Source organism: Ambystoma mexicanum, chromosome 7p (genome assembly GCF_040938575.1).
Source record: "Ambystoma mexicanum isolate Mex_15411 chromosome 7p, UKY_AmexF1_1, whole genome shotgun sequence".
In the NCBI taxonomy this organism is placed as follows: domain Eukaryota; kingdom Metazoa; phylum Chordata; class Amphibia; order Caudata; family Ambystomatidae; genus Ambystoma; species Ambystoma mexicanum.
Genome location: NC_090939.1, coordinates 744,730,475 through 745,814,872, shown reverse-complemented (window position 1 = coordinate 745,814,872; position 1,084,398 = coordinate 744,730,475). Strand labels below are relative to the sequence as shown.

At 46.1% G+C, this 1,084,398-nt stretch overlaps 1 protein-coding gene across 1 annotated transcript; it reads right to left on the bottom strand.

Annotated features, from left to right (window-relative positions):
- Positions 1–144,315: 144,315 nt before the first annotated feature.
- Positions 144,316–815,817, bottom strand: SEPTIN10 (septin 10). Its single transcript, XM_069636860.1, has 11 exons — positions 815,647–815,817; positions 676,743–676,811; positions 673,417–673,534; positions 563,049–563,244; positions 511,268–511,454; positions 387,764–387,925; positions 364,478–364,574; positions 318,838–319,006; positions 250,263–250,395; positions 163,720–163,904; positions 144,316–145,284 (listed from the first exon to the last, which is right to left on the bottom strand). Exons 1-11 carry the CDS (start codon positions 815,800–815,802, stop codon positions 145,269–145,271), a joined length of 1,488 nt encoding a protein of 495 aa, XP_069492961.1. The 5' UTR covers positions 815,803–815,817; the 3' UTR covers positions 144,316–145,268.
- Positions 815,818–1,084,398: the final 268,581 nt, after the last annotated feature.

Here is a 1,084,398-nt window from a genome sequence, read left to right as displayed (position 1 = left end):
TATGTTGACAGTCCACACCAACAGCAGAAAAGTACAAGATAAATTCATTGTGGAGAAAGAATTACAACTAGAGAAGGCGATCGAAATTGCCAGAGCGGTCGAAGAAACAGCGGGAAGACGAAAAGAACTCATGGGAACCCAGAGTTCCGCTGAAATCCAAGCAGTCGCATTCCACTCAAAGAAAGAAAGACAGACACCAGAAACGAGAGAGGGGAGAGGAGGTAAGAAAGAACCTCTGAAATGCCACAGGTGCACCAGCACGAAACACCTGGCGTTCGATAGGGAGTTCCCAGCCAGAGACAAAGAGTGCTCCATCTGCAAACGCATTGGCAATTTCTCGTTGGTGTGTCGGTGGAGAAACAAGAAAGTTACCAGTGTAAATACGGATCACAACAGGGAGCGAGAATCGTCCTCAGAAGATATGGGGAGACCCACAGTCATTATGGTAAACAGCACAAGGGCAAGAAGAGAAAAGCCCCATTGCACAATCAAAATTGACGGTCGAGAAACAAGAGTTATGGCGGACTCTGGTTCGGACCTCACCATAATACCCCTACGGACATACAAGGAAATGGTGGGAAAAGAAAAGGTCCAAGTTCTCACCACACGACACAAACCCACAGTTTTTGGTGGGGCGTCAGTTGAACTACTGGGATATATCAAAGGGAAGGTGGAGTTTAAAGGAAGAGAAACCACCACCAGAGTTTATTTCAGCCACGAAGGCCCAGCAGTACTGGGATGGGACGACCAAGACAAGCTAAAAATCAAACTGGACCCCAGCACAGAAGACCAGGTACTGTCTGTCTGCGCGAGGAATGGGCCCATTGTCAAGAGTGACTACCCAAAACTTTGCTCGGAGGAGCCGGGTCACATCAAGGGCTTTGTCCATAAAATAATGCTCAAAAAGAATGCCGTCCCAGTCAAACATCGAGTGAGGCCAGTGCCAGCAACCGCAAGAGACACTCTCAGGAATCAATTGGACAAAATGAGAGCGGAGGGTGTCATTGAAGAAGTTGAAGCGTCAGAATGGCTGAGCCCAGTCGTGCTTATAAAGAAACCGAACTCACAAGAGCTAAGGGTGTGTATTGACCTTCGCAGTTTAAACTTAGAGGTCATCACCGCAACTACCCACTACCGAGCATAAATGAACTCATTCTGTTGATGAAGGAAGCCAAAATTTTCTCAAAACTGGATATGAGAAACGCATATCACCAAATACAATTGCATGAAGAGTCGAAACCCCTCACAGCATTCATCACACCGTTTGGCACCTATCAGTTCACCAAGATGCCATTCGGCTTATCGTCGGCAGCATCAGCTTTTCAACGCATGATGGATGTCTTGCTACGAAAGGTCAAAAATGTCGCGTATTTCCAGGACGACATCCTTGTGTACGCAGGGGATGAACAAACGCACAATGCCACATTGAGAACTGTCCTGATCAAGCTGCAAGAAGCAGGGGTGAGGCTACGCCATGAAAAATGCGTATTCAAAGCGAAAGAAGTCGAATACTTGGGGTACAAAATCTCAGAAAAAGGGATCAGTCCCAAACAAAATTTGATGCATGCAATCATAAAAGCACCGGAACCCACCAGCAAAGACGAAGTAAGATCATTTCTTGGACTGGCGGAGTATTACGCAAAATGTATCCCCAAGTTCTCAGAAACCTCAGCACCACTCCGTGACCTCCTCAAAAAAGGTTCGGAATTTTTGTGGCAAGAATCCCAGAAGAAGGCGGTTGAAAGTATAAAACGGCACATCATGGAAGCGCCGTGTTTACAGCCATTTAACCCAGAGTGGGATACAGTCATCACCACGGATGCCAGTGCATACGGACTAGGAGCAGTTCTCACGCAGAAGAAGGGGGACACGGAGCATGTGGTAGCCTTTGCCTCGAAGGCCTTGTCCTCGGCAGAACAGAACTACTCTACCATAGAGAAGGAAATGTTGGCATGTGCATGGGCGGTAGAACATTTTAGAACATATGTGTGGGGCACGAAATTCAAATTGGTGACAGACCACAAACCCCTCATCCACATGCTCAGCCCGGGAGGTACTAAAGTGTCCACACCCAGATTGGCACGCATTGCAACAAAACTGCAAGAGTACACGTTTGAAGTGCAGCACATCTCAGGATGGAAGAATTCGCAGGCAGACTGCATGTCAAGAATGCCAGAAGGTAAAGACAAGGCCACCACGTTTCTACAAGGAGAATGCATCGTGGCATCCATCACCGATATAAAAGCACCTGATTATATGGAACTCAGCGAGAAACACTGGTTGGAGGAAGACAGAAAAGACCCGGCTATGGCGAAAATCCGTGAGTGGATCAAGGAAGGGTGGTCAGGTGAAAAAACGATACCAGAAGGCATGAGACCCTATTGGAAGGTGACTGAAGAGATATCTGAAACGGACGGAATAATAATGAAGACGGACCAGATAATCCCACCCGTAGGCATGAGGAGCACCATTCTATGCAGAGCCCACGCTGGTCACCTTGGAAACACGATGACCCGTCGCAGAGTCCGGGAGGCCTACTGGTGGCCATCCATGGACCAAGAGATTCGCACCATGATAGAGCGGTGTCATGAGTGCCTCAATAGCGACAAAAGATTGAAACTCAGACAGGCACCCCTAATTCCCACAGAAGTACCAGAAGCGGTGTGGTCAAAAGTGGGCATAGACTTTATAGGACCCCTGGAAGCGATGGCACCAGAACATCGGTACGGCATAGTGCTGGTTGATTACCTATCCAAGTGGGTCGAGGCTGAGTTCGTCCCAAACATTACCACCGCGATTGTAATTGAAGTCCTCACTGAAATTTTTCAAAGGGAAGGCCTCCCCAAGGAAGTAGTAACGGACAATGGGGTACAACTGATCTCACGTGACATGGAACAATTCCTGAGAAAGCACAATATAGGCCAAAAGAAGGCGGCCTTGTATCATCCCCAAGCCAATGGGCTTGTTGAAAGGGCCAACAGGTTTATTAAGGGAGCAATCCAGCTAGCCACGGCCTCTAGAATGGACCCCCTAAAAACCACTAAGGAGGCCAGAGCGGCCCACAGACTCACTCCAAACGGAATCACGCAAATATCCCCGTTTCGAATGTTGAGAGGGAGGAGTGCAGCCTCCACGCTCATACCACCATGGTTATCCAAAGTAAGAGAAGATGAAGCAGTAGACATGTCAGAAGTGGTGTGGAGAATTGAAAACAGCAAGGCACGCATGAAAACGTGGAGTGACCAAAGAAGAAGAACCAGGAAAGCGTCAGACATTGGAGGGGGAGATTGGGTCAAAATAAGACTACCGAAAAAAGACCAAATCACAGGCTCTCGGTTCAGCAGACCCACCAAAGTGATTCACAGGGGAACAAACCATGTCTGCACCGAGGATGGGCACACATGGAATCTGGAAAGAGTAGCCCTATATCAGAAGAGACAAGAAAGAGCAAGAACCCCGGAGAGATAACATGCTGAAGAAGGAATAGACAATGAGCGAAGGGAAGAACGTGAGCCCGAGAGAAGCTACAGAGAAAGGGAAGAAACAGAGATGGAACCGGAATCACCCATGCCAGAACCAGAACAGGAGCAACAGGAAGATCGCACTGGAAAGGGTGACCGACCTAGAAGAGAGCACAGAAGACCGGTGAGATACAGTGACTATGTTTTGCAATGAACTTCCTTTGCCTCACCAAACGGAGGTGTGTAGAGATATCGTGAGAGTTACCAACTCTCGCGAGATCTCGCCACGGCAGCGAGGACCGCCCCCGCGCGCTTCGCGCGCATTACGGGAGCAGCAGAGGACGCGGCAAGACGCGTCCTGCCGGCTCCTCCGAGATTGGGGCCTGGGGGCTTACACTACGAGACATTTCAGTCCCACACTCCTGCAGCAGTTATTAGGCACGTTTGCCTAGCCGCCTGGCTCTTTAATACTTACATGTTCGCGGCAGATGTCCCTTATACAATAAAAGACATCCAGCCATTAATCACGCCTCCTGTCATCTGTGCAAGAGTTTACTGCACATTAGTTGATTAGTTTGTCACCACATGGAAATATGCTGCACCAGGTTTAATAATATATGTAGTCCTGTTTGTAATTTCTCACAATCCTTCTAGATCTAGAAGTCACATGTTCATTTCCCATCACTTCTCCAGAAGACTTTTGCTTTACATTAACATCATTTGTAGGTGTGATATCATGTTCATCAACCCTCTGGAATATAGGATTGTCGACAGTCTTTTCTCCTGTAGCATCTTGGTTTATTACATGTCTCATTGTCTCTCCTTTCCTTGCTAACACAACGTCATCACAAGACCATCTCTTTCCATCATCTAAAATTACTGATTTGTCAGAACATTCAGTTATCTTCTGTGGAGAGCGAAATCTTGATTCTCCCTTCATTACCTCCCTGGGTTCTCTAACCCTAACCCAGTCTCCTCTCTTAAACCTGCTATCCACTACATGTTTTTGCTTGTCATATTAGATCTTGTACGTGTTTTGCTTTTTCTTTACTCTCCTTACTATCTCTTCCAAATCAATTTCTTTATTCTTCTTAGATATAAGCCAAGCTGGTCTAAGTCTGTTGGTGGCAATTCTTCCTCTCATGAGAGTAAATGGTTCCTCTTCCGTCACCGAATGTGGGGTTACTCTATACGCATTAAGTGCCTCTTTGAGTGTATCCTTCCACAGCAAATTATTGGCGATGGCTAACTGAATGACCCCCTTGATAAATCGGTTCATCCTCTCTACCAAACCGTTTCGCATGGGATGATATAACGCTATGGTACTATGCTTGATGGTTCGCTCTTTTAGGAAACTTTGAAGTTCCAGAGATAAGAACTGAACTCCATTATCCGATATAAGTTCTTGGGGTTCACCCTCTCTACTGAATACCTTTCAAGAAACTTCACAACTTTCATAGCCGTCACAGATTCTTCTATCACTCCACATTCCAGCCATTTGGACGTATAGTCCACCAACACTATGAGATAGACTTTTTGAGGTCCAATCATCTCATAGGGACCAGTTATATCAATAGGTACTTCCACAGGTTGTAACGGTGTGTTCCGTGTAGTTTTTTCTTTATCACTTACTGCACATGCAGTGCATTCCTTGACAATTACTTCCAACTCACTCCACATATTCGGCCACCAGTATGCTTCTCTGACTCTCCTCTTCGTTAGGCTCCTTCCCGCATGGCCCTCATGGGCAGTTTCCATAATTTTGTCTCTCAACACTCTTGGTGGAACTATTCGATCACCTCGGTAGATACATGTGTAACCAGTGCCCTCTACACCCTCCAAATCCAGTTCAATCCCCTCCTCCTCACCTGAACCTTCAGGTATATCTTGAATCCGCCTTTCTTTCTTCCTTCCTATGGATCCTTTTTTTTTGTAGAGATAGGGCTTGCTCCAAGAGGCAGCCACCGTGGCTGCTGATAGATCACAGCGCACCACTGGCTGCTCTCTCGGGACAAGCCCTCCAAAAGGGGAAAAAAGCCAGGAGGCTAAAACAAAACCCTTACAGGAATCCTGAATGTGATTAAGGATCCTGGTGTAGTGATCTGCCGAGATCTGAAGACTGCACTAGTGGTAGCACAGGCGGAATATTGTAAGGAACCCCAGGTGCGCTGGTATGAAGATTGGCAGCAAGTTGGTCCAGAGTTATAGTGCAGAAATCTCCAGTAAGCACAAGCAGCAAAAAGGCAGAAGGTTTGACTGACAGCTGGCAGGTAGAAGGCTCGACTTCACAAGCAAGATGAAGCTCTGGGGGATATGGAAGGTAAGCCAGTGGGTAGAGAAGGGGAACAGAAGGACAAGGGGAAAGCAGGGAGGACGAGGGAAAAAGGAAAAGGACAAAGAGGAAAGAGGCAAACGGAAGGGGCACAGAAGGTAGCAGGGCGAGGAGAAGAAATACGGAACAACGGGGCACGGGGCCGGCAGGAAGAGGGAAAACAAGCTGGAAGCGCTGGACGAGCAGGGAAGCGTGTCTCCAGGGCAGGAAAAGCCGCGGTTGCAACGCGACGGCCGCCGGCTACAACAGGAAGTTAAATCCTCCGGCGGCCGCACGTCGCAACCGCTAGACTGGGAACGAGCGCTGGGCCCCGAACGTAATGGAACGCTCAATGGCGTCCAAGCCGCCAGCGATTCCAGAGACTATGGGGAGCCCAGCGCGTGACAACATGTGTCGTAACATGACATTTCATCCTTTATCTTCTCCCACAATCTGATGCTTGTCTCCACTTCCTTCCAATCACTTCCAATAGCCATCCTCAGATATTTTTGTTCAACATCCTCCTTCATGGCTTTGATCCAATCTTCCTTCAAAAAACTAGGATGTATGTGCGCTATGATGCACTCTGCACCTTGATCTTCCATCAATTCTTCAGAAATATCATATCCATTACCTTCAGTATCAGAAGGCAACTGAGAAAAACAGTCAGCTACCACATTTGACACACCTGGCATGTATTTTATTTTTACATTATACTGCATGATGATCAAAATCCATCTCCTAATACGTGGAGACGTGGGTTTTTCGAATTCAATACATGTATGAGTGGCTTGTGGTCTGTTCTAAGATCTGTGGGAACACCCCAGATGAGGCTCTTGAAGTGTTCTAAAATCCATTTCACCCCTAATGCCTCCCTTTCGATGGTTGAATAATTTTTCTCTGCTCCCTTTAATGTTCTGGAGGCAAACGCAATAGGCACTACTAATCCATCCTGTATTTGTTCTAAAACACCTCCCAATCCAATGTTGCTAGCGTCAACTGATATCATGGACCTTGCCCTGGGGTCAAACATTTTAAGAGTGGGTGCTTTATTTATTAATGACTTTATGATGTTAAATTCTCTCTTGCATTCATCTGACCAAACGAATCTTGTACCCTTGGACATTAAGCACCTCATGTGTTCCGTTTTGTCAGCGTAATGGTCAACACATTTTGAGTAGTATTCTGTAAGACCCAACAAACTTCAAAGTTGGTCTTTATTAGTTGGATCAGGAATTTCAAGGATGGTATCACCAGTGTTTCTTTAGGCGTTATTCCTTCAGCATTAATGCAATGGCCCAAATAAGTTACTTCCTTTTTCTTTATTTTACATTTATCAATCTTGAGTGTGAGGCCCTTTTGTTGGATAACTTGTAGCACACCAAGTAGCTTTGCGACATGATCATCTTCAGACATGGCAGATTAATATGTCATCTTGAAAATAATGTACCCCATTTAAACCATTAAATAGGAAATGCATCCGTCTCTGAAAAACAGCGGCTGCTGACGCTAGCCCAAAAGGCATTCTCTTATACCTAAAAGCACCTAATGGAGTGATAAACAATGTCAGATGTCTAGACTCTTCATCTAGCAATACCTGATGATATGCAGAAGACAAGTCTAACATTGTAAACATTTTTGCTGGCTTCATAGTGGTGAGCATTTCCCCAATATTTGGTAAAGGATGGCGATCTACCCATATGTTGTTATTTAGATCTCTCAAATCGACACACATCCTGATCGATCCATCTGGTTTCTGTACAATAACAATTGGGGATAGCCATTCAGAGCTATCAATAGGTTCTATAATATCCTGTTTGCACAATTTCTCCAATTAATTTTGCAACGCTTCTCTGGTGACAATCGGTATATTTCTCACTTTGTGGACAACTGGCTTTGCTCCCTTTTTTAGTACAATGCGGTGCTTAAATCCTTTCAGAATGCCAATATTATTATTGAATACTTTGGGGAAACTCTTGGCCAGGTTTTCTGATGTATCGCAGCTTTTGTCAGTAATACTTAAGATCAGTATATTTTCCCCAGGATGTATCCTTATCCTCAAAGAGGCTTGTTCCCACCAACCAACAATGGAAAATCCTTTCTCTGCCATATACAATTTACAGTAAGTTTTCCTTCCTTCAATGTTCAAGTGTACTCATGTGTACCATACAATGTTAATAGGTGACTTGCCGTAACCCGTTTCTCTCACTTTGGCCACTTGCAGATCCTCCTTCTTCCCTTTTAACATATTTAGGAAAGTTTCCCTGTCCACCATAGTGTATGGCGACCCGGTGTCCATCATAACTCGTAAGGTTATGCCATTTATAGACATGGGTACCCAAGGACCGACAATGTTCTCACCTTGGTCACATATTAGAATCTGTATTTCTCCTTCAAATCCATTGGTGATTGCTAGAAAGCTAATCAGGCCACCTAAGTCTTCCAATGCCTTTATACTGGTCATGTTTCCTCTACCTAAACGACCAGAATTTCTCTGTGTATTGCTCATGTAGCAGGAATTAAATCTGCCTCTCCCTCTGTGGCTCCGGCAGACTTTTCCAAAATGTCCCAACTGGCCACATCTGTAGCATTCTGCAGAGAATGCAGGACATTCTTTTTCCACATTTGTATGTCTACACCAGCCACACTTGAAGCATCTCCCTTGCAACCTATTCTGACCCTCTCTGTCTTGTTGTGGTATTATTCCAAACCAAAATCCATCTTCACTATCTTCTTCACCATGGCAATAAGAGCCTCTTCCTCGGTTTTGTGGCTGCTATCACAGGCATCCTGAACGGATCGCACCTCAGCACATTCTGCCTTGCTCTGGATCTCTTTCATGCACTTCTCACCCAGTTCCCCAGTTCCATTGACCTAGCAATCTCAACAGTCTGTTCAAGCGTTGGGTCTTTCGCTTGCCATAAACAATGCTGAATGCGGGAGTCCGCTACATGTAAAACAAGTTGATCTCTCAGATATTCTTCTGCTATGCCTGTGAAATTGCATGAGGAAATGAGACCCCTCAAAGCAGCCACATAATCATCCACACTTTCACCCCTCAATTGTCTTCTTGAAAAGAACCTGTAACATTCAAGGACAATGTTTGTTTTATTGCCAAAATGCTTGCTCAGTTTGAGCCATACTTCCTGGCACTGCTTAGTGAGTCTCCTGACCCCTCTTCAGCATCAGTCAACTCGGGTAATGTCCGAAAGATCCTCAGTGCCTCTGCTCCTACACAATTTAGCAACGTAGCCTCCTTCAAGTCATCATTAAATTTTGCCCCACCAATTGCCCTCAGATAAACCTGGAAGCTATCCTGCCATTGCTCCCAAGTGAACACCGGATTCCCAGGGTGGGCCAAAAATTGAATTGGAGCCGCAATGTTCTACATTTTGTAACAGAGGGTCCCTTAAATATTTATTGTCACCTGTATGACTTGTGGCTCTCTGGTTCTCTCTATTAGTACCTCGTGCGGTGCTTCCTTTCACAATATCAGTAGAAATGCAACTCTGTTTGGGCAGTTTACGGTACAATTGTCTACCACTTTGAATATCAATTGTTCAATATTTTGTAGTGGAGCACTTCAAGGTTGCCAATGAAGTTCCTTCCAATGTTCACTTATGCACACTCAAAGTCTGTTGTTTATTAATTTTCATGTGACTGCCTCTATTCTTTAAATGTCATTTCCTTTAATTTTGTATGTATTTGCCTTCCAATCTGGGAATCTGCCTGTGTTCCTGTGCTTCCGTGTTACTTTTGTGTTTGGATGATATAAAAAGTGGCGTTTAATATGCCTTCGTATAGTCACAGCACGTAAAACTTCTCTGTGAGGCCGTAGTCATGAAAACTTTACTTTGTTTCAAAATGGTGGCACGCAAACGACGTTTTGAAAGGTCCTTTACTCATAGTTTACTCTAAAATGCAGGACTTCCTTGTCTAACATCATGCATTCGGCGGCGCTGGGTGCATTACTCTAAAGTCTCTTCTGTTGGACCTCTCACCGCGCGTCAGCTCGTAAAATGCTCAATGTTATAGTATATCTTTAGGCAAAGCTTCGCAAGGGTTTCTTTCACCGGGGCTCAGGGTCCCCTCTCACCTCTAAATTTGACTGTCCACACGCTTTCACACACCGATGCACGTGCAAATCCTAACGGCACATCAATACTGCCTCTGCTGCGTCCTTCACAAACTGGTTATTCTCTTTAATGGCTGGGGACTCCTCACACAATTGTTCCTCGTCGCCAGTTGAAGTATTTAATAATAAGTTAATACGCATATGATGTAACATATTACATTTATTTGTAGAGAAGTCCCCAGGAGGACCAACATCAATGGCGGTTCATCTTCGTGTATGATTCCAGACTCAAGGTTCTAGAATAATACACGAAGCGTGATGCCATTCTCAGAATTCTGCACATGACATTGCATAGAAGGTTAACACATTATAACAATTGTCAGGGCTGCCATGTGTCTATGTTCCCTCAGCAGGGTTCAAGGGATGCCTGTGTAAGAGAGACACTGCGTGCCGCTCAGTTGTTTTTATTTATTAACAGAACAAGAATATGTGTGCTTATCCAGATAGAAATAAATTAGAAATACTGATAGTGAGTTGTAATTTCTGATTTTTTAAAGATTTCTTTGTACATACTAAATATTCAACTAGCATAAGTTTGGGTGTGGCGAAAGTTTGCTGCAGTACAGGTCAGAGAAATCTCAGAGTTTTTGATTTTCAAAAGTAGGCAGGTCTGACAATCATTGTGAAAGAACTATGGAGTCTTTATTCGTTTTTATTTACTACATTCTTCTCAAGCATTGTAATGTCACACATCAATAGTAGTATGTTTTATTTTTAATTTTTAAAAAAGCTAGAAAAAAAATCCATTTAGCCACAATTTTATTAAAGACAAAGAGGAGAAGTATTATGCTTTACTCCTTAATTCACAACTCGAGCAGCAATGACCAATATATAAGTTTCAACGAAACAAAAACAAAAGAACTACAATTTACTGGGTAATGTCTGTCTCTTTGTAGTTGAAACCGGCAGGATACCAGGAACGCACAGGAAAAGGGCAGGCACATGCTAAAGGAGAAAGATGGGAAACAACACCTTCAGTCCATAGATCACCAAAATCCAAGGGGACCTACAGCATCAGCAGCTAGATACAGAAGAGGAGCCATAAGAAGTCATGGACCTAATACGAAACCTAGCCGACCTACTCAATGACCAAACAGACCTAACAGAACAACTTACATCCAGATGATAATGAGGAAAATCCCCAACAAGACTGCATAAAGACCAACACAAGAACAAAACAGGACACTATAAAGAAAAAAATAAACTGCAAACTAATCAACGCAAAACCGATGTTCAACCATGCAACAGAGATCTACTATCTACTCTGCGACGGTTAAATTGATATCCTATTCTTCACAGTAACCTGACTGGATGACAACTATAAAGTCACACTACAGAGCGCTCTACCCGCAACTTCAAATGCATACAAGTAAACAGAAAAGGAAAAAGAGGAGGAGGACTTTCAGGAGCCTACAAAGAACACCTACAAATAAAAACAGTTGACCCACTGAACATCCCGAACTGCAAATCCCTAGTCCTTCACCTGAGATCGGACCCACAAACAAACCTCACATCCATACTCATCTGTAGACCACCAACCTACGACGCAACCTTCATAGAAGATTTCATGAGCATGGCCATCAAAAATGATCACTTTATCATCCTCAGGGACTTCAACATATGGTTCAATGAAGCGAATGTGAACTCGCAGAAATCACTAACTAAGCAGCTCGAGACAATGAGACGACCGATGGTGAAAGGAGCGACATGCACGGCAGGACACACTCTTGATGTAATCTTCACCAATATAAAACTGATCGCAACTGCGTCACCAATACAAATAATATGGAGCGACCATCTCATTATACCATTCCTGATCCAACTACCATCAAAAGCATCTAAAAAGCCCCAAAAGTACCCCCGATCTGGAAACCTACCTAAACCTCTTCAACCTATCATTCTCAACAGGGAGAGTACCGCAAGCATTCAGATCTGCGTACATCAAACAACTCTTCAAGAATACAACAGACTATGTGGAAGACCTCTCAAACTACAGACCGATTTCAAGCATTCTCTATTCAGCAAAACTATTAGAGACATATGTCTACGAACAAACACTGTAACACGTAGAAAATCATACAACTATTGGACCAGGTACAAGTTGGCTTCAGACCTCTGAGAGGGCACTTCTCTCTATACGGGACGACCTAAAGACCAACGCAGACACCAACACAAACTCGGCACTGATGCTACTCTACCTCTCTGCAGCATTCGACACAGTCAACCGTAACATCCTCATCAAGAGACTGGAAGAAATAGGGATCCCCGACACAGCGCTGCTCTGGATTAAATCTTGTCTGAAAGAACAGAAACTGTATGGATAAAACTATTCAAATCCACACCACGGGACACCACCTCTCGAGTACCACAAGGATCCTCACTATCCCTGCTCCTCTTCAACATCTATATGATGCCACAAATCAACCTCATCAAAAGGCACGGCTTAACATGCTACAGCTACGCAGATGACATCCACATCATCTACAAAATGGGCGATGAACAAGAGCTCTACCAAAGGATGAACACTAACAACCTCAAAATCAACCTGGGCAAGATGGAAATCATGGTTACATCCAGCAACCACGGAAACAACCAGTACATCCCATGGCCCTCTTAACTGGGAACAGCACCCACACCATCCAAAGTTGCGAAAAACCTGGGAATCCTAATTGACAGCAAGCTAACCCTAGAACCGCAAGTAAACGCGATAATCAAGAACTGCTTCTTCCATCTACACACAATCAAAAATATTCCACCATTCCTCTCCTTCACTCACAAAACACTGACCATCATCTCCCTCATCATGTCTAGGATAAACTACCCGAACAGCTTATACCTCAGAATGGTGGATTATTTAGTGAAGAAACTGCAAAGTAAATAGAACACAGAAGCCAGACTTCTCCTCAAACTCTGACAAAGGGCCCACATCACTCGGGCTAGAACATTCTGATCCAGTGAAGATATACACCTAGAGCCTAAACCATACATGAGGAAAAAACATGGTGGATCAGCATTTTCTTTCCTAGCTTGTCTCAGATCTGGTGTCACTACTTTTGATGTTGAGCCCCAAATTTAACTGTTCATCCCATAAGAAGGACTGGGGAGTAAGACAGACTGGAGTGGAGTGCAGAGAAGAACAGAGCCGTCCAAATGGGAGGGAGACTTGTATGTACCCTTCCCTATAAAGGGTCAAACGGCAAATAGGGGAAAGACATGGGTCCGACCTGATTGGATCACTGACAGAGAGCCTTAGAGGAACAAATGCTGAGAGAGAGGCATCCCGATCTCGGAACGGATGGACCACAAGGTACAGGGAGCGCACACCCGCCTGGAGGAACCCCTGGGGGTGATGGATGCTGTGCACCAGGGTGACCTAAGAGAGAAGGGATGTGGGCACTAGGTCTGTATGCTGGAGGTGGAAGGATAGCACCACCGAATAGCCCATTGAGGCCCCCTGCGATCTGCACACAACATAGGAGTGGTAAGTGTTGCACACCAGAATATACAACAGGGGAAGGGCCACGGGACACAGTCAATCAAAGCAGTAGGGGTAGGACAGGGTACAACAAATCAACCAACTCTACTAAAAAAACTCACCCTTTTGCATACATCTCTCAACCTCTGAACTAAACACAACCACATCTATACAGCACAACAAACGGCACGCACTTCACCACACCAGAACAACAAAACAAACGACACATAGCCACACACAACAGCACATGACGGCTACCAACCGAAAAACACACCCAGCCTCAGCAAACAGTGTATACCGAACTGAAGCTGCCAACAGTCTCTACCCCTTGTGTTGCCTCCCAGGCTCTTTGCAATGCCCTTGCCTCTCACTTCATTTAAAAAACCCAGGACATCCTGTCCACCCTCTCCACCCGCACCTCTCCACTCCCCTCTCCACCTGTGCTTGCTGACCCTCCTTTAGCCACCCTCCACCATCCTTCACGTCCTTTCCTCTTTTCACCCCTGATGAGGTCGCCAGACAAGTCTGATCTATGAAAGCCTCGTCAAAACAGGTTCATCCCTGGTCCTCTAAAACCATCAAGGACCACATTGACACCCTTGCTCCGGCCCTTGCTGATTTTTGCAACCACTCCTTTGCCTCGGGATCCTTCCCTCCCCTCTGAAGCACTCCTTTGTGCAACCTCTTCTCAAGAAACCCACAGCTGATCCTTCTTGTCCAACTAACTATCGCCCAATTTCCATTGCTCCCTTTCTTGGCAAACTCCTGGAAAAGTTGGCCATCTCTCAGCTTAACCTTCATTCCAATTCTGCTGGCTGTCTCCATGACCACCAGTCTGGCTTCAGAGCTGCCAGAAGCACGGAAACTGCTCTCCTGAACATCTGTGAAGATCTGCTCTCCAACCTTGACTCTAACATTCCCTCTGTCCTCATCCTCCTTGATTTCTCTTCTGCCTTCGACATGGTCAACCATACCATCCTGCTCAATCATCTCAGTGAAAACCTGGGTATCACTGATCAGGCTCTGGCCTGGCTGACCTCTTTCCTCTCAGATCGACTCTCCCAGGTCCAACTTAGGTTTTCCTTTCATCTATCTTCCTCTCTACCTGTGGTGTTCCGCAGGGGTCTAACCTCTCGCCCTGGCTTTTCAACCAATACCTGGCAACTATCGCCCACTGCATTGCCACTTTCTGCTCAAATTTCCAGTGCTACGCTGACGACACTCAACTTATTTTCAGGCTGCCCTCTGTCACCTACTCTCCCTCTCTCATCTCCGATTGCCTACACCAATGATCTTTGTCTGAATGCCAGCAAGACGGAGATCCTCCTCATCGGCACACCTTCACCATCCTTTCCCCTCACTCTCTGGCCGGCCGCCCTTGGCCCTCCTCCTACCCCCACCTGCGAGGCTAAGAACCTCGGGGTCATCTTTGACTCCACCCTTTCCTTCTCTGCCCACATCTCTGAGGTCTCTAGAAAGTCAAATGTCCGAGTGCACCTCCTCAGAGGTACTCTGCCTTTCCTCTCCTTCCCCCAGAAGCTCATGGTATCCCAAGCTCTGGTTCTCTCTAGCTTGGACTATTGTAACAGCCTCTTTCTAAATCTACCTGCCTCTACTCTCCGCCCTCTGCAACTAATCCAGAACAGGACTGCAAGACTTGTCCTTGGCCTCAAGCCCTGGGATCGTATCTCTCCAGCTCTGAAATCTCTCCCCTGGCTCCCAGCGGATGCAAGCATTAAATTAAAAACCCTCTGCATTGTCCACAAGGCTTTCTGGGGCCTGGGTCCAAAATACCTTCTGCTATCCCTCCGCAAATACCTCCCCTCTCGAGCTCTTCGCTCCTCTACCTCCAACTTCCTCAGGGTCAGTCATTTTTCAAAGAAACAAGCTGGGGATAGATCTCTGTCTTCGACTGGGGCCTCCCTCTGGAACAGCCTCCCTGCCACTCTAAAACTTGAGGAGAACCAACTCCAGTTCCGGAAGCACCTAAAGACCTTCCTCTTTTCTTCTGCCTTCGCTCCCCCTCTACCCTGCTGATCTGTTCTCTCTTGGCACTGTGCACCTGGCCACCCTCTGTCCTTCGGGCCCAGGTACCTGCTCACCCTGCCACCCTCCCGCACTGCCTCCGGCCACCCCTTGCACTGGGGTCTGTATTTGTACCCATACAGCCCCCCCTTTATCTTCCTGCACTTATCAGGCCTACCCTGTCTGCTGCCTTAAACCTAGCACTTGCAAATTGTTGGCTGCATTACCACTGTTTGTTGCCTTTCTTATTGATTTATTGTTATTTATCTGTTTCTCCTCTGCTTCGCACTTTCCACTTATCCCTCCTTCCATGCACCATTCCCCTCCCCCTCTCCCATGAACTTGCGCGTTCTCAATGTCACTGGGACTAGTAAGATCGCTGTTTTGTTCTGCCCTGTTTCCCCTCCCTTGCCTTGTCGCCCTCTGAAACACTTGTGTACAAGCGCGATAGAAATAAAATATCAATCAAGCAAAAAAAAACAGCACTCCACAGCTCCCTTGCTCTTTCTCCCACTCATTCCTACTAACTTACACCCCCTTACCCTCTTGCCTTACAGATGCACCAGATCACCAAGGGACCATGCAGGTGGTCACAGTGCGAGGTATAAAGACCTATAACACAACTTTAGTTTATCCGTTTGTATAGCGCAACCATAAAACCTGGGGGTTTGAGAGCACGACAAATAGTCAGAGAGATCATATAACAGTTAACAGAACATAGATAGTGTGACACTTTTTTTATTTGAATAGCAGCGTCTTGATTCCTTTTCTAAAAACTACCATAGAATTGATATCTCTATGTTCAGGTGGGATATCATTCCATGCCTTGGGAACTGCCATAAAAAACACACCTTTAATAACTTGGGTAAGGCTGCATTCGGGAATTAGTAGTTGATTTAAATTATTTGACCTATTGCCTTTTTTTGTCAGTACTTCTGTTAAATAGCATGGGCCAGACCCCTAAGATATTTGTTGGTGATAGTCAGCATCCGAAAATGGATCCTTGTGGCAACGGGAAGCCAATGCAGACCCTGTCTGACTTCCAAGACATGGTCAGTCTTTTTTAGACGTGCAATGCCTCTAACCTCCCTTTTCATAAGGTTGCATTAAGCAATAGCAGTATTTATCAGCCTGTATACATTTAAAACAACTAAAGTTTTTGACATTTTTAATTACTACATTCTTCTCAAGCATTGCAATGTCACACAGTAATAGTATGAAGTGGGAAAATGGGAGAACACCCTCCCCCCATTCTCATCCAAACCATGGCCCAGTGGATCACGGCCCAAGCCCCCCCCGCAAGAGGAGTTCGACCAATTCATCCCCTCACCGGATACCCAGTTCCCCTGTGTCCACGGCCCACACACCTGAGGAGCCTGCCCACTAGCACGTCCTGGTCAAGCCGACGCCTGCCTCATGGACCAGCTCGATTAGACAGCAACCACGAAACCCATCATCGTTAGGGATGCCATGACGACATAGCCAACAGACAAGAACACATGTGCCACCATGCACACCGGTCACCCACACATCAACCTACATGAAGAACATACTCAGTGCTATGACATAGTGGGCTGGCACACCCACGGACATACATCGTTGTTATTTTTCACATAGACCTTCTACAGCACCGCAGAAACGCAAGATGCCTGAAGAGCTTGTATATACGCTCGCAGATGCTTTCTCGCTATCCTATCCCTATAGAGATGTCATCATATATATATACTGCTGCTTGTGACACTCTGTCGTCCCGTGACTCCCATATTATAGATTATGTACCGCCACCCAGAAACTAGGCCCAAGTAGGCCGCAAGCAAGAGTCCCCAAGCAGGAGCCTCTCAGACGAAAATCCTCCCAAGACGAAAAAGCAAAGTGCTGACCACGCAGAACGAGCCCCAACGAGAGCCCACAGCTAAGGCCGCGATGTTGCAACCCACATGCCGCGCTCCTAGCGCCAAGTTTACACCTGCCACCGCCAAGCGCCCCTCAGAGCCGAAATACAAATCAAATGCTCATAATTCTGCTCCAGCTACGGTCTCTGCACACCTGACCAAGCCGAACTGACAAAATGCCAATCTTATGAGACACAAAGTCGCCGGTGTCCCACGTCTGGGACACAGGTTGCAACAACGAAGAGACAAGTCGGACACCTACAACGATGGTAAAGGCATGATCATCAGCCACTAGCAAGAGCTGTCCATTGTCCACCACTAACACATAGTTGCACATTGTTGCCTGCACCAGGTACATCGCAAGCTGGGAACGGCGATGGTCCCAGGCTTGGGGGCTCGCGAGGGAACCAATCAGAGTACGAGGGGCTCCTCACAGACGCCATTCTAGTTAGCCAATCACCAAGGGCCTCATTACACGGACGGCGGTGGACCAAGGTGCTTTTAGCACCTTGGTCCATGCCGGTAAAATACCAGCACCGCCTTGGAGGAAAGGGGAATTACTGCCCTATTCCAAGGTTGGTGGGGAGGTAATTCCCCCTTCCCCCATTGCCCTTCCCCATTCCCATTTTTGCCCCATAGGGCATAATGGGAATGGGGAAGGTGCTAATTACGGCACTGCAAATTGTGGTACCGTAATTAGCTCCCTGGTCCCTTTGCGGGTTGGTTTTTAATGCCTGCAAAAAGCAGGCGTTAAAGTCTCCAACCTGCAAAGGGACCTCGTAGTAAGGTGGTAAGGGTTAACGGTCACCGGTACCATTAACGGTGACCGTTAACCCTTACCGCCATCCGTGTAATGAGGCCCCAAGTGTCCCCTTGTAACTAATTTGTTGTAGCAAGTGTTAGGGACAGCCCAAGTGTACCACTTGACCCGTCCTCATCCACTAATATTCCCTCCGATAGGTAACTATACTAACCCTACCACTTGGGGAGCCAACACGAGCTGGCGTTAGATTTTGTGACAATTTTTCCAGGTGACGCGAATAGCGTGTCATACTACGGTAAAAAGGGCCTGCGAGCCCCTCTAACAGCGAGAGCATCTACCCAGATGCATACGGCTGAGAACAATCCCTGCCGTTACTATAATAAACAGCAGTAATTACTTTGCTCTTGTGTGTGCCTCATACTCCTTTTGGGACGTGGGAGGAGTTGGGGCCTCCCCAGCCACGGAGGTCCGCAGACGGCTCTGCCGGCCCCCGGGGAATCACCCCGACAAGTACATCCGCTTGCAAGTGCTCCAAGAAAAAAAGAGATGGGGTATCCATTTGTATAAGCAGTAAGGTGTCCAATTTATTTAAACAGCATACATTGAACTATACTTTTGTAATTAGTACAGCCACATATATCATATCCTGTGACATTTTTGTGTTAATAAGTGACAGAAAAAAGTATCATTTCAACATATTGTTGTAGGCTCCTATTTTGAGGCAATACAGTATGTGGAGCAACTGCCATTTCATTTAGTGCCCTAGTGTTTTTTTCTTTGGTTGCATCGGGTGCAGGCATTGCACTTATTTCTCTTTTTACTTTGTGAAGTTAGAAAGACTGTCAATCAAAGAAATAAACATATACTGGGAACGGGGAATGATGAGAAAAAATCTTGAAAAAAACATCCAGACAGGTCTCAGAATGTGTATATTACCAGACTTTAGCAACAACGAGAACCTTGACCTATCTGAGAAATGGGAAGACAATTTGACAACAAGCTCTAAAAATATGATTGAACTACTAATAGAGCACGTAGACCGCAAACACAGTAGAATTGAGACCCAAATAGAAACAGTAAAAAGGGAAATAAGTGCAATTGCTGCACCCGATGCAACCAAAGAAAAAAACATTAGGGCACTAAATGTAATGGCAATTGCTCCACATACTGTATTGCCTCAAAATAGGAGTCTACAACAATATGTTGAAATGATAAATATTTCTGTCATTACTGACACAGGATATGATATATGTGGCTGTACTAATTACAAAAGTATACTTCAGTTTACACTGCTTAAATAAATTGGACACCATACTGCTTATACAAATATATACCCCCCTTTTTTTTCTTGGAGCGCTTGCAACGGGATGTAGCCACCTCTAACCCTATGAATTGCCATAGTAACACATGGTTGAGTGTTACACATCCCTGCAATCTGCAGCACCAATTACTTGGGTAAACAGCATTATTGGACAACCAACTACCCTAGACAGAATTAGCGAGGCTACAAGGTCTATCAACCAATTACGCCTCATTTATGCAAACCTTTTGCTAGACCACTGCTGCAGCTTTTCCAGTAAAATAGACAATAACCGAACCATGGCAGACAATAGAGATAACAGAGATGAGGATTTTGAAGCACTTTTTCTTCCAAAAAGAAGCACAGCACATGCTTTTGGAAAGCCAATAGCCAGCAAAGAAAACCAAAGGGACACATTTGTGAAGTTAGAAAGACTGTCTATCAAAGAAATTAACAAATACTGGGAACAGGGAACTATGAGAAAATAACTTGAAAAAACTCAGATCACAAGAGATCTGAGAATTTGTATATTACCAGACTTTAGCAAAAACAAGGACCTTGACCTAACTGAGAAATGGGAGGACAATTTGTCAACAAGCTCTAAAATATGATTGAACTACTAATAGAGCACACGGACAGTGAACTGTGAGAAACCTGAAGGTGTCTCACCCACTAGTCCCCAGTGATCTGTTATCCAGGTGGCCAAGACACAGCCATCACTTTTGGATCCAGTTCCTGGGGGTGGACCAGTGCAGGAGCGTCTCTTGGGTGAGGGGTCCTCGGGGAGTGGAAGTGGGACACCGGATGGTGAGATGCAGTATCCCCTGCCTGGTAACACCTTTACTACAAACGGAGAATAAGGTGAAGCACACCTGAATGAAGTGAATTAGTGTTTTTCAATAAATGGTAAAAGATAAATAGTAGTAATTTTAGGTGCAGGGGAGGAAAAGTGGCCCTGGCACAGAGCCAACACAATATAACTGTACAAAGAAAAGAGGATCCATAAATGGAACCCTCCCGTCCCCTGCACACCTTACAATCCTGTCAATAGACGGCTAAATCGTTAGTTACTGGAAAATGTGTTAATGCAATATTGTTAAGCCTGTAAATTCAGAAAGAAAGAAACAGCTATTCATATAACTGTGATACAGAGAAGTGTTTAATAATTAAATAAGCAAAATAAATAGGCCAAAGAGTATACAGTTCAACTTAAAAAATGGCTGATGCGTTTCGAGAAAGACATTCTAGAACACCTTTACTACCCCATCCTACCAGGTAGGATACTTAGGAACTCAACCCCCCCCTTTTTCCGAACACAAACACTTTCTCACAGACAGCTCACCGTGAGAGAAAACAAACTAACACCCGAGCCGTATACCTGACATGTCCCAATACAATGGACAGGCAGAGTCAGGCAATCCCTGACCATTACACACCCTGACCTCCATCACACTTCCCCACAAGGATAAAATGTGGTGCATGAAAGCACACTCTGAGCAAGGAAAAGCCCACAAGGAAGCAGCGGTTCAAAGATGGCAGTTTAATATAAGACGAAAGAGAGCAAGACGGAACAGGATTGCAAGGAAGGAAGTGCCCTTGACCTTTTCAATGAAAGACCATTACTTTCAAGAACCTTTGAGAATAGGAAATGTAAGACCAGGAATCGAAGCTGAAGGCTGCTGCATGGTGTGTCAGAGGTACCTGGGACTCTCCTGCATCGATAGTCAAGGCGGAGAGAATCGTATGATGCTGTGGTGCTGTCCTTGGCTCCCACAATAAAGCAGCGCCAGTGAAGTCAGCACAGCCATGAGTTGGGGAGACCAATACCAGACCGGCTTGTGTTGAAGCCAAGGTTGCAAGCAGCAACATTGTATAATGAAAAGAGAAGAGAACACTGTATGGAGTGTGTGTGGCAAGCGAGGCTAACACAATGAATCAGCGGATGAGTGATTGAACTTTGAAGCCAAGATACAACACCGTAAACATGGTGATCCTGCACCCCCTGGGTGCTCATTCGAAAGTCTCTGTTAGGTATCCAGCTAAAAGGTGGCAAATGTGAAGAAGTGATAAAGAATTGTGAAATCGAAGTGGTCCTGCAACGGGTCAAGACAAACCCTGTGCACACTCAAAAGTCTTCGATGGTTGATGAATGCATAAAGAAAGTTGGTCCGAACCCAGCAGAGGGAGATCAGCCCAGAAAAGTTTTGGTTGAAGCAAGTTTGTGCAAAGTTGTGAACATTGTGTTAGAAGGATTTTGAGCATGACTGTGGGGGATCTGAGATCTGAGCCCGGCTGAGGGGGATCTGAGATCTGAGCCCGACTGAGGGGGATCCGAGGTGAACCGTGAGACACACGAGAAAGAATACTCTATGAAGAATTAGACGCATGAATGGTGTACAAACATTGTGGTGAAAGGATCTGAACCCGGCTGAGGGAGATCCGAGGTGAATAGCATATCATCTAAGAACTTGAGTACTTGTGATAATCTGAAGAAAGAAAATAACTTATTATTTCTTTGTTACATCAGGACCTCTGAATGAAGAGACTTGGACACAGAAGGCCCTGATGCTTATGTCTTCAACTGTATCGTCGTGCTAGAGAACTCTGAGACTGTGCTAAGCTCGAGTATATCGCCTTGTCCCGTGCTGAAAACGTGGGAAAGGGATGCCAACGTCCTCAACATCCTGACACATTATTTTGTGAACACTTCTTTCTTTTTCGTAATATTTTTTGACACACTATTTGTATTTAGAGGTAGGGATTGGCAATAGGTTTATTAGTACAGGCCCTTTTATTTTGGCACAACACTACGAGGACTGTGTTATTATTATTTGATGGTCGTAGCTTGCTCCCATCTGTAGATTTAGGATTAGATAGGCATTTTTCAAACCCTTTTTGATGTTCAATAAACACCCTTGAACTGTGGTCACTTGTGTCTGTCTTACTGTCGATATCATGCCTTCCTTACAGAACACAGTAGAATTGAGATCCAAATAGAAACAGTAAAAAGGGAAATAAGTGCAATGCCTGCCCCTGATGCAACCAAAGAAAAAAACACTATAGGACACTAAATATGTTATGTAATAAAAATTGTTGAAATGATTCATTTTTCTGTCACTTGCTAACACAAAAATGTCACAGGGTATGATATATGTGGCTGTACTAATTACAAAAGTATAGTTCAGTTTATGCTGCTTAAATAAATTGGACACCTTACTCCTTATACAAATAGATACCCCCTTTTTTTTCTTAGAGCGCTTGCAAAGGTTTATACCCGCCTCTAACCCTATCAATTGCCATAGTAACACATGTTTGAGTGTTACACATCCCTGCAATCTGCAGCATCAATTACTTGCATTATCGGACAACCAACTACCCTAGACAGAATTAGCACGGCTGCAAGGTCTGCCATCCAATTACGCCCCATTTGCACACACATCAATAGTAGTATGCTGTTTTTAATAACAAAAACTAGGAAAAACCAGGCTACCCGTAATATGAGAGTAGAATTCTGATTTTCCTTACTATCGTTCAGGAAATCCATAATTCTATTAAAGACACAGAGGCAAAGTATTATCCCACCCACGCAATCGCAGGTGGCTAGAGAGGTCAAGCGTAGTGAGGGTCATAACAGAGCTCTAGTAATATTGCTTATCTTAACTGCTCATTACATTTGTTTAAATGTGTGATTGTATTTTTGTTGGGCAATTGTAATGCTGTGTTTTTCATGCTCCACTGATTAACTTTGAGTATGATGAACTTTCTGATTATTTGGTATATGTTAATTAGCGTGTTCTATGGCACCGCAACAGTGTAAAGATATATTTTTTATTATTTGTATCTTCCTCTTTTCATATTTTTTTAGAAAAATATATTTTTGATATGACTTTGAGCGAGAACTCACCAGATCAAACATTTGAAAAATGTCTCTATTCTGTACAGGATTATTGTTGAATTGTCAGTCGCTCCTCCAACTTTTGCCCCCTCACGTGTTTGCTCTGCCCACTGGAGTTATTTTAGCGACCTGTCTCTGTGTATTCTCTGTAAATTGTTGTTCCAGGGTTGACCGGTCAGCTTTCTTTTCGCTGGAGTTTCTCTTTGTTATTTGGTTGACAATTTACCTGTCTTCAGCACTTTTCTTCCTTGATAGGCTTGGTTTACTCTGCTGCCAAGCACTACCATATATGACAATAGATGTGAACGTTTCTTCAATGTTACTTTCAGGGTCCCAGAGCCTCAACCTGGGGTATTTCTCCCTCTTCTCCACTTGCCACATCTTCTTACTCTCAGGGTCCAGACCCTAGGTTCGGGGTGGTTCTCCCCCTTTCCCACTTGCCACCACTTTCTCAGGTTCCCAGAATCTCCCTGCCCCTCGCGTACCTGCTTTCTTGGTTTGCGAGGGTGTCCACCTTCTCCTGGCTTCCTTTGTCGACCGTGGGACTCGAGGTGCTTGGGAAGGCTTTGTTTGGTCTGCAGCAAATCTGCAACACCAACCGTTCTTCGGGAGGCCATTGTGCTTCCAAAGCCTCAGAACCACCTGTCACCTGCATCCCCCAGCTTGCCGTCCCTTCCTGCGTCTCAGGACCCGATCCGGAGCTCTCGGCTTCTTCCTGGGCATCCCGGCTTTCTTCCCATGCACAGTAGACAAAGTAGACAGTGCCTTTCCATGCAGCTCCTCCGGGGAGGACTGCTCCTTGTCCAAAGTCCTTTTTTCCTTTTTATTCTATAGCCGGGTTCAGCTAGATTGAATAGACTGGTCTGCTCACTGTAGTTCCGAGGAGGGCTCTTCCGTACTCTGTGCATCTTCTTCATCTCAATACATATTTCGAGGATGTCATGACTGAACTTTTTCGCCTCAGTACTATAGAGGGGAGGACAAACCTTTACTTGGCTGGCATAAATAGAAGTAGGGGGGATTCCAGGACTCTGGTGAGGATGAGCGCATGCGGAAGCTGGGGCAGTGGTAGAAATGTTCTGTGTCTCTCCTAGGGTGTTATCCCTCATCCCATGAGGATTTCCCCTCCCCCTATGATCCTCCTGCGGTGTACCTTCACTATGGGGATTATTGGACTATGGCCACACCGCCCTAATACAGGAGAAGGGTTCTCCCCCCTGGAAGAAGAGACAACATCCAAGGATTCAAATGTAGAAGCCAATGATTATGTCTGTATTGTGGAGGAAAGGGACCTGTGATTCAAGAATGCCCAGTAAGTATAACAATTGTAATTGTAATTGGTTATTTATAACGTACTTAATACCTAGAGGTTTCTAAGTGCGGGCCCAGGGATCGAACCTGTGTTGCTCCATGTTGTCTTGCTTCCAAGGCAAGCGCGTTGCTCCTGAGCTATCCTCCCGAGACAACAAGCAAGAATCAGTGAAACAGAACGGCTGGCCCTGAGGAGTCTGGGTAACACAAATCAATGTTCTTCTTTCTTTTCTGTAACCTCATAATTTTGAAGAAGATAACCTTCCCAATATGGAAGTCGCTTTATCCACCATACAAGGAGGAATAGTACCACCTGTTTTAGTTGATTGTGGAACCACCAGGAACCTCATGGCTAGTGATTAGCCAAGGTGAAATATATGATTACTGTAACAAAGTAATAACATGTACAGCTTGCAGAGGTCATGTGTGTGGACCCTTCTCTTCTGGTCTTGTTATAGCCCAGACCTCACAATTGCATTTTTCAGGTAGCCCAAGAACATGCATGATGTGGCTCTGTCTGTTCTCATTGCAGCACCCCGCTATTCAAAATGCAGTGGTTAGTCAGGCAACTCCTAAATAAATTGGGCAGCAAAAGGATGCTCATAGTGTCAGAGTTCTGCATGCAGGACATTGTACACTTGAAAGGTATCAAAGTGCCATATTTTGTGGTACCTAAATCCTCCCTTTAAACCGTTGCTTCTTTAGATGCCATTCCACAAAAGTATCAAGACTTTCTAGGCGACTCTTCTGACCCAGGTTCTTACCACTACTTTGCGGACATGAATGCCACATAGACTTATTGAATTCATCAATGCTGATAACCTCTACATGCCCAAGGTGTGCAAGTGGCACAGGTTTATTGATGCCATGTTTATGATCTGGTCAGCTAGTGGGGATGAGTTGAAGGACTTCATGAACTACCTAAACAACAATGAATTTGGCATTACTTTCACATACAGCGGTCACCCAATGGAGATTGACATTTTGGATATCCATTTCTATGTGAAACGGAAGAAGATTCATTCTAAGACCTCCAGGAGACCTATGGAAGCAAATTCAGTTCCAAAGGCAACCAGCTGTCTTTGGAATTCAGTGATTAGGAATATACCACTTGGAGAATTCACTAGAGCTAGGAGGAATTATAGCACCATGGCAACATTTGCGAAAGAAGCAGATCGTTTTGTGTCTAAATTCCTGGAGAGTTGTTATGACAAGGCTGATGTAATCAATGCAAAAACCCTGAGTAAACAGAAAGCAAGACAACAGTTGCTCATACCATGGACAAAAAAAAAACGCTTCATTAGAATGATAATTCAATATTCGATGGAAGGACATTTGATATACAAGGTTTTCAAAAAATATTGGTTAATCTTACAGTTGGATACTGATCTACAAGAATACATTAGTGAGAATCTGAGTCTGGTATTTACTAGAGCACCAAAGTTGAAGATCACAGTAAGTCCATCTATCCTCGCACCCACCATTGTTAAACAATAAACCTGGCTTCAGAACAGATTGGTGGGTTTCCACAAATGTGGAGCCTGTAATCAGTGTAAATATGCTCTAGAAACTCAAACGTGTACATTTACAAATGTAACCTTTTTAGATCGAGGAATTGTGAGAAACCTGAAGGTGTCTCCCTGGCTAATCCCTGGGGATCCGTCATCCAGGTGGCCAGGACATGGCCATCGCTATTGGATTCAGTTCCTGGGGGTGGACCAGTGAGGGAGGATCACCTGGATAGGGGGTCCTCGGGCAGTGGAAGTGGGACACCAATGGGTGAGATGCGGTATCCCCCTTCTTTCAATACCTTTTTCCCATCCTATGACGCAGGGCATTCAAAACCAATACCCCCGGCCCATTTCCAACACAAACACTTTCGCACAACACACCAGAGAATGGACGAACACCAGAGCCATTTACCTGACATGTCCCAATACAAGGGTGAGGCAAAGTCAGGCAATTGATCGGAATCACACACACCTGAAGGCCCTTTCCCTTCCACTCAGGGATAAAAGGTGGAGCAAGGGAGCACAGTACGAGCAAGGCAGACCGCACAACAAGACAGCTATCCAGACCCGGCCGTTCAAAAGGAGGAGAAAGGCAGCAAACATTGAGAGGCTGACGAGGAGAGACATATCTACGTTGAAAAGCCGGAGTGAGGGAGACTCCTGCTTCCATGGTACCGATCTTGACTCCAGTTAAGAGGAACGTCAAGTGGTTCATCACAGCCGGTGAGTCGAGGGGAGAGCCGAGAAGAACCGGGCTGTGGTGAATGAAAGTCGCAAAGTGGCAAAGTGTAAAAAGCTTAAAGTAATGGAACATTGTAAAGGGGAGACCAGCTGTTACATACGATTAGTCCCAAAATCTGGATTAGCATGGAAGTTCGGGATAGATGTCTTAGTGGGTGTTATTGACCCCGACTTTAGGGGGGATGTGAAGGTTCTCTTACAGAATCATGGCGAAGTCCCTTTTGAGGTACGTCAGGGAGTCCAAATTGCGCAGGGAATTTTGGAAAGGGCTTTGTTCCTTCAGTTCAAAGAAAGCGGACCAGATATAACAGAAAGAGGTAACTTAGGTTTTGGCAAGGCTGATAAATCTCTCAACATAGAAGAAAGGAAAGGAGAAGAACCCACCATCTATCCCGACCTAGCCTTTGCCCAACAAAATGATCCAGCCCTCGGTGAAGCTTTTTTATAAGCAATCCCATAAGAGTAAGGCATAGAGAAGGGAAGCCCCCTTTTCTTCTTAAAACTTGGATTACTTTACAGAAGAGAAACCTTCCCATGAGGTTTTATAAAGACCCAACTAGTCATACCTAAAAGCCACCGAAAGGTTGTGCTAGAGATCACACATTCCCATCTCACAGGAGGGCATTTGGGACACATTCAAACCCATGCGCATATTGGGGGAAAGTTTTACTGTCCAGGTATCCACGCTGATATAAAACCTTTAATACAAACCGGCGAAATATGTCAGAAGACCAGCCCGCACATCCCAGTACCTGCCCCACTGAATACACTGCCGATCATAGAAGTGCCCTTTTCTAGAATTGGTATGGACATAATAGGACCTCTAGAAACATCTAAATTGGGCAACATGTATTCCCTGGTGATTGTAGATTATGCAACCCAATATCCAGAGGCATTCCCGATGCAAATTAATACCACTCAGAAGATCCTAAAATATCTTCTACCATATTTTTCTAGGGTTGGTTTTCCCAAAGAAATATTAACGGATCAAGGTTCGAATTTTATGAGTAAGCTTATGGCCGAAGTCAAAGAGCTACTCCACATTACCACCTTGCAAACTTCGGTGTACCATCCCCAAACAAATAGTCTAGAAGAAAGATTCAATAAGACCTTGAAACTAACTCTACGGAAATTGGTAGACATGGACGGGAAAGACTGGGATTGAATGATCCCATGGGCACTATTTGCCATGAGGAAAACCCCCCAACCTTCCACAGATTTCTGTCCCTTTGAGCTACTCTATGGAAGAGAACCGAGATATGTCCTGGACATGCTCCGGGAACCCTGGGAAGAACGAGAGGAGGCTCCCATTCTAATACCACAAACCACCACTAGAATGCGAGAACACATGAAGTTGGTTCGGGACTTCGTTTGTACTCATATGGGAAAGGCCCAGAGCCAACAGAAGGCTAATTATGATAAAGAAAGTACTAGTCCTCTTACCCACCTCAGAAAACAAACTTGTTTCAAAGAGGCATGGACCTTCCGAGGTAATAGAATGAATGGGAACATGCACGTATGAAATAGCCCAACCAGACCAAAAACAGAAAGTCCACTTATACCAAATCAACCTCTTAAAAGAGTGGAAGGACAACCCATGCCAAAATACTAGCCTGTCTGGTACCGGAAGATATATGTAACTTTGACTTAATTCCTTCTGAGTTATCTATCCAATAACGAGAAGATATAAAAGATTCAGTAGTCTCATTCCCTGATGTATTCTCAGAAAAATCGGGAAGAGTAAAAGGTACATACCATTATATTCAAAACCCTAAAGGCAAAGTGGTTCATCTAAAACCCTATCGTCTACCAGAGGCACGTAAACAGAGAGTGATAGAGTAAGTCAGCATAATGTTGAAGGCCAATATCATTGAGCCCTCCTCAAGTTCATGGTCCTCTCCTATCGCGTTGGTTACTAAACCTGAACGTTTCTGGAGATTCTGCATAGGCTTCTGTCAAGTAAATACCATATCCAACTTCGATGCCTATCCCTTGCCATGCATTGATGACTTAATTGATAAAGTTGGAACAGCCACCTATCTATCCACCTTAGATTTAACCAAGGGGCACTGGCAAGTCCCAGTATATGGGCCAGATAAGAAAAGAATTGCATTTTCAATGCCCTTAGGATTATTCCAGGTTAAAGTCCTCTCTTTCTGCCTACACGGTGCACCAGCTACGTTCCAACGCCTCATGGATAACATTGTGCAGCCCTATTCTGATTTCTGTGGAGCTTACATTGACAAAATCGTAATTTATAGTAGAAATTGGGAGCACCATCTCTTCCATCTTTATACCATCATGAAAGTCCTGAGGAATGCTGGCCTAACTGCTAATCCAGCTAAATGCAGATTGGCCCAATCAGCTGTGTAATACCTTGTCTTTTTCGTAGGGAATGGGAATGCACAGCCCCAACATGAAAAGGTAAAAGCCGTCTTGGATACTCCAACTCCCAAGACCAAAAGAGATCATAGGACTTTCCTTGGTCTAATAGGATAGTACCGTGGGTTTATCCCTACCTTTTTGGATAAAATGGCCCAGCTGACAGATAAATTTAAATATGCCAAACCACAGAAACTTCAATGGAATGATGATGATGAGATATGCTATAACATCTTACAGCAGACGTTTTGCCAAAACCCAATCCTAAAGGTAGTCGACTTCTCAAAAAGAGTTTGTGTTATAGACGGATGCATCTCTTACAGGGTTAGGGGCTGTTCTGTCCCAAATTTGAGATGGATTAGAACACCCAATAATATACACCAGCCACAATTTGTTCCCGCGTGAAAAAAATGACTCTGTGGTAGAACTAGAAGCCCTAGCTATCAAGTGTGCCGTTATCCATCTTAGGTACTACCTATTGGGCCGAAAGTTCACACTGGTTACAGACCACTCACCCTTGGTTTGGATTAGCCAACGCAAAGAGTCCAATCCTCAGGTCATGCGGTGGTTTCTAGGCCTACAACCCTATTGTTTCACAGTGGAACACCGGAAGGTAAAAGACCAGGGAAACATGGATTTTCTTTCCCAGTTCCTCTGTGAAGCAAATGTGGCTACATCGCATTGAGGAAGGGCATGTGAGAAACCTGAAGTTGGCTCCCTAGCTAGTCCCTGGGGATCTGTCATCCAGGTGGCCAGGACAAGGCCATTGCTATTGGATCCAGTTTCTAAGGGTGGACCAGTGAGGGAGGATCACCTGGATGGGGAGTCCTTGGGGAGTGGCACACTGACAGATGAGATGCAGTATCCCCCTTCTTTCAACACCTTTTCCCCATCCTATCATGTAGGACATTCAAAACCACTATCCCCCCTTTTTCAACACGAACACTTTTGCACGACACACCAGAGAACGGGCTAACACCAGAGCCGTTTACCTGACATATCCCAATACAAGGATCAGGCAAAATCAGGCACTTGATCAGAATCACACACACCCGACGGCCCTTTTCCTTCTCCACAGGGATAAAAGGTGGAGCAAGAGAGCATAGTAGGAGCAAGGAAGACCACATGACAAGACATCTATCCAGACCCAGCAGCTCAAGAGGAGGAGAAAGGCGGCAAACATCGAGAGGCTGACAAGGAGAGACACAACCTTGCCCTCTTCGACAAAACCCTGCGAACCCTCCGCTGAAAAAATCATAGGGCCGAGGCCAATAGCCCAACTGTGCTGTAGCAGATGTCAACGGTATACAGAGCGTATCAACGCTGATAAGCCGGAGCGAGGGAGACTCCTGCTTCCGTGGTACTGGCGTGGACTCCAGTTAAGAGGAACTCCAAGGTTCATCTCAGCTGGTGAGTTGAGGGGAGAGACAATAAGAACCGGACTGTGTTGAATGAAAGTCGCCAAGTGGCAAAGTGAGAAAAGCTTAAAGTACTAGAACATTGTAAAGGGGAGACACGCTGCAGAAGGGGACCGGCACCTCGTGGGTAATGCTCCGAGAAACTCTAGCCGATCCTTGTCTGAGTAAAATTACAGCTACAGAAGGCCATAGGAGAGCTGCCAAGATAGCTCAAAGTGGTCATACAGGAGGTCAAGCAAAATCTGCATACAGTTGAAAGCCTTTGACCTAAGAACTGTGAGAAAGCAAGGTAAGTGAATCCAGCAAACATTAAAAATGAATGTGAACGTGAAGTTAGCAAGCGTGAACCCGGAAGAGAGGTGCTGACGAGAAGGGGCCAAGTCTAAAGTCCCAAGAAACAGTGTGTTGCCAAGAGTGAACCCGGCCAAGGATATCCAATGGAACTGTTTAAAAGACATTAAGATTTGTGACGGAAGAAAAAGCCGTAGTGAACCCGATGGAGGGAGGCTGAAAGTAAAAAGGGGTCAGTGCCCGGAAGAGGGGGAACCAGGGGTGAAATATCTGCACCCTAACTAAAACCAGCAAATTAACTTTCATTTTGTTGAAGGAACCTTTTTGTTATTTGAATACGTCAAGCCCTCGAAGGCGAGAGACTTTCAAGAGAAACGAGACTTGGTCATCGACGGTCCTGATAGCTGCACGTAGAACTGTTGTCTCATGCTGGGGAAGCTTAAAAGTGTGCTGTGCTCCAAGATCCTGCCTTACCCTGTGCTCAAAACGTGGGGAAGGGAGACCTAGGCTACCGCATGCTGACATGTTGTGAACATTTCTTTGATTTCATGAAAACTATCCCACGCCCTTTTTGTATTGGTTGTAAGGGTTGGCAATAGGATTCTTAGTATGGGCCCTTTTTATTTGCTCCCATTTTAGATTTAGGTTTAGATTAGGCGTTTTTCCAACCTGCATACAGTTTAATAAACACCCTTGAACTGTGATCACTTGTGTCTGTCTTTACTGTTGCCACCATGAGTTCCTTACTGTCTTTCTGTAGCATTGAAACATATCATAAAATTAATGTCCTCCTGTAATCTATACTGAATATATGTATCCAGCTTGTTGATGAATGCTTTGTGTGTAATGTCTTGAATATGTAATGTGCATCATCAACGCACTGAGTCATTTCTTGCTAGTAATGAGCTAATATGTAAAATGTCAATAATGTCAGTTCATTGGTTTGTGTGACCCTTGTTGAAACCTTTATCCTGGGAGTAAGACCCCTTAAGTGCTAAGGATGAGTATGCGTGTCCTTTTTGCATAGACTTCATTAAAGCTCGGGTGTTACTGAGTTACATATCCGCAACACATTGTTCAGGTATTGTACAAGAAGCATGCTCAGCAAGTATAGAATACATGCTTCCAACCCACACATGAATGTTTTGAGGAACTTGTGCTATGTCCAATGTGTTTTGAACTTGGTTAACTAACCTATGATAGTGGTGTTTTAAATGTTAATTTGCATCAGCTGCATGTAACTATTGGAATCACTGACTGAACGGATAGAGCAGAACACGGTCACGATGTGGGTAGAACATTACCAAAGGAGCATACATATATATTACAACTTCATGTCCGAGCAACCATTGGGTGCTTTTGAAATAAAGTTGTCATCTAGTTACCTGACTTGATCTGTATGGAGCTTAGGGTTGTATAGTGTACCAGAGGAATCAGGGAATAACATTGTACCACATTGGCAGAGAATCTTGGGCCCATCAAAGACTCCACAATGCAAAAACGGAAGACTCAGCCATGGGGCAAAGTATATTGTCTTTTATCATCCAATATAGACAGGGATCATACAGGAAAACAAATCTCCAGCAATCTCAGCTCCCGAACCAGTGTCACAAAGATTTATTTGCAAGTGATGACACAAAACACAGGTCCACCCGAGAAACCTATGGGGTGTTCCCATTGGTCAGCTTAAACTAACTACCTATAGGACCTATATGGGTTAGCGGTTCTACTGAATTTCAATGTCACGTGGCTCCAATTGAGACTTCCCCAAATTTGTTGCAAACTACACTGTTGCTGGGTCACAGGAAGACCATTGTTCCATGCAACATTTCACACCACTTTACAAATTGCAGTTCTGGATTGGCTACGGCGGGTCCTACCAGGCCTAGGACCCTTTCTGGTCACAGAGCTTGGTGTACCTTTTCAAGGTGATGGGAAGGGACATAGAGGACTGTGTGTTGCCTATTGTTCCTATTGGTCTGATCACCTAGCCTGGACGAGTGCCTGCAGGTTGCAATTTTTGGTGGTCAACACTAGTATCATTCCTCTATCTCGCTGGGAACAGCATCTCTTCCCACCACGAGTAAATGGGCATTATCCTGTGCTGCTGGAACACGTGTGACTGGACTACACAATGAAGCCCTTCTGTCTGCAATTGTGAAGATTTTATTCTGAATGCTTGCAGGTGGCTTGCTGCCTCGTAAACCAGGAATTTTCCACCTGCCCTTGTCCTTGGCTGTGAACCCCAGCCGTGTGCCTCATGCTGCAGGGATAATCTCTCCCCTTCCATGTACTTGAGGCCTGGCTTTTCCTACCTTATCCACCTCAGTCATTCTTTAGGTTCCCTATCTGTTTGCATGACTTTTTGTAGTTAGTTACAATAAAGCATATGAAAGCATGGTCCACGTATATTCAGCAACTTGCGTTGTCGCTTTGGCGATAGAAAGAAAGAAAAGGTTCTTGCATTATGTAAATGTATCCGTCCTCTGCCTATAGGAATTATAAGCATGTTTTTCATGTTGGTCTGGTGTATGTCTGTGTAACCTCATGCATGGAATCATATTTGCTTCATGACTAACGCAGCTATGTTGTGATGTCACTAATGATGTCATCGACACCTGGCTTTATTGTCAGTCGTTCTGATCCATTGATAAGGCATCTGTCTCCTCTAAACCATCAACTGGATAATGTGAGAAACCAAAGGGTGTCTCACTTAATAGTCCCCAGGGATCTCTCTGTCAGATGTCTAGGGCACGGCCATCGCCTTTGGATCCAGACCCTGGGGGTGGACCAGTGCAGGAGGATCACCTGGGCAAAGTCAAGTACTTAACCTTAATCACATACATCTGTTAGCCATTAGCTCCCCCCCACACGGATAAAAGCCAGAACATAGAGACACATTCTGAGCAAGGTGAGACACGAGAAGGAGCAGATCTTCCGGGGGTGAAGACGAACCCACTGGAGCAGGACGATAGATCGAGAGACCAGAGCAAAGGGTAGGGAAACCCTGAAGATCTCTGCAGCAGGTCGTTGCCTCCAGGAAACCGTGAAGGATACGTGGAGAAAGCCAAATCCCAGCAAAGAAGAAACCTGCATTGTGTTTCAAGGATGCCAGTGACCCTCCCGGGTGAACGACAGAGTTGGGGAGGCGAGGCCAAGCCTGTGGTATCAGCCTTTACTCGTGAATCAAAGCCGCTGAGACAAGAAAGGGATGCACATAACCGGTGAGTTAGCGAAAGACATGAAAGGCCGGTTTGTGTCAAGGAAAAATTGAAGCCCCAACAGTGTATCTCACAATTGAAGGTTGCGCGCATGCTGTTGAGATGCGAAAGAAAGCAAACCAGTAGTGAACTTTTAAGTTACCGATAACTATGAAGCCAGTGATACAGTGTAGCAGAGTGGTCTGGTAAAAAGGAAATAGCCCACTCGAAAGTCTCTGTGAAATGTTTGATATTTTAATATAAAGCAACAAAATGAACGAACTCTGAAATGGGCAATGGTGAACATTAACCCCGACGAAAGGGGAAGTTAAAAGGTGATTGCTTTAAGAGGAAGATTTCTTTTAACTCTTATGATTGTGGTATGGAACTACCAAGACCAAGAGACACTGGGGCAAATAACATAAGGGAAAGCTTAAGTAAAAGTCGAAGTGGTTCTACAGAGGTCTATGGTAAAAGCCTTGCACATTCAAAAGGCTTTGACATCAGTGAAGGTTACGAGCCGGAGGGAGACAAGAAAAGTCAACAGAGTTAGTAAGGGAACCCCTAACGAATGTGAATGAAGCGTGGGGAAGGGAACCCCTGCAAGTGCTGTGATTGTGAGGTCTGAGGGAGACCTACGTGAACTTTTGTTGAACTGTGAAAGAACGTTTAGAAAACTGGAATAAGTGACTTTAATGTGGAAGTACAAGCGGGCCTTGACCCACATTTGAACTGCCTTTATTTGATAACCTGAGCCAGACTGTGCCATCCTGTTTATGGGGGCAGCCTTACTCCATGCTGTACAAAGTGGGGAGGAGAGCTGACTCAGCCACCTTGATCCTTTATGTTATAACATTACTTTCCTTTGCATACACATTCCCCTTTACACACTTTTTGTATAAGAGATAGGGCAGGCATTATGTTTTATTAGTATTGGTCATTTTGATTTGACAAAGACTTACTAGGACTGTGTTTTCTTTATTATTTGATGGTAGAGACTACTCCCATCATAGCTATAGGGCAAAGTAGGATGTTTTCCAAACCCCAAGAATTTAATAAAGGTTTTGAAACTTTTAACTTGTGTGTCAGTGTCATACTTGTGATACCTTACCTCCCTTACAATACGGTTTGAATGTCTGTCTGAGAGAATATATTTTGGCAAATCCTTGATACATTGGTATAGTCGGTGACTGGCCATACAGTGAGTTACACCTTTCATTCTTCATCCTGCACATCGACATGAGGGCAATTCAAGGGACCCTCGCTTCAATCCCCCCTCTGGTCGTCCTGTCGACCACACCTCCAGCCTTGTTCACGTTCAGCCTTGGAATCCCAGATCTTTGTCACTCTTCCTTAGGTGTCCATAGAATCTTACATGATCATCCAAACTCCATGTCACATAACTGTAGTCTCCTTCGGAGTTGCACAAAACCCATTTTCCCCAGACATCTGTGTGATGCATATTCTGATAACACAGAAGGTCAGTAATATCAACATGAGTGCTGCTGCTAACACCTTCAGTCTGTCTGCCATCCATGTTCGTAACCATGAGAAGATATATGACAGCCAACCTTTATTTTTTCCTGCGGCATCCGTCTCTACCTCCATTTTGGCATGCATCTCTGATAATCTGGTAACGGCCTCAGTGAGTGTTCCCTTGCCTGCGTCATTTGCTGGAACAAATGTGCAGCAAGAAAACCCTATCTTGGCGCAAACTCCTCCTTCCATGGCTGATAGTAAATTTAGCCCATATATATTCAGTAACGCCATTAACCTCACTGCTCGGAGCTCTTCTTTGATTGTGTTGAACCCCTTGAAGGTCGAATGTTTGTGCTAGCCTGCACTGCTAGAATGCTAGAATGCAAAGAATATTTCTCTTCTGCTAAACAGTCTATGCTCTGGTGGTACTGCATCCAGGGACTCCCCCATTGTTGATGATACATAGTTTCCCCTCTTTACTCTGGTCAGCTCTACAGATCTCTTCTTGTTAGAGTCCATTTTGGGGAATCTGTCTACTTTGATATCCTTCTGGGGTGCTACCAGTGCTGGTGTGTACAGATGCACCAGTGAACAGTTAGGTGGCAGTTTCACGGATGCATTCAATCCGCAAGCCCAGTAGTGATCCTTCAAAACTGACCTTCATATCTGGAACTTTCAATATCAGCTTACATTCCTTGTTTTCTCCAACCTTTACTGGATCATCTTTCTGGAAGCATAATGCTGCTCTTTTGATCGATATTATGGGCATTGGCCCAGCCTCGTTCTCCACCCATGTTAGTAACTTTGCACTTGCTTCCCATTCTTTCAGGCCTTTGTCGTTTTCCTCTTGTACTATTCAAACTAGAACTGTTAGGTGCTTATGCGCCTTGCTCCCCTCCACTCCTTTTTTACATCCGTCAGCTGTGCATACTTGCCCATACACCAGCATCTGTGGTCTTTCCCAGCATCCTGGTTCTTCTCCTACCTCTACTGGTCGCTTTGGGGACATGGCAACTCCTTTTGAGTCACAACCCTTGTTTCTCCTTTTGTTGGCCCTCTGTTATATATTTGATGGTCTGATCTTTTTTCCAGTAATCATCCATCATTTCTTGAGTCTTTATGTAGTTATCTTCATATGGAAAAGTCTTTTTGGACATCCATTTCAAGGTACCTCTCTTCCCTTGAAATCTTCTTCTTGTGGTGCACAGCAATAAGTGCATAAGGCATTGTGCTCTTGCTGCTGGGATTTCAGCTACCACAAACATTCTGGGGGTACTCATGGCGTAGGGGATGAGTGAGCAGACATAACAGCTCTCTCCAGTGGTTTGTTAACCTACTTTGTTCATGTGCTTATACCACATGTTATTAGATACCCAGGCCGAATCAGTTAGATATGAATCAACCTTACTTATATCTAAGGTAGCACTGTGCCTACTTCCCCTTAATGGTTTCTCAGTGCTTATTGCTTTACCTGACATGATAGCCATACCTGCTTGGGTTGGGGTTATGTTAGTAGGGGTCACAGCTTGTACATCTACAAAGAATAATCTGCGTGCGAGGATGAGGGTAAAGAGGTTGAGTCAATGAAGGCACAAAACATCACAATCACACTTTTAATAATGGCACCCATTACTTACTCCTCTTCAGACTCTTGTGTTGCTCCAAGTCTAATGAAAAAAACCCACCTGAAATTCCTCCAAAATGCATGATTATTGTGTTAGTATAAGTTAGATAAAGCTCAATCGGTGTACCACTGTGCAAGTGCGGTAAAGAAGAGTTGCTCCCACACAATACAGATTCTGGTGTCACTGAGTACTTCAATGGCAGATGGGATTCCTCGATTAAGTTGTGGATAAGTTTGGGACAAGGACAAGGAGGGAAGAAAGGTGAGAAAGAATAGGCCAGGAGGCGCCCTTCTCTCTGATTTTGATTGTATAACGTGTTGAATGAAATAATTCTTGAAAGTTAGGGGGCCTTGGGAAAACATGGAATTAAAAAAATAATAGTCGCGACTTTTATGATGTGTAAAGAAAAGACAGTGGGCCTCATTATGTGTCCGGCGGTAGCTGTGCCGGTAAATAATGGCACGGCAGCCACCGGAGTCATTTCTTTTCCGGCGCCCAGCAATGGGGACTTACTGGGGCATTACAACCCCAGTTCCCAGTAATTCCTCATTGCCAGGCACCAGAAAATATTACTCCCCATTCCCATTTCAGTCCCATTGGAATCAATGGTAATGGGGAGAATGGATGCACCGGCACCATTCACGAATGGTGCCGGTGCATCCATCAAGGTCTGCGAGCGGGTGCCTTTCTGCCCGCCAGGTCAGACCTAGCTGTCAAAAAGGCATCCGCTAGCAGAACTCGTAGTTTGCCGTTCCGGAAACAACGGTACCGGCAAGCCTACTGGTACCGTTGTTTCCAGACCGGCAACCTTATAATTGTTATTGTTATTGTTATTTTGCATTTATATAGCGCCTTATATACCATTGGTATGGTCTGAAGGCGCTGGTAGGTTGAACGCCCTTGGGAACCGAAGTTCATATCAGTAGAGAGAGTAGAGAGAGTCAAAACGGTGCGTGTGGGCACCGGGTATGTGTGCAGCTCGTGCGGTATCCGTGTAATAGCTGCATTCCAGCGGTAGGTGTGCTGATTGAGAAGTCAGGAGTATGTGTTCGTTCTGGCAGGATTTATCCAGAGCGGAAGTGGTTGCGTTAGGCCTGAGGAGAACGCCTGGCTGGGGGGTGTGTCACCAGTAGTGGTTACTTAGAATGATGTGGAGTGAGCGGCGAGTGTTGGTATGAGAACAGTTATACCGAATGGTGTCATAGTATCACTGTGTTCTAGTTGAGTGGTGATGTAAGGAGAGAGTAAGCGTGGTGGTGGCATAAGATGGGTTATATATCCTTTCAGATATTCTTCTGCATTCCAAATCATACTATATACGTCGCGTGCACCAGTCTGTTCCATGCACTCCTATCCACTCCATGCATCCCAGTCTGTTCCAGATATTTCGGTCCCGCATTAGTGCGTTCCGGCTTACCGCGTGCGCTCGAGTTTGAGGCACAGTGTACCTAATCTGGATGTATAAAAAGTCCTTTCCCTAGCTCTCTTGCTCTAAAGCGTGTAAGTATTTGCTTCAAATCTTCTACTTGTCTTTCTCTTGTTTTGGTATTTGTCTCTTCCCCTTGCCTCAAATCACCCCTATCTTCTTCGCGTCTGGGAGTGTTATCGGCCCAACAGGTTTTCACGTCTCCAATGTAATTCTAGGCCCGCTCCCCAAATATCTTCACGGCTTAATCGGTTGCTTCCTCCACGTTATAGGGGCCACTAAACCTGGACTTATACCAGGTGCGTATAAAATTCCTCAAAAGCACTATGTCCCCAGGGTAGTGCTGTGGTTGTGATAAGAGATTCTCATTCGTCTCTGCAATGTCGTCCTCTTCATTCTTCTTCAATCTCTCCCACCGAACCTGTACTTGGTGAGAAATAAAAGAAGCATTAGCCATCAAATACGCAATGTACTCATTGATTTCTGTTCCAAAAATACTTGACACAGAGTTGGCATCCGTTAATGCACTAGTGGGAGGAGCCGGGGGCAGTCGCATGCACCATCAGGTTACCACCTCATGTGGCACTAAATGGTGGCCGGATCCAGGCTGATTGCGCAATGTGAACAGGGCTAATGGCAGACAGTGCAGCCAAATATTTTTAAGGGTGGCCTATATCTTAGCTATCTTTTCCTTTAGTGGGCTGTTAAGGCGTTCACACACCCCATTCACTTGTGGGCAATAAGCACAGGAAAACGTTTGCTGTATCCCCAATAAAGTCGTTATGTGCTGAAATACTTAATTAGCAAAGGGATGGCTGTTGTCAGACCGCAGGACCTCACACATGCCCCAGTGTGGGAAAACATCTTTAACCAGGAATCTTGCCGCTCTAAGGGCATCGAGGTGTGAACAGAGTCTGGCCACGATCCATCAGGAAAATGAGCACACAACTACTATCATATAGCAGTAGCCCTGATATACCTGAAGCATATCTACATAATCTACATGAAGATGTCAAAAAGGACCTAGTGGACGAGGTATGGCTCCTCTCACTACCTTGAGGGTATGTCTCGCAGTGAAACACTTGCAGGTAACACAATTATTTACAAATGCAATAACATGTTCCGCTAAATTAGGACAAAACCTCTCTTCCACAATGTGAGCAGCAAGTACATCCTTCCCCATATGGGTCGGATGGTGTAGTTGTGTGAGTGCAGTCTGTAATAACAGCAGTGGCATCACCAGCTTGCCTGTACTTTCCTGTCGCCATAGGGAGTCTGATGGAGATATAGAGCATCCCCTTTTTACCCATAATTGTTCTTCTTCCTTTGGTGCGCTTCCTGTAATTGCATTATCTGGGTCACTGGTAATGTGCCGTGCCATTCCTGTAAAACCATTGTGCGCACAAGAATATGTGTGTGAGATGGAGTATTGAAATGTGAAATGTCAACAAAATAAGCTGCATGCTTTGCTTCTGTGTCTGCTGCTTCATTGCCCCTGGAGACTGGCTCCTCCCCCCTCATGTGGGCTTGGCACATCAGGACTGCTATGTCTGCTGGGAGTTGAAGTGCCTCTATGAGCCAATAGGGGTGCGTGCTGTACAGTTGTGCCGTCAGCAAGTCGGAAGCTCCATCTCTGCCATCGTGACAAGCCAGAGTGTGCTGTAGACGTCACGTAGGTGGAGTCCAAATAGACTCTCACTTCCTGGGCTTTGCTCTGCTTTAATACCAATATGAGAGCCACTAATTCTGCTTCCTGCGCTGAAAAATGTGACGGCAACCATGCACTTGCTACTACTTCAGTTGTCCCGTCTGGCTTTATTCTCATTACCGAAGTCACAGTATCTCTCCCCGTGATCTCGTCTATTGTCGAAGAACCGTCAATGTAAAGCACTTCTCCCCCATCAAGTTGCTTTTCTCTTCATACTGCTCCATGTAGGTGGTGCAAACGTGCATGTAGTCCCCTTCCTCTATTGGTTCTGCTACAAATGTCACTGGATTTACGGTCCTGCATCTTACTACTTTTATGGCTGGATTCAATAGTATTACCTTGTACCCAATGGTTTCTGTCCTAGATTAGTCTTCTGTGTCAGTACTGCAGTCATCACTACTCCATTGGAATGTGAGAACAAATACAATTTCCCTAACATGGGAGCTGTGCAAATTGCTTTCCACAGCTCCTCAAATGCATTGGTCATATTTTCTGTCCATTGTAGTGTGCCCTCCCCTCTTTGTGCTTCCTTGAGTGCACTTATCAAAGGTCTTGTGTATGTGTAATGAAATTAAATGATATTTTATTTATATCGCGATCGTACACAAGTGCTTCAGAGCATGACCAAGCAAAGGGAGGGGAACAGGGGAGAGCAAAAACAACGATCTTACTAGGACCAGTGACATTGAGAATGCACAAGTGCATGGAAAAGGGAAAAGGGGGAAATTGTGCGGAAGGGGGGAGAAGTGGCAAGTGCAGAACAGAGGAGAGAACAGAATAAATAATAATAAGTAAAATAAATAAATAAAGGCGATAGACAGTGGTAGTGCAGCCAGCAAATGGCAAGTGCTAGGTTAGTTAGATAGGGTATATCCGATAAGTGCAGAAGGAAAGTGGATGGGGGACTGTATGGGTACAGATACAGACCCAGTGCAAGGGGTGGCCCAGAGGCAGTGCAGGAGGGTGGCAGGGTGAGCAGGTACCTGGGCCCGAAGGATAGAGGGTGGCCAGGTGCACAGTGCCGAGAGAGAAAACAGATCAGCAGGGGAGAGGAAGGACTTGAGGTGCTTCCGGAACCAGAGATGGTTCTCCTCAAGTTTCAAGGTGGCAGGGAGGCTGTTCCAAAGGGAGGCCCCATCCAAAGACATAGATCTACCCCCAGCACGTTTCTTTGAAAAACGACTGAACCTGAGGGAGTTAGAAGTAGAGGAGCGAAGGGCTCGAGAGGGGAGGTATTTACAGAGGGGTAGTTGAAGGTATTTTGGACCCAGGCCCCAGTAAGCCTTGTGGACAATGCACAGGGTTTTAAATGTAATGCTTGCATCCACTGTGAGCCAATGAAGGGATTTCAGAGCTGGAGAGATACGATCCCAGGGCTTGCGGCCAAGGACAAGTCTGTAGTTCTGTAGTCAAATACCCAAGCTCTGCAATAGTTACAGTGACCGAAAAACTGTTGCATCTCTCTCACTGTCATAGGTTTCGGCATCCTGCGGATTGCCTCTGCTCCTTCTGGTGTTACTCGTTGCCCCTCCTGCGAGATTAGCTGTCCAATGTACAGCACCTCCTTCTGAAAATACTGTAATTTCACCTTATCTACCTTGTACCCTTTCTCTGCTAATACTGTCAACATGTGTACTAAGTCATTGATGCACTGTATTTCTGATTTGCTGATCAAAATGTCTTAAACTTGCTGTATGATGGTGCTCTCCAACTGTACGTTTCCTATATCCATCTGGAGGACCCTATTGAATATGGAAGGGGACTCACAATACCCTTGTGGGAGCCGAGTGTGTTTCCACTTCCGGTTTCTATACAGAAAGGAATTCAGGTTCTATGACTCTGTGTGAAGTGATATAGAGAAGATGGCATTCTTCAAATCTATTATTGTGAAGTGGGTAGCTTCCCTAGGAATACTACACAAAACTGTCACTGGATTCGGAACTAACGGAAATTCTGCCTTTACAATCTGGTTCAAATGGTACAGATCCTGTATGAAATGATATGACCCCCCCGTTGCCTTTTTCACAGGGTACACTGAAGTGTTGCACTGCGATTCTGATTGTACCAGAATGCCCTGCTTCACTAATGCTGCAATGGTCTCATAGATGCCCTCATCTGCATCTCTTGATAAGGGATACTGTTTGGCTCTTGGTAAAATTGCTCCTGTTTAAGCTTTATTTTTACTGCCCCTATCCCTTTCAGTAGCCCCACGTTATAGGGACTTGTGGTCCATAAGACACTGGGTACCCTTCCCCAAGTCTTCCTTGAAAAATGGTTGTGGTGCTTTCTGCAACATAGCCATTCTCTGTGGTACTTCCCTGTAGTGTATTCTCACCCAATATGCAATGCTGATGTCTAACACTACCTTGTAATCTGATCTATCGTCCTGGAACAGTTCCACATCAGTCATTTCAGTCAACCTGTACCCTTTCCAGACTGCAATCACTGTCCTCCAGGATCGTCCTTTGTCATCTGTACCATGTAATGTTATCCTTTCTTCCCCACCGTCGCCGCTTTGAGTTCTATTGGGACCACTTCCCCTCAGGCTCATCTAATCGACCTTCTGGCCTGAATATATACTCATTAGGTAATCGCCATAGCTTTCCCTGAATCCCTGGAAGCCATGCTATCAGTACCTCCACTCCATATTGGACCATTTAATATCTACTGACACTCCCCTCTGTACTGTGTGCCCACAATATGCCTGAACAATCTCCCTTACATTCATGTAGTGAATTCCTGGTGTCGAGCACATTATCCTCTGGTCTGTAAATGAGATGGTCAGATTGAACTTACTCATTATGTCTCTTTCTATTATGTTCACTGGTGTCGTTGGGAATAAAATAGTGGCAAAGCTAAGTCGTGCTCCCCTATAGAAAGCAAGAGTTTGTCTATTAAAGGAACTGAGTCTGTTGCCCCAGAGAATCTCTGCGCATTCATGGCATTGCCTGACAATGGGTATCTCCCTTCCCTGATACAGGATCTAGTCGCTCCTGTGTCCGCGAGAAAGGAAAAAGTAATCTCACCTATTGTCACCCCTATACATGGTTCCTCTGCCAGGTTGGGTGTAGCTGATAGGATTGAACACATCAGGTCCGTCTGTGGGCTGTCCTATTGTGGGTAAAATGACATCCCTCTCCCTGTGAATGGGTTGCCCGCAAAACAGTTGTCCCCACAACTTCAGAAGGGGAGTCGATCCCATAGAGTCTGTGAGTGTCGATATCCCAGCACCCTGCTTTGCTGTTTGTGGTGGCTGCATGTGTCCCTGCATTTGCTGTGCAGGTTGTGCCTGTGGGTATGGCTGTACGGTTCCCTGTATTTGTGGTGCCTGTGTCATAGGCTGATATGCTTGCATGTATGTATCTTGTGTCTCTGCATGTTACTGTGATTGGTCCTGGGCATAATAGTCAGTCTGTTCTGCAATGTATGTGGGTTGGTGCAGCATTCCCCCATTCTGTGGCATCCCACCCCTGCTTCTGCATACCAAAGAGCCCTATCTGTCCACACACCCAGCACTGTAGTGGCCCCCTCATTGGTCTCTGATAGCCCCCCTGAAGCCCCTTTCGTCCCTGCTGCATTTGATATGCATACTCTCTTCCCCTGGGTGCTCCTTCTCTCCCACTAAACCCGTGGTGCATGTTTCCTGACCCCGCAAAGCCTCCCCCTGCGAGTGCCTGTCTATACTGCACATGCATCACACCTGCTCCTTCCGCGCTGGTTAATACCGCCCCTTCCATTGTATACTTTGACAATATTTTCTGCACTAGCTTTGCTTCAATTTGTTTTCTGTCCTCACACATTTTCCTTGCGTTCTCTTGCATTAGCCTGCAATAGTGCACTATAGTCCGCTGACTTTCTGACCACGGTTTTACCTCCATCCCCACAAGTTTCTTAAACTGCCTTTGCACTTGTTCAGGTAACCCCTGACAAAATATATGATAGAATAATCACACTGTTTTATCCCACGGTACACATGTCTCCAGCCTCCATTTCTCTTGAATCTCTTGAATATATTAAAGGGGACCCTCGTCCTCACTCATTTTGCGTGTCATGATAGTGCTAATGTCCGAGGTATCTGGGTATTGTATCCCCAGAGTGTGTCACACAGCCGCTCAACAATTTTTGAACAGCGACACCATTTTGAGCCCTGTTCTGTACTTTTACTCTGGGGTAACCTGCTCTTTTCCATACATTGTCTGCAACCTCCCTGAGAATTGCTGAGAGAAAGCTCTTCATGTCACCCACAGCTAATGTCGTCCCTGCTGTCAGTCTCTCTAGCTTGTATATCCACTTCCTAGCCCCGGCAATCAACAACAGTAGCTTACATCTTAAATTGTCTTTGTCGATCTGCTGCTGTGGTATATATCGAGGTCACTCCCTCCCTTTTCTAGTAGTGGAAACTGTGTCAATCCTATCCCTCCACTTTGTCTCTCCGTGTCTTTGGTGGTGGTAAACGCCTGTGTCATCTCTCCTTTCTTTCGCCCTGGCAGATCTCTAAGCCCATGTGCATATGGGGTAATATTGTCTTTGCTGTGCGATATACCTTTCGGAATGCTGCAGCCGTCCCCCTACGTCTTCCATTAGTCCACCTGTGTCTTTGCTGTCTTCCCATACTGTGTCTCTACCTGAGCTTGTCCCCTGGGTGCAGCACGAGAGTCTCACCTTTTCGTCGTCCTCCCTCCTCAATAAATCATCGCCTGACCCTGTGCCCCCAGAAATACTGTCAATGTCCTCCTGATAGCTAAGCATCCTCAACACTGAGTCTCCCTGCTGCCCACCTCCCGATTGACCTGTACATCTGCATTCCCCCCTCATGGAGAGATTGAGCTTGTCTCTATCCGTGGGGTAGCCCTGCTACTTTTCCCACTCCTGACTCTTTCTCTCCTCACCTGTGTTTCCTTTTCCTCATCGTCGCTAAAACGTGCCAAACCTACCTTTACTTGCACTGCCCTTAAGGCGCCCCCTCCTCTTCTTTGCGTCGTCACTCCCTTTGGAGTCGTTTGACTTCTAACGTCCTCTTGTCCTTCTTTATTTGCACTTGCCTTTCCCTTTCTTCTTCTGCCTTTCTTTTTGCCATGTCCTCAAGCTCTCTCTGTCTTCTCGCTTCCCGCTCCTCTCGCGCTTCTACCTTGTGTTTCTCTCTGCACACCCTTTCATTCTCTTCCTTCTCTTCCCTTTCCCGTCTTTCTATTTTCTTCATTATCATTGCCCATTCTCTCGCTTCTTCCGCGTCCTTGTTACTTGCTACTTCCCTACACGCACATTGTGTTTCCCCTGTAAACTTCCCATCCAATTTAAGTAATATCTGTGCACCTACCCATTCGTCGCTCTTGCCCCTCAATGCTTCCCCCTTTTTCCAGGTAATTTTCCTTTAACCTCGGCTGGATCTCGCTGCGCTCCGTGCATTCACTGCCTGCGCTTGCTTGTCTGCTCAACCTCACCTTGCCCATCCGTCTTACTACATGTTGGTGGTGCAAATGTGGGATTTGTGTAACATGCTGCTGCTTTTAATTCCCTCGTGGGGTATAATCCCTAGGTTCCTGCTGCTGCTCCTTTGCTCTCTGTTTGAGGAGGGGGAGCCGAGGACGATTCGCTCTCTGCCTCTCGCTGGCTCAGCATCCATTTTCGCCGTGCCAGGCCCCCTTCCTCATACTGAAACATTTTCCATAACTCTAGTATGGCCACCCGTTTGCTTAACTTTTTTCTCATTTAAGCCTTGTGTATGTGCGTATGTAATTGTTGCTGCACAAATTTGGAGAAGCTCCCCTCTTTTGGCCAGGGCTTTGCCAATTTGCCCTCTGTGCCGCTAGTCCATTCTGTGCTGTAATTACAGATGTTGTCCTTATATCATGGGAGGGACTTGCAAATATACTGTGGGGGTGTTTCCCTCATGATTTTACCTGAATACATTATATTTCAATATTTATTTGACCTCATATTGGGATTTCGACATGTCCACCTTTTTTAGGATACTCTTAATTTATTTCACCATGGATATCAGTTAACAAATACTAAATCACCACATCAACCTCAGCCTCTCCGGCTCCCAACCAATACCACAGGAGTCCTCAGGGCACCTCCCTTCTGCAGCTCTCCGCCCCAAAGTCTCAACTGGCAATTCTGCTCATGTGCTGCCCACGCTCTGCCCCAAAAGCGCAACAACTGTTTTCAAACTTGATTATAGCTTTCAGCCTAACAAGCTGTGCACCTCCCGTACTCCTTAGGTCCTACACAACAACCTCATTGGTGACATCACCTCCACAATAAGAAAAAAATCACAGACACCTGACCCTTCAATCTGTGCGCTTGTACACTCTCTGAACACAATGGCAGACCTAACAAAACACAAGTAACATATATGTGGCCACCTTCCTGCCTAACCAACAGGGTAAAACCAATAATTCACATGATCTGCCTGTACTTAGAGCCGTGCTGTAGATAAAATGCCTCTGCAAGACTTAACCAGGAGAACACCTTCCGTGATACAAGTTAGCTTCGTATGCTAAGACCTATACCCGGGGAAACCGTCCTCCATGATCCGAGCTACAATGCTCAACCTAGAGGAAATCAAATATTTCGATATCTTGTTTCATCCATACTCTCAAGTCAATCGTCTAAGCTGACTGCCCAAACGGATCACCCCAAGCCCGAATGATCCCTAATCAAAAATGAAAGTTACATAATAACGCTCCTTACTATACCAAAACCCCAACACAACCATCATGCATACCCTGTTCACTCCCACCCCTGTTTGCCATGTAGCCGAGTCTATACTTACCCTGGCACCGACTCTACCCCAACCTGCCCCTCTGCCTTTCGGTCTGCTGGGTGTCCCACGGAGAGCAGGCAGGGATTTCTCCAAGGTGGTTCCTGAGGACCTCTTCACAGTGTGCACTCTCCGTGTGGCTCTTCACTTCCGTGGGTCACCTCACAGCCCTCCAGGCACATGGCGGGACGAGACAACCTTGCCGATCAAACACAGTGACCATCCTCTGCTACCAGCTGTAGTGTACCAGAGGAATAGGGGATTTGCAATAACAATGTCGCACATTAGCAGAGAATCTTGGGCCCATCAAAGACTCCCCAATGCAAAAATGGAAGACTCAGCTACGGGGCAAAGTATACTGTCTTTTATTATCCAATACAGACAGGGGTCATACAGGAAAACAAATCTCCAGCAATCTCAGCTCCCGAACCTGTGTCACGTGGTTTTATTTGCGAGTGATGTCTCAAAAAACAGGTCCACCCCAAAAACCTACAGGGTGTTCTTGTTGGTCAGCTTAAACTAACTACCTATAGGACCTATATGGGTTAGTGGTTATACTGGCTAGAGACCTTTCCCAATTTGTTGCAAACTAAACTGTTGCTGGTTCGCAGGAAGACCATTGGCCCACGCAACATTTTACACAACCTCACAAATTGAGCTTCTGGATTGGCTAGAGCAGGACCTCCGAGGCCTGGGACTCTTTCTGGTCACAAAACTCAATGTACCTTTTCAAGGTGATGTGAAGGGACATGAAGGGCTGTGTGCTCCCTATTGTTGCTATTCGTCTGATCACCTAACCTGGGAGAGTGCCTGCAGGTTGCAGGTTTTGGTGGGCAACACTTGTATCATTCCACTTTGTCTCGCTGGGAACAGCTTCTCTTCCCACCACGAGTAGATGGGCATTGTCCTGTCCTGCTGGGTCACGTGTGACTGGACCGCAAAACAAAGCCCTTCTGTTTGCAATTATGAGGATTTTATTCTGAATTCTTGCAGGTGGTTTGCTGCCTCAGAACCAGGAATTTTCCACCTGCCCTTGTCCTTGGCTGTGAAAACCAGCTCTGCGCCTCGTGCTGCAGAGGTCATTTCTCCCCTTCCATGTACTTGAGGCCTGGCTTTTCCTACCTAATCCACTTCAGTCATTCTTTATGTTCCCTATGTGTTTTCATGGCTTTTAGTAGTTAGTTGCAATAAAGCATATGCAAGTTTGGTCCACGTATATTCAGCAATTTGCATTGTCGCTTGGAGAAAGAAAGAAAGGAAGAAAGGAAGGAAGAAAGAAAGAAAGAAAGAAAGAAAGAAAGAAAGAAAGAAAGAAAGAAAGAAAGAAAGAAAGAAAGAAAGAAAGAAAAAGAAAGAAAGAAAGAAAGAAAGAAAGAAAGAAAGAAAGAAAGAAAGAAAGAAAGAAAGAAAGGGTTGTTATCATTATGTAAATGTATCTGTCCTCTACCTACAGGAGTTATTAGCATGTTTTTCATGTCAGTCTGGTGTATGTCTTTGCAACTTCATGCATGGATGCATATTTGCTTCATGACTAACGTGGCTATGTCGGGATGTCATTAATGACGTCATCGATACCTGGCTTTATTGTCAGTCGATCTGATCCATTGATAAAACCTCTGTCTCCTCGAAACCATCAACTGGATATGGTTTGAATGACTGTCTGAGAGAATATATTTTGTCATATCTTTGATACATTGGTGTTGTCAGTGACTGGCCAAACAGCGAGTTGCACCTTTCATTCTTCATCTGCGAGTCGACATTTGCATAGGGGTCATAAGGGCCATTCCAGGGACCCTCTCTTCAGTTGATGTTCAGGTTGCTATGGCAACCGGACAGTGGCGTATTGAAACAGAGGAATTTGTGTTTTAAAACATGGTTGACCTTTCCGTAATGCGGGGTGCTTCTATCGCGGGAACAATTATCAGCCAATGCACTAGCCGGTATTAGACAACTGAGGATCAGCTATAGTGAATGATTCGACGTACAAATAATGCGAAAGTCATTCGACCCCAGTCTGGTTTCGCTTTCTAGGTTACCTTGGTAAACCTGTGAATGTTTGTTGTTAGATGCACAGCAATTGGATGCTGCAATATAGGGTGGTACCAGTTTCAGCACAGTGTGGAAAGGCTGGTAGGAGACATATATTGAACCTATTTGAGCGCACAGCTCATAACGCTTTAGAGTGACACACTTGTGTCACTGTGCTTAAACAGGCCTTTTTTTTTATAGGTGAGCATTTATTGAGTTTGTATGAAATATTAGAGAGTTTCATAACTCGGTGCAAATGAGTCAGGACATTATATTCTCCTTCTCTTGACCCCGGGTGACTTGGCATCGGTCTATTAATTGTATCCAGATATATTTCCAGTCTCGGTCTCCCAGCAACTTGATGAGTTTTGCTATTTTTATAGAAAATAATTGTGGTATTTATGCCAAATACAAAGCCATAACTGGGAACTCCACCACACTTTGGCAAATTGGTTGCATAGTCCCTAGAATCCATTTTTAAATCTTTCATTGCAGGCGCATTGGTACACTTTACTATCCAGGACATGAATTGTAATCTTTAATATTGAAAGGTAATCAACGGAACACTAGTGGGTGAACTTTGGAGGCACATTAAGGGGATTTGAACGACTAGCGAGTGATATTGGCGAACGCGGTTGTCGCTCTCAACTATACCACACTCTCGTTTGAACCCTGGTGATTAGTCAGTCTTGGTTAGCATTAGGTGAGTAGGAAGTAGAAATTAGCCTTCACGCTTGAGGTGATTTGGGCAGTGGTTATTGGTGAGATTAGGGCAGCACAGCATGAGAAGTAATCACAGAGAGAAAACAACATTCACGATTTAAGTGTGCTGGGCGGTTTGTCGTCACTTGACAGTGACTCCATCAGACGTTTTCAAATGCAGTAAATGAACTATGACTTTTATCTTTGACATTCAAGAAGTTTTGTAATATACACAAACAGTAGCCCTAACTAATTTTCATCTTTTTGTTGAGTCATTGTGTTTCTCCTCCCCTGTTCTTATCTCTTCTATTGTTTATTTGTCTTTTTATTATATCATAACCCTATGTGTTTGGTTGATGCATTATATTATTTTACATTGTTTGACTACAATTCTTCATAATGCACAATGTTTATTTTTTGCACATCCCTTTTGACATTTTTAATTGCTGCCATTACTGTATACTTACCATTACTGAATTGTTGGATGTTAATTGTGGTTATCATAGCTATTTGTGGACTTGTAGGTCCCTTCCATATCTTCACATGTGATGGGTTTTCCGTCAATTTGTTGGGAATTGTGTGGTGTCACCTCTACATATTGCATGCATGTGTACCAAATTAATATCTTAACCATGTATCAGCCCTGAAGAAGACCTTAGTGGGTCGAAATATGTATAAGCTGATACATTGCAAATAAATCGTGACAAATCACAATTACTTGTGATGTATTTTTGCTTGAATATATTGTTGGTGCAGGTTGAGAAAGACAAATACACTTTGCCTCTTTGTAGATTTATTATGAGGCTCAGTGGTTTCCTTCAGGTGTGTATATTGCCTCTTAGAAGCAAAGAAAGAAGCCCAATATAAATACTTGTCCTTTCTAGATCTCAGCTGGCGCTTTTGTGGTTTTTTGGCTCTGAAAAGAATAGCTCAGAATTGTGTTTGTTTATTGAATTATGTGGGTTAAATCAGCTAACTATCAAGTATTGTCATCAATCATCAACTACATGGAATCTGTGACAATCGCATTAGCTCTTCCCCTTAACCCCTTCTGGCTTAGAGGACTATGTGGTCAATGTATGTCCACTTATCACATAATGTGATATTTTACAGGATCCCTCCTCCTGTCTCACTGCCTCTGGTGTTATGCTCTCTCGCACACAGGGTATGGTGTTACGGCATCCAGAGCCAGACAGAATTTACCAAAGAAAAATCCTCCTCACAAACCGAATATCCAATGGGGACCCACTCTGATGCTTTGAATGGAACCACCTGTCCCACTTCCTGTGCATCACTCAGAGGGGAAGGGAAACACACTGCAAGGGTGGGCCCCTTAATCATCTTAACCCAAGCAGGCCAACCCCCTCAGGAACAAGTGCATGTTTTGTACGTAAAGCAATTTTACTGTACAATCATCCGGGGAGCAGTTATATGGTGCTGTAGAACCAAACTAACCCAAGTCTCAATGAACCACATCAGTTGACATTTTATATGCAGTATTTGGACACAAAACCATTTCAAAGAAATCCCATCTTTCACCAATTCCTAGGTTCTCATTAGCAGCTGTTATCTTAACTACCATCTTCAGCTCATTTGTAGAACACACCTCCTTTTAGGATTTGTCTATGGTAGGTCATGACATCATCATTGAGTTAAACATTTGTACGCAAACATAACTCATTACTAATAATAACTCGCCCAAGCCCTTTTAACCTCAACTTTTAATTGCACATGATTCACATTAATATTTCAAGCGATATTAAAAAGCTGGGCAAATAAGTTCTCTTTAAATTACTCATAACTATCTCATTTCCCAGGTCACTGGTTCCACTGGAACATTCTAATCTAAATAACTGCCATTTCATTGCACACAGCACATCTGAAAATCGAATTGTGACTCCTGGGTTTCAATTACTTTAGCCTTGGGTGTTGACTCAACCCATTACTGCTGGCCAATAACAAATAGCAAAACCCCTTATGTCAAGCTCCCATGCATTCAGGGGATTACATCTGCCGTCTGTGATACTTATCAGACCATAAACCCCATGGCCGTCTCCTTCAGCTGAGCTGACGGCAGAGGTTGAAGTTACGTACCTACTCATCCGTTGGCCTCTAAAACCCTGTAGAATCAGTTTCTCAAAGGTTAATGTTCACTTTGCAAAACAGCCCTGACTGTATTGTTTTAATCTATTTGTAAAATGCCCATTACATTTAAATTCACAAATTCCCTTTGTATTTGTATCAGTGTAGAGCATGTTTAATAATTGTCATATTTTCTTATCAGTGGGTTCTTTATGACCAGTGTTCTTCCTTGCAAGCACATTAAAACCTTACCTGTCCCTCAGTTTCCACGTACCCCATGTGTAAATTGTGTTTATGTTTCATTTCGTGGTTTTAACTTTTTTATTTTTCTGCGTGCATGCACGCTAATATGTATGAATTTCAAACAAAATAATTGAGCGCGATGTAGCAACTTCATATGTATCCAGTGTAGTTAATTATGGATATAACACTACAGTAACATATCCCATTTATAATTAACTACAGTGGATATATATGATGTTGCAACATCACGCTCAGTTCGCTGCACCCCCATTCATCAATATCACACACGCAACATAAATCCCCCCCCCTTTGCTCATGGGGACCTTTCCTGACCACCCCAATAACACCTTGATACATTTCTCACACACTAATAGTACTTCCCATTGACTCAGACAAAACAACAAAGTGGAAAACCTACCCTTTCATTCAGCAGTAGTGTTTGCACATAGATAACAATTATCTGGCCCTAAATCCCCATGGAAACCACCTACTAGAAATTCCCAAAAGAAAAGGGAAGCAATTTGCCATGGATAAACCCCCTTCACTTGAAATGAATGAAGCAAGTCATGTATAAAGGGAAACAGGCTAATCAGCAGACAAACACTAAATGCTCTTGGCATGATTTATAAGTTGCCATCAGCTTTTTTAAAGCTCTCCACCCAGATTTCGGACATATTTAAAAGCGTCACTCTCACTCAGATCACTGTTGAGAAACGTTTGACAATCCCATCAAATAAGGAGTAAGCACCTGTCCCAGGAAGTATAAAGGAGGCTCTGTTTCCTCCTGCTGGGACAAAGAAAGCAGGAGTACATATATGGGCTGAAGAGCTAGGAAACCAGAGTCAGTTAGAAGAGAGACTGCAGAAGACAAGACACAATGAGCCCTACATGATGAGAAGGGCACCCTGTCCTTATAGGGTGATAGAAATGAGAGAGAGGTGGATCAGTCTGCTAAGATGTTTATCTCAGACTCTATGGAATGAGAGAACTGGGAGAGAGCCCAAGTTGAGAACCAGATCCTGGAAAGAGCTAGACGTAGGGGGAAAGCCAGACCAGGAGGAGCATTAGACCCTGTGTAAGGAAGGCATGGTATCAAACAGTGAAGACAGACACAATTGTTCTCAGTTCAAGGGTATTTATTGAACTTCAATGGGTTGGTTGACAGCCTATCTAACCTAAATCTAAGGATGGAGCAAGCTATGACCATCAAATAATAATAACGCAGTCCTAGTTCAGTCTCTTTCAAAACAAAAGGACCTATACTAATAAACCTATTGCCAATCCTTACTTCTAAATACAAATGAGTGTGGGACAATAATGTATGCAACAAAGAAAAGTGTTCAAGAAATAATATGTCAGGATGTTTGAGCAGTTGGCGAGTTCCCACGTATCCTACCTGGTAGGATGGGGTAAAGGGGTTACCGGGGAGGGATACCGCATCTCGCCATCCGGTGTCCGACTCCCACACCCTGAAGACCCCTCACCCAGGTGATCCTCCTTCACTGGTATACCCCCAGGGTCTGGATCCAAAGGCGATGCCCATGCCCTGGCCACCTGAGAGAGAGATCCCCGAGGACTAGCTGGTGAGACACCTTCTGGTTTCTCACACCTGGGAGACAGCCAGTACCATGGGTGAGAACCAGAACTAGATCCTGGAAGAGGGACTGGCTCAGAGAACTGGAAAAAAACAGATGTTGAGTAGAGACTGGGTATACCCAGACTTGGGTCTCGTTTATCTCTGTGCCATAGGAAACCAAGATCCACTTCATTGATGTGGCCCAACAAGGCTGAAACATGCCTGGTGTTGCTTGTGTTTCCTTGCAGAGGGGACAGGGTTCAGCAGTTAAGGCTGGACTGCTCCCATTGATGGAAATATTGATATACATATCACTGGTCCCCTTCTGCAATGTTGAAGGACGAAATCAGCAGCTTTCGGATCGGGTCGAAGCAAATGCAGCAGTAGTTCTTCTTCTTCAAGCTGGGCATCGAGGATAAGCAGTTCTAGTTACTCTTCAAGTGTAGACACAGCTTCTGAACAATTTCCAGTGGTGAGAGGTCCCCAGATATACTATTCTGTCTCTCATCTACACTGCTGGGTCACACTCAGCAGCCAATCATACAGAAGGGCATTCATGCAGTCTGTCAGCCAATCAGGCATACAGTGCATTCAGTGCACAAACGGGGTACAAAACAGTGTATAACATGCCAGTGATTAAGATTCAATCTGAAACTTTGGTCCATCACATTTCCTGTTTAGTTAAAACAAATAGAACACATTGTCTGATGAGAGCTACCACAGGCTCGCCTGGACTTTACAACAACACCATATACGGAACTTTCACCCAACAGCCAGTCAGGGGGAAGGGACAGAGTCAGGGCTTCCCAGGACTTTGGGAAAACAAGGTAACAGGCAATAGAAAGCAAGAGGCCACAGGGGCCATCTTGCTTCCTATCAGGAATCAACTGATTTCAGTGGCAGGGCCTGGGTTTCCCAAAATGGAGGATACTCAGAGCACCTGTCAAATTCAGCATGAAGATGCCACTAGCCCATACCCTGCTTGTGGGCCACACACAGGTGGCCAAAAACATACACTAGGGGCACAGGGTGTACCCCGACCCATGGGTGCCATGAGGGTATCCCATGGGTCTGTACACCAAACCTAAAACAGGAAGAGCTGCACTACCAGGAGTCCCACATGGACTCCTGGGAAGAAAACAATACAGAACATAAGTGAAAAAGGACTACAGGACAAGGACAGGGAGGCCCTGTCCCCCCAATGCATTTCCAGCATCACACTATACATCCAAGAACAGGTCAATGGGCCCTGTTCGTGCTGGTAGAGGGACTCACAGACCCCTCCTTTGTTTTGTATGCAAATTGGTTATCTCTCTCTCCTCCACTTTGACCTTTGCTACCATTTACTGGCCTCCAGGCGCTACCTCCCTCTTCCTCTCTGAATGGGCTGATTTCTGTTCCTCCTTACTGTCAACTTCCTCCAACCTATTGCTCCTGGGTGACTTTAACATCCGAATGGAACTCCCTTGGCACAGCATCCACTATTTTATTTTCATTGACCTCTGCACCTCTCTATCCCTCTCCATTCTTCCTTCTGGTACAACCCACTCTGCTGGACGCCCTCACCCACTCCAACCTCCCTCTCTCATCTCCCCTGGTAACCCCTCTCTCTCGGTCTGACCACTCTCTTCTCTCCTCCCACCTGGGACCCTATGGCCATAGGACCACTCCTCCAAAAGACCTGCCAACCTCATTCACGAACATCCATCTAATGAAACAAGTGTTAGCTGCTGCCTTCACTTCTACCTTTATCCCCCATTGATCTCCCAACTCAGACTCTACCACTGACACTGCTCTCAGCAACATCCACCTGTCCATCACCAACACCCTTGACATTCTTGCCCCAGTCATGAGGATACGCTTGAAACCTGACTCTAAGCGCAACACTTGGTACGACTCCGAACTTGCAGACCTGAAAAGAAAGCACAGAGCTGTAGAACAGAAGTGGCAAACCTCAGGCTCATCCTCTGACAAACTGGCCTGCCACCTGCTCCAAAGGCAATGCAGACTCTCTATCTGTGCCAAGAAAAGGGTCCACATTCAGGCACGGGTATCTGGTGCACCCAATAACACGGCTGAACTTTTCAAAATCTGCAGGGAACTTGCCAACCCTTCCGCAGTACCACAGTATCCTCCTCCCCTATTCCTTCTCAGGCCCTCTGCAATGCACTCGCCACTCACTTCACCACCAAAACTCAGGACATCCTGAACAGCCTTAACACTGCCATCTAACCCATCTCTCACCCTTTGCCTCCCATGGCCACTCATCCTCTTCATTAGTCTTTCTCCTCCATCACCCTTGTCTCACTGGAAGAAGTCACCAGAGTTGTCTGCTCCATGAAGGTCTCTTCCAAACAGGTCTCCCCTTGCTCATCCAGAACCATCAAGAACAACATTTGTTCTCTAGCCCCTGCACTCACTGATCTCTGTAACCACTCCTTTGCTACGGGTTCTTTCCCCTCCTCCCTCAAGCACTCCCTTGTGTGCCCCCTCCTTAAAAAAAACATCAGCAGACCCCTTCTGTCGAGCCAACCACCACCCCATCTCCATCACCCCTTCCAGTCTCCACAAGCATCAATCTGGAGTTCGAGCATCCAGAGGCATGGAAACTGCTCTTCTGAACACCTGTGAAGAACTGCTTGCATCCTGGGATTCCAACTCCCCTGCTGTCCTCATCCTTCTTGATCTCTCCTCTGCATTTGACACGGTCAACCGATCCATCTGCATACAAAGGCTCCATGACACCCTTGGTATCTCAGAGCGGGCACTGGATTGGCTGACCTCCTTCTTAACTGACCGCTCCTCCCAAGTCATCCTGGGCACCTTCTGCTCTCCTACTTCCTTCTCCACCTGTGTTGTCACTCAGGGCTCTATTCTCTCACCTTGGCTCTTTAACATCTACCTTACTCACCTGGCACGCCTCATCTCCTCCTTCTCCCCTAACTTCCAGTGTTATGCTGATGACACACTTCTTCAAACTTCCTGCTGTCCCTCTTGCACCTTCCATCATCCCTGACTGCCTTTCTGCCATCCAGGCCTGGTGCTCTTCCAATGATCTATGCCTCAATGCCAGCAAAACGGAGATCTTTCCGATTGGGACCCCTGCACCTAACTTCTTCCCTTCACTCTGGCCTTCTTCAATGGGCTCTCCTCTGCTCCTTCTTCTGAAGCCAGAAACCTCGTAGTCATCTTCGACTCCTCTCTCTCCTTCCTCCCTCACACTCAGGACATTGCCAAAAAGTCCCACTTTCAGCTCTTCCTTCTCAAAGGAATTCTACTTTTTCTCACATTCTCCCAGAAACTCAATCTTACCCGAGTCCTGGTTTCCTCTAGGATTGACTATTGCAATAGCCTACTCCTGAATCTACATTCTTCCACTCTCCGACCCCTCCAGCTAATCCAGAATAGGGTAGCAAGACTTATCCTTGGCCTCAAGCCCAGGTACCGCATCTATCCTGCCCTAAAAAGTGTTCACTGGCTCCCGGTTGCTTCACAGAGTAAATTCAAATCCCTCTTTATCATCCACAAGGCTGTCTGGGGCTGGGGACCACACTATCTGCAACTCTCTCTTACTAAATATTCCCCCTCTAGATCTCTACGCTCCTCTGGCACCAACTCCTTGTGTGTAAAGCATTTAGCTAAACAGAGGGCAGGAGGTTGATCACTTTCCTCCGCTGCCTCCCTTCTTTGGAACAGCTTGCCCCTCCCTCGTCTTGAGCAGGACTTTCTTAAATTCCAGAAGATCCTCAAGACATTCCTCTTTACCTGCTCCTTCCCTCCGTCTCTCCTCTACTAATCTCACAGTTACTTGTTTGGTGTTCAGGGCCCATATGCATCCTCGGGGCCCTCACCTCCCACACCGAATCGCCCCAGCTTCTGTCTATCCTCAGCACTTGCCTCGGCTACCCTCTACCCTTGGAGGCTCACACTTTCCTTACATTGCACATCACCTGTTGCTCACCCATGAGCACCCCAGCACCTATCCATTTCCCTCTCCCCTCTGCACTTGCATATTCTGAACACTCACAAGGCATAGTAGGTTTGCACCCCGACACATTGTATTTAATATTTTGTATGTATTTCAATTGTTTCTCATCCATTGTCTCCTCCCTGCTGCCCTAGGGGCACTTTGAAACAGTATTTTCTTCCTGTATAAGCGCCTACCAGGCAAACAATAAATAAAACACCTGAGATCCATTAACCAGGTACTGGTGTATAAAGAGTGAGAGAGCCACCTGGGTGGAAGGAGATAGAGCTGCCTTGGTGGAGGGAGACCAGGTGGTCAGGAGTCTGTCAACGATCCCAGAGAGCCCACAACACCCGGAGAGAGTGTGTCATGTGGTGGATGCTGGACCGGGAACCTATGAACGTGTAGAATGACAGCTGGAGCTGTCAAACACTTGAAAAGCATAATGGCTGCAAGCCACAGCCGCCCCTATTGCCGGCGTGTGCAGAGAAGTGCCCGGTAAGAGGTAGGCTGCATCCCGGCTAGCAAGAACGTGAGCGGGAGCAGCAGGGACCGCCGCGGTGGAGAGGCGAAGAGCCGGTGAGAGTAAGAGGACTTGGAAGAACTGGAGCGCTCCCAGGGAACCGTAGGCAAGTAGCGGTTCACAGAATGGAATGCAATTACTCAATCCTGAATACCGAACTGAACGAAAAGCACTATTAAAATGCTATTAATCAATCTTGAATACCAAACTGAATGAAAAGTACTGCTTGAATGCAATTACGCAATCTTATACAGAACTGGACCAGAAATACAGTGTGAATGAAAATAAGCAAGATTAAATGCCAAGCAGAATGAAAGCATTGTTGAAATTTAAACCAAGGCATATTAAATGTTAGCATATTAAACACTGAACGCACCTTGGAAAATCAACTGACAAGGAATGTCAGATTGAATGAAAGCAGCATTGTGAACAGAACTAAAGCAAAGAGGTTGGCAAAGCAATGTGGAGAAGACTTGCAAAATATTAATGTACAAAAATGTTGCAACAGAGGCCAAGGGGGGAACTTATGGTTGCACGTCTTGTGATTGGTGGACCGTGTGGTCTGATAACAGCACCTAGACCTAGGAGTTCCCCACTGTGAAGTTCACATTCAGTGCAAATCAAGTCAAGCAGAAGCACAGGGCTCCTGGTTGTGTGGCCTGTGATGTGTGGACCATGCAGTCTGACAACTCGGCCCAGACCAGGGGGCCCTAACTGGTGACAAGCACGAGGCTTTGTGGCAAGTCATATGAGTACTACAGTACAATCCTGGGGAAGGGAATCCTGGGAACTTAAAAAACTGAGAAACGCTGTCTTGGGGAAGGGAACCCCAAGACCCACTTATTGTGAACTGTGCTAAATTGAACTTGGGGAAGGGAACTTCCAGATTTGACAGAGCATTGGTTAGACCAACAACTATTGGAACTGTATTGAGCCTGAAACAGAAGGCCCAAGAAGAACCTACGTGTTGAGCAGCTGAATATTTATTTTTTAACACTATTTTAGTTGAGAAGAATCACACACTTTGCTTATTTCTAGATATGAGGGCAAGCATAGGTTTTAGACACAGACAGAACTTTGATTTGGATTTCAGACTCGGACTTGCCTGTGTCATGTCTTTTGATACCATGCCTGTCTCATAGTTACTGCCATTTTATCTACGATTTTAAGCAGGAATGGGGTATTGGTACATGCCTCAAATTAGAGGAAACCTTTGGATTCAATCCAGGTTTCTTGTTGAGGGACGTTAGCACCACATCTTTAATCTCATGAGTGGCCAAATCAACTTAAGAAACAGGGCAAAGATCTTAATGTTCTTATAATGATTTTGGATGGCAGGTGGTCACTGGGGCATGAGGTTGGATGCATGCTTTTCAGCGTCATCTCCATTTCTAAGTTGGATATTGGCAGAATATTAAAACGTTGCAGTTCCTCCCCCAATCCTCATATATTTCCTTTGCCTCCTTTGTAAGGGTTTCCTCATTGTTTGAGCCCTTTTTATTATCGTTTTATGCTAGCAAGATCTTATCCCGGAAAGCTTGTTGAACCGTCATACATTCCTCATTATCTGGTAAAAACAACATTTAGAGGGACTTGGATTTTTCTCACTGTCTAAAGATATCAAATAGCTTCCCTGTGTCATTGTTAGTGTTTTCTATTTGATTGTTGGAAAAGCTTTTTTTATCATAGATTTCTGTGTTATATTATTTCTCCAGTAACTTCCACACCTGTTTGTTTTCGCTAGTCTTTTTATTCCCATACCCTTTCAGCTTTTCTCTTAGCCTTTTTAAGAGTAGTCAAGGCCATCGTGAACCAGTTTTGATGTTCCAGTTCGTCACAAACAGTTTTAGTTTTAATAGGGGCAGCTCTGTTCAGAAGTACATTTATGTGCCAGCCATAAACTTCCCCTAATTTTGTGGGTGGATCTTGATCAGAGGAGCACTTCTTCATTGTATTTAAACAATCCATTGGATCTTCCGACTTTATATTCTTTACATTTCTGCTCACTACTGTCTTGGGAGGATTATGGATTTGGCTTAATTGTCCTCTTGGATATATGTTACACTCTATAAAGAAAAGGTCCGACCAGATACATGAGGATGATCTAACCATCCCTATATCAATATTCCTAGCTGTTAACCATTCCACGATATGCCCTTTCACATGGGTAGGCTCTTGATTAAGAACCTGTATTCCTGCATCCACCAGTTGTTCCAGTATCAAACCTTCTTTGTCCTCCATGTTCCCTCTCCACCTATTCAGGTTCCCTAGCATAATCGTGGCACAATTAAGACTATTCAAAGAGTTTAAAAGCAACCCTAATTCCTCATTAAAGGAGGACATTTCAATGGGTGGGTGATAAATAAGAACCAAGTTTATGGTGAATGTTGTGTGAATAATTTCACAACCCTCACATTCAATATTCTTTTCAGACATCCCAATATCTTTCCTACATAAAATGGCAACCCCTCCTCCAGAGCCATTTACCCATTTTTTACAGAATAAAATTATACCCTGGAGGTGTAGCCAACTCTATTTTTGGGCCACTAGATGCTTGCAGCCAGGTTTCTGTCATACACATATTGCCCACTTTGTTAACAACAATGTAATCATATATGTCCACTTCATGTTTTGATAATGAGCGTGCATTAAGCAGTGATCATTTTACAGGCTACATAACTTGAGTTATATTTTCCTTCCCTTGGCCCGCCAGGTGCGTCAAAGGTTGAGTAGATGTCTTATTACAAGAGCCAGCTAACATATTTATTAGTGGAAATATCTTTGCCTAAGATCTCACAATTACATAGTTGTATGTTTTGCCTTCTAAGATTTAGGGTTTTAGTAGTGTTAGTTGGGAATGTCGAGGTTTGCATATCTATAGCAGTCTTCCTTCCTGTAATCCCACTCCCCACCTGAGGGGTGATGAGTGGTAGACGTTTATCCTCATAACCCAGCGTAGCACTGGTCTGAGGAGGCAATTGACATATTTTTTGTTTTGTCTGCTATTAAGTCAGAAGGTGGCATAACATAGTTAGCACAGCGTTCTTCCATGTAGCTTCTTACCACAGCTTCCCTCTGAAGCTTTTGAGTTGTTAGAAGCAATATCATCTCTGGATACAGTCCCTTAACAAGTTATATTAAAATGTTATTTACCTGAAAAGTAATGGAACCTGTCCAGGACGGCTCTGGTGAATTATTCACAAGAACCAAAGACCAGATATCGGTTGTCTGCGCTGACTTGCGCAGACTTGCTAGTCCCTATGTGCCAGCTGTGACGCACCAGATTAGGATCTATATATGCACGCAAGCTAGAGAAACCACAGGATTTGTAGTTCCCTCTGCAAACAGGCAGCAGCAACTAACAAGAGTCTTTATAAAACACTGTAGTGTTTAAAACAAGAGTTAATTCCTAAAACGCAATGCGGGCAACAATTAAGAACAGAAGTATATATCATAAATCAATTTTCTCTAAAATGTAATATTTCCCTTGGATAAATTACAGCAAACAGTGTGCAAGTAAAATAAATCGAATCTAGGTGCAAAACCCAAGGTTATTCTCAGTTATAAGTGATAAACTAAAGAACAGCAAACTAACGCTGTGAAGTCTAATCTTTGAGCTAGGTGTTCTTGTCCTAATGCCCACCTGACTCCAACTTAGCACCGCCAGTGTGTGATGGTTGTGTGCTTCAATGTGCAGGTGTTCTTTAATTCGGCTGTCCAGGCCACACACTTTCTATATGGAGAGTGACGGGGGATTCCCTGAAGCTCTGACCTGTGGTGGTGCAACACATGAGGCTAGAGATGGGGTAGGGGTTCTGGAGGATCCCTATACACCGCCTTCGGAGCCAGCATTGTGCAGAGTCCACAGCCCCCAGGGTCTTCAGGAACCCATCCCCTCACCTTCCAGAAATGACTCCTTCACAGTATCCTACAGAGGGCTGTTGCAGTGATCCTATTGTTCTGAATAAGGACTTCCTACAAAATGTTGCGAAAGTTGCTTTTTTGCATAGCACTCAGCTTGGGCTGTGCTGGAGGTGAGAGGCACACATATATTACTCAAGGGTTTAAAGTGGTGCTGACAAAGACAAGTTATGTTGCTGAAGAAAGAACTGTATAAAACTGCTGTGGGGGAGTTACATTTCTTCAGAAATTATCAGTTGTGGCAAACCATCACAAAAAAGACAATTATTGTTGCAATTGACAAACTAAGAAAATATTGTTCATGTAAAGAGGATAACTCTGACCCTAAAGTTTGTTCAAGGAAGAGAAAGAACCTTCTATTTTCTTTGTTGAATCACTGAAGTGTTAGAACATTTTGTTGTTAAGTTGGAGCCACAAAGATCTGTGTTGGAACTTTGTTACAATGCAGGATTTCCTTGTTTCTCTTGGAACTGTGGCGCACAATCCTGCTTGAATCTGTGGAAGGAGAATGCATCAGGTTTATAAGAAGAGACTATTATCATATTACAAATTCAATTGTTATATGTTTGTTGCCTTTGAGCTGCCATATATATTACTTCATTGAGTTATTGTATGTATAGGTGTGAGGGATAGATATCCTTTGTTAGAGTGCTTCCTTTAGTTTGTTTTAGGCAGCAAAATCCTCACCAGGTTAGGGATAGTGAGGCGTTTATCCAACATTTTAATTTAATAAAATGGCATCTTTTGAAAAATCTTCACAAAGTTGTCCACCTAACATTGCAGAACCCCCACACACTCTTCAGGGTGTAATTGATAAAAAAAAGCACTACCCTAATTGGACATCAGCACCTGAGACAGCGCGGCTGTAGCATCCCACAGCGGTGGACCAATCATGTTGTGAGTGGGAATCAAAACTTTGATGCAGATTCTGAAGATGGCCGCTGTGGAGGCGGAGCTATGTGCCTAACCTGAAGAAAAGGGCGTGAAAATATAACATTAAAAGCAGTTCCCTCACCAGTTACGGCGGCAAGTGTGAAGGATCAGAAAGTTTCCCCCCCTGAGCGGTAATTAGGAAGTTTGCATTAAAATTGTGAAGAAAAGGGGAGCGTCAAACAGCAAGGCTATGCCAAGAATCTGCAGGACGAGCGGTGGCTCAGCCACTTGAAGGAAGCAGCATTGCGGAGGTGAACCGCAACGTGGATCTTTATTGAAGCGCATGATAGCAGAGAGGCAAGATTCATACAAGAAGGAAACGCGGCTCTGCCGTGGACAAAGACTTCAAGCGCACTCCAACGGGGGTAAACCCGTGAGGAAGCTGTCGGCAGGAGACCTTTGAAGCACAGTAGGGGGAAAGTGCTTAACGCTTGTACATGTGAAACTTACACACGTTTGCAAACCTTCTATACTGCATGCCGGTCTAAACCCCTCATGCAAAACTAAATAACTGTAAGTGCGTGCAGTATCCAGTCTTTCCATCAAAAAATGTTTCATCGAATTAAAATCCAATGAAAATTATCAATTGAAATGCATTTCCATCAAAATGCATATTCATTTAATGAATTTCGATGGATGGGTTGAGGAAAGGGTTAATTTAAAATTTTCGAAAATGGGGGTTGGGGGGTTTAGGAGGGAGGACCCATGGGGGTTGAGGGGGGTTTGCCCCCCCCCCCAGTAAAAAATAAATATCACAAGTTATAGGGAGCTGTCCAGTGCTGAAATATATTAAAGATGTCAGCACTCGACAAGGGTTAATTTGTTTAAGTGGGGTTTGGGGTGGGGGTCAGGGGGAAGGACCCCTGGGAGTTTAAGGGGGTTTCCCCCCCCCATAATTCATAAATACCCCAAGTTACAGGGAGCTGTCCAGTGTTAAAAATATAGATTTTAGCACTTGGACAGCTCCCTCTAACGTTATGTTTCATCGAATTTCCATGTAAAAAAAAATGGAAAGTGTTTATATAACGAAACCCTATTCGATGAAAGGGTTTCGATGCATTAATACTTTGCATTTTATGTATAGGAATTCGATGAAACATTTTTAATTGGTTGAAATTCGATGGTACTTACCTTCGATGGTAAATATTCGATGGAAAGACCATAAACCAGTGTGCACTGGGTGGAACAAAGGCATCCTAAATTAACAGCGCACTGGGGACTTAAATGTGTAATCCGACACCAGGACAATGACTCTAATGACTGGCAGGTGGGGGCGGCGTGACAGACAGCAAATACAGGAATCAAGGTTTTGAAAGGCATTCAAAGCATGCAAAAGTATGATAACGTGCCCAGGCATAATACAGTATTAGGATTAAATGAAATATAAGGATCAGCTGACACGTATACATCTTTATCAGCACTTCACAGTGCCACAAGAGATACAAACACGGGAAAAGGTAGTGGGGCTGTACCTGGAGCTAACATGAGATAGCTTGCTAGGGGAACCCCAAATAGAATGGCCCTCTAGAGATTCCATGTGTGATCTGCTACAGTAACTCTGACCACTGCAAATTGCGAACACAGAGAATCGAAGCAGTGGAAGGCTAGACTCTCACCAGAAGGATCGAACTGGGGCTACCCCCAATCAAACCCCCACTTAAAGAGCCTAGTACTACATTTGAAGGGTAAGCTGTTCATTATTTCCAAAGGAGAAAAACTGGGATTGCTAGTATAATACATATAACCCCTAAAATCTTCGTGATCACTAGAGATGAGATATTAGACGGGTAACAGTATGGACTGCATTATTAAAATCATGAAAATGGTACAAGCAAATTATAAAGATCCTACAATTAGAATAGCTATAATGAGCAGCTTTCTATACCAATAACGCTGAACAGAAAGAATAGATCGACCCTCCCACCGTGGTTGGCACGGGCATCTGAATGTAATACACAGATAACGTGGCAGCCAATGGGGGGAAGACGGAGTTAGGGAAAGGGTGTGGAATGACAAAGGGAAGGTAGGGAAGAGAAAACATGCATTTCTAAACACAGCACTTAATACTGATACTTCATAATCTGCACTCCATGCTTGATCCTGCCTATCCTATTCAACTCCTGAATATACTTATATAGCACCTAGGGTTCTTAATTATACTACACCATACCCATGACCATGTACGTGTGTGTATAACGTGTATAACACATAGCGAACATGAAGCAACATAAACTGTATGGCACACACAAGGGAATCTTCCCTACATGAATTCAACATGACACATGGCCCTGTGGACTGATATTGAACGTGAGCAAAAATAAGTGAAAACATAGATCATGACTTGTCTGTAGTTGTATGCCTGAAGACTTGGTCCCTTCCAATCAGTAAAGATTCCTCTCTTTACTGTGAGTATTGCCTCATACTCAGGGTATAAACAAAGCTACCACCAACCTGCTGACCCAACGCCAGTAGCTCATGAAAATTGCTCAGAATTTAGCACTTAAACACCATGCTCGAGGCATTAACGTAAATACTTGAATGTACTTATCTTAGGGTCCGGGTGACTCGAGAGTACACCCCTCACATTAGGACATGCCGCTGTTGGAGCGCCGTAGCCAGAGCCACTGCCGCACATAGTCTGTTTCACACAAAAAGTACACAAGCTGTAAGAGGTCAATTCAAAGAAAAGCTACTAAATTAGTTACCTTAGTATCCAATAAACGGATATCCTAACTTGAAACCACCCGGACTGTCCAAGAGAGACATAAAGCAATGAAAAATCAAATACCACACAACTTATTGATAAAAATGTGTTACAATTTTTTATTACACAAAAGTGAATACATATAACCAATACACATCCTCCTATACCTTTAACAGGAATGTGGTAGGAGTATTTGCAACGGATGCATGAAGACAAAACAAAAAGTCAGCTTTATTTGGTCAATGTCCTAGTTTGCCATAAGAATGCACCATGTGCTTGAAATTTTGTGCTTAAAACAAATGCTTAAATGTGCCTAAAACAAGTGCATAAAGACAACCAAGTACAACTTCTTGGTAGTGCAATTCTGCTCAAAGCAGCAGTATGGAAGGTTCGCTGCCATGGCCCGGGAAAGCTGCTGAGTGACGCGCGTTGCCTCCAAGAGTCACTGCCATAGTCACTGCCATAGCCCGCAAAGATCAACAGACTCGGGCCGACAACTCTCTCTCACTGCCGTGATTGCCTGCAGCCGCCGTGACTGCCTGTTCACCCAGATCGCCATCAGTTCGTCCAGAGCCCCATACACGCCGTCATAACCGCCCGTGCTGCACAACATCAATTATCAGCACCTGTGTACGGGCGGTCAACAGCTAAATACTCCCCTGATGGGCTCCAGCTGTCTCACGGCGCGAACTCCAGCGACTACAATTGGCCCCTAAGCATGCTGGGAACAGTAGTCTTTACCTCAATTTCCCCTATACTGTCTCCTGTGCTTGCCCCACACCTTATTCCTGACAGTACCTCCTCTCCCAGGGCTCTTCCCTGGTCCTGCCTTTTCCGGATGACGTAAATGAAATTGTTTTATCAATTTTGGTGCATGCACTAAGCTGGCAGGATCCCACGAACAATCCTCCAGTCCATAACCAGCCCATTGGATTAAGTACCACAAGTTCTGCTGTCTGGGTCTGGAATCTAATATCTTATTGACTTCATACTCCGGTTGACCTTCTTTGGTGAAGGCTAGCGGTCTCTGTACAGGTGTTTCTGGAACTGCAGGTTTAAGGAGAGACACATGAAACACAGGATGTATTTTTAACGTATCAGGCAATTTAAGTTTAACAGCCATTGGCGAAATACATGTCACCACTTCATAGGGCCCAATAAATCTGGGGGCAAATTTACAGTATCCTGCCAAGGGTAAATTACGTGTAGATAACCATACTTTGTTTCCCACTTGATAATGAGGAGCTGCCCGTCTTCCTTTAACTGCCTGTTTCTTATGATCCTTCTTTGCTTGTTCTAAATTCACTCTAGCCTTTTGTTTGATAGCCAACAGTAATTCTTTCCTTTACTGTAATGCTAGAAATGTTTCCACTGGGGGTAACTGTTCTGGCAATATATTCTGTCCTTGTCCATACAAACATTCATTAGGTGACATCCCCAGTGAAGCATGCTCGGTATTATTATACGTAAATTCTGCTAACCACAAAGCCTGTACCCAGGAATCCATACCGTCATGCAAATAACATTGTAAATATTGTTCCAGAGTCTGATTGACATGCTCAGTCTGTCCATCAGTCTGTGGATGATAACTTGTAGATAAAGCACATTCAATACCCAGCATTTGACAAAAGGCACGCCAAAATTTAGATGTAAACTGTGGACCCCTATCAGACACAATACTTTGTGGCAATCCATGCAATTGAACAATGTTCTGTAAGAATATCTCTGCCAATTTCCCTGCCCCTGGGATACCTTGACAAGGCACAAAATGAGCTTGTTTGGACATATAATCCACTACCACCCAGATTGTGTCATAGTGATTATCAGGAGGCAAGTCAGTTATGAAGTCCATTGAAATGTGTTTCCAAACATTTTAGGCAGCGGCTGCAATAGTCCTGCCTTACGTACATGAGCAGCCTTACATCGTGTGCATGTTTCACATTTTTTAATATAATCAATGGTACCCTGTCTTAAAGTTGGCCACCAGAAATACCTTGTCAACATTTCCTGTGTCTTTTTTCTCCCCGCATGTCCTGCCAAGGGAGAGTTATGACACCAATGCAAGGCTTTTGTTTGTAAATCTTGAGTAGGTAAATATAATTTTCCTGCATAGTATGGGAGAGCATTCTTCATCGTCTCTAAGGGTCCGTTGGTACCCCCATGTCACATTCTTTCGTTTCTTCATTTCCTTTTTCACCTGGATCAACAGACTGTTGGTTACTGCACCTGCCACTCTTTCCACCGGCAGGCTAGTCTTTACCTCGGTAGTCACATTTTCTAAATTTAGCTGTCTGGATAATGCGTCAGCCTTCCCATTCTTCTTCCCTGTCCGGAAAGTTACCAGGAAGTCAAATTCATTGAAATATTGTGACCACCGCAACTGTATGTAGGCTTAAAGTATGTGCAGTCTTAAAATACTTTAGGTTCTCATGGTCAGTTATTACCAACACCTGATGTCTCGCTCCCAGAAGATACTGACGCCACTCCAGAAATGCTTCTTGTATGGCCAATAATTCCTTGTCCGTAATAGAGTAATTCTGCTCACAACTCGTGAGTTTCCTGGAATAGAAAGCCACTGGATGACACCTACCTTCCCCATCCTTTTGAGACAACACCGCTCCCACCGCTATATTGGAGGCATCGGTCTCTACTTGAAAAGGTCTTTCTGGATCTGGATGTCTCAAAACAGGAGCAGAGGTAAATGCCCTTTTAAGTGTGCTAAATGCTTGCTCTGCTTCTTGATTCCTTAGTTATGGGTGCAACAATTTGTGAAAAATTCAAAATTAATCTTCTGTAAAAGTTGGAAAATCCCAAAAAAGGACTGAATGTCCTTGGCACATTGAGGCACTGGCCAATCGATGAATGCCTGTACCTTCCTTCGATCCATTACTATACCAGTAGGATTGTGTATGAATCCCAGAAATTCCACCTTAATAGTGTGGAATTCACATTTTTCCAACTTTACACAGAATTCATGCTCCTGTAGTTTTTGTAACACCGCTCGCACATGATCTATGTGTTGTTCTTCTGAAGCAGAATAAATTAAGATATCATCAATATATACAATGACAAATAAGTCCAAAAACTCCCTTAACACCTCCTGCATAAAGTACTGGAATGCCGCAGGTGCATTACACAGCCCAAACGGCATAACTAAGTATTCAAATAATCCAAATTTTGTTCTGAAGGCTGTCTTCCACTCATCCCCGTTTTTTACACGAATCAAATGGTATGCCCCTCTCAAGTCCAGTTTAGTATACATCATTGCTGATTTCGCCTGATCCAATAGTACTGAGATTAAAGGCAAGGGATACTTGTTTTTTATAGTTACTTTGTTCAACGCTCTATAGTCAATACAGGTTCTAAGTGTTCCTTCTTTTTTCGGACAAAAAACAAAGGGGATGAGACTGGTGAAGTAGAATGTCTAATGAAACCTTTTTGCAACATATCATCCAAATATTCCTTTAAATGTTGATTTCCTTTTCTGTTAGTGCATAAATACGACTGCATGGTAACTTGGCCCCAGGTTCTAATTCAATCACACAGTCATAAAATCGATTTGTGGAGGCAACCTCTCAGCTCCCTGTTTGTCAAATACTCCTGCAAAATCAACATAATGCCTAGGAATGCCAGTCCCCACAGCACCCACCACTTGTGAATCTCCTGCCTGATCTGCCAGAAATAGGGCCGGTCCAACCTCTTCCTCCAAATGTTCTTCCTTCCCCAGCCCCTCAAATGATACCTATCTCTTGACCCAATCAATCCTAGGGTTGTATAAGTTCAACCAAAGCATTCCCAAAATAAGGCCAAATTGAGGTGCTGCTGTCAGATCCAACACAATCTCCTCCACATGTCCTGATTCACATCTCATCTGAATAGGTTGTGTTTGCTGATAAATGGGACCAGAAATTAAGGGAGAACCATCCACTGACTGCACTCCTTCCACCTGTGTCTTGTTTCTTAACGGTAATCCCAACTTTCGTGCCAAACCAATGTCAATATAATTTCCAGTAGCACCTGGATCCACCATGGCTGACACCATTTGTTTTGTCCATGCAAATAATAACATTACCAACAGATACAAATGAGAATTCTTGTTATCCATCGTATTAGCTGCTCAGCTTGGGAACCTACTCAGACTGGGGCCTGACACCTGAGTTCCCCCTAAGGCCGGCCCAATCCTTTTCCCGCCTCCACCTTGCTCCCTTCACTTCTCACAACCTTTTTTGGCGTATTAGGGCATGTTCGTATACAATGTCCTGGTTGACCACAGTACACACATAAGTTATTAACCTTGCGCTGCTCCTTCTCCACCGCCGACAAAGGCCCTCTTACACCACCTATTTGCATGGGCTCTACATCACTACCTTTTCCTCCCCGGCCCTTATCCAATCTTACAAAAGGAGCCACCTCAGGTCTCTTCCTGTCCCCTTTCCTTTCATTCATACGATGATCTAACCTCAAAGCTAGGTCAATCATAGCAGTACAGGAACTCGGTTGAGGTTCCACCTGAGCCATCGCGTCCTTCAATTCCTCCCTGAGTCCCTGATAAAACAATACCGTCTGTCTATTCTCTGGCCAATCCGTCTCTATTACTAACCGATTGAACTGCATAACATATGATACTAAATCACGTGTCCCTTGATTTAATGCTAACAGTTCCTTGCCCTGGGCTAATGAAACTTCTCTTCGATCAAATAGTCGGCCGGTTTCTGTCAAAAACATATCCCAATTGTATAGCAATGGGTCATCCTTTTGTACTAATGGGATGGCCCACGCCACCGTATCCCCCGTTAAGTAGGAAATCACAAATGATGTCCTAGCTTGGATGGTTTCAAATGCAGCGGGTTTATACAGAAAATGCAACCTACATTGCGTCAAAAATGTCATATACTTCCTAGGATCTCCCGCAAATCTTTCGGGTGCCGCTAATGGAACACTGCTGGGTGCTTGTACAATAACTGTAGAGGCTCTTCCTGTGGTAGCCCCTGTGGATTGTCCCGCCCCCTCCAAGGGAGTACCCTGAGCCACTAACCCTTGTACGTGAGCCTTAACATTATTAGACTCCTGTCTGGCATGCACTAACTCTGCTTGAATATCTTGCAATGTCTTTTGCACTTCTGCTAAAGAAGGAGGATTCGACTCCATTTGGCTTGGGTGGTTCAAATACCCCTAAATCGGGGGCTGATCATTCTGTCAAGTCAAATGAGGGATGAAAGGGTCTCAACCCCCTCTCCCGAACCACAGAAGCCGAATAGATCGACCCTCCCACCGTGGTTGGCACGGGCGTCTGAATGTAAATACACAGATAACCATGTGGCAGCCAATGGGGGGAAGACAGAGTTAGGGAAAGGGTGTGGAATGACAAAGGGAAGGTAGCGAAGAGAAAACATGCATTTCTAAACACAGCACTTAATACTGAAACTTCATAATCCTGCACTCCATGCTTGATCCTGCCTATCCTATTCAACTCCTGAATATACTTATGTAGCACCTAGGGTTCTTAATTATACTATACCATACCCATGACCATGTACGTGTGTGTATAACATGTAAAACACATAGAGAACATGAAGCAACATAAACTGTATGGCACACACAAGGGAATCTTCCCTACATGAATTCAACATGACACATGGCCCCGTGGACTGACATTAAATGTGAGCAAACATAAGTGAAAACATAGATCATGACTTGTCTGTAGTTGTATGCCTGAAGACTTGGCCCCTTCCAATTAGTAAAGATTCCTCTCTTTACTGCGAGTATTGCCTCATACTCAGGGCATAAACAAAGTTACCAACAACCTGCTGACCCAACGTCAGTAGCTCATGAAAATCGCTCAGAATTTAGCACTTAAACACGATGCTCGAGGCATTAAAGTAAATACTTGAATGTACTTATCTTAGGGTCCGTGTGACTTGAGAGTACACCCGAACATTAGGACATGTCGCTGTTGGAGTGCCGTAGCCGTAGCCACTGCCACGCATAGGCTGGAGCTCAAAGCAGCAGTACGGAAGGTTCACCGCTGCGTCCGGGGAAAGCTGCCGAGTGACCCGCGTTGCCTCCAAGAGTCACTGCCGTAGCCTGCAAAGATCAACAGACTCGGGCCGACAACTCTCTCTCACCGCCGTGATTGCCTGCAGCCGCCGTGACTGCCTGTTCACCCAGATCGCCATCAGTTCGTCCAGAGCCCCATACACGCCGTCATAACCGCCCGTGCTGCACAACATCAATTATCAGCACCTGTGTACGGGCGGTCAACGGCTAAATACTCCCCTGATGGGCTCCAGCTGTCTCACGCGTGAACTCCAGTGACTACAATTCGCCCCTAAGCATGCTGGGAACAGTAGTCTTTACCTCAATTTCTCCTATACTGTCTCCTGGCTTGCCCCACACCCTATTCCTGGCACATTACATGTACCACATACCTTTTTTCAGGAAATATTGGGCTCTGTATCAAAGTTTATCTGGAATAATAAAACCCCACAAGTAGCGATGAAGATACTAATGGAGCCTATTGCTAAAGGGGGTCTGGGAATGCCAAACTTTATAAAATATTATCAGGCAGCACACCTCCGTGTGGTAAAAGAATGGATGTCGTCTAAGACAGAAAAAAAATATGGGCCGAAATGGAACAGGCGATCTGTGGTCCAAATATCGGAGAACTCTTATGTCTTCCTAAACAGGATCGCTTGGGCAATATGTATGCCAGTGAAATCACGCAACTAGTGGAAAACATATGGGATAAAATGGTGCAGCAATGTCAAGTTACAACGTACCCTTCTCCGTTTTCCCTGATTTTCAATAATCCACAGTTCAAACCAGGTTTGGATGGAGAATCTTTTATTAATTGGAAGAAAGCTAAATGCAATAAAATTAGACACATGTTCCAAGGTACGCAATTCAAACAATTTGACCAATGCAAAAACAAATTGGGTCTTAAAGAATCCAAGAGATTCCAATACTTTCACGTTAGACATTGGTTACTGGTCCCCCCATGTAGGGATGCGGCCATCAGACAACTCACGGCATTTGAGAAGTTCTTGGTCTTAGACCCAGGAGAGAAATCCCTTATAAAGAACCTTTATCGCTTGATACACGAGGCGCACATAATAAGTGATTTGCGGTATGTTCAGAGATGGCACCGATGGCTGGGGTCCATAATAACTGATGAGGAATGGCAATCTCTTGGGAAAGATATCCCAAAACTGACACGTTCCTTGCAGATCAAGGAATCCTGGTACAAAGCGATGATGCAATGGCACTATACTCCTTACAGACTTCACAAAATGAAATTAACCAACAGTGATAAATGTTGGAGAGATTGCTAGGGTACAGGGGATTGGATGCATACGTGGTTGAGATGTCCCAAGTTAGAGAACTATTGGGGAACAATCAATAAGCATATTCAGGAACTGTTTGGGAAAAAATCACCACCATAAGCAAAAGACACATTGCTGGGAATTGGCCCGTTGGAAGAAAAGAAATGGGCAAAACATAAATGCAAAGCACAGACTATATTAAGGACAGCTGCTCTGGTGGTGATCGCCCAACACTGGAAGGATTTCACAAGTGGTTTCTGTGAATTTTGTTGCTTTAGAATGGCTGACTTATGGTCTTCAGGGTAAGCACACAGCATTCTTGAAAGACTGGGGTACGGTCCTGAGATTTCTCCAAGAGCACTATAATGTGCCACTATGCCCGCATAAACTGAGAATATTAGGTATTGCTTGAACTATGAACTTCTTTGAATTTTATGGAACTGCGGTTGGGGGAGGGTAGGAGCAGGGAAATTGGGAAGATATGTTATGCTCTTTCTGTTTATTGTTTATAAAACTTGAAATGCAATTAAAAAAAAAACTTTGATGCATCCCATGGAACACCACAATCCCTTCCCCATAATTGGCCCTCTTGGCTTCCAGGCAAGCAGGCCTAATAGCTTTTGGCACGGTCAAGAAATTAGTCCTAAGGGCCTGTACCTGAAGCTAATTAACCCACCTAAGGGGTATAAAAGGCTGCAGCAGGAGGGAGCAGTAGAAAGAAGCTGGAGCAGGAGCAGGAAGGTCTGCAGTAGCAGAAGGAGCAGAGCGTGAGGCTGGCAGTTCACAAGGAAGTGTGGCCACAGAAGGGACACTGGAGCAGAGGAAGAGCAGATTTCACCTGCAGGCTTTGAGTTGGTCCTGTGCTTGCAAACCCTGGTTGGGTTGGCAGTGGCACCATTAGAAGAGACTGGGAGAAACAGGCAGCCTTTCTAGGTGCGCCTTATTACTCTGATTGCAGAGCTGAAGCTGTACATCCACCCAAAGCCCACATGCAGAAGCAAGTGGAGGTAGGCTGGAGAGTAGAAAACTCTCCCTTAATGAAGCCGGATCGAAGACAACCATGCAGTAGAGGGGTGTAGGTCTGAAGAGGGCCTGTAGCCGTAGCAGCAGAAGCAATTAAGTGGGGAAATAGAAGCAGTCCACAGCCGCTGTGATTGTGGATTTGGTGAAGGAAGCTCCATACACCAAATCATCAGGATTCCATGCTGATAACTGTAACCAGCTTAATTCATACTCTGTGCATAAAAAAGCGAGTAAAGGTTGTTTGCAGAAGTGGGAAGTCATTTTAACAAGGGAATTTTATCACGTTCATATAACAACAAAGTTAAAGCAGCCGCGTGTAGAGAAAGCTCCTCTTTCCCCGTTGTTAGGAATAAACTGTTGCTGAGCAGTCGCATGTCTCCTCTTAAAGATGAGAATGTTGCCGGTAGCCATATGAAGTGGAAGCTGACTTGCCCACATTGTTACAAGCTCGTAAAACATCAAGAAGAGGTTGCACAAATGAAACAGTGTTGCCCATGTGCTTTTGATGTATAACCCTGACAGAAAAGAAGGAACACACATCTTTAAAGTGGCAGCTTATTATCTAAAAGAAATGGCATGTGCCTCACTTTGTTTCTATTGAGAAACTGAGTGCTTGTAACACACTGAACACTAATGTAGGATCTGTAGTAGGTGCTGAAGCTAAGAGAAGAACAAGTATTACCTACATGAGTAGACCAAACCCATTAAAGTGAAACCAGCTAAATTAAGAACTGCACCTCATTGTTATAAAGTTGTTGAAGCTGAGTCCACTGATGCAAGGGTGACAAGGTTATCCAAGGATGGAAGAGTGGCAATACAGCTTTGGGGTAACTACTGGAGACAAGAAGGTGGTGTTATGAAGCTGGGTACGTGTTAAAGGAACTCATTCTAAATCTGTAGAGCTGAGACTGTTCAAGCTAATAAGAAGCAGTCTGGAAGCCAAAGACAGATTTTGTTGTAGCTGCAAGACTGAAAGGAAAGGCAAAGAGGCTGCCCTTTCGTGCCATATAAAAAGGAAGAGTGCCTTGCCCACCTGCAGAGGTAAAAAAAGTCTTGTTGAAGTTGCCTAAAACTCACACAGTAGCAGCAGTAAAACTGTCTTTGTTGATACTTTTGTACGAACATTATTATTTTGTACTAGAAGCAGAGGTACACTGTGTCACAAGGGATTCTACACTTTATCAGTAGCAGAAGGGAACTGCAATAGAGAGAGAGCAAACCCTGAGAAAAAGCATCCTGACAACATTTTATATAAAGACACTGTAAAAGTTGCAAGAAGAAGAGTGGTTGCTAAATAGAAGTAATACTTTTGTCTTAAACTTTACCCATTCTTTCCTGGAAGGAGGCTATCCGGGAACATCATTGGTGCTGTTGTCTTCTTTGTAAAACTTGGAAAGCGATCTTTTCATCAAGTGAAGGACTTCTTACCAGTGGATTTTTGTTTGTGTGAAACTTTGTTTCTTTGGAACTTTTCTGGGCTTTCTTTTTCTTGGAGGAAAATTGACTTTGGGACATTTTTGGGGAAGCAAGATCTGCCCAGGACAAATAGAAGTCATCCAATGGTTCTGTTGCTTAGTTTGAGGGTTAGTTTTGTGCATGTTAGGAGGTGTTTCCTTAGATCCTAGACTAGGAAGCGAATACCCTGGTAGACTAGGTATAGTTTGGATTCATATTCCATTTTTTTGTAAAATAAAATGTCAAATTTAGAGAAAAAATGTAACCTAGTTATGAGTCTCACATTACTGACCCCTCACAGGGGCCATTACAATCTATCCAATGTTCAATGTAGTTTTCGTGATACGGAGGTGGGCTAGAAAGCATCCCTGGAGGACCAATTTGATTCCCTATCTGAACCATTAGAGGTTCAATCTCACCATTCCACTTATCTGTCTGTGAATGAACATGTCTCGAGAGGGGCGGGGCAGCAGCATAGCGATTCTTTAGTGGGACTGACATCATGGACGTCCCCTTAGTCCCAACACCTTTGTAGCAAACCAAAACAATTAGGCATGCGTAAAGAGCACCAAGCACCACTACAAGGATACAAACTAGCCCTTTATGATATTGCTCAACCAGGTGGGCACCCGAGAAAAAATGTCTGTGTACTAATCATCTTTGACTACTCTGCTGCTCCCATTTTCCATAGTAGTGTGGAGTGTGTGCAATGCACTGATGGCTTCAGTCAAGCATCCATTTTCGGCAGCATTTGAGGGCACAAATGTGCAGCAGGAACTTCCGACCTTCACACACACTCCTCCTTCTATAGCTGTTATCAGGTCCGGGACATAGCCATTTTGCAGTGTGGTCAACCTAACTGCCCTGAGTTCTTCCCTGGTACCATTTAAACCCTGCTCTGTACTGTTTTCCAGCTGTAACAGCTGCTAGTGGGTGATCTGAAGCCATTTTGCATTGGCCGCTGCCTGGATAACTGGTGCAAGGAGTGATGTAAAAAACTTTGCCATTTTGCTGAAATGACAGAATTCCATAGCTATTTCTGCTAATCTATCAGAGGATTTGGGAGAAATAGTTGCTATTGCAACAACATATTTGCAAGTTCAAGGACCGGCAAGTCCACTTGTGATACAAATTTCGAATTGCAGGGTTTTCAGCAAACGACACAAGATCAGAAAGTGCAGGGAAGCAAGGGAACAAACTCTGGCCCAACATGGTGAAAGTTGGGTATATGCCAGGCTGCTGCATGCCCAGTACTGGTCCATTAGTGCTGTTGTTCCTCCTCATAGGCTCGAGAGGTCCATTGATCTTGTGCACTTTTTGTTTACTGCTAGTTTAACGCTGCCCTTTGATCTGAAACACAAGGAAGACTGTGTAAGTGCCTGTATTTTTACAGGTTTCTTATTTTCTTCTATCCATGTTAGCGTCCATACATTACTTTTCCAAATACTAAAACAAGTCTTGCTCATATGCATAGCCACTTCTGAACATCTCACCAATCCTTCTGCCCTACATCCTATGAGCCCTTCCACCCACTTGTTCATATAGAAAACAGCACCCTCTATATGTAATTGTGGTCTCATCCTATACCAAGGCAACGGACGTTCTGTTTCGTTTTTGTAAAAAAGGGTGTGTTGTGTTGTAAATGATAGCTCCTCTTCTCCTTGGTTCCTTTGTTTCATAATGCAATACAATGCACTTTGTTTCTTCCTTTTCTGCCATTTAATTTACCTTGATGTAATTATCTTCATAAACAACATTGCCCTCTTCCACCCACTGTACCCAGACCCTGTGTCCCTGGAACAACCCCTTAACCCTACATAAAGCCAGGTGGACCAAACAGTGTGCTATCTGTGCTGGTGCTTCCTGTGGGATAAAGGGCAAGGGTGTGCCTGTCGCATGTGGAATCCGTGACGTAGCAAGTATCATCTGCCCTCTCTCTTCCCACTGCCCTCATGTTGGTATAACATTTGTTATCATTGTCAGTGTGATGCTCATCCCTAGTGCTGCTTAAAACCAATTCTGAATTCAACTCATCCCTTTTGCTTCTGGTCACGGACCTATTTTTTTCTTCTAACAGCTATGTCATTAGCACTATGTTGTATACAACTCCATTCTTTTTTAAACCAAAAGAAAGGAAGAGAGAGAAAAAACAAAACAATAATCAAACATAACATATATTTATTTGCTCCGCTGGGTCCCTTCTGCTGTGGAACTGGAGAAAAAGAGTCTGATCGCTGTAAGGATGGCATGGTATCAAAGCAAGACAGTTCAAGGGTATTTATTAAACTGTAAAGTGGGTGAGATAAAAGCCTAATCTAAACCTAAATTTAAGATGGGAGCAAGCTACAACCATCAATTAATAAGTATACAGTCCTAGTGGAGTCTAGTCAAATGAAAAGGGCCTACACTAAGAAAACCTATTGCCAATCCTTACCGCTATGTTACAAAATAGTGTGAGATAATGTTCACAAAAAAAGAAAGAAGCGTTCACAAGATGATAAGTCAGGATATTATGGCCAGTGTCTCCTGTTCCCACGTTTTTAGCATGGGACAAGGTGGGACTCTTGAGCAGAGCACACTCCTGGGCTTCTCTGGCACAAGCTCACAGTTGCTTTTCTCTATATCAGGGCCTTCTGTACCCAAGTCTCTTCTCATTACCCAAGTCTCTTGCTTCACAGGCCTGATATGCCAAAACAACAAAACAAAAGTTCCTTCTGATAAACTTCACATACAGTGATTACTCTTCACCCTTGGATCCCCCTCAGCCGGGCTCCAATCCTCCTTTCAGTGTCAACCTCCCAAAGCGCTTGCCAATTTGAACAGAGACTTCTGAAGGGCGATCTCATCTCGCTGGGTCACTGTGTTAGCCTTTGGCAAGTGCAGGCTTTACAAAATCACAGTTCATAAAGCGTTCCCCTCAGCCGGATGCAAACTTCAGTTTCACAATTCTACTATCCCCAAAACATCTACAACGTTTCAAGGGCTTTTGATTGTACAACTGGTTTTGCTTTATCTGTGTCTATCCACCTTGACACCTCACGTCGGCCTTCCCTAAGACCTCTTGGTATTGGTAGTTTCTTTACCCCTTGTTGTTCAACACAGTCTCTTCGTTCAGGAGAAGGGTACCAAGTTCATTCACAAAAGACCTCTGTCTCTTAATCTTCTTAATGTTGCCACTGCAACCTTGAGTATAACACAGACCAGCCCACTATCAGGTTCTTCTGCCTCACCGGCTGTGCTCAACTCTTTTGGTGTTTCTTTTGCAGCTGGTGTCAAGGACGGTACCATAATGGCAACAGCGTCTTTCTGCCCTCGCTATCAGTGTGGGAGGGTTCCATGTACCGCTGACATCCGTCACACTACCTGCCAGCTGCGATTACCGGTCTTATGTTTTTTTCATCTGAGGCTTTGCGGGGCTGGGTTAAAAAGGGCAAGGGCAACTCCCGCCATGATGTCCTTTCAGGTCCCGCCACCTTTCTCCTTGGTTTGAACTGCCGTCCTGGAATAGCTGTTTCCTTGTATATTCGGCCTTGCTCAAAGTGTGCTCTTGTGTCTGCCTTTTATTCCAGTGGGGAAGGGAAAGGGCAGTCAGGTTTGTGTAGTTGTCAGCAATTGCCAGACTGCCTGACCCTTGTGTTGGGACATGTCAGGTAAACGGGTCTGGTATTAGTCCGTTGTCACTCACGGTGTGAGAAAGTGTTCATGTTTGAAAACAGGGGGTAGAGTTTCTAAGTATCCTAGTGGGCAGGATGGGGAAAAGGTGTCAAAAGAAAGGGGATACCGCATCTCACCCGTGTCCCACTTCCACTCCCCAAAGACCCCCATCCAGGTGATATTCCTGCACTGGTCCACCCCCAGTAACTGGATCCAATAGTGATGGCCGTGTCCTAGCCACCTAGATGACAGATCCCTGGTGACTAGGAGAGGAGACTCCTTCAGGTTTCTCACATCACCCAAAAGACAAATTGTTGTTAAAAAAGTGATAGGTAATTGGCAGATACTTTCTTTATTTCTGCCACCTTGTCTTCTCCTGGAAGAGGGGTGTTACTTTTGCTGTTGCATAATTCCTAGATAAAGTTATGGTTGCTATAGCAGTGATTCTTCGTCTTGTGGCATTGGTGCTTCTCCTGTTTATGCAGCTAGCCGACTTCACTGGGCCCAACCTGTTGGGATATGAACTTGAGAGAATTGGTAAGTTCCCTAAGATAGCTCTGAAACTCATCTCCCAAAATTCCTGCTGAACTGTGAGCATCAAAAAATGTGTGGACAGGAATAAGTGATGCTTTGAGTTTCCTGCTCGTAACGATCTTGTGCGGGGTTAGATGATCGGAACCAGGCTGGTTCCGTAAAGCAAATAAAGCCAAAGGCAAGCAATGCAGCCTGCCCTTGTGAAGTGTTTCGCATATCTTCGCATGGTGTTCTTTTAGTAGGCCGCTGAGACATTCCACTAGTCTGTTGGCCTGAGGTGGTAAGCTGAACACAATTTATGTTTTATGCCTAATAGGGAAGTGGTTTCCTTGAAGAGGTCATTGAAGAAATGGGGCCCATTGTCGAACCTCAACACCTTGCAAATACCCCACCGTGGGAACACCTTGCGTACAAGGAATTTAGCGGTGGATTTGGCTTTGGGGTGGACATAGGGACCTACTTCAAGCTAACAGGAGAAGGATCACACAACAACAATCAAATAGTGAAAATGGTTGTGTCTATTAAGCACATGTACAAACTCTATGTGGAGATGAAGTAAAAGGCCCTGAAGGGTGGGGCAAGGTTGCCTTAATCGTTTTCAATGTGTGACCTGCGGTATGTCGCTGGCATGTTACACAATTGGTAATTAACTCTGATACGTGTTACTGTAAATTTGGAACAAACCAATGCTCTTGTAGGTCTGCTGCAATGTACTCTTTGGACAGGTGTATTGGGTAATTAGGTTGTTCAAGGCCAATTTTAAGTAACTCCTGGGACATAACAGGCTTCTCTTAACTGCTTTGTCTCCATATTATATTTGTTGGGGATAAAGAACACCCTCTCTTTGTCCATAGTGCTTGCCCTTGTTGAGGAGCACTTCCATGTAACTCTATTATTTGCACTACGGGTAGGGAATTGTAGGGTTCAGTAATTTTTACTTTCTGTTGTGGACTGTTTGTGAACGTGTGAACTTTTTCTGTAACGTGTGGTAAATATACTGCCTCTTTGGCTGCTGTGTCTGCCACTTCATTGCCCTGAGATATTAAGTCTGTAACTTTTGTATGGGCTGCACACTCCACTACTGCTAATGCTGAAGGAAGGGGCGGTATTTCTATTGATCTGGAAAGTAAATCTACATGTTGTACGGGTGTGCCATCTGATTTTGTAAATCCTCTTTTCTTCCATCTGGAAAACCCTGAGTGCACTGTTGATCTGACATATGCCGAATCTGAGTAAATGGTGGCACAACATCCTTTTGATATTTCTATTGCTGTTATTAATGCCACAAGTTCTGCTGCTCATTCCGAATAGTATAGTGGTAATCTTATTTTTGATATGACCTCAAAATCCCTCTCATCATACTGTACCACTGCTGCCCCTGTATGTCGATAGCCAGTGTTCTGATCGATCATTGTTGACCAGTCAATGCAAAGTATCACTCCTTCCTCTTAGGGGACCGCCTTAACATGGTGTAGATCATTAGTATTTCCTGATATGCAGTACAGTTGTGTACACAGGCACGTGGCTGCACCGGTTGTGTGCAAAATGTTGCTGGATTGTCAATGTGACACCTCACTGTGTTAATCGAGTGGTTTGACAATTTCACCTCATACCCCGAAGCTCGTTGGATGGTAAGGGCAGACTTGGATTTTTCCAGGATAGCAAACATTGTGTGCTCTACCTAGAATTACACTGGGAAGTCCATAGTAATGGTGGACGATCTTTGAATGGGAAATGCTGCTGCAAGTGCTTGCTCACATGGAAAATGTCCTGCATTACTGCGTCTAGAAGATCACTGCAGTAAGCCAAAGGCTTGTGTCCCTGTGAAGTCTTCTGGGTGAGGACAACCATCATCACCTGACCGTTAGAATGTGAGAATAGGAAAAACTGTTTATTATGATCTGGGGTTGGTAAAACAGGCGACTTACTGAGTGCACTCATTAATCCCTTGAATGATTCAATCATTTCAGGTGTCCAAATAATGGGGCCCTTCCAACTTTGGTGGTTACTTCAACCCATGTAGGATGCGTTTGGTGTAATTGGAATAATCAAAAATCCAGGACCGGCAGTAATTGCACAGGCCCAAGAACTGTTGCATCTGCTTCACTGTACTGGGCTGTGGTGTACCTTGCATCGATGCTGCTCTCTCTGGGGTAACCCTTCTCCAAGCTATTATATACCCTAAATACACTACCTCTTTCTGGCAGCATTGTAGCTTCTCTTTGCCCACCGTGTACCCCTTTTCTGCCAATAGTGTCAAGAGTGACACTTAATCATTTCTGCATTGCTGTTCTGTGGTGCTACACATCAAGAGGTCATCTGCATACTATATAACTGTGCTCTCTGTATGCAAGTTTCTTAGGTCCCTTTTTAGTACTCTGTTGAAAATGCTTGGGGATTCACAATGCCCTTGTGGTAAACAAGTGTGTTGGAACATTTGCCCACGGTAAGTAAACGAGGGAAGGTGCTGTGACACGGGATGCAACACAATGGAAAATAATGTGTTCTTTAGGTTGACTACTGTGAAGTAAGTTGCTCCTGTTGGTATATTACACAAAATAGTGGCTGGATTTGGCACCACTGTGAATTTTGCTTCCACCATCCTCAAAGACACCACTTTTACTTTTTTCACTGGGTATATAGATGTATTACATGGGGATTCTGATGGCTGTATGATGCTCTGACGCCACAAAGCTACAATGATGTCATAAATTCCCTCAACGTTGCCCCTGGTTTTAGCTTGATGCTATTCCTTTCAAGAGACCCACATTGTGGGGGCCGCTGGACCATATTTCTTTGGGCACCTTGTCCAAATCCTAATTTAAGTGTGCTGATTGTGTCTTTGTAAGAAGTACTTTCTGGGGAACCTCTGTGTTCTATAACCACCTGACATGGTATGCATATCTCAAGCTCCATCTGCCCAACGTCCTCATCGTCTGTGAAAAGCTGTTCGCCAGTCAAGTCTGTCAAGTGCTGTGCTGGTTCAATGCTTACGACACTGCGCCACTCAATGGCATTGTCATCTGCACCATGCAGAATCACTTTGCCTTTCTTCGTTATTGCTGCTTCTAAGTGTATTGTGATAGTTGTCCCTGGTGCTACTTCCTTGTGCACTGCTGGTCTGAATAATAACTCTGTGGATAATCAGAATATGTGGTCTTGTAACAGTGTTTGCAACCCGTAAAGGAATGACTGAGTAAAGTGGTACACCTTGCATAGCACTGTGGGCGCAAAATGATTGTATAAGTGCAGCAACCCGTGTGCAAAACACACCTAGGGAGGAACACACTATGACCTTTTCGTAAATGCAATGGCCATGTTTAGTTTGCTCATAATATCTCTGCCCAATGTTAATCAATGGTTGTTTTGAATACAACAAGGGTGTGTGATTAATCCGTTGAACTCATCATTGCTTTACTGGCAGAGACCTTCTCCCATGCGGCTAGGGGAAGGCAGCAGCTACCTGATCCTGACCATGCGGGCGGCTGTATGAGGGAGGATCACATGGGGGAGACAACCTCTGGAGAGATATCCAGCGTCCATTGGGTGACACGCTGTATCCCCCTTTCCCCTTTCAGGATGAAAATGCCATTTGCAACAATCTAATGGCCCATTGTGTTCTTCCCCCTTTCACCCATAGAGAACAGAGAATAATGGAAAACATTGGTCACGTCCCAAAGGCCAACTCTCAACTAACCGGCCCTGTAAAATTATGAGACTCGTTTCCCAGCTCCACATACTCTTTTTCCAAACATAGTTTGACTTTAAAACCCATGGCAAACATTTATGCAACATTCTCAAAAAGGGACTACTATTCCCACAATCCCCACAACACAGGGACGAGGAAGAGGCGAGGAGTAATGATGATCACTTCCACTGTCAGCAGTCTAGTCCTTACCCAAATCCTATTGACCACAGCCAATATAACAAAGTGTAAGAGAGGTCCCAGGAGGGCTTGGCAGCAGGCATCCTGTGTTGCAGAGAGGAGGACTTTGAGCTGCTGTGCCAAAAGAAGGAAAGTGGAACCCTTGCACCCTGACTGCCTATGGGGAGTTGGGTAGTACTGGGAAAGCCAAGGAGACCACTCTACCCTCTAGAGGAAGAAGGGGGACCTCTGGGCATTAGCAGAGTGCCAGAGCCCAACAGAAACTGCAAACTCCCTCATATAGGGAGAAACCAGGGAGAGGGTATTTCCTTGCCTCACTCGGGCGAAGCCCATTGAAGTTTAGGGTGATGTAAGAGGTACATCTAGCAGTGCAGAAGCAGATGTTACCTCCACACTGGGGCTCAAGAAAATAAAGTACACCAAGGAAGCCAGCCAAGCAGAGAAGGACAGTGGGTTAGGAAGAGGAATGCTGTGGGCGAGCCAGAAGAACCGTGGAGATGCCGGGAGCAGTGCAGGAGCTCCTGGACATTCGGTGGCTCGAGGATGCAGGAGACTCCATCCCAGGCAGAGAAGGAGTGAGGAGCAATGTCAGAAATGCTGGAAAAGACTGGTGAATCTGCAGACAAGACAACGTGTAAAGGCAAACCCCAACCAAATACAGAAGCATGAGATGCCAATATGGGGAGAAGGTTTAAGCAAGTAAATTATTACCACAGACAGATATGCCAAGCACTGCTTGGTATATACTATTGTGGTATATTAAAAAACTGTGAATCACCTAAGAGCTCTGGCAGTTGAATACCCCAGACAGCTGAAGTTGAATCTAAGAACTGTGAAAGATATAAGAGCTCTGGGCAGGTGAATATCCCAGGCAGCTTAAGTTGTATTAAGGAACTGTGAAACACATTCGAAGTCCTGGCATCCCAGTATACCAGGCAGTTGAAATGGTACAGAGATTCATGGCAGGAGAGTGCACCATATGATCTGAGAATCCTAAACAGAAGTCCTAGCAGGCGAGTATACCAGGCAGCTGAAAATTGTATAAAGATTCCTGGTAGGGAAGTAGACCAGGTAATATGCAAAGATACAAGATCTTTTACAGAAAGACTGTTACAGAGCCTTTTGCTTGAAGAGATCTTTTTAGTTGAACAAAAACTTTGTGAGTCCAGTAAAGACACCAAGGAACTTTTAGCTAAAGAGACATTATGCCATCCTGTTTAAGAATCCAGGGGAAAGGAACCCCCTTATGGATCCAAGGACCTTTACCTTGGAGAACATTTTTGTTGGAGTCATTTTTACACGTTTGGTTTTGAACACCTTTTCTAACATCAAGTTAAAGACATTTCCTTGCACCTTTTGTTGTTTGTTTGTAAGTGTGAGGGTCAGGATAAGTTGTTTTGGACACAAGGATGGCTTTTCAGCTATTGAAATCCTGACACAGACAGATCCTTAGTTTTGGTTTCTAGATAGGGACGTTCCACTTTAGTATAGGACTAGAGACTCAGAGGCCGATTCATGGAATAATTAGCGCGGCGCAAGTGGCCAAAAACGTGCGAATCGCAGTGGAATAGCGAAAATCGCAGTGCAAGTGCGAAAATCGCACGAAAAGCAGCGCACATCGATTCATGGAAGGCCGTGCGCGAGAAGACCATCGGATGTGCGATAAGAAAGTGCGCGGCGCACGTTGGCGCACAGGCCATCTAACGGCGTGCGCCAGGTTACAGCGAAATTCGCACAGGCCACAGCGAAAATCGCACATAGCGCGGCGCACGCAACAAAAGTAGGCGTAACACGGGGCGTAACACTCGGAATGGGGAACAACTTGCCAAAAAGTGGGCGTCACGGGGGAAGCACAGGGTACAAGTGCGCGGAACGCCCACACGCTCGCCTCCAACACGTATTCATGGAATAGAATAGGGCAAAAAAGCGCACGCTCAAACCAGCGCACAGGCACAAACACGACCGCCACAAGAAAGCAGGCGGTAGCGTCTCTGCGCCTGGAAGAAATGTGCGCCAAAAGGTGCGCCAACAAATAGCACCCATATACAGCCATGATGAATGGCCAATACTGTGGCCCTCCAGGACAAATGACGTGCAAAGGGGTACCCACAAACACAGACAGGCGCTGACAGAAAAAAAAACGTGTGCGTGTATACCGGGGTGCGCGGGAAGTCTCACACGCGATTAGGCAGGGTACGTGGATTTCAGGGGTGCGCGGGAAGTTCCACACGCGACATGGCCGGGTACGTGGATTTCAGGGGTGCGCGGGAAGTTCCACACGCGACATGGCCGGGTACGTGGATTTCAGGGGTGCGCGGGAAGTTCCACACGCGATTAGGCAGGGTACGTGGATTTCAGGGGTGCGCGGGAAGTTCCACACGTGACATGGCCGGGTACGTGGATTTCAGGGGTGCGCGGGAAGTTCCACACGCGATTAGGCAGGGTACGTGTATTTCAGGAGTGCGCGGGAAGTTCCACACGCGATTAGTCAGGGTACGTGGATTTCAGGGGTGCGCGGGAAGTTCCACACGCGATAAGGCAGGGTACGTGGATTTCAGGGGTGCGCGGGAAGTTCCACACGCGACATGGCCGGGTACGTGGATTTCAGGGGTGCGCGGGAAGTTCCACACGCGACATGGCCGGGTACGTGGATTTCAGGGGTGCGCGGGAAGTTCCACACGCGATTAGGCAGGGTACGTGGATTTCAGGGGTGCGCGGGAAGTTCCACAAGCGACATGGCCGGGTACGTGGATTTCAGGGGTGCGCGGGAAGTTCCACACGCGATTAGGCAGGGTACGTGGATTTCAGGGTTGCGCAGGAAGTTCCACACGCGATTAGGCAGGGTACGTGGATTTCAGGGGTGCGCGGGAAGTTCCACACATGATTAGGCAGGGTACGTGGATTTCAGGGGTGCGCGGGAAGTTCCACACGCGATTAGTCAGGGTACGTGGATTTCAGGGGTGCGCGGGAAGTTCCACACGCGATTAGGCAGGGTACGTGGATTTCAGGGGTGCGCGGGAAGTTCCACACGCGATTAGGCAGGGTACGTGTATTTCAGGGGTGCGCGGGAAGTACCACACGCGATTAGTCAGGGTACGTGGATTTCAGGGGTGCGCGGGAAGTTCCACACGCGATTAGGCAGGGTACGTGGATTTCAGGGGTGCGCGGGAAGTTCCACACGCGATTTGGCCGTGTACGTGGATTGCAGGGGTGCGCGGGAAGTTCCACACGCGATTTGGCTGTGTGCTCCCAGGCATTACCTGTACACCCTCCACGGCCCCTGCAGGCAGCACACACCACAGGGGACTACCCTGCACACCTGCTCATGTCTCCCACCACCCCCACCCCCCAAGCGCAGCCTCCACCAGGCCCCCACTCATGTCCCCTATCACCCCCACCCCCCAGCCACCAGGGGCAGCCTCCACCAGGCCCCCACCCATGTCACCCACCACCCTCAACCCCCAGCACTGTGGGGCACCTGCCAGCAGGCCCCCACCCATGTCACCCACCACCCCCACCCCCCAGCAGTGCAGGGGCACCCACCACCAGGCCCCCACCCATGTCTCCCACCACCCCCACCCCCCAGCCACCAGGGGCACCCTCCAACAGGCCCCTACCCATGTCACCCACCACCCCCACCCCCCAGCACTGTGGGGCACCTGCCAGCAGGCCCCCACCCATGTCACCCACCACCCCCACCCCCCAGCACTGTGGGGCACCTGCCAGCAGGCCCCCACCCATGTCACCCACCACCCCCACCCCCCAGCCACCAGGGGCACCCTCCACCAGGCCCCCACCCATGTCACCCACCACCCCCACCCCCCAGCACTGTGGGGCACCTGCCAGCAGGCCCCCACCCATGTCACCCACCACCCCCACCCCCCAGCAGTGCAGGGGCACCCACCACCAGGCCCCCACCCATGTCTCCCACCACCCCCACCCCCCAGCCACCAGGGGCACCCTCCAACAGGCCCCCACTCATGTCACCCACCACCCCCACCCCCCAGCACTGTGGGGCACCTGCCAGCAGGCCCCCACCCATGTCACCCACCACCCCGACCCCCCAGCACTGTGGGGCACCTGCCAGCTGGTCCCCACCCATGTCACCCACCACCCCCACCCCCCTGCACTGTGGGGCACCTGCCAGCAGGCCCCCACCCATGTCACCCACCACCCCCACCCCCCAGCCACCAGGGGCACCCTCCACCAGGCCCCCACCCATGTCACCCACCACCCCCACCCCCCAGCATCCAGGGGCAGCCTCCACCAGGCCCCCACTCATGTCCCCTTGCACCCCCACCCTCCAGCAACCAGGGGCAGCTTCCACCAGGCCCCCACCCATGTCCAACCCATGTCTCCCACCACCCCCACCCCCCAGCACTGTGGGGCACCTGCCAGCAGGCCCCCACCCATGTCACCCACCACCCCCACCCCCCAGCACTGTGGGGCACCTGCCAGCAGGCCCCCACCCATGTCACCCACCACCCCCACCCCCCAGCCACCAGGGGCACCCTCCACCAGGCCCCCACCCATGTCACCCACCACCCCCACCCCCCAGCCACCAGGGGCAGCCTCCACCAGGCCCCCACTCATGTCCCCTTGCACCCCCACCCCCCAGCCACCAGGGGCACCCTCCACCAGGCCCCCACCCATGTCACCCACCACCCCCACCCCCCAGCAGTGCAGGGGCACCCTCTACCAGGCCCCCACCCATGTCCCCCTGCCCCCAGGTCCTGACGATACACAATCATGGCAGTAATGGACAGCATACCCAGCACAAACACCCAGGCAAGGATTGCATCCACCCACATAGTGAATGCAATTACATGACACAACCCCAATGGCAAGTATGTAAATGAACACATGTCCGTCACACACACATACACAATGGCTGCAAGTGAATGTCAAAACCCATATCATGACATGTATGAAACCAAAGACAAAATAACACAAGTGGAAGTAAAAATAAAAAATGTATTAAAGATGAAAAATAAGTAAACAAATCAAACATACAACTATGTGGATAACAAAATAAATGGTCCATGTCGGAGAACAAAAGTAAAAATCAAAAAAAAAAAAGGAAAAAACAAATGTTGACCAAAGCAATATCAAGTAGAAGGAAAAGAATGAAAAACCATTTCCACATGGTGAACACAATAACGAAAAAAAGAAAATGTTCCTTCAAAAAACAAACTATATACATGAATGTACCAGGGTCCATGAGCCCAACACCATAAAGGAAACCTACTACTACCTAATGAAAAAAATATATACAAAAAAGTGGCCATTGTCCGAGCGGTCCAAAATAATAAAAACAAATAAAGGAAACCTAACACTAACTAACTATATAACTATATACAAAGGCAGCGGGCAAGTCCTGCGGCTCACTTGTTGATGTTGCTGGCCAGGGCATCATCGAACTCCATGTCGATGTCCTGGAGGCGGGACTCTGTCCTGGCCCCGAGGTCTCGCAGGGATAACCCCATGTTCAGCTCAAACTCCCTGCGAGCTTCCTCGAGGCACTCAGCCCGCCTCAACGCCCGACGCATGGAGAACTCCGCCCTGACCATGGCGAGCCGCTCCTCTTGCGCCCGCTGCCGCTCCGCACCTATCCGCTGGACCAACTGCTCCCACAAGGAAGACACCACCATCCCAGGGTTGCCCTGCCCTCCGGCCGATGCCTGCCCCTCTGATCTTGATGGCCCCGAGCCATGATGCCTCCCACGTCGAGCCCGCTGCTGCCTCCGACGCCACTGCCTCTGCCAGCACGACGGCATCCAGGCTGATGGAAACCACCGACGCCGTTGTGCACGTGCCCTGCCTGATGATGCTGTCACATCTTCCATCTGCTGGGGTCCAGTTGCTGTGTTGTCCACCCCTGCTGGACCTCCGACTCCCAACTGTGGCAGGGATGGGATCCCCACCGAGCTGGCTGCATTGGTCGGGGCAGGTCCACAGGGGGCCCTGGTGGCATCTGGGCTGGAAGACGGCAAGGAGAACGACTGGTGTATAGCCTGCACAGAGGAGGAGAGGGCCGCCACATTGGCCAACACATGCAGGAAACCCCCGAACATGGCCGATCCCAATTGGGCCACGTCGGCACGGTGCACTTCGTGATGACGTGCGTGCTCCTCCCGGGAAGCACGCACGGCATCACGAATCACAGCCATGCGCATCGCGACCCCAATCAGGACCTCCTCCACACGGCCAGGGGTTCCCACGTCCGCAGGTGGAGGGGAGTCAGGTGACATGGACATCCCCTCTACCTGCGGACGGGCCTGGGACGGGGCATCCCTGCTGGTGCATGGTGGTGCACTCACAGGGTCAGGGACAGCGACATGCACAGGCCCCTCCACGGTGACCTGTGCTGCCTCCTGCCCCTGGCCCTGGACTGCACCACTTGCACCAGCAGGGATGCCCCCACCAGGCCCCATGTGTGCCCCAGTGGCGGCCTCCTCCTCCTCTGTGCAAACCACCAACCTGGATGGCTCCTCACCGTCTCCCACCGTAGCAGGCCCCTGAGGGGGCTCACCCACCCCTTCCGCTGCAGCCATGGGGGCATCCGCGCCGCCTTGCTCCACAGCGCCGTCTCCGCCCTCTTCTTCACTAGCCGTTGCGTAGAGGGAGACAAAGAACACAAGCATCAGGGTACTGTACAATGGTCCCCTAGACAGGAAGCAATAGCAGATGACCACCACTGTCAAAGTACACTTCCATCATGTCCCTCCACAACACATGGGTCAGTCCAGGCAAAACACACACAGTAACAGGCATGCTGCATGCCATGGACATTTCCATGCATGTCCAATGGACTCTTGAAACATTCAATGATATGGAACTCACATGCATCATGGCTCATGCCTTTCACATGCACACACTTCACCTCAGTCACATCCATCTGGCCCCAAACACAACAAACACAGCGGATACAAGGGCAATTTGGCTGCTTCACTGAATCTGTGCATTGTCACACACATGTGTCATGCATCCATGGCATGCACAAGTCACAGACACGCAGGTCAGCCACACAGACATGGCTACCACATATGTACCTGGCATCAGCACCCATCCCTCACCCCCACCCATGTCCCGGTACAGAGACTGGCATGCTCTCATGTTCAAAATCTGCATAGGGCTCCCCATGCGGCATTTGAACACATGCAACAACCATGTGGGTCACACATCACTGGTTGCACATGCATTACCATGATGTCCATGCACACATACATGCATACATGGCCTATGGCACACATACAGGCAAGTATCATAGACCCAGCACACAGCAACATGCCCTGTCTCACACAGTAATGCTTGGACACTTACCGCTCAACTCCAGACGGGCCTCCCTCTCAAGGATCTGGGCGTGGAGCGCTGGGCGTACGCGTTCCAGGACCCTCATCTGGATGGAACTCATGCGGCCCCGGCCCCCCTCCACGAGGCGCCGGGCCTTCACAAGGGTCCTGGACCTCAAGTCCTCCCAGCGCTTCTTGATCTTCTGGACGTTGCGGGTTGCCACCCCCTCCGCGTTGATGGCAACCACACAGTCGGCCCAGATCCTCTCCCGTCCATCCTTGCTGGCGCGGGACGATCCAAAGAGGGCATCATACTGCCCCAGGACATGCTCCACCAGGACACCAACTTCGGTGGCAGTGAAGCTGGTGCCCCTCTGCCCCTCTGGCCTGGGGATGCCACTGGTGCCAGATGTGGAAGTGCCCGACATGGCAACCCCAGAGGCAGGTGTGGGTGGGCAACTGGGTCCTGGGGCTGGGCTGTGGAGCGATGTAATCCCAGTCGGGAGTCTTCAGTTCCAGCAGGGGTGGACACAGCAACTGGACCCCTGCAGATGGCTGATGTGCAGGCACCAAATGGCAGGGCACGGTGGCAGCAGGCAGGCAGGCAGGCAGCAGCAGATGGCACGTGGGAGGCTGCTCGGGGCACTGGGGGGCAGTAACTCGGCCTTCTGGGCAGGAGCGTGGTCTTCCGTGTGTTTTCGCGTGGCCAGCTTGATATGGAGTGATTTGGCACGTGAGAATTCGGCACGTCAGCGTGAAATCCGAGGAAAGGCCCTTAGCGCGTAAGCGCGTAAGCACGCATACGCGATTCTATTGGTCCAGAGTCCCTCAGCGCGTAAGCGCGTATGTGACGTGACCCGCACGGGTGTTCCCCACCCAGCACGTGATGACGGAGCACACGTGTAAATACTGCACGTCAGAGTGTCATCGCGTGTAATTGGACAAAAGTGCGCGTACACGCGATTGGCCTATGTACGTGTATTTCAGGGGTGCGCAGGCACTTACACACGCAAGTACGTCAGCGCACCTGTATCCCGTTGTGCGTGTGAATTTCCACACGCTATTGGACTGGGAACTGGATTCCAGGGGTGCGCGGGTCACACGCTCGCCTAGAACACGCGCAAAGCATGAATTTGCGCACTTTAACAATAACAAGCCAGACGCCAGGATGAACATACCGTTCCTAGCAGCAGTGGCAGTGGGCTACCAAAGGAGGAGGAGGAGGATAGTCAGGGCCAGAATATTCACACCCAGAACCAGCCTTTTCGGGATGCCTGATGACCAGGTGTATGGAAGGTACAGGTTTCCACCACACATAATACTGGACCTGGTGAGTGAGTGGGAGGATGACCTCACATCACCCACCCTGTGCTCCCAAGCACTCAGCCCCCTGGAGAAGGTCCTCAATGTACTGCACTTCTTAGCCACTGGATCATTTCAGCGGACGAGTGCCATAGTGGGTGGGGTGTCACAGGCCACCCAGTCACGCTGCCTACACCAGGTCTTGAACATCATCACTGCACGCCCATCAGTCCGCAGGCACATATACCTGCCCAGAACACCTGCAGAAAGGCATGCTGCCGCCCTGGATTTTTACGGTGTGGCACGATTCCCCAAAGTGCTAGGTGCCATCGACTGCACCCATGTGGCTCTACGTCCCCCCAGGGCATCTGAGCACATCTATAGGAACCGCAAGCACTGGCATTCCATCAACGTGCAGGTAGTATGTAATGCCAAGGGAATCATCACCTCAGTATATGCCAACTATCCCGGCTCCACCCACGACAGCTTCATTTACCGAATGTCCACCCTATGCCGGGACCTAGATGCTGGGCGGCATGGCGATACATGGCTGCTTGGTGAGTATGTATGCCACTGCACATGCATGCATGTTGGATACTGAGCAAGGTCACAACCCCACCAATGATACCAATCACCACCTCCACAGGGGACAGTGCCTACCCTCTCAGCCCCCACATGATGACGCCAATTCGGAACCCCACCACGCCACCCGAGGTAAGATATAACACAGCCCACATTACAACCCGGGGCATAGTGGAGCGCACATTCGGAGTGCTAATGTCACGCTTTCGCTCCCTTGACCGTTCTGCCGGGCAGCTGTTATACGCTCCCCCAGTAGTGTGCAGGATCATAGTGGCAGCATGTGTCCTGCACAACGTTGCAACACGCCGGGGCCTGGCTGTGGACATGGTGGTGGCCCCACATCCCCAACCACATGCACAGCCGCTGCGCATGGGAGGGGAAAGGCCACGGCAGCCCGTACACAGCTAGTGGCTAATTACTTCACATAGTAATCACACCCCTGTGGACTGCACACTGGCCTGGCACATTCCATCTGACAGTCAATGATGACTCAACTTGACACTGATCCTGAATGTCTGGAGATTCAACCGTGAAAAGCATATCAGCCTGAGATTGTTCACCTGGAAGTGTTACAATGTGTGCATCCCTACCCACACACACCACCAATGCAGTGTTGTGAAGAAACACATTCAAGCAGCTAAAATGAATACCCACTTGCTAAATGCAACAAGAGGACAGTGCCATGTCACCCAACCCATCCCCAGCACCGCCACACAACACACCGTGCCATGTCATGCTATGTGCAGGTAAACAAAGTAATCCCCACAACATGACAAGTAATGCGATGTACAGTGTCCCCAATTGAAACTTGCTACACCTGAAATACTCACTGTAATGCAGGACCAACAACAAACTTGAGCAGGTACTACCATTGACATGACTTCACTAATGTGATAAATCAGTAGTCTCACCACCTGGAAATGCCTGCACTCCCACCACTTCCAACTGAACAGTGTTGGCGCCATGTAGAGTTGTAGGTGCACTGCTGCCAACAAGGACCCCATCTCCAGACTAGAGGGCCTTGTGTAGACATGAGGTAGGGACCTGCAAATTGGGAGGCAGACACAGATGATGAGTTACACATCAATGCAACATGCAGTGTACAACACAACAGCAATATGCACTAGGAATGTATACACAGTATTGACTAGACTACCCACACATGTAGTGGGAGTCCAATGTCACCATGTACTTCAATGTCACTTGGGCACACCCTTTGCAAGCCCATGGAAACGGGAAGCAGGAGGGGTGTGTGTGACTCAAACCCAGGCATCTGAACCTAATACATGACAAGCCTGCATGTGCCCAGCCACAATGCAGCGTATGCCCACAGGAACCACGGAAGCCAACAAATTGTCCCAAAAAAATTGGGAAAAATATAAAATTAAAAATAAAAATAAAAATAAAAATAAAAATAAAAAAAAATCAAAAATGGCCATTAAAGGGCCCGGGGGGGTTGGGGAGGCCACCCAGGAGGTCCGAGGTCAGGATGCACACCAAAACCCACCTGTGTGGATCTTGGGAAAAAAAAACACCTCCATGGGCTCATGGCCCACACGGCTACCCTATTGTGGGAGTATCACTGCTGTCGCTATTATCACCCTGTGCAGCTGCATCCGGAGGTGGTTGCACTATGGGAGGCAGCCCACGCAAGGCCCTACTCTGTTCCTCCATGGCTGCAAGCATGCGGGTGTGGTAGGTCTCGTTCTGGAGGATGAGGGTGCGGAGGTCCCCATGCAACATCTCACGGGATGCCCGGACCTCCGCCCTCGTTGCTTGCATCTCAGCTGAGAGCGTACGGGTGAGACGCTCCAGCTGCTGTTCTGTCCTTTGGTGTGTTGAAGCCTCAAGCTCAACAAGAGTCGTCCTGAGTTGATGTAGCTCCTGCCTCAGGGCTTCCCTGTGGCCCTGGGACTCTATGGAGATGGCCTCCTGCAGAGTCGCCAGTGCCGCCCGCCTGTCCCTGTTGGACGCCAACATGTCCTCCCTGTGTGACTGGCAGATGGAGTCGGTTGCCTGCTCTAGTCGCTCCATCAGCCTTTCAGGGGGGACAATGGAAGTGGCCACCCTATCCATGGCCTGAGCCATCATCTCGGATGATGCTGCCTGTTGGGTAGCCATACCGTAAATGGATTGCTCCCATGCGGTATTGCCAGGTGGCGTACGGCCACCACGTCGGCGGGCACCACACCTGTCTGGGGCAAGGCGGACTGCGCCTTGCTGTGCCGGCACTGCCTGAGGCTGCATGACTGCATTCCCCCTCTGATCTGCTGGCCCAGGAACAGGATCAGATGTCGCGGAGTGTGACCCTGCATCCGTAACCACCAAAGGCCTAGCTGCCAACACTGACATCCCCATTGAGGGTTCTGACCCTGGTGCAGGTGGGTGGGACAGAACAGAATCCCTCCCTGGAACACTCACCTGCGACGGCACGTAGGTCTCATCATCCGAGTCAACAGCTGAGTACAGCTCGGGGGAGGTGCAGCCAGAGACACCCCTTGAGAGCACGACCTGCAGCACTTGTGGGTTCTCACCCACCAGCACACCACGTCCCTCACTGGTGGTTGGTCGGCCCTCGGACCCCTCCTGGCTCTGCACCATCTCCACAACCCCAGCAGTATCAGGTGCGTCTTCCCCTGCAATGACATAATGACAAAGAAATGGAAACACGCATTAGCACCATGGCACACAATGAGGGCTGAGAAGCAAGAGAACCAGTACTTGATTGACACATGTCCCACATGACTAAGACCCTCCCATGCATGCACCCTCACTGCGTATGAAGGGCAGGCAAATGGCACACACTCATGACACAAAGATGGAAGATGAACACATTTTCTGCATGCTGCCTGGCAGTGGCATCACACATTGGCCTGTGATTGCCAGGTGACACACACATGCCATCACACAGCTGGCATGTACCATTGCTATTGAGTGTAGATGGAGAGGAGGGCAGCACTTATTCATTCAGTCCAGTTCCCGCATGCAATAGCTTTTCTAATTCAAACAGGTCTGATTTTTCACCTGGAGCTGCCAGTCCAATATGGTCCAATTGCACAGGGACATGTGTGAACATGTGATATCCAGGTAACAAAGTCACTCCACTTTACCATAGCCATGCCAGACATGTGACCAGAGGACTGAGGAATGCCTAGTATAAGTGGTGGAATGCAAACAATCTGTCTGATTGAACATAGAAAAATAAGCAACAATGTTGTGCCAAGGTGACACTACAAGGGCAACTGGGGTGCTGTTGGGCTAGATGTCTACTGTTGGCAGAAGGGATACTGCAATGGCCAAATGCAGCTGCGCAGGATGTATTGCATGAAGCACATGGCTGACCCATACGACTCAGGCGCACACACTCTCACCTGGCACACAAACAGATGCCCTCACACACACACCATGCACATGGATGACACACACATGCATGTGCACTCACCGGACAATGCCTCGTAATCAGGCAGATCTCCCACGCCTTGGATCTGTTCCTCCGTGACGTAGGTCCCAGCGACTGACTCATGTGGAGTGAGTTCCATGTCTAATACTGGAGACCCACCTCCAGTCACTAGAGTTGCGGCATGACTTGAGGCCAGCTTCTTCTTTGCCCTGCGCTTTAGGTCATTCCAGTGCTTCTAGCAATCATTGGCTGTGCGCCTCACGATTCCAAGGGCACTTACGATGTCCGCAAGGGTCTGCCAGTGTGCCTGGCGTTGTGCAGGTGTGGTCTTGGATCCTGCAACAATGACCATCTCGTTATCATGTCCGGACACATACTCGACAAGTGCATTCAGTTCGTCATCCGTGAAGCTGGGCTTCCTGGACGGGCCGGACTGTGTAGCCGTGTCTGGGGCATCAGCCTGTGCCGGACGAGCACTCTTCCTCTTCCGCTTGGAAGGTGGTGGTGATCCTGAGTGTCCTGCGCCGCTCTGGACACTAGGGGCAGGAGCCCTGGTGGGCTCTGTATCAGGTGTGTGGGATTGCACACTCAGCATGGGAGTTGGTGCAGGCATTGGCTCTAGTGTAATGGTGTCAGGGGGAATGTCAGCAGGATGGACTAGGACCGACACTGTCCTGGCTGGGTGTGTGAGAGCTGGGGTGGATGGAGCCGCAGCTGCCCCTGCAGCCTCTCCGCCCTGCCTACTTGGGGCAGCAGATGACCTTGCTGCCCCAGATCCACGTGGCATGATGGCATCAACGTGCACCAGCGCACGTGTCGTAGCCCTGCTGACCTGGAAGTCAGCCATGGAGTCAGCCAGGTCTGGTGCCACAATGGGCTGGTCCAACAAGGGCTGAGCATGGATGGTGTCAGCCACATCAGCCTCAACGGGAGGGGGGGAGGGGGGGGGATTATGGGTGCCCTTGACTGGTCCTCCACACATGGGGGGACAGGCTCACCCTGCAAGTTACGACCACGTCCCCTACCGGATCCACCACGGCCACCACTTGTGGCTCTTCCACCTTTGCCACCCTTACGGAATCCTCGCCTCCCAGCCATGGCACTGATATTAATGTGCGTATGGGAGTGGATGTAGACTATTGTCCTGGGCAATTGGGGGTCAAAGGGGTTGGGTACCAGATGGTAATTGTACCCTAGTGCTCTAGCAAGGCTGAATGTAACCCAGGGGGAAAGATGACGGGTCACGCAACGCACTGGAGGCCCAAAAAAGGGAGATGACGTGCACGCAACCCCTCCTAGACCACGTGTGCAGAAAGAAAAACCTGCACTACGCTGTGGCACCCAGTAACACAAGAATGAACGTATGCGTGTCACACGCAGCCTAGAATGACCTCTGAAGGGGTAGGCTACACACGGGGCAAGCACAGAAGTTAGATACGTGCGTGACTCACCGTCTGCCAGGTAAAAGAGCGTGAAAAATGAGCGCGTTTGGTTGGCAACACCCCCGCCAAAAGAAGATTTGTACGCTGTCTGAGGAGACAGGACAACAGTAGAAGGGGACACTGTTTGAGGGAACAGGCCCAGGTAAACCAGTACAAGAGAAAAAAGAGAAAAAGCTGTCAGAGGTAACAGGGAGTACGAACTGGAAACGCCGTGAAGTAAATCGCGTGTGAAGTACAGAATTCACCCACTCGCTCTCCACGAAAAGCACGTACAAGGAAATGGTGTTCTACACGTACCTTATATACAGGCCCACACGTACAGCGTCACTTACGCGGCGTGTACGTGCTAGGCCCATTGCCACCAATCACACGCTTTGTCACTTCTGCGTGTAGGTCCTTTTTCACCAATCACACGCTTTGTCACTTCTGCGTGTAGGTCCATTTTCAACTATTACACGCTTTGACACTCGGACGTGTCACGCAACATTTTCCTACGCGTGCACGTCGATTTACACGCAGACGTGTTTGATTTTTGCGTGCCAAATCACTCGTATCAAGCTGGCCACGCATTCACACACGGAAGACCACGCTCCTGCCCAGGGGGCCAAATTACTGCCCCCCAGAGCCCTGAGCACGCTCCCACCTGCCATCTGCTGCTGCCTGACTGCCTGCTGGCCACGTGCCCTGCCATTTGCTGCCTGCACATCAGCCAGGGGTGCTGTTGCTGTGACCACCCCTGCTGGAACCAAAGGCTCCCGACTGCTTTTCCGTCGCCCCACAGCCCTGCCCCAGGACCCAGTTGCCCACCCACTCCTGCGTCTGGGGTTGCCATGTCGGCCACTACAACAGGTGGCACCAGTGCCAACCCCCGGCCAAGGAGGCAGAGGGGCACCAGCTTCAGTGCCAGGGAAGTTGGTGTCGTGGTGGAGGCTGCCCCTGGTGGCTGGGGGGTGGGGGTGGTGGGAGACATGAGTGGGGGACTGGTGGAGGCTGCCCCTGCACTGCTGGGGGGTGGGGGGGTGGGAGACATGGGTGGGGGCCTGGTGGAGGCTGCCCCTGGTGGCTGGGGGGTGGGGGTGGTGGGAGACATGGGTGGGGGCCTGGTGGAGGCTGCCCCTGCACTGCCGGGGGGTGGGGGTGGTGGGAGACATGGGTGGGGGCCTGGTGGAGGCTGCCCCTGGTGGCCTGGGGGTGGGGGTGCAAGGGGACATGAGTGGGGGCCTGGTGGAGGCTGCCCCTGCACTGCGGGGGGTGGGAGACATGAGTGGGGGCCTGGTGGAGGCTGCCCCTGGTTGCTGGGGGGTGGGGGTGCAAGGGGACATGAGTGGGGGCCTGGTGGAGGGTGCCCCTGCACTGCTGGGGGGTGGGGGTGGTGGGAGACATGGGTGGGGGCCTGGTGGAGGCTGCCCCTGCACTGCTGGGGGGTGGGGGTGGTGGGAGACATGGGTGGGGGCCTGGTGGAGGCTGCCCCTGCACTGCTGGGGGGTGGGGGGGTGCTAGACATGAGTGGGGGCCTGGTGGAGGCTGCCCCTGGTTGCTGGGGGGTGGGGGTGCAAGGGGACATGAGTGGGGGCCTGGTGGAGGCTGCCCCTGGATGCTGGGGGGTGGGGGTGGTGGGAGACATGGGTGGGGGCCTGGTGGAGGCTGCCCCTGGTTGCTGGGGGGTGGGGGTGCAAGGGGACATGAGTGGGGGCCTGGTGGAGGCTGCCCCTGCACTGCTGGGGTGGGGGGGTGGGAGACATGGGTGGGGGCATGGTGGAGGCTGCCCCTGCACTGCTGGGGGGTGGGGGTGGTGGGAGACATGGGTTGGACATGGGTGGGGGCCTGGTGGAGGCTGCCCCTGCACTGCTGGGGGGTGGGGGTGGTGGGAGACATGGGTGGGGGCCTGGTGGAGGCTGCCCCTGCACTGCTGGGGGGTGGGGGTGGTGGGAGACATTGGTGGGGGCCTGGTGGAGGCTGCCCCTGCACTGCTGGGGGGTGGGGGGGTGCTAGACATGAGTGGGGGCCTGGTGGAGGCTGCCCCTGGTTGCTGGGGGGTGGGGGTGCAAGGGGACATGAGTGGGGGCCTGGTGGAGGCTGCCCCTGGATGCTGGGGGGTGGGGGTGGTGGGAGACATGGGTGGGGGCCTGGTGGAGGCTGCCCCTGGTTGCTGGGGGGTGGGGGTGCAAGGGGACATGAGTGGGGGCCTGGTGGAGGCTGCCCCTGCACTGCTGGGGTGGGGGGGGTGGGAGACATGGGTGGGGGCCTGGTGGAGGCTGCCCCTGCACTGCTGGGGGGTGGGGTTGGTGGGAGACATGGGCGGGGGCCTGGTGGAGGCTGCCCCTGGTTGCTGGGGGGTGGGGGTGCAAGGGGACATGAGTGGGGGCCTGGTGGAGGGTGCCCCTGCACTGCTGGGGGTGGGGGGGTGGGAGACATGGGTGGGGGCCTGGTGGAGGCTGCCCCTGCACTGCTGGGGGGTGGGTGTGGTGGGAGACATGGGTGGGGGCCTGGTGGAGGCTGCCCCTGGTTGCTGGGGGGTGGGGGTGCAAGGGGACATGAGAGGGGGCCTGGTGGAGGGTGCCCCTGCACTGCTGGGGGGTGGGGGTGGTGGGAGACATGGGTGGGGGCCTGGTGGAGGCTGCCCCTGGTTGCTGGGGGGTGGGGGTGGTGGGAGACATGGGTGGGGGCCTGGTGGAGGCTGCCCCTGCACTGCTGGGGGGTGGGGTTGGTGGGAGACATGGGTGGGGGCCTGGTGGAGGGTGCCCCTGGTGGCTGGGGGGTGGGGGTGGTGGGAGACATGGGTTGGACATGGGTGGGGGCCTGGTGGAGGCTGCCCCTGCACTGCTGGGGGGTGGGGGTGGTGGGAGACATGGGTGGGGGCCTGGTGGAGGCTGCCCCTGCACTGCTGGGGGGTGGGGGTGGTGGGAGACATGGGTGGGGGCCTGGTGGAGGCTGCCCCTGCACTGCTGGGGGGTGGGGGTGGTGGGAGACATGGGTGGGGGCCTGGTGGAGGCTGCCCCTGGTTGCTGGGGGGTGGGGGTGCAAGGGGACATGAGTGGGGGCCTGGTGGAGGCTGCCCCTGGATGCTGGGGGGTGGGGGTGGTGGGTGACATGGGTGGGGGCCTGGTGGAGGCTGCCCCTGGTTGCTGGGGGGTGGGGGTGCAAGGGGACATGAGTGGGGGCCTGGTGGAGGCTGCCCCTGGATGCTGGGGGGTGGGGGTGGTGGGTGACATGGGTGGGGGCCTGGTGGAGGGTGCCCCTGGTGGCTGGGGGGTGGGGGTGGTGGGAGACATCGGTGCGGGCCTGGTGGAGGCTGCCCCTGCACTGCTGGGGGGTGGGGGTGGTGGGAGACATGGGTGGGGGCCTGGTGGAGACTGCCCCTGCACTGCTGGGGGGTGGGGGTGGTGGGAGACATGGGTGGGGGCCTGGTGGAGGCTGCCCCTGGATGCTGGGGGGTGGGGGTGGTGGGAGACATGGGTGGGGGCCTGGTGGAGGCTGCCCCTGGTGGCTGGGGGGAGGGGGTGGTGGGAGACATGGGTGGGGGCCTGGTGGAGGCTGCCCCTGGTTGCTGGGGGGTGGGGGTGCAAGGGGACATGAGTGGGGGCCTGGTGGAGGCTGCCCCTGGTGGCTGGGGGGTGGGGGTGGTGGGAGACATGGGTGGGGGCCTGGTGGAGGCTGCCCCTGGTGGCTGGGGGGTGGGGGTGGTGGGAGACATGGGTGGGGGCCTGATGGAGGCTGCCCCTGCACTGCTGGGGGGTGGGGGTGCAAGGGGACATGAGTGGGGGCCTGGTGGAGGCTGCCCCTGCACTGCTGGGGGGTGGGGGTGGTGGGAGACATGGGTGGGGGCCTGGTGGAGGCTGCCCCTGCACTGCTGGGGGTGGGGGGGTGGGAGACATGAGTGGGGGCCTGGTGGAGGCTGCCCCTGGTGGCTGGGGGGTGGGGGTGGTGGGAGACATGGGTGGGGGCCTGGTGGAGGCTGCCCCTGCACTGCTGGGGGGTGGGGGTGGTGGGAGACATGGGTGGGGGCCTGGTGGAGGGTGCCCCTGGTGGCTGGGGGGTGGGGGTGGTGGGAGACATGGGTTGGACATGGGTGGGGGCCTGGTGGAGGCTGCCCCTGCACTGCTGGGGGGTGGGGGTGGTGGGAGACATGGGTGGGGGCCTGGTGGAGGCTGCCCCTGCACTGCTGGGGGTGGGGGGGTGGGAGACATGAGTGGGGGCCTGGTGGAGGCTGCCCCTGGTTGCTGGGGGGTGGGGGTGCAAGGGGACATGAGTGGGGGCCTGGTGGAGGGTGCCCCTGCACTGCTGGGGGTGGGGGGGGGTGGGAGACATGGGTGGGGGCCTGGTGGAGGCTGCCCCTGGTGGCTGGGGGGTGGGGGTGGTGGGAGACATGGGTGGGGGCCTGGTGGAGGCTGCCCCTGCACTGCTGGGGGGTGGGGGTGGTGGGAGACATGGGTGGGGGCCTGGTGGAGGCTGCCCCTGCACTGCTGGGGGGTGGGGGTGGTGGGAGACATGGGTGGGGGCCTGGTGGAGGCTGCCCCTGCACTGCTGGGGGGTGGGGGTGGTGGGAGACATGGGTGGGGGCCTGGTGGAGGCTCCCCCTGCACTGCTGGTGGGTGGGGGTGGTGGGAGACATGGGTGGGGGCCTGGTGGAGGCTGCCCTTGGTTGCTGGGGGGTGGGGGTGCAAGGGGACATGAGTGGGGGCCTGGTGGGGGCTGCCCCTGCACTGTTGGGGGGTGGGGGTGGTGGGAGACATGGGTGGGGGCCTGGTGGAGGCTGCCCCTGCACTGCTGTGGGGTGGGGGTGGTGGGAGACATGGGTGGGGGCCTGGTGGAGGCTGTCCCTGGTTGCTGGGGGGTGGGGGTGCAAGGGGACATGAGCAGGTGTGCAGGGTAGTCCCCTGTTTTGTGGGCTGCCTGCAGGGGCCGTGGAGGGTGTACAGGGAACACCTGTAAGGACCCACCCAGCCTAATCGCGTGTGTAACTTCCCACGCACCCCTGTAATACACGTACCCAGCCAAATCGCGTGTGATAATTCCCGCGCACCCCTGTAATACACGTACCTGGCCAAATCGCGTGTGATAATTCCCGCGCACCCCTGTTATACACGTACCCAGACAAATCGCGTGTAGAACTTCCCGTGTACCCCTGTAATACACGTACCCAGCCAAATCGCGTTTGATCATTCCCGCGTACCCCTGTAATACACGTACCCTGGGCAATCGCGTGTAAAACTGCCCGCGTACCCCTGTAATACACGTACTCTGGCTAATCGCGTGTAAAACTTCCCCCGTACCCCTGATATGAACGTTACCCGCTTTGCGTTCCTTCTTTGGCAGCCCTGTAAACTGGTCCAGGGTTAGCGCAGCCCTTTGCGATGATTTAGCGATTTTGATGGCTTTTCCTTGCGCAAGGGCGTTCTTGGGGGCGTTACTGGCGCTGCTGCAGGGTCGCTGCGATACTCTGCGCCACGGCTGGTTTGGGAGCCTAAAATCCATGAATACGCTGTGCGCGGAAATCGGTTTTAGCGCACGTGCCTGGCGCAGACAATCGCACGCGGACACTCTGCGCCAGCCGCTTGCAACACTTTTCTGCGAAATTCTATGAATTACCCTGACAGTTTTCAACCCATTTTGTATTTAATAAAAATGTCTTTACTTAAGAATACAAAAAACTTGTGCCCATCTCTCATTTCTGACTCCTCACAGGTGCTACAACTTCTTGTGTGCCTATGATAAAGGATACATCTTCAGTGAAATGAACCGTCACAACAGCCCCAGAAAATCCCTGAGTGTTCATTATTTTGACAAACAAAGGAAACCTTCATGAATACAAAACTTGGTAGCTCCTGTGTCGACCAGAAACAAGAATGTCCAGTCGCCTAGCTTCACTGCAACCTGTGGTTCCTATTCTGGGTCTGCAGTGTGAGGAACCTGAGGGTCTTCTCAATTTTACTCCCCTGGGATCCTCTGTGCAGGTGGCCAGGGAAAGGCCATTGCTTTTGGATCCTGCCCCTGGGGGTGGACAAGCAAGGGAGGACCACCTGGATACAAGGTACTTGGAGATTGGAGCTGGGATAACCGTAGGTAAGATATTGTACTCCACATCCTCCTTTTTTGGAGGAAACATCTATCCCAGAAATACTTATGGGATATTGTGCATCACATTCCCTTATCTCTGAAAAGAGCAGGAGATACCATAATCCCCGAAATTTTAGGCAGAGGAGACCGACTTGGCATAAGGTACCGTGAACCAAAACACAGTATATCCCTTGTCTTAATGACAATCAGTTTAACCCTCTCCCGACCTTTTTAAGACACTATAAGGTAGTTCCCCATTTTTCCCCCTCTTGGGGTACCTAATAGTATTGAGACAAGGAAGAACCAACTGAGAGTTATAGATAATACAAACTTTCCCCACTATGGTACTGAGATGAGGAAGAAGTAACTGAGAGTAATGAATACCATTTCCTCTCACCAGTTTGGTACTGGGAAGAAGAAGATGCATGAAGGTCAGGCATGTCCATGTAATCAGGGACAGGCAGTAATGGTTAATGGTATACACCTGCAGCAAATTCATGAACCACAGGTGTATACAAGCTGGAAGGCTGAACAGCAATGGAGGAACAGAGGAAGAGCAAGAAGCAGAACCGTGAGACGTGTGGAAGGAGGAGAAGCTGAGACCCACGAAAAACCAACCTAAACCCTGGTAACCATGCTGGCATGAACATACAGTGTAGAGATACCACAGAAGGGGAGGCTGGCAGCAAGTGCTGCTGAGAAGTGAAGGCGAATCTTCGCACGGGATCCTGAGAGTGCAGAGTAAAGCACCCGGCAAGCACGCTTTGCTGCGCAGGGAGAAGCCATGGACAGAAGCGGAGCTGCTAAGCCCAGATAAGTGGCTGGGAAGCTGGAATAACCAGGGCGCTCCAAGCGACAGTGAAAGTAGTAGCTGTTTGCGGCAACAGGCAAAGTTGCCTTTATTGAATAGCAAACTGAATGGAATACATAACGTCAACTTAATTGAATGCCAAATTGAATGAAAAACAAAATGTTACCTTAATTGAATGCCGAACTGAATGAAAACACGTAACGTACGTTTGTTGAATCCTGAACAGAATAAAAAAACATAACATTGCCTTTATTGAATACCGAACTGAGTGACATAGGAAAAGTTGCCTTTGTTTAATACTTAAACAAATGAAACACGCAAAGTTACCTTTCCTGAACAACAGCATTAAATAAAGAAAGCAAAGTTGCATATGTTGATTAACAAATTGAATGAATCAAATTAAGCAGCATTTTTGCAATACTAAATCGAATGAAGAAAATTAAATTGCATTTATTGAATCATGAATTGAATGAAATATACAAGACTGTCATTTTGAGTATTTCACTGAATGAAATAAGCAAAACCTGTACTTTGTAAAACACTGAATGAAAGGGAAGAACAAACTTGTGGAACAATGAACTGAAACTAATTATGCAAACCAAGTTAAATGAAAGACTCTGAGAGAAAAGTGCGCAGCAAGGTTGAAAAACCACTGCAAGTTAAAGTTGTGGAGCTACTTTGCAGAAACTACTTATTTGTCTGAATATTAAACTACTCAAGGAGACATGGAAGTTCCTGGTTGCGTGACATGTAATGGGTAGACCGTGTGGTCTAAAACTGCACTAAGACCAGAGAAACCCTACTTGATAACCAGGAATTTTACTGTTGCAGAAGAAACCAACCACTGGTATATATCAGAATTGGAGAAGGGAACCCTCAGTTATAAAGAATTGTTGAAATATGAAACCAAAGCTCCAAGAGACTTCTTTTGTATCACCTTTGTATATTAATCTCGGGGAAAGGAAAGCTGAGACATATTGACATGAAATTGCTTATTGAACTTGGGGAAGGGCATTCTGACCTTTACAAAAGCATGGAACTTCATTGCTTATTGGACATTGAAAAATCCTGACCTTTACAAAAGTATGGAACTTTACTGCTTCAAGTCCAAAAGAAGGTAAACTGAACATTGTAATAAATGAATTGACATTTGGTGGAAAGACGCCGAAGGATAAGCTTGAGCTGGAAATAGCTCAGAACCTTTGCAACAGGGTTTAGTTTTGGTTGACATCCCAACACATTGTTTTGTATTAGTTGTGAGGGCAAGTATAGTTTTTGGACACAGACAGACTTTTCAGTTGAACATATTGACACAGTGTTTCCTTAGTTTCTTTAGGTAGGGAAATTCCACCTTAGCATAGGGCAAGTTAGGCCTTACTCCATCCTTACATTTTCATTAATAAAAGCTTTTGTTATTATTTGAATCTGTTGTCTGCATCACCTTCCATGATGCCAATCTCACAGAAGTCTGCGGGCTATCGTATTGGAAAGTCAAGTCTGTACCTGGAAATGTGCAAGTGCTACCTCCCAACACTGTCACTCCTGTATAGTGCAGTATTGTACCCTGGGGTAACACATTCTTTTCCTATTGCTGAGCTGGTGCTTATGCCTGTGGAGGCGATTCGGTTGTGGGTATTGGGGCAGATGCTGTTGCTGGAGGCATTCTGTATAATTTGGGCAACTGGGGGTATCTGGGCAATGGGCTCATCTGCTTTGGGGCACTTTGTGTGCTTGACAGTTATTAAATGGTACACCGTCATGGGCATTGCTGCTTAGTGCTACCATGTCATATCCCAATAAAGAGGCGAAAAAGATCTTCATGTCTCCTACAGCTATGGTAATCCCTGCTGTCTGTTTCTCAACACCATAAATCCACTTGCCTGCACCGAAGAATGGCAAGCTGCTCATTAAGTTTTCCTTATCCATAATTGCCCATGGTACGTACTGAGATCTCCCTCGACCTTTCTGTAATAGGGGGAATCGTGCCCCTTGCTTCAGAGGCAGTGATATCTTCTCTCCCTTTTTGCTATTTGCTATAGCTATTCTTGTGGGCCGTTTCCTAAATTGCCCCGACTATGGCCTCCTAGCTCTGTCATCCCATGAGATGCTGTCCCCTGTCCCTTCTTTTACCTTTCTGCCATCATCGCTTTCTGCCTTTTTCACCACCACCTTCTGAGTCACTGGGGGTCATTATGAGTTTGGAGATAGCCATGGTGCTATTAGCGCCATGGCTGCCTCCAAACTCGTGTCCAGGTCTGGGTTCCTTGAATGGGGACTTACCGGGTCATTCCAACCTTTGAGGACCCGGTAAGTCCCCATTCAAAATACCCATCCCCATTCCCATTTCAGCCCCCAAAAGGCTCTATGGGAATGGGGAGGGAGCTAATAACGGGCCCGTTATTAGCTTCCTGGTCCTTTAGCGGCTCCCGTTAAGGACGGCTGGTAAAACCAGCCGCCCTTAGCTGGACCCGCTAAGGGACCTCGTAATGCAGAGGTAAGGGGTTAACAGCACCGGCATCCTTACCGGCACCATTAACCCCTTACTGCCGCACTCGTAATGACCCCCACTATCTTCTTCTACTTGTTCTATGGTAGGAAGTTCGCTAGCAGGTTTACTGTCAAGTTTAAACATGATCTGCTCTGTCGTCCACTGGGTGGGTGCTACCACTGGGCACGTCCCCTCCTCCTGCTCATGTGCTGCTCTTACAAGCTCCTCCTCTGCTTCTTTCCATACAGCCTCTATCTGTGTGTGTTTACCTATCTCTGAAAGTAATGCTTTGCCCCCAGTGTCTGTTGATGTATTACTACTAGCCCGTGTTGATGTTGTTCTACTACCCCAGTTTCTTTCTTTGTTGACCTTTTTTTTATCCTCAATTACAGCTGCATAACAGGGGTTGGTATAGCTTGCCGAGGGCTGTAGATGTGCAGCCTGTAAAGGAAAGGACCCATAAGGGGGCAGAACCCACTGTAACTTCCTTAATAGTTTTGTCTGTCTCATTATTAGGGTTGTCCTCCACTTCCTCAAACATTTTCCACAATTCTAATATGCTTTCTATACTCTTCAGTTTTTTCCCTTTGTATGTCAACAATAAATATGTATACATGTGTTCTAAAACATCTGTTTCATGCGTGACCTCTGTGGGCCATCATTTAAAAAACATGTGCTGCGGTCCACTGTACCCACTGTGTGTGTTTTATCCCTGTACTGCGGGAGTGCCTCATACATGTGTTGTAATGGAGTGTCCATAATGTCAATAAATCCCACCACTCACTACTCAAGGTCTACCAACATTGTTCCAGCAGCGCTGTGTACTCCCAAACCTCTATTTCCCAACAATAAACCAATTTACAAAAAAATCCAATTCGTCCCAACAATAATGTGTCCCTACAAAAACCCAACTCACACAAGATCCATTTGGAAACCGGTTCTCTCTTAAAGGTGCCTGCACTCGTACATCAACCTCAATTCTCCTTGCTCACACATTTCTCATACCAACCAAATCATCCACACCTCCACATAAAAACCTCTAAATACACTATTCCAACAAAATAAACCAACAGGCTTTACAATACCTTCCTCTCACTGCTTCCATAGAGGGACAGTGGGATCCCTTTCTACTTCTACAGAGTGCTGTTGTTCCCCTTATAAGAGGAGATCCCACATCAATTCACAACAATATTCTATTTATGACATAATCTTTCTCCACAACAGAGGAGTTCCCCTTCAACATAATCTACTAATCAATATAATAACACATTAAACCAACAAAAAACACCCACAATACTGCACTTTCATGCAAGAGTACACTCATGTGATATGGAAACTCAGAGTCCCGTTGATGCTAAGTCTCCCCTCTCAACTGCCTGTACTACCCGGATCGGCAGACAACTTAAGGGATCAGGAAGACCTTAGGCTAATTAGGGCATCTGCACACTTCAGTTCTTGCGCACAAGAACTAGCATCAAGCACTTTGGAGGGCACTGGAGATCTTACTGGGGTTTTCAAATGTAAAGGTGAAGTTCCCCAAGTAATCCAAGAAATAAGGCAAAGGTAACCAAAAATAGAGTGCATAAGTTGCATGAAACAACTGCTTTTTATTTGCAAAATACGGCTGAGAGAATCAGACAGCTCTGTGGAAGGGACCCGCGGAGCATCTCAATACGTCCACTGTAAGGAAGGCATGGTATCAACAGCAAGACAGACACAAGTGACCACAGTTCAAGGGTGTTTATTGAACTTCAAAAAGGGTTTGAAAAACACCTATCTAATCCATAAATCTAAAGATGGGAGCAAACTACAACCATCAAATAATAATACTGCAGTCCTGGTGATGTCTTGTCAAAACAAAAGGGCCTATACTAAAACTAACTATTGTCAATCTTTACCTCTAAACATAAATACTGTTCTAAACAAGTGTTCAAGAAATGATATGTCAGAATATTCAGGCCGTTGGCCTCCCTTCCTCACGGTTTCTGCACGGGACAAGGTGGCACACTCGAGCTTAGCACAGTCTCTGTCTTATTTAGCATGATGGCACAGTTCAAACATTAGCATTGGGTCTTCTATGCCCAAGTCTCTTTGCTTTTCAAAGTCTCTTCTTTCAGAGGGCCTGATGCAACAAACAAACAATAAGTTATTTTCCTCTCAGGATTTAACACATACTCAATTTCTTAGGTGATTCACTATTCACCTTGGATCCCCCTGAGCTGGGCTCAGATCTCCTTTAACACAATACTCGTAGGATTTTCATGTATTCAATTTCTCAGGTGATTCATGGTTAACCCGGATCCCCCTGAGCTGGGCTCAGATCCGTCTTAACACAATATTCAATCAGTGTGCCTCAACCAGGCTCGGAAACATTCTAATTCACTCTAACAGAAACTTGCTTTAACCAAAAGCTTTAAATTGATCAACTTTATCTACTTTGTCTTCAACCTTCTTGGCAGTATCAACATCGAAGACTTTAGATTGTGCACAGGATTTCGCTTGGCCCGTTGCAGGATCACTTTGATGCATAGTTCTTTGCCACTCTTTCATCTTTGTCAACTCTCAGTTTGATACCTTACAGAGACCTTCGAATGAGCACGCACGTGGTGCAAGACCACTCTGTCAAAGGTATCATATCTTGGTTTCAAAGTTCAATCACTCATCTGTTGTTCAATTTTACTTGTGTTGGTTATCACAGGCGTTTCATACACTGTTCGCTTCAGCGCTCACCATACAATGTTGCCGCTTGCAACCTTGCCTTCAACACAGACCAGTCTGGTATTGGTCGCCCCAACTCACCGGCTGTGTTGATTTCACTGGCGATGCTTTGTTGTAGGAGCCAAGGACAGTACCACGGCAGCAGGCAATTCTCCCCACCTTGATTATCGACATGGTAGTGCCCCAGGTGAAAGCAACAGTTCCTCGTCGAAAAGGTCAAGGGCACTTCCCGCCTTTATCTGTCATGATGCCTGCCCCCGGGAAACCAGACCAGGCCCAGCAACCCCAGAAGCAGGCATCATGCCATTTGGAGCAAGCCCAAAAACCCCAGCTAGGGGCTGTTTGGGTGCAGTCCTGGCCCCTATGGCACCAGGCTCATAAGAATAGTCAGTGGCGCCAGGCTCTTAGTAGAAAACCTACCTGATGCAGACCATGCTGCAAACTTACTTGATGCAGACGTTGCTGCAAGAAGCCACAAGCCAAATGAGGCTTAGGAGGGACTATTTTACCTAAGGGACTACTTTTAACTCGGGTGGGGTTGTGGAAGAATACTTACCTGGGACTACTTCCAAGGCTATTTAAACCACGCCCGGACAGCAGCACACGCTTCGCGTTATTCTGCATCCAGCAGCGTAATGCTCACCGTGCCTGCAGCAGCTTCCAGTCTTCAGCCATGCCCGCCTTGAGTCCGGAGCTCCTGGAAACAAGAAGAAAGAAGGAGGAAAGGTCAGAACAGGAGTTTTACCTTTAATCCTTACCTGAATCCTGATCCATCACGCCACAGAGCTGGAGAAGAAGTCTTTAAAAACGCCTTACTTCGCATCCTGCAGCGCCGCGCTGTACTCACCTGCCTTGCAGCACTTCAGCATTCCATCACGCTCTTCTCCATCCCGCGGCCGCTCTCCGACACCTAAGGAGACAAAAACAGCAAGGTGAGCCAAGGGGATACTCTAAGACTGTACAAGCTACCCCCCAAGACTTACCTGATTTACCACAGGGGGTACTTACCTCATTTGGGGTCGGCGCAGCCTCCGCTGCATCTCCGCCGTGCCCCGGCCCCTATGGGGAAACAACAGAACAGCAAGGCGCAATAAGGGGAAACCGATTTTTTCCCAATAGACTTACCTGGTTTTACCGCTGGAGGCATCAATCCCCAAGACCTCATAGCACATCAGCGCCTGAATGGGGGAAAAGCCACATGTTATATATTGACACCATTGTATCGAACTGAGCCGGATAATAAAAACCCTTACCTGCATCTTACCGGTTGCCACGTGGAACTCTTCATAAGGGCAATACAGCAACCTAAAAGGAATTGGACAGAGTGAAGGTCAGACGTGTTTTGGACTCTTACGAACTACAGGCTTACAGCGTCTTGCCGGCATTCTTTGAGTCAATACCGTTCTGGAACTCCCCAACTCCTCCACGCCAGTGAAGAAACTGGTCATCTACGCGCCCCTGTGCTCGAAGCAGGATGGAGAGCTCATCTTTCCAAACCATCAGGTGAGAGCATAGAGGGAATCCAAAAGTGACCTGTGGGAAGAACTACGGGAGAGGGGAAGGTGGGGTTAGCGCTCGAACTCCACAGGTAGTTAATTACCTTTCTCCATTACAGAAGGATATTCCTACGAGTCAAACAAACGAAGCTGGGTGGGCCAGTCCAGTCCATCATCTCGGCACTACACATCTCACTGGTGGAAACAACAGCTGGCCACTTCAGATCTACGCCCTCGTGGGAACCAGGTGAGCGTAACATTATCCCCTTCCTTTTCGCCGTCTTTCTCGTGTTAAACTGCCATCTTGGAAATGTTGGTTCCTTGTGTGTTTTGCCCTGCTCAGAGTGTGCTCTCGTGCTCCGCCATTTATCCGCGTGGGGAAGTGTAATCGAAGTCAGGTGTATGTGATGGTCAGTAATTGCCTGATCCTGCTTGACCATTGTATTGGGACATGTCAGGTATACAGCTCGGGTGTTAGTCCATTTTCTGTCATAGCAAGCTGTCCGTGTGCAAGTGTTCATGTTGTGGAAGGGGGGTTGAATTCCTACGTATCCTACCTGGCAGGATGGGGGAAGGTGTTAGAGGGAAGGGGATACTGCATCTTGCCCTCTGGTGTCCCATTCCCACTTCCCCGAAGACCCCTCACCCAAGTGATCCTCCAGCACTGGTCCAACCCCAGGAACTGGATCCAAAAGCGATGGCCGTGTCCTGGCCACCTAGATGACAGATCCCCGGGGACTAGCGGCTGAGATACCTTCAGGTTTCTCACACCACTCAGGGCTACAATATTTAAAGCAGGAAATTGCAAACGTAACAGGTGCTACAAATGAAATATTATGGCTCATTACGGGTCTGGCGGTAACCGTGCCGGTGCTACCAGACCCGTAAACATTTACCGGTGCCTGACTTGCCGGTAACACCGGGTGATTACAACCATGGCGTTCCGGAAAGTCAGGCACCGGTAAATTGTAATTTCCCATTCCCATATGGGAATGGGGAACACAGAAGCACCTGCACCGTTAATAACGGTGCCAGTGCTTCTGTGACAGTCTGCTTACCGTGGCCACTGTGTCTGGCGGGGTCCAACCTGTTGGGTACAGCGGCTCCAGCATGAGGACCTGTAATATGTTGGTCCGTAAACAACAATGCCGGTAAGTTTACCAGCACCGTTGTTTCCGGACCAGCAAGCTCAGAATGAGCCCCATTAATTCCATTTCTAACATTTCCATTGCCTATTCGTCATTGAACCCCTAAAGAACACTATACATTAAGCAATATGATTGGAACCTTCCTTCAAAATACCACCCCTCGAATATGACAATTTCATAGTCAGCACAAAATTAATTACTTTAATTGGTTGGCACTTATCATGGTGTAATTGATTAAAAAAAAAGCTCTACCATAATTGGACAGCAGCACCTGAGACAGCTCAGGCTGCAGCATCCCACTGAGACAGACCAATCATGTTGTGAGTGGGAATCATCAAGGTCAAAACTTTGTTGCAACCCATGGAAGGCCACAATCCATTCCCCATAATTGGCATTCTTTGCTTCCCGCCCTTGCACCTGCTCACTATGCAACTTCCATTTCGATACATATTACCAACTCTGGACGCAACCTTCTAGTTATCTCCTTGAAATGAATAGCTATATGAAAAACGTGTCTGAAACCCTGTTTCTGGAAATTCATTTCCTGTGTTTATTAGTTGTATCGAGGGGGCGCTGTTGAGCAGCCTGCAAAATGGCTGCCTAGTTCTGAAGCTCCGTGTCTAGCCGCCTTTCATCCGTTGACATCTGCGGTTCTGTGCCCGATCCTGCGTCCCTGCCACAATCCCTGCACTGCTGCTGGCGAGCGCTATCCGCATGTCCAATCCCAGAGGAAATCGGACCCCCGTTGCTAGAGATCTGGCCATCCTGCTGCGCCTTGCTGAGGGGCTGCCTTTGGGCATCCCGCGGGCCCCATGTGCACAGCAACCTGACTGAGTACCTCCCATTGGGCTTGCTGCCAGCTGCTCTGCCCCTGGTGCCTCGGGGCACACACTACACTTGTGGACCTGTTTGCCCTCATCTCGCCCCTGCCTGACTGTCCTGCCTGCCGGGGCTTGGGCTGCGGCCACTCGAGGGGAGCGCGCGGCGCACAGGCTGCTCGACCATCAGCGGGAGGAGCCGAGGCTGCGCTGTGTGCGGCAGGCCTGCGGGACCACTGTCGCGACCTTTCCCCTGGGCCGCCGCCGATCTGTGGCTCCTGGAGGCAGACCCGCCGGGTTGCGCACCCGCTCCCCGAGATCCAGAGAGCTGCTGCGGCGCTTCTGGGAGCTCCGCGCCGTGGCTTTGCCTCGGGTGGGGTGCGGCGGCGCTGCACGGCCAATACAGCGGCTTGCAGGTGAGGAGCTGAGAGGGTGGCTCTACCTGTGCCCAATATGCATCCCTGTCACTCCTGCCCCCTCCCCTTTCCTAATACTGGCCTGTGCCCCCTTTGCACCTTGCCTTGGGACACTAAGACACTGCCACACCTCAGTGGACTGCCCAAACATCCATACTGTGGCTGCATGTTTGTAAGGGGAGCCTCTCCCGCCTGCTGATCACGAGGTGCACCCGCTGGTGTCTCCCTCCGCTGCCCTGCCATGCACTGATCAGAGGTTGCGAAGCGTCCAGACTTGACATTGCTCCCTGTTGTGGTGTTCCCCAAGGGAGCTGCTTTAAAGTACGTGGTGACCCACTCCATGAGGCTAACAATGTGACCCATACTTGGCTGAGCTACACACCTGGACTTCCCACGCTCAGGGCCTCCCCACTACCTGATTCACTGGCTGGGCTGACCACAAGGTGCCGCCATCTCACTCTATCAGGTCACTCTCGTCAAGCCTGTAGCTGCCCACTAACGCCGCGGCGTGTGCTGATGACCCCTTACGCTACCAGAGCCTGCTCCCTCCATTTCATCATCTTCTCCTCTGGGGTAATCGCACCGCAACCAGTTCTCTGCTCTCTGCCATGTCGAGCAGCTCCAAGGGAACTGCTAAAGGGGGTACCATGGACAAATTTGCCAAGGCGGTCCCTCGGACTGAAGTGGGCCACACGCCATCCCTACAAGAGGAACCTGACAATGACCCTAACCCAGGGGTTGCGGCACCAAACCTTACTGCCATGATGGAATCGATGGCTAAAAACTTTGCCTCCTTCCACGAAAAGCTCGACGACATTAATGCAAACGTTGCCTCACTCAAAACTCATATTGACCAGGCTGGATCTAGAATCACTGAGGCTGAAAACAGGATCTCCACCAACGAAGATGCGATACACACACTTCAAGACACAGTGGCCACCCTATCGCACGACATGAAGAGTGTAAAGGCAAAATGCGACGACTTGGAGTCCCGCTCCCGCAGAAATAACCTGCGCATTATTGGGGTCCCTGAAAATGCCCTGAAGAGGCGCATGGAGGATGCGGTCGAACAACTGTTCAAGGACCTGCTGGGGGATCCGAACCTCTCCCCTTATTTCACGGTTGAGCGGGCTCACCGGGCCCTATCCCCACGACCCAGACCAGGCGATAGCCCCAGGCCCATCATTGCCAAGATCCTCAATTACCGCGACAGAGACCTCATCCTTCGCCTGTCGTGCGAAAAGGGAGACTTACGACTGGAGGCCCACACTATCAGAATCTTCCCGGACTTCTCAGTGGCGGGGGAGCAGGAGAGACGCCAATTCCTTGGCGTCAAGAAATTGCTCAAGGAACGTAACGTCCCACATGCCATCCTATTCACTGCACGGCTCAAAATCACCTATAATGGCAAACTGTATTTCTTCACCATCCCAGACGAGGCAGTGAAATTCATTGAGATGCAGATACCGCTCCAGGGTCCTAGAGACAACCGTGCTGATGATAATTGACCACGAATAGTGCGGATTGTAGACATGTATTGTATTTGTTAACTCTCAACTTACAATGTGTCACTGGTAACATTGCTCTGTACACTGAGACATTCTGGCTCCCAGCGGCGTGCGCCTGGGGTGTGGGTGGGTCAACACTGGCCACTCATCTCTCCCGTTCCCGGGGTCTGAACACTCTCCCCAACCTCCCCTGAGACCTTGGTTGTTCTGGGAGGTGGTGTCTGGCTCCGGGGACCAACCATACAATCTGCATACTAAGGTGACACGCCCCGCTCAGTGCACGCTGGTTTACGGTATGCCCATAATGCCGATCGCATGGGGATGATTTGCCCCGCCGCCCCCTCTGGGTGTTGTGCTTGCTTGTGAGCCAGATGTCTCATCAGGCGCTGTCTGCGCCTGTGATGAATCACGCCTCTGCACATTCCACGATACACAGTGCTAATGTGCACATCCTCCTTGGCGTCTTGGTGATGCACTTCACAGAGCTAATGCTGCATTGATCTGTTTGTCCTGTCACAATTCCTGTTTTCTGCTGTTTGAATGCAGGGTTCCAAACTTTCTGCGGCAGGCCCCGTCTCCCACCTATGGGACGCAGGGGAGAGTACCATATAATTGTTGAAGCTGTTTGGTTTGATACGGAACCGCTGCGGCTCATGCGTGGTCCCAGGTTACCCACTCGGCGGGCGGGGGCCTGCTTCGTGTGACCGCTACCACTGCTTGTCTTGCAACAGAGCCATTTGGCTCCAAGCGTGCTAGTGCACTGCAAAGGCACACCCCATTGCGATTGCATTGTTCTTTTCTACACCTTTATTATGTGTTGGCCCCAGTTGGACCTTGGGGCAGATTGGGCCACGATGTGGACGGCTCAGCGGCATACAGTTAAGGGTGGGCGATGTTTGCACTGCTGATCTACGGTTGGTGGTGAGGGTGGGAGGCGGGAAAGGGGTGGTTTTTCAAAAAGGCACACAAGGTTTCGCGGCGCGCACACTGAAGGTCATACAACACTGCACGCTGGACAATAAAGAATATCTGTTAGTCAACACTTACTACCCCAACGTAGATTCTCCGGAATTCTTCGACACAGTAACCACCATACTGCTGGGCTTCGTGGGGGTGCAGATCATATGGGGGGGGGATCTGAAACTTATTCTGGACACTGTCCTGGACAGAACTGGCAGAGCTCTGTCCAGAGCGGCGCACAGGCTGCATGGCCACATGCAGTCGCTCAACATCTGCGATGCCTGGAGAACACTTCATCCCCAGCAGCGGGAATACACCTACTATTCGTCTGTGCACGATAGCTCGTCCAGGATAGATTTGTTTTTGGTCTCTAGGGAGATCATGGGTAGGGTGGAGGCAACATGTATTTTGCCCTGCACACTCTCGGATCACGCTCCAATTAGACTGTCTGTGGGACTGGGAATTCCCATCCCGACACTCAGCACCTGGCGCTTTAAGTTCGAAGCCCTAAAAGACATAGGGCCTCATTCCGAGTATGGCTGTAAGGGATAGCGGCCACCGGTAACGAGACCGGTGGCGGTAATCCCTTACCGCCATACTCTGAGTTCCCTTTGCGCCCTCGCCCTTAACGCCTGCTTTGAGCAGGTGTTAAAGTCGAGGGCGCAAAGGGGCCACCAAGCCAATAACGGTGACCGTAATGAACGGTCACCGTTATTTGCATCTTCCCCATTCCCATTGAGCCCTATGGGGGCTCATTTGGGAATGGGGAAGAGCCTTGGTGAATGGGGAATTACCGCCCCGCCAACATTGGAATGGGGCGGTAATTCCGCCATCCACCAAGGCGCTGCCGGTCCGGGTACGGCGTCAACCAAGGCGTTAATAGTGCCATTGGTTAGCGCCGTACTCGGAATGAGGCCCATAGTGTTTAAGTCTGGTATACTAGCTGACATTGGGCCTCATTACAACTCAGGCATTAAGGGTTAACGCCGTCGTTAACCCTTAACGCCTGATTCCAATTTTAATGGCTGCTTTTAGCAGGCGTTAAAATCCATGGCGCTAAACCGCCTTGGTGCTAATTACGGCACCGTAATTTGCGCATTCCCCACTCCCATAATGCCCTATGGGGCAAAAATGGGAATGGGGAAGGGTAAATGGGAAATGGGGATTTACCGCCCCACTCACCTTGGAATGGGGCGGTAAATCCGCCATCCACCATGGTGTAAACGTAGTTTACACCATGGTGGTAAAGTTGGTGTACTTACCGCCTGGGTCGTAATGACCACAATTGAGTCGTTCTTTGAACTTAACTCTCTTCAGGACACGTCAGCCGCGGTTAGATGGGATGCCTTTAAGGTGTACATTAGGGGGATGTCTATCTCTCGGGAGGCTGGGGTGTTGAAAGCCATGGGAGCTGCCTTTGGGCGCTCTGAGACCAAACTGAAACGACTGGAGCAGCAATGCTCCACGGGTGCTGACCCCACTATACTCGCCCAAATCTCGGATGAACTCCAAGTATATAACACACTAGCTACCAGTGAAGTTCAATATTTCAGCCGCCCACAGGCCACCAGGAAATACGGGGAGGGAGACAGACCCGGGAAAACGCTAGCGACACTTGTGAGGGGCGAATTGGGCCAAACGCAGATCACCTTCATCAAAGATCGATATGGCAATACTCAGTGGGCGGACCAACAAATATTTTATATATTTACTGAGTACTACAGATCCCTCTATTCTCAGCCCGCTGAGCATACCGAACAACACATGCGAGAGCTCCTTGACCAGATCCCCACTACAGAAATCACTCCTCATACCCGGGACCAATTAGACTCCCCGATTACACTAGACGAGATAGTGACGGCCATCTCGGACTTGCCGAAAGGCACCACAGACTTCTATCAAGAGCACATAGCCATTCTGGCCCCCCGGCTGTTTGAGGGCTGGAACGAAGCACTTTGTGCCTCCATCCTTCCCCCTTCCATGCGTGAAGCTGTCATCACGGTACTGCTCAAACCGGGTAAACCCGATGACGAGTGCGGGTCCTATAGACCTCTCTCCCTCATAAACCTCGACACAAAGATCTTTGCTAAGATCATTGCTAATCGCTTTCTGCCTATTATGACACACTTGGTACAAGAAGACCAAGCAGGCTTTGTCCCTGGCAGGTCCACCTCCCGTAATATCAGGAGATTGTTCAATGTCATGTCCCGTATAGATCAAGACGTCCAGGCTGTAGCGGTTACGTTGGACGCTCAGAAAGCCTTTGATATGGTCTCTTGGAAATACATGTGGCTGGTGCTAGAAACAATGGGCGTTGGCCCGAACATGATTGGGTTTATCAAACTATTAAACACCTCCCCTGTGGCGCGAGTAAGAGCTAACTCACTAACATCTGAGATTTTCGCTCTCTCCAGGGGTATCTGACAGGGTTGCCCCTGCTCCCCGATCCTCTTCGCGTTGGCAATAGAACCGATGCCGGACCTTGTCCGTGCACGACACGCTCGCAAAGGAATAAGACTGTTAGAGGATCCCGAAATTATATCCCTGTATGCGGACGATGTCCTACTATATGTCAGAGATCCCACAAACCACCTCGATCCCATACTGAGAGATATCACTCGCATCGGCACCCACTCCGGATTTACAATTAATTATTCCAAGTCTGAGATCTTCCCGCTCACTAAATCTACCCTACAGCCCACCACCGAATATCCCCTACGCTGGTCCCCGGAGGGTGTTAGATACCTGGGCGTACAGATATCCCTCACCAGATCCACCCTGCTTGCCGATAATTACTCAGCAGTAGCACGAACAGTTGAGACGAAAATCTCACGATGGCGCATTCTTCCGTTGTCCATGGCTGGCCGACTATCTCTTATTAAAATGATTTTGCTCCCCAAGCTCCTATACACTTTTAGCAACATACCCATATGGCCTGGGAGGGCATACTTCACTAAATTGCATGCGCTATGTGCACAATTCCTATGGCACTCTGGTGCGGTGCGCAAGAAGTGGACTGACATGGCGCTCTCATACAAACGGGGGGTATCGCTGCTCCTGACCTGACACTATATTGGATTGCGGCCGATGCCCAGCATGTCACTCATTGGTACCCTGGCTCCCCAGCGCACCCACATGTCAAACTGGAGCGGCTAACGTCCGCTGGCATCAGCATAATGTCTTTAATACTACACCAACACTATTCACCTGATTCCCCTATTGACCCCATTGTTGCGACCTTGTATGCCTGGACACGCTTGCTAGGCTCGACAAGCAGGCCCCCCCATACTACAAATGGCTCCCCGTGTGGGCCTTCCCTGGCCTGGAGCCCACGCTGGATACTGCTTTGGCCCGACACTGGGGAGCATTAGGATATCAGGCGCTATCTGACTTCTATCCTGAAGGCAGATTCATAGATCCCCAAACTTGGAGACAAGGGCACACCAGATCCCCCCTAGAGATTCTCCAATACTACAGGCTCCGCGCCGCATTCCGCACCAAATGGCCCTCCTTTCCTGATGAGCCCCCAGATAACCTGGCGATAGCATATATCGCTAACTCGGGCGGTGCTCGGGGCGTCGTCTCTTCATTGTATTAGTTCTATCAAGGCACTTTTACCACTGCACCGATTGCCTTAACTTTCAGTGGTGACGCTGTGTCCACATCCCAGTTCTCCATCTGGCAATGCTGTTGCATGGGCCTTCTTGTGTATCCCACTGTGCCCTTCACAGCCATTATCTATTCATTTGTCTGGGAAGGTACCGGTTGTCTTGAGTCCTATTTCAGGCCCCTGAGAACTTTCTCCATTGCAACAATTAGCTGAAAGCTTTTCTGTATCCCTTTCCATCCTGTTCCTGGCTGCTTGGAGCTTTCTGCCCAACAGCAGGAATAAAATTCAATTAAATGATCACAGCTCAAAAATGCAGCCTAACACTCTAAAATGGCAGAACCTGCAGCCTTTAGCAATGCCCTCTTTCTCATTACAACAACTATATTTAATGCAACTCAATCTACATATTCAAATAATGTCAAGGTACATGGCTCTATCTAATCATATAGGTGTGATAAAAAAAATAAAAAGAATACTTGCTACACGTGTGTTTTACTATGAAACATACAGCCTAAAAACTCCCTAAAAGTGTGACAAAACTACATCTACCCTAAATACAATGTCACACCACAAAAGCGGGTGACAGACACGTTACTACCAGGGTCTAATACCTTGCTAAAAGATCTTTCTCAACTTATACTTGCGCACACTTTTATGGCATTGGACTTGCATATTTACACTATGATATTAAATTCTTTAGAATTAAACATATGATATGTTATTTATATTGTGCCTATACACAGGCGTTTCAAGACGCAATGAGATGAGGGAGGGGAACAAGACAACGATCTTACTAGGCCCAGTGATATTGAGATTGCGCAAGTGCAGGGGAGAGGGAAGTGGAGAAGTGGCAGGGGAAGGGGAGGAGGAGCAAGTGCAAGACATAGGATGGATCCATATACCCGTGGACCCAAGATTTCGTGATATTTATTTATTTTAATTTGTATAAAGCACCACATGCCCGTGGACCTCAGAGCGCACAGAGAAACAAGGACGAACAACAAACAGTGATCAAGGGGTCAGCATGGAAGATCAAGAGGGGATGAGCAAAGATCATTCGGGTTTCTGGTTAAAGAGAAAGGTTTTTATTTATTTTTTAAAAAGAGCTAGGCTTTCAGTCATACGTATATGTCCTGGAAGAAGATTCATAGCAAGGGGGCTTGGACATTAAAGGTGGTACCCCAAAATGTACCAATTTATTCCTGGGTTGGATGAATGTAGGATAGGCAGACGAGCGAAGCTCCCTACCTCCAACCTTGGATTTTATTCTGTCAATAAGATAGCTGAGACACACATTTTTTCGGAATTGAAAGGACCGGGTCAAGAACTTATGGGTAATCCTATGCCTAACAGGTAGCCAATGAAGTGACCTTCTGGCCTCTGAGATATCAGTGCATTTGGGAAGTCCCTGTGTAGTTCGGACCACGTTGTTTTGTGTGACCTGTAGGGCTTGAATATTGGCTTACAGCATGCCTGCTAGGAGACTATTACACTAGTCGAGGCTGGAGTTCACTAGTGCAGTGGCGAGTAGGGCACAATTGAGGGTGGAAAGAAAGGGACGAATATAATTCATTTGTTTGGTGATCAGGCTGCAAGATGAACGTATAAAGGCAACATGGGGACGCATAGATAGCTCATCATCAAGGATAACTCCCAAAGTCTTCACTTTCTTCAATACAGGGATAAAATTTGAAGCAATAGTGAAGTTGGTGTAGAGAAGGAGCCAAGTACCCCCCCTTAACCACATCGCCCACATTGCCTAAATGTTGGGAGCCAGAGTGTGAGACATGTGCGGTACCACTGAAAATACTGATACCAAAGAGAATCCAGGAAGCAAGGTTCCCATTGAGAAAACCATACCTGCATACGAGGAAATATGATGGCCATTTGAATGAAATCCCAGAAGAAGCAGAGCAAATGAATGGCCAAGACGAATGGTGACGTCATGCAGAGTCGAGCTGACGTACATAGAAGAGATGCAGAGACAAGAGAATGTAGATATTCTATAAGGCATCAAGAAAGTATCAAGGATAAGTGACAACTTGGGACCAAGGTGAAGAAGCTTATGCCACAGAAATGATGAAGATGTCACGTCAGTTTACACGTGTACAGATGCAAAGAAGTGCAAGCTGGCGAAGTATTCTTGAGCCTAGCTTTATTTGCGGCATGCGCCAATATATACATATATGCATAAGTGAGTAAACGTGTTATAGCAGAGTTGGACTGAAATAGGAAGACCTAATTTTCAGTGTGTCGCAGTAAGAAAACACATCAATTAAAAGTGAATCTCGAAAAGGTGAGGCTGGATGAGCCATGAAGCCAGGCCAACAAGCCAAGGTCTTATCAGGCTGGAGTGAGCTGAAATTGGATACAAATCGTGTGAAAGAACAAGCTCCTGTTCAGAAGGCATGAACAAAATAAGGAAGACGTCAGAGGCTTCTTAGAAAATAGTATTTTTAATACACTAAAAGGCTTGAAATCATGGCCAACAGTCACGTGGACAGATGAAGTTGGACATAAAGGACGACCACACCTACGCTTGCCTTCACTCCCCTGAATTCTCCAGAGCTAATAACACTCCCAAGGACAAGTTCAAAGTCTTAATTGCCAGCAGACCACTGAGGTGATGATAGATGGATATGCTAATTGGTGGGAAGCTCTGTTTTAGACAGGCTCACCAGCACCTGGAGGTCCAATCTGTGTGCTGTTAGACGTAGGTGGGAAAGTACTGACAGAGGTTAGAGTACCAACCAATTATAGGGGACCACGTAATTAAGGGTCCTATAGTTAGTAGAGCCAATGGGACATGGTGTATTTAGTGACGTTCATTGTGGCCATTTTGAAGGGAGGGCTTAGTTGGCCCACCTGATCTTAAGAAACCAATTACTTTCAGTCACTGTCCTCTACTAGTATAGAACGTATACTTAGATATCCCTTTAGACCCAATCACTTTCTCCAATAGGTTTTTTAAGTTTGCCACGTAGGAGGATGTTAGTAATACGTAGGTTAACGTCACCAATGACAATTTTTTGCTATATAAGATTGCTTTTTTTGTAATGCATTGAGAGAATTTGTGCTGAGACGTCCGTTGATGTCCGTTGTACTCCTTGTTTTAGATAATTGATATTAAAAGTTATTATTTTTGCCAACTACCTGAGTCGTTTCGATTACTGATGTATGAGTAAGGTCTGCATCCCCATCCATCTCCAGGGTATTGCTACTCATCTCAAAGGGCTGGAGATCGCCCAGTTTATTGGCGTAGGCAAGATCTAATCTGTCCAGGCAGACTTTAGATGCTACAATTAGGAGCTCAGTCCTTTTGCAATTAAGGGCAAGTGAGTGGGCGGCAATCCAGTCCTGGATGGCTTTATAGATGGTATTAATGGCAGCCGAGTCCTGCTCATAATTCCCACTCAACTGGAAGACGACCAGGGTATCATCGGCGTAGTTGGTATTTCGAGCCCTCAGTGCGTCCAGCATGTCAAGCAGTGGGCGGATATAGATTTTAAACAATGTTGGGGAGAGGCAAGACCCCTGTGGAACTCCACCAGTATGAGAGATGGGGTCTGAGCTTTCTTCCCCAGCAGACACTCGGACAGTACGGGGACCAAGAAATGATGAGATCCATTGGGAGGCCAGTGGAGAGCAATTGGCGACCTTCCTCAAGCATGTAACCAGGAGAGAGTAATCTACCAAATCAAAGGCTGCCGAGAGGACCAGAAGCATCAGCAGGGCGGGATGACCATTATCCACCATGCCGGCCAAGGTGGATTTAAGGTCCAGCATGGCAGTTTCCATCCCGTGCTGAGCCCTGAACCCCGACTGGCGTGTGCCGAGAATCCCATGATCTTCAATATGCTTTTGCAGCTGGCAATATGCTAACTTATCCATGATCTTAAGGATAAAAGGCACATTTGTGATGGGACGATAGTTGTCTGGGACCTGTGGATCAAGACTAGGTTTTTTCAGCAACGGCGTGATCCAAGCCTCCTGGAGGGAGGAGGGGACCACACTTTCGTCAAAAGAGAGGTTGATGAGCCTGGTCATCCAGGGTGCAACAACCTCAATGGAGTCCTGTTTATCCAGGATGTCATTAGCCCCATAATTGAAATCACCTTAAATGATTAGTGGGTTCCTAGATCTGCTAATATGTGAGGTTAACTCCATAATTTGTTCTTCAACGTGTTGCATTATTCTGGGAGGGTCTCTATAAGACAAGCACATTTAGCGAGGAGTTCTCTGAAGTTTTGAATTTCACCCATAGAGATTCACAGCCACCAGGACAAGGTGCTCCTTACATATAAGTGCCACCCCTTCCCCTTTACTCCCCTCACGGTCAACATGAAAGATTGTGTAGCTGGAGGGAGAGGGTAGGTTAGCGTTGTTAGGGATGGTGTGGTCGAGCCAGATTTCAGTTAGGGAAAACAAATCTGGGTCTTTTTCCAGAAAATGGTCCGCTACCTCAACACTGTGTTTCAGAAGTGACCTTGTGTTGAGGAGGCTGAGTGTTAAACAAAAGGTAAGTACATTACTTTTCTTGCGTGGAGCACGAAACTCGTGGGTGTTATGATCCACAGTAGTCTCAATGGTGTTAGGAGTACAGAGGCCATAAGGGCACACCAAAGGGACTATGGCACACATATTGCAAAGAACGCAGTGAAAGCAGAAACAGGCAGAGCAGTGTGCAAATGCCAACCTCACTTAAGCCAGTCACACTGACACAGCCGACATCCGGTATACTTACGGAAAAAGCAGAATTCCAGGCGGCGATGGCAATGTACGGCGAGGACTGGCTTGGCTCTGAAGTGCCGACGCCGAAGCGACTGACATTTCCTTTAGAGCCTAGCTGGGACTTCTGGGTCCTGTAGTTCTAGCAAATTAAGCACAGAGTTTACTAATGTCTCCTATAAGTGTGGTGCTCTCAATCCGCGGATGTAGAGACTAGCGGAGGTATCAGAGCCTATAAGAGCTAAGGTATAGCTTTGTTCACTATGCTGCTGTGTCAACCTAGCAATCTAGTCAGTTTCACAAGCCAGGAATATTAAATGCTGAAGTACACAAATAATAAACACGGCCACTTTAAAAAATGCACAACGTGTGCGTGTGCCACTTAGGTTAGCTGTTAACAGTACGCAAATACAATTTCAATTAGATAGAGAAGAGATTTTTCGACAACAGTATGCAAGAACCATCAGTGCACCTTGAACAACATTATGTGGACTGAACAGTGACCATGAGATGCATGTTTTTCTTTAAACGACAATTGATCAACATTCATCAGTTATATTAAGAATGAAGTGTAATATGTGAAAAACGTGTATCAATGCATTTTTAAAGTAAAATAATGTAAATATCCCTACCTACCATTTGATAGGTCAGTGTATAGAAATGCACAATGGCTTCAAGCAAAAGAACGTACCAGAACTAATCAATTTTTGTGTCTCTTATGGTTTGTGACGAATCGAAGGGTTCAGTTGCTTCTCCCAAGGGGGGATCCTATCCCTGTGAGGTTAGGGAGGTGAGCCCGCTACGCGATACCTTCCCTATGGGTAGAGGAAGCAGGACCTCACCGGTAGAAACTCGCCCTTTGGGGACAAGGACTCATGTTCTGATGAGGAACTCCCTAACCCAATGACCTATAATCCATTAGTAATAACCTCTGCTAGAAGAAAGCAAGAAGAGCAAACAGATTTGTATTTGTATTTGTATTTATTAGGCTTATATAGCGCTTTAGACCAAAGCGCTGCACATATAACAACAACAGGATACAATTAACATAATAATAACAGTAACAATAGAAGCCTTACTAACATGAATCAGTCAACAAAACAGTATGTAGAGCAATTAGATGGAGGGAAGGGGAGAGAAGTGGAATAGAACTATGTGAAAGAGGGAGGGAGGGAGGAGGAGGAGGAAAGGAAGGGGTGGGGATGGCAAGGGGGAAAAGGAGGGAGAGGCATGAGGAGGGAAGAGGGAAGGGTGGGAGAAGGGGAGGGAGATATTTGTTATTGTAACATAGAACCCTCAACTAAACCTACAAAGGAACACTTCTCTGGCACATAGATGAAGAAAACCACTGCAGAACAATGAGAAAGCTCTTTGACGCTGCAAAGGGGAAGTACCATAGCAGTGTCATAGATCAGAGAGGAGGAAACCTAGAAGAAAGAGAAGCCCAGGAGTTTCAAATCAGCTGTGCAGGCGAAGCTGAAGGAGACTGAATGCATGACTCTCAAGCGTGGGAGAGAGCTAGCATGCAAACCTTAACCAAAGGGCTGGAGTGTCTGAAGACCAACAGTGTAAGAAGTGGTGGTGTGACCAAAATGGCAGTGGACTTTGAAGTCCAGGAATGATGCAGAGACCACTTTCCCAAAAGCATGGAAGAGCGTGCAGAACGAAGGAGGGGCAGGGACAGCAACCTGGCAATCACAGGAGAAGGTTCTGTCCTGACCATAGGCCCGGTGATGCAATCCCTAAGCAAAAAAGGTAACAGGGAGAGCAGGTTACAGAGAGGGAAACCGAAAGTAACGAAGGGAATAATCATATTTGTCCCAGTGAGGACCAAGTATTAAAGCTACAGAAGAAGAATGTGAATCAGTACTGGAACACTCATATTTGTACCAGTACAAACCGAGTAGTGGAGATGCTTGAGAATTATTAATGGTACACTCATACTCATCCCAGTAAAGACCAAATAGCGGAGAAGAGTGAGAATCATGAATGGAACAATCATGCTCATCCCAGTAAATATAGAGTAGAGGAAAAGAGCGATAATAATTGTTATAACGCTCCTACTCGTCCCAGTAACTACCAAAAAGGGGAGACGAGTGAGAATCATGGTTGGAACACTCGTACTACTCTCAGTAAAGATCAAGTGTGGAAAGTGTATCAAGAGAGTGAGAGTTATAATTGGAAGATTCCCAATTGTCAAAGTCCAGACAAAGAGAGCAATCTCATTAATGCTAGAGAGGACTGGACATTGAATAAACAGAAAGCCTTGAGTTTATTTAACAAAGGAAAAGCAGAAATGTCGCAAAGAAGAAGGGAAATGAAACCAAGCCAGTTCACAAGAGTGTATACTAAAAAGGAAAGGGAGAACCCATGTACAAGCAGGGCTAGTGAGCAACTCAGGAGCCCAATATCTGAGCTATATGACTTGATAAAAGTAGTTGCTGAGAACTACCTACGTCTACTTTACTAAAGCAAAAATCTGATGAAAGATCAGCCCACAGGAGAAGGGAGTCATTCTCCTGTGCTTTAGTTGTTTTTGATAGTGGTAAGGGCAACTTAGATTCATTTTGGACAGTGTACAGATCTTCCTTTTGGACCTACTGACAACCGACAAGCAACCTACTTAGTTCTGTTAGGTAGGGAAACCCCATAGATTGGAGAAAGTTAGGAATTTTCTCTTTTCTTCGAATAAAGTATAAGCATTCAATGGAAGATTCTATTCTGTGGCCTTCTTCTGATACGCTACAGGGTCCTGTGAGGGGTCAGAAATTCAAGGCTTACAACTTGACAAAGGTTTTTCACAAGAAGCCAGTTTATTAACTTAAAAGGGTGTGCCAAATGCCTTGCTTTCCTTAACCTAATGTGGGTTCCCCTGCCTATGAACCTAAGACTAAAGGAAAACACTAATACACAAAGATATCTGTCATTCACGCCTATGCATACAACATAAGCATTTCAGGTATTCATATGGATGCTTAAATTTAACAAAATGATAAATAGAACCAAGTATTCTGGTAACCAGGGTTGGATTCCCCTCGGCAGGATGCAAGTAGGATTTCCAAATGAAAGTTCCAATGAATAAAGTTCAGTGTGCGCAGTGTGCTCTTGTGAAGGCAGAAGAGCAGAGCTGTGGGTCAAGTTGCTGGAGTTTTACCGCAGTGTGGTGTCTATCTTCACTGCTTATCACTTTTACTGGAGGCAGACCTTAAAGACCCTACCTAATGCAGAGTGTGCGTTGTGCGTAGTGTGTTCTTGTGGGGCTAGCTCCTTGGGCTATTGATTGGTCATCAGGTCTGCTTATAAGTCCACCTTGCGTCGCTGCTGCCGCCTGACGCTAAAGGTACTGTGATTGTCTCTAGATTTGTTTGTTTTACACGCTGTACTGTACTCTGTGCGGGGAAGTATTACTCTCCTATGGCTTACGGTCTATGTAGAAGGAAAAATGCATTATGGAATCTGAGCCAGAGCAGCTGGAGGTTGCCGTGGACTGTAGATTGTGCGGATGAGGCGATGCATTTCCCACTATGCAGGAATGGGGCAACCCGAACCGAGTGAGCGAGGCCGTCTTAGCTGAGCGGGGAGTTTCACAGTCTGATATGTTGACTGTGGAAGCACTGTTATCCAAGGCCACGGTGGTCCCAGGAGGAGTTGGTCCGCACCGTCTGTCTGGAATCCCATGGAGGAGAAACAACATGAGCGCTCATGCTCTCTGGACCACCTCGATCCAGATGATTTGCTTGATTGTGCCGACTCAAACTTTCTATCGAATGTTTCAATACTAGCTCCGGTGGTCTCTTATGAGCCTGGCTAAAAGGGTTCGCTTATGACAGGGTTCCCGAGCGTCACAATCTTGCACTAGCATCCTAGGCCTAGGGGTAGATATGGACGAGGTTCAGCTCTACCAACCGAATGTTATTTTAACATCTGCTTTAGAAGCACAGAGGGAGTTTTCATTGGTTGATCAACATTGCTCCCCAAATTAAGTACAAGCGCAATCTTTTTTAATCAACCAGGCCCGACTTCTTCTAGGAGCTCATCTGGCATTAATCAGGCTCATGCGAGTTATAAGCAAGGGGAACAGTCCCCTATATTAATCTCAGATATGACCATCAAATGACCCAGAGGCCCCAGGGGGATCAAGCAATTGATGCCTTTTTCCTTTCCTGTATTATCAATGATTTTAGATACCATGGACAGAGGTCATGATTAGACTGTGTACGGGTTCCGTGAGGTGCGCACAGCTTTAAAAGATTTTCCTGCTAAATTGCATTTTATTGAAGGTTTTGTCATGGCTGCTGGTGTCCATGAAATTTTATTGAAGGTTTTGTCATGGCTGTTGATGTCCGCTGAGGTAACCAACCTGAAAACCGCTGTGGTTTCACTCAGCGGCGGTCTAACTCGTAACTACTGTCAAACGTAGCATTGGGAGGTACAACCTGCAGCCTTAGGGTTAACAGTTCAGCCAACTTTGGCATTAATCAACTTGCCCGTTTTGCCCGCTTCACTGGATACCTGTCCTGTGGAATCTGATCTAGTCACTTCTGGATCAGTGCTTGTCAGGTCGGTGTCTCGACCTGTTGAGTCTCATGGGGTGGTTGTTTTTGTGGGGGCAGCCTCACCCTCTCAGGGATGCGCTGTTAAAAAGAAAAAGAAATCTAAGAATGTGAAAAATATAAAAACGATGCTATGTCAAAGTAAAAAATGCTCCTTAAAATGTCTTCTGTCAATAAAAGCTCAGACGGAAGTCTTTCCTGAGGACTAGGACCCCAGTGCCCAATTGGCCCTTCGGCTACTGTCCCAGGTTTGTTCTTGGGCACAAGTCCCCTACATAGGTGAAAGAGGGGGAAGTGCAGTGGCTGTGTTTTTGGTGGAGGTGGGAATGAGGGCCTCCCAATAAGGCCAGAGCTTAAGGGGAAGGCTTTCATTACGGCCTATTTGAAACCTAAAACAGTAGCTACTGTACCTGATGAGATGGATTTAAGCCTGATTACTATTTATACAGCGGAGTCTGAAGAGTACGCTGTTGATGCGATGAGTCAACTTTGACAGGATACAGAGTTTGAGCTTAATTCTGGGATGACTACGAGTCAGGAGCCTGGTCCCTTAAAGTCGTCTAATTTGGCAGCTAGTTCTAACTCAATGGCATTACAGCCTTCAGCCCCTACGTTTGTACCATCCAGGTTTGTGGCACAAGTTCCTACTGGGACCTCACCGAAATGTCAGACCTTGGAAGAACAGAGGATTAATTTTGGCATGCAGGCTTGGTCACTTAACCGGAATATGCCTAAACGTTGCGCTCCTAAAGGTCCTAGGGCTGATTCAGCATTTCAAATACCACAAATAGGAGAAGCAGATGCCATCAATATGGTTGGTGACCGGTTAGGTTCAGTACCACAAAGGAGGGATGGTCTTTCATACCTATTCCTTAAACGTACCTTTAGTGTAAAGGGTACCTATCTCCTAAATCGTCAATATATTCTGGCCCTGTTTGGGGAGGTTTCAGGCCCTGTTTGGGAAGGTCTCAGCCCTAAAACTTCTAACATCTAAGGGCATAGCTAGGGTGGTTTTCCCCAACATTACACAGGTCGATGCTCTAAAAGAGGGATTTTATTCCCGATTTGTTAAATGTTTGGTACTGGCAGAAATACCATGCCTCAGAGACATGGGTTATCATTTGTCTGATGCAGCGGATGACTCTGTTTCAGAGGTATTTGAGGGAAATGGGGGGTGGGAGACCTGTGCCTAATCCACGGGAATCCTCGGTGATCAATGTTAACTCAGATGCTCCACTTAATACAGGAACAGGTCCTTGTATAACTAATGTGCGCTCAGTATTTTATGATTGGACGCACATAATTCTCTTCACAAGTAAAATCTGACTAAAAGGGGGTCACATTGTAATAATCCGATGAATATTGTATTGTGGAATACTCAAGATTTTACCCACCTTCGGGCGAATCTGGAAATATGGAGCTCAGCTGATTTAATTTTTCTGCAGGAGACGCTTATACTAGACACCCTGTTGCTAGACGGTTTCACTGTGATATTTGAGCCTGCAAGAAAGGGGCTTAGAGGTAGACCCTTTGGCCGTCTAATTTGTGCCTGGAATTTGACTTCAGGCTCGAGTGTGGAAAATGTGTCACTGGGGCGATCTGACATATTAGGGGTTAAAATAACATGGTGGGACGTGGTGGCTGCTGCGTGGATGTGGCTGATAGTGTTGAATGTGTACTTCAATCCCTCTTGGACTAATCTGGTGGATTGTTTGACTGCAATTGTAAAGGTGTTGGAGTTTGCCCATCCAATTAAAAGAGCTGGTATTGCCATTATGGGTGACTTCAATTCTGAATGCTCAGACGATTCGCATTATGATCAGAGGTATGCTAGGCAATATGCTGAGATTGCTCTAAATAGAGGTGTGTTGGTCCGTGTATTGCTCGATACTTGCGATTTGAAACTTTTGAACAGTAACATTCAGGGAAATGTGCCACCCAAATATTCTTGGACCAATGGTGTGCATTTATCAACCCTGGACTATGTATTTGTTTCAGCCAATGTTGAAAGTAGTTTTAAATCCTTGGAAATGGCGGGCAATCCAGGCAGTGATCATTCTCGATTGGTCATGGTATTAATTGGGATGAATTTCACTGTACCAATCCCTGATTCGAGTGCCTGGATAGAAATTAGGGTACACGATCATGCAGTAATATGGCGGCCTAAGCTAGCTTCCCGCTTTAATGCTAAAAGGTGTCAGTAGTTTAGTGAAGGGGCTTTTTCAGACATGTCCCCTCAGGCTTTTGTGCTCTTCGGTCAGCACCTATTGTAAGGGTTAACTTCTATGAGATTTTTAAACAAAGATTGTACCGATTTGGATCCGGCACACAGGTTTAATTAATTAGTTTCCCGAGGGAAAAAAAAGAGTTAAGAAGAGAAGTTAGAAAAGCTGCAAGATTGGGCGGTCTGGCACATTTAAAAATAATGAAATTGAAACAGGCTTACAGAAATTGGCTTAAAGGCTTCATGTACCTTTTATATCAAAAAGATGCTGAGTGTATGCTATCTGCAGATGCTTCTTAAGACTCTGATGGCTTTTGGAGATTAATTCGGGCAATTCCTTACAACGGTCATTGCAAACGCAGCTATTGTTGGGGGCCCAATGGGAGTTATATTTGACTATCCTTTACTCACTACCGCGCCCTGTGGCTTGTGATCAATGCGATGGTGGGACAGCTGTCGTGGTCCCTTCTTAATGTAGATCTGGAAGGGATCCTGATTAAGAGGGCAAAAGCATCGAATGCTCTGGGGTCGAATGGGCTTTTAAATGTAACCTTGAAATCTGCACCTTTGCTGTGTGCTAATGTTCTGCTGCAGAATATGCTAAGCAGCCACCATTTCCCCGCATCTTGGAAGGATGCCGTTGTGATTGTGATTTATAATATATATATATATATATTATATATATAAATATAGGGCGGATCCTGTGAACTACTGCCCTATCTTCCTTTTGGATGCATTGTACAAAATCTTTTCTAGGTTCATATTGCAGTCCCTTGAACGCTGGGCTGAGGATTCTGGTAAACTAGATATTAATCAATATGGCTTTAGAAGAGGAACCAACACTTGCTTGTTAATGTACCTTCTGACCAAACAGGTGACCATATCCAAGCTTTGCTTATATTTAGCATTTTTTGACATTTTGAAGACATTCGATTGTGTTGATCACCGACGTTTGTGGAAAATGCTAAGAAGGACGGGCTGCCCAGAGGACATCTTGGAGCAACTGCATGAAGGTATAAGATTAGAAGTTAGGCTGGACCAAAGAGGCTCCTATTCTGGTTGTATCGATTCTAAGCAGGGCCAGTTTATATTTAACTTTTACAACTCGGATATAGGGGCATTGCTGCAGAACATTGGGGTTAACCCTGTGAAATTGGCCACCCTGAAACTACACTAGCTCCTAAATGCTGATGATTTGGTCTTGGTAGATTATGGGCCTCATTACAACTCTAGCGGTAGCCGTGCCGGTAAAACTGGCAGGCTGCCGCAGGAGTTGTGATTTCTTCCTACGCATGGCTCCACGGAAACACTGGGGGATTATGACCCCGGTGTTCCTGGAATTCAGGCGCCGGAAAAATGGAAATACCCATTCCCATTTGAGTGCCACAGGACTCAATGGGAATGGGGATGAGGGAAGCACCGGCACCGTTAATAATGTTAATAACGGTGCCAGTGCTTCCTGGAAAGTCAGCGGGCGGGTGACGTCCTGCCCACCAGGTCAGACTTGGCAGGCGGGAAGGCACCTGCCCGCAGAGTTGTAGTGTGCCAGTCTGGTACAACGGTGCCAGTAAGCTTACCGGCACCGTTGTTACCGGACCGGCACACTCGTAAGGAGGCCCTATACCCCAGTTGGCCTACTTAGATCCTTGAAAGCAGTGGGTGAACATTTTAAGGCCCTTGACTTGAATATAAATGTTCCCAAGTCTAAGGTCCTGGTCTTGAATTAGCTTAAGGGGATGTCTGGTAAGCATGAATTTGATTGGCAGATTAACGAATGAAAATTGGATGCGGTGGAAATGTTTAGATATCTGGGGGTGAGACTTAAATCCAAGTTGTCAGCTGATTTGGGCAAGCGGGCTCTTAAAACCGTCGCTATCTCGCCCGCCTCCCAGCTACGGGTGGTTGATAACAAGTATGGCGGTTCTCTTTACTTCTGAGGCCTTGAAGATGTATAGTCAGATGATTGTGCCTAGGTTAAGAAGAAGATATCGACTGGTTGAAGGTGGAATCCCTTATTTAGAAGTGTGTGTTGTCTCTCCCAGTGTGGACCCTGTTCCCAGGCATTCAATATATTTTGGGCCTTGTATCCTTGCAGGCACGGGTCAGCTGGCGTAGAGCGTAGTTACTGATATGTATTATACTCCTGCTGGAAAATACTCTTCTTGTGCAACTGAACGCTATTTGGAAGCATGGTGGCTGTAGGCCTTTTAATGAGTGGGTGATTCTCTCCTTAAACGTATTGGAAACAAATTCCCTCACTATACAGGACTTAGAATGGTTTCCCGGTGACCAATTGATTATGGACATAAAGTCGTACAATGTTCCTCAGACGTTTGTTATTAGACACTGTTCCAAGAGACTTCTTGCTGCTAGTGAAGTTAAACTTGTTTAAAACTAGGGATGTTATAGGTGCACTGAACAGAACTCCAAAGGAAGATCATCTATGCAGTTTCTGTAAGATGTATAGGGAAACCTTACAACATTTAATGAGTGAATGCACTGCACTTTGCAATTTTTGTATAATTGCCTTTGAGAGATATTTTAATAAAACACATTTTTTGTCCTTGGTATTGGTGTGGTGGTATGTACTTATAGACCCAAGTGATCAATTGGTGAGTGCGGTGATGAATTAGTTGAAAATCATTTCCTAGGATGATTAGTCTATTAGTTTGTTTTTAAATGGTAGTATTGTAGGGTATGAGTTAGGTGGTTTTAGGACTGCTGATTATGACTTGGGAACCTTTATATTTCTTATTCTTTATTCCAGAGCAAGTCTATGCCCCACTGGCTTCCTGTAAGTCAGCTCTCTTTCTGTTACTCTGTTTCTAAAGATGGACATTCTAATGGAAGAGGCATGTCATTACCATTCTACGTAAAGTGTTCTACACTCTAGTTCTCCAGGTACCAGATGTTACATAGTGAAGAATGTTACACAAGTATCTAGTGCGCATACTCTCCTTGTAAGGGCCGGTAGTAGGTAGTCTTCACTGATTAGACAGACTACCCACAACTCTTTTCGTTCCTTGAGCTGCTGGGCCACGGAGGTCACAATTACTGCTACAGGATTAGGTTCAGCAAACACAGCTATACCGTTCTTGGCTCTATGAACGTCCTCCATGGTCCTTCTGCTGGTGTTCTGGTTGGATGAGGGCTGCCTGAACACCATACACCGTCATTGCTGTACTGCATCTTTGACAGCTCCTTTGCCCGTCAACCAAAGGCTTGGCTTTGTGGCATTGAAAAACACCACCCAACACTCTGACAACTACCTATAACAACATGCTAAAACAGTCTATTATGATCAACCCATGCTACCCCACTACCAGAAATCTTAGACTATGCGCTAGGCTCCCAAAGATATATATGAACCACCCACCCGTTCCCTAATACAATCCAACACAAGAACCATTAAACTCCCTACACCCACCGCAATATCCACCAAGATTCCCAACAACGCTCGCATGAACAATCCTCACACAACTCCCCCTAACCACACCCCTATCTATCCTATCCCCACAGCAATAGCCCCTAAATCCATCACACCACATATCAGATGCGCCCTCATAAATTCCCGGTCAATAGTAGCCCATGCCACTGAGATAGCAGGCCTCATTCACTCAGAAAAACTGGACTTCCTGGCCATAACGGAATCTTGGCCACAGGCCCCGCCCTCACTCTAGCTGTCCCAGATGACTTCACTATCCTTAGAGCCAATAGAACGGAATCCCGAGGCAGAGTCCACACCATCATTGCTAAAATTGACTTTCACTTAAGACTCACCCCAACTGATAAACTTGACTCCTGTGAATCACTCACAGCCAAAATGCCCATCACCAACGCCCAAACCCTCACCCATCCACCTGCTCTACAGACCCCCCGGTCCCTAGGATCATTTGAAGAAGACCTCACAACTATCCTTGCCGATAAGCTAAAAGACACAACCCAGAGCATCCTCCTAGGCGACCTCAACCTTGGGTTCAAAAACTCTAAAGACCAACATGCCACACTCACAGCCGACACCCTGGCTGTACTAGGGTTCAATCAAAAAATAACCCTTCCAACACACAATAAAGGTAGGACCCTTGACTCGGTGGCAGACCATAACTGCTCTGCTTCTATTGATGCCATCTCCCCCCAGCCATGGTCAGACCATCATCTTTTCACCTTCTCCCTCGATGCCCTTACACCGACCTCCCCTAACAACCCACTAGCCCCCTCTATACCCACCAGAAATAAAAAGAATCCCCACTCTGAACTCCCTCGCTGACCCAACTGACCCCTTCACCCTAGTTGACGAATATAATAAAATAATGACCTCAGCACTTGACTCCATCGCACCACTGAAACTTAGGAAAAGTAAACCTAAAAGACACCTGAACACATGGTTCTCACCACACCTTAAATCACTTCGACTTGAAAAACGTTAAGAGTGAACAAACATGGAAACAATCACATACAGAGACCAACAAAACCAACCTCATCAAAGCTTCCACCCTCTACAAGAAAGAAATAATTTTGGCCAAACAAAATTCGCACAACCAGAGAATAGCCCAATCCAACTCCAATATAAAAGAACTGTTTACCATCCTTAAAGAATTGGAAACACCTATCCCAATCCTTGATACCTGCGTAATAGACAAACCCTGGTGCACCAGCGTACAAAATGCTCTCTCAAAGTGGCCACCCTACAAGCCAAGATAGCTAACAAAAAAGAAAATCTTCCCACCACCAACACCAATCCCACCCCCTCTACACCTCAGCCCACTCCCAAACCTTCCCACCGCTTCAGCTTCTCCAAAGTTACCACCCTGGAGGTCGAAAAAGTAATTCTCATCCTGAAACCAGCCAACTTCCAGGGTGACCCTTGCCCCTAGCAAATTATAAAAGACGCAGCCAGAGATATTTCACCTTTCATCACCAAACTTATTAACTCCTCCTTCTCCAACAGCATCATCCCCAACAAGCTTAAAGAGTCTTGGGTTCTCCCATTACTCAAAAAACAATCCCTAGATCCCTCCATACCGACTAACTACAGACCCATCACCACCTTCCCATTCCTATTCAAAATTCTAGACAAGGTAGCCTACCTTCAAATACAGCAACACCTGGAACAAAACCACCTCCTGGGAGTCCGCTAGTCTGGCTTCAGACCCCAACATGGAATGGAGACAGCCCTCATTGATCTTAAGGCACAAATTGATACTCTCAAAGACAAAGGCAAAACCGCCTTACTACTTCTCCTTGACATATCAGCAGTGTTTGATCTGGTAGATCATACCATACTCTGCACCCACCTAAACTCTGCAGCCCACTTTTCGCAGGAAGCGATAGGCTGGATACAATCGTCCCTCAGCAATAGGACAATGCGCGTCTTTTCCACATCCGCATCGGCTGACCCCATGTCCATCACCTGTGGTGTGCCTCAGGGATCCTGTGTCTCCCCCACTCTGTACAACATTTTCACGAAGCCCCTTTTCGATGATCTTGATGGTCTGGGTATCAGCTACACTAACTATGGGGATGATAGCCAGATCCTCATACCACTGACGGTAATTATGAAAAGGATTTGGCCTTGGTGAACAGGGTGTACCTCATCATTCAGGCATGGGTGGCCTTGCATGGTCTATGCCTGAATGATGACAAGACTGAGCTCATCATCCTTGGAACATCCCCCAATATCAACAAACTAGGTCACTGCTACTCAAGCTTCACTATTGACGGAAACCTCATCAAGGTAGCCAAGGAAGTAAAAACGCTATGTTTTTACTTAGATTCTACTTTCTCCTTAAAAAAACAGGTCAGCTCCATGGCCTCTTTTACAGCCTACACATGTAAACTAATGCGAGCAGCCAAACCCTTCCTCTCCTCTAACAGCTGCACTACCCTTACCAGAGCCCTTATTCTCTCAAATTTAGATTACTGTAATGCCCTTTACATAGGAACCAACAAATACATCACAAACAAAATCCAGATCTTACAAAATAACGCTCTCAGAGCTGCATTGACTTTTCCCAAAAAAGAGCATATCTCTGACTTAAGGAAAGCTCACAACTGGCTATTGACCAAATACAAAATTGCGCTAAAAGTAGCATCACTCACACATAAATGCCTCAATAACACCGCTCTGCATTACCTCATTGACCGATTCACAAGATACTCCCTCAACCGCCCCACCAGAACAGCCAACTCCAACACCCTTACAGCGCCCAGATACAAACGCTCCAAAACTGGAGGTACCAGCTTTCAGGTGAAAGCCGCACAACACTGGAACTCCCTCCCCCCTACCTAAAGAGCTACCCAAACATACCTACACTTCAGGCACAATTACATCCTTTGGATCAAGGAAAACAACCTCTAACAAACTCTCATCTATAATGACGAGTTTTATTCTACTCTAGTACATATGGATAAACTAACTTTTGATGAAACTCGGCACATAGATACTATATCTCGTATCCTCTGTACATATGCCCTGCATTTTCTGTATATATGTCTCTCTGTATTTACATGTATATTTTCTATTGTATATTACTGTACAGCAATGTAACCAAGCTGAAAATGTGATTACTGCCTTCTGCGCCCTGATACCCCCAGGTCTGGCGCGCATTACAAATATTAAAACAAACAAACATTGAGACCTAGGAAATGATTAGATGCAAGCTAAACACAGGTGCGAGTTGCACTGAACCTACCTAAACCTTTACTGTTTCTTTTCACAATAACCTCAAGCATTTTTGCCTCTGTTCATAAACCCTATCCAAAAAAGACATCCTGACTTCTGAAATAGTTTTCCTAAACAGGTTGTTACTTTTTTAAGAAGCGACTCACCTATAACATACTGGATTTCCATTTCAGGTATAGCCTATGTAAAGAGAATACTTTGAGACTTATACTGTGTTGACATTCCCTTACTGAGTGCTATTGCATGTTAAACAGAACCTTTTTATTACCTTGCTCTCCTCTTCAGAGCATGACCTTAACTGTTCTGTCACATTTACTGCTGGGGAGATTAGCATTTATAGAGAAGCTCTGTGGCCTAGATGTGATTTGATATTCCTGAGCCCCTCGACTGAAAACGTTTACAAAAGCTCAGTTGCATTTGCAGGCCATCCAAGACCAACCCTGGACCAGCTCAGGGCCTTGCTCCTTGACTCAGGGGGATAAACTGAGTTCTCTCAAGATTTCTCGATCTACGAGACTGTTAGGAGCCAGGAATGAGACACAGGCACAGTGGAGACATGTTTGTGGCTATAAACCTTTATTGAAATGAAAAAAAGGGGTTGGAAAATACCTTGCTATCCTTAGTATAGTAGGAATTCCCCTATCTCAACCAAAAGCTAAGGAGTCCATCAATGTCAGGATGTCCACATAAGTCCTGTGTCCATAATCCTGTTCTGGCCCTCAACTCTAAAATAACTCTAAGGTGTAAAGGGTAATGTGTTTTGCATTCTTAAAGTGTTCAAAATAACTATCAAAGTTCAATACAAAGAGTACAACATTCAACAAAAAGGTTTCCTTGCGGACATAGTTCTAGGAAAAGCCTCCTTCTCTAGTCTCTTTGTCTTAAACAACCAGTTCCAAAAAAAGAAGAACCACATTTCCAAGAGGATCTCTGTCTCCAACATCTGTTCCTTTCCCTTGCAGTTCCAAAGACAACTTTTTCCCCAAGGACCTTTCCTTTAAGTACTTTGTTCAAAATTCACAATGTTATTCCCTTTCTCTAAATTCCTTTCTCAATATTTCTCGGTTCATATGCATTGCTTTCCTTTAAACAGTTCACACAAAATTTCATACACAAATCTCTTCCCCACTCTTTTGCAGGACTTTACATATGAAGCACTTAATTTTCCTTCACAAATACCTTCTCCTTCAGATAGGATTTTATTTTTCCATTTACCATTTGTTTGACAAATACTTTAATCTGTTTAAAGGCTTCCTATTTGCTTTCTTTTTGTGTTTTCATGTAACAGTATAATGTATTATACCATCCGATTTTCCTTTTATCTATATGGCTTGGGAGCCTTTGATGAAAGTTTAGGTTTGATAATAGATGAATTGAGTTGCTATGATTTGTAATTGCTCTGTGTCTTATTTATGGTATTTTATGTTTGTTATGTTTCTTCTAACTTGTCTTTTAAAGCTATGTATGTGTGTAAAGTTTTTCTTGTTGAAACTATATCACACAATAAATAAAGTTCATTTCAATAGTCAGAATCTGCTTCAAAAAGTAATACACAAAGGTTTCTCCCAATAGCCAAATTCTGTTTCCAACACAAAGTTTCTTCCCTTTGGGAAGACTTTACTTGTCTTTGCGATTGTATTATAATCAAACAAAGTTCATTATTCTTCCAATTAATATTTCAATAGGATTTCTTTCTCTCGAGAATGACAATTAATACACACTACTTCTTTATGCACTACAATGTTTTTGTCAGGATGGTTTTACCACAGTTCATCCAACATTAATTGCGTTGCCACTTTCTTTCCACCACAACCTTTCACCACAATGGAGTACTTCAATGTCCTCTTCCTGGTTATATAACCTGCCAGGACTACCATTAACAATCCCTTTCCTGGTGTACTCTCCTGCAAGGATCAATCGCCTAACACTACTACAAGTACTCGCTGGTGTGGGTTACTTCAAAACATCAGTCAAGTCTTTGGACTTTCAACAACAATACGATTTGTAACTTATTTCATAAGGATGCAACACCCATTGACACTGTTTGTTCCACTGTTTAATTGGCCACATATACTCCAAGTTATATTTCTCTCCCCCTTTCCACTCTTCACAAAGCAGGCAACTTCCCTGCCATCTTTGAGTTTTCATTATCGTAACTGGGAAATGTTGATCATGGGCATCATTACGAGTACGGCGGTAGGGGGTAAACGGCACCGGCAAGGATGCTGGTGCCGTTAACCCACTACCGCTGCATTCCGAGGTCCCCTAGCGGGCCCCACTAGGGCCGGCTGGTTTTACCAGCCGCCCTTAGCGGGACCCGCTAAGGGACCAGGGAGCTAATAACTGGCTTGCTATTTGCGGGCCCGTTATTAGCTCCCTCCCCATTCCCATTGAGCCCTATGGGGGCTCGAATGAGAATGGGGAATGATTTTCAGAATGGGGACTTACCGGGTCCTCCAAGGTTGGAATGACCCAATAAGTCCCCATTCCAACTACCCGGCCCCGGGTTTGGAGGCAGCCATGGTGCTAATAGCACCATGGCTGCCTCCAAACTCGTAATGAGGCCCAATGTCTTTTATTCAAGTTTCTCTCTTCAAGAAAGTGGTTTCCCCCTCCGTTCTTCCAATTACCCTTCTTTACTTTGGCAATGCTGGTTACAGTTCTGATTTGATATTGCCTTTGCTTTGCCAATGGTGGTTATACTGGAGTTTTAATATTGCTGCCTCTGTTCTTGGGCAATTGTAGTCGCAGTCTTTCTCAAATATTGTTCTTCTTCTATTTGGGTAGTGATAGTCAAACACTTTTTCATTTTGTTTCCCTTTTGAATACTGTTTAGACCAAAAACACTTATTTTCATTAATTTGGTATTCAAAAGAAAGGTTTACAACGAAGCGCCGCTGGGTCATCTGTCAGATGATAACTCACTGCATTTTTCCTGCACGTCCGTGTGTCTCACTTCCGCTGCCGCTTCTGCTTTGTGGTTTAGGAGTTTCTAAGAGCTCCATTTGTGTTCCTGTGACTCGCACCTTCCTGAGCAGGAGTCCTCGTTAGTCGTCTCGTTTTGCGGTGCTCGCCAGCCACCGGAGGCAGACACAAAGTACGAAGAGCGCTTCTCTCCCACGGGGTAACCTGCAACAGCAGCACTTTCAGCTGCGTGACCTCTGCAACTTGGGTTTCTCTGGCTCACGACTATCGAAAGCACCATTACCCGCCAAAAGCACAGTGGTAGTCCCAACGTCTTCATTTTGCCCCTGCTACTGCAAACAACTTCTTCTGCTACTACGACTGCCACTCCCCCACATCTGCACCTGAAGGGGATTTAAATAATCAAAATTCCCACTCAGGTGTAGATTGTTCCGAACTCTCGACTGCATATTGCAGTTCCGTGCCTATGAGCTCATCTTCTTTGTCCCATCACTTATGGTATCATGGGACTGAAGTCCCCAACATTCTGATTCTTCATTTCATCATATATTTCGGTTTTGCATTATGTTGTTAAGACTACAGGGTCACGGGGCAAGCTGTTTAGAGGATTCTCCCAATCCTCCTCGTCTGAGTCCCTTTCCATGTTATCCTCCTGCAGAACACCACCAGGTGTCAGGATCAGGAACTGTCTGCCTTTCCCTGGCCACATAAGGGTCCCAGGCCAAGGTCGGTGGGATGATCACTTGTGATTAATCACAATCCTAACATGGAATTAGTAATATTATTACGAATAGCTCACGAGATTATATAATACAATGTAGAAACCACCTAAGGATGTCTGTCATGTGCAAGAAAGATATTTCGAACTAATGAACTCAGTGTTTTTCCGCCACGTTGGAAATACTTATCTCAATTCATATTGTTCATGTCTAATATCAATTTTCAGACCCAGCGTACATTCATTTCATTACTTACAACATAAATGACACCAGTTTATTATCATACAAAAGACATCTATAAGAACCATTGAGAGCCAATAAACGTGTTGATACTATGTACGTACAACGACATAGATACATCAATGCGATTTACCCTGTTCACACATGACGATACTATGTATATTACATGTGACAACACCATGGGCCTCATTCCGAGTACGGCGCTAACCAATGGCGCTATTAACGCCTTGTTTGACGCCGTACCCGGACCGGCAGCGCCTTGGTGGATGGCGGAATTACCGCCCCATTCCAAGGTTGGCGGGGCGGTAATTCCCCAATCCCCATTTACCCTTCCCCATTCCCATTCCTGCCCCATAGGGCATAATGGGAGTGGGGAAGGCGTTAATTACGCCACCGTAAATTACGGTGGCGTAATTAACATCAAGGTCCCTTAGCGCCATGGTTTTTAACACCTGCTAAAAGCAGGTGTTAAAACCTCCATGGCGCAAAGGGAACTCGGAGTATGGCGGTAAGGGATTACCGCCACCGCTCTCGTTAGCGGTGGCCGCTATCCCTTACCGCCATACTCGGAATGAGGCCCCATGTCTTGTTGCGATTGTTACAAATTCGGTAACAAGATGGCTTAGGCCAAAACACGTGCATGTAACGCTGCTTTGGTTGAAAGAAATTGAGACCCAGTAACTGATTTAGATAAAGGTGGGGAAAAGTGGGATTTCTTTCTCTTAACGATACATGGTATAATTACCACTGGCTTATGTGAACTGATTAGAATTTATGGATTTATTAACAGGGACGCCTCTCAAATCCTTTAATAGAAATGTGGACAAATAATGAAATTGCAAACTCGCTGATTAGATAAAAGGCTTGGTATAATGATCAGGTAAATTACAATTAAGATATAAAAATCACAAATCAGATTTGATAGTGAAACCTTTTAAGATTTAGTAATGAACTGTCATCAGTTACATATAAAAATCCAAAGTGTCAACAAGCCATACATCAATTGAATTTGTGCAAGATGTAGATCGGTAAGAAGACCAAACGTATATTTTGGTTTCATGTTTAATTTTCATGTTTAATTTTATAGGAATATAACTGAATAATTACTGATTCCATGTTTTTTTCTTCTCCTCCCTCCTTTTTTTGTAAATATTTCACTTTATCTCTTTGAGTTGTATGCAATTTAGATACACTTAGAATGAACAAGCCTGTATAGGGTGATAACTTTCACGTGCACCAATGGTTTGTGTTGGCAAATTGTAAATTCACAGGATGACAAACCAACTGGAGAAAAGTTTATCAGATAGTTTAACACATAAATATTGCACATAATTCAAATAAATATTGTTGTGATCAGTTATTTATGACTCAGAGCAGTACAGCCTGATGAATTGGTCATAGAATTAAGCAAAATCTTCTTTTACGGTTGGTTGCATAATAGGTAAAATTGGGATTCATATGCTTCAGGTATACATGTGCCTTCATCATACAATTAAGTTTAGTGAGTTGGCCGACAAGTTTTTCATTCAATTAATTTACACTGAATAATCTTTAACATATGGCTCTATAGAGTACAACATTAAGAGATTCTAAAAGCCACTTTCAAATACTCAGTACCCTGAGTAAGTAAAAAGAAAGATTCCATGAAAAATCATGAATCATTTCCTATTACAGAATGTATAACTACTTGAACTTTATATATATGTGTTCTCCCACTTGCAGGAAAAAGAAAATTATCCTAGATCAAACTAATATTGAAACATAAATGACGAAAAACAGAAAAATGATATGGATCATAGAGTTAACATGTGAAATCTAATCAGCATAGCACCTAAGGATGAACTGGGTGTCATTGTATTAAAGAATTTCAGTTAAGATATACGACTTTCTTTGGAATCAATTGACATATATTTCAGGATTGAGTCAACAGACTAAAGAAAGTTAAGAAAATACAAACAAATTAAGTACCCATGCAATATACAAAATGCAAGTTAATCTGATCTGATTATACTGTACCAATACAAATGGGCGTTATACCACATTATCGCCTATCTTGCAACAAAGGCTTAAGTAATCTATTCAGATTTACTATAACAAAAGCAGTTAACTAGATTGGAACTAAGAACATGGGCTCAGTACCAAGTGTATATGATATGCATATTAATCTTACCAGATGTTGCTCTATAATAACAAGCATATGTTAAATACCTTGACTAGATTAACTGTGTGTTTTTTATTTGCTAGGAATAGCTTATTAAAATAATTTCCAGTATTGCTTCTTAATTTTTTTCTCTTCCGTTTCTTCCTTTTGTCCCATTTTTCTTTGTTTATTATTGATTTTTGTCCATTTTCTTCATGTATAGAAAATTAAAAGTTGGCTCACAGAACCCATAAACAAGGGTATGAGATGAAATACAAATGATTACAGGCCCTGAGGTCCTCGAAAAGCTCCTTTATTCACTGAAAGACTTTTTGTCCCAATGTTTAGTATTATATGACAGTAAACAAGGTTTTGCTGATAACGCAAGTTGATGTATTTCATTTCTTTGTTTAATTGAATCAAGATAATATGTTGTACAAGGTCATGTTTTTGATCTCACAATGATCACAGATTTGACTTTAAACCTTTGCGCGGTATGTCACAAATAAACTGTGTGCATCATTTTAAAATATACATACTGGTCTTTTCACCATTTTAGGGAAGGCACAGTTTCCAAATGTTCAATTGAATGCCACATTTTATTAACAATTGCCCGAAAAAGTTGCATCTTGAAAGTGGTATAGCAGTCACTGACGTTGCAGCCTGCCACCTGTTTTGCTCCTTTGATAGGATGATGAACATTTGGTACTGAAAAATATATATGAATTTCACAAGCAGTCAGACTGAACTTCCACTTGTGAAAGATTCGTACACATGGACTTTGTAATGTAGTGAACTGTCTGCCTTTGCCAGAGTGATCATAAAAAACTTTATTTTACACTACGGTATTACTTAAAAAAGCACGGAACTCTGCACATGTTATCGGAATGATGATGAAATAGTCTTCTTCATGACACAGCTTTGGAAAATTGTCCAAAAAAGGGTAACAATATTGGTAAAGTATATTTTTACGGCAATACAAATGATTAAGCTTCAGACTACACAGTGGTTATTGAAACAGCTTTAGTTATTTTTAAAAAAGGTTGCATAAAATGATACTGCATTACACAAGAGAAGATTTTCTGAACTTCAGCGTACTCATGGTATTTTACAGGCTAAAGTGCCTGTAAAGAGGTAAATTATAACATCAAGGTGCTAGTATCAAACCCATAGAAATGTTTCCAGAGACGTTGATAGCAATTTCATGTTCCTTTTTATGAATTGTACTTAAGTGTCAGTAACAGTAAGTGCATTTTAAAGTAAAATGCACTGAAGACATGTAAATAACATCGCAGTATAGTTGTAAACCTTGTAAATCAGAGGTTGTCCAGTCTTCAGTGTTTACATGAAACTGGAGCTGAAAGAAACAAAAAACAGAAAAGATTAATAAATGTGCTGGTCTCAATATTTTGAAAAAAACTTTTTAAAACAAACCATAAGCCCACATTGCAAACGTTTTCGTCCTGTATATTAACACATCACACAACAACCACATGCATGATAAAGATTTTCTTTTTTTGTGTGTTCCTATGGTGGCTGTCCATGTTCATCAATAATGGTAAAACCTTGCTTTTGACTGCCGTCTGTAAAGATTTAAGATGCAATACAACTTTGATTTTATTGAAATCGTCTTTTTGTAAATACCACAGGGGCTCTGCCACGAAGAGCCTGACCGCCAGCACATGCTCCATTCATTGCATGATGCAGTTCTAGGCAAGAGAATTCAAGCCTATCCTGTGTTCCCACGCCTAACAACTTATCATATAGTGATTCCGCTTGGATCTCCACATGCCAACAGTAATGACTGCTGCCACGAATGACGTATGATATGACATAGCATTTATAACGCGCCTATACACAAGTGTTTGAAAGAGAGAATGCAACATGGTGACTGCCATTACAATTGATTACAACAGATTACACATGTTTTTTTACAATGAATTCCGACAGATTACAAATACTTTTTTCAGGTGATTGTGGTGAATCTAATCTAGAATTGTGCAGATTTAGTAAAACATTTGGAACATTTCCCCACACCCTGCATCATTTTCCTGCCCAATGAGAATGGGGCTGTTAATTTCATTCCTTCCCAAAAAGAACAGTTTAATGTAACTGCGTTAAAATCCGTGGTCATTAAATTTTGAATAAGAATATGCATGTATTTCTTAACAGCATATGTTAATATCTACTGTTCCCTGTGAAAAGCAACATGAAATATTGACAAACACCCATAGTAGTTGAAATATAACATATATATGTATGCACAAACAAACGTATAATTTGTACACTGCACATAGCTTCCAGTTGCTGCAGCTGACTGTTCTTCTTTTGTTACTTGGTTTTGTGTCTCTTTAACTTGACCTCGTTTTGAGTGTCTTCTCCTGTGCGAGTGCTTTTTCCTAAGGTTATTCTCAAAAGCTATGAAAAACTGTGACCTTCTTAGTCAAGAGTCTGAATGAAAATAATTTTAGAATTGTAGGCAGGGTTCCAAACTACCTCACAGAGGGCAGAGGTCCAATCAAACCTGAGGACTATTTCCACCATCTTGAAATGGGATAACTCCTGACTCCCTGCAATGTTTGGGTTTAGGAAACTCTGATTTTCTTTCTCTTGAAAAACACAAAGCAGCAGTTTTGAATATGAATGAAGAAAATCTCTATTTGCACTGAACCCCAGCTCTAGATTGAGAAGGAACCTTCCTGACTGGTAAACCAACGGGTAACCTGACAACAAAGAAACGCTGATATCCAATCATTAGCGCTCTTGGAACATCATGCAATTTCCTAGCAGCATGTTTCTTTTGGAATTTCCCTCTGTCGTTTCCCCCTCTCTTTTACAGGTGTAACTTGATCCTCTCACTTCTTTAGGCCCAAACCCTGGTGTGCTCAGTTAAATCTCTTGGATTTACCCTTGATTCTAATCTGACTTGAAACTACACCTTTCATGTCTTGCAAAATCCTGTTTTTTCAGGTATCTATTTTTCGTAACATTACATCTTGTATACTTGCCTTGGGATTTCAGGCTGCCTTTGTTCTTTCTCGCCTGGTCAGTGGTAATGCCATTTTTATGTGTCCTTCTGCTACTTCTCTGACCCCTTTGAAAACGATACTGCATTTTGCAGCTCGTGTGATTTCCAGCATCCGCAGGTGTGAACGCATTACTCCTAATCCTATTTTCCTTCATTGGCTTCCTGTCACCTATGTATATTTTTGAAGATATGCTGCATGGTCCAACAGGCAGCGGCTGTAGGTCAATCTTTATATTGTGCAAAATGTTGTCTATTTCTGGGGGCGCAAGATGAACTTGGAGTGCTGGTCTCCTATGCTTTAATATTACTTGATTAAAGCACTCACGTTTTTTCCTCTCTGGGCTGTTAAGCAGCTGCTCCTCGAGCATGGAATGCGCTCCTTCATATGTCTTCTTCCTACCTCGAAGTCTTTTTAGAAGGCCCTTAAGGTAAGCTTATTTTTGCATGCTTATCCATAATCACCTCTCTTTGCTTACTTTATCTGCTCATTTTTAAATGATTTTATTACTTGACCTGGGTGTGTTTTTATCCGATTTATATTTGTTGGTTGTACAGCTCCCTATTGCCCTCGGGCCAATGTTTGAGCCTTAAAAATAAATACATTCACACTTCTAATCAACGTTTCTGCTATCTTAATTGCCAACATTTTGAAAAGAAACATCCTCTTGGGAAGGGCATCAATTTTGATGTATGATAATCTCCCCAGCCACTAAAGGGTTCACTTAGACCACCTCCCCAAGAGGGGCAATTCACCCCAAATAACGCGCTGTGGGAATTTGTCAAATGAAACACAAGTTATATTATATTTTGAACTTGAATCACAAAAGGATGGTTTTGCAATTGATGCAGCCTATCTTTTCTTGCTTTGGTCAAGCGCATCAAGATATTATCCACAAACATATACTGTTCAAAATTCCCTACTTCCTTCTTTTAACCCCTTAATGAAATTACTCATCAGGATGCTTAGTGCCAATGGTTCAATTCCAAAGGCAAACAGGAAGGGACAAAAGAGGAACCCTTGCCGCACTCCCCCACCTTGCAATGCGACCCTGTCTCATCTAACCCCATTGACCACAACTCTCGCTGGGGGATATGAATAGAGGGTCCCAAGCCAGCATTTACACCTTTCTCTGATGCTTACTTGGCTGTGCACCTCTCCCATGAAACGCAGCCTGACTTGGTGAAAAACTATTTATGCGACAAGAAATAGCAGGACTGTGTTACCAAGGAGGCGGTTGAATTCAAAGTTTTTCTTATAATGTCAGCTCCCTATCGACCACAAATGAAGCCTAATTTATGATTATGTATGATCTTCAGAAGGATTAAATCGTGCCTGGGTGCCAAAACTCTCATCAAGATCTTCACATTTGAATTGAACCAGAAAATGGTTCTACGGGACCCACATTTGTAAACCTCTATTGCCACCTTTTGGATAACCAAGATCATAGCCTCACCCTCAAAAGAAGATCCCAGTTCTAGGGGAGGAGACACCGCCCCAACCATAGAAGACCCAGTAAGTGCCCTGGCGGAAGGACAATGGTCTACTAGCTGTCAACATCAAGAAACCCTTATAGCCTTAGGAGGTGATACCCTTGAGGGACAGGAACAACTGTCTGTGCCACCCATGATCGTCAAAAATTGAGTAATGGATAAGATCCAACCGCCTTCTTCCTTTGTGAATTTTGAATGCGTAGCCGAGAATGCATGCTCACATTGAAATCTCTGGGCACAGGATATCACACCTCCTCTAACAGGAGAAGCCCAGCAGGCCTTTCAAGCATTAAACCCCAACGGGCCCACCCCATACGAAAATCTGAAGCAATGATATTCTAGGGGTAGGGCAGGATTGAGAGCACAACTGGATCCAACTACGAGATCTATGATTACGACAAGGGGAAACTCCCCATCAAATCTCACATAGAGCAGAAAGACTGATTGAATAACAGTCTGAACCAAAGAACATATGAGGAGGCCAAGGAAATGCTGGTCTTAGACCAGTCTACAGACTCCCTGGCCCGCGTATCTACGAAAATTGGTTTACCAGCTACATGAACACAACTAAGAAAAAATCAAGCTAATGCACACCCAGGAAGCTATGTAACCGCCTAAGAAGACCAGGGAAGTGAAACCTGGGTCTTGGATGAAAGAGGAGAGTCTAGCCCAAAGGAAATCGAGTCAAGTCCGACAGGTCCCCGAAACAAAGACTAGGCCTTCCTTATGGCAAACTGGAGAGAACCCTGGACCAGTTCACGTCCAGAGGTGCTGAGGAAAAACTGGATACATCGTCAAGTTCTACCTGGAACAACCCAACAAAGACCCTATGGAGATCGGGCTCCAGACCCCAGGACTACAAACTTAACTTCTCAATGAAAAGTCCCCAGAATGTGGAGAAGAACACGCAGATCTCGAATATATCCTCCATCTGTTCCCAGATGAAGAAGACGTGTCGGAATTTCCACGTACGGTAATGGATTTAGAATGTACTGTATCTCATAAAAACAAGAACTAATAAATACTGATTACAGCTACGTACATCCCATGGCTATTTCTTGCACCCAAAAATGTTTAAATAGATCAAAACACACCCGAAAAAAAGGAAAGGATAAATTAAAACAGACAACTCAGGTGTTAAATGTACTGTTTACTGAGCGCATTCAAAATAAAATTGGTACAGTGGACCTGGTGCCAAGTCGATAGAGAGGCCACCCATTTGATGAGGTGTGGTAACGTCGAGGGAGCCATACCTGCCAAATCTACCTGGCAAAGAAAAGAACAGAACTCCATCCTGGATTACATTTTTGTATCTGAAAATTTATCACCTCGTATTTTAGATTTCGAAGTCCTTAATACACAAGACAGTGATCACAATATGATCATAGCACATCTTGAAATGCCACCACAATTATCCTCTACAACATGGAATTGGAAAATAATTCCCAACAATAGCGGCAACAGATTAAAACTTAATTCACATCATGTGAACATAGTGAAAAAAGATTATGAGAAACAAATTGACTTGTTAGGCGTAGATTACACTCCCCTATTAGAACAGTATAAGATTTCTAGAAACCCAAATGGTATTCAGTCCCAAAAATACTCACATACTTACAATCCTGAAATCGTCATGAGAAAGAGAGAAATGCGCAAGGCCCTACGTCAACTAAAAAATGACAGCCACATGGATGCTCTAAAGAAGAGAAAAAAGATTAAACAAAACTATAAAAACTGGTTGATAGCACATCGTGCCTTAACAGAACAACATGATGCTGAACAAATAATGAATTCTATGAAAGAGAAAAACTCTGCAGATTTTTGGTCAATTATTAATAACCAATCTGGAATACTAACAGCATCGAATAAAAACATGGTCACTGAACAAAAATGGATTGAGCATTTTTCAATCCTGTTCTCAAAAAAGGGTAGCACACCTGATTACCTGCACTCTCTCCTTGGGATATTCAGTTTGATCAGGCGGAAATCTTATTAGACATCAAAAAACTTTCCAATTCTCGAGCGCCTGGCCCGGATGGCTTAACAAATGCCATGCTAAAATCTGATCCGAACGCCTGGGCTGAGTTTTGTAAGATTCTGTTTGATAAAATCGCTATGGAAGGTATCACCCCAGTGTCATGGAAAAAAGCCATTGTTGTCCCAATATTCAAAAAGGGCAATCGATCAAACCCAATGGATTATAGACCTATTGCCTTGTTAGATGTATTGGGTAAGGTTTATGCAAAACAACTCCAACATAGACTGATGGATTGGCTAATGTCAACCAACCATATTGATGCCAGACAAAGTGGATTTGTGAAGGGTGTTGGCTGTTGCCTAAATTTAATACTCATTAATTTAATAAAAATGGACATGATAATGAAAAAATCAAAAGTGTACCTTGCATTCGTTGACCTATCTCATGCTTTCGATAGCATAGATAGAGAAACCCTTTGGACAAATTTAAAAAGCTGGAATTGTCCAAATAGCCTGTTACATGCCATCAAGGATTTGCATACCGATACTAAAATCTATATTCGGTTAGACGCAAACGGCACTCTATCAAAACCCATTCGCACTTACTGTGGAGTTAAACAAGGGTGTCCTCTAGCGGCAATATTATTCAATGCTTTCATCTCTGACATTGGTGATGCACTTGGGAAAGCCAAAGGATTTGACCCCAAGATAATTGACACTCCCCTAAATGGGGTCCTGTATGCTGATGACCTTGTCCTAATGGACCTTACACCCATCGGACTACATCGAAATTACATGTGTTAGAAAAATATGTCCAAGATAATGGTCTACAGATAAATCCGAGTAAATCTGTCATCTTAACATTTCAAAACCTGACTAAAGGTACATCCAAGAATTTCAACTGGTGCCTTAACGGCGAAATACTCCAAGAGGTAAAACAGGTAAAATACCTGGGTATGTGGTTAAATTCGAACATAAATGACCATACTTGGGTTGAGAAAACTAAATCAAAATGTCGTCAATTAAGCGCCCAAGCTATGGCCTTAGACAAAAAATATGGCAAGTTCTCATTGGTTCCTACCTTAAAGTTCTACAAACAAAAAGCGGTGCCTGCGATAATCTATGGTGCTGAAACTGCGTTTGGATGCCCCGCAAGTTTGTGTGATACACTTGAAAACATGTTTTGGGGCAGAATTCTGAAAGTCGGTAGAGGATTGCCGGCAGTTGTAGTAAGATACGAATTGGGGCTGATTTCAATAAATGCAAAAGTCACATGGAATACTCTGTCAATCTTTCGTAAGATAATCCTGCCAAATGGCGCACCGCAAATGAAAATTCTTCATAATTTGGCCGATAATCAATCAAATACAATTTTTTCAGCCTGGTTAAATCAATGTCATCAAATCCTAATGGATATAAAAAGTGATGCGATCACTCTGATGGAAAATCCAGATGCTGCAAAAAAAAACTATGGGAAATTGATTGGATCAACACCTGCACAGACAGAGCCAAATACTCGCTTATGAAAAATGTTCCCCCAGAAGGGTAAGCCTATAATTCAATCTATAAATATCTTGAAAAATGTCCGGACAAACAGAAGAGAATCCTGCTTATGAAATTCAGGCTAAATCAATTCAAGACAAAAGAGGTAATTAGACGATGGCCTAAATATGAGAAACTGAACCCGAACTGCAGATTCTGTGACCATCTTGAAGAGAATATCAAACATCTGGTTTTAACCTGTAAAGCTTTCTCTACGAGAAGAATGACACTGTTTAATACAATTGTGGCAAATAAACCTCTTCATACCATGGAAGAATGGTGGATGGAATGTTTCACAGAGGCTAATAATAAACTAACACATGCCTTGACATTTCTTCTTAAAAACATTGAAGATGAACTAGCAAAATCACATGAAAATGGATGTAAATATTAGCTAACATGCTGTGTGAGACATTTTGTCCAATTAAGTGTTTATTTTTTCTATTACTTATATGACTTTTATCGTTTATACTGTTTATATTCCTTACTCTGTGACATTCTCTGTCTTCACCTGCTTATTGGTCAATTATGATATCTTTTTAAACGAGTAATCAAATGTAATGTTACTTCTTTTAAAGGTTTTTCTTAATAAACCAAAAAAAAAAAAAAAAAAGAAAATGAGGTGTTTTCTTAGTTAATGAGGCCTTCATCAGGCTCAAACCCTGGTCCCCAATGTAAAAGGGGAGACCAAGCAGGCATTCAACCCCTAGTCCACGGATACTATAATTGTTGTTTTATAATGCGCTTAATACCAAAGAGTGGTTTCTAAGCGCAGGATCGAGATTCAAAGCTGTGTTGCGCTGCCTTGCCTTGCTTCCAAGACAAACGCCTTGCCCTGAGCTATCCTTCCTTCCCAAATAATTATAATTGTTCATAGAGAGAACCCCAGGCACCTGAATGCCTATGTGCTTGAAAGGATGCTACGCCACACTCTCCTCCTCTTGCAGTGTGTTTGTGGACACTGACAGCGCATGCATGTGCACGGAGCAGGACATTTCGGCGCGGGCCGATTTGGCACGGCCGGTTCGGCGCAGGAGACGGTTCGGCGCGGCAGCCCGCGCCGAACTGGCCGCACTGAAATATCCAGCACGAATTCATCAGTCCTGCACGAATGGTGAAAAAATTAATGCATCCGTCCTGCACGAATGCTGCCGCACTGAATTGAATGGCAGCACTGAAATGTCCAGCACCAATGCATCCGTCCTGCACGAATGCTGCCGCACTGAAATGTCCTGCACGAATGCGTCACCACTGAAATGTCCTGCACGTCCTGCACGAATGCTACAGCAGCCCCTCCCCCGCACTGCACCACGTCCCCCCCAGTCTGTCATTCATTATAGGTAGCCTGAAAACCTGAATGGATCGCCGAGCACTATTTTCGCGTGTATCCATATAATGTAATCATATAATGAGCAGTCAAGAACGCATTTGGTCTGTTCGCCCTGTCCCCCTTAATCATGTAGCGCAACAGGTGTATTAGTGGAGCTACACAACACTGGCGTGCATGCCGCATTTCGCTGTTGTGGTGCGGGGCATGACTGACGCGCCAAAACATCCCGTCGCCGAACTGGCCGCGGCGAACTGGCCGTGCCAAGTCAGCCCGCGCCAAACCGGCGTCGCCGAAACAGGCTGTACCGGCATGTGCAGGTGCATCAAACCCTGTGAATGACAAAGAGCCACCTAGTGGTGAAACGATAAATAGCGCCTCGACAGTGGATAAATGCACCTGTGAGATGGCAGCTAAAATAAAACACTATGCATAAATGTCGCTCTCAAGTAAAACATGTCCTGTAAGTACTGTAGAGTTTTGATTTTAGAGCGGTATTATGTGTCTCATGTTGGGGGGTTATGTTTTATGTCATGCAAATAGCGTAACAACAAGCTCTCAAATATTTAATCTGTGTTCAGACTGACGGTCAAAGGTTAGAATTCTGGCAGAGCTTGGGCCCTTTCCGTTTCTAGGGGTGAGCCCTGCTCTCCTAGTAAGGAACGTGAAAAAAGGGGACGTTCGGGATAGAAAACAGAGAGGTACTCTCGGAAATGCAAGACGAGTTTGAGACCCCAGGCAGAATAGTACGGAGTAACCAGGAAGAGAATGACTATAGAAAGCGGTGGCAGCTCATTGTAAGGAAGAGTCGCATCAATAACACATCAATACATTTCGGGGAAATGACGGCTAAGCGACAACAGGTTCGTAGAAAGGTTTCATTTTGCCTTGTTCTACTTTGCAAAAGGCAGATTAACTAACTTGTAACTAACTTGTAATACATACATCAAGCAAATTAAAATGTTTAAATAAGCTAATGTTTCCCTCTACAAAAAAGGTAGCAGGCGCCCCTCTCTCGAAAGAACAAGGCATGATAACCTGTTCAGTGGTTATTAACCACATTGAGAGTTCGTAGCCATTGCTTTTTGCTCACTGTACCTTCACAGATGGGAAATATCCATTTGCATATCAGTCTTTGTCCCGCCCACAAGGGCAGTCCAGCACCGAAATGCTATGGCAATTCCTCTCTGAACAAGAGTACCATCAGCAACCCCATACACGTGTTTCAGCCTTGTTGGGCATCATCAGTGAGGTGAAGCTGAGCCTCTCTAAGCACAGTGAGCAGGGAGTCCATGTCTGGTTGCCCCCAGGTAACCTAGGGTGACCAACCCCAAGTTCCTTTCAAAAATACAAAAAAGGTAGCAGGCGCCCCTCTCTCGAAAGAACAAGGCATGATAACCTGTTCAGTGGTTATTAACCACATTGAGAGTTCGCAGCCATTGCTTTTTGCTCACTGTACCTTCACAGATGGGAAATATCCATTTGCATATCAGTCTTTGTCCCGCCCACAAGGGCAGTCCAGCACCGAAATGCTATGGCAATTCCTCTCTGAACAAGAGTACCATCAGCAACCCCATACACGTGTTTCAGCCTTGTTGGGCATCACCAGTGAGGTGAAGCTGAGCCTCTCTAAGCACAGTGAGCAGGGAGTCCATGTCTGGTTGCCCCCAGGTAACCTAGGGTGACCAACCCCAAGTTCCTTTCAAAAATACAAAAAAGGTAGCAGGCGCCCCTCTCTCGAAAGAACAAGGCATGATAACCTGTTCAGTGGTTATTAACCACATTGAGAGTTCGCAGCCATTGCTTTTTGCTCACTGTACCTTCACAGATGGGAAATATCCATTTGCATATCAGTCTTTGTCCCGCCCACAAGGGCAGTCCAGCACCGAAATGCTATGGCAATTCCTCTCTGAACAAGAGTACCATCAGCAACCCCATACACGTGTTTCAGCCTTGTTGGGCATCACCAGTGAGGTGAAGCTGAGCCTCTCTAAGCACAGTGAGCAGGGAGTCCACGTCTGGTTGCCCCCAGGTATCCTAGGGTGACCAACCCCAAGTTCCTTTCAAAAATACAAAAAAGGTAGCAGGCGCCCCTCTCTCGAAAGAACAAGGCATGATAACCTGTTCAGTGGTTATTAACCACATTGAGAGTTCGCAGCCATTGCTTTTTGCTCACTGTACCTTCACAGATGGGAAATATTCATTTGCATATCAGTCTTTGTCCCGCCCACAAGGGCAGTCCAGCACCGAAATGCTATGGCAATTCCTCTCTGAACAAGAGTACCATCAGCAACCCCATACACGTGTTTCAGCCTTGTTGGGCATCATCAGTGAGGTGAAGCTGAGCCTCTCTAAGCACAGTGAGCAGGGAGTCCACGTCTGGTTGCCCCCAGGTAACCTAGGGTGACCAACCCCAAGTTCCTTTCAAAAATACAAAAAAGGTAGCAGGTTATCACGCCTTGTTCTATCGAGAGAGGGGCACCCGCTACCTTTGTAAAGCAAATTTCAAGGAACCTGGGATTGGTAACCCTAGGTCTCCTGGGGGCAACCAGACGTAGTCTCCCTCTCACTGTGCTTAGAGAGGCATCAGCTTCACCTCACTGATGATCCCCAACAAGGGTGAAACACGTGTATGGGGTTGCTGGTGGTACTCTCGTTCAGGTTGGAATTGCCATTGCATTTCGGTGCTGGACTGCCCCTGGGCAGGACAAAGACTGATATGCAAATGGATATTTCCCATCTGTGAAAGGCACAGTGAGAAAAAGCAGTGGCTGCGAACTCTCAAGTGGTTAATAACCACTGAACAGGTTATCACGCCTTGTTCTATCGAGAGAGGGGCGCCCGCTACCTTTGTAAAGTAATGTTTCCCTCTGTTGACCAGTGGTAGAACTGCATGTGAAAGAAGGACTAATCACTCAAACTGCTTACAGAATGAAGGACGCTCAGGGCATTTAAACTTCACCTTTAACAAGCCGGTACTTTTCAAAGTGGTGTTTATGAAGATTCCCAGGGATTTACGGAACCATTTTGATTCATGCTACAGAGACATCACTACACGTGCTAGTCTAGATATTAAACTGTGTTCAGAAGCAAGCCTAGTTTTTGTACAGTGCCCGGACATGCTGCAGGGTCGGACTGGGATAAGAAATAGGCCCGGTTACCCCAAAAAAAGTGGCCCACCCCTCGCCTCAAAAAAGTGGCCCACCCCTCGCGTCACGACCCTTGACCTCTGATGACAACACCGGAAGTGATGTCATTTGACCCCAGCCCCAAAGTGACATCCCCGGAAGCAATGAAACACGACCTTTCACCTCTTGCTAAAACAGGAAGTGGCATCCTAAGTACACTAAATTACTGTGAATACAAGCAGATGTCCAAGGCCAAATGATTATATGTTATTGGATAGCACTTATGCTTAAGCTCTTTTTTATAGAACAAATATGCATCCAATATCACCCAACCTGTGTTGGTAATCATTTATCGACCCAAGAAGGATGAAAGGCTTTTCGAAAAAAAAATAAAAAATTTTTTTTCTTTCAAACTGGCCCAGGCATTGCCAGAAACCGGCCCCCACTTCCCAGGGACGATTTCGACCTGGCCAAGGGACCAATCCGACCCTGGCTCGCTCTGGGGAAGGCACTCCGAGTTTGGTTGTGAATATACGGGAAGACAAACCTTGATTTTTGCATGCACAATAAGAAATGGTTACTTACTTAAAATCCTGGCTCAGTATCATGAGCATCTTCACGCGACTCTTTCCTCCTGTTTGCGGGATCTTCGATCAAACGCAGATAGACAGCGTTTAAGAAAATAACGAAGGCCCCATGATCTAGACCTTTGTCAGGGCTCTGCACCCTTAGAGAGCGCTAAAGGGCCAAACAAGTTGGCCGCATTGTAGCGAGCTCCCGCACGGCCAGATATTAATCCTGCATAATCCTACACATTTTCAGAATTCTACCGCCCCAACCTGAGTTCGCCCAGGCTATCCAGTCGCTACCATACTCTCTGGTGAAATTTGGTGAAGAATCGGAGCCCTGGCGACCCCTAACGCTGTGGCCCGTGCTTGCAGCCCGGGACATCCGAGCGGGCCCATCTGAAGCCGGGGCCGTATCTACCAGTGCCTGAGCGGTGATCCGGCGCGGCAGAGACACCTACCCACCACTGTGCGAGCAGCAGACGAGGAGCAGAGTGAGACCACCAGCCTCCCCTGCCCCCTCCAAGCCGACAATCCCACGATGCGGCACCCACGGTCGCAACCGGAGCGGGCGACCGAAATCCACAGCTAGAGAGAGGGGGCCCAAGTAATGGTGCACGCTCCGGATCGCCAAGCAGAAGGGGCGAGGGACGGGAACAGGCCAGCACGACTCGCAAAGGACAAGCTGAGCCCAGAGGCGTGCACCGTGCAACAAACTGCTCGGTACAGGTACAGCGCATGCGGGGGGAAAATCAGCTTCAACAGCCCTGCTGTGGCCCCATACTGCTCCAGCCCCATACTACGCGCTCAAGCCGCCTCTGACACCACGCCACACCCAGCTACGCTCTGCAATACTCCAGCACAACCCCCCCACGGGGCCCATAACTCACACTAAGAGACAGTGAGACAGACCCGCTGCCCCCCAGTGGGGCAGTGAGTGTGGACCACCGCTGTGACCTCATAAGGCCTGTAGGGATAAGTCACATATCGCTAAAGCAGCGGCACCCCTCCTGGCACACCCACTGCTGGACTCCCAGGCCCCCCTGTGAGCTCTGAATCAGCAAACTACATCAGAGCAGGGCTCTACTCTCAAGCACCTCCTCACCAGGGGACGAGGTACCATGAATCGAAGCACAACTACCAGCCATGACACACAGATACCCCCCGCAGCGCTTGTCCAATGGGGAAGACGGACAAATCCCAGAGGAAACTGACTTTTGAGTCCAGAACAGCCCCTAAAACCCCTAGACTCCAAGAAGAACCGGAGTCCCCAACCGTCAGTGAAAACCAAATGGCTGAAGGAAACGCTGCTACTCACATCAAGGGACTCCTGCTGGACCCAAAGGCGGGCATAGGGAGTCTGAACAACAAAATGGATGGCCTCTCCTCTAAAGTTGATCTCCTCCAACACAGAATGGACACCCACACTGAGCGCCTCAACGAGGTAGAGCAGCGCAAGTCCAAACTAGACGACGGCGCAGTGACCCTAGAAGCTAGAATCACCCAGCTCCAGACCCAGTCGAAGGTCACCACCGCCAAGTATGAAGATTTAGAAGGTCGTTCCCGAAGAAATAATATCAGGATTATCGGGGTGAGGGAATACCAGCCTGAAACAAAAATGGAGGACTTCGTTGAATCGTTATGCACCACCCTTTTTGGCCGAGATGCCCTCTCGCACTTATTTGTCGTGGAAAGAGCACACAGAAGCCCATCCGTCAAACCAATCCCAGGTACCCCGGCTAGGCCGATAATAGCAAAACTACTCTGTTATAAAGACCGAGATGCCATCCTGCGACTGGCCAGGGACAGAGGAGAGCTACACCACGATGGGGACAGGATCCACTTCTACCCAGACTTCTCCCCGGCTGTCCCGTCCCAGAGAAGATCCTTCACTGCCACAAGGCAAAGGCTGAAAGACAACCAATTTTCATACTCAATGCTCTTCCTGGCACGCCTCAAAGTCCAGCAGGGGGGAAAAGTCAATTTTTTCCAAACACTGGAGGAGGCCAATGCATTCCTAGATCGAGAAGGATGCCCCGGGCTAAACATCAACCAAGCACGCACACAAAGAGAAAGAAGCCGCAGAAACCCATGACTGACTCAAGGTCATTGGCACTAAAACCAGTGTACAAAACACAGCAACTTGTCCAAAACATCACAGGAGCAAAGCACTCCGAGGCCGTGCAACTTGGGAAGCCCCTAACGCCCCTTGCACAGCAAAGTTAACTCAATCGTTCATCGTTAATGGGTGGGAAAACAAGGGACGGATCTGCGCCTTTGCGGATCCCACCCCGATCAAAAGAGCAAACGGGCGAGTTGGGGGTTGCTCGTGTAAGGAAGGAAGTTGGAGAACAAGGTTGAGAATGTGCCACCAGACTGCCGACCCCTGTCACCCCCCCAAGTCACCAAGCTCTGTCACACCCCACTTCTGCATGCTCTGGAGACCTTCACAGTCGGTCGCCGATGCTACCAGCACTGCCAGAAGATCCCTCATGTCAGACTCAACAACAGCTGCATAAATCTACACACCAAACAAATAATTCAAGGCCGCCACTTGGAACATTAGAGGGGGCAATCAACCCTCCAAAACGAGGAAGATCCTCCAATACCTGAAGAGGCATGAAGTAGATGTGGCCATGATCCAAGAAACACACCTCCTTCCCGAAAAAGAACACCAATGGGCCCGAAACTGGGGTTGCCATAGATACTTCTCCTCATATTCAGCCTATGCCAGAGGGGTGGCGATCCTGATCAGTAGGCGATCTGGGTTTCGACTGGTAAACTCCGTAAAAGACACGGAAGGCAGATCTCTCTTAGTGAGAGGAATAGTGGAAGGCAAATAAATCACCTTAGTCAACTCATATGGCCCCAATGTGGATGGTGCAAACAACTTTGATTGGGTGCTCACACACCTTGCAACACAAGCCGCAGGGACAATCATCTGGGGAGGCGATCTCAACACTGCCCTGGACCCAGCAAAAGACAGGTCACGAAACACAACACTGCCTATCTCCAGGGCCACCCTCCAGGTACAGGAAATATGCAAAGCCTATGACCTGGTAGATGCGTGGAGGCACAGCAACTGGGAACAGCGCGACTACATGTTTCACTCGGCAGTACACAACACCAGTTCCAGAGTTTTCATCTCCACCGGAGGTTCGTTCCAGTGGGGGCCCTGCCAAATACTACCTAAAACCTTTTCCGATCACTCCCCGGTAACCCTCATTTGCAATCCAGCCACCTACAGGTCTCGCCTGCTACATTGGCCCTTCAAGCCGGGCTCACTGCAGGACCAAGTGTTCGCCTCAGAACTACGTGACAAGATCTCAGCATTCTTGGAAACCAATGTGGGCTCGGCAGCTTCAGTGAGCACGATCTGGGAGGCACTAAAGTGCTTTGTGAGAGGGGTCTGCCTGGCCAAAGAGAACGTCGTCCTTAAACTGATCCATCGGGAGCTAACCTCCAGTGAAGAACGCCTAAAGCTCCTTGAACTTAAACTCTCTACCACGGAGGACTCCGCCGTCCAGGCCGCTCTTAAAGAAGAGCTGCAAGCGTTCAGGGCCACAGCGGAACAAGAAATAAAATTCATAGGCCGGAACAGTCAGATCCGACGATACGGCGAAGACCAAAAACCTGGAGCCCTCCTGGCAAAACTAGTAAATGCCGACGGGAAGCCCACAGCGGTCGAAAGAATACGCTCCAGTCAAGGCACGATTGTGCACACAGACGATGAAATAGCAGATACATTCCAATCCTTCTACCAAGACCTATACACCTCAAAATACACCTCAGGCACTGATGCATTACACAGATACCTTGAAGACACCAAACTATTTTGGGTAGAAAGAAAACTACGAGAACCCCTCAGTGAACTCATCACTTCAGATGAAATAGTCAAAGCCATCAAATCCCTCCCAAACACCAAAGCCCCAGGACCCAATGGCCTAACCGGGGAATTTTACAAAACTTTTGCAAATATCCTTGCCCCCCTTCTCGCCGGGGTTTATTGTGAAGCGCTAGAATCAGGTTCCCTCCTGCAGACTATCCGAAAGGCCAATATTATCCTTTTACACAAGTCCGGCAAACCCCCAGAGGAATGAGCGTCGTATAGGCCCATTTCCCTACTTAATTTAGACAACAAAATACTGGCGAAAATACTCACTAAGAGGCTGCTACCACTGATGCCGGGTCTCGTACTCGCAGATCAGGCCGGCTTTGTGCAAGGCCGCAACACGACATTTGGCATCAGAAGACTCTTCGGGATTATGGAGGTTCTTGACCCCGATCACCAGGCCGTCGCGGTTTTACTCGATGCCGAGAAGGCTTCCGACTCGGAAGAGTGGCCTTTTTTATTCGCAGTACTCACCCGGATGGGCCTGGGAGCCCGTTTCATTAAACATATATCCTTAATTTACAACAATCCCCAGGTGACAATTGTAGTGGGTTTGGCGAGATCAACTCCTATCAAACTACAACGGGGTACCAGGCAAGGGTGCCCGTTATCAGCATTAATATTTGCATTAATAATGGAAGGTCTGGCATCGTCCCTGCAATCCAATCAACTTCATCGGGGACTCAGCATAGGTCCACACAAACTGATCATATCCCTATATGCAGACGATGTAGCACTTTTCATTCGAGACCCCGTTGAAAACCTGAACCCAGTAATGAGAGAAGTAATTAAATTTGGGACAATTTCTGGGTTAAAAATGAATCATGCTAAATCAATTGTATTCCCGCTCATTCCTGCCTCTAAACCATTTACCGATGACTACCACTTCACATGGGAAACCTCACGGGTACGCTATCTAGGGATATTAATGTCACTAAACTACCATGAAGTTTTCCATGACAACTACGAGACCGCATTAAAAACACTTCAAGAGAAAGTAAACCGCTGGAAATCCCTCCTGCTAACCCTGTGGGGAAGAGCCTCACTAGTTAAAATGCTGATCTTGCCGAAACTACTATACCTTTTCTTTAATATTCCTATTCTAATCCCACAATCCTTTTTGAAGAAACTTGAGTCTTGTCCTCGAACTCCTGTGGGCAGGCAAACCAGCCAGAGTAGCTCATTCAACCCTGATACACCCGGTATCAAGCGGGGGACTGGCTCTCCCTGACTTAGAGAGATATTTTTGGGCAGTGCAGGCGCAGTTCCTCAGCCACTGGTATGCCACGCATTTCGTCAGACCCCACGTGCAAATAGAACGGGCCCTGGCAGCCCCCAACTTACTGAGGGCAGTCATCATCAGTCAGCTCCCAGTGCCTTATTCATACCAGGGATCCCTCTGACCTCCGAAAAGGTCTTCCACTTCTGGGTAGCAAAATTGCAGTTAAACACCCTAGGCGACCTGTTCATTGAAGGAATCTTTATGACACTGCAACAGGTAACGGAGAGGGGAGGCGTTATCTCCTTGGATAAGTTTCTCTACTTCAGAACCAGATACATCCTCCAAGCACTCTTCCCCACCTTCCCACGAGAACCCTTAACTTGGCAACTTTTGCACAATGTGATCCAAACGCAAGGCGAAGGAAGATTAGTCTCAACCCTTTATAGATCCATCTTGACTGACACAGCACCCCTTAACCCAAGCACGAAAACAAGATGGGAAAACTCCCTCCAGTTAGTAATCCCAGAGGAGGAATGGACATACATATTACGACAAACACAAAAGATATAGCTAAGCTCACGTCTCAAGGAAATACACTTTAACTTTCTTCACCAGACGTACGTTAGCCCTGCCAAAAAGAGTAAACAACAATCAGACTCATCGGTAAAGTGTGAGAGATGTGGAAACTTAACAGCAGACTTTGTAGACCTCGCATTGGATTGCCTCAAGCTATCACCTTTCTGGTCTGGACTCAGGTCCTTCAGACTATATCGACAATTATAGGGGGAAGAAGCACAACCTGTCCCGACGGTGGCACTTCTAGGGATGACGCAACAACTCTCACCAGCCGTGAGGAATCTAACAGGGGTACTATTGTCCCTAGCCCGCAGAAGAGTCGCCATGTCCTGGGGTCAGGGACTGGTCCCGACGGTGGCAGACTGGCGGAAAGACATCCTTTACTGCCAAGATGTTGAGTCGGATTTCATCAAGACACTGCCGCAACATGCACGCCCTCCCGACATCTGGGGCCCGCTCGTGGCGTTCCCAGTCAACGAAGCAGCCGATGACACAACGTCCTTGACGGGAGAACCCGATACCCAAGGTAGAGACACGTAACTTGGCCTGGCAGAGCCCAGCTATAGTACTAACCCACAAAGAGGAGGGGATGACCTATTGCGGAAGATGGCAGACTGAGTGGGGGGGGGTGGAGGGCGGGGGGAGATCGGGCTGGCGCATGGGGTATGATAGTTTATGTAACAGTTTTAAAAATGCAAAAATAAAGTTCTAAAAAAAAAAAGGGCTCTGCACCCTTTGGCTTTCCAGATGTGTTGAACTACAACTCCCATGACTCCCACTATTGACCCTGCTAGGTCGGGCTGATGGGAGCTGTAGTCCAAAAAATCTGGAAAGCAGAAATGTTACAACACATCTTCACCTTGAATTGTTGATATTTTTACTGGGTGTTTGTGATCTGCTCATGCAATAGCAGAGTGGTTTCAGAACACGTTTGATAAGGACGAGGGGTGAATACAACAAAATACTGGATAAAGATTTAAAAGGTATGCAGCAATCAAAGGCATACGCTGAATACCGTTGTCATGTAAAGTTAATGTACTTACTTTTTACGATCCTTTTTTAAACTGGTATTGCAGGAACTTCCAAACCCTTGGGCGTGGAGCGACTCAGCTGCCATCTTCTTTTTGTTGAATAAATTCATTTCATCTTCCAAACACCTTCTCCTGTCTTCCAGTTTGCATCTTTCATCTTGGTGAATCCTCTTGAGGTGTTCAAATTTGCACTGTAGCTGTTAAAACAGTGGCAAGGCGTTATCCACATTATATCACTGGAGGCAGCGATCACATTGCAAAAAACCTTAACAATTAAATATTCCGATTATAATGTAGCTATTTTCGCATATTACCTATTTTAAATACAGTTTGCTGTGATACGTTAGCACGCACGGAAGGAAAGTGATCCAGCAGCCTACGCCACATGAGAGCTCATTTTCGGCCATGTGTAACGTAAATGAAAGACATAAAAGCATTTTGCAAGGTTTTTAAGTCTTTCATTAACATTACAGCCCTTTTTCGTCAAGCTGTATGTGAGAGAGGAGGAGTGTAACGCAACTTGCGTTTCCGCAGCTCCCTCCGTTTCCGCCATACAAATACTCCAGCATTTGCGCCTGCTTGCATTTTGAGGCGAGGCATATGCAGACGATCAATATGGAGCCTGCCTTCCTTTTGCACCAGCAATAATCAAAGGGACTCCATAGGGATCCATTGTAAACATTGCCTGCTAGGTGCATGTGACAGGCAGCGTTTACTCAATTTGCATGGCAGAAAAGGGGGCATACACGCTTGAACGCCGCCTTTTCCCCTCACCTTTTGCACTCCACCATGCAAATGATGAAAATGAGAAGGTGGGAACCCGCCTACATGCACGTCTACACATAAATTATGGATCCCTGACAGAATCACAGGCTCATATACAATGAGCTCCATGGGGATTTTCTCATGATATATGATAAGGCATTTATAATGTGCCTATACACAAATGTTTCAAGGCGCGACGAGGCAAGGGAGGGGGAACAGAGGGAAGACAGACAATGATCCTACTAGGCCAAGTTTCATTCAGATCGCGCAAGTGCATGGGAAGGGGAAGTGCAGGTGGGGAAGGCGAAGGGGACAGTGCAATACATGGGATAATAGAATAAATAAGAAAATAAAGTATGGCCAGCAGGTGGCAAGTGCAAGGGAGAAGGGTAAGGGCAGGCATCAGGTGTCAAGTGCTAGTGGTAGGACTGTAGGGATACAGAGAACAGTCTCCCTCATGTGTCTGGAACAACTCTGAACACGATTATACATTAGCAGTCGGCTCGTGGGGTGCAGCCATTTAGGTTGCTTTGAATGTGGGCTGAACCCATCAATAAAGGCCCACTTTAAGAGCTGGCTGACGGCTGCTCCACCATACTCGCATATCTATCAAAGACACTCTCCTTACCTTGAGCCACCAAATCAAATCTTTTTCATGAAACCAATACACCCCATCCACTTACCTATTACTACCTTTACGCTGCGGGTAGCCAGGCACATGGAAAGGGACTTATTCATGAGCTCACTGTCCCAGGTTTATGGTGGCTGTGTTGTTTGTGTTTTGTTTTGGCAAAAATGCCCAGAAGGCAAGCTTTTACAAAAAAAAAATGTGTATTAAAAAGTAACCAGTTGGAGCACTGGACATTATGCTGTGGTGCTAATGGTGGGATACATAGGCCATACCCTTGTTGAGGGCACTGATTAAACATTAAGTTAATTTAAAGGCTGTAGATACAGGCCAACTTTCCTATGAACCTACAAAAAATGATCAAGGCCTATGTGTTAGACAAAAAAGTAATATACATTTTAGTTTTAAACATTCAATGAAGTCACATAAACATAACCCTAAACGTAACATTTGTCGGACACAACAGAAAAAAGAATACATAGTGACGCCTACTCTTACGCTAATAACATTTGACATTCACATGAACAGAATATCCAAAGAACTCTCAGCACAGGAAAACAAATAATGCAAATGCAAATATACATAAAAGAAAGACAAACATTCAACGCCTCATAAAAAACACCCTACTCAATTCTGGGGGAAGAATAATTCATACATATTTCTCTACAATACATGCACCTATTTCACAATGTGTGTATTGCTTGAGTATGATATCTAGTCGACACATTTTGTTTCGGCCACTATGGAAGTGATTGTAATGCTGCAGCTGTGTGCGCCTTTGGACTTCCCTGGGTGAACCAAACACACTGAAAGAGTGAGGAGCCTTGTAAATACAAGACACACATGAACACAGGATCCCTTTGGTGGGTTCAAGAGCAAGCACTGCTTTTTGTCCTGATGAAGGCTGCACACAGCTGGAGCATTACAATCGCTTGCATAGTGGCCGAAACACAATGTGTCAACTAGATATCATACTCAAGCAATACGCAAATGTGAAATAGATGCACGTGTTGTAGAGAAATGTTTATTAATTTTTCTTCCCCGGAATTGAGTGGGATGTTTTTTATGTAGATGTTGAATATTTGTCTTTCTTTTGTTCATATTTGCATTCGTTTCATTTGTTTTCTTGTGTTCAGAGAGTGTTTGTTGGATATTCTGTTCATGTGTAGCGTCAAATGTTATTAGAGTTAGAGTAGGTATCACCATGTATTCGTTTTTCTGGTGTGTCTGACTATTCATTTAGTGTCTAGGGGTATGTGTATGTGACTACATTGAATGTTTAAAACTAAAATGTAAAGGCTTTGTGTTTTTTACCATTTGAAATAGAAAAAGAAAATTACTTTTTTGAATAATTCGACTGAATAATTGGGGTCTGTCTGACACATAGGCCTTGATAATTTTTTTAAGGTTAGTAAAGTGTTAGCCTGGGCGATCAAGGCTTTACCAGGTACCCTTTTTGTTTTCTGACAACTTTCCTGTGAGGCATGGGCTAGAACATAAATGGTGACCTGTTGGAAGCAAAGAGAATCAGACAGCTATTTATAAGGACAACATATTCTACTCGTATTCAGGGGCTATTAGTGTAGGAATTAGAGTTCAGGGGACAGTCAGAGTAGACAACAAATAGAATCAACAGAGCAAACTTTTTTTTCAAATGAATTCATAATATATCACATTTCTATGACACTTTAGCATTTAGGAATGCAGGCCGGCCTGGGAGATCATACTGGTAAAAAGAAATACATTAGTACAATATTCTATTTTATTTTCTATGCTATTTTTACTTGCATGTGTAGAGTGCACATCTAGCCCAAGTGTGGCCTCTTACCTCTGTACGCTTGTCAGAGAGAATCACAGGCCAAAGTCTATGTATCTGGTAAGAAGAGTGCACGGTTGGTGGTGTCCAAAGTGTGTTAATTCAGATGTTTTGTGTTTAGGTCAGAGGGGTACTGCAACCATTCCACTGTGTTCTTCTAGATAGGTATGTGGGGCTGGTGTAGCTGCATATAAGGCGTAAACTCACTCTACCCTGTCAGAGTATCATGCAGGGAGGATGTGAGGTGTGTAGTTTGGTAATTACTTTTGTGTAATTACAGAGTGTCGAGCAATGAAGCCAGAGAGGTGCATGGGTCATGGTGATGTGAGAAGGCCCCTTAAGGCGATGTGTGCTTGAAAGTGGCAGGCGGATGTCATACCTGCCAGTTATTGTGGGTGAGCCCTAGCATAGCAGTGGATTTAAAACTGTATCCAGTAGGGTAGCATTGTTGGCAGGTTTAGCTGATGATACCTCTTAGTAGTAGGGTCTATTGATATGATATGATGTGCCATTTATAACGCGCCTGTACACAAGTGTTTCTAGGCACGACAAGATAAGGAGCGGGGAAACAAGGGAGGACAAAATAACGATCTTACTAGGCCATGTGTCATTCAGATCGTGCAACTCCAGGGAAGAGGGAAGGGGAGAAGTACCAGAGGGGAAATGGGAAGTGCAGTTAACTCACAAGTGCAGCCCGCGGGTGGCTCATAAGTGTAGAGAGAAGTGAGTGAAGGGTTATAGATACAGACCCTTAAGTGCTGGGGTGCCCGGAGGCAGTGCAAGGGCAACTGGACATGCAGGAGCCTGGGCCCGAGTTCAAAGGGTGACCAGGTGACCAGTGCACGGAGCAGTCCGGTGCATCAGCAGGAGAGAGGAAGAGAGAAAGCGGAAGCGAAAAGGAAGGTCTTGAGTTGCTTCCAGAACCGGAGGTGGTTCTGCTCAAGTTTGAGAGAGGCAGGGAGGCTGTTCCAGAGGGAGGACCCGGCTGAGGAGATAGATCTGCCCTCAGAGAGTTGAAGGTGTATGAGTGTAGAGCTCGAGAAGGAAGATGTTTTGGAAGAGAAAGTTGGAGGTAGGGTGATCCCAGGCCACAGAAAGCCTTGTAGACGATGCAGAGGGTCTTGAACTTGATCCTTGCAGCCACAGGGAGCCAATGAAGAGATTTCAGAGCTGGAGAGATACTATTCTTGCGCTTGAAGCCAAGAATATTGATTGGCCAATGATTTTTTTAGACACCTCTACAAGGAAATGGCCAGGTTGTAGAGACTTTTGCAAAAGCTAGGAGTGTTGGAAGTGCACGTCTGAAATGGGCATGTTCCAGGGATTGGTTGTTTGGGCTACAAAGGAATTACCACTGTCTCAGGATTTCAAGAATATGGAGGGTTTGATACAAAGTTAATATTCTGTTCCTTTCATTTAAGGACTTCAAAATGATTAAGGATCTGCTTACACGCTTGAGAGTACCCTTGCCTGTCTGATGTGTTATACCTGAGAGTGCTGCAAACTGCCTCCTTCATTTTTCAACAGCCTATCATGGTGGGTTCCATAGGGATCCATTGTAAACATTGCCTGCTAGGTGCATGTGACAGGCAGCGTTTACTCAATTTGCATGGCAGAAAAGGGGGCGTACACGCTTGAACGCCACCTTTTCCCCTCACCTTTTGCACTCCACCATGCAAATGATGAAAATGAGAAGGTGGGAACCCGCCTACATGCACGTCTACACATAAATTATGGATCCCTGACAGAATCACAGGCTCATATACAATGAGCTCCATGGGGATTTTCCCATGATATATGATAAGGCATTTATAATGTGCCTATACACAAATGTTTCAAGGCGCGACGAGGCATGGGAGGGGGAACAGAGGGAAGACAGACAATGATCCTACTAGGCCAAGTTTCATTCAGATCGCGCAAGTGCATGGGAAGGGGAAGTGCAGGTGGGGAAGGCGAAGGGGACAGTGCAATACATGGGATAATAGAATAAATAAGAAAATAAAGTATGGCCAGCAGGTGGCAAGTGCAAGGGAGAAGGGTAAGGGCAGGCATCAGGTGTCAAGTGCTAGTGGTAGGACTGTAGGGATACAGAGAACAGTCTCCCTCATGTGTCTGGAACAACTCTGAACACGATTATACATTAGCAGTCGGCTCGTGGGGTGCAGCCATTTAGGTTGCTTTGAATGTGGGCTGAACCCATCAATAAAGGCCCACTTTAAGAGCTGGCTGACGGCTGCTCCACCATACTCACATATCTATCAAAGACACTCTCCTTACCTTGAGCCACCAAATCAAATCTTTTTCATGAAACCAATGCACCCCATCCACTTACCTATTACTACCTTTACGCTGCGGGTAGCCAGGCACATGGAAAGGGACTTATTCATGAGCTCACTGTCCCAGGTTTATGGTGGCTGTGTTGTTTGTGCTTTGTTTTGGCAAAAATGCCCAGAAGGCAAGCTTTTACAAAATAAATGTGTATTAAAAAGTAACCAGTTGGAGCACTGGACATTATGCTGTGGTGCTAATGGTGGGATACATAGGCCATACCCTTGTTGAGGGCACTGATTAAACATTAAGTTAATGTAAAGGCTGTAAATACAGGCCAACTTTCCTATGAACCTACAAAAAATGATCAAGGCCTATGTGTTAGACAAAAAAGTAATATACATTTTAGTTTTAAACATTCAATGTAGTCACATAAACATAACCCTAAACGTAACATTTGTCGGACACAACAGAAAAAAGAATACATAGTGATGCCTACTCTTACGCTAATAACATTTGACATTCACATGAACAGAATATCCAAAGAACTCTCAGCACAGGAAAACAAATAATGCAAATGCAAATATACATAAAAGAAATACAAACATTCAACGCCTCATAAAAAACACCCTACTCAATTCTGGGGGAAGAATAATTCATACATATTTCTCTACAATACATGCACCTATTTCACAATGTGTGTATTGCTTGAGTATGATATCTAGTCGACACATTTTGTTTCGGCCACTATGGAAGTGATTGTAATGCTGCAGCTGTGTGCGCCTTTGGACTTCCCTGGGTGAACCAAACACACTGAAAGAGTGAGGAGCCTTGTAAATACAAGACACACATGAACACAGGATCCCTTTGGAGGGTTCAAGAGCAAGCACTGCTTTTTGTCCTGATGAAGGCTGCACACAGCTGGAGCATTACAATCGCTTGCATAGTGGCCGAAACACAATGTGTCAACTAGATATCATACTCAAGCAATACGCAAATGTGAAATAGATGCACGTGTTGTAGAGAAATGTTTATGAATTTTTCTTCCCCGGAATTGAGTGGGATGTTTTTTATGTAGATGTTGAATATTTGTCTTTCTTTTGTTCATATTTGCATTCGTTTCATTTGTTTTCTTGTGTTCAGAGAGTGTTTGTTGGATATTCTGTTCATGTGTAGCGTCAAATGTTATTAGAGTTAGAGTAGGTATCACCATGTATTCGTTTTTCTGGTGTGTCTGACTATTCATTTAGTGTCTAGGGGTATGTGTATGTGACTACATTGAATGTTTAAAACTAAAATGTAAAGGCTTTGTGTTTTTTACCATTTGAAATAGAAAAAGAAAATTACTTTTTTGAATAATTCGACTGAATAATTGGGGTCTGTCTGACACATAGGCCTTGATAATTTTTTTAAGGTTAGTAAAGTGTTAGCCTGGGCGATCAAGGCTTTACCAGGTACCCTTTTTGTTTTCTGACAACTTTCCTGTGAGGCATGGGCTAGAACATAAATGGTGACCTGTTGGAAGCAAAGAGAATCAGACAGCTATTTATAAGGACAACATATTCTACTCGTATTCAGGGGCTATTAGTGTAGGAATTAGAGTTCAGGGGACAGTCAGAGTAGACACAACAAATAGAATCAACAGAGCAAACTTTTTTTTAAAATGAATTCATAATATATCACATTTCTATGACACTTTAGCATTTAGGAATGCAGGCCGGCCTGGGAGATCATACTGGTAAAAAGAAATACATTAGTACAATATTCTATTTTATTTTCTATGCTATTTTTACTTGCATGTGTAGAGTGCACATCTAGCCCAAGTGTGGCCTCTTACCTCTGTACGCTTGTCAGAGAGAATCACAGGCCAAAGTCTATGTATCTGGTAAGAAGAGTGCACGGTTGGTGGTGTCCAAAGTGTGTTAATTCAGATGTTTTGTGTTTAGGTCAGAGGGGTACTGCAACCATTCCACTGTGTTCTTCTAGATAGGTATGTGGGGCTGGTGTAGCTGCATAAAAGGCGTAAACTCACTCTACCCTGTCAGAGTATCATGCAGGGAGGATGTGAGGTGTGTAGTTTGGTAATTACTTTTGTGTAATTACAGAGTGTCGAGCAATGAAGCCAGAGAGGTGCATGGGTCATGGTGATGTGAGAAGGCCCCTTAAGGCGATGTGTGCTTGAAAGTGGCAGGCGGATGTCATACCTGCCAGTTATTGTGGGTGAGCCCTAGCATAGCAGTGGATTTAAAACTGTATCCAGTAGGGTAGCATTGTTGGCAGGTTTAGCTGATGATACCTCTTAGTAGTAGGGTCTATTGATATGATATGATGTGCCATTTATAACGCGCCTGTACACAAGTGTTTCTAGGCACGACAAGATAAGGAGCGGGGAAACAAGGGAGGACAAAATAACGATCTTACTAGGCCATGTGTCATTCAGATCGTGCAACTCCAGGGAAGAGGGAAGGGGAGAAGTACCAGAGGGGAAATGGGAAGTGCAGTTAACTCACAAGTGCAGCCCGCGGGTGGCTCATAAGTGTAGAGAGAAGTGAGTGAAGGGTTATAGATACAGACCCTTAAGTGCTGGGGTGCCCGGAGGCAGTGCAAGGGCAACTGGACATGCAGGAGCCTGGGCCCGAGTTCAAAGGGTGACCAGGTGACCAGTGCACGGAGCAGTCCGGTGCATCAGCAGGGGAGAGGAAGAGAGAAAGCGGAAGCGAAAAGGAAGGTCTTGAGTTGCTTCCAGAACCGGAGGTGGTTCTGCTCAAGTTTGAGAGAGGCAGGGAGGCTGTTCCAGAGGGAGGACCCGGCTGAGGAGATAGATCTGCCCTCAGATAGTTGAAGGTGTATGAGTGTAGAGCTCGAGAAGGAAGATGTTTTGGAAGAGAAAGTTGGAGGTAGGGTGATCCCAGGCCGCAGAAAGCCTTGTAGACGATGCAGAGGGTCTTGAACTTGATCCTTGCAGCCACAGGGAGCCAATGAAGAGATTTCAGAGCTGGAGAGATACTATTCTTGCGCTTGAAGCCAAGAATATTGATTGGCCAATGATTTTTTTAGACACCTCTACAAGGAAATGGCCAGGTTGTAGAGACTTTTGCAAAAGCTAGGAGTGTTGGAAGTGCACGTCTGAAATGGGCATGTTCCAGGGATTGGTTGTTTGGGCTACAAAGGAATTACCACTGTCTCAGGATTTCAAGAATATGGAGGGTTTGATACAAAGTTAATATTCTGTTCCTTTCATTTAAGGACTTCAAAATGATTAAGGATCTGCTTACACGCTTGAGAGTACCCTTGCCTGTCTGATGTGTTATACCTGAGAGTGCTGCAAACTGCCTCCTTCATTTTTCAACAGCCTATCATGGTGGGTTCCATAGGGATCCATTGTAAACATTGCCTGCTAGGTGCATGTGACAGGCAGCGTTTACTCAATTTGCATGGCAGAAAAGGGGGCGTACACGCTTGAACGCCACCTTTTCCCCTCACCTTTTGCACTCCACCATGCAAATGATGAAAATGAGAAGGTGGGAACCCGCCTACATGCACGTCTACACATAAATTATGGATCCCTGACAGAATCACAGGCTCATATACAATGAGCTCCATGGGGATTTTCCCATGATATATGATAAGGCATTTATAATGTGCCTATACACAAATGTTTCAAGGCGCGACGAGGCAAGGGAGGGGGAACAGAGGGAAGACAGACAATGATCCTACTAGGCCAAGTTTCATTCAGATCGCGCAAGTGCATGGGAAGGGGAAGTGCAGGTGGGGAAGGCGAAGGGGACAGTGCAATACATGGGATAATAGAATAAATAAGAAAATAAAGTATGGCCAGCAGGTGGCAAGTGCAAGGGAGAAGGGTAAGGGCAGGCATCAGGTGTCAAGTGCTAGTGGTAGGACTGTAGGGATACAGAGAACAGTCTCCCTCATGTGTCTGGAACAACTCTGAACACGATTATACATTAGCAGTCGGCTCGTGGGGTGCAGCCATTTAGGTTGCTTTGAATGTGGGCTGAACCCATCAATAAAGGCCCACTTTAAGAGCTGGCTGACGGCTGCTCCACCATACTCACATATCTATCAAAGACACTCTCCTTACCTTGAGCCACCAAATCAAATCTTTTTCATGAAACCAATACACCCCATCCACTTACCTATTACTACCTTTATGCTGCGGGTAGCCAGGCACATGGAAAGGGACTTATTCATGAGCTCACTGTCCCAGGTTTATGGTGGCTGTGTTGTTTGTGTTTTGTTTTGGCAAAAATGCCCAGAAGGCAAGCTTTTACAAAAAAAAAATGTGTATTAAAAAGTAACCAGTTGGAGCACTGGACATTATGCTGTGGTGCTAATGGTGGGATACATAGGCCATACCCTTGTTGAGGGCACTGATTAAACATTAAGTTAATTTAAAGGCTGTAGATACAGGCCAACTTTCCTATGAACCTACAAAAAATGATCAAGGCCTACAAAAAAGTAATATACATTTTAGTTTTAAACATTCAATGTAGTCGCATAAACATAACCCTAAACGTAACATTTGTCGGACACAACAGAAAAAAGAATACATAGTGACGCCTACTCTTACGCTAATAACATTTGACATTCACATGAACAGAATATCCAAAGAACTCTCAGCACAGGAAAACAAATAATGCAAATGCAAATATACATAAAAGAAAGACAAACATTCAACGCCTCATAAAAAACACCCTACTCAATTCTCGGGGAAGAATAATTCATACATATTTCTCTACAATACATGCACCTATTTCACAATGTGTGTATTGCTTGAGTATGATATCTAGTCGACACATTTTGTTTCGGCCACTATGGAAGTGATTGTAATGCTGCAGCTGTGTGCGCCTTTGGACTTCCCTGGGTGAACCAAACACACTGAAAGAGTGAGGAGCCTTGTAAATACAAGACACACATGAACACAGGATCCCTTTGGAGGGTTCAAGAGCAAGCACTGCTTTTTGTCCTGATGAAGGCTGCACACAGCTGGAGCATTACAATCGCTTGCATAGTGGCCGAAACACAATGTGTCAACTAGATATCATACTCAAGCAATACGCAAATGTGAAATAGATGCACGTGTTGTAGAGAAATATTTATGAATTTTTCTTCCCCGGAATTGAGTGGGATGTTTTTTATGTAGATGTTGAATATGTGTCTTTCTTTTGTTCATATTTGCATTCGTTTCATTTGTTTTCTTGTGTTCAGAGAGTGTTTGTTGGATATTCTGTTCATGTGTAGCGTCAAATGTTATTAGAGTTAGAGTAGGTATCACCATGTATTCGTTTTTCTGGTGTGTCTGACTATTCATTTAGTGTCTAGGGGTATGTGTATGTGACTACATTGAATGTTTAAAACTAAAATGTAAAGGCTTTGTGTTTTTTACCATTTGAAATAGAAAAAGAAAATTACTTTTTTGAATAATTCGACTGAATAATTGGGGTCTGTCTGACACATAGGCCTTGATAATTTTTTTAAGGTTAGTAAAGTGTTAGCCTGGGCGATCAAGGCTTTACCAGGTACCCTTTTTGTTTTCTGACAACTTTCCTGTGAGGCATGGGCTAGAACATAAATGGTGACCTGTTGGAAGCAAAGAGAATCAGACAGCTATTTATAAGGACAACATATTCTACTCGTATTCAGGGGCTATTAGTGTAGGAATTAGAGTTCAGGGGACAGTCAGAGTAGACACAACAAATAGAATCAACAGAGCAAACTTTTTTTTAAAATGAATTCATAATATATCACATTTCTATGACACTTTAGCATTTAGGAATGCAGGCCGGCCTGGGAGATCATACTGGTAAAAAGAAATACATTAGTACAATATTCTATTTTATTTTCTATGCTATTTTTACTTGCATGTGTAGAGTGCACATCTAGCCCAAGTGTGGCCTCTTACCTCTGTACGCTTGTCAGAGAGAATCACAGGCCAAAGTCTATGTATCTGGTAAGAAGAGTGCACGGTTGGTGGTGTCCAAAGTGTGTTAATTCAGATGTTTTGTGTTTAGGTCAGAGGGGTACTGCAACCATTCCACTGTGTTCTTCTAGATAGGTATGTGGGGCTGGTGTAGCTGCATAAAAGGCGTAAACTCACTCTACCCTGTCAGAGTATCATGCAGGGAGGATGTGAGGTGTGTAGTTTGGTAATTACTTTTGTGTAATTACAGAGTGTCGAGCAATGAAGCCAGAGAGGCGCATGGGTCATGGTGATGTGAGAAGGCCCCTTAAGGCGATGTGTGCTTGAAAGTGGCAGGCGGATGTCATACCTGCCAGTTATTGTGGGTGAGCCCTAGCATAGCAGTGGATTTAAAACTGTATCCAGTAGGGTAGCATTGTTGGCAGGTTTAGCTGATGATACCTCTTAGTAGTAGGGTCTATTGATATGATATGATGTGCCATTTATAACGCGCCTGTACACAAGTGTTTCTAGGCACGACAAGATAAGGAGCGGGGAAACAAGGGAGGACAAAATAACGATCTTACTAGGCCATGTGTCATTCAGATCGTGCAACTCCAGGGAAGAGGGAAGGGGAGAAGTACCAGAGGGGAAATGGGAAGTGCAGTTAACTCACAAGTGCAGCCCGCGGGTGGCTCATAAGTGTAGAGAGAAGTGAGTGAAGGGTTATAGATACAGACCCTTAAGTGCGGGGGTGCCCGGAGGCAGTGCAAGGGCAACTGGACATGCAGGAGCCTGGGCCCGAGTTCAAAGGGTGACCAGGTGACCAGTGCACGGAGCAGTCCGGTGCATCAGCAGGGGAGAGGAAGAGAGAAAGCGGAAGCGAAAAGGAAGGTCTTGAGTTGCTTCCAGAACCGGAGGTGGTTCTGCTCAAGTTTGAGAGAGGCAGGGAGGCTGTTCCAGAGGGAGGACCCGGCTGAGGAGATAGATCTGCCCTCAGATAGTTGAAGGTGTATGAGTGTAGAGCTCGAGAAGGAAGATGTTTTGGAAGAGAAAGTTGGAGGTAGGGTGATCCCAGGCCGCAGAAAGCCTTGTAGACGATGCAGAGGGCCTTGAACTTGATCCTTGCAGCCACAGGGAGCCAATGAAGAGATTTCAGAGCTGGAGAGATACTATTCTTGCGCTTGAAGCCAAGAATATTGATTGGCCAATGATTTTTTTAGACACCTCTACAAGGAAATGGCCAGGTTGTAGAGATTTTTGCAAAAGCTAGGAGTGTTGGAAGTGCACGTCTGAAATGGGCATGTTCCAGGGATTGGTTGTTTGGGCTACAAAGGAATTACCACTGTCTCAGGATTTCAAGAATATGGAGGGTTTGATACAAAGTTAATATTCTGTTCCTTTCATTTAAGGACTTCAAAATGATTAAGGATCTGCTTACACGCTTGAGAGTACCCTTGCCTGTCTGATGTGTTATACCTGAGAGTGCTGCAAACTGCCTCCTTCATTTTTCAACAGCCTATCATGGTGGGTTCCATAGGGATCCATTGTAAACATTGCCTGCTAGGTGCATGTGACAGGCAGCGTTTACTCAATTTGCATGGCAGAAAAGGGGGAGTACACGCTTGAACGCCACCTTTTCCCCTCACCTTTTGCACTCGATGAAAATGATGAAAATGAGAAGGTGGGAACCAGCCTACATGCACGTCTACACATAAATTATGGATCTCTGACAGAATCACAGGCTCATATACAATGAGCTCCATGGGGATTTTCCCATGATATATGATAAGGCATTTATAATGTGCCTATACACAAATGTTTCAAGGCGCGACGAGGCAAGGGAGGGGGAACAGAGGGAAGACAGACAATGATCCTACTAGGCCAAGTTTCATTCAGATCGCGCAAGTGCATGGGAAGGGGAAGTGCAGGTGGGGAAGGCGAAGGGGACAGTGCAATACATGGGATAATAGAATAAATAAGAAAATAAAGTATGGCCAGCAGGTGGCAAGTGCAAGGGAGAAGGGTAAGGGCAGGCATCAGGTGTCAAGTGCTAGTGGTAGGACTGTAGGGATACAGAGAACAGTCTCCCTCATGTGTCTGGAACAACTCTGAACACGATTATACATTAGCAGTCGGCTCGTGGGGTGCAGCCATTTAGGTTGCTTTGAATGTGGGCTGAACCCATCAATAAAGGCCCACTTTAAGAGCTGGCTGACGGCTGCTCCACCATACTCACATATCTATCAAAGACACTCTCCTTACCTTGAGCCACCAAATCAAATCTTTTTCATGAAACCAATGCACCCCATCCACTTACCTATTACTACCTTTACGCTGCGGGTAGCCAGGCACATGGAAAGGGACTTATTCATGAGCTCACTGTCCCAGGTTTATGGTGGCTGTGTTGTTTGTGTTTTGTTTTGGCAAAAATGCCCAGAAGGCAAGCTTTTACAAAAAAAAAATGTGTATTAAAAAGTAACCAGTTGGAGCACTGGACATTATGCTGTGGTGCTAATGGTGGGATACATAGGCCATACCCTTGTTGAGGGCACTGATTAAACATTAAGTTAATTTAAAGGCTGTAGATACAGGCCAACTTTCCTATGAACCTACAAAAAATGATCAAGGCCTATGTGTTAGACAAAAAAGTAATATACATTTTAGTTTTAAACATTCAATTAAGTCACATAAACATAACCCTAAACGTAACATTTGTCGGACACAACAGAAAAAAGAATACATAGTGACGCCTACTCTTACGCTAATAACATTTGACATTCACATGAACAGAATATCCAAAGAACTCTCAGCACAGGAAAACAAATAATGCAAATGCAAATATACATAAAAGAAAGACAAACATTCAACGCCTCATAAAAAACACCCTACTCAATTCTGGGGGAAGAATAATTCATACATATTTCTCTACAATACATGCACCTATTTCACAATGTGTGTATTGCTTGAGTATGATATCTAGTCGACACATTTTGTTTCGGCCACTATGGAAGTGATTGTAATGCTGCAGCTGTGTGCGCCTTTGGACTTCCCTGGGTGAACCAAACACACTGAAAGAGTGAGGAGCCTTGTAAATACAAGACACACATGAACACAGGATCCCTTTGGTGGGTTCAAGAGCAAGCACTGCTTTTTGTCCTGATGAAGGCTGCACACAGCTGGAGCATTACAATCGCTTGCATAGTGGCCGAAACACAATGTGTCAACTAGATATCATACTCAAGCAATACGCAAATGTGAAATAGATGCACGTGTTGTAGAGAAATGTTTATGAATTTTTCTTCCCCGGAATTGAGTGGGATGTTTTTTATGTAGATGTTGAATATTTGTCTTTCTTTTGTTCATATTTGCATTCGTTTCATTTGTTTTCTTGTGTTCAGAGAGTGTTTGTTGGATATTCTGTTCATGTGTAGCGTCAAATGTTATTAGAGTTAGAGTAGGTATCACCATGTATTCGTTTTTCTGGTGTGTCTGACTATTCATTTAGTGTCTAGGGGTATGTGTATGTGACTACATTGAATGTTTAAAACTAAAATGTAAAGGCTTTGTGTTTTTTACCATTTGAAATAGAAAAAGAAAATTACTTTTTTGAATAATTCAACTGAATAATTGGGGTCTGTCTGACACATAGGCCTTGATAATTTTTTGAAGGTTAGTAAAGTGTTAGCCTGGGCGATCAAGGCTTTACCAGGTACCCTTTTTGTTTTCTGACAACTTTCCTGTGAGGCATGGGCTAGAACATAAATGGTGACCTGTTGGAAGCAAAGAGAATCAGACAGCTATTTATAAGGACAACATATTCTACTCGTATTCAGGGGCTATTAGTGTAGGAATTAGAGTTCAGGGGACAGTCAGAGTAGACAACAAATAGAATCAACAGAGCAAACTTTTTTTTAAAATGAATTCATAATATATCACATTTCTATGACACTTTAGCATTTAGGAATGCAGGCCGGCCTGGGAGATCATACTGGTAAAAAGAAATACATTAGTACAATATTCTATTTTATTTTCTATGCTATTTTTACTTGCATGTGTAGAGTGCACATCTAGCCCAAGTGTGGCCTCTTACCTCTGTACGCTTGTCAGAGAGAATCACAGGCCAAAGTCTATGTATCTGGTAAGAAGAGTGCACGGTTGGTGGTGTCCAAAGTGTGTTAATTCAGATGTTTTGTGTTTAGGTCAGAGGGGTACTGCAACCATTCCACTGTGTTCTTCTAGATAGGTATGTGGGGCTGGTGTAGCTGCATAAAAGGCGTAAACTCACTCTACCCTGTCAGAGTATCATGCAGGGAGGATGTGAGGTGTGTAGTTTGGTAATTACTTTTGTGTAATTACAGAGTGTCGAGCAATGAAGCCAGAGAGGTGCATGGGTCATGGTGATGTGAGAAGGCCCCTTAAGGCGATGTGTGCTTGAAAGTGGCAGGCGGATGTCATACCTGCCAGTTATTGTGGGTGAGCCCTAGCATAGCAGTGGATTTAAAACTGTATCCAGTAGGGTAGCATTGTTGGCAGGTTTAGCTGATGATACCTCTTAGTAGTAGGGTCTATTGATATGATATGATGTGCCATTTATAACGCGCCTGTACACAAGTGTTTCTAGGCACGACAAGATAAGGAGCGGGGAAACAAGGGAGGACAAAATAACGATCTTACTAGGCCATGTGTCATTCAGATCGTGCAACTCCAGGGAAGAGGGAAGGGGAGAAGTACCAGAGGGGAAATGGGAAGTGCAGTTAACTCACAAGTGCAGCCCGCGGGTGGCTCATAAGTGTAGAGAGAAGTGAGTGAAGGGTTATAGATACAGACCCTTAAGTGCTGGGGTGCCCGGAGGCAGTGCAAGGGCAACTGGACATGCAGGAGCCTGGGCCCGAGTTCAAAGGGTGACCAGGTGACCAGTGCATGGAGCAGTCCGGTGCATCAGCAGGGGAGAGGAAGAGAGAAAGCGGAAGCGAAAAGGAAGGTCTTGAGTTGCTTCCAGAACCGGAGGTGGTTCTGCTCAAGTTTGAGAGAGGCAGGGAGGCTGTTCCAGAGGGAGGACCCGGCTGAGGAGATAGATCTGCCCTCAGAGAGTTGAAGGTGTATGAGTGTAGAGCTCGAGAAGGAAGATGTTTTGGAAGAGAAAGTTGGAGGTAGGGTGATCCCAGGCCACAGAAAGCCTTGTAGACGATGCAGAGGGTCTTGAACTTGATCCTTGCAGCCACAGGGAGCCAATGAAGAGATTTCAGAGCTGGAGAGATACTATTCTTGCGCTTGAAGCCAAGAATATTGATTGGCCAATGATTTTTTTAGACACCTCTACAAGGAAATGGCCAGGTTGTAGAGACTTTTGCAAAAGCTAGGAGTGTTGGAAGTGCACGTCTGAAATGGGCATGTTCCAGGGATTGGTTGTTTGGGCTACAAAGGAATTACCACTGTCTCAGGATTTCAAGAATATGGAGGGTTTGATACAAAGTTAATATTCTGTTCCTTTCATTTAAGGACTTCAAAATGATTAAGGATCTGCTTACACGCTTGAGAGTACCCTTGCCTGTCTGATGTGTTATACCTGAGAGTGCTGCAAACTGCCTCCTTCATTTTTCAACAGCCTATCATGGTGGGTTCCATAGGGATCCATTGTAAACATTGCCTGCTAGGTGCATGTGACAGGCAGCGTTTACTCAATTTGCATGGCAGAAAAGGGGGCGTACACGCTTGAACGCCACCTTTTCCCCTCACCTTTTGCACTCCACCATGCAAATGATGAAAATGAGAAGGTGGGAACCCGCCTACATGCACGTCTACACATAAATTATGGATCCCTGACAGAATCACAGGCTCATATACAATGAGCTCCATGGGGATTTTCCCATGATATATGATAAGGCATTTATAATGTGCCTATACACAAATGTTTCAAGGCGCGACGAGGCATGGGAGGGGGAACAGAGGGAAGACAGACAATGATCCTACTAGGCCAAGTTTCATTCAGATCGCGCAAGTGCATGGGAAGGGGAAGTGCAGGTGGGGAAGGCGAAGGGGACAGTGCAATACATGGGATAATAGAATAAATAAGAAAATAAAGTATGGCCAGCAGGTGGCAAGTGCAAGGGAGAAGGGTAAGGGCAGGCATCAGGTGTCAAGTGCTAGTGGTAGGACTGTAGGGATACAGAGAACAGTCTCCCTCATGTGTCTGGAACAACTCTGAACACGATTATACATTAGCAGTCGGCTCGTGGGGTGCAGCCATTTAGGTTGCTTTGAATGTGGGCTGAACCCATCAATAAAGGCCCACTTTAAGAGCTGGCTGACGGCTGCTCCACCATACTCACATATCTATCAAAGACACTCTCCTTACCTTGAGCCACCAAATCAAATCTTTTTCATGAAACCAATGCACCCCATCCACTTACCTATTACTACCCTTACGCTGCGGGTAGCCAGGCACATGGAAAGGGACTTATTCATGAGCTCACTTTCCCAGGTTTATGGTGGCTGTGTTGTTTGTGCTTTGTTTTGGCAAAAATGCCCAGAAGGCAAGCTTTTACAAAATAAATGTGTATTAAAAAGTAACCAGTTGGAGCACTGGACATTATGCTGTGGTGCTAATGGTGGGATACATAGGCCATACCCTTGTTGAGGGCACTGATTAAACATTAAGTTAATGTAAAGGCTGTAAATACAGGCCAACTTTCCTATGAACCTACAAAAAATGATCAAGGCCTATGTGTTAGACAAAAAAGTAATATACATTTTAGTTTTAAACATTCAATGTAGTCACATAAACATAACCCTAAACGTAACATTTGTCGGACACAACAGAAAAAAGAATACATAGTGACGCCTACTCTTACGCTAATAACATTTGACATTCACATGAACAGAATATCCAAAGAACTCTCAGCACAGGAAAACAAATAATGCAAATGCAAATATACATAAAAGAAAGACAAACATTCAACGCCTCATAAAAAACACCCTACTCAATTCTGGGGGAAGAATAATTCATACATATTTCTCTACAATACATGCACCTATTTCACAATGTGTGTATTGCTTGAGTATGATATCTAGTCGACACATTTTGTTTCGGCCACTATGGAAGTGATTGTAATGCTGCAGCTGTGTGCGCCTTTGGACTTCCCTGGGTGAACCAAACACACTGAAAGAGTGAGGAGCCTTGTAAATACAAGACACACATGAACACAGGATCCCTTTGGAGGGTTCAAGAGCAAGCACTGCTTTTTGTCCTGATGAAGGCTGCACACAGCTGGAGCATTACAATCGCTTGCATAGTGGCCGAAACACAATGTGTCAACTAGATATCATACTCAAGCAATACGCAAATGTGAAATAGATGCACGTGTTGTAGAGAAATGTTTATGAATTTTTCTTCCCCGGAATTGAGTGGGATGTTTTTTATGTAGATGTTGAATATTTGTCTTTCTTTTGTTCATATTTGCATTCGTTTCATTTGTTTTCTTGTGTTCAGAGAGTGTTTGTTGGATATTCTGTTCATGTGTAGCGTCAAATGTTATTAGAGTTAGAGTAGGTATCACCATGTATTCGTTTTTCTGGTGTGTCTGACTATTCATTTAGTGTCTAGGGGTATGTGTATGTGACTACATTGAATGTTTAAAACTAAAATGTAAAGGCTTTGTGTTTTTTACCATTTGAAATAGAAAAAGAAAATTACTTTTTTGAATAATTCGACTGAATAATTGGGGTCTGTCTGACACATAGGCCTTGATCATTTTTTTAAGGTTAGTAAAGTGTTAGCCTGGGCGATCAAGGCTTTACCAGGTACCCTTTTTGTTTTCTGACAACTTTCCTGTGAGGCATGGGCTAGAACATAAATGGTGACCTGTTGGAAGCAAAGAGAATCAGACAGCTATTTATAAGGACAACATATTCTACTCGTATTCAGGGGCTATTAGTGTAGGAATTAGAGTTCAGGGGACAGTCAGAGTAGACACAACAAATAGAATCAACAGAGCAAACTTTTTTTTAAAATGAATTCATAATATATCACATTTCTATGACACTTTAGCATTTAGGAATGCAGGCCGGCCTGGGAGATCATACTGGTAAAAAGAAATACATTAGTACAATATTCTATTTTATTTTCTATGCTATTTTTACTTGCATGTGTAGAGTGCACATCTAGCCCAAGTGTGGCCTCTTACCTCTGTACGCTTGTCAGAGAGAATCACAGGCCAAAGTCTATGTATCTGGTAAGAAGAGTGCACGGTTGGTGGTGTCCAAAGTGTGTTAATTCAGATGTTTTGTGTTTAGGTCAGAGGGGTACTGCAACCATTCCACTGTGTTCTTCTAGATAGGTATGTGGGGCTGGTGTAGCTGCATAAAAGGCGTAAACTCACTCTACCCTGTCAGAGTATCATGCAGGGAGGATGTGAGGTGTGTAGTTTGGTAATTACTTTTGTGTAATTACAGAGTGTCGAGCAATGAAGCCAGAGAGGTGCATGGGTCATGGTGATGTGAGAAGGCCCCTTAAGGCGATGTGTGCTTGAAAGTGGCAGGCGGATGTCATACCTGCCAGTTATTGTGGGTGAGCCCTAGCATAGCAGTGGATTTAAAACTGTATCCAGTAGGGTAGCATTGTTGGCAGGTTTAGCTGATGATACCTCTTAGTAGTAGGGTCTATTGATATGATATGATGTGCCATTTATAACGCGCCTGTACACAAGTGTTTCTAGGCACGACAAGATAAGGAGCGGGGAAACAAGGGAGGACAAAATAACGATCTTACTAGGCCATGTGTCATTCAGATCGTGCAACTCCAGGGAAGAGGGAAGGGGAGAAGTACCAGAGGGGAAATGGGAAGTGCAGTTAACTCACAAGTGCAGCCCGCGGGTGGCTCATAAGTGTAGAGAGAAGTGAGTGAAGGGTTATAGATACAGACCCTTAAGTGCTGGGGTGCCCGGAGGCAGTGCAAGGGCAACTGGTCATGCAGGAGCCTGGGCCCGAGTTCAAAGGGTGACCAGGTGACCAGTGCACGGAGCAGTCCGGTGCATCAGCAGGGGAGAGCAAGAGAGAAAGCGGAAGCGAAAAGGAAGGTCTTGAGTTGCTTCCAGAACCGTAGGTGGTTCTGCTCAAGTTTGAGAGAGGCAGGGAGGCTGTTCCAGAGGGAGGACCCGGCTGAGGAGATAGATCTGCCCTCAGAGAGTTGAAGGTGTATGAGTGTAGAGCTCGAGAAGGAAGATGTTTTGGAAGAGAAAGTTGGAGGTAGGGTGATTCCAGGCCACAGAAAGCCTTGTAGACGATGCAGAGGGTCTTGAACTTGATCCTTGCAGCCACAGGGAGCCAATGAAGAGATTTCAGAGCTGGACAGATACTATTCTTGCGCTTGAAGCCAAGAATATTGATTGGCCAATGATTTTTTTAGACACCTCTACAAGGAAATGGCCAGGTTGTAGAGACTTTTGCAAAAGCTAGGAGTGTTGGAAGTGCACGTCTGAAATGGGCATGTTCCAGGGATTGGGTGTTTGGGCTACAAAGGAATTACCACTGTCTCAGGATTTCAAGAATATGGAGGGTTTGATACAAAGTTAATATTCTGTTCCTTTCATTTAAGGACTTCAAAATGATTAAGGATCTGCTTACACGCTTGAGAGTACCCTTGCCTGTCTGATGTGTTATACCTGAGAGTGCTGCAAACTGCCTCCTTCATTTTTCAACAGCCTATCATGGTGGGTTCCATAGGAATCCATTGTAAACATTGCCTGCTAGGTGCATGTGACAGGCAGCGTTTACTCAATTTGCATGGCAGAAAAGGGGGCGTACACGCTTAAACGCCACCTTTTCCCCTCACCTTTTGCACTCCACCATGCAAATGATGAAAATGAGAAGGTGGGAACCCGCCTACATGCACGTCTACACATAAATTATGGATCCCTGACAGAATCACAGGCTCATATACAATGAGCTCCATGGGGATTTTCCCATGATATATGATAAGGCATTTATAATGTGCCTATACACAAATGTTTCAAGGCGCGACGAGGCAAGGGAGGGGGAACAGAGGGAAGACAGACAATGATCCTACTAGGCCAAGTTTCATTCAGATCGCGCAAGTGCATGGGAAGGGGAAGTGCAGGTGGGGAAGGCGAAGGGGACAGTGCAATACATGGGATAATAGAATAAATAAGAAAATAAAGTATGGCCAGCAGGTGGTAAGTGCAAGGGAGAAGGGTAAGGGCAGGCATCAGGTGTCAAGTGCTAGTGGTAGGACTGTAGGGATACAGAGAACAGTCTGCCTCATGTGTCTGGAACAACTCTGAACACGATTATACATTAGCAGTCGGCTCGTGGGGTGCAGCCATTTAGGTTGCTTTGAATGTGGGCTGAACCCATCAATAAAGGCCCACTTTAAGAGCTGGCTGACGGCTGCTCCACCATACTCACATATCTATCAAAGACACTCTCCTTACCTTGAGCCACCAAATCAAATCTTTTTCATGAAACCAATGCACCCCATCCACTTACCTATTACTACCTTTACCCTGCGGGTAGCCAGGCACATGGAAAGGGACTTATTCATGAGCTCACTTTCCCAGGTTTATGGTGGCTGTGTTGTTTGTGCTTTGTTTTGGCATAAATGCCCAGAAGGCAAGCTTTTACAAAAACAAATGTGTATTAAAAAGTAACCAGTTGGAGCACTGGACATTATGCTGTGGTGCTAATGGTGGGATACATAGGCCATACCCTTGTTGAGGGCACTGATTAAACATTAAGTTAATGTAAAGGCTGTAAATACAGGCCAACTTTCCTATGAACCTACAAAAAATGATCAAGGCCTATGTGTTAGACAAAAAAGTAATATACATTTTAGTTTTAAACATTCAATGTAGTCACATAAACATAACCCTAAACGTAACATTTGTCGGACACAACAGAAAAAAGAATACATAGTGACGCCTACTCTTACGCTAATAACATTTGACATTCACATGAACAGAATATCCAAAGAACTCTCAGCACAGGAAAACAAATAATGCAAATGCAAATATACATAAAAGAAAGACATTCAACGCCTCATAAAAAACACCCTACTCAATTCTGGGGGAAGAATAATTCATACATATTTCTCTACAATACATGCACCTATTTCACAATGTGTGTATTGCTTGAGTATGATATCTAGTCGACACATTTTGTTTCGGCCACTATGGAAGTGATTGTAATGCTGCAGCTGTGTGCGCCTTTGGACTTCCCTGGGTGAACCAAACACACTGAAAGAGTGAGGAGCCTTGTAAATACAAGACACACATGAACACAGGATCCCTTTGGTGGGTTCAAGAGCAAGCACTCCTTTTTGTCCTGATGAAGGCTGCACACAGCTGGAGCGTTACAATCGCTTGCATAGTGGCCGAAACACAATGTGTCAACTAGATATCATACTCAAGCAATACGCAAATGTGAAATAGATGCACGTGTTGTAGAGAAATGTTTATGAATTTTTCTTCCCCGGAATTGAGTGGGATGTTTTTTATGTAGATGTTGAATATTTGTCTTTCTTTTGTTCATATTTGCATTCGTTTCATTTGTTTTCTTGTGTTCAGAGAGTGTTTGTTGGATATTCTGTTCATGTGTAGCGTCAAATGTTATTAGAGTTAGAGTAGGTATCACCATGTATTCGTTTTTCTGGTGTGTCTGACTATTCATTTAGTGTCTAGGGGTATGTGTATGTGACTACATTGAATATTTAAAACTAAAATGTAAAGGCTTTGTGTTTTTTACCATTTGAAATAGAAAAAGAAAATTACTTTTTTGAATAATTCGACTGAATAATTGGGGTCTGTCTGACACATAGGCCTTGATAATTTTTTTAAGGTTAGTAAAGTGTTAGCCTGGGCGATCAAGGCTTTACCAGGTACCCTTTTTGTTTTCTGACAACTTTCCTGTGAGGCATGGGCTAAAACATAAATGGTGACCTGTTGGAAGCAAAGAGAATCAGACAGCTATTTATAAGGACAACATATTCTACTCGTATTCAGGGGCTATTAGTGTAGGAATTAGAGTTCAGGGGACAGTCAGAGTAGACACAACAAATAGAATCAACAGAGCAAACTTTTTTTTAAAATGAATTCATAATATATCACATTTCTATGACACTTTAGCATTTAGGAATGCAGGCCGGCCTGGGAGATCATACTGGTAAAAAGAAATACATTAGTACAATATTCTATTTTATTTTCTATGCTATTTTTACTTGCATGTGTAGAGTGCACATCTAGCCCAAGTGTGGCCTCTTACCTCTGTACGCTTGTCAGAGAGAATCACAGGCCAAAGTCTATGTATCTGGTAAGAAGAGTGCACGGTTGGTGGTGTCCAAAGTGTGTTAATTCAGATGTTTTGTGTTTAGGTCAGAGGGGTACTGCAACCATTCCACTGTGTTCTTCTAGATAGGTATGTGGGGCTGGTGTAGCTGCATAAAAGGCGTAAACTCACTCTACCCTGTCAGAGTATCATGCAGGGAGGATGTGAGGTGTGTAGTTTGGTAATTACTTTTGTGTAATTACAGAGTGTCGAGCAATGAAGCCAGAGAGGTGCATGGGTCATGGTGATGTGAGAAAGCCCCTTAAGGCGATGTGTGCTTGAAAGTGGCAGGCGGATGTCATACCTGCCAGTTATTGTGGGTGAGCCCTAGCATAGCAGTGGATTTAAAACTGTATCCAGTAGGGTAGCATTGTTGGCAGGTTTAGCTGATGATACCTCTTAGTAGTAGGGTCTATTGATATGATATGATGTGCCATTTATAACGCGCCTGTACACAAGTGTTTCTAGGCATGACAAGACAAGGAGCGGGGAAACAAGGGAGGACAAAATAACAATCTTACTAGGCCATGTGTCATTCAGATCGTGCAACTCCAGGGAAGAGGGAAGGGGAGAAGTGCCAGAGGGGAAATGGGAAGTGCAGTTAACTCACAAGTGCAGCCCGCGGGTGGCTCATAAGTGTAGAGAGAAGTGAGTGAAGGGTTATAGATACAGACCCTTAAGTGCTGGGGTGCCCGGAGGCAGTGCAAGGGCAACTGGACATGCAGGAGCCTGGGCCCGAGTTCAAAGGGTGACCAGGTGACCAGTGCACGGAGCAGTCCGGTGCATCAGCAGGGGAGAGCAAGAGAGAAAGCGGAAGCGAAAAGGAAGGTCTTGAGTTGCTTCCAGAACCGGAGGTGGTTCTGCTCAAGTTTGAGAGAGGCAGGGAGGCTGTTCCAGAGGGAGGACCCGGCTGAGGAGATAGATCTGCCCTCAGAGAGTTGAAGGTGTATGAGTGTAGAGCTCGAGAAGGAAGATGTTTTGGAAGAGAAAGTTGGAGGTAGGGTGATTCCAGGCCACAGAAAGCCTTGTAGACGATGCAGAGGGTCTTGAACTTGATCCTTGCAGCCACAGGGAGCCAATGAAGAGATTTCAGAGCTGGACAGATACTATTCTTGCGCTTGAAGCCAAGAATATTGATTGGCCAATGATTTTTTTAGACACCTCTACAAGGAAATGGCCAGGTTGTAGAGACTTTTGCAAAAGCTAGGAGTGTTGGAAGTGCACGTCTGAAATGGGCATGTTCCAGGGATTGGTTGTTTGGGCTACAAAGGAATTACCACTGTCTCAGGATTTCAAGAATATGGAGGGTTTGATACAAAGTTAATATTCTGTTCCTTTCATTTAAGGACTTCAAAATGATTAAGGATCTGCTTACACGCTTGAGAGTACCCTTGCCTGTCTGATGTGTTATACCTGAGAGTGCTGCAAACTGCCTCCTTCATTTTTCAACAGCCTATCATGGTGGGTTGGTCTGGCGACTTTAATAGAGTCCTTGTGTTCATGAGGGAGGCAACCATACTGGATTTAAAAAGCATGCAAGAGCCTCTTTGTTCAGAAGACACCAGTTGTGTTACTATAGTATAGCCCGGCGCGAGACCCAAGAGAGTGAAGGCAGCCATGAGTTGTGACAGCAGGAGTGGTGATTTATTCACTGAATGGCATTCAGGAACATCCGGTCCAAAGAACGTTACCAAGGATAAGTAACTTGTTCTTCGAATGGATTGTGTCCTCCCACGTATTCCTCACCTCCTGAAGGTTTAAGGGCCCATTGCAACAGGGGCTGTAGAGGTAGCCATGCCCCTGTTGCAATGGGCCCTTAAACCTTCAGGAGGATCCTTTCCTGCCAGCCTGTAACATTCTGAAAAGGCCAGAATGATCCATCTGGATAAGGTCTGTTTAGTAAAAGCCTGACCCACTTTGTGAACCGTATAGCCAATGAAAAGTTGCTCATAAATACAGAGTTTTGACAGCCGAGATATATAAAAGCTTAAAGCACTACGAGGGTCCAACCTATGTAACCTCTCCTCTTCCTTGCTAGGAATAGGTGGGGTTGGGGTGGAGGGGGTAGAAAGAAGGTAAAACAATTTGTTGTCCTATGTGGAAATCAGAAATGATTTTGGGTAAAAATTAAGGTTTAATCCTTAGAACTACCCTATCCTTTTGAATGATAGTAAAGGGTGGCTTGGACGAAAGTGCCTGCAACTCGCTCACTTTATGGGTTTATGTTAGAGTTACCGATAGAATGGTTTTAAAGGTTAACAGCCTTAAGGGACATGTGTTTAAAGGTTCAAAAAGTGCACACATTAGAAATGTTAGAACCAAATTAAGATCCCAAACTGGAACCTGGAATGGGGATTGGGGAACACATTGGTGAGGCCCTTTAGAAATTGTGGCACCAGTGGAATTTTGAAGTATGAACATTCCTCTGACGAGCGCTTAAAGATGGATAGCGCTGCCAAATATCCTTTAATAGTACCAATTTGGAGCAGAATTGATAAAAACATCCAGTGTTTTACAAAGAAAAGGATCTACATTCTTTTCTCTGCAACAGTTGCAGAATTTTTTCCAATGGTAACGGTACAAGGTTTTTGTTGCTGCCCTTCTGGTCGAAAGCAAGCTCTCCATTACGTCATCCGGGAGGTCCCAATCCTTGTATCTCAGCCTTTCAGAAACCAAGCATGAAGGTTGAGTGTTTTGAACTCTGGATGGGAACCCAACTCTCCTCTTGCGAGAGAAGGTCCTCTATTTGTGGAAGACGTAAACCCCCAATCCACCACAAACGCATTTCCTCTTGAGGGAAATTCCCTGGAGCAATACAGTTCGCACTTCGGGTTGACACCGGTCGCGAACAGATCCACTTGAGGGGTTTCCCAAAGTTTGAAGATCTCTTGAATGACTTCCTGAGCTAGTGCCCACTCGTGTGTGACGGCTCTGCCTACTCAGAGCATCCGCCGTTGTGTTCTCCTCTCTGGCTAGGTAAACTGCCCATAGGGAGAGTCCTTCTTGAATTGCGCCAATACCAAAGCTGCATTGCCTCTCTGCACAGTGGTAGTGACCAGACACCTCCTCTCTTGTTGAGGTAGTACATGGCCACTGTGTTGTCCGTCATTATCAGGACATTTCTTCCCCGTAAAGGGTTCAGAAAGGCCTTCAGTGCTAGTACGATTGCCCACAGCTCCAAAACACTGATCTGTAGTTTGGACTCCGATGGAGACCAATGACCACTGACTGTCAGATCGTTGGTGTGGGCTCCCCAAACCGTGAGTGTGGCATCCGTCACTACTGTTATCAATGGCCATGGTTGCCAAGAAAGGTTCTCCCTTCAGAATGTTGTCCTTGCAGGCCCACCACAGAAGATCCTGTGCGACCCTTCTTGGAACATAGAGTAGGTCCGACATCTTTCCTGAGAACTGGGACCATTGAGTTCTGAAAGCCCATTGAAGGTATTTAATTCTCAGGCGGGCCACTGGCACCAGAAAAATGGAGGATGCCATGAGGCCGAGCAACCTCAAAAAATCAAAGGCCAGGAGACACTGGGCTCTTTGAAATTTGGTGACCATCTGTCCTTGGGTGGCAAGCTCTTTCCCAAGGATGTATCCAGAACAGCTCAGATGAATTGGAGTTTCTGAGAAGGTGTCATATGGGACTTCTTGTAACTGAGGGAGAAGCCCAGTCTGTGAAGGGAATGGCAGGTGATGTTGAGATGATGCAGGACTTGTTTGGGAGAATGCGCCCTGATCAGCCAATTGTCCAGGTAGGGTTAGATGTGAATGTCCCCTCTCTTGAGACTCGATGCGACCACCGCCATCAGTTTGGTGAAAACCCTCGGGCGGAGGTCAGCCCGAAAGGCAGAACTCGAAACTGATAATGAGAACCGCCAACTGCAAACCTCAGGTATTTTCTGTGCTTCAGATGGATTGGCACATGAAAATAAACATCTTGAACGTCCAATGACACCATCCAATGCTGGAGTTGGAGGGACTGAAGGATCTGAGAAAGTGTGACCATCTTGAACTTGTCTTTCCTGAGGAACTTCAAGCATCTCAAGTCCAAGATGGGTATCAGTACTCTGTCCTTTTTGGGTATTAGGAAATAAGGGGAAACCCAACCCATGTTCCTCTCCACTACAGGCACCAGTGCAATAGCGCCTTTCTCTTGCAGGGTTAAAATCTCCTGCACAAGGAGCAGATTTGGAATCCTCAAAGAGTGGTTCCCCAGTGGAGTATTCTGAGGTCTCTGCATAAAAGGAAGGCACTAACTGTGGGCTACAGTTTCCAAAGCCCAAGCATCTGAAGTAATGTTTCGCCATTCTTCTAGATGTTAAGAGAGTCTGCCTCCCACTTGTGAACTGACTCAAGACCTCGGAGTAAGAGAGGTTTTGAGGCAGCTGACGCAAAGCCAGCTCAAGCAGGCGCCTCTTTACCATCTGCCACTGCACCTCTTCCTTGTCCACCACAAGGAAATCTTTTTCGGCCCCTTTGAGCAGCCATTCTTCTCGCCCTTCTAACTGAGGAGTAGTAGCGAAAACATCTACACCTCCAAGGTTGTCCACTAGGTCGAAAAGACTGAGGTTGCCCATAAGTGGCACCTAAAGATTTGACTGCCGCCTTCGAGGTTTGCAACTTCTCAAGACTCTTGTCAGCCTTGTTGCCAAAAAGGTGAGACCCGTCAAAGGGCATGTTGAGAAGTCTGGATTGCACATCTGGTACAAAACCAGACTTCCGCAACCACGCAAACCTGCCCATAGCGGTGCTAGTAGCCATGGCTATGCTGATGCTGTCAGCAGAATCCAGACCTGGCTGAAAACACTCACACATGGCTTCTTTGCCGTCTCCAACTATGGCTAAGAACTCGTCTCTTTCATCCCCTTCAGGAATGTGCTCTGCCGCCATGGAAATGCAGTCCCATAGAGTGAACATACATTTTGCAAGGGCTCATGGGGAGTTGGCAGATTTGAGTGCCACACTCCCCGCAGAAAATACCTTCCTTGCCCATCCATCTACTCTTTTGTCGTCCCTATCTGGAGGGATGGTAGGGTAAGCTGCTTGCTTAGATGTTGCAGTAGCTGCCTGCACCACCAGACTCTCTGGAGTGGGGTGTTTCGACAGGTAGTCGGGGTCACTATAAGAAGGGCGGTACTTCTTGGTCAAGTTTTTATTTACAGCTGAATTGGTTTCCGGTGTTTCCCAATTCGTCGCCAACCTTTTTTGCAAGGCAATATGAAACGGTAATATAAGATCTAACTGAGGACCCTTATCTAAGATGTGTCAGATGTGGGTTACCGCATGGACTAAAGTACCTCCGTCCCCAAGCACCAGTCAGGGAGAGTATGCTCACTCGCTGACCGGTTATTGGGGCCACAGGTGGCTGGAACAAAATCACTGGGCTTCCATGTAGCTGCAAAGGAAACATAACAGGTAAGAAACTATACAGTGTGTGTAATTAGCTGATAACATGCAAAACCAGCCCTCTCACCTACCTACAGGGAGACTGTGGAAAGGCGCCGAAATGGAGAAGGATGAACAGCTCCCGATGTACAGGAGATGCACAGCCCCCGCCCTGATGTGGTGCAGTGCAGTAAAGCTGGTTCCAGCAGCTATTGGGGAGCCCCAGGGTAACTGGATGCAAGGATCAACCCACCAGCTGAGCAAAGAAAGAGTCCAGAAAAATACAGGAAAAAAGGCAGAGAGGAAGTTCAATGCAAGGTAAAATGGAGGAGGTCCAGCGGCAGTCCAGTAAGCAATCCGAGGTCAGGCACAGAAGTAATCTAAAACGAAGACCAATCAGAGGAAAACAAGTCCAGGAGGATCCACTAAAGCAGTCCAGGGAAACGTAGCCAGAGGTCATGTAAACAGGAGATCAAACCAGAAGTGAGTAACAAGGAATGCCAAACGCCGGCCGGAGACACAGCTGAGAAGCAGTGCATGATGCGCCGTGCATTTGTTTATAACCGTTCCCTTGGCAATGGAACATGTGACTTCCTATGCGTCACGTGAGCAGAGGTGGGCGTTCCCTGCATGTCGTGCAGTGCCAAGGCAACCGCCAATGGGAATGCGGCTTGAACCGCAAACGGAATGATCTCTGTGACAGATCAGCACGCCCACCATGATGGGAGACGGGCGCGAAGGGAGCAGCTGGGTCAGGATGCAGACAGAGACAGCGAAGAGCCGGATGATGAGGGGTAAGCCGACTCCGTGGCCGGGACGTTGTTGAATGCATGACAGGATGTCTGTTAAATAATTCTGTTCGAATGGCAATGGAGTTCTACTCCACCCCATGCAGTCCACTACCTTGCACAGGAGTTGTCTGTAGGATGCATCAGCATGCTCCCCAGCCTCTGGTCTCCCAAACTCCAACTCAGGTGAGGTGTCGCCCCACTTGCTGTCTGTAAGTTGTCATAGAGGTCTCTCAACCTTGACTCCTCTGCTATAAACTCTCTGGTACATTTGGCGTACCATATTGGAGGCCAAATGGAGCCTCCTCACCCGATTGCTCATCCTCCTCATATATAGAAGAGACTTAAAATAGTCTTTTCTTGGCAGAGGTAGACATGTTTTCTCAGGTAGGACGGGTTTTACAAACAATGGATTCGACGTTGAAGGAGTCGTCGAAACTTTTTTCATTGGAGCCATAGGCTTTAGTGGGGCGCTCAACGTCGATGGTGCAGCTGGTAATGATTGCACAGCTGGCGTCGATGCCTTCGGTGTCAAAGTCGAGGGTTTGGCTGGCGTCGAAGGCGCCACCGGGCCTCCAGGTTGTCGATGGAGATGACGACCTTGACTTATGCTTTCGGCTCAACTGATCCTTCGATGTTACGTCATCGGATCGAGGCCTCAACAACTCCCAATGTGGATCGGGCCTTTGTCCTGGGATCGAAGGCACGCAGGATTTAGGTCGAGCCCTTTCCTTCCGGCTTCTTTCGAAGGCGCGGTAGGAGCATGGCTTGGAGGCTTCTGTTTTTCAAATATTTTGAGCATCTCTGCTCTGAAGGCCTACCACTCGGCCGCAGAGGATTTTTTAGTTGGGCAAGATACCCTCTCAGGACAAGCGACCGATGATGAAGTCCTTTGAGGATGATGAGGAGTGGTGAGACCCACTCCTCGATCTCGACCACTTAACCTTCTTCCTCCGAGCAGAGTCGCCTCTCAACTCGTCGGTCAAAGGTTTTTTGGCCGGGGTAGGAGATTTAGGGATCCGACCTACCTTCAATTTCCCCTTTCGTTACTTCAAGGCCTTTCCTGTCATCGACTGGCACTTGGAGCAGTCCGAGGTGCTATGGTCTACCCCGAGACACCACAAACATATGCAATGTGGTTCGGTCACAACACTTTTTGAACCCCAGTCTTCGGGGTTGTCGGTGTCAACGAAGACATCTTCCTCAAGACAGAGGCCCTCAAGGGACATCAAGTCAATGCCATCGACGCACAGCGCATTCTGACAAATAATTTTTTCTGAAGCAGCTGATGCTGGATAGCGTATAGCAAAGATGAGGAATACGTAGGAGGACACAATCCATTCGAAGGGGGCAAACACATTGGTGAGTCCCTTCAGAAACTGTCTCACCAGTGGGATCTTCAAATATGAATATTCTTCAGACCAGCGCTTAAAGATTGATAGCGCTGCCAAATAGCCTTTAATTGTTCCAACCTGGAGCCCCATATTGGCTAGGTACAGTAGAAAAGATAACACCTGAGGTGTTTTGCATAGTAAAGGGTGTACATTCTTGTCCCTGCACAAGCTGCAGAATATGTTCCAACGGCAGCGGTACAAGGACTTTGTTGCTGGCCTTCTGGCCGCAAGCAAAATCTCCATTACGTCACCCGGGAAGTCGCAATCCTTGTATCTCAGCCTCTCAGAAACCATGCGTGAAGGCTGAGAATCTTGACCTCTGGATGGAGAACCCGACCCTCCTCTCGTGAGAGAAGGTCCTCTCTTTGTGGGAGACGCATTGGAGGGCAGATGGAAATGTCCAGAAGGTCCCGGTACACGTCCTCCTGGCTCAATCTGGGGCAATTAGGATCATGAGTTTCCCAAACTTTCTCAACCTCCTGATTACGCGAGGAATGACAGTGACTGGAGGAAACGCGGACAGGAGTGGAAACTCCCAGTCCACCACAAACGCTTCTCCTCGAGCTCCTCCTGGAGGAAATGCCCTGGAGCAGTACAGTTTGTACTTCTGGTTGACACTGGTCGCAAACAGGTCCACTTGTGGGATTCCCTAAAGGGTAAAGATCTCTTGAAGGACTTCCTGAGTGAGTTCCCACTCGGGGGAGACTGTGCTCTGCCTGCGCAGAGCATCCTGCGCTGCGTTCTCCTCTCCGGCTAGGTGAACTGCTGATAGGGAGATTCCTTCTTGAATTGCCCAGTACCAGAGCTGCATTGACTCCCTGCACAGTGCAAGTGACCCTACACCTCCTCTCTTGTTGAGGTAGTACATTGCCACTGTGATGTCTGTCATTACCAGGACATTTATTCCCTGTACAGAGGGTAGAAAGGCCTTCTGCGGAAGTCGGGTTACCCTCAGCTAAAAAGATTGATGTGTAGTTTGGACTCGGATCGAGACCAACGACCACTGATTGTCAGACTGTTGGCGTGGGCTGCCCATCCCGTGAGTGAGGCGTCCGTCACAACTGTTATCTCTGGCCATGCTGCCAAAAAGGTTCTTCCTTTAGAATGGTGTCCTCGTAGGCCCACCAGAGGAGATCCTGTGCGACCCTGCTTGGAACCTGAAGTAGGTCTGACATGTTGCCCGAGAATTGAGACCATTGTTTTCTGAGAGCCCATTGAAGGGATCTATTTCTCAGGCGAGCCTCTGGCACCAGAAAAATGCAGGATGCCATAAGGACGAGCAACTTCAATAAATAGAAGGCCGCAAGACGCTGGGCTTGGAGACCATCTGCAGAATGTCTTGAGCCCTCACTGCGGGTGGCAAGCTCTTTCCCAATGATGTATCCAGTACAGCCCCGACGATGAACTGGAGCTTTTGAGAAGGTGTTATATAGGACATCTTGTAATTGAGGGAGAAGCCCAGTCTGTTAAGAAAGTGGCAGGTGACGTTGAGATGATCCAGGACTTGTTCAGGAGAACGTGCCCTGATCAGCCAATCGTCCAGGTAGGGGTAGATGTGAATCCCCTCTCCTGAGACTCGCTGCCACCAGCACAATCAGTTTGGTGAAAACCCTCAGGCGGAGGTCAGCCCGAATGGCAAAACCCAAAACAGATCATGAAAACCGCCAAAGGTGAACCTCGGGTACTTTCTGTACTTCGAGATGGATTGGCACATGAAAAAAAGCATCCTGGAGGTCCAATGACACCATCCAATCCTGGAGTTGGAGGGCCTGAAGGATCTGAGAAAGTGTGACCATCTTGAACTTGTCCTTCCCGGGGAACCTCTTCAAGTATCTCAAGTCCAAGGTGGGTTTCAGTCCTCAGTCCTCCTTGGTGATAAGGAAATATGGCGAATACCATCCTTTGTTCCTCTCCTCTACAGGTACTGGCTCGATAGCACCTTTCTCTAGCAGGGTCAAAATTTCCTGCACAAGGAACAGATCTGGAACCTTCAAAGAATGTCTCCCCGTTGGATGGTTCTGAGGTCTCTGAATGAAGGGAAGGCAGTAACCTTGGGCTATGGTTTCTAATGCTCAAGCATACAAAGTCATTTCTCACCATACTTTCAGATTACGAGACAGTCTGCTTCCGACTGAAGCAGTGGCTGTTGGTAAAGATGCCCCTCCTTGAGCGGGCTTTGCACCTCTCCCTCGCCACAAGGAAATTTTTTTTGGCCTCTTTGACTAGCCATACCTCTCGCTCTTCCAACTGAGGAGTAGTAGCAAAAAGATCTAACCCTCCAAGGCTGTCTACTGGGGCGATAGGGCTGAAGCTGCCTAATAGCAGCACCTAAAGATTTGGCTGCTGCCTTCGAGGTCTGCAGCTTCTCAAGGCTTTCATCAGCCTTGCTGCCAAAAAGGTGAGACCCGTCAAAAGGCATGTTAAGGAGTCTAGATTGCACTTCGGGTGCAAATCCAGACTTCTGTAACCACGAAAATCTGCTAATTATGGTGCTTGCCACCATGGCTCTGCTGATGCTGTCAGCAGAATCCAGATCTGATTGAAGAGACTAGCACATTGCATCTTTGCCGTCTCTACAATAGCCAAGAAACCTTCTCTTTACTCCCCTTTGGGAATATGCTCAGCTGCCATAGAAATACAGTCCCATAGAGTGAATGAAAGCTTTGCTAAGGCACATGTGGAGTTGGCTGACTTAAGAGCCATGTTCCCTCAGAAAATACTTTCCTTGCCCATGCATCTACCCTTTTGTCATACCCGGTGGGGTGGTTGGATAAGCTGCCTGTTTTGAGGTTGCAGTAGCTGCCTGCACCACCAGACTTTCTGGGGTGGGGTGTTTTGATAAGTAGTTGGGGTCACTACTACATGGGCAGAATTTTCTTTTCAAGTTCTTGTTTACTGCTAAGACTTGACTCTGGCGTCTCCCAACTGGCAGACACCATTTTTTGAAGTGCAATGCGTCAAGGTAAAATGGGATCCTTTTGCGGACCCTTATCAAGTATGTCTGTTAAATCATCCTGCTCGAAGAGAAGGGTAGGTCTACTCCATCCCAAGTAATCTACAACTGTCTATATGATGCATCTGCATGTTCATCAGATTCAGGTTTACCAAATTCTAACTCTGGTGAACTGTCCACTCCACTGGCTGTTTGTACATTTTCATAAAGGTCTTTTAGCTGGATTCCTCTAATATAAAGCTATCAGGGACACTTGGTGTACCATATTGTAACCCAAATGATGCATCTTTAGCCGATGGCTCATTGTCCTCATAAATAGAGGTTACTGACTTAAAATAATCCTTTTGAGGTAAAGGAGTATACGTTTTATCTGGTAAGGGCATCAAAGTTTGAAAAATGTTGAACTCGACGCTCGAGGAGTCGTTGATATTTTCAATGAAGTTGTTTTCGACTTCAATGGCACTGAAGGTTTTGATGGCAGCAATGGTGTTGAAGGCCCGATTGGTATCGATGGAGCTGCTGGCGTCAAGGGTGCAGCTAGCGTTCATGACGACAATGGCGTTGACGACCTCAACTTATTCTTTGATTTGCAGCTCGAAGGATCCTTTGATGATTCCTCATCACGTCGAGGCCTCAATAGCTCTGGATGTGGATCTGGCCTTCGTCCCGGGCTCGAGGGTGAATGGGATTTGGCTCGAGACCTTTCCTTACCGGCTTTAGAAGGCGCAGTAGAAGCATGGCTTGACAAGGGTTTTTGTTCTTCAAAAATGTTCAGCATTTCTAACCTGAATGCTTCCCATTCCGCAGCAGTGGAGGCCTTTGTGGGGCAAGATATAACTCTCTTAGGAGAGGAGTCAGACGAAGAAGTCGAAGTGGCCGACTTATGGTACCTCTTCTTCGACTTCCACGATGAGGAGTGGTGGGAGACACTCCTCGACTTGGACCTTTTCACCTTCTTCGTTCGAGGAGAGTCACCTCTCCCATCACCCGAAGAAGATTTATTCGATGGGGTAGTCAATGGGGATTTCTTGGGGTTTCTACCTACCGCCATTTTCCCCTTTCGCTCCTTCAGATCTTTTCCGGTCATCGATTGGCATTTCAAGCAGACTGAGGTTTCGTGCTCCACACTGAGACACCACAAGCATATTCAATGCGGATCGGTTATCGACATCTTGGAACCGCAGTTCTGACACTTTTTAAACCCGGTCTTCGGGGTAGTCTGTGTCGAAGATGAAGACATTTTCGTATTTTGCAAATTAAACTATTGAAGTGCACCATAGGTCTTGAAGCTTAAGCTTACTCTGAAAAATGGAACTAAAGCCAACGGGCGCTACAAATGCTATATATGCCTTCGATGACATCATCCTCAAGACGGAGGCCCTCGAGGGACATCGAGTCGACTGCATCGACACACAGCGTTCTCTGACGAAATTTCTTTCCGAAGCAGCTGAAGCTGGATATTGAATATATCAAAGATGAGGAATAAGTGGGAGGACACAATCCATTCGAAGGGGATATTTAAGACCAAATCCAAAGAAACCAAATTCATGAACTAGGTATACTGAAAAGGGATTGGGAAAATAATTTTTGAAACATTTTGAAAATATCCTTGGCTAGAAATGTCTTTTGCTGAAAGAGTAAAACACCAGCTCCCAGTCAGGAGTACGCCCCATAAATCTCATCCTACTCTGATTTTATAAACCAAATATTGATTAAAATATGATCACAACTAATCCTGGGAACACACTTAGCTGAATTTCAATTTATCAAGAATTAACATCTATCCACATTATCTTCAGGCAACATGTTTCACCCTCTGCTCTGCGTTTTCTAAACATTTTATTGCATCTGTTATTAATCTGTGTTTTCCAAGGTTTCTGCATATATTATTCACTTCACTCTTATACACCTTTCACATCATACACTAAGACATCCTTACTCTCCAGTATTTATACACCTCTTCAGTTGACCCATTCAGTTTTGGTTTCTGCTCATTTATAAAATTCCTATAATTATAACATTCCAGCAAGTCCAGTTGGCTCCATCCTTTAACGAGTGAATGCGCAGCAATAACTAGTTTAAGATTATTTTGTCAAAATGGGAACTTAATCATTGTAGTAGTGAAAGTTGTATTTATCTTGGTGTTCTTGATCAATTAGAATTCAGTTAAGCACGTCTCCAAAGATTAATTGTGATATTGTTAGGCAACAGAGATTAAAACACTTGGGTTGGAAATCCCTGTGTGTTATAGGCTCACCAGCTGGAGCCTGAGCCTTTGTGTAAATTGAGATGCTGCTTTCAAGTATTGACGCAGAGAATCATCAAAAAAGCTGAAATTGTTCACTTGTGTAGATTAAAACACACCTGACCCAACTAACTTCAATTAAGTCTTGTTTTTCTTCTTATTCCCAGACCGTGATCAGATGCAGACCAAATACCTGAGACTTTACCAAATACAGAAACAAGTGCAGAAATGCAATCCAATGGGCAGCTACTAGTACCCTTTAACCTGCAGGAATCATTGGATTGGTTGAACAGCCTAGTCAGTGTTCTTCCAGAAGGGTTCTATATCCAGTCAGAACCCATTTGGCCCAGAATATAGGCTTCAATCCCTGAATTCTACACCTCATCAAGAATATTTGCACTGATCCTTAAGTGCAGAAGATCACTGCACTTGGAGGGAGGTTGCAACTTGAGCAAGATCAACAAAGATGTAAAGAGGTTTGAGGAAAGACAGATGAGCCTGTAGTCTCAGCTAGTCTGAAGATCTGCAAGGTCTGCTGAGACCGGATGCTTTGGTAGATGGTGAAAAGAGAATGAGTTACTTACAGGTTTGATAGGTTAGGTTTCTAAGCGCAGACCCGGGGATCGAACCTGTGTTGCTCTGTGTCGTCTTGCTTCCAAGGCGAGCATGTTGCTGCTGAGATATCCTCCCGAGACTCAGGTAGGTGTAGAACTCCAGTACAGGTAAGCCAGATGCAACATGCCACTGAAAGCTTCCTCCCCATATGCCAGCTGCTTTTCATCGTTCAAAACATCATCCATGTAAACCTGATTACAACAGTTTCAAAAAGGATTCCCTGTTCGCTACAAAGCCACCCTTGCACAGCAATCACCATCAAACAGAACATAAACACACTGCCACCTGCACTGGCCACCTTCCTCAATTGCTCCTTTATTGACTACTTAAAGATCTCAAGAAAGCAATCACAGTGCCCCTCCTTAAAAAAAAAACTGCTGACCCTACAGTGCTGGAAATTTTTGCCCATTCACAAACAGTCCTTAGGCAAGATTCTGAAAAAAGGCCACTAAACAACCCATGGTTTACTGCAAAAAAAGGACATCTTCTTCACAACTTCCAATCAGGGTCCTGCCCAGCATGCAGCAAGGAATTGGCGCTGTTGCATGTGAAGAAGAGCCTGTTGTTTATAGCTGATGAAAACTCCCCGGCCGTCATTTTCTGATTTTATTTGTCAGCTGCTTTTGATGCATTCACTCTGCTTCAAAGAGTTGAACACTTTCTAGGCATTGATAGGTTAGCACTGCCAGGGATCTCATTGTAACTCCAAGATGAAAGTACATGTTCCAAACCTTTCACTACTATCTGCGGCGTCCACCCAAGGGTGTTTGCCGTCACACCACTGCTCTTTCACTGCTACATGATGTCACTCGCTGACATGTAAGAGACCTTCAATACATCTTTTCAGCTTTATGTGAATAGCACACAAATTGACCTCAAGCTTCAAAACCCAGCAATCTCAAGCTTACCAGATGAGATAACCAGATGTCTGCTCTCCATCCAAGACTGGACAATCGATTACCTAACTGTTGTAAAGACAAGAGATCATTTTCTTAGGCATGATGTGCCCATGTTCCCTCCCCTTTTGCTTGGCCTCCTCTATGGGCCCTATCCGTAAGCTGGTCATGGAAGCTAAAAACCTAGGCATCGTTTTGTTTACTGTAAAAGCCCGTTCAGAAGGCAGATCAGGGATCTATCTAAAAGAATGTCACTTTGCCACTTTCATCTGCACATGCTCTAACGGATGGTACCTTTCTTAAATATGGACCACAGAGTAGAAGGTACCAGAGCTATGGTCCTTGATAAGCTAATACTTAGATTAACCATAGAAAAATAGCCAGCATTACCACACAGATTCCGTATGAAATGAGGCGTTCCCCTATTTTGGATTTATGAATGCTCTAAACAAATAATACACAAATAAATACCTGAAGGAGTTTGAGGTCTTTTGGTGCAAATGTCTCAGTAGTAACCTGTTTTGAAAATTGAAGTGTGAAGCACTATTAAACAGTGCTGATCTCCACACAAAACTGATGAGTAAAAATCTCTAATTAAGAATAGCAAGAGATTTAAGAGAACAGGCTGCTGTCTAGCAGTTGTGTATTTCTAAAAGATGTTAAGCAAGAAACAAAGGGTTGCTATTGATGATCCCCCGAGGAATGTCGATAAACAAGGTTTCAGGACAGAAACATGTTGGGATTTTTTTTTATATTATGATTTAGCCATTTCTGTGAAGCCTGTAGAATTTAGTATTGTTTAAGATATTTGTGTTGTAGGAGCATGTGTAGTAAGACATTGGGCCTCATTATGAGTTTGCCGGTCCTTAAACAAGGGTGGCGGTAAACTCACTGGCACCCTTGTTTCCAGATTGGCAAACTCTGAGTCTGCCTGCTGTAGCCGCTGTGCCCAACAGGTCTGACCGTGCCAGGCGCAGTGGCTGCGGTAGGCAGACAGGTCACGGAAGCACTGGCACCGTTAGCAATGGTGCTGGTGCTTCAGTGTCCCCCTCCCATAAAGACCTATGGGACTACGGGACTCTATGGCAATGGGGACTTACATTTTACCGGCACCTGACTTCCCGAGCCGCCGGACTTGGAGTCTTCCAGTGGCACGGGGAAGTCTGTGCTGGTAAAATGTTACAAGTCCGGACTCGTAATGAGGCACATTGTGTCCTAAGAACGTGTATGGTAAGTGCATGTGCCAAAAATGTGTGTGCTCTAAAAGGACATGCCATAAATGCGATTGTGACAGGTGTGAGTGTTGTAAGAGCATGCATTTTAAGAACATGTGTCCTAAGAGCATTTATTGTAAAAACATGTTTGGTAACAGCGTGTGTCAAAAGAGGATGTCATATGTTTATCATAAGAAGTTTATGGCCCACTCTGAATTTTTTTTTGCAAAGTTTGGTGAGTATTGGTCAAGGGGGGAAAAATTATAGAGGGGGTCCTAAAATGTCTTTTTTTCCCATAGGCTGAATGGAGAAAAAACTTTGCTCACACCTACAGCCCAAACTGCTGGACCGATTTTCACCAAATTTGGGGCAGGAGCGGCGGCTTGGTCCCGAAAGCGAAAATGTGGTGGAAATCCATCCAGTAGTTCTTTTTAAAATGACCAAAAAGTAGGTCTCAAACAATTAGTGATATCTATGTCTGTTCGCTACGCGGACAGAACACCAATTGGTCAATGGACTTACGTCGTGTCCGCGGACAGACGACGTGTTCGCTGATTGTTTGGCGTGAAGCGTGAGGTGTGCCTCATTTTCTTGATGCGCCCGCCATCTTAGATTCGCGGACATCGGCCGATATCCGCGGACATCACATTAAAAACATATTAAAAAACACAATATTGCACTTGTCAAATTTATCAAATAATCTCTGGGGAGGTGAGGGTTGATGAAGATGGGATGGGATATGGCTGCAAGAAGCAAAAAACCAGGCGTTTTTCACCATGAAAGTCTGCAAACAGTTTGGATGTTCGCGAACAGTCCTGTGACGTTTGCGGACACCTCAGCATTATAGGGTTGGAGCAGTTCTTGGATGGCTTATAACTTTGGCACCACTTAATGATATTGCATGACGTTTTGCAGAGGGGGGAAATTAGGGGGGTCCCAAAATAATGTAAAGACTTATAAATGAGGTGCCATTTGATGAATCTACACTTAAGTTGGCAAACTGATAATAGATCTAGATATAAATGTTTTTGCAACGTTTGGTGGGATTTTGTCAACAGGGGGCAAAATTAGAGGGGGGGTCCCAAAATATTGTAAAGGCTTATAAATGTGGTGCCATTTGACAAATCTACATAAAGGTTTGCAAAATGATTATAGATTTAGATATAAATGTTTTTGCAAAGTTTGGTGGGATTTTGTCAAGAGGAGGAAAAATTAGAGGGGGGTCCCAAAATATTGTAAAGGCTTATAAATGTGGTGTCATTTGACGAATGTACACAAAGGTTTGCAAAAAGATGATAGATCTAGATGAACAAGTTACTTACCAACTGTATCGTTCTTTCGACTGGATGTTCCTCCCACGTATTCCTCATCTTCTGATAATTCGTTATCTCCAGCTTCGCAAAAATATTTTATCGGCAGAGGGCGCTGTGCTCGAGGTCGTGGTGTTGATTGTCCCTCGACGTACTCCGTACTCTGCCGACATCACCGATGGTATAAATACCTCGAGCGCGCCCGTTGCTTCAGTTTTGTTTTTTCGATGAAATATATATATATATTATATATATATATATATATATATATATATACATATATATATATAGGAGGAACACCCAGGCCTGTCCTATGACCGATACATTCTTCGTGAGAGGAAAGTGTAAGAAAACGTAAACTGTACTGTGGGGTAGGATGGGAGGGTCGATGAGGAATACGTGGGCGGAACATCCAGTCGAAAGAACATTACAGTTGGTAAGTAACTTGTTCTTCGAATGGATTGTGTCCTCCCACGTATTCCTCATCTTGTGATAGGCTCCCATAGCAGTATCAATTTTTGGAGGTGGGAATACTCATTTCAGTTTTCGTGGACAGAATGCAGAACTGCCTTTGCAAATAAACCCTTGTTAGAGGAGGCAGTGTCCAAACAATAATGTTTAACAAAAGTATGCATGGTTTTCCAGGTTGAAGCTGCACAAATATCTGCTGCCGGAACTCCCCTCTTTAGAGCCGCAGAAGTAGCCATTCCCCTTGTAGAATGGGCACGAAGCCCATCTGGTGGTTCCTTTCCCGCTAATCTGTAGCATTCAACTATGGCTAATATGATCCAGCGGGAAATGGTCTGTTTTGTTACAGATAAGCCTAATTGATACCAGTATAACCCACAAATAGTTGGTCATCTTGTCTCAATTTATCCATCCTTGAGATGTAAAAACTAAGAGCCCTCTTGGGATCTAGTCTGTGTAATCTCTCCTCTTCCTTGCCCAGATGAGAGGAGGAGGATAAAAAGTTGGTAGTACTATTTTTTGTGACAAATGGAAGTCCAAGACTACTTTTGGCAAAAACGAAGGTTTAACTTTATCCTTATAAAAAATAGTATATGGTGGTTTGCATGAGAGAGCCTGAAGTTCGCTAACCCCGCGGGCTGATGATAGGGCCACAAGGAGGACAGTTCTTAGAGTCAGAAGCCTCAATGGAGATGAGTGCAGAGGCTCAAAGGGTATGCAAGTCAAGAATTTTAATACTAAATTTAAGTCCCAAGTTGGTACATGAAAAGGTATTGGAGGGTATACATTAGTAAGCCCCTTTAAGAATTGAAATATTAACGGTATTTTGAAATATGAAACCTCTTCCGAGGAGTGCTTGAAAATGGACAGCGCAGCAAGGTATCCTTTGATTGTTCCTATCTGGAGCCCCAGATTGGCTAGATGTAATAGGAAAGAAAGCACCATTGGGGTGCCACACTGAAAAGGGTCCACATCCTTGTCTTTGCACCAGTTACTAAACCTATTCCAGCGACATCGGTACAAAGACTTTGTTGCTGGTCTTCTGGCCGAAAGCAAGATTTCCATTACGTCATCCGGAACATCCCAATCCTTGTATCTCAACCTCTCAGAAACCATGCGTGAAGGTTGAGTGTCTTAACCTCTGGATGGAGAACCCGACCTTCCTCTTGCGAGAGAAGATCCTCTCTTTGCGGAAGATGTATTGGCGGGCAGATGGACAGGTCTAGAAGGTCCGGGTACCACGTTCTCCTGGCCCAATCCGGGGCAATTAGGATCATGGTTTTCCTGAACTTTCTCAACCTCCTGATTACTTGAGGAATCACAGGACTGGGGGAAACGCGTACAGCAGTGGAAACGTCCACTCCACTATGAATGCGTCTCCCAGAGCTCCTCTGTGAGGAAATTCCCTTGAGCAGTACTGATCGCACTTCCGGTTGATTGCGGTGGCAAACAGATCCACTTGAGGGGTTCCCCAAAGGGCGAAGATCTCCAGAAGGACTTCCTGAGCCAGCTCCCACTCGTGAGAGACCGTGCTCTGCCTGCCCAGAGCGTCTGCCGCCGTGTTCTTCTCTCCGGCTAGGTGAATTGCCGACAGAGAGATTCCTTCTCGTATTGCCCAGAACCAGAGCTCCATTGCTTCTCTGCACAGTGGCTGTGACCCTACACCTGCTCTCTTGTTGAGATAGTACATGGCCACTGTATTGTCCGTCATTATCAGGACATTCTTTCCCTGTACAGAGGGCAGAAAGGCCTTCAGAGCTAGTCTGATTGCCCTCAGCTCCAAAAGGTTGATATGTAGTTTGGACTCCGATGGAGACCAACGACTGCTGATTGTCAGATCGTTGGTGTGTGCTCCCCACCCCGTCAGTGAGGCGTCCGTCACTACCGTTATCTCCGGCCATGGTTGCCAAAAGGACTCTCCCCTGAGAATGTTGTTGTTGCAAGCCCACCATAGAAGATCCTGAGCAACTGCGCTCGGGACTTGCAGAAGATCCGACATGTTCCCTGAGAACTGGGACCACTGAGTTCTGAGAGCCCATTGAAGGGATCTCATTCTCAACCTTGCCTCTGGTACTAGGAAAATGCAGGATGCCATGAGGCCGAGCAACCTGAGAAAATCGAAGGCCGGTAGATGTTGGGCATTCTGAAACTTCGTTACCATCTGCTGGATGTGGAGAGCTCTCACTTCGGGAGGGGAGGCTTTTCCCGATGAAGTGTCCAAGACTGCTCCGATAAATTGGAGTTTCTGGGATGGTATCATGTGGGACTTCTTGAAATTGAGGGAGAAGCCCAGTTTGTGGATGAAGTGGCAGGTGATCGACAGATGTTCTTGAGCTTGTTCTGGCGAACTTGCTCTGATCAACCAGTCGTCCAGGTAGGGATATATGTGAATACCTCCTCTCCTGAGACTTGCTGCCACAACCGCCAATAGTTTGGTGAAAACCCTCGGGAAGGAGGTCAACCCGAATGGCAGAACTCGAAACTGATAATGAGAATTGCCAATCGCGAACCTCAGGTACTTTCTGTGCTTTGGATGGATTGGCACATGAAAGTAAGCATCCTGAAGGTCCAATGATACCAACCAATCTTGGAGTTGGAGAGCCTGAAGGATCTGAGAGAGAGTCACCATCTTGAACTTGTCCTTCCTGAGGAACTTGTTCAAGTTTCTCAAGTCCAAGATGGGTCTCAGTCCTCTGTCCTTTTTTGGGATGAGAAAATATGGGGAGTACCAACCCCTGTTCTTCTCCGCTACAGGTACCGGTTCTATGGCACCTTTCTCTAGCAGGGTTAAAATTTCCTGCAACAGCAGCGGATCCGGAATTTTGACGGAGTTGACTCCCGGTGGATGATTCTGAGGCCTTTTTTGGAAGGGGAGGCAGTAACCTTGGGCTACTGTTTCCAGTGCCCAAGCATCTGAGGTAATGCCCCGCCATTCCTTCAGATGCCGAGAGATCCTGCCTCCCACTGGTGTTTTGTGTAACAAGGTCTCAGAGGGATTTGGAGGCGGCTGCAGGAGTGGCTGAGGGTACAGATGCCGCTCCTGAGGCTGATTTTGCACCTCTTCCTTTTGCCCCACGAGGGAAGTTTATTTTGCCCCTTTGAGAAGCCTGTCCTCTTCCTCTACCAAAAGAAGAGTAGTAGCGAAAAGAACGACCCCTCCAGGAAGATGAGCCGGAATAGGGTTTTAGAGGCTGGCGCAAAGAGGCGCTAAGTGATTTAACTGCCGCTTTCGAGGTCTGTAGTTTTTGTAGGCTTTCATCAGCCTTTCTGCCAAAGAGCCACAAGCCATCAAAGGGCATGTTGAGGAGTCTAGATTGCACGTCCGGTGCAAATCCCGACTTCCTCAACCACGCAAATCTGCATAGCACAACGCTTGCAGCCATGGATCTGCTGATGCTATCCGCAGTATCCATTCCAGACTGGAGACATTCCCCCATTGCCTCCTTCCCGTCTTTGACTATATTCAGGAAGCCTTCCCTTTCCTCGCCTTCCGGAATATGATCAGCCGCTGCCGAAATACAGTCCCACAGGGTATGGGTAAACCTGGCTAGGGTACAGATGTCATTTGCCGACTTGAGTGCCATACTGCCTGACGTGAAAACGTTACGTGCCCAGGCATCAATTTTTTTATCCTCTCAATCTGGAGGAATAGTAGGATAAGCAGTTTGTTTTGAAGTAGATGCTGCCTGAATGACTAAACTCTCTGGAGTCGGATGTTTATTCAAATATTCAGGATCCGTTACAGCTGGTCTATATTTTCTTGGAAAAGTGCTGTCTGCAGAAGCAATAGTTTCTGGCTTGTCCCAGTTTTTCTCTACAGTCCTTTGAAGGGCCCTGTGAAAAGGGAGAACAGGATCTTTCTGAGGTCCCTTGACGATTATATCAGTCATGTCATCTTGTTAAAAAATGGGTGAAGTATTACTCCAACCCATATATTCAACTACTCTAGTCATAAGCCCCTGTACCCGGCATCTGCATGTTCTGCAGGATCAGGTTTGGCGAACTGTGTCAACTGCACTGGCAGAATGTAGAGTATCACTCAGGTCTCTCATTCTAGATTCCTGGTCAATGAGTTCTTCAGGAACTTGTCTTGTACCAGAAGTAACTCCCAAAGGAGAAACATCTTCTTCTTCTGAAGCAGACTCTTCATAGATGGCTGACATAGATTTGAAAAAATCTGATCTGGGTAAAGGAGTGAATATCCTTTCTTCCTCTTCCATCTGCTTCGAAGAAAACTGTAAATCTCTCGAAGTTTTCGAGGTTGTCTTCAAAGTTTTCGAAGATGACTTCGATAATGGCGTCGATGACGCATCTGGATTTGGCGTCGAAATCATCGACGTCGAGGGCGTCGACGAAATTGTCGAAGTCTTCGACGACTTGTGTTTCTTATACGGCACTGGAGATGTGCTCAACTCTCGAACAGTCTTCGACGGTTTTACGTCGACTCGAGGTTTTTTGGATTCCTCGACGCTACTGGTTTTAGCCATGGTAGCCTTGGACTTCCCTTTGTCGTCCAATGGAGCGACTTTTGGCTTTTTCGAGGGTCTTTCGAGGGGGTCGGGCCGCATTCTCGAAAACCTCCATCATCTTTTTGCAGAATTCTTCCCACTTACTGGGAGAATCCGATTTAGTCGGACAACAAATTTCTTCGGTCGACTCTGAAGAAGAAGATGATGATGAGGGAGATCTATGTCTCCTCTTCATTTTCTTCGATGACGACGAAGAGTGTCTCGATCTACTCCTAGATCGAGATCTCTTCGAGTGCCTATGTCGATCCGATTCCTTAGAATCAGTCGTTTTCTTATGTCTTTTAGACAAAACCTTTTTTGAAGCCTCCCTCCCCACCGACAGTTTACCTCTCCTCTCACGAAGAGCTTTTTCGGTCATCGATTAGCAGGACCCACAGTCGTCGGTTCGGTGACTGGAGTCGAGACACCAGAGATAGATCCGGTGGGGATCGGTGATCGACATCTTAGATTCACAATCTGCACACTTTTTAAACCCAACCCTGGGTGTCGAAGGTGTCGAAGATGATGACATTTTCTTCACAGAAAATAGAAGCGCGCCGTTCTCGACAGCGAAGCGATCGGAAAAAAGGAACTGAAGCAACGGGCGCGGCTCGAGGTATTTACACCATCGGTGACGTCGACAGAGTACGTCGAGGGACAATTGACGCCACGACCTCGAGCACAGCGCCCTCTGCCGATAAAACATTTTTCCGAAGCAGCGAAGCTGGAGATAACGAATTATCACAAGATGAGGAATACGTGGGAGGACACAATCCATTCGAAATACATGTTTTTGCAAAGTCTGGTGGGATTCTTTCAAGAGGGGGCAAAATTAGATGGGGGGTCCCAAAATATGGTAAAGGCTTATACATCTGGTGCAATTTGACGAATCTACACAAACGTTTTCAAAAAGATTTGAAATCTAGATATAAATGTTTCTGTAAAGTCTGAATGGATTTTGTCAAGTGGGGGCCAAGTTATATGACTATTGTATGTGCATACATTTGACACTTTTGAAAAAATAAAGAATGGGTGGATTTCCAGGAAACTTGTGTAAGTAGCATTGGCAAGGACCTTAAAGCATGGTTTTGCAAATGTGTCCATGTTTTATTTTTTGACAAGTGTCCTAATGTAGGTACAAAAAATAGTGATATACCTTTGGTGACTGAGGTGTAGCCCGTGGCCATAAGCAGTGGCCACATTGTCTGGGTCATGGAATAAGGTCATGATCCAGACAATCTGGCTACTGGTCATGACCACGAGAGACAACACATGGGGTTTAAAGTGGCCATGTCCACCTGGGACATGCTTTGTGGTAAAGTTATTCGAAATGTGATAGGTTTGAAAGGGAAGAAAAATGTGCCTGTGGTAATATGGTCATAAGGTTCTCTTTTCGTTTTCTGCAGGCTGCCATGGAAAGCGAAGAAGGGCCCTGTATAGAACCCCGCCTTCCCTTTCCATGGTGGCCATCTTGGAAAAGGATTGTCCCGTCGTAGGAAGAAAAATCCTTTTTTTTAGAACCCCAGGTTCCTGCTTTGGGAACCTGGGGTGCTAATGGCCTTCATCCTCCATTACAGGGGCTGGAATGGGGGGATAATGGTTCGGAGACCTCGTTATCCACCCTCGCTTCGCTTGGGCTGATAACTTGGGCCGCTGGGTGGACATCCACCATTCCAGTCCCTGGAACGGGGGATGAACACCACAATATTCCCATTAGCATAACACAAAATGCAAATGGAAATGTTGGAAAATCTTATTGAGTCTATGTACTTCACTGAGAAATGTAAAGTAGATGGAGTCTATACGTTTTTTTAAAGTTATACTTTTTAACTGTGAAAGGTGGTTCCTAAAGGAACATTTCTTTTGTTGTTTTCGGATGTATTTTTTTTTTTTGGGAGGAGAGCTTAGAATGAAAGTTGGGGAGGGAAATGAGGGAAGAGGCACCAAACACTAATATGGAGGGGCAGGTGGACAGGGGAAAATGTTGTTTGTGTGTTATTTCTAAGGTAGGCAGTGGTCTCATGCTCCTTGATTACAGCAGTGGTGGTGACTCTTGGGGAGGAGGGATGGCATTAGCTGATGCCATTTTAAAATAAATAGCAGTTTTGCTAAATGTATGTACTGTGTACTAGATAGTTAATGGATAATGAGTAGGAATAGGTGTAGGAGCTGTGCAAGGGAAATTTTGAAGTTGCAAGTTCCTAGATAAGTAGTAAATGCAGGTCCGAACTGTCGGCGAAGCACTGATATTATCGTGAAGTGCGGACGGGTTCTCGGGCATGTCATCATGCTGCGAGCCAGCGTATGGTCATGTGGCGCTGTCCGTAAGGTTCGCAATGAACTCAGATGTTCGTAGACGTCTACAGATGCAAAACCAGTTGAAAAAACGTGTATAGAAGTGTTAAAAATGATTCTAGAAGGTGGGAAATGGCAGAGTTTTAAGGTGACACTTTGGAAATTGGACACAAATATTGCTATATTGGGTAAGTTTGATATTAGTAAGTTGTAGGAAAATAGCATGAAATTCACTAAAAAAAACTTGGTTAAAGGGACATTTGTGATGTCATCTTTGATGTCCTCAGTGTTAGCCTTAGCAGTGCACGGTGATGGCGCGAGTTATGGTCGATTAGCTTACCATAACTGGTGAATTTCTGGGGTTTTGTTTTTTCGGTTTTACTTGTAACCATAACAACCCTTTAACAAAGTTTTTTCATAGAAAAAAAAAAGATATATATATATATATATATATACACACATTTCAAAATGTGATCTCGAAATTCCCCACATTCATTTTCAATAGTTTTTTTCAGTGCATCAATTGATGAGAAGATGTAGGTGCACGCTAAAAATGTGGAAAATCAAAGCAGACAATGCACACACATAATAAGGAGCTCCAAATGGGGACCACACAACTAGTTACTTCACAATTGCATGCAATTTTAAGTACCAATGAAAAGCATAAACACAACTGTTTTAAGTAAAGTGCGGGAAAGAAACATGATTAGTCAAACGAAAACCATATATCTTAAGTTTTTAAGGTAATACGAGTGAGTGAGTCTAAGACGTCCTTCCCTGGCCAGATCATTGAAGCACCAATGTTCTAAAAAAGCAGTCTTCAGGTAAGTACCTGAACAGAGCTTAACGAAGTGCAAACGTGCCCCTGCAACATGACTTGGCTTTAGCCAACAGATAGGGTTTTAAAGGGTTCAAACATATTTTAAGCAGAAAATCTGTTTTGCAAAAGGAAGGCGGTAACTCTCAATTGCAGCATACTGAGGGGTGCACAGGAAGGAATTTCTGAACAAATCAGCACTGGCCACTGTCAGGTAAGTATAGATACAAGTAATGGACAAGATGCCTACTGAATCCCTATGGTGAGAGTGGGGCACCAAAGTGTTAAGTACATTTAGACTACAAACTAGGATTCCCGAAAATATATCCCTCAGGTAAATTGGAAATGCTGGGGTTAACTACTCACGCTTTTGGTCGGGTGCAGGTGGTCCAGGGGTTGAGGTGGTTGAGGTAGCAGAGGTTGTTTTCGGTGTTGTATTTGGTTCTGGCCATCAGTGAGTTGGTACTCCCGAAGAAGGCACAATTCTAGAGATTCAACAGCTGGCATTGACAGACAACTTTGAAACAAGACCACCGAGACCCCCACAACGCAGACAAACCCCAGTATCCTGAAGGTGCAGTGACTTGGCACGGGGACACAGGGGAGGGTCAGGCAATCTCATATTTTGCAGTCAGTGGAACACAGGCACCAGAAAGGCCCCTCTTCTGGAGGAAAGCAGCAGCAGGCGACGGGTTTCCTGACACAACAGGAAGAGATCTGCAAGGAGTCATGATTTAAGTGCAGTGATGATGACTCTTTTGGGAATGGTAAGCCCCCAGGGATGCTCTAAGGGCACATCCTAAAATGGCAGAACAGCCGGAGTCCAGGGTGCAAGACAGGCTAGTCTCATCAGTGGGAGGGAGGAAGGCACAGGATGAAGGTCTTACCTGGTAACTGAATAAGGTTTAGAGTTTCCCCGGTGTATGGCTTTGGTAATGGTAGTTCTCTCAGCAGCAGCCACTGACCCCTTCTCTGCATTGTCTTGATCCTTCAGGCTCCTTGTTCCAGTGAATGACCTTTAGAATGGCTCCAGGTGCTCTCTTATCCAAATTCAAGGCTGCAGACTGACCCAGCCCACTAATGGGAAGTATTAAGATGGATTTTTAAGAGTCAGCACCGTCGACATGTTCTGAGAGGGCACCCTAGTTTGATGAAGAGGGACAAACACTAATTTCTAGCCAAACTCTATCTGGGCAGTGTGGACAAGCTATAACTAGGGGGTTGTCCTACCCTCTATGAGTCAAAAGGAATGCAAAATAATTAAAATACAAACTGGTTTTAGACCCTTTTGGATGCCCATACAGTTGGGGCAGCCATTGTAGGCAACAACGCACTCGCTGTTGTTGAACACCAAACTCTTACTCATGCGAAAAGTGTCAGCTTTTTATTATTCATAGGCTGATGCTTTTTCTTTTTCAAAATGTTAAGTATTTATATATACACATAACAGTACATGATGACAATTTATAGTGTACAAACACATGGCTGTGTCGAAGATTCAATGTTCCATGTTTACAGATAAATCCACTTATATATTTAGCAGACAGCTTGTTAGTAAGTGAGATGTGCCATATGCTTAGGTACAGAAAACACAGGGTGAAAGTGCAATTAAGGGAGACGTTGATTGTAAGTCTCCTAAGCCCGGCTAGAGTCTGACCTCATATTTGGTCTACATCTGGATAGGAATGTTAGTAGTATAGGTGCAGCATTAAGTACAGCCCATGGAGATTCTGGGTCTGAGTGCTGCTGACGTTTCGACAGAAATAGATGGAAGCCTTCTTCTGGGGCCAACAAAGTCAGGGAACTCTGTTGAAAAGACAAAAATGATAAAAACACATGGGAGAGTGGTGTTAAAACAGCAGCAAAGTGCTGGATGGGGTCAGTGTAGAGTAACAAATACTAGAGACATATCCTGTCTAGTTCCAGAAGGCAACTCCACTCACCACTGTTCGTGCTGTGAGTAGGGACAGATGAGTCAAGGGGATATCATCGCAGGGCTGAGTAGGAAGCAGAAGTCGTCACGGTGGGCAATGGTAGTGGCGATTGCCGCTAGATTGGCGGGAAGCCCGTGGGGATCCGGTAATGGTCCCCTGGAGCTATGACCGCGATCCGGCTGGATCCAAGGTGTAGGACAAGCAGCAAGGTTTAGACTTCGGGGGGGGAGGGGGGGGTGAGAGTGGTGATGGGTTGCACACACAGAGCACTCTTAATAATGGGTAGAATGTATAAAAATACAATTATTTAATAGTGATGAAAAACCATAGGTAAGTAACACACTAACACATTCACTACTATTATATTCACATTCACCTTGGTATGCTCTAAGAGCACAAACACTTCACTCCTAAATAAAGTTAGAGGTAGATTTCAAGATAATGAAACCTCAGTAAAGCAAGTGAAAAGAGATATAGAACCAGTTAATTAATCAATACTTTGAGAATAGGATGAGAATAAAGGAGTTAGCCAACACCATACAAAACCTTATAAATATGGTACTAACCTTAAAATGTCCTTCCCTTCCCTAGCTCGATAAGTAGGGGCCTAGTGCCCTTAAAGTCACAGGTCCCAAAAAGCCTTTTCAGGCGGTTAGGAAACTCTTTAGGGAGTTACATAAGTATTAGCTCGAGACAACAGGAAGTGTGCAAGGGCTCCAAAGTTCAGTGAAAAGAAGAGGAACCGCTTTAGCAGAACCTCTTCCAATCCAACAGCCTTAGGTGAGACAGAGGGGAGGATACCAGGCCAAATCATCACTGTTTAAGTTTATGCAAGAGAGAGAGGAGACTAGGGCTTTACACCCATATGACCCTCTGCAGATGGGGAGGAGATCAAACCATATATGTCTACTCACCACTTGTACTCTGATTAGTCCATGAAATAGCCAGGCCTTCTGGATTCATGCCTAGGTTCCGTTGGAGGAGGTCCAGAAGCCTTAGGTGTAGAGGTCACTTTAGGCGTCTAGTTTTTGAGCAGTTTGGGATTCCATGCTCTGTTGGACCAGTTTTGGACACCTGGATACTTGTGACACACCGACTACTGGAGCACCACTCTGTCAATGACCTGAGAGAACTACCAGGATGTGGTATAGGCGGCGAACAGCAATGGCCACTTGTAAAAAGTGGTGTAAGACAACCATTGCAGCGTAAACAATGAAACTGGTCCTGCAAGGCCCTTCTTCATGGTGGAGAGCTGCAACTTCAGGGAAATGCTTCTTGTCCCATAAGCTGAGGATGGCGACAATTGCAGTGAAATGGCCCTGGTGGACATCTGGCTAGCCCACAGGATGGTCCTGGGACTGTTCTAAGCGCTTCCAGGGGCTGGATTGTACAGCAGAGATCAGGACTGGTTGTTCCCACCAGTCCTTGGGTCGAAGCACCGATGAAGGTCTTCAGGAGATCAACAGAGAGAGAGGGCTTTGCCTGTCAATTGAAGAAAGGGTTGCTGGCAATCTTACAACAATGAGTTTCGGGTTTTCAGTGGCCTGCTCTCCTTCGTAGGGTCTTCGCTCCAACAAAGACCAGAGGAATGGCTGCAGGAGACCGCTCTTATCCAGAATCTTAGCCCACCAATGGCAAGGATCTACATCATTCAAACTTGGCAGGTACTCTCCAAGCAAAGACAGCCTCTGGCCGCCTCATCCATCCAGCATTAGACACACTCTGTGTCACGCCTCGGCACCGTTCCACACTAAGACCCCATGCTTTATACTTACCTCAGGGCCGACAGCGGAAAGGGACATCTGGCAAAACTATTGCGCTTCGCCGTTCTGTTCGGCATTCTGTAGCGCCATTCCTGATGAAGTGGAGAATGCCCTGGAGGCTAACGACTACCGCACCAGCCAGACGGTCTTCGAACTACGGTTCCCATGAAACCTAGGGAATCCGTAGTCCATGACATCACGATTGCCTCCCTCACACTGCTCCACCTCCTCATTGATTTAAGCGGCTGCAGCCCGGAGGACGCTGCTTCTGTTTGAAAGTTACAGCCGGCGCTTAAGTTCCGTCTTATCGCCTTGTTTCTGAAGCTCATTTGTATCGTTTCCAGTCCGCTCTGCGGATTCCTGTTCCTTCATACCGCGCTCCGTGTATCGAACCCTCTTTCTGAACTAAGGACTGCCTGCCTGCTGATTCTGTTTACTTCTTCCTTGCCCGTGTACCGACCTGAGGATTGCTGTAAGGACTGCCTGCCTGCTGATTCTGTTACCTTCTTGCTCGTCTGTGTACCAAATCTTTCCGTTTTGTGATACTGTTAAAGGACGTTGGCTATTTTGGATTCTACCTGGTTTCGCCCTTTAAGTGCACCTTGGGACGCCTTGCAGTTGTGCACCCACCCGGATCTAGTGCGTCCCTCGTTCCGCCCGGGAAAAGCTACCCAACTAACATTCCCCCGTTTATTATTTTGCACTGTCGTTGTGTTCTGCATCCTGGAGTATAAGGGAACTTCGACTTCCTAGGGTAAGACCTTCAGTGCCCTTATTTTGTTCTCCTTGCTACCTACACCTCTTAGGATAATTTCTGATTCCTTGTCTATAACTCCAGGGGGGGGGGACCAGGGCATTGTGGATTCAGGATCCAGGGACTGGGTTGTTCCGGGATTATTCTGTCTTATCTCCACCTATTGGTACTGCTGTTATTCCAAGTGATTAATCGTGTGTTGTTTCTTGCAGCTGGGTCTGTGGCGGCGTGTTTCTCCCCGCTCTTTCGGGTGATGGGTCCCTCTGTCTGGCACAATAATCAGCAGTGGGTCATATCATCAGGAAGGTCATTTTTTCCCTCATAGAGAGGAGGCTCGGGTGGAGGCTCCAACCCGAGCTCTTCAATCAAAGCACCGTCTCGCCGGTTTGGCCTCCTGTCTTGTCCACTCCCGTTCGGTGAGTAACAGAAACAGAAGCCATGGAAGAGACGGACCCCTTGGCTGCTCTGGTCCGTTTGGTATCCGACTTACGGTCGGACATGACGGCAGCACATGATGCCTTGCACCACCGAATTGATGGTTTGCAACGCTTCCCGCCTCCAAACACACTGGGGGTAGACACGTCTGGTGCCACTGCTTCTGGTTCCGGTGTCTCTTCGGCCTCCACGACGGGATTCACGGCAACCCCTGTTCTCATGGCTACACAGTTTCCATTGGCCCCGCCGGAACGCTTCACGGGCGATCCAAAGCATTATCGGACGTTCATTAATCAATGCAAACTGCACTTCCTTTGCCGCCCCACAGCCTTTCCCAATTCGACCACGAAGGCGGCTTTTGTCCTCTCGCATCTAGGAGGGACGGCTGCAGCCTGGGCCAATCCGTTACTCGAGTCAAATAGCTTTGTCTTGTATGACTGTGATGCTCTCATCACTGCTATGAACAGGGTTTTCGATACCCGTTATAAATCTCAAGCCACAGACTTAGAGTTCCTGAACTTACGTCAGGGTACTTCTTCTCTGTTCACTTATCTTACCAGGTTCAATTAACTCGCAGCTGAGACTGACTGGCCCGAAGAGAACAAGTCAGCAGTGTTCTATAAAGGGCTGTCTGAAGAGCTGAAGGACACCCTAGCCACTGTACCAGTAGTCCCTATCGTATTCGGTGAACTTCTGGACTTGGTATTACAGATTGACGCTAGAAGGGCTGAATGGAAAGGAGAACGTAAGTCTACCACACCAATGCCCCCTCCCTTGGATTCTGTCAGTCTTCCTTCCTCTGTTCCGGAACCCATGCAGGTGGAGGCCGTTCGAGGTCCTTTAACACCTGCACAACGGGAGCACCGGCGATCACATAATTTATGTATGTATTGTGGATCGGCCGAACATTTGCTAAGTGACTGTCCAAAAAGACCCAACAAAAAGGCGGGAAACGCCAGAACCCGGCGATAGATGGAGTCCCTATGCCGGGGGTACACTCTTTGGACTCTCACGGGGTCGCTTTTGCCCCAGTCAGCCTGCCGGTAGTCTTTACCATGACTCCTGACGCTTCATTTTCATCCCTCGCCATTATTGATTCCGGGGCCACCGGTAATTATATGGACTACGATTATGCTGTAAAAAACGATGTACCAGTTCTGCCCAAAACACAACCCGAAACGGTACATGCGGTTGACGGTACGTCCTTGATTTCCGGTCTGGTTACCCAGAACACGTCCCTGCTTCGGATGCAGACAGAGGAAGGGCATGTGGAGACCTTATCGTTTGATTTGATCAAAGCTCCTCAGTTTCGGGTCATATTGGGAATCCCTTGGCTACGACACCATAACCCCGCTATCGACTGGGCAAACAGGGTGGTTCAGTTTCCTTCCTCCGTGTGCAATGAAAAATGTTTTCAGAACACAAGTGTGTATCCAGAATCATCCTCTCAGGCGTTGGTAGCGTCCATGGCAGTCATCGGGGCCGTTTCTGCCACTACGCACATTCCTTCGGAATACCTCTCCTTTCGGGATGTGTTTGATAAAGGGGGGGCGGGTCATTTACCACCTCACAGACCATATGACTGCCCTATTGATCTGGTTCCGGGATCTAAAATCCCAGTTGGGAGAGTATATTCTCTTACCATACCCGAGGACAAGGTACTGAAAGAATACATCGACAAATCTTTGGTCACGGGGTTTATTAGACCCTCTAAGTCTCCGGCAGCATCTCCTCTCTTTTTTGTCCCGAAGAAAGAGGGAGACCTTCGTCCTTGTGTTGATTATAGAGCATTGAATGCTATTACAATAAAAAATCAGTACTCCCTTCCACTGATTTCAGTCCTTTTGGATCAACTTGGTTCTTCTGTTATCTTTACCAAATTGGATCTCCGGGGCGCCTATAATCTCGTCAGAATGCGTGAAGGGGACGAGTGGAAAACGGCATTTAAAACCCGGTATGGGCTGTTCGAGTATCTAGTGATGCCCTTCGGACTCTGTAATGCTCCGGCCACTTTTCAGGCCTTTATGAATGACATCTTTCATGACTGTCTGGACCAGTTTGTTGTTGTTTACCTGGACGACATCCTAATATACTCATCCTCCAGCGAACAACACACTGAACACGTACGCCTTGTACTACAACGACTAAGGGAAAACAATCTATTCGTCAAAGCAGAGAAGTGTGTATTCAGCTCTACTGAGGTCGAATTTCTCGGTTATGACCTAACCAACCAGGGCATCAGAATGAGTCGTTCCAAAGTTAAGGCGGTACTTGAATGGCCTATCCCTACCTCAACCAAAGCCTTGCAGTCCTTTCAGGGATTTGCAAATTTCTACAGGCGTTTTATCCACTCGTTTTCGTCCATCTCAGCTCCTCTCACTGCTCTGACAAGCTCTAAGAAAATATATCGATGGAATGAGGAGGCTCAGAACGCCTTTGAGGCCTTGAAAGCTGCGTTCTCCACCGCTCCGGTGTTACAACATCCTAATCCTCACTTACCCTTTCTAGTGGAGGCTGATGCTTCTGGTTCCGCCATTGGGGCGGTACTGTCGCAGCGTTGTCCTGACTCAGGGGAGGTCCATCCAGTCGCATATTATTCTAGAAAACTGACCCAATATGAGCGCAACTACCCCATCACTGAAAGAGAACTCTTGGCCATTAAGGATGCCTTCTCAGAATGGAGGCACCATTTACTGGGTGCACGTCATTTGGTCACAGTCTTCTCTGACCATCGAAGTCTCCTGGCGTTCAAATCAATGAAATGCCTCACCGCTCGGCAGGCCCGCTGGCATCTCTTCTTTTCCCAGTTCAACTTCACCATCACCTTCTGACCCGCCCGGCTCAACACATGTGCCGACGCATTGTTGCGTCTGGATCACAACCCGGGCAGTTCTGCATCAGACCGTTCTCTATTGTTACCTTGTAGAGTGGTTTGTGGCTGCACACCCCAGCCTTCGCTTCGTTCCCTGGTCTCGGAATGGGTTTCCTCACATGCAGAGGAATGCATGGCCCTCAATCTCGATGTTGTACAGGGATTGCCATACATTCAGGGTCGCTTATACTTGCCGCCTGGGGAAGCACGTCTCCGCGCCCTGGAATGGTCTCATGACTCATTGATAGCGGCCCACCCGGGTCAACAAAAAACTCTGGACTCGTTGCGTCGTTGGGCATGGTGGCCCTCTATGTCCAGGGTTGTGATTGACTATCTGGCCGCTTGTTCTGTGTGCGCCCAATGCAAAATTTCACGTTCCAAACCAGTGGGTTTATTGCAACCACTTCCGGTGCCGCACAAGCCATGGTATATGGTCTCCATGGACTTCATAGTGGATTTGCCTCCGGTGGACGGTTTTGATACGGTCTGGGTCGTCATTGACTATTTCACCAAAATGGCACTCTTTATTCCTTGTAAGGGTCTGCCTTCAGCACCAGCTTTGGCATCTTTGTTCCTCAAGAATATCTTCCGTTTCTTTGGCCTACCATCCATCGTGGTGTCGGATCGCGGCCCACAGTTTACCTCGCGTTTTTGGAGAGCTTTAACTGCGTCTTTACGCATTGACGATCGGTACAGCACTGCCTATCACCCCCAGACAGATGGGCAGACTGAGAGAGCCAATGCTACTTTGGAACAGTTCCTCCGTTGTCTGTGCCTACGCTTTCAGTCTTCCTGGTTGGCAATGTTGTTGCCCGCTGAATTTGCCTATAATAACTATTTGCACTCGGCTTCTGGGGTGTCACCTTTCTACGCTATGTATGGGCAGCATCCACGATCTTTGCCCTTGGATCCTTCTGTTCCCTTGGACAATCCGGCAGCCCAGGCGTGCGTTCGGGACATCAAGTCCATTCACATGGCAGTTCGTTTGCATCTCCTTACTGCCCAGAATAGGGCCAAGAAATATGCTGACCGGCATCGGAGTCCTGCTCCAACATACAAGGTGGGCATGAAGGTCTGGTTGTCGACACGCAACCTGAAAATCCCTGGTAAACGCATGCTTTTGCCCAAGTTTGTGGGTCCCTATTCTATCACTGATGTGATTAGTCCTGTGGCAGTGCGGCTTTCTCTACCCGCCTCATGGAAGTTACATCGGTTTTTCATGTATGCCTCCTGAAGCCCTGTCCTCCTGCTACTCGCTTGCCACCCCGTCCTTCTCCCGTCCAGGTACAGGACGAAGTTGAATACGAAGTGGCGGATATCTTGGACTTCCGACTACGCAGGGGTCGTCCGTTCTACCTAGTTGATTGGAAGGGCTACGGTCCTGAGGACAAGTCTTGGGAACCGCTGCATAATATTCATTGTCCTAAGCTTCTGCGCTGCTTCCATGCGCGCAGGGGGTTGGTGCCGCCTTTGGGGGTGGATGCTGTCACGCCTCGGCACCGTTCCACACTAAGACCCCGTGCTTTATACTTACCTCAGGGCCGACAGCGGAAAGGGACATCTGGCAAAACTATTGCGCTTCGCCGTTCTGTTCGGCATTCTGTAGCGCCATTCCTGATGAAGTGGAGAATGCCCTGGAGGCTAACGACTACCGCACCAGCCAGACGGTCTTCGAACTACGGTTCCCATGAAACCTAGGGAATCCGTAGTCCATGACATCACGATTGCCTCCCTCACTCTGCTCCACCTCCTCATTGATTTAAGCGGCTGCAGCCCGGAGGACGCTGCTTCTGTTTGAAAGTTACAGCCGGCACTTAAGTTCCGTCTTATCGCCTTGTTTCTGAAGCTCATTTGTATCGTTTCCAGTCCGCTCCGCGGATTCCTGTTCCTTCATACCGCGCTCCGTGTATCGAACCCTCTTTCTGAACTAAGGACTGCCTGCCTGCTGATTCTGTTTACTTCTTCCTTGCCCGTGTACCGACCTGAGGATTGCTGTAAGGACTGCCTGCCTGCTGATTCTGTTACCGTCTTGCTCGTCTGTGTACCGAATCTTTCCGTTTTGTGATACTGTTAAAGGACTTTGGCTATTTTGGATTCTACCTGGTTTCGCCCTTTAAGTGCACCTTGGGACGCCTTGCAGTTGTGCACCAACCCGGATCTAGTGCGTCCCTCGTTCTGCCCGGGAAAAGCTACCCAACTAACATTCCCCCGTTTATTATTTTGCACTGTCGTTGTGTTCTGCATCCTGGAGTATAAGGGAACTTCGACTTCCTAGGTTAAGACCTTCAGTGCCCTTATTTTGTTCTCCTTGCTACCTACACCTCTTAGGATAATTTCTGATTCCTTGTCTATAACTCCAGGGGGGGGGGGGGGACCAGGGCATTGTGGATTCAGGATCCAGGGACTGGGTTGTTCCGGGATTATTCTGTCTTATCTCCACCTATTGGTACTGCTGTTATTCCAAGTGATTAATCGTGTGTTGTTTCTTGCAGCTGGGTCTGTGGCGGCGTGTTTCTCCCCGCTCTTTCGGGTGATGGGTCCCTCTGTCTGGCACAATAATCAGCAGTGGGTCATATCATCAGGAAGGTCATTTTTTCCCTCATAGAGAGGAGGCTCGGGTGGAGGCTCCAACCCGAGCTCTTCAATCAAAGCACCGTCTCGCCGGTTTGGCCTCCTGTCTTGTCCACTCCCGTTCGGTGAGTAACAGAAACAGAAGCCATGGAAGAGACGGACCCCTTGGCTGCTCTGTTCGGTGAGTAACACTCTGGCATGAATGTGGAATGGGTCCAGAAAGACCCAGCCCCACATCCAGCCACACACACAGACACCACTTTGATTGCAAAAGCTGGAGCTTTCCAGGGGAAAGGACATACCATATATGGATAATCCAGCCACACTACGGCAGAAAGGTCAAACTAAAAGATGGCCAAAGAGCAGGTGAAAACCCTGTGGCACAGCCATTTTATTTTTGTAAAACCTTTTTTTATGCTTGGCAGTCCCGGAGCACAACTTGACAAAACAAATATATCCACAGGACACATAAGCAAGAGATCAGCTCATGTATTCGGGACCGGCATTATCAGGAGGTGAGCGGCATACCCATGCACACAGGACCCAAGGACAGAAAGACAGACTCGCGGCACAGGTGCTCGCCAACCCTGGGGTTTCATACAGGAGGGTGTGGGGCCAAATATCCTCGGAATGCAACCAAAATATCCTTGGGACTTATGAGCATGGTAGCGTTTCCACAAAGTTTCCCTCACAATTTTCAATCCACATCAGGTCCGCCAGCAAAAACCTGACCGCCAAGGGGGAGGAGGTCGTCTTTCCACTTCTGAAGTATTCAAATTCTTGCTACTATGCAGCCCACATTGAGGAATGATCTGTTCTGTTTCAATGGTATGTCTAGCCACAGCCCAAATAAAGCCCCCATAGGTGAGGATGGAACAGGCAGTCCTAGCACAGCAGATGGTGTAACCAACACATATGTCCAGAACTCACCGAGCCTAACACAACCCCACAGCATGTGCAAGTGGTCAACTTTCACAAGTTTACATCTAGGTCAACCACTGTCTGCAGTCGGGTATATCTTGGCAATCCTATCATTGTGTGCAATACAATTTATGGAAGATCTTGTATTGCATCAGTTTAAACCTAGAGTTCAGCGATACCGTTTTGGGGAGAGAGCACGTTCTGTGCCACTGTTCATCTGAAAAGTCAAAGCCCAAGTAGCCAGCCCACTGGAGCCTTACCCTGGGATTTAGCAAATTCACCCGCCCCATAACCATGTTGTACAGCGTGGCCACTAACCTTTGCTCCCCATAAGAATTAGAAATGTACTTAAGAAGCTCATTTTCAGGGGCATCAAGAGGGTAGCCCTCCCACAATGAAGAGGCCGCAGCTCCCAATCTCTAAAACTGCACCACCTCCATCCCCTGTGTTGATGCTTCCACGTTGGAATTTCCCATCTGGAAACAGGTTCGCCAAGGCCCTGTATCCCCGCCGCTCCCAGTGTATGCTGAGCGACGTATCCCAGGTCGGGTGGGGGGAGAGGAGACCAGGGAACCTCCACAACGGCGGCCATCTGTAACATGGATGCACTGTTGAAGTTCTTCCAAAAATAGTGCGCAACGCTGTGACCGTAGCAAGCATAGGGCCATAGGGGCAGTCTTCCTTATAATTTGTGTCTAACAATAATGTCCTGATAACTGCCTTGTTGGCTGCCAGATGCTGAAGCCTGACATGGGGTGGGACAGGGTCCCTCTCATACCAATGTGAGGCGAATTACGCCTGGACAGCCAGCTAATATATCTCAAGGTGAGGAGCCGCAAATCCCCCCATCATAGGGCAGTGTCGTCTCTGCCCATTTTTTCCAGACCACGCCAGTGTGCCATAAGAATTGGCAGAGGGAACCGTGTAGCCTGGTGAACTAAGATTTACCCAGCCAGAGGGGAACGTTAGTAAAGGTATATAGAAGTTTGGGAAGGAGAATAATTTTGACCAGGGCCAATCTACTCACCAGCGAAGCAGACTTCCATCTGTTCAGTTTGCACCCCACGTACTGCTCTAGGGCAGCATAGTTGTCCAGAACCAGGGAGTTTTTTCCCTCGATACGGAGTATTTGATGAGATTGGGTGTCCAGTGCAGGGGGAAGCCCCCAACTGGCTACCCTGTGCTGCCCGTTAATGAGAACATTTCGTACTTGGTGTAATTCACCAAAAAGCCTGAGTAGTCGCCGATGCCCTCAACATCCTGCATTATCGGATCTAAGTTTACCTGCGGGTCTCTGACATATAACAGCACATTGTCCGCATAGAAGGAAATAATATCCGGGGGCCCTGAGACCTGCAGCCCCCGTTTCCCATGACGCTCCCTAATAAGGTCTGCCATGGGTTTGATAACGAGTGCAAATAATATCAGCAAAAGCGGGCTGCCTTGCCGGGTGCCTCTGCCCAGAGGGAACCGCTCGGAGACCTGCAAATTGACCAGGACTCTTGCCACAGGCTGGGCATAAAGGAGATTGATGTAGCTAATAATGGTAGAACTGAGCCCCATCATATTGTATTGTATTGTATTGTATTTTGCATTTATATAGCGCCTTATATACCATTGGTATGGTCTGAAGGCGCTGGTAGGTTGAACGCCCTTGGGAACCGAGGTTCGAGTCAGTAGAGAGGGTGAAGAGAGACAAAAGGTGCGTGTGCGCACAGAGTATGTGTGCAGCTGGTGCGGGGTTATTGTGGTAGCTGCTTCTTAGCGGTAGGTGTGGTGGTTGAGAGGTCAGGAGAATGTGTACGCTCTGGCAGAATTAATCCAGCTCGAGAGTGGCTGCGTTAGGCCTGAGGAGAAACGCCTGGCTGGGGGTTTTAAACCAGCGGTGGTTACTTAGAGTGATGGGGAGTGAGCGGGAGATGTTGATATGAGAACAGTTATACCGAATGGTGTCATAGTATCCCTGTGTTCTATTTGAGTGATGGTGTAAAGAGGAGAGTAGGCGTGAGGTGTGGTATGATATATGTTCATTCGAATGTTCCCGCATATCAATGCATATTATGTACGTTCCTCACACTCAGCTATTCCCTACACTCAGCCAATTCCTACATTCAGCCATTCCCCACATTCAGCCATTCCCACATACTCAGCTATTCCCCACACTCAGCTATTCCCCACACTCAGCCATTCCCACATACTCAGCCATTCCCACATACTCAGCCATTCCTACATACTCAGCCATTCCCCACACTCAGCCATTCCCCCCACTCAGCCATTCCCCACACCCAGCCATTCCCCACACCCAGCCATTCCCCACACCCAGCCATTCCCCACACCCAGCCATTCCCCACACCCAGCCATTCCCCACACTCAGCCATTCCCCACACTCAGCCATTCCCCACACTCAGCCATTCCCCACACTCATCCATTCCTCACACTCAGTCATTCCCCACACTCAGCCATTCCCCACACTCAGCCAGTGCCCCACACTCCGCCATTCCCCCATACTCGGCCATTCCCCCACAATCAGCCATTCCCCCACACTTAGCCATTCCCCCACACTCAGCCATTCCCCCACACTCAGCCATTTCCCCCACACTCAGCCATTCCCCCACACTCAGCCATTCCCCCACACTCAGCCATTCCCCCACACTCAGCCATTCCCCCACACTCAGCCATTCTCCACACTCAGCCATTCCCACACTCAGCCATTCCTCATATTCAGTCATTCCTCACACTCAGCCATTCCCCACACTTAGCCATTCCCCACACTCAGCCATTCCCCACACTCAGCCATTCCCCACACTCAGTCATTCCCCACACTCAGCCAGTCCCCACACTCGGCCATTCCCCACACCCGGCCATTCCCCACACCCGGCCATTCCCCACGCTCAGCCGTTTTCCATACTCTGCCATTCCCTACACTCAGCCATTCCCCACACTCAGCCATTTCCCACACTCAGCCATTCCCCACACTCAGCCATTCCCCACACTCAGCCATTCCCCACACTCAGCCATTCCTCACACTCAGTCATTCCCCACACTCAGCCATTCCTCACACTCAGTCATTCCCCACACTCAGCCATTCCCCACACTCAGCCAGTGCCCCACACTCCGCCATTCCCCCATACTCGGCCATTCTCCCACAATCAGCCATTCCCCACACTCAGCTATTCCTCACACTCGGCCATTCCCTACATTCGGCCATTCCCCACACTCAGCTATTCCCCACACTCAGCCATTCCTCACACTCAGCCATTCCCCACGCTCAGCCATTCCCCACGCTCAGCCATTCCCCACGCTCAGCCATTCCCCACATTCAGCCATTCCCCACATTCAGCCATTCCCCACACTCAGCCATTCCCCACACTCAGCCATTCGTCACACTCAACCATTCCCACACTCAACCATTCCCACACTCAGCCATTCCCCACACTCGGCCATTCCCCACACTCGGCCATTCCCCACACTCGGCCATTCCCCACACTCGGCCATTCCCCACACTCAGTCATTCCCCACACTCAGCCATTTTCCATACTCAGCCATTCCCTACAACTCAGCCATTTCTCACGCTCAGCCATTCCCCACACTCGGCCATTCCCCACACTCGGCCATTTCTCACACTCAGCCATTCCCCACACTCAGCCATTCCCCACACTCAGCCATTCCCCACACTCAGCCATTCCCCACACTCAGCCATTCCCCACACTCAGCCATTCCCCACACTCAGCCATTCCCCACACTCAGCCATTTCCCACACTCAGCCATCCGCTCTCCAGACCCATACGCTCTCCAGACCCATCCGCTTTCCAGACTCATCCGCTACTCACACTCATACACTCCCCACACTCATATGTTCCATACATTCATACGCTCCCCACACTCAGTCTCTCCCCCCATTCGGTTGTTCCCCATATTTCTCCGCTCTATATGTGCCTCTGTTCTCAGCGCTCTTTCGTTCTGATTGATCTTGCGCTCTGCATATTCTCCAGGCTCATTTGCCAACAGCATTTATCCTCACATTCATCCATACTCATCTATACTCATCCATACTCATTCGTTCTTTCTACTCATCCGGTCGTGCCCTCTATGCTCATCCGCTCTCCTTGTTCATCCGCTCTACACGCTCTCTTCTTTCCATTATTCAGTGATTCTTTTTCTATTTAATTCTTTCCCTGTTTAGATCTAGTTTATTTGTTTTAGTTCTGTTTGTCAATGTAGGTTACAATCTGGTTCGGTTACTTTATTTATTTAATATATTTGTTTTATTTATTTATTTATTTATTTTTTGGGGATGATGGTGGTTTAGGGCTGGTTGGTTTTAGGGAAAGAGCCAGGTTTTCAGTAGTTTGCGGAAGGCCGTTAAGTCCTGAGTTCGGCGGATGTGGGGTGGGAGCGAGTTCCACAGGGTTGGGGCCAGGGCTGAGAATGATGCTCCGCCTAACCTGACTGAGTTTGTTTTAGGAATTACTAGGAGGCCGGCTGAGCTTGATCTAAGGGTGCGGGTAGGGTGATAGGGTATTAGCTTTTTTTGAAGATAATAGGGTCCAGTTTTATGTAGAGCTCGGTGGGTGAGGCATAGGGTTTTGAAAGCTACCCTACGGGCTACTGGAAGCCAGTGCAGTGTCTTAAGGGCTGGGGATACGTGGTACCTTGGACCGAGCACGAGAAGCACTTTGGCTGCTGCGTTTTGTGTTCTTTGTAGTTTATTCAGTTGGTAGGCATGAATTCCGAGGTACAGGGGGTTACCATAGTCCAGTCGGGATATGACGATTGATTGGACCGCGGAGACTCTGTTAGGGAATGAGAGATATGGAAAGATGCGCCTAAGGTTTTTGAGGTGGTAGTGGCAGGACTTCGAGACATTGTTGACTTGGCGCTAGAGTGTTAGGTCGGAGTCCAGGGTGCACCCAAGATTTTTTACTGTGTTAGAGGGGGTCGGTGAGATGCCCATGGCGGGTGGCCAGGGTAGTGGGTGTGGAAGAAGATCTGAGTTGCCGCAGACCATGATTTCTGTTTTGGAGGGGTTTAACAGGAGGTGGCTTTGGGTCATCCAGCGCTCGATGTTGAGGAGGCAAGAGGTCAGGTCAGGTTGGGAGTTGGGTTTCGCGTTCAGGAACTTTAGAATTAGTTGAGTGTCATCTGCGTAATTGTAACACAGGATGTTGTGAGCACGAATTATTGGTGGGAGGGTGATCAGGTAGAGATTGAACAGGAGGGCGGATAGACATGCTCCTTGTGGGACTCCTGTGTTAACTGGTCGGGCTTGTGATGTAAAGTTGGAGAGTGTCGTTATTTGGTGCCTGTCTTTGAGGAATGAGGCTATCCATTTAAGGGCGGTTCCACGGATTCCTAGGGAGTGGAGGCGGTCAAGGAGTATTGAGTGATTGATCGTGTCAAAGGCGGCTGATAGGTCGAGAAGGATTATTGCGGCACATCCTGCAGAGTCAGCAGTCATTTGTAGGTCATCCCAGATCGAGGTTAGGGTGGTTTCAGTTCCGTGGCAAGATCTGAATCCTGATTGGGCGGGGTCAAGGAGATTGTTGGCTTCAACAAAGGCGTTTAGTTGGGAGTAGGCTGTTCGGTCAATGAGTTTGGCAAGGAACCTGGTGTTAGAGATCGGGCGGTAGTTTTTTGGTTCGAGAGGGTCGAGTGAGGGTTTTTTAATCAGAGGTTTGACGTACACTAATTTGAATGCATCTGGAAAGATACCGGAGGAAAGGGAGGCGTTTATGATAGATCTTGCGTGTTCTCCTGCGCAGGTGGAGGCAAAGATTTCTTTAAGGGTTGTGGCTGGGCCAAGGTCTAGTGGTGATCCAGATGGCTTGCGGTCGGATAGGAGTTTGAGAAATTGTTCTGGTGATATTGGACTGAAGGATTCGAACGTTGGTTGTGTAGTGGTCGTAGTAGGGGGGCTGGCTGGTACGGGCTGAGGATTGCCTGGTGGTTGTAAGAGAGCCTGTTTGGTGGTCAGAGATTTTGTCCTTTCAATGGCCGTGGAGTAGAAATGGAGGGAGAGTGAGTCACATAGTGATTGTGACGCGGTCGGGATGGTTGTGTTACATGCCGGTTTGGTGAATTCGGAGATAATTTTGTGAAGTTCTTTGCATGGGTTTTTGCAGTTTAGGATTCGTGAGTTAGTATCCAACAAGCTGAATAAATACTCCCACGACACCATATCAAACGCTTTCTGCGCGTCGATCGTTACTGCTGCAGCAGAAGCCCCTGGGGACAATCATGCCATGACGTTAAATAGGCAGTGGATATTAAGCGCTGTTGATCTGCCAGGAATGAAACCTGCTTGGTCATTGCGGACCAGGTGGGGCAACAAGGGGAGCAGTCGGTTTGCTATGTGTTTCGCATTTTAACATCCACATTCATGCTCTGGCTGACTTCTGGAGCCACTCCTTCACCGCTGGAGTCTTCCCTTCCCCCCTGAAGCAATCCTTTGTGCACCCTCTTTTTAAGAAACCCTCTGCCGACCCGTCCTGCCTGGCTAACTATCGCCCATTCTCCATCACTTCCTTCCTGGCCAAACTCTTGGAAAAGCTGGCTATCACCCAGCTCAATATTCATACCGAATGTGTTGGTTGTCTTCATGATCATCAGTCTGGCTTCAGAGCTGCCAGAAGCGCAGAAACTGCTCTACTGAACATCTGTGAAGACCTGTTCTCTAACCTTGATTCCAACATCCCTTGTGCCCTCATCCTACTTGATCTCTCTTCTGCTTTTGACACGGTCAACCATGCCATCCTGCTCAACCGTCTCCGTGACAACCTGGGTAACACTGGTCAGGCCCTGGTGTGGCTGACTTCTTTCCTCTCGGATCAACCCTGCCAGGTTCAACTTGGGTCCTTCCTCTCCTCCATCGATATCTCTACCTGTGGTGTTCCCCGGTGGTCTAACCTCTCTCCCTGGCTGTTCAACCAATACCTGGCACTTCTTGGCCACCGCATTGCTGCGCTCTGCCCCAATTTCCAGTGCTATGCGGATGACACTCCACTCATTTTCACGCTACCTTCAGCCACCTCTTCTCCCTCTCTAATCTCTGACTGCCTGTCCGCCATCCAGGAGTGGTGTGCCGCTACTGATCTCTGCATAAAGGCCAGTAAGACTGAGATTCTCCTCTTTGGAACACTTGCTCCCTCCTTTCCTGTCACTCTCTGACCAGCCTCCCTTGGCCCTCTTCCTGCTCCCACCTGTGAGGCTAGAAACCTTGGGGTCATCTTCGACTCCACACTCTCCATTCTCCTCACATCTCTGACATCTATAAGAAGTCACACTACCAGCTGCACCTCCTCAGAGCTATTCTTCCTTTCCTCTCCTTCCCCCCAGAAGCTCACTGTCTCCAGAGCTCTGATTCTCTCTAGGCTGGACTATTGCAACATCCTCTTTCTAAATCCGCCTGCTTCTACACTCCGCCCTCAGCAACTCATCCAGAGCAGGACTGCAAGACTTGTCCTTGGCCTCAAGCCCAGGGATCGTATCTCTCCAGGACTGAAATCTCTGCACTGGCTCCCAGTGGCTGCGAGGATTAAGTCCAAAACTCTCAGCATTGTCCACAAGGCCCTCTGGGGCCTGGGGCCTCAATACCTTCAGCTCTCACTTCCTAAATATCTTCCTTCTCAAGGTCTTCGCTCATCCGCCTCCAACTCCCTCAGGGTCAGTCGCTTCTCCAAGAAACGAGTTGGCGGGGGATCTCTTTCCTCGGCTGGGGCCTCCCTCCGGAACAGCCTCCCTGCATCCCTGAAACTTGAGGAGAATCATCTCCGGTTCCGGAAGCATCTCAAAATCTTTCTCTTAGCTACTGCTTTTTATCCTCCTCTCCCCTGCTGACTTCCTGGCTGAAACTGAAACTGCACTGGTTACCTGGCCACCCTCTGATCTCGGGCTCACGTCCCCTCCCCCGCCAATTGCACACCTGCACTGCCTTCCTGGCAACCCCCACACTTATGGACTGTTTTCTGTATCCTTACAGTTCCACTACCAGCACTTGACACCTGATGTCTGCACTTACCCTTTCACTTGCCACCAGCTGGCCGTACTTTACTTATTGTTAATTATTCTTTATCCCATGTACTGCACTTTCCCCCTCCCCCTTCCCATGCACTTGAGCGATCTAAATGGCACCTGGCCTAGTAGGATCGTTGGCTGTCTTCCCTCTGTTCCCCCTCCCTTGCCTCGTCACGCCTTGAAACACTTTTGTATAGGCGCGTTATAAATGCCATATCATATCATATCATACCATATCATGAGCGATAAAGGTCTGTATGACCTGCACTCGTTGCTGGGTTTATCCGGCTTGAGAAGCACAGTTATCAGGGCTTGATGCAGTGACTCAGGGAGAACGGAGGCCTCCAATGACTTTGACCAGTCTAGCAAAAGGTGGGGAGCTAGAATGGTGCTGTATTCCACATTGAACTACGCCATCAACCCATCGAGGTCGGGGGCTTTGCCTCTAGGGAACATTTTTATTACTGATACTACGTCCTCAACCATGAACGGCCTATTAATTCTCTCCCTGGCATTGCCGGATAGCCTGGACAACAGGACGTCTTCCAATAAACAGCGTATAGCCACCTTGCCGATATAGGATGCAATCTATCTGCAAAGGAACCCTCTCCTTTTTTAAAAAAAGAATTTAAAAATATTTTTATTGGCATTTGTAAATAAACTTACATCAATGAACACAGGTTATTACTTTCGTGGCATCCAATGATGCTCTTCTTCTGCCATATTACTAAATACATAAACGTTAAACAACAGTTAACTGTGTCTGTCTTCCGGTCTTGATGTTGCTCTCATTCTCATTGTCTCTTGGGTAGTGAGTTGTGGTAAGGTGCAGGGTTGTTGTACTGGGGGACCTTTGCCAGGTGGGATATAGTCAATGTCTCAGTGGCAATGATTCGATTATGTATTAAGTGAGGGACGTTGGCTCAGGGGGGCCTATAGTCCGTTGAGAAAATCATGTCTCTGATTAAGGCTTTCCACGATTTGAGCGTGGCGTTTGAGTCCCCCCCCCCTTGGGTGTTCCCAGTTTCCCATGCGTTGGTTTCCGCGGCTGTCCACCTCTCCCTTTCCTTAATCCAGATTTCGTATCTGGGTCCTCCAGGTGATTTCCATGACATTGCGATCGTTCTCTTTGCAAGTATGCATGCCATGTCCATTAGCTTTATGATATGTTTAAGTGTGCTCAATCTGGGATATGTGCCCAGTAGGCACTCTTTCGGGGTTCCATTCATATCTGTTCACTCCCGTTTTTCTGCAGGTTTGCTCTATTTTGGCCCAGAATCCTAACACTCTGCGGCAGGTCCAGAACATATGGATCATCTTGGCGTCTTCACTGCTGCACAAGGGGCATTGCTATCGGGTTTGTTTGTTGAATTTGGCTACCCTTTGCGGGGTCATGTAGGTTCTGTATAGAACATTCAACTGGATTAGTCTGAATCTGGCGTTCCTGGACACCTCCTTGGGGAATTGTAGTGCCCTTCCCCATTCATTCTTGGTCATGGTGATTCCCAGGTTTTTCTCCCATGTTTCTTTCAGAGGCGTGCTGCGTGGATTAGGCCTGTTTATTAGGGAGTACAGCCTGGTAACGGGGTCCCATCCATCACTCAGATGAACAAGTTACTTCTTACCTTGTAACGTTCTTTCGACGGGATGTTCCTCCGACGTATTCCTCATCTTAGATATCTCCTTCCAGCTCTGCTGGCCTCGGAAAAATGTTTCTCTCTAGAGGGCGCTGCGCGTCGACGTCCTCCGAGTCGATGTCCCTCGACAGCCGCCGTATCGACGTCGACGTCAGCCTGCCTATAAAGGCCGCGCGCAGCGTCCGTTGCTCAGTTCCGTTTTGTAGCCCACAATAATACTTTCTGGCCTAAACTAATCACCCTGAAGGAGCGTAAACTGCAACAACAAGGGAAGTAGAACTGCAGAGATGGATGGGAGGGTCGATGAGGAATACGTTGGAGGAACATCCCGTCGAAAGAACGTTACAAGGTAAGAAGTAACTTGTTCTTCGAAGGGATTGTGTCCTCCGACGTATTCCTCATCTTAGATAGGCTCCCATAGCAGTATTCTATTAACGGAGGAGGGAGTACTGACTTCACGCTGTCTTCTATTGATGAATAGAATGCAGTACAGCCCTTCCAAACCTAGTCTCTTGACTGGAGGAGGAGTCCAAATTGTAAAAACGTGTAAAGGTAAAAGGTATGACAGACGACCATGTAGCGGCCGCACATATGTCTTTTACCGGCACTCCTCTTTTGAGGGCCGATGAAGATGCAATACCTCTGGTCGAATGAGCCCTAAGGTTTTGAGGGGGCTCTTTCCCTGCCAGTTTATAACATTCCAGAATGGCTAGAATGATCCATCTGGAAATGGTCTGCTTAGTTATTGGTAACCCCAGCTTGTGACCTGCGTAACCTACAAACAGCTGGCCTGCCTGTCTTATCCTGGCTAGTCTACTGATGTAAAAACTTAAAGCCCTCCTAGGGTCTAGCCTGTGTAACCTCTCTTCCTCTTTCCCCGGGTGAGGAGGAGGATAGAAAGATGGTAGGGTAATCTTCTGAGTGATATGGAATTCAGAAACCAACTTTGGGAGGAAATTAGGCTTCACTTGCAGGACAACTTTGTCTTTGTGAAATATTGTGTGAAGGGGTTTACAAGAAAGAGCTTGTAATTCGCTCACCCTTCTAGCAGATGTAAGTGCTATTAATAAAACAGTTTTAAGGGTAAGGAATCTTAACGAACAAGAATGGAGAGGTTCGAAAGGTGTACCCATCAGGAAAGTTAGTACTAAGTTTAAATCCCATAGGGGAACTTGGAATGGTCTTGGGGGATAAACATTGGTTAACCCCTTTAGAAACTGTATTACCAAGGGTAATTTGAAATAGGATGGTTCTTCCGCAGTAGGCTTAAAGATGGATAGCGCTGCGAGATAGCCCTTAATAGTGCCAACTTGAAGGCCTGAATTTGCCAAATATAGTAGGAAGGACAAAACCATTGGTGTACCACATGAAAAAGGGTTGATATTCTGTTCTCTACACCAGCTGCAAAATCTGTTCCAACGGCAGCGGTATAAAGACTTTGTTGCTGGCCTCCTTGCCGAAAGCAACACCTCCATAACATCATCAGGGAGGTCCCAATCCTTGTACCTCAGCCTTTCAGAAGCCAAGCGTGAAGGTTGAGGGTTTTGATGTCTGGATGGAGAACCTGACCTCCCTTCTGTGAGAGTAGGTTCTCTCTGAGTGGAAGTCGAATTGGAGGGCAGATGGACAAGTCTAGAAGGTCCGGGTACCACGTTCTCCTGGCCCAATCCGGGGCAATTAGGATCATGGTTCGCCAGAATCTTCTCACCCCCCGATCATTTGAGGAATGACAGGGCCCTGTGGGAACGCGTACAGAAGCGGAAACTCCCAGTCCACTATGAACGCGTCTCCCAGAGCTCCTCTCGGGGGAAATTCCCTTGAGCAGAACAGGTCGCATTTCCTGTTTAGGCTGGTGGCGAACAGATCTAACTGAGGGGTTCCCCAAAGGGCGAAGATCTCTTGAAGGACTTCCTGAGCTAGCTCCCACTCGTGGGAGACTGTGTTCTGCCTGCTCAGAGCGTCCGCTGTCAAGTTCTTCTCTCCGGCTAGGTGAACTGCCGATAGAGAGATTCCTTCTTGGATTGCCCAAAACCAGAGCTGCATCGCCTCTCTGCACAGGGGTAGTGATCCTACGCCTCCTCTTTTGTTGAGGTAATGCATGGCCACCGTGTTGTCCGTCATTATCAGGACGTTCTTCCCTTGTACAGCTGGCAGGAACGCCTTCAGCGCAAGTCTGATGGCTCTCAGCTCTAACAGGTTGATGTGTAGTCTGGACTCCGATGGAGACCAACGACCGCTGATGGTCAAGTCGTTGCCGTGGGCTCCCCACCCCGTGAGTGAGGCATCCGTGACTACTGTTATCTCCGGCCAGGGTTGCCAAAACTGTTCTCCTTTCAGAATGTTCTCCTGACAGGCCCACCACTGAAGGTCTCGAGCCACCCTGCCGGGAACCTGAAGAAGATCTGACATTCTCCCTGAGAATTGTGACCACTGAGTCCTCAGTGCCCACTGGAGGGATCTCATTCTCAGGCGAGCCTCTGGCACTAGGAAAATGCAGGATGCCATGAGGCCTAGCAACCTCAAAAAGTCGAAGGCTGGGAGACGTTGGCCATGTTGGAACTTGGTAACCATCTGTAGAATATCTTGAGCCCTCACCTCTGGTGGCGAGGCTTTTGCCAGGGAAGTGTCCAGGATCGCTCCTATGAACTGGAGTCTCTGCGATGGTATCATTTGTGACTTCTTTAAATTGAGGGAGAAGCCCAGTCTGTGAAGGAAGTGGCACACGTGATTTAGCTGGATCTGAGTTTGTTCCGGAGAAACAGCCCTGATTAACCAATCTTCCAGGTAGGGGTAGACGTGAATCCCTTCCCTCCTTAGACTTGCAGCCACTACCGACATTAACTTGGTGAAGACCCTCGGGGCGGAGGTCAGCCCAAATGGCAGCACTCGAAATTGATAGTGAGAGTTGCCAATTGCGAACCACAGGTATTTCCTGTGTTTGAGATGGATAGGCACATGGAAATAAGCGTCCTGAAGGTCCAGAGATACCAACCAGTCCTGGAACTGAAGGGCCTGGAGGATCTGAGAAAGAGTGACCATCTTGAATTTGTCTTTTCTGAGGAATTTGTTCAATTCTCGCAAGTCCAAGATGGGTCTCAGTCCTCAGTCTTTCTTTGGCTTGAGAAAGTAAGGGGAGTACCAGCCCTTGTTTCTCTCCGCTACAGGTACCGGTTCTATGGCACCTTTCTCTAGCAGGTCCAAAATTTCCTGCAAGAGGAGCGGATATGGAGCTTTCTGAGAGCTGATCCCCGGTGGATGACTCTGAGGTATACGTAGGAAAGGCAGGCAGTAACCTTGGGCAACTGTTTCCAATGCCCAAGCATCTGACGTGATAGCCTGCCATACCGCCAGATGTTGAGTCAACCTGCCTCCTACAGGTGTCCTGTGAGGGAAGTCCTCAGAGTGGTTTTGGGGCGGCTGATGCAGATGCCGATGGTAAAGAGGCACCTGCTGTTGCTGCGGCTTTTGAATATCTACCCCGTCCACCTCGGGTAGTTCTTCTTTGTCCCCTTTGAGCCGGTCGTCCTCTACCTCTTCCGAATGCGGAGTAGAAGCGAAAGGACTTGCCTCTCGCAGAGGTTCCTGTGGGACGAAAAGGAGTCTGACGGATTGCAGCTCCTAGGGATTTTGCTGCTGCTTTTGAAGTTTGCAGTTTCTCTAAACTGTCATCCTCCTTTTTCCCGAACAAAGAAGAGCCATCGAATGGCATGTTCAAGAGCCTGGCTTGCACATCTGGGGCAAAACCAGACTTTCTCAACCAAGCGAATCTCCTGGTTGATGTGCTTGCCGCCATTGCTCTGCTGATACTGTCAGCCGAATCAATGCCCGCCTGGAGGGATTCGCACATAGCGTCTTTACCGTCCTGTATAATATTCAGGAACGCATCCCTTTCTTCTCCCTCCGGGATGCAGTCAGCCGCTGTAGAAGCACACTCCCAAAGTGTATGGCTGAACCTAGCAAGGGTGCAAGTAGCATTAACAGATTTTAATGCCATGCTACATGCTGAAAAGACTTTCTTTGCCATAGCATCATATTTTTTATCGTCCCTGTCCTGTGGGACAGTAGGATAAGCCGTCTTGACATCGGTAGAGGATGCTGCCTGTACCACCAGACTTTCTGGGGATGGGTGTTTAGACAAAAACTCTGGGTATGTAGAAGATACCCTGTACTTTGTAGACAGTTTTTTATTTACTGCTGGTACTACATCTGGGGTTTCCCAGTTTGTCATGATCTTCCTCTGAAGAGCTTTATGAAAAGGCACCAGAGGATCCTTCTGTGGGCCTTTGTCAAGAATATCCGTGAGGTCATCTTGTTGTAAAGATTGTGAAGGTGCAGACCACCCCATGAACTCTGTGATTCTGGCCATTAAGGCTTTATAGGGGGTTTCAGCATGCTCCCCCGGGGTCTGGCCTAGCAAACTCCACCTCAGGGGAAGTGTCTAACCCACTTGCCTCATGTAAGGAATCATGAAGATCCTTTAACCTGCGTTCTTCAGAGGAAAATTCCTCTCTAATTGGGGTTACAGGTCCCTGCAACTCAAATGTGTCTTCCTGTTCAGACAATTCACCCTCTTCCAAAATTGAGGACATAGTTCTCAATTGTTCTGAACTCATAAAAGGAGTAAATCCCATTTCCAAGGCAGAGGGTGCCGAACTTGTCATTATCGGTCTCGAAAACGTCGATGTCGTCGACGCCGAAGGCTTCGAGCGTGGCGTCGAAAACAAAGGCAGAGGCCTCGATGACCTCGACAGAATTGGAATTCTGCTCGACAATCTCGACGCCATCGACGTCGAGGACCTGGGGATAGTCACTGGGTGTGTCGTAACCGTGACTTTTCTTGGCGTCGACGCCGGTGTCGAAGCTGGCGTTGAGTCGACAGACCCGTGTGTCGAAGGTCCCTTCGACAACGGCGTCGAAGACATCGACCTCGGCGTCGACGGAACCCTCGTCGACGGAACCTTCGAGGAAGGTTTGGAGGTCATAGTCCTACTCGAGGGTTCGAGACGCGCTCGAGAGGTTACCTTCGCCGGGTACTGCGACTCGCAGCATTTTTGACCTTCGGGTCTTTCGACCAGAGCATCGCTCTCAGCAGTCTTCGAGGGGGTCGAGGCCGCTTTCTCGAAGACGCTCATCATATTTTTGCGTAATTCCTCCCATTCAGCCCGGGAACTATGTTTCGTGGGGCAAGAGATTATTTTTGGCGAAACAGAGGAAGACGGAGAAGGGGATCTTCGACGTCTCCTCTTCGAGTGCTTCGATCTCGAGGAGTGATGAGACCCACTCCGGGACCTGGAGCGCGAATTGTGACGAGGAGACGAGTGTCTCGACTTCGCCGACGAAGAAGAAGCTTTAAAAGTCTTACCTTTCTCCAGCTTCCCCCTACGCTCCTTCAGGGCCTTAGCTGTCATGGACATACAGTCCTCGTTCCGAACAATGGTGTTCAGCTCCCAAACACCACAGACAAACTCTGTGAGGGTCAGTCAACATCTTTTTCCCACAATCTCGGCATTTTTTGAAGCCGGATCGAGGAGTTGTCGGTTCCGACGAGGAAGCCATCGAGTACGGATCGAATGACTCGAGGTAAATAGGATTAATCTGACTAAGAACTGAGCAACGGTATTCCGAGGCACTGAGTAAGCGCGGAAAAACGGAACTGAGCAACGGACGCTGCGCGCGGCCTTTATAGGCAGGATGACGTCGAAGTCGATACGGCGGCTGTCGAGGGACATCGACTCGGAGGACGTCGATGCGCAGCGCCCTCTAGAGAGAAAAAATATTCCGAGGCCAGCAGAGCTGGAAGGAGATATCTAAGATGAGGAATACGTCGGAGGACACAATCCCTTCGAATGTACATTTCTAGTAGCAAGGGGTTTGGTTCTGGTTCCTCAGGCCATGTGTTCCACTTCTTCTTTGCTGTGTGTTTTACCCTCTGGTACCATAGGAAATGGCCAGTTGCCAGTCCGTCTTGTGCTTGTAGTGAGCCAAAGTCCCTGAAGGCTCCGTCTTCGAATATGTCTCCCAGGTATATAGTCCTACCCTTTCCCAGCTTCTCATCACTGGTAAGTTAGTTGGGGTTTTGCAAACATCTGTCAGTATAGGAAGTTTGGGTGCGTATGGCTGGTGTGTTCCATGCAGCGAGATGGTCTTGTTCTAGGCCTGCTGCCCTATCATTACTATCCAGGGGGGATCCGGGGGACCGATCTGTGGGTTCCATAGTACCTCTTTGGGATGTGTGGGACCTGTTAGCTGTTGCAACAGGCCTGTTTCAGCTGTCGGGTCGTCCGACAGCCACCTCGCTGCGTGGCTGAGTTGTGCCACTAGGTAGTACTTCTGGAGGTCGGGGAGCTTTAGCCCTCATTCTTTGTGTGGGAGTGAGAGACTATGTTGAGGTAGTTTGTGTCAAGATGCTCCCCATAGAAATTCTCTGAGCAGGGTCTTCAGCTTTCTGAAGAAGGGTGGGCATATGTAGTAGCTTATGTTCACGAAATAGTATAGGAATCGCGGAAGAATAATCATTTTGGTGATAGATGCCCTGACCATCATGGAGAGTGGTAATTTGGACCAGAATTTTATGGATTTGCGTAGTCCTCTCATAACAGCCTCTGTGCTGCATTCATGCGTGAGCTCTGGTGTGTGCTTTATGGTGACTAAATAACAAAAAGGAGGGTAAACACCTAGCACTCTTAGTTATCTGTGAAGCATTAGTTTGTATAAATAGAATTTTTTTAACTCTCTATGCAGCAAAGAGAGTTATATTTAGGATAATTCAAGGGGCAGGGGAGAAAGTTAACAGCCCTGGCATATGGGTTGTGCATACAAATAAAGACAAAGGGCCTCATTACATGGTATGCGGTAACCATGGTTGCCGCCAGTATTTTACTGTGTCCGCCTTGGTGAATGGTGAAATTACCGTCCTACTCCAAGGTGAGCGGGGCGGTAATTCCCCATTCACCAAGGCACTTCCCCATTCCCATTTTTGCCCCGCTAGGGCTCAATGGGAATGGGGAAGGACCTAATTACGGTACCGCAAATTCCGGTACCGTAATTAGCACCAAGGTCCCTTTGCGGGCCCGTTCCTTAACGGCTGCTAAAACCAGCCGTTGAGGTCGGGTCCGGCAAAGGGACCTCGTAGTAAGGCGGTAAGGGTTTACCGGTACCGGTGCCCTTACCAGTACCGGTAAACCCTTACCGCATCCCGTGTAATGAGGCCCAAAGTAAGTTCCCACTTTGGGAACTCCCGTCCCCTGCACACTATTTATGGCTAAAAAAGCTCACTAAATTTATATTTCCTAAGGGAAATTCAGTGTAAATATGGTAGTCAGATTACATTATATACAAGTACATGTTATTGAATGAGAAAGGCCTTCAAACCAAATGATTTAGGTACAACTTCAGTATAATTTTGTTCTCAACAATGATTTATTTTTCATATGAATATGCCCAACGTGTTTCAAGATCATTTCTCTTCATCAGGGGCTGTGATAATTCATTCAACGATCAAAACTTTTCTATAAATGCAAAAGAAATTTAGACAATTATGTCAGAATTCGATTTTAAACAACTCATAGTGGCAAAGAAAAACGTTCATTTGTATCAACATAATGGAGAATCTTGTTCCTCCTTACAACTCCTCAATGCTAATTAATAACATAGATTCACCATCTAATATTCTTATAATTCACTAGATCCATAATTCATGCACTCTCAAAGTATTCCAACTAGTGCCCAAAGGCCTAACCTAATAAGCAATTTCATACATCATTTGTAGCCTAAGTGAATAAATAAACAACATTCTTAAAAAAGTATGGTCAAGCATACCGTGTTCTCCTTGTTTTTGTAGTGTACAATGGTGGTGGAGAATAGCTCCACAATGTAGCTCCAATTGTAATGGATTTAAAAAGGTCTTCAGAATACCCTTTGGAGGAAAAAATAAAATACTGTGTAAAGAACACTGTGTCAGAAATGTGTGCTGCCTACTAATCTATACAGCATGTGGTAGGATAGCGTGGGAACTTACTGCTCAATGTCCAAGATGGCAAATAGCAGGCAGACCTTCAATCGAAAGTAGGTGGTAGTTGGACTTCAAGGGAATAATGGGCCCAACGTCCTATTTTGCGGCATCCTGAAAAAATGGCGCCAAGCGTAAATTACTTCAGAATGATTCGTGTACGAGCAGCCGAACACCAATGGTGTTCAGTGTGTGTTAGGAAGGCTGTCAATAAAGGGGTGACATGCACCCTGTGAGTACATCATATTATGTGATGGAAATAGGTAAGAATACTTACTGGCTTCTAGCCGAAAAGTTGCTGTAAATGGAGCCGATCCAGCCGTGCGCTGTGATCTCGGTTTCTCAAGATGGCGGTAGATATATGCGTCATTAGTATGACGTCATCACGTTAAAACGCGAGTGACGCCACGCATGTAAACAAAGTGTGCGCGTCATGGTGACGTGTTTGTATACGATTCAAGGAAAAAGGGACTGGATGTTGGAATCATATGTCTGGTGCCGTCACGTGAAGATTTGAGTGACGTCATTGAGTTCTGTCGTGGGAAACGGTATAAAGTAAAGAGTAATTAATATTTAGAGAGGTTTCCCTGGGTCTAGTCACCTGTTTTAAGCAGCATATGTGTATGTTGATGTTAATCTCACAGTTGATGCTGTATTGAGGAATAATACAGCAAAAGTTAATAAAAGAAGAGGGGAAATGTATTAGATCCACATCTAATATGTTGCTGTTGAACACCTATTCTAATTACAGGTGCTGAACTGTGAAATTAGTAGCAAACGGTTGCCTCTGTAGTACAATAATAGGAATGTTGGTATAATTCACAGGATGTAGGTACCAAGTAGATTAATTATTAACAGTACCCGCTGTCACAAACAAATAAATAAATTCATCCGCTGTCTCCAATTAAATAGTTCACAATCTGTTCAGGTATCTAAAGGGATAGTGTTCCTCCTAGGATGTGGTTACCATGGCTGGGATGACACTTGAATGTTCTTAGCGCAGCTATAGCTTCCAGTCAGGACCCCTCTCATTGCGCACCGGTTTAGCCAGCGTGCACCCCGGGCGGTCTCCCTCGCTGTATGCCCTAGCTGCTACGGGTCAGGAGAAGTACCTTGTCTCCCTTTGGGCCAGTTCCCAGAATTGCTCCATGGCCACCCAGATATCAGCCAACCCCGCCGGGCTGGGGACCGTAGGCGTGAGATATCTAGTTTCTTAAGTTTGTCCTTGCATCTCTTCAGCTCACACCTTATAGTCTTCAGTACACCAAATTCTCTAGAGATGGTCATACCACAGATGTAAACCTTAAATACCTGCCATCTTGTGCTATATGATGTGGCATTTGGGTTGTTACATGTAAAGAATGCCTGAATGTCGTCCTCTATGTCAGTTCTGAACATTGCGTCCTGTAGCGCCTCCGATTTGAACACAATTAGTGGCCCTGCCTTCCAGAGTCACACACAACACTATGGGGGAATGGTCCAAAAGCATGCGTGGTAGAATGTCTTGCGAACAGCACTTTACCCACAAGCGGCTGCGAAATCAGGACGATATCTATACACAAAGCCATATCGTGTACTGAGGATTAAAAAGTGTAGTCGCGTGGGTAGAGAATGAGTCACACATCCCACACAGCCAACCTGTCCATCTGGTCCACCAGGCAGCATGCAATCCTTGACGGGGTTGTAGGGGCTGTGCCGGTCCATGAACTGGTCCAGGATGATGTTCATGTCTCCACCCCAGAGAATGGACAGCATGTGGTATGTATCTATGATGGATGCCACTTTTTCATAAAAGTCAGGGGAGTCAACATTGGGCCGATATGTATTGACAAGCAGCAGCTCAACCCTCTCTAGGACACCATGCACTATCACATATCGACCAGCCGGGTCAGTTTGCGCCCCCTTCCCTGTGAGTTTAAGGGATTTATGAATGGGGATCAGAACCTCCCAGGACTGAGTTGATTAGGAAGTATAATACCTATTGCCCCCCTCCCCCGCTATACTCTTGTTGACAGTCGCAGTGGTGTGCTTTTCTTGGAGGAACAATCCATTGATTTTGTGTCTGTTGGCATATGCAGCAATCCTCCTAGTTTTGGTATAGTTTCCCAGGCCCTGGACATTCCAACTCATAACATGAATTGCGACCATACCCAAAAAAGGCTACTTCTCTAGCCGGAAGCGGTGTTAAACGATGCCCACGTACCCGGGAAAGCACGTCCATGTCTGCGAAAAGTCCAACCTCTGTCTGCAAAGACAATTTTTGTAAACGTTTAACCCCCGACCAACTGCTTGCCCACCCCACCATCACCCCTCCCCCAACTTTGGTGATGTGTTTCCTTTCACCTTCAAACCCCAAACAAAAAAGAGGCGCAATAACAATGGGCTAAATTCTGCCACTTGTGGCACCATATTGCATTGTCATAACATATTACTATCGCAGTGGGTGCACCACGGATCAGAACAGTGTGCATTACCATCAGCAGATAGAACAGATTGAAACATGGCGAGTGATGCAAAAGGACTGCTGGACCATCCCTCAGACCCTGGAGGAGCCTACGGGTGTCACATTGTTATGTAGTGGGATCTGAGCCTCAATAAATTTGACAGCCTCGTCAGGGACGTGAAGTATAGTTTGTCTTTAAATTGGATTTGAAGTGTGGCTGGGTACAGCACGGCATATTGGATGTTGCGCTCTTGCAGGAGCTCTTAACCCCCAGAAATTGCCACTGCTATTGTTGAACTGCAGTAGAGAAATCCGGGAACAACCGGACCACCTGGCAACCCAGGACAGTTCTTGTTTCTCCGTGACAAGCTTCAGCAGAAGGTCCCTGTCGTGGTAGCTTAAGATTTTGGCAATTATTGGCTTTGGGAAGTCCCCCGGTTTCGGTCTTGAAGCGAGAGCCCTGTGCGCCCTCTCCACTGCAAAAAAAGGAGACAACAGCGGGTTTTCTAGCAGCCACCGGAGGAGGTCCTGAACCGCCTGCTCCATACTGCCTGATAGCGCATCTTCGGGGACTCCAACTATACATCCGTTGTTCCTTAAGGCCTGCAACTCCAAGTCGTTATACTAAGACTTAACAAACTTCATCTCCTTCACCAGCGTGGCCACTATGGTGTGTAGTCCATGTATGTTGTTCTCAGTTGGGCCAATTCTCTCCTCCGCCTCATTAATTTGTTGCACCTCCTTCGCCAGCTGGGCCCTTATAGTGGTGACATTAATGGTGATATTGTGGATTTTTTCGTGGACTGCTGCGAACCCCTTCTGCATTGTTTTAAGCATCTTCTGGGTCTCAGATTTCACAGGGTCCGAAAGGGTGCTGTTGCTGAGGGTCCCCAGCATGTCAGGAGGGTGGGCTTGGTGAATGTATCCATACTGACGACCTTCTTGCCTCATTCTGCACCATGGGTCATGACACTGCAGCACTGTGTGGCAGATGCTCAAGGGGCTCACCCCCACAGCACAGAGACAGACAGAGGTGGAGGCCCAGATATGTGAACCCACTGCTTCAATGTCCAATTTCTCACTAGCAAACTCTGTGTGTCAGTGTTCCAGGTGTACTCTGATGGCTGGGTCCCCACATTCCACCTATGGCTACAATGCAGGAGCAGCTCAGGATGTCATGAGGGCTGAAGAATCACTCAAGGAAAGCAGCCTAGGCCAAGCATGGCCCACACAGCCACTAAATGCTGGGAGAAGCGTTACAAATACATCCGTAGTGCAGAACTCTGTGAGAGGAGCTGGAGACCTTGCAGGAGCACGAGCCGGAGTCCAGCAGCATGTCATGCCACACCCCGGGCCCGCTGCAGTGCCCCCAGACAGTCTACTAACCTTGCATGGGGCAGGGGTGCGATACCTGGTTGCCGTGCTGTCCGGGACTCCAAACGTTGGCAGATGTACCTTAAAGCTGCAGCAGAGACTGTGTGGCCCCAGCAGCTGTGATACGGCTTCACTGCTGTGCAGCACACTGTATCCCCTCCCCTCCTCTCTGCTCTCTCCCCGTCGGCCAGGCACAGGGCGCATTGCTCCAGCAGACATGGGTCGGAGGCCCGCCAAGGATTGCAGGCTACTCTGGGGCTCACCGAAGACTCAGCAATGCTGCAGCCAAGCATGACCGGGGTTTTGGAATGGGTGCTGCTCATCATTCACCGCACATATCAACAGGGAAAACTGCTGGAAAAAGCGGATGACGGCGGCAGCCACCACTATATACTGCACCAATCTACGGAGCCGAGAAGCTAAGCAGCCATTACGATTGGCAGCTCAACAGCACCCCTGTGGCACAGCCATTTTAGAGTATTTAGTACTTTAATTGGCATTAAGCACTAAAATGCAAAAGCGCACGAGACTATAAAAAAGTAAACACCATAAAGGTATCCGTTGTCACCAGCCCATCCTGGACACATTATGCAAGTAAACACAAAGTGATAGAGACACAAAGTGTCTCCTCCACAATTTACAGAAGGTGATGATGTGTGCAGATAAAAACAAACAGGGAATTTTACTATGTAGTACAGAGTTCTCCTTTACTGATAGCCATAGGGACGGATTGGTGTCCCCAAAACAGATGCTAAATTGAGCAAAAAGGCTTCACTTACCTCCAAAAGCCAAGAAAGGTTCAAAACAATAGCAGAACATAGGGTGTCCCATTGATTTGTGCTGAGGGAAGCAGAAGACTCTTTACTAACAAGGAGGTTCTGCATCATTCAAACAGGTTACTACCCCACACCTGCCCATCAACAGATGTCCCCTAGCTGGAATGTAAATCAGCAACAGTCTCATTCCCAATTCCAACCAGCTCCAGGCATACAAAGCACTGACCGGTAATCCAAGGCTGGACCCCAGACAAGTGTATTTCCCTATTTGGGAGTGTGAGAGTGTGAGTTGTGGGAAGAACAACAGGAGCCACTTCTCAGGTTACTCTGTTTATCCACAGAATTCAATAACAAGATGAAGTCCCTCTTGTGTGCCAGCAGTCTTGTGCATCCTTCTCGTTAGGGTTGGCTTCCTTCAGCTCTCCCTTGCTTCCTTATTTCTTCAGGTTCAACTTCCTATGGACCCAGGGTTGGGCTTGTCTGGTGGAAGGTGATAAGGATCTTGCATCCTGGCTTCAGTATGCTCAGGTATATCCTTCAGTTTCCTCGCCACACTCATCTCCTTCCTTTAAGCATGAAGTAATGATCAGTCTCCCTCTCATGGTTCCCTCTGTCTTTAAATCCCCCTTCCCAGATAAAATGAAAAAGGGTCCTTGTAACGCTCCACTGATGGTGGCTTGTGTTACAATGTAAAAATACAGGAACAAGAAATGGAAGAAAAACACTCCCTGCAATGGCAGCCTTGGGGACTGACAGGTGCCCCCAAAACATGTGAGTTGAACAAGTAAGTGAGACAAAAAAAACTCACACTCCAAAAGCAGCCAGGATACCAAGTCAAAGACATGTATGCTGGTTCAATTGAACTCAATATAGGGAAAGTTGCAAAAAGGAAGCAACTTTCCTAACAGACCCCATGCTGTAGTCAAGAAAGTATGAGAAGCTGTGCCCTCAGAGTTCAACCCAGTAAATATTTGACTATGAGCAAGGCCTCGGTAGAAGAATGCACAGTTAATGGACAAAGTGAAGGGTGATATGAGGGCAAGTCGTGCCTTGGTCAAGCAGCAGTATGATAAAAAGCTTCACAGATTGGATTACAAGTAGAACAAGCAATCTCTGTGATGGAGCCTACCAAGTCTAGAGCTTTGGCAGACAAGTGGCTGGTTGCTATAATGTCCTCAGGCAACAAGGGGAGAGCAACTGTGGTTGACAAGTGTATCTCCAACTAATCTCCAAGGGCGTTTCATGTCAACAGGCTCAAACCTTCCCTCAAGCATGATTAAATGCCAGTACTGCTCCTAGTATCTCACGGGGGAAGAAGAAGAAAGCGGGCCTTTCTCAGACCTCACCCACTGTACCCTCTTCACAAATGACTCAGAGGCAACAAGAGGCTGCAGAGCTTTGCTTCAATGGTATTGCACTAGGACCTCCCTGAACCCTGAAATAACACCATGGTGAAAACATGAAAGACTGGATGGTCGATAAAGTAAGAGACTTCATCATGGCTGAGCTCATGTTGGAACTCAAGGTGATGACTGATCTAGTCGAGCGGTCCTAGAACAGGAACTACATATACTATTTGGGTTTGAATGCAGTCACCAAGGCAAATGTTCAACCCTTGCCCAGGGATAGCAACTAAGTGAAATGAACAGGTGCTGCCAATTTTCTGAGAATATGTGATCAAACCTCAGGGTACTGGCAAACAGCTATGAAAACTGAGATGAGGGGAAGAGGTAAACTGTATTTCCCCCTTGCAGGTCTGAACTAATTGTAGTCATGGCTTTAGGCCAAAGCCACTCAATTTCTGTAGGCAAGCAAATAATGACTTCTGTGGAGTGGAGATTTTCGGTGCCGCCTAGGTACAGGACATAGCTGTCTTTATCTCTAGTTGAGAAGAGCATATGACCAACCCCCAAAATATTTTGCAGCCCACGAAGAAGGCCAAATTGAGCATCTAGGAATCCAAATTCCAGATATGTCAGAGCTCAGTGTTAAAACCTTGGGCACGTAGTAGTAGGGGGACAATACAGCATCATCAAAGTACAAGCTGTACTGGATTTGGGGACCCGCTCTACTGTGACCCATGTGAGAGCTCTTATTCGCCTTTCAGGGTTCTATTGAAACTTTATTGCCAACTTTTTCAGTATAGCAGCATCGCTCAAACACCTCCAACATGTCTCCTAAAAGGGATTTGTGGGCAGATGAGGGTCCAGAAGGCACTCAAAGGACTAAAAGACCCCAAGTACATGGCTGCTGTTGCACAGTCCCCAGACAATTCTAAACTCTTCATTGTACATACTAATGTCACAGAGGTAGGAATAGCCACAGTCTTATCTCAAATGTATGAAAAAAGGCAAGGAACGCCCACACATCTCCATCAGTTAATAATTTAAGGATAGGAAGCTAAATTGGGCTACTACTGAAAATGTTATGCCATTGTCTGGTCATTAAGGCACCAAAGGCCCTACCTTTATGGATCTACCATCACAACATAGACAGACCATAAAATCTTAAATTATCTTGTGAACATGAAAAGGGAGAACCCCCAAACTGCTTAGGTGGTCCATCAGCCAGCACGGCCTTGACTTCATCATTAAGCATGAGACTGGGTTGTAGCACAGCAGCACAGAAAGACTTTCTACAAGGTTCACGCAACTGTAACATCAGGACCACCATGTGGAGCCCTAGAAATCTATGCATGTTCTGGTGATGGGCAGTTGATTGGTCAAACATCTTATCACATGACCTTGTGGGAGTCCCCTGAAATTGTTGCTTGCTCTACTGGGTTACCAACTCCTTTTTACACATGGAGTCCCCAAATGGGGCCTTACTCGGGATGTAATTCTGTGCAGTGTGCCCCCTGTAGCTCATAAAAATCCAAGGGCAGTGTGCCCAAGTGTACCTTGTAGTTTGTTTCCCTGATCAGTTTGTCCCGCTTAGCTGTCTGTGTGCCTCATGGACTGGTGGCAGCTCTTTGTGTATTTTTAGCAGGCTGAAAAATGCTGCTGCCATTTTACAGTTCACAGAAGCTAGTCTTGTACCCTAAAGGCCCCCATTAAAACGGTGACCAGGTTTTCTAAGTATAGTGAGACTCCTGTAACCATGGGAACTAACACATGGCAGTTCATGGCCTTCTCGACACTACAGGGTGGGAGAGCAGAGTAGCGATGACTGGACCTGAAAGGATTTATGAATGGCTGTCTATGAAGCACTGCTGCGGAGTACACATTGTGTGCGCTTGTATGGAAAAATGCCTCGAGACATTTGAATGTGGAAGCCAACCCATCCTTGGCGAAAGCCAAATGTTTGAATGGCGCAGTGTACACGAGGGGAAGCTGGATTTGCATCTTGCTTCCAACAGTGCTCAAGGAACATGGGTTTCTGCTTCATGCCCTTGTCAATTGCTTGACTCATCCAAAAGCATCTGAAGAGAAACTCATCTGAGGAAGATGAATTCGGGCACCTTTTCGGAACCGGCAACCAATAAAGAAGACCTGCTGGGCTCTGCACAACTCGTCAGACTACTTCACAAGATCAGACAGACGCACACCTTTGGTCCCCTGGAAAGACACCTGCTCCACCCAGTGTGTCTCACCCCTTGTCTAGCGCACCGATGGGACTAGCAATAGGTAGTAGAATCTAACTGAAAACTCACTGCTGTGTATAACTAAGGCTCCCTGTTTTATTGGATTTTTTTCCTGTCATTTCCGTCTCTATGTATCCATATTTATTTGTGCCCGTTATTTCTGTAGGGATCCACATTTATTACTTGTCATTTAAAATGATCATTTGCAGCCTGTATTTTTCGGCATTTATTCAAATGAAAAAATATATACAAACACACATATACACACACGCACACATAGACATGCAGGACACAAATGGAATTGGTTTATTCCAGATCAATATCAGCTCCGTTTTTTCCATAACAATAAATGGTTGCTCCTGTGAACGCTGCTGGCCTAACATATATGTTGTCAACATGTTAAAGAATGACAGTTCTATTTTTCATACAACTTGTACACTCTGTGCTACCAATCTGCAGTGTGATTGGCCTGCGATCACGTTGGACAATTTAGGGTAGCAAGCAGAAAGGCCTGCTTTTCTGTTTTCCCCCCATGTTTATCGATCAAATTTCGGTCTGTATTTATTTGTAACAATCAGTAACAGCAGAAAAAAACATGGAGCCTTATTTATAAAAGACGAAAGCTATGCAGTCACAGTGTTTTAGACATTTCACATCACACGCCTAGGTACTTAACACTAAACACTAGAGGAGCCTGGAATGGAGGAGTGATAAATGTTGGAAAAGTGATCTACTGGAGAATCTTCATGGGGAAATATGCAAGGAGGAGCCTGTTCGATAAGGACCAAAAGATTCACTAGGTGGTACTGTGAAATGAGAGAAAACCCCTTCATTTGCCATTTTACCTCACGCTCAGCTTCTTTCATAACAGCCTCCTTTTCCCTGACTCTCTGCACAAACATTTGTCGCATCTCTCCCTCCTTCTTTTGGAGTTCTCCGAAAAACTCATTCCGCTTTGCTTCATAGGTCTCCTGCACACTAAAGGCAAGCAAAAGAAAACAATGACTATTCATGAAAACCTAGTGTGAGTTAGCAGAATAGGTGGCAAGACAAGGGAAGCCTGCTGTAAAATAATGTAATAACACAGAAAGAGCAATCCACCAGGCATTATTACTACTAACGAAAATGTAAGTTTAGTCTTCATTGAAATGCAACATTGTCCTACTAAATCCAGGTCAGTCCTCCACAGAATATCAACATAGTAATTACCAAAAGAATGCATGAAGTGATGACCAAGAAAGCAAACCGTGAGCCCACTCGCATGAACAGGAGTTAAAAGGATAGTGTTGGTGTTTACCATCCCCACCGAACTACCATCCCTCCAACCTCCCATACAAGAGTAACCATGGATTTAACTACTGGTGCAATTGGATTTGCGCCTGATATTTATCCAGCATTTCAATGGTTACTATTTAACATGAAACAAAATAAGCACTCTTAGTCTTACCTGAAATTACTGGTGTCTGAATTTCTTCATATAATCTATGAACAGAGTCTATCTTCTCCTAAATACCACCTTTGTTTCGTGCACCGCACCAATAAGCTTTCTATTGCAATCATGTTACGCACAAGAGTATTACAGGGGCAGTGCAGGTCAGTCAGTAACAGCTGAGTGATTAAACATCCACTCTGAAGTCAGAGGGTACTGTTTTTCATCTTTAGCCCAAACACTCATTGTTAAGCCAGAATTACATTTTTGGGTTTATTGCTCCCTTTCTGTGGGTCCACTAAAACATGTTTGCTGGCTATCATGGTTTTCCAAATTTTTGGGACGAGAAGAGCTTCTACTGAGGTATTTCTGTCAATGCAGCCCTTTTTGGCACACTGCCCTTAGTAGCCCACATGGAAACTAGGGTTGGGCTGCTTCTTTAAGCAGCCATTTTGGCCTCAGAGTGATTGGATCACCCTGGAAGTATGTATTGGAGTAGGCTAGTGGCAGGTGTGATTTCGTTTTGGCTACACTAGGTTATAGCCACTTTTACCAGATTAGTAGCCCAACGCACCTACATAGCCCTGATCCCGGACATTTCGTTTTGTGGTCTGTCTTTGTCTGTGTGGACCGTGAGGCACAGCCAAAATGCTAGTTTTGCTGAGGAGGCTCAACCTGAACCCACAAATTAATCCTCAATTGTGGTTTAAACTGGTCCATGCTGGCATAAATTCCTCAGACTTCCAAATCTACAAGCAGTATGAGAGTGCCTGTTTGTTCTGTGATTTTTTGGCCCAGTCTGATTGTCTGACTATCAAAAGCTTAGTGTGCTTCCTGCATGGTGACTTGTTGGCTGTTGAGTGAAGGAGTTCTCAGTTTGAGGTACTGTACATGCCTTGTGTCGTTCTTGATCCTTAACCGAAGACTCCTGTGAAGATGGGTGGTGACTGAGGATCCTAGTTTTGGCCATACGGTCTCCTCTGTCTTGTGCATCCTGCTCCTCCTTGCTGATGGAATCTCATTGAATGCTCTTCTTAGCTGGCCGGTGTAAGTGAGACATGGTATCACAAGTGATGACAAATACAAGAGATTCAATGTTCAAGGGTATTTATTGAACAATAAGGATTGCATAAACGCCTATCTGGCTCTATCTCTAAGGACAGGGGCACGGTCGACCATCAAATAATAAATAACGCAGTCCTAGTAGTGACCGTCAGCAGAAAATGGCGTATACTAACAAAACTTATCACCTGCCCTTACACTATAAGAACAAATGTCTGCGGGGAAAATGTACATGTAAAGAAAATAGTGTTCAGAAATGATACATCAGGATAACTGAGCCACAAGGGTCCTTTCCCCACGTTTTCAACACGGGACAAGGTAACACACTCTGGCTTTAGAACACATGGGCTTCTACGGCACGAGGATTCAGCTCAGGACACAATTCAGGCCTTTCCATGATAAAGTCTCTTCCCAAAACAAAGATTCTTTCTCGCAGGGTGCCTTGGATGTATACAAAAACAAAATTCCTTTGAAAGTTCAAGGACGTTCCTTTTCTTCAGGATTCACAATTCACCATCACTTTTAGGATTCACAGTTCACAAAACTCAAGATTCATAGTTCACATGGACCCCCCTCTTTTGGGCACAGTTCTTTCACAAACCCAGTTCACGTGGATACCCCTCTGTTGGGCTCAGACCTCATGCCATTCCCCCTCTGTCGGGCTTAGACCTCATGCCGTACCCCCTCTGTCAGCCTCAGACCTTTCTCAAACACAGTTCACGTGGATCACCCGCTGGCATCTTCGATACACAATCCAGCCTTCTGCTTTAGGATTTGGCTTTCTCCGCTCAGGGGTCTCCCTCAGTCGGGTTCAGACCCCCTTTTTACAAGTCCTGCACAGGTCTCCCTCAGCTGGGCTCGGACCCCTCATGATTTGTCAAATTCAAAGTCTTTGGACTTCAAGTCCCAGAATGCACTTTTCTCAGATGTTGCTTACACTTTGCTAGCTCCCCTTTTGGCAGTCTGGCGGTTTTGGGAGCAGCAAGGGCAAAAGGGGATGATTTGTTGGAGTCAGGGTCCTACCACCTGCCCTTCAAAGACCTGGGCCCTACTGTTTGCCCAGGGTAGGAGCTTTGGAGTGGGCACTGCCAAGTGACCCCAGCTGCCCCTGGTTTGGCTCCCTGGAGTTTGTACTCCCTCGCCTAACTGCAGCCTCCCCTGTACTCACAGGCCCAGCAATTAGGCAGTCCTTGGTCCTCCAGGCCTTCCAGGGTCCCTTCAGCTCGAATTCTCCTCCTAGCCTCTGTGCTCCATTCAGGTGTAAATAGTTGTAGTGGGAGGCCTGACCTGGCCTGGCCTCATTATTGGGACAAAATGGCGACTACCCATAGGAAACCCTGGTGCATTGATACCTATGAGTAATCTTCACAGCTCTTGTTCTCTTCTTCCTCATCCGAGTGGTTTCTGGAAAATGCACTGGGGAGAAATTATGGGAGTCGTAGTCTTTTTTAGGGATAGTGGAAAAAATGGGTAACTTGATGTCAGAAAAAGTGGGACAATCACCTTGTTGTAAACGACCGGGTAATATGCGTAATTCCCTTTTCTTTGTTCTCAAATACCTCTCTCTTGTCTTGGTATAGATAGGAATTGGGGAGGGGTTAACGAGCTAGGAATCACAACACCCTATGTAGGTGGAGGGAATGTCAGGTAGGGGTGTGTCGGAAAGGTGGGAATTCCACGTCTTGCCGTCGGATATCTCTCCGCCATTCCCAGAGAACCCCTCACCCAAGTGATACTCTGGCACTTGTCTACCCCTAGGGTCTGGATACAAGGCCGATGGCTGTGCCCTGGCCACCTGCGCAAGAGATCCCCGGGGTTCAGACAGTGAGACACCCTTAGGTTTCTCACACCGGACTGGCCGTTCTTTCTAGACTCAACCACACTTGCAGTCACTGGAACCCTGGAAACATCCTTCTGGCCACAGCGCCTGACCTAGAGGATCCCCCTGGTTTCCTGCCTTGGAAATCTAAGAAGCGTGCTTCTGCTTGACTAATCTCCATCGTGGTACGTCTTTGGTCGACCTCTAGCCGTCGCCCCCTTCATGGAACCATTCCATTGGCTGTCTGTATCTTCCTGCACCCCTGGGATGACCTGTGACCCTTGCTGGTTATTGCAGTGCTCCTGTCGCTGTTGTCGTTGCTGCAGAGTTCTCTGCCTTGTAGGCTGCCTTTCCCAGGTGTCTTTTATGATGTGCCTTTGTCTGCTTCCTTGCTGGGTTAAAGGTTCAAGTAAACCTACTCTGAGCCCCGGTCCTCAACTCTACACGCAAACGCATCTGTACACCTGCTGTTCCTGGACTGAATTTGGAGCATCCATCGAGTGCATATCTCTGGGTCCTGATCCCATAGTTGGTTACATTCTCAAATGTCTTGTGGGTCCTGAAGCAGTGGGTTTTTGAAGCTCCATCATTCACTGCTTATCTCCATTATTCGAATGGGCCTTCTGCTCCCTCTGCAATCAGCTCTTCCTGGCCAGCTATTTCTCGAACCTTGAGCTCGAACTCTTGTTTGGGTGTCTCTTGGCTTCCCCATCTGGCTGGTTGCCTCTCCAGCTTCACCTATACAGTAAAAGCAGAACTTACCTACCTTTGACCATAACTACACCTAGCCTACAGGATTTGTCCCATTGATTAAAACAAAACTCCCCAAAGGTGAATAGGTATCTCATATACAAACATTGAAGAAAACCTTACAATAATTGAGTCTCTACTTTCTATAGTTTCTATAAACATAATCTTTCATAACTATATTAACTTTTCAACCAAGCCTGCTTAAAGTGACTTTAAAAGGTGCTTACCTGAGCTAAGACATTACTGTCAGGATACCCCAGGTGGCTGGAGGGAGCATGCAGCACCAAAGTAATGTGAGTGGTGGCAATCACGGGAAAAGTGTGACACAGGGGTTAAAACCCCTTTATTTTAGAACCTTGCTTTGTGTCCTTTGCAGGCAAAGGGCTAGGTGTGGGCAAACCAGCCCCCTAGCCCTTCAAAACAAGGAAAGGAGGAACCGGACTACATTTCCCAGTAGCCTCGCGTGCAGCAGAAACGCCGGGAAGCTTCTGGACCCCGCACTGCAGAACGCGCATGCGCGCCAGGAACACGTGGAGCGCCGCTTGCGCTAAGGGATCTTGAAGAGGCAAGCCGTGTTTCCAGCGGGCTTCTGCAGGCAGCTATCAGCGGGGCCACACCCCGCCTGCGAACTCTGCAGGCCCCGCTGAGTCCTACAGATAAGTGCATTTAATCCTTGTTGCTGTCCTAGTTCGAACACTCGTTCAGAGTGCATTACGCTTCACAGTCAGTGGCGTTTCGGAGCCCGGCGGCATTGTGATTATTTGAAGCCGCGCAGCTCCACGCAAGTAGCGAAGCGCGGAGTTGGGTTTTCCGACTTTAACCCTTGCAAACCTTACGGCCAGAATTCCGGCACAGTTAATTCAAGAACGGAGCACCGGCACTATTCATTCGCTACTTATTCATGCTTGGTCTAAACTTTAATGTAGCTAACGTTTATGCCGGGTTCCGGCGGTATGTCATGTGTGATCCATTTCTTAAGCGTATGTATGCTTACTCCTGTTTTTTGGTTCTTGTAGCGGAGTTCCGTTGTTCGCTCAGCAAGAAAGAACACTGGTGAATTAACCCCGAGTCTCCTGCTGACAACCGAAGCTAAGTGCTTTCCCTTGTTACCTTATTGCAATGTGATTTCTATGTGTGGTGATCTTATGTTCTGCAGATCAGTGGGTATGCTGTAATATTCATACTGCTAGATAGCGTATTTGATAATGTGTGCAATCTAGAGAAAGCAACATCTAGTTTCTAAAGTAGAATATGTGCTCAAGTGAAGGAGTGCTGGGCGAAGTGTCAATTGCTTAACAAAACCCCAAGAGGGGCAACACATCTAAACCACTCAGCTTTCCCTTATCCCTCCTCTTTCCTTTTCCTACCTTGTTATCCGGTTTTCCTAACCACCCCAACCTAACCAACCAGCGGACCCTAACCCTCTTTCCCCGGAGGGTCGCGGAAGCCTGTGTTGTAAACACCCCCAGGCCCCAAGACCCAACGGGGAGGTAGGTGTACGTGCTACCTCCGCGCAAGGCCAAGATCGTGACAGGAGCGCAAGCTCACGTATCATTAAGCCCCCAGGTAGCACGTCACCATGGAGGAGGTATTAAATGCCCTAAGAGACTTGAAAACTGATTTGCTTGCCACAAGACAGGACTATGTTAATTTGGCTGGCCAGGTCCATACGTTAACTGTTCAGGCAAATGCCCAGGCCACCCCATTGCCCGCGGACCATGCACCACCCACCCCAGTCAAGGTACAGGTATCTACCGAGCCTACACTCCCCTTGTCAGCTCCAGAACGTTATCATGGGGATCCTCAAAAATTCAACTAGTTTGTAATGCAGTGCCAATTGCATTTCATCACCAAACCAAATGTGTTTCGCACGGCTTAGTCCCGCACGGCCTTTATGATTTCGTATCTTGGGGGTGATGCAGCATCATGGGCCACTCCGCTGGTTACTAAAGATGACGCACTTCTCTATCAGTGGGACATGTTTTTGGAGGAATTTGGGAAAATATTCAATCGAAGGGCTGCAACTCTAATTAAGGACAGGGAATTGCTCACTTTACGTCAAGGGGGTAGGGATTTGGTTTCCTATGTAACCACCTTTAATCGGTTGGCTGTGGAGACAGACTGGCCTCAGGAGAAGCGCCTAGCTCTGTTCTACCAAGGACTAACGGACGAGGTAAAAGACTTGATAGCTCAGGTAGATCCCCAACCCGAAACATGCTCCGCTATGATCGACCTGGCCTTACGGTTGGATCAAAGACAGTATGAGAGGAGGCTAGATGAGCGTAAGTGGGAACCCAAGCCCATGGTCCGTCTGGATCACCAACCAAAACCTGGTAAGAGCGAAAAACCCCTAGACGAACCAATGCAAATAGGGACGGCTCGAGGCCCTTTAACCAAGGAAGAGAAAGACAAACAACGTTGAGAGAAGCTCTGTCTTTACTGTAGGAAGGCCAGGCATTTTGTTCGGGAATGCTTGGCAAAACCCAAAGGTGAGCAGCCGGGAAACGCGAAAGCTCGTCAGTGAGGGTGGCCCCGGCGAGCCAATCTGAAAACACCCCTAGTTCCTTAGCTAATACCCTGCAAAGCAAAGTAGCACATGTGACCGTTTCAGGCCATATCTCTTGGCAGGATCATCGGATACCGGTGTCATTGATGCTGGACTCAGGTGCTACTGGAAATTTTGTCGACGAAACCTTAGTAACTCAATTGGGGATTCCGTTACTGTCCAAGGAACGGAGTGAAGAGGTAAAATATGTAGATGGATCACCCTTGATTTCAGGCCTAATTACCAAGCAAACTCAGTGGGTACGTTTAGAATGTAGTCCACAACACTCTGAGAACATCAGCTTTGACGTGATGGCAGCGCCCCAGTTTGGCATGATTCTAGGTCTGCCATGGTTGAGGACCCATATCCCCGAAGTCAATTGGACCCAAGGAACGGTGTGTTTCATGTCAGACCATTGTAAAACAAACTGCCACCTTGATGAGATCGAAAGTTTAGTGTCCTACGAAGAACATGTTATTGGGAGTGTTGAAACTGGCCTACCATCTGTCTATCAGGACTTTAGGGACTTTTTTAGTAAAGCCGCTGCAGAAACTTTGCCACCTCATCGAACTTTCGATTGCAGAATAGATTTGGAACCAGGAGCGGCCTTGTCCTGTAGTAGGATTTATGCACTGACAGAATCTGAAAACGAGCACCTTAAAAACTATATTGAGACGAATCTGGCCAATGGCTTCATATGTCACTCTAAGTCACCTGTGTCATCCCCTTTGTTCTTCGTTCCTAAAAAGACCTGGGACCTAATACCATGTATAGACTATAGGGCTATTAACCGGATAATCATAAAGAACCGCTACCCTTTACCGCTGATACCAACTCTATTAGACCAAGTGAGGGACGCCCAGATATACACCAAGCTAGACCTGAGAGGAGCGTATCATCTGGTGCGGGTGCGTGAGGGGGACGAATGGAAGACTGCCTTTCGAACCAAGTTCGGTCTATATGAATATCAAGTCATGCCATTCGGCCTCTGCAACGCGCCCGCCGCCTTTCAGCATTTTCTGGACGAGGTCTTGCGTGGATGTTTGGACGTGTTCACTATGGTCTATATTGAAGACATCCTAATTTACTCACGCAACATCGAGGAACATCAGGCTCACGTAAAAGCAGTGCTACTACGGTTGCGTGAGCATCAGCTCTATGCAAAACTGGAAAAATGTGCGTTCCACCAAACCTCAATAGAATTCCTAGGGTTCATTTTATCGCTGAAAGGCATTACAATGGATCCGAAAAAAGTCCAAAGCCATCACGGAGTGGCCATCTCCCACATCTGTAAAGGAAGTACAAACGGTGTTGGGGTTTGCGAATTTCTATCGTCGGTTCATAGAAGGATTTGCAGCCAAAGTACAGCCCATCACCCGTTTACTCAAGAAAGGCGTAGCCTTCCAGTGGGATGCGGCTGCAGAGGCAAGCTTTGTAGCTTTAAAAACTGCATTCACAACTGCTCCTGTGCTACTCCATCCCGATCCCATGCGTCCTTATATCATAGAAACAGATGCTTCCAGCTATGCTCTTGGTGCAATTTTATCCCAAAGAGACGATTCCGGACAATTGCACCCGGTGGCCTTCTACTCACGTTCCCTGTTACCAGCTGAATGAAATTATGTGATAGCCGATAGAGAACTCCTGGCCATCAAGGTAGCATTTGACGAGTGGCGTCATTACTTGATGGGTGCTCGGCATACGATTACAATATTGACGGACCATAGGAATCTTCAGTTCCTAAAATCAGCCAAGGCTTTGAGTCCCCGACAGCTTCGATGGGCGATGCACTTTGCCGAGTACGATTTCGTGGTAACATATCGTCCAGGTACTGAGAACAGAAAGGCTGATACACTGTCTCGTTACCCAGAACCCGACCCTAGTCTGGATAAAAAAGAGGAACCGAAGCCAATGGTACCACCTACGAGTATTGTGGGTAGTATTGTAGTAGATGATATGTTCAATAACATACGAAAAGCCATGTCAGCTCAAGAATTAGTGCAATGGAATAATCCAGGGAAAAAACAAACAATTAAAAATGGTTTACCCTTCTTTGGGTCATCCCTGTACTTACCAACACCCGCAACGCGTAAACAGGCCATTAAGTGGTGTCATGACTCGCCCTTTGTAGGGCACCCTGGAGTGGTCAAAACCCAAGAAAAACCGGCTGGCATGTTGCAACCCCTACCCACTCCTCCAGTACCCTGGCATACTGTTTCCTTGGACCTGATCGTGGACCTACCAGCAAGTCATCATTTCACCACCATAGTGGTAATAGTAGATTCTTTGAGCAAATTGGCACATTTCATACCTTGCAAGGGGGTCCCCACGGCAAAAGAGCTTGCAGACCTTTTCCTCCAGAATATAGTACGCCTACATGGCATTCCACAGCACATCATCTCTGATCGGGGTGCACAGTTCACCTCTCGCTTCTGGAGGGCATTCTGCGAATCATTAGGAATTACCTTGCGATTGTCCACAGGTTACCACCCCGAAACTGATGGGCAGACCGAGCGAGTAAACCAGACTCTAGAACAATACCTGTGATGTATGACCTACGACAATGATTCTTCTTGGGCAGAAACCCTTTGGTTAGCTGAGTTAGCGTATAATAATGCTATGCATTCCTCCACTAAAGTGACACCGTTTTATGGCACCTATGGGTATCATCCATGGTTCCAGCCTGTGCCCCATGTTACAGACTCAGTACCAGCAGTCCAGAACCATAGGCAACATTTAATAGAAGTATGGCATGTCATCAAAACAAACCTAGAGAAAGCTAAACAAGCATATAAGACTTATGCAGACCGGAAAAAAGACGAATTAGTCCACCATATAAAGTTGGGGATCGGGTCTGGTTGGCCACACGAAACTTACACTTGCAAGGCCCTAGGAAGTTCCAACCCCGATTTGTGGGCCCTTTTCCCATTGAAAAAATCATAAATCCAGTGGCTGTTCGCCTGACCTCACCACCTAGAATGCATGTACATCAGGTTTTCCATGTATCCCTGTTAAAGCCTGCCTCAGCCTTAATGCGCCTTAGTAAGCCTCCACCTATCATGGTAAATAGTGTGCCAGAGTTTGAAGTGAAATGCATACTAGATTCTCGTATTGTGCGAGGAGTTTTACATTACCTGGTAGATTGGTTGGGCTATGGTCCCGCGGAGCGCTCATGGGAGCCAGCTACTAATGTCCATGCTTCTCGTTTGATTCGAACATTTCACCTGAACAATCCCTCTAAACCAGGACCTGTTGGGAGGGGGAGTACTGTCAGGATACCCCTGGTGGCTGGAGGGAGCATGCAGCACCAAAGTAATTTGAGTGGTGGCAATCACGGGAAAAGTGAGACACAGAGGTTAAAACCCCTTTATTTTAGAACCTTGCTTTGTGTCCTTTGCAGGCAAAGGGCTACGTGTGGGCAAACCAGCCCCCTAGCCCTTCAAAACAAGGAAAGGAGGAACCGGACTACATTTTCCAGTAGCCTCGCGTGCAGGAGAGACGCCGGGAAGCTTCTGGACCCCGCCCTGCAGAACGCGCATGCGCGCCAGGAACACGTGGAACGCTGCTTGCGCTACGGGATCTTGAAGAGGCAAGACGTATTTCCAGCGGGCTCCTGCAGGCAGCTATCAGCGGGGCCACACCCCGCCTGCGAACTCTGCAGGCCCCGCTGAGTCCTACAGATAAGTGCATTTAATCCTTGTTGCTGTCCTAGTTCGAACACTCGTTCAGAGTGCATTACGCTTCACAGTCAGTGACGTTTCGGAGCCCGGCGGCATTGTGATTATTTGAAGCCGCGCAGCTCCACGCCAAGTAGCGAAGCGTGGAGTCGGGTTTTCCGACTTTATTCCTTGCAAACCTTACAGCCGGAATTCCGGCACAGTTAATTCAAGAACAGAGCACCGGCACTGTTCATTCGCTACTTTGCGAGCCGGAGCTCAGACAAAAGTTATTCATGCTTGGTCTAAACTTTAATGTAGCTAACGTTTATGCCGGGTTCCGGCGGTATGTCATGTGTGATCCATTTCTTAAGCGTATGTACGCTCACTCCTGTTTTTTGGTTCTTGTAGCGGAGTTCCGTTGTTCGCTCAGCAAGAAAGAACACTGGTGAATTAACCCCGAGTCTCCTGCTGACAACCGAAGCTAAGTGCTTCCCTTGCTACCTTATTGCAATGTGATTTCTATGTGTGGTGATCTTATGTTCTGCAGATCAGTGGGTATGCTGTAATATTCATACTGCTAGATAGTGTATTTGTTAATGTGTGCAATCTAGAGAAAGCAACATCTAGTTTCTAAAGTAGAATATGTGCTCAAGTGAAGGGGTGCTGGGCGAAGTGTCAATTGCTTAACAAAACCCCAGGAGGGGCAACACATCTAAACCACTCAGCTTTCCCTTATCCCTCCTCTTTCCTTTTCCTACCTTGTTATCTGGTTTTCCTAACCACCCCAACCTAACCAACCAGCGGACCCTAACCCTCTTTCCCCGGAGGGTCACGGAAGCCTGTGTCGTAAACACCCCCAGCCCCCAAGACCCAACGGGGAGGTAGATGTACGTGCTACCTCCGCGCAAGGCCAAGATCGTGACAATTACCTGGAAATGTATAGAACATAAAGTAAAATATTAGCTAGAAGAACAAGTTACTTACCAACTGGTAACATTCTTTCGATTGCATGTTCCTCCAACGTATTCCTCATCTTAGATTTATTCCATCCAGCTTTGCTGCTCTTTGGACATTTTTTTCAGTAGAGGGCGCCGTGCGTCGATGCCCATCCTAAGTAATCTACTACCTTCATCATTAACTGATGGTATTATGGACTGGCATGCTCTCCTGGTTCTGGTCTGCCAAAGTCATTTTCAGGAGATGTGTCAATGCCACTTGCATTGTGTAATGATTCCACCAAGTCCCTCATTCATCTTTCTTCTGAAATCAGGCATTCTGGGACATTTGGGGTGCCATATTCTAGCCCAAAAGGTACATTCTCCTCATCAGATCTTTCCTGTTCCTCAAAAATTGAGGTCGGGGACTTGAAAAACTCCTTCCTACGGAGAGGCTTGAAAACCTTCTCTGGGAGAGGAGGAGGAAGAGGTGTATTACAGGGCTCTGAGGGTATTACAGGTCTTGTAACCCTGTCTTTCCCTTTTTCTGGCTGGCCTGGCTTGGCTGGAGCCTTTGGCGCCGAGGGCATTGGGGTCGACGTCGACAAAGGCGTCGATGGCGTTGACGAAACAGTGTTCGTCGACGGAGCCTGCTTCGAGTGCGTTGAGGCGCTCTTCGAAGATTTGCCCTTCGAGGTGCGCTGGGTCTCGGACGGCGTCGGTGACCTCGAGCGGTCGACTCGACTCGAGCGGTCCTTTTCGCTCGGCATCCTGGAAGGTTCTCCATCCTTCCTTTTTTGATCACCCGGGCTCGAGGGCGTGCGAGTGTCGGAGCGATGATGCTCCCGGCCGCTTCTGAAGAAGGCGCGGACCGAGGCTTCGCTTTCTGAAACACCTCCATCATTTTGACCCTGAGTGCTTCCCACTCTTTGGAGGACAAATGTTTCGTGGGGCATTCCATTCTTTTTGGGGACTCGTCTGAGGAGTCATTTCTTCGTTTTTTTCATCGAAGACAACAAGCGATGGGAATCGCTTTGGGACCTGGACCGATGGCTTAAGCGTCGAGGAGATTTCTCCTCACGGGACCTCGATTCGACGTTAGAGGCTTTACGGTTGGGTTTGCGACCTACCTGTTGTTTTCCCCTCCTTTCTAGCAAGGCCTTCCCCGTCATCGCCTGACACTTCGTAAAGGCGTCCATGTCGTGGCCTTCTCCGAGGCACCACAGATACTCTCGGTGCGGGTCTGTGATCGACATTTTTGAACCGCACGACTTGCACTTTTTGAAACCCAATCTCTGGGTCGTGGTCGGCATCGATGACAAGGACATATTCGTTTATTTATTATCTTCACAGAACTCGAGGCGTGCCGAATCTCCGAAGCAACGTATACTGCGGAAAAACAGAGCTGTGGCCAACGGGCGCCACGGATGCTACTTATATACCCGATGACGTCATCCTCGACCGAGACCTTCGAGAGACCATCGACATCGACGCCCGGTGCCCTCTGCCGAAAACATTTCCGAAGAGTAGCAAAGCTGGATGGAATACATCTAAAATGAGGAATACGTTGGAGGACACAATCCACTCGAAACAGTGATTTTATAAATGTTTTGTACAATAAATCATTTCAGTTCCCTCTTGCCGATAGGCTGTAATAGTGCTATAATAAACTGATTGATTGCATTTTTTCTTATTATTCAGAGGTGTTTGAGGACCATTTTGGGTCCAGTACAGTGAATCCAGTACAGCAAATCTGATTTTGTTTACTAATTGTTAGCCTTTGGAAGTTATTTTCTATATAATTGTAACCACTTTCCTCCCTGCTTTCTGTGACTTATAAAGGCCTATTACTTCTCTGTTAGGCTGGTGCACTATATTATGGTCTTTGGAGCGAGGTGGAATCTGTCTTATCACTTTATTGAATATTTGTGGTGTATTTTATTGAGTATGTGTGTGGGACTAATTGTAGCTTGCTCCAGTCCATCCCCTTGTAAGTCTGAACCAAACTGTTCTGCTACTTTACCCAACAGGAAAGATTTGGTTTCATTTTTTGTAGACACTCTGTTCTCCCACTAAGGATAATCTCTTCCTCACCAGATGTCTGGAAAATGTCCCTAACACTGAGAGAGACGAACAAGTTACTTACCCCTGGTAACCTTCATTCGACTGGATGTTCCTTTCACGTATTCCTCATCTTTGATAGCTCCAATATCTAGCTTCAGCTGCTTTGGAAAAAGACACATTTCAGGCAGAGGGCGCTCTGTATCGATGTATTTGACTCGATGTCCCTCGAGGGCCTCCGTCTCGAGGAAGATGTCATTGAAGGCATATATCGCACACACACCACCCATTGGCTTGAGTTCTGTTTTTTCCTATCCTTCTCAAGTAGAACAACCCGCTTCAACTCAGATTTCACCATACTAGGTGTCCAAAAGTGCAGGTAGGGTGACTGTAGGTTTACAGATACAGACCCAAGTGCAAGGGTTGCCGTAGGGACCAGGGCCCAGAATCAGAGTGTAGCCAGGTGACAAGTGCAGTATCAGACAGGAAATCAAATCAGCAGGGGAGAGGAATAGAGAAGGCAGAAGCAAGAGGAAGGTCTTGAGGTGCTTCTGCAACTGGAGATGGTTCTCCTCGAGTTTCAGAGAGGCAGGGAGGCTGTTCCAGAGGGAGGTCCCAGTTGAAGAGATCTACCACCAAGTCGTTGCTTGGAGAAGCGACTGACCCTGAGGGAGTTGGAGGTGGAGAAGTGAAGAGCTTGAGTAGGAAGATATTTACAAAGAGAAAGTTGGCAGTATTGAGGACCCAGGCCCCAGAAGGCCTTGTGGACAATGCAGAGGGTCTTGAATTACGCCTTGCAGCCAATGGGAGTCAATGGAGAGATTTCAGTGCTGGAGCGATACGATCCCTGGGCTTGAGGCCAAGGACAAGTCTTGCAGTCCTGTTCTGGATGAGTTTCAGAGGGCGGAGAGTAGAAGCAGGCAGATTTAGAAAGAGGCTGTTGCAGTAGTCCAGCCTAAAGAGAAAGAGAACCAGAGCTCTAGCGACAGTGAGCTTCTGTGGGAAGGAAAGGAGAGGAAAGGAAGAATACCTCTGAGGAGGTGCAGTTGGTATTTTGACGTGATGTTAGGATAAAATGAGAGTGTGGAGTCAAAGATGACCCCGAGGTTCTTAGCCTCACAGGTAAGAGCAGGAAGAGGGCCAAGGGAGGCCGGCCAGAGAGTGAAAGAAAAGTATGGTGCAGGTGTGCCAATGAGGAGAATCTCTGTCTTACTGGCATTAAGGCAGAGATCGTTGGTGACAGACTTGTCTGGATAGCAGACAACCAGTCAGAGATGAGTGAAGGAGCAGAGGTGTCAGAGGGGAGCCTGAAAATGAGCTGAGTGTCATCCGCATAGCACTGAAAGTTGGAGCAGAGAGTGGCAATGCGGTGCGCAAGAGGTGTCAGGTATTGGTTGAACAGCCAGGGAGAGAGGTTAGACCCCTGGGGAACACCACAGGTAGAGAGTGAGATAGAGGAAAGGAAGGACCCAAGTTGGACATAGGAGGGTCGATCAGAGAGGAACGAGGTCAGCCAAGCCAGGGCCTGATCGGTGATACCCAGGTTATCATGAGCAGGATGGCATGGTTGACCATGAGTAAGATGAGGACAGAGGGGAGATTAGAAGCAAGGTTAGAGAGCAGGCCTTCACGGATGTTCAGGAGAGCAGTTTCCGTGCTTCTGGCTGCTCTGAAGCCAGACTGATGGTCATGGACACAACCAACAGATTCAGTGTGAAGATTAAGCTGGGAGATGGCCAGCTTTTCCAGGAGTTTGCCCAGGAAAGGAGTGATGGAGATCAGGCGATAGCCATGCACGAAGAGTCGGCTGAGGGTTTCTTGAGAAGAGGGTGCACAAGAGAGTGCTTCGGGGGGAAGGGAAGGCTCCAGTGGCAAAGGAGTGGTTGCAGAAGTCAGCCAGGGCAGGAGCGAGGGGGTCAATGTGGTCCTTGAAGAACAGGGACGAACCTGTTTTGACGAGACTTTCATAGATCGGACTTGTCTAGAAACCTTGTCAGGGGGGAACAGAGGAAAGGAAGAGAAAGAGGGAGGAGAGGTGGCCACACGGGGACCGGAGGTAGAGGAAGGAGTAGAGGGAGGAGGAGGAGGAGAGGACGAGAGGGTGGACAGAATGTTCTGGGTTTTAGAGATTAAATGAGAAGCCAAGGCCATGCTGAGGGCCTGGGAGGGGACAGGAGAGGTAGAGACTGCAGCAGAATTGGCCAGCTCCTTGCAGATTTTAAAGAGTTCAGCCAAATTGTTAGATGCCGCAGAGACGCGGGCTTGGATGTGGGCTCTCTTCTTAGTGCGGACAGAGAGCCGGTATTGACTTTGGAGCAGGCGGCGGGCCAGTTTGCCAGAGGATGCGCAAGAAGCTAGCCATTTCCTCTCAGCCACCCTGCATTTGCGTTTAAAAGTGACAAGGTCAGAGTCATACCAGGAGTTGCACTTGGCTTTGGGCTTCAAGCGGATCGTCATGACAGGGGCAAGAACATCAAGAGTATCAGGGATAGAAGAGTGGAGCATGGAAAGATCTGTGCCAGGATGTAAGTCAGCCAGAGGAGGAGGAGGGGGAAAGAAAGTGGCGGCGAAAGCCTCAACCGACACACGCTTCATGGGTTGGATGACCGAGAAGGTAGGTGGCAGTGTTGGAGTTGGCTTGGCCTGAGGGCTGGAGAGGGAGAGATGGGAGGAAAGGAGAAAGAGATCACTCGAGGAGAGAGGAGTGGTAAGGGGGAGATCTGAGGAGGTCAGAACATCCAGAGTGTGCCCTGCAGAGTGGGTCGGGCCAGAGGGGAGAATAGAAAGAGAGAGAGAGAGTCGCAGAGGTCGCAAAAGGGTCCAGAGGAGGGATAGGAAGCATCCAGTTGAATGTTAAAGTCTCCAAGAAGGAGGAGTTGAGTGTCGAGGCCAGGAGGGAGGAGGAGACGTCTGCCCACTCAGAGAGGAAGGAGGTGATCTGACTAGGTGGCCGATAGATAGTAGCCAAAGTAAGAGAGTGGCCAGGCGAGAGAGAGAGAGCCTGCAGACAAGGCATTCGAAAGAGGAGTAGGCCTGCATAGGAATGACAGAGGCAGGAATCCACTCTGGGAAGATCAAGGTTACACCCCCTGCGGAACGGTTGGATTAGGCACGGAGAGGATTTTGTTGCCATCAGGGAGGAGAGTGTCAAAGCTTGTGACAGAGCTGGCTGTGAACCATGTCTCGGTGAGACCGAGGACATCGAGATCAAGTTCTTCCAGGAGTGGGCAGATGTCAGCGGAGTGTTTGACAGCTGAGCGAGAGTTGAGAGTGGCAATATGGAGAAGGTTGCCAACCTTGAAAAACTTCTTGGGAGGGATACAAATCAGTGGGACACACTGCAGAGGTGTAGAAGGAGACCGAGGGGGGGCAGAAGAGGAAGGAGGAGAGGGCAAGGTAGCCAAGGAGTAGCCAGAGGGGGGAGGCAAGGAAGCCAAAACAAGGGAGAGAAGGGACAGTAGGAGAAGAAAGGAAATCAATGAGGCGTGGGAAGCGTCTATCAAAGTGGTGAAGGTTGGCCTGAGGGCCTTGAACCAAGATGGTGCCATTCAGGTAAACATTAATGATGACCTTAGAGGAGTGGAAGGGGGCTAAGAGGGCCTCCCACCGTGTGCCACCATTAATAGGAGAAGAAGAGAAGGGAGAGAGCACAGAGACCATGAACAAAGCTTCCATCCTGTAGAATCAAGGCAGTAATACTTAGTAAAAGTGTGTATTGTAGACCAAGTAGCAGCCTCACAAATATTTTTAAAAGGAACACCTCTTTGCACAGAAGACGAAATAGCCATGCCCTTAGCGGAATGGGCTCTCACGCCTTCTGGAGGATCCTTTCCCGCTAGCCTGTAAAATTTGGAAATAACGAGAATAGTCCATCTGGATAAGGTCTGCTTTGTTACTGCCTGCCCCAGTCTATGACCCGTATAACCTATGACTGGTTGGTCATCCAGACAAAGTTTTGACAGCCTTGAAATGTAGAAGCTCAGAGCCCTTCGAGGATCGAGCCTGTGCAACCTCTCCTCATCCTTGTCAGGATGAGGTGGAGGGTAGAATGTGGATAACACAATTTATTGTCCTATATGAACGTCTGAAATGACCTTAGGTAGAAATTAAGGCTTGAGCCTCAGGATGACCTTATCCTTATGAAATACTGTAAACGGTAGTTTAGAGGATAGTGCTTGAAACTCACTCACTCTAGGGGCTGATGTTAGTGCCACTTACAAGATGGTCAAGAACGATAGTAACCTTAAGGGGCATGAATGGAGTGGTTCAAATGGTGCACACATAAGAAATGTTAACACCAGGTTAAGGTCCCAAACCGGGAACTTGAAAAGGAGATGGAGGGAACACATTAGTGAGTCCCTGAAAAAATTGTATCACCAAAGGTATCTTAAAATATGAAGTTTCCTCAGATGAGCGCTTGAAGATGGAAAGCGCTGACAAATAACCTTTAATGGTCCCAACCTGGAGTCCCAGATTGGCCAAGTGCAGCAGAAAGGATAACACCTCTGGTGTTTTGCAAACCAAGGGTCCACACTCTTGTCCCTGCACCAGCTGCACCGGCTGCAGAATTTGTTCCAACAGAAGCAGTACAAACGTTGCTGGCCTTCTGGCCGAAAGCAAAATCTCCATTCCGCCATCCGGGAGGTCCCAATCCTTGTACCTCAGCCTCTCAGAAACCATGTGTGAAGGCTGAGTGAAGGCTGAGTGTCGTGACGTGGGAGACGTATTGGAGGGCAGATGGACATGTCCAGAAGGTCCAGGTACGACGTCCTCCTGGCCCAATCCGGAACAATTAGAATCATGGATTTCCCGAACTTTCTCAACCGCCTGACCACGTGAGGAATGACAGGGACTGGAGGAAACGCATACAGGAGTGTAAACTCCCAGTCCGCCACAATCGCGTCCCCTAGAGCTCCTCTTGGGGAAATTCCTTGGAGCAGTATAGTTCGCACTTACCGTTGACACTGGTCGTGAACAGATCCACTTGAGGGGTTCCCCAAAGGGTGAAGATCTCTTGAAGGACTTCCTGAGCCAGCTCCCACTCGTGGGAGACTGTGCTCTGCCTGCTCAAAGTGTCTGCTACTGTGTTCTCCTCTCCGGCTAGGTGAACTGCTGATAAGAGAGATTCCTTCCTGTATTGAACAGAACTAGAGCTGCATTGCCTATCTGCATAGTGGTAGTGACCCTGCACCTCCTCTTTTGTTGAGGTGGTCCATGGCCACTGTGCTGTACGTCCTTATCAGGACATTCTTTCTCTGTACCAAGGGCGGAAAAGCCTTCAGCGCAAGTCTGATTGCTCTCAGCTCCAAAAGATTGATATGTAGTTTGGACTCCGATGGAGACCAACGACTGCTGATTGTCAGATAGTTGCCGTGGGCTCCCCACCCCACAGGTGAGGCTTCTGTCACTACTGTTATCTCCGGCTATGGTTGCAAAAAAGGTTCTCCCTTCAGAATGTTATCCTCGCAGGCCCACCACAGAAGATCCTTTGCGACCCTGCTTGGAACCTGAAGTAGGTCTGGCATGTGGCCCGAAAACTGAGACCATTGTGTCCTGAAAGCCCATTGAAGGGATCTCATTCTCAGGCGAGTCTCTGGCATCAGAAAAATGCAGGAAGCCATGAGGCCAAGCAACCTCAAAAAGTCAAAGGCCGGGAGACACTGGGCACTCTGAAACTTAATAATGAGAACCGCCAACGGCAAATCTCAGGTACTTTCTGTGCTTGAGATGGATTGGCACATGAAAATGAGCATCCTGAAGGTTCAATGTCAGCAACCAATCCTAGAATTGGCGGACCTGAAGAATCTGAGAAAGTGTGAATATCTTGAACTTGTCCTTCCTTAGGAACTAGTTCAAGTATTTCAATTCAAAGATGGGTCTCAGTCCTCTGTTCTTCCTGGGGATTAGGAAATATGGAGAATACCATCTTTTGTTCCTCTCAGTTACAGTACTGGTTCTATAGCACCTTTTTCCTGCACAAGGAACAGATCTGTAACGCTCAAAGAATGGCTCCCTTGTGGATGGTTTGGAGGTCTCTGAATGAAGGGAAGGCAGTAACCGTGGGCTATGGTGTGTAGTGCCCAAGCATCCAAAGTAATCAATCACCATTCTTTCAGATGCTGAGACAGACTGCCTCCCACTGGGGTGTCGTGACTCAAGAGCTCAGAGAGGTTTTGAGGAGGCTGAAGCAGTGGCTGTTGGTAAAGATGCTGCTGCTTGAGCGGGCTTTGCACCTCTTCCTCGTCCACCACAAGGGAATCTTCTTTGACCTCTTTGACCAGCCATTCCTCTCGCTCTTCCAACTGAGGAGTAGTAGCGAAAGGATCTACCCCTTCAAGATGTTCCACTGGAGTGAAAAGGCTAAGGCTGCCTAATAGCGGCACCAAATGATTTGGCTACCGGCTTCGAGGTCTGCAGCTTCTCAAGGCTTTTATCAGCCTTGCTGCCAAAAAGATGAGACTCGTCAAAAGGCATGCTAAGGAGTCTAGAGTGCACGCCCGGTTCAAATCCAGATTTCCTTAACGATGCAAATCTGCTAATTACGGTGCTTGCTGCCATGGCTTTGCTGACGCTGTCAGCAGAATCCAAACCCGACTGAAGAGACTCGCACATGGCCTCCTTGAAATCCTTTACAATGGCCAACAAACAATCTCTTTCCTCCCCTTTCGGAATATTGTTAGCCGCCAGAGAAATACAGTCCCATAGAGTGTATGTGAACTTTGCCAAAGCACATGTGGAGTTGGCTAATTTAAGAGCCATGCTCCCAGCAGAAAATACTTTTCTTGACCAGGAATCTACCCTTTTATCATCTCGATCCAGAGGGCTGGTCGGATAAGCTGCCTGTTTAGAGGTTGCGGTCTGCACCACCAGACTTTCTGGGGTAGGGTGTTTCGACAAGGAGCTGCGGTCACTATTTGATGGAGGGTATTTTCTTGTCAGGTTATTTACTGCCGGACTGGACTCCGGTGCTTCCCAATTGGCACTTACTCTCTTCTGAAGAGCAATATCAAAGGCTGAGATAGGACCCCTTTGAGGACCTATATCCAGGATATCTGTATGGTCATCCTGTCCGAAAGGAAGGGCAGGTCTGCTCCATCCCATATAATCCACTAACTTTGTCATCAACTGCCTGTAAGAGGCATCTGCATGCTCATCTTACTCAGGCTTTCCAAATTCCGATTCCGGTGAAGTGTCCACTCTACTGGCTGTCTGTAAATTTTCATGCAGGTCTTTCAGTCTGGATTCCTCTCATATAAAACTATTGGGGACATTTAATGTGCCATAATGCAAACCAAAGGGCACATCATTATCAGACATCTAATTGTCCTCATAAATAGAGGTCAGAGCTTTAAAGAAATCCTTCCTTGGTAAAGGAGCAAAGATTTTCTGTATCTCAGATAACGGCGGAGAAGGCTTCGAAGATTTCGAGCCAGATGCCCATCGAGTCGTCGATGAAGATATATTCGACATCGATTGCACCAGAGGCTTCGATGGCACCGCTAGCATTGACGGTGCTGCTGGCGTCAATGGCGCTGACAACTTCGACTTGTCTTTCGAATTATAACTCAAACAATCCCTCAATGATTTCTCATTGTGTCGAGGCATCAATGGCTCTTGATGGGAATCAGGCCTTCGTCCAGGGCTCAAGGGCACGCAGGATTTGGCTCGAGCCCTTTCCTTACTGACTTCAGAAGGCACGGTAGGAGCATGGCCTGCCTGCTTCGAGGGTTTCTGGATCTTGAATATCTTAAGCATTTCTTGCCTGAATGCTTCCCATTCGGCTGGGGTGGAGGCCTTAGTCAGACAGGATATCGTCCTCTCATGGGAGGAGTCAGTCAAGGATGTCGAAGTAGGCGATTTATGATGCCTCTACTTCGACTTCCTCAACGACGAAGAGGAGTGATGGGAGCCACTTGTTGACCTGGACCTTTTCGCCTTCTTTCGTCAATGAGAGACTCCCCTCGCTTCGTCAGAAGAAGGCTTTTTCGTAGGGGTAGATGACAGGGATTTTTTAAGGAATCTACCTTCTGCCAATTTCCTCTTACGCTCCTTCAGAGCTTTTCCGGTCATCGGTTGACACTTTGAACAAGCCAAGGTCTTCTGCTCCACACTGAAACATCACAAGCATACTCAATGCGGATCAGTCAGCGACATCTTGGCATCGCAGTCTTGACACTTTTTAAACCCTGTCTTTGGGGTAGTCAGTGTTGAAGACAAAGACAGTTTCGGATATTTCTCGAGGAAATCTCTGAAGCGCGCTGTAGTTCTCGAAGCATAAGCTTACGCGGAAAAACAGAACTGAAGCCAACTGGCGATGCGCATTCTATATATGCCTTCGATGACATTATGCTCAAGACGGAGGCCCTCAAGGGACATCTAGTCCGACTGCATCGACGCACAGTGCCTTCTGCCAAAAATGTTTTTTCCAGACCAGCTGAAGCTGGATATTGCCTATATCAAAGATGAGGAATACGTGGGAGGACACAATCCATTCAAAATGGAGTTTCTTGTAAGAAACTACTCCCCCGTCTCCAGCATTGGATCTTTCAAAGGTTCACATGCTGTAAATAGACTGCATAGCAGTACGACTTAATTGGAGGAGACAGGCAAAAAACGGAAAATAAAATGTCTGCTTGCACCTTATGTATACACACCCAAAAGATGACCCCTGAAGCTGCAGAGCTTACCTTATAGAAACAGCCATTGCAGGACTGCCTTTCCCAACTGTGCATCCTCTGCATGCTGCTGTTGTAGGCTCCAGTGCCTTGTAAAGGTGTGAGGCACCACCCATGTAACCACCTGGCAAATGTCCTTTATGGGCATGCTGGCCCATAGCGCTGCTGAGGCCACCATGTCTCTTGTGGAGTGTGCCCTGGCTGTTGCCTGCAACAGTTTATTGGCCTTAGCATGGCAGAAGGAGATCGTAGAAGAGATCCATCTTGCAATACCTTGTTTTGTAATAGAACGCTATGAAAAGTTGTCTTGCGGCTCTGAAGAACTTTGCTCGGTCGAGGTAGTATTTTAACGCCCTCTTGAAGATCCAAAGCTGGAGAAATATAGTTGTACTCTTCTTTAAAAATCTAAGTTACTTGCTCTAATCTTCTAAAGTTTTCTTCAGATACCTATTTATGCCCCAGACATGCCATGCACGGATAAACCTACACTAGTGGATGTACAAGAGGTGGAGTAGACTTTAGAGAAATTGGGAGATAGCATGACAGGCTGGTGACTCCACAAGGCTGTTAATACCTCCGCCATGCAGATTTTGACACCTGGCCAACCATGCCTAGTTGTTGCTCAGAGGCACTCACCTGACTGAAAGCTCAACATTTCTCAACCGGCCAGATGTCCATTGGCAGCATCTTTGACACTTCTCATAGAACACCAGCTAGACATGAATCCCAAATGTCTGCTTCTACTCCACATGACTGCAAGGGACCAGAGTACAGGAAGATTGAGGGGGAACCATGTAATATTTAAAGAATCAAACAGCTGAAGAGAAAGAGCTTATGTTCTCAGTATTTTTAAATAGCACGTTGTCATAGTAGCAGAAAGTGTCTGCATTACAGAAATGAACCAGTGCTGCAACCTGCTCCAGTAGGCAGTGCCAGAGCATTCATAAGCATTAACATCTGATAGACACAGTAGGATATAAACCCACCTTCTCACCATTCATATTCAGCCAGGAAAAAGAGGCAGCAAAAGCAAAAAAAAAAAAGGACAATGCCCAGTATCTCTGGCCTGTCATTTGGAGGACCCCATTGTGCCAGTACTTGGAACCACATAGCTTGCCAGAGCACTTCAGTGCTGAGCCACAGCAATCCCTTCTACTCTAGCTTTAGGACGGCCATTCTGCTCATTATCGCAACTCACTTCTGATTTGCAGCATCCCTGGCTATGCCAGTATGGGGATTCACGCATGACTCTACCAGTGTATTCACACTCTGGACTGAAGCATTTGCCATTATTCAAGTTGTAGGTCATACAAACTGATATACCTACCAATCCACCTCACAGCTGTTTTACTTTTTGTAGGATTCAGTCATCTGTCAATGCTCCTCCATGATGACCTGCAACACACCCGTTGTCCTAATATGTAGACCAACATACAGCTGTGCAAGCAGCGGATGCAGCAACAGTCTAAGCTACCACCCCAGAGGACAGGTACAGCAGAAGGCAATGCAGTCACACTTTTCTGTTAAGCATCTTGTCACGAATCGCTGTGTTTGGACTTTGTGGTCGTCATGCAGATGCCTCCATGGTTCATGGCCGCCATTCTTTCCACCAAGATGACGCTCCGCTACCTTTGGGTCGAAAGAGCTTGCTGCGGTCTAGTGTTTGGGCAGCAGTCAATGACTGACTCCGGCTTCTGGATTTCAGGCATAACAAACGCTGCGGTCTGCAGTGCCTCGCGTCTCAATGCAGGTATTTCCCTGCTCAGTGCCAATTTTTTGTTTCTTGCTTTGGCTCCCTTGGTTACTCTTACTTCTTTTGCCTTCCTCTTTGTCCCTCCTTGCTGGTCCTCTCCTGGCTTCCCCCTTGCTTCCTTGCCACTGTGATCTCCCTGGGACTCTCGACTCAGCTTCTCCTCTGACTTTTCTTACCTCGTCGGTTCTTGGATTCCAGCCTCTCAGGACAACGTTGCACTGCTGCACAGGTTTTTCCTTTCCGCTTGGCAGAAGGTTTTTTTTCTCCTGTTCCCCTTTGGCATCCCACTCCAGAGCCCACCCGGCCTGGGTTTACACCACTCAGGCAGCGTGGCATCCGGAGAGTCTCGTTCTTGTCTTCACAACACTCGATCCAAACACAAGAGTCGTAAGGGATCTGTTGAAAGCAAGACTCTTCAGACAAAGACACAGGTGAGCATCACTACCAATCCTGGCACATCAACAGCAGTTAAAGTATCATTGTGAGCTTGCGCGCGTGCCCACACAGTACAGTACCACACGTGTGTAGCAATCACAGTATAAGCAGCAGCCAGTCCAAGGGTCATTCACACAAAAGAACAGTTATGTTACAGGCAAAAGTAATGGAAGGTTCTTAGACGCAGCAGCATAGGTTTCACTCACAAGCAGGAACAGTACAGGGATGTCATTTGGGGATTGCCAGGGGTAGGATCAGCTACCCCTGGCTCCCCCTCTGTTACACCTAGAGCTGCCCTTGCTACCCCTGGGACACTGGACAAAGAGGCAGTGCCAAGAGTAAATATCTGTGTTGCACCTGAACGAGGCAGTTGTAAATGCAGCTTAATGTGCCACAGCTTTTTTCACCTGGAATCGCAATTTCGTTAGCTGGAGAAATAACAGGGATGCAGGAAAAACCATGAAGCCGCCATCACTAACAGGTTGGCAGTCCATTAGTGAAAAAAATGCCTGAATGGTTGGGGTCAGAGGTGGGTTTTCTGTGCATCCCATACCCAGTACTGTAGCAACACATCATTACCCTCCATCTCCCATCTAACAAAAATAAACTGTGGGTTACTTACCAAATACGCAAAACTGAAAGGTGATGACTGGAAGGTTTCAAATCGTTCATAACCACTGGCACAGCTCTGGCAACCGTCCATACTTTTGTTTTTCTGGTTGGACTTGTGTTGGTCAGTTGCTGTTTCCAGTCTGTGGCCATATACTTGGCAGGCACTGGATATCTGCGCTTTGGGGTTTAGGCCTCTCCGAGATGCTCTGTCTGTTTACAGTTTAGCCCAAGTAATGTACAATAGTCCAGGTTGTTGTGTTGGACGTCTGCTTACATGCACAGAAATGTGGTAATATGGGTCTATAAACACTGACATTAACGCTACATATGGTGATCCATTCTTGTGTGAAATGTATTTCATATTACAGTGATATCGTAACCATATTTTTCTTAGTGTATTGAGGAACAATGCTATGTGATGCCACTTCCTGTTTTGTCAAGGGGTGAAAGGTCAGGTGCCACCACTTCCGGTAATGTCACTCGGGGGTGGGGTCAATCAGAGGGCAAGGGTCATGTGATGTCACTTCCGCTACCCCTGGCATTTTGGTGAAATGACGTCCCTGGTACAGTAGGGGAGGCAGCAGTGAAAACCTCACAGTTACAGCAGAGGTAGTAGTAAGTTAATCTTCATTCTGAAGAAGGAGCTCAATTAAAGGGCCACAAAAAAACAAGCCAAACTCCAAGTTCAACCAGAAAAAGAGATGGGATGAGGCAGGCAGCACTACTCAGCGGGTGCGACCTGCAGTGGCAACAACACCCATGTATTTTCTGCCCTAACTTCATTTAGCTTTGGCGCATTGCGCAAGTAAGAGACATTGCCTCATTACATTGTTGCTGGTCTGGAAACAAGGGTGCCAGTAAACTCACTGGTACTACGTGTTTGCCTACCGGAGCCGCTGTGCCCGACAGGTCTGACCCTGCCGGGCACAGCAGTCACAATAGACAAACCCTTCATGGAAGCACCGGCACCATTAGCAACGGTGCCAGTGCTTCCGTGTCCCTACTCCCATAGAGTCCAATATACTCTATAGGAATAGGGATTCAAAAATATACTGGCTCCTGACTTTCCGGCCACCAGACCTGTAATGAGTCGGTGGCGCCGGGGAGTCAGGCGCTGGTACATTTTTACGGGTCTGGCAGCAACCCACCGGTAGCACCGGCTGGGTTACCGCCAGACCCATAATGAGGCCCATTGGGTTTCACCCTTTTCACCAATTACAGAATTCACAGCATCTCAAAAGGACTAATTTCAAGAATTCAGGATTGAGGAATTCCTCTGTAAAGCCAATGGATATTACAAAGACAGCAATGGGCGTTCTATCAAGTTCTGCTTGCCTTATTAGACCAACACGTGCACGCATTTATAGGGTCACCATAATTTTAGAAAGGCAAAGACATTTCGGAAAGTGCGGCGAGATGGAGATGCCTAGAACATTCAGAGGGCGGTGCGATCGAGAGGACTAGAACATTTCTCAAACAAAAGACCAGTTCCAATTCGCCTGAACATTTAATTCACTTGAGCCATAACATAAGTCTGCGCCTTAAATAAAGGGTTGTGTTTTGGAAGAGTATTTAAATTACACAGTAGAAGGCATGCATTAAGCCGTGGCTTCTCTTCACAGCCGAGCCTTAATAGCTACGTTGAGAAACACGCACAGCACTTCAAAGCAACAACAACAAAATGAATCGATTAATTTGCAAACAATGACGTTTTTATACAGCAGACCGGCTTCCTTAACTAAAAGACTGCAGCTATTAAACAGGGTAACATTAGCAGACCCTGGTTAAAGCGTACGTGACTACTGCACAAAGACTCTTATTTCTCGGATTCCTTGGAACCTCCTATAACCGGATAATTAATAATCCTCATTATTTCGAAATTATTAATACTCCTCATGTCGAATTACTTTGCTCTCATTTGACTTCTCTTGATTTTCCTTTCTTAGTTCTCTTGCATTGTTTGTCAGTCTCCCTTCATACACCACGCTTTGTTCAACAAAGAGCATGGCCAAATTCACAGAAGCATTTTATAATGGCGCAATCCCAAACAAAAACGCTCAGTGAATCAGGCCTGGGCCACTGCCGAGTACTATGCCTCATAGGTTACACCCGTTTTCTATTGTTTTTTTCTCTTTATTGAACGTTGAATCTTTTTGGTAAAAGAGGCGTGGGTGGACCGCGCAAACCTACAAACAGAACGGAAATATGGTCCTGAACATTTAGTGAAGGATCATACAAACGGTACGCAACTAGCAGAGTTTGCATTTTAGGTACCAGTTCCACAACCCAGAACACTAAATTCCCCTGTAGACGAAACCTTTCCTTATTTTGATGTGAAATAAAAAGTTATTAATGATAACTTTTCTCTACATAGTGAAGTTGGTGCTGGCTTAGTTCAAAGCTTATTTGAAGCTAAATCCGGATCTTCTCTGTACGGACCCCTCTGCAACTTAAGAAAATACTAGAATATTGATCTCAGTTCTTGACCGCGTGCACTTTAGGGAATGCCGCCCACCGCCCTGCCCTGATGTTTCCTTCAGACGTTACCTGACCCTTTAGTAGGTAATGCCTTGAGAAAATATGTGCTTTCAGGTTTTAAGATTTGGAAAATCTTTCTTAATTGTATATGATTTTAGGTTTTTATTTCACATTTTATGTCTGATCTATTTTATTGTATGACGTTCATTCATCAATAGTGTTTTGGCTTCTTCGGAAAAACTCACCTGAAAATATAGGGGGTTGTAGGTAAAGTTATGTAAGAAGTTGGAGGGTCGCAAATAGTTTACAATTAATAGGGAAGGGTGGAATTGGGTGACCCCCCCCACAATAAAAAAAATTTTTCAATGAGTTTTTTTAGAAAATATTTTTCAGCAAAAAACCCATGGAAAAAAAACACTGTCGATTAATGAACACAGACCCTATTTTAAGTTTGATGCTTCCACCCACGCTGAAGTCTTTTCCATCTGCACACGTATGGAGTAGCAGAAAGATAAGATGTCAGTGTGGTCGGGGGAGGGCACATGGAGTAGTGGAGACTACAGGCTAAGAGCTCAGCAGTCACTAATGCGCATAACCTTTACATACTCCTATGGTCAGTCCCATGTCCTCCTTACTGCTGGGAGATTCTAAAATCGTTTTTCTAATTTCAGCGACTGGAAATTCGCGAACTGAACACCACTTCGGGAACTGACATCTACAGAGCTATGTTTAGTGAAAGAGGATGTGGAAGAGTACCTCGCTCTTCAGCTGATAACATCAATAGGCACAGGCCCCTGAAAGTCCATGCTGCAGCGATAGGTCCTACTCAATGCACATGAAGACCTTCTGGCTGTGACATTCTGGATCTTGTAAGCTTCCAGGATGCACAAGGCCACCCTGTGTGCGTAGACGCCTTGGAGGTCTGACAATGTGGATGATTCTTTCCATATGTGACAAAATGTCTTTTGACAGTTTGAAAATATTTGGTATCTTCATGGAAAATGTAAGGTGCCGTATATGCCCAGGCAATATAGAAGCTGCTATGGCACGGAGGAGGGGGTTGGGAAAGAAGGTTGGCAGACAGATTTATGTTGAAGTCAAAAAACACCTCGGGAAAAAGGGAAAAATGGGCACACAACTCCACCAGCTCCTTGCTCCTTGTGGAGTTGTGTGCCCATTTGTGATGTCTGTTTCCCTGGAACGAAAGTGCCTGTAATTTTACGCATCATTCAAAATTAGAGCAACTGGGAATACTGCTTTCCAAGCATCAGGTACATGTATGCAGAGGGCAATGGCTCAAATGGCTTGTAGGAAAGGGTTGGCAGTTGGGAACCCAGCCAGGGTGACGTGGCTTTACCGGAATAAGGAGGTGAAGTAATCCCTCCTGGTGATGATTCACTACGTGTTTGGAGCACAAAAAATAAATGTATTGAGTGTCAATGACACCAAGTAGGACCTGCAAGTATCAACTTGAACTCTGGGAGAAGCCAGGTAAGCAAGAATGAACATGACGTTGTCCAGGCAACATGTCAACGAATTGCTATTTGCTTGAAAGCAGCAATGCAAAACATTGATCCATTAGTTGTGGTATTGAGCCTTGGTAGAGGGCTTCTTTGTTGTCAGATGGGTGTAAATGTTTTTCCGTGATAAGGCCATGAGTTAGGAATTCAGGCATAAATATGTCAAATCATCGACTAAGGAGAGTAGCGGAGGACTCCCCTCTCATGCTGAATGAGAAGGTCCCTTTAACATAGGTTTTTACCAGTGCACTCTTAAATTTGGTACAAGTTCCTCATATTGTGCTGCCCACCAATGTAGCAGCTGTAGAGTCTGTGAATGGTACGAATGTCCGCAGACAGCAGGTAGCATTCACAAAACCCAGAAGTACAGGGGAGAATGGGAAATGTTCTACCCATCAACCAACAAATACATATACATAAAACAACATTACTTATATTTACTGCACCCAAATAAACCTTTTTGTAAAAATGATCCTAAAATGAATTATTTGCCCACTTTAGGAGTCTTCCGACACCGTGACTCTCCGTGATGTCCGCACTCAAACAGGAGGTGCTCCCGGACATGCGCAATGTCCAGACGTGGCATTTGCTATCTGTGGACTACCGTGGTGTCTGCGGACCGATCATCCAATTGAAGGGCGTTGGGAGGTTCCCACTTAATTTAAACTCTGTATTGTACAACGGTGGCTCTCAAAGAGCCATTTTTTCAGTGTTGAATTATTTTTTGCTTTTCAGATTTTTTATTCCTAGAACTACTTACAATGGGTTTCAAATGCATTGTACATCTTTTTCACATACACTTTCTCAGTGCATTTTGAATATTTACAAGAAACAGCTGATTCCCAAAATCAATCAAATTCACTCCATCACTCCAGAAGTTGTTTGCACCATCCAACTTGATGTTTTCATGGTCAAAAGATGCCATGCGTACCCAATTCAAAAAAGCACATACACCTTTATTTACAAAGTGCACACCGTCTTCTAGTTGTACAAAAAATACATTTGGGCATTTCCATACTTCGCATTGATGTATTTCTGAAAATATAATCTTTCCACATGGAAATAGTGCCATTAAGCCTCGGAGCATACCTTTTAATGCAACCTGCAAATATAGTGGAGTAACATAGCCCAAACTATTTCCTCCACAATGAACAACAATAACTGGGCATTGAAAGTGAGCCATAGTCTTACAAAATGATACTAAACTCACCCATTTTAGCCCAGAGACGGTATACCACCAAACCTTCATTCCCTCCAAACCAACAGTACCAGAGATGCCACACAACTCAGTGTACCTGTTCAAATTATTCATCCAACAATCTCCCAACATCCACACAGTGAGGTTTTAGGCTTAGCAATAGCCACATTCATCTTCCCTACACACAACAATCAAAATACCTACTACTCTCTCTTCCTGTAAACCAGAATACCTCATTGGCTAATCCCCACAGTCCCCTTTGCATGCCAGGCATCCTTGAAAGACTTGTAACCATAACGTCCTTTTAACAAAGCTGTTTCAGTGAATTTCATAGGTTGCAACTTAACCATAACATCCCTTTAACAACGTTTTTTCATTGAATTTCATAGGTTTTTATTAGTGCAACTTAACCATAACGTCCCTTTAACAACGTTTTTTCAGTGAATTTCATGGGTTTTTACCAGTGCCTGCTATTTTCCTACAACTTACTAATATCATACTTACCCAATATAACAATATTATTGTGTCCAATTTACAAAGTGTCACCTTAAAACTCTGCCATTTCCAACCATCTAGAATAATATTTAACACTTCTATACACTTTTTGCAACTATTTCAACTAGTTTTGCATCCATAGACGTATACAAACATCTGACTTCATTGCAGACCTTCCGGACAGTGCCAGATGACCATACCCTGGCGCGCGGCATGATTACGTGTCCGAGAACCCATCTGCACTTCATGATAAGATCAGTGCTTCACAGACAGTTTGGAGCTGCATTTTCTACTGATCTAGGAACTTTCAACTTCAAAATGTCTCTTGCACAGCTCCAACACCTATTCCAACTCATTATCCATTAACAATGTAGTACACAGTACATACTTTTAGCAAAACAGCTAATTATCTTATAATGGCATAAGCTGTGGCCATCCCTCCACCCAAAGAGCCACCACCACTGCTGTAATCAAAGAGCATGAGAAACACTTCCTCATACCTTAAAAATAACACATGCGCAACATTTTCCCCTGTCCACCTGCCCCTCCATATTAGTGTTTGGTGCCTCTTCCCTCATCTCCCTCCCCACCTTTCGTTCTTAGCTCTCCTGTAAAAAAAAAAATACATCCAAAAACAACAAAAGAAATGTTCTTAGGAACAACCATTCACAGTAAAAAAATAGAACTAAAAAAAAACGTATAGACTCCATCTACTTTACATTTCTCAGTAAAGTACATAGACTCAATAAGATTTTCCAACATTTCCATTTGTATTTTGTGTTATGCTAATGGGAATATTGAGGCGTTCACCCCCCGCTCCAGGGACTGGAACGGTGGATTCCGGCCCAGCAGCCCAAGTTATCAGCCCATGTGAAGCGAGGGTGGATAACGAGGTCTCCGGGCCATTATCACCCCATTTCAGCCCCGGTAATGAGGGATGAAGGCCATTAGCACCCTAGGTTCCCAAAGCGAGAACCCGGAGTGCCAAAAACGGATTTTCCTTACACCGGGACGCCTTTGTAGGAAAATCCTTTTCCAAAATGGCCACCATGGAAAAGGAAGGTGGGGTTCCATACAAGGCCCCTCTTCGCTTTCCAAGGCTGCCTGCAGAAGGCATAGAGAAAACCCTATGACCATATTACTACAAGCACATTTTTCTTCCCTTTCAATCCTATCCCAATTTCAAACAACTTTACCAGAAAGCCGGTCCCAGGTGGACATGGCCACTTTAACCCCATATGTTGTCCCTCATGGTAATGGCCAGTAGCCAGATTGTCCGGATCATGACCTTATTCCATGACCGGGACAATCTGGACACTGCTCATGGCTACTGGCTATACCTCAGTCACCAAAAAGGTATATCACTATTTTTTGTACCTACATTATGACACTTGCTCAAAGATAAAACACGGGCACATTTGCAAAACCATGCTTTCAGATCCTTGCAATGCTCCTTCCACAAGTTTGCTGGAAATCCACACACGTTTTATTTTTTCAAAAGTGTCAAATGTATGCACATACAATAGTCATATAACCTAGCCCTCACTTGACAAAATCCATACAGACTTTATGAAAACATTTATATCTAAATCTAAAATCTTTTTGCAAACTTTTGTGTAGATTTGTGAAATTGCACCACATTTATAAACCTTTACAATATTTTGGGACCCCCCCTCTAATTTTCCCCCCTCTTGACAAAATACCACCAAACCTGCAAAAACATGTATATCTAGATCTATAATGTTTTGGCACACCTTTGTGTAGACTTGTTAAATGGCACCCCATTTCTAAGCCTTTAAAAAAATGTGGGACCCCCCCTCTAATTTTGCCCCCTGACAGAATCCCACCAAACTTTGCAAAAACATTTAAATCTAGATCTATAATCTATTTACAAACCTTTGTGTAGATTTGTCAAATGGCACCTCATTTATGAGCCTTTGTATTATTTTGGGACGCCCCTCTAATTTCGCCCCCTCTGGACAGAATCCCACCAAACTTTGCAAAAACATTTAAATCTAGATCTATAATCTATTTACAAACCTTTGTGTAGATTCGTCAAATGGCACCTCATTTATGAGCCTTTATATTATTTTGGGACCCCCCTCTAATTTCGCCCCCTCTGGACAGAATCCCACCAGACTTTACAGACTCACTGGAAATCAGGCCAAGAATATGAGTGCATAATTTCATGCAGTTTAATTAAGTGGCGCCAAAGTTATAAGCCATCCAGGAACTGCTTTTCACCAACCCTGTAATGCAGAGGTGTCCACGAACCTCACAGGACTGTTCGCGAACATCCAAACTGTTCGCAGACTTTCGTCGTGAAAAATGCCTGTTTTTTTGTTTCTTGCAGCCATATCCCATCCCATCCTCATCACCCCTGTCCTCCCCAGAGATTATTTGATAAGTTTGACAAGTGCAATGCTGTGTTTTTTTATATGTTTTTACCGCAATGTCCGCGGACACCGGCCTATGTCCGCGAATCCAAGATGGCGGGCACATTGAGAAAATGTGACGCACACCTCACGCTTTTCATCATCCAATCAGTGGGCACGTCCGATGTCTGCAGACACCACGTTGCCCTTTAAGCCAATCAGAGTCCTGTCAGTGGAGCGAACAGGGAAGTGTGTCCGCGCAGCGGACATGGATATCACTAATTTTGTTGCCTTATGTTTTGGTTGTTTCAAAAATAACTACTGGACGGATTTACACCAAATTAACAAAAGCACGCTTTCGGGACCAATCTGCCGCTTCTGCCACAAATTTGGTGAAAAACCGTCCAGCGGTTTGGGCTGTAGGCGAGAGCAAAGTTTTTTCCCATTATGTCTATGGGAAAAAAAAAAAAATTGGGACCCCCCTATAACTTTGCCCCCCCCTTGAGCAAACCTCACCAAACTTTGCAAAGAAATTCAGAGTGGGCCATATAATTGTTTGGCAACGTTTGATGAGGATTCGTCCAGGGGGAGCGAAGTTATAAGCCGCCCAAAAGGTGCTCTTCCTATGGGTTTAGCAACTTAACAATAACTACATGGCAGCTACTGCAGGAGATATATATATATATACTTATATATATATATATATATAGAGAGAGAGAGAGAGAGAGAGAGAGAGAGAACCTGCTACTTACCCTGTAATAAGCTTCTCAATAAGTATATTCTCTTTTTTAACGACTCCAGCCCCAAATCCATGGCAAAATCCATGCATTACACCATTCAGCACCTGTTCACATCAAGCAGCAAATACTTACAATGCTGTCACTTAAAAAATGTATCTTTTTAGGAGCATTTTCAAAAAAAATGCATATTTGCATTTCTAGCAGCACTGGGTCTACCTTTAAAAAATAAATAAAGAAAAGCACATTGAAATGATTTGTATAACATGTTTAAATAGCAATTGGTGTGTGCAAGTTCAATATGTTGGCAGTACATGCATACTTGCCAACATGACCCATTCCAATCTACAAGTGTGCTTATCGAGTCTTCTTTTTTCTTTTCATTCTGTCCCTTTTAATACCACTCTCCCAGTATAAAACTCATACTACAACTCCCAGAATGCAAAGTCAAAACCAGGACTGCATGCAAGCTTGCAAAGTATGACAAATAGAAAATGCTTGGCATTTAAAAATATTTCTTTTTCAGCAGTATTTTCATTAAATCTATCAAATGCTATTACAACAGCACTGTGTGTATCTTTTCTGAAAAAAAAAGAAAGAAATGCAAACGATGTGTACAACGTTTTTAAGTGCCACTCTGTGTGTGCAAGTTTAATAACTTGGGAGCACATGTATACTTGCTAACATAACTCGTTCCAATCTGTAGGTGCTTATCCAGTCCTACTTTTTTCTCTGCATTCTGGGACTTGTAGGCCAACTTTTCAAATAGAAAAAGTGTGACTACAACTCTCACAATACAAAGACAAAAATCATCACTTAATTAGCACCTATGTATTAGAATGCACCATATTGGCAAGTATACATGTTCCACTTAAAAATGTTCTAAAGAAAAATCTTTTCCATCTGCTTCTCTTCTCTTTTACAAAAAAGTTACACACTGTGCTACTAAAGATTCACATATCCATTTTTTAACTTTCATGAAAATTCTCCTAAAAAATAACTTTTTAAACAGTCTGGATTTTCCATTTTTAATTCCATAAAAATGTTACACTTTCCAACCTCAATCATTACATCCCTTACACTGCCACCATCCCCCACCTTCTTACACATACATGTATACCACCAGAGTATCTATATTCAATACTTCCCCTTACATATAAAGTCCTCTTCTTTCCAAACCTCTACTATAAAACACCAAACACTGCTGCAACAACAATACTCGATGCATAACTACCAGGCCACAGTTTACCTATTGTTTAAAAACAGTGTAACGCATTACAAATACATTGCACCAGAAACACAGCACTTCTTTCATTACAATCAGAAGTACTAAAGTAACCTACAAATGCGCCTCTTTCTTACACACATTTCTGTTCTGTTCCTTCTAATCTCCCAAACAGCACTGCTCATATTCCAATTGTTCTAACAACCTAGTTAACATACGTTAGTAGACTATCCATAACACAACTTTATTAACTCTTTCCCAACAACGGCTCCTACATTCATAAATAACAACCTTGTTTACTAAAAGTACTTCACCATTACCATATATACCCACTAACTTTCTTTTATAATTACAGGAAAGAAGAACATTCCTGAAGACACCAACCAGAAGAAGACTACTCTTCACATCCTACAAAGTAAGCACAGTACTATAGTATTAATCTGTCTGTTATTGTAACAGTATAGTTTTGGTGTATATAGATAGGCCTACAGTATTCCTTTCAAATCAACATTTATTTCACTCTTACTCATATTTCAACATAACCACTCTTTCTATACTCATCTAAATACCATCATTATAACACACACAGTTCTCAAAACATCATGATGTCCCTACTTATTCATTCACAACACCGCTCTCTTACTCACTAACCTAAACCCTTCACATCGTTACACACTCCTACTCTTACAATCTTCCCACCCACAACTATCACCCCACTACACAATCACACAGCACTCTATTCATCTCTACCATCACATTCACACACCCATTCACAATACATCGATATACATACCGCAACTTTCAAACCCAAACGTTCTCGTTTTCCAATAGGCACAATGGAATGCCTACTAAAAAGCATCTCCATAGAAAACAAAGAAATAATAGAGCAGATAAAAATATAAGTAAGCCATATTCGTCCACCTCTAAAACAATCGACAGAAAACATTAAAACAAAACTGTGAGTAAAGTCACTCAACAAAACTCAACCAGCTACCACTAGAAAAAGAAAGACCCATCTTCCAAAAACTAAAAATAAAAAAAATGTTATAAACAAAAGCAAACCTACTAATGAACCTACATTATAACTAGCAATGGTAACATTGCCACAGTAAAGCATTCCCAAAAATGTATTTTACAATAAACGTTCCACCGTAGGGTACTTCACAATCTTATGAAGACAGCTGAAAAGTCATGATCTAACCTTAAAAACAACTGCAGAAGACTAATCTTTGAAGCTCTAATTGACAGCGCATTTCTACTAAAAGAAAGTTGTTTATATTAATTTTAAACAGGTTGAAACCACTAACTTAATTAATCAGTAAATTACAAATAGTACTTCTGAACATGCGCAATGTCAATATAGATTCCTTTTCAAACTTTTATGAAGGTGACTGGATTTACACAAGCAGCACAGAACCATATTTCAATGAAGGCTTACAAACAAGAACAAAAAAAACAATTGCCATAGACAGTAAAGGCCAAAGGTATGAAATGGTAGAAGACACCATAATGGCCCAGGACACCCTTATAGGAAAAAACGTCCCCAACAAACCTTCAACCAACTGTTCCTTTTTCGCAAAGAATCCGCCTACTGTACAAATGGACATGCAGCTCAATCTGTAACGTACGCCAACAATCCTTCAAATCTTTATGACATTTCCTCAATCACTATGTGTGAAACTAAAAGACAAAAGTAGAATGAAAACTTTACAAACCATGGACTCCTGTCCAGTGTGCAGCCACACTGCACTGCGAGGACACTCATTAGCCTGTATTTCGGGAACATCTTGCAAAAGCACCCATTCCACCACATCAAAATGTTAGCCCACCATTCCACTATACAGAATCTTGTGCATAGACTGTACTATGGAAAAGATGCCGCTCTACAACTTCAAAATTGAAATACAATTCTCCTGCATGGAACAGCCAAACAACTCCTTCAAGAAATAGAGCACATCCAAATTAAATATTTTGCAACTGAAGTTCACTTAAAAAATTCAGTACCTTCAGAAAACATTAGTGAAAACCTTACAAACACCAACCTCATAACAAACACATACAAAAAGAAATAGCAAAGTTTCAAAACACACCTGCTGAAATACCAGACCAAGTATGTGCCCTTTGTCGCAGAACCTTTTATAAAGAAGAGCACAAAAATAGTAGATATGTCCTACAAAATAGAGGAAATTGAGGAATCCCAATGGTTCCAATTAGCTTTATATCTCACAACAGAAAGTAAATACAAAATAACTGACACCTCAATAGTTTGCACGTACTGCAATACAAAGCTTCACAATAACCAAATGCCATCACCTGCTGTCACTAATAACGTAGAACTATAACCACTTCCAAAGCCTTTCCAACAACTTAACTTGTAGGAGAGCATTAAACAGTACACCCATTTCAAGATATAATACACCTTCAACCTAAAACAGCCAAATTGCCTCCTTCTGAGTTACTAAAAGGCATTTGTGGAAAAGTAGTATATTTAGAAGAGAGAAAAAACCTAGGCGTGTCAGCCTTCGGTGTGGGCTGCACACCCCAAATTCCACTTAGTGGTTAATATCAGTTTCTATCATGTAGACAAATGGTTAGATTCAAGGTGATTCTAAATAGATCATGAACCCTCGTTATTACGGAATCAGAGGATTAAGTACGCCAGCAGATGATAATACACGCCCTGATGAAGGACTAATATAGTCCAAAATGCATTGGCCAATGTTGCATCTGCCTACAATCGGAAATTAAACATATGTCTCTCTTGAAGACCATTGTAACCAGTGAATAAAACTGGTCTATTTAGAATCACCTTGAATCTAACTGTCTACATGATAGAAACTGATAATAACCACTAAGTGGAATTTAGGGTGTGCACCCCACACCGAAAGCTGATAAGCCTAGGTTTTCTCTCTCTTCTAATGATTTTTGCACCTGACACAGAGGCACCTCACACTGGGTTTGCACCCCACTCAGATATATGAGTAAATTGAGATGTGTATAAAAAAATTAAACTACTATCAAAAGTGAAGAGGACAGCTGTGCCCACTCACCTATCTCAATTAAAGTAGTATATTTGTCATTAGATCTTAAAGAAAATGTAGAAACTCTCGAAGTACAACGGTCAATAGATCAATCTTTGATTGCACAAGTTAATGGGGCATCAACAAAATTTGGCAACAACTAGTTCATTTAAATAAGGTTAGACAAGCCATACAATATCTTAAAGAAAACAATGAATATTACAAAGATATAAACATAGAGGAGAATTTAAGAGAAACCACCCAAATAATTCAGGATACACCACCAACTGGCCAATTTGAACGTGTAGATCCTATTACTGCAGCCAACATTTTGGACCAGTATACAATTCACCCACTACCCTCCAAAGACACATAGAAGATTAATTAAAAACCTAACAAATGCGTCAAGCCAAACGATCTCCAATGAGGATATGGGAGAAAAGTGTAGAAGCACGTTCCTTTCCCCTACTCTTTCCTACAGGAAAAGGAGGATGATATGATGAAAGGTCCACAACAGCATCAGTATATCGCTCTTAACGAATGTATTCTGAAGACCCCAGCTTCATACAAAATTTAGAATACATTTTCTACCTCAGTTCGAAAGTGAACCAGCAACTTTATGTTATGAAGTTGCACACACATTGAAAACAGGCTCTAACTTTTAAACATGTCCACTACCCAACTGCTTCAAAAGATAAAAGACAAAGATGAAGTTTTGTAGTCAAGTATCACAAATCTCTTGGCAGGCATGCATGGTACAAAAGAATACTGGTTTTGACGTCACGCTGATGTATGTTGTATGCTAAGTAACATAGGCCCACTCATATGGTTTGGTATTCTAAGTTGTGCAGAATACACATGGGATGACTTGCATGGCTTCTTACGCATAGCAAACCAAAATAAAGAAGCAATAGACATAAAAACCCCACGCAAACTCTATTCTCTTGACCATGTCAATGTATCGCATTACTTTCACCATCGCTTTATTGCCGTGCTGCACTTAATCTGCAATAAAAGTACCCCTAACTCAGGGAAGTGGAACACTTCTTTTGGAGAAAAGAATATCAATCCAGAGAAGCACCACACACCCACATGCTTTTTTTGGATAAAAGATGCTCACAAATTTAGCCATGACAGTGATTCCACTGTTTTACAGTTTATTCAAAAATAGAAAACCTGTAACATCCCTTCATAAACCACACAGTGACCTACATACACAAATTGTACACTTCCAAAACATCATAAAAACAAAGGTAAATACTATACCAAATGTCACTTTGGCTTTCCCTAGACCTGTTTCAGCAAAATGACAAGTAAATAGCTTGAAGTCTTCTGTTAGACACAGTGTAAAAGGCAAATTGCCTAAAAACACATACAATATTAAAAGGGCGAACCATCAAAGTACATCAATGATTACAATGCAGGAGAATAAAAAAAAATCAATGATTACAATGCAAACATTACCCTCTTGTGGAATGCAAACATAGACATACAATATATTGCAGACAATTCCACCGCTATTGCAAGATATGTCACAGGCTATCTCACCAAAGCTGAGAAATCAGCTTGAAACTGCTTGAAACTGACCTTTGCTATACTGCTTTGATTTGCATTGAATGCACCTTCAAATGAGTCATAGTTACCTAACAATTCGTTTTCTTTTCTCCGTGGTTTAAAAAGTTGCAGAAATAGCCATGACTGAAGTAGAAAATACCATGCATCAATATATACAATCGCAAGAAGACAACTTACCATTTATCTAGAAGTCAATGAGGAAACTTAACATGGTTTTAAACATGAAACTAAAACTTGCACCTGTAAAAATGATAAACCTCTGCTCCTTTATGTAAGTGGTGAAACTGGTTCTGGAACAACAGTCTTAATTAAAATAATCAGCACATTTGTACAAAACTTAACAAACACAAACCTTTCGGCTGCTGCAACAGCCCCCACAGGTTCAGCTGCCTACAACATAGGAGGTGTAACTTTACAGCGACTACTGCTGCTTTCAGTAGAACACCAAAACCAATTAGACTACTACAAATTATCAGCAGAAGCTGCTACTGAAGTACGCAGAATTCTGAAACAAATGAATGAGCGCCTAACAGATGAACTAAGCATGGTTTCCAACCTCATGTTGGCTTTAATTCACCTTATAATGCAAGATGTCCTACAAATGGACTATGAAGAACTGTTTGGAGGAAAACAAGTTATTGTTTTCAGAGACCGCCTACAGTTAACACCAGTAAAAGGTGAACCTATTTTCTAAACATTAGGACACAAACGATGCCTCAAAACACTCAGCAGCATAGGAAACGTTAATTTCTGGCAAAATCTTCTGACAAAGAAATAACTCAAAACATGTGTCAGTCTGCAGACCTCACCTATACAGTCATTTTAAAAAAAAGCATTAAAACTGGTCTGCTTACCAAAGATGAAAAATCCATCTTAAATAGTAGACTAAATCATGAGCTATGTGGGCGAAACAATTCTGCTCCTGATGTAATGGACCAAGTAACTCTACAAAATATAACATGAATTTTCTTAATGCCAACCCTAGCAAGCTGTACTCAATTTAACGAGACAATGTTAAAAAAAAGAAATGCAACCCATTCTGCATATCGGCTCCACAGACAAACTAGAAGTGCATGGCATGACACTCCCTATGTGTCAACAAGAAACAGTACAACTAAATAGCTTGGAAAAATCTATCTCCAACACAGCTGGATTGGAGAAAAAGTTAACGTTGTATCCAAACTGCACAGTAATTCTAAAACGTAACCTTGACATAGACATTTTTTTGTGAATGGAGCAATTGGTACAGTTGTTGGCTTCCAAACATATCCACATGACAACAACATTCAGTTTCTCAACATCCACTTTTACAAACTTGCAGAAGTTAAGAAAATAGGCTGCACAATAGCACAATTCCTTCTTTTCATAGACATGTACGTAACAATTCTCTCAGTCTCTTGCATATGCTGTCACTATTCACAAATCGCAAGGTCTGACCCTAGATCACGCATTGATTGACATTGGCAGCACAGTCTTTAAAGAAGGTATGAGTTATGTAGCACTTTCACATCTATGTACACTCGGAGGTCTGTTCCTAGTTAACTTTGATACAAAGTCAATGCTAGCATTCCTTGCATCCTAGAATACAACAGGCTACATGCACTGTACACCCCCATCTACATACGTGCCCTGTATCCCAAAAAGCTAAATAATACAATATGTAAGTAATACAAACAGAACCTATAAGAGATATCCCATTAATATCACCAAAGAAACAAAAAACAACTGCTACCCCATCAAGCAATACAACCACAAAACTGCCTAGTGCAAACACAAGTGCATATCCATCAGAAGAAAGAAAGACAAATATTAATTCTAAAAAAAACTTGTGAAGGCCCATCAAAAATGACACAGAGCCACAACTCTCTGGTCCATTTAAATTTAGCAACACACTAGAGTAAATTGCTATGCAAATGTAGCAATGAAACCTTTCTTCCAATTGCCAGCAATTGTCCAAAACATTTACTTGAAACGGCTCAGACCAGTTAAGTTTACAAATGCTCGTCCTTCATAGAAATGCCACAAATAACCCTGACAACACTTACAGTGTCTCTGGTAAAAGGCAAACATTGGACTACTGTATAGGAATGGTAAAATTCATCATAAACACACGGGAAGATCCACAAGAATTTCTTATGTACTTACTACAAGTACTAGAAACCGAAAACGTACCTATAAATGAAATATTCCAGATTTCATACACATGGAAACATACATGCAGTCTCTGCAACCATGTTTCACAAGAGAACATCCCTAGTGAACGATTTTAGTATGTATCCAGACAATTGTTGCACCATACAAATAAACTCACATAGCCAATATCTGAAACTAATACAGACCGTACCAAAAACAACTGTAAGCTTACTAGCTTTATACACAGCCAAGTATATCTTGGCAAGAAAACCTTCACAACAGTAGGCATAATCTACCGCACTGGTGCCACAACCATTGCAGGCCACTATATTGCATATTTCAAAAAAAGAAGTGGTTGGTTTAAATGTAACAAAACGTCGGTTACTCTAAAACATAGGTTACCAGCAAATCTAACAAATGCCTACTTAATATTCCTTAAACCCAAATGTAGTCACTGAACTGTAGCACAATGAACAGTTAGAATATGCCAACAGGTATCTAAGAATACCCTTCATTGCCTTGCACTCCTAATACACCGTCACAATTCTTCTTACTACAAAACATCTTCTAACATCCAATATACTTGGAATACGCCAACAGGTATGAAACTACTTTAAACATTCCCTTAATTACAACACACTTCAAACATACTGTCACACTTACACTCACATAAATGTAATAGTTTTTTTAACCCTCTATGGATTTTATTTCCCAATGACCCAATGATTATTGAACGTCAATACAACAACTGTGTACCACACACCAATGTTGTACCAAACATAGTACATACACTGTACTGATTCTGAGGGTCTAAAAAGTACATGAATATGTGAAATTGTATGCAATTAAATATTTTAATCGGGCTTAACCTTGTGCTGTGTTTATTTCACAGAGAAAGAACCAAAGATTCCACCTTCATTACCATCTGCAACTGAGTAACCCTACCAAATGTAATCCTATTTGCTATCTTTGCAAAGAAATGAATACAAATTCGATAAGCACTACCCTTAATTGTACTGCATCATAAATACTATTTACACTTCAATTGTATTATTCCACCATATTACAAATACTGTATACTCACCCTACATTACCTATAATTACTATACACATATTACTATAGCGTATTTGGCCAGATTCTTGGGGGCTATGCCAAGAACCTGGCCACAACCACCACAACTACCACAATGTAATGCAACCATATAACAAGTACATCCAATACATGTTGAAATAAGAAAACTCGCCCAGAACCCTCTCTCAATTCAAGTCTAGGCGGCATCTGCAGACCCCTTTTTTAGCCATAAAAACAGCTCCATATCATCTTTATTCCACTCCCCTACCCTTTCCAGGCTCTCCTTCAGCCACCAAATAACCTCAAATGTATTTTCCAAGCCGTCTGTTCACCACGCTGTCTGCGGACTACCGTGATATCCACGGACTGCCATGCTGTCCGCGGACTACTGTAACATCTGCACACCCCTTTTCCACCTATATAAATACCCCCATATAATTTTATGTCCACTCCCCAACCCTTCCGAGCCCCTCTTTCCACCACCAAATAACCCCAAATGTGCTTTCCAGACTTTTTCTCCACCACAATGTCCGTGTTCAGCGGCGGCTGTCTGTAGATCCAACATGGCGACCGTTTCAGAGAATATGACACACCTCATGCTTTTCACCATCTAATATGTCCGTGGACATCATGTCGCTCCCGGCGCCAATCACAGGGCTCTCCGCGAACCGAACAGGGAAGTGTTTCTGCAAAATAATGTTTTCATTGCATCTACGGGGAAACCCACCCTTTTGGGGCCCCCTATAACTTTGCCCCCACAGGCGGAACCTCCCCAACCTTTGCAAAATCAATCCGAGGGGGCCGTATACTTTTGTTGCAAAGCTTGGTGAAGATTCGTCCAAGGAAACAAAGTTATAAGCCACCCAAAAAGTTCTCTTCCTATAGTTTGAGCAACTTAACCAGAACTACAGGGCCGCAACCGCAGGCCCTGTGATATATATCAATGATACACATATACTTATGAGACGGAGGAAGTGAGCAGTGCACAGAACATGCAAGTAGAGACAAAAAAGTATCGAGAAGGAGGGATACAGATACATATTGTAAGCATACTTAGGCTGTTCCTACCTTAAGCAAATAGGAGTTGAAGCACTGCCTGTCCTACTGCTGTTTCCCTTCTGATGACCTCCTCCAGGCAGTAATGCTGAGCGAGCATGTGGAGTGTGCTCCATGTGGCCCACGACACATACCTTTTAAAGACACTCCCTCTTGGAATGCTGCCAAAGCTGCTCTTGCCCTGGTGAAGTGTGCTGTTGGCAGAAACGGTAGTGAATCATCTCTCTTTCGGTGGCAGTGTGTGATACAGCCCGAGACCCAGTGAACCAGTCCGTTTGGAAATACATTGTCCCTTGCTACTTCCTGCGAATGTGATGAAGAGCCTCTAAGAGGTTCTGATGTCCTTTGTCCTTTGTATGTAGAATTTGAGTGTTCTAGATACGTCCAGTGAATGCAGTGTCTGCTCAGCTGCAGTGGAATGATTGCCGAAGAAGGTAGGTAATACGATCCGTTCCAACAATGTAGACCCAGATGAAACCTTAGGGTTAATCTTGGGTGAGGTTGAAGAATGACTTTATCCTTCTGAAAGATGGTAAATGGTAGTTTGACGGAAAGTGCTTGTAGTTTCCCCAATGCCTCTGGCTGACATGATGGCCACCAAAAAGGCTGTCTTCCAAGACAAACATTTTAGGTCACACCTATTAGTAGGCTTTTGGGGCGCTCTCGTCAGTGCTGCCAAAACAGTGTTAAGACTCCAGGAAGGGATGGGTTTCCGTTCCCTAGGGAAGGTGCGCATCAAACCCTTCAAGAAGGCTTAAATTGCAGGGTCAGAGACCAGAGATTCCTGGTGACGCTTTGTGGTGTAAGGGAAACTGGGTGAAAGGTGTACCTTGATTGATGAATGTGCTAAACTACTTTTTCGCCAATTGAAGGAGATAGGGTAAGATCTGCTCAATACATGCTGAAAATTGATCTGTGTTTGATCCCGCGCACCACACTTTGAAGTGCTTCCACTTCTTGGCATGTGTCCATCGCGTCAACGGAGCTCTGGCTGCTCTGAGTATGCCCTGGCATTCTAAGTCTAGTGCAAGATTGAGGAATCTTCACTGCTGAGGAACCAGCCTCTGAGAGATAGACTGGCTAGGTTGTGGTGAAGCAACTTGCCCTTGTGCTGCGACAGCAGATGCAGATGTGGTTGGAGACGGATGGAGGTCTCCTACGACATTTGTAAAAGTGCAGTGTACCATAGTGACGTGCCCATGCCAGGGCTATCATGTTGCATGGTTATTCTTTCATTCTGCAGAGCACACATGGTATTAACGGTGTTGGAGGGAAACTGTAGAGGAACTTCCCCCTCCAATCCACTGAGAAGGCGTCCCACAAGGAGTGTTTTTTTCAGGTACCTGGAAGCGAACTGATTGCACTTTCTGTTTTTGAATGATATGATATAAGATATTTTATTTATAGCGCGCACATACACAAGTGTTTCAAGGCGCGACATGTAGTGAATAGGTCCATCTCGGGTCTCCCCCCACCGGTTGAACAGCTTGTTTAGTTCCTGATCGCTCAGTTCCCATTCCTGGGATTGTAAGACGTGTCGGCTGAGCTTGTCCATCAGTATGCTGTCCTTCGCGGGAAGGTGTTCTGCTCTCATTTGGACCTTTGTTTCAGCGCTCAATTCCAGAGTTTCTGCACTTCTAATGACAATATGTTGGATTTCGTGCCCCCCTGTATGTTTGTATAGTGCATTGTTGTCGGTTTACACTGTCACCACTTGACCCGTGAGAACTGGAAGAAAAGATTTTAGGGCCCATCAGATGGCCCTCAGTTCTAGCACATTTATGTGCAGGCCGGATACTTCTTCAGACCACACCCCGCTGGCATGTAGGTTTCTCAATTGGGTACCCCACCCTGATGAGGCGTTCGTCTTTAGAAGTAGAGTGGACGTGGATGTTTGAAACTGCAGGCCCTGTAGTAGGTTGGTGACCTTGGCCCACGATTGCAAAGGCCTGTGGAATATTGGTGTGAGGTGCACAATGTCCTCCCATGATCCGCTGTACTGGACCCATTGCTTGTCCAGCTCCTCTTGAAGAGGTCTAATCTTCAGTCTGCAATTGGGCCCGAGGAAGATACAGGAGGAATCATGCCCAGGAGGGACTTTTATTGTCATACAATGGAGTTTGTTTTCTTCTGAAACCATGCAACAAGGCCTCGTATCGTCGTCACTCTGTCTGGAGATGGGCATGCCTTTGGTACTCGAGTGACCAGATCTGCCTCAGGAAGATTGCTGTTTGCGCTGGAACGGCAGAGGACTTGACCTTGTTGATAGAAAATCCTAGGTCTTGAAGCAAAACTGTCGTCTTTTCCACCAGGCATGGAAAAACCTCTACTCCCAACCATCTGAGATAGGCGGCTACTGCGCCAGACATTTTGCGAAGACTCTTTGCGCTGACTTGAGCCTGAAAGGGAACCCCTTGAACCGGAAATGGTGTTTGCCCACTGTGAGAAACCGGAGGGTGTTCTCCAGAGTTGGGCTCTGAAATCCCTTATCCAGGTGGCCAGGAAACGGCCATCCCTGTTGGATCCAGTTCCTGGGGGTGGACCAGTGGGGGAGGATCACCAGGGAACGCAGGGTTATGCTCAGGGGAAGCCCCCAGGAGAGACGCATTATGCCGAGGTAGAAGAGGTGGATGAAATCCCGGAAGCCTTTATAGGATATAATACCTCTGCCATGCTTCCTCCTATTAAATCTAATACCTCTGCCATGCTTCCTCCTATTAAATCTCTCCGGCCCAAATCCAACAACCCCTCCATGTCTGACAAACCTGGTAGGAACTGCCTCGGTACCAGGAAAAACTACATCTCCCAAAATCCCTTCTTTCCTATTTTCTACCCTAATACTCCTAGTAATTCTCCTTCACGTCCCACTAATGATTATTTTCTGCACTCCCAACCTGCTCAGGTGAAACACTACAGTTTCCACAATCCCCCTTGTTTAGTTCTGCCCCACAAACCCTACCAATCCCATCCCTCTGATCATCACTTTCCAAACTCCCAGGCGAAAGTGACCAACAATTACATTTCCCACCAGCCCTCCTACTCCATTCGAAAACCCTCCAAAACCCACCCTTCCAAAATCAACTACCACTCTAGAACAAAGGCTATAATTTCTAATAACACTGTTTTATCTTATGAAAGACAACAGACTTGCAATAAAACTGTTTACCTGACATGTCCCGATACAAGGGTCAGGCAAAGTCAATGGACTTAAATCAGTCACACCTGACGGCCCTTCCTTTTCCCCACAGGGATAAAAGGTGGAGCAAGAGAACACAGTACTAGTATGGCAGACAGCACAACGAGACAGCTAACCAGGCGCAGCAGTTCAAGAGAAGGAGAAAGACAACGGGAAGCAAGAGGGTGGCAAGGAGAGAAGCAACCTTGCCCCCTTCGACCCAGGCCTGTGGAACCTTTGCAGAAGAGAGCCTAAGACCGCAAACAATAGCAAAAGTGTCTTGCAGCAGATGTCATTGGTACACAGAGCGTCTTGACGACGATAAGCGGGAGCGAGGGAAACTCCTGCTACCATGGTACCGGCCTTGACTCCAGTTGTGAAGAAAGCTAAGTGGTTCATCAAAGCCGGTGAGTAGAGGGGAGAGCTGATAAAAGCCGGGCTGTGGTGAATGGAAGTCGCAAGTGGCAAATTGAACTAAGATGTAAGAACTGTAAAAAGTGTTAAGGGGAGACAGGCTCTGAAGGAACGGACACCGCGTGGGTGTTAATTCGAGAGACTCCGATCGATCCCCGTCTGAGTAAAACTACAGAAAGCAGAAGGCCGTAGGAGAGCCCACAAAAGAGCTCAAAGTGGTCATACAGGAGGTCTAGCAAAATCCCTGTACAATCGAAAGACTTTGATATACAAACATGAGAAAGTAAGGGAAGTGAATCCCAAGAATATTGAAAGTAAATGTGAATGTGAAATCGGCAAGGGAGAACCTAGTATAGGGCTGCTAACAAGAAGGGGGCAGAGTCTAAAGTCCTGAGAAACAGTGTGTTGACAAAGGGAAACCCGACCAGGGGTTGTCCACCGGAACTGTTTAAAAAGACATTAAAGATTGTTAGTAGAGGAGTCGGCCCCAGAAGAGGGGGATACAGGGGTGAGCCATTATCACCCATATCACGTGAACTAGAGAAAGGACGGTTCACAGCAAACTGTTGAAAAGACTTTGGGTGAGAACGATAGCAAAAGATTGTTTAAAGCGATAGTGAACCCGGCGGAGTGAGGCCAACAGTCAAGACGGGAACAAGCCTGAACGGGGGAGAGCCAGCAGTCAAGTCATCACCGAAAATCCATTAAGAGAAGGAAATGTTATTTGTTTCTATAAAAAATGATTGAGAAGGGATCAGTGCCCAGAAGAGGGGGACCCAGGGGTGAAGCCATCACCCGAGTGAACTGAGAAAGGGAACTTTCATTTTAGTAAAGGAACTTTTGTTTTGTTAGTGAATACATCAGGCCTTTCAAGGCAAGAGACCCAGAAGAGGAATGAGACTTGGCTATCAATGATCCTTATTGCTGCATTGAAACTGTTAACTCCTGCTGGGAAAAGCTTGAGTGTGTAATGTGCTCCAAACTCCCATCGTACCCTGTGCTTCAAATATGGTGAAGGGAGTCCCAGGCTACTGCATCCTAACATATTATTTGAGAACACTTCTTTCTTTTCTTGAAAACCCTATCCAAAACAATTTTGTATTTAGCGTAAGGAACTGGCAATATGTTTTGTTAGTTTAGGCCTTTTAATTGTGACACAACGCCACAAGGACTGCCTTATTTTCATTTGATGGTCAATGCTTGCTCCCATCTTAGATCTAGGTTTAGCTTAGGCATTTTTCCGCCCTGCATTACTAGTTCAATAAACACCCTTGAACTGTGATCACTTGTGTCTGTCTGTACTGTTGTCACCATGAGTTTCTTACACCACAGAGAAGCGAAGCAACTGCCTGTGAGAGGATTTGGATATGAATATGAAAGTAGGTGTCTTTTATATCTAGGGTGGCCAGAAAATCTTGGAATTTGAGGCGGCACACACATTTTTTGAGGGTTCATAGATCCAGTATTAGGAGCCACTGCCCATTCTTTTTCTTTATTAGGAAGAAGTCCGAGTAAAATTCCTTTCCTTCTTTTTGCGGCAGGACACAGTCTATTGCCGCAATCTAAGTATTCATTTGTCAACCTCCACCCACAGCTGTTCCAATAGGTGTGAATTCCTTGATCAGGTGGGTCGCGACGGAGGTCGCTGTATGAAGTCTATAGTGTGGCCCCCTTGTACCACCTGCAACATCCACCTGTCTGAAGTGATAGTGTCGCAGTGTTGCAGATGTTGTGATATGCATCCTTCCACTGGGGTGTGATGCGGGAAGTGCAGTGTCCTTGTGTCAATTTTTCTTGACCTGGGCTCTGCCCTGGCCTGATCCCGTTTTTCCTCTTTGGGTTTGGTATCGCGTCAAGCTCTGATGGTGCCTGCCTGTTGTTTGATAGGAACCTGACAATGATGTTTGTCCTTGAAAAGATCTGCCGTATGCTCTGTATCTGGAACTGCAGCTTTTGAAAAGAGCGAAAAAAGGACGGCGCTCCTTATCTTTGTCTCTGAGGGAGCTGATTGCCCTTACTGTATCAGTGTCCGACTTGATGCCTCCTCCTCCCCCTCTGAATAGTCCTCCTGCAGAATGAGGTCTGGCAGTTCTGCCATTTCTGTTATTGAGGACAGCTGTGCAACTCCTTCTAAGCTCCCTAGCTGTGGAGTTTGTGATTCCAGGGAAACTAGCTCCTTCTCTGGGTGAATTGACTGTATAGGAGGTCGACTGCCATGGACGATGGAGTGCCAGTTGACTGGGCCTTTTTCTGCTGTTTGATGTTGTCTGTCGACGGAGTCTCGACGAATGTTGTTTTGTGGACAAATGTTTCATGGACGAATGCTTCGTCGATGACTCCTCCAACGATGAGGCCTTCGTCGATGAGGTGATGGTTTTCTTGGTCGACGGGCCAGGCGTCTTGGACTTGAGCGAGGCCGCTCATGGATGATTTTGAAGGTTTTGCTGTGGACGGCGCCTCTGTGGATGATTGTTCCGCCGGCAAAGAGGAAGATATGAATTCTTTACCTTTCCTCTGATGACCCCCCTTCTGCAGGGCCTTGGTGGCTTTCCGTGACCCCAGGGTGGTTTTCTCACTCATTTCCTTCACCTTGGGAGGTGGAGACTCAGTCCTGTCCACTGAGGAAGCTCTCCCCTTTGGAACGTGCTTCTCAGTCTGTCTGGTTGATGTGGAAGGTGCAGTTTTTGAAGATTCCTCACCAGAAGACATTTTCCTGCTTTGCAAATGTAGCAGGAGTCTTCTATGCCTGTCCTCCTGAGTCCGAGAATGCCTGGCACATTTTGCAGGATTGTATCTCATGACGGTAGAGGGTCTCTCATAAAAATCACCCTCTTGCCACATTTGCTGCAGTTCTTGAAGATGGGGGTTTTCTCATTGGCAGTGTGCATTTCTGGCTCTGCCATGAGGTAACAGGAATGCAGACAAAAACTCAACGTTTTAGGTGGGGAAGAGTGACCCGAGTCCAGGAACACTATGCACTATGGCCAGTGAAGGCACAATCCCAGTAATGAGAGACTATGTTTAGATAGAATAAAACTGTGATTTAGAAAGATGAAAGTGAACAAAGCTCAAAGAGCTCAAAGGATTCCACCTGTTCATTTAGACCACGTTGAAAAATCTGAAGATGGCCGCCAGGGGTGGAGCATAAACCCTGTTACCTCATTGGTTAGGGTCGAAAAGGATCAAAGGAGGTGGATGGACTGCACAAGTGAAGGTCTACACTGGCCCTATGAGGCTTGCTGTGTAGCTTTTTCCTATAGGGAAAAGTTTAATTAAGTATATAATTATATAAATTACTAAGGAGTCCCAGTCTGACGACAGGGAATATTGAAGCATGTGAATCTATGAAAGATCCAATGCTGGAGAACTTTAATTTTCAAATAATTGCAAACCAGAAGTCAGTGCCGGCCCCAGGTCTACCAGCACCCTGTGCAAGATTTTTCGGTGCGACACCCCCACCCCACCCCAGCAACTGAAAAACATCAGTTACCCACATGCACTCACTGGTTCTGTGAATTATTACTATTGCAATATCACGCCCTTATGACTCCAGCAATGATTTGCCCGATCATTATTGTTGGGCTTGGGATGCAGAATTGTGCTAGGAAAATGTGCCTGATTTGCTATAATCTGTTTTTTTGTGTCCCTTCCTGCACTTATTTATGAATGGCGGTTCATTGAAGGGAAAATGCTGACATACATATTAGTGTAGCTTTAATTAGCCTCTTCTCAGCAGGCAAACAGTATTCTAGAATTTAGCAGACATGAGATGCAAATTGAAATTACACGATACTCTCCTGTCCCAAGTCAGAGAAGAGTGCTTAACCAGTCGGCTATCTAACCGGAACGTGGAGGAGGTGGGTCTATTCCAGTAGTAGTGTGGCTTTAAAACAAAGGTCACAAAACAAGAGGGAGTCTTGAGGGGTGAGAGATGACAAGTGTAGCATTAAGAAGCTGTTCTTCAGACAGCATGTCACATCAGTGTATTGACCTTCCAGCAGGGTTATTGAGGGCTACATCAGAAGAAAAAAGTTGTCAGGCCTGGGATTCTCACATATTTGCTAAGAAGGAGCCCATTATCAAGCACATTGAAATAAAAAAAATCAAAGACCCACAGGTCAGGGATGTAAACTGTTAGCAGTGTCAGCAATTTCCATATTAATGTAAACAGGTTGATACTGTCCTTCAGTGACAACATTATGTCTTAGATACTGTTAGGTAAGATTTGCACAGAACTGGTAAATCTCCCTGACCTGGGTGAAACCCAGAACTTTTTGCTTTAATAGTGGAATATTTTTCCATAATACCTCAATGTTTGGGAACCTTTTTCCATACTCACATAATCTTTAACTCTTTTTATAGGTGTCATTTTTAAGACTCTATATAGTGTCTTTTTAAAGTTATTCTCTTTAACAACGTATTGGCAATAAGTGCCTGTTGTTGCTGAGTTGCCCTACAGGCTCCTCTTTTAACTTTCTTGTGCGAACGTTGAGTGAACTACAGTTCCCAAGTCCCAAGGGTAGAAAAGATCTTTGGATCCCTTTTACATTTTGTTAAGTGAAAACAGCACACACCATCTTATGTGGAGTGCTGAGGAGATACAATGCATCCCCTTTCACATTAAAACTGTAACAATTCTGTTACAGTGACAAGCTTACCTTCAATGGCTGGTGGCAGTGATACCTTGTATTAATTTGGTGAACCTTTACCGCTGGTTGTGATCACAGCTGCAGTAAAGGGACCTATGGGTGTCAATTTTTACCAAAATGGCCCGTCTTATTTTTTCACCATTTTAGTGTTTCTTGTTGTTTGTTGACATGCAGGGCAGGAAATTCCTTTGTGTGATTTTTGTCTTCGGCTGGAGTCCCCTGGACTCCCCGCCCAGGTTTCAGTGTGTCTGTGAGAGCAGGAAGTGAAGGAAGAGTGCTTAATGACTCCCCAGCCCTTTGTCTTACGCCTTGCCTGAATGGGGACAAATCCCAGCGGGGGGCTGGCTGTCCTGATTGGACAACCAGACCGCCCCTTCTTGTAAAATGCGGTGAGAGAATGCAGAGGCCGTGCTGTAATTCCTGATAAATGCTGCAAACCTGGAAGCTGAAGAAAGGTCGACCACTGGAACTTAAACCGAAGAGAATGACGAAGGAAAAGCGGCAGAAACGATTTCCAGCGACCGGAGAGAGCCTGGTGTAGCCCTTCCTTCCAATCGACCTGGGGATTCCGGAAACAATGACCCCGATCCGGAGCCTGGTGAGACCCTCTATACTCAGGAAGAACTGCATTTTGAGCCATCCCACACGTTGCTGCGACCTTACGTTGTTGCAATACCCCAATACCCTGGAGCTCAAGCCATCGTGCGGTGCACGATCCTCCGAATTCTGAATCTCGCTGAAACTTTGTGAGCATCGTGGTGGATCTCCAGAGACACGAATCAAGTCCGAAAAGTCCCCTCACCAGAGTGCTGGACCTTTGTAACGATGAGAATTCAACCGCAATTTTCTGTCTTCTTCTGTGCTCCTTGAAAAGGCCGCAGAACCGCATTCAGCCGTGAGAGAAACCTTGCCTAGAGCCTTCTTCATCGATCCCTGCTGCAAAGTCCCTTGTGAGGTCTTGTTTTCAGTCTCCAGAACAAGGAATCCACTGACCGGGTATTTGGCTGTAGACCCTAAAGTTCTCCTGCTGCAAAAGCTTCTTCAATGCTGAGGTACTGTTATGACTTGGGTATGTACTTACCTTAAGCCTGTTAGGATTTCTGTGTAGCTGTGGGTTTTCTGTGATGGGGAGGCCTCTCATCCAGTGCACCCAGTCCCACTGCTAGAATCCTGCTGGGGTGTCTTCTGAGAAGCCCCTGGACCCTCTTCTAACTCTGAAGTAAAGTACTCTGCGGTTTGCCCAGTTTTCCTAAGGAATTCTGACTTTTGCTACTAAAGAACCTGTTCTGAAACTGCATGTTGGTCACTAGTCCTAGTGACCCCCTTCTGCCACTGAGAACACTCATGCTCCAGGAATAAGGGAAAGACTTTCAAGGGATTGGGACTTCTGCCTACAAAAGAAAATGTATGTGTGGTGCACTATTCTTAAAAGTATGGTTAACATCTTTTCTTCCTTAGCAACTGTTTTGCCAGTCTAATAGAAAGTAGATGTTAAGGTATTTTACTCTCCTGTGATTAGGTTGTGCCTCTTCCCAAAAGTAAAGTGTTGGTATCACCAGATTAGTCCTTTGAGGATAACTGTGTCCCCCAACTGGGTCTTGCTTCCCCTGACTTGCGGTAGCCTGTCCTTAATAAGTCTGTATTAGGTTGTTGCCTACCTACAATAACTGCTCAGTAAAGTATAACATTGGGTTTTACTTTCCCCTTCATTTTCAGGTTAAAAAAGTAGGTGGGTTTTATCATCCAAAAATAAGTTACTGCTTACCTCAATCTGGGGTTCCCATAGCTCTCAACTCACACGCTTTTGGCGGGTGTCAACCATCTGGCAAAGAGCTGATTCACCCGCCAAGCCTCCTGCACGTCCATTCATTACAATGGGCTCTCACCCGCCAAAAACAAAATTGTGTGTTTTCACGCACCTTTGCGACAGAAATGGTTGAGGGCTATGGGTTCCCTGATTTCAAAAGCACCTGTAATTGTATATTACATCCTTAGGTTTTACTCACCTAGTATAACTGTGTGTTATCACAAAAGTAGTTATAGGTTTTTACTGCACCTCGAATAAGTGTTCCACTATTCACCAAGAGTATATTGTCCAGTTGACTGATTTAGTGATTTGTACTGAGAATCATTAGACAACGAGAAGGGTCTACTGCCGTTGCATTACTGAATGTAATTGCTAAAATTAACCATGGGTTTTTACTCCCCAAGAACAGGCTTAACCTATACAGAATGTGTATGAAAAGGTTTTGACTTCCCTAGAACTACTGTTAGGTATTTCAAATAAGGTCTAAACTTGGGTCTGTGTACTTTCAAGTATAATGTTTTAGTGCTTACTTCCCCCTAGATTTATCTGGGCCTACCTATATTTAAATAAATACTTTATTTTTACAATACAAAGTGTTTCAGTGTTTCTTTGGATCATTTGTATGACAATTTCACTTGTACTGATTCTACAGCACTCTCTCCCTCCTAAAATAAGGACAGGTGTTCTGAAGTCCACCTAAGGGCTTAGTAAAACCATTCAACAGAGGCAGTACAAGACTTCACTCTTAGTACAATGCTGTACCACCCGAGTATTACACTGTGCCCAATCTGAGACAAAACACGTTGTGCAGTTTCACTAACCTGGGCAGCGGGCAGACTTCGCATCAGCAACAATGCAGAAAGTGAAAGCTTCCCGGGAAGCTCTGCTCCCTCCCAGCCGTTAGTTATTTCAGCTGCGGAGGAACCACAGTCCCCAGGGAAAACCCTCCGGGGAAGAAAAACCCTGTGTTGCTGTGACGGTATACTGTAGACTCTCGGGACGAATCTGCCAGGCTTCCTTCAAGGAGTCAGGTGTGGTCGAGGCTGGTCCTGGGCGAGAGAAAGGAGAGGTGAGTCTTGTCCACCTTCGGTAGTCTGGGGTCTTGATTGAAAAGTTATGACTAACTTACTCCGGGTACGGAGTCGAGTGGCTCAGGAATGCTGTGTGAAGTCTTCAAGAAGGGGATGAGTCCTATAGAGATAGTAAGAGTGTTTCCGGAAACCAGAAGCAGAGGTTAGTGTAAGTGCTAAGATTAGGGGTGACAAAAAAGGGAACTATAAACCCCGGGAACTCACTATTCAGGCTGACTTCGGAACCTATCGGAGAGGTGACGAGTGGACTGACGAGAGGAAAGAGCCTAAGGGATAAAAGGGCAGAAAGAACAGGATATTTTAGGTTCAGAAAGCTAAAGATATGAGGACGGGATATGAACCACTTTCCCTAGGAACGAACTTACGAAGCGCCATTCTGGAGAGTAGCGACGCATCTGCTGAACTTCCTGGTTGGATTATATGGAGTCACATGATCGTCGCGGCGTGAAGGTAAAGAACGTGCAACCTCTGCACCGTGGCCCGCACAAACGGATTCAGAGGCGTCGGCCATCTTGGGTGAGTAAGGCGGCATCGTATTATACACACGATGTTGTCGCCAGAGCGACCATCGGTGCAAAGGTGTAACAGTACGCCCCCTCCTACCGGGCGGATAACCCGGTTTCCCCGGGTGCAGCCTGAAAAAGCGTCGAACTAATGAGGGAGCATGTACTCCTGATGCCAATTCCCATGTCCGTTCGGCAGGAGAATAACCCTTCCAGTCCACTAGGAATTGCAAGCGACCCCGGTGATATCTGGAGTCGCAAATCCCTGCCACTTCATATTCCGGACCAGTATCGGTCATTATTGGAGGGGGACGAACTGCAGAGGTGCGTTGAAATCGATCCTTAATGGATAATTTGATCTGGGAGACATGAAAGACCGGATGAAGACAGGCCCAAGAAGGAGGCAACTCCAATCGGACTGCCACCGGACCGACCAATGCCATTACTTGAAATGGTCCAAAATATTTGGGCGACAGTTTGGACGGCACCAAATGTCTCGGGAGAAACCGGGCCGATAACCAGACAGCGTCCCCGACTTGAATGGAGGGCAGATCTTGTCGATGGCGGTCTGCTACCCTCTTGGCTCGATCTTGGGCAGCTAGCAGCGCTATCCGAGCGAGCTGTTGTCCCTTCTGAATACCATCGATTAGACTGTCAATTCCAGGGCATCTGGAGGAGGACTTTGAGATAGAAGGTTCAAAGGATGGATGGTAACCATATGAACAGTAAAAAGGACTGGTTTTTAGCGCCGAATGGCTGGCATTATTGTAAGCATATTCTGCCAAGGGTAGGAGATCTCCCCAATTATCTGGTGCTGCAGAAACAAAACAACGTAAATAAGTTTCTAATGTTTGGTTAAGGCGCTCAGTCTGCCCGTTGGTTTGAGGATGATATCCTGAGCTGAGGGCTCTATCGATCCCTAATGCTTGACATATACCCTTCCAAAATTGCGAGATATATTGGGGACCCCGGTCAGACACAATAGTGTTAGGAAGACCATGTCTGGAGAAGATTTCTGATATAAAGATCTTTGACATTAGAGGAGCCCCTGGGAGTTTTTGCAGAGGGGTGAAGTGGGCCATCTTTGTGAAATAGTCGATAGTCACCATAATGGTGGTGTAGCCAGAGGACAACGGAAGATCGACAATGAAGTCAGTAGAAATGACTTGCCAGGGTTTGTCCGGAATAGGCATGCAGGTGAGTAAACCAAAAGGTGGACACCTTGGAGTCTTAGACTGCAGACAAATAGTACAAGCTGATATATAATCTTGAATATCCTTAGTTAGACCTGGCCACCAGAAATGACGAGTAATTAGCTCAAGGGTGTTTTGATATCCACAATGCCCTGCTGCCTTGGAGTCATGACACATGAACAGGACTTCTCTCTGAAGGGTTGGGGTCGGAATGAACACTTGATTCTTGAAAAAGTAGTATCCTTTCTCCTGGGTAAGCAAATGAGTCTTTTGTAAGTTCCTGCAGATCGGATCCAGACGTGCAGTTTCCTGTTTGACTGTATGTAGAAAATCAGTCACTGTTGCCAGAAATTTAGCTTTAGGAAAGAAAGGCTCTGGGTGGAACTTTTTGATTGGAGGATCCTTTCGTGAAAGTGCGTCGGCTCGAAGATTTTGATCTCCCGGAAGGAAAGTAAATTCTATCCGAAACGATAGAAAAAAGTGAGCCCAGCGAGCCTGTCGACTGTTCGTGGTGTGGGCTTGTTGCAACACTTTGAGGTTGTGATGGTCGGTTTGAACTTCGACCAGGTGGGCCGAGCCCAGCAAAAGATGTCTCCACTCCTCAAATGCTCGCTTAACTGTCAGCAATTCTTTCTCGAGGACCGAATAATTTATTTCCGAGGAGGAGAAGGTTTTGGAGGGATAAGCAACTGGTCTTTCTTCTCCTGACTCGTCTTCTTGCAAAAGAACTGCCCCTAGAGCATGGTGAGACGCATCAGTCTCAACAATGAATGGTCGAGACTGGTCCGGGGTGAGCAAGATGGAAGCGGACGTGAAAAGGCTCTTCAGTTCAGAAAACGCTTTCTGCGCAGAGTCATCCCAAACGAAAGTCTTCCCCTTCTTCAGAAGACTGGTGATGGGAAGCACGGTCTTGGAGAATCCTGCGATGAACTTTCTGTAAAAGTTTGCGAATCCCAAAAATCGTTGAATCTCTTTGACGTTTGAGGGTGAAGGCCAATCTAAAACCGCCGAGATCTTCCGAGGGTCCATTGAAATACCCTGGGCAGACAACACGAACCCTAGATACGTCACCTGGTTCTTGTGAAATTCACATTTTGCTAGTTTGCAGTATAGCTGGTTGGCCTTAAGACGGTCTAACACTAAATTGACATGTCCGATGTGTTCCTCTATACTCTGTGAAAAAACTAGAATATCATCCAAGTAGACGATTACATAGTGAAGGAGTACATCGGCGAATAGATGGTCCATAAAACGCTGAAAAACAGCGGGAGCATTAGTTAATCCAAACGGCATCACCCTATACTCATAATGACCGAATGGGGTCCGAAAGGCAGTCTTCCACTCGTCGCCAGGGGCGATGCGAATCAAATGATATGCCCCTCGTAAATCTAACTTGGTATAGAGAGAAGCCCCTTGGACGGCTTCAAGAATGTCAGGGATAAGCGGCATTGGATACTTATCCGGGATGGTAACCTTATTAAGCCCTCGATAGTCTATGCATGGCTGTAGTTCTTCTGTATCTCTCTTGGGAATAAAGAACAAAGAGGCTCCGGCTGGTGATTTGGACTCAGTTATAAGACCGTTTTGAAGATTAGTCTGAAGATAGTCTTTGAGAGCCGTTTTCTCCGGCTGTGATAAAATGTACATTCGGCCGAAAGGTATCGGTCGATCCGGGAACAAATCCAAATGACAGTCATCCCGACGATGAGGAGGTAATTTAGGGAATTCTGGCTGAGAAAATACGGACTGGAACTGTTGATGACACCTCGGGATCTCACTGACCATCCCAATCGATGGGCCTTCAGTCGGTTCAACCATCATGGAAGGAGCTTGAATCCCAACAGAGGATTGAGCAAGACAATGGGAGACACAATATTCGGAACCCAAAAATAAAGTACCCGCTGCCCAATTTATGAAGGGATTATGGGTTCGCAACCATGGTAACCCCAATATAATGGGAAAATGAGCAGTCTTGATCAAGTCGAATACTAACGTCTCCTTGTGGGCGGCAATCTGGCATGTAAGAGGGGTTGTCTGCTCTTTAATAGGCCCGGAACTGAGGGGGCACCCATCCACCCCCTGAATGGGGGTTATACAGGTCTTGGCAGATCTAATGATTCTATACTTTGCAGCCCACTGGTCGTCTATAAAGTTGCCAGCTGCTCCACTATCGATTAATGCTGGGACTCCTCGCAGCTCCAAGTCTGGTAATTTCAAGAGCAGGGGAAGTACTAACATAGTGTGTTCCGTCATCTCCTCTTTAAAAGAAGTACCAAGTCTTTTTGGTTCCCCTTACGACAGGGTCTTGGCGTTTCCCTGCATCGGATTCCTGGTCCGACGAGGAGGAACGATGGGACAATCCCTTAACACGTGAGATGAAGCCCCACAGTACATGCATAGGCCCTGACTCTTTCGTCTTTCTTTTTCTCCATCTGACAAGGGGCCTCTGGCCAATCCTATTTGCATAGGTTCGTCGGAAATCTGTGATCGAGATAAAGGGGAAGGAGAACCGGAGAAGGGTTTAGAGGGTTTCCCTTTCTTCCTCTCCTGGAAGCGCTCATGGAGATGGTAGTCTATCTGCATCGTGAGCGCAATCATCTCGGCTAAATTGGCGGGACGAGGAACTTTTGAGACTTCGTCCTTCAGCTCCTCGGAAAGACCTCTGCGAAACAGCATGAGGAGACCATCATCTGGCCACTCTGTTTCGGCCGATAGCTGTTTGAATTGAGTCACGTAACTCATGAGATCCTTATTGCCCTGCTTTAAATCTAGTAATTTTTCCTGAGTAGAAACTGAAATTTCCTGCCTACTAAACATAGATCGTAGACTATTAGTAAAGGCTGTGTATGAGTCTAGAATGGCATTTCCCGAGGTGACTAGGGGAGTCGCCCAGGCCAATGCAGGGCCTGTCAAGTGGGATATCAGATAACCTACTTTGTCCTTATCGGACGGGAAAAAACGGGCTTTAAAGGTAAACTGAATCATACAACTATCAAGGAACTCCTTGAGTTTGTGAGGATCCCCGCCATACTTATCGGTATGCAAGGCATAAGGGGGAGTCTCCGAAAAAGCTCGAGCGACCTGTTGTCTTAACTGAGCATTGTCTTGTTTCAGAGATTGCATCTCCAAAGACATAGACTGCATGGCTGCCATTAATTGCTGCATCTGTTGCTCCATCAGAAGTCTACCGTCTGCCCAGGAGCCTTGAATCGAATATTCTCTTTATTTGGCGTCGCTAACTATTACACTGTGCCCAATCTGAGACAAAACACGTTGTGCAGTTTCACTAACCTGGGCAGCGGGCAGACTTCGCATCAGCAACAATGCAGAAAGTGAAAGCTTCCCGGGAAGCTCTGCTCCCTCCCAGCCGTTAGTTATTTCAGCTGCGGAGGAACCACAGTCCCCAGGGAAAACCCTCCGGGGAAGAAAAACCCTGTGTTGCTGTGACGGTATACTGTAGACTCTCGGGACGAATCTGCCAGGCTTCCTTCAAGGAGTCAGGTGTGGTCGAGGCTGGTCTTGGGCGAGAGAAAGGAGAGGTGAGTCTTGTCCACCTTCGGTAGTCTGGAGTCTTGATTGAAAAGTTATGACTAACTTACTCCGGGTACGGAGTCGAGTGGCTCAGGAATGCTGTGTGAAGTCTTCAAGAAGGGGATGAGTCCTATAGAGATAGTAAGAGTGTTTCCGGAAACCAGAAGCAGAGGTTAGTGTAAGTGCTAAGATTAGGGGTGACAAAAAAGGGAACTATAAACCCCCGGAAACTCACTATTCAGGCTGACTTCGGAACCTATCGGAGAGGTGACGAGTGGACTGACGAGAGGAAAGAGCCTAAGGGATAAAAGGGCAGAAAGAACAGGATATTTTAGGTTCAGAAAGCTAAAGATAGGAGGACGGGATATGAACCACTTTCCCTAGGAACAAACTTACGAAGCGCCGTTCTGGAGAGTAGCGACGCATCTGCTGAACTTCCTGGTTGGATTATATGGAGTCACATGATCGTCGCGGCGTGAAGGTAAAGAACGTGCCACCTCTGCACCGTGGCCCGCACAAACGGATTCAGAGGCGTCGGCCATCTTGGGTGAGTAAGGCGGCATCGTATTATACACACGATGTTGTCGCCAGAGCGACCATCGGTGCAAAGGTGTAACACCGAGTTCATGGTAGCGTAGACAGAGCAGCCAGGCTTATCTTAGTAGGGAGAGAGGGCTGTAGACTCAGTACAAAGAAATTTTAATACAAATGGTCCAAAGAAACACTGAAACACTATGCATTGGACGAATACATGGTTTATTTAATATATAAGCAGACCAAGAGATTATTGGGTAATTAAGTACTATCATAAAGCATATAAACACATTGGGCCTCATTATAAGCATGGCAGTCCGAGAACAACGGTACCGGTAAGCATGCCGGTACCGTAGTTCCCAGACTGCCATACTACGTGCTCTGCTAGAGGGTGCCGTTTCACCCGCCAGGTTTTTCCTGGCGGGTGTAACGGCACCCGTGAGCAGAACACGTCGGATGTACGGGCACAACTCTGTATGTGCCGGTGCAGCCGACCTCCCCATCCCCATTCACCCCTATTGGGCAGAATGGGGATCGGGAGGCCCTTGAATCTGGCACCCGCAAATGGCTAATTACCGGGTCCGCCAAGCTCGGAATGACCCGGTTCTTGCCCATTTGCGGGTGCCGGAAAAAGTGCAACTCCTGCAGCAGCTGTGCCCTTAATAAGGGCACGGCTACCGCCAGAGTTGTAATGAGGCCCATTATAAAAGGGGCACGGCTACCGCCAGAGTTGTAATGAGGCACGGCTACTGCCAGAGTTGTAATAAGGCCCATTATAAAAAAACAACACTATGCTTTAAAGTTCACAGACCAAAGCATAAACCTTATTTAGAAATCTAACAATATTTCTAGGTAAGTCAGACCTTTGTATACACATTCAGGTTAGGGCACACTTGTTCTTGGGGAGTAAAACCATAAGTTACTTTCAGATTACTTTACAGTAACACAAGGGTAGTAGACCCTGTTAGTTATGCAGTGACACTCAACAGGGAAATCACAGTCAACCAACTTGCAAATATACTTTTCTGACTAGTGGAACACAGATTCCTCAACTACATTTGTGATAACACACAGTTATACTAGGTGACTAAGACTCTTTTGGGGTAATATACAATTACAGCTGCTTTTCAGCTCAAAGGAACACAGGCTAAGATAAGCAAGACTCTTGTAACTTATTTTAGGACGGCACCCAGCTAAGGTAAGTAAAACCTATACACTTTTTAAATGCGCTATCAGTGTTAAGATGGATTTCTGAACTCTGACCTGGTGGGCTGATGTTCAGAAGGCAAGCCTAGATTCTTGGAACAGGGTAACCTTCTGAACATGCCAGACCAATCAAGGTAGCATTGGTGGCGATAAACACTAGGTCTCAGGAGGGGTAAGGGTGACTGAAATACCTCAATGAGCACACAGAGTAAAGGACATTTAAAAATCACAATTCACTCTCAAGACAGGTGTATCTATATTACAAATATAAGTACATTTATTCAAGGTCTTTGAAATTCAACACACAGCAAGTATCAATAGTAATACATCAAACCAACACAAGACTGCTATAATACATATACACAATACCAAGTACCCTAAAGGGATAAAAGTACAGAATGGGTCCACAACCTAAAAGGGAAGGAAGCAAGCACTGCAAATAGTCTTTAGGCAGTTCTTCATGCAGTTAACCCTGAGAGGCAGTCCAGTCACTACGAAGAGATGAGCCTAGCGCTCAATGTACTTTCAAATGTTGGTGCAGGCGATAGTGCAGAAGGCCGAAAACAGGGTCTCTTGCAGGGGCTGTAACAGATCAGGACGGTGGGTAAGGCAATGAAGAACAAGTTCCCACTTTTCGTGGAGGGTCTCCCCAAAAGGGCAGAACACTTTCCAGGAGTTGGGAAAGGTTTGATAGCTCAGGCTATCTGTGGAAAGGAGAGTGGCCCTCAGGGGACACTTGTGCGTAAAAATGGATGGATGCGCTAGGGGTCACCGGTAAGGGTTGCAGGTACTCACCGACCCCCGACGCACACCAGACCAAACTTCGGCAGTCGAGTCCACTTCAGTTGCAGGATAAAATGTGGGAGTTGTATGGCTGTACGACTTTCAGCGGCGAAGTTACAGCATTGATTCCCTGGCGGGACAGTGGCGATTTCTAGGCTCCTGGTGGATGGATCAGACCAGTTTCACTGTAGCAGGCTTCAGGGCTCGGAGAGGCACAGCAGCAAGGTACCTGAGAAGTTCGTCACCACGGCTGGGCGACACGCTAATGTGTGTACTCCGGTTCGGGTGCTCCCTCTTTATTCCAGACCTTGGATTGCCAAGTGTATGAAATTCAGTGTGAGAGTGCCGTGAACACAGAGCTTGCGATGTACCAATTGTCAAGGGTCTCCTCCAAACGGCGGTGGTGTCAGAGCAAAAGGTCCTGCGCAAGCGGGTCAGCCCACTGGTTGGCCCAGGGACACTTCCGAGAAGGCTTACTTGCAGGGTTTGATGAAGGTGCTGAGAATTGTTGGTCCCACTATTCCAATGTGTCGAAGCGTCTTCGCAGACCTAGTTCGATCAGATGCAGAGGGTCCAGCCGCAGACCTTCTAGTTCGATCAGATGCAGAGGGGTCCAGCGGGACAACAGCGGGCTCAGGGTACCAAACCTTCCAACGGATCTCAAGCGGTTCCTCGACTCGGCTTCTTAGTTTCAGGATACTTGTATCCTATCCTGGGTTCAGTGGGAACTCAAGAGATTGACCTGGTGTGAGTGTTTGGGGCCTTCTCTTATCCATAATCTCATTCACGCCAAAATGAAGAGGACCCATTGGGAGATCTGCTCACATACAGGCACACCAGATGTGGACCAATCACGGACCACAGTGGTTCCAGTCATTCACAGCACACCAGACTCTCTGGCACCCGGGATGTGGGTTGGACTGTAACAGTCCAACCCACATCCTGGAAGCACACACACAAGGCAGTGAAAGCTTGGTGTTTCGTGGGAGAATGCATGCCCAAATAAGGACTGACCCGGGTAAGCTCGACCTGGGGCAAAGGGGCAAGGTGGCCGAAGGACAGGACAAAGGACCTTCTGGCATGCCCATTTTGGAGCAAGGCCACCTTCTTATGCCAAACGCGCTAAGCGCGGTTTGCTTGGCAAGAAAGGGTCAAAAATATCCAAAAAGATAAGCTGTCACCAGCCCTGTCCAGCACTTCTCCTAAAAAACCTTAGAAAGGAAGACCCAAGCTCACTGTACTGTAAGGTACATTGTGAACTTGTTACATGTTGCAGAAAAGTTGCCACATTGGAAAGGACTAAGGGGAACAAAGTCTCCCAGTACAGACCGTCTTTAAGGTTATGTCAGTTTCCTCATAATAAAGTGAGCGAAAGCCCGGTGGAGTGCAGCTGAAGGCTGTGCTCCAAAGTCAGACTGTAGTGTTTAAACAGCAGCAAAAAGTTGGGGGGTACAAATCTGTTTGGAAAACTTCATAACATAAATGGGAATCAGCAACTTAAAGTGAAGGGCAAACCTAATACTCTTTTTGTGTCTGTCTAAAATAGACTAGGGAAAGCAAAACCCAATGTTACAACACAGAAGAAGAAGAGTCACAGCAGGAAGACTTCAGGATCTGCAGCCAAAAACACGGTTCATGGATTCCTTTGGGTTTTTGGATGACATGTGATAATAAGTTGGCCTGTTTTGCTTTTTAGATTCTGTGAAGGTTGGGGATGGATATGGGGTGTGGATTCTATGCAATGAGTTCTACGATTACAATGCTGATAAGTTTGTTGCTTGTATGTTTTCTATAAAATTCAATAAACTTAATAATAAAAAAAAAAGAAGACAGGACTTTGGAAGGACTTTTGCAGCAGGGATCACAAGAGAAGGCTCCACGCAAGAGTTTCCACGTGGCTCAATACAGTTCCATAGATTTGGTGCCTTTTTAGAAGCACAGAAGAGACAGAATATCGCCGGTTGGATTTTCATTGTTTGCAGCACTCTGGTGAGCGGACTTTGTGGACCCGAATCATGCCTCTGGAGATCCAGCAGGATGCCTACGAAGTTTCAGCGAGATTCGGAAGACCGTGCAATGCACAATGGCTCGAGGTCCCAGGGTACTGGGGTATTGTAGCACGACGTGGGATGGCTCAAAATGCAGGCCTTTTTGAGGATAGTGGGTCTCACCAGGGTCGGGGTCACCATTTTCGGAGTCCCAGGTCGATTGGAAGGAAGGGCTACAGCAGGCTCTAGTTACACAGCAAGCTCTCTGTCGCTGGAAATCATTTCAGCCGTGAATTCTTCCTCTTTGGTTTTGGTTCCAGTGGTCGACTACCTCTTCAGCTTCCAGGATCAGACTTTTATGCAGGAACCCAGTCAACCGAACAGCCATCAAACATTCAAACTTGGGGGCTTGGCAATGCTTTCAGGACAGCCAGCCCTCCAGTTTAAACTGGATCCTCGCAGTCAGGCTGCTAGACAAAGGGCTGCAGAGTTTTTGACTTCTCCCCTGCTTCCTGCCTTCACAGAAACTCTGGAGCCTGGGCAGGGAATCCACAGGATTCCCACCGAAGATAAAGTTAACACAAAGGTGTTTCCAACCCTGGATGTCAGGAGAAGAACAAGAAAGGACACGGAACACTAAAATGGCGAAAAAAGAAGGGCCGTTTTGGAAAAATTAGCACCCATGTTGAAACAGCTCACGGTAAGTGTGCACTGAATTAATAAAAAAAGGCTCACTGCCACCAGCCAATAAAGGTAAGTTTGTCCTTGTAAATTAAATGTTACATTTAAAATTAAAAAGGGGATACTCAGTCTCTCCGCAGCACTCCACATTAGGTGGGGGGTGCTGGTCTCACCTAATAAAATGTAAAAGGGATCCAAAGATCCTTTCTACTGTTGGGAACTGCAGTTCCCACGAGGTTAGCTAGAGAAAGATAAAAGGGGACCCCCTAGGGCAACCCAGCAACAATAGGCAGTTATTGCCAAAAAGTTGTCAAAGAGGATAACTTTTGAAAAGCACTAGAGAGAGTCTTAAAAATACCACCAATAAAAAGAGTAAAAGACTCTGTGTGGAAAAAGATTCCACTCACTGAGGTATAGGGAAAAATAATCTACCAGTCCAGCAAAAAGTTCTGGGGTTGACACAGGTCAGGAAGATTTATCATTGATATGAAAATGTACCTAACAAGACTTGGTAAAGTTTAAACGCTGAACAGAATCGCATTGCTGTCCATTATAGCAAGGTCTGAACAGCACAGAACACAGGCACAGATCCTGATCAAGGACTGCAGCCACAAGCTTACTACGGACACTCACTCACCTTATCGTTCTTTTTAAATATTATGTGTGCCGGCTGCGTGTAGCTGCAGGGATGCAGGCAGGTATGTGGCATCGATCCCTGGCTACAGCAGGGACTGGAGGATCTCCGCCATTGGAGCCTCGCTGAACTCTGCCTGCAACTCCTCTCTCTGACTCATAGAGCACCCAGTCTGTCCATCACTGCTTTTTTGGCACGATTGGTGATGCATCAGGAACTCCAGTGCGAGAACGGGTCTGTCACCAATCGCACCAACAAAGCCATATCAAGAACAAATTGAACAACTCAACAAGAGAATTTGCATGGCACAAGCCCCCTGCTGTTCGCGGTGGGATTCTTGAATAGGCACTGGCACCGCATCTCTGTCACTCACTAACAGAAACTAATTGACTGACAATTACATGCCACTTTACATTGTGTGCGCTGGCGGCGCCCTTTATTTGCCATGCCACTGTGTGAACAAACAACTTGATCGCCCCACGGGCCAGCTCTGCTAGAAGTAATCAGGATGATACTTCTATTAAGCCAACTATATCCTGCCTGGCAAAGAGCAGTATCTGTTAACTTATTTTTTTTAAACTCAGTCCTCCGATTCCCTTCCTAAAACTGTAAGTTGTTACATAATGCACAATTGCAGTATTGCTATTGTAAAACACTGCATTGTCTTCATGGTTTTTCAGTAAAGTTTAAGTTACTGTATCTAAATATCATAGTGTAAACTAAATTTCATTTTGTAGGGGAAAGTGTATCATCATATTGACGAGTGAACACTTCTGAAAATGCACATGATCACACAGCCAAATGTTTTTGATGGCAAACCTAGTTCTGTCACATGCTTGTTGCATTCATCTTTGCAACTGGTGCTCAACCCGAGCTGATCCCAAACTCCTTTACATTCTAGCTTAATCACCCTGTTGCTTTATACCACCTAGCGTGAAAGTAAGATGTCTGCAAAACTACAATGTGCCGCCCAGTTTGCCCCCTTCTCTGCTTGCTACGCCATCCACTCTGCTTAGTCTCTTACTTTCTTTCCTCTTACATAATCAATACACAAATGTAACTAGATGTTTACGCAAAGTAGTGATCAATACTGACATCCAGTCTGTACATCTACAGATCTTCTATTTATTTGTTTCCATTCATGCAGCTAACCTTTTACATTTTACAGACACTCCTTTCACTAATGTCTTACTTCAGCGATACACAAAAATGCAGTTTTGTTGCAAATGTTATGACTTGGCTGCAAATAACCTCTGGTGACATATAAAAAATGAGTACAAAATTGATAATCAAATAAGTTTCTTTGCTAATCAAGAACATTTTAATCAGACCACTTTGCTAATAAATTTTTGAAAACAAATTTATGCCTTTTATTGTCAGGTGCACATTGTCTGGAATTTCTGAAACTTGCACTTTTCATGATGTTACAGTGCCAGTGATACTCAATGCATCTTCAACCTGATACAAGACGACAGAATCTGTAGCTTTCCAGAATCATGTGCCCATCATAACGAACTGTTGGGTGGCAACATGAACTAAACCCTATGCCTTTTGCAATCATTACTTTTCAGACGTCTGCTCCAGGTGAGATGTTTATTGGGCCAGGAGAGTATGCATTTGCTTGAAACCTGTTGACATATGCTGCCTCCTGCTATAATGTATATGTATTCCGTTTAATCTGTCCCGGAGCGGAGGATGTAAGAGTAACAAAATATTACATTTTTCACAACTCCCACCCTTCTGCCTCCTCAAGCATATGTGAATGTTATTACATTAGTATTTGGGATAACATCTTTGGAACTAGTGGTTGGGCCACGGGGACTGTATACAGAGGTGATAGAGAACCATGTGCACATGCACGCATGTCAGTGGCTTCTAAATTCTATAACATGACATTTTATGAGAGAATAGATCAGTTATCCAACTCGGCCTGCCGCAGGAACAGTTTTCACAACAGGGGTTGAAGGAGATTGGTGTAGAAAGAAAAAAAAATAATAACACAGGGCCTTACTACAATGTAGAAACTTTCAGTCTACAAGCTATTGATGTTGAGTGAATGGAAGTGAGCTTTGGGTATGTTCAGTGAGAGATTGTTGGGGAAGGAGGGCATTCATGTTGATTCTTGACTGTCCCCTGCCATGCGCCGGGGCTCAAGAATAGGTGACCAAGTGATCCTCCCCCATACCTTTGTAGGCCCATCATCCACTGGCTCTGCGAGCCTCCCTGTCCCCTGTATCACTGCCCTTGTAGTCCCTAAACCCAGACAGGGCACTTAATTACAATTTTGGGAACATCACTTTTGGCAGTAAGGGTGCCAAATAGATAGGACAGAGTTGGCTGGGGAACCACATCACTCAAGTGGTTTTGGAAAGGTTTGTGGGACCAGACTACACTTAGAGATTTTCAAAGATGAGTCGTTTGCAAGACAATTGCATTCATTTGAAATGTTGTTTCAACTTGTAAATGCTTGCTTTAAGTTTCTGGGGTTACTCAGTCTAAAGGATAGAGCTATTCAATGTACGGGACACTATAAAGAACTTGCTACAATATAAATGGCTAGAAGAAAAGTGTATAGATGTTATTGATGGAAAAAAGGCTTTTTTCTACTTTACCTGCAAGGTTTGTCACCCGGGCCAATGTCTTTAAATCCCATCTCCTCCATTTTGCAGCGTCTGTATAACTCATAGTGTCTCATGTGTGTCTGTTCCCGCAGGTCTTCCATGTTTGTGCCAATAAGCATCTCTCGAAGCTTTACAAAGTCACAGTGATTCTCATTTTCCACTAATAAGAAAAATAATAACATTAATGTACCAAAATGTATGACACAGATTTATTACAACACAAACCTTTATACAATTCCCCACAGTAATTATATTATATTGGGGGTCATTACAAGTTTGCCGGTCCGGAAACAACGGTAGCGGTAAGATTGCTGGTACCGTTGTTTCCGGACCAGTAAACTACGAGTTCTGTGAGCAGGTGCCTTTCAGCTCGGCGGAACGGCACCCACTTGCAGACCTTGACGGATGCTCCGGCACCATTCATAAATGGTGCCGGCGCATCCGTCCTCCCCATTCCCATTGAGCCCAATGGGACTCAAATGGGAATGGGGAGTAATATTTTCCGGTGCCCGGGAATGGGCACTTACCAGGTCTGCCGGGGCTGTAATGCCCCGGTAATTCCCCATTCCCGGGCGTCAGAAAAGTCATGACTCCAGCGGCAGCCGTGCTGGTATTTACTGGCATGGCTACCGCCAACCTCATAGTCACCCCCATTGTATTTCTATTTAAATAATGATGTGAAAATCATGGGAGTAAAATGTATCAAAGGCAAGTACAGAAAGACAAGCATCTAGCTTGAGTAGTCCTTCACTTTCGGGTAAGTAGTTCCGGAGTCTCAAAGAGTTAAAATCACAGGTAAGTGGGATGCTACAAAGTTCCCCTGCACACATTTTGGCTTCAACCAACAAGTAGGTGAAGTGCAGTTAAAACACACTTAGGAAAAAAGTTTTTAGGATAAAAGTAACAGTGCACTGCCAATTCTGCCACCCAGGGCATAATCCTAGGCTGTAATTCCACCACCCAAAGCCAAGAAAGGGTAGTGCTAGGCAGTAAACTGTGCACCCATGGCAATCCTATGGGATGAAGGAATAAGCAAAAGAGGTAGGCAAACTTGTCTCGAAGGATAGCTCAGGGGCAACGTGCTCGCATTGTAAACAAGACGACATAGAGCATCACAGGTTCGATCCTCAGGTCCGCGCTTAGAAATTTCTGGGTATTAAGCACGCTATAAATAACATATCATATCACTTGCACCTCAAACTCAGATTTTCCAAACAACCACACCTGAGGTACTCAATAAATGGGGCCACTTATTTCTATCACTGGTTCCAGTGGGTGGAGGTCTATGGGTCGCGGATGCAGTGTGTGATGGGGCAGCCTGCCACAAATAACCACGCTGACATGGGTAGCAAGTTCAATGGTGTTTATGGTTTATTTGGAAATACAGACAGGTTGGCTGTGGGTTTGATGGAGATCTCTTCAGGTTACCAGGGTCTTTTTGGGAACTTGGAGCTAGGGCCGTCCCTCTCTAACTTGTCTACCCAGGTCTTTCCCTTCTCTCTAGCCCAGGCATGCATAACACGATGTTCTTGCTACTGCCAGGTGACCCCTACTGTCTTTCTTCTTCCCTGGGCTAAAGGGCTAATGGTGTTGACCCTTCTAGACTTCCTGGGGGTCTTCTAGTCTTTCTCTGACATATGCTGCTTAGTAGTCTTAGGAAATTAGGGATGATGCCTTCTTTAACCCAGTGTTACTTTTCGGTCACTCATGGCCATGTTCACAAGAGATGTTCTCCTTCAACAGTACTACTGTCCCTCCAATCTCTCACTGTGCTTTTCCACCTCCACCCTTTGACCTGACCTCTCCTCTCACTTCTATCGCTTCTTACTGTCACTACCTCCTGTTAACTCTGGTGTTCCTTTCCTCCCACTCCATTTCCTTGCATGTTGCTGTTCTTCTATTTTAATCTCCCTCTACTCCTACCACAACTCCTATTCTCCCACTCCCTGTTGCTCCTGATACTCTCCCTCTACTGCTATTTCTACACTATTATTAATCCTCACTGCCGCCCTGTACTACCAACAACGAGACCTGCAGCAGGACCTGCTGCAGCCCTGCTGGCTCCTCGTTTCTCCACAGTGGAGTCCGCCACGGACTGAATGCTTTATATAATTATAATTGGTTATTTATTACGTTCTTAGTACCTGGAGGTTTCTAAGCGCGGACCCAGGGATCAAACCTGTGTTGTTCTGCGTTGTCTTGCTTCCACGATGAGCATGTTGTCTCTGAGCTATCCTCCCAGGACTAGGATATTTCTGAATGTTTTATATAGCAGACCTGCTGCCATCGTCTCCAGGTAAGCGTGGGGAGGGAGAGGACCTGCCCACACACGCTCCAATATCTACGGGGCTGCTTGGGCTCTCTCACTTCCCTGACAGTGCCTGTTTCTCGGCCCAGTCACAAAAGGCAGAAGTAAATGTTGCATCCGGCCAGGCAGCTGTTCAGATCTCCAATTCAGGGACTGTTCCAGCAGACTTTCCTGCAGCAGGATGGTATAGAGGACTTGGGACAGCGGCCTCAATCACCCTCACAATAAGGAAGGACCCCAGTACACAGCAGACAAAGTGAAGCAGTGAAGATACTCTGGTTAGGAGTCAGCAGGCTCAGCTCGAGGCAGCGCAGCAGAAAACAGGCTATAGGCAGGCTGCTTTCAGGATGGAGAGCAGAAGATACAGGCTACAATGTTCCTGGGCCACTAGATGAAAATCTGCAAGAACTTTTACCATAGATAGGGTCCAAAGAAACACTTATGCACTCAGTTATATAAACAATACCAGTTTATTATATATATACACACAGGCAAAGATACATCTTCAGAAAGGGAAGTACTATCATAATAAGAAAATACAATATAAAACTGTTAGAGAGATTTATCAGTTTTATGCCTGATCCTCTCTCCTATTGAGACCCCCCCCCAGCACTTTCTGCTGGACATCTGGACCTTTTTTCATGTTCTCTTGAATGAGGGGAGCCCCCCTCCTCATCCATTCTTACTGTTCTAACCATGGGGACTTTTGTTCTTTATGCTTTATTTGATTTTATGAAGTCTGCTTTCCTCAATATATCTCTTAAAGGCATCTGAGTTAGACTTTTGGAGCATACAGCACCCTTTGTGCAGTGTTGCTGGGGATCCTTTGGGTTCTCCTTTTTATGTTCTTTCATTTTACCTAAGAACTACTTAATGAAAGAGGGATACTTTGTAATCTTTCCTAAAACTTTAACTTGAGAGAAATTAGCACACACCACCTTATGTGGAGTGCTAAGGGGATACCTTGTATCCCCTTTCTCTCTGCCCCTGTAATTTTGTGGTCACAGTGACAACCCTAAAGTTATGGCTGGTGGCAGTGGACATGTTCTACCAACTTTGGTGCTATTATCTACCGCATACTGTATTCACAGCCCCGGTTATGCACCAAAGGGCCACCTATGTTCTAACATGGTGGCTCCTTACTTTTTTCACCATTTCCTGTGTGGTTGGCCTTTTTTAGCTCTTCTTCTACCATTCTGGGAGGGGCAGGTCTTTATGCGAGTTTTGCCTTTGGCGGAAACCCTTTGTGTCCCCGCCTACGCTCCAGTGTGTCTGTGAAGGCAGGAAGCAGAGCAGGAGTTTTACACTCCCCGGTACATTTTCTGCAAGAGTGCCTGAATGGAACCATATCCCACTGGGGGGGCTGGCTGTCCTGATTGGACAGCCACCCGCCCCTTTCTGTAAACTGCAGGGAGAGTTTGCAGAGGAATGAATGGGAAATCCGAATAAAAGGTGACGTTCCTGAGGAAGAAGGCAAGTTGACTACTGGAACAGAAGATTCGAAGCTGAAGAACGACCACAGACACCTGCAGACCTTTCCAGTAACCTGCTGTCCTGACAATGTTTTCTTATCGAAAGAGGAGCTACAAAAAGGATGACTCATTCCCTTCGAATGGTGGGACCAACCAGCCCTGAGACGTACTGCATATCGAGCCAACTCCCGAGGTGGTGTAACCTTCGAGGTCTGCAAACAACGAATACCAAGGGACCTCTGACCCATTTGCAGTGCAGCGTCTTTGCGTGAATGAATCCTCCTAGAACTTTGGTGGATCTGATTGGACCTACAGAGGCACGATCCCATTCATCCAAGTCCCCTCACCAGAGTGCATGGCTGCAGAATCGAGGATGATCGACCGGGCGGTAACCGTTCACTATTGGAACTGATAAAAAGGCCTCATAATCGCAGACCGGCGTGGGAGACTGAAGAAAGCCTTTGTGAGGGTATTTTCTAATGACTGCTGCTGTGACATCCCATTCAGAGTCCTTCCTTTCGTCACCAGACCGAGGAATCAGGAGAATGAGTCAGTCACTGCTGCACAAGAAAGAATCCAGCTTCAATTTCTTCAACCACCCTAAGGTACTGTGGGGCTCAAGGTAGAACTTACCTCAAGTCGAATAATCGATCCAGTGTGACTGGAGTGTGATACCTGGTGTTTGGGTGTCCAGTGTGAGAAACCTGAGGGTATTCTCCCAATAAGACTTTGAGAATCCTTTATTCAGGTGGCCAGGGAAGGGCTGACGCTCTCAGATCACAACTCTGGTGGTGGATGAGCGAGGGAGGATCACCTGGGTAGGGAAACCCGGGGTCCTGCTTAGGGGGATAGCCCAGGTAAGACGCAGTATTATACAGGAGAGAGGGACGAGGAAGAGTAGGTCTATGAAACCTTAATAGGCTGTACCAAATTGACCTCCTGATAAACAGAGGCAAGGGAAGCTCCCACACACCCGTGGTCCCGGCCTTGACACCAATGAAGAGGAAAGATAAGCAATTCATCACAGGCGGTGAGTCGTGGGGAGAACCAAAAAGAACCGATAACCGATAACAACCGGGCCGTGTTAATTGAGAATCGCAAAGTGGAAAGTTTGAACCAAGTTCAATGAACTATGAAAGAACTGTAAAAGTGTTAAGGGGAAAACAGCTGCCGAGGGAAACCAGCACCATGTGGGTGCTAACTCAAGAGACTCTGATCGATCCCCATCCGAGAGAAACTATTCTGAAAGAAACTACAGATACCAGAGGGCCACCAAAATAGGTCAAAGTGGTCATACTGAGGGTCCAGCAAAATCCCTCTACAATCAAAAGACTTTGATCTACAAACTGTGTGAAAGAAAGGGAAATGAATCCCGCAGTTAGAGGAAGTAAGGGAAGCAAATCCCACCAACATTGTACTGGGTAAAAGAGACGGCAAGAGTGAGCCTGTCCGAGGGATGCCAGTGAGAAGGGGCCAAGTCTAAAGTCCCAAGAAACAGTGTGTTGACAAACGTGAACCCGGCCGAGGGATGTCCACTATGAAATGTTTTAAAAGACATTGAGAAAGCAAGGGAAATGAAGCCCACTAAAAAGAAGAGAAAGACATAGTCAACCCGACAGTAGGGTAGCGACAGTCAAGAGGGGTCTGAGGCCAACCAAGGGGGATCCAGGGGTGAAGCTATCACCCAGAGCACATTGAGCAAAGACTGTTATATAATTTGTGGAATATGAAATGAGAAGGTTCTGCGCCTGGAAGAGGGGGACCCAAGGGTGAAGCCATCACCCTACATGAACTGTGTCTGCGGATTGGGAAGGGTCAGCGCCCAGAAGAAGGGGACCCAAGGGTGAAACATTATCACTGTAACAAACTTTCATTTGGTTAAAGGAACTTTTGTTTTGTTATGCGAACATGTCAGGCTCGCGAAGGCAGGAGACTTTCAAAGGAAAAAAGAGTTGTCCTTCGATGGTCCTGAGAGCTGCAATTAGAACTGTCGTCTCATGTTGGAGAAGCTCAAGCATGTGCTGTGCTCCAAGATACCACCTTACCCCGTGCTCAAAATGTGAGGAAAGGAGACCCATGCTAGCGCATCCTGACATATTATTTGAGAACACTTCTTTCTTTTCTTGAAAACCATCCCACACCCTTTTTGTATTAGTTGTAAGGTTTGGCCCTTTTGATTTGACACAACGCTTGTTCCCATCTTAGATTTAGGTTTAAATTAGGCGTTTTTTCCACCCTGCATTCATTGTTCAATAAAAATCCTTGAACTGTGATCACTTGTGTCTGTCTTACTTGTTCCCACCATGATTTCCTTACCCAGCCATAACTCTTGCCCAGGATTTACAGCTTGTGCGCTTTTAGGGAGTCTGTTGCATGGTCCTTACTAAATGTGTTGTCCTACTTAAGCATTTTATTTACGTAGCTAAGGTATCCTGAGGAATTTTGCCTTTTCTGCTGCTGCATAAGACTTTTCCTCCCATCCTAAACCGACTTTGATGAACTCTTGACTAGTTAGAGATTGGACTGCTAAAGCAGAGATGGCCGCTGTGTCGAAGGAGCAAAAGGGGCTGTGACCTTTTTCAACACCTCATCTTGTGCTGCAGGAACGGCAGCAAGGCGTGAATAATTTGGTGATTGACAAGAGCCTGGGGCGAAGAACATACAGGGCGAATAAAACTATGCAAAAATTGTGGAAAATGACTGGAGTGGCGGAGAGTGGCAGTCCTGCAGTCTACTTTCTGTTGGTCTGTTTTCCCTGGCCACCCTTACCTGAAGGAGGAGTCAAACCTACCCTGCTCACCATAAAGACTCAGACCTACCGCGGAGCGGACGCGGAGTGGCGGAGAGTGGCAGTCCTGCAGTCTACTTTCTGTTGGTCTGTTTTCCCTGGCCACCCTTACCTGAAGGAGGAGTCAAACCTACCCTGCTCACCATAAAGACTCAGACCTACCGCGGAGCGGACGCGGAGTGGCGGAGAGTGGCAGTCCTGCAGTCTACTTTTTGTTGGTCTGTTTTCCCTGGCCACCCTTACCTGAAGGAGGAGTCAAACCTACCCTGCTCACCATAAAGACTCAGACCTACCGCGGAGCGGACGCGGAGTGGCGGAGAGTAGCAGTCCTGCAGTCATGGCTGGCATGACTGGTCTGACTGCCCCCACAAACACTCCTCTAGAAGAAGATAACGGGCGCTTAAAAACTTTGCGACCCCGTCCACCCTTCGAAAAACTCCCTCTACAAGACCTGCAAAACTCACCAAATACTTCAGCACCAACCACCAAACTTTCCAAAATTGCAGGAAACAAAGTGGGGAAAAAAGTATTCAAATTACCCACAAGGACTCTAACCAAAAGCCTGTGGCCGACGCCGAATGATCCCCAACTTTCAACTGAGCCTCTCTTGAAACCACCAGAGGAGCTCGAGGAGCGTGAGACATCTATTATCCAATGTCAACATTCAAATTCTGACATCGCTTCAAGTTCACCAAACACGATCCCTCCCACCATGCCTCCCCTCGCTCGCTTACCGGCTTGCCCCGGAGGGGGTGCTGTGTCTGCAGTCGAGAGGAGGACCTCTGGTGGGTCCGGATCCGTGTGCTGGTCCGCGCGGGCAGCGGTGGAGAGTCTGGAGACCCACCCGACCTTGCGGGGCCCCCCCGCCTTCCAGGAGGCGCCGTTGGATCCAGCAAGGAAAGCGATTGGGAGCTCTGATGTTTCCCTGGCCGCCGCTGACTCTGCGGTCGACGATGCTCCCGCGGCCCCGCATTCGATTCTTGCACTCGTCCATGCTGAAGGCGGGAGCCGCGAGAATGCCGTGATGAAGACGCAGAGGCAGCTGGACCTGGCCCCGCTGCGGCTGCAAGCCGCCGACTGCATGCCCTGGCAGCCACGTCATCAGAGCAGGAGCTCTGTGAGACCTATGACGATCTTGAGCCACACCCCCCAGAGACTCAGCCTACTGAGAAAAATAAAACAAGCCCAAACAACCCAAAAAAATGTCAGCGCCAAGCGCGAACGACGACGACGAAAAGAAAAGGAAACCGGCAATACAAAGCCATATCTACTCGTGAAAACAATACAACAACACAAAAAAAACATCATTAAAACGAAAGCGGAGAAAGTTAAAACTAAAATCCTAAACACAAGATCAAAACTTACGCCATTGTCAACATTGACAAAGTTCTTTCAAAAAAAAAAAAATGGGAGAAATCACATAGACACGCGTTATGAGCTCAAAGATGCTGAATTACTGGATGCAGTGCACAACCTACAACCTCTCAGCAAGCACAGAAAAATTGAAAGAAGCGAAAAGGATACACCAATTCCTCCAAAAGCAAAGTCACTCCACACAGGACAAAAAGATATCCAACCTGTCAATCCAGAAGGCGATTCTACGCCAGACAAAAAAATCACCATAGTGATTCCTGACGATTTCACCTTTGGTCAAACCCCGCTCATACCACAAACCTCAGCCTCTTCATCTTCTCCAGTGATCATTCCTTCAAGCCCAATACCAAATGAACTTCAAGCGGATACAGACTCTGAGATCGTCCCAGTTGCCGCCATAAACAAGAAACAAACAACTATCCCTCCATCTCCTCCAATGTCAACACTACTCTTCTCAGTCTTACAGGATATAACTACCCCCCTATCCTCGCTACCAATTGAACAAAAAGACTCAAGTCATCAAGAACCAGAAGACCAAAACAAACTCAAAAAAATCGACCACACAAACCGACCACCTCAGGAACCCAGAGACAAAAGGAAATCACATCGCGAGTATGACCCTCGACCGGACAGGACAAGCTTCTATACGCCATCCACTCCCACACATGGACCAGGTAGAAAATCGTCTGCTTTGACAAATGAAACACCCTCAAAGAAACCGGACCTACTATCATATATGTCGGCATTATCAATTGCCCTTATTCCCTTCACCAAACTCTATGAATCGCTAAATGAAACACTAAAAGATCAAACAGTACTTCAAGCCATGATCCACACGTAACTCACCTTCCTCGAAGGTCACGTCACAGCTCAAAAAGTAAAGAATACTCCCTGGACAAACCTGGCAGAAATCAACGCACGCCTACAGAAATAGAATCGACTCTGAATCTCCTATAAAAACGATCAACACCAGATACAACAGCAATTCAACTTAAAACACCTGCCTTACCTATTGATCTCACAGCTGAAAACTTACACAAAAATATGGCAGCTAAACAAACAAATCCGATCTCCAAAAAAAAACGCTACAACATCCCCCCACTTCCACAAACGGATCTATCACCAACATCGTCCTAGTAATCGACGACGAAGAATACAGAAGCAAAGCGGCCAAAGACCAAATAGAGCAACCCTATTCAATCTTTGACGCAACCAGATCCAAAAACTCAAATAACCCTACAGCCTCAGACGCTACTAACAAAACGCCTCTTCCAACAAAAAAAATCACAAATCAAAGATCCAACCCCGGCACACCACCCAGGAGGCAGCAGTCTTCCCAAGAAACGCATCCCACCAATCGAACAACTCACTGAGCTCTCAACCTTCTCTTACTACTCAACTTACTAGGGGCTCACCGACAACAACGGACGACTTCCTACAAAACTCAGACCTAATGAATCTTTCAGAACACCTAGATCCAACACTCGATACGAGCAATACACCTCACCAACAAGAAGAAAATATCAACCCTTCCAAACCGAACAAGGAAAATAATACTCCCAGGATCAGCAACAATCATGAAGAACAAGAAAGCCCACTGACCTTCCTAACCCTAGAAGAACGTTGAGAAAAGATAGAACGGTTGGCAGAAATCAAACAAAGAACAGATTCAAACAAAACGAATACGCACCTCAGATTCGTCAGCACGAAGGTCGATCAAAAAAAAGAAAAAACACGTGCTGAAAAAGATAACAACACCCAGCCAAAAAATCTAAACGAACCCGACCGATCGTCTGCCCCAAAATATTCGCCCAAATCATCGCGAAGAAATCGAGAACGAAGCAATAGTCAAAAACAAAATACTGTCTATTCGACTCAACAACAAAACTCCAAAACAAACACACAATATAATTCCAACCACTCCGAAAGTCAGACGAAGAAGTGGATTCTGAAAGTTGAACAAACGAAAGACAACAGAGACGAAGTCACACTAAACAGAAGAGGAGTCCTGACGCTGATATATCTTGTTCCAAAATTGTCCCAAATAACGTCAGACGATCTAAGAATTGTTGAACCAAGTCACTATCACGGAAGAGCTACATGCTACCTTCACATCATCTCAAGAAGAATCAAAAACAAACTGCTAGACCGAGAAAGGGACTTCCGCAGTTTGGGATATCATCTCTCTCAACAACAAAGCAACTACGAGAACCCAAACTCCAAACACACAATACCCTCAGCAAAGAAATCACGTAACAGCGAAAACGCCTATGATCCAAGACCCAAACATAACATAAATGGTAGCGCACATGAACGGAGACCTTCATACCGAAACACCACTACGACCGCTCAACAAAACTCAGATAAGCTACCACCAACTGAGTCTCAACCTCCATCTCAAACTGCCCGAACTCCATCCATATCAGACGCTGCTACTAAAGACAACCAAAAAGCGAAAATAGCCTTCCGAAAGGAACGACACGACCGAAACAAGAATCTTACCAAAACCGTCCACTTACCACAAAACTTGCCCTCTACACCAAAAACCAAAAATTCGACTTCATCTAGCTTCTGGGCTTGGCTCCCAAAAGCACTGGCAACGCATCGATCGAAATAGCAACTCATGGACAGAACCAGCCTACAAGAATCAACAACTACTCAAGAAAGACTCCCCCGTGACTTGAAACTACAATCATGGAACACCGGAGGATTCAAACACCTCACCTCACCTAGCAACGTCAACCTAGGATCAGCAGATCTGTGGTGCCTCCAGGAAACCTGGTTGACCAAAACTCCATCACTCGACGGCTTTGACCTTCGTTTGGCACCAGCGTCAAAACGATCACTTGGCCGACCATCCTCAGGCCTCATAACTGCATGCCGAATCAACAGTGGCCTGGCAATAACAGACATTATCACCTCAAACTATTCACTGCAGACATTACTGCTAACATGGGAACTCCCTCCTAACGCGGAAGCACTCCACCAGACGATCCCGGTGGCAATACTAAACGTCTACTGGAATCCCGCGGCAATTGATGAAAAAAACTTTTTGGCCTTAATTGAATCCACTGTGGACGAGGTACGCACCACCTACAGCACATACCACATTATAATATGTGGCGACCTAAACGCCCAATGCAAACAAACTTCCACTAAAGCCAACACACAGAGTGAACGACGAGGCGAAGCTTGGACCAAACTGATGAATTCTAGACACCTTCACAATTTGGATACAGTGTATAAAAGCAACACCCGTCATCCAACATGGACAAACAACAACTCGACATCCACCATTGACTATACTTTTGTATCTGAACCCATGCTATCCTTAGCAACTTCTTTCGATGTCCAGCTAACGTCATCCAGTGAGCACAACATCCTGGTAACCACATGGAAACCACCACTCATCACCTGAGATAAAATGGAGAATGGACTTGAACAAAACAATCAAAAAATAGACTGCGTCTCACAGCTCAAAGCATAAGAGACTTGACAAATCGTTACTCAAAAACTAACGATACACCTGAACACGAAACCATGGATTATGCTCCCCTGCTTATCTCATACATGACACAGCGAACCAACCCAAGCAAAACCACTCAAACACCCATCCATACATACGACAAACTCTTGGTTCTCAGACACCGTGCCTACAGGAAAGCAAAAAGATCAGCAGCAACACTTCCCCCGTCCAAAAGAGAACTAACCATCAAAGAACTAACGAGAGAATATAAATCTTAGGTGAGAAGACACAGATGGACATTGCATCAACAAGATGCCGAAACCATGCTAAAAGCCATCTGCACCAATAACGCAAAAGAATTCTGGTCTCTACTCAATAAAACATCTTTTACCGGACCAGAAATTACCAATTCAATCGATGAAGCAACTTGGGCCACCCACTTTAGATCACTCTTCGAGCTGCCAAACACTCTATCCTAATACGAGCGTCCGAAACCATTGTCGACTGACCTGAATCGCCTAAACCAAACTAACATCTGGACAAAGCTGGATGATTTAGATGACATTTGTAACATCATTAAAAAATTGAATAAATCCAGAGCTCTGGGACCTGACGGTATCACCAACTTTGACCTGAAATCACAGCCAATCGAATGGGCCAAATTTATAAGATCCGTGTTCACACGATGCGTGGCTGCACAATCGATACCTCCTACATGGCTGTCCGCAATAGTGGTCCCGATTTATAAGAAAGGCGACAAGCAAGACCCTACAAACTACCGCCCTATCGCGCTGCTAGACCCTATAGGGAAAGTTTTCGGGTCCCTTCTCCTAAAAAAATTCCAATCTTGGGCCAAAGAAGCTCCGTGCAATGACAACTTCCAAGCCGGATTAAAAAAAACACTGGGAACCACGATCAACATCTTCCTCCTAACCATCTTGAAAAGCAAAATAAAAGAAGGCCACCCAAAAGTGTACTCAGCCTTCATAGACGTCTCCAAAGCCTTTGATAGAGTCGCTCGCAACAGACTCTGGCAGAAACTATCTTTCTGGGGCTGCCCAAGCGACATTCTAAATCCGATTAAGGCACTCCACACGGATACCAACATTAAAGTACGACTAAATCAGCAAGGCAACTTATCCACTCAGATCAACACGCATAGGGGAGTCAAACAGGGCTGCCCTTTGGCCCCGGCCCTCTTTATCGCTTGCATGGGAGATTATCAACATTCCGAAACCTCCATCAGATCCTTCCCACCAAAAATAGCACAAACACCCATCAGTAGACTGCTCTACGCGGATGACCTTATTTTGCTGGATTTAACGCCCATAGGCCTCCAGGGCCAACTCACCAATCTACAACTATTTTGTAACGAGAACAATTTGGAAATCAACACCGACAAAACCAAAATCATGGTGATGGAGCGCAAACCCAGAGCGTGGGACAAATACAACTGGTTCCTGGAAAAAACGAAAATTGAAAGAGTAAACAGCTTCAAATATCTTGGCGTAACTCTGGACAATTCAGCAAAAGAAACGTCTATGCAAGAATCCCTGTTCGATAAGATCCGAAGCCTGGCAACAAAAGGCAAAGCAATAGACAGAAAATTTGGTAAATTCTCCACCATCCCACTACTGAACCTCTACAAGCAAAAAGTGGTCCCCATGGTTACATATGGAGCAGAAGCGTTGCCGTGCTTACCCAAGACTCTTTGGCCCAAATTGGAAGCCTATTTCTGGAGGACGACCCTTGTCCTTCCGGACTCAACGCCAATCACACTGATCCGGCGAGAACTCAGTCTGCTTTCTCTTCAAGGCACTGTAGACTGCAACACTCTGATGCTATATAGGAAATGCATTCTACCAAACGGTTCCTTTCTCCACGGCCTGGTGTCCAAAGAAATTCTAGAGGGAAGCTGCATCATGCTAAGTCAATGGAAAAATGAAAACCAAGCTCTACTGAAAATCATCGAATGTACAGAAGAAGATCTGATTAATAATCCTACTAAAAAAACTAAAGACATGGACTGGGTTCGCACTTTAGATGCAGCCTCAGAATACAAGCTCGTCTCTCACTTAACACCGCTATGGAAAAAACGTGACGATCTACAGAACTACATCAAAACATTCCCCAGCCGAGCGGCACGCAATCTTACAATCAGAGCAAGACTGAATCTTGTGGACACCAACGAAATCCGCCACATAAGGAAGCAATCGCTGACTAGCACCTGCAGTTTCTGTGGAAAAGAGAAAGAGACCATTCGCCACCTTATACTGTCCTGCCTAAGCTTGATAAATATCTGCCGCCCATATATGAAATATATCTGCCAACACTCCACAGTAACTGATGAAGATACATGGTGGAAAAGGATGATAAGTGGTGACCGGACATCGTGGCAACTAGCGACATACAAAATCCTTGACGCTTTAACAGAAAAACTCACTGCGAAACGAAATGAAAACTAAGACTCTCCTTGCAAAGCGACCAGAAATTCTAACCTACAGAATCAAATGATTAAGATGTCCAAATTCGGACAAAAGAAAGAAAAGAAACAATGTTGTAAAAATCAAATTTTTGATTAAATAGTGGAAAAAAAACAAAACAAAAAAAAGCATTAGGAACCTTGAAAAGTGTTGCTAAGAAGAACAAGTTACTTAAAAACTGTAATGTTCTTTCGACTGGATGTTCCTCCCACGTATTCCTCATTTTATGATATTTGTATCCTGACAGCTTTGCTGCTTCAGAAAATAATTTCTCGGCAGAGGGCGCTATGCACGAGGTTTTGGCGTCGATGTCCCTCGACGGGCTCCGTACCGTGTCGACGTCACCATCAGTATAAATAGCTTGTTTCCCGTGCCCATTGGCTTCACTTCTGTTTTTTCGAGGAAATATTCGATGAACACCCAGGCGTGCCTTATGACTGATAGACTCTTTGTGAGAGGAAAGTGTAACTAACGTAAACTGCACTGCGGGGTAGAATGGGAGGGGCAATGAGGAATAAATGGGAGGAACATCCAGTCGAAAGAATGTTACAGTTGGTAAGTAACTTGTTCTTCGAATGAATTGTGTCCTCCCACGTATTCCTCATGTATTTGTAGACTCCCATAGCCGTGGTAATTTTGGAGGTGGGAGTAATAGTTATTGTTCTCATGGGCGGAATGAAGTACCACCTTGGCAAATAAACCCTCATTGGAAGAAGAGGCATCTAAGCAATAATGCTTGATGAAGGTATGCATTAATGCCCATGTTGCAGCAGAACAAATATCTGCTACAAGGACTCCCCTCTTCAGAGCCTCAAAAGTAGCCAACCCACTAGTGGAATGGGCTCGAAGCCCATCCGGTGGGTCTTTTCCCACCAATCTGTAGCACTCAATTATAGCCTGAATGATCCAACGGGTTTATAGTCGGTTTTGTCACTGCTAATCCCAATTTATGACCTGTATAACCTACCAAATGTTGGTCATCTTGACAAAATTTTGACATTCTTGAAATGTAAAAACTGAGAGCCCTTTTGGGGTCCAGTCTATGCAGTCTCTCCTCTTCTTTGTCCAAATGAGGAGGAGTATAGAATGATGGTAATATGATTTTTTGTGACAAATAGAAGTCAGAAATTACTTTTTGGCAAGAAAGAGGGTTTAACCTTAAGAACCACTTTGTCCTTGTAAAAAGTAGTATATAGAGGTTTACATGAGAGAGCCACAAGAGGGACAGTCTTTAATGTTAGAAGCCTCAGGGGACAGGAGTGCAGAGGCTCAAAAGGTATACAAGTTAGAAACTTAAGTACTAGATTTAAATCCCAAATTGGGACATGAAAGGGGACTGGAGGGTATACATTAGTAAGCCCTTTCAGGAATTGAATTATTAATGGAATTTTGAAGTAAGAAACTTCTTCCGAGGAGCGCTTGAAAATGGACCGCGCAGCTAGGTATCCTTTAATTGTTTCGATCTGGAGCCCCAGATTGGCTAGATGCAATAGGAAAGAGAGCGCCATTGGGGTGCCACATTGAAAAGGGTCTACATCCTTATCTTTGCACCAGTTACTGAACTTGTTCCAACAACACCGGTACAAAGATTTCGTTGCTGGCCTTCTGGCTGAAAGCAAAATCTCCATTACGTCATCCGGAAGATCCCAATCCTTGTATCTCAATCTCTCAGAAACCATGCGTGAAGGTTGAGTGTCTTGACCTCTGGATGGAGAACGCGACCTTCCTCTTGCGAGAGAAGATCCTCTCTTTGCGGAAGACATATTGGAGGGCAGATGGACATATCCAGAAGGTCCGGGTACCACGTCCTCCTGGCCCAATCCGGGGCAATTAGGATCATGGTTTTCCTAAACTTTCTCAACCTCCTGATTACTTGAGGAATCACGGGGACTGGAGGAAACACATACAGAAGTGGAAACTTCCAGTCCACCACAAACACGTCTCCTAGAGCTCCTCTCGGAGGAAATTACCTTGAGCAGTACTGTTCACACTTCCGGTTTACTGTGGTCGCGAAAAGATTCACTTGAGGCGTTCCCCAAACGGCAAGCATCTCCAGAAGGACTTCCTGAGCTAGCTCCCACTCGTGGGAGACTGTGCTCTGACTTCTCAGAGCATCTGCCGCTGTGTTCTGCTCTCTGGCTAGGTGAACTACCGACAGAGAGATTCCTTCTTGTATTGCCCAGAACCAGAGCTGGATTGCCTCTCTGCACAGTGGTAGTGACCCTACGCCTCCTCTTTTGTTGAGGTAGTACATGGCCACCATGTTGTCCGTCATTATCAGGACATTCTTTCTCAGGAAGGCCTTCAGCGCTAGTCTGTTTGCCCACAGCTCCAATAGGTTGATGTGTGTTTTGGACTCCGATGGAGACCAACGACCGCTGATTGTCAGATCGTTGGTGTGGGCTCCCCACCCCCTGAGTGATGTGTCCGTACTACTGTTATCTCCGGCCATGGTTGCCAAAAAGATTCTCCCCTGAGGATGTTGTCGTTGCAAGCCCACCATAGCAGATCCTGAGCAACTGCACTCAGGACTTGCAAAAGATCAGACATACTCCCTGAGAGTATAACACTAGGTTCTAAGGGCCCATTGGAGAGATCTCATCCTCAGTCGAGCCTGTGGCACCAGAAAAATACAAGATACCATGAGGCCGAGCAACCTCAGAAAATCAAAGGCCGGCAGATGCTGGGCATTCTGGAACTTATGCAGAATATGGAGAGCTCTCACCTCGGTAGGCAAGGCTTTGTCCGAGGAAGTATCCAAAACTTCCGATAAACTGGAGCTTTTGGGATGGTAGAGACTTCTTGAAATTGAGGGATAAGCCCAGTTTGTGAAGGAAGTGACAGGTGATCGACAGATGTTCCTGAGCTTGTTCGGGAGAACGTGCTCTGATCAACCAATCGTCCAGGTAGGGGTAGACGTGAATTCCCCCTCTCCTGAGACTTGCTGCCACAACTGCCATCAGTTTGGTGAAAACCCTCGGGCGGAGGTCAGCCTGAATGGCAGAACTCGAAACTGAAAGTGAGAACTGCCAACCGCGAACCTCAGGTACTTTCTGTGCTTGGGATAGATAGGCACATGAAAGTAAGCGTCCTGAAGGTCCAATGATACCAACCAGTCTTGGAGTTGGGGAGCCTGAAGGATGTGGGAAAGGGTTACCATCTTGAACTTGTCCTTCCTGAGGAACTTGTTCAAGCCCAAGATGGGTCTTAATCCTCTGTCCTTCTTTGGAATGAGAAAGTAGGGGGAGTACCAACCCTTGTTCCTCTCCGCCACAGGTACCTGTTCTATTGCACCTTTCTCTAGCAGGGTTAAAATGTCCTGCAAAAGGCACGGATCAGGAATTTTGACAGAGTTGGTTCCCGGTGGATGGTCCTGAGGCCTTCCTAGGAAGGGAAGGCACTAACCTTGAGCTACTGTCTCCAGTGCCCAAGCATCTGAAGTAAAGCCCCGCCATTGTTTCAGATGCTGAGAGATTCAGCTTCCCAAAGGGGTTTCCCACAGGGGTTTTGTGTGATAAGGCCTCAGAGTGATTTGGAGGTGGCTGCAGGAGCAGCTGAGGGAAAAGATGCCGTTCCTGAGGCTGGTTTTGCACTTTTTCCTCATCCACCACGAGCGACATTTCTCTTGCCTCTTTGAATGGCCTGTCCTCTTCCTCTAACAAAAGAGGAGTAGTACCGAAAAGAACGACCTCTCTAGGAAGATGAGCCCGAATAAGGTTTCTGAGGCTGTCGCATGGAGGCGCTAAGAGATTTAGCTGCCGCTTTTGAGGTCTGTAGTTTTTCTAAGCTTTCATCAGCTTTACTACCACACAGCCTTAACCCATCAAAAGGCATGTTCAGAAGTCTGGCCTGCACACCTGGTGCAAACCCCAACTTCCTCAACCACGCAAATCTGTGTAGCACTGTGCTTGCAGCCATTTATCAGCTGGTACTATCAGCAGGATCCAGTCCAGACTGGAGACATTCCCCCATTGCCTCCTTTCCGTCTTTGACAATATTCAGGAAGCCTTCCCTTTCCTCGCCTTCCGGAATATGTTCCGCTGCTGCCGAAATGCAGCCCCACAGGATATGGGTGAACCTGGCCAGGGTACAGGTGACATTAGTTGACTTAAGAGCCCTGCTACCCGAGGTAAAGACCTTACGGGCCCAAGCATCCATGTTCTTATCCTCTCTAACCAGTGGGGATAGATGGATATGATGTTTCTCTTGAGGAAGTTGCAGCCTGAATAACCAGACTTTCTGGAGTGGGATGCCTATTTAAATAATCAGGATCAGAACTAGAAGCTCTATACTTCTTTGGAAAATTATTGTTGACTGCAGCAATTGTATCAGGAACTTCCCAGTTTTTTTCTACCTTTCTTTGAAGTGCCCTATGGAAGGGAAGAACTGGATCCTTCTGCGGGCCCTGATCAAGAATATCAGTCATATCATCCTGATCAAAAGTGGGTGAGGCTCTACCCCAGCCCATGTATTCAACCACTCTATTCATTAGACTCCTGTACCCTGAATCTTCATGTTCTGCAGGGTCAGGTTTTGAAAACTCCAGCTCAGCTGACCTATCAATACCACTAGCAGAGTGAAGGGTATCACACAGGTCTCTCATTTTCGATTCTGGATCGATTAATTCTTCTGGGACCTCTCTAGTACCATATTTTACTCCAAAAGGAGAAACTTCTTCTTCAGAGCCACTTTCTTCAAATATAGAAGACATTGGGCCTCATTACACGGACGGCGGTAAGGGTTAACGGTCACCGTTAATGGCAACGGTGACCGTTAACCCTTACCGCCGTACTACGAGGTCCCTTTGCGGGTTGGAGGATTTAACGCCTGCTTCTTGCAGGCGTTAAAATCCAACTCGCTAAGGGACCTCGGAGCTAATTACGGCACTGCAAAATTGCGGTGGCGTAATTAGCGCCTTCCCCAGTCCCATAGAGCCCTATGGGGCAGAAATGGGAATTGGGAAGGGCAATGGTGGAAAGGGGATTTACCGCCCCTCCAACCTTGGAATGGGGCGGTAAATCCCCTTTCCGCCAAGGCGGTGCCGGTATTTTACCGGCCTACCGTGTAATGAGGCCCATAGACTTAAAGAAGTCTGACTTAGGTAAAGGAGTAAATCTCTGTTCCTGTACATGAGTTTGGGTCGAAGAAATCGAAGGAACCCTCGATGGTATCAAAGGAGTCTTCGAAGACACCGATGATGTCTTCGACAAAGGCGTCGAAAACGCTTTTGGCTTTGATTTCGAAGCCGTCGGCACCGATGGCGTTGACAAAGTCGTCAAGGGTTTCAATGACTACTGTTTTTTTGGACAGTGTCGGGGAAACACTCGATTCTCGAGGAATCTTCGACGATTTGACATTGACTCGAGTTTCACCCTTAATACTGGTTTTTCAACAGTAGTCCCTGACCTCCCTGTGTCGTCCGACGGAACGACCGGGGTCTGGCTCTTTTGAGGCTTCTTTGAGGGGGTCGAGGCCGCATTTTCTAAGACCTTCATCTTCCTTCTAAATTCATCCCATTTTCTTGGGAAATCCGACTTAGTCAGGCATCGTACCAATTTGGTAGAGGTATCCAAGGAAGAAGAACAAGTTACTCTCTTACCTGGTAACGTTCTTTCGATGGGATGGTCCGACGACGTATTCATATCTATTACAGTAATCACCACAGCTGTGCTGCTTCAAAAAATCTTTGGCATCTGCGTCCTGCATCGATGACGTCGATACGCCGCCCTCGAAGACCTCCTCCGACGGCCGACGCCACTGGATGTTATAAGTAGAACGCACGACAGCCGTAGCCTCAGTTGTAGTTTTTTCCCAGAACGTGTGCCACCAGTCTACTGCCAGTCTGACACACAAAGCCTTGCGGAAACGTAAGCTGCAATCGCATAAGAAATTCTGTAGCGGGGAAGGTAGGGAGGGGGCGACATGGAATACGTCGTCGGACCATCCCATCGAAAGAACGTTACCAGGTAAGAGAGTAACTTGTTCTTCGAGGGAATTGGGTCCTCCGACGTATTCCATATCTATGACAGACTCCCAAAGCAGTACCAGAATTCAGAAAACAAAAATTTAGCATGCCCAATCAAATTGCGGAGTAAAGGACCGCCTTGCCAAAGGTCAGATCCTGCCCCCGAATGGAATCGAGGGAATAGTGACATACCAAAGTATGTACCGAAGCCCAGGTGGCTGCATCACAGATGTTGCGAATAGGAACACCCCTCTGCAGGGCAGTAGAGGCAGCCATACCCCTGGTAGAATGGGCCCGTAAGCCGACCGGTGGGTCCTTACCCGCCAAGCGGTAACACTCAGAGATAGCCAAAATAATCCAGCGAGACAAAGTCTGTTTCGTCACAGCCTGTCCCAAACGCTTTCCAGCGTAACCAATAAAGAGCTGATCGTCCACTCTGACCCGGGACATGCGTGAAATATAAAAGCTTAACGCTCTCCTAGGATCAAGCCTATGGAGCCTCTCCTCTTCCTTACCAGGATGTGGAGGAGGATAAAATGCCGGAAGAACAACCTTCTGGCCTAAATGAAATTCCAACACCACCTTCGGAAGAAAAGAAGGACGAACTCTAAGGACCACCCTGTCCTTATGAAACACAGTGAAGGGTGGCTTAACTGAAAGTGCCTGTAACTCACTCACTCTGCGAGCGGAGGTGACCGCAACTAAAAACACAGTTTTCAGAGTTAACAGTCTCAAAGAGGTGGAAATGCAAAGGCTCAAACGGAGCACCCATCAGAAACTTGAGAACAAGGTTCAAATCCCAACCGGGCACCTGGAAAGGTGACAGAGGGAACACATTAATGAGCCCTTTCAGAAACTGAGAAATTAAAGGAATTTTAAAATAGGATCACTCTTCAGACGAGCGCTTAAATATGGACAGCGCCGCCAGGTAACCTTTAATGGTACCCACATGAAGGCCCCTGTGGGCCAAAGAAAGCAAAAAAGACAGAACCATGGGAATTTCACATGCAAAAGGATCCACATTCTTAACCCTGCACCAGTCGCAGAACTTTCTCCAACGGCAACGGTACAGGGACTTTGTTGCGGGCCGTCTGGCCGAAAGCAACACCTCCATCACGTCTTCAGGGAGGCCCCAATCCTTATACCTCAACCTTTTACAAACCAAGTGTGAAGGTTGAGGGACCTGACCTCTGGATGGAGAACCTGACCCCCCTCCCGTGAGAGCAGATCGTCTCGGTAGGGAAGACGACGTGGAGGGCAGATGGACAAGTCGAGAAGGTCCGGGTACCACGTCCTCCGAGCCCACGCCGGAGCAATGAGGATCATCCGGGAACCGAACCTCCGTAACCTCTGCAGTACCTGCAGGATGACGGGGACTGGAGGAAAAGCGTACAGCAGTGGGAATAACCACTCCACCACGAACGCGTCTCCTAAGGCTCTGTTTGGAGGAAATTCCCAGGAGCAGAACCTCTCGCACTTCCGGTTGACACTGGAGGCAAAGAGATCTACTTGAGGGGTCCCCCAAAGGGCAAGGATCTCCAGGAGAATCTCCTGAGCCAACTCCCACTCGTGAGAGATCGCGCTCTGCCTGCTCAGAGCGTCCGCCGTCTCGTTTTTGTCTCCTGCCATATGAACTGCCGAGATCGAAACTTCCTGCTGGATTGCCCAGAACCAGAGCTGCATCGCCTCCCTGCACAGAGGAAGTGAACCTGCCCCCCCTTTTTTGTTGAGGTAGTGCATGGCCACCGTGTTGTCCGTCAGGATCAGAACATTCTTTCCTCGCACAGTCGGCAGAAAAACCTTCAGGGCTAGCCTGACGGCCCTCAGCTCCAACAGATTGATATGGAGTCTGGACTTCAATGGAGACCAACGACCGCTGACTGTCAAGTCGTTGGCATGAGCTCCCCATCCCGTGAGGGATGCGCCCGTCACAATCGCCACCTCGGGCCAGGGCAGCCAAAACAGAGGCCCCCTCATCAGATTGCCTTCGTCGGCCCACCACAGAAGGTCCCGGGCGACCAAAGACGGCACCTAAACAGGGTCCGACATCCTGCCGGAGGACTGAGGCCACTGGAGCTGAAGTGCCCATTGCAAAGATCTCATCCGCAACCTGGCCTCTGGCACCAGAAGAATGCAGGATGCCATGAGGCCGAGCAGTCTCAAGAACTCGAACGCTGGGAGAGTCTGGGCAAGTTGAAACTTGTGCACCATCTGCTGAATGTGATGAGCCCTCACATGGGGAGGAAAACACAGCCCCAGGGACGTGTCGATCACTGCTCCGATGTACTGGAGCCTCTGAGTTGGTGTCAAATGGGACTTCTTTAAGTTGAGGGAGAAGCCCAGCTTGTGGAGGGAGTGGCAGGTGACTGACAGATGATCCAGGACTTGCTCGGGAGAGCACCCTGATCAACCAATCGTCCAGGTAGGGGTAGACGTGAATCCCCCCTTTCCTGAGGTGCGCTGCCACCACTACCATGAGCTTGGTGAAGACCCTCGGGCGGAGGTCAATCCGAACGGCAGGACCCGAAACTGAAAGTGCGAGTCGCCAACCGCAAACCTCAGGTACTTCTTGTGCTTTGGATGGATCGGCACATGAAAATAAGTGTTCTTGAGGTCGAGAGACACCAACCAGTCCTGAAGTTGAAGGGCCTGGAGGACTTGAGAGAGAGTAACCATCTTGAACGTGTCCTTCCTGAGGAGTTTGTTCAAACCGCGCAAGTCCATGATGGGTCTCAATCCCCCGTCTTTCTTGGAAATCAAAAAATAAGGGGAATACCATCCCTTGTTCCTCTCCGCTACAGGCACCAGTTCTATGGCACCTTTCTCCAGCAGGGATTGAATTTCCTGCGCAAGGAGCGAATCTGGACTCTTCAAAGAGAGACTCCCTGTTGGATTGTCTTGAGGCCTCTGCCGGAAAGGAAGACAGTAGCCGTGGGTTATGATTTCCAGAACCCACACATCTGAAGTAATGGCGCGCCACTCTGCAAGATGGCGCGCCACTCTGCAAGATGCTGCGCCAGCCTTCCCCCAACCGGCGAACCATGGGACATGGCCTCATGACTGAGCTGAAGCGGCTGCTGCGTTGCCTGAAGGCAAAGAGGCAACAGCCCGAACGGCCTTGGCACCTCGAGTACCTTGTTTTCCACCTCTGGCACTCCTACGGTGGCCCCTTTGACTGGCAGCTCCTCTCGCTTTACCAAAGGATGAGTAATAACGAAAGGAACCTCCCCCCCATTGCTGTCCCCTAGGACGAAAGGGCGGAGGTTGTCGAACTGCAGCGCCCAACGACTTCGCTGCAACTTTTGAGGTCACCAACCTCTCAAGGCTCTCGTCAGCCTTGCTGCCAAAAAGATGTTCCCTGTCAAAGGGCATGTTGAGGAGCCGGGCCTGCACATCAGGAGCAATCCCCGACTTCCGCAACCACACAAACCTGCGGATCACGGTGCTCGCCGCCATGGACCGGCTGACGCAATCTGCCATGTCCAAACCCGACTGAAAACCTGCCTCACACATGGCATCCTTGCCATCCTGAACCATGGTAAGGAAACCGTCCCGTTCATCCCCTTCGGGAATATGTTAAGCCGCCAAGGAAACACAGTTCCACAGAGTGTGCGTGAAACGAGACAAGGTACCATACCCCCTGCAGAAAACACTTTCTTCGCCCAGCCGTCAAAACGCTTGTCGTCCCTATCAGGAGGGATGGTAAGGTACGATGCCTGCTTTGCCGGGGCCGTAGCCGCCTGCACCACCAAAGTCTCCGGAGTAGGGTGCTTGGACAAGTAGCAGGGGTCACTACTGGCTGCGCAGTATTTTCGCGGCAAAGACTTGCTCACTGCCGGGAGACTCTCCGGAGCAGTCCAAGCCGCCGCCACCCTCCTCTGTAGAGCCATATGAAACGGCAGTACCGGGTCAGTTGGTGGACCAATGTCGAGGATATTCGTAAGGTCATCCTGAACAAACTCCCCTGGGGGAGCAGACCATCCTAAGTACTCGGTGACCCTTGATATAAGGCGCCGGTACGAAGAATCGGCATGAGAGCCTACAAAACTCCACTTCCGGAGAGGTGTCCACTCCACTAGCATCATGCAGGGACTGCCTAAGGTCCTCAAACTGGCTATGGCCCGAGAGAATCTCGTCAGGCACCGTGTCAGGTACCATGCCATCATCAGAGCCCTCATCCACCTCTGAAATGAACTCCAGATGGCGGTAAGAAGGCACAGAACTGCAACCAAAGCCATGCTTGACCTTGGCCAGAGCCTTTCTAGGTGGTTCCCCCGAGCCACGGGGTACCCTCGTCGACACAGCCTCGGCGTCAATGTCTTCCTCGAAAACTTCACAAGTTCACGCGGTCTCGAGCACGTCAAGGACTGGGACCTGGACCGGGCATGCCGAGAACGATTCCTCTTGTCTGAGCGGGACCTTACCCGCGAATTGTGATGACCACCCGAGCCCGAAGGCGTGCGAGCGGTGTCTCTCGGCTGACCACGACTGATCCCACTCAGAGGCACTGACGGACCAGTGTCCTGCGATTCGAGAATCGCCAACATTTTCTTCCCAAACGAAGTCCATTCCTCCGGTGTCGCATGCTTGGTGGGGTAAGCGACCCGCCGACAGGCGGAGTCCTCGGATGAGGACGGGGAAGGCGACCGATGACAGTGCTTCCGGGAGTGCCTCGAAGAGGCAGAGGAGTGGCGAGACCGACTCCGGGACCGAGACCCACTGGACTTCCGACGACGATGCGGAGAGTCGCCCCTCGAGTCGTCCGTCGAAAGCCCCGCAGACCTCGACTTCCGGGGCTTGGACACCTTACCTACCGATAACTTCTTCTTGCGCTCCCGTTAGGCTTTCGACATGAGCGACTGGCAGTCGACACAGTCATCCGTGTCATGGGCCTCCCCGAGGCACCAGAGGCAGGCATCGTGCGAGTCTGTGACCGATATCTTGGACCCACAGTCCCCGCACTTCTTAAAGCCCCGACGCGGTGTGGAAGACGAGGTAGACATCTTCACGAAGAAATATTTCACAAACACCAAACAGGTTCAAAGAACCGAGAAAACAACAGAAACTCCAAAGAGTCGAGGCGCGCCGAGCTTCCCGAAGCAAACACGTTCGCGGAAAAAACGGAACTGAGGCTATGGGCGTCGTGCGTCCTACTTATAACATCCAGTGATGTCGGCCGTCGGAGGAGGTCCTTGAGGGTGGCGTATCGACGTCATCGACGCAGAAGAGTTTCCGAAGCAGCACAGCTGTGGTGATTACTGTCATAGATATGGAATATGTCGCAGGACCCAATCCTCTCAAAGAGAGAGATCTATGTCTCCTCTTAACCTTTTTTGAAGAGGAAGAGCATCTCGATCTACTGCGTGATCGAGATCTCTTAGAGTGTTTACGACGATCTGATTCTTTCGAATCGCTTGATTTCCTATGTCTTTTTGTTGAGGCATTCGAGGAGGCCTTGGAAGCTTCCCGCCCCACTGCCAGTTTACCTTTCCTCTCACAAAGGGCTTCTCTGTCATCGACTGACAGGAGCCACAGTCGATGGTTCGATGGTCTGAACCTAGGCACCAAAGTCAAACGTGGTGAGGATCTGTAATCGGCATCTTCGATCCGCAGTCAATACATTTTTTTAACCCGGTCTTGGGAGCAGAAGGGGTGGAAGAAGACGACATTTTCTGAAGAGAATTTCGAAGCGCACCGTTCTCGAGAGCGAAACAATCGGAAAAACGGAACTGAAGCCAACGGGCGCGGCACAAGCTATTTATACTAATGGTGACGTTGACACGGTACGGAGCCCGTCGAGGGACATCGACGCCACGACCTCGTGCACAGCGCCCTCTGCCGAGAAATGCTTTGCCGAAACAGCGAAGCCGTCAGGATACGAATATCATAAGATGAGGAATACTTGGGATGACACAATCCATTCGAAGTAAGTATCTTTTATCAGTGTTGACTAACCCTCCTTTTCCTTCCTAAAGACTTTGGGCCTCATTACGAGGTGGGCGGTAAGGGTTAACAGGCACCGGTAAGGGGACCGGTGCCGGTAAACCCTTACCGCCCTATTCCGAGGTCCCTTAGTGGGTCCCGCTATGGGTGCCTGGTTTTACCAGGCGCCCTTAGCGGGAGCCACTAAGGGACCAGGGAGCTAATAACGGGCCCATTATTAGCTCCATCCCATTCCCATTGAGCCCTATGGGGGCTCGAATGGGAATGGGGAATGGTTCTCGGAATGGGGATTTACCGGGTCCTCCAAGGTTGGAATGACCCGGTAAGTCCCTATTTCGAGAACCCGGACCCAGAATGCGGTAAGGGTGTAGCCATGGTGGTAATAGCACCATTGCTACCTCCTACCTCGTAATGAGGCCCTTTGTCTGAGTGACTTTGTAAATCAATTTACTGTCATTACTGTCATTTTCTGTAACAAGTGTAAGCGCAAGCAATACCATTGAAGCAGTCACCTATGAAAAGTATTGTTGATATTTCCTATGTGTATTGGTTAGTCTAAAATAGTATTGACCTTGCCTTGTGTATCTAAAATAAATCTATCATTTATTATAACTTTCAGTGTGTAAGAGTTTCTTTGGGCTAACGTATTGACTGGGTTCATTGTACCTACCTACAGCTCACATCCTCCTCATAAGATACACCTGGCTGCTCTGCCATTCTACCAATTCTTTGGATAGTACAGACTTATACTACGAATTGGGGACCTTTATACCAAGGGATCATTGTATAGAGTCTTACCTCCAGGTGGACTTTAAGAAAACGTCCTTAGCAAAAACCAACGCAGTAATTCTGGTAAGTAAACCTTAGGCAAGATTGTATGCAGTACCCTTTGGGTGCACTACAATAACCTTGACCTCCTGGCAACTGGGACCCAACCTTTGGTATAAGTCTGAACTACACAGGTTGGTATTGTGGCTGAGCAGCCAGGCTTATCTCAAGAGGGGTCAATGTGAGCAATAATGTTGTGACATAGAGTTTCACAGTAGCAGTTATCCAAATAAACACTTATACTCAAGGTTTCTTGATAAAACAGTTATTAATTTATTTCACAGTCAATTGTATAAGTCTTCTTCAGAAGGGAGCAATATATATATAACACTTATAACACATTTCAAAACACACCCTGTTTCTCTAAATCAGATGATACCCATTGGGGATGGCACACAGACACTTCCTAAACCCTCAGGTGACTTAAATAGCTAGGACACTGTGGACATTGATTTATCACTGGTACATTTAGAGCAATACGAAGTTTGGTGTAAAAGATAGAACAGAGGAATAAAACAAAGGTTACCAAATAATTCACAAACAGGTAATTACTTTTAAGAACCTTCCAATGTAAAATAAGTTTAACCCTTTCCTGGGGGAAAAGATAAAGCACAGATTCAGAGGTAAAAAGAGTCTCTCAGGGAGCCAGGATAGCCAATGTTAATTGCACAATGTCAAGGGGGGATGAAGATCCTCTTTGCAGGTAGGTAAAATGTCTTGCACAATGTTTTTAGAAATGTTTGTAGGAAATAGAACACTTGAAGGGCCACAAGCTGTGAGGCTTGTGAGGGGCAAAGCTTTAGCAACTCTGCAAAGTAACCAAGACAGGTCTCAACTGAGAGCAAGCCAGGCTACGCAACAAGAGGTAAGTTCTCTTAGACTTTACAGTACCTCTGGTTAGAAGAAATGGTTCTAGCTGGCTTCTGTTCCTATACAGCTCTGCAGATCCTGTTGTTCCTGAGCCTCGGTCGTGGGGACAAGAGGGAGGACGTCGGAGGACTCCTGCTCTGCAATGGAAGGTCAGCAGCAGCAATGGACAAACTTCAATTCAGCGGTTCTTCAGTGTTTCAGCTCCTCGCATCTGACAGCAAATAGCAACACTGCAGTTCTCGGATACCACTTCAGACTTTCCTTGCTTCTGGGGTCCAGCACTCTGTTGAGGTAGCTCAGGTTTGGTCAGTCCTGCATCAGGGGAGTCCGGAGGATCTTCCTAGCGCTTGGGTCGGACTTAAAAGCAACACAAACAATCTGGTGTTCCTCTCCCTGGCACTTCGGTTCCAACAGCAGCAGCAGTGGAAGTACAGCCAGCTCTGAGAGGATGTCCAGACGGGCTTCATTTGGAGTTGATTGGTCCCACCAGCTCAAAGGGAGAAGTCGTCCTTGCAGTGCTTCTCTAGTCGAGGCGAATTCAGAGCTTCAGCACAGCAGCAGGGCTTCACCAGGCAAACCAATGGTCCAGGTGTTGCAGCAGGCATTCTTCTTCGGATTCCTTCATCCAGTGGTTGACTCTGCCTTCCAAGCCAAAAACCCTCCCCTTTTATGCAGGTTTCTCCCATTCATTCCAGCCTACCTCTCAATCACACAGCAGGGTGGCTGTCCTTGCCTGACAGCCAGCCGTCCAATCACCTTTGGGTGCATTCCTTTAACCAAGGTGATTAAGCACAGTGAGTTTCGGGCACCTCCCTCACTTCCTGCCAGACACACTGGAGCCAGAGGCGGGCTTTACTTGTGAATCCCAGCAAAGACAAAACGAACAAAGGGACCAAACCTAGGTTGGCACGCAGAGTAAATCTCAAGAAGGACCTTTCCAACAAGAAATGGTGAAAAAAGAAAACTGGGGCCATTTTGACGATGCTGGGAACGCAGCCCGCCGTAAAAACAATGGTAGTAAAAAGTAAACTACTGCCACCAGCCATTAATTGTAGAAAGGGTAACATAAAAATGTTACATGAGAAGCTTGTAGAAAGGGTAACATAAAAATGTTACATGAGAAGCTTGTAGAAAGGGTAACATAAAAATGTTACATGAGAAGCTAGACAAACGGGATACTAAGTAACCCCCGCAGCACCTTATGGTAAGATAGTGTGTGCTGGGTCTAGAAAGTTACAAAATGTAAGTAAAGTCAATTTCACTTTACTGCTCTTGGAAACAGTAGTTTCACCAAGAGAAGGTATTTAAACCTTTGGGAAATCTAAGAGACTTCCCTGTGCCACTGCACTGAAGGTGCTGTTTGTCACAATGTAAAAGATGATGCCTATGGAGTTTGTCAGACTCCAAAGTTAAAAGAAACACAGAGTCTAAATCACAATAAAAAGACATGAGCGAGTGAGAAAAGGGCTCACTCTCTCCAGGTTAGAAATTAAAAGTCCTGAAGTCCAGCAAAAAGAGCTGGGGTCTCTAAGGTAGAAGGGAATTAACACATTTCTGAGAATTCTCCCTAACAGTAAACCACAGGGAAAAAAGACGTACAGAATGGCAGTCTACAATTCAAGGTAAGTAAAAACCAGTTTGTAGTAAACTTTGTAGAATATTCTGTTTCAGTAAGAAGCTGAAGGTACAAGACCAACATAAACAGGTAAGCACTTTACAATGCTTGTAATACTTTGTTTCAGGGAAAGAATATGAAACAATACCAATGCAAGGTAAGTTACTTAGAATGCTTTTACACAGTCCATTGCTTTAATAGTCAATCCCTATCTAGTTATGAAGTCTTTCCAAGTCAAGTTGGAGGGCAAAAAGGAAAACATGCATGGATGGACTCCCAAATGCAGGAACGACTCTAGGTAAGTGTTATCTCGAGTCCCACAGTACCTCAGCAGTGAAGAAGATGATGCAGGCGGATGCCCTCACGATGCACCAGCTGCAGACCTGGTCTCCTATTCCTTGGTCGTGGTGACGAAAGGAGGCACTCTGGAAGGGATTTCGCAGCTGCAGTCAAGTGGAAAGGCTCCTAGCACAGGATTCTTCATAGCTTCTCACAGCTCTGTGGCTTTGGCGCCCTTTTCAGGATACCAGATGAAGAGCGATTACTGCCCGTCGATTCGCTTTGCTTGCTAGATCCTGCTCTCTGTTGAGGGGACAGTGATGAGCAGACTCTTGCCTCTGGAGGACTGGAAGGAGTCCACCAAAGTTTCAGAGGTTTCCTTATTCGGAAGATAATGCACTGCAGGATGGTTGCAGGTCCCAAGGTATTGGAGGTTTGAAGCCCAGGAAGGTTGCAGCACGTCGATGGATGGCCCAAATTGAAGCTTTTCTTAGGAGTGATTACGCGCACCAGTTCAAAGGAGGAAGTCATCCTCTTTGGAGCTTCCCTATCGATTTGAAAACAGGGTGACGACAACAGCAGTATTTCAGCAGGCTTCTCTGGTCGCTGGAAGGTGCTGTCTTCTCTGGTTGTCTTCTTCTTTAGTTCTTCAGTTTCAGTCGTCGACTTGTCTTCAGCCTCAGAATACTCGCCTTTTATCCAGGAACCCAACCAATCAAGACCCATGCTACATTCAAACCCTCCCAGACGGAACTGGTTCCAGGCAGGCATACCAGAAGATAAAGAAGAGCAGAATTTCAGACTCTTCCCCTGCTTCCTGTCCTCACAGACACACTAGAGCTTCAGTGGGCTCGGGTTCCCTTCTCTCGACTGCTGCTGTGACATCCTTTCAAGAGTTCCTCCTTTTGTCACCACCACCAAGGAACAAATGACCGGGTTTGCCGCTGCTACATCGTGAACGGATCCAGCTCCATCATCTTCAACCCTCCTCAGGTACTGTGGGGCTCATGGTAATCCTTACCATGAGTCATCCTGTCGCTCCTTTGTGGCTGGAGTGCTGATTCCAGTGTTTGGGTGTTCGCCCATACATGTTCAACCAGGCCTAACGTTTGTGCGCGTTGAGGGATCCGTCACTGAGGTCCCTGAACCCTTTTTACCAACAAAAGCTTGATACTTAATTATAACTGAAGAATCCTCTGGAACTTTGCCTTTTCTACAAATGTGCTATACCTGCTTTCCCGCCAATCTGACTTTGAAGGACTCCTGTCTAGGTAGGGATGGACTAAAGCGTTAAGGCCTCTGAAAAGTATTATAAGTCTTGCAATGTACTAACCTGCTATTTTTGGTGTTGTTCATTATTTTATTCCTACAACAGAACATTTTGAGTTACTAGAACAGTGGTTTTACTTACCTTTGAACTGTGTTCATTAACCTTATAAGTCTTACCATATGGTTTACTCACCTGAAGTATTGCATTGGGCTTCTATTGCATTTATTAGTTTTGAAATATTACTTACTTATCTGAAAATGTGTATATATACAATAAATAACTATGTTGATATAGGTGTTTAAATGTTTTTTTGGGCCTATGTATATTCTAAGTTCTTTGTACTGTCATACAGCTCACATCTCCCTCATAAAATAAGTCTGGCTGCTCTGCCATACTACCAATACTACGGGCCTCATCACGAGTTGGGCTGTATTCCCGGCTGTAATACAGATGACTGTAATAGCCCTAACACCGACCAGTCCGGTGGTATTACCACCGGATCACGAGTTGGGCCTTAACGGTAAATCCCCATTCCTGATTGGGTCCATTGGATCCAATGGGGAATTTTCAGCGCTAATTATGCGGGCTAATACAGCCGGCTGTAATACAGCCGAAAACAGGGATTTTCACCTCCAGAAAAAAACTGGAGGTAAAACAGTCGATTTAGCGCCCAACTCGCGATAGGGCCAGCCCTTAAATGCGGCTGTAATACCGTTACCACCGCATTTAAGGGCTACAGCCAAACTCGTGATGAGGCCCTATGAGTGGTATAGGCCCATACTAGACATTGGAGCTCTGTATACCAAGGTGATAGTTTTATGAAGTCCTACCACAGGTGGACTTTAGAAAACTCCCTAACACTTGGTAGAGTGACCCACTACATGTAAAATTGGAAAGAGGGGCTGAGGGGAACTCAGATATGAAATCTCTGGTGTTGAACACCCAATACAAAGATAACTGCACCTTTGATCCTGAAGAGACTACCCTGGCAGCGTGGAGGGCTACAGTCAAGAACGAATGCGAAATGCCCGTACTATAAATGGCTACCACTTTGGAAGTTCCCAAACCTCTCCCCCTACCTGGGACGCTGCATTAAGTGTACACTGGGAAAAAACTAAGATACTACACACTTGGAGACCTGTGAGACGGGAACTTCTTAACATTACGCACTTGAAGGAAAGGGTTGAAGGGCACGCCCACAGAAATACTACAACTATACAGGCTAAGATCAGTGGCATCGAAGTGGCGCGAATGCTATCCTATAGAGTCAACAGAAAACAAACTATCGGTCTTTATATCTACCTTTATGTCTGTCAGAAAATACTGTCCTCCTTATATAAATTAATTATAGATACAACTCCAGTAAGAGGAATTTAGGTCAGGGAGAAATGGGCGGCAGAATTGGAAGTAGGGGGGCTTTAGAGAAAAATGTGTTTACTTACCTAGTCTGTATCAGTGAATGCTAGATTTAAATTGATTTAGTTTAAGATCCCGAATATGTTACATTACACACAATGTAAGCTGAAGAGAATGTATGCTGATCATGATGGCTGCTGCCCGCTTTGCGAGTATGATAACGTTTGCTTTGAAGCACGTTGTGTGTAGGCGCTATATGAATAAACTATCATATCATATCATATGTACACATGTAGTGGAGCTGTCCCAGGCTTCTGCATTTCAGGAATCAGGTTTACTCAATATTGTCAGAAGTAGTGGACAGACAGCTCACCCTTGAGTATACTATTCGGGACGGGGTCCAGCAAAAATGCAATCGTTCTTTCCTAAACATGGGGTGTACAACGGCTAAAAGATGCATTCTCAAGAAATGGAAGGCTCAGAATGCGTGGGAATGGTTGAAAGAATTGACATGGGTTAACGACTGAAGAAACATATATAATTAAGCAACCTATTACGTCAAGCCCAAGGGACACATGGGGTGGATTCCGGACCTTTCTGGCCAGAGACCTGCCCACTGCATAAGCGCATTATATTACGATTAACGATTAACAGTTTACTGCATTTGTTGCACTTATTCTCTGTCTGCCAAGTGTAAATAAAGTTTGTTTTTTTAAAGTGTTGGAAGAGTTGGATCCTGATTTCCTTGCTTTTTTTAAGGAGATCAATTTGGGTGCTTTCACTGAGGTTAAGGCATGAAGCATGATTCACTTTATTGCAACGCAAGGTGTGATGTTCATCGTGTGATTTAAAAAAAAAAGAAAAAGAAACTGGAAAGTTGTTTGGGAACTCGTGCAGCGGTTAGTACATCATGCTCGTGGTACAGGGGTGTCACGGTATTCGTTTTATGACGGTACAATAAACTTCTTGCCAAATCACGGTATATCATGGTTATCGCGGTATAGCAAGTGGAGTTAACTAATCCTAACAAATATTTTCTAAAAGGTCATAAATTGTCAGATTTATCATCACAAACAAAACCATGCACCCAGGGCCAGAATTGGGCTTTTCAACATACTTTCCACTGAAATGCCACCCCTTGCTTGCACCAAACACAAACGCACGTGTGGAGAGGAGGGGGAGGTGTGGCCCTGCTGCGACTGGCAAAGCAAGCTGAATAGCTTTTCTTAAGTGGTCATTTAGGCTTTTAGCTCCCCCAATAGCTACTGGAGAAGATGAACATGTTGCCAAATTGATAATCTGCATGCCACAGATCAATGGAGTCTGATGGTAGTATACGCTTGTGCGCATACACACACACACGCACTCTCTCTTTACGTTACAGCCTTTAGTTTACTTCTGGGCCAAAAGGTGTTCAGTAATCACGGACATGTTACCCTTTGGTATGGCAGCAGGGAATACCCACAGAGATGATTAAATTTCGCAGTGTGACTTATTATATGTAAATTCAATGATAGAACCAGGGAAATCCGCCATTGTCATATGTTTAGAAAACATTATCCATTATAAATATATAAACCCCAAAGCCGCCAACCCAAAGTCCCGGGAGGATAGCTCAGCGGCAACGTGCGTGCCTTGGAAGCAAGACGACACGAAGCAACACAGGTTCGATCCCTGGGTCCGCGATTAGAAACCTCTGGGTGTTTAAGCATGTTATAAATACGCAACTAAGACAAAAACAATTACGCAACAAAATAAACAAAACCAATTTCTTTAACAGCGCCTCGATGCCCTGGGGCTGTGTGAGCGCTTTAAAAAAAAAAATGTAAATAAAAAAAAGTAAACCCCTTTCCTTCTTGGCACTGTATTTATTCTTCCTATTGCTAACATGTTGATTTTGTGTCAGGCACGTGTGGTTTATGGAATGGCATTAAAAACTGCTCAAACTGAAACTACTTGGCAGACGGCACATCCAACAGTGCAAGACCAAGACTGCGCAGAACTTGCTTACTGCAGCCTTTCCAAATCAGATTGAAAAGCACACTTAACGGTATGAACGGTATACCGGTATAAACAATGTGACGGTTATTATTGTTCAATTAAGTGGTTCACGGTATCTTTAACGGTATACCGTAATACCGTTACATCCCTATCGTGGTATAATAAGAGTTATTTTGTTGAGTTTCATAATTTTATATAATGTATATATTTTGTGCCATAGGGTTATTTTATCAAATGCATGTCTTAATGCCATTGAGTTGATTTAGTGCTTTGCACTTAAGTAGTTCATCTGAACCCATTTTATGTATGTTATGGTTAACTTTCAGAGAATTCTGTACTTATCAGAAGTGGTTATCAAATGTATAGTCAATTGGAAGAATGATTTAATAAGTGAGTAGTTTTTGTCAAATGGCAGAGGTTAGCAAATGATTGCAAGTATATACTGCATGAAGTAAGCATATGAGTGTTGCTATGAGTTAGGGCCTCATTACAAGTGTGCCGGTCCGGAACAAATGCCAGTAATTCCTGCTCCAGCATTTTTTTGGGATCGGCACATTTCAAGTTTGCTGGTGGGGGCCACGGATCTTCGGGCAGGCCTGACCTGCCCGTAGATCAGGTGCCTACCTGCAAAGAAATGCCTCAATCACCGGCACCGGTAACTGTGATTCAGACAATCCCAGCCCATGGAGTCCTGTAGGAGTCCATGGGAATGGGAAATTACCGTCTCTCAGTAATACAGGGATATCAGGCGACGGAGACAGTAAGGACAGTTTGCTGCTATCCCGCCGATAATACCAGCTTGATACGAAAATCTCTTAATGAGGGCCTAGCGTCCCAGAATTTATACGCTGCATGTTTGGGTGACAGGCGAGCCATGCTGTAATGCCTGAGGGAGGTAACAGCATTAGTTATGGGGAGTTATTCTATGATGCGCGGGCTGATTGGAACTTACTGCATTGTGCATGGGCGGATTGATGTGTCATGATACGAGGGTCAAAGGAGGCCTAGTGCATTGTGCATATTAATTTGCCGTTGAAGCAAATGCCATAGGCGTATTGATGTGACATGATGCGAGGGCCGAAGGTGGCTTGGTGCATTGTGCATTTTATGTTTGTGTTAAAATGGTTGCCATAGTGTGCGTGAATATGGCTGGATCGAGGGCCAAAAGTGGCTTAGTTCATTGTGGTGTTATTTTAGTACGTACTGCAAGCTATTGGTGTTAAGGGATATTGTAACTGGCATAGATTTACTGAGCGTAGACCGGGTGACATTGCAGGATTAGTGACTTGGTGGTTCTTTTTCTGTGGTGAAAAGTTAGTATTGGGTTAGTGACCTGTGGGTTCTTTCTTATGACAGTGTGAGTGGAGTAGTGAGGAGTAGTGTCCTTTGGGTTCTCTAGGGCTGTTGCTGTACTTCTGTTCATTGGTGTTATTGGCTATTCTGGCTGTGTGCCTATCTCAGTTGTGTTAGGGAGAATTCTCATTTCTGAGGTAATTCCCTCAGAGACCTCCAGCTCTTTTTCTGGACTTTAGGACTTTTAATTATTATCCTGGAGTGAGTGAGACCTTGTTCTCACTCTTATGTATTTTGATCTGATTTGGACTTTGTGTTTCCTTTACTTGTGGAGTCTGACAAACTCCATAAGCATCTACTTTTTGTATGGAGACACATCCCACCTTCAGTGCAGTGTCACAGAGCAGTCCTTTGGATTTCTCATAACGTTTAAATACCTTCTCTTGGGTGAACTACTGTTCCCAAGAGTAGAAAAGTGAAATTGACTTTACTTACCAGTTTTTCCTATGTAGGTCCAGTACAGGCCATCTTTCGTGTAAGTGTGAGCGGGTTATTTAGTAGCCCCTTTTCCTACTTACTCATGTACACATTTTTATGTTACCCTCACTACTTTAAATGGCTGGCGGTAGTGGTTTAATTTTCCTACCACTGTGCGTTTCTACAGCAGGGTGAACCCTCAGCTGCAGTAGTGCACCCATGGGTACCAATTTTGTCAAAATGTTCCCGGTCTTCTTTTTTCACCATTTCTTGCTTGTGAGGTCTTTCTTGGGTTTTACTCTGCGTGCCAAACCAGGTTTAACCCTTTTGTTCATTTTGCCTTTGGCGGGCTTCAGTATTGAAACCCGCTTCTGGCTCCAGTGTGTCTGGCAGGGCAGGAAGCGAGGGAGGTGCCCGAAACTCCCTGTCCTTAGTCTCCTTAGTTACCTGAATGCACCCAGTGCTGATTGGCTGGCTGGCTGTCCTTTGACAGCTAGACTGTACATGAATGGGAGAAACCTGCATAAAAGGCGAGGTTTCTTGGACTGAAGGCAGAGTTGACCACTGGACGAAACATCCAATGGAGGAATCTGGAAGAGAAGCTTGCTGCACCCTCCTGGACTGTTGAACTGCCCGTTGAAGCCCTGCTGCTGTGCTGAAGTTCCAACTCTGAATCGACTAGAGAAGCCCCGAAGGGACGACTTCTTCCCTTGGGTTGGTAGGACAAACTAACCCCAAGATTAACTTTGCTGGAGGACCGTCCCCAACTGGCTGTACTTCCTTGCTGCTGCTGGAACTAAATACCAGGGGTTGAGAAATCCGTAGACGAGTGCATCGTATTGAAGCCGGACCAGAGCTCCAGGAAGATCCTGAGGAGCCTCCCAAAACAGGACGACCCAAGCCTGAGTCACCTCACCAGAGTGCTGGACTCCAGAAGCAAGGGAAGACCATCAAGTGTCCAATAGCCGCAGTGGTGCTATTTGCCAGTAGCTGAAACCGCAAAGTGCCGCTTGAACGGAAAATATCCTGTAGCCGCCGGCGACCTTCGAACTGCAATGCAGGAGTCCTCCAGACGTCCTCCTTCTTGTCCCCATGACTGAGGCCCAGGAACCCAGGATCTGCAAGACAGCAACCAGAACAGAAGCCAGCTGGATCCTCTTCTTCAAACCTAAGGTACTGTGCCGACTAATGGGTACTTACTGCTTTTGTCTGTAGCATGCATTATCTCATTTGAGACTTGCAGTAGCTGCTTTTTGCAGAGTTGATCTCAGCTATGACTTTCATAAGCCTAACAGCTTGTGCCTCCAACAGTGATTTTCTACAACTCTCTAACTTTGTGCAACACTTTTGTGCTATCTAAAAAAGTGCCTCATCTCCATAGACAGTGTTCAAATTGACTTTGGCTGTCCTGGCTCCCTGCAGACTCTTCTGACCCATTGACTTTGATTCTAACTGTGCCTCATAGGTGGTGCATAAATGTACCTTCTATTGCTGGGAAAGATCTAATGTAGATTTCACTGGGAGATTGAAAAGTGCTCACATGCTCTGAGAATCTGTTAACCTTTTTCCTTACTTAACCTTTTCCTTTTCCACAATCTCAGAATTTGTTAAGTATAAAAAGTGATATATAAATGCCAATAATGTCCTAGAAACTGAAGTCACCACAGGGTGTAGGAAGTGTATTGACTGCATCTCTAATGAGTATCTACTTGCTTATTCTAAATCTGAGAAGGTGTTATGAAGTGTATTTTGGTTGTTGCATATTGTCCTTTCTAAAGAATGCTTATTTAAACTGACTGTTAAATAAATAAATAATTATTTGACTAGAAAACGTTGAGTGTGAGTGTTATTTGGATACTTGTATATGTGGATTTCGATTTTCCCAGACTACAGGCACTCCATGATTCCTGGGGGTCAGTAACAGCCGTACGTGTTCAAGCAGGGATCATTCTGCTATTGTAGTTAGAGTGGACTGTCTGGGTGTTAGGAAACTGGACATTGTCTGGCATACTTTAATGGTGTTTATGTGTTAGGTGAGTATGTTGTCTGTGGATTGTATTTTGTGTTATGTGTGGGGGTGGTGTAGTGTTTCACTGTTATACTAGGCAGGGTTCATACGTTTGTGATGTGATTAGGTATGGTTCAGGTATAGTTCATACTTGTCATGCAGTGATATGCCATTATTGTTAGACTTCGCTAATTGTCTAGAGTAATGTGGTTCTTAGTAATACCTTGCCGTCACAAACAACTTCTTTGTGTTTCGGTAGGAAAGGAGGTGTGTAGCGGCCAGCTGAGTGAGTGTGATGTGTACTGGCCAGCTGGGTGTGTGCGTGCTATGGAGTGGTGAGAGCGAGACCAACACCACCACTTCAATGTTGGAATGAAAAAGGATCTGTTACAGTTGGAGAGTGAGCATAAGCCTGGATGGCGGGTGCCAGCTGCTGGGAAGGACAATCTCTGCCTTTACCCTGCAAGGTACTCACTACAAGGGCAATAAAGCAGTACTTGAATACCTTATCTGGAGTTGCTTTGGTCCATCAAGTACACCGCTGCCCTGCTCACCTGCACCAAGCACCGACATAACAATCTGCACCATCCAAACTAGCAGTGGCTACCCAGACATCTGCCCAGCAACAGACATGTTGGCACCAGAGTGTATACTGGGAACAAACAGTCCCATCCCTCACATCCGGGCTCAAACACAAACTGTCTCTTTGTCCGGGAAAGCAGCAGCTTCCCATATTTGGCAATTCTGGACCTGAGAAGGCAGGAAGAAGGCCAAAGAACAATATGGACAGAGGACAGATAAAAACCTTGTGGCATGGCCGTCTTAGGGTGCTAGCCACCTTTAGTAGACATTTGCAGTAAATGCAAAAGTGCACAAGTAAAAAGTATAAGACACGGTAGTAAAATATCTGCTGCCACCAGCCCATCCTGGCAAATTGTAAATGTAACCAAAAAAGCCACTACAGAAAAAGTTATAAGGATACAAAGTATCCTAACCACACTTCATTCTAGGGTGTTGTGTGAAACTGTAACAATGCAAGACATTCACTAAGAGACATGGGGCCTCATTACAACAGACCACCACATTCTGCTACATTCCGAGTTTGCCTGCCAGAGCCGCTGCGCCTGACAGGTCTGACCCTGCCGGTCGGAGTGGGCGCAGTGGGTAGACTGATCACAGAAGCACCAGCACCCTTAGGAACGGTGGCAGTGCTTCCATGAACCCATTCCCTTGGAGTCCTATGCAACTCCAAGGGAATGGGTAACAACATTTACCAGCACCTAGCTTGCTAGTCTGACGGGACTTGTAATGTCCCGGTGGCACCAGCAAGCTAGGTGCCAGTAAATGTCACGAGTCCGGCGGCAAACTCGTAATGAGGCCCATGGTCTCCCTGTACTGATAGTCCTATAGACTGATCAGTTCCTCATAAGAATGAGAAAAAAGACAAGGGAAGAAAAGCAGAAGGCTTTTTCTACCTCCAAAAAGTCAGGTCAGCAGTCAAAACAGGACAAAAAGAAAGAGTGTCCCATAGAAATGTATTCGAGAAAAGCAGCAAAAAGCAAATCCTCTCCCTGCCTCCCGCCCACTGGTCTAGGTTTCTTGATTGTACTGAAGAGCTTTTGGCTCTGCCCCCAACCCTCTTTCTCCTTTGTCTCTGGGGAATTTTGTGTTTCAGCCTCTCTCCCCTTTCTTGGATTCTTGCTCCAGTCTTATCTTCTGACACCCTGGACCTCTGTTTGGAACTGAACTGCTCCATTACAGTCTGTGGCCCTCATTACGACCCTGGCGGTAAGTATGCTACATTACCGCCATGGCGTAATCATCGTTTACGCCATGGACCGATGGCGTAAAGAGCGCCATATTCCGACCCATCGCGCACGAGCATTACGCCATGGCGGTAATGTAAACTACGCCATGGCGTAAACAGCCCTTACCGGCATCGAACGCCGCGCTTGGTGACCTACCGCCACCCATCATTGCGCCGACCGTAATCAGCGGGCCCCGTAATCAGCGGGCACCGTAATTAGCGGGCACCGCAAATAAGCGGAACCGGAAGTAGCGTCATCGCGACGGAACGGGAAAGAGCACAGCGGCCATCTTTAAAAACACAATCCATTGCCATCCTACCCAACCACACTACATTCGACCCTGAAACCCTGTGAATCCCATTACCCACCCATTTCCACACCTAACCATGCCAAAAGTTGTTAAAAAAGCCTGCGACAGGCAGCGGCAGGACCGCTTCAGTCGCGAAGAACTAACTATGCTGGCAGACACGCTGCAGGAGAAGGCAGACATCGTCTTCTCATCAGAGATGACGAGACCAGCCATAGCCTGGAAATAAGCAGTATGGGAACTCGTGGCACAACGCGTCAGTGCCGTAGGTAGCACCCCATGCACCGCCAGACAGTGCCGCAAAAGGTGGGATGACCTCCGGCTCCGAGTAAGGGGCATACTGTCAGCAAACCGCAACCTGGGACTGGCAACTGGTGGTGGAGCAGACTCCCCACTGAAGATGCAGCCATGGGAGGAGACATGTGCCTCATTGATCGGCATAGAGTGCATTGAGGGCGTCGGCGGAATGGAGAGAGGAGCCCCGACATCAGGAGACACAGGTAGGTGCCCCCAATTCAGCCTTGCAAAACACCCTGAATCACACTTACATGGGAATCACAATGTCGCCCCATATGGCAAACGCAACACATCAGCAGAAGACCCACACCCTGCACACATGCAGCATGTACACTCTACAGCAGGCACACACATTCCTGCATGCTCAACCCACCCAAAAGGGAGACAACCTGTATGTCACGGCCTACAAAGTCCACCATCTATCCATCTAAACCATGGCACTCATCACAATGCCTGCTCAATGTCAGCTGAACCATCAATAACACTTTCCCTCCTCTGCTCCACCACAGGCTCACACTCGGACACCGGCAGGGACGAGAGTGGCACCAACCCAGCCAAGAAGACCAGGACAGAGGGAAGAGGCCACCAACCATCCACCTCTGCTGGACCCATGGCCAACCCACAGCAGGCCAAAATTCCTGTTGCCGAACAGCCCAGGGCAGCAATTCCCCCCGAGGAAAGGGACATGATGGCACCCAAGGCAGACCCACAACCACTGCTGCCCACTGAGGGGATCGTGTCTGCGGGGAGCAGTACAGTCGGGGAGACTGCGGCCATCGCAGCCTGTTCTGACAGCGATGTGGCAAATGGGGATGATGACATGGAAGGTCCCCCCAACACCCAACTTACCTCCCCACACCTGTCCCCATGTAGCCTGCATGGACAGGACACACAGGGGCAATCCCTTGGAGGTTCATGGCCAGCCACTCCAAGCCCAGTGGGAGTAGTGGAAGAGGGGAGTAGCCCTATTGGGCCTGCAATTGCAACCTCCATTGTGCCTGATTTCAGCCAGGTGCTGGACCAAATATCAGCGAGGCAAGAACAACTGGCGTCAATCCTAACGCAGCATGTTGCTGATTGTGGAGGTGCCAGTTCAGGCATGGAGAGGTGTGCTGACAGCATCAAGGCAGCCATCCAATCAGCAAGCACGAACATATGCACAGAACTAGCCGCAGTGCGGAATATGATTAGTGAACTGATACGGACAATCATGGACACACGGAGTACCGAGCAGGCCGGTACCTCCTCAGCTGCAAGTTCGGCCCCATCCAGCCCCGTCCGCAGGTCATCCAGGACCCGGAAGAGTACAGGCAGGGGGGCCCCAGCTTCCGGGACAGGGGGCTGGTAATAGTGCCCGCCCAGTGGACCACTGAAACATTACCCACTTCACCACGGGCACTGGCACTCCTTTGCAGGGATTTCTGGGGGGAGAGGGGATTGGGTGTGTTGGGGTGTTCAGGGGGGAGGGGGGATTGGGTGTGTTGGGGTGTTCAGGGGGGAGGGGGGATTGGGCGTGTTGGGGTGTACAGGGGGAGGGGGGATTGGGTGTGTTGGGGTGTTCAGGGGGGAGGGGGGATTGGGTGTGTCATAACTTTTCAGAAGCACAATACACTTTTTCGTTTATCACAAACCAAATATGTGGACATTGCTCATTGTGTATGTGTGCTTTATTGTTGTACAGTCTACAGTGTGTATATACCAGACACACACAGTGCCCCAAGTGCCGTCCACATGTTACACGCACACGCTGTGTGTGCTAGAAGTATTGGTCAATGAGATTCTGACGCATTTCACGCCCCTCCTGTGCATCGCTGCCTCCTTGAGGTGCTGCCCCATCCCCACCCTCATCATCCTCATCATCAGGTGGTTGCAGTTCTGCGTCAGGGGGCAGAGGCACGTTACGTCTGACGCACATATTGTGTAGCATGACACATGCCATGACGATCTTCGCAACATTCTCATGGCGGTACAGGAGTGCCCCGCCAGACCTGCTGAGGCAGCGGAAACGTGCCTTCAGTAGGCCAAAGGCCTGCTCTATCACCACACGGGTACGTGCATGGGCACGGTTGAAGTCCTCCTCATGCTGGTTCTGTGGGTTCCGGACTGGTGTAAGGAGCCACCTCTTCAGGGGATAGCCTGCATCACCTGTAAATGGGCAACAATGTATGTGTCAGGAATGAGATTGCTTTCTGAACATGACGCGCCACCATGACTTGCATTCAACTGTTACTTTGCACCAAATTTAGTTGTGCTAATGGATCCACACTATGTAACCGGTATATGTTCATGGCTCTCATGTACTGTTTTGCATGCCAAGACACAATGCAGGGGTGACAATTGCCTTGTGAGTGCCCATCCACTGTGTCCATTCAGGCAGTTACTTTATGTGACCTGGCACGTGTCCTGTGAGGTCAAAGCTCACATGATTGCAACATTGCTGTCTGGCTCATTATGACCCCACGGAACAATACTGGTGTCAATGGGGGGAGTTTATGGGTCTTGCTGTCTGTGTAGTGGTGCATTGATGTTCCTATCCGACATGTGCCTCCTTTGTGCGCAGTTATGGGGGACAGGCCTTTCTGTTGATGGTGTTTGGTGACGTGCATGTAGGTGCGTTCCTTTGGAGTCTATGTGGTCACATTTCGTACAATGCACTTGCAGATGGTTGTGTCATGGTTGGGGTACACTTTCATTCACATGTTAGGGCTGATTAGATCAGGCATCATGTATACAGTTGTCAGATGACGTGAGTGCTGCCTCAGGGTATGATCTGGCTACTGCTAGTCGCAGCCATGTGACGTATGCATCATCCCCCCCCCCCTTTCTGCCAGGTGAAATATGCATTGCTACGTCGATCACCTACACACTTTGCATTTCCATGCTCATGACATTAGACTCACCGAGTAGGCAGGATCTTGGGCCTGCATGTCGCTCCATGTAGCGTGGTATTGTGGAGTTCCGAAGGACCATTGAATCATGGGTTGATCCGGGGAATCGGGCACAACAATGTGTGAAGATCCTGTTGGAGTCGCAGACCATTTGCACGTTGATTGAGTGAAATAGTTTACGGTTGCGGTATGGTACCTCCATGGCATGTGGGACCACCAATTCAACATGGGTGCAGTCGATGGCACCAATGCAACCAGGTATGCCAGCTAGTGCATGGAAACCCACTTTGGTGTTGGCAATCTCCTGGGCAGACTGTGGCAATGAGATGTGGTCGTCTGTGTGCTTGAGGAGGGCATCAAGCACTTGGATCAGTGTACGTGAGAATAATGGTTGGGATATGCCATGCAAGTGGCCTACTGTGTGCTGGTAGGTGCCTGTGGCCAGGAAGTGGAGCACGGACACGACCTTCAGTAGGGGCGGGATGGCGGTGGGTGTTTCTATCATGCTGACAATGTCGTTGTGTATCATGTGCACAATGTTGGTGATGGTGTCCCGGTCCAGTCTGTACAGGGTGTGGATCTGCTCTGCGGTGAGGTTGAATGGACTGGCTCTGATGCGTGGGATTGGGGGCTGCCTGCGTGGTGCCACTGGCTCTGCTGGTGGGGCTTGCTGGCCCTACCTTGCCCTCCTTCTCCTCCTGCGTCTCCTCTGTGCAGCCTGTTGTTGTTGTTGTTGCAGTTGTAGCACTCGCATTGCTATCAGGTCCTCCAGCCCCAACATTGCTAGTCCTATTGGTATCATTGTGGAGTGTGACTGGGGCTGGTAGGGGTGGGGTGTGCTCTTTTTGCACTGGGAGAGTCTGTATTGCCTCCACCTGTGCTGATTCTGTGCACCTGTGGCAGCTGGGAACACTGCACATGGCCATTTACGGTTGGTTCGCGATGGCGGAATTAGCGCCATGGCGGTAAGGTACTTAACGGCCTTGGTGATGGCGTTAGGGGCATGTCCGCTTGGTTTGTGATCTGCGGAGCTTTGCACCATGCCGGTATTTACGGCATGGTAGGTCGCGCGCGCGCGACCTTGGTGCTGTTAGCGGCACCGTAAACTATGATGTCGCTAATTGCACTTTCGCGGGTCATAATCGGACCTAGCGGAAAACGATGCCGGTATTCATTTACCGGCATCGTTTTCCGCTTACCGCCTGGGTAGTAATGAGGGTCTTAAGACCGAGTAAAGCGTGGGGGGAATCTATTCTGCTTATACTGCAATGTTCCTCTTGTTCATGTTTGTTTTCAATTTTATTTTGCAGGACAGGGTTCGATACCATACCCTGGTTCTTTCCTCCCTACCTTTTGCTAGATTGCCCACTTTTGTGTTTTTCTCAGTTTGTTCAACCTCTGAGATTTGCGATAGAAGACCTTTCTTAGTTGGTAAGAAGGCCTCTCACCCATTTCTGAAAGGTCAGAGGTACGGAGGAAAACCTGCCGGTACCTCGGGAGGTTCATACTATGTGATGGTACTTCACAGCACACCACAGAATTGGCAACATTCTTGAAAAAATGTACTCTTGTAAACGGATATGTGCACTACACAGGCACAGCCATGTTGCAAGGACGTTTCCCAGGAAGCCCATCACTGGTGAAGGCATCATCAGACTTAACAGACAGATGTGTAGAACTAACAGCCTTGTACTGTGGGCTACAGCAGTTTCTAGTGTGACAAATCCCAGGGTATTGTCACTGCTTCCATGGGGGAGGCTCTTTTCCATAAGGCCAGGGAGGTGGGGTTGCTACCCGAAAGTCGCTCTGATGGTGGTACTCAGTGGGTACATCTCATGGGGAGGGAGATCCTTCATGGAACTTGTGATGATGGCCATGGGAGAATGCAGTATTCACTAGAATCTTTTATGTCTCCAGTCCCCTTATCCCCCACTCAGGCCACTCTGGTCCCCCACACCTCTATATGTTATAGTCAAGTAGTCTTGTTGACAATACTGGGACAAGGAAGAGGGAGACTTACCCAAACTTAATACCTAATACCAATGAGACGAAGAAGAGGGAACAAAGAGGCAAAGGCCCACCCTGGAACCAATACATGCAGTACAGTCATCATGAGGGAGTCCCAATCATGAAAAGGAAAGAAGGACTCATAGGTCTGACGAGCCAGCCCTGGAGGAGCAAGGAATGAGATGCTTGTTCCGTGGAGATGACTCGAAGGTTAGAAACCGAGGCACAGACAGTTGTGATGGTACAAGAGGTCCCAGCGAGGTGATGGAAATAGGTTTAGAGACAGGATCATGGACATTTAATTTACAGACCTCCTAACTGGGTCCTTAGTATTTTTAGTTGAGGTATGGCAACTCCTCATAGGAAGTAGGGCGGGATAGGCTTTTCTTTTTCCTTTATTATTGTAAATAAAAGTCTATACCAACCAATATGCCACCTGTGTCAGACTCATACTTCTGCATCCTTATACTAGAAAAGTGCGCTTTTCATATGATTTCAAATACAACAATTTTACACTATGTAATTTACCTTGTACAATGCCCCAAGGGTACTGGCGAGCTTTCATCATTTTGTTGCCAACCTTTATCTCATCCATGCTTCCCACAACAGCAAATGGTAGTTGCCCCTAAAAATCAATGATATTGTTATCAATGAAATATCATGCACATAAAATAAAGCATAAAGCTTGACTTGCTGCAGATTGGGAGAAAGGCATGAAAGAGAGGACCAGAGCAGACATAATAAAAAGACATCTACATTTATAAATATTTTTAGAAATGGCTTTCTAAAACTCACATTTTCCTGTTGCCATCCAATCTGGTCTGGCACAGACATGCCCATGAGGGGTATGCAAGGTGATTGTACATGGACTATGATTGGAAAAGTCCCACATGAGTGGGACAACTTGCCAGTGGCCACCCATGTTTATCAGGCAGTTAAAGGGCATTTTACTCCAGCCACCAATACCTTTGAGCATGAAATGAAAGTATAGAGGTGTCAAAGAGCTTGAATGATCCACTTTAGTAAATGTATAGGGGTGTTTAGGCAAATACACTGACTGCATGCCTACCTAATGCAGTAACTTACATTCACTAACATGAACTAAGCTTCCTGGTGGCTAATACTGGAGGAGGCACATCAGAGGAGGCTACTAAGCAGGATGAGGATTTGGAGGACTCCAGCTTCACCCGTGAATACCGCCAAAGACAAAACGAACAAAGGGATCAAACCTGGTTTGGCCCGCAGAGTAAATCTCAAGAAGGACCTTTCCAACAAGAAATGGTGAAAAAAGAAGCCTGGGGCCACTTTGACAAAATGGGACCATGGGTGCCTTACTACAGCTGCGAATGCAGCCTGCGGTAAAAACACACAATGATAGTAAAAAGTAAACCACTGCCACCAGCCATTAATTTTAGAAAGGGTAACATAAAAATGTTACATGAGAAACTAGACAAAGGTGATACTAAGTAACCCCTCCAGCACCCTATGGTAAGATAGTGTGTGCTGGGTCTAGCAAGTTACTAAATGTAAGTGAAGTCAATTTCACTTCACTGCTCTTGGAAACAGTAGTTTCACCAAGAGAATGTATTTAAACCTTTAGGAAATCTAAGAGACTTCCCCGTGCCACTCCACTGAAGGTGCTGTGTGTCACAATGCAAAGATGATGCCTATGGAGTTTGTCAGACTCCAAAGTCAAAAGAAACACAGAGTACAAATCACAGAAAAATAAAAGAGGGTGGGAAAAAGGTCTCGCTCTCTCCAGGTTAGAAATTAAAAATCCTAAGGTCCAGCAAAAGAGCTGGGGGTCTCTAAGGTAGAAGGGAATTAGCACATTGCTGAGAATTCTCCCTAACAGGGAGGATTCATGCACAGGAGAGACAGTACGAGCATGTACGGCGAGGCTTGGGCCCGCGTCTCAAGGGCAGCAATGTTGGTCGCATGCATATCAATGGCCTGCACGGGCACAACACAGTCTGCATTCAGTGGTAGCTTGGTAGCTTATGTTCTACAAAAAAAAAAAGAATGTATCTCAAAATATGTCCTTACTATATTCTATGTTCAAGAGGAATGTGTTCGTATTTATATTTGCCTCACCCAGTCTCATTGGTATTTCACCATGTTCAGTTGACTAAAATGAAAAAAATACAATTAACCAATTTAATGTCAAGCCTTTATACTCAATTCCTAGCGAGTCCAATTATTCAAACCATAAATATCATGGTAGAACACTGATGCCAACACTTACCCGACTACAGGTCGGTATACGTTTGCACTCAACTGAATTTCCCCAGCGTATCGTGTATCACATAGGCTGTGCATCTAAGGGAGCAGAAGAACAAGCAACCTACCCATGGTAACGTCCTTTTGACTGGATGATCCTCCCACGTATTCCTCATCTTTGATATTCAAGTCTGCTTGCAGCTTGCTTCAGAATTTATTTTTCATAGGGTCGAGCGTCGTTGAGTCTTGGACCTCAATGGCCTCTGTAGCGTCCCTCATGATGTCGACGCCGATATATGAAGCACGCGCACTGACCGTTACCTCAGTTCTTAGTTGTTTCCCTCCTTTAACTTGCATGCTGTGTCATAGGAGGAAACAATCTTGACGTTGCGAGAAAGCAAGGTGTAAGACACGAAAATTCTAGACAGGCAAGAGGGGATGTATGGGGGGCGAGGAGGAATATGTGGGAGGAACATCCAGTCGAAAGAACATTACTACGGGTAAGTAACTTGTTCTTCGAATGGATTAAGTCCTCCCACGTATTCCTCATTTTTGAGAAGACACCCAAAGCAGTTTGAGCTAGGCGGTGGCTGCCAAGCATTGTCTTATTTGTTAATATTATGGCGGACAGCCTTGCCAAATTTGGCTTCCTCTCTTGAAAAATAATCTACACAGTAAAATGTTCTGAAAGTGTGAAGGCACGACCAGGTTGCCGCTCTACAAATGTCTTGCACCGTCACACCTCTTTCCAGAGCTGTAGAAGCAGCCACCCCTCTTGTGGAATGCGTCCTCAAACCTATGGGCGAACCTTTGCCTGTTAAAGAGTAACACTCTGTTATGCATTATTACAATCCATCTAGAGATTGTTTGTTTTGTGACTGCCATGCCAAATCTTTCGCCAGCATAACCGATGAAAAGCTGATCATCTTGCCGAATACTTGCAGTCCTTGTAATGTAGTAGCTTAGAGCCCTTTTCGGGTTCAGATGATGTAGTCTTTCCTCCTCTTTAGATGGATGAGGAGGATGTTAAAAAGATGGCAGTACAATACGTTGTGCTAAATGAAACTCCGACACAACTTTCAGAAGGAAAGATGACCTATTAAAATTACTTTATCCTTGGAAAAGGGCATAAAAGGTTGTTCTGACGATAAGGCCTGTAGCTCACTTACCCTACGGGCAGACGCAATAGCTTGTAGACAGGCTGTTTTCATAGTGAGCATCCCCAGAGGACACACATGTAAGGGCTCAAATGGAGCTCCAATAAGACTTCTTAATACAAGATCTCCATGATGGAACGATGAGTTGACGGAAACAAATTGATTAAGCCCTTCAGAAACCATACCGCAATCAGCACTTTGAAGTATGACCCTGCATCTAGAGATCTTTTAAAGATTGATAGTGCCACTAAGTAGCCCTTGTCTGTGGCCACTTGCACTGCAGAATGGGTCAGGTGGAGCAATAAAGACAGATACATTGGGAAATTTCCACGTGAAAGGATCTAGTTTATTTTCCCCTGGACCAGCTACGAAACATATTCGAATGGCAGTGGTACAGGGATTTAGTTGCTGGTCTCCTTGCTGAAAGCAACACTTCCATTACGTCTTCTGGAAGGTCCCAATCCTTATATCTTGCCCTTTCAGACACCAAGCGTGAAGAATGAGAGTCCTGATCTCTGGCTGAAGAATGTGATCTCCCTCTTGCGGGAGTAGGTCCTCTATTTGGGGAAGATGAATTGGAGGGCAGATGGCCATTTCTAGAAGGTCTGGATACCATGTTTTCCTGGCCCAATCCGTAGCAATCAGGATTATTGTTTTCCCAACCTTCCTCATCCTCCTGATGACATGTAATGGAAACTCCCAGTCCACCATGAACGTGTCCCCTAGAGATCCTCTTTGGGGAAATTCCCTGGAGCAGAAAAGTCGCACTTCCGGTTGACACTGGTCGCAAAAAGATCTACTTGAGGGGTTCCCCAACGGGCAAAGATTTCCACAAGAACTTCCTGAGCTAGTTCCCACTTGTGGGAGATCATGCTCTGCCTGCTCAGAGCGTCCGCCGCTGTGTTCTTTTCTCCGGCTAGATGAACAGCCAGAAGAGTTATTCCTTCCTTCAGTGCCCAGAACCAGAGCTGCATTGCCTCTCTCCACAGGGGCAGTGACCTTATACCCCCTCTCCTGTTGAGGTAGTGCATGGCCATTGTGTTGTCCGTTATTATCAGGGCACTCTTCCCCCATATTGAGGGCAGGAAGGCCATCAGCGCTAGTCTGATTACTCTCAGCTCCAAAAGGTTGATATAGAGCCTGGACTCCAACTGTGACCAGTGTCCGCTTATTGAAAGATCTCTCATGCACGCTCCCCATCCAGTGAGGGGGGCGTCTGTTACAACAGTCGTCTCGGGCCATGGTTGCCAAAAGGGTTCTCCTCTCATCACATTCTCTCAGCTTGCCCACCACAGGAGATCCTGTGCGACCTTTGTCAGGACCTGGAGAAGGTCTGTGATTCTTCTGGAGAATTGAGACCACTGGAATTTGAGAGCCCATTGAAGGGCTCTCATTCTCAGACAGGTTTCTGGCACCAGAAAAATGCAGGATGCCATGAGGAAGTCGTAGGCAGGAAGACGTTGGGCACTCTGGAATTTTTTGACCATATCCAAGAGATTTTGAGCCCTTAACTCGGGTGGTGAAGCTTTTCCCGAAGCTGAAACCAGGACTGCTGCAATGAATTGAAGCTTCTGTGAAGGTGTCAAGTGGGACATCTTGAAGTTTATGGAGAAGCCCAGCTTGTGGAGGAAGTGACAGGTGCGACTGCGATGATTCAGAGACTGCTTTGGAGAAACAGCCCTAATCAACCAGTCATCTAGGTGGGGTAGATATTAATCCCTTTCCTCCTTAGTCTTGCTGCCGCCACTGTCATAACCTTGATGAAGACCATTGGGGCTGAGATGAGCCCAAATGGCTAAACCCAAAACTGATAATGAGAACCGCCAACTGTGAACCTCAGGTACTTTCTATGCTTCTGATGTATTGGCACATGAAAGTAAGCATCCTGAAGGTCCAATGACACCAGCCAATCGTGGAGTCGAAGGGCCTAAAGGATCTGCAAAAGAGTTACCATCTTGAACTTGTCCTTTGTTCAAGCATCTCAAGTCCAAGATGCATCGCACTCCTCCGTCCTTCTTGGGTATCAGGAAGTAGGGATAGATATGTTTCACCCGTCGGACGACAAACCCCCCAGAACCACCCTATGGCCAACGAGACATTATTGAATTGAACCTACAGCCAAACACCCAACGTTAACACTTGCTGAACTATTAGACCTGGTACTCTTCCGCCGGCTCATCACCTGGAGAACTTTTACTTTTGTGGCAAGAAGACTAGTTGTTTAATCAGTTTGTTTACTGTTCGATTTTGTTTCCCTTATTGAAATTGAGCATGCTAATTGATTACTGCACAAATGTAGATAAAGAAAATGCCAATAAAATACTTTAAAAATTAAATCAGGAAGTAGGGAAGAGTACCAACCCTGGTTTCTCTCTGCTGCAGGTGCCAATTCTATCGCACCTTTCTCTGACACCTTTCTTTGGCCCCTTTGTGAGAATTTACATCTTCCTCTAGAGACGGAGGATACAAATGAAAAGGACGTCCTCTCCATCCTTGATTTGAAGGTTGGGATTGTCTGATTAGCGCCCCTTATGATTTTGCTGCAGTTCGAGACGCTTGCAGTTTTTCCAGGCTTCTGTCAGGCTTCTCACCAAACAAGGAAGTCCCATCAAATGGCATGTCAAGCAAACATGCCTGGACATCTGCAGAAAATCCATATTTTCTTAACCAAGACATGCGCCTAAGCACTGTACTGGCAGCCATGGACCTGCTTATGAAATCCACTGTATCCAGGCTGGACTGTAAAGACTGCCTAATGGCATATTTTCCATGTGTTAGGCCTAAGAAACCGTCTCTTTCTTCTCACTCCAGAATGTGTTCTGCTGCAAGAGCAGCTACACCCCAAAGGGTTTTAGTGTACTTTGCTAAGGCACTGGTAGTATTAGCTGATTTTAATGCCATGCTCCCTGCACTAAATACTCTTTACTCAATTCTTCCATCTTCCTTATCTGCTAGAGCGGAAGTGTAAGCTGCAGCATTTGAAGAAACTATTGCTGTTTGAATTGAACAACCAGACTCGGTGGTGTGGGGTGCCCGTTAAAAAAAGGAGGGTCCACAGTAGCAGTTCTGTATTTCTTTGTTAACAATTTGTTAACCGGTGGAACAGAATCTGGGTTTAGCCAGTTTTCCATAACCCTTACTTTTAAAAGAATGGTTCGGTCAGAAATATATTTGGCCAAAAAGATGGCCAATAATAAAAAAAATTCTAAAAAATATTTTTTTAAAGTACCTATGTAAAGTATTGAACAAATGAAGCTCAAACTTTACAATGGGAAGCACTAGGAGGCATCCATTTTGTGAAATGGAGGCCGCCTGTGCTTGCCTTTGCGGCACTAATGAAGCAAAAGCCAGCTAGCTGTAGTAAACAAAAGCTACCACTGGGGGGCTTTTGCTTCATTTGTGCCGGACTCGGAGGATGGAGACCAGAGACTGCAGGTAGGAAAGCTGCAGCTGCATCTCGGTAAGTGCTAATTTAAAATAAGCACTAGCTGCAGGTTTTTTTCTATGTTTTCCAGGCTGGAGGAGCCCAGAAAATGTTGAAATAAAACTGCAGCTTTTAAAACGTTGTATTTATGTTTGCGGTAGCTTCAGCATGGAGCCTCCTGGGCTCCAAGCTGAAGCTACCGCAAACATAGATACAACGTTGTTGTGTTTAAAAACGGGGGGAGCCTGCGAGCCCCAAAGTGAAAGCCAAGGCAGGCAGAAACACAACGCAGGTGTTTTGAAATGCTGCAGTGTTTCTGCCTGCAGCAGCTTTTGCGTGGAGTCCTCTGGGCTCCCCCAACCCTGAGTGAGTCCAGGAGACTCCAAGCGAAGACGTGATGGAGGTGTTGCTTTCGGCCAGACGGCCTGCAACCAAGTCCCTGTACCGTTGCCGTTGGAGAAACTTCTGTGACTGGTGCAGGGTTAAGAATGTGGATCCTTTTTCATGTGAAATTCCTGTGGTTCTGTCTTTTTTGCTTTCTTTAGCCCACAAGGGCCTGGAAGTGTGTACCATTAAAGGTTACCTGGCGGCGCTGTCGATATTTAAGCGCTCGTCGGAGGAGTGTTATTATTTCAAAATTCCTTTAATTTCTCAGTTTCTAAAAGGGCTCACTAATGTGTTTCCGCCATCACCTTTCCAGGTGCCTGGTTGGGATCTCAACCGTGTTCTTACATTCCTAATGGGTGCTCCAGTTGAGCCTTTACATTCTTGTCCTGTGAGACTGTTAACCCTTAAAACTGTATTTTTAGTTGCGGTCACTTCCACTCGCAGAGTGAGTGAGTTGCAGGCAATTTCAGTTAAGCCACCCTTCACTATGTTTCATAAAGACAGGGTTGTCCTTAGAGTTCGTCCTTCCTTTCTTCCAAAAGTTGTCTCCGAATTTCATTTAAGCCAGAAGGTCATTCTTCCGGCATTTTATCCTCCTCCGCATCCTGGTAAGGAAGAGGAGAGGCTCCATAGGTTGGATCCTAGGAGAGCTTTAAGTTTCTACATTTCACGCATGTCCCGGGTCAGAGTGGACGATCAGCTCTTTATAGGTTACGCTGGAAGGCGTTTGGGACAAGCTGTTACTAAGCAGACTTTGTCTAGATGGATTATCTTGTCAATTTCTGAATGTTACCGCTTGGCGGGTAAGGACCCTCCGGTTGGCTTACGGGCCCATTCTACTAGGGGTATGGCTGCCTCTACTGCCCTGCAGAGGGGCGTTCCTATTCGAAACATCTGTGAATCAGCCACTTGTGCTTTGGTCCATACTTTTGTATGACACTACTCCCTAGATTCCATCCATGGGCAGGATCTGGCCTTTGGCAAGGCGGTCCTTTACTCTGCAATTTGATTGGACATTCTAAATTTCTATATTCTAAATTCTTTTTCCCTCCTCCATACGTTGGTACTGCTTTAGGAGACTGTCATAGATATGGAATACGTCGGAGGACCCAATCCCCTTGAAGAACAAGTTACTCTCTTACCTGGTAACATTCTTTCGATGGGATGGTCCGACGACGTATTCCATATCGCTCCCTCCCTACCTGCCCCGCTACAGAATTTCTTATGCGATTGCAGCTTACGTTTCCGCAAGGCTTTCTGTGGTCATACTGGCAGAAGATTGGTGCCACACGTTCTGGGGAAAAACTACAACTGAGGCTACGGGCGTCCTACTTATAACATCCGGTGACGTCGGCTCGACGGAGGCCCTCGAGGACAGCGTATCGACGTCATCGACGGAGGACGCAAACGCCGAAAATTTTCCAAAGCAGCACAGCTGTGGTGATTACATGTCATAGATCTGGAATACGTCGTCGGACCATCCCATCGAAAGAATGTTTCCAGGTAAGAGAGTAACTTGTTCTTTAGACTATTGCCAACCATTTTATCAATTAATATTTCTGACCAAACCATTCCTTTAACGTTGCATGAAATGGTAACACAGCCTCCCTAACTGGACCACTGTCTAAAATATCAGTGAGGTCATCAGACTCCATAGCAGCTCTGGGTTTGGACCACCCCAGATACTCAGCTGCTTCACAAATTACAGCTCAGTATGAAGGATCCGTCTGACCAGTCATCTCTGGGTTATCAAACTCTGTCGCTGGTGATGTTTCCCAGCTACTGGTCTCCTTTAGCATTTCAACAAGATTTTGCATATTGGATTCTTCAGAGATCAACTCTTTTGGACCATTTGGTGTCCCATATTCGTACCCACAAGGGGGATGATCTTCCTCTTCATCTTCCTCAAAGGTTGATCCCATTAGCCTGACGAAATCAGGTCGAGGAATGGGTTTAAAACAAACATATCAGCCATAGGTTTAACAGTCTTTGAGAGCACTGAATGCTTCGGACAAATTTGAAGGTTTTGAAGGCGTCGAAGGCTTTGACGACTTCCTCGAAGCAGTCGGTGAATGAGCTGACAATTTAGTATATGCTTTGATGGCTGTAGAAGGTTCAGGCGATGAGCATACCGGCTTCGATACCTTCAAAGAACGCTTTGATCCCGAAGATGAATGCTTAGAGGGGCCAGACACAGGCTCTTTCTTTTGTTTCGAGGAAGACTCTTTTGACTTGTGTTGAGGAGTCTCTCTTCCCGGGCCTTGAGGTGTGTGCACGAATTAGACACACAAGACTCCCTACTGGTCTTGTTAGACACTGAGGGGTGGCTTCTTTTCTCAGACTCCTTCAGAGGGGCACTCGGAGGAGCTTGCCTCTGGAGAACATTTTCAAACTGAAGTTTTCTAATTCCGCCAGAGTCAAGTACTTTTTTCAAAACAAAACTTTTTCAGGAGAGGAAGACAACGATGAGGATCTGTGGCGTCGTTTTTTACTCTTCTTATGAAAAGAGGACGAGTGTCGTGAACTGGACCTCAAATGTCTTGAGTGTTCAGGATGCTTTCTAAAAGGAGAAACATCTCTCAGTTTGGAGGATGATTTTCTTTTAGATGGGGTAACGGCCGGGAGATTTGGGAGAGGGCTGACTTGACCGAGGCTCGACGCCGCACAATGCTTGACCCTATGAAAAAAGAATTCTGAAGCAACCTGCAAGCAGACGTGAATATCGAAGATGAGGAATACGTGGGAGGACACAATCCATTCGAAATGTCCTATTAGTGTTGCACCGGTAATAAGTAATAGGCAAATATTTCTTGGCCTGTATTTATACTGTATTCATCCATTGTACATTACCTTCTGGAAATAGTCCTAAACGGAGAGTGCAAGGCATCCAACTGGCGAAACTTATCTGGTGCCCTGCATCGCTTATATGTTTACTCCGTTGTCCTAGTTACCTCCGCAGTGAAACCGAGGCTAACCACCTAAATGCACAGTAGCCATGTTAGCCTAGTGTATCAGTTATATTTTGCCAATGAAAGGACTCGATTCAAATGAGTCAGCCCACCAAAACTGAGACCTTTCTACCTCAAAGAGGTATCTTTTTATTATGGCTCGTATAGGCACTAATGCCACCTCTCATCACGGAAGTGCTATTCAATTTGCAAGAACAACATTTTGGACCATTGATATTTCTATAATTCATATCCTGATTTTGGAAATCTGTTTTACCTATTATTTTCATCCTTTCCTGGTCATGAAAATTCTGTATTTGGGTATGCTGGCTCTGATCAATCCGAGTCGTACTGTACGGCTCATTGCACGGACACCCGGACATATCTGTTCGCAAAAGAGCCATCTTTGTTCAGAGTAAGCAGCTTCAGACTCCTTCATAAAATGAACATTCACATTGCGTCGGGCACTATTAGTACGACCCACTCTTGTGCTCTATTGCCGTTCTTTCCTTCCTTCTGCCGTCCAAAGACCCACATTCACGGGTGGTTGTCAAAAATAAATACTTTACTATCCAGCCATACATACTCGACCAATTGCATTAACAGCATAACATTGATATAGTAGTTATTTCCATATCAGTATAGGTAGTGGTTATTATACTCTACTATCCTGCCATACATACCCAACCAGTTGCGCTAACAGCATTAAAGCTGCTCTATTAGTTATTTCCAAACCATTATTAATACCTCACTCCCAGACCAGAGACCCACTTGCAATTTGAGCTCAATAAAAAAAGTTTTTAATAATCAGAAAAATGTGTAACACTGAAAGATACTCATGCCTCCCAAATCTCTGGCCCGTTCACAATATAATTCACCGGCTAATGGCCTATAAAAAACATGATAAGTCCCACTCTAGGTTCATACCCCTTGGTACTAGTGAATCTAGGGTCTCTATCCATTTCATCTCTCAATGTAGTAGTATTTTCTGCAAATCACCTGCTCTAATGGGCATCACCACTCTCTCCAAAATCACAAATTTCACTTGTACGATACTATGTTTTGCCTCGAGAAAATGGCTAGCTACCGGGGAACTTAAATTGCTTGTTCTAATATTCAACTTGTGCTCCGTCCGACGGGTTTTGGCTTTACGTGTTTTCATCCCTATGTAGTAAAAGCCACGTGGGCATTTTAAGCCATAAACCATGTTGGAGGAGTCACAAGTACTTGAATGTCTCAAAAATATTTTTTGCTTGTATATGGATGTGAGATGGAGTCCCCTTGAAAAATGTTATCACAGTGCTGACAGTTATAACACGGCTGTGTCCCCTGTGGGCTTGGTCTTGTTCTGATGTTCATCTTGGGTGAAGTTAGTATGATAAATCTTTAATAAAAGCACTGCAAGGTGAACAAAGGTACAGACACACACAATCCCTTGCCCAACAACTTACATAGGGTTTTCAATGCATAGACTGCAATGAAGGTAAGATTGCAATGACTTCACTAGGGAGGATTTCAATCCTTTCATTTAGTACGTTGGACTTCTTTGAGGAGAGGGGCAAGCCTGGTCTTCCAAGGTTGCTCCTGCCACCACCCGGAGATATCAGCAAAGATGTGTATTCATAATTAAGTTAAGACTCACATTTTCTTAGCTGTTTTGGTTAGTATATAAACTTATGGCAGAGCAAAAGTGCAAACGTGCTGAAGCTACAGAAGGCTAGCACACAAGTAAAATGCCTCTTCAGTGTGCCAAGTTTCTATTCACCATTCTGACAGCAAGAATTGAATTTAAAGTGTAGTGTCTCTAAGCTGCATCAGGCCCGAGTGCTGAGCATTAGGCCAAGTTCTCTGGCATCAGTATACTTTTCTCATTTTTGTTTAGATTAATTTGCAATCACATTTCAGCTATGTTCTTTTAGCAATCCTTTACATACAACTTAACTGCAAGGTTCCAGATGCCAAGGTTGCCTTTGGAAAGGAATTCAAGTAATCCAGAAGCAAAGCATTCGGTACCACTCAGCATCAGGATTAGTAACCCACTCAGATAATCAGAAGTCAGTTAATCTCCCCATGAAGCAAAAGCAACCTCACCATCAGTAGATCCTATTCTGGGTTGGCTTATGGATGAAACCCCCTCAGTTAATAGTAACTCCATCAGAAAAAACTCTCACCACCTATCTCTAGGAAACTGGCCCAACCATACTCAATACATCTAAGATTACCAGTATAAAGAAGCCATGCTTGTATTGATTGGGCCCAGAAGGGTTTCGACCTATTGCAGGTACTCTTTCGTACTTTAGGCTCTAAAGTGGAGCCCTGCAACCTGCAGCACTCCAGTTGTTTTGGACTATAAATACCATGATCCGCCACCACTGACTATTCTGGCTATGGTTGATTGGAGTCTTAGTCCAAAGCATCTGGTAAGCCAAAGGTTGCAGACACCTGTTCTAAAGGCATGCTCCTGCAGCGGGCTGGGCTGGTAAACTTCTCTAAAGATGCTGCATAAAGCAGCAATAGAATTTCGAATGCAGAGCACTTATATGTGAACCCTCCATTATGCACCAGTGTAGAAATGATTGACTATATGACCATGCCCCAACCTCCAGTTTCACAGTTGTAATGCAACACGTGAGAAAAATAACACTGGCACATCGACAAGGGGCCTGACAATAAGGTATGACTCAAAGGAGTTCAACCAAGCCAAAAAATAATTTCTCACCATATACTCACTGATTGGGTCCCTAGGAAAGGAAAAGTTGGCACTGGATCATATGGCAGGCTCTAAATTCAATGTTTTCATCATTAGTCGTGTGCACTGTCTCATGCCTTGACTACCATTTCTACCTCAATTTTCATTAAATACTAGGTTGCCAATTAATTGTGCTCCTCTTGCACAATAACATTTTATGAGTTAATCAACCTTAATTTTGCATAAAACTGCAGGAGAAAAGATCTACATATTCAAAATGTAGTACAGAAGTTACTCAACAGGAATAACCTATAAACGTTAGGATAGCAGCTATCAAAGCTCAACAAAGAGTGTACATGTTTTATTGGCACATAGATGTGAGGTTACAGAGTCCTTGTACTCTCTATCCCACAACTTCTATCACTTAATTATGGAGATGTTTCAAGGGTCCTCTGGTAAGGGCTTAGAGAGAGCAGCCTACAGGTTTTTCCACCACGTTAGACTCGACACTCTTAACAGTAGTCATGCCAGTGTAGTCTGGCTTTCTTCTTAGGAGGGGAGCGGCCAGGTAACAAGGTAAAATATGTACCAGATATGCACACACAATAAGGGCAAGTCTACATAGTACACTTATTGAAATATATATCCTTTATTATAAAGCCAGGCATTACACAACATCCCCAGAAATGCAAGTAATTTAGAACGTATGAACAGTACATATAAAAACAAAAAGGTCTCTAAAAGAGACAAACACATTTAAAATCAGCAGTACAGACTTTGCATTAGGGACACAATGCATCCACTTGTTGAGAGAAGTGTGAAAGCAGTTAATAACATTGAATAATTCATTAAAAAATCAGCAGACGAACAACAAGATGCAGGACAGAGGATCCAGGGAAGGAAATCTAGACTGAGGCATGCTGTGAAGGAAGGTCAGAACTCTTGGGTGAAGTGGTCACATTTGGTGTCAGGATTAGTTCTGCAAACAGAGCCCTTTGATTTGGCACAACGATGAAATCCTTATCAGTGACATTAGAGGACCCTCTTCAGGCAAACAATTAAGTCGAGGGCAGGACAGCAGCAGCGATAAAGCACAAAGGTGACCCTTTTTTAAATTGTTTTATTAAACATTCAGTGTAAATACATACACACTTTTGCTTTAAATTTCCCACCCTACAAAGCCTGGCCAAGCCACATAATTTCCAAAGAGTCACATTTCCCAGTTTGTCATTTACAGTCTCTGTAAACCATCCATATTTCTTCTTTGTAGCACTGGCTAGGCTTGCTGTCAATTTGGCTCTGGGTCTAGAAAATCTTCTTCCGGGCCCAATAGTATTTTTAACATCACTTCTAGGAAGGTCCCTAGTGCTCCAATTGACTTCTGATTAGGATCGTCATACACTGCTTCCCACCATAAGTTGGCATCAAGGTCACACGTAGGGCTTAACATCTTATGTAATAGATTTGTTCTCTCTGTTTTTAGTTCTTTAGTTCTTGACAGAACAATATGAGATGCCGTAACGATTCTTCCTCTTGATTACACAGGCGGCAGATGTTATCCTTTTCCAGCCCATATTTTAGTAGATTCTGTTTCGTGCATAGAATGTTGAGTCTAAATCTTAGGATCAGATCTCTGTGTTTTGGATTTACACTCTTTCTGAGATATGTCAGGAAAATTCCAGAATGATTAGTTATCCTTGTTGATAAATTATGAGTTTTGGACATCGACCGTGCAGTTTCTGATTGGGCCCAGACTACAGATAGCAGTAACTTTTTTACCCTTTTTGGGTTATTGCACAGGGTATCCATATTTACGCCTATGTTGTGCAGGATCTCAATGCATCTTTTTCTCCATTCATTTAGAGGCCAATAGGCAATTTTTTCATTTTCCTTCTTCATGATTTTATATTGGGGAGGACAGTCTGAACACTCCACTTTCCTAAATGTAGAGAGTGCTTTCCAAGTAACTTGTACGTGCAGTGAGTGAAGGCCCAGTTCATGCCTAATCACACCTATTGGGACAGCATTTGGTATTCTCAGTACTCTTCTCCAAACCCTTGCATCAAGTTTATCCCATGTTTCCCACAGGATTCTCAAACCAGTGTCCCCTGCATAGGTTATTGTTGGCATTACTTTTGCATTATAAATGTCCACTAATTGTTTTATCGTGAATTTGCTAAATTTCTTCTTGACTATGCGCCGGCAGCTGGTCAATTATTAATTGCAAATGCTCAATCCACGGTTTATCTCCCCAATAAGCGCTAATTATGTCACCTAGGTATTTTGTACTGTTCGTTATGGGAATAGATCTATCTCAAAGACACCATATGAATGTTTTTATCACCCTAGCTCGAGCCCTTTTGATTATTAAGATTTCTGATTTTTCTGCATTGACCTTTTGTTTGTTTTTTTCTACATATTTTTCAAAAGCTTCAAGCTTTCGCTGTAGACCCACTGCCGTTGTATCTACCAGAATAAGGTCATCAGCGTATAATAGGTGTCCAATGGCATTCCCAGCTAGTCTTGGTGAGCATGTTCTTGGTGGCTCCATTCACTCTTTGATATCGAGAATATCAAAATGGTATAATACTGACACCAGCAGACACCGTTGTTTTAAGCCATTAGTCGTGATTATGGGCTCACTCAGGGTGCCCTTCTGGTCCAGTGCACCTGAATGGAGGTATCTGCATGTAATGCTTTGATGTCAGCCACCAGATCTAATAGACAGCCCTTTTGCCTATGTTTTTTCCACAAAATGTTATGGTCCACTCTGTCAAAGGCGGCAGCCATATCTATACATGCCAGGAATAGTTTTTGGTTTTGATGCAAGCATTTGATTTTTAGTAGATTGATTAGAAGCAGATTCAAACCACAATCCACTCTCTCCACAAAACCAGCTTGCCTAATGTCGATATTCCCACTTGTTATGAGCCATTCTTTTTAGCCATGAGTCTTTTTAACAGGATATCCGCATATATTTTTCCTAGGACATATAGTAACGATATGGGGCAATAGATTTCTGGTCTCCCTCTATCGCCCCTCTTGAAGATTGGAATTGTTACTGCTTTTTTCCATGAGTCCTGTATCTGCGCATTGAGATTGATTCTTGTGAAGAGAGCAAAGCACATCTCAGTCCAATCCGGTGCTTGTTTTAAGATGTGGTTTGTTAGACCATCAGGGCCGGGGGCCCGTGATGAACTGGCATTGGTGATCAGAGACAATACTTCCTGTTTCTTGAAGTCTATGACCCATAGTTTTATACTAGATACTTGTTCCCAATTGCTGTTAAAGTTGTTTGACTGCTCATAGATTTTACTAAAATGTTCTATCCATTGGGCCTCATGTATCGGAATGTATTTGCTCAGATCCCTGTAGGCTTAGAGGTGTGTTTACCAAGGTCCAGAAGAAATTGGCATTTTTGCAATTCATGGCATTTGTTCAGAGTATTTTTGATACAATTGTGCTCTATGAGACTTTACCCAGTTCCGGTACTTTCTTTTTAATTCTTTGCTCTTACTTATTTTTTCTGAATCGCTTCCTTTGGGCAACGACCGAAGGTCTTTAGCTAGTTTTCTTTTTCTGTGCTAGATCAGAATTATGTTGATTTAACCTTGTAACCTTGGTTTTGTTAATATACAACCTGGTTTTTCTAAAAGCTGCTAGGCAATTCTCACATTCCATGTTGTTATCCCTCTTATTCTGCCAAGTTTTTATATCTTCGATAATAGCGGAGCCATTTTTGCTGATAGTCTTTCTCTGTTTAATCAATTTTTTACTATACGTTTGTGAGGCCAGATTTTTTTATTTTCTCTACTTTGTTTTTGTCCGGTCTTTTCACTACAATTAAGGATTAATAGACTATGATCACTCTTTTTTTGTTGAAAGTATCCTCAATGAGTATTGTTTTGTGCGTTATTGAGTCAACAAAAAGAAATCCAAAGTTGCACTTGAATTATGCGACGACCGGGTTGTGGCTCCTTTGAGATCACCCTTTACAGTTCCATTTACCATATGTAGAACCCTTAAATGCATCTCTTGCATCCAGTTCTTTGCTCGCATTCCTTTGTGTTTCTTGTAAGACAGTAGCGCCTCAGTTTTTATATTCTTCCAACAATCAATATTCAAGGTGACCCTTTTAGGCAAGTCACTGGTGGCTCTGGTGAGGACTAAAAGCTTCAGAACAGACCGCACAATGACAAAGTATGCAAGGGAAGGAACAAGTTACTTACCTGTAACTGTTGTTCTCCAGCATGGGTCTGGCATGGATTCACATGCTCATGAATATTCCCCGTCGTCAGGCTGGTAATCCTCGGTAAAGAAAAATCAGTATCAGTTTCGTTTCTAATCTGTCTTTCGTAGTAGTAACCAATCACTGATCTCTGCGTCATACTGACCACAGCCAATAACTGCCATCTCCCTAAGCCCCGCCTCTGGCAGCCATCTTCAGATTTGGTAGCACGTGAAGTGGCAGTATGACCAAGTGAAGAGCCGCAGAGGGGTAGGCGGGAGGGTTCGCATGTGAATCCATGCCAGACCCATGCTGGAGAACAACAGTTACAGGTAAGTAACTTGTTCCTTCTCCAGCATGGGGTCTGGCATGGATTCACATGCTCATGAATATAAGAATACATAGCAGTACACACATGCACAACCACGGGAGGTGGCAAAAGGCTCAACATTAAGCAATACAAAACTCAACATTAAGCATCTCTTACCTCCTCACCGGGCTCACCTTAAGCGAACAGGTTGCGCAGCACTGCTTGGCCGACCCTGGACTCCTCCCTGGAATCCCGATCGACGCAGTAGAATCTCGTGAAGGTGTGCGTCGACCTCCACGTAGCAGCCCTGCAGATGTCCAGCAGCGGCACACCAGATAGGAACGCCGTAGTAGCAGCGATCGCTCTGGTCGAATGGGCTCTCGGACGGCCTGGCAGCGGTCGGTTAGCCAACCGATGGCAGTGCAAGATGCAGCCGGAGAGCCATCTGGAAATAGAAGACTTCGAGAGAGCCTTCCCTTGATTCACAGGTTCAAAGTTCACGAATAGCTGTGATGTCCTCCGGAAACTCTTTGTGCGGTCCACGTAGAACTTCAGCGCTCTAGACACATCCAGCGAGTGCAAAGTTCTCTCGGCCGGCTACGAAGGAGACGGGAAGAAAACAGGTAACACCAGGGGCTTGTTAAGATGGAAGTCCAACGGCACCTTGGGCATAAAGGAGGGGTGCGTCCTAAGCACCACCCTCGAGTCATGGAAAGTCAAGTACGGTGCTTTGCAGGATAGGGCCTGGATCTCTCCCACTCGTCGTGCGGAGGTAATGGCCACCAGGAATGCAGTCTTCCACGACACAAACTTCATCGGTGCGGAGTGCATCGCCTCGAATGGGGGCCCCATGAGCCTGGTCAGCACCACGTTAAGTTCCCACGCCGGGGCCTTCACCGGCGGGAACGACCGGAACAGTCCTTTCATAAACTCTTTTACCAGCCGATGGGACCACAGGGACGTCCGTCCTGTGGTTCTGGTATATCTGGAGATCGCCGCCAGATGAATCTTAATGGAGGCATGGGCTAGCCCAGCCTTTGCCAGCGATAACAGGTACGGCAGCACTTGAGGGGCCGTAATCCGTAGGGGGTTGATCTTCTGTGCTCGGCACCAGATAGAGAACCTCTTCCACTTGTGACCGTAGCATTTGAGAGTCGAGGACGCCCTGGCCTTTGCAAGAACCTCTCTGCAGTCGGCCGGTATATCGTACCCTCCAAACTCTAGCGCTGCAGGAGCCAAGCCTGCAGGTTCAGCGACGCCGGGTCGTGGTGGAAGATGGCGCCGCCTTCTCTGGAGAGAAGATCCGCGTCTGCCGACAGCTTGATGGGAGGGGACGTTGACAAGTCCAGAAGGTCCGGGAACCAGATCTGCCTCGGCCACGCCGGTGCGACGAGGATCATCCTGCACCAGGACCTCTTGAGCTGGTTGAGTCGAAGCAGCAACGGCAACGGAGGGAACGCATACAGGTATAGGCCGTCCCAGGGGAACGAGAATGCATCGCCTATGCTTCTCGGCTGGGGAAACCTGCTGGCGAACCTCTGGCACTTCGAGTTCGTCGCTGTTGCGAACAGGTCGATTTGGGGTTTGCCCCATCGTCGGAAGAGTTGATCCACCTGATCCTGGCGCAGTTCCCAATCGTGACACGCGCGCAGCTCCCTGCTGAGCGAGTCGGCGATGGTGTTTCTTTCTCCTGCCAGGTGGAAGGGAACCAGGAACATTCCCTGGGCAACCGCCCAGTGCCATAGATCCTGTGCCTCCTTGGATAGGGCTGGGGAACTGGTGCCTCCCTGCTTACGTATGTAAAACATTACATGGTGGTGTTGTCCGTGAAGATCCGCACCACCTTGCCCTTGAGCGACGGGAGGATCGATTTGAGAGCCCAGAACACGGCTCGGAGTTCCAGGATGTTGATGGGCAGGAGCTTCTCCTCCGGGAGCCAGAGGCCTCTTGCGTGGAGATCTCCGGTGTGGGCGCCCCAACCTTCCAGGGAGGAGTCCGTCGTCACCGTCTCCTGGTACGCCGGCGTCTGAAAGTCCTTGCCCGCCGTGAGGTGCGCTCGAACGCCCCACCACTGAATCGCCCGCCGGAACACCTCGTTGAGGGGGACCCTGTCTTCGAAGGTGCCTGTCGCCTGCATCCAACGGGCGTTGAGAAATTCTTGAAGAGGGCGCATCCGTAGTCTGCAGAAGCGCACCAGGTAGATGCAAGAGGACATCATCCCCAGGAGGGACTTGATGGACCTCACCCTGGCCACGTCTGTGGCTAGCAGGCGCTACACTTTGCCCAGAATGGTCTTCGTCCGTTCTTCCGACGGTGCCGCCAGGCGCCTCACTGTATCGAGCTTCGCTCCCAGAAACAGGGCCACCTGCGACGGCACCAGGTGGGACTTTGGGTAATTTATGGCGAATCCCAGGTCTGTGAGTAGCTGGACGGTCCTCGCAGTGTGTTCGACGGCGAGTTACCTCGTCCTTGAGCGGATGAGCCAGTCGTCCAGGTAGGGGTAGACGTGAATCCCCTGCAGGCGCAGCCGCGCCGCCACAGGTGCTAGGCACTTGGTAAAGACCCTGGGGGCCGACTTCAATCCGAATGGCAGTGCTCTGAATTGGTAGTGGCGTCCCTGGACGACGAACCTGAGGAACTTTCGGTGACTTTTGAGGATGGGAACGTGGAAGTATGCATCCTCCAGGTCCAACGACGATAGAAAGTCGCCTTCCTCCAGCTGTCCCAGCACGTGCTGGAGGGTGACCATCCTGAACTTTTGTGACCTGATGTATTTGTTCAAAAGACGAAGGTCCAGGATGGGGCGCCAGCCGCCCGTCTTCTTCCTGACGAGGAATTACCTTGAGTACACCCCGGAGCCTCTTCGGGACGAGCTTGATGGCGCCTTTCCTGAGCATCGCCCGTACTTCCAACAGCAGTTGCGGGACGTGATTTTCCTTCCTGGCCACAGGTGGAACGTGAGGGCACTTCTTCAGGAATTCGATAGAGTGTCCTCTTGCCAGGGTATCCAGCACCCAACGGTCGGTGGAGATGGACTTCCATACGCCGACAAAATTCGTCAGCCGGCCTCCGACCGGGGTGCTTCGGTGGGGGCCCGAGGCCACGGCCGGTTCAGTCCTGCTTGGAGGTGGTGGCCTTGCCGCCCTGGCCACCTTGCCGCCGGCGGCGAGGCGCTCCCTGCTTGCCGCGACCCCTGTAGGCCTCCTGAGACGAGGAGCGTGCCGCCTGGCGTTAGGACGACGAGCCACCGCTGGATCCCTTGGAGGCCCCCTGTCTGCCTCCGGAGCTCCGAAAGGGCCGTCGTTGCTGAAGGGCTCCTAGGGCGCGGGCCGTCTCCGTGTCCGTCTTTATGGCTTGGAGGGATTCGTCCACCGCCTTCCCGAACAAGTTGCTGCCGTCGAACGGCATGTCCAACACCTTGGTCTGGACGTCCTGACGGAAGTCGGTCGCCCGGAGCCAACCCCGTCGTCGTAGGCAAACTCTGTTGCCCAGATGGCGGAACCCGGTATCGGCAATATCGGTTGCCACCGTTATGGCGTGGTCCGACGCCACCTCGCCTTCTTGAAGTATTTCCAGGGCCTCGGACCTCTTGTCGTCCGGTAGGAAGTCCAATATGGGGGCCAGCTTAAACCAGAGCTCCCTGTCGTAACGGGCCACGATCGCCAGGGCGTTGGCCGCTTTGATCGTCGTCGCCGCCGACGAAATGACCCGTCGCCCCATGGCGTCCAACTTCCTACCCTCGCCGTCCGGAGGGGAATTCGACGTTGAGGCTCCTGACCCCGCCGCTTTCTTCTTCGCCGCCGCCGAGACGACCGAGTCTGGCGTTGGCTGGGCCCTGAGGCACAGGGGAGCGGTCTCAGGGACCCGGTACTTCTTCTCGTACCGGTCCTGTTTGGCTGGTGCCGTGGAGGGGTTCTTGAGTACCGACAGGCCCTCCTCCCAGATGTCATTGATTAGAGGCACCGCGATGACAGTCTCCCTCTTGGCCTCCCGGCGCTGAAGGAGGAAACCTTCCTTTTTCTGCTCCTCCGGGCAGAGCTGGAACAATTCGGATGCCCTGGCGATCATGGCGTAGAATGAGCCAATCTCGTCGGGCGGAGAGGCCCGTGCGACGGGAGACCCGTTCCGTCGTCGTCGCCCTCAGAAACTGTCGTCGAGCCCACCGTACCGTCATCTCCCGACTCGTGGAAGATGACCGTGGGAGGATGAGGAGGGAACTGTAGGCCTTACGGGGGCGAGTGGAGGAGAGGGTTGGGTCCTCCGTCATTTGTTCTGAGGACTTCCCGACGGGCCAGGTTGCGGGTCCTCCGGCCTGGGCCGTGGTAATCTCGTCCTTATCTCAGAGCATAAGGACTGGATCGCAGACAAAATGGCCGCCAAGCTATCTTGAGGCCTAGGTTCCGGCTGCGCCGGAAGGGAAGGCTGCTCTTCCTCGCCATCGTCGTCTTCCTCGGTTATCTCCCGAGGATCTTCCTTACGGGATCAAACCTTCTCGAATTGGACTTCGAGATTCCTCACGGCCTCGGTCAGCTCCTCCTAAGAGGCTGACTCCGAGCTCGAGGAGGCTACCGTGCCCCCCCTCGCTTCTCCCATCATGGTGGCCATGACGATGGGCTGAAAAGAGGATTCCCCCCTTTGGCGGCAGGGAAACTCTAGTCCCGGAGGCAGTCTCCACTGGTGGGGTCTCTGCCGGCTTGGCCAGAGTCGCCGCGATCGCCTCGATAGAGGCCTTTGCCTGCTGGGTAGGGGCCTTCACCACCTTAGGTGCGTCCCGGGCCTTCTCCTTAGGGGGAGGGGCGACGCCTCGCTCGCCCTCTCCCGAGATTGGACGGGGCTTCTCCTGAAGCTTACCTGGGGTCTCGGACTTCCTCTTCCCCGAACCGGAGCGCTGGCTCGTGGTTGACGGTGCCGGGGAAGGTGCGCCCTGCCTGGCGACCGAAGAGCCCGACCTTTCGGCGCTCCCGGACCCAGCGGACTCGCGGCGCTTGGCCTGGTGTTGGGCCCCCGTCGTCGGGGCGCCTGCACAGGACTTAGAAGCCTGCTCGGACCCTTTCTTCTTCTTCTCACCCGTTGAGCCCTTCTCCAACCAGCTGGCGAGACGGGATCGACGGTCCCTCATGGTCCGCTCCGACAAGTTCTTGCAGAACTGGCAGTCCTTCTCTATATGAGTCTTGTCCCCATGAAGACAGTAGAGGCATCGCGAATGTTCGTCCTCTTTAAACACATTCTGCAGCCCGCATCCAGGGCAGCTGCGAAACATCTTGGGTCCGGGTGACGAACTCGCGTCCTGGGCCATCTCGAAGTAGGCCGCAAATCTTCTGGAATCCTCCAAAAGGTTGATTCGACGAAATCTTCACCCTTGAGGGGCGTAGGAAAATCCCGCAACGGGAACCCGTTAACGGGAGTAGAAACGGTGGCGCTTGAGTCTCGATTAACCGAAAAAATGTGAAAATTCACCTGAAAAAGCGCAAAAACGCAGCAAAAGCTCGAGAGCTAAGCACGAGGACTCCCAACACTTGAACGTGCGGTAAAAATCTGAAGATGGCTGCCAGAGGCGGGGCTTAGGGAGATGGCAGTCATTGGCTGTGGTCAGTATGACGCAGAGATCAGTGATTGGTTACTACTACGAAAGACAGATCAGAAACGAAACTGATACTGATTTTTCTTTACCGAGGATTCCCAGCCTGACAACGGGGAATATTCATGAGCATGTGAATCCATGCCAGACCCCATGCTGGAGAAATGAAGGATAAAACATCAGGGCAAGCAGTACAAGGATATGAAAGGGAAGGACCAAGTGGGGTCCAAGTGTCTGGAAGGCACCTCATTATATAATTAATTGAATTGGGGGACCTAGGTTAGGGACCACCTAGATTGTTTCCAGAAACATATAGTTAGAAATGGGCATTGCCATTAGGCCACCATCACCAGGCAGGCAGGCAGAATTTTACATAGTAGGGGAACCATCTCTAGATACCATTTTAGGTTAAGGGACCCCTGGGCTAGGTAGGGAGCTGCCCATACTAGACGTGAGAGAAGGGCGGCTCTTGGCGAGCCCTCTTTTCATTTTTCTAATTAAAACCCTTGAACTGTCTTTGAGAGTGGGTGTGTTCTTGAGGTCATCAGTGAGACGTGGGTCTTGACAAAACATCCTGCTCTTTTATTTAGGATCATGACCCACAAATGTTTGCAAACCAAAGGACATGTCAACCTAACGCCCAGACCAGAGAACATGGGCACATACAATGTTCAATTCTTCAGCGCTGATTAAGAGCACACATCAACATTTTATCAATATATCGCAAATAAAGTGTTTGGGGCTGTGGCAGAAATAACTATGAAGTTTCAGTTACTGATCTGGTAAAGACTAAAAAGCAATTTAAAAGCCATTACTTAATTTCTAAGAAACACAAAATCTTTACATGAGTGCTACGATACAGCCGGTACTTACATTCATTGATGCATTCAGTTGAGAAATTGTCTCATCATCAGTTGGAAATTGATATATCTGAACTCCATTGCTGACCAGTTCACTCATAAGTTTAATCTTAAACTTGTGCAGCTCAGTTTTAGAGATGGTGTCTGCTTTGGAAATTACTGGAATGATGTTGACCTGCAAATTAAAAGAAAATGGCATTACCTTTCTAATTTAAGGATTTACTTCTGCCTGTGGACAAAAAGAAAAATTGGTTTCATTCCAGTAAAGCAAGTTTTGTACCAATTACTTTGACAGTTAGGAAAAAATATATAAAAATGTACTTTCACCTAACTACGCTTCTTGTTTAAGTATCGTCAAAGCTTGTCTAAGTCATAGGAAACCTTGGATCTTTAAGCGCAATCTAGCTGTGCCTTTTAACATGCCCATTCATATATCACCTACTACAACGTCATCAAGTTTATTTCAACAGAAAGTAACCACCTTCCTGTGGGTGTCATTTAAGAGGGGGACAAGGGTATTTGTACCCCCCAACTTTCGTGGCACACCATTTTGTCCCCCTCATTTTACAGGAGCCCCTTTCCTTTAGATGTCATGTCCCCCCCCAACATTTTCAGCAAAGTTACTCCACTGCAAAGCTACTCCAACTCAACAAGCATACATGTTTTAGATGGGATATAAAAGCAATGAAAAACAGATGAAGCTAATGTTAAAATTGAATACAAATACAACTCAATCCCACTCTGTGGGATGCCCCCTGCACCTTACCCCCAACCGAGACTGTGAGAGGGCCAAAGGAGTGTGTAAAGGATGGCACATGGGGAAAACCACTTCATTCTGCTCCCTCCCCTGGGGTCAATCAGACAACTTTCCTTTTGGGGTCTTGGAGTGTGCCTACGGTACAGGGCCCAAGTGTCTGGGGTAATGGGGGAGATCTGGTTCTACATCCTGTGTCTTGCATATATCTTTTCATGGACACAGTAACAGCACTGGAAGGTACTCTTCCTATCTGGGGTACAGAAAGTGGATTGAATGTGAATGGGAAAAACAAGATGAGGGAGGAGCACACAAAGACCTGAAGTGCCATTGCGGTATAGTCATGTGGCTGGTAGCTTTTCCACCCAACGAGGGGGTTGGTCTGAAAGGAGGTTTGACAGCCAAGGATCATGCTTAAATGCAAGAGCAAAGCTATCTTGCATTTTCCCTCTCCGCCTCCACTGAGAAAACACACCCACTCTTCCAGAGAACTTGGAAGCAATGCGAGTGGCAGCAGTGTGCATTCTAATTCTTAATGACATGCAATAACAAAAGGCCAAGCCTTAATATTAGTTTCAAGACTTTTTAACTGAACCTTATAATCTCTCAGATCACTGAAAGTAAATTCACCACATCACCCAAACTCCTTTTGGAGAAGAGAACAGTTTCTCATACAGCAAGTTTTGTACTGGCCCCCAGACCAACAATAACCCTTACTCCTTCATGATACATTTTAATCATGGTTGTTCTCTTATTGTTTCTGAAGAAACTAGGAGCCAAGGGGACCTATCATGGCCAGGTCATGCCGACCTCTACTGCCCTCAAACATACTTTAACTACTGATGTAGCTCCTGCAGTGGTTAGTACACGCAAGTTCTGTGATTAATATGCTGTGTCTCATTTCACTGAAACTACAGGTGCCACTACACTTGCTTTCACTTTGTGAATACAATGCAGACAGTGTTTGCATTTCCACCATTTATTCAAGGGCATCACTCTCTAGCTAACCAAACATGTATTTGCCCTTATCTCACACAAAACACTCAATGCACAATCATTCAAGATAAAAACAATTGCACAAGCATAGGGAAAGAATGGGTGGCTCTTATCAACGATGCAAAGGCATGTGAATACTTTGTTACAGGCAGGCCCCGTCCTTCCGCAGACAGGCTCATTTCATATAAATCTAGAAAAACAATATTGGTAAGTGCCTCCATGTACATAAACCAACTGGAGAAAACTGCCAGTGTTCAACCCCAAAGCCTACTTACAGGTATTGAATAAGTCAATATAGGCTTTAATAAGTCTCCCATTGGTATAGGGCAGAATGCAGCATGGATGCTTTATTTCATTTCCTTAAAATGCTGGGAATACATTTTTCTGTCTGGTAAATTAGCAATTGGGTCCCATACAGATTACGGTGACCCAATAAGTGTAAAAATACCTGGTACTGCCAGACATTAAAAAAGGCAGAGCCTACAATTTCAGGGAAAGAAAACGAATCTCACCCACTGGAAACTTTCCAGTGGCATTATTTCTGTGGATCTTAAGAAAAGAGGAGTAGTGCAAAGTGCCCAGAGAGGAACCTCATATTCACAACTCTGCCGGCAATTGATGGCTGACCAAACTCAGAGATCTAATGTTACAAGTTGGAGGAAGGTCACGCTCCCAGTCCTGACAGAAATGCAGATGGTTTAATGTTGAGTTGTGGCACCATAAATTACCTGAATTATGTAAGGTAGGAGACTATGGGCCTGATTCATAGAAGCTTGTCATAATGGTGCAATCCCCCTTGGAAAATGCTCTATGAATTAGGCCCTATATCTATGCAGTAATCTGCTCTTCAGTGATGTTGCAAGAACCCTCAAAGGTCGAAACTACAGATGCATTTTCATCTGCCAACTTCATGAACAACACAAACATACATGCCATGTCACCATATAGCTGTGTCTTCTTTTTCTCCATTAGATAAAAAATGTGGTTGAGTGCCTTCCATGAAGGTGAGAGCAACGGGTAATAGGATGTCTTTATGACATGTTCATGAAGATGTGATATAGAGCGTGACCCTCTGGGATAGGTCAGACAAACCAGTTGTGGCAGTGGAGACCAAGAAGCGACAGGACCGGAGAAGAGAATTCATGACAGAGCTAATGTTCAGAAAACTGAGCTATCCTGCAGAGTCCAAACTTGTTGTTAATATGAGAAAGAGAGAGATGGTGGATCCTAAACACAGAGCCCATAAACACTAATGAGAGTGAAATAAGAAGCAGCCCCAGAAAGCAGGAAAGTCGGTTAACAGTGAGAGATGATGGTGAAACGTCCGATAAGGACCCATGCTAAGCCACCAGAAGAATTCCTGTGTGGCAGGTCAATGTAAGGGAGCAGACTAGAAGAAGGAAAGACAGAGGCGAGTGGAACCGAGATGAAGAAACAGGTTCCTGGATGACAGATACTGTAGAGGAGGAGAGCCGAGGGGATGGCCACAGGAATCTAAGGAGACATGCGAGGCAAGCACTGGTAAAGTGGTTGAAGCAAGTAATTCCTAGAAGCAAGGCTGCTGGCTGGAACGTGGGGGGTGGGGAGTTACTAGAGACATTGGGCCTCATTGCAAGGTTGCCAGTCTTGAAAAAAACTGATGCCGGTATGACTGTACCGGCATCGTTTACTGGACCGGAGTATTACGAGCAGCGATGCCGGTGTCACCGGCATCGACAGGCACCCGCTGTGACGGGGCTCCTCCTTGCTGGTATGAGCAGGGACACGAGGCAGTCTTGCCTGTGACACCGGCATGCCGTTGCGAAGTGCACATTAAGAGTCGCACGGACAAGCAAATACCGTCATGGAGATGCCGGTAATGACGGATACCTTGATGCCGTTAACACCTGCATCGCGGAGCAGGCGTTATTAGCAGTCTGCCGTGTAGGAACCTGCCACAGGTGCACACAATCAGCACAGGTGGAGCCAATGGAGTCTGGCAAAGCACAAAAGGAGCACTCCCACACACCACACCCCTCCCAAATCCACCAGGCTACCATTGGCAGTTGCAATACTGGGGCTGGAGGATATGCCTGCACTGCTACTCCTTGAGCAGGCAGTGAACCAGAGGATGCAGCAGAGGCGCAGGAGGAGAAGGAGGGCGAGACTGGGCCAGCACATACCAATAACGCAGGCTGTTGTACCCTGCATGCAGCCACCAATCCCTTGCCAAAGGGCCAGTCCACTTGACCTAACCCCTGCACAGATCCACACCCTGTACCGCCTGTACAGGGACACCATCACCACAATAGTGGACCTCATCCATGATGACCTGGTGAGCCTCATCAACATCTGGACAGCTACCCCCCGGCTCCTTGCTGAAGGTAGCGTCTGTGCTACACTTCCTTGCCACAGGCACCTACCAGCACACAGTGGGGCAGCTGCATGGAATCTCACAACCCTGTTTCTCCCGGGTGCTCAACCAGTGGTAGATGCACTCCTGAAACATGCCAGGGACCACATCAAGCTACCATGGACCGCAGAGGAGGCGAATGCAACCGAAATAGCATTCCATGCACTGGCAGGCATGCCAAACGTCCTTGGTGCCATCGACTGCACCCATGTAGAGCTGGTAGTCAGCATACCATGGTGGCAGTGTACCGCAACAGGAAGCTCTGCCATTCCCTGAATGTCCAGATTGTGTGCGATGCAAGCAAAATCATAGCGTATTGCTGTGCAAGATTCCCAGGCTCCACACATGATGCCATGGTGCTGTGCAACTCCACGCTTCCCCGCTACATGGCACGACACGCTGCATAACATACCTGGCTTCTGGGTAAGTCTAACCACAGGACCATGAGGGGTGTTGATTGGGGGGGGACAAGGGCACAGGCAACCTGACTGCTGGCTGGGCCATGAGGGCCACAGCAACATAGCACTGGATGGCCTGCATGAGCAACACAAGTGCACACCACATGCATGAATCCATAATCACCCCAGAAAATAGATGTGAACATTACCATGGATGCAATGAAGTGCAGATAGACTGTGTTGGGCTATGGAAGTCAAAGTTGCATGAGGGACCACACCTACACACCTCTACATCCCAAACCTGCACAACAACATATCACACACATGGAACAAGACCACACACAGCGTCCTGGGTGCCTAAAACTCTGACCCTAGTGAATTCAACAGAATGTGGGACAGAGCCACATGGATGAAGATGTGACATGCCTACACAGCTGTGCGTACATGGAAGCAATATACACAGTGCCCACACCAGTACATCCATCAGGAACATCATTAGACATGAACCACAGGTACCACAATGCACCACCCTGCACTCACAATGCATGAAATACATGAGCGCAGAAAAGTAAATCACAGGTCAATCTGCCATGCCTGAGCTAAATCCAACAGCCACACAGGGAAATCTCAGTCACTGCACCCACCACACAGATACACCGCAGACCAGTCTACCCATCCACACACCTTATGGGACGCTTCCAAATGCAATGGGTCAAGCATGGTAACTATTACAATCATCAATCATTTACCACCACTAACATATGCAGGGGTGCAGGATTTGTCCACATTACCTCATTTCCACCATGCCAGTACCCACATAGCCTTACCACAGAAACTTTACCCATCACTGGCGGACAATACCACCAATGTGAATGTGCCTTAGTCAAATGGGGGAAGGCGTTGATGTACCAGTATATGGTGACATCAAGAAGTCGAATGCATGATTTGGAAACCACTGTGTATCATGAAGCATATCAGGCAAAAGTGTCATGATGCACTGTACATGCATAGTCCATTTAAATTGGCAACACATCCATCAGATGTGAGGACATCGTGGACCATTTGCCTTCATTTGTGTGAGTGCTGTTTCTGATGGAAAGGTCCCTGAGACGTGACCAGCACCCATCCCCGCACACCCAACCAAGTACACTTACCTGGGTCTTTCAATAAGGAACATGTCAAGTGCGGTCATGAATGATCTGTTGCATGTAATCATGAACACTGTATAGGCAGTGGTCACAAGGAATGACAGAATTAATCACAAGTATACGTTCCATTGCTTCCATGTAGGTGATGCTGGGTATCCCCTGAAGCCGTGGCTCCAGACCTCCATCAGGCAATCTGTCAACAGACACGAAGAGGACTACAACCGTGCACATGCACGCACTTGTATCACGATTGAGAAGACATTTGGGCTGTTGAAGGCCCGGTTTCGTTGCCTCAGCAGGTCGGGTGGGGCACTCATTTACGGGCTGGAGAAGGTGGGCAAGATAGTGTTGGTATGTGCCATGCTGCACAACATGTGCATCCAGCGCAACGTACCCCTGCCCCCTGACATGGACCTGATGCCACCTGAAGATGAGGATGAGGATGGGGAAGATGCTGGAAATCTCCCGCAGCACAATGTGCATGAAGGACGTGTGGCATGCCAAGATTTGATTGAACAATACTTTTGATGAACTGAGGAACACAAGGCACTGGGAATGGGGCACACTGGGCACTGTACACAATTAAATTGACACACACTCAAAAAGCAATGTCCAGTCATGTGTTTTCGTTACTCTCACACCAGCTGTACTGAACAAAAATGAACTATGTACATATTGCCATTGCTGAAAGTGCACCACTATCCCAAAAAAATTAACCACACTACCCTCACAACCCCCAACCCCCAAACCCACTACCACCACACCCTATGCCCTCATACCCAATACCCCAACACCCAATACCTCCAACCCCAGCACCCCAAAACCCAACAACCCCCCTCCAAATGCCCCCACCACGACTTCACCACTGCTCCCTCACACCATGCACATGGGAGTCCAACTACTCACGCCCACTTTTTGGAGGAGCAGGTTGAGTGTCTGTGTGGTGCATACATCACAGGGAGCAACGCCCGGGCTTGTGTGTGTGGAACTCGCCGGGGTCGTGCTCGATGATGGAGCAGGTTGGGGGTCAGTGTTGGCATTCCTCTGCTCTGCCATGGCGGCCGCCAACTTCGTGATGGCCTCGGTCATGGCTGCCATCCCTTGCTGCACGCGCCGGGCCACGCGGTACACTGCCTGGCTCACCACCCTGGCATTCTCCTGCAGGGCATCCTGCATGGCCTGCCGTGTTGCTTCGCCATCTGCCACATATTGCCCAACTATGTCCTGCATGGCCTGCTGTCGCCCCTCCATGCGGGCCAGCCGCCCCTCCAGATCCTGGATGTGTTGTGCAGAAGGTGGTTGCACGGGAGGTGGGGTGTGTGGAATTCTGGGGCTGTACACAGCTTCCTCCATGTTGTTGTCAGGGGCACTGTCCTCCACTGTGCTGTGTCCAGCTGAGCTATGTACTGGAGAGTAACATGGGGGTGCCTGCATGGGTGGCATACTTTCGCGGTCGTCATGCATGCTGTTGTCTGGGGGTCTGCCACCTTCTACTCCTCCTCCTCACTCTGTTAGGCAGATTGGGCCACCTCACCCTGCTCACTTGTGGCCGCTGACTGTGGCTCCTCCACGTCACAGGGGCCTTCATGCCAGGAGTAGCTTTTGGCTGGTGTGCCTTGCTGGCAGCAGTGGGTCTTTGCTGGGGGGCCTTGGTGGGGCTAGGTTGTTCCTGCTCAGCCTGTTGGGCAGCCTGTGTGTCCTCTTGGCTGGGGGGCTGTGGCGTGGAAGCTGTGGCACACTTCAGACCTGTTCTTGAGGTTGAAGGCCCCTGGCTGGAAGATGCGTTATCGTCACCACAGCTCCGATATGCAGCGACTTTTTTGGATGTTGGGGCGTGCTCTGCCTCGCTGTCTGTTCCTGTGCCTGTGGGGAACAGTGAGGCAGGGCATCAGTCATGGGTCACCATACATTCTACATACATCGATGCTAGTACATTCAGAGTTCTGCGCATTCTCATGGACATTTTGGAGGGGCAGGCATGGTGCATACAGGAATGGGGGGGTGCAGTGTTTGAGCCTCCTTCTGGTGCAGCCATGTTGTGGATGGTGTTTGTTGGATGGCCTACAGGTGTCTCGTGGTTTGTGTGTTGTGGCCATGCCTCAGGGGCTGTGTGCCATGTGTTGTTTAGATGTGGGACAGATGTGCTCACATTATGTGCGTAGATGCATTGATGCTTACACTGCGTGCATTGTCATGGTGGGTGGGTCAGGTGTGCAAATGGCGGTGGTGATGTGTGCACTGTGGCATGGTCAGGCCTGCATCTGTACGGTGATGTGTATGTGTGTGTGCGCATGCAGATGGTGCTTGTGTTGGCAATTGGGGACTCATGTGGGTTGTGTCAGTGGGGTTTGTTGGGTGTATTCGTGGCAGGGACATTGCGGTCATGTCAGTGGTGGCTTTAGGTGGGGGGTGATGGGGCATGTGTTTGCTCCCATCTACTTGCCATTGGGAATTGCCATTGTATTTGGGTTGGAGGTGTGTGTTGTGACTTTGGTATTACGCTAAGGGTCACTCACCGCCCTCGATTCCCTCCATATTCATCACTGTGCTGCACGTCTCCTCCCACATGGCAGGTTTTACTGGGGATGGTGTTATGCTCACCTGGTCTCTGCAGAGGCATTGGGGCACGGTTGCAGCCCTCCCCGAACTTGAATCACCCCCTTTAGGCCTCTCCCTCAGTAATAAACCTGTGAGCAGTGGTACATGGTGATACTGCTCCTGTGAATTATGGAAGATAGGCTCTCTGTCCTGATACTTGTGGCAGGGGCGCGTCGAATGGGATCTACTTCCTTCATTGCTCCCTGATAAGCAGTTGTTCAGTCCATCTGCAATTATGCTTCTCCTTATGATTGGTAAGTCTTTCTTGAGCTCTTGTGATGCTGTTCGTTCTGCTTAATATCTTTATATGTTGCTCTTATTTATGCCCACAATAATGTCTCTCTTCTGTTTTCTTCCCTTAGATGGAAATGCGGCCTCAATGCAGCTGTGAGAGGCGGCCGGATGAAAGATGGATGCTACCGCAATGTTCAACAGCATGTAAGTGATGGTTTAAGGAAAGCGCGAAGTATGGCGAAGCGCAACCTTAAACTGACTGTTTTTTCGATGTCTACCCTTATCTTCTGTTTTTCCTTGCAGGTGCTGCTGTCGACAATGAAGCGTATCGTGCTGTGGTGCCAAGATGAAGATTTCTGCCTTCCGGAAAGTGTGAAGATGAATACTTGGCTCGCCAAAGAGATGTACAGGTAAGAACAGCTTCCCCCAGTGGGTAAGTGTGCTGGCAGGAAGCAGGATGTCCAGGAAGCAAGATCTTCAAAGGTAAGTCTGACCTCAGGCGACGGTGAGCGTTACGCTGCTTGCAAGTGCAGAATAACGTGAAGCGTCTGTCTTGAGGATCAGGGCAGCTTATATAGCTGAGATCATGGGCACGCCCATTAGGGAGGGCTTACCAGCCACACCCTGCCACTCCTGGAGAGTGAGCATGTGCGAAGGCAATCCATTAGCAGCCACACTCAAGAATACACTTGGAGCTGCTTAATGGATGGAATGTTCAAGGATAATGCATCCTGCTTAATGGATGGAATGTTCAAGGTTAATGCATCTGAAGTGCTATGTCCATAATAAAAGCTTTTTGGTGTTAAATGGATGTTCTTGTTTACTTTTGTTCATGAGTCTGGTGCCAAAAGCGCATGGACAGTGTGCACCAAGGTCTCCTGTGCATGCGACCCCTGCATGCCGGTGCCCCTGACTTCATGACCATGACAGATGGTGGTCCACCTCCTGTGCCCAGGCCCTGGCTGTGATTAGCAGAGAGCAGGTTGCAGACCTGCAGCCGGAGATCATCCCACCGCTTGCGGCAGTCACTTACAGTGCGGGATGTTGTTCCCACCGCAGAGACCTTTTGGGCAACCTCCTCTCACACAGCTTTCTTGCGCAGTTGTCTCCCCGGTGCCGGTCGGTGCAAAAAACAACATCGGCATGTTCCACCAAGGTATCAGCTAGCATATTCAGCTTGATGTTGCTGAACCTTGGCTTTCTGCGTCGGACTGTGCCTTGCCTCGTTTCCATCTTTCTCAGCTTGCTTCCACACTGCTCAGTTCTCTGGTCCAGGTGCTGTAGGCTGATGATTGCAATGGATTGCGTTTTAAAAGATGGCCGCCAGTGCATTTCCTGTTCCGGCACGATGACGTTGCTTTCGGTGCCGGTATTACAGCACGAGGATGCCGGTGCCAGTGCCTGCAGCATCGATGATGCTGGTATCAGGGGTTTGGGGGACCTTACCGGCATGCCGGTGCAACTGTTACTGGCATGCCGGAATGTACGTGCACGCTGACTCGGAATCTACCGTAGATTCCGGCAGCAGTGCTACACTGACACGGTAGCACCGGAATGCCGGTTATCTTGTTTTTTTACCGGCAAACTCGTAATGAGGTCCATTGACAAACAAACTACAAAGAGAACTGTTGAATTCTGTAACTTGAAGAGCAAATTCATATATTCATGAAATACAAACTGTAACATTAACAGCTGTCTGATGGAACTTGAAGGCCATGTTCCTGGAACCAATGAGACCAAACAAAGAGCCCTCTTGCATGCTGGAACTTGAAGAAAATGTTCTAATAGCCTCCGCGAAACCAATGGAAAGAGAATGACTGCATGTTGGAAACCTGTAGGCAAATTTCCTAGAAAGAGAGTACTTGATTGTAAAAAGAAATATTGTATGCTGGAAACGAAAGGCCAAGTTCCTAGAGAAATTTTTCTCACGGACATTGAGATAAACAACCGGTCACAAAAAAGACAAGAATTACAGTTCCGGACCACTTTTTAACCCTGTGTAAAACTATAACATATTTTACTGTATTCCATTGTCTATGCTCAGTGATATCCCCAGGTCCTCGACACCAGGGGTATGCTGAGGACAAGTCACCTAGCCCAGCATGGAAAGGTCGGAAACCACAACTCAAAGAATTCTTCTTGTGGCTGGGAGGAATACCAGGGCCCAATCTGGGAGAGTCACCTATGGATTCAGGAGGAAGAGACTTGTGGAAGATTCCTATGCGGACTCCAGGATACCTGAACATTTTCAAAAGGCAGGAAAGAGGACTACAACTCTCACAATGTCCCTTTGGTACCAAAGGAAAACTCAGACTAGCTTGGGGTCAGGAAGTCTGAAGTACCCCAAAGGAGTACTTTCCAAACACCACATGTTTGGACCCGTGCCCCCGCCTCCCTGTAAATACTCAAAGGGGTAGCAGCAAGTACAATACCTCCCCAAACTGAAACCAATGGGAGAAACAAGTCCACAGAACAACAGCCAGGAGACGTAAACTCCCCACCCCACCAAAGGGAAGGCCCAGAATACACACTCACCTGGGTCTACAGGGGTCAGCCACACTGAACTCCTAAGAGGAGGAAGCTTGCAGAAGGAGACGAGGAGCGAGAGCAGCAACTGCAACCATCCAGTGGAGAGAATATTCTGGACAGGGATTCAAGATGGCAGCTATGACATATAATGACTAACTTCAGAGGAGCAGGTCTGTTCAGTCCCCCTGCAAATGAGTATGCTCAGACCCCTCATGTGAAGGCCCCAGAAATCAGGCTACAGAAATTCAGTCTGAACCCTATATATAAAATACAGCTCTGAGCACAGCAGTGTATAGGAATTTTGGAGATGCTGAGTGGCAGTATGGAGAAGGAACAAAGAGGCCGAAGAGAGGTTGCCAGAAAACAGGAGAAGAGGATGAAAATGACAAAAGAAGAAGGTAGCAGAGGGCAAGGAAGGGGTTTGAAGGAAGAAGGCGTGAGGCTGATGTAGGGAGAGCCAAATGAGAGGAGGAAGAAGGACGGAGAAGATAGGAGATTTACAGTTGCAGAGAGGAGGGGGAGTGTATTAGGAATGTACACATTAAGGGAAAGAAGGCGTGTGTTAAGGAGGTTGGAGGTGACAAGGTAGAAGAGGAGGAGAAGTGAGAAGTGTGTTTAGTAGTTGGAGGCAACAAGGGGAGACAAGGAGGCTGGTGCTAAGCAATGTATTACAGAGGAGGCTGGAAAAAGACTTGAGGAGCATATTAGGAGCTGGTCAGAGAAGACATCGGAGGGCAGACAGAAAAGTGGTCATGGAGGAGGTTGGAATAAGAGTTTAGGATGAGACACTAAGAGAATAAAGGTCAGGGGTGTAGGAGAACCAAGAGGAAGGAAAAAGAGGGGATTGTCCCATGAGCAAAGGGGTGGCAGAAGGTTGGGTGGAGGAACAAGTATGTTAGGGAGTGCCAGACGGGTAATATGGAGAAAGAGAAGAGGAAAGCCAAGGAGTAGAAGGTCTCCCCGAAGGTGTACAACCATTGTGACTTGTGAGGAGGTAGACTAGGACGAGGTGTTGGAGACTAGAGTCAGGACATTAAGACGGGGATATAGCAAGACAAAACTGACCCAACTTAAAGAGCAGCTCTGGGTACCAGCGTTCTGGAATGAGCTGCTGTTACAATCCGTCCTCCTAGCCAGGCTTACTATGCAAGAGCACACAGGATCCAAGACCCAGGCGAGCGAAAGAGAGAATTCTTATTCTAATTCCTATTATAGCTTATTATAGCTGAACTGCTGACAGAGCAGCCAAAGAGCAAGAGTGGAGTGTAGTGTGAGTGACAGACAAGGGAGAATATCTAAGGGAGTCGTCCCTGGATGGAGGAGTATAAACAGAGTTTTATGATTGAGAGACATAGAGTTATGGTTTGAACCCCTGACGCATTGTACCAAAGAGAAAACCACCCAGGATAATGTTGGGAAGGAAAAACAAAAACCCTCTTACCTTGAATAAACCATCTGACATGTACCCGGTGTGTTGTGTCATATGCAACGTCATTACAGCTCATAATTGGAACATATTTCTACAGAACTTTGCCTGCCTTCTGTGGCATATCTTGATTTTGGTAATAGGGATTAGTGCTCCATGCTTACATACGCCTTGCTCGGTCTATCTCAATAAAATTTCATTTGGACCCTCAGGCTTTCTGAATTTGTGCTGCACATGCTCCTTGACATGCTTGGTTGGCTAACTTTCGAAATGGCACATATTTCAGCAAATTATTCACTACAACGAGATCAATCAAATAGGTGCATACACCAGATACTTTCAGCTGCAAATCTAGAACAACTTTGTATCAAAATCACAGGGCAGACAACAGTAAGAGTGAGATCCACCTCATTGGGACACCTGCTCCTGCTCCCTCCTTTCCTCTTTCTCTCTGGCCGTCCACTCTGGGCCCTCTTCCTGCTCCTTCCTGTGAGGCTAAGAACTTTGGCAAACTATCAGCTGCACCTCCTCAGAGGTATTCTTCCTTTTCTCACTTTCCCTAAGAAGCTCACTGTCTCCAGAGCTCTGGTCCGCTCTAGGCTGGACTACTGCAACATCTTCTTTCTAAATATGTTGCCTCTACTCTTCGAATTTTACAACTTATCCAGAACAGGACTGCAAGACTTGTCCTTGGCAACAAGCCCAGGGATCGTATTTCTCCACCTCTGAAATCTCTTCACTGGCTCCCCGTGTCTGCAAGGATCAAGTTGAAGACCCTCTGCATCGTCCACAAAACATATTCCTTCTCAAGCTCTCCGCTCATCCACCTCCAACTCTCTGAGGGTTAGACGCTTCTCCAAGTAGAGAGTTGGGGGCTGATCTCTCTCCTCGGCTGGGGCCTCCCTTTGGAACAGCTTCCCTGCCTCTATCAAACTTGAGCAGAACCACATCCGGTTCCGGGAGCAACTCAAGACCTTCCTTTCACTTCTGCTTTCTCTCTTCCTCTCCCCTGCTGATGTACCTGACTGCTCTGCACACTGATCACCGGGATACCCTCTGAACTCGGGCCCAGGCTCCTGCATGTCCAGTTGCCCTTGCACTGCCTCTGGGCTCCCCCAGCACTTAAAGGTTTCTACCTGCAACCCTACAGTCCTTTCGTGCAGCACTTACGAGCCACGCGCTGGCTGCACTTATTGAGTTACAAGCACTCTCCCTTCCTCTCCCCCCTGTCACTTCTCCCCTTCCCTCTTCCCCGCACTTGCGTGATCTGAATGACAAAAGGCCTAGTAAGATCACTGTTGTGTCCTCCCGTTGTTCCCCCCTTGTCTTGTCGCACCTAGAAACACTTGTGTACAGGCGAGTTATAAATGCCATATCATATCTTATTACAGAAAAGACTTACGCCATTAGGTATTCAACTATTTCCAGACAGAGGCAAATTACCAAGCTGCTGCCCCATCTCTGTTCGAATGCCTGCTCATGGGACGAGGGTCTAAATAATGAATCGATCAGGGCTCCCATGATTGAAGAACTAACAAACTAAGGTAGGCCTGATCGTGTGATTTAGGTACATACCGTCAACTTCAGATCCCATAGAACACCAAGGCATTAAGAGGAAGAGATCAGATCATGTTCCGCTGCCAAGGGTAGAATAGCTCAGTGGCAAAGCACTCATCTTAGAAGCAAGACAACGCAGAGCAGCACAGGTTCAAATCCCAGGTGCGCGCTTAGAAACCTCTGGGTATTAAGCACATTATAAATAACCAATTATGACTATTTATTTTAAGGATCTTTGAACATGGATAGTCAGCCTGCTCTAACACCAAGTGTAATTTGTTCATGATATATTTGCCCATAGAGGACTATTATCATGAGGAACAATATCAGGGCTACTTTTTGCTTAACTTCATAAGAATGGAAAGTCTCCCTGTGACTGGACTGTGCAGGCACAAGTATATTTTGGAAATTGGTTCTGGACCCATTCCCAGGAAAATCAAATACCTTTCACAAATGGAGGCGTACACACTAAGATTTGATGACCCTGCAGCAGATCTGGTTTCCTCAGGCATTTTCCTCTTTGTAAGTCCTTATTTGTATTAGGTGATGGCTGTATTAGGTCAAGGACTTCCTAAATTAGGCAAGAAGTATGATGCTTCTCCCTGCACTCCCATCTTTGAACATGACACGTCTGTTGTTTCAGCGCTAATAAAGATACTTCTCAACTTTACAGAAGATGTCACATAAGTAGATCAATTTGATAGCATGACATCCAAAAGTAAACTCTATTGCAAGGCATGTATGTGATGTTTCATGTTGTAGAAGGGGAAGGATTTCAACAGAAAGAGCAACTTCAGAGGATCCCTCGTTGAAGAACTTTGTTATTGCTTTCGGGTCAAACTTAAACTTCATGTATGGTAAGAAGGGTTTGAAAAAACAATAATTGATTTCTTATTTTGGTTAGAGTCAACCTATAAAGAAAACTTGCGTTTTAAAATGTAACAGCATTTATATGTGTTCACATATCTAGGAGTGTCCTTGATCGGTTCTATGTGATACTTCTGCATATTGAAGACCGAACACAAAGAAGACAGCTTTTTGTTCGGTCGATTTTGTGGAGCCCTCAAACCAGTCCGCACAAAATATTGGCTAGTGGTGTCAGGTGAAGTGCCTGTCATGGCCACAGGCCCCGGAACACAAAAAGCACAGCATCTAATGATGGGGGCAATGGGTCACTTGACTCACTTATGTCCATTTGGGACCCATAAACACAGGGGCTCTCGCTGGACTCAGTCCTGGCACCTTTGGCGCCAGGCTCATTTAGAGATGTGTGCAGGAACACTTTATTACATTGCAGGAGTGCTTTTACTTTATTTCAGGAGCTGAAAACCTGTATTCCAGAGAACATCCTCATGTGCTGACTCATCGGGTGCGGCTCCCTAGGCCTGGTCTTTATGTGCTGACTCATCGGGTGTGGCAGGGTGTGGCAGGCAGGCTGAACCTGGTGGGCGTGGCTTCAGCAGCTCAGCTACATAACCTGCATAACCTGCTCCATCCTTAAGGCCAGTGCTTCGCGTTACTGTGCACTCGCGTGCATTGTGCCGCTGACCGCCGCTTGGACCAGTTTACTTACCTTTGAAAACAGGCGTTCTCCTGCATACTGACCTCCAGGAAACCGGTGCTTCATCGCTTCATCTGCAGACTCATTTCCTGACATCCAGTGATCTGGATCCTGATGCTGTAGCATTGCACTCCGCATTCACGAACTCCGACCCAGTGAAGAAGAAGAAAGACAAGGTTAGAACATCCGTCCTAGGGCTGCGCCGCATTTGAACCCTGCGTGCCCCGTAGTTCCGCAGCTTCTGCCGGGCCGGCAACATCACCTGCAAGGGAAGAAAGCAAAAGAGCAAGCATCAAAAGTGGAATGGACAGCAATACAAGACAACAAACTTTACAATACAATAAAAAACAGACGAGGAAAGGCAAACGCAAATAGGAACACTTACCTGAAGTATAGTGGCTTAGTTGCGGCGGACTGGACTACCATGTGCAAGGGACCAGTGAACGAACTCAGTGTAGATCATACAAGCGCCCCTGCCAGAAGCAGCAGGACAGAGTTCTTGCCAAAACTAATCAACAGGAGCAGTCCCGAGCAGCATCACCTATTACCACCAGTCAACATATAAGCGCAGAGGGCGAAGTCGGACCCGAGCGACCTCACCCCTGGGAGGGCTGCAACCGTGCCCCAACGCCTCCGCAGAGACCAGGTGAGCGTAACAGAATGTGAAGCCTCTTCGAATCTCTGCCTGGGTGTTATGGAAACTTCTGAAACGGACCAGTTGGCCCGATTATTGGGAGAGTTACAGGCTGAAGTTCATGCCTCAAGACAGGAAACCAATGCACTAAGGAGGGATCTAATTGTGTACCGGGAGCGGACAGATGAACTAGCAAGGCAAATGCTCCAGGCATAGGCAGGCCAGGTCCCACTGCCAGGGTATGCCCCTACTGCCGCGCCTCCACAGCCCATGCCAGTACAGGTGGTTCTTCCAGGGAGGGTTCCCCTTGCCCCACCAGAACGCTTCACAGGCGATCCAAATAAGTACGCCATCTTTATGAATCAATGTCGCCTACATTTCTTGTGCAGACCTGAGGCATTCCCCAATGATCAAGCGAGAGTGGCATTTGTACTCTCATATTTGGGAGGTAGTGCAGCAGACTGGTCAATACCCTTGGTAAACCAGGATGATCCTTTGCTTTGAGACTTTGGAGGTTTCCAGCGTGAAATGGAGAAACTATTTGCACCGCATACTCCAGCGCGGGCTCTGGAAAATGAACTGTTATCACTACGGCAGGGTAATCAAGACTTATTAACATATATCACTTCCTTCAATCGTCTGATAGTACAAACTAACTGGCCAGAGGAGAACAGAACTATGCTCTTTTACCGAGGCTTGCGAGGGGAACTTAAGGACGTATTAGCCCAAGTAGTAAATCCCCTGGAAAGATGTGCTAAATACATCGACCTGACAGTGCAGCTCGATCACAAATTGCAGGATCGGAAGATGGATCGGGCCAAGGCCGAGGGGCGGTCGTTCTACGTGCGACCCAGTGAGAATCAAACCAAATCACATGATCAGTCCGAGCCAATGCAAATCAGAGGCTTGCGGAGCCCACTCACCAAGGCAGAAAGGGAGAATAGGAGACAGCAGCAGCTTTGTTTGTACTGTGGTAAGGCAGGTCATTATCTCCAAGAATGCCCGGTGAAACCACCCAGGAAAGCAGTTGGAGCAACTGACAAGGGTAAAGAAGGATAGGACTCTGGAAAACTCCAACGCCTGGAAGCGTAGGGGTCCACTTGTCGAGCGGTGAAAAGGAACCTATACAGACCCCACATCTAGTCATCTCTGTGCTTCTGGTAAACCACAAGCAACTGTTGAAAATACATGCCTTGGAGGCAGGCATATATTGACAGTGGGGCTGTGGAAAATTACATGGACCAAGATCTGGCTACCCGGATAGGCCTTCCTCTCTGACAGAAGCAGGTTTCGGAAAACTTCACAGCAGTTGATGGATCTCAGCTATCATCCGGTCCAGTGATGCATTACACCAAGAAGGTCACGCTTCTGTGTCAGGACGGTCACCAAGAGAACATCACCTTCGATCTCATCGGCGATCCTCAGCTCCAGATGATATTTGGAATGGCCTGGCTGGAGACCCACAATCCCAGGATTGACTGGCGTAAACGAGTTCTGACCTTTCCCCAAGACTGCGCCGACACTTGTTATAGCAGGGGATTTGCATTACCAACCCAGGTTCGTCGAAGAAAGAAACCATACAGGGCCTCACCAGTTCACTACCACATGAATACCTGGATTACCAAGATGTCTTTCAAAAAGAGCAAACAAACACCCTACCTCCATACAGACCGTATGACTGCCAAATTGATATGGTATCTGGAGCTCAAGTTCCCTGCAGCCGGATTTAGGCCCTAACAGAATAGGAAAACCAGCATCTAAAAACCTACCTCTATTAGTATCTGGCAAATGGCTTCATTCGTCCGTCCAAGTCCCCTGCATCCTCGCCCTTCTTTTTTGTGCCTAAAATGGAGGGAAATCTGAGAACTTGCATTGACTACACAGCACTTAACTAGATCACAGTAAAAAAACGGTACCCGTTACCACTTATCCCCGAGCTCTTGGATCAAGTCAAAAATGTTCAGATATATATAAAACTAGACTTACGAGGGGCCTACAATCTAGTAAGAGTCAAAAAAGGAGACGAGCGGAAGACGGGCTTTCGCACAAAATATAGCCTTTATGAATATCAGGTTATGCCCTTTGGACTATGTAATGCCCCAGCGGCGTTCCAATTTTTCATGAATGACGTGCTCCGCGAACTGTTGGACTTCTGCGCTCTTGTCTATATTGATGACATTCTTATCTATTCGACCACCAAGGAGGACCACGTCAACTATGTCCGGGTAGTTTTGGAGAAACTGCAGCTACACCGGCTATATGCCAAATTGGAGAAATGCTTCTTTCATGTGACAGAGGTAGAATTCCTTGGCTTTATTCTCACACCAAGGGGCGTGCGCATGGACACGCACAAGGTAGACGCTATCCTTAACTGGCCCTGACCGACATCCATAAAGGGACTACAGAGTGTACTCGGGTCCGCCAACTTTTATCGCCGGTTCATTCCTGGGTCCAGATCGTCCACCCAATCACCTCTTTACTACGGAAAAATAAACAGTTTAATTGGTCCGCAGAGGCAGAGAAAGTCTTCCAGGAGCTAAAACAAGCATTTAACACAGCACCAATTCTACGGCATCCTCGACCAGAACTACCACACGTGGTCGAAACTGATGCTTCCAACATAGCAATGGAAGCAGTCCTGTCACAACGAGACCCCAAAACAGGTCAGTTGCATCCCGTGGCATTCTGGTCTTGCAAATTTTCAGCCCCTGAACTGAATTATGCAATCACTGATAAAGAACTGCTATCAATTAAGGCAGCATTCAAAGCCTGGAGACATTATCTTCTTGGAGCTAGACATACAGTCACTGGATCATCGCAATCTACAATATCTGAAGACCGCTAAAGCGCAATGATTACGCCAACTCCGCTGGGCTCTCTTCTTTGCGGAATACGACTTTGTCATCACCTATAGACCCGGAGTACGCAATGGAAAAGCGGACGCCTTGTCTCGCATGAGTGAGGGAGAAGAGGCATTCACTACACCAGACCCTGTGGCTATTATCCCTGAAGGACGAATCCAAGGCATGATTGCCGCAACCACCACTCTAGACAACTTAAAATCTGACCTTCAACACTTGATGAGTCCACCAGTGCAACAGGAATGGCTAGGGAAGGGAGACCGGTATACGATCGTGGACAACCTACCATACTACCAAGGACGATTGTGCATCCCGGATAAGAAATTACAAAATCAAATCACCGCAAACTATCACGATTCATTAGTAGAAGGGCATCCGGGAATAGCCAAAACCCAAGCTAAAATAAAGAAACATTACTGGTGGCCAACTTGGCGAAAGGACATTGTCCAGTTCATCGCAACCTGTGGCACCTGTGCACAACACAAGTCCCAAAAACAAAGTCCTGCAGGTCTGCTACGTCCTTTAGAAGTACTCCCAGCACCCTGGCATACGCCTTCAATGGATTTTTATTACAGACCTTCCCTCCTGTAACAGGATACAATACCATCTTAGTCGTTGTAGAACTGTTTTCCAAAATGGCCCACTTTATTCCCCTGAAAGGTCTCCCAACTGCTTCTACTCTGGCTACTGTGTTTTTGGAATAGATCGTCCGGCTACACGGGTTCCCATCAATATTGATATCAGACTGAGGAACTCAGTTTGTCTCTGCATTCTGGAAAAGGTGTTGTAAAATTGCCAAAATCGACCTCCGGTTTTCTACAAGCCATCACCCCCAGACCGACAGCCAGACCGAACGGACTAACCAGATCTTCGAGCAATACATAAGGTGTATGCTGCAACAAACCGAGGATACCTAGAAGGACATACTTTGGTTAGAAGAATACGCATATAACGACTCCATTCACACCAGTACAGGACAAAGCCTATTCTACATAGTGTACCGTCGACATCCACGGACATCCGTTTTCGACCCACTCGAGTCATTATAAATGCCCGCTGTAACAATCTTACACAAAACCATCACTCAGGTTTTTAAGGAAGCAGCAGAGCATCTTGCCAGAGCCAAAGAGAAACAGAAGAAGTTTGCAGATCAACACCGAAGGGAAGCTCCCAACTACCAAGTCGGAGACAAGGCTTGGTTAGCATCCAAAAACATCCCCCTGAAAGGACCACAGGCGTTCCATCCCAGATATCTGGGACCCTACACTATCAAGGCTGTGATCAACCCTGTGGCAATGAAATTAGAATTACCGGCCCACATACGGATCCACCCGGTGTTTCATGTCTCCCTCCTAAAACCATTGAGACCAGGTACGCAGATCGATACTTCACCAGATCCTGAAATAGTTGAAGGAGAACTAGAATACAAAGTTAAAAGGATCCTAGACTCTAAGATGGTCCGGTCTAAGTTATACTTACTTATAGACAGGAAAGGTTATGGACCCTGAGATCGGACCTGGGAAACCAGTGAGCATGTCCACGCTCCACGATTAATCAGGCAGTTCCACCACAATAACCCCACTAAACCAGGGCCAGGGGGGAACCACCGTTGAGAGGGGCGTTGAGGGGGAGTGCTGTCATGGCCACAGGCCCTAGAACACAAAAAGTGCACCATCTAATGATGGGGGCAATAGGTCACTTGACTGACTTATGTCCCTTTGGGACCCATAAGCACAGGGGCCCTGGCTGGACTCAGTCCTGGCGTCTTTGGCGCCAGGCTCATATGGAGATGTGAGCAGGAACACTTTATTTCAGTGCAGGAGTGCTTTTATTTTACAAGAACTTTCCAGGAGCTGAAAGCCTTTATTCCAGAGAACATCCTCATGTGCTGATTCATCGGGTGTGGCAGGGTGTGGCAGGCAGGCTGAACCTGGTGGGCGTGGCCTCAGAAGCTCAGCTACATAAGCTGGCCCCTCGTTAAGGCCGGTGCTTCGCGTTACTGTGCACTCGCGTGCAATGTGATGCTCACTGCCGCTTGGACCAGTTTGCTTACCTTTGAAACAAGGCGTTCTCCTGCATACTCACCTCCAGGAAACCGTGCTTCATCGCTTCATCTTCAGACTCATCTCCTGACATCCAGTGATCTTGATCCCAACGCCGGAGCACCGCACTCTGTATGCATGAACTCAGACCCAGTGGTGAAGAAGAAAAACAAGGTTAGAACATCCGTCCTAGGGCCGCGCCGCATTTGAACCCTGCGTGCCCCCTAGTTAACAATTTACCAGCTTCTGTACCACTGCAGCTTCGTTCCTCATTCCCTCCAGCTGCCGCCACGAGCTCCGCAGCTTCTGCCAGGCCTGCAAAATCACCTGCAAGGGAAGAAAGCAAAAGAGCAAACATCAAAAGTGGAACAGACAGCAATACAAGACAACAAACTTTACAATACAACAAAAAACAGACGAGGAAAGACAAAGGCAAACAGGAACACTTACCTGAAGTACAGTGGCTTAGTCGCAGCGGACTGGACTACCACATGCAAGGGACCAGTGAAGGAACTCGGTCCACATCATACAAGCGCCCCTGCTAGAAGCAGCAGGACAGAGTGCTCAGCAAAACTAATCAACAGGAGCAGTCCCGACCAGCATGACCTATTACCACCAGTCACCACATAAGCGTAGAGGGCGAAGTTGGACCCGAGCGACCTAACGCCTGGGAGGGCTGCAACCGTGCCCCAACGCCTCAGCAGAGACCAGATGAGCATAACAATTCCTGATGCTTGGGTAGGTTTTGTGGTGTCACTGGAGAAAAACAGATAGGCGGATGATCACTGTAATTGGTGGGCGGCAGACTAGTGTGGTTGAGGACTGGGTAAAGGGCATGCTCATTTTTATCATTATTCTTTTTATCATGCAGCTTTTTCTCTAATTTAACCTTTTCTTCCCTGTGCTTCTACAAGAGTAATTCTGTTTTAGGAGATGCTTCTTTACTTTATAGTGCAAAGGCTGACCATTTCCTTGGAACCCTGAATCCCCTTCCCTCCCATTTTGCCCCCTTACCCTTGCAGGGGCTGACAGTCAATTTAGAAAGACCACTTGGAGCGGTTTAATCAAGAGAATAAATAAACATCATATAATACATTTAGATGCATGGATGGTGGTCAGCCCTACTAAATAATATGATTTTGGTGGGTCCAGATGAAGCCATTTAATAGAAAGATATATACGCCGAATAGTCATTATGACATCGACCAATCGCCCTTCTTAAAGGACGAAAATCCTAAGGGGAGCCAGAGGATTAGCTCTTGAAAAAAATACTGTAAACTGATGTTGAATTGTTTCTGGATGTCAGTGTCTTTAATGATTTTGTACTGCTATGTACTTTATTTATATTTATGCACTTCAACTAGCACTTTTATGAGGCCATTCTTTTCAGGTATAAATATGCATTTTATTGTGATTGTATTGTTACATGTATTTTGCACTTTGATCTGTATGATGAGAGAAGAACAAGTTACTTCTTACCTGGTAACGTTCTTTCGACGGGATGTTCCTCCGACGTATTCCTTATCTTTGATAATACGTTTCCAGCTTGCTGGCCTCGGAAAAGTTTTCTGCAGAGGGCGCTGCGCGCCGACGTCCGCCGAGTCGATGTCCCTCGACGGCCACCGTATCAGCGCTGACGTCACCATGCCCATAAATAGCCACACGCTGCGTCCGTTGCTCAGTTCCGTTTTGTAGCATAAGAAAAGAAATGCGTCAATCGGTTAGTAACCTTGAAGGAGCGAAAGCTGCAACCACAAGGGAAGTTATCACTGCGGGGATGGATGGGAGGGGCGATAAGGAATACGTCGGAGGAACATCCCGTCGAAAGAACGTTACCAGGTAAGAAGTAACTTGTTCTTCGAAGGGATTGTGTCCTCCGACGTATTCCTTATCTTTGATAGACTCCCAAAGCAGTGGTATGTAATTGGAGGAGGGAGTGATAGTGTTATGCATCCCTTTAGGGATGGACCGAATGTAATACGGCCTTGCCAAATCTGGTCTCTTGAGCAGTGGAGGAATCCAGATTGTAAAATTTTGTGAATGTATGTGCGGGCGACCATGTGGCAGCCGCACATATGTCCCGGACCGGTACCCCTCTCTGGAGAGCCGAAGAGGCTGCGATACCCCTGGTTGAATGAGCCCTGAGATTTTGGGGTGCCTCTTTCACTGCTAGTCTATAACATTCCAGGATGGCCAAAATAATCCACCTGGAGATGGTTTGTTTTGTTATGGGTAGACCCAACTTGTGACCCGAGTATCCTACAAACAGTTGGTCTGCTTGCCTGATCCTAGCCATTCTGCTGATGTAAAAGCTGAGAGCTCGCCCAGGGTCCAGCCTGTGTAGCCTTTCCTCCTCTTTCCCCGGATGGGGAGGAGGGTAGAATGAAGGCAAGGTAATTTTCTGAGTAATATGGAATTCAGAAACCACCTTTGGGAGGAAATTAGGCTTCACCTGTAGGACACCTTGTCCTTGTGGAAGATTGTATGTGGGGGTTTACAGGAGAGAGCTTGTAGCTCACTCACCCTCCTAGCAGATGTTAGTGCTACCAATAGGACAGTTTTAAGCGTGAGAAATCTCAATGCGCAAGAGTGAAGAGGTTCGAAATGGAGTGCCCATTAAGAAGTTTAAGACTAAATTTAAGTCCCATAATGGAACCTGGAATGGTTTTGGAGGGTAAACATTAGTTAGACCCTTGAGAAATTGTACCACTAGAGGAATTTTGAAATACGATGGTTCCTCCGCAGTGCGCTTGAAGATAGAAAGCGCTGCGAGATAGCCTTTTACAGTGCCAACTTGAAGGCCTGAGTTTGCCAAGTAGAGTAGAAACGATAACACCGTTGGTGTACCACATGAAAAAGGGTCGATATTCTCTTCCCTATACCAGCTGCAAAACTTGTTCCAACGGCAGCGGTATAAAGACTTTGTTGCCGGTCTTCTGGCCAAACGCAACACCTCCATGACGTTATCAGGGAGATCCCAATCCTTGTACCTCAACCTTTCAGAAGCCAAGCATGAAGGTTGAGGGTTCTGGTGTCTGGATGGAGAACCTGACCTCCCTTCTGCGAGAGAAGATTCTCTTTGAGTGGAAGACGGATTGGAGGGCAGATGGACATATCTAGAAGGTCCAGGTACCACGTTCTCCTGGCCCAATCCGGGGCAATTAGGATCATGGTTTTCCGGAATCTTCTCAACCTCCTGATCATTTGAGGAATAACAGGGACTGGTGGGAACGCGTAAAGGAGTGGAAACTCCCAGTCCACTACGAATGCATCTCCTAGAGCTCCTCTCTGGGGAAATTCCCTTGAACAGAACAGATCGCACTTCCTGTTGGTGCTTGTGGCGAACAGATCCACCTGAGGGGTTCCCCAAAGGGCGAAGATCTCTTGAAGGACTTCCTGAGCTAGCTCCCACTCGTGGGAGACTGTGCTCTGCCTGCTCAGAGCGTCCGCTGTCAAATTCTTCTCTCCGGCTAGGTGGACTGCCGATAGAGAGATTCCTTCCCGAATTGACCAAAACCAGAGCTGCATTGCCTCTCTGCACAGTGGCAGTGATCCAACGCCTCCTCTTTTGTTTAGGTAGTGCATGGCCACCGTGTTGTCTGTCATTATCAGGACATTTCTCCCCTGTACTGATGGCAGGAAAGCTTTCAGCGCTAGTCTGATCGCTCTCAGCTCTAATAGGTTGATGTGTAGTCTGGACTCCGATGGAGACCAACGACCGCTGATGGTCAAGTCGTTGGCATGGGCTCCCCACCCTGTGAGCGAGGCGTCTGTGACTACTGTTATCTCCGGCCATGGTTGCCAAAACTGTTCTCCTTTCAAAATGTTCTCCCGACAGGCCCACCACCGAAGGTCTCGAGCCACTCTGTCCGGGACCTGAAGGAGATCTGTCATTCTTCCTGAGAATTGCGACCATTGGATTCTTAGTGCCCACTGGAGGGATCTCATTCTCAGGCGATCCTCTGGCACTAGGAAGATGCAGGATGCCATGAGGCCGAGCAACCGCAAAAAGTTGAAGGCTGGGAGACATTGGGCATTTTGAAACTTGGTGACAATCTGTAGAATATCTTGAGCACTCACCTCTGGTGGCGAGGCTTTTCCCAGGGAAGTGTCCAGGACCGCTCCAATGAACTGGAGTCTCTGTGATGGTATCATCTGTGACTTCTTTAAATTGAGGGAGAAGCCCAGTCTGTGAAGGAAGAGGCAGATATAATCTAGCTGGGTCTGGGCCTGTTCCGAAGATACAGCCCTGATCAGCCAATCGTCCAGGTAGGGATAGACGTGGATCCCTTCCCTCCTTAGACTCGCCGCCACTACCGACATCAGCTTGGTGAAGACCCTCGGGGCGGAGGTCAGCCCAAATGTCAGAACTCTAAATTGATAATGAGAGTCGCCAATTGCGAACCTCAGGTATTTCCTGTGTTTGAGATAGATTGGCACATGGAAATAAGCATCCTGAAGGTCCAGAGATACCAGCCAGTCCTGGAGCTGGAGGGCCTGAAGGATCTGAGAAAGAGTTACCATCTTGAACTTGTCCTTCCTGAGGAACTTGTTCAATTCTCGTAAGTCCAGGATGGGTCTGAGTCCTCCGTCCTTCTTTGGTATGAGAAAGTAGGAGGAGTACCAGCCCTTGTTCCTGTCTGCTACAGGTACCGGTTCTATGGCACCTTTCTCTAGCAGGTCCATAATTTCCTGCAAGAGGAGCGGATCTGGAACTTTTAGGGAGCTGTTCCCCGGTGAATGACTCTGAGGGATGCGTAGAAAGGGTAGGCAGTAACCTTGGGCAACTGTCTCCAATGCCCAAGCATCTGACGTTATAGCCTGCCATTCCGTCAGATGGTGAGTTAACCTGCCCCCTACAGGTGTCTTGTGTGGGAAGGCCTCCGAGTGGTTTGGGGGCGGCTGATGCAGATGCCGAGGGTAAAGAGGAACCTGCTGCTGCTGCGGTCTTAGTACTTTTGACCCGTCCACCTCGGGTGGATCTCCTTTGGCCTCTTTGAGCCGGCTGTCCTCTGCCTTTCCCGAATGCGGAATAATAGCGAAAGGACTTTCCTCTCCCAGAGGTTCCTGAGGGGCGAAAAGGAGTTTGTCGGATAGCAGCTCCTAAGGATTTTGCTGCTGCTTTAGAAGTCTGTAACTTTTCCAGACTGTCATCAGCCTTTTTCCCGAATAATGAAGAGCCGTCAAAGGGCATATTCAAAAGTCTGGCCTGTACATCAGGGGCAAAGCCCGACTTTCGCAACCACGCATGCCTGCGGATTGTTGTACTTGCCGCCATGGCCCTGTTGATACTGTCAACGGAATCGATGCCCGTTTGAAGTTCGCACATGGCATCTTTGCCATCTTTAATGATGTTAAGGAAGGCTTCCTTTTCCTCTCCTTCGGGTATGCAGTCAGCCGCTGATGAAGCACACTCCCATAGTGTGTGACTGAACCTGGCGAGCGTACAGGTGGCGTTGATGGACTTCAACGCCATACTACAGGCAGAGAAGACTTTCTTTGCCATAGAGTCGTACCTCTTGTCATCCCTATCCTGTGGGACAGTAGGGTAAGCAGTCCTACTGCTGGATGAAGTTGCCGCTTGAACCACCAGACTCTCTGGGGTCGGGTGTTTTGACAGGTATTCAGGGTCAGCAGCCGCTACCCTATACTTTGTCAACAATCTTTTATTGACTGCAGGGATAACTTTGGGAGTTTCCCGATTAGATGCAATTTTTCTTTGTAGGGCTGCATGGAAGGGGACCACCAGGTCCTCCTGTGGGCCTTTGTCCAATATATCTGTTAGATCATCCTGTTGGAAAACAGGTGAAGGCGCAGACCAACCCATAAACTCAATTATTCTTGCCATCAGGGTTCTATATGGTGTTTCGGCATGTTCCCCTGGGTCTGGCTTTACAAATTCCACTTCTGGGGAAGTGTCCAGCCCACTTGCATCATGAAGTGACTCCTGTAGTTCCGTCAGCCTTCTTTCCTCAGAGGTGAAATCCTCTGCAGTAGGCAGTGTGGTTCTCTGTAATCCAAATGTTTCCTGGTCAGAATCTTCCCCTTCTTCATAAATTGAAGAAAGACCAGGGTATTCTGATCTCTGAAATGGAGTAAAACCCATTTCTAGGGCCGAAGGAGCCAAACTCGTCGTTATTGGACGAGAAAATGTCGATGTCTTCGACGCCGATGTAACAGGCTTCGAAGGCGCCGAAAACGGCGTCGAAAAAACTGGAAGGGGTCTCGAAGAACTCGAGAGGATCGGGATCCTACTCGAAGGCATCGACAACGGTCTCGGCGTCGTGCCGGAGGCCCTTCAAATCACCGTTGGCTGTGGAGCCTTGGTCCTCTCTTTCATCGGCGTCGAAGATGGCGTTGAGTCGATCGACCGATGCATCGAGGAACCCTTCAACAACGGCGTCGATGGCGCCGATCTGTGCGTCGAAGGAATCCTCGACGACGGCGTCGAAGACGGTGCCTTCTTACCCGATGGCTCATGGCGCTCTCGGGTGGAATGTTTCGCCGGGTGCTGCGACTCGTGGCATTTTGATTTTTTGGGTTTTTCACCCGGGGTATCACCCTCAGCTGTCTTCGAGGGGGTCGAGGCCGCGTTCTCGAAGACGCTTAACATTTTCTTTCTGAATTCCTCCCACTCAGCTTGAGAACTGTGTTTGGTGGGACAGGAGACTCTTTCTGGGGACACAGAAGACGACGAGGAATGGGACCTTCGACGTTTCTTTTTTGAGTGTCTAGATCTCGACGAATGGTGGGAGCTGCTTCGAGATCTAGAATGGGAATGTTTTCGACGGCGAGGAGACGAATGCCTCGACTCAGCCGACGAAACCTTCGAGGAGGATTTGGCTGACTTACCTCTCTCGAGCTTCCCCTTTTCCTTCAGGGCTTTCGCCGTCATGGACATGCAGTCCTCACACTCCGAACAATGGTGCTCGGACCCCAAGCACCATAAACAGACCCTGTGTGGATCTGTTATTGATATTTTTACCGCAGTCTCGACATTTCTTGAAGCCGGATCGCGGCGTCGTCGGTTCGGATGAAGAAGCCATCGAGAACGATAAGGAATATTTGAGTCGAAATAGATAGTAAACCTGACTGAACTGAACAACGATGTTCTGAGGCCCCACGAAGCGCGGAAAAACAGAACTGAGCAACGGATGCAGCGCGTGGCTATTTATGGGCATGGTGACGTCGGTGCCGATACGGTGGCTGTCAAGGGACATCGAATCAGCGGACGTCGACGCGCAGCGCCCTCTGCAGAAAAAAATTCCGAGGCCAGCAAGCTGGAAACGTATTATCAAAGATAAGGAATACGTCGGAGGACACAATCCCTTTGAAATATTTTAATGACTGTTTTTTTGGTACAATGCCTCATTATGAGACAAGTTTTTATATGTGGTTATGAATACATTCAAATTGTTGGAAGGTTAAGATCGACAGGAACAATATATTTTTCTTCTTCTAGGATGAGCACTCCTTCTCCATTTCATGGAACACAAACCTCTACTCCACCGCACCCATCCCGGTTGGGGTCCCCAAAGGTTGGTTTTTCACCCCTCTCCCCCTCTTCTCACTCAAATTCATTGCCTCCTTCATATATCATCTATTATCTGAAGATAGCAAAATCATCTTCTCCTTTCCCTCCTTCACGACTGGGCTGTCCTCACATATCAATGAAAATGTAAAAGGAGTTTTAAATAGTGCGCATCTACTCCTGGTATGGTTTTATAGTGCTGACCAGGGTCTACTCTCTGGATGTATAGTGCCTTGGATAGGAATTGCCTTCATGTGGTGACTTCTAAGTGTACAGTGGGGTTGGAGGAGTGCTCTGAACTGGTATTGCGATCTTGTACATTTTATCTAAATTGTGATGTACTACACTGCAAGGAGTAGTGCTTGTAGTTACTGGTATGTGAAAGGAATTCTCATAACCTTGTGTGAGCATTGGGTTCCTTGTGACCTCCCATGTGTGGAGGTGATATTTAGCTAGCAGAGTTTTATTCCCAGTGCTAGTGCTTTGGTTTGAGTTACATAGAATTATTCTATATCTACATTTAGTATGTGGGGTTGGTAATGTTGTTTGTGGATGCTACTTCGCCCCATGCATTCAAGCTATTTGGTATAGGCAGTGAGGCTTGTACACAATGCATATCAGATGGGCATACTGAGATCAAAGAACACAGGATTATGGGATTTATTGAACTGTAAAAGTAAAGTGGCCTGTATGTTCTACCTGAGTGCCACTGTATAGATTATTAGGTGTTACAGGAGTGCATAGGTACAGCAAAATGGGTTTTCTAGTGGTGCGTTATGGACGGGGTCTTGTGGGGTTGAAGATGTGAAACTAGCTGGCATTGGAACGTGATGTATAAGTACAACTACAATGATCTGTAGCCATCATAGGGATGTTACTTCACAGTTTTTGTGGGGCATCGGGGTGCTATGAGAATGTTACTGCACAAAGAATTGAAATTGATAAAAATGTACCTGTACACTGATATATGTTTTTTAACAATAAACTCCACGAGGAAGTGTGCCTGTTGATTTATTAATTTATGTGTTTGGTATAGTGCTTTATGTCACATTGTTACCCCTTCAAAATGGTTGTCATCCTTGTGGATGGAATCATAGCGAAGGCATGGCCTAATGGTTGGCTGTAGTGAATACTTGATCATTCCATGGGATATTTCATCTGGCGTTTGAAGGCGACCAAACAGCAGAGTGTTTTCCAACTGGTGTGGCACAGTCTGTTAGCCAAAGGTGAGAAAAGCAGGGTTCAGGCCATTCTCCAATGTGGAAAAATCTATTCTTCTATTAGCTAGTAAGCATTACATAACACTGGGTGGAGAAAACCTAGCTGTGTGAGGTGAAATGCAAGATTTAAAAAATGTCAGGGGGTGAAGGGTAGTTGTGATTGAAAGAGTACCACTTAACTATAGCATTGAAATAGCACAATGACATTATGACATTATTTCCCCTGTCTTCCTCACAGCAAGTAAAAACTAAAGGAGTTAATTATGCTAACTGCTACAGTTGTCCGGCTTGACCTCCCGAACATCGGCAAAATCAAAACAATTACCTTTTATGGTGATTCAGGTACTCATAGTCTTCGCTCTCCCTCCTTCACAACTGGTTAGGATAGCCTGCACTGCAGGCTGTCAGGGAAAAAAGTGTTCCCAAAATAATGTGTGGTCACTTTAAGACTTGGGATCAGGCCGGATACGCGTGCGCATCCCTCTCCACGACCGGTGCGTTACTAATGGACATCTCCCAGTTCCACCAGTTTTTGCACAGTGGATGTGTTGGCACATCATATGTGTATAGGGGTGTGGCTGGGAGTCATTGTGAAGAGCAAGGACAGGGAGTACCTAAATCACTAAGAATGTAATTGTGTGTACTCTAGCATCCTGCTCTCTTCTTCCAAACTGGTTGGGAACCCAGACTGTGCAGATCCTTGAAGTGGGTGGGGGAGACAGTATATGGGAAGCCACGGTGCAACCAAAGAGATTGCAAAGTATTTGTTTGGCAAAGAGAGCATCCCTCCTGGATGAGGCGCCTAAAGAGTAGTGCCTCACAAAGGCTTGAGAAGTAGTCCCTACAGATGTCTACTATGGGGTCGTTTCCATCTCATTTAACCAACAGGAATTCCTTCGAAGTAATTTACTTCGAAGGAATTCCGCCGAAACAACTCATCACATTTTGTTTTATAATTTGGGGGCTCCCCACAAACCTCCCATTTCCCTATACTAGTCCCCCTACCCCAAGCCTCTCCCGACCCCTTTTAACCCCTTAACCCAACCCCTATATTTTTTTATGAGTTCTTTGGCGGAATTCCTTTGAAATAAATTACTTCAAATGAATTCCTGTAGGCAAAACAACAGTATACGATAGGCACATGATGTTACTTTAGCTCTATCAGAGTGGGCACAGAATCTTTCTGGAGCCTGGCAACCAGTACGCTTGTAAGCTTTCGAAATGCAAGAAACTATTCACTTAGAGATGTTGCTTTTCTTGCTTTATTTCCAGGTTAAAACCCCCCGTATGTAAAGAACAGTTGGTCAGATATTCTGAAAAGTCTAGTTCTTTCCAGGTAGAACTTTAAGGTTCTTTCACACATTGAGATTATACAAAGTCTCTTCCTCTGAGGAAGTGTGTGGTCTAGACCGGAAGACCACCAAGTTAATCTCCTGTTTTAAGTGAAAATCAGATAAGTTTTTAGGAATACAAAATGGCACACTCCCAAGGACGACGTTGTCTCTATAGAAGACGATATAGGAGTATTGGAAGAAAGAGCCTACAGCTCGCTTACCCTTCTCGTGGATGTAATGGTTACTAAAAATTCTATTTTCAATGTGAGAAGGTCGGGTTGCAAGAATGAAAACGCTGAAAGGCCCTATGCATGATAGCAGTCAGAACCACTATAAGTTCCCATGAATGGTATGGTTCCCTGAATGGGGGCTGAAGGTGAAGAAGCCCCTCAAAACATTTCTTTACAGTTTCATTTTTTAAAAGGAAAATCCAGAGAATTAAGGAATGCAGCTATGGCAGTCAAATAGTGCTTGTAGGGTTGCATCTGAATTTCTGCATCTGCTAAATAAGTAATGAAAGACAAAACATCGTCTAGGGAGGTTGTAATTGGATTGATGTCCTTTCTAAGCACCAGTATCAGAACCTTGGCTATTTGCTTTTCTATTGGCTTCTTGTGGAGTCCTTTCTTTCTGCTCTCATGATAATGATGTTTTTGACCGAGATTCCTACATTTGTGTAAAGTAGTTCTTCAGGAACCAGAAGTTCAAGCTCAGCAATGGTATGGTTAAGTTAAGACCCACTCTTGCCTGCTGTACTAGGAGATCTCTGGACAAGGGGTGTGGATAGAATAATCCCTTCGAGAGGAGAAGGAGGTCCTTAAACCACAATTGTGAGCCTTCATGAAGGTGCTAAAGCCCTATGGATTAGAGGAAAGGGGGGGAAAACATCAATGAACTTCCCTGACCAATCAAGGGTGAATGCATCTCCCAGTGAGTAGAGGCCCAACCCCTGAAAAGGGGCAGAATCCCAACACAGACAGTTGTTCGCCGTCACAAACTAGACAGAAGGTCCCATTTTCTGAAAAATGGTATGATGGCTGACTTGTAAGTGGCATGAAATGGTCTGCTTAAGGAGTCCACTTCCAGATACTTCTCTCCCTGAACATGGTATGCAACAAGCTGAATATGGTTCAGGAGACATCACTCCCAAAGCTCACAGGGCAGGAGGTATGAGAGGGAGACTTTGCTCCTCTCTGCTTGTTCGGGTGTGAACACCTGATCCCCTGGATGAGAGGGAGGAATGATATGTGGCTCAGAGAAATTGCTCTGAGTGGCAAGAAATGTATGTGTAGAGCCGGCTCCTGAAGATTCTAAAACCCTTGAGCAGGAGTGTTGCTGGGTCTGGAAAAGACCTGGGGCTACGCTGATGTCAGAACTGTCGGGACTGGGGGCTAGCTAGCCTTTTGGTTGTAGCTCCTGAGATTCTATCCAGGGTTACAACCAAAAGACCAGGGGCTATAGCCCCCTTAGCCCCCCCAGCAACGCCTCTGCCCTTGAGTTTCCTTGTTCTTACAATGGCCTCCCCATTCTGAGATGGAGTAGTCCGTCATCAGAGACACTTTGGAAGAGGATGATAAAATGGCAAACACTTCAGAAAGTTTAGTTTAGTTTAGTTAGTTTATTTATATGGCGCAACCAAACCCTCAGGTAACTGGGCGCATTAGGCTTGAGGTAACATAGGTTACGGAAAGGTTGCACATGCAAGATGCATACAAGGGCAAAACAATGGTTAGAATAGGGACCGGGGGTTACAATGTGGTCCATGTCGTTTTTGTGCCTAATTTGGCATTGTGATACAGGTTGACGGTTACAATTGATGTGCCGAATTCAGTATAGCTAGTCATGGCGATGTCATATTCTTACTGAGTAGTGAGCCAAGATTTCACCCTGGCTTTGAAAGACCAGAAAGACTCCTCAGACCTGATTGACGTGGGGAGTGTATTCCAACACTTTGCTGCTAGTACTGGGAAGCTAGATCCCCCAGCTGTTTTCCGATTGAATTTGGGAATGTTCAGTTGGTATATGTAAGGTGCTCTATTGGGTCTGGCGGAACTATGCCTGGAATTTGTCTGAGAGGTACCTGGGAGCAGTCAGTGAGAGGCATTTGTGAGTGATGACAAGCGATCTTAGTTTAATTCTGTCCCGCATGGGGAGCCAATGGACTTCCCTGCTGATGGTGGAGATGTGGGCTTTGCGCGGGAGGTTGAGGGCGCATCCAAGGGCATTGTTTTGTAAGGCCTGGAGTCTACTCAAATTGCTATTGGTGGAGCCCAAGAACAGTGTATTGCAGTAGTCTAGATTAGATAATATCAGAGCTCTGGACAATGTGAGGCAGCTTGTAGTTGAGAGAAATGGTCTACAGGTATTAATAAGTTTATTTGTATAGGCCGTAGATGAGAAGGTGACGTTTATTTGTTTTTTGAGTGATAATGTGGAGTCAAGATGCACGCCCAGAGTTTTAACTTTGGAGACTTTTATGATATTTCCATCAATAGTGAATGATTGGTATCTAGTGTCCAGTTTGTTGAGGTGGGCCTGGGAACCTACGATGAGCAGTTCTGTCTTGTCATCGTTCAAGCAGAGGCTGTGGGTGGCCATCCATGCGTGAATTTCCAAGTAGATTTAGTTCAGTTTTTCAACATCTCTCTCATAGCACCCAGTGAGTGTAATGAGGTCCTGGGTGTCATTAGCGTAATTGGTATAAGTGACACCCAGTTCATCAAGTCGGTCAAAAAGGAGCTTGCTGAAGATGTTGTAAAGCGTAGGTGAAATACAAGATCCTGGGGGAACTCCACATTGGATTGGGACAGGGTCCGCTGCTGTTGAAGGTGCGAAGATCCTAGTTGACCTATCAGACAGGAAGGACCGAATCCAATTGGTGGCATTCTGTGAGAATGCGGCAGCCGATGAGAGGTATGCGTGAGAATTTGGTGGTCAAGTAAGTCGAAAGCTGCGGATAGATCCAACAGGAGCAAGATGGCCAAGTTGCCATTGTCTTTGGCTTCATCCATTTGGTTTTTAGATCCATGAGGGCAGTTTCGGTCCCATGCCTGGGTCTAAAGCCGGACTGTTGCAAGCCTGGGAGATTATTGTCTTCCAAATGTTGTTGTATTTGGAGGTATGCTACTCTGTCTAGAATTTTAAGGAGAAAGGGGACGGTCGTGATGGGCCTGTAGTTGGTGGGCATGTTGCGGTCTAGGTTGGGTTTTTTCAGGAGGGGAAGGACCCAGGCTTCTTTAAGGTTGTTAGTTACAGATGAGTTTTTAAAGGAGGAGTTAATCAGCGCTGTGATGAAGGGTGCTAGATCTTTGGCTCCTTCCTTAATGACTGAGGCAGGGCATAAGTCACCTTGACAGTTTGAAGGTTTAAGGCTGGCAATTATGTTTACCACTTCATCTTCAGTGACTGGGGAGAAGTGGAAAAAAGGGCAGTCCGGAATAGCGGATCTCCTTTTACTACTAGAGTGGTCTTTGGCGGCAAGGCTAGCTTTTTTGGACTCTATTTTAGATTGTAGGAGGGCAATTTTATTTGATAGTGCTAGTTGGATGTCATTGCACCATGCTTTATCCTTGATGCAATCATCTGTAGGTGGCACTGGTGATTCTAATTTTCTTAGAATGGAGAATAGCTCTTTTGTGCCTGATTTGGCATTGTTTATTCTCAGGTTGAAGATCTCTTTTTTAGCATTTGTGATGGCGGTTTTATGGGTAGTGGCTGCAGACGAATATTTGTCTTTGCAGGTAAGAGAGGGGACTTTTCTCCAATTAGTTTCCGCTGCTCTTTTAATATTGCGTAGAGCTTTTAATTCTGCTGAAAACCATTTATTCATGTGGGCGGTTGGTTTGACCTTTCTTAATTTGAGGGGGCTATTTGATTAAGGGCTTGTACAAGGGTATTGTTGTACAGTTCTACTAGGGCAGTTGGATTAGCATTCAGTGCTGGTTGGATATTGGTTATTGGTGTAAGGAGGGGTCTGAGGTTTTTGATGGTAATATTGCGTTTGTTCCTGGTTGCAGTTTGTGGTGCCCTGATAATTGGTGCCGTTTTAGGTGAGTCTTTGGGTAAGGAGAAAGTGATGAGGTGATGGTCTGTCCAAGCACAGGGAATGAAGTCAGTCAGAGATAGGTTACAGTTAGCGTCGGCTAACCAATCCAGTGTTCTCCCTTTTGAATGTGTAGGCTTATTGATATGTTGAGAAAGACCTAAGTGAGTGATAGTGTTGTTAAGAGAGGTAGCGTTGGTATCATTGGGGTCATTGAGGCTCAATTTGAAGTCACCCATGAGAATAATTTGTGAGCCTGGTTTAGTGTTGGTTGTCAGTAGGTAGGAAATGTCCTCCTCAAAAGTAGAGATGGGGCCAGGTGGTCTGTATATGAGGTGTAGAAGTATGGTTTGGGTATTGGAGAGTGGTATTTTGAGAGATAGAAGTGCAGTGGATGGTAGAGCTGTGCTGGTGACTTCTCTAATGTTCAAGTTGGTTCTAGCAATGAGGGCCAACCAACCCCCGATCCCAGTTTTTCTGTCAGTGCGGAAGATATTGTAGTTCTCTGGCTTAGCAATAGAGAGTGCAGGGCCAGCTGCTTGGTGAAGCCAAGTTTCTGTGACTGCAAGGAGGTCTAGAGGATTTGCAATCATTAGGTCTGCAATGTTTGGTGCGTGCGCTACCAATGAACGTGCATTAATAAGGGCACCCTTAATTGTGGAAGAGTTAGGTACTATGTGGCTGTCTGGTAGGGCCTCCTGAGGTGTGGCGCGTTTCTGGTTAATAGAGGTGTCGGACTGGGTCCGCAGTAGTTTGCTGTTGCAGGCTAGATGGGTGAGCATCCTAGGGGTCTTAAGCTTGCGACTAGTGCATTAACCTAGTCTAGCATTTCTCCAGTGAGTTGGGCAGGTGGCATAGAGAATAGTGTCGTAGGGTATGTTAGGGCGAGAACCTAGTATTGCGTTTCTTGAGGGCATAGGACATGGGATGAGAGGAGTGGGGCGGGTGGCGAATCTAGTGATCCATTCTTCCGGTGAAAATGATGGTTCTAAGTGGGAGGTAGTTGTACTGTGTGTGTAGAGGGGGGGTTTATGAGCTGTGGAGGGAAGACAATTCAAAGGTGAGATGCTGTGAATTAATGGAAGGAGGGTGGCCATGGTAAATATTGCTCTTCCTAAAGAGGCCATGAGGGCAGGCAGTGGGGAGCAGTACGTTATAAGCAGAGAGCTAGGTCAGAGTACCAAGTTCTGGTCCAAGGTCCACCATATGAGAATATTGTAAAGTTTCTTTGTGACGGTAATCTTCGTGGACTGAGGGTCCGACAGTTGGTCCCAATTCACTAGTAAATGGGAATGTAAGGGTCTTATTTTGAGTCTTGCCGAGATGCAACCGGGATGGATAAGGCTATCAGCCCCAGCAGCCTTCAGAACCAATAAGCAGCAGCTTGAGTCAGGATTTTGAAGTGATGGATTGTTTTAAGGCCGCACTCCTGTCAGCAGCAGGAAAAGCTATACCTAGAGAGGTGTCCAGTACTGCTCCAATTAACAAAATCTTTTGGGCTGAAATGAAGAAGGACTTTTTTATGTTGACTGAAAACCCTAAATCGTGTAGGGTGTTGCACACAACTTTAAAGTTGTTTAGATTGAATTCCCAAAAGGGGTTCCTGGTCAACTAATCATCCAGGTAGGTGTAAACGTGGATCTTCAGTAGAAGGAGGTGGGCATATACCACCGAACAAACCCTTCGCGAACATCCAGGAGGCTGCATTTAAACCGACAGGCAGAATCCTGTACTGGTAGTGCTGACCGTCCAGGACGAACCTCATAGACTTAGCGCTGCCAGAACCATGGAAGGAGTTAGACTCGACCTCCAAATAAAAGGAGTTAGACTCCACTTTTTTAGAGACCTTGTGTCAGGGTTTGTCAGTTCCTTTCCCATAATTTCAGGGCTGTCAGGGCTCCATGTTACAGTCTGAGCTTTAAGCATTCTCTCTGGAAGTGTAGGAAGGGAGAATGGTAGAATGGTTTAGGTAGAAACTGAGTGTTGAGTTAGTTTGGAGAAAAGTTTCCTTAATGTTTCTTCTCAGGAAGCTTTTGCTGTCCCAAGGCAAGATGGAGGGGCGAATGTTCAGCAGTGATTGGTTAATTCAGTTTATGATGTAACTTGGAATTCTTAGTAGAATTCTAAACTGCCTTTCATTAAAGTTTTTAACCAAGTAGGTCATAGGGCTTCATTACAAGTATGGTGGTAAGGCAACAACGGCGCCGGTATCGCTACTGGCACCGTTGCTACCGTACCGCCATACTACGAGTTCTGCTCGCGGGTGCCCTTGCAGCCACCAGGTCTGACCTGGTGGCCGTACTGGCACCCGCAAGCCGAACATGATGGTAGCACCGGTACCGTTACTAATGGCACCGGTGCTACCACCCACCCCATACGCATTGAGCCCTACGGGGCTCAAATGGGAATGGGGAATCATTTTTTCCGGCGCCCAGAAAAGGGCAAGGTCATAATGACCCAGTAATGACCCTTTTCTGGGCGCTGGAAAAAAATGAATACCGGCGGCAGCTGTGCCTGTACTACAGGCACGGCTACCGCCAGCCTCGTGATGAGGCCCATAGTCTTTGTAGTTCCTGAATATTTTGAGTTATAAAACCCTACATTTGTAGGGAATATTATTGAGGAAGTGTTATTCCATTTCTACGTGAAGAAGAGTCATTTTTTGAATTCAGGGAGAGATTTTCTATGAACTGAAATCTAGAGAAGACGAGTCCAGTCAGCTGAGAGAAGAGAAGCAGAACTAAAGACTAAGCTAAGTGCTTTAATGTTTTACAACCTGAAAGAGTTCATTGTTAAATTCTACTGAACTAATGTGCCAGTTTTTAAGCCTATGGATATTTAAAGTAACTTTTGAGTAGATATTTTTTCCAGTTTGTTTGCGCATGTATAAATATTTTTCAAGTTTGGAGCGCATGTATTTTTTTTTCTTTAAATTAACATTATGTGTGGGTGCAGGCTGTAGCATCGAGACAGCAGTTACTAATATAACTAATATAAGCTATTTTTGGCTCCTATTGATTTTTCATTTCGATCCTACACGTTAGGTTGCAGCGTTCTGTGCGCACTAGAGACAAGCACCCGCAGCCGTCACATGCGCGTCACCAGAAGACATCACACGCTCGTACTGGCAGTCAAGCAGTCAACAGTAGTATTCCTTGCTACGTATTTATTTTTCTGGCAGTTCGCATGAAAGACTATTTGTTGTTCGTTTGAACTGGCAGCCACGGACACATTTCTAGCATATTTTCAAGAGACTCAAGTAAGTCTAAAGATTTGCAATGTGCTGAGCAACGTGTCATCAGCAGAGAAAAACAATCTTACAAATGAAAGAAGTGAAGCTGTTAATTAGTTAGTACAAACTTTGTTGTTTATTTAAAAGAAAAACCTCAAGTAAAAAACAACCACAAGAAGCAGAGAAGAAGCAGTATATCAGAACAGTTTCAGCATCACACGCTTTTCCAGAGGTGTAGCAGTTTAAGATACATTTACAAGCCTAACATCTATATCTTCGTAGGAAGCAGGTATTGAGGGGGTACTGATTATAAGATAGAGTCAATAGGAAATAGTAACAATAAGTTAGTAATCTGTTATCATTTTTCTATAGGTCTTCTACTGAAGATTCCAGTCGGTTAAGAGAGCAAGAGGGACAAGCAGTAGAAGATTTCTGCGTTTGTTATTTTCTCCAGATCCCCTTTCCCCTTGGGTTTGCCAGCTTGATAATTGTTTGAAAAGGAATAGTTGGGCAGGAAGACTTGGGGGGTCTCGTGGGCCAGAGTCACTCCTGCTGGATGAAATGGCAGCTTTGACACCTTGGAGACTTTAGAGTTACCTTTGCCTGTTCAGGATGGTGCGGAGATGGAAACACTCCTCTCCGGTACCTTTTGAACTTTGTTTGGAGAGGAAATGCCATCCAGTCTTACAACTTGAGATATTCGCAAATGCATATACCTGGAGTGAACTCCTGAACGGGCGGTGTAAGGTCCCTGGGGTCTATCTGAGCGACTGACCTTAACGCTCGTGCTGAATCGGAGACTGCACACGGTCCTGTGTCCTTCTCTTACCACTAGGACGCAAAGTCTTCCGTCCTTCCACAAAGTCCACGATGGCTTGTGATAACGGACCCTTCTTCAGCATGGAGACTAAGTACGTGTGGGAGGGGAGACAGCAAAAGAAGAAACAAGAATCCCGCAAAACATTGAAGAGCAACTTTTTAGGTGGAAAAACATCAACTTGGAGGTGTCAAATGGTGAGGTACAGATGGGGCGGGCCAGGCGTGCAGAGGGTTGCGTGGGCGTGCCAGGCGCTGGTCTAAAGTCTTAAAGTGACAGCAGCTTAATTTGGAGAAGCTTCTATCCAGTCCAGCCTGCGGTGCAGGCTATCCCAACCAGTTGGGAAGGAGGAAGAACAGGATGCTAGAGTACAGTTGCCGTTTCACCTTTCACTCAACCAAATCGCTTATTTCTACCCTGGATATCAAAAGACTGGATTAGTGCTCCAGCCTTTTCATGGAATAACCTCTCTACAACTTTTCCCCCCTCAACACTGAACATGGCTACCCGCACCCAATACCAACTCACATAATCCTCATCCACCTTCAACCAGTAAATCCATATGGGGTACCTAGCCACGTACAATACTCCCTTTTCAAAGGTCTTATTCTGGCCCTTAAATCCACCAGTGGGCTAATCCTTACCCTTCTCCCGGGCTGAAACCAATTCCAGCCACTTACCCCATCACACACTATGCTCCCAAGACGTCTTTAACCTAATTGTCTTTTGCTCATCCATCAGTAGAACTCGCTACTCACAGAAGTCAAGACGGTCCCTACAGTGACAGGCTTTAAGATCACCTTTAAGAATCACTTCTTCTCACTGAGGAGACACATAGAACCTCTCCTTTCCCAATGACCACAACCTACTCTGCACTTGTGTATATACTTGTAAATTATGTCATTTCTGTATAATCATTACATTTCTGTCTGTGCTGTCATTATTACTGTTTCCAGCTCTCTCCCCTTCATCACTTGGTATATGTAGTAACCATTACAACATGTTTTTTAGGAAGCATACAGCGGTAGGATGGTTACAACAGCCCTTTTATATATCGCTTCTTGTCACAGCACTTCAGTATTTTCACAAACAAAAATAAATACAAAATACTACACACAGCTGTACGCCCTCACAAATATGGCAGAGTGCAGGTTAATACCACAAAGTGTTGCAAAACTCCAGAATCCTATGTGCCCCTGTGTATGATCGCTCCATTTTAAGAAACCACCTTATTTGCCAAGAGCTCCCAACTGCGATTTTATAAAAAATGAAAAGGTGATGGCCAAAGCCAAAGAACTAAAATACTTTTTTAAGGACTGGATCAGATACCATGGTGGAGGATATGCCAAATTCACCCAGAAAATATACGGTACCATGGCGCAAAAACAATACGGAGTATAGTCGGTAAACCATAAGGGAGTAGTTTCTTACCTGTAACTCCATTTCTCCAGCGTTGGTATCTTTCATGGATTCACATGCTTAGAATATTCCCCGTCGTCAGGCTGAGAACCCTCGGTATTCTTATTAAGACGTTTTCCATAGGAAAAAATGTCGACACTTCTGTGTCCCATCTATGTCGTTTGGGGTGCGTACGCCTGACCCAATAGGACGCAGGGTTATAAATAGCCCCATCCCCGCAGCTCCCTTCAGATTTTAATCCCCAAAGTAGAGGGGACATATAGAGTTTGTATTCAGGGGAGGCCGGCGGGCGCATGTGAATCCATGAAAGATACCAACGCTGGAGAAATGGAGTTACAGGTAAGAAACTACTCCCTTCTCCAGCATTGCATCTTTCATGGATTCACATGCTTAGAATAGATTATACATCAGTACTCCTAAACTTGGATGTGTGTAATACAAATCAAGACTATCCAAGCCACACATGCAGTTAGGTATACCAATAAATCCCCATCACGATACATTAACAATAACTAAACATATGGCATATTGACATGAGCCTGCACCCCTTTGTGGGGCTTACCTTACTGAAACAGGTGCCAAAGGACTGCTCGTCCCATCTGCATATCTGCTACATGCTTTTGCTCTAGGCAATAATGCTGAGTAAATGTGTGCGGCACCAACCAAGATGCCGCTTGACAGATGTCCACCAATGGAATTCCTGACTATAACGCCGCCGATGATGAGGTTGATCTTGTTGAATGAGCTTTTGGGCGTCTTTCCAGAGGCTTTCCTGCTTTAGAGTGACAAAAAGCAACAGTCGACGACACCCAGCGGGCCAGTCCTTGCTTAGAGATCTGCTTTCCCTTCACCGAAGGCCCATAAGATACAAACAGCTGCCTCGAACGTCTAAAACCTTGAGTACGACTGAGATAGAACTTCAAAGCTCTTTTTACATCCAACGTGTGGAGAGATTTTTCTGCCATAGAAGAGGCTGCTGCAAAGAACATTGGTAGAACAATAGAAGAATGTTTGTGGAATGTGGCCGGGACTTTAGGACTGAAGTGAGGATTGGTTGCCAATACTACTTTGTCTTTGTAGAACCGCAAGTATGGTGGATCAATGACCAATGCTTGTAATTCCGAAAAACCTTCTTGCTGATGTAATGGCTACTAAAAAGGCCATTTTCCATGACAAAAACTTCAACGATGACGATGACATTGGCTTGAAAGGAGCCCTCATTAGCGCTGACAGTACCAGACTGAGACTCCAGTTAGGTGGAAACTTTTTGGCTGGAGGAAAAGTCCAAAACAGGCCTTTCAGGAAATGTTTTACCAGTCGATCGCTGAACAGCGGCGTTGAATGTCTTTTCTGAGTAAATCTCGAGATGGCCGCCAAATGAACTTTAATGGATGAAAAAGCCAATCCTTGCTCCGCCAAGTGTAGCAAATATGTAAGAATCTGTTCTGCTCCGACGCTTAAGGGGTCTACCCCCGGATGATCCCTGCACCACACACAGAACCTCTTCCATTTACCTGCATATGAAGCGTTCGTGGACGGAGCCGGTGCCGCCTGTAAGATTCAACGGTACTCTGAGGGAATGTTCAGGTCCCCAAACTCGGAGAAGTCAGGAGCCAGACTGTCAGGTTGATGGAGTCTGGATTGTGATAGCAAACTGCTCCTTTGTCCTGAGATAGAAGGTTCGGAATCTTCTGAAACTTCACTGGTTCTGCTATCGACAGCTGGAGAAGGTCTGAGAACCACGACTGTCTCGCCAGTAAGGCGCCACTACAATTACCAGACATGGGTACTTGTGAATCCACTGGAGTGTCTGCCGAATGAGCGGAAACGGAGGGAACGCGTAAGCAAACCTGTTCGTACACGGGAAGTAAAACGCCTCCCCCATCGATCCGGGTTGAGGCCACCTGCTCGCGTAATGTGCGCACTTCTTGTTCTCTCGGGGTGCAAACAGATCCAGAGATGGATGACCCCATTTTCTGAAGATGCTTGCTAGTTGTCGATCATCCAGTTCCCACTTGTGCAGTTGATTCATTTCCCTGCTGAGCGAGTCTGCTTGTATATTCTTCACCCCTGGAAGATGGTAAGCCATTATGCTCATATTCTGTTCAAGGGCCCAATGCCATATTTATTTAGCTTCGCTCGAGAGAGCCCTGGAACGTGTACCTCCTTGTTTCCTGAGATACAACATCGTTGTTGTATTGGCCGTTAGTATTCTGACAACCGATGATCGTATGTGCGGTAGAAAGGACTTCAGAGCCCAACGCACCGCTCTTAACTCCAGCACGTTGATGTGAAGAGTAGACTCTGCCATGGACCATTGACTTTGAACTTGCAGGGACCCTAGATGGGCTCCCCATCCTTTCAGCGATGCACCCGTTACCACCGTCGCTTGAAAATCTGGTTCCTGTAGGGGCATCCCTCTCGTCAGATTGTCCAAGAACTGCCACCACTGAAGTGCCTGCAGAAGGTCGTTGGTGATGCTCAACTTGTCTGACCACAAGCCTCGACTCTGGGACCATCGGTCTGCCAAAAACTCCTGTACTGGCCTCATGAAGAGACGGCAATTGTTTACCAACAGAATACACGACGCCAAGGCCCCCAGCAGTGACATGTATTTTCTGACTGACACCCTGGTGCCCACTTTCCATTCTTTCGCGTTTTGTGTTAGTTTTTGAATTCTTTCCAAGGAGGGCTTCACTATCCCCGATTGAGTTTGGAATTCCGCGTCCAGAAATACCAAGTTCTTTGAGGGCGTTAATGAGGATTTCTCAAAGTTGATTGCAAAACCCAAGCGTTTCAGAAGTTGCATGGTGGCCTTTAGGCTTGCATGTGTCATGGTCGGAGACAAACCCCTTATCAGCCAATCGTCCAAGTAAGGGTAAACGTGGTGACCTTTTCTTCGCAGCCAAGCTGCCACTGGAGCCAAACATTTTGTGAACGTACTGGAGACGACTTTAGTCCGAAAGGAAGTACTTTGAACTGGTAATGGCTCCGACCGACTACGAACCTCAGAAACTTTCTGTGTCGTCGACACATAAGTATGTGAAAATATGCGTCTTGAAGGTCTAACTGCGCCAGAAAATCTCCCGGCTGTACGGATCAAATGATCTCCTGAGGCGTAAGCATTTTGAACTTCAGATTTTTCAGGGTCTTTTTGAGAGCCCGAAGGTCCAGAATGGGTCGCCACTTGCCGTTGGGTTTCTTGACCACGAAGTAACAAGAGTAAACTCCCCTGCCTCTCTCAGCCACAGGGACAAATTCTATAGCCCCTTTTTGCAGCATAAGGTTCACTTCTTGTTGTAATATGTGAAGATGTGGTTGTGCCGAATACAACGGTAGAATTTGTGACAGCGTTTCGTTGAACTGCAACGAGTGGCCTAGTTTTATCGTGTCCAATACACAGCGATCTGTTGTTGTACGTTCCCACTCGTCGACGCGACGGGATACCCTTCCTCCCAGGACGTCCTGAAACTTGTCATTGTTGGGACTTTGACTGTCTGTCTTTTGCTGATGAGGAATAACCCCTTTTTCTCAAAGCCTGGTAGTTTCCGCCTCTTTGCGTTGCCTGGACCGCACACCTATAACTCTGGGAAGAGTATGATGGTCTCTAGATGCGCTAAAGCGGGAATTTTCTGATGCTACATGGAAGGGATGAAAAGATCGAAAGGTTCTTCCACTTTGCAGGGCTCCTAAGGACCTGGCCGTGTCCGTATCTTCTTTCATACCTTTCAAGGCCTCATCCACTTTCTCTCCGAATAGGTGGTCACCCTCACACGGCATATTGAGCACCTTATACTGGACCTCCAGTCCAAAGTTGGTACATTTTACCCAGGCTTGCCTTCTCAAAACCACTCCATTGTTTATGAACCCGCCCTCTGCCAAGTCCACGGCGATATTAATCGAGTGGTTCGATGCCTCTTCCCCCTCACAGACCAGTAACATAGCCGACTTTCTATGCTCCTCAGGAAGGTGTTCTAGGATAGGGGCCAAACGATGCCACATCTCCCTGTCGTACCTTGCCATAATTGCCAGCGAGTTAGCTGCTTTAACCGTCGTCGCTCCTACGGACAGAACCTTCTTGCCAAATGCGTCCTGTCTCCTAGCCTCATTATCTGGAGGGGTAGAACATTTGTGTTGCGATCTGGCCTTCCTAGCTACTGCCGCTGACACAACCGACTCTGGAGAAGGTTGAGCGGTCAAGCATTTAGGCCTAGAGTCTGGAGCTTTGAATTTCTTTTCTAATCTGACCTTTATTGCTGGTTCTGAAAACGGGTGGCGCATGGTCCTCAAGCCGTCTTGCCAGCCGTGGTCCAGAATGGGAACTGAGAAGACTGACTTTCTTCTTTTCCCCATATGGTCAAACAAGAAGCATTCCTTCTTTTCTTCTTCAGGGGTCAGACCAAACTCAATACAGGCTTTGCCCATCATCGCGTGAAAAGCGCTGATGTTGTCTGGTGGCGACGGTTGAGCTTCTAGGTGTTTCCATCTCCACCTCTGACTCCCATGTAGGATCCCTCGAAGGGGATGATGAAACATCCGAAAAAGAGTCTCTAGGTTCTGACTCTGAATCCTGTATATCCCCTTCATCCGGGTATGTGCGTGGTGGTTCCTCGCTAACTGGACGGGAGGGTGTATTCCCCATCAACCGAGTAGAAGGACCTGGTTCGTCGTCGGTAGGCATCGCCGGCATCCCCAAAGGTGTGCCTACGAGGGGTAGCCTTGCATCCAACTGCTTCAGAAGGGACTGTAGCATGGACAACACTTGCAAGGATAGTACAGATTGAGGGTTCAATAATGACGAAGCAGGAGCACTTTGCCCGCCGAAACCGTCGACGAACCAACCCCTTGAAATCCTAGATCTGCTGGACCAGCGATCTGTTCTCGATTCTCCTCCATGGATGATATTGAGAATGCCACCTCTGGCTGTAATAAGGCCTCTGGCAGAACCGCATTGTACACCTCCGGCTGCCATGCCCTTGGGGTGCCCACCGTCGACGATGTCAATGTGGAGACGTCTATCGTCACTGTTGTATTCACCGGGGCTACTGCAGGTGTTACCTGCGTCGACGGTAACAATCTCGTCAACAACTGAGTCTCAGTCGATGATGGTGTAGGCTGTGACGCAGCTTCTCTTGGCGATCCCGCCTTTTTTGATGAAGATATATGCTTCGTTGAGTCTGTAATCGAGGAAGACCTGTGGTGGTCTCCTGAGGAGGAGGTCTTCAGAGGATCTTTTCCTTTTTTCGACGAAGATGAAGAAGAAGAAGACTTTCCTAGATGGCGATCCTGCCCATGTTTCAATGAAGATTCCTTCGCCGGGAAGGGTAGGTTCCTTCATTTAGCCACGTCACCAGATGTCTATTCTGATCCTTTAGCGTTTTCTGTGAGAAAACTTTGCAGATCTCACAACTGTCTGCCGAGTTGTGCGGGTGTAGACAGTACAAGCAATCCATGTGCCCATCTCGTTCATAGACTTTTTTCAGTCCGCTCGTGGCACACGGGCGGAACAACGCCTTTCCTGACATTTTAACGAAACACTCTCAAGAGTAGAATTCATCCTTGTAACGAAGTAGAAACAAACACGAGGTGCTCCTGCTACTTTGGAGACGGTTGAAATCTGAAGGGAGCCGCGAGGGCGGGGCTATTTATACCCCTAAATCCTATTGGGTCAGGCGTACGCAGCCCAAAACGACGTAGATGGGACACAGAAGTGTCGAAATGTTTTCCTATGGAAAACATCTTAATAAGTATACCGAGGGTTCCCAGCCTGACAACAGGGAATATTCTAAGCATGTGAATCCATGAAAGATCCAATGCTAGAGAAACAGCTTAAGGAAAATGAAACATTCAATCAGCAATTATACGAACACTAATCTGGTAGCTTTAACACCAATGCACTGTTTTGATGATTGTTAGGATGGTTTTTCTGACCAGCACTGGTGTGGGGTTCAGGGAGATCTTATGTAGTAGTATGCAGGGTAAACCCCTCAAGTTAGGCCAAACCATTTTCATTGTTTACTTTAAAAAAATCTTTTTCATGGCCACCATGTAAAGGCAGAAGGGACTATTAATGTGTTTCAATAAAATAAACACACTAATTGGTGCGTTTCGGAGCCTTACCTGATGGTAATCCCACCAATGTTTCAGGGTAAGTAACATGGTATGGCTCTTTTGGGGTAGTTTTCAGAGATACTCATAGTTCTCCAGTAGGTAGCAAAGGGGTTGATGTGATAGACAGTACTGGAGGAAATCTAGATGTCAAGTTTTCCTTGTGGGAAAGAGTCACCTGCCTACACCAGCCATCCAGGAGACCACAGGCATGTTGCCCAGACTCTGTTTTCACCACCAAAAGCCCAGCCCAGGTAGCTGATGTTTAGGGCTTTGCACCTGTTGCAATGCATGGGGAAAAGGCCATCAAAACACGATCATAGGTACCATGACCCCAGGTAAATGAGTGCCATTGTGGACAACTGCTCTCAATGTCGGTTCTGGTGATGGAACTTAGGATGGCATAGCATCTGAAATGACCCTGCACATTTTCGGCACAGAAAAGGAGGCACAGTACTCCAGTTCCACCAGAGTTACCCTGCTTAGTAGAGGAAAGGTGCAGCAGAGCAGCGAGGTCCAAGGCCGACAACAAGTATGCGCTGCAAGATTCACAGCACCAGGCTGCAGGTGTTCCTATCAACAGGGGAAGTCTTCACTTCAGATGCTGCACGACAGATAAAGGACCATAACTCCTCAGAGCTAAAGTAGGATGACCTCATTGATGCAGGAAATGGAAGTTGTTAAGCCAACCACTTCAAAGGAGAAATGTATCAATGAGGGTCTTGCATAGCCATGGAAGAGCAGAGCTTTGCCTTGTAGTGGATGGCTCGGGCAATGGCAATACCAGCAGCAGTCCCCTAGTGTCACTCTGTGTGTGGCCTCTTAGTCTTCAGATGCTTGAATTTAGTGGTCGATGAAAGAATGGATTCAGAGCCTACATCTCAAGGGACCTGCTACATGTCCAAATATGGACAGCCAGCTCAAGGACAATCATGACCTTTCATAAGATATGGAATGTATTTAGGGGCAGTCTGCATCCCCATCCCCAGTCCAGACCAGTTGCTTGCACACACAGAAGCTACTTCCTGAATGATATATGGCCACATCCTACCCCTGCCTGGGAGGACGACTGACAAAACTACAGTGTAGTACAATAAGAGAGCTTAAACCACATGACCAACCATTTCAGGCATTGTAGAGTACAATATGCAGCCTATCTGGGATCCAATTAGAATGGGAAAAATACACACACTCTAAAAAGAAAGGGAACTAAGAGATCCCTGCACTGCTCTGCTTAATGTATGTAGTAGTTCTACAAAGGATTTATGTGGGGACAGGGTCCCCCGGCACTGGTACCCTTAAGGACCGACCAGTGCTCCCTCAAGGAATAAGTTGTGCTAGGGAGTGAGGCTTAAAAAGACCTCATTCCCAAAAATGAGTACAGCATTTCAAAACAGTCAGCAGATATGGTTATGTGCCACTATCATTGGCTGGTGGCAGTATAACCCAGAGGACAGTGATTGGTTTAGAGGAGAAGAACAAGTTACTTCTTACCTTGTAACGTTCTTTCGATGGGATGTTCCTCCGACGTATTCCTTATCTTTATCTTGATAGATTACTTCCCAGCTTGCTGGCCTTAGAAATGTTTTCAGTAGAGGGCGCTGTGCGTTGACGTCCCTCGAGCTGGTGTCCCTCGACAGCCACCATCTCAGCGCCAACGTCATCGTGCGTATAAATGGACGCACGCAGCGACGGTTGCTCAGTTCCGTTTTGAAGCTTGAAATGTAGCTGTGCATGAATTGGTTATTGACCTTGAAGGAGTGTAAGCTGCAACTACAAGGGAAGTTTTACTGCGGGGATGGATGGGAGGGGCGATAAGGAATACGTCGGAGGAACATCCCATCGAAAGAACGTTACAAGGTAAGAAGTAACTTGTTCTTCGAAGGGATTGTGTCCTCCATAGCAGTGGTGTGCAAACGAAGGTGGGAGTAAAATTGGAATATTTTCCTTTAAGAATGAACATAGTGTAACACAGCTTTGCCAAATCTTGTCTCCTGGCTAGAGGAGGAATCCAGATTGTAGAATTTTGTAAAGGTATGTGCGGACGACCATGTGGCAGCCGCACATATGTCCCGAATCGGTACCCCTCGAAAAGGCTACGACACCCCTGGTTGAATGAGCCCTAAGGTGTTGAGGGGGCTCTTTCCCTGCCAATTTGTAGCATTCTAGAATGGCTAAAATAATCCATCTTCAAATGGTCTGTTTTGTGATTGGCAATCCTAATTTGTGTCCTGTATAACCTATAAACAGTTGGTCTGCTTGCCTTACCCTAGCAAGTCTGCTGATCTAAAAACTCAAGGCACGCCTTCGATCCAGCCTATGTAGCCTCTCTTCCTCTTTCCCTGGATGGGGAGGAGGATAGAATGAAGGTACGTTTATCTTCTGAGTGATGTGGAATTCAGAGACTACCTTTGGGAGGAAATTAGGCTTCACTTGCAAGACAACTTTGTCTTTGTGAAAAATTGTATGAGGAGGTTTACAAGATAATTCGCTCACTCTTCTGGCAGATAATAGAGCCACTAGTAAGACTGTTTTAAGGGTGAGAAATCTTAATGAACAAGAATGGAGTGGTTCAAAAGGAGTACCCATCAGGATATTTAAGACTAGATTTAAGTCCCACAAGGGAACTTGGAACGGCTTTGGGGGATAGACATTAGTTAATCCCTTCAGAAATTGGATTACTGGGGGTAATTTGAAATATGATGGCTCCTCTGCAGTGCGCTTGAAGATTGACAGCACTGCGAGGTAGCCCTTGATCGTACCAACTTGAAGACCTGAAATAGCCAAATAGAGCAAAAAAGATAACACCACTAGTGTACTGCATGAAAAGGGTTCGATATTCTTTTCGCTACACCAGCTGCAAAACCTGTTCCAACGGCAGCGGTATAAAGTCTTTCTTGCTAGCCTTCTAGCCGAAAGCAACACCTCCATGACTTCATCCGGGAGGTCCCAATCCTTATATCTCAACCTTTCAGAAACCAAGCGTGAAGGTTGAGGGTTCTGATGTCTGGATGGAGAACCTGACCTCCCTTCTGCGAGAGAAGATCCTCTCTGTGCGGAAGACCAATCGGATGGGCAGATGGACATGTCCAGAAGGTCCGGGTACCACGTTCTCCTGGCCCAGTCTGGGGCAATTAGGATCATAGTCTTCCGGAATTTTCTCAACCTCCTGATCAGCTAAAAGTGGAAACTCCCAGTCCACTACAAACGCGTCCCCTAGAGCTCCTCTCGGGGGAAATTCCCTTGAGCAAAACTGATCGCACTTCCTGTTGATACTGGTGGCGAACAGATCCACTTGAGGGGTTCCCCAAAGGGCGAAGATCTCTTGAAGGACTTCCTGAGCTAGCTCCCATTCATGGGAGATTGTGCTCTGCCTGCTTACAGCGTCCGCTGTCAAGTTCTTCTCTCCGGCTAAGTGAACTGCCGATAGAGAGATTCCTTCTTGAATTGCCCATACCAGAGCTGCATCGCCTTTCTGCAGAGTGGCAGTGATCCTACGCCTCCTCTTTTGTTGAGGTAGTGCATGGCCACTGTGTTGTCTGTCATTATTAGGACATTTTTCCCTTGTACAGATGGCAGAAAAGCCTTCAGCGCTAGTCTGATAGCTCTCAGCTCCAACAGGTTGATATGTAGTCTGGACTCCAATGGAGACCAACGACCGCTGATGGTCAAGTCGTTGGCATGGGCTCCCCACCCCATGAGTGAGGCATCCGTGATTACTGTTATCTCCGGCCATGGTTGCCAAAACTGTTCTCCTTTCAAAATGTTCTCCCGACAGGCCCACCACCGAAGGTCTCGAGCCACTCTGTCCGGGACCTGAAGGAGATCTGTCATTCTTCCTGAGAATTGCGACCATTGGATTCTTAGTGCCCACTGGAGGGATCTCATTCTCAGGCGATCCTCTGGCACTAGGAAGATGCAGGATGCCATGAAGCCTAGCAACCGCAAATAGTCGAAGGCTGGAAGACTGTAACGCTCACCTGGTATCCACGGGGACGTCACTCAGCCTGTTCTGACCTCTTACGACCTCGAACCCTTCCCTGGAGTCTACTCGACTGGAGACTGGGCCTGAAACACAGGATTGATAGAGTTTAACTCCCTATTGTCTCTGTGTGCTTGAACCCCTTCTTCCGGTGTCCAACCCTTCCCTTTGATCCACAGCTCACCTTGTTTTCTTGGACAGTGTGCTCTCCGTCCTGCTTTCAGCGCAGGGGCGTGTTGATTGATGCGGGCTCGTTGCTGCCTAGTTACTTCACTGGCAAGAGTCCGACAGGTAAGTATAATGAGTCTTTTGAACAGTTCTCTAACTTTGTTCCTTTCCTTCCTTAGATGATGGCCGGTGTCCGGGGATGGCGATGTGCTGCTGAGATGAGTAGCGCTGAAGGTGAGTGAGAGCGCGATGCATGATGCGACCCTTTCGTGTTTGAATTGAACTGAGTTCTTTTTCTGTGTCTTTTAGGTGCGTGACGTTTTCAGCGTGGATGCCGGTTATGAAGAAGAAATGCAGTGAGTAAGCGCGGTATGCGGCGCCTCTAGATGTTTTCATGCTAACCTGGAGTGTCTTTTCCCTCTTGCAGATGGATGAGAAGTTCCAGAGACAGAGTTCCCCCAGAGCGGCTGGGATTCAGGTAAGCGTTTGAAGCTCGTACAGTCTTTAGAAAATAAGCGAAGATTTGCTGAATGCTTACTAATGCCTTTTTTCTGTTCTTTTCCCTTAAGAAGAAGCGTGCGGGATGGGAATGACACCGCCGAAGATGCCCGCAGAACAAAAGGAGCGATGAATGATGGGCAGAAGCGCCGCAAGGTGTTCTTGTTCTTGAAGGAGCTGAGTGAAAAAGAAAGATGCAGGCCTACTGGAGACTGATCCGAACACGGTGAGTGTCACGCTGCAGGTGCAGAAAACCCAAAGCATGTTTCTCAGCCTGGGCGTGGCTTAAATAGTCTCTGGGTATCCCAGGTGTCTCTGGGCTGAACCACACCCAAAGACTAGACTACGCATGCAGTTCTGAAAACCGAAATATGTGGGGGCATCCATCTTCTCCCCATCAATGCACTACAAGTCCAATCCCCAATGTTATCCTATGGGAGTGAGTGAGTCTGGTGCCACAAGTGCCAAGTCTGACTCCAAGTGGGTCTTTGGAGGGATGGAGAGGCCCTTGAGGGCCATGTAGGTGATTGTGGCCTGGCTCCAGTCTGACATCTTGGAGGGCTGGGGACATGAGGGGCAGGAATAATGACAGCACTCCCCCAATGCCCCTCTCAAGGTGGCTCTTCTGTCTGGTCCTGGTTTGTTTGGATGGTTTTGATGAAATCGTCTAAGCAAGCGAGGTGCATGGATGTACTCACAAGGTTCCCATGTCCTGCCTTGTGGACCATACCCCTTCCACTCTACTAAGTAGTATAATTTGGATCTGACGTACTTTGAATCCAGGATGTCCTTGTCTTTAAATTCTGCCTCCCTGGCGACTACTACTGGCTGCGCTGGTGTTGCTACCCGGGTCCCAGGTTGAAAAGGTTTAAGGAGAGACACGTGGAACACAGGATGAATCTCCATGTTTGACGGCAGAGCTAGTCTGACCACCACAGGATTTATCACGGAGGTGACGGTGAATGGACCCAGGTATCTTGGACGGAAAGTTCAGGTTCCTTTAATGGACACGTGTTTAGACGCCAGCCAGACTTTGTCTCCCACTCGGTAGTTGGGGGCCTTTGCCCGGTGTTGATCAGCAAACTTCTTTTGGTGATTCTTAGCTTGAAGTAGGTGTTCAGTTGCCCTTTTAAAGGTTTGAGAAATGGATGTGTGCAAGGTTTTGACTGCTGGCATTTCCAGGGTTGTAGGAGCGTCCAACTCAGAAGTACGTGGGTGCCTGCCATACATGGTATAAAAGAGTGTCTGCCCAGTGCTGGTGTGTAGGGAATTATTATAAGCATATCCAGCTATCCATAACAGGTCGAACCAGCTTCCTTCAGCTTGGTGTAACATGCAACGCAGATATTGCTCGAACGTCTGATTTGTCCTCTCAGTTTGACCATCCGTTTTGGGATGGTGACTGGTGGATAGCCGGATGTCGATCTGGGCCATGGAGCAGCATTTTCTCCAGAAGGTAGATACGAATTGAGTACATCAGTCTTAGACCAAAACTGAAGGAAACCCATGGAGCCGTACAATGCCTTCAAGAAATACCTTTGCCAGAGTGCAAGCATTTGGGAGCCCCTTAAGAGGAATAAAATGTGCCATTTTTGAAAATAGGTCCACGACCACAAGAATAGTGTTAAACCCTTGACTGGGTGGTAAGTCAGTAATAAAATTCGAGGGACATCATATGCCAGGGTGCTGGTGGGATTTCCAATGGTTGTAATAGCCCAGTCGGTTTCTGCTTGGATGACTTGTTTTGAACACACACTCCACAAGATAAGATGAATTGGATAATGTCTTTACGCCACTTGGGCCACCAATAATTTCGTTTTACCTTGGCTAGGGTTTTAGCGATTCTGGAGTGGCCGTTGATCAAGGAATCATGATAACCGGACATGACTTGTTCTCGTAGTTGGTAAGAATAAACGATTCCTGAAGTAGGGCAACTGATCTTTTATCATGTAATGTTCTCCTTGTGCGCTCCACACTTGTAATTGCTCTGGACTCATTAGGTTTTGGATTTCTTCATGTAATTCTTTCTGAGTTATGGTTGCTGTGATTCCTAGGAGCTGGTTACTCGGGATGATTGCTATTGGGTCAGGGGTCTGATACCCTTGCTTTTCCACCCCCATACGGGAAAGGGCATCGGCCTTCCGGTTTTTCACCCCTGGTCGAAATGTAATCATGTAGTCATATTCAGCAAAAAAAAAGAGCCCAACGTAGTTGTCGTGAGGATTGGGCCTTTGCCGTTTTAGGTACTGGAGGTTCCGGTGGTCAGTTATTACAGTGATTGTGTGTCTGGCGCCCAAGCGGTAGTGCCGCCATGCCTTAAAGGCTGACTTAATGGCCAGGAGTTCTTTGTCTGTGATAGCGTAATTGAGTTCAGGGGGTGTGAATTTACGCGACCAGAAGGCAACAGGGTGTAAATGGCCTGTTTCAGGGTCCTTTTGTGAGAGGACGGCTCCCATAGCCATGCTTGAGGCGTCCGTTTCCACCAGGTATGGGAGATCAGGGCGAGGGTGGCGTAAGATTGGGGCAGATATGAATCTTGCTTTGAGTTCCTGGAAAGCTTCCTCGGCTTCTGTTGTCCACTGGAACGTTTTGTTTCTTTTCCTTAGCAATGACGTGATGGGATGCAAGATTTGCGAAAATCCTGGGATGAACCGCGGTAGAAGTTTGCAAAACCCAGCATACTTTGAACCCCCTTGAATGAATTTGGGGATGGCCAGTTCAGGATAGCATCTACCTAGTGTACATCCATTCGGAATCCATTCGGGCTGAGAATTACGCCCAGGAATTCCACCACGGAGACGTGGAATGAGCACTTTTCAAGGTTGGCATAGAGCTGGTGTTGACTGAGTTTCTCCAATACGGATCAGACGTGTTTAACGTGGTCCTGCTTTGATGCGGAATATACTAGAATATCGTCGATGTACACTAGAGCACAGACATCAATCAATTCCCGTAGGACATCGTTCATGAAGTATTGAAATGCTGCAGGCGCGTTGCAAAGGCCAAAGAGCACTACTTGATATTCGTTCAAGCCGTATTTGGTGCGAAAAGCAGTTTTCCATTCGTCCCTCTGTTTTACGCGAACAAGGCGATATGTCCCCCTGAGGTCTAGTTTTGTGTAGATTTGGGCATCTTTGACTTGATCAAGAAATTCAGGTATCAGTGGCAGGGGGTAGAGTTTTTTTACAGTAATCTGGTTCAGTGCGCGATAGTCGATGCACGTTCTCAAGTCCCCCTCCTTTTTCGGTACGAAAAATAGAGGACTGGCTGATGGAGACTTCGAGGGACGGATTAACCTGTTGGCCAGTTATTGGTCAATATAGGCCTTTAGGTGCTGGTTTTCTGGTTCAGTGAGTGCGTAAATCCGCCCACAAGGGATTTGTGCGCCGGGTATCAGGTCGATTTGGCAATCGTATGGTCTATGCGGTGGCAGGGTATTAGCCTGCTCTTTCTGAAAGACATCTTGAAAGTCCTGGTATTCACTTGGTAGGGTGCCGATTGCCACAGTCGCAAGCATGGAGGTTCTGGTATCTATTGGTTGTTTCTCTTGGCGATAACATGTGTGGGCGCAAGTCTCGAGAAAGGCCAATTCTTTTGCTCGCCAATCGATTCGAGGATTGTGAGCTACCAACCATGGCATTCCCAAAATCAACTGGAACTGTGGTGCCTTAATGAGGTCGAAAACGATAGGTTCTTGGTGTCCATTCTGGCACAGAAGGGTTAAAGCTGCAGTGCATTGGGATACTGGACCAGAAGCTATTTCCGTGCCGTCGACAGTGGTAACAGTGTCGGTGGTTGATTTAGGGCGTAATGGAAGCCCCATCTTTGCCGCAAGATCCTGGTCGATGTAATTCCCAACGGCTCCACTGTCAATGTACGCTCTTACTGCATGCATCCGAGATGGTTGTTGGTGATTGATCAAGACCACAGAATGCAAAATGGGAGGTCTGTAGTTCACTTTCTTCGCTCGACAAGTGGACCCCTAAACTTGCCGGGCTGGGGAGTTTTCCGATTCCGTGATGGTATCTTCCTTGTCCGTGGCCCCTACCGTCCTCCTCAGTGGCTTCACAGGCACTCTTTAAGGAAATAACCTGACCTTCCACAGTACAGACATAACTGCTGCTGTCTCCTTTTATCCCTTTCCGCTTTAGTCAAGGGAGATCTGACCCCCCCCCCCCGATTTGCATTGGTTCTCCTGAACCTTCCGTTGTGCGGGCAATATTGTCCTTTGAACGCACATACATAGGGCGAGGTTCCGGTCTGGTTCGATCTGCTCTTCGGTCCTGCAACCTATGATCCAGTTGAACAACAAGGTCAATGAATTCTGAGCAGTCTTTCCGGGGGGTTCACTACTTGCGCGAGAACATCCTTGAGCTCCCTCCCGCAACCCCCGATGAAATAACGTGGTTCTCTTCTCCACTGGCCATTCTGCTTCAACTACAAGTCTATTGAACATGGCTATGTATGTTAATAGGTCTTGATTCCGTTGGCGTAGGGACAGAAGTTTGTTGTCTAATGCCTGCCCATCAGTACGACGGGCGAACAGCTTTTCCATCTCCTGCAGCAAAGGATCGTCTTGGGCCACAAAGGGTACAGACCAGTCTGCAGCGCTACCACTCAGGTAGGATAGCACAAAAGCGATCTGTGATTGGTCATTTGAAAAGGCCCCTGGTCTACAAAGGAAGTGCAGGCGGCACTGGTTCATGAACGTTGCAAAGCTCTTGGGATCCCCCGTAAATCGTTCGGGTGGGGCCAAGGGAACTGCCCCAGGAAGGATTATCTGAACGGGATTGGCTGATGGTGCTGGCATTGAGGGCACGCTTCCCGGCAATGGTGCATGCCCTGCTTGTGACTGGAGAAGTTGCCATCTTAAATCATCAGTGCGTTCTTTGGCTACTATCAGCACTCTCCTCAGGGTGTTTGTCTCCTGCCTGGCTGCATGTACTTTGGAACGCAGCTGCCCTAACATGTGGGCTAACTGGTCGGTTTCTGACGTTTCCATGATGCCCAGGTGGATTTTGATGTGAGGCTTTGTGTTCTGTAACGCTCACCTGGTATCCACAGGGACGTCACTCAGCCTGTTCTGACCTCTTACGACCTCGACCCTTCCCTAGAGTCTCCTCGACTGGAGACTGGGCCTGAAACACAGGATGGGTAGAGTTTAACTCCCTATTGTCTGTGTGCTTGAACCCCTTCTTCCCCGGGGTCCAACCCTTCCCTTTGATCCACAGCTCACCTTGTTTTCTTGGAAAGTGTGCTCTCCGTCCTGCTTTCAGCGCATGGGCGCGTTGATTGATGCAGGCACGTTGCTGCCTAGTTACTTCACTGGCAAGAGTCCGACAGGTAAGTATAATGAGTCTTTTGAACAGTTCTCTAACTTCGTTCCTTTCCTTCCTTAGATGATGGCCACGTCCGGGGATGGCGACGTGCTGCTGAGATGAGTAGCGCGATGCGCGATGCGACACTTTCGTATTTGTATTGAACGGAGTTCTTTTTCTGTGTCTTTTAGGTGCCGTGACGTTTTTAGCGTGGATGCCGGTTATGAAGAAGAAATGCGGTGAGTAAGCGCGGTATGCAGAGCCTCTAGATGTTTCCACGCTAACCTGGAGTGTCTTTCCCTCTTGCAGATGGATGAGAAGTTCCGGAGACAGAGTTCCCACAGAGCGGCTGGGATTCAGGTAAGCGTTTGAAGCTCGTACAGTCTTTAAAAATAAGCGAAGATTTGCTGAATGCTTACTAATGCCTTTTTTCTGTTCTTTTCCCTTAGGAAGCGGCATGCCGTGATGGGAATGATACCGCCGAAGAGGCCCGCAGAACAGAAGGAGCGATGAATGATGGGCAGAAGTGCCGCAAGGTAAGGCTGTTCCTAACAGTGTTCTTGTTCTTGCAGGAGCTGAGCGCAGAAGAAAGATGCAGGCCTACTGGAGACCGATCCGAACACGGTGAGTGTCACGCTGCAGGTGCAGAAAACACAAAGCATGTGTTACGCTCACCTGGCTCCCACAGAGGCGTCGATCGGAACTGTACAGCTGCGGTCTCCACCAATGTGACGCGTAGGGCCGAGATAACGGACTGGACTGGCCCACCTAGCTTCGTTTGCTTCGCCCATAGGAATATTCTTCTGCAAATGGAGAAAGGGAATTAAACACCCGTGGAGTTGAGCGTAAACCCCCCCACCCCCGCTGTTCTCCCCACAGATCGGCTTTGATATCCCCTCTTATAGTCTCACCTGATGGTTTGAAAAGATGAGCTCTCCATCCTGCAGTGAGCGCAGGGGCACCTTGATAACCAGTTGCTTCACTGGCTCGAAGGAATTGGTGAGTTCCAGAACTATATTGACTCTGAGATTCCCGGCAAGATGCCATAAGTATAAAGTTCGTAAGAGTTCAAATGCCTGACTTTCACTCTTGTCCGATTCCTTGCCGGTTGCAGCTTGACCCTAATGAAGAGTTCCTCGTGGCAACCGGTAGTATTCTGGTAAGGATTTGTATTTTCCAACACAGTTCGATAAAATAAAGTCAATTGGTAACCTGTTGCTTTCTCCCTTATTCAGGCGCTGAGAGAAAGTATGAAGTCTTTGGGAATAATACCTCCGGCGGTAAAATCAGGTAAGTCTATTGTGGTGAGGAGGGTTCCCCTTGTTAGTCCCTTTGTTTCACCATGCTGTCCTTTTGTTTCCCCTTAGGGGCCGGGGTTCGGCGAAGATGCAGTGGAAGCTGTGCCGACCCGTGAAGAGGAATAGTACCCCCGGTGGTAAAATCAGGTAAGTCTATGGGGGGGTAACTAATATTCCTCTGTATATTCCCTTAGCTCACCTTGCTGTTCTTGTCTTCTCCTTAGGTGCCGGAGTGCGGCGGGAACATGCAGGAGGATGCGGTGGAATGTGAAGATGCTGCGAAGGCCGGTGAGTTCAGCGCGGCACTGCAGCAGGCGAGGCGACGCGCATAAAATAACTTCTTTCTTCCAGCTCGAAGGCGCGATGGATCGGGAATTCAGGTAAGGATTAAAGGTAATGCTCTTGTTCTAACCTTTTCTCCTTCTTTCTCCCTTTTTCTAGGAGCTCCAAACTTGAGGCGGGCGTGGCAGAAGGCTGGATGCAGACCTGCAGGCACGGTGAGCGTTACGCTGCTGGATGCAGAATAACACGAAGCGTGTGCTGCTCTTCGGGCGTGGTTTAAATAGCCACCAAAGTAGTCCCAGGTAAGTATTCCTCCCAGGCCCCACCCGAGTAAAAAATAGTCCCTAAGTAAAGTAGTCCCTTCCAAGCCTCTTTTGGCTTGGAGCTCTTGCAGCATGGTCTGCATCAGGTAAGTTTGCAGCATGGTCTGCATCAGGTAAGTTTTAATCTATGAGCCTGGCGCCTATGGCGCCAGGACTGACTCTACATATGAGCCTGGCGCCATAGGCGCCAGGACTGGATCCAAATAGCCCCTAGCAGGAGTTGTTGGGCTTGCTTAGGATAACTTGATGCCTGCTTCCGGGGTTGCTGGACGTGGTCTGGGTCCCCGGCGGTAGGCATCATGACGGCACTCCCCCCCAAGGCCCCTCCTAAAGTCGTTCTTCTCTGTGGTTTTGGTTTGTCTTGGAAATTTCGGTGGAATTTTTTCACCAATCGGGGTGAATGAACATGGTCACTAGATTCCCATGACCTTTCCTGTGGTCCGGAAACCTTTCCAGTCGATTAAATAAAAGAGTTTTGACTTTATCAGCTTGGAGTCCAGGATGTTCTTAACTTCAAATTCGGGTTCTCCGTCTACAAGGATAGGGTCTGGTGGCTTGGTTAGTCTTGTCCCTGGTTGCACTGGCTTCAAAAGTGACACATGAAAGACGGGGTGAATTTCGCATATTAGCAGGTAAGTCCAACTTGACAGCCACCGGGTTGATAATGGCCTTAATAGAGTAAAGTCCCAAATATCTGGGGTTAAAGGTCCGTGTTCCCTTTAGAGGTATATGTTTTGTGGCTAACCATACTTGGTCCCCTATCTTGTATTGTGGAATATCACTTCTATGCCGATCAGCATCTTTCTTGTATTTTTCTTTCGCCAGTTTTAAATGTGTAGTTGCTTCCTTAAAGGCTTGTGCAATCGTAGCGTGCAGATGGTCCACTGCGGGCATTTCTAAGTGTTGGGGTGAGTCAAGGTCTGAGGTTCGAGGATGGTGCCCATATAAGGTATAAAAGGGGCTTTGTCCAGTTCCAGAGTGTACTGAATTATTGTATGCATATTCGGCGATCCAAAGAATGTCTTTCAAATTACTCTCAGTCTGATGTAACATGCAACGCAGGTATTGTTCGAGAGTGTGGTTGGTCCTCTCCGTTTGACCGTCGGTCTGGGGGTGGTGACTGGTCGATAACCTCACATCTATTTGCGCCAATTGACAGCATTTTTTCCAAAAATGTGAAATGAATTGACTGCCCCGGTCCGAGACCAATATGGATGGAAATCCGTGTATGCGAACAATGTTTTCGAGGAACTCCTTGGCCAGGATTGAAGCTGAAGGTAATCCCTTTAAAGGAAGAAAGTGGGCCATCTTGGAAAAAAGATCCACAATAACTAGAATGGTGTTAAATCCATTGTATGGGGTTAGATCAGTGATAAAGTCTAACGATAAGGTGTGCCATGGTGTAGGCGGAATGTCTAAAGGTTGTAAGAGTCCAGCTGGTTTTTCCTTTTGACTTTTGTTTTGGGTGCAAATGCCACAAGACATCACAAATGATTTAATATCCTTTCGCCAGGTGGGCCACCAGAATTGTCTTTTAATTTTAGCTTCAGTTTTTGCAATACCTGGGTGCCCCTCTATTAGGGTAACATGATAACGGGAGATGACTAGCTCTTGTAGTTCCTTGTGTGGCAGAAATAGCCGCCCTTGGTAATAAGGCAGATCATTGGCGACAGAGTAGTCTGGGCCTTTTTTTACCCAGTACTGCAGGGCTGTAGGATCAAAGAGTTGCCGGATCTTTACCTGAATGTCCTCTAGTGTCTGTAGAGTAGTCATGCCAAGAATTCTTTGTTCAGAAATTATAGGTACTGGTTCTGGGTTCACTTCTGCCTCTCCCATCCCTATTCGGGATAAGGCGTCTGCTTTACCATTCTTACAACCTGGTCGATAGGTTATTACGAAATCGAACTCAGCAAAGAACAATGCCCATCGGAGTTGACGTGACGATTGGGCCTTGGCTGTCTTTAAATACTGTAAGTTCTGGTGATCGGTGATCACAGTAATGGTATGCCTGGCACCAAGAAGATAGTGTCGCCAAGCCTTGAAGGCAGATTTAATGGCTAATAACTCCTTGTCGGTAACCGCATAGTTTAACTCGGGTGCCGAGAACTTTCTGGACCAAAATGCTACTAGATGAAGCTGGCCAGTTTCAGGGTCCTTTTGAGCCAGGACAGCTCCCATGGCTAGACTGGATTCATCGGTTTCCACTATGTATAGAAGTTCAGGGCGCGGGTGCTTTAATACAGGTGCAGACGTGAATTTCGCTTTCAGCTCTTGGAAGGCATTTTCAGCTTCTTCAGTCCACATAAAGAGTTTATTTTTTCACAAGAGTGCTGTGATGGGATGTACAACGTGAAAAATCCGGGATGAATCTGCGGTAGAAATTGGCAAAGCCGAGCATGCTTTGTACTCCTTTAACTGAACTTGGTGATGGCCACTTAAGGATTGCGTCCACCTTTCGTGAGTCCATTCGGACTCCCTTTGGGGTCAGGATAAACCCAAGGATTTCAACTTCTGTGGCATGAAAAACGCATTTTTCCAGTTTTGCATATAGTTAGTGCTGGCGCAATTTCTCAAGGACTGCTCGGACATGCTTCACATGGTCAGAAGAGGAGTATACTAGAATATCATCGATATATACGACAACACAAACGTCAATGAGTTCACAAAGGACATCGTTCATGAAGTATTGGAAGGCTGCTGGTGCATTGCACAACCCGAAAGGCATCACCTGGTATTCGAATGACCCATACTTAGTGCGGAAAGCAGTCTTCCATTCGTCGCCTTCTTTTACACGTACCAGATGGTATGCCCCCCAGAGATCTAATTTAGTGTATATACAAGCGTCCTTCACTTGGTCTAGTAGTTCAGGGATCAGAGGCAATGGGTATCGGTTCTTAACAGTTATCTGGTGTAATGTGCGGTAGTCTATGCACGTTCTGAGGTCACCTTCCTTTATGGGCACGAAGAACAAAGCTGAAGATGCAGGGGACTTGGATGGGTGAATAAAGCCATTGGCAAGGTACTGGCCTAAGTATTGTCTTAGGTGAAGGTTCTCAGGTTCCGTAAGGGATCCTGCAACAAGGGGGTTGTGCACCGGGTATGAGATCGATTTGACAATTGTACGATCTGTGAGGTGGTAAGGTGATTGCCTGTTCTTTTTGGAAGACATCCTGGAATTCTTGGTATTCGGGAGGTAGTTGCATGACTGCTGTGGTTACTGTGGCCAGGCCTGCGTTCAGATTTTTCTTTGGGTAACAGTTTTGTGCACAATCCGGGAAGGTTATTCTCTTCTCTCGCCAATCAATACAAGGATTATGTATTTCCAACCAAGGTATCCCCAGTATTATTTGGAACTGTGGGGCTTTGATTAGATCAAACACAATAGTCTCTCGATGCCCGTCCTGACCCAATAGTGTCATCTCTGAGGTGGAATGAGTCACAGGCCCAGAGGCGATTTCAGTTCCATCGACTGTGGTGATGAGATAAGAGGTGGTTTTTCGGCAGAGAGGTAGATTCATCCTGGAAGCCAATTCGTAGTCCACATTGTTTCCTATGGCCCCGCTATCAATGTATGCCCTTACTGCGTGCATACGCGATGGCTGCCCTGGATCTACGAGGACCATTGGCATAATGAAATGCGAGGTCTGAGTGTCCTTCTTCAAGCTCGGCAAGTGGACCTCTACGCTTGTCGGGCGTGGTTGTTTCCCGAGTCTGACTCCATATGGCTTTAATCAGCAGCTCCTACCACCTTCTTGGGTGGTTTCTCAGGGCAATCCCGTAGGAAATGCCCAGAAGTTCTACAATATATACACAATTGCATTTGCCGTCTCCTTTCTCTTTCCTTCTGGGTTAAGGGTCCTTTAACCCCTCCGCTTTGCATGGGTTCTAAAGAATCTACTCCTTTGGGGTTAGCGTGGGTTTTAACCAACACCCGATTCTCAAACTTGGCTCGATCAGCCTTTCTGTTCTGAAGTCTGTGATCTAACTGGACCACTAAGTCTATATATTCAGCGCAGTCTTGAGGTGGGTTCACTACTTGAGCCAAGACATCATTGAGTTCTCCTCGAAGCCCCCGATGAAATAAAGTGATTTGTTTACCTCAGGCCATCCAGTTTCCACTATCAACCTATTAAAGGTCGCGATGTAGGATAGAAGGTCCTGGTTACCCTGTTGTAGGGACAAAAGTTTGTTATCCAGGGCCTGTCCTTGGGAGGGCCGGGCAAATAGTCTTTCCATGCTCGTTTGAAAGCCCTGAAAATCCCAAAGAATTGGGTCATCCTGAGTAACTAGTGGAATTGACCAATCAGCTGCACTGCCGCTGAGATATGACAATACAAAGGCTACCTTGGCTTGATCATTTGGGAAGGCTCCAGGTCTGCATAAAAAGTGCAAGCGTCATTGGTTCATAAACATGGCAAACCTTTTGGGATCTCCGGCAAAGCGTTCGGGTGGAGCTAATGGAATATTTCCTGGTAGGTTTATTTGCACAGGGTTACTCGATAACACAGGAGCTGGATTTTCCCCGGAACCAGGTAGGGGTGCTTGTCCAGCCTGGCTTTGCAATAGTTGCCTAGCAAGGTCATCATTTCGCTCCTTTGACAAAATCAGTTCTCTCCAAAGAGCATTGGTTTCTTGACGGGCGGAATCCACTTCAGCCCTCAGTTCCCCTAGTAATTGGGCCAATTGATCAGTCTCTGGGGTAACCATAACGCCCGGGTGGGAATTTGTGGGTAGTCTTCGCGTTCTGTTACACTCACCTGGCTCCCACAGAGGTGTCGATTGGAACTGGACAGCTGCGGTCTCCACCAATGTGACGCGTAGGGCCGAGATGACAGACTGGACTGGCCCACCTAGCTTCGTTTGCTTGGCCCATAGGAATATTCTTCTGCAAATGGAGAAAGGGAATTAACCACCCGTGGAGTTGAGCGTAAATCCCCCCACCCCCCGCTGTTCTCCCCACAGATCGCCTTTGATGTCCCCTCTTATAGTCTCACCTGATGGTTTGAAAAGATGAGCTCTCCATCCTGCATTGAGCGCAGGGGCGCGTTGATAACCAGTTGCTTCACAGGCTCTAAGGAATTGGTGAGTTCCAGAAGTATATTGACTCTGAGATTCCCGGCAAGACGCCGTAAGTATAAAGTTCGTAAGAGTTCGTAAGAGTTCAAATGCCTGACTTTCACTCTTGTCCGATTCCTTGCCGGTTGCAGCTTGACCCTAATGAAGAGTTCCTTCTAGGCAACCGGTAGTATTCTGGTAAGGATTTGTATTTTCCAACACAGTTCGTTTAAATAAAGTCAATATGTAACCTGTTGCTTTCTCCCTTATTCAGGCGCTGAGAGAAAGTATGAAGTCTTGGGGAATAATACCTCTGGCGGTAAAATCAGGTAAGTCTATTGTGGTGAGGAGGGTTCCCCTTGTTAGTCCCTTTGTTTCACCTTGCTGTCCTTTTGTTTCCCCTTAGGGGCCGGGGTTTGGCGAAGATGCAGTGGAAGCTGCGCCGACCCGTGAAGAAGAATAGTACCCCAGGTGGTAAAATCAGGTAAGTCTATGCGGGGGTAACTAATATTCCTCTGTGTATTCCCTTAGCTCACCTTGTTGTTCTTGTCTTCTCCTTAGGTGCCGGAGTGCGGCGGGAACATGCAGGAGGATGCGGTGGAATGTGAAGATGCTGCGAAGGCCGGTGAGTTCAGCGCGGCGCTGCAGCAGGCGAGGCGACGTGCATAAAATAACTTCTTTCTTCCAGTTCGAAGGCGCGATGGATCGGGAGTTCAGGTAAGGATTAAAGGTATTGCTCTTGTTCTAACCTTTTCTCCTTCTTTCTCCCTTTTTCTAGGAGCTCCAAACTCGAGGCGGGTGTGGCAGAAGGCTGGATGCAGACCTGCAGGCACGGTGAGCGTTACGCTGCTGGATGCAGAATGACGCAAAGCGTGTGCTGCTCTTCGGGCGTGGTTTAAATAGCCACCAAAGTAGTCCCAGGTAAGTATTCCTCCCCAGCCCCGCCCGAGTAAAAAATAGTCCCTAAGTAAAGTAGTCCCTTCCAAGCCTCTTTTGGCTTGGAGCTCTTGCAGCATGGTCTGCATCAGGTAAGTTTGCAGCATGGTCTGCATCAGGTAAGTTTTAATCTATGAGCCTGGCGCCTATGGCGCCAGGACTGACTCTCCATATGAGCATGGCGCCATAGGCGCCAGGACTGGACCCAAATAGCCCCTAGCAGGGGTTGTTGGGCTTGCTTAGGATAACTTGATGCCTGCTTCTGGCGTTGCTGGACGTGGTCTGGGTCCCCGGGGGTAGGCATCATGACAGCATGTTTCTCAGCCTGGGCGTGGCTTAAACAGTGTCTGGGTATCCCAGGTGTCTCTGGGCTGAACCACACCCAAAGGACTAGACCTCACATGCAGTTCTGGGAACCGAAATATGTGGGGGCATCCATCTTGTCCCCATCAATGCACTACAAGTCCAATCCCCAATGTTATCCTATGGGAGTGAGTGAGTCTGGTGCCACAAGCGCCAAGTCTGACTCCAAGTGGGTCTTTGGAGGGATGGAGAGGCCCTTGAGGGCCATGTAGGTGATCGTGGCCTGGCTCCAGCCTGACATCTTGGAGGGCTGGGGACATGAGGGGCAGGAATCATGACAAAGAAGTTGCGTATTTTGAAACTTGGTGACCATCTGCAGAATATCTTGAGCCCTCACCTCTGGTGGCGAGGCCTTCCCCAGGGAAGTGTCCAGGACCGCTCTAATGAACTGGAGTCTCTGTGATGGTATCATCTGTGACTTCTCTAAGTTGAGGGGGAAGCCCAGTTTGTGAAGGAAGTGGCAGGCATAATCTAGCTTGATCTGAGCTTGTTCCAAAGATACTGCTCTGATCAACCAATCGTCCAGGTAGGGGTAGACGTGGATCCCTTCCCTCCTTAGACCTGCAGCCACTACCGCCATTAGCTTGGTGAAGACCCTCGGGGCGGAGGTCAGTCCAAATGGCAGAACTCGAAATTGATAGTGATAGTGAGAGTTGCCAATTGCGAACCTTAGATATTTCCTGTTTTTGAGATGGATTGGCACATGGAAATAAGCATCCTGAAGGTCTAGAGATACCAGCCAGTCCTGAAGCTGGAGGGCCTGAAGGATCTGAGAGAGACAAACCATCTTGAACTTGTCTTTCCTCAGGAATGTGTTAAATTCTCATAAATCCAAGATGGGTCTCACACCAACCCCGCTGCAGGTACCGGTTCTATGGCACCTTTCCCTAGCAGGTCTAGAATCTCTTGCAGAAGGAGCGGATCTGGAAACTTCAAAGAGTTGTTCCCTGGTGGATGACTCTGAGAGGTGTGTAAAAAGGCAGGCAGTAACATCGGGCAACTGTCTCCAATGCCCAAGCATCAGACGTAATAGCCTGCCATTCCACCAGATGTTGAGTTAACCTGCCCCCTACTGGTGTCTTGTGAGGAGAGACCTCAGAGGGGTTTAGAAGCGACTGACGCAGATGCCAAGGGTAAAGAGGCACCTGCTGCTGCAGCTTTTGTACCTTTACCCTGTCCACCACGGGTGAATCATTTTTGGCCCATTTGAACTGGCTGTCCTCTGCCTATTCCGAATGCGGAGTAAAAGCGAAAGGACCTACCCCTCCAGGAGGTTCCTGAGGGGCGATTCGGAGTCTGACGGATTGCAGCTCCAAGAGATTTCGCTGCTGCCTTAGATGTTTGTAACTTCTCCAGGCTGTCATCATCCTTCTTACCAAATAAAGGAGTGCCGTCAAAGGGCATATTCAAAAGTCTGGCCTGTACATCTGGAGCAAAACCAGACTTTCGCAACCACGCAAATCTGCGGATTGTAGTACTTGCCGCCATGGCCCTGCTGATACTGTCAGCAGAATCAATGCCAGTTTGAAGGGACTCGCACATTGCATCTTTCCCATCTTTAATGATGTTTAAAAATGCTTCCCTTTCCTCTCCTTCCGGGAGACAGTCAGCCGCAGATGAAGCACACTCCCAAAGTGCATGGCTGAATCTTGCAAGCCTGCAAGTGGCGTTAATAGATTTAAGCGCCATGCTACATGATGAAAATACTTTTTTTGACATAGCGTCAAACCTTTTATCATCCCTGTCTTGTGGAATAGTAGGGTATGCAGATCTACTGTTCGATGAAGTTGCTGCTTGTACAACCAAACTCTCTGGAGTTGGATGTTTGCTCAAATATTCAGGGTCTGAAGCAGATACCCTGTATTTGGCAGATAGTTTCTTGTTAACTGCCGGGATAACTTCAGGGGTTACCCAATTAGCAGAGATTTTTCTTTGCAGTGTAGTATGAAAAGGAACCTTTAACTAAAATGTCATTAAGGTCATCCTGCTGAAAAGAAGGTGAAGGTGTAGACCACCCCATGAACTCTATTATTCTGGCCATCAGAACCCTATAAGGGGTCTCAGCATGCTCCCAAGGGTCTGGTTTAGCAGATTCTACTTCTGTAGAAGTATCTAAACCACTTGCCTCATGTAAAGAGTCTTGAAGATCCTTTAACCTGTTCTCTTCAGAGATAAATTCCTTTGGTATGGGTGTTGTGGTCCTTTGCAACCCAAAGGGTCTCTCATGGTCAGAATCCTCCCCTTCTTCATATATAGAGGACAAAGCTCTAAAATAATCAGACCTAGGGTATGGTTTAAAACCCATTTCTAGAGCAGAAGGGGCCAGATTTGTTGTCACCGGTTGAGAAAACGTCAAAGTTGTTGACGTGGAAGTGAAAGGCTTCGACAAACCCGAAAAGGGCGTCGAAAAAGTTTGAAGGGACCCCGAAGTACTCGAGAGGATCTGAATCCTATTCAAAGTCGTCGAAGTTGTCGATGGCATCCTCGAGGTCATTGTCGAAGTCCTCGACACCTCTACTGACTGAGATGTAGTGATAGTAGTAGGTCTGTCTTTTATCGGAGTCGACAGTGGCGTCGAAGACGGTGTCGATGCAACTGATTTATGCGACGACGGACCCTTCGATAAAGGCGTCGATGACTCAGATTTATGAGTCGAAGAAACCTTCGACGACGGCGTCGATGACGCGGTTTTACTGCCTTTACTCGAGGGTTCATGATGCTCTCGTGCAGTTTCTTTCGCCGGGTGCAACGACTCGCGGCTTTTTGATTTGTTGGGTCTTTCACCCAGGGTATCACCTCTAGCCATCTCCGAGGGGGTTGAGGCCGCTTTCTCAAAGACACTAAGCATTTTCTTACGGAATTCCTCCCACTTAGCTGGAGAGCTGTGTTTCGTGGGGCAGGTGACCCTTTCTGGGGAAATAGAAGAAGACGAAGAAGAGGGAGATCTACGACGCCTCTTTTTCAAGTATTTTGATCTCGAAGACTGATGGGAACCACTTCGAGACCTTGAACGGGAATGTTTCCTGTGACAGCAAGGAGACAAATGTCTCGACTCTGCTGAGGAAACTTTCGAAAGAGTAGAAGTTTTAAGAGTCTTACCTCTTTCTAGCTTCCCCTTACGCTCCTTCAAGGCTTTCGCCGTCATGAACATACAGTCCTCGCATTCCGAACAGTGATGCTCCCATCCTAGGCACCACAAACAGATCTTGTGAGGATCCGTCAACAACATTTTCTTCCCACAATCGCGACACTTTTTGAAGCCGGACTGTAGGGTCGACGGTTCGGATGAGGAATCCATCGAATGAAGATGATATCTTCGAGGAATAAATAGAATCTACTTGAAGAAAGAACTGTGCAACACGATTCTGAGGCCCACGAAGCGCGGAAAAACGGAACTGAACAACGGTCGCTGCGCAAGTCCATTTATACGCACAATGACGTCGGCGCCGAGACGGTGGCTGTCGAGGGACACCAGCTCGAGGGACGCCGACGCGCAGCGCCCTCTACTAAAAAAAAATCCGAGGCCAGCAAACTTGGAAGTAATCTATCAAGATAAAGATAAGGAATACGTCGGAGGACACAATCCCTTCGAAAAACAGTTTGTAAGTGAAAGTGAAACTGTTTTTCTTTTACCGAGGGTTCCCGGCCTGTCGATGGGGAATATTCATGAGCATGTGAATCCATGTCAGACCCCATGCTGGAGAAAGGCTTTACACCCTTTGGAGAATGTTGAGGTACGAAGGGGATAGCAAAAGCGGAATTTCCAGTAAGCCTCAGGCCCTCTAAGAGGAAGACCAGCAGCTGAAGGTATGTCAGAAGACATGGGGTAGACTACTCATGCCAAACATGGCACTGAAGATGGCCCTGGAGTTGTGAGCGGAGAGATGGGCTTTGCGTTCGATATTGAGTCAGTCTCCCCTTGAAGACTAATGGTCACAAAAGGTACATGAAGCTGGTTCATGTGATCCCAATGAAGAACAGTCTCTACCTGGGAATCTCACTGTGCTGAAAAAGGAACAAAGATGCAACTGGCTGTGACGAGTCGAAGGATGACCCCGCAAGGGCTTGCAGGCATCAGTGGAGTGCAAAATAACTCACCTTCAACAATCTAGCTCTACCTGACTGCTAAAAGCAGTGGCAGAGCGATGAGCCAAGATGTCCCACGATGATGCAGCCAGTGAAGGAACAGCCATGAAGGTCTACTCAGTGGCCAGGCACAGGTGGAGCCCCTACGTCAGAACAGCAGCCCTTCGGAGCCGGAGTAGATCTGCGGGTCCCAAGAGCTTCAAGAGTGCATCAATTGTGGTGTTTGACTTTGAACCAGTGCCCACTGGTTTGTGGGGTGGGGCAAGAAACCAGGACAAGTACCCCTGATCATCACTCAGGATGTGGATTCGTGTGTTTGGGATCCCTACCTGGGTGAGGGGAAGATAGCTCAGGGGCAACGCATTCACCTTGGAAACAAGACAACCCAGCGCAACACAGGTTTTAATCCTGATCCCGTGCTTAGAAACCAATCTCTGGTATTAAGCACGTTAAAAAAAACAATTATTATTATAATTATTATTAATATTATTACCCCGTCCAAGCCAGGCAAGCACACAGGGGCCGTTTCCAGGCTATATATGGTAATTGGTAACTCTGAACAGAGGCAAGATGACCAAACAAAGCCAGTAGTCTGCATATACATATATTAGCCCACAAGGTAGCCATTTTGGCTGCTATACTGGGAAAAGGGCAATCGTACGATAAAAACCACAAAATTGCACACTAATGCACCTAAATATATAAACAATAAGTTTACCACTGCCACAAGCCTACCAGGAACACATTGCCTGGGTGTAAAATCCACCCACAATAAAAAGAAATGGGGGCAGATTTGCCTCTGTACTAGTGGCCATGGGCCCTTGCAGTGCTATGCAAGAGTATAATGGAAACCATGTCTCTTTGCACAGACAGCCATTAGGACCGATTGGCGTTGCCGAAAGAAAAGAGTTGCTGTGGCAACTGGATGGGAAAAAAAGCATTTCACTCGCTATGAATTGTTAAAAAGAAAGCCAAATCAGAAAGCTAATACATGTAGGTCTAAAAAAAAGAAAAAGGAAAAAAAAGAGGAATTCAGGAAAAAGGCCATTGGTAAACATTTGTAGATTGATGGCGATAGCATGACTGCATGAAACATTGGCACAATCCTCATGTAGGGTGCTTCTTTGCTTACGGATATGCTCAACTGAAGTTCGGCAATGACGCAAGATGGCTGTGGTGATGCCAACATTTTTCAGCCCCTATTTCAAAATTTCAGAGCATGAAATGCTCGACAAGCCTAGAACCGTGTGTGTGTTGGGTCAATAAATGCCACTCTTGTGAAGATAAACAAAGTCTTCTGTAAAGCCACTGACGGCCCCCACAGGGTGTCTGAGGTGGCCACAAAGCAAACAGGAGATTAGATGCTGCTTCGAGAGGAAGAGATGAAAAAAGCAATAACCGGTCTTCCCAGTGGATAATAAGGGACGTGAAGGCAGCCGCTTTAACAGAATAACGAGCAGCACCGTCTGCGTTACTGAACAGGTAGATCTACCCACAGTGCATCGGGGTGAATATGGGCACTACACAACGCTGGGTCCAATTTGAGGGCAAAATATATTAAAGCAACAATTGCAAACATGACGTAGACTGGGCAGCAACTATCGGACGTTTTCTCTTGCGGCAAGACCCACACCTTAGGACATTGTTTTCACCCAGTATTGGCAGTGTGTACCTGTGGATTCCTCTCTAATGTTGCTAGATCCCCGTGGATTGTGGACTATCAAAGATGGAAATATACTCTAGCACTTTGGAATTAAACATATTTCGTTACAGCAGTTAATGGGGAGGGAAAAATAGCTATAGAGCCGAATATCCAAGAGCAGTTCACTTTCCTGAAATCACTTAAGAGCCCGACTGAGCAATGTGGGTGGTTAACATTAAGGCCATTTGGGCTAGAGGCGGTTGAGACTGTGGCTAAAACAACAGCTACAATACTTTTCTAAATCAATGAACAGTTTCTGCATTTAGTTCTTTATGATGTTTTTCTTTTTCCTTAATTTTCAACACCTAAACATAAAAAACAAATGTACCCCTCCCTTCCCTCTCCCCTTCCTGACAAGCATATACAACAGCACAGTTACAGATCAAGCGTAACACGGTTACTGTGCATAATAACGAGTTCAGAAGGAAGAAATAAAGAGATAAAAGAGAGCAAAGAAAGTAAGCAGAACGTGAGAAAAGAAAGAGCGATTAAAGAAAGAAAGACCAAAGAAAAAAAGGAAAGCCGAAAGAGGAAAGGAACAAAGGAAAGCCGAAAAAGAGGAACTTTAGAAAGAAAGTGGAAAGAAAGGTCAAAGAAATAGAGTAAAGAAAGAAAGCGAGGAAAATTGAAAGATGGGAAAGAAAGGAAGAGGAAAGAAAGAGCGAGGAAAGAAAGAAAGAGCAAGGAAAAAAAGAGCAACGAAAAAAGAACGAGCCAAAAGAGTGGAAAGAAAGAAAGAAAGAAAGAAAGAAAGAAAGAAAGAAAGAAAGAAAGAAAGAAAGAAAGAAAGAAAGAAAGAAAGAAAGAAAGAAAGAGGAAAGAGAGAGCAAAGATGTAAAGAGGAAAGAGAACTCGCAGGTTAATACCAACTCTTTTCTCCCCACTCTCACGATAGCCATACAACACTTATTCTGTCCACAATATATTAAGTACGCATAGCCTCTGTGGACATGCGAGTTCTCGAAGGTCCTTACAAAGATAGTCTATGATTCGGCTCCAGTGTTGAAGAAACAACATATGTGTAGAAAGTAAGTTGTAAAAAGAATTTAACTAAATCCGCAGCAAAACATTGGTCATTAAAAACACATGGAACCCCTTTAGCCAGGCTTCGCTGAATTGGTTATATGTACACAAGGATTGAATGTCTCTCTGCAAAACTTCCTAGCACTTCGCAGGAATTACAGCTCCCAAGATGCATTCCCATCGAGACATGAATCCCAATTTCTAATGTTTCTCAGCCAGGTTCATAGTCAGATAGATATTTGAAATTATTTTCTTGGAGCCGGAACCCTTTAGAAGAAGTTCTGTGAAATTAGTTAAAAGTCTTGTGGTCACCTTTTTAGCGTTTGAAAGCATTAACCAATGCCCAATGTGTGTATAGATGATTCTTGTTCTCTCACCCATAGGCCAATCTACACTGTTTGAAAGAGTTCATTTTAATTATGAGATTTTTAAGCCATCATATCAGAGTTTTTTAAAACATATTTCGCACACACACACACACACTGGTCATTTTATGTAAAACTGCAGCTGGTGCATACCGATCCAATTAAGCTTTCCACCAAAGAGCCGAATGTAGCTTCCTCTTAGCCTGACAAGTACAATGAGGGCTGTTAGGTAAGATTTTCATATTAATGTGTCAACCCCAGAACTTTTTGCTGGACTGGTAGATTATTCTTCCCTATGCCGCAGTGAGTGGAATTTTTTTTTTGTGTTTGTCTTTTATGGGTGTTATTTTTAAGACTCTCCATAGTGTCTTTTAAAAGTTATCCTCTTTGACAACTATTTGGCAATAAGTGCCTATTGTTGCTGGGTTGCCCTAGGCGCTCCGCTTCTAACTTTCTCTGGCTAACCTTGTGAGAACAACTGTTCCCAAGGGTAGAAAGGATCTTTGGATCCCTTATACATTTTATTAGGTGAGGCCTTATGTGGAGTGCTCGTGAAATACGGAGTATCCCATTTCTCATTTTAAATGTAACATAATGTTACAAGGACAAATGTACCTTTAATGGCTGGTGGCAGTGAACCTTTCTATTAATTTGCTGCCCCTCTACTGGGGGCTGTTTGCACAGCTCTGGTAAAGGGACCCATGGGTGCTCATTTGACCAAAATGGCCCTGGTCTTCTTTTTTCACCATTTCAGCATTCCTGGTCCTTTCTTGTTCCTTCTCCTGACTTCCAGGGTAGGCAACTCCTTTGTGTGATTTGTATCTTCAGCGACAGAAGGCCCGAAGCGAGGGAGGAGTCCAAAACTCTGTAGCCCTTTGTCTTCCAGCCTGACTGCGAGAATCCAGTTCAAAATGGAAGGCTGATTGTCCTGAAAGGGCTGGCAACACCCGTCTCCCCCCAAGTTTGAATGTTGCATGGCTGTTTGATTGGCTGGGTTCCTACATAAAAGTCTGATCTTGGAAGTTGAAGAGATAGTCAACCACTGGAACCAAAACCGAAGAGGAAGATGAAGAAACTGCAGCTGAGACAATTTTCCGGCGACCAGAGAGCCTGCTGTCTAACCAGGGCCTGCTGTAGCTCTTCCTTCCAATCGACCCGGGAGTCCCGAACACAACTTCTACCCAAAGCCTGGTGAGATCCACTAGTCCCTAGAAGACGTGCATTTTGAGCCATCCCGCGTCGTGCTGCGACCTTGCGGGGCTGCAATACCCCAATACCCTGGGACCTCAAGTCATTTTGCAGTGCACGGTCTTCCGAATTCCAAATCTTGCTGAAACTTCGTGGGCATCCTGCTGAATCTCCAGAGGCACGTTTCAGGTCTGAAAAGCCCCCTCACCAGAGTGCTGGACCTGGAAAACAATGATAATCAGACTGGCGATATTCAGTCTTCTTCTGTGCTCCTGAAAAGGTGCCACATGCACAGAGCCCTATCCAGCCACCATGAAACTCTTGCCTGGAGCCTTCTCCTGTGATCCCTGCTGCAAAGGCCCTTCCAACATACTGTCTTTGGTCTTCTTGATAAAGTAATCCATCGGCTGGGTTTTTGGCTGCAGATCCTGAAGTCTTCCTGCTGCAAATCTTCTTCTGTGCTGAGATACTGTGTTGGCTGGGGTATTTTACCTACCTTAAGCCTTTGTGATTTCTGTATAGCTTTGGGGTGTTTTCTGTGATTGGGAGGCCACTCATGCCGTTCACCCAGGGCCACTGCGGTATCCTCCTAGGGTGTCTTCTCTGAAGTCCCTGGACCCTCAAGTAACTTTAAAGGGAAATACTTAAATGTTTGACCAGTCTTCCTCTGGAACTCTGACTTTGCCTGCAACTGAACCCCATCTCACCCTGCCTACAGCTGGCACTTAGTCCACTAGAGTCCCTCTACTGCCTCTGAGTGAACTCATGCTATAGAATAGGGGAAGGACTGGATAAGAAAAGGGCTCTTCCAAGTCTTGTAAAGTTACTTACTTGTGAAAGAAATTGGTTGGTAACTAACTCGGAGAGTGCACAGTTACAAAACTTCTTACCTTGAATGTGTGTTGCACTATTCTGAAAAGTATATATAAGGTTAAGTTACTCACCTGTGAATTGGTTATGCCTTTTCCCCAAAGGTAATGCTGTTGACTTCACTTTACTATTCCTGTTTGGATAGATGTACGGGTGTCCCCAATTGGGTCTTGTTTCCCCTGACTTGCTGTTAGCCTGTCCAGAATAAGTCTGCCTAAGGTTATACTAACCTCTTAAGCTGCTGATAGCTCCTTTAAAAAGTATATAGGTTTTACTTACCTTGTGTTAGCTGTGTGCCAACCTAAAACAAGCTAAAGAGTTATTGCTTATCTCACTCTATGTTCTACTAATGTTAAAAAGCAACTGTAATTGAATATTACAACATTAGGTCTTACCTGCCTAGAATAGCTATGTGCCATTCCTGAAAAGTGTTGCTTTAGGTGTAGCTGACCTTGGTCTGCCTGGGGCATTCCACATTAATGTAAAGTGTTGTTGCTTGTCTTAGACTGTGTTCCACTGAGCTGAAAAGCAACTGTAATTGTATATTACACCAAAAAGGTCTTAGTCACCTAGTATAACTGTGTGTTATCACAAAAGTAGTAGGGGTATATACTTTTCCATGAATCTGTGTTCCACTATTCAGAAATGTATATTTGCAAGTTGGTTGACTATGTGATTTCCTTTTTGAGTGTCACTGCATAACTGACATGGTCTACTACCTGTGTATTACTGAAAGTAATTGGAAAGTAATCTCTGGTCTTACCCCCTATAAATACTGTTAAGTGTTCTAAACAAGGTTTGTGCTTTGATCTGTGTATTTAAAGCATAGTGTTGTGTTTTTATGTGTTTATATGCCTTTATGATAGTACTTACCCAAGAATCTCTTGGTCTGCTTGTATATAAAATAAACACTTTATTTTTATTATACATTGTGTGTCAGTGTTTCTTTGGACCATATGTATAATACAATTTCTTTGTACTGATTCCACAGCCCTCTCTTCCTCCTAAGATAACCCTGGCTGTTCTGTCTACGCTACCATAAACTCAGGTGGTACAGCCTCATACTAAGAGTGGAGTTTTGTACTGTCTCAGTTGAATGGTTTTACTAAGCTCTTAGTTGGACTTAAGAAAAACAAGAGCTGGGCAATGCAGTATCGAAAGTAGCATACACAAGGATGGAGCCACTCACAAAACTTGGGTCACGAGTTGAGCCATAAGAGATAACCCAAAACCCCTCCAAGGGACTAAATGCCTGGTGGGGGAAATTCCCTGACATCCTATTTTTGGGAGTTCCCCAAACCTTTTGCTTCTTGGGTCCATATTTCTAGCCCTTTATCCTTTGGAGTGAGACCCTGCTAGGTCCCACACTAAAGATATGGTCCCGCTCAGCCTACCTGCCCCAGCCATCTAAGGAGTCTTAAAGGGATACCACATCACATAAACTAAGTAGTCTCAGCAGTCCCGTTCTACAACCCTTTCCACAGCCACCCAAATGCCTGGTCACCACCTATGCTGATCGCCCCTACCACCAGGCTATCCCATGATATATCTTCCATAACCTATAGGCGGCTGCTCAAGCCTTTCAAGTTAAGCTATGGTATGTTGATTTATACTGCGCACTACTACCACCCAGGGGCAGTCTCCATGCAAGTACTCGTGAGTGTGCATTTTTCACTTATGGCTGCTTCGGGTAGCCATGGTGGTCCAGTAACTTGTTATGGGGATGACCTGCTTCCTCAGCCCCACCAACCGCAGCATGCTGGAGTAATTATTTGTCTTCCTTTGGCACATGTTATCGCTGCCGTCTTCACTGCCAGCGGCCCAGGGTCTATTTTCAGTGTGGCTTCAGTTATTCATGCAGTGTCCAGTGCTCAGGGGGTCATCAATTCTGTCACTTTTGCCCAGCCCTGCTAGTCACATTTACTGCAGCGTCCCTTGACCCAGAGGGGTGCTGCACACAGACAAACCCATGACCTGACGTGGGAAAATCATTGTTTGCTCCATTTGGGGAACAGGGATGGGGCCAGCCTGTTCCTCACACTGTGCCACTCCCCGCTCATGTATCAGCATGGCTGTGTCCTCGGATGTGCCAGGTCAAAACACAGTCGTCTTCATTCACACCGCTCTAGCAATATCGTTAGGGGCTTCAATCTACCATGACCACCCCCAACTGACTCTGGGACTGTTGTCATGCCTCACAGGATACAGCGTTGGGTGCAGATTGGTGCGCTGATGCAGCACAGACTTTGGTGTCCACAGCCCTTACCTCCTTGCCGCGGTAACTTACCCGAGTAGGAAGGGGGCCCGTTTTGATTCTTTGGGCCCACGCCGACTGACCCTGCGGGTGAACTACTTTTTACAATCCTCATTATTTGTGACTCTGTACATCAAATATGATGTTAAATCTCGTACCGATGGCTTACCTTTTTTGATTGATACACAGGCAGGAGATATATTTCTTTTCTGTTATTTTACTGATTAAACTAATGCCTACATTTTAACCTTTTAAGGTTTTGTATGATTTGAGATGTGACCACGGTTGACGGTTAAACTTTTTGGTATTCTCATATTGAGACGCTTCTTATACATGTATTACTGGACTAATTATTGTGCACTCTATATTTTTATCTCCATTTTTATCCTTTATTATACTTTACCTCACTTATTTTTCATACTCTTTTATAATTATTTGACCCTGCCCATTCTCATTTAGTTATTTCCTATCCTTCAATTCTCTGTCACTTCGGATCACGAGAGGACGTGATGGCGTTGTCGCTTAAGTCATGCAATGATGTCATCACGCTCTGGCAACGTTTCTCAGCCATTTTGTATTTTATATTTAGCCCATATACATGGGTGTTTGTTTGTTTGCCCACTTGGCCTTCTCACAATTGAAAAGCAAGCAAGTCTTTTTACCTTCGTATTTCTTTTGCTGATAACTACATTTTACCTTTGTTTTCTTATCATAATAGTTACTTTTTGTCACTCATGGACATTCTCTATGATACTTATTGTTTCTATAATTGATAACTTTGTCCTCTGGATGATTTTTTTTTTATGAACTTGTCTTAATGCAGGTAACCTCAGTGCATCTTTTTTTCTTTACATTTCTTTCTGCAATTTTTTTTCTTAATATTGCAGCTCACTAAAACAGGCTTTTGATGGCTCTATCCTATGGCCTATGTATATTAATTTGCCTTGCAAGACCATTTCATTTGAACAGTTTGGGAGTAACCTCTATGATTTCCACAAGCACTTTGTAACTGTTTGTGTTTTCAATTCATGCTCTGCATTTCTTAGTTTGTGACTTGATGAACTTTTGAGGTTTTTGATTTTCAATGAGGTCTCTTCTAACAATAATTCTTGAACCATATGTGTTGTTGATTTTCAATTTAGACTCTTCTAATCATTATTATGGCACATGTACTTAGTGGAATGTTAATACTATGGCCCTCATTACAACCCTGGTGTTAAGGGGTTAACGGCGCGTAAAAGGTGGCATCGCCGTTAACCCCTTAACGCCTGATTACGAGGTCCCTTTGCGGGTTGGCGATTTTAACGCCTGCTTTTTGCAGGCGTTAAAATCCAACCCGCAAAGGGACCTTGGTGCTAAGTACGGTGCCGCAATTTGCGGCACCGTACTTAGCGCCTTACACATTTCCAGTGAGCCCTATGGGGCAAAAATGGGAATGGGGAAGGGCAATGGCGGCATGGGGAATTACCGCCCCGCCAACCTCGGAATGGGGCGGTAATTCCCCATTCCGCCATGGCGGAGTCGGTAGGTTACCTGCATGGACCATGGTGCTATTAGCTCCATGGTCCAGCGCCAAGGTTGTAATGAGGGCCTATATTTTGTATAGTATTGACATATTGTAACCTATGCTCATGATGAAGGGATGACTCTTCCCGAAACGCGTTGGGCTTCAAACATATTAAGGAAAATCTTATTAAGTAATTTGGAGTCTGTAGGCTTTTTTTATGACTTATTTGTTTCATAACATTGACATTGAATGTAATGTACAAATTGCTACGAATATACCAAATGTTGACTGGCTTTTATGACCAGCATAAAGGTGTGCAGGGGACAGAGATCTACTGATTCTTGCATACCATTGCTGTCTTCTATTTTTACAGCCTATCTGTCAAGACTGGTTTACCTACCCTGCACCCAAGTTGGCTTAAAACCTTCACACATCTTTCTACATCTATTGCTTTTCAGTTTATGGTGTGCACTGTAACAATATTCATTACTCAGGGCCTAAACAGCCCCAGTCCACCCTTTCACACAGGTCCCTACGGTCACCTGGCCCAGGACTCCTAATCACCGGGAGGATAGCTCAGTGCCGGGAGGATAGATCAGTGGCAAACATGCTCGCCTTGGAAACAAGCCGACGTGGAGCAACACAGGTTCGATCCCCGGGTCTGTGCTTAGAAACCTCGGGGTATTAGGCGTGTTATACATACCCAATTACAATTACACCAGGCTGCTCCTGGCATATGCGGTCCAGCTTGAAGTCGCGGCCCCCAGAGAGCACTGCCACAGTGCCTCTGTTCCTTTTATGTCTCCCTCCAACTGTTTTTCCTAAAGGAAATTTGCAGTGTTCTTGCTATTCTTTCTCAGGCCCATCCAAAGTCCTTCAGAAGGAGAGACCTGTCCATTGTTTGCCAGCATTATATGGAGTCTCCTTCTTGTGAATTGGTAGTCACTGCAGCTGGTGAGCAAGTTATGTGTTACAGTAAACACAAAACATCTTTATAGTTTAAATCCACTATGATGGATTAAAGCAGTCCCTTGGTGTGTGTCTATTCATTTTGTTTCCATACAGGTGACAAGCAATTATCCCCACCTGCCGGGCCCTTATTACATGCATCTTTCCCTGTATAGACAAAGCGGTACTGGAGGTTTACCAGGTCTAGGTTTTCTTCCCACGTCCAGAAAGGACTCCTGTGAGTGTTCCCTTCCCTTGGTCAATGGGGACAACTGCACCACCGACTTCTGTAACTCCAGTGCCCTGTGATACTATTCTGTCCCTTTGACTGAGCTGGCGGTTTCTTGCTGATGTCTCGGATGCTACAGAGGCTGAACAAAGAATTCCTGTAACAAAAATCATTCTTGAGGTCCTGTTACTGCACCCACATCGTTACTGAGGGAACTGTGTGTTGTAAGAATAGCACCGCTACAAATTACTGACTGCTTTGAAATCGTGACACCTACTTCCCACACTGCACTCTCGGCTACTGAGGTCTTCGGATCCTCTTTGCACCCTTGGTTTTCTTCATGTCATCAGGCGGACATGAAGAATCGGGTCTTCAGCCTGCCCTTGGAACCGGCAACCGCTGCTGCATTGAAGTGCTTTTGTCAGATTTGCAACACTTCTCCTTGCTCGCTGGTGCGGCGTATGGTCCTCCTCTTCTGCTGAACTCTCTTTAGTGGTTTCCTGTGCGGCCCAGGGGACTGGATCCAGTGTATCTGGACTGGAATGCGATGACTGCAACTGTAGTAACTCTTTCCTATGTAAAAAGTGGCAGCATGTCTGTATCCCATTATTTCCTAAGGGGGGGAGACTGCTCCTACTTACTGTTTTTTTTCTTGAACTATAGGTGGTCGGAGATTTTGGAAAATTACTTCATTAACTAGTTCTCCAATTTCCATAACCACTTCCGGTGTTTTTAGGGCTCTGGTAGTGCTATTGGAATTTTCTCCAGCCTCTTAATACTTCCTAAAAGCTCTTTTAAACTTCCCAGAAACTATAACAAACTTTGCTCTAACTTTGCTAAACCGAGTCAAACTATGCTAAAAGTGTTTGAACATATTGAAACTATGTTTAGCCAAGATTCTAAACTAAGTCCAGTCTCCCCTCAACACTTTATCCCCGACTTTGCTACCCTTATGGAACCTTATTCCATTATAGTGTTGTGCTTTACTTAAATGGGCTTTTGAAGACCGTTTTCCTGAAAACTACTTTAACTATTTTTAGACTATATTTTGTGTATGCGAAGCAAGCTAAGGGGTATTTAAGGTATGTTTTGCTGAGCTCCCCTAACACCGTGCTCTTAACTTTGGTTATTTTTGGTAGCCATGTTTTGAGTGGCAGGGCTGTTTCCCTTTGTCTAAAACTGACCTAGTTACGGTGGGCTACAGTTTTCCTAAAGATACTTAGACTTGAACTCTGCTCAGACAGATACTGGTTCTGCCTCTCCCCCTATCTATTTCAGTAAAAAAACTTTATTTGAAAATAAAGATCCATAAATGTAAATACATATAAATAATAGAACAATACAACAAAATATTAAAGACAAACATGTCAATAGAAAAAATGTAAATAAATCGGTCTTAATGTATGAAAATATACACATGTAGAATCACACAGATATTAAAACAGATCAAATCCAATTATGCCATAGAATTCATCAAATCATTCCATAGTTTAGTAGCACCTCGCAAATAGGTGTGTAATGTCCGCCATCAATAGACAAACTAAGGCAGTCTATATTGCCTTAGACCCATTTGACGTATTCATGGTTTACACATTCTGTTCCTAATAAAAGTGTAAATAGGACAAAAGATACAAAATGAATAATAGCCTAAAGGTTGCTATTGTTAGGAAGATTTATCATGTTTATGCTTCATCCCCTCTCCTAGTGAGACCCCCAGTCTTTTTACTTTTTACTATACTTCTGGACCTTTTTCTCGAAATCCTGAATGAGTGGAGCCTTTTTCCACTCCGTCATTCTTGTGGGCTCTGTCTTTTGGAACTCTACTCCTTGTATAATGTCTGCACTATGGAGTCTGTTTGCTCCATAGCTCTTAAAGGCATCTGTGTTTTTACTACTGCCACATACAGCTCCTTATGGGCAGTGTTGCTGGGGACCCTAAAGGTCCTCCTTTAAGATTATTTTTCTATATCCTCAAGTAACTATAGTTCTTATCTCTATAGACTGAGAGATTGGCACACACCACCTTCAGTGGAGGGCCAAAGGGATACCTAGTGTTATATGTTTAGCAAATAATAGAAGACCGATACGAGATCACGTTAACTCCTTTTACTAACCATTCTTAACTGACCCTCTCTTACATTCCAAACCCTACGTCATCCCGCAACCCATGACAAATAAGTATTCTAAACATGGCGTTTGATAATGAACATCATAACAATCCCCCCTTACTTATCTTTTAACATCCAATTCAACTTTCCATTGTCTTATTACAATTTTAGCACTAAAAACACATTTACACAAATAAAATAACTTAGTTCGTTTGACCTGAACTTATATTTGCTCAATAAGCCGCTCCGGCTTGTGGGTTACTCGATGAGGACGACTGCTTACCACTTTATCTCTGATATTATCATCAAATTCCTCACCATTATCTTCTTCAAGCCACGGATGTAACATTTCGCCTCTGGCCACAGATTCACAACCACTTTAAACATCACCACCTCCCACTTGTTCACTTATCTCGGTTTCATCCCTACTTCCCAATGACACATTGTCCCACATTAATCCATCATCCAGTTCGTCGTGGCCACTTTTCCTTGCACCTGGCTCATCATCCATAAAGTTCTCCTGGAACATCCTCTTAAAAAATGATGCATTCCGTGTGACTTCATGACTGTCCTCATCCACAGCAGTGAATATTGGTCCTTTTACCTCCTTCACTTTCCAGACCACTGGTTTATATTTAGTGTCCAACTTAGATCGCTCTTTCTGACGAACCAGTACCTTGTCACCCACTCCAATGACACTTTCCTTGGCTCTCCTTTTGCGATCAGTCCAGTCTTTGATTTTTTTTCTCATCTCTCCATCCTCCTCCAAAGTATATTCTTCCATTTGAAACATCCTTGTTTTAGGTTTATAACGAATCATCAACTCTGCCGGCGTATGCCCAGTTATTTCATTGGGAGTATTTCGATAACTCCTAAGCATTTGCGACACTGCTTGATTCATTGCCATATCATCCATTTTGGCCCTTTGTCTTGTTTTCTTCAAATTGAGCATACATTTCTCAACCATTCCGTTTGCCTGCGGCCACAACAAAGTAATTTTTTGATGTTTGAATCCTAGATATGCAGCAAACTTTTCAAATTGATGTCCTTGAAAAGGAGCTCCATTATCAGTCTTGACTATTTTGGGGATTCCCCACTCACTGAAAACCACGTCCAACACACTGACTACATGCGGAAATGCATTTGACAAAACATGCTTCACCAATGGAAAACGTGAATATTAATTTATTATTACGAGCAAATATCCTCCTTCCTCCAGTGGACCATAGAAATCCATAGACACCCTACTCCACGGAGCATTTGGTAATGGCACAATCTGAAGAGGACATGCCCTATCATCCGACTTGGATGCCTGACAAGTAAAACATCTCCTTACAGTTTCTTCAACCATTGTATCCATCCATGGGAACCAGACATAATTTCTTAACATCTTCTTCATACTGATTATACCTCTATGCCCCTCATGTGCCAACATCACCAGCATTTTCCTTTAACTCATAGGTGCCACCAGTCTATTGCCTCTCAACAGCATGCCATCATCTGTTGACACCAATTCTCCACTGATCTTCGCCAATCTTTGTAACTCCTTCATATCTACTTTTCCGTCAAGCTTGTTCATTTCTTGCCGTGTAGATAACTTCTTCCATTGACCAGTGGTTGTCAAACGTGTTGCCTCTTGGATCGTTAAGTCATGTTTACTCTTCTCACTAAACAATGCCCTCGAAATCGTTGGTAGTAAGGCATTAGCAGACAAGTAAGATACATAATTTTCTGCTTCAACTTGCATCTCATCTTCCTCTTTTATTTCAGGATGTCTAGTCAGGTAATCCGCCGGGTTGGCCTCTTTTCCTGGCTTGTTTACAATGGTATAATCGTACTCTTGCAGTCGTATGCCCCATCTCTCTATTCTCGGCGGCATTCTTACTCTTGGGTTCCCAAACAGGGATATCAATGCCTGATGATCCGTAATAAGCACAAATGGTCTTCCAACTATGAAATGATGAAACTTCTCACAAGCCCACACAGCGGCCAGACTCTCTTTTTCTTCTTGCGAGTATCCCTTTTCAATTCTGTTCCAAAGCACGACTGGCATACATTATGACATGCCTTTCCGGATTCATCAGCTCAACTTGTGCTAGAATTGCTGCCAGCCCCACATGACTGGCATCTACAATCACTTCTGTTTCCCATTCTGGGTTGTAGTAAGCCAATTGTCTGTTATTTATGAGCTCCTTTTTTATTAGCTCAAAACTGGCCATGCACTTATCATCCCATGTGAATATCGTTTCTTTTTTTAGTAGTTGTCGTAAAGGATCCGTTAGGACCGCAAAATAAGGCACATAACGAGCGCAATATCCTGTCATTCCCAGAAATGACCTCACTTCCGTTACATTCTTTGGTGGTTTCAGGTTAATAATTGTGTTCACTTTACTAGAATCCGCTCTTATCCCTTTCTCAGAAAATATGCGCCCAAAAAACTTCAGACGTCTTTTACTCACTTCACATTTGCATTCATTAGGGGTTAATCCACTATTTTGTAAGGCCTGACATACTCCTGTTAGCTCCTCATCATGTTCCCTTTGACTGACACCATATACCAATATGGCGTCACTGTAGTTAAATGTGTTTTTCACAGGAGATATTACTTTTCTAATCGCTTCTTGAAAAACCTCTGCCGCCGATGATATTCCGAAGCTCAGCCTCTTATATCTGTATAATCCTTCATGAGTTGCAAATGCAGTGATACATCGTGATTCAGGGTCAATTTCTAGTTGATGGTACCCTTGATTCAAGTCAAGTGTTGTAAACCACGTTGCTCTATTCAGTCTGATGATCATGTCTTCTAGACTGGTTCCTGGATGTCTTTCTCTTTGTACTGCTACATTAGGGATTCTCATGTCCACACTTAACCGGATACGTCCATCTGTCTTTGGAACCACCACTAACGGCGACACCCATGGTGTCGGACCACTTTCCACCTTTTCAATTATATCGTTGTCAACTAACTGTTGTAGTTCTCTTGACACTTTTTCTTGGAGATGCAAACCTATTTTCCTTGGATGTTGTGGAGTCGGTCTAAACTGTGGATCAATGTGCAAATGTATTGGATTTCCATTTAATTTCCCCACTCCTTTGAATAAGTTGGGAAACTTCTCCATGATTACATCAATGTTCATTTCACTCTTCGATATATTCAGTATCTCTTGTCTTTGATGTGGAATTCCTTTAATTGTCTCATTTTTGTTGTAGTTTACATTGATGATTTTCAAATCAGTTGCAGTCTTGCAACTAATGAGGCATCTTCCTTCTACTGGGCCGTCAATAACATACCTCAGAGGGCATGTGGATACCCTTGTGTACCAGTTCGCATGTACATTTTCCTTTCACAGATAGTGGGTGGTCCACACCCCATTGAAATATGTTGGCTCTCAACGACTTTAGGGGATATAAGTGCGCTATCTTCTCGTATATTCTGTTGTTCATCACATTCACTGTGGCTCCAGTATCCACTAGAAAAGGTATATTTTGATCGCCCAATCTTATGGTTACTTTTATGGCTTTTTTCTCATCAGACGTCTCATATATTAGTCTCACATATTCTTTGCTATACATGTCGTAGTCCACCCCTTCATCTTTTCTTCCCACATTCACATTTCCATTATTTTCCGTCAAAGTAGGGTTTTCATAAGGATCATTATATCTTATCTGCTCTGAGACACTCTGTTCACTCTCCTCAGTTCTTAGAATATCCATAGTTCTTACAAAACAAGGCCGCAAGCTTGACTGCCCTGATCGCAAGTTTGGCTGATTTAGTCTTGGTCTCGTGTCATCCCTCCTTTCCGCATTCACTCTATCATCACATTGCCTCTGCTCCACGTATCTTCTATTCTGTGTCGCTTGCGCGTTTGACCTCTGTGCAGGTGTCCACGGTATGTCTCGACACATGCTTCCAAAATGATTCTCTTGACCGCAGCGTGAACATGTGTGTCCTAGTGCCGGGCATTGACCCCTATGTGGAAATTCATATCCACATCTATAGCAGTGCCTTTCTCCATAGCTTCTACGATTATTGTGCCATTGTATTTCACCTGAATTCTTTCTTGGCCATTGCATATTTTGTCTCTGACCCATGGCTGCTATTGTATCTATTCCCTTGGGGTTCTCTATGTTGGCTGCCTGGGTGTCTATTCTCTCGTAGACACGTGCTAACTCTAACACCTCCTTTAGAGGGAGTGATTTCTTCAATAAATGCTTCCTGAATTGTGATGATATGCAGCCTTCAATTATTCTCAATCTGATCGCCTCATCTTCGTTGAAATGTGAAAAATCACAGTATATGGCTTTACGTTGCAACCGCAATGCGAACTGTGCGATTGTCTCACTCGGGGTCTGAGTGCACTGGTTAAAAATATACCTCTCATAGTCCCGATTTGGTGGAACAATGATTCTCGCATTTATTGCCGCTATCAATAATGTATATGTAGCCTTTTCTTCTTTCTTCAGGAATTGTCCTGATAACATTTTTTATCTCCCTCCCCACTAAGTTTGTGAAGATGTCTAACTTATTTACAGCATTTTAGCTGTCTACAGCTCTCAGAAACTCTTCAAAGTCATCCAACCATTCCTGCCACCTCTGTCCCTGGTTATCTTGAGGTTCTAGATCAAATGGGAGGGGTTTCCTTAAAAAGTTTGTTGGGTCAGTCGATATGACTGATGCTCCTGGTGTCAAGTGTGATGACACATTTGCGTCTCCTCGTTCATTCCCATTTTCAGAAGACATGTTTCACTTGCTTTTGTTTCCTAACAAAACTTCCTTTGTTTATTTAAATTATTGTCATTTCAGCAGAAGTTCAGAATATCCTTATTTCACATGCATATATCATATTTTCACTGTGCAGTCATTTTCTCTTTCCTTTTTTTTTTTATTGGCAGGGTTCCTTGAAGTGCCTTACATGTATGAGCAATTTCGTTGACATCAGCAATGGAGCGTACTTTAGTTCAGTAATTAGCTCCTTTTTTTGTTTGTTTAGGATGCTTTAAACCATTCGTGTGAGCGGCGCAATTTCTGGGTCATCCAAAATGGTCGCACGCACTAAGACGTTCGTAGGTGCTTTTTTCTAATGTGTGGCCAAACAAGCCCACGTCACACAGAGGACTCTCAAGCTTGCGCCCTGTTTCGTTCGTGTCCCGCTCCCGGTATGTTTACCTCAGTAATTCAAATATCGCGCTGCTGTAATGTCACTTTAACTTCAAATTAAATTGAGATGCTAAAGACATTGAAATGTGCATCCTACCATCAGTTCATCTTTTGATATTCCGCCGTGTATTCAGTTCCAAACATTCTTCTCCCCCTTTTCTCGAATTTAACGACAATGCTTTCTTTTCAAGCTTCCCGTCTCCTTATCACTGGTCACTTAATATTTCCTGTTCTGCTCCTCCCTCATCGCCATTGTTATATGTTTAGCAAATAATAGAAGATCGATACGAGATCACGTTAACTCCTTTTAATAACCATTCTTAACTGACCCTCTCTTACATTCCACATTCCAAACCCTAAGTCATCCCGCAACCCATGACAAATAAGTATTCTAAACATGACGTTTCATAATGAACATCATAACACCTAGTATCCCCCTTCTCTCTACTCCTGTGACTTTTTAGTCATATAGACAGATTGTCTAGGAGATCTAGTTATGGCTGATGGCAGTGGACGCATTCTACCCACTATTGTGTTATTTGTATACCGCAGGCTATGTCCATAGCCTCGTTAGTACACAATAGGGGCACCCAAGTACCAACTTCACCATTACTAGCATGGTTGTTCTTTGTTAGCCCTTCTTCTGGGAGGGGGAGGTCAGTGTGTGTGTTTTGCCTTAGGTACCCCCCACCTAGGCTCCAGAGTGTCAAAGTGCTGAGAGATTGCAGAGGAGTGCGTCCTGGAACTGTATAAAAGGCTAGCCTTCTGGAGTGAAAAGCAAGTCGACCACTGGAAGCTGAAGTAACTGAAGAAGAAGATGACCAGAGACTCCTGCAGACCCTTTGTAACACTGTGAAGCAACCACTGCTGTCCTGACCCTGTTTTCTGTGTGACAGAGGAGCTCGCAAGAGGATGACTCCTTCCCTTTGGCTGGTGGGAACAACCAGTCCCAAGACTAACTTTGAATTGAGCCATCTCCCGAGATCACAGGAGTTTCCGGAGCTGCAGAACCCCAATACCAGGAGACCTGCTGCCCATTTTGAGTGCATTGTCGTGGAAAGGGCAAATCCACCCAAATTTTCCTGAACCTGTAAGGACACTGCAGAGATCCGATCCAACTCACCCAGGCCCCCTCACCAGAGTGAGGCAGTGCAGGAAGCAAAGAAAATTGACCGGACGATCCATGTCCTTTGTTGGTGCTGCAGAAAAGGTACAAAACTGCAGAGTGAACCAAGATGTTGCTGATAGTCGGGCCCGAGGTCCTCCCTCGAGACTGCTGCTGAGAGATTCTGTTCATTGTCCTGCCTTCAGTCATCAGACAAAGCAATCCGGAGGTCGGGTATAGAGCTTCAACACTGCGGTGCATCCAGCACAAACATTTTCTTCTAATCTAAGGTGCTGTGGGGAAAAAGGTATTGCTTACCTGATTCCAAGGAGTCACTCCAGAGCGTTGAAGTGCACCAAGAGGTGTCCAGGGTCGGCCCCTCTAACCTGCGACTCAAGCCGCTGCTTTGTCCTTTCATCAAGTCCTTTTACAGGTCTCCCTTGTTAATTGTTAACTTGCTGCTTCTTTAACACTAGAGACTTGGATGAAATCCTCTGTAACTCTTCGTATTCTGTTGCTTGTTAAGACTTTGAGCCCACTCAAACTGCCTTTAGCTAGGGTTGCGTTTTTGGACTTGAAAGACTTGTTGTGGGAAGAAACCCTCTCTAGAACCTCGAACTGAGCTAATGTTACACTAACTAACCATTTTCCTCCCTTTAAGTGACTTTACTATATATGTTTGCACAGTAAATGTATTACCGTATGAACTGTTAGAAACCGCAGGTGCGCGTATTAACCGATAATATGATAACACTGTCTTTTCCCTTTTTAACGCTGCTACAAATATAACCGCGAACAAAAACAAAAGTGATTATGGTGTATATATAATAAATATATAATTATAAGTGTAACAGTTTCTTTGGCGTGCATGTCTAACTAAGGTTCAGTGAACTTACCTAAAGCTCACATCTTCCTCTTAAAATAAGCCTGACTGCTCTGCCACTCTACCAAGGTCCTGGGTTAGTACAGACTGATACTAAGAGTTGGGAGATCTACAAACCACTGGGATAGCTCACTAATGTCTTACTACCAGTAGGACTTTATTGTTAGAATAAAATGAAATTGATTGGAATGTTAACACAATTCTACATGCTCATGATTCATCAGCAACATGCACTTAGTGTCCTTATCAGGCTTGGTTGGTTTGAGGCAGAATTGACTGATAAATTAGTAAAACAAGCTGTATAATTCTCTGAACAATGTTTTTTTAAAAATAAATAATAGACATGAAATATGCAGGCCATTTTCCTCTCATCTTGTAATGGAAGATAGCACAGGGGCAACGCACTGGTCTTGGAAGCAAGACCAGGCAGAGCAACAGAGGTTTGAATCCCGGATCCGTGCTTAGAAACCGAACACAGGTATGGTATAAGACGTGTTATAAAAAAACAATTAAATAAATAATGACTGTGTTTCAGAATTCAGTGCCTTAAAGTCGCTTTTTTGTTTGTCCAAATTCTCAACAAAAGCTTGACAGGTTGTAATGCGATTTCATCTTAAAAGGTAGGTTAAACCTAGTTCAGCATGAACTGAAAATGTTGGTGCCGAGTTAGGTAAACCAAGTACGGTTTTTAGAAAGCCATTCTATTCTACTTGTAGACTTGGCACCCCAGAGCAAGCCCACCGTCCATGTAACCTTTTGGGGTTTGGACCTTTCCTTGTTATAGGATTCCCCCGAAGTACCCTGTAGGCAATTGATGCGAGTGGTGTGCCTGTGGTGTGCACCTGAGTGAGTAAATCACTCTGGTCTGTCTTCCTTTTTGGAGAATACCTCTGTGGGCACGTTACCCTCTTCACTCTGGTGACTGAAGTCTGAGTCAACATACTACTTTTCTCCATCCCCTGGCAGGGTGGTAAGCCTACATTAGTAGGTCTACTATCAAACCTCTATTTCCTCCTTTTCCTTTCCTGAGGCCTTGGGGGATTTTCAAGCGTACTTTACACAACTCTGGATTTACCCTTTCCTGTTTTTGGGGTGTGTCGCATTGCGTGCATTCCAAGTGACCTAGGGTCCTGGATCCCTTTAAGGCAATTAGGGTGCCGAGTTGTAGGGGTCACGGTCACTGTTTCTGAACTTGGAAACTTTGGTATATGATACTAATTTAACAACTAGTGCTTTCAATGGTTTGCGGAGACTCCCTTATCTATACAACTTGATGAACTGTGCCCAACTGGTTCTGCATATTGGTTGCCAAAGGATCCATTTTGGTACTCTCAAGCATCCCCTACCATGTGTGCTTTCACCCCTTTATGCCATGACGTTTGACTGACCTGTGACTGTAGTACTTTCTCTTTGGATGAATATATATAAAGTTATACTTTTATATAGAAGATATTGGGTCTTTTTATCTTGGAGGAGACGCTTAGGTAGAGGGCAGTCATTGGCTGAACCTGTTTCACCAAGTGTGTGGACATTCAGGTGAACCTGAGTAAGCAGGCAAACCTGTTGCAGTAATTGAGATTCTGGGTATTCAGCGAAATTTGAGACTCTGAATATTCAACCTGTATGTAACAATTTCATAAACTGTAAATTGCTTTATTGCTTTATTGTTCTATGCTGTCTGAAAACATAATGGTTTCTTGTTTAATACAGTAAGTTGGTTTCTTTTTTAACTTGTGTTTTCTTTGGACTTCAATATCTCATATCTTGCTTCATTTCCTGATCTTCACAAACAATGTATATTGCTTATAGAGCATCTGCATTACATGCTTCAGAATTAGTTGTTTTTCTATTTGTTCATTTCATTAATTATTACATATTGAAGAATAATAAAAACTTTTTCTTTATACTTCTTTCTTCTGTGGCTGACTGTGTATTTTAACTACAAAGGTATTAATAGATTAGAGATATCTATCGATACTCAATTTATAAATGTATAGATTGAATTGATTTCATAAATTGAGCAAAACGTATACTTTTATTAGCCGCCTTTTGGAAACTTTACGTTTTTATCTTGTATAGACCCCCACGAAAGCTGCATCACCAGGGGTAAACCCCTTCTTGTTAATTAAAGTCATTGGCTGGGGGCAGTATGACCCAGAGACCAGTGATTGGTTACTAGTAGAAAGGCAGTTCAGAAACGAAACTGAAACTGATTTTTTCTTTACCGAGGATTCCCAGCCTGACGACAGGAAATATTCATGAGCATGTGAATCCATGCCAGTCCCAATGCTGGAGAACGGTGGAAAGCCTACCTTATCTGAATAGATGCTGCAGGACTGCCTTTCCTTTTCTTGAATCAGGAGCGTGTTGTTCTTGGATGCAGTAATGCCTAGTGAAGGTGTGCGGCACGGCCTATGTGGCTGCTTGACAAATGTCTTTTAGTGACACCCCTTAACCACATTGCCGCCAATGCCGCTGTGGCTCTTGTTGAATGGGCTTGAGCGGGCCCAGTCAGTGGTTTGTTAGCTTTGGTGTGACAGAAGGATATGGTATCCACCTTGCAATTCTTTGCTTGGAGATGGTATTTCCTTTGTTTGGATGCCTGTAGACAAGGAACAGCTGAGTGGAATTTCTTGAGGATTGCATCATGTGCAAATAGTACTTTAGTGCTCTTTTAACATCTAAAGGATGCAGCGCAAGCTCTGCCGGGGTCTTTAGTTCTTGGAAGAAAACGGGCAGTGTAACTAATGTATGTTTATGGAATGCCGATGGTACTGTGGGTATAATCCACGGGTTCGTTGTCAGGACCACTTTGTCTTTGTAAAAACAAAGTATGGCTCTATGACTGTCAGCGCTTGTAGTTCCAATACTCTTTTAATTGAAATAATAGCTATGAGGAACGCCACCTTCCAGGAACAGAATTTTAGGTGCGCTGTCGCTAATGGTACAAACAGTGCTCTTATGAGTCCCGCCAGTACAATATTGAGACGGCATTGTGGTGGAAACCTTTTCACTGGGGGAAAGGTTCTGAATAACCCCCTGAGGAAATGTTTCACCAGTCGATCACTGAAAAGTGTCATTTTCGTGGTGCATCTGGAGAGGACTGCCAAATGTACTTTTATCGAGGTGTGCGTTTTGAGCTAATGATAGGAGGTAAGGTACGATAGTTTCCGGGCTCGTTGAAAGCAGTTAGAAATGTTCTTGCCTTGCGCACCAGGCATAGAATCTTTTCCATTTGCTTTGATGGGAATAATTTGTAGCCGGGCCCGTGCTGAGGTTAGGATGTCTACACATTTCTGTGACAAATTTAGGTGCCTGAAATCCATGAAGTCAGGAGCCACGCAGTCAATTTTAGTGGCTGCGAGTCGTCATGCAGTACTTTTCTTTGGCTTTGCAGTATTATGTTAGCTTGATTGCGGAGAGGAATCTGCTGGCCCTTGGACATGTGGTGAACAAGGTCGGAGTACCACGTTTGCCTCGGCCAATTCGGCGCTATTATCACCACCGTGCACAAATATGTTTGAATCATTTGTATCACTTTGCGGCCAATTGAAAAAAGTGGGAAGGCATAGGCGAAGAGGTCGGTCCACGGGAACGAAAAGGCGTTCCCCATCGACCCCTGTTGTTTTGTTCTGCTGGCAAAGCATACACATTTGGCGTTCTGATTTGCCACAAATAGGTTGACTTCCAGATGCCCCCACTGAGCGAATATGTGTTGGAGCTGGTTGTTGCAAAGCTCCCACTGGCTGGTGGACCTGCTGAGGCTGTCTGCCACCTCGTTGTTTACTCCCGGCAAGGGAAATGCTTGGAGCATTATCCTGTTGGCGATGGCCCAATGGCACATTTTTTGAGATTTCCGGGAGAGAGTTGGGGACCTGCTCTCCCCTTGCTTCCTGAGGTAGTACATGGTCATGGTGTTGTCGGTTAATACCGAACCATAGAGTGTTGCAGTATTGGTTGAAACGATTTTAGGGTCCAGCTCACTGCCCTGAGTTCCAGTATATTCATGTGTAGTCTGGCTTCCTCTGCTGTCCATTTTCCTTTTATGTGGAGGGAGCCCACAAGCGCTCCCCAGCCGGCCAGCAAGGCATCTGTCACCACCGTGCTGTGTAGAATTGGGGCTTGGAATCGGCATCCAATGCTGATGTTGTCTGAATTTGTCTACCACTGTAGTTGGTGGTTTCGTTGTAGTGTAATCCCCAGCTTGTCGTCCCACGACCCTGTGACCTGGGACCATCTGCTGGTGAGGAATTCTTGCAGAGGACGCATGTTCAATCTGCAGTGCGGTATGAGGGGAATGCAGAAGGCCAAAGTCCCTAGGAGACCCATGCATCTCCTGACTGATAACCACTTTTCTGTTTTGAACAGAGGAATCATTGCCATCAGTGTTTCTATTCTGTCTCACGAGGGGTGAACTACGGCTTTGTATGTTGCAAAGTGAGCCCCCAGAAACACTACGCTCTTGGATGGTGATAGCAAGGATTTTTCGACATTTATTTCAAATCCCAATTGCTGCAGCAAGAGCTTTGTTTATGCAATGGATGCTTGAGCGTCTCCCACTAGGTTTTAGCTCACACTAGCCAGTCGTCTATGTAAGGATACACCTGATGGGCCTTTTTTCTGAGTGCTGCTGGGACTGTTTGTTTGTTTATTCATTTATATGGCGTACTGGACCAAAAGGTATGAGGGCGCAGGCGTTACAAGTATATTCTCAGCTTAGTTACAGTGCTGTACATTAGTTTACAGTGTGTAGATAGGTTAATACAGTTGCGAAGGAAACAGTGAGGTACAATTACAAATTATGCATATTTACAATATTTACAACAGAGATGTCAGTTATTGGTCTTTGTTCTTTAGCCACTGGATGTAATTACGTCTAAAATGGTGGCAAGTTTGCAGTGCTCTTACGGAAGGTGGTAAGGAATTCCAATGTTGGGCTGCTTTCACCTGGAAGCTATTGCCGCCCATTTTCGTTCGCTTGAATCTGGGAACGTAGAGCAGGTTTGCATTGCTATTTCTAGTGTGTCTATTGGCCGTGTATCTAGTTATTCTGTCGGCTAGGTAACGGGGGGCAGCATTGTTAAGGCATTTGTGAGTAAGGGAGGCTACCTTGAGCAGGATTTTGTCAGTGGCGGTGAGCCAATTGTGGGTTCTCCTAATATTAGAGATGTGTTCTCTTTTAGGGAAGCTACGCGCTGCTCTGAGAGCATTATTTTGTAGGATCTGGATTTTATTGATAACCTGTTTATTAGCACCTACATAGAGGGAGTTGCAATAATCCAGTTTAGATAGTATAATGGCTCTGGCTAAAGTAATGCAGCTTTAGGTAGATAGGAAGGGTTTGGCTGATCTTATAAATCTGCATGTGTAAGCTGTGGTGGAAGCCGTAGAGCTGACCTGTTTATGGAAGGAGAGGGTAGAATCGAGGTAAATACCAAGGGTTTTCACTTCTTTGGCTACCTTTATAGAGTTGCCATCTATGGTGAAACTGGTGTAGTTGTGGTCCAATTTGTTTAGGTTTGTGGTGGATCCCAGGATGATGAGTTCAGTCTTGTCATCATTCCGGCATAGACTATGGGAAGCCATCCATGCCTGGATGATGAGGTACACCTTGTTCACCAAGGCCAAATCCGTGTTGTAATCTCCCGTCAGCGGGATGAGGATCTGGGTATCATCGGCATAGTTAGTGTAGGTGATACTCAGACCGTCGAGATCATCAAATAGGGGCTTAGTGAACACGTTGTACAGTGTAGGGGAGACGCATGACCCCTGAGGGACCCCACATGTAATGGGGATGGGGTCAGCAGAAGCCGAAGTGGAAAACACACGCATGGATCTATTACTCAAGAATGACTTAATCCAGCCAATGGCTTCTTGGGAGAAGTGGGCAGCCAAATCTAAGTGGTTGCATAAGATTTTGTGATCAACAAGATCGAATGCTGCCGAAAGGTCCTGGAGAAGCAGTAAGGCAGTTTTCCCATTATCTCTCAGAGTGTCAATTTGGGCCTTGAGATCAATGAGAGCAGTTTCTGTCCCGTGTTGGGGTCTAAAGCCTGATTGCCGGACACCTAAGAGATGGTTTTGTTCAAGATATTTTTGTATTTGTTGATAGGCTGTCTTGTCTAGGATTTTAAGCAGTTAGGGGACAGTGGTGATGGGTCTGTAGTTCGTGGGTACAGAGGGGTCTAGGGAGGGTTTTTTTAGTAAGGGGAGGACCCAGGATTCTTTAAGGTTGTTTCATCAGTACCTGATGAAAAAGAGGCTTTGATGAATTTGCTAATGAATGGTGAGAGGTCTCTTGCTGCATCTTTGATGATTTGTGATGGGCAAAGGTCACCTTAGCAATTAGATGGTTTAAGGCTAAGTATGATTTTTTCCACTTTTAACGTGGAAACTTTGGAAAAACTAAAGCGGGTAAGAGGGTTGGGGGTAGGGTGCTGAGGAGTGGGGCACAGGGGGGTGTTGTTAGATTTAGAAGAGTTGGTTAATGCCTCTTTCTTATTGTTAATTTTGATTTGAAGGCCTGCAACTTTATTGGAGAGGGTATTTTGGATACTGGTGCACCATTGTTTATCTTTCATGCAGGTGTCTGGAGCTAGGATAGGGGATTCTAGCTCTTTTAAGATGGTAAACAGTTCTTTAGTACTGGATTTGGCCTGTAGTATTCTCTGGTTGTACGATTCTTGTTTAGCAAGGATAATTTCTTTTTTGTAAAAAAAAAATACTAGCATTCTCTTTTTTAAAACTTCCTATGTAAAATTTTGAGCTATTCAAGCTCAAAATTCGCAAAAGCAAGCACATGGGCGCATCCATTTTGTGAAACGGATGCCCTCCTGTGCTGGCTTTTGCTTTTGCGGCACTAATGAAGGAAAAGCCAGCCAGCTGTAGTAAACAAAAGCTACCGCTGGGTGGCTTTCCCTTCATTAGTGCTGTACGCGGAGGACGGGGACCGGAGACCGGAGCAGGAAAGCTGCAGCTGAATCTCGGTAAGTGCTATTTATTTTTAAAAAAAAATAAGCACTAGCTGGGTTTTTTTTTTAAAGTTTTCCGAGCTGGAGGAGCCCGGAAAACTTAGAAATAAAACCGCAGCTTTAAAAATGTATTTATGTTTGCGGTCGCTTTTGAAGCGACCGCAAACATAAATACAACGTTATTGTGTTGAAAACGCTGCGGTTTTTCTTTCCAAGTTTCTCAGGCTCCTCCGGCTCGGAGGAGCCTGAGAAACTCGGAAAGAAAAACCGCAGCGTTTTCCAACACAACCGCGTTGTGTTTCTTCCTCAATCTGCTTTCCCATTTGGGGCTCTCGGGCTCCCCACGGGGAGCCCGAGAGTCCCAAATGGGAAAGCAGATTCAGGCAGAAACAACGCAGCATTGCGGAAAACAACCGCGTTGTTTCTGCCTGAATCTGCTTTCCCATTTGGGGCTCTCGGGCTCCCCACAAATTTGGGGCTCTCCGAGAGCCCCAAATGGGAAATCAGCTGTAGGCAGAAACACTACACGGCATGTAAACACAACCACGTTGTGTTTCTGCCTGCTGTGGCTTTCACTTTGGGTCTCCGGTGCTCCCCTGGGAGCACCGGAGACCCAAAGTGATAGCCACAGCAGGCAGAAACACAACGCGGTTGTGTTGGAAAACGCTGCGGTTTTTCTTTCCGAGTTTCTCAGGCTCCTCCGAGCCAGAGGAGCCTGAGAAACTTGGAAAGAAAAACCGCAGCGTTTTCCAACACAATAACATTGTATTTATGTTTGCGGTCGCTTCAAAAGCGACCGCAAACATAAATACAACGTTTTTAAAGCTGCGGTTTTATTTCTAAGTTTTCCGGGCTCCTCCAGCCCGGAAAACTTAGAAAAAAAAACGCAGCTAGTGCTTATTTTAAAAAATAAATAAATAGCACTTACCGAGATTCAGCTGCAGCTTTCCTGCTCTGGTCTCCGGTCCCCGTCCTCCGCGTACAGCACTAATGAAGGGAAAGCCAACCAGCAGTAGCTTTTGTTTACTACAGCTGGCTGGTTTTTCCTTCATTAGTACCGCAAAAGCAAAAGCCAGCACAGGAGGGCATCCATTTCACAAAATGGATGCGCCCATGTGCTTGCTTTTGCGAATTTTGAGCTTGAATATCTCAAAATTTTACATAGGAAGTTTTAAAAAAGAGAATGCTAGTATTTTTTTTTTTATGTTGCCTATCTATTTTTTAAATAAAATTTTTTACTAGACCATGCGTTTAAGGATCAGCTTATTGCTGTCTGTGGGGGATTGTCTCCAAATGTGTTCCTTTTTACGTTTCTCTAATCTGAGGGCTTTTAGGTGGGTCGTGAACCAGGTGTTCAGGTGTTTTATCGGCTTACATTTTCTCAGTTTTAGCGGTGCAATAGCATCTAAGGCTGAGCGTATACTATTGTTGTAGCTTTCAACAAGCTGGTGGGGGTTGGAGTTGGCTGAGAGTTGGTTCAAGGTTGGGAGAATGAGGGGATGAGTTTTTCCACAGTTATGTTTTTCTTACTTCTCGTAGGGATAGCTATGGCTAGTGGGTTATTAGTGATGGGGCTTGAAGCTACAAGTGTAAAAGAGAGGAGGTGGTGGTCAAACCATGGTTGCGGGGTGATGGCAGTAATGGAAGCCACGCAGTTATGGTCTGCTATCCAGTCAAGCGTTCTCCCTTTGTTATGAGTGGGGGTAGACACTTTTTGGGTGAAGCCTAATTCTAACAAGGTATTGTTGATGGTGGTCGCTTGGGGGTCTTCGGGGTCATTAAAGCCAAGGTTAAAATCTCCTAGGAGAAGGCTTTGGGAAGTATTTTATAAGTTGTTAGAGAGGATACTGGGACTGGTGCTAAGCATTTAGTAAATGTTTGCAGCACTGATTTTAGCCTGAATGTGAGCACTTGAATTGATGTGTTGACCTGCTACCGTAAAGTGTAGATACTGTCAATGTTTGTTGTGCACCGTGTGAGAAACCCGAAGGTGTCTCACTTACTAGTCCCCAGGGATCTGTCACCCAGGTGACCAGGAGACGGCCTTGCTACTGGATCCAGTTCCTGAGGTGGACCAGTGGGGGAGGATCACCTGGGTGAGGGGTCTTCAGAGAGTGGAAGGGGGGCACCGAAAGGTGAGATGCAGTATCCCCTTCCTTGTAAAACCTTTTCCCCATCCTACCCTGTAGGATACTTAGAATCTTTACCCCACCCCTCTTTTCCAACACAAACACTTTCCCACACCGTAACAGACAACGTACTAACAGCAGAGCCGTTTACCTGGCATGTCCCAACACACGGGTCACAGAGAGACAGGTAATTGACATTAACCATACACACTTGGTGGACCCACAGGGATAAAAGTAGGACCACAAAGGCACATTACGAGCAAGTCCGAACACACAAGGAAACAGCTACACCGAACCAGTAGTTCAAACGGAGGAGAAAGGTGGCGAGACAACGAAGTGGGAACTGCCCTTGCCCTTTTCAACTCAGCCCTGTGAAGCCTAAGCGAAGGAAATCATAAGACCGGGAGTTGCAGCTGGCGTGCAGAGGAACAAATGTCAATGGCACATGGGGGCCTCTTGCATTCATAGCACAGGCAGGGAGGCGTGCTGGCTACCGTGGTACTGTCCTTGACTCCAGAGGCAAGACCAGACAACATGTTCAACACAGCCGGTGAGTCAAAGGAAGCCAATAGCAAACCGACATGTGTTGAGCCCAAGGTTGCAAGTGGCAACATTAGATGAATGCAGGAACCTGAAACAAAGACCCTGTGTATGTCTGAACTTTTTATGAAAACCTAGAGAAGGGCCAACTGCAGAGTGGTCTGGCGACGTAGGTGTGCTCAGTCGAAGAACTCTCGCCGGCCCCTTCTGTGTTGAAAACTGCAATTTCCAAAAGGCCCTCGGACAGGGCGAAGTGAGATGTCAGAGTGGTCCTAAAAAGGTCACATCAAAATACTTTGTAGAATGGAAAGTCTCTGACCCAGGGCAGAGAGAAAGTCTGGGGAAGAGAATCCAGCTTTCTGAACTGTGAAATAAGGCAAGTGTGAAACCGACAGAAAGCCAGGAGAAAGGAACCTATGCTTTCTATGAAAGTAAGCAAATCATGAACTGTGTTGAAAAGGTACCTGAACTGTGTTAAAGAAATGCTGTAGTGAAGCCGACGGAGGGAGGCCCAAGTTGACAGGTTGAGAGACAGCAGAGTAAACTGTGAACAGTGAGTTAGAATGGCTATATGAACCCGACGGAGGGATGCCCAGGGGAGAGCTGACAAGAGTGAATCCCGTACTGTGATAAAGCAAGTTGAACTGTGCATTTGACAAGAGTGACAAGTTGAACTGTATATGTGACAAGCGTGAGCCCAGCTGAGGATTGTCCACAAGGAGAAGTTATTCAAAAGGATATTAAGACACTAGAAAATTACAAGCTGCAGTTGAAAGGCCATCGTGAACCCTACGGAGGGAGGTCCAGATTACAAGGAGGATCCGAGCTCGACGGAGGGAGATCCTAAGGGTGAAGAGCATTTGCCCAATTGCAAAACCACCAAAGGAACGTTTGTTTGTCTGCATGAATCAACAGGCCTTCTAAGGAAAGAGACTTTTTCAGGAAAGAGACTTAGCATCTGAAGGTTTTTGATAGTGTTGAACTGGAACTGTGAACCTAGCGCTAATGAGGCCCACGAGTGTGCTGTGCTCAGAAGTCTCACCTTATCCCATGCTTAAAGCGTGGGGAAGGGAGACCCAACCATACCATCCTGATTTACCATTTTTGTGAACACGTCTTTCTTTTCTGGTTTATCCCACACTCTTTTTGTAACTTAGTAGTAAAGACTGGCAATACTTTTTTTTTTAGTATAGGCCCTTTTTATTTGACAAGACGCTACTGGGACTGCCTTATTATTATTTGATGGTCGTAGCTTGCTCCCATCTTAGCTTTAGGTTTAGATTAGGAGTTTTGCTCGCCCCTGCATACAGTTTAATAAACACCCTTGAACTGTGATCAATTGTGTCTGTGTTTGCTGTTGCCACCATGAGATCCTTACAACCGGGATGAGGACGTATGCGTCTTTTAGGTCCAAATACGACAGGAAGTCATGCGGCTGTACTGCCTGCATGACTTGTTGTAGCGTGACGATTTTTAAGCGCTGCTGTTTGATGAATTTGTTAACCTTGCACAGATCTAGCATCATGCGCCACTTTTTTTCTGGTTTCTGCACTATGAGGTATCGAGAGTAAATCCCCTTTCCTGTGTGTTGATTTGGTACTTTTTCTATGGCGTTTTTTCTTAACCTTTGTTTTATTTCTTGTTTGAGCACCTGTAGATGTGCAGTGGAGATTTTCAATGGCGGGATGTTTGGTGGTTGCTTGGTGAACTCTAGCAGGTGATGGTAATTTTGTCTGACCAGGACCTGTGTATTTGGGATCATCTGGAAACTAGAAACCTTTGTACTGGTTGCATGTTCACCCTGCAGTTGGGTATTAGTGAATGCAGGATAACATGGTCCCTAGTAGGACCGTGATTAGCTTGTTTGGAGTGAAGGAAATTGACAGGGTTATACATTTGTTCACTCTGTCTGATGAGGGTTTGACGAGACCTTGGTCCGTGAGAAAATGAGCGCCCAGGAACACCAAACGTTTTGAAGGAACTGTGCAAGATTTGGTGTAATTTATTGCAAATCCAATTGTTGGAGAAGAGCTTCTGTTTGTCTCAGAGAAACCGTGGTTTGTTGATATGTTGGACCTCGAACCAACCAGTCAACTAGGTATGGGTAGATGTGGGGGTCCTGCTGTGAGAAAAGCTGCCACTGGCGCTAGGCATTTTGTGAACGCCCTGGGGGCTGATTTGAGGCCGAATGGAAGTACTCAAAACTGGTAATGGCTTTCTCCGCCCTTGAATCTGAGATACTTTGGGTGCCTTTGATGTATCAGGATGTGGAAGTACGCATCTTTGAGGTCTAGAGCCGTCAGATATTCATGGGGTTGAACAACCTTTACGCCTTGAAGTGCGACCATCTTGAACTTTTGCTTTTTGATGGTTTTCTTAGCTTCCGAAATCCAGGATTGGATGCCACTTTCTGTCTGGTCTCTTGATGACCAGGTACCTGGAGTATACTCCTTTTCCCTTTGCCGCCTGGGGAACCCTTTCGATTGCCCGTTTCTTTGATGCACTTTCTGTTGTAGAATTGGAAGGTGAAGGTGCGATACCTTTGAGGGAGGCAACGGACTCTGTGCGTGTTCGAATTCTAACAAGTGACCGTGCTGGATAACATCTAGCACCCATTTGTCTTTTGTAATTGGTGGCCACTTGTTGAGATAAAACGCCACATTTCCCCCCACCTGTGTGCCCCTGAGGCAGTCATTGTTGGGCCTTGTTCTGCCTACATCTTTTAGAGGTGGCTGATCCGCGTTTACACTGTCCCTGCTGATACTCCCTGTTGCGCTGGGAGGACTGATCATTTCTCTTGTATCCCTGAGAGTAGCATCTGGATCTGCTATAATTTTTTTTTTTTGTCCCTTGAAGAAGAGAATCTAGAATTCCCCAAGGCACCTCGAAACAAATTAAAAAGACCTTCTGCCCTGCAAAATCCCCTGAGCAAAATCCCCTGCCGCTGAGCTATCCATAAGGGATAGCTCAGCGGCAACTTGCACGCCTTGGAAGCAAGACGACGTGAAGCAGCACAGGTTTGATCCCCGGGTCCGCGCTTAGAAACCTCTGGGTATTAAGCGCGTCATGAATACGCAACTAAGACAAATTCCCCTAACAGCGCCTCGATGCCCCCGGGCTGTGTGAGCGCTATAAAAATGCAAATAAAAAAAAGGTTGTTCGAGATCTAGCAAAATCGGAGTCTGCCTTCATTGTTTTGAGGGTCTCATCGATCTTTTCACCAAACAGGTTTTCTCCCTCAAATGGCATGTCAACCACTTTATGTTGTACCTCTTGCCGAAAATCAGTGCAACGTAGCCATCCCAGTCTTCTGAGGACTACCCCATTGCCAATTTGTTCGAATCCTGTTTCAGCGAGATCCACAGCGATGTTAATACTGTGGTTTGAGTCCTCCTTACCTTCATGCGCCAGTGTCATGACTTCTTTCCTCTGTTTGTCTGGCAAGGGCTCTAATATAGGAGCCAAACGGTGTCACGACCGTAGCAAACAACTATTGGAAGGGAATTGGCTTCTTCGACTGCTGTGCTCAGATGTTGAGCACTTTTTCACCAAAGGCATCAATTTTTCTGCCTCATTTTCTGGGGGAATGGCGCATTTGTGCTGCGTACGAGCCTTGTGCCCAGCTGCCACTGACAACACCGACTCTGGAGAGGGTTGCGAGGTGAGACATTTTGATGTTGAATCTGGTGCCTAACATTTTTTGTCCAGTCCCCCTTTAAGTGCCGGCTCAGAAAATTGATGTTTCAGTGTGCGAAGGCCCTCCTGCCAAACATGATCTAGGATGGGTATAGAAAACACAGCAATCCTGCTCTTATCCATGTGGTCAAAAAGAAAACAGTCCTTCTTTTCTTCTTCAGGAGTTAAAACCGAATTCCTGGCATGCCTTAGATACCATAGAGTGGAAAGCCCCAAAGTCGTCTGGAGGCGAGGGTTGAGCAGGACAGCCTTGTGTATCTTGACCCGGGTCATCCATGTCCCACGTATCGTCTCTGCAAGGGGATGAAGAGGCGGCTGAGCTTGTGTCCTTTGGAACTGTATCTTGGTCCGTATCTACTAGTCCCCCCCCTTCTTGTTTGCGAATTTGCAGACTATCCCTTCGTGGAGGTAGGGGTCTAGGAGGAGACTGGGCTCTTGGACGTTTGTTTTGGTCCCTGGAAGAATGCCCTGGATCCCTTTGTTGCTGCTGACCTGTTGTACCCTGGTCTTTCCTGCATAGATGAACCCCCTGCGGCTGAGGAGGTGGAAGTCTGGCATTGAGTTAACCCAGCAGTGGTTGTAGAGTGGAAATCACTCGCAAGCAGAGCAAGGATTGTGGGTTTAGAAGGGGCTATTGTGGATTCATACCTCTCATTCCCGAAGGTGTTGATGGTAGAGTAGGTGGTTGTATTCTTAGAGGCATTTCTTCTCCTCTTGATGGTAGGCGATCAGAGGGTTTGTCCTGACAATGAGGTTGGGATATATCTTCCTCATTATCAGAATCTGTGACCCCTGGGCACTCCTCTGCTGGAGGCTCGAAATCTGAAGTGATTTTGTGCTGTAAGATGTCATCTGGCATGATGTCGGGGTAACTTATAAGAGAAACTCCCAGAGGAAGATGCCCATGATCTACAGGACCCCTTGTCTGGGTTTTAAGTATTCCTTTGCCGGATGATATACTGTCCTGTATAGGTAATTCTGTGGTTTCAGTCGTGATGGTTGATGGGGTTGATGGCAGTGTAGCCTTACTCACGGACGATTTGTGTTTTTTGGTCATCGATGAGGTGGTCGTCGACAAGTGATGTCCCGTATCGTCGACGGTTCGTCATCGGAGTCGACGATGATTTGGTCATCCGAGGGTGCTTCGTGGACGACTCTTATCTAGAAGAGGATCTGCGAGACTCTAAGGACGAATGGTGTTTCTCTTTTGCAGATGAAGACAGGGTCTTCGTGGAGGAATTAGATTTGTGTTTGTTAGAAGTCAGAGAGGACCTTCTTGTTGAGTGAGACGTGGTTTTAGTCGACAGGCGTGAGCCTTTATCTGTCAGTTTTTCAAATGATGTCTTCGTTGTCGGGATTCTAGATAAGTGCTTAGACCCAGAATGGGTCCCCTCATCGTTACGTGGTGTTTTCTTAACAGGAGAGGAGTGTTTGGCCTTATCCTGGCTCATGGATGATTTTGGCTCACCTGTTTTCTGTTTCTTCATCAAAGGTTTGTCAGACTTGGACCTGTGAACCGATGGCATCCTCTTGGCGGAGGGAGTGGTGGCTCTTCTACCCCTTGGCGAACCCGCTTCCGACGCTGGGTATGCTCCTTCATTAAGCCAACAAATGAGGCAGCGGTTTCTGTCCTTAAGGGTTTTCTGTGAAAAAACTTGGCAGATCTCACATTCCTCCAGGGAATTGTTAGGTTAGAGTCAGTATAAACAATCTGCATGCCTGTCACCTTCATACACCTTTTTTAGGCCGCAAGTGTCACTGGGTCTGAACAAGGACTTTTTCGGTCCAGCAGTCTCCATGGTCATAATCGGGACCCTAGATGAGTCGTCGGAAGCTTCGGTTGTAGAATAAGTTGAATACATTTTGATTTTGTGTGGAACAATATTTTCTCTCAGGAGAGATGAACTCGAGGAATCCCACCAGCGGGAAAGACGGTTGAAACATGATGGGAAGCTGCAGGGGTGGAGCTATACATTCAACACCCTATTGGTGGAGACCAAAAGCACAATGACGTCGATGGGACACTCAAGATGTCAAATGTTTCCATTGGAAAATTACTAAATCAAAGTAACTGGGGATTCCCAGTCTGACGATGTGTAATATTCACAGCATATGAATCCATGAAAGATCCAGTGCTGGAGAAATTACATAATTCTCACATCAATACATACAGGATTACATCATTATGTACTTAGCCTACAGTAAGGTCTTTTTCTGAGACCAGTTAGGCTTATTTGTACCCAATAGCCACCAGCCCTGCTGACCTGACTCACATTCTGCGGACACTCCATAGTTGAAAGACTAGGCTCAAACAAACCAGTTGCAGAGTTAAGGTTAAAGAGGCACACAAACCTTGTGGAATAAATAGGCTGCTAGCACTGAAAGGACTTCTGTGACGACCCACTGAGTTGCATTCACTCTGGAAGGCATGCACATGAACTGGTAAATGGACCCCCATCTATTGTGAATTGCAGACATTTTCAGAGTTTCTCAAAGAATGGAATGTGAAAATATGCTTTCTAGAGCTCCACCCAGCACATCCAGTCTTCCAACTGTGGCACTTCCAGAATTTGAGCCAGAATCACCATGTGGAACATTGCCACTGTCAGAAATTGGTGTAGATAAAAAAATCCAGAATGAGTCTACTGCTCTTTTTGGGAATCACAAGGTATTAAGAATGAAACCCCTGACATTTTTCATGTTCAAGGGCACACTGATCTTGGTATCGGTAAAAAAAACCTCACTTGTGACCAAAAGCATGTTTGCTGACTTTTTTGCATCTTCACTCACGATTCACTGACCTCTCTCTCAGTGAGATCTCATTCAGGGCATCAGGAGCAACGCAACACAGTGCATGTGTCTCATGGGAGCCCCTAGAAGGCATTAGGAGGGCTTTTCAAAGTCATTACCTAGGGTAAAGCTGACCAAGCAGCAAGGCTGAACTAAGGAGGAAGGTGAACTGATGTCTAGTACAGTTAACACTTAATAGAACTGATAAGGAACAGACACACACAGGTTAAGTAATACAATGAAATAACACTATTTATTACACTAAAACACTAAGGCACCCTTTCCATTTATAAAGGTAAGCCCAAATATGCAAGTACATATATACAACTCACAGTTAGGTAACCCACTATGAGTTGCACACTACTTTAGAATCACAATCAGTTATTCAAACAATAAATGTATTCAACAAAGTAGGGAGACCAGATGTTGAGCGTACAACAACACATAGGCCTCATAATATTAAGGCTCCCAGTACCCATAATACTTGTTTTAAAAGACATGTTTAAAGTCTGTGTTTTGCACATGCAGTTTTGGTCAAATTCAACCAATTACATATATACATATATATGTGTATGTGGGGATAGGGGAGTAGGGGGTTAGGGGTGGAATGAGTAGGGGTGGGTTCGTGGGCTAAGGGGGCAATGATGGGGGAACCCCACAATTTATTTTAAATGGTTGAATTCATGACAACCAAAACTGCATGAACAAAGTGCAGATTTTGCAAAAGAAGGCTAGGAAAATACGTACAACCCCCAGCACCATATACTAAAACTTAAGAAGTCCAACTCTACCCTGTACCAATTCTCTGGGCAGTCTTTGAGGGGTTCTAAAAGGTTCCTCAGGCAAGAGGTGAGTAGTCCAGGAGGGCCCCTTCAGCTTGTGCAGAAAAAGTACCAACGTTAGTTAATGCATAGAAAATCTGACATGCAAAATAGGGTCTTATGTCGGTTTACAGTGAAGGAAGGACCAACTAACTTCCCTGGGGTTCTAAAAAATGTCCCACATAAGAACTGACTGAGACACCACTGACCTGGGCCAGCATCAGGCAGCACTAAGGTAAGGAGGACTTTACGCCGAATGCAAACGCAATGGGAAGAGTGGAGGTTCAAGAAATAAGTGGTTTTAGGCTTCAGTGTCCCTAGAAAGTTAAGAACAGGCAACAGTAAATCGCTGGCAAAGACGTGCTTTACCATTGTTGTTGCTGTGCTGGGTTGCAGGTTCAAGTGCGATCACACTGATTGTTTCTATGTTCCTCTGTACACCTCAGACTTTATGGGGACACCCAGATTCAGTCTCACGACAAATGACAGACCCTCACAGGACAGAACAGCATAGCTGATTTCCAGTGTCCAAGCAGAACCTTGGAGACGCCAACAAAGAGTTCCAGTCAATTGGCCAGCCAGATGTCGTTGCAACAAAGACAGTTGGTTCCGAGCCTTGCAGAGAAAATGCAAAGATGCAAATTCTGATGACTGAAAACAATCGATGTACCCCGAGCAGGACAGTGACTGGTTGGTCCCACTAGACGGAGGAAGCTACCTTCCATATGTCTTCCCTATGGATTAAAAGGTTGAGGTTCACGATGCAAGGTTATTGGCTGAGGCAATGCTTGCTTCTGCAGCAGTCCACTGGTGTCCCTCGGTTGTCACTTGGCCATCTTCTTCAGAACCTCTTAAGCCCAGTAGTTGGCTTGCTTTATGGACACATCTCATCTCCTGATACCCAGAATCTGGCCTGGCGACGACACCAGCCCTCCAATAAGGACACCTGAAACATTCTAACTTCGAGGTGGCTGTCCAATAGTGGACAGTCAGGCTCACAGAATCCATCCAACAACATCCAAACTCCTGTTGGAATGTGGATTTAGGGCAGACTGTCCCCTCCTCTCTTCCTGCCAGCACATACACAAAGGAGAACCTTTGCAGGCTTTTTGTAAGAAGCCCACCAAGATGCATGAAGAAAGGGGCCCATCCCCCTCCTGGCAAGAGAGATGGGCAGACAACAAAGGACAGGTCATCTGGAGCAGGATTTAAAACATGCAATGGGCCACTACTTAGAATAGAAAGTAGGGGACATAAAGTGTCCCCGCAGCACTCTATGCAAGATGGCTCGTGCTGCAAAGGTAAATACTTAAGTGATCCAAAAAGAGATGATCACCCCTGTACTGGCAGGCTTAAGAACTAACCAGTGGACCCAAAGCAACATTTCAAAAGTGGCACACCATATAAGGTGAGGGATCCTGCTATAGGAAAGCATTGAAGCCGGAACAAAGGGGAGAGCCACTCTGGAACCTTAGAAAAAAAGAGTCCAGTGCCCCCAGATAAATTAAAGAAATCCCAGAGAGTCCAGCTGTAGCACTGGAGGCTCAGGACAGAGGGTAACATTTGCAAAAGAAAATCTCCCTAACACAAGTGCACCCTAATGGCAACCTGGGTTTAGAAATCCTGTGATGCTCCAGAACAAGTGTGTACTTACCTTCTAATCAAGTGTAAACAAGTGGGTGCCATAGATAGTTGTTAAGGAATTTTTGTACCACCCCATGTTAAGGATGCTACAACAACTAACCTTAGGGGGAAGGCCAAAACACCTGACAAGAAAGGGGAGCTAAACCACTCAAACCTGGGTAGCGTGGGCTTAGCGATAAAGCTTAGCACCCAGATAAGGGTAGTAGGTCGACACAGATGTACAATGAATCCCCACACAACTCCAGAATATGCAATACACTGATATACTGACATATATATACTTTACATCATACATATCAAACTATGTGTTCAGATAAGTACTTTTGGCATGAATACACAGTATTAAAAAGATACCACCATATTATAAAAATAGTAATGCCCGTTCAAGGACTCTCCGAACCCCAATGTCTATTTGTGGGCCATTTACCAAGGGTAAACACTCACCATAACATAAAAGGGATGTGGGGAAGACCAGGAAACCATAATCCCTAGCAAGTAGGTCAACAGAAGGAAACAGACCTGTTTGGTATTTTTGCCATCGTCTTATTAAATAATGTGTGAAAAGACCTCACTGTCCCTATTTTGTAGGTTTCACCTACCTAGCACAACTAACTATGGTGCTTGTCGTCTGTTGGGAAGTCCAATGCAATTTGTCTGTCCTCCGTCCGAAGCTAAGCTACACTTACCCTACCATTAAGACAAAATAACACAAAGGCCAGGAGAAGGACTCCCTTCTCCTGCATAGGCTTCCCCAGCCTCAATATATGATTGAAGCAATAGAACCAGAGGAAGAGGGCATTACCAGTAGTGTAAGGCCCCAGGGGTGATAGTTAAAAGCCAGAGAGAAGTGAGGGCTTTAACGCAGCCCCGGGGGCTTTACCCGGCTGATAATGCCCCCCCTTCTCGGGTTCTATTGCTATTAGTACCCCGGCATGTTGTACCGGGGTACTAATAGCAATTTTTCTTGAGTTGAAACACTGCATTGCTATCGTTTTTCAACTCGAGAAAAAAACAAACAAAAGCTGCCAGGGATCAGTGAGAAGGGACTACATGTAGTCCCTTCTCCCTTTCCATGGCGGCCATTTAAAGAAAATTGAAAAAAAAAAAGTAAATAAAAAAATGGACGCCATTGATCAGGATGAAGGGACTCCCTTTCCATGACAGCCAGACTGAGAAACGGAAGGGACAGCAGTGTGTGTCTCTTGCAGAGGTAAGTCTTACCCGGCCGGGTAACGACCCGGCGAGGGCCAATCAAATTGATTGTAGCAATCTGATTGTCCCTCACGGGTAACTAATCTTAAATAGTCTTTGGCTATTTCCGGTATTAGCTTATTCAGTTATTTTAGGGTATTTGTCCGCTTCTTTGGTTCCCCTCCTTCTGGGCTTTGTAGCCTTCTCCTCCTTGGCACACATGGTCTTCAATTTCTCTTTTTATGTTTTCAAGTATTGCTGAAAGCCTCTCCTTTTCTGATATCTCTGGGGCAATAGAGTAGAGTAGAACTGTACTAAGTGAGTCACACAAATGATATTGTACGATACAAATCCTTATTGTAACTGTGCCTTGAGAACGTCCCGGGTAAGGGCAAAACAATTGCACGTGCCTCCAACTGGAATATGTTGGAACTTTGTAAACAACTAAAATTCTCTTTGGTTTAGAACTACTGGTTACTACTTATAAATTTCACTTGTGGAAACTCCTGCTTAACTAAAGGGCTAGGCGCAAGCAACCCAACCTACCCAAGCTCTCTACTTCACTTACTGACTAGTGGATAACAGTCATGGCTGGGTTCTGCTGCCAGGCCAGACCATCTAATCAAAAAACAATAAGTGTACACGTTCACAGTTATCAAACACTGAGGCTAAGCGCACTGAATATTGTCCACTCCCACTCTACCATTCAGGTTTAAAGAGAGTTCCTGTTTCAGTTCACCATTCCACAGCAACAAATGGGAAAGATTAGAGGCCCAACCACACTGAAGGAGTTAACTCAGATCTACTCCACGGATGCTGATGATGTGACAATTGAACCCAGGGAAGGCCAGAGAAGACCCGAAGGAAGTGTTCCATGGGTTGGAAGATGGACCCAAGCCTTAGAGGAAGAAGCACCAGAACAGGAGCCCCTCCCCCCGCCTCACAATAGAACACTATGGGAAATGTAGTAAAGACTTGTCCCCAAGAAATATCGACCACGGACTACATTAATATCCATGGGCAAGTATCTCAAATATTCACCTGTTCCAGGACCCAAAGGTAGGTATTCACATCAGCAATTTTGGCAAAAACTGCTACAGCAGCACCAAACAACCCGGTGAGTAGATGGTGCTTTACTGCAGTGCAGGTTGTAGCTACTGCCAAGATACTCCCTTAAACCTATGCAAAGTGATCACGTCATCCTAGGACAAAAATGGGGAACCTGAGAGGCACCCCTTGTGCTAAGCAATTTAGCAGCAACCCAATACCATATACCTTGTATGTGGTATGTGTTAAAGAGGGACATAAAAGCATGGGGAAACCCTATGGATACACAAACGAGATTAAGGAATCCACAGCACAGGGGAAAAAAGTAAAAAAATAAGGAGCCCCAAAAAGGGGACTTCTGGCTTAATAATCGTCAAGGCCTTCCTTAGACTCAACTTTGGGAACTCAGGACAGCCATGACATGAACTGGCTGAATGTATGAATGTGTGTCTGGAATACACTTTTGAGTGGTTGACCGGGAAGAAGCCTTGGAAGATTTAAATGTAATAACCATCCCTCATTGGGTGGCCGTCAAATGCTTGAATGGAACAGTCCACCTAATTGGAGGATCAATGTGCCTTCAGCCACCAGGATCTGCATGCGAATAAGGGTACCCGTGCCACACCTTTGTCCCATGCTGGGACTTGTCCTCTTGCAAAGGACCAGTAGTGACGGCCACAATCTCTACTGCTTGAAGTTTATCTTACTTGCTTTGGAACTAGATTTTTTATGTTTTTTTTTTATTTGTTTTTGGTAGCAAAAATTATTTTACACCTTTACAAAATATGTTTCAAATAAATAGAGAATCAGAATTACATTTAAGCCAAACGCATTATTCCATAATGTTTCAAAATAGAGAAAAACATGTTTGCATTTACACTAGTCACATTATTCCATAATTTTACGAACGACAACATAAAATCACACATAAAATCACAATAGATTATAAAACAAATTTAGGATCAAGTACTAGCACAATTCCCTTGTTTCATCCCTCATTACATCTTACCAGGTTGTCATATGATCTCAAGGTACATAGACCAAAGCCCTTTCAGCGGGGAAATCATGTTCCTGCCTTCTAAATGTTCAATGAAACGGAGGAACAAAAGTAAAATAAGAGAAACCACACTATTGCCCGTTTTAACATCAATCCCATCCTTGACACCACATGTATAGGAATAACTCACCATGATAGGAGCACTTCTTCCGTAGAGCTTTGCAGACCACCATTTAAAACTTGGAGACCAACCTCAATTATACTCACAAGTCTCACTGTTGCCAAAACAATTGAGTTGCTATGTCCCCACATACAACGCAACCAGACCATATCACGTTCAAAGTCGATTTTGGCTCCCAAGAAACTTCCTAGACAAATAAGTCTTTGAGGTCCAAAGTACACACAGTACATGAATAGGTGCTCCAGGGTTTCACGCTCTTTTTCCATGGCACCAAATTCTCTACTGCTTAAAGTTCACTTGCTTTGGAACTACTGACTGCAGCTTTTTAAATGGCTACAATCTTATCTATAGCAGCAGCAGCACTGCCCCAAAGTTTCTTTGTTCAGTCCAGCGAGGTAGGCCAGGGTCATTGTGCTGGCATCCCTAGCTGTTGGCTGCCACATGCATGCCCTACACTTTCACAGCTGGAAATAAACGTTACCATACACTTTCTGTCTATACGCAGGGTTGCCACTGGGCTTTGTCCCTAGAGGAAACCATTCGACCCAAGCAAAATACACCCACAACTTAAGCTACCTATGCCACTATGACAGCTGTGCTTTAACTTAATGGCAAAACTCTAAATTGACTCTGAACCGTAGGATAGCATAGTGTTTTCGTCATTTCTAAAAATCCTAACCCTAAACATTGTTTTGGGGACTTTAGACTGAACCCTTGAACTCTCCAAATGAGATATGCGGAAGTCACTTTTCAGACTGCAATCCTAAAAATGCACTCACCTGCAACAAACTGTATTTAATTTCTGCTCATTTTTATACATATACTTGGTGTTCATTGCCATCCTTGTCTCTTGGTGAGTCAGGCAATATACTGAAAAGACCTGCTATCCAGGTGTGGATTAGTCTTAAAGAACCCTAAGCTTAGGGTCTAGGAACTTGTCTTCTATATTGGATTATTTGGGTTCATGGGTCACAATGGGATGAAATCTGTCACATACCAACAAGGAGTGCTTCTGGATGGAAAAATGGAAAAATGGAAAAAGAGCTACTTCTTCTTATCTTAGAACAAATAGACTTCTTTGATGTTATGAACGAGCCTGCAAGGGGACTTCATTTGACATTGTACAGAAACTGTGGTTCTTTGACCTGCAGTGGGTAAACCTATATTTTAGTTCTTGACAAGCTGACAAGCTTTAAAGTTTGTAAAAGCCTAGAAAGACTGGTAGAGAGTCTTCATTGTGGAGTTGGAAGTTAAGGTTAATGTTAAAGGATATTTGTACCGCGCACTATCACCACCGGAGTGGTGCCCTGGCGTTCTGGCGGATCTGAAAAAAGGGAAGGGGGTGGGGTTAGATTAGTGGGACTGAGCGGCAAAAGTGCAAGAGAGCAGTGATGTGCTGTTGGCAGCTTCAGTTTGGTTAGCACCGTTCGCTGAGCCTGGATGTACTTTTCGGTTGGCAGCCGGCGTGTTCTGTTGTGCGGAGCTATGTGCGATTTGTTTTGTTGTTGCGGTGTAGTGAGGTTTGTGCGGTTTGCTGTGCTTTAGGGTTGTCTTTAGTTAAGAGTTTGAGAGGTGTGTGCAGAAGGGTGAAATTGTTAGTGAGTTGGTTATTGGCTTTGCTATCTAGATGTGATACATGCTAATTTCCAAGTTCTTTCTAGATGTGGCTCGTGAATGTCTCCACATTTCTATCTAGATGCAGCTCTAGCTAAAATTCACAATCCAGTCTAGATGTGATGCAAGCTAATATTCAAAATTATATCTAAATGTGGCAATGGCTAACATTCACAATCATGTCTAGAAGTGATGCAGGCGATTTTTCACAATTATATCTGAATGCAGCACTGGCTAAAGTTCACTGTCCTGTCTAGATGTGACGCAAGCTAATATTCACAATTATATCTAAATGTGGCATTGTCTGAAATTCACAATCCTGTCTAGATGTGATGCAGGCCAATATTCACAAATCCATCTACATGTGGCACTGGATAACATTCACAATCCAGTCTAGATGCACCACGTGCTAATATTCACAACTCCAAGGAAGTGAGACACAAGGATTTACCAGTAACTACCCCTGTTTAGCACCTCTGCAAGTCTTTGTCCATTGAAAGAGCGAAAAGTGTCTTATCAAACGGACGGCCAAGAACCTTGTCCTGGATGTCTTGGGGCAAAGCGGATAGGTCTAGCTAGGCATTTCTTCTCTGGAGCTGCATTAACTTATTTAGAAGTTGTATCTGTCCAATCCTTGGTGATTTGGAGGGGATGAATGCAATGTTCCCTTTTTACCTTCCACAATCCAAAATGTGAACTTGTATGTTGCTATGAGGGGGAAGAGGTTCAGATAACTTACAACACTGAAACAATTTGGGTACGTTTTAACATGGCATGTGAGAAACATCAGTAAGCTGTCAGATGGAAGGACTGGCCTTTTGGTAAGATTTCTTGCCTTGCGATTCCCACGTCTTAGTATTTTCAGGACTTAAGAAGGCTTAGGAGCAGGACTTTTTACTGTCCTAAGAGTGACTGTTAAAACAGCTAAGTGGGCTTGAGAAGGCCACAGACCACAAAAGGTTTTTCCTTGTAGACCTTGCATGTGAGGGAAGCTTTTCTCAGGACCATATTTTACAGTAGGATGTGAAGGCAAAACCTCATTCGAATCAGTAGCCATGCCTACCTTCTGGTCCCTTATTGTGGCAAAGGGCAGAAGGTTTATCTGAACCATCCAGATAAGTTATCAGAACCAAATCTGGAAACCAGAATTCGTGCAGCTGGAATTGGTCAGGGAGCCAGAGTAGACGGTCCTCCACCCGAGATACAAAAGAGTCCAAGAAAATTTCTGAGAGTATGGTCTATCACTATTTCTCATTCCTCTGGATTTCAGTGGAGGAAGTGGAATTGGTTTATCTTTTCATTTGGAAAGGTGTGGGGCTGAATGAACAAAATAGAGTGCTGTTTCTGTGTCTGGTATATGTTGTACAAAAGTGGTCTTGAATGGCAATGTTTTGTGGAGAATAAAGTATGCAGGGGAGCTAGGTAGGCGGCTGCTCTGGGGATCGGGCACCCCCAAGGAAAGACAATCTCTAACAATGTTAATACACTTTCAATGCCCCTGCCCTAAAACCTGGCCAATGCACCCCCAGAGAAATTCACTACATGAGAAGTTCATAGGTTGGCTCCCCTGAAAGGATGCTGCACTGGAGGAGGAGCAGGAGGAGTATGGTCAACATAAGAAGAATACATCAAGTTCAGAGGAGCCAAATCAGGCGACTAACTGCAGCGATGGTGTTGTAATATCCCTCAGTGCAGTGCCAACGCACGAAAACATTGAAATCGGGTCCTCCAAGCCTTAGAAAATATATGATGGGTAAGGTAAGGTTCCCATTAAATATCTCCACTAGAAGGAAGTTCAGGGTTTGGAAGAGCAGTGTTTTGCGCGGGAAGGGTGCAAGATCTAAGTCTGTTAGGTGTTGTTATTTTGGGCAAGAATTCCTTTTCTCCTTAACATTGCTTTTTCAGGATTCCAGAATAGTCCCAACTCAACATGGTGGGCACACAAAGCAACAATGATTGGTTCATTGGTGACTGTGAGGTAGTTTGGAACCTTGAAGAAGATTCTAAAATGCCTTTCATTCCTGTCAGGATTAAGGAAGGTCACAGAAACCCGAGCTCCAGTGAAATCTTAGTGAGAACTTGAAGAGATAATTCTACAGTCAGAGGGAACTAGCAGCTGAACCACATATGTGTCGCTTTAATTCTGAGAAAATATCATTTTATGAAAGTTACGGTGCGGGAAGATACAAACTGTATATAATGTAACCTTTCTCTCAAAGGAAAGTATTGATAAGAGACTGAGCAACATTGAAAGAAAATATCTAAAATTCCTTCCTTGAACGTAATTGTAAAATGTTTATTTAAAGCTGGCAGTAGAGGCATGCAGCTTGTGTAACAAGTTGGATCTTATGTCTGACGTGTTCGTTGCTTGAAAACGAAGCATGGGCCCTGAAGTATGTAGCTGAGAGTTCGAGGAAAGAACGAGAGAACGTGCTTGCACATCGGGAATGCTTATTGATGAGAAGCTAAGCCGGCGTTTGTTCAATTGACTGCACAGTTCCCCAGGTAATTGCTGGGGCTGCGCGCATCGTTTCCAAGGCACCTGAGAACTAATGAACTGATACGGGGTACACTTTCTTAACGGTGCACGCGACGCGGCAGAACTGATGCTGGGTATGCTAACGTTGCACGCGGCTTCAAGGAAAAACCCATTTCGCATGTGTCTAATAGTGCAAGGATGAAAAAAGATTGAATTTGCTGAAGGGAGCAAGTAAGAGTGTTTAAGAGCCAGTGGAGAGGAAATATATAATCTGAACTTGTTCAACTGCAGGGAAACAAATATTTTTGTATTACATCTTCACTTCCACGAGAAGGAGTTTTGTGTAAATAGGTTCTAAAACAGAAACAGTATTAACAATATGAAAGAACTAAGATGTTCTTGAACCACATGTTCAACATACCAGAGAAAGTGTATATTAAGAAGTCCTTCTGGTTATGGAAGATAGAATCACTAAAGACTATAATTGCATCAACAAGGTATAGTGGACAGTACCAATGTAAAATATTAAATCCCAAAGAACTTTTACAGAAAAGGCATCACATTAATATAGCAGCAGAAGCAAGTTGAGTCCTAAAGGCACACACAGATCTTTGAGAGTTACTTCCAAGCTTGGGGTGGAGGTAGTCAGGTAACTAGGGAAGGTGGTAAAGTATATTTTAAGGAATGTCAGTTTTCGAAAGTGTATGTGAGCATAAGATGTATTAATTTGCAGTTTTTCTGAAGTCGTACGGTTTTGGCGTCAGAGATATATACAAGGACCTGTTCTTTTTTATTTTATCCACTTCCTCTTTCCCCAGCCTGGTCAGCTCAGCAGTTGTAACCCAAATATTGCTGGAAGGACAGGACTAAGGGGTTTGGTGGACTCATTGTCTGCTCCTACAGGGTTTGAGAGCTGGGACCTGAAAGTAGGGAGGATTTTTCAACAGGAACAGACTCAGTCATCAACCGGAATGAAGAGGTGCTTGGCACTAGAAAATAAATGTTTTCTCAAAGCACCCCAGGGTTTCCCTCATGACTCTTCTTACTCTGTTGCCTTATTCCAATGTTCTTTGCCTGGAATATATAACTTAGGTCAGAAGGAATGGTACCAAAGCCTGTACTCAGGCTTTTGAAACCTTACTTAAGTAATAAACAGCCATCCTAGGAGGTTTGAGTTTGTAAAGCCTGAGGAAGTCTTGGAAACAACCCAGGCTCCAGATGAGGTTTTAAAGTGGGAGTTTTTCAATCCTATTTTGAAATTTGGGGGTAAAATGATTTTTTATGGAGTAAAGTAGTCATTTTTAATATGAATATTTTTAGGTGAGTACAAATATATTTGAACTCTGAAACAGATCTTTTTGTAATCCATACTTTGTTGCAGCTAGAAATTAATGCAACTTAAAATATGCATTTTTTCTTAAAGTTCCACTTCAGATCAGACAGTAATAACATTAGAGCTCCTTCTTTTGGCACTGCTTTGCTGGGACCACTGATCTAAAGTAAGCAGTGTGGGTGGATACAGGGGCCAGGCTCCTAAGTGTCCGCTGTTTTCTATTTGTTCTTGGGAGAATGTTTACTCCATATTTTTTATTGTTGGGAGCATTTGTCTAAATGTAGGGAGGAAAAATGGCTAGTCCGCTGCTTATTTTATAGAGCAATGGTACTGATTGTTTGGTACAAGGACCCTGGTAGGAGGTGAACCCGACTCCAGAATCTGCAGGAGCAGATGGCATGGTTTTGGAGAGTTCTTCACCTGAAGACATTGCATCAAATACAGGAAGTTCTGCACCTAACTGCTGTTTGCCAAAGCTGTGACTTCCCTCTGTGGCTCTTTGGTAAACCCTTCAGGTTTGAATCGGTGACAGGGTCTGGTTCGAGAAAGAGGGTCTTTCCTTTTGAGAGCTACTAATCTTCATTTATGTCTGGGATGAGTCCTCAGGTGGATGAAGAACCCGGAAAAGAGTATGCAAGGTTTGTTCAAGCAAATAAGGAAATTGCCTATACAACACCCGGTACCAAAGCCCCTTATCTAAAGATGACAGCTTGCAATCTTGCACAATCTCGCCAGGTGGACGTTTCCAAGGCACATTAAGCAGGCTCAGCGATGGTCAGCTGCCGAAAAATGTCGGTCACAACACATGTATACGTTGAAGCCATACATGTACGGCGCGCGGTGAGGGAAGAAGCAGTAAATCCAAAAAGGAAAGGTGGTGATGAGTCACCCGAGATGACAAAAATGGGGAGGAGATAGGTATAGCATGCTTCTAGGCTCACTGAATAGATGGAAAAAATACTAGTCGAGAGGAAGAGTAATGGTTAGATGACTTATTTATATCGGTAGGATCTTTGTGAGAAGAATCACAGAGCACAGAGCCCATTTTAAAAGCTTTAAAAGTGGCAGCACATCTTTTAGAAACCTTTCAGGGTAGCTTCATTGCGCCAGCACTTACAAACGAGGTGAGGAACAAAGGAAAGCAGGACTTGGATAAACCGCACTTGACTTTGCATTTAAAATGCACCAACCCTAATTACATCCCATGATTTACTTTACTTGACACTGTTGGCGGTACCCTTAGCATGCTCTTATTTTGCTCGATAGCAACCATTGATAAGGAGCACGTGTGTTACGTTTTTTTAAAGGTCGATTTACAGGAACAATAACAGCCCAGACAACCTAAAAAAATAATAATTAGCAGAGTGTGATTCTCCAGCCAGGAGCTAAAGCAACTACAGAGAAGGCTCCAAGGAATGCATAGGGACACGACACAGTTTTTCCAGATGTCCCGCAGGGCAAATCAGAGCAGCCAGCCTACAAAACACCATCGCGAAATGGGAGCAGCATTGCAGGCGTCCCAAGACGGCCCAGACAGAGCAGAGATGGGCTAGCTCTGGGAGAATAAACAAGGAAGATGATAGTAAAACAGGCCAGAAACAGCCCCAGGATGGGACATGACATCCAGCCAGTCAGAAGGACTAGTAGGAGGACGAGGAAAAGCTAGAAATAACATTCAACACCCAAAAGGTGAAACCGGAGCACAAGACAAAGGATTTAGGACTCAGACAGCATGGCCAGACCAAAGAGGTCAACAGCCCAACTTTGTGGCAAAACATGCATTGATTCAGGTAAAAATCCAGCAGAGTAAAATAATACACAGGGTCTACACTTGCTATACACATTCACTTATGGGCCGGCCTAAACCAGCCCTCTAATCACACAACTGGCATACACACAATGGTTTTGGCCGCCAGCCAAATAGGCTAGCCCCAAAATACTGCCAAACACTCAGGTACACCCATCTATTTTGTGTATTAAGTGTCTGGGCAAGGGGCCAGTCTAAACTAGTTCAAATCACTATAGAGGATGCAGTGCTGGGCTCAGAGTGAGTTTATGTTTGCATAACAAATATTCTGGGCCTGCTTCATGGTTTCCACAAGCAAAGGAATGTCCCAAAACAAAATGGCAAAGAATAGGACTTAAAAAATACATTAGAATCCGAATCACTACGATAAAGGTAGACTAGGCTACTAATGCGGTAAAATTATACCTATCACCAGCCTACTTTCCAATACTAGAGTGTGGTGAAATAATCCCCTATGGCCAAAATGTGGCGTTTAATAGCCCCCCTTTACTACAAGCCATAAGGGCTACCATAGGACAATATAGGACAATCATCAGCAAAGCCAACAGTTTTGGCTTTTATGAAGGCTCGGGATAGGAATTTGCCAGGCACTGCCATAAAGGTAATACCTGGTTATAAAATGGCAACAGCTGGAAAGTGGTGTGATTACCTGGGCATATGATATCAGTGCCTGGCTAATTCCTATCCCATGCCTGTTGTCAATGCTTGTTTTTAATACGCCTTCAGTGCAAAGAACAGATATAAATGAAGGGGCTCAAGGCACACCTGTTAAGACATGTTTATTACACCAGTAGATCCTCTACAGGTATAATTAAGCCCATACATCTCAACAGAGTGCTTACAAATAATAATGGCAGGCTTAACATTTGATGTTACTGTCTGATAGAGCTAGCTCAAAGAAATCCCGAAAGGATGTGTTTTGGGCATAGTGGGTGTGAATCGCCATAGAGATTAGCATGAGCATGGGCAGTCAATAGAAGGGTAAACAACCAAAAACCCACAACATGTTGTCCCTCCTCAAATGCCATCTTCTCCTAGCTTTATGCCAATGTAATAGTTTTTGCATAAGCACCACTTAAGTCAAAACTTCAAAGGGTTGCAGTGGCAGGTGGACTTTACTGATCACCAAAATAAAATCCAAGATCCAAGCAAACCAAGAGAAAAAAGGTTTAGAGAACCCATAAAATGTGACGGCAGTACCCCCGACAATTAAATTACACCCTAAGACTTAAGCGGCCTGGGCTAGACTCTTATCCACAGACAAGATATCCACCATTGACGACAACTTGGCACAAGCCAAAGTCACCCCAAATTCCATGACTACTTCCCTCTACTTAGTGCATCCTCTGACACCCTCACAGTTTGATTGTATGCCTGTGCCTCAGGATATTATCTGTGCATTACAAAATATCTTGAAACCCACCAAGAACACACTTTTTGTTGTATAATATTAGTACCCTAAGGGGGTGTGTGTGGCAGCCTCTCAGGCAATGAGGAGGCTCACAACAGGGGGATTACCAGATGCTAATCCCCCTGCTCTGAGACTCCTCACAGCTGGAGGCCGTCATCTTCCCCTGCCAGGGAATGAGGTAAGTGATCAACCTCCCCTTCCCCCAATCCACAGAATTCCCTCCCCACTCCAAACCCCTACTTACCTTCCTTTCTGTCCATTTTGGGAGCGGATGCGCTGGGGACATAGCTGTCCCCAGCGCTTCCGCTCACGATCTCCGACAGGCCATCATGAAAAGGAAGTAGGGGCTAGACGTAGTCCCTTCTTATCTTTCAATAGCGGCCATTTTATTTGTTTACCTTTTACCTATTTTTTGAATGGCCGCCGTGGAAAGGAAGAAGGGACTACATCTAATCCCTCTTCCTTTGCCTGGCAGGCATTTTGTTTGTTTACTTTTTAGTATTATTTTTAATGGTCACCATGGAAAAGGGAAAACTGACTTTGTTTTCCCTTTCATAGTGGCCATTATTTTTCCCTTCTTCCTGCAAAACTAGCATTTCGCAAAGAAGAAAGAAGCATTTAGGGCCCTGGTTCAACAGGCCGGGGTCCTAATAGCAATTATTGCCTAGCCGGGGGGACATTACTGAGTCAGTTAATGCCTCAGGGCCTTCGTTGCCTGTAACTGCCCCCCCAGCTTGGGAATTATTGGTGAAATAGTGACTAAGCAGCTCCAAGATCATATGGAGAAGTAGTCACTCATGGACACTTTCCAATCTGGTTTGCGCCCAAAGCATGGTTCGGAGATAACCCCGGTGGCAGTGTGGGATGATCTTTTTGACTGGTCAGATAAGGTGAACTTTCCCTCCTGCTAATGCTGGACCTCTCAGCAGCATTTGATACTCTGTGCTATCCACAAATGTCTCGCCAAGAAGGCACCTATATATCTCAACAACACTGTTTCCTTCAACAAGACATTGAGAACATTACGATAAAAAAAAATACACATCTCACTGTCCAACGCCTTTTTGTCTAACCGATATCAACAAGTTAAATGCAATGAGTATCTATCGGACACTCTTCCACTGAATTAGGGTGTTACCCAGGGCTTGTCACTATATCTGCTCCTTTTCCTTATGTGCATGAAACCTCTGTCGAGTATCTTTAGGAAATTTAGTTTAACTTTACATTCATACGCAGATGATATTCATATTTTTCTGAAGGTTGGCAATAGTGAGGACTAATTCCAGAGAATAGATCATTGCCTGAATGAAGTAAATCTCTGGATGTCCCACAAACGGCTGCAACTCAACGCTAATAAAACGGAAGTTGCTCTGTTTGGTCCCAAACACTGATTAACAGATACCTCTAAACTCCCTCCCTCTCCCTGCTTTATGGACTCGAGCCTCGGCTATGCATCCAAAATAAAAACCTGGCCTGTATTTAGCAAGCAAACCTTGGGAGTGAATACCAGGTCAGTGCCAAAGTGCAATCTGTTTTTTATTTTCTACGACTCTTGTGTTTTGCTCTTTGCTTCATACCACAAAAAGATCATGCTTCAGTATTGGGAGCACTAGTTCACTCCCGCTTGGACTATGGTAATAGTCTAATTGCAGGATGCCCGGAGAAATAATTGTCTAGAGCCCAAAGAGCACAGACTGCTGTAGTTCAGCTATTTTTTTAAGTTCCCAAAAACAGCATCTATTTCAGCTCTGTGCAGATCGCTACACTGCCTTCCGGTGAAGGAGGGAACCAATTTAAAGATTTTGTGTTTGGTGTTCAGATGTCTTCACGACCTTGCACCTTTATATCTTGATGACAAACTGAGATGGTATCTAGCAAGCAGACCACTTCTGTCATCAGATAAACTCTCGTTGTTCCTCTGGGGGCAACCAGTGGTTTTCGGTCTACGCCCCTCAACTGTGGAATACCCTTCCTTGGCAATTACGCAACACGACATATCTTGCTTTCGAAAATGTCTAAAAACATTTCTGTATAATTTTTAAAAAAAATCCCCTGCAGTGTACTTGTTCAGAGCTTTTCTGGTGAACATACTGTGGAGACAAAGTGTTTGTGTTGTAATCTGCGCCCAGATGTAGTTTATTCTGCCAGGAAATGCAGCACTCTACAAATCACTCAAAATTCAAATTCAAAATTCGCGGCTGACTGCAGTCTGTGTGTATTTGTCTTTGGGCAAGGGATCAGAAAGATGTTTTTCTTCAAATCCTATTCTCACCTTCCTAAGCATGCTTTTAGGTACTTGCACTATTTTCAGCATTTTCAATCCTTCACCTCTAACAATTACTAAAAGCCTAATTTGAGGAATCCGATGGAGTCAACACTGATCCCCCGGCGGTGACCTCCTCCAATGTGGCCAGGGGACGGCAGCCGCTACCTGATCCTGACCTTAGGGGCAGCTATATGAGGGAGGATAACATGGAAGGGGACAATCTCCGGAAAAAACGTCATAGCTTCATTGGATGAGGCATGGCATCCCCCATTTGCCCTTGAAGATAATCCTCCCATACCCAAGACCCTCATGGCCTATTGTCATATGTCTACCCCTCCCCCTATGGGAAATAGGGAAAACCTTTCTCCAAATCTGATAGACCAAAGTTGGAGATTTGGTCTATGTTGTGGAAATTATAAGACCACCTTCTCCAATTTCATTGTTCCATCATCCAAAACAGCTTTACCATTTAGAACTAATAAAAGTGATTGTTCAAGCTTTGTAAATCAAATATCAACAGTGGACTTCGTTTCCCAGAAACACTACTGGGACGAGGAAAAGGGAAAGAGCAGTGGAAGAAGCCACAAGCCCAGCAAGTGTGCTAGTTTCCCTCAAACACCTGTGCCAGGGAAAATTGAGGAACAGACACAAAATGCTAGAGGCTGCTGATGGCGAGAGAACATTTCACCTCTCCACGAGGCTGAAGGAACCAAAAAGCAGACACAGGCTGAAGCCAGGCAGCTTACCATACAGGAAGAAGGGAGACGCTGCAAGAGCGGGATCAGTACCTTACTTAGCAAAGCCTGAAGCGGGTTTGTGGAACAGACGCCGCGAGAGACGGGAGAACGAAGAGAAAGCAGCCACAAAGGGAAAGCAGACAGTATACCTTCCCCGAGTGATCGCAAACGAGCCGGAGAACACCAGCATGAGACGGTGAGTCCAACCAAAGACAGTGGGGACAACGGGGCGTATCGGTGACCATGCCAAACATAAATAACATTTAATACAAAAACTGAAAGAGAGAAAGTAAAGAGACTAATTGCAAAAACAGAAAGAGAATCAAAGCCCTTACCAGTATGTGAATGAATGGAATGCAAATACATGAGAACACCAAATCTAATAATATAGCTGTAATGAACCGCCGAGCGCAAGGTTTCCGTAATGCCCTATGGTATCACAGTGCAGTATGGGGAAGGGTGTTTGACGGTCTAGTAGTTGGAACTGGTTCAGGCAATCGCTGCACGCAATGATTGCAGACCTGGAAATGTAAGCTCTTGCCTTCGTAGGAGTCCTCGCGTTGCAACCTCTCAGTAAATTGCATTGGCACTGTGTCGTTCTTTGACTAGATCTGTTGCTGGTTTGAGTCAGCATGCCTACCACAAGAGATAGACCCTACCTCTTCCACAAAAAGAGTTGCAGGAAACAAGAGGTAAGGGAAACTGCCACTTATGGATCCGATAATGATTCTGACAATATCAAGAAGATATATTATCCTACCAAGTAAATATAAAACTGTGGCGATGGGTAGAAACCTCATGTGAATGCAAGAAGTACTGGCAGGAGCGTATACCATCAGAACAAAATGTAGAGTCAACGGCTACCCCTTTCATAGACGCACAGGAGGTGCACTTGTACTGCAGTGAGGCTAGATATCTGTGTGCTAGCCAAAGGATCACAGGGAGGAAAATGTATCATAAAACAAAGTTTAATTGATGACTAAACATTTAAAAATAGGCATGAGCCTAGACAAAACAAATGGTATAGAATACAAGTGAAACCAAGGGATATATTGGTGGGTTAGTAACAACCAAGTGCAATTTCATGTACTGCTGTATATGTAGCGGTACGTAATCATTGGCAAAGTTCCCTTGTAGTCTATACCGAGTATTTACAACAGTGTAAATAGCAAAAACTGTGTTAACAAGCACCATATTAAAAGAAATATTGTTGTTTATTATCAAAGTATATTCTGTTGCTAAATCTGTATAATTTCAAGCTGCACATTGTAGGAACAATATAGTAGTTTAGTAATAGTTTGGTATGCGAGTAAATAGAGGAAAACGTCAGAGAATGGTGTTCGCTTGCCTTAAAAAACAGTTTCAAAGTGGTAAGTCCTACCTTGCTGTCAAGCTTCTTCATTGTGAGTAGATCCAGAGTTTTCAGGGAATGGCCAGTAGGAGCAAGAAAGTAAAGGCAGACGTGTACGCGTGTATCATGATATCTGTATAGAGCACGCTGAATTTTCAATTCTTCTTGGAGGTATGCTTCAAACTGCTTATCTATGTAGTCTACAATAGGCATGTAGCTGAAATAGAATTATAAATCAAAACATTCAATGCCCAAGAGCAGTTGTTTTGCACATATATTTATCAGTTCTTCAGATATCAGAAAACAACCACCTGCACATTTCCAGGAGGTGAATGCATATGGCTTCTCTCTAAAAAACAACAACAGAGAAAAACAAGAGAGAAAAAGAACAAAGGAATGCCAAACAGGGCTGAAAATGAATTGATTACGCATAGGAACAGTACAAATGAGGGTCAAGCAAAGTAATGAAGGCTGTAAGACAGAATCAAGCCTCCCCAGTAAGGACAGTTAACAAAGGACAGTGGGGCCAATCTTAAAAAGCTCTAAACATTTCTAACAGCCCAAAGTTACCAATAATAATAATAATGTATTTCTTATATAGCTATACACACACACACATAGGTGTCAGAGCGCTGAAATAACAGAAGACATTATTATCCCACAGAGTGGTACTCAATTTATCGACCTCAGAAGGATGAAAGGTTGAGTTGACCCTGCCGGGATTCGAACCTGCCACAGCAGCCAGTGCACAGATATCAGGGGTGAGTGCTTAGCTCACTGTGCTATCTGACTGGCTGCAATGGTAAGGGAGAAGGTAACACGAATCATCTCTACATTATGTAAAAGGTATTCCCAGGGTCTCAGGCCCTATTCCTGGCAGGGCTGATGAAAGGCTCTTTGGAGGCTGCATGCCCCTCTTTCAGGCAGCCGATGACCCCAGAGCCCGATCATCACCATCCACCGCCGGCCGGCCATCCTGATGCCAGAGTCTGGTGGCTACAGCCCTCTACGCAGCTACTCCTCATCCATACAGAGGTGCACTACGACACAGAACAAGATTTCCCTTTTCTAAGCGAGTTAGCCCCTACACAATTTGCCGGTTTTGGGACTTTCATTTTGTGGTCCGTGTGACTTCTTCTAAAGTGCCCTTGGCATGGCAATTTATTTTGGATGTGCTGCCTTTAATAGCTCATATGGCTACCAGGCAAGTGGCTCTTTTGAAGCACCTCATTTCGTCCCTAGGCGATTCCTATCACCCACAAAGGGTGTGGACGAGTGGACTGGTGGTGACTGTGTAATTTACTTTTGGCTACATCATAGCATGTAGGCTTTCATCAAACAACCATATATGTTAGTCATTATAACATAACTGCGTTTTAACAGACTGACCCAGTGTCCATTTTGTTTTGTGGCCTTTCTTAGTTAGCCTGGGCCATGAGCACCAACTTTTAGAGCTTATTTTGTCCTCTTTATGTGGATGCCTTTTCTGGTTAAACTAGTTTGGGATCTGTCTGTCTTCTTCACACACAAATGCCTGAGTGCTTAGAAGTTTGGTTGCCACCCCTGCTTGGCTGGACTCCAAAACTTAAATGCTGCATGTCTGTGGATTGGTAGGCAGGGTGGTTCCTGTCTCAATGAATCTGTACGCCTGTACCATTCCAACATGCGTATGGAACATACCTGGAAACTTTGATGGTGAGATGGAGGACTCCTGAGGTCTTGTGATTTACTTTCTCGGCTGAATTGTATCCTGTTGTGGAAGTCTTCTGACTCTGCCTTGCCAGAAAAATCTCTGCTGGGTCCTTCTGATGTTTACCTATGGCCTTCATTGTTGGAACATCACACCCTAATTGCTGGAATCTCTGTGCCTGCAATCCTGGTGCTCCTCTAAAATCATTTCTGATGTTGCTGAACTCTGGTGGTAGGAGATCCACTGCTCTGCCGGACTCCCCCCTCCACCCCCGAGTGGTTTTTTGCAATGCCACCTCACTCTGCTCTTTCATGGACACATTGGATCACCTCCCACAACTCTTCTCTCATGCAGGACTGTCTCCTGTTGCTTGGCTGTTCCTGTGTTCTCCCCTGAGCTGTCTGGACTGGTTTTGGTTGCTCAAAAGCCGCTATAGCTGCTGTGGTGCTCTCCCCTCACTTTTTCTTTGGGATTCCACAGTCTTGACCCGGATGACCCCAACAGCTGCTATCCATACTCAATCTTGACCTTACTAGTGCACACTTCCTGGCCGATTTCCACTTCAAAAAGGTACCCTAGGACCTGGGACCCCTGTCATTGGTTTCCTTCTTTACGGCCTCCTGGATACAGGTGTAGTGTCTCTTCTGACCTCCTCTGATGCAGACCTTAATATGCATGTGATCCGGGACCTTACTCTGCAGCCATCGATTTCCAGGCCTCTGGTTCTGGAACAGAGTTCTGGAACTCTTCTGCTGGGGACCCAAGACTCCTCACCTGGCTGGTTGTCGTTGCTCACATACCCATATCCTGTAAGCCTTGCTTATCTTTTCATCATAACTCCGTGAGAACGAATGACTTCAGCGCCTTGACCCAATGGACAAACTTTCAGAAACTCTTAAGAAGTGACTTGTACTTGATGGCGCAATGGCAATTTCCCTTTGCCCCCAAAAGGTTGCTGTAGGTTTAGGAGCAATCGGGGTATTTTTAAAGTCTACCTGTGATCTTATATGCATATTTCAATGGTAAAAATCACTGCATTTCATTTACAAACGTATCCCCAAATGCAGTTCATTTGTGCCTGCATTAACTCTATTTACCTACTGTGTTTCAGTGATGGACTGTGTCCTTCCGGACTCAATACTGCACCTACATTATTTGTACATGCCAGTTATGATTATTTTGGGTCATCCTGTTTGGTTAACCATTTTATTGCTATGCCAACTTGTATAACATTTACTGTCATTTCACTTGGCTTTTGGAGCTTTGATTACTGGGGCTTACATGTACCAGTTACTGGTTTTATGCATACTGACTAGTAGGGCATGCATGTACTTACAGTACTTATTTGGCTTATGTTTTACTGTATGCACTACTGAAAACAAAAATAATATATATTTTCAGTTTGTATAGTGTATTTTTGTGTGTGTGTGGGCCAAATTGTAGCTTGAAACCAACCCATACCCTCTGAGTTAAGCCAGATTGCTCTGTCACACTACCACTGGAGGGGTTGGATAAGCTTGGTGCTTTCTGTTGTTGCAGAACTGGTATAGTCTCCTCAACTGGTCACAAGAGAGTTTCTGAGAAACTTCCATAACAGTGGTGCATACACTATGTCGAAATCCGACATCCACAAGTTCACTGTTATTAATGGCTTGAAACCTCGCTTCCTTAATGATTTGGCTTGCCTTGGTCTGTTTCTCTAGCTGTAAATGCTTGACGAAACACTCAACTGTTAGCGACATCAATAGACAAAAAGAGAAGGACCCACTTCTCTATGAATTCATAGCTCCGACTGTGGAAATGGTGTGGGTATTTTGATACTCAACACAATGGCCGAACAACAGACCTCGAGTTGTTCAAATTGACATAGGGCCGAAAAGAGCTAATGTCCAATGCAGCCCAGGGTGATCAGCTGATGGCAGAAACCAGGTGACCCCAAGAAAAAATGAAGCAGTATTCTACAGAGGCCTTTGAGAAGAAATCAAGGATAAACTGGCTGTGGTTATGTTCCTGCTCCTGTCCGCACAATCGCCTCAATGGTTCCTGCCCTCTTTGATTAAGACCTACAAGTAGATACACACATCACAGAGAGACAAGGGGAATCATTTAATCTCTCCTTTTGTTCTATTACTAAAACCGAGGCATCTGGGATGCCGCTTGCCGTTGCATTAAAGGATACTGTAGTAAAAATCGGGGTTGAGGGTCTTGCTGGCCCTATAACAAACATTTCCTCCTGCAGTAATATCCACAAAGTCTGACAAAACCAACGTGAAACAAGATGGCTTGTCCTTGAGGGGAACCATCAGGATGTGCCCAATTTCTTCTGGTTACAGCACATACCTTCAACCAATCCCAGGACTCTTAGGAGTGTCTGCTAATGACAGGGTGCCTCAGGATATCACTGTCTGCTTGGGCTCTGGGGCTAGAGTGCTGTACATGGATATTGCTTTAGGAATAAAGACATACCCAGGTTACCTAAGATTTCACCAGAATTTATCTGGGCAGTGAATGGGAAAGTGGCTCACATCAGCATCCATCACTATGGCCATGTATGTTTTGGAACATTGGGAAAAATGCCCTTTTGTCCTGATTAATGGACAGGATCATAGGGTTGTCCACAAAATGATGTGGGTGGCATAAACCCGCCATTGACGGGGAATACCATACTTTGTGTTTTACTGCATGCACATTTGCCACAAGTCATGCACAGATGTGCACAATCGTCGGCGTCTCAGTTTTGTGTCATCTCTGGTTCACAACATAGCTGCCCTCACAGCCCCCGATAGCAGACTTTTACAAGGCCTAAATGGATGTGTTTAGTGAAAAAAAGTGGAATATCTTCTGTCCTTCTGTGTTAAGTACTGCCCTATAGACTAAGTGCCACGGGCCTGCATCCATTGTGGTAGAATACACCAAAAAACAGAAACGAAAGATGCCCACCTAAAGCAGTATTGGGAAGTCTAAGGGTGCAGAAGAAGGAGGCTGACAAAACAGTGGCATGTTTGTGGCTAAAGAGAAAACCTATATTTCCTTATTCCTAAGAGGAGTTTCCCTGCCTCTGGGGAGGAAGGACAGCTCCGGGGCAACGCGTTTGTCTTGGAAGCAAGGCAACGTAGCGCAACACAGGTTCGAAACCCAATCCTGTGCTTAGAAACCACTCGCTGGCATTAAGCGTGTTATAAATGAACAACAAATTAACTTAAAACACAATGGCCCTCATTCCAAGCTAGGAGGTAAGTACCGGTACTTTCCGGCATGGCGGGAAGTACGACACCGGGCTGGCGTCAGACCGCTAATTGCAGCCCATTCCCAGCTCGCGGACACGTGCTTTTTGCCATGCCAGAAAAGAACCGAGCGTCCTGCCGCAAAACGACCCGAAAAACCCCTACCGGCATGCTGCGACACGTAAATAACAACATCGCCTTGGAAGCTGTAGCGTCAGTACATAACGGTGACTGTAATTTACGGAGACCGTAAATTACGGCCACCGCTAAAAAAAGGAACCAGAAATTATGTCATCGCACAGGTACGGGAAGGAGAGCGGCGGCCATCTTTAAAAACACAATCCAGTGCCATCCTCATCCGCCAGCACCCTTGTGAGCTAACTAAAGTCGGGAACAGGACCAGACAACTCACAACATGCCCAAAGCACCAAAGAAGGCTGCGGATCGCATCCGCAAGAGGAGATTCTGCCCCGAGGAACTCCAGGCCATGGTTGACTTCCTGGCTGAGCATGCCGATGTCGTTTTCAGCAACGACATGCGGAGGGAGTCCATCCTCTGCAAGAAGAACATCTGGGCTGAACTTGCACAGAGGGTGAGCGCCGTAGGCAACACCCCCCGTACCTCCAGGGACTGCCGCAAGCGGTGGGATGACCTGCGGGTGCGGGGCCTCCTCTCCAGCAACCGCAGTCAGGCCATGCAGACGGGAGGCGGACAAAGTACCCCTGTCCAACTGGAGCCGTGGGAGGAGACCTGTGCGGCTCTCATTGGCACAGAATCTATCGAGGGCGTGGGGAACATGGAGTGCGGGGCAACAACTTCTGCCGAAGGAGGCGAGTGTCCACAGTGTACACTGGCAATGTCCATTGCATGATTCAAACTGACCCAAGGGCCATCGAAGGCACCCTCTTGTGTTGCCCTCCCCCCATCCAACGCATCCCCCATCCAACTAATGCTGAGGCAAGTGCCACGCAATGAAGGTCCAAGTGCGAGTACATAACACACATTAACCATAGTGCATTAACTTGCACAGCCCATCATGCACACTGTGCAGCCGGCTTGGCATTGTACTAGCCAAACTGCACATAACCAGGCCACGATGAGTCACTCCCAAACATGCGTACATGACATAACCATGCACATGTACTACTGCCATAGCTACCCCCAAAATGCCAAAAACCCTTAATTGACCGAAATGTGTATGCAGAATGTATGCAAATAGGACATCGCACATTCACTCATGTTGTCCCTCTCTTCTACCCCCACAGGCACTGACCATGACAGCGCAGAGCCCCAATCAAGCCAGCCAAGCACCTCCACGGGTAGTGGCAGGGTCAGGCGAATGCCAGCACCTAAAAGAACCGCCCCCCCCCCCCTGCCCGGCTCCGGAAAGGCCACTGGATGCTGCCGAACCACAATCCATCCCAGCATCAGCGCCAGCCACTATGCCAACCCCTAACTCGGCACAGTCAAGCATCTCTGGGGAGGCTGCTGCTACCGGCCCTGATGAGTGTGTGGACAGCCCGTCACCCATCTGTGGGGCGTCCGAGGAGGAGGGCCAAAACACAGTGCGCACCCCGGAGCCCTGCATTGTACCCCTGGCCTCATGCAGTGACTGTGGGGAAGCACCTACACCTGTCCACAGTCCTCAACTCGATCCACAGGGGTATGAGGATGATCTCCCGAGTCCACCTCTACAGCCCTCTCCCGAGCATGCTGGGGCAAGTGGTTTCGCCGATGGTTTCCCATCATTTGGCACGCGTCGAGTGAATCAGTTGGCAGACCTCATTGCAGAATTCATGGAGGACAACCGCCAGGCCAGGGTTCAATGGCATGATGGAGTCAGAGAAATGCGGCAGTCCCTCACCAACTGCACCAACCGGTTGTGTGACACTCTGACAGACAGCACAACCCGTCTCTGTCATATCCTTGGCCGCATAGCGAATGCCCTTGAAGCAGGCCCTTCTAATACCCAGCCAGAGCAGGCGGACACGGCCGCATCCAGTGAGGCCACACAAGGCAGCCCAGAGAGATGCACTCGGCGTTCCATGCGTCGCAGGGATATGCCTCCCCCGGGCAAGGGGAGCAAGAAACAATAGGCATTTCTGCCACATGTGGGCTTCACGTCCTACATGGGACCACTGCTGTGGAGTTGGGGGGCGGAGGGGTAGGGGGTGTGGGTTTGTTGTGGAGTTGGGGTTTAGGGGGGTGATGGTTTGTTGTTGAGTTTGGGGGGAGGGGGTGGCTGCTGATGATGTTTTCACTAAATCTTTTTTTTCACAATACACTATTGGTGTCGCAAAGTTCAACCGTTGTGGACATTCATCATTGAGCATGTGTTTATTGACGTCTGCCAGTGCATGGTGTACAAGTATACACACGTCCAGTGGCCTGTGTGCCCATGTCATGCCACCCTCTGCTGACTTGTGTCCTGGACATCTTGTCCACTGTTAGTTTGGCGCATTACATGTCCCTCAAGTGCACTGCCTCCATGATGCTTTCTTGCCACTTCCCCCTCCACCTTCACCGCATCGTCATGTGGTCGTAGCAGTACCATGTCAGGGGTGATAGACGCTAATCTAGGGATGCACTTTTTGTTCAGCTACACATATGACATGGGCTTATTGGACACCAGATATCAGTGGATGGGTCACCCACCAGTCCTGCTTCGCCAACTCATATGTGCTTTACGCAAGCCAGGTGACTGCTTCATCTACACACATGCACGGGTATGGCCATTGTTTGAGTGCTCCCTGGGCCTGTTCAGGGGGTTACTGACAGGGGTCATGTACCATGTTTTCAAGGGACAGCCACCAACAGCTGCATGTCTAGCCAAATAAGGTGAGTGTTTGGACTGTCATGGTGGAGAACAGTACTTGGCTGTCATGGCAGGGTTTCATTAATGGCCATATGCACATGTCCATGGATGCATTCCGCATGATCATGGACACAATATGTGTCCAATACAATGGAATGCTGTGGGGGGTTGCGTCTTCAAGATGGTCTGTGAACGATGGCATGGACATCTCGTGGTACATGTTTCGTTGTTGCATGCTGCTGTCCTGATGTTAGATCCATGTGTGCTGTGTACTGTGTAGATTCATATTTGGGTGTGATGGCTGTAGTCCGTGGCTCATGGTCATCATCCTGCTCAAATACATACTATGGTGAATCCCAACACTCCTATGGGTGTGCCATGCCAGGGCCGTGGTGTGCTATCCCTGCTGCCCTCTGTTCAATCCACTCCCAGGGATGGGTCTCCGATGTGGTGCCATGCTGGGGGCTGCCACATTGTGCATATGCAGTGTGTCTTCCGATATGCGCTTACGGTTGTGGTGGCTGCCAATGAGTGGTGCAAGTGTAGTGTGATTAGCCCTTGTCAGATGGTGGAGATGTAGTGTATTGTGAGTGCCTTATTCCATCAAAGTGGGAATCTGTTCGTATGTGCCGTTGCACTGGTTCTGTGGCAGGTTTGTTGTTGGGGTGAAATCCGTACGATGGCTTCATCATTTCGACCCAGTTGATTCATGCAGCACCCACCTCATGGCACCAATGCACTTGCATGACACAGTAAGTCAGCCAGCCAGGCACGTCATCCTGCATGTTGGACCATGTGGCACGGTAGCGTGGTGAACTGCTGGCCCTTTGAGTCATGTGTAGTTCTTTGGTGTCGGGCCCACCCATGTGTGCGGTTCTTGGTTGCGTTGGATTCCATCTGCACGTAGGTGGAGTGGTATTGTTTGCAGTTGCTATCCGCCGCCTGCATGCCATGCTGGTCCACATACGACCCGTGGGTGCTGTCAGGGGCACCATTGTCATTTGGCATGCCTCCATTTGCATGAGGTCCAGCTTTACTGTTGTGTATCTCCTGGGTGGTCCATGTTGGGGATTGGTAGGCCCTTGTGTGCTTGGGGAGGTGTAACAGCACTTGTTTATGTGGCCGTCTAATGGACGGTTGTGACATGCCATGCATGGGCGCCACTGTGTGCTGGTAGGTGCCTGTGGCATGGGTGTGGGGCACAGGCAACACCGTCACTTGTGCCAGGTTAGCACTGTATATTTGTATGCTGCTCGCTTATCTCTTTGTGTCTCTGGCGAAATATGGTGGTGACGGTGTCACAGTCAAGGTGGTCAGGGGTGTCTATCTGCTAAGGGTTTTCCTTGAGTGGCCGGACATGCTGCGTGTGCATGGGGGCTGCTGGGGTGGTGACGGAGGCTGCACTGGTGCTGCATGCAGGGCCTATCTCCCCCTCCTTCTACCCCTGTGTCTCCTCAGAGGGGGCGGCCCGGTGTTGTTGCAGAAGTTTTTGTGGTTGTGGCCTTGCTGGTTCTATTGGTGTCATCTTGGTGTGGGAGGGGGGGTGGTGTGTGGGTGTGTTCCTTTTCTGCTGTGGCAGACTCCATAGTCTCCATCTGTGATGAATGTGTGCACCTGTGGCTCTGGGAACCACTGCTCAGGGTTTTTACTCCTTCTCTGAGATGCCTGTATGTTCTCCATGCCAGTAAGGTACTTTACGGCATTGGGGAGGCCGTTATTTACGTGTGCTCCTCACTTGCAATCAGCTCCCGTTTACGCCATGCTGCTAATTTCGGCATGACCCAAGACCGATAATTACGGCATTGTAGTTTACGGTGCCGTAATTAGCGGTCTGAGGGGTCAGAATAGCATGGAGCGGTAAACCATGCCGGTAAATCATTACCGGCATGGTTTTTACCTTACCTCCATGCTCGGAATGACCACCACGGTACTTTCTAATTATAGTGCCATTGCAGGCCTATCCTGGCCATCTAAAATCCTGGAACAAAATCATTACAGTGAACTGCAACATTTCTTGGAAGGTCAGGGGATATTGGATACGTACCAATCAGGCTTTAGGCTAGGACATGGGACAGACAGCATTTGTGTCAGTCTGGGACAGTATTTTGAAGGCTGCCAAGTGACATTAGCATGCTAGTCATGCTGGACTTCTTGGCAGCCTTTGATACAGTTGACTTCGAGATTCTTACCTCAAGACTCTTTACATTGGCCCAGGTGTCCAATGAATCATTGAAATGGTTAAACTGGGGCTTTTATTTTTGATTCTTTATCAGTTAAATGTGGAGTGCCTCGGGGCTCCTCCCTTTCCCCATTGTTATTTAACATTTATATCCGTCCCTTGCTGGAAATCTCCTCAGAATTTCACTGGAACTATCACCCCTACGCCGACGATACGCAGATCTATGTCCTGCTAAAAGAACCTGTGGAAGCAATGGACAGAGTGCTGTCCTGTGCCAGTAAAATGAAAAGTTGGATGCTGGCTAATAAGTAACAACTAAATCCAACTACAACTAGATCATAATATTCAGAACTAAGACACAATTGACTAAAATCTCACAGCATATGTCCTGTCCCGCACTTTTTGAGGTCCCAACATCATTTTCATCCAAGCTAAGGAACCTTGAATGTAGGCACATCTAAGCTGCAATATACAGATAAATTAAATTGTAAAATCTGTTTACTACCACCATAAATTGTTAAAACCTTTTGCCACCACTTATCTCAGATAGAGATCACCCATTGATAGTTGGTGCATTAGTACATTCCAGATTAGACTATTGTAATGCCCTGCTAATGGGAATTTCCGAAAGGTCAAATCCAACGTCTGCAGGTTGCTCAAAATGCAGCCATAAGGCTGGTCTACTCTTTGCCCAAACATTCGCCCATCCCTCAGTTTCGGAGAAACCTCCAATGGTTACCGGTACAACGAAGGGGTTTGCTTAAAACCCTTTGTCTAATTTTTAAATATCTCCAAGAGCAGTCAGGCTTATCTTAAGAGGAAGATGTGAGCTGTAGGTAACTGCACTGAATCTAGTTAGTAATGCACATCAAAGAAACACACATAAATGTATGTTAAAATATAGATGTATTATATTTACACAAGAGTCATTGTTAAATACTTAACACACTAAACGAACACACATAGGTATACTTTTCAATATTTTCAAAATTCCACTTCTTCGTTGGTAGTTGCTGAATACGTACAATTGTAATAGGAGTTTGACAGGTCTACTGCATCATCGGTAATATTGCTCACCCACACAGTAATACAGTAATTGCATTAGTCAGCATACACATAGAAGATAGTGATTTTTGGGAAGGAAAGCTGGTCAGTCTTATCCTAATAGAGGTTCTATTTTAAAGTCCAAAACGCAGGCCTAGCTAAAAGGCAATTCTAGGAAAGAAGATACAAGAAGGCTTAGGCTTGAAGAAAAGGTTTGTGGTGGATGCTCCGCGATGTTACAGCTCTGGACTCGACCTCTGGATTACTTGATCTGATGACGAAAGGCAGGACAATGGACGGGATCTCTTAGCAGCAGTCTGAAGGGAGGACCTCACCTCTGGCACAGTTTTTATCAACTTGTTCTGCCACTCTGAGGTTTTGGCGCCTTGTCTGCAGCACCAACAAAGGACGCGATTTGCCTAGTCAATCTCCTTCGGATCCTGTAATCCCACAATCTGATGAGGGGGGCTGGACGAGTTGGATTGTGTCTCTGGAGTGTCCTTGAGGGCTCAGAAAAGACTTGGATGGATTTGGCGTTTCCACAACGATGCACTCGATTGGGCCGCAGGGGTCCTGTTATTTGGGTTCCACAGCTCTGTAAACTCACAGGACATTGGGTGATGGATCAAATCAAAGTTCCTCTTGGGACTGGTTGTTCCCACCTGTCAAAGGGAAGGACTCGTCCTCTTCGGAGTTCCTCTGTCGCATAGAAAACAGCGTCAGGACAGCAGGGGTCGCTTCACAGTGTTGCAAAGGGTCTGCAGGTGTCTCTGGTCATCTTTTTCTTCAGTTACTTCAGCTTCCAGTGGTCCACTTGCTTTTCATTCCAGAAGCCCCCCCTTTTATCCAGTTTCAGCACTGACTCCTCTGCTATCTTCCTCAGCAGTTTACAGAAAGGGGTATTTAGCTGTCCGATCAGGACAGCCGGACCCCCAGTGGGAGCTGGTGCCATTCAGGCACTTTGACAAAGGATAGCGGGGTGAAAAACTCCTCCCCCACTTCCTGCCTGCTCAGACACTCTGGAGCCTAGGTAGGGACACCCAAGGGTTGCCGCCACTGGCAAAACACATGCACAGGCCTCCCCCTCCCAGAATGGTAGAAGAAGGGCTGACAAAGAACAACCACGCTAGCAGTGGTGAAAAAAGAAGGAAGGCCCCAAGCTTGTACATAGCCTGAGGTAGTAAAAACAAACAATAGTAGGTAGGACAAATGCACTGCCACCAGCCATAACTAGGAGTTTGACTATGTGACTAAAAAGTCACAGGAGCAGAGAGAAGAACAAGTTACTTAACCCTGGTAACATTCTTTCCATTGGAATGTTCCTCCCACATATTCCTCATCTAATGATAATTATCCTTCCAGCTTCAGCTGCTTGGGAAGATTTTTTAGACAGGGGCGCTGCGTGCCGTTTCATCGAGGCGATGTCCCTCGAGGGCCTCAGTTCGACTGTCGATATCATCATCAGTACAAATAGTGCACACAGAGCCCGTTGGCTCCAGTTCTGCTTTTTCCCTCCTGTAGAGGAATTACCAGGCGTACCGTAGGCTCCAAGAAAGCGTAAAGTGTAAGAACACTTAAATTCTACAGCGGGGTAGGCTGGGAGGGGCGATGGGGAATACGTGGGAGGAACATACATTCCAAAATATGTAACAATGGGTAAGCAACTTGTTCTTCAAATGGATTGTGTCCTCCCACATAGTCCTCATCTTATGGTAGGCTCCCAAAGCAGTACTAATTTGGCGGTGGGAGTACGAATTATATTTTGTTTTAACTGTTGTCATGGACTGAATGAAGGACCGCTTTCCCGAATTGTCCTTCCTGACTGGAAGAGGAATCGACGTAGTAATGTTTCAGAAATGTGTGAATAGACGACTGAGTGGCCGCTGAACAAAAGTCGTTTACTGGGACACCTCTCTGAAGAGCAGCATAGGTTGCCGTGCCCCTTGTGGAAAGTGCTCTCAAACCTTCTCGGCGGGTCCTTGCTCGCTTATCTGTAACATTCCCCAATAGCCAGGATGATCCATCTGGATTGGGTCTGTTTTGTAACAGCTAAACCCAATTTAGGGCCTGAATAGCCAATGAATAATTGGCCATTTTGACGAAATTTAGCCATTCTTGATATATAAACACTGAGAGCCCGTTTTGGGTCCAGCCTATGTAATCTTTCCTCCTACTTTCCAGGATGAGGAAGTGGATAGAAAGTTGGCAAAATAATCTTTTTCGGCAAGTGGATGTCAGAAACTACTTTTGGTAGAAAAGAAGGTTTCACTCTGAGAACAACATTGTCTTTCTAGAAAAACGTATGTGGGGGTTTACAGGAAAGTACCTGCAACTCGCTTACCCTGCGGGCTGACGTTATTGCGATTAGCAAAACAGTTTTCAAGGTTAACGGTCTTAATCGGCATGAATGTATAGTCTTAAAACTAATGCATGTTAGAAATGTTAACACCAGGTTAAAATCCCATACAGGGACTTTGAGTGGATTGGTGGAAATGCGTTAGTAAGACCCTTTAGGAATTGAATAATCAGAGGTATTTTAGAATATGAATCCTCCCCTGAAGCCGCCAGGTAACCTTTAATTGTTCCAATCTGGAGCCCCAGATTCACCAAATTTAACAAAAAAGAAAGCACCATAGGTGTGTCACATAGAAAGGGATCCACATTCTTATCCCTGCACCAACTGCTGAACCTGTTCCAACGGCAGCGGTACAAAGATTTCATTGCTGGCCTTCTGGCTGAAAGCAAGATCTCTATTAGGTCATCCGGAAGGTCCCAATCCCTGTATCTCAACCTCTCAGAAACCATGCGTGAAGGCTGAGAGTCTTGACCTCTGGATGGAGAACCAGACACTCCTCTCGCGAGAGAAAGGTCCTCTCTTTATGGAAGACGCATTAGAGAGCAGATGGACATGTCCAAAAGGTCTGGGTACCACGTCCTGCTGGCCCAATCGGGAGCGATTAGGATCATGGATATCTCAAACTTTCTCAACCTCCTGATCACGCGAGGAATGATGGGAACTGGAGGAAATGCGTACAGTAGTGGACATTCCCAGTCCACTACGAATGCGTCCCCTAGAGCTCCTCTTGGGGGAAATTCCCTGGAGCACTACAGTTTGCACTTCCGGTTGGCACCGGTCGCAAACAGATCCACATGTGGGGTTCACCAAAGGGTGAAGATCTCTTGAAGGACTTCCTGAGCTAGTTCCCACTTGTGGGAGACTGTTTTCTGCCTGCTCAGAGCGTCCACCGCCGTGTTCTCCTCTCCGGCTGGGTGAACTGCCGGTAGAGAGATTCCCTCCTGAATTGCCCAGAACCAGAGCTGCATTGCTTCTCTGCACAGTGGTAGTGTCCTACACCTCCTGTGATGTCCATCATTATCAGGACATTCCTTCCCCGTACAGAGGGCAGAAAGGCCTTCAGTGCTAGTCTGATTGCCGTCAGCTCCAAAGGGTTGATGTGTAGTTTGGACTCCGATGGAGACCAATGACCGCCAATTGTCATCTCGTTGGCTTGGGCTCCCCACCCTGTGAGTGAGGGCGTCTGTCACTACAATTGTCTCCGGCCATGGTTGCCAAAAAGATTCTCCCTTGAGAATGTTGTCCTCACAAGCCCACCAAAGAAAGTCCTGAGAGACTCTGCTCGGAACTTTCAAGTGGTCTGACATTCTGCCTGAGAATTGGGACCAAGCTCATTTGAGGGATTTCATTCTGAGGCGATCCTCTAGCACCAGAAAAATGCAGAATGTCATGAGACCGAGCAACCTCAATAAATCGAAAGCCAGAAGATGCTGGGCACTCTGGAATTTGGTGACCATCTGCAGAATATGTTGAGCTCTCACTTCCGCAGGCAAAGCTTTCCCTGAGGAAGCTTCCAGGACTGTTCCAATAAATTGGAGTCTTTGAGATGGTATTATGTGAGATTTCTTGTAATTGAGAGAGAAGCCCAATCTGTGGAGAGAGTGGCAGGTTATGCTGAGATGTTCCCGTGCTTGTTCGGGTGAACGTGCCCTGATCAGCCAATCGTCCAGGTAGGGATAGACGTGAATCCCCCCCCTCGTGAACTTCGCTGCCACCACCAACATTGACTTGGTGAAAACCTTTGGGCGGGGGTGTGCCCGAATGGCAGGATTCAAAACTGATAGTGAGAACCACCAACTGCGAACCTCAGATACTTTCTGTGCCTGCTGAGATGGACAGGCACGTGAAAGTAAGCATCCTAAAGGTCCAATGACACCTTCCAGTCTTGGAGTTGGAGAGCCTGAAGGATTTGGCAAAGGGTAACCATCTTGAACTTGTCCGTCCTGAGGGACTTGTTCAAGTTTCTTAAGTCCAATCCTCTGTCCTTTTTGGGAATTAGAAAGTATGGGGAGTACCAACCCCTGTTCCTTTCCGCCATAGGTAGTGGTTCTATAGCACTTTTCTCTAGCAGGGTCAACATTTCCTGCACAAGGAGTGGATCTGGAGCTTTGAAAGAGTTGTTCCCCTTTGGATGATCCTGAGGCCTTTTTGAAAAGGAAGGCAGTAACCTTGGGCTACAGTTTCCAGTGCCCAAGCATCTGAAGTAATGCCCACCATTGTTTCAGATGTCGAGTAAGTCTCCCTCCTACTGGGGTCTTGTGAGTCAAGGCCTGAGGATGTTTTTGAGGTGGCTGGAGCAGCGGCTGATTGTAAAACTGCTGCTGCTTTGGCTGGCTTAGCACCTTTCCCTCGTCCATCATGCGAGAATCTTCTCTGACCGCTCTGACTGGCTTGTCCTCTTCCTCTTCCAATTGAGGAGTAGAATTGAAAGGACTTACCCCTCCAAGAAGATGAACTGGTGTAGGGGTGCAGATGCTGTCTAATGGCAGCGCTAAGGGATTTAGCCGCCGCTTTCGAGGTCTGAAGCTTTTCAAAACGCTCATCAGCCTTGCTGTCAAACAGCCTCAAGCCGTCAAAAGGGCATATTGAGGAGTCTAGACTGCACATCTGGAGCAAATCTGGACTTCCTCAACCACGTAAATCTGTGCAACACTGTGCTAGTGGCCATGGATCTGCTGATGCTGTCTGCAGTATCCAGACCTGGCTGGAGGCATTCACCCATTGCCTCCTTACAATCCTTGGTGATAGCCAGGAAGCCGCCTCTTTCTAGACCTTCCGGGATGTGGTCAGCCGCCATAGCTACGCAGTCCCACAGGGTAAAAGAAAACCTTGGCAAGGTACAAATTGCGTTATTTGACATTAATGCCATACTACCAGCGTAAATATGTTTCTCGCCCAGGCATCTACTCTCTTATCATCCCTATCAGGAGGGATAGAGGGGTATGCTGATTGCTTAGTAGATGTAGCAGCTTGAACCACCAAGCTTCCTGGTGTTGGATGTTTTGTTAAGTACTCTGGGTCACTGCTGGATGGCCTATATTTCCTAGCAAAATTTGTATTCACTGCAGCCGCAGTCTCTGGCGGTTCCAATTTGCTGAGACCCTTTTTTTCTTTTTGGGAACCCTGATCCAAAATATCTGTAGGTCATCCTGCTCATAAGAAGGAGTAGGCCTGCTCAAACCTAAAAACTATCACCCGCCTCATCAGTTTCCTATATAAGGAGTCTGCATGGTCAGTAGGGTCTGGTTTACCAAGTTCCATTTCGGGAGAGGTATCTAAACCACTGGCTGACTGACTGAAGGTTATCATACAAGTCTTTTAACCTAGACTCTTCTGAGATGAATTCATCTGGCAAAATAGGGGTGCCATATTGCAACCCAAATGGTGGTGTGTTATCATCTGAAGGTTCATTATCTTCATATATAGAGGTTAAAGACTTAAAACAATATTTCTTTGGCAAGGGTTTTGAAAACCTTTTCCTGGGTTACTGTTGGCTTCGATAACTTCGAAGTAATCGTCGACAACGACTTCGAAGTCAGAGTCAATTTGTCGGAGTCGATTTCGACACTGCCGGAAGCCCTTGACGAATTCTCGTAAGATCGAGATTTTTCTCGATGCTGTACCGGCTTATGGCTCAATTTTGAAGATTTTGTCTTCGACTTCCCTTTGTCGTCTTGATGCAGATCGATAGGGCATGGGCTTCTGAGGGGGTCAGGGCTGCATTCTCGAACATTTTAAGCATTTCTTTATGAAACGCATCCCAATTTGCTGGACATTTGTTAGTTCGGACATTTGATTACTTCGGTCCTGGAATCACTAGAGGTCAAAGGTGACCTATAATGCTGTTTCTTGGCCTTTTTCAAAGAAGATGACGAAGAATGGCGTGATCTACTTCTCGATCGAGATCTTTTAGATTTTTTCTGTCGATGAGGATCCCTCGACTCATCAGTCTTTCTTTTTGAGCTCTTCGAAGGAGTCTCCAAAGGCAACCTTCCCACCGCCAATTTACTTTTACGCTCCCTCAGAGCCTTTTCGGTCATCGGCTGACAAGAGTTACAGTCAGCGGTGCAGTCATATGCGGTGGGGGTCCGTGATTGACATATTCGATCCACAGTCCTGGCACTTCTTGAAGCCCATTAGGCGTTGATGGAGCCGACGGGGAAGACATTTTCGTTGATCGAAAATAGCTGATGAAGTTCACTGAAGAACCAAAGCATGCCGTAATTCTTTGAAGCATTAGCTTTGAAAAACGGAACTGAAGCCAACGGGTGCTGCGTGCGCTATTTGTACTAATGATGACGTCGAACAGAGGGCCTCAGGGGACATCGACTCGACGAGACAGCACACAGCACCGTCTGTCGAAAAAAAATTCAGAAGCAGCTGAAGCGGGAAGGATAATTATCATAAGATAAGGAATACGTGGCAGGACACAATCCATTCGAAGGGGGATACTAGATATCCCATTGGCACTCCACATAAGGTGGTGTGTGCCAATCTCTCTGATTATATAGGTTTAGGAGAGATACAAAGTATCTCTCTATCCTTAAGAACTGTAGTTACTCTAGGATAAAGAAAAGAATCTCAAAGGAGGACCCTAAGGGTCCCCAGCAAAACTGCCCATAAGGAGCTGAGTGCTGCAATAGTAAAATACAGATGCCTTAAAGAGTTATGGAGGAAAATAGATTCAATGGGACAGGTAGAATACAAAGAATAGAGTTCCAAAAGGCAGAGCCCTTAAGAATGAATGAGTGGAAAAAGGATCCACTCATTCCGAATTTCAGAGAAAGGTCCAGAAGTCCAGCAAAAAGTGCTGGGAGTCTCCCTAGGAGAGAGGATGAAGCATAACAATCTCCCTAACAGTCTCCATCGTCCTGTGTCAAGAAAACCTTACTTCTGTCCCTTACACTAGAAACTAAAGAATAAGGCAGTATCGTTCCGGTCCCAGGAGAATTATTCCCTTCTCCTGGTGTCCAGTCTCACATAGCCTGGGGGAATGACTCCCTTCCTCGGGCTTTGTTGAACCTTACTCCCGGTCCAAGTTACCAGGATAATGACTCCCTTCTCCTTATAAATGTCTCTTACAACCAGGGAAATGACTGTTACGCTCACCTGGTCTCTGCGGGGCGTTGGGGCACGGTTAGAGCCCTCCCTCGACTTGGTTCCTCTGGATCGCCTCCCTCTCCTGTTTGTTGCGGAGCCTGTTGTTCTGGATACTGGTATTGCCCCTGAGAGAAGAGGAGAGCTAATGAGAATGGCGTGGGGGTGTTGTGACTTCCCTCGACCCTCTTGTGCCGAAATGAAGTATGCAAGCATTTTCCCATGCAAGCTCACCTGTTGTGTTGTAACGTTGAGCTAACCGTCCTGCTTATCGTAGCAGGGGCGCGTAGAGCGGACCGAGTTGCTTCACTGGTCCGTGGAAGTGTTGATCCAGACCGGCTGTGACCAATCCACTTAGAAGGTAAGTCTTTTGGTTGTGATTATAGTTTGTTTATTATAATGTCTTGTCTTGTTCAATAATAATTCTTGCAATGTCTATTCTCACCCCTATAGGTATAAAGAAGCAGATCGGAGTCGTGGAGCGAATCCGGGGAGTTCCTTGAGCCTGATGGAACTGGAAAGTTGGCCCTTCTAAAGGAAGTCTAGGCACTGGTATGGCGGCCAAGCGTTCGTTATTGTTATAAATTCTAACCTGTTGTTCTCTCTTTTCTCTTGCAGGAGAAGGCCGACGGTGAAGAACGAAGTCCGGATGCGCGATGCAGCTCCGCGGTTGCAGGGTGAAGACGTCGCAAAGAAAAGGAACGAAGTGAAGCTCCAGTTAGCTGGACGCCCGGATCAGGTGCGAAAAAGGCCCCGACTCCAGTAGAGATGGGATGCAGGTAAGAGGCGCACACCGCGATGGAGTGGCTGGGAGCAGGTAGGAGCGCCTTCGGCGATGGAGTAGCTGAATTCAGGTAAGAGGCGCTCACAGCGATGGAGTAGCTGGATTCAGGTAAGAGGCGCACACAGCGATGGAGTAGCTGGAATCAGGTAAGAGGTGCATACAGCGATGGAGCGGCTGAAAGCAGGTAAGCGGTGGAGATGGATATGCTGGAATCTGGTAAGATGTCTTCAGAGATGAAGCAGCTGGCATCAAGTGGATGCGCAGGTAAGAACAGCGGTAAGCGTTACGCTGCAAAAGCAGAATAACGCAAAGCATAGGCATGTGGATGGGTTGGCCTTATATGGGCTGGCCCTGGCCCCTCCCTTTAGCCCCGTCTAGCGGCTCCACCTTGCCCCACCCAGGGACTCCTGCACGTGCCTTCCAATGTTGTTCTATGGCCACGCCCGGCACTGCAGCACGTGCCTTTGGCACAGAGTGTGCTAAGCACACTTTCACATGAGCCTAGCGCCAGAGGCCAGAGGCGCCAGGACTGGGTCCATTTGGACCCTGGGGATGAGGGAGACTGGCCATTCGTTCTGTGGCCATGACAATGACTTCCTTCCTCTGGTCTTCTTTTCATGAGGCTTCACAGCTACAACATCCAACTCTGAGTGAGGGTCCATAACCCTTGCGCCTCCTCTTCTTTGATTTGGCCTACTTGGTTCACTTCCCTGCCAAGTACTGCCACGAGGAAATAGGCCCAGATCTATGCTGACCAAAGGAATCCCCCACAATTTTCTACTCCATGGATCTGTTCGTGGGCATGGATTTGTGCACACACCATCATTCCCTGCCCAGCAGTTGTGGACTGGCCGGTTCGCATGGTCTGGAGGCACTGCGCTTCTTTTGCTTCCACCTCCATAAATGAGCAATCCAGCTCTGGAGCTATTAGGTCGTCCACTGCACAGGTAATAATGCAAGGGCATCATTTGTCCCGATCCCGTCCTTTTATGAGGATGGCACACCGACAATCTGTAGAAAAGGGCTCTGCTTTGTACGCCTCTGATGCTTGAATGATGTAATCTGGCAACAATGTATTTATTTCACCAAGTTCGTGTTGGAATCAGATTGGGTTGTCAAGCTCTCTGGTTTTCGTTGATAAGATGGTTTAAAGCTAGCATTGATGTGCAGCCTTTACAAATGGAACCATGTGAGACCCTTCAAAGCATCCCGTCGATGGTCCATCGGAACACTGTAACACGCTCCACGGTCGCTCTGCGAGGAGTGGGGTGTAATGTAGGTCCGGGCTCACAGACTGCTTGTAACAGAGAGTGAGGACAGACTTTGGTATCCCTCACAAGTAACACACCTATCTTGGGTAATGCCAAAACAAGAGTAGGGTGACAATCAAGTACACCTTGGGCATTATAGATTGTGTGAACACTGCTACATAGATCTAATCCACTTTTTTGCAGTTTTTAGCTCTTTCTCTTTATGATACCAATGGTCCAGATAGAATAAAACTAGAATTATGTAGACCACGGGTGTTTCTTTTAGATACCTACTATGTGTGCGATTTGTGATTGATGAAAAATGTACAAACATCCTATAAAAATGGAAGCTAATAGGGGATCTCAGGGATACTAGAACTACTTCTGATCCAACGCCACAGGGCAAGGAGTCAGAAGAGAAGGATGCTCTTGTGAGTATCTCTCCCTCTTCATAAGGGAATGGCAGATTCACAGAATGGACCTGCAAGGTCTTACCCGTACATCTGGGGTTCCCCCTTCCCATGATCACTTGCTTCACAGGTGAAACAGAAACCTGAAGGCCTGTGTATGAAGGGAGGCTTACTATGTCCACTTTTTTGCTTGGGAATGCTAGTACCCTTTACATTCTCTCCATGTGACTTAATTCCTTTACAAAGCCCCTCCTACCTGGTGCCTTTCTGGTTGCCGCTCTTTTTCGCTACTTAAGGAGCCCTGCAGCCTCTTTTCCTTTGCAGATGGGGAGCAGATGCAAGTGGATCTTGGTCACATGGCCTAAACACTGCCGACCTGGTGCCTTCCTGTTTGCCTCTCTTTTTCCCTACTTAGCAAGCCCTGCCCACCTGGTGCCTTCCTGGTTGCTGCTCTTTTTCCCTACTTAAGGAGCCCTCCAGACTCTTTTCCTTTGCAGATGGGGAGCACGTGCAAGTGCATCTCGGTCACCTGGCCTAAGCACCACCCACCTTCTTAGCCCTGCCTCTTCCTTCCTGCTCTTAACTCTTAGATCAAGGGCTTCTCTTGCCCGGGCGTCCAAAGCGAAGGGCAGACAAAGAAAAGGGCAATTCCTGTTTGGACCTGTTCGGACCAGGAGGATCCAGGACCCAAACCCCTGCTCAGACAGCAGGTAAGCATGCACCAACATGTGTTTACTCCCTCTGGCCTCACAGACCATCTACACCCCTCTGGTCCCCCTGTGATGTTCCCTTGTGCCCCCCCCTTCTCGCACACAGGTGTTGCCTGTTTTGCTTGATTCTTCTACCCTGCTCCCCCTCCGCCCCCTCCAACCTACTTTCTGCAGGAGTCTGTCCTGATACATTCTGGTTTCACCATCACCGTCTTGTGGCCAATGCTGGATTTGACTTTAATGGACTTCATTAATTCATGGTGCGTCACCCTTTCTCGTGGTGACCCTGAATCATGCTGTTCCCATCTTCATCTTGTATCCAGGCTTGCAACATTATGTGTTACTACTGACTTCTGCAGTTGTATTTGCTCTCCCCTCTTGCTTCTCCACGCTTTTTGACTGCTTACTCTCTGTTCTCTCCACCTCTCCCTTTCTCCCTTTCCTCCCTCCTCCCCTTACTATTCCAAACCTCTTCAGCACTATCTGAAATGTCATCAGGCCTAGTACGATAGCCGCTTTTTTTGTTCCTCCCCTCCCTCTCCCTCACCTTTTGTTTTCTCCGGCTCTACCAGAAATGTCATCAGGCCTAGTACGGTAGTCGCCTGTCTGTTTCCATTTCCTTCCCACTATCCACCTCCCTTCCTTATCTATGTCTTAGCTCTTGCACTATCTGAAATTTCATCAGGCCGAGTACGATAGTTCATTTCACATACTTACTATTCATGGCCTGTCAGAATGTAATTGTATTTCCCTTGTTCCCTCCCTTGCCTTGAAGCGCTTTGAAACACATTGTGTATAGGTGCTATATAAAATAAGCTAACATCTCATATAATGTCATGAAACTTTTCGTGGGCCTTATGGAATGCAGGTTTTTCAGTAGACCCGCCCCTTTTCTCTTTCTACTTTTTACCCTCCTCATGCTTTCCAGAAGCACTTGCCCTTATGGGACACTCTTTGGGCACGCCTAGATCAGCAGCAATGGCCAATTTCTTTGGATCTAACTTCTTGGAATCTGCCAAATGTTATTTACGCTCAGGGGAACAAGAAGCAAAACTATGTTCAAGCATAACAAGATTTATCATGCCATCCAATTTGGTTACTTTATGACCTTCAACCCAGCCACTCAAGCTCTTCAAGAAATTATTCAAATATGTTAAGCAAGTATTAATCTCTTTTTTCTTGTGCTCTTTAATTATTGTTGAAGAGAGTCATTCTCCTGGATTGGAAGAAGACTGCGTTCTTTTTGGATTTATAATTATTGTAGCAACAGGGATATAGTAGGGGCCCCGACCAGGATGGTGCCTTTTTGTTTGACTTCCTCGGATTTCCTGACACTTGCCTGAATTTCTTTAGTTTAGGTAGGGAAACCCTGTTAGAGTTAAGGTTAGATAGGTTATATTTTTGTTGTAGTAAATGTTTATAGCAACCACTATGGCACCACTTGGTCAGTCTCATCATTCCTTGTCGCCACACCACCAACCCCCAATCCATTCAGCCACTTGAAATGTCACCAGTATCCACCACCCCCTTTCTATTAACCTTCCTCCTCCCATTCATTTCAATCTATGTATTGCATGCTTTCTCGGCAATAAGGCTCATTCAGTCATAGGCACCTTCTTTCGTCTTAATCTACACTTTCTTTGTATCACGGAAACTTGGATCTCTTCCCTAAACTCTGTCACAACCGCTGGTCTTTCTACCTCTTCCTGCTCCTTTTTGCATACCCCCCACCTGCATGCCGTGAGGGAGGGGTGAATATACTCTTTCATTGTTCCTCTAGTGTTGCTCCCGCTCTTCCCCTCTTTTCTTCATTCGAGTATCATTATACCTCCTTTCTGAGGCCCTATTCTTTAGCTTTTCTTGTAATCTGTCATCCTCCAGGCCCGGTCAGCTCTTTCTGCGATGACCTTGATGCCCTTCTCTCGTCACTCCTTCCATCCCCTAACCCCTTAATTGTCTTGGAGATTTTAATTAACACATTTCTTTCTTACACATTCTTCTCTTCCTTTGCTTCATATTCTTGACTCCTACCATCTTTCCCCTATTGCTACTCCCACTTCTCACATCTCTGGTTCCTACCTTGATCAAATCTTTTCTTCCACTTTATCCACTACCTCCATCTCTGCGTCTTCCGTCTCCTCCTCAGACCATTGTCTTCTTTCCCTTTCTATTATTCCTCCTCACTACCATCCTCCGGTCCCTTCCCTCGCCTGCTCTCCGCTCCCCAGATATACAATCGTCGGGACCTTCGTTCTTTTGATATCTCTTTTTTCATCTCCACTTGTTCCCTCTCTTCTTCCCTCCCACACTGCATTTTCCTCATTTTTGGATGATAAAGCTGCTTCCTCTCTAAAGTTTTATCTTCTACTCTTGGCTCACTCTACCGTACTTCCACCTTTTCTCATACTCACAGACATTGGCAGCCATCATGGCTTACACTCCAGCTTCTCTCTTTAAGCGTCTTCTCCGCTGATCTGAGCATCGGTGGCGTAAGTCCTATTCTGACTCTGACTCCTCTATACTTTCTACCCTTCACTCCTTATGCGACACTACTCTTCTTTCTGCAAAAAAATGTGTTAGTCTGAAATCCTCAACTCCTATTCTTCCCATCCTCGCCGTCTCTTCCAGAATTTAACGCATATTCTCTCCCCACATCCCTCTTATCCTAAAAGTGTCTAATCTCTTTCAGCCATAGGCCTGGCCTCCTACCTTTCCTCCAAGGTCACCATCTTACGTTCTGCTATCACTCCATCTTCTACTTCAGTCTCTGCTCCTTCCTCTGATTCTATGTCCTCATCCCATACTATATCTGATACTGACACTGCTCTTTCTCTCTCTAGAGCCCATCCTACCTCTACACCTTCTGACTCTATTCCTTCATCTCCCATTGCTAAAATGTATTCTTCTCTATTGCCTGATCTTACTGCATTGTTTAATGTCTCACTGCTAACCTCATCCTTTCCTTCCTCATTTAAGCATGCCACCATTCTCCCCATCCTCAAAGAACCCTCTCTTGACCTTCGCTCCCTTCCTACTTCCGCCGAATATCACTCCTCACATATCTTTCTAAACTTTTGGAACGTCTCGTTTACACTCACCTGTCCTCTTTTATTACTTCTAACTCCTTTCTTCTGCGCTTTCAATCTTGTTTCTGCCCACGTCACTCCGCTGAGACTGCACTCCTCTCTGTTTGTGACTCACGCCTCTTTGCACGCTATGCAAAACATTCTTTCCCCCTTGATTCTTCTGTACTTGTCTGCCTCCTCGGACACTGTAGATTACACTCTTCTTCTTTCTTTTTCTCCTCTCTTGGATTTTATGGGGCTGTTCTGAGTTGGCTCCAGTCCTACCTGTCTGATCGCACTTATTCTGTCTCCTGGGCTGCCCACTCTTGTCCCACTCTCCCTCTCTACCACAGCGTCCCCCAAGGCTCTGTCTTGGGCCCGCTTATTTTCTCCCTCCATACCTTCCTCTTGCCTCCATTATTTCTTCTCTTGGTCTGTCTCACCACCTCTATGCCGACAAATGTCTGCTCTTTCATCTTTTCCTGCATTCTGCACCTCTATCCATGCTACTCTGACTTCTTGCCTTCTGGATGTCAGACTACTACCTCGTTCTTAACTCCTCGAAGACTGAGGTTCTTTTCTTTCCTGCCTCTAGCATCCACTGTTAACTGCCACCATTTCCTTTCTCCCCTCTTTGATTCCCATCTCCTTCAGCCCGCAATCTAGGCGTCTACCTGGAGTCTTCTCTTTCCTTCTCCCCCCTTCTCCCCCATATCATCCCTCTTTCGCGCCTGCAAGTTCCACCCGTTTAACGTTCGTAAAGCCCGACATTTTCTTACCTTCCGAGCCTCCAAACTCTTAATCTCATCCCTTATCTTTTCTCGTCTTTTCTTTGGACTTTATATTTCTCGCCTAAGCCCTCTTAAATCTATTTTTAAATACTCTATTCGTCTTCTCTTCTCACTTTCCCCAGTGACTCGATCTCTCTAGCTCCTTCTTCCCTTCATTGGCTACCTTTTCATTCTCGCCTCAAGTTCCACTTCCTCTGTCTTGTCTTTAAGTCGCTCCATAATCTTGCCCCCCTTTACCTCTCTTCCTTGCTCTCATGGTATTCCCTTGAACAATCTCTCTGTTCCCAGTCTCAAATCCTTCTATCAGTTCTCTGCCCTCCTTGTGCCCAATATCGCTTTCGTTTCCTTCTCTCTCCTCGCCCCTCTTCATTGGAACACACTTCACCTCTCCCTCTGCCCTCTCATCCTATCCTCTCTTTCGTTCTGGCTTTAAGGCCCATTTACTTGTTCTATAATTTATTGGTTTTCTGTTTATTTTATCATTTAAACTGTACCACTCTGTGATTTTGTTTGTTTAGCACTTTGTCATAAAGTACTCTATGAATCTAAATCAAATATGAAAAAAAGAGGGACTGAAACAGGTAGGTTAACTTACCCCCTGAATCTGATTTCTCCAGGGATCACTGCTGGTGTTCTGGAATCCGCTGGGGACACAATTTTCTGTGCTTGGTCCAGTTGAGGATGGCCAGGGGACGCGGGTGCAGAGGTCACTTTCTGATATGCGATTTAGTTTCATTCGAATGTGGTGCTTAGGAATTGGTTCCAGGCAGCTTCCAGTAGAACAAACAAATGAAGAAAGATGAAGACTTCTGCGGGGCCGACCGCCTCAAGGAGGCGAACAAGGAGTGGGGTGCAATGGGAGTCACCACACAAATGTAATGACTATATATGGCCAACTTCTACCCCTTCCTAGGAGGAAGACCAAAAGGACAATGAACCGCAAAGACAGGGCATAAACAAGGCTTGCCATTTTGGGCACTATAGTGAAAAAAAGACTGCCATGCTGTAAAAAAAAAAAAAGAAAGGTGCACTTCTCTGCACACAAAAATGTGAAATAAAGCTATACTTTCACATGTCTCTTTGAGCTACAGAGAGTTTGGGCAAAATACCCAAAAAGTCAAAAGAAAGCGAAAACTTGGTTTGCCTACTGCAGCAGTTCAGAAGAAGGACAGAGAGTGTGTTCCTGTTGTATCGTGCTTGCTATGTATGTATGAGCTGAGAGAATGTTGATGTGCTGCAGTGGAATTTTGGGTGCAAGTGTCTGTCAAGGTTCCAGCCTTAGTCAGTTGGGACAAGTCAGCCTGGGTGATGGGACCCAGTGGTTTGCTCTGTACCATCTTAAAGAGACTTACAATAAAGCATAACTTAAGGAACTTAAGTGAGTGTCTAAGAAGCAGCTTTATTACAGTTCCATGTCAAGGGTTTTTATTTCACAAAATAATATAAGTAAACTCCTAGATATCCCTAAACTATGGGTTTTCCCTGCCTAACACAAACTAACTTGGGTGTTTGTCAGTCGTTGTTGAGTCCAAAAGGAAGAACTGTCCTCTGTCCAAATGTCATCTACTCTGCCCCTACCACTACTTACAAATAACTAAGGCACAGGAGAATGACTCCCTTCTCCCGTGTTCTTCTTCTCAACAAAGTCACTTTATAAGTTGATTCATGGGTCGTTCTTGGCAACTACTAACTCATATAGTTCAGAAAAAGGATTCTTAGGCTTTCCTAATGTGTCCTTGACACTGGCCCTCATTACGACCCTGGCGGAAAGTAACTGACCGGACCGCCATAGCGTAAATAGCGTTTCCGCCATTGCACGACGGAGTAAAGTGCGGCTAATTCTGACCCATCGGGCACGAGCACTACGCCATGGCGGAAGTGCAAAGTCCGCGATGGCGGAAATGTCCCCAAAACGCCCCTCACCGCCGTCGTACGGCGCCCTAGGTGCAATTCCGCCACCCATCATAGCGGTCACCGTAATGAGCGGTAATCGCAAAATACGGTGACCGTAAACATACGGAAACGGAAGTAAAAACATGGTCCCGGAACGGGAAACAGCACGCCGTACACCTATAAAATCAGAATCCCAACACAACCATCAAAAATCCTACCCTGAGACATATCCCAACCCGTTAGCCACCCTAGTGAAAACAATAAAAATGGGAAAAGTTGCGAAAAAAGCGTGCGACCGCAAGCGGCAGGTCCACTTCTCCCATGAGGAACTCACCGTGCTTACAGAGACCCTCCAGGAGAATGCTGCCGTCGTCTTCTCGACGCAAATGACCAGGACGGCACTTGCGAACAAGAAGGCCATATGGGCCCTGGTGGCACAGCGGGTAAGTGCGGTGGGGACCGCACCCCGCAACCCACAGCAATGCAGAAAGCGATGGGACGACTTGCGGATACGCGTACAGAGCATACTATCTGCCAACCGTAACATTGCCACAGCTACCGGGGGAGGATCGGAATCACCCATCAAGTTGACCCCCTGGGAAGAAATCTGTGCCTCCACCATTGGAATGGAGAGTATAGAGGGAGTCGGAGGGATGGAGAAAGGAGTGCAGACATCCGAAGAATCAGGTAGGTGGGCCAAATAAAACAATGCTAAATCCACAATGTCCAATCATGTGAAGTACCATGTGTCCACATAGTACAACAGAAACACATGTCCAGGAGAACGTCCACATACATTGGCCTGATAGCGCACTTTAAAAGTCACATTAAATACATAAATAATTAAAAATCCTAAAAACACCCTCTACACATGCAGCATGCACACCCTAACTGCAGGCTGCAAAACAACTGCATCCTCAATCCACACAAAAATGAAACCACCTCCAAGGCCCTGACCCAAATCACCCTCAGGTACCACCCCAATGCATGTGATACATTGCCATTCCAATTTCCACAGACCCATAAATAACGCTCGCCCTCCTTTACTCCACCACAGGGTCCGATTCAAACGACGAGCTCCAGGACACCCCTACCAGCACACCTGCAAAGAGGGCCAAGACCAACGGCCAAAGACCCTCCACCTCAGCTGCACGGATCAAGACACGGCAGCAGCACAAATCAAGTGGCAGCACACAGGAGGGGACTTCAACAGGCACCCCAGCAGCCAGCATGCCCACAACAGCAGCACCACAGGTCCCCCCAATGGATGCCACAGAAGGCACTGTTTCTGGTGGCAGCAGCACCATAGGTGACACTGCATTAATGGCAGCATGCTCCGACACAGAAAACGGTGCTGTCGATGTAGGATCCATCCATGACCTGTCTCAATCCCCCTGTTTGTTTCATCCCGTACACCATGAGGATACCACGCAGGGGCACCCACAAGACGACGACTGGCCATCCCCCACAAGCCCTGTGGCAAGGCAACATGAGGTGATCAGCCCCTCTGTGACACCACCGCAAATGGCCATGGCCCAGCAGAGGCAACAGTCCCTCGACCAGGTGATCGTGCAACAGCAGCAACTGGCCACGCTCCTCAAGGAGCATGCTGATGAATGCTAATATGAATGTTCATTTGGGAGGGCACAAGATCTACCCATTTCATTGAGAGGACCTCTGCACCCTCTTTTCTTGTTTGTGACAGCTATACAGTTCCCTCACAGTTTCAGGGAGTCCAATGCCCCATTAATTCAGGACTAGCTTCTCATTTTCTAATTACTATTTTGAGAGGAGACCATTATGACTTCTGTCTGGTCCACGCAGCTCTTAAGTGAGTATTCCTTTACTTGAGAATAATCCAAGGGAGGAAGCACAGCCTCCCATATTGTGATGCAACCATATTAAACTCTTCATTGATATCTTTCAGACTGCAGAGTTTAAAGCCAAGACCTAAACCTCACAAGCCATAAAAGACTACTTTCCATCAGTTGAGGACCAGAGGGAGGTTGCTATACGTGAAAGAAACCAAAATGGGGTATTCTAGGATAGATGAACAAGTTACTTCTTACCTTGTAACGTTCTTTCGACGGGATGTTCCTCCGACGTATTCCTCATCTTAGATATCTCCTTCCAGCTCTGCTGGCCTCGGAAATTTTTTTCTCTCTAGAGGGCGCTGCGCGTCGACGTCCTCCGAGTCGATGTCCCTCGACAGCCGCCGTATCGACGTCATCCTGCCTATAAAGGCCGCGCGCAGCGTCCGTTGCTCAGTTCCGTTTTGTAGCCCACAATAATACTTTCTGGACTAAACTAATCACCCTGAAGGAGCGTAAGCTGCAACAACAAGGGAAGTAGAACTGCGGGGATGGATGGGAGGGTCGATGAGGAATACGTCGGAGGAACATCCCGTCGAAAGAACGTTACAAGGTAAGAAGTAACTTGTTCTTCGAAGGGATTGTGTCCTCCGACGTATTCCTCATCTTAGATAGGCTCCCATAGCAGTATTCTATTATCGGAGGAGGGAGTACTGACTTCACGCTGTCTTCTATTGATGAATAGAATGCAGTACAGCCCTTCCAAACCTAGTCTCTTGACTGGAGGAGGAATTCAAATTGTAAAAACGTGTAAAGGTATGGACAGACGACCATGTAGCGGCCGCACATATGTCTTTAACCGGCACGCCTCTTTTGAGGGCCGATGAAGCTGCAATACCTCTGGTCGAATGAGCCCTAAGGTTTTGAGGGGGCTCTTTCCCTGCCAGTTTATAACATTCCAGAATGGCTAGAATGATCTATCTGGAAATGGTCTGCTTAGTTATTGGTAACCCCAGCTTGTGACCTGCGTAACCTACAAACAGCTGGTCTGCCTGTCTTATCCTGGCTAGTCTACTGATGTAAAAACTCAAAGCCCTCCTAGGGTCTAGCCTGTGTAACCTCTCTTCCTCTTTCCCCGGGTGAGGAGGAGGATAGAAAGATGGTAATCTTCTGAGTGATATGGAATTCAGAAACCACCTTTGGGAGGAAATTAGGCTTCACTTGCAGGACAACTTTGTCTTTGTGAAATATTGTGTGAAGGGGTTTACAAGAAAGAGCTTGTAATTCGCTCACCCTTCTAGCAGATGTAAGTGCTATTAATAAAACAGTTTTAAGGGTAAGGAATCTTAACGAACAAGAATGGAGAGGTTCGAAAGGTGTACCCATCAGGAAAGTTAGTACTAAGTTTAAATCCCATAGGGGAACTTAGAATGGTCTTGGGGGATAAACATTGGTTAACCCCTTTAGAAACTGTATTACCAAGGGTAATTTGAAATAGGATGGTTCTTCCGCAGTACGGTTAAAGATGGATAGCGCTGCGAGATAGCCCTTAATGGTGCCAACTTGAAGGCCTGAATTTGCCAAATATAGTAGGAAGGACAAAACCATTGGTGTACCACATGAAAAAGGGTCGATATTCTGTTCTCTACACCAGCTGCAAAATCTGTTCCAACGGCAGCGGTATAAAGACTTTGTTGCTGGCCTCCTTGCCGAAAGCAACACCTCCATAACATCATCAGGGAGGTCCCAATCCTTGTACCTCAGCCTTTCAGAAGCCAAGCGTGAAGGTTGAGGGTTTTGATGTCTGGATGGAGAACCTGACCTCCCTTCTGTCAGAGTAGGTTCTCTCTGAGTGGAAGTCGAATTGGAGGGCAGATGGACAAGTCTAGAAGGTCCGGGTACCACGTTCTCCTGGCCCAATCCGGGGCAATTAGGATCATGGTTCGCCGGAATCTTCTCAACCTCCTGATCATTTGAGGAATGACAGGGACCAGTGGGAACGCGTACAGAAGCGGAAACTCCCAGTCCACTATGAACGTGTCTCCCAGAGCTCCTCTCGGGGGAAATTCCCTTGAGCAGAACAGGTCGTATTTCCTGTTTAGGCTGGTGGCGAACAGATCTACCTGAGGGGTTCCCCAAAGGGTGAAGATCTCTTGAAGGACTTCCTGAGCTAGCTCCCACTCGTGGGAGACTGTGTTCTGCCTGCTCAGAGCGTCCGCTGTCAAGTTCTTCTCTCCGGCTAGGTGAACTGCCGATAGAGAGATTCCTTCTTGAATTGCCCAAAACCAGAGCTGCATCGCCTCTCTGCACAGGGGTAGTGATCCTATGCCTCCTCTTTTGTTGAGGTAATGCATGGCCACCGTGTTGTCCGTCATTATCAGGACGTTCTTCCCTTGTACAGCTGGCAGGAACGCCTTCAGCGCAAGTCTGATGGCTCTCAGCTCTAACAGGTTGATGTGTAGTCTGGACTCAGATGGAGACCAACGACCGCTGATTGTCAAGTCGTTGGCGTGGGCTCCCCACCCCGTGAGTGAGGCATCCGTGACTACCGTTATCTCCGGCCAGGGTTGCCAAAACTGTTCTCCTTTCAGAATGTTCTCCTGACAGGCCCACCACTGAAGGTCTCGAGCCACCCTGCCGGGAACCTGAAGAAGATCTGTCATTCTCCCTGAGAATTGTGACCACTGAGTCCTCAGTGCCCACTGGAGGGATCTCCTTCTCAGGCGAGCCTCTGGCACTAGGAAAATGCAGGATGCCATGAGGCCTAGCAACCTCAAAAAGTCGAAGGCTGGGAGACGTTGGGCATGTTGGAACTTGGTAACCATCTGTCCGATATCTTGAGCCCTCATCTCTGGTGGCGAGGCTTTTCCCAGGGAAGTGTCCAGGATCGCTCCTATGAACTGGAGTCTCTGCGATGGTATCATTTGTGACTTCTTTAAATTGAGGGAGAAGCCCAGTCTGTGAAGGAAGTGGCACACGTGATTTAGCTGGATCTGAGCTTGTTCTGGAGAAACAGCCCTGATCAACCAATCGTCCAGGTAGGGGTAGACGTGAATCCCTTCCCTCCTTAGACTTGCAGCCACTACCGACATTAACTTTGTGAAGACCCTCGGGCGGAGGTCAGCCCAAATGGCAGCACTCGAAATTGATAGTGAGAGTTGCCAATTGCGAACCTCAGGTATTTCCTGTGTTTGAGATGGATAGGCACATGGAAATAAGCGTCCTGAAGGTCCAGAGATACCAACCAGTCCTGGAACTGAAGGGCCTGGAGGATCTGAGAAAGAGTGACCATCTTGAATTTGTCTTTTCTGAGGAATTTGTTCAATTCTCGCAAGTCCAAGATGGGTCTCAGTCCTCCGTCTTTCTTTGGAATGAGAAAGTAAGGGGAGTACCAGCCCTTGTTCCTCTCCGCTAGAGGTACCGGTTCTATTGCACCTTTCTCTAGCAGGTCCAAAATTTCCTGCAAGAGGAGCGGATCTGGAGCTTTCTGAGAGCTGATCCCCGGTGGATGACTCTGAGGTATACGTAGGAAAGGCAGGCAGTAACCTTGGGCAACTGTTTCCAATGCCCAAGCATCTGACGTGATAGCCTGCCATACCGCCAGATGTTGAGTCAACCTGCCTCCTCCAGGTGTCCTGTGAGGGAAGTCCTCAGAGTGGTTTTGGGGCGGCTGATGCAGATGCCGATGGTAAAGAGGCACCTGCTGTTGCTGCGGCTTTTGAATATCTACCCCGTCCACCTCGGGTAGTTCTTCTTTGTCCCCTTTGAGCCGGTCGTCCTCTACCTCTTCCGAATGCGGAGTAGAAGCGAAAGGACTTGCCCCTCGCAGAGGTTCCTGTGGGACGAAAAGGAGTCTGACGGATTGCAGCTACTAGGGATTTTGCTGCTGCTTTTGAAGTTTGCAGTTTCTCTAAACTGTCATCCGCCTTTTTCCCGAACAAAGAAGAGCCATCGAATGGCATGTTCAAGAGCCTGGCTTGCACATCTGGGGCAAAACCAGACTTTCTCAACCAAGCGAATCTCCTGGTTGATGTACTTGCCGCCATTGCTCTGCTGATACTGTCAGCCGAATCAATGCCCGTCTGGAGGGATTCGCACATAGCGTCTTTACCGTCCTGTATAATATTCAGGAACGCATCCCTTTCCTCTCCCTCCGGGATGCAGTCAGCCGCTGTAGAAGCACACTCCCAAAGTGTATGGCTGAACCTAGCAAGGGTGCAAGTAGCATTAACAGATTTTAACGCCATGCTACATGCTGAAAAGACTTTCTTTGCCATAGCTTCATATTTTTTATTGTCCCTGTCCTGTGGGACGGTAGGATAAGCCGTCTTGACATCGGTAGAGGATGCTGCCTGTACCACCAGACTTTCTGGGGATGGGTGTTTAGACAAAAACTCCGGGTCTGTAGAAGATACCCTGTACTTTGTAGACAGTTTTTTATTTACTGCTGGTACTACATCTGGGGTTTCCCAGTTTGTCATGATCTTCCTCTGAAGAGCTTTATGAAAAGGCACCACAGGATCCTCCTGTGGGCCTTTGTCAAGAATATCCGTGAGGTCATCTTGTTGGAAAGATTGTGAAGGTGCAGACCACCCCATGAACTCTGTGATCCTGGCCATTAAGGCTCTATAGGGGGTTTCAGCATGGCCTAGCAAACGCCACCTCACGGGAAGTGTCGAACCCACTTGCCTCATGTAAGGAATCATGCAGATCCTTTAACCTGCGTTCTTCAGAAGAAAATTCCTCTCTAATTGGGGTTACAGGTCCCTGCAACTCAAATGTCTCTTCCTGTTCAGACAATTCACCCTCTTCCAAAATTGAGGACATAGTTCTCAATTGTTCTGAACTCCTAAAAGGAGTAAATCCCATTTCCAAGGCAGAGGGTGCCGAACTTGTCATTATCTGTCTCGAAAACGTCGATGTCGTCGACGCCGACGTAGAAGGCTTCGAGCGTGGCGTCGAAAACAAAGGCGGAGGCCTCGAAGACCTCGACAGAATTGGAATTCTACTCGACAATCTCGAAGCCATCGACGTCGAGGACCTGGGGATAGTCACTGGGTGTGTCGTAACCGTGACTTTTTTTGGCGTCGACGCCGGTGTCGAAGCTGGCGTCGAGTCGACAGACCCGTGTGTCGAAGGTCCCTTCGACAACGGCGTCGAAGACATCGACCTCGGCGTCGACGGAACCCTCGTCGACGGCGTCGACGTAACCTTCGAGGAAGGTTTGGAGGTCATAATCCTACTCGAGGGTTCGAGACGTACTCCAGAGGTTTCCTTCGCCGGGTACTGCGACTCGCGGCGTTTTTGACCTTCGGGTCTTTCGACCAGAGCATCGCTCTCGGCAGTCTTCGAGGGGGTCGAGGCCGCTTTCTCGAAGACGCTAATCATATTTTTGCGGAATTCCTCCCATTCAGCCCGGGAACTATGTTTCGTGGGGCAAGGGATTCTTTTTGGCGAAACAGAGGAAGAGGAAGACGGAGAAGGGGATCTTCGACGTCTCCTCTTCGAGTGCTTCGATCTCGAGGAGTGAAGAGACCCACTCCGAGACTGGTGACGAGGAGACGAGTGTCTCGACTTCGTCGACAAAGAAGAAGCTTTAAAAGTCTTACCTTTCTCCAGCTTCCCCCTACGCTCCTTCAGGGCCTTAGCTGTCATGGACATACAGTCCTCGCATTCCGAACAATGGTGTTCAACTCCCAAACACCACAGACAAACTCTGTGAGGGTCAGTCAATAACATCTTTTTCCCACAATCTCGGCTTTTTTTGAAGCCGGATCGAGGAGTTGTCGGTTCCGACGAGGAAGCCATCGAGTACGGATCGAATGACTCGAGGTAAATAGGATTAATCTGACTAAGAACTGAGCAACGGTATTACGAGGCACTGAGTAAGCGCGGAAAAACGGAACTGAGCAACGGACGCTGCGCGCGGCCTTTATAGGCAGGATGACGTCGACGTCGATACGGCGGCTGTCGAGGGACATCGACTCGGAGGACGTCGACGCGCAGCGCCCTCTAGAGAGAAAAAAATTTCCGAGGCCAGCAGAGCTGGAAGGAGATATCTAAGATGAGGAATACGTCGGAGGACACGATCCCTTCGAAACTCTTCTTTGATGGACAGCCCATTCACCTTGCAGTGACACATAGATCTAATCACAGACTACCTCTAAAGAAAACCAGGTACTGACCCATGACAATGCCACTGGGGAAACGACAATGCCTGTGGGAACGCCAGCAAGTCTTAAGAATGAAAGGTGATTGCTGGAGAAATCATAGGTCTCAACAACGACCTGCTTATGATGTACTGCAGGAGAGTCGGGTCTAGGACATGAGGTAAGATGGTTAAGTTCCTACAAGTGCTATTCTGATGAGGTCCCAAAGTCCTACGGTCCTGGAGTGGGGTCTGGAGTGCACGGGTTCCAGCAGTACTTGGTTATCGGATTGGAGAGTGTAGGAGCATGGCCTTTAGGTGAATTCTTCTTCAAGCTGCTTTGGGATGCACATCCATCTACCAAGAAGGTACCAAGCAACCATTTAGGGACCACCTTATCATCAAGAATGGCTCTACGTTCAGATATTTCCGGGCTTAATGTCAAAAATTGCACTCAGGATCTGGAGTCAGAAGTGAATCCCAAGCACCCATTCATACATCCAGTCAGATCTATGCTATACAAATACATATATCACAGCCCGCGTTAGAGGCATGTAGTTATGGTTAAGTTGCTAAACTCATAGGAAGAGCACTTTTTTGGCGGCTTATAACTTCGCTGTCCCTGAACGAATCCTCAGCAAACTTTGCCAAAAATGTATATGACGGTCTGAATTTTCCCTGTTCGCTCTGCGGACAGAAGTGTCATTGGCTTGCGGTACGGCATGCTGTCGGAGAAGTTTGGACGCGGCCGGTGGTTGGCTGGAGGGAAGCGTGGTGTACGTCAACACTTTTTGGGAAAGCCACATGGTGTATCGGAGGACAGTGCGGCGACGGAAGGGTCTGGAAAATGTACCGTACAGAATGCGTTGGTGGCAATAAGGAGGGGAGGGATGGGTGAGTGAGAAGTGCTTAATGTGACATATGTAGGCGAGTACTGTGTGTGATGATTGGAGGCAGCTGTAACGGCCCCATAGCTTCTGCCGCAACCTGTTTGCGGCACCCTCTTTTCGTGGTGATTGGTGGCAGGTGAATTGCAGAAGAGGAGTGATTTGCACATGACATAGGGTGGGTGGGAGCACGGGTGCCTGTGCACTGCGGATGGAATGTGGTAGTTGGCGACTTGGTAGCATGCATGGGTGAATGAAGGTGCGGTGGGTCTGTGGAAGGATTGGACTAATGGGTGCATGGGCGAATGCCGTAGGGTGTAGGGCATGCACTCAAGAGCGCAGGGCTACAACATACCCATCACAGGAAATCATGTTTCACTCTGCATTTGGTACAGGGTGCTGCTTGTATAGTGTGGTATCTGCAGATTGGTTGCAGTAGGGCTAGTGTTGCGACCAGAATGTGGGTAGGTTGGCAGTGACACAGTACTTTGTGAATGGAAGTGGGGATGCCCATAGTAAGTGAATACAAGTGCACAGGGGTGCAGGAGAGAGTGTTTTCTTTTCACATTAGGTTCACTGTTGCAATTTGGTGCTGCATACCTGTGTGTCGGTGCGCAGTTTGGGTAGGCGTGCTTGTGGCAGTGGTGTGTATGTGGATGGTGTTAGTGGGTGCCATGGTGACATGCATGGTGGCATTACGTTGCTGTAGGTGTGTTCAAGGCCTATGCTGTGTGCATATTTCTTCAAGTAGGCCCAATGTTGTAAAAATGTTGTGGTAAGTGACAACACTTTGTCAATGGCTGTGGGGAGTGTTGGCGGCGGCTATGGTGTGTTTGTGGATTCTGATAATTGCAACCTGTTTTCATGCATGGGTGTTTCGTTTGTGCTTAATGTTAGCTTCCCACATGGCCGTTCTGTGAAGTGGTGCAATTTGGTGTTGCTTAGCGCCATGGCGCTGTACAGGTTGGGTAGGAGTGCTGGTGGCAGTGGTGTGTATGTGGATTGTCGTACTTACTGACATGGTGACATGCATGGTGGCATTACATTGCTGTGGGTGTGTTCAAGGCCTAGACTACTGAGTGCATGGTGCCTTGATGACACCCATGGCAGTAATGCATTTTTGAATGTGCATCAGTTACAGGGTGGTGACATGTAAGGAAAGGTTGTGGAGCACATTTCAGCCGTTATAGCCCAGTGTTGCAAACAGATTGTGGGAAGTTTGGAAGTGGCACACTACTTTGTGAACGGAAGTGGGTACGCCTATAGTATGTGATTGAAAGTGCACAGGGATGCAGGAGAGATTGTTTTGTTTGTACATTATGGTAACTGTTGCAATTTGTTGTTGCATAGCTGCATGGCGGTGCGCTGTGTTTGAAGATGCAGCAGTGAAAAGTCACGCGGTGCGTCCTCTGGGTGCAGTGTTTGCATACTGTCAGTATGGTAGTGCTGCAGGTGTGTCCAATGCCTAGACTATTGGGTGCATGGCCGAAAGCCATAGGCTATGCACTCAAGAGCCTAGGCCTTGAGCACACCCATGGCAGTAATGCATTTTTGAATGTGCATCAGTTAGAGGGTGATGACATGTATGGAATGGTTGTGGAGCACATTTCAACCGTTATAGCCCAGTGTTGCAAACAGATTGTGGGTAGGTTGGAATACTTTGTGAATGGAAGTGGGTAAGCCCATAGTATGTGATTGAAAGTACACAGGGATACAGGAGAGATTCTTTTGTTTGTACATTATGGTAACTGTTGCATTTTGTTGCTGCATAGCTACATGGCGGTGTACTCTGCTTCAAAATGCTGCAGTGAAAAGTCACGCAGTGTGGACTCTGGTTACAGTGTTTGCATACTGTTAGTATGGTAGAGGTTATGGGTGAAGGACAGCTTATATGTGCTTGGATAGTGTGCCGTGTGCACAATGCCTGCAGTATAGGCAATGTTGTAAACATTTTGTGGTTACGTTGGCAGTGACACAATACGTTCTGAGTGAAATTCGGTAAGACAATAGTATGTGAATGAAAGGGCGTAGGGGTGCCGTAAACAGTGTAATGTTCATACATTATAGTAACTATTGCATGTAACATTGTGCATGTGCATTGCAGTGTGGAGGTTGATTGGGAGTGCTGGTGCCAGTGGTGCGTATGTGCATAGTGGTAGTTGGTGACATGCTGACTTGCATGATTGCATTACATTGCAGGAATGTGTGCAAGGAGCACACCCAGTGGAGCAATGTACGTTTGACAGTGCATGAGGCACAGGGTGGTGATCTTTGGAGAATCGGTGTGGAGCACATTGTCGACTGACTATAGCACTACAAGTGAGTTGCAAAGCGTGTATTGTGCATTCCATGGTTGTGGTGATAGTTGCAACGAGCTACAGTATTTGGGGGCAGCAGGAGATGGTGCAGTGAGAAGTTGTGCAGTGTGGCCACAGGGTGCAGTGTGTACGTAATGTGAATGTGGAAGTGATTGTGGTTGAAGTACAGGTTATATGTGGTTGGTTACTGTGCTATGTGCAGAATTATTGAAGTAGGCCCAATATTATGCAGCTGTTGTGCATAGGTTGCCAGTGACACAATACTTTGTGAATGGCAGTGCATAGGGGTGATGCAGCCTGTGGTATGTTTGTGGATTCTGCTAAGTGTGTCATGTTTCCGTGCATGGGTGTTTAATGGTGTGGGGGAGTTGGGTGGAAATGCTGCTATGTATGTTATGTTTGTGCATAATGGTAGGTGCCCGCATGGTTGCTTGCTGGGATGTAAAGTGTTCTGGTGGGTGTGGAAAGGGATGCAATGTTGTGTGCATGGCCAAAGATGTGGTGGATGCGTCTGAGGATCTTTGTGGGTGCTGCAATCGTGCATTATTTGGCAGAAGTTTCTGGTGGAGGGGCTTTGCAATGAAATGCAACGTGTACTGAAAGTGTTCAACAGTAAATATGGGGTGCTGTATAGAAATGACAGTGTGCAATGCAGAGCCTTTGTATGTCATTGCTGCATGCTTGTTTGAAAATTTGACAGCACCCAACGAGGGAGTGCTGCAAAAAGTGCCTGTGCATAGGGAAGAAGTATTGTCTCAGCTTCACTGGGCCGTGGCCCTCACTGTATATGGGAAAGCGCACGTGCACATCCTGTCATTATGAGCAGGATGAAAAGGGAATTCGAATTGTGAGAAATAGGCAAGTAGGAGCTTAGGGAGTGGTTCACAGGAAGGGGTGGTACCATTTCCTCGCAATACTGTGTCGTGAGGGTAATCGAGATGGAGAGACGCAGTGATTATCATCAGTGATACCTTTGTGCGCCATATGCACAGGTGTTGTGTGCAAAGAGGCATTACTGGTCATTTTGGGTTGGAAGGTGTGGACACTCTCTGGGCCTGTCTGTGCCTGTCAGAGTGACTGCAGTTTTGGTGGGATGGGTCACCCTTGCAGATATGTGGCATCCGTCACGAACGTTAACTTTGGCCGGCTGCACTATGGAAGTCTACATTTGGGTTACATGTCGTGTGGACGATTAATCCGTCACCTGAAGAGGTTGTGGATCGCAGTGATGCATATTCTTCCTACTGCGAAGGTCGTTTACTTTTACACTGTGCACAAAGCATTGACCAGAATGTGGTAAAAATGTGACGAGAGGCAGACAGAAACGCATATAAAGAGAAAATAAAACAAAATGTTGCTGGCACGCATGTCACAAAAACAACAACAAAAAATAAACACTTTCATACATCTACGATGGAAGACTGAATTCCCTACCCAGTTTGATATTGTTTACCTCCCCCCACCACTATCACCAAAAGGGCATTACATGGTACTTTCAGGATTACACGTGCCACATCCAGGGTGGCTATGTGGATGTACATGGATGTAGAAATCGTGCATACTTTCATTGAACTTTGTAGTGGATGTGCTTTGGAATGGCACGACATTTGTACTGTAAATGTGTAACGGTACATTTCAAGTGTTGTACAAGAGTGACAGTGTTGGATGATGGCGGCTTCGATGCGACTGGTTGATGCGTGTGTCCCTTTTTACACGTAATCCAATGAAGCAGAGCTGCAGAGAACATATTGGAAAGGGAAGAACTGCTCCAGCTTTACAAGGGTAAGGCCCTCATACTACTTTGGGAGGGGCACATGCCAAAATGTGCCCTTTACACCACCTTGTCCAATTGCCATGGCAGTGTGGGGATTAGCCAATTAGGTAGTGTGGGTGTGGTTAACAGGAAGGGGAGCTGTAACTGTTGTACATTACATTCTGCGACCTGAGGGTGGCTGACTAGGCGAAACGCGTCGTGTTGACTGTAGGTGATCCCTTTGTCATAGATCTGCACAACTATGCCCTGCAAAGACACTTTGACAGCAATTTTCCTTTGGAAGGAGTGGACGCATCGTGGAACTCTGTGTACGAGTACAATTTCGCTGATATGCATGCACTTTGCAAAGACCTCGCCACTTTTCCAGTAGTAGATGTCATCGTCATCCATTACGGCGGCATGCATTTGGGTTACCTGCCTTGCTTATATTTGTTCCGGCTTTTTCCCAACCCCAAGGTGCTTTTCTCATCCATAATAGCACGAAGAGTATGGCCTACCACTCATGGTTGTTGTTCCGAGCCAGATGGAGGAAGGTGTCTCATCAACAGAAGCATGAATACTTTTTTGTCCGCTCGTGGAATGTTTTTCTGCAACAATGACCGCATTGGTTGTGGAAATGCAGTGTTTCCAAGATAATGGAATTTAGTTGTCACCCATTGGCAATGCAGTTTTGTTTCCTCGTCTACAGGCTGCGGTGAAGAGTTGACTGCACTTCTGTGAGCAGAAGAACTCACAAAAGCTAATGAACACCAGAAAAAAGATGTTTCCGTAGAAGCATCTAAACAGTTATTCCTCAGGCCCGCACGCAGCACGAAAGCTACATCCAGGGATTTTGCAAGTGGCGGCCATGGAAATGGAACTGTAGGGATTGTCCATTCACATGATTAGGAAGAGGGACTCCTGCTTCACTTGGGCCCGGCCCTCGGCGACTTGGGGAACCGCACGTGCCACATTCGGCACTTCTCACCATGCTGGCCTATGGAAATGGGACTGCAGCGATTGTCCTATCAGGTGGTGCGTCACAGGAAAGCGCACCAATACGAAGGAGGAGTCCTGCTGTACTGGGGCACAGCCCGCGCGGACCTTGGAAAACGGCACGTGCCACATTCTGCGCTTCTTAACATGCTGGCCAATGGAAATGGGACTATGGCCTTTGGCCAATGAGGTGCTCAGGGTGTACGTGCAGGAAAGAGCTCCAATAGGGACAAGGGATCCTCTTGCCTCACTGGGGCGCGACACTTGGGCTCATTGCGGAAAGGCACGTGGCATATTTTGCGCTTCTCACCATGGTTGCCAATGGAAATAAGACTATGGATTTTGGCCAATCAGGTGCTCTAGGTGTGAGTCACAAGAAAGGGCGGCATTCAGTTTCCCCATTACTTTGTGTACTGCAGCTGGCAAACATGGCAAGACGTACAGTTGTTGTCGTGGGTGATGGCTTTGTGGAAGATCTGTGCGTGTATGCCCTCCAAGAAGACTTGTCTGGCAATTTCAGTTTGGAGGGAGTGGACGCTTTGTGGTGTATTGTCCAATCGTGCTGTTTCAGCGGACTGCTTCTAGAATGACCAAAACAACAGGCCTAGATATTTCAGTGACCAAAAATAAGTGGCCCTCATCAGTGATGTCATAAATTACATTTGTGATGTCATCTTTGATGTTATGGGTGTTAGTCTTAGCAGTGCACGATGGTGGAGCGAGTTATGGGTGCTTAGCTTACCATAACTGTTGAATTTCGTTTTTTTTCTCCGGATTTACCTGTAACCATAACGTCCCTGTAACAACATTTTTCCATAGAATTTCATAGGTTTTTGCAAGTGCAACTTAAACACAATGTCCCTTTAAGAATACACACACACATGCACTAATATATCTGGTCATGGCTGCCCTGAGTGCCCAACCTGGAGTCTTAGGAAGGTAGGAAGGCCATGAACATATATGGCACACGCTTGTGCCCATACTTCCCAGATAAACACAGCCTTGTTGTGGAGTCTCACTGTATTTCATTTGCTGGAGATCTGCCAGGAACAAGTCATTCTTCCCTGAACACAAAATGCCAGTGTTAGAGTAAAAATCATTTTGTGAGGTTCTCTGGTCCACTTTCTTCATCCCTTATAGCTTTGCTTTCTTTTTGCTGGCTTTCTTGGTTTTAGACATTACTTTTAAGGCCAGAGGGACTTCCAATTCTTTTGCCACTACAACCCTATTTGTGATGTGTTACCCTAGGAGCCCGTATGACACCAGATGTTTTTTTCCAAAGAGCAGCTCACCACTGAATGGTCAATTCAACACCTTTGCTAAAATCAGTGCTCATCAACCATGTTTTCCTTCTGTAACACATGGTTATTACATAGGTTCAGAAATCTTGTAACTACTGTACCTAGCACAGTTTTCATTGCATGCTTAGAACGTGAGCCTGCCCTCTCTTGACATAACCTCTCCTTCCTTTTGCTTGTACTGAGTGAGGACCTCCAGAACCTTGGCCATTTGCTCCCATACTAAGCACTACAGCAGCGTTAGCTGCTCTTACACTGAGAGAAGATGGCATAGATACATTCCATCAAAAATGTTACATTTTCTGCAAGCCCGTATCTGGTGGGGATGAAGTAACTGTAATCGAATTTGAATATCTCCTCTTCACAGCACCTGCTGCAACTGATTCTGGTGATGCAGGGCCCCAGAGACACATCAGGGCCTCCTCCTTCACGTTGTACCTCTTTTCCATCCTAGCGGCCTAACCAACAGTGAAGACTGTGTCTTAAAAATGTCTCTCCTCACACCCACACTTCGAGGACAATTGGTGCTAGCAAACGTTCTATTTTGCTGGTTGTTCTCAAACGTCAAGAGGTACCCTTACCCAGTCTGTCCCTCTACCTAAAGCCCAAATGCCTCTGTGACCATTCAGGTTAGCGAAATGTAAACTGCCAAGATGTCAAACTGCAAATTTTGTTGAGGCTCTGCGGTAGTCAAATCCTTGGGCACAATGTAATCATCCGAGAAGTCATCCTCCCGGTGTGGTCTCACATCTTCATCCTAATCATCCCCTTCTCTGCATCCTACTTTCCTAAGCTTGAAATGGAGTACACCTGAATATCTTTCATCAGAAAATTCCTCTTTTCAGGTCCTCCTCTCCTTACTCCCAAGGTGAAATATTGCCTTCCTCCAGCACGACAACTGTGGGCAAAGTACTTTTAGAAGGACAATACGTTCTTGTCTCCTATTTGGGACAAGAAACTTCATTGAGGCTATGTTCTCCTAGTTGATTGATGCCAAAATTATTGATTGACTTTTTGAATTATTTTCTCTGCCCTTCTCTTCATCCTACTGCCCTTAGTTCTTTGCCTACTTTTCCATCCACCTCATCTTCTCAACCAGCTTCTTTTCAATGCTTTTTCTTTCCCTTTTTCCTATGGTGTTTTTTCGAATAAAGTTTTATCTTTGCCTTAAGTGGTGGTGGCACATTTGGCGTCTTACCGGACGTCACCTTGGCACTGAAGCTTCTTTCTCTGATGGAGGTGCAAAGTCTTCTTCAACATCATGGGCAGGAACAATGGGTGTTTCAACACTGAAGGTGTACACTTAGTCATTGTTGCAAAGGTCACCAATGCTGGTTGTTTGTACACCATTGGTCTGTCTGAGGACTTGAGATTTTTTTGGTCTCTATGCTCATTCATGCTTAGACTCCACATACAAGTCATTCATGGCTCTTTCTTTATGAGTCCTGGAAGAAAAAGACTGACACACATTTTACAACCAGGATCATCATGGTATTGGTATAAACAGTGCACATCTGTGTGTGGATCCTTCTCAGACACATTCCTCTGTTCGCATTTGCCACAGGGCTTAAGAAAGCTTGTCTTCCCCTTTTCTGTCATCCCAAACCAAGGTCAAACAGTCCAAACATGAAGCGATTATCAATTACTTATTGAATCGTGTTCCTAAGAAGACAAAACTAGAGAGCTAAGCTCCTAAGGGAACCTGCCTGAATTTTCGAATGCGGTTAGAATCAGATGTATTAGGTGATAGGGGTTTAGCGGTTAGATCAGCCGGGCAGGTGGCTGTTTGGTTGGGTAAGCCCAAAAGGTTATATGAAAAAAGTCTAAATGTTTTCAAACACATAATGAAGATATCATATGTTTTCTTAGGTTAATTTTGTATTTTCTAACCAGGGAATACGCACATGGGCTTCAGCAATAACTCCTACATGACAGATTCATTTCTTAACTGGGCGTTTTTCATGGGTTCCAATTGGATCCCTGGAGTTTTACATAGACTGCATTTGTATCTGGTACCTGTGACTTATTAGAGACTTTAAATAACTGCATTGCACTCCTGTCCTTAGAAATGTATTAGTGCTACAGTATCTAGCTTTGGTATTTTGTTGCTACTTATTTCATAAAGTGCATGGGCACCCTCCAGGTCTAGTATTGTAGATCTAACTGGAACCTAGCATTGTATGGCCCACTATGATTGTTTGGACTATGTTTTAATGCCTTCACTATGTCTTCACTCTGTCTAGGTACTACATGAATGTATATCATTTAACTTTGGGTTATCTGTGTTACTAAGCTGTGTGAAATACTGGGCCTCATTACACGGTAGGCGGTAAACCATGGCGCTATTAGCGCCATGGTTCATGCCGGTAAAATACCGGCACCGCCTTGGTGGAAAGGGGAATTACCGCCCTATTCCAAGGTTGGTGGGGCGGTAATTCCCCCTTCCACCATTGCCCTTCCCCATTCCCATTTTTACCCCATAGGACTCTATGGGAATGGGGAAGACGATAATTACGGTACCGCAAATTGCGGTACCGTAATTAGCTCCACTGGTCCCTTTGAGGATTGGTTTTTAACACCTGCAAAAAGCAGGCGTTAAATTCCCCAACCCGCAAAGGGACCTCGTAGTAAGGCGGTAAGGAAAACCCTTACCGCCTACCGTGTAATGAGGCCCACTGTGTCAGTTCACGTTTTAGCATTGTGGATGCTGAACACTATGTGATGGATATTACTTGCATCTAGGGATCCTTTTCCCACCCTTCTCTTAGCATCATAATATACTAAGGTAGAGGCCGCACATTGCCTTAGGAGCAGAACGGATCTACACTTAAGCCTTTTTTACTGGTTTTATACAAACACTATGTTTCACTGTGTGTTGTGTTACTTTTAGTACTTATTTATATTTAAAGTTAGTTAATGTGTAATTCTATAACAATACAGTGTATATTTCTCAGTATTCCTCCAGTGCATATTTTCCTCGGTTGGTACATACTGTACCTATCCAGCAGCCTTTTGCCTTCCCCTCAGTGAGGCATGACTGTTCTGCCAATGCCACCCAATAGAGTGATTTTGGTCTATCTTGTTGATGGAACCCGTCTTAATCTAAGGACGTGTGTTCTTACATCTCTGACAAGAGGGCTGTGGAAAAATCTCCCTATCAGGCTGCAACAACATGCTGCCTTCTAAAGTATTACAAATTACTACAACCAGACAGAGAGTGCATACAAGGAGCCTATCAGGGCGACCAGCTCTGGGAAACAAACCACTAGGTACTCTTGGGGCACCCTGACCTGGCAGTCTTACGTATTCTGAGGTGTACATACACTGAATTACATCACCTTGACGCTTTAGATGAAGACTCATTTGGGAAAGAAGAGGTTGATGAACCTTGAAAGAAAAAAACGAAAATGAAATGGCATTCAGTGGGCGTCACAGTTTAAGACTTTCATCCAAACACGTCCCCTAAATCGGGTAGAGGAAGGCCCGCAGGTGAGAATGCGAGAGTCGTATTAACAGCAAATCACGATTTCAGACTTGATACCATGCCAAGTACCAAACCACCTGCCCTCTCACATAAATCCACCAGCTTATAACCTTTAACAAATCTAATGATATGATATATTTTATTTATATCGCGCTCGTACACAAGTGTTTCACAGCACGAAACCAGCCCCTTCTTGCACATGAGATGAAGCATTTCTGTCAGAGACCCAAGTACCAAATTGCAGTAAAAGGCAGAGTAGAGGTAGCTATGTACCTCAGACGTGGTCAGGATCAGCTGCTGAATATTTCCCACCACAACCAATACATATCTTGAATGTGGTTATGTACAGCATGAGGCATAGGGGTGGTAAAATTACCAGAACAGCCGGTGCGGCAATTAAAAAAAAAATGTCCAGCTTCCCCAAAAGTGTCAAGCACAGTGACAAGTACTACGGCTGACATGAAAAGGGGATGCAACAAGACACTTCCTTACGTACCAGGGAGGTAGATAAAACAGAAACAAAAATGTACACCTGGCCACTCTATTAGGGCCCACGGGTGAAGGAGCACAGCAAGCGATGCCCATTGTTAAGCTTTAACATTACAAAATATCTTTTAGAAATGCTCCATGGTCTGCCAGGGTGCGCAGGCCTATCTCAACCAGGTTGGGAAGGAGGGAGAACAGGACAACAAAGTTGAACTCTCAACAAATGCCAGGCAGAATTACTCCCATCAGGTCAGGTCTCAAAACATCAGCACATGCCTGAACATGAGGACAGACCTGAACGACAGCAGGGTGGTTCTAGCAGCAAAAATTGTTGAAAACACACACTTCCTGACAAAATAGCTCTAAAACCCATTGTGGCAAGGCACAAATCCCCCAGCTGCAGGATGCAGAGAGAAATTGGTGACACAGAATGAGACCTGCAGAATGTTATGTTATTAGATCGTACATAATGTGGCCTTCTTGTTGCTTTGGGCCCTGCAAGGGTGGGGGGGAGGGTGGATGGGGGGATCTGAGATGGCCGGTCATTGTCTTGAGGTGGATACAACAGAACATGCAACACACAGACCTATTTCAACACCTTTATTCATTCTCTGCAGTGATGGCTGAAAGGAATAACCATCACATTGGGGGATCAACTCAAAAACAGATATATTATCAGGTAACAGGGTCTGGATGGAGGGATAAAACAAATCAACAGCCAATGCTGAGGACTTAATGTCTTTAGGCTTATGGTTAATGCTTTTTCTAATCCACAATGTTTTCGGCATCTACACGTAGTAAAATATTGTTCATTTAAGGGTGTCTAAGAGGGATGTTAACACAAGGGTGGCATTTTGGTTGGTAAAAACATGTATTTATCTAAAAGAGAGAAGAAAACCTTACTTGCTTCAGGGGTTTCCCTGCCTCAAACTAATACTAAAGTATCTGTCAGAATCTCCATCAAAATTAAACTCCACCGTCCTGTGTCACAACCTACTTCTATTTGAGTGGTATTTGGGTGGTCTTCCTAAAATGTTCTTTCCCAAAAGGATGCCAAGGGGAATGACTCCCTTCCCCTGGCTTGCGGTTCCAACAAACCTTTGCATCAGTCAACTTTCAGAAGCAGGAGAAAGATTCCCTACTCCTGGTATTGGTTCACACACTTCATATAGTTTACACCAAAGCACGGGGGGAGGGAATGATTCCCAACCCCTGATGTCTCTTAATCAATAGAACTTCAGTCTCTCCAACTTTCAGGACCAGGAGAATGACTCCCTTCTCCTGATATTGGTCTGCACACTCCTATATAGTTCACAACAAAGCCAGCGGAATGACTCCCTTCCACTAGCATCTCTTGAGTGTACGAAAAGAGCTTCCATTCTCTTCACCAGAAGAATGCCTCCGTTCTCATGGTGTTTGAGAGTTCTTTTCCGTATCCCTCAACTTGATGGCTCTTTCGGCCCCTTCTTGCGGAAGTAACCAAGTCCCAAATCCTTCTCAGAGCCTCAGTGGATTCTTCCCTGCCACTGCAACGAGGATACTTTCCTCAGATGCTTAGTAAACTTATGTCGGGATCTCAGACCCTTCTCTGGTGGCCAGTGGGCTGATAGTTGCCACTGCGACAAGTCAGTTTTCCTCTGATGCTCAGTTCAATTTTGTTAGGGTCCCAGACCCTTCTCTGGTGGTCAATGGGCTGGTTGATACCACTGCGAGGAGGAAGTTCTCCTTGGATGCTCGATTCACTTGCATTAGGGTCCCAGACCCTTGTCTGGTGGTCAGTGGGATGGTTTCTGTCACTGCGAAAAGGAAGTTCTCCTTGGTTGCACTGTCAACCCTTCCCAATAGTTTGATTATTGCTACTGGGCCAGCAGAAAGCTGCTTGAGCTTTCCTTTCCTCCACCCCGTGTCCCCTCTGAGTCTCTCGTACCTGTGGTTACTTTCTATGGGACTTTGGTTCACCTCTGGGGGTTCGTGGGACTGGTGTGCGTCTCTCCGGCTCTTCAGGCTTCTCTCCTCCGCCTCTGCAGGATTGTGGCGGCTGCACACTCCCTTTGCCTGGCTTGATTTGCACTTCAATAGTCCTCAAACAACATTAATTCCCAGTTTTACAGGTGCGGGTCCCAAAACCGTGTACTTTTCTTGTCTTTCTGCTTTAGACCCGGTTCACTATCCTGCCATGTACTGTGACTATGAAGATGAATTATAAAATAATAAAAGTCAGACCCGTGGGATTCTCTTTTCTAGGTGCTGCAGACCTGGTTCACTGTCCTTCCTGGTTTCCCTCTTCTGTTTTGTATGGGTTTTGCCCAATCAGGTTCCATTCAAATCCCAGTCCTGAACTTGAGCTCTTCCAGTGAGCCAATTGGTTTCTCTTTCGTCCTGGTACTTAAGGGATACATGTCCCTTGAGAAGTCCACACTCTTACCTGTCCCAGTAGCTCCTATACTGACAGTTTGGCATAAACATATAGGAAAACTACGGAAAGTGTTGATGAGTGGCAGGCAGGAAGGTGGGTTAGGGTTAGGTGGGTTATGGGGATCCCATGTTCGTGCCAGGTCATCACTAATCCCATAGGGGGCTTCCCTCCCCATGAGATCCACTAGCTGAGTACCACCCCCAGGGGGACTATTGAGTAGCGACCTCACCGTGTTGGAATCATGGGAAGGGGCTACCCATAGGTGGGAAGTGGCGACATCGGGGGATTTGTCACAGGTGAGATGAGGGAGCTCTGGGGAAGTCATGCAAACCACCTCCAGAGGTTAAATCGCGGGGCTGGTTTCTTGCCCTAGCCCTCAGAGTTCCCTATGAGCCCTTCTATAGCCTTCCCAAAGATGATATAGTCAAATGGGATAGTGAGATGGTGAAAGATTGATGTTGGTAAAATGGTAGTCAAAGTAAGATCTGCAAAATCATGCTCTGATGCAAGTAAGCATTTATGAATTCAGAAATCTGTGGCTATGTATATGTTGCAGTGCAAGATCATAGGGAGGTCTAGTTCCGTCATGCCATATGGTGTCCAGAGGCCTATCCTTGGCCTTTGTAAGTGTAATCATGAGAGGTGGATGGTGCAGTGGTCAGTGTGTGGTTTATAAATTCAGAAGAAGGAACTGGGTGTGGGTGGATACTTCCTATACTGCAACGGTAAAGTAGTGTGCGGCAGAAAGACAAGTCCTAGTATTGAAGAATCTCTACAAGGTGGTAGTTTAGAGGAAGAAACCTGGGTGCAGGTTATTCTAGGAGGTTGAGAGTAAAATACTAGTTTTGGGTCAAGTGCCTCATCAAAGCTGTGGGGAAGAGAACAGGGGGCTGAGTTTCCATGCTCTTCTATCCTCTTTTGCTATCCCTCAATCCCCACCACCAACTGATCCTCTTTCAGTTCCACCCACAGATCTCTGAAGACAGCTCCCATTTTGACTGGCTCCCTCTTTCACACTCTGGTTTGTCTCGCTCTATAGATACCTTGCAACATTGTACAGTAGCAATCAGAGAATAGCCAGGTGTAGGGAAGGGCTGCCATAGAACTCCCAACATACTAGAGGCATTGGGAGGCAATAACTTTTGGGTTTCCAATACAGACCTACCTGGTATATGGAAACACTGGCCTAGGTCAAAAGACCTTTTTCTGTTTTCCAAATGGAAAAAAAGACTGATTTAGAAAGACTGCTCTGTGACTTCACAGATCCGTCTTTCTAAATCAGACTGTCAAGCCCTGCCGCACACAAGTGTGCACAGGGGCTGACAAGTCTGTGTGGCCCAGCGGACACAATTCAGGAGTGGGACACGACGCAGAAATGACAGGTACCTTTGAAACTGTATTTCTGAGTGCATGTATGTGTTTGTATGAGTATGTGTGGGGAGAATGTGTGTTTAGATGTGGGTGAGGGCATGTGGGTGGGGAAAATGGGTTTTGGGGGGTTAAACTCCCGATTAACGGGAGAATGAGCGGGAGATGGATTCAATGTAATAATACCGTACTTTAAAGCCTGCACATAAACAACCAAACAAAAATCAGCCTTTTTTGTGTTCAGGCTTTAAAATGAGGGATTGATTTTGACAAAGAACTGAAAACACAGGTCAAAATTTCTAGGGATGCAGTGCGGCAGGCGAAGAGCAGGTTTCACCCTGTGTTACACAGGAGCTTCTCTAGTGGGACATCTATGGTATTTACCCATCAGGGCAAAGAAAAACATGTGTCAGGCTGTCGAAACAGGATATAAATCCTTGTCTGTCTACCCCAGAAATCCCTGAACTAATAGGCCTGCAGGTTATGAGTGGAATGACAAGTAGGGGACAGACAGTTTGCAGGATTTGGGACTGGTGACTGGAGTTACAAAAAGTGTGAGAGCTTTGTTTAACACACTTAAAATGTCCTCTATGCCAACAATAACAGCCCACAGATAAGTCACAGGGCAACGTTTCCCTTCTCTCTTTTCATCCTCCCCCAAACTCACTTAGTGTTGATGAACTTCCTTGGTGGTCAAGCTTTACACCGGCATTTCAGGTTTCTGATAGATCACAGCTGCTAAGATTGACTAAGAGGTAGAACGGGAGCAAAGGGGTTAGGATTTGAGGGCATATGAAGCTACAGGAAGGATAGATCACTGAATAAATAGGTGTTTGTTTTGCATGTTAAAATGGTAAATTGAATCCTATCTGTGCTTGATGGAAGGACTTCTCTGTCTATGCCCCCAGACTCTGGGACCTTCTCCAAGAGCAGACTCCCCATTGATTTTACATTTCAGGAAGGAGCTCAAGACCCTCCTATTCAAGGAATGGCAAGTCCCTAACCCCATGGCCGCCACACCCTCCACTATTCACCTAATCTGAGACTGGGAGATCTACCTCTCCAGTTTCCAACCCTGGTTGCTTGTAGATCCCTTGCTGCCCAATTATCTGCCCTCCCTCTCAACCATACCCCGTTGTTAGTACCCCCTCCATTGAAAAGCTGCTTTCCTCACTATGACATGTAAAGCGCTCCACAAAGCTAGGTCCGCACTCAATAAATACCGTAGCAATAGTAGTACTAATAATAATAATAATAATAATTAAGAAAGCCTTAATACTGAAAGAAGAAGGCCTTTATAGGTGTGGGCAACTATCTGACATTAAAAGAAATGTAAAGATAAGAGATTCATAAGTGACAACACGCATGCCCCATAATGTGCAGGGGAGAAATTGATGCAAATTAATTTTCAGCAATAATCAAATAGGTAGATCAATAATATGCACTGTACTTCACACATGCAAATTAAGAATATTAATTGTAATGTCAATCCCTCTGTATGTTGTTTCACAATATATGCTTTAAGTAGTCATACTAACCTGTCTTCTTTGTTTATCTGGTCACCAAATCCTACTGTATTTACGATGGTTAATTTCAATCGCACATTACTTTCTTGGAGCTCATAAGTCTGTGCTTTCAGCTTTACGTAGGGTTCGAAGTGTGTTGATTCATAATCCTCAAAATTTGTGTTAAATAGTGTATCTACTAACGTTGACTTCCCAATGCCAGTCTCTCCTAAAATACAAAGCACAAAGTGTAGAATGCATTGAGTATATGGCACCAAATTATTTGAACGTGTCAAATATACAATTAAAACACATTTGTGCATCCTATATCTTTAGAAAACATACTTCAATTTACAGAGGTCTGAAAGACCATACTGAAAATACTACCACATAAATTGTATTAACAGCCTGGCTACATTGGTTGAACTCCCAGGCGGGCACATTGTATGCGGCTTAATTGGATGGTGTAACATTCACGGTTCAATAAGTTCATAGAAGCATATTCCTATTAGGCTAACAAAGTGTGTAAATGTTTACTGTCTTCCCAAATGCTGTATTAAAGATACTCCAAATATTATTCCAATATATGGACAAAGGGGTGCTGTAATTGTGTGGTCAAAATAATGGAATAATCTCTTATAATAAGATTCAGAATTGCCTTCACCCTTTGTCAAACAGGTCAGAAGAGACTTGTTTCAACTGCCCTGAGCAATTTGTGATCTGTAACGCTCAGGGTCACTTTTCCTAACCATTTCCCATCTAGACATTATAAAGACAATATTGCTTTTCCCTAAAAAGGTGCCACTATAAAGATGCTGAGCTCTACTCGTTGTAGGGGCCACAGCTATCTGATGGAACAAAAGGACTTCATCTCAGTAAGAAATGTATGATATAATCCTGAAAAAAGTAGGTATTTCAATTTGAAATCCCGGAGTCTGTTCACTGTCATGGCCAGGAATTTACAGGTAACAAAAATAGGTAAAGTTGTTTATTGGAAGCAATACAAAAAAGTATGAAATTGAGTTAATTGAGGACACGAGCTGGGATACACAACACATCAACTTATCAAACTTTTCAAATGACTGTGGTGCTTTGTCTCTTCCTTTCTCCGCTAGAGGATTCTGCCTTCCTAGCAGAAAAAGTCACTCATGGGGATCGGTGGTTTAAGTGTCCCTTGACTGCTTTCTTGAACGTTTGTAGTCTTTCTGGTCTTTCACTGGGCAGTCTTGGTCTTTCATTGTCCTTGTCAAAATGTTGTGAATGTTCTCCTTGCCTTATGAAATACCTGGCACCACCACCCGTGTTTATTGTGGGTAACTATAAGTGCTTGAGTCAAAAGACTCTTATTTATGCATGCATTTAGCCTGGGGTTCTCAGGCTTAACACCCTCATTGAGGCTGTCAGGGCCTTCCCTTGGCTTGCCCCTTCTCTACCCAAGTTGTTTTTCCAGGTTCTTAGTTTTTAGCCAGGCCCTACCTTTTTGCCATCTGCCTTTGACAGATGGCAAAAAGGGAGGTTACTTTGGTTACCTCCCTTTGGTTACCTCCCAAAGTAACCTCCAAAGTAACCTCCAAAGTAATCTTTGGAGGTTACTTTGGTTACTGCTCTTCCTTCTCCCATACCTCCATGTCCTTGTCACTTTCCTTGCACACTCTTCTCCTTCCCGACTCGTTGCTCCACCCCTGGTCTACAACTTCAGCAGTTGATACTAATAGACTGACAGGCCATGACACCAGTGTGAACTGCATCGACTGCTGCCCCTCGTAAGTGAAACATCTCTTTCATATAGAAGCTAGGCAAAGATTTGAGTGTCTGAGTCATGTGTACGTCCAAGAGGTTACTGGTTTGCGGCCCATCAATGTCTGCCAGAGTGACTGCCTGCACTGTGATACAATCATGTCTGGTTAGGATTGATAATGAAAAACCAATGCATTATTCACAGTAAGTAAACCACTTTGCAATACTTTTTATAATGGAAGCATGCCATTCAAGGCAAGTAAAATACTTTTGTAAAAACTCTTTCAAGTAAGGTAAACTAAACAAAAGTCAATATTTGGCAATAACTTCACAGAGGCCTAACACTTTAGAAGTCCATCACTAACTAGTTGTGACTGTCTCAAGGTCAGTTTGGAGGGCAAAACAGGTAAGGCACAGCTGTAGAAAATGTAAAAGTCCCAGAGGAAGTATTCTCTAACAAGTAAGTAACAAACGTTTTCGGCAAAAGGGCGAGGGACTTCGCAGAGGTCTTCCTGTAGGCACACAGGTGCTAGGTCTGGGTGGATGTGCATGGGTAAACTACCAAACAAACAAATCAGCCCTCCAGCAACACAGGAGCAGTAATTCAGCTCAAGGTAAGTTCTACCAAGAGTCTCACAGTACTTAAGGAGTGAAGAAGAGGTTTCAGCACGATGTCCCCACGATGCTGCAGCAGCAGTAGACCCGGTCACCGGATTCTTGGTCATGCAGACGAAAGATGGGACACTGGAGTGGATCTTGCAGCAGCGGTAGTCAAGTGAAGAGGCTTCCAGCAAAGGAAGAAGGGGTCGAGCAGCATTGATTACACAGCAAGCGTCTACGGTCGTCTGGAAGTGGATGCGGACATCTCTCCTCTTCTTCCTCGTCGATTCTTCAGTTCCAGGGGTCAGCTTGTCTTCAGCCTCAGGATTCATGACTTTTATGCAGAAACCCAGCCACTCAGCACCCATGCACCATTCAAACTCTGGGTGGTGTCCTTTTAGGACAGTGCACCTCCAGTTGGAACTGGTTCCAGACAGGCATACCAGAAGACAAAGAACAGCAGAGTTTCGGAGTCCTCCCCTATTTCCTGTCTGCAGACACACTGGATTCTTGGCAGGCTTCACAAAGGATTCCTGTCGAAGAAAAAAGTCAAACCAGGACCTCCCCCACCCAAGGTGGCAGAAGAAGGATCAAGAAGGGACACGCAAACAAGAAATGATGAAAAAAGAATACAGTCACCATTTTGGGTCAATGGTGATTATTCTGTGCACTACCGCGGCTGTGAGTACAGCCTGGAAGTAACAATTGCACAAAAATAGGTAGGATAAAACCACTGCCACCAGCCATTCAGGTTTGTCCAAAACGTTACAGGAACAGTGAGAAGGGGGATACTATGTAGGCCCTCAGAACTCCACATAAGGTGGGGCGTGCTAATCTCACAATAGGAAAAGACAGGAAGGATAAACATATCCCCCTATAATAGAAAATAAAAAAGGAAGCCCAAAGGGCTCCCAGCAACACTGCACAGAGAGTGCTGTGTGATGCACAAGATAAAAAATGATAGATGCCATAAAACTTTGAGGAAAGTATAACTCCAAAAAGAATGTATAAAAAGAAATACAAAGTATCACGAAAGAAAGCACTCTTCAATATTCTTAAGGAACTTGAGACACCTGCAGCCCCCCCTGACTCGTGTACCAAAGATAGTACTTGGTGCATGAATATTCAGTCAGCACTCCTGGGTAAAATTGCCACCCTCCAATCTAAAATCAGAGACAAACAGAAATCCCTACAGTCCGACCAACCACTGACCGCACCCACATTCATTACTCACCAAGCCAATCCCTCTCATAAACCTTTCTCTTTCTCCCCGCTCACCACCCTTGAAGTAGAAGGAATCATAAACAACTTAAAACCATCCAATTGCCAAGGTGACCCTTGCCTGGCACCTATGATCAAGGAAGCATCTCACGATTTAGCCCCTTTCATCACAGCATTCATAAATGCTTCTTTCAAGACGGGTATTGTCCCAGATAACCTAAAGGACGCATGGGTAATCCCACTCCTCAAAAAACCTTCCCTTGACCGTAACATCACAACTAACTACAGACCAATCACTACAGTCCCATTCTTGCTCAAGATCCTGGATCGGGTCAGCTTACCTGCACATTCAGGATTACCTCGAACTAAACAATCTTCTGGGATTAAGACAATAAGAATTCCGTCCTAAACAGGGCACTGAATGAGCCTTGATTGACCTGAAAACTCAGATGGAGACACTAAAGGACAATGGGAAGTTAGCTCTTCTCCTTCTCCTCGACCCCTCCTTGGCTTTCGATTTGGTCAACCACCAAATACTCTGCCAACACCTTAAATCTGCAGCCCACTTCTCTGACTCTGCCAATGCCTGGATCCATTCATTCCTGAGCAACAGATCCATGAGGGTCTTCTCACCTACGGCATCAGCTGACCCCTCCCCCATTCACTGTGGCGTTCCTCAAGGCTCGTGTGTATCCCCTACGTTGTACAACGTATTCACTAAGCCCCTCTTCGATGTGCTTGATTATCTGGGTGTCTCCTACACCAACTACGCGGATGACACCCAGATACTCATCCCTATCACGGGAGATTACACAGCCGATACTAAAGCCCTTAACAATGTCTACTTGGTCATTCAGGCCTGGGTGGCACATCACAAACTTTGCCTCAACGATGATAAGACCGAGCTCTTCCTTCTAGGATCAAACCATCGGTTATCAAATTAGATCAAACCTACAAGGCCGTCACCATCGACGGCAACGATATTAAGGTCTCCAAAGACACTAAGACTCTAGGCGTCTATCTCGACTCCACGCTCTCCTTGAACAGACAAACAAATGCAGTAAGGTCGGCATCTGCATATACTTGTAAACTTATCACTGTCTGTAGACCCTTCCTAAACTCTACCAACTGCATCACCCTCGCCAGAACACTCGTCATGGCCAAAAAGAGCAGTGCTCTCTACCTAGGGAACAGTCAGGCCTACCTCAATAAATTGCAAAATGTAAAAAATAATGCCTTAAGGGCGCCTTAAACATCCCGAGACACTCCCATAGCTCCTCCGTCAGATCGGACCTAAGCTGGCTCCAGGTAAAACAAAGAATTGCCCTGAAAACGCTAGCCTTGACTCACAAATGCCTGAACAACAATGCCCCACCCTACCTCTCCGCTCGCCTCACACTCCACACATCCTCTTGACCCATTAGATCAGCCCAAACTCACAGCCTCACCTTGCCTAGATTCAAACTCCAAAAAGCAGGCGGGGTGAGCTTAACTGTCCTAGCCTCCAAACTTTGGAACACCTTGCCTACTCCTATCAGAACTGAACCATCATTCCAATCCTTCAAGAACAACGCCAAAACCTGGCTGTTCTCCCATGATCTATGAGACCCTCACTCAGCCCAGTTTCCATGTGTGCTATAGGTCATGTATATACACCTCTCATTGTACTTGTATTATAATCTGCTAATGGTTCTCTTTCTGTATATTGCTGTATATTTGTGTAAATTCATTGTGTACTTACTGTTTATTATAACCTGTTCTCAAGAGTATGGGCCCGGTTGCCCCTGGGCCTGGTTTCTGCGCTTTATAAATAAATGAACTAAACTAAACTAAACTCAGGGGAACATACAAAAAATCCATAAATCCAGCAAAAAGTGCTGGGCGACACACATGGGTATAGAGATTGAGCATAAAAATGAAAATCTACCCTAACAGATGCCAAGGCTAAACATCTATTGGCACGGTTAAGCAAATGAGTTCCTCTCCAGCATTGGATTTCTATAGATGCAAATACTTTAAATAGATTAATATCCAGTATCTAATTGAAAAGACATTCACATGAAATAAAATGGAAAAATATGAGGTTCACCGTATCAAAAATAGCTCTGTACCACTCCTTGGCTTCCGTCCTCATCTGCATATTGAACAGTAATATTTGGTCTGCCCGCTTCGCTACACGGCAGACGTCTTGAAGCAGGCTATCTGCTAAAATAGAGGTTTGGCAATGGCCGAAATTGTTCTTGTGGAATGTCTCCTTCTGTTCTGTATGGCCTTTGACTACTCCGCTCTGGCTCTTTGGAATCAATTACCTCCTGATTTAAGAGGTACTAGATTGATCAGTTTAAAAGCCTGCTGATAAAACACACATTTTTCATAGAGTTTTTTGGCCTTTTCTTATTTCGGCTGTACATGCTGTGTACAACTGATCTTGGTCACATGTTTGTCTTGTTAACATTGATTATGCCCTTTGTGTTTATGTGCGCTCCCATACTCACTGGCTGCTGGGCGCGTCACAAATAAATAAACTAAATAAATAGTCATGGTTTCGCAACATTCTTGTGACATAGAATATTCGAAATTGCTTGCTCTTCAGTCAGTACTGCTGCCAAAGACTGTAAAGAGATGGGTGGCTCTGTGTATGCTTTTAGCACTTTCTATATAGCCTGCACAGCTCTTTTGGCATCACAGCTCTGCTTGGAATGAAGTGATTTCGAAGAAAGTGAGCAAGACCAATGACTGATTTAGATGAAAGTCTGTGGATACCTGGGTAAAATGTTGGATTGCTAAGCAACATCACTTTGTTCCTGCAACATCAATGTATGGCTTGTGCACTGGAAATGCTTTCATCTCCTCCGCACGCCCTGCCGATATGCCTACTAGAAGCATGGTGTTCCTGAAACATATTTTAGCTCTGCTTGATAGTTAGTTTTGAGAGATGGATCCACGAGCTTGGCTCGAACTATGCTGAGTTTCGCCTTTGGGAGAAATCTTTCGTGTTGTTTGAAAATCTCTGAAAATGTCCTTCATTAACTATTTTATAATGTTTTTATCAGTAAAGGAATGACTGCAAGAACCCAATTAGATCTTAGCTTTGCCACTAAACTTACTTTAACCAATAATTGGATAATTCAAACTTTGGCGAGTGCAACAAAAATGGGGTACCTTAGCCAGGAACTGCTAGGGGAGATTTTTCTTTTTTGCAGCTTCCCCATCTACTTTAATGGTACCCTTACATATCTGCTATTCAGTAAACCAGATCTGATTTTTGGGAGTGAAATCTTTTTAAATCTTACTTCTGGGCTTGAATCATTTTGTTTTGAGTGCATTAGTTATTCCCTAACCTTACCAGTACAAGGAACCCTTTCACCCATTTAAGTATTTTGTAGCACTAATACCTTTCACAAGGGGAGTATTGCAGGAAAACTCCGATTTCCTATTCTTTTTTGGACTACAGGTATTTACCCAATATTAACTGAAACCCAAACAGGTTGGTGGCAGTGGGACCTTCATTTTTTACCCTAATGCGTGCCATTCAGTGCACATTTTAATTTCACCACATGGCAGCTTTGTATGCACTGCAGTGTTCAAAATGTTTCACTGTCCCTTTAGTCACCTTTCTCTCAGTCAGGAGCATGGTGTGGACATATACTGGCATCCTCTTTGTGGCTTTATAGAAATGGTACAGGCTTGATAAGGGGCTACAAACTTCCCCAAAACACCAACTGGACTTTGTGTGAGGTCGTGGCTTTTCCAGATTGGACAGCTGCCTAGGGTTTGAATGTTGCGTGCCCCAGATAGGTGGGATGGGGCCTAACAAGTTCAGAGTCCTGAAATCCTCATGGAGCTTTAAACAGTCTGTAGTTGGAATCCATCATCCAAAAAGGGGTCCTTCTGTTGCCTGGCTCTCATACAGCATTGTGCTGTGAAACTCCCATTGCATCCTCCTTGTGAGCTTGCTGCTCACCCTCAAAAATAGGAATCCTGCTGGACCCCAAAGTACTCGGATCCTAGGTCGTTGAGCCTGAAGACCCTGTTTAGGGTCAATTTCACTGTTCATCGCATATGTCTGTGGCTTTCTGGGCGTCCCCACACATTGTGAGAACAAAAGCAGATGTTCCTCATCTTATTCATACTGAGTTCAGCCTGGTGATCTTCAGAACCATTAGGTTGCTAACAGAGACCAGAACCGCTGAATAGCTGGGCCCAACTGTCAAAGGAGTTACCTCAAGAAAACTATGCACCTGTGATTCCTGGAGCTCCAATGCCCAAAGCTATGGTGACAGCAGTTGTTTCCCACAGGCCTGATTTACATGGGGTAATTGTTTGTTCTGATTTGGATATGTACATACCACTTTTTAAGACCCCTAACCCCCATTAACTAACATTGGGTGTGAAGTATTTCCCCCAGCAGCAACGTATGACTTCTCAATGTTTGCAGAACCTGGGAATACAAACCCTATCTGTGGTCCCCAGGATGGCTGGGATTGGTAGCCGACCTTTTCCTTTGCAGGAAACCTATTCCTAAAATCATAAGAATTGGGCCACTGCTCCTCGTGCTCTAAATACCATATCAAATTTCTCCAAAATAGCCAAACCCGGGACCTTACCTTGAACTTCGTGGAACACTAGTTCATAGATTAGGCACTGGCCTCATTAGGTTTAGCTTCTGTGGACTGACTGGAACTTCCTTACACATTTTAAGTCCTGTGATCATTTGTGTAACATCTTTTCCCCCTCACGCTAGGTTACATTTTAACAGTATTGACCTATATCTATATTGTGGTGTGTTTCTCATTTTGGACACCTAAACCATGATTGCATGTGTGTAAATATTATCTTATTTACCTTTTTAGAATTTTGGCTTGGTCCATCTGTGTTGGGGATAGGTATGGAATACATTACTCACCGTAATCGTATTTCTGGTGCTTGTATCTGCTTAGATTCACATGCTATGCATAGGCCGACATCCAGTGGAAGCTGCTGAGTATTACAGTTGTTTTTCGAAACTCGAAAATGGACATTGAAAAGGGGCGTGCCAGTTATACTATCCCTATTGTGACGGCCCCTGTACCCATGATCCCTCACGCATGTAGGTCCATCAGATTGTATTTTTTCTGACATGAGGTAGCATGAGGAGTAGCATGAGTAAAGAGTTTCCAAGCAGATATATAAAAAGCTCATGTAACATCTATGCACCTTCTCTCAGGGAAGGAAGGGTGGGCGCATATGAATCTAAGCAGATACAAGCACCAGGAATACGATTACGGTGAGTAATGTATTCCTTCTGATGCTTGTGTAATCTGCTTAGATCACATGCTATGAATAGATTAGCGAACAGTGTTATGAGAAGGTGGTGGGTCTAGAGAAGGAGTAGCGGCAAACAGATGTTTTAGAACCGCTTGTCCCACCTGTGTATCTGTCTTGGAATGGGTGTCAATGCAGTAGTGCTGAGTGAAGGTATGGACTGAGCCCCATGTAACTGCATTGCAAATGCTGTCTAGGGGGATACTTGCAATGAAAGCTAAAGTGGCCCCGGTACCTCTTGTGGAGTGGGCTCTTGGTGTTATAGGCAGTGTTTTGTGACACCAAGGCATTTGACTACACATCTGGAGATGGCTTTTTTGGAAACCTGTTCTCCCTGTTTGCCTGTAGCCATGGAGACGAACAGTTGATCAGTCTTCCTCAGCGGTTTGGTTTTATCTACGTAGTAGAGAACCACCCTCCTCACATCTAGTGTATGGAGTTTCACCTCAGCTGAGCTTGTTGGCTTCTAGAAGAAGGCCGGGAGCTCGATGGACTGGTTTATGTGAAACTTGGAAATGAATTTAGGCGAGAACATAGGGTGCATCCGTAAAACCAATTTGTCTTTATGAATGATAAAGAAAGGGTCCTGCACTGACAAGGCTTGGAGTTCGCTGACTCTTCTTATGGAGGTAATTGCCACTAAGAAGGCAGTTGTATAGGTTATGTGTCTAAGAGTAGCCTGATGCAAAGGCTCGAAGGAGGGTCCCATGAGTTTTGCTAGTGCTACATTTAGATCCCAAACAGGCGGGGGATTAGAGATCGGAGGGTGTAGTCTCTTTACTCCCTCCATGAATGCCTTAATGACTGGCACTTTCCACCATGAGATTTTACTTTGAGAGGTGGTGTATGCTGATAAAGCTGCTAGGTGGACTTTTAAGAGAATTTAAAGACCAGCCCTGAATCCAACAGGTGGAGCATGTAAGTAAGAATGTGTGATGGAGTACACTCTAAGGGGTTTATCTGCATAGATTGACACCAAATGACGAATCTCTTCCACTTGTGGAAATAGCAGTGTCTGGTGTTTGGCTTCTGTGCTTCTTTTAGGATGCCCATACAGTGTTGTGGAAGATTAAGGTGTCCGAACTGTATGACTTCAGGAGCCATGCTGCCAAGTTCAAAGAGTGAGGTTGTGGATGTATTGTTGACCCCCCCATGCCGAGTCAACAGGTTGACCTGGTACGGGAGTTTGATGGGGTCGCACATCGCCAGTTTGCGCATATGTGGATACCATGGATGTCTTGCCCACATAGGAGCAACTTGGATGAGTGTCATCTGTTCCCTGTGTATCCTGTTCACTACCCTGCTGATTAATGGAGTCGGGAGGGAAAAGCGTAAGCAAATCTCCCTGACCAATTCATCCGTAGGGCGTGCCCCTTGGAGTCTGGTAGGGGGAATCTGGACACAAAGTATGGGCATTGCTTGTTCTCTTTTGTAGCGAACAAGTCTAGAGAGGGGTAGCCCCAAACAAAGAAGATGTGGTCTGCTACGTCTGCGTCTAGTTGCCACTCATGCTCTCTTGGCAGAGGATCTCTGCTGTAAGAGTCTGCTAGAGTGTTGAGTACCCCTGGAACATTTTGGGAGGATAGGGACATCTCTCGCCTGAGTGCCCACTTCCATATTTTCTGCACCAGCTTGGACAGATTTGGAGAGTGTGTACCTCCCCGTTTGTTGACATAGAACATAGCGGTAGTGCTGTCTGTTAGGATTTGTACCGATTGGTTCGCTAGATGTTATTCGAAGGCTTGTAGTGCCTTGAGGATTGCCAATAACTGTAGTATGTTTATGTGCCTTTGTGCGGTCTCTTGTGACCACAGGCCGTGTGCTGTGTGGTGAAGGTAGTGGGCCCCCCACCCGGAAAGTGATGTGTCTGTCGTGTCGACCGCCTGCACTTCTGGTTCATGGAAAGGTTTCCCCTTGAGCAGATTCTCCCTTGACCACCAGCATAAGTTCTGAACCAGTGTTGGCGAAACAACCACTAGATCATCCCACTGACCACTTGCCCGAGACCATTGTTTCGCCAACCACTCCTGCATTGGTCACATGCGCAGGCGCGTTTGGGCGACCAGGTAAATGCACAATGCCATCATACCTAGCAGACGCATTGCTTTGCATATGCTTATCCGGAGACCGGCTTGATACTGGGGTATTTGCCGAAGCATGTTTTGTACTCTTTCCATGGATGGGAAGGCTAAGCCAGTTTTCGTATCTAATACAGCTCCTCGGAACTGTTTCGGTGGGTTTGGTACCAGACTTGACTTTTTCTCGTTTATTGAGAAGCCCAATTAGAAGAGAAGGTCTATAGTTCTTTGCGTGTTTAGCTTGCAAAGATTGTAGGTTTCTCCCGTGATCAGCCAGTCTTCCAGGTAAGGGTATACTGGGATTGACTCCCTGCGTAGGTGTGCTGCCACCACCCCCAGTACCTTGGTGAACACCCTTGGAGCCAAGGCTATTCCAAAGGGCAGCACCTTGAACTGGTAGTGCTGGTCTGCTACTTTGGACCGCAAGAATCTTCTGTGCGCTGGGAACATTGAAATATGAAAGTAAGCATCTTTCCTATCCAATGTTGGCCATGTAATCCCCCCGTTTTAACAGAGGGATTACTTATTGTAGCGTTTGCATGCAACATTTTTGTGGCTTGACAAACTTGTTTGCAGGGCGCAGGTTTAGTACCAGGCGCATGGTCAGATCTTTCTTTGGAACAAGGAAGTTCGTTGAACAAATACCATTCTTTACCTCGTTGTACGGCACGACTTCGATGGCGTCCTTTGGGAGTAGAGCCTTGACTTCCTCTAGCAGGATGAGTTGTTCTTCCTGTGATGGTTTTTTCTGGCACGGTGGGAGGTTTGATGGTCTTCCATGGAGTTCTAAACAGTAACCTCCTGTCACCGTCGACAGCACTCACTTGTCCAATGTTATACCCTCCCATGCATGGGTGAAAAAAGATATTAGTCCCCCGACTCGGGAGGCATGGGAGGGGACTTGTAGCAGGGCGTCAGTGCTTGGAGGGTGTCCCTCCACCTCTGGCGGGGGAACCTCTCCCTTTTCCGCGACCCCTACGCTGACCTCTGGGGTAACCTTGGGTAGCCTGTTGGTTGGTGTTCCATGAGGAACCTTGGCTCTGATTATATCCGGTGCCTCTTTGTGTGTTTTGACCCCGAAAGCGACGAAAATTATTGCTACCTCTTTGGCCTAGTTGTTTGTTTGTCAGTTAGCCAAGGCTTTTTAGTGTCTCATATTCCTTCCTTGGCGGACTTTAGAGCATCCTCAACTGCTTTTCCAAACAACACATTCTGCTCAACAGGCATTTTGAGTAAGGTAGTTTGAATTTCCAATTTGAACCCCGACTGTCGAAGCCAGGCGTGGCGTTTTAAGATTGTAGCTTCCGCGATAACGCGGCCAGCATTATCCACTGCGTCAAAGTTGTTTTTCAGGAAAACGGCAGCTGTAGCTCTGCCTTTGGCAGCCAGAAGGGAGAGTTTATATTTAAGTGGCTCTGGTGCTGACTCTACCAGGGTCGTCACCTCATCCCATTTGGTGCAGTCGTAGCTGGATAGTAAGGTGGAATTATTTGCTATCCGCACTTGATATGCCGCTGATGATGCTATTTTCCTACCCATGGCATACAGTTTTTTGCTCTCCTTGTCCGGAGGAGCTTCGGAGGATGCCAAGGGGGTACCAGCTCTCTTCCTGTTAGTGGTGACTACCAAAGGGTCTGGCCGGAGTTGGCCCTTTATATATAAAAGGTTGGAAGGCGCTGGGCAGAAGAGTTTCTCAGTTCTAGGGATTACCGCCTTGGTTTCATTTGGCCTTTCTAAGGAAGGCTGAATCCTTCTTTGGACTGACTTAAGCAGGGGAATAAATTGGGCTGCAGGTTTCTTGTCGGCCAAGATATTTTATGCAAAATCTTTATCCTGTTGGATCTCTTGCATTTCGATCCCAAAATGCTCTGCAGCCCTTAGGAGTATATCATTGAACAGGGGCTGGTTGTCCACCGGGGAGTCGGGTAAAGGAGTGTCTTGTGGGACCGGAGAGTCCATTACAAAAACTATCGACTCAGTGTCATCTTGATCCCGATCGTTTCCCCCCCAGGCGTCGTACTCTTCGATGTCATCATAATAAGGCTCATCCTCATCCATGTATTCATCACCCCCTGCATCCAGGTTGTTAGGCAGAAACTTGTGCAGTTCCCTTAGGGACCACTGCAAAAAGTTTAAGACTACAGGTGTTAGCAGTAAACCCAATTGGTAGCAGTCTGTACCACCTAGATTTACCTGGTAGCTGCAGCTGAGCAGTCAGACTTCCCTCAAGAAGAGTTAGGCAGTATATAGAGTATACACAATAGGGCTCAAAATACAGTAGTAGAAGCAAACACTGACCAGAGCTTTGGTATAAAAGTATATAAATATTTATTTAAAAACACACTTGTAAAAATACACTGGCACTAATATGTCAAGCAAGTTCAAACACAGTCACTAGAAATATATACACCTGCCTAATTAATTATTTGACAAGTCTAGGTTAAGACACCACTTATCTAGCAAAACAGAGGTGAGCGGGTAACCATAGATGGCACTCCAATAATTATTTAAAAAGGGAGAGAAAAGGCAGAAATAGGAAAAACACACAATACCAACACTTTTAAAGAACCACAGCAAGTCAAGAAAGGCAGGGTCTACTGTAGAGCAAAAAGTTCAAAGGCCAGACCCACTCTTGGAGGTAGCCAGGCAGAATGTGCCCAAGATCACACAGTGGGAATGTACTAAAAGTCTTTGCAGGAAAGTCGAAAAGAGGTTGGATCAAGTTAGAAAGGTAATGTTAACAGGTCCGAGGTCACCCCAGGATAGAGAGTCAAGGATTTACGGGACACCTTGGACGGTCTGTTGCAAGAGAGACCAGGCGGGACACAGTACCTGAAATGGTGAGAAAGCTCCAGCGGGGGCAGTTGTTCCTGGCAGCGGGTGCAAGTCAGTGCTTCGTCCAGGGGAAGAGAAGATCTTGCCGTGGAGGAAAGCTGGAGATCGTTGCACTGGCAGGGAAGAAACCAGCCGCGGAGTTTCCCGGTTAAAAGGTACTACCCTTTTATTCGCGGTAGTGGTGAAGCGTGGCTATCCGGCCGCCGGGGTGCTTGGTACGGGCGATTCGACCACGAGACGATCCAGGAAGGCGAAAAAGGCGAACTGGTTGGTCGCACTAGCTCAAGGGAAGAAGACTCTCCTGGAAGAAGATCTTCTCTGTCATCGGGAAAGTGGTGAGTTTTGTACAGCAGGGCTCCACCGCTGGTGTCGTCGTAGTAGATGGCTCAGCTTCTCCCCTCTTTAGATTCTTTAGGTCCTGTGGCGACTTCTGAAGTTCCAGTCCCCAAAGTCAAAGGACATTCTCAAATCATGCCTAAGAGTGGGAGAAAAAGAGTCTCACTCTTAGCAGGAGAAAAAAATAAACCCCAAAAATCCAGCAAAGCTGCTGGGGGACTCACTAGTTTTGGGAAATTAGCCTTAACAGAGAATTCTCCCTAACACTCGTCCCCCCAGACTAAGGGGCAGGAGGATTTAATCCACTCCTGGATGAATTTCATACCTCTAGCGGATGACATACATCCTAGAGAGACCATCAGCATTTTGGTGGTGACACCCTGACCTGTGCTCAATGGTGAAATCAAACCCTTGAAGGCAGATTGACCATCTCAATATTTTTGGGTTTTCCCCCTTCATTTGCATCAACCATCTCAAGGGTTGGTGGTCAGTCTGAATGACAAAAGTAGAACCATACAAGTATGGCCCAAACCTCTTCAGTGCCCACACAATGGCAAAACATTCTCTTTCAATTGTTGCCCACCTTGTCTCAGGATCCTTCAGCTTTCTGCTGATGAAGCAAATGGGGTGCTCCCTACCTTTCCCATCCAGTTGACTAAGGACAGCACCTATACCTACATTAGAAGCATCTGTCTGTACAATGAAAGTTTGGTGGTAGTCAGGAGCTCTCAGTACTGGTGCTTGGCAAAGAGCTTTCTTCAGGTTTTCAAAGGCCTGATTACACTTGTCATTCCATCTGACCTTCTTAGGGAATTTTGGAGAGGAGATCACATTCAGTGGAGAAGCTATGGTCCCATAGTTCTCAATGAAATTCCTGTAATACCCCCCAGTGAGGCCTAGGAAGGCTCTCACCTGGGTTTGAGTAGTAGGTGTCCAATTTTGCACAGCTTCAATCTTACTGAGCAAAGGCCTTATTTCTCCACCTCCTACCTCATGCCCAAGGTAGAACACCTTACTCTGTCCAATCTGGCATTTGCTTGCCTTTATGGTCAGGTTGGCCTTCCCAAGAGCCTGCAAAAAATGTCCTAGGTGGTTAACATGCTCTTCCCAGGAGTGGCTGAACACTGGAATGTCATCCAAGTATGCCATGCAGAAGTCCTCCATCCCAGCCAGAACCTGATTTACCATCCTTTGGAATGTTTCAGGTGCATTTTTCAGTCCCAAAGGCATAACCTTTAATTGGTATAAGCCAAATGGGGTAGAAAATGCAGTTTTCTCCTTGGCATGGTCTGTCAGGGCTATTTGCCAATAGCCTGACGTTAGATCAAATGTGCTGAGGAACTTGGCTGCACAAAGTCTATCCACCAACTCATCTGTTCAAGGCAAAGGGTGGGCATCAGTCTTGGTGACTGCATCAAGAGCTCTATAGTTCACACAGAATCTCAATTCTTTAGATCCTACCTTTGGTACTAACACAACTGGGCTAGACCATGGACTAGTAGAGGGCTCTATTACCCCGAGGTCAAGCATCTTGCTGACCTCCCCTTTGATGTGGGATCTCACATTTTCTGACATTCTGTATCCTCTGCTTTTGACTGGCAGACAATCACCAGTGAGTATATCATGCTGGCCCCAAGGGGTCAAGCCTGGTGAAAGTGAGAACAGGGAGGCAAACTGATTTAACATAGATTTGCACTCCTTTTGTTGCTCAGGTGTCAGATTTGAAGATTTACTCCTTCAATCTTTTCATTCAAGGGTAAGCCTCTGAGGAGATCAGGGAGAGCGTCACTCTCTTCTTCCTCTTCTGTTGAAGCTCGAAGAAAGGCTCCTACTTCAGGTCTGGAGACATACGCCTTTAGTCGGTTGGTGTGGAAGACTCTGGGAGCCTCCTTGGGATTGCCCAGGTCCACCAGACAGTTCACCTCTCCAAGTTTACCCACAACCTTGAAGGGTCCCATCCATTTATCTTGCAAGGCCCTCTGCCTTGTTGGGATCATAACTAGAACTAGCTGGTCTTGAGTGAACGCAACCATGTTAGCCTTTTGATCATGCCAATGCTTGACCAAAGCTTGTCCAGCTTTCAGGTTATCACTAGCTTCTGCCATCATGTGTGACATTCGCCTTCGGAGACCTATCACATAGTCAGTCACTTTGACTGGCTTGGGGGAAGGAGCACTCTCCAACCCCTCCTTAATCAGGGCCAATGGACCTCTGACAGGATGGCCATAAAGAAATTCAAAGGGAGAATAACCTACTCCCTCCTGAGGGACCTCTCTACAAGCAAAGAGAAGGCATGGCATTAGAAGGTCCCACTTTCTTTTAAGGGGATCTTCTAAAGCACATATCATGCTCTTCATGGTTGTGTTGAACCTTTCTACCAACCCGTTTGTCTGAGGGTGGTATGCGGTTGAGAACTTGTAAGTAACTCCACAGGTTTTCCACATGGCTTTCATGTAGTGGGACATAAAATTTGACCCCCTGTCAGAGATTACTTTCTTAGGAAACCCAACCCTGGTAAAAATACCAAGGAGGGCCTTAGCCACTGCCTGAGCTGTAACAGTCCTCATAGGAATTGCCTCGGGGTATCTAGTAGCATGGTCTACTACAACAAGGATAAACCTGTTGCCTGAGGAGGTTGGAGGATCAAGGGGACCAACAATGTCAATCCCTACTGTCTCAAATGGGACTCCCACTACTGGGAGAGGCACTAAAGGTACCACATTCTTAGAACCAACCTTACCAGAAGTTTGGCAGGTGTGGCAGCTCGTGCAAAACCTATCTACCTCAGCCCCCACCTTTGGCAAATAAAAGTAGACTGAGAGCCTTTCCTTGGTCTTCTTGAAACTCAAGTGACCAGCCAAAGGAATCTCGTGGGCTAGTTGCAAGAACTGTTGTCTGTTTTCTTGAGGTACTACAAGCCGCTTGTGTCACAGGTTTCCCCCCTTCTCACCTGTCTATGTTGCCTGATGTCCTCCTTGGGTGGAGTCTTCTTTCGTATGGTTCGGGACTTAAATAAGCCCCCTCGGCCGTCCTCGGCTTCCAGATTACGTTCAGCTTCGATGTCCAGGATCACGGGAAACTCCAGGAGATGAAGGTGTTGGGGACGCGCGGAAGCGGCACAGAGATTCCGGGAAGTAGAAAAGAGGGAAGAGGTCGAAAGAAGGGAATCCAGGAGCCAGGGAATAGCAAGTAGCGCTAGAGAAGTTTGGAACACACGTCCGATCACAGCTAGTAGCAGCGTTGAGACGCGCAGGGCCGCACGGGTGTGGCTTCTTTATAGAGGACGCTGCATAGAACGTGAAGACTGGCGAGCAGCTTACTGAGCTTGCCATCATGTTGGTAGTATTATGGAGTGTAAGGCCTGACGTGACAGGGACCAGGAAGTCCAGAAGGGGCGAGTCCGATGGTTCATGACAGCATGCCTCCTCCGGAAACTCGTTCCACCGGGTTTGCCCGGGTGTATGAGATGGAACCTTCTGAGTAGTCTGGGGGTATTTAGATTTGAGATAGGTTCCCAAGTGCGTTCACTAGGGGGATATCCTTTCCACTCCACTAGGTACTGGAGTTTGCCACGTCTATATCTAGAATCGCAAATCCTGGCAACCTCATACTCCAGTTGGTCACTGATGATTACTGGTTTGGGCCGAAGGTTAGTTCGAGAGGTCTGAACATATGGCTTTATTAAGGACGTGTGAAAGACTGGGTGGATTTTCTTCCAGGAGTCAGGAAGATTGAGTCGGTAGGCCACTGGGTTGATGATTTCCTTTATAAGGAATGGCCCATAATATAGAGGAGCCAATTTATTTGGTTGCAAATGCCGTGGTAGTAGTTTTGAGGACAGCCAAACCTTATCCCCTATTGTGTAGGAGGGGCTTGGTCTTCGTTTGGAATCCGCATACAGTTTGGTCTGAGTCCTGGCCTTTTCTAATTGTTCTTTGGCTTCTCTTTGGACATTAATGAGCATTTCAATCCAGGAATCGACTGTTGGAACTGGTGTAGGATGAGGAAGGATGGAGGGTAGAACCGAAGGGTGGAATCCTTGGCTACAGAAAAAAGGACTGGTCTTAATAGCAGAGTGGTCCGAATTATTATAGGCGAATTCTGCCACTGGTATTAAGAGGGACCAATCGTCCTGGACCTTGGTAGCGAAGCAACGGAGGTATTGTTCCAAGGTTTGGTTTACGCACTCTGTGGCTCCGTTGGTTTGGGGATGATATCCTGAGGAAAGAGCGCGTTGCATGTCTAGTATTTGGCAAAGATGTTTCCAGAACTGGGAAATGTATTGGGGCCCTCTGTCTGATATGATCTAGGAAGGGAGTCCATGCAGTTGGAAAATGTGTTCCAGGAAAATTCCAGCAAGTTCTGACGAGGATGGTAGTTTAAACAGAGGTGTAAAATGGGCCACATGGGTGAACAAATCAATGGTGACCATGATGGTTGTGTATCCCCTGGAAGGTGGCAATTCCACAATGAAGTCTATTGCTATGAATTCCCAAGGCCTTGTTGGAAGTGGAGGTTGCTGCAATAGGTCGATAGTTCTTGCATGCCACGCACAAGATCCTGGATGGCTGCCTCCATGTCTGTATCGACTTCGGTCAGGTGGCGTCTCAACCTGTCACAGGTTTGCCCCCCTTCTCACCTGTCTATGTTGCCTGATGTCCTCCTTGTGTGGAATCTTCTTTCGTATGGTTCGGGACTTAAAAAAGCCCGCTCGGCCGTCCTCAGCTTCCAGATTACGTTCAGCTTCGATGTCCAGGATCATGGGAAACTCCAGGAGATGAAGGTGTTGGGGGCGCACAGAAGCGGCACAGAGATTCCGGAAGTAGAAAAGAGGGAAGAAGTCGAAAGAAGGGAATCCAGGAGCCAGGGAATAGCAAGTAGCGCTAGAGAAGTTTGGAGCACACGTCCGATCACAGCTAGTAGCAGCGTTGATACGCGCAGGGCCACGGGGGTGTGGCTTCTTTATAGAGGACGCTGCATAGAACGTGAAGACTGGCGAGCAGCGTACTGAGCTTGCCGCCATGTTGGTAGTATTATGGAGTGTAAGCCCCGACGTGACAGGGACCAGGAAGCACAGAAGGGGCGAGTTCGATGGTTCATGACAGCTTGTAGTCTCCAGGTGCAGATTCAGTCGGTTCACTGTAGAAGAGGCCATCTTCCCAGTGCAACCTATACTTCGCAGGCTCTTGCCCGTCAGCCTGAGAAGCTGCCTGATGGCGAAGACCTTCCAGAGTTGGACATTCTCTTTGTCCCTTACTGAAGTCTGCCCTGTTGGGTCCACCTTCTGCCAGTAAAGACTGCAGCTCAGGATGGTCAACAGGATCCAGATCTCCAATACGTTCTTGGCCTTCTACTAGCTCTTCTTCAGAGGCTAGTTCAACCATACAGGGTTGTACCTCCCTCTCAGCCTCAGCTGTAGGTGGAGTTACAGGTGTAACTTTGGACAACCTAGGGGAAGTCCTTGTTGGAAGCACTGGAGTGCTTGCTGCTGGATTTTTCTTAGAAGTTTTGGGTTGCCCCTTTGCTTTTGTTGATTTAGAGACTGCAGTAAGTTGCTCCAGTGGAGAAGGAGTGATATCTTTCTTCATCATCTCCAGAGAAGAACCTCTCATGGTTTTCTCCTTGCAGATCTGGTTAGCTCCTGTAACCTTTTACTAGGAGGTCTGGGGGTGTGTGACACTACTCCAAGAGTTTTCAGGTCATTTCCCAACAGAACCCTTCCTGGCACCTCACATTGTACACTGACAGGTAGCTTCACAGTCATATCATTGCACTGGATGCAAACTGGTAATTGGGGAAGCATCTGCACAGGCCCTCCAGATAACTTGGTGAGGCGTTTGGGTGCCTTAGCAACATCCTCTGCCTTGAAAAATGATTCATCCACCACAGTTATGCTGGCCCCAGTGTCCCTAATGGCAGGAGTCTCCTGACCATTCACCTGGACACTGTCCTTATAATACTCTTTAGTATTATCTGGGATAGAATTATATACATCTACATTCTGTTGTTCCCACAACCCCAGATACACTAAAGAAACACTGGCTGAGACTCCAATGGGATCATCAGCCAGTAGTAGAAAGTTTCCACTGGCCATCTGTACTTCCTCCTCTGGAGCGAAGGCTAAGGAGACAGTGTGGACCCCTGAAGGTTTACCCTTACATCTGGGATCCCCTTTCACATGGTCAGGTGAGCTACAAATGGTTTTTGGAATGGTGGCTTGCTCTGACCTCCTTCTGGTTTGGCACCAGAAGGTATACTAGCCTGCTTCGGTTTCCCTTGTGGCTTACCCTTATTGTTTTGTTTGGAGCCCTCTTTGGGATTGGAATTATTAGAATTCTCTTTGGAGTCCTTTTTAGGCTGTTTCCCCTCCTCCTTTTCCGAAGTTGCCCCAGAGTCCTTGTGAGTAGCCCTGTTGGCAACCCACAAGTCAGCAGCCTTAGCTAGTTTTCTGGAATCTAATTCCTTTGAATCAGCCAAGTGCTGTCTGAGCTCAGGATAGCAGGCATCATAAATTGACTCCAACATCACAAGATTCTTCATTCCCTCATAAGTGTTCACCCTGTAACCCTTAATCCATCCCTCTAAGTTCTTCAAACTTTCACTCACCCAGGTAGCCCTAAACCTCTTAAGGTATTGGGAAGGGGTCTTCCCAAATCTAGCTATCAAAGCTAGCTTCACACATTCACAATCCTTTTTCTCCACCTCCCCCAATTCCATTACCACATCGGATGCAACAGGGGGGAGCCTAGAGAACAACCAGGGAAGTAACTCATTCCCTGAGATGTTCTGGAGCCCATGATTATACTCAAACATAGCCAACCAATCCAACACATCCGACTTAGGCTCATACCCACAATCTCTTTAGGCATCCGGGGTCTTTTGGGACTGGTACTCCTAGAGGATCCGGAGAGAGAAGCATTTTCAACAGACAATTTCTTCATCTCTAGCTCATGCTTGAGCTCCATTTCTCTGAGCCTTAGTTCTTGGTGCCGTTGCTCTGTTTGAGCATTAAGTCTTTTAAACTCCAATACAAGTTTCATTTTCTCTAGTTCAAGACATTGAGGACTAAGTGTGGGACCTGGTAAAGGCCCAGTAGGTACAGTTGGTAGAGCAGACAGAGGCCCAGGGGGGACAGTCACAACAGCCTCACCCTCCTCTTCTGACTCTGCCTCAAGATTTACAATACTTTGATCAATGTCATCACTGTTATCTACATTCTCTGGGAGAGTGGATTTCTCTGAACCATCACCCAGACTTTGATTTGCTAACAATCTTTCTATTAGTTCCATTTTCTTGCCTTTAGTCAGGAGATTCTTATGCTTACAGAGAACTCTTAAACAATCAGCAGTTTTTGTAGCAAGGGACTCTTGACTATAACTTTCCATAGTTGACAGGTTAGAAAATAAACTTTTTAGTGCTAAGCTTTGTGGTTAGTTGCACTAAGGTATCAAACAGCACACTAAAATGTATACTGAATACAAATCCCACCTCTGCCACCAGTGTTAGGCAGAAACTTGTGCAGTTCCCTTAGGGACCACTGCAAAAAATTTCAGACTACAGGTGTTAGCAGTAAACCCAATTGGTAGCAGTCTGTACCAGCCAGATTTACGTGGTAGCTGCGGCTGAGCAGTCAGACTTCCCTCAAGAAGAGTTAGGCAGTATATAGAGTATACACAATAGGGCTCAAAATACAGTAGTACAAGCAAACACTGACCAGAGCTTTGGTATCAAAGTATATAATTATTTATTTAAAAACACACTTGTAAAAATACACTGGCACTAATATGTCAAGCAAGTACAAACACAGTCACTAGAAATATATACACCGCCCTAATTAATTATTTGACAAGTCTAGGATAAGACACCACTTATCTAGCAAAACAGAGGTGAGCGTAACCATGGATGGCACTCCAAAAATTATTTAAAAAGGGAGAGAAAAGGCAGAAATAGGAAAAACACACAATACCAACACGTTTAAAGAACCACAGCAAGTCGAGAAAGGCAGGGTCTATTGTAGAGCAAAACGTTCATAGGCCAGGCCCACTCTTGGAGGGAGCAAGGCGGAATGTGCCCAAGATCACACAATGGAAATGCACTAAAAGTCTTTGCAGGAATGTCAAAAAGAGGTTGGATCAAGTTAGAAAGGTAATGTTAACAGGTCCGAAGTCACCCCAGGATAGAGAGTCAAGGATTTACGGGACTCCTTGGACAGTCTGTTGCAAGGGAGACCAGGTGGGACACAGTACCTGAAATGGTGAGAAAGCTCCAGCGGGGGCAGTTGTTCCTGGCAGCGGGTGCAGGTCGTGCTTCGTCCAGGGGAAGAGAAGATCTCGACGTGGAGGAAAGCTGGAGATCGTTGCACTGCCAGGGAAGAAACCAGCCGTGGAGTTTCCCGGTTAAAAGGTACTACCCTTTTATTCGCGTTAGTGATGAAGCGTGGCTATCCGGCCGCCGGGGTGCTTGGCACAGGCGATTCGACCATGAGACGATCCAGGAAGGCGAAAAAGGCGAACTGGTTGGTCCCACCAGCTCAAAGGGAAGAAGACTCTCCTGAAAGAAGATCTTCTCTGTCGTCGGGAAAGTGGTGAGTTTCGTACAGCAGGGCTCCACTGGTGTTGTCGTTGTTGTAGATGGCTCAGCTTCTCCCCTCTTCGGATTCTTTAGGTCCTGTGGTGACTTCTGAAGTTCCAGTCCCCAAAGCCCTGCTTTTATGCAGCAAAACCCCCATTCATCAATCTAGATGTCAATCAAACATGCTAAGTGGTGAGCCGGGCGGCTCACCACTGGGCCAATCATACAAGAGTGCGACTTGAGCTGCCAAGGCAACTCAGTCCAGGGTGCCTATTCCCCCCTCCCACACATCCTGTAGACCCAGGCAGAGTGGCACCACTTTTGGAGGCTTCTGTGCAGAAGCCCGCCAAAAGTGGAACAAAGGGATCGACTTGGGTTGGAGTTACAGAGGCAAACACAAACGCCATTTTAAAACCGAGTCCTGGCAAAAAGACCCAACCGGGGAATAAATATTAAATAAATAACCCGGCAGTATCTTTAACATTGCACCAAAAAAATGGTGCGTTTAAAATAAATGGGAAAATCCCATAGGAAATATTCCGGTGGAATATTTCGCGTGGTAACCACTGCCACCAGCCAGAACTGGACAGTGCCCGCTTGAAAAACAGACCCAGGGGCAATCGAATTGCCCCTACCATACTTCCACAATATGATGGTTTGTACTGGTTCTGTTCACAATTTAAGACTAGTAAAGTCAATGGTGACTTTACATGCCCTGGGAGACAGTAGTCAGTCCCAGGGTATGGAGTCTATGTTTGGGGGTCACTATGACACCCCTGTGTTACTGCACTGAGGGTGCTGTGTAACACACATACCAAAAACATATGAAGCCCTATGGAGTAAAAGACCCCATAGCCCATAAAACACATTACAAAGTCAAAGGACATTCTCAAATCATGCCTAAGAGTGGGAGAGAATTCTCCCTAACACAGGTCGTACAGGCCAGAGGAGAGGCGGGAGTTTTGGGGACTGGCTCCACGGACAGTTCCACTGGGGAAAAAGATCTTTTCTTAGCCAGTAATTGGGACTGAGAGGCTGTGTCTTTTGTTTTTGAGCCAGACGCCTGGGTAGTGGGAGGCGTGTTGGCAAGATTTGTGAGAACATGTTGATGTTCTTCGAAAAAATTAGCTTAACAAGTCATACGACTCATGACTCAAACAATATCTTGTGCGGTCTATGAGACTGAACTGGGGATAGCCCCTGGGTAGGCAGGGGTAGAAGTAGGGGTAGAGTTGAGATATAGCTCTTCCTCATCTACACAGATAGGATCAGGCTGCTCTGCTTGATAAGGCTCCTCAGAGTTGTCTTGGACAGGAATAACCACAGGTTCTGGGGTGGATGACTGCTCTCTAGGTCTGTCTCTCCTATCCTCTGAATCCTTATCCTTAGAGGAACTGTACTTTGTGCTTTTCTCCATGATCCCTGCTCTTGGAGGACACTTGGAGATAGGGGTCTGTTTTTCAGCAGAACGGGCCAATCTGGACTCCCTGGGCTTGTCCCCGGGTGTAGATAAAGTCTCGACTGCAGACATGGCTTGCGTGGTGACTTTCGATGCCGCGAGGCCGGGTGGGAGGGTTTTGAGTCCGAGGTCTTTTGCTTTAATTGGGCTCGTCGTGAGGCGGCCACTCGGGGTGCTCGGAGGACTTCTGATCAGAGGATCTGCCCTTCGTCGTCGACTCTCGGCATGCGACTTTGCTCGCACCGCCGTGGAGAGCGTGTTTAGTGTGGGGGAGTGTTGTGCCCTTGCCGCCGGGTGTCTTGCCCGTAACAGGACCACCAGCCTGTCTGTCTGTTAGGGTCGGGGGCTGGCACTGGGGAACATCGAGGTTACCCGTCACCCTCACCGTCCGAACGGACAGCGTCGCTGCTTTCGCTGGACGCCTTTTGAATGTCCATGGCGGCCTCTGCCGGCATGGCATGTTGGGCCCAACGCTTTGTCCGCCTATCCTTGAGGGTCTTGGGTCGGAGCAGTTTACAGGCTCGACAATGAGCTTCATTGTGGTCTCTGTGCAAACAAAGGTTGCACACCCTGTGTTTGTCGACCCATGTATATTTTTTATTGCAGGATGGGCAGAATTTAAAAGGAGTATGCTCCATTTTGTTGGCAGACAGCTGAGCGACAATGGGAAATGGTGTGAATATACATGTTTATGACCACACCCCACTCTCCCTACTGTAAGACCGAGGCCGAAAGGGCCTTCCAAGGCCGGGTGGCGCCGTGAAAATCTTCATCCGACAGTCAGCTTCGTAGTCTTCCTGGAGTCGACACACAGCGTCGGTAAAGGACAGAAAGAGGTACTAACTTAAGTTATAAAGGTCAATGGCGTAAGCCGAAATGCACTCCGCAAATATGCGACTGCTCCCGATGGCAGAAAAAAACAATCTGAGGGACCTACACGCGTGAGGGATCATGGGTACAGGTGACGTCACAATAGGGATAGTATTACTGGCACGTCCATTTTCGAGTTTCGAAAAAAAACTGTAATACTCTGCAGCTTCCACTAGATGTCGGCCTATGCATAGCATGTGATCTAAGCAGATTACACAAGCATCAGAAATGTTTATACTTACCTCTGTTGACAATCTTTTGCTTGACAATCTCTTGTGTACGTTAATCCAACTTTACACTAAACCCCTGATTTCCTTACGCAAAGCCTTACTGCTCAATCTATTACGTTCGGCTTCTCAGAATACTAGTAGTGGTTCTGAAAAACCTAACAAGGAAGAATGGAGATTGGATGCTAACCTTCAGGCACAAAAACAGATCAATTTACTTCCACTTCTGTAAATTTTCTTGATGTGGACAACCCATGCACATTAAATCATTCTCGTGATCGGTTCAAATGTCCAAATACAGTGTTCTGAAGCCAGGCCTTTAGTGTCAGGATTCGACCGTGGCACCTGTGGACTAGGTGGCGCCGCCATTGAAGGTGCCGTAACGTTGCTTGTGATGTCCACTTTATTTACAAGATGGCCACCACCGTATGACAACACCTTCTGCAGAAGAATCGGAGCGTTGAAACCGTGCTCCCTGCCAGAAAGCTCACTCGTGTGTTTCTCCTGCTTTACCATTCAGGTATTCCGCTTCTCGTTCCTTCTCCTGCTTCTGCTTGGTTCCCCGCTCTCTTTCTTTCCTTCATTCTGTTCCGCTTCTGCCTCATCGGCTATCTACAATTAACCTGCTCCGCTGCTGCCTCAGCTTTCCTTCCTCCTTGTGGGATCTCAGCCTGTGCTTCGCCTTATCAGCAAGCGTTCTACTTTCTGCCCTGCGGTCTTCATCATACCGAGGACAAAAAGTTACAAACAAGGCTCCGAAGCGGTTACAGGTTTTTTTTGCCTATAAGGCTTGTTTCCCTAATTGAAAGGGGGTTGTCTCCCCGGAGTTTCCCCTTTGCCTTCAGTGTTGTATTCACTGGGACAAGGTGGCCTCCGAGGGAGCTCGTCCATATCTTCACGACCGGAAAGGGAGGAAGAAGAAAACTGCTGGGAAAGGAAAGAAGAAGAACCGGGAGAACTCCCCAGAAGACCCCTCATCGGATCTAGTTGAGGAGGGGTTACGAGAAGGGGAATCAAGTTATAACACTTAGGTCCAGTGAGGTTGGGTCGTGATAAGAGAAGTTGCTCACTGTTCTAGCACAACATGTCTGGGGAGTGGTGGAAATAGCAAAGGTTCCTGTTCAGAAATGCAGAGAATATTGAACTTCCAGTGCTGTTTGGCCCAGGTTCAGTGCTTTTAGGTTCAACCTGTAAGGTTACCTATTCATAGTGTTCAGAAGTGTTGGGATCGGCCGGATCAGTGGAGAAGGAGGGTGATTATCCATGACCAGGTTATTGGAAAAAATGTTCCCCTAACAGCCCCCCTTGTGAAATCTGCTTGCAACTGATGGGCATGTGTGGCTCTGAAGTCTTGCACAGATTCCCCCAGATCTCACTCTCTTCAACTGACCATGGCAGTGCTCCCATTCATGCCATGGGCACATCTCTGAGCTCAGAAAGCCAGCTATAACATTGCTGAAACCTGCAAGATGTTGCAGCATTTATAACAAATATACCTTTTTGGGGAACCCATTTGCATAGCACATATCCTTAATTTGCGAGCGAGTTGGAACCTGCTTTATGACGGACACATTGTGGTGGTGTCATCTCTGATAATCCCGACTATCTTTCCAAAATGATGTGGTAAAAAGATTTCTGCTTTGCAGGAGTGAAGGTATGAGGCTATACCACCCACTCATTCCCACACTACTATCAAGCCAGCATTGATCCCAATGATAAAAGTGAAATGGAAACAGCCAGACAGATATTCCTCCTTCTTTGCCTTTTGTGCGAACGTCGTCAGAGGCTAGTCTATACTCTTTATTTTTTTGTCAAAATCTTTTTATTGAAACATTGATAAACATTGAATTCATTAGCAAGCCAAATCCGTGGCAATACTTGATTACAAATAGGCGGTCAAACATTGATAAACATTGAATTCATTAATGAACCAAATCAGTGGTAATATTTCTTGATTATAAAAATAGGCGGTCAACCGCCCCAATGATACTCGTCCCTTGAGTCGGCTACTGAAATTCATAAAATTCATAAAATTCAACATCTGACACTGCGTTTCAAATTTCAATTAATTTTAACAATGCATCAACATTTCCTTTTAACGTCTTTATAATTCTTCTAGTGAATGTATTTCATAAGTAACCCTTGGGGGTGTAGTATTGTAGCTTTGTGTTCTGTAGCGTTCTTGGTTGAAGAAAAAGAGAGGGGATGGGAAGGGGAAAACGGGAAAAAGGAGAAAGAAGAAAAAGGAAAAAAGAGGAAAAAAAAAAAACGTCTCACCAGAATCACCATTAGTTCCGGGTATTGCTCTCAGTGCCCTGCAGTGTCCCCCCATTCTGATTATTTCGGGTCGGTAAGTCCTTCCTTCATTCCCAAGGTAGTCAGGGCTGGAGGAGATATTTGACCAGCCTGGGTTGGAAGAACATGTGTTCCTTTTCCTCCACATGGTCTAAGAAAGGGCCCCAGATATTCTGGAATTTGTCCGTCCGGTTTTCTATTGCCGCCGTTAACTTCTCTATTCCCAGGATATCCCACACCTTAACCCACCAATGTGCAATGTGGGGACCCTCCGGCTCTCTCCAGAATCGAGCGTGCGTGAGGCGGGCCACCATCAGTAGTTGTGTGATTAGCCGCACTCTTGGACCCGACTGTGGATATGATCCATCATCTGGGGTGTCACCCAGCACCATCACTAATGGGTCCATGGGAAGGAGGGTTCCACAAATTTCCTTGATTTTGAACCTGATCTCCAACTAAAAGGATTGAATGATTGGGCAATGCCTCCACAGGTGTCCCAAGTCTCCCTTTGCCCCACACCCATGCCAACATAGATCAGGGTCATCTACATTCATTGCATGCAGCCTCTGGGGCGTGAAGTACCATTGGTAGCATATCTTAAATGCGCACTCCCTGACTGTTGTGCATCTAGATGACCTATGTGCTCTGTCCCAGATTCTCTGCCATGACTCCGGAGCTATCTCTCTCCCCAGCTCCCTCTGCCATGCCAACATGTAGGACATTTTTTCCTCTTTTGGGACGTTTTCGAGGAGGCGGTAACACGTTGCCACTTTGTGTAAGTGTTGTCCCTCTGAGACAGTTATCTCTAGCCCTGTGGGAGGCCTAATGGCAGCCTTTTTAACGATCGGGTTGGTGGCCCAGTGCCTTAGTTGTATATATCTAAATCTCTCCTTCTCTGGGAGGTTGAATTTCTCTTTGCACTGGATGAAGGTCAGGGGGTTATTGTCGGCATAAAGCTCCTGCAGTCTCAGGATCCCCGTTCCTGTCCAGTTTTGGTATGATCTAGGTTGAAGCCCTGGAGTGAAGGCTGGGTTCTGCGTGATTGGGGTTAGCGGGCCCAGTCCCGGGGCAATCCCCCTTAGGGTACTCTGCCTGTCCCAGCATCGGAGGGTGGAGCTCGTGGTTGGGAGGAGGGTCCTCCAGGAGGCCCGTGTCTCCCGCGGTAGAAAGGGGAGGTGAGAGAGGAGCCCCGGAGAACAGTTGTTCGATGTCCTGCCATTTGGGGGGGATCGTCTTGGATAGCCCAGGATGGGGGCAATTTGAGTTGCTCGGTAGTATCTTACAACGGAGGGGACCCCTAAGCCTCCAAGCTGCCTGTTTCTGATGAGAATCTTGCACTGAATTCTAGGCGTTTTACATTTCCAGATGAATCGGCATATCTCCTTCTGCAAATCTTGTAGTTCACGCTCTGGAATATGTCCTGGGAGCGCTTGAAATGCATAAAGAAGTCAGGGTAGTAAAGTCATTTTAACGGCTGTTATGTGCCCCAGCCATGATATCTCTTGGGGGGCCCATTTTAGTAGCGATTCCTTCGCATCCTTTATCAGCGGGGGAATATTGGCTCTCACCAGTCCGGGGTATGTAGGAGTTAACTGCACCCCAAGGTATGTTATTTTGGAATTTACCCAGCTAAGGGAGAAGGTGTTCTGTAAGGCATTTAGCACCTCCGTTATTTCAGATAGCTTCAGTCCCTTTGATTTGGCCATGTTTATTGTGAAGCCCGAGATCTGTGCAAAGCTATCAAGCAGATTCATAAGCGAGGGGACAGAGGTCTGAGCCTCTCTCAGGAAACAGAGCACATCGTTCGCATATAGTGCCATTTTATGGCTTTGGTCTCTTACCTCGAACGCTAGGATATCAGGTTGGAGGCGGATGTGTTGGGTTAATGGTTCCATTGCTAGCGCAAAAACCAAAGGTGATAGGGGACACCCTTGCCTAGTCCCCCTGCCGAGGGGTATCTAGTCTGTACTCTTACTAGTAAATGAAACAAGTTAAGTAAATTGGTTCCAAAATAAAAGAATGACCAATCAAGGTTCTATAAAATTATAGACTTTTAATCAAACAATAAAATGCAAACAACTAATCAGGAAAAACTGGAAAAACCCACCTCTGTAAAAGAAAACAAAAAGATTACAGACTTTTGTCAAAGGACACTCTGAGTAGATGAGCAAAGGATATGTCTTTTAAGAACAAGGTAGAGAAAGGGGCTTTAAGGTTACTATGATCCCAAAAATGGATGAGGCGAACAGGACCTCTTCACAGTACCTTTTGTTCTGGTCTTTGGGGATCAACAGCATTGGGCCAGTCCTTTTGGCATAGAACCAGATATATGAGTGATTTTGGCGCTGCGCCTGTGTTTAGTCAAGGAGCGGCCCACCTGGTCCAACAATAGTAGCAGCGACAGCCTGCGGGTCATGGACACTGTGGATGGCAGGCAATGTCACCACTGCAGTCTGGAAGGCTCGCCAGCCTCAGTTTGAAACTCTAAGAAGCTGGTTACCATGCAGTGGGGTCAAGTTGGGAATGCTAGAAGACTTGACAACTCTCAGATGTGGGGACAGCAGTGTCTAGCTAAACTCAGACGCGGAGGCGGTTCGGCATCAAGGTTGGCAAAGATACCAAGAGTTACCAGGCAGCAGCTTGGACAGCGTTGAAGGTGCCCAAACTAATGTCAAATTATCTGTGTGATAAAGGGAGAGGCAGGGGTCAAATTATTGGTTCTGTGGTTGCTAGGATTCCCAAACCAGGGGCTACAGGACAAGGAGAGTCCTTCTGTACTTCTATTCCAGGAATCTTGGCTTGCATATACAGGGGGCCCTTAACTTCTAGTGAACAGGAGCCTAGTTGCAGCGCAGCCAACAGCAGTCATCCCCACGTTTCTCTACTCTGTCTTGGATGCCTTCTGTCTTCACATCCTGACAGAAGACATTGGGACAAACTGTATCTCTAACAGAGGTACAGTTTAATTCTTCTTGTCCTTGTGGAAGTCTAGATATTATACAAAGAATTAGGGGGTGCCCCTCTCCTTTTAAATGTCACAGAGGGTTAGTCCAAAGCAAACCTGATGTATGGGGTCCAATCCAGGTTGTAACAAATGCCCTTTGTCTTATGACATTACACCGAGGTACACTGCCCACAGGAAAATAGAGGACACAGGAAAGGGAAGAGGGCCCCTATAGATATCAAGATGGCGGGACCCTTCTCCTGGATTACTGTTATGGCCTGGGTTCAACACTGGTCTTTGTCGGACCGGTGAAGAAAGCAGCGGCCCGGGCTTGCAGCACCATTATGCTTCGCATTTAAGCGGTGATCGCTGTATGGTGTTTTACTACCGAGTTCCCTACTGACTTCTGGTGCAAAACAATCATCTATGCGGGCATCGAGATGGTCCTTGAGTGGAGTGTCAAACCGAACAGAATTAGTGACTAATATGGCCGTGAGTCAGAGCACAGAACCCTCTGACCCCCGTCAGCCAAAGCAGACTATCGAGGTCAATCCCCAACGGTGATTAAGAAGTTCGAATGAGTCAGAGTAAACCATATAAATAAATGCAGGGTATGTAATCTCCAGCATACTACAGTTGCTTATTGCTGAGAAGAGCACCTTCCACACTTCATCTACATTTATAGTGATCACAGCGATGAGAGAAGAGATGTATGAGAGTAAACTCCTTGTAATGCCCTATGTAAAGAATATACATTAGCATACCACAGGCCAATTAAGGAGCCCCCAGCTTTCCTTTTTGAAGTTGTGTTTAGCACAACGATACAGAATTCAAAAGAAAATTCCCTGAAGAAGTTATTATAATTCTATCAACATCCAGATAGGAATGAAACATGTTGGGTAGCGACTAGCCCTAGTAAAAGGCTATAGACATTTTAGATTGTCACTCCCACACTTTATTAAAGCTAAATAGTAGTTTATTTGTGGTGCTTGAACTACCATTTGTAGTTTGCTTAATGTACTTGTTTTGTGTTTTGTGTATGTATTAATTTTGAATTCGTTTTCAGATTTCTGCATTCAAAATATGGTTTAACAAGGTATTTATTGTTAGTTTTGTCTTGAATAATGAATTGGAGTTTTAACTGTATTTAGGACAGCACTTTTTTGTATATTAATAAATAATCAATTAATATTGTGTAATTAAACAGGGTAAATTGAATTATTTTGCTCTCTGCATTAATTATTCCTTATGCTGGAGTGGTCTCCTATAAGACTGAATCTTTGCACCCGGTCTTTATATTTTATAAATTGTGCTTGCTATAAACGGGGTCGACCAGAGTGCATTTAGGCCTAGTGCCCCGAAATTTATAAAAAAGGAACACTGTTTTCTTCTGTGATAGACAGTGGCTCACTGTGTCACACTTAGGACTCTCCTCTTGACGCTCTGCCAGGTGCTCTGCTGGATACATTCCTGGACTCCTTTGCCTTTGTTTTTCTTGGCTGTTTCCTGCTTCTCTTACAGGCGATGTCCTGCTGCCTGCTACTCTGCTTCTTTTCCCTTGTCCTCCTATCTGGCTCCTTAGTCCCCTGGCATCCTCCTGCCTTTCTGCCTTCCCTCTGCTTCTCCTCATTGAGATCCTGCTCCTGGAAACTTCGCTACCCGGGATTCTGGACTGCTCCTTGACCTGCACATCTACATTGGTGTGAAGAGGGTTTTTCGCCAATTCCTTTTCCCTCTTGGGACTCTCTGCGTGGGACAACCTGGGCACTTGGCGTTATTCCAAATACTAGAGTGCTAAGGTGGCTAATTCCAGTGACCGCCTCTACCTCTTGCCACAACGCCAATTCCACAAAAAGGATGTAAGTGGGGAAGGGGGGAGTATGTAAACCAGTAAACCCTGACAACTACCTCCACCTTCTAGCTACTTCCCATGCCTGTTGACTTTGAGGGAGTCTAGTGAGAAGCACTCTGGTGTGAGAGTGGCTTTGTTATGTTATTGCTGTCTCTGAAGCACCGGTTCCCAGGAGACTTCCTGGGGGAAGTTCCTATGCCCAGGGGGAAGGTGTTACTTTCCCTGCAGCAGAATAAAAGGGATATTGTCCTGACTATTGTTCCACATGGGTGTAATGGAGCAAGTGAAACTTATATACATCAGTCCTGTCAAAGGTGGCCTTCCTCACAGAGTGGACATTAGTGTGATATGAAATCACAGTGACTGTACAATTGTGTGCTCTTAGCAGTCACCATGTTACAACCAGGCATGGCTTATATTTAAAAATGTACATGCCAAGGCATACAATTATTATAATTTAGTTCAGGTGTGCAGGAGGTTAAAATGTCACCTCTGCCTGCAGGGACTATGTGTCCCAGCAGCTGTGAGGGAGGCACATTTGATTGTTGAACTGGCTCTGTGCCACTTGTGACAGTACTGGCTTTGTCAAGGGGGGATGGGAACCTCTCTTAGCCGGAGGTAGGAGGCCTGCCAGGGAGAAATCCAGAGCAAGTTCTTACGAAGATGAGGGCCGACGATAGGGCCCCAAATCCTGCCCCAGTGCAGATGCAACATGCATCACAGCTATCCATCTTTGTCTTAAACCATGCCTCCACAACAGGATTAGGGCCCCAGTGTTCTTTAATTTCTCCTAGGGTCATCTGACTGCAAAGAGAAACCAGTGAGAAGCACCTGATGGGAAATAATATTACGGCACCCTACAGCCAGCAGACCAAGACCCAACCACCAATAGCAAACCCTGCAGCTTTCGGCATTCAGGTAGCACAGGAGGAAGACCGACAAGACAGAGAGGTGCAGCGTCACCAGTGCATGGCAGCTCAGGAAGCAGAGAATAACACTAGAGCACCAGGGACCAATGCAGAGTATACCGCCCCATCCACCACTGGGACTTACCTGTGGGGTTGAAAGAACCAAGTTCCCAAACACAAACTAAAATCCTTAGCCTGCTGTTCCGCAGGGTACCGCATGAAGGAAATGGGCATGGCTTAGCCCCCTATTTGTGAATTCGGTAGCAGACAGGGAAGGGGAAGACAGGGCCTGATTAGCCAGGGGCAGAGGCCCAATCCAGAAAGAAGGAGGGGGAAAATGTATCCATACAAGAAGCAGGAAGTGTGGGTTATTCAGGTGAGGTCAGAGGTGGAGGAGTTAGAAGACCAAGAGACCAGCAGGATAAAGGAAGGAGCGGTGAAGTGTAGAGGAGATTTATGGAGAAGGTGAGGTATTGGCTAGTGGGTGAAAGTGGTACTGCAATGTGAGTATGCGTGTAAGTGTGGCGAGTGTGGTTAAGAAGTTAGTGTAAGAAGTCACTGTGAAGTGTGTGGTACCGGGTGAAAGAAGGGTGTCTGACTAGTAGATGGAGGGAGGTGCAGTAGTGTGGAGGAGGGAGTGGTATTTGAGGGAGTAGTAGTGTGGAGGAAGGAGTAACAGGGTGGAGGAGGGAGTTGCAGGGTGGAGGAGGGAGTTGCAGGGCGGAGGAGGGAGTAGCATGTGTAGGTGGGAGTAGCAGTGCAGAGGAAGGAGTAGTAGTGTAGTGGAGGGAGGAGTAACATCAACGGGTGGAGGCGAGGCCTAGAAGGAGTGAGAGATACCAGGGGAATAGATGATTGGAGGCAAGAGTGAGGAAAAGTGAGAGCAAGAGAGGGAGAGTTGAAAGTGTGCATGGTAGAAGGAGGACTAAATTCTACGGGGTGTCTGTATGGCATAATTCCCAAATATCAGTAGAACACTAACAAATGGATAGATTAGGGAAAGTTAGGAAGTCCCCGAGGGTGTTTAGTGAGAGGAAGCGTTCTGCCTTTAGGACGCTTTGGTAGGAAGGAGGTGCAAAACAAGATGAGAGATAGAGAGAGAGGGCCCAAGAGCCCACAAAGATTTCAATAAAAACCCTCTATCTGCCTCTCTGATTTGGAAGGATTCTTGTCGATATCTGTGACACACTGCAGAGCCGGGGATGTCAGGAAACTGGTTACAACAAAGGCAGATGCATATAATATTATTTTGGCATGGAGCATTTATGAAAGGGGGTCTAAAATGCAGACCTCCATTTCAGAAACAGAATTACCCACATTATTGTATGTTAATTAAAATGTTAAAAGCTTGGACTATTCTTTCCTTACCAGATGGCATTGTGTCACACTGGGTAGGAATGAAGGTTGCAGCTACATTCAACCCTGAATTTTAAGACACTCGGCTGAAGCTTTCTCTTCCAAAGACCTGTGATTTCTTGCATGGAGTTTTCTAAAAGGACAGCCGCCACCTTACACGGATCCATCTGCACAGAAATGGAGCCCAGTTGATGAAGTTCTTATTATATGTCCACCAACCTCCTCATCCCGGAAGTTTATTTCTGCAAAATATGGTCTTCCCAAGAGCATGGAAGCTGCTTCCATACAGGTAACGGTACTATTGTCTCATGTAGTCTGACATTCTGTATCAAGGGAATGTACAGTTAGAGTACCTCTAACTTGCATTGCCTTTTGCAAATGTTTCTGGATTCAGAAATCTGTCCACCCTCTACTGAGATGCATCCACCAATAGCTTCCTGCATGCTAAAATACATACTCTGTAAAACCAGTCACTGAGCTTAAGAGGCCTGTGATTTGTTGGAATTCATGGGGAATCCAAGTGCAAGACAGTCTGTCTTCTGAAGCAACTGCTTTAAGCACTGCAATGTCTGGACTCGTATCAGCCAATCGTCCAAGTAAGGGTAGAGACATGGTGACCCTCTATTCAGTGATGAGTTGCTACTTATGCTAGGCACTTGGTAAACATCCAATGGGAACATTTGAGACCAAATGGCAAGATTTTGAATGGGCAGTGGTGTTCCCCTACCACAAATCTCAACCATGGGCAGGATGTTTTGTGGGATGCTATTCTGAGAGTCTGCCTTTTTGGGATTTATGTTGGAATTTAAGGTAGAGGATCAACCTCCATCCCCAGTTTTCATTTACCAGGAAATATCACCATTGGGGAAAAGGCCAAATGGCATGTATCATGGACTTATGTCTGAGGGATCTTGACTTGTTTTGTGAAAGCAAAAGTTATATTAATTTCCCCCTTTTCTCCTCTCCTCTTTTTACATGAATTATTGATAATTTAAAGCAAGTGTTTTTTGTGTTAGTATGCACTTAGATGTCCAAATAAAGCATTTTGATTATTTTAATGAAATATCTGTGCTAAACACCTTGATTATTCTCAGCATTTGCTACTTTTTCCAAGGCACCTCCGATCAGTACGCTTCTTGCTTTGCCTTTCTACGTCTTCCAGTTGATATTATGAGCCCAGTGGCAATGAAGTAGTTGGGAACCTTTTAGTGAACGGAGGATATCACAGCGGCAAAGTGCTGGTCTTGGAAGCAAGACCATGCAGAGCAAAAGAGGTTTGAATCACAGATCCGCACTTAGAAACTAAACTCAGGTATTAGGCGCAATATAAAAAAACAATCAAATTAAATAAAACTTTAGTTTAAGTCATTCACAAAGAATGGAGTGCATACTTTTGTCTAATTTTCCCTTAGCTGATTGATGCTCATAGTGGGCCATCCTCCCACACTCACTGGGGTGAAGGATTTTGACTCAAGAAGATTTCAGGGTCTGGCCTGCTTTATGTGATGGCTTTAGACATAGGATGGTGTTCTGAGTTTGTTTGTTGAATGATTTTGATTTTCTAAGAACCATTGAGAATAGTCTCAGCTGATATTTGTGAACAATAGGAGTGCAATCTTCTTTGGCCCATTTTGCACCTTTGTTTGGAGCTGTCAGAAAGCCAGTAAATATTCCTGTATTGTACCCAGAGATTGAGCTGTAATCCTTAGTTTTGTCCTGTTTTTCAGAATTATTCCATATCTCAGTTGCGCTGATGCATATGAGGCTGAAGATTAAATTAAAACTATTTCCTCATCGTAGTGTTTTTATTTATTTTATTGGGCATTTGTAAGGCTCATATACATCAAGGAATTGTGTTTCAAAGCGCCCACTGGGCAAAAGGAAAGGACCAAGGGAACAGCAAGACAATGCAATAGGATAGCAGTGATGGTCAAAATACAAAAAACGGTCCTACTAGGCCTTGTTAACATTCGGAGCGTGCAAGTGCAGGGAGAGAGAAGCGACAGGGGAAAGGGGTAAGTGCTAGAGGTTCCACACTGGGGGAAGTGCCAAAGAGCCAGTTGCAAAGGCAACAGGTAAGGGCCAGGCAGTGAACATTTGATGGAAGATGAGTCACCAGCCAATATAATAAATGTAGGCCTGTGGGACATCACAGGCCAGTGGTGCCCGAAGGCAAGTGCAGGGGGAGGGCGGATTCTGCGGGCAACTGGAACAGAAAGCGAGAACCCAGAGGATACATAAGGGCACAGGCCACCAAGCACAGCGACTGGTGGGTTTAGCACTGCAGGGAGAGAGGGAAGGAGGAGGAGAAGTGGAAAGCCTTGAGGTGCTTGCAGAACTTGAGATCTGTCTCAAGACGGAGAGAAAGGGGGAGGCTGTTCCAGAGGATTAAGCCAGTCGAGGAAAGAGAACGGTCACCCGCTCTCTGCTTACAGAAGCGCTTGACAAGCAGAGAGTTGGAGTTGGAGGACCGGAGGGATCTGCAAGGAGAGTATTTGGTGAGAGCAAGTTTCAGATAGCGTGGTCGCCGGCCCCAGCCAGCCTTATGGATGATGTAGAGTGATTTCAATTTGATCCTTGCAGCAACTGAGAGCCAGTGGAGAGATTTTAGGCTGGAGTAATACGGTCTCTGGGCTTGAGACCAAGGATACGTCTCGCAGCCCTATTCTGGATTAGCTGGAGGGGACAGAGAGAAGAAGGAAGATTAGGTTGTTACAATAGTCCAGCCTGGAAAGTACCAGAGATATGGAGACATTAAGCTTCTAGGGAAAAGGGGGGCGTGGCCAACTGCCATGTAGAGCGGACGTGTCTCCGGAGTCCTCCGCTTCGATGTGCCAACATAAGCTGTATTTTTACATGTTTCTTGTAACTACCGAAGACTGAAACCTGCACCATTTTCCTCCGGACCTCATCCGCCATCGCTGGACCTGACGTTTGTGCGGCCTGGAACATCTGCCGCCGTGTTGCTCCGTGTGAGTCGGACCGGAGCAGAGAAAGGAAAATGGCGGCTCCCGCGTCCCAGTGATCGAGGGGCTGTATCGCACCAACACCAAGGCGGACATCGTGGGCTGGAGCCCGCGAGAAGACTGAAGCAGCCTGCCTGCGCGGCTGTACGAGGACGGCGGAGCAGCTGTGCATGTCGAGGGGGAGACGGGCCGGCCCCTGCGCTGCAGCGTTCTGCCCCCTGAGTCCCGGTGAAGCCCGGAGGAGACCTGCGGCTGGTCGGCGCCGCTGAGGTGAGCGGGTGGGGAAGTGGCCGACCTAGACTTGTGCCTCGCCGCGCAGCGCAGGCGAAACCGCGACGGACCTGTGCCTTTCCCCGGCTGCAACTCCCATTACGGGGCTTTCCCCCCCAAGGCGCCGGGACCTCGGCCCCCTGCCCCTTCGCCGAAGCTGATACTCCTGTGTGGAGCGGGAGTGGATCCCCGTGGGGGCTGCGTGTGGGCGGGCGGGAGGGTCCCCCCCCCCACGAAGTGAACCCCCAACGCCAGCAGTCATCTTGGGCCCGTGAACCACACTGAAGACGGCCCCGCCGGGAGTCCTGAGCGTCACGCCTGATCCGCCGCACTCGACTTACCTAACACTGACCCCGCGGGCACCTGGGCCGGAGCAGGACCACCTAGTGCAGCCCACGCGCCAGAGGGCCGCGTATTGCCCCCTCCTTGCAACCTGAAACGGGTGCAGCCTCCGCTGCGCCTTGCCAAGGCTTCTCCTCCCTCCACAGCAGATCCCGGACTCCCCCCGGACACCCGGGTAACTTTATACCCTTGCCCAGACCCCTTCCGGGACGACCTTGTTGGCCCTGCAGCTTGGGGAGAGCCACCCCCCCCCCCCACGGCGGGGACTTCTGGCCTGCTGCCCGCTCCCCCTGGCGACCTGGGTGTGAGTGGATTGGGTTCTCACAAGATGGCTGGCAAAAATGGCAGGCTCAAGCAGCGACAGACCACCATGGACACTTATGCGGCCTGTGAGCCCCAGAATCCTGTAAGCCTGGACAGTGTGACCGCAGATGCTCCATCGGACCCCGCGGCAACGACGACGCCTGAACCCAGCAATGCCCAGCTCCTTGAAGCCATCAGATTGCTCCAAACATCGATGGAACATAAAATTGATGCCGTCGCCATAGACCTGGGCCTCCTGCGCCAGGACTTCTGCTCTCTCGCGGGCAGGACGGAGGTGCTTGAAGCCCAAGTCAAAGAAAACACTGAATCAAAAACACACCTTTTCCGAGATGTTGACGAGCTCCAACAAAGGGTCAAAAACCTGGAAGATAGGGCAGAGGAGGCGGAGGGTAGGGCCCGCCGTAACAACATTCGTCTCCTCGGATTGTCGGAGGGTGCTGAAGGCTCCGACCCCACTAACTTCGTTGAGAACCTCCTGCTACAGGAAGTGGGAGCTGGCAATCTCTCCCAAGGCTTCGCCATCGAAAGGGCCCACAGATCTCTTGCTAAGAAACCTCCACCGGGCGCCCCACCCAGGCCGGTGATTGCAAAAGTTCTTAACTACAAAGATCGAGAGGTAATCCTGGCCTTTTCCCGTGCAGGGGGTCAAATCAAACAGGACTCCGCCAAAATCGCAATCTATCCCGATTATACCTTCCAGGTTCAAACAAACAGAGCCCAGTACATACATACAAAGGCTAGACTGAAGGCAGCTGGGTTACGCTATATGCTTCTGTACCCTTCTAGACTCAAAGTGCTGCACAACAATAAGGCACACCTGTTCGATACTCCTGCTCAGGCCAGAGACATGATGGATGGTCTACAAATACCTGATATCGAGGACAGACGGCATAAACCGAGATAAGGTTTCCTCCGCAGTCTTAATGGGAATGATGCTGACTCTGCCCTCCGCCTGTGGGCGGACCGAGCTTTTACACAGCTGATTAGATCATCACCCGGAGACGCTGGAGCCAATGTTCACTCCGACCCCTGGAAAGTAACCCCTCCCATTTTTACGATATTTATATATATCCACCCGTAGGGCACCTGGGAACCAATGTGTGGGCACCAGGGGCAGAAACGGGAATGTCATAACGAGGGAAACCTCGCTGGGCGAGTTCTTTGTTGGGTTTTGTTGCAGTTATGGGGAGGGGTGGGGATACGGGGAGTTAATGTTATAGTTGGGTACCATGAACTAAAATTACCAAGACCACGGGAACTTTTTATACGCGACGCTGGAACTACTGGACCTCGAGTTCAGATTGCCTCAAACTTCTACCCATACTGCACCAATGGATGACACAGTCAAGATCGTCACTTGGAATGTTAGAGGCCTGAATAGTTTTGTTAAACAAAGACGTGTTCAATCCTACTTAGGAGATGCAAGATCGGAATCGCCCTTCTTCAGGAGACCCACTTGACTGCCAAGAAGCTTGAAGCCCTGTCCAAGTCCTGGCGTGGCACCCTAGTGGGCTCCGCTTACTCCTCCTATGCCAGAGGGGTCTTAATATGGATCGCCCCTTCGGTCCCCTTTAAACTTACTAGCTCCAAACTAGACAATGAGGGGAGGATGGTCGTGGTGTGTGGCTCTATTGAAGGCAGAGAGCTGTGTCTAATTAGCACCTACGCACCCAACCACGACGCAACTGTTTTTTTCCACTCTCTCTATCCACGGCTTACCCCTTACATGAACAGAATTATAATATGGGGAGGAGATCATAATTGCACCCTCGACCCTATACGGGACAGATCCGACACTAAACACGATCGCCCCTCCCCCCCCGGCCAAAATCCTGTCCAAACTGGTCCAACAGCTACAACTCTGTGATATTTGGAGAGATCAGCACCCTGAGAAATGCGAGTTCTCCTTTTACTCCCCGCCGCACGCTGTGCACACCAGGCTGGACTACATATTTCTCAGCCAAACTCACCAATCCGCATTCGTTGATGCACATTATTTGCCTCGGGTGCTGTCGGATCATTCCCCCCTGCTGATTGCTTGGGAGGTGTTTCCGCCTAGGCCCCCTATACCCGCATGGAGATTGAGAGCTGAAGCCCTTCTCGATACTGCCTTCAGGGAACACATAAGGGATAGCTCAGAAGAATATTGGCAACTTAACCTCAATAGCGTCAAACACTTGAGCACCAACTGGGAGACATATAAAGTGGTTATGAGGGGGGAGATGATATCTATCGCAACCTGTACTCCGAGACCCCGCTCCCTTCTGACACACAGATAGAGGACACGCTAGATGTCATCAACCTGCCCAAACTGGACTCGCACATGGCCGAGACCCTTGATGAGCCTATTACCCCTGACGAGGTCAAGATGGTAATAAGATCGCTGCCAGCAGGGAAGACCCCGGGCTCTGATGGCCTCCCCGGGGAGTTTTATAAGACTTATGAGACACAGTCGCCCCCATATTGACCGAGGTCTATAATGAGGCCTTCGAGCGTGGCTCCCTCTCGGACTCCCTGAGTGAGGCAGTGATAATCCCTCTGCTCAAACCGGGGAAAAACAGAGACGATTGAGGCTCGTATAGACCCCTCTCTATGTTGAACGTAGACTGCAAGATCCTTACGGCACTGCTTGCAGTGATCCCTCAACTGATCCACCAAGATCAGACCGGTTACGTTCCCGGCCGTTCCATTACTGAAAACCTGCGTAGGCTACACCATGTTATTTATAGTACAGAGGGGAGATCACAGAAGCTCGCAGTGGCGTCACTGGACGCCACCAAAGCTTTTGACTCCGTAAGGTGGGACTGGTTGTACGCCACCATGGCCAAGATGGGGATAGGTCCTGTATTTCTGAAATGGACGCAGTTGGTCTATGGTAACCCCACTGCAAGGGTACGCACCAATAGAATTTACTCGGAAAAGTGGTCCCTGTGCAGGGGCACCCGACAAGGTTGCCCCCTGTCCCCCATGCTCTATATCATCGCTGCCGAACCGGTAGCGGCCTACCTGAGACAGGAATACGGGGATGGGGGAATTCATATCAATGGCACGACTCACCTCATCTCCATGTACGCCGATGATACCCTCTTGTACCTGCAGGACCCCGAACACCTCCTACCTTATATTCTGGAAACTCTGGACTGCTTTCACAAGCACACCGGGATCCAGATCAACAGGAGCAAATCCTGCCTCTTCCCCCTAGCTGCACTTCAAAGCGAATGTTACGGGTCTCCCCCCCCCTTGATTTGGAATGGCAAGCCACCTTCTTCAAATATTTAGGGATAACCATACACAGAAACCCCGCTACAGAACATATCCTTAACACCGTCAGGGCCAAGGACTCGCTTTCGAAGTCCATGGATTTTTGGGGCCGGCTCCCGCTTTCTATGGCAGGCAGGGCAGGCCTCGTCAAAATGGTAGCCCTCCCTCGCTTACTACATACCTTCACCAACGTTCCCTACAATATCCCTTCCTCTTTCTTCAGGGATCTCAATAAACTTTGTAGAGGCTTCCTTTGGGGGGGGGGGGGGGGGTGGCAGGCACAGGGTAGCACTTGAGACCCTCCAGAGGCCATACGAGAAGGGGGGACTGAAGATCCCAAACTTCGAACTATACTTTCTCGCACGTCAATTGAGACATGTTGTGCAGTGGATGGCGGACGAGGACACAATAGACACGCGCCTACTCCAGCCAGCCCTCCCCCATCTACTTCTCAGGGACTTGCTCTGGACGGGGAGGGGCACCCTTGTACACTGCCCCTACCTCGCCAAGCTTGGGATACACCTCTGGGAAAGAGCCCGTAAGCTGGTTGGCCTTAAGGACCCATACTCCCCGCAGATCCCCATCGCTGCACTCATGTTTGGCCAACCATGGGGGCACCTTGAGACTCGTACGCTATGGGAGCCCTTTGGTGTGGCTACGCTGGGAGACTTCATTCAGGAACAGGAACTTATTGCCTTCCCCGACCTCTGCGACGCCAATGGTCTCCCCACTGGACAATTTCTACTGCATAGAGCGGTCACACGGGCCTTGGTTGGTAGGTGGCCTGAGGCTGCTGACCAAATAGAGGAAAATGTATGCATTGAAACGATCTTGAACGCTGCTGAAGGCGGCCATGAGACCTCACGTATCTACGAAGCCCTATTGCAGGGCTCCACCGAAGACAACCTAAAAAGCCGGAACAAATGGGAGGCCGAGTTAGGCTTGGTTTTCGAAGACTCTGTCTGGGGGGACATTACCTATCACCACAAAAAGATCTCCCGTAATGCCCTCTTACAGCTCGTCCAACTGTATATCATTAACAGAGCATACCTCACCCCAGAAGCTATATCTAAACTCAACGCAGCTGGCACCCAACTTTGCCCCAAATGCAGCGAACCCAGGGCCGGTGTGACACACATGTTTTGGGGCTGCCCGGTGATAAGGGAGTTCTGGTCGCGAGTGAAGGACAGAGTGGCCGGGGCAGACATTGACATTGAGGTGGATGACCCCTCGGCATGTATCCTGGGCAGGTTTAAGCGCAACAGGAAGAACAAACCACTAAACAAACTCAAAGACCTCATATACATCACAGCCAAAAGGTGCATAGCCATGAGCTGGAAAAGCCCCAGAGGCCCGCCTATACCCTTATGGTGGGGAGACCTCTTAAAATGGACCGCGGCTGAGACGGCTGCATGGGAGATGGCGATTCAGGTGCAAAGAGTGGACTCTAGCGATGAGCTACAACGTTGGGTGGCCCTAACAGTCCCTTTGCTTCATCCTGAACCACCTGAAAAGGAGCCTGAGGGAGATGCAGACCTGAGCGTTTGTTAGAACTCTTGAGGAACTTGACTTTACCGTGGTCTTGCTGGGGGGAGGGAGCGGCGAGGGGAATGGGGAGTTGGGTGTTCATTTCTTCCTGTCATTTATGATATGCTTTTCAGTCACGACTGATGATGTCTCTGTTTTTTTTTGTGATATGGAAAATAATAAATATATTTCAAAAAAAAAAAAAAAAAGCTTCTAGGGAAAAGTGAGGATGCCTCTGAGGAGTGTGAGAAACCAGAGGGCGTCTTACCATCTAGTCCCCGGGGATCTCTCTCTCAGGTGGCCAGGGCACGGCTATCGCCTTTGGATTCAAACCCTGGGGGTGGACCCGTGCAGGAGGATCATCTGGGTGAGGGATCTTCAGGGATTGGGGTTGAGACAGCCGATGGTGAGGCACGGTATTCCCCCCTTTTTTGTGCATCCAACGCCTCCTATTTTGTAGGATCCAATGTCACAACTCCCCCCGTCCGTTCTGCAAAAACAATAGGCCAAGGAAGAGGGCGACTGAGACTAACTCTTATACATCGGACTGGACATGTCCCGCTAATCAAGTCAGGCAAAGTCAGGCACTTGACTTCAAGTGCATACACCTGATTTCAATTAGTTCTCCTCACACAGATAAAAGGCAGAACCTAGAGACACACTCTGAGCAAGGTGGAACACGAGTACAAGCAGAACTTCTGGGGCGAAGGCGAATCTACTGGAGCAGAGCGACGGACCAAGGGACGAGAACAGCAGGCCGGAAACCCAGAGAGTTCCCTACAGGAGGTCATTGCCTCAACAAGGCCACAAAAGACAGAAGGCCAGATCCCAATATCGAAGACTGCATTGTGTTTCCAGTATATCAGTGACCCTCCCGGGTGAACGACAGAGTCGGGGATGCGAGGTCAAGCCTGTTGTTCTAACCTTGACTTGGGAATTGGACTTGTGCATTAGAAATCGAAAAAGCCAGAGACAAATGCGCACAACCGGTAAATTGATAAGCAACCTAAGAGATCGGAGTGTGCAAAGAAAGATTGAAGTGTGCAACAAAATATCACAAGTGAAGGCTGCATGCGTGTGGGTGAGACCTGAGGAAAGGCAGACCTGCAAATGAACGTTAAAGCAAGAACAGCAGTGGTATCAGTGAAACAGAGTACCAGAGTGGTCAGGCGAAAAGGAGTAACCAACTCAAAGGTCTCAGTGAAAGGTACACTATTTGAGACGATAAAATTGAATTAACTATACAAATGAAAGTCAACAAAGTTAACCCCCCGAGAGAAGGGGAAAGAAAGAACTAAGCATTGAATATCAAGTCAAAGTGGCCCTGCGGTGGCCTGTAAAAGAAACCCTGCACATTCGAAAGTCTTCGACATCCCAAAAGCGTTCTGAGCCCGGCAGAGGGAGACCCAAAGTGTAAAAGGCTTGGGCACGGGTGCTCCGGCAAGTATTGTTGAACTGTGCAAGGTGTGAGCCTGGCAGGGGGGACCAACGTTGAACTTTTGTTTTTTTTAGGAGGTCTGAGAACGACAAAGAAGGACCGGTGTGAACTTTTTGTTTTGTAATTTGGGGAAGACTGGAACAGGAGCCTTTAACGTGGAAGGCCAAGTGGGCCTCGATCCACGTTCCAAACTGTTTCAGTGTTAAAGCCGAGCCAGAGTGTGTCATCCTGCCTACAGAGACTGTCTTATTCCGTGCTGTCTAAACATGGGGAGGAGAGACGATTCTGCCACATTTATTCTTTGTCGAACACTGACTTTCCTTTTGCATACAAATTTCCTTTACACACATTTTTGTACAAGAGATAGGGCAGGCATTAGGTCTTGATTTGACAGACACGACTAAGACTGTTTTCTTTATTATTTGATGGTCGGGATGGCTCCCATCTTAGTTATAGGGCAAAGAAGGAGTTTTTCTAAACCCCACGAAGTTAAAGGTTTTACAAATTGTATCTTTTGTATCAGTGTCATACTTGTTATACCATGCCTGCCCTAAAGGAGGTAGAGTTGGAAATGGGCCTTCTCGGCAAGGTCCAAGATGTGAGGAATGAAGAGAGAGAGGAGTCGAAGAGAACTTCCAGGTTTCTGACTTCAGAGGAAGGAGAGGGGGAGGGCCATAGAGGGTGGCCAGAGCGAAGGGAGGAAAGAGGGAATAGGAGTCCTGATAGGAAGTATCTCAGTCTTGCTGGCATTGAGACAGAGATCATTGGAGGTACACTAAGACTGGATGGCGGACAGGCAATCAGGAATGACAGAGGAAGTCAGAAGAGATGCAGAGAGTAGCATGAAGAAGACTTGGGTGTCATCTGCATAACACTGGAAATACAGGGAGAAAGTGGAGATCAGGTGAGCCAGAGGGGCGAGATAGATGTTAAAGAGCCAACATGAAAGGTTAGAGCCCCGGGGAAGGCCACAGTGCAGTTAGAGGTGGGTGAGGAGAAAGAACTCAGGATAACCTGGGAGGGGCGGTCAGTGAGGAAGGAGGTCAGCTAGTCCAGTGCCCGCTCTGAGATGCCAAGGGTATCATGGAGCCGGTTTACGAAAATGGAGTGGTTGACCGTGTCAAAAGCAGAGGAGCTATCGAGTAGAATGAGAACAGCAGGTGAGTTGGAGTCAAGAGATGCAAGCAATTCTTCACGGGTGTTCAGGATAGTAGTTTACGTGCATCTGGATGCAGACCCCCATTGTACTCCCAATTTGAAAATAAATTCATAAAATTTGACGGCAATTAATGAATGCTGTGTTATTCAATTGCTAACACAACTAATGTAGCCAAGCTGCATGAAAGAGTAGGACCAATGTATTCCAGTTAATGTATGCTGGTTGGCACTGTAAATGCACTTTGTCCATTCAGTGAATTATTGATATTTCTAGTATGTGGTCTGTTAATTTGTATTTGTATTTATTGTTTGCTTGTTATGCGCTTATACACTAAGAATATACTGTTTCAAAGTGCCCAAAGGGCAGGGAGGGAGGAAAATAAAATTACAACACAACATTAAGAGCAGAGGGCTGGAAATGGGGAGGGACTAACCTACTATGACTTGTGAGTATTCAGAACGTGCAGAAGGAAGAAGTAAGAGGGGTTAAGTCCTGGGCAGTATGAGCTCGAGGGTGAGCCATGGACGAACTGCTAGGGATGTTGAGTGCTACACGGCCTGGGCCACTGGAGGTGCAAGTGCGAGTCTCCAGGGCGGAGGGTGTGCAGATGCAAAGTGCTGTAAATTGGCAGGAGCTAGGGCGAATTGGTGTGGGAGGTCAAGGCCTCGAAGATACAGAAGGGCCAAGGACACCAATACAGCACCTGTGAGATTAACAGAGGAGAGAAGGAGGGAAGGAGGAGGAACAGAGGAGGGTCTTAAGGAGCTTCCGGAATTTGAGAAGATTCTGTTCAAGGCGCAGGGAGCGGGGGGGGCTATTCCAAAGGAGGGAGCCCGCAGAGGAAATAGGGCAACCCCCTGCCCTCTGTTTAGCAAAACGCTTTACACACAAGGAGTTGGTGCCAGAGGAGCGAAGTGGTCTAGAGGGAGAGTATTTAGTGAGATGTCTAGAAGGAGAGTATTTAGTGAGAGGTGAAGATAGTGTGATCCTCTGGCCCAGACAGCCTTGTGGATGATGCAGAGTGATTTGAATTTAATTTGTGTAGCAACCGGGAGACAATGAAGACTTTTTAGTAAAGGAGAGATGCGGTCCCTGGGCTTAAAGCCAACGATAAGTCTTGCTGCCCTATTCTGGATAAGCTGAAGGGGTTGCAGAGTGGAAGAAAGGCGATTCAGGAGGAGGCTGTTACAGTAGTCATGTCTCGAGAGAACCAGGGCATGAGTCATATTGAGCCTCTGAGGGAAAGTGAGAAAAGGAAGAATTGCTTTGAAGAGGAAGAGCTGATGAGTGTGAGGGAGGAAGGAGAGATAGGAGTCGAAGATGACTCCAAGGTTTCTGGCTTCCGTTGAAGGTGTAGGGGGGAGCCGAAGGAGGAAGGCCAGAGTGAGGGGAAGAAGGAGGGACCTGGGGTCCCAATGAGAAGGATCTCCGTTTTACAGGCGTTGAGGCAGAGATCATTGGAGACACACCAGGACTGGTTGGCAGATAGGCAGTCATGGATGATGGAGGGTGAAAGAGGGTCAGTAGGGAGTCTGAAGAAGAGCTGTGTGTCATCTGCAAAGGCAGATGTGGTGGTTGCAAAGTAATTCCCCACCCCAAACCAGCAGTTGCAACCGGCTGCAGTACCCTGACATGACACATGACGAATAGGCTGCAGTCAACCAGCATCAATGGATAAGGTAGGAACAATTTACAATTTTACAACATATACAGACACTGGACCTCATTACAAGTTTGCCGGTCCGGAAACAATGGTGCCGGTAAGCTTGCCGGCAAAGTTGTTTCCGGTCCAGCAAACTACGAGCTCTGCAGGCAGATGCCGTCCTGCCCGCCAGGACATCCCTGGCGGGTGGGACAGCGCCCGACCGCAGAGTTTCACAGAAGCACCGGCACCATTGCAAACAGTGCCGGTGCTTCCGTGGTCCCCATTCCCATGGGACTCCACGGAAATGGGGATTAACAGAATTGCCTGCGCCGGATTTACCGGACCACCGCGGCTCGTAATGAGCCCCACTGTCATATGCAAAACCACGGCATATCTCCCACTATACAGAACTCTCAAATCTAAGTGTGTTCTCCTGTAACCAAATTGTATTGTGAAACCTAGCATCTCTCCCACTATACAGGACTCTCAAATCTAGGTGTGTTCTCCGGTAGCCAAATTGCATCGTGAAACCTAGGCCTCTCTCCTACTACAAAGGACTCTCAAATCTAAGTGTGTTCTCCTGTAACCACATTGCATCGTGAAACATAGGCCTCTCTCCCCACTATACAGGACTCTCAAATCTAGGTGTCTCTCCTATACCCAAACTGCATTGTGAAACATAGGCCTCTCTCCTACTGTACAGGAAGCTCAATTCTAGGTGTGTTCCCCATATCTGGATATTATACTGTGAAACCTGCTGTACTGTGAGGCGTAGGCCTCTCCTTCTGTCTAGGTGTCCCCAATCTAGGAGCTTGATTGTTGTCTGCCATTCTGTGAGGCCTGGGCCTTCCTCCTGCTGTCTATGGGGGTCATTACGACCCTGGCATTAAGGGTTTAACGGCGCTGTAAAAGGTGTTGGCCCCGTTAAACCCTTAACGCCTGATTACGAGGTCCCTTTGCGGGACCCGACCTTAACGGCCGGTTTAACCAGCTGTTAAAGTAGGGTGCCGCAAAGGGACCTCGGTGCTAATTACGGTACTGCAATTTGCGGTACCGTACTTAGCACCTTCCCCAGTCCCATTGAGCCCTATGGGGCGAAAATGGGAATGGGGAAGGGCCATGGTGAAATGGGGAAATACCGCCCCGCCAACCTTGGAATGGGGTGGTATTTCCCCATTCCACCATGGCGGACTCGTTACAACACCGGCACCAAGCATGGTGTTAATAGCGCCATGGTTTAGCGCCGGGGTTGTAACGAGGGCCTATGTGTCTTAAATTAGGTGTTAATTACTACTTGCCTCTCCTGAAACATAGGCCTCCCCGTCACCTAGTTGTCCCAACCTGAGGCTTGATCACTGCCTGCCTTCTGCAAGGCCTAGGCCTTCTCCCGGTATCTAGGTGTCCCAATCTTGGTGCTCGATTACTGCCTGGCATTCTGTGGAACCCAGGCCTCTCTGCTGTCGTCCAGGTGTCAGGAATCGAGGTGTTCAATTATTGCTCGGCACCCGCCAAAACCTAGATCCTTTTCCCACCCTCTGATATCCTACATCCAGGAGTACTGTCTCATTGTGAACCAACTGTGAAACCTTGGCTCCCCACTTCTTGTCTTCTCAAACCTCTGGATATTATCAGAACCTGCCACAACTAAGTCCTAGAACCCCATCCCCCGACACCCTAGAACACCCAGCAGTTCAAATTACAACCATAGTCACCACCCAGTTAATCTGCACCCCAAAGCCCAATAACCAGCCGCATCACCCACCCAAATCCAGTACTCCCTAGGATAGCCCTTCCGTTTTAAGAGTAACACCCCTTCCCAACCGACTGAACAAAGAGACACCCTCGGAGAGCATCAAGACATTGCAACACAAGAGGATAAAACTCTACACCAGCCTAGCACAAGGCACGACAGTTAGGTCACTGGCCCCGTAAGCTCAACACCCAGACTAACTCCTACCACTGAGGACCCAAAATGCTCTGACGCAGGATTGGATGCCAACAAAGAGAGCAGGGACATGGTACAAATAATACGGATACACAAGCTCCACCGCCCCAGTAGAAGACGCCTTCAATACAGAATACAGCCCGCCAAATAATACAATCAACAGAACAAACATTGTAAGAGAAAAATCCTTATACCTTACACTGTACCTCGCAACAACCGAAGAACCTAGATACTTCAACAACTCCGACATATCCAGATGGACAAAGAACTCCTCAGAAAAACGGAACAAAAGACGGGAGGACCCAAGAAGAGAATGGAATGACACCAATCCCCTTACTCAATATATCACAAAAACAGAAGGGCACTATCGATACCCATGAAGCAGTAGAAGTCAGCAACCCAATTATCAATCTAACAGACCAATTCAATGACGAAGCAGCCTCCACGGAAACTCAACCAACAGGAGTCCCCATAGAAGCACTGCAATTGAACACCCACAAATCAAAACAGGGAACACCAAATAAATCCAACTACACCAAAAAGATCCACTGCAATCTAATTAATGCAACGTCAATCTCCAAACATGCCACCGAAATCTACGACCTCCTAAGTGACAGAGGCATCGACATCCTATTCGTAATTGAAACATGGCTAGATGACAACTACAAGATCACTCTCAACAACTGCCTGCTGGATACCTTCAAGTGCGTTCAAGCAAACAGGAAAACCACAAGAGGTGGTGGACTGGCAATCATCCACAAGGAACACCATGAAATTAAAGCAGAAGACCCATTAAACATCGATAAATTCAAATCTCTAATCCTTCGCCTATCAACAAACCCCAGAACAAACCTGAAATTCATACTGATGTACAGACTACCAACGTATGATGCAGCCTTCGTAGACACCTTCACGGAAGCAATCATCAACCTAGCCATCAAGCATAATTTCCTGATTATCCTCGGAGACTTCAACATCTGGTTTGATGAAGAAACCTCAAGCACACAAAAATCTCTTGCCAGCCAACTAGCAACAATGAAACTACATCAACTAGTCAAAGGAGCTACCCACACGGCAGGACATACGCTAGACGCAATCTTCGCTAAAAAAAAACTCATTACCACAGCGCCTCCAATTCAGATCCTCTGGAGCAACCACCTCATCATTCCCTTCGTAATCACACTGCCCACTCCAATAACCAAGCAACAGGGAAAGATACCGATCATCATGAAAAGAAACTGGAGAACCATAAAAAACTCCAATTTAACTGAACTACTGGAGATCACCAAACCACAAGTGACATTTATGGACGAGGCTGACCTGGACATTAAAATAGATCTACTTCACAACTGGATCACAACAACAATTGACGAGATCGTCAAAGAAAAACCTTTTACTCCATCACACAAAAGAGCAACGAAAAAATGGTTCACTCCACTACTCAGTGCCATGAAAAGGAAAAACCAAAAACTTGAACTAGAATGGAGGATCAATAAAGACTGCAAAAACAAATTCAAACTTCAACAACATAGCCGCTCATACAAAAAGGAAATACAAAAAACGAAAAGGAAATACTACAACAACAGAATCCTCAAAGCACCAAACACCCAAAAAGAACTCTTTAAAATCATAAACAAAATAAACAGCCTACCTGGCTGCAGCAACGCTTCAATACAATCGAAGAAACTATGCAGTTACCTTACAGATCATTTCAACAACAAAATCATGACCATCCAACAGACCATACAAAACAGACCATGCAACCACATATTGAAGACACCCTCCCCTACGAGGAACAACAGAACAAACTCTGATGCTTCCCCCAAATATCAGTGGAGACGTTCGTCAAACTGGTAAATCAAAGCAACAAATCAGGTTCCCCCGCGGATACCTGCCCACCTAACATATACAAATCAATCCTCTCACAAGGAACACCCATGGAATACTACAGGAACGTCCTCAACCAATCAATCTAACAGGGAAAGTGCCACAATCTTTCAAATCAGCATACATCAAGCCGATCCTCAAGGATACAACAGGAAACGTAGAGGACCTCTCCAATTACAGACTCATCTCCAACATCCCATACCGAGCGAAACTCCTGGAAACACACATATATAGAACAACCCAAAAATTCATAGAAGAACACTGCTTATTAAACCAGGCACAAGTAGGCTTCAGACCGATGAGAGGAATGGAAACAGCACTTCTCTCAATCTGGGATGATCTAAAGGCAAACGCGGACTCAGACAACAATACCGCTTTGATACTTCTAGACCTCTCTGCGGCATTCGACACAGTTAACCATGAAATCCTCATCATGAGACTGGCAGAATTTGGAATCTCCGACAACGCCCTACTATGGATCAAATCCTTCCTAACAAACAGAACAGAAATAATAAGGATGAAACCTTTCAAATCCAACCCAAGAGAGTCGTCATGCGGAGTCCCACAAGGATCATCCTTCTCCCCATTACTATTCAATATCTACCTGTCTCAACTAATCAAGATCATCAAAAGACATGGCCTCACCTGTTACGATTATGCTGACAACACACAATTAGTCTATAAAATACAAGACTCACAATAAGAAAACACAACATTAGAGAACTGCCTTTGTGAAATATACCACTGGATGAACTCGAACTACCTCAAACTCGACCCAGGCAAAACGGAAATAATGATCATCGCAAAAAATGGAGGAGACAACCACTACATCCCCTGGCCAACAGAACTTGGTAAATGCCAACCCCGTCATGGATTGTAAAAAACCTGGGAGTACTGATGGACAATGAACTGCGCAGGTTATCGGTCTACAGCCACAATTAAATGCCCTAATCAAGAAGTGCTGCTTTCTACTGCGAGCAGTAAAAAGGATCCCACAATTCCTGTCATTCACAAACCAAACAATTACCGTTATCACTCTCGTCGTGTCCAGATTAAACAACGCCAATAGCTTGCATCTAGACATGCCTGAACGACTTAAAAAAAACTGCAACGCATACAAAATGTGGCAGCCAGACTGCTCCTTAAACTACTGTTAGGGAGAATTCTCTCTTTAGGCTGAATTTCCTAACCTAGTGAGTCCCCCAGCAGCTTTGCTGGATTTCTGGAGTTTGTTTTTTTTCTCCTGCCAAGAGTGAGACTCTTTCTCCCATGATTTATGGTGTTCCTTTGACTGTTAATGTGTTTTATGGGCTATGGGGTCCTTTACTCCATAGGGTCTCATGTGTTTTTACTATGTGTGTTACACAGCACCCCCCGTGCAGTGACACAGGGGTGTCATAGTGACACCCCACCATAGACTCCATACCCTGGGACTGACTTCTGTCTCCCAGGGCATGTAAAGTCACCATTGGCTTTACTAGTCCCAAATTATTAACAGAAACCATCATATTGTGGACGTACTAGTCGGGGCAATTCGATTGCCCCGTGGTCTGTTAGTCGAGGGGGCACGTCTCCGCCCCCCCTGATTGAGTTTTGGCTGGTGGCAGTGGATACTACTTTTTATATTCGACCGCGAATATATCCCTATGGGATTTTCCCATTGTTCGAGGCTACCAACTTTAATTATTTAATTCTCATAGCCTCGAACATACCGTCGGTTTATTTAATTAATATTAATTCGCCGGTTGGTATTTTTTGCCAGGACTCGATTCTAAAATGGCGTTTGTGTTCTCTTCTGTGACTCCAACCCAAGTCGAGCCCTTTGTTCCACTTTTTGGCGGGCTTCTCCACAGAAGCCTCCAAAAGTGGTGCCACTCTGTCTGGGTACCACAGATGGTGTGGGAGGGGGTTTAGGCACCCTGGACTGAGTTACCTTGGTAACTCAAGTCGCACTCTTGTGTGATTGGCCCAAGTGGTGAGCCGGCCGGCTCACCACTTAGCATGTTTGATTGACAGCTAGGCTGAGTGAATGGGGGTATGCTGCATAAAAGCAGGGCTTTGGGGACTGGAACTTCAGAAGTCGCCAGAGGACCTGAGAATCCGACGAGGGAGAAGCTGACCCGACCTACCACAACGACACCACCGGTGGAGCCCTGCGGAACCGACTCACCACTTCCCGACGACAGAGAAGATCTCCCGGCTGGAGAGGCTTCTTCCCCTGACTGGTGGGCACAACCAGTTTACCTTCTTCTTTTCGCACCCCAGACCGGCTTGTGGTCGAATTGCCCGTGCCAAGCACCCCGGCACCCGGATAGCCACTTACCACTGGACCGCGAATAAAAGGACCGCTCCTTTTACCTGCGAAACTCTGCGGCTGGTTTCTTCCCTGGCAGTGCAACTGACTCCTGTCTTCCTCCCCGACGAGATCTTCTCTTCCCCCGGACAAAGCACCGACTTGCATCCGCTGCCAGGAACAACTGCCCCCGCTGGAGTATTCTCACCACTTTAAGGTACCATGTCCGCCAGGCCTCCCTTTCTAAAGATTGCTACCAGGTAATAATAATCCCTTAACCTTCTGGACTGGGCTGGCCGCCTTGACCCTCTAACTGGTCTCTTTCTTTGGTCCAACTCCTTTCTGAAACTTTTCAAGACTTTTGTGCACTTCAACAGTGTGACCTTGGACACATTTCGTTCTGATCCTCTGAAAGTGGATCCGGCCCTCTGAACTCTAACTCCACGGTTTTACTTTGCCTTCCTCTCTTGTTGTGTTCTTGTGAAAGTGTTGAGGCCTGTTTCAAATTATACTCTGCTTTTCTCTCCCTTTTTAAAACGAATTATTAGAGTGCCATCTGCTTTAAGCGCTCACTGTTGTCTGAAAATAAGTGGGGCTTTACTTAAGACTTGTCTAATATTCTTTTAAGGGAGTGTATATCTTTTAGTGACCGTGTTTTTGGATTGCTTACTATAAGTGCCTGTGTGTTTTCTAGATGTGGTTTTAAATAAATAATTATATCTCTTTTACACCAAGCTCTGGTCAGTGTTTACTTGCTCTATTGTGTTCTTTTGACCTATTGTGAATACTCTGTATACTGCCTAACTCTTCTTGAGGGAAGTCTGACTGCTCAGCCCCAGCTACCAAGTGAATCTGTGTGGTACAGACTGCTACCAAGTGGGTTTACTGCCAAACACCTGTAGTCCTAAATCTTTTGCAGTGGTCCCAGAGGGAACTGCATAGGTTTCTGCCTAACAACTACCTCGAAGAGAACACAGCACACCAGCACTGGCTACCCATCAATTTGCAAATCAAGTTCAAATCAATGCGCATAATGCACAGAGCAATCCACAACCAAGGCGCAGAGTTCCATAGTAAAAAATAAATGGACATCCCACAACAAGGCCACTCAGATCCAGCAGCGACATCCGTTTGGAACCAAAACCATCCAACAAAAGAAAACTCGGAGGATTCCCTTTCTCTCGCCTCACCCCAAAAACCTGGAACAGCTACCAAAGAACATACATAACACAAGAGATCACCTCCTATTCAGAATACTCCCCAAATCTTGGCTCTTCATCCCATAACTAGAAAGAATGACTCTAGGGGCAATACAAAGCTGAAACAATGCTGAGAGAGCAAACCGATCCCCTATCCCTAAGCTATCGTCCATCAACAGAAGTAAGGGAATAACAATCTACGGCATATTAATTTACCAAGTGAAAGATAGATAATCTAGAATCATACCAAGAGCGATCGCGGATCGATCGGGAAGGAAGGGTAAGGATGACTTATCAATAACACCTTGGTCCACAGGGTATACACAGGCAGCAATCGACCACTGACAGTAAATAGATAGGAAGGAAGCATAAAATAGGGAAGAGAGCATAGATCTGTAAAATACAGCACCAATACCGGAGTGAAGGATAATGCACTCCCAACCGGGTGGACTAAGGTCGAAAATAACACAGCTGGGAACATGCCAGGTCATCGCCCCTAGAAATTAGTGTCATTCGCCAACGTACTTGGCGTCTACTTCCGTGTTGGCGGCTCCGCTGCAGGAGACGGAGCGGATAGTTCCGTCACGTCTCCTGTAGCGCAGGTTATCGGTCTAGTGGTTTTCAACATGGCGACCGCTGGGAGGTACTTGGCTTCCTCACCCCAACACGGACTGCAGGCACTGTCTCTCAGCTCTCCGACTCGCCAGAAGGGATTTTTCCGCCCGCAAAGGCTTTTTCACTTCTACACGGCCTGACCACGGGAAGGAGGCCCCAGGACTGCTGTTTACTAGCATTCACTGTGGCTTCCTCCCGAGGCAGTCAAACCTCGCACAAGAGGGAAAAGGATTACCTGTCCCACCGACAGCTACACTTTGAGGACCTTGAATCAGGTGAGGAGAGTGGGGAGGAAAGAGGGTTGGAGGTGATTCAAGAACAGGTCAATTTACACAACCACTTCTCGCACAGCAATCTCCACGCACATCACCACACTGCAGCAACAAACAATCAACACAAGTCGCACCAACTGCACACCAGGGCTCGCATCGATCCGGTATTCACACCCAAGCTCAGCACACAGTGAAAACTGAACTGAAGCGGCCAAGAGGACACCACCTCTCACTTTCCTACGCCCTCTTCACCGTACTAACCCACCCCCACCTCCTTATTACAAATCCGCCTGAGCGCCTGGGGACCAATTCCGTTGGTGACGGTGTGCAGTATAAATACCTTTAACATTAACATCTGTGTAACACTAGAAGTTGGAGGAGAAGGTGGATATGAGGTGTGCAAGGAGGGCAAGGTAGATGTTAAAGAGCCAGGGGATTACAATAGAGCCTTGGGGGACACCACAGTAGGAGAGAAGAAGGGGCTCAGGATGACTTGGGAAGAGCGGTTGGTGAGTAAAGAGGTCCTGCACTTTGTCCTGTGAATTGTAGTTTTTATTGGTAATGATATCAGCCCTTGGTGCTAAAGGAGATTTGGTCCTTACTCCAATGTGTTCACATTTGTGTAATAGTGTGATGCATCTGCACTTTATTGACCCTTTTTTTTGTTCACTATAGGTTTACATTTGTGCAATAAGTGTCATGCATTCGCACTTTATGGACTAGTTTATATTAAATGTGATTTAAACAAAGCATTGGATTAATTTTTACTATTGGACTATAGAGTTAGACCAAATCTTTCATGAGTACATAGATATTCTGAGACAAAGATGGTTACATAAGTAATTTAGCAACTATGTGCAGGTTAATTATTGTCCACAAAGAGAATTGTGTTGTCTAGTTATTAATCCTTTTTTTGGTTTGTAATGTTTGTAATGTTGGTTTGTAATGTCTCGTCCACCTTCTTCCCAAAGATCTTTACTATTGAACAAACTTTTTTGTTCACTATAGGTTTACATTTGTGCAATAAGTGTCATGCATTCGCACTTTATGGACTAGTTTATATTAAATGTGATTTAAACAAAGCATTGCATTAATTTTTACTATTGAACTATAGAGTTAGACCAAATCTTTCATGAGTCCATAGATATTTGGAGCCAAAGATGGTTACATAAGTAATTTAGCAACTATGTGCAGGTTAATTATTGTCCACAAAGAGAATTGTGTTGTCTAGTTATTAATCCTTTTTTTGGTTTGTAATGTCTCGTCCACCTTCTTCCAAAAGATCTTCACCATTGAACACAATGTTCATTGTTTTCACCCAGACACTTTAGTCAGCCTTGTCTGCTAATTACAGTCCCATTCACTAGCTGCGTGAATCCGATCTCTGTAACATCCATGGCAAAGTTGATGATGTGGTTAGACCCTGCCTCATCCTCTTTCAAAATATCACAGGTTTCTTGTTCCTTGTTCTCTGTCGCAAATTGTAAAAACAATGATATTTTATTGCACATTTATCTATCATGAAAATGCTAGATCTAGCAGCTTTCCCTGTTTTGCCCTGTAGCAAAAATCTTTTTTCCCTAAACTTGTATGACTTCCGGTCTTCGTGGCATGGAACACAGTGCTGAAGGTTTGACTGTCCTACTTCCAGGAGCAGCTGAAATTACTGAAACAGGGTTCAACAGACTTCTGAAACACTTAGGCGGGAGGTGCTAAATTGTATGCACTACTTTGTCCTCGATGGGATGTGATGAAAAGGGAGTTCTCATGGTGAAAAACTCCTCTGTCCATCTGTTTTCCAAGAAAGGAATGGTTGTCGCAAACTCCAAGGCTCGTATAATAAAATGAACAGGGAACTGCTCATTCCTTCCAGTGTTAACATTCAAGACAAACAGACTGGCCACCAATTAATGCAGAAAGTGCCTGTCACGCAGCCAAGTGAACTCAACAGGGGACCCCACTCATGTTTCTAGTTCAAATGGGCTTTTGTGGTACTATGAACAAAGGTTGGGCAATGTAGGGGTCAGAATGTTAAACCAAAAATGTCTTCATGCTTACAAACAGTTTTCAAAAAATAGGATCTCTGGGTCATGGTCAGTCCGTTAGGCACCCTTCTGCTTGGTTGGAAGACTTCCAAGTCCCTGGCCAAACACACCCATTGAAGTTCCAAGCTTTGCCCCAGAAGAACAAGTTACTTCTTACCTTGTAACGTTCTTTCGACGGGATGTTCCTCCGACGTATTCCTCATCTTAGATATCTCCTTCCAGCTCTGCTGGCCTCGGAAAAAATTTTCTCTCTAGAGGGCGCTGCGCGTCGACGTCCTCCGAGTCGATGTCCCTCGACAGCCGCCGTATCGACGTCGACGTCATCCTGCCTATGAAGGCCGCGCGCAGCGTCTGTTGCTCAGTTCCGTTTTGTAGCCCACAATAATACTTTCTGGACTAAACTAATCACCCTGAAGGAGCGTAAGCTGCAACAACAAGGGAAGTAGAACTGCGGGGATGGATGGGAGGGTCGATGAGGAATACGTCGGAGGAACATCCCGTCGAAAGAACGTTACAAGGTAAAAAGTAACTTGTTCTTCGAAGGGATTGTGTCCTCCGACGTATTCCTCATCTTAGATAGGCTCCCATAGCAGTATTCTATTATCAGAGGAGGGAGTACTGACTTCACGCTGTCTTCTATTGATGAATAGAATGCAGTACAGCCCTTCCAAACCTAGTCTCTTGACTGGAGGAGGAATCCAAATTGTAAAAACGTGTAAAGGTATGGACAGACGACCATGTAGCGGCCGCACATATGTCTTTAACCGGCACGCCTCTTTTGAGGGCCGATGAAGCTGCAATACCTCTGGTCGAATGAGCCCTAAGGTTTTGAGGGGGCTCTTTCCCTGCCAGTTTATAACATTCCAGAATGGCTAGAATGATCCATCTGGAAATGGTCTGCTTAGTTATTGGTAACCCCAGCTTGTGACCTGCGTAACCTACAAACAGCTGGTCTGCCTGTCTTATCCTGGCTAGTCTACTGATGTAAAAACTCAAAGCCCTCCTAGGGTCTAGCCTGTGTAACCTCGCTTCCTCTTTCCCCGGGTGAGGAGGAGGATAGAAAGATGGTAGGGTAATCTTCTGAGTGATATGGAATTCAGAAACCACCTTTGGGAGGAAATTAGGCTTCACTTGCAGGACAACTTTGTCTTTGTGAAATATTGTGTGAGGGGGTTTACAAGAAAGAGCTTGTAATTCGCTCACCCTTCTAGCAGATGTAAGTGCTATTAATAAAACAGTTTTAAGGGTAAGGCATCTTAACGAACAAGAATGGAGAGGTTCGAAAGGTGTACCCATCAGGAAAGTTAGTACTAAGTTTAAATCCCATAGGGGAACTGGGAATGGTCATGGGGGATAAACATTGGTTAACCCCTTTAGAAACTGTATTACCAAGGGTAATTTGAAATAGGATGGTTCTTCCGCAGTACGCTTAAAGATGGATAGCGCTGCGAGATAGCCCTTAATGGTGCCAACTTGAAGGGCTGAATTTGCCAAATATAGTAGGAAGGACAAAACCATTGGTGTACCACATGAAAAAGGGTCGATATTCTGTTCTCTACACCAGCTGCAAAATCTGTTCCAACGGCAGCGGTATAAAGACTTTGTTGCTGGCCTCCTTGCCGAAAGCAACACCTCCATAACATCATCAGGGAGGTCCCAATCCTTGTACCTCAGCCTTTCAGAAGCCAAGCGTGAAGGTTGAGGGTTTTGATGTCTGGATGGAGAACCTGACCTCCCTTCTGTGAGAGTAGGTTCTCTCTGAGTGGAAGTCGAATTGGAGGGCAGATGGACAAGTCTAGAAGGTCCGGGTACCACGTTCTCCTGGCCCAATCCGGGGCAATTAGGATCATGGTTCGCCGGAATCTTCTCAACCTCCTGATCATTTGAGGAATGACAGGGACCGGTGGGAACGCGTACAGAAGCGGAAACTCCCAGTCCACTATGAACGTGTCTCCCAGAGCTCCTCTCGGGAGAAATTCCCTTGAGCAGAACAGGTCGCATTTCCTGTTTAGGCTGGTGGCGAACAGATCTACCTGAGGGGTTCCCCAAAGGGCGAAGATCTCTTGAAGGACTTCCTGAGCTAGCTCCCACTCGTGGGAGACTGTGTTCTGCCTGCTCAGAGCGTCCGCTGTCAAGTTCTTCTCTCCGGCTAGGTGAACTGCCGATAGAGAGATTCCTTCTTGAATTGCCCAAAACCAGAGCTGCATCGCCTCTCTGCACAGGGGTAGTGATCCTACGCCTCCTCTTTTGTTGAGGTAATGCATGGCCACCGTGTTGTCCGTCATTATCAGGACGTTCTTCCCTTGTACAGCTGGCAGGAACGCCTTCAGCGCAAGTCTGATGGCTCTCAGCTCTAACAGGTTGATGTGTAGTCTGGACTCCGATGGAGACCAACGACCGCTGATGGTCAAGTCGTTGGCGTGGGCTCCCCACCCAGTGAGTGAGGCATCCGTGACTACTGTTATCTCCGGCCAGGGTTGCCAAAACTGTTCTCCTTTCAGAATGTTCTCCTGACAGGCCCACCACTGAAGGTCTCGAGCCACCCTGCCGGGAACCTGAAGAAGATCTGTCATTCTCCCTGAGAATTGTGACCACTGAGTCCTCAGTGCCCACTGGAGGGATCTCATTCTCAGGCGAGCCTCTGGCACTAGGAAAATGCAGGATGCCATGAGGCATAGCAACCTCAAAAAGTCGAAGGCTGGGAGACGTTGGGCATGTTGGAACTTGGTAACCATCTGTAGAATATCTTGAGCCCTCACCTCTGGTGGCGAGGCTTTTCCCAGGGAAGTGTCCAGGATCGCTCCTATGAACTGGAGTCTCTGCGATGGTATCATTTGTGACTTCTTTAAATTGAGGGAGAAGCCCAGTCTGTGAAGGAAGTGGCACACGTGATTTAGCTGGATCTGAGCTTGTTCCGGAGAAACAGCCCTGATCAACCAATCGTCCAGGTAGGGGTAGACGTGAATCCCTTCCCTCCTTAGACTTGCAGCCACTACCGACATTAACTTGGTGAAGACCCTCGGGGCGGAGGTCAGCCCAAATGGCAGCACTCGAAATTGATAGTGAGAGTTGCCAATTGCGAACCTCAGGTATTTCCTGTGTTTGAGATGGATAGGCACATGGAAATAAGCGTCCTGAAGGTCCAGAGATACCAACCAGTCCTGGAACTGAAGGGCCTGGAGGATCTGAGAAAGAGTGACCATCTTGAATTTGTCTTTTCTGAGGAATTTGTTCAATTCTCGCAAGTCCAAGATGGGTCTCAGTCCTCCGTCTTTCTTTGGAATGAGAAAGTAAGGGGAGTACCAGCCCTTGTTCCTCTCCGCTACAGGTACCGGTTCTATGGCACCTTTCTCTAGCAGGTCCAAAATTTCCTGCAAGAGGAGCGGATCTGGAGCTTTCTGAGAGCTGATCCCCGGTGGATGACTCTGAGGTATACGTAGGAAAGGCAGGCAGTAACCTTGGGCAACTGTTTCCAATGCCCAAGCATCTGACGTGATAGCCTGCCATACCGCCAGATGTTGAGTCAACCTGCCTCCTACAGGTGTCCTGTGAGGGAAGTCCTCAGAGTGGTTTTGGGGCGGCTGATGCAGATGCCGATGGTAAAGAGGCACCTGCTGTTGCTGCGGCTTTTGAATATCTACCCCGTCCACCTCGGGTAGTTCTTCTTTGTCCCCTTTGAGCCGGTCGTCCTCTACCTCTTCCGAATGCGGAGTAGAAGCGAAAGGACTTGCCCCTCGCAGAGGTTCCTGTGGGACGAAAAGGAGTCTGACGGATTGCAGCTCCTAGGGATTTTATTGCTGCTTTTGAAGTTTGCAGTTTCTCTAAACTGTCATCCGCCTTTTTCCCGAACAAAGAAGAGCCATCGAATGGCATGTTCAAGAGCCTGGCTTGCACATCTGGGGCAAAACCAGACTTTCTCAACCAAGCGAATCTCCTGGTTGTTGTACTTGCCGCCATTGCTCTGCTGATACTGTCAGCCGAATCAATGCCCGTCTGGAGGGATTCGCACATAGCGTCTTTACCGTCCTGTATAATATTCAGGAACGCATCCCTTTCCTCTCCCTCCGGGATGCAGTCAGCCGCTGTAGAAGCACACTCCCAAAGTGTATGGCTGAACCTAGCAAGGGTGCAAGTAGCATTAACAGATTTTAACGCCATGCTACATGCTGAAAAGACTTTCTTTGCCATAGCATCATATTTTTTATCGTCCCTGTCCTGTGGGACGGTAGAATAAGCCGTCTTGACATCGGTAGAGGATGCTGCCTGTACCACCAGACTTTCTGGGGATGGGTGTTTAGACAAAAACTCCGGGTCTGTAGAAGATACCCTGTACTTTGTAGACAGTTTTTTATTTACTGCTGGTACTACATCTGGGGTTTCCCAGTTTGTCATGATCTTCCTCTGAAGAGCTTTATGAAAAGGCACCACAGGATCCTCCTGTGGGCCTTTGTCAAGAATATCCGTGAGGTCATCTTGTTGGAAAGATTGTGAAGGTGCAGACCACCCCATGAACTCTGTGATCCTGGCCATTAAGGCTCTATAGGGGGTTTCAGCATGCTCCCCCGGGTCTGGCCTAGCAAACTCCACCTCAGGGGAAGTGTCTAACCCACTTGCCTCATGTAAGGAATCATGAAGATCCTTTAACCTGCGTTCTTCAGAGGAAAATTCCTCTCTAATTGGGGTTACAGGTCCCTGCAACTCAAATGTGTCTTCCTGTTCAGACAATTCACCCTCTTCCAAAATTGAGGACATAGTTCTCAATTGTTCTGAACTCATAAAAGGAGTAAATCCCATTTCCAAGGCAGAGGGTGCCGAACTTATCATTATCGGTCTCGAAAACGTCAATGTCGTCGACGCCGACGTCGAAGGCTTCGAGCGTGGCGTCGAAAACAAAGGCGGAGGCCTCGAAGACCTCGACAGAATTGGAATTCTACTCGACAATCTCGAAGCCATCGACGTCGAGGACCTGGGGATAGTCACTGGGTGTGTCGTAACCGTGACTTTTTTTGGCGTCGACGCCGGTGTCGAAGCTGGCGTCGAGTCGACAGACCCGTGTGTCGAAGGTCCCTTCGACAACGGCGTCGAAGACATCGACCTCGGCGTCGACGGAACCCTCGTCGACGGAGTCGACGGAACCTTTGAGGAAGGTTTGGAGGTCATAATCCTACTCGAGGGTTCGAGATGCACTCGAGAGGTTTCCTTCGCCGGGTACTGCGACTCGCATAGTTTTTGACCTTCGGGTCTTTCGACCAGAGCATCACTCTCGGCAGTCTTCGAGGGGGTCGAGGCCGCTTTCTCGAAGACGCTCATCATATTTTTGCGGAATTCCTCCCATTCAGCCCAGGAACTATGTTTCGTGGGGCAAGGGATTCTTTTTGGCGAAACAGAGGAAGAGGAAGACGGAGAAGGGGATCTTCGACGTCTCCTCTTCGAGTGCTTCGATCTCGAGGAGTGATGAGACCCACTCCGAGACCTGGAGCGCGAATGGTGACGAGGAGACGAGTGTCTCGACTTCGTCGACGAAGAAGAAGCTTTAAAAGTCTTACCTTTTTTCCAGCTTCCCCCTACGCTCCTTCAGGGCCTTAGCTGTCATGGACATACAGTCCTCGCATTCCGAACAATGGTGTTCAGCTCCCAAACACCACAGACAAACTCTGTGAGGGTCAGTCAACGACATCTTTTTCCCACAATCTCGGCATTTTTTGAAGCCGGATCGAGGAGTTGTCGGTTCCGACGAGGAAGCCATCGAGTACGGATCGAATGACTCGAGGTAAATAGGATTAATCTGACTAAGAACTGAGCAACGGTATTCCGAGGCACTGAGTAAGCGCGGAAAAACGGAACTGAGCAACGGACGCTGCGCGCGGCCTTTATAGGCAGGATGACGTCGACATTGATACGGCGGCTGTCGAGGGACATCGACTCGGAGGACGTCGACGCGCAGCGCCCTCTAGAGAGAAAAAAATTTCCGAGGCCAGCAGAGCTGGAAGGAGATATCTAAGATGAGGAATACGTCGGAGGACACAATCCCTTCGAAAAATCTACATTGTGTACCATTATTTCATTTTCGGCATCACTTGGGAGATTCAGACCCCTCTCTGAAAACAGTTCCTGCAGCCCATAGACGTTGGTATCAATATGATGGAGAATCCTCAATGTCAGAATAGTTACTTGCTAAATGGAAGGAAACAAAAGCTTGAATCTATGGGATCAAAGTTTTTGGTGATATGAGACGGGCTTATTAGGCCCAGTCTCCTTTGACAACTCTGACTTGTGCTCGCTTTAATAATGGGTATTTTGCCATTGACAGTGCACCCATCACCAGAGAGGAGGCCACTGACAAATGCAGTGCCTTAGATAGGGGTCAGCCAGCATGCTTTGAATGTGTTCTAGGGTGGCGTTTCCTGAACTGTCAATGGTGCAGTTGATGCTGCTTGTCCTGTAAATAGGGGATTTGCTTTGTTGGTGTCTACCTTCAATGGGGGATGTGTTGCATTCAGTGGTGATAGTGCAGAAGAACCCTCTAATGACAAATGAAAGTGAGGATTCTGAAAACGGCCACTAAATGCACCAGAATCAGGCCATTTACTTTCAGATTTCTTCTGCCTCCAACTCCTGCCTATCCTCTGATCCTGCTCTCTTCCTCACAGGGATTTCTAAAGAAATCTTTTCTTCTTCATTAAGGTCTTTGTTGAACTATAGGTGGATTCAGATTCAGACGTAGAACCAACAATCTGCTGTCTATTTCAGTCTCTTAAGGTTTAGTATTAAACGTGTGCCATATGTTGCAATCCTCCACAGGCTTATGAGGAAGAAACAAAATATACAGTTCTCATGCATGCAAACCATGCAAAAATGTAAAATCCCAAGAGAGTCATATAGGATTTCATGGGCTTTAAGCCTCTGTGGGGTGCAAAATTGTCTGCCACTGAGAAGGAATTGTATAGAGGAACCCGCCTTTGGGCGATTCCCCCCCCCCCTCCTTCCCTGTGTTATCTGTGACAGGTATTTTGGACCAGGAAACCCCTCAAATATGAAACATGGTGTGTGGTAAAGAATCTGAAGATTGCCTACAGGAGTGGAGCTCAAATACTACCAAACTCACTGGTTCCAAGGCAAAGGTCCCAAAATTAAGTGGATAGGCTGCTCAAGGATGCTTTTCTACCGGTGATTTTTTGGTATCTCTTGAGTATTACCACCCTACTAATGTGGAATAGTCGAGGACTGTGAATCAGTGAAGGGCGGAATCCAGAAGAAATTGGATCTGTAGGCAGATACAGGCCTCCTTCCGCAGAATCATGAGAAATATTCAAAGCATGACATTTCGAGGCAGGTTCTGCCGTTGACACATTCGTTTTTCCATTCAGTCACAGTCAGTGAAGTTTCAGAAACAGTGGCCAAAATGAAACCGACGCTCTGTAAGGGAGAGATTTTTCCGGTTTCATAGTTTAAAGAATATTTTACTTCCATCATGCCCCTGGTCATGACATTAATTAATTGATCATTCCAGGAAGGATCTGTTCCAGACTGTATTAAAGAGGCATGAATCTCTCCTCTGTTAAAAAAGGAGAATCTAAATCCAAATGACTCGGCTAATTCTAGGCCGATTACAAATGTGCCATATTTGCTGAAGGCCATAGATAAGGCTGCATGTATTCAGTATGACACTTTTGTGGAATAGAAGGGATCCTGGCCATGGGTCAGTCGGGTTTTAGGAAAAAGCATGTGACCGAAACTGCACTTGCAGATGTCAAATCATGCATAGCCGATATTGTAGATAAAGGTGGCCTGGGTATGCTGTTATTGCTAGATCTGTCTGCCGCCTTTGATTTGGTGAACCATTAAATAATGGCGGTGTTAGGGAGAATTCTCTGTTAAGGCTAATTTCCCAAACCTAGTGAGTTCCCCAGCAGCTTTGCTGGATTTAAGGGGTTTATTTTTTTCTCCTGCTAAGAGTGAGACTCTTTTCCTCCCACTCTTGGACATGATTTGAGATATCCTTTGACTTTGAATATGTTTTATGGGCTATGGGGTCTTTTACTCCATAGGGCTTCATGTGTTTTTGGTATGTGTGTTACACAGCACCCTCAGTGCCGTAACACAGGGGTGTCATAGTGACCCCCAAACATAGACTCCGTACCCTGGGACTGACTACTGTCTCCCAGGGCATGTAAAGTCACCATTGGCTTTACTAGTCCTAAAAAGTGAACAGAACTAGTACAAACCATCATATTGTGGGCGTACTGGTAGGGGCAATTCGATTGCCCCTGGGTCTGTTGTTCGAGGGGGCACTGTCCTGTCCCCCCTGAGCGAGTTTTGGCTGGTGGCAGTGGATACTACTTTTTATATTCTACCGCGAATATATTCCTAAGGGATTTTCCCATTGTTCGAGGCTAATACTTTTCAACATAGCCTCAAACATACCGCCGGTTTATTTATTTAATATTAATTCACCGATTGGTATTTTCTTCCAGAACTTGGTTCCAAAATGGCATTTATGTTCGCTTCTGTGACTTCAACCCAAGTCAAACTCTTTGTTCCACTTTCTGGCGGGCTTCTCCACAGAAGCCTCCAAAAGTGGTGCCACTCTGTCTGGGTACCACAGGGGGTGTGGGAGGGGGTTTAGGCACCCTGGACTGAGTTGCCTCGGCAACTCAAGTCGCACTCTTGTGTGATTGGCCCAGTGGTGAGCCGCCCGGCTCACCACTAAGCATGTTTGAGTGACAGCTAGGACTGATGAATGGGAGTTTTCTGCATAAAAGCAGGGCTTTGGGGACTGGGACTTCAGACGTCGCCACAGGACCAAAGAATCCGAAGAGGGAGAAGCTGAGCCGACCTGCAATGATGACACCACCGGTGGAGCCCTGCTGAACCGACTCACCACTACTTCCAACGACAGAGGAGATCTTCATCCCGAAGAGTCTTCTTCCTTTGACTGGTGGGGATAACCAGTTTGCCCGCCTTTTCGCCTTTCCGGATCATCTCGTGGCCGCCTTGCCTGTGCCAAGCACCCCGGCAACCGGGATACCACGTTTTTCCACTACTGCGAATAAAAGGGTAGTACCTTTTTACCGGAGAACTCCGCGGCTGGTTTCTTCCCTGGCAGTGCAACGACCTTCAGCTTTCCTCCACGTCGAGACCATCTCTTCCACTGGACGACGCCGCGACTTGCACCCGCTGCCAGGAACAACTGCCCCCGCTGGAGGATTCTCTCCACTTTTAAGGTACTGTGTCCGCCTGGCCTCCCTCGCAACGGTCTGTGTGGGGTGACTCTTAAAGCTGCCACTTACCACTTGGGTTGGCCCAAGGCTGGCTAACTGAACTTTTCTAAACTGAACTAAAGTCCTTTCTGAACTCTCTGCAAGACTTTCTAAGCCTTTTAAACTGTGTGACATTGGGCGCATTGGTGTTCTACTCGCTCCAAGAGGGAGCCTGGCCTCTGAACTTTTTGCTCACAAGTAGACTTTGACTTTCCTGCCTTGCTGAGTGCTTCTAAAGGATTGTGTTGTGTGCTGTTCCTAATTTCTGCCTTTTCCCTCCCTTTTTCTTAAACTTATTGGAGTGCCATCTTTAGTTAAGCGCTCACCTCTGTCTGGAAATAAGTGGTGTTAACTAAGACTTGTCTGATAAGGAATAAGGGATGTATATATAATAATAGTGACTGTGTGTTTTTGAACTTACTTATAATAATAGTGCTAGAGTGTTTCTAAGTGTGTTTTTAAATAAATAATTATATACTTGATACCAAAGCTCTGGTCAGTGTTTTCTTGTGCTACTGTATTTTGGTACCTATCTTGTATACTCTATATACTGTCTAACACTTCTTGAGAGAAGTCTGACTGCTCAGCCACAGCTACCAGGTAAATCTGGGTAGTACAGACTGCTACCAATTGGGTTTACTGCCAACACCTGTAGTCTTAAGCTTTTTGCAGTGGTCCCTAAGGGAACTGCACAGGTTTCTGCCTAACAGTGGTGGGATGTGTATTGAGTATACATTTTAGTGTGCTTATAGATACCTTAGTGCAACTAACCACAAAGCTTAGCACTAAAAAAGTTATTTTCTAAACCTGTCAACTATGGAAAGTTAATAGTCAAGAGTCCCTTGCTACAAAACTGCTGATTGTTTAAGAGTTCTCTGTAAGCATAAGAATCTCCTGACTAAAGGCAAGAAAATGGAGCTAACATAAAGGTTGTTAGCAAACCAAAGTCTGGATGGTGGTTCAGAGGAACCTACCACTCCAGCAAATGTAGATAACAGCATTGATATTCATGGTGATGCTAGTATTGATAACTTTGAGTCAGAAGCAGAAGAGGAGGGAGAAGATGATATAGTTTTCTCCCCTGGGCCTCTACCTGCCCTGCCAGCTGTGCCTACTGGACCTTTACCAAGTCCCACACTTAATCCCCAATATATGGAACTAGAAAAAATGAAGCTTGAATTAGAATTCAAAAGAATTAGTGCTCAAACAGAACAACGGCACCAAGAACTAAGGCTCAGAGAAATGGAGCTCAACCATGAGCTAGAAATGAAAAGAATTTCTGTGGAAAGTGCTTCTCTCTCCGAATCCTCTAGGAGTTCCAGTCCCAAAAGACCCCGGATGCCTAAGGAGTTGGTGGGTATGTATGAGCCTAAGTTGGATGTGTTGGATTGGTTGAGTTTGTTTGAGTATAATCATGGGCTCCAGAACATCACAGGAAATGAGTTACTTTCCTGGTTGTTCTCTAGACTCCCCCTTGTTGCAACTGATGTGGTAATGGAGTTGGGGGAGGAGGATAGGAAGGATTATGAATGTGTGAAACTAGCTTTGATAGCTTGATTTGGGAAGACCCCTTCCCAGTACCTTAAGAGGTTTAGGACCCTCAAAAAGCATGATGGTACCCCTTGGGCTACCTGGGTGAGTGAAAGTTTGAAAAACTTAGAGGGATGGATTAAGGGTTACAGAGTTAACACTTATTATGGAATGAAGAATCTTGTAATGTTGGAGTCAATTTATGATGCCTGCTCTCCTGAGCTCAGACAGCACTTGGCTGATTCAAAGGAATTAGATTCCAGGAAGTTAGCTAAGGCTGCTGACTTGTGGGTTGCCAACAGGGCCACTCACAAGGATTCTGGGGCTATTCAGAAAAAAGGATGAGGGAAAACAGCCAAAAAAGGACTCCAAAGAGAATTCTAATAATTCCAATTCCAAAGAGGGCCCCAAACAAAACCAAAAGGGTAAGCCACAAGGGAAAGCAAATCAGGCTAGTGTACCTCCTGGTGCCAAACCAGAAGGAGGTCAGAACAAGCCACCATTCCAGAAAGCTTTTGGTAAATGCTTTGTTTGTGGCTCTACTGACCATGTGAAAGGAGATCCCAGATGTAAGGGTTAACCTTCAGGGGTCCAGCTTGTCTCCTTAGCCTTCGCTCCAGAGGAGGAAGTACAAATGGCAAGTGGAAACTTTCTATTACTGGCTGATGAACCCATTGGAGTCTCAGCCAGTGTTTCTTTAGTGTCTCTGGGTCTGTGGGAACAACAGAACTTAGATGTCTATAATTCTATCCCAGATAATACTAAAGAGTATTATAAGGACAGTGTCCAGGTGAATGGTCAGGAGACTCCTGCCATTAGGGACACTGGGGCCAGCATAACTGTGGTGGACACCTCACCAAGTTAGCTGGAGGGCATGTGCAGATGCTTCCCCAATTACCAGTTCTCATCCAGTGCAATGACATGACTGTGAAGATCCATGTCAGCATACAAAGTGAGGTGCCAGGAAGGGTTCTGCTGGGTAATGACTTGAAAACTCTTGGAGTAGTGTCACATACCCCCAGACCTCCTAGTAAAAGGTTACAGGAGCTCACCAGACCTGCAAGGGAGAGAACCATGAGAGGTACTCCCAAGGAGATGATGAAGAAAGAGATCACTCCTGCTCCACTGGAGATGTCAGCTGCTGTCTCTAAAAAACTAGAAGAAAAAGGGAAACCTAAAACTTCTAAAAAGTACCTCACAGCCAGCACTCCAGTGCAGCCAACAAGGACTTCCCCTAGGTTGTCCAAAGTTACACCAGTAACTCCCCCTCCAGCTGAGGCTGAGAGGGAGGTACAATCCTGTGTGGTTGAACTAGACTCTGAAGAAGTGCTAGTGGAAGGCCAGGAACTCATTGGAGATCTGGATCCTGTTGACCATCCTGAGCTGCAGTCTTTACTGGCAGAAGGTGGACCCAACAGGGCAGACTTCAGTAAGGGAGAGAGAGAATGTCCAACTCTGGAATGTCTTCGCCACCAGGCAGATGCTCAGGCTGAAGGGCAAGAGCCTGGGAAATATAGGTTACACTGGGAAGATGGCCTCTTCTACAGTGAACCAACCGAGTCTGCACCTGGGGACAACAAACGACTTGTAGTACCCCAAGAGAACAGACCACAGTTCTTGCAGTTAGCCCATAAAATTTCTTTGGCTGGTCACTTGAGTTTCAAGAAGACTAAGCAAAGGCTCTCACTCTACTTTTATTGGCCAAAGATGGGGGCTGAAGTAGACAAATACTGCAGGAGCTGCCACACCTGCCAGACTTCTGGTAAGGTTGGCTCCAAGAATGCGGCACCTTTAGTGCCTCTCCCTGTAGTGGGAGTCCCATTTGAGAGAGTAGGGATTGACAGTGTTGGTCCCCTTCATCCTCCAACTTCCTCAGGCAACAGGTTTATACTTGTTGTAGTAGACCATGCTACTAGATACCCTGAGGCAATTCCTATGAGGACTGTTACAGCTCCGGCTGTGGCTAAGGCCCTCCTTGGTATTTTTACCAGGGTTGGGTTTCCTAAGGAAGTAATCTCTGAGAGGGGGTCGAATTGTATGTCCCACTACATGAAAGCCATGTGGAAAACCTGCGGAGTTACTTACAAGTTCTCAACCGCATACCACCTTCAGACAAATGGGCTGGTTGAAAGGTTCAACAGAACCATGAAGAGCATGATAGGTACTTTAGAGGACCCCCTTAAAAGAAAGTGGGACCTGCTACTGCCATGCCTTCTCTTTGCTTATAGAGAAGTCCCTCAGGAGGGAGTAGGTTATTCTCCCTTTGAACTTCTTTATGGTCATCCGGTCAGAGGTCCATTGGCCCTGATCAAGGAGGAGTTGGAGAGTGCTCCTTCCCCCAAGCCAGTCAGAGTGACTGACTATGTGATAGGTCTCCAAAGGAGAATGTCACAAATGATGACAGAAGCAAGTGATAACTTGAAAGCTGGACAAGCATTGGTCAAGCACTGGCATGACCAAAAGGCTAACATGGTCGAGTTTACTCAGGACCAGCTAGTTCTCGTTATGATTCCAACAAGGCAGAGGGCCTTGCAAGACAAATGGATGGGACCCTTCAAAGTTGTGGGTAAACTTGGAGAGGTCAACTATCTGGTGGACTTGGGCAACCCCAAGGAGGCTCCAGCAGTCTTCCACACCAACAGACTAAAAGCGTATGTCTCCAGACCTGATGTAGGAGCTTTGCTTCTAGCATCATCAGAGGAAGAAGAAGAGAGTGAAGCTCTTCCTGATCTCCTCAGAGGCTTACCTTTAGACGAAAAGATTGAAGGAGTAAATCTCTCTTCAAATCTGACACCTGAGCAATAGGAAGAGTGCACATCTATGTTAAATCAGTTTGCCTCTCTGTTCTCACTTTCACCAGGCTTGACCCGTTGGGGATAGCATGACATACTCACTGGTGACTGTCTGCCAGTCAAAAGCAGAGGATATCGAATGTCAGAAAATGTAAGAACCCACATCAAAGGTGAGGTCAACAAGATGCTTGATCTCGGGGTAATAGAGCCCTCTACTAGTCCATGGTTTAGCCCAGTTGTGTTAGTACCAAAGGCAGGATCTAAAGAACTTAGATTCTGTGTGGATTACAGAGCTCTTAATGCAGTCACTAAGACTGATGCCCACCCTTTGCCAAGGACAGATGAGTTGGTGGATAGACTTGGCGCAGCCAAGTTCCTCAGCACATTTGACTTGACGTCAGGCTATTGGCAAATAGCCCTGACAGACCATGCCAAGGAGAAAACTGCATTTTCTACCCCAGTTGGCTTATACAAGTTTAAGGTTATGCCTTTTGGATTGAAAAATGCACCTGCTACTTTTCAAAGGATGGTAAACCAGGTTCTGAATGGGATGGAGGACTTCTGCATGGCATACTTGGATGACATAGCAGTGTTCAGCAATTCCTGGGAAGAACATGTGGACCACCTGAGATATGTTTTGCAGGCTCTTGGAAAGGCCAATCTGACCATAAAGGCAAGTAAATGCCAGATTGGACAGAGTAAAGTGGTCTACCTTGGACATGAGGTAGGAGGTGGAGAAATAAGGCCTTTGCCCAGCAAGATTGAAGCTGTGCAAAATTGGACAACACCTACTCCTCAGACCCAGGAGAGAGCCTTCTTAAGTCTCAGTGGTTATTACAGGAATTTCATTGAGAACTATGGGTCCATAGCTTCTCCACTGAATGTCATCTCCTCTCCTAAATTCCCTAAAAAGGTTAGGTGGAATGAGGAATGCAATCAGGCCTTTGAAACCCTGAAAAAGGCTCTTTGCCAAGCCCCAGTACTCAGAGCTCCTGACTATCACCAAACTTTCATTGTGCAAACAGATGCTTCAAATGTAGGAATAGGTGCAGTACTCAGTCAACTGGATGGGAAAGGTAGGGAGCACCCCATTTGCTTCATCAGTAGAAAACTGAAGGATCCTGAAACAGGTGGGCAACCATTGAACGAGAGTGTTTTGCTATTGTGTGGGCTCTGAAGAAGTTTAGGCCATACTTGTATGGTTCTACTTTTGTCATTCAGACTGACCACCAACCCTTGAGATGGTTAATGGAAATGAAAGGGGAAAACCCAAAACTATTGAGATGGTCAATCTTCCTGCAAGGGTTTGATTTCACCATTGAGCACATGTCAGGGTGTCACCACCAAAATGCTGATGTTCTCTCTAGGATGTATGTCATCGACTAGAGGTATGAGATTCATCCAGGAGTGGATTAACTCCTCCTGTCCCTTAGTTTGGGGGGGGGGGGCGAGTGTTAGGGAGAATTCTCTCTTTAGGCTGAATGTCCTAACCTAGTGAGTCCCCCAGCAGCTTTGCTGGATTTCTGGTGTTTGTTTTTTTCTCCTGCCAAGAGTGAGACTCTTTTTCTCCCAACTTGGACATGATATATGGTGTTCCTTTGACTGTTAATGTGTTTTATGGGCTATGGGGTCCTTTACTCCATAGGGTCTCATGTGTTTTACTATGTGTTTTACACAGCACCCTCCGTGCAGTGACACAGGGGTGTCAGAGTAACACCCCACCATAGACTCCATACCCTGGGACTGACTACTGTCTCCCAGGGAATGTAAAGTCACCATTGGCTTTACTAGTCCCAAATTATTAACAGAAACCAGTACAAACCATCATATTGTGGACATACTGGTCGGGGCAATTCGATTGGCCCGGGGTCTGTTAGTCGAGGGGGCATGTCTCCGTCCCCCCTGATCGAGTTTTGGCTGGTGGCAGTGGATACTACTTTTTATATTCGACCGCGAATATATCCCTATGGGATTTTCCCATTGTTCGAGGCTACCAAATTTAATTATTTAATTCTCATAGCCTCGAACATACCGCCTATTTATTTATTTAATATTAATTCGCCGGTTGGTATTTTTTGCCAGGACTCGATTCTAAAATGGCGTTTGTGTTCTCCCCTGTGACTCCAACCCAAGTCGAGCCCTTTGTTCCACTTTTTGGCGGGCTTCTCCACAGAAGCCTCCAAAAGTGGTGCCACTCTGTCTGGGTACCACAGGGGGTGCAGGAGGGGGTTTAGGCACCCTGGACTGAGTTACCTTGGTAACTCAAGTCGCACTCTTGTGTGATTGGCCCAAGTGGTGAGCCGGCCGACTCACCACTTAACATGTTTGATTGACAGCTAGGCTGAGTGAATGGGGGTGTGCTGCATAAAAGCAGGGCTTTGGGGACTGGAACTTGAGAAGTCGTCACAAGACCTGAGAATCTGACGAGGGAGAAGCTGAGCCGACCGACCACGACGACACCACCGGTGGAGCCCTGCGGAACCGACTCACCACTTCCCGACGACAGAGAAGATCTCCCGGCTGGAGAGGCTTCTTCCCCTGACTGGTGAGCACAACCAGTTTACCTTCTTCTCTTCGCACCCCAGACCGGCTTGTGGTCGAATTGCCCGTGCCAAGCACCCCGGCAACCGGATAGCCACTTACCACTGGACCGCAAACCAAAGGACCGCTCCTTTTACCTGAGAAACTCCGCGGCTGGTTTCTTCCCTGGCAGTGCAGCGGACTCCTATCTTCCTCCCCGACGAGATCCTCTCTTCCCCCGGACGAAGCACCGACTTGCATCCGCTGCCAGGAACAACTGCCCCCGCTGGAGTATTCTCACCACTTTAAGGTACCGTGTCCACCAGGTAATAATAACCCCTTAACCTTCTGGACTGGGCTGGCCGCCTTGACCTCCTAACTGGTCCCTTTCTGTGGTCCAACTCCTTTTTGAACCTTTTCAAGACTCTTGTGCACTGCAACCGTGTGACCTTGGACACATTTCGTTTGATCCTCTTAAAGTGGATCCAGCCTATTGAACTCTAACTTCACGGTTTTACTTTGCCTTCCTCTCTTGTTGTGTTCTTGTAAAAGTGTTGGGACCTGTTTCAGTTTATTCTCTGCTTTTCAATTTTAAAACACTAAATCTGGGATTCCAAGATGGCCGCCGGCACTGAGGAGATGTGCCGACGGCGCTCTCAGGGCCCGGTTTGATGCGTGGTGTCCACCGCCCCATCAATAGGTGTCAACTTCGGCCGGGTAGGACTCCCGGCGAACAGGAAAGAGTTGGAGAGCTATTCGACGAGGGCTGGCAGCCGGTGCATTGTTTGGTGCTCGGTGCTGCAGAGACAGGGGTGGCGACCGCGGCCACGGCCGGCAGAAGGAGCGGGAGCGGAGGTGCCCCAGTGATGGGAGGAGCTGGGTTTGAGGCAATCTGGAGCAGGGGTGCCGGAGCGGGGAGTCAGTACGCTCCCAGCGCCAAGGAAGCAGATCGCCAGAGTGCGCGCCAGTGCGGAGGCGTTCTGGCGGCCCGCACCCCTCCCTTCGGCCGCAGAGAAGCGCTGCAGGAGCAAGAAGGAGCCCTCAGTGCGGGGGCGGCCGCGGCCTGAAGGGGAGAGCGGACGAGGAAGGAGCCGCGGAGACGAGCCCGCTCCCCGGCCTGGCGGCTCTCCTTGTTGGGGGACCGGATGCTGTGGGCCTCCCAGCAATACCGAAATAAGTGAGTGGAGACGGAACAAGAGGTAGCTGGAGAGGTGAGAGAGCCTGCCTGAGACTGAGTGAAGGCCCATGGGGTGAGGGAGGAACCAGGACGGTGCCGAGGCAGTGGGGTAGATTCACACCCTTTCTGCCCCCCACCCCCCGCAGAGGCAGGAACATTGAGGAAATTCGCAGCAGTTGAGGGGGAGGTCGGGCCGCTCGGGAGGACTGTTTGGCACTGCGACTACAAAGGGCACCTGAGAATAGACTTGGGCAGGCGCCCCGGCTCCTCTTTTAAGTAGAGAAGATCCTGGTGGGGAGGAGGCAGGGACGTGGGAAATCCCCTACGTGTATCAGGTGGGCGCAACCAAGGAGACGACACCGCACAGCGCGAGGAATAGTCTGGTGTTTTCCTAAAGGCCAGTTGAGGAGGGTAAGAGAAGCAGCACTCTGTGGTTTACTCTGCTAGAGGGGGCAGCGGTGGCTCTTGGCATACTATCGGTGGCGATAACCTTTTGCCCTACCAGGTGGAGTGGGGAGGCAGTTGACTGAATCTTATATACGACCCCCCTCTCAGGGCCGATACGAAGGAGTGGTCATCAGGACAATAAGCAGCATGTCCACTAAATCCAAAAGCAAAGGGGAAAAGGGGACTCAAGCTACAGGCGACGCGGTTGGCACATTGCTTGCAATTTGGCCAATATACGCCTCAGGGGAAGGCCCCGGGTCGGCTTGTGAGAACCCTGGGACGGACTCCGGTCAGAGAAAACATTCAGAGCAGGCTGGGATGTCCAAACAGGAATTCAGGGGGGAGTTGCAGGCCCTCCAGTTGAGCTTGGCCAAGACCTTTCAGGACCAATTTCAACTCATGAGAGCAGATTTGAATGAGGCCCTTGGGGAGATAAGACAAGAAATGCGGCAATTGGAGGGAAAGGACTGATACTCTCGAAAAAGGCCTCCAAGAGGTAGAGGATGAAACCAAAGCCAATAGTGAGGCCATTGAGAGGCTGGATGTTGCTACGAGAAACCTTGAAGTCCAAATGGAAGATTTGGAAAACAGATCCCGAAGGATCAACATTAGAGTGAAATTGCTGCCGGAGTCAGTGGCAGATAGGGAGTTGAAGGTGGTGCTTCAAGGCATTTATGACGACATCCTGGGTGAGGAAAATCCTGAGAAAATTGAAATGGACAGAGTGCACAGGGCTGGGCGGATGCTCAGGGGTAAGACGGCGAGAACCAGGGATGTCTTCGAGCAGCTTGACACTGTACTTGACCAACCTTTCAAACCTGAGAACCAGTTAGTTCCTCAACAATGCCGAGACCACAGAAGCAAAGTGGACCGAGAAGGAAGCAAAGGAACGAGTAGCCGAACAACAAGCTGGTCAGTTACCAAAGCGAGAGGCCACCCCGACATCAGGAGAAAGAATCCCCATTCCTCGCAGGACCCCAGTGACGTTACCCCAGCAAACCAGAGGTGAGGGGGTACACAGAGACCTGGGACGGGAATGAGAGAGAATAATAAAACATTTTTTTTTTTTTTTTATTTATTTAGCATTTGTATGGGGGCTATATAGCAGAACAGGTTTCCAGGCGCCACAAGACTAAAGGGGGGTTATGGGACAGAGGAGGATAAAACAACAATAAATGGTCTTACTAGGCCTTGTGACATTCGCATTGTGCAAGTGCAGCAAAAGGAAGTGCAGGGGGTGTGGTAGATGGGAAGGCTGAGGGGAAGGTAAGGGGAGGGGAAGGGGGATGCTGGAGGGAAGGGGGGCAGGGGCTGGGCTAGCGCTAGGTGAGGCCTTGAGGGCAAGTGTTAAGGGGTAAGGGGTGAGGGCCAGGTAGTGTGGGGAGGAGTGGGAGAGACCAGACTAAGTAGTCTGTTCAGGGAGAGGTGCCCAAAGACAAGTGCTGGGTGCTGAGGAAGACTGTTCGAGGGTGGGGGGCACGCAGTCAGTTATATCACTGAGGGGGGCATTAGCAAGCAAGGGGGAGAGGGAAGGAGAAGAGAAAAGTCTTGAGAAGCTTACGGAACTTAAGGAGATCCGGCTCAAGTCTGAGAGGGCCAAGGAGGCTGCTCTAGAGGCAGGCTCCTGTCCCAGGCCCCAGAAAGCCTTGTGGATGATACATAGGGTCTTGAATTTGATCCTTGCATTCACCGGGAGCCAGTGGAGATCTTTATGGGCTGGAGCGATGCGGTCCCTTGCAGTCTATTCTGGATTTGTTGAAGAGGGCGAAGGGAGGAAAGACGTAGATTAAGTAAGAGGCTGTTACAGTAGTCCAGCCTGGAGAGAACCAGAGCTCTAGAGACATTGAGTTTCTGGATGAAAGTGAGAAAAGGGAGAATGCCTCTGAGGAGGTGAAGCTGAAAGTGAGCCTTCTTGGTAAGTTCAGGAATATTTTATTTATTACATTTGTTACACGCCCAGACCCTTGGGTATCATGGCAAGGTTACAGACAACTTGTTAGTATATAATTCAGTGGAAAACATTTGCAAAGAAGTTTCAGTCAGACAGTCATAATAAAGTATTTAAGTACAGTGAATAATAAAAACGGCACAGAGTATTTACAGGTGCTGAGGTAGTGGCATTATTCATATTGGTTGAATAGCCAAGTTTTGAGTCACTTTTGAAGCCCAGGAGGGATTCCTCTTTTTTAATGCTGAGTGGGAGGGAGTTCTAGTGTTTTGGAGCTAGGCATTGGAAGCTACTGCCACCCGCTCTAGATTTTCTGAAGCAAGGTGTGGCAAGAAGTAGTAGGTTGTTGGATCTTAGAGATCTGGTGACTTCTTTTTTCTAGAGCTTTGTTGAGGCAGGATGGACCTTTGTTTTGATTACATTTAAATGTGATGCATAGTGTTTTGAAGATGATTCTGGCTGCTATGGGCAGCCAATGATGATCTCTTCTGGTTTTGGAGATGTGATTTGATTTTCTAATTCCTAGGGCAGCCCGTTAGGCTTTATTTTGTATCAATTGGAGGGTTTTTTAGATTGGTGCTGGAAGGACATTGCAATAGTCTAATATAGACAGGATCAGGGCTCTGGCCAATGTGATGCAGTTAGTAGGGGAGAGGGGAGAGGGGAGAGGGGAGAGGAATTGCCTGCTAACAGTGATTAGTTTAGCTGTGTAAGCGGTGGATGATGAGAGGTTACTGATGTGTTTAGTCATCGTAAGATTTACGTCCAGGTAGACTCCTAAGGTTTTTACTTGCCTCAGTACTGGTATCATGGAACCGTCAATGTTGATGGAAGCATAGTCAGGATGTAGGGCTCTTATTTTAGACTTTGATCCCACAATGAGTATCTCTGTCTTCTCATCATTAAGGCATAGACTATTTAGGGCCATCCAGTTTTGGATGATGGCGTAGATTTTGTTAATCGTTTCTGTGTCTTGGAGGTAGTTCCCTGAGAGTGGAATGAGGATCTGGGTGTCATCTGCAAAATTTGTGTAGATGACACCCATATCATCTAGGGTTGAGAATAGAAGTTTTGTGTAGGCGTTATAGAGGGTAGAAGATAGGCAAGAGTCTTGAGGTACTCCGATAGGGACTGAAATGGGGTCAGCGACTTCTTTGCCTATAGCGACTCTAGAGGTTCGTTCATCTAGGAACGATTTGATCCACATGGTGGCGTCGGTGGAGAAATTGAAGTGTTTAGCTAGGGTGGAGCAGAGTTTGTTGTGGTCAACAAGGTCGAACGCTGCAGAAAGGTCCAATAGTAGGAGTATGCAGAGTTGACCTAAATCCCCGATAGAGTCCATCTGAATTTTAAGGTCCATTAGGGCGGTTTCAGTGCTGTGGTTAGGCCTGAAGCCAGATTGTCTGGACCATAGGAGTTGATTGTGTTCCAAGTGTGTTTGGACTTGATTGTATGCTATTTTATCGAGGATTTTCAGAAGGAATGGGACTGTTGTTTTTGGTGGGTAATTGGTGGGTATTGTGGGATCTAGAGTGTTTTTTTTTAGTAGGGGATTGACCCAGGCTTCGTTAATGTTAGCTGGGACCCGATTGGTATTAATGGGTGTGAGAGAGTGGACACATGATTTGACTATTTGAGCTGGGGCGGTATCTCCTTTGCAGTTAGATGCTTTGAGTTTGGAGATGGTATCCAGGACTTGATCTTGGGAGACTGGAGTGAACGAGAAGATGGGGCTGGTATTCAAAATGGGATTCAGGATGAGGTTGTCATTAGGTGGTTTGGTGGTTAGTAGTTGCTTTTTTGTTGATATTTTGGTTTGTAGGAGATTAATTTTGGCAGCTAGGGCATCTTGAATAGTGGTGCACCATTCTTTACTGGAGCTAGAGGCGGTTGAGGTCGGAATGGGATTTTCCAGTTCTCTCAAGTTTGAGAAGAGCTCTTTGGAGTCAGAGGTAGCATTACTGATCCAGGCGTTATAAGTGTTAGCTTTGCAGCTGATGATAGGTGTTTTGTAATTTTTATTTGCTAATTGGAAAGTGCTTTCAGTCACTATGGTAGGGTGTTTTCGGTGTGCATGTTCAAGGGCGTGTTTCTTTCTCCTGAGTGCAACTAGTTCGTCGTTCAACCAGAAACATGACTGTTTCTCCGAGCGTTTGGTTTTGGTGGTTAGAGGGGCTACAGCATTAATGGTGGAGGAGAGACATTTTTGGTATGTATCTGCTAGAAGACATGGGTTGTCACTTGAAATAGACAGGGTGTCTAATGTTTTGCTAATGATAGGGTTGGGATATTCAGGGGTAAGCTTGTGAAGATTTCTGGCTTTGTATGTATTTGTAGAATTGAGTTTAGTGGGTATGGGTGCATCGGAGATGATGGTGAACTGGACATTGTGGTGATCTGTCCAATCTAATGGACAGATGGAGTAAATGGTGACGGTAGTATTGAGGGAGGATCCAATCTAGGGTTCTTCCCTTAATGTGGGTGGGGGTGTTCACTAGCTGTACGAAGCTCATGTCCTTAAGGGCAGAGTGTAGGGCTTCAGCTTTGGTGTCTAGGCTGTCGTTAAAACCTAAGTTAACATCACCGAGGATGATCCATTTGGTTTTGGGTTTGATGATTAGGGTTAGCACTAGAGGTATGTCTATTTCAGGGTGGCTATATATATATTATATATATATATATATATATATAATTTGTTATATTATCAGTATTCCTAATGTGGGGGGTCGTCCAAAGCATCATGGCGCATAGCACAGGGAGGGACTAATGAGTAGCAACAATCTAAAAGGGACGAGTTTTCAGAAGACGACGAAACTGAAGGTGATTCTCAATGCGTCTAAGGGCGGCAGGCAGTTCAATCCATAATTTAGCTGCTGCAACAGAGAAAACCCAGCACCTTTCCTGGAAAAGTGGAACTTTGGAACCGTCAGCAGAAGGGCATTACTGGAGCGAAGGATGTGACCCGGAACATAGGGTAAAAAATTGTTTGCAGAGGTAGTCAGCTCCCTGCCTATAGACTGCTCTGTTCACCAGACAAAGAGCCTTAAAATCAATCCTCCTAGTCATAGGGAGCCAATGTAGAGCGCAGAGTTTTGGAGTAATATGGGCATGGTAGGGGGTAGATTTAATTACCCTAGCTGCAAGATGCTGATGGAGCTGCAGCTACGAACCAGCCCAAAGGTTGGGCCGTAAACAAGGCATTACAATTGTCAATATATGCAGGTGGACAGGAAGAAAAGGTAGGATCCCACGAAGTACCCGTAGAAGAAAATGGCCATGACTTTATGAAAAAGCATATCAGAGAACAGACGGTCCATGAAACGCTGAAAGATGGATGGTGAGTTAACTAGACCAAAGGGCATCACCCGATACTCGAAATGGTCATATGGTGTCCTAAAAGCTGTTTTCCACTCGTCACCTTCTTTGATGCGAAGCGCAGATGATAAGCACTGCACAAGTCCAATTTGGAGAAGATGTTGGAACCCTGGACTAATATGGGCATGGTAGGGGGTAGATTTAATTACCCTAGCTGCAAGATGCTGATGGAGCTGCAGCTACGAACCAGCCCAAAGGTTGGGCCAGAAACAAGACATTACAATTGTCAATATACGCAGGTGGACAGGAAGAAAAGGTAGGATCCCACGAAGTACCCGTAGAAGAAAATGGCCAGTTTTGCAAACAGCACTGACTTGAGCCAACATAAACAGTGAAGCAGACAGATATACTCCCAGATTTGTTTTACCAAAGACACAGGGGCAGGAACAACACCCAAAGCCGTGGGCCATAGAGGCAGACCAAAGACCAATATGAGGTGAGAAGCAGAGAAAGGAGACATGCATACTGGTCTCAGTAAACAAGAAGCTTTAAAGATACCGAAGGAGAATGCTAAACATTACTGGGACACATATACTTTATTATTATTATTGTATTTATTGAGCGCAGACCTAGCTCCGAGAACCAACAGAGCACTTTACAAAGGTATACAACAATACAGATACATAATGGAGCGCTTTACAGAGGTATTTGCATAATGGAGTGCTTTTCAGAGGTAACAACTGAACAGATATGCAGTGGGGGAAGGATTCAGAGGGGCACAGATATGGGGTACATACTCATCTCAGTACACAAGAAGCTTTAAAGATAGAGAGAATAATAAGTACTACTGGCATACACATACTCGTCCGAGTACACAAGAAGCTGCAGAGATACTGAGAGAGAATACTAAGCATTACTGGGACATGCATACTCGTCTTAATATGTAAGGAGTGTTAAAGATTCAGAGAGAGAGTAATAAACCTTACTGGGACATGCCTCCTCATCTCAGTACACCAGAAGTGTTAAAGATAATGAGAGACATGCATACTTATCTCAGTACGCCTGTTAGGGAGAATTCTCAGAAATGTGCTAATTCTCTTCTACCTTAAAGACCCCCAGCTCTTTTGCTGGACTTTAGGACATTTAATTTCTAATCTGGAGAGAGTGAGACCTTTTTCCCACTCTCATGTATTTTTCTGTGATTTGAACACTGTTTCTTTTAACTTTGCAGTCTGACAAAACTCCATATGCATCATCTTTACATTGTGACACACAGCACCTTCAGTACAGTGGCACAGGGAAGTCTCTTAGAATTCCCAAAGGTTTAAATACCTTCTCTTGGTAAAACAACAGTTTCCAAGAGCAGTGAATTGAAATTGACTTTACTTACATGTTGTAACTATCTTACCATAGGGTGTAGGAGGGGTTACACAGTATCCCCTTTGTCTAGTTTCTCATGTAACATTTTTATGTTACCCTTTCTACAATTAATGGCTAGTGGCAGTGGTTTACTTTTTACTACAATTGTGTGTTTTACCACAGACTGCAATTGCAGTAAAACACCCATGGATGCCCATTTTGTCAAAATGGCCTGCTCTTCATTTTTGATCATTTCTTGTTGGAAAGGTCCTTCTTGAGCCTCTGGCTCCAGCATATCTGGCAGGGACAGGAAGTGAAGAAGGTGCCTGAAACTCCCTGTGCTTAGTCTCCTTGGCTCCAGGAATGCACCCAACGGTGATTGGCTGATCTTGGGGGACAGCCACCCTGCTGTATGATTGACAGCTAGGCTGCGAATGAAGGGAGAAACTTGCATAAAAGGCAAGGCTTTTGGCTTGGAAGGCAGAGTCGACCACTGGACGAAGGAATCCGAAGAAGAACTTGGAAAGAGACGTCTGCTGCAACTCCAGGACCATTGGTTTGCCCGGTGAAGCCCTGCTGCTATGCTGAAGCTCTGAATTTGTCTTGACTAGACAAGACCTGAAAAGGATGACTTCTCCCCTTGGGTTGGTGGGACCAATTGATCCTAAGGTAAGCTCATCTGGAAATCCTCTCGGAGCTGGCTTTACTTCCATTGCTGCTGGAGGAACCGAAGTGCCAGGAAGAGGAACACCAGAATCGAGTGTGTGTCTTTAAGTCAGACCCGAGCTCCAGGAAGATCCTCTGGACTCCCAGGAGGAAGGACTGATCAAGCCTGAGCCACCTCAACAGAGTGCTGGACCCCAGATGCGAGGAAAGTCTGAAGTGGTATCCGAGAACCACGCTATTGCTATTTGATATAGACGCGAGGAGCTGAAACGGCAAAGTGTCGCTCAATTGAAGTTTGCTCATTCCTGCCGCTGACCTTCCCATTGCAGTGCAGGAGTCCCCAGATGTCCTCCCTCTTGTCCCCACGACTCAGGTCCAAGAACAACAGGATTTGCAGAGCTGTACAGGAACAGAAGCCAGCTGGAACCATTTCTTCAAACCAAAGGGACTGTAACACTAAGGGGACTTACCTCTTGTTGTGTAGCCTTGCTTGTTCTCAGTTGAGACTGGTCTTGGTTGCTTTTGCAGAGTTGCTTGCAGCTTTTCCCTTCACAAACCTCCCAGATTGTGGCCCTTCTGTGGTTTATTTCAACAAAGGCTTCTAAAACATTGTGCAAGACTTTTACTTACCTACAAGAAGAGCTTCAGTTCACCTAAACCTTTGTTCAATTGACATTGGCTGGACTGGCCCCTGAAAGACTCTTCTTACGTCTGACTTTGTGTTTTACCTTTCCTGCAGGAAAGGGTTAATTTACTTGGCATTGGGAGTTTAAAAGTACTTACCTGCTGCAGAATATTTGTGTAACCTTTTGTTTTATTCCCAAACCCTTTTCTTTGACACCAACTCAGTATTGCTCTAAAGGTACCAGTGATATATTAATGTCCACAATATTCTAGTTATTTAAGTCACCTTAGGGTGTAGGAACCATCTGTGTGCCATCCCAAATGGGTACCTGCTGATTTAGAGAAACTAAAACTGTGCATTTTGAAGTGTATTTGTGTTTTGCTTATATATTGTTCCCTTCTGAAGAAGGCTTATTGAACTGACTGTTAAATTAATTAATAATTGTTTAATCAAGAAACCTTGAGTGTAAGAGTTTGTTTGAATACTTGTCACTGGCAATCTCTGGGTAAAAACCCTACTGCTCACATCCTCTTGAGATAAGCCTAGCTGCTCAGCCACACTACCAACCTGTGTAGTACAGACTTATACCAAAAATTGGGTTCCTGTTGCCAGCAGGTCAAGGTTGCTGTAGTCTCCCAAAGGGTACTGCACACAATCTTGCCTAACAATGCCAGCAGTGTTAAAGATACCAGGAGAAAATAATAAGCATTACTGAGACATGCATTCTTGTCTCAGTTCACAGCGAGCTTTAAAAATACTAAGAAAGAGTGAAAACGTCCTTACTCATCCCAGTCTAGGAGGAGGAATAAAAGAAAGTAAGAAAGGGTATTGGAACTTTACAGTTTGTATTTCACAAAAGAAAAAGACAAAAGACAAGAAAGACTGTTGCAACAAGAGTACAAAGAAAGATAATGAAAGATCCTATGAGAGGAAAAGGATAATTGATGGAAAAGAAAAGCAAGAGCTAAGAAGAGCCAACTAGCGAATCATCCTGAAAACTGTAGTTGAACTGTATAGATTAATTAGAGATGTGGCAAGAAGATATCTATGTGTACAATATTAATTTGAACTTGGTGAAGACCCATACTTTAGGAGAAGGGGTCATTCTCCTGTACTTTAGCTGATACTATAGTGATAGGGTCAGGACAGAGTAGTTTTGGACAGCGGACTAAATCAGGTTTGGGACTTGCACTGAGGACTGACGAGCACCTCAGTTAGTTTGTTAGGTAGGGAACACCCATAGCCTGAGGAAGTTTGCACCTTTGTGTTAAATAAAAACATCTATGAATGGAAAGTCAGAGTCTGTGTCCTCCTTCTGATCCACCACACCGTGCAGAGAAAAGAATAGAATGAGGTACTAGGCCCAGAGGCAGAGCCTTTGGCCGTACATGCGCTGGGCTCGCATTAACTTAAAATGTCTGACCATTTTTGTATCGTACTACAAAAAGCTCTGGCCCTGTCCCGCAGGACGGAATGTTCCCACAAGTATGGAGGAAAGGGGACGGGATGTAGGAGTAACTCTCTTATTTCTGCAGGTAGGGAGTTCTAGCAGCAGGATAGAAGGGGGACAGACAGGTTTAGAAGTCCTTGAGAGTCCGAGAACGCAAGCAAGAATTTAGTGGGAGATGGGAAGTTGCCCATGTGGGAAAGGGGTAGTCTATAGACCAAGAGGTCTCTTCAAAATTGCCACTATCTTGGGTTAAAGGGGAAGAGGATAAAGTGCATACAGTAAAAGGTGCCACTGATCCAAATTAAAGATAGCACAATTGCAGCTAATCATTGAGACCAACCGGTCTAAGCCTTAACCCTCTTTCCCCGAAGAGAAGGGAGACAACACATTGTTTAGCTATTATCCTTACTTGTGTTGGCCAGCCTGCTAATGCCACTTTTAGCCACGTGAACAGCTGAACCACCTTAGTTGGAGCATCAATGTCTACATCTCTGCGACCCAGGAGCACAGAAGGTAAGAATGATGACACCTCGGTTGGAGCAGTGACATGATTGGTCTGAATCTGCACACTCTGTCCTACACAGATGAACTAGTGTGTTTGTTGTTCGAATAATGGTTCTTATTTCTACAATTTTTCTTTACTGAAGCTTGTCCTTTGGAGACTGGTGACTGTGCCACCGTAGGGGTGTACTGACGGACAGAAACTCAAACAAAGTTGCTGCCAGCGAGTTGGATACCCAACGGCACCACATGAGGTCCCTTTAACACTTTCTGATACCGAGAATTGTGCAGAATGAGGGCCAAGCGCCTACTTCTAATGACAGCCAAGCTACACCATGATCTTGCAAAGTCTGTAGTGTGAAAAGGGTACTTCTATCTGTTAAGATGGATTTCTAAATTCTGTCCTAGTGGACAGAGTTTAGGAGGCCACCCTAGTTATAGAGAAGAGTGGACTCTGGGAGTTTAGCCAAACCCAATCAAGGTAAGGGTGGAGAGTGGTGAAGGCTAAATCTCAGTAGAGATAAGTGGGGTCAGAGGTCCACAATGAGTCCACACAGTGAACTCAAGGATACACAAGGATTACACTTAGAACGTAAGTACAAAAATACTATATTTATTATAGGCCCATAGAAAATGAATCAAGCAGGTAATATTATCACACACACTCTAAATATGAAACATATATACAGCCACAGTTTGTTACTGCAATGCATACAATTCACCCCAATACTTGAAAGGAAAGGTAAGGAAAGTAATTAGGCAATTGTATCAATAGTTGTCATGCACTTGAGGTCCTGGAGTCTGTGGGACCGATGGTGCACGAGACACCATTGATTGTGCCATCACGCTATTCCTCGGCACATCCGCCGCGGTCTAGTTTATTTCCAACATGGCCACCGCCGGGCTGCATTTAACTTTGCAACACCCGGTGGTCGGCACGTTTCAACCCCGCGAGTCTTGCCTCGCCTTTGGGTCACAATGCTGTTCTCTTTTTTGCTCTGCTGAGCCCAGCCCCTGTCCTTTCTTTCTGAGTCTCTCTCGATGCCCCTCCTCCTTTTCGTCTCTTTCTCTGCCTGTGCGACTGTTAGCTGCAGCGTGTGTTTTATCGGCTGCTCTCCAGTCATTTTGCTTCTTCCTGGTTCGGCTCCCACTCCCCTCCTCTTTGCTCCTGTCCTCAGGTGCCCGTGGCCCACTCTCTCTCCCTCTCCTACCTTCGCCTCTTCTTTACCTCTTCTCCGCCCATTTCTCTCCTGGTTACCCGAGTTCCTTGCCAACACTGCTTTCTCTCAGTCTCCCGTGCTGTGTATACAGTCTTCCTGCTCTTGCTTGCCCCTCCAGACTTCACTGTAACACGTTCTAGACTTCTCCCTCTGATTTGTTTTTCACTTGGAATAGTCTATTGGTTCTTCCTGGACTTTGTGCCTACCTCATCACAAAATCCTTGGGAAACTTCAAGATCCCGTCCTGAACATTCATGTTTTTTTTTTTTGTGCCGATCTGGCTTTTTCCCCTACTAGGCTACCCCAGGACCTTTTCCACTGTACTACTTGTTCATTAAGTAGTCACCGTGGCAGCCTCCCGTGGTAGACCATACCTTCCCAAGAAGACAGACTTCCGACGGTAGAAGACTCCGACCATCAGCTCTGACAGTTCAGGTGAGGAGTCGGGGGAACTCTTAGAAAGTGATTATGACAGATTGAAACGCCCAAAACCCCCAGCAGAAAAGATGGCCACAGTGGAGCAGTTGCAAGAACTGGTGGCCGCAGTGCAGAGCCTAAACACGGAAGTACAGAATTTGAAGACTGAAAATACGGTCCTCCGACAACTGGTAGCAGCCAGAGACCAACCCCCATCTGATCTGCCTCCCATGCCTCTTTCATCTGGGAAATACGATGGATCTCCCAAAAAAGGAACAAGTTACTTACCTGTAACTGTTGTTCTCCAGCATGGGTCTGGCATGGATTCACATGCTCATGAATATTCCTCGTCGTCAGGCCGGGAATCCTCGGTATAGAAAAAAGAAATCAGTATCAGTTTCGTTTCTGATCTGTCTTTCTTAGTAGCAACCAATCACTGGTCTCTGGGTCATACTGCCCTGAGCCAATGACTGCCCTCTCCCTAAGCCCTGCCTCTGGCAGCCATCCTCAGATTTGGTAGCACGTAAAGTGGCAGTATGACCAAGTGAAGAGCCGCAGAGGGGTAGGCGGGAGGGTTCGCATGTGAATCCACGCCAGACCCATGCTGGAGAACAACAGTTACAGGTAAGTAACTTGTTCCTTCTCCAGCATGGGGTCTGGCATGGATTCACATGCTCATGAATAAGAGAATACATATCAGTACACACATGCACAACCACGGGAGGTGGCAGCAGGCTCAACATTAAGCAATACAACAACTCAACATTAAGCATCTCTTACCTCCTCACCAGGCTCACCTTAGGCGAACAGGTTGCGCAGCACTGCTTGGCCGACCCTGGACTCCTCCCTGGAGTCCTGATCGACGCAGTAGAATCTTGTGAAGGTGTGCGTCGACCTCCACGTCGCAGCCCTGCAGATGTCTAGCAGGGGCACACCAGACAGGAACGCAGTGGTAGCTGCGATCGCTCTGGTCGAATGGGCTCTCGGACGGCCGGGCAGCGGTCAGTTCGCCAACCGGTGACAGTGCATGATGCAGCCGGAGAGCCATCTGGAAATGGAAGTCTTCGAGAGAGCCTTCCCCTGATTCACAGTCCCAAAGATCACAAACAGCTGTGACGTCTTCCGAAAACTCTTTGTGCGGTCAACGTAGAACTTCAGCGCTCTAGCTACATATAGCGAGTGCAAAGTCCTCTCGGCCGGCGGCGAAGGCGACGGGAAGAAAACTGGCAACACCAAGGGCTCGTTGAGGTGGAAGTCTGACGGCACCTTGGGCATAAAGGAGGGGTCAGTCCTCAGCACCACCCTTGTGTCATGAAAAGTGAAGTATGGAGGCTTGCAAGATAGGGCCTGGATCTCTCCCACTCGTCGTGCGGAGGTGATGGCCACGAGGAAAGCTGTCTTCCATGACAGGAACTTCAGAGGCGCCGAATGCATAGGCTCGAATGGGGCCCCCATGAGCCTGGTCAGCACCACATTAAGCTCCCACGCCGGGGCAGGAGCCTTCACCGGCGGAAAGGATCGGAAATAGTCCCTTCATGAATTCTTTCACCAGGCGATGAGACCACAAAGACGCCCGTCCCGCAGTCCTGGTATATCGGGAGATTGCAGCCAGATGTATTTTGATGGAGGCGTGAGCCAGTCCAGCTTTGGCCAGCGACAGTAGGTACGGCAGTACTTGAGGGGCCGTAATCCGCAGAGGGTTAATCTTCTGTGCACGGCACCAGACAGAGAACCTCTTCCATTTATGCCCGTAGCACTTGAGAGTTGAGGATGCCCTGGCCTTTGCAAGAACCTCTCTGCAGTCGGCCGGGATGTCGTACCCTCCAAACTCTAGTGCTGCAGGAGCCAGGCCTGCAAGTTCAGCGACTCCGGGTTGTGGTGAAGAATGGCGCCTCCTTCTCTGCAGAGAAGGTCTGCGTCCGTCGGCAGCTTGACTGATGTGGACGTTGACAAGTCCAGAAGGTCCGGGAACCAGATCTGTCTCGGCCACGCTGGTGCGACGAGGATCGGGACCTCTTGAGCTGGTTGATGAGCCGGAGCAGCAACGGCAGCAGAGGGAATGCATAAAGAAATAGGCCGTCCCAGGGGAACGAGAAAGCATCGCCCATGCTCCTCGGCTGGGGGAACCTGCTGGCTAACCTCCGGCACTTGGAATTCGTCGCCGTCGCGAAGAGATCGATTTGGGGTTCGCCCCATCGTCGGAAGAGTCGATCCACTTGATCCTGGCGTAGTTCCCACTCGTGGAACGAGCGCAGCTCCCTGCTGAGTGAGTCGGCGATCAAGTTTTTTATTCCTGCCAGATGAAGAGGCACCAGAAACATCCGTTGGGCGACAGCCCAATGCCACAGATCCTGGGCTTCCTTGGATAGGGCCGGGGACCTGGTTCCGCCCTGCTTCCGGATGTAGAACATTGTGGTGGTGTTGTCGGTGAAGATCCTCACCACCTTGCCCTTGAGAGACGGGAGAAAGGACCCGAGGGCCCAGAACACTGCGCGGAGCTCCAAGATGTTGATGTGGAGTGACTTCTCCTCCGGGAGCCAAAGGCCTCTCGCGTGAAGATCTCCGGAGTGCGCTACCCAACCTTCCAGGGAGGCGTCCGTCGTCACCGTCACCTGGTGAGCTGGGATCTGAAAGTCCGTGCCCGCCGACAGATGGGAGCGGGTACCCCACCACCGGATCGCCCGACGGAACGTCTCGTTGAAAGGGATCCTGTCCTCGAAGCTACCCGTCGACTGGACCCAGCGGGTGTCGAGGAACTCTTGTAAGGGGCGCATCCGAAGCCTGCAAAGGCGCACCAGATAAATGCAGGAGGACATCATCCCGAGGAGGGACTTGATAGATCTTACCCTGGCCATGTCCATGGCCAGCAGACCCTGCACCTTGCCCAGAATGGTCCTGGTCCTTTCCTCCGACGGCGAGGCCAGCCGCGCCACTGTGTCGAGCTTGGCTCCCAGAAACAGGGCGACTTGCGACGGAACCAGGTGGGATTTTGGAAAGTTGATGGAGAATCCCAGGTCCGTGAGCAGCTGGACGGTCTTCGCAGTGTGCTCCACGGCGAGCTTCCTCGTCCTTGCCCGGATGAGCCAGTCGTCCAGGTAGGGGTAGACGTGGATCCCCTATAGGCGCAGCCGCGCCGCCACCGGTGCGAGGCACTTGGTGAACACCATGGGTGCCGACTTCAATCCGAACGGGAGGGCCTTGAACTGGTAGTGCCGCCCTTGGACCACGAACCTGAGGAACTTTCGGTGTCTTTTTAGAATCGGGATGTGGAAGTACGCATCCTCCAAGTCCAACGACGACAGGAAATCGCCCTCCTCCAACTGTCCCAGCACGTGCTGGAGGGTGACCATACGGAACTTCTGCGCCTTGATGTACTTGTTCAGTCGTCGTAGGTCCAGGATGGGGCGCCATCCTCCTGTCTTCTTTTTTACTAGGAAGTACCTTGAGTAAACTCTGGAGCCCCGAAGCCTCTTTGGGATGAGCTCAATGGCACCCTTCTTGAGCATCGCCCTTACTTCCAACAGTAGTTGAGGGACGTGATTTTCCTTCCTGGTCACGGGTGGAACGCGAGGGCACTTCTTCTGAAACTCGAGGGCGTCCCCTTGGGCCAGGGCGTCCAGCACCCAAAGGTCGGTGGAGATGGACTCCCACACACTGACGAACCTCGCCAGCCGGCCTCCCACCGGGGTGCTTCGGCGGGGGGCCGACCCCACGGTCGGTTCAATCTTGTTTGGCAGCCGCCTTGCCTCCTTGACCTCCCTGTTGACGACGACGGGCACCACCTGGCTTGCCGCGTCCCCTGTAGGCTTCCTGGGACAAAGATCTTGCCGCTTGGCGGTACGTGGAGGAGCCACTGCCGGATCCCTTGGAGGCACCTTGTCTGCCTCCAGAGCTCCGAAAGGACGTCCGTCGTTGTTGGAGCACTCCCAGTGCCCGGGCAGTCTCTGTGTCTGTCTTGATGGCCTGAAGGGACTCATCAACCGCCTTCCCAAACAGGTTGTTCCCGTCGAAGGGCATGTCCAAAACCTTGGCTTGTACATCCTGGCGGAAATCCGTGGCCTTGAGCCATCCTCGTCGTCTCAAGCAAACGCTGTTGCCCAACTGATGGAAACCGGTGTCGGCGATGTCCGTTGCCACCGTGATGGCGTGGTCCGAAGCAATCTCACCCTCCTGTAGGATTTCAAGGGCCTCAGCCCTTTTGGCGTCCGGAAGGAAGGGGCGATTTTGAACCACAACTCCCTGTCGTAGCGAGCTACTATAGCCAGGGCGTTGGCCGCCTTGATAGTCGTCGCTGCGGATGAGATGATCCGTCGTCCCATCGTGTCCAACTTCCTGCCCTCGCCGTCCGGCGGGGAAGTTGATGTCGAGGCCGATGCCCCCCCCAGCTTTCTTCTTTGCCGCCGCCGAGACGACCGAATCCGGGGTAGGTTGCACCCGAAGGCACAAGGGGGCAGCGTCGGGGACCCGGTACTTCTTCTCTTACCGGTCCCTCTTTGCCAACGCCGTGGCAGGGTTCTTGAGGAGGGCGAGCCCCTCATCCCAGATGTCACCTTGAAGCGGTACGGCGAGGACCGTCTTCCTTTTAGCCTCGCGCCGTTGGTAAAGGAACCCTTCTTTCTTCTTCTTTTCTGGGCAGAGCTGGAAAAGCTCGGATGCCCTGGAAATCATGGCATGAAAGGATCCAATCTCGTCGGGTGGGGACGCCCGAGCAGGGGGCGACGGGGGACACGTCACAGCGTCGCCTCCGTCGTCATCTGTACCTGTAATAGCCGTGTCCGTGCCTGTATCACCCCTGTGGGTAGTAGACCGGGGGGAAGGCAGAGCAGGCTGCAGAGGTGGCGTAGGATGCGTCCTCCTCCTCTTATTCGGTGGACTTTCCGAAGGTCCTGGCTCCGGTTCCCCCGTCGGGTCTGGCTCAGGTACCTCCGTCGGGGGAAGGGGCAACCTTGTCCTTATCTCCAAGCATAAGGACTGAATCGCTGAAAAAATGGCCGCCGAAGTGTCCTGCGGCGCCAGAAACGACGGGCGCGAGGGCTCTTGAGGAGTCTTGTCGGCGACACCGTCACTCTCGTCGTCGCCCTCGTCGGGATCCCTCCCGATGGCTGGGCCTCTTCCACGACTTCGATGAGCTCTTCTTCAGAGGTCGTGTCCGTATCCACGATGGCCACCAGCCCCTCCCCACCTTTTCCAACGAGGACTTCGTGGGGGTCTTCCCAATGGGCCTGAAAGACGACTCCCTCCGCGGTGGCAGGGAGACTCTGGGTCCTGAGGGCGCCTCCACTGGTGTAGCCTCCACAGGCTGAGCCAGGGCCGCGGCGACATCCTCAATCGAGGTCTTAGCAGGGTGAATTAAGGCCATCGTCACCTTCTGGACGCCTGGGGCCTTCACCTTGGGGGGAGGGTCCGAGCCTGGCTCCCCCTCTGCCGGAATCTTCGAGATCGACCGGGGCCTCTCCAGAAGATTCACCGGGTTCTCAGACTCCCTCTTACCCGAGCCAGAGCGTTGGCTCGTGGTTGATGGCGCCGGGGAGGATGCGCCCTGCCTGGCAGCCAAGGAGCCCGACCGTTCGGCGCTCCCGGTGCCCGCGGACTCGCGGTGCTTAGCCTTTTGTTGGGCCCCCGTCGCCGGGGCGCCCTCACAGGACTTAGAAGACCGCTCGGACTTCTTTTTCTTCTTCTCGCCTGACAGGCTCTTCCCTTCCAGCCAGTTGGTGAGACGGAGGTGGCGATCCTTCATGGTCCGCTCCGACATGTTCCCACAAAACGCCCAGTCCTTCTCCGTGTGCGTCTTGTCCTCATGGATACAGTAGAGGCATAACGAATGCTCGTCCTCCTTGAAAACATTCTGAAGCTGGCATCCAGGGCAGGTCCTGAACAGCTTCCCGGGCGTCGAGCTTCCTTTCTCCTGGGCCATGTCCGGGGTAGGCCTCAGAACTTCTGTAATCCTCCAAAAGCGTAACTCGACGGAAACTTCACCCTTGAGGGGCGTAGAAAACTCCGAAACGGATCCCCGTTGATCGGATGTAGAAACGGTGGAGCTTGAGGCTCTATTTAACCGAAAAATGAGAAAAAACTCCTGAAAAAGTGCGAAAACGCAGCAAAAGCTCGAAAGCTACAGCACGAGGACTCCCAACACTTGAACGTGCGGTAAAAATCTGAGGATGGCTGCCAGAGGCGGGGCTTAGGGAGAGGGCAGTCATTGGCTGGGGGCAGTATGACCCAGAGACCAGTGTTACTACTAAGAAATACAGATCAGAAACGAAACTGATACTGATTTTTTTTTCTATACCAAGGATTCCCCGCCTGACGACGGGGAATATACATGAGCATGTGAATCCATGCCAGACCCCATGCTGGAGAACTCAGAGTTTTTAGAGGCGTGTACTATCCATTTTGCTTTTCGCTCCAATACTTACACGTCCGAGCATGCCTGAGTGGGATTTATGATTTCTAATCTGGCAGGCAACGCTCTGGCCTGGGCTACCCCACTGGTGACACTCAATGATCCTGTTTTACAGGACTATGGGGCATTCTGCACTTTACTCAAACAGACCTTCGAACACCCCGAGATAAGCTTCAGTGCTTGTGAGGAATTACTGGACATCCAGCAAGGGTCCGCCGATCTGCTCTCCTATATCACTCATTTCAATCGCATAGAAGCAGAGGCCGGATTGCCCGAACAAGCCCAATTTACGATATTCCGGAGAGGGCTCAAGGAGGAGCTCCAGGATGAACTAGCCAGGGTTCCTAGGCCATCCACATTTTCGGAACTGCTGTCTACGGTCCTTGAAATAGATTTCCATCTGGGAGAAAAGACAGAAAAGAAGAAAGACAGAGTTCCCTACACTCCTTCACCTACTTCGACAGCATCTCCTCTCAGGTTGCTCTCTGTTCAGTAAAGGATGAGCCAATGCAGATCGGAACTGCCAGAGCATCACTCACTCCGGAAGAGCGCAAACAGCGGAGGGACAGTGGATTATGTCTCTATTGTGGATCATCAAGTCATTTATTAAGAGACTGTCCCGAGGTCCCACCCAGACGCCAGGGAAAAGGGAGACCTCGATCCTAGAGGGGACGGGATACCGAGGTTTAGCCAACAGTCCCTATGTTTCAGTTGCAGTTACTACACCTGAACTGAGAGAAGACTCACGCCTCATGGTAGTAGGTTTGCAGATAATTCTAAAGAAACAAACCGTTGATACCCTTGCTCTCATTGACTGCGGTGCTGCAGGTAACTTTATAGACACCCATTGGGCCCTCAAGGTTGGCATCCAGCGAGTGGAAAAGGAAGAAAACCAGAAGGTTGAGGGAGTAGACGGTACACCGCACAGTTCTGGTCCCATAACCCGTACCACCGAGCCTCTTCAAGTGAACATCATGCAACACACTGAAAAGATGACATTTGACATAATACTGGGAATAGCGTGGTTGAGGAAGCATAATCCCTTGTCAACTGGTCTGACAACATCTTGAGCTTTTACTCCTCGTTCTGTAAACAACACTGTCTTCCAGAACTGGGATATTACGCAGTTACCACAATGCCCAACTCCTCTACAGAATCCTGCACTATACATTGCATTCCGGCGGACCTGAGTGACTTTCATGGGGTGTTCATAGATAAGGGAACCCTAGCCCTTCCTCCCCATAGGCCGGAAGACTGCTCCATCGACATGGCACCCGACGCTCTGGTTCCATTCGGACGGATGTTCTCATTGTCAGTCACCGAAAAGAAAGCGTTATGGACCTACCTTGACACTCATCTTGAAAACGGTCTCATCAGACCGTCCCGATCACCAGCCAGAGAATCGTTGTTCTTTATACCCAAGAGGGATTCCACCGAGCCCGGGCCTTGTATTGACTACAGAGGGCTTAACAAGGTGACCATTAGGGATTGTTACCCGATGCCTCTCATCTCTGACATACTGACATACTCGAAGCAGTCCAGAGTTCCAACATCGTCTCCAAATTGGACTTGCGCAGTGCTTATCATCTGCTTCGCATCAAAGAAGGTGACGAGTGGAAAACAGCTTTTAGGACACCATATGGCCATTTCGAGTATCGGGTGATGCCCTTTGGTCTAGTTAACTCACCAGCCATCTTTCAGCGTTTCATGGACCGTCTGTTCTCTGATATGCTTTTTCATAAAGTAATAGTGGACTTGGACAACATTCTGGTCTTTTCTCCCTCTATTCAAGAACATACGCAACACCTCCAATCCGTCTTGTCCCGCTTGCAAACACATCGTCTTCTCATTAAACCTGAAAAATGCCTGTTCAGTGAATCTTCAGTTCCCTACTTAGGTTTTATCCTTTCCAGTGAGGGCATCAGGATGGATAACCGGAAGGTGCTTGCCATTATGGACTGGCCATCTCCGTCTTCAATGAAAGGGGTTCAGAGATTTCTGGGCTTTGCAAATTTTTAATCGCAAGTTTATACCTCATTTCTCCGACATAGTTTTGTCCATTACCGGACTGCTTAAGAAGTCAGCTAACCCTTTCAGATGGACTGCAGAGGCAAAGACGGCTTTCCATCATCTCAAAGACCAGTTCTCATCGGCCCCGATTCTTTGTCAACCAGATCAACCTAAGGTTTTCATCATAGAGGCGGCCGATGCCTCAGCAAGAGATATTGTCATGTCCGGGCGTACGATCATTCCCAGACCGTATGTGTATAGCCCTTTAAGAACGCTGGGCCTGGAAGTTGGCGTGGCAACACTGGCGTCCAGTCCTTTCCTCCTCCACGTACCGCTGACGTGGAGCAACACGTAGTGTTGTCACATGATCTTGTATTTAAGCACCTCCCACTTGAGTGCCGGTGCTTCTGAATCGAAATTGGTGGCGCTACGGAATTGCTTCTATTGTTTCTTGTTTCTTCCTGAATCCTTGCCCTTGATACTTTCCTTGTCCTTGGACCCTCCGTGCCCCTTATCCCTCCTTTTCTGCCCTCGCCTTTGTCTCTTGGATTGTCTCGTGCTTCTGACCCGGACCGTTATCTGGATTACGTTTTTGGATTACCTTCTGCTACTTTTCTGCCTGACTCGTGTTTTGACCATGGACTGCTAACAGATCTGCTCTGTCCTCACCCCTGGTGTTGTGCTGCTGTTCACGTTCACGGCTGCTGCCGAACTGTGTTTTCTTCCTCTACTTCTGCAAACGTGGAAAGTTAAGAACTGTTTTAATATCTTGGATTGTGGGATTTTGGAACTTTGACTCCTTTCATTCAGTACACAGACTAGAGACTGCCACAAGTGTACTCAGGCGTCCTTGTGCCGTCGGGATAGGGTGGGGTTTTCTCTACATTTGGATTTTGGACCTCCGTTTCCTTGCATCTCTGCCTGGAATCCATAAGTGACTTTAAGAAGAACAGTCATACAGTAAGCCCGTAAGGGGATTCTTGTAGCGGGTTGTGAGCCTTTGAAAGGGGAGGGGGCTGATATTGGTTGTTAGGAATCAGCATAAGCAAGGACCAATTGTACACGCATAGTCTGACTGCAATTGACAACTGCATAGTCCTGTGTATTTTGGTTTATAATGAAAGAGTGGTTGCCCTGCAAATTCGCATTGTGATTAACCTCGCACTTCGCTTGTGGGTTCACTGCGTGTCGTGTACTCCGCATCTCATCTTACCTCGTCGACACCTGCTTCTGCGGCATCGCTTCTGCGGCATCTGAGCAAAAAGCAATGGCTGCGAACTCTCAATGTGGTTAATAACCACTGAACAGGTTATCATGCCTTGTTCTTTCGAGAGAGGGGCGCCTGCTACCTTTTGTGCAAGGACCACTTGTACACGCATAGTCTGACTGCAATTGACAACTGCATAGTCCTGTGTATTTTGGTTTATTATGAAAGAGTGGTTGCCCTGCAAATACGCATTGTGATTAATCTCACACTTCGCTTGTAGGTTCACTGCGTGTCCTGTACTCCGCATCTCATCTTACCTCGTCGACACCTGCTTCTGTGGCATCGCCTCTGAGGCATCTGTCTACTTTTGCGACACCTGGGTATCATCTGGTATCCTTTCTTTCCTCTTATTTACTGCTCTGGTTGTCTGATTATAGGACCAGAGGGGTACCTCAGGAGGAAGAACTCGTCCACTACACTACGTGGGCAACTCGTATCTGACAGCTATAGGAGCAGTCCTACTCCAAGAACATGAAGGAAAAGAACACCCTATAGGATACATACCCAAGACTCTTACTCCCAGCGAATGCAATTACTCAGTGATAGAGAGAGAACTCTTAGCTATGAAAAGAGCCTGTGAGGAATGGAAACATCTACTCCAGGGGAGCACTTTTCCGTTTATCATCAGAATGGATCACAAGAACCTGAAGACACTACAACGCATGGACTGCGTCAATTCACGACAGGCAAGATGGGCGCACCTTTATTGCCCAGTACGATTTCGAGATAACGTACCTAGCAGGGAGTCAAAATATCCGAGCTGATGCTCTCTCTCGCCGAGACTCACCAGAAACCTCTTCTGAAAGACCTCATGATGTTATTTTTCCCAGGAACCGGATTATTACACTGATCTCCTCCTTCACGGAAGATGTTAAGGAAGCAACCATTCGATCCAAGCCATCTATCCCTAAAAGGTACCTTCACCCTCGCTGAGACCAAGGAGGGATTTATCTTTATCAACCGTAGAGTTTTCTTCCCGACCCCATTTTACGCCTCAAGGTCCTGTCTTGGTGTCATGATCATAAATCTGTAGGCCATAGAGGCTCGAAAGGTACGCTGGACCTTCTCTCTTGTTCCTTCTTCTGACCAGGTATGTCAGTCGATGTAAAGAAATACACAGGGAACTATCTAGTGTGCTAAAGGAGTAAAACCAGAACTCAGAAACCCATTGGATTGCTTGAACAAGCCAAGCTCCCTACCAAACCTTGGAGTCACATTTCCACTGACTTTATTGTGGAACTTACAGTGTCTGAAGGGTGTACATGCATCATGGTGACTGTTGACTACTACACCAAGTTAGCCCACTTTTCACATCTTTCTGGTATTCCTTCAGCGTCTTCGATGGTGGAAGTCTTTATACGAGAGATCTACCGCTTAGATGGTCTACCAGACAAAATTGTATCAGACAGAGGAAGCCAGTTCACCTCAAGGTTCTGGAAGGCTTTATGTTCTAGACTAGGAGTGGAGAGGGCTCTGTCATCCGGTTTTCACCATCAGACTAATGGGCAGACCGAGCGACTCAATGGCACACTGGAGTAATACCTGCGCTGCTACACAAACTCACAACAGGACAACTGGATCTCCCTGTGGCCTACAGCAGAGTTCTCCTATAATAATTCCATCCATACCGCTACCGGAATTACCCCCTTTTATTGCACCTATGGCTTACATCCTCGTGGCTTACTACCTGTGGACTCACGTCCCACCAATATCCCATCCATTGAGGCCTCATTAGCCGAGATCACTGAGGCACATAGTATCGCCAAGGACAACCTTCTTGACTCGCAACACACAAATAAGGCACAGGCTGACCGCAAACGTTTCCCTGGTCCCCTCTGGGAAGTGGGATCCAAGTGTGGCTATCTACCAAGTATCTCCCTTGTTGGGTCCGGCCCTCCAAGCTTTCCCCCAGATACTTGGGTCCTTATGAGATTCTAGCCCGGATCAACCCGGTGGCCTATCGCTTAAGATTACCATCAAGCTTCAGTCGCATTCATCCCGTCTTTCATTCCTCCCTATTTCGCCCTGCGGGAGTTGATGTTCATCCTCTTCCTTTTTGCAGGAAAACCTCTGAGCAGGACAACAACACCACAGAGGAATACGAAGTCTCTCAGATTCAGAACTCCCGATATCGCAAAGGCCGATTGGAATACCTGGTGCATTGGAAGGGCTACCCTGATTCCGAGGGCTCTTGGGAACTCAGTACCTATGTGCAAGCCCCTGTACTTCTTTGCAAATTCCATCGGGCCCATCCTGGGAAACCTGGGACATCCAGAGGAGAAGGGGAGTATACTGTCATGCGTTTGAGGTCCTGAAGACTGTGGGACTGATGGCGCACGAGACGCCATTGATTGTGCCATCACGCTATTCCTCGGTCTAGTTTATTTCCAACACGGCCACCGCCGGGCTGCATTTAACTTTGCAACCCCTGGTAGTCAACCCCGCAAGTCTTGCCTCGCCTTTGGATCACAACGCTGTTCTCTTTTTGGCTCTGCTGAGCCCAGCCCTTGTCCTTTCTTTCCACATCTCTCTCAACGCCCCTCCTCCTTTTCGTTTCTTTCTCTGCCTGTACGACTGCTAGCTTCAGCGTGTGTTTTATCGGCTGCTTTCCAGTCATTTTGCTTCTTCCTGGTTCGGCTCCCGCTCCGCTCCTCTTTGCTCCTGTCCCCGGGTGCCAGCAGCCCGCTCTCTCTCCCTCTCCTACCTTCGCCTCTTCTTTCCCTCTTCTCCGCCCATTTCCATTTCTCTCCTGGTGAACTGAGTTCCCTGCCAACAATGCTTTCTCTCAGTTTCCTGTGCTGTGTATACAGTCTTCCTGCTCTTGCTTTCCCCTCCAGCATTCACTGTAATACGTTCTAGACTTCTCCATCTGGTTTGTTTTTCACTTGGAATAGTCTATTGGTTCTTCCTGGCTTTGTGCTTACCTCATCACAACATCCTTGGGAAACTTCAAGATCCCATTCTGAACATTCAAGGTTTTTTTGTGACGATCCGGCTTTTTCCCCTACTAGGCTACACCGGGACCTTGCCCACTGTACTACTTGTTCATTAAGTAGTCACAGTGATAGCCTCCCGTAGTGGAACATACCTTCACAAGAAGACATATGGAAGAAGACTCCGACCATCAGCTCTGGCAGTTCAGGTGAGGAGTCGGGGGAACTCTTAGAAAGTGATTGTGACAATAGTCCACAGGAATAGAAGCACTAACTTTATAAGTACAACCCTAAGTTGAATGGGGCCTTGTGCCCAAAAGTTCACAAAGTACCTTTAGGAGTTGGTAAAAAGTTAGGAAATCTTCCGTTGGGTGTGCAGATTGGTCGAGAAGTTGCTCAAAGGAATTTACAGGTGACTTTTCCTAGCTTCGAGAGCACGTTTCTCAACAGACGTTTGAAAAGCAATGGAATGGAACAGTCAATCAAAGTAATTCACAAACTTTATGATGGAGGAAATGGGGGCACCGGTAAGTATTGTGACTACTCATGACCGTACTCAGAATTTCCCAAAGGGGGTTACTGGAGGGAGGTGTTCCCGCCGTTGGATCCAGTAGAAGATGTCCAGGAGCTACGGGTGCAAGCAAGGTTCCGGTCAGGTCAAGGAGCTGAGGGCAACCCTTTGCCGTGGAGAAATGCAGCAGGCATTGATGCATTACTATTCAGGACACTGTCCCAGAAGGTGGATGGCTGGTTCCAGCAACAGTCACCGCACACAGGCGACAGCAGGCATCTCAGTAGTCATAAACAAAGAAAGCCTCCCAGAACAAAGCCCATTAATGCTAGGACAATGAAACTTGGCAGGAAGGTGATTTGCCCAAAACGCAGAATGGCATCACTTCTAGCTTGGTAGCCCAAAACAGAGCTGGTTAGTCCCTCTGGTGGTCATGGACACTTCCAAAGGCTTCAGGCTACAGTATTGTGAGAAGGTGTTGAAAATGATTGGTCCCACCAGTCCAAAGGGCACAAGCACCAGCAAGGGTCTTCTGAGATCAGGTAGTCACAGCAGGCTTCACAGGGACAGAAGCACGAATGGTCGCCAGGCCTCTTCAGGATTCGTCCCCTCGTCTTCCGTAATCTGCACAGCTACACAGGATACTGGGCTCCTTTTCTGATCCGCTTGAATGGCTGCAGGGTTCTTCTTTTGCCAAGTGATCAAACCCAGCCCTTCAATCGAAATATCTGCCCCAACATGCACACCAGCAGTGTTCCGGTCAGGGACCACTGTGGGGCTGACTCATGCATGCAAACTAGAAAAATTGGCACCAATATTTGGATTTGGACCAGACAGTCCTAGCCCACTTCTCGAGCCCATACACTAACCCGTGAAAACCACTGCTTTTGCGAGCAAATGCATGACCGTAAAAGGGAATCCCTGACCTGAGATGGCAGGAAGAAGGCCAAAGAAAATAGCCAAAGAACAAGCGAAAAACCTTGTGGCACAACCGTCTTAAGACACTAGCCACACTTAGCAGCCAACAGAAATGAGCCAACTAATAATATAGCAAAAATGATACAAGTGTAACTGCTGCCATCAGCTTGTCTTCAGGCACATTTAAAAGTAACAAAAAATCCCTTTGGTGTACGTCTAGGGTGATACAAAAGTATCCCCACTGCACTGCATTGGAAGATGCTGTGTGCAATATGAAAAAGTTACCCAAACAGGTAACAAGTAAAAAGACTAAAGAGAAACATAGTTTCCCAGTACTGACAGTCTGAAGTACTTGTCAGTTTCCCATAACAAATGAGCAAAACGGCCAGTGTAGTGAAGCCAAAGGCCATGGTGTGGACTAGTAGGGGTTAATATTAAGTTGACCTAACATCTAAAATAAAAAACTAGTGATGGTGGTATACACACTAAAACATATACAAAATTTCCTTTAAGACAATAGTTTCACCATTTCTTCCCAAATGGAGTAAACAGTAACATTCATGACCATGTTTCTGCCTTCATGTATGAAATTCATATTGTGTACTAGTTTCGTACAACCTTTTTCATACAAAGATGTTAAAACGGTACAGTCTGTTAAAAGATGTCTAGGACTTTCAAATACTTTTCCACATATTCTGCATAGACAGTCTTTGGTAGGAATTTTATACCAAGCTCCCCTATTTTCTAATGTTGGTAGCTGTTTCAGTCTCAGGAGGATGAATCTTCTTACATGGGTGTTCTGTAAATTAATAATGTTTCCACATGGGGAATCAACGGGGTATGCCTGCTGAGAGTATATCACATAGCTGGATTTCCCCGCTAAGTAGCTGGTTTGTGTACTGTGGTCCAAGGCCATTGCTTTTGTTTTATTTCTACACATTTAGTTGCCATGTTATCCTCAGGCAGATACAAACACCCTATTGCTTCCAGAAACACCTCTATCTCTTTATGCCAAGCTTTTAAGGCTGGGTGTATGCTCAATCTGCCATCATGATCTAATAAGTACGAATAGACCGAATTATGATTTCCTTGTTTTAGCAACAGTTTAATATAGAAGTTACAGGCTGCTATCATTTTCCGTGAAGATATAGAAATTAGACCCAATTCAAAACAGATAGCCTCCGCTGGTACACACTGCGGAAGTTCCAGAGCCATCCTCCAAAGTTTTCCCTCAAGGACCTTTAACCAAACAGTTTCCTTGGCTGAGTGAACCTCAAGGCCATATAGCGCACTTGGAATCACACAGGAGTTATATCATTTCAATAATCCTTCTATCGAAAGCCCACTAGATTTAGATATAAAGGACCTGATTGCCTTAAATGTAGTGATAGTTTTGCTTGTTATTGCTTTATAAAGGGCCTCCTTATCCAGTTTGTTTGATATTATCATTCCGAAATGGGAATAACCGGATACCTCTTCCAAGATGGTATTTTGGATATTCCAATTATATCTTTTTATAATTTTACGATTAGCTTTGATCATCATGATTTTAGTTTTAGATATATTGATAATTAGGCCATGTTGGACGGGGTACCTTTCTATTGCATCTAAGCTATGTTGCAGACCTAACGCAGTCTGGTCGAAGATTACAATGTCTTTTGCATAGGAGAGCCAGGCAATAGGGTTAGTCGCTCTACGAGATGTATATATTAAAAAATAACAGCTGGGGTGTAGACCTGTTTTAGACCATGGTTAACGGATATTTGTCCACCAACTGTACCTTCTTGGTCCACTCTAATCTGAACTGTATTATCAGCATATAGGGATTTTGCAAAATATAGTATTTGGGGGTGTAGTCCGCCTTTCCCCATTTTTCCCCAGAGGACCTGGCGATCCACCATATCGAAAGCTTTACTAAAATCAATGTAACAAATGTAAAGTGCTTTAGTCTTGGAAAATAAGGTGCTGCGAATAAAATGCATTAGAATCCAGATATTTGACAAAGTGCTATGTCCTTTTCGAAACCCGGATAATTGGTTGCAGAAAATACTCTTTTCATCTATCCACTGATTTATATGGTTTAGGAGAAGTTTGCTAAAGATATTGGCACTAGAATCAATCATCGCCAGAATTCTACAGTTGGATGGAGAGTCTCTTGAGCCCTTTTTGTATACTGGAATTAGCACTGACGTTCTCCAGGAACTGGGAATTTGGCCTCTGCCTACAATCTCACTGAAGATGATTAAGTATACTAGCCCATACTTTTGCATTGGTCTTATACAATGAGTTTGGGAGGCCGTCAGGACCGTGCGCTCTTGAGGCCTTCAAATCACCTACAATATCTTCAATTTCAGTCTCTGTGAACTTAAAATGTTCTTTGTCCCCCAGTGACAGATATTTATTGTTTCCCTCAATAGTTTCGGTATGATAATATGGTGATAATATATGTGTTTTCCACGTGGTACCAGGGATCGGATTAATTTCCCTGATGCCTAAAATGCAGAAATGATGTTTTTTATAGATGTGCCAAAATCTTTGCATCTCGTTATCCTTTAAAGCCACGTACATTAATTTTCATTGAACTGAGGCCATAGACCCTCTATGCAACCTGTGCCCATTTTTATATTGCATTTTAGCAGGTTCCTGTGCATTTCTTTTTCTCCAGAGGATATTAGTTCTTAACTCTTTTTTCTTGTTTGCCACTAGTTGGTCCTATGAATTTCTATGCGGGCAACTAGGAAAAGTGTTTTTATTTTGGAGCTTTGCAATTTCATGTTCAGAATACTGCGCTATTGTGTATAAGCCCTCAATGCTATCAAAAGTAGGAACATCATTATTAGTTAATGCATCCAGCAACCTTTTGTTAAATCTGCATTATTAATTTTCCGTCCATTTTATACAATTTCTATTATTGTTTAAACTATAATCACCTTTTAGTTTATCCCTTACAATCAAATCATCTGTTGTCAGGGAGAATTCTAAGGCAACATGGTCACTGAGTTTATTAGCAATGAGCCTAAAGCTGCTGATGTGTGTGAGAACCATAGAATCTGTTAAAATAAAATTGATCTAAGAGGATTGCAAGCCATTTGACCAAGTAGAGTATAAATCAATTTTGTCCACATTGATCATTTGATATAGTTGGCAACTCCTGATTAAGGATAACCAGGGGTTGCCATCCAGAGTGGTATCTTCCTCTTCTGGTCCATAGGCCCACACCTCTAAATCATTTCTAATGTATGGAAAATCTATTAGTACCCCTACCTGCTTGGCTGGGAACTGAGGCCTCTGATAGTTTAGGTTTTCTACAATATGGTATTGGCCTTTATGATGAGCAAGTACTCAGGATTCAATCAGCAGATCAATTTGGGTTATTACTGATCCTGTGCTACCATTTCCTGGAGGATTGTAGACATTTATTTTTCTGTGCAGGCACTTGTAGCGTACCAATCTATGAACAACTTTTCCCTCAACCAGGTTTCTTGCAATAAAATAATGTCTGCAGCAAGTAACAGATGTGTACCTAAAGGGTTGGACATGAAAGGGCGATAGCCCCTAGTGTTCCAGCACCTGATCTTAATCTGTTGGGCAAAAAGCTCAGACTGTCAGTCCATTTCCTCTAAATTGTTAACTTCTAATGGATAATTGGCTCGTCCCACTAATGGGCTATCTCTTGTTTGTATTTAATGGTTTTTCTAATTAGCTGGGATATGTTGGGAACTTTTCTTGGATTGTGCAGACTGCTGCATGCATCCAGTCCTCTTCAGCCCTCATCTCCCTACCTTCTACAGATAGTGAGTATGAGAGATTTTGCCCATCAATAATATCATATTGAGAAAGGTATTGAGGTATACGATGTCTCTCAGAAGGTTGATTAGTCTTGAGTAGACTTAGAGGCAATGACAATGTTTGCTGCATATTCATTAATAAACTTTTTTTTATATTAGTGACAATAATGGTAGCAATGTTTTGTTATTACTTATTTCTCCTAATTAAAAGATGTACATTATACACAAGAGTGTAAGTAGCATTCATTGAGTGTTCATTACTGAGAATTCTGCCAGAGCCATTTAAACATGAACATTATGGGTGGGACATCTATTTGAAATGCTGCGGATATGTTAAACTGGTGCATGTCTTTAACAAACATACAAAGGGTTACTGGAAAGTTTGAGCAGTGGACCATCAATAAAATATGTGCGATATTAGTAAGAAACTCCTGTGCAGACAACTAAGAGCAGCAACCCACGGTATCAGGTAATAAAATCGCGGCAAAAATGTCACGGTAGAAATAAATCACGGCAAAAATGAAGTGGTTTGACCCGGTAAAGGTGTGCCCCATTATACCATTTAAGGGGAGTGGGAGTTGCGGGGGTGTCCCCCGCTACCCTTAAATGGTATAATGGGTCCAGGGGTTGCGGGGGTGTCCCCCGCATGTTTTACATGGATCGCGCTGCAAAAACCACAGCATTTTTGATGCGATATTTTGTTACCATGGCATTTTTTGCCGCGATTTTATCACATGGAACCCAACCCACGGCAGGGCGTTCATTGCCCGCTCTCTTTACTGCTGCAAAGTGACAGGCATTTGATTTCCCCTGCCTCTATTCCTACCAGAGCCCCTGCTGGGAGTGGGGTTGGGGGGTGGTTTTAGGCACTCCCCTGGGGGTGGAGGGAAGGCTCTGAGAGATCGGCGTGACACAATCCCCATCACATGTGCCTGATCTTCTCTAAGCCTCCTAGTGAAGGATTTGCATCACAGCACCAACACAACTATTTGTTTAAGAGCACAAGATAGGGGTTCCACCTCTATAGGCACTGACAAACCGGTGCACCAAATGCATATATCCCCATTCCCCAAGCCTGCCCAGCCATTCTGCCACCAATATAAAAAAGTTCTGGCATGAAGGAACATATAGACTGACATGCTAACCTTTGCACTGCTCTGTTAGATGCTAATGTCATGTTTTATCTCGCCAAGGGTCCTCCCAGTCAAAGCCATAATTCCCCATAACAGTAAAACTAGGGCTGTCCATTTACTCTGAACAGCTTAGCTTCTATCCAACTGTCCAATAGACCCTGATTATAAGTACGTAGGTATGCATGTTAAAGTAATTGGGATGAGTCACTGGGTGTAAACAAGGGTGGTTTAATAGTAAACAAATTAATCCTAGACCCTAAGGAAATACTATTTCTCTGCCCCAACTTTCAAGCATCATATCTCTGACTGGGTGTCTATTTTGACACAGACAGGAGAATGAACCCCCAGATCAACACAGTTGTGTGCTTGTAACGTATGTCTCTAAAATCAACTGAAAATAGAATAAGTGGTGAGAGGTGCAACAATTTAGATTCCCCCCAATGAACTATATTTAGAATTACAGACCCAGCCAACTACTCAACTTCTGATCAGTCCCTCGGCTGCGGAAAATTGAACCATACCTCAGAGGCCAGGCATGATATGATATGATATTTTATTTGTATCGCACCCATACACATGTGTTTCAGAGCGTGACGAGGCAAGGGAGGGGAAACAAGGGAGGACAAAACAACGATCTTACTAGGCCCACTGACATTGAGAACGTGCAAGTGCAGGGAGACGGAAGGGGGAAAGTGCGAGGGGCAGGGGGGAGTGGAAAGTGCTGAGCTCATGATAGAACAACAAGAGGTAGTTTGGCCAGCAGGTGGTAAGTACGAGAAGAAGGTGTGGACAAGGGGTGTCAGATAAGTGCTGGAAGGGGACTGTAGGGTTGCAGATACAGACCCAAGTGCAGAGGTTGCCAGGAGGCAGTGCGGGTGTGAGGCTGGGAGGGCAGAGATCTGGGCCCGAAATCAGAGAGTAACCAGGTGCCTGATGGCAAGACAGACAGATTAGCAGGGGAGAGGAAGAGCAAAGGCAGAAGCAAAGAGGAAGGTCTTGAGGTGCTTCTGGAAACGAAGATGGTTCTCCTCAAGTTTCAGAGCGGCAAGGAGGCTGTTCCAGAGGGAGGCCCCAGCCGTGGAAAGGGATCTACCACCAGCTCGTTGCTTGGAGAAGCAACTGACACTGGGGGAGTTGGAGGTGAAGGAGTGAAGCGATCAAGTAGGAATGTATTTATGAAGGGAGAGTTGAAGGTATTGTGGACCAAGGACCAGGAAAACTTGTGGACAATGCAAAGGGTCTTGAATTTAATCCTTGCAGCCACTGGGAGCCAATGAAGATATTTCAGGGCTGGAGAGATACGATCCCAGGGCTTGAGGGCAAGGACAAGTCTTGCAGTCCTGTTCTGGATGAGCTGCAGAGGATGGAGAGTGGTTGCAGGCAGATTTAGAAAGAGGCTGTTGCAATAGTCAAGTCGAGAGAGAACCAGAGCTCTGGAGACAGTGAACTTCTGGGGGAAGGAGAGGAAAGGAAGAATACCTCTGAGGAGGTGCAGTTGGTAGTTCGACTTTTTTGGGACATCAGAGATGTGAGGAGAAAAGGAAAGCGTGGAGTCGAAGATGACCCGAGGTTCTTAGCCTCGCAAGTGGGAGCAGGGAGAGGGCCAAGGGAGGCCGGACAGAGAGTGACAGGAAAGGAAGGTGCAGGTGTGCCGATGAGGAGGATCTCTGTCTTACTGGCATTAAGGCAGAAGTCGTTTGGCAGCGCAGCGCTCCTGTATTACAGACAGTCGGAGATGAGAGAGGGAGAAATGGTGGCAGAGGGGAGCCTGAAAACAAATTGGGGGTCATCCGCATAGCATTGAAAGTTTGAAAAGAGAGCAGCAATGCAGTGGGTGAGCGGTGCCAGGTATTGGTTGAAGAGCCAGGGAGAGAGGTTAGACCCATAGGGCACACCACATGTAGAAAGTCAGAGAGAGAAACTTCTTGCAGCATTTGCTACAATGAGTCCCTCTGACAGAGCGTATTTGCTTTATTTATTTAATTCATGTGATTTAGTTCATTTAAACTTTTCACATTTAAATAACAAAACAATTGCGATAATATACAATCACATTAATACAGTCATATATTACATTTCATTGCATTACAAAACAAAACAGTACTACTCCATTTCATTTCACATAAGCTAAAATCCAGTATGAATATATCTAAAACCTAAAATACATCTAAGATACTAAAACAAACTAAGTAGATTAGAGTAAAATATGAAATGTTTATAGAGAATGCAGAAATGCGACAACAACATAAATACAGACTAGGCAGCCTATACATCAACTCAGATTCCAACATCCAGCGCTTCATTAACACATTTACACATCTACCAGAGTTTTCATTACTGAGTTAACAAATCAGCAAGTTAACGCTTTGATTTTCTACATCTAGGCGTCACCCTATGTAACATTGGGTAATTTCTGTTTCACTACTAGCCAAATTCTGCAAATTGATAGCTGCAAATACTTAAAATGAGTATTCAAACAGGATAACCAAATGTCTGCCTCCTTAATGGTATCAAGATTATGTACACATGGTCCCAAACATTTCCGATATATCAAGCCTAATTCCTGGCACTCAGTCAACAGATGACTAGCCGTCACTATATGATTAGTGTTACATATTCTCCAATTTCTTTCATGCTCAGGAATCTTCAATCTTGGGCCCAATATGGTTAAAACAGGCAAATAATTCATTTGTAAAACCATTTCAAATCTTCTCAAATCTTTCAGGGGAAATCACATCAAATAATTCTGGGGTTTCTTAAAATTATAGTTCATATTTGATACGTTTTTTAACGTGCCTAGATTATCAAAATAATTGCCCCAATCCCATAGTTCAATTCTTCTTGTAATGGATTTTGTAATGCCATTATAAGAACCATTCCAGTTTGGAGTCCAACCAATATTTTCAAAATCTTGTTTGATTTGCATCCCAGAGATTGTATTTGCTTTAAACCAGCATGTTGCACCATTAAATGCCAACAAAACTCAGTGCCCGTCTACTTTTGCTCCAAATTTATAAAATACACACAGGAGCACCAGCCAATTCATGTGGCTCTCCTGCCAACTTAAAACCAACCTTGAAAGGCGGGAGAGGTTTTTTGCTTTTGAGGCTGCTGGAACATGAAATGGCTTTTCTGCCTCAATAACCTCTACTTTAAACAAGCTAAATCACTGCCTTTTAACTAAAGTCATTCTTATTACATTTCCTAACCTTTTTGAAATGTGAAGAGCATTGCCTGACCATGTTAGAGGTTACTTAATAATTGTCTTCAAGGCAAGGCTACAGACAACATCATTCTTAATTTCTTATCCACCATACTCAAAACTATAACGGATAAAGCCCTAATCATGATGGAAAAAAAGGTTTTTACAAAAAAGAGACACGAAGGTCAAAAGGAGATTGCTGTGCAACTGGTTCTTATCTGGCAAGCCTTGTTTTACCAAGGTCCCTTTCGTGTTTGCGAGTGGAGTCCATAGTTACAGAATCAAATGAAGTAATTAATCCAGTAAAATTACAGTGGGATATGAGGGAATATAGAATACAAAGTTTCACAAACATTAATATTGACAATCTTGACAAGTTATACAGAACAAGCCACAAAATTGTCTCTTAACAGTACTTATAATTTAAAATGTATTGTAAAACAATAGATATTAATAACAATCCTCCTGGTACTCATCGGGCGCGATTCTCAAGACCTTTCTTTCAAATGAGAAAAAGAAAAGGTCAATTCGGAAAGCAGACACAGATGGACAGATTACAGACTCTACTGCTTCAGTGAATTTGTTTTTAGTTCTGCACATCAGTGGTATTAACTACTAGGGATCCTGCACGCAATTTTACCAGTTTCTCAGAAATTGACAATTTTTGGGAGAATTTGAATTGCACTTGCATCACCCACTGGAAGCTAATGAGCATATTAGTATCGAGCATGTTCCAAGCTGTAAGGGGTTGGTGCTGCTGCCTAACCTTCAGCAAATAAGCAGATCACCGTTGAGAATTCGGTGACATACGAATACCCTTGGATCGAGCATCTCTAAGAAGAGCATCTTCTGCTGTTTTTGAGGTGCCCGTACATTTCTGCAAATTAACTTCATTGCAGAGACCTAAAACTCAATGAAAGCCTAAATTACAGATATTGCTGTATACGGTCAGCAGCTGCAAAGCTACATCTCCAGAGTAAAGCTAAAGAACTCAATTTGTGCACTTTATTAAAAATAGGTAGACCAGGATTGAAGAAAATTGAAAATTAACTTTATGTACTGATAGGCATCTTCTCAGTTATAAATGACCCCAATCACAACACAAATTAGCTATGTTGCAGTCAACAGAGAAATATTAGTTGTTGCTATAAATACAATTCCTTGCATGCTACTAACTATTGACGACCCCACATGCAGTTATTGGTTTTTCTGGTGAGGCAATACTTACCAACACATAGTATATTAAAGCAGAACCCCTGGCAGATGGATTTATTCACTAACTGATCTGGTAAACTGTCAAAGCCCACATGGCCAGCAAGAGGCAAGCTACGGAAATCCTCAATGTGCTGTGGGAGAGAAAGAACAAATTAACAACAAAGAATACGTACCTTGATTTATGCAACTCTAACGCTCATTACAGAAACAAACATTTTGCAAATGCTCAATTAGTACCCGGTTTGGAACGTTCTTAGTTTGCAGGCCAATAGTTTCCGGAGGTATGAAAGATTGTAAGAATCCTGGTAGCTGCCTGGAACCCAATGACCACTCTGTGTGCCTGCCGGCTCTTTTGTCTAAAAATGGCGTTTTATCATTGTATCGGGACACATCAGGTATACTACTCTAGTGTTAATCTGTTTTCTCCCAAAGCGGGCTGTCCATGTGAACGTGTTTGTGTTGTAAAAGGAGGTCTGGGGGGAAGAGTTTCTAAATATCCTACCTGTTAGGATGGGGTAAAGGTGTGATGGAGAAGGGGATACCGCGTATCACCATACAGTAGCCCACTCCCACAAGACCCCTCACCCAGGTGATCGGCCCGCACTGGTCCACCCCCAGGAACTGGATCCGAAAGCGATGGCCATGTCCTAGCCACCTACATGACAGATCCGCAGGGACTAGTGGGTGAGAGGCACCTTCTGGTTTCCCACAAGGCCTTCAAGTGTCTTCTGTTTCACTAGCTGAGGAGGATCATTGCACATTGGTCGAGCTTCCCTCAAAGCTGGGAGATGACAATCAGGACTCTCACTTGTGACAAAGAAATGCATTCATGCTCATTTGCATCATCCTTTCCGGTAACCATTCCAGCCTTAACAGATGGCTTAGTCTCCCTGCAGACTTAAAGGTTTAAATGATCCTCTTAAGAAAAGGGCTTAAATGCCAGGCAGTCATTGTTGAGTCTTCAGAGGAGGATGAATCTTCCCATTCCTCTGCACCTCAGCCTAAATCCCTCCCACATGTTTAGGGTGAGGAACTTCCTCACCCTAAACCCAAGAAGTACAGATGCATGTCACATGAAAGAGTACTCGATACCACAGCCTCAATGGCCTCTACTGAGTGCATCATTGATGGACTAGGGCACCCTATGTTTCACCTGGAAGACAACTCTAAGAGGTACCCATCAGGCCACGTTGCACAATACACATAGCTGTGGATTTGTACAGCCTCAGATAAGCACTCCTGCAATAAGCTCACTGCTGAGGGCCCAAGACCTTCTATTGTAGAAAAAGTTGTCAACATGCCTGAAATCAACCCAGAAATGAGCGGGTTCATCCAAAGGAAATTCAAAGATCCCAAAAATGGGATTTACAGAGCCTGGAAGGCTTGTCAAGACAAATGTGTGGAAGTATCGGGTCCTCACACAAAGATTTTACACAGCAGATGACGTTAATGTCTCCATATATCCACCACCAACTCGACAACTACCAAAGGCTGGGTTCAGCAGGCCATTGTCTTCTCAGCAGCCACAATTAGGCTATCTTCACCGATCACATAACTGGCTTGCTGATTAAGACTGACCCGAAGTTGGACAACTGGCAATTTAAGAATCCGGACCAGGAGTGAATATTTTCTATTCAGCCCAACACCCGTGACCAAATTTGTTGCCACATTGAATTTACTAGACAAGGCTCAATCGAATATGAAAGGTCTGAAACACACTAGTCGAGATTGGGGCTGTTTATCTGGTGGCTTCAGACAAGACTCCTTTGTCAATTGTGCATAGATCTTTTCAGTTGCTACAGCGCAAGATCACATTTGATCCTTAAATTCACCAGTCCATGTTGGGTTTCTTTAATTTTACAGACCCCCCTTCTGCCTTCTCTTCGCAGACCCAAATAGTCTCTCTCTCTCTCTCTCTCTCTCTCTCTCTCTCTCCCTCTCTCTCTCTCTCTCGTATCATGCCCTGCTGTTAAGGGATACCAAAGTAATGGCGGAAAATAATTCCATAGAACAGGTCCCTTTATAAGCAACATTTCCCTCATGAAGAAGGAGCACAATGGCTTTCGCCGTCTCAGAAATCTCAGGGATTTCTGTTTGTTCCGTCTATCATTTCATCTTTGCTTTGCCCCCCTGGTGCTACATCAAGATTCTGTAGCCAGTGGTTGCAGCTCTTTTTTCCTTGTCAATTGGAGTCCCAACTCTGCTTTGATTATGAAAATCCTTTCTTCAAAACTATCTTCCTCTGACATTTCTTTTTACAGGGTCCCGGATGTCAGGGTTTTAGATGTTACCTATAAATCTTACATCCCCGGAGGGTTGGGGTGTGGGGAGGGGAGGGTGTTGTTTCTACATTAATCAACACAAACAAATGTGACTCAACCTACATTTTTCATCTTAAGTTTAATGATGATGATAATTTGTGTGTAGTACAATCCTTGTAGGAATATGAATGTGAAACTGCTAACCAGTGGTATCCAAACTCTTTGCACCTCTTCATGTCCTTCCAGAAACCCCACTATCCATTCTCATCAGCCACCTTAGCTACGATATGGTAAATGGATCATAACTTTGGTTGGCTCACCAATTCTTTACTTGGTGCCCTTTCTACGAGAGGAGCTATGGCTTCCAAAATTCATCCCACTCGTGCCTGACTGTAAGCCATTCTCAAGGCTGCTGTGTGGTCTAGAGAATCTTTATTCAGAGCTTTATATTTCAAGCCAGTGCCTCACCCACACTCAACCAATGTTTGACATGCTTAAAACAAGCATAATATCAGATTCTAGTCTTGCCATAAAATGCTGATTTTCCTAGTAAGCTGGGACATAAAATCGCAAATTCATTAAAGGCACAGAGCCAAGTATCATCCCTCTGCAAGTGTGTGTCCCAACCAGTCTTCCTGGCCATAGATTTAGTTTTTCTCCCCAGTTCATGGTGCCACTACGGAATGATGGGGATTCCTTCAGGGGACATCGCCCTACAAGTTCAGTTCCTGGTTAAATTTGTCTGGCAAAAAGGTTCTACTATTGTTGCCTCTGCTCACTTCCTGCAAAGAAAGGGGACTTTGTGGGGTCCAGAAGCACTATTAGGAACATCGCCCACATTGCGTAGCACTGCACCCGTACACTCTATTGGTCCATTACATTTGACATTTGGGAACTGTAGATGTTCTGCAACACATCATCCACTTTTTGAGCAAGTGTCGCGCCATCACGCAGTTACCTCTTGTTTGCGGACACCTGACACCACACTTCTTTCAGTATATTTGTGCAACAAAACATGAGCACGTACTTCTACAAACATGTAAGCCCTGCCTTTGCTCACAGCCACGCTATGCCTTACCTCGCCATCATGTCCATTTTGAAGACTACTGGTTTGTTGAGCTCTTATTTCCAAAGCAGACTGATAGCTCTGGAAGCAAAGAAAACGCATTAATCATAGGACACTTGTGATATTAGCATTTAAGAATCACATCAAGAGATATAAAGAAGAGTTACATGTTTAAGTCAGCATCAAGAACTAAACAATTAGTTTGTGATGTGCTCTTACATTGAAGGGATACTCTGTATTGTCATTGTGCGACAAAACACTTTGGGGTGTTACCAAGACTTCACAATTGCCTTTGCCAATGTTGAACACTGATTACATACTGAATGTATTGACCAAAATTAGCAGTATACACGGTTTGCAGGATCAGTCTTTGAAATAATAATTGAATGTTGAATATGTTAAGATGTTACTGTTCAATTAGAGGTCCTACAAGTAACACACTCTCAGACATGGAACACTGAAGTGAACAATTATAATGCAAGTAGATAAAAGCAACTTAAACAAGTAAGTGTATGTAACAAATTAGTGCATCTCAAATGAAAACGTGCAGAAATGTGATCAGAATCATAAGAGCGAGGGTGTGTGTTTGCTTTCCATTCATAATATCATTGATGTTTGACAGTGTAGCAGGAGATGCCCAATTGTCCTGCAGAGTCTGCCTCGATTTAGTTGCGCAATATGGTCATCATTGTGCCAAGAGTCCAATCTGCTACAGCATAGGATGAATTTTGTTAAAGATCACGACCACCACTTTTCAGATTTGGATCCTGGGCTGAATATATACAAACAACTAATGGGGTAAAAATATTTCCATAGTGTATTTAGGGAGTGAGACTGTGGTGTTGTGGAAGCAAAAGCAATGCTCCGTTGTCTTTAGGAGGTCGATTCCGACAATATAGAAGGAGGTTCATTGTAATAAAACCTCAAAACAATGAATGTTGATACCTGGTACTTTATAGCTGCTTAATTTACTTTTCGGAACACAACACCACGTAATGAATAGAAGTACAAAAATATATTTGTATTATATAAACTTATAAAGAAAAAGGTCTTTAAATATGTATAGCATTATTAAAAACATATACAAATGAAAATTGTGTGTTAAACATTTGACTAAAAAAGACATGTATAAAAAATAGAAATTTCACAAAAAGCACAAAAAAATCTAAATATCAAATACATAAAATAGATGCAACAATCAAGCAGCCAATAAGTAAAGAAAAAAAATTACGAAAGTAAGGTGAATGTCAAGTAGATGTTTCAGGGTATTTATAACGTTTATCAAGAATGCAATATTTTCATAAAGGCCTCTGTAACGATTTAAGTAAAAAGCATAGTGAATGGCGATAAGAGCTTGTTTCCACAAATAAACTAATACCAAAAGAATGGTCTCTGATATCAGATATAGATTTGGCACTTAAGTCAGAAAATGTGAATTTCAACAATGAAGGATCAAATGAAGGGAAATATATTTGTAATGGCCAATATTAAGGAACTCACTTTTAAAGGTGGAATGTCAGGATCTTAGGCGCCGAAATCCACAGCCGTAGACGATTCCCCCGTAGTCTTCGTCAAAGTTGTAGTTATTGGCGAAATGACTTAACGGGGAATAAACCGACAATTCGGTAAGAAAAACAATGTCTCTAGTAAGAGCTCCGCTATAGGGCGACCAGTTATCTGGGTGGAAAAAAAACAATCTAAGGGGCTTCGCCGTGTGAGGGATTTTGGGTACTACACACGTCACAATAGGGATAGTGTTACAGACACGCCTATGCCGACGTCCCCTTTCGGTCCCCGAAAGACAAGATCCAATACTCTACGGTTACCACTGGATGTCGGACCATATGCACAGCATGTGATTCTAAGCAGATTAACAAGCATCAGAAGCAGAATGCTTTTGACATTGCTGTCTACACTTAATCAATTGATTTTTTCAAACTCCTTCCTTTCTCAAGTGCAAACAAAGGACTTTACTGATATGTTCACTATTTTGTGTGTTCGGATTGTACATCATAACACAGAACATTTTGCCTGAGTACTCATATGTATCTTTGATGTTATCACAGATTCCCATAGGGTATACTTAGCTTGTTTGAAGGAGTATTTTATGAGCTTTTTCGGATACCCTAGACTGAGAAACAACCACTCTTCCAAAATCGCTGCTTCCTTTTGTTAATCTTAAAGGGATCTGCAGTTCATCTGGATGTGCAAGTATTGAAGATATGCTACAGTATTCCCAACGTAGCGGGGGTGGTAACTGTGGTAGTGTAGCAGCATATTACTGTCTGTTTTATTTCGATGGAGAGCACATATAAGCTTCCATTGGTCCTTTTTAATAATGATGTCCAAAATAAATTATTTCTGTCAGACTCACTAATTTTGTAAACTGTCTGCTGCTGTTAATGCTATTGAGCCACTGAAAGAATGAATTAAATCTATCAAGCCTGCCTTTCCAAACCATAATCACGCCATCTATGTCAATGGTAAACATTTAAAGTTGCAAGCTACTAGGCAGTCATAAGAATTCACTTGACACCTCAATTCTACACATGCACAAAGTACTAAATGTCTTACTCACCAAGAGCCAATTATCACTAGCCAATGGCTAGTGCAAATGTTGTGCCCTGATTGATGCACCATTTCCATAAAGCAATAGTTGTATTATATGAATTAGCTCCTGGAAATAAATGTGCTTTCCCTTTCCAACGTGTGGAGCATTGACATACCAGGGGCAAACTCATCCCCCACTGCACTTCCTTTAATTTGTTGATATAATTCATTTTTACATTTGAAGACATTTTTCTCTAATGCAATGAACGTAAGTTCATAAATGAACTCCCTTGTTGTTTCCAATTCAATTGTCACAAAAGTATTTTGCCGCATGCAACCCATAGCCTCATTTGAGGTATTAATAGTCCTAAAGTATAGAGTGCCTGCATCTCTAAGGTAACCAAAATATCCGGTATGTATGTCAAATGAAATATTCTCTAGTAGTTCTATCGATATTGTGGTATCTTGAATGGGTCTGTTTTATGAAACAGAGGTTGTACACAAAACCACAAACTTGCTCAAAGGCTCCAGCCTGACCCACATTCTGAGACTATAGGTTTCACAGGTGGATTGATGGGATGAAGTCCAAATCATACTCAGGTTTAGAGTTCCATTTGTGTTGAAGAGCCAAACTAGTGATACCTACATTAATGTTTGAATTTCTCGAGTTGCGTTTTTTTGTCAATCTCCTTAATGATTCTCCACATCAAGGAGATCAAATGCCATATTTTCATAATGATCAATATTCATTATTACAATTCTGCACTCTTTGCCAGTGGGTTTTACCATAAGGTCCTGATCATCCTTCAAAGTTTGAAGGGCCTATAGGATTTGGGGCATATAAGTAATTGAACAAAGCAGTACACATATATGTGCACTACCAAATATAAAATCATGCCAAATAATATTCGAAGCACTGCAGGAGGGAACAAATAACATGGTTTTGAAGAATTTACTAAAAAACTTTCAAAAATACGTATGGCAATTGAAAATCTGTTTCAGACACCAGAAGAGAGGAACAAATGGAAACACCTTCATTCAGACATTGGCTGGAAATGTGAAAGGGAAAACAATCCCACATGTTCAATGGATTGCCCAAAAGTAAAGAAATGTTGGCCCAATAAAATGGCGACTATAAATATGACAGTTTCAAACTTTGCAGATGAAGCTCAAACCATTTTGTTCAACAATACATCAACACAGCCTAGTTGTTCTGAGCATTCCACAATTTGAAAAATAGAAATACCAGGTAGAAAGAAAGAGGACTTTGAGGTAATTAAAGACAGAAAAAATGAAAGTGGCGGAATGAGATGAGGTGGTTCCCATGGGAATTTCGTTACACTGTCACGTCATGCTACGCTGGGGGTGCGGTTTGAGTCTCTTCCAGCTCCGTGTGTGCGTGCCGTCAGCTCACTCATGCTCCGCTATGTCCTGCTGTGTGCTTGTCAGTACTTGCCCATACGTTTGTAGGAGGTAGCGGGGACCGAGCCCGAGGTGGCGGGGAGCAAGCCCAAAGACCCCAACTGCAGAGAAAAGTGTAGAAAGCGGCAAAGATGGGGCTTTGAGACTGAGCCCCTCCTTATCCCTACTTTCTGTGAGGCTGAGCAAGGGGGAGCAAAGGATCTGTGATTTAGTGAGATACCAGCAGTATCAGCAGCAGCCTGTGGCTGACAACTGTAAGATAGGGCAGACGGCTGTTAGAATGCTGCCAGCTTTTCTTGTGTTTTTAGTTTTTTGCTTTTTGTTGTCTTACACTGAAATGTTGAACTGAACTGCTGAACTAATCTAAAAAAATAAGGATCTGAAAAAGGAGTCCTTCTTTGCTTTTGTGACTTTGCTTTTTAGAGTGAGTTTGGACTGTGATCCTGTCATAATACATCCTACCATACAGTTACACTACAAACTTAAACAGGAGCAAATTATTGTGCAATATGTCAATGCAAGCTTGGGCTTTGTCTCTTTGATACAACTCCTAGTCCTAGCTTGTCTGTGTTAGAGCTGTTATCTGTGCTTAAAGATCAAGCCAATAGCCCTACTTGCTCACACGCCTCGCATTTTGACATCGGCATTAATGTTGCTGGCCAGAGTACACTGCTCCAGGAGCTTTCGGATGCATTGGCTTGTTTAACTGATTCTGTCATTGTGACCTCTCCCATGATGTTGTGAGCTGTCAGTCTACACCGGTTACATTGTGATGGACACTAGTACACCACCCGCCATTCAGATAAACTTCATGATTACACGTTAAAGTACTAGAATATCAGAAGCTCGTCTCGTTACTGCGGCTACTGTTGCAGACTTTGACATTATTACAGGCACTAGTACACCTGTCCCTGCCTCTCAGTACTCTGCAGATGTACTGCTCTCTTATTAATGCATGGCTGCTTCTGAAGCACGCCGTGAAAATTGCTGATTACATTTTAGAGAATAATGCTGACATCTTATGTGACAGAGTACTGGTTGCATGCAGCGGCAGGCCCACTTTTAGCCTTAGCTACCTCTCCAGGTTATCGGATTATCACAAAGTATAGGCCTGGGGGGAGTGTGTGGTGAGCGCCCATATTTCTCTGATTCTCTAAACATCCATGAGACTGCAATAGAATGTCCAGATGGTTGCGAATTACTGCACCTAAAAATGTAATCCAACCCCTGTACCACCTATCATTTTCTAATACCAATTAATAATCGCCCACCCAGTGCAATGCCGTCTTTTGAGACACCGATTACGACAACTCACCTTACACTGTTGAAACCCACTTCCAGTGCTTTATTGGTTGGTGACTTGAGCGCATGCTTTTCACTTTAATAGGGCAGGTGCCACCATGCCGGACAGGGGAAGCCTCTGAAAGGCTGCCTCGTGCTGGTGTGGCAGCAGCACTCTCTGACAGGAAAGCTGCTCCACAATGCAGGCACGCCAAGAGGTTTTCACTTATGTTGGGCATCACTGCAGCACCAACATGGGAGAGTGTGAGGAGTCATAAATGTGAGACGCAAACGTATAGTTTGCTCAAGGTTTGATATTTATTCAAATGAAAAGGGGTGAGATAAACACCTATCTTTCCCTATCCTAACGAGGATGTCCGTACCTGGCAAACTAAACAAAAGAAAGATGACGTAGTGTCCAACAACAACAGTGTAAAAGTTCAATCTTATAGGTTTTAGAAAGTACTCCTTGTAACCAGGGCTAGGTTCCCTTCCCCTGGATCAAAGCAGGAAAACCTTTGGAAACGTTCTGATTCAACAAAGTTCTGTTCAACACAAAAGATCCTATTCTTCCAATGCGAAATTCCACTTTGCAAAGTAAATGTCTCTTTCATCAACACTTGTTCAAAAATCAAAGCAATTATTGTTCCCCACAATATTCTTCTGGATAAGGCAAATGTATCTCTCACAAAACACAAGTTCATAAACCAAGGCAATTGTTTTCTTCTGGATATAAAGCAATTACCAGCATATCACACTTCTTCTTACAATGAAATTCTTTTGCCAGGATAGCACATCAACTACCTCTGGTGATACAAGTCTGTCAGAATGATAATAGAATTGACAGGTTATTTCCACCACACCTCTTTGCCACAATCACAATGTTTCAAAACATCTTCTTTCCTGGTCCGCTCGCCTGCCAGGACCAACTACTATTGATTTTTGTCTGGTTTTCTCACCTGCCAGGATGAAAAACTCCTACAGCTACGAATGTGCTTAGTGGCAATACTTATTCCAAAATTCTCCACACCAGTATCTTATGTGAGGAGGGCGGAACAAATGCTGCTTCTTTGTATTGTCTCTTGATTCGTGGCAATGTTGGTTACAGATTTCCCCAATTTAGTATCCCATATGAAGGGAGTTGCGCCCCAGTTGTCTCTGTACTACTCCTTTGCAGCCTCTTGGATGTTGGCAATGCGGTTACAAGTTTCCCCCAGTTGGTTTCCCATATAAGGGGAGTTGCGCCCGTGTTGCCTCCGTACAACTCCTTTGCAGCTTCTTGGCTGTTGGCAATGTGGGTTACAGGTTTCCCAACAGTTGGTGTCCCATATAAGGGGAGTTGCGCCCTTGTTGCCTTTGTACTGCTTTATTTGTTCGGTATTCAAAAATATTGGTTTCTGCTAATTGTCCTGCTCGGAGCACCCCTAGGTCCCCTTTATCTTCAGGCCAACTCACTGGTCTTCTTTCGAGTCTCGGCTTAACTTGCTGGTGCTGTGGCGGCCCTTCTATCTTCTGTCTGCTCTGTTGCCAGCTTCCGTGTAACTCCTGCAGACTGCACAGCCCTTCTACAGAGCTCTGCCAGCTCCATTGGTTCTCTGCATCCTCTCACAAACTGAAGCGCCACACGTTGGCTTGGAAGCACGTCTCCCCTTCAGCTGTGCTTCTCTTCCAGACTCTGCGCTCACTCTGCAATGTTGCACGCATTACCTTCTTGCATCAGCATCAGCTGGTGTTTTTCCCTCTACTTCTCTGGTGAATCCAGCACTCTGGACTGCTTCTGCCTCAGCTACTCCTTCAGCATCTCCGCTCAGCTGCAACTCATTCCGGAGTTTAAATTTCCCGCTCAGGTGTCTTGCTGTAGAACAACTAGACCGCACATTCTGGTCAATGGCACCTTTGATCCTTACTAACTCTGGGCTCTTCCTCCTTGTCCCATTACCATAAACATTATGGATCTTGAAGTCCATAATGGACTGCATAGCAGTCACACTGCTTTTCTCTATTTTACAATATGCCATCAATGCTTCAAGCAGAATAGGAGAATCCTAAGTTATAGAGGTTAACAATTACACCCGATATGAGTCCTCTCCCATGTGATCCTCCCACATAATACCACCCCAGGGACAGGATCAGGTAGAGACTGCTTCCCCTGGCCACATGAGAGGAGGCCCATACCAGGGTGTCAGTGATGACCTCACTAGATTCATCACATAGCCTTCCCCTAAAGTCACTTGTTTTCACAGCCTCTATTGGGAATCCAAAAAGGAAATCTACATTACCATGTTCTTTCCCTTTCCGATGTTCGACAGAAAAACAATAGGGATGTAAATCTAGTAACCATCGCATGACTCTGGCGTTGGTGTCCTTTCGAAGGCATAACCATTTAAGGTGGGCATGATCTGTAACAAGTTGGAACTTCCTGCCAGTGAGATAGTGGGCCTCATTACAAGGTTGGAGGTAGGCTTGCTGGTAAAACCGGCAAGGCTACCTCCAAACTTGCAAAAGAGTCCGGCACCCGCAAATGGGAAATTACTGGGGTATTCCGGCCCTGCCGGACCCGGTAATTGCTCTTTTGCGGGTGCTGGAATCGGGTGATCCCCCATTCCTTAAGGCTCAATGGGAATGGGGATGCCTGTAGCATCGTCACTGATCATAATGGTACTTGTGCTACAGGCATGCTGTGCTTGCGGGTGCCTTTCATTCCGCCAGGTCAGACCTGAGCACAACTCGGAGTTTGTCGGTCTGGATACAATGGTACCGACAATCTTACCAGTACCGTTGTATGTGGACCGGCAAGCTCGTAATGAGGCCCAGTATTTCAATAGGTCATGGCCCACTTGATGGCTAAGACCTCAAGTTCAAGAGTAGCATAGTTTTTCTCTTAAAGAAATAACTACCTACTTATATAGAGGATAGGATGTTCTATATCATTATGGCATTGTGAGAGAATCGCCCTTAGACCAGTATGTGATGCATCAGTCTGTAGAGTAAATTCTCTGCTGAAGTCTGTCACCTTAAGACTGGTTCACTACACAGATATGCTTCAATTTATCAAAACAAACTTGATCCTAAGGGCGCCATTTAAGTTTATGGGGCTCTGCATTCCTAAGTTTGTCTGTTGAATGGATGTAATAGATGTAAGTTAGGAATTGAATCGGCTATAATAGCTGACTAAGCCCAGAAAGGCCCTTAGTTCTTTCTTGGTCTTTAGGGGCCTGGGTTCCTTCAACATCTCCAACTTTTTCAGTTTGGGGCCGACCTAACCCATTCCCTACTGAGAAGCCCAGTTATTTCACTGCAGACCTGGCTAGATGACATTTCTTTGGATTGGCAGGGAGTGCGAGTTTCCTTAGAGCTTGAGTCACCATATATAAATGTTATGTTATGTTGATTTACACTGTGCACCGCTACCACCCAGGGGCAGTCTCCATGCGCTCGTGTGGCTCTGCAAGAGTGGGGGGTTGAAAGGTTAATGGGGATAGGGTGAGAGGATAGATTCAGAACCGGGAGGAACTGGCTTCTGTGAGTGTTGTTTTTCATGTGGTAGTTTGAACGAGAGGCCTTGTGCATTGTAAAGGTATGGGTAAGATTCAGTGCCTCGGGTGTGTGGTAGTGTTTTGTGTTGGTGTTAGTGTGTTGTATGGGTTATGGTGGGATTGGTCATTCGCGCTGGTTAGATTAGATAGTGTCCATAAGGGATCCAGAATCATGGGTGGTCGTAGCTGTAAGATAGTCTGGTATCCTGGAGTGTAGTTGCGTTGTTGATGATTTTAAGAACAATGTGGTGGTTCACTCCAGGTGTGCTTCAGCATCTAGAGATGCTAAGTGTGAACAAAGTATCAATTCTCTGTTTGTTTATGTGTAGTGTGGCTAATCCATGGTCTGGTGTATGGGCATCAGTTATGTTGGAGGAGCAGGAAGAGGGAATGGGTTAGTAAGTCGGTCAGTTTGTTGGAGCCTCTGGCGCGGCTCTTTGGTTGCTGCTTGACGGGATCTAGCCAGGTTCTTGTTTGCTGTTCTTTGGCCCATCTCGTCTCCTCTCTAGTTGTTTGCCTGTGGTGTTGTTGCTGGTGTCCCTTCAAGGTTGTCATTGTCTGCTGAATAGTCAGGTTTTGAGCAGTTTCCTGAAGGTGATGTGGTCTTTTATGGTTCTAATTTTGTTGTGCATGCTGTTCCAGATGTTAGCAATTAAGACGTGAGAATGCTGTTCCGCCAAATTTCATTTTTGTGTAGACTTTTGCCTCTATTTGTAGGTTGTTGCTGGAACTGTGTTCCCTTCCTGGGCGATACCGGCTAATCTTGTCTTGGAGAAATTCTGCTACTTTTCTGTGCAAGGCTTTATGGGCGATGCAGAGTGCTTTGAGTTTGATGCACTTTTTTACTGGCAACCAGTGTAGGCTTTTCAGTGCTGGAGTGATGTGGTCTCTTCTGTTTAGTCTTAATAGGATCCTGGCTGCTGTATTTTGCACCCTTTGGAGTTTCTTGGCAAGTCTTTCCAGCATTCCTATGCATAGGCTGTTTGCATAGTCAGTTCTTGTGAGTATCAGAGATATGATTGTGAAGGTTCTGTGGGGGAAGGAGCGGTAGGGGAGTAATCCTCTGAGCAGCTGTACGAGGAAGAAGCATTTTTTGGTGATTGTGTTGACTTGCGGTTCCAGTGATAACTGTCCACGAGTATTCCTAGGTTATTTACTACATTGGTGGTCTCTGGATGCGCTCCCATGCCGATCGGCCAGTGCACTTGTGGGTTCCCTCTGTTGAATCCTGCGGGTGAGAGCATTATTTCTGTTTTTGCCGGGTTCAGTTTAAGGTTGTTCATTGTCATCCAAATATAATGTCTGTGAGGCAGTTCTTGAGTTTGTTATTTTGTTCCTGGGCTCTGTTTGTTTTCACAATCAGTTGTGTGTTATCTGCGTAGTTAAGTCCGTGGGTTCGAATTGATTTTCATCAGTGGGTACATGTAGATGTTGAAAAGCATAGGGGAGAGGCTGGATCCTTGCAGGACACTGCAGGATACATTTTTGGTGTTTTAGGTGAACGGTGGTAGGTAAGTTCTTTCGGTTAGGTTTGTTAAGAATGAGGTAAGCCACTTTAGTGCTGCTTCCTGTATGCCACATTCCATCAATATTTTTATTAGTGTTGCGTGGCTGATTGTGTCAAAAGACGCTGATATGTCCAATAGTATGAGGCCGATTGGCCACCGTTGTTTGCGTTTATTTTCAGGTCATCCCATATCAATAGAAGTGCTGATTCTGTTCCTCTCACTGGTCTGAAGCCAACTTGAGACTGATCGAGTATTCCGTTTGTTTTTACGTATTTAAGAAGGATTTTGTACACATGGTTCTCCAGGATCGTTGCTGGGTAGGGCAGGTTGGATATCGGTCTGTAGTTGCTCGGGTCTTCTGTGCTTTGTGATTCTTGCTTTATCGGTTGTTTAATGTATGCTGATTTGAAGGAGGACATGTGTTCTTTCTCCAATTTACTGTGGATGATAATATCATCAATACAAGCTCTGCAAAAAGAAGCATAGGGCCGAAGAACTTGATCCATCAGTCTTTGGAAGGTACCCATGTAAACCAACGTGTATATCCTTGAATTGAAATGGACCTACAGGAGTGGAAAATGAAGTCTTTTTTTTATTGATTGGAGTGAATGGAACCTGCAAATATCCTTAGGTCAAATCCATTGTTGAAAGGTACACTGCATCCCCCAACCTGTCAATAAGATTGTCTATCCTAGGCATGGAGTAACTATTTAATTGTGATACTTCATTGATATTGATATTTTATTTGTATCACACTCATACACACAAGTGTTTCAGAGGGCGACGAGGCAAGGGAGGGGAAAAAGGGAGAACAAAATGGGGAACAAGGGAGAACAAAACAATGATCTTACTAGGCCCAGTGACATTGAGAACGCGCAAGTGCATGGGAGAGGGAAAGGGAACAGTGCACAGGAGGGGGCTAAAGCGAAAAGTGCTGAAAAAAGGAATAAAAATAAGTAATAAATAAATAAATAATTTAAAAAAGCAACAAACAGTGGTAGTGCAGCCAGCAAGTGGCAAGTGCTGGGTTTAAGCGACAAACAGGGTGTGTCTGATAAGTGCAGAAAAGGAGGGGGACTGTATGGTTACAGATACAGACCCCAGTGCAAGGGATTGCCAGGAGGCAGTGCGGGTGGGAGGCAGGGTGAGCAGCTACCTGGGCCCTAAAGTCAGAGGGTAACCAGGTGCACGATGCCGAGACAGAACAGATCAGCAGGGGAGAGGAGGAGCGAAGGCAGAAGCAACGAGGAAGGTCTTGAGGTTAACCATTAACCTTTCTAAAATCAATACAAATTCTCCATGATTGGTCGGGTTTAGCAACAAACACAATAGGAGAGGACCAAGGGCTTTGTGATGGCTCAATAATATTAGCGTTTAACATGGCTTCTAACTCTTCCTGAATAATTTTCTTCCTACTCTGGGGAATTCAGTAAGGCTTTAGATGTACAACCTTCCCTGGAGGGTTACAGATATAATGGTACACTCCCTTAACTCTCCACGGTTCAGTTGTAAATACATCAGGGAACAGTTGTATGAGTTCTATTAAATCTTGTTTTTGGTTTTGTGCCAGAACCAGAGAGATTAACTTGTTAGTATCATTTTCATCAGCCAATAAACTGGTTAACATTATTGAAGTGTCTTGAATAGAATTTTCTCTCCACCATTAAAGAAGGTCAATATGATAGATATGAGTTTTAATCTTTCTATCAGGTTGCGAGATTCGATAGTTAGAACATCCTGTTTGTTCTATGAGCTCATAAGGTCCATGCCAGCTGGAGAGCATTTTGTTTTCGGAGGAGGGAAGTAAAACCAATACCTTTTGGCCCACAAAAAAATATCTTCTTACTGCTTTCTTATCATAGCATTCTTTCTGATGCTCTTGGGTCTTGGCCATATTAGTCTGTACTGTAGCTCAACTGCTGGCATAGGTTTCTTTACTCGCTGAGCAGTTTGACATAAGGGTAGGGTAGCTTTCTTTCTCTCTTCCCAGGTTTCTTGTAACATATCCAGTACATCTCTTGGTTCTCTCCTATACAAGAGCTCTAATGGGGAGACTCCAGTAGAAGACTCAGGTGTTTTCCTAAAGGCAAATAGAGCACATGGTATCATAATGTCTCAATTCTTTCCATCTACTTCTACTAACTTTTTTAATATGTGTTTCAAAGTTTGATTGAATCTTTCCACCAAACCATCGGTTTGGGGTGATATCTTGAGGCATGTAAAGTTTTAATCTGGAGGATCTCCTTAACCTCTGTCATATGTTTACTCATAAACTGAGATCCCTGATCTGTCACAATCGCTTTTGAAAACCCAATTCTACAGAAGAAGGGAAGTAGGTGTTTTAAGATCTGGTGAACTATTATTCTGTATGGGAAAGGCCTCAGAGTAACGGATGGCATACTCTAATATCACCAGTATATATCGATTCCCTAGTTTCAAAGTTTCTAGAGGACTCACTATATCCATCCCCATCCAGGAAAAGACTACATCTGTAATTGGCAAAGGTTGTAAGGGAACCGGAGGGGGAATTTGAGCACTGGTTTTCTGGCATAAGGCACATGTTCTGATCCAATTCTTTATATCAGCATAAATTCCTGGACAGTAAAATAGGTTCACAATTTGCACCTGTGTTTTTGCGGTTCCCAGATGCCCTCCTGTTAAATGAGAGTATGCAATGTCCAAAACAATATTCTTATGACTTTTAGGTACCATGATCTGCAATCTAGGCATTCCCTCTGGTACAACATCTCCTCTATATAACAGACCAGACTTTTAAAAGAAATGGCCCTCTCTTTTCCCATCTTTCGCTCTTCTGGTATTAGCTGAAGAAATGGTTCTGCTAGCAAGGGATCACTTCTTTGAGCAAAGGCTAGATCTGGCATTATTTCGGCTTCCTCTTCAACAATGGGGATACATTTTATTACTGGATCAGGAGGAAGTTATATATCCGCTTCTCCAAAACCCTGAATGAGTCCCTCTCTCAGTTATATCACTGTTCTCCATTTCTTGAGGTTTTGGAAACAGAACCTTCTCCAATATCCCCTGAGCTATTCTTTCCCCTGCTTTAATTTGGTAGGTTTTCTTTCTGTTATTTTGCATCAGTACTATGATATCTCCCCTAAAAGCAGGGTCAATCAGTCCAGTCAATACATCTAAGCCATAGCGCAAGGCCTGATTTCAAGGCGAGTCTGATGAAAGTGCTGGGATTGGGGGCACAAGAACTAAGTCTGTACGCCACGAGGAAATAGAGCAGTGCTGTGCGTAGTTGTTCTCCATAGTCACAGCAATTTCTAATTCATTGTTCAGAGTTTGTATAAACCACTCATCCATTGGCTCTTGACGAATGGGAAGTGATGCGCCTGCAAGTGAGGACCGACCTTGTCGATCATGAACTGTTGAAAATCTGTCCCCTAAAGTGGTGGACCGTTGTCCAATCATAGTGGTTCTGGCAGGCCATGGGTGGTAAATAGACTTTGCAAATGAGGCATTACTGCTTATGCTGCAGTCAAAGATATAGACCCCACCTCAGGGTATAGTGAATATTCATACCTGCATACCATGAAATTAACTACTTAACATAATTAACTACTTAACACAGTGCTTAATTCTATCCTTGCCAGGGCTGTCTGTTTCTTATTGGTGATTGGTTGGGGAGAGGTCTAGGCTCGATTCCATTTGCTTGTCACCACAAACATTTTCTCTGCGTGGTGTCTACAGCCTTTTCCAATCCTGGGAACTAGACTTTTTAGCAAACTCTATCTTTCATTTTGATGGTCTTGTAGTGTACTGTGTTATGTTATGTTATGTTATGTTAATTCCCTTGTAAGGTGCCAAAGCCCGAAGCATCCAGGCGCCATAGAGAGAAAGATGGGATAATGACACCACCTTGTTCATTAATAAAGTGGAGATGGCAATGTTGAATCCTCTCAGTGCAAGACTCTCCTCCGACAGGCAGCTCAGCATGCACTCTCCAGAGACCTTGTAAAACATCCTGTGCCTGTCCTGTGCATTTCAAAAGACTGGTTAGAAAATCCTTCCATCTTCCTGACTGAATATGTAATAGAACCAATTGCATGCATAGATCTGTCTCAGTGGCTTTTGCAAGGATGTCCATTGCTATTGCCACTGGCTTGTGTTTCTGTGTTCGTTTCTTTGCTGAGGCTTCTTCCACCCCGGGCATTGTGACACTCGTACATGGATCGAGGAACTGATTACCCGACAGAGTATCAACCAACGCTCTGTAATTGAGGGAAACACCTTACTGCTGTAGTTGGTGTAGCCACTGCTCGATGCTGGCTGGAGAGGGTGCGCCGTGCCTCTCATGACTGAAACAGCAGCTTGTGGTCCAACACCACATGCACAAGGTGTCCATAATTGTAAATATGAAAAAGTTCTCACCCCCACAAGACTGCCAGGGCATCCCTCTCGATTTGGGAGTTCTGATGCTCTGTGGGTTTGAGGGTAATGCTGGCGTGGGCAATAGGAAAATGCACCTCCTCATCCTCCATTTGCATAAGGGCTGCTCAAAGTCTTATGGAGCTGGAGTCTACCAGAACCTCTATCTTCTGAGACGGATTAAAGAACACCACTGTCTTTTCTGTCATAATTGCTAGTCTAATTCATTTAAATGGCAGTTGTTCAGGCTAATTCAATTCCCAGGGACAGTGTTTGCGAATAAGCCACCTAAAAAATGTTGTGAGCATAGCAAGGCCCTCGACGAATTGACCACAGAATTTCGCCATCTCTAGGAAGCTTCTGACCTCCGGTTACAATGTGGGTGGAGCAGCCGATTGTATATCTTCTACTTTGTTTGGTTCATGGGACAACCAATTGTATGGAAAAACGTACATGAATAATTGTAAAATGGAGCATTTATCTCTATTGAGCATCAAACCATTGTCTTTAGAAAAAAGCAGCTCTCAATCTTGAAATATGCTCTCGAGTGATGGAAGCATAGACTTGAAAATCATCGCTCAGGCTGAACACTCCAGATAATCCTGACAGAACACCTCGGATGGTGTGCTGAAACACCCAGATGCAGAGGAAACACCCAAACTCAGTCTATACTGAAAATGGCAGATGTGAGAAGAGATGATGGTGATGTACCTGGACTCAGCGTGTTTAGGGTCCTAGAAAAAGCATGATTTTAGATCCACCTTAAAGGAGATAGTGGACCTCTGTGGGTCTGCGAGTATGTCGTCAATTTTTGGTGTGGGGCAACGTCCTCGTTTTATGGCTTTACTTGGTAATGCGCATATCTATAAATATATACCTATGGGTCTTTGGTTGTTTGGGTTTGGTGGCTACAACTATGGGGCGCACCCAGGGCTGGGGCATGTCACTCACTCAATTATTTCTTCCTTCATCTACCTTCATTAACTGTGCTTCCACATTTTTTCATAGATGGAATGGGATCCGCCTGTGGCACAGAGAAGTTTGAATTGTCTTGTTAATATGGAGTCTCACCTGGGGTCCTAGTAGGCAACCAATAGCTTTCAGCAGTTTGGGAAACTCGTCTAGCAGATTTCCTACAGTGTATACTAAACAGGCTTTGACAAAAGGTGACAGGACCAATGCTTTGAAGTGTGTTCTTAGCTTGCTGATGGCAAAGTATGGCTTGGGTTGAGTCTTCTTCATGGCGTAGAGGAGGAGACTGCCTTAGCATCGTCGTCATGAGAGAAGATGGCTGACCCGCCTGTACTCACACTGGATGGTGGAACGTGTGTTCTGTAGCAGATTGTGGAACCTAACGTACGGCTCCTTCAAAGCACGTGGTAAGCCACATGAGCACCCGCAGAAACAACAAGCACAGCAAGCCTTATCCTCTCCCAGATGTACTAACCCAGCACACCGCCGTTATACTAGTGCAGGAAGCTAAAGCTGGTTCTTCTGTGTGTTCTGGGTGTGAAGTATGGTAGGCTATTCCTGCTACAGCCGGCATCAGTTGTCTTAGGCATAGGAGGTAGTGACTGTGGAGGCAGGGCCACAGGGGATGACTCGTGGAGCAAACTCCCCTGCTAGCGTGCACAGAGAATAAACACTGTCACCAAGTGTGAGGTTATCTTGCATGTGGGCAGCTGGATCATAGACCATGCACAATGACCAAACAGACACAGAGCAAGATTAACCAAGAGTGAAAACCTTGGGCCACACCTCAACTTTATCTATTCCTGGGGTTTGATGAAGCATCCTACATCATCATGCCAACCTAACATGTCGCCACTTAACTGACGTGGACCGGCCCACAAAACATCACAGTTAGGACATTAGTGAACATCTTCTGAGTTGAATTTAAGCCGAAGGGGTAAGGATAATGGTTGCACTTCATATCTGAAAAATTGATAAGCAAAATAAAATAACCAACTAAACAAAAGATCACATACATAGGAGGTAGCCCCATAAGGTAATGTGTATAAGCATACATCCAAAAGGCCCACTGAGCAAAGCAAACTCTCCTGTGGCATAGCTGACAAAACCTGAGCCAGATTTATGATGTTCTCTGGTTCTCTGAGTATGGACACCTGCTGATTCATACAGGTCAGGGAGGGGACTACGCGCTTCGCTTCATTTACTACAAAAAAAAGCGTACCCTAAGGGGCAAGATAAGATGCATTGTTCCTAAGAACAAAAATCCCTACACTGCTGCAAGATTTTCTAAGTATACATTTTGGATGCCCGGGCTGTATCACAGCAGACTAGGAAAGACAGGCATTAGATATGTTGTATAAAAATAGAGCACACCCAATTGTCTCTGTTAATGAGTGCTTGCAGCCAAAGGAAATGTTACTTTTTACATCTTGCAGTACAAGTTGGTTATGAAAACCCAGTGTGAGACAGTGATGCCTTCTACTGAAGGAACAACAGCTTATTGGTCTCTGAAAAGAAAAGACATGCGGATGTTTAAAGTGGGGACTGCCGTTCCTGTTGGATGGCCAGGGAAAATGTTCAAGAGGGATTTGGGAAGTTATGTCTATCTGTCCGTACAATATTTTACAACCACGCAGATTGAAAAGATCCTTGGCGTCTAGCAAGAGGCACAGGAATTAAATATAAGGTTTAGCTGTTGACTGTACCTGTCTTGTATTGCTGGAAATCGACACCAACATACAACATACTAACAATGGGAACATGCAGCAATAGTAACCGCTGGCATTCCCCTGGGAAGCTGCATTTCTTTGTAGATCTGGTCTTACCCCATCCCACTTTGTGAGACTCGGCATAGACACCCACAAATGATGGGTCGAAATGTTTGAATTAATCATAAGCACTAGCCACGCTCAAGGCAACCCCACAGTTACATTGGTTTTGAATCCAATTTGATCCATTACAGAAGGGAAATAGACATTTCCCTAAAATAGACTCACACTGCTAGGCCACACACTCATTGCACGGATTACAAATGTACTTAAACATGTTTCAACCTCTATGGGCCTCATGAGTGAGATGCAACTAGATGTTTTATTTCCCAAAACAAATAGGACCCACCAGTGGAGTAACTTTGCTGTAAATGTTGGGGAGGGGGACATAACATCTAAATGAAAGGGGCCCCTGCCAAATGAGTGGGACAAAGTGGTGTGCCACAAAAGTTGGGTAGGACAAACAGCCTTGTCCCCCCTAAAAGTACGCCCATGTGACCCACGCATTGTCATACCCCTACTACTAAGATAGACTGACGATAGACACACAAAAGTGTAACAACACTCACAAATAAGGGCTAGGCTCTCTATCGCACCCTGAAAAAGAATCTTAAAAATCCAATTCATCGTTTCAACGATTTAACAACAAGAATGCTAGGTGTGTAGTCTGAAGAAGGGGTGAAATGCACGGTAGCATACCATCCTCCTACGCCCACACTGCTGCATAAGAACACGGCAGCCTGGCTGCTTAGTGCAGTGTTCAAAATTCAGTGCTTTAAATAAGAGATGGTAAAATCTGCATGCCAAGGTCTACATTGTCACAGAGCGCTGCACGACACACGGTAGCAGAAAACAGCATTCTGCACTAGCTCTCCAAGCAATGCAGCAAAGTGCGAGATGTGAGCCGATGCCCTCTCCCTGCCCATGGAAGGGTCAGTGAAGCAGAGGCACAGAAGGCCCCGATCATAGCAGAGGAACGGTGGTCTTACTGCAAATCTCCTCGAACAATAGCCAAGGCATAGCAAGCCTAGTACAATATTTTCACGATGGCTTTGCTCACAATATATTCCAGTATTATGCCAATTTGAAACACATTTTCATTCTGTCTGGGTCCGGCCATGTCCATACTGGCTGCAGGAATATAGGTCAGTATCCCAACATTAGAGCACTTTTTTTGGCTTCGCCCATATTAGCAGTAAAAGCGTCACTGTTAGAAAACATGCCCGTGCTAGCTGCGCCAATGTAGGCCAATATCCCCTCTTAAAACACAGGTGTGGAAAGCTCCACTTCACACTGCTCCGATTTCTACGATTGTTGCTCTTTTTTGGAAGACAGACGGTCTGAACTGCAAATAATGATGTGCTTGTTCAGCATTCAACCTTCACACAGAAAGAATGATGCACTTAGCCAGCAATTCCTTCTCTCATTACCCTGCCAGTGTAAATATTTAATTAAAGTACTTAATACAGTTTTTCAGCTTGCTTCTGAGGGCTCCTAAATTTGACAACATTAAAACGCAGGAAGGTAAAAGCCATGCTCCGTTGTCCTTCAAAATCATAAATTGGAATTAAAGTGGGGGATTAGCAGCCAGATCTATATTGTCTTCTCCTCTTACACTTCTTTTGTTCTCTCCTCCCTTCCTTCTCCCCATTCCTTCAGATCTTTGTTTTTCAATATACCAGTGGTGGCTGGTGAATTATTTAATTGGAAGGGCGCAAACATTTCCCATGAATATGCAGGAGTGACTAAGAGTAGCGAGGGAGGTCCAACCAATCAAAAGTGGCTTGGAAGGGTTCCCCCCAGAAAAAGGTTTTAAAATAAAGGGTTACAATGGTACATGTTACAGCACACTTTCGATGAAAAATTGGGTTGAAAGCCACAGAGTTTACAATCGGTTTGTAGTGTGATAGATGGAAAAATCCATTAGATGCCAAGCCATCAACCATACAAAGGAACATTTTCCAGGGTGTGTTCATGACACCTATGCGCACATTACAGGCAGTATTCTGCCAGTGAAAAAAATAAATGTTCGTACTGACTGTGGCAAGATATGCTAATATCTCCACCCACGACCAGTTATGTTGGCTTTGCCCACAAAACCAGTAAAAGCACCATGCATCTGCAAGAAAATAGGCCCCTGCTGGCTGCGCCAATGTAGACCACTATTCCCTAGTAAGAACACTCATTTCAGCTTTTCCTATAATGGCAGTAAAAATAGAATGCCAGTGTTCATGGTTTCAGTCTGGCACTGTGATCCCCAAATCAACAGACCTAATTCTCCCAGCCCACAAGCACACACATTCCTATACAGTTGCATGGCATTCACACTCGCACACACACACATACATACACACAAACACACACCGGAATCAACAACATATACACTTCACTCTCATGGACATGAGCACACATTTCCATTCACACTTACACATACCCAAGCCCTCACGTGCATGCATACATACATACATACATACATCATCACATTCATAAATGAATTACATACGCAAAGTTCTTTCCCCCCCTTACCTTCAAGAACATCTCAGCTCCAGCTTGGGGCTCCTGCTACCACTGCATATGCTGCTATAGATGGCCCTCAGGCTCCTGCGCCCCCTGCAGGCAGGTAGGAATGGGAGGTAATAAACAACTCTCTGTTCCTGGTTCCTGACATGTGGGAGTGCTCAAGGTGTTCATTAGGGTGGTTTGGCTCCTCGCTAATGGGTGGTCGGTTGGGGCCCCTTTTCCCATTATGAAAGAGACGCCAATGTCATTGCCCTAAATTTAACTTATGTGCCTTAGGTGTGCTATCATTACTTTCTGTGGCAGAGTAGTACAAAGTGAAATGGCCCGGTGTAATGTGTGCCCTGCATGTATTAGTATTGATATTGTATTGGTATCTGTATTATATTGGTAGTAGTGCAGGAGCAGGCACACATCTTCTTTATCTTCTATCCTGAATTATTATTTTTGTGAAATTTTTATAATGCGCAAAACGCCCGGAGGCCTCAGTGCGCAGAAGAATAAGTCAGGTCCAGCAGAAGGAATGGTCAGGCCAGGAATCAGGCGGAAGAAGGAAGTACTAATCATTAGAATTAAACAAATGTGTTTTTAGTGCTTTCTTTTTTTTTACAAACTTTATTTTCTATTTTCTTCTCAAGAGCATAGGTTACAAGCATGCATAAGAAAACCAGTGTAGTATTTTAAGCATTCTTCTTACAGTCAGTGTTCATTTCTTTCTTAAGTAAGTTCTTGAGTATAACAATTAAACAATTAATTCCCCCCCTTACTTTTCCATTATTCTCTTTTTAAACAGATTTATTTTCCCTTCGGCGATACCGTTTTCCAAACCTAGTAAGTGCAACATAACATTTCTTACAACATAGTTCTATTTACTCTTGTTGCTATATCGTATATTGTCCTGTATCTCCGGGGTTTCCCCTTTTTTTGTTTCCTTTTGCCCCCCAGGTCTTCCCTCCCCCAAACCCCCACCCCCCCCTGGCCATTCTTACTGGGTTCCTGAGTCCTTTGCGCTCTCTCTCTCTCTCTCTCTCCCTCTCTCCCTCTCTCCCTCTCTCCCTCTCTCCCTCTCCCTCTCCCTCTCCTGGATTGTCAGGTAATCAATATATTTCTGAGGGTCTGTGGTTTATAGAAATGGGCTTCCCTGTCTCCGACAAAGTCTCTAAAAGGGGACCATATGGACAAGTATCTCTGGTATGTCCCTGTTCTTATGGCAGTTACCTTCTCCATTGCCATTACTCCCCATTGTTTCACCCACCATCATGATGTCGTCGGGCCCGCTAGCGTTTTCCACCGTTGTGCCAATGTAATTCGTGCTGCTGATAACAAGGGTGTTTTAGGGTGGCCATGTGTCCCGATGCTGCGTATAATCCCTCCACCTCCGCCCACAAGAGGATCACATAGGTGAGAGCGGTAAGTCTCTGCCAGTAATGTCTTTGATGTGTCCCAGTATCTCCTTCCAACAGGAAATTGCCTTGGGGCATGACCACCACATGTGGAATAGATCTCCTCTCCCTCCACATTGTCTCCAGCAGTTTGAGGGATGCTCTGGGTTTATTTTGTGTAATCTGTGGGGGAACAGATACCATCTGTGGCAGTTTTTAGTGCTTTCTTAAAACATGCAATGCTTGGGAGGTTACCAAGATGTTAGGGAAGGGAGTTCCACAGAACTGGGGCACAAACCTGGAAGCAGGTGCCAAATTCTTTCAAATTATGTCTGGGTACAGAAAGTTTATTAGTTCCGTTGGAGCCAAGAATGCGCCTTGCAGGAGCCCTAGAAAGCCGGTTAATGAGATATCGTGGAGCTCTGTCCGTCATGCATTTATAGGTCAAGGTGAGCATTTTACGGGAAATGTGATGACACGCTGGAAACCAATGTAATGATCTTCGTGAATCAGAGACATGATCATGTGGACCCAGGTTACAAACAACTCTGAAAGCACCATTCTGGGCTGTTTGAAGATTTGTTATGTTCTGTTTGGATATCCCTGCCTAAAGACTGTTACAGTAATCCAACTGTGAGTTGACAAGTGTGGTAGCCAAGGAAGAGAGATCTGTGATGATAAATACGGTATCAGTTGTCTCTGCAAGTTATTAAAAAGGGCACAAGTAGATTTGGCGTGCCTAACATGTTACTTTAAGGTGAATCCGCTGTCAGGAATGACTCCTAAAGTTTTGACAGTGGAGCTGACTGGTATGATACAGTTAGAGATGGAAAAGTGCCTGTATCTATGGTCTAATTTTTTTAATCAATGGGTAGAGCCAACAATCATCAGCTCAGTTTTCTCCTTGTTCAGAGCCAAAGAATTAACTGACATCCACTCTTGATTTATATTATAGATGTTGTCAATCAGAGCTGAGTCTGCATCAAAGTCTCCTGGAAGCTCAACGACCAGCATGGTGTTGTCGGCATAGTTAGTTTAAGTAATGCTGTTGCTGTCCATCCGGCCGAAGAGGGGGCACATGTATATGTTAAATAGTATTGGCGACAGACATGCCAATAGCTCAGGTTCAGCCTTAAAGCCCCCCATTGTGACTCAGGCCCTTCTGGGAGCCAGAAATGAGGCAAACCAGCAATGGCGGAATCAGAATAGTGAGTAACATTACCTAACAATAAAGAGTGGTCAACTAAGTTGAACACAGCAGCAAGGTCCGATAGGATGAGGAGTGTGACCCTGCCGCTGTCGACAATCTCAGCCAAGTTGGCACGCAGGTCCAGCATAGCAGTTTCAGTGCCATGCATGGTACAAAATCCGGACTGACGGATGCCCAACAGGTTCTTTTTTTCAATGCGCTCTTGAAGCTGTAAATAAGCGACTTTATCAAGGATTTTTAACTTTAAAAACGGGACATTGGTAATAGGCCTATAGTTACCAACAACCTCTGGGTCCAAAGTTGCTTTCTTTAGAAGAGGTAGTGATCCAGACCTCTTTTATGCATTTGAGGAAACATGAGTTATTAAAAGAGGAGTTGACAATACTACTTATCAATGGGGAAAGGCAGGGAATAGAGTCCCTTATGATTACTGCAGGGCATCTATCACCAGCACATAGTGTGGGTTTAAGCCCATTCACAATTTCAATAAAACAAAATTCTGTAACGAGATTATTCATGTTTGTCGTAAAGGCCACCTCATTGAGTGTATGAGTAATACAGTCAGCTACAGATAATATATGATTCTACGTCAAGACCGCAGGCGAGCATTATTCTTCATCTTCACATGTATTTCTGTCTCCAGCAGTTTCAACTAAAACAAACTTTATAACTTCCCACATGGGAAAAATACATTTTTTGATTTTTCAGTAAAAACTACATTTTCCTTACTTACAGTCCATCTGTAGTCCCATGTGCCCTGAACACGTGACCATACTCCTTCTTGTCATCTCCCTCTTCTTTCCTGCTCTCCAAACAGATAAGTCACGTTTTATTAGCTGCGTAGAGCAATATCCTAAATATGTATTTGAAATTGACTTAAAACTAGCGCAGCGATTGTTATGACAGCGCGTACATTACTGACTTACAATATGTTACAGGCTCATAATTGTGATTAAGTTTAAGTATAGTAAAGGGATGGAGTCAGCGGCCCCGTGCCGCACTCTCTGCATGTTAGGGGTCCGCCGAACACTGCAGCAGCAATGGGCTCCAGCCCACTCCCTCGGGAGGGAGGAGCGAGCAGGAGTGGCCCCCACCCTCGAACAAAGCTGAAAGATACGCGTTCGGATAAGAAGCGCAAAGAGATACGATTGAAATAGGAATTCTGCACAGAGCAGACAATTTACTCTCAGGGGAGAGGTCATATAAATAAACAATTTAGCTGATAAATCCGCACACAGCGGAGCAGGCAATTATTCCCACAGAGAAGTTGCATATACCTATAAGGTGCAAGATACTGATCTGTGCAGCGGATTGACTGCTTCTGAGACCAACAGCAGCTGTAAGATTTCCAGCTCTAAGGGGGGGTATTAACACCTGCACAGCAGGGAAAAAGAATTGGGTGCAGCCACTCACTAAAAGCACAGTGAGGAAGTGGACGTGCCACTAAACCTGATCTCAGCTACAAAAGGCACTAAAGACAGCACAGACATGGCAGACTTCGAATGGAGTGAGGAGGAACAGGCTGAGGATCTAGCCTATAGCTTTTGAGAAGTGCTGGGAATCTCACTGGCTGAAGCTGTGGCACAAGGGGTGAGGTCCATGCAGGAGAGATTTGCAACCATTGAATCATTCCTGAGCCAGGAGACCAAGGGCACCAACAAAGAAAGCACGTCCACAGAGGCCACACCAGAGGGCCCTCATGGGTGTAACATCCTGAAGAGAAAATTAATCTCTTCTGACCCCCTGGGTCAATCAGACAGGGCAGAAGATGAGGCCCAAGAGGCTGCTGATGCATTCATGAAGCTACAAGACGCTTTTATGCGCAAGTCGGGAGTGCCGAGTCTCACCACCCCCTACCCAGGGGATGAAAATAAAATATGGGAAATGAGGGGCAGGACTCGGAAGAAGAGCCCACGGAGACTCTGCGATCCTCGAAAGAGGAGGATGATAGAGGCGATGAAAAACAATCGCAACCCCGCCTAAGAAAAGGCGAAAGAAACTTAACAATACAGAGGACGACAATGAGATTGCAGATATGTTCGAACCAAAAGATATCCGTAACCCTAAGTACTCAGACTGGCTACTGTCATGGCGAGTCACGAAATATATGACTCACAGACTTCGCAAAGCCCTCGAAAGAGAGGCAAGGCAGAGGATGCGAGCAGAATGCCCGAAACCATAACTGCCAGGAAAGGTAGCCGAGTCACCAGAACTCGACCCAAAGATGCTGGCGTTCGTGTCGAAAACCTCCCAAGACCCCAGGCGAGGGATGGATAGGTTCTTCGAAGAGTTGCCAGGAGAAGGTTCTCGAGATTGCAGGACCCCTGGCTAAGATCATGGACCTGGCGGAGCGAGCCCAGGATACTGGGGAAGAGGTGGATCCAGACATCCTTGCTAACTGGGCACAAACAGCAGTATGCCTCCCAGGCAACAGAAACAGCGCAATATCAGAGTGCAGAAGAGGCCTCCTCCTCAAAATTGACCCCAAATGAGGAGACCTAGCCTCTTATGAGGCGGGCAAGCGGCACATGGACTCCTGTCCGGGGGGACATTTTCGGAAGGAAATGGGGAGGTTCGTAGGCACCTACACCTCCCTAGAGAAGGCTCAAGCATATATAAGAAAGATATTCCCAGGCAGAGTTTTCTCCAGCACTGGTCGGTATCGAGGTCGAGCGACCGGTCATTAGCAAGCTGCAAGAAGTCCTCAAAAACACAGTGCCCATTACTGGGAAAATAAGCAGCAAGATGCTTTCTTCCCCGTGAGAGGATGCTTCCCGAGAGGAAGAGGACAAAGCTTCCCCACAGGTGAGACATACCCCATATCCACTCGTGGGGGGGGGGGCACACTACGTTTCTGGGACAACTAGTGCGCACTTTCCAGCGACGTCTGGGTTTTGCAGACAGTTAAAGGACTGCAACTAGAATTTATACAGACACCCATGAAGTGCCAACCGCCCCCCGCCCCACTAATGCACACAGCACAGGCAGAGAAAGAGACCATGCACACAGAACCACCTAACCTAGCACAGAAGAGGGCTATAAAGCCCTGCAGTGCATCCCCAAGATTTATAAGCAACATGTTCCTGGTGCACAGGAAAGACAAAGTAAGACCCGTAATAAATTTGAAAGAACTGAACACCTGGGTGACATACCACCATTTCAAGATGGAAGGGATTCACCAGATCAGGGATATCCTCAGGCAGGGCGACTGGCTCACAAGGATCGACCTGAAAGACGCTTACCTTACAGTACCAGTCCAAGAGAGATACCGACCATTCCTAGCATTCGACTGGGATGGACAATTTTGGCAATTTACGACAATGCCATTTGGACTAGCCTCAGCACCATGGGCCTTTACGAAGCTCATGAAGCCGATAGAGGCAGCGATCAGAGAGAAGGGAATACAGAGAAGGGAATACGGATAATCATACATCTGGAGGATATCCTGCTGATGGCGAACAGCAGAGAGACGCTCCAATACCAGACAGGCTGGGTGAAAGAGCTCCTAGCTTCACTATGTTTCCTTGTGAATCGAGAAAAATCAGATGTGATACCGACGAGGAGGATAGACTTACTTGGGTTCGTCATAGACGCCAGGACAGCTATCCTAGAACTACCAGCCAGAAAGATAAGCGATATAAAAAGAGAAATAAGGAGCTGCCTAGACAAAAGTGTAGTACCACTAAGGACGATAGCGAGAGTAGTGGGTCTACTAACAGCTTCCATTCAGGCAATATTCCTAGGGCCACTACATTATCGAGCTCTACAATGACTAAAAATAAAGTACCTGCAACAAGGGTTAAAGTACCACCAAGCAGTACCCCTCGATGTAGAATCCAAGACAGAACTGGAATGGTGGCTACAGAATATGGACGCCTGGAATGGGAAGACCATATATTCGCAGACCGGCCTGATCTAGTGATAGAGTCGGACACCAGCAGAGCGGGTTGGGGAGCTCGGTGTGGAGAGCTAGAAACAGGGGGACAATGGAGCACAGAAGAGCTCAGGATGCACATCACCTGTCTAGAGCTGCTAGCCGGGTCATTTGCAATCAAAGCCTTCACGAAAGGCAGAGTGAACTTGTGCATTCTGCTGAAGATGGACAACATATCAGCAGTCAGATATATCAATCACTTAGGAGGGACAAAATCAGATTACTAGCGGAGTTAGCCAAGAATTTTTGGCACTTATGCCTTGAATCATGGACCTCAGCAGTAGCGTAATATCTCCCGGGTTCACTCAATGTAGTAGCGGACTGGAATTCCAGACACTTACAGACTCCAGTGATTGGATGCTGGCAAGGGTATCTTCCAACGGATAGAGAAACTATGGGGACCAGTTTACACAAACCTATTTGCACCCAGACTGAATGCTCAGAAGAGCAGGTATTTCAGCTGGAGGTTAGATCTGACAGCAGCAGGAGTAGACACTTTTCTCCAAGATTGGAGGGGAGACACGCACTATGCTTTCCCACCCTTCATAATGATGAACAGAGTACTAGCGAAAGTTCGCAGAGAGAGAGCGAGTGAAGATGATAGTGGTGGCTCCAATATGGAAGTTGCAAATATGGTTCCCGACGAAGATGCAACTAGTGACCGATTATCCAAGAGTACTACCACCAGGAGACAGCGTTGTCACAGACCAAGCTGGGTCCTATCATCCTCTGTGAATAAGAGGGACTCTCCCGCTGATGGCGTGCATGATAGCACGAGACGCTGGAATCTCCCAGGCATTTCGGCTCAGGCTGCTCGCCTCATCCCGGAGTCATGGGCGCCGTCCACAAAACGGAGCTATGACGCAGCTTGGAGCAGATGGTCTCGATGGTGCAGAGGGAGAAATCTACATCCTGTTTCGGCCCCCTTAGTAGAGATATATATTGAATTTCCTAGGAGAGCTGGTGCAGGACTGAAAGGCGTGCAGAACGATAGAAGTGTACAGATCCGACATATCAGATGGACATTTGCCCATCGAAGGCATGCACGTAGGAGAGAACACATCGGTTGTCCGACTCCTTAAAGGAATACGATTGAGGAGACTGCCAGAACCAAGATACAACGCCCTATGGGACGTGACGGTAGTTCTAAAACTATTGGCCGCAGGCCAGGGAACAGATACCGCTCATTGAAACTGTCAGTGAAACTAGCGATGCTCTTGTGCCTATTCTAATGTAGGAGAGTAGCGGAGGTCAGAGCGCTGGATGTAAATAGAAGAACAAGTTACTTCTTACCTTGTAATGTTCTTTCGACGGGATGTTCCTCCGACGTATTCCTCATCTTAGATATCTCCTTCCAGCTCTGCTGGCCTCGGAAAAATGTTTCTCTCTAGAGGGCGCTGCGCGTCGACGTCCTCCGAGTCGATGTCCCTCGACAGCCGCCGTATCGACATCGACGTCATCCTGCCTATAAAGGCCGCGCGCAGCATCCGTTGCTCAGTTCCATTTTGTAGCCCACAATTATTCTTTCTGGACTAGACTAATCACCCTGAAGGAGCGTAAGCTGCAACAACAAGGGAAGTAGAACTGCGAGGATGGATGGGAGGGTCGATGAGGAATACGTCGGAGGAACATCCCGTCGAAAGAACGTTACAAGGTAAGAAGTAACTTGTTCTTCGAAGGGATTGTGTCCTCCGACTTATTCCTCATCTTAGATAGGCTCCCATAGCAGTATTCTATTATTGGAGGAGGGAGTACTGACTTCACGCTGTCTTCTATTGATGAATAGAATGCAGTACAGCCCTTCCAAACATAGTCTCTTGACTGGAGGAGGAATCCAAGTTGTAAAATCGTGTAAAGGTATGGACAGACGACCATGTAGCGGCCGCACAGATGTCTTTAACCGGCACACCTCTTTTGAGGGCCGATGAAGCTGCAATACCTCTGGTCGATTGAGCCCTAAGGTTTTGAGGGGGCTCTTTCCCTGCCAGTTTATAACATTCCAGAATGGCTAGAATGATCCATCTGGAAATGGTCTGCTTAGATATTGGTAACCCCAGCTTGTGACCTGTGTAACCTACAAACAGCTGGTCTGCCTGTCTTATCCTGGCTAGCCTACTGATGTAAAAACTTAAAGCCCTTCTAGGGTCTAGCCTGTGTAACCTCTCTTCCTCTTTCCCCGGATGAGGAGGAGGATAGAAAGATGGAAGGGTAATCTTCTGAGTGATATGAAATTCAGAAACCACCTTTGGGAGGAAATTAGGCTTCACTTGCAGGACAACTTTGTCTTTGTGAAAGATTGTGTGAGGGGGTTTACAAGAAAGAGCTTGTAATTCGCTCACCCTTCTAGCAGATGTAAGTGCTATTAATAAAACAGTTTTAAGGGTAAGGAATCTTAACGAACAAGAATGGAGTGGTTCGAAAGGTGTGCCCATCAAGAAAGTTAGGACTAAGTTTAAATCCCATAGGGGAACTTTGAATGGTCTTGGGGGATAAACATTGGTTAACCCCTTTAGAAACTGTATTACCAAGGGTAACTTGAAATAGGATGGTTCTTCCGCAGTGCGCTTAAAGATGGATAGCGCTGCGCGATAGCCCTAAATGGTGCCAACTTGAAGGCCTGAATTCGCCAAATATAGTAGGAAGGACAAAACCATTGGTGTACAACATGAAAAAGGGTCGATATTCTGTTCTCTACACCAGCTGAAAAATCTGTTCCAACGGCAGCGGTATAAAGACTTTGTTGCTGGCCTCCTTGCCGAAAGCAACACCTCCATAACATCATCAGGGAGGTCCCAATCCTTGTACCTCAGCCTTTCAGAAGCCAAGCGTGAAGGTTGAGGGTTTTGATGTCTGGATGGAGAACCTGACCTCCCTTCCGTGAGAGTAGGTTCTCTCTGAATGGAAGTCGAATTGGAGGGCAGATGGACAAGTCTAAAAGGTCTGGGTACCACGTTCTCCTGGCCCAATCCGGGGCAATTAGGATCATGGTTCTCCGGAATCTTCTCAACCTCCTGATCATTTGAGGAATGACAGGGACCGGTGGGAACGCGTACAGAAGCGGAAACTCCCAGTCCACTATGAACGCGTCTCCCAGAGCTCCTCTCGGGGGAAATTCCCTTGAGCAGAACAGATCGCATTTCCTGTTGAGGCTGGTGGCGAACAGATCCACCTGAGGGGTTCCCCAAAGGGCGAAGATCTCTTGAAGGACTTCCTGAGCTAGCTCCCACTCGTGGGAGACTGTGCTCTGCCTGCTCAGAGCGTCCGCTGTCAAGTTCTTCTCTCCGGCTAGGTGAACTGCCGATAGAGAGATTCCTTCTTGGATTGCCCAAAACCAGAGCTGCATCGCCTCTCTGCACAGGGGTAGTGATCCTACGCCTCCTCTTTTGTTGAGGTAATGCATTGCCACCATGTTGTCCGTCATTATCAGGACGTTTTTCCCTTGTACAGCTGGCAGGAACGCCTTCAGCGCAAGTCTGATGGCTCACAGCTCTAACAGGTTGATATGTAGTCTGGACTCCGATGGAGACCAACGACCGCTGATGGTCAAGTCGTTGGCGTGGGCTCCCCACCCCGTGAGTGAGGCATCCGTGACTACTGTTATCTCCGGCCAGAGTTGCCAAAAATGTTCTCCTTTCAGAATGTTCTCCTGACAGGCCCACCACTGAAGGTCTCGAGCCACCCTGTCGGGAACCTGAAGAAGATCTGTCATTCTCCCTGAGAATTGTGACCACTGAGTCCTCAGTGCCCACTGGAGGGATCTCATTCTCAGGCGAGCCTCTGGCACTAGGAAAATGCAGGATGCCATGAGGCCTAGCAACCTCAAAAAGTCGAAGGCTGGGAGACGTTGGGCATCTTGGAACTTGGTAACCATCTGTAGAATATCTTGAGCCCTCACCTCTGGTGGCGAGGCTTTTCCCAGGGAAGTGTCCAGGATCGCTCCTATGAACTGGAGTCTCTGCGATGGTATCATTTGTGACTTCTTTAAATTGAGGGAGAAGCCCAGTTTGTGAAGGGAGTGGCACACGTGATTTAGCTGGATCTGAGCTTGTTCCGAAGAGATAGCCCTGATCAACCAATCGTCCAGGTAGGGGTAGACGTGAATCCCTTCCCTCCTTAGACTTGCCGCCACTACCGACATTAACTTGGTGAAGACCCTCGGGGCGGAGGTCAGCCCAAATGGCAGCACTCGAAATTGATAGTGAGAGTTGCCAATTGCGAACCTCAGGTATTTCCTGTGTTTGAGATGGATAGGCACATGGAAATAAGCGTCCTGAAGGTCCAGAGATACCAACCAGTCCTGGAACTGAAGGGCCTGGAGGATCTGAGAAAGAGTGACCATCTTGAATTTGTCTTTCCTGAGGAATTTGTTCAATTCTCGCAAGTCCAAGATGGGTCTCAGTCCTCCGTCTTTCTTTGGAATGAGAAAGTAAGGGGAGTACCAGCCCTTGTTCCTCTCCGCTACAGGTACCGGTTCTATGGCACCTTTCTCTAGCAGGTCCAAAATTTCCTGCAAGAGGAGCGGATCTGGAGCTTTTTGAGAGCTGATCCCCGGTGGATGACTCTGAGGTATACGTAGGAAAGGCAGGCAGTAACCTTGGGCAACTGTTTCCAATGCCCAAACATCTGACGTGATAGCCTGCAATACCGCCAGATGTTGAGTCAACCTGCCTCCTACAGGTGTCCTGTGAGGGAAGTCCTCAGAGTGGTTTTGGGGCGGCTGATGCAGATGCCGATGGTAAAGAGGCACCTGCTGTTGCTGCGGCTTTTGAATATCTACCCCGTCCACCTCGGGTAGTTCTTCTTTGTCCCCTTTGAGCCGGTCGTCATCTACCTCTTCCGAATGCGGAGTAGAAGCGAAAGGACTTGCCCCTCGCAGAGGTTCCTGTGGGACGAAAAGGTGTCTGACGGATTGCAGCGCCTAGGGATTTTGCTGCTGCTTTTGAAGTTTGCAGTTTCTCTAAACTGTCATCCGCCTTTTTCCCAAACAAAGAAGAGCCATCGAATGGCATGTTCAAGAGCCTGGCTTGCACATCTGGGGCAAAACCAGACTTTCTCAACCAAGCGAATCTCCTGGTTGTTGTACTTGCCGCCATTGCTCTGCTGATACTGTCAGCCGAATCAATGCCCGCCTGGAGGGATTTGCACATAGCGTCTTTACCGTCCTGTATGATATTCAGGAACGCATCCCTTTCTTCTCCCTCCGGGATGCAGTCAGCCGCTGTAGAAGCACACTCCCAAAGTGTATGGCTGAATCTAGCAAGGGTGCAAGTAGCATTAACAGATTTTAATGCCATGCTACATGCCGAAAAAACTTTTTGCCATAGCATCATATTTTTTATTGTCCCTGTCCTGTGGGACGGTAGGATAAGCCGTCTTGACATCGGTAGAAGATGCTGCCTGTACCACCAGACATTCTGGGGATGGGTGTTTTGACAAAAACTCCGGGTCTGTAGAGGATACCCTGTATTTTGTAGACAGTTTTTTATTTACTGCCGGGACGACATCTGGGGTTTCCCAGTTCGTCATAATCTTCCTCTGAAGAGCTTTATGAAAAGGCACCACAGGATCCTCCTGTGGGCCTTTGTCAAGAATATCCGGGAGGTCATCTTGTTGGAAAGATTGTGAAGGCGCAGACCACCCCATAAACTCTGTGATCCTGGCCATTAAGGCTCTATAGGGGGTTTCAGCATGCTCCCCCGGGTCTGGCCAAGCAAACTCCACCTCAGGGGAGGTGTCTAACCCACTTGCCTCATGTAAGGAATCATGAAGATCCTTTAACCTGCGTTCTTCAGAGGAAAATTCCTCTCTAATTGGGGTTACAGGGCCCTGCAACTCAAATGTGTCTTCCTGTTCAGACAATTCACCCTCTTCCATAACTGAGGACATAGTTCTCAATTGTTCTGAACTCATAAAGGGTGTAAACCCCATTTCCAAGGCAGAGGGTGCCGAACCTGTCATAATCGGCCTCAAAAACGTCGATGTCGTCGACACCGACGTCGAAGGCTTCGAGCGTGGCGTCGAAAACAAAGGCGGAGGCCTCGACAGAATTGGGATACTGCTCGACAATCTCGAAGCCATCGTCTTTGAGGACCTGGGGATAGTCACTGGGTGTGTCGTAACCGTGACTTTTCTTGGCGTCGACGCCGGTGTCGAAGCTGGCGTCGAGTCGACAGACCCGTGTGTCGAAGGTCCCTTCGACAACGGCGTCGAAGACACCGACCTCGGCATCGACGGAACCTTCGTCGACGGAACCTTCGAGGAAGGTTTGGAGGTCATAGTCCTACTCGAGGGTTCGAGACGCACTCGAGAAGTTTCCTTCGCCAGGTACTGCGACTCGCGGCGTTTTTTGACCTTCGGGTCTTTTGACCAGAGCATCGCTCTCGGCAGTCTTCGAGGGGGTCGAGGCTGCTTTCTTGAAGACGCTCATCATATTTTTGCAGAATCCCTCCCATTCAGCCCGGGAACTATGTTTCGTGGGGCAAGGGATTCTCTTTGGCGAAACAGAGGAAGAGGAAAACGGAGAAGGGGATCTTCGACGTCTCCTCTTCGAGTGCTTCGATCTCGAGGAGTGATGGGACCCACTCCGAGACCTAGAGCGCGAATGGTGACGAGGAGACGAATGTCTCGACTTCGTCGACGAAGAAGAAGCTTTAAAAGTCTTACCTTTCTCCAGCTTCCCCCTACGCTCCTTCAGGGCCTTAGCTGTCATGGACATACAGTCCTCGCACTCCGAACAATGGTGTTCAGCTCCCAAACACCACAGACAAACTCTGTGAGGGTCAGTCAGCGACATCTTTTTCCCACAATCTCGGCATTTTTTGAAGCCGGATCGAGGAGTTGTCGGTTCCGACGAAGAAGCCATCGAGTACGGATCGAATAACTCGAGGTAAATAGGTTTAACCTGACAAAACTGAGCAACGGTATTCCGAGGCACTAAGTAAGCGCGGAAAAACAGAACTGAGCAACGGACGCTGTGCGCGGCCTTTATAGGCAGGATGACGTCGACGTCGATACGGCGGCTGTCGAGGGACATCGACTCGCAGCGCCCTCTAGAGAGAAAACATTTTCCGAGGCCAGCAGAGCTGGAAGGAGATATCTAAGATGAGGAATACGTCGGAGGACACAATCCCTTCGAAGAACAAGTTACTTACCAACTGTATCGTTCTTTCAACTGGATGTACCTCCCACGTATTCCTCATCATAGGGAGAGAGAAGGCAAAAGACAGAAGACGTATTCTTTGGTGGGTTGTTCGGGAACCAACACTGCTAGTAGGTTCTGACTGGATGCTGGGGGAGGAGGGAGAGGGTGGACTGTTTGGGATGGGTAGGGTGTTGGGGAAGTTTATGGGGGGTTTTGTTAGAAGAGTTTTCATGTCATTCTGCGACTTCAACAGAGTTTAGGCAGGGCTTCCATGCCGACTGATCGGAAACTCCATAGAACTGATGGAGAACTTAAAGGGGAGCATATTGGGTGGTAGTTTGGCAGCTATCATGTGTAGCCCACTGAAAGGGATGTCAATTGGTTCCTTAAACACAAGGGGCATTAGCACACCCACAAAAAGATTGCTTGTGATGAGGGAGTTCATGCGATCCAAGTTGGACTTGCTTTTCCTCCAGGAGAGCCACTGTGTGAGGGGGAAAGAACCCAGCCTTATATCAAAATCTATTGGGGGAAACTTATCAGGCCTTGTTCACGGCAAAGAAGAAAGAGGTTGCTATCCTTATGTCCAATCGCCTGGGCCTGGAAGTGGATAAGGTGCTAAGGGACCCAGAAGGGCGCTATTTGATTTTGAAAGGAAGGCTAATGGGACTTATGAGACACTTGGCACAGTATACCGCCCAAATGAGGGGCGACAAGGTAAAGGAGAAACTTAAGACATTTGTGAAGGGCCCCCTAATAGGAGTTTATTTTAACATGGTTCTTAACCAACTTAGAGATATGAAGAGAATGGATTCTTTCAGGACAACTCAGCAGAAAGAAGGAAACTACAAGAACTTCCACCAGATTAATTGAGAATTGGGTATTTTGGACTAAATGATCCCTCCGCCATCTGGCGATACACCGTTAACATTATACTTTGAGGTCTACGACTCTTCTTCATGAATCAACCATGTCCTAATAGATATTACCCTACAAGACCACATCACCGGATATGGGGTGGAACCAGTACCATGAACTACTGCATATAGAGCTGAAGGATAAGTAGAGACTAACGGGGAAAGGCAGATGGAAATGCAATGATTCCCTCTTCAAAGACAAAGAGATTGCACAAGCGTTCCTTAACAACATAAAAGAGTACTTTGTATTTAACCATAATGGGGAGGTGGGACGGTTTTAAGGCAACAATTCGAGAGGAGCTGATTTGGACCGGTCCCCATAAAAAAAAAAAATGGAAAGTATGGAGGCCACCAGGGGGTGCAGGCAACATGGCTGCGTGAGCGCGGAGAGCCGTCCGCTGCCTTGGGGATTTGTGGAGTCCTGGTGGAGCAGCAGTACCTAGAGCCCCGGGAAGGAGGATCCCTAAGCCACTGAAGTGGGGCGACAGAGACAGTGTCAAAGTGGAGCGGTCAAATTCCCGTTAACGGAAGAGGCTCCGATCCCAGGCTCAGTGGGGAGAGGAGGAGAGCCGGTGGTCGCGAGCTGCTGCGACCGTGGCAGACCAGCACCGAATGGCAGAAGGAGAGGCAGCCCAGAGAAGCCCAACACTGAACGGTGGGGGGCAGAGCTCCCCAGCGGGGAAGGTGGATAACAGCCATGAGGAGAAGCAAGTGGCAAGAGCGGACCCACGGCACGCTGGCGACTTGGGATCCCAGCCCGGGCCGCATGGAGAGGAGCCAGCAGAGATAGTGCTGTGCACGACAGAGACCACCTGTGGGCAGACTGTGCAGAAAAGGAGACGACTGCATAAGGAGAGGCAGTGACAGTAGAGACTGTGCCGGGTGAAGGAAATTCTCAGTGCAGACGACACTGCAGAGGGTGAGGAGAGGGAGCCGCGAGTGTTGGAGGTGGCAGTGCTGAAGGTGCAGCGAGTGGGACAAGCCAGGGCGAGGAGCTGCATGTGAGGCCACCGGGAGGATAACAGTGGGGGCGGTAATCTTCCGGCAGCGGACAAGTCCAGAAGCTAAAGGGCCCAACGGCCAGGGAAATAACTGTGTTGCACCCCTTCAGCGGATTGAGAAAGTGAGAGAGCTGGTCCCCAGGTATAGGGGAGTTTAGCACAGACATCAAAGCACTGGCACCCCAGTACTGACTGGCCCCCTAAAACAGCCCACTTTCATTAGGCCGGCGGACGACATTGCAAGTGCAGACTGGCCCCATAGGTGTACCTCTGGCCCAGGGGAGAACACTGGGAGACCCACTGTGAGGATGTCCTTGGGTGCTGACAGAGGTGGCGGACAGACGCACCCCCTAGAATACCTCGTGTGAGCAATCCAGAGGCACACAGCAAGGGTGGACCAAGGTGGTGGTGATGGGGAGCAGTGTCATAACGGCGCTGAAGGCGGAGTGAGGCCCCTAGGCCGGTGGTGCAGCGGAATCCCCCTGTGCGGCAGGTACAGCATGGAGTGGACTGGACTGCTGAGGAAGCCTGGGGAGAGGGACAGGCTTTGGGAGCCCCTTTGAGGGGGGTTCCCCAGCAAAGGAAGGAATAGGCAGTGGAGGGCTTTTCGGGCTGGTGACCCCACCCCCCAGGGTGTGCAGAGATATTGAGGTTGGGGACAGAGACATTGAGGTTGGGGACGACAAAGAAAGAAGCGAACTGATCTTAGTGGGCCCTAACACTCTGTGTGGATAAGGGAGGACACATGCGGAAGAGCTGGAGAGGTGACAGTGAGGAGATGGCGAAGGCCAAAGGAGATGGAGGACCGCACTCCTGCGTGACAGAGATCAGTACAATTAAAAGTGACATTCAGACCGTTCTGGAGATCATCAGAGGAATGTGGACGGACATAGAGGGAAAGGTGGCTGATGTCTCGGCAAAGATGGTCACTGTGGTGGAGAGACTGGAGGGGGTGGAGGCCCACCAGACCTCAATGGGAATCCTTGAGGCACAGACAGAGGCCTGCTTCTTGGATGGGGAAAGACAGTAAGAGGAACTCTGTCTCAGGGTGGATGACATTGAGAACTGGGAGAGGTGGAACAACCTTTGGTTCTTCTAGCTGAGAAGACGAAAGGGGAATCCCCCAAGGGCCTGGAGCAGAAAATCCAAGAAATAAAGGGGATGGTCCTGGGCTCTAAGGAGGGTGAGCAGGTGACCCTGTATATAGTGCACTGTGCTGGGAGGGTTTGGGGGGGGAGCAAAAGGTCATGCTCTGCCCTAAAATGATTGCACTATTACAGTGACAAGGTGAAAATCCTGGAGAAGGTACCTAGTCCAAGAGAAGGGGAAAGGTACAGATGGGGTTAACTGTTTGCATTGGTGTTTCAATGGGAAGGGGAGCGAAATCATCTGGTCACGGAGGAGGAGATCAAGAGTGTCACAGAAGAGCTGGTGGGGGCCCGCAATGGAACTCTCCAAGAGGAGGGCAGCAGTGGGGCATACCCCCGCTGAGAGCCCTGGGGACACAGGCCCACATTGGGAAGACGCAAGATTCAGGGGGCAAGGCAATTTCAGAACCTCAATAGGTGGTGTAGAGAGTTGTGCTGATTCCTATGTTCTGCTGTGGGCCCGGATTCCCTTCTGCGGTCCTCCTCCTTCCTAGTTGAAAGGGGAAGACGGGAGGCAGGGACTTTGTATGTTTTATGTTGGGATGCCTGAAGTTGGTTGTTGAGGGTTGGGGGGGTGTTGTAAATAGCGTCACGAGAACGCTGCGTACCTGTTCGTCCGGTTGGGTTCCTTGGTGATGAGGCCAGGCTGTCAGATGATCCGAGGGGACGTGAACGATGGCGCGGGGAACCAGCCCAACACCAGCCCGAATGGAACCGGATTGGAGGTGAACCAGCTCCCAACACCACGGGTTGGCTCACCCCTGATTTGCGTGGCGTCAAGAGAGTGCAAGCACTGGCAGGGGGAGCCTCTGAGTAGAAGGTTCAAGGTCCACAGGAGGCAGTGTGATCTCGGCGGAAGCTGATGAAGATCAGGAGACCAGAAGCTGAACAGTACCTCCAGGGGCGAAGACTAGGCAGCAAGAGGAGCAGGCCGGACAACGAGATGAGCACGGGAACCAGAAGGAGCAGTGGGAACTAAGAGCCGGATGGAATCAGGGAGGACTGAGCCGGACAGGCGGGAAAGGAGCACAAGGACCAGAACCAAGGTAGGCCAGCGGGAACTCAGAATCAGGGAGGAAGCAGGAGGAAGGGAGCGAGGCAGAACAGGTAGGAGGGCAGGGTGCCCCAGGCAGAACAAGGGCAGGTGAAGGTAACAGGATAACGGGAAGGCAACACAAGGCAGCAAAGACACGATCCGAACAAACCGTGTTGAGACGCGGTTTGAAAAAGGATCAGGGCTCCTTAGATAGGCCCACCAGCACCTGGGAGGCTTGCAACGCAAGCTGTGCCGTCTCCCAGCCATTGAATACCCCACAACAAGGCTTGAGCCGCATATCTCCCTGAATCGAGCATACTGCGCACCGCGCATGTGCGGAGAGCGGACGCCCGCGCATGCGCAAAGCAGTGCGCACAGGAGACCCGGAAGCGTCCGAGACCCAGGACAACCGCGGACCCCGAAGCCGAAAGCGGGGATACAATCTCCAAGACGGGGAGCACCGTAGCGGGTAAGGAGACCCCTGGACAGGCGGCGTGACAGGGGGTCTGAGAGGTAGGGGGTAAAGGGGACTGAATGGGATGCTGGAATGGGGCTATGATTTTGTGGGATAGTAGCTAAGGGGGGACACATGATATGATATGGCATTTATAACGCGCCTATACACAAGTGTTTTGAGGCGCAATGAGGCAAGGGGGGGTAAACAGGGGGAAGACAGACAACGATCTTACTAGGCCAGGTGTCATTCAGATCACGCAAGTGCATGGGAAGGGGGAAAGGGAAAAGTTTGTGGGGGAAGGGAGGGGATAAAGTGCAGAACATGGGATAGTAAAATAATAAAACGGCCAGATGGTGGCAAGTGCAAGGTAAGAGCAGACACAAGTGCTGGTAGGGGGACTGTAGGGATACAGAATAACAGTCCCCAGGTGCGGGGGATGCCAGGTAGGCAGTCCAGGTGTGCAATTGGCGGGGCCTGGCCCAAGATCAGAAAGGGTGGCCAGGTAAGCAGTGCAGTTTCAGCCAGGAATTCAACAGGGGAGAGGGGGAGAGAAGGCAGAAGCAAAGAGGAAGGTTTTGAGGTGCTTCCGGAACCGAGATGGTTCTCCTCAAGTTTCAGGGAGGCGGGAAGGCTGTTCCAGAGGGAGGCCCCTGCCGAAGAGAGAGATCTACCACCAATGCGTTGCTTGGAGAAGCGACTGATCCTGAGGGAGTTGGAGGAGGATAAGCAAAGAGCTCGAGAAGGAAGATATTTGGGAAGAGAGAGTTGAAGGTATTGCGGCCCCAGGCCCCAGAAGGCCTTGTGGACAATGCAGAGGGTTTTCAACTTAATCCTCGCAGCCACTGGGAGCCAGTGCAGAGATTTCAGTCCTGGAGAGATACAATCTCGCAGTCCTGTTCTGGATAAGTTGAAGAGGGCAGAGCGTAGAGGCAGGTAGATTTAGATAGAGGCTGTTACAATAGTCCAGCCTAGAGAGAACCAGGGTTCTAGAGAATGTGAGTTTCTGAGGGAAGGAGAGGAAAGGAAGAATACCTCTGAGGAGGTGTAGCTGGTAGTGTGACTTCTTAGAGATGTCAGAGATGTGAGTAGAGAAGGAGAGTGTGGAGTCGAAGATGACCCCGGGGTTTTTAGCCTTGCAGGTGGGGGCAGGAAGAGGGCCAAGAGAGGCCGGCCAGAGAGCTGCAGGGAAGGAGGGAGTGGGTGTGCCAATGAGTAAAATCTCAGTCTTACTGGGTCGTATTGTGTTGTGGCAATGGGGGAGTGAGGGGCGGTGGAGGGGGGCAGGTAGTGCAACCAGGGCAATGGGACGGTACCCTAGTAGTTCGGCTGGTGTGACCAGGATGCTTGGACCACGCGGTTGAATGCCTCCGTTTGGGGAAGGGGGTAGGCAGTGGGAGGGAGGGGAAGTTGTGGAGGAGAGGGATTTCGTGAATTGGATTAATATCAGAAGAAGATGGTAGGTTATTTATGAGGATACTGGAAAGACAAGCAGAAAAAACTAACAAAGGGCTATGGCTGAGTTGAGGGTAGCCATGTTAAATGTAAAGGGGCTGATCTCCCAAAATAAGAGATCACTATCCAGTGACATGTTCCATAGGTAACGCCTGGCGGTTCTCTTTTTCCAGGAGACCCACTATAAACAGGGGGCGGAGTCTGGAATAAAGGGTAAGGATATAGGTAAAACCTAATGGGCTTCCTATAGGGATTGCAAGAAGGAGGTGGTGGGTATCTTGGTAGGAAAGGCATTCAGGATGACGGAAGTCCAGATCAAGACAGGGTTTGGCGGTTGGTTTCTGGGGGGTTAAAGGTTTCTATGAGGGGTACGGGTCACACTGGCCACATTATACACACCCAACTAGGGGCAGATGAGATCTCTGCGTCAGATATTTGTGGTGCTGGAAGGCTGGGCATGATCCTGGAGGGGACGGGATTTTAAACTGGTGGCAGACCCAGCATTGGATTGCTGGTCGGCAAGGGGAGGGGGACGAGGGTGGTGGGAAAGGAGAACATTGCATTTCAGAATTTCCTGCAAGACAACTACTGGGTGGATGTCTGGTGGGGCGACTTTCCGGGGCGAGGGGCCTATACATTTTTCTCTACCCCCGCATCAGTCATACATGAGGATAGACTTGATGCTGGTCCCGAGGAAAAGGCAGGTGGGAGGAGACCTAAAGTTGAGGTTGAAACATGGTCAGACCACGAGCTGTGGTGGCAGAATGGAGGCTAGTAAAGCCAACTCGGCGACAGCCATGCTGGCGGTGTAATAATATGCTGGTGTGGGACCGGGTATTTCGAGACTTCCTAGGGAAGGAGGTAGGGGCGTATTTTGAAACCAATGACACCAGAGAGGTGTGCATGGCCATGATGTAGGAGGCAACGAAGGCCAAGTTCAGGGAACTTCTCATCGTGGAGGGGGTAAGGAAGAAGAGGGAAAGCGGGTTGGTTGAGGCCAGACTTCAAGAGGACTTAAAAGCGCTAAGAATCCAGCTGGTCCAAAAGGACGCCGATAGGGAGAGGCTCCTGGGTGAGATGAGGCATAAGAGGCAAGAGCTACACTTGGTATCAATAGGGGACGTGGTGAAGAGGATGCGGTTCAAGCGGCAGAGATATTATGAACGAGGAGATGCGGTTGGCGCATTCCTGGCATACAGGGTGAGGGGATGTAGGGAAGAGAGGAGAACAGACAAGGTACTAAGGGCTGATGGGGTTATGGTGGAGAGAGGAGAGGACATTCCGGCCCAGATTGCTGAGTACTACCAGGACATGTATGCAAGACCGATAGAAGTGGTGGGATAGGAGGTACATACCTACCCGGATAGCGTGTGACTTCCCAAACTGACGGGGGATGAAAAGGAAGCACTTGAGAAAGAGGTATCGAGAGAGGAGGTGCTGTGTGCTATACAAAAGCTAAAAAGGTAGGCAAAGCCCCGGGGGAAGATGGGTTCACCACAGATTTTTAAAAACAGTACCAATCTCTCCTGGCGACACCGTTGGCCAAGCTGTTTAATTCTATTGTGGGGGTGGGCACGATACCACTGATGTTCCTCCGGGCCTTGATAGAAGTAATCCCAAAACCAGGCAAGGATCTGACCAATTATGCTTCATACAGACCCATCCCGCTATTAAATGCAGACGCTAAACTGTTTCCCTGAGTGCTGGCATTGCGCCTGAAGTTATGCCTCCCTTGATTGATTCATGCAGACCAGACAGGTCTATGCACAGGCAAAGTGCTAACAATCTACGTAAGATGCTAGACATCCTTGGCAAGAAAGGGGGCCCTACTTTTGTCCTTAGATGCCGAGAAGGCTTTTGACCGGGTGAGTTGGACCTTCATGGGGGAAGTCCTCTCGTCCGTTATGGTCTCCGGTGCAGAAAGACATGGAGAGGTGGGAGAGGTTGAGACTTATGTGGATGGCGCGCCTAAACTGTATCAAAATGGTGGCGTTGCCCAAGTTTCTATTCTTATTCTAAATGCTCCCGGTGGTGGTCCTGAGGTCCTTTATTAATGGTGCTAAGGCACCTCTGCTGAAATTCCTTTGGGCTTGGGCCAAGCATAGGATCGCTTGTAGGACACTGTTTCTGCTGAAGGAAGAAGGAGGCGTGGGGTTCCCGAACCTCTAGCCTTATCATAGGAATGCCCAGCTTTGTGTACTGGTGGATCATTTGGACCCACTCACATACGAACAATGGGTGCCGATGGACAATGCAGTCTCTGCCCCTGTCACCCTTGAGCAATGGTTATGGGTCCCAAGGCCGTGTATCCCAAAGAGGGTACTGTATTGTCCAGTTCTGGTGGTCCTGTGGTCCCTTTGGAAGGAAGGGGGGAGAATAGGTGGCTGTCCACATGACCGTCACCCCATAGCTGTATATGGGGACCACCCTTGTAGGATGGGGTGGAGGACCCACTGGCGTTCCAGCTTTGGTATGAGGCTGGGTTGAGCAGGGCTGGCCAAATATGAGAGGAGGGGGCTTTTATCTCACGGGGCAGGTTGGAGGAATGCTTGGGTGTTAGAAAGTTATCGATATTCCGATACCTGCAGTTGAAAGGTGAACTAATGGAGCAGTCAGTGGGGGAGAACCTACGGAGGGGACTGACCAGCTTTGAGCAATTTCTGCTTGCAAGGGCATGCTTGAAGGGGCTAATTGCGCAGTTGTATAAGACAATATTGTTGCCAGAGCCTAGGGAGCCGAACCCAGCCAGAATTCAATGGGGGCAAGATTTGGGGAAGGATATAGACAATGCTTTATGGGCGCTGTTGTGTAGAAGAGTCTCTCCCTCGACAATTTCTTTGCAGTACAGACATCAGGCCCTGAAACCGCTGCACAGGTGGCACTACCCGCCGCCGGTGTCTGCTAATATGTTTAAGGGGTATGACTGTGGTGCAAACCGGTCCCTTAAACATTCAGATTGTGTGGGAACGGGGCATAGAAATATCAATTTATCTATCAAATGTTGGAATACCCGTGGGAGCAAACATTTACTTACTAACTTAGAGTGTCCAAATGAAGAGAGGGTGATTGTATATGTTTACTGCATACCTGGCTGACCTCAGCACCAGTCCTAGATGGTTTTCAAATATTTACTCAAGCAGCAAAATCCAGTAAGGGGAGAAGACCTTCGGGAGGGGAGGGGGTTGCTGATTGCAGTGGCTAGTGCTTTAGGCCTGAGTGGGTCTCTGTCCGAAAGCCTTCCTTTTGGTGCAATGGGTGTGGAGCTTTTCTCTTCAGAAAATAAAATGTAGATATTACTTCAACATCTACTGGCATAAAGGAATCTCAGAGATCAATTGCTTTGTAAAAGCAGTGAGTCAATGTATTGATGAATGGTCATCTAGACGCCCAAACGGGAAGATCATTGTGGTGGGGGATTTTAATGCCAATTGTTCATTTCAAGATACTCCCACAGAAATCTGTAACTCTTTGGGTGAGAATAAGATCCTAACTGCTAAAAATGAAGCTGGAAGGTTGCGGTATCTTAGTCTGGGGACTCTAGGCCTACAACCTTTAGTAGGAACTCCATTGAGTGTAACTGATAATGAAAATTGGCATACATGGCACAGAGGGAGCAGTTCATCGCTCCTAGACTATATTTACGTAGATGTTTGTTTAATCGCTGTGTATCTTTCTCGCTGTCCAAAAATGCTTGGAGTGATCACTGCATATTGAAAGCACTATTTGATATTATAATCACTAATAGAGAACACAGAATAGATACCAATATTGTAGCTTCTATTAGAGGCAATGCTGTTCGCTTGTCAGATTCTAATATTGATTTCTTGAACCACAATTTAGGGGTTATTATGAATACAACCTCCCTGAATTAGAAAATTAACAATTTCAACCTGACGTGAATTCAGAAGTTCATAGATGTGTTGATCTCAGGTGTGCAATCCAACCTGAGCACTAAGCGTTATAAATCGACCAGACCACAGCATTGTTATAATGGAGATCTGGCCAGGGAAAAAAACGAAATGAGGAGGGAGATAAGGCAAATCAAAATTGATAACACAGATGTTTTGGTCGCCACAAATATAATCAAGAAAGTTAAGCAAAAGTACAAGAACTTCTGCAAGTCTATTAAGAGACTGCTATTACAGCATGATGCAGAGACTATGCTGGGGATTCTGATTAATTCACACGTAGGTGCCTTTTGGTCTCTTGTCAATGGTCAGAATACCTAACAATGTGATAAATTACCTAAATTCCATTCCAGAATCTGAGTGGATCACCTTTTTTGAGACCAGATTTGGGATGCTAAAAAGCAGCTCCATGTGCTACTCTTTAGTAATAAATATGGCTAAGTGGACGCCTGATTTAGAAATGTCCACCATTCACACCTTACTGAGAAAATGCAAATAATCTTGTGCAGCAGGCCCTAATGGTCTGACTAATAATACTCTAAAACCTGACCAATTTAACTGGGCACAAGTACTCTATTTGGAATTTACTGATATCATTGATACAGGTGTAACACCAATTTCATGGAGCAATGCACACGTGATTCCTATTTTCAAGTGTGGCAGCAGATCAGAACCAAATAATTAGTCAACCTCACTGATTGACGCTGATTGTAAGATCTTTTCTGCCTTTTTGCTGACCCACTTGGAACAATGGGCACAGACATACCATCTTTTAAATCAGTTGCAGACAGGGTATCGTAAAGGCCACTCTACTAATCTCAATGGCCTTACAGTTAAGTGTATCCAAGAAGCCTCTTGGAGGATGACTAAAGGTTGCACCTTTATGGCAACAGTTGCCCTTTCGTCCGCCTTCGACAGTGTTGATCGGAACAGGCTTTGGGTCAAACTGGCTGGGTGGGGTATGCCGATAGGGCTCCTTAGACTCATCAGTGGAGTCTATAACAACTGCAGTATTCAGGTAAGGCTGAATCAAAAAGGTGATCTTAGCAAAATAATTTGATCATATAAGGGGTAAGGCAACGTTGTGTGCTGGCTCCATGTTTGTTCAACCAATATATATCAGATGGGGAGAACTGCTTCTCTGATGGTGGCTTAATCCCCCAGAAGGTAGAGTCAGTGAAAATTTCATGGCTGGCCTATGTGGATGATGTCTTGTTATTTGATCAAACAAAGGTTGGTCTACAGAGACTCTTAAAATCATTCGCAGGGTATGCCAGAGACAATGGTATCACAATCAACCCAAAGAAAACAAAAATTCCTGCGTACAGGAGGAAAGGCTAAAAAAAATAGCTGCATTAGTTGGAACATTGAAGGGACCCCTATAACAACCAGTCTGGGGTTTGTGTACCTGGGGTTTTACTTTGCGGCACATAAAGGTTATAAAACAGGGCTAGACATTCTGCTAAAAAAAGCTGCGCAGCTACAGAGTCAAATACTGAAAATAGACCGTAAATTTGGCAGATTTTCAATTAAACATGCCATTATGTTTTTTGAAGGGAAAATAGTTCCCAAAATAACTTATGGCCTGGAGTTGCAAGATGACATAATAATCAACTCATTAGATCGATTAGAGCAGGGGTGCACAACTGATTTTGACAGAGGGCCGAAAGTACCTTACATGAGGGCTATAGTGGGCCGAAAAGTAAAAGTGGGCGGGGCGGTAGGCGGGACATGTCAGGAGGCTTTTTCAACCCCCAATTTGTATTAAACACATGGAAAAAGATGTTTTTGAGGGGTTTGCATTTCAAACTTACATTTTGTACTACACATTTTCCATTGCTATCATTTATTTCGATTTAGTTATTGTATATCGTCTGTTTAATTAAATTATATATATTTTATTGACCCTTGATTGGACATTCCGTTATTTTGGACTGCTATAGTTTGCTGTTTGGGTTACCCAAGAGGAGTATGGCCTTCGTTGAGTCAGGTTTCCTCAAAAAAGCAAAGGATGTACATCTCCTAACTGTGCCTGTTTTAGCTTTATTATTGAGTTCACTCTTGGAGTGCAATACTATGCCCCATGGCTCCCATCCCCAACCAAACACTATGCCCCATGGTCCCCTCACCCCCAACCAAACACTATGCCCCATGGCTCCCATCCCCAACCAAACACTATGCCCCATGGGCCCCCTCTCCCCCAACCAAACACTATGCCCCATGGGCCCCCTCACCCCCAACCAAACACTATGCCCCATGGCCCCCACCCCCAACCAAACACTATGCCCCCTGCCCCTCACCCCCCAAGCAAACACTATGCCCCCTGTCCCTCACCCCCAACCAAACACTATGCCCCATGGCCCCCTCACCCCCCTAACCCCCAACCAAACACTATGCCCCATGGGCCCCTCACCCCCAACCAAACACTATGCCCCATGGGCCCCTCACCCCCAACCAAACACTATGCCCCATGGCCCCCACCCCAACCAAACACTATGCCCCATGGCCCCCACCCCCAACCAAACACTATGCCCCCTGTCCCTCACCCCCAACCAAACACTATGCCCCATGGCCCCCTCACCCCCAACCAAACACTATGCCCCATGGCTCCCACCCCCAACTTAACACTATGCCCCCTGTCCCTCACCCACCAAGCAAACACTATGCCCCCTGTCCCTCACCCACCAAGCAAACACTATGCCCCCTGTCCCTCACCCACCAAGCAAACACTATGCCCCCTGTCCCTCACCCACCAAGCAAACACTATGCCCCCTGTCCCTCACCCCCAACCAAACACTATGCCCCCTGTCCCTCACCTCCCAACCAAACACTATGCCCCCTATCCCTCACCCCCAACCAAACACTATGCCCCATGGCCCCCTCACCCAAACCAAACACTATGCCCCATGGGCCCCTCACCCCCAACCAAACACTATGCCCCATGGCCCCCACCCCAACCAAACACTATGCCCCATGGCCCCCACCCCCAACCAAACACTATGCCCCCTGTCCCTCACCCCCAACCAAACACTATGCCCCATGGCCCCTCACCCCCAACCAAACACTATACCCCAAACACACTCTCAAGCATGCACCCATACAGACCCGAACCCCCGCCCCCAACGCAGCACACACATTCTCAAGCATGAACCCATACAGACCCGAACCCCCCGCCCCCAACGCAGCACACACATTCTCAAGCATGCACCCATACACACCCGAACCCCCCACCCCCCAACTCAGCACACACACATGCACCCTTACAGACCCGAACCCCCCACCCCCCAACTCAGCACACACACATGCACCCTTACAGACCCGAACCCCCACCCCCCAACTCAGCACACACACATGCACCCATACAGACCCGAACCCCCCACCCCCCAACTCAGCACACACACATGCACCCATACAGACCCGAACCCCCCACCCCCCAACTCAGCACACACACATGCACCCATACAGACCCGAACCCCCCACCCCCCAACTCAGCACACACACATGCACCCTTACAGACCCGAACCCCCCACCCCCCAACACAGCGCACACACATGTACCCTTACAGACCCGAACCCCCACCCCCCAACTCAGCACACACACATGCACCCATACAGACCCGAACCCCCCACCCCCCAACTCAGCACACACACATGCACCCATACAGACCCGAACCCCCCACCCCCCAACTCAGCACACACACATGCACCCTTACAGACCCGAACCCCCCACCCCCCAACACAGTGCACACACATGTACCCTTACAGACCCGAACCCCCACCCCCCAACTCAGCACACACACATGCACCCATACAGACCCGAACCCCCCACCCCCCAACTCAGCACACACACATGCACCCATACAGACCTGAACCCCCACCCCCCAAATCAGCACACACACACAGACCCGAACCCCCCCAACCCCAACTCAGCACACACACAAACATGCACCCATACAGACCCGAACCCCCACCCCCCCCAACTCAGCACACAAAAAACATTCAAATCAAAACATTCATACACATCCGACACCCACCCCCACCCCCGCATCTCAACATACACACAAAATACATTCAAATACAAACATTCACACACATCAGACACACCCCCCACCCCCGCATCTCAACATACACATAAAATGCATTCAAATTCCAACATTCATACACATCCGACACCCACCCCCGGATCTCAACACACACACAAAATACATTCAAATTCCAACATTCATACACATCCGACACCCACCCCCGCATCTCAACACACACACAAAATACATTCAAATTCCAACATTCATACACATCCGACACCCCCCCACCCCCGCATCTCAACATACACATAAAATGCATTCAAATTCCAACATTCATACACATCCGACACCCCCCACCCCCGCATCTCAACATACACATAAAATGCATTCAAATTCCAACATTCACACACATCAGACACCCACCCCCGCATCTCAACATACACATAAAATGCATTCAAATTCCAACATTCATACACATCCGACACCCCCCATCCCCCCCATCCCAACATACACACACAAACATAAAGTAAAACAGACCCGACACACAAACGCAAACAGACCACTTACCGGAGACGTGCTGGAAGGCAGGTAAGCGGCAGGTAAGCAGGAACGCTGGAATCGTACTACGGCTGGCGTGGTCCAAGGCTGAAATGCCTTCCGGCATCAAGCCTTATGGACCACGCCAGCCGTAGTGCTGGCCCTCCATTGGGTCAGCACACACACACTACGTGGCTCGTAGGAGCAACGTGGTGCATGTGTGCTGAGCCAATGACGGCCAGTGTTTTGTCCGGCCCGGAAGACAACAAAGACTTTCCCAATGGAGGGCGGCCGGGAAAGTCTTTGTGCCTCGCGGGCCGGACAAAAGAGCATGGCGGGCCGCAACTGGCCCGCGGGCCGTATGTTGTGCACCCATGGATTAGAGGGTAAATTGTGGAGAAAGATTCTGGGAGTACCGAACGCAGCACCTCTAACAGCAATAAGGTATGTACTTGGGGCCATTTCTTTCAAAGCACGGGTTGAGTGGCGCTTATTAATGCTGTTTTCCATACTCATGGCTCCCAGACCTAACTCTTTATCAGACATTACAAAATTCAAAAGGAAAATCCAACTATCAGGAGCTTTTTCGGACCACATGTGAAATCATTCTGTCTGAAGTTGGCTCTCCAGGACCCTTATCATTAATCCCCTGAAGGCAAAACAATGTTTGCTAGATTATGATTGGATAATGACAACAGATACTTTTCATTCATATTCATCAATGAGTCACCTTGCATATGAGCACAAACAACGAGGAACTCTCTCCTCAATATTGACACAATGCCCTAATCTCTATCTTAGACAGTTGTTATTGAGGTTGCGATTGAATTTGCTTCTGACCAAGGAAGTACAGTATAGAAGAGGTCAAATTTCAAGCAATGAGATGCAGTGCAGATTTTGCAGTCTGGTCCCAAAAACTTCTAAACATCTTGTGCTAGACTGCATAGAACTAACAACCAACAGAAATAAATATCTGATACCCATCCTAAAACATCAATCAATATGTAACACAGATAACATCTGGAAACAATGCCTAAATATACAAAATGTGCATGAGGGCTTGGCCCTGGCGGCTTTATAAAAAGTGTTAACCTTCTGTAATCCTTGAAAGAATTTAAATAATTGAGCCCTTCATATGTTTTTGTTTATGTTCTGGTCATGTCCGGCTGAAATTCCAAATGGGAGGACTTACGTACAGGTATCTAAGTTTAAGTTGTACTTATTTCTTTTTGTTTTTGTTTTAGGATTGTTATTAATTGCTTAACTGAATCTAGAGTATTTTAGAATGAGGAAAATATGTCTACGTTTGAGAATATGTATATTGTCTTGTTTTTACACTTTCTGTGATGAATCAAGTTACTTTAAATTGTATTCTCTTACTGATATTTTTCTCTTTTATATTTTGCTTTTTCTTTTTCATTGGAAAACATGTTGTAAAGGTTTAATTTAAACCAAATACAAATAAAAATTAAAAAAATTAAGGGGTATGACCCGCATTGTTGGAAGTGTAACAGGGAGAAAGGGGATTATGAGCATATGTGGTGGGGCTGCCGTAGAGTGCAAGCCTATTGGAGAGAAGTCTTGTCATGGATTAAGGGGGTTGATGGGATACATGGGGGATTTTCCCTGTGGTTCCTTCTTTTTGGGGTGTGGCTAGAGGAGGAGGTGGGGGAAGATGGGCACATGGTGTGGGTCATGCTGGTGGCTGCTAGACGTTGCCTGGCCCAGATGTGAATGGTCAACGTATGCCTGTGAAAAAATAATGGGTGCCCTTTTTTGAGAAGTAGGGTCGGTGGGGGTCTGGGAGGGGTCAGTAGGGGGTGGGTCGCAGGGATTGGTTGAGAGCTCATGGTACCGGTCACAATCTAGAGGATGTGACCCAATGCGAGTCAGCTGCAGGTCCAGCGTAGGCCTTTGCAACGGTCTGATCCAGAGGTGGCCAAAAGTTTTCTTATGACCCTACTGGAGTTGATCAGCATCCACTGTTGGGGGGAGGGAATGTGGGGGGTTTGGGGGAGGGGAGAAGGAGGGGGAAGAGGGAGGTTTGGATGGGTTGATTGGTTTTTGATGAAAGGAATCATAGTGTTTGATGTGTATTATTTGAAATGCCAATAAAGTTCCATTTTGCAAAAAAAGGGAAAGGATGACACAGGAAAAGGACTTAAGGATCACAGTTGAGGCGGTTCAATCAGGAAGACATAAACATAGATTGATGACTACTGAGAAAGCAAAGAGGCTTAAAATCTATAAAGCCCAGCTCAAAGACCTGTTACTACATGACACTGAGGAGAAACTGTTGTTTCTCAAGCAAAAGTATCGTGAGAAGGGGGTTAAAGGAGGCAAGATCCTGCTGTGGAGGCTTCGGGAGAGTCAGAAGAGCAAAATGGTAGGGGCTATTAAATCCAATCTCTGTGTTACCCTTTATGATACAGAACATATCTGAGCACAGTTTAAGCACTATTATGAGAGCCTACACAAGTCCAAATATGGGGGAGACAGGTCGCATATAGCTCAGTTCCTGGAATCTTTGCCGGCTATCTAGGTCAACGGCCTCCTCGTTTGAGGGACAAATACCTTTTATAAGCTATAACGATCCACTCTAGTACCCTATTTGGTTAGAGTTTTTAACAAAGTGTTAGAAGGAACAGACGTACCAGAGACAATGAAGGGCGCCGTCATAGGAGGTTATTCCCAAGGAGGGTACAGATCCAACACTGTGCTCATCATATTGCTCAATCTCCCTTCTCAACACCGATGTCAAAATACTGGCAAAATTGTTAGGCAAGAGATTAGAAGAAACGGTACATGGAGTCCAGGTGGGCTTCATAAGTGGCTGACAGGGCCCGGACCATATCGAGAAAACAATCGACCTGATGCATTTCGCACAACAATCAGACCTCTATGCATGCATAGTTTCCCTAGACTCCAGAAAGGAATTTGATAGGGTAGAGTGAAGGTACATGGCTACGCTTATGGGAAAAATGGGCTTAGGGATCAATTTCTGGAAATGGGTATCCGCATTATATAAAGCTCTGTTCGCGATAGTACACGTCAATGGGAGTATTTCTGAGCGGTTCCCCTTAACCAGAGGTTCGAGGCAGGGGTGTTCCCCATCTCTGCTGCTTTACGCACTCACAATGGGAAAAAAAAACACACACACACACACACACACGCACACACACGCCTCTCTTTCTCCCCAAACTGCTATCTCTCATTGAAACTGTTGGGTTCTTAAATCAGCCATCATGCCGATGTGTGGGCAGGGTTCATGCCTTATTCACAAGAAGGAGATGCTAGGCATTGGGGTGGAAAAGAATGCAATTAGATACCTCGGCATCGATCTACCGAGGGACCCTTACAGGCTTGCAGCATTACATTTTGACCCCCTCTTCGAAACGATTAACCTAGACTTACAACGGAGGAGCCCACTCATACGGTCTTGGTACGGTCGGATGACAGCGATTAAAATGAACGTGCTCCCTCTGCTCTTATATCTCTATATGACACTACAGACAAAGCTTACGGACAGTTTCTTTAGAAACCTTCAATCAGCTGTAAATAGATTTGTGTGGCAAAATAACACCCAAGAATTAAGAGAATCACTCTCACACTTCCCATGGAGACTGGGGGGTTTGGCTTGCCCGACTTTTCTTTGTATTACACCGCGGCCCAATTGAGGGCTTTCTTGAGGAGCATATGAATGACAATCTGGGGACGTATTGGACGTACCCGGAACATATGGATGCTCACCCAGCCAAAGTGAGAGACCTTCTATTGGCCCCAAGCAAGGCTATCCCGGGAACACTGAGGGGCCATCCGACTCTAGGAGTGCTGTGGTCCCACTGGAGGAGAAATGGGTTTAATGCCAAACTATCCTCATGGCCATCTCCTGTGACTTCGGTGTCGGGTCCCTATTTGGATCTGGGGCAACAGGTTTTCTTGGGTTCACCGGAATGGTCAGATCTGGGATTAGAGAGGGTGGGGCATCTGTTTAAAGATGAGATCTTTCTTGATAACGACTCGATCAGCTGCATCCTGGCCAGAGATAAGACTACAGTCTTTAAGTATCTTCACCTCAGGGGGATATTCAAGGACCAGAAATGGGGAAACAAATTGCAGCGAGAGCTAACCCCTTGTGAAAAGGTCATAAACTCCTCACAAGGAGAGGAATTCTCTCCAGGATTTATCAGGCTCTAATTATGGTGTATATGGCAGGTAGACAACATTTTAAGAAGTACTGGGGTAAGTTGAGAGCAGAGGAAATTTCTGAGGAGAAATGTGGGAGAATATTCCAAATCATTGTTTCACAGCAACCTGTTCACAGCGGCAATGGAGCATCATTTTAAAATGCTCCACTGCAGGCACAGAAACCGACTGAAAATCTCAAAAATGTTCTCTAGCTCCTACCCGCTATGTCCAAGGGGATGTGGGGGCATGGGATCCCTTGTCCATATGTGGCGGCCCCGCCTGAAAGTTCAGAGACACTAGAGTGCTCTTTTCGCGTGGATGACAGAAGTCATGGGTGAACGACTCCGGATGGACCCTCTTCAATTGCTACTCAGTGTTCCCCCGCCAGAGAAAGAAGTGTATGAATACCCTAGAATGTGGGAGGCCAAGTTAAAGTCGGGAAGAGTTGTCCTAGCCCAGAAGTGGAAAAGCTCCGACACCCCCGACAAGTCGATATGGCTACTTAAACTCAAAGAAATGTTCACAATGGACAAATTGACAGCCCTGGTTAATGATTACACAGGCTCCTTCAGGGAGGAATGTGGGCTGGCAATACAAACATGGGGGTGGGATGTCCGTTAGAGGCACAATTGTGAAATTCAGGGTGTGTACTGTCACTACTCCCTCCATCCCCTGCTTTACCATGACCTTGTTGAGGCTATGGGAAGTGGAGGGTCGCAAACGATGTGGCAATGTCCTCAGAAACCCTGGGAGGGATTATACAGAGCACAGGTAATAGTGGGGCAGGAACAAGAGAAGAGAAAGGTATAAAAACCACAAAGACAAGGGGAAGTTGATAGGAAAATGTATGATGTTCAGTTGTAGCGCAACAGGCCACTCAGGCCATTTCCTATTAAGGAATAGTATTTGAAATCACTTGCAGCAGTTGTGGGGCAGGAGGGGGAATTGATTGGAAGATGTTTAACAAGTAATTGTAAAGTTATGGATTGATCATCTTTAAAAAAAAATCTATAAAAACGTACGTTTAAAAAAAAGTTGATTCTGAAACAATGTAAATTGCAACATAGAAACAAACCGCTTTGGTGAGCCTCCACTGCCAACTGCTGCACTTTCTGCACTTTGCAATAATACAAAATGCTTGTACCATCTAAGCTTAATAAGAGGCATCATCCCTTACCTTAACTTCCAGTTATTTATTTTGGTTTTGTTTCCTACACCCTGCAACCTCTGGACTGCATCCAATCCACCTGGGCGCTCAACTCATGCCATTTCAGCATATCCAGAGCACAGCTGTCCAAGACAGTTCAATATTGCTCTGAGAGCAATGCAACATTTGTGCATTTGCATTTACAGAGAAGACAGGGGCTGCCTACTCCTGCATTTCCTACTGATCCATCACCCAAGCAATACAAACATTACAAGATCACACAGTAAAACCCCTGCAATCAGCATTGTTCAGCATTGCGCTGCCTGCCAAGTGGAAGGGCACTAATCCTACTGGGCTCAGCCCGATCCACCGAGTACACGGAGGGCACACTTAACGAGGACCTGCGCTGCCTTACCATGTACTAAAGGGAGATCCGCGCCCAGGGTTACTATGCACGTGCGACTCAGTTCTTGGGTTTTTATCATCTTGAACTGCCTGGAATACATTAGCAATGAGCAGCCCCCCAAGAGAAGGCGACACCGGAGAAGCTCTGAATTCCAGAATAAAATCACTGCGCACGCCTTTGTAAAGCCGCTAATTCAGCAGTGGACAAACTCAGAACTTTTGAACTGATGGGCAAGAATCGGCAACCTGGGACGTCTCAAGGACCTGACTTGTCTGCAACTGTCTTGCTGCTAGGCCGCCTGGTGAGTTTGTCGTGCATTGTGCAGTTTCTCTGAGCATTGCAGTTTCTCTGTATGTCTCTCTCTCCCCCTTTCCATCTCTCTGCTCTCTCCTTCCATGGTGCTTTCCATCCCTCTCTCCTATTTACTCTAACTGCTACTCTATCATCTATCCTACCTCTCTCTCGTAGCCTGGAAGGAAAACGTTCAAAAAAGATCTCCTGATCTCGAATCCAGGCCTGCCAATCGCTGGCACCTACGCCAATGCTTCTTCCAGGCATACTGTCTCAGACATCCTCTTTGTCGCCCCCTCTCCAGACCTATGGACTACCCACATGGTCCCTGTCCTCTCCTCTTTTTTGTTTGTCACCCATTAATGGTGGCACCAGATGGGAAGTACTCTTGGCAGGCTTCTCATCCTCTAGGGGCATCATTAATGTCTATCTAAATGGAGCTGTCATGGCCCAGGGCTCTCAGCCCAACCTCCTCCTTCTGGATCATCAACTTCCTCCCTTCTCCTGCCACTCCTCCATCTGCCACCCCTTTTGCCCCTTCTCTGCCACTGATGGGCATATCACATCCCTGTACCCCTCCTCAGAAGACCTTCAAAGGTGGAAACCAGTTTCATTTAGCTACCCTCAACTCTCGTTCTGCTGTTAAACACTCCTCCGATATGTCTCCTTCTTGAAGATTTTGACCTCCAAGTTCTCGCTCTCACTGAGACGTGGTCTGTCACTGCTTTTGAATCTCTCCTCCCTGATGGCAACAAGATCCTTTATAAGCCCAGGCCTAACCGGTCTGGTGGCGGAGTGGTCTTGATCTTCCCTGAATGGGTCCCTACTACTTTCATTATCCAGTCAGCCCTACTCTTCCTTCGAATGCTTCGTCTGCAGGCTTGGTGTCTCTCTGACCCTCTCGTTGACTATCGCCACAATCTACAGGATCCCTGGTCCGGTCTCCCTCTTTCTCCTGGATTTGTCTGGACTCTTCCGCAGCCTCTGTTACTTTCTTTCCCTCGCTATTCATCCCTCTGTTCTGAGGTACTCAGCCGGACATACCTTGGATGCTCTCATCTCAGCAGACATCCCCATCTTCAACCCTCTCACCACACCTCTCTCCTGGTCTGATCCTGCTTTCCTGTACTCTTAGCTGGATCTCTTAGGTGGCCCGGCTAAGCCTATGCCTGCACTGCCAGTCTCCTTCTCCGTCATTCGACCGATGAGGCAAGTGTCAGTTGCAGCTTTTGCCGCCACTTTCATTCCCCCTCCCATTCCTGCCACAGACTCCCACATTGACTCTACCCTTGCTAATCTTCACCTCTCTATCAAAAAACACCCTGGACAACCTTGCCCCTGTAATAAGGATCTGCATGAAGCCTGCCTCCAAGAGCAACACTTGGTATGACTCCAACAAAGCCTCTCTAAAAACACAATTGCAGAGTTGCTGAGCGGAAGGAGCGGGAATCAGGCACATCCTCTGACAGACTGGCCTTCCCCAAAGGCAATACAGACTCTCCGCTCGAAGAAGAGGGCCCATATCCAAGCCTGCATCTCTGTGGTCCCTAACACAGGAAAACTGTTTAAAATCTGCAAGGAACTTGCCAATCCTAATACAGTGTCCACTACTCCCCTGCCATCCCTGACCCTCTGTACTTCACTGGCCTTCCACTTCTTAACCAATCCTCAAGACAGCCTGTCCTTCCTCTCCTCTACTTCCCTCCCTCCTCACCTCTCAGACCTCCCGTGGCCCCCCATCTCCCCTTCCCTCCCACTTTCCTATTTTTCACCCATAGCACCGGATGAGGTCTCTAGACAAGTCCTCTCTATGAAAGTCTCTTCCAAACAGGTTCTCCCCCTGCTCCTCCAGAACTATCGAGGACAACATTGCCTCCCTTGCACCTGCCTTGGCCGATTTCTGAAATCACTCCTTTGCCACTGGCTCCTTCCTGCTACCCCTCAAGCACTCTGTTGTGCATCCTCTCCTCAAAAAGCCTTCTGACGACCACTCCTGCCCAGCTAACTACCCTCCTATCTCCATTACCCCCTTCCTGGGTAGACACCTGGCAAAGCTGGTCCTCTTCCAACTGATCCAACATACTGAATCTGTTGGCTATCTCCATGACCACCCGTCTGGCTTCAGAGCAGCCATAGGCACGGAAACTGCTCTACTGAACACCCGTGAAGACTTGCTCTCAAATCTCTATTCCAACTCGCCATCCTTTCTTATTCTTCTGGATCTCTCCTCTACCTTTGACACAGTCAATCATGCCACTTTGACAAATTGGCTCCAGGACACCCTTGGTATCACGGGCCTAGCACTGGACTGGTTGACATCAGTCCTCTCCGAAAGCCTTCCCAGGTTCCACTGGGCCATTACCTCTCCCCTATCACACCCTCCACCTGCGGCGTCCCTCAAGATTCTATCCTTTCGCTGTGGCTTTTCAACATCTACCTCTTCCCTCTGGTCCACCTGATCTCCTCCTTCTCTCCTCACTTCCAGTGTTATGCACACGATACACAGCTCTACTTCAAGCTTCCCTCTACTGCCTCTTCTTCCTCTTCTCTCATCCCCGACTGTCTGACTGATATTCAGGCATGGTGAGCTGCCAAAGATCTCTGCCTTAATGCCAATAAGTCTCAGGTCCTTCTCATTGGGACCCTGCTTCCTTCTTCCCTCCTACCCTTTGCCACCCTCTATGGGACCCCTCCCCTCACCCTTTTGTGAGGCAAAACACTTTGGTGTCATCTTTGACTCCTGTCTCTCCTTCTCTCCTCACATTGGGGACCTTGACCAGAATGCCCACTATAGCTGCACCTCCTCAGAGGCATTCTCCCTTTCCTTACCATCCCCAGGAAACTCAATGTCTCCAGAGCACTGGTCCTCACAAGGCTGGACTACTGCAGCAGCCTCTTCCTCAACCTTCCTTTATCTTCCTTTCGCCCCCTTCAACTATTCCAGAATAAGACTGCAAGACTTATCCTTGGGCTCAATCCCAGGTATTTAGACAGTCACCCCCTGGAATCCCTGGCACTTGCCCTCCTGGTCTCCCCTTAGCACTTGCCTAGCCCCTGTGGCTCTCTTTCTCCCCTCCTCCAGTTCACCCATTCACTTGTACTCTCTCCTCTTTACCTTGCACTTCCTTTCCCACCCTAACACTTTGTATTTCGCCCTACCGGCACTCCCCCCACCCCATCTACCTCGCACTTCTTGTCACTGCACTTGCACGATCCAAATGTCACAAGGTCTAATGGGACCGTTATTGTTATCTTTCTTCCTTGCCCCCACCCCCTGCCCCCCTTTATTTGTCTTGTGACACCTAGAAACACCATTTGTTGTATAGTTGCCTTACAAATATCCAATAAATAAATAGATCAAAACCCTCACCATCATCCACCTGGTATGATCAATAATAGACTACATAAACAGCCTATACCTAATACCTCACCAGAAAGCTAAAACGAATCCAAAACACAGCAGCAAGACTCCTTCTCAAACTAAACAGAAGAGAACACATCCCCCTAGCCCCGAGAAGTCTACATTGGTTACCGACTAAAACAAAAATCAGTTTTAAAGCCCTCTGCATTGCCCACAGAGCATTACTTGGACAAGGAGCTGAATTCCTCCAATCAAAAATCACCCATTACCAACGAAGAACACCGAGACCCAGCACCAACTGCGGCATAGAAATAAGACACTACCAAAAAAACTAATTTAGAAGAACTGCTTTCTTCATTCTCATAGTCAAATTATAAAACTCGATACCAAAAGAAGTCAGGACACCGGAGGATCACCTGACTTTTCGAAAACTTTTAAAAACTATGGTTATTCTACTTGCCAGGAAAGAAACGGACCAACTACTACTATGGGATGACCATCAGTCTCGAAGACACCACATCAACTACATGCAATTTCCTAGCCACCCCGACAAAGGCATTTGATTAAAAACCAGCAAGTAAGGGGATTCAGAAGATAGAGAATCTAACGCTTCAAATTCCCAACACCAATGTCTCAAGAAAAACATGGCAGATGTTTTTCAGAATGCATGCTACGGTTTCCTGTTCTGTGCCTTGCCTGTACCATAATCGGTAGAGCATACTCGCTAGGTATAAAAGAAAGCCATACTCCCTTCAAAGATGGCCTGTATCTTCAGGCAAGTACCATCCTACACAAAGAGGGCCGCCGCCATCACCCATAGACGTACGACCAATCAGAACACTTTCAGGAAGTCATCTATGAGGAACTGCAATTGCTCCAGGCGTCTCAACGCTGTGTGATCCTGAGCGGACGTGTTGTTCCTTGTGAAGCAAGTAAGTTTTTTTCTGGAATCCTACCCCTCCTTTCTTTCTGCCTGGTTCCTATCTGCTGCAACCCTCTCTTTCATGTGTGTCCTCACCCTTTTTTCTTTTTCTGCAGTCTGTCCTACCTTTACATTCCAGCCATTGGATTCCTTGGCCATCGCATTCATTCCCTGTTCTGTGAATACCTGTCACGGCCGTAGGCCATTGGCGGTTGTGGAAGGGATGGAGGTCGGACCGCCATTAGACCGCTCCGCCACGTTTTCTCTTACGTGCGGTTAGCGGTCTATTGTTTCTTTCAAGATGGCCGCCCGCCGCTTCCTATTTACTTTCAGCGGCGGTGCGGCTCGGCGCGTTGCAACGTTTAGTATTTTCTCCGTTGCATGCGCTCGTTATACTGCCCTGTATTTCTCCTCCAGTTTATGCTCGTATCCTCTATTGTTTTTTTCCCTCCTGGCCCCCCCTGCTTACTCTTACTTCTTTCTCCTCCTTTTATGTTATTTTGCTGCATATTAAACTTTTACTGGGAGCTTACTTCGCCGTTCCATTTATCCTCACCTCCTCTAGTGCTCCCCCTCATAGCTTATATATTTTTCCTCCGTTATTGTTTCTTCCTGGTTTTCTTCGCACTTGGGCTGTTTGGATCCCTTCAGTGCCTATCATCCGGACCCTCGTACCAATCTGCAGCTCCTCCTTGGACACTACTGGGACAGCTCTTCAGCAACATCCAGCATACCTGCCAGGGGTTTTTTCAGCTACGGCTTTTTCCCCTGTTGGCTGTCACGGAGAGGGGTCACGGTGAGCCCCAGTCTCGGGGTCACGGTGGCTTCTTTCCGAGGCAGGCCATATCTGCAAGAGAAGAAAAAGCCTACTTCCCAAAGGCCCCAGAGAAGGAAGTTGGAGCTACCCACGTCACCAGGTGAGGAGGTGGAGGAAGGGTCAGGGAAGCTATTCTATTCCAACCTTGAAGATAGTAGTACCGCAAGCCAACCATCCAGCATTGACAGTTTGCAACGCCTAGAAGTAGTCATGGCCACCCCATAGAAGCTGCAAGAGCTGATAGCCGCCGTTCAAAACCTCAATACTGAGGTCCAAGTTCTAAAGTCTGGCAATGAAGCACTCTAACAAAGAGTAACCGTCAGGGAACAACAGGCTCTGGATTTACCCCCTTTGCCCTTGGTATCAGGCAAGTTCGATGGCCCGGGATGCAAGGTGAAGGAATTCCTGGATGCCTGCAACATCCACTTCAAGTTCAGACCGAATACATTTTCAACCGACCAGACTAAAGTGGGGTTTATGATCACCCACATGACGGGGAATGCCCTGTCTTGGGCAACCCCATTTGTGTCCCGTGATGATCCAGTCCTACAGGATTTCGCCGCTTTCAAGGAGCTGGTACGCCAGACTTTTCTCCGAACTGAGAGTGCACATGTGGCCAGTGAAGACCTTCTGGATGTACGACAGGGAAATTCGGATTTACTCACATACATATCTACTTTCAAGAAGTTGGCAGCCGAGGCCGGCTGGCCCGAAATGGTACAATATACCATATTCCGAAGGGGTCTTCGAGAGGAATTAAAGGATGAACTTGCCAGAACCACTCGGCCCGATACTTTTACGGATGTCCTTACTGCCGTCCAGAGAATTGATTTTAGACTCCTGGAACGAAAGAATGAAAAGAAGAACACCAGAAGTAAGACACCATACCCCGAATCACGTCCTTCCACCTCCTCATCCGCAACAAGAGCCGCCGGGGAAGAACCTATGCAAATAGGAACCACTAGAGCACCTTTAACTGCTGAAGAAAAAAAGAGGAGACGAGATGGGAACCTATGTTTATATTGTGGATCTGCAACTCACCTCCTGCGAGATTGTCCAGCATGTCCCCTAGGAGGTCGGGAAACGAACGCCCTCGATAGTTGGTAGGACGGACTATCGAGGGGCTTATGCTTGTTCCTATGCCAACCTCTCAGTAACCTCTTCTCATGTGACGGATGATGTTCGTCTTATGGTTATATCCATTAAGATTCACTTCCGCAAAAAGGAAGTGGACACTCAAGCACTACTTGACTGTGGAGCAGCCGGAAATTTTCTAGATACTGTATGGGCTGATAAGGTGGTCCTTCTCCGTGTAGCTAAAAAAGAAGATCAAAAAGGTGGAAGGAGTTGATGGTACCCCCCTAAGCTCTGGCCTTATTACTCACACCACTGAAGAGGTCGTCGTAACTATCCAACAACATACTGAAAGGGTATCCTTTGACATTATCTGTGCTGCCCATTTTCCGGTTATTCTGGGGATAGGATGGCTCCGTAAACATAACCCCACCGTGGATTGGACTAACAATATGCTGAGTTTTCACTCAAGTTATTGTAAAAGAGTGTGTCTTCCAGAAACCTCTTTTGAAGAGGTTAAAACAGTGGCTATTACAGAAGTAAGTGCTATCCATTGCATTCCAGGTTGTTATTCCGAATTTACTGAGGTTTTCCAGGAACAGGTTCCTCATCAGCTTCCCCCGCATAGACCAGAAGACTGTGCCATAGACCTAGTTCCCCAAGCCTTGGTTCCTTTTGGAAGAATGTTTCCTTTGTCTGTTTCCGAAAGGGCTGTTCTACGAAAATATCTGGACGACAACTTGACCAACGGTCTTATACGTCCGTTTAAATCACCAGCCGGAGCCTCCCTGTTTTTTATTCCCAAAAGAGAGACGAAAGAGCTAAGGCCTTGCATCGACTACAGGGGTCTTAACAGAGTGACTATAAAGGACCGGTACCCAATGCCTATCATTACCGAGATCCTGGAAGCTGTACAGGGCTCGGTAGTCTTCACAAAATTGGATTTACGAAATGCTTACCACCTGCTCCGCATAAGAGCTGGGGATGAGTGGAAGACCGCTTTCCGCACACCTTTCGGCCTTTTCGAGTACCAGGTCATGCCATTTGGCCTGGTAAATGCTCCCTCGATTTTCCAACGGTTTATGGACAGGCTATTTTCTGATCTGTTGGGCCAAACAGCTTTGGTCTATCTAGACGACATTTTGGTTTTTTCACGCCGCCAGGAGGAACACCAATACCATGTACAGGAAGTCTTACGCCGTTTACAACTGAACCATCTGTTGACCCAGCCCGAAAAATGCACTTTCTCCCAATCTTCTCTGTCCTACCTGGGATTCATTCTGTCCAAGGAGGGTGTCATTATGGACCCCAAGAAGGTAGATGCCATTGTCTCTTGGCCGGCCCCCACTTCTGTGAAAGACATCCAGCGTTTTTTGGGGTTAGCAAATTTTTATCGAAGGTTCATCCCGGAATTTTCCAAACTCGTAATTCCTATAACCACACTTATAAAGAAGTCTTCAGGACCCTTTGTTTGGCCCAAAGAAGCCAATGACAGTTTCCTCGATTTAAACACAGATTTTGTTCAGCCCCGATTTTACGTCAACCCGATCAACTGCGGCCTTTCATTGTGGAGACGGACGCCTCGTCAGCTGCAGTGGGTGCTGTTCTCCTCCAAGGCAACCCAGACCAGGAGTATCCGATTGCCTACTTTTCAAAGACACGGAGTCCCAGCCAACGAAATTACTTGGTCATAGAGAAAGAGCTCCTTGCTATGAAGTTAGCTTGCTTAGAATGGAGGCATTTACTGCAAGGAAGCACTCATCCTTTTCTAATACGGACCGATCATAAGAATCTTCAGATTCTTAAGCAGAAGGAATGCTATAATACTCGACAGGCTAGATGGACCCATTTTTTTGCCCAGTTTGATTTTTCTATCACGTTTATTCCCGGTTCACAAAACCAGATAGCAGATGCCCTATCTTGTCGAGATGAGGTTGACTCCTCCTTCAAGAGGGAGCTTATGTTCCCCCAAACTCGGATCCTAGCGGTGACGACGTCCTTCCTGCAAGAGGTTCGTGAAGCCACTACAACTTTACCTATTCAAGAGTTAAAAGACCAGCCCTTTGAGGAAAAGGATGGGTTGTATTTTATAGACGGAAGACTTTTCATCCCCACTAAACCACTTAGGGAGCGGGTCTTTCAGTGGTGTCATGATTCCAAGATTTCAGGCCATCGAGGTGTTCGGGGAACTCTCGAATTGCTACGGAGATCGTTTACATGGCCCATTATGAGAGCCGATACTCAGATGTATATACAGTCCTGCATAAAGTGTCTCCAGAGTAAATGTCCTACTCAAAAACCTTTGGGGTTGTTGCAGCATGATCAAGCCCCTTCTGGTCCTTGGAAACAAATATCTACAGACTTTATTGTTGATCTGCCAGTCTCTCGGGGTTGTACCTGCATAATGGTCAGCGTAGATTCTTTCTCGAAACTTGCTCACTTTTCCCCTTTAGTAAAGCTACCTTCCGCTTCAGAGGGGTATTTTTAGGTTACACGGCCTCCCGCAGAAGATTGTGTCAGATCGAGGGAGTCAATACACTTCAAAGTTTTGGGCTGCTATGTGTAGCTTGATGGGTATTGAGAGAGCACTGTCCTCTGGTTTCCATCCCCAATCTAATGGTCAAACCGAAAGATTAAATGGGACATTGGAACAGTACCTAAGGTGTTTCATCAACCGGCAACAGGACAATTGGATAGACTTACTTCCGACTGCCGAGTTTGCCTATAATAATTCAGTTCATACGGCTTTAGGTATCAGTCCTTTTTTGTGCACCTATGGGTACCATCCACAAGCCTTTGTACCTACCTGCTGGAAGGACACCAAGATCCCAGCCCTCGAATCCACGCTGGAGCAGCTCAAAGAGGCTCAAAGATCCTCCAGAGACAGCCTCCTCGAAGCTAGTCGACACTATAAAGAATAAGCGGATAAACATCGAAGACCAGCCCCAGAGTGGTGTAAGGGTTCTAAAGTCATGTTATCCACCAGGTTTTTGCCCCGCTGGGTAAGCCCTTCCAAACTCTCCCCTCGATTCATAGCTCCCTTTGAGATACAGTCTAGGATAAATCCCGTGGCATACAGGCTCAAGCTTCCTAAGGCACTGGGTAGGATCCACCCAGTATTTCATTCCTCTCTGCTTCGCCCTTATTTCCCCGACGCCAGGAAACAGGAACATCCAAGTCTATGGACCTTACCTGACCCAGCCTCTGATGAGTACGAGGTCTCCCAGATTCGCGACTCTCTGCTTTATAGGGGTCGTCTTGAATATCTGGTCCATTGGAAGGGATACCCTTCATCTGAGGATACCTGGGAACCCTTTTCTCATGTTCATGCTCCCCGCCTACTGCGTAGGTTTCATCGATTACATCCAGGCAAACCCGGGGGACATGCCTATCGGAGGGGGCATACTGTCACGGCCGTAGGCCGTTGGCGGTTGTGGAAGGGATGGAGGTCGGACCGCCATTAGACCGCTCTGCCACGTTTTCTCTTACGTGCGGTTAGCGGTCTAGTGTTTCTTTCAAGATGGCCGCCCGCCGCTTCCTATTTACTTTCAGCGGCGGTGCGGCTCGGTGCGTTGCAACGTTTAGTATTTTCTCCGTTGCGTGCGCTCGTTATACTGCCCTGTATTTCTCCTCCAGTTTATGCTCGTATCCTCTATTGTTTTTTTTCCCCTCCTGGCCCCCCCTGCTTACTCTTACTTCTTTTTCCTCCTTTTATGTTATTTTGCTGCATATTAAACTTTTACTGGGGGCTTACTTCGCCCTTCCATTTATCCTCACCTCCTCTAGTGCTCCCCCTCATAGCTTATATATTTTTCCTCCGTTATTTTTTCTTCCTGGTTTTCTTCGCACTTGGGCTGTTTGGATCCCTTCAGTGCCCATCATCCGGACCCTCGTACCAATCTGCAGCTCCTCCTTGGACACTTCTGGGACAGCTCTTCAGCAACATCCAGCATACCTGCCAGGGGTTTTTTCAGCTACGGCTTTTTCCCCTGTTGGCTGTCACAGAGAGGGGTCACAGTGAGCCCCAGTCTCGGGGTCACAGGGGCTTCTTTCCGAGGCAGGCCATATCTGCACAAGAAGAAAAAGCCTACTTCCCAAAGGCCCCAGAGAAGGAAGTTGGAGCTACCCACATCCCCAGGTGAGGAGGTGGAGGAAGGGTCGGGGGAGCTATTCTATTCCAACCTTGAAGATAGTAGTACCGCAAGCCAACCATCCAGCATTGACAATACCCTACGCTTCCATGGGACTCCTGTTTCAGAGCTACAGCATCTTCATTGGACCCATTCCTTCTCTCATGGAACTTGCACTGGAGTGCCTTTCCTTCCTGCATCCAAGGCAATCCGGAGTTTCCTCACCAACTTGTGTTTCCCCCCTTCACACAGTGTGCTTATTCGGCCGCTCCAATGATATATCTTGTTTGTCACCTGTCACGGGGTGTTTTCCTCTCCCCCTTGAGCAAGGTGGATCCTAAGAAGAACCAGCCTTACCTCTTGAGACCACTCGTTTTCCTTTAGAACAGGTGAGACCTGACTGTGTCAATGCACCCAAGCCTCTCCAAAACAACCTTCCCAAATCCGACTGCACACAGGTTTTAGTGAACGAAAAGAACCCAGTTAACCCAATAAGACACACCTCATATGCCTGATCTAGGCCGGTACAGCCCCAAAACAAAAACCAACCATAATACCAGTTCACCTCTAGTTCTTGTCCTCCAGACCCAGTAAAAACCCAACTGTGCCATATGAACTAGTAAACCAAATGACCCCAAACCTACAAAAAGGTGAATACCCCAAAGTAAAATAAGAGCTGCAGGTAAGAAAGAAATTACAAATCGCATAACAACTTCTGCACCCAGGGACTACCCACAACCCTGATAACCGAAACCTACTTACCCTCTCCTCTCTCAACCAACTTCATCTCACTATACACTTACCACACACACAGATAACAAGAAAACCACTCACAGAATACTCGTATATCTTTCTGAAAACCAACGAATAAAACCGCACTACACTGCAAACACACGACTATCCAAACAATGGAGGTCTCATCAGGAAAACAAACGCCCCAGTCCTCAAAACAAAACACACAAAGAAATCATAGCACAGAGGCCAGTTACTCCTGGTTCTACACACACAAACAGCTGAGCACACCTGTTTTACTCATCTTTCCACCCTAATCAACCCACTACAACTTTGTTTTACAGAGCCACGAGAGTACTTTGACTAATCTGGACCATTCGCCCCTTCTCCCCAGATGGGAGCCACCCCCTTTGAGGCTAGGGAGGTGAGCCTACTCAGGAAGACCCTCCCTATGGGTCTGGACAAGTGGGACTTCACTAGGAGTGACTTTCCTCTTTGGGACAGGGACTCGCATTCCGGTAAGGCTCTCCCTGTCTGGAACATGTTATCTGCCTACATGGGAATTGGAAAGACTGTGATTACTTCTGTTTTCGACACTGTCAATAGTGAAATGTTTCCAATCTCTTTGACTTCAGGCAATACTAAATTGTGCATGAAATCTGCAGTAAAAGAGTGGGGACACAACCCTTTGGTTGGTGACAACGTACTTAAAGGAACGACGAACTTGGTAGGCAAGAGGAGAATCCTCTGTAGAGGAGAGCCTCTGATGGGAAGATGTCCTGGGGGGCCGGAGACATGTTAGACCACAGAGCCGGCTATCGGCTAACCAGATGCCGGAAGGCTGGCGTGCTGACCGGAAAAAATCCAAGGTCGAGATCAAGACTAGCTCATAGTGGAGAAATCGAATCCCCAATCGCTGCATGAGAAGTGCATTAGCTGCTGAAAAGAGCAATGGGAAGGAAGCAAATGCTCCTAAAGAGGTAAATGCTGGTGAGAGGGGTGAACCGTGATATTTGCGGCTGGGAAAGGCAGATGGGTTACAGGATCCAGATAAACCAGAGAAGGCAGACGCCATACTGAAGTAGAGGTAAAGCCAGACTATCCGGGGGATTTGGAGAGCCCTGAGAAACCATATAGAAGCCACGAGGTTTGCGGGAGCCCGGAAAACTGAAACAGGCAAACACCCCACCAACACCTCGCTAAAGCAAGCCTGTCAGAGAGCAGAGGACTTTGGGGAGTCCTTGAAACAGGAACCATAGTGAACAGAACTGGGAGGAGAGTGAACATGGAGTGTTCCAGTACTTAAAACAAAACAAGGACACTATCAAACACCAAGTAGGAAATGATGGGATTGTGTTAGAGATCGTGGTGAAATTACTTTTGTTTTTAAATTTTACATGTGAGCAGACAATTAGGGGGATATAAATTGGGTTTGACTCCCTCCTCTGCTCCTTGTCCCGATTTCTCTGGATTTTAGTACAATGTGGCACTCACTACTAATATTTTTGGACCTCTCTGAGACAGTGGTCTGTATATTTTTAGGGCCAGCCTCTCCGGTCTATCCCCTAACGCTAGATAAGTGGTGCACCAGCTCTTACCAGGGCTAGTCACCCCACAAGGGACATCTAGCGGTGGCTGGAGGGCAAGATTAGCGATCTGTTTAGCTTCAAAAAAGAATTAAAGTAAGGTTTATTTACATGGACGTTAAGAAAATCTTATCTTCCTGTGAAAATGGAACTATATGCAAGATTATAAAAACTTGGCATACAGAACCTGCAGAGAGGTGAATGACTGTATTTTGAGAAATTGAGGAACTTTCAAAAACAAGCCTTCTTGAAATCCCATTAATCGGCCAGGCAAAGCCCAAGGACAGGGGCTATTGCTTCAGCCTTCTTTTTGTTATTTTATTCCTAAGTGGTAGGGCCAGTTAGTTAACAGGATTTGGATGAAGGACTATTTCTTTTGGACTTTGGGACTTGAACCCTTACTTTTAGTTTATTAGGCAGGGAACTTCCCTCATAGCGGTACGGGTACTAGATGTTTTTCTTATTATTTAAATAAAGACTCTTCAACATGTCAATACTTAGTCCAACTCCTCCTTCTGATTAGCCACAGTACCTGGAGACCATGCAAATGGCAGCGGTCCGTGGTATAAATCAACATAACATTACTTCACTGTCCACCCCCGTGACCTTGCACTCAAGCATGCACAAGGTCAGCTCCTATAGGGCTAATTATGTAACAGTGCAATATACATTTGCATCCACCATTTTACACAAATGATTTACATGGGGTTAATGATGGCACTCGCTTGGACAGTGTGGTAGGAATAGGTCAAGCAAAAACTGTTAGTCATAATAAGAAATGCAATGGCCTGGCAGGATAGCTCCGAGCCCTCTCCTTGAGAACAAGACGATGGCGTGCAACACTGGTCCGAACCCTGGTACGGTGCTTAGAAGCTGGAGCAGTCGAGCATTAAGCGCGATAAAACTCACCAGAACAACAACAATAATTAACAAAATACAAGTCTGAGTTTCATTTATCTAATCAGATGTGTTTATGGCGAGATAGTGCAATGTGATTTGCACTAGTCTAATGTTTGTTCTCCTTGTCCTGATAACAATGACAGGGAAGATGGAGGATTCCCTAATGATCTTGCTCACGATCAGTTGATAAGGTCATCCGGGGCAAAAGTTCAAGATAATGCATATTGAAAATAAAAATAAAAACACGGTGATGGAAAAGATCCGCAAGGTACATCATTGTTTACTGTTTTTACTGTGTAGTGATTACACGGTTGAGATAGAACAAATACATATGCATTTGTAAGATCACGTGTAGTGCACAGGTGGTTAGGATGGAGCTCTTGGCGCGATCTACATCCACAAGATTCCAACCTCCTGACGCCCACCTACTTCACCTTTACATTTTCCGCAAAGGTGTGGGACCTGTGAGGCCACTGGGCATGTGTGAATATGGTGGGCCATTTTTCTATCTGGTTGTGGCCATCACTTGATGCCGCCATACCTTAGTGTGTGCCTCCAATGCAAGGTTGACAGTCTGCCCTGCTGGCAACTCATCCTGCTCCGGGGCTGCCCCGAGTTCCCATCCACAGGTGGTGGACCACTTTCTCTCTGTTGCTGAAGTCACGAACTGCGATGTTGACCCAATGGATGCTTTGCCTGCTCTGACGGATGGCTCTTAATGCTGCGTCTAAGATGGACAAGATAACTAATGTGCTAAAGAGATCTTGGTGCCTGATGCGGGCCGCTGTTGCTCCCACAGAGAGAAGATTGTGCATCAACAAAGTAATCCAAGAAAAGATGAATCCCCTACCCAGTCGACGACATATTTATTTACGATTAGTCATTCTTTTCATCTGACCCTCACTCTCAGACTACATTGAAAAAGCAACTTTCCTGTTTTATTCTTGTTATGACCTGTCATCCAAGACACACAAAAAAAGGACTGAGCAGCCATTTTATATTGATGTGTTATTTATATAGCGCCTTAATCGAAAGTGCTTTACAGAGCACATATTTACATACAATATCACCCAACCGAAATTGGAACTCATTTATCGACCTCGAAAGGATGAAAGGCTGAGTTGGCCCTGCCAGGATCCGAACCTGCGACCTGCAGATCACGTTCAGATCGCAGCAGCGAGCGCTCAACCCGCTGAGCTATCGTACCAGCTTTGATTAACACTTTAGGACCCACCCAAGGGTCTTGTACGTGGCTTGTAGCAATTATTAGGGCTGGTCCTCTCCAAAATATACCCTTGTCGTGTCTGCAAGCTCAGGTGGAGAGCCAGGGTGCATGCCCTATCGAAGGTACAGGAGAAATCTGCTCAACCCATACATCTTTTAATCAAACAACAAGTTAAGACTAACAATCTTTCTGGAATCGCCACAATGTATTGATCCTAAACGCAACCCTCTTCTGCTAGGCATAACATGTCTCCACCCATACCATTGTACCTTAGTTATACCTATGCCAGCTACCCGAACAGTTCTTATTGAGGGGGGTACATAGGCTGGTGTTTCTATTTAAGTGGGTGCCTAAGCTGGTTATGATTACATAGGTTATGCACACTCAACTAAAATTCATTATGTGCGCCTACATAAATATCACTGTAAGATCATGGTACACACAACAGCCCAATGTTAGGCACAATCAATTCTTCAGTTTCATCCACATCACACGATTCTGTGTTTAATAATTAGCCTACATTTGAAACCAGGTGTAGTGGTTTTATCTCATGATCTTTTACATATGTCTCTGCAATGAGTAGAATACCAGTCCCTGTCCATCTATTACACATTCCACCTGCAGGAACTAAATGGTGAAACCCGTATTTGTGCACCAAAACTGAGTACCTTCCTCACAAACCTTTCTCACACAACACCTATAGGATGCTGTCATATGCCCCTTTTGGATCATCGTAACCCTACCATCTTCTTGTTTCACTCCTTACATATTGTCACACACTTATGCAGACCCTAAAAGCCTGTATAGAGTGCAACCTTCTATTCTCACACAATCCTCTCCCCATATGGCAACAATGCCTAGTTACCAACACTACCTTCCCTCCTAAATAATGACCAACTAATCAAAACAGGACATGCCAGCTACCACATCTCAGAAATTTCCAAAGACAATATACTCAATGGTACCCCCAAAACACTCATTGTGGACATCTACTCAAGCCTGTGAGGGGCCAGCAATGTGAGGCGGACAACTGTTTGAGGTTTGTTTAAAATATGCCATTTTATTGAAGTATAAATTATATTAAATCCCACACTGTCCCTACTCTGCTGAGGATTTCCCTGCCTAACCAAATCTTAAGGGAAGCACTAAACAAGGATGTATGGCCCTCACACTAAACATCAAATACAAAGAAAACGTATATAGCAATTCAAAATAACATCAACAGCATTCACAGTTTCTTGATAGTCTTTCAAGACCCTGGGTGCACTCCCTTCCCAAGGATTCAGAGTGAATTCTATTTCAAAGGTCGACAAAGGAAAGGAACAAGGAAATCCTTGCAGACAGAATAGTCTCCAATTCGTTCTTGATGTGTCAATGTCAAAGTAGAGCTTGTTAACCACAGTTACAACAATAACAATTCTTTCCTAGTTGAAGAAATATGAACCTTCCACCTTCTTAGAACACCACCACGGGTATTTCCAACCACAATGCTTTGCCACCAGTTCCAGTAATTAAAGGAGGTTTGCCACATTCAAAAGCAAAACTACTTCTACAACTGTCAGTGAAATATAGTTCTTGCTTAACAGTTAATATGTCAATAATCACAAGGTTAGAATTCACAATTTGTGTAACGGTCAGGACGCATTCACAGTGCTGCTGCTTCCACTTCCACAACTTCACTTCTACTCAAGTTTACCATGAGAACATTTCCCCTTGTCTCATAGTACTTTGCTTCATTTAGGATTCTGTATTGTTGCATCTACTGACACTTGGAATTACAAAGTACTGAAGCTGTGGTTGAATTGCTAAGAAAAATGGTTTTGAGTTTAGGCAAGATTTAGGTTCAAGTACTTCAACACCCTCCACCAGGCAAGGCACTCTTCCTCTGAATATCTCCTCAAACAGGGCAACCTCTTTGCCTCTCATGCCAGTCTCAACTTCAAGTAATATCAATGAGCAGCAAGTTTCCCTTCCCCAACTTTACTTCATTATCTGCCAACTGTCATATCAAACACAATTTACCCAGAGGCCTTAATGCCACACTCTTGGCTCCAGTAAATGATTGCACACTCGTATCTTAAGCAACAATAAACCCTCTCTAGACACACAGTCTTAGTTTAGGTGTTTTCTGGCGTTAAGGAAAGCAGATTGCAGACTTAAAGGGAAAATACTTTTGGCTTGGGTGAGGCTTGCTCTCTCTCTTCAATAATGAATCCAAAGTTTAAATGCATAATTCTTTGTTAGGTATTTAAATGTTTGCGTGATTCAAAATGTAAAAGCTCACTCTTTCTTTGGCAAGTGACGTTAGGCACACGCATCCACTTCTTCATATAGTTTCAACTTCAATGTGTTCGATAATGGCTTTCGTCTCGTTTGCTCTTCACACGAGTGAAATAAAGGTGTACAAGTACACCCTTTCCCTGGAAAGTGAAATAACGCAAACGCACCACTTCTTCACACAGTTTTAACTTCAAAGTGTTCAACAATGACTTTTGGTAGCATTAGCTCTTCATGCGAGTGAAGCAAAGGGATTATTAATCACACGCAAGTGCTACTTTTTCCATTATTGTCAAAAGTTTAACGATCAACTTCAGCTTGCTCACTTCTATATGCGAGTGAAGGCAGGACTAGATACTGTTACCGGCAGTGCTCGTGTAAGGAATCATAACGCCAGGTTTGACTCCCTGACTTCTGTAATCCTTGTTCTGCATGTTGTTTAACTTCCACGGCTTCAGGTACCACTTCTACTTCTTCTGGCTTCTCTTCTCAGGGACCCATAACCTTACTTGTTGAAGGTGTCTCTGGTCCAGCCACCCTAAGAAGGAGACCCTCTCGTTCCCAAGATCCATGGTTTGCATGCAGCTCCTGGCCTTAGTCTCCGATGCACCTCAGGCACTGCAATCTTCACAATCAGGCTCAAATGGGGAAAGGCAGCCTTCCTGCATGCCTTCCGCTGTGCAGCCTCTTCATCTGAGAGTTTGGCAGAACAGGACCCTCTCAGAACAAGCAGGTGAAATCTGCTGTCTCAGCGTTCCGATGTTCCTTTGGTTCTCCCACTTCTGCACTGATTGCCAACACTGTGTCATTATCGTTCTGCCTCTGCTACTACAGCCTGCACTCCAGTCACAGTTCCAGCTCCTTCTCATTGCCGCACCTGACGGGGACTTTTATGCCTCCCAGGTTCCTTCAGGTGTGGGCTGTTAGGCTCAATTGCCTGACTACTACTACAGCATGCCTCCTTGGTCCTCTTCCTCGTCCCAGTACTCATGAGATTATGGGATTCGTAGTAGAATGCAACAAAGTTAGTTATTTTAACTTCTGCTCTTTAGCAAACAAAGGTGAGGGGTCACAGGGAAATCAACCAGGGGGGGTGGGGGTTCACAGTCTTTTGGGCCTGATTCCCCCCATGTGATCCTCCCACAATAGGTCGGGATCAGGAAGCGTCTGCCTTTCCCTGACCACATGAGAAGGATCCCAGGCACATTTCTGGGAGGGATCATGACTGATTCATCACAAGCCCCAAGTGCAGAAAAAGGGCTCTATTCTTCACCCATGATTTTTCTCAATGGGAAAACAGTCTATAGACTCAGATGAATATGTCTGCCACCCATCCCGGTAATCAGAGCGAGAAATAAAGGATGATCGCACAACAGAAACAAAAGATGGAGGCCACCCAGGACAGCCTAACATGGAGCTGAGTCAGCGTAGTGGTGTGCCACCACTCTGTTAGACCAGAGAGTCTTCCTATCTCAAAGTGCTTGGTCTTGAAGGATTTAACAGCAAAGCAGCATAGCAATGACCCAAAGTTGGTTCCAGCATGCGACAGCCAGTCAAGCCAGGAAGGTGGACCAGGAGGACGAGGAAAAGCCTAGCGTGGGATTCTAGCAGCCATAGAAGAAACCATGAGCAAGGACAAAGTAGCCAGGATTCTGTCAGTATGGTCAAACCTAGTCCTTACCAGCAGCAGCCCATCAATGTGACAATATCAGCAATTCAGGCCAGTATCTGAAGAATGCTTGGGGTCTGCTCTAAACACATTCAGTTAGGGGCTGATCTAAGCCAGCCCACTCTTCACATATCAGACAGACACACAAAGGTTTTTGGTGCCCAGCAAATGAGGATGTCCTGATAAAACGGACAAAATACTCAGTCCACCCACACAGGATACATACTGATCATGACCAGGATAGAAAACCAGATCTAGGACTGTGGGGTGCCGAGCAAAGAGCAATGTTGTGGAAGGCCGTTGCAAAAGGCTGGCCCCCACAAGGTCACTTTCTGGTTCTCCCCCGCCCCCTTTGCCTCTTTCTGGGCTCCCTTAAACTCTCTGTTTGAGGGAGCCCCTCATAGCCGACACCCTCCACTCCTCCTTTTTCACCTCCCCCACTGGCCCAATTTACCTTTTCTCCAGTTAATGTTCTGGACCCCGCTAGGGAGAAGCCAGTCACAATCTTGAGCCTATGCACAGCACTCGTTTGTGCATCAGGCTTCTCCCTAGCGGGAGACCACTAATACAGTTATAAGGTCTATTAAAAATTACATCTTCACCAGACTAACATCAAAGTACCAATAAAAAGTGTTCAATAAATTCCAAACTATGCTTTGAGTTGAAAATATCAGTCAAACGCCCCACATTTAACACATGGAATGAACAGATGGGAAAACTGGATGTTCCCCCAACTTAGATGATGTTCAAAGCTAGGGAAATCGAACAATCGTAACCCCAGTGGCCAGAAGCATATGACACGGAAGGCTGCGGAACATTCTCCTATAACTACAGGACACCGCAGGTAGGTGAGCAGGCACAGGAGAACTTCCAAGATGGCGACAGCGTCAAGTAGTGCATACAAAGCCGCGTATCAAAACAGGGGAGTGCAACTTAACAATTAACTGTAAAGGTCTTCAATTTAAGACATTTGAAAATCATTTAGAAAACATACAATACTGAACCAAGAAACAAAAATGGATTGAGTCCTACCAATCAGCAGGGCTGACACAAAGAAGGCAAAATACCAGTTAATATAAACATGTCTGGAAAAGCCCTCTCAGTGCAACATCCAGAGAATAATACTCGGTAAAAAGTGACAGGAAGACTTGCTTCTCAGTGCTTCCTGCAAGAGCAGAGAGAACATTACCTGGAAGAAGCTGTGACATTATTCAAGTAAGTTCCCAAAAAGGTCTGGGAGCCCCTCTACCGAGAACGAAACGGCCAAGGTGCCCACTATGGAGGGTCTAGAACCACGTTTTTGCTCACTGTACCTTTCACAGAGGAGAAATAATTATTTGTATATCAGTCTGGTCCAACCCGCTTAGGCAGTGCAGCATCGAAGTGCAAAGCAATTCTCCTCTGAACAAGAGCACCAACAGCAACTCCAGACACATGTTTCGGCCTAGTCGAGGCCCATCAGTAAGTTGGAACTGGATATCGAGCGCACGGCGGGGACTTGAAAAGGGGGTGGTCTGACCTTTCTCTCCTTTCCCTTCCACGTGTCGAGGAGCGGTGGCAGAAACAGACACAAAGGGGTGTGCACAAGGGAGGATCTTGGAGCTCCGACTCGCAGCAAAACGAGACACAGGTAAGTGAATTTGTTCCTTCCAGGCAGGCTTCTTGGAATAACCAGCAAGGCGTGACCTTCTATAGGCTTCAGAATGAGATCTTGCAAGTTCTTGCAATCTCATGCCTCATTAGGTGTTAACTGTAACTACTCTCCATGTGCCTGACCTTCCTGACCCCCAACCAGTTGTGCATTTTTCTCCCCTGGTTCCCAATGTGCATGTGCCATGGGATCACCCAGCATGGTAATTACATCTGCTTACTACTTAAAAGTGCTCCATGACCATAGACAACTTGAACATTTTGGCTGCTGACATTTCTGACTCTTATGCACATGATATGATTCATAATCTTGGCTTCTAAATATTGTGACTTCTCTTTCTTACGACTCAGCACATAACCTAGAACCTCTTTTCTCTCAAATCACCAACATATTAATAGGGAAGCAAACAGGGCTCTCCTGATCCGATCATGCTCTGATACCTTTCAGCGTAACCAATAAGTTCTGCACCAAATCGTCACTTCAACAATTACCAAAATGGTTGTGACAAAGTACGCTGCCTAGCTCTGGGCCACCAGTCTTTGCTCACACAGCAGTCAATCAACTGTTTCAAACACAAGATATTTTTGCAGCCTACGCTATTACTGTTGTTTAACATGCTGCAGTAGAGAATAAGCCACTTCAAAGCTCCACAAGAGTTTCCCCAAGCCCAGATGTCCTGTGCATTGTAAATTTTTGTCAGCTCATGTCTTCTGGCAGCATTTCAATACGAAAATGATACAAACACCAACCCATCATTTACCGACTGGTCCTCACATCACAGGTTATACAAAGTTCAAATCACCAACCCATCATTTACGGACTGGTCCTCTAATCGCAGGTTATACAAAGTTCAAATTTTACCAAGGACCAGCTGTTCACAAGGATTACAAAAATTATTTGGGGATTTCCAAGTCTCAAGCTCACATACAGGAGAAACGGGGGAGCTGCATTCTTGCCAAAAATTGCTCTGAATTAACTGGGAAAGGGAAGTGGATTCCAAGATGGTGGACAGACCAGAAAAGGCATTGTCAAGCTCCTGAGAACGAGAGTAGAAGACGCCGAAGACTTGGAGGTGTGCAGACACCAACAGGAGGCCAGAGAGAGAAAACATCAGGAGGAGTTTGGTAAAGGAGAACAACAGGAGGCTAGCAGAGAACAATAAGAGGTTGGCAGGTAAGCCCTAGAGGTTGGTAGGTGAGATTAGGACGTAGAAGGACCTCAGGAGGACGTTAGTGAGCACAAGGTTGTGGGTGGAAATGGCTGGAAAGCTCTGAAGCATTGGTGAGCAGGGTTGGAAAGGAAGTTGAAGTGAGAGAGGCAGAATGAGGTTGTCAGAGAGAGTAAAGAGGAGGACAAAGAACATCAGGTGGGGTTGAAGGAGGAGGGCACAGGAAATTGGGAAGAGTGGCAGCATGAAACCTGTTAGATGGTCAGAGTAGAAGGGTTCTGGCTGGCCAGGTTGGCCTCAAGCAGGGACTAGTGAAGGAACGAGCATCTGAGAGGGAGTGTACTGAGTACCAATAGTCAAAGTAGAGACCAAGATCCAGAAAGGAAGGGATAGCTAGGTCGAGGGAACTCAGCCTCTAGTCAACCAGAAGACACTCCTCTGTGGCACACTAGGATGCCAGGCGAGGGGTGAGGGACGATTGTCTACAATGTGGTGGCCCCCTAAGAAAACACAAGACTAAATCAAAGAAATCACATGTTAAAAATGGTTCTTGGATAATCCCCAATACCGAAAATGAAGTGGCAGGGCACCGGAGAGAGCCTGGACAAATGCTACTCAGCCCTGGGAGCGGATGGTTTGTCGTAGCCACACACCAGATTATATAAAAGCAATTTGCAGAGCAGCACCATAAATGTTGCTTTCAGTTCCATCTCATCAGACCTCTTGCATATCTACAGGGAGCTAACAAGTCACTCTGCAACACCATCAACAAATCAAGTTCATGTGTTCTGCAATGACATTTTCTGTGAAACCTGGAGGAAGATTCACAAAAATAGGCGCATCTCAATGAGATGTGCAATGGCGCAAAGATGTGCCTGCACCATTGCGCATCTCATTGGCAATGGCACCTTCACAAAGAAAACACCAACAAATGTCCAGTGCACAAAAGTGTGCAAATTGTGGCACAACAGAGGCGCAAATAAGTGGCCATTTAATGGTGCATCTGTTGAGATACACATGTTTTTGGCGTATCTGTCACATGTCCACTTTATGTGCAAATACTGACATAAGCCTCACTTTGCACCAATTACATATGCATCTCATCAGATGCCCCAAAAAAGACTGCATCTACCCTAAAAAAAAACAAGCCAAGTATCTCAGCCAATTTGTTTAATGTTCATTCTTTGTTTTTGTCTTATGTTCATAATAAGTCTGCGAATAAGACAATGCATATTTTTTAACATAAGATGTGTGGTGAGTTTACTTTGTAACAGGGATCACTTCCCATTGGAGTTACAGAAAGTGTATACCATTTAAATGTCTCAGGAAGTAGTTCTGCCATGTCACTTAGGAATGTTGTAGAGCGATGCCTATGGCTTGGTTGATTGTTGATATTGAGTAGGAGTATGCATTTAATTCATATAAGAACTGACAGTGGTATTGCTGGACAGCCACATGGAAAAAGTGTTCCACTTCCTATTGTCCTCTCACTCCTGTAAACGTGTTCTACGGCTTTAGGGGTATGATAGCCACATTGGTGCAATCAACCGCAACACAAACACACAGTACCTAGCTATGCCGTAAAAAAATCCTTCACAAATCCTGCCCTGGTAAATGTGTAATGAGGCATGCCTATATATATATACTGGCAGATGTAAGGGTTATTTTGAAGAACTTGTGCAGGGCCTGTGAGGATTATGATATCACTACCATGATATCACTGGTGATCTGGTAGGAATCTTTTGAAAAGAAATATAGGGCTGACAGTTCATGGACTGGTGGTGGTAGGCATGGGCTGAAGATATCACTATGGGCACTTCCCACCTTTTCTTTTGTTATTGGGGTACTGTTTCAAAAAGGGTAAGGACTGTTGTTCGGGGTGGGCTGCAATGGGTGTGGTAAGGGCCCCCAATCACTGACTCACCATCTCCAGTATGATATGTGGTGGGAAGCGGTCCCCTCGGTGACCTCTTCATCAGCCAGTTGATCTTTGCATATATCAATTCCCTCCTCATCAGTCGGTGCAGCAGCATGATGCCTACTGGATTTGCCATTTTGAGAATGTGTGCCTGTCTCTCTGTGCTGTGCTTTCATACGGTATTGTTGGTTGTGATTGGGGTGCAGTATGTGCTTTTTGGGCTGTTAAGGTCGCCTGCACTCTTTTCTGGGCTACTTGCTCCACATTTAAATGAAGCAAATGTTGAAGGGCATTGTTGGAGCAAATTATATGACCCGGTTTTTTTAATCATAATTTTGGTGCATCTTTGCTCACTTTCTGTGGTCACTTCCTCTTTGCGTGCTTAATTTGGTGTATTTGCTTTCCTGCCACTTTCTGCATCTTTTGTGCTCATTTTGCGCTCCTTTCCAAAAGTGGTGCTTCTTTGAGATGCAGACTTCTGTGAATGTGGAGCATCTATTTCTGGTGCATCTTAGATTTGCACAAGTTTATATTTTTGGGAATTTGGCTCTTATCTCTTCTTTCTCCACCAACCTTTAGACAGTTGGTAGGGAAGGGGCTCCCATCAGTTGAACAAGTTACTTACCAAACTGGTAACGTTCTTTCGATGGGATGTTCCTCTGACGAATTCCTGATCTTTGATAATCCACTTCCAGCTTGCTGGCCTCGGAAAAAATGTTTCACAGTAGAGGGCACTGCGCGTCGACGTCCCTCGAGTCGGTGTCCCTCGAAGGCCTCCGTATCAGTGCTGACGTCACCATAGGTATAAATAGTCTTGCGCAGCGTCCGTTGCTCAGTTCCATTTTGAGGTGCTGTTTTGCTTTGCATGAATTGGTTAATAACCTTGAAAGAGAAAAGGCTGCAAATATAAGGGAAGTTTTATTGCGGGGAAGGATGGGAGGGGCGATAAGGAATACGTTGGAGGAACATCCCATTGAAAGAAAGTTACCAATTTGGTAAGTAACTTGTTCTTTGAAGGGATTGTGTCCTCCGACGTATTCCTTATCTTTGATAGACTCCCATAGCAGTAGTATATAGAGGAGGCGGGAGTAAAGTGAAATGTTTCCCTTTAAAGATGCACAGAGTGCAACACAGCTTTTCCAAATTTCGTTTCCTGTCTAGAGGAGGAATCAAGACTGTAGAATTTAGTGAAAGTGTGTGCGGACGACCATGTGGCAGCCGCACATATGTCCTTAATTGGAACTCCTCGTTGGAGAGCTGAAGAGGCTGCGATACCCCTAGTTGAATTAGCCCTGAGATGTTGAGGGGGCTCTTTTCCTGACAATTTATAGCACTCTATAATGGTTAATATAATCCATCTTGAAATGGTTTGTTTTGTAATAGGCAAAACTAATTTGTGCCCTGCATACCCCACAGACAATTGGTCTGCTTGCCTAATCCTTGCAAGTCTGCTAATGAAAAAACATAAGGCACGCCTCGGATCCAGCCTGTGTAATCCCTCTTCCTCTTTCCCTGGATGGGGAGGAGGATAGAACAAGGTAAGGTTATTTTTTGTGTAATGTGGAATTCTCAGACCACCTTTGGGAGAACATTCGGCTTCACTTGTAGAACAACCTTATCTTTGTGAAAGATTGTATGTGGAGGTTTGCAAGATAAAGCTTGTAATTCGCTCACTCTTCTGGCAGAAGTTAAAGCCACTAGAAAGACTGTTTTAAGAGTGAGAAACCTTAATGAACAGGAATGAAGGGGTTCGAATGGAGTACCCATTGGAAATTTGAAGACTAAGTTTAGGTCCCACATTGGAACTTGAAAAGGAGTTGGGGGAAAAACATTAGTTAACCCTTTCAGAAATTGAATCACGGATTCCAAGATGGCCGCCGACACCAGATAGACGTGTGTCGACGGCGTTCCGGAGCACTCCAGCTGAACTTCGTGGCTCCACCACCCCAAGCAAGCCGAAGAGTAGCTGGAAGCAATGTATGGGGTTCCACTGCACCTGTGAAAAACCTTGGCCGTGTTCTTGATTGTGGTCAGCAGGGGAAGAGGAACGTAGGAGCGAGGCCCGGAGAGCATCAGAGGCCCGCTCGGGGAAGGTGTCACGTCAGGCAGAGGGGCACCGGTGGTGGTGGGCCGAAGCGGGACAGTGTTGGGGGCCCGTTCCCTTCCTCCCCCAAGCAACAAGAAGAGGCAGACACCCCCAGGAGAGCAGCCGGGGGCACAGCCTGAGCCCCCCGCATCCACACGGGCAGCATCAGCCGGAGGAGAATCAGCAACCCGTCTCCACTGGGGGGTGCCCGGGGGGACGAGGAGGCGGTCTCACGTCCTGTCCCGGGCTGTGAGGAGCTGTCGGAGACGGGGCCGGTGACTGGGCACACTGAGGAGCACACGCTGGACCGGAACACGGACCTGGAGGGGCCCGCGGCCGCTAACAACACCGGAGAGAGAGGGTCGCTCAAAGCTGCTGCGGGCTCCGGCCGGATCCAAGAAGGCGCCGGCCGTCGGGCCCGCAAGGTGAGGAGGTGGCGGACCCTACAGGGAGGGAGGACAGGAGAGCTGCGAGGGGTGTGGGGCCCCGGCCCCGTTAGCCCCGAGGAGTGCTTTGGGCAGACCATCCCTCGTCCAGCGGGGACCCGGAGAGGGGCGGGGAGGCCCCCCTTGTAAGATCGGTGGCCCTGCTCTCATTACACGAACTAGCAGACATCACGGCACTAACCCCCCCAAGCAAGATCAAGCTCAGAACTGGGGGAAAGGCCAGGGGCAGTACAAACTGGACTGTCAACTGCCCTCCCCAGACAACTGCCCTCCCCGGATACAAGGTGAGTCCAGCATAACACTATAAATAGGCTTGGCGCGGGCGCCTAAAGTGGTCCAGTCTCGCACAAATTCATTTACGTCGCCCAACAAGCCACCAAAACAGCTACGCCGGGAAATACTAAGAGCACTGTCTCCAAGCCCAAATCAGTGGGACAGCCCATGGGGAAGCATTGGCAGGGTCAGAGAAGCTTCCCGGCCGGTGCCCTGTGGTCAAAGCAGAGACCACTGGCGGACACATCAGGCCCCCTTGCATCTATGTGGGCGGATAAAGACGCGGATGAAGAGAGCAGGGTCACTCAAGGGGGAACCACGGAGCAGGAGCACCTTGAGAGCGCAGATTTGACAGTGCAAATCTCACGGCAAGACCTGCGCGGGGTGATGCTCGCCCGTCAAACGTCATTGGGAAGAACTTTCCAGGACCAATTCCAATTAACGAGATCAGACATAAACCAGGCAATGGCCGGAATAAAGCAGGAAGTAGGTCAGCTGGGAGAGAGAATGGACATAGTCGAAAGGGGACTGCAGGAAGTGGGCAGAGAAACGATGGAGAACAGCGAAGCAATTGAGAGGCTGGACATGGCAACGCGAAACCTGGAAATCAGAATGGAAGATATGCAAAGTAGGTCTCGAAGGATCAACATTAGGCTGAAGTTTCTGCTGGAAACGGTACAGGACAAGGACCTGAAGGAGACTGTTCAAGGGATCTATGCGGAGTTGCTGGGGGAGTCCTCTCCCGACAAAATAGAGCTAGATAGGGTCCACAGAGTGGGCTTCCTCAACAGGAACCCGAAAGCGAGGCCGCGAGACGTGCTGGCTGCATTTACGAGATATGCCCAAAAAGAAGCTGTTCTCAGGGCAGCCAGACAGAAAAAGCCGATATCATTTAACGGTCAACGCATCGAACTCTACCAAGATTTAGCCAGCAGCACCCTACTTAAATGGAGACAATGGAGCCCAATCACCTCAAAACTCAAAGAAAAGGGAATCAGATACAAATGGACCTTCCCATTTGGGCTCCTGTTTGAGTGGGCCGGCACTCCGAAGCGGATAACAACGATGCAAGAAGGGGCAGACATCCTACAAATTGAGTTGGATCAGGAGCCGGACCAGAAGCGGGGGGCAGCCGTTTCGAGTAAGCAATCGGAAGCGGGAGGTGGGGTGAGACGCAGGCCGTGGGAGTGGTCAGTAGTGGGGGAGGGGAAAAGGAGGAGACCTGCACTGCGGGGGGCCATGGGGAAAGGAGAGAAAACGAGCTTGATAGTGGAAGGGCGGGCTGGGGTCGAGGAGAACTGACCTGAAGAGTAGTCAATTACAAGGGGTGGCGGACAGAAAAGTATCTTTCTCAAGGAGGAGAGGAGAGGAGACGAGCAAACATCATGGGATCAATAAGGGCGAGGAAGCCTGGGGAGGGGAGGAGGGTGTCACGACTCGCTCCCTTCGCTCTCGTGCCCACCACTTGGGGGCATGATTTGAGGTTTATTCCCTACTGGACTTTTCCTCCGAACCTTATGCTACAGTGCTGTGATGAATTGGGAGTGCTAAAACCTTATTTTCCAAGTTACTTCCCTTCCAGATCCATTCCAGGTTTTTGGCAGCCAGCATGCTTCTTTAATCAAATGACTATGCTGCCCAGAATGTCTGGCCCAATGCTTCATCTCCACCCTTGCAGGACAAGGTTGGGTGGAGGATAGGCAACACCTGTGGCTGCAGGTGCAGCAAGCAGCACACTTGAGGAGTGTGCTCGTTAAGCAGCTTTAAAAGCCTCAGTTAGCTTCAGTCCAGCGCTGGTCATTGATGCAGCGTTCCTGTTTGTGACTGGTCCCTTGTTCCTGGTGCTTAGCTTTGTGCCTAGTTCCTAGTTTCTATTCCTTGTTCCTTAACCCTGGATTTTGTATTTATGTGCTTAATTGATTTCTGCTCTCTAGATTCCCTTTCTGTATTCCTCTGTTTACAGGCAGCTTTTCTCAGTGCTTTCCCCTATGGTGCAGCCCAGTTTGCCTGTGTTCTCTTTTTCTTTAATGCTGTCCTTTGCAGCTGTAAACTTTGATGCTTTAGTCTTTCCTCTTTATAGATTTAGCTTCTTGCCTTTTTTCCTTGGATGGGTGGGAGAAGTTTGCCTTTGTAATTTCCTTTTCCCTGCTCCTGCTCCTTTACTTTCTCTTGGAATCCATTCCATGTTTTCCCTTGCACTTCATTTATTTCCATTGATTATTAGGTGTGGTGTTCTGTTGTAGCTAGCTCCTGTGTGAATGCCTATGTTTTCCTCACTATTCTATATTCACTATTCCTACTGGCCCCTTGTCTTGAGTCTTATGTATTTAGTTATCCTCCCATTGCTGTTGTTGTAGCCTTCTGGGTCCCTGTTTGATCAACAGGGCTCGTGGGCTTACTGACATTCAAGTGGTATTTCTCGTCCTCGTGAGTACTGTTTTTTAGTTCTCTTATTCAATACCATCAAGAGTGTTAGCTCACAGATCCTGTTGTTGCTTGCCCTCTACGTGGGCTCAGCGCTGTCAGTACCTGTAATTGCATTGTGGGTAAGGAGCTTGCCCACAAATAAGGAGTTTCTAAGTGCTTACCCCACATCCCTTTTCATATATTTGTATTGTTGTCACACTCTATTTGCACTCCTGGGCTTAGTATACATGAGTCATGGCTCCAGCGTGCACGCTGTTTGATTCAAAGCTATTTACTGTGTGATTTTGTGCACATTTCCCTTGCCATATTCATTGCCTTTGTCCTCATCTGACAGAGGGAGACGGGAAGACCTTGAGTTAAGGCCTTCAGGGACAGGAAGGGAGGTTGGGGGGAGGGGTGTTGGGCAGGGGGAGGGGGGTCCTTCTGGTGCTGCCAAGGGGACGATGTAGACACTGCAAAGGCGCTGGGAATTCGGAGTGGTAAGAATGGATGGAGGCAAAGAGTTGGGGAGGAACACACAGGACCAGGAGACAAATCACTGTTCAAATGGGTAACTCATAACGTTAGGGGTCTCAATTCCCTGCTGAAAAGGAAAAAGCTGGAGCAATTCATGAAACGGGGGAAACCAGACTTCCTGGGGCTGCAAGAAACACACCTGCTTCGTAAAGACTAGGGCCGACTCAAGCTAAGGGGGTTTGATCAAGTGTTTCAGGCTTCAGGCCCCACAAAATCGGCAGGGGTGGCGCTGGCCGTCAGGAGTACGGTCAACTTCAGGGCAGAGGAGACTCTCAGGGACAAAGAGGGACAGGGCCAGGGATAGATCAGGGAGGGCCAGGAGCACGGGTGGTGGGGTGGTGGCCTCAACTGGGCTGAGGGTGCAGTGCAGAATGGCGAGCATGGGTCTGAGGGATGTCTGGAGGGAACTGAGAGGGAACGCGGAGGGGTACACTTTCCTCTCAGACGTTCACAGGACATAGTCCAGAATTGACTATATATGGGTCTCAGCAAACTTAGTGGGAAGAGTTAAGGAGATAGAGGTAGGCCCCATGGGAATAGCAGATCACAAAATACTATCCATAAAGCGGAAATGGGGGGGAAGAGAAGGGGGATATGGAGATGGAAATACCCAGAATATCTGCTGAGGGATCCCATAATAAGTGAGGAGATAGAGGGCAAGATGAGAGAGTTCTTTGACAACAATAATAGAGGGGACACGGGAGAGGACATAAGGTGGGATGCATTCAAAGCCACATTGAGGGGGGAAATGATGGCAGTTCAAGCACAAAGACACAAGCAGATGCTGGCCCTGGAGACCCGGCTGGAGGCAGAGGTCGAGGAGGCGAGAAATAAGGTAGCTGAGACCCCCAACAGGCATAACCAGAGGGAATACAGAAGGGCGGTGGCCAATTGGGGATCCTACGAACTAAAAAGGCGGAGGGGGCTCTACTCCGGGTGAGGCAAAAATTCTACGCTAAAGGGAACAAGGCCGACGCCTTACTGGCGCGTCTCCTCTGGGGTGCGGCGTCAAGGAACACAATCACGGCCCTAAACACAGAATCAGGTGAAAGGGTCACACGAACAGAAGACATTCAAGAAACCATGGCCAAATTTTAAGAGACACTATACACATCGCAAAACCCCCATGCTCAAGCCCAGGAGGAATTCCTGGAAAAGATAAGCCTGCATAAAATAGATGGGGATGCCCAGACTGGTTTACACCAAGAGATAACGGAGGATGAAGTGAGGGGGGTTATTAGGAATCTTCCCGAAGGCAACGCCCCTGGCCCGGATGCGTACTCAGCATCTTTGCCAGGGTCTTGGTGCCTCGGTTGACCTAACTCTTCAACTCCTTTAAAGACAGCGAGTAAGTATCTCCTTCCATGAAAGAAGCTAAGATCTCCCTGATCCTGAAAACGGGAAAGGACCCCGTCGAAAGATCATCCTATAGGCCAATAGCGCTCATTAACGTGGATGCTAAAATTTATACCAAAATCCTGGCCAACAGGCTTGAGGGGCTTCTTCCTGCCCTGATACATCAGGACCAGGCGGGTTTCATAAAAGGAAGGCAGACAGCAGATAATTTAAGGAGGGTGGCACCCTTAGTGGAAAAAGCGGGAAAAACTCATACTCCAGCAGCACTATTATCTCTAGACGCTGAAAAAGCGTTCGACCGGGTGGAGTGGTCATTCCTTTTTAAAGCTATGGAAAGGATGGGACTTGGAGGCGCGTTTTTACAGATGGTTAAGGCAAACTACGAGGGCCCCCAAGCAAGGGTGGTAGTAAACGGTACAACATCCAGACCGTTCCAACTTCAAAGAGGTAGAAAACAAGGGTGTCCCCTATCGCCTCTACACTACGCAATCTACCTTGAACCCCTATTACAGGCTATCCGGGAGTCGGAGGAAATACAGGGAATCCCATTTGGGGGTAGGCAACAAAAGGTGGCGGCCTTTGCAGACGACATGCTACTTGCCCTGACCAACCACATCGAATCAAGCAGGCAGTGCAGGCTATTACTCGAGGAATTTGGGGAAGCGTCGGGACTACGCATAAACTTGCACAAGTCTGAGTTGATGGACCTGACGCTGGGGAAAGAGGAGAGGGAGGAGCTAAAAAGGTCAAAGACCTTTGTATGGCGGCCTGGGGGAATAACATACTTAGGGGTGAGAATTACCCCAGCTCTTACGGGGTGTTATGTAGCAAACTATCCCTTCCTCATGAGAAGTATCAAAAGGGACCTCCGTAAGTGGCGGAACCTTTGGATATTCTGGCTTGGAAGGCTGGCGGCAATAAAAATGGTCACACTGCCGAAGATGCTCTATCTTTTTCAAGCTATCCCCCAAGCAGTCCCAGCTAGCTTCTTCAGGGAGCTCCAAGTTATAACAAACAAATTTATACGGTAGGGGAAAAGAGCAAGGATAAGTAGGCAGCAACTCATGGCTCCGAGGAAAGAAGGGGGATTAGCCCTGCCCAACTTCTGTCAGTACTACGAGGCAACTCAGCTTAGGGTAATTAGGGAATGGCTCCATGCGGAGGAAAAAGAAACTGGGTTAAAATGGACAGGGTGGTTACAAAGCATGACCTGGGGGAGGTCCTGTGGCTACCTAAGCAACACCGGCCAAAACACATGTACGAGAGCTCCATCACTAAACTAGTTGCGGACAACTGGGACAGGCAGGTTAAACATAAGGAAATCACAACTTTCCCGTCCCCATTTACACCCATTTACACCCATATTCAACAACAAAGACTTCACTCCTGGGATGGAGAGGGGGGCATTCAGGAACTGGCAGGAAGGGGGGTGTCAGAGGATGAGAGATATGTTTATAGGGGGGAAAATCAGCACCTTTGTAGACTGCAAAAGAGACTTAGCATTGGGGGAGGGTGAGAGGATGAGATATTCCCAACTGCGTCAATGGCTCCTACATCCCACGAATAAGGAGGCGGCCACTAGACCTCCGACCCCCTTCGAGAAATTCTTAATGTCTATCGATGGCTCGAAAGGGCTAATCTCGCAACTCTACAAGATTCTTGATGAAGCTACTCCGAGGCTGCAGTGGGAATATATGGGAAGATGGGAACGCATCTTGGGCAGAGAGATTGAGAAGAGAGAATGGGAGAAGCTTTGGAGAAAAATCCCCAAACTAGCGAGAGCCTCCCAAATCCAGGAAGCCTGGTATAAAATACTGTATGGGTGGCACAATACTCCAGCTCGACTGCGCAGGATGTATCCTGAGGCGACGGGAACCTGCTGGAGAGGCTGTGGACAGGAGGGCACAGCGGAACATATTTGGTGGAGGTGCCCAAAAATGGATCCGTTCTGGAAGGACATCTGCCAAGCGATAGAACAAGTGTTTGGGTCAGTGGGAAGCTTGCCCCCGGAAAGGACCTTCCTGGGCATTTGGCCAGAGGAAACCACAGGAGAACCGAGGGGCAGAGAAAGGGCGCGGGTGTTGCTCACTATAGCTTGAATGACAATCATTGCCAGAGATGGAAAAGCCCAGACATACCAACGTTCCAAGACTGGTTGTGCAAAGTGTGAGAGATGGTGGCAATGGAATGGGCCACATATGCAATGAACAATGCATTACAGAACTTTGCAGGCGAGTGGGGAGAGGTATTAACCTTTCTTAGGGATGACTTCAGGATCGGATGGCGCCCGCAACGCCTAAGACTCCTAGATCTACAATGACCCCGAAGAGACTTTATGAGGTCACAGGGAGCAACAGAACATCTGGATCAGCACCGAGGGAGGGGGGAGTTCTGGGGATTGTTATGTTTGTTGAAAAATTAAATAGAGTTTTAAAAAAAGAAATTGAATCACTAAGGGCAATTTGGAGTATGAAGGCTCCTCTGTAGTGCACTTGAAGATTGACAGCGCTGCAAGGTAGCCCTTGATTGTGCCAACTTGAAGACCTGAATTTGCCAAATAAAGCTAAAAAGATAACACCATCGGTGTACTACATGAAAAGGGTTCAATATTCTTTTCTCTACACCAGCTGCAAAATGTGTTCCAACGGCAGTGGTGTAAAGATTTTGTTGCTGGCCTTCTGGCTGAAAGCAACACCTCCATTACATCATCCGGAACGTTCAACACCTCTGGTGCCCGTGGCGTAGTTGAGGTTTGAGGTCTCGAGGACGTATCTTTCATCGGGGTCGACGACGGCGTCGAAGACGGCATTGATGACACAGATTTGTACGTCGAAGGTACCTTCGACGATGGCGTCGATGACGCAGCCTTATCCCATGATGTTTTGCCTTTACTTGAGGGTTCATGACGCTCTCGAGGATTTTTGCTAGCCGGGTTCAACGACTCGCAGCGTTTTTGTTTTTCGGGTCTTTCACCCAGGGTATCACCTCTAGACATCTAGGGGGGGGGTCAAGGCCGCTTTCTCAAAGACCCTAAGCATCTTTTTACAAAATTCTTCCCACTTAGAGCTGTGTTTTGTGGGGCAGGGGTCCCTTTCCGGGGAATTTGAGGAAGAGGAAGAGGGAGATCTATGACGCCTCTTCTTACAGTGTCTCAATCTCGAAGAGTGATGGGAACCGCTTCTAGATCTCGATCAGGAATGTTTCTTTTGACGGCGAGGAGACGAATGCCTCAACTCAGTCGAGGATCATTTTGAAGGGGTAGAGGTTTTAACAGCCTTACCTCTTTCTAACTTCCCCTTACGATCCTTCAAGGCTTTTGCCGTCATAGACATGCAGTCCTCACATTCTGAACACTCATGCTCTGATCCCAGGCACCACAAACAGATCCCGTGAGGATCCGTTAGAGACATCGTCTTTCCACAATCTTGACATTTTTTGGAGCCGGATCGTGGCGTTGATGGTTCGGATGATGATGCCATTGTTAGAAACTTTAGATTTTTTGAGGAATTTCAAAGATTTTTTTGAAGAATGGAACCAAGCGTTGCGTCCCCGAGGCCACGCAGCATGGAAAAATGGAACTGAGCAACGGACGCTGCGCTATACTATTTATACCTATGGTGATGTCGGCGCTGATACGGAGGCCTTCGAGGGACACCGACTCGAGGGACGTTGACGCACAGTGCCTCTACTGTGGAAAAAAATGTCCGAGGCCAACAAGCTGGAAGTGGATTATCAAAGATAAGGAATACATCGGAGGACATAATCCCTTCAAAATTCATATCTCAATGTATTCATTTTAGTCCAGGAGCAGGTATATTCAACTTCATCAACAAATGTAATCTTGGCTCAACCAAGTCCAACTCAAAAATCAATCCTGCAATCAGCTATCACAAAATTCATTGATGCCTTAGTATCAGAGTAGTATCTCATGAGCTCAAGCATTCTATCCGAATAATGTAATGCAGACCAGACATGCTTAGCTAACTATAGACCAATCTCAGGCTTAGCCTGTATAGTCATACTTGGGGACATAGTGAAAAAACACAACTTGCATCGCATATTGGGAGGAGGACATTCATAGGTCCCCATGTCTAAGGAAAAGAAAGACCAACCCATACCTAGATTGCATGACTGCTCTCTTGATGCCTGACTTTCCCATGGGCAAGCGTAGCGCTTTTGATGCCTGACCCTCCCAGGACCAAACCCATAAGAGCATTCAAGGCTGTATTTTGAGGCAACACACAGGGTAAAATGGTACAGTGTAACAAACAATAACATATTAGGGCATGCCCACACAATATATATGTAAATCAGGCCTCAGGAATTCTTGAAATCCTATTAAACCTGGAGGGCAAGTTCCTTAGTTTACACACTCATTCGAAGAAATGCACGTGTCCCAAAATATTTTCCAGTGCTTTCTGTAAAATGGTGCAGGTCACCACAAGCACCGTTCATATCTGAGGCAATGCTGCCACCCAAAGGCCAGCCATGCACAGTGAAACATGTATTTGGCATTTACTGCAAACTAAGTTAAATGGCAAATAAAAGTTTGAAACATCCCCATACTCGCTAGCAAGGTCGAGTACCATGCAAAGGGTACTCGCCCATCATTAAATCTCCTCACCAATGTGAGGAGGCTAGTAGACTTTGTGAGACCTGTAAATATAGGTTTATATAGGCTGAAAATGCAACTATTTAGGCATGTAATCTTTGGGGCAATGGCTTCTCCAAGGACCACTCAGTGTTTAGGAATTTAGTTAGGAGTCCAAAATCCAATGTCAAAAATAGGGTATTATTAGTCTCAAAACCTTATGCTTGCCAATGGTGTAAGCACAAATGAAAAGCGCTGCGGTTAGGGGAAAGCAGAGCTATCAAACGTTTAAGAGTCAGAACAAGTCACAGTTAGGTGAACAGCTTGCATTCAAAGCAAACCAATGGGCCAAAGATAAAAAGAATAGTCTGCTGGGCTTAGGTTAACTGTCAAAGTTTTCAGTGGCAGAATAAATCGGTGCAGGGTCTGTAGGACGACGCAAGGGCCATGGACAAGGATGAACTTGATGTCTGTGTAGAGTGCAGCAAAAACAGTAGTAGCAGCAGGCTTGTAGTTGTAGTGATGCGCTAGCAGGTCAATGAAAGCAAGACTTGGATTCCTCCAAGTTCCAGGGTGTGATGTTTGTGTCTTGAGTATGTCACAGGCTCTCACAGTTCAAGATAGTCATTGCTTCAAAAAACATATGCAGGGACGTCATTTAGGGGTGTTGCCAGCAGTCGCACCTGCGACCCCCGAGGTGTCCCTTGCTACCCCTGTGGTCTCCCTTGCTACCCCTAAAAAAAAAAGAAAAAAGTGAGGATTCTGGGCTGTGCCAGTACCATGTGGCTCTTTGTTTCTGGAGTGGCTGGTTTTCTGATAGCTATAGCCAATAAGATAGCTCAGTGGGTTGAGCACTCTGTGTGATATGTAGGTGCAGGTTCGACACCCGGCAAGGTCAACTCAGCCTTTCATCCTGCTGAGGTTGATAAATGAGCACCAACACAGGCTGGGTCATAGTGTATGTATATTTATTCTATTTCGTTTGATGGAAACAGATTAAGCCGCGCCCTTAACAGGGTAGAGCTTAATTGTCTGTTTGGATGCCTCTTTCAAAATGGCTGAATTTCATTTAGCTTTCTTGAGGTTGTTGGCAAGTGTGCTGTCAATTTATAGTAAGGGCTTTATCCAGGGTTAGAATCCAGTCCGTCTCATCTAACCATTTTTTTGTTTTTGTTGGATTTTGAAGCAGCTCTTCTATAGAGCTACCACATGCCAGAAGCTCTTCTTTACGATCAATTTCCCATTCGGTCATCATTGTGCTTGCTCAGATTCCATCTCCACTCTGGCCAACATAAAGATCGATGGACTGGCTGGATCAATAATTTTCCTGTAGAGCATTATGCTGTTGCAAGCTACAATTGCTTCGAGTGAGGTTAAGGCCAGTTTGCACCTTATGAGGACCATTGGTGTTGATTTAGGTAGGTTAAGGACTGATCTCCAAAACAGACTTTCAAGATGCCTCCAAATTGTTTTTGGTAAAAGCGGCATGGCCTCTGCGCCATATGTGACTGATGGGATCACTTTCCCACAATAACATTTTATTATGGGAAGTAAAGAGAACCGGCCATACTTTCTGTCGATGATTTTTGCTTGAGAGATAAGATGCCCCATTTTCTTGAGAAGATGTTGTTACATTGCTTTTTCTTTTTTTGTACTATCAAGCATAACTTCCAAGTATTTGATTTCAGAGACCTATTCCACTCTGACTCCTTCGAAGAACCAACTCGATTTTGCTCTTTTCTTTGGCAGGTTCTCTAATATCACGATCTTAGTTTTTGATTTATTTATTTCGAGATCGTTGGCCAATGTGTATTTAGTTAGTGCGTTCAGCTGACGTTGGAGGCCGATGGGTGTTTGATCTAGTTGGATCAGATCGTCTGCGTACAAGAGACGGGGCACTTTTCATGTCCTATAGTAGGTGGAAAAGATCTGAGCGTAATATTTACTTCCTTATAGTCTCCCATGTACGCCGGGGACAAAGCCGGGACCAGTGGACAACCCTGTTTAACTCCCCTAGCTGTGGGAATTGCCGAGGATAGTACTCCTCATCTGCTCATCCGAACTTGGATGGTTGTGTTCATGTGGAGTGCCTTCAAAGGACCTAAGATCTCTAACGGGCATTTCCAACCCTCCAGCTTCTGCCACAGTTTGCACCTGTTTACCAGGTCAAAGGCCTGTGTATAAGGTCTGTGAATGCTAAGTAAATTTGCTGACTACCTTCTAGTACTGTATATTTGAGGATGCTGAGAAGCATGATGTTAATGCTTGTCCCTGTTGCTTTCTTGAATCCTGACTGTAGATTGTCTGCACGTGGGGGCATTTTTTACCCAAGACTGGAATTTGTCCAGTAGCAGGTTTCAAACACTTTGCCGATGACGTCATGCAAGGCCACTGGACGAAAGTTCTTAGGATCGTCTTTGCAGACTTTTTTATAAATCGGCACGATGACCGATGTCGTCCAGGAAGGCGGAATTTTTCTTAAGTTGGTACAACTTGTGAATATTAAGCTTATTAGCTCAGCCCATTCCGCTGGTGAGGATTTTAGGTGGACATTAGTAATGCCATCCGGCCCGATGCTCTCGAGTTCTTTAGTTTTAATATGGTTCGCTTAATGTCGTCGATGTCGTGTATGTCTGCCCATCGAGAAATCACTTGTGTTGACAATGTTTCTGGATTCAGCCCAGTGATTCGAATAATTTTGAGTAGAAGTTTACCCATCGTTGCTCCGAGATCCCATTTGTTAGGATTTCGTCAGGTAATTTCCCCAATGGATTTATTAACTGCCAAAAGTCTCGTGAGTTTGTGTTGTTCTCTTGTTTTAACATTTCAACTGAGTCCCGATGGTAAAGGACTGACCGGTATGATCTTAACCAAGATTTATAACACATCTGTGCTTTTTTAGCGAGAGCCTAGTTGGCTGCGTTGTTATGTTTTGCAGCCAATCTTTTAGCCTTGTGAACTTTATTTCTATGGGTTACCAGGAGGGCATCAAACTTGTGGGTGTGCAACTTCCAATCAGAGTCTTTTGTCTTGTTTTTTCCCGGATCGCATCGAAGAGGTTCGAGAAATTGTCTGTAATGCATTTGGGTATTGTTGGTCAGATCTTCATAAGTTTTTGTTAGCAATTTAATGTTCTTTACTGACAGACGTAGACGGGTTCCTTTTCATACCCTTTCTATGTCGGCCACTTAATAGCTTTTAGGTCGATTTGCTGAAGACCAATTAATGTAAAACAAATTTTGGTCACTTTGAGTCGTTGGGATCACTTTAACTTCGACCAAGTTGGTTAAGAATGGTTGTGAGGCAAAGATGTAGTGTAATTAGATACAATGCTATGGGCTGCCACTTCCTGTTTGGTCATGGGGTGAAACGTTGTGTTCCATCGCTTCCGTGATATCACTTTGGGGTGGGGTCAAATGACATCACTTCTAGTGATGTCATTAGAGGTCAAGGGTTGTGTGATGTCACTTCCGCTACCCCTAGCATTTTGGTGAAATGACGTCCCTGCATATAAGCTGCAGAGGGTCCAGCACATACCTTTGAAGGAGCAAGGAGTCCGGAGCGAATTACAAAGCTGATCCCACTGAGTTAAACTGATCCCACTGAGCTTTGTGAAGGGAGCGCTGATTCGGTTTCATCTGGTCATGTAAGGAAGTCAGAGTTGCACCAAGCCCAGCAATACTTGTTGGTTGCAGGTTCATAAAAAATGGCATAAGACTCTTTCTCCCTCATCCAGTTTTTATTCACCTGCTTTGGGGCGAGTCCCTGTGATTAGCAAAGTTATGGTGTAGAAGACCCGATCTTTAGAACACTCAGCAGCTGGATGAACACCTAGCTTCCTATCAGAAACTCTGCACCATTCAAACATTTAGCAGCCACTCAATCAAGGGTAGTCACCACATTTAAACCTTCCTGGGCTTCTTCTGAGACAAACACATAGGATGTGGACAAAGCAGAGAATCCCGGACACCCCTTCACAAAGCAGTCCAGGATCCAGCCATAGCTATTCTGAGGTCTGAACCCGGAGTGTCAGGAAGACCATGACGAGATATGGCCATAGACTGGTCTCCATTTGTTCAGGGTAAACACAGCCTCGTTGTTAACTGGAATTTGGAAAGCAGGTTGTCATTTCAGGGAGAACTGCAGAGAACAAGTATTTGTTCAGTGAAAAGGTAAAGTAACCACAGCAGCGTGCGGCAGTCAAACAAACGCACAAAAATACCACCAGCCAGTGAAGTATACAACAAGCAGAGCAGGGTGACCTGCTCGGGAGATGACATGGCCCTGTTGAGCTGTGATTTGCATGCAATCCTAAAGCCACAACAGACAGAGTTAGATCATCAGTGAGGCCCTGAATGTAGACTCACTGGAGAAAAAGAGGCGGATGAACCAGTAGAGAAAGTAACGTGGTCAAAGGTCAAGGGTGAGGACTTTTGACCCAACACTACTGGAGCACAAATTGCCAATTTGTCAATTTTCAATCAGGTTTTGGCTCTGGAGGCAAAATACGTAGACAGCACGGACAACAGTGAGGACTTACCTCAGAAACCACACCTTAATACAGCTAGATCTCTCTCAGTTACATTCCATACAGTGGACTATTGTATTCTTCTCAACTGCCTGGAGGTACTGCAAAGAATATCAGCACCAGCCCTGCATTGGTTAAAGTCCCTCCTTGCAAATCCCACTCACCCTGTTAAATTTGGCCCATTTGTCTCTACAATCAGCAGCTGTGTAATGCCTTCGAGTTCATCGGTATCAAAAAAGGCTTTTCCATGTTTACACAGCTCCACTCGGGGCTCCAGATCAGATTTTGAAGTAGAGCTAATTTACTCCAATTTTCCCTTCAGATCAGACGCTGATATTAGCACTCTTCCCTGTGGATCTGTTGCGCTAGTATTACTGATCCATGCATATCTTTGGAGCTGTATCGGGAAGTCTCTTATGTTTCTGTAGCCTATTTTTTATAAGGGGATTTTTGTACTCATTAATTTTGGCGATTGTGTGGCACTTAATGCCACCTATAAGCCAAAACTATTACACTGTAGTACAGTTAGGTCGGAGGTGACAAGCGAGGGGGGTACACAAAGCTTGCGTTTGATGTTTGGGTTTTTACCCAGCCATTGACTGGCCATGGCCATGCTAATCTCTATGGCCATTTCCACCCACTACCATCCGAAAACACACCCTTCTGAGATCTCTTTTACCTAGCTTGATCAGGGAGTAACGTCAAATTCTGAACTGCCAGTGTTATTTCTAAGTAGTCTGATGAGCGTTAATTGTGTCGCTAAATGTGCTACTGGTGTAATAAAAATGTCTTAACCAAGTGTGCCTGATTGATACCTGTTACTTACGCTTACTTACTGAAGCACTATTAAAAACAAGCATCGACAAAGCAAACAGTTTTGGCTTGTGTTTAGGTATTAGATAGGGGTCTTGGGGATTTGCCTGGCAAATGCCTACACAAAAGCCAAAACTGTTAGCTTCACCAATGCTGTTTTTTTTGGGGGGGCGAGGGGGCGTTTGCCTCCAAGGAGTGAAAGTGACTGGTATACTTTTTTTCTCTGTATGGCTGTTTCCAATCCTGTAAGCGCACATGTAGGCTGAGGTCACTCAGCTCTTCAACAAGGAAAATCCATCACCATATCACTGATTGCATCACAAATTCAAACAGCTGCATATATGCATCCAAAACGAAGGCCTGAATGCTTGTCCACGAAAACTACAAATGGCCCTCCTCCTAAGCCAATCCACTTGCTCGGAAACCTAGGGCCAATGTTTAATAGAGGGCCTACTTTCTTACTGCAGATACAAAACCATAACTGTTACATAACAACCACGATTGTTCGTTTTAAAATTCTCCCTACGGGTGACAGACATCCAGGGCTGTAATTCAGGTTGAAGTAAGGAACACCAATTAGCGGTGAAGACTAGCAGGACATCTACCCTTACTTGTTTGATGCTCAAAACATATAGTTCAAGATCCTATGCTTTTTTTTTATTTGTAGTAAGTTTAGCCAAAAGATATGAGGGTAAATTCATTAAGGAAAAATGTTTCACTAAACCCTAAAATTAACCCATACTCGAAAAAAAGGGAGAGTTAGAGGTGGTGGATTATAAAACGATAGTATAACATTAGTATAACATTAGAAGGGATTGTTTGAAGTGACAAAGTTGTGCTGCACAATTGGAATTGGTTTTGATTTTTAGGGAATCTCACCGATATTCCGGAGCAGGGTTCAAAATTGCTGGGAGCTATTTAGATCCTGCTTCTACCCTAGGAGAGCCTGATTAACTTAAAAGCAACAGCTACCAGGAGCGACAACTGATGCCTTACAAACATACATGTGTGACATTCACTTTGAGTGTTTGAGAATGTTGATAAAGAATTAGAACACCTGTAAACCTAATGGATCTTACATAACGAACAATAGATAAATTGTGTATCTCATGTAGAAGTTAGATTTGCAGTGCACTGTGTACTCGCTTTTGGTTACCCAGAGATAGTTCCTGCCTACTCGGTCAGGCCCACCACCCAGGAGTCGGATATAGCTCCTACTTTTTTAAAACTTTGTTTTTATTGGCATTTCTGTTAACAACATATAAAACAATAACGAAAAGAAAACCCCTCTCCCCCCTACCCCATTCTTGCCCTCTCTTAGCCCTGTGCATGGTGAGAATAGGATTGTTGAAAGATTTATGCAATGCCCAAAAGACTACATTTTTGAGGACAGTAGGGATATTGTAATCATCTTGAAGAAAACTCAGAACTTTGTCCCAGTCATTGGTAAACGTGGATTGTTCTCCTTATATCGTGTTTGAGACCCATTCCAATGCTACCAAGTTACAGATTTTGATAAACCAGTTGCGAATATGCAGTGGATCCTTCAATTTCCAGAGTTGGGCAATCACCAATAAGGCCGCTAGCTCTAGTATGAAGAAAGCTTTGCAGGTCTGTTTTGAGCAGTGTCGTTGGTCCTCTTCAATAACGGGCAATAAACAAGATTTGAGAGTGCTGGGTTCTTTTAACCCAAACACCTGGTTCATATGTTTATTATTCTCTTTCCAGTATGTTTTTAATGCCGGGCACCCCACCAGATGTGGTGCCAGTCCCCTGCCGCCCTGCATTCTCGCCAGCATCTGTCTGCGATGGTTGGTTTCATTTTGTGAAGACGGGCTGGTGTGTAACGCCATTGCGTCATCAGTTTGTACAAGAATGCTCTGATTTGCAGCGACCAGGTGAGCTTGAGTATTTCCGTCCACAGCTTGTCCCATTCCTCATCAGATATTGAAGTACCTGTTTTTGTATCCTAGTGGTGTTTTAGGGGTGAAGTCGTTCATTTTGCACAGGTTAGAAATTAGCGCTTTATCCCCTGGGTTTGAAGTTATTAATTTTTCGAATGGCGTCAGTTTTCTGATCTCCGCAGACTAGTTTGAAGGAGCCATTATCCATTGGTGTACTTAAAAGTACTGAAATCTACCAGCTTCTTGAAGACCCAGCTCCAACTTGCATGTGTGAAGGGTTTGGGATTATTACCTTGGAACAGGTCTCGCAGTTTCCTACACCCGGCTTGTTTCCATTTGACAAAGGCGCGTGTATCTTGGCCTGGAGTAAACTGTGGATTGTTAAACAGGAGCTGTAAAAGGTGACGGACAGGTCGTTCGTTAGCTGATATTCCTTGACTGCTGTGTCCCATACTGCCTCAACTAGGTTTGTACGTATACATGCTTTTGTTGTAGACAAAAATAGAGTTCCAAATCAAGGAAGTACTAGTTGCAGCCATGTCCTGGATTGAACAACGGCATGGGGATTCTCTCTTTTTGAAGAGAATTGCGATAAAAGTTGGGATACATCTTTAATAGTACATCCACAAACCAATGGTTAAGACGTTCTCAATTATTTATTCACAACATTGTGGAGCATGCATATGTGATTAGGGTCAATCGTTTGGACTCACAACTTTACATTCATAAATATACATTGGCCCGCTCAATTAGTGGTTTATGTAGAGAGTTGACTTTCACTTGAGAGGCTTAAGTCTCGTACTTTTTGTGTGTACCTGGGGAGTTTTTGATGCTAGCAATGGCTAGTCACACCACCCTTCCGAAAATTACAAGGAGAGGACAGAGCCTCCCTTTCTATGAGTATGGGTTAAATGACTCAGATTGGATGATGCTCAAAGAAATTTGAGGGCATTGCCAATACTAAGCACAGTGAATCAGTGTTACAAAATTGACTTTTTTGGAATGTACATGTCCTGATGAGGAGCACTAGATGAAAAATGTTTCAATCTGTCTAGCTGCCCGAAACTCGAGTAGACATAACCATAGATCTTACTCCAACAGGAGTTGGCTCTAACTTGGGTTTGCACAGAGAAAGGTGGTAACTAATAAATGTTAAAAGCAATCCTTGGTTATATATACCATTTCTAAAATTGACATTTATGCATTTTAGGAGACAATGAATAAGTCGCAGCAGCAGAAATCTAAGCTATAGATATAAGTTCTGGTTACAGAACAGATTTGTTAGTATTGCGGTCATTGCACAAGTACGAATGGTTGTTTGCATGCATGGGGATGAAAGTGGATGTGAGGAATGATGTGCGATATGTGTTCACTGGTTGGTGAGATATGTGTTTTTTATAGTTGGCTTTTAATATTTGATTAGTCAATGTGTTTCATATTGTATTTTGTAGATGTATTTTCATAAGGATACTTAGCTGATGAACGAAATAATAACAATAAAAAATTAACTAACAAATATACTGTCCTTTGTTTAGAATGCATATCCTTTAAATGGGTTTTTTTGGAAGGGATTGTGTGGCGTTTCAACGCGTGAATTGTATTGGTGAGGGTTTGCATTTGTCCATGGATAACTGCAACTTTGTATCAACTAGGTTTGTGACCTGACCCAGGTGTAAATTTGAAGGTCAATCCTGCCTAGAAAGCCACCGTTTATCCCCAATTTGGGTCCCTCCCAGTGCCCCCTCCATTGGACCCATCTTTTTTTCTGGGTTTTCAGTAAACCAATCTATCATGACCTCAACTGTGCAGCGTAATAGTATGTCATGAAATTCGGGAGACCGAGGCCGCCCTTTGCTGTGGGGATCATTAGCGTGTTCAGAGCTAATTGTGGGGCTTTATTATTCCAGAATGTGGAGATTGCGCTATGCAGTTTTTGAAAAAACGACACTGGAACCTGTATTGGGAGTGCCTGAAACATATAAAAGTGCCTTGGGCAGAATGACAATTTTTACTGAGTTAATTCGGCCCAAACAGGAGACCGAGGGGGGCCCATCTCACAAGTTGGTTTTTTAATTTCCATTAGTTGGGGGGATCATTTGCTTCATATAGTGTATCTAAAGTGCGGGTTATAGTTATTCCTAGCAGTTTGATCCCTTCTTGAGCCCATCCAAACTGTGTGCAGGATAATAGAAGTTGTTGGTCTTTGGGGGAGAGGGAAAGACTGAATATCTCTGATCTACCAATATTTACCTTTAAGCCTGCCACTTTGCCGAATGTTTCCAGTGTGTATATTGCTCATGGAAGCGAAATCCCCAGGTTGGTAACTGTGAGGAGCATGTCGTCTGCATATTCCATGATTTTGTGGGGCACGCCTCTGAAATCTATCCAGTGGATGATATCAGTCTGTCTAATCTTGGTTAGGAGCGGTTCCAGATGTATGGCATACAAGAGAGGTGACAGGGGGCACCCTTAGTTCCCAGTTGCAAGGTGATGGGATGAGACATTTGGCCATTGATAAGCAGCCTAGCTTTAGATTCTATGTAGTTTACTTTGATTTTGTCAATGAATTTTGGTCCAAACCCCATTGATGCCAACGTCTGGAACATGAAAGACCATTCGACAGGGTCAAATGCTTTCTCTGCATCTAAGGAGAGGAAGATTGGAGCAACGCTTTTCTTTTCAACTTTCTCTGGGAGATGACATGCTCTTCTAATGTTATTGTGTGTTTTATATTGTTTTATAAAGCCAGATTGATTTGGGTAAATCAATGCGGGCAGAATGTCTTCCAGCCCATTGGTGAGAAATTTAGTGTACATTTTGGCATCCAAATTTATAAGGGTGATTGAGCGGTAATACTCACACCTACTTGGATCTTTGTTGGGTTTTGGAAATATTACTATTTTCACCTCTTCCAAGGTGTATGAGATTCGACCAGACTTTTCGAAGGAGTTGCATAGTTGGGTTAATTTTGGTGCCAAGAATCCATGGTAAGTCTTGTAGAATAGGGCTGGGTATCTGTCTGGACACGGGGCTTTGTTCAGGGGTAGATTACGTATAACCTTGAGTACTTCCTCCTGGGTAATCTCTGATTCGACTACTGTTCTGTCTAATTTAATTATTCGAGGAAGTGAGATAAGTTATTTGCTGGAGTGAGTCTTGAGAGTCTGAGTGGGGTCTCAGTGATTAGTTCACCTATAGGGTCCCAAATAATCTGTATGGTTTGCAATGCTAACTTTTGACAAACTTACCTGGCTATAAGCATATTCGCTTTATTGGCTTTTACATAATATTTTTGTTTAAGGTATAGGAGTGACTTCTTTGCTCTGTATGCCTTTTGTATGGTCGGCCCTGAATTTGTTTCCATAGTGTTTGTGACCCGTTTCAGATCTTTCTTGAGTTCTATCTCCAGTATGGATTTTCTTTGTCTCAAATGGCGGCTTCAACTATCATGGACACGCGTAAGGTTGACTTGAAAGTGTTCCAAAACCATATTTGTCGACTTCTCCCCGGGTGGGTTAAGGTAAAAAGAATTCTACTATCACCTCCTCCATTTTATCTCTGATCACCAGGTCACTGAGCAGTTCCCCAAGGAAATTTCCAGACCCAGATCCCTTGTTTCCATCGTGGTGTTTTTAACTCTACGGAGATTGAAGCGTGGTCCAATAGGGTCATAGTGTGACATTCAATTTGTATGAGGTTGCCTAGGAGCGGTGTTGAGGCCCACACAGTCTATGCGTGAAAACGAGCGGTGAACATGTGAATAATAAGTGTAGCCTTTTTCGGGTCCTCTAAGAGAAGGGCAGGCATCTAAAAGCAACAGCTGTTCACATTTTTTGCTTCAATGCACTTGAGGGGGACGGGAGGGCTGTGTATAACGTGGGACCATGCTACAGTCCCAAACTGGATCCCACGCCAAATTGAAGTCGCCTAGAAGCACTATTTCACCTTTAGAGAAGAATTCTAGTTGGGTGAGGTTAGATTAAAAAAAGCCATCCTGGCCTGCATTGGGAGTGTGTATTGAAGCTACTGTATATTGAAGCTACCGTAAGTGTCAGGGTATCAAGCTCCAGCGTTACAAATAAGAAACGGCCTTCCTTGTTCCTTTATCGCTATAAGCACTCCGGCTACCCTCCCTCCTCCGTTTGCCTGTAGCACCAGCGGGTACTGCTGCAAGAGGTGCTTATGTCTATCCGATTGCTGTATGCACGTCTCTTGAAGCACCACCAAATCTGCTTGGTGACGTGCCATAAGGCCATCTAGTTTCTTGAGCTTCAAGGGGGCATTGAGGCCCCGGATATTAAGTGTTAAGTATAGGAAGCAGCCGTGGTACGAGCAAATCCCCAAAACCGCTGATCGTATATGCGTATGATCCATCGGGTCCGTCCGTCAGGTCCGTAAAAGACTCCATGCACTAAGAGGCCCTCCCGCCCACACCCCTCTACCCCTCTGTTCAAAGTTTTCCCAGCCCAAACAAAACATTCCCCAGTCCCCCCTAGTGTCTCCTGGTGTGAACCACAGTACCTATTGTATCCTGGGGTGAAGGCCCGCAGCTGTGACTCATGCTCCTTCCAGGGAAAAAGGTGCGGTACCCTAAAATCCCAGTCTGTGATAGCACAGGTATGTTCCAAGGTGGTGTGCTCTGTATCTGCAGTGGTGAATGTGCAGTTACACAGTTTGCTTATGTCGGATTTTCCATATGGCTACGACTTTATTCAGCTAATTTCGGATTGGGGACTCTAAGCTGGGCCTTCCATTCCTCCATGTGGGAGCCTCTGTTCTTCCTTCTATTCCGTTCCACTAATGACCACTCCCATGATTTTGGTTGTATGTTGGTCCTGGCGTTCGTGGTGACAGCTGGGCCTGGGTTAATGTCTTCTTCAATTTGGAGTAATGCAATTCCTGCTTCCCGGGATGTAATTCTGTATTGTCTCCCTTCTATGGAAAAGGCCAACGTGAAAGAGAAAGTCCATTTGTATCTGACCCCAAGCGTTCGTAGCGTTTTGACAACCACCTGCATATTTCTTCATTTTTGGAGGGTTCTTTGTGAGACATCTTGGTAGAGTTGAATCTCCGCCCCGTTGAGGTTATTGGCAGTGATTTCCTCGGTGCCCTGAGGACTTGTTCTTTTTGCGGGTATTGTGCGCACACCATTAACACATCCCTTGGGTGAGCGCCTGGCTCCATTCTCTTTTGAGCTGTCCAATGGGCCCTATCAAGCTGGATTTCAACATTGTCTTCTCCCGTGAGCAGATCTGAGAATATCTGTGTTAGTGCTTGTTTTAGTTCAGGGTCCAACACTGTTTCAAGGAGATTTTTGATTCGAATATTGGGAGCATCTAGATCTGTTCTCCAAGTCTTCGCATTGCATTTCGAGATTGTGTGAGATTCTGGATAGTTCTTCCAGAGCTTCATCTGATTGTTTACTGTCGGACGTAAGCTCCTGTATTGCGCGTTCGTTCGGGTCTATCTGCTCTCCCAGAGAGGTTATTTCCTTGCTAAGGTCTGAGAGTGTTTGCCCGATCTCAGATGTAAAGGAGGAAAACTGTGATTGAAAGGTGGAAGTACATTTTTCTTGGAAATCTTGAAAGCATTTGGCAAAGTTGTCTACGGATGCCGCCATGTCTGGGTCATTGTTTAGTGTTTAGTGAATCCGGCAAAGAAAGGAGTGTAGATGAATCCCCTGATGGTTCCGTTGCGGGGTCCCTCGCCCAATATTTCTGGAGCCGATTTGATGGCGTTTGTTGGATCTGTGGCCCAGCAGGGGTTGGTTTCTTTTTGCCTCTCGGCATGTGCGCAATAGAATAGCTAGGACGATGGCCGCCTGGTCAGTGATTTAGTGGGTTCCTGCACGGATGCGCAGGTAGGTGGCTCACGCTAATGGGCTTTAGGGACTCCCTTGCAGTGTTGCGAGCTGTATCCTTTAGATTACGGGGGAAGGTTAAGTCTTCAGAAGAATTAGGGCTGATGAGGGATCTTGTCTTGAGGCTCTGGTGCCGGACCCGCGTCAGAGGTGAGGCTAGGAGGAGCACAGCCCCGTCCACACACCATAGGAGAGGCCGGCCGCATCCGGTCATAGCGTATTGCTTTGCCAGCAGATTTGTGTGATGGTGGAGATCACCAACCCTGCCGCTTTTGGGTCTTGTGGTGGCCCCACACAGATGTCGATTCCCCTTCTGGGCACTACAATTGAACTGAATGAACTGTGGTGGTTCAACTGCAACGCCGTCAAGGCTGTGAAGCTCCGAATGCTGGGAGCTTTGTACTTGAGAGTGGAAGCGCGGCCTCCCTATGCCATGCTGTTTTTCTTTCACACGGCTGGAGACTTCGTGCATCAATTAGGGAAGAGAATCTCGTGCCCTGAGTTGTTGCAAAGTATATCCTGTGATATGATCAGCCTGGAATTAGTTTAATGTCCTTTTTTCAGTTTTTTTGAGCGTTGAACAAGACAGAGCATTCGCCTGCATGTATTCACAGGGTGGCGCCCATCTTGGAATCTCTAGCTCCTACTTCTTGAATCTTAATTTTGAACCCCTGCCAGAGACAGGAGTCAGTGCCAAAGTATGGTAAATGGAGCTTGTTTTGCCACTTAAAAACAAATGTGCATAACTAGGTGGAGTAACCAATCTCAAACCTGTCTTTGAAGTAGACATACTCAAAAGAATGTATAGTAATACGTAGAAGAATCGATGAGGTGAGTGGAATCGTTCCGGAAGTCTGCTCTTCATGCGAAAAACTGAACTAGGGCAACGGGCGTAGTGCATGCTATTTATACCATCATCGACATCACGTCCGACCACTGGGATGGATACCGTGGAGGGACAGACTCGATGTCGAACAGCGCCTGTGCTGTGGAGAAACTTTCCTAGATTGCAAGCAGTCCGTAGTGCGCTCTGTTATGCAGCTGTATTGTTGTATACCTCTGTAAAGCACTCTGTTCCATCTCGAAGCTAGGTCCACGCTCAACAATACCATAATAATAATAAAAAGCAGGATATCGGTATATCAAAGATGAGTAATCTGTGGGAGTACAAAATCCATTAGAAATGCATATTAGGAGGGACACACAGCTTGCAGGTGTTGTTTATTTGTTCACCCATTGACTGCCCATGGCCATTCCCACCCAGTTCCCGTCCCTTCCCGCCCAAAACACCTCCTCGTGGGAACTCTTTGAGCTCGCTTTAAATCATCCTTACTAACAAACTTTGCACTCAAAGTGCCTGCCAGTGTTTTTTCAAAGCAGTCTTCTGAGAGTTAATTACAAGGGGCCATCCTACTTCTACTCGACCTCTCTGCGGCTTTTGATCTGGTGGATCACTCCATACTCTGTAACCACCTATCCTCAGCGGCCCATTTCTCCAGTTCTGCAGTTGCCTGGATCCAATCTTTCCTCGCAAACAGAACTATGCGCGTATTCTCACCCTCAGCAGCTGCTGACCCCATCCCCATCACCTCCGGAGTCCCTCAAGGCTCCTGCGTCTCACCCACTTTGTACAACATTTTTACAAAGCCACTATTTGACAAATTGGACCGTCTGGGTGTCACCTACACAAATTATGCAGATGACACCCAGATACTCCTACCCCTTTCAGGAACCTATGATGTAGACGTCACGCGGATTAATGAAGTCTACATCATCATTCAGGCATGGATGGCCACACATGGCTTATGCCTGAATGATGACAAGATGGAATTACTCCTAGTCGGATCATCCAACAATATCCTTAAACTAAGTCCTCACTATACAAACATAGTCATCGATGGGAATAGCATACCTATTGCCAAACACGTAAAAACTCTAGGTTTCTACTTTGACGCCCAGTCTAACCTAACTAAGCACATCAACATGACTTCATCGGCCACAGCCTACACTGGCAAGTTAATCAGAGCCTGTAGACCGCTACTATCCCCCGCTAGCTGCCTCACCCTGGCGAGAGCACTCATACAATCCAAATTGGATTATTGCAACAGTCTTTATCTAGGAGCGAACAAAACCATCTTAAACAAACTACAGATTATGCAAAATAACGCGCTCAGAGCCGCGCTGAACATCCCCAAAAGAGAGCATATATCAGATACAAGAAAGCACCACAGGTAGCTCTCTATACAGGACAAAATTGCCCTGAAAACTATTTGCCTCACTCATAAAGCGCTTAACCACCAAGCCCCCCCCTACTTCACTGACAAGTTCACTTGGAAGGTATCCAATAGAACCACCAGATCTTCCAACACACCATGCCTGGTGGTGCCCAGATATAATCTAAAAAGAGCAGGAGGTTCCAGCTTCCCAGTATTAGCCGCCCAGCTTTGGAACTCTCTCCCACAGAATATCCAAACCATTCAGACCTTCAACAATTTCAGAAGTCAGGCTATCACCTGGATAGTAAATAATACACAAATAACAGTTCCTGATACCACTAACTAGTAGATGATCGGCTCACATGACTGCTTTGACCCAATGTATAATATGTATTATGTTCATCTTTTATATACTCACCATTGTAACTTTACTTGTATGTTCAAACTGTATTAATGTACACAATTGTCTATTCTATGCCTCTGTAACTATTACTATCACCAGCGCCCAATTACCTCCGGGTCAGGTGCGCGGTATAAATAAATAAACAAACAAATAAACAAGTTTAATTACAAGTTTGTCAGTCGGGTAACAACGGTGCCGGTAAGCTATTGGCACCGTTGTTACCGGACCAGCAAACTACGAGTTCTGTTTGCAGGTGCCTTTCCGGCCGCCAGGTCTGACTTGGCGGGCGGACCGACACCCGCGAGCAGACCTCGAAGGGTGCACCAGCCCGATTCATGAATGGTGTCGGTGCATCCGGCCTCCGCATTCCCATTGAGTCCAATGGGACTCAAATGGGAATGGGGAGTAATAATTACTGGCACCTGGCAAAGGGGATTTACCGGGTCCGCCAGGGATGTAATGCCCCGTTAAGTCCCCACTGCCGGGTTCTGGTAAATTCATGACTCCGGCAGCAGCCGTGCCGGTATTTACCGGCACTTCTACCGACAGGGTCATAATGACCCCCAATGACTAAATTAGATTTTAAAACTGCTACTAGTGTAATACAAAAGTCTTAACCAGGTATGTCTTCAGCCACCCAATATATATAAGCACTATGTGTGTCCTTCACTGAAGTCCAGTTAAAAACAAGCATTGCCAAAGCCAACAGTTTTGGTATGTGTAAGTACTAGGCATTTGCCAGGCACTGGTATTAAGATGCCCAGGTACTCGCACCATTTTGCACCAACTGCCTTCAGCAGCCAGCTAACGCCACTATGGCAGTGCCTGGCAGGTGCCTTTCCTACGCCTACACAAAAGCCCAAACTGTTGGCATTGCCAATGTTTGTTTATTACGCCTGGTGGGTGCTCGTGGTACGAATGCTCAAAATATCACAAAAGTAACAAAATATAGAAATTGGAGGATGCACTTTTTTATTTGCGTGATATTTTGACGTGCACAGGTCACCTCATACACAAAGGTGACCTTGCACTCTGTGAGGGGCTGTGCTCTGGCGCAGATGATGTGCTGTGCATAAGTTAGTGTTCAGAGCGCACTCGAATGGCTAAGGTATGATTGGCTCCTTGCACCCAAAAAGGATGCGCGGAGCACTTTTCACAATGACATGCCTTGAAGGCATATCACATTGTGAAGTGTGTAAAAAGGAAAAATTGCATTTCTAGCCTGGCTGAGGGATAGCAATGCAAATGGAACCGCAGGGATTCACTCTGCAGCTGTCCCACTTCAGAAAGTAAAATGTATGAAAGAGTTCTTAGTTACTACTTTCCAAACAGGCGCAGACGAAGGCGAGTTTTCAAGCGCATACAGTTTCTGAATTTAGGATGCACTTTAAAATGCACAGAAACACCCCCTTCCATTTATGCTTTGCGCCATCACTACCGAGAAGGGGAAAAGTGGTTTTGTGTAACAAAATGACTACCGCTCTGAAGGAGTACAGGGATGATTAATGGATCGCCACAGTATCCTCTCAGAGAGGCCCAGAAGTGCCCCCAACCTTTGTAACTGAAGGAGAGGCCATCAGTAGATATCAAAGTGAATGAGAACCGGGAAACCAGTTAACCAGCATCTAGTGTCTACCGAACTTGTGAAGGCACTTTCAGATGGGACATATGGACGCATTGCCCCAAAATCTGCTCCAGTGGCCAAGTATGGAGTACACATTGGGGCTGGCATCATCATGTCTTCCTCTTTAAACAAGGGTCAAAGAAGGTTTGGGTGAAGGATCACGATCACATTGAGCAGTTAATTTTCACAAAACACACTGTAGAGTAACCAGAGGAGACCCCTGAGCTGGATGATACTAGTGGAGGAGTGCCGGGGGAAGAACCAAATCTCATAACTACTTCCTTGGTCGCTGCTCCTTTTGGGGTACCCTGAGACCTCAGCTCTAGAGAAGATTTTGCTTTAGCCTAGTGAGAAGACTCACACCTAAGGGTATTTCTTTGATCCAGCTATTACCGCTGAAGAGGGGCAAACACGAACTGGCCCGTATTTGGTGGAGAAAGTGGGCCTTGTCTGTAGGGTTGTAAACAATGTAAGGGGGTTGGGGCAGGCAAACAATGTAGCAACTACTAGACCACCCCTAAATGCCAAAGTTTTTTTGGTAGATGAGTTGCTGGCATTTGTTTGCCAAAAAATGAGTTTTTATTGCAGAAATAGTGACACATTTTTAAAAGTTAAACTTTTATATACTGTCCTGTTGAATTTTATCTAGGGTAGTTTCCTGTATCTCATTAACATTATTATGGTTATCAATTCCTTTTGTTCTATCAATTAGGCATTGCCACTGTTATTACTCATTCAACTGTGTATTATTTCCTTTAGGCATTTATTGGCTCTGTTTTGCAATTGTACATATTAACATATACGTTAGAAAATATGTGTACTGGTAATGACTGGTCTGTTATATAATAAAATACAACACCAGACAAGTGTATCATGTAAACTAGCAAAAACATTTGCCAAAACTAGAAGAGCCCGCTCCCATGCCCCCCACTTCCCTTCGGATTGAGGCCATTCCACCACAACCATCAGCCTTGACGGACCCAATTTTGGAAGTCCTCTTAGATAATCAAAATGGCGCCCTCCGAGCTCACCTAAAGAACTCCTCAGACATTTTCTGCAACCACCTGGAAGACTGTCATTGTTTTCTCCATCTATAGGAGACCCTCCCAGACGTTGGTCCTGCTTAAGCCATACCACCTGCTTCAGGAAGGCCAGAGAGGAGGCGGTCCAAAAGACGTTTCAGCAGGAAGAGTGGGGGGGGGTCATAAAACCATCTCAAAGCCAGTAGTCATCTCCCATTGTTTTGGTCTCTGCGCCAAGTACAAGTGGGCACTGCTGCATCATCTTCCACATGGGCAATTACATTTTCAATGTTTATGTCCATCCTATGCAAAGGAACGATGAAAAGATTCATATAAATGGTTAACTAAGTTAGAAGGTGAATTTTGGAGGATTTCTAGCAGGGATGCCACTGCAATATGACCAGGCAAAACTGGGCTCACTTTCACTGGCTACTATGACCAGAATCAGAAAAGAGAGATTCTCTATTTGGAAAATAAAATTGGCTGAAGGCCAGTGGCGGCTTGTTCATAACGGACGACATGCGTCGACCCAACCATTGTGAACAAGCCATCACAAAGTGCTCCCTCAGCTGCACGCTTCCTGGGCTGTCTTGAACTGTCAAAGGGAAACATGTTTCAACAATGTTAGGTAACTTCAGCCAAAGTCATTTGGGGCAGAGTATCTTAAGATTTGTCCTTGCTGTCTAGAACCCACGTTTGTATCCGTTCATTTCCAGATAGGGAAAAGAGATGGCCGTTTAAGAAGTTTTGTTTGAATTTGATGGAAACTTTAGAGATAGTAGGTCCTATTCTGAAACTCAACAAAAAGTTATAGATTTTGCTTCTTAAGTTGTAGGAACACAGACGAAAAGAAGACTCTAATACATGTGATAATTGACTGTAAGCGTTTGTATAATAAACCTAGAAATGTTTTGGGTCATTTCGTCAGGGGCCCTGCAATGATTAAAACAGAAGTATTTTGGACAGTATTAATGGATATCAAGTCACTTTAATCTTAGACGTTGTAAAGTTCTGGATGAAATAAATTGTAGCCCTGATGTTTTTGTTTTGATCTGGTGGCAAGTGCATAGTCATTACCCCCAGACCAGGGAGAGACAATTTACCACCATCCTCCCCACAGGCCAGTTACAGGTGGCGGCCATGAGGTAACATAAGAATTAAAAACAGGGGTTAACTCTTCAAATGCCAGAGGTAATGGGCTATCCAGAGTTCTTACCTTGACCATTGTAAAACTGTAACGTAAACAGCAGAGTGGATGTTTTTGAGCCCCAACGGGGACCCCTATTTACTTCTTTTAAAAAAAATATATTTGTATTAGGTTTTTACAACATACCACTTCTTCCCTACCCTCTTTGAGAGACCCACACCAGCTACAAGCATATTTTATTCCATATCAAATCAAGAGGGGATCGAAATCAAACCCCATCACTTTGTGAAATTATAGAGCTCAACGATCTTGGTTTAAAACTACTGAGTCTCATGGAGCTCAGGTGTTGAATTAGCAGATTCCATCTTGGATAAAATTTCCTTTGATTGCCCCTAAACCGGGCAGCTAGTTTCTCCATAGCTTTTATCTCCCATAGTTTGTTCAGCCATTGGCCCACTGATGGTGCATCTTTTTTGCCCCAAATTAAGGCGATCACTAGCTTCACTGCCAGTGTCATACTCTTGATGAGGCATAACTGAGCCTCTATTCCATCCCATTCTCCCTCTGTGGGGAGCCCCAACAGGATAAACGCTTGCCTGAGCTTGCATTGAAGACCCCCTACTTCATATATCACTTCTTCAATGGCTTTTCAGAGTGTCACCAATTTTGGACAGTTCCCAATGACATGCATTAGTGTCCTCCCCTGCCCACATCCCCTCCAGCATAGATTTCACACTTGTGGCCTAAATAAGTGTAGCTTGTGTGATGAATCCGACCTAAACCCCTGCCCAAGGAGACAAGGTTCAGGGTGGTGAGGAGATTTCACGGAATGAGACACAGTATTTGTCCCCCAATGGTAACCTTTTACAAATACAAATGCATGTCATACCTTATTGTCATTATGAGTGGCCTGATCCAAAAATTGAACATCTTAATGTGGATAAAGCTAATGTAAAATCTGTGAACATTTTATGAAATGAAAGCCAGTCTGAGACTTATAAAGTTAGAAATCATTTTAACTCCCCGAGGTACAGTGAAAGGAAATCTGTAATTAATGGCTTAAATGAATTGCCTTCCCCTTTCCGAGTAAATTCTTGTGATGTTTCCTTAAATACATTTAGAAGAAGTGAACGAGTTCAAAAGTAGAAAGCTCATTAGAAAACCTAGTTTTGTTGTTGGGGACTTAAAGTCCCATAATTGCCCCAATTACTGTGACGAGGAAGAGGGCTCAAGAGCAACATTCCAGGAATGGTCAGCTTATTATGGTGAATGGCCCACACCTGAGGGAGGCAGGGAGGCATAAAAGGCCCCCTCAGGTGCAGGCCATTGGAAGCAGCAGCTGAAGGAGAAAGCAGCAGCAGGCACATTGTTGGCAATCCACGCATATGTTGCAGGAAAGAGAGGGCACCATGACCACTGCAGGGCAGATTTCATCTGCCGGTCCTGAGAGGGTCCTGTTCCCCCTAAATCTGAAGTGCAGAGGTTGCTGTGAGGGGTCATTAATGCGAGGCGGACAACTACTTGTAGATTTCTCAAACTATGCTATGTTATTGAAGAAAATATAATAAGAAAATTCCTTGCTTGCCCTACTCTACAGAGGAATTCCCTACCTTGTCTAAAAGCTAAGGGAGGGACCATTTTCTAGCATAGGAAAACTGTCTCTCATACTAAACAACAAACATACAAAGGAAATGATATAGCAACATAATATAATAAACAACATTAACACAATGTCTGAATGGCTTTCTCCTGTCCTGGGTAAGATCCCTTGAAAGTTCAAAGTCAAAGAAAAAGTTAATCAAACAACCCTCCAATGGTAACAACTCTTTGTTCCTGGTTGAAAAGATCCCCTCCCAACTTCCAGGAAAAGAAATAGCCCCAATGATAATTCTGGTTATGATAATAAATTGTCTCTTCTACAAGATAATTTGTCAAAGTTCAAAAGAAGCTGTAATATTCCACAATGTCAATAATAAACAATTATTTAGGACCTCTTCATTTACAGCTTTACATTTTGTATATTTGTCAGGATGTTTTGTCTGTGCTGCTGCTTCTATTTTTAACAACCACACTTTTACTGTTAGTACTATGAGAACAGTCACCTTTGTCCCACAGTATGTTACTGCTTCAAACCACTTCAATGTGACATCTGCAGACCACTTAATATACCACCAAAGTTCAAGTATTACCACTACTGCTCAGTACTGTTGAATTATTAGGTAGGTTTTGACAAGACACTTCAACCTCTTCAGATAGGCAGGGCACTCTTCCTTGTAATGACTTTCTCAAAAGGGGCAGCCCCTTTGCCCTTTCCATCTGTCTGACTACCACAAGAACAACCTGCTTCTGCCCACAAGACTCTCTCATTCCTAGCTTTAGCAGTCTTTCACACCACAGTTTGTATTTTAGTATTCTTCACAAGCATTTGGTTCCCCTTCCCCGGGTTATCTCCCATCTTTTCTCCAGTTATCAGCCCAATTAATAACACAGAAGATTATGTGCCACTCTTTCAGCTTCAGGTAACAATGGTTTTCTTGTTCCTTATGCCACTTAACTGTGAACAACTTCACAGTATACTGAGATGGTTCTTTAATTCTTGGCAGGACTGGTTCCACTATGAAAAGGCAGTGCCTCTTGGCTTGGGCAATGCGTGTTCTTCTCTTCAATCCTTAAGGCTCTTTACTTCTTTGAAATAGAACACATGTCACCATTGGATACAGTAGAGTTCAGTAATTCAAGTGAAACACAATTGGGCACACAAAGCCTATCATTCAAGTAGATTTTAAAGTTTAAAGTTGAATAAGGAATTGCATTCCCATGTAACGGTAAAGAATGAAGTTCTGACTTCCTTTGGGAATTACAATTATGCGCACGCGACCTCCATTTGCCATATTTTTCACACTCACACTCTGTAACTTGTAACTCGTATATAGACAGCGTTAGATATTCGGTAATGTTTTAGGAAGTGTTGTATTTTGATAATTAGGGACACACAACCACTCCGTAACAGTCTTTAGACACTTCAACAATGGTTGTCAAGCACTTTAGCTTCTCACGTGAGTATGGATCTCTGACGATATACGCGAGTGCTACAATTCCATTGTTAGTAAAACTTCAGATATAACAAACAGTTTTAACTCGCATTTAACAACACGCAAGTCATTTAAGAGCTGGCTATAGTTACTGGCAAGGCTTGCGCATTGTATTTGAATGCTGTGCTGGCCCTGACTTCTTTCTACTACTTCTGGCTCTCTGGGGGCCCACAACCTTCTGCAGCACGGGTGTCTTCGGTCCAGCCACTTGATTTGGGAGTGCCTTTCACTCTCGAGACCCTCAGCATGTCTTCTGCTTCTGGCCTTAGTCTCCTGCACTTCCACGCCTCTGCAATCACAGCAACAAGGTTCGCGTGGGGAAATCTCAGCCTCCTGCACGTCTTTCGTTGAGCAGCAAGAGTTTGGGAGAACTGGATTCTCTCAGAGCTTGCAGGTGAATCTGCTGTCTCCTCTCTCCGGTGTCCATTCTCTTCTTCCACTTTCTTGTGATTTGCCAGCTTTCCAGCTCTCATTCCAACTCCTATTCCACCTTTCCTGTTGGGGACATGTATGCCTCACAGTTTTAATGATAGGCTTCAGGTGTGCCATTAGCCTTAATTGCCCGACTACTGCAATGGCTACTAGGCTTAAATGGCCGACTACTACATCTGTATGCCTCTTTAGCCCTCTCCCTCATCTCAGTACCTCTAGGACTCTGGGACTTGTAGTTCCACAAAAGTTTGTTTTTTCAACTTGTGCATTATTTATAAGGGTACGTTGCCTTAAGGCATTTAACAGAGGGGCTATGGGAATTAGCTATCACAGAGGAAGTTTAGCAAAGACAACATTTTCATAATCCTCTACATTGTACCCTTGGGATTGAGGAAGTTATTTAGTTTGGGATACCAAAAATGATCTTTCTTTCGGTATAGTTTGTTCTGATTTTTTAACCTTATGGTTCACAACCTTATATCTCATATGAGGATGCGGGATCTTAAAATTACAATAAACCATAAACTCTTTAGGTACAGTGTTGAGAATCGTCCTGTCAGAGGAAAAACACTGTCTCATCCCACAGAATCTCCTCACCACCCTGGGCCCTGTCTGCTCCCAGGCGATCCTCCATCAATACACCAACCCCAGATCATGAAGCGCCTGCCTTCCTCTGGACACCTGGGAGGAGACTTTAGGCAGGGTTTCAGTGAGGGATTTGCAGAATTCTTCACATTGCGCAGCGGAAAGCATGAAGAAAGAAGGCTTTTCCTCATGTGAACCGAGTTGCAGAGACTGCACACAGCAGGAAGCATGCAGGAGACCGCGGCTGGGGACTGGCATGCACCAGTGGGACTCAGGACCAAGCAAGGCTCTGTGTTAAAGTGGCGGGAACGAAGGCAACTTCAGAGAGGAAGTGCGTCCGTTCAAGAAAAGCCAGAGCAGTGGAAGTCCTGCAGCATGTGAGGGATCAAAGGCAAAGGAAGAAGCCGGAGAGTGTTGCAGAGTGCTCTAATCCCTTTTGCGTATTAAAGGGAGGCAACAGTAGAAAGGAGGAGTCATTTGCATGCAAGTGAAATTGCTTTAAACCTGACAGTTCGACTGTCGAACAATGAAGGCAACACAAGTAACACTTGCATATGAGCAAACATGCTTTGCTAATATTATATGAATACCGAGACTAAAGAAAACAGCTTAAATACCAATTGCGTATGCCAAAAAGTGATTCTAAAGTGAAAGCTAACTAAAGAATCCTTCAAAAAACAGCAGAAAATCTTGTAGCATATAAACCAAGTGATCAGATTTAACGATTGCGAGTTTCAGTGAACATACAACAATTGCCCAAGCTAAAATGGACTAACAACAAAGCGTGCAATTAAATGAGTATATCCAACAGGAAGAAAAGGGGCAAATGAAATGTTTGCAAAGGTGAAGAGGTGAAGCTTGTTGATTTGAGATTGTTTTATCAATTTAAAGCTGGTATAAAAACTGACAATGCCAAAAAGGAGGAAAGTCTTAAAAGTACTTGGTTGTTGGTGTTGCAGGAAGACAAGAATAGCAAAGAGGCTGCCCTCCTGGAAGGTGAATGTTCAGAAGAAGACGTGCATTGGTTACATGAACGTGTTGAAGAGCACTAATGTGCATCTTGTATTTTCTGAAAAGTTGTTGAAGTCATTAAAGTGCAAACTGCTGAAGCTGTTGCGAACCTTTGGTTGATAGTGGATCTAGAACTTCGAAAGCACTGTTGATTGTGGAAAGGTGTCAGGCCGGTGAGTAAACCTGCATGGTGAATCCTTATTGAAGTAGACCTGGAATGAGAGTAAACCAGGTGGAAGTGAAAGTGTTGTGAAGTTATCCTGACAAATATACAAACTGTGATTTATGGTGTTGACAGGAGAGCTGAGAAAAGCTGATATCAAGAAGCTGTGTTTCTTTGAATCTTATAGGTTGCGGCAAATCATCCTGATCTAGGATTTCAATTATGCTATTTGATGTACTAAACATATCTATTCAAGAGGACTATTTCCTTGGTTGAACTTTGGATTGGTAGAACGTTCTTGAGACAAGTTGAAGGTGCAGAGAACTGTGTTGAAACTTTGTTACAAACCCAATTTCCTGGTTTCTTTTTGTTGAACAGTGTAACTGAATCCAACTTAAAACCTAGGGAAGATGAATTCACCCAAGTTATAAAGAGAGACTCAATATTTTGTGTACCTTTTCGCATCCTGGTCAGTAGGGCGATGGGTCTGTATGATGAGGACCTGCATGGGTCTTTACCGGGTTTAGCAATCAGCACAATCTGTGGTTCTGAGTGCGTAAGCTCATTCCCATCCTCGCTTAGTGAGTTGAATAGGTCCAACATGGGGGTCAGGAGTGTAGGGATCATCACCTTATAAAAGACTGCCGATAGCCCCAGCCTGGAGCCGGGCTTTCCCTGTTCGCCAACCCTTTGATTGCATCTGAAATTTTCTGGCGCTTAACTGCATGGCCTAGCCATTCTCTATTCTTTTAGGGAATACTTACCATACTGAGACAAGCCAGCTAGTGTTCCTGTTTCTGTTGCTTGACTCCGCCTGCCATATACAACAGTTTATAGAAATCGCTGAAGGCCCTGAATTCATGTTCCTCTCCCCCACCATCCTCCCCGTTGTCATCGATGATGCTTTGGATAAAGGACCAATTTTCCCTGGCTCTCAATCTATTTGCCAGAAGTTTGTCGGCTTTGCCTCCTTTTTCATAAAAAAGAGCTGCTTAGATCGGGGGAGGTAGTTTTTCAGCTAAGTCAGTTCTGAGCATGTTCAGCTCCCCCGTTTAGTCATTAGCTTCCTATTGTGAGCCCCAGTTTGCTGTGACTTGTACTGGTTTTCTAATGCTTTGATATCGGCCAAGAGGTCAGCTTCCTGTTGCTTCATAATTTTATGAAGCGTCGCCAAAGAGGCAATTACACTGCCTCTCGCCACCACTTTCATAGCGTGCCAGTGATTTCCAACCAGTGGGTCCGCCGCCTCATTATACTTAAGATATTCTACTATGCCTACTTGAAATTTTCCCTCACCATCCCATCTTTTAACAGGTTGCCGTTCATGCTCCAAGAATACTGCATTTATGGTATATCCCCTTAATGTTGCCTGTAGCAAGATTGCGGAGTGATCAGACATTGTGCCTATTCATATATCTATCTTTTGGGTGTTTTGTATTAGTTGCCAACACAAAACCATAGTCGATACGCGAGTACGATTTGTGCACAAAGGAAAAGTGAGTGCAGTTTCTCAACCCTGGGTGTTGATGTCTGCATGCATCTACTAACACCATTTCTTGTAGTACCCAATTAACTCTCCTCGACATCTCCCCAGTTAGAGAGAAGCTGGATTGGGATAGCCAATGGGGGCATACGTGGCCTCTTCTCATTGACCATCTGGTCCTGTGCTGATTAGCACCCGGGTTGGGCAGACCAGGAAAACAGCTGCACCAGGTGGTCCTGGGCTGCCTCTCTCATGTGGTCCAGGCCAGGTGGCCCTGATCCTTTCTCAGGCTGACCTGCTCACACGTCCCAGGGCTTCCATATTCTGGGCCAGGCCCGCCTAGACTCTGGGCAGGCCAACATGGAGACAAAAGCTGTGGGCGGCCGTGCTGCACCACTGTCCCCTAGGGAGCACAGCAAACCACATCTGGCTCTATCCTTCAGCAACTGTTGCGTCTAAAAAATAATTGGCAATTCAACCAGTTCTTTCCCCTGCCCATCCCATTCCTAGGCAGGGGAAAACAATTATTGTCCCTTTCTTTTATCAGCATTCCATCCAGTGCCAAATTGGGGATGGATGATGTAGTCAACAAAGATCAGGTAGCTCTCCTAATAAAAACACAATATGTACATATACAAATTAAAACATGATATAAAATACTTTTACCCCCGGGTGTCGGTTTCCTTTATTTATTTTCCGCTAAGGGACGAGCAATGAAGCCCTGCTAGCCACACCATGAATACCTACAAAAATAATTATTCAGAAGGAAAAAAAGTAGGACTTTGGAAAAATAAAATGCGTTTTTACTCCAATGTTAGTATTCATTTATATATGTCAGTAGTAAAGTAAGTAAATAATTGTACTATGATATATTTGCTGTGTGTAAGGTTTAGATGGGAAACCAAATTGTACAGTCCCAAAAAATAAAAAAATAATTGAACGGAACAGCTGACCATTAAAATACATCGGAACGCTAGGCCTCACAGCGAATGGCTGCTGGCCAATCCCGTTCGCACCAGAGGATCGAGAAAAGACCTCCTTCACCACTCCAGTAGGTATTGAGTTTCCGGTTTTGTTATTCAGTCTCCAGGGCACATTTCATTGGACAATAGAAGGGGTCCTCCAACCTCATTAAAAATAAACAATCAACAATCGAGATGAGATCCTTTTCAACTGGACTGATCATCTAAAACACTTTGCCCTGTTCGCCCACAGTCTACCAAGATATGCTTCCCTGCAAAGCCAGCCAAATCTATCTTGCCTTGTCTTTGGTAAAATGTTGGTGCTTCCAAGTGGACAAAGAACTGTACAACGTCAAAGTTAACAGTATCCAAAGCATTCGTGCCCATAGAAAAGGAATTAGTTCTGCGCCTTCCTAAGCAGCAATTCAGAACAAATGTTATAACCAAACCAAAGCCGAACCCCTAACAGAACACTACACTTTTCTACACACCCTTACTGATCATGCCCAATTTTGCAGACCCATTCATTTTACAAACGGATGCATCATTTGTGGGTCTGAAAACCTCATTATCCCAAGTCCAAGTAAGGATGTGGGTGGAGCAGACCACCTTATTCATCAGTAGAAAACTCAAACCCCATTGGAAAATTATGCCACAGTGGAACTGGAATGTCTCGCTCTCTGGTGGGTTATTGAGGCCTTCAAGTACCATTTGATTGGGCGGAAGTTCACACAGGTCACCAATCACGCCCCCCTGACTTGGCAGGCAAGAGCCAAAGACACAAACCAGCGAGTCATCTGACATTTCCTGCCCCACAGCCTTACACTTTCCCAGTTTCTCAGTAGACCGCCGACAGTTGAAGATCTGCAAGACCTAAAAAGAAGAGGGGGTTATGTGGGAAGTGCACTGCCTGGCTCTGCATGCAGGTAAGAGAGGGACCTTAAGGTGGGAGGGGTGCTTTCCCGAGCCAGTGGTGGATGGAGAACGCTCCCTTATTCAACCTCTCACTGTCCGAGTGGCTTGGCAGGCACAGTAACAGTGGTAAAAGTAAAATGTCTACTCTAAGTATGGCGGAGGACCCCTCCTCCCTGCCAACACCACAAGAGTTCATGTCCAGGTCTCATGAGGGGGAATAGAAGAAGAAGAGAAGGAGGAACCTGAAGTGAGAGAGAGCGCGCGAGAGAGAGAGTTGGAAGGGTGGGACCACCAAGTGAGTGAGAGAAAGCAAGAGCGAGAGAGCAAGCGCAGAGATGGTGGAAAAAGAACATCAGAGGACAGAGGAAGTGGTAGAAGAGAGGAACCATCATTATCTGTTTTCTCATTAATCTCAGACATATACCTACAATTGTATTATAAAAATGAAAAAGAAAAAAAAGCATTTTAGTGATTAAGCAACATCATAATTATCCAAAAAATGCAAACCATCAATATAAAAATACAGAGAAGTGCAACAGTTCTATTCCGAAATGAGGACAGGTACTTTTTGACATCTTCAATAGATAAAATGTTGGCCTCCCTCAGAATTGGAACTGAAAATGCATTCCTCGGTGTCCCTAAAAGCGGACATTAGAATAAGAAATGCACTAGCTCACCAAGAGTAATATTGTCACAAATCCAAGCTGCAGTTACCATATAGGTATTTACATATTTCCATGTGTATAGGACAGATGCAATTGGCAAACGATTGGCCCTTATATGAAAGAGCAAACGTGTCTGGGAGTTTTCGCACCAATTTACATAGTTATTAGCAAATTACAACTTGTACTTCAAATAATGTTCAATTGACCACTTCTCCTTCACTAACTGAAACCGTTGACCATTTTTAAATGCAGACTAGCTGGAAAGTAACGATCTAGTATCCCATTTAGATGCTTTAAAAGGGTCATCAAAAAAGTTAGCCAAGCCAAGTTTGGTGAACTCGTTTTTGAGGAGACGCAACCATGGACTCAACATATGTCAGATTTCAGCATGTCCCAAATCAAGTAATGTGTGAGGTGGAAGTTTGGATTATTAGCCAGTCTTGCCCAAAATATTAGGGGCTTTATGCCGACTGGATTGGTTATGTAGTCAAGATCAGCATCCAAGTGCAGTAAATAAAGTGGAGCACCTTTCATGGTTCTGAATAGTTAGTGCAAAAAGCCATTTTGTTTAACTTGAATTGGAGTTGCAAGTACATAACCTCAAATCTCAGCACCACAGGTACCAGTAGCCACTCCCTTTGCTCCACATATTGGCAGAATTAAATAAAAAAAATAAGGGATCCCAAACCGCTTCCGTACATGAGACTGGTTTATTCGGTGGCAGAGCAATTAACTTGCCTGGTCCAGCCCAAGTTACTGCTAAAGGGGATCCCCAAGAAAGGGAAGTGTTTTACCCATTTCAAAGTAGATCCCCAAGAAAGAAAATTGTTTTACCCATTTTGAAGTAAAACCGTTTTCCTGAATTACGGGTAAATTGACTCTGTTTTTAGCAACACGCAACAATTTGGATGCACCAATATTCAATACAAGGCCATGAACAACTGTTGTTCTTTAAATGTTGTATTTCTTTTCTATATATTGTTTTCAGTTTCATACACAAGATACATCTGTTGACCACCTGTGGTTTATTTGCTTTGATCATTTTATAGTGCATTTCTATATTTTTCACACTGTTCGTTCCTTTTAGGCACCAGGGTAATACCCGGGCCGTGGCGTGTGACTGGGCACCTCCTACTTGCACACGTGTGTAACCTTTTTTCTTTTATTCCGTTCTGTCCTTGTAGTGCCAGTAGCTGCTGGCTGAGGGTGCCTAGCCTCATAGTAAACCGAGGCCCAGGCTCTGTCACTGCTGAGCGTTTACTTTCTTTCCTGCATTCACTGACCGAGGTCAGTATGTTCTCACTGCCCATTGGCAGCGTGACCGGATTGGCCATTGTGGAGCTTTAGTCTGGTCTCCTCATTCACTTACCTGTATCGGATACACAAGGTACGGCTGTTGGCCTCCTACGGTTTCTTTGCTTTGATTGCATTTTATTGTGTATTTTTATATTCCTCATGCTTTTCGTTCCTTTTAGGCACCAGGTTAATACCTGGGCGGGCCATGGTGTGTGACTGGGTGCCTCCTACTTGCACGGACGTTCTGTTTAGTGCTTCTTTTATGTTATTTAATTATTTCATTGTTTTGCTTTTATTCCCTTCTGCTCCTTGAAGTGCCAGTAGCCCCTGGCTGAGGGTGCCTGGCCTCATAGTAAATCGAGGCCTGTGCTCGGTCACTGCTGAGCGTTTACTTTTTTCCTGCCTTCACTGACCAAGGTCAGTCTGTTCTCACTGCACATCAGCAGCATGACTGGATTGGCTAAGTTAATAAATATGTATTCTTATAATCTTAAACCATGTCGACGGCGCAGCTGGAAAGAGCACGTTAGGCCAAAGTTAAGCCTGCCTGGGCCCTTCTGAGTTAAGGACGGGCCAGACTGTCTTACTCATATGGCTGCTCCGAAACTCGCACAGACTGGCATTTTAAAACTTGCATCCTCAGGTACAGTGTTTCCTAATATTTTCTCTAAAGTGATCTCTGCTAGCTTTTCTCATGAAAAAGGTGGACATTTTTCGTATGGAGCTTTTTAAATTGATGTGCGCTCTCTTGTTGCTCATGTGGCGTCAGTGCATGAATTTCTTTGCAATTACTCCCCTGATGTCTTATGCCTAATTGAAACGTGGCTCACAGAAACATCCCCACCTGTGTTGGAGCAGGTGCTCACGGATGAATATAGCATCATACACCTTGACCGGGTCTCTGACCACCCGGGGGTAGTTGGAGCTAGCAATCATTTTTAAAACCCATCTTCTATTTTGTATTATCACCATGTCACACAGTATGTAAATGGAAGCTCTTTTAGTACGCCTTACTATATCAGTTTCCTTTTCATTACATGTACTCATTGTTTATCGCCCTCCAGGCACACACTTTGGCTTTCTGAATACATTTTTAGATCTTGTGGCATCCTTGCAAGTCAAATAGGCTAACCCATTATTACACCTAGGTGATTTCAATATTAGGTTTAACCCTCCTCACGCTCCCATGCTGGGCCAGTTTTAAGTCAATGTTAGATCTTGGTCTTAACCAGTTTGTTCATGAGCCTACTCATGCTTTTGGCAATATCCTAGATCTAATTTTCTCAGGAGACTTCTGTATTCTTGTCTCCTATGTTAAGGAAGTTCTCTGGTCCGATCACTGCATAGTGTCTTTCTCTGTGCAGCTTCCGGTACCATTGCCTAAACCTCATGCCGATGCTGCTATGAGGCATAATTGGAGCTCTGAAGACCGCAACTTGCAAGCGTCGATGATCAATGACAGATATAATAGTGGTCCTGTGGTGGATTTGTCTGTTTTATCCCAGACATTGAGTTGTGTTGCTGACCAAGCTGACCAAGCTGCCCAGCTGAAACCTATTAAACCTCTGAGACATCCATCAGAGCCATGGTTCTCTGAGGAGCTTAAAGTTGCATGCCTTAAATTAAGGCTAGCTGAACGCAAGTTGCGTCTCTCCTATGAGCCATCTGAGAAGATGGCCTTTCGTCAGCTTACCAAACACCATCATGCAGGGATTCGGGACACTAAGCACGTCTTTTTTACCTGCAAAGTTCAGACGGCTCTGCATCAGCCCAAAGAACTGTTTACAGTGGTTAAGTCGCTCTCGTCCACCACTCATTGGTGGCCACTCAAACACAGTGCGATTCGATTTCTGATTTTTTTGCTACCAAAATTGTAGACATACTTAATAACATCCATCTGACAAGTCGGAATTCTGCTAATGTAGCCCAGACCAGAGAAGAGGTTACTGCTTCACACACATGGTCTCACTTTTCCCGGTTTTCTGTGGCAACAGTACTAAATGCTCATAGACAGCTCACATCTGCTGCTCTCTTAGACCCTGTTCCTTTGGATCTACTCAAAGATACTATGCCTTGCATAGTATGCTGGGTAACTCAGGCAGTCAATCTGTCCTGTCAGTCTGGCTCCATTCTGGCAGAGCTCAAACAGGCCATTGTCATCCCCCTTCTTAAGAAACTGTCACTGGATCCTTCTATCTTGGCTAACTTTCGTTCCATTTCTCTTCTCCACTTTTTTATGAAATTGTTGGATTCTTTGGGATCTCCTCTTCCCTGCTCTTTTCCTGAATGTTCATGCTTTTTTGATTCTTTAAATCAGGTTTTCGACTCGGGCGTGGCACAGAGAACATTCTGGTTTTCGTGGTTGATGATCTGGCCAGGCTGGTCGATCAGGGTGGAGTAGGAGCCCTGATATTGCTAGATCTATTGGCCGCTTTCAATACTGTTGATTCCATCCTGCTGTCCCATCTTCAGCCAGCAGGGGTGGACTGGCCTACAGGGAACTCTGGAGATTTCCCTGTAGACCGCTGCACCCTGGGCCTCTTTTGTGTGTGATTTCTAAATTTCCCGATAGGAAAAGTGTTGGGCTTGTTGAAAATGTGTAATATGGGACCACTTGGAAAATTATATCCAGGGCCTATTTTGGTTCCCAATGCACCCCTGCATCAGTGGACCTCGCTGGGCCTGTTTTGTCAGGATTTATAGCCTTCCTGACTGACAGGGGTCCATCTCTTTCTCTTCCCCCTTTCTCTTACTCTTCTCATGCCTTGTCTTGTGGTGTTCCACAAGCCTCCGCCTTGTCCCCCATGCTATTTAACATCTATATTCAGCCTCTTGTCTGTCTCATCTGCTCCTATGGCCTCCGATGCTACTCGTATGCCGACAACACTCAGATTCTGGTTTGTTTAGATCTCAACCACACTGATGTGCCATTGTGCCTGTGAACGCTTGGCAGCCGTGAACGGGTGGATGAACAGCAACTGGCTTAAGCTCAAATGGGACAAGACAGAGGTTCTGGTGGTTGGCTCTCCTAATCCCATTCTATGGACTCCCTCCTTTTGGCCTTCTGTTTTGGGTGACTTTCCTTATCCAGTGATTGTGGTTGATAATTTGGGTGTCTACCTATATTTGTCACTTTCCATGGCCTCTCAGGTCAGCGCGGTCTGCAAAACGGGTAATTTCCATCTACAGGTGCTTCACAAGGTGTTGCCATTTTGGCCTAGTCATGTGCGACACTTGGTTGTTCCAGTAATCAATACGGCTCAAGACTAGCGAGGCAACGCCTTATTCTTAGCCTAGCCCATTGGTCTTAATCGCCGGTTGCAGCTTTTGGAAAGTCTGACTGCCCCAGTGGCCACTAATACTTCCTATGGAACACATATCACTCCTGTATTCCACTCACTTCAGTGGCTCCCTGTGGCTAAGGGGATTGAGATCCAAACCCTCTGTTTGCTCCATCTGTTTTAGTATCGCCAGGGGGCTGAATACCTTCAAGATAAGTTTGTTCCCCATCTTCCTAGCTGGACTCTTCGCTCAGGCAATGCTTGCCTGGTCGCGGTTCCCAGATTTTGATTATCTAGGGTTGGGGCTGTGTGTTCTTAATTGCTACCGGCAAATTGTGAAATGCCTTAGATGTACCCAGAGTCACCTTGAATTCAGGCAGTCACTAAAGGCACTTCTATTTTAGGCTATTTGCTTCTGCTCCAGTCCGGTGTTGTGTATCCAAGCGCTAAGATGCCCTTGGGTGAACGTGCGCTATACACATTTGCATAAAGTAACATTTGTTACAAGTGACGATATTTCTGTACTAATGTTTTTGATATATGTGCTAGCATCTTGCAGCTGTGTAATAGACATTGTAACGCTTAACAAATAATAAAATACAAAGAAACAAAGAGGGTCAGGAACGAGTGGGGTGAAGGATAAAAATAGGATGAGGACAACCTACTGGTGTGGAGAGTCCCAATGAGGAGAGGACAAGAGAGAGACTGAAGAAGAAAGAAAAAGAAGCAAAGCCTTGGCAGAGCTCAGCTTGGAGGTTACTCGTAAATTGGTGAAGGCCGGTAACAGTTGGGACAAAAAGGCTGAGGAGAGACTTGTGCAGTAAAGGCAACCTCTAGGACAGCCTAAGTGGGAAAAGCAGTATTGCGAGAGACCACAAATGGAGGGGAATGGCGGTTGCAGCAGTGTTTGAGAGTCAGACAACCCTGCTCTAGCCCAGAAAGACCCAAAGGGTTAAAAGGAAGTGCTTGTGTCCCCATAAAATGCCAGATACTGTGATTGACTGTTTGAACCGCTCAGGAGGTGAAACACAGAGAGGGAAGAACTTGGTACCAGCTACTAATGCTCCCCAATGGTTTGTGAGACCATTGTCAAAACCACCACTTGTCGGTTCAGTCCCCATAATTTTGTGATACAATAAATAAAACCCTGAATTCTAGGTTGGGCTCCAGTTGACTGCTGAGCCCTTCGCAATTACACGTTTAATACAGACATGCACATACCTTGGGGGCAATGGCTACCACAAGCCCCCAAACACACAGAGGGAATGCTGAGGTGAGAGCCTGCACCGGCTCAAGATAGCGCGCACAGTGAGATAACAGAACTGTCAGTACAATATTCATTCAGAAACTAGCTTCATAGAAAGACCTAAACCTAAATTTAGCAGCAAACCAATTACCGTTTTGTTCTTTACTCCAAGTTGTGCACTCAGGCAATGATTATCCACAGGAAACCCACAAAATAAATGAACTCACCTACTGAGGCAGGATTAGAAAGGAAAGGAGGCGGCCAAACCCATATTATTTATTAATACTGCGCCGAAGCCCACAGGCATCAGGGCGCACACAATGACTAAAAGACAACACATGAAGCACAGGACGTGGCAGAGGAAATGGCATCAGTACTAGGATGTATGTAAACAGGAAGGTCTTCACGTGTTTGCTATACTGAAGTGGGTTGACTTTCTGCCAAAGAGTCAACGGCAAGGTGTTCCGTGCCAGGGTGAAGTGTGAAAACGGATTGAATAAACAGAAGGAAGGTTGAGAAACATACTGTTTGGCCAATATCCACTTTAACATCAATATCCCCACCAAGACTATATTTTCCCAAACCCATACTGAATATCTTAATTGCAGATAAACCAAAAGAAAATTAAACAGTTTATATTTCACATTTATGGTGCCGAAATTTGAGTAGACCAATCATTACCAGCATGCGTATTTTCTAACGTACGTGTTAATATGTACATTTGCTCATACAAAAGAGTGACAATAAATGGCTATTACAAATAATAAACAGTTGAATGAGTAATTTAACAGTAGCAATGTCTAATTGCTAGAGGTTAATGGAATAAAGGAAATTATCTCTGATACAGGACAGTATATGACAATTTCTCTTTACAAAATGAGGCAATAGGTCTGCATCCAAAATACATTTTTACTCCTGACAAAATGACAGAAGCTCACCTACCAGAAAGCAACTAATAGTTTTTTAAACATTAATTTTCTCTGTTTTAAGTATATATTTTTACTGTATAAAGCATTAAAAAATAATTGAGTAACAAACCTAATGTTGCCTGGAAAAAGTCCCTCAAGTGCGAAACATGTGTCGGCAGAAGCGACAAGTTGTTAATAATAATTTCTGTGTGCAACAATCTCACTGCGAGGATAACACGAGATGCCCGTTTTATACACGACTAGGTCATTTTGTAACATTAAGCCAATAATAGCTGTGACAGTAAACAAACTCAAACTCATCTGGCCAGTGCAGAAGCTTACACATTCTGAGGAATTTGTTAGAGAAAAAACGTGTATCCAGCTGTCGTAGCCTCATGAATTAACTACTGTGTAATCCAGTGCCACAGGTGATGAAATTGAATGATGAATCATCTTTAAAATGTAGAAGGAAGCTAAACATTGGTGTGCTTCCATCAATGTAAAGGCACCATGTTCTTACAAAGCAATGCACATTTAAGCATACCTCTGAGTGTATAAAAAAAAAAAGCCCTGGCTGTGTTACTGCTTTGTTAACATAAGAGAAACTTGTGACAGGGTGTATGCATCACTATTTTCTGTGCAGGTTTTGGTTCACATTTTAGAAAGTTAGCATTTGCTTTGTACACTGATCCCATACTGGAGCAGTAGCTAGCTTGGATACCATAGCGGTTGCACTGGGAAAGCGGAAACTCCGAACCGTGTGCTTCAGGAATGTGTACTGGTGTTCTATTTTATTTTATGTTTTCTTAACTGAATTGCTGAGCGGCGTAAATCATGTGCCGGCTTCCACTTATATTTAGCACTGCTAAGGTTGCAGCCCTACTGTATTCAACACTAGGGCTTTCTCCGCTTGGACACCCTATCGGATGGGTATCCCCCTTTCCTTTGCCACATACACTTACTTTGTCATATATTCCCCTCTCCAGACATTTACTTTGTCGTACCTTTACTTTGCCTGCATCTTTACATTGTGAAGATGGTAAAGGATGTGGATAAGCATAGCGTAAGGTTAGGCTTGGAGGCCAAGGAGTAGTACGGGGGTCTCTCCCTGCAGTGACAAAGTGAATGCTGGCAAAGTAAAGATGTGCATCCTCAGGTGGCAGCATAGGATATTGCCATTGGACTATTGTCGTCTCTGAAACTAGATTCAAGTAAACTCTTGCAAAATAAAAAGTCTTCATACTGAGTTGGCAAAATAAATAGCGTTTAACGTTTTGGTCCAATTTTGATTTAGAGGTGGTCAAATGATAAAGCTACCTTAATGCTAGCCTGGTCAACGTTAGGGAGATTTGTATAGTCTGATTGTCTCCGGCTATCAAAGTTAGTTCTTATTTTACTTTTTTTGCATCCTCCATCACCACTTTCAGATAGAGCCTCAAACATACCTGTTTCCCCACACATAAGCCTGCCCTTCTCCACTGCTATCACGTGTCTATCCTAATCTTCCTATCCTTTCCTGAAACCATTTTGTAACTTTGAACCATGTGAGATGCTCTGAGACCAGTGCTAAACAAAAATTCAAATAAATAATAATACTCAATGGCTAAAATGCATGCGGAGAGTCCAAGCCTCCTGTTATCAAGAAATGAAAGGCATGGTGTTAGAAGAGGGTTTTAGAGCTCGTGGTGTACAGTTCGTGCTGAAATTGCCTATTGACATCTTCATTTATTTTTTTATTTTTTTATTTGTGTTTAGTTTTATACAAAAGATTTTAACAAAAGAGACATAAAATCCTTTAGGTCAAACACAAGATATCCCTTACTCTGCAAAGATCGACCAGAGCGAAGGAAAACAAAAAAAGATTAAGATTCCGACATCAAGATTTTTTTTTTTTTTAAAACAGCAACGTCTCGTCTTATTCAAAGATCTTGAATGACATTCATTTTTGTAATTGGTCCAATTAACCAGTTGACAATATTTTGTCAAGATAAGCGACATTGGCGCACGTCATCATGTAGTTGTTTCCTGATACTACATATATCCACCAATCATCCATGTTTCCATTCAGTGGAGCAAACTTTTCCAAGGCCACTGTTCTTTCCGATCTCAAGTCTGGGCATTCTGTCACAATATGTCGCAGTGATTCTATTTCTTTATTACAGTCTCGACATAGGTTGTTAAACGTGTTTTTATCATGTTTTTCTAAAAGCATCTCTTTTTTGGGTAACAAGTTTATACGCAAGCGTAGGAACTACTCACAATGGTATCTTGATGGAAATTGTCGCAGATACTTTGGAACATAATTTACTGGGCAAACATCTCCAGATGTTAATAAACAAGATTTTAAATTTGAACGAATTTGCATGGTTGCTATCCAATCGTACTGAATTATCTTTTTTTTTACTGCACATGGATTGTGGTGTAAAAGATCTACAGAGGCAGCGACATGAGTCAAGTTTTTCGAAATGTTTGCCTCCCAGACTTTTAATAATCCTTGATAAGGACGTGCAGGCAGTTCTTTCAGAATTGCATATTGGACAGCATTATCAGGTAATGTTGTCTTTTGATATAGGGCTAGAGATTTCCACAAAACTGTAGCCCTCAATGATTGCAGACCTAGCTCATATCTGATCGCAGCAATTGCTACATTTTGTGGAAAGTGGAGGACCTTGCGCCAGAATTTCACTTCAAGCTGGTTCCATATGTTAGTATTAATGTTTAAGCCTGCTTCACTACCAAAGGTAATTGCTGGTACCCCTTTCTGGCAGTAGAATCGGATCACTGGGAGCAAGGTGAATTTACCATATTCACGATGTAGCTTGGATACTTGAAGAGCAAGATTTGTCATTTTTGCCATTAAGTGTTTAATCCATTCATACTCTCTTATTGACGTGTTGAATATTATCCCCAGATATCGGAGGGATTCTGTTCGTTCAAGACTTTCTCTTGAGCAGCCATTTAAAGTTTTTCCTTTGCTTCCCCAATTGCGATCCGAGTACCAATAATTTTTGTTTTCTTGGTATTAATCTCCATGTTGTTTGCTCTTAAGTATTCAACCAATTTAGCAATTAATCGTTGCAAGCCGATTTGCGTAGCGTCCATTAGTACCACATCATCAGCATATGTAGCCCAGCTCACGTGGTGGCCGTTGATCTTCAGTGGAAAGGTCTTACATTCCGACCGCGCATCCGGCATATCTGCAATATATAATTTGAACAGTAAGGCTGCTAAGGGGCAGTCTTGCTTGACAGCTCGATCAGTCTCGATTTCCTTTGATAGTTCACCATTGACATTCAAACCGGATTTTTATTGATGTATTCGAATGAAGCTGGATTACCATTTGTAGCAGGTCACCTGGGCATTTCCATTTTATCAATTTATTCCATAGAAGTGTCCGGTTTACACTATCAAAGGCCTGTCGTAGATCTACGACGAACGCCAGGAATAAGGGCTGTTTATACTTAATGGCCACCAGTTTCAGAAAGTTTAATAATGTAAAATGTAATTCCACTTCAACGCCACGCGTGAAGCCTGTCTGACATTCGTCGATCTTCTTCATGTCAATTACCCATTGTGACAGCTTTTTCAGTAACTGGCTCGTGAAAATCTTCCCAATTACATCTAACAAGGCAATCGGCCGGTAGTTGGCCAGGTCAGCACGATCCCCTTTTTTGTATATAGGCACAACTACCGCCGTTTGCCATGTAGATGGGATTTTCATTTCAGCCATTATCTGGAACAATCGTTCAATAAAAGCTGCCCACAAGGTTATGTTTTTCTTGAGAATCAGGTTGGTCAACCCATCAGGACCTGGCGCCCCAGAGTTCTTAAGTTTACTGAGCAACTCCTCGATCTCTGTTAAGCTATATCTGAAATTCCATGGGATGGAGTTGTCAATATACTGCCTCGGTTCATAAATTGTGGTGGATTTGAATACTTTTGAAAAGTGCTGTATTCAAGTGTTTTCACTTACACCTGTTGTCATGTTGGTCGTCTGGAAACTAGGGCCCTTGCTGATAATGGCCCATGTTTTGCGCCTTTTACGAGACAGAATCAATTTTAGCATCATTTCAGCTTGTTCTTGATCTCTGTAGCTCTTGAATGTCATCAACCAATTTCGATGTCGATTTTGAAGTTGCTTCTTGGTGTTTTCTTTTGTCATTGCTGATTGGCAAGATAGCCTAAGAAGCTTTAGATCGGTATGTAGTTTGCGCTTCCTCTCAGCTATTTCCTTACTGAAAGGATGTTTATGTATGTGGAGCATTACACCACTCCTTTGCCGGATCGAGGCAAATTGTATCAGTAGTGGCAGATACTCAACATAGGTTTCGCCACACATGCAATTGTTGCTTAATTTTCCATAAAGTCGGCGATTGCGGCTGGCTTTATGGTTATCCAATTTAGGCCTTGATTTATCTCAAGCGGCACATTGTATCGCTCACTTCTTTGTGTTATTAAGGACCAACATAGGTTGATGCCATCATGGTCACTATGTCTAAGTTTTATGATCTTCAGACTATTAACCGTTTCTATGAGGTCCCCGGACGCCCATATGTAGTCTAAAATTTTGGTAGACTGGTTTCTTCGCCAAGTTGTGCAAGCTGGTATGTCTCCGTGTGTTTGACCGTTCATCAAACAGTTTATACTAGCTAGCTCAACGGCCCATTTCTTTGCACGATCTTTAATAGAGTCATGATTTAGATCTTGTAAATGACTGCTTGAAGTGACAAATGAATGGTGGAGATCTCCACATATTATTATCGAAATCTTCCGGTAGTTTAACATAAAGTCATTAATTATTGAGGTGATTGCTGTTATGAAGGTGTTTGAGGCAATCTTTGCTGGGTTCCAATTAACGTTCACAACAAGTAGGAACTCATCCTGACCCAACGGCGTATGAGACATTTTTATAATTGTTCCTTGAACAAAGGAATTAAGTTGTAATAGTTTTACAACATTGCATCCCTGCACGCCCTTGATTAAAGTGATTAAGAGGGAGATTGGGCAGCCGGTTGCGTTTTTTCAATGCAGGAGAAGTGCATTGAAAATCCTTCACATACTGGTCTAGTTCTTATCCATAGTTCTTGGAGACAGATTATGGTGTGATCATCCTTGTTCAACTCATTATCTTGGAATAGGTGCAGAAACCCACGCGTGTTCCAAGATATTAGTGAACACTCCTCCACTTGTCTATGCTCTTTGGCCTATCTATGGTTTATTTGTGAAAAATTGTGAGTATCTGTTTTCCGCTGTACGTTATCTTGCAATTGACGCTTTGCATCAGAGGCATCTTTGTCAGTTCGAAATACTTCTGCATATACACTCGTCAGCTTTCGTTTTCCGTGTTCACACCCAGCCAATGATGTTTGACGGGCAGGGATGTCTTGGTTGAGTGCACTGCCGGGTCAATGTATTCTGTCAGTTCATAGCCAAAAGTTAACAATTCCTCTGTTGCATTTCTGAGGGTTGATATAACCAACTGGGAATACACGTGTAATACAACCCAGTCGGAGCGTTTCTCCGACATGTATTCAATGACTTTAATGATTCTGAGTGAAGGCACACAACTAAACAGTTTTATAACATTTCCCCGATTTAGGTTGGCTCCTTCATTGTCCTGTAAGATATATTCAAGCTGGAGTTTTTTTGTGTTTCTTGCACTCTCTGCCCAAGATTTAGCTGCAGGTTTGCTGGAATTCCGCAAACCTTTCTCAACCTGAGCAGTTGTGAATTTCGGATTTAATTTCACACCTGCTGGTGTATATTGCTTTGAAGATCGAGTCGAAACGTTCTCATTATTCGACTGTATTTGAGCTTGTTTCAATGAGCTTCTGAGTGTCGGAGACTTCTTTATATCATTAGACCTTAACGTGCCAGAGCCATTTGTGACAACTATTGCTGGGACGTCTCTAGTTGACTCACATTCCGATCTGTCATCGGCTTTGTCATTGGCACTGATATCAGAGCAGCTTTGTGAATCTTCATCTTCGATACAATATGTGGAGAGATTTGCCGGATCTTCAGAAGTGAAAGATTCAGGACCATATTGGTCCTCGTCTTCGAGTCGAGGACGTTTGATTGCACGAGTATGGGTTTTGGCAAGAGTCACAATTTCTTCTACGTCTTTGATGGCATCTCAGGAGAAGCTTGTCTATCAAGACGTATGAACATGGCAATAGGTGGTGGAGTTGGTAAGTTTCTAATAAACGCCTTAGCAGTATTACACTCTGGCTTGCCCACCTTTACTGCTCTCAGATCAATGATTTTAACATTGCTTGATTGTATACTTTTCTTATTTTTTTCTTTTCCCTTTTCTTTTTTTTCCAGCTTGTACAGAAGGTTTGTCTACAGAAAAGATTCAAAAAATGTCAGCGTTGATGTTGAGGGGTCTCGAGGTTATTGACGCGCTCGGTGCAACACTAGTAAATATAAAGCTTGCATGGATGTTATTTCCAGAGTTCCTTTGATTACTGGTGTTATTCAACTCTTCAACAGTTTTTGTTGCACCCGTTAATGGCACGTCTTTGTTCGTTACATTAGGTGATGAAACTTTCTTTGCATCAATATTTTCCAAGGACACCTCTAATCTCTCAAAAGCCTCTCTAACAGCTGGGAGAGGGCCAAGCGGTAATATGTCAAGTACTGGCACTGATGTTGTCATACGTGCTGAGTTTCTTGAGCATTTAATAGCGTTGACAGATGGTAGGGGCTGATGGAGGTGATGGCACATCCACTTAGTGGATTCAAGTACTGCTTCCATTAAGTCATTGTTTTGGACCAACTCATTTCTAGTAATATCACTCAGCCAGTTTTGCCATTCAGCTGAAGTTTCAGCTTCCCAATCTAGTCGGTTGTTGAGATGAGATGTCAATGTCTCGAGTGCGCTAATTGTGGTGTTTACCACCGCCAAAAGTGCCTTTTGATCCTTTATTAACTCATGTTGCGCTTCATATAGTTTCACAAACGGAATGAGTGCAGTCGAAGAAGCAGCCAGCACATTATTATACATTTGAATGCCAGCTGCTACAGACAAGTGCTGTTTGTTTTCAATCTCTTTCTCCGACTCATTTGAAGACATTTTATTAGTTTCGCTCATTCTATTGTGTTCATCAGTATCAAGCTCTTCATTCAGGACAATGGTTTCATGTGGATCCACGTCTATTTGCGACGTCCTTCGTTGCTTTAGTTCTGTTGGCGTAATACGATTTCTGGTTGTCAGAGTACTAGTTAGTTCTGCTTGATTACATTGCAGTGTGTTATCTACTGGTCGTCTGCCTCTGCCGCTCCACGAGCAAGCATCAATCAAAGGAGAACAGTCAATAGCCATGGTAGTGTCGTAAGTATCTGGGCGATGAGAAAAAGGGTTTGTGCTACATGTTATCGAAGACTTGATGTTTAGGAAATCCGCTGGCAGCCGCACTGCTAATCTGGCTTCTCTTGAAGCGGCGTCGGCAAAATGGAATTGGAGGATACCAACCCCAGGACCCTTTGCTCCAGTTATGGTCTTTGGGCTCTGACAGTCATTAATGTCACTAATGCTGGCTTCAATGTTACGAGGAAGTTGGTCACAACACTCAGAGAAGGTAGTCATTGAGAGCACTGCAGCTGCAATTTTAGAAGTGACAGTTTTGGGGGTCATAGATTTTGTTTGTTTAAAAATAAAGTCTCCAACTGACGTCCCAGATACTTGGACTTCATTAGGGGTGTCAGCATGGGCAATTTTATGATCCACTATCGGTGTCCTGGGTGCGTCGATTGTTTGTTTGGCAAGATCTTGGTCTTGATTTTGTGAAAGGACCCTCTTGCCATTACTGAAAGGACGAGATTCTGCTGTTTTGTTGGGTGGGTGAATGCCGTCGCAAGCGCTCTTTGAGCAAAACAGCGAGTCTACGTATTTGCTAGACTCTAGCAATTCGGCATTGGTTGGTTCTGCGGTTGTATGATCGAGCACCCCGGAGCAGGTGGAAGCCAGTTCAGGAGAGGCCGTCCGGGTCTCCAAGCTAACAGGTATGACATGGTCGGGTATGTTGGAGCATTTTTCTTTGACCGTACTATAAATATGGAAATCCTTGTGGTTCACCGTTGTTGACAGTGTTTTTCTTAAGGACAGCTCACCCTCCCCTTCGCACAAGTTCCGTTTTAATGGACTGGACAGGGATGGCTGTGACAATGTTTTCACAGCAATGGTGTTATTGATGTTGATAGTTGCGGCGCAAGTGCTCTCACCTTCGATAGCTGCCACGGACATCTTCCGTTGTTGTAGCTGAAGCTTCTGGCGGTTTAGGGGGCCGGCATTGCTAGGCTTCGTGTTCTTTGTCGGGGGTCCATCTTGCAGGCAGCTGGGCGGGTCTTCATTTTGGCCGCACGCACCGACACCAAGGTTGAAGAAATGGTGCTTGCAGCTAAAACAGAGGGGAAGGGCCTTACTTCTACTCCCCTACAGCCCCAAGACCCAAGACTCTGCTACCGACTCCGCGCCAGCTCTGCGGATTGACAGAGCTTTTATGCAGGATAATAGAGTTGAAGGCAGCACAGAGTGTCTCACGTATCAGCAGACCCAAGACTCTGCTACTGACACCGCCAAAATCCTTCATCGGTGTGTTTCCTGAAATGCAACAGTCTGGATGGTTGGGCTGTTAAGCGGCATCACCTAAACTATTTCTGGTCATGTCTGCACAATGCAATTTTCAATCCTTTCTTATGTAAGGAACATAGCCAACTTCATTAACTATTTATTTATTTTGACATTTGTTAAGCACACTTAGCCCGGGAGCATCTAGGCGCTGGTTACGTGAGCGTAATGGTTGCCATGGTTTTCTAGGTTACATAAGTTACAATCAATTACATGATCGTCATGGTTACATCAACGTTGGTAGCTCTTAGGTTACATTTGGCCGTAGGTTACATAATACATATTACAAGTGCGGTTCAGTTAAGAAGTCTGCAGGTCAGGAGATGGGCGTGGGGGGGGTTATATAGCTCCCTTGATTGAAGAGCCAAGTTTTGAGTTCTTTCCGGAAGGACGAAAGGGAAGGGTCTGATCTCAGTGTTATAGACATAGCATTCCAGAGTTTAGCTGCGACCACTGTGATCTCAATGTGTATCTAATATTAGATGCTTGAAATCATTGATGCATCAAATGTAGGCTACTATGGTGGGCTCGAAATGAGAAAATAAATCTCCATTAGTTTAAGCCATCAGGTAACAGTGGAGAGAATTCCTGAGAGAAATCAATGCTTTTAAAATTACCATAGCGCCACTTTCAGAGTCCGATTTATACATGTAAATTGAACTAGTACATGTGTTGGCTCAAAACTCCAAAGCATTGGGACTGGTGCAAACCTGGCCTAAAGCAAATGTATAATTCATCACATATGCTTTGTTCTTGCTTGCATTTTAAGAGTACCCCCAAACAACATTATTGAAACCATTATGGCTAATGAAAAGTATCCATACAAGTGAGGAATTAAGGCAGCGACCCCTTACAGTTGGACTGGCTCAGTACTGTTTAATAAAGAAATGACTAATGAAATTGGGTTGTGTTTTATAATCATGTATTTAGTCTGGAATGTGAACATTTGATACGTTTACTGTGAAATGTGTAACCTTTTAATGTTGAGTTACTGGAGCTATACGTAGTTTTCGTTAGTAATGTACGTACACGTTAAGATGCCATGTGTACATTGCTGGCAATACTACCAATATTGGTAAAACCCTGCTTTAAAGCTTACATGCGCTAATTTGTGTAGAAGAGGCATATGCATGGTGCTTTGTTTTATTTCATTACAACGCTTGAATTCGTCCTTGGCCCCAAACGTGCCTCAGTAAACCTCACTGGTGCGGCGAGTTGCGTTGCAGCCTGCACCCTTGCCAGACGGTTCAGACAGTACTGACCCCAGTGCTGTACATCCCGTGTTTATGCCAAACCTGAGGCCCCGAGAGGGGAACCAGCCGTATCCTGTCCCTTCCTGACCTTCTAAAAACCGAAACATGTGGGTAGACACCCACCGACGCACTTATTCGGCCAAGCACTAAATAAGGACCCTCATCTCTGCACCCATTTTACGTGGATTAAAACACAAAAACCTCCACGCGCACTCATGTTGGGAAAAGAAAAGAGTAAACTCTCCACCCTTGTTTTGGCTCTGGTGATTCACTCGTTTTATGAGCAACAAAAATGCAGCAGTGAAGTGAACCACTCCCACTTAGAAGCACATTTGCTGTGCTTGCATTCCAAAGTCGTGGGGAGGAGGAAACATGGACGAGGTGCGTGTTTTGGGAAATGAATGATGGTAGGGAAGGGTACGCTAGTTTTACTCCCATTCTCTGAAGCAGCCTTCCCGGCAGCTGCAGACGGGAGCCTGCCTGGCGACGCTCAGAATACATTCCATGCACAGACAACGAAAGCAACATTTCAACTCCACGGTGTTTCTTGCTTTAAAAGGTTTTTAAACTGACATGGGTGTCCTTTTCCAACAACTTGTTTAATGTATCCACTCTTTCTTTTAATCTAGGGTTGTGTACCGAATAGCTTGGTATAGTTTATGCTTGAGGGAGGGGTCATCATTGGGGGTAATGACTTATTTAAGTTACAGCCCGAGGTGAAGGCGAGGGCAGTACGTTATCCCAAGTAATGACTCCTCCTGAGGCCTAGAAGGCTCTATAAATACACGTTTTGTGGTTGTACTGTTGGAACTTACAGCTTTAATATGTGCATACATTATGTGTAATGCGAAAGGCGATTTATTTCTCTACAAGACAGTGTTTTATATTTCACTTTGGTGAATTAAAAGTAATTTTGCCTGTCACTTTAAAGCATTAGTCACATAATTATTTCAGGCACATTGCATTGGCGTTCCTTGTGCAGGGGAATACTTTCCGTTGTTTCTTAAGTGAGAATATGTGGAATGCAGCCAATATTTGAAGTTATTGATTGCATTCCGGGCATTCGTATTGGCTGGGAGGAGGTCAATAATACCATCAACGTGCTAATTAGTATGAAAGCACACTTTCAAATGTGCGTTCCCATGATTCTGTCATTTCTTTTTTTATTTTACAAGGTTATTATCTTTATTAAGAGCATACAAATCAGAAAAACGAACAGATATATTGCCCTAAACTGAGAGGGGGGGCACAGATTGCACAGGGACAGTGCCAAAAGTGTATTTTTGGCTGAATCAGTCAGTGCCACCACAGATGTTGGAGACGTAGGGGCAGTGGGGTGCAGCGACATAGGGCGAACAGAAAGAAACCAGGAGTCAGATGTACAAAAACATTTTGCACAGATAAAGCCAACATTACTCGATGTGGCACACTTACAAAGTTCAGAGACGTGATATATGGGGAACCACCCACACAGAATGAGCCCTCGCAACGGTCACTCTGCCTCCTGAGGCACACTGGCCTACAGGGAAAGAGATATTTCCCAAAAAGTAGGTTCCCCTGATATGCCATGTGGTTTGGAGCAATGTCAGTCAAGTGTAGCTCAGCAGGTCATGTGAAAGACCCTTCCTCAGCCAAACTTACTCTGCTAAGGCACTGCCCATTTGGGAAGCCTTTTCCCTCACAGGCCAGCCCATCCCTACTTACCCCTCCCCCCCACACCAGAAAATGCAGATCTTCAGAGCTCTTCCTAGTCCACAGATCAGCATCCCCTCCCAGAACTATTGTTGGTTCTCAAGCTGCCAACCACACCTGTAGATACACGACTGCAGTCCGCCGTCTCGCAGAGTGCCCTGCCATAACCCCCTACTCCTCCGATGCCCCACAGTGGTCTAAAGGCAAAAAACATGCTTTCCCACCAGGCAGACTCCCCCAAGAAGTGAATAGGGAAACATGATTCACTTTCCCAGCCCTGTAGGATGCTTCAAAATAACCGCCCATTTGGTAGTCTGTCAGTTTCCCCCATTATCCAATCCACCTACATTTACCCTGCTTTCTCCTCATCGAAAAGAAAATTCATGGCTTTATAGCAGGTTCCTACACCCTTCACTCTTCCGTCCTTGTTTAACAGCAGACACAGGGCTCTATTTCAGTGGAGCATGGAAACTTTCCTCACTTTCCTAACTCCTTTCTCTTTGGCAAACTGGCTTATAAACGGCGAGATTTCCCGACATACAAGTTCCCTTAAGCGTTCAGTAGGGATGGATAAAATCAGCCACACGTCACACTGCCCAACATGTAACTTACTTTCCACAAATCTATTGTGCCATAAGAGGAAAATGCCTGGTGGCTAGACTTCCAATTTCTTAATAACCTAGTCACCTCTCCCAAATGAACCACAGAGCAAAGTTCTCAAACTACTTCCCAAAAAGAATGTTCATCCATTACTCCTCACAGCTCGTGTCTGGTGGTTTATAAGAAAATTGGTGAGATTTCCCCAAAAGGTTGGATTGGTCATATTAATGCTTCTATGCCTGACATTTTGCTTGCTTCAGACCATTGCTACTGTCCTCGGGGCCTGTGTTTTAGCAGCACCCAGGCCAAGTCAACAAAATTCAACGCCCTCCCACCAGTGTCCCTGCCGGAGGGTGTGGGAGGGTCACCACATTTTTAGTTGCTCTGCTAAATAGAACGCAGCTGCAAAAACCTGCAGTGGCGCTCTATTTAAAAGTGCTTAACTCCCTGCTTCCATGCAGGAGCGGGGAGTTAATCACTGTAATAGAGCGCAGCTCTCAAACCAGCATCGGCGCCCTACTGAACTAAAAAGTACCCTGCTCTCCTGCTGGCATGCACTCCAGCAGGAGTCATTACAATAGGGTGCCTGCCGTGCCTTCACCCACCACGCGAGCTCAGGGAGCCCTTGAAAGACTCCCCAAAGCTGACATGGCAGGCGGGCTAATATGGTGCCCCAGGCAGACGCCCGGGTGGCTCGGCCTAAAGCCGGCCCCGAATGGCCTCCACCTTAGTTGAGTGAGGAATTCCAGTTTCAGCAGAGGGCTGTCTAACCAAAACCATTCCCTCTTGCTCGTCCTCAATCCTTCTAACATCAGATAAACAGTAGACTTTAATCAAAATATCAAGGCGTCTGAAAAATGAGATGACACTGATGGGTGCGAGCAAGAAAAGACATGCAGTAGAGAAAGTCTGTGGTGGATCAAAGAGAACACTGAGGTCGCAGGAGAGAGGTGAGGCAAAGTGAGTGGCAGATAGTCTGGCACAGACATAAGTAGAAGGGACAGGCAAGAACATGATTTCAATTTTAGATGAATTAAGTCTGCAATAAGAGGTAAGGCATCCAATGTTCTATGGCTGAAAGACGGGCGAGTCTAAACTGAAGAGAAGATTTGGGATTCGTCTATGTATAAGAGACAACTTAAATCATACTTGGGAAGATATTAGTGATGATTAGTATAGGAGGATCATATGCTTAAGACTGCCAGCCATGTAGAACTGGGAGCTACATATCCCCTTGTCCCATTTCCTGCTTTCTTCCTCTCAATAAAACTAGGATGGGCCCAGTGTAAAACGTGCCAGTTTACAACTAAAATCCTAGTGAGAAAATATAGGAAAATAAAAAAAAGGATAAAAAGCTGCAGAATGCCAGTCAACATGTGCCAATATAAAACCTACACGTGTTGAGATACACAATCCTGTCCTACATTGCAACTCTTCGACTGGCGGGGCCCACCTCTTCCTTTCTAGGCATAGTAGCTCTTCCAACGTAAGTCAATGTGAATTGAATAAAGCTTTATGTTCCTGAAGTGTTAAAATGCGAGATAGGATACGGGTGAAAGGAAGCGAGTACCAACTACGGACTCCAGGTTTGGAAGACCTCGCCGTCAAAAATAAAAAGCAACACACACACCCTGCCCCATGCACAGAGCAGCAAATTTGGCAGAGGTGTTCTGCGCATGCGCGCTCCAGACTGTCACCAGTGGAAGAGGCAGTACCGCACCCTAAATCCCGGGACGCTGGCGGATAGCGTGTTTTGTAATGGTCAGTTTACTCACAGGCGTTGTGAAACCTGGTGGAAGTGGGGATTAGGCCTCAAGAGCGCACCACTCCGCCCCCACCCACATTGAAAACACAAATTGCAAACAGCGCGGACAAAATAAGTGTTAATAACAAATGACAATCTCACATGTCCTGATTTCGCGAACTCACCAACTGCCGCGCCACGTCGGGGGAGGCCATTGCGCTGTGCCGCTTATCTACGCTGGGCTGGGGTCGCTGCAGCGGCGACGGCGGTAGCGCTCTAGAGCCAGAGGTTGAAGGACCTTCTGGCTCAATTTCGCATCGCCCTCGGCCCAGCCCCGACATGCCTCTCTGAACGCCCCCTTCCTCTCCCTCCTCCTCCCCCTGTACCATGCCCCCTCCTCCCGCTGAGAGAGGGTGCCGCTCGGGGGGGATTCAAACTTCGGAACGTAACCGACGGCCTGCGAACCCCAACCGACAGCAGGGGGAGCATCTATATTCAGCAACTCGACGAGAAACGACGACTGCAAGTCTGTCCCGTTCCCTTTTACAAAATAGCGAAGGGCAGTTATCGCACACTTAACAAAGTCTATTATAGCTGATTTGCCTGAAACCACTGAGGGATTTTTCTCTCTCCCTAATTACTTCCATCCCGTGTCTGCCCAACTTCCTGACTCGGGGTTACAACGGTGCCTTTAGCTTCACAGTTAACACCGCCTCCCACCGAGTCAGAAGATAGGCTCATTTTGTTTAATGCTTTAAGTGGAATTAAAAAAATGTAGGGTGGAAGGGGGACCCGTCAGGAAACCATTTTTTGGGCCTGAGATACGAAGTATCTGCAAATATACTCTACCAAGTTTTCTGTTTGCTTATGAGTGAAATTAGCTTTAATCAATAACCCTCCGCCCAATTCCTGGCCTCATCAGGAATTGTCCTACGATTCTTTCCCAGCTGCGTGATTTCACAGGGGAGTATGTGTGACCTGAATTTTGCTCTCGCACTCGCAGCATAATTTGCTCCCAGCAGCTTTAATCTTTATGCAAGATGCAACTAAATTGATCAAGAAAGACTGCCCTCAGCGGGAATCCTGTTCCTACTGCTGGATTTGCCCCTGCAGAAAAATGTTACCAACAACAGCACTCTACAGTGACCACACAAGTTCGATTGCCCCCCTCTAACTCGGATTTCCCAGTCAGGAAATACCATGAAAGGAATTTAACCCCCACTACCTTATTTTCAGAACAGAAGTTGACCCAACATGGATGGAGCCCTCACTCCAAACATGGCCATAAGTGCTAGAATGCTAAGTCAATCCAGGACTGGGCACGCATTTCAAAAAATGGAGTGGTGATTGTTGACAACACTGAGATGCCCAAGCAGAATTTTACTCTAGTATTAATTGTGAATTGCCCCTGCTGGACTTCAAACTCTACCAGTCAGTTATATTCCCCCCACACTGCAAGAAGTGTTTTCAGCAATAAAAAGAATTACCTTATCCAACCCCATGCCCATTGACCTGGACCTGAACTGCCTTTGAGCCTCAATGTTCCGTGCCTGTGTAACACCCAGGTGAGCATGTGGTCACAAAAGATCTGCAGTAAGTCCGAGTGCAGCACATTTTTTTTATTTTTGGGGGTTCCCCCCAATTTTCCCCTCATCCACCTATTTTTTGCAGTTCCCAACCCCCCCCAACTCGTTATATCCCCCCCCACAAAATGTTGATGTGTTTTTTCAGCGATCATTTTTCGAGAAAACACCAGTCGAAAAAAACTACTGTCGATGATGCAACGTCCTACCTATGTGATAAGGATAGGATGGAAAGAAGAAAGCAAAACCCTGTAACAGCCTTGAGCCAAACTCCTCAGAGAGTCTGTCACAGTTCCTGGTACTATAAAATGCACTTTGCACTATTAGAAATATGTATGATTGATTCCTAACACTTACATAGTGCAGACTAACTAAGATGGGTGCTAATTAGCCTAACTGCTACAGAAATTAGAAGGATTTTAGCTGGTTTATAAAAGATAACAAAAAAGTGATTAAATGGAGACAGAGGGAGAGTCTTCTCTGGGTTAAAGTCGACTGGACTACAAAACAGCATGTTCATTTAGAGGAGAGCTTAAAAGGAGGGACCTTTAAAAGCGGATGGTTTCAGCCTCTTCGTGTCTGTTAAGGAGTATATATCGAATAAGCCTAGAGGTGAGTGACGAAGGGATAGATCAGGGATGTTCTTAAATGCTAGACAGGCTAGATAATATTTTTCCTATACTGAAGCTTCAACCAATTAGGAGGCCGTCTAGATTGGGAAATATCTCTTTTATGAAGTCCAAGCATATAATATAAAACTGCCTCACTAGTTTATTCATGCTGGTAACAGGGAGGCCATCTTAGCGACAAATTCGATCATCCACACAATAGGTTTGCACTCGCCAGGGCTTTTTTGAAATTTTAAATGAAATTGAATGATGTTAGATGAACCTCTGGAAAATGTGTGGGGCTAATCAGCACACATTTTCCTATGCTCACTGCACGACTTACACATAGACCCATGTACTCTGGGTGGACAAAGTCTACAGACGCAGTCCCCCCTGTCATATTTAGTTGGGATATGACAGGAGGCGTACACAATGAATCTCCAGAAGGGTGAGGGCCAAACCTTCCCCCTGCCATGGCCAGCCTAATTAACTAATAAATGCTCCATGGATCCACCCTGTGCTTTTGTTGATCCCTGTAGCTGGTGGCAGTGCTTTGCATATTAATCAGAAAATACTTTAAACAGGCCCACATGTGGCATGGCTACAGAGGCTAACAAAGGAGGCAGGAAACCCTAATACTCCTATGTCCCGTCCCCTTTCCTCCATACTTTTGGGACATTCCATCCTTTTTGTAAAAAAGCATAAAATTGAAATGTTTTGTCCCTCTTCTCTTTTTATGTAGGGTACCGCACATGGCCGTAACCCCGCTCTCCTTAGCTCCGCCCCGCGCATCACTGTTCAGTCCTTTTCTCCGCGCGGTCGGGCTGGATGCACTAGCATCACTGGGAAGACCTTTTTCTTCCCGTTGTCCTTCTCTCCTGCTCTGGTTCTGCGGTCGCGTAATCCTCTGTCTATGCTGGAGTGTCTGGGATTTGCCACTTGTTCCTCTTGCGAGCTTCGCTTCGCTAGGGCGGATCCCCATTCTCTCTGCTTGGAGTGTCTGGGACCGGATAACCTGGGACTCGTGTTTCTTCTGTGACTCCCTTTCGGTCCGGGCACTTCAACATCGTCTTCGTAGGTGGGAGGAGATCTTCCAGAAGGTTCATCCATCACATTTCCAAATCTTCATCGACGGAAAGAAGAGGCTCCCAGTAAGTTTCTTTCTTTTCAGGGCACCCCGGCCGGGGGACTCCGTCCCGGGGTGCTCCAGTTCCGGGAGGGGCTTCAAAAGCTCTGCTACCAGGGTTCTTCCTGAGGTGCCTCGCAGGCCTAATAGGCATACCAGGGTTTTCTCTGAGGGTTTCTGCGAGGGGCCTGCCTTTACCGGGTCATGATCTGAGGTTCACCGATCAGGTGCTAATAGCCAGCATAGTCGTTCTGAGGCGTTGGGTACCGGAGTTCTCTCCGAGGTCTCCTTGTCAGGAGTTTCCCACAAAGATACCGGTGCGCGCCCTGAGACCTCTGTTGAGGCTTTCTGTACCGAACCACAGTTCGAGGCCCCTGTCGGGGGAGCTATTAAGACCAGACTCTGTTCCGAGGTTCCTCTTAACGAGGCTAAGGTGTGTACCAACAGAACTTAGAGGCCTGTTAAAGTCTTGTATGCGAGGTGGATTCCTCAACTTTCCCACGCTCGCAGAATCACCGGTTCTGTTGAGGGGGCACAGGGAGAGGTCGTCGACCGTAACTCCTCTGTTACCGGCATTGCTGAGGTTCCTCCTTTGGAGGCTAATTCAAGGGACAGGATGTCCACTAAACATCCAAGGCACCATAGTACCGGCTCTGCCAAGGATCCTTGTGTCAAGGCTAAAATCTCTGTCAAGTCCCCTGATCAATCTGTGAAGTCAACTGCCTCATCTACACATGTGATGCAGTTCTCCTCAGATGTTCACAAAATGGCGGGTCTTCCCATGTGCTCTATGGTGGGCATTTTGTATTCTTCCCTCACCCACGCTATCGACGGCAGGTGCTGGGAACCTTCTTTTCGGTAGACAACCTTTTCCACGCGACAGTGTGAATTCGTTCCGCCCTTCCTATGACTGGCGTGCTCAGATGCCACTACCGCATTCGGTCTTGCTTCCTCCTACATCTGCCCCATTTGTCTATATAGACCCGGTTGGTGGCGGGCCCTCTTGTCAGCCCACTGCGTTCGTGGGATTATACTCCTCATGAGAGGACTCTGCCCACTCCAGCACCGAAGGTGTCGGCAGAGGATGCCTTTTTTGGGAAATTTCATAGTCTAATGAACTCTGATCCCACAAAGGAGTACTTTAAGGGCCTCTTTAGGGAAATCTTCCCTCAGACTCAGTTGCCTGCCCCGGCGGCAGCACCTCCTCTGCCTCTCGCCCCTCCTCCGGCTCTTCCGCCACTGACTCCCCTGTCATCGGTGTACAAGACATCAGCAGAACGTGATGTCAATCTGACGCCGTCGCAGTTGGGTGATCCAGATGCTCTAGGCAATCCTTTGTCAGATCAGGACAGTGAGGACAAGCCCGCTCTGTACGAGCATTTCACGACCGGGTACTTGACATGATGTCACTCCTTGACATACCAGTGCCTGAGGCACCCGCTCCCCAGGAAGGGGTGCTGTCGGGGGCGCTAACCTTGTCTCCACAGGAGTGCACCGGCCTGTTCTTCAGAGGGACGTCCTGGCCGAGGCCTGGAAGGTCTGGGATAAACCCCACAACGGGATGCATGTAAATAAAAGGATTGATGCCCGTTGCAGACTTCAAACCTCCAAGGAAGTAACCTTGGCGTCATTCCCGCTCCCGTCATCAACGGTGGTAGCAGCCGCCACTATGCAATCCAAGCCGGCCTCTGCGTCTTCCGCAGTTGCGGCTCAAGTCCTGCCCAAGGAGGACAAATTGCTTGATTTCTTGGGCAAGAAGATTTTTGCCAATTCGGTGCTGCAATTGCGGCAGGCTAACGCAGAGCTCATCCTGGCGGCGGCAAATATGAAACTGTGGAGAGATTTGTCTGACTTCCAGGATTTCATTCCTGTTGACCGGTTAGAAGACTTTAAATGTGGCTTGTCAGACGCCAGGGTGTTGGCACAGGATATGCTGGAGGGTGCCACGCATCATGTTGACACCTCGGCTCGTGGCCTCATGCGGGAGGTGGACACCTCTCATCAGGCTTGGCTTCATGCAACAAAGTTTCAAAGGAGGTCTAAGATAAAGTTCCGGACCTACCTTTTGAGGGCAAAGAGTTGTTTCATTCTTCAATGGATGACAAGCTCACCAAGACTAAGGCAAGCACGCAAACTGCCAAGTTACTGTCGCTGCTCGTGATGGCCTGAGTCAAAGCTCAGAGATCCGGGTCCCATTTAATCCTCCCCTCCAAGCTTCTAGATCTCACGGCAGTGGAACCGGTTCTCCTAGGGGAAAGAGGGGAGGGCTTCTACCATCTGTTTACAGTGCCAAAACCCAACCAGGCTGGCCTGCGCACCATTTTAGACCTTTCCCAGTTCAACATTCCTCTTCCCCAAGGGAAATTCCAAGATGATTACGCCATGCCAAATAAAGTCCTCTCTTCAGAAGGGCAACTGGCTTAGCGTTGTGGACCTTGAGGATGCTTATATTCATATACTGATTCTGGAGCCCGCATCGGAAATATCTGCGGTTCGCCTTGGGAGAGGAGCACTACCAGTTTTGAGTGCTCCCTTGTGACTCAGCTCGGCGCTGCGTGTTTTCACGAAGATGATGTCAGTCATTGCGGCCTTTTTAAGGCTACAGGGTATTCATGCGTATCCGTATTTGGATGACTGGCTTCTGCGCAGTCCTAGTCCGGTGAAAGCCTCAAGCAATCTTCAGTCTCTCCTTCAGCTCCTGTTCAGTCTTGTGCTGTCGGTGAACTGGCACAAATCCTCCATGACGTTCTCTCAGGACCTGATTTTCCTGGGTTTCCGTTGGAACATGATCGACTGCAGAGTGTACTTGATGGTGGACAGGGTGGCGGATCTGTTAACCGCGTGTCTAGTCTGCATTCAGTCAGAAAGCATGTCCATCTGGTGGTTCCAGAGGCTTCTGGGCCTCATGGCTTTGTGCGTTCTTGCTCTTCCCCTTGCGCGTCTCAAGATGCGACTTACGCAGTTGGCTCTTCGGAGCTCCTGGCTTCAGGCAGTGGACCCGAACACCAAAATGTTTCCGGTTCCACCCTGCATGATGAACGATCTCCTGTGGTGGCCTTCTTCCAGCAATCTGTCGTTGGGTGTGCCTTTTCAGAAGCCCTCCCCTCAGGTGACCATTATGACAGACGCCTCCCTTATCGGGTGGGGTGCGACGATGGATCATCTTAAGGTTTTCGACTTATGGTCGCCGCAGGACAGACAATTTCACATAAATTATCTGGAGCTTCTGGCGATTTTCCTGGCGCTCAAAGCTTTCAAGCCATGGATTGTGAACAAAGTGGTCCGCTTTCGCACGGACAATGCGGTATCCATGTTTTCTGTCAACAAGCAGGGGGTGTTACCAGGTCACCTCTCCTTGTAGATCTAGCCATTCAGATTTTGGAATGGGCCATTCAGCACAGTGTTTGGCTGTTGGCGGTACACATTCCGGGCCAGCTGAATGTAACGGCAGATTCTCTGTCGGCGAGCGGTGGTCAGCTACGAGTGGGAGCTGAACACAGAGATCCTCTCTGACCTCTAGTAGTGGACCTCTTTGCGACCTCATCGAACAGGAAACTTCCTCTTTATGCTTCCAGGAACAGGCTCAGAGCCTGTTCCCTAGGGGATGCTATCGATATTCCGTGGCACAATATGAGGGCCTACACCTTCCCGCCTCTTCCTCTGATTCACGGGGCGCTATCCAAGCTCAGGAACAGGTCGAATTATACTCTCCTGTTCATAGCCCATGGATGCTAGCCAGATTCTGGTTTTCGGAGCTTCAGCATCTGTCAGTCTGCTTGCCGATCAGGCTTCCGCTGATTACCAACCTGCTTCACCAGAGCGATCAGCAGATGTGGTACGCCTCCCCACAATCATTCAGCTTGGCAGCCTGGTGCCTGAGTTCAAATCTTTAGAAAGATTCAATTTGTCTGCGGATAATATGCGTATCATCCAGGCGGCTAGAAAACCTTCGACCAGGTCTCAGTATAGGAGCAAATGGCTCATTTTCTGTCGCTGGTGTTTAGCAAAAAAGCTAGACCCCAGAGAAGCTGCCATCAACACGGTGCTGTCCTTCATTTCTCATCTGGCAGCTTCGGGCATGCGTGTCTTGTTGTCATGGTCATGTAGTCAGGGGCACAGGCATGCAGGGGTCGCATGCCCTGGAGACCTGGGTCGACACTGTCCTGGGGCCTTTGGCACCAGGCTCATGAACAAAAGTAAATAAGAACATCCATTTAACACCAAAAAGCTTTTATTATGGACATAGCACTTCAGATGCATTAACCTTGAACATTCCATCCATTAAGCAGCCCCAAGTGTATTCTTGAGTATGGCTGCTAAAGGATTGCCTTCGCACAAGCTCACTCTCTAGGAGTGGCAGGGTGTGGCTGGTAAGCTGGCCCTAATGGGCGTGCCTACGATCTCTGCTGTATAAGCTGCCCCGATCCTCAAGACAGACGCTTCGCGTTATTCTGCACTTGCAAGCAGCGTAACGCTCACTGTCGCCTGAGGTCAGACTTACCTTTGAAAATCCTGCTTCTTGGACATCCTGCTTCCTGCCAGCATACTTACCAACTGGTGGAAGCTGTTCTTACCTGTACATCTCTTCGGCGAACCAAGTATTCATCTTTACATTTTCCGGAACAACAAAATCTTCATCTTGGCACCGCAACACAGCACGCTCCATCGTCGACAGCAGCGCCTGCAAGGAAAAACAGAAGACAAGGTTAGACATCGAAAAAACAGTAATTTTAAGGTTGTGCTTCGCCATACTTCGCGGTTTCCTTAAACCATCACTTACCTGCTGTCGAACAATGCGGTAGCATCGATCTTCCATCCGGCCGCGTCTCGCATCTCACAGCTGCATTGAGGCCGCATTTCCATCTAGGGGAAGAAAACAGAAGAGAGACATTATTGCGTGGAGAAATAGGCGCAACATATAAAGACATTAAAGAGAGCGAACAGCATCACAAGAGCTCAAGAAAGACTTACCATTCATAAGGAGAAGCATAGTCGCAGCTGGACTGGACTAATCCTTATCAGGGATCAGTGAAGGAACTAGATCCCATTCAACGCGCCCCTGCCAGAAGTAGCAGGACGGAGAGCTTATCTTACATAATTCACAGGTGAGCTTTATGGGCCGGTGTATGCTCGCAGAAACCGTACTTTGGGGTGAAGGGTTTGAGAAGTGCAACAATCCACGCAGGAGCAGTATCAGTACCACCGCTCACAGCTTTTCTACTGAGGGCGAGACCTGAAGGGGGTGATTCAAGTTCAGGGAGGGCTGCAGCCGTGCCCCAACGCCTCCGTAGAGACCAGGTGAGGGTAACACTTGTCTTGCAGGACTTATTTGTAGGCTATTGCCGCTTACCTGTCTTCGGACTCTTGCTCTTTTTCTTTGACAAACCCGGTCATTAAAAGGCACTTTGCAGGTATTGCATCTGTATCCACCTGTGTGTAAGCCGCATCCTAAGTGGGATCTGAATGTGGTTCTTACTGCTTTATGCCATAAACCCTTTGAGCCCATGGCTTCGGTGGATTTGAAATTCTTTACATGGAAAATGGCTTTTCTGATTACGGTGACTTCTGCAAGGCGTGTAAGCGAGCTTCAAGCCTTGTTGGTAGAACATCCATTCCTCTCCTTTCACAAGGATAAGGTTGTCCTTCGGACCAATCCTTCTTTCCTTCCAAAGGTGGTATCCGATTTTCAGCTGAACCAGTCCATTTGCTTACCAATTTTATTCCCAGAACCGGACTCAGATGTCGAGAGGGTTCTGCATAATTTGGATAAAAAGGTGAGCTCTAAGTTTTATTTCGACAGAACATCTAATCTTCGGAGCTCTTCCCAGCTCTTGGTGGCCTTCGGTGACCCGAAAGGAAAGCCGGCCTCGAAAGCAACTATCTCCCGATGGATTGCTTTCTTTATCTCTGAGGCGTATCCCATTCAGGGCCTTCAGCCCCCGAAGGGAATTCATGACCGTCTTGTGCGGGGCAAGGCAGCTGCCATTGCCTTCCAAAAATATGTTCCCTGGGAAACCATTGGAAGCAAATTTGAGTGGGCACCACAGGGGTATTGCATTTTTCTGGTGTTCTTAAAGGTCTCTGGTGTAATGAGTCTCTTTTAGGAAGTTAGATCCTATGTACAGGAGCTGGCTGAAAAAGGCCTGGAGACACACAAACCCAGAAAAACAGCAAGAGCAAAAGATTAGGTAAAATACCCAATCATACAGCCGCTCTCTGAAATCCCAAACTGGGTTTTGTGTTAGTTGTAATTTTACTATGTACAATTCCTGTGAACCAATCTTGGAAAAAATTCAAAAGTCAAATATGTAATGGTTTTTCAATGTTGATTTTATCCATCAAGCAAAAAGTTTTTTTAAGAAAAGAGTGACGAGTAGCCACTAATAATGTTCTTAGTGAGGAAGAGTTTGCCATAAGTCACTCTATCCGTAGACTTATATTGTGCCAATGCATTTTGGAATACAACAAATTCCTTCATCAGGGCAAGTCTAAAACATAACATTTAAATGCAATTGTGCCAATCATCCCATGGTTAATATCCATATATAATAAATCCCATATTTAGAAAAACGTAAGTATGTAAACATCAACATGAACAGTCATCATCCAAATAGTTGAAAAAATGTGAAGGTAAACACATACCCGACAATGTAATGAGCAGGATCAGTAGGCAGGTTGAAAAATAAAAGAAGCCAATCAGATCAGTATAACGGTAAGTAAAGACGTCCTATAACAAAATGGAGGGAATTGGGTCCATTACCTGATGTAGGTGAGTAATGGCGAAATCTATGTTTCAGAGGCCAGGCTGCTACACCGCGTTCGGTGAGCAGTTGCTGTAAATAGTAAAGTAAGTTTATATAAAGGGCGTAACCAAAATGTAGCTAATCGCTTAAAGTAAGAGCAAACGTGGATTGTTGCTTACCATATGTAGTGAACGGTGCGGAGAAGTTCTCTCTGCGTCTGCCGAAAGCAGACTGTCCTCGTTGCATCGGCGCGTTGCCGAGCAACCTGGTTTTATAAGACACGTGATTAAAGGCAGACTGTCCTCATTGCATCGGCGCGTTGCCGAGCAACCTGGGTAAGACACGTGATCGCGGCTTCACGATAAAGAGCGCGAGCCACGATCCGTGTCTGTGAACAGGTCAATGAGCTTGAATATGATAAAAAATACCTAATATAAGGACCTCCTGGGTTAGTAATGAATAAAGTTATCACATAAAAATCAAAAGGAATGGATAGTCTGTCGTCCATGGACATAGAAAAAATACTAAGAGTGAATGATCAAAACTAAAAAGGCTCAATCGGATGGCAGTAATGGCTGTTTCATGAACACCTCAGATGAGGCTGTGTTGTTATAAATGTGCCTAAATTGGATACATAGAACCTAGGGAGCAACCCTATGGCTGTATCTTATATTGATAGTGTGTGCCTTAATGCCGCTAGTGGTGTCGTCCAGGCAGACGGCACCTCAGGTCCTGGAAGAAAATTCCAGGATGCGCAGCATGCAGGACACAACATGGGAAACATCTCTTATTCATATACACATATTAAACTAAAACCCTTTCGAGTGACCCTCAGCATTCAGGTCGTATGTGTACTGGTGTCAATTCAAACCAAAAGATGCAAAATACAATAAGAGAAAACAATTAGAGAAAACAATTAGAGAAAACAGTGAAAATTGATCTCCTCATTTAGTCCATTGGGTGCCAAACTGCGAAGTTTGTCAATCCAATATGTCTCTCTGCGATTCAAACGTTGGCATAAATCCTCATGAGGGCTATTCTTGGTTAGAACTTCCAAAATCACGAATTTTATTTGTGACACGTTATGTCCATTGGCCATCCAATGTCGTGCCACGGCTGAATTGGTGTTTGCATTCCGAATGCAGGATCGGTGTTCACCCCACCTCAACTTGGCTGTTCGGGTTGACTGTCCCACATAAAATTTCCCACAAGGGCATTTAATGCCATAGATGATATTACTGCTGGCACATGTGGCAAAAGTCTTTAGCATAATCTTCTGCCCCGTTCTTGGATGGTTAATGGAGTTCCCTTTAATAACAAAGTTACAGTTGACACACTGTAAACAAGGAAAAGTCCCAGTTCGCTTTGTCGTAGGTTCCCTTGCTGTAGGTTTCGTCTGCACCAGTTCATCTCTTAGGTTCCAAACTGCGTTGGTATGCAAAGATAGGTTTTTCACTAAATAAATCTTGAACTCGGATGTCATTCTTGAAAATCTCCCAGTGTTTCATAATGGTTTTCTTGATTTTGTTACTCTGCGTAGAAAACTTGGACACAAATACCGGTGACTTTAATTCTCTCTTATTCTTGGGATTCTGTCCTGATAATAGAGTCTCTCGTGATAAGGCATCAACTCTGTCAGATGCTAGATCGAGTTCATTCTGCTTGTATCCCCGGGCCAGAAATTTTTCTTTCATTTCCATCTGTTGCATTCTGTAGTCTTCAGGGTCATTCACTATTTTCTTGACCCTAAGTAATTGACTGTATGGTAGGTTCTTCAGTAGGCTCGGCTGATGGAAGCTGAGGCGGTGTAGGAGATTATTCCGATCCGTCACTTTCCGAAACAATGAAGTGCTGTAGCTGGTGACTTGCTTTCTGACTTGCACATCAAGGAATGTTATAATTTCATACGAGAGCTCCCTAGTGAACTGTACCCTCTGGTCAATGCTGTTTAGATACACAAAAAATGTTTCAAAAGACTCTCTGGTTCCTTTCCAAATTCCAAAGATATCATCTATGTATCTCGTCCAAATACGGATATCCTTATTCCATTCTTGTCTATTCAATACATGGTCTGTTTCAAATTTATGCATGAAGCTGTTGGCATATGAGGGTGCCATGGTTGCTCCCATTGAAGTCCCTGCAGTTTGTAGAAAAAACTGGTTGCCATATTGAAAATAAGAGTTCTCTGCAATAAATTGTAACAATGCCAGTATGAATTCCTTCTGGGCACGTATCTCTGGTGCTTTCAGTAACAGCCATTCTACAGCTTCTATCCCCAGGTCGTGGGGTATAGAGGTGTATAAACTCTTCACGTCTATAGTAAACATCAGATCTTCAGGCAAAGGTGTCAATGAGCTGAGCTTTTGCAGGAAGTGGAAATAAGAGATGTTTCCCATGTTGTGTCCTGCATGCTGCGCATCCTGGAATTTTCTTCCAGGACCTGAGGTGCCGTCTGCCTGGACGACACCACTAGCGGCATTAAGGCACACACTAGCAATATAAGATACAGCCATAGGGTTGCTCCCTAGGTTCTATGTATCCAATTTAGGCACATTTATAACAACACAGCCTCATCTGAGGTGTTCATGAAACAGCCATTACTGCCATCCGATTGAGCCTTTTTTAGTTTTGATCATTCACTCTTAGTATTTTTTCTATGTCCATGGACGACAGACTATCCATTCCTTTTGATTTTTATGTGATGACTTTATTCATTACTAACCCAGGAGGTCCTTATATTAGGTATTTTTTATCATATTCAAGCTCATTGACCTGTTCACAGACACGGATCGTGGCTCGCGCTCTTTATCGTGAAGCCGTGATCACGTGTCTTACACAACCAGGTTGCTCGGCAACGCGCCGATGCAACGAGGACAGTCTGCCTTTAATCACGTGTCTTATAAAACCAGGTTGCTCGGCAACGCGCCGATGCAATGAGGACAGTCTGCTTTCGGCAGACGCAGAGAGAACTTCTCTGCACCGTTCTCTACATATGGTAAGCAACAATCCACGTTTGCTCTTACTTTAAGCGATTAGCTACATTTTGGTTACGCCCTTTATATAAACTTAATTTACTATTTACAGCAACTGCTCGCCGAACGCGGTGTAGCAGCCTGGCCTCTGAAACATAGATTTCGCCATTACTCACCTACATCAGGTAATGGACCCAATTCCCTCCATTTTGTTATAGGACGTCTTTACTTACCTTTATACTGATCTGATTGGCTTCTTTTATTTTTCAACCTGCCTACTGATCCTGCTCATTACATTGTCGGGTATGTGTTTACCTTCCCATTTTTTCAACTATTTGGATGATGACTGTTCATGTTGATGTTTACATACTTACGTTTTTCTAAATATGGGATTTATTATGTATGGATATTAACCATGGGATGATTGGCACAATTGCATTTAAATGTTATGTTTTAGACTTGCCCTGATGAAGGAATTTGTTGTATTCCGAAATGCATTGGCACAATATAAGTCTACGGATAGAGTGACTTATGGCAAACTCTTCCTCACTAAGAACATTATTAGTGGCTACTCGTCACTCTTTTCTTAAAAAAACTTTTTGCTTGATGGATAAAATCAACATTGAAAAACCATTACATATTTGACTTTCGAATTTTTTCCAAGATTGGTTCACAGGAATTGTACATAGTAAAATTACAACTAACACAAACCCCAGTTTGGGATTTCAGAGAGCGGCTGTATGATTGGGTATTTTACCTAATCTTTTGCTCTTGCTGTTTTTCTGGGTTTGGGTGTCTCCAGGCCTTTTTCAGCCAGCTCCTGTACATAGGATCTAACTTCCTAAAAGAGACTCATTACACCAGAGACCTTTAAGAACACCAGAAAAATTCAATACCCCTGTGGTGCCCACTCAAATTTGCTTCCTGCTTTTTTCCTTCCCTCCATTTGGCGAGACACACAGCAGTGGTGGCACACATTTTCAAGAAGATTACTCAATATACTGGAGAACATGTCATTTGAGGACATTGAAGGTTTATCTAACAAATGTACAGAAACCTTAGGTTTCTCAACTGAGGAAGCATCTGCCATTCTCGGACTCATTAGCGAAACGTCTATTGGTGCTCATGGTACTACACCGAAGGATCCAGCCAAACGGATTAAACAATTAGAGTATCTCATACGAAAGGAGATAAACAGGAAATTACACGCAATTACCCCCGGACGGTACTTCAAAAATCAACGTATCCCAAGGGGGCTTCGCATACAGCTCCCACCGACTTTGTGCAAAGAGAGTAGAGAGTTTGTTCGAAGATGGGAAGCTATACTGAATAAGTGTTCACTGGACCTCATCTTGCTAACTATCCAGGAGTTATCAAAGAATTTAACAACCCTTAGTACAGAAATTGAGGAGATAGAGAAAGAATTAGTTGACACACTTGGAAGAGAAGATTATGATACCATATTACTAGAGATCAACACTAAGCTTGAGGACTACAAGTCTGAATTGGAGCAAAAGAAGGTCAAGAAATTCAGACGGGATACCTATAATTATATTAATGACGAGGTATACACCTGGATGGACAGATACGGCCCAGTAGCACCAAAGAAACTTTTTATATACACATCCGACAATACCTCCAGTTCCGACTCAGAGGCCCAGAGAGAGTCTGATACTCCAGCAGAACAAACCACAGATAACCCTGCACAGATAACAAGCCCTTCGACACGAGCTCTGTCTGCTGTATCTTTTTTAGGCGCCCGCCGAAAAGAACCCACAGGGGGAGGAGGCAGCGCAAGAAACAAACCTCAAACGAGATTGCAGCAGAAGAAAAGTTAGTCGTTAACATATCGGGGAGGAGACTCAATAAGGCGGAGGAAGAGACTCTACAGAAGGGTCTCAGTTTCGTACCGATTTACGGTACCACCTTGTTTGACACGAAGATAGAACTATACAAGTTCGTTCGCAAACTCAAACTTAAAGTCTTCTTCAACGAATTGGAGACACAAGAGAGTCCGATCAAGATTCCAGACTTTCAAGAATTTAGAGTCAAAAGTGGGTTTGTTCCACCCATCACAGTACAATCCATAGAAATATTCCTGAAACTAGTTACCCGGGACCTTGAACGCATCAGATACAGAAATCCTCCGCACAGGAACTTAAAACCACACGAGATGAGACTGATTAGAGACCTGTTTAGTGACACGAGTATTACCATCCGTCCTGCAGATAAGGGGGGAGCCTTGGTTATTCAGAATACATGTGACTATGATGCTGAATGCAAAAGACAGCTTCAAGACCAGACTACATATGCCATTTTGGACCATGATCCTACCCTTTCGATCAAACAGAACTTAAAGAGCCTCTTGGCAAAAGCATTCGAATTGGATTGGATCAACGAGCATACACAAAAATTTCTCTTAAAAGAACATTCTAGAATACCTAATTTCTACACGTTTCCGAAGATCCATAAAGATGCTATCAAACCACCAGGTAGACCAATTGTCGCAGGGATAGAGAGCATTAACCAACCTTTACGGATCTACATAGACTTCTTCCTACAGCCACTGATACAAGAGACCAACACCTACACTAGGGATACCACCCACCTCCTGCAAAAGCTCAGCTCATTGACACCTTTGCCTGAAGATCTGATGTTTACTATAGACGTGAAGAGTTTATACACCTCTATACCCCACGACCTGGGGATAGAAGCTGTAGAATGGCTGTTACTGAAAGCACCAGAGATACGTGCCCAGAAGGAATTCATACTGGCATTGTTACAATTTATTGCAGAGAACTCTTATTTTCAATATGGCAACCAGTTTTTTCTACAAACTGCAGGGACTTCAATGGGAGCCACCATGGCACCCTCATATGCCAACAGCTTCATGCATAAATTTGAAACAGACCATGTATTGAATAGACAAGAATGGAATAAGGATATCCGGATTTGGACGAGATACATAGATGATATCTTTGGAATTTGGGAAGGAACCAGAGAGTCTTTTGAATTATTTTTTGTGTATCTAAACAGCATTGACCAGAGGGTACCGTTCACTAGGGAGCTCTCGTATGAAATTATAACATTCCTTGATGTGCAAGTCAGAAAGCAACTCACCAGCTACAGCACTTCATTGTTTCGGAAAGTGATGGATCGGAATAATCTCCTACACCGCCTCAGCTTCCATCAGCCGAGCCTACTGAAGAACCTACCATATAGTCAATTACTTAGGGTCAAGAAAATAGTGAGTGACCCTGAAGACTACAGAATGCAACAGATGGAAATGAAAGAAAAATTTCTGGCCCGGGGATACAAGCAGAATGAACTCGATCTAGCATCTGACAGAGTTGATGCCTTATCACGAGAGACTCTATTATCAGGACAGAATCCCAAGAATAAGAGAGAATTAAAGTCACCAGTATTTGTGTCCACGTTTTCTACGCAGAGTAACAAAATCAAGAAAACCATTATGAAACACTAGGAGATTTTCAAGAATGACATCCGAGTTCAAGATTTATTTAGTGAAAAACCTATCTTTGCATACCAACGCAGTAGGAACCTAAGAGATGAACTGGTGCAGACGAAACCTACAGCAAGGGAACCTACGACACAACGAACTGGGACTTTTCCTTGTTTACAGTGTGTCAACTGTAACTTTGTTATTAAAGGGAACTCCATTAACCATCCAAGGACGGGGCAGAAGATTATGTTAAAGACTTTTGCCACATGTGACAGCAGTAATATCATCTATGGCATTAAATGCCCTTGTGGGAAATTTTATGTGGGACAGTCAACCCGAACAGCCAAGTTGAGGTGGGGTGAACACTGATCCTGTATTCACAATGCAAACACCAATTCAGCCGTGGCACGACATTGGATGGCCAATGGACATAACGTGTCACAAATAAAATTCGTGATTTTGGAAGTTCTAACCAAGAATAGCCCTCATGAGGATTTATGCCAACGTTTGAATCGCAGAGAGACATATTGGATTGACAAACTTGGCAGTTTGGCACCCAATGGACTAAATGAGGAGATCAATTTTCACTGTTTTCTCTAATTGTTTTCTCTAATTGTTTTCTCTTATTGTATTTTGCATCTTTTGGTTTGAATTGACACCAGTACACATACGACCTGAATGCTGAGGGTCACTCGAAAGGGTTTTAGTTTAATATGTGTATATGAATAAGAGATTTTTCCCATGTTGTGTCCTGCATGCTGCGCATCCTGGAATTTTCTTCCAGGACCTGAGGTGCCGTCTGCCTGGACGACACCACTAGCGGCATTAAGGCACACACTATCAATATAAGATACAGCCATAGGGTTGCTCCCTAGGTTCTATTTATCCAATTTAGGCACGTTTATAACAACACAGCCTCATCTGAGGTGTTCATGAAACAGCCATTACTGCCATCCGATTGAGCCTTTTTAGTTTTGATCATTCACTCTTAGTATTTTTTCTATGTCCATGGACGACAGACTATCCATTCCTTTTGATTTTTATGTGATGACTTTATTCATTACTAACCCAGGAGGTCCTTATATTAGGTATTTTTTATCATATTCAAGCTCACTGAACTGTTCACAGACACGGATCGTGGCTCGCGCTCTTTATCGTGAAGCCGCGATCACGTGTCTTACACAACCAGGTTGCTCGGCAACGCGCCGATGCAACGAGGACAGTCTGCCTTTAATCACGTGTCTTATAAAACCAGGTTGCTCGGCAACGCGCCGATGCAACGAGGACAGTCTGCTTTCGGCAGACGCAGAGAGAACTTCTCTGCACCGTTCTCTACATATGGTAAGCAACAATCCACGTTTGCTCTTACTTTAAGCGATTAGCTACATTTTGGTTAGGCCCTTTATATAAACTTACTTTACTATTTACAGCAACTGCTTGCCGAACGCGGTGTAGCAGCCTGGCCTCTTAAACATAGATTCCGCCATTACTCACCTACATCAGGTAATGGACCCAATTCCCTCCATTTTGTTATAGGACGTCTTTACTTACCTTTATACTGATCTGATTGGCTTCTTTTATTTTTCAACCTGCCTACTGATCCTGCTCATTACATTGTCGGGTATGTGTTTACCTTCACATTTTTTCAACTATTTGGATGATGACTGTTCATGTTGATGTTTACATACTTACGTTTTTCTAAATATGGGATTTATTATATATGGATATTAACCATGGGATGATTGGCACAATTGCATTTAAATGTTATGTTTTAGACTTGCCCTGATGAAGGAATTTGTTGTATTCCGAAATGCATTGGCACAATATAAGTCTACGGATAGAGTGACTTATGGCAAACTCTTCCTCACTAAGAACATTATTAGTGGCTACTCGTCACTCTTTTCTTAAAAAAACTTTTTGCTTGATGGATAAAATCAACATTGAAAAACCATTACATATTTGACTTTCAAATTTTTTCCAAGATTGGTTTACAGGAATTGTACATAGTAAAATTACAACAAACACAAAACCCAATTTGGGATTTCAGAGAGCGGCTGTATGATTGGGTATTTTACCTAATCTTTTGCTCTCCCTGGGAACCCATTGCCAAAGCGGCTACGTGGGCTTCCCCATCAGCTTTTGTGAAACATTCCTGCTTAGACTTGAGCTCCAGGGCTGATGCTCAGTTCGGGCAAGCTGTTCTCAAAAACCTCTTTCAGTAAATGAGTTCCATCCACCTGCTATCCTGTAAGGAGTGCTTGGTAATCTCCCAAAAGTATGGAGGAAAGGGGACAGGACGTAGGAGTATAACAAAGTTGACTACCTTACTCCTAGTCCATAGTCCACTTTCCTCCAAATGCCCGCCCGCCATCCCCTCTAATAAGTATCCTCTGTTATTGCTTAAATGGTCTCAGACCTGGCGATAGAAAAGAACTGAAGGGCGATGCGCGGGGCGGAGCTAAGGAGGGCAGGGTTACGGCCGCGTGCGGTACCCCGCGTAAAAAGAGAAGAAGGACCACATTTTTCAATTTGATACTTTTTTACAAAAAGTGCTCCGGTCCCGTCCCACAGGACGGAATGTCCCAAAAGTATGGTGGAAAGGGGACTATGGACTAGGAGTAAGGTAGTCACTACGGTGACTAACTCTGTTCTAACCTTTCATATGCATCTGTATCAACCTGATGCCAGATCCCACCATCAGTATCGATTGACAGTGAAATGTCATGTCTGGGACTGTGTGTTTACAGTACTCATCCCCGCAGGTGGACCCCATTCAGAAGGTACGAGTATGTAGTTTAACAGAGCCAAAAAGTCTGGTCTCGCTGCATCTTCAAGCGGGACCGGGCACTTTAATCAGGAACCACAGAGAGCTCCATTAACCAGAAGGACCCTTTGATCCACAACAGACAGGAAGATGGGTGGAACTTAGTATTGCATGTTTTCACCCCTTTACCTTTTCGGTTGCAAAGTACTCTGGTTATGACCTCACCCATACAGGATATATTTGGTGGGGACCCAGGATTGGTTAATTAAGGTAGGCTTTAGCCTACACCAATCCCTGTGGTCCATTTGGCATTAAAAGAGGGCCAAGCCCCTCTTTTGGCAGATCATCTGAAGGCTTCACCAGAAGCAGAAAGAAGATCTCATCATTAGACCCTGTCGGAAGGTACAGTCTGCCGTACATCTTCTGCCAGCAATGGAAGGCCAGGACCTCGAAGAGGGAAGCAATATCCCTTCCCTAAACATCTCCCAGAGAACAGAGGAAGATACCGAATCCAGAGGACGCTCCAGCAGCTCCAGAACGAGTACCCAGCCAGCACACATCCCCTGCTAGGCTCTGCAGCAAGCTTCCTAGACCGGAAGTGCCAGAGAGTTTCTGAACCCGAAACCAAGGACAAGGCAGCTGCCTGCAAAACACTTCTCAGCTTTGGGCCGTCCACCTTAAAGGACGACACAAGCCCAGTGAAGAAGCTAGGAGAAGTGCATAAGAAATTTATGAGCCAATCGAGTCCCTCAAGCTGCAATCGACTGCAATGCAGACTTTTGTTATGCCACAGTCGCTTAAAGCCAAACCCGAGATGTCTCAATAAGTGCTTCAGAACCACCGACCAGCAATGAGACAACGATTCCTGACCCCGAGCCACCATGTAGGTCAGCCTGCAGCCGTCCGTCCAGCTTCGCTCGCCAAACTGTTTGCCGCCTGATAACAGCAGCTGTCTCCCATCTTGAACTCTTTCACATAATCTGCAAAGTGCCCTGAGACCAACTCTACCCTGTGGAGCACCAAGAACACCAGCAAGCACAAGGTGCATTGTGGTTCTGTTCCCCTGGTCCTTTTCTGAAGGCCCCTACAGACATTTTAAGACCCATTGCTCTTTTTATGCTGAAGCCAAGTATCCTTGAACTGTTGCGATTATTTACCATACCGACTACTCTCCTGTTTTTATCCAGAGTGCATTCCTTTTCCTTCTTTGAAACTGTCTGTCCTCTGCATTCCTTTACAAGGGGGGTTGTATCTCGTAGAGTTGCTAGAACTGTCTGCTGTGATATAAATAAAATAGATATTTTTGTTGCAACCTTGACTGGACAGTCCCTTTTATCACTGGGTAACAATTTTATTTTCGCTGTGTTGCAACTAACCAACGATCCACAACCTTTTGGAGATAAGCCTCCCTCCATGTTACCAAAATTGGACAAGGAGGTTTATAATTTACTTGTGTTTCCAATCTGTTCATATCCCTTCTGGTGTACTAGAGGTGTGGGGCTGATTGATGGTTTAGAAACCAATATTCATCCCTGGACCACTGGTGTCCTGGAAGTTGATTCATCACAGTCCTAAAGAGTGTGTGTGTAGTCTAGATGAGCGGTCACCATGGCTCCCCCTCCTATAACCTGTTGATGGAAGTCCAACAAATGCGGTACCTTTTTAAACATGTTTTTATTGATTTTTCATGCAAAACTACAATAAACTCAATAGCCCCCTCTCGTCCCTCCCTCCCCCCTTGGCCAGGGCAGAAAAATGTCTGGAGGGGTTCCTCACACAGCATTTTTACTAATATAGGTTCAACAACTGTAATCCCTGGGGGAACCATTGAACTTTTAAGTCCTCTCATAGAAATGCCAAGACTTCCCTCCAGACTCCAGCAAAGTGCAACAGTCTATTGTTCATCTTGTATGTGGCCCATTCCAGAGCCACAAAGTCCCATACCTTCCCATACCAGTCCTGGATGGTGGGGACGATGGCACCTTTCCAACGCTGTGCAATGAGCAACATAGCTGCAATCGTGAGCATTGTTTGCGCTTTCTGTCTAGCTCGGGGACCCCCCATCAGTGTCCCTCCAGCCCCAACAGTATTTCCTCCGGGGGTATCGCTGCCTCTTCCCCAAAGATCTGTTCCTGGGACTCCTGTACCTCCTTCCAAAAGGGTTTGATTTTGGGACAGTTCCACTAGATATGGGACCAGCTGCCCACGTCCGCACACCCTCTCCAGCACTTCTGCGTGGCCCGCAGATAGATCCTGTGGAGTTGTACCAGTATATAATGCCACTTGAATACCAGTTTATACCAAAATTCCTGCACTTGGGATCCCTTAGCCACCCTCACTATCAACCTCCCTAACCTTACCCATTCATCCCTGTCCAGCTCTCTCACAATCGTTCTCCCCCAGCTTCCCATATAGGACCATGCTGGTCGGGTGGTGGCCTCATCCAAGATTTTGTAGTGGCATGATATCAGACCCTTCAACCCATCCTGCGTTATCAGAAATGTTTCAAATGGGGTAAACTGGCCGGTAGCTGCCTCCTTGATCTCTGGGTTCTTGAGCCAGTGCAGGATCTGAAAATACTGCAGCCTTTCTTTCTACCCCGCTTCAAAGGATTGCTTACACTCTGTAAAGGATCTGGTAATAGAGCCCTGGAACATGCCCCTTAGTTTCTTGCATTAACCTCCCTGCCACTGTTCAAATGTACTTCCTAGAGAGAACTCTGGCTAGTTAAAAATGGGGGTACGTTGAGATGGGAAGGTCAAGATCCCATGTTTTTTTCACCAGCCGGTCCCAGGTGTCCGCAACTAGACCCTTTATGGTGCTCAGATACATGTTCTGCGGTCTATGTGGGTGTGGTAGCCAAAGGACCTCTCTCAAGCCGTGCTTCACCAGTGCCCGATCCATGCCTACTGACTGTTTCCCCTTGTGTCCCCGAAACCATTCCCGTATGATCTGCAGCTGTGAAGCTTTGTAATACTGCTGAAAGTGGGGGAGACCCATCCCTCCCGCTCTCCTTGGGGATGTCAGTAAGTGTCAGCTGATCCTTGGCCTCTTTTCCTCCCATATGAAGTTGCCTGTGACTTCCCCCAACTCCCCAAAGAAGGTGTTTGGGACCGCCAGCGGGATCGCCTGGAAGAGGTAAAGTAATCTGGGAAGCGTTACCATTTTCAGTGCCGCTATTCTGCCCACACACGAAATCCAGAGATTCTTCCACTTTTTCATGTCCACCTTGATGGCTAACAGCATGGGTGGATAGTTTGCTGCATACGAGCCATTGAGGCCAGGGGTTATATGAATTCCCAAATATTTATCCCCTTATGGCTCTATATGAATGGGGAAGACGCCTTCAACTCCTCCACTTTCCTACTTTTCAGTGTGAGGTTAAGCAATTCTGATTTAGTTACATTGATTTTTGAGGCACAAGACATCCCCAAACACTGCCAGTATGTCTCCACATGCCCTCAATGACTCCTCCAGTTTCTAAAAGTGAGGATCATATCATCCGCAAAGGCGGGTACCTTGTGTTGGACACTGCCAGATGGAATACCACGCTCTTTTCCCACCATTTGTAGCAGTGGCTCCAGATATATTGCATACAGCAGGCGGCACAGGGGGAAGCCCTGCTTGGTCCCTCTCTGCAGCCGCATTGCCTTGGACATAGACCCATTGACTAGGAGGCATGATCCTGGTGAGTTATAATTTGCCCTGACCATCCACAGGAAATCCCCCACAGCCCCATCTTTTCCATCACCTTAAACAGGAAAGACCACTCCACTCGGTCAAATGTCTTCTCTGCGTCTAGGGATAAGAAGACCGAGGGAGTGGAGGTCTTGTTTACTTTTTCTATCAGGTGAGCGACGTGTCTGATGTTATCAAACGTCTGCCTCCCCCTGATGGTCGGGGTGTATAAATCCTGGTAGGTGGTTCTCCAGCCTATTGGCCAATATTTTGTTGTACATTTTGGCTTCCACGCTTATCCGTGCTATGGGCCTGTTTGCTTTATATTTAATGTGTTCTTTGTTGGGCTTGGGGAGGAGAATCAACTTCACCTCTTTTATTGACGCTGAGAGCCTTCCTATATCCCGCAAATGGTTACATAATCTGGTCAGGTGTGGTATTAGTGTCCCTGCATAGGCCTTGTAAAATGCCGCCGTAAAGCCATCCAAGCCTGGCACTTAGTTTGGCGGGAGGGCCGCTATTATCCTCTTCACCTCCTCTGCCGTTATTTCCTGACCTAGTTCCCTCCCCGTCTCCGGTCCCAGTGCAGGTAGGTCTAAGCCCTCCAAATATGCTCTCTGCCTTTGATCCACCAGTCCTGGGACGAGTATAGGCTTGCATAGTAGGCTATAAAAAGCAGCCTTGTATTTCCCCTAGTGAGGGAATGGCATGTGCCCTGATCATTTATTGTGGCTTCTATAGTCTTGCTTCCTGCCTCTCCCCTTAACATCCTCGGCAGGAGCGAGTCCGCTTTATTGGATTTCACATAGAACCTTTGGCCAACCGATAGCATAGCCCTCTCTGCCTTTTTTGTTCTGAGGATGGTGAGCTGGGCCACTGCCTGGCGGTACCTCTTCATAGCCCTCCTCGAGGAGTCCGTGCCTTCCTGCTTCCTGCTCTCCTCACCCTCCATTTCTAGCTGGATCTCGAGCTGTCTCATCTGCCTCTCCCTTTGGACCTTGGCTGCTATGACCTCCCCCCTAATTGTAGCCTTAAAAGCATCCCCGTGGATACTCTCTCCCATGTCCTCTACCATGTTATCCCCCAAAAAGGCCTTGATTTTCCCCTCCAGGTCCCCCTTCACTACTGATCCCTTAGGAGTTTTCCCGCTATCCCCCAGCCCCACATCCACAGCCTACGGCACGAGAGTTGTAGATCTATTGTCACTATTGCATGGTCCTCTTCTCCCAGTAGACCCACTTTAATTCCCTCCACCTCCCCCCGAAGCGGGGCTGACACTCACACTTAGTCTATGTGAGACTGAGTACCATGGACACTAGAGAAGAAAGTAAACCCTTCCATGTCCCCCTTCAGCCTCCTCCAAACATCCTGCAGACCCATTTCTGCAAACCTCTCCTGCGGTGATGCCGAGACCACTGCCCCATGCTTCTGTCTAGATCATGGGACCAGGCCAGGTTAAAGTCACCCATCATAATCATGGTGCCCTTCGCTGTCCCCTCTAGCATGCCCAGCAGTTCCCTCAGGAAGGTTTCCTGACCCACATTGGGGGTGTAGATTGAGGCCAGTGGTATAGGTGATCTCCCCCCATATTCACCCACTACTATTAGAAATCTCCCTTCTTTGTCCACCTTAACATCTTTAAACTTAAAATCCATACCATTTCGGATCATGAGGGCCTCCCCTCCCTTCTTTGCCGGGCCAGAGGCCTGAAAGACCCACGAGTAGCCTTGCAGTTTGAGTCTGGCCTGATCCTTCCTCAGGCGATTTGTCTCCTGCAGCACAAGGACGTCCGGGCCCAAAGCCCGGGTAAGCTGCTCAGTTTTCTCCTCCTGAGTGGGGAATTAAGCCCCCTTACATTATGCACCATTTTGTGGCCTTGGGGCCACCGTACTCCTGCAGGGGGCTGGAGATTCTTCCTAGCATTGTTATGCCCAGTCTGCTCTTCATCCCTCCAATTTTAGGGTTTGCCCGGAAGTGCCTTTCACCGTGTATTGTGGCTTCCAATCATTGCCCCTCTCACTCTCACGTGGAGTTCGGTCTCTGACTCTCCTTCTCATTTCGCACATTTTCTTCTAGTCGAGCGGGGAGCTCCCAAGTGATTTAATGTTGCACTTTCCCAGGGTCTGATTGGCCTAGCCAAGATCCTCATTAATCTACCCTGGTGCAGATTGTTTCCCAGTATTTATTCCTAGCTGATCTCGTTTGTGAGCTCATCCATGGTAATTGCCTCCAATTAGTGTGTATTATTCAGTGGTCAGGATTTAAATCTACAGCCTGCCTTCCTGAAGCCATTTGGTTCACTTGTTCTTGCAGGTGCATAACTTAGTGAGGCACTCCACGGGTGGGACAGTTAACTCGCTGGCAATATGCCGATAAGTATAACAGCAAACCTTCATTGCAACCAAGAATACAAATTCCTCCAATACACCCTGCCACCGGTTCCCCCAAAGCCAAAGAACCCCCACAGATTACTGGAAACAAGCCACCTTATCTTCTGGTGTTCTATACTCACGCCTACCCCAAATGGAGGGGCACCACCTGTTCACCGTACCTCAACCTCCACAGCATTAACTGCTCACTGCAGGACACACTAGCAATCTCATCAAATAGTGCAAAGCAGATTTACCCAAACCATCTTCCAGACCAAGGGCACCATCCAACTCCTGATGGATGAATGGGAATGAGCAGGAGCCTTTTATTAGCATGAGAAAGCCCTTTAGGATGGTAGAGCAGGAGCACAAGCACCCCTTATTTTTTGTTTTTCTAATATCCTTCACTCTGTGCTCCCTCCAGTGAGGTCTACCAATCTATGCTGCAGCAGTCAGGTTTTTGCACTCTCTGCATCATGTGACAGGATCATTTTTTCCTCGGATCCTCTCATGCATTTTGTCTCCAGTGTCTTGGCCCCAACCAGACATGGAACGTGTTCGCATTCTGTGACACTTTGTCCCAGAGGGCCCTGCAACATTGTTTTGCAGCTGAGAGACTTTATTCAAATGATTTCGACCTCAGAGTCTCATGAAATTCGTCGAGGGCAGACCAACAGACAAGGCAACTAAAGAGCAATTTCTCTTTTTCGCTCTTTTTACCTCCCCAAACTAATTTATTTTTAAATGTCCCCATTGTATTTTGCTAATAACGCCATGAACCAATAACAATTCCATAATATGACTATAACTGACTGACAATGGTAAAATACAATGGTAATTTAACTCATGTGACCAATTAACATACACACAAATGGATTGCTAATATCTGAATATGTCACACCTGACAAATGTCACGGGACTATTAACATTGTTTATGAACTTGTCAACTATGGTTTCGTCGTCAAATACTGACAACCAATTATGGACTTTAATGTAATAATTATGAATGTTCCTCTATCACCACTCACCATGCACCCTGTCACTCATGTCACTAATATGCAGCCTTGAGGAAGACCTCAAAGGTTGAAACACATGTCGGCACTAATGGAATAAAAGTATATCACATACTCTGTACCACATATGAAGTTTTAGCAACAAATATGTTGGTCACAAGAGTGACAGCCAATGTGTGAATTAATGAAGGAAAAATAAATCAACAAATGTTGCAAACATCTAACGTGTGTGGAAATTGATACGCATTGGATACTAAAGAACCACTGCCCAGCGCCTATTTTCAAGTTTTTGGATCTCATTAACCCAGAACAACCGTTGCAAACATTGTGACCTTAGGAGCGTGGTCCCTCTGAGATCCACCTGACAGGCGGCAGGCAACGTAAAGAAGATAGCAACACACACACTAGCGCAAGACCCACAGTCCTAACAAGCTCTCAAACCAATTTAATTATTTTTAATGTGTACCTTGACTTTTTATATTTCAGATATGCTGTGCGTTTTTCTTTCCGAATGTTTCTTCTCTTCTTACCTAATGTTAATGAAATATTGATTAGTATAGATTGACCTATATACAGTGATTGATAGAGTCTGGCATTAGATTTGACCCACTTGGGCAGAATAATATGTATGTATTTTTGTGAAAAACCCTTTTTTGATACTTTAGCTGCGTCCATTGCCTCACTCCATTACTCATAAATATTGCATGAATTTAGATAATATGAAATTTGTGACTGTTTGTTACAACATTTAGGTACTTGCACTTTAGCTTTTTACTGTCTATGTAAATATGTGCTTTTAGCGCCTTCCCTTCTTTTTTCAATCTTTCTTGAATACAACTATGTGACAATGGTCTTTAAACTATACTTACAAACCATTGGCCCTATTGAAATCCCCTATGTGGACTCTGTTCAAAGATGGGGCTTCTATTAGGGTGAGTTTGGTTGAAGCACACAATCGCATGATGTGCCCAGAGCACTAGATGAAGTGGTAGGTTCTGTTTCCTATATATTCACAGAGCTTGTTTAAAACCAAGCTGCCTGATGAAGTCCTTTTGCAGATGGAACATATGGTGAACTTTTAAAACCTGTTCATTGGGGTTTCTCCCTAATCCAAGGTGACATTGGATGTTAAGTAAGATGTCAGATTTTTTGTTTGTCTAATAAATTGCACTTTAAGCACTTCATCAGAACGTGTACCCAAATAATCTTTCAAGAGCCTGTAGTTGCACTGGGAAGTTGTGGCACCTTATTTAGATCCTTTACATACATAGAATATGTGCAATGCCAACTCATAGATACACACACACATCTAGGACATAATTGGTATTTGTATCCAAATGCAGTTCTCTGTGGGCCAATGTAGAGGCTCTGCCCATTTCCAGTCCAGCCCCTTTGCATACACGCAATACATACAACCATTAAAAAGAAAGACAGATTATAGAGGACAGTGTAAAGAAAATAAATGTGTTACCTCAGTGTTGGGCTGCAGTAAAATGAAAGAGCAAAATCTAAACTGCATGTGTAATGGTACAGATGCCTCCTGCCATGGATAAATTATCAATTCGCCCCTAGATTTTTATAATTTGTGAGGCAGACAACCAGACACCGAATTAATACAATCCTCTAAGGAAAGAAACTCTGTACACCTTTTGTGAGGATTACAACGTTTTTACTTCCAAATGAAAAATAGGTGTCAACAGGAGCATTCACACCCTACTGCCACAGAGCGCACTGGGGAAAACTAGGCAAACACTACATTTTAAATCATGATGGCATCACAGTTGACGAAAGAAGTTAATTTGTCGGTTCTTCATTGATAATGGTGAAGCCCCTATGTGCATAAGGTCAAGCACTCATAGACCTTCCAATGATTGGCTGGTGAGGTGTATGTCGATCTTCTTCCATGTGGGTCTTGGCCACACTATGTTCACCCCCTAACAATTCAATTGGCTCATTTAGATTAATCGATTGTTCACATTTCAACCATGTGATGTGCACCGGGTATTTAGACATGACCGCAGTGGATTCTCTCGAGGTCAAGATAGCCCTCAAAGAATGTGAGAAGCTCAGCCAATCCAAGAGGTTCTGGTGCCCCCACCATTCTTTCCCATCATGGGCCTTACTTTCACCCGCACACCTCACACCAAAATCACTGAACAGGACCTTTGGACTCCACCCTTGATACCCACCCCGGGCTGCCTGGTGTGAGCACACTAAGCAATCGTAAATTGAGGGATTTAAAACTAGAGATAGAGGCCTCTGATCGTTAAAAGCAGGAGATGTGGGGGTTTGGACCTAGGTGCTCTAAATCTGGGACCCATGTTTTGGCAGCTTCAGACCTCTGCTCTGCTTCCCGTGAGATCATCCTTCAAAGCCAGTGTCATGAACCCTAGTGGAACCCATAGTGTAGGCAAGGCCTGGACACCAGGGGCTGCTGGCTGGCGCAGGTTACAGCATTTATGCCACCTTCAAAATGGCCCCCATAGCAGGATGCCAGGCAGTAGCCAAGATGGCCCCGGCAAACCCAATCAGGAATCTCCTTGGTAGTCTAGTGGTGCTGGGTGCATAGGCCCCACCCGGGCCACACCCACCAATGCTTAGCGTTTTCTCTGGCTGACAGAGTCAAGCAACGTAACGCTTGTTCTGCCCTGCAGGACTCAACGTGCTTTACAGCAGCTCCTCTGCTTACCTAACTTGGCTCCCAAAGCTGTCTTCTCAAGCCTCATTCCACCGTCACGGTTCGCAGCACCTAGGAGGCAATAACAAAACGCGTGAGTCTACAAGGATACTCGGAGTGCTTCCCAGCACTGCCTCTCATCCCTCAGACCTTTGGCTTACCACCGGCAGCAATCTGACAGCTGTCTTCAGCTGTCCCAGCATTTCTTGCATCAGAGAGTTCCTTCCCGCATCAGCAGCAAGCTGGAACCATCGTGCTGCAGGGAACCTGCAAGACAAAGGAAAAGACACATTAGCAATGCTCACACTGAAAAGGAACACATTTGTGCACTGCGCCCTGCAGCTTAGAGGGCCATATCGTAATGAGGGAACATTGAAAAACAGCGCTTGACATTGTAATAAAGCGCACAAAGCAGAAACATTTACCTACCGGCATCCCTTGCGCCGCTGCAGGACTGGGCCAATACTCGCAGTGAAGCAACTGGGAGACAGAAGCCAATACGGTAAATCCTGCTTTTCTGTTGTGTATAAAGGTGAGCACATTTCCTGCAAAGCCTGCCAGCCAGTACATTCTGGGGAAACTGGGCAGGTGGGAGGAAAACATATGGCCCAGTAGCTTACCCTTTCCTTGTTTACTTACCTGTAGATCAGAGGGTCCTGCACCAGACTCACCACATCAAGGACCTCCAAATCACTCCCAACCTGACTGTGTGCTGGGCAGTTAGCCATTCAGCAGAACAGTGGGCAGGGAGTGGTTTGGACACAGCAGCCACCACCAAGAACCACACATCTGGTGAACCGGACCAGGCACTCCTGCAGGGCACCAAAGATAAGCGTTACAGAACGCTAAGCCCACGTGTTTACGCCCTGCCTGAGTGTCATGGCTTCAGAGGTCGAGCAGCTAGCCGCATTGCTAGGAGAGCTACGAGCAGACGTACATGCTGCCCGCTTGGAAACCAACGCCATGAGAAAAGAGTTGGTAGTCAATAGGGAGAGGACAGAAGAACTAGCAAAGCGCTTTACTAGAACTCGAGCCGGACAGACCCCCTTACCTGGCTCCATCGACAGTGCTGCAGCAGCGCCCCCTCAGATACAAGTAACTACTTCTGTTACGGTTCCTCTAGCCTCACCCAAAAGATTCCTGGGGGACCCACAAAAATACGCTGTGTTCATGAATCAATGTCGGCTTCACTTCCTGTGTCGTCCAGGGGCGTTCCCAACCGATCAAACCAAGGTGACCTTTGTCCTGTCCTACCTAGCGGGGCATGCAGTCAGTTGGTCAGTGCCGCTGGTAAACCAGTATGATCCCGTTCTGTACAATTTTGCGGGTTTCCAGCAAGAGTTGGATAAGCTCTTTGCCCGCCGAACTCAGGGGCATGCCCTAGATGGGGAGTTGCTGGCCCTTCGACAGGGATCTCAGGATCTATTAGTGTATATCACCACATTTAACCGGCTGGTAGCTGAGACCAACTTGCCTGAAGACAAGAGAACTACTCTTTTCTACCGGGGTCTCCACAGCGAATTGAAAGATGTCTTGGCACAGGTTGTGAACCCACCTGAACGCTGTGCAGAATACATAGACCTAGTGGTGCAACTGGGTCATCGGCTACAGGAAAGACAGTCCGATCGGTCTCGCTTTGAGGGTCACCTCTTGTATGTGCACCCCCGGAAGGTCCCAGCTAAAACCACAGAAAACCTGCCTGAGCCCATGCACTTGAGCAGCATAAGAGGACCCTTAACTAAAGAAGAGAAGGAGCGACGTAGGCGGCAACAACTCTGTTTACATTGCGGCAAGGCAGGACATTTCCTGAAGGACTGCCTTAGCAAAACACCTCAGAAACCACTGGGAGCTATCAGGATAGGCATACCAGAACCAAGGGAGCCGTTGGAAAACTCTGTGGCTCGACAAGATTAGAGATTGGCTTGTCGGGAAAGGAGAAGACGTCAACGGTCTTGCATCTTAAAACACCGGATATCCTACTGTGCCCCAGACAGCCTCAGCAGCGAATGCATACCTTGGAACCATACACTGACTGCGGAGATGTAGGAAATTATATGGACATCACTGTGGCCTTACGGATCGGCGTTCCCATTCAGAAAAGGGAAAGGGCAGACAACGTTGTTTCTGTGGACGAAAGCACCTGTCATCTGGGCCAGTGACCCAAAGCACGGGAAAAGTTGCACTGTTTCTTGGGGTTCGCCAATTTCAAAGGTGGTTCATCACAGATTTTTCAGACATAGTCCATCCCATTACTTCCCTACTTCAAAAAATCAACTGGACCGCCGAGGCCGAACAGACCTTTGTGCAGCTTAAACACTTGTTTACCACCGCTCCGATACTCAAGCACCCAGATCCAGATCTCCCATATTTGGTTGAGAACGATGCATCAAGCGTTGCTATGGCAGCTGTTCTGTCTCAGCGCGATCCTGAAACCCACCAGTTGCATCCAGTAGCATTCTGGTGCAAGAAATTCAACCCAGCAGTGTTAAATTACACAGTGACCGATAAAGAGTTGCTCGCTATCAAGGCTGCCTTTAAAGAGTGTCAACATCACCTCCTGCGAGCGCGTCATACAGTCACGGTACTCACAGACCACTGCAACTTGCAATTCCTACAGACAGCCAAAGCGCAATCTCTTCACCATCAGCGCGGGCTCAGTTCTTTACAGAGTATGATTTCACAGTGACTTATCGTCCTGGTGTGAAGAATGGAAAAGCGGATGCACTTTCTCAAACTGGCTGGGATACCGATGGACAAGACGTTTATGCAAGCCCTGTGTCTGTACCTATAATCCCAGAAGAGAAGCTGTTGAGAGCCATGAACATTCACTCACCCTGCTTAGTGCAGTTACAGAACGAAGTGAGAAGAACCACGAAACATGACCAAGTACAAGTATGGGTTTCTCAGGACACTCAGCGAGTGATAGAGAATGGGCTCCTGTATTACAAGAAACGCCTGTACCTACCAAACCCTACAATGCAAAACCAGATTCTAAGGACTTACTACGATACCCTTGCAGCAGGACATCCAGGCATCGCAAAGACAATGGCAAAGATCCAGCAGAACCTTTGGTGGCCTACGTGGTGGAAGGATATCATGCAATACATAAAGACCTGTGATATCTGTGCCAGAAACTAGACACCCAGAAGCAAGCCACAGGGGATACTCCATCCGTTGTCAGTTCCACCGGCTCCTTGACACACAATCTCTTTGGACTTCATCACTGATTTGCCACCCTGCAACGGTTACAATACAATATTGGTTGTCATTGATCTTTTAACTTTAACCAATATGGCACATTTCATTGCCTTAAAGGGGCTACCAAATGCAGGAAGCTTGATGCAGACATTCGTAATGAATCTTGTCAAGCTACATGGCTTTCCGTCAGTGGTTATATCTGACCGGGGAAGCCAATTTGTTTCCAAGTTCTGGAGAAGTTGTTGCGCCATAGCCCAGATTGATGTCTGTCTATCCACCAGCCACCACCCACAGACCGATGGCCAAACCTAAAGGACCAACCAAACTCTAGAACAATAACTGTGATGTATGCCTACTCAAATAGACGCAAGTTGGGTAGAACTACTATGAGCAGCAGAATATGCCTATAATAACACCATCCATAGTTCGACAGGTTTTTCACCTTTCTTTTTCCTACATGCGAGGGATCCATGCACTACAGCTCTTGACCCACCGGTACCCTTAGAAATGCCCGCCATTGATACCCACCCAACACACGAACATTATGGAAACCCTGAAAAAGGCCACCCAGACCCTCCTCAAGTCAAAGGCAGCTCACAAGCATTTTGCAGACAAAAAGAGAGCAGAGGAATCCCATTGCCAAGTGGGAGATAAAGTATGGCTCGCCACAAAGTACATCCAATTGAGGGGGCCCAAGAAGTTCCATCCAAGGTACATCAGCCCCTATCCCATAGAGGTCATTATAAACCCTGTGGCAGTACAACTGAAATTACCCTCTACACTTTGCATACATCCAGTCTTCCACGTATCCCTGTTGAAACTCACGCATCCAGGTACTCGGAGTGCCCTGAGACAATCCGCACCTGTAGAAGTAGAGGGAGAAGAAACCGAATATGAGGTCAATGACATCCTAGATTCCAAAATAGGCCCACGCAAGCTCTATTACCTAGTTGATTGGAAAGGATACAGTGTAATAGATTGAACCTGGGAATCAGCAGAAAACATACATGCCGCACGCTTACTGGCGTGGTTCCACCGCAATCATCCAGGGCAACCAGGTCTAGGAATAGCTCTCCTTGGGGTGTATTTGGGGGGGAGTGCTGTCATAAAATATAGTGGAACCCTTAGTGTAGGCAAGACCTGGACACTAGGGGTTGCTGGCTGGCGCAGGTTGCAGCATTTATGCCACCTTCAAAATGGCTCCCATAGCAGGATGCCAGGCAATACCCAAGATGGTCCCCAGCAAACCCAATCAGGAATTTCCTTGGTGGTCTAGTGGTGCTGGGTGCAGCCCAGGTCTATATAAGCTCCGCCCTGGGCTACACCCAGGGTTTAGCATTTTCTCCTGCAGGACTCCAGATGCTTCACAGCAGCTCCTCTGCATACCCGACTTGGATCCTGAAGCACAGCTTCTCTTCTGCTTACGTGACTTGGCTCCTGAAGCCGTCCTCAGCAAGCCTCACGTTCTCTGCAAGCCTCATTCCACCATCATGGTCCGCAGCACCTAGGAGGCAATAACAACACGCGTGTGTCTACAATGATACTCAGAGTGCTTCCCAGCACTGCCCCTCATCCCTCAGACCTTTGGCTTACCTCCAGCAGCAATCCAACAGCTGTCTTCAGCTGTCCCAGCATTTCACGATTCAAAGATTTCCTTCCCACATCGGCAGCAAGCTGGAACCATCGTGCTGCAGGGAACCTTCAAGACAAAAAAAAAAGACATATTAGCAGCGCTCGGACTGAAAAGGGACACATTCGCGCACTGCACTCTGCAGCTTAGAGGGCAATATCGTAATGAGAGAACATTAAAAAAAAAGTGCTCGACATTGTAATAAAGCGCACAAAACAGGAACTTTTACCTACCGGCATGCTGTTCACCGCAGCAGGGCTGGCCCACCACTCACAGTGAATCAACTGGGAGACAGATGCCAATCTAGTTAATCCTGCTTTTCCATTGTGTACAAAGGTGAGCACATTCCCCGCAAAGCCTGCCAGCCAGTACATCCTGGGGAAACTGGGGATATGAGAGGTAAGCATAAGGCCCAATAGCTTACCCTTTGCTTGTTTACTTACCTGTAAACCCACCAAGAGGGTCCTGCACCAGACTCACCACATCAAGGACCTCCAAATCACTTCTAACCTGAACGTGCGCTAGGCCATTCAGCAGAACAGTGGAGAGGGAGTGGTTTGGACTCAGCAGACACCACCAAGAGCCACACATCTGGTGAACCGGATTAGGCTCTCCTGCAGGGTGCCAGAGGTAAGTGTTACAGCCAGGCACCCCCCTACCTAGGCTCCACTACGCACATTAATTTCTACTGACATGGGCCTGCAGTACACACACTAGATGGTTGTGACTTTTGTGCGAAATGGCCTTCCTTTTCCCAGTCTGAATGGGGGAGGAGGGGTGGGAATGTGTGCTGTGGCTGTGCACCTCTGCCCATGTTTCAGTAGTGTTAAATCCATTTCATGCTAGCCCCAGTTCCCTAAAATTGCAGCGGTTCAGCATAGTTAGCCTGCGGGCACTTGCCCCTCCTATACTAGCCCTGTGTATCTATTCTAACATCCCTGCATGCACCTCCCTCCTCCCCTTGTTACCTGATGTTATCCATTGCAATCTCCATTACTGCATAGCTCTCAAGCAAACTGCTTAGGAGGGAGAGGGAGGTGGACCTGCATCCCAACATTCCCCCCTTTCGTTAATCCTACATTAACTAACCCTACTGCCATCCTCTGTCCCTCCTCCTACCTCCATGTCTCATCCTTAGGTACCCAAACTCTGCAAACATCTTGCAAACTCTCCCCATCCTGAGCCTATTGTTATGGAGTATTAGTCATGTAAATACATGCTCCATTCCCAGATAGGTCTACCCAGTGTTCAATGTAATTTTCAGGTTCTGGTGGAGGGTAGTTTCAGTCCCTGGGGGATCTGTTGCTCTTTCTATCTGCACAAACCCATACTTCGTTGGATCCTCTGTTTGCACCTACCTGTCTTTTGTACTGTGAGATGCACTATTTACCCGAATTGTAACCATCATCATTGCACTGTTCAGGAGAGTCTTTGCACAACATCAGAGGATTAGCTGGCACGTGCACAACATCACCAACAGGAGAACTGTGATGGGGACTAATGTCTTCACCAGCATTCCAATCCAGGATGGGGCCTAGGAAAACCAGTTGTCAAACCAGTCCTCTTCCTCTATTTCCCCTTCATCCTGCATATTCGTCTTCAATATGTGTAGGTCCCCTATGCTTTATGTTAAGGAGCCAGTGTCTGTGTGGTTTGGGGGTATTTAGGTACAGCAGGATGACCCTATTATTTTGCATGCCCCATCTTCCGTTGCTGTGAAAAGCTCCAGAGCGTCCTTGTTCTGGAGGGTCATCAACTTGATCACTCTCATCTCGCTCTTAATGGCATTGAGTCCTTGTTATGTATCATTGGCCAACTGGATTACTTCCAAACTCACTATTTGAAGCCACTTCGCATTAGCTGATGCCTGCACTCTAGCTAACGATATAGACGCCATGAATACTTCAGCTTTGTTGTATAGCCGGTATTTGTCAGTTATTTCCTTAAGAAACTTGGAAGAATCCTCAGATAATTGGACCTACTCTTCTGTCGGCTGAGTGCCCATTTCCTTCTTGTCACTTGTGGGGTCTGGGGTGTGGGTAACCATGGGTGCACAGTGCTTCTTCGTGGTGTTTCACCAAGAAGTGCTTCGGGCACCACAAGGATTGGAGAGTGCAGATTGGCGAAGAAACACGTGCCCCTCCACGAAGGTGGGAGATGCAGGAATGCTTGAGGGTTGCACACCCAGTATGTGTCCATGAGTGCTGTGGTACGTTTCTTGAGATTTGGGATGTACAGAGTCTTGTTGCATTTAGCATTGCTTCCCACCAAAAGTTTCTTTTCCTTCGAAACACACATGATATTCTTCCTGCAGTTGCTCCATCACATGGCTCTCCTTTTCTTCAATCCATGTTAGTTTAGCAACATATGCCGGCCGCACGTTCCATATTACTTCTTCTCCAAATCCATCCAGGCCTCCAGCAGCTAACTAATGCCTCCTCCCATCAATTGGATATACAAACAGTGCCACATTCATCCTTATGAGTGGACGCAGCATAAACTGAGGTTCTTTGCTGTTACTGTTCTTGGCAAATTTGTTGTCATCTCTGTCCATCAGCACCACTCGTACTGCATGCCCCTGGAACAAAATGTGCACTTGGCGCAGCGCTAGATGGACTAAACACTGAGCATCTAATGATGGCATTTCCTGTGATACTAGCATTTTGGGGGCCCTAGAGGCATAGATGATTAAGGAGCAGGCATAGCAGCTCCCATTTGCCCTCTCTTTCCCCACCGCACTCATGTCATTATACCACATATTATTAAATTCTGGGCTGTAAACATCCTCTCTCGTATCCAGAGAAAGACCATTAGAATCAATCCCATGTGTACAGTTATTTCCATACTCCCCCTTTTATATTCCCTAGTAATTTAAAACCAGTACTCATCATATATAGCGTGAACCCGCAACAGACACTGAAAAGAAAGCACGTAATTATGAACATAAAATATTGGTAGAAATAGTAATACCGTTTGTTATGCATCATCTGAGTGCTATTTGCAGTGGCCTGTGCACAGTACCACTTGTGAAGTTTGGTGGCCGCTATAGCATGCATAAAATTGGGGTATTATTTTTACCAAATGGTTGCGTGCTGGGTTTTTTTTATGCTTGCGGTGACACTGAATAATAGCAGAATTGTATGTTAACGAGATAGAGTTGATAATATGAAACAAATCCTTATATACATATATACACTTGTTACCTGCATCCAAAAGTACTCAGCAACTTGGAACAAGAAGCAATTGTATAATGCAGTGGGGGGGGGGAGACAACACTAGGTGCAAATTGTAGATTGACGGTATTGGGAGCCCTGCGGACATCAGCAACGTGCATCCAGTACCATAAGTCTTTCTCTTTTACAGCAAATGCAGTAGCATACACAACCATAAATGGTCCATTGTATCTTGGCTCGCTCCACCTATGTAGTAAATTCCTAACAAAAATAAGCTCCCCGGAGAATAGTTGGGTGTGTGGCGAGCTCGCAGCATCTGGTGCAGCGCTGCTGCCCTTGGTCCGTTGTGGATCTCAGTTGAGAGATAAGTTTGATTGATTGTGTAAGGACAAATAGATTTTGAACTCTTCTCCAAGGATGGACTTCCCAAAACGTGTATTGAATAGTTATCACAAGTAGTCCGAAAAGGAGCGCCCACCGGTCCAGAAGTAACACTGTTTATTACAGCTGGGCAAGCACAAATCAAGCATTCAGGTAGGAATATGTTCTCAAGCTTACAAACCTGTAGTGATTTAACATGAATCAATGCTACATCCCCCTGGCGCCCCCTTTGGTGTGCAGCCGATCTGCTCTCAGGATGTCTTTCCAGTTGGCACTGCCAGAGAAATTGCTGGGCCTGCAGCACTTTGCAGCCACGATTCTGTTATGGCACATATGTCGATCCTATGTTTATTAACATACTGCACGACCTCAATGGAGTGCCAAATTAGGGATCTGGTGTTAAGTAACAGACATTTGAGCTGTTTCTTTGTACTGTTTATAATGGTTCTAGGTTTGTCAGATGAATGAGCCGTCAGTATATCATCTGCTGAGATTCAGTGCCACATTCTAGTGTGAAAGACTGTGCATTACAATTGGTGATTGAATAGGTAGGTGTATTGGACCTGGCATTTGAGCCATTTACTGTGTAATCAACCACTGTGGCCGAGACCCTGATGTTACCACAATCTGGACTTGGCTGTTTAGGTGGTGTGTTGCTCTCTACAATGTTAGGATTATCAAAGAAGGTATTTGCAATGGTACCCTCTAAGCTCATGCTCAATACCCAAGGATGACACAGGCGGTAAATGTGCATAGTTCATTATAAGTATACTGGCTGTACACACAGCCCATTCTGAATTCACCTGTGTGCACAAGGTGTGCGCCAGGGCATGTTTAAATGAGGATTTTTCTGTTGCCCTGTCGTTATCACTTGTTGAAGCAGAAAGCCATATTTTCATACTTCTTCAATATGGATGCAGCATGCCTGCTTCGTGGGCATGGTCCCACCAGGGGCAGAGACATGAGTACAGACTTTGTAGTACAAGTGAAACAGAGTGTCGCAGAATGCTGCAACCCGGCAAAAACCGGCCTTCGCATACGCTCTAGTGCAGTGGTATTCAAACTGTGGGTCGCGACCCCCTAGGGGTCCGCGGGTGCATCCCAGGGGGGCCCTGAGAGCTCAGCATGAAAAAAGATTTTTTTTTTTTTTTTTTTTTTTTTTTTTTTTTAGATTGGAAGAAATGGGCAGGGGTGGCCCACATGGGCGGGCTGAAGCATGAAACTGTCTCAGGCAACAATGAAAAAGTGGCCCACAGTTGTAAATGGATATTCATTCCTTTAGTCACAGACTGGGCCTCATTACTACTATGGCGGACCAGTAACAACGGTGCTGGTAAGCTACCGGCACCGTTGCTACCGTTCCGCCATAGTAAGAGTTGTGCTCGTGGGTGCTTGACAGCCCCCGCCAGGTCTGACCTCAGCTCGTCGGATGCACCAGCACCGTTATTAACGGTGCCGGTGCATCCGAGCTCCCCCTTCCCATTTGAGCCATATGGGGCTCAAATGGGAATGGGGATCTACCGGCACCTTCGAAAGGGCAATTATCATGTCCGCCTAACTCGGCATGACCTAGTAATTGCCCATTCGCGGGTGCCAGACCCGGATGCAACTCCAGTGGCAGCCGTGCCGGTTTTACCGGCACAGCTACCGCCAGAGTAGTTATGAAGCCCACTGTTTCAATAGTACCCAAAGGGGTGCTTTGTGTTAAAATGTAAGTAAATTGTGATATATTCAGCAACAATGGTCAACATTACTAACTGCATAGTGGCCCCTCACCCATTATGGAGGAGCTAAGGAGCCAGCCCAGTGAAACAGTGAGCACTCCCTCAGCTGCTTTATCCAGCTAATGGAGTGCTCCTGGGCTGGCTGAACTGTCAAAGGGAAACACTGTTTCCCTTTGACAGTTCAGTTTAGTTCCCCAGCCGCACATGCTCACTGAGCCATGCAAGTGCTGGGGCGTTTTGCTTCGCCAGCATTGCATAGCTCATTGGAAATGCTGGCTGGGGCACTGCATGTCTGTATGTCCGAGGGGGAGCTCCTGCGCCTCCTCGCACATACGGACAGAGCAGCTGGAGCAGCACCCACACACAGGCCAATGCAGAAGGTACGTTTATGTTCATTGTTTTTATTTAAACATGTGTATGGATGCGTTATGAGTGAGTGTATGGTGATGGATGCTCATGTGAATGATAGAGTGATTGCTGTATGAATGTGCAGCGCCTTGCATATACACATAATCATGTTCATTGTGTTAGGACCAGTGGGGCCCAGGGGACAGGGATGGTATCTTTTTACCGGACATCTATCATTCAAAACCCTCTGCCTTGTCCACAAGGCTTTCTGGGGCCTCGGTCCAAAATACCTTCAGCTATTCCTCCGCAAATACCTCCCCTCTCGAGCTCTTCACTCCTCTACCTCCAACTCCCTCAGGGTCAGTCGTTTATCAAAGAAACGAGCTGGGGGTAGATCTCCGTCTTCGGCTGGGGCCTCCCTCTGGAACAGCGCCCTGCCACTCTAAAACCTGAGGAGAACCATCTTTCTTCCTGCACTTATCAGACCTACCCTGTCTGCTGCCTTAAACGTAGCACTTGCAAATTGCTGGCTGCACTACCACTGTTTGTTGCCTTTATTATTTATTTATTGTTATTTATCTGTTTCTCCTCTGCTTCGCACTTTCCACTTCTCCCCCCTTCCATGCACTTTTCCCCTCACACTTGCGCGTTCTCAATGTCACTGGGCCTAGTAAGATCGCTGTTTTATTCTCCTCTGTTCCCCTCCCTTGCCTTGTCACGCTCTGAAACACTTGTGTACGAGCGCGATAGAAATAAAATATCAATGCCTGTCCCCTGGACTCCTAGCAACAATTGCAAACTGTTTGGCTATTTACCCATTTTTTGTTAAAAGTATGCTCTACAATGCAACATTTTAACCTATTATTTAAAAAAAAATTCACAGGGGGAAACCCCCCCGAACCTCCCCTTAATGCCCCTCCACTTAAAAAAGATTCACCAGCCGCCACTGGCCCTCAGACTGTGTTGGGAACGGGATGGGGGAACCGAGGGACTATGGTGGGAGCACAATGGGCGGGAACCATGGGATAGTGATGGGAGCAGAGTGGGGAGAGCCCAGGGTGTGTGATGGGGTGGGGAGAGACCAGCGACTGGGTAGGAGTGGGATGAGGGAGCCCAGCGACTTTGATGGGAGCAGGTGACGGCGCGCAATATATACTGTCCATTTGGCATTTCTGGGGGGTCCCGACCTGCCCAAATTTTGCTCAGGGGGGCCCTGGCCAAAAAAGTTTGAAGACCACTGCTCTAGTGCTATCGCACGGCCGAGGAAAGACAAATGCTGCTAGTATGGCTGGATAATGTAGTTCAGGCAAACTACAGCTAGTGTACAGTTTGGAAAATACAATACTTCAAATCTAGTTGGACAGGACTTAATAAATGCTCGAAAGAGCTGAGGCACAATATACAATTTAAATGCAAGTGCTAGTGTCAGTGTTGCAAAGCTGGACTCGTGCACACAATGACAACCACATTCAAGCAATGCACAACAAAATAGTGGCAATCAAGAAAAATGTCAATCAATTTATAAGGTTGTTTTATCCATCTGAGGCCGCAGAATATACTCGGCCCTCCCAGTTCCTTCGTGAAATAGGGGGAACTGAGTTGTCACCTTTCTTGTCTTCCTCTTCTCCCCTCCTTTCCCTTTAGCAACCACTATGTGCCTGTACCTATTCCTTAATCGGGGCCCCACAAACGTTCTACTCTGGTGATATCACAGGAGTGGCCTCTCCTTCCCCCCACCTCATCCACTGTATCCCATTCGTTTTACCCAATGTCTACACCGATGTCTACACCCATCTCGTCCTCCAACCTTACTGACCCATAGTCCAAACCTCCCATTCGATGTCTTCCGACTCCCTTGCCTTCCCTTTCCAAATTCAAATGCTTGATAGCCGTGCTATCAATCCTGAATAAGATATCTCCTGCCTGCCATTCGTCCAACCCATACCCTGCTCTCTGACCTCCCCTTTTCCCCAACCTCAGTCAGGCCAGCTCTTCCTGCACTGCCTTCAGAGCATCTTCTACCTCCCTTTGGAGTTTTGTATCTTTGGTCCCCAAATGTCGCTTCCTTGTGTCAAAAAGCACTGTGTCAGAAATATTTTGATACTGTGGTGGGGGTGTCGACTGAGGTGGGGTAATCACAGGTGGAGGGACATAGGTGGGGTTTGTATAACCTAAGGCGGCGGTTGCAGCGCACCACCACACCCTTTGTTTTCGTCACCCGGTCCGAATGGGGCGGGCAGTCAGTACCCGGTGGTTCTGTGGGGATAGTTTTGCTATGGGTACTTCTGCTAAGAGCTTTGCTCGACTCAGACAGTGTCCTCTATATTTTCCACTATCTTCCATAATTCGAAACACTTCCTTCTACTTTTGGAGCTTCTTACCCTTATATGCCAAAACCGTGTACATGTGGCCTAGTATTTCTTTGTTATTCGTCCCTTGCTCTGGCCATGATTGGAAGAACCCTCCCGCGTCTCGGACACCCACTGCTTGTGCTACTTCAAGATCTTGACATTGTACAGAGGTAAGGCTGGGCACATGTACTTGAGGATCTTCAGCATAATCCTTGGTGCCACCCCTCTGTCCCATTCTCCACTTAGAAAATATATTTATCTATCAAGAACCCTCTTCCAGCTTTCCACTTGTACGCCTTTGTCACCCCCTCCTTTACTGTGTTTGTTCAATTAGCTACATCCCATCCCACTCTTCTTCTTTCCCCACTCACACGCTCCACACCAACACTCTCTCCACCATCCACCACACTCAACACTCACACTTCCAACCTACACACCTCACGCTGCACTATCCCCAGCCTCTTCTGTGTCTGGGCAAAAACAACACCACAATTAAAAAATACAATTCAATAACAAGTCAATACTCCACAAAAGTACTATGTATCATTCCAACACCCCCTTTATATTGGGTGAGTAGATCCCAGTAGATCTCAATATACAGAGCCTCTACCCTTTATTTCCGTAAAACTGCAGCCTTGTCTTCTTCCCTCACTTGGAAAGGCTCCCGTACTCTTATCTCCATATTCCATAATACCAAAAATAATAAAAAATAAAAACCGCCATGCTGTCTTTTCATCCACTCAACTACACCACTCCTTTCGTTCCTTACGCTCTCTTCAATAATCATAATGATACATCTCTCCCGTTCTCTTTTTCTCTCTCCCACTCCCACGTTGCTTTCCCCCACAAAGGGTGCACCTCTTTCATGGGGTCCCATCAACTACCTGCAACATCCCAGGTCCAAAGAACAGACAGGAATTCTGGCAATACGGCTCCCGTAAACCACTCCACGGTGTGCACAAGGACATGGTCGCTGCAGGTGGGCGCTGCCCCTCCAGATGTGCAGCCAGGAAGCCTTTGTCTCTCTGGAAAATCTGGGATCACGTTGGGGGTCACCAAATTTGTGAGGCAGACCACCAGACAACCAGACACAGAATGTATACAATCCTCTAAGGAAAGAAACACAGCACACCCTTTGCGAGGATAATAAGGTTTTTACTTCCAAAAGAAAAATGTGTCAGCAGGAGCATTCTCGCCCTACTGCCACGGAGCGCACTGGCGAAAATAAGGCAAACACTACATTTTAATGAAAGCAGTTACATTTTCAGTTCCTCACTGCTACTGGTGAAGCCCCTATGTACATATGGTCGAGCACTCATACACCTTCCGATGATTGGTTGGTGCGGTGGGTCTCGATCTTCTTCCATACAAGTCTTGGCCACACTATGTTCACACCCCAACAACTCAATTGGCTCATTTAGATGAATCATTTGTCTGTTTACATGTCAACCATTTGATGTGCACCTGGTTATTAGACATGAGCGCAGTGGATACTCTCGAGGTCAAGATAGCCCTCAAAGAATGTGAGCCATTCGTCCCAATCCCGGATGTTCTTGCACCCCCTCAATGCCTTCCTACATTCCTAAATGTTTTACTTTCACTCCGCACACCTAACAGTACAAATCACCGAACAGGGCATTTGGACACCCGCCTTGGTACCCACCCTCTCCCTGGGCTGACTGGTGTGAGCACACTAATCAATAGTCAGTTGAGGGATTTAAAGCTAGAGATAGAGGCCTCTGATTGTTCAAAGCAGCAGGGGTGGCAGTTTGGGACCTGGGTGCTCTAAATCTGGGACCCCTGTTTTGGCAGCTTCAGACCTCTGCTCTGCTTCTCGTGAGATCATCCTTCAAAGCCAGGCATCCCCCTGCCCGGTCTCTGCTACCCACATTCCTTTCTACTGGCATGGGCCTGCAGTATATACACTACATGGTTGTGACTTTTGGGCAAAATGGCCTTCCTTTCATGGTCTGAACGGGGGGTGGGTATGGGAATATGTGTTGTGGCTGTGCACCTTTGCCCATGTTTCAGTAGTGTTAAATCTGTTTCATGCTAGTCCCAGTTCCCTAAAATGGCGGCAGTTCAGCATAGTTAGCCTGCAGGCACTTCCCCCTTCCATACTAGCCCTGTGCATCTATTCTAACATCCCCGGCATGCATCCCCCCCCGCTACCTCATTTTATCCAGTGCAATTTCCATTACCGCATAGCTTTCAATCGAAACCGCTAAGGAGAGAGAGGGAGTTGGACCTGCATCCCAACATTATATATATATATATATATATATATACATATATATTCAGTGAAAAATTTTGTTAAAAGGGACATTATGGTTAAGTTGCGCTACTAAAAACCTATCAAATTCAGTAAAAAAACTTTGTTAAAGGGACATTATGGTTCAAAGTAAAACCGAAAAACCCCTGAAATTCGGCAGTTATGGTAAGATAAGCAACCATAACTCGTGCCACCGTGCACTGCTAACACTAACACCCAGGACATCAAAGATGACATCACAAATGTCATTGATGACATCACTGATGACATCACATTTGCATTTACTTTTCATGAAAACTCTGTAGGAGGGATTCTTATAATCTTGACCAAAAAGTGTCAAGGATCATTTGAATAAATATCATGAGCTAATTAGTGCATTAAGCAATGCATTGATATAAATAGCATTCTATTATGAAGTTCTATCCAGTATACTAAGCAACTCATGCAGAAACCTAGGCAGTGTGTGCAGTATACATGATGAAGGTGCAATATTCATAATCTTGCCATGTAGAATAATGAAATGATAACTGCTTTCTTATTAGAGTTTTGCGTACTGTGAAACATGTAATAAGTAGCTAATAAAACCCACTTAATACATAATTACACTTAATACAGACAAAATACAAAGAGACAACAACACATACAAATATGAGTATATACAGGGACAGAGAAGTAATCAAAAAAGCAGACGTAGTAGCAGAAAGAGTTCATAACCTAACTGATTATCTTTATGCAGAGAAATGATTGCTCTGTTTCGAAGCTGCTACTTACTGTATGTATGTGTATCAAATGATGTCAGTGAACCCTAAGGAAAGTAGTGTGAGTACAATGTTTGTTTGTTTGTTTGTTTAATTTATTTATATAGCGCTCCGGACCCGGGAGTAAATGGGCGCTGGTACAGGTTACAAAGCACAATACATGGTAATTGACATATTATATACATTATATACAGAGAGTACGGGCAATGGCAATGAAGACATCCATTAAAGACATAAGTGATACATGTACAGTATATACAGATAGGAGCTGTGTCTAGCATACTAATTGACTTTGTGCCAATAGCCACCCAATGGCAAGCTTCCTGAAGGACTGGAAGGAATTGGCCGACTTAATGTTTAATGGCAGGGAGTTCCAACGTTGGGAGGCAAGGACCGTGAAGCTAGAGCCTCCGGCTCTTTTAGAGATAAATCTAGGCACCATGAGACATAGGGTGTTGGAAGATCTAGTTGTTCTGATGGACTGCTTCCAGGTGAATTTATTGGTAAGGTGGGGGGGGCTAAGTGGTTGAGAGCTTTGTATGTGAGGCACAGAGTTTTTAGGTCAATTTTTTGTTGGATGGTGAGCCATTTGCATGTGATTCTAGTGTCAGAGATATGCTCTCGTCTAGGAATGTTTAGTGCTACTCGTAGGGCATTGTTTTGAATGACTTGGAGTTTACTAATTATAGCTTGGTTGGCACCTAGGTAGAGGCTGTTGCAGTAGTCTAACTTCGACTGTATGAGGGCTCTCGCTAGTGTAAGGCAACTATTAGTAGAGAGAAAAGGTCTACAGGCCCGAATTAGTTTTCCTGTATAGGCGATGGAGGAGGCGGTTGAGTTGACTTGCTTGGTGAGATTGATATTGGCATCAAGATAGAAGCCAAGAGTTTTCACATTTTTGGCAACAGGTGAACCCACAATGAGCAACTCGGTCTTCTCGTCATTCAGGCAGAGGCCATGTGTGGCCATCCATGCCTGAATGACAGAGAAAATGTCATTGATCCTGGTGACATCAGTATTGTAATTGCCAGATATGGTGAGGAGTATCTGGGTGTCATCCGCATAATTTGTATAGGTGACACCCAGACGATCCAATTTATCAAAGAGAGGCTTTGTAAAGATATTATAAAGGGTGGTACTCAGTAGCAAAACTGCCTGCAAGGAGAATGGCTTACCTTACTTTACTGAACCGGCATAGCGAACCGGTAATCAACGACAGCAGACTCGCCGCGCTTCCTGGAGAAGGCGGGGCTCCCCGGCTACACACGACTCGTGACTCCATCACGTGATCTCGGGCGCCTTCAAAGCCCGGAGGCTACCACCCTTGTGGCGTTAAGCCCGAGAGGAGTAAAGCCCAGGGACTGTTGAGCGACTGTTTGGCGCACTGTGGCAGCACCAGAAAGGCAAAGAACACGTGTCGTCCCCATTCCATCGTATTAACCCCGCAGTCACCCTCTTACCACACTCATCACACATATGCCTCCTCCATCACCCACGGAGGGCGACATTAGCCGCCGGCTGCGCAGCAGCAGCAAAACAGACCAAGAGAACCTGCAAGATCGCCCTGCCAGTACTAAAACAACTGACAGGCAATGGAAGGGCGAGGCATGTCCGTCAACAACACCTACTACTCCTAAAAAAGGTGATTTTGACCCCGGTCATGGAAACTTGAAGCCCACCGCACAAGCAGGAGGGCGGGAAAGTCTTGCCACTACAACTGGAAATTTGCACAGTCACCCCAGCCAAACAGCAAGAACGGAGCGACTCCAGCCGCCCAGTCTTACTACCGTCTCGACGAGCGACTCCCTGCCGGTGACCATCGGAGGGTGGGCACGGCAGGGTACTGCAGAGCATGCCTTGTCAAACACGATCCAACTGCAATCCACTCAACCCACTAACGGAAAAAGTGACCTGGAGGCCTCACATACCTCGCCATGTCAGCTTCAATCAGCACCCCAGAAACTCGGGGAAAACTCAGATCGGTCAACCATGCCGGTCAGCAGCCCGACGCGCGCTGAGGCGGCCGCAGCGCAAGAATACTCATGCGACACAGCCATCAAGGTTCAGGCTCAGGTCCATCAGAGTCGAGCCTATCGGACGAACCCTGAAAAGAGATTTCACTTTAGAAAGGCCCAGCTAACCACGAGGCGAGGTACCCCAACTTCCTCCTGGGACACGGAATCCGAAGACGATGTATTCACGAACAAAGGGCTGGAGGGGTACTCACCATCAGAAACAACCAGCACCACGGTCCCTGAGCAGGCACGAAATCAATCAGTAGTAACTCAGTCCGTGAGGTCTACAGGGTCCTCAGAAGGGAACGAATCCCCAGTCCAGGACCTAGACCGACATCTGAGACCTCAACCATCAAAATCAGCAGAATGCACGCCTTTGGTGCTGGCTGAAACACAGCTGAGCGACAACGATCAACACGGCACAGTCTCAACAAACTCACCCCAGAGAGAAAAGACTGCACGCAGAAATGAAAACCTTAATCTGAATGTAATAAGGGAGAAAAAAACGATATCAAAGACCCTGAAAAAAAAAGTCACCTCTAAACCATTAGGAGGGTACAAAGGTAACCCGACCCTGACAAACCTAAGCAGCCTAAAGGACTACTTTTTAAAGCAACATAAACGAAAGATTAGCCAAGAGTCTGAGCTATCAGACGCCGAAATCCTAGAGGCTATCCAAGACAAATCTCCACTGAGCAAAGCCAGAAAAACTGACACAAATCTCCAAGGACGGATTCAGACGGCACACACCGACCATGAGTCCACGCAATCAGGAGACTTGAATCAAAGGAGACCAGTGCCGCCTGAACTGTCTCAGCAAGAAGAAAGAGAAGAAGAGCCGAACAAAAAGAAGTTAGACGAAACAAACAAGCTCCCCGAAGTCTCCCTTAGTCTCCCAAAGCTGCCACACGCAAACCTGCAAACTCCTGTGCCCACCTTAGAGGGACCAAAGCAGACCCACAATTCCTGCCCCAGCCAACAACGAGAAAATCATGTGTGGAACAAGCCGCATACTTTGGGGAACCTGACCCAATCGTTGGAAAATCCATCTCAGCCTCCCCAAACGAACGTATCAACTGCAGAAAGAAGACTCTCAGAAAGATTCGCGCCACTCAACGCCGCCAAAGACTCAAATACCCCGCAGAAAAGCAGACGCCCTGGAAACACATCAAACATGTCAGAAAACGACTCTCCCTCGACAAAGAAAAAAGATCTTCTGTCAGTGATGTCTGCATTTTCAATAGTGCTAAACCCCTTCACAAAGCTGTACGAATCAATACACGAGGCCTTGAAAGATAATACAGCAATGATCAGTGAACTAAAGGACAAGCTAATTTACGTGGAAGGCTGTCTTACAGCAATGGAAAGAACGTCGAACTCCACACATTCAAAGTGGGAGGAAAAAATAGACATTGTGATGTCAGAATTACTAAAGAAAGAGGGCACTAAGCATAAAAATGTGGAATCACCAACCAAAACCACACAGTCCACACAGACCGAGAAGAATAAAGAAGTCACCCCAATCTTCACAAAAATTCCTCCAAAACATAAAACCGACGAGATTACACTAGCACTGTCCCCCCCAAAATCCACAGCCAGGGGTAAAGTCAAAGAAAAGACCAAAAACGGCAGCAAACCCTCTTTGTGGCTGCACCCAAAGGAATCCCCTCAAAAAACCCTTCAAAATCGAAATTGTACTGGGGAAATAGAGACGGGAGCTAACCAAGGGGAAGTGACAACGAACTCCACACTCACAAACTTGAAGCAGTCGACCACAACAGACACAACCAGAATAAGTGTAGACTCAACTTCATCCTCAGACTTGTCAAACATATCGTTGTACCCTGACGAAAGGGAACTAGATTCCCCACCGCCATCAAACTGCGACGACGCTTCAAAACAAATGCAAACAAACCCCTCAACTAAAGATGAACCTATCCGAGAATATAAGAAAAAAAATCACCCCGAGGTATCAAGGGAGCCGCCCAGACAACAATCTCGCTCAAACTCTCCATCTACTGCCTTAGAAGCCCTGAAAAACTTAAAGGAGACTCATGAATACGTTGGACATGAGCCTCACAGAGACCGAGATCAGAAACACTATAAACCGAACTATCCTGCCAGAGTTCAGTCATCGAAGGATCAAAGAGCAAAAAAGGACACTGCCTCAGACAAAGACAAGATCTCTGAAGGGGCAAAAATCTTCAAGCTAGAACAAATATCATCTAAAGATTCTTACCTGGTCCTAAACCGCAGAACAGTCTTAAAAAGACTGGGAAAAATAGGAACACTCTGCCACCTAAGAACGGAAGACTTCACACTGGTCGAACCCTATCACCGGGAACATAAAGCAAAAGCTTACCTCCATTTAAGAAGAAAAAATCATTGGAATTAACTCCCGACGTGCACAAGGACCTCCAAAAAATGGGCCTAAAAATCCACTGCCTTCAGAAACATTCGAAGGAAAACATCAAGGCGACAAAAGAAAAAACTGAAGATCCAAATCGAGACAGGGAGCGACACAGAGAAAATTACGCACAGAGGCTTCAGAGAAAACAAAACGCGGCACACGGCGACGAAAGGTGGGGGCGGAGAAACCAAACTACCCTTCAAACTACGACCCGAATTAACAACTACGACGCTTCAAAAACACAAAGTCACCACGAGAAAAGAGAAACAAGACAATCTAGAACGGAACTCACAAAGGAGAGCAGACCACTAAGAGAAACAAACGTACCACCAGCACGCAACCTATGGAAATGGATTTCGGAAACCTTTGCGCAAACTCACAAGAAATAGCAACAAAACCAAGGACCACATTCGACGGAGAAACAATGCATCGGTCCTTTAAACCCTCTACAAAAATGTTCCCTAAACATGGCTTCGTGGAATACGAGAGGACATCAACATCTTACAACGCCTAGTGACACAAATTTAGGTATGTTCGAACTGATCTGCCTTCAAGAAACATGGTTGGTTCACAAACCAGCCATGGACGGATACGTAACAGAGGCCTCGCCCGCCTGCAAATCCATCCTAGGACGCCCCTCCGGAGGCATACTAACAGCTATCCGGATTGGCTCAGGGATTATTCCAAAAGGGAAAATAGCAGAGGGTTACGGAATGCTGACGACGTTGGCCACATGGTGCCATCAAGACTTAACCAGAGATGCTTGGACAAACTCGGAGTTAGGCATAATAAACCTCTACTGGAACCTGGCGAAAACCATTTCTGCACCATGGTCGCCAACCAAATTGACGACGTAACGGTGGAGCGGAAAGTACCCAACATCATCATCTGCGGTGATCTGAACTCTAAATGTGAGGGGAGAGTGAAAAACAAACAAAGCCCGAACTCAACGATGGACGAAAGAGGTTGAGCCTGGTCCCTCCTAATGAAATCAAGGAAACTTCCACAATGTATCATCACTCCAAGATCGAGAATCACAAATCCCTACGTGGGAAAGACTGAGCTCGACCGCCACGCTGGATTACATATTCATCACGGAAGGGCTGATAGCCTATTTCACCGACTTCACGGTGGTAAAAACGCAGGAAAGTGACCACAACCTTCTAAAAATATTATGGAACGGAACAGCTCCATCAAGACCCTTCTACCCTGCAGTAGTGGAAACTAACCCACAACAAAACAGGCTTCGCTTAACCCCCGAAAATGTAAAAAAAAAAATTTCTAACATTGCGAGGAAAACCGTCCAAATAACAAAGAGCAAAAGCGACAGACGACCAGAATACGTGTCGCTATGGGCGCACACAAAACGAAATTTGCGGGAACAAAAACAGGGAAACCGATCCATATGCATTCTTTCGACACTGAAGTGGCAACAAAAAGAAAAAATCTTAACAAACTGAAAAAAACGGCAATAAGAGCTGACTCGCCGGAAACATGCCTTTATTATCAAGCAGAACAAAAGTCCTACAAATCATGGTTAAAACAGCACCGGTTGCTCATGTACCAAAACAACGCTGAAGAAATGCTCCACACTTGTGCCACAAGGAACACTCGAGACTTTTGGTCACTACTGAAGTGCTGGCAAACTGTGTCCCAGAGTCAAAGTGGATTCAGCACTTCACGGAGTTATACCGCTGCCCTACCTCCCCGTCACTATATCTTCCCGTCCTCTGAGATTCCCCATGGATCACTCTCTCATCGGTCGAGGACATCACAGAAGCAATCAACAAACTCAAATCTTCAAGGCCTCCAGGACCAGATGGCTTGACTAACACTGACCTTAAGGCACACCCACTACTATGGGCGCAAGCAATTGGCGAAATATTTACTCAAATTCAGAAAACAAAAGAAATTCCCAAAACCTGGACAGAGGCTGTACTGGTGCCCATCTATAAGAAAGGAAACAGAGACACCCCCGCCAATTACAGACCTATTGTCTTACTGGATGTCATAGGGAAGATTTTCGCAGCACTACTCCTCCGCCACTTCAAAGTCTGGGCCAGTGCCTCCCCGGCAGCCGATATGTTTCAAACAGGATTCCAGAAGGGAGCAGGAACGTCAATCAACCTACTGTTTCTGAACATACTTAAAGCAAATACAAAGAGGGGCACGGGAAAGGTCCTCATGGCAATGGTGGACTTGTCCCAGGCCTTTGATCTGGTAGATCGAGAAAGACTGTGGACCAAGTTAGCCACCTGGAAATGTCCAGACTCGATTCTCGCACCAGTAATGGCACTCCATGAAACCACCTCGCTCAGAGTCCGCCTAAACCAACAAGGCATACTCTCAGAGCAAATCTTTACAAAACGGGGAGTAAAACAGGGCTGCCCGTTAGCCCCAGTTCTGTTCATCTCGTTTATTGGAGACTTCCAAGACTCAGCGAAATCAGTAAGATCCTTCCCACCGCGAGTGGGTATCTCTAAAGTCTCAAGACTGTGGTACGCCGACAACTTAATTCTGATTGAACAGACGGCAGTGGGCTTTCAGAGACAGCTAACAAACTTGGCCAAATACATGGAAGAAAATAATCTGCAAATAAACAAAAGCAAAACTAAAATCCTGTCCTTTTCAAAAAGCAAAAAAAAAGACAAAGAAGCGTCCGGTATGGTTTCTCGATGAAGAAAAAATCGAAGTAGTAGACGAGTTTAAGTACCTGGGCATTCAACTAGACAACACTTTGAACGACACTTCATTCCAAGCCTCGTTATGGTCAAAAATCAAGAACCTGACAGCCCAATCTCGAGCTGTCGGCAGAAAATTCGGCAAGTTCTCTTGGACCCCGGTACTGCAATTTTACAAAACAAAGGTAGTACCGGCCATAACATACGGAATGGCAGCCAACTTAACTCTACCTGCTGAATTTTGGCTGAGACTGGAAGGATTTCTATGGAAATCGGTTTTGGGGCTTCCTACCTCAGCCCCCATGCCAGCCATTTGGCGCGACCTTGGCCTTCCGTCACTAGCCTCAGTTGTCATGCAAAGCGCGATTCTACTTTACAGGAAAATACAAACCCCTGACTCTCTGCCGATTTTTCGGATATTAGAAAACGAACTGGAAAACGGGAAGTGCACACCATTCACCAACTGGGCGAAGAAAATTGGACAAAAATTAGAAGAAGTCCACTGCACGGACGACCTCCTCATCTCAAATCCTGGGCGTGTGAAGCAAAAACGTTTAGAACAAGACTGGATATGTACCAACGAGAAAATCCTAACGTACACATCCCTAAAAGACTTGCCACCTACTTACAATCGCCCAAAGGTTCCGCTGAAATATTGCGAAAAATTTCCTTGAAAAAGGCTGAGAAAAACTCTTCTACGGGCCCGCCTGAATCTTCTGCACATGAAAGAAATTTTGGCCAAAAGAGCGCTGGCAAATTCTCCTCACTGCCGGGTCTGTGGTCTAGTTGACCAAATAGAATCTGTCCGTCATCTACTCACCTCATGTCCTGGATTGGCGCACGAAAGAAGGGCTTACTTGACATCACTCATCACGTGCCCGTTCACACTCGATGAAGAGACAATATGGCTTCGGTTAATTGCAGGCGATTCCACTAGATGGTCCAGAGCGGCAGCTAAATTTCTTGAAGTAGCTCTGGCAAAAGCCAGTGACATTACTTCATCGCCTGCAACAGCAGCAAGAGACCTTCAAGGAAATTCAAGAGTGGTGTCGTAAGTTCTGGGTCAAATTTCTTAGAAGTAGCACAAACAGAGTTCACCACAGCACAGATTTGTAAAAAACCTTAAACAGGTTAACAAAAAAAAAAAAAAATTAAAGGGTGGGGGAAACGCATGAGCCTTGTGGGACACCACAAGTAATGGGGATGGGGTCTGCTGCTGCCACAGGGGAAAAGACCCTCATGGTTCTGTTGGCCAGGAAGGACTGTATCCACGTGACAGCAGAAGGGGAGAAATGAGCGGCGGAAGAGAGGTGGTTACAGAGTATTTTATGGTCGACCAAGTCGCAGGCTGCTGAGAGGTCTAGGAGGAGGAGGATAGCAGCCTTGCCCTTGTCTTTAATATCATCAATCTGACTTTTGAGATCAACAAGGGCAGTTTCTGTTCCATGCTGAGGTCGAAAGCCAGATTGACGCAGTCCCAGTAATTGGTTGGACTCTAGATAATTCTGGATTTGCAAGTAAGCAACTCTATCCAGGATTTTTAGCAAGAAGGGAATTTTGGTGATAGGCCTATAATTAGGAGGAATGGCTGGGTCCAAGGTCTGTTTTTTAGAAGAGGGAGGACACATGACTGTTTCAAATTGTTGGGTACTGAGTTAGTAGAGAATGATACATTTATAAGTTTAGAGATAAATGGGGAGAGGTCTCTTGCTGCATCTTTTATAATCTGTGCGGGACAGCTGTCCCCTTTACAGTTTGATGGTTTGAGAGAAGTTATAATTTTTTGCAATTCTAGTGCTGTTACCTTTTTGAAGGTGAAGCCACAGTTGGTATTGGACGTAGTGGGTTAACTAGGGGTGGGCAGGTTACTATTGGAGAGTTGTAGTCTTTTACTTTCAATTTTCGTTTGCAGGCCGGTGATTTTATTCGCAAGGGCGTTTTGGATGCTGGTGCACCATAATTGGTCCTTCACGGACATGTCCATAGGTGGATTGGGGTTTTCTAGCTCCTTCAAGATAGTAAATAATTCTTTAGTACTGGAGCTAGCATTGTTTACTCTTACATTGTAAGCTTCCTTTTTGGTGCGAATGATTTCTTTTTTAAAGAGGGAGTTGCATTGGTGAGATTGATTTTGTGTTCCTCAGAAGGTTTCATTTTCCAAAGGGTTTCCATTTCAGTTTTCTTATTTCTTAGTATTTTAAGTTCTGGTGTGTACCAAGAGTTAAGATGGGCTCTAGGTTTGCCTTTACATAATTTTAAGGGGGCAATGATGTCAATGGCTCTGGTCATGGCGTCATTGTAAGTGTCTACAAGTAGGTTGAGGTCCGATGTGTCAGGGATCGTGTTAAGGGTAGGTAGAACCAGTGGAATGAGGGTTTCTACGGTAATGTTACGCTTATTTCTAGTCAGACATGCTGGTGCCGGGGGGCACTGTATGTGGTTCGGGTTGTTGGTGCTAATGTCAAATGAAAGTAGGAGATGGTCAGTCCATATGAGAGGTAGGGGGTCCTTACAGGTGATGTTGCAATTGTGGGCAGCGAGCCACTCTAAGGTTCTGCCCTTCTGATGTGTGGGTAAGGTGATAAGTTGATTGTAGTTGTGTTCACAGAGGGCATTGGCAAAGGAGGATGCAGGGGTATCGTGAGGATCATTGTAACCCAGGTTAAAGTCACCTAGGATAATATTCTGTGAGAGAGGTTTAGATTTCTCTGCTATGAGGGAAGTTATATCTTCCTCAAAGGTCCCTGTTGGGCCAGGGGGCCTGTATATTAGTTCCAAGGTGATAGTGGTCTTAGGTGTAGTTTGTATTTTAATGGAGAGGTGTTCACATGAATTTAGTATAGGGGCGGTGACAGATCTAATATCAAGCGAGGATTTGAATATGAGAGCTACACCTCCTCCGCGAGCATTGGGTTTGTCGGCCGTAAGGATGGAGTAGTTGTCAGGAACCGCAAGGGTTAGATAGGGACCTGCTGCTGCGTGAAGCCAAGTTTCTGTGGTGGCAAGGAAGTCCAGATCTTCTGAACGGATGAGGTCGGTGATTTCAGTAGGGTGAGCAACAAGGGATCTGACGTTAAGTAAGGCTCCTTTTAGTGAGCCGGTGTTTACATGGGTATTTTTATTGGTGTCTTGAGACGTGGGCGTAGTAAGTATTTTACGCGGTAAGGTAAGGAGTCTTCCGCCTAGTCTGTTGTTGCGGGTGGTGATGTTAGGGTGGGCTGTGGGGCGATGTTCTGTTATTTTGAGTGAGTTTTGGTTGGTGTCACAGTGGACGCCTTTGGCAAGGTCAACGCGGTTAAGTGGAAGGTGATCTAGAGTGACGCTGATTTTAGCAGTATGGTCTGAAGGGGCACTGTGGGGGAAGGGAGGCAAGGTGGGCAGGAATGTTGTGGGGCAGGGAATGGGGTGATGTCTAGGGCAGCCAAGATTGGCAAGACCATTACTAAATGGATGTAGCTGCTTCTACTACAAGGCATGTGATTGGGCATGACACAGAAGGGGAACATGATGAGGATAAGCCAGGCTAGCATAGTTCAAGGCGATGGGAGGGCGTGAGTACAGTAGCTAGAGTCGAATTATGAGTAAACTGGCAGAGTCACTAGTAAATGGAGCAAACAACAAGCTGGTTAGGGTAGCAGCTAGGCACAACACAAGTGTACAGTGGTCCGTGAGTGACCAGTGGTCACAACGCAATTACACAATGGTCTCTTGGCGACCATAGGGCACACATGGTTTCACAGAGGTCTCTAGGTGACCCAACAGCATAAGGCTCAACACAGTTACACAGTAGACCGTGAGTAACCATGGGGCACAACACAATTGCACAGTGGTCAGAGAGTGACCATAGGGCACAGCACAATTTCACAGTAGTCTCTTAACAACCATAAGGCACAACACAGTAACACAGTAGACCGTAAATGACCGTAGGGCACCACACAATTGCACAGTGGTCAGAGAGTGACCATAGGGCACAGCACAATTTCACAGTAGTCTCTTAACGACCATAAGGCACAACACAGTTACACAGTAGACCGTAAATGACCATAGGGCACAACACAATTGCACAGTGGTCAGTGAGTGACCAAAGGGCACAACGCAGTTTTGCTGTGGTCTCTAGGCAACCATAGGGTACAGCACAGTTACATTTAGGCACAGGGCACATCAAACTGGTCAATGCAATAACACACATAGGCTAAATGCAATTTTAGGCGCAGGGCACATAAAGGTTAGGTAATGCAAGGCTAAATGGCATACGCAAACAGGTACAGTTGACCAGGGGGGTTCACCTAAATGCAATTACACAGGTAAGGGTAAAGTAGCATGTGCAAGCAGATACAGTTGACTAGAGGGTTTCACCTAGATGCAAAGTATACAAGTGATGCTGAGATGGCATACGCAAGGCGGGTACAGGTTAGTAGTAATGTGGTGGTGCGTCAAATGAGTATGAGAGTCATAGGTAACTAATGTCGCGCTAGATTATATTGACCAAGTGGGGCAGAGATTTACTTAAATAAAAAATCAGGTAGAATAACTTTTTCACATTGAGTTGAAATGACTATCAAGCTGTCAGAATTAAGCAGTGATTAGAGTGGATACAGCAGAGAGCACCTAGATTTAGGCAAGCAAGATGTGGGATCCTCTAAGTGCGAGTTACTATGCTATGCTATTGTGATTACTGGTGTGGCCGGGGGTTAGGCAGGTGGTAGCAATCTAAGTGTAAATTGCTTTGAAAGCACTTTAATGCATAGTAAGAACAGCCAGGCAGAGTCAAGGGTCCTTTGCAAGCAAAACACTGATGTGATCGTTGATCATGACAGCTTCAGGCAGGCTGAGTGGTGCAGTTTGCACGGTAGGCAACCTAAATGCAGCTTTTAAATAAACAGTCCACAAATGACCAAAGTTTTGCACGCTATATGCCAGTTTCTGCTGTAACGTTAGAAAACGAAGTGGTAGAAGACAGTGAGGACAAGTAGCTTGGAGTTGAGTTGCCGTGTTAGTACAAAAGTTACTTGCTGTGTGACAAGCAGGCGGTATGGCAGACGGCAGACACAGGCACAAACAGGTATCAACAGGTGCTGACCTTGTAGCAGTGGGCCTTGGTTGTTGTGGGCTGGCTCTGCCTGCCGGCAGCCAATGGGGAAGGAAATAGGCAGGGCAGCCTATCGGTGCAGCTTGTAGGGGTAGCCTTGGGCAGGCTGGTCAGGCGTTGTAGAAAAGGTCGGCCATCTTTAAAATCAAGTACCTCGTGTATTTAAATGGTGATTCCGGTGCAGGAGCACCGTTTCAGGTGATTCCGTGGGTTTGGTGCAGCGTTTTGGCCTGATTTTCGTTTACATAAAATGCAAATAAAATATGGATGCAGGTGCCGCGTTGAGGTGCACAGACCTCGGTAAAGGCGCTACAGTTTAGCGCTTACCTTAATTATGCCAAAAGACAGGTGGACTTGCTGGAAGGTGCCCGCTGCTCCTGCAGGGGTGGAGGCTGGTCCGAGGAGCTCCTGCTCCTATGCAGTGGCGAGGTGACTGGATCAGGAAGGCAACCAGGTGGTGCTGACCACGTAGCAGTGGGCCTTGGTTGTTGTGGGCCGGCTCTGCCTGTCGGCAGCCTATGGGGACGGAAATAGGCAGGGCAGCCTATTGGTGCAGCTTGTATACAAATATGAGCATATACAGGGAAGGTATAGTAAAAAAAATAAAACTATGAGAAAATGCTGATAACTCTAATGATTATCTTCATGCACAGAAAGGATTGCTCTCTTTCAAGCCTGTGTCTTCCCCTAAATATATGTTTCATATGATATGACTTGATCCTAAGTCTACAAAAATAGTACCTTTTCAATTTTTACTTTCTGACTGCTACTGAAGAAAACTATGTGGCTTAGATATGTCAGTAAAGGAAAAAAAGGGAGAGCCAGCCATGTGATGTCATCAGTGATGTCATCAATGACATTTGTGATGTCATCTTTGATGTCCTGGGTGTTAGTGTTAGCAGTACACGGTGGCGCGAGTTATGGTTGCTTATCTTACCATAACTGACGAATTTCAGGGGTTTTTCGGTTTTACTTTGAATCATAACGTTCCTTTAACAAAGTTTTTTTACTGAATTCGAAAGGTTTTTAGTAGCGCAACTTAACCATAACGTCCCTTTTAACAACGTTTTTTCACTGAATTTCATGGGTTTTTAGTAGCGCAACTTAACCTTAACGTCTCTTTAACAAAGTTTTTTTACTGAATTTCATATGTTTTTAGTAGCACAACTTAACCAAAATATCCCTGACTTTATATACATGTAACATACAACATACTGAACCCCCAGCTAGTGATTTCGATGTCCGCGGACTACCGCCATATCCGCGGACATATCGAAAATCTGAGTGTGGTGAATGTAAATTTAAATAGTGTGCCCCATTTCCCCTTTGATGTTGGCTCTGAAAAGAGCCGTTTTTTGGGGGTTTTTTTTGCAGATGCTTGACAGACACCTGTTATTTTGTATTTTTATTTTGTATTTTTTTTTCTTTACTCCTAAAATCTTCACATAACCTTCTCCAAAGCAACCCTTACACTCCAAAACAGAATGGCATTTCCCATAAAAGATAAGGAAATGCCATCTTCTTTAAAATAAATAGCATTACTGGAATCAATATTCTCATTATTACAGAAGAACATACCAGCTCTAAGCATGAAGGCACACATGCCTCGGTTGATTACACACCTAGCATTGTTTTGCTGAGGAAAAAAAACTGAACTATTGTCCCATATTGCCCTAGGTACTAATCCAGAAAAAAATACTTTGGCATTTGGAAGGATGTTCATTACTGCTTGAACCAAGTGTTCCAAATCTGCCAACAAAGTAGGGGCACTGACATAGCCTAAATGGAAAGCACCATAGTGCAAAACTACCACATGGGGACTGTTGATCCTGCCCATATCTTCAGAAATGTGTACAATTCCCTGTACATTGCAATCAGGCACAGTGCTCCACACCACCTCCACTCCTTTAACATCAAAATTCTTTGCAACATGCCTGCATTGAGCATACTGTTGTAAACCATGCACAAACATATCTCCAAGCACCAACACCCTGACTTTCTCCACTTCTGCCATCTTCACTACACACAGTCTCTTTGAACACAAATCCACAACCTCAACATCTGATTGGCTGATCCCTGCAGTCTTCTTTCCATGCTGGATTTGCTGGAAAACCCCGGATGTAGCACGCCCTGTCCACGGACCGCATAACTCTTAAACAGCCCTTCTACCATTTCCACTTCATTCTCTGTGCCATTCCCTCATTGGATACAGCTAAGCAGGCACACAATACAGAGAACGTCCTCAGAACACCCCCATTTTCTTTATTTACAAACATTTCAGGACACCGCGAGTGTTCTTAGAACACTTTCAGCTTGACAACGAACAATACAGACAACGTCTTCAGGACACCCCCTGCAAACATTCCAGGACCCCACGAGTCTTCTTAGAACACTTTCAACTTGACACCGAATCCATTCTGTTTATTTACGAACATTTCAGAACAGCCGTGTTGTCCGCAGAAAAATCGAACATAACAAAAGTGTCTAGCACATAAAAAACCAGAACATTGAACCTATCTCATACTCCCCCACCCTCCCCAAACACTCTTACACACCAACACACTCCACTAAATACAATTTTTAATCCAAGTTTCACCGTGCTGTCCGCGGTCGTCTGGCGAATGTAAGATGGCGGGCGCCACAGAAAATCTGACGTGCTTCACGCGCCACGCTGTCCAATCAGCGAACACGTCAAATGTCCGCGAACATCACGCAAGCCGCTCGGCCAATCAGGGCACTGTCTGCGGAGCGAACCGGGAAGTCCGTCCGCAGAGCGAACGGAGATATCACTCATTTTTTTGCCTTACATTTTGGTCATTTTAAAAAAAAGCTACTGGACGGATTTACACCAAATTTGCAAAAGCACGCTTTTGGGACCAAGCCCCAGCTCCTGCCGCAAATTTGGTGTAAATCCGTCCAGCGGTTTGGGCTGTAGGCGTGCGCAAAGTTTTTTTCCCATTATGTCTATGGGAAAAAACGGGACCCCCCCTCTAACTTTGCCCCCCCTCGACCAAACCTCTCCAAACTTTGCAAAAATTCAGAGTGGGCCATATAGTATTTTTGCAAAGTTTGGTGAGGATTCGTCCAGAGGGAGCGAAGTTATAAGCCACCCAAAAAATGCTCTTCCTATGCTACCGCGTCCATGTAATATATATATATATATATATATATATATATATAATATATATTCTGAAAGATACTAGGCATTCTAGATACACTAATTCTATGATTGCTTCTATTTAAGCAACACAGTATATGTCAATGATAGCATCGCCTCTTTTCATTCAATAAGTGTGCACATGTTTACATTGAACCATTTAAACATCCTTCAAAAACACTTGATTTTCTCCAGTATCATTAAAAAGTATGGTTTCGTAGGAAAGTTACTTTAACAACTGGCATTCATCAATACATACGCATTCTACTTGGCTCCTCTGGATCTGTGTGGGTTTGTGAATGTTTTGGCTATGGGCAGGTCATTTAAATGTAGGCAGGAACAACTTGAATCAGACTCCTATAGGTTCGGAGTCAGAAAATAATGCTCTCTGGTATTTTGCATTCGTCTCTGAACACGTGTGTGCAGTCTTATCAGAATATGCAGCTTTCAATGAAAATGTGGGAGCAACTTTCAATCAGTATATTTGTGCACATCTTTCAATCTACATGTGTGCAGCTTTCAGTTCTATTCATTTGACAACAGATCTACAGGGTTTGAGTTGGAGATGTAATATTCTTTAGGAAGAGGTAGCATGTTAAAACACCACCACCCTTTCACATTACACATGGGTTTACCAAATGTATTTTCTGGATAAGCGATGCATGGATTTCTACACTTTGCACAATTTTGTGTGACTAGAATTAATTTTCTTTTCTCTATTCTGTTGCACAAAACATCTAATTTAAAGACAAAGCTCCCGCTGGTTGAAAATTCAAATGATACCTCATCAGGCAGTATGTGATCACTATATGTGGGAATAGAAGACAACAGACACTATATATTAAAAAATATTTTTTTTGTATACAATTCCAAATACTCCTCTCCTGTTTGACTTCTCACCGGAATAACACGTTTTCCTTTTCTTCAGGAACTGGCTGCTGTTTGTGGCTTTCCTTCCAATAAGCCAAGTATCATTGAGAATCCTTGTCAATAGATCTTGTTCCTGTGAGGGAGAAACACAGAGTGACAAAATGTATCAGGTAGCCTCGTATTTATACCATGTGAGGCCTGAGACACCCAATCAGCCCCCTAATGTCTCAGTCCTTCTTCACTCTTGCCTATCTTGGAAACCCTGCCTCCCCTTTCTTCCAATTGTTACCCTGAATGGGGCCGCCATGATGTCTTCCTGTTCCCCAGGAACTTGGGTCAGGACTCTGTCCCTATGGCTGCCCTGGAGCGAAGTCCACACGACCCTTGACCCTCACACAGTCCGAGAAGCCCTTGAATCGTCACAGGTAGGCATGCCACTTATTCGGTGTGTATATATCAGCTCTCTTTCCTAGCATCAGTCCTGGCACCTCATCTCCTCTCATGATGTTGCAGTCTGCTGACCTTTCCCTGTGGTATCCTGTCCCTTCAAAGGGGATGGTTGTCTGCTTGCCTTGGCTTTCTTTTGCCCACGCCATCTCTCTGTTGCTGTGACCAGCACTTCCCTTGTCACAGCCTGTTATGTCCACGTCTCGTTTGTCCTCTCCTCTCTTGCTGCCAGGCTCTCACCCGTCGCTGCTGGGCCCTCTTTCTGCACCACTGGCAGGCTCCCTCTCACACTATACTATGGGTCACATGAGTATATGCTGGCAGGATCGATGGATTCTATTATTTATTGTGCTTAATTTTACAAAAACAATCTGGGACTCATTTTCAGCCCAGCTTAGTGTAAGCAAAAGGTGTAAACGCCTTGCATGAAGGCTTTTATGCAGTTTGTTTACTCTTTAATATTAATCTCCCAATATTCTGTATGCAAGTTATTTTATATAATTGATTCCGCACCACATCTTGTGTCTGAGGTGTGGCTTCCACCAGTCACATGACACTGAAGGAAGGGGGAAAGTCACTCTAAATTTATGAAGAGGTGTTTCTTATTAATGGTGTAACTTTGGTGTGAATGTGCTCGTTTAATGAAATAAAGGTAATTCATATTCTGTAGATCAGAAGGAACAATTCAAGACATGGATTGTCTCAGTGGATTCTGTATTTCCAGAGATAATAAGTCCAGAGATAATACTTTTTCCTATTGAACTTAATTTGTTTCCATTATGCACTAGGCACATTTTATATAGGTTGCAAGCTAAGAAAAGTCATGGGGCCTCATTACAACTTTGGAGGAAGCCATGGCGCTATTAGCACCATGGCCGCCTCCAAAATCGTGTCTGGGTTCCCTGAATGGGGAATAAACGGGCCATTCCGAGTTCGGAGGGCCCGGTAATTCCTCCTTCAGGGAACCTGGGCCCGGTCCTTCCCCATTCCCATAAGGCTCAATGGGAATGGGGAGGGAGCTAACAACAGGCCCGTCAATTACGTGCCCGTTGTTAGCTCCCTGGTTCCCTCGAGGAACCCGCTAAAACGTCCAGAGCGGGTCCCTCGAGGGGACCTCGTAATAGTGCGGAGTGGGTTTAACGGCACCAGCACCATTACCAGCTCCGTTAAACCCATTCCGCACTACTTGTAATGAGGCCCATGGTGTTCAAACCACAGTTTTGCCAAGTAATGCCCCCTGTTGATCCAAGCAAACAATGTTAGACTGGAGCAGGTTAAATATTTTGACTACTTGGGTGTTAGATTTTAAGATTCTGGGGTATGGTCGCAACAAATTCTCAAATCTGGGATTATCCTGGAAAAATACAGTGGGGCAATTCAATCATCCCACAGAAGGCATGGCAGCGGTGAAAAATATCCCCGGCCTTGGAACTGTACAAGAAACACGCTGTACCCACAGCCATCGATGGATCTGAGCTCAGGGGATATGCCAGTACCAGGAAACTGGCTAGCACAGATCTCACATTCACAAAAAAAATTGCTTCACCTCCGGAGCAGTACACCTTCATCGTTGCTACAGCTTTAACTCAATGTTGCTCTGTTATGCGATTTAATTGAGTTCAAAGCAACATTATATTGGAAGTGCCTGTGGAACACAGATGAACTGACAATTTACTGCAAAGCAGCGAACCACTTGTTATCCTTGAATGGGGCCCACATTGTTAAATGGGTTATAAACCTGAAATGCACACATTGAGCGAGGTAGGAATAAATGACATAAGAAACCACTCTAGATCCTGTCTCGTTACACGGTCATCAAACCTAAGGAGGCGATAAAAACAAGAATTAAAAAACGGAGCAGTGGGCAAAGCTGGTATGTTAAAGTTGGCCCCAGATTACTTAATGTGGTGGTCGCCAAGTGATCAATAAACCTATCTTGATCACATTTCACCCCATTTTGAATGATCACTATATATCTGCATGAAATCCTGCAGATTGCTTCCTTCATTATAGGGTGGCATGAAAACGCTTGTGCACTGTGCCCCACATGTAAATTAGCAGAAGAAACGCTAACTCATTACCTACTGGTATGCCTTTGTAGTATTAACCTGAGATGCTGTTATTTGAAGCCAGTACTAAATGAATTGAGAATTTGCTGTACAGGCGATGCAGTCAAGCTCCTGAGACCAGTCAAGCTCCTGAGACAATCTCCGCAACCACACCTTATTTTTGCAACTGCCAGATACACCTTTAGAGTGTGGATGCATAGATTAAAAATTGTAAAGGCCCTAGGAGCAGGAGCTCAGCCCACACAGCCTTATGATACTGACACTGGGGCTGCGCATTTACTCTCCCTGTTAGTACCTACCTAACTGACAAGCAGCGTTGTTCTTCGATCACTGGCCCATACCAAGTGAGATCTTACTCTTACTCTGTGTGTCTATTCATTCCGCTGGTTCCCTGGTTTTAATTATCGTGGCTGTCTTATGTATGAAGGCTTTTATCTGAAAATGTTCCATCTTTTTTTTAACAATTTTATCTAATTGTTCATTTATGAATTTTTTGCTGTATAACTTGAAGGTCTTTTTACACAGAATAAAAGTTTGTCTGATTGATATATTTTTTTTACTGTCAAATTGTTGTTTCTTTTAAGTTGGAAGGACCTTCCATGATGGAGATATGAATTTTCAAATGATTACCTGTTTTGGGTTAAAATACAAAATGTATCTTTCCTATTCAGTTTATAAGTGAAGAAATGCTGACTTCGGCCAACTGAGGTCACTGTTAATACATCCCACACACATTCTCCTTTATAATATTTAATGCATGTCCAGGTTAATTTCTTTTCGTCTGCACAGAGATCTGAAATGCTTCACTCTTAACCTTAGCTGAAGGGATTTTATGAGGGCCATGGGTTGGATGAAAGTGATAGATCCTCCTTGAAGTTATGCATTGTCAGTCGTCTGGCAATGGTTTATTGGCCTAGTTTTTAGAACTAGTTTGAACACGATGTATCATATCTGTGTGGCCTCTGTCTTGTGATGTGGATGGCACTCCTGAAGGGAGGTGATTCTTAGGTCACTCACATCAACGTCATTCAAAATGTACCACAGAGTGGAGAAATGAATACACAGCTTTCCATTGTACAAAAGTGTGAACCAATTCAACATTTACTTTTACATGCCTCATTTTAAGTTTAATAAAAATACAGTGTTATGCAAAGGGAGATTAACTACATGTCAATTATTTAACTAGAGAGAGGGATAGAAAGGCTGGTTTAGTATAATGTCATGACATTTTATTTGACATATTTTGATATCCCCTATCTTACCCTACTCTACAAAATACTGTCAAAATGTATTATAAACATTATTCACATATTTATCCTTTCAGTGGAATAATTTGTACTTGCCTTTAAAAAGATTCCTGTCCTTGGTCAGAATTCGTCTGATCGGGATGAGGAACTGATTCCTTGATACGGTGAAGAGCAATTAGAGGCTGACAGTCTTTCTGCTGGTTTACGTGGACCCACTGTTCCTCCCTCTGCTTCCCTTTTGGAATGTGTATTTTGTAAGCGATGGGAGAGATCTTATCAGTGATCTCATATGATCTCTTCCAACTGACATGGAACTTACGTTCCTTGGTGTAGTTCCTATGGAAAGAATAAAGAGTAACTCTGTCACCTACCTCATACTCCCTTTTGGATGTCCACTGGCCATAGCGGGTTTTTGGTACTTGTCGCAGATTTCTTTAGATCCTTTTGCGCATAGGCAAAAACATGTTGGTGATGCTTCCGTAAATTCGGAATATTCATGAGTGGTAGAGGCGTAGATCAATGTCTGTTCCTGTTTTTGATATAACAGATGAGGCAAGACCATTATTCTACCAGTCATGAGTTCTAAAGGGGGCATTTCTGGCATATTATTAGGAGTAGACCTCTCAGTCATCAGGACTAGTGGTATTTGTAAGTCTAACTGGGTCCAGAATCCACTACAAACCTTTTAGGATTCCTACTATAGTTTTATTATATCGCTCTCCCCCACCACTGGGTCCCAGATGGTAGGTGAAATGTAATAAATGCTTAACTCCAAGAATTTAGCACTTTTTAGTTATTACCTCGCTGGTGAAATGACTGCCTCGGTCGGACTCAATCTTTTGAGGATGGCCAAAGCAAGAACCTATGTGGTTTATTAATAATGAACTTAGTCTGCCCAGCCCTTTAAGACGGGGTAGCAATACCCCAGAGATGGATGGGGCTTGCAGAAGTTACTCAAACATCAATAATCGAAACAACTCAGGTAGTTTCAAAAAAGGTTAACTTTTTAATATCAATTATCTAAAACACAGAGTGCAACAAACATCAACGGACATCTCAGTACATGGTTTCTCAATTTGCTTGAGAAAAAATACTGTATTTATAGCAAAAACTCGTCATTGATGACGTCAACCTACGTATTTACTAACGTCATCCTACCTGGCAAACTACAAAAACCTAGTGGCATTGTGATAGGGCCTAAGGCAGCATCTAAGTATGCGTTCCATACTAGTCTAATAAAGTAATAGGCTTCTTAACATCAGGTGGGGCAAGTATGCCCTCCCCTACAACAGGTCACCATAAATGTCACTAAATACACAATGTCCCATTGGTTACCCAAACTATATGACCCTTAATCACGAGGCACCCTACAATTGGTTGGCACTCTAACCTCTGTCAGTACTTTTCCACCTACGTTAGCAGCCCGCAGGCTGGACTTCCAGGTGCTCGTTAGCTGGTCACAACCATAGCTTCCCACCAATTAGCATACCATCAGTGGTGGCTTTGAACTTGGCCTTGGAAATGTTCTCTGCTCTGGGGAATTCAGGGGAGTGAAGGCACGCTCTGCCATCATGTGTAGGTGTGGTTGTCATGTTTGTTCAACTTCATCCTTCCACGTGACTGAAATCAAGCTTCTAGTGTATTTAAAATACTATTTTCTAATAGACCTTTAATGTCTTCCTTGTTTTTGTCTATGCCTTCTGAACAGAAGTTTCGTTCTTTCACACAATTTGTATCCAATGTCTGTTCATCTCAGTCTGATACGACCTTGGCTTCTTGGGGCTCATCTAGCCTTGCCTTTCTGAGTTTCACTCTTGCTAATCCAATTTATTTTACAACTACAATACACTGGAAATGTCTTCCTTTTTTGTCCAGCACTGCTATAATACATAGTGGAAACATCCATTCTTTACTCACTCCTATATATGTATACATTGGTGCATGCCGCAATCTATTCACTATAAAGCAAGCCTCAAGAACACTTCATCTGCTTGCGTTTCTTTGCATATGTACACGTGTAAACTGACTTGATATCTTCATTGTTTCTGCTGCATAAGTTTCTTCATCTTGAGCCCAAGTAGTCACTTATCTTTGATACTTTCTTGATGCCTTATAGAATATCTGCATTCTCTTGTCTCTGCATCTCTGCTATGTATGTCAGCCTTGCTTCGTGTGTGACATCACCATTCTTGTCTTCCATTCGTGTGGCCTGTTTCTTCTGAGATCTCATTCAAATAGCCATCATATTGTCGTTTATGCAGGTATGGCTTTCTCAATGGGAACCTTGCTTCCAGGATTCTCCTTGGTATCTGCAGTTTCAATGGTGCTGCATCTGTCTGATCCTCTGGTTCCCAACATATAGGCAATATTGGCGAGGTGGTTGAGGTGGGGGTGCTTGGCTCCTTATCTACACTGCCTCTCTGGGCAATTCATTGACCACTCTCCCATCATCCTACTTATCCAGACATCCTCTTTGGAAGAAATGCTTCTTTAGGATCCATGTCTTTATGACTCCTTTCAGGCATCCAGCTGATTTTACATGCTCATCCTTGTTCCAAGTCATGGGCATGCACTGCCTACTTGGGCTGCAATAGATCCACTTTCCCACAAACTTCTTATGGTTCTTTGGATACAGGAACTTTGTTCCATCAGGTGTATGAATACTGGCCTTCACAAAGTCTCTGATTTCTTTGTCTGTCAAATCTCTGGCCTTCCATCCTGATTCAACATCGATCATAATTGTCATCCCTATGGCTTTCTTTGCTGTCTTCTTGCATTGTGAGATTATCAACTTGATCACACAAAAGTCAAGCAATACCATCACGATCAGGGCTCCAAGGAACTTGAATATGTCTGCCATCCACTGTGGAATCCAAGAAAAGAGTGATCCAAACCAGCTGTCATCAGCAATATCTTCTACTTCGCCTTCCATCTGGATGTTAGTTTCGTTAGCATCTCTATGGCTTCTGTCAAGGTGCCATTCTCGTTGTCATGAGAAGGCATGAACGTGCAACAGGGTTCTCCGATTTTTACACAGACACCTCCATCCATAGCTGTGATCATGTCCAGGACGTATCTATTCTGAAGAGTCATCAGTCGTATGGCTCTCAACTGTTCTCTGATAGCATTGAATCCCTTTATGGTGGTGTTGATTGTTTGCAGCAATTCCCATCTGGTAATCTGCAGCAGCCATTTGGTATTTGCTCCAACCTGGATACTCAGCATTAAGTTCAATGATGATATTGACAAAGTCTGGCTGAACAATTCGTGCTCATATGGGATGGCATCAAAAGCTTCTATTGACTTGGCAGAGAAATAGTAGTCCCTCTTCACTCTTTTTATCAGCTCAACAGATCTCTTCTTCATGAGGTGAGCATCTGCTTTAGGGAAACTGTCAAGGTTTAAGTCACTTTTAGGAATCACCAATGCTGGAACATGAACATTCACTAGTGAGCATCGTCCTCCCCAGTCTTTGGGTAGCTTCATATAAGCTCTGGATCCATAATCCCAGTAGTGATCCATGATTACTGCTGTTCCAATGTTCATTCCTTGTGCCTCAAAGATTCAACCACAGTTCTGATTCTCTCCAACTTTTCTTGTGCCATTGTTTCTGAAGCACAGCTTTGCACTCTCCAAAGGCACTATCTGCAAGGGTCCTCGTCTATCTTCGACCCAGGTCAGTAGTTTAGCGAGTTTCGACCACAAAGGCTTGCACAGCATTTGTGCATTCTCAATAGTTGGCTGGTAGTGACCCATTATTACCCAGTCTCTGCAGATCACCACACCTTCTTCCCAACCATCTGGTGATAACACTGATCCCCAAATCTGCATATGACTTCTGTTCTTCCATCTACAAATGTCTTCTGCGGATTGTCCTGGACTCTCAAGTCTTCTGTTTAGTTCTCATCTGATTTCAGCTCCTTTCACTCCAGGCTTTTCATATCTGATCACATGATTCTTGGTGTGCACCCTTAGGCTTGTCTTTGTATCTTGAACATAGTCGTCTTCATCTGGATCTGTCAATTCAGTTGCCCATTTGAGATAGGCTGTTTGACCCATTAACTGGCCTTATGTGCGACAGAATGCAAGGTGTGATGTGCAATGTGCATTCAGGACATCTATTTCAATAGCTATGAAGATCTTAGACTTCCCCATGCTATAAGGCAAGTGCGCACATACAAAGCATTCCTCATTTGAGGGACTCCTTCCCACTTCCTTCATATGCCAATACCATGTGTTTTTCCCCAAGTGTGCTGTACTGTCCAGGTAATCATTCAACTCATGATCGTCCTCCCTAGCACTTCTCTTAGGTCTCATTCTTTTTTTATGGGTTCTATAATCATTTCATGAAGTATGTCAGCATAATTCCTTCTTACTGGACCAATCATAGAAACATTTGTCAGTAAACCTGGTGCTTTTACATGTACTATCTGTGTAGGCTGACTCACAAAGGGTCTCTTTCTTTGTCTCTCGTCTCGAGACGGTTTCTGGTGCTCAAGAGCAATCTCTATAACACTTTTTTTTCTAAAGAAAGATGTCTAGGTACATTTGTCATAGACCTAGGCATTATTACACTGCCTACTGGACTAGGGATGAGTACATAGGGTCTTGGTTGCTTAGTAGTTGCCACCACATCATTACCCTCTTCCTGCATTGGAGTAGACACAGGAATCTTTGCTCTATTTGGCTCCAAATAGTAAGCAGTGCGTGCTGTAAGTGAGAGCAATATCACTATGAAGAAAATGCATGTGTAAATCACGTACAAGTAGGCCCACTTTTTACAGCAATCGCTTCTTGCACATCATGGACGTCTCTCGTCTGCCATGATGATGTTGCTATTCATGCTGCCCATTTTTACTCTTTTAAGGATGGAAAAATAAACTTTAATTGGGCAACATCAGGAAGCTGCTGTGTCTGCTCCATGCGTTTCTCAATCAGTTTAAGCTGGCTGACTATATGATGATGAACAAAAGTTCCCAATGAAGACAATGAATAGCCCTTTCACCAGACGACATTCAAATTCTCCTTCAGCATAAACAAAGTACTTTAATCAGCAGATTTCTGGATCTCTTCCCTCGAAAATCTCTCAGTGTCCCCTCAGAATACAGATTGAATTGTGTTTTTATGTCTCAAAGCATCTTATTAAGTGCTGCATTATTTCTTGGGTGTCTCAAAAAGGTGCGGACATCAGTTTGTCTTCCGACAAGATGCTGGTATTCCTCAATCAGGTAGTAGAACATCAAGCCGACCAGTCTATGCGCATTATCATCCGATAGGGGCATTTGTGTTTTCCCCACTGTACTCGGGAAGCTGAAGAACCTGCTCTATGATAGCTGCGAGCAATCTCCCCTTGATTGGACCAGACTTAGGATCTTGCAGGAACAGGTGAACGCTAGTAGTTCTCACCACAAGTACAGGTTATGCACGCAAAATGAACAGAAAAACTGCAAGAACGATCTGTGAAACATTGTCATTAGGCACCACCATGGGCACCTCCGAACAGAAATTCATTGAGAAAGGAATCGAGAAACTGTTCCCTCTTCCAGTCGTCGAAAAGGAACTCCAAATCTGGCATACTTTCCTTCCCGATTAAGACTTAAACATGTCTCAGTCAAATGTCAACAAACTCCTGTGGCTCAAGAACAACAAGCTTCCCTTAACTCCTTTTTTAGTAATGGAAAAGAGTGTCCCGAAAACAAGCCACAGTCCAATATACTCTTTATCTGTTTATTCAACAGCTTCTGCGTCCTTCTTCCCCGTCAACCATCCTTTCTTCAAGGTAAGGTTTAATTTGGCTATTCTCTCTTTCAGCAGGCCGTTGAGTCTCTCACAGATTCCATTTGCTTGTAGGTGATAAACCGATGAAAACTTGTGCTTTATACTAAGCAACAAGCTTATCTGCTCAAAGACTTCATTAACAAAATGAGGGACAGTATCTGATCTTAATACTTCACATATTCCCCATCTAGGAATTACTTGTCGTACTAAAAAGTTTGCCACACAGATGAAATCTGGGTGTGTACATGACAAGCCTCAATCCACCTCGAAAAGGGACATACCACTACAATCATATATCCATATCCATTGCATACTTGCAGCATATCGACATAGTCGATGTGCAAATGCTGTAAGGGACCATTAGGTCTAGGAATGATTCCCCTAACTGTGCGCAGTATGTGCCCAGCGTTAAAGCTTTGCCATAGAATGCAGTTTACTACATAAAATGCAACATGTTCTACCAATTTTGGAATTAACCAATCCTCCGCAATAGTTGCAGTAGGCTCCCTCTAGTAACATGCGCTTGGTAGTCTAGCTGTTCTAATGCCAACCTTAGTAAGGCTAAAGGCATCACCAGTTTTACCAGTGCTGTCTTGTCGCCACAATGCTTCGGAAGCGTTCAGAGGACATCCCATCCGTGTCCACAGGTCTTTCTCATCCTGAGGCGCTTTCCCTTGAATCTCTACTAATTGTGTCTTAGACAAATTACTATAACAATCAGACACACTCATCATTACCACCATAATTTCATTCTCATTGGGTGTATCAAATGTCATAATATTTTCTGAACATGCAACACGTTTTGCTTCCTCGTCTGCTGCTTTATTCCCACGTCAGATAAAATCTGTCCTTTTAGTGTGAGCGTGCATTTAACGACTGATGGCTACTGGGAGTTGTAATGCTTTGATAAGTCTATCCAATAAGGCTGTGTGCTGTACTGGAGTGCTGTCCGCTTGGGGGTAGCCCCTCCTTTTCCAATGTGTTAGTCCTACATACACTATTGACGTCACATAGGCAGAGTCACTGTATACTTTTACTTCCTGGTCTGCATGATTTCGAGCGCGACTTTCAGCGCCACTAATTCTGCAGCCTGTGCCGAAAAGGGAGACGGTAGACGGTAGTCGTGCACTTATCAATACTTCAAATTCTCCATTGGCTATGTGCTTCAACACAGTGGCACCTGTATATCTTTGTCCATCATCTTGATCGATTCGAGAAGAACCATCAATAAATAGAGTCTCCCCAGCTGCCAATGCATTTTCCTTCACCCTCAGTAGTTCATCATAGAATTCCTCATAGTTCAAGCAATCATGTGCATGCTCGTCCTCTGCCAGTGGTTCTGCTACAAACGTGCCTTTAGGTTTTTCCAAAATGGCAAATAATGCATGTTCAACAAATAACGTCATGGAACTCCCCATTACTATGCGGGCATCCTTCTCAAGGGGGAACGCAGTGGCTGCCAGAGATTGTTCACAAGGAAAATTACCCCTCATTACTGGGTCTAGAATCCCACTGTAATATGCAAGGGGCTTGTACCCCAACGTGGTTCTCTGCGTGAGTACAGCTGTCATAACAGTGCCATTTGTGTGTGTAAAAAAGAATTCCTCAGCATAATTGGGAATCCCTAAAACTGGAGCTGTGCAAGTTGCCTTTTTTAATTCATGAAAGCCTTCTTCCATTTCTTCAGTCCAGACAATTTTTCATGAGTTGCCTGTGCTTTTTTCAGAGCTTGAAACAAGAGCCTTATGTATGAACTGTAATCAAAGACCCATGCTCTCACATAATTACATAGTCCCAAAAATCTCTGCATGTGCTTTATCGTGTGTGGCTTTGCTTTTTTTAAAAATAGCCTCAGCCCTCTCAGGATTAACCTTCTTTCCTTCATGTGAAATGAACTGGCCTATATACAGTACTTCTTGACAATACTGCAATTTGTCTTTGTCTACTTTGTATCCTTTTTCTGCAAGAATAATCATTAGCTGAAATGAATCACGTCTGCACTCTTCCTCTGAGGTGCTACAGACCAATATGTCATCCACGTATTGCAACACAACACTCTTCAAATCAATATTGCTTAAGTCCATCTGCAGGACTCTATTGAAAATTGATGGAGACTCACAGTAACCCTGGGGTAGGCGTGTACTTTCCAGACATGTTTGTCTGAATGTAAATGACGTCAGATCTTGTGAGTCTTCATGCAATGGGATTGAGAAAAATGCATTTTTCAAGTCAATCACAGTGAAATATCGTGCCTCAACAGGGATACTACATAAGATTATCACAGGATTAGGAAATAAAGGGAACTCGGCCTCTACAATCTGATTAATTGGTCTCATCTCTTGAATTACACACCACAACCCTTTTTACCTTTTTTCACAGGATAAATCACAGTATTACACAGTGACTCTGATGTCACTAAGATACCCTGTTTCATCATGGCGGATATCGTCTTTAAAATACCTTCATCTGCCTCTCGAGACATGGGATACTGTCGTGCTCTAAGGTAAAATTGCTCCTGGTTTCTAGTTAATCTTTACTTCTCCAACCCCTTTCAACAGGCCTACGTCATAGGGGCCTGTTGTCCATAATGAAAGTGGCACTTTCGCCATGTCTTCATCAAAAAACCCGGGACGTTTCTGTGCTAACATCATTTTCTAGCAAAAAACAATGGATGGGTATCCCCTACTTCGCTGACTGTGAGGAAGCACAATTATAATGAACAGAAATCAAGTCAGCGGGAAATATATAAGTTCACCTTAAAGACCTAGTCCTACCATTGTGCAAATGGACACAGTACTGCCGGTCATAGAGCAGATCACCATACAACAATTAATATATACTAAAAAATGACATATTTATTGAATTTCATTTGAATTTATTTCAATGTGTTAAAACACAGAATTAAATAGCTTACAAAAACCTGTGCAATGCATAAGGTTATATCATATAATTTAAGAAAATAAAGTGCATACTGTGGTAAAGTGCTAATGCCAATTGTAAACCTCAGAAAAATATACATATATATCGACAGGAAATAAATCAATCTGAATAAATTCCCACAAATGAAAAAAACAGGAGTGACGGGGGGGTATATATGGGTGAATGAAGGGGATCACTCAACCGGGGAAGCCCACAGAGACTCAGGGATGATTCAAATGTGCAAACTGCAAATGGATGTTAATGGCACATTCTTAAACAATACAAAGAAATCAAAATAAACTCAATTATAATGATAATCAAACAAGAGGACCAATTGAACAAAAACTCAAAACCAGAGTAAAAACACATCTAAAAGACATATACATAAAAGTACAAGAAAATGTATATACAAATTATGGATGCTGTGTGTCAACTACTGCGATGTCATGCAAAAAAACAACAATAATCAAACGAGCATGGCATCATGAAAGATAAAGTAGTTTCGATGGAAGAAGTGCATCTTGCAGGAAGGTGCAGATGGAATCCATCTTCATCAGGACAGAGCATTCCCATAAATTCAATCTTTTCTGAGTCGTTAAACTGCATCATAATGAACGTACTCAGGTTAAGAAAAACATTCGCATCTGTAATAAAACATATTAGGTTAATACTACCTACGGTGAGAATGATGCAAAATACAGCAGCAAAGGAAACAAAATAACATCATAGGTGACAAAGTTAAAAATACTTAAAAAGTATGCTGATCCACAGAAATGAACGGACAGGGCTATGTCCAAATACCCAGGTTAAGGCACGTCATGTGAACTGGTGGGGAGAAAAGGTAATTACCATGATCTCTACCCTATCTGGGGCTGGTCTCAGGATCCTGTCGAAGAGTCCAGGAAATAACAGCTCAGCCACGCCACAATAAGATCTCATAAAAATCAGATCTGTAAAACAAAGTGTCACAACACAACTCAAATTAAGGATTGCCTAGAGTCTTCGACGGCCGAAACATAATTCCAGAAAAGGGAAGAAAAAGACAATAAAAACAAAGAAAACAAACAGATCCACTGGTCCGGAGAAAGTCAATCTGACCAGAAGTTCAACAGATGATTGGTTCACATGGAACCAGTATATAATCAAAACGAAGCTGTAACACTAGACAGCCCAATATCTAAAGGGAAGCACAAAACTCACCTCCATATTTAGTCAATTATACTAATGTTCAACAGCTCGCAATGCCAGCAACTCTCTCAAACATGGTGCTGAAGTGTGGCCTGCGATTTAATTAATCCGTGTGTAGACGGTAAGCGGCATCTCTAAGGTTCCAAACGCCTACTGGTTCCATGTGAACCAATCATCTGTTGAACTTATGATCAGATTGACTGCTATGGCTGCTTCGGACATTTACTCCTTTAGTGAAGAACAATTGGCTGAAGCCGTTCGTGTACCCTCCTTCTTTGACTCCTTGGCACAGACCGCTGGTGAGGAATCCACCACGGGCATTACTAGTGAAAGCATTCTCAAATTAAAGAAAAAGAAATTCAGAACTGAAATGCATGGCACCTGCTTACAGAATATCTCAAAAAAAATATTATACCGCAGGGGCTCCTTGTTAGGAATGAGCCTTTTTGTCGATGATCCAGAATATAAGACTGCTTTCTCGGGGATCGGGACAAATTGTAGTCGAGACTGGATGCTCTTGACCATCAACACAGCCCTCAAGAAAAGCGTACTCATCGGCAATGAAATTGATGAAGCAGAGGCGGCCTATGCATTAGATACGACTATTCTGAACATTAAAGAAAAGCTTGATCTTATTGATAAACACACTAAGGATTTTATCAAGCTTACTACCACTAAAAAAATGGAAAAATTAAAGAAAGATATTTCCACTTTTTCCAAAGAGACTGCCTATCCCTATCTGAGTCCAGATTATGCGGGCCCTGGTTTATGGATTGATCCAACTAATCCCAACCAGGGTCCACAATACTATAGAAAACGAGTTACTTTCTCAGATAGTTCCTCAGATGGGAGTGGGTCCTTTCCCAATCAAAATAATCGAGGCCAAAGAGGTCGTCAATGGAACAGGGGTTCACGAAGAGGCAGAAGAGGGCGCCAAAACTGGCATTATCCACAATACATGCAAATGCCTATATATGCACCACTGGGCCCTTATCCGGCCTTCCCTCCCCCAATCTCCCTTTTCCTCCCACCGAGGCAGGACCACCGCCTTTAGAGAATATGTTGCAGACCAGGAGGCCGTCATACCAGCGTTAGACAATGTGTCAGCAGTTTACAACATCTCCAAGCGGGTACTTTCCCAGGACGATATTATGGTCCTTGAGAAGGGTTTCTCGTTTATTCCCATGTCTAATCCCAGCCAAATGGACCTTGAAATCGATCTCCAAGGCTTTTTTAGAAAAATCCGGCTAAGAGACCATTTTGGAGGGAATAGTGATTACTCTGACAACAATAATACTCCGTTCAAACCTAAGTCCACCTTTACGCCTACATCCCAAATGGTTTCTAATGAAACCATTACCTTTGAACGGGCAGTTTTACGTGATTTTCATTCCATCTTCACTGATCCCGTAGACTTGAGACCTAATCGCTGCTTTAACTTCTCCAAAAAAGAATGGGCATGTTTACAAGAACTTAAGGGAGATCCGACTATTATTATCAAACAGGCTGACAAGGGTGGAGGGATAGTGGTTTGTAATGCCCTATTCTATGATACTGAGGTATTAAGACAATTAAATAACACCAATTGTATCTTAAACTCAGAGGGGACCCTACAGAGAGCATTAAAAAAGAAATCTTAGCTCTAGTTACACGGGTTAAAGATGCAGAGATTCTAAGTACTAAAGAATTTCTATACCTTAGAGAAAAAGGCACTCGAGCCCCGTTGTTCTACATCCTTTTGAAAATTCATAAGAATATGCAGAATCCCCCAGGCAGGCCCATAGTGTCCCTATGCGGGTCTATTTTAGAACCATTGGGTAAGTACATCGACCACTTTCTCAAACCCTTGGCTGCGGAGACGCCTACTTATTTGGCAGATACCACAGATGCCATTATACATCTTGAAGGTTTACCGTTTGATCCCATCAATAATCTCTTTATAACCTTGGACGTGGAGTCTTTATATTCTAATATCCCCCAAGCGGAATCATTGCCGATTATTACGTTTTTCTTGGACCTTATAAGTGACCCTCAATTGGTCCCGAGTGAATTCATTGTTGATTTACTTGAAATTGCTTTGTCTAAAAATTACTTCAGGTTCAAGGAAAACTTTTATTTGCAAGTAAAGGGAACTGCGATGGGCGCTGCATTTGCCCCGAATTATGCGACCCTATTTATGTGGGCTTTTGAAAAGGTCTCCATTTTTGATGACTCTAATCCATCTTTGCAATCGATTACTTTCTATAAGAGATACATAGATGATATTATTATCATCTGGGACAAAACCAAGGGAGAGCGGGACCACAATGAATTTTTAACATGGATTAATTCCCAGAACGACCATCTCCAGTTTACTATGATCTCCGGTTAAAAACTAAAGATGGAGCCATCTTGGTTGACCTGTATAGAAAAACCACGGACCGCAATACCATTCTGCATTTCGACAGTTTCCATCCCCATTCTCTAAGAGAAAGCATTCCATATGGACAGTTTCTACGAGCCAGACGGAATTGTACTGAAAAGAAAGATTTCATGCTGCAGGCCAGCATTATAGAAGAACGACTATCCTGGAGAGGTTATCCTTCCCATATATTAAGGCAACCACGTAAAAGGGCGAGACATCAACATCGAGAAGTATTGTTAGCTAAGAATACTCGTAATGATTCCAACAAATCGAGCATGGTGTGTGCTATGACCTATAACACACACCATGCTAAAATTAAGAAAGCGATTGGAAAACACTGGCATCTATTGCAAATGAATATGCTAGATTTGGAACACCCTATGTACGCCTTTAAAAAGGGTAGGAATCTTAAGAGTTGGCTCTCACGAGCTGATAGATCCCAGGCCCTGCAACCTGCGAAAACTATTAGAGATATGGGGGATGGAAAAGGTCACGGGCCACTATCCGTGTGGGCAATGTTGCAACTGCAGTTCCACTTCTGCCACCAACACGGTCACTATAAACTATAGCTCATGGAAACTTAAAAACCACACGACATGTAATTCAAAAAATGTCATCTATGCTGCCACTTGCCCATTTGAAAAAACTTACATAGGCAAAACCTCTAGGCCCATCAAACTCAGAATCACAGAGCACAAGTCTAGAATTAGGACTCGTAATCTTTCCTCTCCATTGGTTGCCCACTTCATAGAGCATCTCCACAATTGTGAGGATCTACGATGGTGGTGTTTGGAACGTGTCGTGGATCCAGATCAATATGCTACAGCCAACAGACTTGCTGCACGTGAACAATGGTGGATTTACAACACCCAAAGTCACACCTTAGGTTTGAATGCCCAGGAAGAATGGCGATCTGCATTTAATTAATAGTTTCCTTTTTATTGACCTCCTAGAGTTTTCTTAATCATTTATTAATTTGGCCAGTAAGCCTATTCAAAAACCCTCTTTTTACCAATTTGGGGACTGTTCAAGAGTTTTTCTGTAGTATTAAGGTTCTTTCTGTTCTTTTCCTTTTTTTTCCCTCACCTTTCTTTCCTTTTTTTATTTTGGTTGTTAGCACGATCCAACATGGTAGTGCATTTTAATTTATTCTGAGCCATCCCGGCATCCGCATTCGCTTCAGCGCTATTGGGACTACACTCTTGATTAAGACAACCATCGAGTTGCGCGACACGGCGCCCTGTTGCTCCTCCTATGCGCGCCGTTCTATCTGAGGCGCATTACGCGTTACACGTTAACAACGTATATATAGACCAAGACCTACTGCGCAGTCGCGGTTCCGGGATTTCCGTTTTCTCCCGTGTGAGAGCAAGGTCTGCGCCAGCATCTGTATGACGAGGTAAGCCGGTGGTGGTTTTTAGTTAGACATGACATTTTGTTTAGTGCGGAGCGTGGAGTGAATTGAGCTTGTGCTGCTGTAATTGTGGCATTAGTGTCTTTACATCGGGCCGGCGGGTTGCTTTCACGGCCACGCGCTCGGGCTACCGTTAGCCTGGCTAACATGTTCTTGTCGAGTTTGTATTTTCTATGTTGCATTTATTCCTTGTATTGGCTAATTTCACGTTTTGGTGAGGCAGCGGGTTTGATACACTTTTGTACACCTTCTGATATGCCATTTTGCTATTTTGCATATGCCAGAGCTGATTGCTCGATCTTAGCAATTAGCCTTTGAGCATTTATATACTTAACAGAGCTTTTTCTTTGTGTCCCCTCTCTTTTTTGTTTGATTATTCATTTCTATTAGGCTACATTGTAGGCGTTTGGAACCTTAGAGATGCCGTTTACCGTCTACACAGGGATTAATTAAATCTCAGGCCACACTTCAGCACCATGTTTGAGAGAGTTGCTGGCATTGCGAGCTGTTGAACATTAGTATAATTGACTAAATATGGAGGTGAGTTTTGCGCGTCCCTTTAGATTTTGGGCTGTCTAGTGTTACAGCTTCGTTTTGATTATATACTGGTTCCATGTGAACCAATCATCTGTTGAACTTCTGGTCAGATTGACTTTCTCCGGACCAGTGGATCTGTTTGTTTTCTTTGTTTTTATTGTCTTTTTCTTCCCTTTTCTGGAATTATGTTTCGGCCGTCGAAGACTCTAGGCAATCCTTAATTTGAGTTGTGTTGTGACACTTTGTTTTACAGATCTGATTTTTATGAGATCTTATTGTGGCGTGGCTGAGCTGTTATTTCCTGGACTCTTCAACAGGATCCTGAGACCAGCCCCAGATAGGGTAGAGATCATGGTAATTACCTTTTCTCCCCACCAGTTCACATGACGTGCCTTAACCTGGGTATTTGGACATAGCCCTGTACGTTCATTTCTGTGGCTCACCATAGATTTTAACTATTTTTAACTTTGTCACCTATGATGTTATTTTGTTTCCTTTGCTGCTGTATTTTGCAACATTCTCACTGTAGGTAGTATTAACCTAATATGTTTTATTACAGATGCAAATGTTTTTCTTAAACTGAGTACGTTCATTATGATGCAGTTTAACGACTCAGAAAGGATTGAATTTATGGGAATGCTCTGTCCTGATGAAGATGGATTCCATCTGCACCTTCCTGCAAGATGCACTTCTTCCATCGAAACTACTTTATCTTTCATGATGCCATGCTCGTTTGATTATTGTGTTTTTTTTGCATGACATTGCAGTAGTTGACACACAGCATCCATAATTTGTATATACATTTTCTTGTACTTTTATGTATATGTCTTTTAGATTTGTTTTTACTCTGGTTTTGAGTTTTTGTTCAATTGGTCCTCTTGTTTGATTATCATTATAATTGAGTTTATTTTGATTTCTTTGTATTGTTTAAGAATGTGCCATTAACATCCATTTGCAGTTTGCACATTTGAATCATCCCTGAGTCTCTGCGGGCTTCCCCGGTTGAGTGATCCCCTTCATTCACCCATGGATACCCCCAGTCACTCCTGTTTTTTTCATTTGTGGGAATTTATTCAGATTGATTTATTTCCTGTCGATATATATGTATATTTTTTCTGAGGTTTACAATTGGCATTAGCACTTTACCACAGTATGCACTTTATTTTCTTAAATTATATGATATAACCTTATGCATTGCACAGGTTTTTGTAAGCTATTTAATTATGTGTTTTAACACATTGAAATAAATTCAAATGAAATTCAATAAATATGTCATTTTTTAGTATATATTAATTGTTGTATGGTGATCTGCTCTATGACCGGCAGTACTGTGTCCATTTCCACAATGGTAGGACTAGGTCTTTAAGGTGAACTTATATATTTCCCGCTGACTTGATTTCTGTTCATTATAACATCATTTTCTAGGGCACCTCATGTTTAATTGCCTGTACCCAATAAGTAATAATTCTTTCAAATATCACTTTGTCATCTGACGGATGGTCTCTAAACACATCCTCCTCAGTGACGCCAGTTAACCTGTAACCTTCCCCAATGGTAATCACTGTGCTCCCTCGTCTGCCTTCAGAATCATTCCCATCAAGCAGAGCCATTTCTCCTCGCACTATGGCTGCTTGTAATTCTAAAAGAAAGATTTGTCCTTCCTCTTCATTCATAGGTATATTTGGCCTAAATAAAAACTTATCAGGTATTCTCATTGTTCTGCCCACAAAACCTGGTAACCATGTTAACATAATGCGTACCCCATAGTGAAAACTTCTGGTTCTAATGGTACTCCTCGTGCGGCCACTTGTCCTGAAAATGCCATAATATATTCACTCACGTTTAAAAAATGCATTCCTGGTGTTGAACACAGTATGCCTTCATCAGTGAATGAAATCGTCATGTTCATCTTGGTCATTAGATCTCGGCCATATATATTGACAGGTGTCTGCCTTGAATATAATAATGGTGCAGACATGTCACACTCTCTTATAGAGACTGGTGATTATTCAGTAAAAGGAACTCTACTTGTAGCTCCTGTGAAACCTTAAGTATTCATGGTATTTGCAGGCATCATACATTTCCCCTCTTGTATACATGAGCGTGTTGCACCCGTGTCTACTAAAAAAGAAAAAGATTTGCCTCCTATATTGATGCCAACCTTCCGTTCCTCTTTAGGATTGGCCGTCACAGATAGTATTGAATACATCAAATCTCCCAGTGAGCTGTCCTACATTCTTATCCCTGTACCTGTAAAAGGACTCCCTCCATCAACAGTGACACCCTCTATTCTACTATTCTAGGAGTCATTAACTGTCCTGTGCTTGTGCCTTGCTGTATTTGCATGGGTGAATGCTGTGACTATCCTTGCGGTGGATTCATTGTTACAAGCTGTGTTCGTAAATCTTGCTGCATTCTTTGCGCTTGTGTTTCCTGCACTGTTTGATTTTGGGCAAACCCATCTCCTTTCTGTTGCAAATATGGAGGCGGTTTTGTAGTCCCCCCTCTTGAAAATTACGCATTTTGCACAAATCCTTGACTTCTCACATACGAGCATAGTGCCCTGACATATCACATGTACAACATATAGGAGGTCTCCTAATCTGTCCTTACTGCATGCTTTGCTATCATTCTGTGTGTTTTCAAACCCACCTCGGTTATTCTGGAAATATCCTTGATTATTCTGAAAGCCTGTACCTCAATAGCCTCCCCTTCCTTGTGGTACAAATCCATTATTACCTTGATCTAACTGCCTTTGGTTATTCACCTGTGGCATGCCTACTGCTTGCTCTGAACCCAATCCTTCTCTGCTAGTCCAAATTGCCCCTTCAATGGCATACTTTGATAACTTTTTCTGTACTAACTTTGCCTCTTCACCTTTCCTAGCATCGCCTTTCTTTCGATTCTTCGCTTGCAACAATCTGCAATAATGCGCGATGGTCCGCTGTATTTCTGACCATGGCTTTGCTTCTATGTCCACCAATTTCTTGAGCTGCTTTTGTACCAATTCTGGCATCCCCTGGCACAATATATGGTCAAATACAGGTATTGATTTCCCCCAAGCCTTGCGTGTCTCCAAAGCCCACTTCTCTTGGAAACTCTCAATGTAAACAAGAGGATAATCCCCTCCCTGCATCTTTTTCGCCATTATAGGTCCCATATCTGATGTGTCCCGATACAGTACTCTAAGTTCTTTCCAGACTGCCGCCCTACAATTATTAACAGTGCTCAATCATGAGCAGTCTTCAACGTAGTAACACTTTAATATCCTGCTCTTGACCAAACGTCATCCGCTCTTTCCCCAAGGATAGCAATTAGGAGACCTTTAATGTCCCCTATAGCTAATGTGTTTCCCCCTGTCATTTTCTCCAACTCATGTATCCATTTCCCAGTGCAAGAAGTTAAACTCGGGAGTTTACACCTTAAATTGTCTTTATCATTCTGTGGCCAGGGTATATACTGTGGCCAGGTTCCTCCTTTCTCTAACAAGGGAAACTGTAAAACCCCAAACTCATACTCATCCCCCATCATCTGTCTGTTCATAACAGGGACAGTGGCTCCACACCGTCTTCTTCCTGGTAGTGACCTTAGCCTGCTCACACAAGGTGGCTAGTCCCCCCTCTCACCATGGGATCACCCTTTAGGTGGGTCTAGCTGTGTCAGGGATCCTGACAGCCGAGATTTGGGTAGGTCTAGATCCGACCATCTTACTTCCTTGGCCAAAGAATAACACTCTTCATGGCCACATGCATTACCTTCCTCCTCTCCATGGAAGGTTTCTCTGTCCTCGTCTGACATAGCCTGTCCCCAACTTGTATGATGTCTCACCTCTTCATCTCTTTGCAGAGTTAGTCTATCTAAAGACAGCTCTTTAGGCTCAAAACTACATGAAGCTCCCTCTTTGTCGTACAACTGCGTACTCTCAAGTCAGTCATTTTTACCCTTTCCCTGTAGTACTTTCTTAGTCCTCATATCATGATAGACTTTATCAATTGCGTCCCCAATGCTTCTAGAGTCAAACTCATCCTCTAGATTTCCTCTAGATGGAACTGCTACTGGCTCATGTGCTGGGAAGAAATCTTCTATGTCCTCCCATGCCACTACTGGATTAGTATCCATTAATTCCTTTCCACACGTCCAAGATCGCATGCTCTCTGTCTCCTCTTTCGTTCTACTTCATTATCAAACTCTCTCTGCTTCCTTGCTTCCTCTCTTACCCTTTCTTCCTCCTTTCTTTTCATATCTCTTCTTTCATTTGCCCTTTGTGTCTCTTCATCTCTTCGTCTTTGCATTCTTGTATCTCTTAATTTCTGTTACTTCTCTTCCTCTCTCTTTCTTTCTTGCCCTCTGTCTGTTATCATACTTTCTTTGCTCTTCTGCTCTTTCCTGGCTTTTCAATTGTTCCTCTTGATACAACTGTTCCTGTCTTTGTCTATCCCTCCTTTTTACCCCATCTTCTTTCAATCCTTCCTCTCTTTCTCTATCCTTTTTGTCCTGTTCGTCTCGATCTTCCCTTTGCCTCACATCCTCAATGCTCTTACTATCGAGTTTGAGCAAAATCTGACCACCCATCCATTAGTTCTGTGTAAGTGCTAACTCATCAGCCTTATGCTTTTCTCCTTTCCATCACTTTATTTCTCGTCCTATATCTAATGATGCACTTGGTCGATCACTTCTCTCTTTATCGCGTCTCTCCTTGTCCCTCGAGACCTTAGAGATTACATCTCTCGTGGGTATTTTCTCTGCACCCTCACCGCTGCTTTGCGCAGGGGACTCATATGCCGGATTGCTGGACCCTGTCGCTGCCTTAAACTCTCTTAATCGGTACAACCCATCATCTTTCTTACTATCGCCATCTGCTTCAGGTGCGGTGGTGGAAGCAGAAGGCTCCTCACCTCCCTCTTTGCATATATTCAATATCCAATCTTCAGGAGGTGGCTCTTCTCTTTCCTCCCGGTACATTTTCAAGAGCTCCAGGCTCGGTAATCGTTTATCTAACTTTTTCCCATGTATGCTGCATGCAAATATGTCATCATATGTTGCAAAACTGCCTTCGATAGTGATCCCCCTTGTGGCAATGGCATAAACATCTTATCTGCAGTGTCTTTAACCCATTCTGCAATGTACTGCTTAAGTTTGGGTATGTGTTTGGGCAGCTATTTGCAGAGATGTGTAAGTGGAGTAATATCCTCCATTTTGACTCATCACTCTTGACTGTCAATACTCATGTTTACTCCTTGCAAATTTAAAAAATATGTTTCAGAAAAATAAAACCATATGAGCATGCACCAAATCGTTGCAGTCTCCAAACCCTCTATATCACGTTTTTTGCTTCAATCTATTTAAACACTAGCAATTCAGTTCCAACAAATAAATAATTCTTAAATCTCGTTTTTTCTCTTTCACGTTTCTCAGTTCCTCTATTGTTTCTTCACCGTATACAATCACATAAAACAAACAGACAAACCACAACTAGACAAACCAACATACTTGAACGGTCACATGTATCTCAGACTTATCCTCAAGACAGACCCTTTCCTGCCCCTAAAAATACCCGATTGGGATGTGAGCCGTTCTCTTTGGATTGTCTTTAAACAAATCTGTAGCCTACGTCACCTGTAAATATGGCTCTAGATAAGGTTCCTTCTGTTACGTCTTTACGACGCAGGACACTGGGCATAATCTTTATCGTGGCCCCTTTCCTCACGATTTCTCTTAATTGCTTGGCCTCTCCTCATGTCAATTACTTAATAACTCAGTACTAATTGCCTCAAGTTGCTTTACCCCAACCCCTCTCTGTTACTCATTTTCCCTTTACCACTTTCTCCACTCACTACCCATTCACAATTTTGCCACCTCACTCAGTTTTTACTCACCATTCGCTTTTTCGACTTCCGACTCTCGGGATCGACGCCTCCTCATTGGCCGCTACAACTTTCTGTTTGTTCAGCTTCCTGTAGATGCCGGGAGGGGATTCTGTCTGAAACCACGGGACCCGTCTCAAGCCTGTTAATTAAAAACTGTTACCACTATCTACAGGGAGGTTCACATCCTTTCAGTTAAATGGTAGAGGACGTACAATATTTCTGGGATTCCAAAGCCTACTATGTCAATGGATTTTTAACCATCCTCTCTGCTACCACGTGAACTGGCAGTCCGCCCAGCCCTTTAAGACGAGGTAGCAATACTCTGGAGATGGATGGGGATGCAAACGTTACACATACATCAATAATTGAAATGACTCAGGTAGTTGGCAAAAAGGTTAACTGTTTTAATATAAATTATCTAAAACAGGGAGTACAACAGACTTCAACGGACATCTCAGGGTATGGTTTCTCACTTTGCTTCAGAAAAAACACTGTATTTATAGTAAAAACTCGTAATTGATGACATCAACCTACGTATTTACTAACGTCATCCTACGTGGGAAACTACAAAAACCTAGTGGCAATTGTGATAGGGTCAAAAGGGAACATCTAAGTAGACGTTCCCCACTAGTTTAAGAAAGTAATAGGCTTCTTTATGTCAAGTGGGGCAACTAAGACCACCCCTACAACAGGTCACCATGAACGTCACTAAATACACAAAGTCCCATTGGTTACCCAAACTATAGGACCTTTAATCACGCTGCCCCCTGCAATTGGTTGGCACTCTAACCTCTGTTAGTACTTTTCCACCTATGTTAGCAGCATGCAGGCTGGACTTCCAGGTGCTGGTGAGCTAGTCAGAACCATAGCTTGCCACCAACTAGCATATCATCTATCATCACCTCAGTGGTCTGCACGTCAATTAAGGCTTTGAACTTGGCCTTGGAAATGTTCTCTGCCCTGGAGAATTCAGAGGAGTGAAGGCACGCTCTGCCTTCATGCGTAGGTGTGGTCATCGTGTTTTTCCAACTTCATCCTTCCACGTGACTGAAGACCACAAAATCGAGCTTCTAGTGTATTTAAAATACTATTTTCTAATACACCTCTGATGTCTTCCTTGTTTTTGTCCATGCCTTCTGAACAGGAGTTTTGTTCTTTCACACGATTTGTATCCAATGTCTGTTCATCCAAGTCTGATACAACCTTGGCTTCTTTGGGCTCATCACTCTTGCTAATCCAATTTCTTTTACAACTGTGACACACTGGAAAGGCCTTCCTTTTTTGTCCAGCACTGCTATGATACGTAGTGGAAACATCCATTCTTTACTCACGCCTATATATGTATACATTGGTGCATGCCACAATCTATTCACTATAAAGCTAGCCTCAAGAACACTTCATCTGCTTGTGTTTTTTTGCATATGTACATGTGTAAACTGACTTGATATCTTCATAGTTTCTGTAGCATAAGTTTCTTCATCTTGAGCCCAAGTTGTCACTTATCTTTGATACTTTCTTGATGCCTTATAGAATATCTGCATTCTCTTGTCTCTGCATCTCTTCTATGTACGTCAGCCTTGCTTCATGTGTGACGTCACCATTCTTCTCTTTCATTCATCTGGCCTGTTTCTTCCGGGATCTCATTCAAATGGCCATCATCTTGTCATGTATGCAGGTATGGTTTTCTCAATGGGAACCTTGCTTCCAGGATTCTCCTTGGTATCTGCAGTTTCAATTGTGCTGCACCTGTCTCATCCTCTGGTTCCCAACATATCGGCAATAGGGGCGAGGTGGTTGAGGTGGGGGTACCTGGCTCCTTCTCTACAATAACAGCTGCTGTCTCCTCCTTAAAATTTAGAGCAGGATGACGTTCAACCCACTTGGTAAAGAAACCTGTAATGGTCAACATAAATGTGTTGCCACATGAAGAATGAGTCACTGGACCAATAAAGTGGATCTAAAGATCAGACCAGGGTAACGTTATTCCTCTCTTTTGTAGAGGAGCATGGTATTTGTGAGAACTCAGTTTGACCTGAGCGCAGTCTAGATACTCTTTTAAATACATATTTAGGTATTGACCCATGTGCGGCCAATAAGTTACCTCACGTAGGATATTCATTATCTTTTGAAAACCCAGATGACCATCTGTTTCTGCATCATGGGCATGATTTAACATTATACTTCCAAATGAAGTAGACACCACCCACTATCACAACTCAATTGGAATTTCCTAACCAAAAGTCCATCCTGAATTTTGAACATCTTATGGAATTTCATTAATACTCAAAGATCTCCCTTTCCCTGTCAGTCAATTTTGGATAAGGTAACGTTTTCTGGATATTCTAGATCTAGAATCATCCTATGAACCTTAATGACTCGCACCTGAATCCTGTTAGCTTTCCCCACTGGTATAAAAGGCAGAGCATGAGAGCACCTGGAGAGCAAGGCAAGAAGGGTAACCGAAGTGAACAAGACCAGCAGAACAGAATAGCAGGAAATCTCAGGAAGGTGAGACGAATATGGAAGCAGAGCATAAGGGACCAGGAGGCGAACAAAAGGCTGTGGTCCTACCAGATGCGAGGTTAAAGTCGCTACAGAATCCCAAAGGGGCAGATTCCTGCCGCTGCAGAAGGTCACAGCAGTACCTCTTTCATGTCTGGCGTGGTGACTTAAAAGGAGGCTAGCCGTGCTGGTTCAAAAGCATTAACTGAATAGAAGGCCCTGATAGACTGTATCAGCTGCTGCTGGTGAGTGAAAAGGGAGACTCGCTTGTGATGATAAATGAAAAGGACATCAAAGTTTGAAGTGCTCATTGGGTAGTCGAGAAACCGTGAGCGAAAGCACATTGTAGAAAGAATAGAAACATGTTCAGATTGTGCGCGTGAGAGAAGCTGCGAAAGAAAATAACTAAGAAAGGAGGCGATTAGTCAAAGTGGTCATACAAGGAGAAAGTCAAGGGTACAAGCCCCCTCGTACAGTCGAAAGTCTTTGACAAGAAGTGAAAGCAACTGCAGATACCAGAATGCCTCTGGAGAGGAGGCTGGTATAAACCTTTCTACGTAGGACGGCAGCCGTGAGAAAGAGAAGCTTGATTGCGAAAAATAAACACACTTGCTACAATATAACAGAGTGGCCCAGCGAGACACGATCGCCTATCAGAAGTCTCTGTATCAAACTGGCAAGTAGGTAAAAGTGAAAGCATGAATAATGGCAAGGAAGCCAGAGTAATGCTGGTGGTTTGAAGGCTCACGCCTGATCGAGGGCAGCCAGAACTGCCTACAGAGGAAGGTCTGAGTCAGAGGAAGGAGACTAGAGTGAATCAAATATCTGTTTAAAAAGACATTAAGAGTTCCTGGATGCTATAAGCTAGTAGAACTGGTAAAGTTAACTGAACTATGATTTCAAGGCTACAGTGAACCTGACGGAGGGATGCGAAGTGTAAGCTAGGGAAAGTGAATCCCGTATTTTGATAACGTGATTGAACAGTGGTGTAAAAACGAAGGTGAACCCAATGAAGGGGTATCACGAGAAAGACGCAGAAGAGGGGAATCCTGCATGGTGAGAGCTTGGGAAAAGTCTTGTGCTGTCAGGAATAAGTCATTGGTTCGAGGGATCCTGCCTTTTTGGAAGAGACTGCTTCCTGATGCCTGTAGACTCAAGGGGTGCTCACAATCATGCCACTGTCCCGCCTTGTCCCGTGATGTAACATGGGGAGGGGAGTGTATTAGTTCAGCAGTCCTGAACTACCAAAACCCTTTTGAACATTTTAGTTTGTACTACACTCTTTTGATATACATATCATTATCCTGCACCTTTGTGTTATACAGAGTAAGGATTTGGCAATAGGTTTATTAGTATAGGCCATTTCGTTTTGACACGACACCACTAGGACAGCATTTTATTTATTTTGATGGTCGTAGTTTGCTCCCATCTTAGATTTAGGTTTAGTTTAGACCTTTTTCTCACCCATATACTGTTCAATAAACACACTTGGATTGTACTCTTTGTGTCTGTCGTGCTTCTGATAACCATGCCTTCGTTACACTGCCCAACGCCAGCTTATCATTTTCTTCGATATGGTAGAAACATCCATCCACATAAACTATGGGCATTCCCTGACAGGTGTTCTCGTCATGCCTCTTCTTTCTCTCCCCCTCTCCCCTGCTGATTTCCTGACTGAAACTGCCCGGGTTACCTGGCCACCCTTTCTGATCGCTGGCCCAGGCCCCGTCAATTGCCCACTTGCACTGCCTCCCTGGCAACCCCTGCACCTGGGGACCGTTGTTCTGTATCCCTACAGTCCCCCTACCAGCACTTTTGTCTGCACTGCACTTCCTTGCACTTGCCACCAGCTGGCCGTTTATTTATTTTCTTATTTATTCCACTTTTTCCCATGTACTGCACTTTCCCCTCTCTGCTCTCCCTTCCCCTGCGCACTTTTCCTCCCCCCCTCCCATGCACTTGCGCAATCTCCCCCCTTGCCTCGTCGCACCTTGAAACACTTGTGTATAGGCGCGTTATAAATGCCATATCATATATCATATGTACATTATGAGGAGATGCTAGATAGGCTTCCATATTATTCGTTGTTTCAAAATCTTCTCAAAACCAATCACACCTCCCTCTGGAACAGACTCCCTGCCTCTTTGAAACTTGAGGAGAACCATCTTTGGTTCCGGAAGCATTTCAAGACCTTCCTCTTTGCTTCTGCCTTCGCTCTTCCTTTCCTCTGCTAATCTCTCTGCTTGGTACTGGGCGCCTGGCTACCCTCTGATTCCGGGCCCAGATCCCTGCCCTCCCAGCCACACACCCGCACTACCTCCTGGCAACCCCTTCACTTGGGTCTGTATATGCAACCCTACTGTCCCCTTCTAGCACTTATCAAACACCTGTTGTCTACACCTTATTCTCGCACTTACCACCTGCTGGCCGCACTACCTGTTGTTGTTCTATCATGTGTTCAGCACTTTCCACTCCGTCCCTGGCCCTCGCACTTTCCCCCATCCCTCTCCCCTGCACTTGCTTGTTCTCTATGTCACTTGGCCTAGTAAGATCATTGTTTTGTCCTCCCCTGTTTCCCCTCCCTTGCCTCGTCGCGCTCTGAAACACCTGTGTATGAGCTCAATACAAATAAAATATCATATATCATATCATATCTGATTGTCTTGGACACAGTAATGTAGATCAGTTGATCCTTTTTCCATTTGACTCTTTTTATTTGAGCATATTTGATTTCTACTCGGTAATCCTTGCGTTAGAGACATTGCCAATTCATATCCTGTCATTCTGGATGTACTGCAGAGGCTGGTAGGATTTATCCACTATTTTATGTTCCCCATGTTGAATGGATGGTAGTTCTTCAACGCCCACACCATTGCTAGACGTGATTGCTCGCATTCATTAAATATGATCTCCACAGTGATCATTTTGCTTGCATAAGAGTTCACTTTATTAACCTGGTTGTGCTACAAGACCGCAGTTGAACAGGTGTTGGAAACTCATGTTTCCAGAAATAATTTATTTATGATGTGATAAGCAAAGCGTAGAGCTCAAATAAACATATTTATAATTGTTTCACATCCTTTGCCCACCCCCACTGGACCCCTGCCTTCAAAAGTGAGACAGCCCAATATCCATAAGTCAAATCAGGGGGCAGTATATACTTTCAAACCATGGATCTGTGCAAGACCCTGATCAATGTAGGAAACACGCCACTGTGATATGTGGACCCTCTTATTCAATTCCCTTAGGACTTAGAGTCCCCATTGTGTTTCAATATTCCTAGTGCTGGTTTATTAAAGGTACTGTGGTCTGATAATCACACATGATTCTAAGTTCTTGTTAATCACCATGAGTGATTACGTGGATGATATAGGTAAGCGGCATTGTCTTAAAAATGCTGGCTTCATATTAGAGTCCGTAGGTATGGTTGTATAGTGAAGAGCTATATCCACAATGATAGGAATCCAAAGATAAAACCTTCTGAAAATTCCTGAATACCTATCTTAATTTTTGTTTCTCACCTCTTCTATCTCACAGGCATCAACCATATCAATGTGTTCTTCGACGGAAAACTGGATATACTTCTGGGGATCATTAATATCAACCTGTATTCAGATTGTGTAATCTTTGAGATCTACTAATGGAGTCAGATGTAGAGACAGGCCCTATTGCTGAAGAATACTATTTAAAATAATGAAAGGTGCTTCATTAAACAAGGCCTATCCTTTTCAATTTTTTACTGGCAGTGTTTCTTGTTGTGTATTTTCTGGAATAGTGACTTCTTCTTTGATTTGCACGTCTGCAGCATAAGGTAGCAAATGTGTTAACTGATATGCCCTTTCTAGATCATTAAATTCAATTGGGGTTCCCCCGATTCTGGACCATACTTTGATATCAATAAGATCGAAATTAATTTGAAATCATTGTAGTATGTCATTGCGGATATAAAAATCAGAAATTACATCCCTCACAACCCAACAATTATTTATCTTTTCATTTCTAATTTGGATCTCTGGCATGCACCTTCTGGTAATGTGTTTTGAATCCATCACAACAAGTCTAGATCCCATTTATCAATCCGATAATATGTGAATCTTTGGAATCTTTTGCTTATAAAACTCCTTTCTTGGGCTAAGCAAACTTTGGAGGTAACTGTTTCCTTACCTTTATTGAGTCGAATAGGAACAAAGATGAGTTCTCCTTTTCTTTGTATCCAAGCTAAACTGTTGATTTTGTTTTCAGAGTTAACTTCTGGTTATTGTTATTATTATGGTATTTTTTTTTTTTTTTTTTTTTTTTTTATTTAGCTGAATTTAATCAACTTTTAAAAACAACATGTTATGTACAGTAAAATTAGGAAAAGAAACTAAAAAGAAAAAAAACAAAAAAACACCAAAACAAAAAAAAAGACAACAAGAAAGAACAACAAAGAAACACATTCAGATACATAAAATAACAAACATAATAGAAGCGTTTCTATACATAAATGAATACTAATTTAAACTGGACTCATCTGATCATGTCCATTTACTGAGTTAAGAAATATAAAGAAAAAAAAAAACAAATAAATAAAAAATGCATTTTTAATTAACTGGGATCTCTCACTTTAAAATGTTCTAAAAGGTTCACATCATGTAAAAAACGAATAACATTAATTCTGAGTGATATGTTTTTACCTTCGAGTATCATTTGCCATAATAAATCTGAAGATAAATTAACATATTCTTTAAGAGTAGATTTGAAAAATTGAGTTCGTTTCATAAACAAGGAGGCGCATTCAGTGAGCAGATGTTTAAGTGTTTCCTTTTGACCAAGATCTTCACAATGTCTACAGCTATTATCAGCCAACAATCTTCGTCTCTCTAATATTTCGCGTGTTGGACAAAGATTGAATCTCAACCTAGAAAATTCAATTCGGTGTATGACTGATGGAGACTTAAGTAAATATGGTTCCACTGAACCATGTTTTTTATGAAACAGAAAGTAATTTTTAAAGTCACACAAGTTTGCACAATGCTCTCGAGTTCTAATCCAATCAGCATCAAACATCATGGTTTTTGCCTTGTTGGGATTTTCAATTAATGTTTTCAACGACACATCTGCTTCTGCTAGTGCATTGATTGCAATTTGGCGCCATTTTGACATATGTAATTCTTTGCTAGTAAACATATGAGTGGACAGGGTGCCTATTAGCATCAAGGTATTCGTGGTCATTATGCATTTGCGAAACAAGCTAACAATGAACCAGAGGTGACGAGTGTATAAAGAAATCAAACCCAGTTCATGTCTGATCCAACAAATAGAGATACAATTTGGAAGTCCTAGGCATCGTCTCCAATACAGACTCTCCAGTCTGCTCCAGAATGATTCAGGCATTAATTCTTGTGTTTCCGAACCATAAAGGAGTATCGGAGTGATTTTTTGACAATAAAAAATTACTGCTGGGATGATTGAAAACTTCCCCAGCTTTGCCTGGATGATCTTTATTTGTGCAAGCATCTGGCTCAATTTCCCAGTGATGGTATGCCAATGTGATTGACTTCCAACATTAGAAATGGTGACACCTAAATAGGTATTGATTAACCACTTCAATTTCAGACTTATTTAGATACCAATGAAAAGATTTACTCTGCTTCTGCTGTTTAGCAGAGAAAATTATGATTTTAGTTTTAGACAAATTAACGGATAGCAAATTTTTTTGAGTGTAGAGAGCTAATTCATCGAGTAAGTGTTGAAGGCCCGAAGGGGTTTTAGAGAGAAGGACAAGATCATCCGCATAAAGCAAGGCTGGAGTTGGTTTCAGTGCTAATTTTGGGGGATCTCCCACTGTGTATGCAAAACTTAAACCAATGTCTGAAATGAAAAAATTAAATATTGACGAGGCTAGCACACATCCCTGTTTCAGGCCCCTATACGTTTTAATTGGAGGAGTTAAGGTACCTTCGCAAGTCAGTCTGATCTGAATAGTTGTCCCTGTGTGTAAAGCATGAATTAAGGAGATTAAGTACGCAGGACAGCCAGCGAGGCTCAACTTCTGTAAAAGAATTTCACGCGACACCGAGTCAAAGGCAGCTCTTAGATCAACAAAAGCCAAGTAGAGCGCCTGTTGCTTCGAGGAGTGATCATTTAAAATAGATGTTAGGGAGAAGAGATTAATAGAAGTTCCCAAGCCCTGTATAAATCCAGTTTGACAAGGATCACGCCTGGAACTCTGGTGCGTCCATAAATTGAAATCTCGCAGAACAAATCGTGCGAACAACTTCCCAGGAGCATCAAGAAGTGCAATCGGCCTATAGTTCGAGGGATTAGACCGATCACCCTTCTTGAAGATTGGGACAATAATTGACTGACACCAAGAGTCAGGAATGACACCGGTTTTGAGTATTTGGTGAAATATACGATGTAATATGGTAGTCCATTCAAGCGGATGCTGCTTAAAAGTATAATTGGATAGGCCATCCGGGCCGGGAGCTCTAGAGGAACTAGACTTCTGGATGTAAAATAGAATATCCTCCTCCAGGATTTCCATTTGTTCATAAGTTATTGGAGGTGGAGTGGTGGAAGCTTGGAATACTTCCGGCAGGGCGTACAAATTCTTAAAGTGTTCAATCCAAACGCATTCCAAAACGCCATTTATCTGTACAGGGGCCTGTGACTCATGATTTGCCAAATTTAGTAAAGACCATATAGCAGAAAGATTTTTGGCAGTAATGGCAGATAGCATTGCCTCACCATCATGTTGCAATTGAGTGAATCTATAACACCTCAACCAATTTTTATATTTGCATTTAATAGTTTTTATGGTAGCAAGTCTAATAGCAGTTGGTAAGTGCACAGCACGACGCTTTTGGAGATTCACCCAATTCTTTTGATTTTGTATCTCATGATCAAAAGTATGTTTGTGAATATGGTGAAAATGGGAATTGAGGCCAATTTTAGAGCGAAACAATGCCAGATGAGTGGTGTACGAGTCTTGAGGCGTATTTATGGTTCGTTCAGCAGTAATAAGCTGTTTGAATTTGTCCAATTTTTTCGGCGTCCAGCGCAACCTTGTGCGAGCATTATTAACCACAACAGAAGGAGTGTAAATGAATTCTCTGTGAATGGGAGCGGCGGAAAGAAAATTCCATCTAACAGATAGAAGATCATGGTCACTAGTATCACGTTTAATTATTTCAAAATTAGAGATTTCCGAGAGAGTGAGCTTGTTGACTAATACAAAATCTATAGTTGAAGTTGAAGCACCTCTATGCCACGTGGGGTGAGATGGAATGTCACCCTCACAAGCGCCATTTAACATGATAAGGCCACGGTATTTTATTAGCTGGTTCCATTTCAAATAGGCTTGTGAGGATTTGCTTTTTGAATTTGGTAGACAATTTATGTTGAAATCACCAAGTACAAACAAATGGCTAATTTGTCTGTCCTGTGTGATGATATCAAGTAAGTTCTCTAATTCAGAAAAAAAAATGGAATCTGGTATTGCAACCGGATTTCGATAGAGATTTATCAGAGCAACAGCACCCCCTTGAAAGGTAATTCTTACCAGTTGTAAAAAGTGATTTGGAGCAAGCCAAGGACTAATTTGGAAGCCCAAACCACATTTCAAGGCAACCATTAGACCTGAGGACGGGCGACCCGTAATTCCTGCTTTAGCTGGATTCAAAATTACATCATAACCACTCCATACAGGTCTTTCCAAGAGCCATGTTTCTTGAAAAGCAATTATCGTGTGACTCAATAAGGTAGCATCCATAGTGGACATCAGATGGGAATAACCACGGGTGTTCCAGCTGCAAATTTGATGTTCAATGTTAAACATTTGCAGTGGTGGTTATTTTCGCTGATGCCAAACTTGGGAAATGGATTTGTGTCTTAAATTAGAGTTAGAGTGATCCTGTGAGTACACAAAAGGTTTAGAGGAAGAGTACAACCTTAATTTTTGTGTCGTCGGAGTGTTAAAAGACGGGGCTATGTTAGACGAATTCTCGAGATCATTAGGATCAAGAGCTAATAAGAAGCCCATTGCAAAGAGTTTCATCTTGGCTTGCCATAGAGAGGTACCAATAAGTGCAGATGATACCCAGATGCGAACCACTGACCAATCTTGATCATTCAGGAATTCAATCTGTGAGATGTCCTGTGAGGAGATGCCACTTAATGACGATATATCATTCAATATTGCAAGTACACTGGATCTTGAAAGATCATAAGAAGGAAATGGAGCTTCTCGACATTTAAGAATAAAGCGATGATGTTTATTGATCGATAGAGCATGTCTAGATTTAGATAAAGGGCATGCATCATTTATACATTTATTCTTACGATTTTTTTCCGTGGTGTCAAGTAGGTGACAGTTATTCTGATCCCTATGTGTTGGGAACGATTGTGGGTAAGGGGCTGGAGGTCTTAAACTAGAGGATTGAGTGTGTTGGTTTGTTGAGGATTTGTAGCTTAGAAACTCTTCCATTGAGTGTCTAATTTCAGCTCGTACATCCGCCAGTATAATGTCAGTCTGTGACATGGAAGATGAAGGAGTTCGGTTAGAATCTAATAATTGCACAGTGGAAGGTTCAAAACATGTAGTTAGTTGTGTAAGAGAAGAGTTAATTGCCGGTAAAATCATCGGTTGACTTGATGAAGATTTAAGTTTCAGGTATTCTTCCATGGATTTCTTAATCTCCGCCCGTACATCTGCTAATATAGTATCAGTTTGGGACTTGTTATCTACAGAAGCTATTTTCGAAGTTATTGCTACAGATTTATTTTGTAAAATAGGTTTAGAAATAGATGATATATTCAATGCTGTCGGAGGATTAGAAATCAAGTCATCAGCAGGAGCAGTTTCAATTAAAGGAGGACGTAAAGCCAGAGGATCACAAGGTTGAGTAACAATGGCTTGAAGTAATTGGTCTAAAGGTTCATGATCATCATTACGAGGATCAAATTTTACAGTTTTACTTCTTAGAGACTTTCGGAAATTTTGTCGCTTTGTTTTAATTACTTTGCTTCTGTTGTTATGGACCATTTGAATACGCTGTAACCGTTTGATGCATTGCTTGGTGTTTGCACCTAAATTAGATCGACTCTTAGTAATTGGAAGTTGAGGAGTGGCATCGACATGTGAATGAGCTTTAAATATATTAAACAAAACCGGGGCAACGTCAGAGGTTGTAGACTTATCTACAGAATTAGAGGAAATCTGAACAGACAACGGAGGGGGAGTCTCAGTTGTAAGAAGGTCTAAAGTTTCCACTGGGCGAATAATTTCTGGAAAAGACGGTAGAGCAGGAATAATAGCTTCTAATCGTCCAATTCTCACTGGTGTATGGTCTGGGTCTATAAGAAGACAACTAGAATCTACTGCAAAGGGAGAAAGAGAATATTCATCAGTTTGAGTACTTCTTGATGCAGTTTTTGTATTGAGAGCAGTGACAAGAGTGTGAATCTGAAGTGATTGTTGTCGTATTCTATTGTCCAAAGTTTCATATAATTTAAGCATACAGTTAACTGAAGAATTGATGGCCACAAGAGCAACTTCAGTTAATGCATTAGAAGGCGGCAAGGCAGATACATCCGGGCTAATCAGAACTGGAGGCTGAGCTAGTCTCCTCGGAGTAGGATGTAAAAAAGAAGCTGACAAAGCGCTAGAGTTATCATTTTTCTGATCAAATAAACTGGGGGAAGAATATAGGCTCCCATTGTGGGTTTTTGAAGCTTCAAGGTTTACAGGGGACATGCACTCTAATTCAACATGTTGTGTAGTATTTATTGTTGCGTCCAGTAAAGGCAATACAATTTGAGCAGCAGTGTCATTAAGAAGTAGTTCTTGCGTAGAGGTGGGTGTATGGGTCCTAGATTCATGGATTAAACTAGGAGAGACCTCATGAGATGGGACTAAAGATAAAATATCATGAACAACATGGTCTACGTCATTTGGCTCTGCTGATGCTTCAGGCACAAGTAAAACAGAATTTTTAATGATCTGAGAATCTGTAATTGAAGCATTCAATACCTTCAACGGAGTACAGGTTATATCTGTACTTGAATTACATGGGGGCGCACTGGCTACAAGTGCGTTAGGTGTGGTAAGCTCACCTTCAATAACGTGATCAGAATCGTGCGAAGTGGTACAAAAGTCACGGATATCAGCAGACGCCATTTTCTTGCCATGAGTAAGCGTGAAATGACCGCTTAATTTACGCTTAAGCGCTATCATGGGCGAGGCTTTAGGCGTTAATGGCTTTAGTTGAAGTGTTGCGCTTGATACAGCCAAAATGGCCGGCATCCCTGATTTAAGTGTGTACATTCAAAACAAAAACAAACGCTAAAGCCAAAAATGACAACAAGAGTCAAATATAGTAAGGCGACACCGCCACACGTTAACACGCTTAACAGCGTAACAGCACCTTCCTGAAGCACCTTCGTAAAGCGCGTCGTGCTGATGTTGTTTCTCGATTTTGGAGACTTTCTCCTCCTTTCCTCCCGCTCCGGACGGGTGAGTTTGTAGCAGTAGAGGGTGGTCGTTCAATCTCCAGGTTTAGAGCCCCCTCCACGCGCCAAAGCCGCCGCCACAGCTTAACAGCTCCACAACAGCCCTTCTACCACAGGGCTTACGCCACAAGGGCACTCCGGTTGTGCTAATAAGCCCAGCTGGTGTCTACGTGGCTTGCACGTTGCTGGGGAGGAGTTCCAGCTGATTCAAAGTAAAGGCGTCCTTTTCACCTTTCACTTTGAATAATGTTTGTGCTGAGTTTTCAAAGAAGAAAAAAAGAAAGGCTGCTTTGCGTTTCTTTGCTCCGTTCGCTCTTCTGCAATCCACCAGTATAGCAGAGTTAAATAAATAAATGGATGTCAGCGCCGCCACAGCTTAACAGCTCCACAACAGCCCTTCTACCACAGGGCTTACGCCACAAGGGCACTCCGGTTGTGCTAATAAGCCCAGCTGGTGTCTACGTGGCTTGCACGTTGCTGGGGAGGAGTTCCAGCTGATTCAAAGTAAAGGCGTCCTTTTCACCTTTCACTTTGAATAATGTTTGTGCTGAGTTTTCAAAGAAGAAAAAAAGAAAGGCTGCTTTGCGTTTCTTCGCTCCGTTCGCTCTTCTGCAATCCACCAGTATAGCAGAGTTAAATAAATAAATGGATGTCAGCGCCGCCACAGCTTAACAGCTCCACAACAGCCCTTCTACCACAGGGCTTACGCCACAAGGGCACTCCGGTTGTGCTAATAAGCCCAGCTGGTGTCTACGTGGCTTGCACGTTGCTGGGGAGGAGTTCCAGCTGATTCAAAGTAAAGGCGTCCTTTTCACCTTTCACTTTGAATAATGTTTGTGCTGAGTTTTCAAAGAAGAAAAAAAGAAAGGCTGCTTTGCGTTTCTTTGCTCCGTTCGCTCTTCTGCAATCCACCAGTATAGCAGAGTTAAATAAATAAATGGATGTCAGCGCCGCCACAGCTTAACAGCTCCACAACAGCCCTTCTACCACAGGGCTTACCTGGTATTTATTTATTGAGCACAGACCTAGGTTTGCAACACAATGGAGCTCTTTGTAGAGGTATACAACAGTACAGATGCATAACAGAGCGCTTTACCTCAGGCCTCACTGGAGGTTTGTCATGGATAACCATTCAGTGCGGGTTTGTTAGGACTCGCACCCTAATGGGTCAGATCAGCGTTCCAACCCATTAGGGTGAGTCCTAACAAACTCGCAATATAGGATTACTTGAGGAAGTGTATACCCTTACAAAGGTGTCATCTTGAATATACATATCGCCCTAAGGAGGACTTTTTGGTCAAAACATGTGTAGGTTGTTGTACTGATCTTATTCAATAAACACATTTTACACTATTTGGAGAGATTGAATTGTTTGTTGTCAACTACCTCAAGAGAATTGATAACAAAAGGATCTCATTTGATGAATCAAAGTGAGCGGAGGCAAGAGGAGACCGAATCTCTAGCGAGCAGTTCTGTTAGTTCTGAGAACTATTGTTGGATCTCGACTCTCCCTGGTACTGGTATCTGTTATCCTGGAATCTAGGAAGAGGTGGGTCATTTCCTGACATTTGGTGCTAGTAGGTGGTAATTGGCTTCTCTCTCAGGAAAAATTCTGATTCAAATTTCCCTGGGAACATACTCCTTGGTTCTGCACATTTCTCTCTGTAGGAGGAACATATTTGTAGCTGAGGATAGGCTTTGAGCCCAATACCAAGGACATATGTAAGTCTCTGCTTTTCTAGGGTCAGTATTTTGCATGCCAGGTGGGGAACTTGTTGGCTGGCACTGAACAGAGGGTTTTATCTGTCTATTACGTTAATTCATATCAGAGCAATAGGTCTTTGGCCACCCTGTCTCTAAGTCCAACTGAGGAGTACTCGTCACCTCAGCTACCTTAATGGTGGCTGGAGCAGGTGCTTGTTTGCGGTTCTTTTCTTTGCTTTTAGGTGTTGTTGGGTTCTGTACTTCATAGATCTGCATAGCCTGCATGATTATTCACCCCATGCTTCTCGAGCCATCTAACTAACTGAGTCACTATATATTTTGGAAGGGCATGGAAGAATATAGTTTTGAAGTCTTGACTTTCTATATCGATACGTTGAGAAATCTGGGCAAATGCGCGCTTGAGTTCTTGAGTGAACTGCATAGGAGTTTGATCCTCAGTGCACATTAAATTGTAGGCTGCCTTGCTGGCTTCTTGAGGATTTCAGGAAATGTACACATATTTAAAAATGGCCAGTTTGTAATAGGACCATTTGTAGTGGTTTTGATCTACCAGCCCAACAAAGAAACTAGAAAACATGGTAGAGAACGTCCATTTCACAAGGTCTAATGTATGTTATTTCGATTAGTCTTCAATCTAAATTATGCCATCATCTGTTTGTACAAGTCTAAATGGTCCCAGCAGGATATTTAGTATTTTTATGGTAAGGGGGCTGGGGGTCACAAAGCATTTTATACCTCCAATCTGGTTGACCAGGTCTTCCACAATTTGCAATTGTAGATTTCTCTTTTTAGGTCTCCTCACTTGGTTCAGCTTCCCTCATCAGAACCAGAGGCCCTAATCAAATCCCCTTCCCTACTTATATATTTCCCCCCATGTCAATATGACTTTAAGGATGTTTCTTATATACAAGGTACTGGGGACCCTCTCTCATTTCTCTTTCCCATTGGTCTTATGGGTTATAGTCCCCAAATCTTTTCTGAGGGGCTGGAAAGTATGGCATGTCATCATCCTGTTGCTCAAACACAGTGTTTCTTCATCTGCCTCGGGGCGCTGGGGTATCACCATAATCCCTGGCATAGATATGAGTTTTTAAAATGCCCTTTTTAGGTTGAATTTTCTGCCTCTCAAAGTCAGCAAAATGGGCTTGGTGGTTCTCTGTTGAATCATATGCCATAATTCCTGTTCCATTAACTCATTTGCATGTCTTGATTCACTAATTCTATGTTTGGGGCATGCTTTCTCTTCCTTTCCTGTCCACTCCTGACATGTTGAGTGTGCACTCTTCTCACCAGAATGTATCGTCATTCCTCTGTATAAAGCAGGGAAATCAGGTTTTCCTGCGTATCTGGGCGAGTTTTGGAAGAAGAGATGGCGTGTCTGGCACCCCCTAACCTGACAATAGCTAGGAGTTCAAAAACCAATAGCATAACTCTGGGATGTTTTTTGCAATGGAGACGTAGTTTTTGGGTATTGGGGGCAATCTCCCCTCTTACATGAAACATCTGTCTGCAATTTTTAGACTGCAAGTCCAAACTCGCTTGAACATCTTTGATTTCCTGTCTCAATCTAGCATTATGATGCATTAAAATTATTATTTGATGTTTACTTCACACTAGCTGTTGTCTGGACTCATTCAGACTAGCCTGGCAAGTATCAAATGCCCTAGTTTTAGAGGCTAGTGCTTCTTTCATATTTTGTAGTGTTTTCTGTAAGGAGTCTTTAACTTTCTGATAAATGTTTCTTCCACTGACTCCTCACTGATAGTCTGCCAGCTAGTTAATTCTTTCTTCAGATGTTCAATCTCTGACATTGCTTCATCAAGATCTTTGCCTAACATGTTTCTTTTTTCTCTACATCATACATTCTCTACTGTTCTCTGGATTTATTTCTTGCGTAGCCACCTTGCTTTGCTCCCTGTGTCAGTCAGTTGTGAGGTAAGATGATGTATTTCTTGAATTGCTGCATCTTTCTCTTGAGTTACTGAGCGCTTTGCTTCTGATGATTGTTATACCATTATATAGCTGATCAAACTCTGTGAGTCAGTGTCCTTCATTACGTGTTTTGCATTTGCATCTTGACACTCTTTCATAATGTTATCTAGTAATCTATGTGATGAATCCTATGGAGTCATCACTGAATCTCCGGCTGTCATCCTCTCATGTGTCCAGGGGACAGCAGCCGCTACCGGATCGTCACCCTAGGGGTGGTAATATGATGGAGGATCACATGCAGGAGACGACTGTCGGGGGAAGGTGGCGACTCCAGGGAATGAGACGCTGTATTCTCCCCTTTCTACTGATGAAGATCTTATAATACCCAAGTTCTTGATGACTTGTTGTCCCCCAACAATTTTCCCTTCTTGTGAAAATAAGAAATGTTGCTCTAGGCAAAACTCCATGTATACCTCAACTATTTACAACACCCAGAAAACATGTTCTTCTTTTGATCATTCTTTATGTGAAGTTATTGAACATCATCATTTTGGAAATCCAATTTCACTAATGGACTTCAACTCCCATAAAGCCTCAAGTTCTGAGACGAAGAAAAGGAGGGCAGAGTTAATGCAGATAAATCCAAGTTCAAAGACAAATGCGCAGACTAGTTCCAATTCAAATGAACTTGCCCGGGAACTTTAAAAATGGCAACCGCAGCATTCAGGAAAGCGTAACGGGAGAGAAGGAAGGCAAGACGAATTCACACGGTGGCTCGTGAACGCGAGCCACAGACACACGTGTGGCAGAAATGAGGATAGAGCGCATCCTAAAGGACTGCGGTAGCACCGAGAAGCACAACGGAGCTCCTGGAAGTAGGGTTGAGGGGGAAGGGTTGTCCTCCGGTTCAGGCCACAGAAGGAAGACGGCAAGTATACGCAGAGCTGCAGGAAATGCTGGAGAGACGCTTGCATTACCTGGGAAGACAATCCATAGAGGAAGCTTCACTGCAGAAGCATGTTATAAGTTGGGGACGCCACAAAACACTGGTGACTCGGCCCAGAGCCATTGGGGAGCCCAGGGCTTTTCCGACAAACGAGCAAGCAAGTGAATGAAGTATGTGAGGTTGATATGTTGGACAATTCTCAAAGACGATTTCAACGTAGGCAAAACCTATTGTTAAATCAAAGTTTTAAAGGAAGACAATTTATTTGAATACCGACAAGAAAAAGTGCAACAACAAGATCTGAATAATTACATATAGATGAAATTTCATGTGGGGGAGAGCTGAAACAAGTGTTACCCTCAGCAAACTACATTGGGCATGGCAAAGTAAACACTGATGCGCTATATTGAAAGTAACAGTAAAACCAATAGAGAAGACCTTGTAAAGAGAATTTGCCAGGCAGCTTACATTTGGGGGAAAGATACCTGGCAGGGAAGTATACCAGGGGATATGCTATTCCGCCAGAGAAAGGATTCCTGGCAGGGGATTATACCAGGCAATCCATTGAAGTTGTGAAAATGTTGTAACATTTTGGCAAGATACCTAGTAGGGGTGTTTACCAGGGGATCAAAGAAGTCCGTAAAGAGAAGCACTGGTAGTGAAATACACCAGGTATTTGAAGCTATATAAAGAATTGTAACCCTTGGGGAAGATACCTGGCAGGGAAGTATGCCAGGGAATCTGAAGAACCCCATAAAAGGATTCCTGGCAAGAGAAGTGTGCCGGATAATCCACTAAAGACAAAATACACACAAAAAGACCTAGTAGTCAAAATTATCAGGCGATTTGAGAATTATGGGAAGATACCTGCAAGGGAAATATATAAAGGGTCTGAAGAACCCATAAGAGGATTCCTGAGAGAGGAGTATATGAGGCAATCCAACAAAAGTTGTAAAGAAAAATCTTTAGCAATGATACAAAAAAATAAATCAGTCACATCTTTAAGTTTACAGAATAAAAACTTTGTGAATCCAATATAAAGAAATTGTTGTTCAAGGGAAACATTTATGTTGTAAAAGAATTGATGGAGGATTGGAAGATATTGTTTAGATACAAACTTTCTGAATCCAGTGTAAACCCCTTTGGATAAAGAGAAAATCTTGGGATATACAAAAAGGCAGTTTAAAAGAGACACCTTTGCCATTCTGCCTACAAATCCAGGGGAAGGGAACTATTATCTGGATTCAAGGAATTCTGTTTGGAAAATACTTTGAGATTTATTTTTATGTGTTGATTATGACATTTTTCTCTAAGCCTATGTCAGAGACAGTTCCTTGCAAACCAAGGTTTTGAAAACAAGGACGGTTTCTAAGTAACTGCTTGACCGAGACTGATTCTTAGTTTTAGTTTCTTAGGTAGGGAACCTCCTTCCTTAGGATGAGGCTAGAGAGGTGCTTTTTCCAACCCTTTCCCTTTAAATAAAATGTCTGAAAATGACAATACTGCAACTTTTTTTGTCCGCCTCTCATTTCTGAACCCTCACAGCTATCAGGATAATGGCTTTGTTAGTAATTTTTGCCTTCAACTCATCATGTGTCTGTAGAGATTCCCTATGAATGTCATTAAGATCTGAGAGTTCGGCCGAAAAGGTACTATTTGGCTTCCTGCAAAAACACTTATTCTGCTGAGGTTTTTTTTAAATGTATTTTTTGTGAAGCAATGCAACTCGTGTGTTTTTAGCTAATTTATTCTCCATCATTTAAAGGTAAAATAATAGATGTGCTGAAAAATTAAAAGGGTTCAGTTTCTCATCAGCTTTTTGTGGCTGTCCTATTCAATTTTTTTAGTGCTTCATCTAGTGGGTTGTAGAACCCAAATATCCACACCCATATGTTTAATTTCTATCTGCCATCACTTCACATCTTGACCTGTCTTTAACCATGCAAAAAGTATCTAGTTAGTGCATGTTCAAGAGCCATTTCCAAATATGCTCTGACTTTCTGTGACATCATGGCTGCCAGTAAATCTGACCAATCAATATATTACATTTACTAACCTTCAGTTACCATAAACAATCAACGTTGAATCTTTTTTTCTCTATTCAAAAATGATTGCAACTTCAACTGTAAAGGCACCTTTTACAAACACTGCCTGTATTTTCTAGAAGACTAAACAAAAAGGACCATGTAATTCTATGCAGTCATGCAATTTCACACACATGCTCTTGTGTACTGTAAGGAAGGCGTGGTATCCACAGTAAGACAAACACAAGTGACCACAGGTCGAGTGTGTTCATTAAACTTCGGAAAGGGTTTGTAAAATGTCTATCTAATCCTAAATCTACAGATGGGAGCAAGCTTTGACCATCAAATGACAATAACGCAGTCCTAGTGGTGTCTTGTCAAAACAAAAGGGCTTACACAAATAAACCTATTGCTAATCCTTACCTCTAAATACAAATAGTGTGGGAAACAGTGTTACAAAAAAGAAAGAAGTGTTCGCAAAATTATCTGTCAGGATGTTCAGGCCGTTGGCCTCCCTTCCCCACGTTAACAGCACGGGACAAGGCGGAACACTAGAACTTAGCACAGTCTCTGGCTTCTCTGGCATGAGTATGCAGTTCAATCATTTGCATCAGGGCGTTCTGTGCCCAAGTCTCTTTGCCTCTCAAAGTCTCTTCATTCAGAGGACCTGATGCGATAAACAAACAATAATTTATTTTCCTCTTAGGATTTCACAAGTACTCCATTTCTCAGATGATTCACTATTCAGCTTGGACCCCCCCTCCCCAGCTGGGGTCAGATTTTCTTAACACAATACTCGTAGGATTTCATACATCCAATGCTCGTAGGATATTCATGTGTTTTCTCTGGTGATTTACGGCTCACCCCGGATCCCCCTCAGCTGGGCTCAGATCCTCTCAATGCAATGTTCAATTAGTCTCCCTCCACCGGGCTGAGACAAATTCCAATTTAACTTTTTAACACAAACTTGCTTTAACCAAAAGCTCTCAGCTGATCTCCCTCTGCCAGGACCGGATTACTACATCTACTTTCTCATCAACTTTCTTTACATTATTAGCATTGAAGACTTTCGAATGTGCACAGGATTTTGCTTGATCAGTTGCAGGACCACTTCGATTCACAATTCTGTCACTCTTTCATTTGGATACCTCACAGAGACTTTCGAATGAGCATGCATGCAGTGCCTGACTACTCTTTCTAAGGTATCTTGGCTTCAAAGTCCAATCTGTTGTTTAATTTTACTTGCGTTGATTATCACATATGCTTCATACAATGTTCGCTTCAGCGTTTGCTATACAATGTTGCCGCTTCTTCAACACAGACCGGTCTGGTATCAGTCTCCCCAACTCACCGGCCGTTCTGACTTCACTGGTGCTGCTTTGTTGTAGGAACCAAGGACAGCACCACGGTAGCAAGTGATTCTCCTCACCTTGACTATCGACGCAGGAGAGCCCCAGGTACCTCCGACACACAATGCAAGATTCTTCATCCTTGTTTCCTGGTCTTACATTTTCTATTCTCGAAGGATCATGAAAGCAACGGTTCCTCACCGAAAAGGTCAAGGGCACTTCCCTCCATGCAACCCCATTTGCTTTTGCCATATTTCGCCTAGTATTAAACAGCCATCTTGGAACTGCGGCTTCCTCGTGTGCTTTGCCTCGCTCGGAGTGTGCTCATGTGCTCCGCCTTTTATCCGTGTGGGAGAGTGTAATGGAAGTCAGGTGTGTGTAATGGTCAGTAATTGCCTGACCCTGCCTGACCATTGTATTGGCACATGTCAGGTATACAGCTCAGGTGTTAGTCCGTTTTCTCTCATAGTATGATTTTCATGAGAAAGTGTTCGTGTTGTGAGGGGGGGGCTGAGTTCCTAAGTATTCTACCTGGTCGGATTGGGTAAAGGTGTTACAGGGAAGGGGATACCGCATCTCGCCATCTGGTCTCCCACTCCCCGAAGACCCCTCATCCAGGTGATCCTCCCGCATTGGTCCACCCCTAGGAACTGGATCCAAAAGCGATGGCCGTGTCCTGGCCACTTGCATGAAAGATCAAGATCCCCGGGGACTAGCGGGGTGAGACACCTTCAGGTTTCTCACAGTACATCTTTTGTTACTTAATGCACCAATGCATTAGCACCAGCTATGTATTGTATGGTATTGTATTCATCATTTATGACATGATATAATATGATAGGTTATTTATAACGCGCTTAATACCCAGAGGTTTCTAAGCATGGACCTGGGGATTGAACCTTTGGTGCTCTGAGTCGTCTTGCTTCCAAGGCGAGCACGTTGCCCCTGAGCTATCCTCCCATTCGTATGGCCTCAATGCGCTTTGTGGTTGGAACGCCCTCTGTGACCGCAGTCCCTGTGTGAGAGGTTTGAAGAGTTTTAATTAAAGATGCTTGTGTGCATTTTTGCCGTTTTAGGACTTAAGTGGGCTGGCTAGAGGCAGGGGAGTATACCAGGGGATCTGTAATTCCGCATCCCGGAGGTCAGGCACATGGGTGGGTGCCGTTGGTGGTTTGGGATAGAGTTCTAGTGCTGGAGATTTAATGTGTGCCCAGCTAGACCAAATTGTTTTTCGTTGGTCATCGCTGTAAACTAGTGGCACCGGTGTTGAGGTACGTCATGGGGTTTCAGTGTGGACGGCTATGTGTGCTGCTAGACCGGAATAGCATAGCCATAGCTGCATTGTAGGATGCATGGATGGGTGGCTGTTCCTGTGTCCACAGATGTGGTGTAAGGTATATGTACCGTAGGCTTGGCTGGGGTTCGACTGCAGTATTCTTTTTCTTGGTCCAGTGTGATTGACTCGTCTCGCTATTCGTGGTCTCTCTGGAACGGAAGTCTGCGCAGTGGGAGAGGGCCCAGAGGGATGAAGGGGCAATGCGGGGGGGGGGCTTAGCTGGCCTTGGCCAACTGCTCAGGATATTAGGAGCGGGTTTTGGGGTACCTGGATACAAGGTGGAGGAGCCTAAAAGGAGATACCAAATTAGACAGTAAAATACAGTAGCACCTGGATTTGGGACACCTGGATATCGGGAGAAACGCCTAAATAGACACATACCAGTAGACAGTACAATACGATAGCACTTAGATTTGTGACACCTGGATAGCGGGAGGAACACCTAAATGGGCATACAACAGTAGACAGTGAAATACAGTAGCACCTAGATTTGGGACATCTGGATAGGGGGAGAGAGGCCTATATGGGCATACAACAGTAGACAGTGAAATATAGTAGCACCTCGATTTGGGACACCTGGATAGAGGGAGAGAGGCCTATATGGGCATACAACAGTAGACAGTGAAATGCAGTAGCACCTAGATTTGGGACACCTGGATAGCGGGAGAAATGCCTAAATGGACACATACCAGTAGACAGTACAATACAATAGAACCTGGATTTGTGACACCTGGATAGCGGGAGAAACACCTAAATGGGCATACAACTGTAGACAGTGAAATACAGTAGCACGTAGATTTGGGACACCTGGATACAGGGATGTCATTTAGGGGTCACCAGAGGTCGCAACTGCGACCTCTGAGGTCTCCCTTGCGACCTTTTTTTATTTGGTAATGCAAGCTCCTGGGTTGTGGCCAGCACCATGTGGCTCTTTACTTCTGGAGTGGCTGGCTTTCTAGTTCAGGCCCCTTAAAAAAAATAAGAAAAATAAGCACATGAGTGCCACAAGTATAACATTTTAAACACTGACCCTAAATAAGAAATAATAGGAATACCAAATAATGTGTGTTTCTGGAATTCTATACAATTATTGCTAGACTCATTAAAGGTTTATTTCAGGCACACTTCAGGGGGTGAGTCACTGATTTAGTCTGTTCTTAAACGCCTCAACTCAGCCTTTCATCCTTCTGAGGTCGATAAATGAGTACCAACACAGGTTGGGTGATATTGGGTGTATATTTTTTCTATATAAAGCGCTTAAGCGTAAGTGCTATATAATAACACATCATTATCATTTGGTCATGGACGTCTGCTTGCATTCACAGTAATTTGGTAATATGGGCCTATACACACTGATCTTAATGATACATATGGTGATCCATTCTTGTATGGAATGTACATCACATTATAGTGATATCGTAACCATATTTTCCGTAGTGTACAATGCTATGTGATGCCATTTCCTGTTTTGTCAACGGGTGAAAGGTTGTGTTCCATCGCTTCCCGCGATATCATTTCGGGTTGGGGTCAAATGACATCACTTCCTGTGATGTCGTCAGGGGTCAAGGGTCATGTGATGTCACTTCCGCTACCCCTGGCATTTTGGTGAAATGACGTCCCTGCCTGGATAGCGGGAGAAATGCCTAAATGGGGATACAACAGTAGACAGTAAAATATACCTGGATTAGGGACACCTGGATAGAGGGACAGAGGCCTATATTCGCATACAACAGTAGACAGTAAAATACAGTAACACCTAGATTTGGGAGATCTGGAAAGACGGTGAAATGCCTAGATGGGGATATAGCGATGCAGGCATTAGCTATAAGGTTTCAGATACCAGGGTGGAGGGGTAAATGCTTTTTGCTGCTACAACAATGGACAATTTGCCTAGATGAAAGATGATGCTATCTGACCCAATCTGACTAGAATAACACAATCTATCTAGATGCAAGATATGGCTGACTAACACAATCTATTTGGATGCGATATATGGCTGACCAACACAATGTATCTAGATGCAAGATATGGCTGGTTAACACAATCTATCTGGATGCGGGATGCATCTATGCATTAACCCAACTTCACGGCCGGAACCCCAAATCTATGGAAACATATGTGTACATTATTTATGGGTTCTTCTAGGGTGGCACAATTTGTTTAATATTCCCAATGTACAATCCATCCCGAATTTCTGGATAAAAAAACAGAGTGTATTCAAAATGTAAAGACTTTAAGTTCACTTCAAACAAAGGTGGTCTCCAGCTTCACGCCCAGGAATCACTACAATGTTATAGGCACAAAAACAATGTTATCTTTTTTTTTTGTATTTACCAAAACTGTTTGGTTTTAAAAAGCGGGTTCAGAGTTGAGTTTTTGAGTGCCAACATTCCAAGTTATTGTGCTTGTGGATCACTTTCTTGTTGTTTTGAGACTTCAATTAGTGTTAGAGCTGTTTGTAGGATTTTCGCGGTGGCTATTGACCAAGAGCTTTTTTGTCCGCTTATCAGGCGTGGCCACCAGGCCTCTTCCCCACGAAAAGCTGAGCTCTCTAGGATAGGGGACAGATAAATCTGTCTGATTTTTCCTAACGCCGAGCATGACGTCAGTAAGTGGCGTACTGATTCAATCTCGTCGTCCTTTTTGCAGAGCCTGCAGATGTTGGTACTTGAGAGGCCTCTTATGTGCAGGGTTCATTCGTTGGCAGTAGGTTTAGTCTTGCTCTCAAGAAAGTCTGTCTTGGCGGTATCTTTTGTAAATTTCTTCTGTGTTGCTTAGTTTCATTGGGAGTATCGGCAAGTGAGTTAGACGTTTGTTCTTTCCCATCTTTTCCAGGTTAGTGATCCAGTCAAGTTCCTCTAGTGTTTTTTTTAACTCTGAGGGGATTTTGGATCAGGTCGTCCTCTGTGCAGCATATAGAGGCAAGTTGGTTCCTTTGTTTGGATGCCCAAGTTGTCAGCATTTTGGAGCCGCCCTCCTTGATTTCTGTGTTTATCAGTTTGTATAGGTGCGGTGCGTTTGGTAGTAGGATTTTGCGGTACAGTGACATGCTGCTGTTTTCCGTTATTGCCTTTAGGGAAATGAGACCAAGCTCTCTCCTGATTGTCGGTAACGAGGTTGATTTAGGAAAAGACAATACAGATCTCCAAAAGAAACCTTCGATTTTGTGCCAGATTGCTTCCGGGATCATTGGCATTGCCTCGGCGCCGTAGATCAAACAGGGGACGAATTTTGCTTTGTAGTACTTGATTTCAGGAAGCTTAGAAAAGCGGCGAAATTTGTTGTCCATCATTCTAGCTTGTGTCGTCAGAGTGCGTTCCTTGGACCAGATAAATCTTTGCATGCTCAGTTCTGAGTGGGTGTTGTCCAACATTACTCCCAGGTATTTGAATTCAGTCACTGTTTCTATTTTGGTGTTTTTAAGTTTCCAGGATGTTAAATTTGATAATTTTGCCTTTCTCTCAAAGGTCATGACCTTTGTTTTCTTTTTGTTAATTTCCAGCTTGTTACGTCCAATGTAGTCCGACAGATTGGCTAGTTGGCGTTTCAGGCCAATCAGGGTTTGGTCCAGCAGAGTAATGTCATCAGCATAGAGTATTCTGGGGGCCGGCGTTCCGCTTAATTTCAGTGAAAATGCTCTCACAGAGGCGGACAAATCTTTGTAGTGCCCTATGAAGGCTATGAAAAGAGCCGGCGCCAACGGGCATCCCTGCTTTAACCCTCTCCTTGTTTGGATTTCGTCTGATAGGGTCCCATCTCTGTTTAGCTTCACCCTCATGGATGTTCCGAAGTGGAGAGCTTTTATCGGTTGCAGGATATTTTTTGGGCAGTTCTCTGCCTAAAGTTTGGTCCATAGCAGAGGTCTGTCGATTTTGTCAAATGCTGGGTGAGGTCTATGAAAGCTAAGTACTCCCCTGAGGCCCTCTTGAGATTTGCCTTTCAGGATACTCAGGATCATGATGTTTACTGTAGTCCCTGAGTTTTTCAGGAAACCGGCTTGAAAGGGGTCATCGCTAGGGGCGGTCTTCGCCCAAGCTTGAAGTTTTAGGAGGAGTAGCATGCCAAACAGTTTCCCGATGGTGTCAAGGAGGGCGATCGGTCGGTAGTTTTGTAGATCGGCCCTGTCGCTCTTCTTGAATATTGGCACCACCACAGATGAGGTCCACGACTTTGGCAGTGAGCTTGTAGAGGCACATTTTTTAAATATCATGCTGATAACGGTTGACCACTCTACCGGGAAGTTTTTGAGGTCAATGTTAGTGATTCCATCCGGTCCCAGTGCTCGTGAAGCGTTTATCTTGCAAATCGTTGTTTGGATATCTTCGTTATTGGAGAGGTCAACCCAGAAAACTTCTCTATCGATGGAGAAGTCGGCATGGCATCTGGAGATTCACTGAAGAGCATCCTGAAGTGGACTATCCAGCTTGCTTCGCTCACGCATTTCGACTGTGATGGTTTGGTGTGTGCCCCCGATGTTTTTATTAAAGTCTAGAAGTCTTTAGTATTCTTTCTCACCAGTTTCTTCAACGTTGCTTCGGAGTCTCTTTGATAGAGGGCAATTCTATGATTCCTTAACCATAATTTATATAGCTGGGTTTCGTTTTTTAGCTTAATTTGGTCTGTTGGTGACTTTGTGTTGTTTGCCTTTCGCTTTATGCATCTTAAGAGGGCGTGTTTTGCTACCAATATCTTGCCATATTGGTGGGTGCTTGAGTTGCCTCGACTGGGGTTTTTTCTAGCCTCTGCCTTGTAGGGGCTCAGTAGAGGTTGGTAATCTGGTTCAGCAAGAGCGTTCGGTACGCTGCGATCCAGCCGCCATTGGTAGCTGAGCATTAGAGCTTTGATTCTGCTGGCTGTGATCTTGAGGCGGTTGCCTTGGCAGTTGATTTTGGTCGGGAGTGAAGGAGGTAGCATCACTCGATTAGGGGTGGCCCAGGTCGCTTTCAGCAGGTTGTGGTTGCTTGCAGCAGTTTTTATGACTATGAAAGAGGTGGCAAGCTTCATCATGCTATCTGATGCGAAGATGTAGTCAATTGTTGCACTTGAGGTATCTCTTTCCCACGTTGGGTGGCGATCTTGATTGGGGAAAGCCTGGCTGATGTTATGGCAACCCTGTGAGTTCATTAGCTCTTGCCAGCGAGCTCCTCTTATTTCAGCTGGCGTTTTTGCTTGCTTCTTCTCGTCTGGAAGTGTGGGGCACCTAGCGTTTAGGTCCCTACAAATTATTATGTTCACCACTTCTTTTTCAGCGTATAGATCGTCGATAACAATGTTATCAATGAAGCAAAATGTTCCCTGCCTGCATGAACCTCTTTGTTAGTTTACACACATGTATTGATTTTCATGATCTATATATACAGCGGGCTGTGTAGTTATGGTTAAGTTGCTAAACCCATAGGAAGACCACTTTTTCGGCAGCTGATAACTTCGCTCCCCCTGGAGGAATCGTCACCAAACTTTGCAAACAAAGTATATGGTCAGCTCTGAATGTTTTCACCAAGTTGTGTGAGGTTTCTTCCGGAAGGGCAAAGTTATAGGGGGGGAACCACATTTTTTTTGTTTTTGTCATAGACTGAATGGGGAAAAACTTTGTGCACGGCTACAGCCGGAACGGCTGGGTGGATGTTCACCAAATTTGCGACAAGTGCAGGGGATTGGGTCAGAAAGTGTGCTTTTGTGTATTTGGTGGAAATCCGACTAGTAATTCTTTTGCAAATTACTGAAACGTACGTCCCAAAAATGTTTGCTTCTCAGAACGAAGTGTCATTGGACTGCTGTGGTCGCCTGCATGGCTCTGTTATGTTCTGGTGAGTGTGGCCTATGCCTAGACTGTTGGCTGCTTGGCCAGTGGCCATGCACCCAACAGCCTACGCATTCATCATAGCCTCCACAATACAATGCAGCAATGCAGCAATGTAGTTGTTACTGTGCATGCATTTGGAGTTTGTGAGTACCACACAATGGTTATGGAGGACATTCTGCACTTGGTGGAACAGCAGAAATGAGCTGCTATGTGTACATTACCATATGGTGTACATCATTGCCCTTGTACAATAGGGAGCCACATGTCACTATGTGTGTTTGCTATGGGTAGGCCTTTATAAGACCCTTGCTTGAGGAAGTGTTTTACCACATTGCGCTAGTCAGATACCGTTCTGCACAGGCAGCGCAATGTAACTGAGCCATGTGTGTAAAGATGTGGCCAGGGTGAAAGTTGGCAGGCGCATTTGCCGATGGGGCCTGCATTACATATGACATGAGAAGTAAAACATATGTTGTACTAGGGTGTGCAGTGTGTGCTGAAGCCCAGGGTCAGTGATGGTAGAGCAATGGCAGAAGGGGAGAACAATGGAGAACATATGAAACTTTCAACGTACATTGCAGTACGGTGTGTTGCGTGTGCTGAAATGTTGCTTTTATGGTTGTGGGGATTGGTTGCAATTCCTACACTGTGTAGTATATGTCTGGACCTGATGGAGCAATGACTTCTCTAGTGTGTCCTGTTGAAGATGTGGTGAAGTACAGGATGCTTAGAAGTGGCTAGGGGTGACCTGCATGTACCTGGCCACTTGTTGACCTGTATAACTCTGTTATGTAGAGCTGGGTGTGGCCAAGGACTACACTGTTGGGTGTATAGCAAAGGTCTATAGCCCCTAGGCCAGTGACCGAAGAGGCTAGGCCTGCTGCATAGCATGCCACCATAACGCATACATACACTTTTAAGTATGCATGTCTCCGATGGTGGTGACATTGAAACATTTGTGTGTAGTATCTCGTCAGCGTGGTTGAACAGCACAAGTGACCTGATATGGGTCCGGTACCATATGGTACCCATTATGCCACCATCTTGCACATTAAGGAGCCAAATGGCGCTTTTGCGTTTGCCATGAGTTGTCCTTTGCACCACCCATCATATGTTACGTTTCTGGATTGTGGTATGTGGGATATGTTCCTTTTCATGAGGCTATTATGTTGTGCTGAGTGTAGGTAAGGCCTACAGTATTGGGTACATGGCCAAGGGCCGTAGGCCGTTGGTTATGCACCCAACAGCCTATCTTTTGACAACAGCCGGCACACCATACAGCAGCCATGTAGAGTTGCCTCTGTTTCTCTCCGAGGATGGTAACCTTTGAATAATGGGTGCAGAGAGCATTTTACACTTGGTCGAACAACCAAAGTGAGGTGGTATGCGTTCACGAGCACATGGTGTAAGTAGTTGCAAGTGTTAAACCAAACCCCCACAACACCGATATACCTGGAAAGCTCACACCCACTCCACTGACGCCCAGCCACTGCCTCGCTTGGAAACAAGTCAACCACCATTCACCCCTAGATCGGAGACAGTTAATGTTAATCTGTTATGCAAATGTTGTTGTTTTATTTTGTAAAGGCAGAATTCCAGTGTCCTGGTCGGTTAATTTGAATAGTGACCCGACCAGTAACATTGTATGATGATTGTAACTATAAATGGCAATAAACAAATTCTAAAATAAAAGTAAGTAGTTGCAAGTGTTGCACATTAAAGTGTAATTTGCCCACAGCTAGAGGTCGGGAGGTGTTTTATAAACAGAAGCATGTGTGTCTTTATGTGCAGTGCTGGGATGTTCAGCACCAACTATGACAGCATTACGGAGCAAGATTTGCAGTGGGTCCAACGAAATGGAATTTGTTTGACCTCCATTGGCAATGCTGTTTTGTTTGCCACTCTGCACGAAACATTGAATACAATCCTGTAGAACTGTAAGAGAAGTGTTGACGTTTACTCTGTACTAATGTGAGGCAGAAAAGGGAACAGAAACACATCGAAAGACATAAAAAACAAAAAAATGTGTAAGCAAGCAAGTACATACCAAAAACAGGATAAAACCCCCCAAAAAAACCTTTTCTTTTCTGAGACAGTACTACAGACCCAACTCCTAGTCCTGTTTTACATTTACCTCCCCAAACCAAGCCCACCCCACTCCCTCCCAACCACAAAAACTCAGCGGTTTACGCTGTACTTTCACGCTTCTACGTGCCACATCCAGCAATTTTCTGGATGGGAGCCATGGAAAAGAAACTGTGGAGCGAAAGACACTGTTTATAAGGTTGGTGGATCAGGTGTGTACTGAAACAGTGTGCCAGAAGGTCGATTTCCACAAAGAAGTGCAGAAGGCAAGTGTACACACAACAGTGCTCAAGTGCAGGGTTTGCTAGAAATCTAGTATAGGGGTTCGCCTGGCAGGGGAAGGTGACATGGGTCCAACATCACAGAGTCGTCAGGTAAGTAGTGCAGATTAAGTGTACGTCATGCATTTAGCCGGGGAGATGAGCAGATACAGCAGATGCGAAGAGAAAGACTTTGAGATGCTTCCGGAACTGGCAATGTTTCCCCTCAAGTGTCAGGGAGGCAGGGAGCCTATTGCAGAGGGAGGTCACAGGAGAAAAAGCACATCTACCAACAACTGTTTTTTTGCAGAAGCACGTGCCGCTGAGGGAGTTGGAGACGAATGAGGGAAGAGCTTGTGCACGCAGATATATAGGGAGTTACATTTGAAGTTATTGTGGTCCCAGGGGCCAGAAGGTCTTCTGTATAATGCAGAGTTGTCTCACTTTATTACTCGCAGCCACTGGAAGCTATTGGCGACATTTCAGTGCAGGAGAGATACCATCCCAAGTCGCGCACTCCTCTTGTGGATGCGTTGCAGAGGGCATAGAGTAGAAGGGGGTAGATTTAAAAAGAGTGTGCTGCAATAGTGCAGCCTACACAGAAGTACAGCTTTGCAGAGAATGATCTTTTGGAAAGTTCCTTTCCCTTGGTACAATACATTCAATGCTGCTATTGATGCCATTTTTTTTTACAATTTATGTAGGAGGTGGGTTAGTGGGGAAAACATTTTGTAGTATTGTCGGAAGGAAAGCAGGGAGTTCCTGTGTCTATATTACACTGTATGATATGGGGCAATGAGAACGTTGCAAGCACATATCACTAACGTAGCACTTCATGGTAGGGGATGGGAAAAAAACAGTATACTTTTAAAGAACGTAATGGCCTCTCAGTGGCAGATACCGTGCGCAGAGGCACTTATAACACAGTAATACGCATAGTGCAGAAAAAGTTTTGTTACCTTACATTTGTGGTAGTGGGTGCGGAAGAGGATGAATGTGGATGCACACATTTTTCAACATATTACAGAAATTTGTAGTGTACGTGCTGGCAAGTGACAGTACACTAGCAGGCTGATTTTCTAACGGTAACTATGAAGTGTTGTGCTGCACAGACCGTGTTAGATGGTAATGTCTTCGATGGCATTGGTGGAATAGTGTGTGCACATTTACCCGTACCCAATGAGGTGATGATGGACAAAAGGTAGTGGAAAGGGAAGAAGGACTGCTCCTGCTTTACTGGGGTGCAGCCCTCGCAGTACTTTTGGCACCGCACGTGCCACAATCTGCGCTTTTTACGTTGCTGTCCAATGCCAATGGGACTTTCGGGATTATCCAATCAGGTACTGTGGGTGTGGTTTACAGGAAGGGGCGTTCAAACTGCTGTACATTATATTCTGCATAGTGAGGCTGGCTGACATGGCAAAACCCATTGTGTGGTCTATAGGTGATACCTTTCTACTCGATCTGCACAAGTATGCCCTGGAAAGAAACTTTGATGTCAATTTCGGTTTGGAAGGAGTGGTCGCATTGTAGAATGGTGTGTACGAGCGCAGTTTTGCCGACATGGATGCTCTTTGCAAAGACTTGGCCACTTTCGGTAGAGGCGATGTTATCGTTATCCACTACGGCGGTATGCATACGGGTTACATGTCTTATTTAGCCTTGTTCTGTCGTCTAAAGAGGTTGCTAAAGCTAGTGAAGAGGCTTTTTCCCATTGCAGAGGTGCTGTTCTCATCAATAACACCACGAAGAGTGTGGGCTACTGCACATGGATGTTGGTCTGAGCCAGACGCAGGAAGGTGTCTCATCAACAGAAGCATGAATACTTTTCTGTCCGCTGCTGGGTGTTCTTCTGCAACAATGACCTCATTAGTTATGGAAATACAGATTTTTTCCAACCAGATGGCATTTCTTTGTTGCCCGTTGGTAATACTGTTTTGTTTGCCCGTCTACAAGATGCGGTGAAGAGTTTACTGTAAGAATGTCCGCACAAGAAAAAAAAAAATCTAATAAAAAATGAAAAAAATGTGTTCCTCTAGAAGCATCTACAAAAAAACCAACAAAAAACTCTTTTAAGAGCCGCCCCTTATAACAAACTTCCCCTACCCTTGTTGTACTATGTGCCCCTATGCTTGCATGCAGCACGAAAGCCAAATCCGGGGATTTTTAGGATGGGGGAGATGTAAATGGGACTACGGAGCCACAGGGGTTCTGCAATAACGTTTCTGGGCGGGGTGTGTACGCAGAGGAGTGTTGTACAGAACTGATACTGTTACATGGAGAGCTGTTCATTGTCATTGGTGGAAGCATGTGGAACTTTTTAACAGTACCCAATGACGGTGTGCTGCAAAGAAGAAACTGGAAACAGAAGAAGGAATGTTTCTGCTTCATTGAGACACGGTCCTCGCCTTTCTTGGGGAAATGTATGTGCGCTTACTCCCCTTTGTCACTAGCTACCCATGCGATTGGGACAATGGGGAATATCGCGGTTGCGTGTGGCACAGCAAGGTCCGTTCATAATTTTGTCTATTACTGTGCGTACTCAGCCGGACCAACATGGTTGCTATTTGTTGCAGACGCACTGTAGCACATCAGATTTGGTGCAGCATTACTTACAGGGCAAACCTATGTGGCTTGCTACTTTGTTCAGCAAAGCTGCAAACTGATTGCTCAGCACCTTTGGGGTGTGCCCTTTTGTAGGGTTGTAGGGTTGCTGTGGACAACTTTCATCGGAAAGCAGGCCCACATTGTTCCAACGCCTACATACATATGCAACGGCACATTGTGGTGTGTCTGTAAGCGTGTACTTTCCAAAAAACAGTCCGTAGTTTTCTCAACCCTGCACTTTCCTGCTGTTCGAGGGTCTGGCTCCTGTCCCCGAAATAAGGGCTCACTCCCAGAGTGGGTGCGGTCGCATGGTGATGTCGCCACTGTTCTCCTTTGGGAGGGCTGTCCACTGCACGCGTTTTGGTCGCAATACGTTGTGCGTACGTGCATGGGTTACAGGTACAAAAATAAAAACCACTCAAACAGTCTGCAACATTCTCATTATTATTGTTTCCTTACACATGCATACAGCCCATTTTGAAAGGAAAGGGTAGCAAAAGTACTTATTGTGGGGAAATGGGGATTTGCACAATTTGGTTGTGAGGGGAGGAAAAGATTGATGTATTACCGTAACGTCTCCCATGAAAAGGTTTTTGAGGGAATGGGGGTCTCTGACATGGGGAAGGAGTAGACATGCAGGTGTGCCCATGTTGTGTATTTTGTCCAAATGATTTCCTTGTACTCAACCTTTACAGTGACACACTTGTTCACCAATTTCTCCACTTTGACTTCCACACTGTCCATTTCCCTATGCACAGAATTTCTTTTGTTTCCTATGCCTGTATGCTGTTGTGGAAGGGTTGCCGCTTGTACTGCCTTGCTTTCCTTTCCAATATGTTGTCTTACCAAAAAGAAAATGTGTTTGATGTACATGCAGCAATATATATTACATTTTTTACGGTTCACCCAACTGTGCGTACCAATGGGGTTACTATAGAAAATACTTGGGTCATGAGGGACATTTTCTTCCTGCCATCAGTGATGTCATCAATGACATTTGTGATGTCATCTTTGATGTTATGTGTGTTAGTCTTAGCAGTGCACAGTGGTGGCGCGAGTTATGGTTGCTTAGCTTACCATAACTGTAGAATTTCTGATGTTTTTCGGTTTTACCTGTAACCATAATGTCCCTGTAACAATGTTTTTCCTTTGAATTTTATAGGTTTTTATTAATGCAACTTAATCATAACGTCCCTTTTAACAAGGTTTTTTTCCCAAATGTATATATATATATATATAGATATAGATATATATTTAGTTGCAGAAGGATTCCTCCTTAGCAGAAAAGCGGCGGCACTCACTCCCTTATAATTTTAAACAACTCTGGCCCCTTCGATGATTACATATATTCATTATTCACTTCCAAATGGACAACAAGGACTTCACTGCACAAAAAACACATTTCACCCAGAACGGGCTTGGTTAGATTTAACACTTACTACTAGTACAGACATACTTTTATATATCCTTTGAAAAAGTCCTTTGTTTGTGTCATGGACCCTTCAATGACTCCCCTGTTTTTGACTTTATGCACCATGAGCGCCATGTTGGAACATGTGTATGCTACATTGTAAGTCCAGCTGAACAGTCTGTTTTGATGCACTTGCATTGCATTCAGTGTGCTGTTCATAACATATTGTTGTACATATGTATCTTTAAGCATTTATCTTATGTATATCTAGTGCAGTAACATTTCACAGAGAGATTTTGGCTTTCAACACCTTAGTACATGACCCCAAATGTCATATTATGTATCTGGCTAGTGCCTTTTCTTCAAGCTAATACCAAAAAAAACATTCTTAACACTTTCCTATTCTTGATCAACCTCTATAAAGTGCATAGTGCTCTTGAAGGTCCATAGTGCTTAATACACATTATTCACAATATAGTCCCAAAATGATGGAACCATCTAAATTGGATCACTGTTTGTCATCATGCAGATCTGCATATCTGCCTGTCCAATAGGGCATTAATCATACCTTGTTGCACCTTGGTTCCATATATATTTAAAGTGCAAAATGCAGTGTGCAAATAAGCTGCAGAATACCCTCTTACATGTAATGGACATTAAGAATAAAATGATGTTCATCACTGTGCAAATCTGCTTTGGGATGTGGGGAATAGGGTATAAATGACAAGGTACTCCTACTGTCTTTATCTCCCTGAGCTGGTAGGAACAACTTAATTATTTTATATTGCGCTGATCTACATATTCTGCGTGCTTAAATTTGTCATCACTTTAAAAGGAAGTTCCACAGTGGCCATTTTTAAAAACACAATCCATCAAATATCTCGAGATAGGAGTGCCGCCCAGAGTCCCAGCTAAGGCCAAACATGTCCATGGGCAAGGTTAAGTCCAGGGTGCCCGATATGAGGCAGCGGAATCCAAACCTCAGCAAACAGGAGCTCCCAGTGTTGGCAGAACAAGGGGTTGCCAACTCAGATGAGCTACATGGCCCATTTTACAGCAAGACCAGCCAACAGCACAAAAACACATGATGTAAGACATCTGGGACAAGGGTGTGGCTGCAGGGCACCTCCAACGTGACGTAGAGGACATTAAGAATTGGCGGAATTACCTGAAGTCCAGGGTCAGGACCCTCATCGCCAGTCACTTCCAGGAGACCACTGCCACTGGAGGTGGCACAGTAGAACCCCTGCTACTGACAAGGTGGTGGAGATGATCAGTGGGATACTGCACATGGTTGGGATCGAGGGCATGGGCACCGTTCGGCAGAGCTAGGAGCCAGCAGCCAAGCTAAATGTGGTGAGTACCACAGTGACACATGCAACGTTGTCTGCACAACCCTGCAGGCAGAAAGAAATCACCACCCATGTGATGCACCAGGCCCCACTGACAGCAATCAGAGACCACCGGACTCCACCCTCACATGACACCCATGCACTACCAACATAGCCACCATGCAATGTGTCCCTGCCCATAGATGCACAACAGTTGATAGTTGTGTCGCAGCCACATGCACCTCGGCTACCTTGGCCTATGTACAGACACGTTGAGGAATACACATCTGACAACATGCCCACCTGACTCACACACAACCCAATGCACTCCACCCACCTGACTGCACCACCAGATATCTGCCACCAACAGTCCAGGCGCACCACTGCAGAGGACAGCCCATGGCCCAACTAATCCCTTTGATGCACCTCCAAATCCAGCAGGCAAACCCACACCTGACTGTCCATACATAATGTATGCCATGTACACAGTGGCCAGACAGATGATGCCAGCCCCCCCAGGAGGCACAACAAACAGTGATGACAATGTACAAGTGACAGTAAATTTTGTTATCCAAAGCACGTCTGCAACATTGTGGTAATGCACATGTCAATTTGTCCCAGCAGGAACCCATGACACCCAGGAAATGTCCCTGGAGCTGGACCATCCAGGACACCAGCAACAACCACTGGCAGCAAGCAACCAGGGCAAGAAGGTTCAGGGAATGTGAGTATGCCACCTGAGAAGAGGCACCAGTCCACCAGGCCACTGACAGACACTCCTGCCATCCATACGGACAAGCCCACGTGCCAACACAGACCCCAGGTGTGCAATATGTGCCACCAAGAAGAGTCCAGGACAGCGACACATCAGGCCCGATTGCAGACACACAGACACACAGGTGGGGCAGGTTGAGGATGAAAGCCAGCGATCAGAGCAGGTCATAGCTGGCACGGATGTAGATCAGAATGAGGGTGGCTCCCTGCATCCAGCCACCTACATTGCCTAACCTACAATTCTTCCCCTGAGTCCCCCCTGCGCAGCCTCTAACCACTGCACACACCACCATCCCAGCGTGATGTCCCCCGTGCCCTGCGCTATGCAGAGGACTCACCAGATTATCAGGGCAGGGATGCTCAGTATCATGGCCAACATGAGCAACATGTGCAAATGCTCACACCACTGCCAGTGCCTGCCCCCACGCTCCAGGCCATATGGGACCGCCTGGACCAGATGGAACAGAGTCAGGCAGAAATGCACAACATAGCACAGAAACACTTGGGGAATGCTGAGTCCATGCGTGACTGCATCCAGGGGTCCTCGAGGTGGTGGTGCGGTCAATTGACCGCCTATGCAGGAGCACAGTCACATGCAAGGCTAGCCTATGTCTCACCAGCTAGAGGGTCCGGGAGCTGGCTGAACAAATGTCCTCCTCACATGAGATCATGAGCAGAGCCATACATCTGAGCCTAGAACATCTACAGGGGAGCATGCAGGGGAGCTCCAAGTACGCTACCTCTACTGAAGGGTTCAATCTAGAGCACCCCGCCTAGGCGCTCACAACAGCGTGCCGCAAATGCTGACAGGCCAACAGACAAGGGGGATAAGTGCAAGCACTAATGCGAGTGGTGCTTGTTGTTGGGGGTGGGGAGGTGGTTGTTCTTTGGGGTTTGGGGGGGTGGTTGTTGGGGATGGGTGGGGGGTGGTTGTATTTAGGGTTTTTGGGGTGGGGGTATGGTTGTTGTTGGCGGTGTGGGTGGGGGGTATTAGTTGTAGTAGCGGATGTTGTTGCCTTATTGCCAGTATTAAACACACACTTGAATCTTCATCATGTTGGTAGTATCAATTTAATGCAATTTAGACAGAGGCATTCATTGCATGTATGGGTGTCATGTCTCTGGTGTCAAAACATTTTTTGTATGAGCTCATGGCGGACCATCTGTACTTCGCTTGCTTCCCCACTTAGGGCCTGGGGTGCCCGGTCCACCCCTCCAGCCTCTTCCTCACCAGAGCTAGGGGGGTCATTGTTCTCATCTGCAAGCATTGCCATATGTTGTGCAGCATTGCGCAGACCACTATGATTTTGCACACTCTATCTGGGCTGTACACCAGTGCATCACCTGTGTGATGTAGGCACCTGAACCAGGATTTCAGTGGGCCAAGTGTCCTCTCAATGCAAGATTGTGTTCTCCTCTGTGGATCATTATAGGCCATCTCCTGTGGTGTGGCAGGATTTTGCATGGGGGTCATTAGCCATGGCAACTGCGGGTATCCAGCGGCAAGACATGAATGGACTGTGTGAGACATGGCAGTGTGTTGACTTTGGTACAAGTGCATGGTCATGACGTACATACTCCTACGTGCATGTCTCAGTGGATGGGCACAGGGCACCTTGTGTGCATAGGGGTTGTTGGGTCATGGTCAACATGGCTAGCTTGCAATCATATGCATTGTGGAAGTCGCCAGTCATGTGTAGTCTGTCAATGATGTGAAATTGCCAATGCACTGGTCAGCTATGGCGTGCCACTATGCCATGTGGGGTAAATGGATATGCCTACAATGGTTGTACGTTGACATGATTACATGGTGCTGCCTAGCATGGCTGGATGCCCAGATTCATCACGTGTCTAGTCTGTGTCCTGGTGTGGATCAGTCAGGGTGCCTGGCCTATTCTGGGTGTCATTGTAGTTGCATCATGGTACTTGTGGTTCATTCTATTCACTACTACTGATGTGCCCTGTGGGCCATTCAGGTCTGAGTGATATTTACCCACGAGCCAGGTTTGCTGTCATCTGTGCCTCTCCATGTACGCAGGCAGGGTGCTGTTGCACAGAATAAGTGCATCATGTGTCGCTCCATGATATCGGGCACAACAGTGACTGATGATGAGATCAAAGGTCTCTGCACGTTCATGGCGTGATATTGTTTCTGCATGCAGTATGCCTGTTCAGTTGCCTGGGCTGGTACCAACCCAACATGGGTGTAGTGCAATGCCGCTATTGTGTTGGGCAAATGTGCAATGCTGTAGAATCTTGCCTTTGCTGCATGCACTTGTGCCTGGTTGATGGGCATGGAGATGTGCTGGTGTGCATGCATCATTAGGGCATCCAGGACTTGGTCCAGCACCTTAGAAAATGTGGGCTGGGAAATGCCATGCAGTGCCCCTACTGTGTGCTGGAAGGCACCTGTGCACCAGAAATGTCGGACGGACACAAGCTTCAGCAGGGGGTGCGGGGGGTGGTTTGGTGGTTATGATGGAAATGGCACTCTTCAGTTGCGCCTGTGTCAGGGTGAGCAGGTCTGGGATGGTTGGACGGTCCAGTCTGAATGAGGTGACTAGTTGCTTGTCCGTGAGTGTCCATGGGGATGGTCTGACACGTGGGATTGGTGCCCTCTGCTGCATGCGTCTTCTTTGCGTTGGTTGCTCCTGTCTCATTCCCTGCTGTGGTCTGGCATGCTGCTGTATCTCAATGTAGAATAGCCGGTCGTGGAGCACATAATCTATGTCTGCTTGTGGCTGCATGTTGCTTGAATGTTTGTTGGGGTGGGTGTGGGCCTTTGTACTCCACCTGAGTGCATCTGCTGCACCTGGGCCTTGTTTTGTGACACCTGTTTCCATTTATCGCCACCTTTTTGATGGTGTAATTGTGATGTGTTTTTTGCGGAATTACCTCTGATTTGTGGAGGTAATTCTGCTGTTTTTGGACTCGTAATATGACGGTAATGCGTTTTTGTTTTTTTAGGGTAATTCTGCACACAGAAATACCCCTAACTCGGATTCCGAAAATTATTGTCGGAGTTACCATCAAAGGTGTTTTGGCCCGTGGTTACTCTGCATGAGGTGTTACCGCCAAATATTCTGGAAGTTGTAATTTGACATAGTGATAAAATTGGTGGTAACAATGTTACTGCCAACTTTACCACTTACCACCAAACTCGTAATGAGCCCCATAGTGCCTATACTAGTGAAGTGCTATTCTTAAATTGCAACATAAACTCATTGTACATCTAAAATTAAAAGTTACACAAAATTACATATTAATTTTCATATATTGTATTCCTTCTCCTAAGGGCTATTGCACACATTATACTAGTTACCCACAAATGTTTATAACTCCTCATCTTTGTTGTGTCCTTTTGGGGCCCTTGTGGCATAGTCTATAATGTATATTAACACATATATCAAACATATTTGGTCATGCCTGTAATTATTTCTTAATCTTGACCTTTCTTCCTATTTGTGGGTGATTATAACTCTGGATATTACTCCCAAATTGGTATGCCTTGCATTTGGTACAGTTATAAAATCCCACTGGTTTTCCTGTTAGCCATCCCGACCTCTCTACGGGGTCAGCTGACTGAAAAAGACTAGGAGACAGTTTAGACTGTACCGATGCAGCTCTTCTAAATGTGACACTGGTATTAGCCTTTGTGTTGGCGAATATCTGGGTCTCTAGTCAAAAGGTGCCATTGATTTTCTAGGATACCTCTGACATTACTGGCTCCTTCATTAAATGTTGTAATAAACCTATTGCTTTCAATGACTTGTCATACCTTCTTTTTTTAGCCTTGCTCATTATGAGAGTACTACTTCTGGTTCGAGTATGACATTTATCATATGCTCTACTGATTACATTTTTAGAGTAAGCCCTTTCTCGGAATCTGGTAGATGCCGCTTTTGCATTTTGTACAAAAATGTTGTCCTCGCTGCAATTCTGTCTTATCCTTAAAAACTCTCCATAAGGGATACTGTTTTTAAGACATTTGGGGTGGGCACTGTCCACATGTAAAACTGCGCTGGTACTTGTTTCTTTTTGATAGAGTTCTGTTGTTATCCTTCCAAATACCATTTTAACATTAATGTCCAAAAACACAATTTCTTCCTTGCTATGTTGCTCTGTGAATTTCGGGTTCTTATCATTAATATTGAGGAATTTGAAGAATTGTAGCCACTGTTTCACAGTGCCTGCCCACAAGATAAAGAGGTAATCTATACATCTATTCCATGATATGATTATTAGAATATACTGTAAGATCTTCTGAAGCAAATATGTCCTCCTCCCATGCCCCATGAATAGATTTGCATAGGTCGGGGCTACCGAGGTCCCCATTGCTGTACTACATAGCTGATTATAGTACTTTCTGTCAAACATTTACGTATTTTGGGTAAGGCAGAAGGACAACATTTTCAGAATCATTTTAGAGTGTTCCCTATAACTGAGTGACCTTGTGGATAGGTATTGCCTCACTGCCTCTATGCCTTGTTGCTGTGTGATACAGTCACAAACTGTCATGATTCCTACCCCTCACGTCCCCAGCCCTCCAAGATGTCAGGCTGGAGCCAGACCAGGATCACCTACATGGCCCTCAAGGGCCTCTCCATCCCTCCAAAGACCCACTTGGAGTCTGACTTGGCGCTTATGGCACCAGACTCACTCACTCCCATAGGATAAAATTGGGGATTGGACTTGTAGTGCATTGATGGGGACAAGATGGATGCCCCCACACATTTCGGTTCCCTGAACTGCATGTGCTGTCTAGTCTTTAGGGTGTGGTTCAGCCCAGAGGCACCTGGGATACCCAGAGACTATTTAAGCCACCCAGGCTCAGAAACATGCTTTGTGTTTTCTGCACCTGCAGCGTGACACTCACCGTGTTCGGATCGGTCTCCAGTAGGCCTGCATCTTTCTTCTGCGCTCAGCTCCTGCAAGAACAAGAACACCATTAGGAACAGCCTTACCTTGAGGCGCTTCTGCCCATCATTCATCGCTGCTTCTGTTCTGCGGGCATCTTCGGCAGTGTCATTCCCATCCCGGCACGCCGCTTCCTAAGGAAAAGGGAAAAGAACAGAAAAAATTAGTAAGCATTCAGCAAATCTTCGCTTATTTTTAAAGACTGTACAAGCTTCAAACACTTACCTGAATCCTAGCCGCTCTGGGGGAACTCTGTCTTCGGAACTTCTCATCCATCTGCAAGAGGGAAAAGACACTCCAGGTTAGCGTGGTGACATCTAGAGGCGTCGCATACTGTGCTTACTCACCGCATTTCTTCTTCATAACCGGCATCCACGCTGAAAACGTTGCTGCACCTAAAAGACACAGAAAAAGAACTCAGTTCAATACAAATACGAAAGGGTTGCATCGCGCTCTCACTCACCTTCTGCACTACTCATCTCAGCCGCACGTCGCCATCCCCGGACGCCGGCCATCATCTAAGGAAGGAAAAGAACTAAGTTAGAGAACTGTTCAAAAGACTTATTATACTTACCTGTCAGACTCTTGCCAGTGAAGTAACTAGGCAGCAACGAACCTGCATCAATCAACGCGCCCCTGCGCTGAAAGCAGGACGGAGAGCCACTTTCCAAGAAAACAAGGTGAGCTGTGGATCAAAGGGAAGGGTTGGACCCCGGGGAAGAAGGGGTTCAAGCACACAGAGACAATAGGGAGTTAAACTCTACCAATCCTGTGTTTCAGGCCTAGTCTCCAGTCAAGTAGACTCCGGGGAAGGGTTCGAGGTCGTAAGAGGTCAGAACAGGCTGAGTGACGTCCCCGTGGATACCAGGTGAGCGTTACACAAACACAAAGGATGTCACCTCTATTACATTGCGCAGCCCAAACACCAATAAGTGAATGCAAGGCTAGATCAAAAGCAAAATATAAAGTGGCGATAAGTTCAAAAAAACATCATCAGCCAATGGTCTTAAAGTGAAAGATTTTATATAGTCCAATGTAACACAGAACTGCTGACACGTGTTTCGACCATAGACAACGGGCCCTGTTCAAGGCAAAACGCATAATTTAAGCAAAACTGATAGTCGTGGATGCCAATTTCTCAGCCGGTTTCGAGCGATGCAAAAGGTCATTACTGGTAAATTCCGGGATCACGGAAATATGTCCTTGACTACAAGAATAGGTCTGAGTAAAATAAGTCTAAGCAAAGAAAAGTCAAGCGCATAAAAAAGACTGGGTGATTCCCCGGCGCGGTCTTGCAGTAACTGTGTATACTGGGTTCCAATCCCCTGTGAAACACTGATCTTGGGTATGCGTTGTTAGAAAGCTGTGTGATACAGGTGTAGAGTGAAACTACATCCAGAGTAATCAGTACATATTTCTCACACCAGGTGATGTTGTCAATTATGTTAAGGAAATCTGTTGCGTCCCTTGTGTAAGAGGGTAGAGTTTCCACAAATGAGAAGAGGAATTTGTCCATGAATTTAGAAGTTTTCTCCAAAAGAGAATCCATAATGCGCCTCCCTGGGAGCCTCTTCTTGAGTGTATGTATTTTATGAACGAAATGTATGTTGAGTCCAATAGGAAAATCCTTAGTTAAAAACTGCCTTTCGTCTCACTACAATAGGTCTTGGTCAAACCATTCCTGAAGTTTGTTCATCATATTCAATCTTATTCCTCGGATAAGGATTCATAGTTAGTTTCTTGTAGTTATTTGCTTCTTTCAATTGCTGTGTTGCTTCTATATTGTAGTCATTGGCATTAAGTACTACCACATTGCCTCCCTTATCTGATGGTTTGATAACAATAGTCTTGTCTCCCCTTAAATCCTCCATCGCTTTCCATTGATTAGTAGTCAAGTTGTATTTCCTCTTGTAGCTAAATTTAGATGCCAGCATTCTAAGGTCTTCTGTTGCTAGATTATCAAATATGTCTGTGTCCGGACTATTCGGGTTCATGGGACTGAATTTAAACTTTTTTAAATTTGCTGTCTGCTGCCATTATGGTATCTATTGTATCTGGAACCTTCATAATCCATTAATCTCTCTATGTATCCTCCTCCTGGTGTTACGCTCACCTGGTCTCTGCGGAGGCATTGGGGCAATGTTGCAACCCTCCCGGGGGTGAGGTTGCTCGGGTCTGACTTCGCCCTCTGCGCTTATGTGGTGACTGGTGGTAATAGGTGATGCTGCTCGGGACTGTTCCTGCGTGGAGAATAGGGGGCGTGAGTATGCCAGCTCGTGCGCCTGATACCCTTCCAGACCCCTTCTCCCAAACGGTGGTACCCGTGGGATGCGCTGTCCCTAAAAAGCTCACCTGTTGATTAGTTTTGGCGTGCACTCCATCCTGCTGCTTCTGGCAGGGGCACTTGTATGATCTGGACCGAGTTCCTTCACTGGTCCCTTGCACGTTGTAGTCCAGTCCTACTTCAGGTAAGTGTTCTTATTTGCCTTTGTCTTTCCTCGTCTGTTTTTGTTATATTTTGAAGTTTGTTGTCTTGTATTGCTGTCCGTTCCACTTTTGATGTTTGCTCTTTTGCTTTCTTCCCTTGCAGGTGATGTTGCCCACCCGGCAGAAGCTGCGGAGCTCGAGGCGACAGCTGGAGGGAATGAGGAACAAATCTGCAGCGGTACAGTAGCTGGTAAATTGTTAACTAGGGGGCGCGCGGGGTTCAAATGTGGCGTGGCCCTAGGACGGATATTCTAACCTTGTCTTTCTTCTTCTTCTTCACAGGGTCTGAGTTTGTGAATGCGGAGTGAGGTGCTGCGGCGTCCGGATCAAGATCACTGGATGTCAGGAGATGAGTCTGCAGATGAAGCGATGAAGCACCGGTTTCCTGGAGGTGAGTATGCAGGAGAATGCCTGGTTTCAAAGGTAAGTATACTGGTCCAAGTGGCAGTGAGCGTCACGTTGCATGTGAGTGCACAGTAGCATGAAGCACCGGCCATAAGGATGGAGCAGCTTATATAGCTGAGCTTCTGAAGCCACGCCCACCAGGTTCAGCCTGCCTGCCACACCCTGCCGCACACGATGAGTCAGCATATGAAGACAAGGCCTCGGGTGCCACACCCGATGAGTCAGCACATGAGGATGTTCTCTGGAAAAAAGGCTTTCAGCTCCTGGAAAGTTCTTGTAAAATAAAAGCACTCCTGCACGGAAATAAAGTAAAAGCACTCCTGCACTGAAATAAAGTGTTCCTGCACACATCTCTATATGAGCCTGGCGCACTGAGTCCAGCCAGGGCCCCTGCGTTTATAGGTCCCAAAGGGACATAAGTGAGTCAAGTGACCCATTGCCCCCATCACTAGATGTTGTGGTTTTTGTGTTCTGGGGGCTGTGACCATGACACCTTGTTAGATTCTTTCTCATTACCCAATGAGTCTAACACACATGATGCTGGTGTCTCCTGATGGTTAGAGATGAGGGATTTTTTTATTTCATTGTGTTTTTTTCCTGTGGGATCTATGTTCTCATAGTATTTGGCCAGCCTAACTTTTCATATAAAGCAGTATAGATCTATCCTTGCCTGTGGATAGCCACATTTAGAAGTTGGACACACTATGTTTCTTTGATTTAGTTAATATTCTGTCTAAGAGATTGATTATTTGCATTTCTTTATTGTTTTTCACTTCTTTCTCCCCCTAAGAGAGCGCATCTGACAGCCTCCCGATTGATCCCTTTGATTTCTTCTTTCCCTTCCTTGCTCTTCTACTCTTCCTCGTGTTGCTCCATTCCGTCCTGGTGGTTTGCCTCTGCCTTGATTTCCTCCTTATGTTGTTTTGCCCACCTGATGAAACAGTCTCATCTCCTAAAAAATTAAGTCTAATTCGAGTTTCTTCATTGCTACTGTTTGACGTCTCAGTCGATGTGATCTCTCGATCCTCTGTCTCAGGATCTGCTTCTGGGGCGAGCAGTGTCACATGAATCTGCTCTGTGCACATCCCCTTTCTCAAGTTGTCATATTTTCTGGCAAAGGTGTACATTCTGCCAGATGCATAATCATACTTATCCCTCAGGAATTTTTATGTTTTCTATGCTTGATTTCATTTTCATTTATTTCAATACTTTTGTCCATCTGAGTTTTAAGGTCCTTGGCAGCACTAGATTCCGTTGGTGTGTTGACTGAAGTTTCTAAGTTCTTTATCTCTACCAGTGCTTTCTCTCTGTTACTTAGGGCATGTTCGACTAGAATAGTCAACATTTTGAAGGAGCACTTGTGGGTGGCTTCTCCCCACTCTTGCAACATACCAAGGTCCGGATCTTCATAAGTTGGGATAGTTAATATCCTTCCATGCCATCTGGCTCAATCGTCTCTGTGATAACCTGGGTATCACCGATCAGGCCCTGGCTTGGCTGACCTCCTTCCTCTCCGATCAACCCTCCCAGGTCCAACTTCGGTCCTTCCTCTCCTCTATCTCTATCACTACCTGTGGTATTTCCCAGGGGTCTAACCTCTCTCCCTGGCTGTTATACCAATAACTGGCACTCCTTGCCCACCGCATTGCAGCTCTCTGCCCCAACTTTCAATGTTATGCGGAGGACACTCAACTCATTTTCAGGCTCCCTTCTGCCACCTCCTCTCCTTCTCTCATCTCTGTCTGTCCGCCATCCAGGAGGGGTGTGCCACCAATGATCTCTGTCTTAATGCCAGTGAGACCGAGATTCTCCTCATCGGAACACCTGCTTCCTCCTTTCCTGTCACTCTGTAGCCAGCCTCTCTTGGCCCTCTTCCTGCTCCCACCTGTGAGGCTAAAAACCTTGGGGGTCATCTTCGACTCTACACTCTGCTATTCTCCTCACATCTCCGATGTCTCTAAGAAGTCACACCACCAGCTGCCCCTCCTCAGAGGTATTCTTCCCTTCCTCTCCTTCCCCCAGAAACTCACTGTCTCCAGAGCTCTGGTTCTCTCTAGGCTGGACTACTGCAACAGTCTCTTTCTAAATCTGCCTGCCTCTACTCTTCACCCTCTGCAACTCATCTAAAACAGGACTGCAGGACTTGTCCTTGGCCTTAAGCCCAGGGATCGTATCTCTCCAGGACTGAAATCTCTGCACTGGCTCGACGATTAGGTTCAATACTCTCTGCATTGTCCACAAGGTCTTCTGGGGCCTGGGACCTCAATACCTTCAACTCTCTCTTCCTAAATATCTTCCTTCTCGAGCTCTTCGCTCATTCGCCTTCAACTCCCTCAGGGTTAGTCGCTTCTCCAAGCAGCGAGTTGGTGGTAGACCTCTTTCTTCAGCTGGTGCCACCCTCTGGAACAGCCTCCCTGCCTCTCTGAAACTTGAGGAGAACCATCCCCGGTTCGTGAAGCACCTCAAGACCTTCCTCTTTGCTTCTGCTTTCTCTCCTCCTCTCCCCTGCTGATCTCCCAGCTGAATCAGAAATTGCATTGGTTACCTGGCTACTCGGGGACTGTTTCTGTATCCCTACAGCTCCTACTAGCACTTGACACCTGATGTCTGCACTTACCGTTGCACTTGCCATCAGCTGGCCGCACTTTTATTTGTTGTCTTTATTTATTTTACTGTTATCCGTTGTACTGCACTGCCCCCTCCGCTCTCCCCCCTGCACTTTTCCTCTTCCCCCTCACCTGCACTTGCGCGATCTCAATGTCACCTGACCTAGTAGGATCGTTGTCTCTGCGGTCCCTCAGTTTCCCCTCCCTTGCCTCGTCGCAGCATGAAACACTTTGTAGTAGTTGCTCGCGCTTCCGCGAGCCTTTGTCAAAGGTTCCAGGCGCGTGGAATGTAGATGTGTTCCACGTTCGGAGTGGCGGTTGGTTTTGAAAGGAAGGAGCTGGGATGGGATGGATGTTTACGGTGTTCGGGTTGAAGAATAAAGCTGACTTCCACTTACCTGTATTCTACGTTATTACACTGGCGACGAGGGTTCTTCAACCCTGACCCACGCGCCTTGCCAAGCCGTAAACATCGTCTGGTGCCGCAGCTGGTTTTCCGGGCTGCGCTACCGGATGAGGTCGAGCACGGCCCCCGGCGTGATCGGTTTCAGCTGGGCCAGCACTCCCTTCACTTTCAGCGATCCGGCCGGCCGCGCTCCCGGACGAAGTCGAGCGCGGCACACGGCGGGGAGTGCAGCGGTTGTCTACGGCTGAGCGGCCGCTGTTCTTTTCCCGAGTATCCGGCAGAGCCGCGCTCCCGGAGGAGGTCGAGCGCGGCTCGAGGGAGTGTGTGCGGCTGACACCTTGCAGCTTAATTAAGTCGGGGACTGAAGAGCATAGCAGGTGAGAGGTGGACCCTGGGAGGGGGCACAGCCCTGCGCTCTTCATAGCCGGGAAGGCGCTCTAATAGACCACGGGTGTCCCGCTGTTCGGCTCCGCCCATTACATGAGGAAGCGAGCCGAAGGCTTCCGATTTGTTGGTGGGTGTGTCTGCACTACGTCGACTTCAAGGAGAGGAGGGTTAACTCCTTGAGTGCGGACGTTACAGGATCTGCACGCCTCTGTTGGCCACATCTGTTCAAAGAGGAGGGAAGTGACTAGTGCCTGCGTGTGGCCATACTGTACAACCCATTTCACATTCTCTGCCAGTAAAAGGTTTTGAGTGGAGTAATTCTCACACTAGTCTGCTGTTTAGGACAGGGTGGGTGTGATCGCACCTTGTTATTCAAGGAAGTTGTGCAGACATTTTCATCTGTTTCATTGCGTTGACCTCAGTCAGTGGCTATGGCGGTTCCATTGACCAAGCAGCACAGCAATGCTCGCCCACCTCCAGCAAACCTCCCCCCCCATTGCATGGGAGCTTTGGGTGGACACCTTCAAGGTATATCTGAGAGCGTCAGGTGGTTCCAGAATGTCTGATGATGACAAGGAGGCGACTCTGCTCAATTGCCTTGGTACGGAGGGTTTGCGGGTCTTCAGGCACCTTCCTGGTCAGGATGCTTTGGCCTTGTCTTCAGGCGAAGGAGATGGAGATGGGGGGAGGCTGTGATTTTGGCATTTGAGACTGCTCTTAAGAAGCTAGAGACATGCTTTGGCAAGAGAGCTAACATTGTGCTTGAGAGGTATCACTTCTTCTCAAGGGCACAGGGTCCGGGCGAGAACATTGATTCGTATGTGACGGCACTACGCACTCTCATTTCTACATGTAAGTTCACGGGCATGGCGGATGAATACATTCGTGACCAGATCATGATGAGGACTAGTGACTCAAAAGTAAGGGAGAGATTATGGACGGAGAAGGATCCTCCGTTAGAGAAGGTGATAGAAATAGCTCGTGCCCTGGAGGAATCAAGGAAGAGTGTCAAGGAAGTGACAGAAAAGGCGGACATCGTACACATGGTTCAGCCACGCAAGTATGAACATGAAAATCGAGCCAGGGACAAGGATCAAAGTTCGGCGCCGAATAGCAGAGACTTTTGCAAGAAATGTGGTTGGAGGGGTCATGTTGCTGGAGCTAGGGAGTGTCCTGCTTCCGCTGTTGTGTGCAGAAAATGCAAGGGAAGGGGACATTTTGCCCGGATGTGTAAGGCTGCTCCACAGAAGGAAGTTGTGCGAATGGTGGACCCTGAGGAAGATGATAGTAATGTAACGGTTGTAGGATATGTTAGTCCCTCTTCTATGGCGGATTTGCTGCCAAAAGAAGGTTCGCTGTTGAGTGTGGGGCCGTCAAAAAAGAGTGCGTGGGCTACCCTTAGTGTGAATGGAGTTCCTCTCAGTGTGTTGGTCGACACGGGCTCTCCTTACACCATGATTTCTCCTGAGATGTACAAGTCTAAGTTCCATAAGGAGGTGTCTAGTTTGAATCCGTCTGACATTAATCCATGTGCGTATGGGCGTGTTCCGATTAAGGTATTGGGATCCGAGTGGGTTGATATTGAATTTCATGGCCGGAAAACCAGAGGAAAACTCTATGTAGCTTGTAAGGGTGATCCAGTTATTGGGTGGGATGAGCAGGCTGCCCTGGAAATGGAGGTTCGCCCTGGCAAAGCTGTCCCTGTTTTGTGTGTGAGCAAGGGAAGTGAAGGTGGTATGAGTCAAGGGAGTGCGTTGACAGCCGATACTCTCCAAGAGAGGTTTCCGTCAGTTTTCTCCTCTGTCCTGGGCAAGTTGCGGGGTTTCTCACACAAGATTGTGCTCAAGAGGGGTGCGATTCCCGTTGTGCACAGAGTTAGGCGTGTACCCATCATGGCACGTGAAAGCCTCCAGGCAGAACTTAAAAAGCTGATGGAATCTGGTGTGATAGAGGAGGTAGAATCTTCGGAGTGGTTAGCCCCGGTTGTATTGGCACGAAAATCTGATGGTGGTATGAGGATGTGCGTTGATCTAAGAGATTTAAATTCAAGCATCTGGATAGACAGGCATCCCTTACCGAATATACACGAAATGCTTTCACTTGTGGGAGGGGCATCCTTTTTCTCCACCTTAGATTTTTCCTCTGCCTATCACCAGGTGGATCTACACGTCGAATCACGCCCTCTTACTTCGTTCATTACGCCATTTGGAGCTTTCCGCTTCCGGCGTATGCCATTTGGTTTGGCATCTGCCTCCGCTGTTTTCCAGCGAGTGATGCAAAAGTTGTTTTGTGGAGTGGATGGTGTGGAGTATTTCCAGGACAATATCTTGGTGTGGGGCAGGTCACGTGAGGAACACGATGAGAGGATTCTACGAGTTTTGGGCATTTTGGAGAAGAGTGGTCTAACGGTCAAATTGAGTAAGTGTAAAATAAGGGTGGAGAGTGTGACTTATTTAGGACACACACTGGATGCCAAAGGGATACATCCCAAGGCTGAATTGGTGAAGGCGTTATGTGAAGTGTCTCCACCCACCAGTAAAGACCAATTACGGTCGTTTTTGGGATTGGCTGAATATTATAGCAGGTTTATTCCCACGTACTCCGACAAGGCAGTGGCCATGAGAGCCTTGCTCAAAAAGGGTGTACGTTTTGAATGGTCAGACTCGTGCCAGCTTGAATTTGAAGGCTTGAAGGATCAGGTGGACCAGGCTCCATCGCTAGCTTCTTTTTCTCCATCAAGGAAGACAGTTTTGACAGTAGATGCCAGTGAGTATGGTGTAGGGGCTGTTCTCGAGCAGTGTTTTGATGGATCGTACCGCCCTATTGCTTTTGCGTCCAGGGTTCTTAGTGAGGCAGAACGTAGATATGCTGTCATAGAGAGGGAGGCCTTGGCTGCTATATGGGCATCCAAACATTTTAGAACATTCTTGTGGGGGTTGGAATACACTATACGCACCGATCATAAACCCCTGGTGCATGTATTGACATCTAAGGGGTTGTTCCAGGCATCCTCTAGGGTGATGCGCTGGATGGCAGACATGAGTGAGTATAATTTCAAGGTGGAGTATTTACCTGGCTCTAAAAACATGGTTGCAGATGGTCTCTCTCTTTTTTCCTCGCCATGATGTAAGTGTGGAAGACTCAGCACAGGCTGTGACGAGTGATGAATATGTGTTGGTGGCCAAGGTGTTTCCGGCCGTCAATGAGCAGGAATGGAGTAGAGAGTGTGCAATAGATCCCGTGTTGAACAACATCAAAGCAGCTCTCGCTACCGGTGCTGGCATGCATGAATTGGATAAATCGTTCGGACAAGTATGGTCTGAACTGTCTGTGGGTCCGTGGGGCATTGCCAGGGGTACCAGGTTAATACCACCTGAATGTCTTAAGGCCAAGTTGGTGGAGTTGGCTCATGAAGGGCACATCGGTAGATCTATGACGAAAAGAAGGCTTAGAGAAGGGTATTGGTGGCCCAAGATGGATGAGGAGGTTGAGAAGGTGGTTAAGGACTGTGTGGCTTGCTCAGTCAGTGATAAGAGTAGGACAACGTCGCCCCAACCCGTTCAGCCTGTAGAAGTGCCGCAAGACGTGTGGTCAAAGGTGGCCGTAGACATTATGGGTCCCATGGACACTTTGGGAGGAGGTTTCAGATATTTTGTAGTGTTGGTTGACTACACATCTAGGTGGGTGGAGGCCACGGCCTTATCCTCGGTCACCACGGAGAAGGTGATTGACTTCTTGTCGGCGGTGTTTGACAGGGAGGGAGTTCCTGCTGGAGTAGTCACCGATAATGGTCCCCAATTTGTGTCAGTCGCCATGCAAGAATTCTTCTCCAAGCTAGGGATTCGTCACCATAGGGTGGCCTTGTACAATCCAGAGGCCAATGGATTAGTTGAGCGGATGAATCGGTTCGTGAAAGGGGCGGTTCAGTTGGGCCTCGCAAATGGTTTGCCGTGGTGCAGTGTGGTGACTGAGGCTCTAAAGGCTTATAGGGTTACACCATCATCATTTACTGGTGTATCTCCGTTTGAATTAATGCGAGGTAGGAAACCAGGCTCTAAACTCCGGGTAGCCGCTCTTGGGGGTGGTGTGCAAAGTTGCATCAACATGCAGGAGGTTCTTGACAAAGTGCGCATTAAACAATCCCGTTTTTGGGAATCTCAGCTTGCCAAGAGGAAACCCCTGCGTGTGCAAGTTGGTGATCTGGTGGTAGTGAAAAATCCAAGAATTGTAGCTAAGGGTTTGTCCAAATTTATGAAGCCATGTGTTGTGACCAAAGTAGGTCGTGGTTACGTTAAACTGCAAGATGGTACCAGATGGAGTTTGAGGCGGGTGGTCCTTGTTAAAGGAAAGGTGGCTGATACTCAAGAGCACTGTTGTGAGGGAGGTGGTGCTACAGTTGGAAGTAGTCCCGAGTGCGCGTCTGAGTGTGTGGTTCCCCTACAGAGTGATAAGGGTTCCAGTAGTGCTGTGGCAGTTCCTGGGCAGGCTACTCGGGTGGTGCAGGGAGGTATGGAGGTACCTGCCTCGGGGAGTGATGGTGTTGCGCCATTAGATGGAGCACCTTGTGCAAAGGGGGCGGATGAGTCTTCTGAGTCTGATTCTGGTAAATGTGCTCTTGACCCGACTGGGGTGGAGACAAGGGTTACAGAGGAGAGTTCAGTGTTTGTGTCAGATAATTCGGTCTTGATTCCACACGGAAGGGAACTATGTGAGGACTCTGCCTTAGCAGAAGCCTCCAACAAGGTGAATAATCGCCCGACCAGAATGAAGAAGATTCCAGCAAAGTACGATGATTATGTTTTAGAATTTGCAGATGATTAATTCCTGGACTGTACATAATTAGCAATCTTCTCTATATATATATATGCCTTTTTTCTGCATATTACCTTGTTTCTTCCCCATTTCCCAATTTCCCTACTTGATGTCATATTGAATGTATTTTCTTTTGTTTTGAGGTTTACAGGGGGAGATGTGTAGTAGTTGCTCGCGCTTCCGCGAGCCTTTGTCAAAGGTTCCAGGCGCGTGGAATGTAGATGTGTTCCACGTTCGGAGTGGAGGTTGGTTTTGAAAGGAAGGAGCTGGGAGGGGATGGATGTTTACGGTGTTCGGGTTGAAGAATAAAGCTGACTTCCACTTACCTGTATTCTACGTTATTACACACTTGTGTATAGGCGCGTTAGAAATGCCATATCATATCATATCTTAATCCCCTCGGTATGCGTCTGGTGTCTTAACTTCCTGAAACGAGTATTGATCCTCCCAAAGACCGCAACAAATGTTCTGGTGTATTTTGAAATGGTCCTGACCCTGCTGACAGACCATGTAGCACCGAAACCATTACTCTTTTGGGCAACAAATTGGCCTTAATGGACCTGATGTCTTGCCTGGCAGCTAATAATTTGATCATGGCTCTCATACGTGAGAATGACCTTATCTGCCCTAAAGCTCAAAATTCTTTAATAGAATGCACACATAATGGATTCCAATGCATATTGCATAATAAAGGATGTATTTCATGAGTGGTCCCATGGGAAGAGGATTAATAAATGCCTCTCACCGAGTTACGGCTGGCCATACCAGGCACAAGCCGAAAGCTGCCCCGCCTTTATAAAATCAACATACATTTGCTCACTGTATACGAACATTAGGCTTAATATACTTCCACTGGCTCCAGTGACAAATCAATGGTTTAATACGGGCTCAAATGAAATCCCTTCATAATGTTTTGTTCCTCAGCCCTGAATATCTATATATTTCGCAAATACAGTTAGAGAAATTGTCTGCTGAACCATGGTGCTATGAATATGGTTTCGAAAAGCTGTGTAAAAATTCCAACTATATCCACGTGGTTTACGCCATTTCTGAATACCTTGCAAAGGCATGGAAGAAAAGAAACATTAACGTTAGAGAGAGCGTCCACAACTAATAATGCTTTATTATGCATTTTGCAATTTATGTCAATTTACAGACGAGCTTCAAAACTCGTTCTGGTATGGGTCTCGAGCCATTTCACAGTGTTTTAGATGGAGACTGCTTTTCATTAAGGACCGTGTTTTGGGGCTTACACTTTGATGTATTTGTGTACTGTACATTTATAATTGCTCAATTGTATGTATTTATACTCTCTTGCTTTTATGGAGTAATGCTGAAATAAAGTATCCATTGAATCAACAATGAAACCATTGATTGATTGAATCAATTGCACTGCGGTTTCCCTTATTGGAAGCAGTAGCATAAAAAACGCTGGACGGATTTGGACCAAATAAGAAACAACTTGGACTAAAGTTTGTTTGGGGAAAGTCCATCTAGTAGTTTTTAAAATATACAACAGAGAAGAGGGCGCCCCCTACTCTCAAAAAACGTTCATATATCTTGTATGGTGCTTTGGAGCAGAGAGGCTTTTCAGAAATGACAAGACGCCATTTTTTATGCAATGCCTGCGATAATACCTGGGGAAGCCGAAAATGCAAAGTGCTCAAAAAGCTATTTGGAGGAGGGAATAGGATGCAATCACGCCAGGCTAGAGGTATGGAGTGGGTAAAGAGAACACCAAGCAAAGTTGGGTGTGATCTGGGGTGCCAGCTGCAGTTAGAACCTTTTCAGCTCATCTGGGGAATGCCGGTGTAATCTCGCAAGATTCCTGCAGCAATAACAGAAGACATGCTCAGAAAAGAAACAGATTCACCCAAACCGAAGATTGATAGGGGCTAATGGGAGTGTGCCTGGGAGGGAAAAAGCAATTGAAGAGAGTGGGGGGATATGGTGAGTGCCTGTGAGGATAGGGAAGAGATTGGGATGTTTTAATATTATAGGGGGAATCTCGGGAGAGTCAGTTACTTATTCTGTATAATTATATTTATATAAAACTAGCAAAAAGTACCCGTTCTCCAAACGGGTTCTGTGGGCAGACATGACAACTCTAATCAATTGCTGAAAATCAATGATCCTATAGGTTGCTGTTCCGATTCGCTTTTCGCTTGATGTTCTTTGCACTCTGAAGTTAACTGCACTGAGAATAGGCATGTGTGGCTGGCTTACATACCCTGGAGCAGATGTTGGGAAGGAGGTGAGAGTTGGTGTGCTGCTGCATACCGGAACATACTGTGCTCTCTACCCACCTGTTGCCTCACCCTGGTTTGGTGTAGTTTGTTGCAGTGCAAATGTACCAGAAACCGTGCATTCTAGAGTTGAGGACCGATCCTTCTACGACCACATTGTTTTGCCGATTTCAGGTAACTGTCTCATAATTGACGGTGTTGGAACCCGGGGAAAGGGGTGGGGTGTCCAAATGTTATGTAGCCAGTAATATCCGGAGGGTCCTAACAAGTAACTATCCAGAATTTGGTGCAGATTGGTGAAACAGTGTGGAATTGTATGAGGAACAATGCTTTGCCAAGCTACAAACTCAAAAAGAAGTTTTATAAATATAGATAAAAGAAGTTTAGAAAGTAAATATTTAGTTGTAGACATGGTATTTGTATTGCTAATATTTGTAGACATTCTTTTGAAAAAAAATTCGGAATTTTTATTCAGATATAACAGATTTCCTTCCAAAGTACATAAATGCTTATATGCTATTCTTTTATGAGCCATTCGGGCTCATTACAGGTCTGGCGGTAACGGTGCCGGGGATACAGGCGGGTTGTCGCTGTACCCGTAAATATTTACTGGCACCTGACTTCACGGTGCCACCGGGGGATTACAAACCTGGTGGCCCAGAAAATCAGGCGCCAGTAAATTGGAAGTCGCCATTCCCATGGACTCTATGGGAATGGGGACCACGGAAGCACCGGCACGATTAGCAATGTTGCTGGTGCTTCCGAGATGGTCTGCCTACCGTGGCTGCTGTGCCAGCAGGGTCAGAACTGTTGGGGACGGCGGCTCCGGCAGGCAGACCTGTAGTATGCCATTGTATAAACAACTGTGCTGGTAAGCTTAACAACACCGTTGTTTACGGACCGGCAGGCTCAGAATGAGCCCCAATGTCTGTCATTACTTACAATTGTGTAACGTATAATAAATTTAAAGAAACAAGAGCAGAATACAATGTACTGTGCAAGCATGAAATAATTTCACCAGTTGTCATATTTCAGAGTGAACTTTCTGCTTCCTGCGTTATTGTTCAGTCTTATTTCATGATTTTTACATGTGCACGGAGCATTGCAAAGCTGCTTTTTTGCTTGAAATTCCTTTCCGTGGCTGCAGAAGAAAATGCAGACATTTAGTGCACCAGAGGATTTCCATTAGTCTGGACACTGTCAAGGCTGTAGTCACGGCGCATACCCAGCAATCATGCTGACATTCCAGGCGAGCAGGAGCCTCGCACATAAACGCTGGTGAGTCCCTTGACCTTCATATTAACATGGGACATGGTTTCTGGAGAGTGTCTGACTCCTCTTTTGTTTCTTCTTTTTTTAAACCTGAAGCATTGGGAGAATCTTTTTATTAGGACATTTCTCCATCGTGGTGAAAGGCACAGCTGCTTATTATTATTTTTGTTTCATGTGTCTGATATTTATGTGACTACAATGGCAGACTCTAGAGAGGCAGTGCGGCTAACACAGGCCAAAATTATTTTAACGAGGAACAAACGTTTCTGATAGCAGCCAACATTACCAATAAGAATATTGTTAATGATAACACAGATGTTGCGTTACTAAAGCAACTTGAGAAATTACAAAAAAGAGAGACCTCTAAATGTTGGGAGGAACACTCATTCCAGAACTATCTTGATGTAGGTCGGATACCTCAGGGACTTCTTATCTTTGTGACACCATCCTTTGAGGACCAGGATCCTGTGATGTTGGAGGAATGGGGCCAAGCTACCAATGAGTGTTCTGCCAAATTTCTTACCTCATTGGTAACATTTGCCAAATCAAACCACCATAAAGTCTTGAAACAAATCGAAGAGATTGAAGCGAAGCTGGTGGATGTGTCCAACATGGAAGCTGGGAAAAAACTAAGAGCCAACATTCAAACTACACTGCTGATTTATGAGGAGAAGATCCAACAGAGGAAGAAACTGACATTTCTGAGGGATACAATTGACTATGACATGGGACGTGTATACACCTTTGCAAAGAGGTTTGATTCCCTTAGACAACAAGCAAGCCTACAGACCATGAATGTAACAGATGCGGCCTCTGCCTCTGAATCTTGTGCCTCCTCAAGTGATAAGGACACTCCATCTATCAAGCTGCATTTTATAGAGGAGATGCGGCTCCTATGCAATGATGTGAACAGCCAAAAGGGGGCAATGGGCCGTGGCAGAGGCAACACAAGGGACGCAAATTCATGCCCAGAAAAGGAAAACCCAACGCAGGAGAAGGGGTAGGGGTCTCAGGAACAGTCACAGTAGAACGACTAACGGGATCTGGCAATCGGGACAAGAAAGTAGAGAATGCAAAGCTATGCAAGTCATCAATCTGTCTAAACATATCTCACAGCTGAACAGACTGAGCTTCTTGAGAAGGGTTTGAATTTCTGCCCACCCATGAACTATGATTACACACAGACGAGATTGGATTTTGACCAGTCAGTTTATTACTAAGCTCAAACATACTAAATTCTTTCTTGCCAATCAAAGCAGAGGTGCGAGAGCCAAACCCACCTGTGTTGGACAGACTGATCTACCTATTTCGGATCTTCCAAACCTCCTTGAGCTAGAGGAGTTAGCTGATAATACTGCTGCTGACGAGGAACCACCCGAATTGGCACAATTTGGCATTAACACAGATTGGTCCAAAGCTACTAAGATTTGTATTAAATGTAATCCTCCCATGCCACTAGGTTGTCTTGAGGCTTTTAATGATTTAGTGATTGCCGATCTCAAGCAGGTGAGACTCACCTTTATCAAGCCTTCCTATAATTCACCTGTTAAACAAAAAACTGTACTACAGGAGCTTCAAAATCTTCCTAATCTTATCATCAAACCATCTGATAAAGGCTCCAATGTCGTCATCCTGGACCGACAAGATTACATTCGGGAAGCTAACAGACAGCTATTGGATAAGAAGTGCTACATGAAATTGGAATGTGATCCATTCCCCAAAATCAGATTGGAATTACTGGCTCTGTTGAACACATGGGTTGATCGTGTCATTTTAGAACAAGAATTGAAGGATTTCTTGTCACCAGCTGCTTCTATGATTCCAATTATTTACTTTTTGCCTAAGGTGCATAAGTCGTTATCCTGACCTCCCAGGAGATCCATTGTTACTGTCACGTTCCGTCCCTTGTCGTCTCTGGACACGCTGGTACCTCCATTGATGTGCCATAACGATACTCATGTGTGAGATCGTGGCAGTCTAGGCTTTTTCCCCAAGATGGCCTCTGCCGCTATGTACACGCCCTCTGAGCATCTCTCAAGGCGTTGCAACCGATCGATTTCCACCGGTAAGCACGCTCGGAGTTGGCTCTTCCTCTTGGACCCTCTTGTGCTTATTTGCACATGTCTCCGGAAAAGCATTCTGGTGAAGAACCCATGCAGGTTGGCACCACCCGAGGTCCTCTAACTGCAGCCGAAAGAAAAAGATGCAAAGACCTCAGACTCTGCATGTATTGTGGCTACTCCAGACATCTGCAGCGGAACTGTCCGGAAGTCACACCATGCCGGACCCAAACCAAAAAAGGGATAAGCTTGGGGAAAGGAACATCAATCCCTGTGATCAGACACAGCAAACAAAGCAAACTGCAGATTGCCGTCTCATGGTGTTCGCTATCAGGATACAGGTTGGATCATCCTCTTCCATCGAAGCACTTGCCATGCTGGACTGTGGGGCAGCAGGCAACTTTATGGACATATCATCTTGGGCGGAGGAGAAGGGCATCCCTGTCCTATCCAAACCCAATCCCATTCCTGTAGAAGGGGTGGACGGAACTCCACTAACCTCCGGTCCCAATACCCTGGGATCCTGCCCTCTCTCAGTAGCTCTGTTCCATCACGAAGAATGGATGTGCTTCAACTTGATTCGGGCAGCACATTTCCCCATAATCCTAGGAATGCCATGGTTGAGACAACACAACCCACAAATCAACTGGGCCTTAAACACTATCAGTTTCCAGTCCACTTATTGCCATCAACATTGTTTTACTCGACCTCAAGGAGATATGCAGACGGGGGTACACATATCCCTGACAAACCCGGTGGTGCAGTCGATCCCACCACAGTACCTGGAATTAGATGGTGTCTTTGAAGATGTCACCCCCGGCTTCTTCCACATCACTGAAGAGAGGATTGTGCCATCGACTTACAGCCGGAGGCCACCATTCCGGTAGGACAGATGTTTCCTTTGTCCCTGCCAGAGAGACAGGCTTTGAAGGACTACTTGGATAGCAACCTCACCAACGGCCTAACAAGGGAGTCCCGATCTCCTTTGGGCGCCTCTCTGTTCTTCAAACTCAAAGACAGGGACAAGTGAACTCATACCCTGCATTGACTATCGTAGCCTTAATAGCCAGACGGTCCGAGACTGTTACCCCAGGCCCCTCATCAAAGACATGTTCGAAGCAGTAAGCAGTAAGAGGAGCCAGTGTGTTCACAAAACTGGATTTCAGAGGAGCATACCACTTGTTAAGAATCCGGGCGGGGGACGAGTGGAAGACTGCATTCCAAACCCCACTGGGCCACTATGAGTACCAATTAATGCCCTTCGGACTGGTCAATGCTCCCTCTATATTTCAGCCTTTTATGGACAAGGTATTTGCAGAACTTCTTTTTTCTACTGTTGTGTTCTACTTGGAAGACATTCTCGTCTTTTCTTCCAACCTTGCCGAACATCGACAACACGTTCATGAAGTTTTGTCACGACTAAGATTCCATCACCTGTTTGCCAAACCTGAGAAATGTATCTTTGAATCTACCACAGTCTCTTATTTGGGGTTTATCCTTTCTAATAAGGGAATTCGAATGGAATGACCAGGACAATGCGCCCTTTCAGAAGCTAAAGGACTTTTTCGTGTCAGCCCCCATTTTGGTACAACCAAATCAGGCGCTCCCATTCATCGTGGAGGCAGATGCATCAGGCCCTTCTTCAAGAAGGATCAGATGGATATGAACATCCCATAGCCTATTACTCTCATAAGTTAACATCCAGCAAAAGGAACTATGCAGCTATGCAGTAATAGAGAAGGAGCTGTTAGCCATCAAACAGGCCTGTGAAGAATGTGCCATCTATTACAGGGTGCAGCCTTTCCCTTTTTTGGTGAGGACGGATCATCACAACCTACAAGTTCTAAGTCAGATGGAATGCAAGAATTCCAGACACGCTCGTTGGGTGTATTTTTTTGAAATCACTTCCTGGCAAGGAAAACATACTAGCTGATGCCTTATTCCGCAGTCTGGGAGAAGAAGCCAATCTCAGCTCAGGACAGAAAAAGGTATTGGCAGGAAAGCGGATCATGGGGACCGTCAACAATTTTCTGCAGCAGGTACAGATGACTTCGGTATCCTCAAAGATTCCCCATCTCCCAGGTCATCCATTGACCGAAAGACAAAAGGGTCTTTTCTATCATAAGGACGTCTTATTTCTTTCCACCAAGGAACTACAAACAATGGCCATTTCCTGGTGTCATGACATCCCGACCGATGGACACAAGTGTCCACTTGCTACTACTGAACTGGTGTCGAGGTACTTCTAGTGTCCTACATATCACAAGGATGTCAAGACCTATGTAACCACCTGTCTGGTATGTGCATGCAAGATACATTGTTCCGCCAGACCAACAGGACTTTTACAACAAGACAAGACCCCTCTGGGACCGTGGCAAAATGTCTCCATGGATTTTATAGTGGATTTACCACCATCCAAGAACAAGACAGCCATAATGGTTGTGATTGATTCGTTCAGCACAATGACACATTTCTCAGCTTTGAGAGGTCTACCCACGGCCCCAGAGACGGCTACTACTTTTTTTACCTCATTTGACTGCACGGAATACCACTCATTGTCGTCTCTGATAGAGGCACACAGTTTACCTCGGTCTTCTGGTCAACACTCTGTAGAGGTTTGGGCATCCATACAGCTTTATCCTCGGGGTAGCACATGCAGAGTAACGGGCAGACCGAATGCCTAAATTCTATCCCCAAACTGTAGCTGAGGTGTTTCTGTAACCAGAAACAGGATTACTGGGCCGCCCTATTGCCTTTGGCTGAGTTCGCATATAACAACACCCGCCATTTGACCTTAGGTATGAGTCCTTTCTTTTGCTCATACTGGTATAACCCAGGACACTTACCGGAGGCAAGCATAGCAGCATCCAAGATAACTTTTGGAAACCATCAAGAGAACCCACAAGGAGGCTTTCTGTAAACCTAGAGTTCAGTAAGGAACCCCACAAGGGGTTCGCGGACAAGAGATGACCAAATCCACCATGGGGTAAAAGCACAAAAGTGTGGCTGTCTACGAGGTTTCTTCCTCGGTGGGTGTCACGATCTATGCAACTGATGCCCCTGTTCGTCTGACCCTGAGACAACTGTCCAAGATAAAGGCGTTGGTACTAGGTGTAACAAGTACACTACCAAGCGAATACCACGATTTCCAAGATGTTTTCCAAAAAGAACAGGCTAATACCTTACCCCCTCACAGGCCATATGACTGTCAGATTGACCTTGTGCCTGGTGCATAAATCCCATGTAGTCGAATTTATGCACTCACCAAACCTGAAAAGCTCCAGTTGAAATCATATCTGGACCAATACCTGGCAAACGGTTTTATCTGCCTGTCCAAATCCCCGGCAGCCTCGCCCCTATTCTTCGTACCCAAGAAGGAGGGGACTTGAGAACGTGCATTGACTACCGCGCACTAAACCAGGTAACAGTTAAAAACCTTTATCCTCTACCCCTTATCCCAGAACTGCTGGACCAAGTCAAGGATGCCCAAATTTATACCAAATTGGAACACCGGGGGGCATACCATCTTGTGCGTGTAAAGAAAGGAGACGAATGGAAAACCGCCTTTCGGACTAAGCATGGGCTGTACGAATATCAGGTGATGCCCTTTGGGCTTTGCAACGGTCTGGCCGCATTCCAGTACTCCATGAACGATGTACTACGGGAACTTTTATCGCCGATTCATCCCTGGTTTCTCCCAGATTGTGCACCCGATCACTTCTTTATTACGAAAAAACAAAAAACTGTTCCAATGGACAAAAGAGGCAGAGAAGGCCTTCCAGGAACTCAAGAAAAGATTTACCTCAGCCCCGGTGCTTCGACACCCCAGCCCAGATCTCCCATATGTAGTGGAAACAGATGCCTCTAGCATGGCAATGGGGGCTATTGTTTCCCAAAGGGATCCTGAAACAGGCCAGTTACATCCGGTGGCCTTTTGGTTGTGAAAATGTACTACACTTGAACTTAACTATGCAATAACAGACAAGGAACTCCGTGAAGGCTTGACGGCATTACCTCCTAGGCGCCAGACATACCATCACAGTAATCACTGACCATCGCAACCTACAATACCTCAAGACGGCAAAGGCTCAATCATCCCATCAACTCTGATGGGCTTTATTCTTCGCAGAATATGATTACATAATCACGTACCGACCTGGAGTCCAGAACGGAAAAGCCGATGCCCTATCCCGCATGGGTATTGACGAGAATGTATATTCAACCCCAGACCCAGTGGCCATTATTCCAGGTGTCAAACTACTAGGACTTACAACAACGTTATCGCTGGACGAACTCCAAAAGGAAATTCGGCTCCTAATGAACACCAACGCTCTATAAGACTGGACCACTCAAGGTGAACATTACACACCAAAGAACCAACTCCCATATTTCAGAGGGCATATATATCTACCGAATAAGGCACTACAAGAACAAGTCATTTTGGGTTATCATGACCCCCTGATAGGACATCCAGGAATTACCAAGACCCTAGCCAAGGTGAAAAGAAATTATTGGTGGCCGACCTGGCGAAAGGACATTACGCAGTTTATTCTGTCATGTGGCATTTCTGCACAGAATAAATCCCAGAAACAAAGACCTGCGGCCCTTCTTCAACCCCTGGAAATTCCACCTGCACCTTGGTACACACTCTCCCTCGATTTCATCACAGATCTGCCTCACTGTCAGGGGTCCAACACTATCCAAGTGGTTGTTGACCTATTCTCTAAAATGGCACATTTCATTCCGCTTAAGGGTCTACCAAATGCATCCAGTCTGGCAAAGGTGTTTTTAGAGCAAATCGTACGATTACATGATTTCCCCTCCGTCCTGATTTCTGACTGAGGGAGTCAGTTTGTGTCTAATTTCTGGAGGAAGAGTTGTGCAATTGCCCAAATCGATATTCGTCTGTCCACTAGTCCCCATCCCCAAACTGATGGCCAAACAGAGAGGACGAATCAGACACTACAGCAATACCTACGGTGCATGTTACATCAAGTGGAAGAAAGCTGGAAGGATGTGCTGTGGATAGCCGAATATGCCTACAACAACTAGCTACACACCAGTACCGGACAGAGTCCATTCTATAGCGTATTTGGAAGGCACCCACGTACTTCCGAATTAGATACCCCCATGGCCTTGGAAATGCCCGCGGTGAAGACTTCACACACGACCATCACTCAAGCCTTCAAAAAGGCAGCAGAACACTTGATCCAAGCCAAAGAAAGACAGAAAAGATTCTCTGATCAACACCGAAGGAAAGCCCCATACTACCAAGTCGGAGATGAAGTCTGGTTGGCGTCTCGGCATGTGCCCATAAGAGGAACTCGAACATTTCGTCCCAGATATCTAGGGCCCTATACCATCAAGGCTATTATAAATCCTGTGGCAGTAAAACTAGCTTTACCACCAAATATGCAGATCCATCCCGTATTCCACGTGTCACTCTTAAAACCTGTTTAGACTGGAACTCTGATCAAAACACCATCAAATCCGGTACTGGTTAACGGAGAACCCGAATTTGAAGTCAAGGACATCCTAGATTCTAAACTCACCAGGTCTAAGTTATATTACTTAGTGGACTGGAAAGTATACGGCCCTCAGGACAGGACATGGGAGCCTAGCGAGCACGTCCATGCACCACGCCTGGTAAGACGATTTCATCGGAACCATCCGATCAAACCAGGGCCAGACGGAGGAAATACCTTGAGAGGGGCCTTAGGGGGGAGTGCTGTCACAATCCATGCTGCTGACCCCCTCAGGTATAACAGCCCCCTGGCAGCAGTGGGGCTAAAGCCCTTTACACCGGCCCCAAGGGCCTTAAAACTCCATCAGAAACATACATGAAGTCAGTCCTGGCACCTTTGGTGCTAGGCTCATTATCAGGAATAAAGCAATACCAGTTTTGGTCCTTAACTCAACATGGAGGACTATTACACAGCTCAGTTCCTTAGAACCAAGCCATGCGGTCTAGTGTTTTGGGCGTGGCTGGGCCTGGAACTACTTGGCCTGGAACTACTTTACCTAGGCTATTTAAACCACACCCAAAAAGCAGAACACGCTTTGCGTTATTCTGCACTCCTGCAGCGTAATGCTCACCATGGCCAGCTCCTGCTCATCTGCTTCTCCGGTGGCCCGACCCTGAAGCCCTAGATCCGGATTCAATGAGTAACCTGGAAGATCAAGAACAGCATTAGCAAGCAAGAACAGTTACCTGTGAAGTAACCGCCCTTGAATCCATCCTGCGCTTCGCTTACCTCGTCCATCACCGTAGTTTGCCGCAACCTGCAAAGGTAAAGAAACAAGGACAGCATTAATAACAATTCTTACCTGGGCAAACAGCGAGTCCTGGCAGCACCCTGTGCTTCTCTTACCTCGCCAATCTCTGGGTTTCACCGCAACCTGCAAGGGAGAAGGAACAAGGTCAGCATTAACAAAGCACTTACCTGGGCAAGCAGTGCTTTGATCGCTCATCACTCCGGAACATCACTGCAACCTGTACAAAGAAGGGAGGAGAACACAGGTTAGCAATTGACACCAATAAACAGCGCAGCGCTCCGCGCATCAATAACTCACTGTGGTCTTCATCATCGCAACCATCGCTGTGAAAACTAAAAAGAGACATTGTTAGGGAACAGCGTAGTGGAGCAAGACGCTGAGAAGACAGAGAAAACGGAGGGAACGAATGAGACAGAATAAAGACAGAAAAGACATTTTTTTATTATTATTATTATTTATTATTTTAACTCACCTGGAAGACAGCAAGCAGAGTCGGAGTCACAGCTGGTCTGGACCCGACATAAGGGCACGCGGACCAGTGAAGCAACTAGGTCCACGGAACGCCCGCACCAACCACACGCCCCTTCACAGAAATGCAGGACAGAGAGTTCAACGCACAAAAGCCTAAGGTGAGCAATAACCCCAAGGGAGGGGATTTGGACCAGAGGGAGGTGAGAGTCCACCCATCACAGAACCAGTATCTTAACACTCCATTCTCCTGTTATAGGTGCTACGCAACGTCTGGCACATAACCAAGCAGAGAGGGGTCCGGGATAGGGCTTAGACCTCCATCCAGTATCATGTAGCGCACCCGTGGATACCATGTGAGCATAACAGTGGGTTCATGCGGGCAAGTTTTCTCCTCGCTATATTGGACCCTATCCAATTGAATACAGGATCAATCCTGTAGACTTCTGCCTGAGAATACCCCCTAGATTAAGGAGGATTCATCCCGTGTTCCACAAGTCACCCCTAAAGGAATACCTACCGGATCCCTACACCCGGAACATAAGAAGACAGACATTGCCCAGGGACACTGACCCAGAGGAATATGAGGTTTCCAGACTCATTGATTCCAGATATAAGAAGGGTACTCTGCAGTATCTTGTACACTGGAAGGGGCATTCAACTGCCGAAAGAACCTGGGAGCCCGTGCTAAACATCCACGCACCCCGACTGGTACAAAGATTTCACAGATTGCACCCAAGCAAACCTGGGGGTACCCCGATGAGATGGGGTTATACTGTCGCGTTCCACCATTGTCGTCTCTGGACACGCTGGCGCCTACGTTGATGTGCTCTCACGATACTCATGCGTGAGAACGTGTCAGTCTAGTCTAACAGCGTGCTCGGAGTTCGCTCTTCCTCTTGGACCCTCTTGTGCTTGTTATTTGCTTTGCTTTTTTAAATTGACCTCTCTGCACCGGATTACAGACCGCGCGAGGTCTCTCCTTTCCTTATTCTGTTTTCACCGAACCGGTGGCCGCTCCCCCTGTCATACGTGGCGCCGGTAAAGTTTGAGAACGTTGCTGAATTCATTGATGAAACCATCAAATCTTTGGTTTCAACATTGCCCTTGTATCTCTGTGACACCAAGGACTTTTTGTCTCACGTTAATGGTATACCATGGGACGGCGACATGCTTGTAGTGACTCTCGATGTGGTGTCACTTTATACATCGATCAATCACGATGTTGGCTTGGCAGCTTTCAAGTCCTTAACTATCTTCAGCACGCCCAAATGATTCTGGAACTTATGGCCCTTTGCCTCAATCACAATGCTTTTTTGTTTGATGGGTCCTTTTAACATCAAGTTAGAGGTGCTGCTATGGGGGCTATTTTTGCCCCTCCTATGCCAACCTGACAATGGGTTGGTGGGAGCATAAATGTTGTTTAGAATGAGGCTAACTCCTTTTATACAGAAAAGATCTCATGCTGGCTACGCTACATTGATTACCTTTTTATTCTTTGGAAATGTAAGCTTGAAAAATGGCTTGTCTTTGTCGAAATCCTTAACTCTAACTATTTAAATCTGCACTACACCGAGAATCACAGTGATAAAGAATTGGTTTTTCTAGATGTGAAGATAACTAAGGGTTTTGGTCTCCATACCACTCTATTTGGAAAACTGACCAGTTGGATTCTTCCTCTCATGGCCACCAGCAGTCACTCTAGGTCATGCATCAACAGCATATCCTATGGTGTGTTTGTCAGATTCAGACGAAATTGCTCTAAAAAGGAAGATTTTGTTATACAGTCTGGCCATGCTGCACAATGCTTCAGAGACAGGGGCTATTCTAAGAAACATGTAAAACGTGCATACTTCAAAGCCAGCTCATTGGATCATGATTCTCCTCTAGCTAACTCTAGGCTTACCTCCACTGATAAAGATTAATACATTCTTCTTATTCTCTAATTTTGCCCAGTCTCCAAGAAAACCTGTGATATTGTTGGAATGCATTGGCATGTATTACGTACTGACAGGGATTTGGGCAGCGTACTGCCGACCCGTCCCTGTCTTACTTTTCGCAAAGCGCCTTCTTTGAAAGAAAAACTGGTTTCCAGTTTTCTTGCTCCAAGTCAATCTGTATCCTGGCTAAACAAAAGTGCTGTGGGCTTTGCCAAATGCACTAAATGCAAAGTATGTGAATATGCCATAGCTCAGTCTAACTTTAAACATCCAGTGACTGGTACAAACTTTCCATACATGGTCATATAAATGGCAACACAGACTTTGTTGTGTATGTTCTCTGCTGCCCTTGTTCCAAGTGGTATGTGGGAGCACAACCAACAAACTAAAGCTCAGGATTCTACAACATCTTAGGGGGCGATCAAAAAGAAGGATTTTGCTTATCCTGTAGCCAACCATTTCCACGAAGTCCAAGATGGTCAGCTATTGTGCTTCAGATTCTTTGGAGTGGCAAGTATTGCTAAACACCCACAAGGAAAAGCTAGGATGCTTAAATTGAGACAATTGGAAACCAGACTCATTATTGACTTCCAAACGAAAGCACCTGCAGGGCATAACATCGATGAAGAACTATACACATTCATCAGTGTCTGACTGCTTATATGCTGGGTATATTTTGGTTGCTCTGTTAGGTCCTAACACCTTGGCCTACAGCTTAAGCTGGATTTTCTCACTTATTGTGGCATTTTACTAACCCCTACTGTGATTATTGTTTATGCTTCAGGCTCTATGGCTTTCCCATCCTTATCTGGTTCGTTTCTCCTGTCTCTGGCTCTGATATTGATTCTGATCCTCCTCCTTTTCTCTCTCTTTTGTTATTTTCTCTCCCCAGTTTTCTGGTGTTGCATAACTGCTGGCAACATACTGATATTAATTGATTTTTTTATTCCTTCTTATGTTATTTCTTCTTATTCACCTTTATTTTCTTTCCTGTGTCTTTCACATTCCCTTTCTGTAGGTAAATGTTGTGTTGGTTATTTGGCTTTTTTTAGGTATGCTTATTTACCCTGTAACTCTGGTTGAATCCATCTACCTTGATTGATCTATAGTGACTTTTTCTGTGGTTCGACCGTCTACTGAACTCTAGTTTTATCTGTTGGTCGATCAATTTTGACATATATTTGAACTGTATGTGCACTGAGGTTTTGGTTTTAATGTTCCAATTTTCCTTTTTCTGTCTTTATGGTTGGAACTCTGGATTGCCTGAATTATTCATGGCTATGATAATCATGTAGCATTGTGGTATTTGCACACCACTTGGCACTTTATGCACTTTGCACCTTATCATTATGCTTACCATGCACATTGTCACTTTATATTGTGTACTGCATGAAACACTGTGCCCTGTCCAGTACTGCATATATCAGCACTTTTCATCATTGTACCTCTTTAATTGTTTATCCTCCATTGTCTTGTGCAACTGAGCTAGGATTTACTTTTACTAATGTGGCCTCTGCGGTGTGGACTTGGCTCTCTATTTTAGGTTGCCTTTATCAACCTAGATAAGGTCACATGTTCTGCTTTGACAGGCTCTTAGTTGCACTATGCATTTATGAATTACGACACTATTCTGCTGATATATTCATTTTTATTCCGAGACTACATGTAGTCTTATCTATATGATGAGGATCTAATCTTCCTGGGATTTGCACACTTTTAAAGCTATCCTGTTATATCACAAACCGCTTTACCTTGCACCATTTATATATGGCTGTTCTTTTCACTGTGAAAGGTGTTGATGCTTCACAGACCATAGAGTCTGAGAGCACTTTTTATACATGTCATGTGCACCACAGGATCTGTTGATTGTTGTGTGATCAAGTGCCTAGTAGGGCACGAAATGCGTCACTGGCTGCCTCTCAGCCTGATCTTTTTACTGAAACTGAAACTTCAATAAAGATGTCTATTAGTCCGATTCCGTCTTTAATGCTGCTTGAATTCTGTTGCCTTTCCTGTGCGACCCTGGCACTGCTGGTGTCTTAGTTCTCTTTCAACTATATATATATATATATATATATATATATATATATATATATATATATATATATATATATAGATAGATATTTTGTGGATTTATACCCTTTTTGGCACTTGCACTTTACTCATGTGTTGTTATGATCAAAGAACATCACAAATTGTGATAGTTTTCAGGCTGTGCTGATATTCCATTATGGCCACCGTTCATGCATTGCTCAGTAATTCTTCTATCAGGTACAATCTAGTGGAAATTGAAAAGAGCTTGCTTATATTCACTGCTGGGGGAAGTGTCACTTTGTATGTGAGCAAGTACCGGCCTGGTGCGAAACACGTCATTGAGGCAGTCTCCTTGAACGTATTTCACATATTAAACTATACGTGTTAAACACATAACAATACTCAGAATACTTATTTCTTGTTCCATTTTATGTACAAAATCCAACAGAAACTTTTGTAATATCATCAGCACTTTGAATCACCATACACATCTGAAAAGAAGAAATATGCGTACTCTTAAACATGTCTAACACACTACACACACATGCATGTGAAACAAACTCAAAATACATTACCTTTGCAAGTGGATGCATAATGCAGGTTGAAACAACAGCGCATGCATAATGTTACAACAACATTTTGTGCATGTTCACTATCATCATGCTGCACCCTTGAAGAACGTACAAACTACAAGTGCATGAATAGTGTTCATTACACCCATGTTGCAGTTGCATATGATTGGGTCTCTGCATCCTCCGGGTAACTCGTGTCGGGAGCATGTCACCCGCACATGTGGGCTTCTCTCCCTGCCTGTGCTTCCTGCTGCGCATACTCTGCAGAGCTACACATCTTCTCTTCCTGTGTCGGCTACTGCTAGTGCCTGCACTGCTGCTGCAGCTTCAACCGCTTCAGTCTCTCTCCTGGCTATTCCTGCCTCTGCTACTCCTTCTCCCACTGTGATCTATTTTTAGGTTTAAATCAAATCTGCACCTCTGGTGATGTACGCATAAGTTCTTCTATGAGCCTGGAGTGCTGTCTGCATGCAGGATGCCCTTCCTTTTTCATCGTGACAGTCCTTCCTGTACCGTTGACATCACTTAGGCGGAGTCGGAGTGCACCTTTACTGCCTCATCTTCAAGCACCAATATCAACACTACCAACTCAGCCGCTTGTGCTTAGAAATGCACTGGCAATCTCACACGTGTCAGTGTCTCAAAGCTGTCATTCTCTCCTTCCTTCACCACTGCGGTGCCACTGTGCATCTCGCCTGTGCTCTGGTCTATTGATGATGACCCATCAATGAAGAGAAGTATCCCCCCAACCATGGCATTTTCTTTGACATGTAGTATCTCATCATGGTATTTAGTGTACTTGGTGCAATCATGCACATAATCTCCCTCTTTCACTGGTTCTGCTATGAATCTGGTTAGATGTATTACTTGACACCTGATAATTTTGATAGATGGATTTGATATAATCACCTCATAACCAGAAGCTCTCTGTGTTGGCAATGTGCTTTTGGGTTTTTCAAGGATGGCGAAAAGAGCATGTAGGATGGCGAAAAGAGCATGTTAGGCATATAATGTAACTGAACAGCCCATTGTTGTGGTTGCTGATTTCTTAAATGTAAAAGCTGCTGCAGCCAAAGCTTGCTCACATGGGTAATTTCCTCTCATTACTGGATCTAAGATCCCACTGTAGAGTGTTAATGGTTTGTGCCCCGTGGTAGTTTTCTGTGCGTGGATAGCTGTCATCACTACTCCATTTGAATGGGAAAACAAAAATAAGTCCTCATTGTAATTGGGGATACCAAACACTGGAGAGATGCTGATTGGTAACTTAAACTCATCAAAGGGGCTGTTCATCTCACCTGTCCAGGCTATATCACTCTTGTCTTTCTGTGCTTATGCCATACAATAATTACAAAGGCCTAGAAATTGCTGTAACTCTTTCACTGTCTCTGGCCTGCCTGTCTTCATTATTGCTTCTGCTCTTTTAGGTGTCACCTTTCTCCCCTCTTTTGATACCAACTAACCTATGTACAGCACCTCCTCCTGAAAATATTATATTTTCTCTTTGCCCACTTTATACCCTTTCTCTGCCAATACAGTCAGTGTCACTGAGTCTCTCCTACACTCTTCGGGCCTCATTTCGACTGAGGCGGAACGGGTTAACGGCCTCCGCTAAAGGAGGTGGACCCGTTAAGCCTGTTCCGCCTCATCACAAGCTCCCCTCGCGGGACCTGGTAAGTAACGCCTGGTCAAACCAGGCGTCCTTACCGGGTACCGCGAGGGGAAGAGGGAGCAAACAACGGGCCGCTCATAATCGGCCCGTTGTTTGCTCCCTCTCCCATTCCCATTGAGCCCTATGGGGGCTCAGATGGGAATGGGGAAGGTCTGGGCCCGGGTACCTGGAGGGAGGAATTACCGGGCCCTCCAAACTCGGAATGGCCCAGTAATTCCCCATTCTGGGAACCCAGACCCGGACCCAATTTCGGCAGCAGCCATGCCGCCAATAGCGGCATGGCTACCGCCAAAGTCGTAATGAGGCCCTTCCTTTGTGCTGCTACACACCAAGATGTCATCTACATATTGTATTACTGTGCTGTCAAGTTGTACATTTCCCAAATCCATCAGCATCACTCAGTGAAAGACTTAGCATGACCCACAGTACCCCAAGGGCAAACATGTATGTTGCAACTTAATTCCGCGGTAAGTGAACAAGGTCAGATATTGTGATTCTTCATACAAGGGGATTGGAAAGAAAGCATTCTTTAAATAACTCAGAGTCAAATATTCAGCTTTGGATGGGATGTTACACAATATTGTGGTTGGATTTGGCACCAATGGAAATTCGGCCTTCACAATATTATTCAGGGGGTCTAAGTCCTGGCTGACTCTCCATGACCCTGCTGTTGCCTTCTTGATCGGGTACACAGCCGTGTTACATGGGGATTCTGAAGGCACTAATATCCCTTGTGCACTAAAGCAGCAATTGTTTCATAAATACCCTTGTCATCTTCTTTGGCCATGGAATGCTGTTTATAGCTCCCTTCTTGAGTTTAATCTCAACAGTTCCTACTCCTTTTAATAGACCAACATCATATGGACTGCTGGTCCACATTGTGCTTGGTACATGTGCCAAATCGTCTTGGAGGAAGGGTGATACTGTCTTCGCTAATTAAATTCTCTGTTCTCAATTTGTACCTGATATATAAGACTGATGTTAAACATCACTTCGTCAGCTGAGTCTTCATCTGTAAACAACTCCTCATCTGTCAGATCAGTCAGTCTTTGTGTTTCATCGAGCGCTATTACTGTGTGACAATTAACCCTTTCATAGTCTATTCCCTGCAAAATTACTCTTTCTTCCTTTACTATTGCTGCCTCTAGCTCAACTGTAATTACCTGGCCCTCCTCCACGCCCAAGGGTACATCTGGTCTGAATAAAAACTCTGCAGGTAATCTCAATATTTTGTCTCGTATTTGGGGTAGCCATGCCAATAACACATGCACCCCATGAAGGAATACTTCTGGGTCCAGTGGACCCCTCTCTGTGCTTTCTGACCATAAAAGGATGTTATGAATTCTTTTGCATTCAGATAATGGATCCCTGGGGTAGAATATTTTATCCCCATGTCAGTAAATGATATTGTTATGTATGTTTAATTTACTCATCACGTCTCTCCCCAATATGTTAACTGGTGTCTTGTGAGAATATAATAATGGCATAGGCATGTCATGTTCTCCTATGGTGATGGTAAATCGTCTGTAAAAGGAACCGTGGTTGCCGCCCCAGAAAGTCCTTTTGTGTTCATGGCAATACCTGACATTGATAACTTCCCTTCTCTATCAAAGGATCAAGTCGCCCCGTATCTACCAGAAGGAAAATGTTTTGTCACCTATGGTCACTCCGAGCCTTGGTTCCTCTTGTGGGTCTGGTGTAATCGATAGGATGGAACACATCAAGTTTCTCTGTGGGCTGTCTTATTGTGAGTACATATTCAGTCCTGTGCCAGTGAAAGGATTCCCTCCCACTACTGTCCCACCCAGAACTCTAGTTCGCGTTCCATGGTGTCACTGCATTCTGTTGTACTGGTGCCTGTGTCGGCATTGGTGCTTGCTGCGTCTGGGGTTGCCTTTCCTGTTGTGTTTGCTGTTTTTGTGGTGCTGGTATCTGATACTGTGTGTGAGCTTGGTCATAATATTCTGGTGGTTCTGCACTTTAGGGTTGGGGGGTTATGCTGTCCCCCCTCTTGGGTCTATTTCTTGCCATTTCTGTTGTATCTCTCCCCTGCTTCTGCATATCTGTGAAATGTGCCCCATTTTCCCACGCGTCCAACACTGTTGTGATGGTGCTTTGAATCTTACTTGCCCTCCATTAAACCTTACTCCTTGTGGAGCTTAAAACCCAAACTCTCTGCCTCAGAGTACAAACCCTTGTCCTCAGGGAAAAGAATCATACGCTCCTCTTCCTGCAAAATGTCCGTTCATCCCTGGCTGCACCTGCTGTGCCCCTTGTACAAGGTAACTTTCTCCCACACTTGTCAATACTGCTCCTTCCACTGACAATTTTAAAAGTTTCTTCTGAACCAATTTTGCTTCCTCTACCTTGCTATCCTTAACTTTCTTTCTGTCTTTGCTTTTTTTAATCGACAGAGTTGAACAATAGTCAATTGTATCTACTACCATGACTTTGCTTCCATTCCAACAATCTTTCTCAGGTGTCTTTTCACTTCTCTGGGAAGTCCGTGACATAAAATGTGCTACAAAATAGTTCTGTTTGTGTCCAATAGTTCTCTAGTCTTTAGTCGCCATTTTTCTTGAATGTCCTTTGAATAAGCAATCAGATCTTCATCTGCTCTTATTTTACGAGTCATAATTGCGTTCATGTCTGATGAGTTTGGGTATTGTAGCCTAAATGGTCTCCATATGTCAGCTTGACAATTGTTAAATGGCGTCCTATCACGGTTAGTATTTTGTGCTGTCACCCCAGGATACCATGCTCATTTCCAAATATCATCTGATTTCTCTTCTAATATGGCAGCAAGCAGGCTTTTTATGTTGCCTACTGCTAAGGCCATCCCAGCCATCATTCTCGCTAACTCATAAATCCATTTGCCTGTCCCTGGTTTGAGTGATGGCATTTTACAAACTAAACTGTTTTTCTCCATTTGTGGCCACAGGATATATTGTCTTAATCCTCCCATTTTCTCCAATAAAGAGAATTGTGTTAGCCCTGTGCTGCATCCCAACGTGGCTGTATCTTGTGTCTTCATTACCACATCTGTCATGGTAACTTTCTTTCGTCCTGGTAAATTCCTCAGACTTTTCACATACAGTGTTCTTCCTTCTAGACTGTTTGAGTGCAACTTCAGGCTCTTTGGATATTCAACAGGTTCTGGCCTCCTCAACGGTTCTTACAAATCACTGGTTCTTACAAATCTAACCATGCTATCTCTCTCCCTAGTCTCATACTCATGGATGGGGTCCTTGTGGCTTCCTCTTCCCCGCTCTCTTCATCTTCTCCCTCGAACATTGTATCTTCTATGTCTTAGTCTTCTTCATCCCCTCTATCCTCAAACTCTAGTTTTCCAAGGGGACTTCTCCTATATGTTCCACTAATTACATCTTCCAATATATTCCTTCCTTCCTCTTGCAGAGACCCTCCTCTACTCCACTTTATGCTGGTGCCATCTCTCCTGATCCTGTACAGATTGCCAATCCTCCTTCATATAGCCCCTTCGTCTTCTCTGTCTGGAAGAGTATGCTTTCTTAGAATATCATCACCTTCCTTTTGGCGCTTCTCCCTACTTCTTCCTGCATCTGGTTGTCTCTCTCTGTCCCTTTTTCCCTCCTTTTTCCTTTCTCTTTCCCTTTCTGCATTTCTTCATTTCTCCCTTCTCCTTTCTACCCCCTCTCTCTTTCTGCCTCTCATTTTTCTTCATCCTTTCTTTCCTTCTCTCTCTATTCTCTTCTTCGCCCTTTCCCTCTTCACCTGCATTCTTTTCACTTGTCTTTATTTAACTTCCCTTTCCTTTTCTTTTCTTCATTTATTTTTTGTTCATTTATAACGCGCTTAATACCAGCTAGTGGTTTCTAAGCGCGGGATCGGGATTTGAGCCTGTGCTGTGCTTCGTTGTCTTGCTTCCAAGACAAACGCGTTTCCCCTGAGCTATTCTTCCTCAGTGCCCTTTCTGTCTAATTTAAGCATTATTTGTCCACCTGTCAATTCATTTGATACAATTTATGTATCATCCCTCTTGCTCTGCCTGTCTCTGTCTCTCTGAACCTCTTTCTTGGCTTCTGCAAGCTTTGCTTGTAAGATGCAACACTCGTCATATTCTACAAGTGCTGACATTGGCCTTTGATTTCTTGTTTTCTCTCCATTTATAATGTCTTCGCTACTATACACAGGGGTGGTATGTGAGTTTGGAATACCCTGCTGCTGCTTTTAATGGGTATAACCCATGTACGGCTGAGGACAGATCAGCGCTCTGAGGAGGAGGAGCTGTGAGCATCATACACCCTTCGGCATGCTGGTTAAGCATCCATTCCTTTCGTAAATGGCTATGGCTCCTGTTCCTCGAACATTTTTCATAGTTCCAATATGCTCACTCTATTGTGCAATTTGTTTCCCTTATTAGTGGCATACAAATATGTGCATGTATTGCAGTATTGTCCTCAAATAAGTGCCTTTGTGTGGCCAGGGCATAATCATTTTGCAACAGTGTCTTTCAACCACTCTGCATGATATTTTGTAATTCTGTCTTTTTATCGTGGGAATGATTTGCACATGTAAATTATCGGAGAGCCGTAAACAGAAAGAGGATTCAACTTGGGAACCCTCCCGTCCCCTGCACACTTTCAAATGTTTGGATTAATCCAATACAGTTGTTTAAACTGCGTTATATGCATTGTACATACATTTGTTTCTAACACATATGGTCAGACACAGGAGTGTGAGATAAAAAAATATATATCTTTATAGTCAGGCTGTATTATTTTCAGCAAGAATTATAGTTCAGACAAAGATTATTTACAGTGCATAGAAACAGTATCAATAGATAAAGCTCAAATTGAAGAAAAATGGAGTCCAAATTGATTAGCGACGCGTTTCGAGGAAGTTCTCCTCTTCTTCATAAGGCCACACTTGGACTCTTAATGTAAAAGGAAAGCATAAATTCAGTAAAGAGAATTTTGTAAGCACAATGCATAGACTGTTCATGTCATATTAAATGTATACAGTTAAAAAATAAATGGTTTTAATTGTATTTAGAACATTAATCTGTCCCTAAAAAATAGGGAATTGAAACAATGTAACATGTTCTAATATGTATTGTAATTCATGCAACATTATAAGATTAACTAGGTTGCCCCTGCTCGAGAGAGGGGCTGAAGGTCTACTGAAGCATCTTTTCCTGCAGAATTAACTGTATAACGTCCATCATACTGTGATTTAGTAGAGTACTACCTCTAATGGGATCTATCACGTGGATGGTGAAACATAAGCTAAAGAAAATTAAATATGTAGGTAAAACAACACACAGATAGTTCTTAGGCTATATCAATCTAATATGGAAGAAATACAAAAATCGTTACCTCTGTGAGTAGAAAGTGTCGGAAACAGAGAACCGGACGGAGCGGTGAAAATAGATAGACAGTCTTCGTACACCAGTTGGTTCCTTAAAACATGGCTAATTCCCAGAAAGATACCAGAAATCTAAAGAAAACAAAGCCTGATCAATGCCAAGCTCAATGTTCAAACGTAACAGTCATAGGTGTGAGATAAAAAAAATTGAGTAACATACCTAACCAGAATATGGAGGGCGGAAAATAATCAATACAGCGGCCCACATAAGGATGTAGAACTTAAGTATCCCGCCGTCACTACAGAGGTGCCTCAGTATGTGGGAATTCTGTCATACGAATAGCCAAACTGAACAGGAATGAAGTCCTGATTAGTATAATATACCTAGCAATCTGATATGAAGTAATGGAAACATAATATGGTGTTTAATCAAGGCAAAAAATGTAAAGAATTACCGTATTCTCAAAGCTGATGTGCAACTGATGTCAAGATTGTGTGGCCGGTCAACAGCTGAAGAATCCGGCAGTAATAGGTCAGTTAAAGTATCAACTAAAGAAAGTGTAAGGAAAACAGAAAAAAAAGGAATCATGAGACTAAGGAACTATTTCCCTGGTCCCTAGATAGATAAATGCACATGCATTCACGCTTACCTGGAGCATAGGAGGGCAATCCTGAACAGAGTCTGTTCAGCCGAGTGGCTTGTTGTTCACAAACCATGGAGACTACATGTGACCATGGAGATAAATAGAGGACTGAAGTAATAGGTAAAGAAAAAGGACTAAGAAGTAAATGGGCCTCAAGGTCGGCCATCTTGGAACGAGGTTATATTGTAATGAAGGTGTAGATCTCTAGGCATTCAATGACAAGAAGTAACTTAAATCGGGAAGCGTAAAGGTGCGTAACTAAATAAATTAAAAAGAAAAAAATTCATACAGTACAGAAACCTATTGTGCGATGTAAATCGGACATAACAAATACTAGTCCGCACATCGTAGAACGGGGAGAGGAAAGTTGAGAAAAATAGTGTACCATGTGAAAATAGAGTCGAAATTAGCAATGACAAAGGGTCTTGAATCGAACGAAACGCTCGGATCTTAAAAGGGAAAAAAATAGCACGGAAAAAATGAATATAATATTCAGATTATCTGGCTAAGGTCATTTAATGACCATGTGTAACCTATCAGTTCAAAATAGGTGGATCACATGGATTCACATTATGCAGGGAGAGGGAAAAAAAACCTTAAATCTCTCTCTCATTGCATGGACAACCTAGTGCAATATAGCAATCTCAATGGGGTAAATGCATTTATTTTACAAAAGATCAAAATTAAATGTGATAAGTATAACAGAATGACAAACAATGAAAATTAAGAATAAGAACAATTTTTACACTGTGTTTACAGGCAATTATTTTTATGGCAACCATCTACTAGTTTCAACAAAGTAGTGCCTTAGATCACAGTCAGACACAGGAGTAGCAATGTGACTCTCAATTTTATGTTGAAGATCAATCATTCCTTATTGTCAAATTCAAATCACAGAAAACAGTTCAATGTGAAATCCTCATTTAGACCCCAGGGCTGTAAAGAGCTTAACTTATCAATCCAATAAGCTTCTCTTTGTAGTAAGAGTGACTGATAGTCACCTCCTCTTGTAGGTCGTTTAACAACTTCTAGCACCTGGTATTTTAGTTGGGCAATTGTATGTTTTTGCATGTTGAAGTGGCGAGCTACCGGTGAGTATTGATTATTACATCTTATGTTCGACTTGTGTTCGGACAGTCTTGATTTAACAGGTCTTTTGGTCTGTCCTACATACACTTTGCCACAAGGGCACTTCAACATATATATGACACCTGATGTCAGGCACGTAGAATAGTCTCTTAATTTGATTTTTTGACCATTCCTGGGGTGAGTCACTACATTACCTTTGATTGTGTTATTACAGTGTATACATCCTAAGCAGGGGAAGGTGCCTAGTTTTTTGGTAGCTAGGAAAAGTTGTTTCTCCTTTGGTACTCTTTCAGCTTTCACCAGTTTGTCTCTTATATTTTTACCCCTTTTAAAACACATCATTGGTGGTGTGGGGAACAATTCCAATAGAGTTTGATCATTATGAAGAATATTCCAATGTTTCTTTATACTTTTTGTGATCTGAAAACTCTGTCTTGAGAATTTTGATATGTATAAAAGTGGGGTGTCTTTAACCTCCGATTTAGGTTTCAGTAAATCTGTACGGGGGATCTCTGAAGCTCTGTCTTTGGCAATTTCCAAAATTTCTGGTGGATAGCCTCTGTTCTGAAATTTACTAACAAGATTTGTGCATTCCTTATCTAGAACTTCTGGGTCAGAAATTATTCTTTTCAGGCGTAATATTTGACTATATGGTAGACTTTGGAGCATCGCCCTCGGGTGGAAGCTGGAATAGTGAAGCAGATTGTTTACATCAGTCGGTTTGTGGTATATAGACGTAGCTATCTTATTGTTAACAATGCTTAAGTTAACGTCAAGAAAATGTAAATAAGGGTTACCAATCTCAATAGTAAATTTAATCCTAGGATGCACTAAATTGAGGTATTCAAAAAACTGGTCCAAATCATCTCGTGTGCCACACCAAATGCAGAAAATGTCATCAATAAACCTCTTCCAGGTTAAAATGTATGCTGCCCATGTGGGATGTTCCAGTACATGCTGACTTTCGAACTGAAACATAAAAGTATTAGCGTACATGGGCGCCATCGATGATCCCATCGAGGTACCCGATGTTTGTAAAAAGTATTTGCCCTGATGTCTAAAATAGCTATTGTAGAGGATTAAGTTTAGTAGCTCCAGAATGAATTGAGGATTACCTTTCACACCTGAATTGTTAAGTAACAACCATTCAACAGAATCTATACCTTCACTATGGGGTATTGAGGTATATAAGCTACATACGTCCAGGCTGAATAGTATGCAGTCTTCACTGATAGCTGAAAAGTCTTTAAGTCCATTAAGGAAGTCTGTTGTATCCTTTAGGTATGTGGATGATGCCTGTATAAGCGGTTGTAGTAATCTGTCAATGTAGACTGCCAGTGGGTCGAAGATACTTTCTGTCCCAGCAACAATCGGTCTGAGGGGTGGATTTTGTTTATCTTTGTGAATCTTAGGGAGCCCATAAAAGACTGGTGTAATCGGATGGGAATTAGTGAGATATTGATGTGTTTTATCATTAATCCATTCATTTTCTTTGGCTTTTAACAGAGTATTGTTAATTAGTTCTCTGATTTCTGGTAGCGGGTCCCTATCTAGTATGGCATAGTTGTCTGTATCGCTAAGGAGTTCAATGCATCTTTTGACAAGACCCTTTGTCATTGCTAATTTCGACTCTATTTTCACATGGTACACTATTTTTCTCAACTTTCCTCTCCCCGTTCTACGATGTGCGGACTAGTATTTGTTATGTCCGATTTACATCGCACAATAGGTTTCTGTACTGTATGAATTTTTTTCTTTTTAATTTATTTAGTTACGCACCTTTACGCTTCCCGATTTAAGTTACTTCTTGTCATTGAATGCCTAGAGATCTACACCTTCATTACAATATAACCTCGTTCCAAGATGGCCGACCTTGAGGCCCATTTACTTCTTAGTCCTTTTTCTTTACCTATTACTTCAGTCCTCTATTTATCTCCATGGTCACATGTAGTCTCCATGGTTTGTGAACAACAAGCCACTCGGCTGAACAGACTCTGTTCAGGATTGCCCTCCTATGCTCCAGGTAAGCGTGAATGCATGTGCATTTATCTATCTAGGGACCAGGGAAATAGTTCCTTAGTCTCATGATTCCTTTTTTTTCTGTTTTCCTTACACTTTCTTTAGTTGATACTTTAACTGACCTATTACTGCCGGATTCTTCAGCTGTTGACCGGCCACACAATCTTGACATCAGTTGCACATCAGCTTTGAGAATACGGTAATTCTTTACATTTTTTGCCTTGATTAAACACCATATTATGTTTCCATTACTTCATATCAGATTGCTAGGTATATTATACTAATCAGGACTTCATTCCTGTTCAGTTTGGCTATTCGTATGACAGAATTCCCACATACTGAGGCACCTCTGTAGTGACGGCGGGATACTTAAGTTCTACATCCTTATGTGGGCCGCTGTATTGATTATTTTCCGCCCTCCATATTCTGGTTAGGTATGTTACTCAATTTTTTTTATCTCACACCTATGACTGTTACGTTTGAACATTGAGCTTGGCATTGATCAGGCTTTGTTTTCTTTAGATTTCTGGTATCTTTCTGGGAATTAGCCATGTTTTAAGGAACCAACTGGTGTACGAAGACTGTCTATCTATTTTCACCGCTCCGTCCGGTTCTCTGTTTCCGACACTTTCTACTCACAGAGGTAACGATTTTTGTATTTCTTCCATATTAGATTGATATAGCCTAAGAACTATCTGTGTGTTGTTTTACCTACATATTTAATTTTCTTTAGCTTATGTTTCACCATCCACGTGATAGATCCCATTAGAGGTAGTACTCTACTAAATCACAGTATGATGGACGTTATACAGTTAATTCTGCAGGAAAAGATGCTTCAGTAGACCTTCAGCCCCTCTCTCGAGCAGGGGCAACCTAGTTAATCTTATAATGTTGCATGAATTACAATACATATTAGAACATGTTACATTGTTTCAATTCCCTATTTTTTAGGGACAGATTAATGTTCTAAATACAATTAAAACCATTTATTTTTTAACTGTATACATTTAATATGACATGAACAGTCTATGCATTGTGCTTACAAAATTCTCTTTACTGAATTTATGCTTTCCTTTTACATTAAGAGTCCAAGTGTGGCCTTATGAAGAAGAGGAGAACTTCCTCGAAACGCGTCGCTAATCAATTTGGACTCCATTTTTCTTCAATTTGAGCTTTATCTATTGATACTGTTTCTATGCACTGTAAATAATCTTTGTCTGAACTATAATTCTTGCTGAAAATAATACAGCCTGACTATAAAGATATATATTTTTTTATCTCACACTCCTGTGTCTGACCATATGTGTTAGAAACAAATGTATGTACAATGCATATAACGCAGTTTAAACAACTGTATTGGATTAATCCAAACATTTGAAAGTGTGCAGGGGACGGGAGGGTTCCCAAGTTGAATCCTCTTTCTGTTTACTGTTTATTGTCGGGGTCTTGTGCCATGACCTCAGTTTTTCCCCCCCGCACCTAAAAGTTTATACAACATAATCCTCGAATCTCTTTACTAATCTTACTTACTATAGGTGTGCGCTTCTATCTAAACCCTTCGCAATTATCGGAGAGCCCTCCATGATAATAGTACAAAAACGTAACTTACCAATGATTGATAAACACAATTGTGCTTCTCGCTAACATTTTCCTCCTCCACTCAACCCTCCCCAACAATATTTCCCCAAAAATCAACACCCTTGCGTCTCTCCGACACCACGCCTCCTGCGTCACTCAATCCCTTAGAGTGGCACCATAAATGGCACTTGTGCTCCGAGCAGTCCCACCTCGCTGCTCCCACACTAGACCACAGTCCTCGGTCCACACCACGACTTTGCGTCCTCCACAAAATATACAAAAACCTACTTCTATAGGCCTAAACTATCTTACAACATAAGGCTGGCACCCGCAATTACTGCACAATTAAATACACTACAGCTGTCTTCCCAACTCCTGGTGAGATAACCGTCCCTTTTTATTACTTCCCCACAGCAAGGCTTACCACGTGATCTTTTCTGACCCTTGTCAGAAGGTATTTTCTCAATCTTTTACTTCACAAACTCACAATATGCAAAAATGCCTTTGTTAATTTTGCCACGCCTATATCATACTTACATGTACGGATCTGCTGAAGGTCTTTGGTGTTGAGTCTCCCCTATCAGCCTGCTGACCTCTCCTCTACAGGGAGACCCTGCGGTGACCGGACAGGACTTCTCACAAAAGGGGTCTCCTATTGACCTCTCTCTGTTGTACGTAATCCCGCTCTCCACCGTTTGCCCTTGTTTTCTTCGGGACGCCGCAGGGACTCCTCGAAAATCCAACTACACTTCGCCGACCTTCCTCTGCTACCATCTGTTAAGACGGCCCAACTAAGTCCCTATAACCCAAAGGGACCTGGAGTCATTCCAAACCGGGCTCATAGATGAAATAGACAAAGTGCAAATCAAAATGCAGCTTTATTATCAGTGAAATAAAGCAGGAACAACATGAAAGCATTACAACCGCGCCATTCTCGGCGCATCCATTACAAACAACGATTTAAGTAGTCAAAAAATGAGTCATGAGTGCCCCTCTATGAGAATGAACACGGCAGAAATGGCCTGTTCTATGGGATGGTACCCACTCTAGAGTCCGCAGCCACATTTTAGATCACTACCTTTCACAGATGTGAAATACCCATTTGCATATCAGTCTTTGTCCTGCCTAAATGGGCAATCCATCACCGAAATGCTATGGCAATTCCCTTCTGAATAAGAGTACCAACAGCAACCCCATACACGTGTTTCAGCCTTGTTGGGAATCATCATTGAGGTGGAGCTGTGCCTCTCTGAGCACAGTGAGCAAGAGATCCACATCTGGATGACACTAGGACACTTAGGGTGACTAAACCAAAGGCCCATGGAAAAATCTAAAAATTAGTTTTGGGCGCCGCTTTATGAAAACGAACACAGCAATAATGGCTTGTTCTATGGGATGGTACCCACTCGAGTCCGCAGCCATATTTTAGCTCACTGTACCTTCCACAGATGGGAAAAATCCATTTGCATATCAGTCTTTATCCCGCCCAAATGAGCAGTCCAGCACCGAAATGCTATGGCAATTCTAGTGGTCGAATTATACGAAAAGAAGTAGTGGAACTATTTTTCCTGCTGGCCTGCCCCCATTCTCCACAAACCCCATTGCTGCACCCCCTCCCACACACAATCCAAACCCCCAAACAAACACACCGGCTACTTAAGGGAATGTTCAGTGCGGTGCACTGAATTGCAAGCTTCAACTTCTTCCTACACTTTTATTTTAAAACTAAACCATTCCAGAAAGGTTTATTTTTAAAATAAAAGTATAGGAACAGTAAAACTTAAAAATAAAAAGTATAGGAGCACCGCTCCCGACCGCTCCCACCCACTTCGACCTCTGGGCAATTCCCTTCTGAACAAGAGTACCAACAGCAACCCCATACACCTGTTTCAGCCTGGTTGGGAATCATCAGTGAGGTGGAGCTGTGCCTCTCTGAGCACAGTGAGCAAGGGGTCCACATCTGGATGACCCTAGGACACTTAGGGTGACTAAACCCAAGGCCCTTGAAATAATCCAAAAATTATTCATGGGCGCCACTCTATGAGAACGAACATGGCAAAAATGGCCTGTTCTATGGGATGGTACCCACTCTAGAGTCAGCAGCCACATTTTAGCTCACTGTACCTTTCACAGATGGGAATTATCCATTTGCATATCAGTCTTTGTCCCGCACACATGGGCAGTCCAGCACTGAAATGCTATGGCAATTCCCTTCTGAACGAGAGTACCAACAGCAACCCCATATACGTGTTTCAGCTTTGTTGGGCATCATCAGTGAGGTGGAGCTGTGCCTCTCTGAGTACAGTGAGCAAGGGGTCAACGTCTGGATGACCCTAGGACACTTAGGGTGACTAAGCGGACTCTTGAGTGGGTACCTTCCCACAGAACAGGTCATCTAGCCGTATTCGTTCTCAAAGAGGTGTGCCTATGGACTATTTTTAATTTAACAATTTAATTAGTACAACTTTGTCATAAATGACTTCATCACATTTTATCAATCTACAAAAACCTACGGGGAAGGGGGATTGGTTAATGGTGATAGCTACACATACACTGTATAGGATTCAAAATATCTAATTGGGTTATACTTGTTTGATGGCTCCTCTTGAGACCACCCCTATATTGATAAAGGTTAAACTATGTCATCTCTGCGATAAGGGGTTGGTTGGCACATAACTTGATTGTCAGCATAACAACAGGGTTTATAATTGGTTGGCTTCTTGCTAACCAACCTTGGACAATTGACATATTGTCAGGGAGAGAGGTCCATGGATTGCTTTTCTTCCGATTAAAAAAAGTTACCATACCTTATTCCTAGGCCATGAGCCATGGTGATCTCTTTGTACTTGGCCTTGCGCTGCGTCTCGTGTCTGTGTGTACGTGTAGGGAGTATGGCAGCTGTCCTGTCTTGTGTTTGCTTCTAATGAATAGACACTGTTTTCCAGTTGTGAGTCACATGTGATGCGACTGTGTTTGGGATAAATGTATCCTGTATTTATTTAGAATTTAGCAAATATTCATTTAAGTTTTTTGTTTTCTCTTGCCACTGTAGACACTCTTGCATTATTCTTCATGGATTCTTTTGGCTTACTATTTTACTGCACCTGACTTACAAAGACTGGTTGTGCTCTTAATTAATCAGGGCGTATACGACTTGTGTCCTGGGAATTGCTATCTTGTACCTTCTCACTGCCGTTCTTATCCTCCCTTATTTCACTGTAATCTTGGCTCGGGTTGTAGCTACTGTCTGCGCTCTGTACGTATTTCTATGGATTTAGCCCTTTGAATTATGTAGAAGTGTTGGGGGCTTTGTTTATTTAGAAGTGTGCTGTGGCTTCCATTTCGGAGAAGATGGCTGTACCATTATACCTGTTTTCTATGTTAGTGAGTTGTATTTGCATGCCTTTCTTGTTATATTCAGCTTATCCATCGGTTATGTTAGTGTTCTTCATGTCCAGAGTATTCTATGTTAGTATTCTTCTGATTGCATACATTGCCTATTGTATGTGTTCTTCATGTTGAGTGCACATTTGCTTTGTGTCTAATGCATGCAGATGTAAGATTATAATATTAGTTTGATTACTTTTGCCATCTTTAGCTTAAATTGTCTCAGTGCCCTGGTCCACATGCATGCGATAAGGGGGGTATGGTTTTCTTGGTGAGTAACATTTCTCACTTGTGCCGTATTGGGCCAGGGGTTGGGACAGACGCTGTGGATGATGTATTCCTCTGTCTCCCAACAGGTTGCTTTTTGTGACTCCGTCCCTGCAGCAGTGGCTCCACTGCTCGCTACACCGGGCTTCCAGTGTTCTCCTTGCGCTCTCTCTAGCTCTCAGGCTGCCTCTGTCTCCCTGACTCCACAGCACGCTGCCCCTAGTAGACATACCTATGTCAGAGGACCTCCCCTGCATAAGGTTCTCTCTTTCAGATTCAAAGCTCTTTTGGGTTTTTGTATGTCATCCTAAACAAAAGGGATATGTCTTTCCTCTGAGTACAGGCGAGATCCAGCGTTACCTAAAACCAAAAGAATTGAGGAAATGTCACTACTTGGTGGTCCAGAACAGAAGTATTCAAAACTGAAGTAGCAATAGTGTTTCTAATTCCCATGTTGGTAGATAATATTCTCTGGACTGGGAGTTCCATATCAGAATGGGATTCCTTGTCCCAACATTCTGTATGCAAGCTAGAGACCCAAGCTATTTCTCACTGATGACGCCCAACAAGGCTGAAAAATGTCTGGGGATGCTTGTGGTCTCGTGCAGAAGGGATGTGACCTAGCAGTTTGGGCTGGACTACCCCTATGGGGGTGGGACGTAGCCTGATTTGCATATGGTCTTTTCCCCTTTGTAATGGCTTGGCAGGCGAAGAACGATGGTCTGGAGGGTTGCCCAGCGCAAAGCCAGAGGTTAAGATTTATTCTAAACCTTCCAGCCATCACCTCTTTTGTTTTGCTAATTATCAAACTAGGACAATGCATTCAGTTTGCGAAAGTCAATACAAAATCGCTGCAATTGATCTGGTTTTGCTACAAGGACTATTGGCGAGGACCATGGATTCTGAGATGGTTCTATGATATCATCAGTCATCATCTTCTCCACCGCTTGAATGGCTATTTCCGTTCAGGCTTCCAGAATCCGGGAGGGTCTTAGGTTTATGACTTTTTCTAGGTGGGTGCTTACAGGATGATGCACAACTTTTACCCTCCCTGGCTTGTGTCGAAACACATCAGGAAATTGTATCAGGAGATCCTGTCTATATTATTGTTGGTAGATATGGAGGTCATTAGGGACTAGGTTTAAACTGTCTCCTTCTTCGGTTAACAAACTAGCCACTGTCACAGATGTGGACTCTACTGGGTCTTGTTTCCACTCTTTGGCCCTCATTACAACCCCGACGCTAAACCATGGTGCTATTAGCACCATGGTTGGTGCCGGTTTCGTAAAGAGTCCGCCATGGTGGAATGGGGAAAAACCGCCCCATTCCAAGGTTGGCGGGGCGGTATTTCCCCATTTCACGATGGCCCTTCCCCATTCCCATTTTCGCCCCATAGGGCTCAATCGGACTGGGGAAGGCGCTAAGTACGGTACCGCAAATTGCGGTACCGTAATTAGCACCGAGGTCCCTTTTCGGCACCCTACTTTAACGGCTGGTAAAACCAGCTGTTAAGGTCGGGTCCCGCAAAGGGACCCCATAATCAGGCGTTAAGGGTTTAACGGCACTGACACCTTTTACGGCGCCATTAAACCCTTAACGCCAGGGTCGTAATGACCCCCTTTAAGGCAGTTCATGTGGTATGCTTGAACTTTTAACCGTCGGTCTGGTTGAGAGACCCTGTAGTTACATGGTCTGCTCTGCTCTAGGATTTCATAGAGACCGTACCAACGGGACAACATTTTGTCCTAGGCAGACTGGGATACACAATTATTCTGCTTTAAATCAGAGGAGTAGAAGATTAAAGTCCAGCCCTGGCTGCTGGAACTTTGTGTTCCCGTAACTGTGAGGAAAGCACATGTGACCTTTGAATTGGCCCTGCTGCCACAGCAGTGCTGGGAACATCAAGCGACTATCTCAGCAAAGACACATAAGTGCATTATGATTTAGGTATGGAGCACTATGAAAGGGGGATCTGATTAACAGACCTCTCTTTCAGAGACAGAATTGTGTGCTGAGATGGTCTCATGAAGCAAGTGTCACTGCTCCGGTCTCCAGGTGCAGGAGTGTCATGAACCAACCACTCCCTCTGCGGTCTGGGTGCCTGCAAGTCACATCTTACACAGACCTCCGAGACCCCGGCAGGGAAAGAGGGTTAGGGAACCGTTGGTTGGACAGGGACTGATTTTTAGGATAACCGGAAAAAGGGTCAGGAGAGGGGAGGTGGACAGGCAGGGGGAACATAGGATAAACACAACACTAACAATTAACACTCTCACTCCGCAAAAGACACATACTACATACACATAATACAACCCATCTCAAAAGTGAGTCAAAGAGAAACTTATCTCTGGAGTGAGTGCTGGCCTCCTGCCTGCGCACTCTCAGGTCCGGTATCCGGAGCAGTTCAATGCTGTAAAGAGAGCATGAGTTATTACTTTGTGGGATTACTTTGTGGTGTTTCTCACACACACAACATGGTACATGCAGTGGATTAGTGGCACCTCCCCATGCAGAACCACTCATTTTAGGCTTTGTTTATCTTAGTTTACATGCCCCCTGCGATAGATTAAACACTGTTCATGCAGACAGATTGCTGCACCTGGCTCCGCAGTGAACGCTGATTCACGTGTTAAGAAATCACACGTAGAATGGGTTCTTGATGTGCGACTAGCTGCACATGGCAAGGTACGACTTCGGTACAAGTCACCCTTTACTGGTTGTGGTTTCTTCAGATAATGCACATGGCTAATTATGTATGCAAATGATATGCACTGCTCGAGGAGTTGCTGCGCCCCTGAATGCCCCCTTGTGCAATATTGAGTTAAGGCTAGAAACGCTACTGCGTGATCAGCTTAGCTTCTCAAGAGCAGGGGGGACTTGAGAGTATGGGCGACGCCCCCTGCATGTGCCCCTGTGCGTGTACTAGGCTCCCTGCTTGTTCGCTCCTCAATGCGGCTACGTTGCAGCGTGCGGGTCGTTCCCAGCGCTTGTTTAGGTTCCCCTGCGCTGGCGGTACTTATCTTATGCGTGCGAGGGGCCTGCAGGAAGGTTGTCTGGGGCATGGCCCCTCGTGCGCTTCCCCTTGCTCGGAGCTCTGGTAGACACGTCTGCCTCAGTCGTGTGTTCGAGCACAAGCCCCGAGTTCCAGCTCGAGCGCGCACGCGCGCATGCCCCACCCAACGTGGGGGAGGTTTTGTAGTTCTTGGCCCGGGGTCCAATGGGTAATGTAGTTTGCAGGCTCCTTTTCCTTCACAAGGGACACAAAGGCCTCTTATAAGGCTGAATTCTTTTTTGTGTGTTTTTCTTTTTGGTGTCTGTTGCTGAGGCATGTTTGAGGTCCATACCAGGACCCTTTTTATATAACCCCATGGCCTGTGCCCTAAAAGTACTCCCCCCCCGCCCTTGGGTTTAGGCTTGTTCGGGTAGTTCTGATGGAATGTTTTAATCAACCAAGCTGCATGCACATTATGGGCTGGCTCCCATGACCGGTCTTCCGGACCATATCCCACCCAATCAACCAAGTAGTACAAACCATTTTTACGTTTCTGGGAATTTAGAATTGTCTTTACCTCATACTCCGGGTGACCTTGAACCAATATAGGGGGTGGTTTTTCTGTAGGAACAGTGGGAGGTGCGGGTTTTAGCAGGGATACGTGAAAAGTGGAATGGATTTTCATTTGTTTAGGTAAGGCTAGCCTCAATTCCACTAGGTTAATCACTGCAGAGATGGTAAATGGACCCAGAAAGCGTGGTTGTAACTTATGGGGTCCAAGCATTCTGATATTGCGTGTGGATAGCCAAACGCGATCCCCTTGTTTGTATGGTGGGCTCTAGACCAAACCTGTTGAGCATGAACATGATGCCCCTTCAAAGTGGGTAGATCTTCCAGGGACGGTCCAGGGACTGTGGGCAAAACCCTAGGATGGAAACCATAGACCTCAAAAAATTGAGTATGTTTTGTGGGGTCATGCAAAGCGTTATTGTATGCAACTTCTGCTTACCCTCCATATTGCACCCAGTATGTCTCAGTGTCAGCAGCATAGCAGCGTAGATACTGTTCTAGGCCCTGGTTAACCTTTTCGGTTTGCCCATGGGTTTCTGGATGGTATCCGGAGTATAAGCTTACCCCCATACTGATCAAGTGGCAAAAGGCGCGCCAAAAGCGGGAGGTGAATTGTGGCCCGCGATCTGTGACTACTCATGTCAGGAGATCATGTAACCGCACTATATTTCGTAAAAACAACTCTGCCAATTCCCCTGCCGTGGGTACACCCTTGCATGGAATAAAGTGTCCCATTTTTGCGAGTGAGTTAACCACTACCAAAATGGAAGTGAACATTTGGACAGGAGGTAGATCTACAATCAGGTCCATGGTAACAGTGTGCCAAGGAGTAGGGGGAGTGGGCAAGGGCTGTAATAACCCTGCTGGTTTTTGATGGCTGGCTTTTTGTCTCCCACAAATGTTGCATTCTGTTACGTACCTTCGGACATCACGGAGTAAAGTGGGCCATCAAAAATGCCGAGCTACATTCCGCTGGGTTTTAGCTATACCTGGATGGCCTGCGGTTGTAGCGTCATGGCACCATTGTATAACTTCCTTCTGAAGCACTGTCGTGGGCAGATACAAGGCCTTAGCATAATAGGGAAGACTATTTACTAGGGAATGCTGTGATCCTTTAGCACACCACTCTTACAGTTCTAGTACAGACATAGCGGCTAGTACGTCTTCAAATATATTGGGCCGCCCTACTACCCCTGTTACTTGAGGCGGGGGCACAATAGACCGAGTTTCTGTAGCTTCCTTACCATCAGAATCAGGATATCGGGATAAAATATCTGCTATTTTATTGTCTGTTCCTGGTCAATAGGTAATAAGGAAATCATACTCGGCAAAGAATAATGCTGAACGCAATTGGCATGGACTGAGCATCTTAGCCGTTTTGATGAACTGCAAGTTCCGATGATCCGTTATCACGGTCACGGTATGACGGGCCCCTATGAGGTAATGCCTCCATTCATCAAAGGCTGCTTTCACAGCTAACAATACCTGATCGGCTATGGTGTAGTTAGGCTCTGTTGGAAGTAATTTGCGTGAATAGTAGGCTACAGGATGAAGTAGCGCAGTTTTTGTATCTCGTTGTGAAAGGACTGCTCCTAAGGCGTAACTGGAGGCGTCTGTTTCTACCACGAAAGGCAGAGCAAGATCAGGATGTTTTAACACCGAGGCTGATGTAAAGGCCTGCTTTAACTGTTGGAAACCCTGTTCGGCAGATTCAGTCCGTAGGTAGGATTTTCCTTTTTTAAGTAAGGAAGTAATAGGGGTTACCAGCTCTGAAAAATTACGAATAAACCTCTGGTAGAAGTTTGCAAAACCTAAGAAGGATTGCACTTCCTTCACTGACTCGGGTGCTGGCCGATCCAGGATTGCCTGCACCTTTCGCTGGTCCATTTGCACCCCAGTTGGGGTTAGGAAGTACCCCAAGAACTCCACTGTAGTGCAGTGAAATTCAAATTTTTCCAGTTTAGCGAATAAACTGTGCTCTTGCAATCGCTGCTTTCACGTGTTTCACATGTTCGTGCATATCCCGAGGGTAAATCAGGATTTTGTCGATGTACACGACCACACAGATGTTAAGATATTCACGCAATACTTCATCCAAGAAGTGCTGAAAGGCAGCTGAGGCATTGCACAACCCAAAAGGCATAACCTGGTACTCGTACAGGCCGAACTTAGTCCGAAACGCAGTTTTCCACTCATCCCCAGCCCGTACTCGTACCAGATGATATGCCCCTTGGAGATCCAATTTCGTGTAGACAGTTGCTTTGTGCACCCGGTCCAATAATACCGGAATCAGGGGTAGGGGATACTGATTTTTTATCGTAATACGGTTGACCCCTCGGTAATCGATACGAGTTCTTAAATCTCCGGTCTTCTTTGGTATGATGAAGAGAGGTGAGGAAACAGGAGAATTGGAGTATCTTATAAACGCGCTCTGCAGATTGTTGTCAATATATTCCTTGAGGTGTTTAGTCTCATCCTCAGTCAGGGCATACACCCTGCTACAGGGTAATACTGCACCAGGCTCTAGGTCTATCCGACAGTCGAATGGCCAGTGAGGTGGTAGGGTTTCTGCAGCTTGTTTGCTTACATCTATGTATTCCGCATACTCAGACGGCAGAGCACTCATGTCTAAAGGCTCCACTATGGCGACACAAGGCTCTTCTTTAGACCTTGTTCAGTGCTCTAGGCAAATCTTTGATGACAAATACACCTTGCCCTCTGACCACACTACACAAGGGTTGTGTTTATAAAACCAGGGGAGACTTAAGATGATCCCGAATTGCGGTGCAGCTATCAAATCAAACTGGATATTTTCCAGGTGATTTTGTTGGCAGCGCAATGTCACAACTTGTGTACTTTGTGCGATGGGCCTGAGGATAACGTTGTGCCATCAACTGCCCTGACGGACTCGGGAGTGGACTTCTTACACAAGGGTACTCCCAGCTTGGTAGCATTTGCAACGTCTATAAAATTGCCTGTGGCTCCAGAATCCAAGAGCAGCGTAACTTCAATCTCACCCAACCACCCTGACAAGGTGACATGCAGGGCATAGTTGCTGAAAGAAACAGCTGGGGTAATCTCTACCACCTGGCTCGACCATACCACCCCTACTACTGCTGAGCCGAGGCGTTTCCCTGTGGCTTAGGCTTAGTAGGGCACTCTTTCACAAGGTGTCCCGTGGTGCCACAGTATAAACACAGCCTGTCTTTACGTCTGCGTTCTTTCGCCTGTTTGGTGAGTGGGCCTCGGACAGACCCTATCTGCATAGGCTCTTCTCCTGTTGCTTTATCCACAGAAGTAGCGGGACGGGAAGTCCCGAAGCGATCCAACCTAGCTATAGGTTGTGAAGTGAATCCCCATGCCTCTTGTCACCACGACGTTCAGCTTGTCTGTGATCTAACCTTTTTTTTAAAACAATTTTTATTATTTTTTAACAACACATCCAACTTAACCAACACTTTAGGCTTTTCCGATTGCTAGCCTTTTTACTTACATTTACATGTTACACATCACAGCCTACCCCCCTCCCTTCCCTTTAACTCCAGCTCCTACCTCAATGCCTCGGGATACATTTCTCTTCGGTAAATCCCCTCGTCATTCTCAGATGTATCATATTCACTGGATTCGATATGGGAGAATCCCGACAGCGTCGCCACCATTTGTCTCCACGCTATCAAAGGTCCCGCTTCCTCCTCCCCTCCCCTACTGACTGCCTCATACCATGCTGCCGTCTCAGCGTCTGCCCATTTTAAGAGATTGTTCCACCACACCTCTAATCTGGGTCTCTGGGCTGCTTTCCAGCCCATAGCAATTCTCTGTTTGGCCGAAATGTAGGCCAGATCCTTCAGTTTACTGATATGCTTTAAGTTGCGTGGTCGGGCGAACCCCCCAAGCATGCATGCCCATACTAATTCCACCTCCAACTTAATCCTCTTTTCGTCCAGGTATTGTTTGACTTCCTTCCAGAATCTTCCCACCTCCGGGCACGCCCAGAACATGTGAATCATCCTGGCGCCCACCTCCCCGCACTTGGGGCATTTCTGTGCTACTGTGCTTCCGATCCTGCTGGGGGTCATGTATGCCCTGTGGGTGACATGTAACTGAATTTGCTGCAGCCTCGCATTTCTGGACACCTTCTTATGATATCTCTGGGCTCTTTCGCATTGCCCATCCTGCATAGGTTCTCCTGCCTCCTCCTCCCAATCCTGCCTCAGTTGGGGCAACTCCTTACCCACCCTGGACATCAATAGGTTATAAATTCTGGATGTCTCGTGTCCACCCTCCGAGATGTCGTACATCGTTTCGTTGACGGTATCAGGTTGTTCTGCTAATACTGCCTCCGGCCATGTTTCTCCCACTCGTTTAATGATTCTAGTATACGTTATGTATTGTCCCTTGTGTACTCCTGTTTCTTCCACTATCTTTTGGAAGTCTAGTGCCTCCCCCTCTTGCCATATATCTGCTAAAGTCGCGAGGCCCACCGGTTCCCAGAATTTACAGATCCCTTTCATCAATTGCTCATCCTCTCCACATAGCGCCACTAGTGGCACCTGCAGGGAGCATGGAGTCGGGTTTCCCACCGCCTGGCACGCTTTTCGCCATATCTTCCAGCCTAGTTCCAGCAATCTTGCTCGCTCCTGCAGCTCTAATTTACGTAGCCATATCAGTTCTTTGAGGAAGAATGGGTCACACTCACTCCTCAGCAGTCTGGCTTCAGCCGTCTCGTTTTCAGACAGCCATCTGGCTACGTATTGTAACTGTCCCGCCAGGTGATATATTTCAAAATTCGGCAGGTTTATGCTCCCCCTGTCATACGTGTTCTGCAATTTCCATAGAGCCACCTGTTTCTGGTGTTGTGCCTTATGAAGCCTCTGCGTAAGCTCTGGAGTTTCATGAAGAAGCATTTGGGGGGCATATATGGAATATTCGTGAAGAAGTGTAATAGCCTGGGCAGGACCACCATCTTGAATAGGGCTGCCCTACCCACCATAGCCAAGGGGAGTTTTGCCCAGAACCCCATGCTGTTCTTGATGCCTTCCACTGCCCTCTCCGTGTTGTATTTACATTCATCTGCAATCGTGTGGTATACATTGATCCCTAGGTATCTGAATGTTCTGGTCTGCCAGGTTATCCGTAGGGTAGGTAGGTTCCCCTGCAGGACTCCCCTATACCTCCCCAGGGGGAACATGCATGACTTCTTAGGGTTTACTGCTATGCCTGAGAGGGTCGCATAGCGTTCCATCACTTCCAGGACATACTGCAGGTTTTCTTCTGGGAAATGCAAGTATAGCAGCATATTGTCTGTGTACAGTGATAGTAGGTGCTGTCCTCCCTTCGTGTGGACCCCTACCTCTCCGTACTGCTGTCTGAGACAGATCGCTAATGGTTCTAATGCCAGGATATACAGCATGGGGGACCAGGGGCAGCCCTGTCTTGTGCCCCTGCTAAGTTGCCATTTTTCTGAGATAATCGCTCCTGTTTTGACCCTGGCTGCTGGAGAGCTATACACCATTTTCGCCCACCGCAAGTACCCTGGTCCCATCCCAAATCCTTTTAAGGCCGCCATCATCCAAGGCCACCTTACTGAGTCAAATCCTTTCACTGTGTCAGACGAGACTATTGCTATTTCTCTTGGGTCGCCCTCCACCTGTCCTATGATATGGTGCAGTCTCCTGTGTTTATCGGATATATTTCTGCCCGGGACATACCCAGTTTGATCAGGGTGTATGAGTTTGTTTATTGCCCTTTTAAGTCGGTTTGCTAACACGGCCGTGAGAATTTTGCTATCCTGGTTTAACATGGATAGGGGTCTATACAACCCACATTCCGTGCTTGGCTTATCTGGTTTAAGAAGTGGTATAATTACCGCCTCCCTCAGGGATTCCAGCAATCTTCCTCTTTCGAATGCATTGTTTAGCATTGCGAGCATCAGGGGGAGAACTTCACGTCTACACCTTTTATAGAATTTGCTGGGGAGCCCATCCGACCCCAAGGCTTTGCTCGTGGGTAGGTGCAGTACCACTGTTTCCAATTCCTCTATTGTAATTGGGGCTTACAGGTTCTCCCTCTTTTCCTCGTTTAATTTAGGTAATCCTATGTCTTCCAGTGTCTCCTCTATCTCCCGTTCTACAGACTCCCCCGCGTCTTCGTAGAGGCGTTTGTGGAATCTAAGGAACCCCTCATTTATCCCCTTTTAGGTGTTCCAAATCTGGCCTTCTTCTCCCGTTATCTCCCTGATTGCTGGTCTTGGTGTCTCTTTTTTGTATAGATATGCTAACGGCCTCCCCGGTTTATCCCCCCCTGCATGTTGTCTTTGAATATATTTTTTATAGTTCAGATTGCATAGCCTCTCCCAAAGCCCTCCGCTAACTTGTTGTAGGTGGCTCACCTGTTCCGTTTCCTCCCAGGAGTTACCTCCCCTTTTCATAATTTCTTCAAATTTTTTCTCTGTCTGTTGTAGCTCCTGCTCTATGCCCCCTTGGAGCCCTCTGGATTTGAATATAGCCACCCATCTAACTACCACTTTAAAGGCCTTCCATAGGGTACCTTCTGACTCCACGCTTCCTGTGTTAGTAGCAAAATACCCAATAATCTCCTCCCTTAGGTCCTCTCGAAATGCTGAGTCCTGCAGGGCCTCGGCTCTAAGCCTCCATGTTGGGATTTTTGCTCTGGAGGGCTGGTGTCTCCACTCCAGGACCAGAGGAGAGTGGTCCGATAATATTCTTGCCTTATATTCTGAGCCTGCCATTTCCCCCACAAGTTCTGAAGCTACAAACATATAGACCAGTCTCGTGTACGTGTTGTGCGGGGCAGTGTAGTGTGAGTAATACCTCTCATTCGGGTGTTGCTGCCTCCAGATATCCTTTAGCCCGAAGTCTCTCAGTAGGGCTTGTAGCGCTTTCGCGGCAGGGGCGGGTTTATCTAGTTTTGTGTCTGACCTGTCCAATTTAGGGTATAGCTTGCAATTAAAGTCCCCTTCCCATATGATCGCACCTCCTACGTGGGGGCTGATTTTGCTATATAGTGATCTAAAGTAGGCCACCATGTCCTGATTGGGGGCATATGTATTTATAATACTCAGCTCTCTATTCTCCAACAGCCCCCGCATCACTTTCATTCTCCTGTCTGGCTCCGCCGTGGCCTGAAGCATCTGGAACGGCACGTGGGGTACCACCCAGATAACTACCACTCTGGCGTAAACTGAATATGTCGCTCCCATGGTGGTCCCTCTCCAAATTTTCTTGACCTGCTCTAGTTTTTCTTTGGTCAGGTGGGTTTCTTGCAGTAATGCCATGTCTACTTTTTGCCTCCTCAGATACATCATTACTTTGTTTCTTTTCAGGAAACTGTTAAGACCTCTCACATTCCAAGTTACTATTCTAAGACCTCCCATTGTCATCCATATTTTATCCCTTCTCCCTCCCTCCTCGTTCTTCTCTCCGATTTTGCTTGGCATGAATGTGGGCTTGTTCACTGTCCATTTTCAACATTAACTCCCCAACTACACCCTCTCTCCCCATGCTCCCCAACTACGTTCACTGCACACTTTCCCCCTCCGTGGCCATCCCCAACCGTTGCCCAGCTCCATCTTTGGATCTCAGGCTCCACCGCATTTGGTCCTATATCGGTGTGCCGATATCAGGAACCCAGCAGGGTGTTACCGACCTATCGGTAACCTAATTAATCTATTCTTGGGGGTTTGAGAGCGAGTCCCTTGAGGCTCCTGCAATTTTACTCTATATCATCGTACTTAAGCATTCGTATATATGCCACTCGTATTGCGTCCATCCCAGCTGGCTTCACCCTATCTTATATTCTAGTCCCAGTGTCTGATTCTGCAGCACCATAGGTATCGCTGTCGCAGTTTTACTTACCTGCTCCGTCTTCTTTCTGGTTATGTGCTCCCGCTGGACAGTTCTGGGTGTCCAGCCACTCTGACGCGTCCTATGGGATGTCGAAGAACAGTGCTCTGTTTTTGCAGTAAACCTTCAGTTTGGCTGGGTACATGTATTTGTGGCCTGCTTCTCGCGTTCTTCTCTTTACTGTCCAATAGTTCATTCGGCATCCCTGCACCAGTGATGTTTGTCGAAGCCCTTTGTATCGTGCCACCCTTCCGGAAGTGTTCCAGGATCTTCTCACTGTCTCGATAGTTCAGGATTTTGGCGATTATTGGTCTTGGGGGGTAGAGGGAGCTCCTGGCGGTGGCCTCCTCATTAGGGCCCTAGGTGCTCGTTCTACTGCGAATCCTTGGGTGAGCGTCCCTCCTCCTATTTCTTGCAATAGCATTGTCTGCACGTAGTCTGTTGGGATTGATCCCTCTGCTCCTTCCGGTAATCCCACAATGCATGTAATTTCTCCGGGCGCGTCCCTCTGCTTCTTCTGCCCTGTTTTCCAGATTGTTCACGCGTTGTTCCAGGATTTGAATCTCCGCTGTGTGAGACGCACATGCGGCTGTGTTCAGGGACACCTCTTTTTCCAGTTCGCCTGTGCAGTCTGCCAGTGCTCTAACATCTTGTCTGAGGAGATTCACCTCATCCTGTACTGCGCCAACTTTGAGTTCCAGTACCGCCTTCAATTCGACCACGGCCGAATCCAGTTTAGTTTCCCATGTTAGTTTCAGGTCCGCATTTGCTTCCAGGATTTGCTGATCTTTGCTCCCTGTGGCGGTATCCACGATGGGGGACTTCTCCTTGCTCCGAGCCCCTTCTACCAGCTGCAGTGTTCTGGCGTATTCTTCTAGCATGGGTTGTTTGCCCTCTCCCTTTGTCTGTTCCATTGCCATCTCAGTGTTGTCAGATGCTGCAATTTGGGCTATTGGAAGTGTGATCTCCTGCACTTCGGGACTTGTCTTATAGCCTGCTGTGGTGTCTGAGTGAGGTGTGGTGGAGGTCGCTATGCTCTGGATCGCCACTCGGGTGTTTTTCTGCGTGGTGCTTTCGTTTCACCTCGGTCCTGCGTGAGCCAATTGTTCTGCGGCGCTCCTTGGGACAGGCTTGCTTGCTCAGCTCCCAATTTGGTTGCTGGCGCGTTTATTTCCATGGTAGAATGTTGTGTGTGCTGTTTCGCAGCTATGCAGGGTGTGAGCCGGTGCCGTGCTGGTGTGGGGCTCAATTGGTGTGCGTCGACCCACGTGTTTGTGCTCTGTCGCCTGCTGTGAGCCGCAGTTTGCCCCCAGGCCTCCCACTGGGCCAGCTCGGGTTGGCCGTGGGGCTTCCCAGTTCCTCCTGGCTGCTCCTTCTGCCCCGGCAGGGCCTTCACATGTCCTCTCTTTGGTTTGGGTCTCTTGGGGCTTCACTTTATGTATTGCCGCAGACAGCTGTTTTATTCCGCTGGCAGGGGTACAGTTGGCCACAGCACGGTGTCTTATCCTGCTTCCAGTGGCAGTAGTATTGTCTCTCAGCTATCTACTGGCCTGCTCCACTACAGCAGCATTGCACTAGGCTCTTGCAATGCCCTAAATCCGCTCTCAAGCGCCAGACATGCAGATTTTCACTCTCCTCCCTGCTGGCTCCAGAATGTTATTTGGATCCGACCCCATTCATATGGGGGAGCTCTCCTTGTGCACTCCTGTGGTGGCCTATTTTTGTGCAGCAGGGTACTACATTGCGTTTGCTCGGAGGGCGTGGGCCGTGCTGCAGCCGTTTTTCTGGGGGTCCATACGTGGGGCCGTCGTAGCAGGGTATCAACCTGAAAGTTCTGAGAGCTGTGGGGCATTTATTATCTTGTGTGCAGCCATGCTGCTTCCTTAGAATCTGGGTTGCTCAGGAGTAGTAAGAGCCCCTCCGAGTCGTCTACTGGCTTAACACGGACGCCTGTTATGAACAAGCTGGTGTTTATCATGTATCCATCTTGTGGATACTTGTATCTCTTTCCCGGGAGTGCAGAGGACGTCTGGCGGCCCCCCTCCTCAGCAGCTGATGGTGCACCTTCCTTCTCGGCCGATCTGCCGTTTCGGATAATGCTGTCCTTCTCGTCAGCTGCACCGTGATCCTCATCAAGGGCTCCCCAGCATATTAATGTGTCGGGGCTCAACCAGCACCATGTCCCAGCGAGGCTGCCGCCCTCCTCTGCACAGCGTCATGCACCAATGCTCTTCGCACTGCGCCCAGGTCTGTCACTGGTTTATTCAGTGAAGAGACGCCCAGCGTTCACATCCGAGGCTCTGCACCGAGCCCTCCGCCCCAAAGTGCTTTCACTGTCCCAGATTCTCCATTTCGTTTTGCCGCTCTTGGGGCATTTCCAGCCCCCACCTTCTCCAATTCACAAGGCTCTGTTCCTTTTACGCCGTCAAACGTATCATTCTGTTATAACGGCTTTGGAGCCACTGCTGTGAAGCTGGTCACGAGGACGCGATCCCGCTGCATCTCATCTCTTCGATCCTCCTCCTCTCTTCAGAGTCCTTTGTTCCAGGACCACCGCCATTTTCGGTCTATCAGACCTGGGACGTGCCACGACTTTGCATTACCGCTGCAACCTTCCTGATCATTTAAAGCACACGGGAATGTGCTCAGTCTGTTCCATACGAATTTCCGACATTACTGGCTTTGTTTTATGGTGCCGATGCACCCGTTGAAGCTTCTTTGTGCGGCAGGATGATGAAGGATCAACAGGGACACTCCGGAACACATCTTATTCCATGGCTCTCAAGCCACGCCCCCTCTGTGATCTAACCTTAAGGCCAGATCTATCATTGTGGGACAATCCTGAGGCTGCGGATCTACTTGGGCTATGAGGTCCTTTAATTCGTCTCGTAACCCTTGGTAGAAAAGGGACATTCGCTTCTCGCGTGGCCACTTGGCTTCTGCTACCAACCTATTAAACTGAGTGACATATGTCACTAACTCTTTGCTGGCTTGACGTAAGGTCATTTCTCTGTCCTTGCAGATGGCTGCTGCTCTATGGTTGAACATTTTACCGAATTCCAAGTGGAATTCGTCCCAGTCGTACAACACCCCGTCATCTCTATGTACTAAGGGATTTGCCCAAGCCTCTGTGTCCCCGGTAAGATAAGAAATTACGAAAGCTGTTCTATCTTGGATGGTTTTGAACACTGCTGGTTTGGTAAGAAAATGAAGTTGGCAATGGGTCATGAAGGTCTGGTACTTCTGGGGGTTGCCTTCATATCTTTCCGGTGGGGCTAAAGGCACTACGGGCTCGGGGGTGACCTGAACTTAGATGGGAGTAGGGAGCGAGGAATCCCGAGGGAGGGGGGCAGCTTGCACATTCAAACTACGCACTTGTGTTGCTAAAACTGCGTAATCTTGCCTGGTGGCAGCAAGCTCAGCCTGTAGGCCCTGTAGGATCTTGGTAAATTCCTCCATGGCTGGCCCATACCACTCGGGCGCCTGCTACACTTGGGCTTGTGCTTCTGTCACTGCTCTGGTCTCCAGGCGCAGGAGTGGCACGAACCAACCACCCCCTCCGCGGTCTGGGCGCCTGCAAGTCACAGCTCAAACAGATCTCCGAGACCCCGCGGGGAAAGATGGTTAGGGAACCGGTGGTTGGACAGGAACTGATTTTTAGGATAACCGGAAAGAGGGTCAGGAGAGGGGAGGTGGACAGGCAGGGGGAACATAGGATAAACACAACACTAACAATTAACACTCTCACTCCGAAAAAGACACATACTACACACACATGATACAACCCATCTCAAAAGTGAGTCAAAGAGAAACTTATCTCTGGGGTGAGTGCTGCCCTCCTGCCTGCGCACTCTCAGGTCCGGTATCCGGAGCAGTTCAATGCTGCAAAGAGATCATGAGTTATTACTTTGTGGGATTACTTTGTGGGTGCTTCCTCACACACACAACACGGTACATGCAGTGGATTAGTGGCACCTCCCTGTGCAGAACCACTCGTTTTAGGCTTTGTTTACCTTAGTTTGCATGCCCCCTGTGATAGATTAAACACTGTTTATGCGGACAGATCGCTGCACATGGCTCCGCAGTGAACGCTGATTCACGTGTTAAGAAATCACACGTAGAATGGGTTCTTGATGTGCGACTAGCCGCACGTGGCAAGATACGACTTCGGTACAAGTCACGCTTTACTGGTTGTGGTTTCTTCAAATAGCGCACATGGCTAATTATGCATGCAAATGATATGCACTGCTCGAGGAGTTGTTGCGCCCCTCTGAATTCCCCCTTGCGCGATATTGAGTTAAGGCTAGAAATGCTACTACGTGATAGACTTTGCTTCTCAAGAGCAGGGGGGACTTGAGAGTATGGGCGACGCCCCCTGCATGTGCCCCTATGCGCGTAGTAGGCTCCCTACTTGTTGGCCCCTCAACGCGGCTTCATTGCGACGTGCGTGTCGTTCCCAGCGCTTGTCTATGTTCCCCTGCTCTGGTGGAACTTATCTTAGGCGTGCGAAGGGCCTGGAGGAAGGTCATCTGAGATGTGGCCCCTCATGCGCTTCCCCTTGCTCGGAGCTCCGGTAGACACATCTGCCTCAGTCGGGTGTTCGAGCACAAGCCCCGTGTTCCAGCTCGCGTGCGCACGTGTACACGTGCCCCACCCAACGTGGGTGAGGTTTTGCAGTTCTTCCACTGGGTAATGTAGTTTGCAGGCTCCTTTTGCTGCACAAGGGACACAAAAGCCTCTTATAAGGCTGAATTCTTTTTTGTGTGTTTTTCTTTTTGGTGTCTGTTGCTTGGGCATGTCGGAGGCCCGTACCAGGACCCTTTTTATATAACCCCAGGGCCTGTACCCTGACAGCAAGGCACAGACATCAGATACAAAGGTCAAAGTAAAATGGTTCATTAGATCAAATGTCAGGATGGTAGTAGGCCTAACTTGCCCAATGCTAAGGTGGGATTTCCCTAAGGAAAATCTAAGGAAAGTCTGAGTCAAAGGGCCTCATTACGACTTTGGAGGCCCTTAATAAGGGCATGGCTGCCTCCAAAATCGTGTCCGGGTTCCCTGAATGGGGAAATACCGGGCCATTCCAACTTTGGAGGGCTTGGTATTTCCACCTTCAGGGAACCCGGACCCGGTCCTTCCCCATTCCCATTCAAGCCCTCATAGGGCTCAATGGGAATGGGGAGGGAGCTAACAACGGTCCCGTTGTTAGCTCCTTGGCCCCTCGTGGGACCCGCTCTGGACGTCTGGTAAAACCAGACGTCCAGAGCATGTCCCGCGAGCGAACCTCGTAATAGGGCAGAATGGGATTAACGGCGCCGGCACCATTACCGGCGCCGTTAATCCCATTCCACCCACCTCGTAATGAGGCCCAAAGAGTTCAACTTAAAAGTCTGTCTGTGTCCAAAACCTATGCTTGCCCTCACAACTAAAGCTAAACAACATCAATGTCAATAATCAAAGAAATAGTGTTCAACATAAGGTTCTGAGCTTTGTCCATCTCTTAGCTTTCTCTTCAGCTGCCCTTCCCCAAGTTTAAGAAAGTTCCACAAAAGTCTCAAGATGACCTTGTTCAAACAGTTCCACACAATCCTTGGGGTTACCTTCCCCAAGTTCCAAGCAACAAAGTTCAAAAGAAAAGGGATCTTGAGGCTCTGTCCTCAAGACAGCACTTTGCAGTTCATCAAGTCTCTGGTTTCCCTTCTGCAAGGCTTCAACGTAGCAACCAATGTTTGTTTCAGTCTTTCAAAGTTTAACTTAATTCTAGGTCAACCTGACCATGCTTTTGGTTTGCATCACCAATTCACTTACAGTGCTCCTTCTCGGTTTATTTCACAATGTCTTTGGCTTTCACAATATAGGGCTCACTGGTCTAGGCACACTTATCAGACCACATGGTACACCCATCACAGGTTGCGCAACCAGGACCCCCTAGACTCGTCAGCCCACACAGGTTCTTCAGCAATCGCCCCGTTGTATAGATTCACCTTCACTTGACTTCTCTTTGTTGGCCTCTTGGATTTACATACAGGATCACACCCTCTGAGCTTCTCTGTGTGAGCCTCTTGGCTTTCCCATTATGTGTCACACACCTTTTTACCAGTCTTTGGCCTTGCAACACTGTATTTATTCATAAGATTCACTATATGGCGGTCTGGTTCATGCCCACTGTTTTAATTGCACTTTTTCACATTTGCTCTTTTTCCCATATGTTGTTTTTATGTGGGCATTCTTCCTTTTGGCTTTTCATTAGCTATTTGCTTTGCCTGTAACATTATATTTTAACTAAGTATTAAATGTGTTGAATTTAAAGTTTTTAGTCAATTCGGTATTCAATATGCATAGTTCATGTTGTACAATATCCAGATAAGTTCTGAAAACATTGCAGCTATTACATTCCGCCGTAATTTGGGCCTATTGCTACATCTCCTCTGTATAGCCCTGTTGGGCTGTTAATATCCTGGGGCCTGATCCTCATTGCAACGTGATCACCACCTGAGGCCTGCATCAGAGTGCCTGGCCTTCCCTTCTGCCATCTCAGTGATAGAACATGCTTTTCTCATCAAGGCCCAATCAAGGGGAGCCAGCAGTCAAACGCCAGCCCCCTCACTAATGCCCACACAAAGGCCCCAGTCTGGAACTGAAGGGAAACCCTCTCTATGCCGGCGGGCCAGTGATCCTGCATTCAAGGACCATGAAAAATCAGTTTTCACCTTGTACCGGTAATCACCCAGGATCGCCCTGCCCTAGACCTTACCCGTTCCCCTGGTCTCTCAGCCTTGGGTGCCTGTCTGTTTCTTGCCTCCCTTCCCCTCAAACTTAACTACAAAATGCAATTTCCTCACCACATGTTATAGGTATCTGCTGTGCCTTAACTTCTTGCTGAACGCTGTCTGCTGCTTCCTGTTGTCTTGCTAAAAAAATGTATAGAATTCTGGAAATGCCCCTAAATCTGTGCACTCTCCATTTTGTGCTGCATTTTATTGCTCTATTGGGAATTCAAATGTAGGTGTGGTTTTAAATATGTGCACTCTCCATGTTGTTTTGTATTTTAATGCTCTATTAGGAATAAGAATTTAGGTGTGCTTTCATCTGTGCATTGGCTGCTAGGCCACTTGGTAAATCCCTGTGCACTGTGCAGCCCTCTGTTGTCTCTCTACTCCCCTACTCCCATGGCACTCTCTTTCTCCCGTATGGATTCCAACTGCTATTCTATCACCCATCCTACCTCTCACACAAAGTCTGGAAGAAAAAAGCTCCAAAAAGCTCTCCTGGTCTCCATCCCAGGCATACATATTGCTGACACCTACGTCAATACCACTTTCAGGCAGACTACTAAGGACATCCTCTTTTTTGTCCTCTCTCCTGACCTATGGACCCCTATCTGGTCTCCACTCTCTCCCCTTTCGCCTCCTCACCCATTAATGGTGGCACTAGGTGAGAAGTACTTACTGGCATACTTCTCATCCTCTAGGTGTATCATTAATGTCTATCACAATAGCTGTTATGCTCACCTGGTTCCCACAGGGGCGTCGATCGGACCCGGACAGCTGCGGTCTCCACCAACGTGATGCGTAGTGCCGATATGACTGTCTGGACTGGCCCGCCTAATCTCGTCTGCTTGATCCGTAGAAGTATTCTCCTGCAAGTGGAGAAAGGGATTTAGCCACCCGTGGATTTGAGTTATAGCACCCTCCCACTGTCCTCGTTCTCCTTTGTCACCTCCGATATCCCTTTTTAGGAACCTCACCTTATGTTTTTAAATGATGAGCTCTCCATCCTGCGTGGATTGCAGGGGCGCATAGATGCCAGTTACTTCACTGGTTTGAAGGCGTGGGAGAGTTCCGGAGAGTATTGACTCTGAGGTTCCTGGTAAGGTTCAGTAAGTATCAAGTTCATAGAGTTCAATATGTCCGATGATTCACTCTTGTCCCCCCTTCCTTGCTTGTCTTGCAGCTGTGATCGTGAGAAGACACCCTCCTGGCAGTTGGTGGCGCTCAGGTAAGAGTCTGTATTAGCCGACGCCGTCCGGTAAATGTTGCAGGTGTTTGACGTGTTGTTTTCTCTCCCTTTGCAGGTGCAGCACATGAAGATGTGCAGAGTTATAGAATAATGCCTCGTGTGGTAATCAGGTAAGTCTATGGTGATAAGTGTTTTATTTGTTGGTTTTCTCGGCTCACCTTGTTGTTTTCTTTTGTCCCTCAGGTGCCGGAGTTCGGCGAAGAAATGATGAAAACAGCGCTGAATCGAAAGATGCTGCGAGGACTGGTGAGTATAGCGCAGCGGTGCAGCTGGAGATGCGCTGTGTACAGAAATTATGTCCTTTCCAGGTCCGGAGGCAAGATGGATCCGAAATCAGGTGAGGAATTCGAGATAGTTTGTTTTCTAATCTTGTCCTTTTCTTTCCTCTTTGTTTTAGGAGCTCCAGATTCGAGGCGGGCGTGGCAGAAGACTGGATGCAGACTGCAGGCACGGTGAGCATTACGCTGCTGGATGCAGAATAACGGAAAGTGTGTGCTGTTGTTCGGGCGTGGTTTAAATAGCCTCCAACGTAGTCCCAGGTAAGAAGTCCCTAGAACAACGCCCGAGTAAAAAATAGTCCCTGTAATAAAATAGTCCCATCCAGGCCCGGCTTGGACTCACTAGCAGCATGGTCTGCATCAGGTAAGTGAAGTCTATGAGCCTGGTGCCTATGGCGCCAGGACTGGTTTCTATAATGAGCCTGGCACCTAAGGCGCCAGGACTGAACCCAAACAGCCCCCAGCCGGGGCTGTTGGGGTTTTAATAAGTATCTGGATGCCTGCTCCCGGAGCTGATGGGCTTGATCCTGATGATCGGGGGTAGGCATCATGACAGCACTCCCCCTCAAGGCCCCTGCTAAAGTTGTTCTTCCCCTTGGCCCTGGTTTATCTGGGAAGTCCCGATGGAATTTGTTCACCAACCGAGGTGCATGAACGTGGTCACTAGGCTCCCATGACCTTTCTTGTGGTCCGTAGCCCTTCCAATCAATTAAATAAAAAAGTTTTGATTTAACCATCTTGGAGTCCAGGATATTTTTTACCTCAAATTCAGGTTCTCCATCTATCAAGATGGGGTCGGTGGTTTGGTTAATCTTGTCCCTGGTTGAACTGGTTTTAAAAGTGAAACATGAAAGACAGGATGAATTCGCATATTAGAGGGTAATTCCAATTTGACGGCCACTGGGTTGATAATGGCCTTAATGGTGTAAGGTCCCAAATATCTAGGGTTAAAAGTCCGAGTTCCCTTCAGAGGTATATGTTTTGTAGCCAGCCAAACTTGATCCCTAATGTGGTATTGTGGAGTTTCACTTCTATGTTGATCAGCATTTTTCTTATATTTCTCTTTTGCTTGTTTCAAATGTTCTGTTGCCTCTTTAAAGGCTTGTGTAATAGTAGAGTGCAAATGACTAACTGCGGGCATTTCTAAATGCTGAGGCGAATCTAGTTCTGAGGTTCGAGGGTGATGTCCATATATGGTATAAAAGGGGCTTTGTCCGGTTCCTGAATGTACAGAGTTATTGTATGCATACTCGGAAATCCATAAAATATCTTTCCAATTACTTTCGGTCTGGTGTAGCATGCAATGTAGGTACTGTTCAAAGGTCTGGTTGGTCCTCTCCGTCTGACCATCGGTGACTGGTTGATAACCTCATGTCGATTTGCGCCGATTGCCAACATTTCTTCCAAAAATGTGAAATGAATTGACTACCTCGGTCAGAGACCAATACGGAAGGAAATCCGTGTATTCGAACAATGTTTTCGAGGAACTCCTTGGCCAGAATTGAAGCAGAAGGTAATCCCTTTAAAGGAATAAAGTGGGCCATCTTAGAAAAAAGATCCACAATGACTAGAATGGTGTTAAATCCATTATTTATTTATTTATTTATTTATTTTATTTTTTATTGGTTTGTTACAAACCTTTAAAAAGGTGAAGAAAAAGGAATGAGAGAGAGCGAAAAAAAAGAAGAAAGACAAGAGGAGCATTAGAAAATTCGTTCTTAATAAGTCCACAAAAGGAGCTCCAATCTTAGAATAGAACATAAATAAACAGTAAGACTAAAAAAGGGATTGGGATGAGTGCGGCGTAAAACCAAGACATATGGCTTTGCGGCCCGCGGTGGTTTTCGGTTGCTGACGATTCATGCTGGAGTTTGGGTAGCTTTACGGTCTTTTTCGTATTTTTCCAGCTTATCGTTCATTTTTCCCAGAAAAAAAGTTAGTTCGAGCGTTAGGCTGCGGTTCAAGTCTTGATGCATCAAGTCCCACCAATCCTCAATAGACATAGTTGGTCGTGTCATAATATGTCGTCTGAAATGAATGGATCGCTCCTGTCGCAATTGAGGGCAAAACAATGTGAGATGCTTTAAGGTTTCAAGTTCTTCCCCACATAAGCGACAGGACAGCATTGGATCGCCATTGATTTGGCGAATTGCTAGCGTTTCCCTTGTTGGAAATTGATTTAAACGGAATTTCATATACAGAAGTCTGCGTGTGATGTCTGGAAATTTTAGCAAGTAAGATTGAGTAGCATTCAGTTTTCTTGCTTCTGCTGGGCAAGTTTTCATGATTCTATGTGCTCCTCGTATGTCAACTGTGTCAATCCAGTCTTGTTGCCATAATAAGGATTTGACTTTGTCAGGATTCACATAAAGTAGCTCTCTATTAGTACTTAGATCGCTTAGAATATTGTCACAGCGTTTTAACCATTGGGACAAGATGCAGTTTAACGGACCTGAGGTAGATCTGTAATAAAGTCTAAAGATAAGGTGTGCCATGGTGTAGGTGGAATATCCAAAAGTTTTAAAAGGCCAGCTGGTTTTTTCTTCTGACTTTTGTTTTGGGCGCAAATGCCACAAGACATTACAAATGACTTTATGTCTTTTCGCCAGGTGGGCCACCAGAATTGTCTCTTAATTTTAGCTTCAGTTTTTGCGATACCTGGGTGCCTTTCCATCAGGGTGTCATGATAATTGGAGATGACTAGTTCTTGTAGTTCCTTGTGTGGTAGAAATAGTCGCCCTTGATAATAAGGTAGGTGATTGATGACTGATTAGTCCGGGCCTTTCTTTACCCAGTCCTGCAGGGCTGTTGGATCGAAGAATTGTTGGATCTTTACCTGAACATCCTCTAGTGTCTGTAGAGTAGTTATGCCAAGAATTCTTTGTCCTGAAATTATAGGCACCAGTTCCGGGTTCGCATATGCTTCTCCCATTCCTATTCGGGATAAGGTATCTGCCTTGCCATTTTTACAGCCTGGTCGATAAGTGATCACGAAATCGAACTTGGCAAAGAACAATGCCCATCGAAGTTGGCGCGACGATTGGGCCTTGGCTGTTTTTAAATACTGCAAGTTTCGGTGATTACAGTAATGGTATGCCTGGCACCGAGAAGATAATGCCGCCAAGCCTTGAAGGCAGATTTGATGGCTAATAACTCTTTATCGGTAACCGCATAGTTTAATTCGGGTGCTGAGAACCTTCTGGACCAAAATGCTACTGGGTGAAGTTGACCGGTTTCAGGATCCTTCTGGGACAGGGCAGCTCCCATGGCTTAACTGGATGCATCAGTTTCAACTATGTATGGAAGTTCAGGGCGTCGATGCTTTAAGACAGGTGCAGACGTGAATTTTGCTTTCAGCTCTTGGAAGGCCTTTTCAGCTTCTTCGGGCCACAAGAAACGTTTGTTTTTTCGCAAAAGTGCTGTGATAGGGTGTACAACATGTGAGAAATCCGGAATGAATCTGCGGTAGAAATTAGCAAATCCAAGCATGCTTTGTACCCCTTTAAGGTGGGAACCAGCTTCACTTAGCTACTCTGAATGCTTGCTCTGTTGTCAAACTCTCCTCTGACATCTGCCTCCTTCTCAAAGACTTTGACCTAGACATCCTCACTCTTACCGAGATGTGGTTCAATGACAGCTCTGTCACTGCTCTTAACACTCTCCTTCCTGAGGACTACAAAATCCTCTCCAAACCCAGACCCAACAGACCTGGAGGCAAAGTGGCCTTGATCTTCGACCCGGCTCCTCCTTGGTGACTTCAACATCCACCTCGACTCCCTTGAATCATCCACCTCTCAGTTCCGTGTCCTCTGTCACTCCCTCTCTCTCTCTCTCTCTCTCTCTCTCTCTCTCTCTCTCTCTCTCTCTCTCTCTCTCTCCATTGTCCCTTCACGCCTGACCCACTCTGCTGGTCACACCCTGAATACCCTCATTTCCAGAAGCATCTGTATCTCTAATTCGGTCACCACCCCCCTCTCCTGGTCTGACAACTCTCTCCTTTCTGCCCGCCCCTTAGCCCCTTAGCCCCCTATCCAAGCCACCCTCAGCACTGCCAGCCTCCTTCTCTGCCCTCGACCTATGAAGCAAATGTCAGTCGCTGCTTTTGCCTCCACTTTCACTGCACCCTCTCCCCCACGTCTGACTCTCCCTCTGACTCTGTCCTTGCTAACCTGCACCTTTCCATCTCTAAGACCCTTGCCATTCTTGCCCCTGTGATGAGGTTCCGCTTAAAACCTACCTCCAAGAACAACAGCTGGTACGACTCTGATCTAGCATCTCTGAAACGCAAGTGCAGAGTTGCTGAACGGAAGTGGCAGACTTTGGGTTTACCCTCTGACAAACTGGCCTGCCGCCTCCTCCACAGGCAATATCACTTCTCTATCCACTTCAAGAAGCGGGCCCACATCCAAGCCCGCATCTCTGGAGCCACTAACCACACGGCTGAACTTTTGAAAATCTGCAAGGAATCCAGCTGCAGTCTGTATCTCCCTCCTTCCTTCACAGGCCATCTGCACTGCGTTGGCCTCCTCATCTAAAACCCAAGACATCTTGTCCCTACCCTCCAATACCCCATCCCCACTCCTGCACCTGCTCCCCGCATCCCTTGCCCCCCTACCTCCTCTCGTTGCTTCTGCCCATAGCCATGGATGAGGTCTCTAAAGTTGTCCGCTCTATGAAGGTCTCCTCCAAACAGGTGCTTCCCTGCTCTTCCAGAACCGTTAATGACAACGGCCCTCATTACGACCCTGGCGGAAATCGAAAAACGATGGCGGAAATGCAATACCGCCATCGAATAGCGCTCGGTGCGACTATGACCCGTCACCGCAAAGTACGATGCCATTAGCGACACCGTAGTGAACGCCAACGCTAACTGCACCAAGTACGCGCGCGCGCGCCATGCCAAACCGTAAATACCACCATGGCGCAAGGGTACGCGAATTCCGACCCTAGCGGACATGTACCTAACGCCATCAAGCACGGCGGAAAGTACCATTCCGCCATGGTGAGAAGTACGGCATCGCGAATCAACCGTAAACGGCCCCACTGAGTGCCTGTACACCGCTCCCTGGCCACATAGTACAACTCCCCGTAGGTGCAATGAAGTCACAATGCAACCAGTGAAATGTACAAGTCACCCATGCATGCCAACGAACAAAAGAATCTCAAGAGGGGCCAATGGGAGCTGCAGGGCACAGATGGCACGAATACAGAAGCCATTCCAATGGACATGACCTCAGTCCCCCACCAAGAAACGCACGCAAACACAGGCACCTGTGACCAGCAATATTCCGAAAATCACATCATTCCACCAGTCCACCTGGCTGACCGGCATCTGTTACACAAAACCTAATCCCCCGCCCCTGAGCATGACATCATTCAAACAGTCATATTGGCAGCCCTCATCCCTGACCTCACTGGGCTTCGTAGGCAAACGCGCCCAGCACAGTACCACGCAACTATACTCCGAAGCTGGAACCCAATGCAGATCTCCTCACAAAACATCGCTCCCCAAATAGGAATATGCCACATCACTTGCAAAGAAGAACGCTACACGGCCCATATCAGAATAGAAATTTAATGCACAACAAATTCACCAAGCCCATACAGCCATTAGGCCATGAACTCCAAAACACATTTCACCATTGTGGGCTGCATCCGCAAGAAATGACCAGCTACTTCTTGTGTGACGCCCTGTTCCTTCATGGTACACAGGGCCACATTCTCGTACGAAAAGGCAACATGGAAGCGCACAGAACCGCAGGGCCGTCCCAATGGGGAGGCACTAGTCCAGCTGAAAGGCCGAAATGTTGCTCCGAGCCACTAGTACTGCGTAAGGGCATGTGGCCCATTGGCGATCGTCCCATAAGATCGTAATGCTGCTCCACTGATTAACACGAAGCAGCAGGTGTCGGGAGTAAAAGCCATCTGCAGGAGTGGCATACAGATGGCAGTGGCAAAAGGGGAGGAGATACCTGTCAACCAAAAGAAAAGAAAAAGAACAGAATGGCCATCAGAACTACATTCGAACAACTCACTTCAATGATCACACTAAATCCACAGCCATATGCATGCTAGCCCACTCCAAAGGATCATCACCACCCCAAAACCACTTGCGACTCATAACTATCTATATCGAGGTGTAAACACCATCACAAACGAGTGTACCTGTGCATGCGTCTGTGAAAACAGAATCCATCAGATGGGATTGGTAACGTGCATGGACACAAGTGTCTGAAGGCGCGTCGAGACAGGGAGGGCTCAACAAGGCCAGATAGACGATGGTCCCACTATGGCAGCCCTGCATCACATAGCCCAGGGGAGGCGGACAGATTCCAAGAAGCCCTGTACATGGCAAACACTGTATCAAATCATCTGTCCATGCATCCATTCATCATTCCCTCATCCCGTAATGATAATGCCTGTTTCCATACTCACATAACATGTGAGAATTCCATTGAGTCTGTGCGTTATGCAGCCTGCAAAATCCACTGTGCCCCAGCCCGTAATTCCAGTGTTGTGAAGTAACATGTATTTGGGAACGTCCGGCCTCATCGTCCACTTCGCTATTGCGCATCCAAAACTATTCATATCAATCATTGCATCCTCGCCATGGCCCCTGTCCCAAGGACATTGAACAATAGAACGTTATATTTGCAGTCAGACCTGTGGGCATCTCCTCGCCGCTAGCTGATAACCGAAAGCGCCGCCCTTCGAATTCCTCATTTGCAACATCACGTCGAAAAGGCATCTGTGGCCGCTTGAAATCACAAATTAATCCATCTAGTGCGGCTGTGTGTGAAAATGGCAACTGCCTTCACTCACAAATGGGACGCCCCGCCCGTCGTTGCAACTCGGTACAGTGATGCATGAGGGTCCACCGTTACTCGAGTACTACGTTCCACTGACCCTTCACAAGTCTGTTCGCGACTGCAAAGATTGTATGTGAAACAATGGGACCATAGCCGAATGAACATATCAACCAATGTTACACGGCCATCGGGTACAAATACATGATTGTAATAGCAAGATGCCATTCCTCGAATTGCAGCGTTGTGTGCGGGACGTGCTCGGCCAAAGGGGAGAGCAGCTTGCACAGGTGGAATGAATCACCACAGGTGGAGGCCATACAGCCTGAAAACACATAAATTGCACACCCAGTCTCCTCCCACAACCACACCCACTCCGAAATGCTACCGGCAGGACTCGCGATGTTGGCCCTGGGGGACCTGATAGCACTGCAAGTACTCCAACTCCAAGAAGAAGACGAACACCAACTACAACCGGCCGCACGGAGGAGACGCAGGAGGAGGAGGAGGGCAAGGCATGGCCAGCAAGGGCCGCCAGCACAGCCACTACCACCACGCAGGCAGCCCGCAATCCCACGCCTCCGAGCACATCCGTTCAACCTCACTGATGAGCAGATCCACACCCTCTACCGTTTGGACCGGGACACCATAGCCGCCATTGTGGACATGACACAGGCTGACCTTGTCAGCATGATAGATAGCCCAACCGCCATCCCACCCCTACTGAAGGTGGTGTCTGTACTCCACTTCCTGGCCACAGGCACCTACCAGCACACAGTCGGACAGTTGCATGGCATTTCTCAGCCACTGTTCTCACGGACACTATTGCAAGTGCTCGATGCCCTCCTGCAGCACGCAGACGACTACATCTCTCTACCACGCTCGGAGCAGGAAATTACCAACACAAAAGTGGGATTCCATGCACTTGGCGGCATACCGGGTTGCCTTGGTGCCATCGACTGCACCCATGTGGAATTGGTCGTCCCACATGCCATGGAGGCCCAGTACCGCAACCGAAAACAATTTCATTCTCTGAATGTACAAATGGTGTGTGACTCCAACAGGATCATTACACATTGTTGTGCCCGATTCCCTGGATCAACCCATGATTCTATGGTCTTGAGGAACTCAACAATACCACGCTACATGGAGCGACACGCAGGGTACAGATCCTGGCTACTCGGTGAGTCTCATTTCATGCATGATGATGTGGGGTATGTGATGCGGCAATGACCTGGCAGGAAGGGGGGGGGGTGCGTACGTAGCAATGGCATTCCACATAATACGTTTATCGTCCACATACAGGTGATGCCGGATATCCACTGAAGAGATGGCTCCTCACACCAGTCCGGAACCCACGGGACCAGCATGAGGAGGATTACAACCATGCCCACTCACGTACCCGTGTAGTCATTGAACAGGCATTCGGCCTACTGAAGACTCGTTTCCGGTGCCTCAGCAGGTCTGGCGGGGCACTCCTGTACCGCCATGAGAAGGTTGCAAAGATGGTGATGGCATGTGTCATGCTACACAACATGTGCGTACGTAGAAATGTGCCCATGCCCCCTGACGCAGAACTGCAAGCACCTGAAGATGGTCATGATGAGGGTGGGGATGTGGCAGCACCTCAAGGAGTCCGCGAGGCACAGGAGGGCCGTGACATTCGTCAGCATCTCATTGATGCATGCTTCTAGCACTCACGCCTGGTGGCTGATACATGGACACGGGACTCGTGGCACTGTGTGTGTCTGGTACATGCACAATATGGACTGTACGCCTATGATGGCCTAGTACACAAAGATCATTGTCCACACATCTCATTGGTTGATCGTGCATTGTTTATGGCATATGTGATATCATGTTGAACACCCTATCGACCCGCCACCCAAGTGAGCCCAACACACCCCCTCCACCCTCCTACCTCCCCCCCGAACACCAGTGTCCAAAGATGCTCATTGTCAGTGGGCAGTCGCTATTGCAAGCCCCCTCTGCGGGTATCAGGGGCACCCGTGCCTGTGGCGTGCAGGTTCGTCCCAGATCTACGTTGGGGGCTGCCCTGGACGGAACTTGCAACAGATGATGTCTCTGCCTGCTCACGTCCATGCATGTCCCTAAGGGTTTGTGAGAGCTCAGTGAGCACACGGCGCACTGCGGCAAGTTCGGCACATACGTCTTTGGACGTCGCATGCAGTTCCCCCCTCAGGCTCTCGGTGCTTCTCTCCATTTGGACTCTCAGGCTCTCGGTGCTACTCTCCATTTGTACTCTCAGGCACTCGGTGCTACTCTCCATTTGTGCCCTTAGTGTCTCTGTACTTCTCTCCATTTCTGCCCTAAGTGTCTCAGTTGATGTTTCTATGTCTGCCTTAGTGCCCCCACATTCATCGGCATGGTCCTTGAGGAGCGTGGCCAGTTGCTGCTGTTGCACGATTAACTGGTCGAGGGACTGTTGCCTCTGCTTGGCCATGGCCATTTGCGGTGGTGTCACAGAGTGGCTGTTCGCCTCATGTTGCCCTGCCACAGGGCTTGTGGGGGATGGCCAGTAGTCGTCTTGTGGGTGCCCCTGCGTGGTATCCTCATGGTGTACGGGATGGAACAGACAGGGGGATTGGGACAGGTCATGGATGGATCTGACTTCGACATCCCCGTCTTCTGTGTCGGAGCATGCTGCCATTAATGGGGTGTCACCTATGGTGCTGCTGCCACCAGAGGCAGTGCCTTCTGTGGCATCCATTGGGGGGACCTGTGGTGCTGCTGTTGTGGGTATGCTGGCTGCTGGGGTGCCTGTTGATGTTCCCTCCTCTGTGCTGCCACTTGATTTGTGCTGCTGCCGTGTCTTGATGCGTGCAGCTGAGGTGGAGGGTCTTTGGCCGTTGGTCTTGGCCCTCTTTGCAGGTGTGCTGGTAGGGGTGTCCTGAAGCTCGTCGTTTGGATCGGACCCTGTGGTGGAGTAAAGGAGGGCGAGCGTTATTAATGGGTCTGTGGGAATTGGAATGGCAATGTATCACATGCATTGGGGTGGTACCTGAGGGTGATTTGGGTCGGGGCCTTGGAGGTGCTTTCATTTGTGTGTGGAGTGAGGGTGCAGTTGTTTGGCAGCCTGCAGTTAGGGTGTGCCTGCTGCACGTGTAGTGGGTGTTTTTGGGTTTTTTAATTATTTATGTATTTATTGTGAGTTTTAAAGTGCGCTATCAGGCCAATGTGTGTGGACGTTCTCCTGGCCATGTGTTGCTGTTGCGCTATGTGGACACATGTGATTCACATGATTGGACATTGTGGATTTGGCATGGTTTTATTTGGGCCACCTACCGGATTCTCCGGATGTCTGCACTCCTTTCTCCATCCCTCCGACTCCCTCTATGCTCTCCATTCCAATGGTGGAGGCACAGATTTCTTCCCAGGGGGTCAACTTGATGGGTGATTCCGATCCTCCCCCGGTGGCTGTGGCAATGTTGCGGTTGGCAGAAAGTATGCTACGGACGCGTATCCGCAGGTCGTCCCATCGCTTTCTGCATTGCTGTGGGTTGCGGGGTGCGGTCCCCACCGCACTTACTCGCTGTGCCACCAGGGCCCATATGGCCTTCTTGTTCGCAAGTGCCGTCCTGGTCATTTGCGTGGAGAAGACGGCGGCAGCATTCTCCTGGAGGGTCTCTGTGAGCACGGTGAGTTCCTCACTGGAGAAGTGGACCTGCCGCTTGCGGTCGCACGCTTTCTTCGCTACTTTTCCCATTTTTCTTGGTTTCACTAGGGTGGATGACGGGTTGGGATGTGTCTCAGGGTAGTGTTTTTAGTGGTTGTGTGGATTTTGTGGTTTTATAGGTGTACGGCGTGTTGTTTCCCGTTCCGGGCCCATGTTTTTACTTCCGTTTCCGTATATTTACGGTCACCGTACTTTCCGGTTGGCGCTCACTGCGGTGTCCGCTAAGATGGGTGGCGGTATTGCACCTAGGGCGCCGTACGGCGGCGGTGTGGGCCGTTTTGGGGTCATTTCCGCCATCGCGGACTTTGCACTTCCGCCATGCCGTGGTGCTCGTGCCCGATGGGTCGGAATGGGCCGCACTTTGCTCCATCGTGCAATGGCGGAAACGCTATTTACGCTGTGGCGGTCCGGTCAGTCACTTTCCGCCAGGGTCGTAATGAGGGCCAACATCTCTCTTACCCTTGGTTTTGCTGACTTCTGTAACCATTCTTCACCACTGGCTCTTTCCCTCTATCCCTCAAGCACTCCCTTGTAAACCCTCTCTTAAAAAAGCTGTCTGCTGACCCCTTCTGCCTAGCTAACTATCGCTCTATTTCCACTATCCCCTTCCTGGGTAAACCTTTGGAGAAGCTGGTCCTCCCCCCAACTGACCCTCCACACTGATCTTGTTGGTTGCTTTCATGACCATCAATCTGGATTCCGGGCATCCAGAGGCATGGAAACTGCTCTCCTGAACACATGTGAAACCATGCTTGTGAATCTCGACTCCAACTCTCCCGCTGTTATCATTCTCCTTCATCTCTCCTCTGCCTTTGACACGGTCAACCATTCTATCCTCATAAAACGACTCCATGACAGCCTGAGCATCACTGACTGGGCACTGGTTTGGCTGACCTCTTTTCTCACTAACTGCCCTTCCCAGTTGCAACTGGGCCCTTTTCCCTCCACCACCACACTTGCTACCTGTGGCGTGCCCCTGGACTCTATGTTATAGCCATGGATCTTCAATATCTATCTTGCCCCTCTTGCTCACCTGATTTCCTAATTTTCTCCTCATTTCCAGTGTAATGCCGATGACACACAGATTTCCTCTATCTTCCCTCTGCTGCCCCCTCTTCCTCCTCTATGATCCCTGACTGTCTGTCTGTCATTCAAGCATGGTGTGCGGCTAGCGTCCTCTTTCTCAATGCCAGTAAGACAGAGATCCTTTCCATTGGATGCCTGAACCCTCTTTTCCTCCTACCCTTCGGCCACCCTCATTGGGCCTTCTACTTTCACCACCCTGTGAGGCCAGAAATTCTGCTCTCTCCTTCACCCCTCACATCATGGAGCTTACTAAGAAGTCCCACTTCCAGCTCCACCTCCTCAGGCGCATCCTTCCTTTGCTCACCTTCCAGCAGAAGTTCAATGTCTTCAGAACTCTGGTCCTCTCTAGACTGGACTACTGCAACAGTCTCTTTCTAAATCTCCCTACATCCCCTCCAGCCAATCCAGAATAGGGCTGCAAGACTGATCCTTGGCTTCAAGCCCAGGGACTGTATCTCCCCAGCCCTAACATTTCTCCACTGGCTCCTGACAGCTGCAAGGATCAAATTCAAGACCCTCTGCATCATCCACAAGGCCTTCTGGGGCCCGAGGCCACGGTACCTCCAACTTTCCCTCCCCAAATACTCCCCTGCTAGAGCCCTACACTCCTCTAATTCTAACTCTCTGACTGTCAAACGCTTCTCGAAGAAGAGTGTGGGGCCTAGGTCTCACTCCTCGGATGGTGCCTTTCTTTGGAACATCCTCCCTGCCGCTCTCAGAGCCGGACCTCTTTAAGTTCTGGAAATTGCTCAAAACTCTGCTATTCTCTACTTCTTTCCCTCTTTCCCTTCCCTGTTAATCACCCCACCACCGCTGTGACCGGTGGCCTGATCCTCATGAATCTCATAGGATTCCAAGCTCTTCTTCCCAGTCGATACCAGCACCCCAACCCCCCCACCCCCCAGAGCATTGCCTTTTTTGGCCCTGCTTGCTAGCTCTGCATGTCACTCTTGGGAGTCGCCTGCACTAGCACTTAGCTTGAAGTTCTCCTCCTTGACTGCCCTTAGCACTTCCTTCCCGGGCCCTCCACCAGCACTTGTCCACTCCTCTGCCCCCTCTCCATCTTTGCACTTTCCTCACTGCACTTGCACATTCGAATGTCACAAGGCCTAGTAGGACCATGATTGTATCTTACTGTTTTGCCATTATTTCCCTTGTTCCCTTTCCATTTAGCCTTGTGGCGCTTTAAAACACGATTCTGTTGTATAAGGCACCTAACAAATGCTCAATAAAACATAATAAATAGTTTAGCGTTGCTTCAAACTTTCATTCAGTTCGCTATTCAATATGCATAGGTCAGCTTTGGCCTCAAACTTTAATTCTGATTGGTATCCAATGTGCATTATTCAGCTTGGGTCGAAGCTTTCATTCATACGGCTGTTCGTTATTCACTCGCATCCTGCCCGGAGCAGCCCAGCTTTGGAGTGGCTTTCCCTCACACTCATCGGTCTTTGGCGTCCTGCTCCGGCAGCTCCTGCAGCTTCCTTTCCCCTTCTCTCGCTGACGTTCCAACCTCAGCGAGCCCCGCTCCCACGCCAGATGGAATCTCGTGCACGCCGGCAACTTCGGTGCTTCTGGGAGGACGCGGGCAGCGTCCTCTGTCTCTGCTGCTGGTTTGCAGCCCCAGCAGCTTGATCTCCACCATGGAGGCTTCCCCACCTGTGTTAGCCCCACGGCCCAACTCGCCTTGGGCTTTACAGGTCCTTGGGAATGTCGGCTGGCATCCTGACTCCTCCTGTGGTCCCAACATGGCTGCCTCCTTACGGGAAAGGTCCGCTGGTCTCTCCTACACAGGCCTCGCCGTTGCTCTCTTTTCTCTTCCACAGATCTCCCTTTATACACCTGCAACCACTTGGCAGGTTGCAGGTGTGTATTCCCAATTGGGTTTGCCTGACTCTCATTAAAGGGACATGCCTGACCCTTGCAAGTACTCTGCAGGCATCATCCTCATCCCAGTACTAGAGTGGTGAAAAGAGGTCTTTGTGTTCATTGCTCTTAGTCGCCTCTTCCTCGTCTCAGGACTATCAAAAGTACAATGTGGGGAAATAAGGGAAGAGGTTCTACAATAGCCCATAAACAACAGGGGTGGGGTAGGTTGGTTGTCGATGGGGGAAAGGTGGATACCAGGCCTCCTTAGTAATCCTCCTCTCTTTCACCCTCCTTCTGTGTCTTTGAAATTTATAACTCTTCCTGACATTACTTTGACTCGAGGAAAAAGGGTAACAACATCCCACCAAGGCTCCTGGCAATATGGGTTCATTATGGAATGGGAAGGGGAGTCCCGAGTCTCCCTCAGGGATGTCCTCTCCCCAATCCTGAAGGATCCTCCCCTCAGGAGATCCGCCCTCACTTCTCCTCCCCCAGGGTCAGGATCCAAAAGTGATGGCCTTTCCCTTGCTACCAGAGAAGAAGATCCAAGGGGAGTAGATGTGAGGACGCCATCAGGTTTCTCACAGTGCATCATTTTGTTAACAAAAGTCAAAAAGCCCAGGCTATTCCCCTCAACATTTGGCATTCTGTCAAACGCACCCAGCCAAAAATATTTCAGCACCGCCCTACTAAGGGTAGGGCTCATCATCTAGGTGAAAGTACCTACTACGGCAATCTGCATTTGAGTATTGCAATCCAGGTTTATGTTGGACATACATATTCAGTCTCTGTAGAGATATGGCCCAGCGCAGTAACTTGGGATTCTCTCCCTGCATGGCCATTAGCAACTGAGAGGCCGGTTGTTAGATTGGATGGTAAAATGGGCCCATAAATGTAGGGTTTCAGGTCTCTTCGCAAATTGAAAAGAAACTCAGAAACTCTCTGGAAAAATCTCCCGTCATCAGAAAACAAGGATAATTTTCTTTTAGCATCCCTCAATTACAAAGAAGCCATTGTCCAACAATTATTTTTTTATAACAACCGTATCTCTAACGCAACATCGATCACTAAGGAACTCTTCAATATCCTCAAAGTACTTGAATCTTCCGCCTCAGCACCAGACACATGCATTAAAGATATTTCTTGGTGCACTAATATACAGAAAGCCCTACAAGATAAAATTGCCATGCTTCAAAGTAAAATAGAATCTAAAAACTGCACTATCGCCAATGCATCATCCACTCCTATGCCCAATACTCAAGGTCAGAACCACCACAACCAATTCAACTTCTCCCCATCTCCACTAAAGAGGTCGAGGACATTATTTTGAAACTAAAACCTTCCAATTGCCAGGGAGACATATGCCCTGCCGCAGTCATCAGAGAGGCCGTGAAGGAATTTGCCCCCTTTATTACATATCTCATAAATGCCTCATTCAAAACTAGTACTGTGCCTAACAACTTAAAGGATGCTTGGGTACTACCGCTTTAAAAAAAAGCCAACTCTAGACCCATCTAATCCCTCAAATTACAGGCTCATTTCCACAGTACCGTTTCTGTTAAAAAATACTAGATCGCGCAGCCTATCTGCAGATTCAACGTCATCTTGAATCCAACAACCTGCTTGGTCACAGACAATCAGGGTTCAGACCCAGACACGGGACTGAAAGAGTATTGATTGACCTTAAGACCCAAATTCAAGCCCACAAAGACAAAGGTAAATTAGCCCTGCTCCTCTTACTAGACCTGTTGGCTGCATTTGACTTGGTGAACCATAAAGTCCTCTGCAACCATCTAATTTCAGCTGCACATTTTTCAGATAAAGCTAATACCTGGATCAAGTCGTTCCTAAATAATAGATCTAGGATAGTCTTTGGTCAGGTAATGCACAAGGGTCAAGTTACAGGCCTGAGTGAAGTTCAACGTGTTTGTCATTCTCAACTTAAAAACTACAAAACCAGATGGCCACCATGTTCAAGTCCCTTCTCCCTTTTTGTGGCAGCCATTACTGCAGCGGAGTAACGCTTGAGGTGCTGGCGAGGGACAAGGAAGCTTCGTGTTAGGGGTTAAGGTAGGGAGTAGTGGGTGTGGCAGGTGGACATTGGGGAGGCAGTGGGGCGAAGGGATGCAGGAGAGCACTTACCTGATGCTGTCAGGGAAGATGCCGATCTCCTGCTTCTGGGGAGTCTCAGAAGCAGGCTTTGCCAGTGTAAACCTCTCGTTCTGAGTTTCCATGTTGGCTTGGAGTCCACTGTAAGTCTCGGCTGGGGTGTTAATGCAAGTGTATATCTGGCATAGTTACCATATCTAAGACACAAGGTTGCATGTCCACTGCAGCCTCTATTGACCCCCAAATACCATTTAATGTTAGACAATGCTGCATAATAACTTTAGGAGTTTATATAGTGCTTCATGACAGTTGTTCCTACTTCTACATGCTGACATAATGTTCTGTTATTGTTATCCAATTTAATATTATTGAATGTATCGACCCCGAAAGAAGGAAGAGCTGAGTCGGGCTTGCTCAAACCTGTAAAGTGTAGGCTTGACCCGTGTCAGAGGCAACTATTTACCTCATTGAGCTAGCCACCCTGTCAATGGGCCTCATTCTGACCCTGCCGGTCTGGAAACAAGGGTGCCGGTAAGGTTACCGGCATCATTGTTTCCAGACCGGCATATTACAGGTCTGCCTGCCGGAGCCGCTTTGCCCGACAGGTCTGACCCTGCCGGGCATAGCGGCCACGGTAGGCCGACCAGTCACGGAAGCACCAGCACCGTTAGCAATGCTGCCGGTGCTTCTGTGTCCCCACTTATCAGACTCTATGGGAATGGGGACTTACAATTTACAGGCGTCTGACTTTCAGGGCTGCCAGGGTTCTAATCTCCCGGTGGCCCCGGGAAGTCAGGCGCCACTAATTATTTACTGGTCCCGCTGCAACCCTCCAGTAGCACCGGCACAGTTCCCGCCAGACCCGTACTTAGCCCCAATATCTTTTTACAGTCACCAGAAGTAAGGTGCAGTGTCACATATACACTTTTTACAATCATATTCCAAGCACAGTCTCAAATGCCCAATTCTAATAGCAGCAAAGCAACATATCCTGCAGAATTATTTTTATAGTATACGAATATGTCTAGATTGTCAGAGAATGCATACTTCCATTTACAGTTCATCTGAAGCATGATGTTTCTTGCAGGCTGTTGCAAAGTGCTCATCAGTAATCGTTAGCTGGCTTCTGTCACAATTAAAACAATAAACAAAATGTACTTCTAAATGGTCCAAAACTGAATTATTGGAGAAAGATAGGATTGCAAGAATTGTACAACCTGGTCAGATCTGATAACGAGGCGTGGCAAGCACTGAGAGGATATCTGGTGAAGTGAACAGAGAAGTGTGTTAAGTATTACTTACAAATCAAATTGCATGCACTGACATCATGTTTAACTGAGCATTTGGAGACATGGGTGCTGTAATGCCCTGATTTCTGTTACAAATGTCAATGTCGTTTTGTCTGGGAGGCACCCAAGATTGGGTTAGAAGGGCGGCTGTGATGTGTAGGAGGGAAGGTGAGATAAGGCAAATAAATAGATGCACTGTCTTTAGCATTTTAAGCAACTCGAGTGTGGTGTGTCCTCTGTTTTTTTTTTATATTTCAGGGGGAGATTCACAAAGTCATCTGTCATTTTTTCAAATAGCTTAAACTACAACAATGACATCACTATATTTGGAACGACGCAATAACCACAGGATGCCACCTGGGGCCTAGTCTGCATGGCTCATGAAGATGTTCAGCTGATCCTGGACCATGACAAATGTGAATTCTTTGGCCACATCATCTCAGACTCAGACGTTGAACCAGATCCTCACACAGTGTCTGCGTTGACAACTAGCCCTGTTCACAGAAACACTGCATTTGTTCATTGGTATGGCTAGTTATTGCATCAGATACATTCAGAAATTGACAGCTATCTGTGCCTTCCTTCTGTGTCTGACCAAGAATGATCATGACAATTTGGATTAGCAAGGTACAACCGCTATTGCATCCTCTGTTTACATGCCATATTTCGATGCAAGCCTTCATTTCAAGGTTACTCTGGATGCCAGCCCAGTATGACTTGGTGCCATCCTCACTCAACATTATCCTGAATCTGACGCTCTTCAATGCATTGTGTCTTACATCAGCAGGATTGAAATGCCTGCTGATAAGCCTACTCCCAAGCTGAGTAGGAACATTTGGCGGCCGTGCTGGCATGCAAACATTTCCATTTGTTCTTATACAGAATACCTTTCACAGTGATAACTGACCATCAGGCGCTTATCACAATATATAACAACCCAGAAGCAAGATTCTATGACAAGACCGGAGTCAAGCATTATGCTTCAACTTCTTTAATACTGCTATATCCAACAGCTTTTTAAATCTTACTTTCATATATGTATTTTTTTTAACAGTACAATCTTGTGCTAAATAATATAGAAAAACTCATAAGGGAAAACGCAAAGGTATACCACAGTCCCCATGAGACCTTATGTTCACTCGTCCCAATCCTCTGTCCTGATGGCACATCAGGGCTCTCTCTCCACTACAAATGGCAGCTGCCCTAGGTCCCTTCCTCTTCTTTTTTGCTGCACCTACAGCTAAGTACCCCTTTATTGTAACTGTGTTATTATATCAGTAATGCTTAAGCGGAGCATGATAGTAGATAATATAATTCAGTGCACGAAAGCGTAGGCAGTAATTTCATTACAAAGAACTTTAGTTGTCCTACACTCGCAGTCCGCATCTATAGAGGAGCGCTGCGTAGTAGTTTGTGTTTGATTGACGCAACATCCTTTTCACAGTAATTACAGCTGGCAGGCCGGGCCCGCGTTTGGGCTCCAGTCTACCATCTCAACATTCCCGCCTTCCCAGCCTAATACGGAGACGCAGCAAGCAGAGACTTCTCTAGCAGCGGTGATGCACAAGCCCTGAAACCGCGCATGTGCAGTATGCACATTTCAGATTAACGTTCCGTTAGAGGAACAGTTGGATCTTTGTTCCCTGAGGTGTTGGAGCCAACTAAGCAACCGCTTCCGCAGCGTTTCCATCAGCGACCTAGAGGCAGTGGATTTGGCAGCCACAGATATTTAAAAAAAATAATTTTAAAAAAGTCGTTGATTCAGTCAGGTGCATATAAATATAGGCTGTGCTGTTTTTCCTGAACCACAGCACACAAAGCTTTCAGCTATACGAGCACCTGCAACTACCAACCCACAGCTTACAACATGGAAGAGGAAATCTGGAGCGAGGAGAGGGAAAGGGAACAAGACCTAGGAGAAGAGGAGATGGGAGAAGAGGAGATTGACCTCACCCACAGTTTTAAAAAAGTTTTGGGGGATTCCCTGGTACGAGCTGTAGCTCAAGGAGTCAAACCCCTGCAGGACAGATTACTAGTCTTAGACAAGATTTTGGGCAAGAAAGCTGGCACGCTTGACGATCCAGGTGAGGGGACGTCCACTGAAAAGCCTCTAGAACAAAATACAAAGGGGAGTAAAGCTGCCCGGAAGAGGAAACACTCTTCTACAGACACGGGCTCAGATATGAGGAAAGTAAAGAAGCCCCATGAGGCAGCTGATGCATTTAACAGACTGAAGAGTGCATTTCTAGCTAAATCAACCCTGCCCAGCCTCGTACCCCCTACCCAGGGGTAAAAAATATAGGGGAAGCTATCTCATCCTCAGAAGAATCAGATCAAGAATATCAGGAGGATGACAGTAAAAGCATTGGAAAAGAGAGCGTGACTTCGCAGAAGAAGACCTCATGCGAGCCAAAAGCCAGCAATGTGGAGAGTCCCCAGGATGATGAAGACATGTCTCACATGTTCGAGCCAGACGCAATTAGGCACCCCAGGTCAACAGAATGGGTCCCGTCTCCGAGAGTGGCATTAGACATGTCTCAGAAAATGAGAAAGCCCTTGGAGAAAGACACCAGATTCTGTCTCAGAGCAGAGTGCCCGAAACCAGAATTGGCGGGGAAAGTTGCAAAAACACCGGAACTAGACCACAAAATATTAACCTTTGTAACGAAAGCGGGGAAGGACGCTAGAAAGGGTGTGGACCTCAAATGCAAGTCATGTCAAGATAAATGCTTAGACCTGACCGGGCCAATTGCAAAGATAATGGACCTAGCCGAGAGGGCCAAGGACACAGGAGAGCCGGTAGACCCATTTATTCTAGCAGTTTGGTCCCAAAGGGCAGTATGCATGCTTGGAAATGCAATCTGCGCAATCTCATCCGAGAGACACAGATCCATGCTCTTAAAGATCGACAAAAAATTGGGGCACCTGGCCTCGCATGAGGCGGGAGAAGGTGCACAGGGTCTCCTTTTTGGAGACACATTTGTAAAAGAAATTAACAAATGCGTCGCAACATTCACCGCCTTGGAGAAGGTGGAAGCGTCCATCAGAAAGGTATTCCCAGGAAGAGTTTTTGCGGGGGCCGGTCAATATAGAGGCTGATGGACTGGCCGGTTCAATTCGAACATAAGGCCCCAAGGCCCCAGGGCACAATATTAGGAGACAAGGCCACAGGACGCCTTCTTCTCCAACAGAGCCAGAGGTTACCGAGGAGGCAGGGGGCGAGGATACTACAAGCACCAGAGCAATACGGCATGTGAACAAGCGCATAGCAAGTTACTCTCCAGTAAGGGGCAGGACCCTACATTCCTTACACAGCTGGTTCAAACTGTCTTCAGACGCGTGGGTCTTGCAGACAATACAAGGCTTCGAATTGGAGTTCCTAGAAACTCTGGAGCAGCAAACCCCCCCCCCCACCGCACATTCAAATGACACAGGCGGAAAGAGCATTGCTAGATTCAGAGATTCAAGCCCTGGTTAGGAAGAACACCATAGAAAGAGCGCCAGTAATAAATCTGAAGCAGCTGAACAGCTGGTTAGTGTACAGGCACTTCAAGATGGAGGGGATCCATCTACTAGGAGACTTGTTCAGAAAGGACGATTGGCTAGCGCACCTAGGTCTAAAAGACACGTATCTGACAGTACCAATAGCAGCTCAATGCCGCCCCTTCTTGAGGTTCATCCGGAGGGAAGAAGTTTGGCAGTTCAAGAGCCTTCAGTTCGGACTAGCCTCGGCTCCACAGGCTTTCACCAAACTCATGAGACCGGTAGCAACCGCACTACGAGATCAGGGTATTCAGATGATCATCTACCTGGACGACATCCTGTTAATGGCAGAGAGCAAAGACAAATGACAGTGACAGGTACATTGGGCAATAGACCTGATATCAAGGCTAGGTTTCTTGGTGAACAAAGACAAGTCGGTGCTAACTCCGACAAGAGGCTAGAATTTCTAGGATTCATGATAGACACAAAGAAAGCCATCTTAGAGCTTCCGGTGCCCAAGATGATATCTATAAAAAAGGATCTCAGATCAGCGCTCAAGATGATGGTTATTTTGCTTCGGAATCTAGCCAGGATAGTGGGTCTCCTGGCAGCATCCATTCAAGCGATCTTTCCCGGCCTATAACAATATCGAGCCCTTCAGAGGCTGAAAATCAGGTACTTACAGAAGGGTTGGAGATACCATCGCCTGGTTCCTCTAGACGAGGAGAGCAAAGCAGAGCTGGTCTTGTGGCTCCACAATATGGAGGCATGGAAAGGCAGGGCCATCTTCGGAGATGTACCAGAGATCATTATAGAGTCAGATGCCAGCAGATCAGGCTGGGGAGCCATGTGCGGGCAAACAGAAATGGGAGGAAAATGGCCCAGGAAGAATTAGCACTACACATCAACTGACTAGAGCTCCAAGCAAGGTTCCTTCGCAGTGAAGGCATTTACCAAAGACAAGGCACAATGTTGCATCCTGCTACGGATGGACAACATATCGGCGGTAAGATACATAAACAAATTAGGAGGTGCAAGGTCCAAGATGCAAGCGGAGCTAGCGAAGGATTTCTGGCACTTTTCCCTAGAGAGGAACATAACAGTCAGAGCGGAGTATCAGGGAATCTGAATACGGTAGCGGATTGGAACACCTGCTACTTACTAGATTCCAGTGCCTGGAGACTATACAAGACAGTCTTCAGCAGTTTGCAGCAGAAATGGGGTCCTCTGATCGCAGATCTGTTTGCCTCTCGATTAACGCTCAACTGACAAAATGCTTCAGTTGGAAGTTAGACCCGGAAGCACTAGGGACAGATGCTTTCCTCCACCACTGGGGAGGTCAGATACATTACGCCTTTCCCCCCTTTGCAATGTTGGCTCGGGCACTAGCAAAGGTACGGAGAGACAAAGCAGAGTTAGTGATAGTGACGCCAGAATTGAAATCGCAAGCCTGGTTTCCAGTTCTGATAGAACTTTCCACTGAGTTCCCCCAAAGTATTTCTAACAGAGCGGATCTCCTGTCCGACCCATTGTGGACCACACATCCACTAATACAAGATCAGACGCTCATGCTGCTAGCCTGCAGAATTTCGGGTGTAGATGGTGCCTGCTGGGACTTTCAGAGGAAGCTACAGAGCTTATCAAAGTATTATGGGCCCCTTCCACAATTCGGAGCTATAATTCTGCTCGGCAAGCCTGGGAGGTATGGTGCAGGGGGAGGAGTATTACTCCTGTTTCAGCATCTATAGTGCAAGTCATTAACTTTCTAGCTAGTTTGCCTACCACAGGTAGAGCTTTTAGGACAGTAGGAGTATATAGATCTGGAATATCAGCCTGTTACAAGCTCGTAGACGGAGCCAGAGGAGTTGCTAGGTCTGGAAAAGACCCGGGGCTTTGCTGATGTCGGAACTTTTGGACTGGGGGCTAGCTCGTCTTTTGGCTGCAGCTCCTGAGATTCTATCCGGGGCTACAACCAAAAGATCAGGGGCTATAGCCCCCTTAGCCCCCCCCCTAGCAACGCCCCTGGACGGAGCCACCGTCGTGGGAACATCCAGCAGTGGTTAGGCTTCTGTAGGGGGTAAAAGTTAGCCAACCACCCATGTCTAGATATTCATCATTATGGGATGTACGCAATGTCCTACAACTGTTTGAACAGTGGCCGAGAAACGACCTCCTGTCAGGTAGACAGTTGTCAGGGAAGCTAGCCATCCTATTTTGCCTAGTATCATGCAGAAGAGTGTCAGATGTGAAAGCACTAGAGATAGACAGGAAAATATTCTATCCGGTAGACGTTGCGTTTAACAGCACACAAAGACTAACTCCAAAGTGATCTCATACCCGTACTTCCCAAGTAATGGTAAATTGTGTGTGGCTCAATGCATAAAGTGTTATGAAGCAACAACAGCAGCGATAAGGCCGCAGGGTTTTGCCAGTTCTTGATAGCACGCACAAAGACATATAAAACGATTGCGACAGCCAGCATAGCGAGATGGGTGAAGGAAGTAATGGAGTTAGCAGGAATAGACATTACAGTTTTTGGGGCTCACTCCACAAGAGGAGCTATGGCTTCCCGAGGATTTGCAGCAGGAATTCTGCTGCAAGAAATCATGAAGGCAGCTCAGACTGGTCAAGCGACTCAGTTTTCAGAACTTTCTATTTTAAACCAGTCTTTAATATAGCCTCAGCAGTAGTGGAGAGCTTTGAACAAGCATAATGCTTGCCTCCGGTCTTGTCATAGAATGAAGATTGCCCAAGCGCACAGCGCAGGAAGTCTTGATTCTATTAAAGACACAGAGGCGAGTATCATCCCTCCCAGTAGGAATACGCACATTATCTCTGTGAAGTGTAATGTTATAATGATAAAACTGTTATTGTTATGATAAAGATGTTAGAGTATTCCCCCTCCCTAACATTATGATTATCATTTTGCTTAGGAGAGGATCAAAAGAATTCTTGAAAGTAGGCATCAGGAAGGCAGCAGGAGAAAGAGTTAACAGAGGATGCAAGTGGGAATTCGAGAGCGCAAGACAGCGTGAGACAGAGGAGAAAAAAAGTTTTATTTTAAGACTTTGGTTCTTGGTTAAAGACTGTTACAGACTGTTAAGGGAGCACCTAAAAAGAAGAGGAAGGGACCTAGGACAGCTGCCATTTGTAGTGGAGAGAGAGCCCTGATTGGTCATCAGGACAGAGGTTTGGGACTACTGAGCTGCAAGGTCTCATGGGGACTCTGGTATACCTATGCGTTTTCCCTCATGAGTTTTTCTTTATTATTTTGTACAAGTTTGTACTGTTAAAAAAAGAAAAATACATATATGAAAGTAAGATTTAAAAAGCTGTTGGATAGCAGTACTAAAGAAGTTGAAGCATAATGCTTGCCTCCGTGTCTTCAATAGAATCAAGACTTCCTGCGCTGTGTGCTTAGGCAATCTTCATTACAGCTTCAGGATGCACGAACATTGGAAAATATACCAAACCAACTGATGTTTTGTCACTTCATCTGTTACAAAGACAGTCATTTACTACGTCATGCACCAACCCAAGCCTGAAACGTTATCAATGGACGATACCAAATAAAAGTCAGGAATGGACCCGACCCTTCACATCGTCATGCAATGTCTTCAATCAAGAAAATGGAAACATGCGAAAGGTATTACTGTAACGCTCACCTGATATCCACGGGGACGTAACTCAGCCGGTCTGGACTTCCGACCACTTCTAACCCTTCCCTGGACTTGCTCAACCAAGCACTGGGCCTGAAACACAGTATCATCAGAGGTCAATTCCCTATTGGTCTTGCTTGTCTGCCCTCCTTTTCTTCCCTGGGTCCCAACCTTCCCCCGGACCTCTCCTCACCTTGTTTTTTGATGTGGGACGCTCTCCGTCCTGCCTTCGATGCAGGGGTGCGTTAGGTGATGCAGGCTGGAGGGTGCCTAGTTGCTTCACTGGCACGGGCCCAGTGGACAGGGCTTGCTGCGGCTTCAGCACGACCAGTAATTGGAATGAGTCTTACAAAAGTTCTGATGGCTCTAGTCCCTTTAATACTGTGTCTTTCTTTCCCTAGGTGATGAAGGTCTTGAGGATGGTGATGCGCTGCTGAAGTAAGTAGGAATGCAGAGCCTGATGCTTATTGGCTTCCTTAGCATTAACCAATGTTCGTCTTTTCCGTGTCCTTTTAGGTGCCGCAGCAATCCAGCATGGAAGCGAGCTGAGGAGTTGAGCTGTGGTGAGAAAGCGCGATGCACGGCGCCTCTTAAATATTTTGCGCTAACCTGATGTGTCTTTTCCCCTTTTTCAGATCGGCGGGATGCTCCGGAGCAGAAGTTGTCCGATCGATGGGAGTTCAGGTAAGGATTAAACTCTATTTGCAAATTCGAGAGAACTAAGTATTGCAGAATGCTTACTAACATCTTTTCTTCTATTCTTCTCCCCTTTGGTAGGGCGCGGCGTGCCGAGATGGAGATGACTCTGCCATAGGAATCCGCAAGACTGGGAAGAGATGGACAGAAGTTGGATGCTCTTCGAGGTGAGTATTGGCAAAGAAGTTCTTATTCTTGCAGGTGCGCTGGCGCTGAAGAAAGAAGTGGGCCTCTTCAGGAGATCCAAGCACGGTGAGAGTCATGCTGCAGGTGCAGAGAAACGCAAAGCATGTTTCTCAGGCCGGGTGTGGTTTAAATAGTCTGTAGGTATTCCAGGTATCCCTGGGCTGAGCCACACCCGAAAGACTAGACCGCCCATCCAGTTCAAGGAACTGAATTACATGGGGGCATCCATTGCCCCATAATACATTGCAAGCCCAATACTAAGTGGATCTCAGGACTGTGTGTGAGCTTGGTGCCAAAGGCGCCAAATCTGAGTCCAAGTAGGTGTCTGGGGAGATGGAGAGGCCCTTAGGGGCCGACTAGGTGGCCGTGACCTGGCTTCAGCCTGATATGCTGGGGGCCTGGGGGCAGGAATCTTGACAATTACCAAAAGACATCCTGCATGACCTAAACGCTCTACTGTTGGTGAAAGTTAAGAGTTGTTCTGTGATTCTAGCATACTGTTAAAAGCGGAAGAAAAATTCATTCGATCACAACTTCATTGCAAAACTATTGATTCAGCTCAAGAAGGACATAGTGCTACAGTGTCCACCAAGCTGCTGCTGCTGCAATAAAAAGTCTTGTTCCCCTGAATGCACTTCCTCATCGAATAGACTCTCAGAAACTACAGTCTGTCAAGCAGTCTCCTGCTCACTTTTCCTGACCCCCTTCAAATAACTCATTTGTTGCAAGTTATATGGGATGAAATCTCAGATCTTGCGATGTTTTTTATTTTTTGCCTCTGTTTATTCAGGTGCATATGTACAAGTGGTACTGAATGAATGTTCCTGGTATCCTGATATACAACTACTTCTCCACTGCTGTGTATGTAGTACTTCCTGAACTTGACAAATATTTTCTGCCTAGGTGGAGCCAAAAGTAGACCAGTCCAACAATGATCCCCCATTATCGGCCCAAGCTTTTCGATTGTTTGCTGAATACATGGATTTTTAGCACAGAAATCTTACATCTCTATAGCCTCAAGCAACAAGAATGTTGAACTTTCCTGAGCAACTTAAAACATCCCCACTGACATCCTATTTCAAGCAAGCTTGTGGAGTAAATGTTATACCATTTGCTGAGAGCTTACTGCAATACCCCTCAGGCAGTACGGCTGGGAAATGCCCGTCTGTGTTCATGTTTAAACATGAAATTCACACTCATCTCCCTCAGCATGCGGTGCCCAAAACAAATGCTCTAGGATGATTGTTTGCCCCGGGACAATGACTCCCATGCAAAAACAGCCATGTACCAATATGCTGATGCGTGGAGAGTGAAGAGGTCGTCAATGAATTTGGTAGTGCAGTTCTTGCGAAACACCTAGTAACTCACAAAGCAATGCCCCCCACACAGTCCTGAAACATTTACATTAAACCATGGGAAAGGCTTCATCATAACAGCTGAGGGTGCAGACAAAGACGTTACAATGAATTGGCCTTTTTTAGGAAGATGAATGACATTTCAAACTCATCGTACCACAATGACAGTGATGTAGATTATTCGGGAGACAGCGAACCCTGCTATAAAGAATATGCGCCCGAGGACATGGCATCTCCTGATGTTCTCCTTGCTGACCTGTTGGAAGTACAGCCCTGCAGAACATTCATGAAATCTTTGCAGTGGTTTGAAGAAATGGACTAGGGACATTTTAATTCAACCATGGGGGAGATTGTAACGGCCTATCTTTAGTTTAATCTGTCCAATTCGTTATTTGTGGGTTTGGGTTCGTAGCAAGGATGTGATGTGTAGGAAGCGGAGTGAGGCAGGAAGTTTTCGATGCATACACAGAATCAACAGCTATGTTGTTTGTGTACTAATTTTGAATATATGTTTAGCTGAGACAAAACAGCTGCTGGAACTAGGGGCACATGCTTCAGAGGCAATTCTCTCAATATTTTAGAGTTCCTTTCTACCTTCTGTCCCTTGTACACCCAAGGGTTGTAGTAGAATTTCCAGGGGTACCAAAGGAGAAGCCAGGGGTAGCAGTTGCTCCCCCTAAATGAGGTCCCTGTCTTGGATCCCCTCACACAGGTGCAGGGAGCATATCCATGGGGGGAAGGAGCTTGACCTAAACAAGAGATATAATTTGAGCAGCAAACCAGTCACCCCATAAGGTCTGTACACACACCCATATATATCTAAGACCAGTCCTCCAGGAAGAAGGTACAGGGTGTGGTAAGCAGAGAGAGGAGCACTCCTGGGGAGGGATGGACCAAAACCAAGTCCCCATCAAAGCTGCAAGCCATCCGCCATCACCGGGCCCATCAGCTAATCCCCATAACCGCTGCATAGGCAGATAAACCCAAGTGCCCTTCTGCCAGAAAGGGACTGGAAATCAGGGTGAGTGCCCTATAAAAGGAAGAGCATCTGGAACAAGGCAGTTGTAGTGAAGAGAATGAGATCATGTGGAGACAGCCACCGAAGAGTACATCATGAGCTGAAGCGGGAGATGGGAGTCTAGAAGAAAGACCCATGAGGCTTGGGGAAGCCGGATCCAGAAGGTACAGGAACTGAGGCTGGGAGAAAGACCTAAGAAGCTGGGGAGATGAAGACCAAGGACATTGCAGGGAGGAATACCCAGGGATATGGGGAAATAAAGAGCCACCAATGTAGTCAGCAGGAGTACTTGAAATGCGGTAGCCTACCGTATGAATCCGTAGGGCTGGCGACAGGGGCGGTGTTACCAGCACACAGTGGATGACCTATGCATGGGTATAGGTGTGGAACGGATACATGTGCACTTACACAAGTATTTAACAATGCATTAGAAGATGTGGACATGCGGCCACTAATGGAGTCCTACGGATACTTGCATTGTGATTGCACATATGCCGACCAGGTGCAGTCTCCCTAGGAAACATTCATATTGCTCATCTGTAGTCATCTCGGCCAGTTCTGTGCGGCACAGATTCACCATGCAATGTTAACACAAAAAGAGTAACTGCTCAAACACTCATCAACATTTACCATGTACATCTGTAAATTATAAGATACACCAACACTATTCGGAAAAGGAGGGGGTAGCATAAATGGATACATACACCAGACAATTTGGCCTTTCCACACCTTTATCATGAGGGCAGTCAAGGAATCAGTAACACACCATTGTCAATGGGACATTATGGTTCCGTTGCAGTACCCAACAGCTATTATCTTTACAGAAAACACTATGCTAAAGCAACGTTCTGGTTACAGTGCCCTACTAAAAGCTTTTCACTATTTCACTAGAAATTCACTAACAAAAACATTGTTAAAGGGACGTTATGATTAAGTTGCACTAGTAAAAACCTATGCAATTCGCTCATAAAAATCATTGTTAAAGGGACGTTATGGTTAAGTTACACTAGTAAAAACCTATGCAATTCAATTGACAAACGTTGTTACAGGGACTTTATGGTTACATATAAAACCGGGGAAAAAAGAAATTCGCCAGTTATGGTAAGCTAAGCAACCATAACTCGCGCCACCAGTGTGTACTGCAAGGACTAACACCCATGACATCAAAGATGCCATCAGAAATCCAATTGATGACATGGTGGGCAATAGAACAATCTAGCCAAAAAAAAAACAAGGTTAAGGCCACCATTCAGATCCTATTCCCTCATGCCAAAAGTGACAAATGGCCCTTTTTAGGGTCCATTGGGTACTATTAACAGACCTTATTGAAACAACATATAAGAAGTCCCCCAAAGTACCTCAAGGGAACTTTAAGCATTGGAAGCCCTAAAGACTACACTAGTCAAGGGGCCTGTTTTAATATGGCCACAACTTCACAGCTCCTTTCTTCCTACAGATAGATGCTTCTAGTGTAGGGTTTAGGGCAGTCCCTCCGAGCTGAATCACACCAATGTCAACAGTGAACAGCTGCTTACCTTTGAGCCACCTGACTCCACCATTAAGAAGGAAGGCCTGGTGATCAAATGGACCATTGAGACAATTAGGAATTATTAGTTGGGATGATTGTTTTACCTTTTTACCGTCCATGTGCCTCTAACATGGTTGTCTCAACACAAGGGCTCCAATCAACACATCTTTAGATGTTTTTTGACATTGAAACATTTTTTCTTTGACACTGCCCTGGAAAGGAGCGTTTCAGACCAGCTTTGAGTACCTCCCCAGGTGCACTGCACTGCCCAACCAAAAGGGCTTGTTTAGGGAGATGTGTATTAAGTTGGACAGAGAAACTACTTAGGGGAAGGCAAAGGAGGCGACGCAGGAGCAACAGTGGTGCAGGAAGTGGGAAACGGAGGAGAATCCAAGAGACAGTAACTCAACAATCTAGGGTAATACAGAAGCAGCAGAGAGGACACATGGCGACAGTATGAAGATGCCAAGATCAAGAGGATCCAGTGTGAAATTTCATGACACCTGGCAGATCAATTCCCGCAAGGAGACACGAAGTAAACCACCATGCAGAAACGGGTGGATGAAGCTGCCAGGATGGCAATCACTCTAGAAGGACATGTGACCCCAGACTTGTCACCCAGAGGCAAGAAAAGATGGTGTCCACCCTCAGTAAAGACGCCACACATCCATGATCTCTTCCTGCACTTACCCAGAAGACCAGTCATTACCACAGAAAAGGTAGGTAGCAGGAAGACACAGCTCCCCCGGTAAGGGCAGTCCTAACTACCACCATTCATTGGGCTGTCAGGAGGTGTTGCAGAACCCTGAGCAACCGATCAGAAGCAAGTATTCAAAAAGGAGGGAGATATAAATAAAGGAGAAGCAGCATCTTTCTATTCTCCAATCTTACAGGAACAATATGAGCAGGAGGTCATTGCAAACTACTCTTGGGAATATTGAAACAAAAAAGAAACAAAAAAAGGAAGGCGAACAGATAAAAGCAGCAAGCGACGATTCCACCCCTATCTCGAATGGAAGAATTAACAGGAATGTGGGGCCTTTGAGTAGTTCCATCATTTCTTTGTAACAATACATAAATATCTGCAGCACATCTGTGACTCCCACTTGCACATTGCTACAATAAATTATAATAATCAATACATTGATTAGCTGAGGAGAAACAGTAAGAAAACGAAACATACCTATGTGGAATGTTTTACCAACTCGATGTTAACCCACTGCAGTTCGTGCACACTCCTCATGGGAACGCCAACCGCAATAGTAATTGTTTTTTGTTATCATAGACATAAAAAGGGATATCTTTATCTCAAGTAATTGCCTAAGACAACATATAAAAGCTACTATGCATTTACAATTAATAATAAAAACTCGTCAAATTTCCTTGAGCAACATAAAAACAAAAACTTGATCAAATGCACATTTCAACCATATTTAAACATCATATGATTGATTTGACAACTAAGTGATCAAATGGGCTTCAGCAAATTATTTAATTACTTATTTGTTGTGCTAAATAATTTCAACAGAAAATACAAAATGTCTCCCGCTATTTTAATATTTTCTAAATGTAGCTGTCTCAATTGTGGTATAATTTGTTCAGCAGCATGCAGGATGGACGCTTGACTCTGCTGCTCTCTGACCGAATGAGGATATTCGACATGAAGACATTAGAATTTTACATTATTTCCAACTTGCCATCTTATTTTGAACATCACATGCAAAACAGTTTATCCCTACCATTTTTTGACAGATGGCAGTGATGGTTGAATGTAATAATGCTGTTCCGAAGTCTCACCCGTGTCCAACGCTCAGTGGGATGACACCCACACATTCTTGTTGAGGTAACAGATGTCTGCTCACAATTCCTAAAATACTTGTTATACCCCTTCGTCTCCACACAGCATTTAAGATTCAGTGTTTTCATTAAAGTAGGACACTCTTCCTCCTCACGCTCCAGCATCCCCTGAGAAATCACACGCCCAACTCCTGAGGTAATGTGACGGACGCAGCTTGTCACGCTGTGCCAAGGATTAACTTTTCCCTTTGGACCTGCTCATTGATGACACTTAATGTCCATGATAAAAATTGTGCGTACTGTTCTTCCAACTAGAGTGACAATTGTTTATTACATAATATTCCTTAACTCTAGAAATGGACAGAATTCTGAGCAAGCGATCCAATATTCCTGAATCCATTTCTTTGTTGGATACTCGCTCGTTCACTATACAAGAAGATTTGTATGCCTTTAAAAATGAAATGAAACCATTCTCAGGAAGACTGGGTGAGGCCAAAGAGCGCATTTCCAGCAATGAAGATAGAATGGAAGCTATGGTATGGAGAATCTACAACATAGAGTTTTCCAACTAGAAACAGACAATAGGGAATTGCAAGAGATCTTATTCGTTTCTATGAAATACCAGAAAAATCTGAACTTAATGACGCGATTAAATTCATGTGCAACTGGTTTCCTCAATCCCTTGGGATTTCCTTCACACCACACTTGAACTTCAAAGAGCTCTGTGAGAAACCTAACGGTCTTCTCTCACCTACTCCCCTGGGTTCCTCTATTCAGGTGGCCAGGGAAGAGCCATTGCTTTTGGATCCTGACCCTGAGGGTGGACAAGTGAGGGAGGATCACCTGAGTGGAGGGTCACAGGGGAATGGGGGGAGAAAACACAAGGGCGAAACATGGTATTCCCTTTTTCCCATTTGACCTCAAAACCCTCTCCCTTTATAGGGTATTTCCAAACCCATTGCCTCTCCTCCTCCCTATTTCCAGTCAATACTGGAACGAGGAAGAGGCAACCGAGAGTAGTGAAGATTTCCCATAGGAACAACATGGGGAATGTAAGGGAAACCGGTTATAGAAAGAACTCAAACTGTCCCACAGATAGAGTCAAGCAGAGTCAGGCATTTACTAACTATCCATACATGCCAACCCTCCCGATTTAGGCGGGAGACTCCCGATTTTTTATTGAAAAATCAGACTATTTTTTATTGTCTCCCGCCTAAAATAAAGACAACCCCAATGCAATCCTATGGGAAAAATACATTTTCCCGATTGCTGTGGTGAAATCTCCCTCTCAGGGGCTCCCGAATGTTGGCATGTCTGATTATCACTTACACCTGACTCCACTTGACTATTTTCACAACTATAAATGGCGTGGTCCCTTTCCAAAGAATGAGCGAGCTGAGGATGTTGTCTGGACCAGAGAGGCCAAGGAGCAGAGACCAGCAGAACCTGAAGTCTGGAGGAGAATGGCATGCCGAGACACTGCCCCGGTGTTTGAAAGGGGCTGCAGCGTGGCTAGAGAGCTGTGTCTCCAGAGAGCCGGAGCAAGGCACCATGAATCCTTATGTTGGTGGTCGGAAAATAGCTTGTTCCCTTGTTCCTGTCCGAACGGTGTCTGAGGGACAGGTGGTGAGACCCTGACCTCAACCCCATGTATCCAGAGGGACCGCTCGTCAACGCTCATGTCATTGAGAGAGAAACTCTGGAGCGTGCGGTTGACTGGAGTGAAGCGGGAGAAAGACACAGCTTGTAAAGCGGCACAGAGCAGAAAAGTGAAAGAAGCGAGAGACAGTTTGGGAGAAGTGAAAGAAGCGAGAGAAAACTTGTAAAGCAGCACACAGCGGAAAAGTGAAAGAAGCGAGAAAAGCATGTGGAGCGGTAAGAAGCGGAAAGGTGAAAGGACATATGAGAAAGACAGAAAGTATAAGGTATAGATAAGGAAAACAACCAAAGGAAAAGGCACTTGTGGCGCAGACTGAAAGTAAAGACATAAAGAAGGTGCAAGTGTACACAAGAAAACAAGAAAGGTGCAACTGTGCACGAGAAGGAAGCAGAGGAAACGAAGAACAAGAAGGGGAGCAGGAGGCACCTGAAGGTGAAAGGTTAATAAAGAAGAGCAAGGAATAAAGAGAGGGGTTACAGATCAGAGTGGTCACGCCTAGGAAGAGCAAAGAACCCGGCAGTTTCGAAAGTCTCTGATTGTACCCCATAAGTGAAGTATGTGTGAAAGAACTGTATATAACAGGAAAGGTACATCCTGACAAATTGAACTTGTGTTTGGAACTGAAAGGGGCCTAAGTTTGGGAAGGGAACCCTAGGAGTGCTGACAAAGTTGAACATTCATTGGTTTTTGATACTGAAGGATTTAAAACTTGGGAAAGGGAACCCCGAGAAGCTTGAAAAGGAATTGTGTATATTTCATTTTGGTTATGTTTTAAACTTGGAGGAGTTAAAGCTTGGGGAAGGGAATCTCAAGGAACCTAAGACATTGAAAGTGTTTGAGACTACTGCAAGAACTGTGGAGAAGGTCTTATGAACAGCCTTGTTTTGATTGAACTCATTCTTGTTAATCTGACCAACCTACACCTGGCGAGAAGACTACCTGAAACTAACCTTGGTTTCCTATTTCCTGTTGAACCACTATATTTTTCTTTTAAGAGACTTCCTGATATATTTTTGTCAAAGTGTGAGGGCAAGCATTGGTTTAGACACAGACAGATTTTTACTTTGGACTTACAGACTTCGACGGCCCCTAGAAACATCAGTTAAGGGAACCATCTCTTTAGTGTTAGGGTCAGTTAGGCATTACACCAAAAACCAAAACTTAGTAAATAAAGGTTTTGAAACTAATATCTTTGAGTCTGTGTCTCTCTTGATAACATGCCTGTCTCGCAGCTCATAGAATAAAATTGCGATTTAACATCAACAACTCTCTTCCTAGACGTTTTTTTGCTTGCTTCCTACAGCCTCAACAAGCACGTCAGGTCTTCGCTGCCACTAAAAACGTATGTCATTTGTTTTTGCTGGTCATATAATATACATATCAACTGATTTTTCAAAAGCTGCCATGGGTAAGAGGAAGAGGTTCTTGGAAATCAGACTAGCCTTGAAGAAGCTTGGAATAAGATATGGCTTGCTTGAACCTGCTAAAATGATGATCACCATTCCTGATGGACCCACCAAAGAATTTCTACAGCCTAATGACCTATATACCTTCATACAATCCCTTGAACCTATATCCATGCATGCATCTTCTACCAGCGTTTCCACTCCGTCTTCTGCATCCAGTCAAGACGATACAACATTTATGCATGCTACATCCAAAATGTCTTAAAAACAAGCTTGACAAATTCATGACATATAGGGACAGAAATGAATCTCTGGCTTCCTCCAACACATCAGATTCAGAAGACAGACCAAGAGACAAATCGTGGTCCCCAATCAAATCAGGGGACCTGCATTTATCCTCTTTACAGGAGTGATGTGAACCTTCTTGTTCCTTTTCTGAAATCTTTGTCTCTCTAATCCTAATTAAATCAACTGACCTATAATTACTTATTCCTAATTACTCATACGTCTGTCTCTTGAACACTAGTTCTCTTTTTTTCCTATTCTGTAGGTTGAGGTTTGGCTGATCTCTGCTATGTCTTCTTGCTATTTTTCCCCCATTGTTAACCCACAAGATACAATTGCACTTCTTTAACTTTTCCCTTTCATCTTTGAAGTTATGGCACAAATATTGTAACTCTCCTATTATCTCTATATTTGATTTCCACGCCTCAGATTTTAATCATAGCTTTTATATTACTTCATGAGTATTAAAGTTGTAACATGGAATGTTAATGTCCTAAATCGCCATGTCAAGTGTCAGAAGATTTTATCTAATTTTTCCAAGTTCAGGATGGACATTTCTTGCATCCAAGAAAGTAAAAACAACAATCTTAAAAACCTTTGGGTGGGAATTGTCTTTTTCCTTTAATCCCTTTTTGAAAAAGGTTGGAGATGCTATTCTTATGAGTAAAAAAACCAATGCTTATTTATTATTTTTATTTATTCAGATTTGTAAAGCGCGCACCAGCCCAGGGGCATCATGGCACTTGTTACATACATATCTTCGTTACATATACAAGGTTATACAGGAATGTTACAGGTAAGGCAATAATGTACATATTTACAGGACAGTTTCGAGTATAGTTACATTCTACTGTGCAAGGAGTGAGATCTTTAGTTTCCTACGGAATGTAGGGAGTGAGATCTCCGCTCTGATGTCTGAAGGTTCAAATTAATTAATGAAGAGAGAGATGCCGAAGGACTCTGGATTGTTTTAGACGCTATCATTAATAAATTGCTGGCTACATTTGTCAATATTTATGGTTCCACTGTTCCCAATACTTCCTTTCGGAATAATCTTAAACTAAAATGTATGAAGAAAAATTCAGATCACTTAATCAATTGTGGTGATTGAAATCAGGTTTGTGATTTTTATAAGGGATCGAAAATCTGATGGCAAATTCGTTAAATCCAAATCCCACAAAAGTTTCTCAAACTTCAAAGAAGACTAAATATTTTTGACTCTCAGTGCTTTTGTCACCCAGACCTGAAAGAATGTTCTGTTTTTCTCTCCACCACACAAATCTTTCACTAGACTCGATTATATTTTTGTTAATTCCCCTTTGATTTCTGTTATTCAGAATTCTGAAATAGGTCCCTTAACCATTTCGGATCCTGCTCCAGTCTTGACTTCCATTGAAATGGATCCCCAACACAATCTACCCAGATGGAGATTGAACTCTTTTCTTTTGAATGGAAACACTTTTATTGAAAAAACAAATAATTTTATTGTGGAATTCTTTAATAATAATTGCACAGCATATATCTCTCTACACAAGAATTTGGACACTTCTAAAGCCTCTCTTAGGGGTTTCATCATACAATATGTAGCATATAAGAAAATACAAGCTGAAAAAAACCACTAAAGATCTACTTCTATCTATTAAATCTCTTGAAACTGCTTATTGTAATCTCCCTATAAACAATACTTTAAAAGAATTAATGCTAAAATCATTAAATTCAATAAATTATGCACGGAAAAGGCTTGCAGTTCTTTACTGCGAGTCAAAGCTAAATATCATAGCTGCTCTAACAAAGCAGGCAAGCTACTAGCCACTTATTTAAAACATAAAAAAAAGAAAAATCTGTTACTACATTGATTACAAACTCCGCTGGCAATAGAGTCACAAACAAAAATTAGATTAACAAAGCCTTCTATGATTTCTATTCTGAACTTTACACCTCTGGCCCTAACATACAAATGTGTGAAATATATCAGTTTCTAGCTAAACATACTAAAACACCTTCTCAACCAATTAATTTAATCCCCTTAGAGGAATCCATTAAATTACAAGAGGTCAAAAAAGCCATCACTAATCTCAAATCAGGGAAAGCCCCTGGTCCTGACAGATTTTCAATTTTTTTTTGTTTTTAAAGGTCTGAATCCTGCAGTAAAGGTGCAAATTCAGCACTGCCAAGGGGGTGGGGAGCACGCCTATCAATTATGTAACTGAAGGGGGAGGCAGTGGGGAAGGGGATGGGGCACTTCTGGGGGTGAGGATATAATTGATTGCTGCACTTTGTAACTTCTGCGCAGTGTGTGCGGGGGCAGCCGGAGAAGTCTGTGGGGACGAGTGGAAGTGGGGACACCAAGCGGGGCATGGGGCAGAGGGGCACACAGGGGATACGGATAAGGGGCATGGGTAGTGGGTAGAAAAGTGCAGCACGATAGTGAACAACATAGCAGCCATTTTGGAGTATAGGCCCCAGGTAAGTAAAACATTTGTTTTCTCTCAGCCACAGGCATTGCGTCCTGGGCAAACATGAATTTCTCGAGCGCTCAGATACAGCAGTGTGTTAGAGAAATGTTGCAAGGTGGCCGTTCCCAGGAGAAGGCAGCCACAGGGGAATGGGACCAGTAGATACTTTTGAGGCCAGCGAACCAGTCACCTGGGTATTCGCTGGGAAGTGTAGAGAATCAAAAATTAAATGCAGGCCAATTAAATTCAACCCACAGTAGCTTAAGTGGTTTCAAATTGCCTCTTGGCAGATGGTCATGGGAAGAGGGGCGAAGGGGTGAGTCAAGGCGAACCAATCAACAGGAGAACTTTGCTGTCCCTAGGGTGCAACAGTGTTTGTGTCCTTTATGATGTCCGCCAGGCACCTCATTGGTTGGATGCGTCTGAATGTCTCCCCATTGCCAAGCTCAGGTTGTTTTGCGTGTTCAATGGGAACTGACCATGGCAGAGGAATAAAGTTCCAGTCACGTAATGCTTGAAGATGAAGTTGTAGGGCGGTGTGGGAAGGTCTGTGATGTCACGATTGGTGGTGTGGGACAATGGGGGTCAGGATGGTGTGAACCAATTACAGTCATTCAATGTATGCTTGGATATATGGGACTGACGTAGTCTCTCCAATGAGCTTTTGTAAGGTGTATCAAAAAATGTTTTAAATGTGTCCATGTAAATTATGCTGTGTATAAAATGTTTGCCCACTGTGGGCGGCATTGACAACTCTCTTCACTCAGTTCTGTTCTGCAGTGCTGCTTGACCTGTGCAGTAGCATAGTAGATGTTGGGTACGTCCGTTGTTTTGTTTTGTGATGTTTTGTTTGAACTTACGGCCCTTGGCGGGTAGCGCGTCATGCAGTGGATGGGATGCAGAGTAACTCTTACACTAAATAATCAAACCAACTCAGGAAGATGGCAAAGTTTGTTAACTGTTTTAATATCAATTGTCTAAAACAGGGAGTTACAATGGACATCAACTGACGTTGCACAACATTCTCTCGAAGCATTTCATAAAAAATCATACTTTTAAAGTACAAATATGTCATACGCGATGTTGTACTACATGGCAAATAAGCGAAACCTATGGGGGGTTGTGATACACTAAAGAGAAACATCTAAGTATACTTTCTATAAGTGGTCGGTTGTGATTGGGTCTCTACAGTCAGGTGGACAACTCATGCCCACCCCCAGTGCAAGTCATCTTAAACAGTTATTAGATACACAGTACATCAATGGCTCTCGAACTATAAGGCCCTTCTTTATATGGCCCTCTACCATTTGTTTGTACGCTCGTGCCCTTCTGGAACATTTGGCTCACTAGCAGCACGTAAGCTCGTACCGCAGGTGTCAGGAGGTGGACTTGACCGTGTCTCCCCACCCAATTAGCCCACCATCTCTCATCTCTCATGCCTTCTGCCATGAAGATTGTCTTTGAACTTGGCCTTGCAAAGCTTCCTTGTTTCTGAGAATATACAGGAGTGTCAGCATGCGCTATCATAGTTCAGGAACTGCAGGCCCAACTTCTATTTTCATCCTTGGCTCACGTGATAGGAGACCGCAATTTGTCCCATTTTGCAGCATTTAATTGTCTTAAATAAATAAAACTTGGCACTTATGCTGTTCTTAACAAGGGATGATTCAGTGTCTCACGTTCACTATTCTTCAAGGATAGATAACCAGTTCTCTTGGGAGCTCCAGCCTTGACACTAGGCCAGACAGCCCTTCTCAATCCTTCCACAATCTCAGCTACGTGTTTGCTGCGACACAGCTGCTTCAACCTTCTTCTTCATGAGCTTGAACTTACTAAAGTTGTGACACCAATGTCCAGCTTCTATATAATGGCGGCACTGCCTGCAGTCTATTCGCTACGTATAGCTAGCTTCTATGATCACTTAATCTACCTGCATTGCTGCATCTGTACAGTTATTAAATGGCTTGCATTATTTGAAGTGCTCTTCACACGTGCAATCTTCGTCTCGCATATGAAAGTTTACTCGATTCCTTATTTTGTCATCAGGTTCTATACGGTCCATACACTCTCTTCTTCAGCCACCCTTCTCAGTGCGTCACGCTCGTCTCATGTGATGTCACCAACTTCTCTTTCTCTCTTTTTCATATTCCTTCAGAGATCTCCTCCATGAGATTGTCATCTCTTCGGGAATACAGCTATAGGGCTTTCTTAATGGATGCCTGTTCTCAAACATTCTCAGCAGAATATGCACAATTGCTGGTGTCAAGCATGGCATGATTTCTGGCTTCCAGCATATAGGGGGGAGGGGGACTTCCTGCAGGGGCAGTTGGCTGCTCCTCTACATGTTGGTTTAGTATTTGTTGTTTTATGCATGGTGGGCGAGGTGGACGTTTTCGACACCAGAGATAATGTGTAAATAAGCGTGCTTGGTATAGTAGTTGGCATAGAAGTGGCAAATGTAGGGCCGGAGATGGCGTGTGGCCAGGCATTTGCATACTAACATCCCCGCTGGGGAACAGGTAGGCCTGTGGAGAAGGACATTGTTGTACTAATTGAGTGAGTGGGTGGGCCTGTGGCAGGGGCCAGTGAATGTGGATAGGGTGTGAGCAGGAGGAATGGTAAGTATGGGTGTGTTAGGAGATGGTGGGGGTGTGTGAGAGGTAAGGGTGAAAGGAGAGGATTTGGGTAGGTGTCAAGGAAATAGGGGTAATTGGGACATTGTGGGATTAAAAGTTGAAGAGAGGGTTGGCGCTCCAGAAGATAGTATAGTTGGAGCGCAGAAGGGGGTGGGAATGGTTTACAGAATGGACACGCCCCTGGATCATTTATGTAATAAGTTTCCCCAATATTGTGATAAAATACTCAAATGCCACTTTCAGTGGGTACAGGACACTGTGGGACAGCGTCTTCATGAATGACCAGGAGAGGGAACATTCGATAGTGGAATAATAGAAAGCATGTTTTTGTATTTACAAGCAACCTGTACAGTATCCAAACTAAAGAGCCAGAAAAAAAACCTAGAGCTCTGGAAGCTCCACGACGAGGGGGTCGGGTAGGACAGTGATGTGGTGGTGCCACCTAGTGCTCCGCCCCCTGCCTACGGAGTGCACCTGACCCGGAAACCTGCCGCAGGGTACACCAGCCCACGGCACATGTCCTCAAGCGGTGGGGGGCAGCAATGGAGAAAGGGAAGCCTGGGTGGGGCTAGGTAACAAAGGGACAAGGGTGACAGAATGTATTTTGCTGACATAGAAAAAAGCATGCAGCGACAGTTGGACAATATGTTCAAGGAGGCGGAGGGGGTGATAGTAAAGGAGGTGCAAAGATAGGGGAAGGAGCATGGAGCAGCCATGGGTAAAGAGGGGAGGACACCGGGGAAGATAATGTTTAAGGTAGATAAGGGGGTCTCTGACGAAGGGGTGGAGGAGCATGACAGGGTTGAAGAGGACTCAGCTGCCTCAGACAGGGATGAAGGGGAAGGCATGAGCACTGGAGAAAAGTGGGACGACGAACTTGGCTACTATTGCAAACGGAAGCAAGAAAGGGAGAAGGAATCGGCAGAAAATTGCTGCAAAGGTAGAAACCAAGTTGGGACAGAAGAAGTTATCAAAGCTCTCAATGGAGGGAGCGGTGCTCACCCTGAGCCCCATCGAAGTGGCTCCCGCCCAACAAGGGGGGTTTCCAGTGGAGGGATGGCCGCAGCAGGGAGGGTACCCACAGCCACAGTACACCAGGCATTGGGGGCCCAACAGTCCAGCTTCTATTCACAAGGTGGGAATAACCCATCAATGGGATACTACCAGCAGGACAGAGGGTACTCTCAGAGGGGCTGGGGATTTTGGTATGGAGGGGCAGACCCCAGGTTTTCAGGGCCATGTTTCTTTTGTGGGCAACGGGGCCATTTCGCACGGATGTGCCCCTATGGGCAACAGTTCTACTGCAATCCCAGGGGACCACAAGTAGGGAGGCCAACTGATACAGCTTCAGGTACTGACACGGCACAGGTGAAGCCCACATGCCCACATACCCACACCCACAGCCCCAGCAACCATCACCACATTAAATTCAGAGGCTCACCCAAGCAGGACCTGCAAATACACACTCACAAAGGGATAATAGACTGCTGGGCCAGAACATAGTACCCCACTACACCGAACTAACAGTTCTGGAAGGGAACCCCTTCCCGTTTCCGCAGGGCACAACACCCCAATAGGACTGCCCACAGAAAGTTTGTGTGTGTCCAGTCCTTGCAGTGACTGAAGACCACGAAGAGGAACCCAAGTTAGCAGTGAAGATAGGACAGGAGGATTTCTCCTTTTTGACAGATACGGGGGACACAAGTTGTGTATAAGTGAGGGTGGGTCCCCACTGTCAAATAAAGTTATGAACACTCTAAGGAAGGCATGCTATCAACAGTAAGACAATGAAAGAAAAAACTGGGTGGAAACCACGCAGTTATCCAGACGCTCACATTCTGCTCTTCATGAGGAGCTGCTCAGTAATTGAGATCAAGTTTCTGCAGATTTTTTGCACATTTTCCGTAAAAAATGGATCTTTCAGTAATGAAGTTGTGCAGAAAAGTTCCAAAATAAACTTGAATTAAACAAAAATAGTTATTAATCACAGAACCATTGAGTCAGCCATCAACCTCATCAGTTTGAGCTCATATGCCAATGCATTTCGGAGATAAACTCCTTGATCACGGCAAGCCCTGGTAGGTACCAACCGAAAGCACATGTGCACAGATATAATTAAAGGCATAATAATTGGACAGTGAAATATATCCAGAAAACAAATGTATGCATACCACAGTGTCACGGGATGCAAATATGCACTAAGAAAAAGGAAAAAGAAAAAAGAGACAAACAATGAATGTCAATACAATCATAGTCGGAATTAGAAAGCTCTTAAAGTTGTGATAAAAAGCACATGGAACCAAATAACCAAAACGAATCATCAAAAGTACCTTAGCTTGTTGACCTGTCGGTCAGAATCCTTGAATTCAATGTGTAAAATTGTTATAGATATAGGCAAGTACTGTAAGTAAATGCTTGCTCTGGCGTTGTGAAGAAATTGAGGATTACCTCAAATATGCGTGGAACGCTCCAAAGTGGTTGTAATGTTCAGGATCTGAAAATGAAATCCATGTGGGCAATTAAGATTATCTGTTGGGACTTTTGGAACTACACGCCTTACAGTTTTGCAGCAGAGAAGGCTTTCTTTTGTGTACAACTGTTGTTAAGGAGATCGCCGGCGTCACAAAGTGGCAGGCACAGGGGTCTGGCCGCGTCACAGGCGCCTCACGTGCCGGTCGCTATGTAGGGAAACAGAGAGGCCGGGATGCACGGGCATGTTACTGAGAGAAAAGTATAATGCGGCGAACCACGTACAATCAAGTGTGTATGTAATAAAACCATAAAGGTCACTAAGGGCCTCATTACACGGTAGGCGGTGAGCCATGGCGCTATTAGCGCCATGGCTCATGCCGGTAAAATACCGGCACCCCCTTGGCGGAAAGGGGATTTACCGCCCCATTCCAAGGTTGGAGGGGCGGTAAATCCCCCTTCCGCCATTGCCCTTCCCCATTCACATTTCTGCCCCATAGGGCTCTATGGGAATGGGGAAGGCGCTAATTACGGCACCACAATTTTGCGGTGCCGTAATTAGCTCCGAGGTCCCTTAGCGGGTTGGATTTTAACGCCTGCAAAAAGCAGGCGTTAAATCCCCCAATCCGCAAAGGGACCTCGTAGTAAGGCGGTAGGGATTTACCGGTACCGGTAAATCCCTACCGCCATCCGTGTAATGAGGCCCTAAATGTCTAACACGTCGGGCAGAGCAATTACAGTGTAAAAATAAAAATAAATATTGAATATGAACACCTGCATGCGGATATAAAGCACGCACATGCGAAATATAAGTGTCAGGTGCCAGCTGTAGATGAAAGCAACATAACTACTTATCCTGGTGTGGGTTATTGTATGTGCAGATCCGCTGGACCCGGTTAAAATGCAAATAGGCGGGTGCCCATGTGGATACTAGAACCAAAAATGATGTGCCTGCTATGAGCAATTATGTATGCATGATCCAGAGGACCGGATGGGGAGATAACGTGTGAAAACGCAGATAGGAGTTTGTAAGCAAGGAGCAAACTGCACATGATCAAATCCAAATACAATGGAATGAGGGGAGCAAAAACAGGTGAACTTATCATAATCACAAAAAACAATCACAATCACAAGAACATGCATACAGATTGCTCAAAGAGAGAATGTACAGAATGGTCCCAGTACAATGCTGCATGATTGCCTATAGTAATATGCAGCATAGGAGGAACACATCCTATTACCTAGTGTATTGTGTGTTAGGAGCAAAAGTCAATAAACATGTCCCAATCACAAGAAACAGTACATGTTACATCAAAGTGACAAATGTTCACATGCAATACTACATATCATCATATGCAATCATATGTAGCACAGGTAGTTAATCTCCTCGTTCATACCGTCTGGTGTAAATTTACCCGACGGTCAATCCAGTAGGTCTCTCTTCTATCCAGTTTGTTATTGATATTTTCATGTAGATTGGATTTTGTCACAGTTTCTGAAATCTGAAACTTAATTTGGTATATATTATGTCTTTTCTCATGCCAGTGTCTGGCTACCGCAGAATGGAGATTGCTATTCCGAATGCACGACCTGTGTTGGTTCCATCTAAGTTTCGCTGGCCGTTTGGATTGGCCAATGTAGTAAAGACGATACAAGCATTTGATGGAGTAGATGATATTGCAGGTATCACAAGTTGCATAACTCTTTAGTTTTATTTTATCTCCTGTACGGGGATGGTTAATGATGTTGCCTTTATTCACGAACCCACAGTTACAGCAATGTAGACATGAGAATGTACCAATGCGTGCCGTGTTTATCGCTTGCCTCTGTAGTTTTGTGAAGACCAGTTCATTTCTCAGATTCCTGCTCCTCTGATATGCGAATACTGGCAATTCCTTAAATAAATGCTCTAATCTAAAGTCACATGTAAGTGTTCTCCAGTTCTTTTTATTTATATTTTTAATATGTTTACTCTGTGTCGAGAATTTGGAAACATACCAGTGGACTTCTTCTGTCATGTCAGTAGGGTGTTCCGCTCGATCTGATCAATCTTGGTGGTAGCTGCTACTATTTTGGCAGTCTGGTACCCATAGGCAATCAACTTCTTCCCCATTTCTGACTGTTCCCGTATGTAGTCATGGATTACTAACAATGCGTTTGACCTGAAACAATTGGCTAAATGGTAGATACCTAATGAGGCTGGGTTGATGGAAACTCAATTGGTGTAGAAGATTATTCCTATCTGTGTCTTTGAGATATAAATTAGTTATGTACCCATTCGTGCCAGTTCTGATGTTGACGTCCAGGAAATGTATCTCCACATTGGACATTTCATTGGTGAATTGGATCCTTTGGTCAATTCCATTCAGGTAGATGAAAAAGTTGTTGAGTTCGTCTTGTGCGCCGCCCATGTTCCAATTATATCACCAATATATCTAATCCATAGGTGGATGTGTTCATTCCAAGTAGCTTGTGTGAGTACGTGGTCCATTTCATATTTGTGCATAAAGCAGTTGGCATAGGTGGGCACCATGGTGGCCCCCATAGCTGTTCCTGAAACTTGAAGATAATAATTGTCTTTATATTGAAAATATGAGTTTTCGGCTATAAATTGTAACAGAACCAGAATAAACTCTTTCTGTGCTTTGATGTCATCCTCTTTCAGCAGTATCCATTCAATAGCCTCTAGATGAAGGTTTTGGGGGATAGATGTGTACAAACCTTTGACGTCCACTGTGAAAAGAATGTTGGTAGGATTGTATGCAATTTTACCCAAATGTTGTAGAAAGTGGGTTGTATCTTTCACATAGGTTCTGTTTTTTTATGTGTGGTTGTGGGCAATTAAGATTATCTGTCAAAGCACAGAAAGAGTTGATTCTGGTTCTGTTACAATTTATAGCCAAGAACTCATATTTTCAATATAAAGACAATAAAGACTATAAAAAGTAGTCTATGTATTTACCCAGTGGTTGTAGCACTGTATTCTGATCGAGGTGTTCTTGGATCTTTTTGAACAGACAGCCCCTCAATAATTTGCTTTAAACAGCAGTAACGCATATCCTCTACACAAACTTACATTGAATTCAATGAACCATTGGTGCCCACCTTTTCTTTCCATCAACAGTAAGAGAGCCACAAGTGAACAAAGTTCAATGGTGTTTATTGAACTTCAAAAAGGGTTTTGAAAACGCTTATCTAATCCGAAATCTAAAGATGGGAGCAAGCTACGACCATCAAATAATAATAACGTAGTCTTACTGGTGTCTTGCCAAAACAAAAAGGGCCTATACTAAAAAACGATTCCCAATCCTTACCTCTAAATACAAATAGTGTGGGAAACAATGTTATGTAAAAGAAAGAAGTGTTCAAGAAATGATATGTCAGGATATTCAGGCCATTGGCCTCCCTTCCCCACATTTTCAGCACGGGACAAGGCGGCACACTGGAGCTTAGCACAGTCTCTGGCTTCTCTAGTACAAGGGTACAGTTCAAATATCAGCATCAGGCCCTTCCGTGCCCAAGTCTCTTTGCCTTTCAAATTCTCTTCTTTCTTTTTGAGTACAGAATCCGTTTTGCAAGATACCCCATTATCAGCATCGGTTATGGAAGTGTTTTTGAGGCTGGCAGTTGTGTTCGATAATGATCTTGTGCAAGCTGACCATGACCAGCCGATTAATATATCCTCAGCTGACTCTGATTGTGCTTCTTCTAGGAAGAAGAAAGTAAATGGAAGAATGAAGCGGAAAAGAAAAAGGCAAGCAAGAGCTCTACCTGAAGTTCCATCGACGGCAACTACTCAAGGAAATAGTTAAAAGAACTGTAAGACATCAAGAGCTAGGCAATTCCTGAAAAACTTAAAAGATGGTCTGAAAAAAGATGAAATCAAGCAGAAGGAAAGTTTCCCCAAAAGGGGTCAAGGAAAAAAGTTGAAGAAGACTAATACATCAAAGAGCCAAGACACTAAGGATTCGGTGGACAAAAATATAACAGTGGAAAAATTAACAATGGGGATCCAAACGGATAAAATTGAGCCGCCAAAGAAAATTGCTCCTATATTCCTTCTGGCAAAATGTAAAATTAAGCCTACCGATCCGTCGCTAAAAATTGCTCCGATTTTTCTGAAAAAAGTAAAAAGTGGTCCCTCCGCAAGCCCAGTGGGGAATCAGGGCACGAACACTGGAGGAGGGGCTGAAATCAGAGTGGCAGCTATAAGTCTTGAGGACGGAGGGCGGCAGAATAAAAATATTGAAATAACCCCCGTATAACCCCCGCTATGGATCAGGGAATGGTGAATTCAGTAAGGGAGAATGGAAATAGTTTCCTGGAAGGCACATATGATCCCAGTAAGAAGATGAGAGGTTCGCAGAGCCTTTCCTATGTTGACGATAAAGTAAAAGGCCATAAAGTCTTTCTTTCAAGAAAATCTCCCAGCTCCCAAAATACAATCCCGTTGAACCGATCTACAATTTTACGGGAAATGAAGATGATTCCTGCTGTCATGCGTTCGAACGCATGGAGGTTATGGCGGCGGTTTCGATGGAGCGGCCATTAGGCGTTCCACCACGCAGGTTACAATTCTTGGGTTATCGGTCTAGTCTTTCTCACATTCTGGCTGCGACCGCCGACAGCCGGGAAGTATTTACTTCCGGGTTCCCAGACTGTCTGCGCGTTGCAACGTCCTAGCGCCCCTTGCTGCCTTGTTGCTGTACGCTGTATTTTCCCATTTTTCTCCCTGTCTGTTGCATGCTGTTCTTTCTCTGTTCCCCGTTTCCCCTGCCTTCATTACTCAGTTTACTCGGCTTTTCCCCTTTTCATTTTTTTGTTTACAGTCATGCGGGGCTTCCCCATTCGCTTTCCGCATTACACTCTCTCATTACACCTACCTGGAGTCTCCTTTACACCTGCTGCTTCGCGATCGACGTTACTGGATAGTGGACATCGGTTCTGCTGGACATCGATCCAATCGTCTGGACAACTCTGCATGCTACCTGTAGCGTCGGATTCTGCAAGGGTTTTTTTACGCCTGTGGCTTTTTCCCCTAACACCTTTCTGTGGTGACAGGGTCGCCGCGGCCTCCGTTTTCTGGGGGCCGCTGTGGCCTCCCACCGCGGAAGGTTCTCCTCATCGGCCGGTCATACTTACCGGGAGTCATCTAGTTATTCTACAGATACAAGTTCATCAGGTGAGGAGACGGACGTGGGAAGCAGGTTGGACGATTCTGACTCAAGTTACGACACCTGCCCTCAAATATTTTACAACTGCTGACATTGATGTGGTGAGCTTTCCCTTTGGGCCTGACACAAACACTGCAGAGGTTATCCTGAAATCAAGATTGGGGGTCGATTTAATCTTGGGTGAGTCAATGGTATGGGACAAGAGAGGTCTTAGGATCTCCCAGATATGCCCAACTTTAATAAATACGAGTCAAGGTCTTTTAGACACTGAAAAGCAGAAGATTGAAACCAATAATAAAGAGAGAATTTTTTCTAATTCATGGAATATGTGGGAAATGGTCCAAGAGATAATCTCTGAGGTATTCTGTAAAATGGGTGTTCCCCAGCAGAGACTCTAGGGAAGACTCAAATGAATGTACTGTCATGGAACACCAGGGGATATGCATCTTTTTCCCAGGAACCAAGGAAATCACAAATATTTAAATCATCTGAACTAATACTATTTCAAGAGACTTGGTTAACTGCTTTAGTTGGGTTGGATGGTTTCTCCATTTTTCAGCAGCTGGCTCGAGGGACAGAAGGGGGTAGGCCAATAGGGGGTTTGCTTGTGGCGTGTAGTAATGAGATTTTTGAGAACTCAAAGGTTGTATGGAATGCTAGAGAAGGCATCCTTGTGGTAAGAGTGATGAGGAGAGGGATTACCAAGGGGAATACTTGGCTCATTGCAAATGTCTACTGGAGCCCCAATGTTATCTCTCTCCCAGATTGTTTGCTTAATCTCTCGGATGGTTTGGTAGACTGTTTGCAGCAATATCCTTCTGACGATCTTATTATCGCTGGTGATTTTAACTCCCAATGTGTTGCCACAACTGACCCTATTTCAGGAAAAACCCGCCAGAAGACCTCAAATGGGAAGACTTGGACAGACTTTATGCATGAATGGGGCCTCGAAATGCTCAATGGTAATGTGAGGGGGGACATCCCTAACGCCCCATCATGGCGTAGAGGTCCTGCCTTCTCGAATATCGATTATCTCTTTGCCTCGCAATGTATTTTGGAATCTTGTTCAAGTTTTCAAGTGGGGGAGGGAATATAGATGACCATCAAATCCTGAGAGCACTTTTGCTGTTTGAAGGGGTTCGGGATTTATTATTCTGTGAGCAGGCCCTTACAACAAATATAGTAGGAAACGTTGTTAGGAGGTTTCATAGGAGGGGACGATCTAAATTTTGAATTGAGGGGCCGGGTGAATCAATCATCAGATTAACAACTTTCAAATTTCTGTAATCCTGATGATTTCTCTCTCTTTCTTTCTAACTCGGCTCCTGCCGATTCCAGCTTGCAGAGACCTCATAGGATACACAAGCATACTCCTAATGCTGAAATAGTGAAAAGGAAGAAGGAGCTTAGGCAGCAAAGAAGGAAGCTAAAGAGTTCCTGTATAGATTTGGTCCAACTCAAGGAGGGTATGAGAATTCTTAGGAACAACTATAGAAATTGGTATAGGGCTCATAGGTACCGTATATGGCAACAAGATGGAGAGAGAATGTTATCTGCTCCCTCGAGGGGAAATGCAAGACATTTTTGGACAATGGTAGGGGGAGGTGAGGTAAACAGGAATCAAGAAATGGATGTGGTTATTCAAGAACAAGCCTGGTTTGAGCATTTTGCCAGTCTTTATGACTCACCTAATGTCATAATCGGGGAGAGGAACAAACTAAATAAGTGGTCCCTGGACTTTACAGCTATGGATCTGGAAATACTGATAAGGAAATCATCAACTTCCAGAGCGGAGGGACCGAATGGGTTGAGTAATTCAATCCTTAAAAAGGACCCCTCCCTATGGGCTGAGATCCTAAAGAAACTTTTTGATAATAGATCAGAAGAACTTCCCGGACTCATGGAAAAACTCCCTAGTGATACCAATCTAAATAAAGGGGGACAGATTGCTAGCTGCCAATTATCGTTCCAATTTCCCTTTTAGATGCAGACAGTACAATTTTCACAGGGCTCATCTTAGGGCAATTGGAATCATGGGCAAAAAAAATGGGTGTCATCCCAAAACAGCAATCAGGTTTCAGGAAGGGTTTATCTACTTCTCTAAATGGGCTGGTTTTGAGCGCCCTGACCTCACCGTCTGTCCAAGGAGGGGGCCTACCCCTCTTTGGTGCTTGTTTAGATCTCTCCCAAGCTTTTGATACAACAGACAGGAATCTTGTATGGAAAAAATTAGATGTATGGGGTTTGCCTCCTACTCTCTTGTCAATATTGAGAGAATTACATCACAATAATTCCATGCAGGTGAGGCTTGGTAGATCAGGCCTTTTGACAAATCTGATTGGTGTAAAGAGAGGGGTCCATCAAAGCTGTATCCTAGCTCCCCTATTGTTCATCCTGTTTATGGCAGATCTGGCTGAGGCGATGAAGGGAATAGGTTTAATATCTCCGATATTAGGAAAAACAAAAATTAATTGGTTGGCATATGTGGATGATGTTGTAGTCCATAAATCATTCCCAAGTAGGGCTCCAGCGCCTTCTGTTAGCCTTAGAAAATTATGCCCAAAATGATAACTTCATTATCAATCCAGTCAAGTCCAAGATAATGAGATTTAAACATCCGAAAAAGATAATTAAGCAATATGGCTGGACCCTGGATCAATTTCCAATTGAGGTAGTCTCGGAGTTGACATACTTGGGAGCTTCGATTAGCTCCTCCCCAACGAAAGGCAACTTGGTGTGCTTGTTGGAGTTAAAAGTTGTAAAATTGGGAGCACAAATGAAAAAAATCAAATCCTAGTTTTGCAAATTGTCTATTCTCCCCTTGGTGAAATTCTATATAGGGAAAGTAATCCCAATTCTTCTGTTTGGTCTTGACTATAACATCTTAGCAATGGACCTTGAGTGGGATTCCTGGGAAGCCAAGTTATGGAAACGTACATTGGGACTGCCAGACTATGTTCCAATAGTGTCATGATGCCTACCCCCGGGCATCAGGGCCAAGCCCATCAGTTCCGGGAGCAGGCATCCAGATACTTATTAAAACCCCAACAGCCCCGGCTGGGGGCTGTTTGGGTTCAGTACTGGTGCCTTAGGTGCCAGGCTCATCATAGAAATCAGTCCTGGCGCCATAGGCGCCAGACTCATAGACTTTACTTACCTGATGCAGACCATGCTGCAAGTGAGTCCAAGCCAATGTGAGGCCTGGATGGGACTATTTTATTACAGGGACTATTTTTTACTCAGGCGTGAACTTCTGGGGAACTTCTTACCTGGAACTACTTTGGAGGCTATTTCAACCACGCCCGAACAGCAGCACACGCTTCGTGTTATTCTGCATCCAGCAGCGTAACGCTCACCGTGCCTGCAGTCTGCACCCAGTCTTCTGCCACGCCCGCCTCGAATCTGGATCTCCTAAAACAAAGAGGAAAGAAAAGGACAAGGTTAGAAAACGAACTATTTTCGAATTCCTCACTTGATTCCGGATCCATCACGCCTCCGGACTTGGAAAGAACGTCATTTCTGTACTCGTCGCATCTCCAGCTGCAGCGCCGCGCCATACTCACCAGTCCTCGCAGCATCTTTCGATTCGGCACTGCCTCCATCATTTCTTCGCTGAACTCCAGCACCTGGGGGACAAAAGAAAACAACAAGGTGAGCAGAGAAAACCAACAAATACAACTCTTATCACCATAGACTTACCTGATTTACCACCGGAGACATTATTCTATAACTCTCCACATCTTCATGTGCCGCACCTGCAAAGAGAGAGAAAACAACACGATAAACACGTGCAACATTTACCGGACAGCGTCCGGTAATACAGACTCTTACCTGAGCGCCACCAGCTGCCACGAGAGCAACTTCTCACGATCTCAGCTGCAAGACAAGCAAGGAAGGGGGGACAAGAGTGAAACATCGGACATATTGAACTCTATGAACTTGATACTTACTGGTCCTTGCCAGGAACCACAGAGTCAATACTCTCCGGAACTCTCCCACGCCTTCAAACCAGTGAAGTTACTGGCATCAACACGCCCCTGCAATCCATGGAGGATGGAGAGCTCATCTTTCAAGAATATAAGGTGAGATTGCTGAGAGGGCACTTCGGAGGTGATTAGTGGGGAGAACTGTGGGGGTGCCATCACTTGAATCCACGGGTGGCTAAATCCATCTCTCCACTTGCAGGAGAATACTTCTACGGGTCAAGCAGACAAGATTAGGAGGGCCAGTCCAGTCAGTCATCTCTGCACTACGCATCACGTTGGTGGAGACCACAGCCTTTCGGGTCCGACCGACATCCCTGTGGGAGCCAGGTGAGCGTAACAGATAGTCTCTCTTCGTTATGAATTGGGCCTGCTGTCTCTTAGATCATGGCTTCAATGGAAGTGGCTAACTCTATATAGATCAGCATTAGAAGCGCCTAAGAATTCACTTTTTGAGTAAATTGCAGGTGAGCTGAATCATGGTAAAAACCTATTCCTGGCTAAGTTCAAGCAAAGATGCCTGGAAATTTTAGAGAGCGCGGACTGTGATTCAACCTTACTGTTCCAAAATCCAGATAGAGTAAAACAAAAGCTGAAACAAAGAGACTGGATTGATACGATTGACAGTATGAAGAGGACGAAAAGATTTGCCTCGTTTTCTGTGGTTGATAAGCCCCTCTCTTTGGTTCCCGCCTATCTAAAAAAAACTTCCTGATCTGAGTTTTGGATTATCTCTTCATAGATTTCGTCTAAATCTACTTCCCACTCAAGAGATTTTGGCCTCTAGAGATAGAGAAGGGAAAATTGACCCATATTGTGATAAGTGTTGTATCAAGGTTTTCCAGTCTTCTAAAAATCTACTATCTAACTGTCAGGGTACCTGGAATATGAGGGTCAGAAGATTTAGCAGGTTTGTCCATCAGTTATCCTGGCTTGATTGTGATGCCTTCTGGGGGAGATTATCCTCCTGCCATGAATCTGCTCTCTCAATGGAACTTGTTAGAGCTTTGAGAGAAATCAATTTAATCGGTAATCCAGTCTTGGTTACATATGGATTAAGTTCTTAGTAACTAGCGTCATCCTGGTCAAATCTGGTATTGAGGGTCTTTAATGGACTTTGTATAATTAAACTGCTGTTCTGTATGAGGGATCTTTCTTTTGTGAAGTTTGGATCTACTGATGAATTAATTTCTCTGGGAGAAAAGTTTGCTTTTTCTGAGTTTTTGTCTGTTTTTTCTTTCTATTTTTTCTTTTTTTCCCTTTTATCTTTTTAAGATGAAGATTTTTCCGATGTGGATTCTGTAAATTGCTTGAAATATTTTAGGTTTATTTTTTTTTTGTATGATTGTATATGTGTTAAAAGTCAAATGTTGGCTATTGCACAATAAAAAAAAATTCTCTTCTTTCTTAGGACCTGATGCAACAAACAAACAATATTTTATTTTCCTCTTAGGTTTTCACAAATACTCAATTTCTCAGGTGATTCACTATTCACCTCAGATCCCCCTCAGCCAGGCTCAGATTCCCCTTAATACAATGCTCATGGGATTTTCATTATCCATTTTCTCTGGTGATTCACAGTTCACCCAGGATCCCCCTCAGCCGGGCTCAGATCCGTTTTAACACAATGTTCTATCAGTCTCCTTCCGCCAGGCTCGGACCAATTTAATTCACTATAACACAAACTTGCTTTAACCCAAAAGCATTCGATTGATCTCCCTTGTTCGGGCTCAGACCAACTTTATCCACTTTGTAATCAACTTTCTTGGTAGTATCAACATCAAAGACTTTCGATTGTGCACAGGATTTAGCTTGTCCCACCGCAGGTCCACTTCGATGCACAGTTTTGCCATTCGTTTACTTTTGTCAACTCTCAGTTGGATACCTTAGAGAGACCTTTGAACGAGCTTGCACGTGGTTTCGGACCTCTCTGTCAATGGTATTGCATCTTGCTTTCAAAGTTCAATCACTCGCCTGTTGTTCAATTTTACTTGCGTTGCTTATCACATTCGTTTAATACACTGTTCGCCGCTTGCAACCTTGGCTTCTACACAGACTGATCTGGTATCGGTCTTCCCAACTCACCTGCTGTGTTGATTTCACTGGCGCTGCTTGGTTGTGGGAGCCAAGGCCAATAACACTGCAGCAGGCGATTCGCCTCGCCTTGATTATCGACATGGGAGGGCACTGGGTACCTCCGACAAACAATGCAGGATTCTTCAGCCTGGTTTCCCGGCCTTACACTTTCTATTCTCGAGGCTTCATGAAAGCAATGGTTCCTTGAAGCCAAGGGCACTTCCCTCCTTGCGATCCCCTTCTGTTTCACCATCTTTCTCCTCGTATTAAACTGCCATCTTGGAACTGCTGGTTACCTCATGTGCTTTGCCTCTGCTCAGAGTGTGTTCTCGTGCTCCGCCTTTTATCTGTGTGGGGAATTGTAATGGAAGTCAGGTTTATGCGATGGTCAGTATTTGTCTAACCCTGCCTGACCATTGAATTGGGACATGTCAGGTATACGGCTGAGGTGTTAGCCAGTTTTCTCTGATAGTGAGCTGTCCGAGAGAAAGTGTTTGTGTTGTGAAGGTGGGTGGGGGGGAAAGTTCCTAAGTATCCTACCTGGTAGGATGGGGTAAATGTGTTACAGTGAAGGGGATACCGCGTCTCGCACTGCGGTGTCACAACCCCACTCTTCGAAGACCCCTCACCCAGGTGATCCTCCCGCACTGGTCCACCCCCAGGAACTGGATCCAAAAGCGATGGTCATGTCCTGGATGACATATCCCTGGGGACTAGCGGGTGAGACACCTTCAGGATTCTCACAACAAACAGGGCTTCTCTGGCGCTATTGTCATGGTTCCAGTACTAACATACATACTACCACCTGGGGGCGCAGAAGCACAGAAGCCTGTTGCAGTGCCTCCTCACATCAGGCTGATTTAAACTAATATAGAGCAATAATTAGTAAAGTTTTCTGTGCCTATTCTGCACGTTTCTACTCGCCCTCTATCCAGGCACCATTGGACCAAGTTTCTTCCTGAATCTCGTTCTCTTTCCACTCAAACACTTCTCACGGTCCTTGCCCACGTGTCCTCCTTCAAGGCCTCCTGTCTACTCTAACTCCTACGCGGCGTAGCCCGCTGGCGTTCTACGGCTCCTGTCTCCCACAGCCTTGCCTGATCAGGTTCACACAACTACTTGCCTACCTGCATTTACCCATAGCTCGGCGCTCCGCCTGGGCTGCCTGCCTCTCCCTACGGAGCTCCTCTGCTGCACACGCACGGCCTGGGCTGCCTTTATTTACCCGTAGTTCGGCGCACCACCTGAGCTGCCGGCCTCTTTCTCCGGAGCTCCTCTGCTGCACACGCGCCGCCTGGGCTGCCTGCCTCCTCCTCCGCAGTTCCTCTGCTGCATACTCGCCCATGCTTTGTGCCTCCTGGATCTCTCCTCCTGCCTGCTTCAGACCTGTCAGTGCGCTGAGCCCTGGCTTCCAATATCGCTCAGTGCCCGGCCAGCTACTGCATCTCTCTGACAGCCTGCTGGTTCCGGCCGTGGCTCATCCGCCGATGCTCTGCTTCACCCGGCTCTTCCTGAGCCTTGCAGCCCCAGCCTGATCAGCTGTCTGGCCTGTCTCTCTGACATCCTTCCTCTTCATCTGGCCCGACTCTCCAGCAGCCGGTACTGGATCCGGCATCGGCTTGCCTTCCAACACTCAACCTCAGCCGGCTCTTCTCGGACCTTGCTGCCTCAGCCTGTTCAGTGTACTGGTCTGGGATCTCTGGCCTCCTCCTTCGGGGCGCACACGTGGCAGGTTTTTCACGTCCCCTTCATCAGTGACACACCAACCCTAGCTCCGTTTCCACCTGAGTAGATCTTGCTCGCACACTGCCTCTGGACGCACCCTACCAGCACCATAGTCGGCTGAAAGGCTCCTGTTTTGTCACCCTGCGTGGAGGTACACTCCGCCAGCTCCAAATTTGACAGAACGGGCCCTCCCTGCTTCCCGCATCGGAAAGCACTACCAGATCCTTTGATTCCCTGCTGTGCCAGAGTCTGATCTATAGTTGGTCTTCCGCTTTTTTCCTCCACCGGCTCCACTCAGACTAATGGAGCCCCTACCTGATCGACGCTAAATCCCTGGCCGCCTGGACCCTTCCTTCTGAGCTTCTTCGCTGCTGGCGCTCCTGCACCCCATTCCTCCACGAGCCCAACCTGCCTCGATCTGATCCAGACTCTGTGACTTTTCTTATTGCCTGCAATGGTCTGGCTCCCTGTTTGCCTTTCCACTTTATGACCACTCAGAGCTGTACCCCAGTATTTGATTCCTCACCAGGCTCCTTAACAGAGTGTTTATCCTCTTATGATCCTTCCTTCTTCGGCTCCTCGACTGTGCACTGCGCCTGGGATTCTTCTCTTTGTCTGTGCAGGACACCCTGACCCTGCCTCAGCCTATCACCAGCGTCCGTTTCCTCCCTGCTTGCCGCTGTGGACTTTGTTTGTTTGTTTATTTGGTATAGCGCAAAAACCAAACCCGCAAGGGTAACTGGGCGCAGGCAGCACAAGGATACTTGAGAACTTGGTTACAAGACAAAAAAACGGTTATACAGACAGGATGAACGCATGTACAGGCAGTACAGAAATACAGAAATGCAGATAGAGCAGGTTGTCTAGAAACCAGTAATCTAGTTATACTCATCCGCAGTCTCTAGAATAAGTGGCGGTAAGGTGGTCAGGCTAAGTGTCGATGGAGCAAATCCAGGTGAGGACTTTCCGCCTGAAGCTAGTGTAGGGTTGGTCCATTCTGAGGTCAAGGGGGAGTCAGGTTTGAGCAGCTATGACTGGGAAGCTGGATCCGCCCGCTGTGCTCTTTTTATATCTGGGCACCACTAATGTGTAGGCATTCGTCATTCTAGTGGGCCGGTTTGAGATTCTCTTGTTGACTCTGTTTACACGGTAGGGGGGCGCTATGTTGTTAAGGCATTTAGAGGTAAGGGATAAGGTTTAAAGCTTACCTTAAACCGCTCCTGTTAAACAGGATCTTACCACTGACTGAGTTAGCTCCTTGTCTGTGAAGCTGTCTTTTGGAACTCCCCTAACTCTTCCTCCTGCCCCCCTGTGGTGATATGCTCTTGAGCTCACAAGTCTCCTCCTCTGGCACAGCCCCCTTTCTACAGACTGGCATCTCAGCCTCCCACTTCCCCTACCATCTTTCCTCCTGAGGTCACCTATCACTGCCCCTCTCCCCTGCTTATCTTCACGGCCCTTACTGGTACCGTCCAAATTAGCTCCTTACCCCTTCCATCTATCCATCCAACGCAGTGGTCTCCGCCTCTGAGTCCTCACCGCGTCTACTCTTCACCTGTTACTCATACTGCTAGCTCTGCGCCCTTTCGCCCCTATCTTATCTTCTGACCTTCAACAGTGAACCCTGGTCGTCCTCTCCCATCCACCCTCACAGCACCTACTCTTCACCTGTATGATGACCTCCGTAACTTCAACCTCTCTCATTTCCATGATACCTGCTCCACTTTCCTCCCCCTCTCTCTCAATTTTCTTCTCTCTCTCTGCAGATTATGCTCTTTCTACTCTATCTATTTCTCTCTCCTCCAGTCTTGATCAACTTTACCCTCCCTCCCCCTTCTGCTCTTCCCGAAAGCCTGCCCAACCCTGGCTTTCCTCTCACCTTCTATCAATGCGCTGTTTTCTCTGATTCCTTGAAATACGCTTTCTTAAACATCGCTCACCAGCCAACCAATCTTCCTTCTTCTCCTTTTACTCCCTTCATGACTCTTGTATTAGCTCAGCCAAACGTTCTTACTTCTCTAACCTTCTCCACTCCCAAGCTTCTCATCCTAGATGAATCTTCCAAACCCTAACTCATCTTCTCTCTCCTCCCACCCCTGATGACTCCTCTACCTCTCCTCTCTCTCCCTCTGACTTCGCAGACTTCTTCTCCTCTAAAATACTCACTCTACGCCCAAACATTCTACTCTCCCCCTCTTACTGTCCCCCCTCTTCTTCTCACACCTCCCCTCCCTCCTTCATATCTAACTTCTCCCATCTCTAATGCTGACATTTCCCTCCTCTTGTCCAAAACTCACCCTACTGCTGCCCCCTCTGAGCCTCTCCTCACTCCTCTAATTCCCAAAATCTACCCTTTTCTCATTCCTTACCTAACCTCTTTCTTCAATGTATGTCTATCTACTGCTTCAGCTTTCAAACATGCTACTAACATCCCCATCTTGAAAAAATCCTCAGCTAACCCTCTGATGGCTTCCAACTTTTGCCCTATCTCTCTTTTACCTTTTCTCTCTAAGCTCCTTGAACGACTGGTCTATTCCCAACTCTCAGCCTTTGTCTCTCACCTCCTACCCCCTACTCAATCTGGTTTTCGCCCTAAGCACTGAAACGAAACTGCCCTCACTTCCTTTCTTAATTCCCTTCTTACTGCTCGCTACTCTAAACACTATTCTATTCTCATTCTCCTTCTCCTGCCTTTGACACCGTTGATCACGCCCTTACTCCTTAACACTCTTTCCTCATTTGGTCTCAAAGGCTCTGTTTTCAACTGGTTTTCCTCTTACCTTTCCAATCGCTCCTTTGCTGTCTCCTGGTGCGGCCGCTCCTCCCCTACTCACTCTCTTGATTTTGGTGTTACCCAAGGCTCTGTACTTGGACCCTTCCTCTTCTCACTATACACCTCACTTCTTGCCCCAATCATCTCTTCCTTCGGTATCTCTCACCACTTTTACGCTGATGATTCCCAGCTTTTCCCCTCTTTCTCTTCCTTCACTCCCGACATTGACCTTACATTTTCTTCCTGTCTCACTGCAATCAAAACTTGGATGTCCTCTCACTTTCTCACACTAAACTCTGATAAAACTGAAATTGTATTCCTTCCCGCCAACACTCTTCCTCCCCCCTTCCATCCTCTTTCCCTCCACCCATCTCCCCATTTCTGCCTCTGCCTGCAATCTTGGCCTCCACATTGACTCTAACGTCTCCTTTACTCACCATACTTCTCTCATTTCCCACGCCTGTTGCTTCCATCTTCATAATGTCTGCAAAATCTGTTCCTCTCTCACCTTCCATGCCACCAAACTCTTAATTTCCTCCCTTATCTTTTCCCGTCTATTCTACTGCTCATCTCTCCTCTTCGGCCTCCCAGCCTCTCACCTCACTCCCCTCAAATCCCTCTACCACTCTGCTATCTGCACTCTCTGCTCCCTCTATCCTTATGACTGCATCTCCTCCTCACTCTCCTCACTTGGCTGGCTTTCCTTTCACTCTCAACTTAAATTTAACTTTCTCTGTCTTATCTTTAAATCCCTTCATGATATTGCCCCTCTCTACCTCTCCTCTCTCCTCTCTTTCTACTCTCTCCCCCTCCGCTCTGCTGACTTTTCCTTCTCGCTGTCCCCCCTTTCTCCTTCTCGCTTCCGCTCCTTTCAGCTGCTCCTTGCCCCACTTCATTGGCACTCCTTACCTCTCCCTATCCGTTCCATCTCATCATACTCTTACTTCCGCTCCTCCTTAAAATCCCACCTTCTTCAATCCCCCTCTTGAATACCCTTCCTCTTCCTCCCCTCCTTCTCCCCTTCCTGGTTTCCTCCTAATAAGCTCAGCAAATTGTTCTTTTCACTGTTCTTGTTTACTTGAATCATGATTTGTATTCTGCTGCTTCTTTTGTAGTCTCGTTGTTTAATCCTAAGCGCTTTGGAGTAAAGCGCTATATAAAAGTTAATAAATACAAATACAAATACTTTATTTACCATTAACAATAGTCACGCCATATCCTTTGCTGCCCCTGTTGTATTCAAAAGAAACTCCCATGATCATACTGCGGAGGGACCTGCTAAGCAAACTAAATGCAGTGGTTTCATTCTCCAGTGCTGTTGTCTCTGTGGACGTTGGAATGGTGAATCCATGCTCAGCAATCAGCTACGTTGATGGCGGTTGGTGTGGAGTAGATGACGGTTTGCGGCCCTGTAATTTGAGGCTCTTTCCATGATCTTGTGAAGTTATGAACAAGTATTCTGTCCCAAGGATAGAGGAGCAGGGCTGCTTGGAAGACCCCTTATACAATCTCTTTCCCCCAATTTCTTGAATGGTATAAACACTTCTATACTCCAGGGCAGAGCTTTGGCACCTTCTGTGAAGCTATAATAATTCTATTTCCTAAACCCGATCAAGAACCTTCATTATTTAACAATGATCGTCCTATCTCACTTATTAATTCTGACTCCAAAATGTTTGCAAAATTGTTAGCCACCAGATTAGATAAATGTGTAAATATTGACCAATCAGGGTTTATCAAAGGCTGTAACTCATCTTCTAACACAAGAATTATTTTAAAATATACATTTCTCATATTGAAAAAATCAATTGATGCCATGATTCACCTTACTCTTGACACTGAGAAGGCGTTTGATCGTTTATCATGGTCATTTACGCTTAAATCCTTGGCTTGGCACAGATTTAGCCGTACCTTTATGTGTATAAAAATCCTCTATTCCACACCGTCTACATGTATTCTTATTAATAATTCTCTTTCCCAATCTTTTCCTATTTCAAGAGGCACTCGACAAGGATGCACTTTATCTCCCATATTGTTTATTCTAGCCCTAGAACCACTTCTGCAAAATATTAGAACACATGATTATATACCTGGTACACCTATAGGAAATAATTTAGTTACACTGTCCGCTTATGCTGAAGATATTTTACTCTATCTATCTAATCCATCTCAAGCTATCCCTAACTTAATTACTACTATAAATTAATTCTCACTTGTTTCCGGTTCTCAACTACATTATGACAAATATGAAATTCTACCCCATACTAATGGCTGCTCTCTTTCTAATATTACCCTTTTTGTCATGGCTTTGTGTCCCTCATCAATTAGATATTTTGGTATTCACATATCAAAGGAAATAGATACAACAATTACTTCTAATACCACCCAGATTCTTAATAATATGAAAGACTTAATTACTAGACAGACACCTTTTAACTTGCTGTGGTCGGCTTCATGCCATCAAATTGACACTCAGTCCTATTGTATTATATATGATTTCCATGACCTACCCCAGTTTCCTTTCCCTCTCACTTCTATAATAAATTAGATAGTGTGTTAACCAAATTCCTTTGCAACAGCAAAACACATATTAAACCACCTCTTGGCCAAATATCAACCATTTACTATTTCACGTCTTTTTTAAAGTCACTTGGAACAACCTTCTTGTTACTGCATTTGATTCTGCCAATACTAACCACATATTTCTTTGGTTCAATAAATACTTCCTGTTGAAATTCAATTCTGTCATTTTGCGTATGTGGTATTCAAATATCATGCACCAAATCAAACATAAATTTAACAATTATATTCCTATCCCTTTTCCCTTATTATGTTTAAAATTCAATATACTCCTTCTGATTATGCCTTTTATTATACCCTTATTAGATCCACCACTAAGGCTCTTCCCACTGTTTCACAAAAACATCTTACCAAATGTATTACCCTAACAATGAATAATCATTCTAGTAAAGCCGTTAAATGTTATGCTATTTTAAATGAAACTGAAGATAGACATCTATTTAATACCAATACTGTTAAGGATTGGGAGGCTAATTGGGATATATACTTATCCCCTGACCATTGGGAGAAAATGTTCACACTACTTCTGTGGCCAACAATATACCCAATGTAATTGTTTTGATCTTACATCGTGCTTACTTATCACCTGTGAGAATCTCAAAATTGCCTATCAACACTCGCAATCTTTTCTGTTCTTGACAAACTCCAAATGGAATTTTTTTGCATTTCATTTATGAGTGTAAACGTGTAATGCCTTTTTGGAAGAGAGTTTGAAATTGTTTACAAACTATTTTTAAGTTTAATGAACCACTATCTCTAAGTAACCTAATGATTGCCACAATTGTAAATCCATATATGAGCACAAACTTTCACGAGCGTCCTAAACAATTCTTCCATGACCATCCTCTCTACTGACACCAGTATGGAACACCCGGATCTGAGTCCCTCAACTGAGTTTCCTAGTAACCCATGCAGTCTACTCCGTAGAAATTCTAGGCTAAGAGCTAGACTCTCGAAACTCCATGAGCCTCTGACTAGGACCCTACCTCCTACCAACAAAAGATCCAACATCCAGAAGGCTAATACCGTCCATCTCAATAGCCGGAGACCTCCTTTCACCTTTACCAAAATTGAATCGTCTCATCTGACAGCCCCACCCCTCAAAGCAAAGGGGGATTAATAAATGCCAGATCCCTTACAGCACATGCCACAGACATCTGCGATTTGATAGTGCTCGATAACTTGGACTTCATCGCTATTACAGAGTCTTAGCTGCATGACGAAGCAGGACCCCTACTCTCCTTAGCAATCCCGGAAGAATTTACAATATTTAGGCAAGACAGAACCAATATGTGCGGTGGCGGTATTGCTATCATCGCAAAAGACTAGCTTAGCTATGAGAATTTTGCCCACAATAGCATCTGACTCATGTGAATCGCTCACCATCAAACTTCCATTAGCTAGCTCCCAAACATTGACTATCCACCTCTTCTACAGATCACCTGGACCCTTAGGAACATTCAAGGAGGACTTCCACTTGGATTTCAACAACCCCCTAGATAAAAATGCCACCATCATTGCCAATTCCCTCTCCAACTTGGGTATGACGCAAAAAACTCTAGAACCCACTCACAATAAAGGGAGAATCCTTGATTGGCTAGCAGACTACAACTGCACCGCCAATATCATCATGGCCCTGCCTTGCCTAACAAGAAATAAAAAGAGCATCACCAGCGATAAAGTGATCCTGGCTACTCTACCTACCCTCAACGGATTAGAGGATCACTTAGACCCAGAAACTTTAGTCAATGAGTATAACAAAATTATGTTAACCACCCTTGACAACATCGCACCTCTGAAACTCAGACAAAGTAAACCCAAATCTCACCTAAATACATGGTTTACCCCTGAACTAAAGGATCTGCGACATACTTAAGAGGAGTTGCGAAACAGCGTGGAGGCTTACCCCTTCAGAAGATCATAAAATGAAATTAACAGAAATCTCCTCCCAATATAAAAAAGAAATCCATTTGGCCAAACAGAACTCATTCAATAAGCGTATTTCCAATGCCAATTCAAGCATGAGGGAACTGTTCCCCATCCTCAAGGAACTAGAGTCACCAATCCCCTTTCCAGATATATGCACCAAAGATAATACTTGGCAGCAAGCCTTAGCAAATAAAATGTCCTTCCAAACGAAAATAGCCAAAAAGAAAGCCTCCCTTACACAACCATCTAAGACCAACAACGCAATTATAGACCTTGCTCCAAAGGTTCAGGACCCAGCTATACGGTTTATGTTCTCTAAAACCTCTATCCTTGAGGTGGAGAAAGTCATCCTCTCTCTCAAGCCATAAAATTGTCAGGGCGATTCCTGCCCTGCCTAGCTTAAAAAAGATGCTGCTAGGGATCTTTCCCCATTTATTGCTAAACTTGTCAACTCCTCATTCACGTCCGGCACGGTGCCCACCAATCTAAAACAATCCTGGGTACTACCACTGCTCAAAAAGCAAATGCTAGACCCTCTTATACCCACGAACTACTGTCCCATCACGACAGTCCTCTTTCTGCTTAAAATATTGAATAAGATTGCCTATAATCAAATCCAAAGTTTTCTGGAACAACACAAACTCTTAGGAGAGCGCCAATCAGGATTCCGTCCCCAACACGGCACAGAGACTGCCCTCGTTGACCTGAAGGCACAAATAGATGAACTAAGAAATAAAGGAAAAATGGCTCTCCTCTTGCTGCTGGACCTCTCGGCGGCATTTGACCTCGTGGACCATGGGGTACTTTGCAGCCATTTAGACTCTGCCGCACATTTCTCCAGAGAGGCCATAACTTGGTTTGAATCCTTTCTTAGTGACAGGACCATGAGGGTGTTCTGCCCATCTGCAGCGGCTGACCCAATCCCCATCCTGTGCGGCGTTCCTCAGGGCTTGTGTGTCTCCCCGACTCTTTACAAGATATTTACTAAACCCTTTTTGGATGATCTGGACCGTCTCGGTATCACCTACACGAATTATGCACATGATACCCAGATTCTCCTCCCACTTTCCGGGGATTACAATAAGGATTTGGCCTTGGTAAATGAGGTGTATATGGCATGGATGGCAACCCAAGGTCTATGCCTGAACGATGATAAAACAGAGATGATATTCCTGGGGACGCATTCTATCCTCAAAAAACTTAGCAAGGACTACACCTCATTTGAAATTGTTGGGAATATCATCAAGGTGTCTAAAGATGTGAAGACACTTGGCTTCTATCTGGATGCTACCCTTTCTTTCGACAAACAGATGAAGTCCTTGGCTTCGGCCACCGCCTACACATGCAAGCTCATTAGAGCATGCAAGCACTTTCTCTCTGACAACAACTGCCTTATCCTAGCGAGAGCACTAATCCTCTCGAGGCTCGACTATTGTAATGCCCTCTACATTGGAGCTAATAAATCCATCACCCACCGAATTCAAATTTTACAAAATAATGCCCTGCGAGCTGCCCTGGGTGTGTCTGTGTGTCTAAAAGATCACACATTTCAAAGATCAGGCGCCAAAACAACTGGCTGTCCACCCAAAATAAAATCCACTTAAAAGTAGCATCCCTGGTTCACAAAGCCCTGAACAATGCCGCACCGAGCTATCTCAGCAACAAACTCACAAAAAGAAACCACACGCGCCCAGCCAGAACCTCAAATGCCAACAGCCTCATCATTCCGAGATTTAGGCTAACCAAGGTGGGGGTAGCAGCTTCCAGGTTCAAGCAGCCCAACTATGGAACTCACTGCCAAACCCCCTACGTGAGGAGCAGCCCTTTCCGAAATTCAGAACCAACTACATTGATCTGCTGAGGTCTGCCAATGATTAGCTCATTAGCGCCCACTTATCCTCATGCGACCCTAGCATTTACACACCACTATCCTGCTCTCCTTGATCTTATGGACCTCCTCACTCTGCCCACCTGGCCGATGAGCTAACATCCATTTAGTCCCTGTACATATACTGTCCTTATTGTACTTTGTACTCCTTTTGCCTATGTGTGTAAATTGCAATTGCCCCTACCTGTGATATATTGTATTTCGTATTTTGTACTCTGTATGTACCCCATGACCCTACCCTGTAACTTAAGCTTTGCATTTTCTGTGCTGCTGCGCCCGGCTCCCTTCGGGTCTGTTGCGCATTATAAGTGAATAAAACAAACAACCAAACAAACAAACAATATGCCCCCCAATTTTATGTAAGTGAAGTGGGAGAATGGAAAAACAGGCTCCCGTCCTTCCCCTCTCGCGCCTGGCCTAAAGGATCACGGCCCAGACACCCGCCACGAGAAGAGTTTGCCCATCTACCAGACGACCAAATACCCTGGTACAGGAACATACGGATGTGTCCATCTGCCTGCCCAGCAGCCCGCCCTGCCCCTGCCGATGCCTGCGGCACGGATCAACTAGACTAAAACCTACACGTCGTTAGAGATGCCATGACGACCTAGCCAACGGTCAGCACACCTGTGCCAATATACACACTGGACACTACCGCACCAATCTACACGAAGAATATACTCAGTGCTATGACGTAGGCGACAGACATACTCACGGACGTGCATCTTTATTATTTTCCACATAGGCTCTCAAAATGCAGAAACGCAAGACACATCATGAACTCATCTAAAGAGCTTGCTTACGCTTCTCCTAAACCCAGGTGCCATAATGAGAAATATAACGAAGACACGATACTGGTCATAAGACAATATGATACTATAACCTAAAGCGCCTGTGCACCAAACGGTTCCACCTATACACCAGGCCTAAGTAGGCCGCAAGCAAGAGCTCCCATGGACGTTAAAAGAACAAGAGTCAGGTTGCTGATCCTGCAGAATGAGCCTGGCGAAAGCAGACAGCCAAGGTCGTAATGTTGCAAACCCACATTCCAAAAGCAGACCATCAAGGGCACGATGTTGCAACCTCGCACGCCGCGCACCAACGTTAAAGTCACACCTGCAAATTAAACCAGGCACACAGTGGAAAAACAATATTAATTGTGCAGAATTCTGCCTCAAACACGGTCCCACCTCACGTGACCAAGCCGAATCTGACAGGATGCCAAGCCCAGGAGAAAGAAGGCGTCTGGATCCCTCGTTACAAGACACAGGCAGATACACTTAAAAGGGCTCAATGGACATCTGCGACAGTGGGAGTAGTCGGCTTTCCAGCTCATGAATAAGTCCTCACATTGTCTGCACATACTCATAGTGAAACATTGTTGCAAATGACAGGTACACCGAGAGCTGGGAACAGCGATGGTCCCAGGCTGGGAAGCTCGCGGGCGCACCAATCAGAACATGGGGCTCTTATCACTGACGCCATTAACATTAACCAATCATCAGGAGTCTTCATGTAACAATTCTCATGTATCTAATTGTAGGGACAACCCAGATATATCACCTGACTAACCCTTGTCCACTAATATTGTTCTCTATACGTATGCTATACTAACCCTACTACTCGAGCAACCAATTAAGAGTGGCGATAGGTTTTTTGCTAACTTTCTAAGGTGACGCAAGTAGCGCGTCATACTAAGGTAAAAAGGGCCTGCGAGCCCCACGATTGCGTGTGTGTCAGGACGGACGCGTACGATCCTTGACCCATCCCTGCCGTTTTTGTATAATAAACAGCAGAGTCACCTTGCTTCTTGTGTGTGTCTCATACTCTATCTCTTCTGGGATATACGGGAGGAGTTGGGGCCTCCCTGCCCGGAGGTCTGCGGACGGCCCGGCCGACCCCGGCAGAATTTTCCCCCCTGACAAGTTGGAGGCACTGCTGAGATCTGTTTAAGATCCGCCTTTTTTATTTTTGCTTTTTCCAGGCACTCCAGTTGCGAGGAGGCCCGGCGGCGCGGCCCCCTCTGCCGTCGCCCCCTTCTGAGGACTACAGGACCATCGTGGAGCTGCGAGAAGACCGGACAGCGCAATCCGGATATTGGCCCTCGGGAGCCGGTTGAGAAGTATCCCGCCCGCGGTTGGCGAGTGTCCAGACGTGGTCCAGACGAGGGGAGGTGGCGAGCCGCTTAGAGGGGTGCACGCAGTCGAGCGGCCCCACATCAAGAGAACTTGGTGAGCATGCCACGCACAACAAGCAATGTGAAATTGTGAGGGAGGGGGGAGGAATTAAATACGGAAGGGGAGGTGTTACACAGGTGCGCGGCGAAGGTTTGACAATTTATTGTTGGAAATGGAATGAATGGTAGCAGAACAAGTGCGAGGGCAGTGGGCTATGTTACGCGAAGGGAGGGGGCGGAGCACGAAAACATCACGTGCGGCCGCTCGTAGACACTGATTGGCCTAGGTCGCGACTACGTGTAAGGGTGTGTGTGTGTGGTTTCCTACGATTTGGCATTTATTGATCAATGAGTAGATGAGGATCCCTATTGTTCGAGCAAGACACTCGATAGGTAGATGACGTTTCCCTGTAGGCGGTAGCTAGTTAGTTGCCCAATACGGAAGATAATTGGCTGGTTAAGCCCTCCTGTCGAGGGGCGTATCACACGCGAGGCGATGCAGCGTGCGCAGTCCGATTATATTATTGATTTGATTACCTTGTTCCAGGAGTGACAGGAAGACAGCTGTAAGGGTAACAGGGGTAGATTGCAAGTGTATTTTGAACTTAAAGAATATATGAAGAACTTACCAGTAGCTCGAAAAGGTCGGTGACGTCACCAGTAGGGCTTTCATAGGATATCGCGAACACAAGGCATCTCCGTTTTGAGAGTGATGGGGAAGAGAAGTGTGGTAAGGGAGTGGAAACGGAGATAAATGGTAAATGAGTTGATCGGGGAAAGGCGAAAGAGGGAACGTGGCTGCGCACGGAGAACGCCGGCCACAGCAAGTGTAGAAGGGGGAGGAGCACATGAAATTAGGACGACTGTATAAGAACGTCATAAGGGGTACGCAGCCGCAGGGGGCTACGTGCGCCTCGGCCGCAGGGGGCCGTAAGGGTGTCGTATAAAGAAAGTAAGACAGGAGAAAATGTACAAATGTAACATACTATATTTTTTATAATTTTCCTTAGCGGACTATCGTAAATCCCCAAACTTACGGGGCCAGGTAACGATATAAGGCTGTATATTGTAAACTACTAGTGAGATAAACTGCTACCAGATAAGGGAAGGGTAGCAAGTGGAGCGCTACTATGTCATACGGGACAAGATCGGGAGGGTGGGGGAACACCCTCACTACCCCACTACAACACATATGCACAACACTGCCACCCCATAGGGAGAAATTGATTAAGTATAGCATAGAATGGACCCAGGGGACGGATAACAAAATGCTGACACCGTGGCCGCCTAATGGTAGCTTCGATCCATATGTCCAACATTCATTATTAAACCATCTGCACAATACATATAAAGGGAAGAAGTTGGCAAACTACGTGGAGGTGTTTAACTTATGGAGGATGTTCCAGGGGTCCCGACCAGGACCAAATGGAATGTTCACTATGGGGGAAATACCGGAAGACAAAGAGATTAAGGAGGAAGGAGAGGATGGGAAACAGGGGAGTGAGGACCAAAAGAACACGGGAAACAGAGGAGAGGGAGGAGAAAAGAATAATAAAACAGATGAAATAAAACAGGAACCGAGCAACGATATACCCCTAGCAAAGGGAGTGAAAACAGAGGGAAGGGGGTTGTACCCTTTAAGAGAATTAGGAGAAATAGAAAGAGGACAGTTAAGGGCGGCTGAGGGATACTCGAACCCGGCATACAGCCCTCCACCATATGTAGCTCATAGGAAAGTGCCAGCAGGGGAGGGGTGGACCGGAGAAGACCAGACTGTGGAAATAGGAAATAATGAGTGGGTAGCTGCACAGATATTATTAAAATTACGAGGTTCATTAACAGGAGAAGAGAAGGAGGTAGTAAAGAAAACAGAGGAGGATAATGCCAGGGAGAGTTAAATGAGGGGGAAAGAGCTGTTAAGACAAAAGGAAGAGATTTTGGAGGAACGACTAGCAAAATTAAGGGATGAGCAGAATGAATTGATCAAGCAGCTCGAGAGAGAAGAGAGAGAGAGAGCGAGGAAAAGGAAAGAAGGTAAGAACGAATTGGAAAAAATAAGGGAACGAACTGAGGAGCAAAGGAGAGAAGCTGAAAGGGTAAAAGCAGCAGCAGAAAGGGTATCAAGAGTAGTGCTGCGAGAAAAAAAAAGGGAAGAAGAAGAAAAAGAAAAAGAAATGGCAATGTGGAAGAGGAGGCTACTATCAGAAACAACAAAGAAATACGAAGAAGGGAGGGTGTTAGAGAGTATAGTAGAAAGAGAAAGGGTGAAATGGGAAAGGAAGAAAGAGGATGAAAGAATATTGGAACAGATGAGAAGTGAAGTGATGGAGGAATTAAAAAGGAAAAGGGAGGAAAATAGTAGGGAGATGGAGGAGAGAAATGAAGAAGAAAGAGAAGATAGGAGAAGGGAGAGTGGAGCATGGAGGGATGTATGTAGAAACACAGAAGTAGCAACAACATCAGCACAAAGGGGAGCGGTTGATGAAGGAGGAAAAGGAGAACTGGACCTAATAGACTTACAAACAGTAACGATCAAGGGGAAAAAGACCGAGTGGGGGGTGCCGTTTATGACTAGCTTTTGTAGTGAGGAAGAAGAAGGAGTGGAAAAGGAAGGAAGAAACAGTGAAAGGGAAAGCTTAGATAAACTATACATCACCCGGACCAACACAGACTCACCATGGATCAGTAGGAGAAAGGAGGAGCTGGGGAGAAGTGAGGAGGGAGAGCAAGGAATAGCGGAAAGACAGGCACATGAGGCCACACCATCCCCGTCACGCCCTCCCCCATCGCACCCTACATGTTCAACCACCTCACGCTCGTTACGCAAAATAAAACTAGCGCCCTTCACAGACGAACTGACACCCTATGCATGTCGGCTTAGAGACCTCCCTAGTCGCAGGCAGGAAAGGCGAATACACATGCCCACATTAAATACAGGAAATGATGGAAGAAGGGGAAAAGATGGAGAGGAAAGAGTTACGAGCAGGGGAAATATGGACGAAGTTGAAGATGTAGAAGAAAGAGAAGAGGAGGAAGGGTGTGAGGACTCGATATTATGGAACACAAAGGGTGAAACAAGACATAACTTAATGCCACTTTTGGAGAGAGGAGGGGTTAGACCACAGTATGTCCCTTGGAAGCATACCGATAAAGAAAATATAAAATGCAGGCTCCCATCATTAAGTGGAGGTGCGGTAAATGGATATATGATATGGAAAAACACACCGCAGGACAGAAACTGGCAGTAGGAGATGTAAAGGGCCTTTTAATATCAATATTAGGGGATAGAGCGGATGACATTTGGAAGAGAGCGGGATTCCATGGGGTAACAATAACAAACACATAGCATGATGGGGCACCATTCGCAAACTGCAGACATGCACTATGGCAGGCACTGAGGGTACAGTACCCAGACACATCAGACATAGGAGCAATTACCTCCCGCAAGATGCGTGAGAACGAAGATCCTGTTGATTATATCCAGGAAATCCAAGAGAAGTGGCGCATGGAAACTAGAGAACAATGGGATAAAACACCAGCAATATTTTACCATATATTGGTACAAGGGCTCCCAGAAGGAGTTCAGAAACAACTAAAGAAAGTAGTGGGAATGGAAGCAAAACCATGGCCCGAAATACAACTGACTATAGTGCATCATTGCAGGACATGGCAAGAAAAAATGAAACAAAAGGAAGAGGACAGGAAAACGAAAGAGGCTAAACTAGTACAGAAAAAGCTTACTAAATATACAATGGAAGGAGCACTAATAACTACACCTACAACAATGACCCAAAGCCCCACACAAGTAGTGGGTGCACAAGATTCCTCCCAAATGCCACCTTCACCGGCTATAACACAACAGGCGCCGCCAATACAACCATACACGACCAACATGGGGGGAGGACATACAATGGCAGGAGCTGGGTATTATAATTATAACAGGGGGAGAGGAGGAATTATGAGAGGGAGAGGATACGGATATAGTACCCAACAGCAGGTGGGAGGACTTAGAAATTCCTACCCCACAGGGCAACCAGTATACCAGGACAACACAGGGAGCTTTCCATGGCAGAGTAGGGAACCACTGGTGTGTTGGAGCTGTGGACTATTGGGGCACATGTCACGCACGTGTAGAGTTAGACCAGGAACACCATCATGGAGTGATCAGGGACAACCAAGGCCCTCACAGGAACAGCAGGGCCTACCACAACAGCAGACGTTGCAACAGGGAAATGAACAACAACAACAATTAACACAACAACAGCCACAAACATATTCACTGCCACAACAACAGGTAGCGATGACACAACAACCCCAAGCACCACAAACACAACTGGGTAGGGTGACAATTTTGGGACACAACCCTTATACCGGAAATGGCCAGTCGTTGTACCCTCAATAGGACAGCTCACAGACGGCCTTGGTGTGTCCCATCCTGTCAGTAAAACCTAATAGTGCGGAGGAACCACGCATAGAGGTAACGATAGGCGACAAAAAATTATCATTCCTTGTTGACACCGGGGCGACCCGATCTTGCATAAGGGAAGGTAAATTCAAGATGTCAGGCGAAGCCATGAACACCCAAGGATTCTCTGGGGCTAGAGGGTTGGTTCCCTTTACTGATAACATTCCCTTATCTATTGGAGATTATGATCTGTCAGTTCAACTTCTATATTATAGTGCCTCACCAGTAAATATACTGGGGAGAGACATAATGAACAGGTTGAATATGACGATCTCCTTTACTGAGGACGGCATAATTTGCTCTACTCCAGGGATTAACATGCTCACAGCACGACAGATTATGCAAGCATACTGCGGACAGACAGCGATTAGGGCGGAGCCAGTAGATGGCGAACTATTTCAGTATGGAACAGATATGGCAATTGCATGGATGCCAGGGATAGAAGGGAAAATATGGAGGAGGCCAGCAGCTTATCTGTTCAGACCAGAAACACCTGTTAATGAACCGGAAGGAAAGGTGGTTCTAATGGACATTGAGAGCATTATTGCAACAGCTGATTACATTGCTGTACATGCCCAAGACAAAGAAGGAAGAGCATGGAGGGCCGTGATAGCATTAGCAGAAGGATGTAGGCTCACCCAGGTGTCAGATGAGGAGCTGTTCTCAGATGAAAAGGAGGAAGGTGAAATGGTGTTTATGATGAGTGTGGAAATATGGCTAAGAGTGGCTTACAAACAAGTAGCGCAGAAAATTGCAATGGCACTTGAGGCACCCGCATGCAGCCCAGTCCCCTTCTTTAAGGAGGATATGTCAAAGGTACCCAAATCATTGTGGACTACTGGCCCCTATGACGTGGGGTGCATAAAAAGTATAGGGGGAGTAAGAATAAAATTGAAAAAAGGTGCAATACTCCCCAGAGTAAAACAGTACCCACTATCAAAAGAGGCAGATGAGGGCATATATGAAACCATAACGGCCCTTATAAATAATGGTATATTGGTCCCCTCAGAATCACCATGTAACACGGCTGTGTACCCATTGCGCAAGGCTAAAGGGGGGTCTTGGCGCTTCATACAGGATCTCAGGCCCTTGAACAACATAGTAGAAGCGGAATATCCCGTAGCAGCAAACCCGGCCACAATATTGTGTGGCATTCCAGCAGAAGCATCACGATTTACGGTGATCGACCTTAAAAATGCTTTTTTCTCAATACCACTACACCCAGACTCACAAGATCTGACGAGCTTCACTTACAGAAACACAAAGTGGAAGCACACCAGATTGCCACAAGGGTATTGCGAATCACCCTCAATTTTCAATAGAGTCATGCAGATGGATTTGGGTAACATTGAAGTGGAAAGCACAGTGTTGCAGTATGTGGATGACATAATAATTTGCAGTACAAACGAAAGAACATGCAGAGAGGACTCCTTAAAGATGTTGACAATATTGGCTGAAAAAGGTTACAAGGTAGACATGGAAAAGATACAGTACTGTCAAGAACAGGTACTTTACATTGGTCAACTTATATCCCAACATGGAAGAAAGATTGCACCACAAAGAGCACAGGCCATTTCAAACACTCCAATGCCACAAACTGTGAGGGAACTGCAGCAGTTCCTGGGGCTGTGCAACTACTGTAGAGCATGGGTGTTTGATTACAGCTCGTACATAGGACACCTGCTTGAGGCGTTAAGGGAAGCTAATAAAGGGGAGAAAAAGCTGGGGTGGACGATGGAAATAAAAGAGGCTTTTGATGAATTGAAAGATGCGATATCAACTGCTCCAGTACTGGCATCCCCAGACTATGAGCGACAATTTTTTATATTCTCACATTGCGATTCAGCAGTAATGAAAGCAGTGTTGGCTCAAAAAACAAGCATGGGCTACAAACCAGTAGCATTTTACAGCGGCCACTTAGATCCTGTGATGTTAGGCCACTTCCCTTGCGAACAAGGTCTCGCCGCAGCTGCTTTTGCGGTGGAAAAAGCATCAGCAATCACCATGGGGTGCCCAACTACACTATTTGTGGAACATGCACTATTTGCGATATTGAATAAACCTAAATCCACCCTAACCACGCAAAGAGCATCAGGTTATGAAATCATTTTATCCAGAGCTGAACTATCAATTGTTAGATGTAGCACGGTCAACCCTGCAAGGTTCCTAGCAGAAGTAATTGAGGAGGGAGATTATGCCCATGACTGTACGCAAATAACTGAAATGTACTCATGTACTAGAAAGGTTGAAGAAAACGCACTAGTGGGAGGTGAGCTCTTGTTTATTGATGGGTCATCAACTATCGATCAAAGGGATGGTGTAAGGAGGACTGGGGCTGCAGTGGTAAAAATGATGGAGGTACCGGTGTGTGTGGCAATGAAATGTGTACAATTACCACAGCATTACTCCGCTCAAGCAGCGGAATTGGTTGCACTGATCTTGGCGTTGAAGGAAAGCTTTGACAAACGGGTGACCATATACTCCGACAGCGCATATGTTACATCTACTGTCCACTCAGGGCTGTCGAAATGGAGAAGAAGAGGGTTTAGGAGAGCTGATGGCACTCCAGTGCAACATGCCCTCTTATTGGCTGAACTAATTGAAGTAATAAATGACCCCCAAGAATTAGCTTTAGTAAAATGCACCGCACACACCAATGGTGAGGACCACGTCTCGAAGGGGAATGCAGCAGCAGACGCACATGCGAAGTATGCTGCATACTTTGGTGAGATATGGAACTCCCCAGAGTCACAGAGAGGGAGAGGGAGGGGAATGGCTAAGGAGATGTTGATAAGAGAAGGGTACACCCATCTCCCAGCCACACAGATTATGGAGCTACAAGCGGCTGCACCAATGGCCGAAAAAGAAATATGGGTAAAAAGAGGATGTACAATGTCACCGACCGACGCACTATGGCGCCAGGGTGGCACTGGAAAGGTTGTAATACCATTGGCACTTTTGAACACCGCCCTGAGCCAACTACATCATCCAGCCCACACAGGCAAGGAAGTAATTGCAGCACGAATTAGGGAAGACTGGTTCTGCCCCGAGTTAAATTCTCATGTGTCAAATTTTATCAGTAATTGTCTCACATGCCAACAGTTTACGGCCGGCCATACTCTAAAGGTGATAAGAGGTACTATACCCCGGCCAGAGGGACCTTTCCGGCATCTCCATAGTGACTATGTTGATATGATCAACATATGTCAAGGAAATAGGTATATGATTGTAGTAGTATGCCCATTCTCTAGGTGGATTGAGGCAGGGCCCTGTTCACACCCAGATGCATTTAGAGCAGCTAAATTCCTAGTGAGGGAGGTCTTCCCAAGGTGGGGAGTGTGCGAGGTGTTAAGGTCAGACAATGGCCCACATTTCGCAAACGAAATGTTCCAGCACATCACATCCTTGCTGAACATCAAGCATAAATTTGCATGTGCATACCACCCACAGGCCAACGGTGTATGTGAACAACTGAATGGCCTATTAAAGGAGGCAATCGCAAAGATACAGCAAACAACAAAGAAGAGTTGGTTATATTGCCTTCCATTAGCTCTATTTGAGCTAAGGAATAGACCAGGGTCCGACCACCACCTCACCCCTCACGAGGTGGTTACCGGACATCAAATGCGCCTTCCCCTAACGCCAACGTCAAGAGCATTCAAGAGTGTTCTTGGTGATGAAATGTACCAATATGTGTCTTCTTTGATTACTAGTGTAGTGTTTGTGTCTCAACAGCTCGAGCGCACACGGGGCGGGTCTAACAGCAATCAACAAGAAGACGCGGATAAAGAACTGGAAAAGGAAGGACTGTGTAGAATTGCTAAAGGTGACCACGTACTACTTCGCAATTTCAACAGGAAATGGAATAGTCCACGATTCACTGGCCCCCATCTGGTAGAGGAGGTATCAACGAGAGCAGTAAAGCTACAGGACAAGCGTGCCTGGAACCACCTACACGATGTAAAGATCTACAAACCACAGACCCGCCCCAGCGCCACCGACAGGTCCATTGGGAGAACAGCAACAACATCACCAACGGAGGAAGAAAGTTCTACCACAGCCAACGGCCCAAGTGTTCCCATACCCTGTCACTCCCCAGACTCCCCAGAGACAATAACTGAAGAAGAAAGGGGTGATCCCCATACTGCCCACCCCATGGTCACACGCTCAAAGAGTAAAGATACTTCCGCCAGTTGAGCCCAAACCCCCTGCCCACCACCCACTGACCCTACCCCCATTGCAGTAATACCTGAATTGAAGGACATTATCTCGCACACGTACACATGTAAACACGTGAATGCTTTCTTTTCTTTTCTCTCGCACATGCAGGAACTGCATATTATTGTACTGCTAAGAAAATAGATAACTAACAAATTCACTGCCCCGGAGTAGATGGTACCCTCAGACGATAACTACCCAGAAGAATTGTCACACCAATTTGTATATGAAATAAAAAGGCCAACGTACCTGAAAAGGAAAAAGGTACGTGTCTACTACACAGCATTCCTCTTGGCCATAGAATACTCAATGCCCCACCTCCACCCATACTTGCCTGCCCTAAGAGATAGATTGCTTAGATTAGCGTGGGAACAGCTCTTTGCCTGGGCACTGAATGACTATTTGATAGGGAGAGCTTAAAAAACAACAACTAACATTTAATAACCAGCATATTGAGAATTTTCAGGCGGGCAACTCTAACGTCGCAAGAATACGCTGCCGGACTGCAGCAAGGTAAGAGCAAAATGCCGGTGAAATTAGCATGTGTAATAAAAATAATAGGGATTTTCATGATCACCGGGTTCTTGGCTGCCTCTGTATGGCAGTACAGCTGTGCTATCAATATTATTGCTGTACCCAAACCTAACCCACCCCGATCCCCAGCTGCAACAGGTGTTACGTCAGGTGATACTAGTAAAATTGCGCACAAACAAAATAGAGTTCAACGCAGCACATACTCAGATAATAAAGGTATTGACAATTATATACAAGATTCAGCACACGTCTCAAACAACATATGGTACCAACACATGACCCGCATTGGTAAGCAGACAACAGAAGACAGCTGCTACGTTTGCTCATTAATACCATACGCCATGAGCGCTTCTCGAACATTTGTTGCCACAGAAATAGATGAAAAGACAGCACGATGCATAATATACTTGGCACTGTTCCAAACGAAAGGAAGATTTCAAGGGACAGTGGTGCATATGGTGTGGAAAACACAAGACTCATACCCATACGAAAACAACTTCCTCAAGACTTATTTGAGTTACCACAAGAGCAGTTTACATGCTGAAGCATTCAGATACATAACAAGTGGTCCTGCAAAAGGGGAAACAAAGAAAGTAACACTGCAGTATTTACCATGTGATTGGTACGCCACTGAAGTTCCTGGTAAACTAGGATGCTGGGAGAGGCCACTGGTGACGATAACGGGGAAGGTGTACTTGGACAACAAGTGGGAAATAGGAGTGATTGGCAGCAACATGGTAACAAAAGAAACTATTTCAACTATCGATGCACACAACCACAGATGTTGGACGACTTGGATCAAGTACGTGCCCATGCTCACGTGGATAGAGACGGATGAAGACCCAATAACAATACTGCCGCTGACTGCGCCTAAGGTATGCTACCAACATAAAGGAGAGGTGGACGTAGGATACAACACCAACTGTGCAAGCGTGATGGAGTTACCTGAGGGGGGAGCGGGAACAGCAGTGATAATGGACCATTACTGGGCCTGTGGAGAAAAGGCATACCACACACTGCCCCCTCTGTGGAATGGTGTATGCACGATAGTGCACGTCAATGTACCATCACTAGTGGTACCCCAGAAGCATGTGAATGTTGCAAACTTTCCCAAAATGGATGAAGGGGACAAGAGAAAGAAGAGATCTGCACCACCTCAGGAGGAGCCAGGAAACAGGACCAACGGCAATAATACTGTCCTAAATAGAAGGAAAAGACAAGGAGAACCTCTGACAGGAAATTACCTTTGGGGAAGGTCGGAAACAGCACTCACTTCAATTCCGCCAGAACACAGACTATTCAGCAGAGCAGCAATGTTCTTCTCCTCAATAATCCATCCGGGACTGCAGGCTTACCCAAACGCAAAATGGCTCCAGATAACTAGATGGGAACTAATGATGACCATCAATTCTACAGTAAATGGATTCAACGCAATAAAAGAGGAGCTGCGAGCTATAAGGATGGTAGCACTTCAGAACAGATATGTATTGGACCTCCTCACAGCCATGGAAGGAGGAGTCTGCGCAAAGATAGGACAATCATGCTGCACGTTCATTCCTGCCAACGATGCTGACAACGGTACACTGACTGAAGCAGTTTCACAATTGGCCCAGATGCACTCCAAAATGACGGATGAAAGTAAAGGCGTGAAAAAGGATGAGAGCTGGTTTTCGCTATTATGGTCATGGATGCCATCTTGGCTGTCAGATGGACTGAAAATTATAGTTGGTTGTACTATTTTGGCTGGAGCTACACTGATCATAATAAGATTTTGGAAGGCCCGGAAGGCACGCACCACTGACGAGTTGCTTGAAATGGTCGGTATGCACCCATTGATGCCAGCAGATGACGGGCAGCACACAGGCATAATAATACAAGAGAGAGAGAAATTGCACAACCAGATCATCACCAACCACCTGGACCCACCATCGGTGAAGATCGAGAACCCAAGAAATCCCAGGAGTTACATAGGGAAATGGGTATACTGTACTCCTGGAGGAACATGTGAATATATGTATTGGTCATTTGAAGATCATGTTAACCACTATGGACATTTAGGAGGAATAACAAAGATATGGAGAGTAAGAGGAGATAACGAAAAGGATATGTTTGTGGTCGACAAGTCGACCAGAGGGGGGACTGAAGTGGGAGAATGGAAAAACAGGCTCCCGTCCTTCCCCTCTCGCGCCTGGCCTAAAGGATCACGGCCCAGACACCCGCCACGAGAAGAGTTTGCCCATCTACCAGACGACCAAATACCCTGGTACAGGAACATACGGATGTGTCCATCTGCCTGCCCAGCAGCCCGCCCTGCCCCTGCCGATGCCTGCGGCACGGATCAACTAGACTAAAACCTACACGTCGTTAGAGATGCCATGACGACCTAGCCAACGGTCAGCACACCTGTGCCAATATACACACTGGACACTCCCGCACCAATCTACACGAAGAATATACTCAGTGCTATGACGTAGGCGACAGACATACTCACGGACGTGCATCTTTATTATTTTCCACATAGGCTCTCAAAATGCAGAAACGCAAGACGCATCATGAACTCATCTAAAGAGCTTGCTTACGCTTCTCCTAAACCCAGGTGCCATAATGAGAAATATAACGAAGACACGATACTGGTCATAAGACAATATGATACTATAACCTAAAGCGCCTGTGCACCAAACGGTTCCACCTATACACCAGGTCTAAGTAGGCCGCAAGCAAGAGCTCCCATGGACGTTAAAAGAACAAGAGTCAGGTTGCTGATCCTGCAGAATGAGCCTGGCGAAAGCAGACAGCCAAGGTCGTAATGTTGCAAACCCACATTCCAAAAGCAGACCATCAAGGGCACGATGTTGCAACCTCGCACGCCGCGCACCAACGTTAAAGTCACACCTGCAAATTAAACCAGGCACACAGTGGAAAAACAATATTAATTGTGCAGAATTCTGCCTCAAACACGGTCCCACCTCACGTGACCAAGCCGAATCTGACAGGATGCCAAGCCCAGGAGAAAGAAGGCGTCTGGATCCCTCGTTACAAGACACAGGCAGATACACTTAAAAGGGCTCAATGGACATCTGCGACAGTGGGAGTAGTCGGCTTTCCAGCTCATGAATAAGTCCTCACATTGTCTGCACGTACTCATAGTGAAACATTGTTGCAAATGACAGGTACACCGAGAGCTGGGAACAGCGATGGTCCCAGGCTGGGAAGCTCGCGGGCGCACCAATCAGAACATGGGGCTCTTATCACTGACGCCATTAACATTAACCAATCATCAGGAGTCTTCATGTAACAATTCTCATGTATCTAATTGTAGGGACAACCCAGATATATCACCTGACTAACCCTTGTCCACTAATATTGTTCTCTATACGTATGCTATACTAACCCTACTACTCGAGCAACCAATTAAGAGTGGCGATAGGTGTTTTGCTAACTTTCTAAGGTGACGCAAGTAGCGCGTCATACTAAGGTAAAAAGGGCCTGCGAGCCCCACGATTGTGTGTGTGTCAGGACGGACGCGTACGATCCTTGACCCATCCCTGCCGTTTTTGTATAATAAACAGCAGAGTCACCTTGCTTCTTGTGTGTGTCTCATACTCTATCTATTCTGGGATATACGGGAGGAGTTGGGGCCTCCCTGCCCGTAGGTCTGCTGACGGCCCGGCCGACCCCGGCAGAATTTTCCCCCCCGACATAAGCTTTTTATTTGTATTGGTTTTCATCTTATTTCTTCAACCTGGAAATGTTTAGTCACACTTACTTACAACTCTTAGTGGAATTCTATTTGCTTGACTTATAGAATTGAAA

Bases quoted from the DNA above. Each gene is read 5' to 3' on its own strand.
- SEPTIN10 (XM_069636860.1), bottom strand. From the start codon at position 815,802: ATGTCGGGGCTGGGCCGAGGGCGATGCGAAATTGAGCCAGAAGGTCCT. The intron at 563,245-673,416 runs GTAAGTATTGCC...TTTGTATTTTAG, and splicing joins CTTTAATATACTATGTGTTG to GAGAGACTGGCATTGGGAAG. The intron at 250,396-318,837 runs GTAAAGTAGAAA...GCTTGCCTTTAG, and splicing joins CCGGGTGACAAACCTTGCAG to TGTGCAGGAGACCTATGAAG.